At 44.6% G+C, this 1,153,433-nt stretch overlaps 2 protein-coding genes across 3 annotated transcripts in view; one reads left to right on the top strand and one right to left on the bottom strand.

Annotated features, from left to right (window-relative positions):
• GOLIM4 (golgi integral membrane protein 4) overlaps positions 1–48,965 on the bottom strand; it is a 311,354-nt gene extending 262,389 nt beyond the window's left edge. For both annotated transcript variants that reach the window (XM_085635164.1, XM_085635165.1), the window contains exon 1: positions 48,408–48,965. In XM_085635164.1, coding sequence (XP_085491290.1) covers positions 48,408–48,606 — 199 coding nt within the window. In that variant the 5' untranslated portion in view covers positions 48,607–48,965. The remainder of the gene's footprint in view (positions 1–48,407) is intronic.
• Positions 48,966–201,646: 152,681 nt separating this feature from the next.
• On the top strand, positions 201,647–1,148,149 carry LOC146785830 (uncharacterized). Its single transcript, XM_085635161.1, has 32 exons — positions 201,647–202,727; positions 262,995–263,129; positions 263,245–263,354; positions 273,584–273,688; positions 624,401–624,523; positions 686,608–686,730; positions 723,359–723,484; positions 736,480–736,602; positions 738,325–738,447; positions 744,664–744,801; positions 749,478–749,600; positions 757,450–757,572; positions 768,666–768,851; positions 805,870–806,001; positions 827,449–827,577; positions 829,572–829,700; positions 902,332–902,466; positions 929,821–929,946; positions 934,168–934,299; positions 941,887–942,015; positions 1,036,981–1,037,109; positions 1,050,468–1,050,596; positions 1,061,326–1,061,454; positions 1,065,291–1,065,422; positions 1,070,560–1,070,688; positions 1,077,513–1,077,638; positions 1,101,035–1,101,163; positions 1,103,501–1,103,629; positions 1,107,471–1,107,599; positions 1,126,164–1,126,292; positions 1,138,097–1,138,225; positions 1,144,417–1,148,149. Exons 1-32 carry the CDS (start codon positions 202,609–202,611, stop codon positions 1,144,488–1,144,490), a joined length of 4,062 nt encoding a protein of 1,353 aa, XP_085491287.1. The 5' UTR covers positions 201,647–202,608; the 3' UTR covers positions 1,144,491–1,148,149.
• The last annotated feature ends 5,284 nt before the right edge of the window (positions 1,148,150–1,153,433 follow it).

Here is a 1,153,433-nt window from a genome sequence, read left to right as displayed (position 1 = left end):
ATGTACAACATACTTCTCACACATACAATCTCTTATATACACAACTGAAAACAGCCGGTTGATATGCACATCCTACCAAACGCATAATTATGCGCCAAATTAAAACAAGGGATGCCCTCCAAAATAAAATGACTAGACACAATCCAACAGTTACAACAGTACACATTAAACAAGTCACTCTCACGCACACAATAGCATTAAAGCCATGTAGCTTGAAACCAAAGAGCCGGCAACCTGCCAATTGAAAATCTTTCACCCTCCAGCAACAAGATAAATATCAAAGTGTTATCACTCGTTTATTCAGAAAAAGAACTTTAAAAAAAACTCACAATAGGCTAAACAATGATCCGCTCTTAAATCAATAGGGAGCCCTAAGTAAATTGTAAACAAAGCGGAACGTTCAGACGAAAAACGACAGGTGGCTACCATGACTCAGGTCAGCAGGAAAGCACCGAGCCACGTGAAAGACATCACCCTCTTACACCCCCCCCCCCCCCTCCAACCCCTTTCTTTAATTTTCTCTCTATTGTCAAGGTTAGCAAGAACATCGCTGTTGAAATGCCATATCTTAGTTTGGGGTTTGTGCCAGAAAGAAGCACATTGATACAGGAGTGATTTGATAACAGGTTCGGCAAAATATTTGTCTGATCTCTTAAGTGTGTGTGTATGTTGTAGAGATGAGAATATAGTCAATTCTAGCTTAAATAATTATGTTAATAAAAACGGTTATATAAAAAATAAAAAAAAATATTATGTGGTGCAGAAAAGGAGGTCTAGTGTCTGGATGTTAAAGTCTCCAGGAATCTTTGTGGTTGTATTTAGTGCAAATGTTTTGTAGGATTTTGTGGGCTTTAGGTGGGTAGTATTTAAAGTTAAATTGACGATTAATGATTGTATGAGTGGAAGTTTGAAGTCACCCCTTACTATGACGAGATAGTAGGAGGGTAGGGGACCTATATTGTCAGATTTAGTGTTCCAAAAGGAGGTGTCATCATTATTAGGGTCTTTGACTAAGTGGGAATTTGAATCCCCTCTGCTTAAAGTGGTAGTAATCTATCTATCCTGTGTTGGTAGTGTAGGATTCAAGTTTGATATTGGATTTTTGGGAGGTTAGTGTGATAACCCATTTTTTTCTGGTGAATTGCAAGGGACGTCTGAGATCCAAATTGTTTCTAAGGGTTTTGGCTTTGTGAGAAATTCTCGTTTCCTGGAGGATAATGAGATCTCCTTTGGTTTTACAGAGGTAGTACATTATTTTGCATCTTTTCACTGGGTGGTTTGAGCCTTTGACATTCGAGGAGACAATATTAAGATAGAACAAAAAAGGAAAGGAAAAACTCCCCCCCCCCCCCCCCCCCTTATAGGAGAGTCTGGTAAGGGTGGTACAGCCTTTGAGCGCTTTAAGTTGGATTTAGCTTCTTCATCTTGGTAGACCCGCATGGTGGGTTCAGTTACAATCAGTGATCTATCCATCAGTAGTCTGGCATCCCGCCTGTGGCGTGGTACTTATCTGAGATGGGGGGGTTATAGTGCAGCTTGTGTCCAGTTACGTGGATAGGATGGGATAGGATAGGATTAAATAGCTATATAGGAGTTTGTTGGCTATAGAACAAGAATAATGTGAAGCCCTGTGAGGCTCTTATATGTTGAAAGTCTAGCCTGCGTTGGAGACCCTTAATCATTTTGCCCTCAAGGTCCTGTTGGTAAAGTACAGGCTATGGACAGGTTCATCAATAGCTCATGGCTCCCTTTCGAACCATTCGGCCAGGAGTGGGTTAGCAATAATTAAAACAAGCCTCAAAGTCACAGAATCCACAAATTTCCTGCATGCTTGCCCCAGTCCTGGGCCCTGTGTACAAGACCAGGCTCTTTCATGTGTCCCACTTTGCATCTAATGATGAGCACGTCGCAGTGTTATTGTAGTTTGCATCTCATTGTGAAGAGACAGGTGATTGAATGGCTCGAGAAAAAAGAAAAAGTCATTAATAAGGATCTGTATCATCTAGTGGGCACAATCAAGGTCTACTGATCTTAGTGCTAGTTGTTTTATCGATCGCGTTGTTGTGCATCCACCATTTTAGGGTCAGGCAGAGCGTTTGTATCCGTTTATAGGCAGCATTTAGAGTTGTCCAATATTAGATTTGGCAATACGCTGTTATAAATAAGATAGTACTGGGTTCGTTTGGCAATGGTATTTGAGTTTACTGTGATCTGGATGCACAGTTAGCGCTGTGCGACGATCCTTATTCCGATCGTGGTCCCGTCCTGTGGCCCGCCAATTTGAGTGAGAGGGTGTTGCAGCACGGACAGTTGTTTTTAATCTCCTTGTGGGGAAACCTGCAGGTCTTCAAATTTCAGAGGTTACTTCTACTTTTCTTAAGACCTTCAAATCAGTCACTTTCTGCTGTTTTCCAGGTCTTGAAGCGACCGACTATGCGGCATTTTGCTCCGTGCTGAGAGAAGAGATGGAGCCAAGCAGCCATGCTTTCATCCTTCCACAGCACTCCCCACAATACAGTATTTTAATGACAACTGTGCCAATTCATAAGAAGTAACAAATAATGTTACCTTAAAAAAGACCAAGTAAAACTTATCAGCAACTGAGAACAGAATTTTTGTGAAACAGAGAAAAACGTTGTATACACCCTATTTACATAAATATAATCATTTTGTCTTGTCAACAAGTTTTATTATCAATGTCAATCTCTTAATATTTCTAGAAAGAAATCCACTGCAAAAAAATGACAAGAGCTCAAAGACTCCTAAATTGAATTTAAAATTAATCAGACGAGAAAAACAGAATATTTTTAGGAAACCGGAATGCAAAATACATGCATGTACTGCGTAAAATTAATGTCCATCACTCCTTTAGACTGTCACAGGAGCGATTGAATTTTAAATTCTGAGGTGGATTGCCTACAACTACTTCTCTTCGAGTAGTAGTAGTAGTAGTAGTAATCTAGTTTACTAGAAAAACATACACTCAGTTAAACAACCTACAATTATTAGTATGAATACATTCTACTCTGCAAGACAAACGAAAATCTATTGCAAAAACTAAATCAAAAGTCACCATATTAACAGTGATGTCATACTTTGTACACACCGGTTTAAGATACCAATTCTAAGATTAGGGACTTTCATAACCACATGTAATAATGCGTCATGAACCTTATTTTCACGACCCGAGAGATACTTCTTTGGGTCCATCATTGATGCTTGAAGAAGCACAGTTAAGAAGAAGGTCAAATTTAAACATAACTCAAGCGTAAAGAAAAAAAAAAAACTGAATGCCCGACCTGTTTTCAGTTCCACAACATGGAACACTTTCATGCTAAAGCTTTCCACAACCAGCGCCATGAGGTGTCATTTGATATCCCCTTTTCATCTAAAATATCGAGGCACATTAAAAAAACTGTTTTGCTCCAAAGACAATGATCAAAACTGCACAGCAAGCCTACAGTCAACGTTTGTTAAATAACCTTAAATAGAGTCTGTAAATGTACAAATTGTTTTTATCTGCAATTTACACTAGCAAACCTTCTGAATGTCTAAGTATTGTATCGCCTGAACAACAGATGGAATTGGAACACATGCATATTTATCAGTTTTATAACAGATTATCGAGGTTGCGGTTTCTGGCAGTGTGTACAAGAGATATGGTAAACAAATACATTAAATTTAAAACACGCATTACCACTGCCAAAAGTCCTGGCTTTAAAGTTCTGCACCCTGCATTCACTCTTAAAGGCACACACCCTTCTGTCTGCACTCACATGGTCAGTCGTTTACCTCTGGTGGCTGGTAACAGGACGTGGGTCCCTTGCACACTTTGCCACTGGATTCAATCTAGCCTGGCTGATGAGCGCTGTTATCCCAAAACCGGTCCCAGGATACTGGTTTTCGGTCCAGGGAAGACATGGCTTGGCATTTCGGGCTGGACTGTTCCCATGAGGCACAGGGTCAAGACTGATTTGCATATGGCTTGGTCTTAACTGGGGTGGCGAAGTGAGCTCAAGAACGATGATGGATTCAACCCAGAATGTTAATGGTGGTGAGTGTCTGAAAAGTTTCATAGCTCTATCCATCATCATCTCCTTGTGTTTGGGCTGGAAACAGGAGCCAGAACCCAAAAAGACGTATTACACAATCATCGACAGCTACTATGTACTGATAGAGCGTCATGTGATTCTGAAATTTGTAGGGGTGCATTATATTCACCGTTAGTCAGCACCTGCATATTATTTGATGTGCGTTAAAAAGTGCTATAGAAATGTATTGCTGTAATTCGTTTAACATAGAGGTGATTAGAATTGTACTAATGCTTTTGTAAAGAGTAATGTTGCAAGCCATTGTGAATGTACGTAGTAAATGCATAATGATTAGTTTCGTGCAATGCAATGTGTTAGGTTAAACGTGTGCCATGTTAAAGTTAGACGTGTAGGTTGCTTATTCACGTATATGAGAATAATGAACTTCTGCTTAGAGTGTGATTTAATAATGTGTTTAACAGTGTAAAGGCCTGATCGCACATACGTTTAAAGAGAAAGTCCTGTTCATTTTCTTATGTTAGCTAAACGTTGTAGGCCGAAAATGATTTCCCTTGGTAAAGGCTTTGGGTTGCAGGGAGATGTAAAATCTTGGTAACATGAAACCTTTTCGTTCCCATGTTTCTGTTGCAGGTGCAAGGACATTTAGCTCGATAGTGAGACTAGGTCTTTGTTTTAGGAGTTAGGATGCTGTGAGAAGCCAACAGGTGAGTGCATTGGAATGTGGAGATGATACTTTCAGTGGAGAAGGTGCCTGGGACCCAAGGTCAAGCTAACAGTCATTGGACGCCAGACAAAGTCTTTGGAAAACTACCGGGAGAAGACCTGGCTGAAGAGGTGTGCCGAAGGGCGTGTTCTACGATTTCGGGGTTTTGTATTAGGGACAGTGCCCCGTGAGTTGAGCAGTTGAGGTTTAGACGGGAAGCTAGGAAGAGCATCTTAGATCGAGCCCTGACTAAGTGGATGCACTTCTTAGGAAGTCTCCACTTCTGACACCTTTTGACTCTCTTGCCTGGGAAGGGAAATGCCAAGTAGGGATGTCACCTTAGAGCTAGTGTAGGGCTAGACTAACGTTTTCCTTTTAGACTGATGATTCCTAATTTGGACATTGGCCTAACAATCGCTTTGATGATTTTGGAGTCAGTGATTCTCTTTGTTTGGAGTCGCATGAGAATCCTGCGTAGGCTTGCCTTTGTATTAGTGCCCATTTACCTCTACACCTTGTACTGAGGTGTCTGTATGTTAAGCTATTTTTGGTTGTAATAAAATCCTATAAATTTTAGATTAGGAGTTAGTAGTCCTTCCCAAATGAGGTCTAACTTTGGCGATTATGTTTTGATAATTATATTTCCTCCCCTCCACACTATTTAGCAGATAAAAAGATCCTGGCGACTTGAGAGGATTCTTGGAGATAACCAGGTAGGCAAGAATCCAGCCTCATCAGTACCAATATTTAAATCTCACTTTTCAATGAAAAGGTTTTCTTCACTTTGGTAATAACATTTGTCTCATTTGATGAGTCTGCACAAATATTTCCAGTTAAATAGTACAAATGGCTATGTTTCAAAACATGACATTTCATACTAGTCCACCACCAATGATGAAAGAAAAGGGTGAGAATGGGGGGGGGGGGGGGGAAGAAGTTTGTCTAAAGTTAACTCCCATACAAATGTCTGCTATCCACAATAGCATAAACATCAGGTCGAAATGACACCTAAGCAGGCAGAAAACCATAACTATACTCCGAATTGGGAAGGTTTTGATTTAATGCACGTTTGTTCATTCGTTTTTAAGATAAAAGTGTAATATAAAAAGTACTGGGTGAGTTTCGACAGGTTAATCAACTGTATACCTTGACGGTTCATTTCCAGAGTATTCATGTACCCTCAGAGTATCCTCATACAACTGGGCCTACATACAATGCATGAATCACGGATCCAGATTATCTGGCTGGCTGGCCGCAATTGAAAATTGGAGCAGCTGCTACAGGAACCCAGGCATTCAAGCCTGTGTCCTTAAGTAAAGGACGTACTGAGGTACAAGAAGGCTATGGGGAAGGCGATGGGTGGTTGGGGGAGCTGCATTCTCTGCCCCAGGAAGGATAAAGGGAGAGGGGAAATCAATATAAATCAAATCTTGCCCTCGCATTACTTTTTCTTGTAGGATTTGTGGATCTTATGGGCAGATATTTTGTATCGGATTTGTGAACCATAGTGAGAATTCATGATCAAGAAGTTCCCAGGAGCGGTCTGGATGAAAAGGCATATTGCTATCCACTGGGTTGATCAGGGTCCCCCGAGATAAGAGAGTTGGAAGAAGGATTTATTAAAATGGACTCTGACAAACAACATCTGAAGGCCACTCCAACATATGACAAGGTTACAGAGGACTTGGTCAAATGGGTGGAAATATCGAAATAAATAACTGATCCTTATAATAATGGACCACCTTCTATAGGGCAGCAATATCGGTAAAATGCCTCCCCCCCGCCCCCCAAGAAGGGAATAGCAACCTTGTTATGATCAAAATGTCCATGATTATAATGTGTAAAATGTATACAATGTGACCTTCTGGTGTATTGCAGCACTATTCTTGTTATGCGACTCCTTCATAAAAAAAAGATATATATATATTTTTTTTAATGGAACATATATTTTTGTAAGCCTGGGTATCGCAGGCTTTTGCAAATGGCAATATTGATTATCTATTTCCAAGCAAACCTCCTGTAATCATCTGCTGCCTCAAAGCTATATTTTTCTGCTTAGCAGGGAGAACAAGACTCTACTTTGCCATTTGTGACTAATAAAATCATTCCCATCTCCATTTGCAAAGCACTGAATTACTATCCATTAAGGTTTTATGACACACACATTCAGTGAATAAACCTACTAAGATAGTTTTAAAAGTGAGCTTTAAGAGAGTAAAGCACATGATTTTCAGATCTACAATGCACAGCAGCGAGTAGTTTCCATGGCGGTTGTCAGACACACCACTGCGGCCACACACAAAAGCTCCATCTCTGTAAGGAGTCTTTACCAATATTACTATATTTATTTTTGATATGACAGACCACACTGTGGACGTGAGAGTGGGTTGCACTGAAATAGGCATATAATCATTCCATTTCAGTCAACACATGCAGCTAACAAAATGATAAACAACATTAAAAAGGATGTATATTTATGTACAATTAATCGCACCAAAAACACAGTGTATGGTGAATCTGTGCCAAGTGCACTCCCAACACACCAGTCACACCTTTGGTGTGTAATGTTATAAATTAACTGATGAACCATATTTTGGAGGTACCTAATAATGGGTTTTCTTTTGCAAGAAGACCTACATTTATTGCAAATATTCCTATTGGAATTAATCAAAACATTGACAATGTTTATAAATATATCTACAAATTATAAATTCACTGTGCACAAAGATAGGCTTATTTTTTCACATCGTCACTCTAAATAATTTTTGTTAAATAAACGCATGGGGTGTAACAAACACTCATTAGATTTCACAGCTACATAAGCCACTTTATCAAGGCTGAAACACAAAATAGAACAATACAGTGAAACGTGCAGTACAAAAACAGAATATATTTATAAGATTGAACAAATCAGAGATCTAATACCAGTCTGAACAGAGCATACTAACAGGTAAAAAATGTTTAAAAAAGTGCAAAATGGTGATAAAACATGGAATTCACACATTCGTTTAACCTATATTTTAAACCTACAACTAAAGACGGGGGAAAGAATTCCTATATGGAGTTGTTATAAAGAAACCATACGAAGAAACATTTGCACTGAATGCAAAAAGGCTTTAACAGTGCAAAAGTGGAAAAAGAATTGACAAGAGAGAACAGTTATGGAACTGTGAGATAGGAGAATAAAACTAAAAAAACAAGTGAACTGAAAAGGGGGGAGAAAAGAGAAGAGAAAATCATTTCATAAAGAGGAAAAAGAACTAGCAAATCTAAATTCAATTACGTAACCATTGCAATCTATAATCTAATACACTAATTAAACAGCAGCAGCCAACCCCAAGTTCATCACACCATCAATACTTTCATTTTAAACTGTTTCCCATAGAATTATTCAATCGGGCAAGAAATTGAGCAAAAAGATGTTTAAACAATGTGAATCCCCCATGATGGGACAATGACTACCTATCGTGATGCCGCAACATAAACGAGTACATAAACATGGCTCACTTCCAGGTCAAATTCGATCTATATATATCCATCTATGCACAACGCAAATATTATATATATATATTTTTTTTAATTTCACGCTTGGCAAGTATTCACAACAAACGGAGCTCACTGCATCTGCGGAATTCCGGTTACTTTTATTTCACGTCTGTAATATGCGTTTCGGCCATCGCGGGGCCTTGATCACAAAGTTTTACCTGTCAATAGATGGCCTTATCTTTCCGCGAGTCAACATAACATGAAAGAAAGACTCCTTACAATTGATAACAAAATGTAATACTTTTTAACAAGTTTCAATCACTTGACAATTTTAACCCAAATATGGCATTACATTATTTTCAAATGAAGGACATAATTTATTAATTTTGTCAAAATATCAGGGAAGAGTTGCCTATAACAGACTTTTAAGTATATAAAATATACATTTGAGCACATCAAAATTTCAGCACCTTAAAAGTAAAAGACAAGTGTCTGATTCAAGTTAAAGAGTATATTCCGTCAGATCCATACTATTATCAAAATCACAGGCAAGTGTCCGATTAATGTACTTATTGCAGGAAAATTATTAATTTGCTCCTCTATCTATGGCAGTTATCTACTATTTTCCTCATATTTTAGCGAAGAATCATGCCTCCATGACCATTACTAAATCCGGCTAGTGCCTTTTAATACCATTTCGCTGTTCTAAACTAACGGAAGTCGGTCACCTTTGCAAGGAGTCAGTTAGACTACAGCTTGTTTTCATCAACACTCAGAAATACAGCTAAATAACCACAGTTGTCTCAGCCTGGATGTCATAGACATGAATGGAATTGTTCATCAGAAGCCCATTCGGTGTTTTGCTATCAAGTGTGAGGATATACCTTGTTTCGAGCTCACATAGTGTTCTTATGCGAATACAACCCCTCCTGCTTGTCGGGACTGCATCTATTACAAAATATTTAACTTGTGTAGGGTCTTTTTGATGCATGCTTTCACAGTGTCGAGCTACGGGGTATGGCCGGTCACCATTGGCAATTGCCTTCATGTGCTGCAGGATTCTTTTATGGATCTGCAGGGTTGTACTCCCCACATATTGTAAGCTACATGTGCAGGTTAGCACAGACTGCAAATTCAGTCTTGCAGTTATAGGCCCCCTTATTTATACCCCCCCTACCACTGAAGGGGGTAGAGTAAACTGTGGTTTCCAACCTATACTTCCCAAGCCAATGAGCACAAACAGTAGACTTAAATAAACACCATCTCCAGTAAGACTCCTTCATACAGTAACAAGTGTGCATAGCAGAGTGTTTTCAAACATCACATTCCTACTAACAGAGTGTATTGATAACTCATCTACTCCGATTTACTATTCACGATCCCACGAGAGTCCTGCAAGATTGCAAAAATGTGTTTAACACAATATACATTTGTTATCTTCACAGTAGTAATCCATTAGACACCACCTCTCTAAATCTAGGGGGACAGCATGCCTTTCTGCTGCCCCCTTACATAGCTGTTTTACTTCATTTCCACAACAGCTCCAAGTTTTCGCAGTACACAGTAATGGCAGACATTTCATCTCTAACATTCCAACAGCCAACCAATCAGAGCACTTGCGGGAGTCTTACTCCCGTGAGAGCGTGAAGGCTCATGGGGAAAACAGGACTCGTGAGCCCAACTGCCACAACATACAATTATTTTTCCCCCTTCATTTCTCAAAACCACTGAACGGATTTACATCACATCACAAAAAGCACAATCTGCAGACCAAGATGTAGCTTCCTGCCGAATTTGGTGTAATTCCGTTCAGCAGTTTATGCTGTAACCCTGCCTAAAGAAGTCTATGGAAAAAGCATAGGGATTTTACATTTTGGGCCCCCCTTTTTCCTCGTCCCCCCGCTTGATGGATCACCCTGGTCCATCAAGCGGGGAGACGCTGATGGTCGTTGGGGGCCCAAGAACCCCTATTGTTGCCACAAGTAATTCCCCCACAGCTGATAGCCCAGACCTCCGAGACCATGCCCCCTTTCTCAACTACTCTGCAAATATGCCTCCTGGTGAACTACTGGTTGAGGAAGAAGTCCCCTTGGCTGCTGAGGTTCGATGAGAGCCGAGAACCCATATTGTTGCCACAAGTAAGTCCCCCACGTCAGGATTGCTCAGAGGTCCTGCCTCCTTGCTCAACAACTCTGCAAACGTGACTCCTTGCACACTAATCTTGTGTGGTGAAGTCTAGGGGTGAGCGAGCTGGTAAACTCCACTCCTCCAGCAGTTTGCTGAGTTTTTGCCGAACTCTGCATTCCAAGTGGACCACACAGTTGCAAAACTCCGGGAAGTTATAGTTACTCAGAATTCACGCATAAAAAAAAAAACAGTTCAGCAGTTATAGTTACCCAAGTTAACTATAACTTATGCCCCGCAATGCACGGCTTATGACCTCACATATTACATCACTCATGACATGGTCGGTGACATTACTGATGACATCAATGATGACATCTTAAATGACATTACTGACGATATCATCCACAGACCCGCTCACACTGCCATAAAATACTAACACAACCACTTATCAATAGAGCCACTCACACACCCACTCACTCAGACCCTGATCATACAACCAGTCACTCACCCATATACCCACTCACACACTCATACAGCTACTGACACGCCCAGTTATTCACCTATACACCCACTCATACACACCCTCACGCACCCATTCACAGCCTCTCAAGAGGGCCAATCGTTCACCCATACAACCACTAACATCCCAACAGCAACACAACTACTTACATACTCATTCACACATCCATACAGCCACTCACTCACCCATACAGCTACTGACACACAGTTATTCACTTATACACCCACTCATACACACCCTCACGCACCCATTCACAGCCTCTCAAGAGGGCCAATCGCTCACCCATACAACCACTAACATCCCAACAGCAACACAGCCACTTACACACTCATGCACACATCCATACAGCCACTCACTCACCCATACAGCCAATCCCAGACACTCCCTCTTACATACAGACACTCACCAAATCACTTAACCTATCACTCACTCACGCATACAGCCACTTACACAACCAGTCACTCATACAACCATTCAGACACTCCCTCACTCACCCTTACTGCCATTGACACACCCACCTATTCACAGCCACCCACTCATACAGACACACCCACTTACTTGCCCATACAGCCACTCACAAACCTGTAGTCCCTCACACACAGATACACACAATCATACAGTGACTCACAAACCATGTTAGAAAAAGGAATTGCTCAGTAGTACACAAAGTATACTAATTTAACTGTTGTGGTCCTTTAGTATACATGTTTAACACAAACTTTTAGAAAAGACTCAAAATCACTGGATGAGGTCATATGGGATGTCACTGACCATCTCATGAGGGATGTAATATGTGAGGTCATAAGCAGTGCATTGTGGGGACATAGGTTATAGTTAGCTCAGGTAACTAGAACTGATGAATTTCACTAGTTTTGTACGAGTGAAATCGGAGTCTAACTACAACGTTCCAGTAACCTCTTATTTCAGTTAATTCTCTCTCTCTCTCTCTCTCTAGATACACACACACACCCAAATCTAAAGGGACTGGAATCTCGACCACAAGCCTGCTGACTTCAACATAGTTGGAATGAAAAACCAATCAACATCTGACTGAATAGTTACAGTATTGTGACAATTTATAAGAACTGCACGCCTGAGACTGTCTCTTTTCGTTACAACACAGCATTCTGCAAAATTTTGTGTATGACCGAAGAGAACTTTAGTGCTGTTAATGTAATTCATATTACATAAAGGTCTATGTAAATACAGGTGGCCACAAGACATGTTCTCCGGCTCAGATTGCTGCTCAGTGTGAACTGCATACCCCTTGGACAGCAAAGTCACTATACTAAATGCTGCACCATTACATTATGCCCTCATGTATCTTATTAGTGTGGAAGTTTCTATAACGGTGCTTTGAAGTCCAGTCTCTGCATGTGGAGATATTTTTCACCCACACAGACTGACTCGAGTAGGTGTTTAACTTTCAAACATGCGCGGTTTAACCCCTTGTGTGCCACGCCCTTTCCCCGCCCTGTGCCGGCCGTTGCATTAGCGGGCGGGGTTCATGACGAGCTGGACTAGTCATGGGCACAGCGCAACCGCGGCCCATGACGAGTCCAGCTCGTCATGGGCACACAAGGGGTTAAATTAAGCTACCAACCCAGGTCCTGAAAGTTGTTGTCCCCTGTAAATTATTTAAAAATAAAATTTTATCTCAAAGCAGAACAGCTACGGACCTTAAAAAGGACTGATGAATGTAATGTACAGATGGCTTTACTGTGATTTTATCCAAACAGAGCACAACATGAACTTTTGTGATGTTTAAATGAAATTGTTAAAAATTGATTCACAATATATTAGTATACTTTTTGATGTTTTTCTCTGTGCAATATATTAAGGTTTTTATTAACCGATCTAAAATTCTTTGACTTTTGTTATTTTTTAATATATACTATGTAAATTCTAAACTTATTTCAATTTGGCACTGCTGCAATAATGTCTAAATATTGTGAAATATGTCTAAGGCGTTTATGTAAGCAAAGTGTGTGGCAATTTATAATATAGCAAATAACTACAATAGTAAAATTATACATCAGTGGCAAGAAAGTAAATGGAGGTGGTTATTCACCACCAATCCTGCAAACACCCAGATCCAACTGTCAAGAACTTAGAATGCTGATCAGACATCAACATTCTACTGTATGTTCTATTCTATGGACCTTGGTCAAATTTACCTACAGGCACATCACAACATGCACCTCCAGAACAAAAATGCCAATATAAATCTCTCAACACTAATATACCACCGTACCAAAGGAAAAATAAAATACAGAACATAAACTTTTTTTTAAAAACACTTTTCTTGGTCATATTTACTTCGAAACACACCATGAGCAGTACAACCTTAAAGAAGCTGCACAGAAAGGAATGACTAACAAAAGCCAAAAGAAACACATGATTATCTCAAATGCAGACTTTTCCCAACCATGCCACTCTACAAGTTTTGTACTTCAGGAACACACAAATACTTTAACTCTTACTGGTCGCCAGGGCAAATGCATTTCTGATGATTGAAAGGGTGCAACATTGCTCCACTCCTACCCCCCCCCCCCCTCCCTTCTGACTCCCAAAGAAAACAATTTGAAACAAAATAGAGTAGCGGAGTAATTTACAAGACATTTTTTGAACACAAAAAATTATAAGAAGCATAGTTTTACATGTAGTTCGTAGTAACTGGAAAGCATTTTGGTACAGCTGCCCATCTTTTTTTCCTCCACATAAAACACCCTTTAAGTTCCATCTTACACTTCCTTCCATTTCTTCATCCGATCTTTCCAAATTGATCACTCTAAAAATAGACCATGAAGAAGGATGGCAATCTAAAGTTAGATCGACATCACAATCTCAGGTGTTAGATCACAGTATCTCCTATGTTAAACAGATCTATTTATGAGGGGGAGCTAGAAAGCCCAAGGCAAGAAGGGCGCCATCAGTGTGGCTCGGCCGGCCGGGAATGCCAATCGGTTTTTAACTGCCTATCTACATGGCATCCACTCTTCAAATGAGGGGCTTATAATCTGGGGAACGTTTTAAACCATCTATGTGCTGCTGACGTCAGGACGGCGATTGTGAAGCCAAGAAATCTGCACCAGCCTCCCTGCCGGGTTAGAGCATCCCTGCAGTGAGAAAATGGTGGCGCTCGATTGCTGCGATCCGTGAGAGATCAGACCTGCCCCCTTAAGCTGGGTGGGGACCCTGAAGGCGGTAACATACTGCCGCTCGCTGACAATAACTGAGATTCCAGACCGAAGTGAGCTGTGGCCCCTGCGGAGCCGACACTCGCTGAGGAGTTTGGCTTGGCAGAAGGCCACACCATGCACACTACCTCCCCCACCAGGATATGGAGGTCCTAGAGGTTTCACAGCGTAGTGAGACCCTAAAACACTCTGCGATATACCCAGCACCCCTAGTGTGGCATATGCCACAGTCAGTATAACCATAGCACCGAGCCCAGGACTGGGCCCATTTGCTTGCCTGCCCATAGCAAAAGACCTCGCCACTGACCCCAATACTGCCAACTGTAGGCCCAGACACAGAGAAAATGACTGTAAGGGAAAAGGTGTATACACGCACGGATATCTACATCCGGGGCATACAAACATATTGTTGGTGCACAGGGGTGTGGAAATTTGTCAAAAATCTACTTGGCCAATGGACAAACTTTTACAGAAATCTACTTGTCCTGGGAAGATATCTGCTTGTCCCACCTATTCCATAAATCACTATGGTGGGTCTGCACGGCGAGAACCTGCACTGTAATCAGTGCAACATACTGTGCAACATTATTTCAAGCGCAAGTCCAATTATGCAGTGCATGGTCATGCATCCTTAAATGCAACTGTTGTAGTGGCAGGTTGTACAGTATGTGGGTGGATGTGTCAGTGTGCACTGCTCCCAATTATCAACCAGTATGCATGTGACAAAATTTCAATTGTAGAGAGAGTACCTAAAGACCGTCTATGCCAAGTATACTTCAGTCTTCCTTGGTGGCTAAAAACCTGGGTGTCAAGCTGGACAACCAGCTATCGCTGCGAACACACATTCTGGGTCTGGCTGGCACCTGTTATGGAATTTTGAAAATGCTCCGTAAATTCCTGCCCCTGCTGTCTGAGGAGCACAGGCGTATTACTGTGCAGGCTCTCGTCGGTTCGAGGCTTGATTATGCGAATGCCCTCTTCCTTGGCCTCCCTGATTACCTAGTTCAGCGCCTACAGGTGGTACAGAACTCTGCCGCCCGGGCTATCTTTGGCCTGCGTAGACGAGCCCGAGCTTCCGGGCTGCTTCAGGCGCTACATTGGCTGCCTGTCCGGAATCGGATCCAGTTTAAATCCCTGACTCTGATGCACAAAGCCCTGTTTGGATCAGGGGCTGGATACCTGCGGCGGAGACTAGCCTTCTATCGACCAGTCCGCTCCTTGCGCTCGGAATCCCTTTACAAAGCGGTGGTCCCTCGGGTGAGGAAGGCCCGCACGGGAGGGCGCTCTTTCAGCTGCAAAGCCCCACAGCTGTGGAACTCGCTTCCTCTTTCGCTGCGCAGCACTGTCAATTTGTTCCAGTTCAGGAAGAGCCTGAAGACCTGGCTTTTTAATCTTTAGGCTGTTCTTATTACTTCAGTTTCAGTTCTTTTTCTCATTCTTTTGCTGTGTTGTGTTATTTTTATTCTGAGATGCAGGTGGAAAGCGCCGGGACACTCTTTTCGAGTAGCCGTGCGCTATAAAAGAACGCTGTAACATAACATAACATAACTTCAATTAATGTAGTCAATTACCAGTCTGCACTGTGTCGGAATATGAACCTGTAGGACAGAAGGGTGTTCTTCATCCTAGGGCGAACTCATAGCTGTCCAGCTTCAAATATACTCACATGTGAACATGATCTGATAAACGTGTGGATAGGAATAACTGCACTTTTTGGAAGAGCTTATGAACTATTCCTGGGGCAACCAAAATGGTGTGGTTCACTGAGGCAGTATCCACAAGTACAAATTCACAAGAGGCAGTACTGGGCAGTTAAATCAATCTCTTTTACATTCCTGGGCAGGTGAGGTGTGATTATACTACTGTGCACTCACTGATAAATCTCCACATTCTTCTCCCACACAAGGAGCATATGCAGCACAGGCAGTAGCAACAGGGTTCTCTTGTGCACAGTAGTGGTATAGTAATGGAACCGGAAGAGTAAGCTCCGAAAACATGAATAGGTGCAGCTCCACAATAGATGTGCAAGTTTGTCTCACTTAAATTTGTGAAGAGTTCACTTTTTTTCTTTAAAATCCAAGTTCTCTGCCACTTGTCTCTCTCATTCCAATGTCCCCAGCCCCCCACTGCCCACCCAGATGTGCCAGTTATATTCTTGGAAACTCCTGTAATTCTGTTGGCGGATGCTGACATACGAGTATTGGTAAGCCTGGTGAAAGATAAGGTTTTAACGTTGCAGCAAAGTGTGCAATCAGTTGGGTTTTTCAGAAGCTGAGCGTTCTGAGGGTCTAAGTGATGATGCTAGGATATTTCGAAATGGGCATATGCATAAAGAAGGCACAAAGTCCAGCACACTGGACAAACGCTACTTGTCAAATCATGTAGGGAAAGAAAAACAATCCTTTATGTCTACATAGGATGAATACTCACACAGGGGGCAGTGTCAATTTTCCTTGGATCTGGTAGGGGCTCATTTTTACTGCTGACGTAACTGTGCAACAAAAATGCAATACAGCGGTTGCATAAAATTAAGGTGGGAATATTGTATAATTTCATGCAGTTGTCAATAAAACGTGATTGTGAGACCTACAAATGTAAATTCTGATAATTTCTGCTTTATATTGAACTCGGTTCTGCAATTTTTGCCATTTTACATCGTTGCAAATGACAGATGGTCCCCCACTGATGGCAGGTCCTGTGTACGTGCGTGATCTATAACAGTCACTCTAATAATGAGATTCTACAGCTGAGACGTTTTCCTCATAATTTGCCACATAATCATGCTGCCTAAACTGCATATTTTAACAAAAATGTTGATTCTAGCTCAAATAGATCAAAAGTTTCTAAAAAAGAGGGTATACCATCCTGCCACACAGTGAAAAGCCCATGACAAGTAGTGAGGTCACTTTTACATTGCTTTTGCTGTATTTGGGTGTTAATCTGAAAGTAATAAGGCAAAACATTTATACTGACAGTGTTAACGTATACAGATGTAAAAAACATGAAGTAAAACGATAAACAAAAATGTGCTGCATTCTGCTACATAATTCTACATTTTTTTGGCCACATAATTTAGTCAACCCTGCGCATAATTTAGACCTTCTCTGCAGCTTCATTACAGTGGCTCCGTTTATTTAGCACAAACTGCCAGAGCACTTTGCATGGTGGGGGCTGTTTACAGTAGGTAGAGGAGACAGGAAATGCAACCAAATAGAGGTACAGGGCGGCTAACAGGAATGAGCCCAAAATTTGAAGAATAACCGGTTTCTTGCCAGATTAAGTCTGTAAAATTGACACGGACGTGAGGCTCTTCCTCTGCTGCAGTGGCAAGGTTGGAAAATAAAGTGGGGGCACTGATTAAGCGAGAAGCAGTGAGGGAAGGTGGAGGTAATGGAATAAGGAAAAGGCAAGAAAGACTGTGGGGGATGGTATTAGGAACGGAGACTGCAGGCAAAAATGTGACATTGCGATGTTTCAGACACCAAGAGTGGCCCACGTTTCAGTGAACTGTGTGAAATACACTGGACACATAACATTGCCTGGAATGAGAAGATTCTTTCTGCCTGCTTCATTATGTGGCCTTTCTTTTATTCAAATTCAGCTTTATTTTTTAACCCCAGGAAAAAAGATGCCGTTTAAAAAATGTTTCCATTTACAGCGCACGCATAATCTTGCAAGGCTGCCTTTTCTGTAAGACTGCCAGGTGTTAAAGTATAATGGTTAACTCCGTGCCCCCGAATGCGACCTCGTCCATAAAAGCAGACTGACAAAGTAAAGGTCAATGTCTCTAAATAGTGAGACTCCATTTGTTGTGTTTTCAGTCATTATGAAAGCTGAACTGGTTGCATTGTAATAGGCGCCTGCCGCGCCTCATTGATCAGCCCATAGCAGTGGAGAAGTTCCCGCCTTAATGTAAATTATTCCACACATTTGACCCTGCCCCCACGCCCACTGATAACAGTCCATTCCATGGAGCATAACACTTAACATACTTTTCTTAAGGCTCTGACCGCTGCAAAACCCATTATTAGGTTGACTCGCCTGCTGGTGAAGTATTCACTGTGTCAGAGACGGCGACCTTCCGCTCCCGATTCCAGGAAGTGCCTCGCAGCGCACCAAAGATGAGTGGACTGCCCTGGACGGATCCCAATGGACAGGGGGATCGAGCCCTGCATCAATCAGTGACAGAGACCACAAGGCCAACCGGCCCGCAGCGCTGGGACCCAGACAGAGGCAAATGTGTTTCGTGCCTCAGCGCCCGCCATTTCATGTTCAGCAGCCGGGTTCTAAGAGCAGGTGGGCTGAACCAGTGTGGAACTCACGCTAGAACACTGACGTCTAGCGTAAGACTCCCCCAGCCAATCACTGACTAGATAGAGCCCAGTCATGGGCTTCCAGCCAGTCAGAGGCCTCCAAAGGCTTTTCAATTGCCTGTGAGCCCCAGAGCACCCGCAGCTCATTTCTTTTTTGTGATTTAATGTCTACTTGTCCGCCGGACAAAATAGACAATAAATCTTCTTGCCCTTCATAAAATTCTTGTTGGTTCGGGCGTCGGGCGATATGATTCCCCCACCCCTGGGTGCATGTGGAGCTGCATAGATTGGACTTCAAAAGGTAGCAATAGACTGCTAGTGACAAGATTGTACAGTCTGCCCCTACCCGCCTACGCACTGCCTGTATATCTGACCATCATGGGGAAAACAGACAAATAACAGGCCCTGGCTCACATTCGAATCAAAGCATGCAGCCAAGCCGCAGCAGCATGCACACTTAGACTGAGCAGAAACTACCACCGCAAATCACTCACTGGAGACTACGTTGCTTGCTATGCAGCAGAGCTTGCAATTGATTGATGGGAACATAGACACTTTAAACATTAGAATGGACAATATAGTGACCAGACTTGACAAGCACGCAATAGGATTAGTTACGGGAGAGGATGTCAAACAGACTCTTACCAACAAACAACTTCACATGGTTAAAGTGCTGGAAGTAATCCAAGCTAAAAATTAAGACCTAGATGTCAGATCACGCCGCAGTAATCTCCGAATCACGGGCATACCAGAATCAACCAACAATGGCTGATTGGAAAACTGCGTGGAAACCATGTTGAGGGAGATCTTTGGAAGTAAGCAACCATCTCCGGTGTTTATTGTGGAGAGAGCGCACAGATCACTGCAGGCGCACTCTCATGCTGGATCCTTGCAGACACTGATCATCGCCAAACTCTTAAATTATTGTGATTGTGATACAGTATAACACCTCTCTAGGAAAAAAGGAACTATACAATAGTAGGGCAGCGATGTCGCATTCTACCCAGACTTCACCATGGCGGTCCAGTCTGCTAGATGCAAATACATTCAGGTCAAAAAGAAACTACAAGTAGTAGGAGTATCATATGCCAGGCTCTATCCAGCCTACCTTCATGTGGCGATGAACTACTAGAACCTTTTTACAGCACTCTTAGGTATAATAATAGACCATGAAGTCCTTAAACTAGATTTTACTGACAGTACAAAGAAAGTTCAGATTGGTTCACAAATTCCAATTGCAGGCCAGATTACAAAGTTGAGATTCTCTCTTCTCTTAACAGAAATAAGTATGGAAGTCCAGATTAACAGTGCGTTTCCACAGTCGCTTCTATTCAGTTTTTCACAACAATCAGCCTTCACAACAATCAGCCGACATGTGTTTCGTCTGCTTCACAAGACTTTTTCAAGGCTGAAATGAAGATAGAATACACACGGTCTTGATATGTACAAAGTTTAATACGTTGGTTATGTACATTGTTCTATCAGTCACAGCAAAAAGGCTGGACAGTGTAAAATGATGTTTTTAGCAAATATAGATGTAAAGTGCAATTAACACTACTTTCAAAGAATCCAAAGAAAAATCACAAGGAAAGAAGCCCAAACGAAAGAACCAAGACAAAGTAGAGCGTATATCCATAAAGGATATTCTTAAAGTTTTGTGCAATTTTTTTCTCACCCTAATTAAAAAGTGATCCATTCAATTATTCACATCCAGAAATGTGCATATAAGTGAAAGAATTCATAGAAATTGTGAAAAAGATCATAAAGACATTCATGTTTCACCCGGGTGAGCAAAACCAGAGTACTCTAGCCCAGTAGGCCACAGTACTTGAAAAATATATATAAATGACTATAAAAAGAACCCACCAGCTAAGAGTGCTGTAACAAGGTTCTAGTAGTTCATGTTTTAGGTATATTATTTTAATAGCACTTTCCGGTAGTCGGGTGCCTGAACCAAGGCAGCACCTCAGTTTTCAATAACAGACTCACACATTACTTGTTACAATATATTAAGTGAAAATCTTGTTGATGTGCGGTGATTTCCAGCATTGGAACCACTACTACCATTTAGCGAAAACATTGTCATGTGGATCATGATGGAATGCAGAAAACATTCACTACACCAAAAGCAGCCATGAATTTGACTAAATCCCTCTCTCGCTCAAGACACAGCTCCCTGAGAGCAGAACCGGACAATGACGAACTCTGATGGTAGCAGTAACTGAGGAGCCAATCAATCAGACTTGAATGGGCACCAAGTGGGACAAATTAACTTACTCACTTGGACTGTGCGTGGCCTGAATAATCCCAAGCAAGTCAGACAGGTATTTGCCTATTTGGACCACCACCATATGCACATAGCACTCCTCCAAGAAGCCCATCTCACGACACAAGCAGCGGAAACTTTGGGATTTAGGACGGCAGGCGTCCGGATAGCCTCCTTTTATTCCAGGGGCGCTATTATCCTGATCAAGAAGGGTACATCATGCACTATTATATACTCCGAAGTAGATGACCAAGGAAAATATTCTGTTGTACAAGAAAACCTTGATGGCATGGTTGTCACCATTATCAATTTATATGGACCCAACATAGATGACCCTGACTTCTTTACTAGAATATTGGGCCGCTTACATGACTTGCAACCCTTGGCTGTTCTTTGGGGAGAAGACCTTAATATTCACTGAGACCCAGCACTAGATAGGTCTGTCACTACAGACTGGCAGGACAAACACTCCACTTAGGCACTACGTGAGGGCATGGAAAACTATGGCCTCAGAAATATGGAGGTGACATCACCCTGGGGAACGAGAGGGCACCTTTATATTGTGGGTATACAATATGTAGTCTCGGCTGGATTACTGGTTGGTGACAAGGGAAGGTGAGCACATGGGCTGCTGATGTACGCCACCTGTCGAAAACACTCTCAGATCCTTCCCCGGCACAGCTGACCGTCATTCTTCCTACCCAAACACCTAGACAATTTTAATGGAGGCTCCAAACCTCGGCACTCCTGGACATGGTATTCCGAGATGGAAGGTGCACGTTGATTATACAATACTTTGAAGATTACAAGGGCTCAGTGCAAGAGATGTGTAGACTATGGGAGGCATTCAAGGCTACCATCAGAGGAGCCTGCGTTGTCCTACAGGCAGGAGTAATGAGGGCCATTCACTCTCGACTTCAATCCTTAGAAGCCACCCTATTGGACCTAGAAAGAACCTATGAAGCACAGCCTGACCCTGCAACATTAGCAGCTATTAGACGCAAATTACAGAATAGAACAATTTTGCAGACCAGGAGATAGGACACCCATCCAGACAATGGGTGGAGAGAACCGATGGGAAGGGAGGCCGCCCGGGGTGTAGGTTAGCTGCCAAAATCCGAGAGCCCAGAGAACAAACATGTGGTGAGCATAGTGTGCCAAGATGACAATACACACCATGATACTCCATCCATTGTAGCCAAATTTGTGGCGTTCTACATTGGGTTATATGGGCCCACGTCGGCCATGAAGCAGGAGACCGCATCATATCTAGATAATGTGGCACTCTCCTGGCTCTTACCCGGGCAGAGGGAATTTCTTGGTCAGCCTATCTGTGAAGATGAGATAAGAGATGCAATTCGTACACTCCCCAATGGGAAAGCCTCTGGAAGTGATGGCTCCCTAGCGAATTCTATAAAATGTATATGGACCTACTTGTGCCTCACCTTTAGAGATATGCATCAAGAGGGCTATGATAAACAGTCCCTACTGCCAACATTAAGGGAAAACTCTAATAATAATGCTTTTAAACCAGATAAGGCGCCCGAGAGATGGGATTCTTAAAGTCCATTATCCCCAATTAACACGGACGTCTAAATTCTTGCACGATCTTAGCGTCTCAACGTCAGCCACTGTTACCCTAGCTGGTATTGATAAATCAATCAGGTTTTGTCCCTTCCAAAGGAACCATGCATAACCTGCGCACAATTTTTGAGGTGCTCCACCAACTAGTCCATCTCACTCCATGTGGCGGCGGTAACTCTATGCTTCGACTCTATACAATGGCCATATACGTTCACGGTCCTGTCCCACATGGGTATGCCACAAGCGTTCTAGCGGTAGATCCGTGTACTATACATGGACCTGTAGCTCAGGTCTGTGTCAATGGTGTTACATCGGAGGCATTGAATATCGACAGGAAAACGTGACAGGGCTGCCCATTGTCACTGATCATATTTGCCTTGGCACTTGAGCCTCTGGCATGCGTAATTGGACAACGGTATGCTGCTGCTGCCCTGCACTTTCGCCAACGTCCCTTAGCCAGCTCTCTTTATGCAGATGATACGGTAATATACATCTATGACCCTACTACTCATCTGGCACCAGTTATCTGAGAATAAATAAAATATGAGTGGTACTCGGATCTAAGTATAAACTGGTTTAAATCGACTATTTTCCCCACTGACCCCAGGCAAAAACCCTCATGCCCTGGAATACCCACTAGAATGCTGTGTAGATCCTGTGAAACATTTAGGGGTGTGGGTACATAGGATTCCCGAGATAGTCATCCGGCGGAACTACGGTACCGCCATTTCAAAGTTAGAGGACCAGGTGACCCGATGGACAGGCCTTTCCTTACCATTAGCTGACAGATTGGCAATTATGAAGAAGGTAATACTTCCCAAGTTCCTTTACTTGCGCATAAATATCCCCATCCCTCTGCCTCAAGCCTTCTTTAGAACTCTCAAATCTTATATGATAACCCTCGTTTGGGCCGATGGCAACCTAGAATTTACAGGCACACACTCACACTACCCTACACAAAAGAGGGGCTCAGAGCCCCAGAACTTTTCCTATATTATCTGTGCACGTAAGTGCATTTTGCACATTAATGGCATCAACCACAAAGATATATACCAGGTATAGCGATTGAAAGCGAGGACGGTCACCCTGCCCCACTCCCCCTTTTCGGGCTATACTTCCACATGCACACACAGACGTCAGGGTTGCAGATATAAACACTGTCCGCAGCACAACGAAAGCCTGGCAGGTACTTAGTACACTTGCGGGTACCACTTTTACATCATCCATCAGTCACTCAAGAACCCAGAGCCCTCTCTAAATGGAGAGAGGCAGGACTGAAAAAATTATGGAAGCTGCATACCCCAGGGGGACCATGATTACATTAAAAAACTTCTTGGGTACCCAGAAGCATAGCCCACTCCTGATGTTTATATCACTGGTTGCAGGTAGCCATGAGAGCTCTTTAGCCCGAATTTCCACAAGAACCATCGACATGAAAGGACAACAACTTTGTTCGTAGAGAGATCACTCCTTCTCCCTGGACCTTGTGCTTAATTTTCATGTTCATAACTGACTCTCTCTGGGCACCTCTGGCCTCCGCGTCAGCAGCTTATCGATCGGCACACTCTTCAGCTCTGGCAGCCATGAGAACTCATTCCATAAGAGTTTCTCCCAGCATTTGTTTTCTGAATGAAAATGACAGGCATCTGTAAATAACAGACATATAGCTTCCTCATCATTAAATTGATTCAACTTACAATATTTGATGAGCGTATCCAGTCTCTTAAATTCATTGATGGCTTCACCAGCTTTTTTTTGTTCTTGACTGAAATTGTACCTTTCGTAATCTACATCTGGCATTGGATTGAACTGGAGATTCAAGGATTTGATTTGACGGTATGCAATTTCGTTTGTGGCATTTGTATTAGGACTTCTTTTACACCTTCGCCAGCAAGATTCTGAAGGTATTTGATATTCTTCTTGTCACCTGCTTCTTCTAGCGCATCAATGAAATCATCAAATGTCTCTATCCAAGCAGTCCATCCGTCGCCAATATTTGGTTTTTGAAGGTATCAAATGGTGGTGGTGTTTGTTTCAAAAAGACGGTGGCGAGGGAGGAGCCAAGATGGCGACCGGGACGGCAGCGTAGACTCCCGGCTCCGTGAACCTCCGCATCCCGCACGGATATCCTGCACGAGATCCTTAACCTGTGCTACGCGGTCGTGTTTCTGAAGGAGAGAGGCACCCGACTGTGTGACTCCGAGGTTTCTGGCTGCGGTATCGCCGGAGAAATGTGCATTTGAACTTTGCGGCCTGTGCGGCCCTGGAGCCGGGACCTCGAGTGGACGCCGTGGCCGGGTGGCAGTTCAACAACAGCGGCCTGTTGTGACTGGGTGGAGTCGGTCCACCGGAGCGGTGCCAAACTCGGCCTACATTTCGTCGTGGTCGTCTCTACTGTCATGCGTAGCGGACCGAGTGCATGCCCGGGGGTGCAATTCTCAGACCCTCCGGTGGCTGCCCCTGCCTTTGATGGTGAGCTGCCCGGCCGCCGCCCGTATCCTGCCCTGATCATTGCGGGCCGCCCCAGAATTTTTACGGGAGCTGGTCCGTAGTGGGGACGACTGTTGCCCGCGACCACGCAACGGATAACTTTTCGCCTGCCCCCGGAACCCGGTCACCAGCGACGTGGACATCGAGACGCTTGTCCCAGGGTCCCGGCCCCGGTGAGGGTCGGGCATACTTGGCGGCCATCTTGTTGCAATGAAGCCTACCATCCTGTCCGCTGGGCCGCAGCGGGATTGTGAGACTGCGACTTTCGGGAGTGTGGCGGCGCGATCGCAGAGAGCTGTGCTGGGGTACGGCGACCTCCTCGAGGCCCTTGGTGCTCTTCACTCCTCCTTGATTCATGGTGTCGGGGTCTTGGGGAGTAAGCTCGACGGTGTGGCGTCGGCGTTGGGGCAGTGGCGGCCCGCCTGTCCGCACGTACACAGGGACTACCCACACTGCGCACAGGAGGACACTTTGGCGGCCACCCCTGAGGTTAGTGCACAGCTGGACACTCCGGCCAGTATGCTACAGTGTGTTCGTCCAGCTGAGGACCTGATCTGCCCCGGAGGCACTAGACCTGAGTGGGATGTGGTAGCCTCGTCCCGTACGTGCCCTCCTGCGACCCAGAGACAACTCCAGCAACTATTGTCTGCTTTGGCTGCTTCTGCCTTCCTGGACCTGGAGTGCAGTGCATATCCTTGTGCAGCACTGGGAAGCCTGTTTCTCCACGCTGCGGACTGTGTTGATGCTCAGGGACTTCCACCCCACCTGTGTGCGTCGCTTCTCGGACGTTTTTGGACAATCCTCTACCTTGGAACATCGGATATGGTGCTGGGTCGAGGGGTAGGCATGGGCAGACTCCCAAAGAGTGGTCAGGGATGAGGCTGATCCTTCAGGGGTGGTCATCTAGTGGACGGGCGGGCTCAGGGGTTGCGTGCTCTCCTGGCATAGCTAACAGCATAATAGGTGCATAATGCTCCCCATTTTTCTTTGAGAAGATAGATTTTGTGCCGCTTATTGTTCACTTTGGGGGAAACTTACCGTGCGGGAGGGAGAAGCCGGGGGTATGTTTTGAAGGCCCTCCTCCAGTTTCTTAATACTTTCTCTACCCCCCCCCCCGTCTGGTGGGGTTCTTTTCCTACTTCTTTTTCCCTATTCTCCTATATTTCGGGTCTGGTTCCAGGGCGACAGGCACACTGCTGGGGGGGGGGGCCGTACTCATCTGCAGAGGTGCAGGGTGGGGGGTTGGGGGGAGGGGATTCTTTAGTCTTTTATCTCTTTTTCCATGGCCTCCTTTTTCTTCTCGGATTCTTTTTGTTTTTCTTTTCTGGGATCAGCGTGATACACCTCCTTTGCTATGACTCGTTGCCGCTCCGTGTGTACCGCAATTTCCGGAGCGCTCTCCGGGAGTTCTGGCGTAGGACTGCAGGCGCAACTGCTTATGATATTTTTCCCCATCCTGATGTTCTTGTGTTTGCGCCATTGACCTAATGGATTGCTGTAAATCGCTTACGTTTATTACTCTGCATATCTGTAATTGCTGTTTGAAAATTGTTTGGCACCTGATCCTTCTGCCTTGTTTCATTATAAAATGAAAACCTTTTTATCCTGGTGCCCTACCTACTTTGCTCACGGTAGTAGCATTACGATTCTGCTCCCCGAAGTGCTGCCTGTGTTTACACTTGCCTGTTTTTTGCTCTGATTGCTTAGCGGCCGGCCCCGGGGGGCTGTAGGCCCGTACTTGTTCTTGATAGAACTGTCAATAAAGGTTTTCAAAAAAAAAAAAAAAAAAAAAAAAAAAAAAGACGGTGGCATTGGAACCATTTATGAGATTGGCTGACACGGAGTGGAGTTCTCTCAGACACAGTCTGCTGTCCCTTAGGACTCACTTCATCCATGCCATCTCCAAGGCCTTGTGCCGTGCTGGCCTCTAGGTCATTTTTGACAGTCTATGGAACCTTGACCACCCTCTTGGTCTCCATTGGAGCCCTTCACTTTTCTGGAGACCTTTGGAGTTGTTCTGAGCCGCTACTTAGCAGATTTGGTGGTGTGCCACTACGTGAATGGATGGCTCCGAAAGCACAACCACTGGCACTTCCTCTGGGGCCACGCCGCCCAACGCTGTGTTATGATGGCTCTCTTTACTCCGTTCCAGCAGGCAGATGACGGTTTCTTGTATCTGAATTGCTTTGCTTTTAGACGTCTCTTTGTCCTAACACCTGGATGATCTCTGCCTCGCAGCGATATTGTGCAATTTGCAGCGCTTTCAAAATCTGGTTATATCCTCCTTTAATGTTATCACACTGCACGATGTATAGCTTTAAGTTGCATAGTAGTGCTGTATCTCTCTTTACAGCCTTACCAGTGGGTTCTTGGCCAACGATGTGTAGACTTCAGTGAGGCTTTAGTGATCTTCAAATGCTTCACCCTGGCTGAGTTGCGCTTTGACTCCACAAACACCAAACGTCGATTCAACACTTTGGCTGAGGCACACACAAGCAGTTTGCTGGACCACAGCAAACTCTCTGAGAGAGCACTGTTGATCTTCGGGTTACTTATCCCCCATCTCATCGCCAATTGTAATGACTATGCCACACACAGAGCTTAGTAAGACACGCCTTTATTCGTCTGTGTGTAACCACGACCTCAACATTCTAAACCTGTATTCAATTCACTACACTCTAACACTTACAGCACAGTTCTACGGAGTCCATCAGGAGCCAAAAGGGTTCTGTAATTGCAACTCACACAACACATGGGTAGGTTAGAATACAATTAAAGATGGGATTTGGGAGGAGAGGAAAGGCAGCACATGAAGGAGAAAGCTACATTGGGCAGTTGAGAAGAACAAGAGAGAGAAAGACAACAACGCGGGGTGGATATTTGGCAGTGAGAGAAGCATACCAGGGAGACAGCTGGAAAACATGCACTCTCATTGAGCGTTTAACCAAAAAGAAAAAAGTTCTACCCTTAAAGCAAGCAGAGGACAAATACAAATCAGCCAGTCATTTGGATGGTAAAAAGACTAACACAACAGGAAGATGAACCACTGATTAACAAGCAAGCAAATGAGTGCCCATAAAGCCAACTAATGGCAAGCAATGGGTGGGCTGCAAACCATTGTAAATTTTTGGTAATCCAACAATCGTTTTTTTTTTTTTGTGCTAACAGACAACTTGCGTCATCTGGTTTACCGTGAAGTAGCCATTTTTAAGGTTTGGATGAAGATGTAATTTCCTTGCACATACTATATGGCCGCTCAAATTGTTCTTCTGGAAATGGCTGGAATTCAAGAATCATTCTTGGGTTTCGATTGGCATTTACTCTTAAACTGTAAACATCACAGTTTACATATGCATAAGGAAGAGCACCTTATGGATTCTCATAGGAACATTTGATATTGTGCCTTGTTAAAGGTTTTAAAAATTTCACTTCTGCTGCCCACAACTGATAGGTCCATGTACAGTGAAGATATATGTAAAGATGAAGTACGCAGGGTCCACTGTCTGCTTCAGGGACGATAAGCGTTAGTAGGGTGCAAAAACTTTGCATTAGTTCCAGTCTTTACTTGCACAGGAGTGGACGTCAATTGGTGCATCCGGTGCAGTGGCACTGGGGCCCACCAAATTTTGATTATTGCTGTATTAAACAATAGCCGGAGGGTCCATTTCCTTTGCTGCACTAGAGTCCATGGCAAAATAGCTACACTACTGGGCTGGAGTGTGTTGTAACACACACTGCCTCCAGCCGGTCGTCATGTCAATACCATGAACTAGCCACTATTACAGTTACTGGATTTGATTACCAATTTCAAGGGTGTGTGCACAGTCCTGCTAGCACAAGTCAATGGTTGGTGAGCAAATTTGAGGGACCAGGTACATTAGGCGTTTTCGAAAGAAGGTGTACATTGGGCAGTGTTGAAAGCCCTTGCGTCTTCTTGTTTGAGATTGCAATGATCCCTAGATTGTTCACTTGCATTTTGTGCAAATTACGAAAATGCATTTTTCCCCAAATGTGCTGGATTCCAATATTTCCCCCCTGCACTTTGTTAAAAGTAAACGTGAATTTCATGCAATGTGACTGGATGAGATCTCCTTGGTCATTCACTGCTGCCTTGCAGAAAGAAGACATAGTATGCCGGAAGTTTGTCTCGCGAAACATTCAGTAAAATCTTCTACGATACACAGCACTCGTATCCTTTACGCCACAACTTTGTTCTCTTAAGGTATTGTTATTTACTTTGTGTGCTGCCCACAAGAGAGAATGACGTGAGGAGAAAGGGAGGGCGAGAACTGGAGAGCGTGAGAGATGTTGGCGTTACAAAAGAACAAGCATTAAGATTGCTGAACATGACACTCTTATTCGAAAGAATAAAGGGTGCTCTGACTTACACAAAACCTGTGACCTACAGGTGTGTTCGCACGCGGATTGCTGCAGAAGCCAATCTTACCCCTTCAACATCTTTCCCAGCACACACCCGCATCGATACAAATGCATATCACGTGCAATGTGCAAAACACCTTTAACAGAACATGGCTCGTTTCACCCATGACTGAAGGCAACCTCTCTTGCGAGATACGTTTATTCGTGTTAATTATTTTAGTTCGTTTTTCACGTACCTCCACCACGTGCCATGAAAGGCCACGGAACACCAATTAATCAAACTAAACCACCAAAGACAGATTTGTCACTGTGTCATATGTTTGTCACTTTCCATTAGGAATATTCTTGCTTTGTGCGCGAGCACGAGGCGGTGTATTTCTCTGCAGCTCATAGTCTGTCTTTGGTTTCAGTAATGAATGATTCCAGGAAGCCCTGGTGCGTGATTGACCGCTGTCCACTTTAGACACTATGCACCACAACTGAGTCTATAAAAGCCCAGTACTCTGTTCTGCTGGGAAAACGACATCGGACCTGGAAAGACAAATGCCTTGGGTATGTCCTAGGCTTGTCTGTCTTCCCTGCCCTTGCTAAATCCGTTGTGCATACACTCAGGGCTTTAAGTGGGCCGGGACCGGACGGTGCTCAGCACCGGCAGTTTTTAGGTCTCGCCTGAGCCAGCGCATGCGCTGGTTTGGCGAGACATTTAGTGAGCGGGCTTTAGAAATCTGACCACAAGCTTTTGAAGGCCTAGAGCGTGCCGTTACGCGCACAGTAACGCGCATTCCTCGCATCGCTCGATCAGGCGCCATCAAGCTTTCCTCTTGCTTGCTCTCCCACGCACGCGCTTCAATGCTCCTCCCCATCCCCTACCACAAAGCGCATCCCGCTGCTCCCGCTGGCGGCTGCTGCTCCCAGCACCATCTGGTGATCGCGGTCACTTTTAAGGCCGCGCGGCCAATGCTTGTGATATATTTCAAGCGCTGCAGCGTACCATCACCGTCTGCAATGTCACGTTCTGCATAGACTTTTATCTATGCATGGAACGTCTAGTTTATACGGCAGCCTATTCCTCCTTATCAGGTTTCATCTAAACGAGGCAAACTAATTTTGCGTTTTATAATGAAGCGACATGCGGGCTGTAGCGCGCCTTCATTGTTTGCCATATATACTACTATGCATATATTACTTTCTATGGACAGAACGTTCAGTATTCACGGTGGCCCATTTCTCCTCATTAGGCTTTCACTTAAACACGGATAACTACTTATGGACTTAATAATGATGTGACATGTTTGTCAAGATAATTATTTGGCTTCTTCCACCGGGGCAATGGATTTCTATGCCCCTCCCTACCGGCAGCATTAGAAGGGGGAACTGGTAGCGGTTAGTTTTCATCCCATTAGGAGTGTCTTGAGACAGAGTTGAATTGCCTTGGTGAATTCTGGGGACTGACAATGTCTTGTATGCGCCTTATCCATAGCGGCTATAGTGAGACTACATGCTCACAATGTATTATCAAAACCAAGTTTTTCTTACTTTCAGAATGCAATTTCGGGACCTACCTCTCTCGCTACCCCTCTACCTCTCTCGCTACCCCGCTACCCCTCTCTCGCTACCCCTCTCTCTCGCTCCCCCTCTCTCTCGCTACCCCTCTACCTCTCTCTCGCTACCCCTCTACCTCTCTCTCGCTACCCCTCTACCTCTCTCCCCCTCTACCTCTCTCGCTACCCCTCTACCTCTCTCGCTACCCCCCTCTCTCGCTACCCCTCTACCTCTCTCGCTACCCCTCTACCTCTCTCGCTACCCCTCTACCTCTCTCGCTACCCCTCTACCTCTCTCGCTACCCCTCTACCTCGCTCCCCCTCTCTCTCTCGCTCCCCCTCTCTCTCTCGCTCCCCCTCTCTCTCTCGCTACCCTTCTCTCTCTCTCGCTACCCCTCTCTCTCTCGCTACCCCTCTCTCTCTCGCTACCCCTCTCTCTCTCGCTACCCCTCTCTCTCTCGCTACCCCTCTCTCTCTCGCTACCCCTCTCTCTCTCGCTACCCCTCTCTCTCTCGCTACCCCTCTCTCTCTCGCTACCCCTCTCTCTCGCTACCCCTCTCTCTCGCTACCCCTTTCTCTCGCTACCCCTCTCTCTCGCTACCCCTCTCTCTCGCTACCCCTCTCTCTCGCTACCCCTCTCTCTCGCTACCCCTCTCTCGCTACCCCTCTCTCGCTACCCCACTACCCCTCTACCCGCTACCCCGCTACCCCTCTCTCGCTACCGCTCTACCACTCTCGCTACCCCGCTACCTCTCTCTCACTACCCCGCTACCTCTCTCTCGCTACCCCGCTACCTCTCTCTCGCTACCCCTCTCTCGCTACCCCACTACCCCTCTACCCGCTACCCTGCTACCCCTCTCTCGCTACCCCGCTACCCCGCTACCCCTCTCTCGCTACCGCTCTACCACTCTCGCTACCCCGCTAACTCTCTCTCGCTACCCCGCTACCCCTCCCCCTCTACTCTGCTACCTCTCTCTCGCTATCCCTCTCGTGCTACCCCTCTACCCCTCTACCCTGCTACCCCTCTACCCCTCTCTCGCTACCCCTCTACATCTCTCGCTACCCCGCTACCCCTCTCTCATTACCCCTCTACCCCGCTACCCCTCTCGCTACCGCTCTACCTCTCTCTCGCTACCCCTCTACCTCGCTACCTCTCTCTCACGCTACCCCTCTCGCTACCCCTCTACCTCTCTCCCCCTCTACTCTGCTACCTCTCTCTCGCTACCCCTCTTGCTACCCCTCTCTCGCTACCCCACTACCTCTCTTTCGCTACCCCACTACCCCTCTCTCGATACCCTGCTACCCCTCTCTCGCTACCCCGCTACCCCTCTCTCGCTACCCCGCTACCCCTCTCTCGCTACCCCGCTCTCTCTCTCTCTAACCCGCTACCCCTCTCTCGCTACCCGCTACCCCTATCTCACTACCCCTCTCTCGCTTCCCCTCTACCCCGCTACCCCCCTCTCACTACCCCTCTCTCACTACCCCTCTCTCTCTCTCGCTACACCTCTACCTCCCTACCTCCCTCGCTACCCCTCTACCCCTCTCGCTACCCCTCTACCCCTCTCTCGCTACCCCTCTACCCCTCTCTCGCTACCCCTCTCTCTACCCCTTTCTCGCTACCCCTTTCTCGCTACCCCTCTATCTCGCTCTCGCTACCCCTCTATCTCTACCCATCTCTCTCTCTCTCTCTCTCTCTCCCCCCCCCCCCTTCTTTCTCTCCCCCTTCCCAAGTGGCGGCCAGAGCCTGATAGCACTGTTTGTCCTTTAAATAAAAAAGCATTGGCATAGCCAATAGGTCTCGCCGTTGGGGACATATAAGTGTTTAACCAGGCAACAGTTAATATGGTTGCACTAAGGATATTGTGCTGCATAACTAAATACTTATAAGGTCCCAAAAGCGAGACCTATTGGCTATGCCAATGCTTGTTAAAAGCAGGTGCCGAGACGGGTTCCTATTGGGCTCTCCATTTTTATCCTCAGGGTAAACAAAACCCCTCAACTCTGCAATAGTACAACCAGTCACTGCCTTTTATGGTACTTGAAAGAGCCTCGGTTTTCACTTTTATATAGCGCACACTTGGAGCATTTACATGAGCGCCAGTTTAGGTTACACAAGGGTATATATTCATTTTTGAATCCCAGGACATCAGGCTCGAACCTCTTTTCTCAGCTCGAAGGTCGGCTGCTCTAGCCTTACCCTAGCCCACAAGAGCGAGTAGCATTTTAAATATTTTTTTTATAGTTGGTGCTTTTTTATCTTATGGAGCTTACAACGCCAATTGTCCTGGCTTGTTGTAGGTGTAATGTTACTTGTTGTGTTATATATCTGGATGACTGGACAGAAGCAGCAAAATACCAGTGGGGCAGCACACTATGCTAACACAGACTTTTAATTTAAGTGTTTTAAGTCACACCCTTAATTACAGCAGCCACGCCCCTATGAGAGCCCCCTCCCCCCACAGTTTTTGCATCCCACTTAAAGCCCTGCATATACTTAAAATCTGTAGAGATTTGGTTATTAAATTGCGGGGTCCATTGTTGCACACAGAAAAAAAACACACAAAAAAACACCTACCTCTTAAATTCGCTTAATTGGATATGTTGTCTGCCTACAGCCTCAAAGCGGTTAAACCACACTACCTAGAATGTATATAGTACAGAGCAGCTGAAAACCTACAGAAACATTTCAGAATCGCGCGTCAGAAACTAGCCCACGCTTGTGAAATGTGGCGCTAGACAGATATTTCACACGCGCGGTAGGAATTTTTAGAATAGCAGTCATTTAAAAGTTGTGAAGCAGAAAGCCCTATTGACATCAGGGGGACACAAATATAATGTTGCACGTGGAATGAGCAACACACAAATCTTGCTGTAAACTATAGAAGTTCAAACAAGGAAAACGTCCTTGTGGTCTTGTCTGAAACCTTTGCATAAAATTATCATTCATTCTGACATCTCTTCCTGTCTGTCTATTTACATGCGATTTAATGCAGGAAGTGACAGGACAGGTTTCAGAACAAGCACTTGCAATGCATTAGGTCCCGCATTTTACGCGAGTATAAGCTATTGGCATTGTAAATGACAATGCCGGTTATTTTTGTTTTTTAAAACATAAGTAAAGGGCATTGTCATTTACAATGCCAATAGCTTAAACTTGCGTAAAAGCGAGACCTATTGCATTGCAAATGCTAGTTAGTACTGCAGGCATGACGTGCTTTCTTGCCCCCTATTATCATTACGTCTCCAGGAGTTGGGTCTCCAAGAACAAGGTCCGATGTTTTTAGAGGGCGAACCTGCTGAATTGCCCCTTGGTTCGCCTGGACCAGGGGCCTTAGTGGAGGCCAACCCCGGGAGCAGAACGTAGGCCTTTCATCCTTCTGGGGCCAATGAAATCGGTTGCAGTTCCTTGTCAACCGTGGTGCCTACGGGCGCTCGGGAGAAATGGACAGGGGGTGAAACGCTGTCTGGAGAGGGCTGAAGATGTGTTATTGCGGTGAGAAGTGCAGGGAGGGCCGAGGGTTGTTAAGGAGGGTGGCGCAGAGCAATGATCACATTCCAAAGTAGCAGGGCATGGAACGGGGGGGGGGGGGCGGGGGTGGAAGAGGAGGAACTGGAACAGTTGGGCAGAGAGTAGATCCAGTTCCGCTGGGCGTATGGGGGCGGCTGTAGCAGAGGCTTGGCCCAGGTGCCACATTGCGGGCATGGAGGACTGAGCATCACCCCCTCAGCCCCCCCACCCCCACTGCTGGGTTCATCTGGCGGCAGGAGTGGAACAGCGTGCGAGAGTATGGGGGAAGTGAGTTACACAGGGCAGGGATGATTGGGTGGATTTGAGGTGTGTAGGGTGGACATTGTCAATGCAAGTCAGGTATGTGCAAGTGCTGGGAAATAGCAGGGTGGCGATTTGGGTGCGATTCAGGGAGGGTGGATGTTTTCAGGGCTCGGCATACTGGTGTGTGGCTATCTGTGAAGAGTAGAGGTGCTACAGAGGGTTTAGCGAGCAAGGTTAGCGGGTGGTGTGTAGGGAGTTTGGGCGCGAATTGAGATAAGTGGGTGATGTGTTGGGGAAAACACGGCAGGGGGCACTAGTTTGGGTGGCTGAGGGGGGGAGGGAGGCAGGAACGGGTCTAGTTGCAGGGTTGAAGGGGGGGGAACCGGGGACGAGGCCGTCCAAGTGAAGGGATTTTCTCAGATGGGTAGAGCAGGGTGGGGCTGGCTATGGTCCATTGGGCTGTCCCTCAGGTCTAGTCTGTGCGGGGGGGGTGGGGAGTTGCTCCACCGCGCACGACAGTGAACGCCACCCAGAGGGAGGGTGTTCGCGCCATTCCAACAATAGTTGCAGTCCTTTTATGTGACGGGCAGTATAACACGGGTGAAATGGAGTTTTAAGATATAGACTAGGCCACAGCATTGGGGCCTTCGGACAGGGCATGACTTGAGTGTTCTCTGGGAGGCACCAGGGTCGCAGCAGCCTCGATGTCATGACTGGCCATGGCGCTTCACTGGTTGTAGAGGGCAAGTCTAGCAGCCTCGGAGGCCACCCGCTGAAGAGGTCTCCATCGATGGAGTCCATGATCTTGGTTGCACCAACCAAGAAGCAGAACCAGTTTGTGTGCTGGCTGGTCACATTTCATTTGCCGATTGCTTTGTTCGGGCACTAACCCAAAGGTATAAAATAGTTGCCCGGACAGTAGTTGTTTGTGGTGCAATTGCACAGAGGAAGCTGAAGCCCCAGGGTCCGGGGCCCTCGATAACGATACCGATCATGCCAGACATGCTGCTTTCACTTCAGACTCGCCCTTCCAGCATACCCGCATCACACTGCAGCGCTCAGTGTTACAGTTTAAATAAATAAGTAAATAAACCTAGCGCGGTGTCCCTGAAGCGGGAGCCGCGCTCAGCAGCGTTGCAAATACGAAACAAGCACAGCCAAAGCGGACTGCGCTGAAAATGAAAATAAAAAAAGAGTACTTACAGACTTATGAAGGAGACCGTGTAACGCCGCAAGTATACAATCCAGTCCGGATGGGCGGGGCCAAAAGGAGACAGGGAGGTCACAAGGAGGGACTAAGAAGCCTCATTTACAATCGAAAGCCAACATTTAGCATGGACGATGACGCAAGCCAATGGAAACAAGCAGCGAGCTTCAACTCCACTTGTAAAACTCACCCTACTACAATATGCCTTGCAGAGCGAGTAGCGCATGCACGCTACACGAGACCTAAATAGGAAGTTTAACAGGATTAAAGACTTACTTTTCCAAACATCACAATAATCACAACCTTTTTTTTTATTTTTTAAATGGGCATCGATCAAGTGGACAATATACTAAAGACTTGACCGAAAGCAAATTAACCCTTTGTTATTCTTCTATATAGTTGGACCTAGGACTTTAGTCAGGCAAACATATGCAGAGTAATAAAATCACCATTTCATTTACACAGTACATGCCAAATGTCAGGGCTTCAATAACTACTCCATCCTGCATATTATGCAGGAAGACAAATCACACAGTATTTCTCGTTCGCATGTTCGCCTTGTAGCATAGGAACACTGGAGGATTTTCCTCTTGACGCAACGTATTATCCATCACTGTGTTTAGTCACTGTTTGCCCAGTGGTGACCGTAACAGCAATTATCTATGTTAAACCACATCAGAATCAAACGTCTATTGAACCCATTTTGTTAATAAATTCGCATAATAAAGCTTCATAGGGTGTTTGCAATTTTTTTAAGTCTCGCTTGGCAACGCAGCGTGCAGCCCTATTGTTCCCAAACCATTAAACTATATATAGTGTGCTCTGGCTCCACACATTGGAGCTAGTCTCTGAACTTCTGCTTTGTGTATCCTTACGCCTCTTATGGAGGAGACTGGATTACACTGAAAGGGATTCGTTTTCATCTCAAAAGTACCCCGAATAATGACATTTAACTCTCATTGATGAACTGTGCACAGACTTTTTTTTTTTAGTTTTGCTATTTTCACTGCAGCAGGGTTTTTTTTTGCACTATTCAGTTGGGACTCAAAATGCAAGCAGTATCTATTGGTTTGACAAGGTTTGTTCATAGGGGAGTGTTCTTTTGTCGACGTTTAAGATCTGCGGTTTCAGACAAGAGAATATATATTTTACCAGCAGAGGTAAGTAATACAGTAAGAATGTTCTGCTATCCCCTTAGTATGCGCTTTCTTAGTAGGTGAAATATTATGCCATTTTAATTTGAATGGGGGACACAGGCCAAGTGAATAGTCTTGTAGCACTGCAGGCTCTCAAATTGGGACGTACAACACAATCCTGAGATTCCTCAAAGACCCCAGTCGGAATCATCCAGTGTTCAACAGCATGTCCATCACAGGTGGCCATGCTAGAGTAGATGGAGTGTTTGTTACTGTTTTGTGATTTTTATACCCCACCTCCAACAGAGCAACATCTTTCATCTAAACACGTACACCTTAAAAACGTCTGTGCCATGGAAGGTTTATAATTCAATCTATCAAAAACTCTATATTTCAGCTGCCAGGGCCATAAGAGAATGATCACACAGCGGCGTGCACGTTAAAACAATTAAAGAAAATACATACATTTTCCTAAAATCATATAGCATATATGTCTACATACAGTTAAGAACGGATTTTTATGAATAAGACATATCATTAAAAGTAGGGTATTGAAAGAAATAACCCAGATAGGGCACATTTAAGATACCCACATTGCACCCAAACATTTTGCAACAGAGATGACCAGTGTTATAGAAGAATCTGATCTGAGAATACGGAGGGAATCCTGGTGATTCCGTACACCTAGTGACCTACATATTGGTGCCTGCCATTTATACCGGGTGGAAGAATAGCCTGGGCAGGCAAACATAACGTATAAAAAACACTTTCCTTCTGATGGTCACACGAAGGGCAAGGGCTACCTCCTTCACCCTTCCAACCTGCTGTGAATTACCCAAGAGGTAGGGTACCTATATTAAACTGGAAATAAAGTTTTGTATGCAATGGTACCGTGCCTACAGCCCAGAATAGTTCCCGTCCCGGCCCTATCTTGATGTCCATGTAGTGGCTTGTAAGCTTAGCAGTGGCTGACTTCCGAAGGACCTAGTCATCCACAAGTAGCCAGTACTTCATTTTGAACTCATCTTTGGATGGGAAAACAGATGCATTAGGTTGGTTCCACAGATCATGAAAGTCTAATGAATTCAAGGCTGACTTCATATTTGAAAGCCATGCGATTGAGTTAAGTTTGTCAGCCTTCATGACATTGTTTAAGCTATCAGTGTATTGTGCAAGCTCGGGAGTGGTCCACAAGCGCTTCCAGTACAACAATGGCTGTAGACAAATTTTATACGTGGCCCTTATAACATCTAGGTCACTGAACAATGAACGTAACGGAGTACTAGATGAGAGGGAAGTCAAATTCCTGAAAAACTTGTTCTCAAACTTTATGATGTCATCATGTTTGGCAAATCCCCACAGCTCAGCCCCATACAGGGTTTGAGACCAGACTTTGGCATTATAAATTTTAAGTGCAGGAGTAATGGGTTTAGAATAAGATGTCAAAAACTCCTTAAATATTGCGCCAGAGATCTGCTTTAGCCTGGTTGTGGCCTTACTAATGTGTGGTTGCCAAGACATACCCTCTGCAAAAGTAACCCCTAGATATGTAAAGGTGTCAGCTTGTTAAAGAGAGGTTCCTCCCAGGATTAGTGTGCTTTAGAGGGATTTGTGCTGCCTAAAAGACATCACCTTAGTCTTTGAAGTGTTAATTTCCAAGCCCCACTCCGCACAGAATTCGTTAAAACAATCCAAAAGTTTATGGAGGCCTAACGGGGTCTTGGAAATCAACAGGGTATCCTCAGCAAATAACAGGATTTGAGTTTTAAAACCTGCCAATGATGGTTAAAAATACAATACTGACCTGCAGTGAACGAGTAAGCTTGACTGCCAAAGTTAAAAGTCTTCCAATTTATACACACAGAAAGTAAATGCCCACAAATCTTTTTTACTATTTCCACCTGCAAATAGTTTACTTTTGCATTCTTAGGATATTCTTCTGAATATACCTCAATGATGATTAGGGACTCATCCAGGTATATACAGATCCCAAAGATCACCACAACTCATGGAGTTTCACAAAGATCTGTTCTTGTACTGGTGCTTACTCAAGAAAACAAATGGGAGCAGAAGCAACTTCAGTTTAAGTAATTCATCTGCAATGGGTGTGGGGCTGCAGTAAAACCAAAGGGGATGATGGACGGAGTGTTGAACATTGCAAGCACTCACCCCCATTCAACTGATCTGGGTTTGATCCATCATCATTCTTTAGCTCACTCCGCCACCCCAGCTCAGACATGGACATATGCAAATCAGTCTGACCCTGTGCCTCATGGAAACAGTCCAGCCCGAACTGCCAAGCCAGGTCTTCCCTGGACCGGAAACAAGCATCCTGGACCGGTTTCTGGCTAATCAGCCGTCATCAGCCAGGCTAGCTTGAATCCAGTGGCAAAGTGAGCAAGGGACCCATGCAGTAGCCAATTATCCATGCTCAAATCAAGTGAAAAAGTGAGCTACATTCTGCACATAAGCCTGTCTGGAACCTTCCTTGCCAATGAGGAGAACAAAGATTTAGCAATACACTAAGAATATACGATTTTACATGGAATTCCCAATCGATGCCTCTCTGTCAAGTAAGCATAGTCATACAAGAAGGAATCCATCCTCAATGTCAATACGACTTGCCCTGGCCTGGGACTGGATCTTTAGGATGAAAATAGACTGATTCACAGTACAACTTCCAAAATCATAACAAGACTTTAATTCCAACTGTCACATTATCTTCAAAATCACTGTCACCAATAAAACACAGGCCACTTTGAACCAACTACACTTAATGCAGAATAAAGATTTGCCTTTATGAAGCACAGTTCAGAACTCCTATCCAAACCATTTTCTTCTCCAAGTGTTCCCCATATTCAATGGGCTCCCACTGATTAGCTTTTGCAACGCCTAAAGTACGTAAGTTGAGTGGTCACTCCCCCCCCCCCACCCCGATGGGCTTATAATTGCCTGCCCCTCTACCAGCCCGATTCATCTTCAAGACCGCTGCATAATTTACTGAGCAGAAAAAAAAAAAAAAGGATGCCACTTCTCTGTAAGAAATACTAAACCTTTTGGAATCAGACTCAACACAAGGAGTCAGAACATCACTACACTGCAAATAAAAAGAAAATAAGAAAATAAATAAAAATACGGATCGTGGACAGACTTTAAGCATTACCTATAGAGAACCTAGAACAGCATTTCTGCCCCTTTGCTCCTACGGCTTGCAAATAAAAATGAAACATTGTCAAGGAGCATCTAATTTGTCAGCAGCATGATTTTCAACTAAAGAGTAATTGCATTTTCTGGTTTGTAAAAAACACTCTTTCCTCCTTGCATCCTCAACCCAATTACCTTCCAAAACACCCTGTTGCCACACTGAGGCCTCCATAAGTTATATGTCAGAGGACCCTGAGGACACACAGCCACCCCATGAGGTCACAAACAGGCTAAAAATCCTACAGTTCATGGTCCCCCTTCTCCCCCGCTTCCCATACCAGCAGACTAAGAAAGTTCCCTTCATTGTGGAGGCTGATGACTTTCCATCAGTGACCCTACCCAGATTCCAACATAGGACAGTCAGGTGACTTGCAGGGTGCCACACCGCAGCCGAGTTATGCCTACCCAGAAAATGAGATTCTCAGCTAATGGAAACTGTTGTCCCCTTCCCCCCTGTGTACCTAACTGTTCCATCTACTGAAACTCGCTGCTGCCACCTTAAGAACTATGAAACTATGGTGTCTGCTCTGACATCTCACAAAAACCTCTGAGAGGGACCAGTGCCAGGCTAAAAATGCTCAGATCCACTTTTTTTTGCTCTACATTGTCACTCTCATCATGCTGGTGAGAAAAAGCATCCCTTCTTCTGGGGAAGTGCAACGCGGTTGCTCCCAGCTAAATGCAATCACAAAATGCCATGCTTACAGAAACAGGGGACCACCAATAGTGTATTTTCGTCACATGACCACCATTGTGCTGGGTCACCAATTAAGCGGATTACACATCCATTTTTTTCTCCTTCTCCATGCAAGTTAAAAGAAAAGAGGCTTCCCTTGTTTGAGGAGACCACTGCCTTTTCTATCAGTCCCCCTTTTCTAGCTCTACCAGAATTTCCTGCCACTACGCCTAACTTACATTGGAACACTGTGGTCATGGCTCATTCCCAACAATCCCATAAATGCTACAAGGCCCACCCGTATATCAAACCATCTAAACCGCTGTTGTTGTTTCCCATGCTCTTCTCTGCCTCTCTTACCCCCTCACTTCCCTCCCCTCATAACTCCGGCCCCTGTTACCCCACACTTTTCTCCATTTCATCTTGCCGAAAAAGGGCTTCAACGTCTCGTATGGGGTAGTAAGCTCTATATAAATGCAATTACAATACAACACAACACAATACTCCCAAAATAAATCTCCGAAATTTCAGCCTATACCTTTCCAATTTCAGATTCCTCTGGGTCCCACCAGTTAATGAAACCAGACTGCAACTTGGGTATAGATAAGAGTGAGAGGCCTTATAGCCTTGAACTTAGGGGATGGAACAGATGAAGCCAGTGGATGTGTCACCCTGAGGCAGAAGAGTAGATAGAAATATGTACAGGCCTAGGCTGCTTGGTGTGCGGAGTCTAGTAGCAGAGATCCTAGGCTGCTTGGTGTGCGGAGTCTAGTAGCAGAGATACCCCTCCCCTAAAAAGTGGCTACACTATGAGCCGAGCCGGAGCAGCTAACACTGCGCTCTTCTATCGCAGCCTCTAACGTTGGGCTCACTTTCTGATAAAAAGAAACCCATTGACATTCACAGACACAAAAGCGTAAAATATGGAAAGAGCTTGAGATATTAACTGTGGTGTCGAACATTTAGAATTAAATGAAGAGAGCAAAGACACACAATACAAACTGCAGGTGATTGTGACTATGTTAGGCAGTGTGTGGAGGGTGCAAATAAAAACACCTGGACATATACCAAACAATCAAGGTTCAAGTGAAAGACAAGAATGGCTCATTCATGTAAGGTCCTCCCTCAACCAACAGTCTGGATTAGCTGTTACAGCAAAATACTGCAGAGATCTGTTTCCTGTACCTGAAGACCATTACATAAATTAGGGGTAGAAGAGGGTAAGCATGAGGCCCCTTTTCCCCAGGCTCTTCCCAACATTTGACAACCACAGCAGGCCCACAACCAACAAGCCGGTCAGGCAGATTCGGCAAGCCACCCAACTGGCGATTAGGTTGTTCCATCCAGCTCCCATTTAACAATGCTTTCAAGGGCATCTCATTAGGGGATTTTTCTACAAAGGGCATCAATTGTTTGGGCCTCCTCTGCCAAGGACCAAAACCTCTCCATGATCATCTTTTGCAGCCTACACAACCAATGATCACTCTCTGCTCAATGCAGTATGTAAATATGTATTCACCTGGTTTGATTGATCTCTAATCTGAATGAAACAGACATGGCACAAGTCGGGGGTACACGCAGGTACACGTGGTCCACCCACTATTTTCACAGGGTGGACACCGTCTCCCCTGCCAAGACGTTGGGCCCCACAGAAATAGGCTTAACTTGTACCGGTGCAGGGCTTTTAGTGAGCTGGGTTTCACCGGGTCTGAGTACCGGCAGTTTTTTAAAGGGGGCCTCGAAACAGGTCTCTATCGAGTTCTGTTTTGCGCCCTGGCATAAGCGGTCCATTTTTTTCCAGACAGCAGTGACAGCAGGCACATCGATGTGCGCGTGCTCACACTGCTCACTAGTGGAGAAGTTAAAGCATAACGTCATGCCAGGGGAGTGTTGTAGGGGAAGGGAAATCCTTTCAAGAGCGCCATTTTCTATCTGGATTTCCCTTCTCTTGTTGAAACTCAGGAGCAGCAACATTGTTGTGGTGCCACCAGTGCTTTAAGTGGAAGCTGTTTCAATATTATATACAAGCCACATTTGCTGCTTAATCATCTTATGCAAATAACAACCATTGACAAAGCCAATAGTCCTGACTTGCTGAATGTATGGTGTTACTTGTTGTATCATATCTGAATGCAATGACAGAAATAGAAAAATACAAGTCGGGCGGCACACTATGCTAAGCACAGATTTTTAACTTACATGTTTTTAAGCCACGCCCTTAATTACATTTGTGTAATTTTCAGACACTGGGACATGTTCAGCAGTGCATGTACGTGGTCTGCTTTCGCTTCCCAGCAGCTACGTGCAAGCAAGGGACGGGCGTTTTTTTTTTTTTCTTTCACCTCCAGTTAGGCCGAAGTTGAGGGGCCATCATGCCTCCTTTTGTTTGAATTTCCTGACTGGAGGTGGCCGGGAACTTTACACTTAAATGTAAATGCCAAAACAAAGGCACACAGCTTGTTATCTCTTTACAGGTACTTAACCCTTTCGATGGGCATGACGGAGCGGTTCCGTCATGCGTGTCGGTTGCGCTGTACGCATGACGGAACCGCTCCGTCATGGCCCCGCCCAAAACCTTCAGCGCGGCGCGGATCCGCGCCGAAGGGGTTAAGAGAAATGTTTTGTTTTTGTTCTGTTCCTGTATAAAAGAGATGCATGCACTGTAAGAAGGCCGGTCTCAGTATTTACACAAATAATTTCAGTAGCACTATTTGTTTTCTTTAATAGCGCTACGCAACCCAATGCAAGGTGTCTGATCTCTTTACACAGCATACACATTATACATGGACAATAAATCATATACATGTGTAAATTAATGTACAAGATGAGTTACATAAGACAGGGGTACAAGGTATAGGAGTCACATGTCCTTCATAACTCCCTGTGCTGTATTACAAGAATTACAATTTATGAACTGCAGGTAAAATAAGGATCTCCTTTTTAATAGCAGTAACCAACTTTCCTGTCTACATAAAATACATATCTGTCATTTGCATGTTACATGATGTGCTTAGTAGGAGACACAGTAACCTTCTATACTACTTGGATTCAAATCTGGGACTTCACAAGACACAGATCTCTCCAACAAATGCGTTAAATTCCAGAGTTATCTCACCATTATTACTATTACCCGAGATTTACTGGGCACATTTACAGCAGATGCCTTAACCCAATAAAATATTGGAAAATGTAGACTTTGCAACCAATTAAGCAGAACACATCTACTGCCATGCTTCTCTTTTTTGTCATTTTTTTTGTGGAAGGGTTTACAAAACAAATGTATTAGTTGAGGCCCAGATTTTGCGTCGGAGTTGTGCCGCTTATTTTGGTAAACCCCCTACATCACATCTCATTTGTTAAATATCATAACGCGCTTAAATGTACTCCTGATATACCTGATAAACATATGCATGAGGTCTTAATACCGGATATCAATTTTTGTGATTTCACTTCCAGTGAAGTCACTTCCTATGATGTCACGCGCAGTGTCACATGTCGTGACATCATGCGCTGTGATGGCACGCGTCATGATTTCACTTGCATACTGCCTAACCTGGTTAGGTCACCCCACTTCTTTTTTTTAGGACTTGTGCCCTGGAAACAGATGTGTATCCGATACCTCCGTGAGAACAAGTATATCCACATATACATTTGTGTGCTCTTGATAAATCTAAACTATACCTCCAGGGGACTTTGCTGCTAGTATGATTTTGAGACACACAGTAAATGTGTTCCACACTGGCATTTTTGATCCACACACTGAAAACATGATTTTGCTGCATGCTGTAATTTGTTTCACCCTGCGACTCTGCTACCACCATTCTTATTGCATCCCCTTTAATAAAGTTGGCTACTGAACCACCAAATGGGCTCAGTTGTCAGACAAACCATCTTCCTCAAAATACACTCAGGACATAATGACGCTACCACTCATTCCATTTACCTGGATTCTCTCTTAAACTAACATCCACTGTTGCACACAGTTCCACAGCCACATATCAAGCAACCACTCTGTATAATCTCCCATTCTTTGCTTGCAGTCAACACATTAGACCGCTTACAAACCATCTCATCTACCCTCCTAGTTACTTCTCTCTTTAGGAACGTCCAGTCTGTGTCCAACAAGACTTCTGACATCATTGAATATTTTGATTTCCAACCTCCCACTACATTTCACAGATAACACTGAAACCAAGATTACAGCCAAATACTTTGTCGCATTTTAAACTCTCTACACGGACCATTCTTCCTTCTCACACCCCCAAGCAAAATATCAACGTGGAGGAGTCATTATTCTCAGTATTCACTCTGTCCACACCCTCATCGCTATCATCATCTTTCAAATAAATCTTAACATTAGTCACCCATCTACGACACCCTGGTCTAAAAGGAAGCACTCTAGTGACCATCACCCATCGCAAAGCACACTTAGATAAAGTCCATAAAAATTAAACTAGACCCTGGCAAGTGCTTTCAACTCCCACTATGTTATGGGCCCATGCTCCTCAAAAATCCTCCTGAACACCACCTCCTGACCACCATCACCTGACCACCACCACCACCACCACCCTCCCCCCCCCCCCCGCCTCCAGGAGCACTGTTTTGCACACTCCTTCATAAATGGCAAAAGAATAATAATACTATTCACAATTGGATGGCCGTACGCTCCGTCTTGCTCTACTACTGAAGGAAGGTGGTCCTTCAATTCCGCACCCTCCCCCACCGCTAGATCTTCTCCTAGTTTTATCTATGTGTCTCAAGACATTTCAATGTATTGCCTCGTTAGAAGAAACTAGTTTTTTTTTTGTTTTGTTTTTTTCAATTCCTCATGGAGTTGGAATCTTCCAATCCAGCACCAAGCTACCATATCCTAAAGATGTGCAAAATCTGACACAATAGCGGGTGTTCCTCATGGTGTCTTAGTTCACCGTGGAGAACTCTTAAACTTTACTATTGGAGTGCAGCGCAATCGCCAAAGAAACACCTATACTTCACTCTCTTGCCAACAAACTGATTCTCTTTCTACTTGGAATAAGGTCATTCAAAAAATCCTAATGTTGCCAGACAAGGCTGTCATTAGGACATCCCACGACTTCCATTCTGAAATGTTATCGCAACAGATTATCTTACGGCCAGCATCAGCACTTCCTTACTCCATCAAATCCACCTTTCACACTGTCCAGATTCCGTTCCTTCTGCCTTCATGGACTCACACACAATTCCTTCCCACTGAATATAAGGGATATATATATGAACTTTTTAAGATGTAATTTTAAATATTGTGTGTTTTGTTTATGGATCTACGGTCCAAATAAACGTGAATTAAAACTGAACTGATATATATATATATATATATATATATATATAAAAAAAAAAACAACGTAAGTGCCAATTTTGTATAAACAGCTCCGTTAGTCTGTATGATCTTTCAGATGTCTCTTGTCTTTGCTTTTCTTGCTCTCACATAACTGGTTCATAATTAAGGCTCCCACTATATAAAAACAACTTTTTCATAAAAGCAAAAACTTAACTAATGATTTATTGCTGCTACCGAACATATCGCGAGTTGTGAGCCTGTTTTATAAACCCCTCCATCCACATCCCCTGCTTCCGCGAACCCTTGGACAGCTCAACCAGACCAGCGCTACCACCAAGAGTCAAGTGTTGACGGGGCACTTGGCCCGGTCGCGCAGGATCCATAGTGCACCACGAGTGAAAGGCCTCCTCCCCCACGGCTGGGCCCAGTAGCTCCCGCTTCCCCCGACAGACAGATAAAACAAAAAAAAAAAAAAAAAAAGACAGCCCCCATGCCAGCCAGCTGGACTCAGAAGCCAGCAGTCACAGCAACAACTAAACTAAGCGCATAACGAATTAGTCAGTTGAAGATGAGGCAGGAAGCCAGAGAGAACAAGTTGTATACATCCAACTCAACACTTCCCCACGCGCAGGGTTTCAGAAAGCTCTCCACCCGTCAGCGCGTCGTCATCGACTACAGATTCCAGACTTATTAAACCCCCACACAGTAAGTCCCAATGAGGAACATAACTGGCTCCACAATTTTCCATTGTCAACGAGCCTCCTTTGCGGCCATTCGATGCAAAATCTATATTCCCGATAATTTGTCTAGTAATTAAACTATTGCCTAACATTATCCAAATACAGTTTTGATGTCATTATCCAGTGCGCAGAACAAATTCATTTTGTGTTTACACTCTACAGAAATTAAACACGGCACTTTGTATAAAACAATAATTAAACGATGGTGCCGGATGTAAGGTACTGCCGCCCCTTATAAACATATTTACCATTGGGCCGTTTTGCAAAGTGCCACGAAGCCGCATGCCACCGGCAGCTCTGAACAGTAAACCGAGCTGAGCCACACATGGACTATGTTTGTTGGAAAGAAATGATTTAAACAAACAACTATGTCTGGGATTGCAACGTCGGAAGCGAGCTTCAAACCAAAATACTTGCTCACACAAGTCACACATTCCACATGGGCGAGCATCGGGGGCAGCCGTGTGCCCTCCCACACGCTGCTGAGAGTTGGTAAACATTCGGATTTAAGGGAGGGGGCGTTTCAGAAAGTACTTTTCAGATAAATATACAAATAACGTAACTGTTTAAAATGTAGCCCATGGTGAAGTCGTCAGGCGCAATCAATGCAGCAAAGAGGCAGAGAGGTATAAAATTACAGACCGTGAACGTATGTCCAGATCTAACCTAGAAACAGTGTGGACACAGTGGACTCAAGTTGGAGAACGAGCTGTTGTGTCAAAGAAAGTAAACTTGGCATGTTACTGAGCCTCTGGGCAGGAACTTTTCCAAATGGCAGTTTTGTGGGTTTTTTCATTCATACGCTGCTGCCTTTCCCTCGCCCGCAGCCACAAGTGAAGAAGAGAGAGGCACCGCCTGTGTCATCACTTGCCAGGGTGCCTTACACCCTCTGGGCCCCAGGGACGGCACGCATGGAGAACTAACACAGACCCACCCGGCCGCGCCCCCTTTTCGCACAGAGGAGGTGGTGATAACAATGCCGGGTCTGTTCCATGCCCAGGTACCCAGTGGAGCCAGGCGAACACACACTTATTCTGGCCCTTTCAGCAGAGCTGTGCAAATGCTACACGAAATCAAGTTACACTAAGTTTCCCTGGTTCTCTGAAGACGTGGTGGGTGCAATTTGAGAACAAGAACAGTGTGTCTTACACAGCACTGTACTGTGGCTTCACGGTGCAGTACCACCCTGGACTAATAACAAACGGAATGGCACGAGTTTATTCTATTGATTGGGGGGGGGGGGGAGAGGGACTGAGTCAGGTTCTCATGTAATGGAGCTAGTGGCGTACAGGCTACAGCCATCTGCAGCAAGCACACGAAGCAACTGAGCTATCCAAGATAAGTGAAAGCTCCTTGTGGACACAGAGTTGACCCTCTTGAGAAGTACTCTGCTCAAATGCACTAAATGCTGTTAAAAGTGCAGTTTACACACATGGCGACATGTGCTCATATGCTAACACTTAGGAAGGCTCACGGGAGAAATTATAAATAATGACGAATAGATGGGCAATTTTCAGAATAAACAACATGTTAATTAATAATAAAAAAGGAAGGGTGTTCGGTCGCGATTTTAAGCTGGAGTGCATGCAATTTAACGCGTATGCGATGTGAAAGAAACACATGCTTACAAACAGACCCAGCAAAGGGATGCACGGAGACAGCAGTGGCGCCTAGAAGCCGCTGTCGTACCAACCTTGCAGCTGTGCGGACAGGGACTCCTGGTGCTGCTGGTACTTGGCTGCCACCGCCTCCGCCTTCTTCAGCTGGTTTCGGAAGTCGTCGTAGAGCATGGCCCCGTAAATGAAGCCCATCGCCACGGTGAGCAGCAGCAGGACCTGGAAAACCCTCCGCTGCCTGCGGGAGCAGAACCCGTTCCCCATCGTCTCTCTCATAGGGCTAGCTGCGGGCGGGAGGCCGGCTGCGGGGCTCACACGCGCTCTGCCCCTGGCTGCCCCGGGGTCATGGCACGGACAGCGAGAGCTGCAACTGTTGCTATCCCGAGGCGGACCGTCGGTGTCCGGGAAGTTCAGCACAGAGCCTCAGACCCGCAGGCTTGCAAACGCCAGATGCATTGCTCCTCCAGGGCCGCCTCCCGGCTCAGCAGCGCCGCCCCGCGGCCACTGTGCACACAAAGGCCGGAGGCATGTCCCGCGGGCGCCTCCCAGTCGCGCCAGGCCCGTCCTGGAGGTACCTTTCCCCGGTTCTCCACTTACGTGTCACCTCCAATGGTTGCAGTCCTGGAGGAAGTGCCTCCCTGCCGGCGCCGGTTGGGCCAGCTCCCGGGAGAGGCCCGCCCTCCGGGGGCAAAAGCGGCCTGACATTGGATCCTGGAGCTGCCTGTCAGCGTCCGAGCAGCCAGCGCTGAGCTCAAGCCTTGGAATTGCTCCGAGCGGATGTCTTCCTGGGAGAGCGTGGGGCTGGGCGATCACCGCTGCTAGAGGCATGTGTGGGACGAACCGGCGGGTGGTTGGTGTGTTTATTTATTTTGTACATAGCGCGAGCATTACTCTAATGTGCTAGAGCGCTCTACATAAGACTGGTAGATACAGAGGGTGCCGAATTTACCAAATATAGTTACCAAATGGTAAATCACTACTATGCATATCTGTCTGTGTCTGGTATGAACCAGGACCTCAACGCAGACGGCGGCCCCTCCGACATAGAACGTTGAGTTGCCCACTATTCAAAGCCAGTGGTCAAAGTGCATACAAATGTATGGGAACTGTGATGCTGCACGCATAGGGGACGGGGCGAGGGTAAAGGCGCGGCTGAAAAACAAAACATTCTGTACGTTTTTTCAGTCTTTTACCTTAAGGTAACTACATATACAACAAGGCACAGCTTAAATGAAAAATAAAGGCAAGTTAAGTAAATCAGTGGTAGTGCACTATTGCACAGTGTGAAAAATCTATTAGCTAACGCACTGCAGCGTCCTGTGTATGTAACCAGAGAGCCCAAGAATTGCATCCGGGTGGATGAGGTGGAGAATAGTGATTTGTTCATGTTTAGTGCTAAGAGGTCCCATGCAACCTGTGACAGACAGGAATATGAACATGTAAGCCAATATTTTAAACTTGTATCATACACAGTATAAGACAGGCTGCTACAAAACGTGCAAACAAGTTTACGATGAAGAGCTTCCAAAATATAGGTGTTGGTAATACCCTCACTGTACACAGTGCAACTGTTTTGATAACTGTCCATTAAAAGCACCCACTTCACAGCTCCCACTCAAAAAGAATAAATGTGTCATAGGGAAGCTTCAAGTGATTACATCAGTTAAAGCCAATACCGGCTTCCAAGCACCCTTTGCATTTGCAGATCACCCAGGTGTGCACATTTATGTTTCTTTAAGGAAAGCGGGCACCCTGGCAAGAAGGCTTGTTTAGCTGCCTGTCACTCAGTTTCTCAACAAAGGAGACTCACTGCCTTACACTTCAGCTGAAGCATTTCAACCCTAAGAATTAACCGTCCTGGAACAATTCTCTTTTCACAAAAAGTAGGGGAACAGTTTTTCTTAAATTAGTAAAGTATGGGCCCATCTTGCCCTCCAGATCTTGCCCACTTCGACTACTGTTCTCAGCAGGAATGATTCTTTCAATCCATCCACACGACCGTAAAGGAGTTCGAGATGTCACATGCATGTGTACTGAGCATCTGCTGCGCGTCTTTATATTTGAAGAGACAGTACACGCACTAACCAGTTTTGCTAGATTTTTAACTGTTCAATCATCAATTATCATAAGTAGCAAACAGGCACTTTGAGACAGTACTTGCCCTTTTATAGATAAATTTCAGGCACTGTATATAGATTTGCTACCACTAGCTTGTGACTGCGAGTACTAATTTTTGTGGAAGCAGAGTATTGGTACCTACTAATAATGGACTTCATGTTTCTAACTATAACTCCCTGAAACAATAACTTTTAAAAGGTGTATCTATAGGAGTAGGGAGGAGATCAGTCTAAAAAGTATACAGTGTCCAAGTGGCACAGTTAAATAAAAAAAACCTCAAAGATTAGATGTGATCTTGGACATACATTGGTTTTTTATACGTGGCAACTGATTTTGTTGGCCTTATGTGAACGACAGACCGTGTTCTTTCAAAGATGCGACAGGCACCAGATAATACCATATTAATGAATTGTTGGACTGTAATTCTACTTTTTGTGTGTATGTGATCAAATGCTCCTATAACAAGATGTACATATGTTCTACAAACAGACCTGGTAAAGAAGGATGGGAAGACCACGTGAGAGCTTTCAGGAAAATGTTTTACCTAGCAACAGCATCAAGAAAATCAGAAGAGGATCTGCTAGAGAACAATTATTGAGAGAAAAAGTTTCTGGTTGTACATACTTGCGCAGCGAGAGAGTTAGCACCGGCAGAAGCGGAATAGAAATCGAGGAGATAGTTGAGAAGTAAGCGTGTAATCACGGCGGAAGAATTCCCTTGACCTTAGAACACGAATAGGGGGCTCAGTTGATTTTCCAATAAGAGATGGCATAGGGGTCGGACCCCCGGCGCCCTACTCCTTGCGAGTACACAATACTTACGCTTGTTATGCTGAGTTGAGGAATCAGCCAAAGATTGCTGCTGTTTTCCTTGTCCTGAAGAGGCCAAAAGGAATTGATTGGCTGAAACGCGTCCGCGTCGACATTTTGGTTTTACAGAGGGATCCTAAATAATTTGAGTGTGTGGGGATTTAACAACTTTGCATTGCTTTTGAATTTGTGGAGATATTGATTTCCTTATGCAATGTATATGCCCTCTGGGATGTCCACATTATTGAAAGGTGGATCGATAATCGAAAATTATTATTTAGGATAGTAGCGTAGTTTCGTCATATGTACAGAGGTGTTGTTTTGTAAATATATGTTTTTTGTATATGCTCAGCAAAAAACGAAGCAAATGAGATGTGAATTTAAACACATATGAAAGGATAATTAAGTGTCCTTTTTCAAAAAATACTGTTCTATATTTTTTCCTCCATACCACGTTTCCTTATATTGTGTTACCTAGCAACAGCATCAAGAAAATCAGAAGAGGATCTGCTAGAGAACAATTATTGAGAGAAAAAGTTTCTGGTTGTATAGGTTGGGAATATACATATATGGTTTCAAGCTGGACGATGAACTGCACACACTGTGGGCCGATAATGCAGAGGGCACTTTTGGCCTGTCCCATCACTTGTTAAGTAAGGATTGGCAGGTGAGTTCTGTCCTGTTAGAGATCTGAGGATGTCCCTGCAGATGCCGTGGAGCCTCGGAGGGAGAAGGAGCTGAGGAGGAGGACTGGCTGCACCCATCTTGGGCCGCATTAAATACGCTTTGCGCCCTGCACCAACTCTGTGAGTGTATTTACTTAACACTAAGATGAATGTAAACAGTTACTTTGAGAGATAATGTTCCTTTAATGTCACACAACACCTGCCCAATGGAACTTTAATAATAGAAAGCACACATTAATCTTTCATCCTTGTACATTTAAAATACTGGAGGTTGACCGTGACTCCTGTTTCGGGGGTACTTGCATAGGGACCCCGTATAATGTAGGCTCACAACCATAGAGGTTTCTTTTAAAACTTGGATAGCTCTTTATTAACAGTTTCCATAAACAAAAACCACAATGAATAAGCATTGTTCTTTAGATGCATCAAGGTTGCAATGTCCCATTATATTACACCACTAAGGTCACCCGTCACAATATAGCTGTTTTACATCCCCATTATTATCGCAGGATCGCCGCGGTCCTCAAGGTCCTTGTGGACAATCAAGCTAATAGGATCAGAAAAAAACAATCGACTATAGAACATAAAAAATAAACAAGAATGCCCATAGAAAGGAGAAGTTAATTTGTAGGTTAAAGGAAGCCATCTGTTGCAAGTAGCGAATCCATGTGGACCTATAAGGGGAGAGCTTAAGGCAGGGAGCAGAGACCAGCTATTCAGGCAAGGCATGGATGCTCAGTCAAAAAGCTGAAGGGCCTTGAGCCTAGGAGGTGTGAAGCATGAGTGTTCCAGTCTCGAAAAATAAAGTATGAGAGGTTGCCAAATGTGGGTGAATTCCCCTTCCGTGTGAGTGATTCTATGAGATAGAATTTCCATAGCGAGGACCTGCCACATGCGTGTGAATCATTGAGCCATTTGTGGGGCATGTGTTTTTTATCAGTGCAGGGCTATTAGTTGCTTGGTAGTCCCTAACTTGTGACTAATTCAGTACTATTCTGTATGTCATAGCTAGCAAGAGCAGAGGTCGGACTCATAGGATGACGGTTGAGTAAGAATCTGGAATTGGGAACCCCACCGTCTCTTTAATATAACTACGATTTTCTTAAACATTTTTTGCGATAATGGGGCAGGACCACCATATATATATATATTTTTTTGCAGAGTTTTATATAGGGCGAACTTGACCCGAATCCAATCAGATATCAGGTACCATATGTGTATGAAATCTCCCAAAGCTGCGGTACAACACCAGCAGAGTTGTGAGGAGGCAGGACCCTTGGGTGTGAGATACAAGCGTGTCATTACCTTGTATTCTGATTCAGTTGTGTTATGCATTTGTGTATTCAAGGGATATCTCGCCAAAGTTGTTCCTATTGCTTTGTGGTTATACCCTCACAAACCTTTTCTTGCCATTGTGTTTGATAAGGATGTGGGATGGGAGGGGTGGAGTGCAGGGGAACCTTGTATGTGCCAGAGATTAACCCACGAGTTCCGTCAAACGACCACCCTAGGGTCTCAAAGGCAGTGAACTGGTCCGTGGCTTCCTGTGCGTTGGGTGGGAAGAGGGCCCAATGGCGAAGTTGAATATACTGTAACTTAGTGGATACAGGATGGTGAAATTCTTGCTAACATCGGTTGAAAGTTTTAAAGGATTCGTCCTCAAACAAATCTTTAAGGGTGCAACATTCCCCTTCCCTCCAATGATGAAAAGAATGTGGTTGTAATGCTGAGATGAATTCTGAGTTCTGCGCCAGGGTAGTGTTAAGTGAGGGGAAGGTGGTAAGACCTCGTATGAAGGTCCCCCATCCTACATTTACAAAGCTGTTTTTGTAGGTATGTGAATATATGCACTCTATGGCCGCACATGTTTAGGGACCCATGCTTCACAACCCACTCAGAAATAAATCATAAGTGAGCCGCCCAATGGTACTTGAGAAGATTAGGCCATCCCAGACACCCCTTATCCCGAGGTAGCATCAATATTGAGTTTGGGAAGCAAGGGAGCTTACTCCCCCCCCCGTCCCCCCACGCCCCAGATGAAGGAACCTATATTTCACTGAATGAGTATAATCTCATCTTGAGGGATCAGAGTGGGCAGGGTCTGAGAGAGGTAGGGGATCTTGGGGAGGAGTGACATCTTTATTGTGTTCAGGTAACCAAGCCAGGAAACCTTATGTGGCTTCCAATGGGAAAGATCTTCCAGGATAAATTTCCGATATTCTTGCCAATTGGCTGTCGTTCATGTAGCTAAAGAGGGTGTCAGATTGAGGCTCAAGTATCTAGTAGAGCAAGTGGCCCACTGGAAAGGTGTGAGAGATTGTATCACTGATAAGGCGGCGAGGGAGATGGTTAGATTTAAGGCTCGGGATTTAGACATGTTCATTTTGAAGCCCGAAAACGTTTAAAAGGTGCTCAACGTCTGTACTAATGCCGGAAGGGAGTACTCAGGCTGGGTGAGAGTCAACATGAGGTCATCTGCAAACAGGGCAGTTTTGTGCATTCTCACCCAAAAGTTATGCCCACAATGTCTTCTGATTGTCGAATAACAATCGGCAGGGTTTCAATTTCAATGGCAAATAAGAGGGGCAAGAGAGTGTCTTTTGCCCCTCCGTAGATGGATTGTCTGGGATAAGCCTCCATTCACACGGATCTTGGCCCCGGGAGAGGTGTAGGAGGCCATTATTCTCGTAGACATTGAAGGTCCTAGTCCTAGCCTGCCACGGACCGCCTATAGAATTGGCCAACAAACCCTGTCAAATGCCTTCTCTGCATCAAGGGAGAGAATGCAAAATAGGATAGCGTGGCGGTGGGATTTTTCCACAAGGTGTGCTAGTCAGCGAACGTTATTCGCCCCTGACTATTACAAATAAAGGCAACCTGATCTGGGTTGATAAGACCCGGGAGAAAATGTTCTGGTCAGTTTGCTAAAATTTTTGTATAGAGCTTTGCATCGGTATTTAAAAGCGCAATGGGGCGATTTGAGGCGCAAGAGATAGGGTCCTTGCCTGGTTTCGGAATCAACGTGATCTTTGCTTCAGACATTGGGGGTTAAGGCCAGAAATGGCTGTGAAAGTGTTGAACAGTGCAAGTAAATCATCCTGTAGTTGGGGGTAGAAATTTATGATAAAAAACTACTGGGAGGCAATCAGAGCCCAGGGTCTTGCCCAGGGGGAGGTCCTTCTGAGCAAGTTGAAGCTCCTCAGTAGAGATCAGAGCCTCGAGGGATTCCGAGTGTATCTGCTCTAGAGTTTGCCACCTGCGTCCCGCAAGATAGCTATCAATGGCCTCTGGAGAGGCATTTTTACCATTGTAAAGGTTGTGGTAGAAGTCGTTGCCTGCTGTTTGGCCACTTCTGAGGTTGCCCAAGTACCATCTGCAGCCTGAAACCCAAAAATATGTGTGCAGGTTCATTGTCGCCAAAGCTTTTGTGCCACGAGGGTTCCCACCTTGTTCACCCCCATAGTATCTCTGCTTGAGTGCAAGTAAGTGACGTTCCACCTTGTTGGTATGATGCACCGGTAGCTGGCCCCTCAACGCTAGATGCCATATATTGCACCGGGATGGGGAGGAGTGGTCCAGGCATTCCAGCTCCTTTATGTCAGCTGCAAGGCCCGTCTCAACCAGCCTGGCCTTTCTTCTCCGGGCAACAGATATAGTGATAATGGCTCCTCGAATGGTAGCCTTGAATCCTTCCCAAATGGTATGTGCCGAGGTTTCAGGGTGTGAGTTAAGATCAAAATAGTTTGCTATTGCTTGTAGGATGTCCTCTACATCCACTGGATCGTGCAGTAACTGCAAAGGGAGGTGCCATCGCAGGCAGGGCTGAGCCTTTCCCCCTAACCAAGACCAAATTAGATCCAAGTGTTTGTGGTCAAATATTGATATTAGGGCAGTTTCCAGATTGCGCAGTAAAGATTGAGTGAGAAAGAGGTAATCAATATGCGAATAGGACTGGTGGACATGTGAGAAGAAAGAAAAGTCCCTAATCTCTGAGTGGTGATATTGCCACGCATCGATTAAGCTCATGTCAGTGATGTCTTCTTTAAGGGCCATGGAGCTAGCACCCATTCCCTGAAAGCACATAGCACTACGGTTGAGGTCAGGATCCCAGACCAGATTAAGTTCTCCCCCCGAAAACCACATCCACCCCTCCCGTGATAACTGACCTTTGAGCAAGCCCCTGAGATCAGCATCTTGGGCTCGATTAGGTGCATAGATGTTTAAAAGAGAGGGGGTGCGTGGACCGCATTGTACTGTTAGTTTCAAATAGCAAACCACGCACAAGACCCCAGAACAGAAAGTAGCCTTGCAAACGATCTCAACACCAGCTCTCTTAGTTGGGGCATATGCCTAATAGTGGAAGGGGGACATAGGGTGTGCCATGCATGGAGTGTCTTGTCGGAGAATGTGAGTCTCCTGGAGGAAAATAACTTCATTATTCTGCTGAAGTAGATATCACCATATTTGTTTTCTTTTGTTTGGCGCATTAAGCCCTCGCACATTGAGGGTGAGGATTTTGAACCCGTAGTCAGTGGTCATAGGTGTGGATTAAGGAATGTGCCCGTAAAATGGATATGTAGAGTGTCACTGGGGCAGGGAGAGCCAATGAGTGTGGAAGAGGGGGAGAGCCAAGAGGAAAGTGGGAGGGCCAGTCCATCTACAGCATATCGGAGGAGCATATGATATGTCTGCTGAGGTAAGTACAAAGGGGGATAGAGAGGGTGGTCCCCAAGGATGCCCAGTAACCTAAGAAAGGAAAAATGCATGTGAAAGTGAACAAGAGTCAAAGACCAACCGGGCCAAAACAGTTGACCCAGAAGTAGGTAGGGCCTACGCAAAACACCGATGGCCATACAGGGGGTGTCACTCCCCTAAAGTCTGGGTCTGTGGGACACGTCAATGGCAGTTGAATGTCCCAGGGCCTATGAGTGTCAGAGCCAGCAATGTGCCATTTTGTCATCCAGGTTAGATCAGCGTCTCCAGGAAAGATGCAAGGTAGGTAAGAATGATCAGTTCAGGTGATGCAGCACACAGTCCAGACGGGATCTTTCTGTGTCCTCTTTTGGAACACAGGAGATCTGTTGAGTTGATGAGGCCACCCTGTGGTGATATGTCCTGCAGGCACATAGTCTGTCAGTGAAGGGATAGATATCCCTTGGCAGCAACCATCCTCAGTGGATTCGGAGGGTACAGCATTTCAGTTTGACTCCGATGTCGAAGGAGGAGGGGTAGAGGGCTTCTCCATGTTGTGAAGGTGTTTAATAATGTCTCTCCTGGCTTTACGAGACATAACATCCCTGTTGCATTTATAAGCATTTGTAGGAGCCACAGTAGTCCAAGCGGGGCACAACACTGTGCGAGTAGGAGAGCCAGGAGAGGATGGCAGGGCCCCCAGAAATTGGCAATATGTTCAGAAGGCGCAAAGCTTCCCTCAGCGATCTTATAGTCTTGCTTTTGCCGTTCCACTCAGAGATAATAGCAAGGGGAAGTCCCCATTGGTAACAGATGCCAAGGTCTCAAAGCTTGCTAGTGACTTGCCCAAACCCCCTGCAACGTCATAGGGGGGTGAGTGCAAGATCCTGGAACAGCTGGATGGTATTTCCCTTGCATACCAGGTCTGACTTCTTGTTTCTTTCTTTACAAAGTAGTGCACTCTCTTGAGAATGTCAGGAGGGAAGTCCGGTTGACCTGGAATCACTGCCACTCGATGTGCCCTGTCCAAAACTGGTGGGGAGACCTCTGGTTCTCCTTGGATGGCATGAAGAAGATCTGCTGTAAAGGGCATAATAACTAAGTCAGGGCTCAGTTTTCAGTATCTTCTTGCTTTAACTGGACGTCAATTTGCTGTTCCTCGAGGGTTGCCATCCGACGCCACAGGGCCTCAAGGTCTTGTGTGCAGGAGTCTAGTGTTTGTCCCAGGGCATTGACTCATTCGCCGAGCCCCTCCACATCTCTTGGAATCTCATATATGCAGGACTTGAATTCAGACTTGAGGGAGCCAATCTCTGTTCGAAGCTCCTGGAGAAAGTTATCCACGTAGGTTTGGGTAATAGGTACAGACGGCGTAGTCTGCGAAGAGCACTCTGTTCCTGCTGTAGATGGCTCCACTGATGGTATTTTCGCTTTGCTCCAGAGGGAAGCAACTGATATGTCTTTAGCTACAGTACCAGAAGTGGCCCTGTTGGATCTGCCACGGGGCATGTCAGGGAGCTAAGGATATGGCCGAATGTCTATGTTGCCACAGTTCAAGTATCCAGGCGAACTATCGAGAAGGAAAAGGTATGCCAAGGCATGTTGCAGAGCAAGGAGTGGCCCTCGCTCAGGACTGAGTGCTGATGTGGGTCCCCTAGATACGTTCTTGAAAGCACTTGCTAGCGAACCTGGTGGACCCTCAAGCATCAAAGGAAAAGCTCCTCAGGGAAGGGCCAACTGACATTCTCTAATTGTACATTAGATGTCCCCATAGGGAGAAGGAATAGGTGGTCAAACACCTTACTCATTGGCCCGTGGCCACAACACCCAGTTCATAGGAGGCCAGAGCAATAGGGCACGTTGACCTCCACAGCAATGCACAGCAGAAGAATGTCCTTATAATTGAGGGTGGAGATCTTTTTCCAGGGGTTTAAACTACCACAACTATGGCAGGTTCATCAGGCATTCCAAATATTTAAGCATGCCAGGATTCATGCAAAAGCTAAGGCAAGGAGAAGAAATTGCAGAGGCTCACCATCCAGGGCCGAGATCCTCCACCCCTGATCTCTCCTCACCTCTCACATGATCCACCGGGCTCCTCAGGGCTATTACCGAGCCACACCCTCAGAATTACTGCCTCAGGGCCCGGCCATAAATTTCTCTGGCCCACCTGGGCAAGGAATGGTAGCAGGCAGTCAGCCAAAGGTTGCTATGTTCAATTAGCGCAGGAGTCGCAGCAGTCTCCACCTCACCAAGGGGCGCCGAGACCGCCACAGGAGTGTGATGTTCCAGGTACTGCAATCAGGCGTCGCCAAGGGCTGCAGCAATGCAAGGACGCAACCACCACCAGTCCACCCCTGATGGCCACTGAGTCAGCTAGCGTCGAGGGGTGAGGCCGGATCAATCAAGGGCTCATCAGTGCACTCACTGCCACGGGTGAAGCGAAGCTCCAGGACATCTGCTCGAGGCAGCCGCTCCCCACCAGGGTCACTGCCAGGCCTGCACCTTGGTCCACTCCGCAGGCTATCTCCGGGGTGGGGGTCCATCCATGTCCGAGGCGACCGAACGCCGGACACACAGGGTCTCCAGGGCAGCACTTTCGGGCTGTCTATAACAGGCCAGCACTCTCTGGTTCAGGGCCGCTGCTTCCCGGGTCTGCAACCAAGATGGCAATGCTGTTAGAAATGGGGATCTCCAGTTGGCAGAGGCAGGTACCTTTGTACAAATAGGTGACCCTTGCTTGTAGTCAGGGTAAGGGGATACACACTCTAGATAACCCCTGCTCATCCCCTGGGTAGCTTGGCACAAGCAGACAGGCTTATCCCAAAGGCAAAGTGTAAAGTATTTGTACTCAAAACACAAAGTAATACAGTGATAACACCACAAATAGACACCACACGAGTTTAGAAAAATAAAGTATCCTTATCTAAACTAAACAAGACTAAAACAACAAAAATCTGACATACTGGTAATAAAATAAGACTTTAGAACAGTTATTGCAAAAATAAAGCTTGTTGAAAACAAATAGCTCCACCTGGGGCTATTGTGACGTTGTGACAGCAATACATCCAAAGTACGGAGCTGACCACGAGGAGCGCAGCGTCAGGCATGGACTCACACAGACCCCCAAACAAACAGTGCCTTGGAAACGAAGTCTATGACGATGCACCGCGTCGAGGAGGTGAGGCGTCGGTGGCGAGGTCGAGGCTGCTCCCTGGCTGCCACAGAAGAGGCGAGGCATCGTGTCCCCGCAGAGGTGACGTGTCAAGTCCAGGACAGGGGATGATGGTTGCATCAGCGGTGAGGCATCGGTTCCCGTGACGATTCAAATTCGCCAAGTTCATGGAGTCACCCTCGGTGGTTATTGGCTCTGCGATAACAGGATTCAGGCGCTGGCGATAACTGAGTCGGTTTGAGCACTGGCGTCGGGAAATGCTGATAACTGCAGGCATCGAAGGGTGTCAGAGCTGCGGTGCATGGCGGTTGGTGCGTCGTTCACTTCACGAACAGTGCCCTGGGCCTTGGTGCAGGGCACGGTGTCACAGCAGTGTCGCTGATGGCGTCAAAGACAGGTTTTCATTACTTCTCTTCAGTTTCTTCCAGCTCCAAATAGCAGGAGCAACCTCCAGAGGCCCAAAACTGGAATAGGCGTCTCTTGCCTGGTCAGAATGCTCAGCAATAAAGTTCAGGGAAGCTGGGTGTGAAGTCTTTGTGTCCCTGAGACTTCAGAACAGGAGGCCAATGTCAAGATCTCACCTGTATTTCCACAGGAACGTCATGAACATGAAGAAAACTCCACAACTTCGCCAGATCACCTATGGCACCCGACATTGTCAAAGTGACAATAGTAACATGGGGAAGAAGGGAAACAAAACAAGGAAGGAGAAGGTTATGCGTTGAACCCCAGGCTGCGATAGGACGAGGCAAAAACAAGACAGAACATCTGTTGAAAGAGCAAAAAACAAAAGGTTAAGTATAATGTAGGGTACTTTTGTCTCTTCTTCTCTCTCTAATGATGTGCGTAATACCTTAAAGTTTCCCTTCTGCGTGGAGTCTGAAATAACTATATTTCGTAAGCAATTAGATGGTTCTGGTAAAAGAAAACATAGGTAACTATTAGTTGACAGGAGGCTAAATCAGGAAAGAAATAAGTAGGGTTATAAGCTAAACCAACCTTAACCACCAGACTCTTATAGAGAATACTTCTTGAAGAAACTATTCTGTGTAATGGCAACTAAAAAATAGCCTTAATATTCAGGCGACTAACACATTTCTTCTCTTTCCTTCTGCTCAGGTGTGAAAGTCCAATGAGAGGGAGAAGGAACAAATGTCCACAGTGCAAGAGACACCAAATTAGATAAGTATGCTGGGAAGATAACAATAAATAAATAATTGCGTAAGCGCTGGTACCTTAATGGCAGTAATGCAGCTTTCTGTTTGTTTATCTCTTTTTTGTATTCAGGAGGACCGAAATTAGGGATAGAAGTGACGAGCCGAAGTCAAGAATATCGGGAAGGAGGAGGGAGCCAGCAATCACGCACCGCGCCACACCATAGAAGGACACCTGAACAAGCAGGAACAAATTGCCAGAGGAGAGAGAGCCAAAACGGAGAGCTTCGCCGGTCAACAGCAGGACGCCGAGAGAGAGCCCGACGCTCCGGAAGTGACGAAGATCCAGGAGGTAGGTCCAAACAGACAACTAGAATGTGAAGCGTTGCTACGCGGGGATAGCTGCGCTTTAACCAGTCAGGTCACCACCTGCGCATGCGTCCCCGTACGGCGGCAATCTCTATCGTTCTTGCGCGTCCGACCCGATCAACTCGGCAGCCGTGGCAGCCAGCACACTCATGCCCTTGGAGATTCTTCTTCAAGCAAGTTCACAGAAAAGTTCCAGTCTTTGTCTTTTCATTGGCAGAAAGAGCAACTGCAGGCCAACTGCACACAGCACTCAGCAATGCGGCAGTACTCCTCCTCAAAGTTCTTCAGCTCTTCTCCTTGGCAAAGGTTCATCTTGAGTCCAGAAGTGATCGAAAATGCTGGAGTTTAGGGTCTACTACCTATACCCCATTTTGTCTTTGTTCTCTTTGAGCAAGTGTTTCTCAGCCCAGTCCAAACCAGTTTTGTCCTCACTGGTGCAGTGTGACCAAGCATTGTGCAAGGGAGACAGGCCATATTCAGATGCAAGGCAATCTCCTCCCACTACTCTAAATGCAGCCAAAACCCATTCAGCTCAGCTCTGAGTCATCCAGGAAGGGCCGGGCACACCTCAGCCCCCCCAGTGGCGGTCTACAGTGAATGCACATCCCCAGCCCCTGTCACTCCAAACCCAGACATTCAATCCACAAACAGGCAGAGGCACACAGAATGTTTAAACAAGAAAATTTCTACTTTCTAAAAGTGACAAAGTAATGGGCAACCCAAACAGCCCTTGTGGGCTTGGGCAATAAAGTAAGAAGGTAGGGTGCCTACAAGGGATTAAGTTAACAATTGTTATTCAAGGTAACTCTATCTTAGTCTAAGTAACATCTAATGACAATCATCGAAAACAAAACAGATTTTTTTTAAAAGAGTAAATTCACAAAAATCATTGGGAAAAACAATTACAGCACACCGGTGTATCAAAAAGATAGTTCTATTATACAAGCATTATAATAGGGGTACGGAAATAACAATAATCAAATTAAATACAATAATCAAATCAAATACATACATTGACAACAGAAAACATATATATTAAACATACAAAAACATCCTGATTCTCAGTGTATAAAACCCATCTTCATTGGTTCAAGACAGTGGGTCTGACCTGTATATAAGGTTTAGACCTCAAAATTAATCAATTTACAATAACTAAAGAACAACGAAGAATGGATTCAGTGTCGACGTTTCGGTCTCTGTGATGTTAAATCAGTGAGACCATCTTCAGGACAGAGGTCGATTGTTTGAAATTTCTTAACCCCTCTAAAACAGTAACATTATATATAACTTATTACTTTCATATTGTACACTTTGATTAATAAAACATCTGGGAAAAGTAAATAATTTTTTTTACATACATGTGCAGAAGTATAGACCTTAAATCCAAGACTTAATAAAGGAAGAGCTTAATTGGATTAGAGCTGTATTTGTGTCAACTTATTTATTTGTAGAAAATGCCACAAGCTCCCAATGTGAAAAGAATTCAGAAAGAACTCACTAATGAAATAACTGAGGAAGCGACTTAAAAGTCTAAACAGGAAAATCTTCAATTCACCGAATTTATCCTGTATCAGATGTGTAATAGTTACATGCCATTTAACTAAAAACTCCTTCTTTAAAGACGGAAACATAACTAGTACGTAGATGGTAGTACTTTCAGTAGATATAAATCAAATGACATCCCAAAGAAGAGAATAGGGAAACAAGATTCTGGAGGTAATAGATGGAAATAAATCTAGTTTAGAGTTTCTAAAATCCATAACCAGATAGGTATGATAGAGTAGAACACACAGACATCATGTGTTTGTAAGATAACAATAAATCATGTTCTGGAGCTTTAGTCCTTAGAGACGACAGATTACATCTGAGAAGTTTTCCTTTTATCCTTCTTGGTAAATTAGGCTTTCAAATTTTGCTCATACAACTTGATGATTCATCGCTAGAAAGAATTGTATTTAGCTGCCAATGTTTATAAATTTGACCAATGATTTTAAAAAAGGACAAGAGAAAATAGTGGCAAATCTTAATGATCGCTGCACTAATAAACCAAACTAATTTCTTGAACATATAAGAATATTTCCAAGCGTCAGCTGTAAACAGAGAGCTGACAAAATTTCATGACAAATGGAGCAGGTGGTAAAAATGTTATCGTATTTAACGTAGGGGTGACATCCACTGTTCAACTGAAACATAAAAAGCAACCAGCTGGCCTGCTAAAAACAATCTATAAATGAGAGACTCACAGCAAAGATAAGCAAAGTCTTTAGCTTCCGTCATTGTATTCCTACTTACTTCTTTTGTAAAACACAGCAGCATCAATGGTACAGTCATAGTGCTCGGCCTCGATGAGTTAGCAAACCTAAGGCGATAACAACTTCTGGCGTATTTAAATATCGGGAACACGAGTCAAAGTGTCCACCATTTTTAAATGAACAAAGTTACTAAATTACTGGTTATAAAGACAACATTTTGACAAAATAAAGAAATGTTGTCTTTATAGTCAGGATTATAAACCAATCAATAATCAAGGAATTTGTGGAGCGCACTACATACCCGCGAGGGTCTCAAGGCGCTGGGGGGGGAACTGATCGAAGAGCCAGGTCTTGAGATGTCTTCTGAAGGCTAGTAGGTCTAGGGTCTGTCGTAGGTTGGTGGGGAGGGTGTTCCAGGTCTTGGCGGCGAGGTGGGAGACGGATCTGCTGCCGGCGGTCGTTTTACGGATGCAGGGGACTGTGGCGAGGGCAAGGCTGGCTGAGCGGAGGCTGTGGGTGGGGGTGTAGAAGTTGAGTCGTCTGTTGAGGTATGCTGGTCCGGCGTTGTGTAGGGCTTTGTGTGCATGGGTGAGGAGTTTGAAGGTTATCCTCCTGTTGACAGAGAGCCAGTGTAGGTCTCTCAGGTGGGGGGTGATGTGGCTGCGTCGGGCAATGTCGAGGATCAGTCGTGCCGAGGCGTTCTGGATGCGTTGCAGCCGTTTCAGGAGCTTGGTTGTTGTTCCTGCGTAGAGGGCATTTCCGTAGTCCAGCCTGGTGGTGACGAGGGCCTGGGTGACGGTTTTTCTCGTTTCGGAGGGGATCCACTTGAAGATCCTGCAGATCATTCGGAGGGTGTTGAAGCAGGATGCGGAGACGGCGTTGACCTGCTTGGTCATGGAGAGGGTGGAGTCGAGGATGACCCCCAGGTTGAGTGCGTGGTCGGTGGGTGCTGGAGCTGTTCCCAGGGATGTAGGCCACCAGGAGTCGTCCCAGACTGAGGGGGTGGAGCCGAGGATGAGGACCTCCGTCTTGTCAGAGTTTAGCTTCAGCCTGCTGTCCTTCATCCATTCGGCGACGGCCTTCATTCCCCTGTGGAGGTTGGCAGTGAGAGGGTCTTTGGTGAGGGAGATGATCAGCTGGGTATCATCGGCGTAGGAGATGATGTTGAGGCTGTGCTGTCGGGCGACGTGGGCGAGTGGTGCCATGTAGATATTGAACAACGACGGGCTGAGTGAGGATCCTTGTGGTACGCCACAGATGATCTCGGTGGTCTTGGAGCAGAAGGGTGGGAGGTGGACGCTCTGGGTTCTGCCGGAGAGGAAGGATGTGGATTCCGGCATCGTGGAGGCGTGCTCTTAGGGTGCGGTGGCAGACTGTGTCGAAGGCGGCTGATAGGTCCAGAAGGATGAGGGCAGCTGTTTCTCCTTTGTCCATCAGGGTCCTGATGTCGTCGGTGGCGGCGATGAGGACGGTTTCGGTGCTGTGGTTGCTGCGGAAGCCGGACTGGGATGGGTCCAGGATGTTGTTGTCTTCGAGGTATCAGGTCAGTTGTCTGTTGACGATTTTCTCTGTTGCTTTCGCCGGGAACAGGAGCAGGGAGATAGGACAGAAGTTCTTGAGGTCCTTGGGGTCCGCCTTGGGTTTCTTGAGTAAGGCGTTGATCTCGGCGTGCTTCCAGCTCTCCGGGAAGGTTGCTGTCTCGAAGGAGATGTTGATCGCTTTCCGGAGATGGTGGGCGATGACTGTGCTGGCTTTGTTGAAGACGTGGTGTGGGCATGGGTCAGACGGGGATCCGGAGTGGATGGAGTTCATGGTCTTGATGGTGTCTTCGTCGCTGACGTTGGACCAGGAGATCAAGCGGCAGGTGCGGATGGTGGTTGCGGGGGTGGTGGGCTTGGCGGTGGACGTGGGGGTTGTGGTGTTGAAGCTGTCGTGGATGTCGGCGATCTTGCGGTGGAAGAAGGTGGCCAGTGAGTCGCACAGGTCTTGAGATGGGGGAATGTTGTTGGTGTTGGAACTGGGGTTGGAGAGTTCTTTCACGATGCTGAAGATCTATTTGCTGTTGTGTGCGTTGTTATCCAGGCAGTCCTTGAATGCGGTCCTCTTGGCGGTCCTGATGAGCTGGTGGTGTCTGCGGATGGCGTTCTTGTGAGCTGTGTAGCTGTCTGGTGATCGTTCGCGGAGCCAGTTCTTCTCCAGTTTCCGACAGGTGCGCTTGGAGGCCTGGAGGTCTTCGGTGAACCATGTAGCTTTCTTGCTGGAGTGGTTGGTGGTGGGGGTCCTGAGTGGAGCGAGGGTGTCGGCGCAGTCGTTGATCCACTGTTTGAGGTTGAGGGCGGCAGTATCGGGGTCGGTGGGGTCGGCGGGTGGTCTCAGGGCGAGGGTGGTGGTCAGCTGGTCTTCGGTGACCTTGCCCCAGCAGCGGCATGGCATCTGTTGGGTGCGGTGGTGCGTGGTGGGTTTCCTGAAGGTGAAGTGGACGCATCTGTGGTCGGTCCAGTGGGGTTCGGTGGTGTGGTTGAAGGAGACGTGGGGACTTGTGGAGAAGATGGGGTCATGTGTGTGTCCAGCGGCGTGGGTGGGTGTTGTCACGAGCTGTCTGAGTCCGAGGTTGTCGATCAGGGCGGTGGAGTTGGCATCGTTGTTGTTCTCGAGGTGGAAGTTCAGGTCCTTGAGGAGGATGTAGTCAGTGGAGGCAAGAGCGTGGGTGCTGATGAAGTCGGCGATGGAGTCGCTGAACTGTGGTCGGGGTCTGGGCGGTCTGTAGATGAGGGTTCCTCTGAGGGTGGTGTTGGGGTCGGTGTGGATCTGAAAGTGCAGGTGCTCGGCGGTGTTGAGGGTGTCGTCGGTGTTGGTCGAGACTCTGATGGTGTTTTTTTGGACAATGGCGATTCCACCTCCCACTCCGTTGGTGCGGTCTCTGCGGGAGATCTTGTAGCCTTCTGGGATGGCTATGGCGATGTCTGGAGCTGAGGTGGTGTTCAGGCAGGTCTCCGTCAGGAAGGCAACGTCGGGGGCGGTTGAGTCGAGGAGGTCCCAGAGTTCGATGGCGTGTTTACGAGCGGAGCGGGTGTTGAGGAGGATGCATCGGAGGGGGTTGGGTTCTTTGGGTCGACGGTTTGGCGGGCTGGATGCTGGTGAAGCTGCAGTTCCGGCAGGTGAAGGGCCCTTGGGTGCGCTTTGGGGTGGCCCGGTAGCAGGTGTGTTCTCGTCCTGGATTGAGTGTGTGGAGGGTGCTGGCGTCGTAGTGCAGTCGGGTGTCGTGGCGTCTCTGGGGTCCAGGGGTTCTGGTGCTGGGCGCGGTCCGGGCGCGGACGGGTGCAGACGGGCTTGCCTTAGGCACGCCAGCGGCACACCAGCAGTGTGCCCACTGCGCGCGAAACAGTGTCACGGGTCGCTCTCACTGCCGCGCAGCAGCCGCCGTAAGAAGGGGAGGTGGGAGGAAGGAGCAGCTGGGTGGGGGGAACGGGCCAATGGGGGCGGGGCCACAGGGGACGCAGCGGCGGGAAGAGGGATCGACGAGGGAAGGGGCACAAAGGAAGGAACAAGCACAGGCAAAGGCAAAAGGCAGCCAAAAACAAGCACTGAAACAGAAAAACAGTCACAAGTAATACAAAAATCACAGTTACAAGGAGAAATGCGAGCGGGCAACAAACAAACCTAAGGCCTACCACTGGCAACCAGGGATGAGGCGCAGGTGGTAGACTGCGGGTGGAGGCGGGCCTCGAACACCCTCAGAGCAGAGGCAGCAGCTGGGCAATGAGCACGGGCGCAGTCAGGTGGAGCTGCGCGGCGTGGGGAGCGACCTGCCTGGAAACAGGGTCAAGGGTCGCTCTCACTGCCGCACAGCGGCCGCCATAAGAAGGGGAGGTGGGAGGGAGGAGCAGCTGGGTGGGGGGAACGGTCCAATGGGGGCAGGGGGGCGGGGCCGCAGGGGACGCAGTGGCGGGAAGAGGGATCGGCGAGGGAACGGGCACAAAGGAAGGAACAAGCACAGGCAAAGGCAAAAGGAAGCCAAAAACAAGCAATGAAACAGAAAAACAGTCACAAGTAATACAAAATCACAGTTACAAGGAGAAATGCGAGCGGGCAACAAACAAACCTAAGGCCTACCACTGGCCACCAGGGATGAGGCGCAGGTGGTAGCCTGCGGGTGGAGGCGGGCCTCGAACACCCTCAGAGCAGAGGCAGCAGCTGGGCAAGGAGCACGGGCGCAGTCAGTTGGAGCTGCGCGGCGTGGGAGCGACCTGCCTGGAAACAGGGTCAAGGGTCACTCTCACTGCCGCGCAGCGGCCGCCATAAGAAGGGGAGGTGGGAGGTGATGAGCGGCTGGGTGGGGGAGCGGTCCAATGGGGGCGGGGTGCGGGGCCACAGGGGACGCAGCAGCGGGAAGAGGGATTGCCAAGGGAACAGGCACAAAGGAAGGAACAAGCACAGGCAAAGGCAAAAGGCAGCCAAAAACAAGCACTGAAACAGAAAAACAGTCACAAGTAATACAAAAATCACAATTACAAGGAGAAATGCGAGCGGGCAACAAACAAACCTAAGGTCTACCACTGGCCACCAGGGATGAGGCGCAGGTGGTAGCCTGTGCGTGGAGGCGGGCCTTGAACACCCTCAGAGCAGAGGCAGCAGCTGGGCAAGGAGCACGGGCGCAGTCAGGTGGAGCTGCACGACATGGGGAGCGACCTGCCCGGAAACTTTAAATTAAGAAATTTTGTTTTTATAGTCAGGATTATAGTAACTTTGTTAATTTCAAAATGGCGGACACTTTGACTTTAGTTTTTTACTTGTAAGTTCTCTTTTTTCAGATGTTAAAATCGGACTTCCTTACTTACGTTTGGTTTTATCACCACTTTATCCTTTCTATTTTCAATAAAATTCAATATTTACTTTTAATGTAAAGTAATGACTTATTTCAATATGTCTGTGGCCAACCCCCTTCGAAGGCCGTGCCTGATGGCGGGGATGGCCACAGGGCCTCCGCCTAACCCCACATGGGTGGCCAAGCCCTCATGAGAGGGCAGCCATCTTCAGACCCTTCCCCACATACTCCCTCTTTTTTACATTCCTGTGGGAGCACAAAGGGTCCATGCCAGCTACCACGGAAGTATTGTGGGACCCTAAAGGGCTACACTGGCTCCTGCGGGAGTCCAATGTGACAGTAACAACCTAATTTTGTTCCCAGGGCGGGAAAAAATCTCTCTCTCTCTCTCTCTCTCTCTCTCTCTCTCTCTCTCTCTCTCTCTCTCTCTCTCTCTTTCTCTCTGTATCTCTCTAAAAAGCTTACTTTTCTGTAAATATATGGCCTTCTGTCAGATTTGGTGTAATTCCGTACAGCTTTCCTGTCTTCACCATTCTATTTTTCCAATAGAAATTGCATGTAGAAAAAAAGTGTTTTGGAACCCCCTTTTTCTCTCAGCCCCGCTTAATGGATCACTCCAAAACTTTCCTAGAAGGAGCAGAGGTGGATGGGATTAACTTTTTTAGGAAAGTTTCATGAAGATTCATCAAACGGCGCTGAAGTTATTAGGAAAACAAACAGGACATGCAATTCCTCTATGGATTTGCAGTTCTGCAAAGGATCTGCAATTAAGGATTGATATATCCCTAAAATCTAACCTCTTCATGCCGATTCCAAGCACCATTGACTCAACCATAACTACATTGGCTCCATCACCACCAGTGTAATACATGCACTATTGGTGATAGCGTCATTGTAATTATGGTTCTGTCAGGGAATTTTTTGTTTCTTAATAACTCTGGTGTTGATTAATGAATCTGAATGAAACTTTCCCCCAAAAAGTATATCCACTCTGGGTTTTTCATTGCAAGTTTTATGCATTTTCAACAAGGGGTAGCAAGAAAAAGGACAGGTCTCAAAAGTGCATTTTCCCATTTAAATTCATATAGTATTTTTTGTTGTTTGATACTAAAAAAACAGTAAAAAGAAAAATCCAACTACAATCTTTAGCATTTTTGAACGCTACAACCATCGGACATTTCTCAACCCAGCTATATGTGTTTTCTGATCCTTCCTTACTCTTTCTTTTTTCCTTGATTTTTCTTTTTTTCTCTCTTCTTTCTCGTGTGCAGATCACAAATGTATTAGTTCCTTGTCCAGGATTGTTCACCTGTGCTTCTATATATTTTTATGTTCTAATGGCTAGGGGTATAAAACATTTATCTTACTAAATGAGGAAATTAACTTTTTGTACCCTCAATATTTCTGGGCTAAATAATCCCAATAAGCGTAAGGTTCTAGCGGGGCTAATGAAGTCGCAAGGTTGGGATTTAGTGTGCCTTCAGGAGACTCATATTTCATGGGCTCATAGAGCATGGTTGGGTATGCTTGGGATGGAACTATTGGGCTGTTCACAACAATCAACAAATACTAGGGGGGTTGCTATATTGTCGAAAAAGGGTATATTGGAATGTAAATGAAAAGGGAGGATCAGTGGGGAAGATGGGTGATTGTGGAGCTGAGGATTAATGGGGAGGGTTTTACAGTTTGTAGTCTATATGGTTCAAACCTGGATGATGCCGAAGTGATAGATTCAATCAACAACAAATTAGCATTATGGCCACAACCTTTAGTAGTATGTGGAGACTTAAATATATATCTAGAGGCCGAGTTTAATGCTGATACAGGCCAGTCCTATGTGGGGCGAAAACCCAGGGTTTTAAAAAGTTTACAGGGATTAATGCAGGATCAGGGACTATGTGATGTTTGGGCGAGATTAAGACCCAATCATCCCGGTCATACATATTTTTCGACACCCCATAGCAAGATGGTACGCCTAGATTATTTTCTGGTTTCACATTCTGTATTGGTAAGATCCTCCGTTAAAAAGCTATCAAGAATAATATCGGGTCATAATCCTCTTTTTCTGGAAATTTCTGGTACTGATTCTCCGTCGCTGATCAATAATTGGACGTTTGATAGGAAACTTCTCTTGGATCAGGACTATTATACCCATATCGAAGAGTGGATTAAAATGTTTTTTTCGATTAATAAGGGATCAGCCTCTGAGCCCATAGTTTGGGATGCTTTTAAAGCTGGGATTCATGGCGAAACGTTGAGTTTTGCGGCGCAAAAAAGGAAAAAAGATATAGACAAACTTGACAGAAGCTTGGCTATTCTGTCGGAAGTGAAGAAAGAGTTGACATATAAAATGAAACATAAACTAGATCTAGCAGAATGCCAGGCAAGGCTTGCAGCTAAATGATCAATGATCTATCAACACCTCTCAGAGGAAGTGGCTTTAAAATTTGAGATATACAAGAGAGAGTGCTACGAATTTGGGGCGCAAACTGGTAGGATTTTAGCTAATAGATTACGTCAGAGGGAGTCTCAGAATAAGATTTCAAAAATTAAAGATTTGCATGATAAGATGCAGACATCTCCATTAAGTATAAGGCAGGCATTTAGGGAATTTTATCAAAGGCTTTATATGAGCGATAAGACTGCGATAGCGGAAGGATATTTAGTGGGGACCGAAAGTCCGGTTCTATCAGATAGCAATAAGGATTATCTAGCTTCTGTAATTACTTGGGAAGAAGTGGAGTTGGCGCTTCTGTCTCTCTCACGAGGGAAGGCAATGGGTCCAGATAAAGTTCCTCTCGAATTTTATATAACATTCCGCAATGTTCTAAAAATGGAATTGCTCTCCATAATACAGGGTGCATATGACGGAACGCCACCTAATTCATGGTCAAAGACCACAATTGTGGTATTTAAGAAAAAGGGCAAGGATGCCATGGAACTCTCGTCTTATCGTCCTATCTCTTTAATAAATGCGGATAGTAAGATCTTTTCTAAAATTCTAGCTATTAGGTTGGAGAAAGTTATTACTCCGCTAGTATCCCTGAGGCAGCATGGTTTTATAGGTGGACGAAGTACTACGGATCATATTTGACCGGTTATAGCACTATTCGATTGGGCTCAGGCGACGAAATGCCGAATGGGATTGGCCCTCCTAGATGCCGAAAAAGCATTTGACAGGGTCTCGTGGGATTTCCTATGGTCAGTACTTGCCTGGAAGGGCTTTCCGTCGACCTTTCTAAAAGCTAAACAGGCTTTGTATAAGAACGCATCGGCCACTATTAGGATTCTGGGTGGAGAGTCGGAGGAATTTGTGGTGAACAGGGGGACCCGGCAGGGGTGCCCCTGCTCACCCCTCCTCTTTGCCCTGTACCTGGAACCCTTAATTCTTAAATTTGAGACAGATCCTCTGATATCTCCTGTAGCCTCCCCGATAGAATCTCCCAAAGTCCTGGCATTTGCTCATGATTTGGCAATAATATCCTCTGATATCAAAAGCGCTTTGATTAGAATTGAAATTATTACTAACTCATTTGGTGCTGTCTCAGGGTATAAGCTAAATTTGGGCAAGACTCAAGTCCTTCATTCTGAGGTGGGTCTTCCTCAGCAGCTTGTAACTGTTCCTGAGGCAGTTTATTTGGGTATTTGTATTACTCCTGACGTTCAGAAGATACCAGAGGCTAATATAGATCCGATTGTGGACTCCTCGAACAAACTCTTAGAAAAATTTAACCGTTTACATCTATCACTTTATGGCTGATCCAATGTGTTGAAAATGGCAATACTTCCTAAGTTTTTATATCTATTTCGTACTATACCTCTGGTATTTATCAACTCTGTATTCATCAAGATAGAAAGAATGTGTGCACGCTTTATGTGGGGATATAAGAGAACTAGGAGGGCGATAAAGTGGCTTAATCTACCTAGAGTACGAGGTGGCTGGGATGTGCCGAATTTTAGGTATTACTATTGGGCTTCTCTACTCCAGCATTTTGGAGATCTAATAGTTGGTGAAGAAGCAATGTATGACCCTGCCCACACTCCGTCAATCTATAAGATGATTTTAGGAAATAATGCCCGATACCTCTTAGTAAGTATTCTAGAGCTGAGTTACTACAAAAGGACTCGGTTTAAGGTTCTGGAGGCTGCCTTTTTGATTTGGAAAAAGGTACGTATCATGTATAAGATCTCAAAAATATCATTCCTGACTCCTTTTGATTCTATAGGGCTACTGCCTAGTAGCTTTCAAGATACTGTTTCTCGTAGGTGGGGGATGTCGGGCATTCGGGTTATCGGGGAATTTATATGAATCTGGGCAGCTTCTGTCTTTTGCTCAGCTTCAGGATAAATTTGATTTGCGTAGGGGCGATTTTTTTCAAATTTCTTCAGGTACATAGTTTTTTGGATAATGCCCGGTCGAAAGGAATCTTTCAGGAAGGGCGAAATAACTTGATAAAAATGATTGCAGGCAAGTGTAAAATTGGTCAGTTATATCGATGCTTAATCTCTGTTCAATTAGACGATTTAGATGTGCAGCAGGAAAATTGGAAACGTAGACTTGGCGCTGTTCCGATTGACATACAGTCGATGCTGGAAATGGCTAATTCAGTGTTATTTGCGGGGAGTTTGAGAAGCCAATTCTATATGTTTGTTTTTAATCTTTACTATACACCCTCAAAAATTGCTAAATGGAAGACGGGAAGGGGGGACAAGTGTCCCAGATGTAAGCTTTATGCCGCTGACTCAGTACATATGTTCTATGCCTGTCCTCTGCTTGCTGTATTTCTATCTGAGGTTCAACATTTTTTTAACTCCTCTCTGGGTATAACATGCAAATTGACTGTCGAAGTTGTACTGTTTGGAATGCCATCAAGCAGTGGTAATTGCGGGGGGTATGCTCCAGAGTCTCGCGTTTTATTTATTTTTATGTCTATTGTCAGACTATGTATTACATCAAAATGGATAGATCCCGATCCCCCCACGTTCTGGGAGTGGAGAACCAGGATTCTTGCTATATACCATTTAGAAACTGCTTTGTATATGCTTAAACGACCTAGGAAAAAAAGATTTGGTCTACAAACTTGGGACTTTATCAAAATATGGCTATGATTTCTCCTTTTTTGCTGGAAACTCTAATTCTATCATTTTATATGTTCCAGTATCTTTTTTATATGTCTAAAAAATGTTTGTTGTGTTCTACCATCTCTGTATTCTGAGGATTAAAATAAAAAAAAATTTAAAAAAAGATACTAAAAAACAGCCAAACAGTATTACATCAAATTAATTAAGAATGATGGTAGAACTTTGCTTAAGGAAGTGAGTTTTCTTGGTTTGGTGTAAAAGAGTTCAATAGGTTTTGAGAAATAAGCGTTTAAAAAGATGCTTAGGTTGGACATGAAGATTTTACAGTTTAGAGAGATCTGTACCGATAAATTACAGATCATCCATGGATTTGTAGATCCACAAAGGAGTTACAAATTCAATTCAAATAATTGAAGGCACACATTCACAGTGGGTGGGGTAGATTTCCTCTCATCCTGCATTGCAGATTCATGGATTCATGAATTCACTGCATTCTGATTGGCTGGCCATTACTGAGCAATGTGTTAAGAGAAATCAAAAGTAAAAGGGCATAAGCGGGCAGGATGTGTACCTTTGACCCCGAAGCCCATATATATATATATATATATATTCACTGAAAAAACCATAGGTTTCAGGCACGTTATAGTTAGGAATTAGCATTTAAAAAACCTTAGAAATTCACTGAAAATACCATAGGTTTCTGGGGCGTTATAGTTAGCTGGACTTTTCACTCGTACAAAACCATTAAAATTCCCCCGTTATAGTTAGTTCAGCTAACTATAACCCGCGCGCCCGCAATGCACTTCTGATGACATCACATATTACATCACTCATGACATGGTCAGTGACATCACTCATGACATCACTGATGACATCTCAAATGACATCACTGATGACATCATCCAGTGAATGTGTGTTTTTCTGAAAATTACATATGTTTTATATATGTATATCTCAAGGTGGATGGAAGAATAAATGGGTATATAAGTGTCTAAATGGATGATTTGTTTTTGAAAAATTGATTGTATAACTGGTTGATTAAGTGTATCTTAGTGAATACATGGCTTAGTGAGTAATGTTTAAATATGTAAATATCTGTATCAGTCTCTCACTTTGTGTATAAGTGGCTGCATGGGTTGGTGAGTAGCTACATGAGTGTATATATAGGTTATTAGTTGGTTTTTTGAGTATCAGTATGAGTGTCTGAGTGTATAGTTCGGTGGGGGGTATTACGTAGTGCATAGGTGCATGAATAAGTGACTCACTGTTTGTATGTGTTGAAGACAGCATGTGTGCAGGACTGTATGGGTGGATGAGTGTATGAATGGGTGTGTTGTGTTAGTGAGTGAATGACTGTCTCAATAGTGTCTTTATGAGTAACTACATATGTTTTAAACTAGTATATGTGACTATTGGTGTATATAAGTGAGTATATGTGAGAGTGAGAGATTGAAAGAGTTCCTGTGTGAATAAGAATGTGTTTCTGTAAGTGATTGTTTAAAAGACTAAGTATGTGTAAGTTTCTGTAGAAGTAAGTGTGGTGGTGTGTGTATAACTGTATATGCAAGCAAATGGATGTTTGATTCTTTATTAGCATGAGTGACTATGTGTGTGAGTAACTCTATGGATGAGTGGCGTTGTGTAACAGGATGTATAGGTGTATGAGTACATATGATGAGTGAATACATGTATGAGGGACTGTATAGGACTGTTGGCGAATGAGTGGATGTGTATGTGAATCTTAGAATTACTGAATAGGTTGTTGTAACTGATATTGGTATGTCTATTGTTTTGAACATTTTAGTTCCTATTTTTGAATGTGTGTATCAAAGGTTATATTAGGGGGAGAGGAGGTCTGCCACTCTATCACAAGGATGATGTCATCAGCGATGTCATTTGAGATGTCATCAGTGATGTCATGAGTGATGTCACTGACCATGTCATGAGTGATGTAATATGTGACGTCATCAGCAGTGCATCGCGGGCACGCGAGTTATAGTTAGCTGAACTAACTATAACGGGGGAATTTCAATGGTTTTGTATGAGTGAAAAGTCCAGCTAACTATAACGCCCCAGAAACCAATGGTTTTTTCAGTGAATTTCGAAGGTTTTTTAAATGCTAATTCCTAACTATAACGTGCCTGAAACCTATGTTTGTTTCAGTGAATTTCAACGGTTTTTTAAATGCTAATTTCTAACTATGCCTACAGAGATAGGACATGTGAAGAAAGAAGAAAAAACGCACAGAAAGAAAAAAAAGAAATGCAGAAAGAAGCAACAGAAGTCCTCATAGACGAAGAAAAGTGCAGGAAGAAGGATAACGTGCAGAAAGAACAAACAGAAGAGCAGAAAGAAGCCTTGTTGCAAAATCATCCTGTACCCTCAACTTTTTCAGACGGATACTGGTGGTAACTAAGTCTGACTAACCAGTCCTAGAGCCAGTGCTACGTTAAAAGACACTCAGAATACAGTGAAAACACCTACATACACTAGGGAACACTATGCGTTGGGGTCCCCCTGTGATCAGCATGACCTCCTCTGTAAGCCCCTAGCATATAATAGGGCAGGGGATTAAAACTACCTCTTAAAACGCGCCACAGGGCGTGTTTGCAGACGTCACCTCAGGCCCCGTCCCCTCACTTCCCCACTGTGTAAACACGCTCTGTGGCCGTTTTAAGTTGGGAGATTAAGTCCCCTTGAATCCTGAGGGTCCCTAGGGTCCAACTAGACCACTAGGTACCTCCAGTAAGCGCCACAGAGCTGCGTTGCAGAGAGATGTAAAAAGGGGCACGGCCTAGACCACCTCTCTGCAACGCAGCACAGTGGCACTTACTGGAAGCACCTGGTGGGCTAGTTGGCCCCCAGGGTCCCTCAGGATTGAAGGGGAATTATTTCCCCAATTTGAAACGCGCCACAGGGCTTGTTTGCACACGGTAACTCAGGCCCCGTCCCCTCCCTTCACCACTGTGTAAACACACCCTGTGTCTGTTTTTAGTTGGGAGATTAAGTTCATTTGAATCCTGAGGGTCCCTAGGGTCCAACTAGCCCACTAGGTACCTCCAGTAAGCGCCACAGAGCTGCGTTGCAGAGAGGTGTAAAAAGTGGCACGGCCTGGACCACCTCTCTGCAACGCAGCTCAGTGGCACTTACTGGAAGCACCTGGTGGGCCAGTTAGCCCCCAGGGGCCCTCAGGATTGAAGGGGAATTATTTCCCCAACTTAAAACGCGCCATAGGGCGTGTTTGCACACGTCACCTCAGGCCCCGTCCCCTCCCTTCCCCACTGTGTAAACACGCCCTGTGGCCGTTTAAGTTGGGAGATTAAGTCCCCTTGAATCCTGAAGATCCCTACGGGCAAAATAGCCCACTAGGTACATCCAGTAAGCGCCATTGCAGACAGGTGTAAAAAGGGGCACGGCCTGCACCACCTCTCTGCAACGCAGAGCAGTGGCGCTTACTGGAAGCACCTGGTGGGCTAGTTGGCCCCCAGGGTCCCTCAGGATTGAAAGGGAATTATTTCCCCAACTTAAAACGCGCCACAGGGCGTGTTTGCACACGTCACCTCAGGCCCCGTCCCCTCCCTTCACCACTGTGTAAACGCGCCCTGTGGCCGTTCTAAGTTGAGAGATTAAGTCCCCTTGAATCCTAAGGGTCCCTAGGGTCAAACTAGCCCACTAGGTACCTCCAGTAAGCGCCACAGAGCTGCATTGCATAGAGGTGTAAAAAGGGGCGTGGCCGCAGAACACCTGTCTGCAACGCAGCTCCCTGGCGCATACTGGAGATACCTGTTGGGCTAGTTGGCCCTCAGGGACCCTCAGTATTGAAGGGAAAATAATTCCCCAACTTACAACTGGCCAGGGGGCGCGTTTGCAGAGTGCTGCAAGGAGGGGGCGTGGCCTCCGGCACGATGTCGGTCTTTTATTTATTTAATTTTTTAAGAAGGAGGGCTGTGTGGCCCCCCTTCTTTTTCTAATTTACTGGCCCTGAGGACCCTATCCCCCAGGGCCTGCACCCTCACTTTTTTTGTTGAAAAAAATAAATTTGGCCCTCCCAAAGCCTTATTTGGGCCTCCTCAGGCCACTTATGGCCCCGGGGACCCCATCCCCCGGGGCCGGCCTTTGTTTTTTATTATTTAAAAAATATATATATTTATAGAAAAACCTAGGACATGCTGGACAAACCGTATGTACCTATCACCATGACGATTTGCGTGATATTCATTAAAAGGCGACTATGCATAGAATGAATCCACATGGAATGTATTTACACCGCTAGTGAAGCTCTGACGTGTCTGACGCCCTATAGTGCCTAATCCCGGCGCACCCGCCGGTGGGTACTCTCCAAGTAGACACCCTTGTCGTTTATTTATACAAACATGGGTAGCTATTGACGGGCACATTTAATTACACGCACACCAAGCCATTCAAAGGGGATTCGACAAAAATTCGACCAAACTATGCAAGAAACCCCCCTCACGGTTAATAAAACACACATCCATCGCCAGATGTGTAATACTTTTTATTTTACTCTCTGGAAAGGAGACGAACCTCACTTGAGAGTCACAGCGTGCTCCTAGCTGAGCCCAATGCTGTGTTACACCCACCAGTGCCCGCCGAGTGCCTCACACCTCTGTGTTATATTCCACCAGCTAGTGCGTATGCTATGACACTCTCTAGCCCATGTGCACTGTAACACCACCCGTGAATATGTCATGCCACACTTGCCTTCGCACGGGTTATATTGCCCCATCTAACGTGCCTTCCTCGATGCCTATGTTATAACGCACAGCGCTACGCCATACATATTACAATCTGGGATCCATATCTTTGTCACAGTGCATATGCAACGTTACACTCCCCAGCACATATTTTATATTACAACTTTAGAGACTAGTTAGGTTACACAACACTGCCCTGTGCATATGACACTCCAAGGCGCATATCGCATAGCACGCGCTAGTGCCTGTGCTATCTTGCACTCTCCAATTAATCTGTCATTGCGCACAATGCATTGCATATTATATTTCACGCCCCGGTTCATCTTATATCACACTTTTTGGTGCATAGTTTATACCATATACTATATCTAGTTTTCATTTTCAATCGTGCTCTCAGGACTATGTTCTATATAACACTGCGTCCACCTACCCTTTTCACGGGTATTACATTTTGCGATGGGGGGTGGAGGGTCAGGGGGTGTTTCTGCCAAGTGAGCCCGGAGTCACAGTCACAAATTTCCTCTTCTTCCTGAATAAAAGTGAGATTATGCTGCATACTTGTTCATATTTTAAGTAGTTCGCACAAACACACATTTTAAAAACAATAAAGTTCCTAATACCCACCTTCTCTGAACAGTTAGCTTGCTGCCCCATCCACCTCCTCCCTATCCTCTGTTGTCTGAATCCATGGACTAGCCCCCTCCCTCCTGCCATGCATGGTCTGATGTGCTGCCACTGCCCTCCATTTAGCATGATGTACCAGTCCACTCCTCCTGCCCTCCATTGCCCAATTCTATGGCCCATCATTGACCTCCTGCTTAGCCCCTGTGCTTAGCTTGCTGCCCCTATTCTCCTTCCCCCTGCCCTTCGATGTCTTTGTGCATGCCCCTGCTCCATCCTTTTTGCCCACCATGTTCCATGAACCTGCCACTCCTATCTACTCTGAGTGTTCTGTTGAGCTGTCACTCCCCTCCCACCTGCCTAGCATTGTCAGATGACTGTAACCTGTCCCTGCCACCTCCACCCTGCCTGTCCACATGCTATGCCCCTATCCCCGTCCTCCTGTCCTCCATGGTCCATTTTACTGCCACACCCTTCTGCCCTCCCTGGTCTGTTGTGCTGCAACTGCTCCTCCTGCCTGCCCCGCGCGGTCTGTTGTGAGGCCCCTTCCCCTGAACTCTCTTGTCTGTGCCCAGGTCCTGACCCTCCCTTCTATCCTCCATGGTCCTTTGTGCATGCCCCTGCACCCTCCTTCTTGCCCATCATAGCCATTGTGCTGCCACTAACCCTCCCGCTTGCCATGCATGGTCTTCTGTGCTGCCATGGCCCCTCCCACCTTCCCTGTGTGGTCAGCTAGCTGCCCCTGACCCCCTCCCACCTTCCCTCCATGGTCTGTGTGTATGCCATCATAGTCTCATTGTTGCTCTCCATGGTGTGTCTTGTTTCTAGTGCCCATCCTGCCTGACCTCCATGGTCATCTTGCTGCTCCTGCCCTGCCCCCTTTCCCCCAGCCCTCTGTTTCCATTTGCAGACCCCTATTCCCTCCATCCTGGCTTGTCTATTCCATTGTAATGCGCCTGATCCGTCCCTCCTGCCCTTTATGGTCTGTTATGCTGCAGCTTTCTCTCCTGTCTGTCCATTATGGTCAGCTAGCTACCATTGCCTCTTTCCCCTTTGTTCTCTGTTGTCCATGTGCATGGTCCTGTCCCCTCCCTATTGCTTTCTATGGATTGTTGTGCTGCACTCCCGTCCCGCATGCGCTGTGTGGTGTATTGTGCCTCTGCAAACCCTGATGCCTGCCCTGTAGGGTCAGTTTGGTGCACCTCTCCATGTCCCTACTGTCCTCTGTTATCCGAGTCCATGTCCCTACCCCAATTCCTCCTGCCTACCATGATCCAATGTACCATACTTGCGAACATTTTGAACTTGGTAAGAGGGAGATTTTGAAAAAAACTGGGGTATTGATTTTCCCCTTTGAGTTACATTGAAAAAGAGGAGATTGTAGATAGGAGACAGATCAAATAAAGCCCATTTGAGCTTAAAACATTGGACGTTTCCTGGCTGAAACGGCTCTGTTGGCATGTATGGTTGTACTACCACTGCCTCTTCCTTCTGCCCACAATGGTCTATAATATTGCCACAGCCTCTCTTGCCAGTCCTGTATTGTTGGTTTGTTGCCCCTGCCCCTTTCCACTGCTCTCCATAGTCTGTTGTGCTGCCACTGCCCTTCCTGCCTGCCCAGTGTGGTCAAATTGTTGCATCTGCACTCTCCTACCTGCCTTCAATTTTCAGAGTCCGTGCCCCTGGCCTCTGCCTCTCGACAGTATCCCAATGAACAACTAGATTGCTAACATTCTATATTTATTACAAAAGTGTGGAACGCCTGACGTCATCTTGATGTAATCAAAACTGTAATACCTAGAGTATTTCCTTACATATATGAGAGGGTCTTATTTGCATCAAAATTATGGTTAGTGCTCTAAAAAACTAAAATGAGCACATATTTTCTGAGTTTTCAAATAGCGACAAAGAACTTTTAAATTATTTGTAATCTTTATGTTTTTTTATCCAGTTGACCACTTGATTAAATGTTGCACCTAGGGGAGAGAATGTGGTGTTACTTCCAGAGCTGCAGACTTTGCAACTGGGGAACCAGGTTGGAGTTTCTGCTTCAGCTCAACATTCTGTGATTCTGGTCAAATCACTTAATCTCCCCATGTCTACAACCAAAATGAATTTGATCTTGTGTGATGTAACCAATGCTCATGTAAAGCACTCCAATACCTGACAGGTCTGCACTATATAAAACTGCAAATACACAAAAAATAAGTGTTTTGCACACTTCTGTCATTGGGCTACATGTGGGCTACATCTGGGTGATATTTAGGCTACATTTGGGCTCTTTTGTCTCTGGTGGCCATCTTGGGAGATTTATTTGTTATGAAGTTTCCTAATTTCCTCATTTACTGCAGTCTCCTCAGTGGGAATACTTTCAGTTTTTTATTTTGGTTCCATCAAGAAGGCATTCAGATGTGTCACACATTTGCCATAAATTCTGAATGTTAGCACTCTAGTTGCTCATTAGATCACTGTAGTAAAACTACTGCTCACCAGGGAAGTCTGCTGCTGGTATTCAAAGTGCATGTTTCAGTCTGCATGTCAGAATTTTTTTATGAAATAGAAGAGGATTTGAGAAGTTAAAATGTGCCCTAATTTTTCTTTCTGCAGAACTAATCATAATTTCTATGGCAAAATGAACCCCCTCATTTTGTTCCTTTGTAAATTAAATGTTTTAAGTGTTACCACTTTATTCCAATCAAGATGGCTTCAGGTGTGCCATACTTTTGTCATAAGTAAGACTGTTAGCGCTCTAGTTGTTCGTCAGAACACTCTGGGACATTCTGTCATCGGGCTATACTTGGGCTACATCTGGGTGATATTTGGGCTATATTCGGGCTCTTTTGGCTCTGGTGGCCATTTTGGGAGACTTATTTATTATGATGTTTCCTAATTTCCTCATTTACTACAGTCTCCTCAGTAGGAAATACTTTCAGTTTTTTACTTTGATTCCATCAAGAAGGCATTCAGATGTGTCACACATTTGCCATAAATTCTGAATGTTAGCACTCTAGTTGCTTATTAGATCACTGTAGTAAAGCTACTGCTCACCAGGAAAGTCTGCTGCTGGTATTGAAAGTGCATGTTTCAGTCTGTATGTCAGAATTTTTTAATGAAATAGAAGAGGATTTCAGAAGTCACTCAAAATGTGCCCTAATTTTTCTTTCTGCAGCACTAATCATACTTTCTATGGAAAAATGAACCCCCTCATTTTGTTCCTTTTTAAATTAAATGTTTTAAGAGTTACCACTTTATTCCAACCAAGATGGCTTCAGGTGTGCCATACGTTTGTCATAAGTAGGACTGTGAGCGCTCTAGTTGTTCTTTAGAACACTCTGGGAAGCTGCAGTAGAACACAAAGGAATCAACTGACAGTCTCTGCCCTTGTTGGATGTACATGTTTTACTGAGAATGTCAGACTTCATTCTCACATGACTGAGAAAGATAATGTGAATTTACAGAAAATATGCTGTCAGTTTAGCTTATAGATCACCTTCCAAACCTCTGTGGGAAAAGCATGAGAAAATAGTTTTCTCTCAAACATGATTCATGATATCACAGCAGAAGGCTTTTTCACACGGTAAAATCACCTTAGAACACACCACAAATTCCTAAAATGAGTATGGTACCATCAACAAATGATTTATAATGTAACTAAAGTCTTAAAACCTTCTATTAACTGCAATGCTTTTTAATGAGGTGCTATCATGTATATTGGTCCCAAGATGGCTGCCAACACTTCTTGGGTGAAGTGCTGACAGCCAATCAGATCTCACGATGAGATGTGTGGTTAGGCTCCTCCCAGATATATATGTGATTTTACTTTTGATTTTCTCAGGAACTATTGAACGGATTTACACCATTTAAGCAAAAGGCACGAGTCTGAACTGAGGACTACCTCTTTGCCAAATTTGGTGTAATTCCGTTCAGCACTTTGGGCTGTAGCTGCGTCAACAGGTTCTATGGGAAAATGCATGGGGAAAACGCGTTTTGGGACCCCCCTTTTTTCTCGGCCCTCGCTTGACGAATCCCAGTGAAATTTTCAGGATAGGAGCGGACCGGAGCTGGCCAAAAGTTTGGAAAATTTCGTGACAATTCATCAATCGACGCCAATGTTATTCCAAATAGAATGTTGCGGATTTCCTATGGAAAATGGGTCCTAACTATAACTACCTACTGGCAACTGCCAGTAGGTAATATATATATATATATATATATATATCCTACTGGCGGTCGCCAGTAGGTAGTTATAGTTAGGACCTAGTTTCCATAGGAAATTCGTAACATTCTTTTCCCAATAACTTTGGCCCGGTTGAAGAAATTTCGCGAAATTATCAAAACTTGTGGGGCGCTCTGGTCAGCTCCTATCCTGAAAGTGATTCGTCAAGCGGGGGCCCAGAAAAAAGGGGGGTCCCAAAACGCGTTTTCCCCATGTTATTTCCCATAGGAACTTTTACACACGGCTACAGCCCGAACTGCTGAACGGAATTACACCAAATTTGGCAAAAAGGTAGCCCTTGGTTCAGAAAGCGCCCTTTTTTTTAAATGGTGTAAATCCGTTCAGTATTCCTGAGAAATTAAAAAAAAAGGTAAAAAAATCAATTTCCCATAGGAAACTTTAGACACGGTTATAGCAAAAACTGCTGAACGGAATTACTCCAAATTTGGCAAAAAGGTACTGCTTGGATCAGAAAGCGACCTTTTTAAAAATGGTGTAAATCCATTCAGTAGTTTTTGAGAAATTAAGAAATAAAGATAGTGATATCTATGGCCGTGGTGGATCCGCGCACCCTCCCGATCACGAGCTTCATGCTAATTGGCTTTCAACACTCCAAACCACGATGTGTTGGCAGCCATCTTGTGCCTCGGTAGAACCGAGGCACAAGAAAACAGAAAAAGAAACGTGAAAAACAAGAAAAGGGGGCAGGTTAGACACACCCTGACCCCCTAGGCCTGCTCAGGGGGTTCCACAAGGACGCCTAGGGCCCAAAAAGCATTTTTTTAAAAACCAAAATCGGCGAGATTCACACACCCAGCGCGAATTTCGGGCGAAAATAAATAAAAAGTAGCGCAGGCTTCCGTGCTTAATTTAATTAAGCCCCCAGATGGGCCAGGTCCCAGGGCAGTTAAAAAATGTGCGGGGGGGCCCCAATCCCCCTCACACTGCACCGGGGACCGCCCGGGGCTTTTCAAAAATATTTGCGGGGGGCACATGGCCACCCGGGCACCGCCACCCCCGGGGCTTTCATTAATTAATTAGCGGGGGCACACGGCCCTCCGCTTACCCGGGGACTGCCACCACCCAGGGCTTTTAAAAAAAAAATACTCCTGTGTGGGGGGGACTTGAGCCCCCCCCCCACACGCCCTGGGGACCGCCACCTCCCCGGGGCACTAATATGTAAATTTGGGGGTCCGCTAACTTCCCCCGAGCCGCGCGACCCCCCTCCTGGAGCCTGTGGTGGCCCTGGGGACCGCCACTCGCCAGGGCCGTCTCCTGCAGTGTCCCGGGGTACCCACCCCCGGGACACTGCTGTTTGCAATGACAGGGCGGGAGCCTCGCGGCTCCCACACCATCATTGCAAACTGCTTTGCTTCATTGAAGCAAGGACAGGGAAACCTGCTCTCGCTTCAATGAAGCAAAGAAAATTGCTTTTCCACATGGGGAGCTGCATGTTAGCAGCTCCCCATGCGGAAAAGCAATGCCGTCTCCGGCAGGACGCGGGGAGCCGGCATGGACCGTGGGGGCATTGGGGCTCCCCCCAGGTCCCCAAAGAAGAGGGCCAGCCCCGGGGATAGGGTCCCCGGGGCTAGGAGTGGCCCGGGAGGGGGGGCACGCGGCCCGCCTCCCCTGAGTATATTTTATATTTTAAAAAAAATGAGAGGCCAGGCCCCTGGGGATGGGGTCCCCGGGGCCATATTTGGCCCGGGAGGGGGGCCACGTGGCCCCCCTCCCCCAAAAAGAAAAATATTAAAGGCGGGCCCTGTGGGATGGGGTCCCCGGGGCCAATCGAGGCCTTAGGAGGGGGGGCCATGCAGCCCCCCTTTTATAAAAAAAACTATGTGTGTGGCTATGCCCCGGGGGATGGGGTCCCCGGGGCCGGAATTGGCCACGGGAGGGGGACCCATGTGGTCCCCCTCCCATTAACTTTTTTATTTTTTTTAAAAAAGGGGGCCAGGCCCTGGGGGATGGGGTCCCCAGGGCACAAAAAAAGCCAAGAGAAGGGGGGTCACACAGCCCCCCTTCTTAAATTAAAATTAAAAAGCCGGCATCAGGGCTAGGCCCTGCCCCCTCTCTGCAACACTCAGCAAACGCGCCCCCTGGCGCGTTTAAAGTTGGGGAATTAATTCCCCTTGAATACTGAGGGTCCCTGGGGGGCATCTAGCCCACCAGGTACCTCCAGTATGCACCAGGGAGTTGCGTTACAGAGAGGTGTTCAGAGGCCACGCCCCTTTTTACACCTCTCTGCAACGCAGCTCTGTGGCGCTTACTGGAGGTACCTGGTGGGCTAGTTGGACCTCAGGGACCCTCAGGATTCAAGGGGACTTAATCCCCCAACTTAAAACGCACCACGGGGCGCGTTTGCACAGTGGTGAAGGGAGGGGGCGGGGCCTAAGGTCACATGTGTGCAAACACGCCCTGTGGTGCGTTTTCAGTTGGGGGAATTGGGTTGCAGAGAGGTGTAAAAAGGGGCGTGGACTGGGCCACCTCTCTGCAGCGCAGCTCCCTGGCACATACTGGAGGTACCTGGTGGGCTAGTTGGCCCCCAGGGACCCTCAGCATTGAAGAGGAATTAATTCCCCAATTTAAAATGCGCCACAGGGCGTGTTTGCACACATGTCACCTCAGGCCCCGCCCCCTTCCTTCACCACTGTGCAAACGCGCCCCCTGGTGAGTTGTAAGTTGGGGAATTAATTCCTCTTGAATACTGAGGGTCCCTGGGGGCCAACTAGCCCACCAGGTATCTCCAATATAATATGCGCCAGGGAGCTGCGTTGCAGAGAGGTGTTTAGAGGCCACGCCCCTTTTTACACTTCTTTGCAACGCAGCTCTGTGGCGCTTACTGGAGGTACCTGGTGAGCTAGTTGGACCCCAGGAACCATCAGGATTCAAGGGGACTTTATTCCCCAACTCAAAACGCACCACGGGGGGCGTTTGCACAGTGGTGAAGTGAGGGGGTGAGGCCTGAGGTGACATGTGTGCAAACACACCCTGTGGCGTATTTTAAGTTGGGGGATTAATTCCTCTTCAATCCTGAGGGTCCCTTGGGGCCAGCTAGTCCACCACTTACCTCTAGTAAGTGCCACTGCGCTGCATTGCAGAGAGCTGGCCCAGGCCATGCTCCTTTTTACACCACTCTGCAACGCAGCTCTGTGGCGCTTACTGGAGGTAAGTGGTGGGCTAGTTGGCCCCCAGGGACCCTCAGGACTCAAGGGGACTTAATCTCCCAATTTACAACGCACCAGGGGGTGCGTTTGCGCAGTGGTGCAGGGAGGGGGCGTGGCTTGATGTCACAAGTGTGGAAACGCGCCCTGTGGCGCGTTTTAAGTTGGGGAATTATGTCCCCTTGAATCCTGAGGGTCCCTGGGGGCCAACTAACCCACCAGTTATGTCCAGTAAGTGCCACAGAGTTGCATTGCAGAGAGGTGTCAAATGGGGCATGGCCTTGGACCACCTCTCTGCAACCCAGCTCTGTGGTGCTTACTGGAGGTACATGGTGGGCTAGTTGGACCCAGGGACTCTCAGGATTCAAGGGGACTTAATCCCCCAACTTAAAATGTGCCACAGGGCGCCTTTGCACAGTGGTAAAGGGAGGGGGCGGGGCCAGAGGTGACGTGTACAAACGTGCCCTGTGGCGCGTTTTAAGATGGGGAATTAAGTCCCCTTTAATCCTGAGGGCCCCTGGAGGCCAACTAGGCCACCAGGTACCTCCAGTAAGCGCCACAGGCCTGCGAAGCAGAGAGGTGGTCCAGGCCACGCCTCTTTTTACACCTCTGTGCAACGCAGCTCTGTGGCGCTTACTGGAGGTACCTAGTGGGCTAGTTGGACCCCAGGGACCCTCAGGATTCAAGGGGACTTAATCTCCCAACTTAAAACGGCCACAGGGCGTGTTTACACAGTGGTGAAGGGAGGGGACGGGGCCTGAGGTGACGTGTGCAAACTCACCCTGTGGCGCGTTTTAAGTTGTCTTGCTTCTTCCTGCAATTTTCTTCGTCTTTGTGGACTTCTGTTGCCTCTTTCTGCATTACTTTTGCTTCTTTCTGTGCGTTTTTTTTCTTCTTTCTTCACATGTCCTACCTCTGCAGGCATAGTTATAAACTAGCATTTAAAAAACCTTTGAAATTCACTGAAAAAACCACAGGTTTCAGGCACGTTATAGTTAGACTTTAGCATTTAAAAAACCTTTGAAATTCACTGAAAAAACCATAGGTTTCAGGCATGTTATAGTTAGAAATTAGCATTTACAAAATCTTGGAAGTTCACTGAAAAAATCATAGGTTTTAGAGAAAGTTATAGTTAGTTGGACATTTCACTCATACAAAACCATAGAAATTCCCCCGTTATAGTTAGTTCAGCTAACTATAACTCGCGCCCCCGCAATGCACTGCTGATGACGTCACATATTACATCACTCATGACATGGTCAGTGACATCACTGATGACATCTCAAATGACATCACTGATGACATCAACCAGTGACTGTGTGTTTCTGTAAAGTTTAAATATGTTCAATATATATAGGGAAAGGTGTATTGAAGAATGAGTGGGTGTATAAGTGTCTAAATGGATGATTTAGTAGTTGCGTGACTGACTCTATAAGTGAGTGAATTAACTTATCTTACTGAATGCATGGGATAGTGAGTAAACTGTGTGAATGTTATATATATATATATATAATTCTGAGATGTTTTACAGCACTGGATCATATTTTTACAAAAAATATTTATATTCTAATAAATGTGGACATATGCCATGTTACAAATGTATAAAATGTTGAGCTGTTAACCAACAACATCTACAAGCATTTAAGCAGATATACTTTTTGCAATGACCCGAAGTATATATTTTTTCTATGTTCATTGATTGTGATATGCACTAGCACTTTAAATAGCGGGATGTTATGCTGAGCGCCGTCATGTGATCAAGGCCACTTGTACGGCATAATTGCGGTATGGAAAGAGACTGAAATAAATATTATTTGCACCATTAGAGGTCTGCACTCGTTTTTGTTGCGCAAAGCAGTAGGAGGTTTTCACGAGGTCAAGTGATATTTACCGGCATTGGACTGTTGCCGGTTCGCAGACCCCCTCCCAGGAAGAAGGCTCCGTAGCAAGCGGTCCGTCTGCCCATCAAGGTTTCCTGCCAGCTGTATTGCGGGCTTGTGGTAGTACTTCAGCGTGGACCCCAGGGGCATCAAAGAGAGTTTGGAGTGAAACGGTCAGAGCCCCCCAGTTGCAGCACGACAATTTTGATCTAAGGAATCGGAGGTACGACAGCGTGAAGTAAGGAAGCCGCCACACGTCAGAGGATATCGCTCGGCTGAGCAGGTACAGGACGAGGGTTGTTTCCGGACACCTAGCGCTACTCTAAGATACTCCGGTTATCTCAGTGCTGCGAGGGATGGGAGGTGTGCTTATCTCCTTGCAAACCTAGGACAGGGTTTGGGCTCAGCCCTGCAAAGTCATTGGGATTGATTCAAGGAGCCACCATTTTATGTAAAATTAAGTCAGATGTCTGCTGACGTGCTCAGGAACCGCGAGCTTGCAACGGAGGAAATGTACTCAGATTCTATAGAGAATCAAGTAAATGCCAATGTAGAGGGATCTGATGGCTCCAATGCCAGAACGAATGGTCTCAAAGAGAATTTTAAGCTGCTGGAAAAATACAAACGCCAGGAACAGTCCAAGTGGTGGGAGGCGCGCTCATTGAAGAGATATTTTGATGTAGGGAGAATCCCTAGGGGGCTGCGCATCATGATAGCCCCTAGTTATGAGGCGCCAAACCCCCTGATGATGGCTGAGTGGGGTGAATGCAACCTCGAATCATCAAGAAGACTGGTACAAATACTGGTAAAATATGCCAAAATTGATAGGGCTGAATTACAAACTAAAATTAAAGCCCTAGAGGAGAGTATTAAACAGCAGGACGGAGAGTCCAAGCTGGGACAAAAATGAGGGAAGAAATGACCAATAGACTGGCAAAAGAGGAGGAAAAAATAAAGGTGCGCAAAGTGTACAAATTCAAGAGGGACCGTGACGATTATGCCAATGGACAAATTTTCACATTTGCACAGCGCTATGATTCATTAAGAGCAGCCACAGCAAACAAGCGCATGCAGGGGGATAAGATTATAAACAATCAGCGCGCTGAATTATCTTCACAGTCGGGGATGAGCTCGGCACCCGAGAGTGATTCGGATAACGAAAATGCCCCAAAAAATGTGGAGTATGGAATTAAGCTTACATTGGGGGAAGAATTGGACATTTTAATCCAGGGCAGAAGGGATACCTTGCGACCACGCCATCAAGGAATAGTCACAAAGCAAAATCCCAAAGGAGAAGGGGGAGACGCCAGGCCCGCAGGAATTGGAGAGTCCAAGAAGCGGGGCCGAGGCCGAGCCAAACAAAACTAGTTAATCCAATTGAAGAACAGCAATGCGCTGACAGTGTAACAGAAAAACAGGAGGCAAACACCATCGTGAACCTGGCTAACATCAACCTGTCAGTAGCAGAAACGCGGTTACCTGGGACTATCCTTCTGCCCAGAATCCAACTTCCAGTACATTAGAACCAGAGCTGATGTTTATCAATTTGTACGAAAACTTAAACTCAAAAAATTTCATTTACAAAGATCATCAACTGATTCAAGGTCCCTAATCACCGCAACCCCATTGAACAAAGACTCTTCGGGGCTAGTGGTCTCGGATATTAACTTATATCGAGATTTGTGTCAACTGGAGAGTGGGGAACAATCCAATAGCCAAGATACCCTGTTTCCATGGCTAGGCCAGAAAAACCATTTAAAATGAAATCCAAGTTTGTCTCCCTAGCAGCAAGCGACGGGCTGGATTCTTTCAGCGACCATGTGGTAGGTCAGATTAAGAAATTGACCCACGCCACCAACAGATCGAAAAGAACATATACTAATAGTGAAAGAAAATATAACCAATTGATGTTAAAATTGCAAAGGGAAGATGTGGTAATACGAACCTCTGACAAGGGCGGAAACATTGTCCTCTGGCCCATGAAAGACTATCTAAAGGAAGCATACAGTCAGTTAAATGACCCTCAATGCTATAGAAAAAGTACTCCACTTAAGTATAAGAGCACTCCGGACTCTCTGTTTAAGAATTTGCTGGCCTGGAAGAGTTTAGGACTTTTGAGTTGGGATGAATATAAATTCATTAAGAAAGAACATCCGCTGGTGCCATATATTTATTTCATACCAAAAGTCCATATAAGCATGGATGCACCGCCAGGCAGGCCGATCATCGCAGTATGTGATGGACCATTGGAAAACCTCTCCAGGTACATTGACTATTTATTGCAGGTGCACATGAAGCAACTATAATCATATGTCCAGGATACAAGTGACTTTTTAAACAAAATCAAAGAATTTTCTTGGGACTCTGATTTATTACTTGTAACATTGGATGTATGTTCTCTCTACACCTGTATTAGAAATCAGGATGGACTGAAAGCAGTGGAGTATTTTCTTAGCACAAGATCTATGGTGTATGCAGAACACACCCGAATGTTGTTAGACATGTTGCTTTTTAGCAATTTATTCCTTTTTAATGGCCAGTTTTACCAACAGATTCAGGGTGTCGCGATGGGGGCCAGTTTTTCCCCCAGCTACGCCTGTTTGTTCACGGGTTGATGGGAAGAACTGGTCCTCATTCGAAAATATGAACAAGTATACACTACCAATATTGTTTCCTGGATGCGTTTTATTGACGATCTTTTTATTGTGTGGCGAGGAAGTGAGGAAAGTGCCTTGGAATTCATAGATGAAATGAATCAAAATGATTTTAATCTTAAATTCACATAAGTAGGCGCTCAGTGACCTTCTTAGATGTTCAAATTTTAGCAGAAAATAATGTCTTAACCACTACCCTTTTTAGAAAACCGACTGCAGGTAATACACTGTTACACGCGTCGAGTGCACATTCTTCACATTTAATTAGGAGCATTCCCCATGGGGAGATGCTCTGTATCCGTCGCATCTGTAGTAATTCAGAAGATGCGAGGATTAAGCAAATGGAATGCCGTGCCAGATTTCTAGCCAGGGGCTACAGCACTGAAATAGTGGATGCCACTATGAGAAAATCTCAAGCGAGGGCAAGGGAGGACCTCCTTGTCTATAAGTCCAAATCATCACAATTAGTTGTAGAACGGAATACACAACCTGTAAGGCTTATTTTAACATACTCTAAACAGGAGAAAGAACTGAGAAGCATCATAAGACGTAATTGGCACTTTATCCAGGATGATCCCGTGATAGGTGACCTGATGCCCTCCAACCCTTCAATCTCATTTAGAAAATCTATGAGTATGGGGAACATGTTGGTAAAAAACAGTCAGTAGAGTTACCGAAAAGACATGTGGTTGACGATAAGAAAAGGTTTTTTAAATGTCTATCATGTAAGGCCTGCCAGTTTGGGATTAATGCAAAAACTTATAAAACTGCTTTTTCCAACACAGTTAAGGAAATTAAACAACACCTAACATGTAAGACAGAATACTGTGTTTATGTTTTGGAATGTGACTGTCATTTGAAGTATATAGGCAGTACCAAACTGGCAGTCCATAAACGTATTTTGCAACATATAAGGGCAATAATTAATAAAGACCAGATTTACCCCGTTGCAAGGCATTTTCAGTTGGTTCATGATAGCAACCCACAACATCTGCGTTATTTTACTATTGAAGCCATCCCCACGACCAAAAGAGGGGGGGATAGGGAAGCTAAATTGCGACGCTTGGAGACCAATTATATATTGGAGTTTGATTCCAAGTCTCCGGGAGGGCTCAATATAACGGAACACCTTCATACCTATCAATGATCAGCAATTTTAGTCATCTCTAGCATATAACTGTAGATATTTCAACCACCAGTATGATGAATTTAAAGAAATGAAATTGTTTTTATGTAACTTATGAAGAGAGGCTGAACTATAGCCCTTTTTATTGTAATTTGGAACTATTCAATGAACAATATACACAGCAGTTTTTATGGGCGGCCTAGTTTTTAATGAGTTGTTTTTTAGACATAGGGTAGTTTTTATCTTTGTGTCTTATCTCCAGTCATTTTAAGCAGGGTCTCTTTATAATTGTCATTAATATTGTCTCTCAAGGTATCGTCTGTAACTTCCATGAAATTAGGTTAATCTCGAGATATTGGTTTAACTTAATGAATCCAATAATATATTGCGACCGTTTGCACACCTGTGAAAACTTGAATTTCAGATCCTTATACATTTGCAATTTAATGGCATTAGTCACTTTAATCCGAAGTACTGTTGCACAATGTCACTTTAATTATTTATTGAAAAAAGCAATTTGAGATCGTATACAATTTACTGAGGTGTATAAAAGGCATTAGCTATGAATGGAAAATGTACTGCAGTGAAACAATCCCACTGAGTAATGGTCTAATATGAGCCATACGGTAAAGCTAATAGATGAACAGTAAGTGACATATATAGCGGGGTATTAGGGATTTGATATGACTGTGATATATTTTTTTATATTATGTATACAAAATTCCTTTTCACTTGTTTGGAGAATATAAGTTGATATATTTTCATTTCCACATTCAGGGAGCACTTTTAGTATTTTTTACATTTTCACCCCATACATTATTCATGAACTGAACCAATCAATAACCCATATAGACACTCATGTAGCTATTCGCAAACCCATGCAGCCGCTTACACACCAACAGACAGACGGATACAGACATTCACACAGTTTACTCACTAACCCATGCATTCAGTAAGATAAGTTAATTCACTCACTTATAGAGTCAGTCACGCACCTACTAAATCATCCATTCAGACACTTATACACCCACTCATTCTTCAATACGACTTTCCCTATATATATTAAACATATTTAAACTTTACAGAAACACACAGTCACTGGATGATGTCATCAGTGATGTCATCAGTGATGTCATTTGAGATGTCATCAGTGATGTCACTGACCATGTCATGAGTGATGTAATATGTGACGTCATCAGCAGTGCATTGCGGGGGCGGAAGTTATAGTTAGCAGAAGTAACTATAACGGGGGAATTTCTATGGTTTTGTACGAGTGAAATGTCCAACTAACTGTAACTTTCCCTTAAACCAGAGGTCTTCAAAATGTTTTGCTCCAAGCCCCCCCCCCCCAAGTAAAATGCTGTGAAGTTGGGCCCCTCCTCTACAACTATATGGCAAGGATTTGGGGAGTGGGAGGAAGAGAGATGATCACAGGGGATGGGGATCATGAGATCATTCCAGGGGTGCTGTTCAGTAGCTCAAAATCCACACTAAATGTCCGCTTATATAAAAGCAACGGCATCAAAGAAGAACAGAATTGGCCAAAAATGCTACTGCACATAATTGGGGTGCTGTGGGCCCCAGTGCACTCCACCTGCTGATCTAGTAATGGCTGTACCCCTGATAAGCAGGCTATCACCTCTTCTTTCCCCATGTCTGACTTCAATCTTGAAACAAGAATGGTCTCTTTCTGAAAGAAAATTAGCTGCTGCACTGCCCTCCTTTTTGTGCCAAAGGCGCCCTAATGCAGCAAGGAAAATGAACCCCCAGGCCCACTTTGTATTGCAAAGCATTCATAATGATGATGTAGTGGGCCCCTGGGCAAAAGTGTCCTCACCTTAGTAACAATCTCTCCCATCTCTCCCTCCCATCCCTCTCCCTCCCATCCCCATCTCCCTCTCTCTCATCATCCCTCTCCATAATCCCTGTCCCTCCCATCTCTCATCATCCCTCTCCCTCCCATCTCTCTCATCCCTCTCCCTCCCATCCCCACCATCCCTCTCTCTCCCCATCCCTCTCCCTCCCATCCCCACCATCCCTCTCCCTCCCATCTCTCATCATCTCTTTCCCTCCCATCCCCACCATCCCTCTCCCTCCCATCCCTCTCCCTCCCATATTTCATCATCCCTCTCCATAATCCCTGTCCCTCCCATCTCTCATCATCCCTCTCCGTCCCATCTCTCATCATCCCTCTCCCTCCCCCTCCCATCCCCACCATCCCTCTCCCTCCCATCCCCGCCATCCCTCTCCCTCCCAGCTCTCATCATCCCTCTCCCCCCATCCCCACTATCCCTCTCCCTCCCATCTCTCATCATCCCTCTCCCTCCCACCCCCATCATCCCTCTCCCTCCCATCTGTCATCACCCCTCTCCCTCCCATCATCCCTCTCCCTCCCATCTCTCATCATCCCTCTCCCTCCCATCCCCACCATCCCTCTCACTCTCATCTCTCATCACCCCTCTCCCTCCAATCCCCACTATCCCTCTCCCTCCAATCTCTCATCATCCCTCTCCCTCCCATCCCCACCATCCCTCTCCCTCCCACCTTTCATCATCCCTCTCCATAATCCCTCTCCCTCCCCTCTCTCATCATCCCTGTCCCTCCCATCTCTCATCATCCCTCCCCTCCCATCCCCTCCATCCCTCTCCCTCCCATCTTTCATCATCCCTCTCCATAATCCCTCTCCCTTCCCTCTCTCATCATCCCTGTCCCTCCCATCTCTCATCATCCCTGTCCCGCCCATCTCTCACAATCCCTCTCCCTCCCATCTCTCATCATACCTCTCCCTCCCATCCCCACCATCCCTCTCCCTCCCATCTCTCATCATCCCTCTCCCTCTCATCTCTCATCATCCTTCTCCGTCCCATCTCTTTATATAGTTGGACATTATGAGACTTCATTTAAGTGCAATGTATGTACAAAAACTCACATTTCTGACTGACATTCCCATTGTTATTGCAACTATGATAATTTTGTTGTATTGCAGCTAGCGTCAACCCTAAGCCACTTCCTTTCAGCCCTAACTTGGCTGCTTGCATCCACCCCCAGAGCCAACACCAGTACTCCTGCTTCGATTGTTCTTGACTGTCCCTGCCAGTGATAGGATTAAGGAAAAAGTCTGACAGGTAGACACACATTAGTAATAAACCTTCTACACATATAGCGCACACACACTTTTACTCTTGTGTGCACAGGAAATAACACAAATATGTAGCTCGGAGACACGCAGAAGCACACACACACCTACACACACAAAGAATCAGAACCAGAATATATCTACTATACTATTAATTAAAATCATTACAACAGCATATCTTTCAACAGTAAAATGCGAAAAAAAAAAAAATCACACACTTCCTCCACTGGAATAAACCTTAACGCTGTGTAAAGGCTGCATCTATGGGCAGGCACCAAGACAGAGAGATCCCTCTCATATGAATGCAATCAAATGTTTAAATTCTGGTCCTAGAGCCTGTGAAATAAGCAATCTTCCGCAGATGTAATTATAGTGCTTCTCTGTGTTTGGCTTACAATGCCTCATGCAGTAAATTCTAAAATGCTGTGCTAAACCAACTCATGCTTTCCAGGCTTTCACTAAGCAAGTCTCAAGTAAGATGAAGACACTGCAATGCCGCCACCTTCCCCTCTGTTTTACAGGAAAAAGTCCCCTTCTTAAAATAGAAAACAGCAATAACTTGTCACCATTTAAAACTATATCTATAAGTGACCTTATCAAAAGCATACCGTCTTTACACTTTTTTAATGTACTTTAACTGCTGCATGTAAATTTAGACGGCATGGAAACGCGACTTTCGCGCTTTCAGACTGTCTTCATTTACAAGTAATTGCTGACCCACTTGCGCCCCCCTGGGAACACATTCACGCCCCCCCAGGAGGGCGCGCCCCACAGTTTGAAAACCTTTGCCTTAAACCTATGTTTTTTCCAGTGAATTTCTAAGGTTTTTTAAATGCTAATTTCTAACTATAACCTGCCTGAAACCTATGATTTTTTCAGTGAATATATATATATATATAATTCTGAGATGTTTTACAGCACTGGATCATATGTTTACAAAAAATATTTATATTCTAATAAATGTGGACATATCCCATGTTACAAATGTATAAAATGCTGAGCTGTTAACCAACAACATCTACAAGCATTTAAGCAGATATACTGTTTACAATGACCCGAAGTATATATTTTTTCTATGTTCATTGATTGTGATATGCACTAGCACTTTAAATAGCGGGATGTTATGCTGAGCGCCGTCATGTGATCAAGGCCGCTTGTACGGCCGAAACGTGTTATGGCAAGAGACTGAAATAAATATTATTTGCACCATTGGAGGTCTGCACTCGTCTTTGTTGCGCAAAGCAGTAGTAGGTTTCACGAGGTCAAGTGAAATATATATATATATATCTCTATATATATCTATATATATATATATATATATATATATATATATATATATATATATATATATACATGTATGTATGTATATATATGTATGTATGTATATATATATTTTATATATATATATATATATATATATATATATATATATATCCCACGTTGTTGGCTCGTTTTCGTCAGAGAAGGTTGCGCTCTCCCCAGTGCGTTATCCTACGGTCGAGCCCAGACCGTTACAATGTATCCAAAATCTCTTTGACCAAAGAGAAAGTAGGGTCGCACTCCGCAAATGTAAGAGATATTTTTATTTTAGCCCAATTCCTTTGTGCAATTAATCCATAAACAAAGCGACGCGTTTCGGTCTTGCCACAAGACCTTGCTCACGACACTGTGGCGTGGTTCATGATTACAATAAATAACAATTTTTTGAAAAAAACCAAAGCATTTCCTGTCATGTGACTTTCCTATGCATTGTGGGACTTGTAGTTATCAACCCCTTTCAACATAAAAGTTAAACATTTATCCACATGTTTTGATAATATTCAAACGAAAATAATTCCTGCAGTTATTTTCCGCAAACCAATAATGCCACAGTTAATATTTCTAATAAATAACCAATTGTAAATTGGAATGTGAGGTGCCCAAATAACTTGTAATAGTAAAATAATCAAGGCATAATATTTAACCTATTATTCTAGCATTGTTGCTCATCAATGATACCCCTCCAGTGGGGTGTGACCTTCAAATCTTATGAACATGCCTCTAAGTGTTCGTCTGTTAACCTGGGTACCTCTGTTAGTCCAGGTTAAAAAACAGGTAAGCTAAGGGAAAATGGGAGTAAAAACAATGAATAATCGACATGTATCATTGTATATTCCCCAAGTTAAAAGCTATTGAAAAAACCCCCACCACACAGGTTTCCAAAGCATTCCTAAATTTTCTTATCATCAAAAGTTCATATCAAACAGTTCAGAGGTGGCTGTATAATTCCTCACTTTGGTTCAGTCCATGTGGGGTCAGTGTCCTGAATTTAATGATGAAACGAGATTCCTTTTGTCGTAATGTTTTTTCTCTGTTTCCACCTCTGATGGTCAATGGTATGGTTTCAATTCCGTAAAATTTTAGGAGCTTCCAATTGTTCGTGTGTGATTGGTTCATATGTTTTGCCACTGCATTGGAAACGTCCTTGTTTGTCACTGCTCGTGTGTGTTCCAAAATTCGTTTTTTTAGTTCACAAGTGGTGCTGCCTATGTATTTCATTTTACACGGGCACTCAATAATGTAGATGGTAAATTCACTTTTACATGATATGAGTTGCTTTATTTGCCATTTAGAACCATTCGCTAGACATACTTCTTTGGTTGGTTTGGCAATTTCACACACTTTACATTTTTGACATTTTATGAACCCTGTTGTTTTTAGCCAATGAGTATCCTTTCTGACATGATAATGACTGTTAACCAGTCGATCTTTGAGGTTACGAGCTCTGCGATATGTGATCATGGGATGGGTGCCCACAATTTCTTTTACTGTTTCATCCATTTGCAAGATTTTCCAATTTTTCCTTAATATGCTACTGATTTGTTGGGCATCATTTGTAAAGTCTGAAATCATTCTGATTGGTTCCTTGCCCAATGCCAACTCTTGCTTAGGTTTCAAACAGTCTGCACGTGGTTTTTCATCTGCTCGTTTCCAACATCTTTTTATCAATGTTTTATCATACTTTCTCAACTCAAATCGTTTTGCTGTCATGCGACTCTGATTTATCCATTCATCATACTCAGTACATATTCTACGCAATCTCAAAAATTCCCCGTAGGGGATACTGGCAATCAGTGAAGGTTGATGGAAGCTAGTTGCTTCTAATGTTGCATTTGTTGCTGTAATTTTACGGTGTACAGTAGTTTGAATTTGGCCATTTTTTATGTAGATGTCAGTGTCTAAAAAAGTTATTCTCTCCTTGCTGATCTCAAAGGTGAATTTCAGTTTGGCCGTACTTGAATTTAGGATTTGAAAATATTCTGCAAAATCTGCTTTGCTCCCATCCCAAATGATCAATAAATCGTCTATAAAACGATTCCACATGACAATTTTGTTGACGTATTTATCATTTTGTGGGTGCCAGGCTATTTCTTTCTCCCACCAGCCCATTACTAGGCAGGCATAGTTTGGGCTGAAGGAAAAACCCATCGCCGTACCATGTTCTGGCGATAGATTTCCTCCCCAAAAACAAAGATATTTTGCGTCAAGCATATTGAAATCATTTCCAATAACATGATGTTATGATCATTGTAATGAATGTTTCTCTCTTTCAAAAAGAATTCACATGCTTTTAAACCCATTTCATTTTCAATGTTCGTGTAAAGGGCTGTGACATCCATAGTAATAAGATGGTAGCTGTCTTGGCAGTGGGTGTTTTGTAGATTGATTAAAAGATTTGTTGTCCCACAATGCATAGGAAAGTCACATGACAGGAAATGCTTTGGTTTTTTTCAAAAAATTGTTATTTATTGTAATCATGAACCACGCCACAGTGTCGTGAGCAAGGTCTTGTGGCAAGACCGAAACGCGTCGCTTTGTTTATGGATTAATTGCACAAAGGAATTGGGCTAAAATAAAAATATCTCTTACATTTGCGGAGTGCGACCCTACTTTCTCTTTGGTCAAAGAGATTTTGGATATATATATATATATATATATATATATACATATATATATATATATATAAAACACGGAGCCCCCCCGACCAGTTTTGACTGCCTACATGGTGTGATACACTGCATTTGGGGAGAGAGGAGGTGATATTTTCGCCTGAATAAGGAGTCGGGTGTAAGACTTTTGGTCATCCTGCAGGGCTCTTGATCTGGAGTGTGGCCCTGATCCAGTATTTTGGGACATCACTTGATGGTGGAGTGTTTCTGTTACTGAACAAACACCCCTCAGGACTGCATGTACCAGCATGCTTCAGTCAGGCAGGCTGAAAGCGCGAGTCACCCATTGGAGGAGAAGGTAATGACATCACAAAGGGGAGCGGTTTTCAACTCACCTGCACCTCGTTGGACACCACAGAGAGCGCGAAGACCCAGGAACAGGCACTGATGAGAGCCATTGGAGGCTTGAAACGCGTCTGCCTTAGCGTTTGTTGGGACTGCTGCACTACGCGCATTTTATTTCAATAAAGTCCTTGCCTCGAATTCCGGAGTGTGCTGTGCTTTTTCCTGAGTTGGAGGAGGCGTTGGACTCATATATATATATATATATATATTTGTGGGTCCAGTGTTGGATTTGTGAATCATGGACCCTCATGGTGTGTCACAGACCCATGGAGGGTCCAGGATCTGGAATTCAAAACTGGATCAGTGATTCCAGTAACAAACCTGGGAAAATATATTATTTTCCCTGTGGCCAAAAATGGAGGTTTGGATGCAGTTTAGTCCCAGTGGTAAAACCGCACTGCATATGGCCAAAGGTAATGTGCGACATGGGTTGGCTACCTGCGATGGGTCGGCTGCAGGGCTTTGCTGCAGTATAGGTCCTGCGGCCAAACCCCACTGCTCACGGCCCAAGACTATACTGCCAAGGTTGACTGCAACACAGACGAGCAAAAAAGTAAATAAACAACAAGATATAATTAAACCAATAAATGATAGCTCATTCACAGTCGTCTCTGACAAAGATAAGGGTATTGCAATATGTAATCTCATCTGTAAGATTATTTACATCATTTTCATTAAGGGAGATGTCATGAGCATTGCATTTCATTTAGTGTGTGAGCTATGGTTAGCAAATGTACTGCGGTACTTCCTTTGTGAATTCTTATTTCACATGACCAACTGTGTGTTTGCGCTCGCATAATTATGGTATACTAGTGTGAATGTACTTGTTAACTTTCTAGGTCTTACCTTTAGACAGCTTTCACTTGCATACTGTATGTACAGTCGGCTTTTGCAGCCCATTGCTTACGAAAGGTTGGATTTTCTGCCATTCTCATTTGCTTGCTTGTTTTTTTCGATGGCCTTAAATATAGCTTCTTTACCATCCTTTTGATTGAATCACCTGTATCCCCCCACAGTTAACACTGAGAGGACTACTATTTTTCTTTTTGTTTTTTGTTTTTTATCACTCGCGTGATTACATTCTTGCCTTGTGTACTGCCTGCCACTCACCCTCCATGTTTACCACCCTCTATGTCCACAGCTAGTGCTTTGCTTCCCCCACCAAGTCTCTTTTTTTAAATATATTTCCACCCCTCCCCCAAGATCCTCCATTATGTTGGCTGCACCACCCCATCCTGCTGGGCTGTTACTCGTTTTCTTTTTCTTTTAATCCCCACTGTTCATGCTTGGAGGCATGCCAGTTTACTCTTGTTTTTAAGTATTCTCATTATGCCTGTTTAATGGTTCATGGGAGAAGACTTATTATCATTCTGCTAGAAGAGATGGGAGCATGCTGGTTTAATTTGTGAAATCAATTTTGGCATATAATGTTGCTTATAAACATCATCTTGTAGTTGCAATTTGTGGGCAAATGTTATTGAGTATTTAGCATGCCTTAGTCTTTGTCTGTGTTTCTCATGTTATCTAGGGTAACCATGCCTCTTGGATTTACCTGGACAGTCCCAGTTTTTCATCATCTGTCCCAACAGATTTCAATAAAATCAGCAAATTCTGGGATTTAGAGAGAGTCGACTGTACACAGAGGGACGCAACCTGTTATGTGTTGCAATGCAGGGTTAGTTGCCATTCTTTTAAAAAATATATTTAATTGACAGATGATGATCTGTGTAAAAGTTGTATTGACTGTATTCCGCTTTCTTCTAAATCATTCTGTACCCCCTCGTTGTTGTGAAATTGTAGTCCTATTGCTATGTTTGTGAAATGTCTCGGTTTTTCACCTTGTCTTTATGGGATTTGACCTCCACTTTGTTCATGGATGTAAAATTACCAGAGCTATGTGTGTGATCTTTGATGTACTCTGAGCAGATACATCTCTTTAAGTGTTGTCTTATCGGTGCTGCATGTACTTTGAACACTGTTTTGTATTTATGATGGAGTCCTTTATTGTGTAATAAAACGCTAAACAATTCTTTGTGGGAAATGCATTGACGATTCTTCGGTTACTTGATTTGTGCCATAAACATTCTCCCTGTGTCTATGAATATAATTAAAAATGTGTTGTCCAGAATGAAAGTTTGGCAGATGGCACTTCCGCCATCAGGTTGGTGGAGGACATTGCATCCCCACTCTGATGCACTACTGTCTGCCAAATTTAGAGCTCACCTCTGGTCCAGTGGTGATCTCTGTACTTTGACAGATATCGCCATCATGACGGTTCCTGTCAAGGTACAAATGTGTGGTGGACGGCTGCCGTCATTTTTGACAGCCACCCCCCCCCCTTTTAACCCGCTTCCAGATTATGAACAGTAGTGGTCCCAAGAGGATGTAAGGAAAAATGCATGGCACTCACATTAAATGCAACTCTTCCCTCAGGTCACTAAGCGAGGTATCAACATCTGGCACCTTTTACAGGGCTGATTGCACATCTCTAATTTTGGTGGCTGTTCATGTCCCTAAGTAACTGAGTTGAAGGCTTGGATCCTATTCTCCCGCTCTGCCTTACTTGGCTGGAACTTCCTCTGGGCAGGTAGTTCCAGATTAAGCCAGGGTGAAATTGTGATAGCATGAGTGCAATCTTGTGTAAACCCTCAATAGTGATTTTTTCTAGTTTGTTTAATTTATGTTTTCTCTCCTTGCGAGTTTTTGCATAACTTTAACCTGCCATAGACAGGTTTGAGCCGAAAACATCTTGCTGAAATTTTTGAACTAGATATGAGCCATGGCACTGTGTGCTGGACCAGTCAAATTCCATACTTTATTTTAGAAACAGTAAGGCAAATACATTGAGCTGATGTTGCTTCTCACTTTTGTATCTAGGCCTGGTCTGAATATGCGATGTTACATCGCTTGCACTACAACACATGCGATAACAACATGGTCGTTACAAAGACCGCATTGTTACAACGCAAACCATTACATCGCAAGTCGTTTCTACAACTTGCTGTAGGGGGCGCGCTGGATTTAGGAATAGTATAATATACTATTCCAACTCCAGCATGTGCAGCAGTAGAGAAGGTGCTGGAATAGTAAATTATACTATTCCTTAGTTTAGCGCACCCCCTACAACAAGTCGCAGAAACGACTGGCGATGTAATGACTTGCGTTGTAACAATGCGATCATTGTAACAACCGCGTTATAATCACATTCGTTGTAGTGCATGCGATGTAAATGCTGTTTCCCTCCTTGTCTTATGTGTCTCCTCCACTCCCTGCCAGACATGCTGTCTCAGTGTGGGTCTTTGACTGTAGACAGGACAGAACTTGAGTGGCCGTCTGACACATTTGGTTCTTTTCCTTCTTGCTGGGCCTACCATTCAATGGTGCCGTTATTTACATGGGTGAAGATGGAGTGACTAGTAATTTTCTTCAAGCCCCATTGCCTTAGCTGTTTCTTCCAGGTTATGTTGTCCTTTCTATTTTCTATTTCTTTTTGACTTGGATAGGGTATAGATGCACTGGTGCAAATGAGTGACCTGCTCAGCCGCAGATCCTTAAACCTCCCGGCCCGGTGGGCTTAAACTTGATAGACACTGCTGAAAGAGTTTTTTCAGTGTTCATTATAATTAGGGCTCCCGGTTTTATGCTATGCATATTTTTGTCATTTCCTTCTGTATTTATCCATGTTTATTTTTTGCTAAATTTACCTGTATTTATCCGTATTTATTTTAGGTTTTGTGAAAAATTAAGCTGAAATGTGTATATTTCTGCATTTATTCAACCAGTTAATCTACACTCGTGCCTGAACGCCTGACAGGTTTCAATGATAAATACACAATCAGATGATAAAATATGCACTTATAAGAAAACATGCACATTTTAGTATCAAGGTTGTGCAAATCTACTGCTGTTTAAGGCTCTTTACTAAAATTCTTTTATTTTTTTAATCTCCTCGCCTGTCAATCCGCACAGCTATTGGCCTGGCAGTCATGATTGACAGCATCTAGAATCACTCAAAAACAACCCAATTTCCGTTTTTATCCACATTTAAAAATAAATACAGACAGGAAAATAAATGGTTTTCTGTCTGTAATTATCTGTAAGAATCAGTAAAAACAGAAAACGGAGCCTTAATTATAATTAAAGGTTCTGTTTTTGCCACCACGAAGATGGCACAGACAGGAATGAACTAGAGTTTATAATAAATACCTCTCTGGCAAAGGTCTAACGTTGCTTATCTTTCAGGTCTGCTGAAGATGAATATTCAGCCTTTGTAGACATGTTTAAATCCACATTTAATCCCGCCGACCATTTTCATTCTGCAGATGAGACCCTCCTTAACTATTACCAATATATTTTAGCTGTGTAGACGTATGCCAACTATTTCAAATATGTGACACTAGAAACTGGACATCAACTTCAGGAAAACAAGGCAGAACATAACAAAGGGGAATTTCACATATGTATCTTCTATCTAGTCTTACCCTAAGATGACACAACCATCTCCATACAGTGCTGAACATGTATGTAGTTCGATTCAATCAAACAACCACTTCATTAGGAGCTGCACAGAAGATTAGGTGCTCTGGGCTTACCAATGAATTGGGTAAACAGGGACATGGTCTATTCCTGTTCCCTCTACCCCAAAAGGCAAATGGTAAACAAGGACACCTGTCTCTAATAAGGGGGAGCAGTGTGAGTGAGACATTGTTAGAACTCACTTCTCCTGTAAGTGACACTACTAGCTTCGATGGCCATTTACCTTTTTCCCCCTCAAGATAATCAGTATGATATTAAGCTGGTTGCAGAACACAAGTATGATGGTGCCAGCTTTGATATGTGCTGAAGTCTCCTTCTTTATAGGGATAATATTTGTACATAAGTATGCAAGATTGCAACCAGAAGAAGTCCAGAAGCCTGTTTGGAACAAGCTGTTGACATCACTTTCTTAAGCTCAGGATCAGTTGCTGAGTAAACCAGGTGTTTTCTTTCACCATAGGTCAACATATGGAGAAATGTGCTTTTCATCTGGCAGCCATTCCTCAGTATTCAATTATTCATGGAATAAGAGTCCAACGTGACTCTGTAAGCATTATGCCATCATCTAATGGATCTTCAGCGCTATTGTTTTGGCTTCTAATTTGTGTCGAAGGCTGACAGTCACATTGTTTAAACTCAACTTATTATGAGAGCCCTTGTGTTCTCCCTCATTACTAAGAACAGGGCTTGGAAGCCAATGGTCCACCGATCACTGCCTCTCTTTTTTCAAATGTTGCCTTGAAAAATCACATGTCTGTATATGTCGTTTATAATCTGATGGTCTGTTTCTTGCCTGCAAAGTCAGATAACAATTATGCAAATGACCTTGTTGCTTGTGCAGTTGTCCACTTTAGCAGAATGTTTTTCTGGTCTGAGATAGAAAAGAAAACTGTTTACAAGTAATTAGACAAGATCTTCCAAAGTAGAATTCTCAGTATGTTGCGTTTCAGCAGCTGCTTTTATCTTTGATTAAAGAAAGACAAAACTATTACTTCATTGAATTGACTTCCATGGTCTGAATAAGGTCACACTCAAGGATTACCACCCCCCTTCTTTGATGGTTACACCTTATTGACTTAATGTAACATTTATTAAGACAATGGTATATTGGCACAGGAAGAGGCGAAATGGTTAAATCCCACTTGTTTGACTGGAAAAGCATGACTTCAGGTTCACAATCATAGCCTGTCTGGGCTGCTCATTCAAATGACCGTAGCACCTTCGAAAAAGTGCTTTGGCATGTTGGTACATCGACTTTTAGACATTAGCTAAGCCATCTTCGCATGAGCCTGGCTTTGACGTTCATTCAAAGTTACTTTTCAATACTAATATTTATCAAGAATCTCGTTAAATGGTGAAGGGAGATTTTTGATAATTGAATTGGAACAGTACATCTATAGAATTATACTTTGTGCTGCCTAACAGCTTTAGAAGTAATTATATTAGTTCTTCTGGGCTTTACTGCTGACTGCGAATAATCCCTGGTGAAATGTGAAAAGCTTTCCCTGTAGACAGTAGGATTGTGTCTGAAAGCATGAAGGCTGCAAAGTGACAATCATTGGCCACATACCTTGGAATGTTGCAGCTGGGAGTGGCCAGGAACAGATTGTCAAATAGCCAAAGATGAGGCCTGGTTGTTGACATTTTGATGTCAAGTATGGACCAAGGGCCAGAGGTACTAAACATTTTGCAGTTGTAAACCATCTGAATCGCTAAAATTCAGGGTTTGCCACTGGAAAAAACCCTTGTACATATGTACTAAGCTCATCTTACAATCCAGCAAAGGTTTTCTGAATTGTGAAATGAATTTAGAAATGGTTACAGATTCTGTTAGATCTGGTACCATTGGCGTGAGTCTCCCTTCCATTTTTTTGCTGATTTCTCCTCTGTTTTTAATTTGTTTAGCTGATTTAGATGCTTTGGGCACTGTGCCACTGCTATTCATTGCAACAGTGCAAGTGCTCCCAATTGTAAATTAATTTAATGGATTAGTGACTCCATGAACGGCTTATTTGATTTACTTTTCAGACCCTAGTACATTGCACCATGTGTGCCCAGGGCCTGTAAATCAAATGCTGCTAGTGGGCTTGCAGCACTGATTGTGCCACCCACAGACGCAGCTTGCAAAGAGTGTCTCAGGCCTGCCATTGCAGAGCCTGTGTGCAGTCTAGTACTGCCATGTCGACTTGGTAAGTGCACCCACTTACCAGTCCCTAAACCTTCCCTTTTCTACATGTTAGCCACCCCTATGGTAGGCCCAAGGGCAGGGTACACTGTAAGTAAAAGGTAGGACATGCCCTGGTGTGTGTAACATGTCCTGATAGTGAATTACAGCCAATTTCGTTTTTCACTATTGCAAGGCTACCTGTTCCCATAGGCCAGAACGGGCAGTTTGATTATAACATCTCATAATCCTAACTGACCCAGTGAACATGGTAGAAAAACAAATTTAGTATGCCTGAACTCAGAATGATAACATACATCTTTTAGTGAAGTTCGTTTTAACATTCTATGTTTGAAAATACCACTTTTAGAAGGTGGGTATTTTCTTGCCTAACCATCCAGCCTGCCTCTGCTAGGTTGTGTATTGCATGTCTGGTTTGTAAGTGACAGGAGGGCTTGGTCTCCAGCAGTCTGATGAGTCAGGGCTGGGCTGAATAGACCATGGCTGCATAGAGAGTGGGGGGCGGAAATTTCCTTTCACTCCCCTGGGCCCTCATAGGATAGAGAGTAGGGGGAGGAGATTTCCTCCAGGTACCTGGGCCTGATCTACTTTCAACAATGCTGTCTCCCCCTCCTGCCAGGAAGCTGCACAGAACTGGTTTTGGCCAGGTACGGGCACCCTTTGCCTTCAGAGGACAAAGGTTTTACTAGTATGAATATTAGGGCCCAGACCCCAAGACTTTAGATCACTTCTCGGAATCTAGACGGACCAAGGAGAAGAACCAGAGAAGCTGAAGGAGTTGACTGCCCCTGTGTCAGTGTGCTATTTTCTGGGGTTGGCCTGCAGTAGTTTCTTTATTGCCAAGGAAAGGGGAAAGACTTGTATTGAACTTTCATCATGTGCTTGCCTCCTGCTGGTCTCAGGGATACAAGACTTCACCCCCAGCTCCCCCCTGAATTTCCTTGCTGGGAATTCTGTCTGCTGAAGCCTGCATATTGTTGGGAGCTGGAAGCGTGACTCAACGAGAAGAAGCGTGTCGCATCCGCAGCTGTTGCCGCCGCATCATGGGAGAAGCATGTCACCACCGCAAGAGTCGCTGTAGCATCACCGTAGAAGCGTGTCTCCGTCGCAGCTTTTTGTCGTCGCATCACCGGAGAAGCGTGTCGTCACCGCAAGGGTCGATTGAGACGAGAACTCCGTTTACATATGTCTCGTCTCTTTTATTGAAACTATTACGTGGCCCCGATTATATCAGCAAACCCGGGACTATCTCCCTTGTCTTTGTTAGAAAGAGCTTCTCTTCTATTATCACAGACACATACCACCCTGGAGGGCCCAGCTGGGTTGACCTTATGATTCAGTTACCATCCTATATCGACTGACTAATAGGAGGATTCTTTACTTGTTTTAGCAACATTTATTCTCCAAATGACCGTTTGACTTTTCATTGTTTAGTGGCCTTCTACTTATTTACAAGTAATTTATTTACCTTGGGTCCAAACATCAACTTTGGTTTCCATTGCATACCTATTTAGGTTGCAGTGGCTGTCCAGAAGAAGGCGCTCAGACGCCGAAACGCTCGTAGACAAAAATAAGAACTTGTCCACCATCTAGCCACTTTGTCCTAATAAGCAAGAATGAATTTATGTTTATATTTTATTGTGTTGTATGTTTGAATTTTGTGTATTGAATTAATTCATATTTGTTTATATAAATGTATTTTACAATTTGTGAATATGTTATTAAACACAGTATGTCTTAGTATCCTGTATCAAATTGCTTTTATTATGAATTTATAAGAATAAAATGAATATTTTAAAATAAATGTTTAGTACACTGAGTCTGTTCATATATCAATGAGCCTGTTATAGGTCTTTGTATGACCAGTTAATTGCCTAGATATTTATTGCTTCTAGCCACAGCAAGGGTCGCCGTCGCATCACCGGAGACGCGTGTCGCAGGGCCTGTCGCGGCTCAGAAGTTCCAGAGTCGCCGCACGGCCATCGGGCATGCACGTATCGCCTGCACATCATTGCATCGCATCAAAGACGCCATTTTGTCGCATCGCACCGGAAGGTCGCATTGCATCAAAGCGCCATCTTGTCGCATCGCAACCGGAATGCAACCCGAGATCGACGCATCACCTCTTCTCCGGTAAGGAACAGACGCATCGCCTACTTTGAGCAAGCACTGAGGAACAGACGCATCGCCTCCCCCGAAGCAAGGAACCGACGCGTCGTTCTCCCTGCGAACATTTTGTTTATCTTGCGTGACGCATTCAAAGATACTTTGTGAGAAACGTTTCGCATTTACTATCATTTTTGAACGAAGCTATTTCTACCATCTAAAAGTAATTTTTCTTAATACTGTGTTGTGGATTTTTGCCGTTTGGGTCTTGTGTTAAGTCTATATAAAGAATACTTATTTTTTTTAAACCTGTGTGGTGTCCATCTGTAGTGTTTTTACTGTATTACTGTTTGTGTTCACAAATGCTTTACACACTGCCTCTGAGATAAGCCTTCCTGCTCGTGCCAAGCTACCACAGGGTTGAGCAGGGGTTATTTCGGGAGGGTAGCCCCCTTACCCTGACTAGAAGCAAGGGTCCCTATTTGGACAAAGGTGCAAACCATTGCCAACTAGAGACCCCCAGTTCTAACAGATTCTATACTGGAAAGGGATGTGTTTTGGGCATCCCTTTCAAATACTGAATCAGTAACCCATGTATCAATGGTTTGCAACCGTAATCCTGGTTGCAAACCATTGATAAGTTACTGACTTTCAAGTTGGCGTAATAACCTATACACAAAAAGGGAAGGGCTCTTTAGGGGACATCTTCCTGGGACCCCTTCACCTTTGCAAATTGTGGTGGCAGCTTCAGGAGGAATAGGCAGTGGTCAAGAGAACCACTGCAAACTCTCACTGATGTTTATCAATACTGAAAACGTTTTGATAGCCACACCTCCTTTAAAGAAAGGGCGCTTAAAAAACGTTTTAGTATTGAAATAAAATGACAGCATGGTGGTCTGCTGTCTCTTGCACCCCACTACACCTTTCTTTGCAGCAAAATGGAAGGAGTCGCAATTTGCCACCTGCCAAAATGAATATTTAGTAAACAGGTCTTTCTGCGACCCCCTCAGAATCATTATCTTACAAACTGACCTATCAGTGCATAAGTCCATTTAGTAGATGCAAAGAGACAGTACATAAATTGCAACCACTTTTTGTGACCACATATTTTAGTACATAATGTGGATGAAGCGTCTGAAATTGGGATCCCTCTCATTCAAGGCTGTTGCCAGTTAGCGGGAGAACCTGTTCCAGCACAGCCATAGGGGAAGGATTCTGATTTTCAAGGGCATGGCCTGGACTGAGAGTGAAATATCTGAACATCAGAACCATGACCTGCCATTTTGAGCAAAGGCATCTGTGATAGATTGCAGTCATGCCAACAGGAACTGCTGCAAACAATTGGTTAGTTAGATTCTGGGAATTCTGATATTGGAGAAGGATAACCAACATTCACCATCTAACCTACAGGTTAAAAATGACAACCCAAGACTAGCTCACTAGGGCACTTCTCAGCTGAGGTACAATACAGAGAAACGAAAATGCTTTCAGCACCTGGCTGTTCAGCACTCCCAGGTGTATCCTGCTCTCTATGTCTATTTGGGAGGGACTAGAAGTGGTCTGCAAAGTCAGTAGTTTTGTCTCCAGTACTGGATTAGCAGCACAAAATGCTGAAGAGGGCTTCATCCTTTGTGAGAGAACAAGCTTCCCAGTTGTGAGTACACAGCACTGTACCTTTTGGCAAAGTACAAAACAGTAACCTCTCAGTTCATGAATGCAACGCACACCTTACATTGCTGACAGTTTGTGCAGGCTACAGTCTTGCTGTTCTCTGGCTATGTTAGTCTGTTGTTAGAATAAAATAGATAAATTACCCTCAAATTATTTTGCAAACTTTGCAGTGTGCGTTGCATTCATGAACTGTTTACTGTTTTGTACTTTGCCAAAAGTGTTGAAGTTACAGGTATTCGTTCTGAGACTCTTTCCTTACCACAGCAAGTAACTTTTCCCCAAATTTGGGAGGGAATCGTCAACCAACATCCAAGGTTTGTCTTTTTCTTCTTCACTTGCCCTGAAGAAGCCCGAATGTTTGGGCCGAAATGTGTTGCATCGACCCTTCGGAATAGAGGAGTCTGATTAATCATTACAGTGTAAATATAGGATTGGGATACACACCAAGGACGTTTGAGGGTATTTTGTTATTTCATCATGTGTGTATCAGCATTGGACTACCTTCCATTTAGACTGCTATTGATTATTGTATATTGCAGCCATCTACATTATGAAAATTATATAGAAGAGTAAATGGTTTTGTTCTTTAAATGTACATTATATATGTTGTCAAAAGGGGTGAGAAAATAAGCACTTGTCTATGGTATTCTTTTCTTTTATTTGAAGTCATGTGCAGAGGCTGTCCTTCTGTCTCTGCACATGACTTCAAATAAAAGAAAAGAAAACCATAGACGAGTGCTTAAGTTCTCAGCCCATATGACGTAGAAAAACTGATTTTGGGAATTTAACTACCCCCATAATCTATATACAGAAAAGCAGACAACCAATCATACAGCTCATTAACTTTGATTGGGGTGGTATCTGGGTGAAACCACCATTTTGGTTAGTGCTACAGTCTACATTTGGGTCATGACCAATTGTGTGTGAGCCCTGGTAACACCCATCAATTCAACCATTTACCCATTATACATGTTGTGATGTTGTGTCAACGTTTTGAATGTTTGTTCACCCGATAAATAACATACTTGGAATTGGAGATGTGCGCGTGACTTTAGAATCATACAAGTATATGTTGTTTGGGATAGTGACATCCAGCAATAGAGATCAATTTATGTTTTCTCTTTTTTGAGTGATTCTTGAATTTGTTCCCTCCCATCACTGTGTTTATATATGAGTTAGTGTAACGTTGGCAGTGGATTTATAGAAGTGTAGAAGCACACATCACCCTCATATGATCTGGATTGCAGGGTTAGTGCATCTTGACACAATCAGTAAGAAAATGTTTCTGGTGGAACATTTTAATTGTATGAATGGGATTCTCTGCAGGTGGTGGTAGGTGAGGGATTGAATTGTTCATTAAACTTTCTGTTCCACTTAATGCTTAATGTTGCATTCCCACCAGCAATAGGAGTGTGCCAAGGTGGCTTTCAAACATTTACACAAGTGAAGTATCAACAATCTTAAACAAAACAGATGCAGTCTTTGGTAACTAAAACAGCACATGAGCAACAAATTCTCATGCTGAGGGTGGAAGTGCTCATCCCTTTGGGCAACAATGTACAAGCGGCGTGTCACCTTCTGATTTTGCACATGCACCATGGCATGAGCCTGAATCATGGTGTTCACAGATTTTAGATGTGTGGCACTCACCAACAAGAACATGCACATGTGGCTTTATAATTTGACCTTTTCTCCCATCAACAAAATCATCAAGTTTGCAACCTGGGCTCTGTTCATCCTTACAACCATTGAGCCCGCTTCTCCGACCACCTCAAAGTTGGTTTGCTCGCTACCACCAGCAGAGCCGAATGTAAACTCTTCATCTTAGTCGTTGCTGCTATCCACGGCCTTCCGACAGCTATTTAGCTTCATGTTTCACCCAGAAACATAAGCTTGATCTGTCAATGTCAAACTACAGTCATGCTAACTGTCAGACTCTGTTCAAGGGGCCATTTGACACAGATGTCCACAGGCATGTCCTACTATGACTGTGCACATAAACCCCTGCCACACTTGACTTTCAGGGTAGCGAGGGCAAGTTGTCACATGCTTCTCTGGGAAGTAGTGGGGATGCTAAAGCTCTGCAGTTAACAGACAACCAACAGAAACAATAATCTCAATGTCCCGCACAGTGCTTGCCTTTTTACAAAAGACAGTACCTAAACTGAATAATTGCTCTAAATATTACACTAATCCAATGATCACATAAGTGAGAGTGTCTGAGTGGAATACTCTCCTCATTCAGCACTCACCCCAGTCCCTCTGCTACTCCCTGCCAGGTAGCCTCCTTGGCTCTGCCCTTCCTCCCCCTTGTAGGAATCAGGAGTTATTGTGACTCAAGCTCAAATGCAGTATTAAACTCACAGCCAAGTGTGTACTCAGTCTTCTTTACTTTTACCCTCTTCTCTGGATACCTGGCACATTCCTTTTTTTCTCTTCTGATATCAGCAGTGGCCCTTGCACATATCCTATGGAGGACATGGTGAGCCAAAAAGTCGCCTGAAGTGTGTTAGAGGCCATGCGTGGGCCACGCATATTTGTTGCGCCCCACCATCCTTAATCTGGGTAGCTGCAGCAACAGGACCGCTACAGGTGCAGGCATGACCCAGCCATTTCACTCTTTGTTGTGATAACACCCCCCCACCGGGACAGAGGACAGATGCAACCCTGGTTTAGTTTTTGGCTTGTAAGAGTCGTTGCAGTCCTGATCAGTCCGGATTTAGATACAGCCCTGGCTGGTCTTACTGCATTAAGGTGGTTGCATTCCACCTCTGAGCATACGACAGTCATGCAGTTTCAGCCCTCACCCAGACTCACAGCAGTCATGCAATTGCAGCCCTCATCTGGGGCTAGGGCAGTTTCAGCCACTGTCCCGGCATATGGCAATCACACAGTTGCAGCCAGTGTTCAGTCCTGCAACAATCACGCAGTAGCAGGCCTTCCCTGGACCTACAGCAGTCACATATTTGCAGCACTGGCTGGGCTGGCAATGAGCACAGTATTGAGGTTCCTGCCAGGAACTGTCATGGGAGACCGGCAAGGCCCAGCGGACACACAAATCCTTCCTAATTCGCTGTTGTGCAAACACCTATCACTGGATGTCCCACAGCCAAAACAGACAGACTGCAACTCTTTCCTTCTGGAAAGTTTCTCCTCCTGCAGGGCCAGATTCTTCCCCTCTCTCACAGGTAGGCAGGCTTGTAGGTGCTTCATAGCAGATCTGCAGCTCCTCCAGTAGAAAGTACCGACTACAGGTTGTAGTGTCTTGTGAGTTGGCAATGACGGGACCCTTTTGGTTCCTGATGGACTACGAAGAACTATGACGTAAGTGTTCGGGTTTGGGGAATAGACCTCATGCTTAGAACGTTGAGTTCACAGTTACACTCTGAGGAATAAATGTGCCATACTAAGCACTGTGCGTGGCGTAGTCATTTACAAGTAAATTGGCTGGGGAGGATGCTATAACTGGCGATGAGATAGGGGATACGTAACCTGAATATCAACTGTGCTCTCCCACAGAGTTTGCGGTGGTCCAGCAAACTGTGCAGGCCGCATGGGCCTCAGTCGAAGTGAAGATCGGCGGTTGGCCTGTGTGGAGTCAAAGCGCCACTCGAGCAATTGTGAAGCATTTGATGTTACCGGAAGTCTGAAGGAGACATTTACTCATCATTGGCCACAAATTAACTACTAAGGACGTGAAAGAGGTACTGCCCCACTACGCAACACTTAGCTATAAATCGCATGGAAGGATAACGCTAAAGGTGGAAACAACCGGGTGCAGAGAAGTGCTAGAAGCAGCGACAGAGACAGGCCAGCAGCGAAAATAGGCAAATACAGAAAAGCATTAAAGGCAGTGAAAACAAGGTTGAGAGAACAATAAAGTACTTACCAAAAGTTGAGTAAAGAGAGACATCCTACTACTGCTGTGGGCACCGTGACCCAAGGGTTGTGAAGACAAGAGCTGTTGATCCCTGATATGGATACAAAAGAAGATGCCAGGTGCGTTACACACAACTCGAAAGTCCTTCAAGAGTTGAAAAGCACCAATGGCCAAACAAAAGGAAGCTCTACCCAGTCAGATTGGCCATAACGACCCTGAAGCAAGTACATCGCAAGTACTTGCGATGGTATGGATGGTGCAAGTTCAGGTGAGCAGCATAGACTGTCAACATCAGTAAGTTTGGTTATACCGCTGCCTCATTCCTGAAACCATCACCTCCATTCAACGCTGCTAAGAAGCAGAATATTGATGACAGATGGACTTTCTGGACAGAAATGTTTGATGATTCCATTGATGCAGTGAAAGACTCAGATAGCAAAAAGATTGTCAAATATCTCAAAAATCTTGCCGGTGAAGGAGTAAAAGAGGTAATCAAGGAATTACCACAAACTGATGAAGTCACATACTGTTAAATCAAGGACGTATTTAATCTCAAGTTCAATTCGATGCCGAATGTTGATTACACAAGACATATTTTCAGTCAGGATTGACAGAAAGGTGGTTAATCGATCAATGAATGTGTTGAAAGGCTTGATACGCCCATCAAACACTGCAATTTCAGTGAATTCAATGATGAAGAAGCTATGCATCTCCAGGTAATTGACAGATATATGTCAGATTCATTCAGATGACGAATGCTGAGAGAAACCGTTAGTCTGAAGCAAGTTCTTATGGCTGTCAGACCTGAGGGACGTGCTAATCGACAACCTGCTGACAAGGAGGCCGGAGGTACCAAGAATGAGTAAGCCATGAACATGAAAACTAAGCAGAAACGCAAAGTTGAAGGGCACAAAATGATGTCTCTGAAGAAACATAAACTGCGCTTTAGATGTGGATTTTCATTTCCACAAGAAGGTAAATGTCGGGGCATGGGTTGGCCGCCGAGCGTAATGGCCGTGTTGCGGTGAAGCTCCTGACGCCGATGGCCTGAATCCGCCTACATATTCGTGCATTGATCCGTCCCGAACCCCAGTAGCACAGCGGAGTGGTATCTCAGCACGCGCTGTGGCTCCGGACCGATGAAATCACTGGCGCAACAAGTCTGCGGCGAAGAAGAACCGGGTGTTGAATGGAGCCTGTGGATCCGCGGGCTCCAGTTTGTATCTGGCCAACCGGGATTTCCAGGGGGGGCAGTCACTGCTCTCAGGCTTTGACGGTGCCCTGAGGGAGTGCAGCGACATTGCAGAGCTGATCCCCCGACAGCTACCGGATCACGGACAGTACTCCCTTCGGCCCCCCCCCCATCCCCTCATGTGGTGCGGTGAACGGCTGTATTTCTGGAGACAACTGTGACAGATAGAGGTCGGTGACGCAGCTCATATCTATCCGACTAGTCTGGCCCCCGAAGAGACATCTGTGGGCTGGGTGGGTGTGCCCACTGGGCACCGGGGAGTAGCGGTGAGAGGGGTAAGGCCTGCGCCTGAAGAGACGAGCCTCGAGGAGAAGATCCTGGCAGTGTAAGGGAGCAGTGTATGACCCCAGTGGTGAAGGGCTTTAGAGCTGCAGGGAAGTGGCAGGCGTTAGGCACATCGGAACACAACAGAGTGGACAGGAACAGTCCCAGGGACAAGACATCTCAGTAGCAGCCCCAAAGAGCAGATTTAGACCGCAAACTGTCCTTTAAATCCGCGCCCAACCGCATAGTTGGGACAGTGAGCGGGAATTACACCTCGGACTATGAGGTTGGCAAACTACGCATTTTTCCAACTGGAGGTGGAGAACTGGGACTGAGGTGCAATTGTGGAAAGCTGGGACAAGTGATCATCTCCTGGTAGCCCTAAAAACTGCTGGTTGGGACCTTTCCAAGTGGCCTCGCTCGAACTGGAGCATAAAGCATACTCCGGCACTAGGACCGAAGCAATATAGTAAGTTACTCCTCTTTGGGCACGGCACCATGTCTGGGACAAAGGGGCAAAGAAGCACGCTTCAGAACAAGCTAAATAAATACACCACTCCTAAAGCAGGTGAGATGGAAGGAGCGAATAAAGGGGAGGCAGAGAAGACATCAAGTGCGTCTAAGGACGAGCCGACGATGGTAGATGTTATGGCGGTCATAGCTGGGGTGCGTACCTCACTAGAACACAGAATGGAGACCATATTGATGGAAATGGCGCTGATCAGAACGGACCTGCAAAAAACAAGTGAGAAAGTGAAAGCCATCGAAGTGGTTACCGCGGAACTAAGTAGTGATATGCAACAGATGCGTAAGGAGATCAAAGAGCTACAAACCGCTCAGAAGAAAATAGACACTCAGCTGAATGACTATGAAGGGCGCACAAGACGCAACAACATCTGAATTATTGGAGTCCCTGAAAAAGCGGAAGAGCCAGCCGTCGACCTATTTGTGGAAGATTTGATAGTGAATCATCTTCGACCTATCACCCTATCAAAATGTTTCACAGTCAAGAGAGCGCACAGAGTCCCGGTGGGTCAATTGAAGCCAGGCCCCCACCCACCCCTCCCCCCCCCCCCCAGGCCTATCCTGGCAAAACTCCTCAACATCAGAGACCGGGACATTATCTTATCTTACAAACAGCTCAAGCTAATTCCCCCCTCAAATTCGAAAACAGCAAACTTTCCTTTTTTCCAGACTTCACCATTGTGGTCCAACGCCGAAGATGAACCTTTCTAGATGAGAAGAAATTGTTGAGAGGCAAAGGTCTTCGGTATGCAATGTTATTTCCCACAAAATTGAGGGTTGAGGCAGATGGTAAATCTTGGATCTTCGATTCCCCGGAAGCAGCGCAAGAATGGTTGGAGGGCTGGAGACTGGAGAAAGACCACAACTCACGATGATAACGAGGCCCTTGAACTTGCAAGTACACCATCATATCACAACGAGGACTGCTGGCTGAGAATGCCTTGGGCTGAATTTCTGCTTCCTGTAGTTGGAAGATGGAGAGGATGTACCGAGCAGACTAAAGAGATATACTAGGCACTAAGTGATTTTGTTTGAATATGATACTGCTTTAATACTTGTATTTGGGGTTACTTAAAGGCGGAGCTGGAACCATTGGGCGGTAGTCGCCAACCCTCCCCCTAGATTTTCTAGTTACTTATAGTTAGGGTGACAGGCACTGTGCACTGTTTGGAATATGCGCAGTTTTGAATGCGAGGAAGCCGGGAGGGATCCAGGGAGGGGGGTGTTGGGGGGGCCTATCGTTGTGTTTCGTTTTTTTAGTCACATATTTATATTCGAAGACATATAGCAGAAGTGGTTTGGTGGGTGGGACGTTGATTCAGTACGTATAGTAGTTTCTGGCCGGTGCCCTGGATTACAAACTAGTGATGTGGGGAGAAAGAGGGGAAGCTCCCCTAGTAGTGCGCACCAAGTAACACAATGAATACCGCAAGTGAGAAACGACTCACATTATTATCTTGGAACGTGAAGGGATTGCGGTACAAGCTGAAAAGAGGAATTGTACTGCAATATCTCAAACGACATGCCCCAGAGGTGGTCCTGCTCCAAGAGACACACCTCATTGGAAATATGTGTAAGGCCCTAGCCAGATGGGGCTATCAATTAGTGGCACATGCAGGGTTTACAACAGGTTCAAGGGGAGTGGGTATATTGAAAGAGCACACTTTCCCAATGACAATTAATCAGGTCCGCACTGATGACTTGGGGAGATATATGGCAGTGTCTGGCCAATGTGAGGGCAAGTCGATGATGATAATGTCGGTGTTCTTACTGCCGGGGCTACAGGAAGTCACATTCAGAGATCTGGGGAGAGTGTTGCTCTCTGGGGCCCATAACAGTCTCTCATGTATAGATTACATCATCACACCTGCGACGCTGGTTGGGAACGTTAAGGAGGTCAGACAATTAGCAAAAAGGCATTTCGGACCATTCCCCAATTTGGATGCAAATGGAGTTTGGGAAGGGTTGCTGTACCAGAGTAGCTCCAATTAACCCCTGGCATCTCTGAAACCCTAAGATTAAATCGAAATTTAGATAAGAAATAGAACACTGTTTTACCGAGAATGAAGGATTGGTTGAATCGGCCCAGATCCTTTGGGAAGCTTTTAAGACAGTGATACAGGAACACGCAGTCTCCCAAATATCCAGGGGGAAAAAGGAGAAGCACGCTAAACTTCTCCATCTGGAGGAGGACATACTACAATTAGAGGGAGAACTTACCGTTTCAACAGAGCAAGATAAAACACATTCTCAAACTGACCAAAGCGCAATATCAAAATGAGACGAGAGAGATGGCCAAAACGATTATTCGCCATAAGCTGGGGAATATATACGAGCTGGGAGATAAGGCGAGCAAACTATTGGCCTGGTTAGATAGGAGGGAATTAGCAAGCCGCCTAGTTACAGAGCTATGGACAGAGACTGGGGAACGCCTCACGGACCCTCAGGCTATTGCGGACGAATTTGCCAAATAATATGAACGACTTTACGTATCCAGGACCTCTAGACAGGCTGTGGAAACCAAAGAACTATTGGAGGAAATTTGTAAGCCAGTACTAGCAGAAGAGGATAAAATGTCATTAGAGGGTGACATCGCACAAGATGAAATAGCTCAGGCCATTCTCTCCAGACGTGAAAGGTGATGGGCCCCAATGGACTACCGATAGAACTCTACAAACTGCAACCAGGTATAATAGCTCTCCATCTGAAGGCAATGTTTGTGGAAAGTCTAGAAAAGGGACTTCTTCCGCAGGACCAAAGGATAGCCACGTTTGTAGTCCTTCACAAAGGCGGTAAACCTACAAGCAGTTGCACATCGTATCGACCCATATCTTTGCTGAATGCAGAGGCCAAAATTCTAGCTAAATTACTAGTCACCCGGCTGGTCCGGGTTCTTCCCGAGTTGGTCCATCCTGATCAGTCCGGTTTTATGCCGCCATGAAACACAACCCTAAACCTACGTGGTGGTATCTTTAGAAGCTACGATGGGGTTTGACACCATAGAGTGGCCATACCTATTTGCTGTCTTGGAGAGGTTGGGATTCGGTCCCAAGTTTATTAACTGGGTCCGCCTATTATATGCCGACCCGCTTGCACAAGTCGTAGTCAACAACAAAAAATCAGCAATTTTTCATCTCCACATGGGGACGAGACAGGTGTGCCCCTTGTCCCTCCTATTATTTGCACTCACACTGGAGCCTCTGGCTTGTTGGATCCGGAGGGACCCTGCAATTTGAGGGTTATGCTGGATGGACGGCTGGGAGGACCGCATATCTCTATGGAGACGATATTTTGCTATACCTGTCCTCCCCAAAGAGATCCCTGCAGAGGGTTCGCAAAATTTTTACTAACTTTGGCACATACTCCGGATACACCATTAATTGGTCGCTTATTTTTGTATTAAAGTGCCGACCACCAACCCTGCCAAAAGACTATCAGATTACGATAGCTACGGGGGATTTAAATATCTGGGGATTTTTATTACTATAGACCCCAAATTGTTCTATACCACTAACTTGTTACCACCACTACAGCGACGGAGGAGCGATGTGGAGCATTGAAACGCTCTTCCGCTGTCGCTTTTGGGCAGAGCCGCGCTTTTTAAAATGATGTCACTGCCTCATTTTCTGTACATTCTCCAGAACTCACCTGCCCTTGTGCCTGCATCATATTTTCAATTAGTGGAAGCTGCACAGAGAACATTGCTTTGGGGGAATAGCCCACCTCGAATCTTATTCCCAAAACATGTTAAAGGCTGGTATGACGGGGGAATTGGATTACCAAATATCAAAAAGTAGTACTGGGCAGCACAACTAGCGGCCATCAATCACTGCATATATTGACCCCAGAATGATCCAGGATATGCCATGGACAGATGGCTACTCCACGGTAGCAATCACACACAGGCGTTGTATTCAAAGCTCACTAGATTTCACCTGACGGGTCCCACAAAACACTCCATACAGGTGTGGCACTTGGTCCAAAGGAGCATGGGATGGGCAAAGACTATAACGCAGGCCACCCCACTATGGGATACGGAAAAACTGGGCTCCCTCTGGAGAACGAAGGGATTTGATAAATTGGATACAATATGGATCTCACGGCTAGGTGACCTCTGGGTTAAGGGAGGGGTGGTGCCTTTCTCGGCCCTCCAGCAGAATTACGAGTTAGCTGACTCTGAGCGGTCCGCAACATACAGGTGCGGCATGCGCTCCAAGCGGCGATCCCAAAGAGAGAAACCCCTCCTGGGGCCTCTCCCCTTGAGGATAGCCTCCTGGATGGGTACAAGCCCCAGAAGGCAATTTCCCTAACATATTCAAAGCTGATAAATCACTCACCTGACCCACTTCCACAACTTCGTACAAAATGGAAAAGCGACTTAGCAGAATTAGAAGAGAAGGTGTGGATAGAAGCACTAGCATCCCCAGGGGAAGGGGCAATATCCTCTAAACTAAAATTAGTACAACTAAAAATATTGCACAGAATCTACGTCACTGGGCCAGCATTGGTCAAAATGGGATATAGGGAGGAGTCTCGCTGTAGACGACTATGTGGCCAAGAGGGCACATTTTTTCACATAATATGGGAATGCCCTCATATCAGCAGATACTGGAGCAGAGTCACCTCATGTATGGGGGAAGCCATGGGAGAACTAGTAACATGTGGGGCCAAGCGATGCTTATTACACATATGGGAACCGACGGACTTGAGGAGCTAGGAGAAAACATGGGTGACACTAGGCTTGATGGTTGCCAAGAGAAACATTGCTAGAAAGTGTATACATCAAGGGGATATCCTAATAAATGGACACAAGTATGGGGGAAATAGAACTCATATAGAGGGAACATCTGAGAGCCACCTGAGCTTCCGTCACAATTATCCCGGGAGGAGTCAGACCCCTAATGTGCTGTTGAATGCCGGCCGTAACAGGCTTAGTGTGATAATGCTGAACTGTATGTACCACATCACAGACTGCTTTGAAGTATCGAATGTAATAACGGAAATCTGTGCTGTTGTTTTGTCAATTATAAAAATAATCAAAAGAAAACAAAAGAAGGTAAATGTCCTGCCATTGGACAAGTATGCAAAGGTTGTGGGAAGGAGAACCATTTTGTAACGGTTTGCAAAGCGAAGGAAAAGCTAAGTGCCACACAATGAGAAAACAAAATGGACACCCGAACGTTCCAGTAGCAACGTTCTACGCACGCCCACAAGGACAAGCGGCAACATCTGCTGAGGCAAGTCAACACTAAAGGAAGTCAATTGTCATCTAAATCTTCGTCCAAGAGTTCATCAGTTTCATTGTCAAGCATCAGTGAGGAAGACAGTAGTGCAGTGTTGATGTTTACGTCAGAAAAACATGCGCTTGTTGGACTGGCTGCATGCAGAGAAGAATACGAATCAAAGACAGGTCGACAAGTAAAATCACAAAAGTCATTCAAACATTGTCTGAAAATTGCCCTAAAAGTAAATGGTTGCGCCATATCTTTTATTATTGACAGTGGTGCGTCTATAAACATCATGCCTGAGGAGCAGAACAAGTCCACTCTCTGGGAGCACAGTCCTCTCCCTCCATCTTGTGCTAAGCCATGCAAGGGGCATCCAAAATCAATCCCACTGGCCTCCATTACTCAGGCTCATGCACACACAACTTATCATCACAAATGTTACAGACACTAGATATGTACACAGACATGACACACACAGCATGTCAGTTAAAATGTATAGACATACACTTAATAGCAAATCTTTACATAGGTGAGCCATTAGTCCTCTATCCCCAGTGTCATGGGTGAAAAGCTCTCTCCATGCTGCTGATTTCCTCTAGAGCATGGTATGCTGCCACTGCTATATGTGCTATACTCAGGACAGAGGCAATAGTCCACTGCCCACAAGGAGGGCAAGCTTGGAGCACCATCCAGGTCACAAGACAGTTCCAGGGCCTCACACAATCTAGTTTAGGCCTCTGCAAACATGCTTAGACTGGCATGGAACTAGGGTCAAAATAAAAGTCATGATACAAGATGTACAGGCAGTGGGGTACTCCTGGCAGGGCAATGTGCCATTGTACCATACAAGGACATTTGTGTGCCAACAGTAATGTTTCAGTTTGTAATCTGCTGTTGCCATCTCTCTTAGACCACTAACCAGAAGGTCTCTCTTCACAGCTTGGTGGGGCTTGTATCTTGGCTTCTGAAACTTGAATTTTGAAAAGTGCTATATTTATAGAAGCCTTGTTGCTGTGCGCATGCTTGTAAGAAAATCGAAAGCTATGTTTACATTACCCTACTCCAGAAAGTTCTCAATTTGGGTTTTAATATTTGTGATGTTCTCCTCTCGGGGCGTTACCCTCCTTGGTGGTCGCTGGACAGACTTTTGCCCAATTTTTCTGCGATCACTTTTCCAGACTTATTCCAAATGCAGAGGACTGTGTCTCTACTCAACACCAACCTTCACTTTCTCAGCATACACCAAATCCATCTGCTTGGCCCTCTCCACCACAATGCCCCCTGACCTCTGAGTTCAAGGTTATCTCAGCCTTCCCTCTTCAAGCCTGTCTGAATGAATCTTCCACAGGGCAGGAGTTCCCTAATCCTCGGTCTAAAGGACATCTCTCCCTGAAGAACCCCTCCCTGCGATCTGCACTCATAGGCCCCGATTACCAGTTGCTTGTTATATATATTCTGACCCATGGGCAAACTCCTGTTTATGCATGGAACAGCATTATGAGTTAGAAGGTATTTAACGCATGCAACAATTATCGGATGGTTTAATTAACTCAACATTCATTACATTTCAGCAGGTCAAACCCACTGAACTTTATTCGGAGGGGAAAACATACGCTATTTACCATATCATGCTGATTTTGGTGCGTTCAATACACATATCCGCATGGTTTCCTCCAATAACTCCTAATAGGTGTTATTTATTGCACCCAATAAAAAAAATTCCCATGGTATTGGTATTTATCTGGGACGATATATAACGTTTAACTCATAATCCGGCCCTTATTGTAATTTATGTCATTGTATTTACATAGCGCTTACTAGCCTTGGTGAGGCATTGGAGCGCTTTTAGGCGAGTAGCACGCTACTCCGCAACACTTCTCATAATCTGTAAAATACGTTTACTATGAGTTCCCCTCTTCACCGCTCCAGTCTCTCTTATAGCAAATGAGAGATCCTTCAACCACATCTGTTAGCCTTTGTTGGCCACCAAAAACACACCACTCTCCTCTTGCCGGGCCCTCGCTCCCTTGTGCAGTGTTTTCGTTGGACATGCTCCATCTAGATAAATAAATAAATAAAGAATGCCGGATTGTGTTCTCTGCTCCCCCTCCCACTGCTACCCACATACTTTCAGATCCGTGGCGTCACCAGCCCCACTGCTGCCTGATCGGGAGATGCCCTTCAAAGTAAAAATAGATCCGTTTATTTATGTTAACATAAGCTGCCAGCTAAGCAAACGGAAAGCAAGCTTTAGAAAGGCCAATGTATGTGCTTCCTGTTCCTGTCGTTCATCGGGGCTCTCAGCATCTTACAGCCTATAGTTATTATACAATCATGATGCTCTTGTGCGCTCTGTCTGTGTGATTGGTTTTGCCTGTGCTCGTTTGGAGGTGTTCCAGAGCCATCAGCGCGTGCGCAGTCTATTCTAAGCGATGCAGACGAGGAGGACGTTGATAAATCACAGGCGGGATTGGATGAGCTTGGCCAGTCCCCTCTCCTGTTAATGTTTATGCATCTGTCAATCTGTAGCCCAGGTTAGCATCTGTGTTGACAAAAGTCACTTGAAAGTGAAGCAGTCAGCTGTGAGAGCCACACACATGGGGTCTGGTAGGTTTATTCCACCATGTACCATAGGGCTCTGGGCTACAAAAATATTTCTCTTATGTTTCAGCTAGAATTTTTCTATTTCTAAAACTTATAGAAATATTCATCAAACAGCAGTGTAATTGACAAGTTCCAATGACCTCCAAAAAGGAAGATAAAAAGATGTGCGGGTGCCAGTACCAGCTTTCACTTGGACACTGAAGAAATAGATGGAAGGCCAATTTCTAAGAAAACTTACTGACAAAGCAATGGTTTGCTTTCTGCTTCTTCCTTTAGGCAGAGAAGGGATGTTGTATGACGAGGTGCACATTGCTTGACTCATTAATATTAATGGAGTTGGAATCGACTGAACTTCATTGCACAACAGCAAATGCTGGATTGAGACTGCATGAGACAGCAGACCCCTGACTCGGTATATGAATATGAAAATTCAAGGGTGTTTGGGGGTCATTCGTTTTTGAATTTTCTGAAACAGACTCCCACTTTGGGAGTTTGTTTCTGAAAATTACAAAAATGTAAAATTTTTGAAAATGGCAATCAAAACCGAAAGTGGCCGCCCATCAAACATATTGTGCATTGAAAGGAAGTGACGTGACAGTGGTTTCTTTGAATGTGCAGACCCCTAGTCCTGCTCTCATCTCTAATTTTGGCCCTTTGTACCTTGTGTGTGGGCTGATTCATGTCCAAATACTGTACTAAGTAATAATCCACAGAACTGGTTAATGATTGTGAAGTCGCTTTTATCACATATTTACTTTATTACTGTGTAACATTTTCCCTGCAGCCCTGGCTTTATGTGGGTTCTACATCGACTGCTGTGTCATGTTCTGGCAGCTTGCTTAGGGTGTACTTTGAGTAGTGCTTGCTCTAGTGGACATGCAAACCTGGCAGTGTTTTCCTGATTTGTACTTGGGAGCAGGCATTACAGTGAACGTCCAAATACCTCAGGAAAGACTCTTTTGCCGTTTCAAACTCTACAATTTTCTAACTCATCAGGTTTGCAACAGCATGTCCTAGGTTCTAGATAACTGCCTAAATCATACAGTGTAAATCTTACTTTTGTCTCACCATTTAATTTTATTCATATGTGGAGTGCTATTCAAGTTACTAATTGACTGTTTTTCAGTGACATCACATGAAAAAGTACTTGTATGGAAAGTTATGAGCTGAAACATGCCAAGGAAGGTCCTCTTGGTTCATGGTGGTTCTGCTTGGAACTATTGGGTTCTCCATCAACTTCTATCAGCTTACAGGCTTTGACAACCCAGCTGTCTTACATGCACAGTAGTTGTCTTCTTCCTGGATCCACTGTGTAACACACGCCTCATTCAATAATTTAATTTTTGTACGTGCCACTCACTCAACCCAGTACCTTGATGCTCAATTTTGGTTCCTCATCACAATGATCTGACCAGTTCCACTGTAATATGTCAGTGTCTTACAGGAGACTTTCATGGTCTTGGCTAATTAAAATAGGGTGCATTCTGGTGCTGGCTGTGTTATGGAGTCTGCGCCAAAGCCATTGTGGACTGCCAAGAGACTAACATCTTGTCTTAGCCTGCTGTGAGCACTGCAGATGTTTCAAAAGTGTGATCTGGCTGTTCATGCAGTTTTCTTGGCACCTTCCTGTGAAGGAGCACTAATGCCTTTTGACTGAGTGACCTTCTGCTCTTCGCTAAGCTCACTTTAACTGTGTCCTCCTTTTGCGGCTCCCTGGTCAATTGGGTGTTTGGTGTAGGCTTGCTCGATGCTGGCATGTGCAGGGAAGTGCTGGATCTCCTCTGTTTTGCGGGTCACGCAGCCAACCGCTTGCTCTGTACTAGGGCTTGCAGGGTTATTCTAGAGGACAGATCTGCTTTCCAGAGGTTGGCTCCTCGTTGCTATATCTTCATATCGATCAGGCCTTTTAGACGTCCCCTTAGTGGTATGAGGCTCATCTTCTCCTTGCACATGTACCATTATCTTTTTCTTGCTGGCAGTACCAGACTAGTCTCATGTAAATGTATGTAAATGTATTTGTACTTATATAGCGCACTTCTACCCAGGGGTCTCGTAGCGCTGTATTCATACCGCTGTGGAACCCTTCCTGGTTTTCCTGTGAGATGCCCACTCCTGTGCACCCCTAAGGTGAAGCCAGGCATCCTAGCGCTGTGGGGGCCGTTGTGGGGATTAAGCAAGCTATTGCCCAGAGTTGCACAGTGGGACCCATGATTAGAATAGGCACCGAGGCGAGAATTATCAGGTCCGGGGAAATTGAATCCAAGAGCCGTCGAGGCGGGAATTGAACCCTGGTCCCGGGCCAAACCTCTGCATCAGGGTCTGCCGCTCTAACCATTGAGCCACACTTCCCACACTTCTCCTCAAAGCATAGGAATCATCACAGTGGGTATTTTCTGGTACTAGCACATGAAAAACTCCAACAGTTGTCCTTCTAGATGGCCTTGGAAGACATCAAGGTCTGCAGTGGAAGCTCTACACATAAGCCTCTTGCACCTACTGACATGTTCTCTTCATATTTACTATGTGTTCGATCTGCGGGTGTACTATCACACACTATTTGTAATCTTGAAGGAATCCTGAATGAGGAATAATTTGGGGACCTGTAACACACTCACATGACTCATGTCTTTTGGTTCATTGTATGTACTACAAAAATGCTCTCTATCTTGAATAAGGGGAATCACCTATCCCTACTGTGCTCATAATGATCCACCCTACTTTCAAGGAACGCATGCCTACATCCAAGACCTTTCCATGACAGGTGCTCAAACTAAAATACAGCAAAAGACACACAATTGATGGACGGAATGCAGAACAAATCAAAACATTCACCCCCAGTCAAGAGATCTGGGTTAAATCCATCATTCTTTTGCCACCTCAGTTTAGACCTGGCCATATGCAAATCAGTCTTGACCCTGTGCCTCATGGGAACAGTCCAGCCCGAACTGCCAAGCCAGGTCCTCCCTGAACCGGAAACAAGCATCCTAGGACCGGTTTCGGGGTTTCACTGATTTGCATATGGCTGGGTTCAAACTGGAACGGCATGGTGAGCAAAAAAACAATGGATTTAGGCCCAGATCTCTGTACTGGGTTGAATGTATGACATTGTTCTGCATTCTGTCCATCAACTGTTGTTTTTACAAACCAAAATACAGCCATGACAATAGCTCAAGCAGTGCTCCAAAATTCAGTGAGTATAAAAGATGTGGCATGTTCTTTATGTACTGCTCTGGATTTCCTTCTTCTCTCCCTCACGGCACAATCGTTTGGTCTCGCTGAACTGGAAAAGGTCATCCCTTGTTTAATACTAAGGGACCTCATGAGATCTTTAAAGGGGGTAAAGGATGTAGGTCTATAAGCAGGGAATGAATTGCAGTGCATGAAATTGTGTAGATACAAAAGGCGTCTGAAGCAAGATATGCTCTCCTTTTTGGGTATGATGTAGTGAGCCAGCAGCGGACCTCACCTAGAATCAAAAAGAATACGATCCAAGGGGGATTTCCTACTCTTTTTCTTAAATGGACCAGGACACAGCCTTGCTTCACGATAATCCTCCTTACACCAGTAGAGGCACTTCCCAGTGATCACTGATGAAACTATGTCATGAAGCTTCCGAGCTCAAGGATCAGCAGAGCATTTAGCCATGGCCATGATAAAAGTAGTTTTTATCCTTTGACCAAAAGCATTAGCCTAACCAAAGATTGACAAAGATGAAAATAAAAGTAATCCCTCAGAGAGATCAATAACTCATGCCCAGCTGAACTAACTGATCTCTCCAGTAGTGCTGGACTGTCAGTTGTCCACAGGAAAGGGTGAGCACCATCTCTATTTTCAGCATTGGGCTGCCAGCGTCCAAGGCCTGGGGAAGATGGCAGAGAAAAGCCGAGATGGAAAAACAAGAACAAAATACAAATGACTGCTCCTTGGGACACCCCTTTTGAGTCACAATGACCACTAGGAAAATGATAGTTATGCTAAAATAAGGCAATGACCCACCCCACATAGCTTTAGTATTAGACAAGTATAACATAGTTAGGAACACTGGGTGTTGCCTGGTACCCTGTGCAAGCAGGCAAGCCTGTAGCAAGAGATTGAGAACCTCTTGTTTAGTGGGTTTTAGTGTTCACAATCCCCCTGATTTGGTCAATCAAAGGGTTTGTGAATGATAAAACCTTTTCTTTAAATGTACTAAACCTATTTAACAACTCGTCCAGAAAGTTTCTGAATCATTAAATGGGTTTGGGAAACCATTAGGAATCGCTCTTGATGTGGTAAACCAGTTCCAAGGGGACCATTTTCCCTTTCTGAATGTTGACAAAAACGTTTATAGGAGTAGGCACTCCTAAAAAAGTTTTGTGTAACTTTTTAAAAGCATAGATTACTTTTATTTAAAAGCAAACATAGACATGATGATCTGCTAACCCAAGCAGGCCGTCATCCAAGCCATTGTGGCCCATTGTAGTGGGTCACAATTTGTGCCCTATCTGATGAATATTGCTGAGATAAATAGAGTTGCTAATGATGTAGCAAGGTTTCGTATAAAAGGAGACTTACTTGTATGCAATCCTCTCAAATAACATGTAATCACGTAACCAACCTGTTTTTGTAAATACTAATATTGCATTACACTCGAAATATTGTATCTAGGGGAAGCTTTCATATGTGTATTACTAACAAGTAACCCGAGTGTCTTAAAATGGCTGCCAAAAATGCGGGATTTTCACTGCGCATGCGTCTACTGCATCTACGTAGTATGACGTCTTCTATGCTTGGGGAAAACTTTGCAGCTGCGCAATAGCTCTTAATATGGCCGCTTGGAACTCGCATGTTAATGCGCATGCTATTGCTTAAACTAAAACCTTATAAGTTCTACTAAATACTAATGCGAAAGATTAAAATAAGTAAATGGGGATATAGTAGAGATTAGTGGTATACAGTGAATTCATTTATTTTCGTATTCTAACAGGTCATTTTCTGAATTTATTAATAGTTCATATTTGGACCTCGGAGGGTGACTGAAATCCCTACCCCACCTGACTCGCGCGCAGGCACACAGAAACCTGCCGAAACCATGATGGCAAAGTTGAAACACAGCCAAGGCCACACTGGAGAGAGACGCATGAGAACTCAACCTATTGACCCGGACAAAGGAAGAAATATTAGACCAAATGTATCTAATGTGTATTGACTATAACATGAAATGCGGGTGGGAATAAAGCTTGGGAAATGAATTAAGGGGCGTGAACGTTGAACAAAAGACCCTAAGAAAATTATTCGATCTAGTATGGTGTGATGACTTCCTCCCCTTGCTTTGCCCAGTCAGAAGGAGGGGTTTTCACAATATTGAAACATTGGTGGGTGGAACATACACGTAGAAATAGTATAATTGAGGCAGTTTAGTTATTGCACAGACGAGGGGTTCACACTGTCATCACAGATGCAGGTGACAGCCACAGACTCTATGTCGATTCCAGACACCAGAGTCCCTGCTTGAGAGAACGAGAAACTGATCGAAAAGCCAATCATCTAGAAGGGGAGTTGCGGAAGAACTATTCGAGGAGAGTAGTGCCAGAGAGGGGTGTGACGCAGGCGTTGCACTTAGAAGAGGTCACCTTCCCGGTCCTGGACCTGTCTTGATCTTCCTCTCCCGACCTGTCCTGGGGATCTGCACCCGACTCCTAGGCCAGAGGTTCGGTCATCGCATTATCCTGGGTAACTATAAATCTGTGTAATATGTCCTTGTGCTGCTCTCTGTTCTCTCCCTCTTCAGGTACCGTCATCATTGATCTTTAATTGTGATCTTTGTTTTTTCTTGACTTTAAATCTTCCTGAAGGAAGAAGGTGTTAACTGTATTTGATTATGACTCACAAAATTATTGACTAGATAAAGATTTTAAAACTTTTCGAGTTTGTGGTTATTTTGGGGGTAAAGTGAATGTCAATTTCTACTTAAACTATCTCAGCCACCTGAATCATTGACCAAATGAAATTATTGACAAGGAGATCGAGTTGGTAAGATTTGATAAAGGTGAATACTAATTTACAGGTAAACCCAAAATTGATGCCAGTGGATTTTTACTAGCTCAAGTGTGTGAATGTTCTGGGCCCAGGTGAGTATATGGTATGTGTGTGTGACCTGAGCTGGTAACCCGCACCATCACTAACATCTATGATTCCTTATTTTGTAATCCAACCTATTAGTGCACAGGTCGATTCGCAAAATCAAAACCGATTTGGTAAAAGGCGGTGTGTAATTTGCAACCACTTTTACCAAATCAATTCTTTGTACATGAGGCCCTTACACATCTGACAATGGAACTCTGAGGGTAAAAGAGTGCACGATGCTAAACTCCATGCCTATCAAGCAATAATATGAGCTGAGCAATGAACTCTGGCCAGCTACTGGCGACAAAAGCTGTTACTTGTGTACGAGATACAAGATGACTTAACCAAGGCACCAGAGTGTGCAGTATCATGATGTGGAAAGCGGACTGAGCCTCAGATTCCAAAGAATCAGTACAGTTGATACAATTCTCTCTCTGCCAGTATGGCGCTCCCAAGACTTACTAAATTTAGTTAAGTTAAGCATGCCTGTGCGCACTGGGAAGGTATTAGCTCTCAAGATAGGCTGTAAAGAAGGGCCAGCGCTAGGGTGGTGCCACCAGTGCAGCTGCACCTGGCGCTGACCTCGGTGGGTGCTGTGTTTAAAAATGACTTATGGGCTAAAAGCATCTGCTGCACAGTTTCTTGTATCTCCAGCAGTTTTCAGGCAACAATAAAAATGTCAAGTTGAATCTGGTTATTAATATTCATGCTGGAGAGAGATGGAGTTTTGTCTAGTGGCAGTTTTGACTCACCGTAAAGTAGCAGAGGGGGTTAATGTGCCTGCTGCAAAAAACATGTACCATGCAGATCACATGTGATGAACTATGAGTGTGAGTGAACTATGAGTAGCGGTATAAAAAAATGAAATGCATGTCAAAGAGGGGCTATGGAGGGATGAGGGTCACTGTTCAAGGGTGGTAGTGAGGGAATTTATGTCAAAGTAGGTCATTGGGGGGCACCAAGAAGGACTACCACACTGAGGACCACCAGCGCTAAAGCCGGCCTTGCTGTAAATGTAAACATTGCAATCATGCATCATGACCACCGTTGCATAATAGTATGCACTTCCTAGAAGTGCTTTAGATATGAAACAGACACACTGGTGCCACAAACAAAGGGTGCAAAGAACAGCTGAGTTAGAGAAAACAAAACACGAATATTTAATATTTTTTTTAAAAGTGGGTGCCAGGGCCCAAGCTATTTCACGGCAGACCGCTGCTGGTTGTGCACAGTGCCCTTGCTGCCAAATGCCAGTGCCACAGTTACTCAATAGCCACACCACTCCAATACACATGGCCATGTCACCAAAACTCTAAGACTGGCCTGGACTAGGTAGTGTAGCTTTTTTTGGGAAGATTGGGGGGTTGAGGTGTGATACATCAAAGTAAATGCATTCTTGGCTTGGTAATTGGGTCTGGGGGCCCTGAGTCTGTTCAGCTATCTCTGTGTCGGTTTTTCTTGTTGTAGGCCAAGAATAAAATACAACACTGTGACTTTTTATTTCAAAATATTTTATTCAGGATTATAAACAAAGATAATATAACAGGTAAACAGTGAGTTCGATTTGATACTAGTAAACTGGCAATAGGATTGAGTATTTTCCTGTTATACACAAACCATGGAAAAGACAGCAAGTTCTATGAAAAGCTCTCTTGTGCACAATAAACGTGATAGCTGAGATGTGGCAGCTCGCTCATCCTTCTATACAAATATAAAACATTTGAAAATGGTCTGGAGAATGTTGACTTTTATGATTTTCTAAAAATGAAGGTGGATATTTCCAAACACTTCCCCTTCCCTCCATTTTCCACCAATCAATAAACTCAAGAAAAGAGGTACTGTTTTTAAAATGTATAAACTACTAAAACCTTCATCCTTCAGTTTATAGAAACCCCAACAAAAAACAAGCATTTGCAATGCAATAGATCTCGCAGTTACACGAGTTTACTCTATTGGCATTGTAAATGACAATGCCTTTTATTTATGTTTTTGAAACAAAAATAAAAGGCATTGGTATTTGCACTGCCAATAGCTCAAACTCGCGTAAATGCGAGACCTATTTGCATTGCAAATGCTGTTTGGGTAGGCGCGGGAGATTAAGTTATTTGCCCAGAAGCACTGGATGTTGAGATGAGACTCGAACCTGGTTCCCCAGTGCCAAAGTCAGCAGCTCTGGGGTTACGCCACATCCTATCCCCACCTTCTAGTGCAATGTCATAGGAGTGTCGAGTGATCCATCGCACAATTATTGATCTAGTAAGCTGTTCTTAACTTAGGACATTCTGGTGAACAGAAGAGACACCATGGCGTTAGACTGTGTTTAACTACCAGCACACACTGAGCATTCCATGTAGTGAAGTGCGCATGTCTGAGCCAGGGAGGGGCTGCGGGGTGACGGATGCTGATGCGATGGAGCCCTTGCAGGCACTTAGCAGCAGACTTCTCGTGTATCGGCTTCAGCCTGAAAGAGGGCGTGTCAGTGGCTGAACTGGGAATGTTTCTCTGTATTTCTGACTCAGGGCTTCTGATACCTCGACCTGAAAACAGACGTCATGAGTGGTGTGAGGTAGGTGTGATGTAAAATATTATACAAAAGAAACAGACTTGAAAGACATAAATACCGCATGTATATGCAGGCGATCCTGGAAGTAAGTATAACAAAGACCTCATATTGTTGAAAAAGGCATTACTGTAGTATTTATACTGGTGTTGCTTTCGTCGCCGGAAGTTAAGTGACACTTCTCTTTGGAAAATAAACCTTTTTTAAAATAGAGGAATTTCCAGGGACTGTAATTACTAGACGGAGATTTGAATGTGAGGTCAAATTTGAACCTGCATTGGTGGAATCGACATGATGTGAGAATCTCTTTGTAGGTCGTAAATCCAGCAAAGGCTTTTATTATATTTGTGCAGTGAACATTTTTGTTGTAGCAGGAAGGACTACACCATCAGATGCAGCATATAGAATGTCATGTCGGGTGGGTTCATGTACATGGTCTGGCTGGGTCTAGAATATGAAAACTTCTATAAAATGCAGACATGGGGAGAATATCCTGGCCTAACCTAAACATGTGTCGTAAACCAGAAGCAGTTGTCAGCAGGGGAGAAAGAAAGGCGGAAATCCTCACTTCAGCGACCGTTCTGCGTAGAAGCTGTTTGACACATCCTCGCGATGTCAACGCCACAAAGCCAGACTAAACAGCTGTGTGATAAAAGAAGCACATGCATGCTTGATCTAAGTATGAGACTGAAGCTTACGATGAAACAGAACATATCGGACACAGAAAAGCGATGAAGTAAATAAAAGCGGCTTCTCACGTAAATACACCACGTGATATAAAAATACATCTTTGTTATGTCATATTTTGTGCAGTACAGGCTTGGCCCCCAGTAGCTGGAGCAGAGGTGCGGCGCTTTCACAATGTCGCGATGAACCAGCCCCGCTGTCGAGCTCCGCCCTGGCATCAATTAATTGGGAAGCTCAAGTACGTGGAATTACGGTAATCAAAACACCGGGCCGCGTTGCTGCAGCGAGGCGGTGCTCATCTGGAAAGTAGGTTATCTCCTTCCCAAAATGAAGGCTGCAGTTACTCGAAATGTTTCTTTTTTTCGGCGTTTTCCGATTGTGGCTTCACTTGTGCACCCGCAGGTACCCCAAGTAATATGCTTTAAGGCTCGATACCCTTGAAATCCCACAATCCTTTTAACATCCATCACTTCTGCGTTAGCCTCTCTACATGGAGGTGGCTCCGCTTTCCATCCTTCTGAGGTCGATAAATTGAGTCCCTGCACATTGGACAATAGTAAGAGTGCTTAGAAACGATAATAGTGCAATCGGAAGCGCTATTTAAAGCACATGTTATGGTTTTTATTGATATCCTAAACGAACTTCAGCCCCCTAAACACAGTTATTCGACTGGAGTCTTCGAATATTTGTTGGACAGAAGGATACTTATGCATAATGGCAAGCATCTGCCAAACATCCGTCTCCAGCATACGAACATTACAAAGCATATTTTCGTACCAAACGTCGACAATTTTGGCACAAAATTAAAGTCAATGTCGCACAGATTGTGAGAAGTTTGGAAGGAGGGTTTGGCACTACCCCTGCCCCAGCATTAACCACACTTAAGCGCATTACATTTTAGCTTTTTTAGTCATTAAGTTTAATCGTAAGGCACAGCAGGCGTGACTGTCACAAATGTACTGAAGCCAATCCACCAGATCTTTGTAATATGGCCGCTTTCTGAGACGAGTCATTCTGCGCATTATATTTCACAAGTAAGAGAGTGGAACTAGCTGGTATGTCAGTTGTCCGCCCTTTATTATATATGTACCAGTGGCGTAACAATAGGCCCCGCTGTGCGGGGGGTGCGAGATGTACATTTACAGCGATTACAGGACAGGCTGCCAGCGAAGATTCCCGGGCAGCCCTTCCTCACGAGCAGCCATGCCTGTACTGGGCAGGGGGAGGGGCGGTGCCTCTGTGCCAGAGACAGCAGTGAGACCCCCACTCACCACTGTCCAGTGAATTACCAGCAAACAACCCGACAGTAGAAAGCAATTACTCCCACCCCTCTGCCCCCTCCGCATCATCTGTGGGATGAAGCCCTCTCCATTTTCAAGCATATGCTGCAATTAATGAGACTTCTGTCACTACATCTGTCCCTGAAGCCTCGCGCTCCGGCGGGAGAGGAGTTCATCTCACAATACGAGGCCCCGGACAATCTGAAGCATGAAAGGGGAGCGTGCACTGGCAGTCTGGGCTATAGGCATTTCACAGCTGGCATGAAAGGCTAGCAGGGCTGGGGCAGGGTCAGTCTAAATCTGTTAAGCATACCAGCGACAACCGGGATCCTGGACGCTCTCCGCCGTCCCACCCCGCCCTGTGCAGGAAAGCGAAATCACCCCTTGAAGAGAACAAGCACACAAGTGCAGCCATTCTCCCAGTAAAGAAAATAGTGCTCACACACTAATTAAAGCATCCCGTATAATGGCGCTAGTAAAAGATCAAATCCCGGTGGACGGGGCCAAAAGGAGACAAGGCGGCAACAAGGAGGGACTAAGAAGCCTCCTTTACAATCAGAAGCTAGCGTTTTGCATGGAAGATGACGCCAGCGAATGAGATAGATGGGCAGGGCTTCAACTCCACCTCCGAGAGCTTCGGAATCTGTATTGATTCCAAGAAGCTCTCAAATGACGAGAGCAGCGCATGAGCTGCTTTCGCCAGCCGAGACCTAAGAATGACGAGAGCAGCGCATGCGCTGCTTTCGCCAGCCGAGACTTAAAAATGAAGATCCTTACATAAGACAGCATTATTAACATATAAATGATGCAGTGGGGTAATATATTTGATGGTCACAATGTATTTGCAACTCCTCTGCTGTCTTACAATACAACACTCCAACAAATACTTTACTGCTAGTGCACTTAACTCTGATGCTCGCTATACAGTGCCTGTGCCTTATTTGTTCTTTCTGTAATGGGTAGTATTGCTTGCTTTAATGTGACTTACCCTCACTCTTCATACTTCACTCATGCCAATTCAACCCTGCTTCATGTCGAGAACGAGAATCCACACTTATCAAACGTTTTCTTCCTACACTGTGCCTGAGTGTCTTTATAATTCTTGATGCAAAAAATGTAATTTTTTTCTCAAGTGGTGTGTTTATGTGGCTAACTTGCACTTCCCGTGCTTTGCTTGTGTTTCAATGGCTGTTCTTATAGAGTGCCTGGGTGCATGATTTATGATCACCCAAGAGCGCTTGACTCCTCACCAATTTTTCTCATACTGTCCTTTTTTTCAATCACCCATACAACTCTGCAGTGCTCTCTCGTTTGTTTTACCCTTCATCCCTATAGTGTGATTACATGCCTCAATATATATTCTGTTCTTATGTGATTCGTGCATTAATTCCATACTACGCGGTTTGCTTACACATTCTTTCTGTACTGTGCAATCCATTTTGTGCTTATTTGATTCGCTCTGGTATATTTACAGTGCTTAAGTCCATTCATAGGCTTCCTTTATTAGACAAGTGGTGTTACCCATTCCTGCTCTCCTGGGCTTATAGGACTCACCTACTGTTCTTTGCATGAGCTGACACAACTTTAATTTTTACAGAACACTCGGCTCATCTGTTCGTCTTGCACATTGGATATCTGACTCACTCATTCGGAACTACTACATAGGTAACTACCGTCTGAATGTGCAAAATTGGTGAATTGTTGCTAAACAGCACGTTTTAGTCACCTTTCTTTGTATACAATGTATGTCTGTGTGCGTTCACAACCCATATTGCATATCTTGCACTTTTGAGCCTCAACATTGTTCCTATACTATGCATACAAACGCTCATTTTAATACTCCATCCATTCTGTAGGGTATCAATGAGTCATTAATACAAAGGTCTTCCCCCTACGCATTGATGCTATACAGTGCTTCGACTTTTGTGTAATTTGAGAAAAGAGGGTCTCTGAATCCATGTATGGAGTTACTGGGTGTGTATGCAACTGAGCAGTGTGAAAACTCGCATTCTAAGAGAGAAGCACAATGTGACTGCATCATTAGTTTTAGTAACCCTCTCTGTTCCTACCCAGGCAGTCTTCAATGATGCCTACCCACGTCTTGGGCCTATGTAAGGTGGCACCAACCATGGGTTGAAAACCACTAGATTGGCAGCCTCCGCCTGAATGCACAGCGATCCACACCAACACAGACAAGACAGTGGCAAGACAGACAGAAGCTTACCCCCTCGAGGCTCATAAATCACTCTATCCTCCAGAGGAAGAGGTGTGCCATCAGCGCTAGGTCTGCGAGACCTAAAAAGCGAGTGGAGCCAAGTGCAGATTACAATCAAAGCCTAAAAACACTGTGAATGGCAGAACCGCTGTTGGTGTCTGTAGGGGGAAATTCTAAAGAGAAAACTCGGACATACTATGGGTCCCAGCAGACTTGCGGTTATTTCACCGTTGGTCAAACACCGACAAACTCTAGGCGAGAATGTTTGCCTTGCGATGGTTGCCTGTGTTCTCTTTTATTTGGGGGGGGGGGGCTGTGCCTCCACTCAATCTTCCCACCCTGTCTTCAGGAACTTTGCCACATGCATCTGCCGTGAAGTGCATTTATGGGGCGCAGTGCAGGCGGGGAAATGTCCGTCTGCTGTAAAGGCATGGCACAGAGGCTGCATACTGTCCCAACACCTGCCTCTGCCACAGCAAAAGGAAGGCACACTACATCAACGTCTGTGTCTTTCCAATTAATTCTTAACTACTGGCTTGCTTCCTCCCTACCCCCTACATCCAATCCTCTCATTTTCATGATACAAACACAATCGGATCAGATCACCGACCACACTGTCACTGACTGATAGTAAAGACCGGGGATGGCTCTGTGGTAGTTGCATATCCAGAGACAGCTGGAAATTCTGGGTTCGAGCACAGTACGTTCTGCAGTGTGACCTTTCTAATCCCTGCATTAGACATGTGGAAGGCTATAATAGCCAGAGACGTCTTTGCCGTGCCATGACATGCATCTCTTTCTATATGTTGGTCGCATATACTTCAGCATACAGTTAAAGCGGTCTATAGCCAACATAAATATGAACAGATTGTTCTTATCCAGGGCTTCGTAAAACAAGCGTGTGTCTGCCTTGTATAGCGTGTGAGCGAGCGGTGGGAGCGTGTGAAAGCTTACATCGCTAGAGAAGAGACGCCATGCACGTGCACATCGCCTGTCCGTGCGCGCACATGGTTTGTCTCCCTTCGCTCACCAAACCCACAACAATAGTCTCGCCAAGGCAAATCAGCGCGCATGCGCTGTGTTCGCTAGGCGAGACCTAAAAATGGACCCCGGACTGGTTTGGTCAACTACCTTATACGTTATACAAAATGAAATACTCCCAGTGTGGCTCAGACCAAATATTTTCTCCTTCATAGAGCATTTTTGACACCTACAGGCTCAATAAAATTGGTTTAGCTTCAAATAAAAACTGCTGGAGCCTTGCACATATGTTGCTTTGATTGCCCTCTGCTCCTTTCGTTTTGTGGCACAATATACTCATATGTACATGATATTTGTAACTTTCAACTCCTAAGAATTCAAGTTTTATATCATGGGTCCCTCTCTTGCAAAGAAATCTCAGATATAAGGAATGGAGGTTGAAGGATGCAGACATCAGATCCTTGGGGGCCCATTAGTATGGCGGGCGGATCGCCCCTGCCGGGCCAGCTACCATACTATGGAAAGACTGTCGGCTGCTTTTCCACCGGTCAACTCGTCGACCGGGCGGGAAACATGCATAATATGGTGGCAGTGTCTGCAAGACACCACCATCCATATTATGATGATAGCGGAAAGTAGCCCTTCCATGGTGACGTTGCCGCCAAGGAAAGGCATGCGGTCTTCGCTGTTGGGGGCCCATACCAAGCCCCCAGGGTGTTGGGGGGGCTGGGGGGTGCACATGGGGTGTACCTATGGTACCCCCCTGCATTGGCATGGACATAGTGCAGGCACCGCACGGTGCCTGTCACCTTGTGCATGTCAATGCACAACCTGCATTCCCAGCATTGTGGTGGGCGGTGCTGTGAGCTCCGCCCTCCACAATGATGGGAATGGGGGATGCCACGGTGGCGATGTCATCCTAATTGCAGGTGTGGGACCGCTGCACCCCTGGCGGACGGTCCCGCATTTCGTTACGGTGGCGGGCGAACATCATAATAGGCCCCTTAGTTGTGTGTAGTCTATGTGTCGCCTAGTATCATATTAACTGTACTTTCCTGCTTCATGAACAAAGCATTTGGGAGGTTGAAAAAAGAGCAAATTGTTGTTCCAGGTGTTCAAGTAGATCTGAGCACTGCATTGTGGAAGATGCAGTTTGAATCTGCATGGTATCAAGCATTTCAGTATCAGATAAAAATTGCAGTTCTAGTTCTTTCTTTTTTTGTCCTCATCACCCTACGTCTGATAGCCACTACAGCCTACCACCAAGATATGGAGAAACCACAGCTCTTGTGGCTGGGCATACCAGCTGTCATACTTTGCAAACATTAACAGAGTAAGGTGTGAATGCAATCATTGGACCCACTTAGACAGGGAGCAAAGCCACTCAATCACTGGAGACCAATAATTTTCTGTTTTAAGACTAAGATATGTTGACTCACAAACATACATCAGTTCCAGTTCTTTCAGTAGATCAAAACACTACATTGTGGAAGAAGTAGAGTCTTCATCATGTGACATTTTAATACCACCCACGACTACTATGGGCTACGATAAAGCATTTTCTTTGACTTCAGAGTCCAGACGTAATTTCTCTCAGCATACCTTGTGATAAGCGCAGCAGATCGTGCCAGCTTCCCTCAGTTTAAAATGCCAGGATAAAAATTATTACGTAAATTATGGATTGCTAAATATTCCCATATAACAAAGTAATTGCATTCCAGTATATATGCTGGTATATATCTTAGTGTAAAGTGGGCCGGTCTCTAATACATGATTAGCACCTGCGTTCTGCTTGCTTCAAGGCTTTCATGTTATGTGATCTTTGGTTGGTTGTCAAGAAAGTAAAATAGGCTTGGGTTACATTATTTTCCAAGTCTTGTTTTAGCATTTCTTTTTAATTCTTTAGTCCTACTCCTCTTACAAACAGTTAAACATCCAAACACAACTCATGAAGCCAGTTTTTGAGCAATGATAACAAGGCCATACAAGTGGTAGGAAAGATGGCAAGTAATAGCTTGTTGGTAGGCTCAAGGGTTAGGACTATAACTCAGCTCCAGTGCAGTCTCAACAGTAGGAAGCCCTTCCCAGGACCCCCACAGCCTTCACCAGAAAGGCATTTCTACTTGTGAGGTCATCACAACTCTGAAGGAAAGCTGCAGGCCGAACAGTGCCTGTGACTGGTGACTTTGCACCTGCCTTCAGTGTGGTGCATATGAACAAATTGCTCACCACTCTATCTAAGGAATTCACACCACTAGTGCATAGATATTTTAAAGGTGACAACATGCTTTATGTATTTTGAGTACAGCAGATATACCACTGTAAGGTGCTCATACAATTTTGCCTCCTTAAGGGATCCTTTGCCGACATCAATTTCTATTTAGGATATCTCCTTGACCCAACATCCAATATCTAACTCTTAACCTTTGTGCTGAGAACATCCCAGAAAAAGTAATATGCAACTAAAGGGTACTTTCCATCTTGTACAAAACTCCTCCAGGTGATGCATAAACCACATCCTGAAATGTGCTTAGTAAGAGTATCAATATCTGAAGCAGAAATCAGCTACTCTGGTGTTTCAGAATAACATTGTGCGGCAATGATGCATCTGTCAGTCCTTGTGTCAGGGTGTTTGTGGTAGGAAGCCCTGTCACCAGTAAACTTTTAAGTCTCCATCTGGCGCATTGTGCTTTCCGTCTCACTCTCCTCTCGTTACGCAGAGGCCGGTGGTGGTACTCTTGCTGACACTTGCGGCACGTGGAAGAGGGTGGTTCATAGTAGAAGGATCAGAGCACAGGGATGAAGACCAAGGAACTGGGTCTGGATTTTTTCTACTTCCTTATTAATTAAATATGCTTCTGAAGCCTTCTTCTATTTTTGTCACTAAACACCTTTTTGCATGGCATGTTATCTTCTGAAATTAAGATACTTGCCAAATCCCTTTGATCCATGGTTGGAAAAGATGTGACCCATGTTGAGGACTGCCCACAATATTAGAAACTAGACTTAGCTATAGATTGTTCATCAAATATAATTTCTTTGAACTTTCTTTTCAAGTCTAATAGTACATATTGGGCCGAATTCACGAAACTAAATAAGACCTCGTAAATATACAAACATCTTGAACAAATGCTTATGCTCTTGTGTAGTTTTATTATTTTATGTAATCCTCAATCAAACCATTTATAGGTTTTTCATGTGTAAAGACTGACATCAGCCAAACAATTTCTTGCATTAATTACTCAAATACGTATGTAGATCAAAATCCAAATGTTAAAGTGGAGTTATACTTAGGTCTACTAATATTTTAAAAAAGCTTTCATTTTAAAACCCAAAAAAACACTGAAATAAATCAATTACACATAATTGACATCAGTAAAACTTGCACCGCCGTAGATGTCATCAGTGATGTAATATTTGCAGTCATAAGCAGTGCATCATAGAGATACAGTTATACTGATCTCCCGTACATATAACAGGTACATTTCAGTGCTTTCTTTGGTTTTAAAAGTGTAGTTTTTTTTTAATTGAAAAAGAACTACACATAATTCCACTTTAACCTGTGTTTTTTTCAGTGAATTTCAAATGTTTTTTTAACGTAAAGCAATATTTTATTACGATATGTATGCGGTAATGTGCTGCACCTATCCCCACATGGGTGTTCAACCACCCCTGTGTATGTCCTTCAATCCTGCGAGCATGGAGTTGGCCTCACAGCCTGGCCTGCAGCCATACCTTGCACCCACCCCCCTCCATGGCCGGTCTGAGGGAGTTTCTTTGCAGGCTGCTCATGCCAATCCCCCGTGCTGTTATGCAGCATGGGGGATTGGATGGGAGTCCATCCCAGGGGCTGTTGGGACCAAGAAGAGGACAGGAGGCATGACTTTCCCGCCAAGCGACCCCTCCCACCTGCCCCACAACCCTTTGTTTGTTGTGGCTGCCACTGGGACTCACACTCTACGATCTTCCTTTTTTTAAATTTCCTTTGGGTCCGTACGAAGTACACGAGGTTGCTCTGGCTCCTGAGAGAGTCCTGCGGGTCCACATTGGTGGAACCCCTCTGGATCCCACAGGACACAAAAAGGAGCTGTCATATTCTCCTGTGAAAGTCCCATGGGACCAACGGGCTGAATTAATTTTTTTCTTTGACCCCCATGGGGGGATCCCTCTGTGACCCACCATAAAGGCCAGAGTGTCAGGGTACCCATACCCTGCCCCCTACTATTTCCTTTCAGTTTAAATTTCAGTACACAGGGATTGAGTCCCTGTGTCCTGTAATAGAAGCCACAATTTGTTCATGCCTGTCAATGAGTGCGTGACAGGAGCAGACCATTGGGAAAAAGCCCTTGCAACCAATCCAAGTACTCTAGTTTTATAATCTGCTGTCCCACGGGAACTCCTGCAGGCTTCCTGCAGAATCAACAGTCCAGAACTTAATTTCTCAAGAAAATCTGAACAGATTTACACAAATCACAACTTTTCTGAGTAAAGTTCTAGCTTTTTGCCAAATTTGGCATAATTGTGTTCAACCTTTTTTTTCCAGTATCGTCTAATTTTTCCTATGGAAATTCATGAGGATAAATGTGTTTTGGGACCAGCCCCTTTTTCTCTGCCCCTGCTTGATGGATTACCCCGAAATTTTCCTGAATCGATCTGAGGTGGATGAACTTTTCTTTGGAAACTTTGGTGAAGATTCGTCAAATGGGGCCAAAGTTATTAGCCAACTAAAAAACTCTCTTTCTATGGAAAGTCTGACGCTTGCATAGCTGCACAGTTGCTACTGCCACTGTTTAATAACTATATTTATTGATCAATTCCTTTTTGGTCCAATGATGACCAACAATGCAACACACCATCTTCATTGTGGCTTATCAAAGTATTTTGTCTCACTTGAGTAATTTTCCAGACAAAAGAGTGTTCATCAACTTATGAGATATGTACACAAATCATAAAAAGTACTCAAAGACTAGCCTTTCCAATTGCGCATTTGCTTTACCTGACACAGTCCGACATTCTAAGAAAAAACAATATCTCATAACAGTAATCAATTAGTAAAGATTATTAATTCAAAAATCAAAATAATTATTCATAAGAATATGTGTATGTGTAGGAAGCTGGCTCGCTATATAGTGCACTAAAAAGAAGTACACTGTGCCAAGAGTCCAGTGAGTCCCAGATTAGTATACAGAGGCAAAAGTAGTTAATACAAGTGCTCTCTTTGTGGTAGTGTGGGAGAGCAGTTAGGCTTATCAGAGGGTAGTGCTAAGCATTTGTTGGACTCACAGAAGAAATGAAACACACATTCAAGAATAAATCCGAGACCAATTTGCAAAAATAATACTTATTTTTATATAATTTTTAGACCAAGATCTTAATTTGCATGTAAGTACTTCATTTCTTATGATTTATCAAAGTTCAAAAAATATTTCACTATTGTGTGCGATTACTCACAATGATTTCCTATTGGAGAAAGTAAAAAAATGCAAATAAAATCATACTGTTGATTCTAGGAGTTCACCTTCAAGGTTTAGGGTAGCAGTAGACCAAGGTCTAATGCTCCACCAGCGGATCGTTGGGAGCATCCCAGAGCAGGGTGCTGAAGGTGTTGGCAGCTGATACAGAACAAAGAAGGCGGGCACCTAAAAACAGGCTGCACAGGGGGACTTGCAGGTAAGTTAGAGGGATCCCATATGATGGATCAGGTTGCAAGGCCCTAAGGAGCATGCAAGCACAGCTGGTGTCGCAGGACCCAGGCCGGGCGGCCTTGTGCAGAGCAGGTTGGTAAGCCGGGCTCTGTGCGTCAAGATGGTCTTCATGGTCAGGGCAAAGCAGGTTGCAGGGATGATTTCCGGAAAGCTGGGCCACTCATGAAGTGGGTCTCAGGGGTCCTGAGGTCCTTCAATGGGTGCTTGCTTCCTGTGCAGTTGGAGTCTGGAATTGAATCTTCGTCTCTATGTAGGTTGCAAAGGGAACTGTACATCGGGGATTGGTATTGCGAGGCTCCGGTGGTGTCTTCACACTCGGTGGGGAGGCAGAGTTGACCACCCAGAGCTCGAGTACCTCTTCCTGGGTGGCTGCAGCATCGGTCAGGCAGGGAAGCTGCAAGTCATTACGCTGGACACTGCAGGTTTGGTGCCTGCGGTCTGCAGGGGAGTAGCTCCTCTACTCCAAGAGAGTTCTTGGGTGATATGCGAAGGGCTGGCGGTCCTCCAGGATTCTTAGAGTCCTCACAGCGGCAGGTCGAGACAGCACACCACGATGGTTGAGTCTTTGAAGCATCAGGCGAGGTCAAAGTCCAGAGCAGGCACTCAGTTATCGGGTTCAGCAGCTCTTCTTTGTCTGTTTTGTCCTTAGGTCTCTCAAATATAGAGTTCAGGGTCTAGGGGTGCCACTTAAATACAAAATGTAGGGGTGTTAAAGGGAGTGGCAGGGAGTAACCATTGGGCTTCCTACCTTTAGGGTGACTATACCCTCATATGACCACTTACATTGGGAAGTGGGCATAACCCTGAACCTGGTTGGCTCATTCTCTTCAAGACAAGATGGAGGAATTGGAAAAGTGGGGTCCACATCATGTGCTCCACCTTAGGGGTGGTGCTGGGTGAATGTGGGCACACCTCCTAATCTAACTAGTTTTCCCGCCTTTCCTCTCACCAAAAGAGGGCAGGGGGGGTGGCATCCTCCACTAATTGGGCTGCATTTCAAAGGCGGCATCACCTTTGAATCTTTCCACCTTGGAATGCCATTCCGGCCTGGAGGAGGTGTGAAGTTCTTCTGCCCAGAGCTGGCATTGTTCCCGGCTTTTGGGAGTGAAGGCTCTCACTCCACGAGGTCAGAAACATGTTTGGTGGTGGCAGGCTGGCTAAGACTAGTCAGAGACCAACCAGTGTTTGGTAGGTTTTCAGGGGGGGACACCTCTAAGGTGCCCTCTGTGTGCATTTATTAATAAATCCAACACTGGCATCGGTGTGGATTTATTAAGACAGGATGTTTGATACTAAACATCTCAGGGTAGAGTGATGCCATCATGGTGCTGGGGAACCTGTAATGACAGGTGTCCAGCCCATGTACTCTATATGGCTTCCCTGCGCACTTACAATATCCAAGAATGGACTTGGATACTGTAGGGTTCTATCTCCTCAGGTAGATATGACCACACATGTGATATAGTGCCCACTTCCTTAGGGCAGTAAGGCCTGCAGTAGGGGTGTCTTACCTACACCTCATGCAGTGTTTGTGGGCATGACACACAGGGATGTGTGCCACATTGGCTCTTCAGTTTTCTCTGCACCAAGACATGCAGCCTGCATTTGCAGTTTGCATCATCTTGGTGAGGGGTCCCTAGGGTGGCTCAATCTGTGCTGCAGGTCTAGTGGACTCTCTTCAGTCCCACTGCCCTAGGTACCAGGGGTACCATTTAGTAGGGACTTACAGGAGTTGGTGAAGTTGTGCCAATTGTGGTACAGTTTGGGGGAAAGACCCTTGGCGCTGGGAAACTGGATAGCAAGGACCCAATGCACTTTCATTTGAAATCACATCATGTGCGAAGCAAAAAGTGGGAGCTAATCATAACGAAAGAGGCACTTTCCTACAGATTGGAAATAAAAATGAAAGACTACAAGTTTAGAAAAAAGACACGCCTTGATAACAGGTGTACATGAGATGTTAAATGCACCCCACTGGAGCCACGCCTCAAACAGGGACTGCCATAACAAAGAAATGCCACATACAGCCCTATAGATGGTGGCTACAGGCATTTGACTATGTAGTTTACAGCTTCCAGATGGGGGTTTCTGAAAAGAGATGCACAATGCTCCATAGGGACACACACTTCTTGGAATGCTACCCCAACCCCAACAGAGGCAAGCAAGACAACTTTGTTCCTAATTCCATAGTACTGCAACATATAGTGGAAGTTTCTCCTGATCAAGAGAGCCTTTACATTATGTACCAGCAATAGTTTATGGGACAGTTTCTTCCCTTTTATATCTCAAAATATCATTTGCAGTTTGAGTTTTATATATTAGTACACAGTGACTAAACTGTTAGAGAAGAGGACAAGAACAGCACTGACAAATCTTTCCCAGCATCCTGTACAAAGCTCCAAGTAGAGTGCTCTGGCAGCAACTTCATCAGCAACAACAACAAGCTTTATTTGGCTTTAAAAAGAAACCATGAAAGCATACAATTAGAAACGTACAATACATTCCACATCTAATATATCACAGAGAAAAGCATGTGTATCCATATAAAATAGTCAGCTAATCACAAGATTAAACCTTAAACAATACACGTTAAAAACACTCATAAATATTTTCTAAAATTCTCGCACGGTTAGAACATGACATTAGACATTAACAATCTCTATTATGTTTAGTCCATTCGACAAAGCTTTCAATCCCTGTGCAAACAATGGTTAAAGACAGTCCTGATAAATTGTAAGAACAACAATTTTTTCCTGTGACACAGGGCAGATTTTAGAAAGGAACGTACACAGGAGCAGACAAGGGGTACGCTAAGTTGCTGAAGGAAAAGCATGGTGGGTCTACAGGTAACAAAGCCCAAGCTTCTCAAAATTGGAATTAAAAAACGCTTAGTGAACACAACATAAAATTTACAGAAAAAATTAAAGTACAATAATTTTGGGTGGAGAATTCACCAGCATTTAAGATAGTCACAAAACAATCCCATATTCAACCCTTCAAAGGTCAAGCTACTCAGTGCCACCAAATCAGTATGAACATGCCAGACGTATCAATACTTATTATTGTTCTTCTCTGTGGTCTCTAAGAGAATGGACCATTAGGTCCTGCTCAGCCACCCTCGGGTTTAGCCAGATTTCAAGGACTGAAATCTTTGCTGAATTAGCTCCATCCATTTTGATTGGTACAACTATACTGGATTAGGAACACTCATTTCTGCATAAAACACCAGAACTCATTGATGAGAAGAACCCAGTTGTGCTACACCCAACCTAGGACCAACATACTCCATCACCTTCTTCAGGCCTGATGTCCTAAAGGAGCAGTGAAGGGTACCTCAGTGGCCTAGCAGTAGAGATTGAGAACAGGAGAAGAATGCAAGAAGGCCCATACACTTAAGGCCCACATTGAAAATCCTGCAGAGGCGTCTCTCGAAAAGCAGTGAGCACAGAATGTTTTTGCAATGCATTCACCCCATCATGTGTACCCCAATAATGAACCCAAAGATGTAGAAATTGTCACAGAATAGAGGTCTTCTCCTGAATCTGAGGCACTGTGTGGATCCCTCGGAGTCCTGTGGTTGGGTCAGTAGGTACAGATTCAACTTTGAATCATATGATACACATCTATTCAGAGTAGCCTGTTTGATATTGCCCGTACCTCTTTTTTGAAGGTCAGGATAAGGTCACCAGGTAACCTAACATTTATTTTTTTAAAGTCCTGCATTGATCTTTTCACAATTCTCCTGGAGAAGCATGCAACAGGAATTTTCATTGAGAGCGTTCCTTTGAGTCCCTCAGTCTAAGATGTTTGGAAATAAAGAGATTGTGCACACACAGTGCTTGTGCTCTATCTGACTATTTGATGTTACAACGCAAACAAATACAACGCATGCTTTTACAGCACTGTTTTTACATCGCAACTACCATTACAACGCATGATTTTACAATGCATGCCATTGCCTCCCATGAATGGTGGGGTCCCACACGGCTCAATTTTGAGCCCAACTTTGTTCAATTTGTATATGCCCCTCTTGCACTCCTCGCCGAGATGTATGGTGCCAAAATAGTATCGTATGCATACAACACTCCATTTTTATTCACTTGCGAGAAGGGTGCTGAGTTCAAAGGCAATGTGATCAACACTTGTCTCTCAGAGGTATTCTCATGGCTTAGACAAAACCAACTGAAGTGCAACTCTGAAAATCAGAGATTATCTTCTTCGGCTCACGCCCTTGTGAAGCATGGCACAATTGGTGGCCGCAAGACATGCCCCCCCCCACATCATCAGTTACCATTGTGAAAAATCTTGGAGTCAAATTGGACGCTGCCCTCTCTATGAAGGTTCAGATTCAATCGGTGGCCAGGACCTGTTTTGGGGTATTGTGAATGCTGAGGAACTTTCTCCCCCTGCTCCCAGTCTCTCACAGAAAGACGGTAGTCCAGGCCTTGGTGGTCTCGAGATTGGACTATGTTAACATAAGACCCTAGACATTCTACCTCTGGCGGCAAGAAAGACCGTGACCCATGCATTCGTCACTTCCAGGCTGGATTATGGAAACCTGCTGTACCTGGGTGCCAACAAAAAAGGACTCCAAAAGCTGCAATCTGTCCAGAACGCAGCAGCCCGTCTGGTTTTAAATCTGCCAAGGAAAGCATCCTCAAAGAATGCACTAAAGTCATTACATTGGTTACCTATCCAGAAACGAATCACATTTAAGGCACTGTGCACTGGGCACCGCATCTTGCAGGGCAGGTGTCCACTGTACCTCAATGACCTTATGATTCCTTATGAGACAGGAAGACAACTGAGATTCACGGGGACACATTTGGTGAAAGTCCGAAGGATTAGGAAGGCACGAATGGGAGCACGCTCCTTCGACTACTTAGCAGCAAAAAGCTGGAACTCCCTTCCCCTGACCCTTAGGGGGGAACCATCGGAGAAACGTTTCCGGAAAAAAATAAAAACGTGGCGTACATACAAGAATAAGAAGTGGTACTTGAACTGGAAGACACTATTTCCTGAAGGGTGCAGAATGTCTTAATAGCGCGGGGACACACCAGTTGGTGTAACCAGGCGCTCTACAAATGTAGAAATAAATAAAATAAATAAATAAATGTACCTGGGCCTCCCGGATTATTTACTTGGTCCGTTTGCAGGTGGTCCAGAATGTGTCGGCCAGGGCCATCTTTCTGGCAGGACCAAGGACACACACGACCCATCTTCTGTCTTCCTTACACTGGCTTCCGGTTCGGAAACAAATCCATTTCAAAGCATTGGTTTTGGTCTTTAAAGCCTTTCATAAGATAGGGGCCCCTTACCTTAGGGAAAGATTTCAACACTATACACCTCAGCGTACCTTGAGGTCATCTGCACAGCTTTTGACCTCTACTCCTAAGGCCCTGCTGTCCCGGGTAGGGGGAAGATCCTTTTCAGTGGTGGCCTCTCGTCTGTGGAATAGCCTACCTCTCTCTCTTAGACAGGTACAGGACCTCATCACTTTCAGGAGGAAATTAAAAACTTGGCTTTTCCAACTTTAGGTCCCGGCCGGTTTTCTGCTTTGGGTGTTTTTCTGTTTGCTGTTACGTGGTTTTTTCTTTTAGCACCGGGACATTCCTGGGAGTAGCCGCGCGCTTTATAAATACTAAATAATATAACATAACATACAACCCATTTTTTGAAACTACAATTATAATGCATACCATTACAATGCATAATACTTTTGGGGCAACAGTGGGGTAAGTGTTGGATAGTGTAGGGGTCAATACTACTATTCCCACTCCAGTGAGTGCAACAGTAAGCTAAGTGAAGGATAGTGTAGGGGTAAACATTACTATTCCCACTCCAGTGAGTGCAACAGTAGGGTAACTGTTGGATAGTGTTGGGGTAAAATAGTATCCCCATGTACCCCAAAACCCATACCCACCCAAAAACTAAAATATCCCCAATAATTACCTTATAATGCGTTGTAATGGCATGCATTGTAATGGTATGCATTGTAATGGCATGCGTTGTAGTGACATGCGTTGTAATGGCATGCGTTGTAATGGCATGCGATGTAAAGCAAGTTGCGTTGTAAGAGCTGTGTCTTAAAGGTAGTGCGCTGTAATGACTGCGTTGTAATGGTTGTTTTCTGCCCTATCCGGTTAATACGATTTATGTAGTAATAGAGCACACCCATTGTTTTCCGCTGTGCACATTTCACCACGTATAGGGTTAAATTTGTAGAGAAAATACATTAAAAATGTGTGCAAATTGTGAGGAATTTGGGTGTCGTAAATCTAATTCTACGTGTTTACTTCATTCAACATCGAAAACTCAAAATGGAATGGTTAAATGCCCAGAGTACAACTGCAGCGTGTGGTAATGAATTTGCCCCAGTTTGATTTCACCACGTTATGAATCAAGCATCCTTGGAAAAAGGGCCTAGGAGATGTAACTAAAGTCTGTCCCACTCTGCTCAGATACCAGTCTACGGCTCCTTGAAGATCACTGAAAGGACTCTACCTATTGCTAAACCTAATGTACAGAGAGATGCCAGCGCGTGCCAGCTTGCAAGCAACCTTCAATGTTTACATTCTTTCAGGAAATGCAGCATTTGGCTCTCTAAAGCAGGAAACCACACGGATGGCAGGGTAATAATATGGCAAGGTAATGGTGGTGTGTTGTATTACTTTCCAATTAAGTAGGGGCTGTGTGAGGAGTGCACACTGTAGCGGAACAATGTGTGCAATTCCCAATAGCTTATGTTCTGGCAACTATCTCAGCACCCACAACTGTTGCTGGAAATGGAAACTTTTTCAAACAGATAACATATTTCATATTCTGGCAAGAGTTTGATACTCATTTGCACCATTAAACATATATATACTTAAACGATAGAGGGTGGAAACGATTGATTTTCTTATTTGGAACATTCGTTTTGATTTATATTGAACTTATATCGATTTGCATACAAGAACTATCGGCCTACGGTAAGGTTCCAGATTTCTAACCACCTGGTCTTAAAGTTCAATGTTGTTTGCTCTGCTGTGTTCTCCCTGTGCATCAATTATTCATCTGAAGCTGGGTCATAAAGATGTGTTCTGCAACATGTACTCTGATGCTTTTATGATGCTACTATAACACTACTATATTACTACAACACCACTATCATACTAACTCTGCTTCAATAGTTCTGTGATGAAGTGATGCTACTATGATACCACGACTTCTCTGACACTGTACTTTATTACTACTATAAAAGTACTCTGCTACTGCTGTGATGCTACTGTAGTACTGCTCTGATGTTGTCACATTGTGATACTACTCTGATACTACTACAACACTACTATATTACTACAGCACCACTATAATACTAACACTGCTTCAATAGTTCTGTGATGAAGTGATGCTACTATGATACCACGACTTCTCTGACACTGTACTTTATTACTACTATAAAAGTACTCTGCTACTGCTGTGATGCTACTGTAGTACTGCTCTGATGTTGTCACATTGTGATACTACTCTGATACTACTATAACACTACTATATTACTACAGCACCACTATAATACTAACACTGCTTCAATAGTTCTGTGATGAAGTGATGCTCCTATGGTACCACGACTGCTCTGACACTGTACTTTATTACTACTATAAAAGTACTATGCTACTGCTGTGATGCTACTGTAGTACTGCTCTGATGCTGTCACATTGTGATACTACTCTGATACTACTATAACACTACTATAATACCACAATACCACTATAATACTAACACTGCTTGAATAGTTGTATGATGAAGTGATGCTACTATGATGCCACAACTGCTCTGACACTGTACTTTATTACTACTATAAAAGCACTCTGCTACTTCTGTGATGCTACTGTAGTACTGCTCTGATGCTGTCACATTGTGATACTACTCTGATACTACTATAACACTACTATAATACCACAACACCACTATAATGCTAACACTGCTTCAATAGTTCTGTGATGAAGTGATGCCACTATGATACCATGACTTCTCTGACACTGTACTTTATTACTACTATAAAAGTCCTCTGCTACTTCTGTGATGCTACTGTAGTACTGCTCTGATGCTGTCACATTCTGATACTACTCTGATACTGCTATAACACTACTATAATACCACAACACCACTATAATACTAACACTGCTTCAATAGTTCTGTGATGAAGTGATGCCACTATGATACCACGACTTCTCTGACACTGTACTTTATTACTACTATAAATGTCCTCTGCTACTTCTGTGATGCTACTGTAGTACTGCTCTGATGCTGTCACATTGTGATACTACTCTGATACTACTATAACACTACTATAATACCACAACACCACTATATTACTAACACTGCTTCAATAGTTCTATGATGAAGTGATGCCACTATGATACCACAACTTCTCTGACACTGTACTTTATTACTACTATAAAAGCACTCTGCTACTTCTGTGATGCTACTGTAGTACTACTCTGATGCTGTCATATTGTGATACTACTCTGATACTACTATAACACTACCACTTTGATTCTGTAGTCTAGTAGGACTATCATAGTACGCTAACGCTACGGTGATACTATAACATAAGTCGCTTACTATACTGATATTGTCACATTGCAATACTATTATGAGGCCACTGTTAACTAAAACTATGCTCATGCTGTGCTATAATATTCCAAGATTACTACTCTACTAACACTGCTATTTCTATGACACTTAGGTCTTGTTCACAAGTGCTTCTTTATTTATAAGCACAAGGATAGCAATTGGAAGAGGTGTGGAATTTACCACACCTGGGGCGTATTGTGGAAAGTGCCCTGGGGGTGCAGCGGCCATGTGTGCCCGCTTTGCACACCCCGGGGCACTTTTCTATTACAGAAAGTGCTGCAGACGCTTGTGCGGCCCTTTCCGTACGACAGATAGCCCCATGAAAAAGAGGGAATCCCTTTGCCTCTGCACCCGCACCAAATTATAGACGTGGGCGCAGAGGCAAAGAACTGTCAGGAGGCATGCTGACAGTGCACCACCTAAAAGGTGGCGCACTGTCAGTGCCTCACCGGATAGCAGCTCTCAGGGGATGACACAGGAGGTCTCTGGTCCCCCTAGACATCCCCTTGCATACGGGTGCAGTCACTCACTGCATACGCCAGCAAGGGGATCTCTATTCCCCCTTAAAAGTGCAGGCCGGTTACGGCCTGCACAGAGAAACAAGGAGCGGCTGCTTCAAAGCCGCTCCCTATTTCACTTGAAATGTGATAGTGCGCACTATCTCTGTTTGTGTCCGGTGCACTTGTTTTAAGGTGTGCCGTGTGCAAACAGAGGAAGTGCGCCCTATCTGTACTAGGGCCCCCTGTAATTACCAGGTGTGAATATGGGCCACATATATGGCTGCAAACACTCTGATTCAGTGTGTGAGACTATTCAAATGTTTTTTATTCCATACTAATTCCATTATAGGAGTCAGGATTTTGTTTTCTGTCTCCTACAATGCGATTCCAGATGGATACCACCCACCGTTGAGAAGACTACGCTCCATCTCCCTCTCACTTGCCCATACTCCCCGCATCTACCAAAGCAAAAAGGGAGGATGCTCGCTTGTCCCACATCACAGCGTAGACCTGGAACAGCCTCCCCACACAGCTCCGGACCATCGCCTCACTTCTGGAATTCCGAATGGCCCTCAAAACCTGGTGGTTTGACGAGGAATCCGGGACCTGCAACTGCCTGGCTACGCTGCCTGGTGATTATCTGCGTTTTATAAATCTTGATTCATTGATTACTACTTATTCTGTATTTGGAAGGAGTGTGTTAAAGGCCTCCCTTACACATATCAAATTGGTATCTTATGTATGGATGTTTTGCAGCCAAAATCCTATCGCAATACATTGAAAAGTTACTGATACCTCAAAGGAGGTGGTAACCCATGCGCAAAAGGGGAAGGGTCCCTTTCTGACTAGTACCCCTTTGTGAATGTAAAGAAAAACATTTGTTGAACAATAGGCAATGATACAGGGGACCACTAATGTCTCTTAAACAGACCTTAAAAAACGTAACTTTTTTTAAAACTCTGTCCTGTTTCTTTTGAGGAAAATGGGCTGCATTTTTTTTTTAAAGTTTACTTTATTGAAAATCAGCTAGAGACATGGTGGCCTGCTGATTATTACAGGCCACCATCTCAGTGTTTTTAGCCAATCAGATCGAGTCACAGTTTATTACCTACCGAATGAATATCAATTAGGTAGACTGGTTTGCAACTCAGTTCAATTTTGTTTTTACAAGCCTATCTAATGGTGCATAGGTCGATTTGTTAAAATATTTAATAGTCGGAAAAATACTGGTCACAATGTGTGACCTGTATTTTACGAGCTATAAATAGTACATTTGGGTCAACGTTTTATGGTGAAATCTAACAGGCGAAAAAAGCCTGTAAAATACCCTAAAATACAGAACATAGGGAAATTGTTAATACTTGCTATTTATTGTACTGGACATATTCTCATCCGCGGACTGTCGTTTTTTTATCAGGTATGACAAATAGAACACCACCCTTCGGGGCATCCCTTATCTCGGCACTAGAATTTTTTTACATAAATCTTTATTTATTTCTCGCCCAAAAGTCACCCCAATATGTCTTTCATTTATCAACATGTCGGGCAATAACGCTTCTCTTTTTTCCAAATCGAAGTCTGAGGCCCTTTCCAACATGCAGCGCCCTTGTCCTGCGTTTCCTCAAAGCCAAAGAATGGTAATGGTTTGTTTTTTCTTAATAGAGAAAGTGAAGTACGAAGTGTTCTGATGTGCGGAATACCTCTAGATGCCACGGTCAGGTCAGTAATTGTTTTCCTCTTGATCCATTGCATTATAAATGTCCTGTAGAATGTTTACCCAACCTTTGGAGGCAGAAAGGCTTGTTTAATGCTATTTAATATCTCCATTGTGGACAAAGCCTAACCAACTCTGCTGAGCCATTCGTGTGCTCATTAACAATGCATCATATGGATGGCTAGACAATCACTACAATCCTTTAATGTCTAACCGTGCAAGTATAGCCATTTACTGCTGGTAAATGGCTATGTAAACAGAAAACATTTTAAACAATATATTGTAATTCTTTGCATTTTTGTTTGTTTGCCTTTGCCCCTAATTGCTCTCCTTTTAATGTGTTTATGGATTCTGGTATATTTTATGGGGCAGATTTAAAAGCCCCTTGCGCCACTTTTGCGTCACTTTTCCCATGTTAATAATGACGCAAAAGTGGCGCAAGGGTCTTGTAAATCTGTTTGTAAGCAGGTACTGGGGGGCTTATTTACAAGGCCCTTGCACCACTTTTGCGTCACTTTTCCCATGTTAAAAATGACGCAAAAGTGGCGCAAGGGGCTTGTAAATCTGTTTGTAAACAGGTACTGGGGGGCTTATTTACAAGGCCCTTGCGCCACTTTTGCGTCACTTTTCCCATGTTAAAAATGGCGCACAAGTGGCACAAGGGGCTTGTAAATCTGCCCCATGGTGTTTACCAACATTAGGCACTTAATGCACATTATAAATATCAGAGATTGAAATTCTGGCTCACAAAGCCATTTGCATGTGTAAATTTAACTTACGCAAATGGCTCTTTTTATGTTCGCAAAGTGAGCTTGCACTCATAAATTAATTTACTCATTCATAATCTCACACCACAATGGTGGAATATTGCTCAGAAGTAAACCTCGCTCGTCTGGCAGGAAAAGGGCCTTCTAGGGTGGCGACGCCCCGCAAAGTATGGAAACACCTACAAACTCAATAGTCTGAGAATATTCATAGGCCTGTGCACCCTGGAAATGGTTGGACTTTTACTCCTGTCAAGGGTAGAATGATCTAACTTTTCAGGATTTGGAAAGAAATCGCACCCTTAAAATTGGTGGGGGTGTAGGGGAAAGGATTTCTTCAAGGGTACAATATATACCCCGGAGAAAAAGGTTATAACATAAAAGTATGCTATTGCACACATTCAATGGTATTTGTCAATGCGCAGTTGTATACTATGCACCATTGCGAACGTGGAAATTCTTCTGCATAGTAATTATTGCTAATTGATATCAATTTTCTGGGAGTAGGGATGTGACCATTTACGAGTGTCACTCTGCAGGTGCAAGAGTGCACTTTGTTTTGTGTATGGGGCTTTTACTGTTCTTGTGGCTACTTCATATGGTTATGTACAAACTCTGGAGTAGGCTAGTCTGAAATTGGTCATGTGTAAAACTATACAGATCACAAGAATTATTCAGCCACATCTTACTAACCTAGTGAATAAGGGTTGGTTGTGTAGCAGGAAATCAAGACTCAAATTGCCTTTGTGCTTAAACATGTCTTTTGTCTTTTTTTGTCAGTACGGTTACAGTGTGGTTACACTCGTATTTTGTAATGCTTGTGCACCTCGTGTTTCATGGCGGCTCTTTTATCAAGAGAGACTTGTCTAACAAATCCTTTGTAAAAGTTCACACAATCAGGACTTTTGTAGAAGTCCAATGATTTTTTTTAAAGTGTTGCGCTGGTGTCCCACCCGGCGCATCCCTCAGTCTGCTCCCGGAAGGGCGGGACACCCAGCATGAGGACAGCAGGGGAGAGTCTGGCGAGCCAGGGCGGGCCCACTGGTATCATCTCCTCCGTCTGCATTCATCTCCATGGAGAAGTCATCAGTGTCTCCATGTTCTTCCTTGTTCTCCTTACCAGAAATCTCTGGGAAGGAATTCTGGGTATTTGGGAAACCCAATCCAAGATGGCAGCTCCTCATGATTTTAGCTCTCTTTCTCTATCCATCAGTGTGACTTGCAACTTCCTCGGAGGTACTTCCTGCTCCTGCTGCCTGCAAAATTGAAAAATGTATTTTTAAAGTAGACTAATCCTCCCTTTATTGACCTGTCACCTGCCTGGTAATACCACTTGCACATACACACCTCCCCCTCCTGGGCTAACAACCTATAGTCTGCCTTCCTACAAATTTCCATATCTCCCCAGGCCCCAACCCTGCTGCCTTTTTGTTCCTATCAAACCCCCTCCATTTGTCCTCTACCCAGCAAACACTTAGGGCCTGTGACTCCTCTATTAACCTCCGTGTCTCCTTTGCCTTCTTTGCTCCTTTGACTCATTTTACTCTCAGATTAATCTGACACCTCACCCCACCAATGCCCTGTGCACCACTGAAAAGCAGGTTGTCAAGTGCCAGGGAGAGCAGAGTTTTCAAGCTGCACTCCCAGGTACCAGATATCCTTTAGTTCCAAGGTGCAGGGCTGCGAAAATCTCTGCCAGATTACATACTGCGACACAACAGAATCTTCAGCAATGACAGACCAGTGGCCGAGCAGTATTTCGGTGACAGGTACATTTTTTGCCTATCACAAAATACCGCAAAAGGTTGGGTTTTGGGTTAAAAAGTTTGCTTTGTTTGCTACAAAATTTGACAACCCAGGCTGGGAGATCTAACCCCCAAAACTGCCTCTTAGGGCCGAAATACGGTATTGCCCCCCCCCCCTTTGGGATGGGGGCAAACCCCTACACAAGGTTGGCCTGCCACTACCCCTTAGTTTATTTTTCAATAAGTACAATCCTTGGCTTCTGGTGGAGTTTCTTCCCCCCATGGGTGGCAGATAAGGGTAAACCACCAGCCTGCCATCCCTAAGGAGTCCTGAAAGACTGTAATGCCTCATTCTGGGCTAGAGGCATGGCCCTGTGAATGGTTAGCATACCCACCACATATCTTTTTAATGATATTTCAGAGTGTCTAGTAGGCTTTCTGTGCCCTTGGGGGATAGATTAGGGCAAAGACCTAAATCGATACCAATGAGAGGCACTAGGACTATAATGTTCCTTTATGGGGAGACCCTATGTATGGTGGGCCGCTCCTACCACTTTGTTATTGTTTTACTTTATTTTCCGTGGTGTCTAGTGGATCACTAACAATTAAACCAGGAAGCTGTTTCTTGGGGGCCAGTCTGCAAATGATGTAATCATGTCACGATTGTGTCATTTGCAGAACTGCCACACTGCTCTGGGCCGGAGCAGGAGAGTCTTCTACTTTGTCTCGGGGAAAGGGCGATGGCACAGGTGCAGCAGATCGGAGTAGCGCACAACAGCTGCTGTTCCAGTGCCAGTCGCTTGGATGAGACCTCCACTTCAATAGCAAGCAGTTGTGAGGACTGTGGACATGGAGGCCACATCAGTAGTGCCCAAGAGGTTAAGATCAACAAGTTTGATTCCATCAAGATGGCTTCAGTTATGCCAGACTTTTGTTATAAATAATACAGATTGTTACCACTCTAGCTGTACATTGGAACACTAGAGGAAGCTGCAGTTGAACACTGGGGAGGTTAACTGACTGAGTGATGCTGGTGTTGAAAGTATGTTTTAGTCTGCATGTAAGAATGTTATCCTGGATGAGAGAGAGTTGAGAACTTATAGAAAATGTGTCTTCATTTTAGCTTTCTAAAGTACTAAACATAATTTCTATGACAAAAAGAACCTTCATTTTGTTAATTTTTAAAGAAAAGGCTTTATGTTTTACAGCTTTGATTCCATCATGATTGCTTCAGGTGTGCTACACTTTTGTCATAAATACAAAATGTTAGCGCTCTAGATGTTCATTAGACCTCTGTGGGAAGATTCAGTAGAACACTGGGGAATTAATTGACAGAATACTGCTTCTGCGGTCTTGTAAGGCTGGAATTCTCCTCTGACTATAACGACTTATTTAGCTAAATTTAACAATCTGATTCATTCATGCACTCATTTTTTCTATTATGCTATCTGATCACGGCGTTTGGCCTTTTTTTTTCCTACTATGCGAACTTCACTGCCTGTAATGGGCATTCGACTATTTAATTTTCTTGCTTGTTCCCTTTCTTCATCCTTTCCTCTACATAACATTCTCTCTTCTCCCTATTTAATGCTAAGATTTGCTCTAATCGCATACTTTATTTTATCATTTCACAGCCTTGAAAAAAAGCCCTGTGTAACGAAAACCATGTTGGATGTTTCTAAAGAAAATTACTTGTGAAATTTTAATCTACAGGTACAGAAGAACACATGATTTTTCATGCCTATGATAAAATAAACATTTGTTTTGAAAAAGTTCGCACTTTTTGTACTGTTTCAAAGACACTGTTTTGAGTGCTCTGGTTTGTGTCTATTTTTTTAGCTTACAATGGCACGCGCTCCTTATGGAATTCCTCGCTGACTTGCAATATCCTTATAATGTATGGCAGAGGCTACTTTATCCACTGGGTAGTTATAGTTAGGATTGTGTTTCCATAGCAAATGTCTTATTTGTGTTGCTAACAATTTTGACGCAGTTTGATAAACCTTCACGAACCTTTCTAAATCCATGCTAATTTTTGACTAGTTCACGCATGGAACGTTTTGGGGTGATCTGTCAAGTGGGAGCAGAGAAAAAGTGGGGGGTTTGTAAAAAACTTAACCCCATTAATTTTTCCATACGACCTTTAGACAGCTCAGTCCAAACCGCTGAACAGATTTACACCAAATTTGGCAGAAGGCTAGATCTTGGCTTAAAAAGAGTGCTATTTGTGTTTTGGTGTAAATCCGCTCAGTAGTTTTGTAGAAATTAAATTTTAAAAAAATTGTATCTATCAAGCCGCAGAGGATCTGCGGAGCCAACAGATCTCCTGCTGAGATCCGTTTGGCTGCTACCACATTAACCAGGAAGTGATGGCCGCCATCTTAGGACTGAGGTCTCAGTTCCAAGTCCTAAACAAATGCAAAAAAAAGACTTAATCGGGCAGGGAAGGGAAACCTTGATCCCCCAGGCTTTAAAAAAAATCTATTGCCACCCATTTTGACATGATCCATGGCAAAATATATTTTTTTAAAGTGTGAGCTCCAGCAACTTTCACAAAAATACCCCCAGTGTGGGCCAGGGCCCAGGGATTGCGTCATGAAGCACTTAAGGGGACGTTGCCCCCCTCCTGGCATCTAATAAGGCCCCCGGGACCCCATTCCCCATGCCAAATAATTGATTCTTAAAGGGAGGGGAGGCTGAGCCTAATTAGGATCTGTAGACCCCATCCTCAGGGCTGAAATGCTTTCAAAAGGGCAGCCCCCCTCCTCAAGCCATAAAAATGCCCCAGGGACTTCATCCCCTAGGGCCATTACACATTAAAATGGAGGCACCCCCTCCCTGAGCCTCTATATGCTCCTGAGACCTCACCCCCCAGGGCCCGCTCAGTGAGTGTGTCCCAGGGTGCCCAGCCACGAGTTTCCCTGCCCACACTACCACGGGCAGGGAAACACATTTTTGCTTCTGTCTGGAGAGAGAATTTTAAAATCAAGCTGCAGAAAACACTAGATCTGCTCCCACCTGATGGGGGATTTAAAAACGCTCTCAGAAGCTGGAAGCAGCTTGCATGAGGGCATGGAAGCAAAACACATATTGCTCTCGCCCGGAGTGAACATGCATAAACAGCCGCTCCCTCCCGGCAGGAGCAATGCTGGCTCCCGCACTATGCGGGGACCGGCTGGGTCCACAGGGGCCCTGGGGTTCCTCCCACAGCCCCCAATGGGGTGAATAGTGAGTGCCCGAAGTGGACATCAGGCACCCATCTATACAATTGTGCAGGCCCTGGGGATGGGGTCCCTAGGGCCAAAAGAGTGTTGGAGAGGATGCCGTACGGCAGCCCTCATCTATTAAATATGGTACGGCCCTGAGGGAGGGGGTTCCTGGTGTCTATGAATGCTTGGGGAGGGGAGCCTCACGGCCTCCCCTCCCCTTTTAATAAGATGTGGTCATGAGGCATGGGGATTCTGGGGCCACATAAGGCTTGCAAGGGGGACCATGCTGCACCATCCCCTTTTTTTATATTTGGCCCCCAGGGGATGAGGTCCTCAGTGCCCAAGAAGGCTTCGGTAGGGCTGCACAAACCCCCACTCCACTTTTTAATTATATTTGTTCCTGGCAGATGTGGTACCTTGTGCCACTCCCTCAGTGAGGAGAGCCACAAGGCCCCCTCCCCTTTTTTATTTTAATTTGGCCCTGGAGGACGGGGTCCTCGTAACCAACGTGGCTAAGAGAGGGCGGCCATGTGGCCTCCTCCCCTTCTTTTTTGGTTTTGTTCAGGGTATGGGATCACCAGGGCCTGAAAAGACTCAGGGAGAGGGACACATTCCCCTTCATCTAAGAATTCAGTGCCAGGGATGGTGTCCCTGGGGCCTATAAAGGTTCGGGGACGGGCTACGCATGCCCCCTCTGCTTAGAATTCGGCCCCATAATCTTGGTGGGGGCATCCTGCTGAAACACAGCATTACATAATGTAGTGGGTGTGTCCCATCACTGTTGACTGTTGCGATGACATCCTATGAGTGGTACTATATGAAGGCTGCGCACCCTCCACAGTCAAGTGAAGAATGCATGTCTGTTAGGCCACAACCTTGTTTAAGGACGGCCTGACATGTGCAGGTCAACCCTCAGATCTCACAAAGTCATGAAGCAGGAAGGGCACATAGTAGCATCCTCTACACTCCAATATTCCCCTGGTCTCGCCAATCCTGACGCTGCTCACATGCTCTTTGTAGCAATAAATAGCATGGAAGCAGTCCCTGGACTGGCTGTATGTGCTTCGAGGCTGGATAAAATCCCTGCGCGCCTATGCAAAAAGTGTGCGAGAGACAGTGCAGGGGCGGGGGAATAACTTCAATACAGCCAATAAAAAGCCATATATTATTTAGCCTTTTTACTCCTGACTCTTGGTTTACAGGTGTGCTTCTTCCATTTTACATACGCATACTGCTGGCCCAAGACTGTCCTCGCTCCTGAAGTGTTGAACCTCGAAGTTCTTCTTGAAGGTGCTAGCCTAAGGATTTGAGTGGGCGGGGGCAGTTCCTCCTCTAAGACGGAGGAGCTTCGCCCCACTAACCAAATTGCCCCCAGATATGAAAAATATAATGTTGATAAAGTTAATTTATTACCATTTTATGTTTCAAAACCCCGTCCCGAGCACAGTGTCAGGACGGGGGGTGGGGGTGGCTTTCTGGTTTTTGCTGCCGCCAGTCAGACAGCAGCAGAGAGCAGTGATGGGCATGGCACTTTAGGTTTAAAGTGCGCATGTCTTTTTGGCCGGGTGTCTTATGCCGGCCAGCCAAACATACTCAGTTTAAGCCTCTCTAACCCAGCTGTCTTAGGTTAGAGACAGCATAGGGCTCCAGTGCCCTCTGGAGCATTGAAGGAGGACCGCACCCTCCAATCCTGGCGCTGCTTTCATGCTGCATGAAAGCAGCACCAGGATTGGCTACTGAAGTTTCCTGGTCCCGCTTTAGAGCCTGCCTGCCTGCCTGGACCCGAGCGAGGAGGATGTCGCACAAGGATTGAAGGTAAGTGTAATTATTTTTAGGATTTATGAATAACTTTTATTTTTCCCTCCGCCCACCACCCTCTTTACACGCCATGTGCCACTGAGTGTGGGCTGGTGGTTAGAGGTTACACGTTGAGCTAAGGAACAAGGGCTGTAAGTCTTAGTTAACTTGGTACTGAAAAAATAAAGGTGGCGTTCGGATGACGTCTGAATGTACATTAAACACGTGCGTAATTCAAGCAAGTTGCACACACGTGACCCTGGACTTGAAACTTAAAGCACCGTCTCTCCTTGTATTGTTTAAGCCACAATGTACACCTCAGAGCACGGAGTGTCCAGTTACTCTTTTAAATAGCCCAGTTTATGGGCATTAGATATACTAGGTTGTCTTTGTTTATTTTATACTTTAGGTACAATCTGCCTCCTGTAGGCTCCAGGAACACTCTGGTCAGTGGATGAGGCGGCCTGCTCTGCGCTCTGATGAACAGCAGAATGCGAACTGCACCATCTGTGCTGTTCATTCTCAGGGGCTTTGTGTCTGATGCATGCTGCAGGTCAAGCATGCCTCAATCGATGACCCTATTACCATAAATCTTATGCACTAAAGCTTCTGAAATAAAAAGCTGCAATCCTTGTGCGGCTCCTAGCAGGGCTCATTCTGGAACGTCTACATGGCTCTTCCAGATATAGAATCACCTTTAGGAATATAAGAATGTCGATGGTCTTCAAACCGAGGAAAACAGATATTGTAGGCGTTTCCTTGGCCCCACACCAAACCGCACCACCTTCACTGAGCAACAAGAGTTAGGCCCGGGCTATGTGAGAGACTGGATTTGCTGTTGTTGTGGTGTGCAGTTTGGACTAACCCTCAACTTTTAATAGAGAAGTCATGGATGATTGTCTGTCCTGTGATTTGGGTCACATCTTCCTGTGGCTATGTTACCTTACGAAGATGTGATAGGTCTTAGCTAGGTCGTCTCTGTTTTTCCAATCATCAGAGCTAACTAAACTGGATAGCTCTTGAGCTAGTACCTGTTTTTGGACCTTTAAAACGAGTGACGGAGGAGGTGGGGCTTATTAAGCCCCAAGACCTGGGACAGAAGGATATTGACCAGATTTAGACTGGGCCTTATCAAATCCTACTTTTTTGTGAGCTCCTTTCTCAAACGTGCTTTAAGTCAGAGGAAATTATTTAGTTTTTGATTTTTGGTGGGAGGTTTTTGTCATGGTATTTGTTTTAATGATTTTAATTGATGTTTATGATGAATTGGTCTGTATTGATTGTTTGTGTTTTAACGACATTATATGCTTTTATTATTATTCATAATGATCGGATAAAGCTATTGATTGATTGATTGAGTGAATGAATGAATGAATGCATAAGTTTATTTGCATAAGTTAACTAAAACCATTTCAATACAGATTAAAAAGGAAAAGAAAATACATTTTCTTATAGAATAAAAGAGTTGATAAAATACGGTACTTAAGTGCCAGTAATTGTCTCAGATCTTGTGTTCAAATTTGGGTTTCACCGAAGCACTTGCGTCCCTCCCATGGGAGATTATCGCCACCCAGAATGTTCGGGGTCCAGGGCTGCTTTTAATGCCGAACCTCTCGGTTTGAAGTATTTCTTGCGTATAGTCCTATTACATTGCTAATTCATGACCTGGTAAGCCAGGTTTGTGTATGATCACATACGACCTGATTGAGTGTCCAATAAACTGTGGTGCTGTGCTAAATGGCTGATACTCTACACACTGTGCAAATGACATTTACTGCTCAAAGGAAATAATGAGTCAATATCACATATAACTATCCAACTCCGACCTTGCTAAGCACGTGCTAGGCGTAGCAGGAAGGCGTGGCCTGTGCCTCAGCACGTGCTTCTGCAAAGAAAGTTAGTTCCTCGCAGAGTAAGCCTAGCTGACTGCATCAGAAACAAATAAATAATTGTTCATTATCGTGTTGCGGTCACCTAGTGTTAAATGAGGAATAACTCTGTCTTCAATGTCTGCGTAAGTTTATTTCAGTTACTGCTGAGCGCTTTTGAATGATGATGTTTAACACTTATCTTAGAAGAGATACCTCAAAGTTTCATTCATTTACTTTCATGGATTCCTCAAAGTGTGTCATTTTTTTAAATCGAAAGTTTAGCACTGATGCAGACAATTGAGGGAAACATTTTGCACAGTTTTTACTTCCTTTTTAAAAAGGAATGGAGTAAACTGTTTTTTTTGGCTTGGAATGGTCCATATCAAGCAAAGGGTTACGCTAATGTAAAAACAGGACTAGCCCAATTTTTCCCCCTGTTTTTAGTAATAACCACCAGTGATCAGGCCAGTTTGCCAAGTACAGTGGCGAAGGAAGGGGGGTGCTGTGGGTGCGGGCTGCCCCTGGTATCACCACTGAGGGGGGTGAAAAAATGGCAAAAATATGGGTTTTTAAAATAAAAATAAACATTTGGGCTCACAACAATTAAAAAAAAAACATATATATATCATTTAAAACGAGTTTAATAACTTTGTCTGGCAATTAATTAAACTCAACAAGTGAACATAATACGAATTGAAACTTTTTAGTTCAGTCAACAAACGCAATGAAACGCGCTGCACTCGATGCTGTGTAGGGGAGAGCGTATGGTTAAGGAAGGGGAGGGGGTGTTTCTTTCCTCCGAAGTCTGTCTCTATAGTTTGTACTCGAGCGAGACGTAAACAACCGGTGCCTCATCATCACTCAACCCACAACCAATCCTATCTGCTGCCTTGCCAGTCAGTCACCCCGCGTCATTCTGTTAAGTTAGTTTTGCATTATTACTGAATCTTATAAGTGCAGTGATGAATTTATTTTTGTCACATTTTTTAGTTCATTTATTCATTGTGATCATCCTCTTCTCTATGATATTCGAGTTTGGTAAGTAACGTAAACATTATGATGCATGCTATTTGTTTGTATTTGTACGTGAAGCCGGGGGTGACAAGAAATGTTCTGCACCGGGTACTACCTGACCTTGCTACGCCACTTGCCAAGTACAATTCAAATGATGCCCAGATGTCTCTGGGTCTGCTTGCATCTGGCATTAGGGACCAGTGTTCCACTAGCTGCTCCTGGCAGAAGCTAATATTGGCTATCCAGCAGTGGGCGTTGGGCACAGCAGCTCACCCCTAGCGCATGGCAGCTCGCCTCGTTGCCAGCAGCGGAAGCATAGCCGTAAATCTACGCACACTGGTTGGGAATTCTTTCACATACTTAAGAATGGCCACTATAGGCAGCTTAGGTGACCTCTGTGCCTCTGGGCCGGTCACTCCTCCACGCACTGCGCACACTCCCCGTGGGTATGCCCTAGCTGCCCCGTTCCCGCCGCTGCTCGCAGCTGTGCCCTTGACCACGAGGCGTGGTCTCAGCTTCTGGATCGCAGCGCCGCTTCCTGCTGCCTGCGTGACCTTTTGCTCGTTGCTCCTGCCTCTGCACTCTCGTGTTAGGGCTGCTTTCCCCTGCTTTGCCCAGCCTTTCTATCTTTTTGTCAGTCTCTTGCCCAGTCCGCCGTTTTTCCCTCCGTTTTTCCCGCTGTGCCCCCGCCACCTCCCCGCTCCCCTCCGCTGATCCCCTGCGGCCCCGCCCCCCTCCACCTGGAGCCTTCCCATTCACCGCCCCGCTCCCGCCTCCCAGCTGGCCCTCCCTCGCTCCGCCCCCCCCCACTCTCCTCTTATGGCAGAGTGGCGAACGCGCAGCGTGCACGTGCAGCGGGCGCGCCGAATGAGCGCCGAAGGTGCGCCAAAGGTAAGCCCGTCTGCGCCCGTCCGCACCTGGACCGCGCCCAGTGCCAAGACCTCTGGCCCCCGCAGACCCCAGCCCACCCGCCGGAGGTACGACACCGCCACCCTCAACGCACTCAACACCGGCCGAATCCCGGGATGCTACCGAGCCACCCCGAGACGAACCCATGGACCCTTCAGCTGTCACGCCTGCAAGTTCTCCTGCATCCGGACCTGCCCCGCACCAGCACCCGCCAAGCCGACCACCAGCAGCAACCACCTCAAGTGCATCCTACTCAACACCCGCTCCGTCCACAGACACACCATCGAACTCTGGAACCTCCTCGACACCACAGCTCCTGACGTCGCCTTCCTCACGGAAACCTGGATGAACGACTCCTCAGCGCCCGACATCGCCATCGCCATCCCAGACGGCTACAAGATCACCCGAAGAGACCGAGGCAACCAGACCGGAGGAGGCATCGCCATCATCTACAGGGACACCATCCGCTTCACGACCAACCCCGACGACACCCTGACAACCGCCGAACACCTGCACTTCCAGATCCACACGGACCCCAAAACCACCCTCAGAGGCACCCTCATCTACCGACCCCCGGGACCACGCACACAATTCAGCGAAGACATCGCCGACTTCATCAGCCCGCACGCCCTCCCCTCCGCGGACTACATCCTCCTGGGGGACATCAACTTCCACCTGGAGAACAACAATGACCGCAACACCACCACCCTGCTTGACAACCTCGCCAACCTCGGACTCAAGCAGCTGGTGACCACCCCCACCCACCTCGCCGGACACACGCTGGACGCTGTCTTCTCATCCAGCAAGGACATCGTCTTCAGCCACGCCACCGGACTCCACTGGACGGACCACAGTTGCATCCACTTCACCTTCAGAAGATCCACGATCCACCACCACCAGCAACAGGTTGCTCGTAGAAACTGGAACAAGATCACACCAGACCAGCTCGCTGCTTCCCTGAGCCAGCACCCTCCCGCCAGCTCAGCGAACCCCAGCCAGGCCGCCGACAACCTCACGAAGTGGATCAGCAACTGCGCAGATGACCTCGCCCCACTGAGGACCCCGCCTAGCAGACCCGGCAGCAAGAAGGCTCCATGGTTCACCGACGAACTCAAGAGCTCCAAGAAGAACTGCCGAGCCCTCGAGAAAGCCTGGAGAAGGGAGCCAACACCGGACAACATGACCAACCTCAAGCACGCCACCCGGAAGCACCATCAACTGATCCACGCCACCAAGAAAACAGCATTCAAGGACCGGCTGGACAACAACGCACACAATTGCAAGGAACTTTTCAACATCGTGAAAGAGCTCTCCAACCCCAACGCCGGAAACGACATCACCCCGTCGCAAGACCTCTGCAACTCCCTCGCCTCCTACTTCCACAACAAGATCGCGGACATACACAACAGCTTCAGCCCACAAACAACGCTCCCAACGACCGCACCAACGCCCCCCACCACCACCCTCAGCGCCTGGACCCAGATCAACACAGAAGACACCATCTGCACGATGAACTCTATCCACTCCGTATCTCCGACCGACCCCTGCCCCCACCACGTCTTCAACAAGGCCGACGCTGTCATCGCACCCCACCTGCGGGACATCATCAACACCTCCTTCGACACCGCCACCTTCCCTGAGAGCTGGAAACACGCCGAACTCAGCGCCCTACTAAAGAAACCAACAGCGGACCCCACCGAACTCAAGAATTACCGCCCCATCTCGCTCCTCCCGTTCCCAGCCAAAGTCATCGAGAAGACCGTCAACAAGCAGCTGGCCGCCTTCCTCGAGACGAATGGATCCCTCGACCCCTCACAGTCTGGCTTCCGAGCCAACCATAGCACCGAGACCGCCCTCATCGCTGCCACCGATGACATCCGAGCCCTGCTGGACAACGGTGAGACAGCGGCCCTCATCCTCCTAGACCTCTCCGTGGCGTTCGACACTGTTTGCCACCGCACCCTAGTGCAGCGCCTCAGCAACATCGGAATCCAGGAGAAGGCACTGGAATGGATCATCTCCTTCCTCGCTGGAAGGACACAGAGTGTTCGCCTACCACCGTTCAGATCTGCAGCCACGGAAGTCATCTGCGGCGTTCCCCAGGGCTCCTCGCTCAGCCCCACCCTCTTCAACGTCTACATGAGCCCCCTTGCGGCCATCGCACGCCAACAGAACCTCAACATCATCTCCTACGCCGACGACACCCAGCTGATCCTCTCCCTGACCAACGACCCAGCCGCCGCCAGAACCAACCTCCACGAAGGGATGAAAGACGTAGCCGAGTGGATGACGACCAGCCGCCTGAAACTGAACTCAGACAATATGGAAGTCCTCATCCTGGGCTCCTCGCCCTCCGCCTGGGACGACTCATGGTGGCCCCCCGCCCTGGGCACCACACCCAAACCGACAGACCACGCACGCAACCTGGGCTTCCTCCTGGACTCCTCCCTCTCCATGACCAGACAAGTCAACGCCGTCTCCGCGTCCTGCTTTAACATCCTGCGCATGCTACGGAAGATCTTCCGGTGGATCCCCACCGAGACTAGGAAGACGGTCACCCAGGCCCTCGTCACCAGCCGACTGGACTACGGCAACGCCCTCTACGCCGGAACCACCGCCAAGCTCCAGAAGAGACTCCAGCGGATCCAGAAAGCCTCAGCCAGACTCATCCTCGACATCCCCCGACGCAACCACATCTCCGGACATCTGAGAGACCTGCACTGGCTCCCCGTCAACAAGAGAATCACCTTCCGTCTCCTCACCCACGCACACAAAGCCCTACACGACCAAGGCCCGAGCTACCTCAACAACCGCCTCAACTTCTACGCTCCCAAACGCCACCTTCGATCGACCAACCACGCCTTCGCCGCCGTCCCCCGCATCCGAAGAGCGACAACAGGAGGAAGGTCCTTCTCCTACCTGGCTGCCAAGACCTGGAACACCCTCCCGACCTCCCTTCGCCTGACCCAAGACCACCTCTCCTTCAGGAAGAAACTCAAGACCTGGCTGTTCGAGCAGTAGCGGCACCTTACCCCCCCCCAAGCGCCTTGAGACCCTCCGGGTGAGTAGCGCGCTCTATAAATGCCTTGATTGATTGATTGATTGAGGCACTGCAGTAGCAGTTACTTACCCTATTGTTATGAATAGCTGGTTCCAATAGTCCGCTGTTGTTGGGCACAGCCAAGCCAGGTGCAGAAAGTCGGTGCTCTCTGCACTACATCTCATGCACCGAATATCATACATAATACCCATTCTCTGCATCTGGAGAGGCGTGCGGTACAGCCTGTGTGGGAATTTGATGTGTATAAGGCAGAGCCAATAGTTGGGGAGAGCAACCCATTTTGGGCACTACAGTAGCACCACTGGCGATCCAGGATGTCAACGCCTAGCTCTCATTGCCTCTCTATGCGTGCCCTGGGCTCAGTGATCGCATGATGTAGCTGCTGGGAGGCTCACTTGTCCAGCAAGGTTGGACTTCAAGCCAATAACAGCTCTTTTGAATAGAGAAGAGACAGGTGGGACCTGTGGCAAAGCCCGTTCCATCTCCACACAATGCATCTCACTGTGTCCAGTCCACCCCTGGGCTGCCTCAGAATGGTGCAAACAGCAGCGACCAAAGCCCAGGGGTGGCACTCTCTAACTTGACAGTGACATGTGGCATAAAAGGTTCTGGATGTAGCCACTGATGAGCTAATTGCACTTGTGCACAATAATAGTAGAGTTCTAAGTCAGAAGCACAGACGCCTCCCTGGCCAATCGGTAGGGTCAAAACCTCCCATGTCAACCACGGCTGCCACCTCCGCAGGTAATCGCAATTGGGAGGGACCTGAGACAATTGAAAAAGGCTCTCATCAGTGGCATAGAAATGTTAACAAAGAGAGAAACTTAGACAGGATCACCATTTTGGCAATAGCCAACCTCCCACCTATCCACAAGAGTAACTCAGACAAATTGCGGGATCCGCCATTCCAGTCAAACAACAGCCCTGCCATAATTCTCCGACCAGAGCTCCTTAGCATCCCTGCCGATCCAGATACCCAGGTACTTGAATGAGGAAGCAGCCACCACAGGGAAATATCTATGTCAAACTGTAGCGTGGCTGGCGTCAAGGGAAAAACAAGCATTGGCATAGCCAATAGGTCTCGCATTTGGGACCTTATAAGTGTTTAGCCATGCACAGTTGCATAACTAAATACTTATAAGGTCCCAAAAGCGAGACCTATTGGCTATGCCAAGCGGCCACGAAAGTGAAAATAATCGCGGTAAACGCGCGCGCGCCCCCGCGCACGTGCACTGTAGCTCTAGGCTGGCCTGGTAGCACTTTTTGGAGCCCTCTCAATAAGTCTCGCCAGACCAGCGCATGCGCTGGGTCAGGCGAGACCTAATGACACACTTAGCCCAATTGATAGTGATCCCAGTCAGTCTGTCAAATCTGATAAATTCACTCAGGATTTATACTAAATCGACGCAGGTTCTCATACATAGACGGTAACGTCATTGGTGTACGAGTCTCTGAGATGTGAAGTACAGTCCGCGCTCGGCATGATGGTGTTGCAACGGGGCAACTAGGGGCTCCATAGCGATCGAAATAGTACCAGAGACAGCTGGCATCCCTGTTGCATGCCTCTGCTGACCAGAAACAGAGGCAAAAGCACTCCATTGCCATGGATACGTGTAGTTGGCTGGATGTAGAGCAGTTTGATTACTGAAGGAAGCCGGGGCTGAGTCCGTTACTCTAGAGCAGGCAGAATAGATAGGACCACTTGAAAGAGTCAAAGGCCTTTGTAGCTTCAAGGAAGACAGCCGCGGCCCGAAGATCAGGAGACAGAGAGTGGAGCCCAACAAAGAAGGCAGATCCCGCAAGAGTGCAGTCAGAAATAATCATTATTGCTGAATAGGTCACCGGGCCATCTAAAGTCACCTCGCCACCACCCATAGTCTTTTGGATCTGCTTTTGACTAAATTTCAAAGCTAGCTTAGCGTCAGTAAAAAGATACGTTTTCCCAGGGGTGGTTACTCTTAATTTGGCTGGGTGCATAAGAGCACAGAACAAGCCCACCTTCAAAAGCAGGGTCTGTGCTGGCAAGAAGTCTCCACGGGCACTCCGGACGGCCAAAGTGAAATCCGGGTAGATAGAAAGCTTGTTCTGCTGATGCTGTTTGTCTCTTTAATCTCACAAGAGTCGCAAAAATTGTGTTGCGGTCTCTGTAATGAGGAAGGAGTCCAATGACGGGCTGTATCAGGACCCCCAGAGGCGGGCACGGATCCAGCGAGCGGAGGGCTTGCTCAAAAGAGAACAGGCTGATAATGCGCTCATCTTGAGGGAAAGAGGCTTGTGTCTTCACAGACCATTGGCAGTGGGGTCAGTGGCCACGGAGTGAGCACCCCGGCAGACACCCACCTTCATGGCTGGAGTCAGTTGAAGTGATCCTCTGGCGCTCCCTCCAGGTGTCCCTGAGTCTCTTCAGCCAGTTGCACTAACAAGGCAGACAACTGTGGCACCACGCCGGTGTGGCTCTCTTTTCTCTCTCAGGCCACAGGTGAGAAAATGGCAGCATTTAGATATCCCAGTCTCCCAAAGATGCAGTCCAGTCCACAGTGTCCTGGAGTTGTTGGCAATGTGAGCGAATTTCGGCCACATAATATTCCCAGCCGACTGAGCCTCCCTAGTTGGTGGCCATCTCGCGGTCCGGCTCTTGAGCGCCCTTTGTTTTCAGATGCTCGAGGACCCAGGAGTTGGTGCTTAAATATAATTTTGTAAGCAACCTCTACTTAAACCAAAACTTTGTATCCAAATTCTTTAATACAATGTGCTGTTAAATGACCAATTTTAGCCTCCATTTATCAATATTTGCTCTTGATCCTCCTTGGGTGACTTGGGCTTGCTTGCTTCATTTGCTCGCTGTGTTTCAAATTGTAAACAACATTTAACATCCCACCAATTTCAAAAGTCACCGGCCTCTACAGACACCTCTCAGGTAATCAGATTTTAGCTTACATTTAAAAAACATTTGGAATTCTCTGAAAATACGAAAGGTTAAAGTGATGTTATGGTTAGGTGTCATAATAATGTAAACCCTAACATTTAAAAAACCAAGGAAACCCGAAATTCACCTACCATAATTTACTGAACTAATTATAACTTGCATGCCCACCATTTATTACTTATGACCTCACATATTACATCACTCATGACATCTAAAATTACATTATTGATGACATCAGTGATGACATAATTCCTCCTACTGCTCCTCAGATTACTGTATAAACAGCTAAATCATTTCAAAGAAACAACAAAGTAGGCACTAAAGGGCCCACAAACGTATACAGCATAGGTTGACTTTAAACACATGGACGAAATAGAAACAGTGTAATACTGGAGACAAGTCTGATCACGTCTGGTAAATGTTATATGGTGCACACTTTAGCTACCATAAAAGTTCTAAGTGCAAGCCGTACTTCATTTAAACAAGGTAAAGACTGAGCGCAACTAATGTGAGTTGCACACATATGTTTGGAATAAGTTATCGGTTAAATCAAAGGCCTGTTGCAAAAACATGTGCAAACATTTATTCCTTACAATACATTATTCGCCTGTAGATTTCTGTGCACATACTTACATAAACAATTTCACATGTCGTGCTCTCAAGAATATGTATTTAAAGTGGAGATTTATAAAGAGAATTAATTTTTTTCAATAAGTTCAGGGAAAATTTGAGACATTACACACTGTTGTACAATGTATAATGTATGTGTGACTCAATTACTATTGAACTTGCAGCATCATTGTAAGCATTTTTTAATTGTGTGTACCGTTCTGCTGATTTCATGAATAATTGTACAGTAATTTAACAAACCACAGAGGGTTGCCCATCAGGACTGTCCATGCATGTCTTATTATTGACTAATGTATAGATGTGAATCTGTTGACGTAAAATACTATGTCAGATGTAGCATTTAGCAGGCACAGCTCATTAAGGTAAATATTTATAAGCCATTATGTTTCTTTCACACCTGAATACCATCAAAAACAGATCATAACATCTACTAAATGTCAATAATTTCACACATAAGCTTCATTTCCAGCATGTTGCGAAAGGTTACATTCATTAGCACTACAGAAGTGATAGAAAATTGAGTTTAGGTGTAGCTTGATAGCAGTTAGAAAAAATGTTTCGCAAGTTGCCACATACATTGGATGATGTCATAATGATGTCATGAATGATGTCATCAATGGTGTAATTTGAGATGTCATCAATGAAGTAATTTAACATGTTCTGAGCAGTGGCCATAGTGCATAAAGAAAAGTATGGGAACTGTGATCCTAGGTATAATGGGGAATGGGGGCACAGTCAGCCAATGGGGGGAGGAGTCACAGACCGCCAAAAAGAAAAAAATATTTCGTAACTTTTTTGCTGGCCTTTCACCTACAAGTAAATGCGTGTAAAATATAACACACACACCTTAAATGAAAAATAAATGCATCTTAACTTTATCTGTGACAAATGCATTTTTCCGGTAGGACAGCTCGGTTAGTTAATGTGGTCACTTCAGATATCAATGGGTGTCACCGGGCAGTCACTGATTTGAATCCTGGTTGGTACACTGGTAAAATAGTGGCATGCATATGTAGTGCTACGAGGTCCAAATCTGTGACTGAAAGCACTGTCAATCAGTCACCTTTTTAAAATGTTTTATTACATACAGTATTAGATAAGTTGCACACAGTGTAAATAGGCTGTTGACAAATGTGCAAAAGATGTTGTTTAACTGTTTACAATGCTTTTAAAAGTTAGCTTTAAATAGTACACTGCTTTTACCTAGTGCCAACCCTTTTTAATGGTTTGCATTAACAGGACAAATTCCAGATTCTATTAATTAAAGTCTACAATGGTTCCCAAGTAGTCCTTGGATTTACACTTCTTTAAGGTAGCAGGCACTGTGGAGAGGAGACGTGTTTCTTCTTTAGCTGCTTTGCCCTTCTTCAGGGGGAGAGGAGTCCCTTCTTCTTGCTTTTCAACTGGCGGCAACTCAACTGTTCAGAAACAGTTGTTTTTAAAATAAAAAGTGTTTTGATTAAATTAATAAGGTGTGGGAACGTCATTCCCTCATTCCCGTTCCCACTTCGAGATTTGGTCATGAGTGATGTAAAATGTGAGGTCATAAGCAATGCAAGTCGGGGGCACAAGTTACAGTTGGGTCAGTAAACTATAACTGGTGACTTTGAGTGTTTTCTTTTGGTTTTAAACGTTAGTTTTCATATTATTAGCCTACCTAACTATAACGTCACTTTAACCTTTGTTTTTTTACACTGTGTGTGAGAGAGAGAGTGTGTGTGCGTCTGTGAAGATTATTTTGTTAACCAAAGTATACGCGCTTCTGCAATCATTGTTTTTAACTTGTTTTTATATTGGGAATTCATACGTATTTGGACTTTTAAATAAGTGAATATGGGGCACATCAAGCAGAATCAGTCTGTTTGCGAATGCAAAAAACGCTTTTCAGATGCAGCAAACCCCAATTTGCGATTCGGTAACCTGCTACCGAATCGCAAAATGGGTTTGCAATTCGGTATTTGGAAGTGGCGTGTTTAGGGTGTCTTTTTTAAATACCGAATCCTAACGGTATGCATGAATGTTTTGTGACTGTGAATGCGGTCGCAAAACATTCGCATATTACCACCTATTTCAAGTAGGTGGTAACCCATTCGCAAATTGGAAGGGGTCCCCAAGGGACCCCTTTACCTTTCTGAATGTTTGTTACAGTGTTTTTTAAGAGCAGGCCTGCCTACTCTTACAAAATGAAAGGAACATTTTTCATTTTACTTTTTGTAATGCATCTGATTTTCCTTTAGAGAAAACGGGCTGCTTTACAAAAAAAAAGATTGCTTTATTTAAAAGCAATCACGGATATGGTGGTCTGCAGACCTCAGAAGGCCACCTTCCCCGTGATTTTTGCGATTCCTACGGGATCACAAATTGCGATCTACTTCATTATTATTAATAAGGTAGAGCAATTTGCGACCCCCTAGGAATCGCAATCTGAATCTCTTTGAGTTTCAAGCATTGTAAAATGCGATTCTCAGGAATTCGCTATTAGGTATTTGCAATTTACATTTTTGATGCATGTGCCCTGATATCATCTCCCAGCATCCTACCTGCATTTATACAGTTCTATGTCATGCGGTCCGAATTTGAATTTATGCAAATTTGTATATAATGGGAATATTAGTGTTTTTCTCTATGACAATATAATCCACTTCTTAATATTTTTGCAGATTTATTAGTATAAATTGTGGTCAGGTGGTTTCACTTCTGTGCACTCACTGCCACAATGTTATACATTTTCTCTTCGAAAAAAAAGTCAAAATCAATTTTGCCTTCGAAAAAAAATATATAAATCAGAAGCGATAATCAGAGGAGTATTCAAAGATGCTTCATCGTGCACGCCCAGGAACAAGTCATAAAATAAAACAATTTTGTTTCGAAATCTAACAGTACAAATACAAAGCAATTAATTAATACATATCAAAATAAGTGTATCCAATAACGTAAAGATCGTATAATATTCCTTTACACTAGAGTCGATCATAAAGTAAACTTTCTAAAATTCCACTAGATGGCAGTACATCACTGTATTGCAGCAGCAAAATCACAATCATTGGATTGAAAATTATCAGAAAATAACACGCCTGCTTTTAAAGGGCGCGATTCAGCAACAGGCGTTCGTACCATCTCCAGATGCGGAAGCGTGCGCACCAACGCTGCGGACGTTTACTATTTACGCGATTCCCAGGCATCATCACTACCTTTGGGGAATTTGTGCACTGCCGAAAATATGGATGGATAGAATTGCGAAATTTGTAATACTGCCCCAAACTTTTTTTTTTTTACTATTTTCTTTACATGGATAATTTACGCCTCATTTGCGCCTCATCCTGCGCCTCATTTTATCAACCTGACTGATAGGACATGTTTTCTGGAGTCCCTTGGCGGGTGTTTTACTTCTTTTTAAGTCTTTTGCTCACCAACAAAGTAATATTGGGGCATATCAGCAAGGGCCTGCGATAATTATCGCTCAGCGCTTTTAGCATGAGGATAATTATCGCAGACTAATGCTGGATTCTATCGTAGAGATAGCGTGCTATCAGCAACGCTTATCTCCCAAGCGATAGGAATCCATGCGTTAGCTGGAAAACAGTGTGATTATCGCTGGAAATCCAGCGATAATCGCACTGTGACCAGCGATACCTTGCTGATAGGGCAGGGTGGTTTTAGCCATGTAATCCACCTCCCATTGGATTACATGGCTAAATCAGATTACAAGCAGGCGTAAGGAAAGTAGCGATAACTGTGGTTAATGCTACTTTTCTTATAGCTCTGCTTGTTTGCGTGCAGCTTGATAATTGAAGAAATGTCGGTTCGCGACATTTCTCCAGTTATCTTGGTACGGAACGCCCACTTTGCATCTCATTAGAGATGCAATGCTGGGCGTTGTTGTAAGGGGCGCTAAATCAGCAAAACACGCGATAGCATGTCTTTGCTGATAAGGCGATGAAATTATCGCTGCTTTTCGCCCGAAAACGAACGCAAAAGCGGCGATAATTTCATAGCGCCGCCTTGCTGATATGCCCCAGACTTCTTTAGACTAGAGTTAATCGTAAATTGTATTCCTTTTAACATTGAGTTGTTAATGTGCTATGACCGGATCATGACATGACTAGCAGCTGTTCAGCAGGTGTGGGGTACAGGCCTTTTTACCTGACCCCAGTGGAGAGACCGCCTTATGGTTTTCTTTTTGTAAATCAAAGATGTCTGTCGGGACTCCCCCTCCTCGTACCCGTGATTCCACATGTTGTGTTAGTGACACGTGGGTACAGGAGTTGTGACGTACCCGTAGCTAGGGGTCCCTGTACGAATGTCACCCCAAAATGCAGGGGCGTACCTTGGTCAGTAATATTGGGGGGGGGGCTTTGGATTTCTCAACAATCACACTGGGACATATTGAAACATATGTGAGACGCAGGACATGAGGGGGTGGAACGAGAGAAGAGTACTTAAAAAGCAATATTTTTTTAACTAATTAAAATTTTTAAGGCCTTCAAAGTATAAGAGAGAGTGTGTGTGTTTTTTTCAGTGTGGGCATGTACAATTCCTATGTAAAATCCGACAGGCAGTTCTCATTACCTGGCTGAAAGCACTTGCACCCAACTCTTTATTACAGAATACATTTTTTAGGAGGGTGTAACACCCCAAACAGCTCTGCCTAAATGTGTCGGGTGGTCCAAAGAATGCTGTGGTAATTTGAGTGGCTTTCTTCTCTCCATGGCTCTTCCCCCCTCTGAGTAGAAATCATATTAAAGCCAAGTGCATATTTCTGGGTTGAAATCACAAGGCTCCACCTTTTTGACAGACATCTTGGTTAATTCACCCTCAAACGGACTTAAGTAGTCTCCCCACTGTGATCTGACCATCCCTCATTATATGACCCCACAATCTAAATCGATGCTTCCACTGTGTATTTCCCCTTCTCATTTGCTGTAACTGTTCCTTGTGATAACTCCTGCACACACCCACCAATGTAAAAGTCCGAGTTTAATTACCATTATTGTAACCCACTATAACCCTTGTTTCCTGCCTGTTGTAAAGCGCTCTGATGCCTTCGGGCCATGCCCGTTCTATATAAAACTGCAAAAATAAAAATAAATAAATCAGAATGTTTTTTTTCCCCAGGCCAAGTCAGTTTTAGCAGGTCAGCCTGTGGCTTGAGAGAAGCAACACATGATCAAAAGCACCATGTCTAACAACATACCCAAGGAGCATTGCGACAGTGACATGAGCTACCTGCCTTTCCCCTACATCCTGAGTCGCTGAAGAAGCAAGAGTGAAGCCACAGCCACTGATTGGGCAGAGGCTGAGGGGTTGTCTGACCCTGCGTTACGGCCCGTGTGCCTCTCCACCTTAGATGGGCCTTCAGCACTGATCCTACTCTGAGGGCCTGTGTGCTTTCACTGCTCAGTTGTGTAACCAAGGTCCCCGCGACCCCCGCAGTCCGAGGGACCCCCGAGCTTCCCCAGGCCCCCTCAGCACAGTACCCTAGCCTGAGAGCTCCTGAGTGAGTCTGGAGTGGGGCCTCTCCATGTACTTTGCAGGGGGGCCCCCTCAAGTTTCGTTACCCACTGTCACTGTGGCATCATGGTTGCCCTCTTTGAGTGTCATCTGCTTGAACATGAGGGTCTTTGTGCCTCCATCACTCCTACTCATCTTTAGATACAAAGGCTTCAATCACAACTTCCCCAACGCTTTATAGAAGATGAACAAGCGGTGTCCAATATGCAACTTAACTGGGTACTGCAGTCCAGAGGCATGATCTAAAAGGAGTCATACGCACGCTTTCCATTCAAGGAACTAAGACCAGATTTGAAGTGTGATGGACAGCATACTCCATTGCAATGATGATGGAGTACCCTCTCTGCCAAACGCTTGGTCCGTCTGCTCAATTTTGAGTCGAGCAGACCGCCAAGTCCACGCTGGTGAAGTAAAATTTACTCAGTTGATGTAAACCTTCCTCAGACGGCCTGATGGAGTATGAGCCCCCGAGGTAAGTCATTTAACCGTCCACCCTTTTTAAAGTGATTCAGCCTTAAATCGGGCCTAGTTTCCGGTCTCCTGCTTCTATAGACTATGATTGGTGCTTTGTGCTTGTTGGTGCTATTTCTACTTAAATAAATGCTTATCTCGGGCTCCCTTTCTTGAATTTTTGTCATTTTGATGTCTATTTTTTGTTTTGGTACTGAATAAATACTTTACTCATTTTCCTAAGTAAAGCTGGTCTGCTTTATGGCATAGCTCAAGGTAATTTATTGACTTTGTGGGTTCATCCAGGCAAGAGGTGAGCAGTCGAAAATTCCAAATAATAATCCAATTTACCTATCTAACTAACTAACTATCTATCTGTCTGTCTGTCTGTCTATCTATAACGTTCAAAAAGTGTGATCTCTTATGCCCATACATTTGATGATCAAAACATTACATCATTGCACGATGCGATTGTCCTTTGAGTAAAACAGGAGTTGAATGATAGAGGCAAATAACAGGTTTGGGTGCATCTGTACAGAAGGATCACAAGAGGAAACATAGTTTTTGATAGGTCCACACTTGTGCAGGAGGCAGTGCATCTCTTTTCCTCAGTCTCTGTGCAGGGAGTGGTGTCTTCTCCCATGCCATTGTGTCAGTGTCCCAGGTGGCAGTTGCAGGGCTGGTCTACAGTGGTGTGCAACCAGCAAGAGTGCAGGTGCAGTGCGGGGACTTGGAAAGGAGGATGGATGGGAAGCAAGGAGATTCCTACTCCTGTACCTGAAGGATGCATTCTTCTGAAAAAGGAGGCATGGCCTTAAATCTATGACTTTCTAAGATGATCGCCTTCAAAGTGTTTGTTGTCTTAAATTTCCAATCCAAAATAGTGCTGATCCCTTTTCCTGTAATGTCATGGCCTGCCTGAACCATATATAAGGATGCTTTGCCTTGAGTTGGATATGTCACAACACATTCGTTCATTTATTTTTCATCACATTCACCACCTCATTTGAAACGTATTTATGGTCTACATTCTGCGACTGATTCCTTAATTGGATTATCATGTTTTTAAGATTTTATGCCTAACTCTTTTTTTCACACTATTTCAGGTTGGAGTTGATTCATTGCTTATCACCTTGCATCTTCCATCATCTCCATTCAAGAATTGCCAAGATTGCCAAGGAGGTTTATTGACCTTGTGGTTATTTCCTCCTTACTGGGACACCAGACAACATAAGGAGACACCTGACAACTGTCATGTGTATACTAAGTGCTGGAAGGCACCATGGCTACTGGGAGAAGTTGGGCAACCAAGAAAAAAACTTGAGAGACCTTTGCAGTGTCCATTCCTTGGATTTCTGTGTAATGAACCATTTGCTTGCAAACGTGGATGAGATAAAAGCTGTAATCTTTGGGTGTAAGGTTTAAAAGCATAGGTTGTGGTATATGAAAAATAACAGAGTTGAAAGAGTGTCATGCTGCAAATACTTAGGTGCTTGGTATTTGGTTTAATGAAAGAGGGGGATTTCATCAACAATTGCCATGATCAAAGTCTAGAGCAAATGTTCTTTGGATTGCTTTGGGTTCCTTAGCAAAGACGATTGGCAACCCTTCATTAAAATCGGTATCAAAAGCAAAGTTAATACTATCATCAGTCGATGGCACACAGGATTTATAAAGGGAAACTATCTAATTTATTTTATCAGTGTAATATTTTGAGAGCCCTATTTAATCTTTTTATTCTCCTAAAGTATACCTCACAGGCTGCTTTAAGATTTGAATTTGGGCCTAACATACAAACACAGGCCCTGGAAGCCTTGTTCATAAAAAAGTTTTTCAATTTAAAGTCAGCACAAGACTGTGCTCTAAAATCTTATCAGAGTGGCAGTCCACCGCAAAAATATTTGACTGTGGCTTTTATTGACTTTGTGTGTCATAGAAGCCTGGAATTCACACTTTTGACTGGCCTTTCGTAATAAAATAATTACAAGTGTTAAAATAAAGTTATTTATAGAGCAAACTTTAGTGGGAGAATTCATGCTTAAACTAATATGCATAGAGTCGAGACTTATTTCTGCGTTTCGTTTCCTGCCTCTCTTAAATTCAAATTAATTTGTTTATAGTGTGCAATAATTCCCATGTTGGATTTCTTACCAAAATGGATACAATCCTCAAGAGAATGCTGACTCTGCAATTACAGATTCTCTAGCACATATTCTTCATACTTGACCATTTCTTATGGTTGAATGTAGGAGGTGGCTGTATAATTGTTTAGTGTACGTATAAGAAATGTCAGTCATGCTAAAATACAGAATTATGGAACATAAAAAAAACATTCAAATAAATCAATCAAAATCATGTGTGTCACGACACTATGTAGAAACTGACCATAATAGCTCACAAACTTTTGTTCAAGTATGTGAAATGATCTGATTGGTTTCAGAAGTAGGCTACCTGACCAGTACACTGTTCCAACAAGAATGTTGGTGGATAATGTCTTTGAAAATCATATGGCCATGAAAATTGAGCAATACACAGATTTTTTTCTTTTTAATAAAAGGAAGCACATAGTGGAGACAATTCACAATGACAATAAATAATTTTCAAAAATCATGAAATATTCTACCGGTATTACAACTACAATTAATGACAATAATAAATAACACCTACAACATGGAATTGAGATAGACCTCAGCATCACAATAAATAGATACATTTCTCATCATCATCCCAAAGTTAATTACACATAGGATGCATGCGACATTATTGCTACTATTAGTCTCTACAAACAAATCTCCTGAAAGCTTTTGATGTTTTGAATTAGCTGCCATTCTTTTTGCATACATTTCTTTTGTTTGCAAACTTTAAACACTTTATTTAACCATTCTGAGAATTGTGGAATGAAACCAGTCTGCTGTTTTTGAAGTATCATTGAATGAGCTACCAACAAAGAGATATGAACTAGCCTTTGATGTCTACCTAATACATCTTGAATAGAGTAAAATCCCAATAACCGAATAATTAAGTCTAGTTCAATTTGTTCACCCAAATGCTTTCTAAATAACTGAAGATTAAATCTCAGAATAAATTTAATCTAGGGCATAGCCCAACTATATGTTACCAGTTACCACTTTCTGAAGCTTGACATCTAAAATAGATGTTGGAATATGCGGGACTGCATCTATTCAAACAAGCTGATGTCTAATGTATCAGCCATTTTTTCCACAGAATTGCATCCTGTGAAAATGAGCACCCCGCAACATTGACAATTCTAAATCACTGATTTATTTTCATGCCGGGCTAGTTAAGGCTATATCTTACCATTGAAACAAATTAGCTGATATTTATAAAAAAGAATCTGTTCACTTGACCGTCTCTGCTGGGGGTCAGGTATCTAGTTAGCATGAAGGGGTCTTGTTCGTTATCGGAATTAACCAGACAAATCGCTCCACCAACTAAGAACGGTCATGCACCACCACCAACAGAATCAAGAAAGAGCTATCAATCTGTGAATCCTTTCTGTGTCCGGCTGGGTGGAGTTGCCTGTTAGCCACAGGCTCCATTCCCTTCCATCAATTCCTTTAAGTTTCAGCTTGGCACCAATACTTCCCTCAAAGCCCAAATATTTTGATTTCCCAGAAGCTGCTTGCTGGCCATGGGAATAACGCATCGGATTGCTAGCCGGCATTGTTATGATCGTAACCACTGTGGTATCTGATCGTCTTCGAACCTCCAACTTTCGTTCTTGATTAATGAAAACATTCATTGACAAGTGATTTTGCTTTGGTTTGTCTTGTGCCAATCCAAGAATTTCACCCCTCGTGGCACAATACGCATTCCCCCAACTGTCCCTCCTAATCATGGTCCCCTAGTTCTGAAAACCAACAAAACAGAACCGGAGTCCTATTAAGTTATTCATATCTGAAGTATTCAGGTGACCGGTCTGCTTTGAAAACTCTACTTTTTTCAGAGTAAATGCTTCAGGCCCACAGGACACTCAGTCAAGAGCATCAAGTGGGTGCCGAGAGGCAGAGGCTGGGACAGACGGTAGCTGGCCTCGCAGCAGACCGCCAGCTTGAGCCTAAGATCCAATTACGAACTTTTGAACTGCAGCAACTGTAATACATGCTCTTGGAGCTAGAATTACTGCTGCTGCTGACACCAGACTTGCTCTCCAAAACAGAATTTCTTATTCGTTTTGCAAAATGGCCTGATTTATGTGCATAGTTCATATTTTTAGCAAAATATTGTAATTATAAACAAGATTTGAAATGATGAATATGACAGAAAGACAATGGTTTTTCATTAGATAAACCATTCTTTTCCTGGCAGAAGGGTTTTCTACTACAGGAAAAGAAAGCAAAAGGAATGGTGAAAGTTAAGTGGAGCCATCTAAGGCTTTGTATAATACTGTAGAAGCCAGGTAAGAGATCTCTTTCACATATTGTTGGAATGAATTGAGGTAGATTTATGTTTAAGAACTATGGGACTGATTTATAGTTTGGTGGATGGGTCATCCATCACATATGTGACAGATATCCTGTCCCCATTATTACAAGTGCCATAGGATATAATGCACTTGTAGTAAGACAGACGGAATATCTGTCACGTTTTGTATGGAGTAACCCGTATGCCAAATTCTAAATGAGACGCTACAATTCGAAGATTCTATATTCTTTCTACTGAATTTTAGTCCCCTGGAAGAAGAACTGTATCGAGCCTGCAATGTGCAGAGGTCATACTAAAGCAACTGAAGGTATGATAATTTGAAAACTTGAATGAATTTGAATTTTTATCTAAAGTTTACTCAAATTATTTTGGAAATCAAATCAATAAAAAAGGACAAGTTTTCACAAGATGGCTATGGTTATTTGGCTCAAGGACCCAATGACTATTGTGTACCTTGGTGTAGTGGTTGGAAAAAGCAGTAATATGAGCACCCCTGAATCTGAGGGACGATGTTATACATAGTGTGGAAGGCATTTGCAATCCTGTGCGTTCATTGTTTATTCAGTTTAATTCTCACAACTGCCATTAGGCAATTGTCTTTTGCTTTAGAGGAAAGCATTGGCAGGAAGTTAAATGGTTACTAAGTTGAGGGATGTAACACTGGAAAAGTCAAACTACATTTACATTTTAGGGAAGAGTAGATTAGGTTTGTTAAATGCCCCCTGTGATTACCACTTTTTTATAATCTGTATTCCCAGGGCCAGTGTGGTATTGTTGTCAAGAGAGTTGGCAATTTATTTGATGTTATTAGTTTACAAATATGTATTTACTATACTTTTAATATGTTTATTTGTGATTAAGTGTAATGGTTTTTTAATTACCATACAATAAATACATTGATTATAATGCCCTGAGTTTAAAGGGGACCTGGTTTGTTTGTCACATTAATAAATTAAAAGCTCCCTAAAGCAAACCTTGGTGCCCCACTCTTTTAAACCTCTGCGCTGCCACAGGAAAACTTGAAGGATCTAGCACAGCATTAAAAAACTTAAGTTCAAAGAAGCCAATTTCTACAAGCATGTTGACAAACCTGGGACAAGTGATAACATCAAATGCCTTCCTGTGACTCTATGCAAAAGTAGAACATTGGCAAAGATGACCCATCTGCCCTGGAGAGGTTCCTTTTGGCAACAGTGATCCAGACCCCTTACATATCATTGATCCTCAACATATATTAATGCAGAATTATCATTCACAAGAGACCTTACTGCTTCTGGGCAAAATAATAAGTACATTTTTGCTCAATTGTGGCTCCAGGCAGTGGAATTAATTGGGCCCAGTAGAATTCCATTCTAAGCCCTCATTACAAGTTGAGCAGAATGTGGTGGAGTATTTACCACATGTAGTAGTTACAAATAACCTGAGGAGAGCTATTTATGGTGTGTGGTAAATACCTCATTTTCAGAGTTTCTAACTCTCAATTGAGGCATAACATGCATAACTGGTATTTAACACTCTGAAATCTACATTTATTTCCTTTCATCCTGGCCTTTATGACAAATAGATTTTGTAAGGCTTAATCTTACGGAATCTATTAGGGCACAACGTTCTGGGTGTGATAATTATCCCACAATTTGTGATTCTGATCCCTGTGTAAACTCCTGTTTTCACAGGGATCTGAATTTTACCCTGAACTTGTAATGGGGTCCTTCTATAGCTATGAGTAACAACTGTGGTGGATATAAGCTTTATTGAAGAGGAGTTACTTTGTGACGTGAAAACATTTTTGTGGGACCTACGGAAGAGGTGGCCAACTCCTCTGCCTGTCTGAACAGTGCAGGAGGTGTGGGTGAAGATTGTCTCAGTTGTCTTTTGCCCTTTTGTCTGTGTCTATAAAGTGAAGGAGCGTAGGAGTCCACATTGTCTGGGATGCAAGATAGCATATTGCAAACATATTGAGAGTTCTATGAGAAGATGAGGAGGAGAGGTAGCAAGGTGGTTGTTTATTAATATAAATACCTTTTGATTTGTGGATGGTAGAAAAGCCTAGTGAGATGTATTTTGCTGGGGTGATGTTGAGGGAGATGGGTGATGAAGAAGAGGCAGTGTTTGTAAATGTGTTGTACACTATTGGGCAGGAGATGGGAGCAAGAGTGTCAGATTCAATGTCTAAATACAAGTGTGGGTGTGCTATCTCACAGGTAATCTGCATGATAGTTGTGCCCAATTTGAGGGGTTGAGGACGGTGTTGACCACAGGAACTATAATACAATGTGTCCCAAGAGACAAGATTCAAAACAGCATTGTAAAATGCAGTCAATAAGAAAGGACTGACTCAAACGTGAGTTTGAGATAAGAAGTTTAGAAAAAAGCCTCTATGTACATTTCCTCAGGGCGCTGTGTAGCTTTGCCTTTAAAGTGAGGCACCTGATACACTTTCCCCTATTTGGCTTGGCCTTCCTTTATGCTGTACTTCTAAGTACATGAGATGGAGTTAACATAGAGGTCAGCGAATGCTGAAAAGAAAAGAAATGCATTTGTATTTTAATAAGAGCCTGGTGGCATCTCCTTTTTGCACCATTTTAGAGGAAATGTTTTTCTTGATCCATGCCTCATGAATTCATTTTCTTAAGAAAACTTTTTCTAAACATATATTTTGTAACAAGCATTGGCAAAGGCAAAAGGTATTGCCACTGAAACCTGTTGGCTTTGTCAAGGCCTCTTTGGGTTATATAGTCAAAGCAAATGTGCACAAATCCCTAGCAGCCATCTTGAAATGAAATGTATTAAACTATTACAAACGCATTCAATGATAGCTGCTGTGGATGCTCACATATCCAAGGTGGCCATCTTTGAATGCATTTGTAATTATTTAAGAAATGTCATTTACAGATAGCTGCCATAGGTGCCCATACATCCACAGTGGCCATCTTTGAATGCGTTTGTTATATTTTACTAAATCCAGTTCAAAGGTGGCCTCAGTGGATGTGCACACATCGATGGAAGCAAATGATGAGCTGTGGAAGCAATACAGAGTGCGACTGGATGACAGGGGCAAGGGGGAAGGAGAACACTGGTAAGAGATAAAGTATAAACACATGCACTCCTATTGAGTGCGTACTTTAAAAAAGTAGTTCCTGAATGTAGGCAATGCCAAGGACACAAGTCAACCAATCAGAATGCTGTGAGACCGAAATTCTCCTGAGCACATTAATGTGAAGTAAGGCCACCAAATCAAGAGATGACAACTGATAGAGACAGAAAGCTATCCAACCATGAGCAAGGTGCTGACCCACAGCCCACTCTTTGTATATTGGAAACTATAGCTTTGACCAACACATAGTTTAAGCCTGTCTGTAGCTGAAAGCTAATGACAATACATTTGTTACTTTAGCCCAGTCACTCAGGCAATTCATGATATTCAACTGGGGCAAGTGCTGTACACGCCCATCCATATGTTCATTAAACTTCCTGGGAATTTGTGTGGCTCATGTGACTTCCATGAAAGATTGTTTAGTTGTTAGATGCCCACGATGGTAGAGACCATTGTTTTGTGGGGTACCAGATCAGATATCTGATTTGAAGGTAATTGGCGTTGTCCCAATTATACTGACTGAAAGATAACTCTGTTCTTGAGGAGGTCAGGGAATCTTCACGCACAGATGCCCAGCACTGAGCCAAAACATATTCCTCAGGATTTTGGGAATGCCACCGAGGAAGTTCCCTATAGATAGTGCATTTTGAACTTCTGGAATTATGACTTTTTCCATGGACTGCTTAGCCCCTTGCAGCCTCTGCACCTCAGTGTGTTTCTGTCTCTTACTGGAAGCTGCCTTGGGGTCTGACTACTGCAAGGGCTAGTAGTCGGCCAAGTCTACCCTCATACTAGCCATCCTTGTAAGCCCGCTCTGGGAGCTTGGTGAGAGATGCACTCACACTCACTCACAGTGTTTTTTGGCTGGACTGATTTGTATTTTTGAAAGTAAGAGGGTTTAATCAGGTAATTGTTGAATTTCACTCTAATTCATCTGCCCTCTCATCTCCCATTGGTTCCCTCAACATTGAATTCAATATATTCCCAAATAAGCACACACATCGCTTGCTTGTATATCGCTCCAAGACAGTGTCAATTTGTGAATGAAGGCTTGCAAAGAAATTGAGTGGGCCAAAACTATTGCCGTTTCCTTCATGTTCTGGTACTATTTTTTCTTGACAAATCTAACAGAACTGTGTTTCATCTCTAGTCTGCAGGAGCTGAACGTCAATAGGAGCAGTGGCTTTAGGTGCCTTATCCTACACTTTCAGAGTAGTTTTCCTAATGTCTCTTATCTCCACCTTTTTTTCATATTTCGTTTACCTGCATCTGAGACCCAAAGTAACAAGGTGACAATACCCACTCATTCAACTTATCTTGCAACAACTTATGTGTCTCCAAACCTGTTTCTTCTTGGAAAGAGGGCTATGTTAGACTTTTGAACATTTCAACGAAAGCTTCCAGACTACCAGTTCATCACGAGGATGTGTTGTGGGCTCTGTGATTGACCCTATGTATGCCTGTAGGATTTAATGGTCCTATGACCCTATGTAGGCCTGTAGCATTTAATGGTCCTATGACCCTATGTATGCCTGTAGAATTTAATGGTCCTATGACCCTATGTATGCTTTTGTAGGATTTAATGGTCCTATGACCCAATGTATGCCATTTGTAGGATTTAATGGTCCTATGGCCCTATGTATGCCTTTGTAGGATTTAATCGTCCTATGACCCTATGTATGCCTTTGTAGGATTTAATGGCCCTATGGCCCTATTTATGACATAGGGTCTTAGGACCATTAAATCCTACAGACACCTTTGTTCTTGTTTTTAATAACCACTGCCTCTCCATAATAAAGGGATACTTGGAGGTGATAGTGTTTTTTTCATCTTTAAAACCGCCCTGCCTTTTTCTCTTAAGGGCTCCCTGAAAGACGGTTGAGCCCACCCTGGCCTTTAGGAGCCAGGGTACCCCTATGATGAAGCATGACACTATTAGAGTGTGTGAGGGGAATTTAACAAAGAGGTTGTGCTCCCACTAATGATAGTAGCAAACCACTGGATTTAGAATAAATTAGGTCACTACCGTAGGATTGTTTTCTGATATCTCGATTGGGTTGGATTCTTACTTTGTTTGGTTACTATTGTTGGAGAGAACCATCTTTTGCATGGTATTCCCCCCAGATATTTGCCTTCCTATGCTGAAACCGTATTTGCTGGCCCTAGGCTCTGTGCAGTTTATTCCTGCGAACCAGTGTTATCTTTACTTACACATCCCTCGTATATGGTACTATGTGTACCTAGGGCCTGTAAATTAAATGCTAAAAGTGTGCTTCAGCACTCCTTGTGCAACCCCCTATAGAAGCACTGTAAAAACATGTCTGCAGACCTGCTCCTGCAGCTTGTGTAGGCAGTTTTAAACAACGAGGCAAAATAAACATTTTGCCAGGCCTAAACCTATCCTAGGTGCTCAAGTCCCGTAGTGCAGGGAGCATGGTATTTAAAAAGTAGGACATGTATGTTTAATGTTTGACATGTCCTGTCAGTGGAAAACCGCCAAAGGCCTTCTTGACTATGGCAAGGATATCCCTCCCATAGGAAAACAATGTGTTACATTATAACAATTTACAATGCCTAATTTTGGTTTGGGGGCAGCTAGAAGAATTACTCAGGACTTATGTTAATAGTAATTTAAAATTCAACTAAATGGTAAAGTCAGATTTTATATAGCTTTTTTTAAACAACTGACACTTTTAGAACATTGTTGATTTCCTGCCTAAGCCAAATGTGCCCTTCTATTTGAACAAGCTGAGGGTAGGGGCTAAAGCAAACTGACAGATATAGTATTATAAGTAAAGCATGTCAGTGCAAAGAACTGAGGAGGACTTCCCTCTATACTCCTCACTAAGGAATAAATTCCTATAAATATATGAAACATAAAGGTTCAGCACTTTGCAATGTAATCACATAATACAGTTCAAAGCAGTCAGCACATGAAGAGAAATCCAAAGTCCAGTTGTTCTTTCTTTTATGTTCAATGGATGTTCTTTATTACATTTTCATAAAAATCACAAGATTATTTGAATACAGACGACACTTGCCAGAAATCTCACTTTACTGGGAAGCTGACAAGTGAACTTGCTGCCGGTTACCAAGCCATAATCATGGACTCAAGCATTGTGAAAAAATTCCTCTAATCTTGGAAACTATGAAATTCTGTCGTGATTTCTGATAAGTGTCATCTGTATTCAAATAAGCCCTGAAGAAGTCTCAGTATGAGACGAAACGCGTCGGCTATGATTTCTTGTGCTTTTTATGAAAATGTAATAAAGAACGTCCATTGAACATAAAAGAAAGAACAACTGGACTTTGGATTTCTCTTCATGTGCTGACTGCTTTGAACTGTATTATGCGATTACATTGCAAAGTGCTGAACCTTTATGTTTCAAATGTGCCCTTCTGCCAGTGTCCAGTGACACCTGACTGTTAATGGCTTTCCGATGGTGTTATGTTTATTGCTCCCAGACAGTATACAATAGGCTTGGGTGTAGAGACGTGTTTTCTTTCTTTGAGCAAGATGGCCTGGGAGTCGTGCCAGCCCCTTACTGAGCTTCAACAAGTGCCTACCCTGTCACTGGAAGTACACTTTCGCCTGCCTTTCTTTGTCTTCCTAGTCAGCTTGGTCCAAACAGTGCAGTGAAAGGCTGCCCTGGAACTGGTTTCGAGTGACCATAAGGAAAGGTTTGCTCATTATCATAGCCACACATCAGGAGGGGAACAGGGAGCTCTGCACATAAGAAGAAAGGTTCTGCCATTTTAGATTTAGGTAGAGAGTGGCACTGTGGGATAGTTTACAGTGAAATACACATGAAGTGCTCCAAAAGTGGGTAGGGTCATCCCTTGGACGTTTTTACAAATGGATTACAAAGTTGCAGGAGTTTCCTCACCCACAGGCTGGCACTGGTCATATATGTGGCATTCCTAGTACCCTCATCAGATCACTTCTGGCCCTGAGGAAGAACCAAACATTCTGTCTGTCAACTGAGAAGAGCATGAAAGACTGGACCTGCTCTCCCTCTTGTACTAAGGACAAGGAAGTAGACTCCAAGAGCCATAAGACTGGCCTGTTTGTTTGAGCTACAGAGACAAAACAAGCTCCAAGAGCCCTTTTTCTGCATTCCCAGCTGATCAGTTTCCAATGGACCTACCTAAGACACTGCTGCTAGCCTCTGCTGGAGGGATTCTTGATCCCTAGGTGCGGTCCCCAAAAGACCTGGGCCCTTGGCATGTGTCAAAGAATACTCCACCTGAGGTTTCCTGAAACCTGAGACTTGGAAACATTTGCCAATTTGTTGCTCTGAGAACAGATGGGGGACCATCACCAACCTCCAAGCCGATCCAAGAATGTGCATCGCCAGTGAGCCTGAAATCCAGGTTGCTCCCACTACATTCTTCTGTTCAGCAGCAAATCAGATTCAGCTGGACCTCGCTGAGAAGTTTTACAGCCTCATGGATCTCCTTCGGCCACAGCCTGCAGTCTTGCCCCGCTGGAAGAATCTGAGCTCCGAAAAAGTGACAAAATCCAAAGGTAGAAATTTTACCAGGCAAATGCGCGAAAAGTACACAACCAGCAGGGACCTTCCCTGCAAGTGAAATTCAAATTTCACCCACTTTGAGCTTTCCAGTTAAAGATCCACAACTACATCGACACTTCCTAGTCTAGCAGCTATTTCAATGCTGTTAAGCCCTCTTCGGTCACAGCCTGCTGCCTGGCCCCGCTGAGGATTTTTGACTTCCATTCCAGAAACAAAGTCTGAAGATGAGACTTTTCACCAGGATAAACCTAGTTCCTCTGTCCGACCCTCACTCCATTGTGGTTGGCATTAACTTTTGACTTTGTCCTGGTCAAGAGCAACCAGATGACCGGGGTTGTGCTTGACGCTGTTTGGCGCTATTTTGAATCCTAAACATTAAAAATTCATAATTCTGGTTTTACTGATTGGATTTTTGTCTTTTTGGTGTCATTTTATTTATTAAAATCTTCTTTATGTATCTATACTGGTTTGGGATTTTCTTGTGTTATCATTGTATTGATGTTTGAGTGATGCATAAACACTCTGCACTTCGCCTCTAAGTTAAGCCTGACTGCTTTGTGGCAAACTACCAGAAGGTTAAGCACAGGTTTATCTAGTGACTTTTGTGGTTCACTGTGGCTAGAATTGTGATTATTATTTGAGGTGGTTTCTCACCACCCTTAACTAATACCCCAATATCTTACTGGTATGAAGGAAACCTATGTATTTCTGAAATTTGCACAAGATACTGGGTTTAGGAAAAGAAGTTATTTGGACACCTGTGAATTTGGAGTTAGCCATACCGTCATGTGATTAAGAGGGCATTTTGCAGAATGTCTTCTTTCTTGCACACAGACTTACATTTGGAAGCCAAAAATGCAGTGAAATCTAGTTGGTAATACCAAACGTTCTACTATTCTGAATTCCCATACATCTCTTGATAAAATTGCTATGCTAGTCATGTGGCTGGGCCTAGCCGACACAACACAAACACATGTTAGAGCACAATTTTGCTCTTTCATTCATACGGGTGCATTATAATCATGGGTAGTTCACACCAGCATATAATCCTTTATTTTGTTAACATTTGTGCCATTATATCGTGTACTGTAATAACATGAAAAGTGAAGTGTTAGGGGTATTTCAGTATAAATGTGAATAAATCAACATTGCAATTACATGTGACTAGATGAAAATCTTAATGTGTAGAATTGTACATGTAACTAACAAAAATTTCCATAATTAGTGTGCTTAGGTAATGCTTTGATTTAAATGTGCTCAGTAATAATGTTCACTTATATGTGTGCTTTATGAAATTACGTGCCGTTTCTTATGTTGGCCAATTTCTGTAGGCTTGAATTGTATTTCTCCCTGGAAGCTCTCGTATTAGATTCGCTAGTGAATTTCATGTGCATGTGGAATTTGTTCTTTCACACGTTTCTGTTGCAGGTGGAGTAATTCATTCATGTAAGTTAGTATAATGTCTTTGTTTTCGGAGTTAGGCTTAGGGAGGAGAAGATACATTGAACGGCGATACTGATAATGAAGGACAGTGTTCTTTCTCATCGGAGAGAGCCCGGGAATCAAAGTCATCGAGTCAAGGTCTGGGAGCATCGCTGCTACATGGAAAGTTACCCACAAGGAGGTGCCTTGCTTGGATGGGGTGATAGTGAGATGAATTCTGAGAAGCTACCTGAAGTTCTTGAATTGAAGTTAGGGACAGAGTCCGGGACTTCTGCCTTGCCTTGTGTTAGACCTGGCACCTTGGCGTGGGTCTCCCTTCCATTTTTGCTGTTGCCTCATGTGATTTTGCTGGTGTTAGATGCTTTGGGCACTGTGCCACTGCTATCCAGTGCCACAGTGCAAGTGCTCCCTATGGTATATTGTTGTATGGATTAGTGATTCCATGATTGGCTGGTTTGGTTTACCTGTCAGACCCTAGTACAGTGCACCAGGAGTGCCCAGGGCTGGTGATCCAAATGCTGCTAGTGGGCTTGCAGCACTGGTTGCCACCCACAGAAGCAGCCTGTTAAAGTGTGTTTAAAGCTTGCCATTGCAGAGCCTGTGTGCAGTCTGGTACTGCCATGCTGACTGGGCAAGTGCACCCACTTGCCAGTCCCTAAACCTTCCCTTTTCTTCCTATCAAACACCCCTATGGTAGGCCCAAGGGCAGGGTGCATTGTAAGTATAAGGTAGGACATGGCCTGGTGTGTGTGGCATGTCCTAATAGTAAAGTACAGCCATTTTCTATTTCACTATTGCAAGGCTACCTGCTCCCCCATAGCCAGAATGGGCAGTTTGATTATTACATCTTATAATCCTAACTGACTCAGGGAACATGGTAGAAATTTGAGTTTAGTATGCCTGAACTCAGAATGATAAAATACATCTGTTAGTAAAGTTGGTTTTAACATTCTGTGTTTGAAAATACCACTTTTAGAAAGTAGGCATTTTCTTGTCTAACCATCCAAACCTGCCTCTGCTAGGCTGTGTATTCCTTGTCTGGAGTTTGAGTGACAGGGGCTGGGGGATTCCAGGAGACAGGGTGAGTCAGCACAGGGCTGAATAGAGAGATCTGCATCTAGATGGGTGGGAGGAGTTGCACCTGGGACCTGAATAGGGCTGTGCCTTTCCTCCACAATGCTGGTTCCACCTCCTGTGGTGTGTCTGATGTCTCTGCCCTGCACTCTGAAAGGAAAGAAGGAGTTTTGTCAACAAAGTGCTCCAGGACTGAGCAGAACTGGTTTGGACTAGGCAAAGGCCCCTCTGTCTTCAGAGAACAAAGAGAAATTGGGTATAAATATTGGTATCCAAACCCAAGAACTTTAGATCACTTTGGGAGACAAGAAGAAACCTTTGCTGAGGAGAGGAACCAGAGAGACTGAGGAGAGACTATCCCTAAGCTTGAGGGACTGCCCTGCAGTGGTTGCCTTACTGCCAAAGAGAGGAGAAAAGGAACTTTGTGTACTTTATTCAAGTTGTGAAGGATCTCCAGGGGCTTGAGAAAAGGGCTTGCCTCCTGCTGAAGTCTCAGGGACAAAAGACTTCACCCACCAGCTCTCCAAGAGTTCTTTGGAAGTGCCTGCTGTTTTGCAACGCATTCTGAGGGACTGCGTGTCGCAAGGTTCTGGAAGCGCGACTCACGAGCAAGAAGCGTGTCGCCGCACTGCCGCTTCACAACTTGAAGCATATCGCATCGCCAGAGAAGAGGATCGACGTGGCAGCAGACGCCGCCGCATCATCAGGAAGCGTGTCACAGAAGAATCGTTGAGTCATCGCAGGGCCACCGATGCGCCTCACATCGCCAGGGGAGAGGATCGACGTTGCAGCAGACGCCGCCGCATCCCCGGGAAGCGTGTCGCAGGGCCTGTCGCGGCTCATCACCAAAGAAGAGGATCGATGTCGCAGTAGACACCGCCACATCACCGGGAAGAGTGTCGCAAAGCCTGTCGTGGCTCGCATCATTGTGGAAGCAACTCGCATCGCCAGTGGAGAGGATCGACATCGCAGCAGACGCCGCTGCATCCCTGGGAAGCGTGTCGCAGGGCCTGTCGCGGCTCGCATCGTGTGGAAACATCTCGCATCGCCAGAGAAGAGGATCGACGTCGCAGCAGACGCTGCCGCATCACCGGGAAGTGTGTTGTATCAAGAAGAAAGCGCCATCTTTGTTTCTTTGCACCAGATCTTCAACGCATCATCGTCCTTGCAACACTTTTGTTGTCTTACGTTACGCATCTTAAGGTACGTTGAACCCTGAGTGTTGCATTTACCATCTTAAGAGAACTAAGCTAATTCTACCATTCTAAGATCAGAATTGTGGATTTTTGTCGTTTGTGGTCTTGTGATAAGTCTATATAAAGCATACTTATTTTTATATAAAACTTGTGTGGTGTCCATCTGTAGTGTTGTCACTTGATTACTGTATGTGCTCACAAATGCTTTACACACTGCCTCTGAGATAAGCCTGTCTGCTCGTGCCAAGCCACCAAGAGGGGGAGCAGGGGTTATTTTAGGAGTGTACCCCCTTACCCTGACTAAACGCAAGGGCCCCTACTTGGACAAAGGTACCTACCTCTGCCAACTAGAGACCCCCAAATCTAACACCTTGCAAGAGAGAGCATCTTAGAACGAGCTCTGTAGCTTTATGCTACCTCACCCATTCAATTTGAATGGACTACTTAGGAAGCCTTCACGAGCTGACACCTTTACAGAACTTACCTGGGTAAGGCTAAGTAGGGATGTCACTTTAGCAGTAGAGTAGGGATATACTAATGCTTTTCACCTACCAACCCCCCATGTAGGGAAATTTGGACGTAGGAGCCATTTTTTTCTGTATCCTGATTCTGAAACTGGTTATTCTGTGCATGTTGCACTGTCCCGATTTCGCTCGTAGATTTGGCTTTGTATTAGTTCCAATGTATTTCTACACCCTCGTCTAGAGGTGCTTGTATGTCCAACTGTTTTTGGCTTTGTAATAAACTAACTAAACTTTGGATTGTGAGTCTGTGATTCTTCAGAGGTATAGTTCATTGGAACAGCAATGAGTAATTGGTGAACGATTTTCCTCCCCTCCACACTTTCATGCAGACAAAAAGAGACATCGGCCTAGGGTTCCAGAGTAAATCTAGAACGTGGAACAACACACCAAGAAATGTGACCTGGAGACATCACATTTCACCCACCAAAAGCAATGCTTTTTTTTTACAATGTGAGTAGCTGTGGAATCTGAACCCTTGCTCATCTGCGAACAAGCGCAATGTACCAGACCTAGAGACTACTGAAAATGAGACACCCAGAGGAGTCCTGGAAGGTGCGACTAGTGCGAACTACATTATGTTGTTTTACCTAGAACCCCTTGAAAACCTCAAACTTTTGTTAAAAACCACATGATCCTCACATCTCTGAGAAGGAAAGTTCTGGAAACTGTGGCGATTCACAACATTCTTACCACTCAATGTTTCGACATATCTCCCAATAAAAATGGTACAATACGTGTGTGACAGGGCCTAGCACCAGTCACACAAAACATCCCAGAATGAGATGAGAAGACATCCCATTTCCCAATCAAAACCAACCCTTTTTTCGATGTGTGTCGCTGTGGAATTTGAGCCTTGGCTTGACGGTCACCCATCAAACCTAGACATTTTAAAAAAATAGACTCCTAAGGGGATCCAGGGCTCTGAGACTTGATTGGATGTCACAAGGTGTTTTTTTACCCAGTACCTTGTGCAGAACACAAACCTTAGCAAAAAGCATGCATTTTGTTCACATTTCTGTGAGGAACATTTCCGGTATCTGCTAAGATCCACATATGTTTATCACCCAGCATTTCCACGCTTATCTGAATTAGAAAAACGCTCCACTTGTGTGGTTGGACCCTGTGCCAATGACGGAAAGGCCCCAAAATGCAACACTGGCAGATCACATTTTTCCACTAGAAACAATCCTTTTCGCAATGTGTGAGGCTGGATTGAGCTTGGTTGCCACTCTGACAAACCTACTAAACACAGATTTTTCTGAAGGGGAGTTCATGGTGGCCTGGTTGGCTTGTACTGCACAATATTTTTTACAAAGAAGGGCTGATAATCCACCACATACTTTTGCTAAAAACACATTTTCCTTACATTTCTTTAGGGGAAAGTTCAGCAATCCGTGGCTATCCACAAACCAGGAACACCTACTAAACCCAGACATCTGTGCAAACATAGACACGCAGGTGAGTCCAGGGTAGAGAGAATTGCATGAATCCCATGAAATGTTCTTACCCATAATGCCCTGCAAACATAAAACTTTGTCTAAAAACATACATTTGCTCATTATTCTGTGATAGAAAATTCTGGAAGCTGTGTAGATCCACAATATTCCCATCAACCAGCATTCCCACACATTTTACCATATAAATAGTGCCCCACTTGTATGACTGGATCCACCTCCTGTGAGAGGAACAGAATAAAGTAGGGCCCACGCAAAGGCCATATAGTTTTCACACGGTCCTTGTTTTGATCGGCTCCTGTTGCGAGCACTGGGCCCAGCCACACAACTGAGGGTACAGTTTTTATTGGGAGACATGAGGGAATGCTGGGTAGGTAGGAATGTTGTGCATCCAGCAGTTTCTAGAATGTTCCCTCACAGACATTTGAGCAAAGTGTGTGTTTTTAGCCAATGTTTGCAGGGCATTATGTGTAAGAACATATTGCGGGATTCTTGCATTTTACAGCACCCTAGACTCAGAGTTAATGTTAATGTTAATGTGTTAATGTTAAAATGGTATTTGTAGAGCGCACGGCTACTCAAAAAGAGTGTCCCGGCGCTTTAATTTAGGAAACTACTAAATGGAAACACAGCATATTAAAAGAACAGAAAAAAGTAACAGAATCAAAAGGAAAAGCAACCATCAAGGCTGAACCTACTGAATAAACAGCCAGGATTTAAGATCCTTTCTAAAAGCAAGTAAGCTAGTGGCTCCCCCCAATTTGAGAGGCAAAGAGTTCCACAACTGTGGCGCCAGTAGACCAAAGGAACGACCTCCCAAGCGCACTCTCCTTACTCGCGGGACGGAAGCCAAAAACAGATGTTCTGATCTCAGAGAACGCGCCGGTCGATAGAAGGCAATTCTCTTTTGGAGATACTTAGCTCCCGTCGCATGGAGAGCCTTGAAGGTCAGAGTCAGAGCCTTAAAGGCAATCCGCTTGCGGATTGGAAGCCAGTGCAGGGTCTGGAGCAATCCCGCAGCACTGACACGTCTGTTCAGGCCAAAAATCGCTCTCGCCGCAGCGTTCTGCACAATTTGAAGCCGCTGTAGCAGGTAGTCTGGCAGGCCCAGGTACAGAACGTTGGAAAAATCTAACCTGGAACCTATCAGGGCCTGCACAGTCAGCCTCCTGTGCTCCTCCGATAAAAGGGGGAGAAACCTCCGTAACATCCTCAGGAGGCCGAAGCACATGCCCGACACCCCCAAGATCTGAGACTTCATAGTCAACCCATTGTCGATCTTAACCCCCAAGTTCTTAGCCAATTGGGATGAACATATAGGGGGGAACATATTGGCAGGCCACCAAGCCTGCCAGTCTGGCTCCGTGTCGCACCCAAAGAAAAGTACCTCGGACTTATCGGAATTGCACTTGAGGCTTTTCAGTTGGAACCATTGAAACACAGCCCCAAGGCAATCCCGGATACTCTTCCCATCAAAGTCTCCTCCTCTCTTACACGAGAAGAGGAGCTGGGTGTCGTCTGCATAGGATACGATCCGGGCCCCAAACGACTCCGCCAACGCCGCCAGAGGGGTCATGAAGATATTAAAAAGGGTCGGGCTCAAGATAGAGCCCTGAGGGACCCCGACTCCCAAAGGCGGCATCTCGGCGGAATCAGGCGAGGCCCAGACCAGAGTGGGCAATAATCAGTAAAGACGGCATAGTAAGTTATGCATACCCTGTGGTCATAAGATAATAGTACTAACAAGACAGAAGCAATGCATACATATTGTACCATTCAAAATGTAATAACAATCTACCTTAACCAAACACGCAATAGATATCAAACAGGCAGTCAACGAAGAGATCTGCCAAAGATTTCTGGCATCTTGAGGGACTCTAATAGAATCCATTGCTGCAGTTCTTGACCAACACCTACCCTTATCAGTGGTCATCATCTCTCAGTTGTACTCTTATTGTGAATGATTGTAATGCAGACCATACAAGCACGGCCCTGGCACTCTTACCTGACTATCGTTCTAGACTCATAAGACCTCATTGTTGTCCACCTTCCTACTACAGCCAGTAAAAAGAGGGCAAGAAGCATAAACGAAACCATAACTCATATTAGCTCATAATGAGGTATCCGTGAAGCCAATTAGCTGCCAGTTACTACAAGTATAACCTGGGCGTCTATCTCTTACGCATTATCCTCCATCACAGGAGAATATTCTGTGTGTGACGGAATATTGAATAAACAGATATCAAGTGGACAGAATATCGTGTCAAAAATATTGAGGGAGAGGATGTAGCCTTAGGGCTAGAGTGGTTGACCTCGAAGCTGGGGAAGCAGGTTTGAGTCTCGGCATCGACGCTCAACATCTTGTGATTCTGGGAAAATCACTTAATCTCCCTGTGCCAAAGAAAAAAATATCTTCGGGTATAGTTCGCGCTATATAAAACTCTAAAGAAATGAGGAATAAAATATCAACAAGGTAAGTGCAATGAGGTGAGTATAGATTTACTATTTATAACTCCACATCTACCTACCTTGAACATGTATGTATCATCAAGGTACATATGTGTAGTGTTAAGAGAAGATAACATTTGCTTACCATAGGAACTTATCTTCAAAATATTTTTGTCCTCTGTATTCTTTACCCAACATTTTGTCCCCACAATATTTTTTCTCCTATATTTTGTGCAAACACCACCCCATATAGTGCAGGGCTGGCTTTAGAGCTGGTGGCGCCCTGTGCAACGTTTGTTGGTGCCCCCCTATGACTTCCTTCTCCATGAATTCCCTCGCTACCGCCCCTTTACAGTGACCCTCAAGCCTCCATAACCACTCTCTCTCACATGCTTTTCTTTCGTTTTACAGCACTACACACACAAGTGTTGGTGTGTCAGAGCACTTCACATCACAGACATTACACAGAGACAATGAATCACACGTGTAAATCAGTGAATAGGAAATGTTACATAGAATGATGACTACAAGGTATTAGAGTCGTACGTCATCCATACTGGTAGGCAGTATATTGTGAGTGCTTGATCTGGAGTTGCAAAAATTCAGAATTTAAAATGTACCACTATGGTTGGGGGGGTTGTCTTTACTAATAACATTTTATTTCTACGCAAATGTACCCTTTTTGCAACATTAGGATAATGAAAGATTGGGTAAAAAAATCATAACGCTCTAACCTATACCTTACAGTTTTCACAGCTCTTCGATGACAGTTAATAGCTCCCTGTTCTATATTAGGGTATTCATTTATAAACTGCAAGTAACAAAAGGATCTCGCTGACAAAAGCAGAAACCCACTGAACTATTTACATTATATGCACTTCTGTGATCTTCATGGTACACGTTCTTTGCAGCAGGCATAGTAACCCTCTGTGCTACCTTATGATGAGTCAAAAGTGCCACTAAACAAAACTCCATCTCTCTCCCGCAGATCCATTAATCACCAGAATTATTTTAGTAATCATATTGTTGCTGAAAAATTGCTGAAGGCAAGGAACGCTGCGGCAGGTGCTTTTAAATCCACAGTATATTTGACAACACAGCGCCCCCTGAAGTCAGCGTTCGGTGCAGTGGCACCCATAGGACCGCCGGCATAGCCGGCCCTGGCACAGCGTGCTAAATGTCCATACATGCACTTTGGCGCCTCCCTCTGGGGTATGAAGCACTATATGCATGCCATGATACAATATGTAACTGGAACACACGTTAAGAACCTCGCATGTTACTGTACATATGGAGGGCATCGTAATGCTGGCAAATGAGTTTGTTCTTAACCGTGGAATTATGATAGTGCCATGGAAATGCATACCTGACTGGAGCAAAAGTGCCGAAGGTGGCATTGAACAGTACCTAAGTAATGCATTGCAGGCAGGGCTTTAAGTGGTCCGGGTCTCACCGGTGCTGAGTACCGGCAGTTATTTAAAGGGGGCCTTGAAACGGGTCTCTATCGGGCTCTGTTTTGTGCCCTGGCACAGGTGGTCTGTTTTTTTCCAGACTGCAGTGACAGCAGGCACATACATGTGCGTGTCCTTACACTGCTCACTTCTCACTAGTGGAGAAGTTACAGCATGACGTCATGCCAGGTGAGTGTTGAAGGGGAAGGGAAATCCTTTAAAGAGAGTCACTTTCTCTCTGGATTTCCCTTCTCTCTTTGAAACTCAGGAGCAGCAACATTGTTGGGGTGTCATCAGGGCTTTAAGTGGAAGATTTTTCAATATTGTATACAAGCCATGGTCGCTGCTTATTTATCTTATGCAACTAACACCCATTGACAAAGCCAAAAGTCCTGACTTCTCGTAGGTATGATGTTACTTGTTGTATCAGATCTGGATGCAATGACTGAAACAGCAAAATACAAGTCGGGCGGCACACTATGCTAAGCACAGAATTTTAGCTTACGTGTTTTAAGCCACGCCCTTATTTACATTGACCACGCCCCATTGAGTAACCGCCTAGTTTTTTCATCCCACTTAATATGTATCTAACTAGGGTATTATGACACTGGCATAGCAAAGTGTACCCAACGGAGGCAACTGTGAACATGGCGTGCCACTGTACATGACTAATACATTTCATCCAGGAGAGAAATATGTATCTAAGTGGGCATTATGATACTGGGATGGCAAAGTGCACCCAACTGGGTGCAGCGAGAACATGGCATGCAACGGTACCTAACTGATGCTTTGTAAATCTGGGATGGGTGCATTCACCTGAGTGGGCATTGTGGTACTGACTTGGCAAAGTGTTCCTATCGGGGTGCATGTGGCGAGCCTGGCATGACACGTACAAACTGGTGCCTTGTTGTGAGACTGGCTTGGAAGTGTCTACTTAAGTGAATAGTGTGCCATGACATGGTTTACTCAATGTGGGCACACATGAACAACCTTGCACAGCACTGTGCCTAACAATCAGTGCTTTAAATGGGCCGGTACTGTCCGGTACTGAGTACCGGCACTTGTTTATTTTGAGGGGGAGAGTACCGGCACATCTCAAGAGAGACGTAATACATGTAATTGGAGAGTACCGGCGTTTCTCAGAAACTAGCAGGTACTCTGGTACAGAGTACCTGCACTTTTATTTTTCCATTCCAAGCACTGCTAACAATGCTATCCCTTCTGTGTATTACACAAGCCTGCAAGCAGCTGCATCTTCTCACTGTACGCATATCAGAACGACTGGCAGTGCCAATGCCGGACTCCTCGGTGCCCGTCAAGAGATGCAACTAGGAATTAGGGAACATTGTGTAAATTGTACGCGAACAGCGTTCAAGAAACAACTAACGGTCGCCTGCCGTGGATGCTTCATGGTGTATGCAGCTGCTAATGCAAATTTTTACCGTGCTTAATTTGTTTTTTTTAAAAGTACTTAAAAAGCGTATAGGGATAAAGTGTTTTTCCCAGCTTCCTGCCTCGGTGCGGACGAACACCAAGGGTTGCCTAGTCTTGATTCTGCCTCGCGCGTCTTTTCTTCCATCCCTGTCTCCTTATCCCACTCTTTCGGTTTTCATCTCTCCTTTCACTTTTCACTATTTCCTGTATTAAGCTGTCTTTTCGGTCTCTCCCTTGTTCTGGGTCTAAATCTGGCAATGAAAAACAACTCCCGGTAGCCAGAAACGAGCGCAGGTTCCGACTCCCTGCAAGCACCGGCGCAAATTATGCACTACTAAAACAGTGGTTCTAATGCATGTTATACATTTATACGTGTGTTTTATGGTTACAGCGTGCATAAGAGCGTCATTCACAGAAACGTAGCACTAAGAACCTTTACGTCATCTGCTAAGGATTTTTGAGATAACGCTTGGCGGTCTTGTGTTTAATATATTTATTTATTTATTTATTTGATTGTTTGTTTACACACTCAGAGATCGTCGTACTATGGAGCGGAAGGAGATAGGTTTAGGTTTAAGGACAAAATCTGGAGAGCCGGGGCTGCGGGGATTCCAAGTGGGCTCCACGGATCCCGCCCCTCCTCACCACACCTCTCTGTCTCTCTCTCTAAGAATTGGAGAAGTTCGGCAGACAGTGCGCGGGAGAAAGTGTGAGGGATAAATGCTGGAGGTCAGACGTCCTGAAATGACTCGAATACAAGCCAGCTGATTTCAGAGCGCTCCATAGAAAATCGCATTTTAAAGCGTTGCTGCATCGGAACAAAACCGAGCCCTTATCTTTGGATCGGATTTCTGGACTCACGACACATGCTGAGCATTTGAAAACAGGTTTCATTTTTTGGGGTGGGGGGTTTCACCGGACTCCTGGGGGAAACGTGGGCGAAGCTGGGCTGGCAGCGTCTCACGTACATTTACTTGTGAAAGCACGCGCTTGGCGTTAGATCTTTGACTTGGAGAGACCCCGGATCACAGGCTGCGGGGCACATCAAGAGAGCGCCCCCAGTACACTGGTCACCGGCTGCGGGGGCACACAGTCCACGAGTCCCCCCACTTCACAGGTCCGGGGGCACACAGTCCACGAGTACCCCCACTTGACGGTTCCGGGGGCGCCCAGTCCACGAGTACCCACACTTGACGGGTGCGGGGGCGCACAGCCCACGAGTACCCCCACTTCACAGGTCCGGGGGCGCACAGTCCACGAGTACCCCCACTTGACGGGTGCGGGGGCACACAGTCCACAAGTACCCCCACTTGACGGGTGCGGGAGCGCACAGTCCACGAGTACTCCCACTTCACGGGTCGGGAGCACACAGACCACGAGTACCCCCAGTGCACGGGTCCGGGGGCGCACAGTCCACGAGTACCCCCACTTGACGGGTGCGGGGGCACACAGTCCACAAGTACCCCCACTTGACGGGTGCGGGAGCGCACAGTCCACGAGTACTCCCACTTCACGGGTCGGGAGCACACAGACCACGAGTACCCCCAGTGCACGGGTCCGGGGGCACACAGTTCAAGAGTACCCCCAGTGCACGGGTCCGTCACCGCCCCCCTTCCCCGGGTGCCTTTCATCACGCGCTGGACTGGAGATCGTGCACCGGCTGAGAGAGGATGGAGCGCCGCACCAGGGACCGTTGCCTCGGGCTGGAGCCGGCCAGGAGCCTGGGGCTGCTGCTCGCCCTGGGCGGGATCCTGACAGCGGCGGCTCAGATGGACCTCCGGCCTGGCATGTAAGTGCGTCTCAGAATTCACCAGCGTAAACTGCGCTTAAGCTCCTAGAAGCCACGGCTGGTCTCCGCTCTTTCCTAAACCATGTGTAGTGTGTCCCTTAGACAGAAAATAACACGCTTTCTCGTTGTACTACTTCACAGAGCAGATGTACTCATTTTTAACAGCTCAGCAACCAAATTTGTTATGCGCGCAACGAGGAAACACAGCACAGAATCTATTATGTGCTGGGTACTTCGTAGCTCATGGAATGCATGTTTTTTTTGTTGAGAAAGAAAACAATTTCTCCTTGTTAGTATCCGTTTCAAGGAGTTTTTTTTAATCCAAAGCCCTGTTTGCCTACTTAATAGATTGGGCTTTGTGTCAAAAGTATACGTGTTTACACAGATCACTTTTTGCACTAAAAAGGGGACCTTTAAATACCACTTTATTGCTTTCGCGCAGCTTTGCAGGACTTTTCAATTTTTCATCACTTTGCTATTGCGCTAAGTGTTTTTAAATCAGGGTGCATATGGTAATCTTTAAACTACCCCTATTCAACAAAATGAGGGGCATATCAGCAACAACCGGTGATAATTATCGCTAAGCGCACTTAGCGCTAGGACAATTATCGCTGGCTAACGCTGAATTTTATCGCTGAGATAGCGTGCTATCAGCAACGCTTATCTCAAAAGCGATAAAATTCCAGGGGCAAGCTGCCAAATGTGCGATTATCGCTGGAAATCCAGCGATAATCGCACAACGTTTGGCAATAGCTTGATGATAGGGCAGGGCAGACTCAGCCATGATTTCCACCTTCCATTGGATATCATGGCTGAGTCAGCTTGAAAGCAGGCGTAAGGAAAGTAGCGATAACCGCGGTTAGCGCTACTTTTCTTATCGCTATGCCTGTTAGTGTGCCTATTGATAATTGGAGAAATGTCGGTTAGCGACATTTCTCCAGTTATTTTGGGAAGGAATGCCCACTTTGCATCTCATTAGCGATGCAAAGCTGGGCTTTGTTGTGATGGGCGCTAAGTCAGCAAAACACGCGATAGCGTGTCTTTGCTGATTAGGCGATGAAATTATCGCCGCTTTTCACACGAAAACGGACACAAAAGCGGCAATAATTTCATAGCGCCGCCTTGATGATATGCCCCTGAGTTTTTAGAGGAGGGTGAGTAAACATTTTTGGTGTTATAGGATTTTAACACATTTTATTTTTTTCCACTTTAAAATTGAATTATGTTCTTGAATATTTTCAAACATGTACAAGCATAGCAATAGTTTCCAATGACATGTTTATAGAAGTTTAAGGTCCTACTGAACATAGGTTGTTGTAGCTATAAAATAGTATGCCTGATACTATCGCCTTTTCGGGTCCAAAGGAGCTGCTGAAACTTTGAGTACAATATGTCATTAATACAGCCATTATAAAGTTCTAGACAAGACACATAAAGCGCAACACATGGGTGTTGCATGGGTGTTCACTTAATTGACTAGTTTGCTTTCATTCCTTCACCCTGCCTATCATGGCTGCCATTGGTACTTTCAGATTAACGAGGCATCCCAATGTATTCATCCCAGTGGCAGACAGGAGGACTACAGTGGCTCTTATGGGACCATAAAATATAGACAAATTCAAAAGCTGAACATCGAGTCTTGTTCAGTGTGGCGCGCAGTAGCCCAATCAGCAACCTGTTACGATTCTCAGAGCAAACTATTGAATACTGGAAATTGTATATCTGGCAGGATGGCTCAGCGAGTGAAGTGTTCACTAAGTTCTGACAGATAAAGCAGTCTGAAGTTTGCAAGGGTGATTCTCTGCAAGGCCAGCTGAGATACCCAACCTTCCAAGGTTGGTAAATTGAGCGAGATGAAACTGGACAAAGTAACACCTGCTATTTACAGCACGTAGAAACAGCAGAAGTGTTGTATGAAGTGCTACATTAAAAAAAAGATTATTTTTTCTCGATTTGTGTCACAATAAAGTGGTTGAAAGTCCTTTAAAAATTCCATATTCAGTGACCTTTATTTATCCTTACACCCGAAATAGTATGACATACTGCAAACTATTACACTTACTCTTTGACACCCTCGTTCAGCTGTTTCCTCAAGGACGCCTGGCAGAGGCTGGTCGGTAAATGAAGCAGCTCAGTACCAGAAGCCCTGCATTTAGCACTGAATTCAGTGAGTTTCTTGTCTGTCAGTCAGGTGTCTTTCAGGCTTCAGACTCTGTCACTGGCGTCTTGCACCATGCCTTCTACTTTCTGGGTCTGTTTGCAAAGCTTTTGCTGTGACTTACTCCTGAAGTATTCCTAGCTTACTCCTGACTGTCTTGGCAGATCACTGGTGGCCCTGAATGTTACAGCATTTGAGAACAAACTCTGTAGGCTGCTGATGCCTTGGAGACTCAACCCATGGGTTATCCTTTGTGGCCAACGATGAAGAGAGTCCCAGTGCAGAGAATTTAGGAAATTCAACGCAGAAGCTAAAGGCTGGAAGCAGAAAGGGGGCAGAGTTACAAGGATTAAAGTCTCGAGGAGCGGAGTTTGACACTTTGCTTATACATTTTTTTAAAGAACTCTACCACCAAAGAAATATCAAACAAGGACTAATATGACAGTATATCTAGTCTGGCTTAGTTAATTGGTAATACATTTACTCAGGGCTTTAAGTGGGATGAAAAAACTGGGGGGGGGTCTTTCAAAGAGGCGTGGCCAATGTAATTAGGGGCGTGGCTTAAAACACATACGCTAAAAATCTGTGCTTAGCATAGTGTGCCGCCCGACTGTTGCTGTTTCTTGTCATTGCATCCAGATATATGATACAACAAGTAACATCATACCTACAAGAGGTCGGGACCATTGGCTTTACCAATGGTTGTTAGTTGCTTAAGATAAATAAGCAGCAACTATGGCTTGTATATAATGTTGAAAAAGCTTCCACTTAAAGCCCTGGTGACTCCACGACAATGTTGCTGCTCCTGAGTTTCAAAAAGAGAAGGGGAATTCATATCCCTTCCATAAAGAGTTTGAAAAACTCAGGAACCCGTTTTCAAATCATAGTGTATCTCTCAATCACTTGTGAGTGTGTTTATTTCCTCAGTGGGACAGGCATCACAGAGTTAGGTAGTAAGAGACTCAAACAAAAGAAGTGCTGATGTCCATTGAAGTGAGCGAAGCTGGAACTGAAAATAAGGGACCTACCACTCCCCATTTGTGTTGCTGCTCTGAACTCCATCCTTTAGAGCTCCAACGAGGGTGCATATAAAGGCCTCAGTGAGAATTATATTTTTAAGAGTAGGTGCGACTTGCATCTAATTCACGCCTGGACAACTCTTTAATTTGCAGGAGTAAGCAGTGCTTAATTTGAGCAGGTTGTTTCTGGTGCTCGGCACCGGCACCTACTTGTCAACACTGGCACTTATTATATCTGACACATGGTGGCGCTGTTTATCTAATTCTGAGATGAGCACAACAATAGTCGCTTATTAATTCAATATACATTAAAATTGACTAATACCTGCCGCCCAAGCCATTTTTACAGCTTTAGGGGTCTGGAATTGTCTGTACTGTCACACTTATAGGAGTGTGATGGTTAGTTGTGTTGGTACTGTCATTGGTAGTGATGACAGGGGCAATGGGTGGTGCAAGCTGCAGTGGCCTCCTGGCGAGGGCCCTGACAATTAAGTTTTTTACATATTAAAAACTGGGGGAATGTAACATCACCACATGGACGACAGCTTTGTGAATGGTCCCTAGGAACCTTTATTTCTTGTGTTGTGCTCTGTATCAGTTAACTAAACTTAAATAGATTTAATCAGACTTCTAGGTGACAGAATACTGTGGCGAACTGGGATGTCAAGATGAATGCATTGCGTAATACAGTAAGGGAAGCAACCAGACAAAAATCCACCTTTAGCTTGGGTCAAGTGACGAGGTGAAAATGAGGTGGAGAAATTGCTGGTGGTGTGTTTAGGAAAAACACTCAGTTTCTCACAACTCATCTTCCCTCACTGATATAGTAACAAAAAGACTGTAAAGAAGTTGTAAAGGAAACTTCAGCCTAAATAAAACTCAGTCACCGCAATCACACCACAGTCACCACCGACATCGCCACCACAATCACCACCACCAAATACCTTAGTCTTTGTTGAGAAACAGGTGGAAGAGCTAGGAGGAGGAGCGAAGGATGAGGAACAGTAGCGGCTCGTAGTGGGAGTGCTGCGGGGCGGTGAGCGGGGCGGGGGAGGGGCAGAGTGGGGGGTAGTAAACCCCGGCATAGGGCCGAATCGGAGGTAAGTATGTAAATTAATAAATAAAACGAATTGGATGGCAATGCAGAGCACACAATGAAATTCGATTTATTTATTTACATTAATCCGGCTGGCCTTGAGCCGGAGTTTAGTACCCCGCACCCTGCTCCTCCCCCACCCCATTGCCCCGCAGCACTCCCACTACGAGCCACTACTGATGAGGATGGAATGCTCTCTGATTACAGGACACATTGTATCTATTCTGTGTAGATTAATGATAGAACCTCCAGAGACCCTAAAGTACCAACCATCATTACACATCCTCCCTTCTGCTTCTCCCCTCTTCCGATTCAAAGATATGGGACTCACTATACCATGACTTTGAGATAAATGTAATAATGTGCATTTTAGGAATAGCTGCTGCCACTTCAGTTATCATGTGCCCCCAGAGGACACTTTCTAGAATGGATGACAGCAGTGCTTAATTTGTTTTAAAAAAAAAGAAAGATAAAAAAAGTGCCAGGGCCCTTCTCAGAAGTCCACTGCAGTTTGCACCACTCCTTGCCAGCGCTGCCAATGACAGTAGCAACCTATGTACTAAACACCACACTCCTACAAGTGTGACAATTCAGACTATTCCAGACCACACAATCTACAAGAAATGTCTGGGTGGCATGAGTAATTCAATTTTAATGTATATTGAATTATAAAACACTGTTTTTGTGCTCATCTTAAAATTAGTCAGACAGCGCCACCACATGGTGGACTATCATTGGTGCCTGTGTTGATACTTAAGTGCAGGTGCCGAGCACTGGGAACCACCGGCTCAGATTAAGCACTGAATGAAAGGACTCCATAGCTTGATAAATGGGTGTGGCGATCTTCCGTACGTAGAAGAAAATTGCAAAAAACATAAACAAAATGTTAATACCTCTCTATAAGGGCCACTTTCTGTCTCTTGGGAGAAAAAGCCCCAAGGTTAAAAGGCTTTCTTCCTGCTACAACTGAGCACCCTAAATGTCATGCCACATTGACCCTTATTTGCACATACTTCTTCCAAGGAGGTCCCACCTTTTCCAAGGCTTCTTTTGCTATTCACACAAGTTGGCCCTCATGGTTCTATAGTGGAAGGGCCTTTTGGTGGCTGTATATGGGTTTCTGAGGGGCGCCCTTGCAGGGAGAAGACAACACAAACATAGAAGCACAGGACCTACAATGTACTGGTTTTAAATGAAAGGTTAAGAGGGTCTTTGGCGAAACTGACCTGCTAAGCCAGGTCGGCTCTTCCATAAGGCGAGGAAATTAAGTGCCTCCTAGTGGTGTCATCGGAATATTGTAAAAAGATAGGAATACTGCATATTTAGATTTGACTTTTAAGGGTGCACGCACCACTTCTGGCAAACAAATAGTATTGTCCGCATATTTATGTATAAAGAAAAGGGCTTTGGGCCAGCCTCCTTTTGCTATTGATGTCTTTGGCTCAGGACCATCAATCCATGGCTTGAAACATTGCCCATCACATCTAATTACTTTAGTCTCACAGTTATTGTATTGGCTGTTTCAGTGTATCTCTCCACCTCTGTTTTTTGTTGTTGTGTAGTTTTATATAGCGCAAACTAGACCCGAAGGTATCAGAGCGCTTTCCACGAGCACCAGTTACATTACATGTTACATGGGTTGCATGGGTTGCATGTTGAACTATTTTACATTTGAAACATGTATTTCTTTATCTCATAGATTCATTCAATACACAAGCTAGTCCTTTTTAGGTTTCAAACTCTTTATATTGTTTTTTCATTGCACAACTCACAGTGGCCACACCCACCATCAGTGAGCAAAACTATAATTCCTTTCCCAACCGCCCCTTGTTCCCCATGTGACACCCCCATCTGGAGTCCACTGCATATGTGCCAATTCTCACATCTCTACCCTAGGTTTTAACTGCACTTGGTGCCCCAAAAGCAAACATCTCTCTTCATCAGCAGTCCCAGGGCATGGCATCTATTTGGGCAATTCAGGGCCCTATTGTCATTTGTTATCAGTGGGCTCTGCAATTTATTAAACTTATGTGCTTCACCCTCCAGTTCATAAGTAAGCCTGTTGCTAAGTAAATGACCACAACTACTGGATAAACAGTGTTTGTGCCTCTGTGCAGAGCCATGGATGACTTCTTTTGCAGAAAGTAGTACGTGGAGATCCTTTTCCAACCGGTTGAGTGTAATGGGCAGAGTCTACCATTGAGATGCCAAGGATAATCCTCTCTGGACTTCTAACTATGTCCATGGCCCCTAGCTGAGTTATACCTGCTAGTACCCTGCTCCAGGTTTTTTTAGGACAAGTCCTTACTATATGTAAAATGTAATCCGCCGCCCCACTTTGCTTGCAGCAAGCTTTCGAATCAGTCCATTTTTTAGGTCTGCAACTTGCTTGTGCAAGATCTCATGTCAGCATTATATATACAACATAAAATATAGGCTTCTGCAATACACAAAGGGGGCCTTTGGTCTGCCCCTTTAACAATGGCTTGTTTGGGGATCTCCCTTGAAGCATTGGCTTAAAGGTCTGTCAGTTACATTTTGGATCAGAACACTGCGTTCCCTGGATGTATACATTTTCGGTAGACAATGTAAAGATTTGGGAGGTTGGCTTCACTTACACAGAGAGAGAAAGCCTCACACGTGCCTGGTCCTTATCATCTTCTCCTGCAATGAAAGAGAACTCCTTCGAGGCTCACTCCTCATCAGTCCGTTGCTGCACTGGAGGATGGGCTTGGTACCCACCCCTCCATCCTCCATCCCCGTTTCACAGCATGCACAGGGATGACATCACACTAGGAGTACTTGACGCAAATTGCCTGAATTTCCAGGAATCTCAGCACCCAGAACTTTCTGAAATGAATACTACTCACACTAGGTCTATGTGACATGGATAAGCAGTATCCAGTAAGAACAAAAATAAACACTCTAATAAAATAGTAGATAACTACAGCAGAGAAAATACCTCTTAAACTCAGGGAGCTATCCTTGATTCAACACCAAACCTTCTCTAAAAGGACTCAATAACCATAAAAGAGATCGATTAACCCTGAAATTGATATAATTTTATTCTTTGCCTAAAATACACAGTGTAAGAAAGCTAGCAGACAAATACATGCCCACCCTTTGACCTAATGACGTCATAGGACGAGATATCATATGATCTTAGACCTTAAATTTCCACAGGAAATGATGTCACATGCCCTTGATCCTAATGGCATTACAATATTTGACATAGCGGAAATTAATAGCCCCTTAGTGCACAATTATATATTAACAAATACATTTCAATTGTATAAATCTATGTTAAATATGGTGCTTAAATGATACCAACATCACACATTTCTCTTTTTAATTGCACGAAACATTATGTGTTTGATCCAAGAGGAAAATATAGTGCCACAAAAATATAGAACACCAATCAGAAGCAAAATTATTTATACCACAAACTTTCATGCTTTAATGGTTTCCCCGTGTATGCTACAAGACTAAATGTACTGGCCAATTAAAGGGACATGGACACAAAGAGATAAAAAAACATGTGGCTTTGTGCACCTGAATTGAATCATGTCTGCAATATGTTGAATGTGAATTATGTTTTGGACTTAAATTATTCCTTATCATTAATACATTTTCATTAGAATCACTAGTAGGGCATTATTACTCATCCAATGCACAGGGGTGACCTTTTTATTCAAACATATCATTGTCTGTGTATTCACAATATTGAAAATCGTCACCATGTTAAAAAAAACACGAATTTATTTAATTTATTTGGAAGTGTGTGCATTGAACTGCTGAATTTGTTTCCTATGCATAACTAAAAAGTTAATGCCCAGGTTCTCAGTGGGAGCTGCAGAAAGTAAACAGTGCTCATCAGGGCACAGTTTACCTTCTGTTCTTGCTCTTTCCTTTCCACCACTGAGGTCAGGGGTCGCAAATGGAGCACTAGTGGTCTCAAAGGGCAGCCAGGGGTTGCAGCTGTGACGGTTGGCTACCCCTTTAATGATGTCCATGAAAAACGCAGCTTTTAAAAAAAAATTCAATAGATTTTTAATGTTTTTTTTTTTTACAACATATGACATTTAACATATAACATATAACATGTACTCTGCATCGCTTGTTGTTACAGGCAGCCCAAACTGGCTGGGTTAGTTGTAGTACAGTTCTGGTAGATTGGCTGCCCCCATCCACTGTCCTCGTATAGGCAAGAGAAAGAATGGGAGGGACAAGGATGCATTTGTGCTTTGTATGGTTCAACCCTAACGGGACCCACTCTGTAACATTTTATGTGCCATGAGTCTATGTAAAAATTAACTTGTGTTAACATCCAAGGAAAAGCTACACATTGCCCCATAAAAGTAAACTGCGACTGAATTTCATGAACTACGTTGCTGATCAAATAAATTAACAGAATACACAGAAAATGGAGACTTTAGAAATATGAAAAAAATCTAGGAACCTTGATCAAAAAGTATTTTACAAATCTTGGAACCTTGATCCATCCCCCCAAAAATCAACCTAATGCCTCATATGTTCTTTCAAATAGGTCAGTTCAAGCTTTGCATCCAAGAATGACCTTTAATTAGTTCTATGTTGAATACTTTTTCATCTTTAATACTAAGACAACCTTTGTACGCTGGTCAAATTGTTTTCTTTAATTACACAGGAATTTCATACTTTAGCATTTTTCTTTTGACTTCTATTGTTTGTATAGATTTCTTTGCATGGTATGTTTGTATTTGTGTGTAATATAATGAGACACCACCATAGACAGGAAAAAAGAGCGCCCAAGTATTCACCAGACACAAGGACCTCCATCACAACTTCATCGTTAATTATGATGTGGTCATCTTGCACCTGTACTTATCAATACTTCTAGCTTGCAAAATTATCATGGGAATACGAGTAATCTCTCGAGGAGTACCTCGAGGAGTACCTATGAAATGGAGAAGTAAACCAGAAATAGGTGTTTCCGAAATGATTTCTACATGTCTTTACCAAACTCCGGGACCTCTTCCGGTGACCCAGATGTAACCTGGAGAATTTGCTTCCAGAAACACTAGTGGTGATATAGAAATATGTCTAAATATGGGTGCATCTTTTTTTCATGCATTACATATGATTGCGAATACTAATTTCACGCCAAGACGAGGAGGAAAGTACAAAATGCAATCCTCCTCATTACTGTGCATTTCAGCACCTGTACAAGTACATTGTGACGTCACTGCATCATGACATAAAGAATAGCTGCTCTGTGGCGACATTGTGACGTCACTGCATCATGGTATAAAGGATAGAAGCCCTGAACTGACATTGTGACATCACTGCATCATGGTATAAAGGATAACCGCTCCATAGTGACCTTGTGGCGTCACTGCATTATAGTAAAGGATAGCAGCTCCCTAGTGAAAATGTGACATCACTGCATCATGGTATAAAGCATAGCGCTCCGTAGAGACATTGTGATGTCACCTCATCATGGTATAAAGGTTAGAAGCTCCGAAGTGAGATTGTGACATCACCGCATCATGTTATAAAGGATAGCAGCTTCGTAGTGATATTGTGACGTCACTGCATCATGGTATAAAGGATACCAACTCTGTAGTGACATCGTGACATCACTGCATCATGGTATAAAGGATAGCCGCTCCGTAGAGACATTGTGATGTCACCGCATCATGGTATAAAGGTTAGCAGCGCCGAAGTGAGCTTGTGACATCACTGCATCATGTTATAAAGGATAGCAGATTCATAGTGACATTGTGACGTCCCTGCATCATGGTATAAAGTATAGCAGGTCCGTAGTGACAGTGTGACTTCACTGCATCATAGTATAAAGGATAGCAACTCTGTAGTGACATTGTGACGTCACTGTATCATGGTATAAAGTATTGCAGATCCGTAGTGACAGTGTGACGTCACTGCATCATAGTATATAGGACAGGAGCTCCGTAGAGACATTGTGACGCAACTGCATCATGGTATAAAGGATAGCAACTCTGTAGTGACATTGTGATGTCACTGCATCATGGTATATAGTATAGCAGTTCCATAGTGATGTCACTGCATCATGGTATAAAGTATAGCAGATCTGTAGTGACAGTGTGGCATCACTGCATCAAAGCATATAGGACAGCAGCTCAGTAGTGACATTGTGACATCACTGCATCATGGTATAAAGCATAGCAGGTCTGTAGTGACAGTGTGATGTCATTGCATCATAGTATATAGGATAGCAGCTCCGTAATGACATTGTGACGTCACTGCATCATGGTATAAAGTATAGCAGGGCCGTAGTGACAGTGTGACATCACTGCATCATAGTATATAGGACAGCAGCTCCGTAGTGACATTGTGATGCCATTGCATCATGGTATAAAGTATAGCAAGTCTGTAGTGATAGTGTGACATCACTGCATCATGGTATAAAGGATAGCAGGTACGTAGTGACAGTGTGACATCACTGCATCATAGTATATAGGACAGCAGCTCCGTAGTGACATTGTGACATCACTGCATCATAGTATATAGGACTGCAGCTCCGTAGTGACATTGTGACATCACTGCATCATGGTATAAAGTATAGCAGGTCCGTACTGACAGTGTGACGTCACTGCATCATAGTTTATATGACAGCAGCTCCATCGAGACATTGTGACACCACTGCATCCTGGTATATAGTATAGCAGTTCCGTAGTGATGTCACTGCATCATGGTTTAAAGGATAGCACTCTGTAGTGACATTGTGGTGGGATGTATGACGTTACAACGCATACTTTTACAACGCATGCACTTACAACGCAATTTTTACATCGCAACACCCACTACAACGCATTCCATTACATCGCATGACACTACAACGCATTTTAAAAAACTACCTTTTCAACGCAGTCCATTACATCGCATACTACCTTTACAACGCATACCATTACAACGCATACTGTTACATTGCATTTAAGGTAAGTATTGGATAGTATAGGGGTAAAAATTACTATTCTAACTCCAGGGGGTGCAACAGTAGGGTAAGTGTTGGATAGTGTAGGGGTTAAAAATTACTATTCTAACTCCAATGGTATGCATTGTAATGGTATGCGTTGTAATGCCTGCGTTGTAGTGACATGCGATGTAGTGTCATGCGTTGTAATGGTATGCGTTGTAGTGTCATGCGTTGTAAAGGATGTTCCATTGTAATGCCTGCGTTGTAAGTGTAGTGCGATGTAATAGTTGCGTTGTAAAGGTTGTTTCCCTCCTGGTGTCACTGCATCATGGTATAAAGTATAGCAGGTCCGCAGTGACAGTGTGACGTCACTGTATCATAGTATATAGGACAGCAGCTCCGTAGTGACATTGTGACGCCACTACATCATGGTATAAAGGATAGCAACTCTGTAGTGGCATTGTGACGTCACTGCATCATGGTATATAGTATAGCAGTTCCGTAGTGATGTCACTGCATCATGATTTAAAGGATAGCAACTCTGCAGTGACATTGTGGTGTCACTGCATCATGGTATAAAGTTTAGCTGGTCTGCAGTGACAGTGTGACGTCACTGCATCATAGTATATAGGACAGCAGCTCCGTAGTGACATTGTGACGCCACTGCATCATGGTATACAGGATGACAACTCTGTAGTGACATTGTGACGTCACTGCATCATGGAATAAAGTATAGGAGGTCCATAGTGACAGTGTGACGTCACTGCATCATAGTATATAGGACAGCCACTCCGTAGTGACATTGTGACACCACTGCATCATGGTATAAAGGATAGCAACTCTGTAGTGACATTGTGACGTAAATGCATCATGATATAAAGTAAAGCAGGTACGTAGTGACAATGTGACGTCACTGCATCATAGTATATAGGACGGCAGCTCTGTAGTGAAATTGTGACTTCACTGCATCATGATATAAAGTAAAGCAGGTACGTAGTGACAATGTGACGTCACTGCATCATAGTATATATGACGGCAGCTCTGTAGTGAAATTGTGACTTCACTGCATCATGCTATAAAGCATAGCCGCTCCGTAGTGACATTGTGACGTAACTTCATCAAGGAATAAAGGGTAGCCGCTATATAGGGACATTGAGATGTTACTGCATCTTGGTATAAAGCATAACTGCTCTGTAGTGACATTGTGACGTCACTGCATCATGGAATAAAGGGTAGCAGTTCCGTAGTGAAATTGTGCCATCACTGCATCATGGTAAAGGATAGCAGCTCTGTAGTGACATTGTGATGTCACTGCATCATGGTATGAAGAATAGGTCTGTAGTGACATTGTGATGTTACTTCATCATAGTACATAGGATGGCGGCTCCGTAGTGAAATTGTGACATCACTGCATCATGGTAAAGGATAGCAGCTCCCTAGTGACATTGTGAAGTCACTGCATCATGGTATGAAGTATAGCAGGTCTGTAGTGACATTGTGACATTACTTCATCATAGTATATAGGATAGCAGCTCTGAACTGACATTGTGATGTCACTGCATCATGGAATAAATGGTAGCAGCTCCGTAGTAACATTGTGACATCACTGCATCATGGTATAAATCATTAAATCATAGCTGTCCTGTAGTGACATTGTGATGTCACTGCATCATGGAATAAAGGGTAGCCACTCCGTTGTGACATTGAGATGTCACTGCATCATGGTATAAAGCGTAGCTGCTCTGTAGTGACATTGTGACGTAACTTCATCATGGTAAAGGGTAGCCTCTCCGTAGTTACATTGTTACATCACTGCATCATGGTATAAAGTATAGTAGGTCCGTAGTGACATTGTGACATCTCTGCATCATAGTATTTAGGATAGCAGCTCTTAACTGACATTGTGACGTTACTGCATCATGGTATAAAGGATAGCAGCCCGTAGTGAAATTGTGAAGTCACTGCATCATGGTAAAGGATAGCAGCTCAGTAGTGAGATTGTGATGTCACAGAATCATGGTGAAGGATAGCAGCTCCGTAGTGACATTTTGACTTTGCTGCATCATGGTATAAAGGATAGAAGCTCTGAACTAACATTGTGATGTCACTGCATCATGGTATAAAGGTTAGCAGCTCCAAAGTGAGATGGTCCGAGGCCACGCCCCTTTTTACACCTCTCTGCAACGCAACTCTGTGGTGCTTACTGGAGGTTCCTGGTGAGCTAGTTGGCCCCCAGGGACCCTCAGGATTCAAGGGGACTTAATCACCCAACTTAAAGCACGCCACAGAGCGTGTTTGCACACAATTCACATCAGGCCCCGTCCCCTTCCTTCACCACTGTGCAAACGCGCAAAAAGGTGTAAAAAGGGGTGTGGCCTCGGACCACCTCTCTGCAACCCAGCTCTGTGGCGCTGTGGCTAGTTGGCCCCCAGGGACCCCCAGTATTCAAGGGAAATTAATTCCCCAACTTGCAACGCGCCATGGGGCGTGTTTGCAGAGTGATGCACTGAGGGGCCAGGGCCTGACTCCTATCTTGTTAAAGTTTTCTAAAAATACAGGAAGGGGGCCGCGTGGCCCCCCTCCTGAGGTCCTTTTCGGCCCCTGGGACCCCATCCCCTGGGGCATGGCCAGTATTTAAAATATTATTTTAAATATTTGGAGGGGGGGCCTGGCCACTCTGTTGGGGACCGTGGGGGGATCCCCAATGCCCCCTGGGTCCCGCCGGCTCCCTGCCTCCTGCGGAAGCCGGCATTGCTTTTCCACACGGGGAGCTGCTGACATGCAGCTCCCCTTGTGGAAAAGCAATCTGCTTTGGATTTTGGAAGCGAGAGCAGGAAACCTGCTCTCGCTTCCAAAATCCAAACCAGTGCTTGCTATGACAGGGTGGGAGCCGCACGCCTCCCGCCCTGCCATAGCAAACAGCAGTGTCCCGGGGGTGGGCACCCCGGGACACTGTAGGAGCTGGCCCTGGGGGATGGCGGTCCCCAGGGCCCTCGAGGGCTCCTGGAGGGGGGCCGCGCGGTCCACCTCCCTACATTTCGAAAGCCCCGGGGAGGTGGTGGCCCCCGAGGCTGGGTGTCCATAACAGACCCCTGAATTGGAATGATTATGTGCCCCAGGAAGGTGGTGGTCCCTGGGGCATGTGGGGGGGCTCTTGCCCCCACACGTGTTTTAAAAAGAGCCCCGGGGAGGTGGCGGACCCCGGGGCAGCGGGGGGGCGTGTGCCCCCGTGCATATTTAAAAAAAGCCCTGGGGGTGGCAGTCCCCAGGGCTTGGGGGGCCTGGGAGTCCCCCCACAGTTTAAAAAACATGCCCCGTGGAGGTGGCGTTCCCTAGGGCTGCAGGAGGGCCGTGAGCCCTCCCGCACATAATTTACATAGCCCCGGGAAGGTGGCTGTCCCCGGGGCGGCGGGGGCCCCCGCGGACCCCGCTAATTAATTCGCAGTGCCCCCGGGACGTGGCCCACCCGGGGGCTTTTTGAAAACGAAGCGGGGAGTTGGCACTTTGTTTTTCAAAATAATTTCAGTAGAATTCGGGACCACAACGCGATTTCAGCTGAAAGTTCGGCCCTGGGGATCCTCGTGGGACCCCCTGAGCAGGCCTAGGGGGTCTGGGTGTTTCTACCCTGCCCCCTTTTCTTGCTTTTTTAACCTTTTTTTTTACTGTTCTACTGAGTCACAAGATGGCTGCCAACACTTCCTGGTTTGGAGTGTTGGCAGCCAATCTGAGTGCAGCTCGTGCCCGGGAGGGTTCGCGAACCCACCGCGGCCATAGATATCAAAACTTTTTTCTTTTTCTAATTTCTCAGGAACTACTGAACGGATTTACAAAAAGGGTCGCTTTCTGAACCAAGACCTACCCTTTTGCCAAACTTGGTGTAATTCTGTTCAGCAGTTCGGGCTGTAACTTTGTCTACAGTTCCTATGGAAAATAACATGGGGAAAACGTGTTTTGGGACCCCCTTTTATTCTCGGCCCCCGCTTGACGAATCACCCCGAAACTTTCAAGACAGGAGCTGACCGGAGCACCCCTCTAGTTTTGAAAATTTCGCGAAGATTCGTCAAACTACACCAAAGTTATTGGAAAACAAAAAACGCTTTTCCTATGGGAACTAGGTCCTAACTATAACTAACTATAACTACTGTAATATATATATATATATGCAAATTAATGCATAGTATTGACCAGCATATGTGCATTACATTATTTTTCTTTCAGTAAGAAAGAGCACTGACTGTACAGTGATTTATTACACGTTGTTTTTTGTGTGCTTATACTGTAAATCGGAAAATAAAGCGCTATATTTACTTGCTTCCAGCACAAACAATGTTTTATGTATCTTTTTTCCGATGTGAAGCCTCTCCTGTCATTCATGTTGACATTTTTTCACACCGGCATGATGGGTTGGCTCCTGCTTGTAGCAGCTCTTTTGATGTCCCTACTTCTTTTGTTTGTGACAACTGTTCTTACTTGTATTTTTAGTTTCTACAGTGACAGGGTGACATATGGGTGTGGTCGCTCTGTGTGAGACCCACTGTGTTAGACAGCACATTGTGAATGCAGAAGGTACAGGGTACGTGCTTCCACATACCAACCCCTGCCTCATCCTGGAGACTTTTTGATAAATTATTCATTGGCCTATCTGCTGCTTTGGCAGCCGCTCGCTTCCTTCACCTATTTGTCAGCTTGTAATTAAAATGCTGCATCTTGCTTCCCAGGTGAAGCAGTAGTTGGGGCTATTTTTTTAATTTCGGAACGTGTTTCATGTCTCTTTTTATATTGAAATTCTGTATTCAGAGCCTCTGGTTTTAGGAATTCTGGAGATGTATGAAATCAGATGCGAGAGGTACAATATCTGCCTGGAACGTTTCAATGAATATTCGATTCTGGAAACTATTGTAGCGTGACATATCAATTCATATATCATGGCTGGCCCTGTTCTATTTTAGCAAAACAACACCACATGTGGCAAATCTGAGGATAGTGTTTACATTAAGTTGTTTGTTCTTTCCAGGAATAAATTAAAAACCATCATGGTAATATTATTCAAAGGATTGAAACCACATTCAGCTTTGAATGGAAAGACTGCCTGGTCACCGCCTCCCAGACTCCAGGAAATCATCTTTTATGTGGCCGATTTCTTGTTCATTGTCAAGACACATATAGCCATTGGGGAGAGGAGATGGCCTAACGGCTAGGGCGGTCGACCTTGAATCTGGGGAACTGGGTTACGTATAGCCATTGGGGAGAGGAGATGGCCTAACGGCTAGGGCGGTCGACCTTGAATCTGGGGAACTGGGTTACGTATAGCCATTGGGGAGAGGAGATGCCCTAACGGCTAGGGCGGTCGACCTTGAATCTGGGGAACTGGGTTCGAGTCTCGGCAACGATGTTAAACATCCTGTGATTCTGGGCAAATCACTTAATCTCCCCGTGCCAAACAAAAATGAATGTGTCCTCATGTAATGCAACTGGTGCTATGTAAAGCGCTTGACCGATTCGGGTCAAGTTCGCGTTATATAAAACTCTGTTAAATAAAATAACAGACCTTTAGGACTTTCCACTGTTCTTAACCATCTAGTTAAAATGACTTTTCAACACAAAAGTTCTATAATACAATAGCAGAAACATCACCCTGTTGAAACGAGAGAGTTCTGAGACAAGAAAGGAAACAAGCATTGGCAAAGCCAATAGGTCTAGCCTTGGGAAGCTGTTGTGATAGTTCTTAAAAAAAAATATTTATGGCACAAAAAAATATATGTTGCCATCTAGAAGTGGCTGTATGCGTGCAATAAAAATTACAGATATTCACGGGTGTGACCGTTCTCCTCTCAAACGTGCCATGCAATTTGTTATAGTTATTATTTGTGAAGGAGACTAGCATAAATCTCATCTAACAAATTACTCAAATCGGAGGCAGCTAAAGTGCTACAATGCCACTTTGTAGCCTTCGCCTTTGAAAACAAGATAGAAAATAAATCACTACCTAAGTGTACAGTCAAAATAAACAGCCATTGTTAAAGCAAATATAAAAAATAAAGCAGAATGCATACTTTGAACCAGTTTTGTCGCTGAAGAGTAAGGGACTATTTTTAGGCAGATGTGAACTATGAGCACAAGCTTTGTGTAGGGTTGCAATAGGTAAAGTGGGCTGATGTATTGCCAAATGCTGAGTGCTGTTGTGGGAGAAAGCAAATTAAGAATGGCTGCTAAATAGACCAATGGATGATACCACTTTGACCAAAAGCCCTGCTATTTGGTTGAGGGGGGTGATTACCCTGCTTATGCAAAAGCCAAAATCTTTGTCCGGGTAAAAAGTCACTAAATTATCCTGTGATTAACCGTCTGGTAGCCTGGCACAAAAGCAATCAGGCTTAACTTAGAGGCAATGTGTAAAGTATTTATGCAGCACACAAACAGTAAAGTGAAAACGCAGCATAAGAAAAATCCCACACCAATTTAGAAAAATAGAGCAAATGTTAATAAATGATTTGACAACAAAAGTGCAATCAGCGGAACCGGAGTTATGAATTTATACGTTTTTAGGTTTAAATTTTAAAAACTAGCGCCAGAAAGATCAAAGTGCCAACTCCAGACATCTAGTCACACAACACCGGGTCAAAGTCGAAAAATATGGGCAACCGCGATGGAAGGCGAGTCGGACACAAAAAGTGGATTGGGCCCGGTCAGTGCTTACCTTCGGACATAGTGGAAATTTCAGTAAAAAGTTACTTGAGGAGGTTGCGTTCAACGGAGCAAGGCTGCAGGCGCTGTCCGAGGAGGAGGCGTCATTGTCGGGGAGCTGCTGAATGAAGTCACAGTGAAGTTTTCCATGTTCTCTTTTTTGCAAGTTGAAAGTCTCCAGCGGGACACAGCTGGAGCCTGTAGCTGACGAGAGTTCCATGAGGCCGGATACCCCTTTTATGACGGACCACGGAATAGGATTTGTTGCTGCCAAGAAGAATGTAGAGGGAGGTGAGTCAAAGTCAGACCACCCAGCGATGTATCTTGGGGGGATAGATGAACAGGTTGGTCCCGATCTCCTCTTGGTTCTCAGAGCAGTTTTTAGTCACTAATGTTCTAAGTCCCAAGTTTTGGATTTTGGCTATCTGGGCACCTTTAGCACCACCAGCAAGTGTCTAGGCCTGGAGAGGCACCAAATGGGGGGTTAGGACTGACTCAGACTGGGTCCTGGTGTGGGTTCAAGATTTCTGTCCCTGAGGTTTTGATCAGGAGGCCAGCCAACTAACTCTTGAACTCACTCTTCTAGTCCTGGGTTCAAGCAGTTGAATAGAGCTCGAGCACCAGGGCAGGTCTGTGAAAGTTCAAGGTGGCTGCAGGCAGCAGAGCTTCTAGGTACAGCAGAGCAGTCTTCTGAAGTACACAGCAGGCTCCAGCAGCAGGCAGTCCTCTAGTTGTACTTCCACAGGTCCAGAAAGTGAACTGAAGAGTGGGTCTGGGGATCCTAGTTTTATACCTGGTGTCTTCTTTGAAGTAGGATATGTTTCTAGAGGATTTCCTTTGAAATATTTGAAGTTTCATGCCTCCCCTGGCTGCATAAACAATGCAGGGGTGACAAGTCCTTTGTGTGAATGCAGGGCACAGCCGATTCAGTTGCAAGTAGGGCTGTGCCCAACTCTGCCTCCCCATCCTACCAGTAATGGTCCATCCAGGTACACCTAATCCCTCTATCGTGAGGCAGTCTGGGAGAAATAAACAAAGCCCAACTACACCCAGTCATGTGAACGAGGAACAGGCTCCAGACACCAACGGGCATATCAGCAACAACCGGCGATAATTATCGCTAAGCGCACTTAGGGCTAGGATAATTATCTCCGGCTATTGCTGGATTCTATCGTGGAGAGAGTGTGCTATCAGCAACGCATATCTCCAAAGCGCTAGAAATCCAAGCGTTAGCTACAAAACAGTGCGATTATCGCTGGAAAACCAGCGATAATCGCACTGCGACAGGCGATACCTTGCTGATAGGGCAGGGTGGACTTTGCCATGTAATCCACCTCCCATTGGATTACATGGCTAAGTCAGATGAAAAGCAGGCGTACAGAAACCTGCGTTAAGCGTGGTTAGCGCTTCTTTTATTATCTCTAAGCAGGTTAGCGATTTCCTTGTTAATTGGAGAAATGTCGTTTAGCGACATTCTCCACGTAAGTTTGGCAAGGTATGCCCACTTTGCATCTCATTAGAGATGCAAAGCTGGGCGTTAAGGGGAAGGGCGCTAAGGCAAGGATTCACGCGATAGCGTGACCTTGCTGATAAGGCGATAAAATTATCGCCGCTTTTCGGCCGAAAACGGACGAAAAAGCGGCGATAATTTTATTGCGTCGCCTTGATGATATGCCCCCAAATAGGGCAGGAAAATGCTAACTGTCTAAAAGTGGCATTTTCAAAATTGTAACTTTAAATCTGTCTTTACCATTAAATAGGGTTTTACATTACAATTTCTCAGACACAAAGCACTAAATATTTAACTGTTCCTAATCAAAAGTTAGCCCTTGTTAAATATAATAAGGCAACCCAATGTTATCCTGTAGGAGAGGTATGCTTTTCACTACCAGGACATGTAAAACGTTGCAACACAAAAATAGAAATTTTGTGGCATTATTGCAGCACATTTATTTTCTTGTAATCAGAGCTTTTGGAATCCTTTCAGCTGCTTCAGATGGACTGAAATAGGACCCTCACCCCGTCTCTCTGTCTCTGTCTCTCTCTCTGTCTCTCTCTCTCTCTCTCTCTCTCTCTCTCTCTCTCTCTCTCCTCTTTCCTTCATTCGTTCCCCTGAGAAATTGATCGAAAAAAAACACAGATTGCTGGAAATGCCATTTTTTTCAGACTTAATTCCCTTTTTAAACAGTTTCCTCGGAACAGAGAAACAAAAGGGAGAATTTTGTTTTTCAAACAATACAAAGTGGCCGCAAAGTGACCAGATTGGTTTAAGTCAGACCTAAATACATTAGCGCCACTTTACATAGTTGGCCAGTGAAGCGCTACTTTCATTTTCTCGTCTGTCTTTCAACAGCAGTGGGGCCAAGGCATGCATCTCTTCTAAATAAATGCTCCTCAAACCTCTGCGGTTCTAGTTTTGGGATGCACGTATATTCACCAGGGGACCTGAGACCTGACAGACTGGAGCATTTTGCTATACCTGTATAGAGAACGTGTCTGCTCATTCTGAAAAAGAGGCAAGAGGCCCGTGAAAGAAGGAATTTGGACCGGAGCAAACATTAAATATGCGTCACTCTGTTTGCTTATGTTTGCCCTTTTCTCTCCCCTCTTCTAGTCTCTCCTCACTCTCCCTCTCGTCCGTCTCTCTCTCTTTCCCCTTCATTCTGTCTCTATCTCCCTCCTCCTCACCTGCTCAAAAGCATGACTTCAAGAAATGGCGCTTACCCTCATTTTCCTCGCCTTTCCTTCATTCGTCCTCCTGTGAAATGGATCCAAAAAAAGAACAAATAAACACACTGTAGAAAATGTCCTCTTTTTGCAAATACTTTTCCCTTCCAAAGTGCAGCCGCGGGACAGAGAAACAAAAGAAAGAAAAAAAAATGTTCAAACAAGACGAAGTAGCAGCAAAGCGGCCAGATTGGTTTTATTTTCCCCATAAACACATTAGCGCCACTTTACAGAGTTTGCCAATGAAGCGCTACTTTTGTTTTCTCATCTTCCATTCACACCATTGTTTTCCCCTTTGTTCTGTCAGGTGAGCGCAGCTGAGAATGCAGACTCTTAACTGCGTACAATCGTGTCAATGGGCAGGGCCCACTGACGATTGTTCTTTCGATTCTGTAATCCCGAACACGGCGGAGGAAGCCTGCAGCTATTTTGGCTCTACGTCTTCATGTAGTGACGTGTGTGTACATACAGCCAATAAGATGGCATCATTTTTTTTCCTGTCTGACGGAGACCTTTTTTTGCAGCCAAAGAGCTAAATATTATGGTTTGTTTTGCTCCTTAGCTGATTTTGCGATTATTTTGTGAATCGTAAAATCTCAAAATGCTGGAGGGTCTGCCTAGTTGCATTTAATTTACAGGCCCTGGGTATATGGTCTACCACTTTCTAGGGATTTATAAGTAAATTAAATATGCACATTCGGTGTAAGAAAAATTTACCACGTTTTAGGGAGTAAGCATAAGCATTTTAGCAATGGACAGTGTTACAGTGCACAGAATCCTAGCGCCAACAAAAACAAATTCAGCAAAAATAGAAGGCCATCCATTTGGGCGTCAAGCAATGACATATTATATTTTGTCACCCATCCATGTGAAAGTGGCCTCCACACTACAAACTGCCTTTTTTCTTTACTCAGTTTCCACTTTCTCTTTAACTTACCCTTACTTCCATCCATCCTTCAACCTACACAACTTCCTAACAAATTCTCTTCTGCATTCTATGCTATTCTCCATGAACCACTTTCATGTATCTCCACAAACGTTTGTAATCATGCACCGGTCCATCTGTTACAATCAAATGTAAGCACCTACATACTGTTCTATGTAAAACGTCATGCTAAAACCAAAGCAACACAATTAAATAAAATATGTATGCTAATTAGCCAGTTGTAAAGAAAATACCATGAGATAAAATAACCCCAAGCACTTATACCTTCCTGAGCCATAGTAACATTATATTCTGTTATTTGTGCTGATGGATAACTGAGGTCAAGAAAAGGGTGAATGAGGGATACACTGGGGACCAACTGACTGGTTAGTCTGAGAAACAGCTGAAGGACACTGAAGACTGACTGAAATGGGGCGACTGAATTGAAGACCGAATGTGCCTAGGTGCTATTTGTTTTCTGAGTGCTAGCTGAAGATGTCTGAGGCAAAGTTGTTTCTGAAGGCATGTTGAGGGGATCCCCTGGCCAGGAAATGACCTCTGAGTGTCTGCCTATGGGGCAGAAGATATCTAAAGGTTAGAGGAGGGTGCCAGGCTTTGGCTGAGGGCGTCTGAGCACAGGCCGAAGGTATCTAAGGATGTACAGAGAATATGTGAGTGCCAGCTAATGTTGCATGAGTGCCTCCCACAGATGCCTGAAGGCGTATTAATAGCATATGAGAATAGGCGTAGGGTGCCTGAGGGTCAGCTGCATGACTCTGAGGACCAGCTGCAGTTGTGCAAGAACCTGCTGAGGAGCATGAAGCCTGGTTTAGTCAGTCTGAAGGCCCGGGCGGGTATTTGGGACACAAGGTTGTATTCATAGTTGACAGATAGATTCTAAAGCCTGCCTGCGGTGTCTGGAGACTACAGGAAGGTTGCCGAGGGTTGAGTGAGATTGTTTCTAAGGGCAATGTGATGGTGTTTGAGCACTGGCTTAGGCCCTGATTATCTCTGAACATAAGACTGTGGCATCTTTGGATCAGCACGTGGTCTCTATAAGCCTTATGAAGATTTCTGAATCTCAGCTAAATGTGTTTGACAGCCAGCTGAGTGTCTGAGACAGAACTAAGGGCGGCTAAAAGTCAATAGAGAGGGTCTGAGGTATACACATGGTGTTTTTGGGACAGATAAGGGCACTTGAATGCAAGCTAAGTATAACTGAGAGATAGATGAATGTATCTTTCTGATGGTGTGTGAGACCTGTAAAGCCTTCTGAGAGACTCTGAGGGCGGATTGCATGTGGCTAGAAGGCTATTTGAAGAGATCTAAAGATAGAAATGAATGTCCTTAGGACCAGCATGCGGCCACTGAGTGTCAGTTTAGGGTATCTGACGGCTATTTTAGCATGTCATGGTCTAGCTGATGGCGTTTATGAACCTGCAGTGGGTGTCTGATGCTAGAATTATTTTGTGTTTGAAGGCGTCTGCAAGCATACTGATGGTCTCTGAGGCTAGATTAAAGTATATGAAGGCCTGGTGGTAGTTTCTAAATGGGTCTGAGGACTTGTAAAGGTGAGCGAGTGCACCCTGAGAGGATCTAAGAACCAGCTGAAAGGATCTCACTGCAGATTCCTGGTGAATGAGTGCCATTGAGGGGTCTTAGAGGACGAATTTAAGATGTTTCAAGGTCCACTGAAAGTGTGTGAGGATCAGGTGAAAGTTCTCAGAGCAGATTGTAAGAGTCTGAGCTCCAGCTGGTGAATGTGAATTCTGACACAGAGTGTCAGTGGGCCAGAGTAAGGAGACTAAATGCAAGGTGTGTGTTCAAAATTGGGGCTCTAGTTGACAGAGGTATGCACACTGTCCAAGTAGGGACTAAAAACTTAGTCAGAGTAAGTCACATACACACCCTTTAGTAGCTTGGCAGAGAGCAGTCAGGATTAACTTAAGAGACAATGTGTCAAGTATTTGTGCAACACTTAATACAGTAAAACAGTCAAAACACCACAAACAAATAATCCACAGCAGGTTAGAAAATAGAGCTTAATTTAATGAACAAAACAAGACCCAAACGACAAAAAATCCAATCGGTAGAACAAGACATATGAATTAAAAAAAAATATCTTGAAATATAATGCTTAGAAACATAAAGCCCCCCCTGGGGCTATCTGGCCGCGCTAGACCAGGTCAAATCTGAAAGTTCAGTTTGACTGCGATGGAGCGCGGTTCGGATACAGGGACCAATCTTCTCCCACTGCAAAAGTACCTTGGATGGAGGAAGTGCATCGCCGTTGAAAACCCGATGTGAGGAGCAGAGGAGATGATGCGTCGGCGTTGATCCATTTGAATGTAGACTATTTGCCACTTCAGATCCGCACAGTCGGAGATGAATTGTCATCAAAACTCTCTCAATGAAGGCGATGATTTGTCATCGGGCCTCACAACTGGCGATGCGATGTTCTCACCTTCGGTGGTAGCGGTGTTGCGTCAGCTCGAGTTGAGATGCTTTGCTTTCGACTGGCGCAACGACGGTGAAGTGTGGATTTCAGCACCAGAGAGAGACAGAAAACCCACTTCCAAAGGTCCAGGACTGGATTGGCACCACTTGGCAGGGCAGGACTCGAAGTTGGCAGAGTCTAGAAACTGTAGCAGGGTGGTTGGAAGTCATCGATGTCCCTGAGAGTTCAAACAGGAGTCAAGCTAGCAAGCCCTTGGAGTCACCTTGGGTCTGAGGATGTAGAGATGTAGCTCAAGTCCTTCTCACCCCAGGCATGGAAGGCAGCAGGGCAAGGACAGCAAAGTAGGAGTCCTGCAAAGTCCAGCAGAGTCAAGCAGAGTGACAGGCTTTTCAGAAGCACAGCCGCCTTCTGCCTTCTTTCTGGCAGAAAATCCTCACGTCCAGAAGTGTACTGAGGTGGAGGTGTCAGGGTTCCAGTGCTTATACCCAGTTGTGCCTTTGAAATGGGGGAGACTTGAAAGTGAGGCATTTTGTTATGATGGAAGTACATCATCTTAAGTTCTACTCCATTTGCATGTATTCCATGTTGGAGGTTCCATGATAGATTGTAAGGCTAAGGGAATTCCAAGGTGGACCGTTGCTCCTGGGACTTTGTGAAGGACTGACGCCAGTTTGTGTCACCAATAAAGCTCACTGTAAGAACTCAACTTATTTGGTGTATCGTGATAACTTTCCTCCAGTACACATTTGAAGTGCACAAGGTCCCTACCCTTCCTGCCCTGGCTCCAGACTGACTACAGGGTGTATGTAGCTTTTTGTGCGCAGACCAACACAGCCCTATCCCAGTTCAAGTATCAGCTACTCCCTCCCATCCTGCCCAGGATTGCCTATGAGCCTGGTAATGGCCCATCAGTATATGCACGGCCCATCAGGCACACTTAAGCCCCCTTTGTATGTGGCTGTCTAGAGGGAATGCACAAAGCTCACCAGACATGTATTCAGAGACTGTCAGAGGCACAAAATGGTTAAAGTTACAAAAGGCCAACTTTCTAAAAGTTGCATTTTCAGGCTTACAACTTAAAATCCAACTTTGAACATAAGTTGTGATTTCTAAATTGGGAGTCTAGAGATACCAAACTCAAAATATCTATCTTTTCCTAACTGGAAATTACACTTATACAATGTAATAAGGTAATCCCAATGTTCCTATGGGAGACATTGGCCTTGCAGTAGTGAAAAACAAATTTAATGGTTCTGCACTACTAGGACATTTAAAACTTAAAAGTGCGTTATCTACTTTTTAAATACACTGCACCCTGCACAGGGAGCTGTCCAAGGCCTACCTTAGGGGTAACCTATATGTATAAAAAGGACGGTTTGGGCCTAGAAAGACTGTCAACTTGCCAGGTCAACATGGCAGTATAAAACTGCACACAAAGATTCTGCAATGGCAGGCCTAGGACATATTTAAAGGGCTACCGGAGTGGGTCGCACAATCTGTGCTGCAGGCCCACTAGTAGCATATAATTTACAGGCCCTGGGCACATGCAGTACACTTTGCTAAGGACTTATAAAAAAAATATGCTAATTGTGCAAAAAGTCAATGTTACCATGCTTTAAGTACAGAGCACATGCACTTTAGCAATGGTCAGCAGTGGTAAAGTGCCCAGAGTCCTAAAGCCAGCACAAATGAAGACAGCAAAACAGGAGGTCAGAAGGCAAAAGAGTCACGGGGAACCACACCACAGATGCGAGGTATAACAGTGTATTTAACTTAGGACTAAGTGATGGTTTCTCAGCAAAAGATTCAAAGGGTTTCTGATGATTTGATGAGGCTTTGCTAGGATATTTAGAGGTGTAATTGGAGTTTCTGTTAGTGGATCGAGGGTGGCTGAAGAATCACTAAGGGAGACTGTTAGACCCGGGATCCCTGGTTGGCTGAGGTAGGTACCTTAGGCCAAGTAGGGACCCGCGTTCCAACGTCAGGGAAAGGAAGGTCACCTTCGTAGATTGCCCTGCTCACCCCCTCGGTAGCTTGGCACGAGCAGCCAGGCTTATCTTCAAGGCAAATGTGTAAAGTATTTGCAACCACGCTCACAACAACCCAATGATGACACCACAAATAGACTCCACACGAGTTTCATGTAAAAGGATATACAATAAGACCACACGATACAAATCCAACATATGAGGTTGTAGAATTTTTCACCTGGCTGGTTGTTAGGCCAGCCAGCCCTTGTAAGTTCTGGCGATATTAATGAGCACTTCTAAACATTGTCCTTTACTCCTAATAACATGTCATACAGTATTTAATGCTAGAATCAGGCCCTTTTGCAATGTAAAAATACTGTAATGCGTAACGTAGCAATCAGACACTCTGAAATGAAAAGAATGCAATGCGTAACGCAACAATCAGGCACTTTGCAAGATAAAATAATGCAACGCGTAATACAACCACCAGATATGTCGTTATGCTAAAATAAGGCAATGCGTAATACACTAATCAGGTAATTTGTTATGCAGGAATAATGCAATGCGCAATAGGCTAATCAGGTAGTTCGTTACGCAGAAACAAGGCAATGCGTCATACGACAAACAGGTAGTTCGTTATGCAGATAGAATGCCATGCGTCATACACTAATCAGGTAGTTGTTATGCAGGAATAATGCAATGCGTAATACTCTAATCAGGTACTCCGTTCTGCAGAAATGATGCAATGTGTAATATGACAGTCAGGTACTCCGTTCTGCAGAAATGGAATAATGCGTAATACACTCAGGCCCCGATCACCGGGCCTTAGGCGGTCCCTCCTCCTCTCCTTCTGACTTGCAGTCAGCCTCTCACAGTTGGCCCCAACACGGGACGATGTAATCAAAAAGTGCAGCTTCGCACTCCGGCCCGTGTACCGCCACTCCCTTGGCAACACAGACCGCGATACGAGCCGAAGCAGAGGCTAGCACTGCCAACACGAGAGAGAGGCCAAGAGCGTCTCCCTCTGAGCCCACACCCTGCCCCAAGAGTCGACACCCTGGGGGGCGCAAACTCACTCTCCTCTCCTCGTTCAGCAGCTGGGCCTCCAATGCAGCTTTGTGAATGGGCAACGGCGGCTTGGGCTGGCAACTCAGCTCCTCCGGGACTGCCGGTCCGGGCCGCTTCAGTTACGAAGATCTCAGGCTGCCACAAAGCACACGCACACAACATCACTGAGTCTTCCTTACGCTTCAGGTGCACGATCACTGGGCACTCCACACATGGATCTCAGGCTGCACGAAGATCACACACACAGTGTCGCTGAGACTCACTTTACTCCGGTGCACACAATAACAAGGCAAATCCTCATGAAGGTCTCACAGTGCACAAGGCACAGGCACACAGCGTTGATGAGACTCACTTGGATTCCGGTGCACACGATAACAAGGCAAATCCTCACGAAAGTCTCACGGTACACAACGCACATGCATACAGCGTCGATGAGACTCACTTGGATTCTGATGCACATGATAACAAGGCAAATCCTCACGAAGGTCTCACGGTGCACAACGCACACGCACACAGCGCCGATGAGACTCACTTGGATTCCGGTGCACACGATAACAAGGAAAATCCTCATGACAGTCTCACGGTGCACAAAGCACACGCACACAGCGTCGATGAAATTCACTTGGATTCCGGTGCACACGATAACAAGGCAAATCCTCATGAAGGTCTCACGGTGCACAATGCGCAGGCACACAGCGTCGATGAGACTCACTTGGATTCCTGTGCACACGATCACTGGACAATCCTCACAAAGGGGGTCAGGCTGCACAAAGCACACACACACCGCATCGCTGATCTTTCCTTGGTCTCCAGGTGCCCATGATCACTGGCCGATCCTCATGAAGGTCTCAGGCTGCACAAAGCACACGCACACAGCATCGCTGAGACTCACGTGGACTCCAGGCGCACACTATCACAGGGCAGTTCATACGAGGGTCTCAGGCTGCAACAAGCACGCACACACAGTGCCGCTGAGACTCTCCTGGAAACCTTTATGTTCCTGTGGTTCCGAACAGGGACCAGTACACCTCAGGCCCTTGAGGATAAGTTACTTCAGGACACAGCACACAGTAAAGTCCTTCAAGCAGGGGGAATCAGCACACAGCAAATTACCTTTAGCCTTTCCTTGGGTAAAACAGCAAACTGCAGGCCAGCCCCAGAACACACAGCAAGGGGCAGTCCTATCCTTCAGTCCCTTCAGTTGTTTCTTCCTTGGCAAAGGTCCTCTTGACCACGAAGTAGCTCCAGTCTTGTTCACACTTGATCAACCCATTCTCCAAAGTTCAGGGGCTTCAGCTGTCATAGTTATACCCCTCTTTGGCTTTGATGTTTTTGTGTTTCAGGGGGCACTGGCCCCTGTTCAAACCAGTTCCTGGTGCCTCCCTGCCAGTGACACCATTCTTTCTTTGATTAGTGGGGGTCTGGATTCTCAATCACTCAGCAGGAGAGTAGCCAATTGTTTTATAGCCGCAACCAAGGCCTCTTCACCTCTAGGGGCTTCTCCTCCCCCTACATTCCAGATGTAGGTCAGCCTGTTGCTGTCTCACCTCCTCCCCTGGGTCAAGACATTCCCCAGATCCTATCGCTTTCAAATCCAGAAATTCAATCCACAGCCAGGCAGAGAGACACAGAAATGTCAGAGCACAAAAACTCAGCCACTTCTAAAAGAGTGGCTTCTGAACACACAATGCCAAAACCACCTACATAAAAAATTGTGTTATTACACTGTGAGTTAAGGCATACTAAACTTCACCTTTCCATCTTAAGCCTTTGGGAAGATAGGCTGAAAAACATTTGCGCAGCCTTCCCATTCTATCCTAACTAAATGGAGATTAGGACATGACACACACCTTAGTACATGTCCTACCTTTCACATGCACTAACCCTGTCCAGGGGGTACCCTAGACCTACCATAGGGGTGTCTGATGTGCATAGAAAGGGAAGGGTAAGATCTGGCAAGTGCGTGCACTTGACAGAACAACATGGCAGTTTAACAAACTGTGAGAAGGCCCTGCAATGGCAGACCTGAATTCCCTTATTAAGGCTACTTGTTTGGGTGGCACAAATAGTGCTGCAGTCCAACTAGTAGCATTTGCATTACAAGCCCTGGCAGACATGGTGCACTTTACTAGGAAAGTTACTTGTAAGGCAAACATACCAATCATGGGCAACCAATTACTATTTCACTTTATAGAGGGAACACTTGCACTTTGACACTGATCAGCAGTGGCAAAGTGTCCAAAGCATCTAAGTTGGCAACATCACGTCAGAAACAAGGTCTGGGGAAAAGCAAAAAGTTTAGGAACTTTAGCCAAAAAGGGCCAAGTCCTACAAAGACTAAGGTTGAGGTGAGGTTTTTGAGGACCAGTTTAGAGCTTCACAGCGCCTGTTCTGCACTGGCCTAAGGTATCTGAGAGTCAACTGACAGTGTATAAGGGGCAAGAAGAGTGTAAATGAAGGTGGACTGAGGATTTCTCAAGGCTTTCTGAATGAGTCTGAGAGACAAATGTGGTGTCTGAGGACATCCTGGTGATATTTGAAGGCCCATTAATGGCCAGCTCATGTGTATTATATTCCATAGAGGGTATCTTAGAGTTGATTAAGTGAGAGTCAAGGCAACTAAAAGTGTCCGTAAGAAAGGTAAGGTAGGTGGAGGACTAACTTTCAGTATGTATTTGAGACATACTTCATGGTTTGTGGCTACCAATGGATAGTCTTTGTTTTTGACAGCTAACTGGTGGTCTCTGTGTTTCGACTAAGGGCAGTATGAGGATAGTTTCTGAGCAGTGTCTGGTGATTTCTGAAAACACCAAATGCATTCACGTGATTGACTGTAGGTCTTTCATAGTTGATAAATCGTTGCTCATTGCCCACTGTGGGTCAACTGTAGCAGCTGGCTTAGGGTGGGTAGACTGTGTTGTTGGGAAGCTGGCAGAGTGTTTGTGAGGCGATACTTGGGGCACATCATTTGAGTTAGGCAGCATAAGAGAGTACCAGTGGCACAATGTGGGCACTGAGTAAAATGAAGGTATTTGGGGAGCATCTGCATTTTGAGTGACAAACAGGGGAACCTGTGGCACATAAAGGGTCTCGACTGGCATGTGAGATACCTGGAGCATATCATGGGTATTGACTAGCACATGGGGTACTGAAGACACATCTTGATTTTGGCTGCAATATGGCATATATCTTGGACAAAACCATGTAAGAGGGCAATAATTGCCATAAGATAAGGTGACTGAGCACATTATAAAAATGCCTATCATATAATGCTGCGGCAACAAATGATGGATGGAACGCTGAATGAATCAAACATTCATCCCCTGTCAAGAGGTCTGGGTTAAATCCATTATTCGTTTTCTCACTACGCCACCCCAGTTTGGACCAAGCCATATGCAAATCAGCCTTTACCCTGTTTATCATGGGAACAGTTCAGCCTGAACTGTCAAGCCGGGTCCTAGGTGACCTGGAATCAAGCATCCTGGGACCAGTTTTGGGGTAACACCTCTCATTAGCCAGGCTAGCTTGAATCCAGTGGCACATCGAGCAAGGGACCCACGTCTGGGCATACCCATCCCACTTAGAGCAAAAAGTGCTGCGACATTGCACATTTAATGAGATTTCTGAGAATACAATGTCAATGACTAGCATATGATGCCTAAGCACATGATGTCTGTGAATGACATAATGAAATTAAGCGGCTATTGAGGAGAAAATAGTGTGTTTCAGAAAATGACAAGCTGCTGTTTTTGAACTAATGTGTTCATTCACTAAAAATTACAAACATGTTTAGAGACAGAATAACTGTGTTTAAAAAAAAAATTATATTAAAAGGGGAAGTTAGTTTAATTACTAAATTGAAAGCTGGAGGATCATGGATGTATTTTAATAAACCCTCTAGCCCATATTGTATGGACAAAATGGGTGCAAAAAACAGAATATTTCAAGCCGATATTTCATAGTGAATTTGGGATGCTTATTGATGATGTTAGTTCATCATGTGCTCGTTCAAATCAAATCAAGCTTTATTCGGTTGTTGAGAAAACATCCATAAAAGCACAATATAATACAGTTAAAAATAATTATGACCAAGGTAGTACAAAAGGTTTCACAGGGATAGCAAAAAGAAGTTATTAAGAATAAACAACCAATTAAAAGGTTTCCTCAATAAACCGTGCCTCCAATAGGGAAGCAATCTAAACTCCAAATTTGCAAGTTACGACAAAAGGAGTATAGTTTAAAAAACATCTATTAAAAAAGAATGTCATAATTATTATACATCAACAATCGAGAGACCATTGTTCATATCGGGGAAGTTGGATTCCAATCTTACTCTAGGTTCTGCCTGTGGTTAACAACCAATTTCAAAAAAATTGCGATCGATTTAGCATAAGGTTCAGCGTCTAAACAGAGAAGAGCAAGAAATGCTGGACGGCACCTACGTAAACCCAAGACTTTCAAGATTGGAACGAGCCAGTGTTTCCTCAAATCTTGGTAAAATTTACAAAACAGGGTTGTGTGAATCGTTGTTTGGGGGGAACTATCGTCACAAGGACAAGGCTGGGGAAATTTTTCCCAAGTATTCGTCTTAGGGAAAATAACCAGGTAGTGAAAAATATTTAATCTAAGCCTGGTTAGCAAAAAAGTTTCATAGCCCGAGAGGTTAAAGGTTAAATAGGGCTGAACCATCGTTCAACATCTTGCTTCCATGGTACATATGTCAGAACTCATATTAAGCTATTTAATGATGTTTATTGATGACCATTTATCTATTTAACCATTTATCTTTTTACATTATGAGTACAGATCTGCTTTTTGAGAGCTTAGTCTATAAGATCTGTCAAACCTAGCTCTGGTGTCTATTCGAGGACAAGGTCTGTGATCTAAAGTTGGAGATTTTGACACCTCTGCACACTTTCCCTTTTCGGTACTAAGCCTAAGTAGATTCTCAACACTTATTTGAAAAAGTGTGCTTTACAAAGTACTGGTGGAATGGATTCTTTTTTGGGGGGAAGAATCTCTTGACAGCCGCTGTTGGTCTAAGCTCGCACAGTGTACTTAATGTACTGGAATAAGCCTTAGCAAATTTCCTTGGAAAAATGTGCAAAATGTACAATATGGGACTCACTTTCTCTAACAATGTCTTCAGGCGACACATCTCCTGGGCTCTCTTTGGGGCAGGGGAAGAAGGGGTAGAGGATTCTTTCCTTTATACTTGCTTTGTGCAATTCCACCAGGTTTTACATACTCCCTGTTTCAAAGTTCACCATTCACCACTTATCCACTTTCAAACTGTTTTCCATGTGCTGATAAATACCTGGAATATGTGCTCAACGGATCTTCTCGTTTTTGGGGTGTTTTATATAGCGCGATCTTGACCCGAAGGTGTCAGAGGCTTTACATGAGCACCAGTTGCGTTACATGAGGACACATTCATTTTTGTTAGGCACGGGGTGAATAAGGGCCATATGTATCAAACTCTGATTTTGCGATTCTCAAATTGCGATTTTTTGCGAATCGCTATTTGAGAATCGCAAACGCTATGTATGTAGGATTTGCACATCATTTTGCGAATCCTACATATTCCTCAAGTGTGAATTGCAAATTGTGATTCGCAATTAAGGAATACCTCCCCATTCATTGCTATGGGCCTAGAGACATTCTCAATTTGCGATTCTCAATTAGAGAATCGCAAATTGAGAATGCAATTACAAGGGTGCCAGGGTGTCAAAAGGACACCCTTTTGCACCCCTGAAATGTGCATGTGTGGCACACATACATGCCCGGCATGTATGTGCACCACAGGGCACTTTGAAAAATGCCAAAAAGGGCATTTTTCAGAGAAATCGCTAATTACCACCAACTTGAAGTTGGTGGTAATTTGCTATTCTTAACGGACAAATTGCACTTTTTCTGTGCTTCTTACATTTCATTTAAGGAATAGCAATTTGCGATTCCTTAAATGCAATCGCAAAATAGGGAATCGCAAATTTTGTGATTCCTTATTTTGCGAGGCAGTTTTTCCTTCATACATACCATTGAGCCCAATTGCGATCTGCGAATTTCAGCGTTTGCGATCGCAATTTGGAATGATACATATGGCCCTAAATGATTTGCCCAGAATCACAGGATTTTGAGTGTCATTTGCGGGACTCGAACCCGTTTCCCCAGATTTGAGGTTGACCGCTCTAGCCGTTAGACCACATCCTCTCCCCTTCTTACATTCTTACAGCAGGCCTAAGGCACTCACCAGAAACAAATATTTGGGCGAGTGTCTAGATGACCTAATTTGGGGTTGGGTGCATTCAGGACATCTGTTAAAAATAAATCCCCAAAAAATCATAAAATGTCCTCACTCTGTTTCAAGCGAACACATTTCTCTGCATGTCTGTAAGTGACACCTGCCAATTTCTGGCCGATGTCCCACTTCCGCCAAATTCTGAAGCAGGCTCACAATCTAAAAGTGCATTTTCCCATCGCAGTTTCACATAAATAAATAAAAAAAACACACCTTCCAAATGAGGTGTTAGGAGATTGTCGTGAGATTTACTCACACATGCGCTTCAATGCACGTCAGGCAGGAACACATCCTCCCCTGTAGCTCTAATCTCCCTTCCATCTCAGAACACCTGCACCAGCTCAGAAGTGGCCTTCACGGTTCCCTGCGAAGGAACAATGCGGTAGAGAAGCTGCCAACACTGAAGCATCACGTATTCTACTCTTCTTCTTCAAAAGAAAAAAAAAACTTGGGATTTTGTGAAACTGAATATGAACAGGTGCGCGGATTCCCTAGGTCTGACTTTAAATTAAATTGCAGGAAGAGACAATCAGCGTTCACTTGGGGATTGAAATCCATCCCCGTTAATAAAGGCGCCCAGGAACTCTGGATTTAATTATGCCAGCGCGGAGTGGGCTAACTGCTGTCATCTTGTGGCTGATTAGTTCTGCGCTTTGCAGAGCCCTCTGCAGTCATTTGTTTCCTGTGTGAGGCAAGTTATTGACTGTGTAACAGCCCCACACAATTACAGCCCTAGAAAAGGTGAAGTTAAGTGTCCTATAATGAATATTTATTATTATTCCATTAAACAATAATGATGGCAAACTTATCATTTTTATAATTATGATTATGTAATACATGTTTTTAAGGGTCAGTGAAACTCTGCGTACATAGCACCGGTAATGCACAACATAGGTGATGCCACCCAAGGAAAGATGATTTCCCGTGCACCACTGTAGCCGTATACTTAGAAGGGAGTTATATGGCACGCCACGCCACCCCATTTTCAGTCCTGAGCACACTCACTGGAACCAAGCTTTACCTGCCTGACGACCCCTCTCTGTGGCCAAACCGGCCCTGGGTGTCTTGTGTTCCGTTCAGGGAGGACCTGGCCTGGCAGTTTGGGTTGGACTGTTCCTATTGGAGCAAGGTCAAGAATGCTTTGCATATGACTGGGTTCAAACCGCAGAGACATGGGGGCAGATTTATGTTGCACTTGCGCCACTTTTGCGCCGCCGTTGCGTCACTTTTGTGACGCAGCAGCGGCGCAAATCCTGCGCCATGGTGCGGGGTATTTACAACGTGACGCATCTGGGAGATGCGTCATGTTGTAAAGCCCTGCGCCACATGTAGGCGTTCCAGGGCATGTGGGGGCGTTCCGGCGCAGGAACGCCTCCTAAAAGTGGCTGAGTGAAATCTACAAGATTTCACTCAGTCACTTTTGAGCCCATGCTGTGTCAAAACCCTGCGCCTGCTTGAAGCAGGCGTAAGAATTGACGCAGCATTGTGCAGATAGGGCCCCCCAGAGCCTTGCTGGAGCTGCGTCGCGCTTGCGACGCAACTCCAGCAATGCGCCACTTTTACGGCACAGATGCGTGACGCATCTGTGCCGTTTTTGCCCCATGGTGCGCCGCATTATAAATGCGGCGCATTCATGATGGCGGAGCTGGGGCGCAAAATAACTGGCGCATCCCTGCTGATATGCAGGGATGCGCCAGTTATTATAAATCTGCCCCATGGTGTGCAAAATAACAATAGACTGGGCTGTAGCCACGAGTAATTACCAGTGGCTGAAATTTATTCAAGCATTCTGTCCATCACTTTGTTGTATACTTCAGTGTATCGCCCTAAGTGGGATGGATATGCCCAGACCCGGGGCAGTGAACGCTATGCTACTGGAACCAAGCTATACCAGAGAGATGAGCCTCAAATAGGTCCTAACTGGGTCCTTGGTTGCTTGTGTTCTGGTTCAGGGACGTCCTGGCCTGGCAGTTCAGGCTAAACTGTTCCTATGGAGCTGGGTCAAGACTGATTGCCACATGGGTGGGTCCAAACTGAGGTGGCATGGTATGCAAAATAGAGATGGACGGGATATGGCACTGAGTAGCTACCAGTGGCGGGGATTAATTCAAGTGTTCCATCCATCGCTTTTCGGTATTCTTTTGTGTGTCAGCCTAATCGTGACAGGTATGCCCAGATGTGGGCTCCTTGTCCACTGTGTCACTGGAACCAAGCTATACCTGTCTGATGAGCCCTAACTTGGGCAATACCGGCCCTGAGATGCTTGTGTTCGGTCCTGGGATTACCTGGTGTGGCAGTTGAGCCTGGACTTTCCCACTGGAGCAGGGTGGTCAAGATTGATTTGCATATGGATGGGTACAAACTGTGGTGGTATGGTATGTAAAATAATGATTGACTGGGATGCTGACCCTAGTCATTACCAGTGGCTGAGATTAATTAATGCATTCCACCCATCACTCTTTTTTGTACTTTAGTGTAACTTTAATAGAGGGCAGAGATCCCACCTGTAGGTGGGTGCAGTGACTGATATTCCCCATTGGCAGGGGACTGGCTGGAGGGGGTCTCTGTGACCCCCTTTCTTCTCTTCCATTAGGTGCCTTTGGAGAACCAACTGACTCAGCGCTAACTCTATATGGCACACATTCTGTGCGCCTCCTCACAGCCTCTTTGACTCTACGCCATGTCTGTAATGTGGGGTTGGCGCAAACGACTCCCTTATTTGCATGGGGACATGGTCCATGCAACTGGGAGAGCACCTCCTTGAGATCGAGTTAGCACACATGTAGCACGAGCATGAACTGCTTTACAAACGAGACTGCACAGGAGTTTGCAGCACCTTCTGTAATACCGAAGCGCCCTTAACTCCAAAAAGTTCACGCATATGCACATTGCACCACCGTACTTCGTGTAGGAGGGGCTTTGGTACTCCCTGTGCGCTTTATAGTCATGGACATAGGAGCATATTCCACTTTCCCAAGCTACTAAAGATGCTGTATGGACTGCAGAGGGACGTGCATGAAGGGATGATGCTTCCAAAACTACATTTGAAGAAAATCGCATGTAACAAATGTGTAATTATTAACTGTGACAACATGTGCAGGTTTTTTATTTCAAAAAGTTTTTATTGGTTGTTTCCAAATGAAGCAGTACATACATTTCTTCTCATACTCCCCTCGTAGAGATCTAACGTCACTAGCTTTCGGTTTCCTTAGAACAGAGTCGCTGAATGAAAATGATTGGACGCACCTAGACCTACTCCTAATAGCAGCGGGTAAGATTATACTCAACAATTGGAAAGGCACACGCAAAGCCTCCTTTAATTGCTGGTTAAACTGGGTCATCAACCTAAGAGGGGCTGATAACGTATCTCTCCAGAACTCGCCGTGGATATCTTCTACCAGGCATATGTGGGACACTCTTGAGCTATACCTTAGCTCACACAAACCGCCATGAATCGCACCAAACATGTTAAACCAATCACCCCACGCGATCTGTCTATTACGTCAAGGTCCATTAGTTATGACAGTTACCTCAGTTGTCCGGTCAACATGTGCAGCTTTAACATAAGTTTTCTTTTTATTCACACAATGACATTTTAGAGAGCACTGACCTTTAAAAATGCATACTGGTTGTGCTGTTAACTCATAGATTATTGTACATTTTAAATTACAATTAAACGTAAATAAAAATAACAGCTAAACTTCCAGTTGTTTATTAGTCCCTTTGTCTTCCCATGGTTGACCTGCAAGTGGTATGCTGTGTGGCACATGCTTGTTCTTCACCACTGTGACTTCATGTGCACTTTGTAGAGCTTGGATCTGCCACAGGTACGCTACTTGTACTGGATCCCTCCCCACTTTCTCCTGTAGATGTTTCACTTACACTGGTGGTATTAGATCTCTGCATCGATCCAGTGTATTGCTAATCTATGCCAGACGCCTAGTAACTTTACTGCTGCGTGGAGCCAATGTAACCTGCATTTAGCAGTATGGTTGCTCATGGTGGCAGTGGATATAGCTAACCTGGCAACAGACCAAACAACTACCCCTCTGCCTCTGTGTCTGATTCCTTCCATGGGAGTGGGGGGTGGCTCTGTGCTGGGTACCCCAGCTGTTGCTGCAGCCTCCAGCCTCCTTGTAGCAAGTTTGTCCTTGGTGTGGGAAATGATGATCATAGCACCGTTTTCGGATTTCGTTCACTGACCTGTTGGTTACTCCATCATTCATTCTCTGCTGTATTCTGTTCTATAAATGTTTTTGTAGCTATTTGTACAAGAAAGAGAGGCAACTAATACAGTTAAGTATGAATTAGTAATTAACATAAATCAAAAAATCATGGGTACTCGTCAAAGTAGTAGACAAATCTTTATTATTGTAATTCCTTAAACCACACTGTAAGCAAAGGCTTCATCAGGGCAAAATTTGTATGTCAACCGGTTCTCCACACATTCACAATCAATATTCACAAGTGCTGTGTATGGCTACAAGTAAGTCGTCTCTCACAATCTTCTGTCACTGTATGGAAGGGAGAGACGACGTCTCTGTAGCCATACACTGCACTTGTAAATATTGTCCGCGGGACTGCGGTTTGTTACGTTGTTGGACTCTGCAATGTTTACGTAACTCCTGAGTGGGAAGTTCTACTAGCATTTAATTCACAAATAAATGTGGCGACTTGCTGTTACCCTTACTGTTTGATATACCTCTGTGCCTTGCGACTATGTGGAGAACCTGTTAACATACAAATTGTGCCCTGATGAAGTCTTTGTAAGGCGAAACGCATTGGCTGCATGTATACAGTGTTGCTGAAGTTTTGTATTAGTTGTCTCTCCTTTCTTGTATAAATAGTAAAATGTATGGCCAATAAGCAGCTGGCCATTAGAGATGGGCAATTTGGTAGCTTTGATAAAGTGACTACTTTTCAGTACCTGCCTGGTTTTGTTTGCTCAGTATGTTATTCTAGCTCTTGGCATGGTAAGTACAGCTTCATCAAAACGCTTTTAATGTTCAGCCACACACTCCTCAATAAAAATCTCAAGTTTGGCTTCTGAATTGACTTCCTCCTGTCTAGGATTTTGATGCACATCACTTCTCTGGTCTTGCTTTTCTGCTTTCAGATGTGACATGCTTTCGTTACTGTAATAATCATGGAACCTTCTAATTGATTGCAACAGGACACCTGTAGAGTACTGATTGGTCCAAAGTATCTTGTTTTTTACAGATAATTGTAAGTTTGAAGTACACTGAGAAAAACTGTATTATGGGAGAGGCTAATGAGCTCAAGATTGTATCTTTTATCTCTAACCTGATTGGATCGTTGGATGGGAACTATGGGGCTTATTAGGATGGCGGATGGACTGGAGTCCGTCCGCCATGCTGGTGTAAACCAGGACCGTCTGCCATGCATGCGGAGGTCACGCAGTCCCAATCAGGATGTGACCACCACTATTGCGGTTGGATCTTGGATTTCAACATTGCGAGGGTGCTGCTGACAGCAGCACCCGCCGCGTTGTGAAAATGCAATGTTTTGAATTTCACAGCACTACGTGGCAGGCACCACACGGTGCCTGCCACGTAGTACTGTGAAATATAGGTGGGTACCATGGGTACCCCCCAAGTGCACCCTCGCCTCCCCCCAACAAAAGTGGGGCCCACAACGGGCCCCTGTCACAAATCTCTACCAGCCTTCCGCCATGGAAATGCCGGCTTTAGCCAGCATCATGATTTGGTGGACGGTGCCTGCTAGGCACCGCCACCATATCTGGCCATGAGGACCGTTCACCAGGCAATCTGTAAGATTGCTTTTAGCGGGCCCGTGGCGGATGATCTTTACGTCCGCCATGGTCCGAGTGCGATTCCCTTTGCCATCGTAATGTGGCGGGGGGAAAATCGCGGTACGATTGCGGAAGGGCCACCACCGCATGGCTGGCAGTGACAGGTGTTCCGTAATCGTAATCGGCCCCTGTGTGTAGCAAATATTAGAATTGTGTGATTTTAGCTAGTGTACAGTAGATTATGACACAGAGATACTTTGTCCACTTCTGATACAGCTCAGAGCAGAGTAGGGTACTCTCTTTATGGGAGAAGTTTTTTTTAACCCTTTCATTGAAGCGACTCTATGCTTGTTCATTCTTTTTCTTTATAACTTGATTTGATTTGAACTTCAAATTAATTGACACATTCATATATTGATTATTGATTGATACTAATGTGGTGATTTTGCTTTCTGTAAGTTTTAGCCTTTAATAAACCTTTATGGTTTGAAAATGTCACTATTCTCTGTCTTCATTGTGTATCTGAATGTGCTTAGCTTTAATTCAATGTATTGATCTGTTGACTATCCTCAGTTGCGAACTTCGATTCACCGGGAAGCACTTCATGGGCCTCAGGTTTCGCACAAGAAAAAGTGCCATTATTATGAAGGAAGCACAATAATGAGAGGCCCCATCTGTCAGGGCACACCCTGGGCACAGCTGAGAGTAGTCGGGCAAGAGTCTATGGTACTGAGCTGAGGGCAGCCTTGTCTAGCTGGCACAGGTTTGGGTGTGCTTGTGGTCCAGTTCAGAGAGGACCTGGCTTGGCAGTGGGCTCTATTGTTCCTTTATGAGCATGACTATGTGTGATTTGCACATCTCTGGGTCCTATCTATGCTGGCAAGGATGTGGCCCGAGTAATTACCAGTGGCTAAAATTAACGCAAGCATTTCAACCCATCATTTCCTGTATTCCTCATGGTGTAGACCCTCTCTGGGCCACACATTGGTGTTCTTGCTGCTATGCTGATGGAAGATTGCAGTCGCCATACTGAACTCCAGACTCCAGTCCTACTTATCCCAGGCCCTAGAGAGAAAAAAACACATTCAATCAGAAATCAGTCTTTGGTGCTCTGCCAAGAACATCTGGCGGTGGCCCTGTAGATCTTTGGAGAGTAGCTGCAGACTGACCCTGGTGCTCCACAGGGTGACACCCAGCAGTGCGCTTGGTGCTCAAGGGAGGGCAGCTCTGTGATCTTCATTGTATTCTGAAGTGGAAAACACAACATGGTCCTCAGGCCCTAGAGAGAAAAAAACACATTCAATCAGAAATCTTGTCTTGGTGCCATTTAAGCCAATTCTGTATGTGCACAGGTTTAGATGTCCTAAAGGAGGGTGCTTTATGTTTAGGGTTTTTTCAAGGAACAGGGGCCCTTACTTGAATCATCTTAGATCAAATTACATAGAGATGTGATGAAATCTATTTTAATTGTCCAAATGGAGTAACAAGTGCTTTTATTAAGACATATAACACATTAATAAAGTAAAATACAATAGAAAAAAGGTCAACAACCTTTAGGACTCAGACATTTTACATGTGGCTACGGTAAAGACAAGCAAATCATGTCACATATTGCAGAGAGTACCAATGCCCACATATTAAATTATATATCAATGTTAGGAGTCATGGTACTGTTTGTTAAAGTTTATTGTTAGCAGCCATCATGACTGGGAAAGACTAGTGGTTTTAAAGTGATGTTTAGGAGTTAGGATTGTTCATCAAGTGCTGCTATAGGCTCATTCTGACTGCCCCCCCACCCACCGGGGCAGATTATTATGATATCTGAATTCTGAATGTTCAACCTTCATGACCGGGCCGCAGGTGCACATCAAGAGACAGCAATCTACTTCAAATCCACCTCAAACCAGCATTCTACTGAAAGTTAAATTATTAATCATGAATTAATAGAAACTCAGTGGATCGAGCTTCAGTGTGGCCCACTTCTCGTTGTTGCTCCGGGCACCGGTCCTCTGCCCACATCTACTGTGGTTTTCCAAGCTTGTCCCCATACACATCCCCTCTTTACAAGAGACACACAAATTGGAAAACACCATTTTGAGAAGAGAGAAAAACACAATGAAGTATGTGCAGCTTGATTAGGTAGCTGATTCTGAAGAGAGAGCCCTGCATTCGTGGAAGTGGGTGGGTGATAGATACCAGAGTCCTGTGCTGCTGCCCTTTTCTTTTCTACCCTTTTCTAACCCCCTCAAGCCAAGGTTTCACTGCATTGGGCGTCCCACTGGCAAAGAGGACTCCCAGGCGCTGTCATAATGATTTGATTTGTAGGTTGAGCCTGGGCAGCGCATGCGCTGCTCTGCAAGGCATGCTGTATTCAGTTATGGACGTGAAGGTCCGCCCACTCTCTGCCCATATTTTTCATTGGCTTGTGTCATTGTCCTTTATAAACTCTGGCTCTTCATTGGTCAATAGGCTTAGTAGTGCCTCCTTTGTACCGCCTTGTCTCTTCTTATAACCTCCAGTAAGGACTGGCTCTCTTACATGTGTTGTTACTCAGTAGGATTTAATTACAGCCTCTGAGTACTATTTCATTTAAATTGTTTTCACCATCTCTTTCCTAACGCTTTATATATTTTTTTACACCACTCCACGCCACATCTGCCTTTGGTTTTTATATGCGGTGCTGAACGCGGCCGCATGTTTTTTTTTTATACTCTTTATTCACTTTTTGTTGTTGTTTCCAAGTGCCCCAAGCTGCGTTTGCACGTTAACAGAAGCCACTCCCCTTTCTTTAGAAGAGCCTCCTCTAAAGAAAGGGGCGTGGCCACCATTAAAATGAAAGCACTGTTTGGGGCGCTTTAACAAAAAAAGTATTTGTTTTTCAAAAAGCGCCACATCTAGGAATACGACACACACCGGCTGATTAGAAGAGGTTTTGGGGTTCCAAACAAAATGCCATTTACCATTTTAGTGTTCCTTATCCTAAGCAATAAGGTTTTTTGCAATCTAGGCCTTCTTGTTACTAATCGGTGATGCTCGATGTGCCGTTCATGATTCCTATCCTTCACTATACCCTTATGCTATCTCGGTCCCTCACATAACTCCACACACCATCCCATATCCACATTGCTTACCACCACCATGTGCTTAATGCTTTTTGTGTTACCCTTAATATAGGGCTGTGCTGAAGAGGGAGGACAAAGAAGCAATGGATTTGGGCAGTATATTGTTATCTGGTGCTCCACCTGCACATTATGCAAACAAATAGCAGTTATACATGAAATAGTAGAATAATATTGTGTTAAGGATAAACATATACAGGTGAAATCTTTTTTTTTCCCTCAATGCATTTTAAATCCATTTTTACGTCTTCGAAAAAACTGTCTAAAATGGGTAAAATCTTAAAACATTAGCAGCAATTACTGTGATCTTGAATATATTTATTCTTGTCTCCATGAAGATACATTTATTATTAACCAAGCAAAATAGAATATCTACTTGTAAGGGATACAAAATAATCTGTAGAAAAAACAGAGGGTTCCATGTGTCCAAAATAATAAAGGTTAGTATTTAAGTAACACTTGTTAATATTATGGAGCCCTTAAGACACTGTATAATAATTGATAAAAGTGCACACTTTAAAAGAGATATAGCTAGGATTTGCTGAGGTGACTTGCAGAAACGTATCAACAGCAAAAGTGACCATTGGTGCAGCATGCTTGCAAAGTCACCCTTAAATATACCAGTGTTTCTTTACAGAGTCCTTTGCCTGATTCCACATCAATAGTGATGCCAGACTAGCTTAGAATAGAAACATGGTATTCCGTCCAGCAATACTAATTAATAACAGGAGCTAAAGTCTATGCTTAGTAAACAATTCTGGGGGGCAGATTTACAGGCCCATTGCAACACTTTTACACCGCTGTTGCGTCACTTTTGTGATGCAGCGGCATCGTAAACAATGCGCCACATTGCAACACATTTATAACGTGACGCATCTATTGAGATGCATCACATTATACCTGCGTCAGGTATAATGTATTCAGGGTGGGTGTTCCGACGCAAGAAAGCCCAGTAAAAGTGATGCAGTGAAATCTACAAGGTTTCATGGAGTCACTTTTATGACGCCACTGCGTCAAAACCTTACGCCTGCTTGAAGCAGGCGTAAGGAGTGACGCAACATAATAGAAATAGGCGTTCCGAAGCATTGCTGGAGTTGCGTCGTGCTTGCAACACGACTCCAGCAATGCGTTGCCTTTATGGCAATAGATGCGTCACGCATCTGTCAATCCTTGCGCCACGGTGCGCCGCATTGTGAATGCGACGGATCCATGGTGGCACATGTGTTTTTTTACGTGACGCAAATTAACTGACGCATCTCTGCTAATTTGCAGAGATGCGTCAGTTCTTGTAAATCTGCCCCTGGGTGTTTACTTCAGTCAGCAGGATCATATTTTGAATTTGAGAAAGGATTAAACCTGGAGTGAGAGCAATTCTTCATTCATTATTCTAATAGCTGCCTCCAGTTTTCTTAGCCGAGCAGTGAACTTTGTGCCACTATATAAGCAATTGCTGACAAAGCCCCTTTGTACTGGTCTATTAGAAGTGTATGCTTTCCTCTTTGTTGTATATTACTGTGATATCTTTGTATAGATCCACACAAAGTCAGACCTGCCAAGTGTCTGCCATCTTTTGCTTAGACTAACACATTAAGAAAAGGCCTGCACATCGCTGCAAGGTCAGAGACTGTCAAGAAAATTAGTTGTTGAAAAGGCTGAAAGTATGTTCTCTCTCTGTGCTTGCTTGAAGATTTCCCTGCTGCTAAAATAATAGGCTAACAGCCAATCAGAAAGGTGGATACAGGATTAGTCCTTTCCTTCTGAGTGACTGAGCCCGATTGGAGACAGTACTTAAAGCTGCCTTTTGATTCCTTTATCCTCCTAAATGAACCAAGAATATTAAGTTTACACCATGGTGCCAAGTAATGTACAGATTCCAAAAGATCTAAACTCGAGTTGTGCCTGACTCAGTATTATAACGTGTAGACTGTGCATCCTAAGGGGTTTTCATCAGGTTAAATCTAATGCAAATGGGCCATTTGACTTTGTTTTGTTTGCGCATCTCAGAATTCTCCACTAAGAGGTGCAGAAAGAGAAATTAGGCACTAGTGGTGCTCCTGGTAAATAATACTGAATCCCCGTATAGTCTGTATTTATCCAGAATTACATTTTGCTTCCAGTAGATTGGACAGCTACTGACCACCCTCTGATGTTATGTGCAGTTGTAAAGCGTACTCTCACCCGCAAGGGCATACTGGCACTGAGGAGGTGTGTGCGTCTAGCCCTGCCTATGGCCGGTTGGGTAATTGAAAAGCCAGGTCTTCAGTTTCATGCAGAATTAAAGAAGAGAAGAGGAGCCTCTGATGTGGAATAAGAGGCCTTTCCATGCTTTAGGAATGATGTAAGAGAATGCCAGTCCTCCTGATCCAGTACTGGGTATGCGTAGGATGTGTGTGAGTAGGAGTTGAGCAGAGGTGTCTCAGTGGATGTTGGAAGGAGGTGCGGCAGTTCAGGTAGGGGAGGCCTGAGTTGTGTAGTGCCTTGATCAGCTACTTAATGGTTTGCAATGCTACATTTGCTGAATATATTTCCTATTTTTACCCACAGTGAGATAGGGTGTCGCACTGTTCCAAATTTAAGGTTGCACTGACTGAAGAATGACTTCTCTTCCACAAACAGTACTAGAGCCACATAATTTTAGAACCACCCTTACATGTCACAGCTGAGCCACTGTATGAATGTGTCTGGGCTGTAATGTGTCCTCTCATATAGTGAGTACTTTCGAGAACTGCAACATGGAAAAACGACAACATAAAAAACATTATCAAGTTCAAAGCTTCAAGAGCCAATTTACTGTCCCCTTGGGAGGCAATGAGAGTGGGTCCAAATTGGGGCTCAAAGCCCCTGTCTCCCCGTCCCTGCCCCCCATTCCACCACCTCAAGAGAAGAAGAAGTCGTTAGGGTGCCAGTGGCGTCACATAACTTCTGCCCTGTTCGGGTCTCTGGATAGCGGCTCCAGCGCCACCTTTCTTTCCATTGCTAAGGTCTCTGGATCAGGCCTCAGTCCCTAGCTGGCGTCTTTTGACGTTGCCATCATGGGTGTCTGCGGATGCTTTGGTCCCGTGAGCTTTGTTGCTGGTCTCCAGTAGTAGGATCTTCAATGCCAAGTATCTGACATGCCTCCATCAGCAGACAAAGTTGGTGCAATTTGCCATCAAGACGGAAGATGACGGGAACGGGTGGCTACAGGAATAAGAGATGCCAATGCTCCGCAGGTGACTGAGGAAAGTCACGGCCCTTTTGCAAAGTTATGGCTGCTAAGTCTTGGTACTATATAGGCGTGTGCCCCTTGAAGTGCACTCGGTGTTTATCTTGGGCCCTGTGCAGGATGCTTTCTTTTAACTGTTATATGTGAATGCAAACCAGGATGTCGGCTGGAGGGGCAGATTCTGATCTTGGTAAGCCCACTCTATGCACTCGGTTGAGTTTGATCTCCTTGTCCGTTGGGGCATCTAGTATGTGGAGGAAGAGATCTTTAATGTAGAGACCTTCATCGGCACTTCTTTAATGCAGATGTTCTTTCTCCTCGCCCTTTTTTCCAGGTCCTCAGCATGAGCTGGCATGTCAATCTGTTGCTCACGAAGGCAGATGACCTCCAGTTGTAGCTGTTCCACTCCTTCGTTGCGGCTGGTTTCATGCTCTCCGAAAGCTGAGACCCGGTCTCCGACAGCTTCTAGGTTACAACACACTCCTTTAAGGTCATTTGATGGATCTTGTTTGACTGCTTGCTCGGAGAGATGTGAACAGGGCCTCAATAAAGGAGCGAGTTACTTGTCCCTCTGGGTCTTTGTTATCGGGTGATGACCCGAGCCTGACACCGATGGGTGATCCCCCACTGGGATTCCAGAAGGTTTTGTTGGCACGTCTTTCAGGTTGCAGTCTTTCTTCACACAAGCTTATGCTATATCCTTCGGGGTTTGGAGGAGAGCCATGAGGTCATGCTCCCACCCCAGTCTTGGCACTGTCTCTCTCAGGAGTGGGTAGGTTCCAACTGGGTGCCACTGACATGTATCAGCAGATAGCGGGAAGAGTTAAGTAGTGTTATGATCAGATGAGTGTCTTGCTCTCCTTCTGCCCTAGTGGTTCCTGCTGTTTTGACTTGAGGCCTGCTACCGTTGAACTCTGTGACTGAGAGCGGGTACCGTGTGAACTCCGGGGTGGGCTTGGCGTGACTCACTGAGTGCATCGAGGGGGTTGCTTTGGTGACCAAATAACTTATGAGTATTGTGTATTAGAGATGGTGAGGCCAGGGAAGAGAAATCTTGGCAAGAATGGGACTTTTTTTTGGTTTTTGTTTCCTCTTTATTGTCATTTTGTAGTAACAAACATACAACAACAACTTAAAGGTCAGTTGCTTCACATTTCCCCCTGAACCAGCTTTGTGCGAATTGGCATCATATAGCTTTACAGGACGAATGTCCTGTTTGTCTCGCTATGTTCTTTTTTTATTTTTGAAAGCAAGCAAAGCATATTAAATATCGTAAATACATGATAAGGTTGGTATGTACTAAACATTTCCTATTTTAAGTGCGAACAACGTATGTCCTAAGAGTAAACAAAATACATGAGTATTAGCTAGAAAAAGCAGGTTAGGCACGGCTAGAGCAGGTCTGGAGTTTAACTTGCCCCACAGCTATTACATTGAGCCTGCCTGTTGTTCTTGAGGTGTGTTTGGGTGGTCTGGTCCCGCCTGTTGACATGCGCGGGCCCACTCCAAGAATTGGATGGTTTAATGAGCAGAAGAAGTCTTCTTTTCATTGCATAACAGGAACAGAGGGAAACTCAGGGTTGCCGTGGCTGTTCAAGTTCTGTGGGATGGAAAAGTCTGAAGATGCTGCAGTTGTACCTGTGAAATTGAAAACTATTGGTCCTTGGAGTGGGTGGTGTGAGATATGGCAGATGATTAAGTATCTGTGTGCTTTAATTAGTGTTTACACTGTTGGAAGTTGGAGCAGATCCCTTTGGACTTTGAGAGGTACATACCTCTCAACTTTCCTTATTCTTACATAAGTGTGGCTTTATGCCATCACTTATTTCCCTGTTTTAGAAGACTTCTACTGAAGTTTTCACCATGCTGACATCATCCGGCTTTTTAAAATTTCCCTAGCATCTTTTTATTCGGAATCATCTCCATTCTAGACTTGGAGCCCTGGTTAGATGACTTTATGATCTATTGACGTTAGGGAAGGAGAATTGGGGATTTCTTTAAGGAACATCAATTTTGTTTGCCACTATTTGTATTTTGTGCTGTGTTTGTTCCATATCTAATGCGATAGAAACTGAATTTACTTTACCGACTTACAATTCCATTTTGAATTTTGTATCTTTATGATGCTGGATTTGCATTGATTTGAATTGATTGCTGATTTGTAATAAATCAACATAACTTTAGTTACCAATCCCTGGTCCTTATTTGGTGACCAAATGGGTTACATGAACTTTAAATTGATTATTTGAATGTTGAATCCCTTTTTGCCTCTCATTCAGCTAGAAAGGTCTATCAGGTGAGAAATGGTAACCGCTTCCTGCATGCTCCCAGTACTTTACTTTCTTCGGGTTGCGGGAACATATGGTGTAAAGTTGTGTGAGTGGCACTAGGCAGCCTGATTGTGCGCCAGTGCTAGGGAGAGAGCAGGCTAGGGCCATATGTTAGTAGTTATATTAGTAGATATGGTGCTTTCCTGCCCTCTCTCTCTCACGCAATAGAGTGTCTACATGGTTTGACACATTTGTAAATATGAGCCATGGAGGTCCATCTGAGTTATAAACACATGAACAGGTGCCGATGGATCAATGGAGAGTTCTTGAATGGAAGAAGCACTTTCTAGCTAGACCCAAAATGTGTGTTTTTAATCAAGCACTGGGGGTAAGCTTCATTCACAAATAGGAAGCATTGAAAAAACTGTCAAAACAAAATATGACTCCCAGAGACTCATACATTTCAACAAAACAGCTTCCACATGATGCCATGTGGGACTGCACTGAAGATTTTGAGACAACTATGTTCATATAGTCACCAGCCTCTTAAAACAAATCTCAACATTACTCTTGTGTTCCACTTGATGTTTTGTTGCTGCAGAATGTGTTCTAGGTGCAAAGGTAAAAACCTAGATGTGCACCAATCATCTGCTTCAGTCTTACATTGTGCAATCACGGGCCGCTCACTTGAGGTTCTTAGGTGCCAGTCATACCTGTCGAGGACACCTATGCCTCGACAGGTATTTTACTGCTGGAATAGCTGTATGTTGGAATATTGAGGGACGAAATATTATCACTGTAAACGTGATTTTCGAATTAACAAATAATGTGTGTTTAATTAACATTAATATGCTGTAAATGACATAATTGGGCCGTATTTTACATGACAAAGGTTTTAAAGTTGTCATGACTAGGCCTCATACCCAGTTGCATTTGTTGTACATTGCACATATTTTCAAAAACATGGTTTCTTGTTTTTCTGTGTGGTGCAGATATTGATGGGTTATTTACAGCCAGTGAAAAGCAAATCTTGAAGGACCCTCCTGCAAAGTACATGTAGGAGGTCCCCAAGCTATGTGCCCAGTCAGGAGCTCTAAGGCCAGGGGCCTGCGACCCATGCACAGTGCTGGAGGGGCCCGCCTGGAGCTCGGGGGCCACCCCTTGTACCGCGAGGGCTGAGGCGCTATTGTTACACCACTGTTTAAAATACAAGCACTGCTGGGTGATGTGTGTACTGGGTGTGGCAAATGCCTCCTATTCTGAGTTGTTACTGAAAATGTGGTAATACTACCGCAAGTTAAGTACAAAAATGCAGTATTTCAGGCTCGTATTCCTGATTCTGAAGTCTTTTGGACTTAACACTACACTGTAAATATATCAGGACTGAAGTAGGGTCTGCGATCATGCAGTAAGCACGATGTAAGAGGGCTATCTATTGGTGGGTTTAACGTGTTTGTGATCAGAAATAAATGCCATCTAGAAGCATTGATCACTTAGGGCCTTGATTAGGGTTTTGCGAGTGGTATACTCTGTCAAAACTTGACCGATATCCCATCCTCCATATTACAAGTGCCATAGGCTGTAATGCAATAACGTAACACCAGGGGGCGTGACATCCGCACGCTGTGATGGGGTATCCATCTGCCAGCCTCTAAATAAGTCCCTTAGTCGTCAGAGTTCGCTCCAGGCAATGGTTCATTTCACCCAGCATTTGTATAATATGTAACAAGAAACACCCTGACATCACTGGAACATTAAAGCGAACAACCACAAAGCTACTTTCAATGTATAAACTTGGCAGCAGCATGCAGGTATATTTTGGTTACTGAAAGCAGAACAGAAAAGTGATTATGTGTTGACCTAACTCCCTGACTTTTATACATATAAATACATATGCTGAATTGATTACAAAATGACTCAAACAAGCTTTACCCTGTGGTTAACTGTTTCTAGTACTCTCTCTAAATCTCTATCTATAAAACTGCTTAATACATCCTCTTAAATTAATATTTTAATTGTTCAAAATGTTTCTGACTTTAGCATTTTGAATATTTCATTATTCGCTGGGAATTTCATACTATTGGGCAAATATTGAAGGCTAACGCTGCTAAACTTGGCAGCAAGGAGCCAGGTTCGAAACCCGGCCTCCGCTCACCATCATGTGATCCTGTGCACATCACTTACCTTCACCGTGCCTAAAAATTGCGTGTCTTCTGATTCTTATGTAAATTGCTTAGTCCTTACATAAAGTGCTCCAATGGCCTTGAGCCAAGTTTGCACTGTGCAAAACTGCTTAAATAAATAAATACTCTCGTTCAAGGTCCTTTAATTTATTTTCATACCTCTGATGAGTTTCTGATTCAAGCATTGCAGAATTCAGGTAGTTCTACATTTTTACAGCGCATTTACTGAGGGTACAAAGATTGATGAAATGTGCAATTGTTTCTTGCAGCTCTTTCATGTTATAGTATTCCATGTCAGCAGGAGCACCACTATATGTCGGGCGGAGTGTTATCCCCAGGGTATACAATCCCTATCGATTATAAAATTTCCCAGGTGCATGTAATGCACCTTGTAATACTTAATGATTTTCCACACACATTTTGTTTCTGACGAAAACAGAACCCAGCCTGGAATCTGGGAGAACATGAGCAAGTGAACTTAATAAATTCAGGTCATGCATGTTTTCCCCCCAATTCTGGACCCCAAAACCTATAATGGTTGAGGTTTGTGTTGACGATATTATCTGGAATTGGCATCTCCAAAGTTCTGTAAGTTGCTTCCCACCAGGAAACATCTATTATAATGCAGGCATTAAATAATTGCGATGTAAAATCTGCGCTGTAATAGTATGCGTTGTAATGTATGCGTTGTAACATCATATAATCTGTCCACCTACTTCAGATCACTTGCATACATACAGACTGACCTGGTAAGCTGATCTGTCTGATTACAGAAGTGATCAATATACTACACCAGGTAACAATGGAGAGTGAGAAAGAAGGGTCTCAGTTCAAGGAGGGGGCGGGCTAAGCTAATATTACATATGGAAGACAGTTACATCTGAGACAAGACCTCAGCCGCAGCTGTCTGCAAAGGAACACTGTACCAACTCCAGCTGTGAATAAATGCCCGCCACTAGGCCTTCTAATTGCTTGAGTTGGGACTGCGAATGTTGTGTGGTTGGTTTGGTTTAATGGAGGTATTCTTGTCCTGACCCATGGCTTTAATTACATGGTTGAAAGTTATGGATTCAGATGAAGGTTTTTCTGACTGATCTGCAGTTTCAGGTGGTTTCTAAAGAAGATTTGATTGGATATTGTTTTCAGTGTTGGACTGAGAGTGTTTCAGACAGACCATGGATTTCAATCAGGGATAAGGCATTTTTAGGTCTTGCAAAGGGCGGCGCATGCACTGCCTCTCCGAGGCATTAAGTAATTAGTATGTTGGGTGAAACTCCGCCCATTGCGTTTTATATTTGTATTTTGGCTTGCCATTGGTTAAATCTGGCATTGCTCCTTTTATGTAGCTCATTGATTGGCTGGTGGTCTGAAACGTCACTTCCGTTTTCCTGCCGTTTTGCAGGAAGCAGCACCGACCAACTACAATGTAGTTCCACTGCTGGCTGTTATCGTTTAATTTAGGGACTACTTGTCTTATTGAGGCATCGAGCACGCATGCACGCCTGGGCAGGAATAATAATGTTTTAATATTTACGGCGCGAAACGCTGATCCATGCCTTTCTTTTTATGGGTATTTGTTTAATACAGTGGCGGCACCAGGGTCCAGGCAAATGCAGCCTCCCGCCAGCTGTGTCAACACTCTGCTGATCACCGCAACGAAAACAAAGGTCTTCTTGGCGGCTGTCGCTCCGCCTGCAGGTTCCACGGCGCTGTTCTGCAGAGGAACAACAGAGCTGTGGAATGCGCTGTCTTTTTTCTTTTCGAGTGAACCAGGGTATCGTATTTGATAAACATTCCATCGTAGACGCGAACCTTTCATGGATGTAGTAGCAGATAAAGATTTGCCGGTGAATTACTTGAATGAAAGTGATGGCTTTTTGGATACATCATCCTTCATTTCTCCCCACACGTCTTCCAGTGTCAGGCAATTAAGCGCCGGGGGGTGGAGCGGGGCACTGCTCATCTTGGTTACAACTATCTCCCGAGTTATACTAAAGTTCAGTGCTCCTCGTCCCTGCCGCTGACTAACTTATTTTTCTGGAAGCATTCTTCGGCAGAAGAGGCCTGTCGGAGGAAGGCAGCGGCTTGCTCTTCAGAAACGCATAACCTAGTTTTATTTTTAGCATTAAGGGCTTGCTGAGAATCTGTGAGGCCGTGACGTACAGCGTGTGAACGTGGGAGAGAATGGTTTAGTTGAAGCATGATATCCTTGTTCTGACATGTAACTGACCAGTCCACCTCTGTGACCCGCTGACCTGTGACGTAAGATAGTAATGTTTAATTTGGCCGCTGCTTCGGAATGATCTGCTCTCTGCAGGTTCATGCAGGCTGTACTACTACCCACTGAGAGACGGCCACATCTTGCTGAACGCATTGATTTCTGCGAATGAAGAATCAGAAGGGGCATTTGGTGGTTAATGTTAAACTTGCTGTAAGTTATAATTTGGCTAGTATTTGTTCACTCTGCCTCCAGTGTTTTTTTAAACTCGTAGTCAAGCAGTTAGAATTACGCCACTACTGCCAGAGTGGCCAGAGGATGTGGTCCGTTGGCTGCGCTGCCGCCTCGGGTGCTGGAAACCAGGGTTCGAGCCTCGAGGTCGCGTCCATATCCTGTGATTCTGGGCAAATCACTTAATCTCCCCGTGCCTGAATGTGTGACATAAATACGGTGCTATGTAAAGCGCTCCAATACCTTTGGGTCGAGTTCGCGCTATATAAATATGCAACAAACAAAAAAATGATCATAACGTTGTTTGTACAAGTCAAGGAAGACAGTTTGACATAATCTGCTGTGGAGGTGGACAACTAACAAAATGTCGTTCTCTGGAGAGCGGCACAGAAGTGGCTGTTTAGTGGAACTGCTGGTTGATGCCACTCCAGTGCTTGCATAGGATGACAAGCTGTATTTCGCTTCCATTAGCTGTCTTGGACAACAACTACTGCAGGCTTTCCGTGTTATGTGGAGCAGCACTGTCCAGGGAACATAGCCAAATTGATGGGTCCACTCCAAATCCTGCTGTTATAACTTCCTAGTGCTCACTTTAAAGGCACTGTTTAGTTCCTTCAGTCTGAGTTGTCATACCTGGCAGCATGTGTTGAAAAGCAAAGGCAGCACTACTGGACACCTTTCTCAATAACAACTCCAAAGTGGGAGTTTGTTTTTGAACATCAAATAGATAATGACCCCGACACCCAAAGAGTTTTTTCCCTCAGTGTGGGGTCATTATTTTTTTCAGTCCTTGGCTGCCACGTTTTAAATGGCAGTGACAGAGAGAAGAACAAGCATTTGCAATGCAATAGGTCTCGCATTACTGAATGTTTGAGCTATTGGTGTTGCATTATTATTAGCAATGCCAATAGCTCAAACTTTAATAATGCGAGACCTATTGCATTGCAAATGCTTGATACTTTTGGGAACTCACACCGCACCACCATGTATTTGATCACCATTGGCCCTATTATGTAAAGGGTGCACTTTCTCTGTTTGTGCCCTATTACATGGAATGCATTGCTCCCAGGGCAGCCGCGAACGCACACTGCCCTGGCGTAAGTGCATTTATGTGAAAAACGGAGTGGCTGTTTTAAAGCCGTTCTGTGTTTCCACAGTGCAGTCAGCAACCCATCTGTACTTTAAAGGGGTTTAGAGATCCCCTTGCAGGCGGGCACAGTCAGTGACTGCACCCACCTGCAAGGGGATGTCTGGGGGTCCATGAGACCCCGTTTCCCCCTCCAGTGGGCTGCTCTCAGGAAGCGCACAGATAGTGCGGCACGTTTTAGTTCGCTCACTGTCAGTGCGCCTCCTGACAGCTTCTTTGGCTCTGTAATATGGTGCGGGCGCAGAGGCACACCCCTATGCAAATGAGGGATCATCCCCTGAAGATATCATTGGCGCTTTATGTACGTCAGCGCTATCAGTATTACAGAAATTGCTGCACAAGCGTCTCCGGCCCCTTTTGTAATACCAAAGTGCCCCGGGGTCGTGCTAAGCGGGCGCAACCACCTGTTGCACCCCAGGGATATTTTCATAATACGCCCCTGGATGTTTCATCAGACATATTTGGCCATAGCCTATATTATTTCAGGCCCAAGAATTCTGATTCAAGTATAACATGAGTTACCAGTCCCATCAAAATTCCAAGTTGTGTAAAATAAAAAAATTAAAAAAACATGACCAAGGTATTTTACTGCTGGAACAGCTGTATGTTGGAATATTGAGGGACGAAATATTATCACTGTAAACGTGAGTTTCGAATTAACAAATAATATGTGTTTAATTAACATGAATATGCTGTAAATAACATAATTGGGCCATATTTTACATGACAAAGGTTTTAAAGTTGTCATGACTAGGCCTCATACCCAGTTGCATTTGTTGTACATTGCACATATTTTCAAAAACTCAGTTTCTTGTTTGTCTGTTTGTTCAGCTCAAGTTAAATGTGCCCTTCAACATTTTGTAAAATATCTTAATTCAAGCAACTTAACGGTCTGGTTTCCCTTGCATTTTAAATTGTATTCTTTTTGCGTTCTTAATGTTCCTGGAGGAAGGAGTGGAGGGCTATATCTTTGCAAGGCCACTTCCTCTGGCAAGCAGAGGTTGCATATGTAATTTCAAAGGTGCTGTTGTGTTTTTTGTTCATCAGGACTATTCACTAGTTTTAGGGTAAAAGTCACTGTTCATTATCGTTGCACGACGGTGTTCTTTTTTCCTTGTGATGTGGTTTCCAATGTATTGCTCGACATTGTGAGGTATCATTTGTTTCGCACCATACTGACAGTGTAGTTTCTATATTTTAAAAAAAACCTTTAGATAACATGCTGTATTTAGGATTTGAACCAGACTCTTGGCATTCCCTATGTAGCTGCTTCCACGTTAGTATAGTTTTCAGCTTATAGAAAAATCGTAAGGGGTTAGAAGTGATGCGGTATGCAATGGCGCCTCTGCGTATAAACGTTAGTATCAAGTCCAGTCAAATATTACGGTGCTACAGATAGGGGGAAAACCCTAAACCCCCTGAGACGACTGAAGTAAAAGCGAGTACACTACAAGTTGACACGTTTTACTCTGTCGACCTGTAGCATACCCGCTTTTACCTTACTCGCCATTTGCAGTTTTGGTTGCTGGTACTTACCTCATTTACCTGTTGTGCCTCTTGGGATTGACTCACCCCCATTTCAGCCGGGACGGAATTACAACCGGCAGTGAGAGTCGCTTTTTGACTTGTGTCCATTAGCCCTGAAGAAGTCGTGGGTTCACACCCTGACGAAACACGTGTTGGCTGGGCATCTGATCACCGAATAAATCCATAAAGAAGAAAAACACCATGTGACCACTGCTTCATTTGTTTGATGTATATTCAGTAACGCATACTGTTGATATTATAACTCGTGCACAAATCATTTGTATTATTAGTTTTCAGCTTATACATGGAGCCTTTTAGACCTCGCTTTGATAACCTGACATCTCATACCTCCAATATGCAGAGGACAGGCAACTGTGCCTACAGCTCAAGTGTAAGAAACTGGAGTACTAGTTGAGGGGGTGAGAACCCACCTCAAATAATAATCGCAATCCCTGCCAGGATGAACCACCAAAGTCACTAATTAAACCTGGGTTTAACCCTGTGATAGCTTGGCACAAAAGCAGTCAGGCTTAAATTCAAGGCAATGTGTAAATAATGTACGCAGCACTCTCAAACAGTAATAAAGTGAAAACACAATGCATGAAAAAACCAAAACAAATTAGTAAACTGGGGGATATTTTAATAAAATAACATCAAAATGACAAAAGTCCAATAAGTAGAACCAGGGATATGAATTTTTAATGTTTGAGGTAAAAATAGCGACATGGAGCACAAATCATCTATCACTGGTATCTGGTTGCGCTAGACTGGGTCAAAGTCAAAGGGTAAGGCCTGCCCGGATGCAGTGTGGGTCAGATACAGAGATCAAGTTTTTCCCAGGTAAAAGTTTACCTTTTCACTTAGAAACTTTTATGTATAAAAAGTGGTCATCGATGAGTAGTAGGCCGTGCATGCTGCAAGCTGGATGAGAAGTGGGGCTCTATGATGCCGGGTTGCTGATTCATGGGGTCCCAGTGCAGTCGTCCAAAAGGTGAAAATTCAAAGCAGGTGACATCTGTGTTCAGGAAGGTCTTCGACTAAGCGTCGATGAAGCCTTGTCTGTTTGGACTTAGAAACTGACGATTTTACGTTGACGGCTGCAGCTTCAATGGCGAACCCAGTATCTGTCAGTTTTCCAGGCAGAACGTTAACAAAAAGTTTCTAAGTCCCAGTGCTTGCTGTGTGGGCAGGAGGAGTACACTCTAACACCATCCAAGGGTCCAGGACCTGGGAGGCACCAATTCAAGGTTAGAACTCACTCCCACAAAGGACAGCAGGAAGGTCCAGGGCAGGCCCAGTTGGGACTGGTCAGCTGAGTAGTTGTAGGGAGAGGGTCCTCTGGAAACTTGTTGTGTCCCTGTAACTGAAAACAGGAGGTCAGCTAAATGACACTTCGAGTCACTCCTGAGGTCCATGGTTCAAGGCAAACAGGTACAGTTACTCTCAGGATTCAGACTGTCCTATTGATCTTCACAGGTCCAGGAGTGTTTTGACAAGGACTCTGAAGAGGTCACTTTTATGTCTAGTGCCAACCTTGGGCAAACTCCTGGCCACTCCCTAACCAATAGGGTAAATGTACCCACTTATGCAACACTTCCTGTGTGTTTTACTGTAAAATATCTCATAGTGCCCATCACTACCAAAACCCAACATCGCGGTACCCTTCTTCCACTCTTCAGAGCTCCCTGTTCCCAACCAGATGTGTGGCTAAGGAAATTGGCAAACCATCCCTTGTGGTCACTCCAAACCATTTCAGGGGCAGTTCCTCCCTCCCACTGGGTATGGAGCCAAGCTGATTAGGAAGGCAAAGGGAGGCAGACCTAGGTGTTAGCCACATCTGTCAGTAACTGGGTAGGCACTCCATGACATCAGGAAGGGGCTAGGCGAAGCCCCCCAGGCCATCCTGCTCAAGGAGGGAAAACACTCTCCACACCCAAGCCTTTTGTCCACTGTTTGGGAGTACTCCACATCTCACCACAGGCAAGCCAAGTGAGACTGGACACTGGTAGAAATGCACATTTGGCTTATGCAGGAAAGTTACAACTTTCTAAATGTGCCATTTTAGTAATAGTCCTATAAAATAATAAATTAGTCACATCGCTCTCGTCCCTAGGTTGTCTTCTGGGTAACAGGGTCTGTCTAAAACCCCACTTTACAATCATGATCAATAACAACAAATATCGGCTTACTATTCTCTATAACATCAAATCCTCCATCCACAAAGGCAATAGCAAACGTGCTGTATGGGCACTTATGATTTATCTCATTGACTATGACAATACTTTACAGATTGTTTTGCCCAAGATCAACGTCACCACCCATGAAGCCACCCTTCATGCATCATCTCACCTCAACTCATACTCTCACAATTTAGACCAAATCACATTGGTCCTAACAAATCTTAAATGGCTCCAGATGCCGGCCTGTTCCATTTTTAAACTATATCATTCACTTACTAGGCAGTGCATATGAACACTCCTACATACCTTGCTCAAAGATTTCTCATCTTGAGGGGCTAATGATTAATTAGAGGCAAAACACTTTCTGACTAGCAGTTTTCCACGTTTCTTGTACTCCTTCTGAGGAAATGGATCTTGCCTCAGAGATTACCTAACACCGAACCTTCCTTGTTTCGCTCTTTCCAGGCTACCCTAAAAAACAAACACTTGAGGAATACCTCAAGATTGACAATGGCTGCTACCCTCCCAGGCTACCTTGTCTCTCCAAATACTTAAACTTACCACACTCCCCAACTGTTTCTACTACCCTCACAACGCCAGTCCGCGTTCCATCTCCTGCTTATACCCATACCCTATTGTTTTCCAGTCCTGGTCCCTCACACACCTTTGTTTTTGAGTTCTCTAATACCAACATTGCTTATCTCCTGCTTTGCTAATCTATATGCAAACAGATCAGCCTATTACTTTTAACTTTGCATCTCTTGTTCCTATACATATATTTGCCATTTCTTCTGAGTCCTTCAGTATGTGTCTTACTCCTTAAATGTTGTATCTTTTAATTGTACCTTTCATTGTCCCTTTGTGATCATCAAAACTGTCCTATACATACCATTTTTTCAGTCCTCTGTCTACAACATTAAAGTACTCTTTGCTCTTCAAACCTGTATGTAAATCTCTCAGTCCATTACAATTAACTGTGTGATTTAATGCACCTCAAGATATATTTTCTAAGTCCCTTTATATACTGTATTTCATACTTTTTACACAGCCTTTCTTTTAAGGTACCTTTTAATATCTCTGTGTCAACGTGCAACTGCACATATCTTGTTTTCCCTGCAGGAACTACAAGGAATGTACTATCTTGGCCATTGTATTTTCTTTCTATCCTGTGATGTCCCTGTGTGGACCATACTTCCAGTTTGTCACTCCTGCACAGCGTGCTGGTGCACTTTGGGCCTGGTCCTTGCATGGCAAATTCTCATAAACAAATAAATTAATTAATTAAAAAACGAATCAATGAATACATAAATGAATAAACATATAGATACCAAAGGAAAAGACAGGGAGGAAACAGGCTATGTTGAAAGGCATGACTAAGTTCATTACCCGCTTTAAGGAACAAACCAGACGGTACTTAACAAATGCTGGACAAATCACGTCTTGTTCCAAACTCAAGAAAAGATTCTTAAAATCAAAAGCATAATTCTAAATCTTCGCATATGTTGAGAGACACTTTTGATATGAGTAAGTGTGACATACCTTCGTAGTACACCTGACTCACCCCTGAATTTTCTCATGGAATTCAAGAGTAAGTGAGGAGTGCTACAAGAGTAAACAAGCATTGGCAAATGTCAATAGGTCAGCTTTAAAGGAATGTTGTATGGTAATGTGCTGCATTATAGGTATATAGCATGGGAATATATATGTATTTGGGTGGAAGCAAAGAACTGTAGAATAATATTGGTGTAGGTTTAAAGGTCAGGAGACAGTTGCACTGTGAAGCCAGACCTAAAAATCCTTGTAGAATAATGACTGCCTCCCCCATCTGTGCTGCTGCCAGATAAAAAAAAAACATACATTATCTAGTTATATAGGGCATTTTAATAGCATTCAATGCCCCTGAAATTTCAAGTTTAGCCAGCTGGATAAATAAACAAAATGATCACAGCTGAATGGAGGGCAAGCACTTTTTGTGGACGCACACAACGTCTGTCCAATCAAAACATGTACTCCTAGAGCCAAAGCCCCTTTCTAGTGATGCTCACATAATTGTCTGGCAACAGCTGCGCTGTCAAGCCGACCATAAAAAGAGTGAACCCAACTTGTAGAAGTGCGAATAATGTACTACTGTTGATACTATTGGAATGTATATAAATGTTCAATTAAAATCTTATAACCGTGCGAATACAATTGTGCATGGTTGCAGATTTACGATTTTTCCCTATCCACAAATAGAAGGAATCCACCTAGAATGCTGCACCAGTTTCCCAGGCGTACTATAGGGAATACTATGCTACATTATTCGGCATTGCTACTCCCATAGTGCAAAATTCTATGCAGGGCTGTCAAGTTGCACAATTGCACATTTTTGTTCTCTACTGGGAACAGGGCCGGCTTTAGCGCTGGTTGCGCCCGGTGCGACAATCACTTTTGGCGCCCCCGCGTCCCATGACTGCCTCCTCGGATTCTCTCACTACCACCTGCAAAAGTTCCCCTCATCTCTCACATCATAAGATATTGCTAAACACAGTGCCCCCCTGAGGTCACAGTGCCCCCCTCCACAGGTCAGCGCCCAGTGCGGCCGCACCAGTCGCACTGCCCTAAAGGCGGCCCTGACTGGGAAAACCTATTTCCTTTGGAGAAACCACATTCCCTCCACCCACATCAATGGTTAGGGATTTTCCATTATCCTTCCCTCCCTAGAAGAGGATGTGCACTTTGCAGGAGTAAATCTCCAACTAGTTCCAGAGTAGGAAATAAGCAAGGCGGAGTTGCAAGGCAAACCATGACTTCAACCTCCCACCCCTTGCGTGGGACGTACACATTTGCCCTATACCTGGACAATTGCATGCTGATGTAGCATACAATAATGCAGGAGTAAATGGATTTACGGCTTCTAGGTGACGGTGCATGGCTACCAATGGCAAATCATTGCATTTGCCCTGGTGCATCTAATTTACCAGCACAAATTGCTTTCTGAAACAGGGCCTATGTGCAGCAAAATGCACTTCTATGTTCCATTACACTCTCTGTTCTTCTGTAACCTGTGTATGTTTTCATTCCTTTTCCTTTAGGCCAAATGTTTGCCATGAGCAAGAGCTGGCCATGGTCGGGCACAGACAATCGTGCATCCAGGTCTTTACCCGCATGGTCAAAGTGTGGAAACCAGGTTGCACGGGACAGCGGTGGTGCGCAGGATATGAAGCAAGGTGAGAGTGTATTTTCATTTTCCAAAAATGTAGAATTTATTTTTGTATTTGCATGCTCCATGACCTACCCATAAATATTGATTTTTTTTTGTTTTTTTACGGATTTTTCTGTAAGGACTGGATATTACACAACCTACAAGCAAATGTACAGTCTGGAATATCAGACCGTGTATAAGTGCTGCACGGGCTGGAGCCAGAAAAGCAACGAACCTGGCTGTCTGCACTGTAAGTGATGAATCAGAATTTCAGATTGATACTGCTCATTAAAACAAATGGCGTACAAAAAAAATCATACATATCACAATGTTAGTACTTTTGGATGCAATTAATCCGCAATTGTGTCTTCTCATTTAACTGAGCCCTCAGGACAAGACTATGAAACAAAAGAATTAGAATTAGCCAAAGGGAATATGACTTCTGTTTTTTTCAAATGTCTGCTCTGCAAATGCCTAGGGACACTGATTAAAAACAAGCCAAGTCTTCCTGAAAACAAGATAAGAAATATACATGCGCTAGGACACTCCCGGGTAGCCATGCGCTTTACAAATGCCCTTTCATTCATTCATTCACATGTCATAATGTAAATACAGCTGCCTTCTTAAGGTGTCCAAGGGTCTGATTTAGATTTGGGTGGGGGGAATCACCAGGCTGCCAGAGGAATGGAAGAAAGACTCTGTATCACCAGGCTGCCAGAGGAATGGAAGAAAGACTCTGTATCACCAGGCTGCCAGAGGAATGGAAGAAAGACTCTGTCACCCTGGTGACAGAAGGTTCATTGCTTTTAACGTTTCCCACCCCAGTGGTAGCATGACTTTGCCCTGACACATGGTCCGCGTCACCTCAGCCACTTCTGTTCCAATATGGCCACATTTCTAGTGCACGCATGAGAAATACCCCTTATGTACAGAGATCTGTTTCCTAGTACATCAAAGACATTGCAAGGCTTTCTTGTAAAGACCAACATGCTTTAAATGGATTCTCTACACATAGCAGGTGTCACGAAAAATGGTGGCAGACCAGTGCGTGTATTAGGTGGCCAGCCCCGATGCCATTTCTGGCCACCTCGAAACCATCCTAGTGGTAGAGCTGCTGGTGGCTGCATCATAGAGATCTCTGGATTCAGTAGGCAGACAGGATATTTGTGATTTGCATTTTTTTGAAAGACTGCTTCTATCTATAAATCAGATGTTAATTATATTCATGACCAATGTTCCCTTTAATGTATTTCCTCTGTGTGTGGCAATGTAACATCTCTTTGCACTGCAGCCAAGGCTATGTGTGCCAGAAACTGGCCATGCATGCAAGAGGTACCTGGATTTCCACTTTAGGCTGAATAGGCATGTACTCACATGTTTCTTCATTAGCATTTGTTAAGCTAAACCGGTTTATAAACCTGCACTGTTTGTAACTCCTTCTGTGATGCAGGTTTTCCCTGGCATTCAGGCTGCATGAGAGGTAGAGCTTTGCAAGACTGGAAATACATATGGAGGGTTGAGCCAGATACGATCCTTTAGAATATCCCATATGAAATGATATACCAAGTGGCATAAAGTTACAGGAAACTTGTCACAAGTCCATTGGATCACAATTGGATTGTCAGAAAATGTTACGTTCTGAATTATTAAGGAAGGCATGATCAAAGAACCCAGTGCTTAAAAAGTGATAAAAGCAAAGGACTACGCCAAATCTAAGGGATTGATTCATGTAGGGAGGGTCTGTCAAAGGCATATATGAACATGACAAACCTTTTTATGTGTAATGCGCAGTGTGAAGGTTGGGGGCAGATTCTGAATGGAAGATTCTGCCTGTGATATCATAGGGGAGGGCAGGGAGCCTTGAGTAAATATTACTTTTCACGTCACTTCTCCTGCTCTCAAAACTACAGAAAACATCTGCTCAACACTCCCCTGCAAGGAAGGCTAAGAAATAAAGGGCCATGGGCAAGGGCGGAGTACTCTTCCCCCTTGATGGGTGTAGACCTCTGCAGAGCTAATTCATGTGAATTAATGTGATGCCTCTGCCGACTGGCAGTCGGGGTTTACTCGGATGTAACAGCAATGGGTATTGTCTTCTAACGGGAGTGTCATAGGCCCTTAAGTGTTACTGCACTGCAACAGGATAATCAAGATACTGCTCTTGTACACTTGCTTCTCCAAATGAATCTACATTGAGAGGTCAAGGCTTATTTAAAGTAGCTGTAGCAGGTCTGGAACTCAGAGTAATCACATGCAATAAATGTAATGTCCACCCTGAGTTAAGTCATTGATATAAGGGTATGTCTTTATAAATATATGGGACCATGATGGCCTTAAAACGGTCTACCTTCTCAGGTCTTTGGGCCTCTGTACATTTGCTATGTATGCCTTTCCCTAAACCCCTCCCCGGGCCAACCCTAACCCCTGCACTCCTACCTAAACCCCTCCAATTTAGTAGTAAGTATGCCCCTTTTTCCAGCCACTCTCCTGGCCCCTCTCACATGTACAACTTAATAGTAAACTTAGATATGTGACGATCTCCCCTATAGAAAAGATAGGAGAGGTGGAGATTTACACTCAGAGGTTTGTGAATAGCAGTGTGTAGTACTATTGTAGTACCGATAAAGTACTACTAAATGCCATTTGTGATTAGATGCTATTCACCTCTAATGTTCTTCTAACTCGTTTTGTGATGGCTCCTCTTTCAAACAAGCATTTGCAATGCAACAGGTCTCACATTAGTGAAGTTTGAGCTATTGGCGTTGCAAGTACTAGTACTGCACATTAAATGACACACTTTATGCCATTCCTGCAAAAAAGCACTAACAAACACATTAAATAAGACACACCTGTAAAGAAGCACTAACACTGCACATTAAGAAAGCTCAGTGCTAAATTGGACAATGGATGCTTCTGGAATTGAAGGCATATTGCATCTCATTTGTACTGTTCATATTTCCAATGAAGGTTGAAGAGTTTGTTGACTGCCGTCACATGGCTGGGTGCGTTCAGTGGTCTATTGGAGGGAGTGTCTGCTTTGCCAGTTGTTATTGGAAAGCAATTTGATTGGTAAATTGGCCGACTTTTGTTTTATTGTTCCAGAAGACGATAAAACCGTGCTGCATGACCACACCGTGTGATCTTGCGCACATTTTACAATTTCCACCCCCCCCATCCAGTGGCTAAACTGCACAGTGTAAAACCCAATAACAGGGCACAATTACGGCGTCCCTGTGTGATCTTGGGCACTTATCACATCTCTGAGTACTTTAAAATACTTGAGCTCTTGGACAAATACTACCATGCATTTGCTTTGCCCAACTGTTTGCTGGTATGTGCTTGATAAGAAACATGGCAGCACGACAACTGCTGTGGCCATTACCGCACAAAAAGCACTGTCTCCAGAGTTGAGGCCGGGATGTTTCTCTCTTCTCATTTGATGGTGGTATTCGATCTGTTGTTTGGCTTGTTTGCTATACTGTGCACACAGTTCTACGACACAATAGAGCGTAACGGAAGTAACAGTGCCTCGGGTGTTAAAGGCATGGCCTCCCATTCCCCGGCTTGTAATGGGAAAAGGGAGCAAACAGCAGTTTTCAATTAACAAGAAAAAGGTCAGAATAATTCTGGTGATTGGTGTTCCTGTTGGCGTGAGATTGTACATTTGTCTGGTGGCGGTGCAGCATATTTTGTCCCATATTGCTTCACTATTATGTCAACTTTAATATGATTGGAGCTACATTTAACATCATTATTATCAGTTTAATATTTAACTACAGCATTCAGCAATTGGAAGTAGACCAGTTAACGATTGCAAAGTGCCTGGCATTGAAGGGCTAGACATGTGGCAGTGCTTTTAAAAACATTTGATGCATTATAACTAGAAAGTATTTTATTGAAATTTGTAAACAGTGCAGCGGGGAGAAATTATGTGGCTAATTTTTAATTCAGCAGAAATAGCCACAGCATTGCATAAATACAGTGTCCCTGACCATAACTATCACATTACTATGCACGGCACCCCTAGTCATGAGCACCTCCCTGGTCACTCCCACACACCAATACATTTCGGTTTTTGGTTCAGAATTGTACAGCATGTATCTCGAACTCGCATATATCAAAGTGGCAGCATTACCGTTGCTTCTTTCTGCTTCAGCCGCCTCCTCCAGTCCCTGTAGCAGCTGTGCAGCACAAATAAGTAATCACAGCCGCAGCGGCCTGGAAAAGCGGCCTCCTTCAGCCAGAGTCACAAATCTCTCTGGCTGCTTCCCGCTGAAAGCTGAATATGGCGCTCATACCTGTGGAGCAAGGCCCGGCGTTAACCTTTCTAAAGAAAGACAAAAGCGGGCACCGTGCAACTAAAATATATAGCGTGGCGCCCGTGCCTAATAAAGTTATGAGCATGGCGGCCCGTGAAGGCCGCCATGCTGATAAAGAAAAAAACATCAAGTAAGGAAATAAAAAACACAAGAAGACTAAAGCTGTCGTCGTGCTACAACAGATAGCGTGGCGCCCGTGGTTCTTAAAGTTATGCTCATGGCGGGTCAGGAAAGGGCACCATGCTGATAAAAAAACACAATAATGGACAAAACCAGGTGCGCTAAAACATATAGCGCGACGCCCGTGTCAAGGCAGGAAGCATCAATTAAAAAAAAAACAAGGAGGAGGGTCGGGTGGCAGTGTGCGACACCGATGGTGGGTGGCGGTAGGGGTGATGAAGGTGGGGGCATGACACAGAAGTGCATCGAGCAATGCAATGAACAAAAACAGAGGTCTGGTGCTGCCGCTGCGTGGCGCGAAATACAACCACAATTGCAGAGTCCATTTACGTAAGTAGCGCTCGCATGTTAATGCGCACTATTTTATAAAATAACAATTACGCTGTGTAAGCGTAAAGAGACTGTAGTGAGGAGGTGCTGCTTCCGGTAGAAACAGAAGTTACCTATCGGATCGAGATCCAATAAGAAGCCCGCTAACAAAAATGCCAAAATCCACAAATGGCAAGCGGCAAGAAATTACTCTGCAATAGGCGAAGTTTCACCACCAATATAGCTTACTAAATGTCTCGGAGAGACAGCGCATGCGCACTGCCTAGGCGAGACCTAAAAACCATGCATGGGCAGCCATGCTTTCTCTACAGCCACTGCCCTAACCTGGAATAGTCTTCCCCTTTGAACTTCTATCCATTCAGCACCCCATTTGCTTACCTTTGTAAGCTGTTCAGAACTTATCTGTTGACAATCTGACTTACTCTCTGCCTTATTTGGACTACCGCCAAGACACCCACTAGTATTTAAGCACTCAATAAAAATAAAACTCAAATCAATGAATCATGGGTATCAATACACAAAGCAAAACAACACACATGACATCCCATGTCCTGAAGAGCTTAAAACACCTGGGATCTGTGAGCTAATGTTTGTATTCATTGAAACTTCCACCCGCCTCTTTTCAGCCAAACACTGTTCCACTTCTGTAATGGTTCACAAGCACCTTTTGTTTGCCCCTTCTGTTAAGGCTAGTTAGTGAAACAGGCAGGCCTTCGCCATGCCCATTTGCCAACCGCACATGAACTATTACCACAGACCCTCGGTCTGTTGAGTTCTGGAAGAATGAGCGCTCTTCATACCGACAGGACAGTGTTTACAAGGAGGAGGGAGGGTGGGGGGGTCAAGCAGGCCTTTTCGCCGCACATGTATTAACTTGTCGGGCTGACGCACCACTAAGAAGACTTCCGGGTTGCTCAGGCAGACAACACTCGATGAAGTAACGGGGAAGATTAGCGTGCTGAGGGCCTCATTAATTAGGCATCGCTATGGAGATGCTTTTCCACTTCTGAGGAAGTGAGAGGTAAATGTTCCCATGTGTGGTGGGCGCCTTGAGGGTGGCTTCCGAGAGGAATACAACAGCTCGGTGTAAATAATTAACGAGGAACAAACCTACTGGGCATATTGTAAGATGAAGGTCTCATAATAGGTAATAACGGATGCATCCTATAAATGTAAAAGCGCCTCGGGGTTTACAGTTTATACTGGCTTAGAAAATGTGCACTTTCAAATCTGCCCTAAGAGAACAAGTATGTAAAGCGTAAAAAAGCATGTGTTGCACACATAAGCACGAACAACGCACTTTAAAACATAACATTATTACCACGCCATCGAATAATGCCGATTGGTGCATGGCAGTAAAAATTACATTAATAAGAGATGCCCTTTTGTCTCAATATAAATGTAGCCGCCACCCATATCAGCAAAAATTAAGAAGCAAGTAAAATGTGTGCACCTTGTAAGCAGCCCTACCTCAGCGTAATTGGTAGCACCCCATCAACCCCTGCCCTTCTCCCAGCTTCCTCACACCTCTTGCCGTCACATTGCAACAACCCCCGCCCCGCCCCCACAACAAACATCAAAGTTTCTTTCCGCAGTCCCAGTCAATGGATTACGGCCAGCCCTGCGTGTGACCCTCTGCAAGCCCCCTCCCCCGCCACTGCCTCTTCCACAGTGACCTGCTTCTCCACACTACATTGCCTCCACTTCTCCAACACGCCAGTGGCCGTTCTTTCATGCAGCTTCACGTTATTAAAAGCAGCTGGAAACGGTCTCTGGTGTGATTTGAGAAGTGTGCGCGCTTCATATTTCAGATTGCGCGCTCAGAGCAGTTAGAGTGTGCGCACGCGCACCTTACAGGGAACACTGTTCATAACTTAACCCTTGCTAAATTTTACAGCCTGATTTAGAGTTTGGTGGTAATGAAAAATACTCAAATCTCTATAGGAAAATGGTAAATCCATAGAATTCCCCTCCTGTAATCCTCCCCACCTTTACTCACATTGTGGAAGAAATTCAGCCTATGGATAAACTCCCAACTTTACATTTCCTTTAAAAATTTGGAGGATTTCCATTAACACCTAACTCTAAACCAATCCCTTTTGACAGGAGATCCAATGGACACTGCCAATATATAGCATTTGTAAAGATATGAAAAGACGGGTTCTTTATTGTTTCAACAAACTTGCATTGGAATATCCGTTTTATACATTGGATAAAACATTTAAAAACATGTTTGCAAATTCTTACATCAGAAGCGTAAAGACATTTCCAAAAGTTATCTTTGTTGTTGTGTATATCAATATCTTTCCTGCCAAGTCCATCGCTAGCTCCTATATTTAACATAGTATAATAAAAACCAAGCATAACATAGTTCTTACATGCAGATTGGCAGAAGAAATAAAATGTGTTATCACTGTTTAGAAATGGAAAGGGCATTGAGGCATTTGAGGTGTCACCTCTTGTGTGTCATTACCTCTTCCAACACCCAACAATACCAAAAGCATGTTACCCTCTGCACATATCCATAAATACAAAACACGCATGCATATGTAATTTTCAATGATTTGTCAAAACTCATTAAAATCTCACGTAAACGGGAGAGGTTGCACACTCCTGGAAGTCGGCTGCGATATTTTTCCTGCTTAAAAGGCCAGCCTCAGTCCAAGACGAAGTAGCTAACTATCACCCCATAACTCTCCTACCACACTGGGAAAAGTTCTGGCAAACATGAAGGTCCTTAAATTGTTGAAGAATAAGTGCTGGTGCCCAAAGCTCTGCTCAGAAGCCGGAAGCCGGCAACGGCACACAGAATACCAAGGCTGCATAGTCTGGAATCAACCTCATGTCTTATTAACCGACTTCCAGACACTCCCCGTCCCTTTATCTCTCATTTGCAGGTTCATGCTTTCTCCCTTTATGACGGATTCTCCATCTTTCTCATTCTTTCTCCGTTGTGCGTTTTCCCACTCTTGATTGCAGGAAATATTGGATGAGGAAAAGTAAATGCCAGTCCCAAAAAATGAGTGCCAGTGAGCCCAAAGGCCGCAAATATGAGTGGCACTGGCCCCCACTGAAAAATTGCCAGATTCCAAGTAGAGCACCTCTTCAACCATTGCCAATTTGATTTCACCCTAGTAGAGGCAGAGAAGATGCTGCTGGCCATGGAAGAATTAAGGACCATCTTGAGTCAAGATGACACAGAGGGGTTTCCCACTTGACATCTCCTCTGCCTTTGATGTGGTGAACCACACCATCTTAGCAGGTTGTATGAAAGAAGGGGGTTAGAACGAAGGCACCATTCCACATTGGTTCCTATCACTTCTGGAAGGGTTCACTAACCCTAAGGTTGACACACTTAACATCTCCCAGAACATTGGGGAACTTGGCCAACACCCAGGTTTCCTCTTTATCACAGTTGCTTTTTCAACATCAGTGCCTTTAGGTTTTAAAACATTTTCTTTTTCACAGAAATGTACGTGATTCACTAAAATACTTGGGGGCAGATTTACAAGACCCATGCGTCATTTTCGCGCCGCAGTTGCGTCACTTTTTGTGACGCAGCAGCAGCGTAAAAATGCGGCCCATTTACAACGTGACGCATCTAGGGAGATGTGTCATTTTGTAAAGCGCTGCGTCACATTATACCTACGTCAGGTATAATGTATGCAGGGTGGGCGTTCCAACACAAAAAGCCTCGTAGAAGTGACGCAGTGAAATCTACAAGATTTCGCTGCGCCACTTCTAGGACGCCACTGCATCAAATTCTTACGCCTGCTTAAAGCAGGTGTAAGCAGTGACGCAGCACAATAAGGATAGGCCTCCCCTTGCATTACTGGTGTTTTGTCGTGCTTGCGACACGACTCCAGCAATGCGTGTCTTTTGCGTCAACAGATGCGTCAGAATTTCTGACGCATCTGTCAATACTTGCGCCATGGTGCGCCGTATTGTAAATACGGCACATCCATAGTGGCGGAAGGGTTTCTCTGGGTGGCGCAGGGAAAGGGACGCGTCACTTTCTTGTAAATCTGCCCCTGAGTGTTTAGCCACAGGCCATGTGAAGTCCTGAGCCATGAACACGCACGTTGACAAGCTCTAAACAAAAAACTAAAAATAATTCCCTGTGCTAAAAAAAAGGCAGCAATTTTCCTATGGGGAAATTATCCTATTTACCAGCTAAAAATCTTGAATGACACCAGATTGGAGAAACATCACTTTACTGTTAGGGAAACATGAAGCAAGTCTTGTGTATTTTTGTGAATCCCCAAACCTGCTGTGGAGTTGCTCCTTTGTGGGTCTTGATCTTGTCTGTTTTGTCTGTTGTTGGCCGCTCTGTTTGCGCTCCTACTGAGCATGCCTTCTTTGTCACGCACATTCATAATGCGGATCAATAGGTGATTGTATCCATTCCAATAAATTACTTAACAGGGATTATTACGCATCCTGACTATGCCACAGTAATCTAACAATAGAACGACTCACTATCATACTAAGCCCGTATCCATACCACATGTGTTGGCAGCTCTAAATATATTAGTGAAAAATATAGAAGAAGAATATTTAATATTAATATGTAAAAATATTTACCTATTATTAACAGCACCATTTATGCTCCTTAGTTTAATCCGCCCTATCAGCAGAATTGTAGCGTATCCAGTGGGGTAGCGTGGGGGGGGGTCAAGGGGTGTTTCCAAAGGGGCAGTTACCCCGGGCGCAAATCTCTTAGGGGTGCAACATTTTAAAAGAAAGCATTGCGCCCCCTAGCCTGTGGACCGTTAGCCCTTCCTGAGCTAATGGCCCAAGGGTTAGGGGGCGCAGTACTTTCTTTTAAAATGTTGTCCTGGGCGCCGGCAACCCGCGATACGCCACTGAGCGAATCCTCCTTTACACATGAGGGTTGTCTTTGCTCCAGGAGTGGACACTTCAGTTTGATTGTTTCTATCACAGCTTTCACCCGCCATCTCAGATTTCCAGGGAAATACACCTACACAATCAGGAGGTAAAGGTACTTCATCTAGAAAATACCTTCTCTTAGCGTGAGTAATGTATGTGTTTGTAACTAAATCTATTTATTAATTTTTTTTTGTATATTTACTTTATAGCCTTGAGAAAACATCAGGAGACCTGGGGAGTAATACAAGCCCCAGTGGTGTGCCCCCCCACCCTTTCAGTGCCTCCCCAACCCTTCAGGGAGCATCCAAGGTCATTGAATTCCTGTGAGACATGGGCGACTCAGGGGGGCCTCATCACATTTTTAAGGGGGGGGGGGCATCATTTTGCTTTATGCAGCTGCAGGGCAGATGGGCAGGTCATGCCAATCACGTGTCAGCTACACCTTAGTCACAAATAAGATATGGATACATTCACCTATTAGTTTCTTAGAGGGTGTGTACTTGAAAGTCAATCATTGAATGTGTTAATAATACAAGGGAGCCATGTTTCGAAGTGCAATAAAGCCATATGTGTGAATTATTTAAACCTGTGTGTGGTATGTTACACACATGTAAATTGCACTTGCATTTTCTTTAGTGATTTGAGTGAAGTGTATGCGATTTTTCCTAGCGTGGCTTGAATGGTGACGAAGATAAAAATGTTTTCTGGATAGACCTCTGTTCGTTTTCAACAGAAATGCTCACTCTGTTTTTGCCTTCAGCTCTGTGTTCTGTGGGCACGTGCTTCAACGGAGGGAAGTGCGCCGGTGGAGCAGATCACGCCTGTCAGTGCCCAGAAGGATTCCAGGGCCCCCGGTGCCAGTATGGTAAGCTAACTCTCACAAGCTACACTCACACACCGAAACTAAAATACAAGTTTCTGAAGATTTGCGATAAAACTGAAACAACATTTAGGTACATATAGGTAGATTCTAAAAACGCAATATGTATTGGTTCTTTTCCCAGATGCAAAGTATATCAATATAATAATGAGAATCTGTATTCTTTGAATACAAAGTGCCGTTATTTGTACTATTTTGGGATTGTAGTGTATCGTTAATAGTTTAAAATCATGAATTTACACTATATTCGTTTTCGAATTTTGAAGTTTATACAGTGTTTTTTCTCTTTCGTCTTATTTTTTTTTTTTTTTTACAAATGATATCCTAATTTGCCTAAAGAGCTATGCTGTGGCCGAATTCGCTGAGTACCCCTGTGTTTTCAGTTATATCTATGTTAGCGAAGCGGGGGGCGTAATAATGGCGACACACCCTGAGGCTTTTACCATTGTCTACAGTGAATTATTGAATAAACCATTTCACTTTTCATTGCTTGGACATATTCATTGAAAATGCCAATTTGATGGTTCATAAGAATCCCCAGCTCAAGAGGCACCATCTATTGTGCAATATGTCAATAAGACAGAAGGTTTGTATCATACATTTGCATTGGTGTCAAGCTAGAACTTTCTTTGGAGCAAGGTTTGTATATGGTGTATGGTTCTGAAGCTAGTTTTGTTACATGTACCCTAAATGTTCCTTACCAACAGATGATAAATGCACGAGCTGGACAGTAGAGGGTGAGTGTATACTCTGATGAGTAGCCAGTTTTACTCATTAAGGATCAGTCCATTAGCAGAGATGAAAGATTTTGTTCTCACCAATGATCAGTCCATTAGCAGAGATGAAAGATTTTGGTCTCACTAATGATCAGTCCACATTAGCAGAGATTGAAGATTTTGGTCTCGCTAATGATCAGTCCATTAGCAGAGATGGAAGATATTGAGTCACCACCACCAACTGGAGTGCCATTTGGGATGAATAAAGCACAGAACTGCTCAAGCTTCCATCTAGAATTTCATATATCCCACATTAAGTTAAACTTTGCTGGGAATGTTTGCAATTTGTTCATGTGCAGTCCCAAATATGTGGTCACATTGTGGGCACTAAGGCCCTCAATACAACTGACTTGAAAGTGGTATGGATTTTTCCCGTCCCCAGAGTACCAGTACTGGGGAAACTCAGATCCATTATGATTCCTGGCCGTAAGGGATACCAAGAAATGAGGACTTACTGGGGAGATAAGTAATTCCATGTGTAATCCTCCAGTAATTCCTAATTTTCTCCTGGGTTTTCACAAAGTGTTTTCAGCCGTTTTCAGCAAACAAAATTTCCATGTGAAAGTGAAAAACCTATCATTCCTATGGGGCTGGAACTCTTGTTACAAGCCAGATGAGGACTTAGAGGCCACTCGTAATGAGGGCCCAAGTGTACTTAGAACCATGTGTGGATGCCACATACCCAGAATGGGATTACTTTCCCAGTGAATTCAGGTGCCATCCGTTGCACGACCCATATTCGGACTGGTCACAATCCAAACAAACAAAAAAAACCTGTCTTGGCTTCTTTGCCATCCTTGTAGGAGTAAACATCATCCCACATGTACTTCATGTTTATTGTGTCATGAGTTATTATCAGAGGGCGACGAAAGATCTTTGTTTTTGGCAATGGTTAAAGAGGTGAAATAGAGTAATTAAAATGATTTAATAATACGTTATTATGACTGGCTGCGTTGCTCTTGCCAGGATTCAAGCTAGCGATTCAGTTCATTGCTGGGGCTATTTCATGGACTGGTCCACTGGCAGAGAGTGAAGGGTGAAGATGTTTGTTGTGTTCTAAGGTAGACTGTGCCTCCACCTTGTTTCCAGTTGAGTGTGCCAGATCTTGTCATTTGATGCGGGATCTGGAGCAGTCAATGGGGATCACCGTGTGCTGTCCGTGTTCCTCTGTAAATAAAAACACCAAACCAAGAATTTGGAGCCTGATTCGTGTTATTCTTCATAAAAGCTCATTAAGGAAGTTAACCATATTTCAATGAGTACTTGTTTTATTTTAAGCTCGTAAATTGGGCCTATCAGTAAATCATTTTGCTACTATAGTATGCAAAACTTTTCGATCAATCCGAACTATTTCACTAGTTCACATCCACTAATTTTTTAATTGGATGGCTTACAGTCTGTCTTATAAAGCAGAGGTCGATTGGCGTATTTATCCGAGTTGACATACCTTAAATCAATTTATGGAGTAAGAAAGGATTTCCAATCCCCTTTTCCATTTTATGAACTGCTCTATTTCTTGTTAGATTTCAGGATCTAAGGGAAGCCTGACAAGGTAACAATGGCTAATGTCCCTGTAACTGAGAACTCCTTTGAAATACCAGGGTTCCTTATGGGTACTGAATAAAGATAACTATTTATTTTGTCATTGTATGCCTGGTTCCTGTCATTTTATGCATGCATTAATATAATTTTAAAACACAAAATTGAGTCCAGGTCTTTGATAGTGAAAGAGATGGTGAAACATTGAGGAGGACTGGAAATCCCACAAATCACTAACTGTCAAAAATGTTCAAATATGTTTCTTGCTAACGACCATAAACCTACCTTGGACTTCCTTAAAGTTAAATCATTAAGATTTTGTTTTAGAGGGTATATTGAATGTTACATGCTCAAATATGTGGGGACCTGGGTAGACATACACTCTTGTATCATGATAATAAATATGAACTCGGTGGCATTCACTGGATGTAGCAAATGTAGGTGCTGTAGACTGGAGGCACACAAATGGATTTCACTAGAGCAACTGAATTTTAGTTTTTTGTAGCTTGATCATTGTGGCCAGTGTGTGGTGGGGTGCAAGTTTTAGTTAGCTAAGTAAACTATAACTGTTGAATTTCAGTATTGTTTTGTTTTTTAAACATTAGTTTTAATCTTTCTTCAACACCTATCTATAATATCAATGTAAGCTTTGTTTTTATAATGAATTTCTAGGATTTTTTTTAACATAAGCTAAGATCTTATCCCCATACCTAATAATAGAGTCACTTTAACCTTTGATTCTTTCAGTGAATTTCTGGGGCTTCTTTAATTTGAGGTAAGAATTTGTTATCATACCTAACCGTCTTTAAAGTCACTTTAACCTTTGTTTTCTTCTGCAAATTTATTGGGCATTTTGATTATTTTGATTATATTCTGCTAAATCTACCACTACCCATAGCCTTCAGCCATGTGGAGCGTGGTATTTGGCTGCAAGGCCTGGCTTTCTGCCAGGCCCTGCTCCCAACCCCCCCATAGTTACCCACATTTCACTGTGCATGTCCTTTGGATGTGTGCAACTTCCAGCCCAGCCCTACGCCCAACTCCCCCCATCGGGTGGTCAAACTGCCTGCTGTGCATAGATTTGACCATGCACAGCGGGTTGTTGGTTGCATGGCCTACCCACCCAACCCACCTGATGCTCTTCCCTTCGGACACCCAATCCACATTTTGATTTTTTGTTTGTTTCTTTTTTTCAGTTTACCGTGGTGCTCCAGCACTTCTCTGCTCAAACTTAATCCCCATGGCACTTCAATGACATTCAAGCTTCCTGAGGAAGCTTGTACAGTACCACATTAGCATGGGGGCCACCCTGAGCTACGGCTCCTGATAATTTTATCACCAATGGTCCCTCTGTGCCCTCAGACGTGCCTAGGGATGAGGGTATCCCTACCTTAACCCGTTATGTCATATTTTAGGAACTTTTCAGGATACTGGTAATTAATCCCTGAGTCTTTTAATGGCAGCAGCATCATTTTCTTCTTAGCTGCGGGCAGTCAATGGAATTGGTTGGTACTGCCACACCAGTTATGGTCCCACAATACCAAAATGGTTGATAGGAGAAAAAAAACCTCTGTCAGACAATCAGAAAGCCCTATGCTTTTTAGTTTTCATTCCTACAGAACCAACTGTATCTGAACATTTTAACCCCTTCAAGCCTAAACCAAACCAAACTAAACCCCTCTTAAATGTAATTTCAGACAAAGTACACTTCCTGAGTAAGGTTCTAACTTTTTGCTAAATTTGGTGTACTTCAGTTCAGATTTTTTTCTGTACCAGAGAGCAAAGTTTCCTGTAGGAGTTTAACTCAGCATTTGGGAAACACCCCTTTTTCTTAGACCCCCTTGACAGAGCTGCACAAAACTTTCCATTTAGAGGGCGATGTTGATACTTTTTTTGGGGAAGGTTTTGTGCAGATCCGTTAAATTGCACCTAAGTTCTTAGCAAAACAAAAAACGCACTTCCTATGGAAACTCTGACAGAACAGTAACTACACAGTGGTGATCACCAATGTGCTTTGTGTGTATATGTATATATATCTATATATATATATAGATATATATATCTATATGGTCCAGTTGAAGGCACATCGCCGAAACGCGTAGACCGTCTCTATCCCCTACCTTGCTGATTAAATAAATTATAAACAAATTAAAACCAGCTTCGAGTCCTGATTGGGGTGCTGTGGACACCTGCTGCTGCCGGATGGGAAGTTTGGTGATTTCTTGAATATATATATATTCACTGAAAAAACCATAGGTTTCACACACGTTATAGTTAGGAATTAGCATTTAAAAAACCTTGCAAATTCACTGAAAAAACCATAGGTTTCACACATGTTATAGTTGGCGGAAATTTTACTGATAAAAAACCAATGAAATTCCCCCGTTATAGTTAGTGCAGGCAACTATAACTCACGCGACCGCAATCCTCTGCTGATGCTAATACTGTATTTAGACACTTATTTGCCCATGTCTTCTTCCATAAATTTTTAGCTATACATATATTACAAATATTTTTTTTCTCATAAAGACACATATGTCATCAGCAGAAGATTGCGGTCGCGTGAGTTATAGTTGCCTGCACTAACTATAACGGGGGAATTTCATTGGTTTTTTATCAGTAAAATTTCCGCTAACTATAACATGTGTGAAACCTATGGTTTTTTCAGTGAATTTGCAAGGTTTTTTAAATGCTAATTCCTAACTATAACGTGTGTGAAACCTATGGTTTTTTCAGTGAATTAGTACGGTTTTTTAAATGCTAAGTTACTTTACGCCATTCGTGGCGTGCGCGCCCACTTAACGCAGTTCGTTCCGTGCGCGCACGGTGCGCTTCACGCACCGCGCGCCCACTTTACGCAGTTAGTGCCGTGCACGCACGGTGGGCACGCAGTGCGCTACGCGCACCGCGTGCCCACGTTACGCTAGATGGGCCATGTACGCACGATGCGCTTCGCGCACCGTGCGCACATGGAGGACATATGATGCACTTCGTTTTGAAAGGTAATATTTTAATTTTTCACATGTGTAATAAGCCATGCACCAATGGTGCCCTTCTGGCACCATTTGCACATGGGGTGGAGAGAGTGTGGATAATTTTTTTTTTTAAATATTTTTTTTACGTACGCGTACAGTAAGCGTAATCGGCAAAATTTGCGAAAAAAAAAAATTTCCGTTTTTGGCCTTGGGAGATCTTTGGGGACTCCCACAACATGGCTAGGTGCTTTGGAGCTGTCCAAACAGCCCCTGTACATGTTTTTGTCCTTTGTTTTTAAATCCACAGTCACAGTGCGAGAGAGAAAATGGCGGCCGCCACTTCCTGGTTTCGGCCGATTCGAATGTTTACTAAGATCTAAGAGCCAATCAGAATCGCGCTCGCGCACGTCACCGTACGCGTACGGTAAGCGCACCGTAAGCGCACCGTAAGCTGGCTCAGATATATATATTGATTTAAAGGCTATTTTCTCAGAATCTACTGAACAGATTTACACCAAACCTACAAAAGGCACTTCCTTGACCTGAGGACTACCTCTCTGCCAAATTTCAAGTAATTCTGTTCAGCCGTTCGGGCTGTAGCTGTGTCTAAAGGTCCTATGGAAAAATGCATGGGAAAAACGCGTTTTGGGACCCCCCTTTTATCTCAGCCCCCACTTGACGAATCCCCCCGAGACTTTCAGGGTAGGAGCGGAGCGTAGCGCCCCACCTATTTTGAAAAATTCGCGAGGATTCGTCGACCGGCGCAAAAGTTATTCAAAATAGAATGTTGCGGATTTCCTATGGAAACGTGATCCTAACTATAACTACCTACTGGCGACCGCCAGTAGGTAATATATATATATATATATATATATAATCCAGAAAGATGCTGTCGACGGGGACCCCCAACCCTGCAGGGCGGTCTTAGCAAATACGGGAGACAGCGATTCCCGCAAAGAAACATCCAAAGAAGAAATGCGCCAAGACCCGGTTCCTGGACAAAAGTGCTTTTATTCAAATTGGCGCAGGTAATCACGTGCCAGAGGCACCTGACGCGTTTCAGCATTTGCCTTTCTCAAAGGTGTGTCCTCTTTAAGTGCAGTGTCCCAGTTTGAAATTGATCACACGCCCCTTCGTTGGCCACACTCAAACTCCCAAGATGCAGTTCGTGAGACAGCGTACTCTCTGTGTGATCTTGGTGATGTTTGGCATTTACTGTCTCAAAGTCTCGATGTAACCAGGTAGGTATGGCACAACAGTGGAGAGAGACTGGTGCACTTCTATTGCCACGTTATTGCCACACAATCTCAAATCAGCGCTGGGTCCAGGACCTGCTGAACAAGGCATCTGCCTCGCTCCGCTCCCTTTCTCACCCCTCCTCACAATAATCGCCGGCATTCCTTAGGCTTGTGGTGGGGCGAGCGGGTCGCCACTGTTGTGTTATACCTACCTGGTTACATCGAGACTTTGAGACAGTAAATGCCAAACATCACCAAGATCACACAGAGAGTACGCTGTCTCACGAACTGCATCTTGGTTACCTGCGCCAATTTGAATAAAATCACTTTTGTCCAGGAACCGGGGCTTGGCGCATTTCTTATATATATATATATATATATATATATATATATATATATATATATATATATATATATATATATATATATATATATATATATATATTCACAGAAAAAACCATAGCTTTCACACACGTTATAGTTAGGAATTAGCATTTAAAAAACCTTGCAAATTCACTGAAAAAACCATAGGTTTCACACATGTTATAGTTAGCTGTCCATTTCACTCGTAAAAAAACAATGAAATTCCCCCGTTATAGTTAGTGCAGGCAACTATAACTCACGCGACCGCAATCCTCTGCTGATGCTAATACTGTATTTAGACACTTATTTGCCCATGTCTTCTTCCATTAAATTTTAGCTATACATATATTACAAATATTTTTTTTTCATAAAGACACATATGTCATCAGCAGAAGATTGCGGTCGCGTGAGTTATAGTTGCCTGCACTAACTATAACGGGGGAATTTCATTGGTTTTTTACGAGTGAAATGTACAGCTAACTATAACATGTGTGAAACCTATGGTTTTTTCAGTGAATTTGCAAGGTTTTTTAAATGCTAATTCCTAACTATAACGTGTGTGAAACCTATGGTTTTTTCTGTGAATTTGTACGGTTTTTTAAATGCTAAGTTACTTTACGCCATTCGTGGCGTGCGCGCCCAGTTAACGCAGTTCGTTCCGTGCGCGCACGGTGCGCTTTGCGCACCTTGCGCGCACAGTGAGCACGCGGTGCGCTTCGCGCACCACACGCCCACTTTACGCAGTTAGTGCCGTGCACGCACGGTGGTCACGCGGTGCGCTGCGCGCACTGCGTGCCCACGTTATGCGGGATGGGCCATGTACGCACGATGCGCTTCGCGCACCGTGCGCACATGGGGGACATATTATGCGCATCTTTGTGAAATGTATTCTTTGTTAATTTCAAAAAAGTTATATGCCATGCACAAATGGTTCCCTTCGGGCACCTTTTGCACACGTGGTGGGGAGATTGTGGATATTTTTTTTTTTTATAAATTTTTACCGTACGCGTACGGTAAGCGTTATCGGCGATTTTCCGAAAAAAATTTTTGGGGCTTGGGGGTTGTTTGGGGACCCCTATATCAATGCTGGGTGGTTAGGATCTCAAGAAACTGCCTCTTTAGACATTTTTTGGCTTAGTTTTTGCTGCCCAACTCAGAGAGCAAGAGAGAAAATGGCGGCCGCAGCTTCCTGGTTTCGACCAATTCGAATGTTTACTAAGATCTAAGAGCCAATCAAAATCGCGCTCGCGCACGCCACCGTACGCGTACGGTAAGCGCACCGTAAGCGCACCGTAAGCTTGCTCAGATATATATATTGATTTAAAGGCTATTTTCTCAGAATCTACTGAACAGATTTACACCAAACGTACAAAAGGCACTTCCTTGACCTGAGGACTACCTCTCTACCAAATTTCAAGTAATTCTGTTCAGCCATTCGGACTGTAGCTGTGTCTAAAGGTCCTATGGAAAAATGCATGGGAAAAACGCGTTTTGGGACCCCCCTTTTATCTCAGCCCCCGCTTGACGACCGCCAGTAGGTAATATATATATATATTTTTATATATATATTTTTATATATATATATATATATATTTTTTTTTTTTCAACAGGGCGGAGAAGAAAGGGGAACACCTGCTAAGACAGGAGTTAATAATGGGAGAATGTAAGCCCCGTAGCGCAGATAAGAGCAATGTAGTGAGGATGATAACTGAATATTCAGCCCAGTCTTCGGAAGTTGTACAAATTTTCTGAAGAAATTGGAAAATATTACAAACAGATGCAGTTATAGGGCCACACATCCCCAAGACCCCCCAGATCACATATAGAAGAGGCCCGGCCCTTAAAGATCACCTTGTAAGAAGCCATTTCCCGAAGAACCCCAAAAGAAAGGACGCAATAACCGGTTATTACCCATGCATGAACTGCAAGGCCTGCAAAAACGGAACAAAGGTGAAAGAATTTTCAATTCCAGGCAGAATCACAAAAAGAAAAATTCATAAATTAATGAATTGCAATACAGAATTTGTTGTATACTGCCTGTCCTGTCCCTGTGACCTAAAATATGTTGGGAGCACAATCCACCCTACTAAAAAGAGAATTTTAGAGCACATGCGTGCCATAAAAAATTACGATGTCAACTATCCCGTGGCACGCCACTTTAAAGAGTTTCACAAATCTAACCCGAACCTTCTGAGGTTCTTTTGCCTGGACCACGTCCCAAAAGATGAGAGGGGTGGGGACAGAGTTAAGAAATTAAGAAAACTCGAGTCAAAGTACATATTGGAGATGCAAACAAAGAGCCCCTCTGGATTAAATAATGAAGAGGAACTCTGGGTACATATTACATAATAATCTTGAGAAAACAGAATAAATTGTAAAATATGAATATTTGCATCATCGGTACTACCTATTTGCTTTTTTGTGGAAGGTTTGGTGGGTAACATAGGTAAAAGAGGTAGGGAGACAAAGGACATGGGAAAAAATCAGTAATGAAATCCTATCTAATAACAGAAGACCCTAGATAAGAGGTTATGTATGCCCATTCAGGGCTAAAATCAGAGACATTACACATGCATGGGGAGACTTGTAATATATATGTATTTCTAATAATGAAATGAACACTGCTAAATGAATTCATTAAGAATTGTATAAATGTATCTAATAATGTATGGTGGAACAATACGTTACAAAATGTCTGCCCAAAGTTTGAGAGAAAGTAATACATGGTTTCCCTCCTCAGTTTCACTAAACGGACAACAAGTGATTCCTCCCCTCGATGTCGATGTAACTTTATTGTTTGGTTTAAATTGACAAAAAAATGTGAACCCTACCGAGATTGACAAAGGCGTGTAGCCGAAACGCGTCTGTCGGGTGTTTTCTCACTTTGTGGCGAAATAAATTTATGAATACATTTCCCCTGGAGTGCGCCTCATTTATGATCCGAGATAGGATCAACGACAAGGAATAATACACGCGTCTCACCAACGCGGAGGTTGGAGCACCCGTGGCGTGAGAGAAGCAGCTGGTGTTCGTATGGGAAAATTTGTTTGCTGCTGGCTCCGTCACTGACTAGTTCTGCAAAAAGAAGCAGACGCCGACTGGGACGACAAGAGTAACTGGAACGGAAGACAGCGGAAAACAACGTGGAGCCGTGAGAGGAGAGTCACCGGTCGCCGCGGGTCGGAGGACGTGAGGTGATCGGCAGAAACCTTTCCGGTAAGCGATGTTACCATTTTCCGCAGCATTATTTTGAAAAGTGACAGGCACGTTTGGGGTGAATTTAAAAGCGACGAATCATAGCCACAGAGTGCAAGAGCTCAGGGTGTCGAAATATGTTTTCCGACCGAGAGAGAGAGGAAGCCGCGGAGAGTATATTTACCAAAAATACCCGCAAAACAAACGTTGACACAGAGGTGAGCGCGGGTGTACCGACAAAAACGAGCAATTTACGATCTCTATATGGCAGGCTAGAAAAAGCCTACGAGAGAGAAACGAGAAAGTGGTGGGAGGCTACCTCCCTGCAACGATATTTGGATGTCAATCGGATCCCAAGGGGGTTACGAATCTACACAACCCCAGCATACGAAAATCCTGATCCACAACTTTTACAGGAATGGTCTGAATATACACATGAATCATCAAGTGGAATGGTCAAGATACTGATCAAGTATGCGTGGAGCGATAGGCAAAAGATACAAGAGGAAATAAAAACCATTGAAGGAGAGATAGCAGCGGAAACAGATGATAAATTAAAGGAAGAATTGCAACAACGAATGAAAAAACGTCTAATGGACTATGAAAGCATAATTAAACATCGTAAACAAACAAAATACCTCCGAGACGAGGAAGATTATGAATCAGGGAGGGTATTAACCTTCGCAAGAAAGTTTGAAGGCCCCAGGAAACTACTGATGCAACAAAGACTACAAGCAACCTCCTCTAGAGAAACGTCAGAATCTGAGGTATCTGAAGGGGAGCAACCAATACGAAAAGAAAAATAAATAATCCCTTTTTTTTTCCACGAATATCAACTACTAAGACAGGCAAAGCAAAGGCCGGCTACAAGGACACACCCACCGCCAAAAGTAAGAGGAGACGGAGAACAAGAAGGGGCGGGAAGGGGAAAAGCCGGAACATCAGATTATATGGTAACAAGGAGCAGACGTGGGGGGAAAAGGAAGTAACAATAGATAAACAGATAATTATCAATCTATCACAGAGACAATTAACTGCAGAGGAAGAAAAAGTATTGGAACTGGGACTTTCATTCTGCCCCACAATTCAATTTGACTACGCGAATGTGCGCATTGACTTATATAAGTACATAAGAAAAATGAAATTGATGAAAATGCATCTCCTACACCCAGTAAAATTGAAACCTGCAACTGTAGACGTGGAGCCTGAAGGGGTGATCACCACCAGTATGGACACTGAGATGGTACAAGCCTTACATGAACTTGAATATGAGAGTACAATGATGAGTCAGTATGATACTACTAGGACACTTCAGGAAGCAGGCATCACACAAGTAGGTGCCCTCAGCAATATACAAATTAAGTCGCGATTTATTCCGCAAACGGCATACTGACTGACTGACTGAGTTATTTATTAAGCGCACTTATGCCGAGGCGTCTTGGCGCTATGATAGAAGGGACGAGGTGGGGCTAGATTAAGATTTGGTGAACAGCCAGGTCTTCAAGGCCTTTCTGAACGGGATCATGTTAGTTCCCAATCGAAGTGCTGTTGGTAGAGTGTTCCAAAGTTTTGCTGCTTGGAACGAAAAGGCCCTGCCTCCCCATCGCGACCTCTTAAATTTTGAAGGGCAAACTAGGCCCATGGTAGAAGATCTGAGTGTGCGAGAGGGGACATAGGTAGGAAATAAGGATTTCATGTCATCAGCCCCTCCTCCATGTACAGCCTTATGCACTAGACATAAAGTCTTAAACTGGATCCTGTTACGAACAGGAAGCCAATGGAGTCTCCTCATGTAGGAAGATGTAGGATGATGCTTCGGGAGATCAAGCAGGACTCTGACAGCCGCATTCTGCAAGGATTGAAGCTTAGAAAGCTGACGCTCCCCTATCCCGGCATACAATGCGTTACAGTAGTCTATACGGGAGAGGACTAAGGCCCCCACTACTGTTTTCCGCAAGGTGAACGGGATAAATGGTAGGACCTTCCGGAGTATTTTGATCATGAGGAAACAGGCCGAGGTCACCTGATTGACTTGGAACGTCAGTGAAAGGTCTTTGTCCATCAGGAAACCTAGGTTCTTTACTTTTGGTGCGGGAACTGGACAGATGCCCGCTTCAGATGGCCACCAAAGATGGTTCCAGATAGACGGCTTGTGGCCAAATTCTATCACCTCCGTCTTCTCAGTGTTAAGTTTTAGAAAATTCAGGCTCATCCAGCTCATTACTCTGGATAGACAAGTTTTAAATTTCTCCGCTGTAACTTCGACACTTTGTGACAAGGACACTACTAATTGTGTGTCGTCAGCGTAAGAAACTAAGTCTAACCCATGACCCTTTATTAATTTAGCTAGTGGGGTAACATAGAGATTAAACAATGTGGGGGATAATGCTGAACCTTGAGGCACACCACAAGGAAGAAGAAGTTCTTCACACTGGAGACCATCCCAGTGGATCTGCTGATATCTGGACTCGAGAAAAGATTGGAGGAGCGCCAGAGCAGAATCCTTTATGCCTAGCTGGATCAGTCTGTCATGTAGAACTACATGATTAACGGTGTCAAACGCCGCCGTTAGGTCTAGTAAGACAAGAGTGGCCCTACCCCCACTGTCCATGGCTCTACGAATTTCTTCTGTAGCCATAATTAAGGCAGATTCAGTGGAGTGGCGCGGTCTGAAACCGTGTTGTGTGGAGTCCAAGGCACTGCTGGTATCGATGAATTGCATTAGCTCCTGATTGATCACTTTTTCTAAGACTTTGGCGGGCAAAGGAAGACAGGATATAGGGCGATAATGTTTGGTGACCTGGGGGTCAAGTGCAGGCTTCTTAAGAATCGGTCTTATACACGCCTTTTTCCAGGTTGAAGGAAAGACACCTGAGCTAATGATCTCATTTAGCAGGGGAGTCAGAGATGCGCTTATCACCGTAGGGGCCAAGTGATAAATGCGAGGAGGGCAGGGATCTAGAGGAGAGCCAGATTTGATTTGGAGTAATATGTCACTGACCTGTTCCTCACTGAGAGGAGAAAATTGGGACAGGCTGTGGGGCGGTGTAAGAAGCTCCAAAGGCTGACCTATGATATTCCCAGGAGCAGATTGTAGCTCCTGGAGTTCCTTATAGACATCTTGAATCTTGCGTTGGAAGAAAAGGGCAAGATTGTCAATGAATTTTTGGTCAGGACAGAAAGTAGAATCGTTGGGACTCCTAGAAAGCAATGTCACTATTTTGAAGAGTTCCTTCGACGAACTATTAGCCTCTTGAATTTTATTAGTGAAGTAAGTGACTTTGGCTTGTTTTATTAAGGACTTGTACATCTCCAGAGTACGATTATACTCCTTCTTTAATGCAGGACTATAATCTGATCTCCAAAGACGTTCCTGCCGTCTACATTTAATTTTGGCAAGTTTCAGCTCTGGTGTGTACCAGGGTGAAGTCACTAGTCGTTTTTTTGGCTGAATGGATTTCACTGGGGCTAGTTTGTCAATTGCCTTGCTGATCCAGGAATCAAATTTAGTAGCCCCGCCATTGCTGTCTTTAGGGTGAGGGATACCCTCTAGCAAGGCTTCAGCTAATTCGGTGCCTTGAATGTCCTTCCAAGGGCGGGTATTGACCGGCCGAGGGCGGGATTTTCGTCCCGTTATAAGTAGATGGAGGTTCACCTTAAAAAGGATTACTGCGTGGTCCGTCCAAGGGACCCGTTGAATATTTTTTACAGCAATCCTATCGTTATTGGTGAAAATTCCGTCTAAAGTATGGCCTGCCAAGTGGGTGGGTTGAGATATGATTTGGCAAAGTCCATAACCTGCCATGATGTCAACAAGGTTGGAGGAGTCTGAGTTGGTAAAGTCTTCTAGGTGAAAATTAAAGTCACCTAGGACTGTGAGAGTTGTGGCATCGTAACACGATTCAAGAAAGGTCTGTAGAGATTTTGTGAAAGGGGCTCTTGCTCCAGGGGGTCGATAGACCAGTAGACCGGATAGAAGTTCCACATTATTAAGTTTTATAATAAACGACATGGCTTCGGCCTCTAGTGAGGATTCTTGTTTAAAGGAAACTTTGAGGTGGGAGCGATAGATAAGCGCAATACCCCCCCCGACCGATCCTGTCCGGTCTACTTGCGCCAGTGAGTATCCAGGGGGGACCGCATTGTTCCAGTCTGGGGCAGAGGTAACCGATGACCAGGTTTCTGTAAGAAAAATCAAGTCAGAACTGGTGGCTGAGATGAGATCCTCCAGTTCATACTTATGTTTTGCCATTGACCTAGTGTTCAGGAGAATACAGTGCAGCTCATTAGACGATTTTGCGGTATTGACCGAGCTAACGCTCCTATCATGGGGGGCTTTTTGTTCAAAACATTGGATTGGAGGGCTAAGACCGGAGTGGTTCAGAGGGGCGGAGATACCATAAGGCGCAAAAAAAACCGTCTTTAGGCCGCACATTGAGCAGCAGTTAGGGCCTATTGTATCATGGTCGAACAAAGGAGTCGGCCGCTGACACTTACCAGTGTTTAAGGCGCGTAGTTCATCCGGCTGGTACCCAAGTCTGATACCGACCGTACAGCACATGGCGCTGGCCGCGATCTTGGCGCGGACGGGCGCAGACGGGCTTGCCTTTGGCGCGCCTTCGGCGCGCCGCCGGCGCGCCCGCTGCGCGCGTCCGCTGCGCGGTCGCGTCATAGCGTGTTTTATAGTGTGCGACCCGGGAACTAGAGCGCTGACTCACTTCGGGAGGGCTTGCTCCGAAATGGGCTACGCGCTGAACAGTAATAGCACACAGATTCCCCTCGTTAAAATATGTTAAAACACAGTGCAAATTCAACAGGAGCAATCAATAATTTTAAGATTTTAAAAAGCGGTGGTCTTAGCAACAATCTGAAACAGTCTCTCTCCCCCCTTCAATCAGGTGCGCGGTCGCGTCATAGCGTGTTTTATAGTGTGCGACCCGGGAACTAGAGCGCTGACTCACTTCGGGAGGGCTTGCTCCGAAATGGGCTACGCGCTGAACAGTAATAGCACACAGATTCCCCTCGTTAAAATATGTTAAAACACAGCGCAAATTCAACAGGAGCAATCAATAATTTTAAGATTTTAAAAAGCGACACAATAGATGCCTTCCATGATTTAATGATTAGTGACCTAAAGAAACTACAAACCAGGGGCCCAAACCTGAGTAAAGAGAATATCACACAAGCTCAATGGAGGATAATAACGGATTTAAAGAATGATGAGAACCTGATCATAAAACCCTCAGATAAGGGAGGCAATATCGTACTAATGGACAGGAAACAATATCAGAAGGAAGCATGGAGACAACTTTCAGACAAAGAGTGCTACAGCATTGTAACTCGATCAATATATGAGAAAAGTATTACTGATTTTCATGCAATTTTGGAAATGTGGCACGACAAGGGTATATTGAGAGACACAGACTATAAATTTATTTTGTGCGAAGCACCAGAAATTCCCACTTTCTATCACCTGCCAAAAGTGCATAAATGCAATAAAAATCCGCCAGGCAGACCAATAGTGTCGTCCTTGAACAGCCTACTGGAAAACGCCTCCATTTATATTGATTGCTTTCTTAATCCGTTAGTCCGAGATCTCAGTTCCTACATTAAAGACACTAAGGATTTTCTACGTGCAATCTCAAATATTCAATGGGAACTGGACATGTGGCTTGTGACCTTAGATGTCACCAGCCTGTACACGAGCATAGAACACGATACGGGACTGAAAGCAATTGAATTCTTTCTAAAAAAACGACATGCAAAGTATTACGAGCATAATGCAATGATCATGGAATTTACAACATTTTGTTTGAAAAATAATATTTTCATCTTTGCAGGAGAATTGTATCATCAAAAGCAGGGGACTGCGATGGGCACGTGCTTCGCCCCCAGCTATGCGAATCTCTTCGTAGGCTGGTGGGAGAAGCACGTGGCCTGGACAGGAGAAAATGAGAAATGGCTAGATAAAATTGCACTGTGGGTCCGCTACATAGATGACCTCTTCATTATTTGGAAGGGGTCATATGAGGAAGTGACTCTCTATGTGACTGACCTCAACAAAAATGATTGCAATTTGAGGTTTACTGAATGCATCAGTAAAACCCAGGTACCCTACCTAGATTTACTAGTTTATATTGAAGATGAGAAGATCCAAACGACACTATATCGCAAACCAACAGCTGGGAACAGCACGCTCCATGCAAAAAGTTTCCATCCTAATAGTGTAATAGAGGGGGTCCCATATGGGGAACTTGTCAGGATAAGAAGAAACTGTACTATTGACAAGGATTTCACCAAAGCGACAGATGAGGCATTCAATAGACTAAGAGAAAGAGGGTATAAAGAAAGGATACTCAACAGGGCGGAGAAGAAAGGGGAACACCTGCTAAGACAGGAGTTAATAATGGGAGAATGTAAGCCCCGTAGCGCAGATAAGAGCAATGTAGTGAGGATGATAATTGAATATTCAGCCCAGTCTTCGGAAGTTGTACAAATTTTCCGAAGAAATTGGAAAATATTACAAACAGATGCAGTTATAGGGCCACACATCCCCAAGACCCCCCAGATCACATATAGAAGAGGCCCGGCCCTTAAAGATCACCTTGTAAGAAGCCATTTCCCGAAGAACCCCAAAAGAAAGGACGCAATAACCGGTTTTTACCCATGCATGAACTGCAAGGCCTGCAAAAACGGAACAAAGGTGAAAGAATTTTCAATTCCAGGCAGAATCACAAAAAGAAAAATTAATAAATTAATGAATTGCAATACAGAATTTGTTGTATACTGCCTGTCCTGTCCCTGTGACCTAAAATATGTTGGGAGCATGATCCACCCTACTAAAAAGAGAATTTTAGAGCACATGCGTGCCATAAAAAATTACGATGTCAACTATCTCGTGGCATGCCACTTTAAAGAGTTTCACAAATCTAACCCGAACTTTCTGAGGTTCTTTTGCCTGGACCACGTCCCAAAAGATTAGAGGGGTGGGGACAGAGTTAAGAAATTAAGAAAACTCGAGTCAAAGTACATATTGGAGATGCAAACAAAGAGCCCCTCTGGATTAAATAATGAAGAGGAACTCTGGGTACATATTACATAATAATCTTGAGAAAACAGAATAAATTGTAAAAAATGAATATTTGCATCATCGGTACTACCTATTTGCTTTTTTGTGGAAGGTTTGGTGGTAACATAGGTAAAAGAGGTAGGGAGACAAAGGACATAGGAAAAAATCAGTAATGAAATCCTATCTAATAACAGAAGACCCTAGATAAGAGGTTATGTATGCCCATTCAGGGCTAAAATCAGAGACATTACACATGCATGGGGAGACTTGTAATATATATGTATTTCTAATAATGAAATGAACACTGCTAAATGAATTCATTAAGAATTGTATAAATGTATCTAATAATGTATGGTGGAACAATACGTTACAAAATGTCTGCCCAAAGTTTGAGAGAAAGTAATACATGGTTTCCCTCCTCAGTTTCACTGACGGACAACAAGTGATTCCTCCTCTCGATGTCGATGTAACTTTATTGTTTGGTTTAAATTGACAAAAAAATGTGAACCCTACCGACATTGACAAAGGCGTGTAGCCGAAACGCGTCTGTCGGGTGTTTTCTCACTTTGTGGCGAAATAAATTTATGAATACATTTCCCCTGGAGTGCGCCTCATTTATGATCCGAGATAGGATCAACGACAAGGAATATATATATATATATATATATATATATATATATATTTATTTATATTTATATTTTAATTTTTTCCTGAGAACGAGACAATTGAAATTTCAAGAGCACAATAGGATGCTAGTAGAAATTGCAACATTTTGTTAAAATCATAACATTTTTCTCTTTGCTGGACTGCTAAATATGCAAATACAGGGGAGGGCCATGGGAACGTGCTTCGCCCCCAGCTATGCAAACCTCTTTGTAGGCTGGTGGGAGAAGCACGTGGCCTGGGCAGAGAAGAGAGAACATTGGGTGGAGCACATAACCCTATGGGCTAGGTACATAGACAACCTTTTTGTTGTCTGGCGGGGCACACAAACACAAGAGGAGGAATATATAATGGCCCTCAATGAGAATGAGTTCAATCTGAGATTTACCAGCAATGTAAGTAGCTCAGAGGTTACATTTTTAGATCTCATTGTGTTTGTCTCAGGCAATAAACTGTATACTAAGCTCTATAGAAAACCAACTGCAGGCAATACTGGTCTGCACTCACAAAGTCTGCACCCACATAACTTGATTAACAGCATCCCCTATGGAGAGCTGTGATGATTGAAACGTAATTGTTCCCGCTCAGAAGATTACTGTTTTGAAGAAAGGGATTGCCTCCAAAGATTTAAAGAAAGGGGGTATATGGCGAAAGTCGTACGAGAGGCAACTGAGAAAGTACAGACAAGGAAAAGAAAAGACCTGCTGATTCGGAAGGAGACAAAGGCAGAATGTGTGCAAGGAGAGTCCAAGGTTAGACTTATACTTGGATTTTCTGCAGAAGCACAACAGTTCCGTAGCCTTATACAAAAGAACTAGGGTATCCTTCGAATTGATGGGATAATCTGTGAGACATTACCTAGCAGGCCAGACATCACATATAGAAAGAGTGCCGCCTTGAAACACATTCTGGTCCATAGTTATTATAGTGACAAACGTCCACATAAAATCGAAATCTCAGGCTTTTTTCCATGTACCAGGTGCAAAGCCTGTAAAAAATAGTGTGAAGGTGAAATACTATCAGGTTCCAGGCAAAATAAGCTGAGAGAAGTATCAACAAGCTTCTTAACTGCAACTCCAGTTTTGTGATCTACTGTCTATCCTGTCCCTGTGGGCTCCAATATATTGGGAGTACAATTCACCAGGCTAAAAAACAGGTTCTAGAACACACACAAGCCATTACAAATCATGATACAACATATCCAGTCGCAAGACATTTTTCAGAGGTGCATGTAGGGAGAAGTGATAGACTGCGGTTCTTCTGCATTGATCAGGTAGCACAGAAAGAGAGAGGTGGTGACCGTGTAAGGTTATTAAGACAGGTGGAGTAAATTGCAGAACTCAGAACACCTATGCCATTTGGGCTCAAGGGTGAGGAAGAACTGTGGTCACATATTGGTTAAATGTATAGGTTCCTATCGTCCTTCGAGGTTTCTGGCAACCATAAAAAAGAAAAATGTAGTAGGACTACAAGGAAAATTAGGTGGCCATCCATTCACCTGCAATCGATAGGGCCGTTGACAATAATGCAGTTGATCAAGAAGGGTATGTCTGCAATATTTGCCCATTTGGGTATTATCGGCTGTATAATGAACCTCTTCAGGTCCCTTTGTCGAAGCAGCATACAGTGTAGATCCTAAGGGGGGATGTTGCAGGTAGCCATTCAAGACTGCTATCACACTTAGGATCTCATAGGCCCATTCAGGGCGTAATAACAATGCTCCCAATGGACCAAATATGACAGGAGTGAGGTTTCTCAAGTCTGATTACATCTTCAAGCCCACATATTCAGCAAGATGTCATTATTGATTAGGACAGTAATCATTTTAACAGCAATTAAAATAGCTCCTTTTTGTCATAATGATTATACATAAGGATGCAATGATGGATTGCCGAATAATGAAATGGTTGGAGGGAAAAATAAATGTTTTCTGGCATTGCCTATGTATTGTAATCATACTTGAAACGTTCTACGATGACAGTGGTTATGTGATGTCATACAGGCAGTCATTCAAGACTGTTATCACATTTAGGATCATATTGGTCTATCCAGGGCGTAATAGCGATGCTCCCAAAGGGTCAAATTTGGCATGAGTGAGGTTCCTCACAGTCTGATCACACCCTCAGACCCACATAATTGATAAGAATTCATTATTGATTATTACAGTGATCTTTTTAACTGCATATAAAATAGCTCATTTTTGCCATAATGATCACATGTATGGATGCATGTCTCTAGGAGGCAAAGATTAATTGCTAAATAATAAAATTGTTGGGGGATTAATGAACGTCTTTTGGCATTGCGTTTGTACTGTAATCATTCCTGAAACCTTCTAAGATGGCCGCCGTAATGTGATGTTTCCCTGTACCTAAAACTGCTGCTACAGTTTTTTTTTTATTCCGATGAATGAATTGTTATCCAATCAATCTGCATGATGTTATAAGGTGATTTTACACATAGGGATACTGACATTGCCGAAGTCCAGGTGGCCGAAAAGCGTTTGTCAGTAGTGGTTGCACTTATGAAATATTAATAAATCTCTTATTGGAAAGCCCGCGAGTGCCCAGCATCGTACTTGGACTTTATTTTGAATCTATATAGTGGTGTAGTGCCACTAGGCAGAGTTCCACGGAGTTGGAAAAAAAAACTCTGTGGGACTCCGCTCCACTCCGCACCCCGTCTCCACTCCCCCTAATAAAAATGTTAAAACACAAATTTAAAAAGAAAAAAGGCACTTACCTGCACTGTGGCGCCTCCGGGCTGCCCTCCTCCTCCTCTCTGTGGTCTCTCTCCCGCAAACCCCTACGTCTGACATACGTCTTGCGAGAACTGCGCATGCTAGCTAACTCCGCTCTGCTGTGGAGTCAGAGATTTGCCTACACTCTGCGTTCTCAGCGATGCGTGGAGTTGGCAAAACTCTGCACACTCAGCTGGCGGAGTGGAGTTCTCTGCCCGCCCTTAGTCTTTAAGAATAGGATTAGCACAGTGCTATCCATGCCGAGCTGTAAAATGACCAACGCCTTTTACCACTCCAGGCACACTATTACAGCTTTGGTAACTAAAGCATCATTTCTTTAGCGCACTGCCATTTAAAAACAGCATATTTCCCATTGAAATGACCAATAGATTTGCTCTGAAATACACTTTTACTGAGAAGACTATATTGCACTCAAATGATGATGTTTGAAAATCAGGTTTCAGTGAATCTTTATCATTCTTGCATCACCAAGTAAAGCATTTTGATTTCTGTTCATCCTTAAAAATCTTTGTTGATTGGAAGGATCGCCAGACAAGTGACAACCTCAGCGCAATGTGAGAGAGCGAGTCTGTGAGGCCGAGGCTGCAGAAACTGGAATGAGTAGTGGCCAACACTGCAGACTGTAGTCCACAGTAGTCTCACAACCATGTCTGGGCCTTGGCAGAGCCACCTCTCAGCCAACATTGAGAGGAATGACCACCAGACAGCATTGAGTCATGCAGGTGCTTCCTGAGTCTCTGCTGGCCTTCTCATTCCAAACTAGCCCCTACACCAGAGCCTTAAATGACACACTCGTGAAAGTCTGAAGCCAATTCTAGGCTCTCAGCTCCTAACTATACTGCATGAGCTGAGGTTGCATGCTGGATATTAGGGGTGGCAGCCCTCCTCCCCCACACACACTCCCACTTTCTCTCCACTGTACAAATGTCTGCTGGTGGTTGAAGAGAAGCTTCAGCGTGAGGTGGGACAATCACTGATGACTGAGGGCACAGACGTGACTGTGAATTAAATTGTTGATGGTATCTATGAAATAAAATAGGGCACCCTCTTGTAGTCCACAGTAGGGGGGTAAAATATTGGGAGCACATGGGGTGATGAACCTACTGTAATAGGTGCAAGTGCAAAGATCAGTGAGTCTTCTATTCCTGCCTGTGCACTGCACAGAATTCCAAATTCCTGTATTATTTCACTGAGTGGTCCTCGGTCCCAGCATTCCACTGTGCATCCCACCTTCCCAGACACATCTATTGAGATCCCAAACTGTACCTTGGAATATCATAAGCATGTCATTATTTCAACAAAAACAACTGTCTGTGGGCAACTGATAGATTTGCATCAGATAAAAAGAATCAGCTTTAATAGTGAATGCAAATTATACACAAATACTAAATATGGCCAAATATTTTTTGTCAAATTCACCATTTTAGTTCATTATCCAAACAGTGGTTAGAGAGAAAGACCCTATCTGTCAGGATCCTTCAATCTTGTCATCAGGTGTCACTACTTGATGACCTTCTGTGAGCCTGTTCTATCATGAATAGTAATGTGGAACCTGTGCTCAACTTCAGTATTCAAACCCTCTTGGAAATCAGATCCACTCCTGATTCCATTTCAGGGTTTACTTATCACCACTAATGCATTATGGTACTTGTATGCCTTATCGTGAGGGCTGGAAAAGAGACTTTTAGTGAATCATATTATACATGGAACTATGCCTTAACCCTTCCAGCATGTGCATGTGCTCCCTTGCACACATTTGTGGTCATATTCTGAAACTAGATCTGTTCTATGTTCCACTCTGGATTTGCGTTCTGCCCACTGGTTGCTTCCTGTGCACTCCTCCAGGTAGAGAGTTAGAGGAGGGACTTTGACTGCTCTCACCTGCACTGTGCTGCTGCCTGCTCACACCTGTTCTGAATTCCAATCACCCTGTGTGGCTGTTAGCTGGGAGGAGTGATTTAAGCCTGACATCAGCATTCAGAAATGGTACTAACACTGCAGTTGCTTGGCGCTCCTGCTTACTTCTCCACCTGCCTGCCCTGCTGAATCCTTGAACCCTTGAGAGGAGTTCTAGATACCTTCTACTGCTTTTTGCAGTGTCTTGTTTTCCTGTGGCTCCCCTGAGCAGCATTGTGCTTATGTGTTTCCCTAGTTTCTAAGCCTCACCTTCCTTTCTAGCCTGATGTCTTGATTTCTGTGTTTTCCCTGTTGGGCTTCTGACGCATATTTGCTGAACTGGCAGTGGTTCCCTTTATTTCCTTGTTCTGAATTTCTATTCTGCCCTTGTTCTGAAATACTATGTTTTATTCCATGTACCAGCAGGGCATTACTTGCTTCTGAGCCTGTTGGGTGCATTCTTGAATTCTTTGGTCTGAGTCCTAGTACCAGTATCTGTGTACTAGCAGAGCATTACTTGTTCCAGTGCCTGCTGGGTACAGCCTGCTCTTGAACTCTGTATTCCTGTTCTTGATATCTGAAGCCCTGTTCATATTACTAGTCTTCTTTTTCTCCTTGTCTGACTGCTGTCTTGTCTGTCCTGTATTCTGGTTATTCTTTTGGTTTTCTGTTCCATTTCAATTTCAATCCACTGTCCGTTGCAGTCCATATCCATTTTCAGTGTGACCTCTAACTTGATCTCCATTCCGATCAAGTGAGGGAACGACTTCTGTTGTTCCATCCAGTTCCTTTGGAGTCTTACCTGTCTCAGTATTGTTGTCAGTCTCAGTCCACCTTCCACTGAGTACAACAGTCTCTAAACAGCAGGCCTAAACAGCAGGCCTATTATGACTTTGTGTATTACCAGCCGCGGTCGGTAGTAGGAGTAACTGCAGGGCGGTGACGTGGGGAGGGGGAGGGGCAGGGTGGGGGGTAGTAAACTATGGATTACGGAGGTTTACAGGTAAGTTAACATATAAATTAATAAAACGAATTTCATTGCGTGCAAGCTACAAAATATGTAAAAGGTTAGGAGTGATGGCCTTTAAGGCACATGCATCAGGTGTAAAACCCCAGACCTTTGGAATTATACACTAAGGCAGTACTTCTGGTGGGAAACTGTCCGTCACCGCCCTGCAGTTACTCCTACTACCGACCGTGGCTGTGTATGACTGTTGTTGAGAGCAATCTGCTGGTGTAGGTACAAAGGGCTTTCCCTATGCTACCGAGATACCTCTTTTTCATGTACCAGTACGTAGCTGCCAAGGTTTCAGATTGCTTATGTGTGACATTTTCATCATTTAAGTGTAATTATGAGTGACATTCAATGACTATGAGTGACATTTTCTCGTGAGTAAAATCAAGCAACGAAGATGAGGGAACATATAAATATCCGAAATTACACCCATTTTGATCAACCAGAAACTCTAAAAATATTCTAAAGGCCTGGGAGCAAGAAGCGGCATTCTGAGCTGGCAGATTAGGCAGACCATTGGCAATGAAATAAGGTGGAGAATGGCATGGTGACAGTAAGGAAACAGTGTGTAGAGTGCCGCATTTTTTCACAAATTGACATGCTGCACTCTGTCATGTTAGGACATTACCAAACATTCCATTTACAGTGTTTTGTCAACATACTCATCGGTTGTCCACCAAGGGGCCATTTGAAAAATCATTGCAAAAAACTCTCGTTTCATAGAGGCTGCGAACGGTGGAGCACATAGTGATAGCGATCAAAAACAAGGAAGGTATGCTAGTGTTTGCCAAAACGTAAATTAGCAGCAGAGACTACATAGGAGACTGTGACGTGTGTATGGTTCATTGCAGAACTTCAGCGACAGGACAGCCGGCAGCTGATTGACTATGAGCTAAGCATTATTTATACTATAAAGCATATTTTGGAATCAAACTTACTTAAAACTCGGAGCTGAGATGCGGTGATACGGTTTACGGCCAGGCCGCCCGCTTCCAGGGTGCTCCTGGCTGCAACAAGTGACTTCCTTGGGAAATCCTCTTCCAGGGTCATTCAGGATCAGCAAGCATCAGCTGTGCTATGGTCTCCGGCGGCCGCCACAATCTGTGGGGTTGGGTCCGGCGCTGGAGATCTTGAATTTAAACTTAAGCACTGCGGTGCAACCAGTGCAAGGTGCTGTCGAAAACATTGTCTAGCCGTAAGAAAACATACATGTTCATTTGAAGACTTTGAGACTGGGAGGCCTAAGCCAGCTGCCAGCCTGCCTTCTGGCAGTAGCCTTCTTTGCTGAAGTGAAAACATTTCAAGAAGGCTCTGGCTAAGAGCCATATGCCTCTCTTCGGTGAGTCTGCTGCCACTGCAAACACCGGTCACTGGCACGTGAGGCCCGACAATAATTGAATTCCACGTGGGCTATTTTTGACGGCCCAGCCGGGAAAAGCAGAAGGCCATGATTACGGCGCCGGCTCTCGATAACCAGTAACCAGCCCCTTGCTGCTTCCAAAACAAACTCCCCGCCTTTGGCAGCAGGACGTGACGTCACCCTGCGCCGCCAGACTTTCAATGTATGGTTTTGCTCCGGCCCATTTTAGTATCTTGCAATTATCTACTAGAACCCACTCTGGTCGGATGGAACTTTTTACTTGCCCAATAGCGTAGAGGGAATAAACACCATTAACAGGGAATGCAGTCTGCAAATTGTCATAATCAAGGACTCGAGACTTAATCTCTTGGCTCTCTGGCTTTTATTATCAGCATAAAGATTTGAAGATACAAAGTCCTCAATACGAGGCACAACAAGTACATAGGCACTAACACAAATGCTACTCTACGAAGAATCCGCATACGGCTGAAAATAACTAAAAGCACAATCTCTAAAAGCATGAGGTAGAAAACTACCAAGCCAATGTCGATATTAGGGACACTGGACCATACCATCTCTGTCCCTACTCTGTACTAGATGACATCCCTACTTAGCAATCCCTTGAGACCCTCAATCGAGTAAAAGGTGTCAGAGTGAAATTTCCTAAGAAGTCTTCACTCAGAGAGCTTGCTCTAAGTTGCCCCCTCTAGCTCTTCGCCTAGCCTTCCTCTGCTCTGGGCTGCTCTGAACTGCCTCCACCCTCGGGGCGCTTTCCCTAATACAGAACCCCAAGTCCCAGAACACGCCCTTTCGCACCTCCTCTTCTGCGGGGTCGTCTTTCAGTAAATTTCCACAGAGCGCTGTCCAGTTCCATCGTCCATCGCTTGGCCTTGAGTCCCAGACGCCATCCGCACTAGGAGTTACGATTGGCACATTCCAATGCACTCCCATGTCTGGCTTTTACTACATAAGTCAATTTGTGAACAAAGAGCTTCTCTACTAACGAGCAACTGTCCTTGTACCTGGGGTGAGATCATGCAAGGCAGACATACTTCGCATCTTTTAACTTTGCAATTTACTACAGCCTAAAACCTCTACTGGAATAAATCCTTTTTGGCCTATTGCCCTCGGTCAACATAAGAAAATACCAGGCCTTTCGCCTCAACGATATATGCGAATTCTGGCCACTACTTCGGTTACACAAGCATGTCTAAATCACAGTATTGACATTTACGTCTTTCTTTCATGTATGTTAAACTAAACAGTCTACAGACACGTTTTCTAAGTTACACATTTCTGACACCACATTATTTTCATGTAAGCTAAACTCTATGCATTTTTCTAACCCGTTTACAATGTGCTTGTACATAGCTAACACTTCTATTGAAATCGATATAGGTTATACAATTCTTAATACATTGCACACAAAATACCTGAGTACACATTTGGTTATATGCGGGTGCCGACTAACAGTGAATATACCGCACCCCTACAATTTTCAAACTTTTAAGCGCTACATCAGTTCCCCCCTTTGATGACATCCGTCATCACACCATTACATTTTTCTTCTTTAAACTGATTTAAACCGCACTAGTCATAACTTTGCCATGTCGAACTCCCTCCATTCTCTTAAGACTCTCGTATTGCTGCTCCTGGAACTTCGCCATTCTTTTCTCGTTTGCTCTAAGAGCTCTTTCAACTTTGCCTCCTTGATACCACTTCCAGGCTTTCACGCATCCCCACAAACAAATCACACAAACCACAGCAATGATAATTGGCTTCAACACTGATCCCAGAAATCCTCTTCCCAGATTCGCAAACCAAGTTCCCACTTTTCCAAATCCTTGTCCAATCTTCTCCCACACATTCTCCTCCGTCAAATCCATAATCTCCTTGTGAATAGTTGTGATGTTATCTATGTACTTCCCTATCTCCTTCGTGTTGTCTGGAATATATGTGCAGCATTCTTGAACCTTCAATAATTTGCAGACTCCGCCTTCTTTGGCTAATAACACGTCTAACGCAAGGCGATTCTGCATAACCATATTCCGTATCGACAACATCTCTCCAGCCACCAACAACAAAGACCTCGCCGTGTTCATAGACAACTCATCAACTACAGTCGCCAACCTCCTGATCTTCACGTCATTCAACACCACACCCATACTAGGTATCATTGCTCCGTATATATCCCCAATCACTGCACCTGCGTTTGCAGCCCTACGCCTTCTAGACTGTTGTCTCGTCTCTAGCAACTCCAAGTCCTCTGTATGATAAATCTTCGGAAATATGATGGCCAAATAACATATGCCATACCAATTTGCAGGCAGTCTGACATACGCATTCTTTCCACATACATAATACACCGTCGGAATTACTTGTACCGGACCTTGCATAAAGTCCTTAACAGAAGCCTCCAAGTTGAAGTTCTGAGAACAGGTGCTATGTCCTACTGCGACCTTGTCCGTAGCGGATTGAGGCCGTCCAATACACAAATTCCCTCTCTGTACCTCATCTAACGCTATTGGTCCATAGCTCCCCTTAGACTTATGAGCTTTCTCCTCCTCAGTCCAATCTACTGGACTATCTCCGGTATCTCGTGACTGGGTCAATTTTCTATACCTGTCTTCTACTTGATCAATGAATTTCTTCTCCGTCTCAGATAACGCACATGTCAGGTTATTCCTGTGAGCATGCGCAGTATCCAACTTCACAGTCGGTCTAAAATACTTCAGGAGTCTGTCCTCTTTCTTATAATAGTCATACTTATTCAGATGTTTGATTGCTGGAACTTCAGGAAGTACCGTATCAAAATTTGAAAAGAAATACTCGAACTGTCTCCTGTCGTAAAACAAACTAAGCAATAAACTACAAGAAATCCCATATGTCAATGGGAGATGATGATACTTGATACCCTCATCCACTGAAGCAGGCAACTGCATGCACACATAGCAATCCTTCACATCCATCGCATCAACATACTCATACAGCAACTTTGCATACGCGTTAAGCTTAAAATCACCCCTCGACAAATCCATGTGGAGTCTGCAATCCTCACTTAACTTGGATGTTCCCTGTTCTCTGATACTGACACCTCTCTGCCCTGGGGTAATAGGTGTGGGTGCTTCCTGAACCTTCCCCTCTTGCCCTCTTGCCTGTGAGCCACCATGTATGAACTTATCACTACCGCAAATATGGTGACTATCACAACTCCTATCAATGTGCCTATTATCAATTTAGCCCTACGATGTGTGTTTGCAGGATCTGCCATCTTCGAAGTATACTCAATGTCCCATACAGTCTCTGAAAGGGTAAGTCTCTTTCTCATTAATGTCTCTTTCGTGAACTTAGGCAAACCTCCCTAACTTTTCTTCGTTCTATAACGGAAAAATCCCTAATTTTGTTCTTCTTCCGCTCGGATCTAGGTTATCTTCTTCTCTGCTTGCAATCCTCTCAAATCAGTCCAACATAACCGCTGGTCCCAACAGTTCCAGGACTCCCTGCAATATTTCGAGCTTAAGGATAATCAGTTCTTGTGGATCTGGCACAGCTGTGAACGTCGGGAACTCTAAATTGTCCAAGATCATACCTCGAATGACACTCAGAAATGGTGGACTCGGAATGTGAATAGTCAGAATTCCTTCGATCTCCAGCCCCGGAACCTTCAGCAACACTTCCACCCTCTGAAGCGGGACACTGTTGACCAATGTCATCGACCTCAATCTTCCCGTGCTCGGTAACCCTGGCATCAGTCACTGGATATGCCCACTCTGGTGAGGCGTACTTCCGACTTGGCACCCTAGTTCTCTTTGACCTTCTCAGAGTACCTTGAGGATGCTCCTCGTCGCCTGATTCTTCTTCTGGTTCCTCCGAAACTGGTGCAAGATCTGTGTCCGGTACCAACCTCAGGTTTACCCGTTTCTGTCTTGCGGGCCAAACCCTTTCTGCTTCTGTGGCACCTCCGGTCTTCCCTTCAATACCCTGTGCACTAGCTTCCTCTTCCTCGGCAGAACTCGATTCCGTACTGCCCACTGCACCTCTTGCTCCTTCACCTGTTTCTGGGTCAGTACTTCTTTCACGTTCTTCCTCAGCTCGATTCAGTGCACCATCAACTGCTTCAGCAATCCTTACAGCTTGACTGGCCCCCTCGGGTGGTTCTGTCAGCTGGACTCTCGTTCTCGAGAGGGGCTGTATCTTCTAAGGGTGCTGGAACTCTACGGGTATGGGAAGCATGCACCCAGTTCGGTAAACCTCCACACTTGACGGCTGTGTTCGTAACGAGGATCACTTGAAACGGGCCGCGCCACCTAGCATCCAAGCAACTCTTCCTCACGTGCTTGCGGACTAGGACCCAATCGCCTGGGCCCAAGTCGTGGCACAGGTCACTCGCAGCTGGAACCGTTGCTGTCTGCACCTGCTGAGACACAGAACGGACCACGTCAGCAAGGCCTTTACAATAGTCCAGGATCATATCATCAGTGATATTTATCAAAGCAGTAGCAGGTATTGCAGGCAAACGCATCGCTCTTCCCATGAGGATTTCATGGGGTGACAACCCAGTCCTTCTATCTGGCACACTTCGAAGGCTCATAAGGACCAAAGGTAATGCGTCAGGCCATTTCAGAGACGTAGACGAACACACTTTCGCCATCCGAGCCTTCAGAGTTCCATTCACCTGCTCCACTATCCCTGAAGCTTCCGGTCTATAGCTACAGTGTAACTTCTGATCTATATTCAAAGCAGCACAAAGCAACTTCATAACTTCGCTGTGGAAATGAGTTCCTCTGTCCGATTCAAAGGACGTCGGGAACCCGTACCTTGGAATGAGTTCCCTCAATAATAGTTTTGCTACTGTGAGTGTGTCACATCTGCGTGTAGGGTATGCCTCCACCCACCTAGAAAAGACACATACTATCACTAATATGTACCTCAACCCATTACACTTCGGCATTTCAACAAAATCCAGCTGCATCCTATTGAAAGGTCCACCTGACCTCCCTATGTGACTCAACGTCACAGCAGTCCTTTTCCCTACATTCATCTGTTGACAAGTGACACACCTCTGGCACACGGTTTCAGCCACTGCCCGAAACTTCGGGTTGTACCAAGTCTGACGAAACACTCTCATCATTGCATCCCTACCAAGATGTACAGCACCATGTATCAACCTCGCCATGGGATTCAACAAACTTTCCGGCAACACTGCTCGTCCATCATTCGAAACCCATATATCCACATCTCCCTTCTCACACCCATCTCGTATCCAGCTGTCTCGTTCCTGATCCGAGACCCCTTCCTGAAGCTGTTTCAGTTCCTCCCATGAGTCTGCCATTGCTAACATCTGACCAAACACCACTTCCTCCCCAGTTTCCTCAATGTGGGTCCCCGTGAAATTGCATCCCTGCTCTGCACAAAACCGGGCTACTTCATCAGCATAATTGTTACCCAATGAAACAAAATCATTTCCCTTTGTGTGTGCAGCACATTTAACAACAGCAATTTCATCAGGACCTTGCAATGCTTTTAGCAGTTTCCGTACATGATCACCATTTCTTATAGGAGAACCTGAAGACGTCATAAACCCTCTCTGGGACCATAGCTGTCCGAAGTCATGAACCACACCAAACCCATACTGGCTGTCCGTGTAAATAGTTACACGGATCTTCTCGGCTGCCAAACAGGCACGAGTCAGAGCAATGAGCTCAGCCACCTGCGCGGAGTGTACTCCTTCTAAACAAGCGGCTTCAACCACCCCCGTGATGGTACATACAGCAAACGCTGCTCTCAATCGACCAACACTGTCTCTTAAACATGAACCGTCCACAAAGAAAATCTCATCTGACACTGGGAGCGGTTCATCAACAATGTCAGGTCTCGGTTTGGTGCATAGTTCAGTCACATCGAGACAATCATGGTCCTAACAATCTTCATTATCATCTATATTTGGAATAGGTAACAATGTGGCAGGATTTAAAACAGCACACCTCTTCAATATCACATTATCGGCTGCAAGGATAACTTGCTCATAACGAGTCAGCCTATTATTCGTGAGGTGCTGTGTTTTAGTCCTAGTCATCAACAATTCAACCGAATGTGGCACATGTACAGTAAGAGGATGACCCATCACAATGCTCTCACATCTCTCGATGCTGACACCTGTTGCCGCAACGGACCTGAGACATCCGGGCAACGCAGACGCTACTGGATCTAAAGTAGCTGAGAAATAGGCAACTGGTCTACGGACACCTCCATGATTCTGAGTTAACACTGCTAATGCGCAACCTTCTCTTTCGCAGCAGAACAATGCAAATGCCTTGTTGTAATCCGGCATTCCCAACGCAGGAGCGCTACATAAGGCTTCTCTCAGCCTCAGAAATGATTTCAAACAGTCGTCGTCCCATGGTACCGGATCACTTACATCCTTTCGCGTCAGCCGCTGTAAAGGCTTCGCTTCAAAGGAAAAGTTTGGGATCCACTGGCGGCAATAGCCCACCATTCCCAAAAACATTCTAACTTCCCTCTGCGTCGAGGGAACTGGCATTCTCAGAATCGCATCAATGCGATCTGGAGACACCTTCCTTTTACCCTTTTCAATTCTGTGCCCCAAATACTGCACCTCAGGTAAACAGTATTGTAACTTGTTTGGGGACACCTTGTGACCATTCTCTCCCAAGAAGTTCAGCAGCGCAATCGTATCAGCTCTGCAAGCGTCTTCTGTCTCGGACGCAACAAGCAGATCATCAATGTATTGCACCAAAACAGAGTTCTGTGGTAACACAAGACTTTCTAGGTTTTTCTTCAAGAGTTGATTAAAAATCGACGGGCTCTCCGTATACCCCTGTGGGATACGACACCACGTTAATACCCGATTTTCTAGCCTAAATGCAAAAAGAAATCTGCTCTCTTCGTGTAGGGGAATCGAAAAGAATGCCTGACATAAGTCAATCACTGTGAACCATCCAGCTTCACATGGGATCTGGAACAGTATCACAGATGGATTCGGTACCACTGGACAACATGGAACAACTATGTCGTTTATCTTCCGCAGGTCTTGCATTATCCTGAACTTCCCACTTGGTTTCTGCAGTCCCATAATGGGTGAATTACATGGACTACCCATGATCTCCACCAGTATTCCCTGCCTAATCATAGACTCGATCACAGGTTTAATCCCTGCAATCGTTTCAGGCGATAGTTTATACTGAGGTGTTCTCGGGAATTCCGCGTTCGGCTTAACCTGTATCTTCACTGGTTCCACTCCCCTGACTAAGCCAATCTCCTCTCCGCTTAGGTCCCACACGTCAGGCGATACTGACTCCCTCAAATCCTGTGGAAGCTCCTCCACTGTCAAAGCTGGATACATTTCCACACACACCCGCTGATTTGCAACCTTAAAGGTCGCGTCATCATCCCTTGTCTGTACCTCTACTCCTTTCGGGGTACAGTAGATTGTGCAATTGAGCTTACACAATAAGTCTCTTCCCAACAAACAAACAGGACTAGAATCGCATACCACGAACTGATGTCGATCCCTAAAGTTTCCTATCCTGACTGGAATCGGTTCTGTCAAGGGGCTAACTAGCCTTTTGTTCGCCACTCCAACCACTTGTATGCTTTCTCCAGAAAGGGCTACCCCCGGAACTACCGCTGACCTTATCGTTGACCGGGTAGCCCCCGTGTCAACCAAAAAGGTAGTAGGGTGTCCATCGAGTTCCGCTTCCACAAAGGGTCCTCTCTGATCTACCTCTAAAATGGCTCTAAGTAGGCAATCGTCATCTTGGCCTAAACTCAACCGAGCCAGCAAATCTGCATCCCTCTCCTCTCCCACTTCAAACATGGGCATCTGCAAATAAGTTCGAGCTCCCTGCTGTATGTTCTGTATTCTGGGTGGCTGGGGAACCTGCACTTGCGAGATGCCGGTCCCCCCTTGCATCATTCTCGGTACAGTCACCGTCTGTACCTGTTCCGCCCCAGGGACCTGACCCATTCCTCCCTCCATCTGTGGCTGATTATAGGGGTTCAAGGGACACTCGCGCCTCCAGTGTCCCACCTGGTGACACTGGTGACAAGCAGTCGTATTTTTCAAGATCGCTACATCTATGCCTGTTCTAGGGTCTACGGGCCTCGGCCTTCCCTGACCCTGCACATTCTGATTCCCTGTCTGATAATTTCCCTGTCTCCGTACCACGGGACCCCCATTCGGCGGTCCCTGAGAAGCTTGCATCTGAATGAGCAATAGGCTATCTTTCATCTTCTTGTGCTTTGACTCAATCTCATCCGTGCAGTACCTGGCGTACCGCAAGATCTCATCCACGGGCTTATTCTGCCAACAGATCAAATGCTGCTGTATCATGAGACTGACCTCGGGCTTCAAACCCAGCACGAACTTAGACACGAACTGTCCCATATCCTTCGTTTCCAGCTCATCCAAGCCACTGTACTGCTTAGAAGCTTTCAAAAGTCTCTCATAAAACTCATGTACTGTCTCCTTTGGCTCCTGCACCGTCCTGTCTATTTTCACCCAATCAATGTCTTGGGGTGAAACCTTCGATTTCAACCAGGTAATTACTTTCTCATACAGCCTCATCACTGCTGGCGACGGACCATTTGTAATCATATTCCTCTCAGGCTCATAATCCGGCCAATCAACAGCGATTTTACATGCGTTCCACAGATCTCCCGGAACCACGATATCGAATAAGGTGTTCAGGTCTATCCACAACACCTTCGAAATCTTAACAAAACGCTCAACTTGCTTGTACCACTCTGCAGGCTTCTCCCTGAGCCTGGGAAAATCATTCGTAAATGATGCCAAATCCCCCCTGCTCCATGGTACATGCACATATCCTCCATTCGCCACTTCCCTCAGGGGAAAGGTCTTCGCTAATAGCAACCCCTCACCCGGAGTTCCTCCTTCCGCTCCCTTTGAGGTCTTTTTCTTTGACCATTTCTCCTCCCATTTCTCAAGCATCAGCCATGGCCGCATGGCTAAAATCAGCTCCCTAGTATGTGACCTTAAACCAACAACCCTTTTCTCTTCTAACTCTCGCTCGGTATAATGCATCCTATGACTACCCTGCAACGTTCTAGTCTTGGATAAATCCACATCATACTCTTTCGCCAATCCTCTCAATTTTTCGTGTGCGATTCGTGCTTTACGAGTCACATCTTTCGCTATAAAGAACAGCTCATCCGGATTGTATGTTACTATCCTCTCAAGCGGTAAACTTCCATAGACTATTTCATCCACCTCAGCCTTGAGCCTGACTACGTCCAACGTCCCCGCTCTCAAGGCTCCTTTCAACACCTGACAACTTGCTCCACGTCCCTCATCGTATTCACATTCCGACTCCTTCTCCCTTCTTTCTTCTGGTGCTTCTATGGGAGCAGAGTAACTCCTAAAGTCATCCCGAGCTCCCTCCGATTGGACCACTTTAGGGTTTAGATGCCGTTCTGACGGTACCCATGACCTTAAAGCTGATCTCGACTCCATCAAATTTTTCGGCCTCACCGACCTCTGGTCCTCCTCGCCCCTAGATGTGTCTGACACCGCCGCCAATGGCGTACTCCATTGTACGGGGCTGGGAAGCCGGGCCATTGCCCCTTCCAACCCACTTTCCTCGCTCTCTCTCCTCGGTCTCACTGCCATGGGTTCAGGCCTTTCTCTTTCTTCTGATTCCGGACTGTATATCGACACGATCGGCCCAATGGTGACCGGTACCCTCAATGCATCTGGTAACCTCATCTCTCTTTCAATCCTCCCACTAGCCTCAGACTGACCCTGTGAACTCGCTGTTTCAAACGAAATCATCCCTTCTACTCGGGTTTCGGGTTGGGTTGTTACCCTTCTAGTTTCCCCTCTCTCACCCCACCTATCATCTGCTTCATCTGGATTATAAGGAGGTGGTCTCTCGTCTAACAATCTTTGCAATACCCCATCATCGGAGTCACTCTCTTCTTCCTGTGCTTTCACATGCCTTATCCCTGTCGAGTCTATCAGTAAGGGATACAGTTTCTCTTCCTCAATTGTCTGCACTCTCCATCTTTTCTCCGCTGCGTCCCACTTGGCATCCTGAAATGCCCTGATTGACTTCCTCATCCTTTCCTGACTTCTTCCCTTTTCCTTATCATGCGCTGCTCTAATCCACGCATGTAATGCTTCGAACTGTGCTGGTCTTGGCAAGGGTCTTAAGGACCCCATCACCGACTTCAGCTGGTACAGCACCGCTAATCTAAATGAGCCATTCCTCGGGAAAGCTAGTTCCCCTTCGCCTTGTGTAATCTTGTGCCAATTCTCAATCCAAACTATAGTATGTAACCCCACATTCTTTGCCATGTAATGTGCCGGGGTATCCTCGGGAGGGGCTTCTTCTCCCCCACGAACAACCACATGCTTATCGCCTCTACACAATTCTCGCAAAACCCTAAGACACTTCATGATGAGCGAATTCGATCTCGCGCTCTGTTTGCTTCTTGTTCTTAAATCCTCCAATAACAGCGCGACTCACACCAACCGGCCTATCACAGCGCGACACTCTCTGACGTCACCTTCCTCCGTTCGCAGCAGTTCCCTTCTCCAAACAAGTTTCACGCTTACTCTCGTCCCATTCATACACTGAAATAACCGATTAAGTTACTTCTCTGGCTGTCCGTCCACAGCCTCTGACTGTTCGTCCACAGTCTCTCGACCTTGTTGACCTCGATTGGCGCCCGTCTGCCCCCGTCTGGCCAGACAGATCGCCACTGATAGGTTACTAACACTCCGATCCGCACACAACAACCCACGACCAGCGTTAAGTTGCCATACACACACGCATTCGCTCCCCCTATCTCGGTCCAGGTGATCGATGGTACCTCACGATCTCCTTTGGGTGGTCAACAAAATCTATCTCAGGTGTCTTCTACACCACAATTCCCGGGCTGCGCGCGCTCACAGCCTGATCTCACAATCACACGACATACACATCAACTCCGCAAGACATCACACAACAAATCAACACCGCAATCTACAACATCTCATTATGTTCATACTCACTCCTGGAACTGCTGCTTTCTGCCGCGCTGCTACTCGCCGTCGATGCTCATCTGCTGCCGTCTGCTGCTCGCCATCTGATGATTCACCATCACTTATCGTCTCTGGGCCTCAAGGATCACTTATCCTTATCTAATCTAATCGTCCCTCGCTATCGGAAGTAACCATCCGTCTCTGCTACCAACTGCTCCGGCCCATTTTAGTATCTTGCAATTATCTACTAGAACCCACTCTGGTCGGATGGAACTTTTTACTTGCCCAATAGCGTAGAGGGAATAAACACCATTAACAGGGAATGCAGTCTGCAAATTGTCATAATCAAGGACTCGAGACTTAATCTCTTGGCTCTCTGGCTTTTATTATCAGCATAAAGATTTGAAGATACAAAGTCCTCAATACGAGGCACAACAAGTACATAGGCACTAACACAAATGCTACTCTACGAAGAATCCGCATACGGCTGAAAATAACTAAAAGCACAATCTCTAAAAGCATGAGGTAGAAAACTACCAAGCCAATGTCGATATTAGGGACACTGGACCATACCATCTCTGTCCCTACTCTGTACTAGATGACATCCCTACTTAGCAATCCCTTGAGACCCTCAATCGAGTAAAAGGTGTCAGAGTGAAATTTCCTAAGAAGGCTTCACTCAGAGAGCTTGCTCTAAGTTGCCCCCTCTAGCTCTTCGCCTAGCCTTCCTCTGCTCTGGGCTGCTCTGAACTGCCTCCACCCTCGGGGCGCTTTCCCTAATACAGAACCCCAAGTCCCAGAACACGCCCTTTCGCACCTCCTCTTCTGCGGGGTCGTCTTTCAGTAAATTTCCACAGAGCGCTGTCCAGTTCCATCGTCCATCGCTTGGCCTTGAGTCCCAGACGCCATCCGCACTAGGAGTTACGATTGGCACATTCCAATGCACTCCCATGTCTGGCTTTTACTACATAAGTCAATTTGTGAACAAAGAGCTTCTCTACTAACGAGCAACTGTCCTTGCACCTGGGGTGAGATCATGCAAGGCAGACATTCTTCGCATCTTTTAACTTTTCAATTTACTACAGCCTAAAACCTCTACTGGAATAAATCCTTTTTGGCCTATTGCCCTCGGTCAACATAAGAAAATACCAGGCCTTTCGCCTCAACGATATATGCGAATTCTGACCACTACTTCGGTTACACAAGCATGTCTAAATCACAGTATTGACATTTACGTCTTTCTTTCATGTATGTTAAACTAAACAGTCTACAGACACGTTTTCTAAGTTACACATTTCTGACACCACATTATTTTCATGTAAGCTAAACTCTATGCATTTTTCTAACCCGTTTACAATGTGCTTGTACATAGCTAACACTTCTATTGAAATCGATATAGGTTATACAATTCTTAATACATTGCACACAAAATACCTGAGTACACATTTGGTTATATGCGGGTGCCGACTAACAGTGAATATACCGCACCCCTACAATTTTCAAACTTTTAAGCGCTACATCAGTTTACTCTGACTGCGCCCTGCCCCAGCTGTAATGGTAGGAGGCATTACACACCTCCATGAAGGCAGGCTGTTTGAGAACTGCGCCGGTGGACATATTCATGATACATTGAAACTGTGAGCTGCCTGCCAGCAGCCTTAGCTAAGCTACGAGGCGGCAAGAGCAGCGCGCGCATGCCACGGGCAGCGTGCTGCCAGCTGTCAAACTCCATGACATTCCAGCTTTAGGCAGCGCTTCACTGAGGCTGAGACACTATGCAAATGCGTGACAATGCATTTCAGTGCGGTGATGTGGATCACCTCACTGAAATGCGTTTGAGTCATGCCTGATGTGTGATACTTGGCAGGACTGCCAGCACACCCCTTACTTTGATCACATCTTGTTCTTGTCTATCTCCAGTCCTGTGTTGTTGAGTGGCCTCAGTTATACTTTGAGTAGGCTGGTATAACCTTGTCTTGTCTTCTTGCTAAGTGTTACCTCTGGAATCAATGATCTACAGTTAATGTGGTCAGTTTCACAAGGTGTGCTTGCTCTCTCAGCACAGCATGGGTTTTTTGTGAGAAAGTTTGCCTTGACTGCTATTGGGTCCAAATCCAGCCCTGCATCTAGGATGCAAAACTTCTTCATCAGCAAGTTTTCTGCACATGAAATATTTATCTTCAAACATTAAGCAAAAAATGTCCTCACAATTTGTCCACTTTAATCAGAGATATGAAGCAAAAATGTGTGTTTTTTAAAAAAAAGTTTTAACATTTAAGTTTATTCATCAATGTTCCAATGTAATACAAGGTAAGAAAACAGCAAATACACCAGATATACATGGGAATAATACTGAAAAACAATAAAGGCAATTCAATAAAACCGTAAAGAGGAAAAAGAAAGGGTATGGAGGGGGAGGGTAAAGGAAAGAGAGGAACAAGGGGAAGGAACATTATTATAATTAATGTAATAATTTCATAAACTTCAAGAAAAAACAGTACACATGAGTAGTTCCTATAAATGGAAAAGACAATGTTGTCAATCATGTCACCTTATTAAGAAGCAGACATTGCCTCCCTTTCCCTCTTCGTCATGGCTGTTCTTATTAGATTAAAGCGTTGCTGCCCTCAAAAGACAGTCAGCTCTTAAAACTCCAAAATAACATGCAGAATATATGCAAAAACTTTCTTGTGTACAAGACTCCTCCATCAGGTCCTCTGTAGAAGGACCTTTAATGATACATACACCTCTTTTAGTCTGTCTAAGAAACTGCGCCAGCCTAGGTGAGGTGCCCCCACTGCAATCAGCCCGAGTATACAAAAACACTCCTGATATTTCTGGAGCATCGTCTGCAAAAATAGGCTTTGCTGTATTATTCTATACATTCTCTAAAAAAGAAGGGCTAATGGACTACAGCAATGCACTTTACCCAGGAACCACCACAGAACTTAATAGTGCTAATATTATGAATATACTTTACATGACACTTTTACCGGTTTAGTCACAAAAGCATGAAAGTGTACATTGTACAAAATGAACAACGTGATTCAGCAATACAGACAAGTGAAGCAACAGCACAGTAAAGGCGTGCTTGAAAGGGTTAGAAAAGGAGAAAATACATTGCTGAATAGTTTTAATGCGCATTAATATACCCATAAAATGATGTTTTACTATTCATGTACTGATGAAAACTAATGAATCTAATGATGAGGCCTAACAGCTTTTTTTTTAAATTGCAAATGCATTATAAATAGATTGTGGTGCAATTATGCGATAAAAGTAGCTAGGAAACTGAAACTTACAGATAGTAGAGATCCTAATAGTTATTTTATAATTAGGAAATATCTTTCGTAAAATGTTTTTTAAGAATAATTTACACGTATGGATGTTGAAGTATGCAGCACCCGTTGCCTGAATCCGAGTTGGGAGGACAGTGTCTGGTCAGCTCGCCCTATGCCGGGGCACCTGTCAAGGATGTCCTCTCTCCCCTCTACTATTTGCGATGGCTATGGAGCCTCTGGCTGCACGCCTGCAGAATGTGCTGGGTCCCCGGGGGGACCAACCATATAGTTTCTCTATACACAGATGATACTCTGGTCTATTTAACACACCCGGAGAGTTGCTATACCTATGCTGCTCACGGAGCTGAAGACCTTCGGTGACATTTAGGACCTTCACATTAACCCCAGAAAGTCCAGGGTGATTCTTGTTGGTAGACTGGCCATGGTTCCAGCACTGGAGTTGCTGCACACCGAGCTACCGTGGGTGGAGAAGGGGGCACGTTATCTGGGGGTTCCCCTTGTGAATTCTGCCATTACATATCTCGAGCTTCATGTTGGTTGGGTCATGGAGGGTTTGCAGGGTTGATTCGCTTCTGATCGGACCTGCCATTGTCGCTAATGGGGTGCATTGCAATCATTAAAATTATTATTTTACTGCGCTGTCTCTATGCAATGCAACACTCATTCTATATAATCCCATGACACTACTTCCGCACACTAGAGAGTCAAATGGTGGGCCTCCTATGGGGGAAGAAACGCAAGAAGGGTGTGGCTAACAACGCTACAGAGGACATGGGCAAAGGAAGGACTGGAGGTGCCCCTCTTGGAATTTTTTTAACATGGCCTCTCAGTAGCAGCATGCAGTTCACTAGCTGGATGGTGAGGATAACTGGGAGAGATGCCTGATGGTGGGCACATACGGCGACCGCTCGTTTTTGGAGCTGCTGATGTTGGGATGTGGAGCCCCCAGGGAATGCCCGTATATTGTGAGGTATGTGGCCGCAGTATGGAAAAATGTGGTGCGCCGGGTGGTGCAACATGCCCCGCTCACTCCTGATATGCCCCTGTAGGCTCTGCACCCGCTCGCTGCTATAGCGAACTCCATGTTGGTGCACTGGTGGAGGGACGGAGGGTGCCGGACACTGGGAGACCTTTATGTGGACAGGAGGTTTGTGACCTGGGAGGAAGCACAGGACATCTTTTATTTAGGACCGGGCCAATTTTTACAATATGGTAAAATCTCAAATGTTGCTCGAGAACTCTGGCCGGAGTTCCTGGAGGAACCTCCCACAACTAACATTTTGAAAGTCATGATGTACATGGCGTGGGGTAGGCGACTGATCTCCCATCTTTACAGGGCACTGAGAGATGATTTACCAGAAGAGGCACTCGAAATTCAACAGAAATGGGATGCGTTAGTTGAGGAATCCCTGAGAGCGAATGGAGGAAGGTGCACGAGGGGGTACAAAGGGTCAATGCCAACACAAGATTTAAGATCCTCCAATACAATTTAGTACATCAAATGTATCTCACCTTACGCCCACTACACATAACCTACCCGTCCCACAGAGATGAGTGTCCCAGACATAAGCTGCAGGAGGTGGACATCCTCCATATGGTCTGGTCCTGTCTGATGTTGCTCCCTTACTGGGAGGAGATACTTACACGTCTAGGGGGAGCCACGGGCTTGAGCATTCCTAGAGATATTAGGCAAACACAACTAGGATTATTGCCTACGCCAAAGCACAAGAAACTAAGTAGGCGATTTGTTAGCCTGGGGCTTGTCTTGGCTAGGAGTCGTGTAGTTATAGCATGGATGCGCCCTCGACCCCTGCGTCCCGATGACTGGATTAGAGATCTGTGAGAGTTGGCGACAGCGGAGTCGGCACAAATGAAATTTGTGCGGAAGGACGAAAAAGTTGGAGAGGACCTTGTGGTATGGGACTCTATGCTGACGGTCGTAAAAGGAGACCAAACGCCTAGAACTCAGGGGGCCTCGGAGGGGGAGGCCTCCCAAAGAGGTGAACAGGAGAGAAATACTGCATAGGCTCTGTTTTTTACTCCAATAAATAGATATAATTTTGTATTGTGCATGTAGCCATGTAACCTGAAATGGGCTGAAGGGTGATGGAGTAGGAGGGAAAGGGGTAGGGGAGTTAGTTTTATGAGATATTCTCGGTGCATTATATTAGAAAGGACTGTGTGTGTCAGCACACTGACAATATGTGGCAACAATACCCACGCTTGCAAGTGTAACTTTATGAGAAAAAAAGTATGGATATTGAAAAATTGTGGCAGAATACCATAGCTACTGTAGGTCAATTTTGTGTACTAATGCATTGGTGATACATTTATTATTATTCTTTTGTTATGAAATGATGATTCAGTTCCTTACAATTTCATTTCAATTGAGTTTAATTAATTTAAAACTGATGATTCCATTTTAAGCTTTCAATGTGTTCTTTCGTGAGCTGCAAATTTTCCCTTAGCAAGCACAATAATTCATTGGTATTTCTGTAAATGCTGCAATATTTGTTCTGTGCATATTTCATTTCCATACAAAAGACATTCTTGCGAATTTCATAGTGAGATGGCTCAGTGGGAAATTCTATTTTAACACACTGCCATCGTCTGTTACATTGAATATTTCATACTGTTGACAAACTTGTGAGGTCTGGAAAGCCAATTTTTTCACATGATGTGCTTGGGAAAAAACGCAGGAGTAACTAAATGTATTTGGTGACTGCGTATGTAAACTAATCATACAATGGACTGACTGGTGGAGTGACACCATGTCATTAAGGTGCCATAGGGACTGTAAAAAAAGAAACCCCAAAGGAGGGGTAACAAATATATCTGTTCTACGCCATACCCTTTTTTTCTCTTTTATGCATTGCCAACACTTTATCTTTCTCTTCGCTTTGGAGAGGACAGAAGTCTTTTCTTATGATTTTATAATCATCCTTTAAATCTCTATCCTGGACTGCCTTTATGCTTATGTTGCTACTTTAATGCAGTAGACTCAGGATCCTTCTTTGCCAAACGAATTAATTTTTGCTTGATTTCCTCTTTTTGTCCATGCTCATGCACTCTGCTTTAGAGGACTTTAAACTTGATTCCTTTTATTCCTTTGCTTTAAATCTTTAGATACTTTTAAAAAGAATCAAACTATCCTTCTGCATTTAATGGTGATAGGAATCTGTGACCTCGTATCTGATGTTTGTTTTAAACAATTCATTTTGGATTAGAACCTTTGATGAAATGTGTAGTCTAGTACTACCTGCTTTCATATTCTTGACTGAGATGCTTAAGAAATTGCTATCGGTATCGATTTTGGAACTTTAATACAATAACTAAACTATCTAAATTGCCTAAGTCTATTGTTGTGTCTCAATGTTCTTTATTTGAAACTGAACTAAATTATTATTTTTATATAAATGGGTTGTAGGGAGAATCAGCAAATCTTTTCAGAATATCATTCTGTTTCTTTTAGTTTGTGTTGCAGTAGCAGAGCTTCTAGTGCGTATCATTCTAGTTCGACTTAATATCTTCAGGAGATTGGGTCTCACTATTGTGATACTTTATTTTTATAGTACGGTCCTGAGAGTAGTGTATCTGAACCTCATTTCAAACTAGTGAGGTAGTTACCAATTAATGGTCCTTTGACTTGGGTGGCTAACATTGTGGTTTGGACATCCTAATTCCCACCCTTCCTATCTGTGGAGAAAGATTCATCAGAGGATAATTTGCCTCTATTTTAAGGGTAATGCTCAGATCCATCTAGCTGCAGGGGGCCCAGTGAAGTTAGAGGGATAAATGAGTAAGTAGTAAATTGAAAGATAAACCTAAAAAAATGTATACTGCTTGCGCTGGATCAAATTCATGAAGAGACTACAGCCAATATAGAACTCAGCAGCAAGACTCATCCTCGACCTGACCAAATGAACCCACACCACCCCACACATCAAATGACATCCACTGGCCCCCTCGTGAAAAGATACCTATTCAAGATACTGACAAATGGCTTCAAAGCTCTCCTGGACCATGAACCTGCAGACATCAACCACTGACTAAACTTCCACCAATCCGTCGACCATGTACAGGCACCGAGCACCCACCGATACCACAGCGGAGGCCGCTCCTTCTCCTACCTTGCTGATAAGTCCTGGAACAGCCTTCCCTTCCACCTCCATACATCACCCTCGCTGGCAGATTCCAGGAAGCAACTCAAGACCTGAGTCCCTCAACCCAGTGCCTGATTACATTCCCTGTAGTGTGTGCTACCTCTTTTGTTAGGGAGTATCTAGCGGGATGAGGTCAGAAGGATTCACTATTCTGAATTAAGTTGAGGATTATGCACATGTACAGGATAAGGATCTTTGTGGCGCAAAGTGGTCTCTACAGGCCCACAATGAGATCTTTCCGCATAATGATGTTGTAAATGTTGGGCTTTTTGTCTGCTCTCTGCTGTTTCAAATGACATGTGTGATGATGGAGAAACATAAGAAAAATACAAACAATTTATGTCTTCTGTAGGGCGGTAGCATTTCCCTTACCAGATCAGGCCCTGGAGCTGCATGATTAAAAGTACCTCAAGCAGTATCCCTCCTCCCAGTTCATGCCTAAACCACAGCTCAGGCAGTTTGCAGGGACGATTTTTGCATCACTCTTTTCAGAGACATGTCAGTGCCTAAAAAACAGGCTGACTCAGAGGGAAGCGTCAGCTCCTCTGCTTTATCTCTGCCAGCACTGCATTCATAACACAGACATATGTTATCTTGGCAAGCGTGGTCTCGTAAGATGGCAGCCACTGAGAATTAAAAGGTAACTGCTCTAGCGGTTTGGCACTCTTTCAGTCTCCACGAATATTGTTTCGTAGAGTGAAGTGCCCGTGCAGCCTCTCTAGTGGCGCACTTCACTAAAGAATTTGTTGGAGTTAATGGTGCTTCTTGATGCTTGTGCGGTTCTTTCGAAATAGTATTCAGGGCAATGCGCGTGTCCGGCGGTGTAGTTAGTGGCGCTTTGTTGAAACGTTGGTTCCTTGTCATATTTTTTTTTAAAAGGCATACTTACTGTTTGTGACGTCTCCATTTACCAACTATTCATTTTTTGTATGAGAAACTCTCCTAGATAATTCTTTCAAAAGAACATACTAGCAAGAAATACAGCTGTAAAGGAGAGCGAGACGCTCATCAGAAATTCAGCTACCTTTTCATGATGGCTTCCTTGTTCTACCTCCGCTCCGGTCATGCATATATTTCCTGAACAGAAAATAACTGAAGAAAAATCATTATTGCATATTGAATAGAAGTCAAGGAAAACAAGGATAAGTGTTTTATCAAGTATAAGACACATACACACACATATATATATATATTTTTGACTACCACATTTAATTCTCATTTTCTAAAGCGCATAATACAAAGGAATTAAAAGAAAAGGCATGCAATGAAAAATCCTATGCTTAATACCTGCGACAGAATATAAAAACTATCAGAAAATTCCTTTGAACAATTAGAAGAGTAGCGAAGTTCCAGACTAAAGGGGTATGTAGAGCAAGGAGAATTGTTTTAGAATAGTTTAAAAACAAAATATAGTTTTAGCACAGAAAGAAATAGGTAAGGAGTTAATAATAGTCTGATTGTTTTTTCAGTCATGTACAACCCCAAAAACAACAGCAGAAAAGGAACCAGACAAGGTGACTTGTAGCAAGTTGAAGAAAAAGACGAGGCAGTGTTCTTGTTATATCCCCTTCCCCTTTCTCCCTTGGAGCTTTCTTAGTCTCTAGCTGGTGACACTACTGAGATTGAGAGAGGTCCGGGAGTGGCATTGGGTTTCAGGCATCATTCTGCTCCTCTAAAGGCGGGGAACTATAGTTACAGGTTCTTAACTTAACCCGAGGATAATTATTGGCACCCTTTGCAGTCTCTGCCATGTAGATGATTCAATTTTAGTAGCATATCCCAGAGAATGGGCACCCTATAAATTCCTCCATGTGCATAGCAATTCATAAGACTTCAAAAGACTTGGCTCTACACCACAGTCCACAAATCATGACTCCATGAGAATGAACTTCACGTACGAGGTGGGAAGTACACCCTCATACTTCCTCCATGCCTTCATATGTAGCTGACAATGTTCCAGTCACTGAAGAAGATGCTGGCATAAGGGGAGAACACAAATTACAAAACCTAAGAGAAAACTTTGTAACATGAATTCTGCAGAATCCAATGAAATCCTAAGAGGTGTTGTGGTTACTATATGGGACAGTTTACTCCTCCGAGATCCCTGTATATCAGCTGCTGTATGCTTTTAATTTCTTAGCCAGTTGACCGTTTATGTATGGTCTAACTACTGCTTCACTTTTGTACATCAAGGACATCATTCTTTATGAAAAACATATTATCTAATAAGAAGACCCATAGAACAGAAGACTTATTAGGAAAATATTTATAGGACATCTCTCCAATGTCAAATCTCATCCTTAATTAAACAGAATGACGCACGCTTTATATTTACATTTTATTTTTTTTCTAACAAGATGACAAACATGCTGGTTTTTAAGGTTCACCATTATTGAACAGGGCAGATGGGGGTATGGCTGCCTACATAGGGTAGTCCAGTCCTTTTTCCATTATCATTCTTTCCATCTTCTGCCCCGAGTAGCAAGCCTTAACTATTTTGGTTCACAAAGAAGAAGATTGAGCTGAAAGAATTTCCACACAAATAAGTTATTGATTTGCAAGCTATTCATTGCTGCCCTGTCATGGTTTGATTAGATCATGTTTTGTACAGAAATAAACAGCATCTCATCTCCAGAAACAAGTCTTCTTCATATCGGTGGGTGTTGTGTGAGCTGGCTCATACTACTGTGGCGGGCTATAGTTTCAAGTGCTAGTAAGCTGGAGCATTTAATATTGGAACTAATATTCAGAGTGCTTTGAAACTTGGCTTGAAGATATACGCTGTTGCATTAACAAAAATAATCCTTCGGGATTCTTTGAGTATAGGACAGAACATGCTATCCTGAGTTATGAGGTTGATGAAAGAACAGTGGGTGCCTCAAGGAGGCATGTGTGTGTGGCAAATTCACTTGTAGTACTCCTTTAGTAGCCCTCCACATAAAATTAAGTGCCTTTGTGACTTGGTCCCAAAACATATAAAAAAAGAATACTGGCCTCCAATGAGCACAACAATTACTGTGCCCTCTTTGCACTTTTACCAACAGAAAGATGGACATTTTGTGGCTAGTTCACAATTTTTCTAATCATTATGTGAGTGAGGACAACTGCTACCTGAATCTCCTCTAGCCCCTTCTAGGTGGAAAAACATCTTCCCATATTTATTAGTGTTTAATACACTGAATTGTAGATCAGTAGCCATCTAACTAGTTTTACTTCAAGAGAATGAAATCATAGACAATGAAAATGAAGCTAGGGCCATGATGTCAATTGGATTCTGAGTAAAATATTCAACAATGTTGATAGCTATAAATGTACAATTCCACATTGTTTACGAGTGCCCTCGTTTAGAGTGTACATCCCCCTGAATGTTGATCCTATCCATCTGTAGTACAGGAAAGAGGACTGTAGTGCAGGAACTGCACTCAATATTACCGTAATCAATCCCCTCCCACTTCCCTCCTTACTCTAATGAAAGTGGCAAAAAAAGAATGCCTGGTCTTATGCCAGCCTGTCCCCAACCAACCAAAAACAACAAGGGTCCTATCTCAAAGATATTTCTGTTTCGGTACTCCTGGTTTCCAGTACAATTCTAGGAATAAGCTAGAAGTACTCCTGACTTACTCCTGGAATTTCAGATAAGCCATGAGTACAGCAAGAGTAAGTCACATTTATAACAATATTTTTGTGAATCGGTCACTACGAATTAAAAATAATACCTAGCCTCCTTCCACCTTCGTCTAGCACCTTTGGCTTTTTCTTCCCTTCCCAGGTCAAGTCTGAGCTCTCCACTCTCAAAGAGCGATGGAAGAAACAGGAGGAACAGCGATTGTCTAAGAGATACTGATAGTAGCATCAAGAGGAATACTTTATCGGCCACGGGTCGGCCAACTCTTGTGGCTGACCAGGTGGATAAAGTTTAGGATTCCAGAATGTTACCCACTTTCTTCTACCTCATTCAGGTTAGCAGAAACCTGAGAAATGTAGGGGAAGGCGCAGCAGATAGCGAATCACTAAATTCCATTGTTTTAGCTCCTTCAGGTATCTGGGAATCTAGGGCAGCTGACGAGCCACCACCCAAACCTTCCACCGCTTCGCTTCGGAGACCCAAGAAAGGCATGGATAGATGAGGAAAAACTGTTATCCTGCATCATGCCACCAATACCTATGGCTGGGAAGCCATACACAACAACATTGTTACCCCAATTCTGAGCACTCCTGTTGAGTATGCACTACTTGAAATTAGAATCTGTGAGATAACTTTTGTATCTTAAATCAGACACATTTGGTCAGGTAGAGAAGTCAAGATTGAAAGTTGATCCCTGTTTTCAAATAAGTCATCTTAACCTCTGGGCTAAATGTATTCATTTTTAACTAAAAAAGTGCTTACAATGCTGCCTAATAGGATATTACATATCGGTATCCTGCCCACACCCTCTCTTAATTCTTATTCTGTTGTTTGAAAATGTTTTCAGCAATATCACTCATCCATGCAGAATACAGAAATAGCTCCCAAGGCATCATTGCACCTTTGTTCTATGCTAGTCCAGTGAGCTGCTTTCAGGCAGCTGTATGTAATTGCAATTCTGAAACACCGGTTTCCACAGCAACCTCTTGGGAATGAGCTACGGGCAAGAGCCTTCCACTCCAGTCATTTCAGAAGACAGAACTTTGGCAGAGTGTTAACCAGTTGACTGAACATCAGTTCCAATTATAAAGTTTTTCATCCTCCATCCAGTATTAAATGAAATTGTGCAAACTTTATTGAATCCCTGGCATTCTGCAAGGCATAAACATATAATTGCCTCTACACAAAACAAAAGCATGTACTTCTATATTTCAACGTTTCCAAACGAAGGAGTGATGAAAAGATTTCATATCTGTCCTATATCATTTATTAAACACACTGATCAAGATATTCCATAGTATTTTACAGGCACAAAAAAGGCCTCCATTAATTTGACGGGGACTGACTGTGCTCCAACTGCTAATTATCAGTAACTTGAGAGCACCAACCAAATCAATAATCTATATCCGATTCATAACTTAAACTAAACATAGCTAAGACCGAGTTTTTCTCTCTACCACTCACCACCTGGCACACTACTAGTAGGGGGATGAAGTCCCCTTAGCTATTGAGGGTTCTTGGGGACCAACTACCCCTCCTGTTACCTCCAGTTAGTCCCACACAGTGGGTTTGCTGAGAGGTTTTCAGTGGCCATGCCCCCTTTATCCACGTGGCCCCTCCACCAGGCCTATTTTGGCCCCGGGGACCCCATCCCCTGGGGCCTGCCCCATTTTTATTTATTTTTTCTAAAAGAGAGGCGGGCCATGTGGCCCCCTCCCGAGCCGATTTCAGCCCCAGGGACCCCATCCCACGGGGCCAGGCCTCTGCTGTGCGTGCCCTGGGTGGGACCAGGGCACCCACTCATCTGTTGGGGACCACAGGGGTAGCCTGAAGGCCCTTGCAGTCAATGCCGGCTACCTGCATCCTGTGGGAGCCGGCATTGCTTTTGGACAGAGGGTGCTGCTAAACATGCAGCTCCTTCTGTCCAAAAGCAATTTTGCTCTGCTTCGAGTAAGCAAGAGCATTTTACATGTTCTCGGTTACTCGAAGCAGAGCAGAGTTTGCTATGGCTTGGCAGGAGCTGTAATGCTCCCGCCAAGCCATAGTAAACTGCAATGTCCTGGCGGTGGGCACACTGGGACATTGCAGGAGCCAGCCCTGGCAGGTGGCAGTCCCAGGGGCCATTATTAGCTCCAGTAGGGGGACACGAGGCCCCCAGCTCCATTGTTAATTTAGCCCTAAAAGGCGGTGATCCTGGGGCTGCGCGGCCCCGTATTTCATTTTAAAGAGTAGCCCCAGGGACGTGATAGTCCCTGGGACTGCAGTGGTGCCCCATGGGCCCATACTCTAATTTCATTTTAGCCCCAGTGAGGTGGTGGTCTTTGGAACTGTGGGGGGGGCATTTTTAAAAATCAGCGGGATTCGCAGATTCAACGTGACTCCAGCTGAACTTTATTTAAAAAATATGCTTTTTTGCACCATTGGGGTCCCTGTGGGCCTAGGTGGTCAGAGTGTTTCTACCCTGCTCCCTTTTCTTGGGTTTTTTAGGTTTTTTTTCTGTGACTCGGTTCATCTGAGTCACAAGATGGCTGCCAACACTTCCTAGTTTAAAATGTTGGCAGCCAGTCAGATCTCAGCTCTAGATCAGGAGGGTTCACGGATTCACCAACTGGAAATTTCTTTAAATAACTCAGCAACTACTCACGCCATTTACACAATTTAACAAAAAGGTCACATTCTGCACCTCCCTGCCAGATTTGGTGTGATTCCGTTCAGCAGTTCAGACTGTAATCTTATCTAAAATTTCCTATGGAAATTAACATAGGTAAAACATCTTTTGGAACCACCCTTTTTCTCGGCCCCCGCTTGAGAGATCACCCTGAAATTTTCAATACTGCAGCTGAAGTGAGCATTGAACTAGTTTTTTAAATTTTTGCAAGGATTTGTTAAACAACGCCAAAGTTATTGGCAAATCAAAAAATGCTCTTCCGATGGAAACCACATCCTAACTATAACTACCTACTGGCGACTGCCAGTAGGTAAAATGTACATATATATTTTCACTGCAAAAACTAGTTATCACTGGCTCAGATTTTACTTGTACAAAAACATAGAAATTCAGTAGTTATAATTACCTGAGCTAACTAGAACTTATATCCCCCGCAATGCACTGATTATGACCTCACATATTACATCACTCATGACATGGTCAGTAACATCACAAGTGAAATTTGAATCTAAATATAATGTTCCTGTAAACTTTGGTTTTTGCAGTAAACTTCTAAAGTATTTTTTAATATCTATTTCCAAACTATAATGTCCCTGTAACCTTTGGTTCCTACAGGTAATTTCTAAGGTTTTTTCTAATCCTATTTTCTAAGTGTAACACCCCTGTTACCTTTTTTTTGTTCAGTGAATTTCTACTTTTTAATGTTTTTATTACTAACTGTAAACTGTAACCTTTGAGATTGGGTGTGTGAGTGGCTGTGTAGGTCGGTAATTGGGTGTGTGACTGGGTGTATGGGTCTGTGAATGAGTGTGCAAGTGGTTTTGTGGGTATGTGAGTGACTGTATGGGTTTGTGAGTGGGTGTGTGAGTGGCTGTATGGGTCAGTGAGTGGGTGTATGAGTGGCTGTATGGGTCGGTCAGTAGATGTGTGAGTGGATTTATGAGTCTGTGAGTTAGTGTGTGAGTAGCTGTATGGGTCAGTGAGGGGGTTTGTGAGTGGCGGTATGGGTCTGTGACTGGGTGTGTGAGTGTCTTAGTGGGTGTGTGAATGGGCATGTGAGTCTCTGAGTGGGTGTGTGAGTGCCTGTGTGGGTCTGTGAGTGCCTGTGTGGGTCTGTAAGTATATCTGTGAGTTCCTGTGTGGGGGTGTGAATGGGTGTGTGAGTGGTGCTAAGGGTCTGTGAGTGGGTGTGTGAGTGCCTGTGTGGGTCTGTAAGGGGGTGCGTGTGTGCCTGTGTGGGTCTGTGTGTGAGTGTCTGGGTCTTTGAGTAGATGTATGAGTGGTGCTATAGGTCATGTCAGTAGCTGTGTGTGTTTGTGAGTTTGTGTGCAAGTGGTGCTATGGATTTTGGCCATTTGAATACTTTGGATATTTAAAAGGGATAAACGTGAACTCTGCTCTCACCAGGAGGCAACAAGAAAGAAAGCACTCATCACAGTTAACGCAGTTCAGATTGCGCTCCAACACATAAATGATGTATTCACCTATTAAGAATTTCATACAGTTTTTCAGTGTGGAATATGAGAGGAAACACACTTGCTTTGCCTTTGCAGAGCCCAAGAACTTAGAATCGTTGTGCTTTACTGAAGTGGAGCTTCAGCTGGGGCATCTGCTATGTTTATATTTGTGAGTGCTTCACACTGAGGTTTAATTTCTGGTAAATGCGCATCAGGGTCAGAATGGAACCTCATTTTTGTCAATAAGAGTCCACAGTTTTGTCGAAAATATCTATTCGACTGGAGCACTTGCTAATGGTTAGTAAGTGCTACCTCGTTGTGTAAAAGTCTATTGCAAATTCTACACTACAGCTGCGTAAAGGAACACAAGGGAATGTCTCCAGTGACCTTGTGTGCATGTAATTTCGGGAAAGTGATTTTTCCTGCAGTATCTTCATCCACAAACCTGTGATAACATGAATCCTTGTCAAGAGAAGACCTTGAAACTACAAAGAGGTACATTACAAACAAACAGAGGTAATTCCTCTTAACTAATTAAGTAAGTGCTTCTTTGTTTGGTGGAGATGCCCGCATATTCCTCTGCTTCAAAAACGCGTCACCACAATCGTTGGCAAATGCCCTCGAGGGCCTTCTGGTAAGCTGTTCATCAATGTGGGGAAAGGCGGGAAGACCACTGCATCCCACTAATGAAAATGGGGCGATGCCAAATGAGTGAACCTTGCAGAAGATTTCGGCATTTGCATACGAGAAAGAAGCCACTCATCACAGCAAGCCCAGATCAGATTCGCTCCAATAGATCAATGATGCATTCCCCTCCATTCAGGATTTCGTATAGTTTTCCTACATGGAACACAAGAGGCAATGCACTTGCTTTGCCTTTGCGAAGCCCAAGAAGTTGGGATCGTTTGTGTTCATTACACAAGAGGAGAGGGGCAGGGCAGCCTCTTGATGCTGGGTGCCCTGGTGTGCAGCGTTGAGGACCGCAGGGGGAGCCGGCATTCCTCCTGCATGCAGGGAGTAGCCAAAAATGGTGATCCCTGCGTGTGGGAGCAATTTCTTCATCTGTTTTCCTGCCCAGTTGACAGCGGACTGGAAAACAGATGAAAAGTCCTCTCCCAGCAAGTGGAAGCGGTTTACCTGCTCTAGCCCGCTGAGAGCGGCCCTCCTGTTTGCTCTTGCTTGGTGGGGGCCACCCTGGGACAGAAGCAGCCTGCCCTGGTGGATAGCGCCCCCCAGGGCCTATATTGAATGTAGGAGGGGGTTTGCCTTCTTTGTTCTTCTAGGGCTGCCCTAGGGGGAACCCGGGGGCTGAAATACAAACGTTGAATGTTGCGTAGGCTGTGGAAATCACATCCGCAGAACAACGGTGCGTGGTATTGCGGCAAAGTTGCATAGGGTCCAGAAATCCCATTGGGAAAACAATGCGCCGTATTGCGTCAAGCAGTGTGTAGGGTGCACACAAAGGTAGTGTGAATTTGCGGTATTGCGGCAATGTTCAGTAGGCTGTGGAAATCATATCGGGAAAATAAAAATGTGCCATATTGCAGCCTTCCTTTAATATAATGCACAGTAATGTTTACTTATAATGCGGTGTTCACTTTTATGACGGACAGTGTCACTTTCTTAGACAAAATTTTATATTATGTGGGAGGGCGTGTTCTGTTCCTGTGCGCGGAACAAAGTTAACGTTTAATTGGCTAAGGTGTTCCAACAACGAGCTCAATGTTCATTGGCTGTGAACCATTAAAAGTAGAAGTGCTGCCAGCCATTCCCTTCCCCTGCGCGGAGTAGCAAGGACATCTGATTGGCTCACATGTTCCAAGCAGGACCTTCTAGAGGTAAATGTTCATTGGCTGCGAACCATTGAAAGTAGAAGTGTTGCCAGCCATTTCCTCCCCATCCGTGGATTAGCAGAGACATCTGATTGGCTGACGTGTTCCAAGCAGGACCTTCCCAAGCTTAATGTTCATTGGCTGCGAACCATTGAAAGTAGAAGTGTTGGCAGCCATTTTCTCCACGTCCGCGGAGTAGCAGGGACATCAGATTGGCTGACGTGTTCCAAGCAGGACCTTCCCAAGCTTAATGTTCATTGGTTCTAAACCATTTAAAGTAGAAGTGTTGCCAGCCATTCCCTCCCCCTCGACGGAGCATCAGGGACATCTGATTGGGCAACATGTTCCAAGCAGGACCTTCCCAAGCTTAATGTTCATTGGCTGTGAAGCATTGAAAGTAGAAGTGTTGGCAGCGATTCCCTCCTCCTCTGCGGAACACTATGGACATTTTATTGGCTAAAGTGTTCCGAGTACAAGTTTGCTCATTATTGTCTGGGAACGGTTCACTGTTGTGAACCATTTTGAGACGCACTTCAATGGAGTACGGGAAAACAAAGTAGTAGAGGGGAGGGTAGGAACACTATTAACTCTGTACAGTGGTCACAAGGTGGTGGACAGGGATTATGAAGGTAAAAATTGTTTTTTATATATTTTAAGGGCCATTTATATAATTGCCGTGGGGTGCACAAATCACGGCGGGAAAATAACAGAGTGTGTTGCGGTCTTCTTTTTATTAAGTTTTCGGTGGGATACTTCCCAGGAGCACTATTTACTTATAATGTGGTCTTTACTTTTCTAACGGTGAGCTGTGGTTGCGCAGCAAAAATTTCAGTCTAGGTTTGAAACTGTTTTTATTAAGCAATTACAAATATACTTTCTTCGGCAACTGAAGCGGCATATATCAAAGGGGTGACAAATAAACATGCAATTCATAATATATATCCCTTAAGCGTGGCCACACACTCCCTTTTTTTCTGCTATAGTTTGTAAAAGTGTTGCTCCATATTCTTGATAATATAAGAGAGCATGAGTTACTTTTAGATAAAGTAGAAAAGAAGTGCTACAAGAAACACTCCCACACTGCATCATCTCTGGTCACAAGAACAATAACAAGTAAAAAATAGTTAAACACCAATGACTTTATATTACATAGAAATGTACGCTTTATCATTTTTTACAATTTCTATTCTGTAGAATTCAGAAAAGTTCTGTTGTAGTGCTTAGAGGTCGCTCACTGCTCCGCTGCTACTCTTTTCCGAGTATATAGGATAGTAGTATAATAATATACACTACTGGTCCTATATATTCTATAGGGAGAAGGTGAATAGGAACCCCAACAGACAAAAATAGAAATAGCAAAAAAACATTCAGAAATGTAGGGTTTATCAAAGGTATTCACTAACAAAGTATCTATGCAAACTATCTTTTTTTAAACTGCAATTTCAAAAAATATTCTCACTGTAAAAATATCTGATCAAGTAAGTTACAAAGGTTAGTAAGCTGTATTTCAGATGGTTTACTCCTGGCAGCGACAAATCTCCAATTCCTGTTGTGTGAAAATATCATACTTGATTACAATATACAGAGTGTCACTGATGCCACACAAATATGAAAAGGAAAAAAAAATCATCAATACAAAACAAGATCAATAACGAAATACTTTCCAGCGATGAATATGTTCAGAGCTTCTTTTCTCCGGGACTTTGAAATCTTTCATCTTCACGCAGACGGATCATAAACTCCTCTGAGATCACAATGACTGTTAATATTATAATATACATATTCAAAGTATATGATCCCAAGGGGGAAACAGAGTAAGAACGAGAAGGTGCCGACATTACATATAAATCTTTAGTCTTCGCGCCGATGGGTCATAACCTCCTCTGAGATCATAATGGGTGGGTATTATAATATACATAATCACACTATATGATCCCAAGGGGGAAACAGACTAAGCACCAGAAGCTGCTGACGTTACATATAAATCTTTAGTCTTCGCGCCGATGGATCACCAACACTTCTGAGGTCAAGTAGAGTGTCAATATTATAATATACAAAGTCACACTATATGAGCTCAAAGGAGCCAGAACAGGAACAATGTTTGCTGTATTCTGTCTGTTTCTGAAAACAAGCTGCATATAAATGGCAAAAATAACCAATAACACTTTTTCTAAATACATGTGTTTAAATATTGACAAATAGCTACGTATTATAAATATCTACTATGCTACAATCAAACAACTTACAACTTCATAATATGTTTTGTTGTCGCCAAAGAAGAATCCGACGCTAGAGAACGGAACCTGCATTACAGAATGGACACCGGTAAATAACTCGCAAAAACGAAAGTCATCGAACAACGGGTGTGGTTTATATACTTTTTGGTTATTGAGTAGTCTATGGAAGGAAGATGCAGCTCCGCCCATTTAGATGGCACGTTTTACAGTTGACACGTGCTCACGTTTTCACTGTTTAACTTGTGCACATGTTGGGAAAAGTTACAAAATATGAAGCGGTAAAGGTTTCGATTTCGATCCTCACAAGCATAAGCTCCTTAATATGTACATACGTTGGGGAGCTTAAAAACTGTTACTTGGCAAACTGTGTTATTTCCTTTCTGGTGACTAAAAACATCTATTAGTTGCCGTACTTCTTAATAGAAGATATAAAAAAAATATTGTTCAGAATTGAAGAAACAAAAAATACATGATAATGTTTCTCATCAATGTGGTTTTAAATAAAAAAAAAGTAGCATTTGTAAAGCATACAGCTACCCCCGGAGAGGTGTCCCGGCACTCAGGGGCATCGGGAAGATTAAGCAAGGTGTTTCCCACAATGACATAGTGGTGGGCTAACCTGCTGCTGGAGCCGGGAATCCAACTGTGAACGTTGTTGTTCGAAGTCAGGTATCATAGCTGCTGCGTCACACTTTTTCCACACTTATATGTTAATTAGTGCTAATTAAGTTTTAAACATTGTTAAATTATAACTTATAACACACTACTGTTATAGTTAGTATACACGTCTTTTTAAAAAGTACTTAAAAACAATATAGGTTTCAGGGACATTGTAGTTAGAAATTAGCATTTATTAAACCCTTGAAATTCACTGAAAAAAACCACAGGTTTTACAGACGTTATAGTTAGAAATGAGCATTTAAAAAAGCATTGAAATTCACTGAAAAAACCATAGGTTTCAGGTACGTTATAGTTAGAAATTAGCATTTAAAAAAACCTTTGAAATTCACTGAAAAAAACATAGATTTCAGGGACATTATAGTTAGCTGGACGTTTCACTTGTACAAAACCATACAAATTCCACCACTATAGTTAGTTCAGCTAACTATAACTCGCACCCTCGCAATGCACTGCTCATGACATCACATATTACATCATTAATGGCATGGTCAGTGACATCACTGATTACATCACTGATGACATCTCAAATGACATCACTGATGAAAATGTGATGCACCTCCTCACAGTCTAATATAACGTTTGATACTGCCACTGTAAGATACAAACTACCATTTTCGAAACCATCGAGACACCAATACCAGTTACTACATACGCACTCACTGATTCCTAGGTCTACACAAATCCACTCATTCACCCATGCAATTACTTATACATGCAGTCCCTCAATAATACAATACTATCAGATGCACTCATACACCTATTCAGACACTTACACACATCCACTCATCCATGGAGTTACTCACACACCTAGTCAGTCATGCAAAGAATCACACTCCCATTTACTCACCTATACAGTTATACACACACCACCTCACTAATTCATACAGATAGTAACGCATAGTTAGTCTCTTATATAATCACTAATACAAGTAGACACTCATCCATACAGCCACTCTCACAATCACTCACTCTCACATATATTTATTTAAATACACCATCACTCACATATACTGCCTTTTACATATGTAGTTACTCACACATGTACCACTGAGACATACATTCACTCACCAACACACTCATACACACACTCACCCACCCATACAGCTGTTTCTACATGCACTCTTGAACCCATACACCCAGTGAATCAACCACTCACACATCTATGCACAGTCACAAACCTCCAACCCATCCACACACACACTCAGTCTCCCATACAAATACTCAGGCAAACAATCAATAACTCATATAGACACTCATGTAGCTACGGACCAACCTATATAGCAGCTTACACAACAACAGACAGACTGATACAGACATTCATACAGTTTAGTCACTAACCCATGCATTCAGTAAGACGTTTAATCACTCACTTATACAATCAGTCACACACCTGTTAAATCCTCCATCCAGACACTTATACACCCACTCATTCTTCAATACACCTAGGAATATATATAAAACATTTAAAAATTACAGAAACACACAGTAACTGGATGATGTCATCACTGATGTCATCAGTGATATCATTTGAGATGTCATCAGTGATCTCATCAATGATGTCACTGACCATGCCATGAATGATGTAATATGTGACATCATGAGCAGTGCATTGCGGGGACGCGAGTTATAGTTAGCGGAACTAACTATAACGGTGGAATATATATGTATATATATATATTTATCTTTAGAAAAAATGCCTCCATCGGCAGGAGCCCCCAATCCTGCAGGCTGGCTTCAGCTGTTAACGGGGACAGAGCAGCTCCTTCCAATCAGATGTGATGTAGAAAAGAAGCGCTGAAGCCCAATTCACAGGAAAACCAAACCTTTAATATGAAAAATAAAAAGGTACAATTTCTTCCTCTGACTCATTCCAGCATGACTATTTAAACCTTAATCACAAATGAGCAGGTTCATAGTATGGGACAATAATATGCGTTTAAGTCCAAACACATGTGATTCAGTAGCATACTATACTGCTCAGAATGCACCTAAAATGAAATTGTTCATTTCATTGGACTGTAGTGTGTAATATCCACTTATGCTGAATAGCGTTGTTAGCACCACATTCACATTACCAATCATGCTGTTGTGTGTGAAAATTCAAAAAAACCTCATCAAGTTAAAGTGGTCACGTGCATTCAAATTGGCCCTGATATGTAACTAATATAGTCCTAAAATCCCCACTCATGAAAGTGTTGCCCTAATCAGTTCAATGTCTCTTACAATGCAGGGTGTCCGAGACGAGGTCAATACCTGCCTCCTTTCCCTTTCTCAACTTCATGCTCAGACTTGTAAGGTTGAATCCATTCACTGCCGGGGACAAACGGGTCATGCTCACTTATTAAATCCAGAAAAAGCACGTCCATTGTCAGGAGCCCCCAACCCTGCAGGCTGGCTTCAGCTATTAACGGGGACGGAGCATCTCCTTCCAATCAGATGTGATGCAGAAAAGAAGCGCTAAAGCCCAATTCACAGGAAAACCAGGCGTTTAACATGCAAAATAAAAAGGCACACTTTCTTCCTCTGACGCGTTTCGGCTTTACTGTTTAAGCCTTGGTCACAAATGAGCAGGTTCATAGTATGGGACAATCATGTGCTTTTAAGTCCAAACACACGTGATTCAGCAGCATACAATCCTAGAATGCCCAGACTGCACCTGAACTGAAATTGTTCATTTCATTGGACTGTAGTGTGTAGTGTGTAGTATACAATTATGTTGATTACTGCAGTTACCAGCACAATCATATTGCCAATCATGCTTTTCAGTGTGGAAATTCACAACATTTTCATCAAGTTAAAGTGGTCACGTGCATTTAAAATGGGCCTGATATATAAATAATATAGTCCTGAAATCCTCACTCTTGATAGTATTGCCTTAATCAGTTCAATGTCTCTTACAACGCTGGGTGTCCGGTATCACAGAGACGAGGTAATTACCTCTCTCCTTTCCCTTTCTCACCTCCATGCTTATAAAAACACTCAATGCCATAGAGCACCCATATTGGTGCAGTTTCATGTTTTGTGAATTCCTTGTCCACGTCAATCAAGGTTATTTTTTAAATTACTTTGTGAATTAGGCCCTAAAACTCTGGAAAAAGCTCCACTTCCATAGGGATTTATGGGGAACACTCCCCCCCCACCAATCAAAAAATGATAACACAATTCTCTATGGCATCCATTTCTTCAGATCCACTCTGAATTCACATCTGCACAAACTGCTCTCTGTTGAAAGCCCTCACTCATGTTAACCTAGCCACGGCCTGGATAAGGGATTGTGATGCATGGACATTTTATGCTTTATTGTAACATGGGCCCTAGGCGCTTTAATGCAATTAAAATGTCCTCAATAAAAAAAAAAAAAAAAAACTTGCATCGGAAGGGGAGAAATGGATTCTAATGTACAACACCATGTATTCTGTTATACACCCCCACACATCTGCACTAGAACAGCATCATGCAAATGAAATAATTTATAAATAACTGATAACAGAATATGAATAAATGCCCGGAGCCATGTCAAAGTTTGTAAACTATAATGAACAATGTGACTTAAGAATGATGTTAGATGTTGTCAAATGTAGGAAATAAATATCAAAAACCTAAGAACACCAAGCAACAAAATAACCAGACCCCACTATTTACACATCCATCAATTAACCCAGTACACAGAGAGGGAACACCAAATTCACTGCAGACCCTTAAACTGATCCCAAATGTGATTCAAACTGAGCAAAAGTATAACATGAGAAGGAACATCTAAACAGAACAAGAAGACCATGGGACCTGTACACCGTGGAACCAAACATAAAAAACAAATGTCACTCTTTGTTCTCCAGCTACAAGAAGCAGATGCGATGGGTAAAACACAATCACTTGACAGTCATGAAGACACCAAGCAGAAAACTCTAATAAAAAATCAACAGACAAGAAAGACTGCCAATGCAATGAGAACCCTAAGTCTAAAATATAAGTTCAAGAATTGTTAGTAAATCAAAATGACTAACTCAAATCTTGTAACACATCTGCAAAGGGTTTACTTTTGCATAGTCTTAGAAAAGATAAATATGACAAGAACAAAGTTGAACACCCCAAATACAGAAAAGATGAACATTCTTTTCACAATGGGAAATATAACTGAGAATGCAATAAAGGCCCTAAAGGCAAGAATTGTATGGTGCAAAAGAATAAGGAGGTTACAAACTAAAAAGGTAAATGCCTATTGTTTAAAAGCAGAAGAAAATGCATACTTCGCAGCAAAAGAAGAAAACTGAAAATCTCTCCAGATGTCAAAAGATTTTAAAGCATATGGTAGAAAATATTATGAAACAAAATGCTCAGATAAAACCTAAACCTATCAATTACATTTGAACAAAGTATTCCACATGAATGTACCACTAAAAAATGCAGTATGGAAGTATTTTAAAGCAAAAATCTAAGAAGACCCGGGAGAACAAAACGCTGACATATTTCGTTTCTATAAGTTGCTACAAGAAAACAAACCTACATGAGGTAGTTTGGAGATCACCTTAACCCTTATATCAAGTACAGACTTCAGGAGAAAACCCTTCATTCAGATGCAGTGGCGGCCGCCAGTAACAAAGGGTAGTTAGCGGGTGGGGGGAGTGCGGGGGAGAGCGAGCGCAGGGGGAAGAGGGGATTAATAATATTTTTTTAAACGTTCCTGACGCCGCCAGCTGCCTCCCGCATCGCGTTGCTCCTGCTAGCCATTCCCTGGGTCCCAGCAGCCCCTGGGACAGACTCGCAGCCAATCCCTGTGCTTAGGGCTCAGAGGGAGGAGAGGGGGAAGAGGGTTGTATGCGGGGTTTAGAAACTCGTTGTTTTGACATACAACCACGCTGGGAAACATCTGTAACAATGAGGCCAGAGCCAGAGTTCCGGAAGCCCTCAAGTGTAAACACGCTTGCCCGAACAACGACTTTGCCATAACCACACACGTGTGTTAAGGCAAATGCGTTCTAGTGTTCGGAATGGGCGGGGAAAGAGGAGCATCGGGAAGTGGAAATGGATAGGTAAGTGGGGCTGGGGCCAGGTCTGGGGGGGGTTTGTGGTAGTTTTCAGTGGTGGTGGGGGCTCGAGGTAGTTTTATGGGGTGGTGGGGGTTAGAGGCAGTTTGATGTGGTGGTGGGGGTTCTGGAAAGTTTTAAGGGATGGTTGGGGTTCGGGGTAGTTTTAAGGGGTGGTGGGGGTTTGGGGTAGTTTTCAGGAGTGGTGGGGCTCGAGGTAGTGTTCAGGGGTGGTGGGGGAGCGGGGTAGTTTTAAGGGGTGGTGGGGGTTCAGGGTAGTTTTTAGGGGTCATTTTTATGGGTGGGGGTTTGGGTAGTTTTAGGGGTGGGGGTTCAGAGTAGTTTTAGGGGTGGAGGGGGGTTTGGGGTAGTATTCAGGGGTGCGGGGTTTGGGGTAGTTTCCAGGGTAATTTTTTAGGGGTTGTTATTAGGGCTCAGGGAGGGGAATGGGGTAGTTTTTAGGGATTAGGGTAGAGCGGGGTCATTTTAGGGCTCAGGGGAGGGGAGGGGGGTGATACCTTAGCCACGCAAACCGCTTTGCCATGCATGCCTTTATTATGAAAAATTGTGGTAAAGGCATGCATGGTAAAGCAATGAGAGATTAAGACGCAGCCGTTCTACAGACCGCTTTGTTTAGGTACTCGTTGCTCTGACATCCAACCTTCTGCGCTACTTTATGGCGAGTGAAAACTGCCACTAGACAGAACTCTGACCTCTTTCTCTAGCAGGAAGATTAATCACAAGAATTATCATAACATTTTTATTGCTGCATGAAAACTGGATGCACAAGAAACTCTGCAACAAGTGTTTTCAAATCTTAGGGTATTGCTAACACAGGCCCCCCTCCCCCAGGTCATTGCCCCCCTCCAGCCCAGCGCCCAGTGCTGCCGCATCGGTCACACTGCCCTAAGGCCGGCCCTGGCTTCTTGTACTGGAGCAGGATAGGTCCACTTTCTGTGGTGTTGCGTGGATGCTATGTTTGGCAAATTCAGCCACGTTTCCGTTGGTGCTGCTGTGGTGTCCTATTGGTTTTATTGAAGGCCATGTTCTAGTTGAAGACCTAGGTCCCCTCTTCTCAGTCAGTCAATTGTTTGCCTTCTTTGGCCATGAGCTTGTAGAAGAGGTGACTCCCAATGCCTTCTCGTACTCTTGTTCTTTGAAGAAGAACTGAAGTCATTACAACCATTTTCACTACTTTCCACAAACTGTTCTTGATGCTTTGATCTTAATTAGCATTATTTGTCTTAACTTGCCATGCTCTCTTTAGAGCATATTTCTTCTTATATCCACTCTCATAATAGGGCAATAACATTTCCTAGGCGGCCTATATTTCTGCAGTATTTGTTTCACCTATGGCCAACATCTTCACATCAAGTATACTTTAAATTAACAGAAAATAGCGCAGACACTTATTTTTAGCACCCAGTATTAATTTACCATATAAAGTGCTTCTTTCACCAGTTTTTTTTTACATATCCAAGCACTGAAATTATTCTGCGTTATTATTAACTATTTTGTAAGAACCAAGGACCAAATAAACTATTTATTAGTTGCAAAATAGGGGTCGTAATTTGCAAGTAATATTTTTGCGACCAGTAAATACTTTTATGAACTGAACATAAGTACCATTCTACCGTTTCATAAAAACACACAATCGATTGAGTTGTAATCCTGCCTACTTAATCAATATTCATTAGGTAGTTTCGAAATTGTGAATCAATCAGATTGCCAACAATCACAGGGATGGTGGCTTGCAAGCTTTAGCAGGCCATCATGTCTGTTATTGATTTTCAAAAAAAGTAACTTTTTTTATGAATGCTGTCCTGTTTTCTAAAAGAAAACAGGCTTGCATTTAAAAAAACATAAAAAGTATAATTAAAAAAAAAAAAATTGTTTAGAAGTTGACATTGGCGCCCTGGATCACGGTCTACTCATCAACATTTTTTTTTTTACATTCACAAAGGGGAAGGGCCCACAAGGGAGCCACTTCCCTTTTGCACGTGGTTTACCATCTACTTTAAGGTGTTGGTACAGTTTCAATATTTTACAAGTGGATTTCAATTGCAAAACATTGATAAATAAAATATTGATCCGGTATTTGAAAGGGATGCCTACAACACGCCTCTTCCAGATACCAAATCAATACGCAATCAGAATCCCATTTTAGCGTCTGAAAACCTTTCCCATTCCTAAAATGGGATTATTACTCAAGAAAAACATTTTAACAGTCGCAAACACTGTATGGGAGCCTTCGTGGACGTTAAAATTCTTGTTACATCTGGTCCTTAATTAATTGACCTTGGAAAGATGAAATGCTGAGTTCACTTTGCCATGATATGAAGATTCCACCATACGTTGTTGAGATGTTCAAATGCTGTAGGTTCAGAGTGAATTGTTCAGGCAGGAAAATGGTGTGTGCCTTAGAAGAAAACCGAGTGGTTAAGAACATGCAAGACATCTGAAAATAGGTTTGGGTTATAGCTCAGAGAAGAGTAACTATATCATAAAAGAAATGTGGGAAGGGTTAATTCCCAGAATGGCTGATCACTTTCCCAATGCTAACTCAAAACAAAACATAATGAGAAAAACAAACTGGTGGACGCTCTCTGCAGATGACTACTGTTTCCACCCTCCATTTCCAGTAATAACATGGTCGAAATCAGTAAAGACACAAAAACCGTTCTAACAGCAACAATTTCTGCATACTAACAAACCACCAGACCACTGTGAGAATATTTGAGTGAAGGGAAAAAGTTATGCCAAAAACCCAAGAGTTGGCTTCCCATTACACCTTGTCGAAGGATTTGGGCAGATGGTGGATTCCACAGTGGACAATATGGTGGAGGTGAGGGGTGAATATCTTTCGGGGTATTTAAGTGATTAGTACAGGAGGTGGCAGCTGGCCCCCACCTAAAAGAATTGCAATTGCCCCTCCAGAGAGGAGTGCAGGCTCACCTGCTGAATAGCTAGACCTTCCTAGGATGGAGGGCCACTGCTAAGCCTTGTGGGGCGTACACACCTGTCCCATGTTACAGTGGGCCATTTATTTATTTGTGAGTTTTATATAGCACAAACTTGACCCGAAGGCATCAGAGCGCTTTACAGAGTAAGCACAACACTAATAATGACAGGTACATCGCGGGTTCATAGAGAAAAACATAGTAATGGTAAAAATAAGCACAACAGAAATAACATGAGGAACATAAAGGGTACATCACAATATACATAGTAGCAGTAAAAATTCAAGAAACATATAGTAATGATGAAAATAAGCACACCATTAATATGATGCGGTACATAAAGGGTACAAATATATCGAAGTGCCAAAAATGCAAACGGTGTATGACGGGAAGAGGAACGCCATTGGTTAGGATCCTGAAAACATAGGGGGATATGTACAATGAAGTGGCGGAGCGTATCGTTGGCCTCCAGGGCTTAACGGCACGCTCCGCCACTTCGGAAACGCAAGGCTGCACCATTTTTACAAAAATGTGATGCAGCCTTACGTTTCCACCTGCGATGGCGCTAAGTTTAAAAACTTAGCGCCAACGCAGGCACCCTTGCACTGTCTGTGTGAAGGGGAGGATTGGTTATGTGTAGGAAGGTGTCCTTCCTGCACATAAACAATCCTAAAATGCCATTTTGTAACTTTCATGTGTGCTGCTTCATGCAGCACACATGAGAGTTACAAAATGACATTTTTGTATAAGGTTTGTTTATGTACAGGAAGGTAACCTTCCTGAACATAAACAAACCATAACATTTTGCTTTTTCCATGTGTGCTGAACAAGGCAGCACACATGGAAAAAGCAAAAATAAGGAGAAATAATGCATTTCTCCTCGTTTCGCCAACTTAAGACCAGGATTTTCCTGGTCTTAATTTTGGTGCTGTCCCCTATGTACGCCACCCTTGTACATAGGGGGCAGCATCAATAACAATGAGTGTTGCGGTGGAATGCCCACCGCAACACCCACTGTACGCCCCTTTCACACTAACCATAGCGTGAAAGGGGGCCTTCTGTACAAGGCAGCATTAAGCCACGTTAAGTGGCTTAACTCTGCCTTGTACATAAGGCAAGGCCCCTATCGCCATGGGAATGTTACTAAAAGTGATGTTCCTGTGGCGATAGGGGCTTGTAGATATGCCCCATAGTTTTTTAGAAACAAACTCCAGCTTTAGGACTTTGTTTTTGCAAAGCAAAAATCAAAGCTGACTTTTTTGCCATGACCTGATAGCCAGTTGACAATATGTTGTTACTGCTTCTGTTAGACTAATACACAGCAGGCACAACCGACCGCCACACTCAATGTGGGGCGATAATAACAGAATCCCAGATGGTGTCTGAAGACGGCGGTGCAACGGTGGCAAAATCCTCACCCATCACCACATTGTTGTTCATTGATACCACAACAGCAAGTGTGTTCCCAAAGAGTGCTGCGACTGTTTAAAAAACACTGGGCATTATTCTTCTGTAACATCCTTGGGGTGGCTCACCCCCACACGCTTTCTACTTTACTCCTCCACGCAGTGCTTAATTTGTAAAACAATAAGTGCCAGTGCCCTGGTTAGGAGGCTACCGCAGCTTGCACAGTACCAACGCAACTACTAACCATCACACTCCTGCAAGAATGACCATTCAAGGCCCCAAAGCTATAATACTAGCTTGGCCACAAGGTATTTGTCATTTTTAATGTATTTTGAATTAATAAACAGCTGTTACTGTGCTCCTCCCTTAATCATAGAAACAGCACCACCATGTGGCAGACTGCCATAAGTCCCGGTGTTGACAAAAAAGTACCGGTGCCGAGCACCGGAAACCACTGGTACAAATTAAGCACTGTGGACGCTACACCGCACCACCACAAAGCCACGGCGTGCGCTGCTTCAGGATTCAGTTCTCAAACTGTAAAACCAGCAGATTGTGCGGGGAACATAATGGTGGTAACTCAACCCAGACAGGTAATTTTTCAGGAGAAAAGTAAAAGTAACAAATGGTCCTCATTAGCCCAGGGCACTTGACATGTATTCAATCAACTGCATAATAATACCCTTAGACCCGTGCATCAGAAGGCATCAACTTTTCCTGAGCAGAAACAGGAGCAGTGACCTGACTCATCTCCCTGTGAACATTTTGAAGCAAGTCTCCTGGAGCGAGATGTCTCGCAGATGTGCACCCCATTCACCACCTCTCCTGTACACCTTGTCTGGGTTATGTCTGCCTCCCTGAAAACAGACTCTTCTTAGAGGTTTTGTTCACCACAAAACTAAAAGCTTTTTATAATTGTTTTTTTTTTTAAAGAGATCCAAATGAGGTAACCTTGTAGCATGGAAACAATCTTTCACTTTCCTTTAAATACCAATTAAAATACTTAAGGCCGTTCAGCTTGTGCTGACACTTTCAGTAAATGTTTACATTTGCCGCCATATTGGCTCATTAGCTTTGCTATCAGAGTTCCAGATTTTATTTGGCCTTTTGAGCAAAAATGTGTTTTTTGAATATGTTTTCATGTTGGTTACGGGCCATCCTTAACTGCTTTCTTCCCATGTTAAGGGACTGAACGTGCTGATGAATGGATACAGGGTATTAAACTGAAGCACAACTAAAGGAAATCTACACTGGACCGCTCAGTAGCCAAAAAATACATTTGTTATCACAGATACCATTAGCGAGTTTAGTTTAACTCAAAATAAACAAATTCAAAACACTTTCTTTTTTTCATGACACCTATTTTGATTTGGAAACAACCAATTAGTAAACATGGTAGTAATGTTAAAAAAGATACTTCAGCGCTGGGCTGCCCTCCTATTCAGTATATTAGACTTTGTAGCCCTGTGTAAAATGATGGTCCTCCCGTTCTACCTTGACGTCCTCCACGATTTCCCATTGTTGATTCCAGATCGATGGTGCCAAGACCTCACCTCTGTTGTCCATAACTTTCTATTGGCTAACCAACCACCTTGCATAGCATGCCATAAGTGCTTTGGGAGTGATGTAGGGGAAGGCTCGACTGCCTGATCTGGTTTTCTGTATACATGGTAATTGTGCACATACTCCGGATGAGCAGAGGTATCTGGAAGGTTTGTGAAAGCAGATGACATTGTTGAGGTATTCTGAGCCACTGTTCTGTAGTGCTGTGAAAGTGTGGATGGGAAGTTTGATGTGAGTGTGGCTTGGGAGGTTGAGTGTGATTGTGCCGAATTCTAATGGTCTGCAGCCTTCTGTTGAGATTTTTGTTGATCCCAGCATTAAGGTCATTCCTGTAGTACAGCGTGCTTGTTACCAGGGCGTGCTTGATGGTTTTATGGTGCTGATTGGGAGCCATTTGAAAACCTTCCTCAGCATCTTCAGGGAATGGAAGCATGAGGCAATAAAATTATTGACTTGGGCGGTCATATCGAGTTGGCTGGGGATGATGATCTTGAGGTTCCTGGCGTGGGTGGTGGAGGTGGGTGTCGGTCCTAGCTCTGTTGGCCCCCAGTTGGAGACACAAGGTGGATGCATGCATTTTAGTGGATACTTAGCTATGTGATAGATGGACCAAGGTGAATGGGAGAAATTAAGATTGCAGATGGATGGATATGGGGGGGGTCTGCATGCAAATGTGATGGTGAATGAATGTTTGAAGGGAAAGGTGCATTGGATGGAGACATGAATTGATGCATCTCGTGGACCAGTCTGTGAATTAGTGATTGGATGAAGGGATGCATCTGAGACGTGGCCCACTAAGTAAAGATTTTGTGAAAATATGGCACAATCATTGGTATCTGAGGACCTCAGTAGCTCGCTCAACTTGCCTACATCACATCCAAGACTTGCTGCATTGTGCAAGAGGCAGTCCACTCCAGTACTTCCCAATACCTATCATCCAAGATTAATATCTCAGGCAATACACCAAAACCACCATACCTGTAAACTACCAGCAGCCTCAGGCTGGAAATGAAAGCTGGAAGGGGTGGGAGCACACTGCTCACCTCCCAGCACAGTTCGCCCCAATAGCACAGGTCTCCTGCAATAATTCCGGAAAGCTTCACTCAGGAAAAGACTCTTGTGGGGCACTTACCTTGCCTTTGCTCCGTTTCACCGCCACTGACGCTGCGGCCACCATCCTCCACGAGGCCCGGGGACTACAACTCCCAAGCACCCTAGCGGCGGAAGGACGCCTTGTGCAGCAGCGCGCCAGGAGGCGTTTAAAGTCGAGGACTTTCCCGGCAGAGCGGGTGTCTCCTGCAATAATTCCGGACAGCTTCACTCAGGAAAAGACTCTTGTGGGGCTCTTACCTTGCCTTTGCTCCGTTTCACCGCCACTGACGCTGCGGCCACCATCCTCCACGAGGCCCGGGGACTACAACTCCCAAGCACCCTAGCGGCGGAAGGACGCCTTGTGCAGCAGCGCGCCAGGAGGCGTTTAAAGTCGAGGACTTTCCCGGCAGAGCGGGTGTCTCCTGCAATAATTCCGGACAGCTTCACTCAGGAAAAGACTCTTGTGGGGCTCTTACCTTGCCTTTGCTCCGTTTCACCGCCACTGACGCTGCGGCCACCATCCTCCACGAGGCCCGGGGACTACAACTCCCAAGCACCCTAGCGGCGGAAGGACGCCTTGTGCAGCAGCGCGCCAGGAGGCGTTTAAAGTCGAGGACTTCCCCCGCGACGCGGGACGCGCGCGGGACTGCGCCGGGCTAAGCCCGGGCAAAGGGCGGGCCCTCTGTGGCCCTCAGGGGACCGAGGGAGACGGGACGGGCCACCCCCATTGTATCCATCTCCAGTCCGGGACAAAGTATTGAGGTGATTCCTGTATTACATCCGTGGGTCATATGATAGTTTGTGCGGATTTGTGCATTCGTTAAGTGTAGTGTTCTACACGTATTTAGTTGTGTTGTTATATCCTCGGATAGTCTGTATAGAATGACGAAAGCCAGAAAGACGCCTGTGGCAACAAGATCAACCACTAGAAAACAGCCTGTTCCATCTACACCCTTACCATCTCTTACAGCTATTGACCTCATGTTACAAAAAACCATTGGTGTAGTTGCTGATGCAATTCAAAATACGGAGAGACGTCTCTCCTTGACTCCGAATATGTGCTTTCCAAATCTTTCAATGTACACCACTGAGCAGAATAACACTGTGGAGTCCACTATTAATGTGGATGATTCAATTTTGCTGCAATCCTTTTCGGGGTTACCCAGTGGTAAAAGTTGTAGAAATAATACACCTTCAGGCTTAATTATTCCAAATAGCACTGAAGGAAGCCCTTTATCTGTCTCCAATGGTGGGGTTAGTCTGTGTTTAGTACAATCGGGAAATATGTCAATAAACTCCCCAGGGGAAGTACTTGCAGAAAGTTCCCCTCTGACTAGCATAACAGTAGCAGACAAGTCTCCTTCTCCCAAAAAGAAGAAATGGCGCAATGGGAGAAAAAAAACCAAATCTATTATGAGGAAGATTTACAAACCTCTGGGCAACCATAAGCCCTCAGCTAAAGATGTTTGGTTTAATTTTAGATTGGCTAAACCTACAACGAGTACATCTAATATGACTATAACATCTGTCAAGCAAGACGTACTATTATCCAAAGAAAATCAGCCAAAAACTAACATAACTCACATAGATGAGACAACTCAGACTGAAAGGGTGAGCAAAACGGATACATTTTATTTGACAGATTTAGAACGGTTGGTTAGACTTCTTCTTCAGCCTATAAGTGAGAAAATCACTAATATAGAGCAACTGTTAGTAAAACTTGAGAAACATCAAGATAAGGACCTTATTGGTACCCTCAAACTTCCTATTGTCTCTACACAGATTGACAATACAGAAACTGTCAGTCGCAATATGGCAACTACCAATCTCTCGGGAGCTAATGATCAGAATGACCTATTACAACACACAAGACCACAAAAAGAATTAATAGTGTTGCCGATCGTACCCCCTATGTTGGTGTGTCCCATAGCTGATAGTGACGAGAGTGAATGGGCCACGGAAGGTTCATCTCACGTTTTACCTGACGACCAGGCTGAGCCCGTCAGGACTCTACCAACGGTATCCCTAGCCACTAACACACGACTAGCGCGAAATTCCATGCAGCCCCCACAAAATAAAAAACCCATTCATATTAATCTCCCTCCTGAATCCCAATTATACACCATAGTAATGATAGGTGTACCGCAACTAGAAAAGGGCAAGGTGGAGAGATACGGGGACTTGAAAAATAAAGTAAGTCATTGGTTAACCACCCATAGACCGATCCCCTGACACATTAGTGGTAAAATCTCAAATGTCAGGAGGGTCGATTGGGTGGGCCATAGATTTAAATCTACCGAGGGAGACTGCATTGTTGTTACTTTTACTGATAATCGTGCAGTAAGGCATATTATTAGCTGGAAGGATGATTTGATCAACAGTTTGATCCGTACTAAAGATTTAAGTTACTTTTATCCCTCAAGCGATTATAGTATCAATAAAAAGTCTTTACATCCTAGTATTGAGGACGAGGGAAATTATGCCACCTATAACTTACATCTTAACGGAGAAATACCAAGGAATCATGATCTTTACACCATAGGAAACCACAGACAGTATAGAAGCGATATATCAGGGGGGTTTAGAAAAGCCAACCACCCAGCAACTTATTACGAGAGACGGGAGGTCCCAAATGGATCACATAATTATTGTAATCATTTCCAATTAACACATCCTAACACTTACTATAATGTACCTACCTCAAATAGGTTTGACGTTTTTTATGAGCAAAATGGTTTGGAGGGGGTTGATTGACTGTATGCTGTAGCAGCCACACCTACGTCTGCTGATTCCTCGTCTAGCAACTTTGTTTACGATGTTATTTCCCCCCCTCCCAATTATTGAATCAGACAGCAATAATCTTGTAGAACCAGATACAGATTTTTTATTAGCTAGGTCCGCATCAATTGATTGCGAGCACATTAATACATTGCATTATCAGCCTGAAGTACTTAATTTTCATCCAACTCATGTAGAATTACAACCCTCTGTAGTAGAAATCACGGGAGTTACAATCGTTGAACAACTAAATCGGTTACCAGAACTTACTACTACCGAGGTTCCTATTAATACAGAGAATGATGATGTTTGTAACGCGAGCCTAGTCTCTTGGAATATTGCAGGCCTGGCGGATAAGATATGTGATTCTGCCTGGTTGGCATTTGTCAAAAAATATGCTATTATATGCCTCCAAGAGACATGGATGGAAGAAAATAATGCCTTCATTGAAGGATATCAAAGCTTTCTTAGGCCAGCAGCCCCCTCAGTTAGTGTCAGAGCAAAAGGGGGCCTGGCCATTTTTATTAACTTGGCCCTTTCATGTGATATAACTTACCAACAATATGCAAATAGTAACTTTCAAGTGCTCGTACTGAAGAGAGGCAAATACGCTTTGACTTTAGTTAATTTTTATAACGCCACATCTAGTCAAGGGGAGTGTAATATATCGTTGTTGAATGAAATGTTGAAAGAAGGAGCAGGCATATTGCCTTGTAATGTACTGATTGTAGGAGATTTCAATGTACATCCATGCGGTAACCCTCGTGATACCCCTATGGGATCCCTGGGGTGTAACAGCACGGATGGATTCCACTTTGATCACACTAGACGTGGATCTCTCCTCAATGATCTGCTAAATGAAAATAACTTGTTTGTAGCCATGTCTTTGGTCCCAGAGTCTAAAGTTTATGATGTTCCAACATTTAAAGGGTCAGGTCATGGGTCTTTTATAGACCATATATTACTATCCGCTGACCTTGTCAACCAGACCTCTAGTTTTACTATCCAAATGAACATCTACAGTGATCACAACCCCATTTCTATTAATTTGAACGGGGGTGTATTTGAATTGCGAAAACACTGTAAAGATGGGGGAATTTTAAAATGTACAAATGGTAAACGTCGTCTGAAATGGCACCAGGTAAACCAAGAAAATTTCTACAATGATATCAACAAGTCATGTGGTGAGGAATTAGCGGCCTGTGTTTCAACTTTTATGTCCCCAAAGCAAATTTTAGCTATTTTTGAAGGTGTAGCGTTAACAGTAGGTTCTATGTTATTAGTTCCAGTGAACGGGCAAGTTGGTAGTAACCCTAAATGGTTTGATCATGCATGCTCCATGGCAAGCAGAGACTTAAGAAAGGCGTTAAAAATCGAACCTAGAGATCCAGGCGAAATTAAGAATCTCCGTTTGATTTATAAAAAAACACTAGATAAACGGAAAAAGGAAGTTAAGGCCAGTGTCTGGGAGTCTCTGCTTGACCCAACAGTCCTGGGAAATAGCAGTAAATTCTGGGAGATTGTCAACAAACCTTTGTTTGACAACCCAAGTGATACTGCAATAGGTACAAATATCCCAGAGGCAGACTGGGTCACCCATTTTAGTGCAATTTTTAAAAGCCACGATCAACAGTCAGATTATGACTTCTTAACCTCAATGGAGAATTCTCCATGTTTTTCAGTCAATGAAGTAGAAAGGCTATCCAAGGGTTAACTGGCAATAAGGCACCAGGTCCGGATGGCCTGCCTTCGGATCTTTTTAAATCTTGCATCCCATTATGGGCCCCTGTTCTCACGAAAGTAATAAATGCAGCTGCAATTTTTGGGTGCCCAAAGTCTTGGGGGCAATCAACTATTGTCCCCGTGTTGCTACAGACCAATATCTCTAATTAATTCTGTAGCAAAAGTGGTAGGGGGCGTGATTTTGAACAGGCTTACAACATGGGCAAATGAGAATAATGTTTTATCCCCAATACAATACGGCTTCAGACCTGGCCATTCAACAGTAACCCAGTGTCTGAACCTGTATCTAGTTGTAGGTAAATACACTCTGGCCCGCCAGGGAACCATACATATGGCTTTTATGGACCTATCGTCCGCTTTTGATTGTGTGGATAGAGGTAAATTATGGGACATTATGCTAAAGATGGGCATCGAGCAGAACTTAATTCATGTTTTGATCGATTTGCACTCAGACACAAGAGCCAACGTCCGTTACTCCCAAGATTTGAAAGTGACAGGGGACATCAGAATAAATCGGGGTGTCCGTCAAGGATGTATTTTAGCGCCATTTCTCTTCAACTTGTATATTAACGAGCTGGAGGACTGTTTGTTGAGAACAGGCGCAGACTACCCCCATGTAGGTAGAAAAGGTGTCCCAGTCTTACTCTATGCGGATGACGCTGTCCTTATTTCAAGGACTGCAATTGGTCTCCAAATACTTCTGAACTCTTTTTACGAATTTATGGAGTCTAGAGGCTTAAGTATCAATAATTCAAAGTCCTACACTATGAAAATAGGCCAGGGGTTGCGCAAACCTAATTCTTTTTTCATAAACGGGGAAAAATTTCAAACTCCAAAACCTTCTCATACCTCGGGGTCCTTCTCGATGACCAACTAGTTTGGGGCCCAGCTGTTGCTAAAAAGAAGGGTGAAATAACACGCGTCAATGCAGCCATACTTGGCTTTGCAAGAAAAATGGGCAATAGCCCGGTGGCTGCCCTGCTTAAATTATATCAAGCCAAGAGTGTTGCCATTGCTTGCTATGGCAGCGAGCTATGGGGCTATAGCCAGACGCGAGACCTGGAGGTTGCAGAAAAGAATTTTTTAAAGAAGGTATTGAGGCTGCCAAGGGGAACCGGAAAATTTTCGGTACACGAGGAGTTAGGTGTACCATTTCTGAGTGACAGAATAGCAGCAAATCCCCTATTATGTTGGTTGAACTCCTGGCTAAACGACGATATACCTCTTACTCATGCTATATTAAAAGAAGCTCTAACTTGGGAAGGTAGGTTCAAGGTTCCGTGGCTGAGGTACATTAACGACCGTCTCACTGAAATGGGACGGCCGGATTTGTTCTCATCCCCAAATTCTATAACCAAAGCGGATGTTATTTTCGTGAAAAAAACATTTATGTCTATTAGGTATCTTGCCCGGGAGGAGAGTGAGCTGTTGAAAGACAGTGTTAGGAAACATGCTCTACTTAAAACATGTTTTCAAATGGAACCGTATCTATCCTGGCCTATGTCTGGATATGAACGTTATCTACTGACAAGGTTCTGTTTTGACTTATTTCATCTCCTGTTGGCAACACCAAGAGGAGCCCATCGAGGTCAAGTGCTACCTGCTTGCGGCTGCGACGGGAAGTCTCCGCAAGATTTGGCGCACTTTTTATTTGTCTGCCCTTATTATACAGTACCTCGGAAGTTGTATTTAAAGCCTTGTCTAAAAGATCTACAATTTACACAGATCAAACCAGCACTTTATTACCTCCAACTCCTGAATTGTGACTGCACTTTATTTGTATGCAGCTTTTTGAAACTAGCTATTACTTTCAGGAAAAGTATGGAGGGTTAATTATGCTGCTACTATCGTTGTACTTTTTAACCTTTTTAACTTTGTATAATTATTTATATTCTTAACCTGTTTTACTCTGCCTGTTGCTCTGGTTCTACAACATCTTTGCACATTATCTTGTCTCATAAATGAAATGGATGATTTTCTTTTATTATATATCTATGGAATGTGTTTATGTTTGTATGTCTATGTAATGTACTTTTATGAATGTAAAGATTACATTCGAATAAAGTTATTTGAACTTGAACTTGAACAGTTCGCCCCATAGCATTATGGTGAATACAGTTTATAGTGCACGCTTCCTTGGTATTTTGCTGGAGTGTTCCATCAAAGTTGGTACAGGTTAGTGCTGTGCATCTCTAGACACATGTGTTTCTGGATTTTATCTGTCATCAGTAGAGATCAAAACACGATTTTCATCTGGGGTGGCTGAGCAGGCTGCCACAATTTTTACAGGCCTCAGCACCTCTCACAGGCGCACAGGTGCATCTCCACAAGCTCAAGAGAGCCTTTTCAAACAGGAAGAGGTGGGAGCACTGGAAATGAAAGCTACCAGGAAAGAGAAGAATAGACAAGAGGAGTAATTCTACTATACGCCAAGGGTCTGTAATTCCATCCAAGCTACGAACTGACAGACCCACCCCTTCCCATCTCCCAAAATTAACTAAGTTGTACCGCATAAAGCAACATCATTACATTTTAGTGTAGTCTCTGGGTTACCTAACTCCCCAGGAGAGAATAAACCTCTATCCTGCCCCCCACATCACACCAGGTGAAATATCCTCCCTCATATTCCCTTCTTTTGCACTTCCTCAGTAAAGTCTAAATCCCCTCTGTAATTCTCCTCCTATCTCGTCTTTATTCTTATTCCTTCTCCTTTCAGTTCTACACTCCTAACCTACTTTAACTACTCACTATTGTAACCCCTGCTCTGCAATTGCCGCTTCATTTCTTCTTGGTCTTGTTTGCACTATATAAGTTACATACATACAAGCATGTGAATTCATGGATGAATGGGTGTAAGTGTATAGCTAATGTATGAATGCATGGACTGTCTATGAGGAAGGATATCCAGGCTGTAGAGTTGAACTCTGGCCCTAGTGATAACGGAATAAGCATGTGACTTGAAGAACACTGCAGGACCTCTGGTAGAAGAGACCAGGCCCTTTCTCTGGAGGAAGATGTAGCATGTCTTGCTTAATATCTTTTCCTCTGATTAACCACATTCTCCCCTTGCACCTTTGCTACACTGGCAAGGGGACAACTCTGTCTTACCACTACCTTAATGCAAAATATTGTCCCTGACCTACTCCTGCAGAAAACTAGCATCATTGTGTTCTTCCATTGGTTAGGTGGAGACTGGCTCACCACTCTATGCACTCGAAGTCATGCGAGTGATGGAGCAGGCGGCACAACATAGGAGCTTCTGGACAACACCCCTATTTCATGTCAAGGGGCCTGCAATTTCTGTTCAGTCCGCAAAGCCCTATCCTTGCATTATCTACAGTGTTGCATTGCTACGTCAAAGAGTTAGGCTATTTTTAAGTGCCCTCTTTTTCTTTAAAAGCAGACAAGAAAGATTAAGCCAGGTGTTGTGTCCTTTACCCTGTGTACAACATCTAATCAAAAAAGCACATACAAAGGAACTCTTATAAATGGAGGAATTCAAGGGAATATTTTTTTGAGCAACATCTCACATCATGAAAAGGCTACTGGTAGTAATCATGACCTTCAGAAGAGTCTAGATTGGAGCATGCAACTGACCACTTTAGCAGTCCCCAGCTAGGATTTTCCCAGATGGAACCCATTTAATCAATACTAGAGAAATCTCAAAGATAGGTAGATCGTTGACAGTGAGATTGAAGCCAAGAAGGATTACAGAAGGAAACCATATTCTCCCTCTATGATGTCAAGAGAACAGTCTACAATAGAACAGGCAAAATTGGTAGAAGCAGATTGTCCATGTAGTATTCCATGTACATTCCCATGAGTACAAATAGAAGTACCCTGGTTTCCCAATGTAAGGAACCACCTATCAAACAGAGAAGTGTACTGTAGGTAAAGGAGCACATGCCGTGGACAATGCACATTCAGCTGGTGAATTATTGATACTGACGACCACCCTATAAAATACAATAGAAATACTCCTGGATGAGCTAAAACTGAAGAACGATCCTAAAAGCCACAGTACCAACCAAGTGATGGGCACAAGACTGACAGCAAAAAAAGATACCCAATTAATCTGCATGGTACTGACCCAATCCAAGGACCTGATTTGGAGTTTGGCAGACAGCTAATGCAGAGGAGAATCCTGTCTACCATACTGACGATCTGCCCACTCTATTTAGGGTCAGGAGGATTTGTCGATAGAGCCCCTGATGACTCAGTTGACAGAAAGATTCCTTTAATGGAGTAGAGGCCGTCGGAGATGGAGAATTATCCTGCCTGCCTTATTTAGGATGGTCAGTCATGTTGGATTTTTCAGTCTGACGCTCCTAGATAAAATCTGGCAGTGAGGGTCAGAGTTAAATATATAATGAGCCCCAAACCCAGGAAAATTGGGAGTGGGAGTCATTAATTTGTTGATTCTCAATAACAAACTACCACTTTGAGAGTTTGTTTCTGAAAAACAAAATCTTTGTTAGTTTGGTGGACTGCCGTCAAAGCTGACAGCAGATGTCCACCAAACCTTTGTACCTTGATGGGAACTGCTGCTATGGCAGTCATCGGCCAGCAGTAATCTTTAAATTTGGAGATGGTAGTCTGTCAAGTTGGTAGACGTTATGCCCTCCATCACTCTGATGGAGAGAGTCCATTCTGCCAAATACATGATTAGGTCCCAAGTCAGTAACAAAAGGCCCCTCTAGAGGAACACTCTCTAAACTGCCTGTTGTTTGCACACAATTTCAAATTCAAGACAAAGACGCATCCAACCATATTCACAAGCATTAAGCTCAAACACATGTAAGTAGGTGAAAGCGAATAGAACTCACTAGCCCCCTGCATAGCCCTATAAATAGATACCTCTTTGGCACCAGATTTCTTTTCAAGGAATAGTGTTAGAAGGGCGACCTTCGGGGAGTCAGAGGGTGTCGGACTGACCACCCCGAGGGCACCGTTCCGTAAGGAGGTAGCCGAGCGCCGCTGAGAAGCCTCCTGGGCGAGGTCCTTCTCCTAGGATCGTACAGCCAAGTATTTCTCTCCCACCACAAAGGGACACAACCAGAGTATCACTGCTCACAAGTCTTTTATCAGAATTCAAGGGTAGGTCTCCGTGGCAATATTTACAGGCGGGTCAAGGGATCCAAAAGAGTCTCAGGGTTTGGTTAGGAACGGGGGTAGCGGGACAGTCTCAGTATCAGCCCAGGACGTCGTCCGCAGGGCTCGAGAGGGGTCGCTTCGGTGAGGTCGAGCCGCGACGAGGTCAGCAGGGCTCTGGTGGTTGCTTCAGCGAGGTCGAGCCGCGACGAGGTCAGCAGGGCTCCGATACTTAGTTCAGCGAGGTCGGGCCGCGACGATGTCAGCAGGGCCCCGATGTTCCGTGAGGGTCTTCTTCTCAGCAAGAGGGAGCCGCGATGCAGTCAGCAGGGCTCGAGTTCTCAGTTCCGGGCAATGAGTCTCTCTCCGTAGGGTCAGCCGCGATCCGATCAGCAGGGCTCTGGACTCCAGGATACAACTGCTGTCCTGGTTGTGGGTTGCCCCAGATATAGGGCTGAAGCCCTTTGATGTCCGGACCCTCGCGCCTGGGGGGCCGGAGGGGCCGGGATGAGAGAGTCCAGACACCCAGCGGGGGGTGGAGCCATCGCCCAGGGAGGCCAGAGGGCGATCGGACCCAGGCGTCGGGGGCTGGCGGGAGGCCCCATCGAAACTCCCCTCCGCCGGGATCTGTGGAGTGGCCACTCGACCCCCTTGGGTCGGGTCTTGGCGCCTCGATGTCGGGGCTTCGCAGGGACCGTGGCCCGGGCGGGTCGCGTCGCGAAGGCTGGTGCGGGTAGCGGGGTACAATCTCGGGGGGCCCCGAAGGTTTGGGGTTGCCCCCGTTTGGTCTGGTAGGAGGCTTCGGGACCACGCCACGAGGCCGGGTCCAACAGGCTTCCCCCCCAGCGGAAGGCAGGGAGAGTCACCCATCTTCTTGGGTGTTCTCCTCGCCGAGGCGGAAGAAGCGTGATAGGCCGTCGGCGTTGGCGTGGTCGTTACCGGGCCGATGGTCTACAGTGAAGTCCATCCCCTGTAGAGAGATGGACCATCGCAACAACTTCGGGTTCTCGCCTCTCATCTGCATTAACCACCGCAAGGGCCGGTGGTCGGTTTGGACCCGGAAGTGGGTGCCGAAGAGGTAGGGCCGGAGCTTCTTGAGGGCCCACACCACGGCGAAGGCCTCTCGTTCAATGGTGCTCCATCTTTGCTCCCGGGGCAGCAGGCGCCGGCTGATGAAGGCCACCGGCTGGTCAATCCCCTCAGAGTTCACTTGGGACAAGACAGCCCCGACTCCGTATTCCGAGGCATCAGTCTGTACCACGAACTCTTTGCTGTAGTCGGGAGCTTGTAGTACGGGGGCGGTACACATTGCTGTCTTGAGGGTCTCGAAGGCTGTCTGACAGAGGGGCGTCCAGTGCACCTTCTTTGGTTGTTTCTTTGAGGTGAGCTCCGTGAGAGGGCCCACAATGCTTCCGTAGTTCTTAATGAACCGCCTGTAATAGCCCGTGAGTCCCAGGAAGGCCCTCACAGCGGTTTGGGTGGCTGGGGGCTCCCAGGCCAGGATGGCGTCGATCTTGGGCTGGAGGGGAGCCACTTGGCCGCTCCCCACTTGATGTCCCAGATAGGTTACAGATCCTTGGCCTATCTGACGTTTGCTGGCTTTTATTGTGAGCCCGGCCCTTTGGAGGGCGGTCAGAACCTCCCAGAGGTGCCTCAGGTGTTCGGCCCAGTGGCTGCTGAACACCGCAATATCGTCCAGGTAGGCGGCGCTGAACGCTTCTAGGCCGGCCAGTACCTTGTTCACTAGTCTTTGGAAGGTCGCCGGGGCATTCTTCATGCCGAAGGGCATCACTCGGAAGTGGTAGTGGCCATCGGGGGTGGAGAAAGCAGAACGCTATTGGGCGCCCGGGGTGAGCCTGATCTGCCAGTATCCGGCGGTGAGGTCAAAGGTGCTAAGGTAGCGGGCTGCTCCTAGGCGGTCGATCAGTTCATCTGCCCGAGGAATGGGATGGGCATCGGTTTTGGTGACGGCATTTAATCCCCGATAGTCCACGCAAAACCGGAGCTCCGGGGTGGTGCCCGGGGCGGCAGCTTTCGGCACCAGGACCACAGGGCTGACCCAGGGACTGTCGGAGGGCTCGATGACCCCCAGGGCCAACATCTTGGAGACCTCGGCGTGGATGCAGGCCCGCACCCGGTCGGGGACTCGGTAGGCTCGGTGTCGTACGGGGGGGCTGTCCCCGGTGTCGACGTCGTGGACGCACCATCGGGTGACTCCGGGAGTGAGGGAGAAGAGAGCAGCGAAGTGATGCAGCAGTCCTTGACACTCTTGGCGCTGCTCTGCAGTCAGGGTGGCGGAGAGGATGACTCCCTCTACGGAGCCGTCCTTTTCGGAGGTTCTCAGGAGGTCGGGTAGGGGCTCGGAGTCGTCCTCGGCCCCATCGTCCGTAGCCATCAGCAGGCTAAGTTCCGTTCGGGCAAAGTGGGGTTTGAGCCTGTTGGCGTGGAGAACCCGGAGGGGGTTCCTGGGGGACTCCATGTCGACCAGGTAGGTGACGGGGCTCTTTTTCTCTACCACCTTGAAGGGCCCGGTCCATTTGTCCTGGAGAGCACAAGGGTTAACGGGCGACATGACCCAGACCTGCTGGCCTGGCTCGAACTTGATGGAGGAGGCGTTCTGGTCATACCAGCGTTTCATTTCCTCCTGGCTGGCCTCGAGGTTGGCTTCGGCCAGTTCCCTGAATTTCCGGGTTTGATTTCGCAGGGTCAGGAGGTACCGGTAGACGTCGGGCGGAGCATCCTGGACGGTAGTCTCCCAGCCTTCTTTGACCAGGCTGAGGGGGCCCCGGACAGGGTGTCCGTACAAGAGTTCGAAGGGGCTGAACTCCAGAGACTTCTGCGGGACCTCCCGATAGGCAAACAGGAGGCAGGGCAGCAGGACGTCCCATTTGCGTCTTAGGGGCTCCTCCAGGCCCTTGATCATTCCCTTCAATGTTCGGTTAAACCGTTCGACTAGTCCGTTCCCCTGGGGGTGGTACGGGGTGGTGAACTTGTAGGTGACCCCGCATTGTTGCCATAGGGACCGCATATACTTTGAGATGAAGTTCGTGCCTCGGTCGCTCACGACCTCCCGGGGGAAACCCACTCTGGAGAAGATTCCCATTAAGGCCCGGCCCACTACGGGGGCTGTCACTGTTCGGAGAGGGACGGCCTCAGGGTATCGGGTGGCATGATCAACCAGGACGAGGATGAAGCGATGTCCTTGGGAGGTTCGGGGGTCCAGGGGCCCCACGATGTCGATCCCCACCCGCTCGAACGGGGTGTTTACTATTGGAAAAGGCTGGAGAGGGGCTTTGACTTTTCCCCCACTCTTCCCGCTGGCTTGGCAGGTCGGGCAGGTGCGGCAATGATTGTCCACGTCCTTCCGCATTCGGGGCCAGTAGAAGTGGGTCACCAGGCGGCTGTAGGTTTTGTCTTGCCCCAGGTGCCCGGCGAGGGGCACATCATGCGCCAGATTGAGGAGGAAGTCTCGGAATCAGAGGGGGACCACCAGCACTCGGCAGCCCCCAGTTCTGCGGTCTTCTGCTCGCTGTAGAGGAGGTCATTGTCCCAATAGACCCAGTGGGTCCCCGTTTGTTCTCCGGTGGCCTGGGCGGCTGCTTGCTGTCGGGTCCCTTCGAGGGAGGGGCAGGTTTTCTGTTCTTGGCGGAACTGCTCCCTGGTTTGGCCACCTTCTTGGCGCCATTGGGCGAGTTTGGGTAGGTCGCCGAGCGTGGCGACCTCGTCCGGGGGGATTTCTGGAGGCCCGGACTGAGCGTCGGCTTCTTCTTCGACGGAGGGGGGTGGCGGTTCGGGCCACTCCGGCTCTTCGGGGGGAGCAGGTATGCTTGGCTGGATGGCCCGGGCGGTCGTGGACCGGGTGGTGGCGCAGACCCATTCAGGCAGTCCCAGCATCCCCAGATGCTCTCGGCGCTCGACGTGGGCCCAGGGGGAACTTTCCAGGTCGTTCCCCAGGAGGCAGTCTACGGGGGCGTCGTCGCGGACGGTCACCTTCAGCATGCCCAACACTCCCCCCCACTCGAAGGGAATCCGGGCCATCTGGCACAAGCTCTCGGTGTTGTCTGCCGACCGGACGGGGCACAGTACATTAGGCATGATCTGTTCGGGGGTCACCAAGTGGCAGCGGACGGCTGTCACGCTGGCCCCGGTGTCGCGGAGGGCTTCTGCCCGGTGTCCATTAATGGTGACCCACTGTTGGTACTTCTGGGTGTTGCTCGGGATGGGAGCCCGGGGCACCATTTCCCGGCTGCCCAGGCATACCAAGGTCATGGCGGCGGGTTCCCATTCTGTTGGCTCTGTGTCGTCGTTCTCTTCATCTTCTCCCCCTTCTCCCAGGGCCGCGGCCGCCAACTGGCGGGGGGGTGGCCCGGTGGTCCTGGCTCGTCGGTTCACGGGGCAGGTCGGGTCACTGGCATAGTGCCCTGGCTGTTGGCAGTTGTAGCACGTTACCGTCGGTCGAGGCCCTGGTCGGGCTAGGGGGGTCTCCTTCGGGCGAGGGACGGGGACGTGCGGTTCGGGGGCGGTCCCCGGGGAGGACTCCGGGGCGTCCCTGCTGGAAAATCTCTGTTCCGGTTTGATCCCCCTCCTCCGCCGCGCTGGCGGGGGGGCCCCGGGTTGTTCCGTTGGTACTCCCCCATCGAGTTCCGAGGGACCCGGGTGTTCACCCATCGATCGGCCTCGGCGCCGAGCTTCCGCGGCTCGGTCAGCTTGCTGTCGAGGAGGTGCTGTGTCAGCTCGATGAAGCAGTTGTTGGAGAGGTGCTCCCATACAATGAGATCAAACAGCTGTTCGTAGGAGGTGACTTTGCTGCCCTTGATCCACCCTTCCAGGGCTCTGCTGAAAAAGTCTATGTATTCCACCCAGGTGGTACCGGGGAGCTTCCTGCAGTCCCGGAAGCGCTGGCGGTACATCTCTGAGGTGAGACCATAGCGGGTGAGCAGGGCCTCCTTCATATGGTCATAAGAGGTCATCACTGCGTCTGGGAGCTGTAGCAGGGTGTCTCTGCCTTCGCTGAGGAACCGTCCCCATAGGCCGGCACCCCAATCTTTCCGGGGTACCCGATGGGCGGTCATGGCTACCTCGTAGGCCTTGAACCATTGTTGGATGTTGTCGTTCTTGTAGTACTCTTTGACGACATCCTTGGGGATATGTACTTTTGCCTCGGCCGGCGGAGGGTTCTCCCTGTTTCCGGGGCGCCGGTCTCTCCATTTTTGGACTTAATTTCAAGTTCTTTAAGGCCCCGCTCATGCTCGAGGGTTAGCCTCCTCTCTTCCAGTTCTCGGTGCCGCTTTTTCTCCTCTATTTCTTCTTGCAACCGCAGTTGCTCCAGGGCCAATTTCTTTTCTTACTAGTAGGAGTTCACCGTCTAGGCGGAGCCGGGCGAGCTCCAACTTGTGGGTCCGGACCCTCTCCCGTTCTCGCATCTCTTCCGGGGAGAGGCCGGTCTCCATGCTAGTTCTTCTCCCATCTGCTGGGGCTGCGGCTGGTTGCTGGTGCACGCTTGGTACTGGGTTTTCTTCGGTCTAGGGGGAAGCCGCTTCGGGCTCTACCCAGGCCCTTAGGGCTTTTTGCAGGTCTTCTTTTGTGTTTAATCCGGTGGTCGCGATGCCTTTGTCTTTACAAAACTGTTTTAGTTCCTTATGGGTATATTCCTCCAACCGTTCTTGTTGGAACTCCGCGGTTGGGGTGGTCTCTTGGTTGCTCATAGTTACTCTGTGTCTGGGTAGGTAGTGGGTGAGTTACTCGCTGTACGATTTTCGTCGGGCTCGGATCCCACCGCTGTCCACCAATGTTAGAAAGGCGACCTCCGGGGAGTCAGAGGGTGTCGGACTGACCACCTCGAGGGCACCGTTCCGTAAGGAGGTAGCCGAGCGCCGCTGAGAAGCCTCCTGGGCGAGGTCCTTCTCCTAGGATCGTACAGCCAAGTAATCTCCTCCCGCCACAAAGGGACACAACCAGAGTATCAATGCTCACAAGTCTTTTATCAGAATTCAAGGGTAGGTCTCCGTGGCAATATTTACAGGCGGATCAAGGGATCCAAAAGAGTCTCAGGGTTTGGTTAGGAACAGGGGTAGCGGGACAGTCTCAGTATCAGCCCGGGACGTCGTCCGCAGGGCTCGAGGGGTCGCTTCGGTGAGGTCGAGCCGCGACGAGGTCAGCAGGGCTCTGGTGGTTGCTTCAGCGAGGTTGAGCCGCGACGAAGTCAGCAGGGCTCCGATAGTTAGTTCAGCGAGGTCGGGCCGCGACGATGTCAGCAGGGCCCCGATGTTCCTTGAGGGTCTTCTTCTCAGCAAGAGGGAGCCGCGACGCAGTCAGCAGGGCTCGAGTTCTCAGTTCCGGGCAATGAGTCTCCCTCCGTAGGTTCAGCCGCGATCCGATCAGCAGGGCTCTGGACTCCAGGATACAACTGCTGTCCTGGTTGTGGGTTGCCCCAGATATAGGGCTGGAGCCCTTTGATGTCCAGACCCTCGCGCCTGGGGGGCCGGAGGGGCCGGGATGAGAGAGTCCAGACACCCAGCGGGGGGGTGGAGCCATCGCCCAGGGAGGCCAGAGGGCGATCGAACCCAGGCATCGGAGGCTGGCGGGAGGCCCCATCGAAACTCCCCTCCTCCGGGATCTGTGGAGTGGCCACTCGACCCCCTTGGGTCGGGTCTTGGCGCCTCGATGTCGGGGCTTCGCAGGGACCGAGGCCCGGCGGGCCGCGTCGCGAAGCCTGGTGCGGGTAGCGGGGTACAATCTCGGGGGGCCCCGAAGGGTTGGGGTTGCCCCCGTTTGGTCTGGTAGGAGGCTTCGGGACCACGCCACGAGGCCGGGTCCAACAAATAGCCAAATATCTGGCAATGTTTTTAAATCCACAAAGGGATGCCGGAACTACCTACTTTAAGATGAAGGCCATGACTGAAGATAAAAGAAGTTTACAGCCTCTAACATCCACAGTATTTGAGGGAAGAAGCCTTATGAAAGGCATCAGAATAAGATGATTGCTTGACTGAGAACCAAGGTTGGGCCAGGTCTAGTTTGGCAACTGGGCTTCAAAATGATAAAGAGAATTGATAATGATAATTTACCGGAAACTCTTTGGAGAAGTCTGCAGCTGGGCAGAAAATCATCTGTTTGCAAAATAATACCTGCTCCCTTCTCTACTGCTACTACAAGTATGGGGCTCTGCTGCAGACTATGAGAATAGATTTTCCTACTATAGACCATGGCCTTATAAAGGATTTGGCTGAAAGGATACTCAATCACACACATAGGGGATGCCCTGTCCACCACATTATAATAATGTAGTTCCTGAAAGTATGCTTTATGCTTGTAATACGAAATACCACAAATTGGTCCATTATGCCACTTGATGTAATTATGCACCATTCACTGTAAAAATTGACTGCAAATGTGAAATGTGCAGTAAAAATGTAAAGGAAACTTACAAGAACAACAGAAGATGAGCGGCTGTTGCTCGCAGTGCTTCTGATTAAATGCTTCCTCATGCCAAAATTGATGTGAGGACAACATTTAAACTAAAATATCGTCCAAAATGTCAGATTTATATTTCAAGTAATTATTCCTAAATTTGTCCTAATTTCAAGTAATCGCACAAATGCAAATTATGCGAATTTTGCACACCGCTAATAACACCTAATAACAAATGCCGATGGCACTTGTAATACAGCAGACAAGATAATCTTCACGTTTTGACAGAGCATCCCATCCATCAAACCCTAAATAAGGCCCAATATCTTGAGACAATGTAATTCTGCTCCTCCTTTTCCCCTTTTATCCTTCGTCCTGTTAACTTCTGTAATTTACTGCTTTCAAATAGCCTAATAGTTTTAGCTGCAAATTTACTTTTTCATCTGGAGTGCACAAAAAGCACTGGTAGCTAAATGTTTCTTTTAAATAAAACTAAACTTGCATACATGGGATGGATGAACATATGAAGATACCATTGTAGCTTAATGTATAAGTGGATACAATGTTGACTGGCTCAGTGTGGTTGGAAGTGAGAGAGAGAGAGAGAGAGAGAGATAGAGACAGAGAGAGAAGACAGCTAAATTAAGAAATAAGTGAGTGAATAAATGCATGCAACCTTTTTCTCTGAGATGGTTGAAAATAACATTTGGTACATTTTCAGACTGGAATGAGATACACCCCCAAAAGATTTCATGCGTTATTTTTTTGTTTTTGATAGGAACATTTTCTACTGCATGAAAAAACAAAATGATTCCAGTGCTAAATTCATTTGCTGTCAGATCTGTTTGTCATGCTTTGTGTGTTGATGCACTGGGAAAGAAAACTAGTATAATTTTAAGCTTTCTGAATCAGACCCTTCTGCGTTTTGCACATTAAAGTATTACATCAGTACCTAGGACACATGCTCATTTCATATCATGTGAGGGAACCAAATATGCTAATGATGTAGTAGCTAATCATCACACATAATACATATCTCTTAATTTCTGACCAACTACCAATCACAAAATATATAATTTTGTAATTCACCAAATGATTCCCTACTCCTGTAGCATGCAAGGTGGAAATCGTCATTGATGCTCAATCTGTTGATGTACCTGTAGCTCATGTGACGCTCTGGTGGGACAGAGAAGGACGGCTAGAGAGGGCTCCCCAATGATTCTGGGTCTGTAAGGCTCTCCCTGTCAAATGTATCATTTAGTTTCACTATACCTATTAATGATGTGATCTCTGGGTTAAGCCATGAAAGCAGATTAGAGGAAATTCTACAGCATCCCTCACCAAAAACACTAGGAGTCCCACACTAGTAACTCCCTACCCCAATCATGGGCAAGGTTATGAGATTAGGTTTACCAATACTGTGAACTCTCAAACCCTTAGCTCAAGAAGAGGATCCAGGAGACCACAGCTGGAGACTCCTGGTTAACAAGAAGAAAGAATGGGTTAACACGCAGGAGGAAAAACACTAGTAACAGAAGCAGCAAACAGGAGTAACTACACACATTGAAACGCTTTCTCCTGTTGACCTGCCTCCTTTATCTATCTATAGAAGCATGACTCGAAAGTGGAAGGGAAGCCAAAGAAAGAGGCTGGCAACCAAGCTTCTTTGGGAAAGCAAGATGGGGACATAGCAGGGGGCACCATCTTGGATTGGGGAATATAACTACAATCCAAGATGGCGCCCACATTATCTGAGTTTGGGAAATCGAGAAAATGCCCACAGTGGGCACAGCAATGAACATCAGCCCCTAGGCTGACTGGCCTACAAGTTCACAGAAAGCAGCTGCCCCCCCCCCCCCGCTACAGGTGATCTCAGCCCCAGGCTTTGCCTCCCACGCGAGCATCACCGCCTGAAATGTTGGTGGGTGGTGCATGTGGGTCTTGGCCCCTGCAACACCATCTGGTCTTCACTGATGGCTAATGCCAACAAAGATGGTCCTGTGAATTCTCATGCACCGAAATAAACACTTAAGTAATGAATATATTGGAAGGGAGAGTTCCTCTGCAGTAAGCACCCAGATCCAACCCTTGTTACACCCTGGTACAGCTCGTGTCTTACCCTCAGAAACAGTTTAGGGCCTTCCTATCCATTAACAGCTATTACTTGTGGTACCTGCTATACCATGCTTTCAGCCTCTCTGGCCATGTTATTTCAAATGTTCATATCCAGAGGAATGAATTTGAGTCCAGCCCGCAGCAGACATTTGCACTCTGAAGAGAATGCTATCTTTCAAAGGTCCAATTTATAGCCAGAAGGGCTTAGTCATAATTCGAACCACTTGATCACATTTTGCGATCCTCAACAAATCACTCCATGTTCCTGACCCCATTTCCATTATCTGCCAAAATAAGGACCACTTGAAGGTGGATAAGGGCTAAATATATGCAGGGTCTCCAACCTTTTCTATAATAAGAGCTACTTGTGGTCACAGAAAACCATCTCGAGCTATTAATATTATAAGTAGTGTTATACTTTTTCACATCAGACAAGATTATACTAGTGGGCAATATATGCAAGTTTACCAACAATTATCGCCTCAGGGCATCAGGCAGAGTTATCAGCGGTAATGTAAAAAAGGGTTTATCAGTTTAGAATGCCTCTACAGGGGTGATACAAAACAGCCATAGCTGCAATGTCCCTGGCACCAAGTTTAGTGATGGGGCTCCCCAGTGCCACATAATTTTTAAATATATTCTGGAAATGAAACTTTTCTTTTCCAAATATTAGCTTATGAGTTCTGAAATTACACACATTTTTATCTTGAATGCATGCTTTTTCAATTGGGTATATATATTTATTCAGCTAAGCTTGACCTTCTAATTTTGCAAGTTGGGCTGGACACAGCAGAGCTACCTAGAGGTAGCTGAAGCTACCCATTGGAGAACCCTGTATTAAAGTGTTCCATTCTCACCTACACAGAAGCACTCAGTGATTATTCACTTTGCATTATTGTTTTTTGCAAATTCTCTCACTCTGTCCTATTGGCTCATATCTCTAATCCATGGTCTCTGTTTAGTCCCTTTCTGGCTTTCTCTGAGAGTATTCTTTGTGAGCTTGCGGTTCTTTACCTGTGGAGATGGTATGTTTTTTTACCAGTAATACTCAGGAGGGAACTTCGCTCTCAACCGCCTTAATCAATTGCTGGTCCGTCCCCAAACAGTTCTTCTAAATTAGGGATCTAATTTCAGGAAATAATTGTTATCTTCTTCCACAGACAGAATCTTGGCTCTCAGATTCCTCTGCCCGGATATAGCTCTTTCCATCCTGGCTGGCTTCCGGATCGAGCTCATAGATAGAATGGATAAACAATGCAGGGACTGGCGATAGAGTACAGAGATTCCTACCAGTGCTCTGTATCTAAACCTCACAATATGGACACCATTGAAGGCCTCTCTTTTGTAATGACCCTTAACCACTCCTTTACGGTCGCAGGGCTACTAGTCTGTGGACACACCAACTATTTGTCTGAATCACTTAGGGGCATATTATCAAGGACGGTGTTAAAAATTATCGCTGGTTTAGCGGCAGAAAACTGCCTCTAAAGCGGCGATAATGGGCTTGATAATATGCCCTTGAGAATTCCAACAGAAGCCCAAGTTCTGGTGTGAACATGGGCTTCTATTGGAATTCTCCAGTGCATATTATCAAGCCCATTATCACCGTTTTAGCCCCAGTTTTCTGCCGCTAAACTGGCGATAATTTTAACGCCGTCCTTGATAATATGCCCCGACATCTGCTAACAGACTTGATGGGTCAACTTTCCATTCTCCGCTCAAACTTTCTACTGTTCGGGGACTTTAACCTGCACATCGATGATTCTAACTATTCTTTGGCTAAACATTTCCTCATTACTTTAGAGGGATTTATACTTACTCAATAAAGCAGGTCACACTCTGAACCTTATCTTCGCGCATGCCTTGAATTTTCAAACTGGTCCAATCCTTCGATTAACATGCTCATATCACTTCCTAGTGAATTTTAAAATTGTCAGGGCCTGCCCTAAGAAACAGCAGCTCCCTTTCCAGAAAATTTCCAGGTCTTGGAGGCAAGTCTTGGAATCACTGTTCTCGGAGGTACTACAGGTAACCCCACGCGAACTTGCAGGGGCAGTATGCCCTGATCTGGCCAGTGTAAATAGCTGGCTGTTGTCTGCCCTTGATCGTATGCCTCCTCTAATAGCAGGTTCCCAATGGAGATCAACTCCGTCTGCATCCTGGTTTGCTGCCGCATTAATAAAAGATAGATCACACTATGAATCACACTATAATTTCCATGTACACAGTTGGAGGAAATATAATGACCCAGATGTGAAAGGAACCTACAAAAAAGCACAAAATGATGTGCGGAGTGCAGTGTGCAAGGCATGTAAAGAGTTTATTTCATCTTCTATTACCGCCTCCTCTAATAAACCCCGCAAATTCTTTGAAGTGGGGAACTCTTTTCTATCACCTAGTGCTTCTCAAAACAACCTGATTCCTTCAGTGATAATGAGCGAAAAACTCTTGGACTTCTTCGATAATAAAATCAAAATGATCTACAACAAGTTTCCCCCACAAGAGGCTCCAATCCTTATCGCCGATGTAATACCTATCATTGACCATTGTTATCGAACGTAGATCTCCTCACACTTAAGGACTCGTCCACCCTATTGGCCAGATGTAAATCCAGGCCTCCACTGTACTCTTGCCCCCTTGGATATCCTCAAATTGGCTGCACCAATAATCAACCCCATCTTTAATAGGCTAATGAATTCTTCACCGGAGGCAGCTATAGTGCCACAGAGCTGGAAGCAAGCTATGCTTCAACCTCTTCTGAAGAAAGCTAATGCAGAGCCCAAGGAGCATAACAATTTCCAGCCTATCTCCCTGCTGCCTTCAAAATGCCTGCTCCCTGCTGCCTTCTGAGGAGAGTGGTAAACTGCGAGTGTTTTGTGACCTCAATTGCGGTCGCAAAACTTTTTTACATAGCTTTTGGAGTCGCTATTAGGAAGGGAACTCCCCTTCCTAGTAGCGAGTCACTAAACCCTATTTAGCGAGTTGCAAATTGTTTGCATCTCGCAAAATAGGGTTGGTACATGGGCCACACATGTTTTGCGGTCGCAAACGGGCCTAAAACCCCTTTGCGACCGCAAAAAACGGTCGTACATCTGGCCCTTAATCTTCTAGTTTAGTAGCACCTTCAATGAGCCTTTAAAAGTGTGGGTTTGTATATTGGTCCCAGAAGGAGATGATATCTTCTGATTTGATTCATTTAGAAATAAAGATTAGTACATTTTATAAACCAAAATATAGCACCAGCTGGACCTTAGCTATTGGGTGTTATTTGATTGTGTTGTACTAGGAGTTCCTAATTGACATTCATCTCCAAATTAGACATTGACTCAATATCCCTAGTAAGTCTATTCCCAAATAGGATGTTTTGCCACTTTTGAGCAATGCAACGTCTATCGTGTAAGCAGAAGTAATGGAGCGGCCTCTTGTCCACCAGCAGAACATCACTTTGGGACCTAATCAGAGGTATAAGGCACTCTACAAATTCTACAATACAATGGAATACAATACTACCCAACCCCTTTCATGACCATCCAAGTACCACACTTGTGAAGTCCTGAGTAACCACTGGCTACTCAAGTACCTGGAGAGAGACCTGCAACCACCTCTGTCCTTATAAAAACATAAAGGTGGAATAGGAAGGAAATCAATTGCAAGTTGCTAATATAAATCTAACATAAAAAAGGAAAACTTGTCTTCACAGCTGTTGATTCAGATTAATAATAGTTCATTTTCATTATTAACCATTAGGATAATGATACGTGGTGTGAGAAGCCATTACCACTAAATGTTTCATGGCACCAGGCAAGGCAAGGACACATATTAAAACTGAAAACAGATTCTGTGTGGTAATTAGGATAATTGATTAATGTGTTCCTGCGAGTTAGCATTCCACACAGATGGAGTCCTGCAGTGACAGTTCAATGGTGTTGAAAGGAGCTTTCAAAGCTCTGTGTAATGTTCTCCAGGTCAGTTCATCAGCCTTTAGATGAACTGAAAATAAAGAAACACAGCTTTAAACATAAGTTTTTTGCATCAGGGTGTGAAAGATTTTCTGGGTTTCTAGAGCCAAAAGAGCTTTTCGAATTATTAGCCATCCATGTTTGTATAATATCAACATTTTTAAAAGGGAAAAAAGCTTGTACATGTTCCAAAACCTAATATTTTTCTGTTGGCCCCTTGCACGTTGTAATAAATGCATATTTCTGAAAATGTAAGGTATTCATTCTTTTTAGAAGAACAGTCACTTCTTAGGGTGAAGGGAGCCAGTTTCCCTGCCTCTGTCCTTCTCCTTCCATCGATTGTTGCTTTCACAGTAATGCATTACTTCCCCGCTCTGTTTACACTCTATTCTGCTATACTCCCCCCTCCATTGCTTCCACTTTTTGTTTTCATCCACCCGCAGCTGAATATTACCCCATTTCTTAGGGCCCCTATTCCTGCTTCAGGCGAAATATCTTAGAAGTTGTTCGTTTCCTTACACACTCCAGGGCAGATCTACAAGAAAGTGCCTCAGTGCGGCACCGCAAGCCCTGTGGGTGTGCCATGACGTCGCACTTTCGGAGCACAGGAATGCGACATATTGATAATGATGTGTCGAATTCCTGTGCGCTCCCCTGCGCTGGCGCACAAACAGCTGCCATGCACTGGCACAGGCACCCTTGCACCATCTTTATATCCCTGTCGCATGGCAAGGGGTGTATTCGACGAGTGCATTGTGACATCAATTTGAAGGACCCTCTGTCATAAGGGCATTTTTGAAGTATTCCTCACTTATGAATTATGAGTGTGGACCCCCTGCGGCTGCTGGTTAGTAGGTTTGATGAGGACGCAGAAAGCATAAACTCTAATTCTCCACTCACCCACAGTCTATTTAGTTATGGGTGTCTCTTTTGGCTGAGCACGTTGTCTCCCCCCAGAACTTCGTGGTTTCAGGCTGCATATGATCACCACATGCTCAGTCATGCATTGAAACTGTAGAGGATTGAGGCATGACCGCTAAGCACCATGAGTTTGATACATGTCTGCATGTGCACACATTGTACATTTTTTCGAAGTTATAGTTAGGTGAGAGTTTCCATGGGAAGTGTTGTTTGTTTCGCTAATAACTTTGGTACAGCTTGACGAATCTGCACAAGACTTTACCCCAAAATGTTCATCCACCACGATTTCCTCATGGGAAGTTTTTTTGCTCCAGCTGGTCTATATGAAGCTTAATTCCCTCCGAAAACTTTGCTCTTCAATACAGAAACAAAAGATAAATTGGATTATTCCAAAATTGGCAGACAGTTTGGATTTTCCACATTAAGGGCCTCATGTAGGAAGCCAAATACCGGTCGGTAACGGCCGAAATTCAGTAAATATCCCGTTACCGACCGGTATTTAGGCATTTGCTATGTAGGGGGCTGATTTCTGGATTCGGTATTTACCGATTCGGAAATTAAGAAATCGGTAAAATACCGATTCGGTGAATACCGAATCCAGAAATGCAATGTAGGGAGCACTCTAAAGAGTGAACATCAGTATTAAGAATTCGTTATTTACCACCAAATACAGGTTGGTGATAAATAACGAATACCTTGCAAAAAGCAATATTTTTGCTGATTTAAGAGTGCCATGTGGCAGACATACATGCCCTTAGGGCATGTATGTGCGCCACATGTGCACACATGCAAGATTCAGGGGTGCAACAGGGTGTCAATGTGACACCCTGCCACCCTTGTATATGCTCCCCCCATTACCGAATTGGTATTTGCCGAATCGGTAATGAGGCATACCTTCCCATCAATGGGAAGGTATGCCTCATTACCGAATCGGTAAATACCGATTCATAATTTCCGAATTTCTCCGATTCGGTAAACTTTACCGAATCATTACCTACATCACATTTACCGATTCATAAATACCGAATCGGTAAAATTCGGTATTTATGAATCAGTAAATGTGAGGCTACCTACATATGGCCCTAAATGCGTTTTTTGTGATTTTCTGTAAATCCATTCAGTCATTTTAGAGAAATTAGCATTTAAAGAGGTGCTTGCTGTGGCCAATAAGGGGGTTAAAGAATTAGGTATAGCTGGATGAATGGAGGATACCAAAAAATGTAAAAAAATAAAATAAAATAGAGACCTCTGATTGGTCAAGTGACTTTTCCACCTGTCGGGCATTTCAATACTGCAGGACCTGTCCAGGTTTTGTGCGACTAAGTGATCTGATTGACTGGGCACAACTCTGAAATGTTGCAGCCACAATTTCTTGACTCGGGGACTTTGTCCCCATGTCCTAAAAATATTTATTAAAAACAGTGTAAGTAAACAGGGTAGGGACACCCTAATTCCCATTCACTTGGGGACTCGCACAGGGGCTAAAATGAAAAAAAAAAATACATTTGAGTTGTGGGTACCTACAGTACCCTCGTTGTACCCAGCGTGGCCACCCTGTGAGGTATTGTAGTATATCAGCGGGTGCTGCCGCTTAGACTTCATCTCCATGGTACAGAGGTACCGTGCAAGCTTCCAAGAGGAACCTTGCATGCTACAATAGTACCTTGGTTTGGACTCTCTAGGCGGATACTGTCGTAGTACCACGGTAGCCAATAAAAGAAAATGTTTGTTGGGCGCCTGTGGTACTGAGACCAGGGGTAGCAAGAGCCGTGCCAGTGGTATTGATTGATAAGCTGTGTGTGCTAGGTGCCTACTAATGTGACTAATGACATTCCCAGCCCCAAAAGCAAAATTCAGACAGCAATCTCAGTCATCATCCCTAGCATGCATCTCAGACTGAACAGCATGCTATATTAGCGCAAAGTAAGTCAATCATCTTGTCTTGCTGTAGCGAAGGGGATAATGTATAAAGCTTCAATAAAGATCAGTAATAAATTGTCCTCTTTACATCTGATTTCCACCAGACAGTCCTACTCCAGAGAAACTGCTGTGCATCATGGCGGCAACAATGCCCCGCTGCATGCTAAGCGACTTAAAGCAGTGTTTTGATCAAGTTGAGTCACTATTGTCATTCTGAAACCTATTGAAGTTAATTGTTTTTCAGATGTACCATTACAGATGTGCAAATCAGTTTGTGCACCACCCCAAAAGTGAATTGCTAGGTCAGATTTCCTCTGAATGCAAACACAAACAACAGACTTGTTGGGCCTCATCAGTGAGGTTCAGCTTGAGTCTTATTACACGGTGAGCTCAGGGCCTAGATCTAAGCATGCTTGCTTACCTTGGCGGACTCACATAAACAGCACAAAAAGGGAGGCATGGAATTCTTGAACCAATATCAACTGCTAGGAATCAGTTTGGTTTGCAGTCCAGTCCATCGTTTTGTAGCTTGTCTGTGGCATTACAGAGAGGGATCAGTTATATGTAAATCACTCTGGACTCTCCCACAAACAATGAACATCCAGTCCAGCAGGTATGCAACGTGCCCTCTGAATGGCAGCACACGCAGCCACCGACTGTTTTTGACCTTGCTGGGATTTACTGGTGAGGTGCACCCTAAGCCCAATGGCACAGCGGGCTCGAAACCCATGCAGCCATCCCCCTCCCAATTAGGGAGAAACACGCAGGAACTGCACAAAAAGTGGTGGGGGGCTTGAACTAATCTTAGACTTGGTAATTACTTTAGGCTTGATTCCATGCCACCATTTTAGCTAGTTTGTGACAGTACAGACAGGGACCAACCATATGCAAATCTCTCATTGCTCTGCCCCACAAGGGACAGCTTGGTCTGAACCACTAGAGCATGCTCCTCTGAACAGGAGGCGAAGCGCAACCACAAGAAAGCTTTCGGCCTTGTCGGGGATCATCAGCAAACTGTAGGTTGAGTCCTATGGTATATTGACCTCAGGGTCCTTCTCTGTACCAAACGTTCCTACCTAAAGGGATTAGCTGAGTGCAAAAAGAGATGAGTTGAATATTTGAATTAATTGAATTAATCTCAGTCCCTAGTTCTTTTTCAGGGTTACATTCCAGTCCATCGTTTTAGATAGTTTGTGAAATTATAGACAAGAATCAACCATGTGCAAATCAGTCGTGGACTCCCTATCATTGTCTTTGTCTAAATCATCATGCAGCAATGTTTTCTCCATACATTTAAATGTATAGTTTAAACACATACTGCTCTTTTTCTTCACATGTTGTTATTATCAAACGATAAATAAAATGCAAAGTTCAAATAGGTAAAATAAACATTTGGAAATATATTGAATATTTCCCGACTTCTCATAACCTGATGGTGTTTTTAATAAAGAAGTCTAGTCAAGGAACAACCACTTTTAAAAGAATCAGCCCTGGCTTGTTTTACAAAGGCAACGTACATAATAAAACAACCATTGATAAAGACAATAGGTCTAGCATTGTCCGCCAGCCTTTTGGCAGTTCTTGTATTATTTTGTCATGGTTTTTGCAAAACTTTATTGGTAGGAAAGCTGCTGGGTATGCGATGACCTGAAGAAAAAAAAAAAGTCGACTAAATGCAAAAATGTTTTTGGTCTCAAAAGCATGCATTACCATATTACTCCTGGGCACTGTAAGGAACCATTTGGTGTGTGAATGTGCTCATTGTGAGAGGGGAGCATACTGTACCTCATAGTAAAGTCCGTCAATGGCTGAAATGGGCTGACACATTGCCCCTTGCATGCTTGAGTGGGTTGGAGAGAAATGTGAATGAGACAACCACAGAAAAATGGATGAAGTGTGACCAAAAACTGCCATAAGTAACTATGCCATACATAGAATAGTTGTAAAATCAAAAAGTCTTGGCTAACACAGACCTAAAAATGCCAATTGTTCTGCCATTGGTTATCAGCCTCTTGACTTTGAGAAAGATAGAAAGAAAGTATGAAAGAATGAGATAGAGGCTAGACAGTCAGAAAGAAGAAGTTACAAAGAAAGAAGGGAAGAATGACAGAATGACAGAAGGTAAGACGTAATGAAGGAAAGAAAGAAGCAACAAGAGAAGGAAAGAAAGCAGGAAAGAATGAAGGATCAAAGGAAAGAAAGAAAGGAGACAAGACATATGGAAAGAAAGAAGGAAAGAAAGAAGGAAAGATGAACAGAGGGAGAAAGGAAAGGAAAGGAAACATAGAAAGAAAGATGGAAAGATAGAATGAAAGAGGAAAAGAAAGAAAAAAGAATGGAAAGAAAGGAAAAAAAGGAAAGAGGAAGAGAGAATTAAAGAAAAGCAAGAAAGAATGAGAGAAAGGATAGGCAGTCAGAAAGAAGGAAGTAAAAAAGAAAGAAGGGAAAAATGACAGAAGGAAAGACGTAATGAAGGAAAGAAAGCAGCAACAAGAGAAGGAAAGAAAGCAGAATAGAAGGAAAGGAATCAGGACAGAGTGAAGTAACAAAGAAAGAAAGAAAGGAGGTAAGACATATGGAAAGAAAGAAGGAAAGATGAACAAAGGGCGAAAAGAAAGGAAAGGACAACTAGAAAGAAAGATAGAAGGTGCCTGCGGCAGAGCACTGAATAAAACCTTTCAGGGCATGTGTTTGAAAGCTAAACACATAGCTCAGTGTGTCCCATCATTTTTTCCAGAAGTCTTTTTTGCAACCTGCAGGTCACATTTTCTTATTCGGGTAAATACATCAGTGCACTCTATGCTGCTGCAAACATTTACACGCTCCCATCAAAGCATATGATTAAAGGCTTGCATGTTTAACCAATCAATCAGTCAATAAGAATTTATTCAGACATTTTGGCCATAAAAACACATACTAAAACACACTTTACAAATATAAATAAGTATTCAAAACATCAACATAAGACCAAGATAAAATGTATCACCTCAAAACAAACACATTACAAGAAGATGCATTGCACAAGAGCATATACAGAGAACCGTGACTCAGACACTATATAGCCGGGGCGACACCATCAAATTTGCCCTTACAACTAATAAACAGTCATAAAATTGGAGGTCCACCTGAGATACAATAATGGTATGTCAAAATACCCTGGGACCTAATTAGGACGAGGCATATGCCTTTCTGATTATTATCGCCCAACAGATATAACTGATCACTGAATAGCAGGTAGATTCTGAGTCTAAACGCTGGCAAAATTGAAAGCCATCTTTGTAAGATACAAAACCTTGGGCTTACACAATTGAACGCAGGAATCATATTCTCGAGGTATCGTGCAATTTACAAAAAAGCATAAAATGAACAGTTGATTGTAATGAATACAAATCACATGGGAAACAGGGCAGTGAGGAGGACCAGCAGCCTGTTAATGGGAAGGCGACTAAAAAGTGCAAAGTGCATAGCCTCAAACATAAAAGGCAAAATCTTAACTCGGGGTGCGTAATCCATGATAAGTAGGGCTCCGCCAAATCGGTGGTCGAAGTAGGTAAGTCTCAGAGGACGGAATCCTATGCAACCTGGCTCGTCTGGCTTCCCCACAGGACTGGTAAAATAACGACTTTACTAAGCCCTTGGTATTCAGGTCAATAATGGAAGTTGAATTAAAATAATCAGGCCTGACAATGTCTTGAAAGGCCTTCTTAACATAAGTAAGCCAGGGAATTTGGGCCATGTTGTCTAACATCATACAGTCCTCCAGGACCAGGCGAGAAAAAACAGCCTCTGGAGAGGACCATATTTTGATCCGCAAAAGCAGGGGAGCTATCACCATGTCCTCCAAGTAGGGAATTCCCAGTTCTGCATGTACAATATGACTTGCAGTAGTTTTGGGAACAGCTAAAAGCCTACACAGGAATTTGTTTTCTTGGGATTGAAGACATCTTACATAACCCCAAGCTCCTGCCCCATATATCCCCATTGGGACACATTTGCTTTTGTACAGCGAAACCAGCTGTTTGATGGGCTTATGTCCCGATTTCCCAGCGAATCTAAAAACGGACTCACATGCCCCTGCAAGCTTCTGTACTCTTTGGGTAAGTAGATTGTCCCATTTTTAGTTAGCCTAAAATAAAATACCCAAGTAATTAAAATTGGGGGGCCCTGGCAAGTGGAATATCCCTCCGAAAACTTTTCAGGAACTGGTGTTCTTGGACTGCATGTCATAATATATGATTCACCTTTAGGTCAAGGTTACTCATAAAATCATTAAAAGAATCAAGCAGGATCTGGATGCCGTTTGACGTGCACGCTATTAAAACCGCATCCTCTGCATATAAAAGGACGGGAAGTAGGTGCGGTCCAAACCTTAGGAAGGTTTTTTCTGGTTTTGACAAGCGCTGAGCCCAGGGCAATGATATACAATAAAAATAAAAAGGGAGCTAAAATGCACCCATGCCTTACACCACAACTTGACCGTAATCGCTTTGTGCAACCTCCATTTTGAATGAAACATACTTTAATAATGGTGCCCCAATGAAACCGCTTGATCACGTCTAACTGGGGAATTTCAATTCCTGCCTTTTCCATCAGGTCCCAAAGCTTTGTCCAATTCACCAGGTGTAGGGCACAGGAGAGGTCCATGTAGGTCAGGAGTAATGAACCTCTCCTAGCTTTGACATATTTACCCATTATAGGAATAGGTTTAAAGATTTACCTCAGCCTAGTCTTTCAACTTCTTAAGAAATACTCATCCCAAAATCTTAACAGATGTATCCAACAACTAAATGGGGCGATAGCAAGCTTGGAAATTCCTGTCCCTTCCCTCCATTATTTCATTGGGCTTCCCTTAATTCATGTCAGGGACACATTTGTCAGTAAAGGGGCCCAAAAAGTAGGGTTGTGTCTATATAAATCAATTGGGATGCCATCATGGCCTGGTGTTTTCCCAGCCAGAGATCTTAAGATAGCCCTGGCGACATCAAAAACATCGATGTGGTCACTTATTGGGAAGCTTCATGCTGACTAGGAGGGAAGAGATCTGAAGTATTTGGGTTTATACTTTCTTGGCTGTTTGAATCAAAAAATGTTGATGATGTGGAAAATCCAAGCATCTGCCTTTATGAGACCTTCAGAAAAGAAGAACAATTTACAACTTCCAAAATAATTTGTTATCTCTAGTATGTAAAACTGAATTGCATGCAATTCTAGCTGCTCTAATAGCTAGTGTATTAGGTTGTACGCTATTGGTGACTTGTTTCAAGTTTTTTAAAGTGGCAGAATATGCAGGATAGAACCATTTCTGGGCGGGTCGATTGAGGAAAGGTTTCTTAGTGGTGAAAATACAGGATGTTTTATAACAAACCGCCATGAAGCCCTCCATAACCTTGTCAGGCCTAGTCTCTTTTGACAGAGAACACATTATGGATTCAAGGTTTCCTATAATAAGATCTTTACAAAACTGGTTATCGTCTCTTCTGTCCCATTTCACACGTGCTCAATTGTTAGGATAAAAACATACAGGGGACAGATTCCCATTGTTGGTAACCAGGGGATGGAGGGATCCGACTTCAATGGGATTCTGATCACTCATGTTGGGTAAGCTAACTTTGAGGGTTACACTTTTAGATGCTAAATCAGAAGACAATAGTATAAAATCGATGGTACTATCCCTACCTCCCCCCCGTAAAAGTTGGTAAACAGACTGCCTCATCTCCATTTATAGTCATTGTAAAGGAGCGATTATGCAACACAACAATCTGACTTAGGGCTTCCCCATTGGGGATATGTGAGAAATGGGTAATATTGCCTCCCAGTGAATCCATAACCCCGCAGACATGTTTGCCGCTAAAGCAGCACCAGACAATATTGAAATCCTCGAACCATTCCAGAGACACTAGTTTCCCTGAACTGTGCACAAGGTTTGAAATGTAACCCTCCAACTCTTCAATTACCTTGGTCAGCTAGTCACTTTAGAAGTTAAAATAAAAGTTAACATGGATATTGACATAATCAGGAAAGGATAATTTTAACATCTGATGACAAAAAGTAGACATCAATTCTTCTATATGCAAATCCACACATCCAAGAAAAACTAGAACCACTATCCCCTCTTTTGCTCTTCCTGAGGTGGGCGAGGTCGCTAAAATACAAAAAGACTGATAGGCGTCAATATAAACGTTGTCCACAGCCCACGTCTCTTGACAACATACAGTGTTATATCCTTTAAAACACCATAGTCAGTCTTCATAAGACAACTTTTGAAGGACCCCGGCAATGTTCCACAAAAGCAATTTCATAATGGGCGCACCCTCTATTGAAACCTTAGTTTGCTCTAGCTCACATGGGCCGCTCCATGGGATGGCTGGCTCGAGAGCTGGCAATACTCGACATGTCTAACCAAAATTTAAAAAGAGATCACAGAATGTGTACCATTCCATTTGGTAGTAATTTACACATATTATTGAGCATCCCAAGTAATCTGGAGACATATGGTAGATTAGGTGAACTGAATAATCATGTACATTGCACTGAAAATGTACATACGTTTCTTTGCTTTCACTGAATATAAGGTGCTTACAGGGTGATATCTTTCAACAATCAAAGCTGCTGTTGTTCCCTGGATTTCTTTTATTAACACACAAAGGGGGATATTCACAAGGAGCTACAGCCACAGCCTGCACCACTAAAGGGAGACCAGCCCACAGCCATATCGGAAGGGCAACAGATGCCATGGAGCCACGGGTCATGCGGGCCGGACACCAAAGAGGGCCACAACACCCACCACCCCAGGACCCCAACCCCCACCCGGGACCCCCCCCCCCCCCGGACCACCACAGAGGCATCCCATTCAAAGACAGCGGACCACCAGGAAACACACCAGCCACACAGACCCAACACCTGACAATGTCATTGCCCACTACAGGCACAAAAGAACAACCATCCTACGCATCCTGACCAACAACGCCCAACAAGCCGACAGCACCAACACAGCGGACAACCAACATCCCACCCCACACAAAGCTGCTGGCTGTGCTGCACCTGTTGGCCCTGGTACCCCTAACCAACACCCGCCACAGTCGGAGGAGTCACACAGCCAGCCTGTCAGGGCCCCACAAGTTACCTGCTTCTTGTGGAGTGATCTCACAGAGAAGACATGAGCTATCGCCCCCTCGCCCACTCTATCCCGCTTTGGACTGATTAACAAGCTAGGACAGGGATGTAAGTGGGGAAGGTAGCCTAATAAACAGCTGGATGGCGTCAGGAAAGTGGCCGCGGACGTCCCTCTGGTTAGACACGCCTAGGGCCCGCAGCTGGACAGGGAAACAAGGGAACAACAGTTACCCACAGCACAACACCTGTATTACTGCATACTATCACACACTCATGCGGGAGCCAGTTAATTACCTCAAACGTGGAAACCATGGTATGTTCCCATCCTGATGCACTAACACAGTCTTGCCATAATCATCAGCGCTCCTGCGCTATCGACAACGTAAATCCAAAGCAACCTAGCGCTGCTGCGCGGTCGATCAGTACAGTAATTAGTGCTCCTGTGCTTTTGCAGACCCCACACCAAAGGTAAATAAGCGCTCCTGCGCAGTATGGCAAGTGAAACCAGAAAGGGAAATAATAATAACCCCAGCGCTTGGGGCTTAGTATCAATGGAGGTGTACTGGTATTCCAAGCAGAGCAACTGTCAATAGCATAGGTACACCAGCGCTGCACCACTAGACCACATAAGAAAGAAACAGAAGACAAAGCGCTCTTATACTGGGAAATGCGACAATCCAAAACGCTCCTGCGCAGCTGGTCAAGCGAGTCTATTTACATGGCGAAGCGCTCCAGCGCGGCGATACCACAAACCCAGAAGCGCTCCAGCGCGACGATGCAAACACCCAGAAGCGTTCCAGCGCGGGACCTCGACGAACCCAGAGGCGCTTAAGCGCGATAATATCCTGCAGAAACCAGATTTCCGCACAGGCTTACAACGTCCGGACTGGCGTTGATGCGAAGCACCGCACCGGGGGAAGCCGCTGCTGATAAGCGGATTCCTCCCGGAAGCGCTGCTGACGTCACGGCGGTGCCGGCACAGAGTACTGGACCGCTAACCATTGTGAGACCGGAAATGAGGATAGCCTCCCGCATGAGTCAATGCACATGCGCTCCAGTCATTCAAGGACCAAGACGGGAGGGAAAGGTGAGCAGCATACGAACCATGACAGCACCCTCGTCCAAAACAAAACCCCCGCCCGTAACAGCAGAATCACACAGAGGTGGCGGGGCGAGGACTGAAGGTTTGACGGACATGGAAGGCGCGAACCAATCGGGAAGCATGGCAGACATGTGACAAGGGCTCCCAGGACCTCTCCTCCGGACCATACCCTTTCCAGTCAACCAGGTAGAAGAGCCTCCCCCGGGAACGACGGGAACCAAGGATAGCCCGGACCTCATACTCAACGTGATCATCCCTAAGAACAGGGGCAGGAGGGGAAGATACCACGCAGTCTGGGTGCACGGGACGCAGAAGGGAGACATGGAAAACGGGATGTACTTTCATCTGAGGAGGTAGCAAGAGCTTCATGGACACAGGGTTGATTGCCTTCGCTATCACATAGGGACCTACAAAATGGGGCAACAGCTTCTTGGGGCCGTGCGTATTGAGGTGTCTGATGGAAAGCCACACCCTATCGCCCTTTTTGTAGGCGGGTTCCTTTGTCCTGCGGTTGCCTGCGTGCTGTTTATAGTCCTCCTTGGCCTTGGCTAGCTCAAACCGGGCCTGCTGCCAGAGTGCGCAGAGCTTGGCGTGATACACCTGTACTGTGGGCAAGGGGTTTTTCAGAGGAGCTTCCCAAGGCATGTTTCTGGGATGTTGGCCCTGGAGGCAGTAGAAGGAAATTATGACGTTAGCTGTGCTCGGGACTGGAGTAAAATCACGCTCCCTCTCACGTAGTTGTAAAGTGCGGGACCAGGGTGGATTTCGTTGTCCAGGTTGCACTCTGAATCAATTGTAAATCTTGAGGTGATGAAAAATGAAGATAACAGGAGTAATATATATGGTGTGCACTGTAACACTTCGTCTTGTAATTTTTTCTGCCCTACTTACATGTTGCACCCAAAGTCAAATGGAAAGAAAACTTTCAAAAAAACACACACGCAGGAAGCTACATCCTGAGGAACAAATGAAGAACTGTGGTTGTTTAATCTTGTGACTTACGAATTGTGAGAAATTCACCAAGGATTTATGTCAATAATATTGAAACTGTTTCTCAGAGTAATAGCGTTTCGTACGAACAGAGGGTGGGCGGAGTATTTAAATGTTATTGCCTAGCGAGTGCCGTGATTAAATATGTAGAAAGATGTGAATGTACATAGGTAGCAGGTTCGCTTTTTGTTTACCTTGGTGAAAGATTCCAGCAGTGGATGATGGGCATAGTAGTTTCCTTCGATTAACATCATGAATTGTGGTTTAAACGTCATTGATAGAGCGTGAGGGGAGGAGTTACGATTTTCAAATGAAAGAGGGTGAAGATAATTTGAACATGCGCTGTTTCGGCAGAGAAAAACTGGTATGGAATAGATTTGATCGTTAAGATCTGTTAAGGTATGAGGGTAACGAAGGTGTTTTTTGTCACGAGGGAGGGGGTATTATGCTTAGCACAGGAGAGAACATGGTGAAGGAGGTATCGTTACATCGGGGCTTGTGAAGAGTAGAGTTGAACGAGGTCTGGGATATAATATCGCAGAGACCGGCTTGGGCAATATTACAGTTAAAGAATTCATCGATATTAGAGGGAAAACGCTATACTGGGGAGATCATGCAGTTAATGTATTATATGTTTAAATACTGTTGGGGCCACATAAAATTACGAATGTAATATGAATGTTCTTTTACTTGTAGTGAAACCCCTGACGAAGGGCCAACCCTGGCCCGAAATGCATTGGGTAATAGAAGCTGAAAGTACTGGATGTACGTTGTTTTTTCCACGTGCTCAGAAAAAAGGCCCGGATAGGCATGTCTGTAGCATGAGAAGCTGCTTAAATACAACTGCATCCTATGTGTGATGATGAAAAATAAAAACAGCATATGAAATTTCTTTGGAGAATATGAAAATCATTTTTGTTATAAACATGGATTATCAGCTGATACTTTACAAATTATGAAGTTAGCTGTGCTCGGGACTGGAGTGAAATCACGCTCCTTCTCACGTGGCAGTAGAAGGGAGACATACCAATGGCAGAATGTTTGTTATTGTTGTAGGCGAATTCCACCATCCATAGCACGTCTGCCCATTCTTTTTCCGCTGATAGAAGCAGGCAACGTCGATACTGCTCCATGGTGTGATTCGTCCTCTCAGCCTGACCGTCGGTCTGAGGGTGATATGCCGATGACAAGCGAACGTCCACGTTCATGGTAGCACACACCTCATTTCAGGAGCGGGACACGAATTGCGTACCCCTGTCCGTAATCACCATGGACGGTATTCCGTTTAATCTGACCACGTGTTGCAGAAAAACCACAACCAACTCGGCGGCCGAAGGCAGTTTCTTCAGTGGTACGAAATGAGCCATTTTCGTGAGGTGATCCACTATGGTAAGTACGGTGGTGTATCCCAACGTGGTGGCTGGTAACTCCAATACGAAATCCATGGATATGGTGTGCCAGGGACAAGGAGGAACAGGAATGGGATGCAACAGTCCAACGGACGGCCCGATGTGTGTTTACCCTGAGCACATACTGCACAACGCGTAACATGGCCTCTAGTGTCTTCCTCCAACGTGGGCCACCAGAAATGCCTCTGTATCAGGTCTACAGTCTTGTGATAACTCGGATGGTTAGACAGAACATGGTCGTGACACATGTACAGGGCCTGCTGTTGGTGTGTTACCAGAGGAAGGTAGTATCTGCCCTCTTTATACAAGAACCCATTCTGTGCGGTGACCCCTCCGTGTTTTGGGAGCAAAGAAGACGGATCTATCCGTGCAACGTCGTCATGGAGCCGGGAGAGGAACTCCGAGGACAGTACAACACCCTGAAAACACTGCTCAGGAAGGATGGGCACAGGGTCGATTGCTGATACAAGGTCATTGGTGTCCTCCAGGCGGGATAGAGCGTCAGCCTTGGCGTTCTCTTTTCCTGAGCGATAGGTGATGCGGAAGTCGTACTCGTTGAAAAACAGAGTCCACCGTAGCTGTCTGGAATGAGAGCACGGGCCGAGCGAAGAAACTGTAGATTACAGTGATCCGTGTAGATTACCACGGGATGTTTGGCGTCTTTTAGATAGTTACGCCACTCTTCGAAGGCAGTCTTGATGGCCAGGAGCTCTCGGTCTGAGATAGTGTAGTTGCGTTCGGCTGGTAGGAGCTTCCTGGAGTAGAACGCTACGGGTGTAGAAGGCCTGTCTCGGTGTCCCTTTGTGACAACACCCCTCCCAGAGCTTCCTGCGAGGCATCGGCCTCCACGATGAACGGATGTTCGGAATCGGGGTGTTTCAACACGGGGGCTGTGGGTAATTTCCGTTTTAAGTCTTGGAAGGCGTGCTCGGCCTTAGTGCCCCAACAGAAGCTAGTCCCCTTATGCAGCAGGCGGGTGATGGGGGTCACAATCCTAGAAAAGCCGATGATGAAGCGGCGGTAATAGTTGGCAAACCCTAGAAATCGCTGTATGTGCTTCACCGTGGTGGGAGATGGCCAGTTCAGGATGGCTTCTACCTTTTTATCATCCACTCGGATGCCAGCTGGGGTAATGATATGTCCCAGGAATTCCACGGACTTGATATGAAAGACGCTTTTCTCCAATTTCACGTACAACCCATGTCGGTCCAGCTGTCGGAGGACTGCGTGCACGTGTTGAACGTGCTCTGTCATGGTCTGTGAATAAATCAGTATATCATCGATATAAACGATACAAAAGATATTGATGTAGACTCTCAGAGTTTCGTCGATGAAGAACTGGAAAGCCGCGGGGGCGTTGCAGAGTCCGAAAGGCATGACCTGGTATTCGAAGAGGCCGAATTTGGTTCGGAATGCCGTTTTCCATTCGTCACCCTCTCGGACTCTGACTAGATGGTATGCCCCCCTGAGATCGAGTTTGGTGAACACGGAGGCGTTCTTCACCTGATCCAGAAGATTGGATATCAGCGGTAGGGGATACCTATTCTTGATGGTGATGGCGTTCATAGCTCTGAAGTCGATGCACGTCCTGAGATCCCCTTCCTTCTTGGCTACGAAGAAAAGAGGAGAGGACACAGGGGACCTGGAGTGGCGTATGAACCCGTTCTTTAAGTATTCGTTCAGGTAGGAGCGGAGGTGCTCGCTTTCTTTTTCAGTGAGGGAATATATCCGGCTACAAGGAAGCGTGGAACCAGGGATCAGGTCAATCCGGCAGTCGAACGGATGATGAGGAGGAAGGGTGTTGGCTCCTTTTTTGTCGAACACCGCAGCCAGGTCGTGGTATGCTTTTGGTACGCTGTTCTGTTCCATCATGCCGGTTCCCGTCACGGAGAGGGTGTGGGCCTGTATGGTATGCACATAGGGGGAGCCAGTTGAAGCATAACAAGAGGTGCCGCAGTAAGCGGAGTCCAAGACCAGGAGTCCGGCTGCCCAGTCTATTCGTGGGTTGTGGTGCACCAGCCATGGCAGGCCCAGTATAACTCTGAACTGGGGGGCATCGATTACGTCGAAAGTGATGGTTTCCGTGTGTTCGTTCTCAAAGACCATGCTCATATTCTCAGTTTGATACCGGATGAGGCCAGAGGTAAGGTCAGTTCCGTCCACTGACTTGACGGTCTTTGGTCTCGTTTTCGCCACCGTAGGCATACCCAGGCTATTCATGTACTGGGTGTCTATAAAGTTGCCGGTGGCTCCTGAATCAAGGAGGGCGGTTACCTGCCATACCTACCCTGTTCTGGCTCGCAGGACCACCTCTACTCCCATGTGTTGGTTGCCGCTGAAAAAGGCAGGGTTCCTTCGTTTCCCGCCTTGTGTACTTTGGACACCGGCAGAGCGAACTGCCTTCCTCCTTTGGATCGGGTAGGTTTTATGGGGCATTCCCTAACGAAGAGCCCGTTTTTTCCGCAGTAGAGGCACAGATTCTTCCTTCTCCTTTTCTCTTGTTCCTCGTTGGTGAGAGGCCCTCGTATCCTGCCTATCTGCATAGGTTCCGGCACATCACCAGACTGAGCTGGTTCGTCCTTGGTTTTATCCTTGAAGGACAGGAATCCGTTTTCGCTTCCTTTGTTTCTCTCGTTTCTACGTTCCTGTAACCTGTAGTTGACCTTGACCACCAAATCAATGAAGGAACCGATCTCTTCCGGGGGATCGGGCATCTGGGAAATCAGGTCCTTTAGGTCATCGCGCAGACCCCTGTAGAACACGGATACCTTTTTGGTCTTGGGCCAGCGAGCTTCTATGACTAGCCTACTGAAAGTTGTGATATAATGAAGCAAGTCAGTGTTGCCTTGTTTTAGATTAAGGAGTTCATTGTTCGCGGCTTGGACAAAGGTGTGACGGGCGAACATTCGCCGCAGTGCGTCCTTGAAAACCGGCAGGTTGTAGAGCATGGGGTTGTCGTTTTCTACCAGGGATATGGACCATTGTGCGGCGTTGCCCCTCATGTAGGAACGGATGAAAGCAATCTTAGCAGCGTCATCCGGAAAGACAGAAGCTCTAGCCATAAAGTGCAGATGGCACTGGTGGAGGAAAACACTATACTTGGTGCTATCGCCATAAAAGCGTTCGGGTGGAGCTAGTTGGACGGAATTGGGAGTGATAACATGTATGGCGTTCTCTTGTGGCATAGCGGTGGAAGGTGGAAGCGCTTGCAAATGTGAATACGGGTGGTCGGATCACTCCCTCCTGCCTTACTCTAGCCGAAGGACCCCAGGGACCCGCAACCCCAGCTGCTACCTGACCCTGTAAGGCTCTCATGTCTTGGCGCAAACTGAGGTTTTTGGCCTGTATGTTCGCAAGCATAGCTGCTATGTCTTGCAGGGTGATCTCGGTATCGCTCATGTCGTTTGGGTGAGATATTTAACTTGGGCTTCGCATACTGTCAGGGCCCCACAAGTTACCTGCTTCTTGTGGAGTGATCTCACAGAGACGACATGAGCTATCGCCCCCTTGCCCACTCTATCCCGCTTTGGAGTGATTAACAAGCTAGGACAGGGATGGAAGTGGGGAAGGTAGCCTAGTAAACAGCTGGATGGCATCAGGAAGGTGGCCGCGGACGTCCCTCTGGTTAGACACGCCTAGGGCCCACAGCTGTACAGGGAAACAAGGGAACACCAGTTACCCACAGCACAACACCTGTATTACTGCATACTATCACACACTCATGTGGGAACCAGTTAATTACCTCAAACGTGGAAACCATGGTATGTTCCCATCCTGATGCACTAACACAGTCTTGCCATAATCATCAGCGCTCCTGCGCTATCGACAACGTAAATCCAAAGCAACCTAGCGCTCCTGCGCGGTCGATCAGTACAGTAATTAGTGCTCCTGCACTTTTGCAGGCTCCACACCAAAGGTAAATAAGCGCTCCTGCGCAGTATGGCAATTGAAGCCAGAAAGGGAGATAATAATAACCCCAGCGCTTGGGGCTTAGTATCAATGGAGGCGTACTGGTATTCCAAGCAGAGCAACTGTCAATAGCATAGGTACACCAGCGCTGTACCACTAGACCACATAAGAAAGAAACAGAAGGCAAAGCGCTCTAATACTGGGAAATGCGACAATCCAAAACGCTCTTGCGCGGCAGGTCAAGCGAGTCTATTTACATGGCGAAGCGCTCCAGCGCGGAGATGCACAAACCCAGAAGCGCCCCAGCGCAGCGATGCAAACACCCAGAAGCGCTCCAGCGCGGGACCTCGACGAACCCAGAGGCGCTTCAGCGCGATAATATCCTGCAGAAACCAGATCTCCGTACAGGCTTACAACGTCCGTACTGGCGTTGATGCGAAGCACCACACTGGGGGAAGTCGCTGCTGATAAGCGGATTCCTCCCGGAAGCGCTGCTGACGTCACGGCAGTTCCGGCACAGAGTACTGGACCGCTAACCATCGTGAGACCGGAAGTGAGGATAGCCTCCCGCATGAGGCAATGCACATGCGCTCCAGTCATTCAAGGACCAAGACGGGAGGGAAAGGTGAGCAGCATATGAACCATGACACAGCCACATCCAAGTCCCTCACACCTGACCTGGACAACACCAGTCCCTATACGTCCGAAACAATGTGCTGCATCCACAGGACACCAAGCAAGGACCATACGCCCTAGCTGGATGCACGCACGTGTCGGGGGCAATCCACAGCACACATGTCATACCTGTGCCCCTGCCGACACAGCACACAATCACCGCAACAGAAAGCACACGTCTCACATCAATGTGCAGGCAACAAGCGAACACCGTGGAACCTTCACCAATCTCGCCTCCAAATGCCCAGCCACTGTGCACCATTCCTCCATCCTCTGACAGTCCATCAGCAACCAGCGTCCCCAGGATGACACCAAGGGAAATGAACAGCCCCTTGGCAAGTTCCAAATGAACACCCCACTCACCTCAACTCCACAACCATGCAACTCACAACTCTGGCAATGCACACGTCACAAAATGCCAAACAACATGCCCACCCAACAGACACGACAGAACAACTCACAATGGTAATCTGGGCAAGCCGTGAACATGAGCCATCAATGGCATGGCACCTCAGCCACACACTAGCCCAATGTGGGGATAGGTGGCAACCAGGCATGTGTGAAGGAGGCAGGAGAAACATGACTGGGAAAAGCACACAATTCCAAGAGCGGCGGAGATGTGCTGGACAGACCGCAGTATGCAGAACACACCCATATCCATGGTGACATACACCTCTGGTGTATGGAGTGTAGTGGACAGTGGACGCAACCATGTCACCCCGGCCAGTGGGGGAGTTTGCGCAAATGTTGCCTGTTACATCCCCCCCCGTAAGCAGGAACAGAGTGGGATGGCCCGGCATACGCCAGGCCAGCGTAGGGGTGTGAATAAAAAGCACGTAACCCTGGGCGTGGTCCACTTCCAGAAAGCCCAATGTCTCAGCCAGGGGACGGGCCTGGCGGGTTCCGGGTCCAGCGGGCCGGGGTACAGCAGGCACACAGGATTGCAGGCAACTCCGCTCACGAGGGCGGTGCCTCTCACTGCGCCACAAGGCCGACGCCGTCCTCGGAGTTGCCTGCAATCCTGTGCGCCTGCCGTACCCCGGCCCGCTGGACCCGGAACCCACCAGGCCCGGCCCTGCGCAGCCAGACCATACTGATCACCTGCTGACACCGGCGTGTGTCAAGGAGGGTCCACCACGTGCCGATGCAAGCTCCAAGCACCAGTTCCGTGACCTCTGCAGCCTCCGCAGACCATCGCTGGCCCCCCGACGCTGGCCCCCATTACTCCTTCCACATTCACATACTACACCGGCGTCCTCTTTGGCCCACTAGGTCCCATATGTGAAACTGTGTCCTGAGTCCTGAATGGCAGTGACCCCAAAGCCAGGGCAGCGGCCACAGCACCAGACCCCCCCAGATTAGTGAGGCAGAGTTCCATATGGGCATCTTGCGACACGTGGTGCAACTAACCCTGTTCAATGCCAGCCAGTGACACGTGGTGCCACTAACCCTGTTCAACGCCAGCCGGTGACACGTGGTGCCACTAACCCTGTTCAACGCCAGCCGGCAACACTTGGTGCCACTAACCCTGTTCAACGCCAGCTGGCGACACGTGGATGAGGGACCAGTAGGTCCCACATCCAGCACCTAGTCGTAAATCACGAATGGCAGAGTCCACACCAGTGGTCGCACAGAGAGGAGTAAGAGGAAGATGCGGCTCATTCTGGATGAAAGCCGGGCCACAGTCATGAAGGTGACCAAACACTATCAACAACTGACCTGGTGCCATCAACCCTATTCATCGCAAGTCCCCATCCCGTGGTGCCACTGAGCCTGAACTACACAGCCCGGTGGGGCCATTCAACCTATGCCGGCGACACTCGGTGAATGGCCCGTGCTGACCACTGCCTCAGGCCTACACTGCGGTCCATTAGGTCACACATGTGGAACTGTGTTTTGGGTAAGATGTGGAGGAATCCACACAATTGGACACGCCTCATCGCAGGCGGCATCTCCTAACTGCACTGATGCCACTAACTCTGTGCGCAATGAGTCATGTGCACCATCTGGTTAGACCGTGGTGGTGTCAGAGCCCATGGCCTGGTGGTTTTCTGCATCTTCTTCGGGCTGGACCGGACTTGGTGTCCGACGTGTCTGTTCCATTCATCTCCACGATAGTGACTGTATAAGCGTGGGCCTGCCCTCTGCATCCTGCCCTGGGAGTACACCTTCCACTGTACATAGAGACTCCGTGACAAGGCCCCTTGTCATCCCGTGAACCTGCTCTGCATTCGTGATGCTGCCCCAGTGCACCGCAAGTCAGTGCTCCGTGGCGGCAGGCCCGTGCAGGACAATGTGCATCCGGGCCACTAACTCTGTGCAGCACAAATCATGAGGCCTTTATGGTTGTATGGTCGTGTCCTTTATGATGTACACTGTTGTCGATTTCTGACTGCACCAGGCAGCCCTTGCTGACTGGTGTGCACACACCCCACACACATTCAACACATGTGTCACTCGGTAAGTGTGCCTGATTATGTCACCTCAGCATTGGCAGTGACCCTGGACATGTTGTCCCGCACCTGCCCCCCCGCATGCACAGGCTGCGTGTGCTGGTTCGGCAGGGAGGGCAGTGCGTGGTACGGACCTGGACCGGTGCATGAAGTGCGGTAAGTGTGTCTCTGTATTGGGGTGTTGTCGCTACCAGGGCCACAGTACACAATGTTGCAATGTGGCATGTACCAGGAGGGCAGGCCCGCAGGTACGGGGACATGTAGGAGCGCTAGGACGCTCGGGTCTTGGCACATGCATGCCATGTGTGATGTGTATCAGTCTTATGGATGCATGAGTCTGTTGCCTGGCCTCATTTGCAGCGCGATCCCAGCCAGCCATATGTTGGACACCTGTGTCCGCCCTGTCCAGACCATTGGCCTACACCCAAGTGGGCGCACACCTTCGAAGGCCAGCGTCGCGGTGTAGTTGGCATGGCGCTGGACATGCGCGGACAGGCATTAGAATGGTGTCCCATAGGAGTGCACGTGATGTAACCGTGCAGCGCACACAAGTGTGGGTGCCCGTGGCAGGGTGGAGCAGCTGTGTGGCAACGTGACACACAGTGAGTCCGCTCATGTGCATAATGTTGGGCATATCATCCATGATTCTCAGAGTCGCAGACGTCCCACCACACCCATGACCGGCCTCTGTACGTCTCCTGCATGCATGCAGCTGGTGAAGTTACTGTAGGGATGAAAGGTCCTTTGTCTGTACTATCAGGCGGTAGCACATCTGAAGCTCCGAGCAGGAACTTGCATGTGCCCAGCACCCCCTGACAGATACAATAGCATTTGCTTGCAACTCCCACACTACGCACTGCTTGGCGTGAGACCAAAATGTACACATCCCACATGCAGTAGTCCTTGGTCGTAGTTTGTGTGCGTGATATGGCCTTCATACGTACTCCCACCCCACCCAAGGCCTGCACCCGTTGCACACAGACACTGCTCATTGCACCAACCTGTTCCATTTCATCCACAGGACTGTCTCAGGGCAAGCCACTGACGCAATGGCAGACCATCCGGGACACATGGTCTACTCCAGTCACGTGGAGCTGTACCATGCAGGTCTGCTGCATGTACTGGGGACACTCCCGTTGACAGTGCTGCGGATCAGTTACCGGGTGGGCTTCCGCCTTGCACACGTCACCTGTGTGCAGCCTGTGTTGCATTGTCGCTCGTGCATATTCGAGTGGTCCATGGATATCTGCCTCTCCAAAGTAATGGTAGATGAACTGGATTTTGACATGTGTGTGCACCCCCTGTTGGACCACGACCAGGAGTGTCACCAGGATGACCCCTTATGGCATGCATGGATGTTCGGCATGCAGGCTGGAAACTGGACCTGGGAGATTGCACGAGTCGTGTGCAGTGAGCACATAGAACCACTACCCAATTGGGCTTTGGTGCACATTGGGTCCACTGGTTGGAGTCAGAACATCTGCCCTGGTCAGCTGATACATTACGTTGACTACATGTCAGATGTGGTGGACGACGATCGCTCATTGGAGATGTTGGCCTACGCAGCTGCACTCGCGTTCATGGACGAGTGACAAGGTACCTGCAGCCACAACTGGATGTGAGCCATTGCACTTGTCACGACACATGGTTGCATGTTGTGGATATGGTCACAAGTCCCGAGATGACAGTGGACATGGCTCCATTGGCATGACTCATGTTCCAGGTGCAGACAACCAACACGGGTAGGCATGGACTTGTGTTGGTGTGGGATTCCCCCGAGGTGGACATGGGCACTTCTCTACGTTCCTCATTCAGACATGCTGCTGCATTGGTCTGCATATCGTGGCACTTCTCTTGGCTGTACTGACTCGCCCTTGTTGATAAAGTTTCCGCACTTTCACTTGTCTCCAACTGTGTTGTGTCTTGATTTGTATACCAATGTGTGTCACGGACTCTCTGGCACCCTGCCATCCGGGCATTGCTACCCCATCAGGACTGTGTGTTTGTACTTGTGCATTATCATGTCCTTGTTTCGTGCTTTGCCAGATGCGTATGGCCGTTCACCGGCCACAGGCGGGTGCACTTGTGTCCAGTGTTTGGTTGTGCACAAGTTGGTGTTTGTACCACATTGTGTTGGATGTTGGGTTGCTCTGCTTGCTATGTGTGTGTGCTGCATTGTGTGTGAGATGCCCCTTCAGCTCTGATTTGGCTCACCCTTCTCCCTTTCAGGCAGTGTTGTGTTCACTTCTGTGCCTGTTCAGTGGTGTGACATTGCCAGGTTATGTGACTTGTGCACCTGGTTGGTGTTGTTACTCTTGGGCATGGTTTGTCTGCAGTTGTGCTGTGCTTAGTTGTGCATATGTGCCATTGTGCCCATCTCCCCCCATCCCCCAGTCACTGCTGGTTCTTCTCCCTGTTGCTGTTGTGTCTCTTGTTTGGTGCAGTTTCCGGTCAACGAGTCCTGCCACCATCTCCAGACTGAAGTGGTGGAGACCATTTCCTCCATGTCATCCAGCTCCTGGTGGGGCGCTGGACTCCCACCTTGGTGTGCATTGCTGCCTTCTTGTTGTTGGTGTGTTTCTGCTTGTTTGTGCCTTTCGCATCATTGCTGGAGTTCTGGTTTTCTGCCATTGTCCTCCTCCGGTCTCAGACTGCATTCATCTTGTCCAAGTTGGCGGCCATGTACAATGTTTTCTTGCCAATGGGTTTGGTGGGGTTGTCTGCTGGCTTGGGTTGCCTCCATTGTGGTTGGCTGTTGTTTTCTGTTTGGTCTGTCTTACTTTTTCAGGCTTTTGTTGTGCTTATTCCCGCCTGCCGTGTGTTTCGCAGTCCTGGCGGTGCTTATCACTGCTTTCCTCATCGCGGATGGGCTCATCGCAAGTTTTCTGGTGTTATGGTTTGTGTTTTTAGCTCCGTTGGGGTGGATGTATCGTGGACATTGGCCGCGTTTTCGGCGGACTATCGCATGTGAATTCCACGTTAACACAGGGTTATTTTCCCACAATGGGCTGCGATGTGTAAAGTTGCGTTAGCATTTTTTGGTGATGTTTAGCACACGTTCTTGTGAATATATACCCCAAATTTGCTTCCAAAAACCTTCCCTTTCTTTTGTAAAGCTGGGCCATTTGCTTTTTTTTTTGTTTCCTCTCATGGTTTGCTTAGTTACGAAAAAAGTGGCAGAATGTCCGGCTGTGCAGACGTCTGAGCAACTACTGGGAGAAAATATCTCCTCACAAGAGGCAGTACTGATTACCTGTAAAATGATGGATGCTGGCCCATTAATTCTTTTATTGCAGGAATCCCTGTAACCTGAAGAGTTGAATAATAGAGACCCCGAGTGAGGATGATACAAAGTACGCCCAGCTTAGAGCCTTTTAATGGTGACATTATTTACTGTTTAGGAGCAGCTAGCCTAATTTTCTCTGTCTCTCTCCGTGAGATAGGGTGCCCCACGACTGCAGCGTGACACGCCGCACCCTCCAAAGGAGATATTCTAGTCAGTCGCCTGGTTTTATTTGTAACCTGCACTGAAGTCTGACTGCCAGGAGTGGCATGCATGCTCCCAGAGAGATCTTGGGTACAAGAAAATGTAGGCTGCATGCCCACGTATGCTCACAGCTTACAGGGAACATAGGTCAGCGGTGATTCGACCAATTTGGCTACTGACTTGCTAGAATGGGCTACTTCAACTTTGATGGCTCTGGTGCTGGTTCCAGGTGGTCAGCCAACTGACCTTTGGAGTCTCTTTTTGTGACACCTCCCTCTGTGGCAGACCTCCATTTTTCCTGAGCCCTGGAAGTCATTCCCCAGGAGTGCAGAGGGCTTTCTGTTGGCCAGCAACTGTGCGTGGTAACTGGGAAACAATGTGGCAACTTTTTTAAAAGTTGTCTTTCCTTAAATTTGGCGTGGTCATCACGTTGGGTTTGCACTTTCTATCACATATAAAAGGAGTAAATTAGCCATGGTTACTGTGGTGAGGTGATCGGGGGATGGTATACAGTATGGGGGTAGAGGCCTAATGGGGGCGTGGCTTAACACGCGATGTGAATGTACGTGCCTGGGTAGAGCTCACGGCTGAGTCTCCCCGTCCCGGGCTGATTATCCGGCGAAACGTATCCTGCGTGGCCTGATACTGCCGGCGGACCTGCCCTGGGACCCGATGCACGCTCTGGCTGACTCCAGTGCAGATCGGAGATAGGACTCCGCACCGACCCCAGAGGCGAGACCGAGACCGCTTTGGCGGCGACGCTGCTGGGGACTCTGACGACGCGAGTCCGCGGCTTCTGGCGGACTGCTGGGCCTTGTGCTGCGGCCTGCGGGGGAACCATCGCGGGGACGCGCAGAGGCTCGTGGCCCTTACGGAGTGCCCCCCCCCCGCACGGCTGGGGCTGGGCCCGGAGGGGTCCCGGGGCCCCCCTTTCCCCCTGAGGCGCGATCGGAGGCAGCAGCAGGCTGAGGACGGCCTGGGGCACCCACATGGGAGGAGACCTGGACGCCTGGCCAGCAAGAGAGTTACCTACCTGGGGCCCTGGGAGAGGCGGAGTGGTGCCGGGGCGGCGACGGTACCTAGCTGCTGCCGCGCGGCGGTTGATGCCCCCTGGACGCTAACGAGGCGGCCTCGCCTTAAGGAGGAGTGGGCTACTTCAGCTACATTAGGAGCCTAGGGGCACGCGAGGGGACACCGAGGCTCCCCCTCCCCCCCACCGCTCCGAACTGGCTGATCCTGGGCTGGGGCTGCTCCCCCCCTCCTTTTTCCCTGCAGGACGCTGAGACCTGGGGACGGACTCCCTCCGGACAGGGATACCGCCATTAATGGACATAGCTGCCCACATCATCGCTGCCCGCCGGGGGGACTGATGACGTGGCTGGCTGGGCCCCGTGGCCCTCGGTGGCACGGAACCTGCGCCTCCGGACACAGCGGGCGGTGAGCAAATTTGTGGAGTGGGAGCGCGGCACGGATGCGACCGCACACATTGGTAGGAGACACCTGACGCCTACCCAGCGGACATTAAACCTTTCCCTATCTGGTGCCACTGGACCTGCGACGACCAGGCCGCACTACGCGAGACCTGGAGGCCCACAGCTACGGAGCCCGGTGCCACACTGAAAACGGTGCGTGAGACACCCCTTTCCCTGGCGACGACCTGCGACCAGCAACGATAGCCTCGACGCCACAGGGGCGATTCGCCACGCGGGACGGACCTTCACCCCCCCTGCGACAGGAGAAAATACCTCGCACGCACCGCCGGCCCCATGCCTGGAGGGGTGCGAACGCGCACCGGATCGGGGAACGCGCCATCGAAGGGGAAGGAAGCAAAAGCGGCGCCCAAGATGGATGCTGAGCAAGTGGCGTCGAGGCTAGACAGCGTCCTAGCAGCCATGGAACGGATGGAAGAATCCCTCCAACAGACACGCACCTCCCTGGAGATCAGAATCGATGGCGTGGCAATAGACTTAACCCACCTCCGGGCTGACCATAGGAAGTTGCAGGATCGCACCAAGGCGCTGGAAGATACGATGGCAGTCATTGAACCAAAGGCGGCGCAGACAGATAAAAAAGTACAGGACCTCCTGAACAGAGTGGAACTCCTGGAAGACCGAGCCGAGGATGCGGAAGGACGGGCACGCAGAAACAACATCCGCCTCGTGGGCATTCCGGAGAAATGGGAAGGGGTGGATCCGACTCGCCGGGTGGAGGAATGGCTAAGAGAACTGCTACCAGAAGACGTGCTCTCCCCACATTTTGTGGTGGAGAGAGCCCATCGAGTGCCCACGAGACCGCTCCCCCCTGGCTCTAACCCTAGACCGTTTCTCCTCCGGATCCTCAACTACAGGGACCGCGATGCCATACTGCGCGAAGCCAGGAAGATAGGGGACATCACCATAGATAATGCCACGGTGATGTTCTTTCCGGACTATACGGTGCAAGTACAGAGGCAGAGGCACTCCTTCTTGGCAGTAAAAAGGAGACTGCGCGAAGCCAACCTCAAGTACTCGCTACTTTTCCCTGCCAAACTGCGAGTGGTGGCACGAGATAAGGCACACTTCTTTGCGAGCCCTGAGGAAGCGGAGGCCTGGCTGGATGGAGGAATGCCCGAAGCGCCGAGGAGAGTGCCGGGACCTGCCACCAAGGAACGGACCCGAGGGCCACGACGGCGACGCCGCCGCAGGTCGCCCACGCCCCCACTGGCCAGAGATGCGATAATTCACTCCCCACCGGCGGATCTCATTCAGCAAGAACAGCGAGATGCCCTGCGCAGGGTGGCGGCAATTAGCAATTCCCCGGCACCATCATTTCATCCGGGCGCTAGCCCTGCGGTGTCCTCAACGGACGATGAGGCGATTTATGGTATTCCGGATACCCAGGGCTCTGGGGAACCCCCGGACGTCACGCCGCAAACAGTGGATCTCTTTGGCTGATAAGCACCCAGCGGCAGCCCGCCACCTGACGCAGGGTACAGACCTTCCTAAGTTCCAGACTAGTTCCCTCGCTCTCCATTGGGAGAGACATGGGACTACCTGAGTCCGCATCATTGCCGCTCCGGGGACTCGAGACCGGAGCGAGACACTGTGAGTTCCTTTTCTAATTATAGTCACGAGCCTCGCTCACCCACACCGCAGACACGAGCATATAACCTACGGTGCGACCCTAACGATCTGCTGCCACAGGGGACGTTTGGAGAGCGGTATGCACCCCTGAGTCCCTTGCCCGCGCTTGACTGGTGCCCGGACATGCCGTTGATGTGCCACTGAGCGGCGGGCACTGAGCATCCGCCAGACAGCAGCGGCCTCCACGTGTCACCCAGGAGGGATGCCGAGCTCTCCAGAGACTACGCTGTTTTGTTTACTGTTAAACTATAAACCACAAGATACCCCCTAAGACTGTATAGTTTACGAGCTCACTCGAGTGTTTGGACGGCGACATGTTGTGCAGCCGACCTTTTGGTATTTTTGACTTTGTTGCCATGTTGAGGCTATATGTTTCCCCTTTCTTCCTTATCCCCCTGTCCTGCTGGAGATCACGGCACTGCACGCACGGCACCAACACTGGCTATGCAGTGGGAGCACAGCGCTGGAATTGGGGGAACACTGTATTGGGAGTTCCGCCTTGGGAGGGAGCGGGAGACGCACACACACATGGCTGCTATGGCTAGTGTACAAATATGCACTTGGAACGTCAGGGGAATGCACACACCGGCTAGACGCTATCACATTTACTCGTATCTAAAGCGCCATAAAATCAACATAGTGCTGCTCCAAGAAACGCACTTAAACAGAGCTGAGGTACGAGCGCTGCACCGCAGATGGCGAGGGCAACTGTATGCCATGGATTATTCCTCATACGCTCGCGGAACACTGATATGGATCAGTGGACCGGGAGGGCAGATATGCCGCTGCACAGGGCAGGCTAGATGGGCAGCATATTGCACTAGTGTCCCTATATTCCCCCAACGTCGATCAGGGCAGCTTCCTGGCACGACTCTCAGCGGCCATGGCACCTTGGCATGCAACCTCGTGGATACTGGGGGGCGACTATAATTGCGCTCTAGATATAGCACTGGATCGCTCCTCCCCATCCCCAGCCAACGCCTCCACACGGGGAGCCACGAAAGCACTACTGGAGTGGGCCACACAGTGGGACCTGCACGATGTTTGGAGAACACGCAACCCGGGGACGCGGGCATATTCATACTACTCAGGCGCTCATGGCTTGCATGTCCGCCTGGACCGGTTCATGGCATCTACTGGCCTCCTACCCCACGTCACAGATACACATTGCATGGGCCGCACGCACTCCGACCACAACCCGCACTTTATGTCCATAACTTGGGAGCAACCGCACCCCCCTGTGCCCACATGGCGCCTGCAACCTGCATTGTTACTGGACGCGACTTTCCGCGATTCCCTACTCGAGCGTGCTGCACAGTACTTTGAGGACAACACAGGCAAGGCGTCCACTCCCCAGGTGGAGTGGGACGCCTTCAAGGTAGTACTCCGAGGACACTGCCTGCACACACAGGGCCACATGCGACACCAACTGGAGAGGGACCTCACTAGGTTGGAGTCTGACTTGCTCGCCAGGGAGGAGGGGGCTATGGATGGCGATGAGGACCCGTTACACGAAGCCCGCACAGAGCATGCGCGCCTACTAGAGCGCCTCCGACACGTCAACTATGCTGCACACTCAGCGAGAACACACCACCTAGGCGACATGCCTGGCAAACTCTTAGCTTGGCTGATCTCTCAAGAGGCCCGCTCTGCCCCAGTGGCGGCCATACAGGCGGAGGGAGGGGACCTAGTGTACACGCAACTTCGCATACACGACACCTTCGTAGCTCATTATGAAGCACTGTATCGCTCTCGTCTACCGGTACCTCACCCTGACGTAACCGGCTACCTCTCCCCCCTACAATTGCCGCAGCTGACTATTGCGCAGCAGGATGACTTGGGAGCCCCACTCGAGCCGGACGATCTCCGAGAAGCGATCTTTAACCTGTCTAATGGCAAATCCCCGGGCCCGGACGGGCTACCAGCTGAGCTTTACAAGGCTGGCTCGGATATTCTAGTCCCGGAACTCCTGAGAATGTACAATGCGGCGGCGGAAGACGCCGCTTTACCCCCAACGTTAAACGAGGCCACGCTGGTCTCTATTCTCAAACCTGACAAAGATAGCACACGGGTGGGCTCTTATCGCCCCTTGGCGCTGCTAAACACGGATTACAAGATACTGGCATCTGTATTAGCCAGGAGGCTGGCCCCCCATGTGCCCAATCTAGTGCACCGGGACCAAAATGGCTTTGTCCCCACACGCCACACCTCTCACAATATCCGACGCCTTTTTCGGGTGCAGGAGTACGCCACGCAGCAATGGCCCAGAGCGGGTTGCTTGATACTGGACCTGGAGAAGGCCTTCGACTCGGTCGAGTGGCCGTACCTGAGAGCAGTTACGGAGCAGTACCAGCTCGGGGGAGGGTACAGAGCCATGGTCGACCTACTTTATGGCAGACCGACGGTCCGTGTCCGCACGGGCCGGCTCCACTCCGCCGCCATCAGGGTCCGCAGAGGCACTAGGCAAGGCTGCCCACTGTCGCCATTGCTGTTCTCCCTGGCCATGGAACCCCTGGCCGCGACTCTCAGGACACATGGGCTGGAATGGGGAATCCCATTGGCGGACGGCCTGCACGCGGTGTCTCTGTACGCGGATGACCTATTGCTCTACGTTAGAGATATAACTGACATCCCCGCCTCCCTCACTGACATTTTCCGCACCTTTGAGGAGGTGTCGGGCCTGAGAGTCAACTGGTCCAAATCAGGGGCCTACCCATTTAGTCCGGGCACACCTGAATGTGACATCCGTCTGGGAGGGGATAGGCTGCAGTGGTACCCCACCACCTTCCGCTACTTGGGGATACGAATATACAGAAACCCAGCTGACGTTTTGGAGGGAAACCTCCTCCGAGCGATAGCTTCTATCCGAGCACAAATTGACTTCTGGAACACCTTACCCCTCAATGTACCTAGGCGAGTAGCGCTGACCAAGATGATTGTGCTGCCTCGCCTACTCTATTATTTTGCAAACATGCCCGAGTACGTTCCCACCAAGCTATTCCGTGAGCTAGAGATGCTGCTGCGCAGCCTTATTTGGAACAAGGGGAGACCGCGCGTGGCGCTGACCAAGCTATATATGCCTACGGACTCGGGGGGCTTGGCAGTCCCTAACATGGAGCTATACTACCTCGCGGCGCAGATGCAATGGGTGGCGGGATGGCTGAGCGGCAAGCAGCTTGAGGAAACCGCCTCGACTGCAGCTGCCTGGTCACGAGTGCGGATAAACACGCTGTTCCACCCGATTACCCGCGCGATATGCCCTTCCCAGATATACCTGGCGGTGGCGCGCAAGTGTTTCCTGCGGTGCCTTCGCCTCACGCGCGCAACTACGCCATATGCCCCGATCTTACCGCTTCTAGGCACGCCTGGCCCGACGGGGCCGCTCACAGAGGTCCACCTGGCTGGCTGGGAGCGCGCAGGGGTAGACACGCTGAGTGACCTATACGCAGATGGTGACTTGCTCACCTTCGCAAACTTGGCTGATGGCACGGCTCTTCCGGCGGGGCAGTTCCTACTGCATGCGTCCCTCTTGCGCACGCTCACTACTGCCTGGGGCGACATCACAGTAGAGCCCCCGATGCACAGCTTCATGCAATACCTGCATGTTATGGGCAACGGCTCGCACATTATACACTGGCTAGCGCAGGCACTTCAGGCACACTCACAACCGTCCACACTACCGCTGAGAGAGCGCTGGGCGAAGGACAGGGGAAGAGAATGGACAGACAAAGAATGGGCACTGATCCTGGCCGGCCCGACCAACATCCCACGTAACCCCCGCTTTAAAGTTATACAATACTACATACTACAACGCGCATATCTCACGCCCGACAAGATAAATAGATACTTCTCGCTGGCGGATGCAGCTTGCCAGCGATGCTTGCTACCGGGAGAGACCTCCTGCATATGCTGTGGCACTGCCCAGATATACGGGCATATTGGGACGAAGTATTGACACTACTCGCGCGCGAAGCTGACGGGCAACTGCCGCACACATGGGAAGCATGCATATTGGGATTGTATAAGCGCACAAAACACAACAAAGTGCAGGCACGCTTCTGGGACATGGGCCTTATAACGGCCAAGCATCTGCTTACTAAGCACTGGAAGGCCACGACCCCCCCACACGTTAGACACTGGAAAGCCTCCTTCATCAACTGGGCGCAAGCGGAGAGTGCGGTGCTCCTCTGCGAGGAAACTTCGGGGCTCCGGAAATTCCCCATCGCCCAGCTTTGGGATGACCTCCTCAAAGCGTTTCAGATGGCCTGCCAGGATAGAGGAGTAACCTGAACCACTAAACTCTACCGATCTCTTGCAGATTGGCGGAGACAGCCCTAAAGCTATGGCGGGGCTAAATCCCGCCCCCCCCCTGCTCGCCTCTGGTGGCCCCTACCCCCGCCCTAAATGAGCCCGGCACCAGGGATCTGCCACTGTACGGATATCACACACACCCATTGAGCACTGCTGACACGATATGAAGCGGCGTACACAACACCTGACTGGGGACCCGGATGGGAGGATATGACCACTTCCCCCCCACCATGCTATTCCCCCTTCCACGCAGCAGAGCGCCCCGCGTACCAAGCAAATAAGTGTGGGCATTGGCGCTTTAGGACCCCGACCTACCTGGGGGCCCCCTCCCCCCCTCCCGGCCGCTGTCTCCCGCGCGCTGCGCGCAACCCTGCTGTGCCCCACTGGATAGCTGCTGATCCCACCGCTCTAGCACGAGATGATCCCCCCCCTCTCCCCCTTGACCCCGCCTGAATTTATAACCCTAATCCCTACTCCCCCTATCGCCACGTGCGCGTAGGGAGCGGTTTGTTTATTGGTCAAGTTCTCTGACCGGATTCCTGCCTTATCACAGATCGCAGACGGTGGATGCGTCGTCAGGCAACCCCGCAGCGCGACCCTATTTAGCGTGCACCGCTCTCTGGCAGCGGAGCAGCGATGACACACGCGCCCTACCAGGGAAGGGTACGTCCAGAGCTCGTAGTAAGATCTTGCTGAGGGCACATTGTGTTGACAACTGGGCGTACCCCGACATTCAACGGCTTGAGGGGCGCAGCGCTGGGGGGCCAGATGCATGCCACATAGCCCACACATGGACTTGACTTACGAAGCTGCAGACTAAACTCGCCGGACTTAAGTGTTAGCTTTTATGTCTCAGTGAGCTATACTGACGCATTATTGCCGCGCTCCGGCCCACATTGCGAACACGGCGCTGCCGCGGTGCTGCCCGGGGACCCATACGATTGAGATTCACCACGAGGACCTGTACAATTCTAGATACGGACCGGGGTGGCGGCCGCGGCGGCCGCGGTGCGGGCTGGGATACAGCGCCGTCTTTGTTGCCAACGTCACGAATAAGGAACACCACACAAAAACGAAAAGCAACATAGACCTACCATCTAATAAAGTGTGCACCTAATGACTGTCACATTGCCAACATGTACAACGCCGCCGGACCCCCGGGTTGCCGGCTGAATGGCTGTGTCATATTGTCTGGAAACATCTGCATGTTGTCTGACTGCTTCGGCGCCATGGATGGTGAATGTACACTACATGATGATGCAACTGTGAACAATAAAGGTTTTCCAAAAAAAAAAAAAAAAAAAAATGGGGGTAGAGGCCTAATTATTGTACATTAATAAAACACGCCACACACTAGCTCTGGCTACTGACAACAACCCCGAGCAGTTGTCGACACCTTTATTTATAGCCTCCCGTCCGCGTCCAGCAGGGAGGGTGAAATGGATACATTGTGTGGCAGTGGCCCGGTGGCTCACTACATCCCTCGTAACCTTTAATGAAAGAAAATAATAAACAAACAATTGCTTTGGGGAGTACCCAGTACAATCACAGAGTCCATTATCGGCTGATACCTCTAACATAAATAGTCTCTTAGCCTCTGGCTGGGTCGAGGATTTTCTCTCAGCCGATAGGGATGTCCACGCTGTGACACCTCCTGGCTCTCTCCTCCATTCCTTTTGCTTCTCCTTCTTGCTCCATCTCGCTTTCCGCTTCCGTCGACTCTTGTTCCTTTTCCTCTCTTGGGGTCGAATCTAGCTCTACACCTCCACCTGTGCTCCCAGTCTCCTCTTGTACCTCTCCAGGGGCTTCCCCTTCTTCTCCACTTTCCTGCGACCAAACCTTTTTGAACCATGACACATTTCTCGCCAGTTGTCGACTTCCTCTCCGGGCGGTGACCATAGTTCCTTTAACCCCCACAACTGTCCAGATGTCATGTTCAAATGGAGTCTTGAACTTCGACCCTTGATTACGGTTTTTCACCACTACTCGATCTCCTACCTCCAGGCTCACCCTTTTGGTCCTCCTATGCCGATTTGCTCCCTCATTGTTCATTCGTCGTTTGGCTTGAGTCATTTCCACATTTACTTTCCCCGGTGTCCACTGACTGCTTACGGGCACCACGTCTCTCACCGCCCTTTGCATCACAAGTTCACTTGGTAAACAACCGGTGGTGCTGTGAGGGGTCTGCCGGTAGGCCCTTAGGAACTGGTGTAAACATCCCTCCAACTCCACTTGCTGATCCACTCCAATCCTCAGTGTCTTATTGAGCATTTGCATAAAGCGTTTCACCTCCCCATTGGCTTGCAGCCATTGAGGGGTTACTTTTCTGTGCCTGATGTTATGGTGATGCAAAAACTCTCTGAACTTTTCCCTGGAAGGGCGGCCCATTATCTGTACGAATCTCTTGTGAAAATACTAACAGTGCAAACGTTTTCACTAGGACAGCCTGATGTTTTCGAACGCTGTTGACAGCACCACTGCCACCACCGGGAACTTGGAATACTGGTCCATCATTACCAACGTGGCATGGCCATCTGGGAACTTGCCAAAGTCCATGCTAATTTCTGACTATGGCCTGATACTGGCTTATTCCGTTATGATCGGGTGTGGGGGTGGTTTGCTTCCCTTTATGAGACACAAATGCCACCCTCGTACTATGTCCTCCATCATTCTGTCCACCCCCGGGAACCATACTTTGGTCCTAAGCCTGGCTTTGGTCTTGGCTATCCCTTGGTGGCCTTGGTGCGCTTACTCCGCCGTTCTTCTCCACAGTTTCCAGGGTACCACTATCAGGGGTCCTCTCAGCACCAGCCCTTATTCATTCTTGCTGAGTTTGTTGCGGCATCGCCACAGGCATGTCTGTGTTTCTTCATCAGTCAATAGTCCCACTCCATCTAGGAAGTTTCTCCAACTGTATCCTCTAAGTGCCTCTTTGACGCTCATCAGACACTCATCTTCCTTTGTGGCGTCCACTAGTTCTTCAAGCGACAGTGCACGGGCACTTGCACGTTCAGTTACCAGTCTAATGAAGCTTTCCGCTCCCCCATCAACTTCTGTTTGCCCTTGGGGATCCGGTGCTACCGAATGTCTTGACAGGTAGTTGTTGACCCCTGGTTGATAATGGACCTCAAAGTCATATTGTTGGAGCTGTACCGACCACCGTTCAATCCTCGGGGCCCGTTACTCCAAAAAGTGGTACTAAGGGCTTGTGGTCGGTTATCACTCTGAATTTATTGGCGCATAGATAGATTTCAAAGTGCTGGCATGCCCATCTGATTGACAGTGCCTCCCTCACCACTTGAACATAACGAGTCTCAACGGCTGTTAGTGCTTTGCTGGCATACGCAATGGGTACCCACTCCTGTTGGTCCATTCATTGGAGTAGCACCGCCCCAAGTCCCACCGGCCTGGCGTCGACAATGAGCTCTGTCGGACTTCCAGGTTTGAAGTACGCCACCGTTGATCCTTTTAGGAGGGCTTTTTGTCATCTTCGAAAGCTTGCCCTGCTGCACTTGTCTATGCCCACTTGGTGTCTTTTTTCGTGCGTGCCCTGAGAGATTCCGCAAGGGTCGCCAGTTGCGGGATAAATCATCCACAATAATTCGCCATCCCCAGGAAACTTCACATTTCCATTGGGTTCTCTAGAATGGCCCTTGCCCTGATCGCCTCCACTTTCGCCGGGTCCACCTGAAGTCCAACTTTTGAGAACTTGTACCCAAAGAACTCCACCTCCGTTGAATAGAAATTGGCCTTTTCCTTGTGCAGGGTGAGGCCTTGCTCTATCAACCTTGTCAGCGTCGCCTGCAATCGCTTGTGGTGCTCTTCCAGCGTGTGCGAGCAGATCAGTACATCGTCACTGACGTTGATCACCCCCAGCAATCCGGACACTGCCTCCCGACTTGCATCCTGGAATACTTCAGCCACCGACGACACTCCAAAACTCAGCCATTTGAACATGCCCAGCCCCACTTGGGTGGAGAACTTCGTGATATACCGGCTGGCTTCGTCCAACACCAACTGGTGGTACCTGGAGTTTAGGTCCACTTCGGAGAACCATCTTGCCCCGTTGATGTCTGATACAATCTCATCGATAGTCAGTGTGATGTGTCTGTCCCTCTTGATGGCCTTATTGGGGAGACGCATATCCACGCACAGCCTGATTGCTCCAGGCTGTTTTGGTTTGGGAGCTATGACCAACGTGTACACCCACGGTGTCGGTCCCGACACCTTGTCGATGACTCCTGCTTTCTCGAGTTTGTCTAACTTTGCTTCCACCAATGTACGCAGATGGAAGGGCACCCTCCTGTGTTGCAGCACCACTGGTCGGATCGACTTGTCTATGTGTAACTTCACCTTGACGCCTTTGACACATTCCAATCCTTCAAACAGAGATGGGAACTCCGCCATGATGTCGGCCGCATGCGACTGGTGATTTTGGCGCGCAAACATGACCAGCCCTAGGTCCTCTGCCGAATGGCATCCAAGCAGCGTGCCAGCGCTGTCCTTCGTCACATGAAACTTGGTCTGTGCCGTGATTTCACCATGCTTGACCTCCACGACTATCACCCCTTGCAGTGGAATGGGCATGTCCCCTCCATATGTGAAAATTCTTGCCTTTGTAGGCCTTAGTTGTGGTCGAGGGTCGAGTTGGCTATAATGTGTTGCATCCAATACGTTCACCGACGCACCTGTGTCCATGAGTGCTGTTACCTGGTTGTTGCCGATCTTAATTTGAAACATTGGTGGTGGTCGCTTCTTCCTGTGAAGGAGACCACCCATACTTCATCGTCACAGTCGTCCTCCATGGCCTGGAAGCTTTGGCAGAGAGCATCAAGGTCATCTACCCCCGGTGTCCCTGTCATTTGTTTGACGCTCTCAGGCCGTTTCCCCCGACCTCCAGCACCTGCTGTCGCTCTCGTGCTCATGCAAGCCTTGGCAAAATGGCCCATTTTCCCGCACTTCAGGCACGCCTTGCCATATGCCGGGCAGCCTCGTGGTGGGTGGTTATCCAGTCCACAGTTGTTGCAGCCCCGTTTGCCTTGGCAGTTGCTTGGGTAGCCTCTGCCTCGTCCATCCCCTCTTTGCACCGCCTCCACCCGTTCTTCCTTGACCATCACTGGGTGTGCCTGGCTGGTGTCCGTCGACCTTCGTACTAACTCCCACTCCATCTCTCCCGCCCTGGCGTCTGCCAGCTCATGTGACCGTCCGAGGATCAGTATTTCATCCAGAGAGATGCCAGGTTGTCGCAATATGAGTTTCCTGAGGTCAGACGATCTGCAGCCCTGTATGAGCTGTGCCCTTATTTCCAGTTGCTTGTCTATTCCAGTGCAGGAGCTCGCAAGTCTTCTCAGCCTGGCGAAAAACATGTCCACTGACTCCCCTTCCTGCTGTCTCGCTTGTCTCAGCTTAAAGTGTTCAAAATCTGGGTTCAGTTGGGGGTCAAAATGTCGGTTGAGCGCGGCCACAACCCTCTCATAATCCACCTTGTCTCTGGTGTTAGGTAAGTCCTGAAACAACTCATACAGTTCATCACCTCCCATATTGAGCATTGTTGACTGCTTGACGGCCCCGTTTGTTTCCCTTGCTGCTTCGAAGTAATTCTCTAGGAAACCAATCCACTTCAGCCACTGGGGTGCTGCCGTGGCCGTGTCTGCCAACTGACTGAATGGGGGCAATGCTGCCAGGGCGGGGTGGGAGTGATGGGGTTCCCCTCCCCTGCCAGCAGCAACAGCTCCATCTCCCGCATGCACTGACATTTTGCCTCTTTTCTGCCTGCGTATGGTCCCTGGTGCACACTACACAGACTGTATGTCACTCCGCTCCCCAAGCTTACTGGCTTTGCCAACGCTTTGTTTACTTTTCTTTTTTTATTATGTTGATGGGTGGTGTGGTGCCCCTTGTTGCCACTGTTCGTCGATCTATTTTTCACTTTTTTTCTCTCTTTTAATGTCCCCTTTACTTTAAATAGTCCGACTTTTCTGTATAGAATGAGACACTCCTTCTCGTGTCCCCTCACACTGCCTCTGGGTGCCTGGATGCGTGTGCAGTAGTAGCACGTGGCTGCCTTCCTCTGCCACTAGCTTGGCGTGTGAGGCCTCAATAGCAGCCGGGCCCCAAGCACTGACGCACCGTCTCTCTTCGTGTGCGTGCCTCCTCTCCCATACACCACAGGCCTGCCAGAGCCCCAAGGCTACTCTCACACCACCAGTCCTCCGCAGCAGACGCGCACCACTGCACACGCGGCCCACCTCCAGGCTGCCTTCTGACATGCTGCCTCCACCAAAATGCAGAGCGTATCGCCGCTTCCACTCCTGCGACCTCCTCACCTCGGACGCAGGATTCCAGCAAGCTGCAGCACCGCCTCTTACCAGCCACGAATATCCCCTCAGCTCCAGAGATGATAAAGACCGCCTCCAGCACTTCAGGTGGCCCATTTGGTTTTGCATTAGTAAAACATGCCACACACTAGCTCTGGCAACTGACGAAAACCCCAAGCGTTTGTCGACACCTTTATTTATAGCCTCCTGTCCGCGCCCGTCCGGGAGGGTGAAATGGATACATTTTGTGGGAGTGGCCAGGTGGCTCACTACAGTTACCTCAGAGACTTCACGCACAAAAAGTAGTAGTCTGCGTCCAAAGTCTGAGCTGCTGTCTCCCTACTGCCAGTGCTGTACATGAGAGTGCCTTGGAAGGCTGGTGGGTTTGACAGTCTATGCTGCTACTTATGTTTGCGGAGTTTGATAGAAATGAGACAAAACGGTGTCACTCACATTGCCTGACATGCCAAACACCAAATTGCCGTCAAGTAGGCTGATCTAAAAAGTGAATGACAAAGGCAGAAAAGCCAATACCTGAAGGAGGCTAGCCTTTGCCCAACTGTGCTAACTAGGGGCTAATCTAACATCTGAAGGACATTCCAGTTGACAGATGGCTTAACAGGGTGTAACTCTTTCTATGTATTCATAAGCATATAATATTAATTCACTTAAATGATTACATGAGGCCGGTAAACCGCTAAAGCTGTATCTAGCCAGACCTAAAAATTAAGCAGACTCATTTTGTTTTAAAAAAATCCTATATTCCGCATTTGAAGAGCAGAGAATATATGTTGTCTCATTTTAGCAAATAGATTTGTCTGTTTTGTACAAATATCTTCATGATGACGTCTGCACAAACATGGGACGGTGTTCCCTCAGATGGGTGGGGGTGTGCCTTTGCCCCTGTATTTGCATGGTATTGAAGATGTCGGCACAAAAGGCAAATACCTGGCAAATGGTGCACCTGGAAAGGGGTACAGGACTTCATGACCCTCTCCGACATCACCCTGCTGGTGGATGCAATTAAACACTGCAAAGCCTGCTACATCTACATGTGTGGTGGGGGCAGGGAGTGGGGGGGAGTGGAGCGTGACCCCACCTCTGTGTACTGGTGGCACCTCTGCTTTGGAAAATGGACTGATGGCTCCAAATAGTCAGTCTGATTAACCTGCTGCACTGGAACCCTTGCAGTCACTAATTCAGATCCGGCACTGAGGACAGCACAGATCGTTTTATCACTAAGCGCTTCGATGCCTCGTCTGGGGTAATAAGCGCTATATAAATGCAATTACAATACAATACAATTACAATACACACCATTACTGACTAGACCCTTCACCATATTCCAATTACTGGTGTGTTCATTGATCAGGCCCTCGTCAGCAGCAGACTGGACTAAGGCAACGCACTCTACGCAGGAATCCCAGCCAAACTCCTACGACGACTACACCGCATCCAAAACGCCTCCGCTCGTCTGATCGTGAACGTCCCCCGCCGCAGCCACATCACTCCCCACCTGAGAAACCTGCACTGGCTCCCAGTCAACAAGAGGATCACCTTCAAGCTCCTCACCCTCGCACACAAAGCACTCCACAACGCCGGACAGGCCTTCCTTAAGAGCAGACTCAGCTTCTACACCCCCACCCGCCAGCTCCGCTCCGCCAACCTCGCCCTCGCCGCTGTCCCCCACATTCAACGAACAACCTCCGGTGGCTGATCCTTTTCCTACCTCGCCGCCAAGACCTGGAACACCCTCCCTACCCACATATGGCAGACCCAAGACCTACTCGTCTTCCGAAGACTCCTCAAGACCTGGCTATTCGAGCAGTAGCAGCACCCCCGCCCCCAGTGCCTTGAGACCCTCACGGGTAAGTAGCGTGCTTTACAAGTACTGTGATTGATTGATTGATTGATTGATTGATTGATTGATTGATTGATTTCTTCAACTTATTCAATGTACGTGTTATTCAATACGAAAATGCCCTTGGGCTGAACATGCCCTTTACACATAAATTATATGGTATATAAATATGTTATGTTCAATTAATGAAAAAACTTTCTTTCGAATGCCGAAGAGGTTCATGAAAATTACAGACAGATAAAATGGAAGCATCTAAAAATTAGCTAAAATAGCCTTGAATTTCGACAACCGACTGCAGATTTTAAAAATAAACCGACCACAAAACACACAAATTCGTGAGGAAAAAAGGAAATGCACAGTAGGTTCCGAAAGAGCCAGATCTAAATCTAAAAATTAAAGCTCTCTCTCAATTTCCCTGTACCAGTGTCAGGTTATGTTCTTTTATGTTATATTATTTTATATTTTGTTATGTTATATGTTATGTTCTTATTCCATGGGAGCACGTGTGAAAAATAAATCACATTTCACTCATCAATCTACAAAGAACTCTGCTATCAACCAGGGAAGGTTTTATGTCATGGATTCTTCAAGTCATGATGTCAGAATGTCCGAACCATCTGTCTCAGATCAACAACAGTGAGCAAAATCGTTATTTTTTCAGATCCGCTGATCTGTTTGGTTTATAAAGACAGTGAAAAGAGACTTCCCAGGGACTGCAGTGGTTTCCGTGCTGAAGAAGTGTTGTAATGCGACCATATTTCAAGAATTTGCTTCAGTGGAAGCACTTGGCACCAGAATGAGAGTTTTACAATGAAAACCACCGGCGGAATGGTTCGGAAATGGTCTCCCTGCTGGGACTGCACACATGTTAGAAGCAATGTTCTGGAAATAGGGATCATCTGGCACATGCATCAAGGAAGGCTTTTGCGATTCCTTAATTGCGATTATTAAGGAATCGCAATTAAGGAATCGCAAAAGCCTATGCATGTAGGAATCGCTATAAAAATAGCGATTCCTAAACATTCCTTAATTGCGACTCGCAAATTGCGAGTCACAATTAAGGAATGCCTTCCTATTCATTCCTATGGGCCTACAGGCCCATAGGAATGAATGGGAGATTGCATGCGCAATTTGCGAGTACCAGTAGGTACTCGCAAATTGCTCCTGCAATTTCAAGGGTGCAAGGGTGTCAAAATGACACCTTGTTGCACCCCTGAAATTGTGATGTGCACCCATGTTGCGCACACACATGCCCCAAGGGCATATGTGTGTGTAACTTAAAACTTAAAAAAATGCATTTTAGTGCATTTTTCAAAGTTTTTGCAAATTACAGACAAGTTTTATTTGTCTGTAATTTGCGGTCTCAAATAGCAAAATCGCTATTTGTAAGTGCTTCTAGCATTCCATTTAAGGAATCGCAAATTGCGATTCCTTAAATGCAATCGCAATTTAGGAATTCACAAATAATTGCGCATTCTTAAATTGCGCTTAGGAAACACTTTCATGCATCTCCAAAGGCTAATTTGCGATCGCAAACGGCCGATTTTTGCGAATCCCACCGTTTGCGATCGCAAAAACCTTTGATGCATGTGCCCCCATGTTCTCTGAGGAAGCGCAGTCTCCGGGAAAGTAAAACAGTTGCAGCAGTGAATGTATACCTCATCCCTCTTCTCCAGGGCTTGATCACAACGTTTGAAAGTTGTATTTTCAAAAATATATGTGTGGATGTTATTGCCATTATTATCTTACTGAAGGTCTTTAAAAATAAATTAGTTGAGAATTTTTGCAAATTGCGGTTTGCCCAGTACAGGCTTCTCCGACAAGTTGCTCATGAGCGACTGGTCGCTCTCCCGCTTCCTGTAAGTAGCTCCCCCGTGAGCAGCCAAGCCTACTAAGTGGAAAGCTTTTGCTTGGTTGAGTTAATGTATCTATACCAAAATTGAAACGAATGCAATCAAGAAAAAATGGTGTGAATTTACAGAAAGCAAAAGGCACACAATTGATGGACGGAATGCAGAACAAATCAAAACATTCACCCCCAGTCAAGAGATCTGGGTTAAATCCATCATTCTTTTGCTCACCATGCCACCCCAGTTTAGACCTGGCCATATGCAAATCAGTCTTGACCCTCTGCCTCAAGGGAACAGTCCAGCCCGAACTGTCCCTCATGGACCGGAAACAAGCATCCTAGGACCGGTTTCGGGGTTTCACCCCTCTCAGCCAAGATAGCTTGATTCCAGTGGCACAGTGAACCCAGGACCCACGTCTGGGCATACCTGGCGCACTTAGGGCGAGAAAGCAAAAGACACACAAGACACACAAGCTATCCTGGCTGAAGAGGGATGAAACCCCGAAACCGGTCCTAGGATGCTTGGTTCCAGTCCAGGGAGGACCTGGCTTGGCAGTTCCGGCTGGACTGTTCCCATGGGGTACAGGGACAAGACTGATTTGCATATGGCTGGGTCCAAACTGGAATGGCACGGTGAACAAAAAAACGATGGATTTAGGCCCAGATCTCTGTACTGGGGTGAATGTATGACATTGTTCCGCATTCTGTCCCTCAACTGTTGTTGTTTTTGCATGTGAATTTACAGAATTCATAAGGTGATTTTGGAGAAAATTGGTTGAATTGCCACAAAATATATTTAAAGCCGATATTTGAGTGATAAAAATCTAAAGGTTTTCAGGAGACATTACTAATATCAATTAACTTGGTGCTAGGGGCTTTGCAGCTATGACTGCTATATATTACCCATGTAGGGCATTCCACATTGTCAAAGCATTTTTACATTACTACTAGCAGCCATTCCTGATGCATTGAAATGGTCACTGCTGATAATCTTTGCACATGGTGGCCACTCATGCAACCTTGTCTGATGTGGTAACTGTTACAACACTGATATTGGTAGCTTGGGGGTGGGGGTGCATGGAGCACAAGTAACTCTTACTACAGAAATGGTTGGAGACCCCTGACCTAGCACAAAAGACAAGTTAGGAATATTTGCGCTCAGCTTTAGAGTGGCACCCCCGGTAAACCATCTGACAATACCATTTGCAACTTTTTAGTAGAGGTGGGTAAACCACGGAAAGCGTGAGCAAGATGCTCTGGCCCTCAAGCCCAAAGAGAGCCGAGCTTTAATGTGGCTTTTGCCCGTCACCCATGCTTTGACCTCATGCGCCAAGAATGAAATATAAAGCAATGAGCTTTAATGGAAAGTGAGAGATAGGAAGAAGTAGCCGTCTAGTGATTGGATTGCCCAACGTGAAACCAGGTAACTGGAAATCAATCCCGGCTTCCATGTTTGTCCAAATTATGTGGTCCTACGCATGTATTTTATTTCAACGATACTCCTTTTAATTCATTACTCATATGTGAGCACCTTCAAATATATGAGGTCAATACTTCTTGTCTTTGAATTAATAGACTATATCGTTGCTCCATCTTTAGTTAGAATGATTTAATATACTGTAATGCTGCTCCATCGATAGTAAGAACCTGGGCCACATCTAGGGTACACCTGACAACTGATTAGCACCCTTCGTTCACTAATGGCATTGTCTCAGGGCCATGTGCAGGAATAGTTTTAAATTTGTGCTTACAAATTACATTTAATAAATATTTCCAAATGCAGTCGTATTATCTGATGTACTAAAGTGAAATTCACTTTTTTTTTTAATTTTGATAAGAATATATCGTAATTTTACATGATTTTTGTTGTATTATTTACTTGCCAGATGTTTTTCTAAAGTTTTGACGTGCACGGGCTCTTAGAGCGAGGTAAGACCCGTCCTTCGGCTCTCCCTGTTCATTTGTTGTCTCCCCCCCCCCCCCCCCCACGACATTTTATGGCTACTGAAAGTTCATAAACGAGGCCGTAAACGAGTCTTCAGCTCTCACCTGGCATGACGTCATGCCGTAACTTCTCCACTAGTGAGAAGTGAGCAGTGTGAGCACGCGCACATCGATGTGCCTGCGGTCACTGCAGTCCGGAAAAAACATGAACCGCCTGTGCCAGGGGACAGAACAGAGCCCGATAGAGACCCGTTTCGAGGCCCCCTTTAAAAAACTGCCGGTGCTCAGCACCGGTCAAACCCGGCCCACATAAAGCCCAGGCTTGAGGTAACTGCGAGAATAAATTATGGAATATTCAGAAGTAGCCCACTCAAATATGGGTGCAAATACATTTTGTTTGTCAGTGTTGTTGCATACTGCTTAGAGCAGCGCATAAATCAACGCAGCAATGGGAACCACCAGGGGAAGGGCAAGTTTTTACAATTTGTGTGTTGCAGTGGACTTTATATGACCTCCTTTGTGCTGAATATCGAAGCGAACAGTGCAGCTTGAATAACGCCAGGGAGATAATGCCTAGAAGCTTTGCATTTAATATCAGAAATGGAGTGATCCTTTGCACAACCTCCAGAAAAACAATTCGACTGTCCAGGAAACAATGCCTGAAGTTGATTAAAAAGCACATTTGAGACAAGATGGTTATTATGATCAGTGTAGTTCGGTGGTTTTGTGCAGGGTGCACTAGCCCCACAGGAAATCAGTGTACTTTATTATCGTTTTAATCAGGCCTCGTGTGGCAAGACAGAGGACACATGAAGTGACTGTATGAAATATTTGATGTGCATACCATTGCACTGTATGGCATGTAATTAGCGCTTATCAATCCCTTAGGAGAACCAAAGCGCTTTAGGGTAATAGGAAGAAATGGCCACCCAGTGATTGAATTGCCCAATGTGAAACCAGATAACTTGGAATCAAACCCGGCTTCCTTACTTGTCCAAATAGTGTGGCCCTACGCACATATTTTATTTCACCGAGACTCCTCTTAATTCATTATTCATATGTGAGCCCCTTCAAATATGAGGTCAAAAACTTCTTGTCTTTGAATTAATAGACTGCAGTGTTGCTCCATCTATAGTAAGAATGATTTAATAGACTATAGTGTTGCTCTATCTTTACTTAGTAAAAATGATTTAATGTACTGTAATGTTGCTCCATCGATAGTAAGAACCTTGAATAAAGCCAGGGAGATAATGCCTGGAATCTTAATCTCAGAAATGGAGTGGCCATTTGCACAACCTCTAGAAAAACAATTCGCCTGGCTAGGAAACATGCATGAATTTTATTAAAAAACACATTTGAGAAAAGATGGTTATTATGATATGTGTAGTTCGGTGGTGTTGTGCATGGTGCACCAGTCTAGCCCCCACAGGAAATCAGTGTACTTTGTTATCGTTGTACTCAGGCCCCGTGTGGCAAGAAAGAGGACACATGACCTGATTTTATGAAATCCTTTATGTGCATACTATTTCACTGTGTTGGATTGTACTGGCATCATGCCAATCCAACACAGTGGAATGGTATGCACATAAAAGATTTCATAAAGTCACGTCATGTGTCCTCTGTCTTGCCACACGGGGCTTGAGTAAAACGATAACAAAGTACACTGATTTCCTGTGGGGGCTAGACTAGCAGTAGCGGCTCCTCGTGGGAGTGCTGCGGGCGGTGGGTGGGGCGGGGGAGGGGCAGAGTGGGGGGTAGTAAACTCCGGCATAAGGCAGAACGGAGTTCAGTTAATAAATAAATAAATAAAACGAATTTCATTGCAGCGCGGAATGAAATTCGAGAAGCCGCGACTGCTGGCATGTAATTAGCGCTTTTCTAACCCTTAAGAGACCCAAAGCGCTTCAGCGTCCAGCCTCCTGCCAACCATAACCATAACCCACTGCCGCAGAAAACCTTGAATCACATGAAATAGACTAGTGGTTTGCCAGTTGAGGCACGAAGATAACAAAACTAACTCACTTCTCGAAGAGAATTGCAAAAAAAACATATTTGTAACAGCTCATTCAATTTAAGTGCATCCCTAAAATCCCACTAATTAACCTATAAACACCATGCAAGTAAATCAACTCCTCCTGGACACACTCCACCCCTGAGGAATATGTTCTGTAAATAACCTGGAAGGATTTGTTTGTTTCATTTGTCGTCTTACGTGGTGTTCACTTCTAAATCATCGTACCTCTGTGTACCCTTCCCATCTAATACACTTCTCATTTGTCAGAAAGACTGCTCCTATTCTACTAAATCTTAACATCAAAGGGACGAATGGAGCGAAAGTGCCAGCGGATACTGTTGCTGGTCCTACCTATATGTGCCAGCCATATTCACAGGCGTCCCCATCCTACACCAGTCATTGCCATCATCGTCATAGGCTCACATATTCCCACTTTTATACTAGTAAGTACCACCCATTGGACAGATTATACCTTTTACATGTCAAGTCAATGCTATGAAATGAACTTGTATCCCCTATACGTCATTCAGTGCCAACATGTGCACATGTGTGGTGTTAAACACAACAGTTAATAGTACCATGTGGTAAGTCATGCCCATTATATACCCGTTAATGCCTTGATGCACTTAGAGCCTCCTCCATGTGAGAATCGATGCCACTATGTGCCCTCAGTGTGCCCATAAGGATGCTGTTTCTAAGAGGTGAAGGGGTCCCATGGACCCATCGAGACATCCCCTGCAGATGGGTGTAGTCACTAACTGCACACATCTGCAGGGGATCTCTGTGCCCCTTTTGAAGGGTGCCATCTGCACTGTAAAAGAGAGTGGCTGCTTAAAGCAGACTTTCTGCCTTTCCTTAATACACTACCCTCAGTTTATATATATAGTAATGCAGCGGTTCTTAACCTGTGCTCTGAGGACCCTTGTGGGTCACGGACAGGGGCGGTTCCTCCATGTGGGCGGAGGAGCTTCGCCCCACTGCTTTCTCACTGTGCGAGAAGCAGAAACATAAAATGGCATTATAAATACGATTTTATGTTTCTGCTTCTCGCACTGCGAGAAAGCAGAAGGGTTTGGTTGGGGGGTTCTGCTCGAGAGCAGCAGAGGAGTGGCTAGCCCAATGCTGCATTCCCTGACTGCTTGTTCGGCCCTCTGGGGCCGACCAAACCAGTCATGCGCACTCTCCCTTTTCTCCATGTAGGCTGCATGCAGCCTACATCGAGAAAATGGCCTCCCCATAGACGCCTGTGTGGTCGACGTCCCAACCAATCACAACACTGCTATTGCAGTGTTGTGATTGGCTTAGGGGAGGGGAGGGAGGCTGCCTGCTTCCTGTTCCTGCAGAGGCAGGAATGCAGGAGCAGACCCAGCAGTGAAGACCCTGGACCTGTTAAGGTAATTTTTTTTTTTTTTTTTTTTAAACCCCCATCCCCGCGTGACCCCCCCCTTCTCCTCACGACCACTCGCCCACCCCCTGCGCAACTACATGATCGCCCCCCACCCGTGAGCCATGCAGGCCGCGACTGGTCACGTGCTCCTAGAAATAAAACAACATTTTGAGCATTTCCATTAAAAAGAAAATGTTGATTTTCGCATATTTGTTTGTAATTTAAGGCCATTGTTTCATAGTTCTTGTATTTCTTTAATGTTCACTTGTTTCTGTATCTTTTTGTGTAATGATTTAAAGTTCAAATCTTAGAAATTGCTGAAATCAACTCCTTCCAGTAGTGATCCAGTGGGGGGGGGGCATGGTTGAAAAGAGCTGTAACTCGTTAAATGTGCAGCACAGTGCGAACAGGACAGTAGAACTTTAGAGAACACATCTTTCCCCCCTTGAAATAAAGTTGTACCCCGCACAAACATTTTCCAGGCACGATTTTCTTCTCCACCCTCTATAAAATGCTTGTTATTGTACTAGGACTCAAATAAGCATGTTACTGTTTGACTGGATCATTTATACTGAGATAGTTTGCTTCCATATCTTATTGCATATTCAGTAGCTCTGTCTGTTCCATGCATTCCTCTGACTTTGATATGATTTGTTGACCTATTGTACATGCTCCTACTCTAAAGAAGTGGATATTATGGAAACTTCTCTCCATGGGGTTTACAGGATTTACATCTGTGTCCAATTTAGGATTCAAGTTCTATAAAATGATTGTATTCATAATGTGGTCCAGGATATCCAGCTCCTGTATTAGCTGTCCTCACTGCTGGCAGGCATTGACCCTCTGCAAGCCAGGTGTGTCTGAACCTCTGGATATCCTTTGGTGTCTCCATATTGATTTTCCCCTCCAGCGTGCTCAACACAGCTGTAGATTTCTACTGTGTGGTCTCTCCAGATGGAGTGTACAGCCTGTTAGGCATCAATCAGATGGCAGAATATGACATTTCTATGGAAATCCCTCTTGTTCTCGGCTGTGTATTCCGCTGGATCATGATACTGTGGCTGGAGTGTGGTTTTAGCTTCCAGCTTTGCGAAGATGACACGTCTTTGAGTTTCTTTCATCTAATGTATATAGATCTTTTCCTTTTTTCAATAATTGATACAGGTCAGGTCGGACTGGAAGAGTTTTTCTGTTGTTACTCAATTACTTGCTTTTGTCTTGTTTCGCAGACAATAAGTATCATCACCAGTTGTTAGCCCATTTCTTTTGTTCCAGGGTCAGCTCGCGGTTACTGAGGTGGATACCAGCGGCGGTTCCTCTGCAAAGGCGGAGGAGTGCTGGCCCACTGCTCAGCAAGCAGTTTAAAAAGGAAAAAGAATGCAATGTTATTATCATTTTATTTTTCCGTTCCTTCTTAGGTGAGGCACGGGGAGGGGCTGGCAAGAGCAGGGTCCAAGGGGAATAGTGGGAAGCACAGTCTAAGTGCGCATGACTATTCGCCCCGCCGTCAGGGGCAGGCCAAACAGTCATGCACACTTTGCATGTTCTCCGCCGGCTGTAATGTACAGCCTGGGTGGACAACATGCACAGCATTCCAGTCCCTCTCTGAGCACCGAACTACGGCGCTCAAACCAATCACAATGCTGCTGAAAGACAGTGTTCTGATTGGCTAGGGGAGTCTGGGAGCCTGTGTGCTTCTTGGTTCCTGTTCCTGGAGTTGACCGAGGAGCCAAAGAGGACCGAGAACCGGCGGCCGGCCTGCAGGTAAGTGATGTTTAATTCTTTTGTTTCCATTTACACCACCCCCCTCTCCATCACCCTCGTTATTAGCGGCACCACTGGTGGATACATTTGTGTTACTACAGTGTTTAAGGGCCTTTGTGTTATTGCAATCCTGTTTAATGTTCATATTGCTATCTTTGTACACTTAACACTCATAGCAGACTTTTCATGGATAGCAGAATGTTGGGAGGGTTTGAATGGCGGGGGTTGATGTTTCACAGGTTTGAGAAGCTGTGTGACTTTCAAAGCTTCTTTCTTCCTCTATCTCTGGCAATGGCTGGGGAAGGCCAGACCTGGCAAGTAGCTTGATTATGTTTTAACACAACTGCAGCCATTTCCACAATTCTTTTATTGACTTTCAAAGATGATAGAGGTTTTCGAATGAAGTGTGAAATTTAATCTAATTCCTGAGGCAGTATAAGTGCTGTATTACATTGTTCACAACTTCTGTCCCAGGACTCTGTGTATTCTGGCTCTACAGTTGAATAACCAGGTTACTTCAGCTGAACACTTGACTTCGTAAGAGGTTGGGTGCAGAGCTTGGCCCAGCAACCAACCACCACAGTGCCCGGCCAAAGGAAGTTCACAGCAGGGGATTGGGTGCCAGTGCAGAGTTGAGCACAGGCGCAGGCCAGTGCAGCGTGAGGTTGGCCACCCTTTGGGGGTTGGTTGCCTATGGGGTTGGCCACCTGCAGAGGGTTGGGTGCAAGGCAGAAGGTCATGCACACTGATTAGCCACCCGCAGGACACCATACTCCGCTGCAGATGGCCAAAGGTAATCGGCCTAGGCGATGAACTCTGCTCCATTCGTAGAGTTTTCCGCACTCTGTGGGGCTCGTGGAGCGGAGTTTTTTCCTCACTCGTGCTCACCAACTTTCAATTGGCGAGTGAGGAAAATCCCACGCTAGACCACCTCCCAGCAAGATTTCTCAATGCGGGCAGTTGAGAAACCTTCCGTTCTCATTGAGGAAGCCAAAATCAGTGCAAACGGTGCGACCTAACGCACTCCACATAGATTGGCAGAACTCTGTGAACTCCGCCAAGGCCTAAACGGTAATGCAACAGGTATTGGGGGACCCACAGGGAGTTTAGCGGCCGGCTGGCTGTATGCCAGGCCCTGCAAACAGTCCACTGCTGTGCATGGCTGAAGGGCAAATGGGTTAATGTAACAGAATAATCGTGGAAGATATACTACTTGAGTAACATTCACAATGCACAAATGGAGCCTGTGTTTTCTTGATGCAGGGAGAAGCTAAATGGGGTTAGTATGTGTTTGGAATTTGTATGCATTCCTTATCAGGCACAGGCATGGATCTCCCATTTTGTTTGAATTCTGTTTAAGGGAGGACCTGGACTAGCAGTTTGGGAGGGACTGTGCCTACTGAATCAGGGTCGAGAATCATTTACCTATGGCTGGGTCCAAACTGAGGTGGCATTGTTTACAAAATAATGATGGACTGGGATGCAGCCCGAGTAATTACCAGTGGTTAAGATTAATTCAAACATTCCATCCATAACTTTTTGTATTCTTTAGTGAAGGCCGTAGGCAGCAGGGGGCTGGCTGGCCATGTTGGAGGGAGGAACCCACAGGGAGTTGGCAGCCAACACCCTGTTACGCGCGGCTGATGGCTATATACAGCAATGGGTTTGAGGCCCATGAGGAGCTTGCTGGAGGGCCTGACTGGATGCCAGGCCTTGCGGCTATCCTACCGCTGTGCACAGCCTGTGACCATGCTCAGCGGGGATTGGGCACTCACATGATTTGGGAGCAGGGTATGGACAGAGGCCAGCCAACCCTCCGCGATTCGTGGCTGAAGACCAAGTACGGTGGGGGTGACCGTAGTTTGTCAGAGGGGTTGGGAGTATGCTCAAGTTATAATATGAACAAAAAACACAGTATTGTGCTAGAAAAACAAAGGTTTACATAACGTTATGCTAATAAGATCTTAACTTGCATTAAAAAAATCATAGAATTTCACAGAAATAAACAAGGTTGATTGTGTGGGATAAGAACTATTATCTGAACACTAAAAAAACACTGGAATTCTCCAGTTATAGTTTAGTGAACTAAGTATAACTTGCCAACCTGTCATGCATTATATCACTCATGACATTGTAAATTACATTACTGCTGACATCTCAAATTAAATTATTCATGATTCTTCTATTCACGTTATTCCATAACACCTTACAAAATTATAGAACATAAAGTTGTTAGTAAAGGGCCTATAGTCATATGCAGCATAGAGTGTGTGTACGTATATGGGTTAATGGAATGGAAAGAGTGCAAATGTTTATGAGGGTGAACCCTTTAAGGTGAATATTGTAAGAACAAATGCCAGGCATTCACTGGGGCATAATCTAGTGTCAACAGAAGCTTTGGCTTTTTTCATAGATTTGTTGCAACAGGATTTAGCTTTAAGCCACAACCTACTATAAAACATGCCTCTGCAACCCACATCAGGTGCTCTCAGCCTTCACTTTTTTTAACAAGACCTTCTGCCCTGCAACCAACCCCTCTGCATGTGGTCAACCCAATGGGCGGCGCACCCCCAAAGGGTGGCCAACCTCATGTTGCAGGTACTGTTATTGTTTGTTATTGTTATTTAATTTTATCAGGCGCACAGCTACCCAGAGGTTTCCCACCGCCGCCTGACACGAACAGAGAAAAAAGGGAACTATTGATTAAATAACCAAGTTTTTAAACACTTTCGGAAATTCGCATAGATGGTTTCATTACGAAGTGACAAGGGAAGAGAATTCCACAAAGAGGGGACCAGACAAGAAAAAGACCGGCCACCCATTCGTGACAGTCAGGTACTAGGAACCGAAAATTTAGCCTGAGTGGAGGAGCGAAGAAGGCTTGGTGGAAGGTAAGGGTGAACTAAGGCATTCAGGCACTGAGGCGCTGTGCCAGATTTGATTTTGTACATATAACTCAGGGATTTGAATTTAATGCGGTTCTCCACCCTGAGCCAATGAAGGTCACAAAGAGAACCTGAGATGGAAGCTGTTCTGGGAACCTGGCAAAGCAATCTAGCAACCGAGTTCTGTACCGCCTGAAGTTTATGTATCACATGCTGATTGGCTCCTAAATACAGGACGTTGCCATAGTCAAGCCTGGAAGTGACAAGAGTCTGGACCACAGTTCTTTCAGTGGCACCAGGCAACAACCTCTGCTTAACTCTGCACTGGAGCTCAACCCCCTGCTCTGATCACTCTTTGGCCGGGCACAGTGGTGGCTGGTTCAAGGGATAGGCTCTGCACCCAGCTTCTTACAAAGTTAAGTGTTCAAATGAAGTAACCTGGTTATTCAACTGTAGAGCCAGAATACACAGAGTCCTGGGACAGAAGTTGTAAAAAATGGAAGTTATCACTTATACTGCCTCAGAAATCTGATTAAATGTCACACTTCATGCAAAAAGCTCTACCATCTTTGAAAGTCAATTACACCTGAACTTTACTGGTTTGTAAACTCTGCCCCACATATTCTTCAACAAGCACACTTCCCTCCAGGGCACACTTCCATCACTCTAGTGGCACATGTCTACCACTCATGCTGCTCACATTCAACACTCATGCTTCTCAGTTCCACCACTTCTACCATGCACATGGCTGACTTCCACCACAGGGACATCAAACGTCCACAATCTTTGCATCCCCCTTCTACCACTCGTCACATCTACCGCTATTGAGACCTCTTTTACTACTTGTTTAGGCATTCCCTCTGGTTGCGCTGCCCACTTTCACCCCTAATGCATCCCACATCCACCACTGGGTTCAGGCCACTCTGACATTACAAATAGCCCTTTGTGCTTTCACAATCCCTCTGTCAAGTAATGCCAGTTATGTGTAAGTTATATGATTGTCACCTTGTAGTCAATTTGGGGCACTAACCAGCAATGTTGATGATGAACAGGTAGGAGTTAGGGTTGAGCAGTACAGTGTTATCGGATAGGTGGGATCAGTTCATAACAGGGTGGTGTGTTGTCGCAGACTGATCAGCCAGAGGAGAAAGGTTGCATTCCAGTTCCCCTTTCTGCAAATGCTGGGAGTGCCTAATGAATGCTAACTTAGAAGTATTAGGTGCTACATACCCTGGTGCTCCGACCTTTAACAGCTTTGCCTGTCTAAACGTGTCTGACACCCACAAACTATTGGTGAAAGTTAGGCTCCCCCAACAACCCTTGTCCGAGCTCAATTTAAAAAATGTCAGCCGAGCCTGTCGCAAAACAACTGACCTATATCATTAACAACATGTACTTAGAAGGTTACTTTCCCAAAGAATGGAAACATGCCTCCATTTTGCCTCTTTTTAAAAAACCCAACCTAGACGCTAGTGATCCTAACAATTTTAGACCAATTTCCAGGCTAACCCTTCCTGCTAAAATTATAGAAAGTAATCTGAATACCCAACTCAACAAATTTCTGCAGGACTCACAAGCCCTTGATCCAATCAGTATGGGTTTAGAGAGGGCCACAGTACAGAAACGGTGCTCCTGAAGTCCACAGAAGAAATCAGGACCATTCTGGACCAAGGGGGAAAGGCTGTACTGATAATGTTAGACCTGTCTGCGGCTTTCGATACGGTCCATCGCGTTCTGTTGATGGACCGATTGGACAAGTTAGGAATTAAGGGCACTGCGCGTAATCTTCTTAAATCGTTTCTCGCTGGCAGAAGTCAAACGGTGACCTTGGATGAATTTGAAGCCAAATCTTTCTCCCTGCCCTGTGGGGTGCCGCAGGGTTATGAAGAACCGGGGTTTAACTCAGCGGCGACAGGGGCACGCCTAAGATCTTCGAGTTCACCTGTCTTGGTATACAGAGACATGGAATACTTCTGGATGGCATCAGAGACCAAGTTTATTAGCTGCAGCTAGTAACAGTGATCCTAGATATACATCACGGTGTAAATTCTCAGGAGACTGCTCATTTTACTAAGGCGAGACGTCTCCTTTTATACCCAATATTCACATTATAAATGTACACCCACTGCACAAAATTCTAGCCAATAAGGTACATTTTCAAACAAAGTGTCACATAACAAAAACTCAGTATCCCAACCCAAAAGTTAATTATTAGGAATGTCCCAAATCCAATCTCCACAAGCCGGACAAACCTATAATTGAAAGCATAACCCATGTAATAAAGAAACATAAAAAAAGAAACGGTAACAGATGCTGAACAAGATAAGGCATGTGCAAGGAAACTAAAAGTTAACAATGTCCTGAACATTGATTGGCAATCTCAGACAAAGATCGATCAGGGAAATTGGCTTTGCGGGGTCAGTTTCAGGTACAGAGGTCAGTTTCTTACAGTTCATTTCAGAGTCAAAAAGAAACCTAGTTAATGTATACATGAACTAAGAAGGCCAGGCCACTTTATTCGCCAGGCTACCTTCACAGGCCTACGTGAGGGCAACACAAAATGGTGGCACAGAACAAAATGGAGTCAGACTCGAGAATTACAGATCCTCAGACCATCCTTTTGCCATTACGTAGGCAATAACCTAAAACTCATGTTAATCTGAATCTAGGTCTATGTCGATATTCATTAGGTCATTAAGGTGTTGCTGTAGCATCATCTTATTATTCTCTACTTCTCTCGGAACAGGTCTCCGAACACACATAGTAGCACAAAGACTACAAATGGCGGAACCACACTGGATGCAAAGACAACAAGAGAAAAGGATGGTTAAAACCATACCAAGGAATGTCAAAATCTTCCATCCCCATTTGGACAGCAGTCCCCAAACCATCCCGTCAATGACCAGTCTCCTTCATCTACATGGATAGACTCAGAGATTTCATACAACCTAGAGATGGCTTGGTACACTGTAGGGGCGTTATCTGGTATGTAAACACAGCAACTGGATCCAATGAATGTACATACTCCTCCTCGATCTGCAAGTATGATGTCTAATACCATACGGTTCTGCAAAGTCATAAGGCGGTCCGCTTGAAGCTCAGCTGTAACATTACTAAGAGCACCTGCTGTCTCATTATGAGTAGCTTCAACAACGCGGACAAGCTGTCGAATATGCCTACCATTGATCATAGGACCCCAAAAGGGCAAGAAGCCCTTGAAGAAATCTCCTACTTCGTGTGCTGCGGTATCTTCCTTATTGAAGACACCTCTACCATATCTCGTTCTATGATAGTCTGAAGCAGTAGTGTATGTAGGGGGAAGTAGAAACGCCACATAACACGTTCCTGAAAAATCAGGTGGCAAACATGTGTAGGCTCTGTCATGACAAACAAAATATGTGCCTTTAGCTGGCACAAACGGTGGAGAAGTCCGAGATAAATAGACATAGGTTTGAGCACATACACTCTTACCTAGCTGAGCTTTCGGATTCCGACCATTACCTTGAAAACAAAAGTGGCCTCGATGGGGTACAATCCAAATAGGGGGAGACCTTTTTTGTCTCTCCTTCTCTGTCAAACTGGTACTATATCCAGTCACGTTCCAACCAACGTAAGCCTGCACCTCATCCTTAGGGATAGCATTATATGCATCAATATCTCGGATCATAACTACTATTCCCCTTATCAAGGCACTATTGCTCGAGTTATCTTTAAGGGAACGTAAGCGGCGTACCTCATTTGCATAGATAAACATGGTCTGAAAAGCCCACACAGACCCATTAAAAGAAAACGGCAAAACCAAATACGGCATACCTTTATCTGTCGTATGAGGCATAAGACCACAAACCCAACAATTAGTGGTATTTACTACTAACTGATGCTGATGCAACAACTGTATAAACGAGTTGTTGACAAATTCTGATCTCCTTGTCTGTTCATGTTCAGGCAACGTATAAAACTGGTGCAAAGAAACAGTAGTGAAAGAAAGCATAGGTTGGGAGGTGGGTGCAGATGTCTGTTGTGTAGCATAGACAGTCCTACCCACACAAGCTAATGTGATACTTAAAAACATCAAAAGCACAATATTATAAAACATTTGCTATGTATCAATGTACAAAATCTTATCTTAAGATCTATTCTCTCAACATCTCTTTCAGTTACAACAGACTCCATCCTCTAACGTGCTGCTCGCTGCAATTTTCCTTCTTCACTCAAGTGTGCATCCAGGCGTCCTAGATGTCCCTAGAACCGCAGACCTTTCGTCAATACGCGGGCCACCCCTTAAGTTCTTATACCGCGACCCTGCAGCTGAACCCGGATGGTGGTTCGAAAAAGAAAAAGAAAAATAGTCTCTTGTCTGAAAGAGTGTAATTCACAAAAAAATTCAAATTTTATTTGTCTTTTTTAGACCTTAAGTTGTAGCGTTCTTTACCAGGCACAGTTTGATCCTGAAAGAGTGTCTCTGGGTACGTAGTATCAAGTCTCAAACACGGCGGCACAGCTTCTTGCAAGACTTTATCATCCGCACGTTCTGACTGAGTCCATTCCAGATGTGCATCGCTAAAAGGTACAAATCTCGGAACCCTTTCACTCTCGGAATCGGCAATACCTTCCCGGACCCACTTATCGTACGGTAAGGGCAAAGGTATCTTCTTTCAATGAGTACCATGTACCCAGTTTTTCTTGCCGAACACCTTAATAGCAGTCCGAGTTGATAACAGGACTTGGTATGGACCGGTCCATCTTGGTTCCAAGTTCTTTAACCTCTGGAAATTCTCGGTTAGAACCCAATCGCCAGGTTGAATCGTGTGGCCTGCGTCTGCAGAAACTGAAGGCAAAGTGTCATGGACCTGTTGGTGAAGAACACGCAACTTAACAGTCAAATCATGTAAGTAGTCAACCAACATAGGGTACTCGATATCACTGTACTTCTTAGGCCTCGACACACCCCAGACATTCGCCGGGCGTCCAAAAACAATCTCGTATGGGCTAAGTCCCACGCGAGAATGTACTGTCATTCTCGTGGACAAAAGTGCCAATGGTAAGGCATCGGGCCATGTAAGACCAGAGCTCGCTTGCACCTTGGCCAACTTCAGCTTCAGAGTGCCATTATAGCACTCGACCAGGCCTGCTGACTGGGGGTGATTCGCAGCGTGGAGTTTCTGTTTAATACCCAGACCCGCACATACTTTCTTCATAATCTGACCCACGAATTCACTTCCATTATCACTCCATACCATCCTCGGCAAGCCATATCTGGGAAAGAATTCTTTGAGCAAAACCTTGGCTGTAGACAAGGCAGTATTATCCTTTAGGGGGTAGGCCTCTATCCATCTGGAAAAGGCACAAACAACCACAAGGACATACTTCAAGTTATTGCATCTTTCCATATGAATATAGTCTATCTGCAGCACCTTGAACGGATACGTTGGAGAAGCAAAATGACCCGCTGAAGTTGGGGTTCCCTTTCCAGGATTATGCATCAAGCAAATCATGCAGTGTTTAACCAAATTCTCAGCACACTTAGGAATTCCACCATTCTGCCATACCGGAGCCAACAACTTACATATCCCTTTTGAACTAATGTGAGCCAACCCATGAGCCATAGTAACCACCGGAAGCACATATGCATCCGGCAACAGCCATCGCTGGTGCTCTGACAACTCAACCCAACAGCCTGTTGAATCCAACATTCCCGTACTCTCTCTCCACATACTCAATTCTTTCTCAGTAGCTTCTGCCTGAATCATCTTCACACTTTCTGTTGTATCTTCACACATTCCTCCTTCCACAACCCATCTGGCAGGACCTGCAACATACATCCGACTCGTCACATCTTTCGCCGTTTCTCTCGCTACTTCATCTGCAAACGCATTCCCTTGACCCACATCATCCGTAACCTTCTTATGCGCACTACACTTCACTATCGCAATTTGGGTCGGCAAAGTAAGTGATTCAAGAAGTTCACTCACTAATTGTCCATGCTGAATTTTCGTACCATGGGAAGTAAGAAATCCTCTCTCTTTCCACAAGCGACCAAAACAGTGAGCCACGCCAAATGCGTATTGGCTATCAGTATAAACATTCACTCTCTTTCCTTTTGACAACACACACGCTCTAGTCAATGCTATCAACTCCGCTGCTTGCGCTGAATTCTGTGCAATACGTGCTGTTTCAACTATCGTGTGCAAAGTTGTGACAGCATATGCTGCAGTCGTCTCTCCATTCGGAAGCTTAAAGCACGAACCATCTACCCATAGCCCCAGTACTGGCCCCAGTACTGAGTAGAAGCTAAGTACCAATTATAAGGGGCAGGGGCACCCCCATATTAAAAAAATGTGAAAATGTGCTAAGCTGGAGAGTAAAAAGAAGAATGCTTCCCTTCAGAGTGGCAAAGTGACTAAATTTCACACCAGGTGCAAAAGGAGTGCCATATATGCCCCTCAAGGGCTGTCGAATGTGTATATATGCTATTTTTGTACCCCACAAAGGGCAGGGGGACCACCAACATCTTGTAAAGTGTTCTGGGGGCTACCGGGAGTGCAGCAGTCTTCACCAAAGCCCTACCAAAGGTTTCTCCAAGTTTTCTCTAAGTCTTGCAGGAGGATACAGTTATGCCACTAGGAGAGATTTTGCCTGGTTTAAAGCATATCTGGAGCGTGTGTTTTGCTTAGGGGCTCTGGAATGTGGTGAGCACTGTTGGTTAGGCCTATAGTAGCATTAGTAGTAGTGTAAAAGTAGAAATAAGACCCTGAGACTCATTATTTACTGTAATGCTTTCTTAAATATGTTAATTATTGACAATGCAAAGTTTTATATTACAATACTCTATTAAATATTGGTACTAACCCTATTGCTTTCAATAGTGCAATGGTGAATTTTTACATGTGTCTGGGTTTGCTAATTTGAAGACACCCAGACAAAGTCAGTAGGCATGCCTTAAGGATAACGGCACTTCCTCAGATTGTGATTTCATCTAGCATAGGCTGGGTAAATGTGATGATGGGTTCAGGTCTTGCTGGTGGTTTGAACAGTTCTCCGGGTGTCACCAAAGTTATTTCCATCTACCTGATTGTATATGATTGTAATTAATGAATAGTATTTAGTGAGGGTGTTCAAAATTAGGGTAATTTTCTTTTGCATAATTATGCAAATGTTAAGCAAAATTATGCAAAATGCAAATCCCTCATTTACAGATAGATTTTAGTACGAAATGCGTCCTCATCAATTTTTGACATGGGAATGCATTTCACGCTAAAACACGCTGCAGAAAAACAAAACACTGCAAACAACAGCCAGTAAGGTTCTACTTGTTTGCTATATATTTTTACAATGAATGGTACATAATTAAGTGAAGCAGCTAATGGTGTAATTTTCAAGACTTCTTGTATCAAGCACAACGTGAAATTCACAAAATTACTCCAATTATACCGGCATAATGTAAATTTTGGTCAGGCCTAGTATTTAGTAGAGTATGTAATAAAAGCCCTTTTCCTTTTTATAAGGAAAGCATTGGCTGGACAATGATTTATTGAGTGCTGTTGTTGTTGTGTACCATGGACTTGGGGGTACTAGCCCACACCACTTACCCTGAGCAGGCCTTGGATTGCTCTTCGTCACTACCTTAAGAGAGTCAAGTACAACAATAGGGTACTTGATTTCCAATAAAGAGGAAGTTGCAGACTTATTACTTCTGAAGTACTTATGTCCTTTGCAACTAATATCTCACTTTCTTTCACCCATGTTGCACATACACCTCAGCTGGACAGAAACAGGAATTTTGACTCTATGAAATGAGGGAGTCCTCATTTTGTTTGTCCTCGAAATTCAAAGCTCTCAGACTTTGTTCACCTGACAGTCCTCATGGATATCGTATGGTGACTACTACCCATAAACCTCTGATAAGTGGATTTGATTGTATCATATGCACCTCTTGGTTTTACGCTGATAAAGAATATGCTTTTTGTTTCTTGACCTATGTCCAACATTTGTGGAGTTTTATTTATGGGGTTTAATAGCTTATTTTCCCCTGCTGCTACTCCCTCCCCAAAACCATTTGCACTTTGTACTTTATTATATGACGCTGCTATATAACCTGATACATTTTTTGGCCTCTGTGTCAACTTTATGACGATTTATCGCCCTGTTCTTATATATGCTATAAACTCAGATGATGTTTTTTATGTAAATGTTTAAGTGATTAACTTTGTAAGAATTGCTTGTGCTTTTATGGACATTTTTTATCCGAATAAAGATTATTGAATTGAATTGAATGAACTACCCATAAACCATATATTAAATTCCTACGGGAATGTTTGCCCATCCATTCACTATATAGCAGTTGGCATCTTTCTATAACACAATTCTGTACTTTTTGGCTATTTCTTAATTCTGAAAGAATGTAGCCTCACTTTGCCATACCTTTGGATGCAATGAACAGTCTCATGCTGCAAGCAGAAATATCCACAACTTCATCTGTGTAGGGCTAGCGGTGAACCTAGACAAGAAACAATTGATCATTTCACCAAGATAAATGTTTATTTTAGCAGGAGGATCAAGAAGTTACAAGATAACTATATAAAAGTTAGATTCAGACCTCAATAAAGACACAATGATCAGAATGGGCAGGGAGAATGGGTGACGTGATGAGGCAGTACTAGCCAACACCCTCATGTAGTTGTTTTCATAACCATCTACATTGTACATTTGTACATTGCTCATTTACAGTTTGCCACATATTTGTCCAAATCACAACATTTACTGGAGAAGTACCAAAGGCTCACTTATATAGCCAAATACCATAGTGCAATTAAAATTGAAGATACATTTTATGTGGGCAAGCACATTTTCTGCAATTCGCTCTGAATAGCAAGTACATTGTATCCTATTTGTCCCTTGTTTCACAGGTGCCAAAATGAATATTATTTAAGAATGTATTGATCCCAGGGTTAGATGCCACATAAAAACTGCTTCTTTGGTTGGAGTGGTTTTCATTTGCTTTGATTGGGAGGCAATCAATATGCTACTCCATTATGAAATGTGTGTAAGAGGGTGCTTTATTGGGAGCAAGCTGGGAAATTCTACGTCCTTTGGCTGAGCCGCACATGTTAACATGCCTAAAGCAAGTTTTCGTACAAGTTGCTACTAACAAGTTTTCGAACAATTTGCTACTAACCTGTCTTCTACCCTTACACAATCCCTCTCAATATTTCCCTCCACCTGTTCCTCTAAATAATGACTCCAACTCCAACATTATGTCTTAAGAATCTCATGTGTTCTCCTTTCTGCCGACCAACTACTTTATTTGATTTGCCTGCCCACCATGGAACAGGTCCCACTTCTTTACTTCCTCTTTTCTTCTCTCTCTTCCCCTACTTTCTCTGTCCCCCTTTTCTTCTGTTTAATCATCTCTCTGTCTTTGCTTCCTCAGACTGCTACCAGAAAAAACACCCTGTGAGGTGTTATTCCGGTCCCCCGACATCTCACCAAATTCCTATATTCACTTCTCCACTGACACCATCAACATCTCCAAGTACAACTTGTTGCCCAGCACAGAAAGGTGTACCTCATAATGGCAAAATAACACCAGATCCTCATAGAGAATCTCCCTGTGCTTGAACCCCTCATTCCCTTTGTTCCTGCGAAACTCTGATGTTTACCTGTTAAGCTCTTTTCATGCCCTGTTAATTGCCCCAGCTCCCTCGCCCCTCCTTAAACTCTTTTCCCACAACTGCTCTGTTGTCGCCCCTGTCCCTTCTAACTGTCAACTGTCCAGCAGTCCCCATGCATTGCAGGACTGGATGTCTATGACTGCACTTGGAGGAATCGTACCTCAATTTCAGTGGCATAGGAAGGGGGGTGCGGTGGGTGCGGGCCGCCCCGGTTGTCATCACTGAGGGGGGTGACAAAATGGCAAAAATATGTGTTTTAAAATAAAAATAAAAAATGTGTACTCACAACACTTTTTTCTCAAAAAGATAATATTATTTAAAACAAGTTTAATCACTTTGTCAACAAGTCAACATAATATGTATTGAAACTTTTTAGTTCAATCAACAAATGCAACAAAACGCGGCTGAATTCGATGCTGTGTAGTGGAGAGCGTATGGATAAGGAACGGGAGGGGGTGTTTCTTTCCGCCAAAGTCTGTCTCTGCAGTTTGTACTCAAGCGAGACTTAAACAACTGGTGACTCATCATCACTCAACCCGCAACCAATCCTATCCGCTGCTGTGCCGGTCAGTCACCCCATGTCATTCTGTTGAGTTAGTTGTGCATTATTACTGAAGCTTTTAAGTGCTGCGCTGAATTTATTGTTGTTACATTTTTTAGTTCATTTATTCATTGTGATCATCCTCTTTTCTATGATATTGAGTTTGGTAAGTAACGTACACGTTATGATGCATGCTATTTGTTTGTATTTGTACGTTAAGCCGGGGGTGACAAGAAATTTTCTGCATCGGGTACCACCTGACCTCGCTATGCCACTGCTTAATTTAACACGGAAACCTATGGCAGGAACCTCTGTTAAAATTCCAGGAGGAGCCCACTGGGATTGGTTGTGGCTGGTTGCCCTCCTCCTGCACATTCCACCCCATCTGTCTGTGCTAAAGAAGATGTGGTCAATCACTATGGCAAGAATCTGTCGCATGATTCTCTCCATACTCTTTCTCCTCTGCATCCCACGAGTTCCTTACATCTCGCCCCACAGTCTCTCGCTGCACCCTAACCAAATTCTCTATCCCCTAAGCGTTCATCCAGTCCTCTTCGTACTTATGTTCAGCGTTGTTCCTGTATCCTCTCCAGCTTTCCAGTCTCATGAGGCTGTCTTTCTCTTTGCTCCTTTGTCATCTGCCCTCTGCCCACCCTGGGTGGGCCTGAAGGCCCAAATAGGAAGCCTGCAGTACCTAGGAAAGCTTTAATCAGCAGTGCTGGCCGTGGGAGTACAGAAAGAGTCCGACTACCATAAGTGCCGAGAAGCCCTACCTGCAAACACCCACACAAACTAAGCACTGCCTGGCCTTCCCCAATCCAAAGGCCCCTATTGTGCTTGCAGTCCTTCGGATAATGCCCTTTCCTGTAGGATGTTCTTGTGAAGCAACATGATTGACAGTCGCGACAACCACTCACAGGGCTGCAGGCATCCATGTTAATGAGTTGTGTATAGAAAACAAAACTGTGGTGCGGTGCCCCATTTTATCATTACATGTCACATTGCAGCATTACATAGTTGTTCATTCTCATGGCTGATGATTCTATGGTTGTGGATGTGGCTCAACGGCCAGAGCGGCCGACTGTGAAGGGTTCGAGTCTGGGGGGAGGCTCAAACATCCTGTGATTCTAAGCAAATCAATTAATCTCCCCGTGCCCAAAAAATGGTGTCCGCCTGTAATGCAATTGGGGCTCGTGTAAAGCGCGCTGATAATACCTTTGGGTCGAGTTCCCGCTATATAAAACTACAACAACAAAAGGGAAGGCCTTAGGCTCTAACTAGAGCGTCATTTAGTGGTATAATGTATTTTTTTAAGCACTAGGTGACGCAATGCAATTGCATGGAACACCGAAAACTCTAGCACCATTCCTGTTCACACTGCAGAACACACCAGTATGTGCAATACTAGAAATTATTTTACACCTTTAAGAATCGTCCCAGGTTCTCCAACTGCAGAGATTTTTTTAACTGATTTTTATTGAATGAAACATGTTTTTTAGGATAGCGACATACAGGGTAAGCAGGTTAGTCTGTGATGCTTTGGACTTCTTTAGACGTTGCATTGGTGGAATGTGGCGCAGAAAAAAAGACAATCGCACTGCCTGAGGAACTCGCCATCTGGATGCTCAGTTCTATAATTATCACTAGAGGTCAAAACAGCTGTTACCAGGAGGGGTGCCAAAGGGTCGCCACCATAATAACACGTCATACGTCCGTACGTTACTTAACACATCAATGATGATGCGGAAGTAAAGGTCAAAGGTGCCTGGGAACTTGTGCAAAGAGTCAGGCGTGTCAAATGATAGCCTTGCTCCCTCTGGGGATGCATTGGCGTCTTAAAATCTCCAGAAATACATAGTTTGAATCAGGAAATCTTCCTACAGTGTAACCCTTAAAATAACACATAATCCACTAGATACAGTAGAACAGTATAATGAATAGGCATACATTTTCACATTTTAACTTACGCTCTAAATGTATGCTTTGTCGATAGTGTGGTTCCAAACATGCATGGGGTGAGTATATATATATATTTTTTTTTCCCGTAGTTTTATATAGCACAAACTTGACCCGAAGGAATCAGGTATCAGATACTAATTCAACACTAAGCCTTTAATGGGTTCCGGAGTAGCGTGCTACTCGCCAAAAAAGCACTTCAACACCCCATTGGGGGTAACAAGCCCTATATAAATGCAAACCTTTTTCCCTCTTCTATCCCTTTTCTATCCCTCTGCTATCCTTCCCAATCCAAATAACTGACTAATAACACTCAAATTACTTTCATATTTCACCTTACTTATTCACCACTAATCCTTTATGGGTTCCTGAGTAGCGTGCTACTCGCCGAAAAAAGTGCTTCAACACCCCTTCAGGGGTAACAAGCGCTATATAAATGCAAACCTTTTTCCCTCTTCTATCCCTCCGCTATCTTTCTTAATCCGAATGACTGACTAACCTATCCACCACTCAAATTACTATCATATTTCACTATACTTATTCAACACTAATCCTTTATGGGTTCCGGCATAGCGTGCTACTCGCCAAAAAAGCGGTTCAACGCCTCGTCAGGGGTAGTAAGTGCTATATAAATGCAATTACAATACAATACTATACAATACATGAGCACCAGGTGCGTTACACAAGGACACATTCATTTTTGCAAGGCACGGGGAGATTTGCCCAGAATCACAGGATGTTGAGTTTTGTTGCCAAGACTCGAACCCGTTTCCCCAGATTTGAGGTCAACCGCCCTACCCTTTACATTGCCCAATCTCCTTTTCCAGGGACATCAGCTTGGTAATCCCTGTATTTAAATTCAAGCGATGTGAAACAGAACCCCTTAAATAACAAAGAAAAAAGAGCGAAATACAATTAAAATGTTTAACACAATTGAAGACATTTGTAAATTACGGAAATCTATCACAATTCTCCAACCATATAATGACGAATGTATTAAAATTAGGAAGCGGGCCAAGTTATTTTGAAAATATTTAATTGTAAAGTAGTGTCTCAGAATAGATGGGCGTGGTTTCCTGCTATGAATGGGGTTATCAGCAATCCAGAATACGTTTTTGTTTGGGTTGATGGGGCTGTAACTCATAGTCAGGGCCACTGGCATTATGTAGCAGCAGAGGACCAAATTATGCGGCAATGTTAACTGAATTATAGGGCAAGAAAAGGCAAACAATAGGGTTTGTTTTGAAGCAGTATTACTTCACTATTTCACCTCAATAATTTGAGTTTAATAACTAAATACAGCAATCATCAACTGAAAAGTGACCTGCCTATGCACAACACAAGGCCTGCCACTGCGCGGTTACAAGCTGGCGTTTAACAAAAAAAAACTTTTGATCTGTTTGACCTATGAATATTTTTCTTTGCTGAAATCTATAAATCATGCAGAACATAAAAGGCTTATGTGGTAAGTGGAGCAAATCTATAATTATGCGGAAAATGCTGCAGCCGCAGAATGCCAGAGTTCCAGTGGCTCTTTTCATAGCACACATTAAGTATACTGTACCATTTATTATTTTGTTAGTATTACACCATGCTGACTACCAAATGAAATATCACAACAGTCTTTTCAATAATTATTGTAAATCTAATTCAAATATGTTTATACATATTTTTTAAAACTATTTCCGAAACGTGTGTGTTTTAAAAACGTCCTGTTTTACGTCTTACTAAAGTTGTAAAATACTACACACAATGGAAAATAAATATCAAGGCAACATTCTGTTAGTACTGGCAAGAGAGACAGCACAATAACCATATCATCATGTACACTTTTTTGAACAGTCATTGCGCAGACACTGTCAATTCAAAGTGCAGGGCAACAGGGCCGGACTGGGAACCAAAACCGGCCCTGGCAAACTGCTCGGCCGGCCCCCTGGTGGGCTGAGGGGGTGCGGTCAAACTGTTTGCAAGGGCCGGTTTTGGCCGATTTTGTTACCAGGGGCCGATATTGCAGGCCTCCGGTAACAAAAACAGCCCCCCCAGGGGCCCAAAACCAGCTCCCACCCTAGCGGCCCACCTGGGAAATGCCTGGTGCCCGCTACGTGTGTAGATTTGTTTTAAAGCTATCTCTTGACATCATCGTATTAGTAAATTATTGTAGTTAGAGTTGGTTCTTCACAGCTGTTGTCATATATTTAATTTCATGGGGGCTATCTCTCCGATGGATAGTCTAGCATGGTGACCAATGCAGGCCATCTGTTTGAGCCAACACAAGGAGATGATGGACAGAGCACTGAAACTTTTCAGACACTCACCCCCAGTCACAGATCTGAGTTAAATCCATCATTGTTCTTTAGCTCACTTCGCCACCCCAGTTCAGACCCAGCCATATGCAAATCAGCCTTGACCCTGTGCCTCATGGGAACAGTCCAACCCGAACTGCCAAGCCAGGTTTTCTCTGGACTGGAAACAAGCATCCTGGGACCAGTTTTGGGGTAATGCCCCTCATCAGCCAGGCTAGCTTGAATCCAGTGTGTTTGATCTGTTTGAGACCCCATTTGGCCATCAGCATGTAGTCCTCTGTGCACGTCTCACCTCCATTGATTTCTTCTTGGTTCTTTGTTCGACTTCCATGTCATCGCAATGCATCTCTTCGCCAACACCAGCCCAAGGTTCACAAATTTGGTGGTTTATTTACTTTTTGCGATTTCTGCACTAGCAGCAGCAAGTATAATTTGGAAGACACCACTAATTTCCAGTTTAAGAAGTCATGTATCGCCTCCTCCCAATTGGGCGATAAAATTGAACATTTACATCACATATTGAAAAATTAACCCAGCTCGGAGTGGCATCTGGGGAAATGGCCATCAAATTGGGAGTGCATTCTGTGTAGCTTCTGGGGAGTGCTGTACATCCTGTGAACGCATTTATAATGCGTAAGTTTAAATCTATTATTTCTGGTTACAGATCTGGAGGTAGGTACACTCTCCAATTCCTTGTCTGGTAAAGGTGACCCCAATTCGATGTCATTTTAAGCAGTTTTAGAAAACTCTACGCACAACATAATTTGGATCACCCCATTCAGAAAAATATTAATTTCTATTATCCATCTTGCGCTTGTGGATTCACGCACAATGTCTACAAATATAGTATAAATTCAAATTTTAGTAATGAAACATAAAACAGCTGAATTATGTCTTACCCAGGACACCAAAAATCCTCAAGATGACAGTGGAGAGGGAATAGGTTGAAATAGAGAAATGGACAAAGGTGAGATTGAGGTAGAATGGGGCGACAATCTCAGGAGACCCCTTTAAAGCTGGGGTCCCTGGACAATTGCCCACTTTGACTTAAAACGTCTCTGCCCAGATCTGCATTGTGTCGAGCTCTCACCCTTGCAATGGACTTGGTGGTGTCGTGTGTGTAGCTTCTACTTAACTTCTTCAATCTCACTCTAGCAATTAATCTCTAAAGCTGTTAATTAAACCTATCTTACCTTTTTAATGTCTGCAAGAGTCTAACGTAGTGGTGTTCCTATTGGTAAACACTGGAGTAAGACTGCTCCCTTCTACTGCTATGAAATGGCATTTATTTCTAAAAATGTATGATGCATCCTCTCATAGTTTTGAAAAGGTTCTTTACACGATGCTGATGCGGCTTGCTGCATGGATGGCAGACTTTCTGAAGCAATTCTTCTGTTCTCAAAGATACGCCTGATTAAAAACCCTAGATTGCCAAGTAATGAAAAAACACAAATAATATATTCAAAAGGTGGGTCTGGAAAGACTTAGATATTTAAGGAATTCAAAGACTTGCTTGGCTCATCTGTATTTGCCTGAAACAGACCTTGCCTTGGTGCATGGAGTTCCATTGGATATTTGCTTTCATTTTAAACGGGGGCCTCATTTTCTTTTGGCCTCCATTCTATACTGTTATTGAGGGCTTTGCTTCAATTCTAATTCTGAGCATTTAATTCCTTTTGCTGTGGTATTGCGCCTCCACACATTGTCTCATTGGGATTTCAGAGCCATTTTGCTCAACGATTTCCTTCATTACAGTTACATCGCGGATCTACATGAATGCATTTGGTATTTTTTAAATCCAATACATGTTCTACAGTTCCCTTACCGAGAATTCCTGGACCTTAGAAGACTTGATCTCCGGCGTTCCTTTCTACTGGATTCTTCATTCGCCTCTGCTTCACTCCTGACTGACGTCACACGTTCAGCATCCAGTGACGCTTCACGTTGAGTATTCTGCACGCTAAGGCTGTGTTTGCACTGCGTTCCCTAGCAACGCCACGCTCACACATCTCCGCTTCAATTTTACAAGTTGTGCGGTGATGCACACACCCTTCAAACTTACATAGCAACCAGACGTTATATTTTTATGAAGAAAAGTGTCTTATTTTCTCTGTACTCTGCGCGGGGATGCGCACACCTCTTCAAGATTTGTATTCTTCTATTTTCGACTCATCATGCATTGCGAAGAGACTTCTCATAACAAACAGCATTTCTTGAGCATTATTCAGTGCGGTGACGCGCACACCTTATTTCTACTTTTTGACTTCATTTATAAGTACTCTAGGCGCAATGAAGCGCACACCTTATTTCTATTTTTGACTTCATTTACAGGTACTTCAAGCGCGGTGATGCACACACCTTACTTTTAGTACATTATTTCATCAATATTTCATTTTTCATTGCAACACATTTATTGGTCACATATCTTGACAGAACAGTTCCTTCAGTTGCCTACTGTTTATTATCATTGCATCTTATTGTTACTATACGGTGTGTTTAACTTTTCTTTTTCAGGGATTGCTCTGCAAACGGCTATTCTTCCCGCTCCTTTCCTTTCTGAGCCTGGAGCTCCAAAGATTAAATGGGCACAGTGGTACAAATCCTTTAAGAGTTACTTAGTAGCCATTGATGGGGTAAAACTTTCAGCTGTTAGTAAAAATGCTATGTTATACAATTGTTTAGGATCTAAGGGTCAAAGAATTTTCAAACATCAACCTCCTATCGTTCGTCCTCCTTCTGATGACCGGAATGAATTTACAGAAGCCATAAGTAGATTAGAAAAATATTTTAAGGATGAACCCAGCATAATTGTAGAGAGACATACATTTTACACTCGTAAACAACGTGAACATGAGAACATTGACAATTTTGTAGCTGAACTGAGAGTACTAGCTTCTCCTTGTGAATTTGTAGGTCTTCTAGAACAAGATTTATGGGATCAAATAGTAATAAACTGTTTTGACTCCAAGGTTCAAGAAAGAATTCTGTGTGGTAGAAACCCATCTTTAGCAAAAACCTAAGAAATGTCCAGAGAGATTGAACGTTCAGTGTTAGAATCCAAAGAACTAGGTCAAACTAAGAATATTGTCACTGAAACTGTAAACAAAATTTCACATAAACCTTCTCCAAATTCTTCTCAGCAAAACAAACCTTCTTTTAATAAGTCTGACATAAAGAAATCAGATAGAATCACTCAATGCTATAGAAGTGGTTCTAAATCTCATGTAGCCAATGCGCCTATTTGTCCAGCCATTGGAAAAATGTGTACAAATTGCAAAAGGACTGGACATTTTGCAAAGGTCTGCAAAAATAAAACTAAGGTGATGAGTTCACACACTCAAGATTTGAATGTTTCCTCAGATATACATACTGACAATTTTGAAGTTAACAAAATTCTGTTGTCTGTAGACATGTTACACTCTCCTACCGATTCTGAAAAAGGCGATCCTGTTTGTAATATTAGAATTGGCAATGTCCTCATCAAAGTCACAGTAGACTCTGGTTCTCTAGTTACCATCCTTTCTGATTTATTTTTCTTAAAAGAATGGAAAGGCATTAAATTACTTCCTCCCGACATACGCACAGTAGCTTTTGGAGGTCAGGAGATTGACATGTTGGGTTACTTTACTGATGATCTCATGTTCAAGGACAGATCTATTAATTTAAAAGTTTATTTAGCCAAGAAAGTTTACAATATTCTTGGTTGGAGGGATCAAGGTAAATTTGGAATGGTTTTGAGACCTGGCACAGATGTTCCCATTTCCTTAGTTGATTCCATACATGTTGATGCTACATCTTTAGATCAAGTTATTGCTAATCATCAAACTGTTTTTCAAAACTATCATGGTTCAGTCAAGGGATTTCAGCATAACATTATTCTTAAACCTGATGCTATTCCGGTAATACACAAACTAAGACATGTTCCCCTAACCATCAGAGAAAGGTTAAAAGATAATCTCCAGAAACTTTGTTCTGATGGAGTTATAGAGCCCATTGATTCTTCTTTATGGATTTCTCCCATTGTCATAACTTAAAAAAAAACTGTGATGAACTTAGGCTCTGCACTGATTTGAGATCCTTAAATAAGAATATTCAAGTTGATTGCTTTCCATTACCAAGTATTCATGACATGTTAGCTCAGTTAAAGGGCACAAAAGTTTTCTCTACCATCGATTTAAGGGCTGTGTATCATCAAATAGAATTACACAAGGATTCCAGAGATTTAACTGCTTTTAATACCCCATTTGGTGCTTTTCACTTCCTTAGAATGCCCTTTGGACTTACATCCACAACATCAGTTTTTCAAAAACTTATGTTCCAATTATTTGGTAACATCAGAGATGTACTTGCTTATCAAGATGACATCTTAATATCTACCAACAATGTTCAAGAGCATCTTGTCAAACTAAATCAAGTCTTGGGGATTTTAGAAAAACATGGCATGACAGTCAACAAACAAAATGTTTAATTTTTATTGAGTGAAGTTAGGTCATGTATTTTCTGCTACTGGTATTAGACCCAAACAAGATCTACTAAAAGCTACCCGTGATTGTGCCTAGCCTTCTGACAAAGATCAATTAAGATCTTTCCTGGGCCTAAGTGAATACTTTTACGTTTTGTTCAGAATTTTGCATTTGTTAGTGAACCCTTGAGAAAATTAGTCAGAAGTAATGTGAAATTCATTTCGGGAGAACAAGATTCTTTCAAAAATTTAAAGGATTTAATCATAAATGTACCTGCTCTTAAACCTTTTGATGAGAATGTAATGTCTTATGTCACAGTTGATTCAAACAATTTAGGTCTCGGTGCTATTCTTAGTCAAATGGTTGACAGTGTTGAGAACACAGTTGCATTTGCCTCTCGAAGACTCTCTACAGCGGAAAAGAATTACAGCACCATTGAAAAGGAAGCACTTGCTTGCGTATGGGGTCAAACATTTTACCACATATTTGTGGGAAAGAGAGATTGTTTTAATTTCTGACCACAAACCTTTGGTCTTCATTTGGAATGACAAAGGTTTAGGAAATTTAAGCCCTAGGTTGATACGTTTATTTTACAAACTGTTTGATTATAATTTCTCGATGAGACATATTCTTGGAGGGAAAACCTTTTAAGCAGATTTTCTGTCCAGATGCCCATCTAATACTAGTAATGATGAACTACTTGCAGATGAAAAGGAAGTTGTAGTAGGTTTATTAGATGGTCTAGATTTGGCCAAGGAGGTAATTTCTCACCTTGACTGGGAACCAGCTTCTTTATCCGACATATGCCAAGTCAAGCTTAAAAAATGTATTTGTTATGGTCGGCCCAGAGAAGGTCTATTGGAAAAGAGTTTATCTATTACTTTAAGGTCATAGATGAATTAAGTGTTGAAGGCAATTTAATCATGAGAGGTTCTTAACTTGTTCCCCCTGCTATCCTAAGAAATAAACTAATTACTTTGTCACGTAGAGGTCATGTAGGCATCACGGGAACGAAAAAAAGATTATGCCTATATTATTGGTGGCCCGGAATGGACATTTTGGTTGAAACCATGTTAAGCAATTGCAGTGAGTGTGGACATGCTGAGAAAACCCTTCGCACTCATAACTCTCCCTTATGCCCTGGTGATCTTCTCCAGAGACCTTGTGAGAAACTAGGAATTGATTTCGTTGGTCCCATTAGTGGATTGAATGAGGGATTTAGATTAGGGGTGGGCGGAATTTGCGTAATCGAGTTACACAAATCTCCGCGAAACAGTAAAAAATCTCCGCGAACATGCAGAAATTCCGCGAACACGCGGAATTGCTTGTTCGCGATGCTTTTTTCCTGTTCACAATCGCTGTTTGCATGCTCGGGGAGAAATATCTCGCAAACACGCATTTTGAGAACGCCAACAAGCAAAAAAATTTGCGAAGTCGCGGAAAGCAGAATATTGGGCAATTTCGCATTCTCCGCGGAACGCAAAATTACCCAAATTCCGCAAATTCCGCGAGCGGAATGGAATTTACCACCCAGGCCTAATTTAGATACATTTTGACAATTGTAGATTATTTCTCAAAGTGGGTCTCACATAAATTTATGAGAGAACCCAACACTGAAAATGTGATCAAATTTTTGAGACAGCTATTTCACTCTGAAGGCATCCCTGCATTTCTGGTCTCAGATAATGGAGTATAATTTTTTTCACACAATATGAAAAGCTTTTTAAACAACCTTGGGGTTAAACATCTCACCACTGCCCTCTACAGTCCACAAGGAAATGGTTTAGTGGAAAGGGTAAATCGTATTTTGAAAGAATCCATTCAACTTGCTTCATCTTCTGGTTTACATGTACAAGAGGTGGTGAGTGATAGAGTTTGGTCCTACAATAATATCCCACACTCCACTACAGGTGTTACTCCTTTTGCTATGTTGAGGGGTAGGCAATCATTCAACGAACTTTCTTCTGAATGGGTGATTGCTAACTCTGTTTTTCATAACTACGTTCCTCACCATGATCAGGTAAGATTAAGAGTAAAAGAGTGTCAAGCCAAATCCAAAATCAGGTATGATGAAGCCAAAAGAGATAGAGAAGAATGTTTCACTGTGGGTGAACGAGTTCGAGTTAGGAGACCATTTAAAAAAAGGTTCAAAATTTTATCCTCAGACCATAATTGCTAAAATTAGCAAACATGCTGTCATGGTTTCAGGTGGAAAGTGGTGGAGTAAAAGAAGTGTTGCAAAAATAAAAAATAGCCTTGTGAACTCTACTGGTTATCTTCATAATGAGAATTCCTCACATGGTGTCAAAGGGAAGTCTAATCTTCCTTTTGATGTGAATGTAACAGTAGATTCAGAGTTAGTACTAAACAATGATTGTTCACAAACGGATGCTCAAATTAACAATGATTTTTCTAAGGCAGCAGATTTCTCATCTGCTGCTTTTGAGCAGGAGAATGTGCAGGAAAATGTTTTGCAGGTAGTAGATTCTAACTCAGGATCAACCAAAGAAACATTATCCGAAGAAACTACAGGCAGGTTTGAAGATTCGTCTGTACCTGGTTGTTCAAATTTCATGGAATTGTCATGCTCTAGACAAAAGTTCAAGCCTAAGTATCTTGAAGATTATATCCCTTAGTGTCCTTCTGCATTGTATTTTACATGTTCACTGTAGGTTATTTTTTAAATATTATTTTAATGTTTCTTCTTGTTAAAGGGGGAAGGTGTGTTATCAGGGCCGGACTGGCTACCGGGCGTTTTGGTGTGCTGCCAAGCTGGGGGCTGATTTCTCTGCAGTGGGGGCTGATTTGGTTGATGGGGACCTGCGTGTGCTTCTAAATAAACAAAGCAAAATGAATGGTTTTAAGCACACACAGGTCCCCATTAACGAAATCAGCCCACAGCTTGGCAGCACACCAAAACGCCCGGTAGCCAGTCCGGCCCTGTCCTACGCCGACGACACCCAGCTGATCCTCTCCCTGACCAACGACCCCGCCGCCGCCAGAACCAACCTCCACGAAGGGATGAAAGACGTAGCCGAGTGGATGACGACCAGCTGCCTGAAACTGAACTCAGACAAGACGGAAGTCCTCATCCTGGGCTCCTCGCCCTCCGCCTGGGACGACTCCTGGTGGCCCCCCGCCCTGGGCACCGCACCGAAACCGACAGACCACGCACGCAACCTGGGCTTCATCCTGGACTCCTCCCTCTCCATGACCAGACAAGTCAACGCCGTCTCCGCGTCCTGTTTCAACATCCTGCGCATGCTACGGAAGATCTTCCGGTGGATCCCCACCGAGACCAGGAAGACGGTCACTCAGGCACTCGTCACCAGCCGACTGGACTACGGCAACGCCCTCTACGCTGGAACCACCGCCAAGCTCCAGAAGAGACTCCAGCGGATCCAGAACGCCTCAGCCAGACTCATCCTCGACATCCCCCGACGCAGCCACATCTCCGGACATCTGAGAGACCTGCACTGGCTCCCCGTCAACAAGAGAATCACCTTCCGTCTCCTCACCCACGCACACAAAGCCCTACACGACCAAGGCCCGAGCTACCTCAACAACCGCCTCAACTTCTACGCTCCCAAACGCCACCTCCGATCGACCAACCACGCCCTCGCCGCCGTCCCCCGCATCCGAAGAGCAACAACTGGAGGAAGGTCCTTCTCCTACCTGGCCGCCAAGACCTGGAACACCCTCCCTCCCGACCTTCGTCTGACCCAAGACCACCTCTCCTTCAGGAAGAAGCTCAAGACCTGGCTGTTCGAGCAGTAGCGGCACCCCCCCCCCCCCCCCCCCCCAAGCGCCTTGAGACCCTCCGGGTGAGTAGTGCGCTGTATAAATGCCTTGATTGATTGATTGATTGATTGATTGATTATATCCTCATCCTTTCTCTTATTATGTATGAACCCCATCTTGCATCTTTCAATTTGTATTAGTTGCCTAGCACTGTGGAATGTTACTCTCTTGGAAGCTCCAGTGTAGCAGTTATTCCTTGGAGGCTGATGATGAGAGACGCTCTGTGAGGCTCTTTGGTGCTGAACTCACTTTTGGAATCAATCTATGTTCATAACCCTACTTTTGGACTGACTCAAGTTATTTCAGGATGCAACATAATCTCTCCAAGAATAATACTTGGTATCGGTGTATTACTCTCTGTCTCCGAAAGTCATTGGCTGGGTGCTTATTTAAAATTCTTTGTGCATCCGTCTGCCTGTGTGAAACTCTGCCTGTGAGAGTGCCTGTGTGAGGCTCTTTGTTTTTTGTAAACCCATTGCTATCAGAGACTGATGGAGAATTGGTGAGCGTAAGACTATGTGTGGGAGGGAGGCTACCTGGATGGAAGATCGGATGTGCGTGGGAGACTCCAAGACAGTCTTGGCCTATGAGACTTCTCTATTTTTGTGATACTCTTTAACTGTGCGAGACTCTCAGCATGGGTAAATGTTCTGCCTCATTGAAGTGTGTGTGACTGTCTGGCAGGGGGTAGACAGATTCTCTGCATGTGTGCTGTGAGAACCTATGTGTAAGAACATCCTTATTGACAGTAGCGGCCGGCAAGTTGACAGAGTGGCGAGGCGGGGGTGTAGAGAATGGGGACGGGGAGGTGGCTAATGGGGACGGGGGACACAAATAAAAAAATATAATAATAAAACACTCAGCTGCTCACCCCATTGCGGTCCTGACTTCACCAGCCACAGGCTGCCAGAGTGCACTGCGGCCAATTCTGACCCTGCTTTCATGATGCTGAAAGAAGTGGCAGGATTGACCTGAGCTCCGATGATTTGTGCTTTCGCCTACCCAGCAATGCAGCTGGGGTTGGAGAGAGCTTCACTGACTGAGACGGCCGGCCAAACCCACATGCACAGTGAAGGCCTTGCCCAACACTCTCCCTCCAGCCTGTCCCCACTCCCAAGCCTCAGCTCGGAGAGAAAAATAAAATAATAATAAACAAGAGTTTATTGCTGTTTTATTTTTCATTTTTTCGGCCACATGGCCGGTGGGGCGACGCTCCTCCGCCATAGCAGAGGGGCCGGTGCTGTTTACGGAAGGAGTTGAAGTGACCAACTAATGAATCTTGCGGATGAAGTATGCAGTTGTTCCATTTTTGACAATACAGCCTTTTTTCAAGAAAAAGAATCAAACTATATTTCAATTTACTAATGTCTTCATGTGAACAAAACCATTATTGTGCTGCAGCAAAGCAAACAAGGCCATATCCTAAACAGAGAATAGGTTTCATTTACTAGGCTAATTTTCAAAATGATAATTTGATTTCCTAAAACAAGCAATAGATTATCCTGTCAGTTCAACTGAGTTATGGGTTTATCAGGAAAATCGTTAAACAGTTGAATGTCTGTTAAAACAGCCTCTACCCTGGGGGCGCGAGCCACGTGTGTTCCTTTAGTCATAGGGCTTCACTTTAAGCAAAGGAAAAAAGCCATTATTGTCTCATTAGTACCATTTAAAAAGGAACAGGGCGTTTTCTCATTGTAAACATGTCTTCCCATGACTGAAAATTATTTAATGTTATTGTTTAATGTTAATATCCCAATCACTACATGCTGCAACCCTTGCAACACGTCACCTGTAGTCATTTTTTAACTTCTGGTATGATGTTTCTCATTTTTTCCTTTTTATGTATGCTTCATTTTTGTTAAATAACTTTTAAAACACAAACTCACATGTTTACAAGAGTGAAGCCATAGGAAGAATGCAGTTCTTTATTGTGTAGTCCATATTGGAAAGGATGGCAAATGCTCCCCTTAAAGATTCAGAGATGGTGAAGAAAAAATTATTTAGGAGTATATGTGGGACGTTAGTGCAAAGCATAAGATACTGGTACAAGATCCTCAGATTTCCCTCACAGAAGAAGTAGCCAAATGAAAAGACCTGATGCTGTTATCAGTGATCACCCCAAGTAAAGTAGGGTGGTGGGGATTAAACCCAAGGCTGTTTCATAGGTTTGGGACTGTGATTGGCAAAGAACTACTGAAAGACACGAACACCGGGCCCGGTTTAGAAAAGTAAAGTAGTTATAAAGTAGTACTACTCACATACTACAAAATGCAAACCTACAGCAGGAGACCTCTGCCTCTGGATTGCATATCTCTTCTGCTCGGACATCTCTACCATGGTCGTAGAAGTACTCACACACGTACGTATGCAAATTAGAAGTAAATGTGGGAGATAACAGGGACAGTGGTCTGAAAACAGTGAATTCTTGCTACTAATTGGGAGGGGTCTGGGCCATTTTAAGGAGGAGTTTAGGGAGTTCTATGCTAATACTAACACACAAGTTTATTGCAATTCACAAAACACACTTCTAAAGCCTCAACAGCCCTAAATGTGTAAAATCAGGCTCGATCACACTCTAACAAAGTCTTCAAGTCAGTCAAGCACCACATCACTGGTCAACTACTGGTACTGCAACACATTCCTTTGGGGAACAAGTGAGGCATAGAATTAAACAAACCCATAAGCAGTAGCATATTAAACTATGTGGACATCTAAAATATAAATATACAGGCATAAAAATTATATGTAATTATGACTTTTTTTAAATATAATAAAAAAAACAGTTAAAAATAATGTAAACTTTTAAACATTTTGCTTTTTTAATTGATTAAATACATACTTTTTAACCAAGTTTACTAAGTATTAATTAACAATAAAATGTTAGTGAGCCATTTTTCAAATCACTGTTTAAAAATTAATATTTATAAATTAAATGACTATGTAAAATGTATTATTTAATACACATTCAATATCATTTAACATTTTGTTTTCTCCAGGTTAATAATACATCTTATATATTAATTTACTTTTATATTACACCTTAAAATATTTTACATTATTTAAAAAAATAAGTAAACTTTGTTAAAATTTCACTCTACCTTCCTGTAACAAGATCTCCATCCAGTGGCAGAAATCTCTGTCAATAGGTGAAAAGTTACTATTAGTAAATTTACACTAGTAAATTATGTTATGGATGCTCCACTCCATCAGCTGAGGAGGTGGAGACGTTTAAGTCTACACTTAATTGTAAATCTGCCCTCCTAAGTTGTGAAAAGCAAATTTGGAGAGTTACATCTAGGTGTAGGAGTAAATATACACATGCATAGTAACTTTGAGAATTGGTACCAATATTTGTACAGTAAATCAATTCAAGGCAGGGATCCTAGTCAAATATGGTGGGAAGCATTGCTTTCTGGAAGAAAGGTAGGCTGGAGATGATGGCAGTATTACCTATCTTTAAAATAGTGTTGGAAAAAGTAGTCGGGCTCTTGTAACATATTGATTTACCGAGGATTGCTTGACCAGGGCAATATTACTGCTATCTCTAAGTTGTCTCTTCTTTATTCCAAGGATAATATACTTCCTATGACAGTGATGATTTACTTTGTAATGTATGTCAGTGACGCTCCACTTCTGCCTAGTATTAGTAGAGTAGACTCATCTCTATGGGAAACTGGTGTGCTTTATCCCTTGCCCATCTTTGAAGTACAGGTGGGCTGCCTAGTGTGTTGAGTTTAGTATGCTCATTATTTATTCTTTCCAGGTGATAGTGGGAGTCTCCTCTTCTAGGCATCTTTAACATGTGGTGGGTACATTTTAGCAAGTTGTTACTCCTGTGGGGGGGGCTTTCTTCCTATTGCAATTATTTTTTATCTAGTCCAATCCTAATAGACGGATCCCAAAGACGAGAGGAAAGGAGGGAGAGATCTATCAAATAACATAGTTTGGAGTCCAGCAAAGATATTAAAAGAATTCCGTTGGGTTTTGCAATGCATTTTCTGCACTCCACAAGACCTCCATTATTTTCGAAGGGGTTAAGTGTCCTTACACAGTCCATTCAAGTGACCCCCTTTGAATGGGTGCACATTTCACACATGCACAACGTGAACGGGCACTCTCTTAATAGGAAGAGGTCGTGACCGAATGCAAATGAGGCAGCTGTATTGCCCATGCATCTGTGCCACATTATAGATGCTGGAGAAAGTGAAAATAGGCTCTCTGGATGTGCACTCATTTTCCAAGAGGGCACTGATGGTCATAAGGACCCCTTTATGATTATCACGCAGAGAGAAGGAGTGAGATATGTTCCTTCACTGTGGGGCGGGGAAAGAGTCCCCTAAAGTCATACCATGTCTAACTCAAATAAAAGACAGAAAGGTAGTTTGAGCCAAACTAGCTTGAACGGCTGTGATTTGAAACACTGTTCTGTATTTCACTGACCCAAAATGTCCCATGAGTGTTAAAGTATGCATTGGACACAAAACATTGTTGTGTAATGCGCATGTTCATGGCTGGACAGGTGACACCCGGTGATAGTGTTCACTGGCCAAACCAGGACTATTCCCCAGTCTGTAAATATGTCTCAGATATCTTTTTCTGACATGAGTAACTCAGATGATTGTGTGGCTATGTTCTGTGTAGACACATTCACATACTGAGTTAAAAACCTATTTAGGGTGTGGTGTTGTTAGGAATAATATGCTACCCATCTAGAAGAGCTCCCGTTGGCAAGCGCTCCCATTACCAAAATGTTCTAGGCATCCTGAACTGCATTAGTTATGAGTGCTTTGACATGAGTGGGTACTACCAGTGCCAGACTTGGCCAATCTCTGGCAAAGTGAGGAGAGATCAATGAAAACCGTGTGAAACAACATTACACGCCAATCCCAGTCGCACAGCCAAATCGCGAATTTGCAAAGATATGCGTTTTATCTCCATTTTCCACGCGCTTTAAACCAATTTTTATTTACTCATTTTTACTTTTTTCTCTTTTGTTCCGCATGTAGGGTATCATGCCATTTCCTTTTAAACATGCTTCCAATGTTCAAAATGAGTGCCCCCAATTAAACAGTCCAGCTGGGGGGGCAGAAGCTTCATCACTTGTGCCTGGAAGGCCTGGAATGAGCTCCTGTTCCATTTGAGGATCTTAGCAGATCCCTGCCTCAGATGATCGGGGCCTATTCCATTGAGGGCTTTAAAAGCAATGCAGAGGGCCTTAAAACGTACCCTTTGTTTCACGGGGAGCCAGTGTAGTTGTTTTTACTCCTTCTTTAAAGAGACATATTTTGGAGTCCCTGTAAGCAGTCTGGCTGCTTCATTCTGTGCGATTTGAAGCCTATTAATGTGCTGTTTTTGGACATTCAAATATAGACTGTTACAGTAGTCTAGCCGCGCCATAATGAGAGCCATGATCACTGTCCTAAGACTGCTCCCAGGAAGAAAGAACTTTATTTTCCTCATAATTCGGAGGATTAGGAAACATGCTGAGACCACCAAGCTTATGTGATCGCAAAACGTGAGCTTATTGTCCACGATCACCCCCAGGTTTTTTGCTTTCCTGGTGGGTGCGGGGCAGACACCCAGCATTTCTGGCTACCAGACTGCCGTCCACATGTTAGGGTTATTCCCAAACATGATGGCCTCTGTTTTGCCTGAATTTAATTTTAGGCAATTAGATGACATCCACTCTGAGATGGCCTTCATGCAATCATGAAAGCGAGCCCCTGTTTCCTTCTCTTCCCCGTCTCTAAGTGACAACACTATTTGAGTGTCGTCTGCATAGGAGGTACGTTTAAAGCCATAGGATCTGATCAAGCCTGCCAAAGAAATCACATACATGTTGAAGAGTGTCGGGCTTAACGATGAGCCCTGTGGCACTCCACACAGAAAAGAAAATGGCTTTGACCTGTGGTTGTCCAGTTCCACTGTTTCCGTTTTTTCAGAAGGGAAGGTCTGCAGAAGATTCCAGGTAGCTCCTTGTACTCCTACTTCAGACAGCCTGTCCATCAAAACTTCATGATGGACTGTGTCAAAGGCTGTTGACAAGTCTAGCATAATCAGAATTGCCTTTCCTCCCCTATCCAAGGCCTCCCTCACTTCCTCTGTAGATTTGATTAGAGCCAGCTCATTGCTGTGTTCTGCTCTAAATCCATATTGCGATGGGTCGAGCAGATTATTCGTTCGAAGAAATGTGCTGAGCTGGGTATTCATGACCTTTTCGATAATTTTAGCAGGAAGCTGAAGTCTTGAATTTGGCCTATAATTGTTTGGATCTTTGGGGTTAAGGGTTGCCTTTTTTAATGGGGGAAGAATAGAGGCCTTCTTCCAGTTGCTGGGGAATTTGCCTGTTGTAAGTATGGCGTTAAACAATGGTGTGAGGGCCGACCCTATTACTTCTGGGATTTGTTTCAATACCGATGCCGGACATGGATCCATCGGAGATTTGGATCGAATAGAAATCAGAAGTTTGATTGCATGTGGTGTCTCTAGCAGATAGAATTTGTCTAAAACCGGTGTGTTTGGTTCCATTGTTTGTGGCATCACCCTTAGCCCCCTGTGAGCTAGGCTAAATGAGGAAAAGATGGATTCCACTTTTTGTTGGAAGAAATTGGCCAATTTTTCACAGAGTTCTGGGATACTTTGGCTCTTGGGAGCCGCTGGGGCCGCTAGTTTAGTAATGGGTTTGAAGAGTTCTTTGGGATTAGATATGGCCTGAGAGATTTGTTCTGCAAAGAACTTTTTTTGGTTTCCAACAGTATTTCCTTATACTGTCTAAGACTTTTCTTATAGCTTTCTTTAGCCAAGCTTTTATAGCCTCTCCTCCATACCCTTTCTAAACGCTTGTAGGCCTGGTTTTGGTTTTTTAATTTGTCCGAAAACCAAGGTGCTGACGGTTGAGCCCGTTTAGGGGTCCACTTTTTAACCGGGGCAAGTTCATTACATGCTGCTTCTGCCATTCTGTGTATGCAGAGGTAGCTTCATCTGGTATTCTTGAATGCCTCCTCTAACTCATCACAGTCTACATTTTTCCAAGCCATACAGTCTGGCTTTAGGGTGGTATAACATATAATCCTACTCATGATCTAATACAGTGAACCAAAACTGTTACATTTGGTTGGGCTGACAATGATACTTCTTTAAGGGGCTGCAATCAGACTGATACATTTTATCACAATTACCTGGTCATGTCCTCCTATAAGAAATCCAGTTCAGTACAGTTTCCGGGATTATCACCATTTAAAAAGAGCTGAAGCACTCTACATGGAGGCAAACATTTAGGAGGGTCACTATACGCATACACCCAAAGAGTTGGGCTCAAGTCGAATAATGAAAAGGGATCTTTCACAACAAAAGAGCAAGCCAAGTAATGTCACACACTGTCACTATTTCCACTCCCCCTATGTGAAAAGCAACTATGCCCCGGCAATGTCACGTCACAGAGCCACAGAGTTGATTGCCTGGCCAAGGTATCTACCATACCCTTAACCATGCAAAAGTAAGCCATGCCCACTTGCCACTTCATAAGCCCCTTACAAGGAGATATTGCATGGGAGACATCAGGAGTTCAAAAATTGTGTTTTGTACATGAGCTTCCCTACAGCAGACAGGGAGAAATGAGGGAGACCCTCGGAGAAATCCAGAGGAAATCAGTGGGAACAGCTGGATTATGGGAAAAGCAATATCACCTGGAGCAGCATAGCAGAAGCTCAAAGTGAGTGATTCCAGACACAACTGACGCAACATCTGGCTTCACACCACATCCAACTGTACAGATGACATTGCTGGTAAGACCAGTAACAGACACAGACCAGCAGCAGTCCACATTGTTCACCCAAGAGGCACATGCAAAGAGCAAAGGTGCCAGAGGTCAGTAAAGATAAATTACTTATCCTGACAATTTAATCCAGACTATATGCCACTTTCCTACACCGCTCTGGGAAGTCACAGAACACCTGACAAAACATAACTGCATGCATCTGACACAGATCCTGCTAATAGCCACACAGCAGCACAAACCAGAACACACATGACTCCCAGTACAGAATTTGTCACCTGAATCAAAAACAAATACATTCCTAAAATGGATTAACCATTGGTTAAGTCTTTATTGGGCATTTATTTTTGATTATGCATGGGACAGCAATACTTCAAACCATTGCATAACATTAGTAGCTAAAATAATGTTGCTTTATCTGTATAACTACTAACCGAACGGTTATATTTGCTTCGGACACTGTGTGCCAGTTTCACATTATTTCTGCGTGCACTTATGTCCTCTGTGGGTCAACATATGTTATCACTTTAAATCATCACTTGTTCCATTTCGAAATATTCATGTGTAAATACCTCACTGTGTTTATGTACATTTAATATCTGGTGATGTGTGGCTTGATCTGTTGTGTATTTGAATCAGGATTAGCTATGTAATGTTTGACATATTGCTTGACTCACAGATTATGTTTATTTTTGCAAATCCAATTCGCTTGGAAAGTTTCCATAGCGTAATTATGAATTATACAGTGTATTAATTCTGCAGCCTGATTGGAATGGATCAATTCTTAAAGGCGGTTGCATGGTTCATAAGCAGAATTATGAAAAAACCTAACCCTATTTTAGGTCAGCTATTCAGACCACTCCTACACGCAATTTATTTGTCAATCACAATGGGTAGACTACTGTAAAGCCTCAGTGTTCTCGGAATATTCCCTGGTCATCACCCTGGTCATAACTTTATTTGTGCTAATGCAAGTGTTGTGTCCTCTGTTCTTTCATGTGATCCTCTGGTGAATGTGGTTTGTTGAAGCCTACAGGTCTCCCTGCTCTAAGGTCAAATTTGTGGTGAGTAAAGTGCTACGAGACTGGTACTTCTTGAAAAGCACATGCTGCTACTCTGAATGGGAGACCGGGCAGAGAGAGCACCTGCTCTTAGTGTGGAATGTGCATGGATATGGCTTTATGTGATTCAAGAGTTACTGTAGCATATCTGACAGTTTTATGTTGGTTGCCCTTATTATTATGGTTTATTCCTGTCTAATGTCAGCTCAAACCACTGGAGAGTTCAAGAGTCCAGGATAAGAGAAACCAGGAGAAAGGAGGGGTCAAGATGCAGAAGGGACCGGGGAGCAGGGGACATAATGGTGGTTAGCGAGAGAGGGAAGGAGGAAGTACAAGACATGAGATGTGAGAAGTCGAGTGACAGATGGGAATAATAATCTAATTATGCAGAGGTTAAACTCCTGATACAGGGCCTGATTCAAAAAGGGACTTATGACTAGTGTGGGGCACTCATGGTGGAATCTCGGCACTGCAGTGCTCAGTGCGGAGATCCTGCCTCAAGTGTGGGAATTTCACCTTGAGTGTGGAGACTTCAGACTGGTAACTTTATGAGCCATAAATCCCTTTGTGAATCAAGCCCACAGTGTTCAAGTCATACTGTGTTAGGCCAAAGAAAGCCTCTGGGGTGTGGTCACGTCCCCTTCTTCATTTTCTGCAGTCAGGGCAAAGAAAGCCTCTGGGGTGTGGCCCCTTCCCCTTCTTCACTTTCTACAGCCAGGTCATAGAAAGCCTATGGGTGTGGTCACTTACCTGTCTTCACTTTCTACAGCCAGATCAAAGAGAGCCTCTGGGGTGCGGTCACTTCCCCTTCTCCACTTTCTGCAGTAAGGTCAAAGAAAGCCTCTGGGGTTTGGTCCCTTACCCTTCTTCACTATATACAGCCAGGTCAAAGAAAGGTTCTAGGGAGCCTCTGGGGTGTGGTCTCTTCCCTTTCTTCACTTACTACAGCCAGGTCAAAGAGAGCCTCTGGGGTGTGGTCCCTCCCCTTCTTCACTTTCTACAGCCAAGTCAAAGAGAGCCTCTGGGGTGTGGTCCCTCCCCTTCTTCACTTTCTACAGCCAGGTCAAAGAAAGCCTCAATGGTGTGGTCCCATCTCCTTCTTCACTTTCTACAGCCAGGTCAAAGAGAGCCTCTGGGGTGTGATCCCTCCCCTTTTTCACTTTCTACAGCCAGGTCAAACAGAGCCTCTGGGGTGTGGTCACTTCCCCTTCTTCACATTCTACAGACAGGTCAAAGAAAGGCTCTGGGTGTGGTCTGTCCCATTCTTCACTTCCTACAGCCAGGTCAGCGAAAACCTCTGGGGTGAGGTCACTTCCCCTTCTTCACTTTCTTCAGTCAAGTCAAAGAAAGCCTCTGGGGTGTGGCCCCTTCCCCTTCTTCACTTTCTACAGCTAGGTCAAAGAGAGCCTCTGGGGTGTGGTCACTCTCCTTCTTCACTTTCTACAGCCAGGTCAAAGAAAGCCTCTGGGTGTGGTCACTTCCCTGTCTTCACTTTCTACAGCCAGATCAAAGAGAGCTTCTGCGTGCCGTCAATTCCCCTTCTTCACTTCCTGCAGCCAGGTCAAAGAAAGCCTCTGGGGTGAGGTCACTTCCCCTTCTTCACTTCCTGCAGCCAGGTCAAAGAACGCCTCTGGGGTGTGGTCCCTTACCCTTCTTCACTTTCAACAGCCAGGTCAAATAAAGCCTCTAGGGAGTCTCTGGGGTGTGGTCTCTTCCCCTACTTCACTTCGTACAGCCAGGTCAAAGAGAGCCTCTGGGGTGTGCTCCCTCCCCTTCTTCACTTCCTACAGCCAGGACACAGAGAGCCTCTGGGGTGGAGTCCCTCCCCTTCTTCACTTTCTACAGCCAGGTCAAAGAGAACCTCTGGGGTGTGGTCCCTTCCCCTTCTTCCTACAGCCAGGTCAAAGAGAACCTCTGGGGTGTGGTCCCTTCCCTTTCTTCACTTCCCACAGCCAGATCAAAGAAAGCCTCTGGGGTGTGGTCCTTCCCCTTCTTCACTTTCTACAGCCAGGTCAAAGAAAGCCTCTGGGGTGTGGCCCTTCCCCTTCTTCACTTCCTACAGCCAGGTCAAAGAAAGCCTCTGGGGTGTGGCCCTTCCCCTTCTTCACTTCCTACAGCTGATTTTGCGTAATTGCTCAACGTTTGGGCAAAGCTACCCATACTTACTTGAAATCCAACTCTGTCATTTAACATCAGATTTCAGCGATCAATGCCTCTTCGAGTCAATTTATGTGGTAAGGCCACGCTGTGCTCAAAAAAACAATAATGCGAAAGCCAAAAGCACAGCGAATAAGAGTCGTTCACATTCTGCTGTTCCCATGTGTTTGCAGTATATTATGATAGCGAGTTTGCATGGACGTTTTACTGCAAACAGTGCACAGTTACATGACTGGCATAATTAAGTGAATTTAATGTAACTAACATAACACAAAGTTATACGACTTACGCTGGCGTAGTTTAGATTTCCCAGGCCTAGTTAAAACATACGAAAGCGAAGCAAGCATCAACCAAAGAAATGAAACTTATGCAAAATGTACATTTTCTAGCCCTCCCACTGTCTTCTGTTATGGTCCAGGTAAGAGTCACCTTAGTCAAGGCAGTGTTTTTTTAAGATACACAGACGAATTCTTATATTAGATTTGTATGGCTTCATGTTTGTGGAAGACATGTTAGCTGCTTTACAAATATGCAAATTACTATAAATGTGTACAATATTGTTATTGTTGATTATACCTCATTACCTGTGGTCCACATTTCTTTCTTGAAAGGGGACGGATCAGTTTCTGCGGTTTGATATACAATACTAGTCTTGACAGGGATATCTTAAGGATTTTGGGGGACCTGGGCCAAAAGGATTTTGGGGGTCCCTATTCGGAACAGCTTTGATTTTATGATCCAATATCAGCTCTTTCATGCCCTTTTTGCCCAGGTCATTGGCAGTGCACATGCGTCAACATTCTACGTGTGTTTACATCTAATATTCAGAGCTACTGATGTGTGTTTTCAATATTTTAACACAGCTGCAGCTCACTCATATTACTGCAAGTAATCTCTGTGACACCCTACAATTTCTTATATCTGAGGTCCTGTTTTGATCTACAAGAAACGTGTAATGGATGTTGCAAGAAACACAAACACACTTTCTCTGCAAGACTCTCTCACACATCACCCATTTCAAAAATAAGTTAAAGGAAAACGATATTTGCAACAATCTATTTAAGAGTTATTAAAGGTCATCAGGGCAAGATTATCTGCAGAACAGAGCTGGCTCTATCAGGGGGTCCCCCTGAAAGGTTGGGGCCCTGGGCCAGAGTCCACTTTGCCCATGCCTTGAAACATCTTTGAGTTTTGAAGTGCAGGCGATGCATTTCTTTAGTTAGAGACGAGGTAACCACTTGAATCAATATAGGACTGGGGCTTGCAAATCTTTAACATGGAGAACTAAATGGATTTTCCAGTTGTTTCTTGTTACTGATATATCCGAATCCAGCCTGATGGCCACAAAGGGACTAAAAAGAGAATAAATTAAGTTACAATCCGTGTACAAGGATGAATTGTGTTTCCTCTAATACAGAACAGGAAATACAAACTTCTTAGAGCAATGCAAGATCGCTAGGGATAGTTCCTTCAGGAGAGTTTGGCATTACATTTTCTACAATTGTCTTAAAAACCAGCCCTGAAACCTAACCTGGTGCCACTGATTCATTTTAAAGATGTTCTTAAATTTACTGAAGTGGGCTTTAGATTTTGCTTTTAAATACAAGCTGGCTGCATTAACAGCATATTTGGCTGACATCACTGCTAGGAGGCCAATGGAGTTGAGCTTAATATGTCAGTTTTTCAATGTGAACCACTTCATGTTTTAAAATTGTTAATAATTACATGATTCACCAATTCCGTTTAAGGAACAATTTATCAGTATGTATTATATGCCTCTGATGATTCTGAGTCAATTATGGCTCGAGCCCCTAATGTACAGTAGAAATAATTCACAGCCATTTCTACATGTAAATGGCAGAGACTATATAACACACATGCGTGCATTACAAAAATGTAACTTCCCATTACTATCCTACAGGCATTCACGAGAAACACAACTGCAGAAAAAGCCAACAAATATCCCAGCCCAGTACCCAAAATACCTGCTTTTCTAAAAAGATTCCGCATCATAGCCATATTTAAAAAGTTACTAAAATACATGATTGGAATTACTACGTTACTTGTATAATAGCTTGTAAACTCCATTGATAAATTGGGAATTATTTGGTAACTATAACCTTTTCACAAACAATCAAGGGGCTTATTTACAAGGCCCCGACACCGCTGATGCGTCACCGGCGGAGCAGTGTGCTGACACATATTTACAAGGTTGCGCAAAGCCACCCTGCATGGCTTTTCATGGCCTTGTAAATACGGCCCCTTTTCATGCATCACTTTGCATGAAAGGGACGATCCATGGGTGTTGCTGTGTGTGTTCGCACTGAACATCCATGGGTTCTGCCGCATTCCAAGATTTACAACATTTTGTTAAACTGGCAATGCGTCAGAATCCTATGCCGTTCCAGGGGAGACGTAAAGAGGCGCAACAAGGAAAAATACGTTTATTTCTCATCGTTTTTCCTCTTTCTATGCGTGCTGCATTCTGCAGCATTCATAGAAAGAAGAAAACACCATAAATTATAGTTTTTGTGCAGGAAGGTATCCCTTCCTGCACAAAAAGAATCATCCCTGCAACTCAGGCACCGTTGCACCCTGGTGCTAGGGTGCCTGCGTTGGCTCATGGCAAAGCACAGGGATGCGTCATATTGTTGTAAATATGACACATCCTTATGCTTTTAAAATGACACACTCGGCGCAGCAAAATGGCTTCCAGCCCCGCACTGCGTCATTTTATTGTAAATTTGCCCCCAAGTTTTTTAAGTGTTTAAGACCTCATTATGCGAAGAGTGGCAGGAATACCGCCCGTGGTAAATGGTTAAATATCAGTAGTAAAAAAAATCCCCCATTACAGAATGAGGAAATGCCACATTCCAGCAAAATCTGCTCTGCTGTGTTATCATTTATGGTAAAATTACTAAGTGTGTCAGTAAAATATTGCCAGAAATTACTGTTATCCAAAAAAATGCTACCCAAACTGATGAATTTACTATAAAAAAATATGATTGTTTTAAGTGAATTTAAAGTGGGTAAAACCCATGAAACTCATAAAGAGACACCTCCTGACTTTGTGGTCATTGTTATGCTTTTGTGCATGAAATAAGCATCTTATGAACCGTTGATTACAGATGTTCTTGAGATTCTCATCATAACTAAAGAAAAGTATAAATCTGGTCCTACATTTCAGTGTTTTGATTTAGTTGGTCCTCTCCCACACTTGATACCTTTCATATGAAAATGAATCAAGAAGTCTCAAGTTATCTTTGTAGATTATTAATCGCATGTGTGTGCTATGTGTGAGACAGAAACGTATATATGTTCTCTGTACGCATAGTGCATCTAATGCCTTCTACGTCACCTGACGTTCTGTGCAGCAGTAGATTGATTATGGTCTCCACGTGGACATCCTCCACTATGGTTGTGGCCAGAAGTGACCAGCGGTATAACGTTCATTCTATGAATGAGTACAACTTCTTCAAAAACAAATTAGTAAATATCTTCAATATAGTATTCAACAGAGTACCTACAAGATTTCCATGGACTCACATGAGGCAGATACATGATGAGGATGTGGCCTAACAGCTAGAGAGGCCGACCTCAAAGCTGGTGAACCGGGTTCGGTCTCGGCAAGTACGCTCAACATTCTGTGATTCTGGGCAAATCACTTAATCTACCCATGCCTAACAAAAACAAAAAAATGAATGTGTCGGAATGTCTGTGTCCTTTGCCAGGGCGGCCTCGAGTGGAAGCCTCATACCCAACAACAGCAGTTAAGAATTTACTAGATGTTGAGTCACTTATGGTCTCATCTATGGCACCACTTATTCATTTTTAAAGACATAAACATGGAGGATGATTTTCACTGAGTTTTGGAGAGCACTGGAGGCATGTTTGTACTTTTAAGGCATGCTATGGATATGTCAATCTGACATTATTGAAGAAATTATCTGACAGTTACTGTTCTTTTTCACAGGTACCTTGAGAGGTGGATCTACCCCTACTTTCTAGTGACCACCTTTTGTATCAGTATCCTTATGGAATTATATATCACTTAAGCACTATGTAGCAGAGTGACCCAAATAGGTCCTGACAAATGCCGACTGCATCTTCTTTTGAGCAATGTGAGGGCAGAAACATGTTGACCTTTTCTGAGAGTCAGGGGTGAGTCCCCTTCCTACTTCACACTATTGGTTTTAATCCTGTCACTGGTAGACAGAATAAAACTGGAGGGTCTGATCAGACGATAGTTTTATTTTCATCACTTCTCACTTTTGCACTCTTCTTAAGCTCGCCCACTTCTCACTTTTGCACTTTGCTTAAGCTCACCCACACTTCACACTCTCATAGGGTAGGCTAAAACATCCAAGATCTCCTATTATTTTAAAAGTTGTAGCCCACATCTCAACATGCCATTTTGTTGTAGTGAAGAACCCTATGATGAAGCATGCCACCTAGGGTGGGTGATCCACATGCAAGATTTTAGTTCAGCATCTATAAATTTGGTGCCATTGATATTAGTTTACAATAACTTTCTTCTCACTTCTGTTCCCACAAGCTGTCTTGTGACCCATAAGGCTGCCCTTCATATAGTATCTAGCAGTCACCATCATGATTATATTAATCCAGCTCTTGCCACACTTCGGTGGTGACCCGTTATTGGGAGGCGCTGTTACAAAATGGCCTGCCTTCTGCATAGAATGCTGTGCTCTGACAATCCTTGTGACCTGGCGAAAGAAGCTAAACGTCCCGGGGGTGCTCCACTCACTTTAGAGCATTGGAGACTTCTGGCTTTAAGAAACAACTCACCACGGCTTAATCATTCTCAGGTGGGCCTGAGAATCAGGAACTCCAGTTAAGCTTAGAAGCAAATGGGCCGCTGTGCTGCAATCATTGGGGAGAGGATGTAGCCTTATGGCTAGAGCGGTCGACCTCGAAGCTGGGGAAGCGGGTTCGAGTCTCGGCAACGACACTCATCATCCTGTGATTCTGGGCAAATCACTTAATCTCCCAGTGCATAACAAAAATGAATATGTCAATCTGTAACAAAACTGGTGCACATGTAAAGCGCTCTGACACCCATTTTCTCAGGTCTAGTTTGTGCTATATAAAACCCAAAACCATTGAAAACATACACAAATGGATAAAATAATCCCATTTGTGAAGCCCCATTGCTCGGGCATGAAGTTGAGAATAAGTTGATGGGCTAAGTGTTCACAGTCTCTTATCGCAAGGGGTACAAATTCTGACTGTAAATACTGCAAGAAAATGGGTTGTTTGAGGGGGTGAAAGCCTCACTCAGGTAACATCCACAATCCTTGTCAGGGTAAACCACAAAAGTCCCTAAATTAACATGTGCTTAACCCTCTGGTAACATAACACAAAGGCAACTAGGCTTAGTTTAGAGGCAATGGGTAAAGTATTTATGTTGTACACAAACAGTAAGAAAGTGAAAACTTAACATAAGAAAATAAATTGGAATAGAATTATACTAAAATGACAAAAATTCAATTAGTAGAATCAGAAAGATGCCATTTCAAAGTTTCTGTTAAAAATAGTACCTAAAACGCAGAAAGCGCCACACACGTTCATCTGGTAGTTCTAGACCAGGGTAAGTCACACAATGCAGCCTGGGTTAGATACCGGGACCAGGTTAGTCCAGCCGAAGAGTTACCTTTTGTGTCTGGTGCAATAAGTTCCATTCGCGGTGGAAGAGGCCAGGAAGAGCAGGTAGAGCATCACAATGGTCCTCACTGTCGTGCGAAGAACAGGCCTGTCGTCATGGACGGTCATCACTGTGGGATGAAGAGCCAGTCCGGCATTGCGAATGGTCATTGGTGGGTTGCTAAGTGCATTCCTCATGTTGCTGGTCATTACTAGTGGTCACTGTAGTGTGAAATGCTGATCTTAGCTTTGTTTTAGCAGCCGTCACAGGTAGCAGAGTCTGTCACAGGCAGCAGAGTATTGGCGCGAAGAGACCTGTTGGCAGTTGTGAGGAGCCCAAACTTGAGACTTTTCACAATTTCTTGAAGAGGAGTGCACTCTGATGCCAGCCAAGGATGCAAAACCTTGGGGTGCACCTCTAGGGGATCTGGGACTCACTACATCAGTGGCCAACAGGGTTCCATCATGTTCAGTTTTAGGTCCAAACAGGGCTGGTGCAGCAAGTCAGCTGGGTAGTTGCAGAGAGGCTTCTGAAGCTTGATGTGTCCCTAGAACTCACACAGGAGGTCAGCCAACTGACCCTTGGAGTTACTCTGGGTTAGCCTGGGATGAAGGTAAGTGGGTCCAGTCTTCCTTATCAGGCAACAAGGCAGTCCTAAAGCACCAGGGCAGTCTTCTGGCAGAACAGCAGCCCGTCTTCTGTAAGGTCCACAGGTCCAGGAGTGTTCTGAAGAGTGGTTCTGAGGGTCCAATATTTATACTAGATTTGGGCATAATTTAAATTATGCTGGAGTAATATCAGTAATTCTGTGTTACTCTTTGATGCATATTTACTGTTAATCAGGGATACAATGCCAGGACAGATCTCTGTCAGCGGCAGTTTGCTATGGCTGCTGGTCATCCTCTTTTCCGGTCTCACTCTCCTCGCCTGTTTGCTTAGTGGCAAACCCAGCCTGTGCGATAGTCACTGTCTTGCTGTGTGGAGGAGGGGGTTCATCCAGGACTGTCTGTGGCACCTTCAGCTCCTCTGCTTGCTGCATGAGGTAGCAGCGAAACGGGCCCCATGTGTCTCTGGGTCTAAGCATGGAGGGGAATCTCTGCATTTGGTTCAAGCTGCTCGTTGCAGTAAGTCATATCCTGAAGCCAGCGTTTGAGCTTTGAGCTTTGCCATCGTCCGACCGACAGGCTACCTGCCTCTTGGCTGAGAGTAGTGGCAAAGCTAAAAGCTTCTTCAGGGTTCTGCTGTTTTTTTTAATCTAGACTAATAAGGCCACTCTGGGGTCAAGCAGGCTATCACATGATAGCATTTGCTTTAGTAAATATGTAATATAATTTCTGTAGGTCAATATTTGTTGGCATGCCCATGCCAAAAACAGGAATCCCTCCTCTGGCGCTCTGCAGCGTGCCCACTCTGAGTCTGAACATAGGCGAAAGCGATGCAGAGCTTTTGGTGTGTAATGGGCTCTAGTCAGACACTTAAACTCAATCTGCTACTGGCAGTCATCATGCTTGTTTGGATGAAGCAGAACCTCCAGGTTCTCTGGGTGATTTCCAGTCCAATATCGGCCTCCCACTCATCCCTCGTCAAGTGTGTTGGCTCTGGTAATGTCTCAAGTGTCAAACAATGTAGTCTCGAGACCAGGTGTTTAGTGGTAGCATAAGTGGGCAAAGTGTGTAGTGCTGTGAGCGACACCAGCTCAGAGGGGATCTGAGGGGACGGCAGTCTACAAGTCCCTCGCAGTCGGTAAGAAAGGTGTCAAGTGGGCCAGATGGGGTGTCCCACAGAAGTCTGCTGGTGTACAAAATGTACCATTTTGGTAAATGTCGCCCCATCGCATGAAACCAAGTAAGGCCAACTTTGACTAGGACTTTGGTATTTGTGTGAAGGGCATTATTGGGTGGATCCGCAATAGCAATTCAGGTGAAAACAGGATTATCTTGCATTGCTTTTACTCGTAGGTCTTCCTGGGCCTGGATCGTATAGGCGCTGTAGAGTTTTTTTTTTGAGCTGAACATATTGAAGGTCTACCAGGTAAGTAACGGGGACAGGGCTGACACTGTCTCCCTTGACTGCCACATGTTTCATTTATGGAACGGGATGGTGGCACTAGTGTTCAAAATTGGATTGTGCGCTAAGGTAATATAGTTTGGGATCTGAAACCTCAAAGCCTCCCATATAATATGGTAGTCTAAGAGTGTCCCATGCCACCATCACCCCACTTCCTGCCCACACTATGTGTGTGAATTGTGTCTTTAAGGTGCTGAAGAATGCTTTGTTGAGGTGTAGGGTAATATTGATGATAAGGTACAGCAGGCCAGGCATGATTACCATCTTGAGAAGACTGATGTGCCCTGCTATTGAAATCAGAAATGTAAGGCATCATCTGAATTGGTTGGTGATATGAGTGAGTGCCGCCCTGTAGTTTTCACAAATAACTTTTTTTGTCTTCAGTTGATGCGGATACCCAGGTATTTTTACAGTGTCATCACTCCATTATAATGGATAGTCTGACTGAAATGTTTTGGTCATGTTCGCACAGTTTATCTTAACATTCACCAGCGCACCAAATCTGATATATTCTCTCATCACTGGATTAAGGCTTGTATTGGGGACCAGGAGGTATAATGTCATGTCATCAGCATACAGAGATATAAGTATATGCCTGTCTTGGTACTTCAGTACATATTATCTATAGTTCTGTCTAAGATAGCCACCAAGGGTTCCAGAGCAAAGGCAAATAGGATCAGAGACAGGGTACAGCCTTGACGAGTGCCTTGGGTGTCCGGGAAAGGTATAGACTAAACATTATTTTAAGGAGGTGGGCGACTGGAGCTCTATATAGCAGCTTGACCATTTCTTGAATTGGGTGGCATCCCCATGCGCTCTAGGATCGTGGAGAGTTTCCGACATTAGTTAATCTAACTCTTTGGTAGCATCAATAAATATTGTAGCTGTGACAACATCAGGAGCTAGGTTTGAGAGCAGGGCAAATAAGTTACGTAAGTTATGAAACATGGACCGTCCCAGAATAAACCCTGCCTGATCCAGCCTCACCAGCTACAGTATCAGTGGTGTGAGGAAGTTGGCAATCAGTTTAGCTTGGATTTTGACATCAGAATTGATGAGCGAGAGTGGTCTGTAAGACGTGCACTTATTTGGAGCTTCTCAGGTTTGAGCAAGGTGATTATGGATGCCTCTCTCATAGAGGGGGGTAGTATGTGATACTTGTGTGCTTTGTCGTATACCTCCAGGAGGTGCAGGCTAGATATTCTCTTTGGCCATCCCCCAACCATGCAATCAATGATATGGGATGGGGACAAACCAGGGAGGACTGGGGAGGGCCCCTTGGAGGGTCACAGCACAAGTACTCTATGTGGTAGTTCTACTATAAGTACTAGAGAGCAGGTCTCTGGCTCAAAGAACAACACCAACAGACACTCCACATAGTCTCCACAGGGTGGATTCAGGTATCGCTAATGTCAGGAAGTTGTTCCGCGGGACCAAACTTTCATGTCCTCATTTTGAGATGTAGTACTCTTTCCATGTTATGCACATTGTCCCTTACCTTTTTCATCTGGTTTTCTTCTTGGAATTCTCTGTTCCGCTTCCTTTTGAAGTTCGTCACGTTTGTCCCTTTTAGGGGATATGGTGTCCATACAGGTAATGAATGTAGCCATTTTTTGGTCAATTGAGTGCAGACTATCTTGCATGGTATGCACAAGGCAGGAAAGTCACTGTCATCACCTGCCTGCATGGTTGTGCTGCCTCCGATAGTTGAAACGTGCACTTTGCATCAAAGGTAAGTTTAGTTAGTCGGCTATGCCTTCCTTTTTTTTCTTTTTTCTTTTTTTGTGTGGCGTTGGTTATGGCCACCTGTAGCAAGCCTCTCTGCTAATGCTCCTGAGATTATCTTATTAGCGCTGAGCTATGTAGCTGACCTCCTTTCAGCCATGCCCCGGATGTAGTCATGTTCATGCAGGTGCCAGCACAATGCTAGAAAGAGGGTGGCATCTCTGCTGCGCCTGTAATAGCCTGAAGTAAGGGCTTAATGTGTCTCGTTCTTCACCTTACTCCCCTGCCAGTATTATGGGAGGTAGGAGAAGGTCAGATCCACCTGGGCATGGTATCTCCAGTCTGCTGGGGTGGCCCAGGATATGGCGGAATATGGCAGTCTATGGTGGTCTCTTAAGCGCACACAGGGATGTCGCAGATCCCTGCTCTGTCTTCGCCCCCTGTCAAGACCACAGAGCTCCTCCTGCACCCACAAAGTGAGTGACCCACCTCGAGACAGCCTGGGCTCCTCAGCCCAAGGCTCTGGCGGCACTCACTGGGCTCTTGGGACTGATCCTTCGCTGCTTGGCAGTCTAGCACCAGCATAGCCCTCGTGGCAACAATCCACTGCTCCAGTGAGCAGGCTCACCAGCGGCACAACTCTTCTTCCCAATCAGCGAGGCCCCACCGCCATTTTGGTCCACCACCCTCTGCTTCTTTGCTCCCCCCGCACACAGTCTGGCATCATCGTATTATAGGCACTGGACTCCAAAAACAGGTTTCTGGACTGCAGACACCATACTGACTCCGTTCCAAGCAACGACAACTGGTTTTGGAGGCTATAGGAGGAGGTTGGTGACGGATGTACACCTCTAACCACAAGAGTCCCACCTCAGTGTGGCTATTTTGCATACTGACTTCTTGGTGCCGTCCCCGCTTGCGTAGTTAATAGTAATTTGGGGGTAAAAAATCCTACTGCACGAGCATATTCAGATAGAAGAGTAATTCTGTGTTTAGTTGTATTTCTAAGCGCAAAATGCATCTTTGCAATCATTTTGGAGGCGAGGGTGCATTTTGTACTAAGAAACTAGTGCTAAATGCCGGCATAAGTTAGGGGGAAATCCTATCACTAGTCGTACCAACTATTAATGTTCTGTCACATTTAGCGCTATTTCTTAGCTCAAAATGCATCCCTGCATCCATTTTGAACGCGTGGGCAGATTTTTCCAATAAAAAAGCCCCAAATGCAGATTTAACCTTCTCAAGTAATGCCACATAATCTTGCAGGACTTTTGGACAATTCCACGTGATTACGCTATGTGGAATTATGCGAGTTATGCCCACCCCTAATTTATACCTTTGGACAGTCTTTGTGTGTGAGGGGGAGACCTTATCCTATGCCCCACATCTGGTTCAGGGAAGTTCTTCTCTTCCCCATTCAAGGCTCCAAACTGTATGGAGTGACAATAGGCTTGTATCAGGGTATTTTGTGTGCGCTGTAGGAAAGCCCTTTGAAGTGTAAGTGGGCTAGGGCACAGCTCTGCCCCTGCTATCCTGGAAGGATGCCCCATCCTGTCCACATGTATACCCTTTTGTGTTACTGTCTGGGAGGAATACACAAGCCCTAACACCAGAGCAATTCACAGCACCCGGGCAAAAAGCACAAATTGGACAAGAAAATGTCAGCTTACTAAAGAAGGCCTTTTCAGAATTGTGGCTTAAAATCCGACTTTACCAATAAAGAGGATTTCATTCACTTGAGTCTAAACACCTGATCCCAAACTAAAGTTAGCACATAATAAATGTAATAATGTAATCCAGTTTCAGCTAATTCGAGAGATAGGCCTTATAGTAAAACCACATGTCCTACTTTTTAAAAACCATGCACCCTGCTCTATCGGCTTTTATTGCCTACGCAAGAAGTGGCTTATGGTTATCAAAAAGCTATGTTTCGGCCCAGCAAAAGGTTTATTTTGCCAAGTCAAAATGTCATGTTGTAAAACTGCATTAAAGGCTTCAGTGGCAGGCTTAAGACAGCTTTTAAAGTGCTACTTTAGTGGGCGGCACAATGAATGCTGCTTCCCACCAGCATTAAATTTACAAGCCTTTGGAGCATGTAGTACCATATACTAGGGACTAACAAGTAAATTAAGTGTGCCAGTCAGGTGTAGGCCAATTTTACAATGTTTTAGAGAGAGAGCACAAGCACTGGTTAGCAGCAGTCAAATGCACAGCATTGTCTTAAAGCCAACAAAAACAAATTATTCAAAGCAGGAGTGGTGAAGGCATAAGGTCGAGGCGTGACTCTGCAAAGAGGGCCAGGTCCAACACTGTGCTGTGTCTCTTCCTCTGCCAGTCTTACTAATATGAGCCAGCTACTTCCAGGACTCCAGACTCAGGAAGAAGACAGGTTACAATAGCATGGAGAAGTGGGAAATTATCTTGCATTAACTTCACAGCCAACTGGAAATAACCTAAGTAACCCAGAAGAAATGGAAAAGTTATTGCCTTAGTTAGACGTGTGACATATAAAGGGGGATATGGACTCCTAGGTCACCAGAAGAGTATAGTCACTGTTGTCAGCAACAGGCTGCACCCTAACCAGAAGCCACACATCCAGATGTTGCTGATTGCTTCTTCTTCCTTGTCATACTAGCACTGCTATCTACCAGCTGTGTAGATACTGTAAGAGCTTTATCTTTGGACTAAGAGGAGGAGCAGGGATTTCCCACAGCCTTTCCTATACACTAGAGCCTTCTACTGGCACAACAACACTTTTGATATGCACTAAAGCATATGATCCTTCCTCATTCCTGTCACCCAGATATCTATCAGGAACTTGTAGAGGTAGACCACACCCCTTTGCCTATTCTTAGCAGATATTGGCCAGCCTCCTCAAAGCCTTCAGCCAATCGGAAATTGCTGCTCCGAGAGTTTAGAGCACTGTACAGAATTACATGTAGTTTCTAGGTTTTGTTAGGGGAGAGAGGAAAAGAGTATAACATCAGTTTTACAGGTCAAAGAAAACATAACTGGTTGTGCTTTGATAACAATACATCATTTTTGGAAGTTGTTTAGGTGCTGGAATGCAAAGGTTTAGGTATTCAGCAAATATGTAATGAGTAAAAGAAAGGGAAGTAATGGAGTGTTCCACTTCAAAGGAATTTCATCCTCAAAAGTGTAACGAAGACTGCACAGCCAAATGATATAGAGTCACCATCCTTTTTAACTTTTACAATTTGCATGATTGAAAACTCATGACACTTTTGAAATAATACTTTTAAACTGTTTTGGCAGCCAAACATAAGGTAAAAGTAGGCCAACAACAGAATAGTCTGCTTGAAGCCACATCTTCACTGAAAGCAAGTCCCAGGACCGTGGTCCTGAAGAATCTTTCAAATATCATTTGATCACCCATATCCTTATTATTATTATTATTTTAACATATTTTATTGCATTTTCTTAAGCAAGGAAATCACATACATTTGAAATATGGCCATACAGTACATGTGGATCATACAGAACCGTAGGTAGTGATCATCTTCTACGAGCATTCGTGTATAATCTTGGAGATGCTCTAGACCAGGGCTACTCATAGAACGGCCTGCGGGCCGCCAGCGGCCCGGCAAGCCTTCCTCGGTGGCCCGCGGACCTTGCAGACATCCTACATGTGTTTAAAAAAAAAAAAAATTGTGCTAGCAGCCCGGACTCTGAGACTCTGCTCTGTGGGGGCCGGGGGATTCCAGTGATTGTCAAAGTGGAGATGCAGGGGCCTAAGAGGTGAAATACAACAAAGCTTTATTAACATGTAAATGGTCTTTTAAAGACCTGTGAAGTACTGGGGTGTGGGCTGTGTGTGAGTGCTGGGAAGCTGTCTCAGTGTGGCTGTGTGTGCGCGCTGGGAAGCTGTCTCAGCCCGGGCTGAGGGCTGACACACACACGGGGTGAGATGACAGAGGGTGACGGAGGGAGGGAGACAGAGGTTGACAGAGGGTGACAGAGAGAGGGAGACAGAGGCGCAGTCTGGGGGAGACGGAGGGAGAGGAAGGGAGACAGAGAGAGGCAGAGAGGGAGGCAGAGAGGGAGACGGAGTGAGAGGGAGGAAGAAGGAGACAGAGGGAGAGAGACAGAGGGAGAGGGAGGGAGACAGAGGGAGACAGAGCGAGGGAGAGAGACAGGGAGAGATAGAGGGAGGGAGACAGAGAGAGAGAGACGGAGGGAGGGAGACAGAGGGAGATGGAGGGAGATGGAGGGAGATGGAGGGAGGGAGACAGAGGGAGGGAGGGAGACGGAGGGAGACAGAGGGAGAGAGGGAGACAGAGAGAGACGGAGGGAGACAGAGGGAGACAGAGGGAGAGAGACAGAGGGAGAGGTAGGGAGACAGGGAGGGAGACGGAGGGTGACAGAGGGAGGGAGGAGACAGAGGGAGGGAGAGGGAGACAGGGAGAGGGAGGGAGGGAGAGGGAGGGAGGGGTAGGGAGGGAGACGGAGGGAGACAGAGGGAGGGAGACGAAGGGAGGGAGACGGAGAGAGACAGAGGGAGGGAGGGAGACGGAGGGAGGGAGATGGAGGGAGATGGAGGGAGGGAGAGGGAGGGAGGGAGGGAGAGGGAGGGAGACGGAGGGAGGGAGACAGAGGGAGGGAGACGGAGGGAGGGAGACGGAGGGAGACAGAGGGAGGGAGGGAGACAGAGGGAGAGGGAGGGAGGGAGGGAGGGAGGGAGGGAGGGAGACGGAGGGAGAGGGAGGGAGAGGGAGACAGAGGGAGAGAGGCAGAGGGAGAGGGAGGGAGACAGATGGAGAGAGACAGAGGGAGACAGAGGGAGGGAGACAGGGAGGGAGAGAGACAGGGAGGGAGACAGAGGGAGGGAGGGAGACGGAGGGAGACAGAGGGAGGGAGGGAGACATAGGGAGGGAGACGGAAGGAGACAGGGAGGGAGGGAGACGGAGGGAGACAGAGGGAGGGAGGGAGACGGAGGGAGGGAGGGAGACGGAGGGAGAGGGAGGGAGAGGGAGACAGAGGGAGGGAGACAGAGGGAAGGAGACAGAGGGAGGGAGACAGAGGGGGAGACAGAGAGGGAGACAGAGAGGGAGACAGAGAGGGAGACAGAGGGAGGAGGGAGACAGAGGGAGGAGGGAGACAGAGGGAGGAGGGAGACGGAGGGAGGGCGACAGAGGTAGGGAGACAGGGAGAGAGACAGGGAGAGAGACAGGGGGAGAGAGACAGTGGGAGAGAGACGGTGGAGAGAGACAGGGAGAGAGGGAGGGAGGGTCAGGGAGGGAGAGCGAGGGGGAGAGAGGGAGAGGGAGGGAGGGGGAGAGAGGGAGGGAGAGGGGGAGGAAGGGAGAGGGGGAGGAAGGGCGGGAGAGGGAGGGAGGGAGAGGGAGGGGGAGAGGGAGAGAGAGAGAGATCTGTGTATGCTGGGTCTGGTGGCTCAGTGGACGAAGGCGTCTGCTGCAGTGCAGGGACCTGTGTTCAACCTCATGGTCACAATTTTTTTTTGCTTTAGCACCGCCCCTCCCCCTCTGACCCCGCCCCCACCGGTGCAGCCCTCGGCCGCAAACCACACTGTAAATTTGGCCCCCGAGAGAAAGTTTGTGAGTACCCATGCTCTAGACAATATATGGGCTTCTCGTAGGCAAGCAAATAAATAAAGTAATAAAAGAAAAACAAAGCAGAAAACATTACATGAAACCCCAATCCCCCTCCCTAACCCCAACCTGTCACCAGCAATCTACGTTTCCCTAAAACCATATTATAATAGGTGGACTCTGTCAAACCTCTGAAGGCTTAAGAAGGGGCTTGTTACAGGGTGTAGTAATGTTTTTGGTAAAAGTCAGGTGCCATCAGGGCCGGACTGGGATTTCAAACCAGCCCTGGCAATTACATCCGGCTGACCTCTGGGGGGGGGGAGGTAGAGGAGGAGGGGGTGGGGGATGGCAGGAACACTGCTGCGCTTTTGTTACAAGTTGCCGATTTTGCAGAACCGGCCCCCAGGAACAAAAACAGCCCACCGGTACAAAACTGCTCCCCCCTCCTTTCTGGCCCACTGGAGAAACGCCCGGTCCCCGCTACGGCCAGTCCGGCCCTGGGTGCCCTAGGCGTGGTGGCTCAAATGTTGCCGTGTAGCTGTTATCTATTGTTCACTGTCCTTGTGGGACCTAAATGTTTCTAGCAGACCATCCCAAACTAGTGCAATAGGCTGGCTACGTAAACCTCGATATTCCTCCCTGCGTAATGCATAACTTTCAGCAGTACCCCAGTGTATAACCTCATCTCGCCTCCGCACCCATATCATTATACATTTATTTACTGCCTGCATTGTGTTTCTTTCTGACTGCATACACTTCAGAAGTACATCTGTTCAGACACTCCGGCGACCCTTACTGCCACTGCTCACTACCAGGAAGCAGCCTTGCAAGTGTAAATATTCAGCCTTTCAGGTAACCACATTACTTTGACAGTAGGAAGAGAAAATGATCCCTTTTTGATAGTTTTGCAAGCCAACCGTGCTTACCAGATGATGGATAAAGAATTGATGATCCAGCTTTGTTGACTATTTCCCTCCTGGGACAAAAGTTAAAGAGTTTTTCAGTTTCATAAAAATGATCTTTTTAGATGCATTTCTGCAAATTACTTAGGATTACAGATGCTGTTAAAATCTAGCTCTAGTACCGCGTATGTCTATTCCTTTCATCACAGTCACTATTCCTTTTTGTTAATCTTTTATTAATTGCAAAATTGTTTTCAAAAGGACAAATAAAAATGGTTAATAACTATTTTTCATACTCAAAAAAATTGAAACGTATAGGAATGTCATTTTTTTAAATTTAGCAAATTCTTATTTCTTGATTTAAAAAAGTCTAGTTTTCTCTAACACACATATCATTATTGCAGCTCTGTGAACCACTAGAGAGGGCTGTGTGTTGAACCAGAGGGCAGCACCCACTCAGCCTTTCACCTTCTAGGGGCCCTTAAAATGAGTACTGTAAGACATTAGGTTTTAGAACAATAAACACAATCCTTGTCAGGGTGACCCACAAAAGTTACTAAATAAACATGTGCTTAGGTCTCTGGTAGCTTGGCAGAAAAACAGTCAGGCTCAACTTAGAGGCTATGTGTAAAGTATGTATGCAGCACTCAAACAGTAATAAAACTGTTTGACAGCGGTCTTCCACTGGATGGACACTAACCATCTCAGATGCAACTCGAGCAAAACGGAGATACTCCCTATCGGAAAGAACATCTCCTTCTGCCCAGCCCTCTGGTGGCCGGATGACTCAGTTGCCCCTCCCCAGACCGTAACAACAGCTAGGAACCTCGGTGTCCTATCCGACTCTGATTTATCATTCGACCAGCACGCCAGGAATGTTGCCGGCAGATGCTTTGGAATAATAAAATCGCTAAGAAAGTTCTTTGACTTTCTTCCACTTGACGCCAGGAAAACAGTAACAGTAGCCCTCATAATCTCACGCCTAGATTACTGTAACGGCCTCCTGGCGGGGACAAAAAAGTCCACACTGACCAAACTTCAAAGTGTTCTTCACACGGCTGCCCGACTGGTCCTAAAACTGCCCCGAAAATCATCTATCTCCGCAGCTCTAAGATCCCTACATTGGCTCCCCCTCCACAAAAGAATACTTTTTAAAATACTGATTATCGCCTTTCGGGCGTTTAACAAAACTGGTCCAAAATATCTCACCAGACGCTTCCCCCACTGCAATCCGAGCCGATCTCTCCGATCTGCCCAGGACAACCTCATGCTCCCCGCTAGGTACAACTTGAAGACGAAAGGTGGAAAAACTTTAAGTTTCCTGGCCATTAAAGCCTGGAACAGCATGCCCAAAAATCTTAGACAACAAACTCTTGAAAAACCTTTCAGAAAACTACTAAAGACCTGGATTTTTAACCCTCCCGACGATTTCACCAAAGCTGCCATTTAACCTCTTACTGCTACCTCGACTGAGCCTTCAGGAATTTCAGCGCCATGATGCTCCCTCCGGAGCGAACGCTGCGCTTTAGAAATACCCCCTCAAATATCAAAAATATCAAAGTAAAAACACAACACATGAAAAATCCCAACCAATTTAGAAAAACAGAGTACAATTTAAAATCCAATCTGAAGAATCGGAGTTATGAATTTTGAAAGTTTCTTGAAAAAATAGTACCAAAAAGGCTGGCCAAAGATACAAGTTCAGGCCGACTGTGATGAAGTGTGGGTCAGATACATTAGCCAGATTTATCCCAGTTTAAAGATTTCCTTTCATTTTGTTCCTTTTGCAGAATCATTACTCGCTGCTGCAGTAGAGTCTCAGTTGGGTATCATGGTTGTTCTCTGTTTGGTGCGAAGAATCAGTCGTTGCTGGAGCCTCGCGTTGGCGGTCAATGCAGACTATTGCCATTGGCGCTGGTTCTTGGAGGGGACATAAACAGCAGGTCATCGGTAGATATTTATGTTAACAGGCATCACGGAAAGTCGTTGGGGTAAAGCAAGGAGTCTATTCGAAGCCTATAAACTTCTGGATTTTCACCTGTAGCTCAGAACGTGTGTTTTTGTGGCAGGAAGAATACCGTCTGATGTTGTCAGTAGGGGTCCAGGACCTAGAGGGACAACTCTCAGGGATCAGCCCTCCCTCCAGCAGACGCAGGGCTCAGGCCGGATCAGTTGGTGCTGGTCAGCTGGGTGCTTGCAGTAGAGGCCCCTGGAAGCTTTTTGTAGCCCTGTAGTTCAACATGTGCCAGCCAATTGACCCTTGAAGTCACTTTGGGAAGCCTGGGATCAAGTCAAGTAGGTCAAGTCTTCCTTCTTCAGACAGCAGAGGAGCTCTTCTTCTGAATCTTCCACAGATCTAGGAGTGTTCTGATGAGATGTTCTGATGGTGCCACTTTTATCCCCAGTGCCAGCCTGTGGGTAGGGAAACCCCCTTTGGTCTAACCATCCTCCTTTCCTTGGTTTGACTCACCTGTCTAGGTTTACAAAGGAATGACAGGCCTAGGTGTCAGTTGTATTTATCAGTGGCAGGGCATGTTTCCCTTAGAATTCAGATAGGGGGTGGCTATAGACTTAAGGCTACCCTTTAAAGCTCAGGAAGTCTGTGGACAACCCCCTAGGACATCCTGCTCAGGAGACTAACACCCTGCCCCACACCCAAAGCCATTTTGCCCAATGTCTGGGAGGAATAGATAAAATGTGTTCTCAACGAGGAGCTACAGAGGGAATTGTGTGCCAGATCACCCTCCAATCAACATATAATCAAACATCAAAGAACTGGCACTGCTGGGCACTCTCATCAACTTATTATATAGGAGGAGATATTCTTATCTTCACCCAAACTCAGATGCTCATTTATGCACTCTGACCTAATCCCCTGTGCCTAATTGATTAATATTTTAAAACAACAAGAAAAAGAGAAGCCAGTAGTCAGTCAAATCACTCAGCAAACAGCACTCTAACTGAGTGTATGCATACAACAAAGAAAAAGTGTGGAGAAATGAGAAAGTATCTCACGTGAGCACCACCGGAGGAGCTACTGGCAGGTTCTCACCAGCCTGCCCACGTAATTGTCATCATCGATAACTTTCTCATATGAAAAAAAGTGTGTGTCCAGCGCAGAAAGGTGTACAGAGAAAACATAGAAAAAAGACCCTGTGAAAAATGAGACACAAGAAGTCTCTACTAAAAATGAGCTAAAGTCACATGCATACTTGTAACATTTACTCCAAAACGTGAGTCTGCTCACTATTAAAAACAAGGCATATTGTGAGCCACTTCAAGGACGGCCAAAAGAAGGAATAGATAGAACACAACAGGAGAACCATTCACAGTCATCTGATCCTGGATACTGGCAGAAAGACACATTGGGTTCACGGAAAAAAATGCCAACTTTCGAAAAGTGCCAATTTTAGAGGAGTAACTCAAAATCCAACTTTATCATTAAAGAGGATTTTAAAAATTACAATTCATGAGTGGAAGATGCATTTTCCATCTGTTCCCAAACTAAGGCTATAACTTATTAAGTGTAATAAGGTAGTACGGTGTTAGTCTATGGGAGAGATAGCCTTACAAAAGGGAAAAACAACTTTAGGAATTTTCCACTGTCAGGACATGTAGAAATTACACAATCGGGGCGAAGAAGACCGGCAGCAGTTCTGGATGAGATGGCGCAACTTGAGACTTTAGCTTTGTTAGAGTTCTTACCGTGTCCCATGGTGCATGGTAAACCCCGCCAGAAATTTATGTTAGGCAGCCATGAGCAGAATGTGCTCACTGATGAAGAGTGGCAAGTGAGTTAACTCGCCAAAACTGTGTGCGGAGTACCCAGAATCTTTGGCCCTCCATCCTTTCGCTCCTGGCGAAGGCCACATGACCCATCAGGGCATTCCACAGCTGAAACTTGTCGACCCGACCACAAGGTGTTGTGGACAAATAACTCATCCACCTTAACAATGCTTTTCCTTTAAACCTTTTGACACAGGAAAGAGATTATGTTAATTTCTCACTACTGTCATCATCCAGACAGACTCCCTCCTGGAGAATGACTGTAAGTCACTTGGATAACGGAACACTTAAGTGACAGAGCCAGTGATGACACTATCCACCAAAACACGAGAAACAGAGATAATATACACCACAAGTTGTGAAAGTGTTGTTGAGGGTCTCCGAGACAATCTCCCCAAAACTCTGGCACATTGACATATGAAAATCATTCTTGCTCTACTGATTATCAGAATATAACCTTTGGAAGCTGAATGAATCTCTGCTTCTCTCACCACCCACAACTTCTTTAGAGAACTGCGTTTTGAATACATTGCACCCTGTCCTAGGAGTGGTTAGGGTCGACCGTAGGGGTTGCTTATAAGTATTAAAAAGGAAGGTTTAGGCTTCGCTAAAGGTTAATTTTTTCCAGTTAGAAATGGCAATTTAAAAGTGCACTACAGGCTGTAGTGGCAGTCTTGAGACATGTTTTATAGTGCTACTTTAGTGAGTGGAGCAATGAGTGCTGCAGCCTGCTAGTAGCAATTAATTTACAGGCCATGGGTACATAACTTAGTAATAACTGATAAGTAAATCAAATGTAACAATCAGGTCTAAGCCAATTTACCATGTTTAGGGGAGAGAGCACAAGCACTTTACCACTGGTTAGCAGGAATAAAATCCTAACACCCCCCCCCAAAAAAAAACAATTCAGCAAATACAAGGATGAAGGCAAAATGAATGTCCAGTCTAACAGGTGTCCTTCAATTGGGGATTAGTAATATCTGTCATTACTTTTTGCCTTCCAACGAAACCAATGGAAATTGTTCAAGAATTTGCTCTCCTATGTCATTTCATCAACCTTAATCTTTTAGTGAAACGCAGGGCTCATATCATGAAAACATGCGCTTGCTCAGCGCATAGCTGAACACCTGTTTTTATTCGATTGCACTGTCTGAAGTGCATTCATGTATTATCTCTCTGAGTTATTTTATTTGTTTTAGATTGCACAGCTAAGAAATAAAAAGGGAAAATATTGCTCACTTGTTACGAGTTGTACTGTTTGAAAATCAAGATGAAATTCTGAGGTTTATCATGGCAAATGAATATAGTCAGTTTTGACAGTGCACATGCATAAAAACAAGAGCAGGGCACTGCACTGAGCCAGTGCAGCTATTCATGATACGAATAGGGGTGCAGCTATCAGGAGAACACAACACGTGAAAAATCCAAACCAATTTAGAAAAACAGAGTAAAATGTAATAAATACAACTACACCAAAATGACAAAAATCTAATCCGAAGAACAGAGTGATGAATTTTGAAAGTTTCTCGTAAAAATAGTGCCATAAAAACTAGTCGATTGGCACTGAAGCGCCAGTTATAGCTGCTTTTACTATGAAACCAGCAAATAGGGGGTGCATTTTCCTTGTTTGCACTGAGGACCATAGCACTTGAGAACTTGCTTATGAGCATCAGCACAATGGTGGACAAGGTTCAGTGCCTGAAATGTTAAAACTTTTCATCAGGCTATTGTGGGCGTCACTGCAACAGCCCTGGTCAATAACATGTGAGTCCTAGGGCCTGATTCACACATGCGCTCATGGCGGAATCTCTGCAACGATGTGGAAATTCCACCTCAAGTACTGAGACACACCCCACGACTGCGGGGCCTCTGCCACGAGTGCGGAAGCCCTTTGTGAATCAGGCCCCCAGTGTGTCTGCATTGGACTAATGGGGTTAGCTGTTGATGATTAATCTCACTGAGCCGATGTTTGTGTGTTCTGTTCTTGGTGGTGGGGGTATGGATTGCCACCAGGATTGTTTGGCCAACAATATCAACTGGAGAGGAGTAGTCTCGAGAGGGCTTAGCTTGACCCTGGGCAAATCGTTTCCTATGGTTAGATAGATTTTACTATCTATGTTGTTGCAATTTTGAAACAAAATTTCTTGGTTGCACAGATTGCAGCGGCAGTGGTACTGTCTTTGACCAACATGGTTAATTAGTGGGAAAATACAAATTTGCACCGGTTCGTAGTTTTTTTTTTTAACATACTTTATTTTTATTTTTTTATTTTTTTATTTTTTTTCTAAAACCTTTATTTGACACAACAGTTATGTACAATCATGGGCCTACAACCTCAGAGGCCGGCCGCTAGTGTGCAAGAAGTAGAGTCAATACAGCAATCAAAGGAGCAGCCTGCACAGAGTGCGACTAAACTGCCCACAACAAGACTTCATGCTACAGAAAGGCTTTGATTTAGTATTTTACAAAACAAAACACCCAAAACAAAGCTAAAACCAGGCATGAAAACTATATAGGCAGGAACTTGCTCTCCCATGGGGGGGGGGGGGCAGCCTCCTCTCAGCAGCACTACATGCAGAAGCCAGTTTTGAGCGAGGCGGGAGGCGGGGCAGGGAAGCACACAAGTACCAATTCCAGGCGGGAACAGGAATGTCCGAGCTAGGGGGACAGGGCTACGTCAGAAGCAATCACCAGGGGGGGCGTGCATATGTCACCACGGTAGGAATTCCACGGACCCCACATCTTTTCCCATTTTTTGGGTTTGCCTCTAGCAACATACACGGATTTCTCCCGGAACATGCACCAATCCATGTTTTCTCTCCACTTCGACACCGTAGGACACCTACCCGAGCCCCACAGCTGCGCAATGTCTCTTTTGGCTATCATATTACCCAGCGTCACCCAACGCTCCTGGGCCGCATCACAGTCAGTCGGTTCCCACACATTCAACACACAGCACCGCGCCTCCGGGAGTAGGGCCACACCAGTGACCTCTTCCATCACTGCGTGCACCCTAGCCCAGAACCGCACAACCACTGGACATTCCCACAAAATATGCAGAAAGGTACCAAGCAGGCCACAGCCACGCCTACATAAACCATTGCTCGAATACCCCAATCGAAGCAAGCGGGGACTGGTAACGTAGACCCTGTGTAGTATCTTTAACTGCACAAACCTGAGGCGAGCGGGTATGGCCACCTCTCTCGGCGAGGCTACAGCCGCAACCCAGTCCTCGTCATCCAACTCTAGGCCATCTGCGACCCATACTTCTCGCAGGCGGGTGAGGAGGTCGGCGCGAGCATTAATCATTTTTTTGTAGATCAGGGAAATGGTGCTATCGGGCAAGTAACCATCAAGTATACGGTCTTCCAGAGGGGAGGCCTCAGGGATAGCAGCCGGGTTCGGAAAAGCAGAGAGCAGGGCGTGACGAATCTGCGCGTAGCGAAAGAATTCCCTGTCGCTCAGGCTATATTCGGCCCGAAGGACATCGAACGTTTTAAAAGCGCCCTTCGCCCACAGATCCCCGACTCGGCTAATACCAATCGTGTCCCACTTCTCGAATCCCTTAGTGCGCCACAGCCCGCCCAAATCTTCAGAGGCATACAGCGGAGTCGCCCGAGTCAGGCGACCCTTCCAGCCCATAGCGGCAGTGGCGCCGTGCCATGCACGGACAGCGTTGTTCGTGGGGCCCGTGAGGTTAGCGCGTCCCTTCTTGGAGTAAAGCATTCGATTGAAATCCCCCCCGGCAACAGTAGCTTGTCCATCTCATACGCGGGGTTCAAAGCCGGGCCATACGTCCCATGGTTCACCGCCACCAGCTGGGACGCCCAGTAATACCGTCTGATATCAGGAAGAGCTATGCCACCATCGTACCATGGAAGAGTCAGCTTAGGAAGGGCGATGCGTGGTCTCCCATCCCACACCAGCTGTCGCTGCAGGCTTTCCACCTCCCGAAAATACCGTGCAGGCACCACGTCCATCGTATTCTGTAGGGCATACAAAAAACGTGGCAGAGACATCATTTTAAATAATGCCGCTCTACCCAGCGGTGATAACGGAAGCCTCCGCCACCGGACTACGTCCGCCCGAAGCCGCTGAAGCGGCGGCAACAGGTTCAGAGAGTAACGATCCGCTGAACTTAGGGAAACGTGGATGCCCAGAGACTTAAATCCAGCCTGAGAGATCTGAATCGGACAGCCGCGAGGGAGAAGAGGGGGGTCGCCTACCAACACATACACACAAGACTTGGCCCAATTAATAACAAGCCCAGAATTGCGGCCGAAGGAGGTCAAGACATCGAACATCACCGTCAGTGATTTCCGCGGCGAGGTGAGGTAGAGCAAAATGTCATCCGCGTAGAGTGACACACGATCTTCGAACGTCGGGGTCCACCGGATACCCGCCATAGAAGGCTCCCATCTCAGCCATGCCGCTAGGGGTTCCAGCGCAAGAGCGAAAAGAAGTGGGGACAAGGGACAACCCTGGCGGGTGCCCCTCCCGAGCACAAAGGGGGCAGACACCCTACCATTCACCACCACCTGCGCCAACGGCTCCACATACAACAACTTCACCCATTTAATGAATCCGGGTCCGAAACCAAACTTGGCCAGTGCTGCCCAAAGATACGACCACTCCAGCGTGTCGAACGCCATCGTGGCGTCCAAGGACGCCAAAACGGTGGGCTCCCGGATACAGTCGACCCTTGCGAGAACTCCATGCAGGCGCCGCAGGTTCAACGCGGTGTTGCGATGCGGAATAAAGCCAGACTGATCCGGATGAACCAGGTCTCCAATTACAGTAATCAGGCGATTTGCCAGGACCTTCGCAAGAATTTTGGGTTCGGCATTCAGGAGTGAGATAGGCCTATACGATGCGAAGCCGTCTCGAGGCTTCCCCTCTTTGTGGAGAACCACAATAGTTGCAAGCCGTTGGTCCAGTGGCAGGGAGCCCACCCTAAGCGATGCATTAAACATCGCCCGGAGATGAGGTGCCAGTGTCTCAGGGCGAAGCTTGTATAACTCGATCGGCAGACCATTCGGGCCCAGAGCCTTTCCGGAGCGGAGTGCGCGAATCGCCAGTGCTATCTCATCGTTCGTCAACGCCGCGTCCATCAAGTCTCTGTCGGAGACGGAGAGGCTTGGCAGCGTAATATCTCGTAACAATTGGCGAGAGTCGTCCTCCGGCCGATCAGAGACCGACGTATAGACGCCAAGCAGATGATCTGCAAAGCAAGCAACTATCTCCCCGGGATCCGTGACACGCTCACCGTCAGCACGCACAATCACCGGGACCACTCGATTCACTCTTTCGCTCCTTTCCAACCACGCAATCAGTTTTCCAGCCTTGTCACCCACATCATACAATCGCCCCTGCTGTTCCCGACTAGCGAGCTGCGCAGCATTCGTAACCAGCGCTCTGTAGTCCGACTGCTTAAGGCTAAGGGCATGAAGTTTCTCCCTCGTGATTCCCCGCCCAAGATCCCCTTCCATATTAGTTATGTCCGACTCTAGGCGCGCTACCTCTTCGTTTTTACGCTTTTTAGCAAGGGAGATCAGGGATAGCGCCTGCCCACGAATCACCACCTTAAAGGCCTCCCACAATGTCAGGGCTGACGCGACGGAACCCTGGTTTTCCATGAAAAACCGGTCTAGGGACTTCACCAATTGGGCGCGAACTGTGGGGTCCCGGAGATACCAGGGGTTAATCGGTGCCACCCTCCCCCCAGCTCCCGCGGCAATATCCAAGCGGAGCAGTACCGGGGAGTGATCCGAGATGCCACGAGCAAGGTGTTTAACATCTCCAATCAGTGGGGCTTGGGCGGCCGGCATCAGTACATAATCCAATCTAGACAGGGAGCCATGGGCCCCAGAGTGAAACGTAAACTGAACCAACCCCGGGTGCATCGTTCGCCAACAGTCAACCAGTCCCATAGTGTCAATGAAACCACCCAACCAAGACTGCGCCCCAGAGAGGTCTCTGGACGGGTGACGATCCTCTCTACCAGACACAACAGAGTTAAAATCCCCACCAACAAGCAACAGGCCCTCAGGGAGCCCAAGCAGTAGGCCTCCCAAATCTGCGTAGGTGGTAGTCTGCAACCCAGGGGGGATGTAAACTGAAACCAAAACTAAAGTTCTACCCTCCCACCGTCCAACCAGCACTACGTAACGCCCCCGGTCATCGTGTTTCACCTCATCAATTTCCAGCGGGAGAGAGGCTCGCACCAAAATGCCTACCCCTCTGGACCCAGTAGTAAAGCCAGAATGGGCCACCAAACGATATCCCCGTCTATTCAAAGCCTGACAAGAGTTGCCCACCAAATGCGTCTCCTGCAAGAAGACGATATCGGGAGAAAGACGTTTCAAATATTGTAACACCACCCCACGCTTCACATGATCCCCCAAACCATTGACATTCCACGTTAAAATATGCAGCCCCCTACCCCCCATCCCAACCACAGCAATCACCCCACCCCCCACGAGAGCAAAACACAGAACATCGATCACCTGGTGTAAAGCTAACCTGAAACAACAACAACCCCCCCACCACCACCCCCCCAACTCCCGTAACACACCCCCCCACCCTGCACCCCTGCACTAGAACATCTAGCCACCCCAACTCGCAGTGTGCCTGTCGCCCCGACATAACCCTGATCTACGAAAAGAAAGAAAACTCCCCCGGAGGAGGAAGAGTCTCACCAGATACCCCGCAGCCCCCAAACACAGAAGGAAGGGCAATGCAGACCCATGTACTAGGGCACCCCCGACCAGAGTCAGAGTTCAACACATGGTTGACCAGGGACAATAGTTCAGTAGTTCACGGGTGCTCCGCCGAGCCGCCACCGTCATCCTCGGTCCGCTCATCTCCCCCGCGCCGAGGGGGCAATGCATCAATCCATTCCTCCACCGCATCAGGCCTATCGAAGAAGTGGGTTCGGTCCTCCCACTCAACCCGAAGCTTGGCCGGAAAAAGCATGGCGTACTTCAGGCCCATGTCCCTTAAACGCCGTTTCACAGTCAGAAACCCCATGCGCTGTTTTTGGACCGTCTGAGTAAAGTCAGGATAAAAGCTAACGTCAACATTCTCGTACTTCAGCGGGCCATTGACACGGGAAGTCTGTAGGATGGCGTCACGGTCCCTGAAGTTAAAGATCCTGGCGATGATGGGACGTGGTGGGGCCCCCGGCTTCGGTCGACCCCCCGGAACTCTGTGGGCCCGCTCCACCATGAAGTAGTTACTAAGACCCTTCGGCGCGAGGTGGTCCAGGATCAATTCCTCCACAAACAGATCCACCGACCCATCTTCCGACCGCTCCGGCACACCTACAATGCGCACATTGTTTCGTCGTGCCCGACCCTCAAAATCCTCCAGCCGTTTGACCGAGAGGTCCGTGAGGGCCCGCAGACTGTGTAGCTCCGTCTGCATATCAGTAACATCTTTCGTGAGGCCCGAGGTCGTGAGAGCAAGTGAATTGACCCTGTCGCTGGTTTTCGAAAGGTCTGCTCTGAGTAGGTTGACGTCAATTGATACAGTGTCCAGCTTGTGGGCCAGAGAGTCAAACCGCTGGCCAACCGATTCCTTCATGGCGTCGATGGCACCCATGACATCGTGAAGTGTCAGCTCCGCCGAGGATGACGGACCCTCTCGAGCCACCTCTGTGGGCCCACTCGGACCAGGAGACCCCTTCTGATGGGCATACCGATCCATGTTATTCGTTTGCACATAGCCACCTCTCCGGGTAGTCTTGGGCCTTAGCTTGTCCCCGTCTAGTCGGGCCGCCATTCCACGACAGGGGAAACCCGCCACCGGGTGCCCATTTATTGCAGTGGTTCTCTGAGGGGGGGCACACCGCAGTCAGTGGTAGACAGCTCCCACCACCGATCGCGCCCACCAGCCTCTGGGCTGCTCAGATGCGTAGCCTCCACCAGCGCCCGCCCTCCGCGGCACTGAGGAGAGTCACAAGTGAAAGTGAAACCCGGGGTGCACGGGTCAGCACGAAGCTCCGGATCCGTTGTTGTTCAATTGGGGCACGGGGAAGATGCCAACCCGAGCCCGGGGCAGCGCCGCGGAGCAGGCCCCTCCACCAAAGATCGAAAAAGTAGACTTCCCAAAGTCCGATTTGAATTTTGAGAACAGGGGTGTCTTCAGCGTAGGTTCACCCGTAGTATTCCTTCAAAAGATCAGGATGAAATCCAGGATAATCGTGGGAGGCTGCGTGAGTCTCGGGAGCTCTGTGCCTACGCGTCCATCATGGTTGCGCGCTAGGCTCCTCCCCGTTAACATACTTTATTGATGACTTTAACAATTCTGAAATGTAATAGTCATTCTACAGAGACAGTCTTTTGCTTTTATTAATTAATAACATTATACATGCTACTTATAATGACTACATGTGTCATTTCTTGAACGAGAAAGTCGAAGACAGTGATCTCCAATAGCGTCGTGAACATCAAAACAATAGGATCTAACAATATAGATCAACAATAGAAGACAATTAGATTCCAATCAGCAAGGGAACCCCATTAAACCATACCCTCCCTCCCTCCCTAGCCCACCCGCTCCCCACTCCTGGTCAGTCGTGTTTTGGTTTCTTCAACTATCTCTCTGTGGCGTTATGATATAGAACCCAAAGGGTAGCAATGCCTTCGGGTTAGCAAACCTGTGTGTCTGGGTCACGAAACCTATAATGAAAGGGTCATATAGGAATCCTGTGTGCTAATGGGCTGGGATAGTCTGCGAAGGTAATAGATCGAGTGATTCTAGCTTAAGCAGCATAGCCTCCCAGTCCATCGAGATGGGTTGTTTCCTGAGCCCCCTATCCTCTTCCCTGCGAAGAGCTGCACCCTCCGCCCTCCCCCACTGAATCATGTCACTCTGCCACGTGGATACCGCCGGGCTCCTAGGAGACTTCCATCGCATGGTAAGAGCTCTCACTGCCATGATAAGGGCCCGGTTCGTAGGTTAATTCAACCAAATGTCGCTTCAACGTTGGAACAGTGCCATGTTTGTAATGCGGAAAGGCTGATGTAAATTTATGCGGTGCTTAAACTGGTTTCATTCCAAAGCCTCGCTTATTTTGATTCTTTAGTTTCCTAAAACTGGAATTTTTAAAATTAATATTTTTATAAACTTTGTAATATGTTTCAGTGCAAACTTAATTTTTCGACACATTGTTTTGTCTGTTCAATTACATTCAGAACCTTGCATTTCATTTTTCTAAGCATAATAGTCAGCAGGTAAGAAATGGTATGGATTGATAGTATGTCTTTTATGGTTGAGTTAAACTGGCACCAACTAGCACCTGGTGGTTCGAAAATAAAAATATCTTACCTTGAGTAATCTTAGCGATGTGACTGTAAGCTGCTCCCATGCACTTGAGCAAAGTTTGCGCTATATGAAACTCCAACAAAAAAAAAAAAAAATTACAAACTTAGCTTTGGGAAGCCTCGTTCTTACAATGTTCACACGTGTGATTTTTTATTTGGTCTTAAAGCAGTTTATTATATTTAAGTGCAATGGAAGGGAGAAAGAGCAAGAGAGAAAAATTAATCCTTTGAAAGTGGTACAGCTATTGTTACTTCTGCTGCGCTGTCTAGCATCTTCAGAGCCAATTCCCCATTCAGAGGTCCTTAGTAGCCTGGGCATTACTTATTTTAAGGCCAGCTACCTTCTTCTTTTTAAACTGAGGTTTAGTTTTGGGTTTATCTTCTTGTTTGATAATGTAGTCTGAAGTGCGATGTGTCTCTTTTTTCTGCTTGACTCCCTCTTCTGATCTGTGTTCTGACCGTCCTCCCCTCTCCAAGTCTGTTGAAGAGACCCACCCGGTGATCGTGATGTATTCTGTTTATTATTTTTTTATTCTTTTTTATCCCATTTCTTTTTAGAAGAATCGGGTGCTTGCTGCGAGTTATCCTTTTTAGAATTACTTGTTACTAGTGGTTTCCTAGGTCTAGATCCCAAGTTATCTCTATCCAGCAAAGCATAGGTTTCTTCAATAACCTTAGGTAAATCTCGCTCCTGTTGTGCAGGAGTGACTTCCCTCAGGCATTAGCGTATAGCAACCGCTGCTGCCTCCCCTTTTATGTTACCTAACATAATTGTTGAAATCTGGGCAAAATTGCCCATCAGTTTTATCCCTAAGTCCAGGGCAGGTTCTGTCCCGAACTCGTTCTATATTTGTCTCAATACATCGGGTAAAACTGCTATTGAGGGGGTATCATGAATTCTGACATAAACGGCAGTGAAAACTGTACCTCAAGTGGTACAATCCTCTATCGGGGAGCTATTCCCTTTGGCAAGCAAATTGATATTATTCTATGTTTTTCCTGTGGACCCGTATGGGGAAATACTGCTTCAAGCTATGCTATTTTCTGTGCTATCCAGAACGGCATTTGCTCCCGTTTGGTGGGCATTCTTCCCATAATCGTGTTTAGCGTTTGTGGGCTGATATTTGTCGTAGTCATTTGAGGTTGACGAGCTTGAGTAATCCTCACAGGTTGATTTGGAAGTGTTCGCATTACAAACTGTGTAAGGTTTCTGTATAGTTTTACTACGTCTCTGTAAATTGTACCTAATTCTGCTGCTTGCAATGTATCAATCTCTGAATGTTGTGTGTAAGCAGCTAGGACCGGCCAGGTCACTCCTTCTCTGCTGAGCGGACCGAGTCTCACATTTGTTATTGTGTGGGGGAGGGCACCTTTAAACCAATTGATGCTCTTGGTATGTTAATGGGACTCCTACATCCATGTATGGAAAGTATTCTTCAGGTGTCTCATCTTCAATGTAAGTATGAAACAAATGTGTGCCTGCACCTGTAGGTGGGAATTTGACCCAAGAATAGAATACCTCTGTTCTGAATGCCTCGTGTGCCTCAATCACGAAGGTACCACTACCACTCATTGCCGGGAGGCCGTTTTGTAATAATTTTATAGTAATTGCATGTCTGCAATTTTCCGCAATATTAAAAGCAACTTCCTGATCTTCTTTCCCTGCATTTGCATCGCCATCCCCAGTGACAGACATTATGAGGGAAAGTAGTAAGGAAAATATATAAGGTTTTGTACAGTGTGGGAAATGTTAATCCTTCAAGCTTGTATAACTGACAGCTAATACATAGGGTTTACCTACGCAGCTGAGGCGGATTTCCCCTCCCACTCCAGATATCCCTGGTTAAATGTGAGTAGGGGTCTCTGAGAAAGCACAACTGTACTACTCAGATTTGACCGTTAAATAAGAACCAAATGAACGTTGGAGGCGCCATGTTGTGTAGCTCCTAAGAAAACATAGGATCTGCGCATTTGTTGGATAACATAAACTAAGGGATTGGTGTCTAGACTGATTCCTGCCCCCCCACAGGATATGTCAGCCTATAGACCAGCTAGCTCACAGTGCCACTATAAGCCCCCGAACCTTACAAAGGAGCGAATAGTGTCTGGCAGCCATTGAACATGATAACCCTTGACCCTTCATGGATCGTGAAACAGTGCGGTACTTTTCGCTCAGTAATCGTGCTCACTTAATCTCAGAAAGATACAAAGAATAAACGCTGGGGACATTAACAATAAGTATTTATTGAACAAGAGTAGTTCTCGTATAAAACATGTTTTCTGCGACAATCATTAGACAGAAGCAAATGTAAAAGATTACAAGCACCAACAGAGTAAATAGAAGGTAGAATTATACCATGGTGCTAAAACTGTGAATATATGCAGGCATATAAATATGACAGTAATCAAGTGTACTCCTACTATGCAGGCCCTATCTAAGTCTACCTAAGTATACCTAGCATGTATGTGGGCGTAAAGCCAAGAATCCCATAGGAAAGAGACAACTCCTTTTACTGATGGGAGAGAATGAAAGACCCCGTCTTGATCATGAGTTGGACTCCCCGCAAGGGATGTCTGACTTCTGCGTGTTGAAGCTTCAACACGCAGGGACCTCAGTGTCCTGTGTCAGCGTGAAAGCGTATCCTCTAGCTCCCTAGTGAAGGTGTGGTTCTTTTATACCAAAGAGGTGGCCTCTAGGTTTCTACCACAATCGATATGTTGTGAGTACGATTATGTAAATGAGCCTAAATCAATAATTGCAATTATGCAAAGTAGACCTGTTGCCTTCTGCATCTGGACTCTGCCATCTGTGAGTCTACCCTGCCAAATGATGCCACCCCAATCCTGACCCCGTGGACGTGGGGCAAAGATGCATGCCAGTGGAACCGACACATCTTCTCTGCTGAACGACACATCCCAGAGTAGAACTTATTATGCATCTTCTCGGCTGTGTGGCGCATCCTAAAGAAGAATCAATGTATCATCGCTGCTGCGTGGATTGAACTTGTTGCAAAATACCCGCATCGCAGCCCCACAAGTCCCCGAAACCAACGCATTGCCCCGACTACATGGTACATCCATAGCCCAGATCTTTGCATCCCTTGTCAACGGCACCTTTGCTGCTGACGCCGAACTCCGCATCACAGCCGCGCAGCTCCTCAGAACCAACGCATCACCAGCTGTGCGCTGCACCCCAAACGCCGGACTTCGCATTCTAAGCCCCATAGACGACGATGCAACAGGGCCTCGCATCCCAGCCTTGCTGCATCACGAAACCAAAGCATCGCTTCGGCTGCATGGTGCTTCTTCAGTGCAGATCCACGCAGCTATCCACAACGAGGATTTAAGGTACTTTGTTCAGCAGGCCTACCTGGGTCCCTGTAGCTGGCCCACGCTCCATTGCAGTCTGCCTGTACTTGTGACTTTGTCCCGGTCCAGTGCAACCATATATCCCCAATAGCACTTTGTGCTTCTTGGCACTATTTTTACTACAAACTTTGAAATACAATATCTCCAGTTCTACTAATTGTATTTTTGTCGTTTTTTGTCTTGTTTTATTTATTAAACTAAGTTTATTTTTTTTTACCTGGTGTGGGATCATTTTTGTGGGGTGTTTTCACTGTTTTACTGTTTGAAGTGTTGCACAAATACTTTACACATTGCATCTAAATTTAGTCTGACTCCTCTGCGCCAAGTTACCAGAGGGTAAGGCCAGATTAATTTAGGGTCGCCTGGACCTAACCCTGAATAGGATTGTGGTAGCTGCTTGACCAGGGCTCACACCCCAGTCAACCAGTAACCCAATTTCTAATAAGCAGAAAATAGTGGGTGCTGTCGATGGACTTGATTATTTCGCCTAGCAATTGATTTCATTCGTCTGCCATCCTGAGGACTTCATAGAATGAGTGTGATTCATGGAGGGCAGGCGTTTTGGTGAATTGTTGGGAATTCAGATATCACTTTTGTGAATGACTCTGAGTTTGGAGATGACAAGTGATTGAAACTTAATTTAAAGGCATGTATCTATTCTGATAAGGGGGTGCCATCAACCCTGATACAGCTGCAGGCGAGTTTACCGAAGGAAGAATTGATGTCAAATACCTGTGTTCCATCAACAACTGAGCAAAAACATAAATAACCATGATTTGTTCGAGAAATTCGATAACTGTGTGAAAACTCACCCGCCCGCAAAGGACATCTAGTGTAGGAGAACGTTAATAAGGAATATGTATTTGAAGTAGTGGTTGGCCGGTTAATTTTCCACAATAGGAGGGGCTAATTTCCTGCATTAGTGATGTCACCGAGGCACACGGAGAAACGTCAACCTTCTGCATCTCTCTCCTTATATTCCTGGGTCTGGTGCCTGTTGCGCCATCGAGGTGGCGTCAAAGGAAGCAAGCACGCTTCTTCTCTTGAATCCTGTCATCAAGAGATTTTTCATCCTGAGGCGTTTCTCAGTCATAAAAATGTTTTTCAGGGATGTCATACCATGGCATGGCTGAGACGAGAAGAGCAATTGAGCTTAGCCAGTGCTGGAAATGGAAAAATAGAAGTGCTACCTGCTTGTTTCTGAGAAGTGCCAGTACTCTCCAATTAAAAGTATTATGGGGCATATTATCAAGCACGGCGTAAAAATTATCGCCACTTTAGCGGCAGAAAACTGTCGCTAAAGCGGCGATAATGGGCTTGATAATATGCCGTAGAGAATTCCCATAGAAGCCCATGTTCTGGTGTCAACATGGGCTTCTATGGGAATTCTCTGCGGCATATTATCAAGCCCATTATCGCCGCTTTAGCGGCAGTTTTCTGCCGCTAAAGCGGCGATAATTTTATCGACGTTTCTTGATAATATGCCCCTATGTCACTCTTGAGAAGTGCCAGTACTCTCCCTCTTCAAAATAAAAAAAGTGCAGGTACCCCGTACCGGACAGTACCAGCCCATTTAAAGCACCAAGTTTAGCAATAAATTAACTGAATCACAAAAATTCAAATGTGCATTGTTTTCACCTTCGATAAGTGTGTTTTTGAGAAGTTTTCATAATCAGTCGTAAACTGCCCTTATGAAGACGCCACGTGTTCATGAATTGGTTTGACACATGGGTGTCTGGCACTGCTAATTCTGGCAGCTAATACTGCTATAAAACACACGACGTTAATGTTGAAGCTGTAAAGTAAATGCATTTTGATCGCGCTTACGAAGGCGCCATGCTGGGCTGCAGAAGAAACGAGGTCTTGTCCCAGATAAGACGTGTGACATAACCGCATGATTCCTCTCTTAATAGGGCGGCTGATTTTAATCAGCTTCGGCAACAAATGTTTTTCACCTTTAGTTTGTTATCGTCATAGTCAATTTCCTTCTGATTTTTTTTAATTAATAACTGCTTGTAGAAAAAGGTGCCGTTGGATTTTTCGCTCTAGGGCAATTTAATTGCATTTCCTACGTACTATGACGCGGCTGAATTTATTGTTAACATTTGTGGTAGATATGTTGGTACAGCAGTGTGCCAATCTCTTTAAATAATTCAAATCTTCAAGTTTTGGTTATTGTAAGTTTCGATTATGGAACATGCACATGCATTTGAAAGGCTATATCTCCCCTCAAATTAGTCCTAGAGGTCAATTTCATAATCTAACTGCTCCAGTCTTAGAATTTTGGGGTAAAGCAACTAAAGGCAAAAGACAAGCATTACCATTAAAGACTACGACTCTGCCACTAATACCCATGATACGGGAAACCAAGTTTAAATGGCTGTCTTCTTCATAGACATAAAAGAAAGCCTGTGATGTGAATGAAGTTAAGAGGTGCACTGTTTTCCCCCCTGAAGGTCATAAGAAAATATATGTGGCCCTGCAGTGTTCTGTATCCCCCAGAGTGCATTTAAAAAAAAAAAAAAGACCTATATGCAAAATCTTTCTCTCCCCCTCATAGCATTAGAAAATGGATGACTCTGTTGAGGGATACCCTCCTGCAGAATATTAAAAATAAAAGAAGTAGGTACAGAGGAATTAAAAGTAAATGACATTCACTGCCACTTCCCCACGTGACATTAATAAAAGGTAAATCCTGCTCCAACTGGCCAGGGACAGGCATCCTCTATAGGGCATACAAATACCAAATTCTGGAAGGTACGTTCACATTTGAGGGCATATTTTTGTGGTACCTGCACATATTAGTGGCATAACTTATTGGTCTGGAAAACTGACATATATTTACACTGCTCAAAAAAAGGTTTACCAAAGCCCAATTCTGAGACTGCTGACAATTTTATAATTGATCTCACCGTTCAATAATATTTCCATCTCACAAAACCGAATTTAATATAAAAAATGTTAAGCAAGTGAAAAGAAACGTTTCTAATTTCCTAATAACTTGAAAAAACAGAGTCACCTTACTGTTTTCGGATACAAGGTGCCACAACTGCAAATGCAGTGTGACATTAAGACTTGCTGCTACTGGTGTCTTTAAATAGCATTGTTCAGTCCCTAACATGTTTTATATATGCTTCTTCATGCCTATGAGGGTGCAGGTAAGAGCCTTGTAAATGATCTTTGCAAACTTAGGGGCATATCAGCAAGGCGTGGCGATAGAAGTTTTCGGCCGAAAAGCAGCGATAATTTTATCGCCTAATTAGCTAGCTCACGCTAACGCGTGAAAACTTGCGTTAGCGTAGGAAATCTTAACGCCCAGCTTTGCATCTCTAATGAGATGCATAGTGGGCGTTCCTGACCTGACATGACAGGAGAAATGTCGCTAAGCGACATTTCTCCTATCATCAAGCCCCACGCAATGAAGCATAGCGGCAGGAAAAGTAGCGATAACCCCTGTTATCGCTACTTTCCTTACGCCTGCTCCAGGACTGACTTAGCCATGATATCCTATGTAAGGTGGATAACATGGCTAAGTTTGCGAGTCCCTATCAGCAAGCTAACGCCACATTTCGTGAGATTATCGCTGGGTTTCCAGCGATGATCTCACGTTAGGCAGTTAGCGCTAGGATTTTTATCGCTTTTGAGATAAGCGTTGCTAATAGCACGCTATCTCAGCGATAAAAATCCACGCTAGCCGGCGATAATTATCTTAGCGCTAAGTGCGCTTAGCGATAATTATCGCCGGTTGTTGCTGATATGCCCCATAATTCCACTAATAGGGCATTGTAATGCAGCAGGTCAGACTTATTTTCTGAAACGTAATAACAAAAGTTTACAACTACCAGTAAATCTTAGATTTGTTTTGTTTTATTAGGGCTCTTAGTGTCTGTAATGGTTTATCCTTTCAGAGTCGTGCTGTCAAATTAAGGATTAAGGGCACTGTTTAATGTCATGCCCAGTTTACCTTCATCCAATGCACATACTGGTGCTCTGTTTTGGGGGAACCACTGGTTAAAGGAGTGTTGAAACTTCTCCTTTGAAATGGGGGTGTTCTGCTCCAAGATGTTGTAGCTGTTAAATGTCTCATATATGTTCCACTGACACTGTAGACACCATTTTAGAGGGATCAGTGAGACGTGGCAGCACTCTTCTTGCACTGTGTTTTTTTTGTCTGCTAAATTGCTTTGCGGATTTTAATGAGTGCTAAGAGTCTGTTACTGACAGATTGTGTGTCTGGGGAAGCATACATCTATTCTGTATTTTGCTGTGGTTTTTAACGTGGGTGGGTTGGCAGGACACGTCTTGCCTGTGAAGTTGGGCAGTTTTCAGACTGTCTTAAAGAAATCACCATATAAATTTGCTACAAATGCATGTTTATCGTCTTAATTACATGATGCATCCTTGGATTCTTCTACATTGGGAAGATCCGGCTCGCCTGTTTTATTGGAGCTTATAGATGCATCGGAGAATGGCTTAAGGGATGCCTGATGGGCAATGTTGGCAGAACCCACCTGTATAGGTTATATCCACCCCTTTGTCTTTTGTGCAGCACATGCAATACATGGTAATGTGAAGGTGCTTTCATTAAACCCTGTAAACTGGTACTCCACACTTGAACTGGTAACATCCCAGGGAATTGTGTCCTGTATTATTTCGACTAAAGTTGTGAAGCTCCACATTTCCATTTCCATTCATTTAATCCCATCTTTAAACTATTTCAAACATATTGCTGTGAAAAGTACTTTGAGGAAATTGCTTAAAGACCTTGATCACAAGAAGTGCTTATTCTCTCATGAAGAAACACTTAGGGGCTATTTACGATGTTGGTCGGAAAGGCTCCAAATGGCATTCCGTATGTCCAAATCCGTGTCGCAAGCCTTGTTTTTGACCTACTCGGAAACATTTCTGACTGACCGATTACGATGGTAGGGAACTCTTTGGACTGTCCGACTCGATTCCAACTCGCATCCAAATGATTAGGAGATTAGGAGACTCCGAATTGGTCGACTCGTGTGTCTCTACAGACCGCGTTTCTGACCGAGCGATTACGATGTCGGATTCAGACAGCCTTTCTGAATCGTTCTGTCTGACATGGATCGGCTGTCAGAATCCGACTTTGGTGGCCTGTAACAGGCCCCCCTTCACCTGGAGGCCTCCAGTTGGGGCCTGTGTGGTACCCATGGGTCCCCTCTTTCCAACCATGCACAGTGTGGCAGGCACCAAGGGGTGCGCGCCACAGGGTGCAAGGTTTTCCGTGACCACCCCTTTTTTCAATGGGAGCCTGTGTTGTCAGTCGAAACACAGGCTCCCATTGAAGTCAATGGGAGTCTGACCGAATGGTGTTCGGATACATTGTAGTCGGTTGGTCTGACTTCCCGAATCTGAGTCGGTCAGAAATCATTCCGAAACCGAGTCGGTCCAGACAGAGGTCCAAAATCTGTACATGATTAGCAGTCTGATTTTCTGTGCCTTCCTTTGAAAGCACAGAGCTACTTATTCAGAGAAGAAGTGAGAATAACTGATCTGTCTGCTTGTCATCCAATAATATACGACTTTAGACTAAATCTGCTGAATTGAAAATGTATTTTGATCACCAATAGCACTCCAACTAGTTCACTAAAGGAACCTAGTTGTTTTTAATGATCGATTTCAGGAGCGCTCTTTATTAAGTTTGAAGACAGGGATATTACATTTTGTAACACTCATCTGCTCTCACTGAGCCAAATGAGCTGATCAGTAGCCTGATGTGGGTTGGGGGGGGCACAGTTAATAATTTCCCGATCCTATAATCTATGAGCTAATAAAGAGATTACATTGGGAAAACATCTCCTCTAACACAAATCTAGACTCCCAGCTGGTCCAAACCCACCACCTTTATCATATTCCACAAACCTCATCCTCTACCACTACATTGTCAATGTAAATAAAAATAATATTGATGATGATGATGATGATTACCATCATCATCATCTTTATTAATATTATTGTTATTGTAAATTATTATTGTTATCGTTATCATCATCATCATCTGCTCTAACACAAATCTGGAATCCCAGCTGGTCCAAACCCACCACATTTATCATATTCCACAAACCTCATCCTCTACCACTACATTGTCTATGTAAATAAAAATAATATTGATGATGATGATGATTGCCATCATCATCATCTTTATTAATATTATTGTTATTGTTATCGTTATCATCATCATCATCATCATCTGCTCTAACACAAATCTGGAATCCCAGTTGGTCCAAACCCACCACATTTATCATATTCCACAAACCTCATCCTCTACCACTACATTGTCAATGTAAATAAAAATAATATTGATGATGATGATGATGATGATTATCATCATCATCATCTTTATTAATATTATTGTTATTGTTATTATTATTGTTATCATCACCATCATCATCTGCTCTAATACAAATCTGGAATCCCAGCTGGTCCAAACCCACCACATTTATCATATTCCACAAACCTCATCCTCTACCACTACATTGTCAATGTAAATAAAAATAATATTGATGATGATGATTACCATCATCATTATTAATATTGTTATTATTATTATTATTAATATTATTGTTTGTATTACCTCCGCCTAGTCTTACATTGCAATGTGATGCTAAGGTCAATGTAGGGGGCACAGTATTACAGTCATGTGATATAATGCATGAAATAAACTGGCACATACCATATGTAATGGACTGTACGCTATGTGGTCCATTTTGCAAAACCAGAAACAACTCTATCTGCATAAGTAGGACTACATCAGTCTGAAAGCCTTTTAATATCATATAAATTATATTGATGAATATTTTTCTGTCTGATAGCCAACAAGAATGTAGTCCGAAAAAAGAAAGACAGCAAGAAAGACAATAAGCAAGTGAGAGCAAGAGGGTGAGAAAGAGAGTGGGACCAGAAAGAAAGTTAGAGTAAGCATTCATTGGGGTATAGTATCACTCACTGGCTGCAAAATCTCATGGTTCCACAATAGTCCTGAAGAATTTGCAATTTCAAAGTTTAGTTCTTGCAATGTATTAAATAAGGTGAAGACAATTAACGTAATTTGCAATATACAGGTTCATACATAGTAAGAAAACTTGTGTAAGGGCAGCATGCCAGCATAATCTTGAACCTTTATCAGGGATATAATGCGGCATGTATTATACTGTTCAGACATACTTTACCTTGAGAACTGTAAGGAATGCTTCCAAAGCCGTGGGAGGAGGAGGAAGGGCAAGCTTGATCCACAGATAAATTGAAATAAGTGTGAAATGAACTCACAACCTGTGCATTGGGGTCAAGCCCAGGAGATAGAGACACTCACAAAGTGAAAGACTACAAGAGTTTTCATATGTGTTGGAAATGTAGATGAAGACTGTGTAGAGACTAAGAGTAAATCATACTTTTCAGAGTGACATTGCTTCACCCTGAGATATAATAATCAGAAGCCAACTAAATAGAATATGAATTATTCTAAATATTGAAACTGAAGAACAGTTAATGGCCAAATGTTAAAAAGATACTGACATGCTATTGTGTGAACTTTCTATTGTGTCAATAGAGTGTACTTCTCTGAGGTTTATGTTTAGGTGTAACTGTTTATTTGCCTAAATCACTGAGTTTCGATGTAAATTTGAAAAGTCAAATTTGCAAAGGTATGTTCCAAAGGGTTAGTGCCAAATGCAGTAGTCTGTAGTTCAAAAAATGCATTTGTACATGGTTCGGTTCAGAAAGACTATTTACGTGCTTAAAAGATATGCATGTATATTTTTGTGCACAGACGAATAACTAGAGCAAGTGTAAACGCAGGTGCATCATTCATTCTCAAAGGCACCCATATGCCTCTGCACCGAACTGAAAATTTGATCACGAAAAACTTCTAGAGGATTGCAAAGTTTATCACTTTGCCTTCTCAATGGGGAAGAACATGAGTATATTTCACAACTTCTTGAGCATAGGTACTAGATCAACCCCTTTCCCAAATCTCTTAATTGCTTTATTGTTAAAATCACAGTATACAAGAAACAAATTAGGTTCCAGAACTTCATCTGGTTGCAGACACATTACACACTATCTACATCACCAATGTAAACTTTTCCAATATGTTTTATTAACAGTTGTAAGTGAAATTCCTCTTGCACAACTGATTGATATATGGGCCTGCATATTGCCAAGCAGGAATATATGGGAGAGTGCCCTGTCTGGCTATCGAAATCAAGAATGGGTGAGACCTTGTATGCAAACATGTGGGCGACCCATACTTGGTTTCAGTAGCTGCCAGGAAATATGAGCGCCTTGTGCAAGTGGTTTCTTTTTTTGTACAGAACCTTATATTGCATGTTTCACAAACATCTCAAAATGAAAGCAGTGACTTATTCATGATTGTAAGAGAATTACTTTTCTGACTTAGTTCATACTTGTAAGAGAATACCTTTACTGACCCAGTTCTTGTTTGTAATAGGTTTGCTTTTCTGGACCAGTTGAGAATTGTAAGAGATTTAGTTTTCAGAGGTGGTGCATGGCTGTGAGAGAATTATCTCTCTGACTTATTTCACAGTTTAATTCACTGGCTTTTCTGGTTTAATTTATAGTAGTAAGAGATGGACATTTGTGACATAGATTATGGTTCAATGAATGAATTTACTGACTTTGATCATCTTTGTTAGAAATGTACTTTTCTTAATTGGTTCATCATTGTAAGACTATCATGGATCAAGCCATGGTTAAATGGACTGAGTTTGCTGACAAAGTTCTTGGATGTATAAAAAAAAGATAATAATTATTTCTACAGATGATGTAAAAACTGCATGTGCCATTCTAGTGAGATCTTGTGCACTACTCTGAAATACTAAAAGCATTTTGACACTGCTCTGCCCAGTCGTTCTAGCGATGCAATATGTTTTTGACATGTCATTACTTAAGTGCATGAAATATTTTGCAGACTAATAGTGATTTAAGTAAACAAAATGATGAAGTAATTACCTTTCGATGGAACAAAAATGTACTGAGCTGGCATTTCTTTACAGTATTGCACTTTTTGGCCTGCTGCTGGAGTCACTTAGGGCACACCGAATTCCAACTCTATCACATCAAACTAGGAAAATGATGTTGTTTTGCATAGTACAAGGAAAATGTTTTTACAACATGCAAGAGAACTAAGGAGTCACAAAAAAACTTTGAATTAGAAATGTCCTAGAACTGTCTGTAATGTATTGTGCTTCTGTGACTGTAAAACTGACCTGCTATGTTTTCAACATTTGCACTTTTGGGGGGGACTAAGTGAGCCCTTTACTACTGTTTTTTCAATTACAAGTTACTTTTTAACTGCAGTATTTGAAAGTTTCTTCTGCACAGAGACTTCCTGATTAAAGAAGTATTTCCAGAGGTTTGTTCTCTGGAGAGTGAACATCAGCAACCCTTTCAATGCTATTAAATAGTTTTTCTATTATTACCTCCTCACAGTCACAACCCATGGTGGTTGTATACAGTTAATGAATGCTGCAAGGCATTTAATAAATGTGAGTCTACAAATGTTTTCTTCCAGGACCATCGGTCTGATGTATCATTCAATACACACAGATTAATTATGACTTGTCATAGATCCTATTCAACAACTAAAATAGTCACTAAGAGCAACTAGATAGCTCAGCATGCTTTATAGGAATCATTGATAAAAGTTTAATTTTTTTTATTTATCATCAACAAGAGTATATAAAGACTGTGACACTGCAGAAGCCTAAAAGTGGGTGACAAATTGCTAATTTGACAATTCTCTCTGAGTGTTCATATGTTTCCATGTGTAGTACTTCAGTGCACACCTTGTACTCTTTGTTGCTTTCATAGATAATCTTATTCCCTCAAGATGTTGCACAGCAGGTCACTCATGGTTTTAATTCTGGATGGGGATCTCAATTTTTATGTCATCTATACCTTAATTATGAGCGGCTCAGATTTAGGTGCCGGGATAATATGTCGCCATACACCGCGATTCTGGCAGCCACCCTCGCACTTAAATCCAGAAGTCAATCAATATTGATGGGACATCAGGCTGCATGGCATTGTGTTTTCCAGTATAAATTCAAGGGTACCAAAGCACTGATTGGTAGCATGAAAACACGATAACTGCCAATGAGCAGCAGCGCCATCTCTTTTCACTATTGCCTGATGTATCGCTCAGAGACTTCTGGGAGCGGACAGGGAGAGCTGTTTATTGCTGCTGAAAAAACACCCGTAAGTATCTCCCAACTGGTGCATCAATGGCCGGGGGGGAGGGGGCAGTGGAAAGGGACTTTGTGGTCAAGGACTGCACGTTCTCCCTGTTCTTAAACTTTGCAAGTTTATGCAAAACTCGTGAAGTGTGAAAACTCAATGGGCCTCATTTATGAAAAGTGACGCATCACTGCGTGAAAACAGTGATGCGTCACTTTTCACTGCGCCCTCCCTGCGACTCCAATGATGCGTCATATTTACAGTATGAAGCATCATGTCGCAAGGAGTCACAGATACGTCCGTATTTCGGACGTATCTGTAGGCGCAAAAGTGACGCATTGCTGGAGTGTGTCACTAAAGTGACGCAACTCCAGCAATGTGTCCTTTTACATGGAGCAAGCCCCATGTGAAAGGGCCTGCGTCAGTCTTACGTCTGCTGTGAGGCAGGCGCAAGATATTGACGCATTTGCACCCTAGAAGTGGCGCAGTGAAATCTCGTAGATTTCACTGCGTTACTTCTACGATGCTTACTTACGTGGGAACGCCCACCCTGCATACATTATACCTAACGCAGGTATAATGTAGCGCAGGGGTTTACAAAGTGACGCATCTACCTAGATGCATCACTTTGTAAATATGGTGCAACACGGTCCAGTTTTTACGCCGCTGATGCGTCACAAAAAGTGACGCACCGGCTGCGCAAAAGTGACGCAAGGATTCATAAATGAGCCCAAAAGATTTTTCAAGGCAGAAGTCACTTCTGTCATCCTCAACCATTTCATAAACCTTATTACTTGAGAATACAAAGTTATTTTAACACAAGTCACAATCATGGCCTGATCTTTTTTGCAGAATCGCTTATTTTGCCAATGTTTATTTCTGGCTTAGTATTATATGTAAATTGAAAATATTTCATTGTTAGCACTGAAAATTGATGTGCTGCTTTTTCACGAGTTAACTTTAAAACAGTTTTGTTCACATGGTTGATAGCGAACGGATGTTCATGTGCGTTTTCTTGAAAATGTGCCATAGAGTGTTGGTTTTAAAGTCAAAACCCACATGCAGAAAGCTTGGCGAACTACGGTTAGTAATTACTGTATTGGCGCAAATTACTTTACGTTTGCTCTAGAATCATAGTGCAGCGTCTCAAACCCCTCCTTGCATCGTGTAGGCTGTGACTCAGCAGGGGGTGATGTGAAAGGGGCAGTCCAATTATACACAATGGGGCGGATTAACAAGCCCCTTGCGCACTTTTGCGTCACTTTTAACATGGGAACAGTGACGCAAAAGTGGCGCAAGGGGCTTGTAAATCTGCCCCAATATACTTTTGTTTCCTGTGGTGTAACTGAGTAATTTAGAAGTCACTGTTCATTTATAGATTACCAGTTACAGAACTTAAACTTATTATTTGAGATTCCATTTTACATTTTAGCATTCATTTTTCTTTTCTTTTTTACATCAGGTAATGTTGCCTTTTCTTATTCGTTTTTTGTTGAAAAGCAGACAAATACTCATAGGAGAACAATGTCAAGAATTCAAAACACTGTTGGTTCTGAAATATTCCAGACTGCTGGGTGTTCAATTTAAAAACACCGTATACTTCTGAAAGCTTTTCATATTTTTGACATAATCTTGGCTTCTTCTCAATAGATCCAAATAATTGCAGTGGTTTCTGTCTTGTTACATTACGTTCTGTGAGCTAGACTGATGGGTGAGGGAGAAGCAAACATAGGACCATCATAATATATAATATTCTTGCACCAGACCTCAGTTAAAATAATTTAGTCATATAATGTAGGCTGAATGCTTGTTTATATTACAAGAGTATTAAAATTACTGTTAAATTGACAATGATAAGAACATTTTGGAAAGGAACTGTCTCCATTGGTAACCACTTATGTTGTTGAAATCTTAAGATGTGATCTGTTTTTTTATTCATTTTGATAGAGGTTTAATGATATCCTGCCTTAACTTTATGAAGTGCTAACATCAACAGCTGCCTAAGAGATGTCCTGCACTATAGACAGTATTAATACAGATAACACTCAAACCTGCTAGAACTATGAAATTTAGGAGCTACAGCATCTTGACCTATGTCTCCATTCCTATGTGTGCTCACATGCAGAATGTCTCTGTGCCGCCATTTAATTAAGAAATCTTACTGTATGCATGGAACAAACTGATACTCTAACCACATTTTACTAAGTCCCTGCTGCTAGCAGGGTCGGCTTTAGCACTGGTGGCGCCCGGTGCGAGAATCTTTTTGGACCCCCCCCCATGACCTCCTCTTTAGACTCTCTCACTACCACCTGGTAAAAGTGCCACTCATCTCTCCATAGCCTCTCTCTCACATACATTTCATTTGTTTTATAGAACTGGTAAAGGCTGGCTTTACTTATCAACACAGATATCCACCTAGAACACAGATCTGTTCTTTGCAACAGGCATATTAACCGTCTGCACTACTTTATGGCGAGTCAAAACTGACACTTACCAAAACTCCATCGCTCGCTCTCTAGAAGGAACATTAATAACAGGAGTTATCATGACATTTTTATTGCTGCCTGAAAGCTGGACGCAGAAGCAACTCTGCAGCAGTTGCTTCTAAATTGTAAGGTATTGCTAAACACAGCGCCCCCCCAGGTCAGCGTCCCCCTCCATGTCAGCGCCCCCCTCCATGTCAGCGCCCAGTGCGGCTACACTGGTCGCATTGCCCTAAAGCCGATCCTGGCTGGGCTAGTATAGAATGGAAACGAGGGGAGCTTTGTTTTTATTTTCATTTTTTGTACTATCTGCAAATTAAGTACTGAGTCGTGGTTTTAGTAGTTGTCTCAGTTGAAGGCAGCATGATATTTCTGCTAATACACATCTACCTTCTGCGCCAGAGTGCACCAGTGCATAGGTGCAAAAATGGGAACCATGCACCAACATGCCACGGCCGAAGATTTAACTATGTCTCAGATCATTTCCAAGATTCAATTTTGATAGAAGATAGAAAAATGGGTTTTCATACCACTAAAACTTTAAAGACTAAATTACCCAATTTGTTTTAACAACATGCTTATGTAGAAAGTGCTATTTCACTTTTTGGATGTATTTTGTTGTGCTTGCTTGATGAATGTTCTTACTTCGCTTTACAGTTTGTTCTAGGATTTATTTGTACTTTATTTACAATATTGGCTTTCTAACTATATATTTGTCCTAAACATGCACACACTTTCACTTCTATATATGATCAATATCAGCAACCCAGAGTGCTGTCCCAGTTTGAGCTCTCTCAAAAATGAGTCCAGTCTGTGAACACACTAATGGTATTGAATATTAGTCTGATGCCACCATGCCATCAGATTACCATCAGTGGTAAAATTACCTCTAGTGGTGAGTGCATTATCATTTACTTTCCACTTCTAAGAAACAAGACTGGCTACAGTGGGATCAGTTTTAACCCCAACCCAAAGGAAATACAACTGCTCATTCTTTTCCTGCTTTTGTTTTTGGATGGTGCTACTTTTAGGGCAATTACAAATTTACTTCCAGTGATAAAAATAATTGTATTGTCTTTCAGTACAGATGCTCGCCAGCTGATACCCCTGTCTCATTCATAACGTGTCAATCCTGCCACTGATCACTATTGAGTACTGGAAGACTACAACTTTTTATTTCACTTCCTATCAAGGCTTTTTTACCTATAAAATAACGTATCAATCCCACCATATTGTAAGCACATAAATATAGATTCATCAATGCAAGAAGTATTACAAAGGAGGTTTACATTATCATCGTCTTGTGTCACTTAGAGTCCCATTATGAATAACATGATACTGTACAGACTTATTGTATGTTTGCTCCCTGACTCCATAGCCAAAATACTGCTGGAGCAAGTTCAAATTCAGTAAGAGGGTATTGTTAACAGATCTTAGTGAATCTATCCAAGAAAGGGTGGCTTGTAACCAGCTACAGAGATCATTATTCTGAGCAGAACTTGTATATGTGTATGTTTGTGGTATTCGTGTACGGTAAATGTAGCAAAAACTGTTTACATGGTTGAAAGCAGAGATACAAGGGGGGTGGTGGGTCGGAGTGTTTGCTGGGTTCCCACAGAAGAGGTAGCCTGTGTACTGCATCATGATGTAGTGTTCTTTGAAGAGATGTGTCTTCAAATGTACACTTTCATCAGTCCTGACAAAATGCAAAGTGGGGTTTTGGTTGTATTGAAATAGACACCCTGTGCCATGTATCAGAGTCAGAAGAGGGTTTGTGTAAATGTTAAAGTTGTACTCAGTGGGACTGAACAAATGGAGGTGACTTGAAAAAACTCAGTTGAAGCTCCACTACATTTAAGGATTATGGAATACTATCTGCCATCTCAGACAACCTAAGGAACAATGTTGAAGGCTCCACATGCTAAAGTACAGTCCATCTACCTAAGAGTACTAACTTATATGTCCTTCGGCCAAAGGTTTTCAGCCAATCTTCCCATATGATGATAAGCATGATTTACTTCACTTGTCCATGGAGAAATCATCATAGACAAAGGTCTTTGATAGCAGAGGGCTTAAGATGTTGCTCAATCAAAACAAGAATGACTTTTTCTGTGATTTCAGCAACTACACACATGATGTCCATGTTTCTATAATTCCAGAGGTTGGTAGCAAGTAAAGCTGGCTTTTTGTTCAAAGCATGGACCAAAGCTTCTGTTAGTGCTTCTCATACAGTGCCTTATTGTATATGTTTTGTCACGTTGGCAGATATTTATATGGGTTAGTATTGTCATTACGAATAAAGGTCCTTGGTGTCAATGGAAGAATCTTTTCTGGTTACCTGTTATCACTGGAGCACGGGTCGACGCCATTACAAGGAAGTTTGACTGCTGGGGTCTTCCAGGACCATAATATCTGCCAATTGCACCAGTTAAGACTTAAACTAAAGGGGGTTGTGCTGAAGTTAACAATCCCTGATGAAGGAGAAGTGATGTTGAATTAGAATCACATTTTACACGTGAAATAATAAAATCTTGAACATATTGCATATTTTCTTTCAAGAGGTTAGAGATATGGTCAGATAGCTTTTGTTAAAGAGTTAAGCATGTGATACCAATAGAGCTGACCAGAACCAATGAATCTAGAAAATTTACAAGATTTTATATTTAGCCTTCAGGGCTCACTTGTTCCAGAGTTTACCTGAAGGGAAGAAAATATCATTATGAAAATATCTACTGTATTTTTGTTGTTGTCATCACCACTTTTAGGCAGACAGGACCACAGCTCATAAATTAAAGATTATGTCTAGGTTGTGGGGCTCAATTATGCTGATGTCTTCCGCTGACATGGGGGGAGCACTTTCTTCAAAACTACAAGTCCACCACGGCAGGCATGCAGTCACAAGCAATACAACTCACTGCAACTCTCTCCTTAAATGGGGTGGATCTTCTGTCAAAGTTCCCCCACACAAGGGTATCAAGGAAGAGGTTTCTGACAGTAAAGTCAGGTGAAGCTTCACTGGCAATTCCCTCACTTCTCATTTAGGTGAGATAGCCAAGAGTTTGGGAAGGGGGTAGCCCTGTTGTTTTGATGCATGCTCAGTCAAATCCTACATAACATCCCAAGTTTCTATTGATGTGAAATGACTTTAAAAGGGGGTAAAATCCACCCTATGAAATAGGGTTAACTTCTGGAATTTAAAATTGAATAAATTGGTTCTCATTTGAAAACTATTTCTAGTAGTACAATACTGGTACCCTGTTAGATTTATTGACGTCTGTAATAGGTCACCAACAAAGATGTATTAAGTGCTTGTCATCAAATTACAACAGATGATACCCTTGGCAAAAAAGAAGCTAGGTGGCTAAATTTATAGACCAACAGAAAAAAACTAGTTCTCGTTGTATCTTTTCCCATTTGCCTAAATTCTGTGAATCTTTGTAAATCCCGAATCCTCCCTGTGCCTGAGTTACTCCATGTGCTGTTATTTAAAGCACTAATAGCACATTAAAAGCTCACTTGGGGGGTTTAAAAAAATAATAATCTGAAAATGTACATTTGTGACAGAGTTGGATTCAGATGTGCGGTAACATCCTACTGGAGAGAGCCAATAAGGAAATCAAACAGATGGGTAATAGTACAATTAAGTAAAGGTTGGAGATCAGTGTGAGAGCCATGAAACTGTTATGAATAATTTACAGTGTAGGAACTCACACTATTCAGAGTTAGAAAACATCTGAGCACTGAGACGGCATACATGGCAACATTTACAATGCTTGATATGTTCTGTGGAGTTTTCGGTATGGAAACTTAATACATTTTAAAGTTACTCTTTAAAAGTGACATTTATCAAATCAACACACATAACAGTATGTTCAAAACACAAGACTCCAACCCATAGGATACATACTGAAAGAGAGCAAAAGGAAAACAAATACAAAAGAGACGAAATGCAGAACTGTGCAAACTTCACTTCTTAAAGCTTGGACCACGACAAAATAAAAATAAAAATGTACTTGTCGGATGGAGCTCTGGGGAGGACTGGCATCCACAGTGGGTTGGTCACAAGGACTAGTTAGAGGCCAGTGTCTGTACCCAACCACCCAGCGGCACTCTACCGAAGGCTGCACACAGAGGGGGTTGAGCGCCTGCAGGAAGTTGAATGCATGCCCTGTTGCCAACCCCTGTGGTCAACTGCATGCCTTACACCACAGGGGATTGGGCACCTGCTGGGGTTGGACAAAGGTTTGGGCCAGCGGCTAAGCCCAGCAGCCAACCTCACACTGGGCAAGACATTTGTCCATGTACAATGTGGAGTTGGCCGCTTGTGGGGAGTTGGCCACAGAGTCTATCATCAGTAATGTAAATGAACATGTTTTCAGTGATATAATAGACGAGGTCTTAAGCAGGGCATGGCAGGGACACAAGTGATAGTTAGCTCAGTGCACTATTACTGGTATATTTTGGTGTTTTCTTTGTTGTTAAACATTCTTTTTTGTGTCATTTCAACACCTAACTACAACGTAACCTTAACCCATATTTTTTTTCAGTGAAAATCTAGGTTTTTAAAAAAATGTAAGCTAATCTTATTGCTAAACAAAACTACAACATCACTTACATCACTCTAAATTTGATTTTTTAAGTGCATTTCTAGTTTTTTCCAATTAAAGATAAGATCATATTGCCATACCTAACTATAATGTCACTTTACTTTAATCTTAGTTTTTTTAGTGAATATATATATATATGTATATATATATATATATATATATATATATATATATATATATATATATATATATATATATATATATATATATGTGTGTGTGTGTGCTGCAGACAATTCAAAAGAGTTCTTTTAATAACAGCAACCGGCATTTCGCTTTCAGAGCTATTTTCCTGCCTTACGCGTTTCAGAGACTTGCTCCTTGGTCACAGGCTTTCACGGTGCTCACAGTTTAGATGAAAGGGCATGCTGCTTTGCATTTAAGTATTTCCATTACCTTTAGTAGGTTCTAGCAGGTGAGATAACTGCATTGTGTGCTGGGATTTGTAGATCCTTTCAGCTCAATTATTATCTATAGTAGATTCTGTGATGCATCATGGATAAAACGTTTTTACTTTACCCTCAGTGGGCCTCTTCCTGACGAAAGTCCGGTTTATTAGCCTGTCTGCTGTTCCATAGTTCAGTTCTGTATTTACAGGCTTAAGTGGCCACCACTGAGGTTCAAGGTGGTGCAGTTTTTACGGATGGGCTGCCGTCAAATAATTGTTCCTCAAAAGTGCCCCCAATTTAAAAACGCACTTCACTGCAGACAAATTCAAAAGAATTCTTTTTAATATATATATTGCAACATCCAAAATCAAAGCACTGAGCACTCCAGGCCAGGGGGCCTAAATATGTTTGTCAGCTTGTTACACCAATGGTTGCATGGCAAATAAAGTGACTGATTTATTTTTAATTGCTGGAGTGGTCAGCTCTTTTCATTTGGACGTTGCAGTGTTGGCACGAGTGCGTCCTCGTGAGCTGAGGCACCCGCTGTGATGAAAGAAGCGGGTGCAACGGGAAATACCAGTGTACTAAATATATATATATATATATTCACTGAAAAAACCATAGGTTTCAGGCACGTTATAGTTAGGAATTAGCATTTAAAAAACCTTTGAAATTCACTGAAAAAAACATAGGTTTCAGGCACGTTATAGTTAGAAATTAGCATTTAAAAAACCTTTGAAATTTACTGAAAAAAACATAGGTTTCAGGGATGTTATAGTTAGTTGGACATTTCACTCAAAGAAAACCATAGAAATTCCTCTGTTATAGTTAGTTGAGCTAACTATAACTCGCGTCCTCGCAATGCACTGCTGATGACGTCACATATTACATCATTCATAACATGGTCAGTGACATCACTGATGACATCACTGATGACATCTCAAATGACATCACTGATTACATCATCCAGTTAATGTGTGTTTCTATAAAATGTAAATATGTTTTCTATATATATGCCAAGGTGTATTGAAGAATGAATGGGTGTATAAGAGTCAGGATTGGTGATTAAATAGGTGTGTGACTGACTGTATAAGTGAGTGATTCATTGTGTCTTGCTTAATGCATATGTTAGCGACTGATACAGACATTCACACAGTTTAGGTTGTCAGTTGGTGTGTAAGCAGTTCCATGGTTTGGTTAGCAACTAATTGAGGATCTATATCAGCTATTGATTGCATGTCTGAGTACCTGTATGGGTGCCTGAGTGTCTGTGTGGGTGGGTGGGGGGTGTGACTCTGTGCATTAATGTGTGAGTGGATAGTTCACTGGGTATATGTGTTCAAGTCTGTATCTGTGAAGGTCTGTATGGCTGGATGAGTGTGTGTATGAGTGTCTTGGTGAGTGAATGGATACCTCAGTGGTACATGTGTGAGTAACTCCATATGTGAAAGGCAGTATATCTGAGTGTTGGACTGTATAAATGACTATATGTGAGAGTGAGTGATTGTGAGAGTGCCTGTATGGATCAGTGTGTGCTTGTATTAGTTATTGTATTAGAGTGTAAGTATGTGTTAGTATATGTTTAAATAAGTGACGTGGTATGTGTATAACTGTACAGGTGAGTAAATTAAAGTGTGATTGGTTGTTTCCATTACTGACTAGGTGTGTGAATAACTCTATGAATGAGAGGCGGTGTGTGAGTGTCTGTATAGATATGTGACTGGATATGATAATGCTGTATTGATGGCTGACTGTATGTATGAGTGAGTGTATGGGTGAATGAATGGGTGTGTGTGTAGACCTACAAATGAGTGAGTGGTTATGTACTAACTGGTATTGGTGTGTTCATGGTTTTGAAAATTATAGTCTGTATTTTAGAGTGGGTGTATCAAGTGTTATATTAGGGTCTGATGAGGTGCATCAGATTTTGACGTGGATGATGTCATCAGTGATGTCATTTGAGATGTCATCAGTGATGTCATCAGTGATGTCACTGACCATGTCATGAATGATGTAATATGTGACGTCATCAGCAGTGCATTGCGGGGGCGCGAGTTATAGTTAGCTCAACTAACTATAACAGAGTAATTTCTATGGTTTTCTATGAGTGAAATGTCCAACTAACTATAACATCCCTGAAACGTATGTTTTTTTCAGTGAATTTCAAAGGTTTATTAAATGCTAATCTCTAACTATAACATGCATGAAACCTATGGTTTTTTCAGTGAATTTCAAAGGTTTTTTAAATTCTAATTTCTAACTATAACGTGCCTGAAACCTATGTTTTTTTCAGTGAATTTCTAAGGTTTTTTAAATGCTCATTTCTAACTATAACGTGCCTGAAACCTATGGTTTTTTCAGTGAGTTTCAAAGGTTTTTTAAATGCTAATTTCTAATTATAATGTTCTTTAAACCTATCTTTTTTTCTGTGTTTTTTAATTATCATCTATTCTCAACTTGGTGAAAACTGCAAATCTCACCACTCTTCCATCGATACCTTTCGCTAACAAAATTGCCACACACGAGAGCCACAACTAACGCTAATGAAATGCAAAGTAGGCGTTCCCGTGCAAAAAAACACGAAAACACCACTTCCCCATATTTTCAACGACCAGCCAAATCTGCAATGCGATCCAAAAAGCAGGTGATAAGCCGAGTTAGCAGTAACAAATTAACATCAACCTTTAACTGGTGTAAGGAGGTCTATTATCTACTCCGTGAATTGGACCCAACTCACAGCCACATCTAAAGACCAACACATGATAGACCTACTGATCATGCAGCTCCGCCACCCAACAAGGCCACAACACCCAGCGCCACCACCACCAGAACCTCCCCCCGCACCACCCCCCCTACTACCATGGAGGCAGCGCAAAACAGGACAACGGACCTTCCCAAAACGCCATGCCCCTCAGCCACACAGTAGCTGAATGTTGGGAGATGTGGCAACCAACTATATATGAAGGAGGCAACAATAAAGCACACAATGCCAAGTGTAACGCTGATGTGCTGCACAGACCTCACTATGCAAAGCACAAACCTCTCCATGTGGAGATATACTATTGATACTTGTAGTGTAGTGCACAGTGGACGCAACCATGTTACCTTAGGCAGTGGGGAAGATCTCGGTCATGTAGCTGTGTTGTCCCCCCCTGGAAGCGGAAGCAGAGTGGGCTGCTCCAACGTACCCCACTCCAGCATAGGAATATGAACAAATAGGCCAGGCCCTAGGCATGGTTCACTTGTGGGAAGACCAACAAGAGTGTCACAGCGGCAGCTCTCACCCTGGCACATGGCTGCCGCCATAACCGCGGGCCTCCTCAAGACAGGTCCTCTGCTAACCCAGCGGCACAGCACCGCAGACGTATGTCTGTACCGACTACTGCCTTCGATCTACACTGCGGACAGCAGCGCTCACAATTCCGATGCAGTGGCGATTGCAGATGTCGTAGTCCAGTTCGCAAGACACCCACACAGACCACGCATGATCGCAGGCTGCGCACACGCTGTGTGCTTCAGGTGCTACTAACTCACTGCACCATAAGTCATCACCACGTGGCCTCATCAAGGCCGAATTCATTAGACAAAACACATTGCTCCCAGTGCGGCCCGCCGGAACCATGTATCATTGCAGGGTGCGCACATGCTGAGTACTCCAGGTGCCACTAACTGTGCAGCTCAACTCAACGCCACGTGGCTGTGCGCCCATCCTGACCGCTGCTTACGCCCTACACTGGGGTTACATGGTTCACAATTCAAAATTAGTAGCGACACAAATTGTGTAAGAGATTATAATGATTTAAAAAGACCAAATGCTCCCAATCTGTGCAGCTCTACTCAACATCACCTGCCTGTGGGCCTTTACTGACCGCTGCCTCCAGCCTACACTGTGGAAGTCAGGCAACAAGTGGTGCATACTAACCCTGTTCAACACAAGCCGATCCCACATGTTTAACTGTATCCTGAGTCCTGAATGGTAGCGACCACAGCACCAGACTCCCTTCGATCAGTGAGGGGTATTTCCACATGGAAGGCCGGCGACACGTGGTGCCACTGAACCTGCACTATGCAGGCCGGTGGGGTCACCAACGTATGCATGTGGCTGTGAGCCCTTGCTCACCGCTACCTCTGGCCTACACTGTGGAAGACCGGCGACAAATGGTGCCACTAACCGTCTTCAACACAAGCCGATCCCACATGTGGAACTGTGTCCTGAGTCCTGAACGGCAGTGACCCCAACTACGTGAGACAACCACAGCACCAGACTCCCTTCGATGAGTGAGGCATATTTCCATATGCAACGGCGGTGACACGTGGTGCCCCTAACCCTGTTCAACACAAGCTGAACAATCCCACATGTGGAACTGTGTCCTGAGTCCTGAATGGCAGTGACCCCAGCTCCGTGAGACAACCACAGCACCAGACTCCCTTCGATCAGTGAGGCATATTTCCATAGCCAACGGCGATGACACGTGGTGCCAATAACTCTGTTCAACACAAGCCAAACAATCCCACATGCGGAACTGTGTCCTGAGTCCTGAATGGCAGTGACCCCAAGTCCATGGCAGCGACCACAGCAGCATACTCCCTCTGATCAGTGAGGCCTATTTCCATATGCAAGGCCAACAGCATGTGGTGCCACTAACCCTGTTCAACACAAGCCGATCCCACATGTGTATCTGTGTCCTGAGTCCTGAACGTCAGTGACCCAAACTTTGTGACAGCGACCACAGCACCACACTCCCTTCGATTAGTGAGAGGTATTTGCATATGGAAGGCCGGCGACACGTGGTGCCACTGAACCTGCACTACGCAGGCCGGTGGGGTCACCAACGTATGTACATGGCTGTGGGTCCTTGCTCACCACTCCCTCTGGCCTACACTACGGTCAGCAGGCCTCACAATTCAGATAGAGTCCTGGGGGCATATGTATCAAGCGAATTTTTAGTCGCAAACTCTGCGATTCGCAAAATACAGCGTTTGTGATTAAAAATTCGCACAACGGGATGTATTAGACAAATTCCCAACGCAAATTTAAGGAATCGCTAAATTAGCGATTTCTTAAGTTTGCGTAAGCATTTAAGAAATCGCAAATTGCACGTTTTGTAATTTTACAAAGTGCCACGTGACGCACATACATGCCCTTAGGGCATGTATGTGCGCCATATGACCACACATGCTAATTTCAGGGGTGTATCAGGGTGTCATCTTGACACCCTTGCACCTTTGAAATTATTCTCAAATTGCGATTAGCAAATTGCGATTCGCAATTTGAGAATTACTTCCCATACATTCCTATGGGTCTCCTGGCCCATAGGAATGAATGGGCAGGTATTCCTTAATTGCGATTTCGCAATTTGCTAATCGCAATTAAGGAATTTTAAGAAATCGCAAAAAGTTTGCAATTTTTTAAATACATCCCGTTTTGCAACTCTCAAATAGCGATTCCTTAAAAATCGCTATTTGAGAATCGCAAATGGTGATGTTGATACATATGCCCCCTGATTCCACATGACGCAGTCCAATAGCCAAGACACATTGCTCCCAGTGCGGCCCATCCACAACAAGCATCATCACAGGCTCATACAGTCTCAATGCTTCTGGTGCCACTAACCCTCTTAAACACAAGCCAAACCCACATGTGTAACTTTGTCCTGAGTCCTGAATGGCAGTCACCCCAACTTCTTGGCAGCGACCACAGCACCAGACTCCCTTCAGTCTTATTTGTTGTTCTTTTCTTTAAATATATTTTTTTGTCTGTAAATCTATACATGACTAAGATTCTTCATTGTCCAACTGCACAGGGGCACTTCCGGGCCCAAGAAGGTTGTTGGGGGTATGATGGTAATGTGGGAAGAGGGTGTATTACCTGCTGATGTGGGGAGAGGCAGCGTCAAAGGGGTATCTATCACAGAAAGAACTCTGATATGTTTTCACAAATGCCTTGGACAAATGCCAGCTGACGGATTGAATCACAAAATGGTTTTTCAATGCTTATGTAGTGTGAGTTATGAACAGTTTGCACCCAGGCTCGCAGAGGGACAGCTGCGGCCCGTCTGCTCGACTCACAGACGCAGTACTACGAGCCGTCCTCGTCATTGTAGCTATCCCTGCCCTGTTCCGTCATACGCCACGCCACGCGACTCCGATTACATTCTGACATTGGCCCCACATAGCTGCCTGTCGCAGGCGTACTCGCAGTTGGTGTGCAGGTCAGTGGTCTAGTTCTCAACATCTCATGGCCACTCCCTGAGGGCAGGTTAGCACACACACCACACCCATCCGGCATATGCGTCACAGGCCATGTGACCACGCAAATATAATAGATCGACAACGTCACATCCTTTATTGCCGGTGCTGACTAGATGGCGGATGCTCCACGTGTCTCAACCATAAAGAGTCTTTGAAAAGTTACGCAGAAGGTTAGTCCCACCCTGATCTGTATAGCCGTCAGGGGCCTACCACCCCCTTGGCGCGGACTTCAGATGCACAGGGTTAGTGCCACCCGAAGCTCATATGGCCATCAAGAGCCTACCACCACGTGGCACGGACTTGAGTTCCACAGGCTTAGCGGCCACAAAAGCTGAAGTGGTCTCCGCCTTTGATGACTCAGGACTCAGTGACATCTGTGAGATCTGCCGGGCCGTGGAGAAGATGATGTGCTTTCCGCCATTCATGACTCAGGACTCAGCGACATCTGTTACATCCATGGAGAAGCTGATGTGGTCTCCACCATTCAGGACTCAGGACTCCGCGACATATCTGGGATGCACGGAGTTGTGACGGGCACGTGGAGGGCCCACTGCTGCACACTCCGGTGGCACCAGGTAATTATTTGCTCATGGATGCGCAGGGGCGGCAGTGTCTGTCTCTCTCTCTCTCGCTCTCTTTCTCTCTCTTCCTTCTTTTCCTTCTATCTCTCTAACTCTCTCTTCCTTCTCCCTTTCTCACTCCCTTTCTTCCCTTCCCTCTCTTTTTACTCTCTGGCTTTTTTTTTCTTCTCTGTTTCTCTGGGTCTCTCTCCTTTGATATGCCCATTACACACGTCCTTATTTTGTGCTTTATTTTCCAGGCTCTGTCGCCGACATCCATGGTGCCCACATGAGTGTTCCACCTTGTTGTTTTGTATTATTTTTGATACATTTTGTTTATTAGTTTATAGTTCATATATATATGTTAATAAAAAAATAAAGTTTGAAAATAGTTTATCGTTTACATATTTACGTTTATAAAAAAATAAAGTTTGGAGAAAAAAATTATTAACGTTTTTGGTTGTTCTCTTAACTGCTGTGTGACTCTTTCTTGTTCTTATTACTGTTATTTGATGGAGTCCACCATGGTGTTAAATTTTGGGGCACTTATCGCGGGAATACTGGGGATGTCTGCAGTTTGCACCAACTTCTGAATAGTTTTATCTCAACTTTACTTCCATTAAAGTGATGATAATGAAATGCAGACTAGCCGTTCCCGTGCAAAAAGAAACGAGGTGCACCTTTGCGATTTATTCTAAATACTAAAATCCTGTATTGAATTGCACTGAGGTAGTGGCTGTACTTACAGTGTACACACAAAATCAATTAAGAAATCTAATTGTATTTATATTGATTGGCAATAGTGCGTCAGGTGCTGGATCTTGACGAGGTACACTGCTCAGTTCGTATATTGTTCTGCACACGAAAAAAATCACATCACAACTTTTACACCAACTGCAATGTGAAACAAATTCCGGCGATAAGCCACGTTAGCACCAGGGATTTGACACCGGCTTTCTGCTGGAGTTAAGGGGGACGACTACCTGCACCATGAAAGGGAACACAGCCAAGAGCCACACCAGAACACCCACAGGTGCCATAGAGTCAATGAGCATGATACAGGGATACCCATGAGGGCCACAAGACTCATCGCAACAACTCCAGGACCACCAACACCCCCCAAACCTGCATCTGAGCAAGTGTGTCCCTGTTGTCATTGTCTTAGCATGATAGGCACGAGCCCTGCAACATCACAGTGTGCTGTCACCTCAGCGTTGACAGTGAGCCTGGACATGTAGCTACGCACGCATCCTCTTGCATGCACAAACGGTGTGTGCTGGTCCGGGGTACACAGGTCAGCGCAGGGGTGTGCCAATCCGGCAGGGGGAACGGGGTGTCTCCGACATGTCCGTGTACAGGAAGTGCAGTAAGTGTGTCTCTGTGTTCTGGTGTGGCCTGCCACAAGGGCCGCAGCAGTCGATGTTGTAAAGTGGCATGCACCTCCTCCATACGGCACCGTGATGGTGTAGTTGGAATGTAGCAGGACATGCACGAATAGGCATTACAATGGTGTGCCGTACGAGTGCACGAGATACAACAGCGCACCGTACAAAAGTGTGGGGGCTCGTGGGAGGGAGGAGCAGCTAATAAGCAGCATAACACACAGTGAAGTCACCCATGTGCCACGTGCTGGGCATCTCATCCATGATGACTACGGTCGCAGACATCCCACAACACCAATGACCGTCCTTTGTACACATCCTGTATGAATGCAGCGTGGTTTTCACTTCTATGCTCATTCAGTGGTGTGATGTTGGCGGGTTGTGTGGCTTGTGCTCCTTGTTGATGTGTTTCATTTTGGCCATTGTTTGTCTATACTTGTGCTGTACTTAATTGTGCATGTGTGCCATTCTGCCCATCTCCCCCATCCCCCCACTCCCTGCTTCTTCCTTTTCCTGGTGCTGTTGTGTGTATAATTGTGTTGCTCCACACATAAATACATGTAAAGAACAAATTAGAATAGTTCCTTGATTCTTTTAGGTTTCAAAACTTCTCTCTATTGGTTTCTTTTTAATTTCCCATATAAACCGTTTTTTTAGTATTCAACAACACATAGAAGTCAGAAGTGCAACGTATTCAACACACTTTCTAGAACATTCTACAACACGTGCAGGTTAAAAGTTAATCAATTTTTTTAAACTTAACGATATTTTTTTTGCAACATTTTCTCGAACATTTAACGGCACGTGCAGGTTAAAAGTTCACGATTGTTTTAAGTTCGAACAGTGCCTTCCAAATGCAAGTAGCAGGTGTGGTTGAGTTGAGCAAATTTTATCCTATGATATGTACTATACGTTGAAACTGCTTTTTCTTAACCAATCACAAAGATGCTTTTCCACAAAACGAATGCACACCCTACTTTAAAAAAAGAATGCTTTTCATCTCCCAATCACGTATCGTTTTGTATGGTAAAAAAAGTAGTTCCCCATCTTTAAACATATCTCTTATTCTACCAAGGAACTGCATGAGCTACAGACATCTTTCCATACCTTCCAGCCATACCTTCAAAATGCTAGTGTGGATCGTAGGACATAGCTATATTTTCTGCTGCAAGAGGTATGCAGAACACAAATGTTTTGACTTAGACCTAGGTTTACAAAATGTGGACATTAAATGGTTTGCACAGAGAAGATTGAAGTGGCACCAATTGCTACCTTTGGTTAAAACCTCTTTGCATTTTCCCCACCCTGACCCTATGGTTGTGCATTGTGGTGGAAATGACCTAGGCACATTGACTGGGGTGGGTTTGGAAATGCTTATGAAGGACACCTTTGGACACCTCAGGTCAGCACCATATGACTCTGGGCAATAGCTCACTTAATAGCTCACATAATTTCCACGCCGGCCTCAAGGGCCTTCAGACCCATAGGGGTGAGAAGTTTGCACTTTACAAATACCGTATTGATTTGATACGTGCAAATCTACCTTCGCACTCCCTGTATAACACCCCCTAAGCACCATACACAAGTTACAATGTTCGGAACAAAAGTTCCTCCGAGTAGATATAACTACATGCTGACACTACTTGACAGATGTGGCACAGCGGCCAGAGCACATGACTTCACAGCATATGACACACAGTTTGGACTCACGCTTTCATCCCCGACTCCGGCAGCACCTCAGCTTAGCACCATGAGACTCTAGACAATACCTCACATATTTTCCGTACCCAGGACTTTCAAACCAGTAGGAGTCAGTAGTTCGTCCTAGTAGGTATAAATACATGCTGACACTACTTCCACAGGTGTGTTGCAGCGGCCAGGGCACATGACTTCACACCATAAAACACACACGCTCACGCTTTCACCCCCGACTCCCGCAGCAGCTCACCTTAGCAGCATCAGACTCTACGCAATACATCACTTAATTTCCGTACCCAGCACTTTCAGACCAGTAGGTATGAGTAGTTTGCTTCGCACCCCCTCTATAGCACACCCTAAACAACCCACAGAGGTTGCAGTGAACCTACCCTCTTCTTTCCAACTTTTTTTGCCCTTTTTTCCCCTTACTCGCTTCGACAGGATCACAAAATGGCGGTCAACACTTCCTAGTTGCAACCGCTCGCAATGCTCCCAACCAATAAGCAGCAAGCTCGTGCTCGTAACGCCTCAGCCAATCAGATGGCAGAATTCCGAATTATCGATATCTGTAAATTTCGATATTTCTCCAGAACTACTGAACGGATTTACACCAAATAAACAAAAGCGTGCTTTCCATACCAAGACCCTTCTCCCTACCAAATTTGGGGTAATTCTGTTCACCCGTTCGACCTGTAGCCTTGTCTAAAGTTTCCTATGGAAATTTACTTGAAGAAAACACATTTTGGAACCCCCATTTTTTCTCACCCCCCCTTAAAGAATCGCCCCCAAACTATCAACATAGGAGCAGATATGAACAAAGAATCAATTTGGAAAATTTCATGAAGATTTATCAAACGACACCAAAGTTATAGGCAAAACAAAAAATGCTCTTCCTATGGAAACTTGGTCCTAACTATAACTATCTATCTACTGGCGACCGCCAGTAGGTTATATCTATATTCACTGAAAAAACCATAGGTTTCACACATGTTATAGTTAGCGGAAATTTTACTGATAAAAAACCAATGAAATTCCCCCGTTATAGTTAGTGCAGGCAACTATAACTCACGCGACCGCAATCTTCTGCTGATGCTAATACTGTATTTAGACACTTATTTGCCCATGTCTTCTTCCATACATTTTTAGCTATACATATATTACAAATATTTTTTTTTCATAAAGACACATATGTCATCAGCAGAAGATTGCGGTCGCGTGAGTTATAGTTGCCTGCACTAACTATAACGGGGGAATTTCATTGGTTTTTTATCAGTAAAATTTCCGCTAACTATAACATGTGTGAAACCTATGGTTTTTTCAGTGAATTTGCAAGGTTTTTTAAATGCTAATTCCTAACTATAACGTGTGTGAAACCTATGGTTTTTTCAGTGAATTTGTACGGATTTTTAAATGCTAAGTTACTTTACGCCATTCGTGGCGCGCGCGCCCACTTAACGCAGTTCGTTCCGTGCGCGTTCCGTGCGCGCACGGTGCGCTTCGCGCGCCGTGCGCGCACAGTGAGCACGCGGTGCGCTTCGCGCACCGTGCGCCCACTTTACGCAGTTAGTGCCGTGCACGCACGGTGGGCACGCGGTGCGATGACAAAGCAAGAAAGCACGTCAACAAATCTGTTTCTGCTTTCCTCCGTGACTATGGTATGGGTGCCATTTACCACAACAACTTGCGTTATGACATGCAAGACATTTATAGAGGAGATGGTGTGCACTTCAATGATGAAGGGAACAGAGTCTTCCTCTTGAACCTTAGACTCTGCATCGGTACTTACTTGTAGGTACCACTAAAAAATCATTTCATAAACACAACGGCTCTTTTTAGAGCCCCCTAATATCTAAACACTTAAATCTGATTTTCATTTTTTTTTTTTTTTCTACCGTACGCTTACCGTAAGCTTACCGTACGCGTACCCCGTGATTTTTTTTAAAATCAATAAATGTTTTCTTTGTACTTTACAGTCCTTCTTTGACCCCCTCACAAATGTAAGGGGGTCTGTAACTCTCCTCATTGCCCCCTTTTCTTGTTTTCACTCTTTTTTTTCTGAGTGAAATACACAAAATGGCGGCCGCCGCTTCCTGGTTTCGGCCGAATCGAATGTTTACTAAGATCTAAGAGCCAATCAGAATCGCGCTCGCGCACGCCACCGTACGCTTACGGTAAGCGTACGGTAAGCGTACCGTAAGCGGGCTCAGATATATATATTGATTTAAAGGCTATTTTCTCAGAATCTACTGAACAGATTTACACCAAACCTACAAAAGGCACTTCCTTGACCTAGGGACTACCTCTCTGCCAAATTTCGAGTAATTCTGTTCAGCCGTTCGGGCTGTAGCTCGTTCTAAAGGTCCTATGGAAAAATGCATGGGAAAAACGCGTTTTGGGACCCCCCTTTTATCTCAGCCCCCGCTTGACGGATCCCCCCGAGACTTTCAGGGTAGGAGCGGAGCGTAGCGCCCCACCTATTTTGAGAAATTCGCGAGGATTCATCGACCGGCGCCAAAGTTATTCAAAATAGAATGTTGAGGTTTTCCTATGGAAAAGGGGTCCTAACTATAACTACCTACTGGCGACCGCCAGTAGGTAATATATCTATCTATATATATATATATTCACCAAAGATGCCCAAGCAGTGAGAGGCGCACTCCTCCAGCTGTTAGTTTGCAAAACCTTTATTTCTTTGAAACAGCCCTGCAAATCCGAAGTTTGTGTCCATGTGGCCTGACGCGTTTCAAAGCAATCGTGCCTCTTCCTCAGAGGCTGTTTGTCAGCACATCCAGTTCAGGGTTCCCACAGTTCCTCACGTTTCTGCATGCATTGATTGGCCTCAGGTGTGCCTTTTCTAGTAATTTTCGACATGCACGCTGGGACTTGTAGTGTCAATATACCCCAATTAATCACCTCCAGTGGCTGTGTGCTTGGCAAACCAGTAATGGATTAGTAATCGCCCTCCAGTTAGCGTCGGATTTGAAGTCCTGTTCCTCGCTCTGGCAACAGCTACGCCGTCCATTAACCAGACAATGCCGGTACGACGATCCCCAGCACAATGTAGGGGGCGGTGCGATCTCTCCGCGGCTGGACTTGCCGCGTAATATATTCACCAAAGATGCCCAAGCAGTGAGAGGCGCACTCCTCCAGCTGTTAGTTTGCAAAACCTTTATTTCTTTGAAACAGCCCTGCAAATCCGAAGTTTGTGTCCATGTGGCCTGACGCGTTTCAAAGCAATCGTGCTTCTTCCTCAGAGGCCGTTTGTCAGCACATCCAGTTCAGGGTTCCCACAGTTCCTCACGTTTCTGCATGCATTGATTGGCCTCAGGTGTGCCTTTTCTAGTAATTTTCGACATGCACGCTGGGACTTGTAGTGTCAATACCCCAATTAATCACCTCCAGTGGCTGTGTGCTTGGCAAACCAGTAATGGATTAGTAATCGCCCTCCAGTTAGCGTCGGATTTGAAGTCCTGTTCCTCGCTCTGGCAACAGCTGCGCCGTCCATTAACCAGACGAATTTCGAAAATTACTAGAAAAGGCACACCTGAGGCCAATCAATGCATGCAGAACCGTGAGGAACTGTGGGAATCCTGAACTGGATGTGCTGACAAACGGCCTCTGTGGAAGAAGCACGATTGCTTTGAAACGCGTCAGGCCACATGGACACAAACTTCGGATTTGCAGCGCTGTTTCAAAGAAATAAAGGTTTTGCAAACTAACAGCTGGAGGAGTGCGCCTCTCACTGCTTGGGCATCTTTGGTGAATATATTGCGCGGCAAGTCCAGCCACGGAGAGATCGCACCGCCCCCTACATTGTGCTGGGCATCGTCGTACCGGCATTGTCTGGTTAATGGACGGCGCAGCTGTTGCCAGAGCGAGGAACAGGACTTCAAATCCGACGCTAACTGGAGGGCGATTACTAATCCATTACTGGTTTGCCAAGCACACAGCCACTGGAGGTGATTAATTGGGGTATTGACACTACAAGTCCCAGCGTGCATGTCGAAAATTACTAGAAAAGGCACACCTGAGGCCAATCAATGCATGCAGAAACGTGAGGAACTGTGGGAACCCTGAACTGGATGTGCTGACAAACGGCCTCTGAGGAAGAGGCACGATTGCTTTGAAACACGTCAGGCCACATGGACACAAACTTCGGATTTGCAGCGCTGTTTCAAAGAAATAAAGGTTTTGCAAACTAACAGCTGGAGGAGTGCGCCTCTCACTGCTTGGGCATCTTTGGTGAATATATATATATATGTATATATATATATATATATCTATATATAAAAACACCCACATATATGTATTCACTAAAAAAACCATAGGTTTCAGGGGCGTTATAGGTAGCTGAACATTTCCCTCGTACAAAACCCTAGAAATTCTCCTGTTATAGTTAGTTCAGCTAACTATAACTCGCGCCCCCGCAATGCACTGCTGATGACGTCACATATTACATCACTCATGACATGGTCAGTGACATCACTGATGACATCACTGATGACATCTCAAATGACATCACTGATGACATCACTGATGACGTCATCCATGTGACAAATTAGTGCACCTTCTCACACCCTTATTTAACCTTTGATACACCGACTCAAAATTTCAGACGGCCATTTTGACAACCATAGATACTCCAATACCAATAACTACACACCCACTCATTGACTTTTAGGTCTACATACATGTCCACTCACTCACCTGTACAGTCACTCATACTTACAGTCACTCTGTGCATTTATACACCTATATAGACACTCACACACCGCCAATCATCCATTGAGGTACTGACACATCTAGTCAGTCATGCAAATAATTAATCACAGTCCAATTTACTCACCTATACAGTTAAACACACTCAAGTTCACTTACTTATAAAAATACTAACAAATTCTGTGTCTTCCTGCAGAAAAACAAACAGCACATGACACAGATATCCTTGCACTATGGCGCATACAGCCACTCCCAAAATCACACACTCTCACATATAGATAGTTATATATTTTTGCACACATATACACTGCGTTTCACATATGTAGTTACTGACACATGTACAACTGAGATATACATTCAATCACTAACACACCCTTACATACAGTCACCCAACCATACAGTCCATCACAGATGCACTCTTAAAACCATGCACTCACTGAATCACCCACTCAAACATCTAGTCACAGAGTCACAGAGTCACACACACCCTACCCACACAAACACTCAGGCACCCATACAGATACTCAGACAACCAATCAATAACCCATTTAGACACTCATATAGCTATTCACAAAACCATGCAGCCACTTATACACCAACACACAGACACATGCAGACATTCACACAGTTTAGTCACTAGTCTGCAGTAAGATACATTTAATGACTCACTTATAGAGTCAGTTACGCACCTAGAACATCATCCATTCACACACTTGTACACCCACTTATTCTTCAACAGGCCTTTCCCTATATATATTAAACATATTAAAACTATTCAGAAACACATACTTAATGGATGATGTCATCAGTGATGTCCTCAGTGATGTCATTTGAGATGTCATCAGTGATGTCATGAGTGATGTCACTGACCATGTCATGAGTGATGTAATATGTGACGTCATCAGCAGTGCATTGCGGGGGCGCGAGTTATAGTTAGCTGAACTAACTATAACAGGGGAATTTCTAGGTTTTGTGCGAGGGAAATGTCCAGCTAACTATAACGCCCCTGAAACCTATGGTTTTTTCAGTGAATTTCTAAGGTTTTTTAAATAATAATTCCTAACTATAACGTGCCTGAAACCTATGGTTTTTTCAGTGAATTTCAAAGGTTTTTTAAATGCTAATTCCTATTTATAACTTATCTCTGAAGATATCATGTTTAATGATTTTGATTGGATTTCTATATTTTTCAAATTCAGTGTGTCAATTTCATTAATTATCTTTTTTTTAAATACTTTTTTATCACCATTTTTTAAACTTATTTTTTCAATTAATTCTTTTAAAAATTAAAAACATTTATTTGAACTTAATGGGTTTTACAAACATATTTTTTTATATTTTTCAAAATATTTTTTTAACTATATGTTCAAAACTGTATTTTATATATTTTTTTCAATGTTTTTGGATCCGCGCACCCTATGCGCACCGTTCTCGATCCCTACGTGATAGCATCCGCGCATGGTACGAGTTGGGTATGTGTTTAGTGCGCGATCGCAGTGCGACAGGTACACGACTCCCAGCCTATACGCGACACGTTCGATGTACATAACGCAACGTTTACGCGCTTCCGCGATGCGTCATCTGCGTCTATGACACGGTGGGTGCGCGGATCCCGCGAAATATTTAACATTTAAAAAAACATATATATATGTATTTCATGTGAATATTAATTGAAGACAAACTCTAAACTAGTCCTAAAAGTAATATATTTTTACATCTAATCCTATATTTCTTTTTAATTCAATTTCGCGGATACGTGCTGGGTGCGTGTTGCGTACGCGCAGGGTGCGCGGATCCCATGTGACTTGCAAATAAAGAGATTTGATTGGTTCATTACACTTCCTCTTCTAACTATTGCGAGACCCCACCCATTTCAATCATTCTTCTTTGACATTCTTTAGAGCACCATCTCTTTGGACAGAAGAAGATTTTTTAGACTAAGTTTACACTTAGCTCTAACTTTTTTCAACCAAAAATGGCTTCAGGGCAGTAGGCATCACCTGCATCACCTCATACTTCTGAGGATGAACTTTTGCCGGAGGCACCACCCAAAAAACGTTTTTCTTCAGTGGTGTGGAATTTTTTTACTTTTCCTGAGGGGCACGTGCAAGATTTGCAAAAGAGTCCTATCGAGAGGGGATCCTAACAAGAAATACTCTTGCGGCACGGCAAGTATGATGAAGCACATGAGGACCCTTCATCCGAACAATCTTGCACAAGAAGAGTGCCGACGGATGAGAAACACTCCTGCTCCTGCGCCATCCACCTCATCGCAGCCGAGCACATCAAGAGTGCATCCATCAGCCCAAACCTTGGACATCCGTCCTCAATTTTAATTTTTTTTTTTATCGTTCCCTGAAGTTCATTGTTTGATTTCGCCTGTTTTTTTTTGTTTTTTTTGCAGAAAAACCAAAACAATTTAAAAATTGTTCAGAAAACCCCAAAAAAATTATAAAAGAAGAAAGAAGAAACAAAAAAGTTCTTGTAAGAACTAACTTTCCTGGTTTAAAAAAAGAGCTACATTTCTTTGTTAGTGTTAGTTTAGATGAATGTATGTGTAGTATGTAATTGACTGAATGAATGCATTAGTAGCGTATGGTGAATGTTTAAGTGCAGAACTATGAGGAAGTGCTGCAGCATCACACAGTAACCTCTTTAACTGCAGTGTGCTGTAGTACTTCCGAAGCACAGGGATGCAACATATGTACATAAATATGTTGCAAATCTATGCTTCTCTCTGCACAGCTGCTTAAACTGCAGCCATGTGGTGACACAGGCACCCTTGTACCATAGTGCAAGGATATCTGTGTCATGTGCTGTTTGTTTTTCTGCAGAAAGACACACCTTCCTGCACAAAAACAATGAGAAAATGCATTTTTCTTCTTCAATGTATGCTGAACATTTCAGCATGCATTGAAGATATAAAAATGTGGAGAAATTAAAACAATTCTCCTTGTTGTGCTTTCCTACACCAATTTTAGAATGGTGCAGCATTCACACACATATCGAGATTTATGATTTCTGAAAAATCTAGACATGTGTCTTGTTCTATGAGTATTAAGTGCAATCATGTACAACAACACTTATAGAACACCCTTTCAACACAAAGTGGTGTGCATGATGAGGTTATATTTACATGGAGTATAAAAAGTGCACAGAGTGCCTTTTCCTCTCATTGTAAATATAAAAGAGTATCTTGCACAATAACTATGTTACAAAAAGTGACATATTTCCGTTTTTAAATTTCCTTGCGAATGATAGAAGGTAAGCACAGAGTTTTGTCTGCAAAGATGTTCAAAGAAGAATGATTGAAATGATTGCGGTCCTTCAACAGCTAAAAAGGTGAAATATTATGAACCCCTCAAATCTCTTTTTTTGCAGGTCACATGACATCTGGTTATGGTCAGATTTCAAAACTACATAAACAGAGTGTTTTTAGAAACGTGTTTCAACTTTGTAGCTTCTTGCAGGCCTCTTCATTCTGCATATTGAGACTTAGTTAAACCTACCTTCACAGTAATAGGAATAAAAAATGGTATACATTTTTTTCTATTTTTCATTCAAATATAAATTCATATAAACTGCTTATTTTAAAATTTGGATCTGTGAAAGAAAAGGAAAAAAAAATTATAACATGTAATAATACATTTTATACAACACAGCATAATTTCTACAAAGTAATTGTTTTGCCTTTTTTTGCTGTTCTCAGAATATATTAAATTTCACTAAAAATAGTGATTTCAATCGTACCCATCACTTAACAGCGGCCAAAAAAAACACAATCTCAAAGATTGTTAAAAAAAAAACAACATGCCATTCTCAAAATACAAATCACAGAAATATAAAATGCACAGAGCTAACAACATTTTTTAACTTTAACTTACAAAAACTGTAAATGATGTCGCTATAAAATATTCACCAAATCTAAAGTTGAATTTTTGGAGGATGCACCATGCCCACAACGTTTTCCTTCAGTGATGTGGAAATTTTCTACTTTTCTCGAGGGGCAAACAAAGACCAATACCACCTTTCTCATGCACAAGATTTTCAAAAGAGTTCTGTTACGAGGGGATCCTAACAAAAAATACTCATGCGGCACAGCAAGTATGATGAAACACCTAAGGACCCTTCATCCAAACAATCTTGCACGAGAAGAGTGCAAACAGATGAGAAACACTCCTGTTCTGTATCTGTAAAAAAGAATCACAAATAAATGTATATTAATAACATTCAAAATTATACTATTCCATTACTGTACAAACACATTTTATATAAATACTGACTAAGAAACTATGTCCCTGAACCACAAGTGTGACGATGGTTAAAACACTACATGCATAGTGCATACTACTTTGAAGCAGTTCATGCCCTAAAGCCTACCTCACTAAAACTCTACATGCTAACTGACTAAATGATTACAGTACTATAAGGAGACACACTGGGTGAGTGACAGGATGTTTGCTAGAAGAGTATGAATATTAACTAGGGAATTGAAGGTGTGAAACACAACTGTGTAGGTGATTAGAGGACTGCATCCATACTGCATAGGCATTTAAAAGCAGTCCATGTGCTAAGGCCTGGCTCACTGCATGACTACTTGGGTACTGACTGAATGATTAGAGTGCAGCAAGGAGAGTGCCTAGGTGAATTTATAAGTGCTAGGCTTTTCGCACAGGGAATGGATTAGTACTTGGTACTGAATGGGTCACTAGAGGAGTGCAAAGGCAGTGACAAGATGTGTGCTGGACTGTATGGATACTGACTAGGAAATTGAAAGTGTGAAAGACAAGTGTCTAGGTGGTTAGAAGACTGCATGCATAGTGGATAGGGGTTTGAAGCAGTCCATGTGCTAAGGACTGGCTCAGTGCATGAATACTTAGGCACTGACTGAATGATTAGAGTACTGCAAAGATAGTATCTTGGTGAATTTATAAGTGTTTGAGTTTTCGCACAGTGAATGGATTAGTACATGCTGCTGAATGGGTCACTAGAAGACTGCAAAGGGAGTGACAGGGTGTTTCCTGGAAGTGTATGGATACTGACTAGGGAATTGAAGGTGTGAAAGACAATTGTGTAGGTGGTTTGAGGACTGCATGCATAGTGGATAGGGGTTTGAAGCAGTAGTCCATATACTAAGGCCTGGGTCACTGGATGGGTACTTGGGTACTGACTGAATGATTAGAGTACTGCAATGAGAGTGCCTGGGTGAATTTATTAGGGTTTGGCGCAGTGAATATATTAGTACATGATGCTTAATAAGGTCACTAGAGGAGTGCAAGGGGAGTGACAGGGTGTTTTCTGGAAGTGTATGGATACTGACTGGGGAATTGAAGGTGTGAAACAGAAGTGTGTAGGTGGTTAGAGGACTGCATGCATAGTGGATAGGGGTTTGAAGAAGTCCATGTGCTAAGGCCTGGCTCAGTGCATGAATACTTAGGCAGTGACTGAATCATTAGAGTACTGGAAAGAGAGTGTCTTGGTGAATTTTTAAGTGTTTGGGTTTTGGCACAGTGAATGGATTAGTACATGGTGTTGAATGGGTCACTAGAGGACTGCAAAGGGAGTGACAGGGTGTTTCCTGGAAGTGTATGGATACTGACTAGGGAATTGGAGGTGTAAAGACAAGTGTATAGTATGTTAGAACACTACATGCATACTGCATAGACATTTGAAGCAATCTATTTGGTACTTAGAAACTGACTAAATAATCAGACTACTTCTAGGACAGTGCTTAGGTAAAACTTTTAAATTTTCAGTTCTGCCACAGTGAACAGAATAGTACATGGTACTGCACCTTGGTGTCAAACCCTGACTCATTTTATCAATGCATAAGCAAAGACTAGCTTCTAATGCTACTAAAACTTGACATCATGACAGGTTTTAAAAGAGTTATCTGCTAAAAAACTACACGATGTTACCAAATGCTTCTCTCACAGTGGTTCCCATATGCACACAGACTCACAGTGTGATTCTAGACAACAACCACTATACCTAGGAGTTTACCAAAAATAATTCACTACTGTGGAAGTGGTAAGGGAACTGAACACAATCTTCATATTTCAGGACTGCACTTTTGTGTCAAAGCCTGACTCATTTAATCAAAGCATAAGCAAAGACTGGCTTCTAATGCTACTAAAACTTGACAACATAACCGGTTTTAAAACAGTTATCTGTCAGCAAATACACAATGTTACCAAATGCTTCTCTCACAATCCTTACCCAAATGCACACAGACTCACAGTGTGGTTTTAGACAATCAACACTATCCTAGGAGTTTACCAAAACTCATTCACTAGTCTAGAAGAGTTAATGGAACTGAACACAATCTACATATTTAAGTACAGCACATCAGTGTCAAAACATGACTCATTTAATCAACGCATAGGCAAAGACTGGATTCTAATGCTACTAAAACTTCACAACATGACAGGTTTTAAAAAAGTTATCTGTCAGCAAATACACGATGTTACCAAATGCTTCTCTCACATTGGTTCCCAAATGCACACAGACTCACAGTGTGATTCTAGACAACAACCACTATCCCTAGGAGTTTACCAAAACTTATTTACTACTATGGAAGTGGTAAGGGAACTGCACACAATGTGCATATTTCAAAAGTGCACTTTTGTGTCAAAGCCTGACTCATTTAATCAACGCTTAAGCAAAGACTGGCTTCTAATGCTGCTAAAACTTGACAACATGACATGTTTTAAAACAGGTATCTGTCAGCAAATACACAATGTTACCAAATGCTTCTCTCACAATCCTTACCCAAATGCACACAGACTCACAGTGTGGTTTTAGACAATCAACACTATCCTAGGAGTTTACCAAAACTCATTCACTAGTCTAGAAGAGTTAATGGAACTGAACACAATCTACATATTTAAGTACAGCACATCAGTGTCAAAGCCTGACTCATTTAATCAACGCATAAGCAAAGACTGGCTTCTAATGCTGCTAAAACTTGACAACATGACATGTTTTAAAATAGTTATCTGTCAGCAAATACACGATGTTACCAAACGCTTCTCTCACAGTGGTTCCCAAATGCAACCAGACTCACAGTGTGATTCTAGACAAGCACCACTATCCCTAGGACTTTGCCAAAACTCATTCACTACAGTGGAAGTGGTAAGGGAACTGCACACAATCTACATATTTCATGACTGCACTTTAGTGTCAATGCCTGACTCATTTAATCAACGCATAAGCAAAGACTGGCTTCTAATGCTACTAAAATTTGACAACATGACAGGTTTTAAAACAGTTATCTGTCAGCAAATACACGATGTTACCAAACGCTTCTCTCACAGTGGTTCCCAAATGCACACAGACTCACAGTGTGATTCTAGACAAGCACCACTATCCCTAGGAGTTTACCAAAACTCATTCACTACAGTGCAAGTGGTAAGGGAACTGCACACAATCTACATATTTCAGGACTGCACTTTTCTGTCAAAGCCTGACTCATTTAATCAAATCATAAGCCATAACTGTCTTCTAATGCTACTAAAACATCACAACATGACAGGTTAAAACAGTTATCTGTCAGCAAATACATGATGTTACCAAATGCTTCTCTCACAGTGGTTCCCAAATGCACACAGACTCACTGTGTGATTCTAGACAAACAGCACTATCCCTTGCACTATACCAAAACACATTTCTTCATTTAGAAGTAGTACTACATTTTAGTATAGAAACATAACATAACTCATTTCACAAATTCATAAACAATGACTGGTTTCTAATTCTACCAAAATATAAAAACAGCACAGTTATCTGTCTGCAAACACATGAAAAACACAAATGCTTATCACTGAATGGTTTCTACATGCACACACACTGTCAATAAGATTGTAGAGAAAAAAAGTACTCCCTACACTTTAGCAGGAGAAATACATTAGTCTGATTAAAATCAAAATAGTCTACATACATCCCCTCACAATTAAATAACTCATCTTTCAAGTTCTTTTGTAGATTAAGAAGTATATCAGTCACTCACCATATTTTCTTTTACAGAATCTCTGCACTGTGCACCTCTCAGCAAAAACAAAGAATGGAAACGTTTCCCTTTCATTTTCCACACATATACATGTAAACATCAAATCACAATCCTTCACACATAAACTCAAAAGCAAACACACATTTCTATTGGTTAAACATTTCAACCCTTTCCAACTGAAAGACATTTCAACCCTTCCCCCAATCTGCCTTCTGCCTGTTACCATAGAAACAGGTCATGGAACACTGCACTAAGCACAAAGGTCAGAAGTTCAGCACACAATGTTCCTACACAAGAGAGGAAGTGTGCTTCAATTTTCAACATATCAGCTAATCATATATAATGTTCCTTACAATCTGTTTTTGTTAAGCAATAAGAATCATACCTTTAAAAAACAGAAATATACGCCCTACCTTTCAGTGTACAAAGTAGTTATACAATCAATGATTTCTTGTCTTTTTTTAAAAAAAATCCGTGGATCCGCGTACCCAATGGGATAGGATGCGTGCACTGTGCGCGCATTTTGCCGTTTTTGCTTTTTTTAAAAAGGGGTACCAGGGGGTCCTTCTGGGACCCCCTAAGCACCTCTAGAGGGTCAGAGTATTTCCACTATGCCCCCTTTATATCTTTTACACACTTATTCCCCTTGCTTCTCAGCCTCGCTTCTACCGAGGCAGAAAATGGCCGCCAACAGTTCCTGGTTTCGAATGTAGAGAGACACTCGACAGCCAATTAGCATTCAGCGCGTGATCGGGAGGGTGCGCGCTCGGTTCGGGGAGGGTGCGCGTACGGTGCGTGTATGGTCCGCGGATCCTCCGCGGCCATATATATATTTATGTACTTTTAACTCTAATTTTCTCAGGAACTACTGAACGGATTCACACCATTCATGCAAAAGGCACGATTCTGAACTGAGGACTACCTCTTTGCCAAATTTGGTGTCATTCTGTTCAGCGGGTCGGGCTGTAGCTGCGACAACAGATACTATGGGAAATTGCATGGGGAAAACGCGTTTTGGGACCCGCCTTTTGTCTCTGCCCCCACTTGACGAATCACCACAAAACTTTCAGGGTAGGAGCGGAGCGGAGCTGGCCAAAAGTTTGAAAAATTTCGCGAGGATTCGTCAACTGGTGCCAGACTTATTGGGAATAGAATGTTGCGGATTTCCTATGGAAAATAGGTCCTTAGGACCACTGTGAGAGAAGCATTTGGTAACATCGTGTATTTGCTGACAGATAACTGTTTTAACCTGTCATGTTGTGAAGTATTAGTAGCATTAGAAGACAGTTATGGCTTATGATTTGATTAAATGAGTCAGGCTTTGAAAGAAAAGTGCAGTCCTGAAATATGTAGATTGTGTGCAGTTCCCTTACCACTTGCACTGTAGTGAATGAGTTTTGGTAAACTCCTAGGGATAGTGGTGCTTGTCTAGAATCACACTGTGAGTCTGTGTGCATTTGGGAACCACTGTGAGAGAAGCGTTTGGTAACATCGTGTATTTGCTGACAGATAACTGTTTTAAAACCTGTCATGTTGTCAAGTTTTAGTAGCATTAGAAGCCAGTCTTTGCTTATGCGTTGATTAAATGAGTCAGGCATTGACACTAAAGTGCAGTCGTGAAATATGTAGATTGTGTGCAGTTCCCTTACCACTTCCACTGTAGTGAATGAGTTTTGGTAAAGTCCTAGGGATAGTGGTGCTTGTCCATAATCACACTGTGAGTCTGTGTGCATTTGGGAACCACTGTGAGAGAAGCGTTTGGTAACATCGTGTATTTGCTGACAGATAACTGTTTTAAAACATGTCATGTTGTCAGGTTTTAGTAGCATTAGAAGCCAGTCTTTGCTTATGCGTTGATTAAATCAGTCAGGCTTTGACACAAAAGTGCACTTTTGAAATATGCACATTGTGTGCAGTTCCCTTACCAATTCCATAGTAGTAAATAAGTTTTGGTAAACTCCTAGGGATAGTGGTTGTTGTATTTGCTGACAGATAACTGTTTTAACCTGTCATGTTGTGAAGTTTTAGTAGCATTAGAAGACAGTTATGGCTTATGATTTGATTAAATGAGTCAGGCTTTGAAAGAAAAGTGCAGTCCTGAAATATGTAGATTGTGTGCAGTTCCCTTACCACTTGCACTGTAGTGAATGAGTTTTGGTAAACTCCTAGGGATAGTGGTGCTTGTCTAGAATCACACTGTGAGTCCGTGTGTATTTGGGAACCACTGTGAGAGAAGCGTTTGGTAACATCGTGTATTTGCTGACAGATAACTGTTTTAAAACATGTCATGTTGTCAGGTTTTAGTAGCATTAGAAGCCAGTCTTTGCTTATGCGTTGATTAAATCAGTTAGGCTTTGACACAAAAGTGCACTTTTGAAATATGCACATTGTGTGCAGTTCCCTTACCACTTCCATAGTAGTAAATAAGTTTTGGTAAACTCATAGGGATAGTGGTGCTTGTCTAGAATCACACTGTGAGTCTGTGTGTATTTGGGAACCACTGTGAGAGAAGCATTTGGTAACATCGTGTATTTGCTGACAGATAACTTTTTTTAAACCTGTCATGTTGTGAAGTTTTAGTAGCATTAGAATCCAGTCTTTGCTTATGCGTTGATAAAATGAGTCAGGGTTTGACACTAAGGTGCAGTACCATGTACTATTCTGTTCACTGTGGCAGAACTGAAAATTTAAAAGTTTTACCTAACCACTGTCCGAGAAGTAGTCTGATTATTTAGTCAGTTTCTAAGTACCAAATAGATTGCTTCAAATGTCTATGCAGTATGCATGTAGTGTTCTAACATACTATACACTTGTCTTTTACACCTCCAATTCCCTAGCCAGTATCCATACACTTCCAGGAAACACCCTGTCACTCCCTTTGCAGTCCTCTAGTGACCCATTCAACACCATGTACTAATCCATTCACTGTGCCAAAACCCAAACACTTAAAAATTCACCAAGACACTCTCTTTCCAGTACTCTAATGATTCAGTCACTGCCTAAGTATTCATGCACTGAGCCAGGCCTTAGCACATGGACTTCTTCAAACCCCTATCCACTATGCATGCAGTCCTCTAACCACCTACACACTTGTGTTTCACACCTTCAATTCCCCAGTCAGTATCCATACACTTCCAGCAAACACCCTGTCACTCCCTTTGCACTCCTCTAGTGACCTTAATAAGCATCATGTACTAATCTATTCACTGCGCCAAACCCTAATAAATTCACCCAGGCACTCTCATTGCAGTACTCTAATCATTCAGTCAGTACCCAAGTACTCATCCAGTGACACAGGCCTTAGTATATGGACTGCTTCAAACCCCTATCCACTATGCATGCAGTCCTCTAACCACCTACACAATTGTCTTTCACACCTTCAATTCCCTAGTCAGTATCCATACACTTCCAGGAAACACCCTGTCACTCCCTTTGCAGTCTTCTAGTGACCCATTCAGCAGCATGTACTAATCCATTGACTGTGCGAAAACTCAAACACTTATAAATTCACCAAGATACTATCTTTGCAGTACTCTAATCATTCAGTCAGTGCCTAAGTATTCATGCACTGAGCCAGTCCTTAGCACATGGACTGCTTCAAACCCCTATCCACTATGCATGCAGTCTTCTAACCACCTAGACACTTGTCTTTCACACTTTCAATTTCCTAGTCAGTATCCATACAGTACAGCACTTGTCACTGCCTTTGCACTCCTCTAGTGACCCATTCAGTACCAAGTACTAATCCATTCCCTGTGCGAAAAGCCTAGCACTTATAAATTCACCTAGGCACTCTCCTTGCTGTACTCTAATCATTCAGTCAGTACCCAAGTAGTCATGCAGTGAGCCAGGCCTTAGCACATGGACTGCTTTAAATGCCTATGCAGTATGGATGCAGTCCTCTAATCACCTACACAGTTGTGTTTCACACCTTCAATTCGCTAGTTAGTATTCATACTCTTCTAGCAAACACTCTGTAACTCACCCAGTGTGTCTCCTTATAGTACTGTAATCATTTAGTCAGTTAGCATGTAGATTTTTAGTGAGGTAGGCTTTAGGGCATGAACTGCTTCAAAGTAGTATGCACTATGCATGTAGTGTTTTAACCATCGTCACACTTGTGGTTCAGGGACATAGTTTCTTAGTCAGTATTTATATAAAATGTGTTTGTACAGTAATGGAATAGTATAATTTTGAAAGTTATTAATATACATTTATTTGTGATTCTTTTTCACACATACAGAATAGGAGTGTTTCTCATCTGTTTGCACTCTTCTCGTGCAAGATTGTTTGGATGAAAGGTCCTTAGGTGTTTCATCATACTTGCTGTGCTGCATGAGTATTTTTTGTTAGGATCCCCTCGTAACAGAACTCTTTTGAAAATCTTGTGCATGAGAAAGGTGGTATTGGTCTTTGTTTGCCCCTCGAGAAAAGTAGAAAATTTCCACATCACTGAAGGAAAACGTTGTGGGCGTGGTGCATTATCCAAAAATTCAACTTTAGAATTGGTGAATATTTTATAGCGACATCATTTACAGTTTTTGTAAGATAAAGTTAAAAAATTTTGTTAGCTGTGTGCATTTTATATTTCTGTGATTTGTATTTTGAGAATGGCATGTTGGTTTTTTTTTTAACAATCTTTGAGATTGTGTTTTTTTTGGCCGCTGTTAAGTGATGGGTACGATTGAAATCACTATTTTTAGTGAAATTTAATATATTCTGAGAACAGCAAAAAAGGCAAAAAACTTACTTTGTAGAAATTATGCTGTGTTGTATAAAATGTATTATTACATGTTATAATTTTTTCTTTCTTTTCTTTCACAGATCCAAATTTTAAAATAAGCAATTTATATGAATTTATATTTGAATGAAAAACAGAAAAAAATGTATACCACTTTTTATTCCTATTACTGTGAAGGTAAGTTTAACTAAGTCTCAATATGCAGAATGAAGAGGCCTGCAAGAAGCTACAAAGTTGAAACACGTTTCTAAAAACACTCTGTTTATGTAGTTTTGAAATCTGACCATAATCAGATATCATGTGACCTGCAAAAAAAGAGATTTGAGGGGTTCATAATATTTCACCTTTTTAGCTGTTGAAGGACCGCAATCATTTCAATCATTCTTCTTTGAACATCTTTGCAGACAAAACTCTGTGCTTACCTTCTATCATTCGCAAGGAAATTTAAAAACGAAAATATGTCACTTTTTGTAACATAGTTATTGTGCAAGATACTCTTTTATATTTACAAAGAGAGGAAAAGGCACTCTGTGCACTTTTTATACTCCATGTAAATATAACCTCATCATGCACACCACTTTGTGTTGAAAGGGTGTTCTATAAGTGTTGTTGTACACGATTGCACTTAATACTCATAGAACAAGACACATGTCTAGATTTTTCAGAAATCATAAATCTCGATATGTGTGTGAATGCTGCACCATTCTAAAATTGGTGTAGGAAAGCACAACAAGGAGAATTGTTTTAATTTCTCCACATTTTTATATCTTCAATGCATGCTGAAATGTTCAGCATACATTGAAGAAGAAAAATGCATTTTCTCATTGTTTTTGTCCATGAAGGTGTGTCTTTCTGCAGAAAAACAAACAGCACATGACACAGATATCCTTGCACTATGGTACAAGGGTACCTGTGTCACCACATGGCTGCAGTTTAAGCAGCTGTGCAGAGAGAAGCATAGATTTGCAACATATTTATGTACATATGTTGCATCCCTGTGCTTCGGAAGTACTACAGCACACTGCAGTTAAAGAGGTTACTGTGTGATGCTGCAACACTTCCTCATAGTTCTGCACTTAAACATTCACCATACGCTACTAATGCATTCATTCAGTCAATTACATACTACACATACATTCGTCTAAACTAACACTAACAAAGAAATTTTGCTCTTTTTTTAAACCAGGAAAGTTAGTTCTTACAAGAACTTTTTTTTTTCTTCTTTCTTCTTTTTTTCTTGTTTTTTTTGGGGGTTTTCTGAACAATTGTAATTTTTTTTTGGTTTTACTGCAAAAAAAAAAAAAACAGGAGAAACCAAACAATGAACTTCAGGGAACAATAAAAAAAAAAAAACTAGCGAATGTGACTTTCTTGCCGGCGGCAGATCAGATCGATCGACTGCACACCATAGCACAAAGTCTTATTGCACTTAGTGCAGAACACTTTTAAAAATTGAAATTGAGGACGGATGTCCAAGGTTTGGGCTGATGGATGCACTCTTGATGTGCTCGGCTGCGATGAGGTTGATGGCACAGGAGCAGGAGTGTTTCTCATCCGTCGGCACTCTTCTTGTGCAAGATTGTTCGGATGAAGGGTCCTCATGTGCTTCATCATACTTGCCGTGCCGCAAGAGTATTTCTTGTTAGGATCCCCTCTCGATAGGACTCTTTTGCAAATCTTGCACGTGACCAAGGTGGCATTGGTCTTATTCTGCCCCTCGGGAAAAGTACAACATTTCCACACCACTGAAGAAAAACGTTTTTTGGGTGGTGCCTCCGGCAAAAATTCATCCTCAGAAGTATGAGGTGATGCAGGTGATGCCTGCTGCCCTGAAGCCATTTTTGGTTGAAAAAAGTTAGAGCTAAGTGTAAACTTAGTCTAAAAAATCTTCTTCTCTCCAAAGAGTTGGTGCTCTAAAGAAGGTCAAAGAAGAATGATTGAAATGGGTGGGGTCGTTCAATAGTTAGAAGAGGAAGTGTAATGAACCAATCAAATCTCTTTTTTTGCAGGTCACATGGGATCCTCGCACCCTGCGCGTACGCAGCATGCACCCAGCGCGCATCAGCGAAATTGAATTAAAAAGAAATATAGGATTAGATGTAAAAATATATTACTTTTAAGACTAGTTTAGAGTTTGTCTTCAATTATTATTCACATGAAATACATATATATATGTTTTTTTAAATGTTAAATATTTTGCGGGATTCGCACACCCACCACGTCATAGACGCAGATGACGCATCGCGGAAGCGCGTAAACGTCGCGTTACGTACATCAAACGTGTCGCGTATAGGCTGGGAGTCGCGTACCTGTCGCATTGCGATCGCGCACTAAACACATACCCAACTAGTACAATGCACGGATGCTATCACGTAGGGATCGAGAACGGTGTGCATAGGGTGCGCGGATCCAAAAACATTGAAAAATATATATAAAATACAGTTTTGAACATATAGTTAAAAAACATATTTTGAAAAATATAAAAAAATATGTTTGTAAAACCCATTAAGTTCAAATAACATTTTTTAATTTTTAAAAGAATTAATTGAAAAAATAAGTTTAAAAAATGGTGATAAAAAAGTATTTTAAAAAAAGAAAATTAATGAAATTGACACACTGAATTTGAAAAATATAGAAATCCAATCAAAATCATTAAACATGATATCTTCAGAGATAAGTTATTGATAGGAATTAGCATTTAAAAAACCTTTGAAATTTACTGAAAAAAACCATAGGTTTCATGCACGTTATAGTTAGGAATTGGCATTTAAAAAACCTTTGAAATTCACTGAAAAAACGATAGGTTTCAGGCACGTTATAGTTAGGAATTAGCATTTAAAAAACCTTAGAAATTCACTGAAAAAACCATAGGTTTCAGGGGCGTTACAGTTAGCTGGACATTTCCCTCGTACAAAACCCTAGAAATTCCCCTGTTATAGTTAGTTCAGCTAACTATAACTCGCGTCCCCGCAATGCACTGCTGATGACGTCACATATTACATCACTCATGACATGGTCAGTGACATCACTGATGACATCTCAAATGACATCACTGATGGCATCACTGATGACATCATCCATTGAGTATGTGTTTCTGAATAGTTTTAATATGTTTAATATATATAGGGAAAGGCCTGTTGAAGAATAAGTGGGTGTACAAGTGTGTGAATGGATGATGTTCTAGGTGCGTAACTGACTCTATAAGTGAGTCATTAAATGTATCTTACTGCAGACTAGTGACTAAACTGTGTGAATGTCGGTATGTGTCTGTGTGTTGGTGTATAAGTGGCTGCATGGTTTTGTGTATAGCTATATGAGTGCCTATATGGGTTATTGATTGGTTGTCTGAGAATCTGTATGGGTGACTGAGTGTTTGTGTGGGTAGGGTGTGTGTGACTCTGTGACTAGATGTGTGAGTGGGTGATTCAGTGGGTGCATGGTTTTAAGAGTGCATTTGTGATGGACTGTATTGTTGGGTGACTGTATGTAAGGGTGTGTTAGTGATTGAATGTATATCTCAGTTGTACATGTGTCAGTAACTACATATGTGAAACGCAGTGTATATGTGTGTAAGAGTATATAACTATCTATATGTGAGAGTGTGTGATTTTGGGAGTGGCTGTATGTGCCATAGTGCAAGGATATCTGTGTCATGTGCTGTTTGTTTTTCTGCAGGAAGACACAGAATTTGTTAGTATTTTTATGAGTAAGTGAACTTGAGTGTGTTTAACTGTATAGGTGAGTAAATTGGACTTTGATTAATTATTTGCATGACTGACTAGATGTGTCAGTACCTCAATGGATGATTGGTGGTGTGTGAGTGCCTATATAGGTGTATAAATGCACAGAGTGACTGTAAGTATGAGTGACTGTACAGGTGAGTGAGTGGACATGTATGTAGACCTAAAAGTCAATGAGTGGGTGTGTAGTTATTGGTATTGGAGTATCTATGGTTGTCAAAATGGCCGTCTGAAATTTTGAGTCGGTGTTTCAAAGGTTATATTAGGGTGTGAGAAGGTGCACTAATTTGTCAGATGGATGACGTCATCAGTGATGTCATCAGTGATGTCATTTGAGATGTCATCAGTGATGTCATCAGTGATGTCACTGACCATGTCATGAGTGATGTAATATGTGACGTCATCAGCAGTGCATTGCAGGGGCACGAGTTATAGTTAGCTGAACTAACTATAACAGGGGAATTTCTAGGGTTTTGTACGAGGGAAATGTCCAGCTAACTATAACGCCCCTGAAACCTATGGTTTTTTCAGTGAATTTCTAAGGTTTTTTAAATGCTAATTCCTAACTATAACGTGCCTGAAACGTATGGTTTTTTCAGTGAATATATATATATACATATATATTCCTATATTCAAAAACCAAAGGAATGCCGCACTCCAGGAATGTATATTCCAAAGTCTTTATTCACTCCACTAGCACCGACGCATTTCGACTCAAGGTCTTATTCACGGTTGGGTAAGTCCTATTTTGATAGCCTTTTTATACTGTTAACCCAATTAGCCCATTATGAGGCATTCTGGAAATTGTAGTACAAAACACAATATGTACATATTTACAGCCTTAAAGTTCCATAATACAAAACATATAGTGCTGCCAGCGTCAGATACATTAAGATAAAATAAAATAATGTAATGTGGTGTTACTGGGTATAATTAATGATTTTTAAGGCATTGTGCCATATAGCTGCATGAATTAATGTTATGTTCATTCCCAATAGTTTTGTCATGCAAGACATAGACTCATTGTTGTATACAGGAGAAAAAGCTGCATATTTAATTTGTCTGTTGAATAATACCTCAGTGGCTTAGTTAGCACAGTTACTTTCCCTCGGCCCTGAAACATGCCTGAGTGGCTGCATAATTGTGGTCAGTATTTCAGGGGAGGGTCGGGCAGTGTCTGCATGTTATATACAATACCCAGTAATTAATAATTGCTACTCATTTTTGTTTATATTAATGTACCTTGAAAAATATGAACTTTAACAACAACTCAATGACCACACTGATTATAAATGCACATACAGTTCCTCATCAACATTGAGACATTGCAGCTGTTTGGTTCTGAAGCGTATAATCAGTTGTGACTCAAGACGTCTCAATTTTAATGTTCTGTCACCCCCTCTCTCATGATGAGGAACATGGGCAATTCCACAATATTTAATATTTTTCCACATATAGCCTTCATATGTGGCTAGATGTTTGGCCATAGCATAATTGGTATCTTTGTTTTGCACTGCCCTTATATTTTCTAATATCCTTTTCTTTAATCTGCAAATTGTGCTGCCAATATATCTCATACCACAGTCGCATGTGATCATGTATACCACATAGCTGGTTTCATATGTGATTTTATGAACAATCATAAATTGTTTCCCTTTGGAATCCACTATGTGCTTAGTATTTTTCCAATTCTTTGAAGCTTTTCATTTTTCACCTTTTGTGAATCCTTTCTGATGACTAGTTGTCCAGGTTTCACTTTTGGATCTCATGAAATGGCTTTTAATAAGTTTGTCTTTGAGGGATGGTGCTATTCAAAGTGAGACATCTACTTTATCACTCAAATTCCCTCCAATGTCCGGGTCTTTTATAATGATACCCCAGTGTTTATTCATGATTTGAGTATGTTATTTGCTGTATGTCATTATAAACCTCATTTTGTTGCTTTCTTTTTCTCATTTGGAGATTGTAACATGATCTTTTATGGTTTCGTCTCGTTGTATCACCTCAGCTCGCATTTTGCCTTCTTGGATATCTTGCAATCTGTAGCCTTTTCATTTAAAGGTTTCTTCTGTTTCTATAGAGTTATTTTTTAATTCTCTTTTGTCAGAGCAGTTTCTTCTCATCCGTACAAATTTCTCATAAGGGATGCTTTATTTCAAAGATTGAGGATAAAAATTACTCCCGTGCAGTATGCTATTCGTCGCCATAGGTTTGCGGCAGACTGTAGTTTTTATTTGATTGTCCTCGATGTATACTGTGAAGTCAAGAAACTGCACAGCTGTCGCACTGATATTGTATGTCAAAGTGAGGCCAAGATGATTCTAGTTAGGGCTGGAAAAATAATCCAGAAATTCACTCTCTGTGCCATTCCAAATGATATATAAATCGTTAATATAACGAAGCCGCAGATGCAACTTTTCAGTGTGTTGTTCATTTCCCTCTCCCCAAGCCACGGTTCTTTCCCACCAACCCATGGTGAGATTCGCATAGCCTGGAGAGAAGGAAACTCCCATCACAGTTCCAGAGATTTGTAAAAAGAACTGTCGGTCAAAGATGAAAATATTATTTTGCAGACATAGCTCTGTCATTTCCAGCAGAAGTTACGAATGTCTGAGATATTGTATGTTTCTTTGATCTAGAAAGTACCTCATAGCTTGTAATCCCAAATCATGACTTATAGAGGTATACAATGAAATAACATCAATGGTGACTAGTAGTAAGCCATTCTGCCAGTCAATGTTAGCTAGATGTCTAAGAAAGTCTCCTGTATCCTTGATATAGGAGTTGAGTTTGTTGACTGTAGGTGCTACGAAGTGGTCCACATATATAGAAACATTTTCATATAATGATCCGCAGCTGGAAATTATTGATCTGCCCGGTGGGTTGCTTAATGTTTTGTGTTTTTTTGGTAGGAAATGTATAGTGGGAATGATGGGGTTGTCGTTAAGAAACTCAACGTCTTCCATATTTAAAAGGCCCTCCTTAAACCAAGCCTGTATTTTCTGATTGAGGGTTATTGTTAACTCATTAATTGGATTAGTTTTGAGTTTCTTGTAATTCTTTACATCATTCAATTGTACCTCTGCTTCTCTCATGTATTGTGATTTGTCCATGATGACTACATTTCTTCCCGTATCCGCTGGTTTTATTTCAATAACATCATTCTTGATAAGATATATATATATATATTATCGCTTCACTTGCACCAGTGTCTCGCACTCTCGAACGGGTGCTGTAAGGCGGGGGGTGCTCCCGCCAAATATCTACGCTTCACGTCTCCTCTTCTTTTAGAAAAGACACAGCACTCGCGGGGGAGAGTCAAAGGTTTATTAAGACTCACAGCGCTAAAACCAGACGCGTTTCGGGTATGCCTTCCTCAATGGTTTACAGGCACATCAGAAGCCGCCATATTTATGTATCATTACCACATTTCCTGTGCAACAACAGCAACAAGGGACTAACACATCCCCGTAAATCGCTAGCGCCATATTGTAGTGGTTTATACATCATGTATCATTAGTATACCACAGGTACTTATTGTTAACAGCAACTTTGTTTAGACAAGTACACTTATTGACAACTTTGTTAAAGAAATGATATCACGCCCGAAATGGGCTACCAGTTCAGTATGTACAAATCCCTAATTACCCCGATTTTTCCCATGGCAACATAATAAAAGGACCAATTTATATCTGTGATTATCCTGTGCCATGTTGGAGTATGTGTATACCATCACATCAACTAGTACATAACCCTAAACAGTCCAACGGGTTTGACCAACAGTGTTGCCTCTTGTACTTGCCTCTATTCTGGGGAGCCAATGCAAATTAATTTCGCCCTATATGGGCCAAGCCCTCCAAATCATCAGCGCCCACATTAAAGATCAAAATCATACACATGATGAAAGAAGAAAGAAAAGAAAAGAAACTTTAGATAATCGAATGCTACAGATATATTTTGCAATTAGTTCCTATTACCTCAATTCATTAAACCAATTCAGTTTATGTTCGCTGTAACTAAGCCAGTGGAGTGTAAAGAGTAAAGAGCCCCTTACCCTAAATGTACAGTAAGTTCCTCATTACTATTGAGCCCACCCGGGGTCTTAGTACCCAGATCTATGATATATCTTGACTCTAACCTCCTCAATCTTGTGATCCTATCCCCTCCTCTTATGTTAGCAGACACTTGATCTATTGCAAAAAAGGTTAATAAATCACTGTTACAGTTATGATATGTCTGGAAATGTCTAGCTACGGGATACGTCGCATCCCGATTTTTTATTGCTCTTGTATGTTCAAGGATGCGGATTTTCGTTTGATGGATGGTACTGCCGGACATACCAGGCAATATACTGTATATGGAGTGCTGCAAGTCAAGAACTTCCTGATACATCTGGGCTTGTGGGTTCCAATGGCCTCATATGTAAGGACCTTTTTGGAGTTTTTGCAGGATTTACACCTTCCAGAGGGATAAAAACCATGTGGTGCCTCCCCAACTGGTTTAGGGACTGTACGTATGAAATGGCTCTTAGTTAAAGTATCCCTAAATGCCCTAGCTCTTCTAAATGTAAACATTGGTTGTCTAGGTATATCCATCCCAATAATGGGATCATTTTTCAATAAATTCCAATTTTTCTTCATCATAGTCCTTAACTCTCCTGCTCCACTGGAAAAAGTTGTTATCATTCTGAACTGTTCTTTAGTCTCTATTGTGCTTTTGTGTTTCAAAAGTTCATCCCTAGATTTCAACTGAACTTTCTCAAGAGATTCACGCAGTGCTTGTTCATTATAGCCTCGTGCTTTAAATCTCCCTATGCTTGCTTCTGCTTTGGATAAAAAGTCAGCCTCATTGGTACAATTTCTTTTTATCCTGAGGAATTCTCCATAGGGAATACTCAGTATCAATCTAGAAGGATGACTGCTTGTAGAGTGAAGGACCGAATTCCCAGCCGTGGGCTTTCGAAACAAGCGTGTATTGATCTTGCCCGCATCAATAAAGACCTCTAGATCAAGAAAATTCACACTAGCCGGGCTTATTTCAACTGTGAATTGAAGATTGTACTCATTATCATTCAGTATCTCTATGAACTGCAAAGCTGATTCTTGTGACCCTCTCCACACTACAAAGAGGTCATCTATATACCTATACCAGGCTACTATTTTTTGTGTCCATTCCCCATTGACGGACGCCCAGGCCACCTGCTCCTCCCACCAGCCCACGAAAAGATTCGCGTAGCTGGGGGCGAAGCAGGTGCCCATAGCTGTACCTGTTAGCTGTTTGTAGTGTTGATCCTGGTATAAGAAAATATTATTTTCTAGGCAGAAGGTAAGAAATTCTACCAGCATTAAATTATGCTTGGTGAATTTCGCCGAGCGAGTGTCCAAAAAGGACTTCACAGCTCTAATACCATCAATGTGCAAGATGTTTGTGTATAAGCTGGCTATGTCCATAACCAGCATGCAATCGCCTACCCGCCAATTTATCTGTTCCACATGACTCAAAAAATCCTTCGTATCTCTGATGTAGCTAAGTAAATTTTTCACAAAATCATTTAGAAAATGATCAATATACACAGAAGAGAGGCAAGTACAAGAGGCAACACTGTTGGTCAAACCCGTTGGACTGTTTAGGGTTATGTACTAGTTGATGTGATGGTATAGACATACTCCAACATGGCACAGGATAATCACAGATATAAATTGGTCCTTTTATTATGTTGCCATGGGAAAAATCGGGGTAATTAGGGATTTGTACATACTGAATTGGTAGCCCATTTCGGGCGTGATATCATTTCTTTAACAAAGTTGTCAATAAGTGTACTTGTCTAAACAAAGTCGTTGTTAACAATAAGTACCTGTGGTATACTAATGATACATGATGTATAAACCACTACAATATGGCGCTAGCGATTTACGGGGATGTGTTAGTCCCTTGTTGCTGTTGTTGCACAGGAAATGTGGTAATGATACATAAATATGGCGGCTTCTGATGTGCCTGTAAACCATTGAGGAAGGCATACCCGAAACGCGTCTGGTTTTAGCGCTGTGAGTCGTAATAAACCTTTGACTCTCCCCCGCGAGTGCTGTGTCTTTTCTAAAAGAAGAGGAGACGTGAAGCGTGGATATATATATATATATATATATATATATATATATATATATATATATATATATATATATATAGCAAATCATTGGAGTGAGCCTATGAGGAAGGAATCATCCGAAACGCGTCAGGCAAACACTCGAGGTTGAAGTGCTGTCAGTGTCCTAACGAACAGATTGCAGTTCACCGAGTGCACCTTCAAGTGCAGAGCACACGTATTGGAATATTATCGCGCCAGCTCAGGCGTAGGAAGGTAGCACCACCCCAGGATTGCCAAAGGGGGCCACGGCGCGCAAATCATGTCGTCGCCAGTTGTGGGGGACTGAATTCAATATGGGCATCAGCGGCACATCACGGCGTAGCTGTGCTGAAGGACTATACACTTACCTATCTCATTTGAGCAAGAGGCGGCGGCTGACACTACAAGTCCCAGCAGGCGTTGGGAAAAGGTGAAGAAGCTCATTGGAGCATTTAAATGAGTGTCAGCTGATAGCAAATCATTGGAGTGAGCCTATGAGGAAGGAATCATCCGAAACGCGTCAGGCAAACACTCGAGGTTGAAGTGCTGTCAGTGTCCTAACGAACAGATTGCAGTTCACCGAGTGCACCTTCAAGTGCAGAGCACACGTATTGGAATATTGTCGCGCCAGCTAAGGCGTAGGAAGGTAGCACCACCCCAGGATTGCCAAAGGGGGCCACGGCGCGCAAATCATGTCGTCGCCAGTTGTGGGGGACTGAATTCAATATGGGCATCAGCGGCACATCACGGCGCAGCTGTGCTGAAGGACTATACACTTACCTATCTCATTTGAGCAAGAGGCGGCGGCTGACACTACAAGTCCCAGCAGGTGTTGGGAAAAGGTGAAGAAGCTCATTGGAGCATTTAAATGAGTGTCAGCTGATAGCAAATCATTGGAGTGAGCCTATGAGGAAGGAATCATCCGAAACGCGTCAGGCAAACAATCGAGGTTGAAGTGCTGTCAGTGTCCTAACGAACAGATTGCAGTTCACCGAGTGCACCTTCAAGTGCAGAGCACACGTATTGGAATATATATATATATATATATATATATATATATATATATATATATATATCCAGAATCCAAATTGCGGTAATGCTGGCGTGCTGCCAGATCACTGGTGGTGCTTTGGAAGTGGCGCTACCGCTAGCGCCACGAATGTACAAGAAATAATCCCCAACCAAATCTGATTAAGGAGAAAGCACTCGTCAGCATGGGGGTTCTCTCGTTTATTGCGCAGGGTACATCAGGCTATGGACAAACAGGAATGCGTTTCGGCAGACAAGCTGCCTTTCTCAACCTGAAATGCGCCATATTGGTAGTTCTATTTAAAACAAATATTCATTAAAACAGAAGAAGCACTACATTGCGCAGCGATTGGGTACAAGTAAGCATGTGGGCTGATGACCAAACATTTTTTGAACAAAGCATAATCACAGTTATTTCGAAAACTGCAGCAGTGAAAATCCTTCAAACTAAATTGATTTTTGAATTGTTTTCAATCTGTGCTATTCCGTGTTTATGCCCTTCAGTTCATATTGTTTAAAGAAAACTCCCAACATGCCTTATTCTACTTTCAGCAAAACCCGGACTGGATTTTATACACGTCCTTCAGCTGCAGCCAAGGGCATCTTAATGATGGCTTTAAAATCCAAAGACACGCATTTGTCAAGTTCAAATTATTTCACTCTTAGCACAGTTGCCCACCTTCTTGGTTCATTAACTCCTTACAGGTGCATGCGTCTTCGAGGGCAGTCTGCTTTTTGCTCGGAGACGCTTTGCTAATTAAGAACAATTGTTCACATTGCTTAGGGAAAGATTTATGGCGGCAACTTCTTAAAGTATCAAATCCATATGTCCAATGTAACTGACCTCGATAAGCAAAGTGAAAGTGACCTGTAAAGGTTCTACATTACCAAATAATCCTGCTACATATCATACAAAATCCTCATGTAATTTTGAACAATAATTTATTAATCTTTTGATTTCAGACAACAATTTATTAATCTTTTTGTAAACATTTTTTGTTTTACATCATTATATGTGCATATATAAAAGTACATTTTTTCTTTCACAAACAATGTAATTAATTTTCACACTGTATTTTTTGTAAATGCTTAATACACTGAATTTCCAAAAGACATCCTAAACATGTAAAAAACCATAATTCAAAAATACTTTCATACTTTCATACTCACACGCTTCCATTCATACATGATATAACATGCTATCTAAAAGGAGGAAAAGTCAAAAAGGGAGAAAGAGAGGGGAGGACCCTTAAAATTGTCTCAAAGATGTCGTCCGGTGAACTAGGTCATTCATTTCTCAAGGTCACCATTACAGGAGATATCAGTCTCTGATACCACTTTTCTGGAAACAAAATCACTTCTGGATGTATCACTACCGGGTGTGTCATTACTGGGTGTGTCATTACTGAGGGTCTCACTCCTGAGTGTGTCACTGGAGCGTGGGGGAGGGCAAACAACCCCGTACTGGTCACCATGTTCTATTTGTATGCCGATGCTTGTTTCATTATGCCCCAGGGATTTGGCCCCCCGGGGGCAAATTAGCATATTTAGTGCGGGAGCTCGCACTGATTTTTGTTTTCTATCGGCATGATGCGCGCATCCAGCGTGCATCCTCACGTTCTTTTAAAATAAAATATTAATTTTTGGGGGCCTTGGGGGTGCTTGTGGGACCCCCTGAGCAGGCCTAGGGGGTCAGGGTGTTTCTACCCTGCCCCCTTTTCGCGTTTTGTGACTTTTTTTGGGGTTTCTTGTGCCTCGGACTTCCTGATTCAGAGTGTTGGCAGCCAATTAGGATTCAGCTCGTGATCGGGAGGGTGCGCGGATCCTCCGAGGCCATAGATATATATGTACTTTTAACTGTCATTTTCTCTGGAACTACTGAACAGATTTACACCATTTAAGCAAAAGGCACGAGTCTGAACTAAGGACTACCTCTTTGCCAAATTTGGTGTAATTCGTTCAGCAGTTCGGGCTGTAGCTGCGGCTAAAGGTCCTATGGGAAATTGCATAGGGAAAACGGGTTTTGGGACCCCCCTTTTTTCTCAGCCCCCGCTTGACGAATCACCATGAAACTTTCAGGATAGGAGCGGACCAGAGCTGGCCAAAAGTTCTGAAAATTTCACGAAGATTCGTCAATCGGCACCAAAGTTATTCCAAATAATATGTTGCGGAATTCCTATGGAAAATAGGTCCTAACTATATCTACCTACTGGCGATATATATATATATATATATATATATATATATATATATATATATATATTGTATCCCAAAGAGCCTTTGCGCAGCGAGAGAGCACTCTACAGCCTTCCCACCATCCGGTTTTAATTTGCAGACTGCCTTTCATATCCATCCATCTTCTGTTTTGCCAACGCGTTTCAAGACACTGGGTCTCTTCTTCCAGGGCTATTAAAAGACACATTTGACAGGGAGCATTGATGCCATTCACCTTTTATTCATTTTTCGTTTTTGAACCGCCCCCAGTGGGCGTATGCTGAGTGCAAGATTTTTCGTTTTTGAGCCGCCCCCAGTGGGCGTATGTTAAGTGCAAGCATTATGGGACATGTAGTCTTCAGTGCGCGCAACATTAATCCTTTAGTAAGTTCAAATGTGCATTTTCATTTTCATGTCTGTATTTATACCTTCGTAGGTGACGGACATGAAGGCAGGCTTAGATACAATATTACGCGGCGGTCCGGCCGCGGAGATGAGCACCATCATCAACCGGTGAGGAATTCAAATTACCGGTTAAAGAGGCCGAGGTCCCGGATTGTTCAGGACCGGTAGCACAGCGTCCCTTGCATACTAAGCCTGCCTTCATGTCCGTCACCTACGAAGGTATAAATACAGACATGAAAATGAAAATGCACATTTGAACTTACTAAAGGATTAATGTTGCGCGCACTGAAGACTACATGTCCCATAATGCTTGCACTTAACATACGCCCACTGGGGGCGGCTCAAAAACGAAAAATCTTGCACTCAGCATACGCCCACTGGGGGCGGTTCAAAAACGAAAAATGAATAAAAGGTGAATGGCATCAATGCTCCCTGTCAAATGTGTCTTTTAATAGCCCTGGAAGAAGAGACCCAGTGTCTTGAAACGCGTTGGCAAAACAGAAGATGGATGGATATGAAAGGCAGTCTGCAAATTAAAACCGGATGGTGGGAAGGCTGTAGAGTGCTCTCTCGCTGCGCAAAGGCTCTTTGGGATACAATATATATATATATATATCTTTATATATATAATATTTCCAATCCTGGTTTCACCGATACAAAAACAGGCACTGACTCCGTGGGATGCAGTTCAAAGAAAAATCTTTATTCCATATGATGTGGCCCAGACGCGTTTCGGCGGACGAGTCCGCCTTGCTCACTGTGGCTGGCATCACTCAGGTAAGTTTCTTTAAGCATTTTAGCACTCGTGACACAAACTTAAATGGTCGCTTAGCAACCAAAGGAACCAGTGAAGGACATAGAAAAGTTACAAAGAAAAATGCATGTTCTGACTCATAATTCCTTAGCAAACAGACTTCATTGACCACCTTACCAAATTTAGCACAATATAGAATGTATATCATTACCAAAATTCTTCTAAAACATTTAAAATAATTGAAATACATTTTCTGCATTTTAATTAAATACAAGCTGCGAGGGTTTTGGTCCATTGTAATAAACCTCTACCATATCCAATATTAGTAACAGAAAGAATAGTAATGTTACTTGCCTCAAAGTGAAACGCATGTGCTTTAGTTAATCTTAGGGCATTGTGATGGATATAGACTATAATGCACTTGTGTACTTATTATGCCCAAGTGGGCGGGGATGTTGGTGTTTCTATCATTGGGTCATACCCTCTCTCAATTCTGTTTAATTGGTACTTGGTGGGTCAGTTTGAAATAGTTATCTCTATATTAAGCGCCCACAGACGCCACCCTTTAAAAGCGCTGTATACTAGCGCTATCAGCCCAGACAGACTGTGCTCTTGAGGCGGAAAGCCGGGAGCGATTTTAGTCATTTTAAAATCTTTGTTGTAACATTGTCACTCATCTTGTGTGTGCACTTACCCCTCCTGGGACCTCGCTAATCCTGCGCAGCTGAGTTAGAGCTACCGCAGCCCTTTCCACTCTACAAACTTTCCCGCCGCCATCTCGGCGAGAACGGCGGCCACGCCCCTTTGGGAGGCCACGCCCACAGACGCCACCCTTTAAAAGCGCTGAATACTAGCGCTATCAGCCCAGACAGACTGTGCTCTTGAGGCGGAAAGCCGAGAGCGATTTTAGTCATTTTAAAATCTTTGTTGTAACATTGTCACTCATCTTGTGTGTGCACTTACCCCTCCTGGGACCTCGCTAATCCTGCGCAGCTGAGTTAGAGCTACCACAGCCCTTTCCACTCTACAAACTTTCCCGCCGCCATCTCGGCGAGAACGGAGGCCACGCCCCTTTGGGAGGCCACGCCCACAGACGCCATCCTTTAAAAGCGCTGAATACTAGCGCTATCAGCCCAGACAGACTGTGCTCTTGAGGCGGAAAGCCGAGAGCGATTTTAGTCATTTTAAAATCTTTGTTGTAACATTGTCACTCATCTTGTGTGTGCACTTACCCCTCCTGGGACCTCGCTAATCCTGCGCAGCTGAGTTAGAGCTACCGCAGCCCTTTCCACTCTACAAACTTTCCCGCCGCCATCTCGGCGAGAACGGACGCCACGCCCCTTTGGGAGGCCACGCCCACAGACGCCACTCTCCTACGCCCTATAAAGAATGTGTATCTCTCGGCCGCGCAGCGGACGAGCGCAGCAGGCGCGCCGTCTGCGCGCCGAAGGCACGCCTAAGGCAAGCCCGTCTGCGCCCGTCCGTGCCCAGCCGGCCCTAGGCCCAGTCATTATGCCAAATTCTCCCTCAGGCCGATGTTTCTACACCAGAGACAGGCTTCTTGCACTTAACCCTTCGAAAAACATTAAGTGTAACTACACCTATTCAGGAGAAAAACCGTTTACTAATTGTGCCCTCTGCAATCCGGCCCTTACCACCGTAAAATGTCATGACCTACAGCTTGGTCTTCTTAACTGTAGGTCCCTTCCTAAACATTCCCACGAGATCAACCTTCTTGTCCAGGATCATGCCATCGACATTCTGTTCCTCACGGAAACTTGGCTTACCCCCTGCTCTGATTCTGACATTGTCAACGCTCTTCCATCTGGCTACCAAATCCACTCGCAGAACAGACCCCTCGGCAGAGGAGGTGGTCTGGCAATAATTTACAGAGAGCATCTCTCCTTCAGAACAAACGAAGGTAATATCGACGAATGCGAAAGTTGCCACTTTGCTTTACAGATATCCCCCGCATCTTCCCTTTCTGGTCTACTGATATACCGCCCGCCAGGAGCCCCAGCCAAATTCTCAAGCGCCCTTGTTGATGCAGTCAGCCAGATGGCTACCACTACTCCCAATTTTCTAATCTTGGGAGATTTGAACCTCCATCTACTAGACCCCAAGGACATAACTGCATCCGAACTTCTCCTTGACCTCACGTCCTTTGGTATTCGTCTAGTGAACTCAGAGCCCACCCATGACAAAGGACATCTTCTGGACCCCATTCTCACCAATATCCCCGACCTCAAAACCCACACTCCTTTCCCCCTGCCATGGACAGACCACTTCTTGATCCCCATTTACTGGCATTTTCCCGTCCCATCCACCCAACCGTCAAAAACCCGGGTAACTGACCGACGATGGCACAAACTCGCGCCGGAAGAATGGGCCAACACACTCAGGATCACGCTTCCCCCCCTGGCCTCCGACTCAGTTACTGCGGACACCCAGTTCAACTCTTGGCTCACCCACTCATTGGAGGACCTCCTCCCTAAAACCACCACCTTGAAACGAGTCAAAAGAGTGAACCCGGCTCCCTGGTACACTCCTGAGCTTAACTTCTTACGTAAGGAGTGTAAAAGAACAGAGCGCTCATGGAGGAAGGATAAAACCACAGTAAAAAAAAACGCATTCTGCACCTCCTTGAAAAATTATAAACTCGCCCTATGTAATACCAAAACCATATTCTTTGATGATAGAATAAAAAACGCCTCCTACTCCGCCAGGGAAACCTTCATCATCTTAAAAGAATTACTCAAAGTCCCAGATCCGCGGCCAGTGGAACCTCCAGACTCCAATGCCTCTGAAGAGAAATGCCACAAATTGGCTAAATTCTTTGAAGAGAAAATTCATAAAATTCTCACCTCCCTACCACCAGTCGACCCTAGTCTCAATGACGAGGGCTGCACTAAATCAGACCCTATGACCACTCACTTAAACTCTCTCGGCCCGGTAACTATCGAAGAGGTTGTAACTACGCTAGCTACAATCAAAAGCCGCTCCCCTAGCGACCCGGTGCCCCTACGTATTCTAAAAAAAGTAGCTCCCACAATCGCCCCTCCTCTAACAGACCTCATCAACTCATCATTGCTCCAGGGAAAAGTCCCCCCAAGCTGGAAAGCGGCCATCGTCAAGGCACTCTTAAAAAAACCTTCACTTGACCCCCTGGACCTGGCCAATTACAGGCCAATTTCCCTCCTCCCCGGAATCAGTAAAATTACTGAAAAATTAGTCAATAAAAAGCTCTCGCAGTTTCTGGAGTCTAACAACCTGCTCAGAAGCTCGCAAACCGGATTCCCCCCAGGTCAGGGCACGGACATCGCCCTGCTTGCGGCAGTGGAGGAGACCAGAGGCATTCTGGATGCAGGGGGATCAGTGGCAGTGATCCTCCTGGACCTCAGTGCGGCCTTCGACACTGTTAACCACCGAGTCCTAATCCAGCGACTCAGAGACATAGGTGTGAAGGGCACTGCCTTGACCTGGTTTGCATCATTTCTAGACCATCGTTCCTTCCAGGTCTGGGAGAACGACGCCCGCTCCCCGGTTACTCCCCTCCAAAGGGGAGTGCCCCAGGGCTCCTCATTAAGCCCGACATTATTTAATGTCTACATGTCCCCATTGGAGGAGGTGGTTATCCCGTTCGGAGTAAAAATCATCAGCTACGCCGATGACAATCAGTTAGTGGTGTCTCTATCTCATCCCTACCACGAACCATCTAACCTCCATAGCTGCCTTTCCGAAATTCAGGGATGGATGAATAGCTCGTCACTGAAACTCAATGGATCCAAGACAGATATCCTACTCCTGGGTCAAAAGGGGCTCTCCCTTCCACTTAACATCTGGCCCGCATGTCTGGGTGAACCCCCGGTCCCCAAGACCGAGATCAAGAGCCTGGGAATGTGGCTAGAAAAAGATCTATCCTTCAAGACCCAAGCCAAAAAAATCGCTGGGACTTGCTTCCGGCTCCTTAAATCCATCAGGAAAATTCTGCCTCTGCTTCCTTTCGTCTCCCAGAAATTGCTCATCCAAGGCCTTATTCTATCGAGGCTGGACTATAGCAACGCCATCTATCTGGGTGCCCCCGAAGCAACCTTCAACAAACTACAAAGGATACAGAACGCCGCAGCCCGGCTTCTTACTAACACTCCGGCTAGATCCTCGGCCAAACCAGCTCTGAAGCACCTTCACTGGCTCCCAGTGAGAGAGCGAGTCAAATTTAAGGCTCTCTGTCTGTCCCATAAACTCCTGCAGGACAAAGGCCCCCCCATTCTCAAAAAATTCATCAGGCCCTACAAAGCTACAAGACCCCTTCGCTCTAACCACGAACATCTTATCGCGATTCTCAGAGTAAAGAAGGCACGCACTGGCGGACGGCGTTTTTCTGTGAACGCAGCCCGATTATGGAACGCCCTCCCCCGTAATCTTAGGTTGGAACCAGACTATCTCCGGTTCAGAAAACTTCTGAAAACACACCTATTCCCCTGATCCCCGTTCCTTTCTTCCGCTCTTTTCCTCAGGCTTCCCCCCCCCTCTCGACTGTCTTGGTCTTAGCGCTGGGATACTTACGGGTGACTATGCGCTCTACAAAACCCTATTAATAATAATAATAATAATTAATAAATAAACAACATTGGAACGAAAAAATGGTTGGTGTGTGCTGAGTGAAAAACATAATGTGAAAAAAGAAAGAAAAAAGAGTGAGTCAGATATAATGGAGAATTGGTTCAAAGGTCTAGAGTAGGCAGTTACCGTTATCTCAGTTTGACAGAGATGGATGATTAGAGGTGTACACTCATTGCCTCGTCAGCATTCATGCCATTCGGAATTTTACAATCCAACAGGATTATGTATCTCGATTCTAGTCTCCTAAGGTCTAGTTGTCTATTGCCTCCTCTGATGTTCTTTTTTACACTGTCGATAACAAAATAAGTAAGACCCTCCACTTTGCCGCCATGTAATGTATTAATATGGCGGGCCACTGGATACGTAGGGTCATCATTATTGATGGCCCTTAGATGTTGTAGTATCCTAATATGTACGGGATGAATGGTACTTCCCACGTACATTTTGTTGCAGGTGCAACGTAGCACATATACTGCGAAATCAGTTTTACAGGTGTAGTTCTCTCTGATCTCGAGCGGAGTTTTTCTTAGAGGAGTGGAGACTAGTCTAGTATTTAGTCCATGTTTGCAGGCTTTGCACTTAGTGCATTTGAAAAAACCGTTTTGAGATTTGAGCCAACTACCACCTTTGTCCTGCGCAGGAGCATTGGACACAAGTTCTCGTTTCATAGATTTGACTCTCCTGTTGGTTAACTGAGGAAGCCTAGTGCAGGAGGGGCATATGGTAGGATCCCAACGCACTTTTGGCCAGTGTCTATACAAAATTTTTCGTAGATTGGAATGGTATGTATTGTACCCTGTAATTAATCTGGGCGTCTGTTCTGCAGATTTCTTTGAGACTGTCTTGCTCTCCCTGTTTTTGAATATAAGATCTTCCCTGGTGGTAGCTGCGCACTTCTGTTTTGCTGTCTCTAAAGTTTTTGACTTTTAACCTCTGTTACTAAGTCTCTTGAATAGGTTTTCTGTTGAATCTTTCAAACTCTCTTGAGTGCTGCAGTTGAGTTTCATTCGCAAACACTCGGCATAGGGGATGCTTTCAATAAGATTAATGGGATGAAAACTCTGGGCATGCAGAATAGCATTCCCCAATGTCGGTTTCCTGAATGTACGCAAGTGTACTTTGTTATTGCTAATGTACAATTTTAAGTCAAGGTATACAATAGACTTCCTACTTGTGGTACATGTAAATTTAAGATTTAGGTCATTGCTATTGATTTTATCAGCAAATTCAATGGCACCCTGTTCAGTGCCCTTCCACAGAATAAAAATATAATCTATGTAGCGTTGATACAATACTACATTTTCAGATATCTGTGTATTGTATGTTCTCATGAGTACTTGCTCCTCCCACCAGCCCATATGCAAATTTGCATAGCTGGGGGCGAAGCAAGTACCCATTGCTGTGCCCTGTGTCTGTTTGTATAGTAACCTATCAAACATAAAGATGTTGTTCTCCAGGCACCATTCCATCATATATAGTAACATAAGTGTGTGTTGGTAAAATCCTATATCCCTTGTACTTAGATAGTGTTTTACTGCATTCAGGCCATCTTGGTGCCTGATACTTGTATACAGACTTTGTACATCCAATGTGACAAACACATAGTCTTCATGCCAATTATAGTCAAAGATTTTAGTTAGAAAACCCCCAAAGTCTTTAGATTATGCAGGTAAAGCTTGAACGAAAAGTTGAAGAAAAAAGTCAATACATTTGCTTGTATTTTCAAACAGGCTCCCAATGGCAGATATAATTGGCCTGCCCGGTGGACACTCTGCATTTTTATGGACATTCGGGAGCAGATAGAGTTGCGGTGTCACAGGATAGTCATTTCTCATGAAATCTAACTCATTCCTTGTAATCAACCCGTTCCCTCTCCATTCGTATAAACATGTGTGGTATTTCTCTTTGATACTGATAATATTGGTGGCACTGATGCGTGTGTAATAATCCTTGTCCGATAGTTGTGTCATTGCTTCTTTGTTGTACATTTCAAGAGGCCAAAGCACAACATTGCCCCCTTTATCTGACCATCGTACAACTATGTTGGGCGCTCTTTTATTTTTTGCATGACTCTGGAGTATTTTGTTAGTTGGTTATGCCTCGTTTTATTAAAAACATTGCTGCTTTCAGTTGCCAATTCCTTAAGATCTTTGATCACCTTATCTGCAAAAATGTCAATATTGTCCCTAGGCATTAGTGGGTTAAAGACAGATTTTGGTCTGAACGGTGTATCAGCAGTTGCATATATATTTAGATCTGATCTAATTGCTACTTGACCACTAGTTATTGCATCGGTTATACCATCAGTTTCCAGCTCCGTCATTTCTCTCAGAAAAGTCATTTCCGCTACATTTAGAGTTTTTAATTCTGTGGACATTGTGCCTCCATGTTCACTTTCATCAGTTCTTTCTTTCATGTTAAAGAAGTGATTACGTAATTTCAATCTGCGTATAAAATGATACAGGTCTATCCTAGTCTGCGTATAATCAAAGATTGTTTCTTTGTAAAATGATAGCCCTAGAGCAAGGATTTGTTCTTCCTCTGGTGTCAAAGCCACGGTTGTTAGATTTATGACTGTGTTCTCTGTCCCTGTTGTATCTTTTATCTCCTTCTGTTCTGTCTGTATGTTGATTTTGGTGTTGTGCTTGCCCCATCGCCGGTTCTTCCTCCTTCTGCTCCTTTTTTTGGGTTTCTTGTGCCTCGATTCTACCGAGGCACAAGATGGCTGCCAACACTTCCTGTTTCAGAGTGTTGGCAGCCAATTAAAATTCAGCTCGTGATCGGGAGGGTGCGCGGATCCTCCGAGGCAATAGATATATATGTACTTTTAACTATCATTTTCTCTGGAACTACTGAACGGATTTACACCATTTAAGCAAAAGGCACGAGTCTGAACTAAGGACTACCTCTTTGCCAAATTTGGTGTAATTCCCTTCAGCAGTTCGAGCTGTAGCTGCGGCTAAAGGTCCTATGGGAAATTGCATGGGGAAAATGCGTTTTAGGACCCCCCTTTTTTCTCGGCCCACGCTTGACGAATCACCGTGAAACTTTCAGGATAGGAGCGGACCGGAGATGGCCAAAAGATTTGAAAATTTTGCGAAGATTCGTCAATCAGCGCCAAAGTTATTCCAAATAGAATGTTGCGGATTTCCTATGGAAAATAGGTCCTAACTATATCTACCTTCTGGCGACCGCCATATATATATATGTATTAATTACCTCCTGGCAGTCGCCAGCAGAGCACATCATCTGCGGCCGCAGATTCACCGTGTACAAGATCACTGGATATCCGCCCACTGTTCCAGAAGGTGCACATACATTGCAATGTGCGCAATGCTGTTCTTTGCTACGGTGAGACCAGCATTAACTTAATTGAAAACAAAATACAGCAGCACACATGCTCCAGCCCATAATTTTTTTCATTTGTTTTTGTTCCTGTTGAACAGTTTTTCATTCCCAGTTTTTTTTTGGTGCTCTAAAAAAATCTAAAAAAATCTAAAAAAATACAAAATTGTTAAAAAACTAAAAAAAAAATACAAAACAAAAAAGAGAAAAAAACAGTTCTTTTCAGAACTCACTTCACTTCTCCAAGAAGAGCTATATTCCTAATATACTGTGTTGTAATTTTATTGAATGAATGTGTAGTGTATGCATGAATGATTGAAATGATTGAAATGACTGAGTGAAGAGGAGGAAAGGACTTGCAGATTGAGTGAGAAAAGGAAAGTATGATCAGTCATGAAAGGGAAGTGAAAGACTGACTGCAACAAAAGGACTAAGGGTAGAGGATACAGGTAAGAAGAGTGAATGAGTAAGGGAATGGCAGTGAGTAATGGAGAGTGAGGGAGGGGTAGTGAGAAAAGGGGAGTAAGGGACGGAGATAGGAAAAGGGAGTAACAGATGAAGCGGATGAAGTACAGCAGGGTAAAGGGATTGAAAGTAAGAGAAGTGGAGTGATGGTGAGATAAGGGGTATGAGGATTAGAAAAGGGGGTAAGGGAAAGTGAGAGATGGGGAGTGAGGGGATGGAGGGATTTAGGAAACTGGAGTGAGAGAAAGGGAGTCAGGATTTCAATGAGCAAAGCAGAGTGAGGGAGAGTGAAGGAAAGAATGCGAAAAGGTGAAGGGGTGTGAGATACAGACAGGAGGAAGTGAAGTAGGAGAATAGGAGTGACTATGAGTAAAGGATAGTGACAGTTAGGGAATGTGAGGGAAGGAGAATCTCTGAGCTGTACTCCTCTCACCAGAACCACTAAATGGCAAACTTTCCCTCTCTTTTTTCACACATATACATGTTAACTTCAAATCACATTGCTTCCCACATTTTTTTAAATGGAAGCACACATTTCTATTGGTTGCAAATTTCAACCCTTTCCAAATGATTCCTACCCCCAACATCACTTCTGCCTGCTACCATAGCAACAGATCATGTAACACTGGTGTGAGCAGAGAGGTCAGAAGTTCAGCACACAATGTTTCTAATCCAAAGAGCAAGAGTGGTTGACTTTTCAAACCTAACAGCATATCCAAAGAATTCTTCTGTGGGAACACATTTTTCTGAACCAATACAAAACATGCTTTTAAAAATTTAAACATACAGCCTAGTTTTTAGTGTTGAATGGTCTGAAACAGCCAATGAGTTATTTTTATTAAAAAAAGTATGTAATCCTCCATTTTACAACTATCTTTCTTTTCATATTGCCATTCTACTGAAAGACACCTTCTGAGTGCATCCAGATCTCCTTGAAAGATGTGTCTACTGGAGTGAAAAGAATGCAGAAAAAAGAGGTATTGTGAAAGACCTTGCTTTGGCAAATGTAGACATTAAATGGATTGGTAAGAGAGGGTTAAAGTGGCACCAATTAATGCCTTTGGTGAAATCCTTTCTACATCTCCCACAGCCTAACCTTATAATTGTGCACTGTGGTGGAAATGACCTAGGCACTTTAACTGGGGTAGGTCTGGAAATGCTTGTTAAGGACACCTTTGTGCAATTGATGTCACTTTTTCCACAAACTACCTTTGTATATTCTAATATATGCCAAAGGCAAAAGTGGAACTGGTCCAACCAATATTGTCCGCAGATTGAGAAAGCAAGAAAGCACGTCAATAAGTCTGTTTCTGCTTTCCTCAGAGACTATGGTATGGGTTCTATATACCACAACAACTTGCGTTACAACATGCAAGGCATTTATAGAGGAGACGGTGTACATTTCACAGATGAAGGGAACAGAGTCTTCCTCTTGAACTTTAGACTCTGCATCGGTACTTACTTGTAGGTACAAAAAAACACTCAATGAACACAACGGCTCTTTTTAGAGCCAACCAACATCTAAACACTTAAAGTTGATTTTTAATTCTATTTTTTTTAAGAATTTCATGCCGCCGTGCGCGCACCGTGCGCGCACCCCGCGATTTTTTGAAAAAAAAAAATTTTTTTTTCACCCTTCAGGGTCCTTCAGGGACCCCCTGACAAAGGCTAGGGGGTCAGGAACTCTCCACCCTGCCCCCTTTTCACGTTCTACACCTTTCTTTTTCACTGTCACACACAAAATGGCGTCCGACACTTCCTGATTTCGACCGATTGGAATGTTGACTGACATCTAACCACCAATCAGAATTACGCTTGCGAACATTTAGTGCGTGCACGGTGCGCACATGGTGCGCGCATATAGATATTTATGTACTTTTAACTGCAATTTTCTCAGGAACTACTGAACAGATTGACACCATATATGCAAAAGGCACATGCCTGACCTCTTTGCCAAATTTCAAGTAATTCTGTTCAGCCGTTCGGGCTGTACCTTCGACTAAAGGTCCTATGGGAAAATGCATGGGGAAAATGCATTTTGGGACCCCCCTTTTTCTCAGCCGCCGCTTGACGAATCACCCCGAGACTTTCAGGGTAGGAGCTGAGCGGAGCGCCCCATTAGTTTTGAAAATTTCACGAAGATAAGTCAACCGACGCCAAAGTTATTCAAAATAGAATTTTCAGATTTCCTATGGGAACTCGGTCCTAACTAAAACTATCTTTAAAAATCCTTTGAAATTCCCTGAAAAAAACATAGGTTTCATGGGTGTTATAGTTAGTTGGACATTTCACTCGTACAAAACCATGGAAATTCCTCTGTTATAGTTAGTTCTGCTAACTATAACTTGTGCCCCCGCAATGCACTGCTGATGACGTCACATATTACATCACTGATGACATGGTCAGTGACATCACTGATGACATCACTGATGACATCTCAAATGACATCACTGATGACATCACTGATGACATCATCCAGTGACTGTGTGTTTCTGTAAAGTTTAAATATGTTTAATATATATAGGGAATGGGGTGTTAAAAAATGAGTGGGTGTATACGTGTCTGAATGGATTATTTATTAGGTGTGTGACTGACTCTATAAGTGAGTGATTAAATGTATCTTACTGAATGCATGGGTTAGTGATGAAACTGTGTGAATGTCTGTATCCGTCTGTCTGTTGATGTGTAACCGGCTATATGGGTTTGTGAATAGCTACATGAGTGTCTATATGTGTTATTTATTGGTTGTCTGAATATCTGCATGGGTGCCTGAGTGTTTATGTGGGTGGGGTGTGTGTGACTCTGTGCATAGATGTGTGAGTGGGTGATTCACTGGGTGCATGGTTTCAAGAGTGCATCTGTGATGGACTGTATGGTTGGGTGAGTGTGTGTATGGGTGTGTTAGTGAGTGAATTTATATCTCAGTGGTACATGTGTGAGTAACTACATATGTGAAAGGCAGTATATATATATGTGTTGGGGTATATAAATGGCTATAAGTGAGAGTGTGTGATTCTGAGAGTGGGTGTATGGATGACTGTGTGCTTGTATCAGTGATTGCATAAGAGCAAAAGAATGTGCTAGTATTTGTATGAGTGATTGAACTGGTGTGTGTAATGTGTATAACTGTATAGGTGAGTAAATGGCAGTGTGATTAATTATTTGCATGACTGACTACGTGTGTGAGTACCTCTATGGATGAGTGGTGGTGTGTGAGTGTTTATATAGGTGTATGAGTGCATATGATAGTCCTGTACTGAGTGACCATAAGTATGAGTGACTGTACAGGTGAGTGAGTGAATATGTGTGTAAACCTAAGAATCAGTGAGTGTGTATGTAGTTATTGCTGTTGGAGTGTCTATGGTTTTGAGAATGGCAGTCTGTAATTTAGAGTGGGTGTATCAAAGGTTATATTAGGGTGTGAGAAGATGCATCAATTTATCACATGGATGATGTTATGAGTGATGTCATCAGTGATGTCATTTGAGATGTCATCAGTGATGTCATCAGTGATGTCACTGACCATGTCATGAGTGATGTAATATGTGACGTCATCAGCAGTGCATTGCGGGGGCGCGAGTTATAGTTAGCAGAACTAACTATAACAAAGAAATTTCTATGGTTTTGTACGAGTGAAATGTCCAGCTAACTATAACACCCATGAAACCTATGGTTTTTTCAGTGAATTTCTAAGGGTTTTTAAATGCTAATTTCTAACTATAACGTGCCTGAAACCTATGTTTTTTCAGTGAATTTCAAAGGTTTTTTAAATGCTAATTTCTAACTATAACATGCCTGAAACCTATGGTTTTTTTCAGTGAATTTCAGAGGTTTTTCAAATGCTAGTTTCTAACTATACAGAGGTAGGACATGTGAAGAAAGAAGAAAAAACGCACAGAAAGAAGCGAAAGAAATGCAGAAAGAAGCAACAGAAGTCCAGAAAGACGAAGAAAAGTGCAGGAAGAAGCAAGACATGTGCAGAAAGAACCAACAGAGGAGCAGAAAGAGGCCTTGTTCCAAAATTATCCTGTGCCCACAACTTTTTCAGACGGGTACTGGTGGTAACTGACTCTGACTAACCAGACCTAGAGCCAGTGCTATGCTAAAACACACTTAGAATACAGTTAAAACACCTACATACACTAGGGAACACTATGCGTTGGGGTTCCCCTGTGATTAACATGACCTCCTCTGTAAGGCCCTAGTACATAATAGGGCAGGGGGATTAAAACTACCTCTTAAAACGCACTACAGGGCGCGTCTGCACAGTGGTGAAGGGAGGGTTGGCCTGAGGTGACATGTGTGCAAACAAGCCCTGTGGCCGTTTTAAGTTGGGAGATTTCCCCTTGAATCCTGACGGTCCCTGGGGTCCAACTAGCCAACCAGGTACTGCCAGTAAGCGCCACAGAGCTGCGTTGCAGAGCGGTGTAAAAAGGGGCGTGGCCTGGCCCACCTCTCTGCAGCGCAGCTCTGTTGTGCTTACTGGAGGTAACTGGTGGGGTTGTTGGCCCCTAGGGACCCTCAGAATCGAATAGGAATTAATTCCCCAACTTAAAACGCACCACAGGGCGTGTTTGCACACATGTCACCTCAGGCCCTGCCCCCTCCCTTCACCACTGTGCAAACACACCCCGTGGCGCGTTTTAAGTGGGAGATTAAGTCCCCTTGAATCCTGAGGGTCCCTGGGGTCCAACTAGCCCACCAAGTACCTCCAGTAAGCGCCAAAATGCTGCGTTGCAGAGAGGTGTAAAAAGGGCACGGACTGGACCACCTCCCTGCAACGCAGCGCATTGGCCCTAACTGGAAGCACCTGGTGGGCTATTTGGCCCCCAGGGGCCCTCAGCATTGAAGGGGAATTATTTCCCCAACTTAAATTGTGCCAAAGGGCGTGTTTGCGCACGTCACCTCAGGCCCCATCCCCTCCCTTCCCCACTGTGCAAACACGCCCTGTGGCCGTTTTAAGTAGGGAGATTAAGTCCCCTTGAATCCTGAGGGTCCCTAGGGTCCAACTAGCCCACTAGGTACCTCCAGTAAGCGCCACACAGGTGCGTTGCAGAGAGGTGTAAAAAGGGGCGTGGCCTCTGAACACCTCTCTGCAACACAGCTCCCTGGCGCATACTGGAGGTACCTGGTAGGCTAGTTGGCCTCCAGGGGCCCCCCAGTATTCAAGGGGAATTAATTCCCCAACTTACAACTCGCCAGGGGGCGCGTTTGCACAGTGGTGAAGGAAGGGGGCGGGCCTGAGGTGACATGTGTGAAAACGCACCCTGTGACGTGTTTTAAGTTGGTGAATTAATTCCTCTTCAACTAGCCCACCAGGTACCTTCAGTATGCACCAGGGAGCTGCATTGCAGAGAGGTGTTCAGAGGCCATGCCCCTTTTTACACCACTTTGCAATGCAGCTCTGAGCCTTTGAGCCCCCCCACCCATTTATTTTACAAGCCCCGGGGGGGGTGGTGGTCCCTGGGGCTGCGGGGGTGCCGTTAGCCCCCCCGCAAACACTTTTGAAAAGCCCCGCTGGGTGGCGGTCCCCTGGGCTTGGGGGGCTTAGATGCCCCCCACATTAAAAATCATAGCCCCGGGGGGTGGCGGTCCCCGGGGCAGTGGGGGGGACTGTGTGCTCCTCTGCATATCTTTGAGCAAAGGCCCAGGGGGTGGCGGTCCCTGGGGCAGTGTAGGGGAATTGGGCCCCCCCACACTTTTTTTTCTGCCCCTGAGACCTGGCCCACCCGGGGGCTTTATTTAAACAAAGCGCGGGAATCCGCACTTTGTTTTTTTTTATCGCGCGGCTGGATCCGCGAATCCTCCGATTTAAAAAAAAAAAATTAGGGGGGCCCTGGGGGTCCTTGTGGGACTTCCTAAGCAGGCCTAGGGGGTCAGGGTGTTTTTACCCTGCCCCCTTTTCGTGTTTTGCACATTTGTTTTTCTCTTTTCTTGTGCCTCGGTTCTACAGAGGCACAAGATGGCTGCCAACACTTCCTGGTTTGGAGTGTTAACAGCCAATTAGCATGAAGCTCGTGATCGGGAGGATGCGCGGATCCTCCGTGCCTCTAGATATCACTATCTTTATTTCTTAATTTCTCAAAACTCCTGAACGTATTTACACCAAAAAGGTTGCTTTCTGAGCCAAGCAGTACCTTTTTGCCAAATTTGGTGTAATTCCGTTCAACAGTTTTTGCTATAACAGTATCTAAAGTTTCCTATGGGAAAATTATTTTTTGACCACTATTTTTTGAATTTCTCAGGAACTACTGAAAGGATTTATACCATTTTAAAAAAGGGCGCTTTCTGAAACAAGGGCTACCTTTTTGCAAAACTTGGTGTAATTCCGTTCAGCAGTTCGGGCTGTAGCTGTGTCTAACATTTCCTATGGGGAAAACGCGTTTTGTGACCCCCCTTTTTTCTCGGCCCCCGCTTGACGAATCACCCCCTTTCAGGATAGGAGCTGACTGCAACGTGCCATTCGTTTTGAAAATTTCACGAAGATTCGTCAACCGGCGCCAAAGTTATAAGGAATAGAATGTTACAATTTTCCTAAGGATAATAGGTCCTAACTAGAACTACCTACTGGCGACCGCCAGTAGGTAATACACACACACACACACACACACACACACACACACATACACACACACACACACACACACACACATACTGGTTTTTAATCGTGCTTAAAAAAACAGATGTATCGTAAAATGTAAGCAATTCAATTTTGTAGATCATTTAAATGTTAAAACGTATTGTATGTTCCTCAGTATATTCCGTTGCCAGAACAGAGCAGTATTCTATGTCGCTTCCTGTTTCTCCTACTGCTAAAGTGATTACTTTATACTCATGAAAACAATTCAGAGAGAAGGACATTTAAGAGCCATGTGTGTTTTCACTTCAATTTCCTGCATTCTGAAACTAATGTTTGATTTAAGTGCACTATCAATCCCTCCCTAAAAGATGGATGGAACTGAAACTCATCACTTGAAAGGAAAACTAATTGCCATCCTGGACTGCAAAGGAATTCATTTTATATGCCTTGTTTCCTGCTGAGATTGCAAGCAGAAACAGTCAGTCTCTCTGCAGAGGACTATGGACTGTGCCTCATCTCTCAGAGTCAGCAGACGTGACACAAGTCTAGTATCTTATTACTCATCCTACTTTTTCTTCACATGGTCTTGTCATCAACATTGATTTGCAGCTTCTCGATCATCTGCAGTTGTGAAGTTGTTTGTTAGGTTTTCACAGGTGAGTAATTACATTGCTGTGGAGAAGTGGCATGAAGTAGCTCCTGCGTGGCTCTTGTTCCTGTGCAGTGCCCCACCACCAGCACTTGAAAGGCTTTAATAAATTTAAAAATATAGATTTTTATTAAGTTTTATGACAACATAACTGTTAGACTGGTCATCCTTAGGGTGGTCTTTCCCCAGACTTTTTGCCTTTTACCTTCTGTTTTTGCTGATTCTAATGTTGACCTTACGACTCTGAGTAATTTACCACTGTTAACCAGTGCAACCAGTGCAAACATGCATGTGCTCCTCCTCTAAACATAGTGGCATTGGTATATACCTGATTGACTAGTAAGTCCCTTGTAAAGTGGTATAACATAAACCCAGGTCCTGTGTGTCATATGCTACTAGTGGGCCGGCAGCACTGATCATGCCACCCACATAAGTAGCCTTTTTAACATGTCTCAGGCCTGACATTGCAGTTTACTGCCACTTCAATTAGGCCTTTAAAACTACTTGCAAAGCCTAAAACTCTCATATTATTACATATAAGTCACCCCCCTAAGGTAGGCCCTAAGTAACCATAAGGGAAGGGTGTTATGTAAGTAAAAGGGAGGACCTTTATTTTGTGCCTATCCTGGTAGTGACAAACAGCTTATTTTGCTTTTCACTACTATAAGGCTGTTAGATCTGGCCATTTTGACAGGTGTATCCCCAATCTTTTTGCCTTTTCCCTCCTATTTTTCTGACCGTTTTCGTTGGCTATATGATTCTGGGCACTTTACCACTGCTGATCAGTGCTGGGCAGGGTGCAGTATATGTGGGAGGTAGGACAGGTACTGGTGTGTGTGACATATCTTGATAGTGAAACACTGTGTTTCGTTTTTCACTATTGAAAGGAATCTGTCCCATAGGCTTATCACTGAGGTTGTACTGTAACATTTTTACATGTGTAACTTGTAATAGGGACAAGATAGAAAAATAGAGTTTAGGCTCTCTTAACTCAGAATGTATTAACACACCTTTTGGTAAAGATGCGTTATTAAATTCTCTGTTTGAAAATGCCACTTTTAGAAAGTGGGCATTTTCTTACTTTACCATTCTGTGTGCCTCTAGCTGTTTGTGTATTCAGCGTCTGGTGTTTGAGTGACAGGAGCTGGGATGTGCATTCACTCTAGACAGTCACTATGGGGTTTAGGGTTTGTTCTGCCTTGCCTGGGTGACTTATTGTGGTGCTGAATACAGCTGGTCTGCATTTAGAATGGAGGGAGGAGTTTTACTTACACCTGAATAGGCTGTGTCTCCTTTTTCACAATGCTGTCTCAGCCCCCTGTAGTCATGCTGCACCAGGGAGGACAGGACTGGTTTGGACTGGGTTCAGAGACCCTTGCCACAAAGAGAACAATGACAGTTTGGGGCATAAGTATTATACCTAAAACCCCAGGACTTTAGATTACTTCCAGGAACAAGAGGACCCTGCCAAGAAGAAGAGCAGAAGGACTGTGTGAGGACTGCTGCCTTTTCTGAGTGAGGGATAGGTTGGCCTGCAGCTACTGCTTCTGTCTGTGGTGGAGGAAAAGGACTGACTCTTTTTGCCCTGCTGTGGTATCCTGCTTGGGAAGGAAATCTCCAAGGGCTTGTGTGTGTCTCCGCCTGTTGGAAGTCTCAGGGAGATAAAAGACTTCCCCTGATCCTTGCCGGATCTCAAAGTAACCAGCCTGAAAGGAGGACTGAAGAGCTGTGTGAGGAGCACTGCCACTGATGTGTGAGGGGTGGGTTGGCCTGCAGTTGCTGCTCCTGTCGAAGAAGGACTGGTCTGTTTGTCACCTTTTTTTAATTTATTTTTAGAGTTTTATATAGCGCACACTAGACCCGAGACATCGGGTATCAGAGTGCTTTACATGAGCACCAGTTTTGTTACAAAAGGAGACATTAATTTTTTTTAGGCATGGGGACATTAAGTGATTTGCCCCACAAGAAGTTGTGCATCATTGCTGAGACTCGAACCCGGTTCCCCAGCTTCGAGGTCGACCGCTCTAGTCGTAGGGCTACATCCTCTCCCCATTTTGTGATCTATGGCTTAAAGGGAAAGTGCAGGGTGAGCCCTTTATGCTATTCTTACAGAGTTTGTGTGGGGCTCTGGACTTATAGATCCCAGCTGAGGAAATGTTCCCAGAATTAACAAGCTCGTGGTGAGAGCTTTATTTCTCAGGTGCTTCTACTTTAAGAGAGAATCTCCCTGCATGTCGAGCCTTGATATCCAAGGGAGCGTTTGTTCCTCTAGACATTCTGGGCTGAGCCCTCACCGCTTTGAATGCGGAGCCCAAGGGAGATTTGCACATGCCAGCACAGCCGCCAGTGCGACGGGAGCGGGCCTTAATAGAATACCGGCACAGCTGCCTAGCAACACTCCAAGAAGTCAAAGAGGAAGCGGGTCCTCTACAGACACCCAGTTGCCAGCACCGCCAAAAGGGATAGAAGGCGGTGTGGTGCCACCAGGAAATGACGGACGTGGCCACACAAGTGGGCATGGCCAGCCGACCTGAGGAGCAGTGTGGTCACGTGGGATTCCAAGAAGCGAAAAGGGCAGCTGCACCCGGTACTGCCATCAGCGGAGAAGGCCCAATGGGGGTCTCCCTGTGATATTCACCAAAGGAGGAAAAAAGGGTGCATTTGGCTCAGCAGCTGCTCTGCTTGGTTATGGGCAGCTACTGTGGTAGTTAGACACTTTGGGGGTATTCTTTTGGTTTTCCGCCCATGCAGAAGGGGGGCATGCCCTTCCATACCAGTAAATGCTTTGGGGGGCATTTCAATGTATCTCCCTGCCTCCTCTGTGACAGCAGCAGCTGCACCGTGGGTTCGCGCGCAGCTGCAATCACACACTGTCCATATGGGGAGGACCAAGTGAGTTCTCTCATCCTCCTAAAGTGTGCGTGCTCTCCCCCTCCCCTTGTGACATACTGGGATGGGGTGCCACATGGCCACAATTGCCTCCCCGGTCCGAGGGGCCATAGGTGAAACCTTGGAGAGTGCCAGATGAAAATGTATAGGAGTGCAGGGACACTGCACACTACCCATTCATGGGATATCCGACAATTTAGGTATTCTGATCTGAACCCAAAAACTGCAGCATTTGCTTTATTACCCTAAATGTGATGCCAGTTGAAACATGTTCCTACTGCTGGAACTACCCATTATGTATCATGATAATGTTTTCCTGAATGGTTCGTTTATGACATGTGCACTCTAGGAGTTTGGTGGCTCTTACAGTGAGGTTGGGCATAATGTTTTCAAGTGATCTATGACCAGTGCAACTTACAAGTATTTTACTTCAGTGCACTATATGTGAAATTATGAGTATTGCCTGGTGGCAAAGTGATTATTGATTTATGTGATTGGGGTCTAATGTGCTTTACATACTACAAAGTGATTTATGGTCTATGTGTCATATATAATACAGTGATATATTTATATAACCTTGGGTGGAGTCTCTTTTTGTGGTGTGCCTAGTGTGTCACTGGTGTGTATCTGTGTTGCAGAAATGCTTTACACATTGCCTTTGGGATGAGCCTGACTGCTCTGCTAAGCTACCAAAGGGGTGAGCAGGGGTTATCTTGGGTGTGTAACTCCCTTACCCTGACTAGAATGGGGGGTTCAGCCTGGCTTAGGTGTATACCCTAGCCAACCAGAAACCCCATTTCTAACAGAGGCCTACCCTTCCCATAGGCCAGCATTGAGAGTTCCTTACTACACTTTTCAAGCTGCAATTCCTGATCAGAGAGGAGTGGCGTTTCATGTTTCATATCTTTGAAATGGTATGGATGAATCCTCCTTACTGGTGAAGATGGATTTAACATTACTGATTTAGAAATGGGACTTTTAAAAACAGGATATTACTCTTTACTTACTCCTCCGGGTGCCTGAAAGCCTGTCTACAATTCACACTGGGGATGGGTGACAGCTACACTGTGTGCATTCCCTCTAGACAGCCACAAACACAGGAAGGTGAGGCTTACCTGCATTCTGAACACTCATCTGCATTCTGATGGGTCTTCCTGGACATGGAGGAATAGGAGGGGCTGACACACTTCATTAGTGTCCTGTACACAAAGCACTGATTTACCCACCTCCCACCAACAGATAGCCTGACAGACAGGACTGGGTTGAAAGGGATCCTTGTGCACTTCAGAGAGCTGCTTTGAAGTCAACCCCTATGTCTAAGACACTTATGGGTATAAGTACAGGGTCTCTGACCCCCTAAAATCAGACACTTCTGGATCTCGAACTGAACCTCTGTCAGATGGACTGCTGTGCTGCTTAAAGGACTCAACTGGACTGCTTTTCTAGAAGGACTGCTTTCTGCTTGATGCCCTGCTGCTCCCTGACTCTGCTGAAGGAGGGCTGGACTCTGCTTTCCCTCCAAATGATGTCCAAGGGCTTGCTTGCTTGCCTCCTTTTTTTGAAGTCTTAGGGACCCAAAAGACTTCCTGAAATTGTGCTAGTGCTGCTAGACTCTGCCTTCTTTGAGTTACACTCTTGCCTGAGGTGCCCTCTACAAGTTCTGGGCCTCAGAAGTGGGTTCAGCAGCTGTTTTGCTGCAAAACCTGTGCATCGTCACCTTTAGCGAATTCGAAACGAACGCATTGCCCTTCATTGCCGACGCAGAGGCTGTTCAACGACATCTGTTCTACAGCCTGCGTGGCCCGACTATGCATTGCCCTCACCTTTGCAAAGCTTAAAGACGTAGCAACCTTACGGCGTGGAAAAGATTGACGCATCGTGCTCTCGACATTGACGCTTTGCTCCCTCCAAGGTACTTTTTCAGCGGGCCCTGCGTGGGGTCTAAGCCGTCCTACCCACCATCGTGGTCTGCTTATACTTTGGATTTGCACTGGTCCCTCGCGACTTCAAGTAAGCTTTTGACTGCTGATGACATCTAAGCACTATTTTTGTTGCTTTGGTCTCAATGTGCTCAGATAAATATTCTTTATGTTTTCTAAACCTATGTGGAGTCTTTTTGTGGTATATTTATTTTGTTACTGGATGCGTGTGTTGCCCAATTGCTTTCCAGATTACCTCTTTAGATAAGCCTGACTTCTTTGTACCAAAATAGCAAAGGATGAGCAGGGGTTATCTTTTAGTGTATATCTATCTTACTCTGACTAGAGTGGTAGTTCCTGTTTGGACTGGGTGCATACTTCAGCCAACAAGAAATCCCAGGTCTAACAATAACAACACATAAAACACCCTTCAGCATGCCTCCCATTTTGCCACCCGGCAGAACCCACTGCCCTGCAGTCACCCCTACCACTTTACAGTAGGCTGTTCCAGCCCTGAATGTCTCATAGCTATCCTCTATTCTAGGCGTTCTTCCAAGCTGCCTGAGGTGACCGCTGCAAACTGTGAGCGAGTCAGAGAGAGATGCCACAGACACGCAAACTTGTGAATTAAGATTCCACAAACCTTTTGGGAACTGCCGTGAGCGTCTCTTTTACATCCATACACGCACATACTTGTCCCACACTTTCTCAAATTTATGTGGGCAACCCCTGGTGTGGTACACCAACCTCTCTGCCCTTATGCACCAGTCCACATTCGAAACCCATTCTACCGCAGTTGGACCCTCGCCCCACCCCAGTACCGGACAATGTCTCTTCTGGCCACCATCAATGCCATATTGCAGGACAGGAGCTGATATCTGTTTAATGTCTGCTCCCCCCAGATTCCCAACATCACCAATTGCGGGGTAAGAGCAAGGGGGCAGCCCAGCACTGAAGAGATCCTCCACCTTACTGCTCCCAGTACCCCTTCAACTTTGGGTAGCCCCACAGTGTGTGGAGCAGAGTCCCCCTCTGCCCGCATCCCCTCTGACAGCAATTAGTATCTTCCCTCCCCATCAGGTAATGGCGGGACCTTGTATAGTCATCCCTGTGAAGCAACTTCAACTGCACCAGCTGAAAGCCTGCCCGGATAGCTACTTCTCTTGGGTGTCTTTAGGCCGTTCCCCAGACGTCTTCCTCCAGCATTCCCAGGACAGCTTCCGACTTAGCGTGTAGGGTGGTCAGTGAGGGCTGGGTATGTGTCAGCAGGGAGGCATAGATTTGAGAGATAGCATGCTTGTGAAAAGTGGCCCCAACACCCTCCACTCTCGAGGGGCTTCATCTGCCACCTCCTGGAGAAGGCCCCCTTATCCCTGCAGTAGATGCTTGATCTGCTGATAGCGGAGATACTGTCCCCACGCCCGGTCATAATGGGCTTGGAGCTCCATGAATGGGATCATACCCCCTTATCCCCAGATGTCCCCCATCTTCAATATACCCAGTATATCCCATTTCCTGTGATCCTCCACCCATTGCAGCACGTGAGCAATGCTGAATCCCAGAGTGAGATCTACAGTGTCACTCATCCCTTCCAACCCGTAGCTCAAGTCACCTTCCGCTAAACTCTAACCACTTGGGCAGTTGGTACAGCCATAGAAGCCCATCTGCCTGTCCCAAAAAGCTAGCTCAGGCATCACCCTGGATCCAGAGCCCTCCTGTCTGCATTCAAGGATGGTTCCTGCTGCGCTGCATACACCCAATCGTTGATGCCTTGCAATTGGGCCTTCCAATAATATAACTTTAGATTTGGGAGGGCCACCCCCCCCATCCTCTGGCTTCCTCGACAATACATACAAGGCAATCCTTGGTGAGCCCAAGTCCCAAAGCAATTGCCTAGTTGTCATTTCGACCTCTTTAAAGAATTTGTCCGCAACCTTAAACTGTGAATCCTGCAAGGCATACAAAAACTTTGTGTGGTAAATCATCTTATATACTGCTGTTCGGCCCAGCTAGGAGATGGGGAGTCTTCGCCATGTGACACCGCCCCTTTATAGTCCTGCAGGATACGGTCCAGGTTTTACCCAAAAAAGGCATCCGGCTGCTTGGTGATGTAAATGCCCAAGTATTTAAATCCTGCACGCTTCCATCACATTGGACTATCCCTCACCCTAAGTGGGAACCCCTCCATCAGAGGGAATCCTATTGACTTCCAGTTGATACATATCCTGGCATAGGTACCAAACACCTCAAAGATGGTCAGAACATGTGGTACTGAGTGCTCCGGGTCTCCTTAGTACATGAGGACATAATTCACATTTAGTGACATGTCTTCCCAGTCTCGGCCCCACTTCAGGCCCCTGACCTGTGCATCCCCCAAAAGTCAGGTCAGCAGAGGCTCAATGGCGAGCGAGAACAAGAGCAGCAAGAGGGGGCAACCCTGTCTGGTGCCCCTCCCCAGCCTAAATTTCCTTGACCTCGTCCTATTAACACGGACCCGGGCCACCGGATCCCGATACAGCAGGCCAACCCAATGCAACAACTTAGGGCCAAAACCCATTTTCTGCAACACTGCCATCAAGTATGGCCATTCCACAGAGTCAAATTCCATTTCAGCATCTCTTCGGGCCCAAAATCCAAAGAAACATCACAGTTTGTGTCCGGTCGTATGGTACGGTATAAACCCTGATTGACCTGGGGTTATTATTGCGTTGATCACACTAAGGAGCCCAGAACCTAGCATTTTAGCCAGGATCTTTGTTTCTATGTTTGTTAAGGAGATCGACCTGTATGAGGCACGATTGTCCCAGGACTTCCCATCCTTATGGATGAGGACCATTTTCGCCTGCCTCAGATCTCTAGGAAGACTAACACTCCATAACACTTCATCAAAAATTGCCTTCATGCTAGCCACCAAGAGGGATTTTACCCCTTTAAAAAACCCATTCGGGCTCGAGGCCCTCTGGCGCCGTAGTTGGGACACTGCCTCAGAGATCTCCTCAACCATTAGTTACCCTTCTAAGGACTTACAAGCCTTTTCCTGAAGGCGGGTATTGCCCCACGTTGACCAGGTTTTGAAATATACACCCCACTCGGATGCCCTGTAAATGCCTGTGCTATCGCGTCCGGAGTCACTACCCTGGAACCACCAGGCTGCCACCCTGTGTATCCATCTCTGACCCTCCTCCTTCCAGGCCAACCAGGTCAGCAGCTTTTCAGCCTTGTTTCCTATTTTGTACAGCCTACCCTCCTTATTTCTGCAACGTTGCCATCATGCCTCCTGGAGGACTAGGCTCCCATAGTCCTCTCTCAATAACTTCAGGCCCTGGGCCCGCTCCATGGTAGGGTGGGACACATACTCGACCTCCGCCTGCACCAACCTCACCTCCAACACACAGTCCTCCCTCTCTCTCCCACTTTTTCCTATGATATGGACTATTACATTCCCCCACTGAACGGCTTTATATGGTTCTCAAAAGAAGGTGCTGGAGCTTCACAACCTCACAATCTCCTTAAAATAGTGGTCAACGGCCTGTCGAATCAGGTCCCAAGTGGTGTCATCTGCCAACTCCCAGGGGTCCAACCTCCACCCACTCACAGGTCAGGGCAATTTTGTCTAGAGCATCGTCACCACAGGATCATGGCCTCATGAGCCCCTAGACAAATAGTTTGTGTTCCCAATGGTCCTCACCAAATGATGTGGCAGCAGACGTTAGTCCAGTCTAGGCATGGACCACATAGAATTAGAAGCAAAGATGTAGTGATGCCTCTGTGGATTACCAACCCGCCACAAGAGTCCACTAGTCCAGTCATGGCCAGGAAATGTCCCAGGCGAGTGCCATCCCTGCTGGCAACACCCGAACTAGTCAGCCCGTCCAAGTCTCCCTGAAGCATCAAGTTAAGGTCACACTCTACCAGCAACAAGGCATCTGAAGCATGTGTTACCAATTCCCTGAACTCCCCCTGCAAGTCTAGCGTAAAATACAAGGAGGCTACTGCCAATCCCATGCCCTTCCAACTACCGTATAGCAACCCTGGGGGTCTATTCAAGTACGAGACAGCTGCAGCAGCAGTGACCTTCACCAGTACACCTACCCCCCCCCCTCGATCCCCTGGGGAACCCAGCATGGGCCAGGATCCTTTTCTGCCCCCTGCTCAAGAAGCCACGATTATATATATCAAAAACACATTGGGATCATGTCTGGCCAGGTACCTAAGCACTCTTCCCCTTTTTCAGCTTGCTGCCGAAGCCTTTGACATTCAAAGACAATATTTTCAGGGAGAGTACCCTTCTGCATACAGGAACTGAGGGCTCAGCCTTTGCTTGTCACCGACTTGGGCTTGCATCCCCAAATGCTGAGGTGTCTGTCACCCCAACTCTTGTAACATTCAACACTTAATGTACTCTACTGTGGCAGGAGGTCCTCTGTGGCTGTATTGACCTATGGCTGTGCATTTGCTGCTCCATGAACCACCCCTGTTTGCCCAGCGGCTCCCAAGGTTCAATGTACTTAGCAGCCCACTCCCCTCCAAATAATCTCATCTTCCAAGATTAGCATCACAGCAGGAAGCTACAACCCACTCTCCCAGCCGCTCCGGGATTGCGAGCCAGTCTCCGATGCCCTGAAGTCCTCTGCCAGACCCTCTCACTGATTGACCACTTCCAGGGCCTGGCTCTACTGCAATGTCACCTTGGCCCTATCAGAATCCCCCTGGACCATCGACAGGACTCTTTGCATCATCCAGTTTAGTTTTGAGGGCCGCCACTGTCTTTTCTAATGACTCAATATGTACTTTCCCCGCAAACATTGCCGCATCAGATAGGTGATTGCATATTCTCTTTCCGAGACCCTATGCACCAACTTACGGTTGTTCACCCTTAAGATACCTACGTTCTATGCTACAGCATCATTCTTGACCTTCTAGGCGGTCCTGGCCTCTCGCAGTTCCACCAGTATCATTGCATTGTGTGCCCCAAGGCCAGCTCTGTCTCATTGCTGCTAAGGCCCTATCACCCCCACACTCTGCTCTCGTTCCCCAGGGCAGCGCTGCATCGACGCTTTGGGCCTCTGCATCTCCAGGCCACACCTCACCAAGCCACCAGCCACTTATCCATCTGTCTGACCCCTTACCGGCCCAAGTGCGTCCACCTGTAGCTCTATGGGGCAGCCACCCCTGGGAACAGCTGCCTCACCGTAATTTGCAAGGCTACCATGATGGTTTCTCCCCTGGGGCCAGCTCCCGCTGGGCGTACCGTGCATGCAGCCTCCAGTGGCAGCCACACCGCAATCCAGGGAGCATCCGTCACCCTTCCCACTTGTCCCTAACTCGGGGAGGTGTGGAGATGCGCAGAGGGAAGGATAACTGTCCGACAGGTGGGACGGTGCTGGAGCTCCTCTCCTACGCGACCGCTGCCATGTGCCTTCGAGCCAAGCCCCGCGAGCAGAACAATTTAAATGTTATGGCCCTCTCACTAAATATTGCAGGAGTGGAATCATTCTGGGGTAAGTTTACTAATACTTTGCGCCTGGTTTGGGTCACAAAAGTGACACAAACCTGGCCGAAGTGTTACTTTGGAGTTTACTTTCCAATGTAAATCCTGATTTCAATCGAAAAGTAGCCTAAAACAAAACAGTTGGCGTTCCATGTGTGGTGCTTGGGTATTCCCTTGCAACCACCTATGGGTTTTGACCTAAATCCATATCTACTAACATTGGCAGAAGGGGACTTGCATCTAAAATGTACAGCTTTTCAAGGCAGGTTTAAAGTTTGAGAAATGTTTTCTTTTCTCAAAACGTTTGTAAGTTTCTATATATGCTGTAATATATAGATCACATGCAAAGTTAGAAAGCTTATTATGCAAATCTAAGCATAATCTTTTGTACTGATAGGTTACCCTTCCAGTACAAAACCTATGGCTGACATCACACAAACATCCTTGCAACGTGGTGCAGGGGTTTGCGCATTGGTGCATGACTAACAAAGGTTCACCAGCACTAGGGCAAAGAGGAACTGCACCACATTTTAGTAGATATGGCGCTGTTCTGCTCTCTCTCTATCACACAATGCAGAAGTTTGGGTTGGTGGCTGCATTGCATCTTTTTTTTGTAAATTTCCCCTTCTGTGCCTTGCCATTACTTTGCCTCAATATATAGTTGACCTATACTAGATATATCTATGCTTGAATGTTTAATTGATGGTCGAAATCCTTGAAATATTGCGACTTCTACAGTTGTATGTGACAGTATTGGATCAGTAATATCGAAATGCACGTGTACCCTGTGTACTCGCAAACTTTTTCCCTGGGGACAAAAAGTTTAATCTGTGGTGTGATCAAGGGCCGCAGGGTGGTGTGGGGGCAAGAAGGGGTGTAAGGTGGGCATACAGGAAGCTAAGCATGTACATCTAGTGGCTGAATTGCATATGGTGAAACCTGAAAACCTGGGATCAATCCAATCCTCCCTACTTGATCAAAGTCTTCTTTTTCTTCATTATCTTCATATAAGAGGAGGTTGAAACACTTGACTTCAGGATATGTGCTGTACAAAACCTTTTTGTGTGTTTGATGTAATAAACTATAATGTTGTCCATGTATGATAGCACATAACAACTGACTTGTATCTTAGTTAATTATTGGCATTGTTGTCGGGGTGTCAGGAACCATGTAGGTTTCTAAATTCCAGTTTGAAACGTATTGCTTTTAAAAGTACTTCTCACTGCGGTTATATAATCTGATATACTAAGACAAAAGCTTCTGCATGTTAACAAAATGCACTTTTTGAATTTTGAAGAGAATTTATCATATTTTTTACAGGTTTTTGCAAGGTGCTTAAAAATGAAGGTGTTCCTACATTTAAGTGGTGCAGAATACCTTAGTTACTTATTTTCTCTAACCTAAGTTTACCTGTAATAAATGCTTGTCTAGTTAATTGACACCTTTCTCAGTGTCAGTGCTGAGACAATTAAACAGCAGCTAAGTGCTTCTATTATCAGGGGCTGCATGTAAAGGCCAGTAGGGCTGCAGGTGGCTCCCCGACCATACTTTGAGTATCACTGACATATATGTTATATCTAACCATACAGTATTACTGAGTTAGGAGTGTTAAGAGTCTACACTGTGGGAAGGGACTCAGCACTCCATGTTTGCTATAGAATGTTCCACACATCAGGTTCTATCATGGAGGTTCCACGCATCAGGTTCTATGGTTTAGGTTCCATGCATCAGGTTCTATGGTGGAGGTTCCACGCATCATGTTCTATGGTGGAGGTTCCACGCATCAGGTTCTATGGTTTAGGTTCCACGCAACAGGTTCTATGGTGGAGGTTCCACGCATCATGTTCTATGGTGGAGGTTCCACGCATCAGGTTCTATGGTTTAGGTTCCACGCAACAGGTTCTATGGTGAAGGTTCAAAGCATCAGGTTCAATGGTGGAGGTTCCACGCATCAGGTTCTATGGTGGAGGTTCCACGCATCAGGTTCTATGATGGAGGTTTCACGCATCAGGTTCTATGGTGGAGGTTTCACCCATCAGGTTCTATGGTGGAGGTTCCGCACATTAGGTTCTATGGTGGAGGTTCCACGCATCAGGTTCTATGGTGGAGGTTCCACGCATCAGGTTCTATGGTGGAGGTTCCACGCATCAGGTTCTATGGTGGAGGTTCCACGCATCAGGTTCTATGGTGGAGGTTTCACCCATCAGGTTCTATGGTGGAGGTTCCGCACATCAGGTTCTATGGTGGAGGTTCTACGCATCAGGTTCTATGGTGGAGGTTTCACGCATTAGGTTCTATAGCGGAGGTTTCACCAATCAGGTTCTATGGTGGAGGTTCCTCACATCAGGCTCTATGGTGGAGGTTCCACGCATCAGGTTCTATGGTGGAGGTTCCGCACATTAGGTTCTATGGTGGAGGTTCCGCAAATCAGGTTCTATGGTGGAGGTTCCGCACATTAGGTTCTATGGTGGAGGTTCCACGCATCAGGTTCTATGGTGGAGATTCCACGCATCAGGTTCTATGGTGGAGGTTCCACGCATCAGGTTCTATGGTGGAGGTTTCACGCATCAGGTTCTATGGTGGAGGTTTCACCTATCAGGTTCTATGGTGGAGGTTCCGCACATCAGGTTCTATGGTGGAGGTTCTACGCATCAGGTTCTATGGTGGAGGTTTCACGCATCAGGTTCTATGGTGGAGGTTTCACCAATCAGGTTCTATGGTGGAGGTTCCGCGCATCAGGCTCTATGGTGGAGGTTCCACGCATCAGGTTCTATGGTGGAGGTTCCGCACATTAGGTTCTATGGTGGAGGCTCCGCAAATCAGGTTCTATGGTGGAGGTTCCGCACATTAGGTTCTATGGTGGAGGTTCGACGCATCAGGTTCTATGGTGGAGGTTCGACGCATCAGGTTCTATGGTGGAGGTTCCACGCATCAGGTTCTATAGTGGAGGTTCCGCACATTAGGTTCTATGGTAGAGGTTCCGCAAATCAGATTCTATGGTGGTGTGTTTGTATTTGAAGTGGTTGGCAGTTGGCTGTTGAGAGTAGGTGTACCCCGAAGCAGCTCTTTACTTGGTGTTGAATAAACTTGATTATATTTCAATTCTACACCTTGTCTGTAGTCAATTGCGACAGTATACCAACTCAATAATATCACATAACAGCATATCAGCATGGTAAACACCTAAAGGCAAGTAGAGATTTACTATTCTTAACTTCATATCCACTTACCTTGACAATTTGGTAGCCAATAGAAGTGCAGCTTCGATATTTTGTAGATCGGCTTGTCATACTCTCCTTTGTAAGGTGTGGCTTGAAAAGCTGCTGTCTAACATTTTAAGGTACAGCAAATAAAAGAAAAGCCTGCTCTCTGGTGACTATGACAGAGCCAAGCCTATAACTACTAAACAACAAAAGACCAAAGATCACAGTGCTATCACAAGTACACACACGCTGATAAATCTAATACTATTCACACTGTTGTTTCTGCATCTGCACTTTCTTAACAATAGAATCGCCATCAGTGCTGGTCAACTATTGATTGAATTAAATGTACAGTATGGACAGCCCTTTAAATTCCACCGGACAGGACTATTATTCCACTGGGCATTTCCCCGGTGGGCTGGAGCACTTGGAGGCCGGTTTTGGAAGCCCTTGGCCCCTCTTGGAGCCTCTGTCACTTTCCCCAGCTCCCTGGGGTTATTGGCAGCAGGCACAGGAAGGCTTCAAGAAAGAGAGAAAGAGAGAGAGGGAGAAGGTAGAGAGAAAACGATCGGAGAGAAGAGGAAAGAGAAAGAGAGAGAAAGAAGAGCGAGAGAGAGAGAATGGATGAAAAGAGAGTGGCTGGCCCAGGAAACACATGGAGCAAGGCTGGTTTGAGCATTTTTGTCTGGCTGCTGTTTGTTCCCTAGTGCGGTTCTGTGAATATGGCTCTAGTGAATGATGCAAGGAAATGCTCTCGGGCATCGTGTTTGTGGTTTTGCCAGTACTAAGGATTCTGTATTTCTTCAATTAAACCATGTGTGTGCCAGATGTCTTAAAAGCAGACATTACCTATTCCCTACTTAGCTGGATTGAGATTAAATAATCATTTCCTAGTGTATACAGCTGAACTTCTCAGATGGGTTTTGAAACATTTTGTTTCATTTGGGCTTGGAGTTTACAAAATGATGTTAGCCATGGACCTTTTGTGGTTTTCTAAATGAGATTTTTTTTGTATGTTTTTATTTGATTGGTTTTCCTTCCAGCTTGAGTAAAGTGCTCGCATTGTTTAGGTCTGATAAATGCTTGTCGTTTGTTTTAAGGGCGAGATTGATGGCAGAATACCTGAATGTTTTATAGCTTGTATAACATGGTTAAGTATAGCGCCCTTTTCTTAAGGTATCATGCAATAATTTTGATATTTACCTTTAAAATGTAAGTGCTTACATGTTTCTACAGGGTGAGATCCTCTTTTCTAGACATATCTCAATTCATTTGGTCGCATGACCCACTGGCAGAGTTTTGCAGTCAATTTAGCCCTGATTTTGCAATTTCGGATTATTTTTTTGTGAAATCAGTAGTGTTGTGAGCCTCATGATGATACATCACTGCCCACAGATAAATGAACACGCATCGACACAACTGTTACAGTTTTCCTCTGGAACAGTTGCCAAAAAGTACAGCCTTTGAGGGCTACCTTGTAGACCACGCATGTCAAAGGGCTCCGCGACTTATGGCAAACTACCCAGGAAGGTGCTTTCTCTGCTTTGGGGGCAAAGGAAGGCCTGGGCTAGTGTGCAAATAGAGGGATGTTGTCACATGGCCCATGGGGACATTGTCGTCTTCTCTAAGTTAGCATGAGCTTGCTGTAGACCGTCCGCTGCTTTGTGCACATTACTTCAAAAGTTTATTTTGCAAATACCTTTTTTGATACTTTCACATGAGAACCTACGGCTGTTTTCACGCTTTGCAGGTTCCTGGGATATAGTCTGAACGAATGCAGCGCATACAACGAAATTCGTTTTATTTATTTATATGTTTACTTACCTCTAATCAGCCGTAATTCGTAGTTTACTACCCCCCACCCTGCCCCTCCCCCGCCCCACGTCAGCGCCCAGCAGCACTCCCACCACGGGCCGCTACTGTGTAGATCTACCACCTATTTTCTGAGGTACTAGGTCTGCAGATAACGGCCAGAGATCTTCTAATACATAATCATCCTGCTTCTATACAAGGGGAGGGAGGTTAGGCTATGCTGCCTTTCACTATGACAGCTCCTTTTATGATTTACGGACTACTTGCTGTGCTGACCATATTTGTGTTATGCATTGGTCTGCTTATTGTGGTACGTGTACTACATACTAGAGCACATTAGTTAAAATAAATATTTTAAACTTGTTCGTGTCTCTGTCAAATCTTATTGTGGACGAGTACAAGACTGTCAGCAAAAGGGTGTGTCTTGCAACCGCAATTCCTGAGAGAGTCAGGAGTGTTGTGTTCTGGGATGTCTAATCACTTGGGCCGTTGTGAGCAAGTAGGAAGGCGAGTGAGACACTATAGCTAGTCGGTCCAAGGCTCATGGATACTAAGGTGGTAGGATAACTCAGTCCCTACATAATAAGGTCCCATAATCCCACGCATAGTTCTGTGTTTGCGCAGAATCCCTGCAACAATGTGTATACCCTCGCTGTCCATCCTAAGATGGTGAATTGCATCACATGAACATACAGGTATAAGCACCTACATGGCCTTTGACTGGCATTTTCGTGATGCTAGGGAAACTTGAAAGAATGAGAAGAGAAGAGAAAAAGGAGGAATACTCTGAAAACCCAAAAAAGAAAAGGAGGCAAACAATTCAAGGTTCTGCGAGTACCAAAATCCCAGATGGAACCACTTATACAGCATTTTAAAGGATCTGCACTTGCCAGAGAAGTGGAGTGGGTCATGTTTGCATTTTAAGGAGTAAATTGCTATTAATATAATCACAATTGGCTCTTATTTCGGCTCCACCTGGTCTCACCTATTTGTTGACAGATTTGTGCATACATAGACAAGAGGACTCATTATTCCTTTATCAGTATATTTTTTCGTTGAGAATTTTAGATATTTTAGTTCCCAGTCCCAAGAGGAATCTCAATTCATTTTTTGTGAGAAGGTGTTTTCAGGTCTTTTCTGGCATTGGTGGAGCATTTAATGCTATCCTGGTAGAAAAGAGGGAACTGAGACTTTGTTATTGCTGCAGCCAAAGCCTTTTGCAATTTTACAATGCAGAATGAAAACACTGTAAAATTGGTCTGGGTGTGGAAAAACCGACTCACTTGTAAATTCCATGAGGTAATTCCCCTCTGCCTGATTCATAGTGAGGACCAAAGAGGCCACAACATCTGGATCAACTACGTTAAGTCACCTTCTGTCTTTAGAGGGTCCATTTCGATAGACGTTCCTGCCAATCGTACCAGAATACTTTTCTTATGCTCCATTCATTCTGTAGATGGTTGAAGAAGGTCTGGACTCATAGGAGTCCCAAATAAGATTACTCATATGCTTTATAAGTGTTTACGAATTGGAAATTGGAAACTGAAATACAGCATACTGCAGTTATGCTTTAACCAACCCATACTTTGGCCATTTTTCTTTCCTTGCATGCTGTACTAAAGCGAGGGGATATTGGATCTCACTTGTCCCAGTTCTGATTCGATTTCCTCTCCTTGTATCCTGCCATTCGAGGGGGCAAGGCATCCCTTCCTTTATATTTTGTTGGTATTTTAATTATTTTTTATTTCTTTTGCCCATTTGGCCTGACTTCCGTCTGATTGTGGGCAGAGGCAGTAGCGCTTCCAACAAGATACCTGCACAACAGCCTCATTCAGTGGCAGTCCCATTGTGGGCATGTTTCCTAATGAAACATGGCCCTCACACTACTGCAGCTCTCTAATTAAGATTTAGGGCCTGATTTGGGGTTCGGTGAACAGAGTACTCTGTCAGAAATGTGACGGATATCCCTTCCTCCTGATTACAAGTTCATTATATCCTATGGCATTTGTGATAAGGTGGACAAAACATCCGTCCCATTTGTGACAGAATAACCCATCCTTCAAGCTCTAAATCAGGCCCATGTTACCTCAACACTTGGAAATACTATGACATAACTTACAGCTTTGAAGTTGGGGAGATGTTGCAGTGATATTCTGTGAATCCTTACCTATTCATACTAAATCCAGTGACCTATATAATTGTTGCCGAAATGCTACAAATTGGTAATTTGCCTGCGGTATGTAGTCGCAGTATTCTATCATATGACCCTCTGGATGTAGATATGGGCTATTTCAGACCTACTCCATCTTCGAGTAGTTAGAGTACATCGGTGACTTTACTATTTTGGTAGATCTGAAAAACAACTATTCATGGACCATGCTTAAAAATCTGCGTAGAATGTGGTTAGATCAGGTTGTTACCCAGTAGCGGCTCGCGTAGTGCGTGCTGCGGGATGGTGAGGCTGGGGAGGGGCAGGGTGGGGGGGGAGGTAGCAAACACAGACATACAACGGAACGGAGGAAAGTAATTATTACCTTCCTCCATTCCGTCGTATGTCCATGTTTGCTACCCCCCCGCCCTGCCCTTCCACCGCCCGCCCCACCGCCCCGCAGCACGCCCTATGCGAGCTGCTACTGTTGTTACCTTTGCCACTCATCAAGCCAGACACATGCTCGACTGGATTTTTAGCAAATCTGTCACGAAGCTGTTGAAATAGCCTGATCTGACCATAAGTTTGATGTAACTCTGACCAGATTGGCCAGAATCAACAGATCTGAAAGGATGGGTACTTTAGTGTCATTAAACTACTCAGCAATCATCACTACCAAGTTTAGGAATACTATTGAGGCACATACTTTGCCACAGGGTGATTCGCAAATTAAAGTAAATATTCAGATTTTTGGGGCAGCTCTTGACAATATTTCTTGAGCAAACCAAAATTGTCAAAGAAAATGTTTTAGCCTTGCAAATGGTAGTTCTTCGAATTGAAAAAAAGAAAATGTATTTGACAACGTTTGAAATAGCATGATGGAAAACATACACACAAGCTGTAAAACTTATTTCTATTAGGAATTTGAGAAAATATAATCATCTGGTTAGACTGGTAAAATAAATTTTACTCACAAAGAATATCAAGTGTTGAGAACATACTCAGGGTAATTTATAGACCAATAGAATCTCTGACTAACAACACACTGTGAGTAATGCTGTCACTTCATTGCAAGATCTGGGTGGCCAATTGTCTGATTTTAAACAGGATCAACATTCATTTTCTCCTGTGATCTTCCTGAGGAAGATTCATCACATAATACTAGTGCTAAACTCACTAACTTTAATCTTTTATCTGTACCTATTTATGAATGTCTTATTAGTCAGAGTGATATCACTTGTCCACCCTTGGATATTTGTCCATGAAAGTCATTGTGTCTGACCAATACTGATGTGCTGAATGCTACTTTATCAGCAGCAACAGTTAAATATTCCGAAAATCTCCAGCGGGATGAAGCAGGAGGCTGTAGCCGTCGAGATGTCCATGAGGAAACCAGCTGTGATTTTCCCTATTTTAAAGAACCTTCTCTAAGTCCTATTGTCTTAGCTAATTTACTTCCTCACCTAACCAAATTACTGGGGCATGCTTTTAGTATCCGGGTTCAAAATTCTATTGAGGTAATGACATTCTGGATGAGAAATTCACGTTTGTTCTAATGCTCTGCAACTGAAAATATTGTCGTGTTTGAATGGGAAGATCTTGGAATGTTTTCTTGATAACAGTGTTAGTGCAACAATTTTAGTCGAACTATTAGCTGCGGTTGACACAGTCACTTTTGACTTCTCCATTAAAAGATTAGGCAATCATGGGACCACAGGTAAAGATCCTGGTTATATAAAGTAATTTTGTTCAAATGATCTCAGGCTGTTCAGCTAGGATCCATCAATGCTATTTAAAATAGGTATCTTGTATGTACCGCATGGCTTGGCAATCACCCTCCTATTGTTTAATCTGTATATCAATCCGATTGCATGCCTGCTACATGAATTTAATATAAATGTGTATATGAATATAGATGATACACAGATACTTTTCAACTCAGACAAAAAATATAAAGCCAACTTTTCCCAGGCCTTAGAAGCTTTGCAGTCTTGGATGGAAAGGAGCTCATTAAAGGTCAACCAGAAGCACTTTGTCGACAGTGATAACAGGTTTGGCTTTCTACCATCGGCGGTCCACCAAGTCCAGCCTAGACTGTTGGCAATCTTGGAATCTCAGCTTGAATCAACAGTTTTCTGCAGTGTACAAATTCTGCTTCTACAGTCTTTGCTTATTACATAATCTCTTTCTTTTCAATCCTTTTCCCACCTTGTCATCACTGTCAAGGAGTTTATCCAGTCTCACAAATACTTCAAAAATGCAGTTTAACATTGGAGTTTCCACTGCCGGCAGCCTGCAGACGACCCAAAATACATGTGACAGGATCCTTCTTACTTTGAATGAATGGGATTATCTATCTGTACATTTTACACATCCTCTGTGGCTTTTTGTGTCCAAGAAGATAGTTTTTGAAAGTTACACGGTCCTACTCTTTTTTTTCTCATAAATCTGTAAAATATGTGCTTAAATCTTAAATAAATTCTGGCTCTCATCATCATGGTAACTTTATTTCGGTCGAAAGACCATAAAAGTGCAAACATATGTACAAGTACAAGAATAAAACCATAAATACAGACAAAGTTTTAAAAAAGTTATTAAACAGTAAGTTATCATGAATAATAGTAGAAAAAAGCACAAAGGGCCATTACTTTATGTTAATAAAACCCAGCCTTCTCCGCCACATACCATATAAAAAGCGGGAAACTACAAAGACAATGAGAGGATCAGTGTCATAAGTTAAAACTCTGCAGGCTTGTGCACATTGTCTAAGACCCAAATTTTTGCACAGAGGAATAAGCCAACGTTTTCGAATCGCACTGTATGCTGGACAAAAAAACAAGATATGCACAATATCTTCATTGTAAATTTTGCAAGCAGGACAATTACCCTCCATCAATTTTTCCCATCTAGATATCAGCGCCCCAATTGGAAGAGAGCCATGTCTCAGCTGAGTATATAGTTTTCTTGCCAATGGAGGCTGTACTAAGTCTAAGAATACCTCCATCTTAAATTCAATTTTCACCGATAGGAACTCAGAGGTCAGCCTGCCCAGGGAAGTTGAGCAGTATAATGTTTTGAGGTTATATGATCTAACAGCTGCCAATATCACAGACCTTTGAGTCCTCACACAACTAATATCCGGAGTATCCCAGAGTTGGGGCAAACCGACTTGATAGAGGAAAGTCTTTATATGAAGTAACCAGGGTATACTCTTGTACTTTAGCTGCCCCCAAATTGCAGTGAATTCTGCTCTAAAAAATGCAAGCTCCGGCACAGACCAAAGCCTTCTCCAATAAAGTAATGGTCGTGCCGCTGCCAATTCATTAACGGGTTCCAAATCCATATCCAGCCGCAGTGGTATGAGAGGCGTGCTCAGGAGAAGGCCAACCAGGCCACGCATAAAGGCTTGTTCTACCTTCCGTAAATTGAATGTATTTGTGTGTCCCCAAAGTTCAGCAGCATACAAGGCTGCTGGCCTCACCTGTATTTTATAGATCTCTAGTACAGGAGTGACAGGTTTAAAAATAGAAGTTCTATAGAATCTACCGATACCCCCCGTTATCTGAGATAGCCTCAGGGAAGATTTTGCTACTTGTGCATCCCATACAAAGTGCTCAGTCAGCGTGACCCCCAGATATATAAAGGTCTTAACTCGTTCTAGGGGAATACCACCTAGTATGGGATTCGGGCGGGTGTGCCTCGGGGGATTGAAAATCATAAACTTTGTTTTCCCCAGGTTGATCTCCAATCCCCGCGAGGCACAAAAGGTCATAAACCCATCCAGGACCCGCTGGATGCCCGATGATGTCCGCGACAACAACAAAGTGTCGTCCGCGAACATCAGAGCGGGCACCCGACCGGAGGCTAATCGCGGGGCATCATTGTCCCTGAGACTATTTAGTTCATCTATCAGTCCATTAACATATAGGCTGAAAAGTGTAGGGGCCAGTACACAGCCCTGGCGTACCCCCCGAGTTACAGGGAAGCAAGCCGATAGTTCCCCATTCTTCCCACACCTCACCTTTGCAAAATTCCCTGTATGGAATCGGATCAATACATCTAGTAAATAGGTTGGGAGACCAAGTTCTTCCAACACCATCCAGAGCTTTTCCCTAGGGACCAGATCATATGCGGCCCGCAGGTCCACAAAAACAAGGTAGAGGCTGCCACCCTCTACTCTTGCAGTTTTCCAATATAGGACCTGGAGCCGGAAGATCTGGTCCAAGGTTGAAACACCCGTTCTAAATCCGGCTTGTAAGGGAGTCAGTATTTTATTCTCCTCCATCCAGCCTAACAATCTATCCAATAAAATTCGGCCCAACAGTTTTTGAGTAGTATCCAATAAACTGATGGGTCTATAATTGGATGGGACTAATGGGCAGCCCTTCTTAAAGATGGGAACAATCTCGGCTCCGAGCCAGGTGTCCCGCAATGCGGAGCCTTGCAGAACCGCATTGAACAGAACCACCAGGTATGGAGCCCAGATTTTTGGTTGGAACGAAAGAGGTCCCCCGGAAACTTATCGAGTCCTGGTGCTTTATTTAGGGGCAGTCTCTCAATTGCAGATTCCACTTCCTTAAAAGAAATGGAATCTAGATAATTAGTGTCGAACCTATCCTGAGGGTCCTGCAAGCTTATCCCTTTTCAAGTGCCCAAAAGTCCCGGCAAACTATATTCATGGGGGGAGTCTAAAAGCGCCAAAGTCCCAGGAGCTTGTATATTATCCTGGTCCTGGCACACAAAAGCCCTCGACTCAAGACTTGTGTAAAGTGCTTTAAAATGCGCCTCCCACACTAGGGGAGCAATATTTGAGACCCCTTCCTCTCTCGCCCCACTCATCATTGAGGTGGCGATGCCCCAAAAGGTCTTAGAGTCCTTTGTGAGGAGTGCTTGTCTCAGGTCGTTCCATCTGGATTCCTCCCACTCTCTCTTGCCCCTGGTTAATTCCTTCTTATGCAGCATTCTCGATGCTCTGATTTTAAGAGTGTCTTTAGATTTAATTGCTGCAAGCAAATCCCTCTTTGCTATTTTACAAGCATGGTCATACCAGGGGTGTGTTCTAGGCCTTGACTGCCTAGTCCCAGTAACTGGATAGAATACCTCCCCTAGGCTCATAGTCAACTTCCTATGTATCTCTATAGCCTGCCCAAAGGAAATAAGACCCCCCATTTCACTTATGAGCGGAGTAGCAATCTGATAGATTTCTGCAAGTCGAGTCGGGGATTCCACACATGTTGGCCACTTAACCCTTCTCCTATTGTTAGATATAATAAGGGGTAATGCAGTCAGGTTTACGCTTGATTCTGGGTTGGTTAAGCCAAATGCACCAGGCTTAAGCGTCAGGACCAGAGCATTATGGTCACTGTCGTGTCTTAATACAACCCTAAAGTCTTTGAGCTTGTCCCAGTGTTTAGCTTCCAACAAAATATAATCTAAAATGGAAGTACTATTAATCCTGTTATATGTGGGTAGACCGGAATTAACATTATCGGACCTTCCATTGCACGCCCATAAAGACGCTGCAAGTGTGAAGGATTTAATTTGCAAAACCAACTTGGTCCAGGCCCTTACTGGGGTGATCGTGGAAACCGGAATGCACCAAAGCCAGTCGACTTCATCTTGATCGCACTGCTCAGGATCGCTCAGAGGTTCGTACTGACAATTAAAATCGCCGCCCAAAATTCTCGATATTGAGGGATCAAGTGACTGAATGAAAAGGTCAAGTGCAATAATAGTACTCGATTCCTTTCCATTCATAGTAGGCCTAGAATAAATGTTTATAATGGCCACTCGTGATTTATCAAGTAGAATTAATAGAACACATTGAATATCTGGGGAATTTGTTTCGAGCTGAATAGCCCGTATACCTAGATGTATTCCTACCCATATGGATAGCCCACCCGAAGGGCGGCCCTTGCCCCTGGAAACTGCAGGAGCGTCAAAGGTCGCAATACCAAGACTTACACTCCCCTCCAGGGCCCAGGTCTCTTGCATCAAACAAATATCGTACATGGCCATAAAGGCCGTCCACTCTGGTACAAGTAATTTATTCTTTAGTCCCGCTATATTCCATGAAAGGATCTTTATGCACCCTTCCGTCGCTTTTTCTGAACCTTGTTCGTCCCCATGTTCTTTTGGGGGGCCCTGATCTAGGATACTTTCTACTCTCTTATCCACCCTCCTAGCATCAGTGGGGCGAAGATCATCACCAGTGGGTAGGGACAAATTATCCTCCACTAATTCTGGCTCTCATATCTAGTGTCCAAGTGTACATGCAAGAGATAGGTTGTGCAGCCTTTTGTGTTCAGGGTGCTCGAAGCTACAGCAAAATAGCCAACCATCTTTATGCTCTCATTGATCATTTGAAATTTCGGAAACAAATGAAAAATTGGATCTTTCCATCTCAGCCTCCTTATTCTTTGTGAATGTGTTTCCATCAGTCATGCTGTTCCAGCAACACCAAGAGACTCTTTTTGAATGTTTTTGGTAAAAAAAAAATGCATCTAAATAAAAAATAAAGCATGAAGGGGGGAGGCGAAGGGGAGGCGCTGGTGGCACGTTGGTGGCACTTTGGTGGTACCTAAGGTGTTGCCAGGTGCAGGCGGGCAGAAGCCTGGGACTCCTCTCTTATTGGCAGCAAGCGGAGCTGCCTCTCTCGCACCTGGGTGCCTCCAGAATGCGCCATTGAATACCCTCCACAGTCTGCAGTGCGCTTACCGAGATACTGGAGAGTTCAAGTCTCAGCTCTCTGCTTGACTCTTTGCGCTCTTGGTTCTTGGCTTGGTGCGGAGTGGCGGTCTAAAATCTTTTTTCCCTCTGGGCAACCGGCCGGCACGATGTAGGCATGATGTGGGCTCGGTGCAGGCTGTGGAAGAGTCCTCTGCAGTGCGGCTTCCAGCTGGTGTGGAGCAGCTTAGCTCAGCTTGGCTCGCTGTGCTCCCTGTGCTCAATTACTCGACTGCTCGATTGTTTGACCTCTCAAAAAAATAAAACGTGATTTGTTAATAATCGCATTCTGTGAAGAAGTGTGGATTAGACCAGGTTTATATGGCTTGACTGTCAACTAGACAGTACCTTGAACGACACGTACATTAGAAACATGGGCTATATTTAACATTTGTTTCATATAACGCAGCAAGACAACTTGATGGGCTGTTCTGAGTGAAAGGGAGAGGGCAGGAACACTCCATATCTATCAAGATATGGCACACTCCTGTCCTATGTCTGCACTGGTACATTATCTGCAGCCTAGCACCAATGCAGGCACCCTTGTGTCATTGATCAAAGGTGCCTGTATTACAGACAGTATTGTTTTTGTGTAGGAAGGGACACCTTCCTGCAGAAAAACAATACTTAGTGGCATTCGCCGAATGCAGTACACTTAGAAAGTGGAAACAACGAGGTAAAATAAAGATAGTTCTCTTGGTTGCAACTCTGGTATGAATGCGTACCCTTCTGACACGTTCCCAGGTTTACCAGTGTAGGTAAATCTAGGAATCCTTCAGTATACATGGGTGGATGCAGGGAAACACACCATGCTCCAGCCATGTAACGCCCCCACCACACAGACTAACACTGGCGTTCCTCCAGATTTATCAAGCCATGCAGGCTGGCCTTGCGTGGCCTGGTAAATCTCATTCAATGTTTTGCCTCACCCTGCGTGGAGCAAACGCTATGCAAAACCTTAACAGATCTGGCCTCCGGTGTTCTTCATCTTCCAATGTAGCCGATCACAGTTGTGGAGCATGGGAAATATGTACCAATTGTTTTTACAGTGCACTTCACAGTAATTCCTGTCACTTGTGATGCAGCATCTGTGTATGTAGCAAATGGCTCATCGGGATGCTGAAGCTATTGAGATACAATCAAGTGAACTTTCCGAATTTGATGTCAATCCCTGTAGGACACCTCTGTTGTTTTCCTGGGTTTTATCTTGGATTCCCTGAGTATATATACATCTTCGTTGCTGGTAATTTTGATTTATTTCTTGCTGCTTTTAATCTATTATTTGATTCTTGAATTTGACTTGCATAATAAGGGTGTACAGCTTTGAAATTTCCAGGATGACTTCAGAAATACAATTAAGACTGACCTTTCCACATCCCCTCTTTCAATCCTGTGGATAAAGCTCCACATTGCAGTCAGTAGGATCTTTGGACCCCAGAGATATTACCATACGTCCCTCTGAAGATAGTTATTTTTGCCACCCTTTCCTGCTCACATTCATTTGAAAGTGGGCTAGCTCATTTTTAAACTGGTCCCCCGTGGTTGTGAGAGATTCCATTTGGCCTCAAGGTTCAAAAAGCATAGATTTTATTTGCCCTAAGCCCCAAAAAACCCATTCTCCGTGAAAGTAGGACTTTAAAGCAAATGTCCTGTGGTGTCTCAGTTTAGACGCTTCTAAAGTCAAAGCGCCAGGATACCCTTCGGGTGACAGTTTTGCGCTATATAAATACGCGATACATACATACATACATACATACATACGCTTCCACTCAAACTCCATGACTGCCATCTTTCAATGTGGTAGGAGTTGAGTCAATTTTTCCACCCAATGTTTTACTTTTCTTTATTTTGTGATTGTTTGAATAGAATGTGTGTACGTTGGCACTGTTTCAAATAAATATTGTGCATCTCAATGCAAAGTCAGTGCTTTGCAAAATTATTATTCATCATGAACCTTCTCAGCATTTTATACACGTTCTCCTAAGTTTAAAGCGGTTTTCCTCTTCCTTCTCCCTTCCTTAAAAAGTCACTCACTGAATTTCCAAGGCGATCTCCTTTGCCATGAAAGGGAAGGGCACTCAAGACATTCAGGACACATGTTGCGAAGAGTTTCTTCACCTGTAAAAGAAAAAACTGGCAATTCCCTTAGGCTCTCATCAAGAGTGAGGTAGTGGATTCTGATATGTTATGTAACTTCCACAACGCATGTATGTATGAAAATTCCGAGCACCCAGCGCCCTTCACTGCCTTTGATATAACTTCGATGGGACTCGTTCTAGTTCATTCACAGTGTCACCATTTCAGAACTGAATGAAGCCTTTTCAATGTGCTACACTAGGAAGCCATGGTTGTTGCTTATTTATCTTGTGCAGCTAACAACCATTGACAAAGCAAATAGTACTGGCTTGTTGTAAGTGTAATGTTACTTGCTGTATAATATATATCTGGATGCAATGACAGAAGCAGCAAAATACCCGTCGGGCGGAACGCTATGCTAAGCATATATTGACAGTTTATGTGCTTTTAAGCCACACCATTATCGCCACGCCCCTTTGAGAGACCTCCCCCCAGTTTTTTCATCCCACTTATAACCTTGATTGCTCCTCCTGGTAAATTTGCATTCATTCTGGGTGGCAAACACACTATTCTGCAAGTTATTCCCTATTTTCCGATCGAAAACTTGGTCGCGGACAGCATGGCTCGCGGGTTGGGTATTGGGTGCGTCGTGCAGAGAGGTCATGCGGGGGTTTTTAATTTAATAATGATAATAAAAATAAATAAATAAATGTACCTTTCCGCAGGACAGGTCCCGCGTCTTCCCTGCTCATGCTCTCCTGCCTCCGGCAGGAACAGGGGGCAAGCAGCCAGGCTCCCTCCCCTAAGCCAATCACAATGGTGTGGTTGGGACGTCGCCCAGCAAGTGGCTTATGAGGAGGCCATGTTCTCCATGCAGGCTGCATTGCAGCCTGCATTTAAAAGGGTAGAGTGCGCATGACTGGTTTGGGTGGCCCCAGAGGGCCGTCCAAACAGTCTTTGCACACTCAGGCGTGGGCACACCACTCCTCCCCTGCCTGCTTGTGGAGCAGCCACACCCGCAGCCAAACGTAAAATGGTAAAACTGAAAGTTATTAACATTTTATGTTTCTGCTTCTCGCACTGCGAGGAAGGAGTGGGGCAACGCTCCTTCACCCTAGTCGAGGAGCGGCCCCTGGGATTAGGTAGATATCGCACTTGGTAACTACGTTACCTGATTCCGGACCTCTCATAAGCAGAGTGTTAATATTAGTGGAATCGCTGCCTTTGTAGTAGAAAATAGAACAGAGTTCTGCATGTGGTACAGAATGGATCCTACTCATTTTTCTCTTTTTATTGTAGTTTTCAAATATGCAAGAAGGAAATGAGACAATATCATGATTTTACATTTCTTAAATCGTACGTAGCGATCACTGTTGAAAAATAATATCACGCTACAGGGCCAGTTGTATATTTTATTGTATTGCCCCACTAATAGAGAGGGGCTTAAGAAATGTTTATTCCAACCATACCATATTATGCTGATATAGTTTCTTGGAGTAGGGCTGTGTGATGTTGTTGCCTAGTCCCTGGGGATAGGCCTTATTGCAGCTGCTTCACCAGAAATAAGGGTACAAGTGAATAGAGAATTTGCTAACTGCTTATCCTATGTTTGAGCTCAATCGGAGTTATGCCCACTAGTGTAAAGCCACATCTCCCTTGAGGTACCCCCAATGTGCACAACTGGCCACTCTAAGCTGCCGCTGCTAGCATCTCACCTCTATTGGCTCACACCCGGTGCTTAATCTGCGAAATAGCTCTAAGTACTGGGTTATTTTTAATAGTCTATCAAACAAAGAAAGAAGGGGGACCAGGGAGCCAGTTAATGGTCCAGTGTCCAAGCTCCCCAAAATGACATTAATGACAAATAGAGGACACTGTTCCAAAGGCAGGGTCAAAAATTACACCCATATGCCTTCTACTAACAAGAAGAAAAAAGAAGAAAAGGAGTCCTAGGTAGGGCGGGCCCATCAAACAGGGGAAAGAACATGTCTTGCCTCTTGTTGCCCTCACACACCCCGAGGGGTGTCATGCTTCATCATCGGGCATTTGCTCCTCGTTGGGCCGGCGCTGCAATTCCCAACGGGTCCCCCGAAGTGTCGCTTTATCGGAGATCTTTTAAGGCATGCCGGATGGTGCATGAGGGTGTGTGGGGTGTGGGTCCTATATGAGGGTAACGAAGTGTGTTTCATGATACCTAGGCATAAGGTGCCATTTGGGATTATACTCTAATTCAGAGTTTTTATTCTGCCAAGAGGGTTACTACATCCAAATAACCGTTTATAGGTTACCCCTTGTCAGTTTTAATTCACTATGCACACACTTCGTTACCCTCATATAGGACCATATGGCCCATTTCTTTCAGAAGAGAGTGCTCACCTTTTTGATGCCCACATCACGGCAGACGATTGGGTTAATCATTTCTAGGGAACCAGAACAGGATGGAAGGTAAGGCGGATCTTTTCTTTTCAGAATTAGAGGTTAGAGCGGGCATATTGGGCCTGACAAAAAGAAAAGCCCCGGGGGCAGATGGGATACTGCCTGATCTCTATCTCACCCATCTAGACACATGGGCGCCAGGCCTTACTGCTGTCATCAACGCCTCGGTTGGGGCTGGCCGCCCTGATTCCTGGGCTTTATCGACTATAGTCCCGATTTTCAAAATGGGTGACCGGGATAGCACCTCATGCTATAGGCCCCATCCCCTCCTGGATTCTGTGGTGAAGGTGGTGGGCTGCATGATACTCAAAAGGTTGGTATCTTGGGCAGAAGAAAGTCATTTCTTTTCTGAGATCCAATATGGGTTTCGCCCCAGGCGTTCCACCATGGAGCAGTGTCTCAACTTGCATCTTGTCTTGAACAAGTACATGGTGGCCCGTGCCTGCCCTATATACTTAGCTGTTATGGACCTGTCCTCAGCCTTCGACTGTGTGAACAGGTCCAACTTATGACAGCTGATGGCTTCCATTGGTATTGATAACAACATCATCTGGTTTTTTAGGGATCTTCACTGAGACTCTAAGGCAGTTGTACGCTACTCAAAGGATTTGAAAGTGTCCCGCCAACTCAACGTAAAGAAGAGGGTGCGTCAGGGGTGCATCCTCGCTCCCTTTCTTTTTAACTTATATATTCATTCTCTAGAGAAGGCTCTTTTAGATATCAAAACAGACACTCCACAGGTTGGAAAGCGTTGTCTGCCGGTTCTCATATATGCGGATGACGCTGTCCTCCTGGCGAAAACTGCTAGGGCTTACAACTTCTCCTCAACTCCTTTGCTTCTTTTATGGAGGAGTTGGACTTATCAGTAAACCACTCCAAGTCATATATCATGCAAGTGGGTCCTGGCAAGGTGAAAACAAAACAGGCCACTTTTTAACTAGGACATTCGCCAATACCTAAAACTAACGTCTTTTCCTACCTGGGAGTTGTTTTTGACGACTCCCTGAGCTGGCATCCCCTGATTAACCGCAAGAAAGGGGACCTAGTGAAAGCCTCTGCAGCCGTTTTTAACTTTGCCAGCAGAGTGGGCAGGAAACCAATAGGCGCCTTCCTGAAGATTTATCAAGCAAAATGTATCTCTAAGGTTAGGTATGGGAGCGAGATATGGGATCATAGTGAACTTGGGGCCGTGCAGAGTGCCGAGAACTCATTCTTGCGAAGGGTCCTCTCTGTTCTGCAATGTACCCCATCCTATGTTGTACACGAGGAATTGGGGAGGTTTCCTTGCTGATGACCTAGCCTTCCGCCCTTTGTTCTTGTGGCTTAAAATTTGGTCCAAGCAGGAGAATTCACTTAGTAAAGAAATATTACGGGACTGTCTCTCACTCGACCATTCCTCGCACATTCGTTGGCTCCAGTACATAAGCGTTCGCCTTACCAGGCTTGGAAGTGCTGACCTTTATACGAACCCAGAGGGTATTTGCAAAAGGGACCTCGTCTGGGTCAAGGAGGGTTTTTTAAAGAAATTGTCACCATGATAGAGAGGATAAAGAGTTGTGTAAACCGAGTGTGAGAAAACATGTTATACTGAAAACTGTGCCTACCACTGAACCTTATCTTCTAGGGCTTAAAAGTACCTATGAACGGTTTCTATTGACAAGGTTTCGGCTCAAACTATTTCATTATTTATTGTCATACCCCCAGGGTTCCCACAGAGGTCAGTGCCTCATGCCATGTGGCTGTGGCGGAGAGTTTATTAAATGTTTTGTAATTTTTATGTTGTACCCAGAAAACTATTTATTATCCCCATTTTAAAACTTTTGAGTTTTAGGAGGGTAAGACCAGCTTTTATTTTTTTACTTCTCTCTAGCAATACTTTTTTGCACACCCTCAGTTTTTTACGGGATGCCATCAGACTTAGGAAAAGTCACAACTAATATCTGTTTTGTATATCATGTATCCTGCTTGTGTCCTGATTATTTGGATCTTGGTACATCTGTTGATTTCTATTGTATGATGATATTTTGTAGTTGTTTGACTTTTATGGTTTTATCCTTAAAGCCGAATAAAGTTTATTGATGATGGTGGTGTTGGTATTTGCAGGTGGTGGATACCAACATTCTCTTTTTGGGACCAGGTTTTATTTTTAATTATCAGACTGACCTAGGGCAGATGAGAGAAATGCACAAGAGGTGAGAAAGATAGGAAAATGGTGACAAAGGGAGGAAGATGGGATCGAAAAGAACAAGTGTCACATAAAGAGAAAGGAAGTGTAGGTGGTGGAACACGGGGATATGAGGTGGAATCAACACTAGACAGCCTGGGTTGTCAGCACCCTAGCAGTGCTGGTGGTGAACTCCTAAGGAAAACTGTAGGACTGTGCATTTATTTATTTATTTATTTATGTTACAAATTAAGAACTGCTGCCACCAATAGTATAGATGAACATCAGACAAACAATCTGAAAGTAAAAGCAGGGAAATTATGAGGGAAACCATGTAACTGTGGCTCCTCAGTTTAATGTATTACACCTTCTAAGTTCTATTCCCAGCTTGGCTATTCAAGACGAGTTCCTGCGCAATTTCCTGTTGCTCATACAGCTTACTCCAGAATTTCTCTGGAAGCTGAGGCTATGCATAATTTCCAAAAGTGGTTGGTTTCTCTATAGAAACATTGCATTTTTGATGCATCTGGGATTAACGCTCATTTTGCCCCAGCCAGAGTATTGGCAGTACACCAACTCATGGACACAGCTCCTCAAAATATACAATCAAGACCTATTTATTTACATAAATGTGAATTAAACATAGCTCTTCTGGTTATCAAGATTGGCCTGGTTGGTAAAGTGTTTCATAGACTGCGGACATTCCATCCTGTTTCTTGTCTCATGATATCATGGTGAGGTGACGTGAAAGCACTGGATGTACAGCAACATAAACATAGTCTGGGAGTCAGGGGAATGCATTTTCAAGGTACTGGCTGTCTTCAAGTCTGCTTTCTGTTTAAGTATTCAGATGAGCCAACTTGATAAGTGTCTCAGTTCATACTGAGTCACAGATGGGGCACCACTGCTTCTTCTCCACTCCATAAAATATTCACTTCATTTCCCAAGAGGCGCATCTTTGATTTTGACATTTTCAAGGATATGTTATTAAACGATAGGCAGAGAAAAATAGATTTGCGCGTGTGTTGAAGTGTGTATTCTGCTGATAACATTGACGATTCCATGAGTTTCTTTTTGGCATTTTTTAAAGTTGAAATTTAATTTGTAGACCAGGTATCTCTCTACCAAACCCTTTTTTTGTACTATGTACTACACTGACATGGAGGCACGCCTTATTATGTGTAGGTATGTCGTATTCCTGGCCCGGATTCACAAAGAATTTGCTATGAGTATGTGTAATTCCCACTTGGAGTAATCCAGGCTGGCTACTGAATTCGAGGAGTAAGCTAGGAGTAAGTTAGGAGTGCACCACGTGTGAGTCATAGAAGATTCTTCGTGAATCAAGCCCACTTAATCAAGGAAAAACTGACACATTTTCCCAACGAAATCTGCATCGCCAATGTCCCATTTAAGAACATTGCGACCATTGTGGGAATATTTCTTAGTTCACTTTTTAGAAAGCGAAACTCAGGCAAAAGGAGGTTCATCAGAGTGGAGCAGAGGTTGGAGAGCTGTAAGGTTGCCAATTGGGGGGCGACTAAAGAACTGCAGATTTGAGCATAGTAGAAAACGAGAGCGGGGGAGGGGTGATGCATGAGAAACAACAAGACGAAAGAGATGGGAGACCAAGGTGACCAAAGGATACAGATGGTGGGAAGAGGCCCATATAAAAAAGAAGAAGATAAGTAAAGGCAAGACTAGTTATCATTAGAAAAGAATGCAGAGGAAGAAGGGTGAGAAAAAAATAAGGTGCAGGAGAGCAGAACAAAGAAGGTGCAGGAGAGCATAGGGGAGTAAAAGTAAGCAGCATTCTGTTTGCATCCCAAAATTGTCGTGCTCACTCGTGGCAGTCACTGACTAATATATCTCTACAGGGCAATTAGTGAAAGTGGGAAATAAATCCAAACCCAACTCACAGTACATTTTCTGAAGCCTAGTTGTGACTTGAGAAGGAAAAGGGCACACGTTTGTACAGAAATATTTATGAATCAAGTGTTCTTGCACTGAATGTGAACTGTCCTCCTTAAATGACCCCATATCATCCTGGCACTGGGCCAGATTCCCACAGTTATATTTCATGAGGGGGAATTCACAATGACAGACCCCCTCACCGAAAACTCCTAGTGAATCATGCCCGTTCCATATAAAGAATAGTAGACTATGGGAATTGTAGGATTTGAGACAGTTCCCTTAAGGTCTCATTGCACGTGTCCTGGCATCAGGCCCCGTCCCATCAACCCTCAGGTAGCAGTACTGAGGGTATCAGCAACTACAAGCTGATTACTTGTAGGATGATGTGCACTCTGAAGTTTCCCTCGGAAATGAGGGATTGATGGTGGGATTATAAATACTGCAGCCAGTTCCCCTGATGAGTCCTCATTTCTCCCCAGAGTTCCACCCAGACCTGTCTTCTGCTTTCATCAGCAGAAGTGTCCAAGGAGTTGCACAGGATCTGTGGAGTTACCTTGGATTTCGTAACTCTAATCCAAAATTAAGGGCTACTCGTAATGAAGCCCTCACACATGCCTACAAAGCTCTCCAGGACGCAGAACCAGCATATCTGAACCACCGCCTCTCATTCCACATACCCGCCAGACAACTTTGCTCCACCCAACTAGCCCTGGCCACCATTCCACAGATTCACAAGACCAGAATCGGAGGAAGATCCTTCTTCTACCTCGCCGCCACGACCTGGAACACCCTGCCCCTCCACCTCAGGCAATCCCAGTTGCTGACCCAATTCGGAAGGATCTCAAGACCTGGCTCTTCGACTGAACCTCCACGCACAGACGGATCAGCAGCCCCCCTCTCTCAGCACCTTGACACCCTCATGGGTGAGATGCAGCGCTATACAAACTGGTGATTGATTGATGTGTGTATCAAATATTTATGTGGTTATTATATGTTATGAAAGGGTATCCTCTTGAGCACCTTCCAGCACCTACCAAACAAAAGCAAATTTGTCTCCCTAATTATTTCTTAACTGCTCACGTTTTACAATATATTTATCTTTCTGATTTAAGATAGTATAAGAGCACACATTTCTGAAACTTGTAAAATAGCTCCATGAGTCAGTGTTACTTATGCAGGGAGGTCAATACAACTGGCGGGTCATTGGCTAAAATGATTGCTGTTTACTCCTTACAAAGCGATGTGATAGGAAAAGCAGCTATCATTAGAGCTAAAAGTCAAGCTGGGCCCAGGAAATCCATCCCATCATGAGATGGTATTTGTAGTTTTAAGCAACTTAACGATAATCATGGCCTTAATAATAATGTAATGCGACTGATGTAGCAGTTTTCACTGAAAACACTGATTTATTCATTGTAGGCAATGATTGTTTGGTTGTCATGTGTTTTATGATCCAACTAGCCAGGTTTCGGCCTAAGATTTGGCCATGTTTAGGCACGAGTGTTGACAGCGCAACAATATTACTATAGATATAGAGTGGATACCCGGCCTGCTCCTTTCAAGCATTGGCTTTCTTTAACTAGGCTCTCCCAGACATTGGCTGGAGACTTTGTCAATCACAATCTGCTGAACCCAGTTGAGTATTCGCCTCTCCTTTAATTCTATTGGCTGTCTGCGTGTATCCTTTGACTTCCACTTCAATGCTGGTATCATGGACGTCATTTAGGGTTCACCTGGGGTCTCATTTGTGACCCTTGGCTTTTCACTTGTAACCCCTGGCACTGGCTTTATTTATTTATTTATTTATATATTTTGTAAAGCGCCACTAATGCCGTTAGGCGTCTTGGCGCTATAGGAACTGAAAAGTTGCTGTATTAGATGACCTCATCGAGTTTAGCTTGGGCCGGGTGCCTTTAAGTCTCCTGAGGGAAAAACCAGGTCTTTAGGGCCTTTCTGAAAGTGAGTAGAGAGGGCGCAACTTTCAGTGCCATTGGGAGACTGTTCCAGAGGACTGCTGTGGCCATGAAGAAGCTCTTTCTGCCCCAGTTGGTTCTAATAAAGGAGGGAGCAATCAAATTCATTGCGGAGCCAGAGCGTAGTGTCCTGGCTGGGATCCGGCCCCAGTCCATGCAGCGCCTTATACGCCATGCACAGAGCCTTAAATTTGCAGCGTTGTTTAACCGGCAGCCAGTGCAGTTTCCTGATGGCTTCTCTTGCCGATTCATGTTTGGGAATTTTGAGAAGGAAACGAGCAGCAGCATTTTACAAGGTCTAGACCTTCTTTTCAAGGCCCGCCGCGAGAGTGAGATAGAGGCTATTACAGTAATCTATCTTCGTAAGAACCAATGCGCTGACAGATGTTCTCAGGAGTTTAGGGGGCAGAAATCTTTCAATCTATTTTATGAGCCTTAGTGAAGAGAAGGAGACTGATTTGATTTTGTTAACTTGATCCCTGAACTTCAGTTCTTTATCTATCAGCACAACAAAATTTTTGACTTTCTTTACTGGGTCAGGGAGTGAGTCCAGTTCGGGTGGCCACCATTCTGGCGTCCATAGTGAGGAGTTGTTACCAAAGAGGATGACCTCAGTTTTGGTGGCATTTAGTTTGAGGTAGTTGTAATCCATGCACTTACTTACATTGATCATGCAGTTTTTGAGTGCCATACCTGAGTTGTTTTCAGGCTTTGCCAAAGACACCACAATTTGGATGTCATTGGTGTAGAACGCCAGGTGAAAGCCTGCACTTTTGATGATTGTCGCAAATTGAGTCACGTAAAGGTTACACAGTGTTGGGCTCAGAGCTGATCCCTGGGGGACTCCACAAGGTAAGGAGAAAGGCTTAGATGTATAATTGCCCATTGACACCGTATGCTGCCTGTTTGCCAGGAAGGATTTGAGGAGATCTAGTGCTGCATCTTCGCTCCCTAGGCTGCGCATACGGTCCACTAAGATATTGTGGCTAACTCTAGCAAAATTCGCGGAAAGATCCAACAGCATAAGGGCCGCGGTCCCTCCCCTGTCCAGCACTTCCCGAAGCTCCTCAGTGGCTGTTACCAAAGCTGACTCAGTGCTTCGTTTTTTTCTGAAACCGTGTTGAGTATCATCCAGAAGCTGATTTTTCTCTAAGTACTCAGAAAGTTGCTGATTCATAACTTTCTCCGCCAGCTTGGCAGCAAAAGGGAGCCTTGAGATTGGGTGGTAGTTATTAGGATCCAATACGTTCAGGTTGTCCTTCTTTAGCAGAGGCAAAATGGAGGCATGTTTCCAGTGTGGTGCGGCCCTTGGCCTCAGAGGTGGTAAAACCAGTCCCAAAAGCAGAAGGTAAACAGTCTCCTTGATGAGCACTGTCTGTTCTGCTGGTCTGACTGAGATCAAGGTCTGATAAATAAATTCAGCACAGCAATGCTCACAAGTCTGAATACAAAAATGAAATAGAAAAGCACATTGTTAAACAACTTCTCTTTTTTAGTTATTGTGAATACATTAAAAATTAACTGTTTAAACAATACTGAAAGCCAATGCTATAGTTTATATTTAATATATGTCCTTTGTAAGGGAGTAGCGGTGGACATAACAGTCAAGTTTATATTTTTTAAGGCATTTTCCTGTGATGTATCAATACATCTTGCCTTATTTGTGTGCACCAGAGGAACCATTATAACATCATACTAATTTTGATTCCCATTGTTATTCTTTGTTTACATCTTCCAAATCAATACAAATGTTTAAAGTGTACTTGGCATATCATGTCAGAATTATTGTTAAAATGCAGGTGCTTGTGAAAATAGCCACGTATTTGTGTTAGAAACTGGTGTGGTGTTATATTAATTGTACACTTACTGTGGGTCAAATGTCATATTACATAATTCCCTGTGATATCACTGAGGTTAAAGTATGTGAGTTGTCACTTCCGCTACCTTTGCCATTTTCGTGAATCAATGTCCCTGGCTGTCATTGAACATCCTGAAGGCTATTTTACAAATATAACCTTCTCTAGCCACTCCTGCTGACTCCCTCACATTTGTTTTGCTCTAATGTGCTAACCCTGTATTCGTAGGCGCATGAAATCTTATTATTATTGCGTAAGCTTGTTAATACTTAGATCCGTGTAACCAGTGCCTTTATTCCTTTGATCACTGTGAATGGTTACTGGTCATACTACTTTCCTCGAATCTTCCTTCCCATGATTGTAATTTATTGGATAATGATTGAATTCATTTGTAGCTGTGTACATTAAATATATCCTACAGCTTAATCGTTTCAAATTGCAGTGTTTACCACCAAGCCAGTGGCGGCCGGCATGGATCGGTGGTGGTGAGGCAGGGAGACCGGATGGGGTAGAGAGGGGATGGGGACGAGGGGTAAATACAAAATAAATGTAAACATACCTCCTCGTCGCATCCTCCTCGTTGCTCTCTCCTCCGGCAGGCTGGAACACAGAACAGGAAGCACCCAAGCTGAGACTCCTCTGAGCCAATCACAACACTGCAATGCAGCGTTGTGATTGGTCTGGGCACCGTGGTTCAGCGCTCAGACATGGACAGTGAGCCTGGGCATGTTCTCCACCAGGGCTGTAATGCAGTGTGGGTGGAGAACATGCCAAGTGTGCATGAATGTTTGACCAACCTGAGAGGGCTGACCAAACATTCATGCGCACTTAGGGAGTGAAAACCACTCCTCTCCTCCTCTGCTCTGTCAGCAGAGCAGCCCCGCTAGCCCTGCCTGGCAAAGCTGCAGTGCCCGCAAAAGGAAAAATTCAAATGATAATAACTTTCAATTATTATCATTTTATTTTTCCTTAAACTGCTGAGAGCAGTGGGGTGACGCCCCTCCGCCTTAGCAGAGGAGCCGCCACCGCACCAAGCAGCAAGCATTGGCAAAAGCTTGCAAAAATGTTCATTTTTTGGTTGTTTTTTTAAATAACTTGGTGGGGAAGTATTCCTTACCAGTGACTTCTCTTCAGAGGGACACAATACTCAGAATCAGTGTCATGAGCCCTTAAACAAACTACTTATGCTATGTCCCCTCACAAATTTTAGGTGATTTATGTTCAGCACCGGTAAGTTTGTCCTACATGAGAGGTAGCTATTTGGGAATGAGATATGTTAGAATCCGGGTTCTCTGGTTGGCACAGGTAGGTACTTGTGACAAGCAGGGAACCTTTCCTCTAGTCAGGGTAAGGGGTTACACTCCTAAAATAACCCCTGCTCACCCTCTAGGTAGCTTGGCGCGAGCAGACAAGGCTTATCTCAGAGCGTTATAGGTTAAGCATTTGTGAACACATACAGCAACCAAGTGACAACACTACAAATGGACACCACACAGGTATTTATATTAAAAATAAGAATTCTTTATATAGGATTCTCACAAGACCATTAAACGATTAAAAATACACAATACGGTTGCTTAGTTGGTAGAAGATTGCTTAGATTCTCTTAAGTTCTTAAATGCGACACTTTAAGTCAATGTACCTTAGATGCGACACGCAGGGCAACGAAAGTGTTGCAGCGATGCAGATGCGTTGAAGTTCTTGGTGCAAAAGAAATAAAGACGGGATCTTCCAGAAGCGTTACGCTTCTCCGATGTTGCGAGAAGGCTCGACTCGATGCATCAGCTACAGCGGCGTCACCCTTGACGTGATGCGACGACAGCGGCACTCTTCTCCGACGTTGCGAGATGCTTCCGCTCGATGCGATGCTGCAGCGGCGACACCCCTTCTGCGAGATGTGATGACAGCGGCTCCGACGGCGGCACGCTTCTCCGTGGATGCGAGGCGCTTTTCTGGATGCGGTGCAATGCGACAACTACGATGGCTGCGATGGCGACACGCTTCCTCCTTGATGCGAGACTCTTCTCTCGATGCGGTGCAATGCGACAGCTACGATGGCTGCGATGGCGACACGCTTCTTCGGCGTTGCAAGACACTTCCGGAATGATGCGAGATGCTTCCGCTCGATGCGATGCTGCAGCGGCGACACTCTCTGCGAGATGCGCCGACAGCGGCTCCGACGGCGGCACGCTTCTCTCCCTTGCGTCGCGCTTCCAGCTCCTTGCGACACGCAGTCCCTCAGAAGGCCCAACAACAGCAGCAGGCACTTCCAAAAGACTCTGGGGAGCTGGGGGTGAAGTCCACTGGTCCTGGGACTTCGTTCAGGGGGCAAGCTCAGTTCAAGCCCTTGGAGATCTTTTCAAAGCACAAGTTGAAGCAAAGTCTTTAGTAGTCTTTCTCCTCTCCTTCAGCAGCAAGGCAACCACTGCAGGCCAATCCCCCAGGTCAGGGACAGTTACTCCTCCTACAGCTTTCCCAGTTCCTTCTCTTCTGGCAGAGGTTCTTCTTGTTTCAGCAGGATCTAATTTCTTGGGAGCAGGGTCCCAATACTTATACCCCTAATTCCTTTGTTCCTCTGGGGTTGAGGGGCCTTTGCCCAGTCCAAACCAGTTCTTGAGCACTCTGTTGACATGACTCTGCCTTTCTATTCAGGGTGCAGGGCAGAGACATCAGCCGCTCCGCAGGAGGTGGAGCCAGCATTGTGGTAGCAGAGCACAACCCTATTCAGAGCCCAGGTGTACTCCTCCCACCCATCTGACTGCCAATCTTCCTATTCACCACCAGGCTGCCTAGCCCTGCCCCTCTGGGTTTCCCCAGCCCTGTCACTCACACAACCAGACAGGCAGATACACATCATAGCAGAGGCGGGCTGAAATGGTCAAGCAAGCAAATACCAACTTTCTAAAAGTGATATTTGCAAACACAGAATATTAAAATAAACTTTACTAAAAGATGTATTTTATTCTTCTGAGTTCAGGCATACTAAACTCGAATTTCTACCATGTTCCCTGGGTCTGTTAGGATCAGAGAATGTAACAATTCTAACAGCCCATTCTGGCCTATGGAGAACAGGTAGCCTTACAATAGTGAAAAACGAAAACGGCTGTAATTCACTATTAGGACATGCCACACACAACAGGGCTTGTCCTACCTTATGCTTACAATGCACCCTGCCCTTGGGCCTACCATAGGTGTGACTAATATGAAGTTAAGGGAAGGTTTAGGGACTGGCAAGTGTGTGCACTTACCCAGTCAGCATGACAGTACCAGACTGCATGCAGGCTCTGCAATGGCAGAGCTTAGATACATTTTACCAGGCCGCTTCTGTGGGTGGCACAACCAGTGCGGCAAGCCCACCAGCAGCATTTGTATTTACAAGCCCTGGGCACTCCTGGTGCACTTTACTGGGGTCTGACAGTAAACCAAATAAGCCAATCATGGAATCCAACCAACATATACATTTTAAATAGGGAGCACTTGCACTGTGGCACTGGTTGGCAGTGGCACAGTGCTCTGAGCAGCTAACACCAGCAAAACACATGAGGCACAGCGACAACAAAAACTGGAAGGGAGACTCACGCCAAGGTGCCAGGTCTAACAAGATAGATAAAAGAAAATAGTCCATCTTCTCAGTTGGTAAGTACATGAGCCAAGATTCCTCCCGCAGTATGTCAGCCCACCACCAAATTTCAACTTGGTGCTCCATTAGAGTGTTGCACTAAGGTGAGGAGGATTGGCTATATTTGATCCCTTTTCTTCTAAAAGGTTTCTTAGATGCTCTTGCATGTGTTTTCTCGCTCTCCATTGGTACTGCCCACCCTGAGGGGTATCAGAGAGACTTCTTGATGCCCCAGCAGTTACCTCCCATAATTAGACGCTCAGAATGGATGTTATGTTCTCAGTGCTATGCACAGGGGAGAAGCTATCATTACACAAAACTCCATTTATGTCTGTATTTTACTACTTAATGGGTTACCATAAGCCAAATATTTTTGCTTGCATTAGGACCCATGGCACTTTTGTTAAGCTACTTATCTATGCTCCATCCCCAGCAGACATGCAGTGCCACATAGGAATCCACTGCCAAATGTGACAGTAACAGAGATCATTTGTAGGGAAACAAAACCTTGCAAATGTTCCATGTCTGCTGCTACAATTAGCTAGTGGTGAAGCACTGTGAGTCTGACCCATAAGAAAAACTGGTTCCTCATATAGGACACATCGGCTGTCTTCAGTGGAGGTGTGGGGCGTTAATAATTGGTGGAAGCCTAGTTGCTACATTTTAGTACCATAGAGCACTTTCCATAATGAGGCAAATAATAAACCCCCATCGGATGCTACCAATATGGAGCTTGCAGTGTGTCAGCGTGGCCTCCCTGATAGCACAGAGGAGAACGTAGACCATTATGAATGTCGTCTATTTTTTGTAGTATCTTTCTGTGTGGAGGGTATTTGGTTCAGCAAAATAGTTCCTCAGAGCTTCTGCCTCCCTCATTTTGTGCAAAAGAGGGTGGGCAACTTATGATATCAATCATTGAAATTCCTGTGGCAGAGTCAGGGAACTCTTTTGCAGGATTGCTTATGGACCCATTAGCGAGGGTACAAAGAACGATATATGCACACCATCACTAAATAACAAGTACAAATGCTGACCCTGTTAGTGCACAGTGCACTGTGCTGGGTTTGTACTTACAGTATCAACAGTATCGTAGCTAGACCTATGTACGCAAGTGGCGGTCAGGGCATTTGTTGCCCGCGACGGGCCGCAGGTGATGAAAGGTGGTGACGGTCCCTGCGTTTGCCATCTGCGACGGCTGCAGGTAACAGCGGGGGGTGTCTGTTGCCCCCAAAACGCATGCCGCCCTGGGAGGACTGCCCCCCCCCCCCTTTGCTACACCACTAAGTATCATTGTGCACCTTTGCAGAAACCTGCTTCTCATTTTCTGTAATTGGACAAATTAAGGCGATCTGCACCTAGCAAAAGACCTCACACAGGCCAAAATCCTACACTAATTTTTACGTCTGGCCTAGAGGCAGATTTAGCTGACTCGCTAGCCTCATATTTTTCATGTAAATCATAATGAGAATGTGCAGGTCATATGTAAATTACCAGGATTTCCATCCATAGGTCTGTTCAAGTGCCACTTACATTATGCTTCCGCCCACCGCAACATAAAGCACAGGGCAGTGCATCAGTCTGCTTCGTCCATTGTGTATCTTCCATTGAGTAACACTATTTTTTCTAGTCACATGACCCCAGAACGTTGACTAATTACATTTTCTCAATAAATTTACAACTTTGATCTTCACTTTACACAAATATTACTGCTCCTCCTGTGTTAGTTCAATAAATATCACACTAAGCTAAAATACATTGCGATAGAAAAGTTTTTTTTAGACTTTTAAGACAATGTTAAAACAACTCAGTCGAAGTAAATCTTGAAGGTATAGTAATTGAGCCCATTGAACAATTCATATGTTTGTTGCCTGGGGCAGCAGTGAACTCAAGTGGTTAATAATTTTTCTAAAATAAAAACTATAGTAATTCCAGTTTTCCTTCTAATGGTTTCCATTGTATGGTTTTATGTAACAAGTGTCAAGTTTTTCGAAGATTTTTGCACCTAACGCAAAATGTAATAGATGTAATAACGTAATAACATATGTACTGGATACATTTCATCAATCAACATTTTGACAACTTAAGTGCAAAAAACCTAGAGTGAAATTGACAGTAAATGGAAAATATGGAGCCTGCTTTATGGACTGATTGATCTAAAGGTTGAAATGCCTTATTTTGTATTTGTACCTTCTGGTGTGATTAATATATTCCCGCAATTTCAATATAATATTTAATGAGCACCTCCAAAACATGTTTAAAGCTATTAGGACTGCTTGGTTATAGAGACCATTGACTAAAAGTGAATCTGTATATTATTATTTATGAAAAGGTACAATAGTAGCTCAATGATAAATATTTTAAATATGAATGATTTTTTATATACATTATAAATGTAGGACACATAAATAGTTATTGTTAGTTTACTGAACCATAGAAACTGGCAAATACAAAAGTGTGGTTAGGTTTTGTTTTGTAACAACACATGCGTTTTAAATTTGTTTTTTCAGTAAATTTCAGCGTTTTTTTTAAACATACAATATGTTCTTATTAGCAAGCCTGACTACAAATCCAGTTTAACCTCTGATTTCAGTGGTGTGAGTATGTGTGTGTGTATGATACCATGCCAGTAAAAATAAATGTGTCCCAAAACACGTTATTTAAAGCAAGTTTGCCAATAAATGCATATTCATACATTTATTACGACAGTGGTGGGTAACCGACGGGAAAAAGCACAGCTTTCTGTGTCACTGAATGCATTTTACATGATGTGACAAGGAAAAGAACTCTTCTTATAGTGAAATGGCATTTTAGCCTAATTTTACCACAATGCTTGGATTTAACACTTTGTACCCTGAATCTAGTTGCATAAATTGGATTTTAGCTACAACCCATGAGAGACGAGCGTGGCATAAAGCATGCGCAGAGTTTAATGCGATGTTTACAAGTGTTGATGAATGGGTGGGGCATCATGACCCACTTGAGTTTTCTCTTCTCATGAATCACAGTCTTTCCCCACACTCAGCAATGGCAATAAATAGCATATTACACTTTTTGCATTTACATATTCTAAATTTGTACAAATATGTGTATATTTTGTATACATATGCTTGTGTGAGTGTTTTTATTTCACAAAAGTTAGTGCTTTAAAGTCAAATATTTAATTGATCATTGTGAAATCCGAAATTTATTATCTTAATGACAGACCCTAAACCAATCTGCAGAGGTTTACCATTGTCAGGGCTACTAGCATTGTGTGGTAAGGTTCTTCGAATTTTGTGGCCAAAAAACACAATTATACCGCACATTCTTTGGCAATATTTCTTTCCTCCATATAAACTAGAGTTAACATTTTTTGGGAATTATGCTAATTTTGTAGAGAGATTTGTGGCAAATTTAGTAAATCCATAATAATAAACACACCAGGCACAACATTACATAAATCATATTAACCTCTCAATTGTCCATTGGTTTATTTTTTTTGTTTTGAATTTTTTTATTGAATTTTACAATAAAAATACATGAAGAGAACAAGAATAAGTAGTCAGCAATAAATTGTTAATAAATACATAAGAAGTTCCATAAGGATAAAAGGTAATAAAGGATACATGACTTTTGTTGATGGATAAAAGCATATAAATATGGAATATATAAATAGGCATATTGTGAATAAATCATTAAATAAGTACATAGATAAATAGTGAAAAAGCAAAGAAGAAAAAAAGAGCAGAAAGGGGAGGGAAGGGTAGGAGAATGTAAGAAAGGTAATAATTAATAAATATGCAAATGACATAAATAAGAAATTGATAACGCATATATTATTAATTGATGAAATATAAATAGATCAAAGATAAATATGAGTCAATGATTATACATAAGATCATCATATTAATGACAGAGAAATGTGCTATCATAGAAAAATACTCACCTTACAAAAGTTTAAGACAAAATAGATTTGGGATAAAATAGTGGAATAATGTAAGGATGAGAAAAGAAGAAGAAAATAGGATATGAAGAATAATGTGGAGGGTTGGAGCCAGAGTAGGAAAAAGGTAGGGGAGAAAAAATAGGAGGGGAGGAAATGTAATGAGAAAATAATGTGGGAAAAGTGAAAAAAAGATAAAGCAAGTAATAATAGGAAAAACGTAATAAACAAAGATGTAGAGCAATGAGTTAGTCTCCTTCATTGGGTGTAGTGAGAGGAACAGAAGAGTTAGTAGTATCATCAGCTTTTGCTTTTAGGAAATGTGACCAGGTCTGTAGAAATATGTCAGTTTGATCCTGAAGGTTATAGATCGTTCGTTCATGTGAAGCCGTGTGTAACATGGCCACTAACCATTCTTCCTGTGAAGGTGGGGATGATGATTTCCAATGACGTAGAATACATATTTTAGCTGTAGCCAGTGCAGTGTGGAAGAGACGGTCTTATGGTTTAGAGAGCTTTGGAGAATGCCGTAAATCATGTAAAAGAATATTGGCAGGTGTGAGTGGTAGATGCAAGGGCATTATGGAATGCAAGGTTTTACCAACATAATTCCAAACAGGTTGTATACTTGAGCATTCACAAATAATGTGAGTTATGCCACAGCCAGAATTGGAACATCTCCAACAAGCAGCATGCGAAAGTAGGCCAGCGTTATGCAATTTGACTGGTGACCAATGCAAATCATGGAGTATTTTAAAAAAAACAAAATTTAAGCCTTGCTTCACGGACTCCTTTATGCAGACACTCCAATATCTGTTCCCATTCATTAGCTGTATAAGAGATTGATAAACGGGATTGCCATTTAAGTTGAAGATTATGAGAGAGGGGTTGTGAAAAGAGGTGAAGCGTGAAGGTTTATAAAGGCCAGAAGTCACTCCTTTATGTTTCCCCCATGTATTTAAATAGGATAATATTGGAGAGATTTGAAACGACCAAGGGGGTGATCCAAAATGTTTCTTCAAACACTGTTGGAGTTGAAGGTATTTGAAAAAATGTTGCAGAGGAAGATTAAATCCCTCCCTTAATTGTGAGAATGATTTGAAGTCGCCATTATGAAGAAGGTGATTTGGGGAGTTAATGCCTGCTGCTTTGTACAAGACGAGTACGTAGTTCCTCTAGGGCGGGTTGTGGAGGAGAGTGAAGCTGATAGAGACAATTAGGTCAGAGAAGACAACTGTTGGTTGAGTACAGGAGAGGGAGTTCTCCTTGTTGGAACTAGGGCTCTCATACGCCCAGCATGCTAGGTGTCATGCTTCATCATTTGAGGCTGCCCCTCATCAGGTCGGCACTGCAATTCCTGACGGGAACCCGAAACTGGGGCTCTTTATCGGGGATCTTTTGTTCCTGCCGGTGGGTGCAGTGGGGGTAAGGGCCCTAGTATGTGTAGATGTGGGAAGATGTGTGAACTAAAATAGGTCAGTTCTTGCAAACTTATAACAGTGGATGACTCCTTTATCACAAGCTTTTGTAACCTGGTGCGGCCACTTTTACTACCAAGAGCCGACCAAATGCCCAACTGTGTGTACATAACAATATGGCCACCATTCTAAACTGCCTGACTACCACGAACTTGTAGCTTAGCCCTGACGCCCTACGTGCTACACACGTGACCTTCCCGCATTACGTGGCCACTCTGACTATATCTATACCCGCCGCCGACATCACTTTACCATCCCGGTGTCGGCAGCAGGGTAGGTCAATCGCGAACAACGTGGCAACGTCAGTGAGTGTCCTTGGGCTGTTCTAGAGGTATCAGACTACTTTTGGAGGTGAGTCCGGATGGGTCGGATCCACGCTCTGGATGGGTTGGATCCACGCTGGGATGCTACACACACCTGTGGGCTACTTGGGCGCTGCGGGGCAGTTCGCCGGGGTGTCGTGGGGTTCCCGAGGTGCATTAGTATTCCGGTGCAACGGTGGGACCGGCGTGACTCGGGCTTCCCGCTCTGGGTCCCGGGCTGCATACTAGGTGGACTTCCCCCCTGAGGTTTGGTTAACGGCGGTCTCCCGGTACTCCTGCTCAACCACCCCTTCAGTGCTCATGGAACCGTGAAGACCAGTTTATTGTTACTTTCTCCTTGACTACGCCTGATGTTTTAATATTTACATGCATACTTCCATCTTTCCTGATAGGACCCAATCGGTGTCCTTTTAATACCGCCGGCTACTGTAGCAAGCACTTACTTGCGGACAGTTTAGGTGAGTTATATTATGTCCTGATTGCATTATGTCCTGACTGCATATTTGTTATTGCATTAGTCTTCCCACTACTTGATTACTCCACTATTACGCCAATGTTATAAGTTTGCAAGAACAATGAGCACAACTTTTATGGAGTATAGCACATTGGCAACTAAGGCCTAGTTCACTGTGATATTAGCATGACACAGTGTCATCCTTGTTGGTTCTAATCACGAGCACGTCTGCCATGCCAGACATTGAGTGTTTGGGCTGTAGAGACACTATATGGTCATTAGATCTTGTATAGTCCACATGTGTTCTTGACAATTCATCTGCATCTGCTTTTATTTAACCCACAGGTCAACTAACCTGAGATCAGGGTATGTAGAATCCACTTACCTAATTTTAGTGGAGATAGCGTCCCTTTGATCCTGAGGAAGTGCCCAGATCTTTATGACACAATAGGCACGAAACATGTCGATCACCTGAGAGCAGGGCATACACCACCAGAAACATTATGTCTAGTCCCTTGCCCCTCTCACCCTTTTATTTTAGGCAGTTTACCATCTGAATAAAATATTGGCTAGGACTAACTGACCTATTTTAGTTCACACGTCTTCCCACATCTACACATACTAGGGCCCTTACCCCCACTGCACCCACCGGCAGGCAAAAAAGATCCCCGGTAAAGAGCCCCGGTTTCGGGTGCCCGTCAGGAAATGCAGCGCCGACCTGACGAGGGGCAGGCTCAAATGATGAAGCATGACACCTAGCTTGCTGGGTGTGTCAGAGCCCTAGTTCCAACAAGGAGAACTCCCTCTCCTGTACTCAACCAACAGTTGTCTTCTCTGACCTAATTGTCTCTATCAGCTTCACTCTCCTGCACAACCCGCCCTAGAGGAACTACGTACTCGTCCTGTACACGGCCTTGTTGTGGGTATGTACGTTGGACCTCGGTAAACTTGTGCCCCAGTCCCTCCTTTGTTTGATAATGCCTGCTGCTTGCCACAAAGGCCAAGATAAAGTATGACCATTAATACGTATACCTGAATTATTCCACAAGGGAGCCTTGTTGTGAATACGTGGGTTTGAGTCTAGTAAACGATGTCCCCTTTGCAGGATTTATGCATAGCTAATAAAATTGGGTTTTTAGGCTCAAAACGACTAGTGCCGCTACCATACAAAAGAGAAAGACCTGAATCTATGGATAAAAGGTGACGCTCTATATGAACCCATTGTGGAGTATCTTTGATTCCTGGTAACAAATAGGAAAGTTGAGAAATGTGCAATGCAAGGGTATAATGTTCAGTGGTTGGGAGGTCCATTCCTCCATATAATTGGTGAGCTTTCAATTTTGTAAGGAGAAGGCGAGGCCTAGTTGTACCCCATATCAAGGTCTTATTCTTGGAGTCTATTGATCGAAGCGTAGATAAAGGGATCTGGAGGGGAAGCATGCCCAAAATGTAAATGAAACGCGGAAGAGTGATCATTTTAATAGCTTAGACTCTGCCCCAAAGAGAGAGCCCCAAAGCCTTCCATTTGTCAAAATCACGTTGCATTTGAGAAATTAGAGGAGTTAAATTGTCTATAACCATGCCTTCCAACCCCTTATTGACTAGAACTCCTAGGTATTTAAGGCGTGAGGATTGCCAATGAAAAGGGAAACCGTATATAGCTGCTTTTGCAGTTCCATCAGAAATGGGTAGTGCCTCACTTTCGTCCCAATTAATTTTATAACCTGAGAAGAAAGATAAGTCATTAATGATTTGAAGGAGGGACAGAAGAAATCGGGAAGGTTTGTAGGAGTAAGCAGGATATCATCTGCATATAAGTAAATTTTAGAGTGTCCGATTGGGAGGGGAACACCTGTGATTTCATCAGTTTTGCGGATAGTAGCAGCTAATGGCTCCATTGCTAAGAGGAAAAGAAGGGGCGATAAAGGGTAACCTTGGCGTGTTCCTCTCCAAATCAGAAATGTATCAGATAGGAAACCACCACAATTTCCTTGAGCAGAAGGATTGTCATATGATAAGCATACTTTGGATATAAATTGATCACCTAACCCAAATCGTTCCATTACTGTGAAAAGGTAGTTCCACTCAATGCGCTTTTTCTGCGTCAAGTGAGAGGGCTAATACATCATCGGGAAGGTGTTTAGCAGACCACAGTGTATGGGCTAACGTACGGAGATGATTCCGAGAGGAGCGCCCTGGGACAAAGCCTACTTGAGTGTGGCGTATTACGGAAGGTAAAGTTTTACAGAGGCAGGACGCTAGGATGCTGGCCAATATTTTAATATCACAGTTTAATAACGAGATGGGACGATAACTACTGCATAGCAAAGGATCTTTACCAGGTTTGGGTAGCACAGCAATAACTGCTTTGTTAGAGAGAGGCCCCAATGAAGATTCATTATCCGCTTCTTGAAAAGCAGCATGTAATGTATCAATGACATTGTGTCCTGCCCATCGATAGAATTCGGCAGGGAATCCATCTTATCCAGGAGCTTTGTGGTAAGGTAGGGTAGCAATGGCTCTGGAAATCTCATCTTTGGTGATTTCACCTTCAAGTAGGTCTCTACCATTCTCAGAGAGATGGGTAACGTCTACCTTTGTAAGAAAAGTAGACATCTTATCCAAATCTATTTGATTGCCTGGGGTACAGAGGGATTGGTAAAAAGAGGCGAATTCATTGACGATCTCTTGAGGTCTCGTGAGTATGTCACCTTGTGCTGATCGAATAGCCGGAATAGTCATAGCTGCCTCTCTTTGACGCAATTGTGCAGCTAACAATCTCCCTGCTTTTCCCCCTGTTCGTAATGTCGCCCCTTCATTCTCTGCAGATCATATTCGGCTTTAGAGGTAAAAAGCCTGTTTAAGGCCATACGTGCTTTCTCTAGTGATTTACAATTCTACAAGGTTGGGGTTATTGTGTACAGGCGAGAATAAGATTGAATGTCGCGTTCTAGTTCTGTTTGTCGCACAGCATTCTGTTTATTAACGAGTGCTGCATCACGCATTAACTGACCCCTAATAGTGGCTTTAACTGCAGCCCCAATAAGTCCTGTTGGAAGTTACAGAGCCCTGATTAATGGAAAGTTAGTCTTGGAGATGTGATTCTAATTGAGATGTACCCTTGGGAGTCCTATGCTGTTGTATTTTCATGCACCAGGATTTACGCCCTGGCCTAGAGAGTCCTAGATCTAGAGATAAGAGGTCAGGGGAGTGGTCAGACAAAGATGCTTCCAGGATGCGAGACTCCGTGACCAATTGAACCACTCTTTGTGAGGTCAGAATGTAATCCAAGCGAGAGAATGTGCCATGGGTGGTAGAAAAGAAGGTGTATTCCGTGTCGGTTGGATGACTAAGACGCCAATGATCAACGAATCCATTATCTGATATTATATCATCTAATAGAGCTCTATCTGCTGCATTTCCTTTGTCAAAATGGCCTGTTTTGTCTAGAATTGGGTCTCGTGCCAGATTCCAATCCCCGCCAATGAGGTACTGTGATGCATCTCTCTCTGTTAATAGGCGGTTCAACTGAAGGAAGAAGGATTTTTTGGTCCTTGTCGGAGCGTAAACTGATCCCAGACAAACGTAAGTGTTTCCAATACGTAGTTTAGCAAATACATAATGTCCATCAGGATCTGGCCATGTCTTGGAGACCGTGACTGGGAGTGATTTGCGAATAAGGATTGCAATTCCACATTTGCGGATAGGACCAGTGTCTATGGATTCACCTTTTCGAATACTGCTGTGAATGACCTTCCCCACCCAATCTCTGCAGAGTTTATCAGATTCTAGCATATCTAGATGGGTTTCTTGTAGTAAAGTCACATCCACGTGTTTGGATTGGACATAAGAAAGCACTTTTTTTCCTTTTAATATAGTGGGTGAGACCATGGACATTCCATGTAATTGTACATTGAGGACGAGTGCTCGTCATGCTGAAGTAATGTCAAAATGAATTAATAGTACAAAACTCAATGTACTTGTCATGGTGAAAATAGGGGTAGATTAGAAAGAATACAATAGAAGGAAAGAATGAGGTATAGAAAAAGGATACTCTGGCTTACCACACAGTCACCAGTGTGTTGGTATGTAGGAACGATCAAGAAGCAAGAAAAGTAGTCTAGACAAATAGTATAGTGTGGACAATGTAATACGTTTTTTGTGTTTTGAGGGAATAAAGAAGAAGAAGGAGAGGAGGGGTGAGAATATAAAATGAGTCTAAAATGAAAAGGGGGAGTAGAGATGGGGCATGACTGGGGGTCCTAAACTGTTAAACGCGGGTCTGGGCTCACTGGAGCACCGTTGCGGGGGAGGGCCCCATCAGAAAATGAAATAATTAGTAGGACAGGTAGTGATTTTAAAATTAAAGCTTATTATAACACATTAGTCCAATTGAGGAATACAAAATAAGATAATATATAAGTGAGTAATGGTAAGAATACAATTATTGGAAACATGAAGTATATCACAATAAGTAAAGAGAAATAATAATTTCATGGGCTAATCTGGAGAAATATACATTATGTATATAAATAGAAATGAAATGATATTAAGTCATTATAAGTGAAATATTATAAATAGAAAAGTGAATAATTAAATTTTGAAATAAATATAGTAGAATGTGGCCTAAAGTGGTACAATATAACGTATAATATTAAGAGTGACAGATAAAAGACTTACTCTGATAGAACATTGGAAGAGTAAAATATAATAATACAATATGTTATGACATATTGAAAAAGGTTTGAACATCATTGTCCTGTAGTAAAATGTAAGTGGTGTATAATGTTTACGTTGGTGAAGAAAAGATCCTAAAAGTGGTCTGAAACTTACTCTTAACTAACATTATAAATATTAGATAGAATAGCATAGATTAAGATAGTAAACTGCAACCTAGAGTAATAGAATGCAACAGAACATATTGGAAATAGCAGGCAAAAAGCATGAGGAAGGAAAATGTTATGAATACAGAATTGCATAAATATAATAAAATGATATTGAAAAAACTTGAACATCAATTTCCTGTGGTATCTTGCAATTTTTTCATAATACTTACATGGATGAGAATGACTCAAAACTTGTCTGAGACCTTCTTTTAACTAAGATTATAAATAATAAATAGAATGTTATAAATTAAGGTAGTATACTGTAACCTAGAGGAATATAATATAGCATTATACATGAAGAGTGGCAGGTGAAGATCATGAGGGTACTATAAATACAGATTTGTTTAAATATAAAATATTGTAATATGATCTACTATGGCATACTAAATAGGACTTGAACAATATTTCATGCAAGAGTATGCGAGTTGGTCACAATACTTATACTAATGAGAAAGGACCAGAAATTAGTGTGAGGCCTTCTTTTAACTGCAGCTGGAAATAGTAACAGCAGATTGATTAACAAAATGCCAGTCCGCATCTGAAGTGGAAATAAGAGGGGAACTGGGTTTGTCTCTATGTGGTTCTTGTGTAAAAGTAGAAACAGATTGCAGAAATGAGTTCTTGTCTTCTTGAGAGCGGCTAGATCTTTCCAAGTCTCTGCCGAGGTGCCTGGAGTTGCTGGGATTATGTCACCTGTTATACGATAACTGTTGAGATAGATGAGAGGATGATTGAGGTTGATCTTGTTGCGAATGTTGTACCTCCATATCTTGTATTTTCATACAGTCTAAGAATTTCTGTAAATTTTCTGGATCATAAAAGTCTTTAGAATCTCCGTTTCTGGTGATGCGAAAACGTGCAGGTTCAAATAATCCATATTTAATATCAAGATGTCGAAGTTGAGGTCGCATGGAAAGAAATGTTTTCCGTCAGTCATTTGTTTCCTTAGAAAAATCAGCAGACATATGAATGAGGTGGCCATCATATGAAAAGGAGTTTTGCAAATGAGCTGCAGCCAACAATTGTCTTGTTTATTCATGTCTGAGAAAGCATGCAATAAGTGGTCTCGGACGAGCTACAGGGTCTGTGCGTGGGGGGCAATTCGGTGAGCTCGCTGAATTTCTAAAGGTGGAGTGAAGGAAATGCCAGTCAGTTTTGGGAGAATGTCATAAAGGAATGCTCTGGTATTTTGGCCTTCAACATTTTCCGGAAATCCAAAGAAGTGAATGTTGTCTCTTCTACTACGATCTTCTAAAGCAACTTTTTTATTACGAAGAAATAGAAGATCATGGTCTCTATTTTGCAATGATTCAAGGCGATTCTCCACTATCAGTATTCGAAAGTCTAGCCCTTCAACTTTAGTATGGAAACCTGCAATGTCTGCCCTAATTGACTTGGTTTCTGTAGCCAAAGAAGTTATGGTGGCATCCATACCTTCCAATCGATGGCTGACCCCTGAAATTTCAAGTAGTATGAGATCCATGGTATCCACAGGTTTGTGTTCAATGGCAGGGGGTGAAGTCAGGGGCGAGCTAGTTGCAGAGGAATTGCCTCCTTTCACAGGCATGGCATTGGATTGTTTAAGAACCTCTGTAAAGAGAAGTTGTTTAGGAGGCTTATTTCCGTGCTTATTAGTAGGCATTCGACTTTTACTTTTTATCAATACTCTGATAATAGTCGTTTTTTTTATATCCCTGCAACAAAATTGGTAGATTCGATGTAGACCTCTTAGGAAAGTTCCAAGTGCTGTATTAAATCACGAGTTCCAAGTAAATGAAATCGCAGAACTGTCAAAGAGAATTGAGGAAAATTTAAAATGAAGAAACTAAACAGCAGGTCGAGGATATTCCTGTCATGTATTCACATATGACAAATTCATCGTCACTAGAAGCGCTCCTGCTGTAGTACCAGACGCTATATTAAATCATGGGCACCATGTGAAGAAAAGCATAAGACTTGGCTTGTACTACTGTAGATACTGTTGTTAGCAAAGCAATGTAAAAGAAATGTATTGATTTCTGCTCATAAAAGACATCTGATTAGACAAAATGCTCTGATAATGTCAGTATATCAAATATTTGTACAGCCATTACATGCGAGGCTTAATTTCACACAGTTGTCATCAGTTCATCCTGTCAGCCAAGTGAATAAATGTAGAAAGGTTCCATGAGGGAAACCGCTTTACTTTTAGATTTCACCTCATAAATGATTTCAGTAAAGCGATATGTATACTGAATGATGGATGAATTAACGTTGCTTACCTCTTCTTGCAGTCCCAAGCACTGTATTGACTAATGCTTGCCAGTTAAAGAAAAGCGCGGGGCTTTGCAAGATGTGTGAGACAAGTTAAGGAATAAGGGAGCTCAAAGACAGGACGAAGGCAATCCTGTCATGTACTCACATACTTTCAAATTGCTGCTGTTGGGGCGTCGCCGTGGAGATAGGCGGCAATGCAGGACTCCAATTCTCAGAGGAAATTCTGCTTCGCGTCGACAAGTAGAAGAGGCGTGGCCTCGGCAGGAACAAGAAGCGCGGCCTCAGCGCACTCAGTTTGCAGGAGTCATGAGGCGGACTGAGGCACGCTGGAGCTCCACGTCGTCTCTGAATTCAGATAAATGGAGCTTGTTTTTTACCGAAAAACTGGCCAATCTTGCCTGCGAGCTCTCACCCTGCAAAAACTGACAATGAAAGGACCCTGTATACTTCTGGAATATTGCTGCTCTCCTCAGGGGCACATCCCATCTTCCTTGGTGGCCAGGCAACGCCGCCCTATTCATTGGTTTATGAAAAAAAGAATTCATGAAATGTAAACAAAGCATAGACATTTACATTCATAATATGAGTTCATTGCTAGTTGCACTTTGAAGAAAGCAATTTTTCAAACTAGTTATCCAAAAACAAACATGTAATTTAAAAGATACATAATTGGTAACATATTTTTGTCCTGTATTGCCGTCTCCACTTTCTGGGACATTTATAAACCACTCAGCCTTATTGTGTATTATGTCAACGGAACCCCTCAATGGCAATATTGGACCATATTGCACAGTTACAGTATCTATCTATCTATCTATCTATCTATCTATCTATCTATCTATCTATCTATCTATCTATCTATCTATCTATCTATCTATCTATCTATCTATCTATCTATCTATCTATCTATCTATCTATCTATCTATCTATCTATCTATCTATCTATCGATGGATCAGGTAAAACAACATTTTGTATACCTCCTCTAATTTGCATGAAATTAATTACGTAATCATTCTAAAATTTATTTACAATAAAATGTTTGCAGTGAAAGTGTTACTAATCAACCTTTACACCTTGATGAACATAAATACACGTGGGACTTAATTGCTAATTGCATGGCAGAACAATTAATTAATTAACTATGGTACGCAAACTAACCTTAGATTATGGTGAAATAGTAAAATTGCATGATTTATGCTGCTTTGTGATCGTTTGTGCTTTAAAAGTTATCAAGTGGTAAGTATTATTGCTTTAAATGTTGCTACAGCTAGGAAAATACTAATATACATTGGGATTAGTGTGGGTTTAAACATTAGAACTTTCATTTCTATATTTTAATTGCTGTTATGTCTATTTCTGCTTAAATTGACATTCGGGCCTATTGAGCCGTTGTACCCAAGATGGCGTTCTCTGAACCAGATGCTACCATGTGCACGTGATGACTTCTGCACATGCCTAGATGGCTCTTGAAATCACGAGGTAGTTTGAACTCCTGACATCATGTTCCCTGCCAAGGCCGAAAGTTGTTAACTTGACCGCAAGCCAGAAGATGACCAAATGGGAGTCAAGGAAGAGACAAAGAGAGGACCTGTCAGTAGGACCCTTTTACCTTGGAAAAAGATACAACTACAGTTTCCTCGCCTGGGAACTAAACATACAGTGACGATTTGAGAACTTTGTGAAAAGTCACTATGGAGAACCAGTTTGCCCTGGGAAAATTTCAATAAACTACAGATAACCCCGAACTGTGCAATCAGAACATTTGGTCTGCCCCTAAAGTTGCTATATCTAAAATAAAGTAGGCAGAAAAGGGTATAAAAACCCTCTCATCAATCATTACGTTGTTGGGTGGTTGGAGTTGGAAGGTTGCAGCAGTGTTCGTTGGTTGGTTGGTTCGTTCGTTGGGTCTCGGTTGTGGCTGCATATATCTTTGGGTTATTTCTTTGTGTCTCCTAAATTCTTTACTATCAGTCTGAGTGTGGAATTGGTCCATGCTCCGGATTGATGTTCGGACTTTGCTGAAATTCTGAACTTTATTACGCTGCATCCTGTATTTTCGCACGCCAGTTTGATCCTTTGGTGAGGGTTGGACTGCCTGTTCGAGAGATCCCTCATTTGAGAATGCAGATAACTCCCTGTTTGATCTGAAGCTTTCACCATCTTTCAATTGGTAATGATTCAATGTACTTTTCTGAAAATCTATGTCTAAGAGTAATTTCTGAATGTTCATAATTTTCTCATAATAAATGTAATGATCAAATAATGAGTTCTAGACAATAAGTGCAACATTTAAGAGTTTAATTAACGCTAAAATAAACAAAATTGAAATACTAAGAAATGAGTTTGTGATTCTTTAATTAATTACAGAAAATATCACATGTTTCCTAGGCTTTAATTGTGTCTGGTACTAATTCACTATCAACCAGTCCAACTAGTTGGTCCATCGATCAAACAGTGGAGTGTCTTGATGTTAAAGTCAGGATTCTGAAGATGTATATAGAATGTGTATATAATGTAAAAGTAAATTGATCCTGATAGGCAATAAGGTACCCACATGTCCAGCGCCTTTTTCTTCCTGTGTACAGATTCGAGTGAGATTGATTGAATGATGAGTGTGTGTTGGTGTTATGGGCCCCACCAATGAATGAGTGTATGAATGAGCTGTTGTGAACAAGAATCTGTGACATAAGGAGAATATGTAAAATTTGTCCTCTACGCTGCATCACTATCTATCTATGTAAACTATCCATAACACATGTCCCCATCATGCACTATTGACCTTACATATAACTTCAATCATAACATGTTAAAAACATCATTAATGACATCACTGATGGCATCTCAAATCTATGGTTCGGTTATTGTTTCCACTGAAATGCTGATTTTCATTTACTTTTGTAACTGGTGCAATTCGACCAATATTCATGAAACATTTAAAAGGTGAATCTGATTTGGGTTCAAGCAAATGAATCACGTGGCGTGGTAAGCGTCAAGGTTGCACTACCCTGGTAATCTGGAACCAACTGATGCAAAAACTCACATTTACCTGAACCCAAAGACAGAGTCGGGGAATGAGGAATGGGACAATTGAGAGAGAAACAGAGTCACAGGATATCTGAATCTGGACGTAACTTTTTAGTAATTTGTCAATTGCATAACAATTTACTATTTCTACTATGAAATTTAAAAAACCTTGTGACACCCTCTATGGCTGGTGAAAAGTCTATGACTTCCTAGAGCAGAAATAGCATAAAACTTTGCAATCGATATACAAAATAATCTGCTGTATGCACTATAATATGTATTCCTAAATAGATCAGTGAATTCCAAATCAAATCAGTGATCTGAATGATTTTCTGTATACATAGTTCATCAGCTGTAACAAAATGAATACACATTAGTATCATGCTTTAACCCCCAAGACAATACGCATTCACTTCCCAACAATTGCCAATACTTTCGCACTGAATATGATTTGAGTAACATTACAATATAACTTTCATAGGATTCCTTGCTCTCTTCTATAAAAAAAGATAGTTGAAAGGAATTGTGCCGAAATTGGCATGAAACTAGACTTCTATTCAAAGAAATGCTTGGCTTGATGTAAATTCTGTATTTTTTGAGAAATTAATATAAAAATGTGTCAGGCTTTTTAAGATTTGCAGACCCGGTACTTTCTACACTCCTCTCAATTTTATAAGTATCTGCAATACGCCATACCCGTCACAGCCACATTCCAAATGACACCTCGCTACCAGAGTAAAGTCCCCCCGAGGCGCAAACCATGAGAGGTGACCTGGGAAGGGGAGGGATCTCCCGTATCTACCGCTCTCTTACAAACAACACTCCAAACACATTAAGTCACCTTAGGAGCCAATGGAAGGGATGGATCAGGCCCCTTCAGGAGGAAGACTGGAGTGATGCACTGATGGCACCCAAAACAGTCACCACTTCAGCCAGACTCCATCTGATCCAACTGTATTACTTGCATGCTGCTTACCTAACACCAAAACGCCTCCATAATGCAGGTCTGAAACTAAATGCATCATGTACGCATTGCGAACAAGACAAAGCAGATTTCTATCATATGGTATGGTCCTGTCCCGCTATAGTACGATATTGGGACTCTATCGAAAAGGAACTCTCAGAGGTTCTGGGCTGGGACTTCCCACATCATCCGTTAAGTGGGCTCCTGGTAATCACCGATGGTCTAGATGCCTCCAGATCTCACAAGTTATTTTTAAACACAGCTATGGTAGTGGCCAAGAGGGACATTGCAGCTAACTGGTCAAACCCTGGCCCACCCACTGTAACGAAATTGCACAGGGGGTGGACTGGTGCGCCACGGAAGAGAAGTCTTTGTATGAGGCCAGAGGGTGCCCGGTGAAGCACCGCAAAACCTCGGGCAAATAGTTGGGGCAGATAGAATAACAGCACCCCACCGTGGAAATGTGAGCAGTGTGTGAGGTTTTAATGAGACTATGTATTGTTGGTGCATTTTCTTTATATGCAACATGCTGATATTCTACAACTGCTGTAACATGCTGCATTTGACTACTGCTGGGTTTTTTCTTCCCTTTTCGTATTTAAAATCAATAAAATTGATTTTCAAAAAAAATAAATGTGTCAGATGGGCTTGACAGGGTTAAAAGGTTAAAAATATCTGGACCATTAGTCTACTGAATATTAAAGGTTTCAGCGCAATGACTCACACTACCACATAAAATTACTATGAGGGATCAAAGCTTTTATCGCTGCTGATGAGTTCAAACATGCAATCCAAACCCTGATGTTATAACTATGAGAACTGCTTTGCCACTGGAATACCACATATTCAGCTATCTTCTCCCACAGTGCCTCTAGACTCCTTAGCAATGATGCTAATAGGAACAAGAAAATTTGATCATATATCCTCATTCCTGATCTCATTAATATGTATCCCATGCAAATTTGTGGGCGTCACACATAAAGAAATTCAATGTGGGACCTCAAATTACCCCGCAAAGAAACTTTACCAAAGGTCAACAACAACTCTTGCTCTTGCTCTTGCTTGAAAACTCCAAATGATCCAGTTTAAACCCATGTAGATGGGATAAGTTACATTAACAAAAAACAAAGACTCCTGCTAGCCATAGATTACAACGTACTGTTATGTATGCAACACATATACATGTAAGTATGTTTAATAATGTTACTTTGTTTTACATTTACAACTCATATGTGTTAATAACATATTCAGATATATATATTTAGAAAACACAATCCAACACTGGACATAAACCACACAAACAAATATATACAACTGAAAATGTAAATTACATTGGAACAAAAATTCCAAGTTTTTGTCAGCATCCTTGTTAGAAATGGGGTTTCTAGTTGGCCATGGTATGCACCTAAGTCAGACAGAACCCACCACTCCAATCCAGGTAAGGGAGTTACACACCCAAGACAACACCTGCTCTCCCCCCTGGTAGTTTGGCACGAGCAGTCAGGCTTATCCCAGAGGCAATGTGTAAAGCATTTGCGCAACACACACACACACAAACACACTAGTGACACGATAAATACACCACAAAAGTGACTGCACATAATATTATATAAAGAAAATCTCATATATTGCACATAACACATAGACCAAAGCAACATAAACCAATTATCACTTTGCCAGCTAGGCAATTGTCACAATATCACAATTAGTGCAATAAAGTACATACTTATATGTTGCACACTTCATAAAAACAACATCACTGTACCTAATATGCAGATCCAGAAATTATACTCGTTGTCCTGTCATTGAAGGGCATAAAACGACATGAATCATAACATCAGGACATAAAATATAGGCTTTAACACACATAAATGATAACTTCTGGGCATCTTATGCAGGTCCTGGCATTGTGAGGAAAAATGACATAGATCACAACATCAGGGCATAAAATGCAGGTGGTAGAGAAGAGAAAACAAACATAGGAATCACCATAAAGGGCAGGGTCCAGCACTCCTGGGCTTTCATTACCTACTCTTCGGTACTTTGCACAAAATATAGGTTGCAGGAACACCTGCACACCTACTGCAGGAGTTACAACCACCATGGCAACCAGGCACCAACTCAGGGGAGCAAACAATCACAGTGATCTGAGGAGAGAACCTGCGTGTAAGGAAAGCAAATGGCAGGTGCCCCCGACCGTGAGGAGCAGCTGCCAAAACCAATGCAGAGTGCTCTGGCACTGAGTCAGGCGTTGCAACCTGTCTGGCATCCTTTAAACACAATACTTTGTCCGATCAAGGACAAATGCTCCTACCAGGTGCAGCCCAGCGGGGGTGCACCCACCACACACATGAGCGAGGAGACCTCTCCTGGTCCCCCGCATCTAGGTTTACCAGCGTAGCTGCCTGCGAGTGCACAGCACAGCTACTGAACAAGTGCAGCCCAACTATGCCCTGAGCCTACTACATACTTTGCTGGCAGGCCCATCACAACCTCGCTACACAGCCCACTATCATCATGGGTTTCACGGCAGTTGAGGGAAGAAAGGATGCAGACATTGAGCCAGTGCAGTGTCACATAATAGGGGAGTTTCACTCCATCCTGAGGCCACCCACGATCTGCCAGGCAACATGGGGGAATTGGTGGAAATCTTGCTTGTTGTCTTTCATTGGTGTCACACACAAAGTGGGAGTTTTTGAGCAGCAGAGCACGATGCTTGTATCTGGACATTTCAGGGGGCCTACACAGCAGACAACACGTCCTGTGGATAAAAAGAAGATTGGCAACCACACAGTGACCGGCTGGGCTGCAGGGAAAATAAATCATTAGCTTCTGGCTCAAGATCAATGAAAGATGAAGCATTCACCATGCACGTCTCTGTAGGGCCAAGAACCATAGAAATAAAAGCACTCACCAGCACTATGTTTTCACAAGAACAGGGCAGGCCACCAAACCATGGGAGATCACTTGGGGGCACCAAGCAGGAATAGGTGCAGCAAGCCAGCACAAAGAGTCCTTCTAGGGAAGCAGCCAGTGCTTTTTGCAGTCCAGCAGGCCACAGGTCAGCACAACAGACAAGAGAGTCCAAGACTGTTCCTCCTGGCAGCATAACCATTCTTTCTGGCAAGGTGTAGTCTGTAGGGCCCTCATGATCTTCTTACAAGTCCCATGCAGTGTCTAAAATCATGGGATCAGAGCCGCTGTACTTATGCTCAAACTTTCTTTGATCTGGAGGTATTTTCAAACAAACTTTTGAAGTGCACAGCACCCCCATTCAATCCCCAGTCCTGGCTTCAGACAACCTATAGGGAGGCAGAGACAGCATTGTAAAAGACAGGCCCAGCTCTATTCAGGTGCAAGTGACAACTCCTCCCACCACTCTAGCTCAGGAAGATCACAGGACGTGTTTGCCCACATGTCACATCAAGCCCCGCCCCCTCCCTTCAGCACTGTGCAAACGCGCCCCATGGTGTGTTTTAAGTTGGGGGATTAAGTCTCCCTGAATCCTTAGGGTCCCTGGGGTCCAACTAGCCCACCAGGTACCTCCAGTAAGCGCCACAGTGCTGCGTTGCAGAGAGGTGAAAAAAGGGGCATGGCCTCGGACCACCTCTCTACAACACAGCCCAGTGGCGCTTACTGAAGGTACCTGATGGGCTAGTTGGCCCCGAGTGACCCTCAGTATTCAAGGGGAATTAATTCCCCAACTTAAAACACGCCATGGGGTGCGCTTGCAGAGTGGTGCAGGGTGGGGTTGGGGCCTCTGGCGCAATGCCGGCTTTTTTTTTTTTTATTTTTTTTTTAGAAGGGGGGCTGTGTGGCCCCCCTTCTATTACTATTTCTGGGGCCCTGGAGACCCCATCCCCCAGGGCCTGACCCCATTAAAAAATGGGAGGGGGGCCCCCCTCCAGAGGGCAATTATGGCCCCGGGGACCCCATCCCCTGCGGCCTGGCCACCCTCTTTATTTAATTATTTATTTATTTTGTGGGGAGGCGGCCCGCGTAGCGCCCCTCCTCAAGCCAATTATGGCCCAGGGACCCCATCCCCTGGGGCCTGGCCCCTCCGTTGGGGTCAAAAACATATGTCAAAAACATAATTTTTGTATCATAAGTAACCCATGCTAAGAACTGTCTACAAAATATTTTAATTAGTTAAAAAAGCAACATAAGCTCTGATCAGCTCCAGACATCTCAGAGGTAAACTGTGATCTGTTTGGAGGAAATTGACTACATTTAATCCTTTTTTTATTTTTTTTATCTTTCACCCAAACAAGTAAGGGCTCCACATAAAAGGCTCTCCCAGGGGGAGGTGGATAGTCAAGACAATCCAGACATGTTACAAGACAAGAGTCACACTCAAATAAATGCCAAGGGCACATTTACCTAGGGAAATGAGCAACACTCTCCTTTATTGGTTTAATTGCTGCCTTTTCTTTAAACCACATCTGCATAGCGGCCACATTATCTTCCTGTGCACACCTTCACAAAGCATTTTTTTGTAGACGTAAAACCTATCAGGACATGTTATTAAAACACCTATTTACAAATTCCCACAGTGGTCAAACCAGCTTCTCAGCAATGGACAGCAGTCCTCTGGAGTAGGCAAGGTGGGGACCCCTAAGTGGATGGACTTCACATGGTGGTGGTAGTTTCTTCTGCGGTCATGATTGGCCATGTCTGGTGGTGTCCTCTGTGGTGATGACTCGCCATGTGGTTAGCATTGTTTCATTGGTTCTTTGGATAAGATCAGGAGGAGTTTGGCAATGTCTGTCATGTGTGCTTGCAGGTTGAAGTTGCTTTTGACGTGATTTTGTTGCGGAAGAATTGAATGAGATTGTTGCAGGGTTCCTGCAAGAGGGTGAACGAGTTGGAGGCGGTCTCTGGTGAGGTGAAATCCTTTACAATGGCAAAGATTTCTTTGCTTTTGTTGGTGCTGGCATTGATGCGTTCCGCAAAAGTGGCATGACACAGTTAGTGCATAAAATTTTTAGAAGCTCCTCCCACAATACAACCAATGAAAAAAGGGTTGAAGAGGGTGGAACAATGCCACAAGGACTTATGAAGCAAAGTATGTGTAGAATGTGTTCCACTGAAAAAAGAAATCAGGGTGTTACTCCACTAACTGGTGCCAAAGCCAAACAACACACTAAGACCAATGCTAGATCTCAGAACACTCAACAGATCAATCAAAATACAAAGTTCAAGATGACAACCCTAGAAGAGGTCATCCCGCTTATAGGGAAAGGAGACCACATAGCAACATAGATCTCAAGGACACATACCTGCAAATACCAAATAACAGATCACACAAATGTTACTCAGATTCGCATTGGACAGGACACACTAACAATTCAAGATTTTGCCTTTCAAAATAAAATCAGAACCCGAGTATTTACAAAATGTCTAGTTGTGGGAACTGCAAAAAGAACAATTGATGGACAGATGCAGAACAATGTCATACATTCAGCCCAGTACAAAGATCTGGGCCTAGATCCATATTTTTTTGCTCACCATGCCATTCCAGTTTGAACCCAGCCATATGCAAATCAGTCTTGACCCTGTGCCTCATGGGAAAAGTCCAGACCGAACTGCCAGGCCAGGACCTCCCTGGACTGGAAACAAGCATCCCAGGACCGGTTTTGGGGTTTCACCCCTCATCAACCAGGATAGCTTGACTCCAGTGCCATGGAGAATCACAGGACCCACGTCTGGGCATACCCGTCCCACTCAGGGTGACAAATGCAAAAAGAACAATTGATGGACAGAATGCAGAACAATGTCATACATTCACCCCAGTACAGAGATCTGGGCCTAAATCCATCGTTTTGTTGCTCATCATGCCATTCCAGTTTGAACCCAGCCATATGCAAATCAGTCTTGACCCTGTGCCTCATGGGAACAGTCCAGAACAAACTGCCAGGCCAGGCACTAATGATTGTTTATGTGCAGGAAGGTAGCTCTCCCTGCACATAAACAAACATTGTGGCGATTTTTTTCTACTTCTGTGTGTGCTGCAGAAGTGCCCAGTTTGTCTTTGTTTACATCACTGAGTACTGATGAGTCCTGATGATGGTCTCATAGGCTGATTTGCCTGTGGAGACTGAAAAAATATCTGCAAAAAGAATACAGCACAGAAAACAACATAATGTATCCTCATCACAACAGAATGAAAAACAACAAATATGCATTCACATTCTTGTCACACATTACCATATCTACACATCTGCTTCCATTATATGGCGTTTAAAGGTGCTTGCACCTAGCCATGCCATAAAACATCCTGGATACTTATTAGCACCAGCCTAGATGTTTTGTGATGCAGCTCCTCATTGTCTGTTAATCTGTTTCTTGAGAGTTTCTGTGAGACAGCTGGTGGCTCATAAAAGAAACAATAGATTTGTTCTAGTGAATCCCACAGACTCAGAAGAATATACATCTCTTCTTTGTGTGGGAATTCATGGCCGCACCAAGGGTAAAGCCTGATTTACATCATTTGCCTATTTTTTCATTTATAAAAGCATAACATAACAGCTAATATTTGAGAAATTTGCTATGTTGAAGTTGTTGTGTAGTTCCTACTAATCCGTTGGATCTGCGCATTGTTTGGACAACATAAACGAAGGGCTGGGTGTCTAGATTGGCTCCGGACACCCCGAAGGATATGTTGGCCTATAGACCTGTTAGCTCACAGTGCCACCATGAGCCCCCCTAACCTCACCAGGTAGCAAATGGACCCTGGCAACCACTGAACATGACAACCCTGATCACTCAGGTATCATGGAAAAAGTACAGAATAATTAGTTCAGTCACGCGTGCTTACTTTCTCTGAGAGAAGTAAAAAGAATACCCGGTGGGACACTTTCAATATATTTATTGAACCTATGTTATTTTTGTATAAAATTCATGTGCTGCAATGATTAGGAGACAGAAGCAAATGAAGCAGATTACAAGCACCAAAAGAGTGAGCAGTAGATACATTTCTACTATGGAGCTGAAGCAATGAATATATGCATGCAAATATTCAAAAAATAGGGTAACCTAATGTACTTGTACAAGGCGCATCCTTCTCTGAGTGTACCTAGAGTGTGTATGGGTGCAGAGCCAATAATCCCCCCAAGGCACGATTTAACCCAATTAACTAATTGGAGAGAGTGAAGGACCCTGTCTTGGTCTCGAGTTGGGCACTCCTCACGGAATGTCTGACCGGGGCTTGATGATTTCTCAACTTGCAAAAACCTTCAGTGTCAGCAGAAGTGCCTCCTTTCCCAATCTATCGAGATTCCTATTATTTATAATAAAAAGCAGCCTTCACAATGTGCGCATCAGATTAGCAATGTTATGGATATGTAGACAGCGCTGTTGCCCCATGGATGAAGATAGGACGACTTTTGCACCTAGTGCGTAGAGAAGCCTAGTACATGATGTTCAAGGCATCGTCATAAAGTTGTGGGATGTGTAAACAAAGTAGTTTCAGAGAAACTAATCCAACATTGTGCATTCAAATGTAGGCAAAATTTCACCCCTGAAATGTTCTTTTCTAGGACAATGTAAGAAATAAGCTGCTTTGCTACATGGGCCTAACTAGGGAAATATTGCAAAGTGTTACAGTTTCTGCAAAGTTTTGGTCATATAAGAGATGAAATGATGTTTTATGCAGTTCGCAGTGTGAACTTAAGGATTTTGGGGGCACTGGCAAGACATATTTTAAGGTCCCCAGTATGTAATAAATTTGAATTTTACTATCCATTTACTGCCAATTCAAGTGCATTGGATATCAAACAATACTAAATGTTATCCTAAACATTAACAGGGCCATACAAAACAGCTTAAACTTGTCTTGCGTCTGTCTTGGATTACAAAAAAACAACTTAAGATGACACTAGGAGGACAATCAGAGGTAGGCAGTAAGGTTTAGACAGAAAGAGAATAAACAGAAGTCAAATAGAGATAAACTTCACTTTCCCAGGGGGCCCCTAGGAAGGTAGAAGTCCTACTCAATTGCTCACTGCCCATGTCGTAAACATATCTATCAGTTTCTATCTCTCTCCTGCTGCCAAGCCTATAAGGAGTTTTTACAGAGCTAACAGGGGCAGTGTAGGAGGGAATGACTGCTACTATTCCATACAGTATTGGGACATGGTGATCTCAAGTGTCACAGTCTCTGAGATAAGATAACATAATGGTGCTGAAAAGTGGTCTTTTAGCCTCAATTTTAATGGCCAAAGACTTGTTAGTAAGGTGATGAAGTGAGCAGAATGAATCCTTGTGATTGCAAGATTGTTAACACTCCTACCTTGAAAAATGGAGGCAGAGTTTTTTTTGGAAGGCTGGAAGGCTGACCGTAGTTGTCACATTGGAGCAACAATCACAATAGTTTGGCCATGTAATTTGTGTAAGGCCATGCAAGGTGGTGGGTCTTAGGCAGAGGATTTAATGATTGTTAATAGCTGGCAGCTATAATCAGTTTTAAGAATTTAAGAATAACCCTATGGATAGAATTTAAGAATATGTTTTAAGAATTTCAATTAACCCCGAGTAATTAGAGTAATTTTGGTAATTCTGCATTACTTTCATTACGGAATTACCAATAATAATGAGAATATATGGCATACTTAAGAGTAATTTGGGGGGGAAATCCTACTGCGAGACCACACATAGAAGCGCTAGCAATTGCTCGCGCTGCTATTTATGTTCAGGTGCATTTAGCACTATTTACTTATTGAAAAATGTATCCACATGTCGATTATTGACGTGAGGGTGCATTTTACATTGAGATAACTAGCGCTAAATGCTGGGAGTAAATTGGAAGAAAATCCTACCCAAGTGCACATTTAACAAACCTGAGTGGCTGTTCATACTCGCCATTCATGTTCTGTTGCATATAGTGCTATTTCCTAGCACAAAATGCATCCTCACGTCCATTTTGGATGTAATTGGGCATTTTCGCTCAAGGAAAATAGCGTTAAATGTAGAATTACTCTCCTCATGTAATTCCACGTAATATCACTGAATTGTTGGGTAATTCCTCGTAATTCTGCAAGTTACACCCACCCCTATAGGTAACCCAAAAAACTAATTTTAATCCAGTAACATACTTATGAAAACTATATATTGATATTTCCCTTTCTTATTCTAGAATTGTAGTCCTTTAGTCACAGCTATATTTTTGCAATTCACTTCATAGGATAGAAGGTTATTTCAAATATCATGTGTGACCATTGCTAGACATTGTTTATTTAATTCTCTTTATTCATAGTTAACAAAAGCTGGATGTAACCAATAGAAGTGGCATGATTATATGTTTTTTTATTTTATGTTTTTGAAGGAGATACAGTTACTGCCATCAAAGAATGACTTAAGACAGATTTTTTAAGATCATAATATTTTAAACTAAAGTTAATAACATACTATCACTAATTATTGGCTATTTTGTGATAACCAGCTCCATGTTTTTCACTTTTTGCTCTAGAGAACATTTTTACCACATATCCATTTCTTGGTTTAATCAGTGCAATCCTAAATTCTTTCAGGTTTCCCAAGAACAGATGTCCCTCCACACATTTCAACCTTCAACATCAGCATAACCACTGAACACCTGATTTGTTTTTCGTCTGTGTGATCTGCCTTACACTGTTTTTTCACTTTGATCTTCTGCAGATGTAAATGAATGTGCCAGTGAGAATGGTGGATGCCATGACCAGTGCTGTAATACTATCGGTAGTTACTACTGTAAATGTCCAATTGGCTACAAACTGGGGGACAATGGCAAATCCTGTGAAGGTAAATCAAATATGTTCTATATGATCTATATCACTTTACTTTATATAATCTGTAGATAAATGACAAACAAAATGTAGAGTTCATATTTTTGAATTCCAGATGAACAGCTGTAATATGAAGTTATTACTCAGGTCACATTGCAAGTTTATTTTTGGACAAAATTACAGCTTGCCATTTCTTTCCCCCCCCCCCCTACTTTAGCAACAAGGCTATCTTAAAGGTAATTTGATGCAAGTGACCTTGTGCAGCTACCTACCGTAGTCTTAATGTATCATTGGCCATCTTGACCTGTGTAAAGTTGTATACAGTCTAGTTTGAGAAAAGAATCAAAACTATTTCTGGGTTGATGAAAAGCCACTGGGTAGGCCTAAATATTAACACAATTCCGAGTTCAAGGTTCAAATTCAATTTAAGGTTTATAGTAAGGTTATGATGCAATTTTAAACATTCCGTCTAATTAAGAATAGAAGTATCCAATTTAATTGTATTTAAAGTTGTTTTTGAATTATTGTAGGCCCAAGAAAATTTGCTAAGGTAAGTTGTTCAGTGTGCTATATTTTAAACGTACACTTTCTACTGGTTTTCCTAGTAAGGATGGTGGAAGCTCATGAGCAAACATGTTTTCTTTCTGACAGATGTCTTTGGAAGAATGTGGGTAGTTTGGTGATAAAAAAAGAGTTCATTCCAATGTAGGTTTCTATGAGGCCAGATATAAGATATCTGTTACATCTTGTATTTGTAATGCCAATTACGTGATTACAGAATTATGTCACTTGTTTACGAGAATTTTTTGAAATATAAAAAAATGAAAATATTATTAGATATCACTGAAAAGAAAGTCAGTCCGTCAGTTATAATCACTTTATTTCGTCAGTACAAAAAAAGGCATAAAAGTATTCTTATACCAAACGCATAAAACTTTACTAATCATAAAAAGTACATAGAAATATACAATTCATTGTAAAGGTTGCAATTAAAACTACATGATAAGATACAGGTGCATCTAAAACAAAGAAAAAAGTTAATGTATAAAAGATTTGTATATTATTTTCTATATATCCCAGATTACGGGTACTATGAGGCTAGGCAATAGCATGTAAAAGGGTCAGGTAACAGCTTTAAAAAGTATAGGACTTGGCAACATTGTCTGAATTTAAGGCTACGATAAGCAGGAAGATATACCTTTTCCTTTCCTCACTGTACAGACTGCAGAAAAATAGGAGATGAAGTTCACATCGAGATGAACGTGCGTCACATGGGCAGACAGAAAGAGCATCCATAGAATAAGTGTTAGAAGGATAGCCTAACATAAGAGGGATTTAGTTCAATCGGAACCTCAGTAATAAGTATCTGTGATGGAAATTCTTAACAAAGGATAAATACGTAGAATCAGCTGTATTTATTCTGGGTGCTAAATGGTATTGTTTTACCCTAGACTTAGTACAGTTGGACTCTCATCTCATTCTCTTCTGCTTTTCTGTCATTATTCTTTCAGTTCAGACCTTGAAACAGTCGCACATGTGATCAGATTGTCAAATAGTTTGTCCAAGTCAATGGAGTAAAAACTATTCTTAACATATTGAAGCCGCTTTATCTTATGTGAGCCATGTAGCTTTAGGGAATCTCTCAGAATTTCTCATGTTACTTTTAACGATTCCCTTCTCCACACTGAGTGGCACAAAATGGGTGAAGCAGAACAAATCTGATCTGTAATGAAGGGAGCTCCAGTTCAGAATGACAATTATAGGTTGAGCAGGATTGAGGGACGCCTGCTAATCGTTGCATGAAGCTATCCTCAATTCATTGTAGATTGGATATGCTAGTGGTTCCCCACACAGCTGCCCCATACGTGGCAACAGATATTGTTTTTTGCTTCATAATTTTTTTTAAGTGTATCTATTGGTTTGGACCAAGCTTTTTTATGAACCCAAAAAGAGCCCCTATACTTTTTTCCATAACAGGCCCTTTATTGACCAATATGTTGTGCCACATATTTATTTAGTCAAATAGTACCCCCAAATAGAAGAAAGGATCCACCACCTCCAGTTTTTTCCCTTCTATGGTCAATCTAGGCAATTTTTTAGGTCTCACTCCTGCCACAAGCACATAAGACTTAGATTTGTTTACCCTGAGATCTAATTCCTTCATGAATCTAGTATACGTCTCTATGAGGCTCTGCAGTGTGTTGCCAATCCATGCCAATAACACTGCATTGTCTGCATAGAGATGTATCGGCACAGGGGATGAATTAATAATAGTAACATCAATAGTCGATCCAGCTAGAGTAGCTTCCACACCGTTAGTTTCTATTGAACGTAAGAAGGGGGCGAGTACACACCCTTGTCTAATACCACGGCTGATTCCAAAGTAACTGGTACATTCTCCCTCTCTCCCGTAACGAACACAAGCCATGACAGAGAAGTACATCTCACGGATATAATTAATTATGGACTTCTCAATACCCATACCTTCCATTATTGACCATAATTTAACAGGGGCCACACAGTCAAAGGCAGCTAACAAGTCCATAAAGGCCATTTAGAGATGTCCCTCCTTGGCCGGGGTATATTTGACTTTTAACAAATTCAGGTTGAGACACTGCTCAATTGCCCCTTTTCCCTTTCTAAAATCATACTGAGTTCGAGTAAGTATATTCCTTTCTTGAGCCCATGCCTTTAGCCTATTGAAGAGCAACCAGCCCATTAATTTTGCTGTGCTATCTAGGAGTGATATAGGTCTATAATTTTTGGGGGTAGCCGTATCCCCATTTTTATAAATTGCAATGATACCTTTCTTTTTCCAAGAGGGGGGACACCTGCTTGGGTTAAAACATTAAAAACAATGGTAAGTAATGGGGCCCATAACACCTGATTAGTTAAAAATAAATCAATTGGTAGTCCATTGGGCCAGATGCCCTAGATGTGCTGCACTGGTTTAAAGCGCTTTTCATTTCATCCAGACTAAAAAATGGTTTATCCTTAGATGTGGACAACAAGAAGCCAAACAGCAAATGAGATTCTTCTGCTGATTTACCCAAAACCTCTTAAACATGTGCTTCCTGCTGAGCTGATTTCAGTTTGGGGTGTTGACTAGAATAATAACAAATGGGCATGCTGCCGGATGCAATTCTAATCTTCCACCTTGCACTGGTTTCTGGGCCCTCTGAGAATTTGTAGGTACATGGTCACAGGCAGCAGCAGCTCCACTGGCCTCAAATCCATTTACACCAGTTATTTTGTTAACGGACCCCTCTCTCTCCAATTGACAACCCTTGTAGGAAGGTGGAATCTGACTATATGGTTGCCCCCACTTTTTTCCTGGTGTTTTGCTGGTTTATGACTTAGTTGGACTGGGATCCTGCTATTCAGGGCCCCAGTTTATCTGCTTTCTCTGTTAAATGGTTTCCATGTACATTAGGTACATATCTAATTGGATTCTGGAGTGCCTTATAAGCCCCTAGTATATGGTATACTATGTACCTAGGGCATAGGTACCTCAGAGGCGTACCAGGGGCTGCAGCATGTATTATGCCACCCCTGGGAAGCACTCCAAAATGACACCACAGGTCTGCTACTGCAGCCTGGGTAAGGGTGTGCTTGCACCCCTTACTGTGGTATAGGCTACCTATATCACTACCTTATACAGACACATATAAACCTATAAGCCACTCCTATAGCAGGCCTTGACAATCCTGAAGGCAGAGTGCTTGGTTTTATGTGAGAGGGTGCCCAAGCATGAGCTGAGCCCCTCTGTAGCATTCGGAAATACTTCCTTATGGCTGTTCTGTGATACAGCCATACCATATACTCTTAAGTGCATTATAACCTTGTGGTAAATGCTAACTTTGGGATGGCTGCATCAAAACATGTCGTGTTTGGTGTCAAACGCTTTGGAATACTACCCACCCCCCCCACCAGTCCTGGTGGCGGGGGTAGCATTCCACCCTTCTAGAGGGAGAGACATGTTCACACTGGCTAAGCCCGGTTAAAACTTTCCAAAGCCCTGGCATCACAAAACGGATGCCACTGCCACAGACACGGGTCTGTCCTCCTGCTGCTAGGGGAAACTCCGGAAGGAGAGCCCTGGACAATATGTTTCCTGTCACAGGGAGGTGTAACCACCTCCCCAGACAGGCAGATGTGTATTGGGGCAGGGTGGGTGCATTCAGAGAACTGTTTTGAGACACTGCCTGGGGCATACAAGGTGTCCCTGTGCATAGCCCAGTTCAAACCAGTTGCAGGGGCACTCAGCCCCTGCTCTGGCAAAGGGGAAGGGGAACCACCCCCACCCCAGGTCCACCCATAGGTGGGGCCTTAGAGTTAGTCCATCCCCTAAACTTAGTATAAGTATAGAATCCAGTCCCTAGGACTTTAGATTACCATGAACGAACCTCTGCAACATATATCCTGGACCTTTGAGTTTCTATCACAACTAGAAGATGGAAGAAATCTCCCTTGGGGTCAAGGAGTGACTCCCCTGCTTGGCAGGCACCAAAGAAGCAACTGACCGGTCTGCAATTCTGAAGCTCCCGCCGGACGCCGAAGTCTCTGCATCCCCAGAGGTGGATTTCCAGACTTCCCTGAGGCTACCCTGAGTCCACAGCAAAGTTGAGGCCCGTGGCTATTGTGGGTGACGTGGAACCGTGACCCCTGGACACTGTGAACTTTTGCAGCAACACTACCTTCCTGGTCATCCTCGAAGTTTTGCTTTGGGCTCTGAGTAGCCCCAGCCTTGAGCACCTCCTGCACCGAAGATTGTTGGCCTCCACTCCACGAGGGCCAGCTTCAAGTGCGATCACTTGAGGCTCCTTCGTGTTCACTATCCCGTTGGCCAGCAGGTCCCCACGAAGGCGACTCCTTTTCAGATTGGGTGTTCCTGGTTGTTCCAGACGTGCACCTGACTTACCCTCGCTGGGTGAGTCCCTCAGACCTTGCTGGTCTGCACCGCAGTCCTTTCTCTGAATTCCAGTGACTTGCCGTTGCCAAGGCTTGTTGGGTCCTTTCTGGTCGCCGAAACCGCAGCACTCGACAGACTTCGTGGGACAGCTCGAATCCGGCTCGTGGACTTTGTCGATGCCTCCTGGACCTCGTGGCTGAAGAGTCAAGAAACCCATCAACTCACCTGATGCCCCCGACATCTGTGGGCATTGGTCCATCCTGCCCTAGGTCACTGGAAAGTGACCCAGACTCTGTCCCCTCTGCTTTCAGGTTCCTTACATCCTAGATCCAGGCTTGGATCTCTCTGGACACTTCTCCTCTTCACCGCAGCAGCAGTTCTTTGCAGGCTTCCATTGAAATCGACGACGCAACCCGACACCAAAAGACACCTATGCATCCGGCTTCCCTGGGTGAGGTAACTCGAGTACTCCAGTGCTCTCGTGGGTGCTAGCCCTAGAACTTCTGAAGTCCAAAAGGGTTTGGTCCTGACTCGATTAGAAGTGTCCCTAATCTTTAAAATTCCAACCGCAACATTGCCCATAGAAAATAATAGGAACCCACGGTTGTGTTTCCACACTGCATACAGCTCCCGTGGGTCCCCTGTGTCACTACCTTGGGGGGTTCCTTGGGGTCCCAGCGATTCTAGAGGCAATAGGCCTAGTGCCTATTTTAGTCGTGGTTCTTATACCATTTTTTTTAATATATGGTTTGGTGCGCCCCTAGGGCCCAAACGTGTATTTGTGCTTTTACTGATGCTTGATCACTTGTAGCTTTAGTACTTTGAACTCCAGTCTCATAAAGAGACTAGAGGGGTGTGTTTAACCTTAAATACATATATTTTGAATATATACCTGGTGTGGTTGTCTTTTCATTTGATCATTCAGGTTGTCTTTTCATTTGATCATTCAAGAGATTATAGACTGGTAAAACAAGCTGCTTTACATTCCTTCAAGACTTAGCCTGAAGGCTGCTCTCCATAGCTACCACTAGGATAGCTTTCAATAAAGGTTGTCTTTAACCTATCACCATAAGGGGTTGTTTGGACTGATACAGGGTGCCCACTAGAACTAGTGGACAGCATACATCAGGCCACCTTCTCACAACCCTCTTCAGAAGGTGTAGGATGATTTGTAGGGGTCTTCCACTTTTGCCTTTTGTTGCCAGGAAGCTTTTGGTGCAAGCCCTGATTTTCTCGAGGCTTGATTATGCCAATGTGCTTTATTTAGGGTCTCCATCCACAACCATCAAAAAATTACAAATAGTTAAAAAAACTGTGCGGCCCGACTACTGCTGCAGGTTCATAGGCAGGAATCGGCTAGATCTCTCATCAAATCCCTGCATTGGCTCCCGGTGGCTGAGAGAATTCAGATTAAGGCCTTGTGCCTTGTCCACAAGGTACTCTCAGCTAAGGCCCCACCGGTCCTTCGATCCATTATTCTCCCTTACCTCCCAAATAGATCCCTACGCTCTGAGAAAAAACATCTAGCTATAATTCCCAGAGTACATCGAGCCCGGAGTGGGGGACGTCTTTTTTCCCTCATTGCGGCTAAAGGCTGGAATCAGCTCCCAGATCATATCCAACTTGAGACCAATCATCTCATTTTTCGCAAACAACTGAAGACCCTGCTGTTCTCCGGAATTGTCTGACTGCTTGATTGTCTGGCGGCTTGTCTCTAGCGCTGGGAGGCCTATGGTAGCCATGCGCTCTATAAGTACTATTCATTCATTCATTCATTATTAGTACCCACAAGCACAGATTGCCTTTGGGTATCTGAATAAACTTTCAATCTCTTGTTTGGTAATGTTTGCGATTAATGTGTTTTATCCCGTAAATATGGTGTAGGGACGGTAAAATGAATGAGACGCCCAGGAGGTGGCTGTGAATGGCCTAGATTTCCCTCATGTGCCCTTGCCTGCTCAGATCGCTCGGACCCCAGTTGGACATTAAGGCAGAGATTTAGACTCTCCTCTATTTTAAACAGTCTGATCATAATCGGCTGAAAGAGAGTATTGAGGGTCTGCTCCAACTTTTGGCACAAATCGTCTCCTGAAAGTAGTGGTTGTAGACTGAGTGCAGCGTCTAAAGGTGACCCCCAAAGTATATCTGAAGAAATACTTTTGGGAGCCGTTAGTGATTTAGTTATAGGAGCTTTTTTAGCTCTCCCCCTTTACCTCTTGCCTGTGGGTTCCACTATAGGACTACCGTCTGCTCCAGAGGACTTAGAGTTATTGGTCAAGGCCGACATGCTGGCTGCTGTACTATGGATAGTCCAATCTTCTATAATTCCCACTCAAGGAAAGTCAGGGGTTATAGTGGTAAGTCTTACCTCTTCTAAGGAGAATCAGCGCTCCGTGATCTCAATCTCCTTAGAGAGCACATCCTCTGCTCTTGTCAGGAAGGGGTCCAGCGTGTTGATGATTTCTCCTCCCAGTTCAGATGCCTTTGCTTTCCGCTTAACCGTTCTTTGGTTGAGGATACACTAAGGTTAATCCCCAAAGGTTAGAGGGGTGGCCGAGCCAAGCCTCCTCTGGGTAATGACGGGCGTGGACGGGCCCGCCTTTGGCCCAGGCTTTGCCCGGGGAGCATCCCTGCGCACGTCCCACACAGAGGGCCAGCATAGCGCTTTTGAGCGTGTTTCTCAGGCTCAGGAGTTGGTGGGATTAGTGGTCACCAACAGAGCCCAATACGTGAGGCACAGCTTTCTCCCCCTTTGGATGGCACAATACAGAGGTTTTGGCAGTTAAAAGAAAGTCACATCTGGGTACTTCATTTTCGAAAATATTAATTGACAGAACTGCATCCAAGATTATTTGAAGTTTGGGTAATTGAAATATCGTAGCAGTGGCATTCCCAGTGCCTCTCTATTTTTTAGTTGTAATGGATTGTTAATGGAGTAAGAACAGCAAACAGGTCCATTGGCTGCACATCCCTTTTTCAGGACCATCCTCTTCTGGTGTAAGTTTTTGATTGTTTATTTGTTTCAGCTAAAATAAAGACATGCCATATAAAATAATTAAGTTAAAATTATAAATCAATATTCCAAGTTTTTCCATTCAGGGCTCAATGCAGAAGATCTCCCTAACCAGTCAATCAAAAGCACTGACAAAATAGACCAATTTTTAAAAGTTGATAGTTGTAACCTTGAAAAGAGCAGGAACTAGTGAAGTTCTAATCAAGAAAAATGTAGGAGGTTACCGGCGTAAAGAAAGCATCTAAGTCCTTCTGATAACAGAGTCATGGCCCTGCTACAGCAACTGATCTTTTGTTTCTTAAAAAGTGGACGAAGAAACGGCCTCCTAGCCTACATGGGTTTGGTACATGACAGCATAAAATGCAGCACAGTTTCCTCACCTTCTATCACACAGTCATTGTTGGACTTGGCCTTCTCTGCTGGGTCACCCCCAAACTTTTAGCCTTCTCCCCTTCCTTTTTTCTATTGAATTTGTTTATGTTGGCCATGGGACTTTTTATTTAGTTATTGCCTAATGGATGTATTCATTTTGTAGGTCTGTTCTGACAAGGATTCATGAGTGTTAACTAATATAGACCAGAGTCCTAATGGTCAGGTGAGACTTTACATGCCCTTGCCTAAAAATCTTTTTTTAAAGTTCTTTATTGCTTAGTGATTAGAACTCTGACAAATAATCATGTAATTTCCTGTAGGGTGCTCCCAATTCACTTTTGTCCTGATAAAGACCCCATGTGGTTTCTTGGAAGGGTCCAAAACCTTCGACTAATGAGGGCTGCACACAGATCATGCAATGTTGGACTATTGAAATCTGAATAGTGAGACTATCGGATTAGACAAAAATGTTGTCCTATTTGGGTTATCCTTCAACTGTACATATTGTGTATATTTCTTACACTTTGTGAGCTATATATTGTGTGGCTCACCTTTTGCCCTTGCACTGTGCCATCACTATGGACATCTTTTTTCAAGATCCAATTGCTAAAAGGTAAACGAATACAAATGAATGATGAATTTGTACTATTTGCATTTATTGCATATGCTATTAAGACCAATATAATACTTCTCTAAGTGATTCCTGGGGGGAACATTGTTTGTGGTAACTTCATTACCCGAGTTCCTTGGAATATCAGGTGTTCCATTGCATTGTATTCCAGAGGGTAAGCACATTTTAATTTAGTGACTTTTTGTGGTTCACCCTGACAAGGATTGTGGCTGCTGCTTGAGTAGGGTTTCATCCGCCTCAACCAACAACCCAATTTCTCACATTGGTGTTCAGTGGTGGGATTCAGTACTTGTGTTTGTGCAGTGCCATACAGTGATTCAAGTATTTTTATTTAAATTCTCCTTGAATGGCTCTTTCGCTTTTTCCATTTTCACTCTCATTCTATCTGACGCTCTGTGACCATACCTACAAGAATGGAATTTGAGTTGAACAACCTGCAGAGCTAATCCATACTGTGGCTGAACTCAAGGAGTTCTGTACGGAAAGGGGCTTCCAGCAGATAGGAGCTCCTGGAAGCTGGAGCTACAGAATTGTTTGAGGGCATGGGTGAAGGCTCACCAGTTGCTGCAACAACAGAGGACCAGGATGAGGAGGAGGGTATGGAGGAGCAGAGAGAGGGCCTGGGCACAGATCCTGAGCTGCAGCACCCAGAGGAGCCCAACTTACCTACCGGGGTAGAGAGCATTGTTTCCTTCCAAGGCCTGTTCCCAGAGGAGTTGGCAGACATTAGAGCAGAGAGGGAATTCCAGCTGTAGTTGGCCAAGCTGAAATTGGAGGCAAGGAAGTAAGTAAAGGCTTTATTCAATTGTAAAATGTGTAAAATCATACAAGTGTACATAAAACAGCCAATTCATAACAGTTATGCACAAATACAGTAATTACCGAGGTGGCTAAAGAGAGTGCGCTTCAGAAGTAAAAAGGGCATCCCAGTTAAAACAAACATAAAAACATAATTGATCATCAACACTAATAACCAGCCCACAAGAGTTCCTAACTTATGCGCTAACTGTTTGGAAAGAAAAGCGCAGATGACAGGACCTAATGTCTTGAGCTTTAGAACCCGGACAGATACCTTCTCACATTAAAACAGATTTTATATGTCGCTAAAAGTTGTAAATATAAAAGAGCAGGCCTAACCTGATAAAAATCTGTAGATAAAAAGAGCGGTCTTAAAAACTTATGATAGAGGGTTTATACTACGCACATATGAGTACAATATGCAAAGTATCACAAATTGAAACCTGATCACAAGTGCATGTAGTCAATTCAGGAAACTTGTACCAAGTACCCTCCAGATAAAGCGGCTGGTGAAACAGACCCAATCTGAAATATGTCAGTAATCGACAATGGGGGTTTATATTTTCAAGGAAGAGATATGGCTCTATCCCGAGTACTGATTTTACCATAACAAATTTCCGGTATGTCTGTTTAGCCAGGGCAGAGGCTTCCCTCTTGGCTGTTACCCTGAGGTGAAAGGCCTGCCTGAACCAAGTGATATATTGTTAGATAATGCTCAAAGGGTTAAAAAAATAACTACGGTCTACCCACAGCTTTATAATTCTCCCTAATGAAGGTCAATCAGGGAATATTGTGCATGTTGTCCAATTTCAAACAATCCAGAATAACTAGCCTATGATGACTTAATTTGTCCTTTAACCAAACAGTACACCACAACAGAAGAGAAAGCAGATGGATGAAGTCAGCAATATAGCCTGCACCAAGCTCGTCATGTTAGATCTCAGGTGGGGTTCATTACCCAACCCCTAGGAGGCCCCTGAGAAATCTATCATCTGCCACGCTCTCTTTAGGCTCCCAGTGTTCTTTTTTAGTGGGGGTTGCCAACTGAGAACTGAATCCATTAAATTCCCAAGTAGGGAAAATTGTCTACCTTACTTAAAACCTGTCCCTGCACACACAAAAAGTTGCACTTTCCCCAAGGACCATCATATGAGACTTCTTAAAATTAGTAAGTAGGTACATACTGCCCATGAAGATAAAAAAAAGGTCTGGGATCCGCTGAAGACTTTTAGCAGTAGGGGTGATCAAGGCTGCATCATCGCAAATAAAAGAGCTGGGAGCAGTCCGCCCCCTGGCTCTTGGGACATTCAGACCCTGATCAGTGAGCACACTCTCTAAACAATTGTTGTACATAATAAAAAGCAAGGGGGCCAGAATACAGCTCTGCCGGACACCCCTTTTTAAATCAAAGTGCTAAGTGCCTTCCCCGTTCTTTCCATATCTAACAGAACCCATCAATCCACAGTGAAGGTCCTTTAGAAAGTCAACCAGACGGTGCTCTGCCCCCAGCAACCATGGAGGAGGCTGCTGCAAATAGGGCGGCAGAGGAGGCCAGCTTCCAAAGAGGTCAAAATCTATGTCTCCAAGAATGGGACCATTGTAAGCCAGCTCATTAAGCTGTCCATTGGTTCTCAGTTGAAATCCAGATCAAATTCATAACAGTGAATTATGCACAAGACAGTCTGGAGCAATGGACCTGTCTACCTTCTAAAACTAGCAGTCCACTCACTACATATGAACAATGAGCACAAAATACTCCTCAGCTCATCTGACCAAACATCCTACCTTTAAGGTGCTAATAACACCGGAAAGATCATTGTGGCCTTACACTTTAGAACAAGCTTAGCCCATGACTCCTTACATAACCTTATTATCTTCAGTTAAGGAAATATCTAAAAACATAACTATTTAAAGCGGCTTTCAGGGACTAACTTCACCCTGAGAGCAGTCAAAGAATGTGAGATCTCTTCATCTGCCTGCCCACCTGTACTACAGTACTTGTGCTTCCTGTAGTTTCTTGTCCTGATTTTATTGCTGCCCCAGTGTTCTCAAAAATCCTAGGTGGAGTTGAGTGGTTTACAAAACTCCTATTAAATACATAAATAAAACCCACACAGCCTTCTTGTCATGACTACCTGACCAAGCTAACTCTCCATGGTAGACCGATGGTAGACCGAGAAACCAGCATCCTGGTCAGTGGACAACACCTGAAATGTTGCCTTTGATACAGCGACGTTATCCCTATGACTACAGGGGCTGGACAAAACGCAACACGCGAGGTAACATTTAGAAGATCTTAACATTTGCGTCAAATTGAAACCGTCAAAATGTCAAATTACTGTAACACTACAAGGCTGAGATTAAAGTCATGACATGAGCACTTTAACACTTGGGACTGCAGCATTGCAGGTGTTTGGATATGGTGTTGGAATGGTTACAGAGTATGATTTTTGACTTTATACCTTATTCGTGAAACTCAACAGTGCAATGCAACTATACATTTAGAGCCATGTTGTTAAATGTACGCATCAGAGGATTGTACGGATTACTACCCTGCCATTGACTCTAATGGGAATAGGTGTCCAGGAGAAATGTAAATGTAAAGACAGCACCCAAAAGGCAGGATGCCTCAAAAACATACTGAGATATACTCTGATGACTCTGAACATTATCACCACAATTATTCTTATTCTCGTGACTCTTTTGAAGTAATTAGTGTCCTTTTTAAGATTTTCTGGGCAGTGCCCAGGAGAAATAATGTGGGTTCTTAAATGCCACACATTTCACGGGGCAGCAAATAAGTTTCTTGTTTGCCTTTTGGAAATGGCAAATTCTATGAAAGCCATACTTCTGAAGATATGCTGAAAACATCAAATGGAAATTGAAATAACACTGTCTTCTTATAATTGCCAGTGGCTGTACTATTCGCTAGCATTTTGCTGTTTACTTTATCAAGATATATTCATATGGGCAAAGGATAATTACTTTTGCATTCTGAGGTGACCTGCAAACACTTTGAGCCGAATCTGCCTGCCAATCCTTCCCTCATCAGATCTCCTTGCTGCTGCCCTTGGTCATGACCTAGCTCCAACACACAGTCAGATCTGTTCATTAAACAGTTTTAATGAGCCCAGCTTTTACTCTTAGCTTTCTTTTATATCCAGCCTTCATTATTTGAATGTTTAATCCACATGCTTTCAGCCACTCTCCCTAAGACTGCATCAAGAGAATTCAGAGGTTAGAGGCAACATGTACTGAACAGCGTGGTGGAAATAAACAGCCATTATCAATGTGTCAGTCAGAGAATGGAGGATGCAGCCTTGTGAAATTTCATGCCTTTCTGCCCTGAAACCTGTTGAAATGCATATCGTCTAACTGATATCCCTCTTCAAACCTCATGCAAGCCTTCCATATCCACATCTCTTCGCTCTTGGTTTGAGTGACAAAAGTATTTAGTGGTCATGAAAATAGCTTAGGTAAGTAAAATGTTCACATGGCTCACACAACTTTCCATCTAGACTTAGGGGCCGATTACGATGGCAGAGGGACTGGAGTCTGCCTGCCATCATAGTGGGGAACGGGACCGCCCACCATGCATGTGGTGGTCCCGCACTCCGGATTAGGATGCGCTCGCCACCATGGCGGTCGCATTTTGCTATTTAACATTGCGGCGCGTGCTGCTGACTGCAGCACCTGCCGCTATGTCAAAAATGCATGTTGTGCATTTCACTGCACTATGTTGCAGGCACCACACGGTGCCTGCCACTTGGTGCAGTGAAATGGTACCCCTCCAGTGCACAAGCACATCCCCCAACACAAGGGTGGCCCGCAACGGGCACTCAAAACCAATCCCCGCCAGCTTTTCCATGGTGGTTTCGCCGCCATGGATGGGCTGGCTGAAGCCAGCATCCTAATTGTCAGACGGTGCCTGCTAGGTACCGCCACCATTTTAGGAATGCAGACCGCTCTGCCACGCAATCGGTATGATTGCCTGTGGCGGTTCCTTGGCGGCCGGTCTTTGTGTCTGCCAAGATCGCAGTCTTGATCCGCCCGTCATCCTGATCTGGCGGGCGGTAAATCATCGTTCGATGGCGGAAGGATCGCCACCGCACGACTGGTGGTGGCGGTCCTTCCGCCATCGTCATGTGCCCCTTTGAGTCAAGTCAACATTGCCCACATTGCCTTAGCTAATGTTTAAAGTCTGACAGCATGATGGACTTTCTGCATTGACAAAACTAGGTTGTGTTGCAGTTTATGATAAGTACTGTCCCGCCCTCAAAATGCACACAAATGTAATATTGTCAAAGCTGAAGTATCTGCAAGACCAGCTTGGTAACAGAGAGAGTACTGCCCCAAAATAAATGAGGGCATATGGAAATATGTTTGTCTAGGGGAAAAATTGTTTTCCTCTGGATAAATGACAGCAATAGTTAAATGTTCAAACAGTTTTCTTGCACCATTTACTTTGCAGCCCCACTCAACTGGCAACAACGACGTTTTTGTTCAGAAATAAGTCTCATTTTAGTGACACAATTCCTCCAGAGGCAACTACAATTATTTACTCTGGACATATTTAATTTGAACCTCTAATTTTATTTTTTGTATTTTTTGCGTGATACCTTGATTGTTCCTACAAATATACAGGCCATTGTTTGCTTCGGTTCCACACAGTTTATCATTTTATGGGATATGTTCCATGTATGTTCTTTCCTAGTCATTATCTTCTTTACTTTGATTACATTTAATTCGTTTAATGCAATAAAATCTGCATCACCGGCAGACTGAACTCCCCAATGTATTAGGGAAAATGTTTGGAAAATATAAGAATATGTAGCATTTGGTATGGAAAGCACTTGTGGAAATTCATTGTGAGTTATAATCCTGGACAGGAGACAGGGCCACTTGTAACAAAGGCCCCAGTGATCGGTTCTTTTATGTCTATTGATTGATGCAACACTACTTTCTGAAGCAAGCTCAAGAATTGACTAACAATGAGCATATCATAAACACTAGCAACTTATTATAATAGAGGTGCCCATCTTGGGTACACAAGGGCTGTCTTGGTTTTCAGTATAATTACTGAATATTTGAATGTTTACTTCTTAGGGTTGATTTATAGTTTGGTGGACAGGGTACTCCATCATAAAGGTACTCATACTCATACTCATCAGCTGTCTGGTTTATTTAGGGGTGGGAGGGCCACCATCTTTCTGTCCATGGAGCCCGCCTTGGCTCCATCGAAAGAAAATTTCCTTCGACGGCCTGATGGAGTAGGGGCCGATGGAGGAAGGGCATTCCACCTCCAGCCCATTGAGGGTGAATTGTGTCATGTCTTTTTTTCTGTCCATCACTGCCAAGTAAATACTGGTGGGAGTGGCCGACAAAAACTAATAATGACCCCAGGCCCTTGGAAAAACACTCTCTGGGTGTATGGGTCTTTCTGTTTTTCAAAAAACAAAACCATTCGTAAAATTTGGTGAACAGCCGTCACAATCAGCAGCGGCCATCCACCAAACGTTTTTTACCTTGACAGGACCCTCGATAACGGCAGTTCTAGTCAAGGTAGACAGATCACTGCGGGGCCAGTGGGGACTTCTACATAGGGTGGACTGTAGTCCGACAGGGAGGTACTGTACCGCGTCTGCAAAACTCCAGGTCAGGCGCCTAGTTGCCTTGGATGTAAACTGATGGTGTGTGAACATCCTTATATTCTGGCATTCATTCGCCCCTCTAAGCCTGAATTGGGTGGCCATGTGGGAGAATTTCACCACATGCTTACATTAATATTGCAGAACCGGTGAAAACAGTGGGAAACTCATTCTGAAAGCCTGTTCAGAGGCCATTCTCAAACTCCTTGAAGAGTTTAAACTGCAAATGCCAGGTATGCCTGCACTGGAGACATGGATTTATGATAAATAGCAAATTATGAAATGAAATGTGAAAGCTATTTTGAGCACAGAAAGCTGACTTACTAATTATTAAACCTGATTTTTAAAATTTTCATGAGAGTACATTTTCTTTCCAAAAATATTCAAACTTTCAGTGGGGATGTGGTGTTCAGTAAATCATGATGGAAGACAGATAGGAAGGCACAGTTTCCAGACATGCTAAAAGCTGCAGGCCTCCTTAATTCCCAGACAGGTTGTACGCCTTTGCTTCTCTTCCATCACTCAGCTGACATTTTCATTTCCTCTGCATACTTTAAGAGCCAGTTGGCAATGTTTTGAACTCCCGAGGCACTGAGCTATTACAAATGAAAATTGGAATTACAGGTACATTTTAGATGCCATCAACGCTGTTAAATTGCTTTCTATGACATCCACTGTGGAAGCGGCCATTTTGAGAACTTATCTGACCTTGTTTAAATTGAATGGATACATATGCCAGGCCCCTTAAGTAGTGGAAATGCAGCACAACATTTCTTGCTTCCAATTTCTCTGCGCCTTCCAGAATTGTGTAATTCATTTGTTTCACGTCAGGAAGGAGCTATATCATACTGACAGAATTTCCAGCTCGTTTCTACTAATCATCTAAAACACCATCGGCATTCTCTTAAAATGAAAGTATTATACATGTTAAAAATACAATTATGCATTTGTTTTCGAACAATAAGTGCATTCAAATAATATCACATCGAGATTGTCAGCAGGTTGGTTATCCTCTTTTACCAATAATTGGGATATTTTAAATGTTTATAAAATGGTTTGAAAAAAAGCAAGGACTTAGCGGGAGCATTTATTTTGTATGAAATCTTGACTAGAGAGTGAGACCGTTGAGTAAATGTGCATGCCGAACAGCAATGTCCGGAATAGAATTTGCAGGGAAGCAGCACACTGTCACTGCCAGTTCATCCCATTGGACGAGCCACTTCTGGTGAAGTCGTCGCCCATATCAAGTGCCGTTTTCACTTTTTATCAGCCACAGCCCATACAGGTAAGAGCGGTGGCCGGTGGGGGAGATTTCGACTGACGACCACAAGGGAAAACGGCCCCACTGTTAGTGCTTAATTTGTAAAATATTAAGTGCCAGGGCTCGGACCTGGAGGCCACTGCAGCTTGCACCTCCCATCACCCTTGTAATCGCTGCCAAAACAACTACTAACCATCTCTCTCGCATGTAAATTCAACAGCTCCGATTATCCCAGGTCCCCAAAGCTAAAGGAATGGTTGGGGAGGCAGGTATTAGCAATTTTTTTATGTATATTGTTTTCCTAAACAACTGTTCTACTGCTCATCTCTAAAGGACATGAGCAGCGCCACCATGTGGCAGACTGCCCTAAGTGTGGTGTTGACAATTTGGTGCTAGTGCTGAGCACCGGAAAGCAATTCGGTGCCGATGCTCAGCAGCGGAAAGCACCGGCTCAAATTAACCACTGCCCACCGCTCTTACCTGTACGGGCTTCGGCTGCTTTTTATGAACCGCTCAGATTGCATTTACGCCACCCGAGTAAGTAATTTTCCTTTTTAATCCATCACCTATGTGTGGTATGGGATACATTTTAGCACTCAAACTGATGTTGGCATAAGCTATTCATTTTTACATATGTTGTAGAACACATACTGGAAAGTGGATTTTATTTATATATCCATAATATATTCATTTCTTTGTGTTTCTTAATGTTGGGGCTCTGCACAATTGGTGTCCTGTTTGTGATCTTTTATATATATGTGTTTTAGAGCTGGAATCCATGGCTTGGTTGCCTCTGATTTTTTTGCCTTCTGTCCTCCTGTTGCTGATTTCGTTTTTCCTGGGTTTAGGATTTTGTGCACTTTACCACTGCAAGCCAGTGCTTAAGTGCATATTCTCTGCACTCATGGTAACATTGGCTTAAGCAAAATTTGCTTATTTAATTTACCTGGTAAATTGCACTGTAAATTAAATGCTAATAGTGGGCCTGCAGCACTGATTGTGAATAACTCAATATTAGGATAGCACTTTTTACCCCTATTTACCACTAAGGAAAGTGGCAAATAAAGGAACCTTGCCATAGCCATCCACGCTCCTCAATGTTCACTATTAACAAGAAACAAATGAAGTCATTATGTGTCTCAACTTCAGCTCCCTTGTGAGGATCCCCTGATCAACTGAAGAAGCAATAAAGAAGGAATTGCTGTTCATGCAAACAGTGGATGTTACTGGGCATCACTTTGTCACCTAGAACTCCAGGGAGGAATTCTTAAGGCAAGATGCAGCAGAACACATTTTACAGGTTAAATATTTAAATAGGTTCAGAGAGTATTGGACTCCAAGGAAATAAATACTTTTCAGCTTTTGTACATTTTTAAATTGATACATGACAGCTGTAACATAAGGACTTCCAGATGTACATTGGGAAAATCCACTAAAGTCTTTGTTATCACAAGAGTAAGCATGTCACTTTTGTGACTCACAAAAATAAGTAACTCCAAACAACTCGCAGCCATTCATCTACTTGCTCATGGGTGAATTTACTCTTTGTGAATTTCCGTATTGCCATTAAATATTATGTTGGGATTCCTAACTGGAAAATGCTGTAGATTCAAACAGATATGTTTTTTGTTCATTTGACTCTTGCTTGTGAACAGTGCAAAAAGATTCTTGGCCCGATTACGAGTCAGGTGGTCTCACCACCATATCGCCAGGGCAGCAGTCCAAAGAAGACCGCCGGGTCAGCGGTATCCCGCACCCTGTTTTACGATACATGCAGCCTGAACTGCCGAGCACACCAACAGAGTGGTTCCTGTCTGTGGTGCGGCAGACTGCAATGTTGGCGATGCGTACTCCATCGGCATCAGATCCAAGGCTTACCGCCATGCCTATTACAAAAACACTGTTGTACTGGTGGTCCACTTGCATCAGTTCCCCGACGGTGGTAGGCTGTCATGGTATGCTCTCAGCAAAGCACCAGAACAGTGGCTATTGGATGGATACAAAAACAACACAGCTGATGACCATTGGCCAAGTGGACACACATGCAAATCACACTGTAGAACACACCCCATTCCAGACCATGATCCTTTGCCTCTTCACTGCAGCACAACAAGACAGAGACCAAACTTTTTGGGTGAGATTAGACAGCCCTATTTTTTCCACATCCCTTTTAGCACTCTCCAGTCACTTTTCTTGCACATTTTTCTCACATTTATGAATGAATGAGAGGTATTTATAGAGCACGAACAGCTACTCAGAAATGAGTGCCCCGACACTACCAATGAGGAGAATAAAAAGAGAAGTGTGTGAAATAAGATATTATAAGCTAAACCAGTAGGTTTTTAGAGATTTGCGAAAGACTGATTCAATTTCTGTGATTATGAGTTGAAAGGGGAGGCGGTTCCAGATTAGATCAATGCACACTAACAAAGAGGTCCCAACACATCTCAATTTTTTTAAATGGGGAACCGCTGTGAAGTGTGCCTGACTGGAACATAGATTTGCTCTGGGCTGGTCCTCATTCATTCTATAGTTCAGATAACTAGGACCAATGTTATACAGGGCCCTATTTGCTAAAGCCAGGGCTTTAGAGATGATTCTTTCATTGGCAAGGAGCCAGTGCAGTTGGGTAAGGTATGTTGAAGTGGGGATACCTTTTTGCAAATTAAAGAAGAGGCATGCTGCCATGTTTTGGACAACTTGTAGTCATTGGATTAAACATGGAGGTAAGCCAAGGCACAAGGCGTTCACATAGTCCAGCCGAAGGAGGATCGTAGCTCGGACTACGGTTTTGCAGGCTTCCAATGGAAGGAAGGGGAGAAATTTCCTGAGAGCCTTAAGGATTCACATACAGTTTCTAACAACTGAATGGATCTCGGTCTTAAAAGATAGGTTGTTGTAAAAAATGACTCCCAGGTTTTTAGCTGCCAGGGTGGGGGGAGGGGGGGATATCCATCTTTGGGCCAAGCGCCATCCCAACCAGGATTAAGGTTAGGCCCTAACTATATGATTTCTGTTTTACCCAGGTTGCATTGTAGGTGGCTTTCTTTGAGCCACCCTAAGACTGCTCTCATACAATTTGAGAAGGCAACTTTAGGGGACTCTCAGATACCCTCATAGGAAAAGAGCAGCTGGGTATCGTTGGTGTATGAAACTATAGTAATGCTGAATGTCTCAACCAGGATGGCCAAAGGAGACATGTACACTTTAAACAGTGTAGGGCCAAGTGCAGAGCTCTGGGGTACCCCACATTTGGGAAGTTTGGCTTTGGAGAGGTGAGGTTTTGACCAAATTGCTCGTTCTCGCTCAGATAGGAATGAGGTCAGCCAATCAAGTGCTGCTCCATTGACCCCACAATCAGATCTTCAGTTTTTAAAAGGATGTCATCGGGGACCGTATCTAACATTGCCGAGAGGTCCTACGGAATAAGTGCGGCATTGTTTCTGTGGTCTAGGGACATTTTTAGTGACTCAGAGACTTCCAGCTGCGCTGTTTTGGTTCTGTGTCAGATCGAAAACCTGACTGAGAGCGGAGCAGGAGTTGATTAGATTCTAAAAACTCTGAAAGCTGCTTATTTACTATAGATTCTAGTATTTTGGTGGATGTTCGAAGAAGAGATATGGGTCTAAAATTAGAAAGAATCTTACTATCTGCTGAAGGTTTCTTCAGTAGAGGGATGACACTAGCTTGTTTCCATAACAAGGATCCGAGCCAGTTTGGAGGGGGGTACTAAACACCTTTGCATAAACAGGGCCTATAACCTCTGTTATTTGTTTTATTATATGAGGGTGGAAGGGTCAAGTGGTGATACAGATTTACATGATAGAAGAAGTCTTTTTAGTTCTTCTTCATTAGAAGGAATGAAAGATCCCAGTAAATTAGATGGGGCAAATTCAGGAGGGGCCAAAGAAAGGGTATAGGATAGCGATGCAGTGCAAACTCCAAGGTTAGTTTGTATTTGAATAATTTTATTGTAAAACAAATCACTCAATTCCTGGCATATCTTTAGAGTGAGTACTACCGAGGGGGGGTTGTGCATTGGCATCCATGAAGCATAAGAGAGCGTTGAAGATTTCTTTCGGTTTGTTTTCGACCTTCGCTATTTTATCTGTATAGAAAGAAGATAGGGCTTCTTTTAATTTGTAGTGATAATTATTGAGAGCTATTTTATAGGATGTTTTCTCTGTGACCTGGTAGTCTCTACTCCAGGTTCTTTCAAGTTTTTTTAAATTGTTTTCTTTCTTCTCCTTAATCAGAAGTGAGCAGAAATGCTGAGGGGCTAGATCTCTGTTTCTTGGGGAGGGGTGGATTTGCTTGGGGATGATACAGTCGGCAGCATCCAAGAGTTAAGTATGCATCCGCATTGACACTGCCCGATAGAATAGGTATTGAGCGATCTAGGGTTCTCTTTTGCTCAGAAATGTCAGCTTTGTTCCATGGCCTAGTACAAGAAACAGAAAGATTTGCGTGTGTGTCAGTCCTAGTTTTGGGAGAATCCCAGGAAAACTTCATTAAAAAATGTTCATACCAGGGTACTTCTGTCGGTGACTCTAGGGCAATTGATGAATTTGACATTATTAACTCAATGGTATGGCCTGCTCTGTGTGTGGGAGCTGAGGGGATAAGAGCAAGGTTTAGTGATGGGGTAGCTGTTAAGAAGTGGGGTCCACAAAAGTAGTTTAATCCAACAGGTTTATTCGTATAAAGACACCGACAGAGCAACCACCATCAGTCCTTCTCCCTGGCCAACCGTAGACGAGAATACCGGTTACCAGGACGAAGAACTGACAGATGGAATGTACATTTGCAAAGGTAAACAAAGTGAACATTTCTCGTGCTATGCGCGAGGTACAGAATAATACATTACCATTTAAAGAAACACAACAGTAGCGTCTAAAAAATGTCTAGTCATTTTGGGCCATATGTAGGTAACATACTATTTACCGATTCATAAATACCGAATTTTACTGATTCGGTATTTATGAATCGGTAAATAGTATGTAGGTAAACAATCGGTAATTATTACCGATTCGGTAAATATCGGTATTTATGAATAGGTATTTACCGAATCGGTAATAATGCATCCCTTCCCATTCATTCCTAAGGGCCTGGAGGCCCATAGGAATGAATGGGAAGCCATTTACTATTACCGATTCGGTAAATACCGAATCGGTAATAGGGGAAGCATAATCATGGGTGGCAGGGTGTCACATTGACACCCTGTTGCACCCCTGATTTGTGCATATGTGCACATGTGGCGCACATACATGCCCTAAGGGCATGTATGTCTGCCACATGGCACTTTTAAAGCAGCCAAATTTAGCTTTTTGAAAGGTATTCGTTATTTAACATCAACCTGTAGTTGGTGTTCGAATCCTTACTACTGAAATTCACTCACTTGAGTGCTCCCTACATATGATTTAAGGATTCGGTAATTTACCGAATCGGTATTTTACCGATTCGGTATTTTACCGATCCCTTACCGATTCGGTAAATTACCGAATCCTTAAATCATGCCTCCTACATCTCAAATGCCTAAATACCGGTCGGTAACGGGATATTTACCGAATTTCGGCCGTTACCGACTGGTATTTAGCTACCTACATGAGGCCCTTTATCTTATACATTTTCCTTGTGGAAATTAAGGTCTCCATGTATAGTAAAGTTAGAGCACTTTATGACTAAAGGGGCTAGGGCAATGTCTAAAAAGTCAACACATTTTCCAGTGTAGCAATACAAAAGGACACCAGAGAAAGAGGATTGTGCATTGAGGGATAGGAAGAAGCCTAGTGCTTCAGCACCTTTAATGTAATCTAAAGTGAAAGTGGAGCACTGAAGATGGTTTTTAATAGCAATGGCAATCACGCCTCCTACTTTCCCTATCCTGTCCATGTGTATACATGCAACATCCCTTGATGTTTTTTTTACATTGAAAAATCCCATGTTTTACGAGTGTTGTCAGTCATGGTGAAAGAAATCATATGAATAGAGCCACAATTGTATAGAGCACAAGTCCAACATACTCCTCTCAGTAGGAAAAGGGAAATGTGGTCCAGGATAGTTGACAGAGTGAATGTTGTAGTTACCACCCTACGCACAAAGGAGGATTTTAAGAAGAGGTGGATTTGATAGAGCTAGATTTCATCCTGATTAGGCATTGCTTTATTTTTGTGCTTCAGACAGACTGCATTTAAAATGACGCAGATTTTAGCGCAAGTAAAATGAAAACATGACATAAGGCTTGGTCAAATGTATTCTTTTTAAGTGGCAGATTTTGGTGCATGAAAAGTGAAAACATGAATCAGATGCTTTTAAAAGGTAACACTTTTGGCACCTACAAGTGAAAATATGAAATAAGGCCTGGTCAGAATGCTTTCAGTTTAAGAGTGCTTTCATGCAAAAAGAAAAAACATGCTAAACAGCCATGTTTAAATGTGATTAATCAATATGTAATCTCACTATAGAATGCACATTAATTTAGAAAACATATTTGTACTTTCAAAATAGCATATAATTGTATTGAATTAACATGTATTTTTGCAAGAGTGTGCTGAAATGTGTTTTTGTACTGTAGAAAATCATGTGATTTCAGTTTGCTTTAGTGGACTCAGCTTACTGCAATTTTTGCCCTTGAAGATTAGAATGGAATGTGCTCCTCTTCCCTACCATCTTTCAATGAAAGGGCTTTGTTAATAAATCACGCCCTCCTGTTTCCCTCTCTTTGACCTTCACTATGTTGCATATTTTTTTTGTAGCCTGTTTAAACAGTGGAGTGAAGAGAAACTGCAGAGCACACATTTTTCTTATAAAATGTATTTTTCTTTTCCCTCATAAATAATACTTTTTGTTACAGAAAATGTAATTGTTTTAAAATGTAAAAGGATGTGAAGTCATGTCATGAGGAACACGCCTGATTAATGACGTATCCAGTCAGCCCATGGGGAGAAGATGTGTCTTGAAGTTCTGATTGGACCAACTATGAGGACCAAGCACGTGGACTTTTGCTTGAAATATGGCTTACAAGTGGGGGGGTGGCTTTTTGCTAATTTTTTCCTGAACGCCAGGCAGGACAGTAGTCAGATAACTGGAAGCCTTAGAGAGAGAAAGGGGGGGGGCTGCATCTGTGGGGGCTATTTTTGCAGATCCTGAGACAGATGAACAGCACAGTGAGGCAGAGAGAGCTGAGAGGATCAGAACAGGTTTAGATGTTAGGTGCTAAACTTTAAATTTCATGATTTGACTAACTGCTTTCGAAAAGATGTATTTGTCCTATGCATTTATTTCTCTTTATGGGAGATTTTTTGCCATTCTTAATTATTGATTAGCCTTGCAAGACTCACTCTTTTTCTTAGAAAATCTTTAAGAGTTTTGACTGACATTTTGCGCCACATTTCCTTTTCTACATGTGATGCTTTTATGCAGACTGTAATGTGTTATGTATTAATGCTATTTTTCCTAATTTCCAAATTCTGTAACCTGATTGATATTTGACTAATGAATAAAGGGTCAGAAAAACTTCACTTTTAACTAAGAATATAAAACCCTTTAAAATACTCACAACTCTCTTTATTGGCTTAAATATTAAATGCATTTTTGATTTTTCATGTTTATGTAAAGTCTCCTGAAGGTAATATACAGTGGCAGGGGTCCAGTACCTTTACAGCGGTGAATTGGAGGTAATGAGGTTTTGTATTCAGAAATTACAGTGAAATTACCGCTGCATCAGAATGACCTAAGGGGGAAGGTGTGGTCTCCGGCCTCCATGAAACACCTGTAGTCCCAGAAGAGTGGCTGTGGTCTTCCCAGCACCCCAGTACATCTGTTTTCCTGGGAGGAGAAGTTCTTGGCCATCCTACATCCTGAGGGCCTGGCAGGAATATCTGAGGGAGTGGAGTCTGGTAAGTTACAACACACTAACTATTGCAATACCTCAATGTCCTGTTGGCTCTCAACTCAGCTTTTGCCATTGTGTTGTGTACCTAGTTTCCTAACATACAATCCTCAAAGTATCAGAGATGTTGTTTTGTCAATGTCAATGTGTATTGTTGCATATAAGATCTCATGCATCAATATCACATTTTGGAATGGTGTCTGTAAGAATATTACCATAAAAATATCACCCAAGGACCCATGATATGTGGCACTATGTAAACGTATGGTCCAGTCCAACTGCATTTTGGCTACAGGTATGTAAGACCATCAATTTTGCAAGTGTTGTGAAGTAGACATTGAAATGACTTTACCTACCATGAGGTCCTGTTTCTGTAACAGAAAACAAGATGCAATTGTGATTTTGCCCATTCTCACTTGTCTGACATGTTACAACTGATGTTCATTCCTCATGTAGTGAGCAATCCACATACAATGTTCTACTTAAAGACATTTCTACTTACGATGGCATGAGTGACAACATACCAAGTGGGTAGCTCAAATATTTGTAAGGCATGAAGGTAACTCAGTTGATTAGAAGTGGCAGCTGACCTATTGACTGCACTGCTCACATGATGGCTAATGCTAAATATACAAGTTGTGTGATCTCCTGTTTTAGACACAACTAGGCCTTGCAGTGCTCAAATACACGTTACCTACCGTTCCACTGTGTTGGTTCAAACGTTTGTTCGATATCATGTTAATTTTCCAAAATGCAACACCTCAGGACATCTAATGAGCTGCTTAATTCAAGTACATGTATTGAATGTCTCCAAATGTCTTGTTAACAAGTTCAATACCAAGGAAATATTCCACAATACTAATCTCTACTTATTTTGTTTTTCCTCGGTCTCTGCTTACTGTGACACAAAACATTTGGATGTTGATATCAAACTTCCACCAATGACAATGCTCTCTATTTCACAACAGGTCAATCTGATACAGGACCTGGACAGAGCTTGACCAGAAAGGAGACTCCCACTCAACCCATCAGATGGAGCCCTGAGTAATGACAACACTCCTGGAGATATGGACGTGGATGACAGTGCTGGTCCAGCTGGTCTGCCTGGGCGCACGGCAACAGTGAGTCTCACTGTGCCCACACCAATACCTCCCACCTCAGCTGCAACACCTCAGCCACCCTCTGTCCCCCAAGGGCACAGGCTTGTGGCAGTAGAGGTCATGGGAGGGGTACTGTTGGCCCGCTGAGTGAGGCCACCGGTGCCACTCACACCCAAGTCACCATCGACCAAGTCATGGGAGTCTATCATGAGTCCAAGGTGTGATGGGCCAGGCATTAGCAAGTGAGGACATCCACGCAGAAATCCAGAAGGTGTGGATGGCAAGACACCCACAACCACCAGCAAGAAACCTCAACCCTAATTACCTCCAGTGCATGTAACACATTCACTCTGTGCAGTCTTTCTGGACACATTTGCCATTCTGATGGGAGTAGTATTTTTGACTTCAAACAATTTGACATCAACACCAATGGTTTCATTCACCATGACTGACTACTTCACTTCACTTTTTCTGTTTCGTTTTGCACAATGTATCTTTTCACCTTTACCATTTCAATAAGCACACAAGTCTGAAAACTCATTGTCTGTTGTAGTATATCTCACATCTAGCAATGTGTATATGTACAACCATCTGAACTTTACAGTGGCAAAAAGAACTACTTGGGTAAGCATGAATATGTTGCATGTACACCATGTTTAGCTCAGGATCATAACTATGTCACACCAACACATACATACAAGTGTCTTGTCGTATAACATCTTTATTCCATTGTTCCTACCCTATGCTGGCATTATGTCAGAAACATAGAAAATCATACATGGCTCAAATATTCTATGTCAGCGATCACATTTCTGGTGCAGATGTTAACAACATGGAAGGAGGGGATACATCAGACAATTTCCCATTAAACTGACAAAATAAAATTGGTTTATGTCATTATCTGGACCCATATTGCCTAGCTCACGAATGGAATCCCACATCACTAACACCAATATATAGACACATGGGAGTAGAACATTTTCTGATCACAGGATCATTTCAATCCAGTGTTTCCACATCTGGTGGAATGTCACAAACAAATGTCAATGGTGTGCCACAAGCTCTTTGGCCAATAAAGAGTAGACACATCTACAGCTACTATAGTTAATACACAGTGAGGATTTAGCCAATGTGAAGGGAGACCAGCATGATGTGGCCCACAAGTACATTTTGTTGGAGCACATGATGGCACATATACTGCATTAGGACCTCCACATGACAAGGAACAAATCCAATTGATTCCTCATTACTTTCATCTTATCGCTATCCAAGCTGTCTTGGTACAGTTTTTGTATACCCAAAGTCTGTGACAGACATTCCAAGGAACAACCCATGTCACCTTCGTACTTCCAGACAACATAATTTACCTGCTAATGTCACAACTCTGAAATGTCCTGGTGAGGGTACCTAAAACAGACCAAAGCAAAGAGATTGGCTATGAAATCATACATATAACACAGTTCACATAGTGAACTTCTGGAGAACACAGTCCATGGCAAAGCTAAACAAACAAACACTAACAAAATTACTATGTGTCAAGACCTTCCTCCATAAACACCTTTCACCAGGATTTTCCGGGGCTTTTCCTTACTAATATTTTCCCTTAACATATTCCTCACATCATCCTACCAAGAGTTGCTGTAACAGTCAAAGTCATGGCATTTCACAACATACTTACATTCATGAGAATAAGTTTTTGATGAGATCTTGGTACAAGTCATCTTCTTCCTCTTCATCACTATCATCATTTGGCATTTCAAGATCCTCCTCCAGTGGCACTCCATGGTCTCCATCATCTGCGTTATAAGGGGTATTCCGTTGCAGGCTCCTCCAGTCTTGTCCAGACATCTGAATCTGTACTTCAGGAGCCCAAAAGTCTGCTCCACTGGCCACTGTGTTCTTCCATGAGCCTCATTGAAGTGGGCGACCCATGACTTAGTTGGATTCCTCAGCAGTGCCAACAACCATGGGCGGTTGGGATACACTGAGTCTTCTAGATGGAAGGCAGATAAAAGTGTAACAATAAGTTACAAACTTTCTGATTCTACTACCTGACATTACCCACATAAAGTTAGAACATCTCATACTTGCCAACAAGCCAGCCAATCTCCTGTAGTAGTTGTGACATCAGCTGGGATATGGTGCTATTCCACAGTGTGAATGAATAATGGGCTGTTCCTGGGAACCAGGCACAGACGTTTTAGATATACAAATCCACTAAGCAGACAACTTGCACATTGATGGAATGGAAAACTTGTTCCCTGGCTTGCGGGGGATCTAAGGCAATATGGGTGCCATCTATGGCTCCAGCCACATGTGGAAGGCAAGCAAATCGATTGAAATCAAGCTTCACATTGGCTGAATCCTCACGTCTGGGGAACTGGATGTAGCTGTCTGTGTGTTTCATCATTGCTGAAAGCACGTCTTGTAGTACACCACTGAACATTGGTTGTGACATACCACCAGATATGCCACAGTACATTGAAAGGAACTTGTGGCCAGAAAATGCTATACTGACATTAGTTTCTGGTGGTATGCATGTGAGATTAGAATTTTGAGAAAGGAGATCAGGCTCCAACTGATGACATAAATACTGTATTGATTGCCTATTCAAATTAAACTTCTTGATGACATCCCTTTCCTCCATGGTCTGAAAGTCTGGAAATGGGCGGGACACTGGAGGCTATTATCTCCTCCCTCTCCCAGGGCACCTATGTGTAAATTGAAAACAGTTTTGGAACATTGGCCGCAATGTCCACAGTAACATATGTGAAGAGTCAGCCAAAATTCATGTGACAAAACATAACTGTTTCAGAAAGCATTACACTTCATTGACATAATAATTGTCTACCGTCCAAAACCCACCAATAATCTCCATTGTGGCCTTCACATGTGTCTTAAACGTAAATGTGCAACTTATACATCCAGAAATGGATTCTTAGCACAATATATTGATTCTAGCATATTTTCAGTCAAAAAACATCAACCATGGTGTACAGTGCTCTGCACACATTTTGCTTTTATATACAATAATTCATTATACAGATGATTTGTGTCATAGAAATCACATAGCAATGGAGTAGTCCATATGTGAACATGTTAGCCCTCATTTGGAGTGGTCGTGGTGCACTTAACAGTCACCAACACTGTACTTCCACCCACAAAAATGGCAGATGCCCGACCACGCACATTGGACAATCTGAATCTGCTGCCGCGGCGGAAGTCAACCATGCAGTGGGAGTTTAAATCCACGGTGCACACAGCCATAGGCTAAGGTTGGTGACTGTGACGGTAGAGGGTCTACGGCTGTGTCTGTCTCTGCGTTTACCGTGTACATCGCGTAAATGTACGCTGTGTTTTGAAAAAAAGCTCACTTGCCTCCTGACACTGCTGGTATCAACACCTCCTCAACTTTAGCTACTGTTTACCACCTCTGGGAACAATCATGCCAGGCAAAAAAGGCAAGAGGGCCCATGCCTACTTTGCAGAGGAGCTGGAGCTGCTGGCTGGAGAGGCCCTTTCCCTGTATGGCCAGCTCTCTGGCTTACCAGAGTAGCAGGTAAGTCTCTGACATACATACATTACTATGACTAACTCCCTCTTTGTCATTTCCACAGCCTACAATGTGCCCCTGACTTTCAGAGTTAGGTCAATAAAGTGTTGTATCATTTGTTGCCCACTATATAGGACACTTATGTTAGGGATTGTTGAGCACTATACATTGTTATTGTGACATCCCTATTGGTATGTGTAGTGTGTGTAAAGCCCTAGATTCTACTTGGTGTGTATGTAGCCATCTATGCATTCACTTATTTCATGGTCCCTCTGATGTTAATACAACTCTGATAATCTTAAATGTGAAGACAATTGTATGATCTTTACAGCATGAGCTGTGTATGTACTCTGTCTCTTTTCACTCTTCCATGAGTATTGCTTGCACTGTACAAACCTATCTCACATGTGACACATTATCAGTGCAGGTATTTGGTTACTTTCATAACAGGCGTTGTCTAGGTAACTCCCTAGCTTAATTTATCGTCAACCAATCAAAAAGGAAATGCAATAATATGTTGATATCATCCCTGTAGCAGTGCCACATATGGCAAAAGGGGTGTCCTGTGATGCTAGTACATACCACACATACTCCATCACCCGTAGTTACAGATCCCATATATCAGTCGACATGTCGACACATCCCCAGATAGGAAGCTTATACTGACACACATGGCAGCCCTTTCATGGTGACCTCAGTCATAGGATGTACTGTATACTAGGGCATCAGGCTCTATGGTCTGTAGCCATCAAATCAATGGGCCTAGCTGTAAAAGTGTCAGTACAATAATACTAAAGGTGGTTTGCTTGCAATAGGCCACATTGTTTTCTCCGGTGTTATAGTACGTCACATCACAGAACATGTGAGATGAGCCTGGCCTTCATGATATTAGTGGGACACCTTAGTCAGTTTGGGATATGACCAGGTATGAGGATAGTCAGAATACTGCTACAAATGTGTGTATTTAGGTATAAGTAGTCCTCGGCATGTGAAACCTATGCAAGTGTGGATTACCTTTTGAGTAATGAGTGTGGTAGATGTATGCGCAATGTATTACCTCACAACTGATACACGTAAAGTTTCATTTACCATCTAGTTTTTCCACTCTTTTACCACACAGATCAATGCCCGTCAGAAGCGGAGCATATGGAAGGCCATCACCAGTAAGGTGGAGAGTCTGAGGGTCATCAAGCAGCGCAGCGTCAATTGCTGAAATAGGAGGGTGGACCTGAAGCGCTGGACCCAGATGATCGCAGAGGTCCAGTTGGGGAAGTCCTCCCAATGTGGACATCGTACCCAGTTTCCCCGTGAGAGCTTCTTATTTGCCCTTGCCCTTACCCCTGTCACAGCCGATACTTCCTACTCCCAAAGCCAAAATATTCCCTTCCACACCCCAACACATCCCTTTCATAACACAATCCACCACTGACAAATGTTATCCCCCACCCCTAAACCCAGCCGTACCCCTGAGAAGAACACCAAAACCCCTCCTAAAAGCAAAGACACCCCTCCCAAAAACAGAACCACCCCTCACAAAACCAAACCCAACCTTCCCAAATGTGAGCCCACCCGTTCGAAGTGACATCATTGAGGTTCCTTGACTTCCCACTAGATGCCCCTTCCTGGGGAGGTTGCCCTGGCAGTGTTTTTGGAGGCAACAGTACCGCAGCACAGCAGTCTACAGGACTTGTGTTATTTCAATGGACTGCCATTTGGCTTTGTTTTTTGCCATTTATTTTGGAGCTGTATCTCTTGTGAGAAAAAATCACAATTTTGATTTTCACCAAGTTAGTCCTGGCATTACTTTTGCTTTGCAATTGTTTAAATATTCTCAATGTTTCATTTAAAGTTGTGTTGTACATATGTCTGTTTAGCATGCTGGCAAGAACTACTGCTTACTTTTACAATGTCTAGTATGTTTAGTATGTTAAATGCATACACTGATTAGCATGGCATGTGATTGTCATTTGAATTTAGGTGGAGCCATTCTACTTAGTAGTGGTCCCTTGCTCCAAAAATTAGTCATTGGCAATTGCTTTAAGGATAGTTTACTACAGCTGTTATTGATTCAGCTTGTTTACTGATAGGTATGAATATATATGAATTGCAACTTGTTACATGCTGTGACCATTGAAGTAGTATACAATACAGGACTTGCTGTAGGCAAGGGGAATAGTTATATGTATGATGGTGTAGAGTATGGCTAATAAATGGAACAGCCATTTTTTTCAGTAATGTATGGCTGATGGTTACCCCTTATGTAGATAAATGTCTACATGATCTTACATTGCACATAGCCTAATGATGAATGATGCTTATTTATTAATTGTGAACATGTTCTGAATTATTTAAAAAGAACCCTATGAGTGCCTTTTACCTTTTAGATTTCCTATCCCTTTTTGTGCAAGTGTGCATTGTTTGTTGACAGCTAATACCAAAGATGTGGAAACAATGAAGTTGTGGGGTGTGTTCCTTCATTAACGTCAAAATTAGAGACATATGCCTGGCACTTGGTGATGCTGTTGGTTATCCCTGATATACCTGGAGCCAGGGGGCCTGTGCACAGAAATGTTTAAAGGCATGGGCAAAGTGGACTCTGACCTAGGAAGCCAGATTTTCATGGTGCCCACGATTGAGCAAACCATGGTCTATAGAGAGTGCTTTATGATGTGGGAGATGTGTGAGATTCTATTACAGACATTTTGCAATGAAGTAGTGTTTCTGTTTCATAAAACATCCATATTTGACTGTATTTCATATTAAAAACAGGACATCAATAAGATGAATTTAGATCATAAATACAAAACTGTTTCGAACAGGGACCCACAAAAAAGTTTTGGGCTTAGGACCCCATACACTTTCAGATGTCTCCTCCTGGACATCTGTTAAATGGGATTTCAATTGAAATGGGGTAGATTGTGACTTACTGTCAGTTGTGTCCAAAACGGTGTGGGTTTTGGACGCAATCAAGCAGCGGGACCGGCAGCAGGACGTATATGATCAGCTCCATGGTGGAGAAGTGTGGCTCAATGGTTAGAGCGGCAGACCCTGATGCAGAGGTCTGGCCTGGACCAGGGTTCAATTGCCGCCTCGGCGGGTCTTGGGCTCAATTTCCCCGGACCCGATAATTCTCGCCTCGGTGCCTATTCTAATCATGGGTCCCACTCTGCAACTCTGGGCAATAGCTTGCTTAATCTCCACAACGGCCCCAAAAGCTCTAGGATGCCTGGCTTCATCTTGGGGGTGCCCAGGAGTGGGCACTTCACAGGGAAAGGCCAGGAAGGGTTCCACAGCGGTATGTGCACAGCGCCTGAGAGACCCTTTCGGGGGTGTGCGGAGCGCTATATAAATGCCCTACATTTACATTTACATGGTGGCACAGGACATGTAAAGCTGACTACAGGTGAGTTTCAGCCTTATATCCATCCCTTTCTGTTACCTTGGATGTGGAGTATTGACTGCCACAATCACGTCGTCAGGAAGGCACATCATGATTGGGCCGACTGTAACATTGGCGTTCCACCCTCCGACAGATGCATTGGCTTATCTAGCCGCGGTCAGGATTTCCTGGCAGCGGCGGTACTGTGACAGACTTTCGTCAATGAACTGCATGCATCGTAATAGGGAGGTCGGACCGCCAACTGGGCGGTAGTGAATCCAACACTGTTTCGACAGCTGTACCATGACCGCCAAACTCGTAATCAGACCCGCTGTCTGACCGAACTCCAAATCAGTAAGTGCCAAAAATGGTGAGAAGCCAACTTTACATCTTTTTGCCAAAGTGCACATTTAGGATAAAAAAGCTCTGTAAAAACAAATAATTACAATGGCAATGTTATGTTCATGCTTTACTTGGCCCTAGGCACAATTTCAGGCAACCGCAATGTAACAAAGATCGGGTAAACATGTGGGTGCCACTGATCAAAGTTTTCACCTTGAGCCTAAGGGGCTCATTTGAGTAGGGGAGTGTCTTGGTGTGGAGGACATTACATGAACAGGTTGATGTACATGATAACCATACATACAAAGGAAGGGAGACATTCCAGTATGTGAATTCTCTTCATTATTCTGTGTTAGTTCTGCTAACTGCGTCTTTCCTCAATCCCCATCTTTAATATCTCAGATATTGGTCAAAACATTGATTCCATCTCTCAGTCTGTTTGTCTGTCCAAGTGTGGTAACTGATAGACAGAAGGACTGCCATATTTAACACCTTAAGGCAGATCAAATTACTGAACTAAACAGGGAAACTCTGTCAGTGATTACAGCCTGTGGAAAACTAAGTGGTTGAACACGTTTTGGGCAAAAACCTGTGCTAACTCTTTTGAAGTGGGTATCCCTGATAATGTTATATATCCCCTAGTCTAAAGTATTGAAGTGAACCCACTTTAGTCAAATAATCTACATCCATTAGAATGATCATATAAGCTTGGCCTTTGGATAATTCTGCAATGAAATCTGTAGGCACTGTATGCCAAGATCAAGGTGGAACAGACCAGTGATAACCCCACAGATTTATTAGGTGTACTTTTTTTTTTAAACGATTTTTGTTAACATTTCGCTTAGTGTTACATTGACAGTATATTTCACATGATGTATAGACATAGCTGGAATATTGTGCAGACATGAATTTTTCCCATTTTCCCACAAGAGACGATTCCTCCCAAACTTGTTGGTCCAAGTGGACTCCCAAAACATGTTCCGTAGTCATCATACAGTACCTTATCCTTCTTCACTAGTATCTGACTCAGACTCATCCAACGGAGGGGGCTCAACTATATTGCTTCGATAAGTGTTCCAGCCTCCCCAGACCTTTGTCCATTTTTTGGGGCACCCACGATGGATATATACGGACTTTTCCGCAATCATCGCCATGTCCATGTCCATACACCATTGAGTAAGAGTAGGGCTAAGTCTGGATCCCCAACGTTGTGCAATGTTGCGTTTTGCTACTGTCATACCTAGTGTTACCCAGTCCTGCACAACCGTATTTAAATCCGTGGGTTCCCAGATATTAAGGAGACAGCACCTCGGGTCTGAAAGTATCGTGACACCCGTGACTTGGGAAAGCGTACGCATCACCGCCATCCAGTAACGCACTATCTCTGGGCATATCCACATAGTGTGGTAAAATGTACCTATATCTCCACATTGTCTGAGGCACAGTGATGTGTCTATGCGACGTATCGTATCCTGGTGCAGTACGTGCGGTGTAGGATTTTTAATTGCACTAATCTAAGTCTTGATGGTATTGCAGCCTCTCTAGGGGGATGCAAGCGCCTCCTGCCAATCAGCCTCATCTATGTCCCTCACTTAAAGCTCCCACTTGATCTTCAGCGCCGTCGTGGGGTCTGGGCGGTTATTTACTATTTTCCAATAGGTCTGTGAAATCGCCTTTTTGTGGAGATGGTCCGTTAAGAGCCTATCTTCTAGCAGGGAGGATTCTTCGGGTCGCGTTCCCGGTGGTAGTAAGGACTGAAGTGCATGCCTTATCTGTATGTAACGAAATAGTTCTGTCTGGGCTAATCCATAGGTGGCCTGTAGATGGGTAAATATGACCATCTCTCCCTTTTGCCACAGATCTCCGACTTTCGATATTCCTATCAAATCCCAGCTATGAAAGCCTTTGGTATTGCGCAGCATCCCTAGTATTAGGTGTACTTTTAACCTGAGCAAACATCTGTGAATAAATTTGCCCACCAAAAATACCTTCTGATTGCTGCCCAATTTTCTTTATCATTAGGCAGAAATTCTGTGCCTACATTTATAAAAATTGATTTCACATTAATCACAGCAGTAGAAAAGACATGCAAGATTTAGATATTTAATCAATTGACTCTCATTTTCCTGTAAATTATGTTGGGGTAGAACATCAGCTTTACCCTTGTAGGGGCCTCATTTATAGTTGATTGCAAATGTATAATGAGAACAGAATAAGGTCTACCTGAGTTGTCGAGTAGTCAGTGTTGTAACTCACTTTAGGAACTGCAAATGTCTGTGATTTAAAACTTCTATGGTGTGTTTGTCGCTAAAAAGTAACATCTCCTCTCTTCAAAAGGCCTCTAAATTGCTAGAAGTTCTTTATCAGTGATCATTTAGTTTAGCTCTGCTGGTGAGAATTTTTTGTGAGAAATAAACTACTGGGCAATTTGTCTAATCTTTGAGTTCGTCTGTGAAAAAACACCCCCACTGCATGTTTGTCGCCACAATAAAAAGGCTTTCTACAGTAGGATGTCAAAAATAGGAGAGCTAGGAAAACATTCTATTAATAACAAGAGGATGGCCTAATCTGCTTCTTTTGACCAATCAAAACTGCTCTTTTACTTAGTAAGATAGGAATGGGTCTTATACCATCATTTCAGGAAACTGACTACTGTAAAAAATTGGCAAAGCTACCAAACCGTGATTGTGGTAGGTGGCTGCATTGAACAATTACTGAAACCAGGTTGTCATCGTTCTGAATCTCCTCTGTTGTAAATTGTGTCCCACAAACTCTACTTTAGTCATATGGAAGATACATTTATCCATCTTGGCAAGAAAGACTCCCTAATCCCTCCAACATGTTTTTCTAAGGAGTCTGAATAACTCAGAAGATCATCCAAATAGACTATAAAAAAGACATCTAAAAATCAATGCAGTACTTTGAAAGGGCATTGCAGAGTCTGAAAAGCATGACCAGACACAAACAAGCTATTTATGTCTTATCATACATCTAGGCAACATATACACCTCTTTATACATATGTTTATGCTTTCTGAGTTCTACTTCTTCCTTCTCCCACTTACATTCATCCATCCATCTTCTTCCATCATCCACCCTCACAAACAGAGTACATTTTCAGCACCTTTCTGCACATTTGTTACACTGGACAGATCAAGGTATTGTACTGCTGAAGGGGCATCAACTACTCCAGATTTCACTGGCTTTATGTAATAAGATGGAACCTCTTAGAGGTAACACTTTAAACTAGAAATAGTTAAAATAATAATATTTTTTATTCCTTAACCTGAAACATGCATATTTGCCTGCATATTCAGAGGATATCTTAGGCGCTTGTCGCATTGGGACATGTTCTATTAGTCTTAAACAATAGGTTTTAAAGTTAGGAACGTTTTGCAAATAAAAAAATGATGTAACTTATAAGCAAATATAGGCCTAAATTATAAGCTGTTTAAACTGCACCTGCCTTCATAATTTGAGCCTACTGATTCTGGCCACAATCCATAAACTGGGTCTGTAAAACAATGTAATATACTGAAGTAGTCTTCACTAATAAGATTTCATCTTCAGCCAATCCATTCTTAAGTAGTTTTATCAAAATTATTTTTAAATCTAATTATGCCTCCTATTATTGCTGAATTTGATAGTTATAAGGCATTTGCAGAACCTACTGTGCAACAGGAAAAAATACTGTTTAAAACATGAAGCCTACTCAATTTAAAGAAAAAAATAGTACATGTCCAGTTAGTTTAACTACTAGCTGTGATTTGTCCCTTATTTAATCCTATTATTTAAAGGGCATTTAAGGATTAATGTGCCATGATTTTCAGCAACATGTTAATCTTAAAAAACACATTTATATATATGAAAAGTGTCTATTTGTCAGCAACCAAAATCATGTGCTGCATTTGGATAAACAGCCTTTTGGGGCAACTATAAATTAGGGACCATCTGTAGTCATCCATTTCACTGAATGGCTGAGGGAAACTCTAGTGAAGTATTGCTTTAGACCACAAAGCTATACCTTTGGGAAAAACCGTGATGCAGTAACTAAGGTTTGGAATTAGGTCAGGATTAAGAAAGCAAGCACTGGAAATGAGATAAAACATGTACAGCAGTGTGGCGGGGTACTGTCTCAGTGCTTACGCATTTGACATAGGCCATACACCATTAGCCCCAATGACCAGCGTTGAATTGGGATCATAAATCGGTCCGGGCACACCAAAAAAAAGTGGCCCACATTTGCGTATTGCCTTTCCACAAAACACTGCTTCAGCGAAGTTTTATGAAAAGAAAGGGAGTGGGGGCATGTTTTGTTAACTTCGCTGAGATAAAAAACTTAGTTCACAGTGCTGAGCCACACATGAATGCAAGTGAGACCACTTCTGCTCAGGACCCCTGCCCCGCTCAATCAGCATACATTAATGGGCCGGCCCAGCGAGAGAAAGGGAGTGATACCTCCACCAATCTGCCTCTAGAAAGGCCACTCAGGCACCCACTGATCCGCTGGCGGCATCCTAACAGCACAGACAGCCCCCAGGCTGCCCAAAACAGCAGCCCACAGGTAAATCTCAGCTACCGGCCCTTCAGCCATTTCCCGAGTGCCCGTGTTACCAATACAACCCTGCCAATGACTGACACAACACTCAGGGATGCAGTTATGAGAATGAGACAATGTCTGGTCCATCCCCTTTTATTTTACTCCCCTCCAGCCGAGCTTGACTTGGGGATGTGGTGGGTGTACATCTGTGTGCGATCCCGTAAACAGGATCGCTAACCTGCTACAGCCCTTCCCAACTCAGTTTTGAAAGCCAAATGTTCGTTTGAGGTGACACATAAAGTTTTTAAGCCTCTGGCTGGGCTGAGGGTTAGGTCGGAGGTTGTATTGCGGGTGTTGAGTGCGACTGGGTGGGTCACCAGTTGAAAAGTGGGACTGTACATCATCGGCAGAAATCCCGTCTGTGTCCGATCCTCCCTGGTCTGCCAGGTCTCTGCTTTCCTCGTTGTTGTCTTCACACCCCGGCCAGCCATCTTCTCCCCCACCATCAGCTGGGCTCAAGTGTTGGGATGAGACTTCAATCTTTTTGAACCACAAAACATTTCTGACTACTGTCTCTTCCCCTTTTCTCGTGGTCACCATGGTTTCATCACTTCTGAGGATTGTCCAGATGCCAGGCTCAAATAGTGTCCTTTATTTCCACCTGGGCTTGCGATCCTTGATGAGCAATTGGTGTCCGGGTAGGAGAGATTTCGCCTTTGCTCCTCTGCTTCTGGTGGCGATAGTATTACACCACCCGCGGCCTGCTTCAAATTCCTAGATGTCATGAGGTTGCAGCGTCCATCCTGAACACATGAGAATGGTGTCTCAGTGAAGCCCATTGGACATCAGGGTCCACAAAGCCTACAGAGTTGTGCATGAGGCGTCCCATGATACTCTCTAAGAAATGACTGAAGGTGACACTCGGAGTTAGTTTGTTCCACTATGGCGATGCAGAGAGATTTATTTAAAGTGCGCATGAACCTTTCGATGTCGCCGTCGGCTTGTGGCCATTGGGGAGTAATGCGGCCATGATGTACCGCACAATGCTTGAGGAATTCTCCAAATTCTGTGCCTTGGAACAGCGGTCCATTGTTACTCTTGAATATACTGCTACTACCACAGTGTACTTGGAGTAGATATCCATCAGGACTAGGGTGACTCTCCCATTGGGGAAACTCCCAAAATCCAAACTTAGCTGGGACCATGGTCTCGTGCACGGCTCTTCAGTGTTTACCGGTGCTGGCCTCTCAGGTGCACTTGTCAGTTGGCGTGCTGGACATCTATGGACAACCTCTTCGAACATGCCCTTTAGCCCCGGGAACCATACTTTCTCTCTCATTCGTGACTACATCTTCAAGGTGCCTTGGTGTCCTCTGTGCGTCTGCTGCGTCACATGGTGTCTCAGGGCTGTTGGGATGATGATGCGAGACACTCACAACAGGTTTCTGTCCTGGGTTGTGCTGAATTCATCTCACACTCCCTACACTTTTGTCAGACTTTCTCTATCCTCTCCTGGCCAATCTTTGGCATCTTGGAGGAAATTCTGCTACGTTCCACTCTGGGTGGCAGCTTTCACCCGGCTGATGGCAGGGTCTGTCTCTGCAGCTTCTTTGATGTACTCTAGGCTCAGCGCTCGGGGCAGGTGGTGCTTGAGATCATGTTGACATAGTCCTCTACCACATTGTTGCTGTCTTGAGTACTCAGAGATATAGGGTGTCATGTGAGGAAATCGGGCGGGTTCTTGGACCTGGGTCTGTTGACCACTTCCATTTGATAATGCTGCAATTGGATAGCCCATCTCCCAATCCTCGGGGAAGGGTATGGAGCTGACCCTCGAAACAGCAGAACGAGCAGCTGTTCGTCTGTGATTACTTTAAACGGTGACCACTTAAGTACAGCTGGAAATGTCTGCACGCCCACTTGATTGCTAGGGCCTCTCATTTGATTTGAGCGTAGCATGCCTCATTTGACGTTAGTGCCTTGCTGGTGAACGGCAATGCTGCCCACCGGCCTGGTTCTTGCTCTTGAGTGAGGACGGCCACTAGACCCAGGGGCTGGTGTCTACCAGCAGTTTAGTACGTTTATCTTGACTTCTGTAGGCAAAGTTCTTGGTAAATGATGGTACTAGTTGGGGCTTTGGGCAAAGGCGGTTGTACTGTTGGACTTCTATTTCATTGACTGATGTTATAGTGTTGAGGATGGCCATTACTTCAGACCCAGCAACATGGACAATACACTTGGGTTGCAGTCTCCGGTGAAGTTTCAATTCCCTCGTGAACAAGATGAGGAACGTCCATTCATCATCTTTGTCGGGAGATGAGTCTACCAGGTAGTGATTTTGTCTTGAAAACGGTTTGGTGTCGTCTTGGTGTGCCAGGTTTGACAGGGGTAGCTGGCGCACAGCTTTCGCTGGCAGTCTGTTTATATTTGGCACCCTTAGTCTGGATCTTCTTCCGACAAACTGACACAAAGTGATTGCTGATGCCACAGTTTGAGCATGTGCGACCTTGTGCAGGGCACTCGCCGATGAGATGTTCTTCCTGGCCGCAGTATCCATACTTTGGCTTTATCAGTGGGAATCTCTGCCCTTTGGAGGCATCATTCTTGCCTTTTGTTCAGATGGCATCGGCCCGTTTGAGTTTGATGTTTGCAGATTTCTCGTCCATTTGTGTGATGGCCAGCTCCATCTCATTGGCTTGGGCGGCTGCAGACATATCGTGAGATCTTGCTAATATCAATATGTTGTGTAGGCTAATGTTTGGATGCCTCAGTATTAGACTGCGTAGTGTCGTGAACTTGCGGCACCCCTGAATTAACTGGGCTAGGCGCTTCATCTGTGGTGCAGGTACTCGCCAACTTGCGCAGCCAAGTGTAGAATGTGTCAATTGATTCTCCTTCCTGTTAATGGGAATGGCGTAACTTAAACCTATCAAAATATGGGTTCAATTGTGGATCAAAGTGGGTGTTGGGTGCCCTCACGGCTGTGTCATAGTCTGTAGCTGGACCTACATTTGGTAAGTGTTCGAATAATTTATAAATCTTCTCCCCTGCATAGTGGAGGAGTAGGGATCTCTTGATGGCACCATCAGTTTCCCGCGTTGCGATTAAATAATTTTCAAGCCGCCCAATCCAAATCTTCCATCAAGGCGATACAGTTCCTGTATCTGCGAGCTCAATGAATGGTGGCAGTACCTCTGTGAGTGCATATTGTGTGGGGGCTTGTCTTGCGTCTGCCTCATCTGCCATGTTAGCCTGCTTTTGGGATTTGATGGATGGTCACCAGATAAGTCTTTCATTTTTGGGGTGTTAAAGGCTCCTCCTCTCGCTCAGTTGGTGGTGTGTACCAGGCTGGGCCCTGCTTCAGAGCTATGGTGATGCTGCTTTATACCCTGGTTCGGTTGTGAAGTTTTTTTTCTCATTTTGTGTGCATGAGCCAATGCTTGTTTGCTGGATATGCTACTTGAAGGAATCAATGCTTGTTGACTGGTTTACTGATCTTTCTCCTAGTGTGAGGTGAATTTGTGCGGGTCAGCTGGGGACACTGTTCTATACGTGGCCTCCGCGTAGCCTTGAGCAAGCTGGGACGCATGTGTTCTACTGAGTGGCATGGTGGGGCTTGGTATGGGCTGTTACTCACTGCGGGTGGTACTTCCAGAGGTTGGGCCTCTCCAGCGCGATCCTCTTGGGCGATCAGCTGCTTCTGCGCCCACGGGTGGTGCCTTCGCTTGCCATGCTCTCTGTTTGGTGGATAGGGGAGAGTGAAGGTGTGCTGATGATCTGAGCTGCCCTCTGGACCTCTGCGCTGGTTCTGGCCTACCTATCATAGCTCCTTGCGCAGGCAAGGCGGGATCCACAGGATCGGAGGCATGGGGTTTTCACCGCTGCCAGCAGTCGGTTGGGTCTTCCGCCTGTGGTGTGGCAGGCCTCAGGGTGCACAGGGGCGCCTCCCAACCTCGATGCCAGTGTGCAAGGCGCCATGTTAGTGCCCATGCATTCGAGATAGGCCATATACCATTAGCCCCAATGACTGACACAACGCTGAGGGATTCAGCTATACAAATGAGGCCACGAGCGGTCCATCCTCTTTTTTTTAACCCTCCGGCCGCACCCGGCTGGAGGATGTGGTGAGTGTACATCCGGGTGTGCTCCAGGAAACAGGACCGCTAACCTGCTAAAGGCAGCTGCTAATATAACAACCCTAGTGCCATGTTTAACCACTTTTTGTGCTGGATTTGATTTGAATCAATATCGGTAGCCCTGAAATATCACACAGTAGTGCTGTTTTCTTAATCTGGTTCAAATGTGCTGTTACTTGAAAAATGCACATTTATTTCATTTGCTTTCATGCTAAATACGAGTACAAGTGTAGTTTACTTCCAAATTATGGTTATCTGCCAATATTGTACAAACATTGCTTACACTGCATAATTATTCCATAACTTTAGCAAGGAGTGAAGTGAAATTTATTATAGCTATACAATACTGGTGTTTTTTTATTGGAGGGAAATATAGAACTGTACTTCTTATGCATGGGTTGCAGTGCCCTTATTAAACTGCTGTCTGAATATTCACGAAGGTTCAGGGATGCAGATGTCAGGCACACTGTATATGTCTACAGCAGGCACAAGACTGTAATCTACTAAATGCCTTCCTTAGTGCGAATTACATAAATATTTGTTTCAAGAACATAATAATAATAATAGCCACAGTTTTTTTTCTTTTGGTATTAATATTTTACCACACACATACAATTTTAACGTCCAAAACAAACAGTTTCACACTCCATTTTTAATTTAAAAGGCAGTGCATTCTACTTTGGCATTTTTACTTAGGACCTGATTATGAGTTTGGCTTTAATGGTACCGCTATCGAAACAGTGTCGGAATCACCGCCGCACCATTGATGGTCCTCCCGCCCTATTATGATGCATGCGGTTACATAGACGAAAGATCGCCGCAGTTCCGCCGCTGTCGCAAGGAAACCTTGACCGCGGCAGCGATGGGACAGGCCAATGCGTCTGTCAGTGTTACTGCCGGTGTGACTGTGGCAGTCTAACCACCACATCTGAGCTGGCGGAAATTGAAATATCTAAGGCTGAAACTCACCTGTATTCAGCGTCACACATCCTGTGCCACTTTGGAGCCAATCATACACATCCTGCCGCTGCTGTTCCTGCATAAAGACATCCAAAACCAACACATTTGTGGATGCAACAGATTATAAGCTATACTCTTACCCGTTTCAATCGGCTCCTCAGCAAATAGATGCCCAGCCAAGGACCTAGCAAGGACTTTGAGGTCCCTGGGGCAAACATATTCTGTGGGCCCTTGTTCGGAATTGTTCTCAATGTATGATCCAATTACAGCTCTATGATGCCTGCTTTGCCCAGGTCACTGAGACTGCACAGGCACACCGTACAAATTAGACATGTGTTCACATCTCATAATCAGGGATAGTGATGTGTGCATTAAATTGTGTCACACAACAGCACCACCTCATCAATATCACACCTATTAATCTTTGTGACCCCTTCACATTGCTCACATGCTAGGTCCTGTTGCGATATCAAAGATAGATCTGGTGGTGCTTGTGTGGTTTCTGGGGTAATGCTTGGGGTGGTTGATAGGTTCGGTGGTGCTGGTCTGGTTTCTGGGGTAATGTTGGGGTGGTGGATGTGTCTGGTGGTTTGGGTGCGGTGTCTAAGGGAATGCTAGGGGTAATGATGGGTCTGTGGGTGCGGGCCTGTTGTCTGGGGTAATGCTGGGGGTTGTTGATGGGTCTGTGGGTGCAGGTAGGGTGTCTGGGAGAATGCTTAGTGTTGGGGACTGGTCAATAGGTGTGGGTGTGGTGTCTGAGAGTATGTTGGGGTGGTGGTGTGGGGGGTGAGTGTAAGGATGCATGCTGGTGTGTTTTCTGGTGTTTCTGTTTGCGTGTGCTTTTTGGGGCTGTTGAAGTGTGTGTGTGTGTATGTTTTGAGTGTGCTTGGAACAGGCATGGGAATAGCGAATTTGGATGTGGAAGAGACAGGGGGTGAGGTGGAAGTTAGGGATGAGTGGAATGTTGCCATGAGGGAGGAGGCCAGAGCCTGAAAAGATCTCTGTAGGTCCAACATAGAACTGAGGATGCCTTCCAGGTAGGCCATCGTCTGTTGCTGTTGGCTGCCTTGCCCTTGGATGCCATTCAGTAGTTCCATCTGATCCATAGAGATGTTTCTCAGGAGGTCAATAGCCTCCTCACTCAGGGCAGCAGGGGTAACAGGGGCAGGGGCCTGGAGCAAAGGAGACAGCTCCCTTCTTAGGGGAGTGTCCTGGACAACAGGTCTGGGAGCAACAGGGAGGGTGGAGATGGAAGGGGGTGGGGGCCAAGGACAGTGTTTGTACAGGTCCTGTGTGTTCTGTCACCATCAGGGAGTGTCCACTGCAGGTTGGGTCATTGGCTCTTTCAGTGTCTCTCGTGTCACGACCAGAGCCACTGTGGCCGGCTGCTTCCCCAACAAAGTTGGCCCTGTCTCCTCTGCTTGCCTCTGATGACTCTGAAATGGCATTTAAAATAGGTTTGTTGCATATGCTAGAGCATACTTGACCAACAGCTTTGATCACAGAACTTTAATAAAGTGAACAGAAAAACTCCAGCTACAAGTGCCACTACACTGGCTCTAATATTAGCATGAGCATATGAATGCATGATACATGACCTGTAACCAGTTACTCGCAGTGAAGTCATCACCACAGACAGCTCTAATTGCACCAGTGAAGTTGTCTGATCTCCATCCTCAATTAGGGCTGGTAAAGCGCAACTACTCACCCGTGAGGGTCTCAAGGCACTAGGGGGGAGGGGAGGTGGCTTCATTGAGTGCTGGGGTTACCCGAAGCTAGATCTTGAGGTCCTTTCTGAACTGGGGCAATGTGGGAGATTGCCGGAGGTGTAGGGGGAGGGTGTACATCCTCATGTATCTAATAGGATACTCAATCACTTTGTATGGTTTGGCTCTTGTAGTATACCATAGTAACCTGGTGTCATCAAATAGGATGGCAATGACAAATTAATTCCTACAAATTCCACACAAAGACCCTGCGATCAGTAAATGCTCATATACCTAAAATCACATCATGATGGAATGATGGTCAACTAATACAGCAATGTTTCAGCAATATGTATAGTAGCAGGAAGAAGGTGACATGAAAATGCTAATTTCACACTGATGACACTTCCTAATAGAGGTTTCCTCATATGTCCACCATCAGAATTGTCTCATGAAAGCTGTACTTAAGTAGCTTTGCTATGTATCACATGTGGCACAAAAATGTCGATTGGAGACAATCTGGCCCAAATGTCTGGGAGATGAATCTACAAATATCCACAGCATAATGAATCAGCTAGGCCTAGGGACATACCGAAATCCAGATTAGTACTGGTGAGAACACCATTCTTATGTGCATACCTAAAAACCAATAGACCATTGAAGGTTTTTGAGTCTTTGGGAAACTTCATTACATGAAGAGGTGGTTTAACCTAAATCCTAATGGGAAGGCACATTACAGTACCTTTTTGTCTCGCAAACACAAATTCCATTGTTTTAAGGTGTATAAACACTCACATATGATCCCTACATTTATGCATGTCACTCCGTGATGCATATAACCAGTCAGTGAATGAACCTTGACAAATCAACATGTGCAATCCACATAACTGAAAACTCCCACATCAATGGCATGGAAATTCACATTGTGAGAAATTACTTTAAGTCTACATGTCATGTCCTTCCTTGCTTCATGAATTTGACCTAACTAATGACATTGAGTATTGGCTTAGGGTATGTGTGACCATCCCACCAATGTCTGCACACTCCTGTCTGTGATAACACATGAACTGTATACCCAACATAAATAACTATTTCAAATACAGATTGGCCTACACACACATTAATGATAGAATCAGACATCAACCTAAGAATACACGTAGATCATTTATAAAACAGTAGTGCAGTTGATACTACAACAGGAAAAGGTATACATGCTAACATCTAGGCACTAATACTGATGGCACCAGTGATGTTTGCTATCTCACGTTACTGTACATTCCCCATTTACCAAGGGGAATTATTGCTCAGTGACTGCATCCAAAGTGCACGGTGTGCTATGTCACATGTAAGAGGGCCACCATCACACGAGACACAGTAGTGAGGGACCATCACTCCTGACACACTGATGACAAGTGGCCTGTTTGGTACAATTGTCACTCACAATACCAAACAACTTGAGTTGATTATCACTTTACTCAGCCATGTATCTGCTCAAGATAGTACATAGGTAGTGGACTGGACTTTTCTGTGTTCCTGGTCAGAAAGACAATAGACAATGCACATCAGCATGCACCTACTACCACACCTACACAACCAATAACTCTTCTTGTGCATCGCACAGTGGCCATCCCAAATATTGATGAGGAAATGCCTGCCTGTAACTCACAAAATTGGCAATGTAACATGTATGACTCTGGCCAGGACTCACCCCCGTGTAGCTGCTGTTGGGTCCTCAACTGCCCATCAAGATCCTGGTAGGCTACCACCAGAATGCGGGCCATAAGGGTGGTCAGGGTCCAGCACATGCCCCGTCCATGTAGGAAGGACATCCCCAGGTGGGCCTCCATGATTTTCTGGGTCCAGTGCCTCAGGTCCTCCTACCTTTTCCTGCAATGGACGCTACGCCAGTGATAGACCCCCAGGGTCCGCACCTTCAGGGTGATGGCTTTCCAAATGGCTTGTTTCTGATGGGTTTTGACTTTTATGGATGCAATAGATGAAGAAACAGATTATAACTGCCAATTTGAGGATATCTTTTAGGTTGAAACACATTTTGTATACACCTAGTACAAGCATTAAACAATAGTTAACACACTACATGTGTAATTCTCACATGCTAAACACTACAAAGACATAAAAGACATGAAAACACACTCTTGTAGTCATCTGTTTACTATCCTTAACCCTGGTCATGACCTACACTGACTAAGCCTGCCCACTAACATCATGTACCCCAGGGCCATCCTACATGTAGTGTGATGTGAACTACTACATTGTGACATTCTGAAGGGTAAACTACTTGTGCATGGCTGTGCAGACAACTTTACAGCCAGGCTTATTGACTTGATGCATGCTATACATACAGGCTTGTACCATAGTATAGACTACATCCTAAGACTTAGGTCACAACGAAAGGGATGGCATATGTATCACTGAGAGCTTCCTCTCTGGGATGTGTGTACATGTAGACTACTTAATGAGATATTATTCTACGTATGATTGAGGTTGTGTGGTATGTGGTGCCATCACAGGACACACCTTTTGCCATATGTGGCACTGTTACAGGGATGACATTCAACATACCATTGGATGTCTTTTTTGATTGATTGAATGTAATAAAACTGGTGATTCACATGGCAAAATCTCTTCAGAAGCAGCCAGCTATCTGAACTGTTAATGTGTTACATGTGCAATAGGCCTGTACGGTGCAAGCATGACTTATCGAAAAGTGACAACAGACCTTTGGGAGCCAGGGGCTTCTCATTAGCAATTGTCACACATTGACAATGTGGGTCAATGGAAAGATGTATCAGGTCAGGGGGTTATCTCATTCACCGTTCCAAATGTTGCCCATGTAAAAGCAATCAGGGATACTATTGGTCCCAAAATCTCATTTTGGGAACATCCAAGGATCTGCAGGTCTGCAGGGAGATTACTCTGTGCATCAGTTGTACTGCCACAGTAGCTCTGCCCCAGCCTGGGTCACGGCCCAGACTGGGCACAACTCTTTCATTGTTAGGCCTTGCTCTCTGCAGGCTGAGTACACTCATCCCACATGACCATCAAATTTCTACCAATTCAATACATAAACAAGCATCTTGTGGCCACCCAATGTGTGCCCTCAAGGTTGTGTGGAGCTCTGAAGGGGTCTGTGAGGTATAGCTAGCTCCCAGACAACAGTTTGACGAGACCTGGTGTGGGCTGAGTGATATGTGGGACTGTATACATAACTAATATCATCCTCAACTGCTTCTTACAGTATAAATGCACAGTCCATGCTGTAAAGCATATACATTTATTTGCACATTTAGCATGATCTAGTTAGCAAATACATCATAGGTACCATGAAAGGGATATATGCATAGCTATGTGCATGCAACACAAGTAGTCTATAGGGCTTATTACACATCACAGTGGTGATGTTAAGTACACAAAGTACAGTGATCCACAGTCAATTCAATTTCATTTAATTTTATTAAGAATTTGGATCTCCAATGATGTCCATTTGTAAAAAATACACACAATATATAAATTCACATTAAAACATGAACTCAATTCATTGCCAACTTAAATAGATTAAATATTAAATTCTAACATAATTGTATCAAAGTTCACTAAGACACAGTATTTATAACTATAGAATAATGACAATATTACATTCAAAATAGCCTATCATCAGAGAGACGAGCCCCTTTATAACCAGTGCTCAGGGTCTACAAGCAAAAGGGAGCTGTGCTTTGTGTACATGTCAGCTGAGATGAGAGCATACAGGACATTGAAGTGTTGTGACAGTGAGGTGTAACTTAACAGACTCCACTCCCCAGCTGTTCAGGTCAAGTCCTAAGACTGCAGGATGGCCAAGACCTTATCCTCCCAGGGAAACAGTTGTAATAGGGTGCTGGGAGGACCACCAACAGATTTCTGTGCTACTAGTTGTTGCTTTGAGGCCATTTGTATTTGTATTTTGTATTTCTAGAGTGTGACAATCATCCTGAGGGATATCACAGCGCTAGGAATTCTATATCCTGAAAACAGGGTGGAGTGATACCCGGATATCTGAGAACAGGGGAACCTAGGCAAAAGGCTGCAACGTGTCAATGATTACATCCCAGGGAACAACAATGTTTTCAACTTCTTCCTAAATGACATATAATCGTCCGTTAAGTCAAAGGTCTAAAGGAAGTTCATTCCAGCGAACGGCCGCCAGATTGGAGAAAGAGCGGTCCGCTGCTCTAACTTTCTTAATGCATCTGAATTTTACCAAAGTGTGATAGCAAGACCTCAGTTTTCATGTAGGGGCGTAGAATTTGATTTTGTCCTGCTGTATTCGGGGGCCGCGCTTGTGTAGTGCTCTGTTTGCATCGCACAGGAGCTTGAACTTGGCTCTTTGGCACACAGGCAGCCAGTGGAGCTCCCTCAGACATTCTGATGACAAGCTGTGTTTGTTTTTATTACAGACACGCTTGGCGGCTGCCTTCTGGATCACCGCAGTCGGGAAAACAGATAGTCTGGCATGGCCACATAGAGCGCATTGCCATAATCCAATCTACTGGAAAGTAGTGCCTGGGTAATGGTCTTCGTGCAGTTCAAGGGGATCTATGAGAAAAGTCTTCTTAGTAGCCTCAGCATGGCAAAGCTTTTTCCACACAACGCATGGACTTGGTCCTGCATGATTAGTGCATTGTCAATGAGTATGCCTAGGTTTTTTTATAAGCCGTTTGGTTTCCGGGGCAGTTCCTAGTGACTGAAGCCACCAGGTAGCGTCACAGCCTAGGTGAGCTCCTCCAAAATGCAAGCTCTCGCACTTCTCAGCGTTCTGTCATCCAAGTTGCTGTTTCTGGAAGACAATTAATTAGGTTGCTCCTGGTCTCCTCATGCCTTTCTTCGTAGGCAATCAGTAGCAGCGTATGATCCACGTAGGAGCAGATATTGAAGCCCCATTTCCTGCTGCTCTTGGCCAAAGAGGAGACGTATGCATTGAAAAGGGTAGGGCTCAGAGAGGCTCCCTTGCGGACACCGTAGTTAATAGTTTTTGGGTTAGAGGAGAAGGGGGCCATTTGAACTTTTTGTGTTCTGTTACTTAGAGAAGAGTTGAACCACTGCAGGGCTTTCGAATGTAGTCCCTTGTCATGCAAGATGCTCAGCAGGAGGTTGTGTGATACGGTATCGAATGCTGCCAGCAAGTCCAAAAGGGTCAGGGTGGCAGCTTTGACCTGATCCACCAAGGATCTGATGTTGTCCAATACCGCAAGTAAGGCGGCTTCTGTGCTGTTTGAAGCTCTAAAGCCAGTCTGAGATGGGTCCAGTAGCTTATTGGTTTCTAAGAAGTTGGCTAATTGTTTATTGACCAGTCTCTCCAGTACCTTGGACAAATATGGACGTTGGGATATTGGTCGGTAGTTTGCAGGTTGTGGACTTCCATGCCAGCTTTTTTAATAATGGGAATGCAATGGTTTCCTTCCTGATGTCTGGGAATACTGCAGATTCAAGGAATTTATTGAAAATTTTAATAGCATACGGGCATAGGACCAATGTGAGCCGAGAAAAAATAAAATGAGGGCATGGGTCAAGCTGAGATCCTGACTGGACCTCGGTCATCACATTTGTGACCTGCTCTTCAGAGAAGGGTACCAGGCTGCTTAGGTGAGAGTGTGCTTCAGAGTGGGGAGCCAGGGGTTTCCAGCCTGGTTCATCAGAGGTGGGTTGGCTTTTATAAGAGTAGATTTTAGAGATTTTGTCAATGAAGAAATTGCTGATTATCTCACAGTTGTCTATTGAAGGGGTCATAGTTTGGGACATGCTGGTTGGTTTGCAGAGTTCCTTCACTATTTTTTCTAATGCTTTAGGTAAATTACTGTTGTCATCTATTCGCTTCACATAGTAGTTTTTCTTAGCAAATTTGAGGGTGTTGTGGTAAATCTTCAGCTCCCCTTTGTATAACAGCCTGTCGCTGCTTTCTTTAGACAATCTCCACTTGTGTTCCAATGATCTGCATTTCTTTTTTAATAGTCTAAGTTCTAACGAATACCATTTTCCCTATGGTGTTTTCCTATTTGGTTTGATCCTAACCTGGGGCACACTGATCCAGTGTGTTGATGATCTCAGAGTGTAAAAATTGAGCCTCTGTCTGGCATTTGGGTCAGAGAAGCGGGGAGCAAACAAATCAGGGGTGATGAGATTCTATGCCTTTTTTGCCACTGATAAAGGTGTGGGCAAGAAAGTTAGCTTCGTTGGGAGACTAAAGGAAAAGGAGATTTGAGAGTGGTCGGTCCAGTACTAGGGTGTAACCTCAGAGACATTAGTGGATTCTATGTTGGAGATCAGAAGGTCAAGTGTATGCCTGGCAATATGAGTTTGTCCTTTAATCCATTGTTTTAGCTGCAATATCTGCATATCGCTTTCCAAGTGTTTGACCACAGGATCATCAGCATTTTCAAATGTAACATTAAAATCACCTGTAGCTAGGAAATGCTTGTGTTTTAGAGTGGAAGGGAATAATTGAGATAGCAATTTGGTACTAAAATCTGACTTATATCCTAGGGGATTGTAAATTACTGTTCCCCCAAATATTTTGTGGTCACCGCTGGAAATTTGAAATGCTAAGATCTCGTGTTCACCTAGTGGAGCCACTGACTCAGGGAGACAGTCTTTGATAGGATAGCTATTCCTCCTCCCTTCCGCCGCCTTCTGTCCCGTTTTAATAGTTTGTATCCAACAGGTAGGGAGGCGGCAATATCAGGGGAATTTTTGTTATTCAGCCAAGTTTCTGTGATAAAGGCTAGATCTGGTTTTATGTCTGCTAGAGTATCCCAGATCTCAAGACAGTGTTTGGGCAGCGACCTGTAGTTAAAATAAATGCAGTTCAGCTGAAGCCCATCCTGGCAACAGTTTTTCTAGAATGCTTCTCTGACAGTGCCTGTCTGGCCCATATACAGTGGAGGCATGAGAACAGGCCCTCCTTTTCCCCTGGGGAAACTTTCGCACAAAGCGCCTCATTATGTGGCAGGGGCTTGGCAAGTTTGAGAAGCGTCTCCCTAGAGTATTGATGGTGGCTGCTAGGGTCTGGTGTGAGAGAGGTAGCGTTGCTGGCCCCTGGTTCTGTTCGGACGTAGACAGGCACAGACGGGCTTGCCTTTGGCTCACCCACTGTGTGCATCCACTGTGCTGCTGCACCGCAGCCCCATTTTTGTAGTCACCCGTGTTTGACAACTAGACCGCTGCCCCTCCTACAGCACTGCTTCCGGTGACTTCCAGTTTACACTGTACCTCAATTGCCGTCTGGCGCCCTCCCAATCAAGTCAAGAGCAAGTAGGCTCAGTTACAAGTTCAAATTCAATTTCAGGCACGTTTTAAAAACTCGATTTTCAGGCACATTTAAATCACAGCGAGAAATTCTGTGCTAAAACAATTATAAAGTGCAGAGTGGGTGAAAGCAAGTAAAACGCTTGTCTAGTGCTCAGTTTAAAATGCAGAGAGGGTTAATTTGCGCACAGGTTCCGACAAGAATAAGCAATCCATAAAAAGCACCTTCCCCCTAGGTTATTCCACCTCTTCCTAATTTCCTCCTTTGTGTGCAGGGTGGTGCCTACAACAATCACTCTGTCGACTATCCTGTCCCACATCTCCCTTTTCCTACTGAGAGGAGTATGTTGGACTTCGGCTCCAAACAACTATGGCTCTACTCTTATGATCTTATCCACCATGACTGACAACTCAGCCTCTGAAAAATGTGGATTTTTTTGACGTAGCATAACTCTAAATTAAAGTGAGTTACAATGACAAAAAAAACCCACCAAGGAATATTAGAAAAAAAGTTACAAAAGTGTGTGGAGAGTATTAAATGGGATAGGGAAAAAAAGGGCTGCCATATCTCACCAAAAATGTGTGATCTCTGTCTTGCTGTGCTGCAGTGAAGAGGCAAAGGATGATGCTCTGGTATGGGGTGTGTTTTATACTGTGATTTACAGGTATATCCACTTGGCCAATGGATACCAATTGTGCTGTTTTTGTATCCATCCAATGGGTACTGTTCTAGTGCTTTGATGAGAGCGTACTGCGACGGTCTACTGCTGTCGGGGAACCACCGCAAGGGGACCACCAGTACAACTGTGTTTTTGTAATCGGCTCGGCAGGAAGCCACGGCCCTGACGGTGATGGAGTATGCATCGTCAACATTGTAGTCCACCACTGCCCAGGTGGAAAACACTCCATAGACATGGTTGGCGGTTTAGGCTACATGCATTGAAACATGGCTGGTGGCAGACCGCCGGCTCAGTGGTCTTCTTGGGACCCCTGCCATGGTAATATGGAGGTGAGACTACCAACATCTTAATCGGGCCCCTGGTCTGGATTCGTGACTGGTTGCAGGTATTAGTAATAACATAAGACCTAAGCTGGTAATAACAACACCTTTCATGTACACTGCTATGAATTGTCAAGAATGCAACAGCAGTGGTTTTATGAATACAGCAATGGTTATTATTATATTTAGTAATAGAAATACTACTATACCTTATTAAAAATGAATTATAGTGTACGCTATGGGACCAGAATACAAAGATGGCCGAGGAACACAGTGGACATCTACTCAACCCCAATGTTTGTATTATTACTCAATGTGGTGTTTGCAGAAGGAGCCCCAAACATTTGTACGGTTCATTGTGTAATGTTAACTGTGTGTGCATGTTAGTGCCTGTGCAATATACAATGGGTATTACCTCATTTGCCAGGGTGCATTTTGCCCATAAAAGTTGTGCTTGCGTCTGTGCCAAACTATAAATAAAGACACAGTACATAAAATCCCATAAGGTTGCGGTGCATGCCACACAGAGAAGGTGCAGAGTTAGAGTACATTGGGCTAGGGCACAGTGAATCTGAGATACTCTCTAGTAAGAAGGCTGCAGCTAAAGAGTGTCCCCCATGGGTGAGAGTCTCTGGTTCCCTTCGAAGGCAGGCGCGGAAAGCTCTTGCAGTGACACTGATCCTGCAACAGGGACCATATTGTTGATTTATGTGTAGGGACACCACTGTCCTTAAGAATGATTTTGAAAGGCTGCTGCAGTTGTGGTTGCAGTCTTTAAATGTATCCAACCTTGTGGATGCCTTCATGGACCTTTCTAGCGTCAGCTGCCGCCGGCACTGAAATAGCGGTACAAAAGGGGGTGGTGATGGACGGGGCATCAGAACCAATCAAACACTCACACCCAGTCAACAGATCTGGGTTTGATCCATCACCGTTCTTTAGCCCACTCTGCCACCCCAGTTCAGACATGGCCATATGCAAATCAGTCTGACCCTGTGCCTCATGGGAACAGTGCAGCCCGAACTGCCAAGCCATGCCTTCCCTGGACTGGAAACAAGCTTCCTAGGACCTGTTTCTGGCATTTCAGCCGTCTTCAGCCAGGCTTGCTTGAATCCAGTGGCAAAGTGAGCAAGGGACTCACGTCTGAGCATACCCTGCCAACTTATGGCGAACAAAGCGGTACAAAAGGGGGTGGTGATGGACGGAGCATCAGAACCAATCAAACACTCACACCCAGTCAACAGATCTGGGTTTGATCCATCACCGTTCTTTAGCCCACTCTGCCACCCCAGTTCAGACATGACCATATGCAAATCAGTCTGACCCTGTGCCTCATGGGAACAGTGCAGCCCGAACTGCCAAGCCATGCCTTCCCTGGACCGGAAACAAGCTTCCTAGGACCGGTTTCTGGCATTTCAGCCGTCTTCAGCCAGGCTTGCTTGAATCCAGTGGCAAAGTGAGCAAGGGACTCACGTCTGAGCATACCCTGCCAACTTATGGCGAACAAAGCGGTACAAAAGGGGGTGGTGATGGACGGAGCATCAGAACCAATCAAACACTCACACCCAGTCAACAGATCTGGGTTTGATCCATCACCGTTCTTTAGCCCACTCTGCCACCCCAGTTCAGACATGGCCATATACAAATCAGTCTGACCCTGTGCCTCATGGGAACAGTGCAGCCCGAACTGCCAAGCCATGCCTTCCCTGGACCGGAAACAAGCTTCCTAGGACCGGTTTCTGGCATTTCAGCCGTCTTCATCCAGGCTTGCTTGAATCCAGTGGCAAAGTGAGCAAGGGACTCACGTCTGAGCATACCCTGCCAACTTATGGCGAACAAAGCGGTACAAAAGGGGGTGGTGATGGACGGAGCATCAAAACCAATCAAACACTCACACCCAGTCAACAGATCTGGGTTTGATCCATCACCGTTCTTTAGCCCACTCTGCCACCCCAGTTCAGACATGGCCATATGCAAATCAGTCTGACCCTGTGCCTCATGGGAACAGTGCAGCCCGAACTGCCAAGCCATGCCTTCCCTGGACCGGAAACAAGCTTCCTAGGACCGGTTTCTGGCATTTCAGCCGTCTTCAGCCAGGCTTGCTTGAATCCAGTGGCAAAGTGAGCAAGGGACTCACGTCTGAGCATACCCTGCCAACTTATGGCGAACAAAGCGGTACAAAAGGGGGTGGTGATGGACGGAGCATCAGAACCAATCAAACACTCACACCCAGTCAACAGATCTGGGTTTGATCCATCACCGTTCCTTAGCCCACTCTGCTACCCCAGTTCAGACATGGCCATATGCAAATCAGTCTGACCCTGTGCCTCATGGGAACAGTGCAGCCCGAACTGCCAAGCCATACCTTCCCTGGACCGGAAACAAGCTTCCTAGGACCGGTTTCTGGCATTTCAGCCGTCTTCATCCAGGCTTGCTTGAATCCAGTGGCAAAGTGAGCAAGGGACTCACGTCTGAGCATACCCTGCCAACTTATGGCGAACAAAGCGGTACAAAAGGGGGTGGTGATGGACGGAGCATCAGAACCAATCAAACACTCACACCCAGTCAACAGATCTGGGTTTAATCCATCACCGTTCTTTAGCCCACTCTGCCACCCCAGTTCAGACATGGCCATATGCAAATCAGTCTGACCCTGTGCCTCATGGGAACAGTCCAGCCCGAACTGCCAAGCCATGTCTTCCCTGGACCGGAAACAAGCTTCCTAGGACCGGTTTCTGGCACTTCAGCCGTCTTCAGCCAGGCTTGCTTGAATCCAGTGGCAAAGTGAGCAAGGGACTCACGTCTGAGCATACCCTGCCAACTTATGGCGAACAAAGCGGTACAAAAGGGGGTGGTGATGGAAGAACGGTGGTGGATTAAACCCAGATCAGTTGACTGGGGGTGAGTGCTTGCAATGTTCAACACTCCGTCCATCATTTCCTTTGGTTTTGCTTTGTTCGCCATAAGTTGGCAGGGTATGCTCAGACGTGAGTCCCTTGCTCACTTTGCCACTGGATTCAAGCAAGCCTGGCTGAAGACGGCTGAAGTGCCAGAAACCGGTCCTAGGAAGCTTGTTTCCGGTCCAGGGAAGACATGGCTTGGCAGTTCGGGCTGGACTGTTCCCATGAGGCACAGGGTCAGACTGATTTGCATATGGCCATGTCTGAACTGGGGTGGCAGAGTGAGCTAAAGAACGGTGGTGGATTAAACCCAGATCAGTTGACTGGGAGTGAGTGCTTGCAATGTTCAACACTCCGTCCATCATTTCCTTTGGTTTTGCTTTGTTCGCCATAAGTTGGCAGGGTATGCTCAGACGTGAGTCCCTTGCTCACTTTGCCACTGGATTCAAGCAAGCCTGGCTGAAGACGGCTGAAGTGCCAGAAACCGGTCCTAGGAAGCTTGTTTCCGGTCCAGGGAAGACATGGCTTGGCAGTTCGGGCTGGACTGTTCCCATGAGGCACAGGGTCAGACTGATTTGCATATGGCCATGTCTGAACTGGGGTGGCAGAGTGAGCTAAAGAACGGTGGTGGATTAAACCCAGATCAGTTGACTAGGGGTGAGTGCTTGCAATGTTCAACACTCCGTCCATCATTTCCTTTGGTTTTGCTTTGTTCGCCATAAGTTGGCAGGGTATGCTCAGACGTGAGTCCGTTGCTCACTTTGCCACTGGATTCAAGCAAGCCTGGCTGAAGACGGCTGAAGTGCCAGAATCCGGTCCTAGGAAGCTTGTTTCCGGTCCAGGGAAGACATGGCTTGGCAGTTTGGGCTGGACTGTTCCCATGAGGCACAGGGTCAGACTGATTTGCATATGGCCATGTCTGAACTGGGGTGGCAGAGTGAGCTAAAGAACGGTGGTGGATTAAACCCAGATCAGTTGACTGGGGGTGAGTGCTTGCAATGTTCAACACTCCGTCCATCATTTCCTTTGGTTTTGCTTTGTTCGCCATAAGTTGGCAGGGTATGCTCAGACGTGAGTCCCTTGCTCACTTTGCCACTGGATTCAAGCAAGCCTGGCTGAAGACGGCTGAAGTGCCAGAAACCGGTCCTAGGAAGCTTGTTTCCGGTCCAGGGAAGACATGGCTTGGCAGTTCGGGCTGGACTGTTCCCATGAGGCACAGGGTCAGACTGATTTGCATATGGCCATGTATGAACTGGGGTGGCAGAGTGAGCTAAAGAACGGTGGTGGATTAAACCCAGATTAGTTGACTGGGGGTGAGTGCTTGCAATGTTCAACACTCCGTCCATCATTTCCTTTGGTTTTGCTTTGTTCGCCATAAGCTGGCAGGGTATGCTCAGACGTGAGTCCCTTGCTCACTTTGCCACTGGATTCAAGCAAGCCTGGCTGAAGACGGCTGAAGTGCCAGAAACGGGTCCTAGGAAGCTTGTTTCCGGTCCAGGGAAGACATGGCTTGGCAGTTCGGGCTGGACTGTTCCCATGAGGCACAGGGTCAGACTGATTTGCATATGGCCATGTCTGAACTGGGGTGGCAGAGCGAGCTAAAGAACGGTGGTGGATTAAACCCAGATCAGTTGACTGGGGGTGAGTGCTTGCAATGCTCAACACTCCGTCCATCATTTCCTTTGGTTTTGCTTTGTTCGCCATAAGTTGGCAGGGTATGCTCAGACGTGAGTCCCTTGCTCACTTTGCCACTGGATTCAAGCAAGCCTGGCTGAAGACGGCTGAAGTGCCAGAAACCGGTCCTAGGAAGCTTGTTTCCGGTCCAGGGAAGACATGGCTTGGCAGTTCGGGCTGGACTGTTCCCATGAGGCACAGGGTCAGACTGATTTGCATATGGCCATGTCTGAACTGGGATGGCAGAGTGAGCTAAAGAACGGTGGTGGATTAAACCCAGATCAGTTGACTGGGGGTGAGTGCTTGCAATGTTCAACACTCCGTCCATCATTTCCTTTGGTTTTGCTTTGTTCGCCATAAGTTGGCAGGGTATAGTCAGACGTGAGTCCCTTGCTCACTTTGCCACTGGATTCAAGCAAGCCTGGCTGAAGACGGCTGAAGTGCCAGAAACCGGTCCTAGGAAGCTTGTTTCCGGTCCAGGGAAGACATGGCTTGGCAGTTCGGGCTGGACTGTTCCCATGAGGCACAGGGTCAGACTGATTTGCATATGGCCATGTCTGAACTGGGGTGGCAGAGCGAGCTAAAGAACGGTGGTGGATTAAACCCAGATCAGTTGACTGGGGGTGAGTGCTTGCAATGCTCAACACTCCGTCCATCATTTCCTTTGGTTTTGCTTTGTTCGCCATAAGTTGGCAGGGTATGCTCAGACGTGAGTCCCTTGCTCACTTTGCCACTGGATTCAAGCAAGCCTGGCTGAAGACGGCTGAAGTGCCAGAAACCGGTCCTAGGAAGCTTGTTTCCGGTCCAGGGAAGACATGGCTTGGCAGTTCGGGCTGGACTGTTCCCATGAGGCACAGGGTCAGACTGATTTGCATATGGCCATGTCTGAACTGGGGTGGCAGAGTGAGCTAAAGAACGGTGGTGGATTAAACCCAGATCAGTTGACTAGGGGTGAGTGCTTGCAATGTTCAACACTCCGTCCATCATTTCCTTTGGCACTGAAATAGAGCCGCAGATAAACTACATCTACATCGCTTTATGCTGTGTATTCTCTACAGCGCATGTGCAAACTCACTGAGTTAGGACATGCACTGCACACAGGGCATTTTTAGATCCCGCCTCCAAGCAGGTTTTAGCTGTCAGTTGTCAAAGACCTGTTGTGGACAATACCAATAGTTAAAGTGGGCATTCGTCCAACTATTTGTTACCCATTAGTTAGCTTTCTCGTTAATCTAATTTGCTTATATCTTATTTGACAATTTTTTTCTCTTGTTGTGTTCGTCCCTCCCCTAGAGTTTAACTTCTTCGCCATCGTTTTGATTGGATGGCTTGGGTGCTGCTACACTTCAGCACCAAGGAACTACTTTTGCTTTCAGGACTCCATGGCAGTGCACCTATTTTCTTGCTCTCTCCCTTTATACACCGTTCCCACCTCATTATCCCACCTCAAGACAATATCTGTGTTTTCCCCCTTAGGCCTGTCTGTTTTCACCCTGCCCACATTCCTCTTTTTTTATTTAATGATCCTGCCCTCCTACCAAGCTCGTCCCCTGCTGCCATCTGTGCTTTGGTGCACTTTTTATATTTTTCTATTTATCGCTCCAAGATGGACTTCCGCCATCTTGTAATGCTGAATTAAAACAAACAAAAAAAGGGCTGCTTCATCATGATGTATGTAATGTGCATGCACAAGCTTGGGGATTCCTTCATGCCTATATATCATCATAGTGTTGCCATGGCAGTGTCATGATGCATTATGTGCACAAGTGTGATGACGTGAACTTATCTATCATGGCACTTGTTTTTGTTTTGCAGATGATATTTCACAAGGACAACTAAGCATTTATTTTTATTTTTGACGATGTGGGACATTGCTGGCAAAAAGCATTGGCAAAGTCAAAGGTTGCGTAACCTCATTTAAAGGCAAGATCCATTGGCTTTACCAATGCTTATAGTATTATGTAGTGCTAGGCCCAATATTAGGACTTTGAACAAGATAGCGTCATAAAGATTGATGTAAACTCCACTTTCCATCATGCAGCCTTGCTTACCTGGCAAAACAGAGTAAAGTTTGCGCTGAGAAGTGTTTGCTTACCCATCTCTGTTCAAAATAAACTTACCTTGCTTTTCTTGCTGGCCTGTTGACACTCTGACGTGTGCTGACCTGCTCTTAGGTAATTAGGTACCCAAAGATGGTTTCCTTAATTTCTACTTACTTGACTGTTGCGTGACTAATATTGCTCTCTGTACTTACTCTAAACAGTTTGTTGTTACTAATTCCCTGACATCTCCTTAACTTTGATCTGACTTCTATGTTTCATATCAACCACCTGCTCTTTGTACAAGGCTATTAGGTCTTTTGATGTCAAGTTGCAACAATTAATAGGATCTATCAGGTGTTGCGGGAAGGGAGGTCTAGCCAATATGCAGTAAAACAGTGTCTTTTTATCTCCATTAGTTCTATCTGTTCCCTACATCAATGCTGTCTCTTTCCCTATGTGTGGAGGAGACCTGATCATATTTACTGTTGCTAGGCCTGGGTTGTGTTTCCTCTCCAGGGGTAGTGTGGCACTTTCTATATTTCACTTTTGAGGGTCCCCTGGAATGAGGATATCATCCACTAGAAGTACAGAACAGGATCTGACACCATACTTGTGTCGGACACAGACAGTGAAACAATTGACCAGTTCAAACCAGTGTCCCACGCCTCTACTGCAATAGAGCTTCAGATCTCTCTAATACTTGATTTTACCTTCTCACTTGCACCCATTGAGACATTATCTGTGAAGACATGGCATGGAGATGTAGTTGTTGCATTACGTACCTATCTCATGGATGGAAAAACACTGTGGTGGGTCGTGGGAATCTATATGTGTAAGTATCCCCATAATGCCATGTGTAGCATATTTCTACATAGAAATACTGTGTATGTTACATAGTAACCTAAAATGCATGGGTCTGGTAGACTCTAGACCCAAATACAGCATCCGTCTCAACTGATGTTTGACAGAAAATTGGGTTTTAGACAAGGGTTGACTAAAATGATTGTGCCCAGGAAAACCACACCAATCTAGATTCCCCAGGGTCTATTTTTTCCTAACATGCGTGGGGCAGATAAGTTTGCTTGGGTGGTGGCTGACAGCTGAACCCAATTACTCAAGTTCAGAAATGTCTGGCATTTGTAGGCTTTCCTGAGTGTCAGCTGACTCAAGACTCAAACACAGCAGATAAGCACATCCGAAAACAAGACCTTTTCAAAAGACACTTTCGAGGCATTGGGTTCTTGGTCTTTTCTTTCCTAGGTGATCTGTCTACTTGGACGTATCGGGTACCATTTTTTATCGGGAGTAGTGTGAAAATACTCTTTGCTATGTCATTTGTCATTTCAAGCATGATATGGAATGCTCCCTCACAGAAATATGAGAACATTCAGTATTTGTACTAACATCTTGAGGTTTTCAGTATATTGTGTTTTACAAACAGTGGTGGTGTCCATAGGTGACACACCACTATAGACTCCTCTGGCTCTCTATATTTTAGAAATCTATTGGATTGAAAGGTTTTCTTGGGTGCTTGTACACTCCTGACCCAAACACAGTAGCTATCCACATCACAAATGTAGGCCGTATCAAAACTGAAGGTCTTTTCCTGCTCACTATTTCAGACCTTGCCGGACACAGTTGATCAGGCCACCCACACATGTAGGGTACTGTTTTTATCAAGAGAAGTGTGGAAATGCTTTGTAGTAGGACTTTTGCCAGCCCCACATATTCAGGAACGTTTCCTCACATACATGTCAAAAGTCAGCATTTGTAACCAAATTTCTATTTATAGTGCCTTCAAACCACACTACACGGTTCACCACCAGATCTCTAGTTTTCAGAAATATCTGGGATTGGTAGCTTTTTCCTGGATGCTGACTCACATCAGGCCTAGATATACTGCAGCCAACCAAATTGTTTGTTTGCTTTGGGTATGGCAGATATCTCAACAGCCTACAAGCACAATATAGTTTTATGAGCAGAAAAGTCTGGGGGCATATCAATATGTCACTTTCCTAGATCAATTTTGAGTGCAAAATATTAAAGATGAAAACCTTATAATATGGTCTTTTAGCTTACCACCTAGATTCACAGATTTTTATTTTGACAATTAGATTAGTTGGTTAAACCATAAGCAAGCTACACAAAGGACGCATTGCTGAATTTAGAATATTGTCTAGAAGTCATCGTAATACGGCTGGTGGCAGATCGCTGGCTCAGTGGTCTTCTTGGGACCCCTGCCACCGCAATACAGAGGAGAAACCACCAAAGTAAATATCGGGCCTCTAGTCTGGATTGGTGAATGGGTGCAGGTATTAGTGATGACATAAGACCTAAACAAACTTGCAATAACAATACCTTTCATGTGGATAGCTGCTTCCCATTCAAAGAACAATCACAATGCACTGCTTTTCCCTGTGTAATATTTTGAAAAATTAACAATTGTTTATATTGATTAGTTTTCCCAGTGTCTGATTTTACATCAATTTTCCATACATTTGTCTTTTGCTATAACATCTAATCTTTGACCCTATTTTAAAATTGCCTAGCTTGTCTATGTAATTAGACCAGGTTTGGGGTCTTTCTCAGGTTTTCTGTGTGCTCTCGCACATAATAATTCATACATTTTATTTGGGGTTTGTCTTGCAGCTTAGGCCCGGCTATAAAAGGGGAGCCAAGAAACCCATCGGAATATCTGTCTATCTTAGTGAGCTGGGTTGGGTTGGGCTATGATAACCAAGCAGGCCAGTTTCTCACAAACATGCTGACACCTCTGTCCATAAAAAAGTATGTACATAGCAAATTCAGTAGAACAGGATGGATGATGAAACTTGAATTGACGGATCCAAATATTTTACAGTAGCTGTCAAATAACTTTGTCTCTTTTGTAGGCGTCACATTTATGGCCTTGTAATTTCTACTACCTGTCCATCGTTTCTAGATGTTGATGAATGCGATGTGGTGAATGGAGGCTGTCAGCAAACCTGCATCAATACAGAAGGATCCTTCGCCTGTGAATGTGACCTGGGATACAGACTTCATGCTGATGGACGCACATGCATAAGTAAGCTTTTTTCTAGTAATGGGCCAATCTGGGACAGTAAGAGGATGTCAAACAGTGTGAATGGCAAACGGCTTGTGAAAAAAAGAAAAACCTCAAGAACTTCAAAATGAACCCACACTATGTCAGTTGGAGACCCATGTTTGCATACAGCACAATACAAAGGGTAAAGCAGTTTCTCACTGACAAATCCATCAACCTACTGGTGGAAGCACTATAGCTGTATGTGACACACTGCAGGGCAATGGGTCAAACATCTTCCCACAAATGACTCACTTGTCATGCGCATACTTATGTTTGTGCAAGGAGAGTAGTGAGGACTTTAGGTGGAAATATCCCGAAGGTTGCCTCCTAAATGCTGGCTGTCTCTAACAAACAGCTGTGCTCACAACCCACTGCCCCCTGACTCTAAATTAAAATATACAGCAAGAAACCAAAATTACTCAATTTTTACACAGCAGTGTCTAGCTCTGGTAGCTGCTAAAAAAACTAATTTTCAGTTGGCAAACAGTATGCTAGATGTCATCTAATCCTATCAACAAACTCAAAAAAGGGGTTCATACTCACCTGCATATTGACAGGGTATAGAGATAGTCTCAAAAGTGACCTGTGCAACGGTGCTGAGCCGTCCAAAGCTATGACATACAGACAAGCTCTTTAGACTGCCATTAAGGTTGGAATAATATTTAATTCTGTTTTTCATCATTGTACCTATTCAGTATGTCACCCATGTGATGTATGAATGATTGGTGTGTTGTGTTGTGACATTGCAGTATTACAAGGGAGCTCTGTGTTGTATTAACAGTTCTCTCCAGACTACACTAGACTACCAAATCCACTTTGGATGTCAAGCAGAGCCACTCCACAAAAAGTGGGATTAATCTGCCTTAACGGCAGGTGGGCTTTTGAGCAGTGAGTTTTTTTGAAATCTTTGTTTTGTGATGAAACTGCAAAATTCTTCAAGGTACTGAAGCATGTCTACCCTGTCAGGCCAGGCCCTGCAGGCCACCTCATGCCGAGTACAAGCCGAAGGTCGGGCGTGGCATGCGTTTGGTGTTACGTATGGTAATAAAATATATTATTTTACATGGGAAAATCCTGTAAATTCACAGGAAAAAAGTTTCAAGTGACATTGTAGTAAGGTAGTGTAACAATATCTTACTTTACATCAAAAAACCATTAGAAATCCACAAAATAAACCAATGGTGAAAGGGAGGTTATAGTTAGGTGAAAATGTCAGTTAAAATATGTTTTAAACAAACACAAAAGGCACAGCACCTGTCCCCAGAACTACATTAAAGATTTGGGTGTATGCTTGGACCAGACTCTTACTATGAAAGATCAGGTAGTGGTTACCACTGGCACCTGCTTTCAGACAATGAGTCTACTACGCAGACCCTTTCCTTTACTTCCACTCTCAATACCCAAAACCCCAGTGCAGGAACTAGTGATCAGCCATCTGGACTATTGTAATGCCCTCCTAGCTGCCACAAATGAGTCCCTACTTGCTGAACTTAAGGTAGTCCAGAACACAGCGGCTTGCCCGATTGATAATATGCAGGCCAAATCTGCCTCCTCTACCCTTCTACAATCGCTTCATTGGCTTCCCGTGCACATTAGAATCATCTTTAAGATCTGCTGTTTAGTGCATAAATCACTGAACAGCAAAGATCCCAGATACTTGGCTGAGAAATGTATTCCGTGCCAGCCAAGCAGACCTTTACGATCTACAGTTAAAGTTATCCTTACTATTCCTTGAATTAAAAAAAACATGTTCGGGGGTAGAGCATGCTCTTACTTGGGCCCCTACTACAGAAAGCTTCTCAAAACCAAGCTATTTTCATACTGGCTCTGCCTTGCCTGTGTTCACTCCAGCGCTGTGATACCCCTCTTGAGGTGAGTCAAGCACCCTACAAGTTAAATTAACATAACCTAACAACCACTGAAATTCACCAGTCATAGTTATCTCAAGTACTGTAACACACACCTTATAGAAGGTATAGCTCGAGCCATTGCGTGGGCTGCTTATGACCTCACATAGGATGTCACTCATGACAAGTTCTATCGCATCATTGATAAAATCACTGCAACATCTAAAATGACATCATTGATGACAACACAGGTTATGGTTGTTTTAGGGCATGAGTTATAGTTATTTGAGATAAAAATAACTGGTGAGTTTTAGTGGTTTTATTAGTTTAAAATGGTTGTTATATCTGACATTGACACCCAACTATAACGTCCCTTTAACCTTTGTTTTATCAGTGAATATATATATATTCACTGAAAAAACCATAGGTTTCAGGGGTGTTATAGTTAGCTGGACTTTTCACTTGTACAAAACCATTGAAATTCCCCCGTTATAGTTAGTTCAGCTAACTATAACTCGCGCGCCCGCAATGCACTGCTGATGACGTCACATATTACATCACTCATGACATGGTCAGTGACATCACTCATGACATCACTGATGACATCTCAAATGACATCACTGATGACATCACTGATGACATCATCCAGTGAATGTGTGTTATTCTGAAAATTAAATATGTTTTATATATGTATATCTCAAGGTCGATGGAAGAATAAATGGGTATATAAGTGTCTAAATGGATGATTTGTTTTTGAAAAATTGATTGTGTAACTGACTGATTAAGTGTATCATAGTGAATACATGGCTTAGTGAGTAATGTTTAAATATGTAAATATCTGTATCAGTCTCTCACTTTGTGTATAAGTGGCTGCATGGGTTGGTGAGTAGCTACATGGGTGTCTATATAGGTTATTAGTTGGTTTTTTGAGTATCAGTCTGAGTGTCTGCATGGTTCGGTGGGGGTATTACGTAGTGCATAGGTGCATGAATGAGTGACTCACTGTTTGTATGTGTTGAACACAGTATGTGTGCAGGACTGTATGGGTGGATGAGTGTGTGTATGGGTGTGTTAGTGAGTGAATGACTGTCTCAATAGTGTCTTTATGAGTAACTACATATGTTTTAAACTAGTATATGTGACTATTGGTGTATATATGTGAGTATATGTGAGAGTGAGAGATTGAAAGAGTTCCTGTATGAATAAGTATGTGTTTCTATAAGTGATTGTTTAAAAGACTAAGTATGTGTAAGTTTCCGTAGAAGTAAGTGTGGTGGTGTGTGTATAACTGTATATGCAAGTAAATGTATGTTTGATTCTTTATTAGCATGAGTGACTATGTGTGTGAGTAACTATGGATGAGTGGCATTGTGTAACAGGATGTATAGGTGTATGAGTACATATGATGAGTGAGTACATGTATGAGTGACTGTATTGGACTGTTGGTGAATGAGTGGATGTGTATGTGGATCTTAGAATTACTGAAGAGGTTGTTGTAACTGGTATTGGTATGTCCATTGTTTTGAAAATTTTAGTCTCTATTTTTGAATGTGTGTATCAAAGGTTATATTAGGGTGAGAGGAGGTCTGCCACTCTATCACAAGGATGATGTCATCAGTGATGTCATTTGAGATGTCATCAGTGATGTCATGAGTGATGTCACTGACCATGTCATGAGTGATGTAATATGTGACGTCATCAGCAGTGCATTGAGGGCGCGCGAGTTATAGTTAGCTGAACTAACTATAACGGGGGAATTTCAATGGTTTTGTACAAGTGAAAAGTCCAGCTAACTATAACACCCCTGAAACCTATGGTTTTTTCAGTGAATTTCTGAGGTTTTTTAAATGCTAATTCCTAACTATAACGTGCCTGAAACCTATGGTTTTTTCTGTTAATTTCAAAGGTTTTTTAAATGCTAATTTCTAACTATGCCTACAGAGATAGGACATGTGAAGAAAGAAGAAAAAATGCACAGAAAGAAACAAAAGAAGTGCAGAAAGAAGCAACAGAAGTCCTCAAATATGAAGATAAGTGCAGGAAGAAGGATAACGTGCAGAAAGAACAAAAAGAAGAGCAGAAAGAAGCCTTGTTGCAAAATCATCCTGTACCCTCAACTTTTTCAGACGGATACTGGTGGTAACTGAGTCTGACTAACCAGTCCTAGAGCCAGTGCTATGTTAAAAGACACTTAGAATACAGTGAAAACACCTACATACACTAGGGAACATTATGCGTTGGGGTCCCCCTGTGATTAGCCTTACCTCCTCTATAAGCCCCTAGTATATAATAGGGCATGGGGATTAAAACTACCTCTTAAAACAGGCCACAGGGCGTTTTTGCACACGTTAACTCAGGCCCCGTCCCCTCCTTTCACCATTGTGTAAACACGCCCTGTGTCCGTTTTTAGTTGGGAGATTAAGTTCATTTGAGTCCTGAGGGTCCCTAGGGTCCAACTAGCCCACTAGGTACCTCCAGTAAGTGCCACAGAGCTGCGTTGCAGAGAGGTGTAAAAAGTGGCACGGCCTGGACCACCTCTCTGCAATGCAGCTCAGTGGCGCTTACTGGAAGCACTTGGTGGGCTAGTTAGCCCCCAGGGGCCCTCAGTATTGAAGGGAAATTATATCCCCAATTTAAAACGTGCCATGGTGCGTGTTTGCACACGTCACCTCAGGCCCCGTCCCCTCCCTTCACCACTGTGTAAACGCGCCCTGTGGCTGTTCTAAGTTGAGAGATTAAGTCCCCTTGAATCCTAAGGGTCCCTAGGGTCACACTAGACCACTAGGTACCTCCAGTAAGCGCCACAGAGCTGCGTTGCAGAGAGGTGTAAAAAGGGGCTTGGCCTCAGAACACCTGTCTGCAGCGCAGCTCCCTGGCGCATACTGGAGATGCCTGTTGGGGGCGCGTTTGCAGAGTGCTGCATGGAGGGGGCATGGCCTCCGGCACGATGCCAGTCTTTTATTTATTTTATTTTTTTAAGAAGGGGGGCTGTGTGGTTCCCCTTCTTATTCTAATTTATTGGCCCTGATGACCCCATCTCCCAGGGCCTGTCTCCTAATTATATTTTTTTGACCCCAATCCCCAGGGCCGGCCACTGTTTTTTATTATTTTTTAAAAATATATATTTATAGACACACCTAGGACATGCTGGACAAACCGTACGTACCTATCACCATGACGATTTGCGTGATATTCATTAAAAGGCGACTATGCATGCAATTAATCCACGTGGAATGTATTTACACCACTAGTGAAGCTCTGACATGTCTGATGCTCTACCGTGCCTAATCCCGGTAGACACCCTTGTCGTTTATTTATACAAACATGGGTAGCTATTGACGGGCACATTTAATACACTTGCACACCAAGCCATTCAAAGGGGATTCGACAAAAATTCGACCAAAACTATGCAAGAAACCCCCCTCACAGTTAATAAAACACACATCCACTGCCGGATGTGTAATACTTTTTATTTTACTCTCTGGAAAGGGGACGAACATCACTTGCGAGTCACAGCGCGCTCCTGACAGAGCCCAATGCTGTGTTACACCCACCATTGCCTGCCGAGTGCCACACACCTCTGTATTGTATTCCACTAGCTAGTGCATATGCTATGACACTCTCTAGCCCATGTGCACTGTAACACCACCCCGTGAAAATGTCATGCCACACTTGTCTTCGCACGGGTTATATTGCCCCATCTAACGTGCCTTCCTCGATGCCTATGTTATAACGCACAGTGCTATGCCATACATATTACAATTTGGGATCCATATCTTTGTCACAGTGCATATGCAACGTTACACTCCCCAGCACATATTTTATATTACAACTTTAGAGACTAGTTAGGTTACACAACACTGCCCTGTGCATATTACACTCCAAGGCGCATATCGCATAGCACACGCTAGTGCCTGTGCTATCTCGCGCTCTCCAATGAATCTGTCATTGCGCACAATGTATTGCATATTATATTTCACGCCTGGTTCATCTTATATCACACTTTTTGGTGCATAGTTTATACCATACACTATATCTAGTTTTCTTTTTTAATCGTGCTCTCAGGACTATGTTCTATATAACACTGTGTTCACCTACCCTTTTCACGGGCATTACATTTTGCGATAGGGGGTGGAAGGTCAGGGGGTGTTTTTGCCAAGTGAGCCCGGAGTCACAGTCACTAACGTCTTCTTCTTCCTGAATAAAAGTGAGATTATGCTGCATACTTGTTCATATTTTAAGTAGTTTGCACAGACAAAATGTTTTAAAAACAATAAAGTTTCTAATACCCGCCTTCTCTGAACAGTTAGCTTGCTGCCCCATCCCCCTCCTCCCTATCCTCTGTTGTGTGAATCCATGGACTAGCCTCCTCCCTCCTGCCATGCATGGTCTGATGTGCTGCCACTGCCCTCAATTTAGTATGATGTACCAGTCCACTCCTCCTGCCCTCCATTGCCCAATTCTATGCCCCATCATTGACCTCCTGCTTAAACTCTGTGCTTAGCTTGCTGCCCCTATTCTCCTTCCCCCTGCCCTCCGATGTCTTTGTGCATGCCCCTGCTCCATCCTTTTTGCCCACCATGTCCCATGGACCTGCCACTCCTATCTACTCTGAGTGTTCTGTTGAGCTGCCACTCCCCTCCCACCTGCCTAGCATTGTCAGATGACTGTAACCTGTCCCTGCCACCTCCACCCTGCCTGTCCACATGCCATGCCTCTATCCTCTTCCTCCTGTCCTACATGGTCCATTGTACTGCCACACCCTTCTGCCCTCCCTGGTCTGTTGTGCTGCAACTGCTCCTCCTGCCTGCCCCGTGTGGTCTGTTGTGAGGCCCCTTCCCCTGAACTTTCTTGTCTGTGCACAGGTCCTGACCCTCCCTTCTATCCTCCATCGTCCTTTGTGCATGCCCCTGCACCCTCCTTCTTGCCCATCATAGCCATTGTGCTGCCACTAACCCTCCCACTTGCCATGCATGGTCTTCTGTGCTGCCATGGCCCCTCCCACCTTCCCTGTGTGGTCAGTTAGCTGCCCCTGACCCCCTCCCACCTTCCCTCCATGGTCTGTGTGTATGCCATCACAGTCTCACTGTTGCTCTTCATGTTGTGTCTTGCTTCTAGTGCCCATCCTGCCTGACCTCCATGGCCATCTTGCTGCTCCTGCCCTGCCCCCTTGCCCCCAGCCCTCTGTTTACATGTGCAGACCCCTACTCCCTCCCTCCTGGCTTGTCTGTTCCATTGTAATGCCCCTGATCCGTCCCTCCTGCCCTTTATGGTCTGTTATGCTGCAGCCTTCTCTCCTGTCTGTCCATTATGGTCAGCTAGCTACCATTGCCTCTTGCCCCTCTGTTCTCTGTTGTCCATGTGCATGGTCCTGTCCCCTCCCTCTTGCTTTCTATGGATTGTTGTGCTGCACTCCCGTCCTGCATGCCCTGTGTGGTGTATTGTGCTGCTGCAAACCCTGATGCCTGCCCTGCAGGGTCAGTTTGGTGCACCTCTCCATGTCTCTCCTGTCCTCTGTTATCCAAGTCCATGTCCCTATCCCATTTCCTTCCATGATCCAATGTACCATACTTGCGAACATTTTGAACTTGGTAAGAGGGAGATTTTGAAAAATAACTGGGGTATTGATTTTCCCCTTTGAGTTACATTGAAAAAGAGGATATTGTAGACAGGAGACAGATCAAATAAAGCCCATTTGAGCTTAAAAACATTGGACGTTTCCTGGCTGAATCGGGTCTGTTGGCATGTATGGTTGTACTACCATTGCCTCTTCCTTCTGCCCACAATGGTCTATTACATTGCCACAGCCTTGAAGGAGGGTAGATTTTGTATCACAGGGGGCCCCTGGCCTGTTCTGTCCACACCTGAAGTATGAGACCCTTGTCCTTGCCCTGCCAGCCGCATTTGTAGGCCGTATTAAATTGACCAGCGGGTCCTGTGTTGCTATATAATTATCCTGAGACATCCTTACCACTCAGCCAGCATAAAACCCCTGTGTAGGTCCTTCTGTTCAATATGTAGGCCTCTTTGTTAAATTGACCATAGCTCTGCAATTTTAGTGTATAGCAGTCTGAAGGCAGGTCTGCGAGGCCTTCTGCTCCAAACTAGTAGCCCCCACCCTACCCGAGTGCTCCGTGCTCGGTATCAAAGTTCAACATCCCCCTGAAGCTGTCGACATACAGTAGGCTGCATCCTGGACTGGTACTTGCTTCCTGGGCAGGTTTCCCGCTTTTAAGGAAGTGGCAACCGCAGAGCGTCAAGTTAGGAGAACTGAGGAGATTTTATACATGAATATATTGAATTCCTGTATGTTAGACCTGTCAGCCCTTTGGGTGGTCCCTCCTCATCATTATTTATTTTGTCCCACTTTTGCCTCAAACCCTGTTTGAATTTTTCCTTTTTGGGAACCACCAGACTTTTTCGTGTTGCTACAGATTCAGGGAACCATTTTAGCTACCCCTGAAACTTCTGTCTGAGGGCCTGGAGCACAAAATGGTGGCCACCTGTGACATCACCAGCATCCACTGGAACCTACCAGCACCTTCCAGAACATTCCAGGAGCTTCCAGAACCCTGTGACCGTTGGAGGCGGTTTAGAATGTTGGGAGGATAAGAGAGGCAGTTGGCAGTTGGAGGGGCAGTTGGCACCTGACTGGTGAAGAGAGAGGAGCACAACAGTGAAGGAGGAAGGAGTGAAGCAGCAGGGGTGGAAACTTGTGCCTGGAGTGGGGTCCATAAACCCACCCTTGATACTTGTCCCTACTGATGGATCCCAGCCTATAGCCCTGTGTGGGAAGAAGACAGAAGAAAACCATCCTAAGGACCTGGACAGCAGGAACAGGCCTTAGAACCAAGAAAACAGCAAGATTCTGACCTGAGAACTGGTTTCCCTGGAGTCCGGCGTCGAGTAGCCTGAAGACCTGGAGCCCGAGGTGGAGAAGCGGCGCTGACTGAAGTAGCAGACGTCGTACCCGGAGCCGCCTGAGGTCGTGAGGGGGCGCCGACGGGGGTCGAGAGGAATACCAGAGGTCGAGGAGGAAGTGAACCGAGGTCGAGCGAGCGGCGTCATCGGAGGAGTGAAGTCCGCCCTCCGGAGTCGTCGGAGACCGAGGTAGAGGTGAACCGGAGGTCGGGAGTGAGGATCGCACTCCGGAGTCGCCCGGAACCTGAGAGGAGGAGCACCGGAGGTCGGGGGTGAGGATCGCACCCCGGAGTCGCCGGAAGTCGACATCGAGGCCAGGCCGGCCGACGTCATCGGAGCCGAGAGCGCCATCGGACCGGAGCCGCCCGAAGTCGACATCGTGAAGAGACTGCCCGACGCCGTCGAATCGGAGGTAGAGATCGAACCGAGGCCGCCGACATCGGACCGGAACCACCTTCCGGCGTCGACAAAGAACTGACATTGTGCCGAGGCCGCCGAGACCGAACCGGAACCGCCTCACGGCGTCGACACGACTCCAGCGGCGTCGGAACATCAGAAAAAGGGCAGTAAGTGGAGTAGAGGGCGCCTAAGGCCCTGTGGAGACCTGAGAGACTGCTCTAAGGGGCTAGGGAGGTGCTGAAACCAACCTGACTGTGCCTGGGGTGAACTGGGACTGACCTAGAGAGGTTGTGTGGAGACGGGAAGCCAGGGCATTGGTATCCCCCCCCTTTGATCTACCTCAGTTTAGGCCTCAGCCTTGTCCCAGCCAGGGAGTAGCCTCCCCCCTCAAGCCTTCCACAACCCTACAAGCTGTGCCTGGGCCAAATCAGCCCTTAAGAAGTGAAGTGTCACCTGATTATATGAGGGGTGCTGTATACTTTTAATTATTTATTGGGGATACTGTATTTATTGAGTTTTTACCTATTTATTGCTGCACTATATTTATAGGTCCACAGGACTTGATGGTGTACAATATTTATTAGTACAGTATTTATTGCCTCAAAGTATTTAATTGTCTGTATATATTGCACTTGTATTTATGCCCTGTTATTTATGATCACCCCTATTTATTCCATCAAACCGCCAATATTTATTTGACCTGCACTAATTGAAACTTGTATATTGTGATTGACCTATTTATTTTCCCAATCAGCAACTAAGAGAAAAAGATAAAGAAAGAATATTTTCATAATTTTTACGGTGTAGAGTCGTTTTTGGAACGGATGCACGCATGGTTATTGTATGGGTATATTGTATGCTTAGCACTGCGCCTGTTTCCTGACCACTCGAGCCAAGCTACCACAGTGTGTTCGAGGAGTCCACCACCACCCTGCGGAGGGGGAGTGGGCTGTTTCCAACATAAATTGGTGTTCAGTGGTGGGATAGAGCTGTGCCTACATATACTCAACAATAACTGTGGGTAGTCCATAGGCCTACACCGGGAGTTTTCTCACAGCGGCCTTCCAAATTGTGGGTTTTTGTTTTTTCCAAATTTACTCTGGTGGTGGGAGGAGGTATTACTAAAGGTACCCCCCTGCATTGTTACTGCACAAAACCTGACCTCTAACCTGAGTGGGCAAGATGGAGTTTGTACTGGAAGATTTAGAAACGTACACTGTGGCCCAACTCAGGGAGTTTTGCCAGCGGGAGGGGGTGTACTGTCCCCCAGGAGCAAAGAAGGGTGCACTCCAAACCAGCTTAAGGGCTTGGGGGGAGGCACGCCGAGAAAGCAAGGCTGAGGAGGAAGACAGGGATGAAGAGCCTAACCCCGAGGGGGCTGAGATGTACCAACCTGAGGTGGGGAACCTGTCAGCAGGGCCCAGGACACTTTCTAGGAAGGGCAGCACTGTCTCTAGCGGGGGCTTATCCAGCGTGGAGTTAGCAGATCGGAGAGAGAAAAGACAGCTCACATGGGATTTAGCCAAGCTGGAGAAGGAGAAGGAGGAACAGAGGTTGGCTCATGAGACGGAGAAAGAGAGGATGGCTCATGAGATAAGACTGAAAGAGATAGAGCTTCAGATCCTAAGAATAGGGGCACAACCTGTTCCTAATGGTGGCAGCCAAAACCAAGAGGTCACCAGGGAATCCAAACCTTACCTGCCAAAGGACATAGTAGCTAGCTATGGGGCGGGTGACGACATCGCCAAGTGGCTAGCAGCCTATGAGGTCTCGTTGAGGGCCCATGGGGTTCCAGTGAAGTACTGGGGAGGGGGATTGTATAAGTACATGCCTCCAGCTGGTAGGGATGCTTTATTGGCCCTCGAAGAGGATGAGCAGACCCATTACCCCACCATGAAACTGGCGCTCATCAGAAAGTTTGGACTAACACCTGAAAAGTACAGACAGAAGTTCAGGGGTAGTCACAAGCTGGGCACACAGAATTGGGTGGACTTCCTGGACTATGCAAAGAAGGCACTGGAAGGTTGGATTCAGGGCAGTGAAGTAAGGAACTACGAGGAGCTGTTTGACCTAGTACTGAAGGAACACCTACTCGAGAAATGTTTCCCTGAACTGCGGCAACACCTGGTGGATAGCAAGCTGACCAGCCCCCGGAAGCTTGCTGAGGAGGCGGACATTTGGGCTAGTACCCGGGTGTCCACAAGGGGGACTGGAGGGGATACTCAAAAGGCCGGACAGGGCGCCCCCCAGAAGAAAGAAGGAGGGGAAAAGAAAAAGGAGTTCTCCAAAGGCCCCCAAAATAACTTCCAAGGGAAGGGAACAGGATTCACCTCTAAGGCTAACCCTCCCAGAAACCCTAATCCTGGCCAGAGTCAGCAGCCAAGGGTTGTCCATTGCTACGAGTGCGGTGGCGTTGGACACTATAAAGGAGATCCGAAGTGTCAGAAACGATCACCCCCTCCCACTGGAGGAAAGCCCCCCGGAGTAGCTAGTGTAGTGCTCGGGGAGGAGATGCCCTTAACTAAGGGAAGGGAGTGGGCGGGTGTCACTTTAGTGTCCCTGGGAGAACGGGAGATGGTTCCTAAGATCCAGGTGCCCGCAAATACCGCAAAGTATGGGCAGTGGATCACCATCAACGGCCAAAGAGGGGAGGCTCTGAGAGACACAGGAGCCAGTATGACTATGGTGCGTAGCCAGCTGGTGTCTCCAGAGCAGGTAATTCCCGATGTACTCCACCCAGCCGCGATGGCTGACGGCAGAACAGGTCACTATCCAGTGGCCGAGGTTCCCTTTGAATGGGGGGGGGTTGCAGGTTCACTTCGAGTTGCCGTAAGCCCTGCCGTGCCAGTCGATTGTCTGCTGGGCAATGACATGGAGCACAACGCTTGGAAGGAGGTGGAATACCGGACTCACACCGAGATGCTGGGTACACCTGACTGGGCCTGTGTTAGCACAAGGTCCGTGACTACCCGAAGAGGGAGTTCATTCCGGCTGGAGCCTGGAACAAAGGCCCAGCCAGCTGCCAGTCAAGGGAAGAACCGAGGACAGGAGGAGCCTGCCTCGGCGTCTCCACCCCGTAGGACGGATAGGCCACCGGAGGTGGTGGACCAGGAGTCTGCGGAGGGGGACGTTACCAACCTGGAGGACCTACCCATCCCGGCCGAGTGGCACGTGGAGGGAGGCCCGTCCAGGGAGGAATTCTGCCAGGGCCAGAGGGAGTGCCCTACCCTTGAGGGGCTGAGGCGACAGGCCGAAGCCCAGGCAGCAGGGAACGTTGAAGGGAACTACAGTGTTTACTGGGAGGATGGCCTCCTCTACAGTGAACCCAAGGCACCCCTACATGGATCGTCACGAGCCTTGGTAGTTCCTCAACGTTATCGAGCCTTCCTTTTAGAGTTGGCTCACGAGATCCCCTTGGCAGGACACCTGGGGCAAGACAAGACCTTCGCCCGTCTTGTCCCACACTTTTATTGGCCTCAGATGAAAGTGTCGTCCGATACCTACTGCCGGACATGTGTGTCTTGCCAAGCCAGTGGGAAAACAGGGGTGAAGCTGAAAGCTCCCCTGGAACCACTTCCTGTCGTTAGCACCCCCTTTGAAAGGGTGGGCATCGACATTGTGGGTCCATTAGATCCACCAACTACAGCTGGTCACAGGTTTATCCTGGTTCTGGTGGATCATGCCACACGGTACCCAGAGGCAATACCTCTGAGGACCATAACAGCACCTGTTGTGGCAAGGGCCCTGATGGGAATCTTTACCCGAGTGGGTTTTCCCAAGGAAGTTGTGTCCGACAGGGGGACCAACTTCATGTCAGCGTATATGCGGGCAATGTGGAAGGAGTGTGGAGTGACCTACCGGTTCACCACTCCTTACCACCCCCAGACCAATGGTCTGGTGGAGAGGTTTAACAAAACCTTGAAGGGCATGATCAGAAGTCTGCCTGAAAGCCTGCGGAGGAAATGGGACGTCCTCCTACCCTGTTTACTCTTTTCTTACAGGGAAGTGCCACAGAAGGGAGTGGGCTTCAGCCCCTTCGAGCTTCTGTATGGGCACCCTGTACGTGGACCTCTTAACCTGGTGAGAGACGGATGGGAAAGAACTCCCAGAAAGCTCCCCCAGGATGTGGTGAGCTACATGCTGGCCTTCCGGAGCCAAATGGCTAAGTTGTGGAAGCAAGCTTCTGACAACCTGGAAGCCAGCCAAGCAGTAATGAAGGCGTGGTATGACCACAACGCTCACCCGGTGGAGTTGGAGCCTGGCCAGAAGGTGTGGGTGATCGAACCCGGAGAGCTTAGTGCCCTCCAGGATCGCTGGTCAGGACCCTTTGAGGTGTTGGAGAAGAAGGGTAAGGCTACCTACTTGGTGGACCTGAAGACCCCTCGTCAGCCCCTGCGGGTGCTGCATGCCAACCGCCTCAAACCCCACCACGAGAGGCCCGAAGTCATCTTGATGATGGTGACTGACGGAGGAGAGGACGTGGAAAGCGAGCCTCTCCCTGATCTGTTTGCGTCTCAAGAGAAGGATGGGTCGGTGGAGGGAGTGATTCTCTCCCCATCTCTAACTCCTGAACAGCAGGAGGACTGTCGCCAGGTCCTGGGGCAGTACTCCTCGTTGTTCTCCCTTGTCCCGGGTAGGACTCACCTGTGCGTCCATGACGTGGACACAGGAGACAGCCCACCTGTGAAGTCCAAGATCTACCGGATGTCAGACAAGGTGAAGGCCAGCATTCATAGTGAAGTCACTAAGATGCTGGAGCTAGGAGTGATTGAACCTTCTAGCAGCCCCTGGTCCAGTCCGGTGGTGTTAGTACCAAAAGCTGCACCACCGGGTGCCCAACCAGAACTGAGGTTCTGTGTGGACTACCGGGGACTGAATTCAGTGACAAAAACTGATGCTCATCCGATCCCTAGGGCGGATGAATTGATTGACCGGCTGGGAGCTGCCCAATATCTAAGTACCTTTGACCTTACTTCAGGGTACTGGCAGATCTCGTTGACTGATGTAGCAAGGGAAAGGTCAGCCTTCTCCACGCCCAATGGCCACTACCAGTTCTGTGTGATGCCCTTTGGGCTCAAGAACGCACCTGCCACGTTTCAGCGCCTGGTAAACCAGATCCTCACCGGAATGGAGAGTTTCTCTGCTGCTTATCTGGATGACATAGCCGTCTTCAGTAACAGCTGGGAGGATCACTTGCATCACCTGCAAGCTGTTCTCCAGGCCCTGAGACAAGCTGGATTGACGATCAAGGCCAGCAAGTGCCAGATCGGGCAGGGGTCGGTAGTGTACCTTGGACACTTGGTGGGTAGGGGAACGGTGCAACCCCTCCAGGCGAAGATCGAGGCCATCATGGCCTGGGAACCCCCCAAGACACAGACTGAGGTCCGAGCATTTTTGGGCCTCACGGGATACTATCGCCGCTTCGTGAAGGGGTACGGTACCATCGTAGCCCCTCTCACGGAGCTCACGTCCAAGAAACAACCTCGACGGGTAGTCTGGACGGAGGCCTGTCAGCAGGCCTTTGAGAAATTGAAGAAAGCCATGTGCGAGGCCCCGGTCTTAAGGGCCCCAGACTTTTCCAAGAAGTTCATTGTCCAGACAGATGCATCAGAACATGGCATTGGGGCAGTGTTATCGCAACTCAACGAAGAGGGCCTGGATCAACCCGTGGTCTTCCTATCCCGGAGACTACTTCCCAGGGAACAGAAGTGGAGTGCAATAGAGCGTGAAGCCTTTGCAGTGGTATGGGCTCTGAAGAAGTTGCGGCCATACCTGTTTGGATCGCACTTCCTAGTTCAGACCGACCACAGACCCCTTCGTTGGCTGATGCAAATGAAGGGGGAGAATCCCAAGTTGTTGAGGTGGTCTATTTCCCTACAGGGGATGGACTTTCAGGTGGAACATCGGCCTGGAGTGGACCACGCCAATGCAGACGGTCTCTCAAGGTACTTCCGCCTTAGTGATGAGAACTCCCAAGGGGTTGGGTAGCTCTCCCCACTTTCAGCTGGGGGGGACGCGTGTTAGACCTGTCAGCCCTTTGGGTGGTCCCTCCTCATCATTATTTATTTTGTCCCACTTTTGCCTCAAACCCTGTTTGAATTTTTCCTTTTTGGGAACCACCAGACTTTTTCGTGTTGCTACAGATTCAGGGAACCATTTTAGCTACCCCTGAAACTTCTGTCTGAGGGCCTGGAGCACAAAATGGTGGCCACCTGTGACATCACCAGCATCCACTGGAACCTACCAGCACCTTCCAGAACATTCCAGGAGCTTCCAGAACCCTGTGACCGTTGGAGGCGGTTTAGAATGTTGGGAGGATAAGAGAGGCAGTTGGCAGTTGGAGGGGCAGTTGGCACCTGACTGGTGAAGAGAGAGGAGCACAACAGTGAAGGAGGAAGGAGTGAAGCAGCAGGGGTGGAAACTTGTGCCTGGAGTGGGGTCCATAAACCCACCCTTGATACTTGTCCCTACTGATGGATCCCAGCCTATAGCCCTGTGTGGGAAGAAGACAGAAGAAAACCATCCTAAGGACCTGGACAGCAGGAACAGGCCTTAGAACCAAGAAAACAGCAAGATTCTGACCTGAGAACTGGTTTCCCTGGAGTCCGGCGTCGAGTAGCCTGAAGACCTGGAGCCCGAGGTGGAGAAGCGGCGCTGACTGAAGTAGCAGACGTCGTACCCGGAGCCGCCTGAGGTCGTGAGGGGGCGCCGACGGGGGTCGAGAGGAATACCAGAGGTCGAGGAGGAAGTGAACCGAGGTCGAGCGAGCGGCGTCATCGGAGGAGTGAAGTCCGCCCTCCGGAGTCGTCGGAGACCGAGGTAGAGGTGAACCGGAGGTCGGGAGTGAGGATCGCACTCCGGAGTCGCCCGGAACCTGAGAGGAGGAGCACCGGAGGTCGGGGGTGAGGATCGCACCCCGGAGTCGCCGGAAGTCGACATCGAGGCCAGGCCGGCCGACGTCATCGGAGCCGAGAGCGCCATCGGACCGGAGCCGCCCGAAGTCGACATCGTGAAGAGACTGCCCGACGCCGTCGAATCGGAGGTAGAGATCGAACCGAGGCCGCCGACATCGGACCGGAACCGCCTTCCGGCGTCGACAAAGAACTGACATTGTGCCGAGGCCGCCGAGACCGAACCGGAACCGCCTCACGGCGTCGACACGACTCCAGCGGCGTCGGAACATCAGAAAAAGGGCAGTAAGTGGAGTAGAGGGCGCCTAAGGCCCTGTGGAGACCTGAGAGACTGCTCTAAGGGGCTAGGGAGGTGCTGAAACCAACCTGACTGTGCCTGGGGTGAACTGGGACTGACCTAGAGAGGTTGTGTGGAGACGGGAAGCCAGGGCATTGGTATCCCCCCCTTTGATCTACCTCAGTTTAGGCCTCAGCCTTGTCCCAGCCAGGGAGTAGCCTCCCCCCTCAAGCCTTCCACAACCCTACAAGCTGTGCCTGGGCCAAATCAGCCCTTAAGAAGTGAAGTGTCACCTGATTATATGAGGGGTGCTGTATACTTTTAATTATTTATTGGGGATACTGTATTTATTGAGTTTTTACCTATTTATTGCTGCACTATATTTATAGGTCCTCAGGACTTGATGGTGTACAATATTTATTAGTACAGTATTTATTGCCTCAAAGTATTTAATTGTCTGTATATATTGCACTTGTATTTATGCCCTGTTATTTATGATCACCCCTATTTATTCCATCAAACCGCCAATATTTATTTGACCTGCACTAATTGAAACTTGTATATTGTGATTGACCTATTTATTTTCCCAATCAGCAACTAAGAGAAAAAGATAAAGAAAGAATATTTTCATAATTTTTACGGTGTAGAGTCGTTTTTGGAACGGATGCACGCATGGTTATTGTATGGGTATATTGTATGCTTAGCACTGCGCCTGTTTCCTGACCACTCGAGCCAAGCTACCACAGTGTGTTCGAGGAGTCCACCACCACCCTGCGGAGGGGGAGTGGGCTGTTTCCAACACTGTACAATACCCATTATTTTCTGCTTGCTCCATGGAACTTACGATAAGCGATTGGCCTGAGAGACTGACCTTTTCACCCAGTCCATTGTCAGCATTAAGTGGGTAAATGACGAAATGTCTGGTAAAATCTGCAGACGAAGCTTTTGGGTAGCATACGTAGGTAGATGTAGCGTGCAAAGGAGCCCACAAAATGATATAAAAAGGGAGCACCCACAGATATCGACGGACAACCTCGCCGTCTGTATGTAGGTTAACAGGCTGTGCAGGTTTTCCCCAAGAACTGGGAGCTCTTGTCTTCCTTTGCTTAAAATGTCTTGCTCGGCTTTGCTTGAAGTATCTTATTCTATTTTACCTATATGAAATGTCATGTTATGTTTAACCATTGTTCTCTTTACTTTTGCATTTAAAAGATGTTGTATTGTAATTGCAGGAATGTTTGCTCTAAGAGTAAATGTGAGTGTTTCACTAGGTAACATTTTCCTTGGTGTAACTTGTTTCTCATGATGCATTTATAGATGTGTTTTCTCTCTCTCTCTGTCAGTCCATTAATTGAGATACAGAGAATATCATGACAGCTGTATGATTATCTGGATTCTGTATTTTGTACTTTAGGTCTCTATTCTGCGGTTTCTTTGAAGTTGCATCTTCTCATTAAACTGCCATTGTATTCTGCCTCCAATTCCATGTCTCATATGTCTGTTTTCTTCATTTTTGGAGCAAGCGTTCCTAGGCACCCCGGCTCAAATTAAGGTGCCCCTTTTGTCCCTGACTCACTCTCCTGCTCAGTTCTGTGGTGGCTCCCGGGGCTCTGGGGACCGCCCCTAGCTTCCTTGACCCGTAATAGATCTTCCCTCCAACAGCCTCTCTTGCAAGTCCTGTATTGTTGGTTTGTTGCCCCTGCCCCCCTTTCCACTGCCCTCCATAGTCTGTTGTGCTTCCACGGCCCTTCCTGCCTGCTCAGTGTGGTTAAATTGTTGCCTTTGCACCCTCCTACCTGCCTTCAATTTTCAGAGTCCGTGCCCCTGGCCTCTGCCTCTCAACAGTATCCTAATGAACAACTAGATTGCTAACATTCTATATTTATTACAAAAGTGTGGAGCGCCTGACATCATCTTGATGTAATCAAAACTGTAATACCTAGAGCATTCCTTTAGAAATTACATATATGAGAGGGTCTTATTGGCATCAAAATTATGGTTAGTGCTCTAAAAGACTAAAATAAGGACATATTTTCTGAGTTTTCAAATAGCGACAAAGCACTTTTAAATTATTTGTTATCTTTATGTTTTTTTATCTAGTTGACAACTTGATTAAATGTTGCACTTAGGGTAGAGGATGTGGTGTTACTTCCAGAACTGCAGACTTTGCAACTGGGGAACCAGGTTGAAGTTTCTGCTTCAGCTCGACATTCTGTGATTCTGGTCAAATCACTTAGTCTCCCCATGTCTACAACCAAAATGAATTTGTTCTTGTGTGATTTAACCAATGCTCATGTAAAGCACTCCAATACCTGACAAGTCTGCACTATATAACACTGCAAAAACACAAAATAATAAGTGTTTTGCACACTTCTGTCATTGGGCTATATTTGGGCTATATCTGGGTGATTTTGGGCTACATTTGGGCTCTTTTGTCTCCGGTGGCCATCTTGGGAGATTTATTTGTTATGAAGTTTCCTAATTTCCTCATGTACTGCAGTCTCCTCAGTCGGAAATGCTTTCAGTTTTTTACTTTGATTCCATCATGAAGGTATTCAGATATGTCACACATTTGCCATGAATTCTGAATGTTAGCACTCTAGTTGCTCATTAGATCACTGTAGTAAAACTACTGCTCACCATGGAAGTCTGCTCCTGGTATTAAAAGTGCATGTTTCAGTCTGCATGTCAGAATTTTTTAATGAAATAGAAGAGGATTTGAGAAGTCACTCAAAATGTGCCCTCATTTTCTTTCTTCAGCATTAATCATAATTTCTATGGCAAAATGAACCCCCTCATTGTGTTCCTTTTTAAATTAAATGTTTTAAGTGTTACCAGTTTATTCCAATCAAGATGGCTTCAGGTGTGCCATACTTTTGTCATAATGAAGACAGTAAGTGCTCTAGTTGTTTTTAAGAACATTCTTGGACATTCTGTCATTGGGCTATACTTGGGCTACATCTGGGTGATATTTGGGCTACATTTGGGCTCTTTTGTCTCTGGTGGCCATCTTGGGAGACTTATTTGTTATGAAGTTTCCTAATTTCCTCATTTACTGCAGTCTCCTCAGTAGGAAATACTTTCAGTTTTTTACTTTGATTCCATCAAGAAGGCATTCAAATGTGTCACACATTTGCCATAAAATCAGAATGTTAGCACTCTTTTTGCTCATTAGATCACTGTAGTAAAGCTACTGCTCACCAGGGAAAACTGCTGCTGGTATTGAAAGTGCATGTTTCAGTCTGCATGCCAGGATTTGAGAAGTCACTCAAAATGTGCCCTAATTTTTCTTTATGCAGCACTAATGATACTTTTTATGGAAAAATGAACCACCTCATTTTGTTCCTTTTTAAATTAAATGTTTTAAGAGTTACCACTTTAATCCAAGCAAGATGGCTTCAGGTGTGCCATACATTTATCATAAGTAGGACGGTTAGCGCTCTAGTAGTTCTTTGGAACACTCTGGAAAGCTGCAGTAGAACACAAAGGAATCAACTGACAGTCTCTGCCCTTGTTGGATGTACATGTTTTACTGAGAATGTCAGACTTCATTCTCACATGACTGAGAAAGATAATGTGAATTTACAGAAAATAAGCTCTCAGTTTAGCTTATAGATCACCTTCCAAACCTCTGTGGTAAAAGCATGAGAAAATATTTTTCTCTCAATCATGATATCCCAGCAGAAGGCTTTTTCACATGGTGAAATCACCTTAGAACATACCACAATTCCTAAAATGAGTATGGTACCATCAACAAATGATTTATAATGTAACTAAAGTCTTAAAATCTTCTATTAACTGCAATGCTTTTTAATGAGGTGCTATCATGTATATTGGTCCCAAGATGGCTGCCAACACTTCTTGGATGAAGTGCTGACAGCCAATCAGATCTCAGGATGAGATGTGTGGTTAGGCTCCGCCCACATATATATATTGATTTAAATGCTATTTTCTCAGGAACTACTGAACAGATTTACACCAGACCTACAAAAGGCACTTCCTTGACCTGAGGACTACCTCTCTGCCAAATTTCAAGTAACTCTGTTCAGCCGTTCGGGCTGTAGCTGTGTCTAAAGGTCCTATGGAAAAATGCATGGGAAAAACGCGTTTTGGGACCCCCCTTTTTTCTCAGCCCCCGCTTGACGAATCCCCCCCGAGACTTTCAGGGTAGGAGCGGAGCGTAGCGCCCCACCTATTTTGAAAATTTCACGAGGATTCATCGACCGGCGCCAAAGTTATTCCAAATAGAATGTTGCGGATTTCCTATATGGAAACAGGGTCCTAACTATAACTATCTACTGGCGACCGCCAGTAGATAATATATATATATATATATATACACACACACTCACACTGTTATGTTTTATACACAAAAATACACAAGATTTGCCAGTTATAGTTCATCGCTTATAACATGTTCACACACATCATTGATGATATCACTCGTGACATTTGATATGACATTACCAATGACATCGCTGATGACCGGGATAAAGGCCAATGCGGCCTAAACAGATTGTGTTATATATATGGCAAGAATAGGTTGAGGGTTATGGATGAGTTTTAGGATTTTTGGGGTATGTTTAGATAGAAGGTTTTATGTTTTTGAAAATGGCTCACAGTTGTAGGGGTAATGTGGTAATAAGAGTCAGGGATTGAACTGGGTTTAGGGTAAAGGTGGAGTTATACGGTTTTAGGGGTTTTGGTATAATGTTTTAAGTCTATTTTAAGGTTCAGGCTTGTGTTTTATGGTGGTAAGGGGCTTTTATATTTCTGAGGTAGAATGGGTTTGGGGTTAAGTAGTAGTTTTAGGGTTTTATGGAGTGTTTGGGTATATGGATATATGGGTTTTGCAAGGGTTCAGGAATGTGGTGTTAAGGATTAGTTGGAATTTTTAACATTCCAGAGTTTTGAGAGCAGTCGATTTTTAGGGTTCAGTAATATATCACTTAAAAATAAAATTTACATTTTTTTTGTTTTAAATCTTTTTATTGATTTTCTTATACTACATCGCAAAGAAGTAGGTGAGCATAATCATCAAGCACAGTTACAACAGACATGAAGCACTTTAAAGAAAAAGCAAGCACTTCGTATACATTCATTTTACATATTATTATTATTAGCAGTAGTATTACTAATTACTAGTAATATTAATATAATTGTTTTCAATGTTTGTTACATAATCTCCGTCATCATTTTTACTTTAAAATTTAAATGAATGTTGAAAGTAGCTCTAAGAAGAAAGAAGCCGTATATGACTGTATATACGCGTATATATAAAATTACATACACACATATATGTACTTTCAGATAGATATTTAAAATACTCTTAACTTTAGTGATACAAAGTAAACGCACACCTGCTGTAAATTTGTCCTGTGTAAAAGTCCTCCTGTTGTGCTTACCGTGATGTAATGACTCTCGATGTGACGCCATGCAAAGCAACGACTGACATTCGTTTAAAAACCATACTAAAAATCTAATTCGTGGAGGTGGTTCCTACAACAGAAAGCTTGCAAGCACAATCCCAAAAACATCCAGAAAGACCACACATTTACCTTAAAAAGTAAGTGGCAATGACTCTCCCATCGAAACTCTTGTCAGTGAGCAGGTATGTTTACTTTTGTTGCAGTACAGCAGGATGTGATACATAAAGCTGCCATTACCTTAAGTTAGCCTTCACTTTGCAAGCTTGAAATTGTAATTTTATGACGTATAGCAACGTGTGCTATAATTAATGGAAACACAGTGTGAGTGTTAGTTCCAGCTGTCATTTAATTTACCAGTTAGCGTATTTAGAAGTGTGTTTACTGTAACTGTGGCAAATTCTCGAAGTATATTATCTCAGAAAAATGCTTATACAGCAGAGTAGTTAGCGGTAGCATGTATTGTTTAATGAAAAAGGTCACGTGCACGAAGCAAACACACTCCTTTGTCTGTTACGTCACTTCCAGGCACTCCATGTTTGAAGCATTATAGACAAGAGATATGTTCCCTTGTACCTGAGTGATATTCAGAGCATAGAATTACAACATTAGAATTAATGGTACTTGGAGCATACCCTGGACACACTAACATTGTATTGTGCATTGCACACTGTACTGTTGTGCGGTCTAGTAGCGGGCAGGGCGGAGCAAGGGAGGAAGAGGAAGGGGAGGCGCAAGGAAAGGAAGGGGCAGTTAGAGTAGGGACACTGAAGGAAGAGGTCAGAGAATAAAGAGCTGTCCCCATAGAAGACACGGTGTCCGTGATTATTGTGGGGGGGTTGCAGGGGGACACGACAGCTGGCGACGAGGGTGGGATGAGCAACAGGCTCTCCCGAACCCCAACGAGCAATCAAGTTCATCCGAGTGCAGGCGGCGAAAGAAGATGACCGGAGCGCTGACACGAGCGCGGTACGCTCAAAGCCTGAACCGGAGCCTGTGAGGTGGAGATCAGGAGAACGTGAAGACGGGGGAGAAGCCTGAACTCTGCTTGAGGTCTCCTCTCCCCGCAAGACGAGTACCCCACAAGAGAGTGATCTCCCACGTGAGAGCCCCCCCCCCGCGCGCACAACGAGGAAGGCGCGTGTGCGAGTCCAAGCGGCAACAGCAGCGGTAAAGCCTACCTGTCCGGTACCTGCTGTGACCCCGGAGCTGGTGAGTGAAGCTCTGATGGTAGCGCTGCAGTAAACAGAAAGCAGCAGTGTGAGCCTCGTGTGAGGCCCGGTGCGAGCGCTACTCCGGCGGCCATCTTGAAGTCAGGCAACTCTCCTGGGACTCCCCCATTAAAGTGAGTTGGCGGCCATTTTGAAGTCATGCGCCTGGGAAGAACAAACAAGCACAAGCAAAGCGAAGACAAATTCTCAACAAGCACGAGCAAAGCCAAGGAAACAAAAGTACGAACAAGCACGAGCAAAGTCAAGACAAAGAAACAAACAAGCACGAGCAAAGCCAAGAAAAAAAATAGAATCAAACAAGCACGAGCAAAACCAAGATAAAGAAATATACAAGCACGAGTAAAGCCAAGACAAAGAAACAAACAAGTACGAGCAAAGCCAAGATAAAGGAACAAACAAGCACAAGCAAAGCAAAGACAAAGAAACAAACAAGCACGAGTAAAGCCAAGACAAGGAAACACACAAGCACGAGCAAACCCGAGTCAATTGTGCAACAAAACGCAGGTGCGAACACGCAAGCTGACAGAAGTGAACTGACCCGAGCGCACGGGATCCACAATGTCGAATCAAGGATCGCCAACACGACAGGAGGCCAAGCCCATCGTCATGGGACTATCACACCTGCGCCCTCCGGAGCCCCTGACGTATGATGTATGCCAAGTACGCACCAGTCGTCCCCGCCGAGGGTCGAAAGAGCGCGAACGGCCCGCCCGGCCATCGTCGCACCGCCGCCACCCAGGACATCGGCGGCCGGACTCCGGGAGGAGGAGCAGGCGGAGTGATCATGTGAAGAAGGCGCCTGCGCGACGATGTTACAGATGTGGGTATGACTTTCCACACAGCGGAGCGTGCCCGGCCATGGGCCAACAGTGCCGCAAGTGTGGCCGAAGCCATCATTTTGAAGCCATGTGCGGGGAGTATCGCCGTGAGAAAGATAGGAACGCACCTGAGTCTTCACGAAATGGCACCCGCCGGCACCATGTGCGAGCCGTGCATGATCACCGCAAGTCATCATCAAGGTCCTCCCATTCCAGCAGGGAGTCGCGGTCATCAAGGTGGTCAAGGAGATCTCCATCTCGAGATTCTGGGTCAGCCTCAGACGAACGGGAGTACTCGGTGGAGTACGCGAACATGATTGCTGACCCCGACCAACTTAAAAAATACCCCCGACTGGACATCAGTGTAGGTGATCATAGTACGAAGTTTGTAATGGACAGTGGGGCATCTCTGAATTACATCCCAGTGACCGAATACAGGAAGATGAACCCTCGCCCCCGACTGAGCCCTGCACACGTCCGTGTCTACACCTGGATGTCCAGGAAGCCACTTCCATGCCTGGGGAAGTTTCCTACCATACTGAGACACCAAACGACATCAGTCCCAGCAGTGATACATGTCATAGAGGGGCCGGAGGCGGACTGTCTCCTCAGCCTGCCAACTGCCGAACGACTAAGACTGGTAGAAATCCTCTACCGCGTCACCAATGACAGCGACATCGTCCACAAATTCCCGAAACTGTTCGCAGGACTTGGGAAAATGAACAGAAGCCAGATCCGCCTTCATATCAATGACCAGGTCCGACCCGTAGCTCAACATCCTCGGAAGGTTCCCTTCCACCTACAGCAGGCCGTGGAAGACGAACTGCAGGACCTCCTGGCAGCCGACATCATCGAGCGTACCGAGGGCCCCACGCCGTGGGTGTCACCAGTGGTGATTGTCCCAAAGAAAGGAACCCCGGGGAAAGTCCGGCTATGTGTGGACATGCGCATGCCCAACACAGCTATCGAGAGAGAGCGCCACCCAGGACCCCATTTGAGTGACATGATAGCCGCCCTAAATGGCGCGCGAGTGTTTTCTAAGTTGGACCTTAACAAAGGGTATCATCAACTGGAACTCCACGAAGACTCTCGATACATTACAACGTTTGCAACGCATCTGGGGTTATTCAGATATAAAAGGCTAAACTTTGGCATATCATCAGCCGCCGAGATATTTCAAGAAGCCATCCGGCAAACTATCCATCATATCCCCAACACACTGAACAACAGTGACGACATCTTGGTGTACGGGGCAAACATTCAGGCTCATGACACAGCCTTGGACCGAGTCTGCCACGCCCTCCTGGAGGCAAATCTAACACTCAACAAAGAGAAATGCGAATTCCATCAAGCAAAGCTGAAGTTCTTTGGACATATTTTCTCTGGGGCGGGGATGAAGCCTGACCCAGAGAAAGTGAGCTCGTTGAACGACACCAAGAGCCCACGGGATGTCAGCGACGTGCGGTCCTTCCTGGGAATGGCGAGCTATTGCTCACGGTACATTGAAGATTACGCCACCCTCAGTCACCCCCTCCGGAGGCTGACCAAACAAGGCCAGACATTTGAGTGGACTCCAGAGTGCGAGCGAGCCTTTCAGGACATCAAACAGGCCGTAGGAAAGGCTGACAGCTTGGCATATTTTAGCCCGGACCGCAAGACCGAAATCACAGTGGACGCTAGCCCCGTTGGTCTAGGTGCCATCCTGGCTCAATACGATAAGGACACTGACCAGCGTCACATCGTGGCCCATGCCAGCCGAAGCCTTTCCGATACAGAGAAGGCCTACTCGCAACCTGAAAAGGAGAGTCTCGCGGTAGTGTGGGCCTGTGAGCACTTCCACGTGTTCATATATGGGAAACACTTCACCATGGTGACGGACCATCAAGCACTCGTCACCATCTTTGGGAACCCGCGTTCCAAAATGCCACCTCGCATCGAACGCTGGGGACTACGTCTGCAAGAATACACATTCACCATTGTCCACAAACCGGGGAAGTCAGCCAACCCAGCTGACTACATGTCAAGACACCCCGAAGCCTCCCAACGCCCTGTTTCATCTGTAGCCGAAGAGTACATTCACTTCGTAGTGGATCAGGCACGGCCGCCGGCTGTTCCTCTCGAAGTCATCCAACAAGCCACCTCGCAGGATGAACTGCTACAAAGAGTGATCCAGAGGGTACAAGCTCATCGGTGGCGACAGGACGACACACCTGAAGAGAGTGACCCGCTGAAGCGTCAAGAGCTACAGGCGTTCAGACACGTGAGTGAGGAACTATCCATCACGGCGGAGGGCCTGCTCCTGAGAGACAACAGGATTGTCATCCCACAACAACTGCGCCAGGGAGTCATCAATCTGGCGCATGAGAGCCACCGTGGGGTGGTTGCGACCAAGAGAGCTCTTTGTGAGCGTGTCTGGTTCCCGTTTCTAGACAAAATGGTGGAACTTACACTTAAGGACTGTCCGCAGTGCCAATTAGTAGGGCACAGTGACCCCCCAGCCCCGCTCCAAATGACACCACTACCATCGGGAGTGTGGCAGGATCTAGCCATGGATTTTTACGGCCCCATGCAGTCGGGCAAGTACGTGCTGGTGATAGTTGATGAATATTCGAGATTCCCCATTGCCAGATTTGTCCCGTCCACTGGAGCAGCTACCACACTCGCTGTCCTAGATGAAGTGTTCGCAGCCTGGGGAGTACCCAAAGTGCTGAAAATGGACAATGGTCCTCCGTTCAACGGGCAGGAGTTCAGTGAATTCATGAAACTGATGGATGTCCGACACCGGCGGATAACACCATTGTGGCCACAGGCCAACGGCACTGTCGAGAGATTCATGGCCACTCTCAAGAAAACATTCCAGCAGGCAGTGCTTGACAGACGAGACTTGCAAACAGCCCTCAATGATGTGCTCCGCTCATACCGAACGACGCCCCATGCCACCACAGGCAAATGTCCATGCTGGGGCGCCCCGTTCGGACACGGATACCCACCTGGGAAGGAGCCTTACAACCAGTGTCTCCAGAACGCATTCATCGAGAAATAGTGGCTACCGATAGGGCTCGCAAAGAAGGCATGAAAATGTATGCTGACGGCCGGAGGCGAGCTCGGTCGCTCTCTTTCCGAGAAGGAGACTGTGTAGTGGTTAAACAGGAACAATGTAAGAAAACGGATAGTAGGTTTCGAGCAGAGCCCCTGACAGTCACTCGACAGAAAGGAACAATGTTAACCGCAGAATCAGACAGTAGGCGCATCACCCGGAATGTGTCCCACTTTCAAAAATGTAGCTCGGCTCTGCAGGAAGCGCTGGAGTCGCGGCTAGAGTCACCCAGAACTGAACAGCCTGTGCAGCGACGTGAAACTGCCGCTGACCCGGAGGGGGAAAGTGGAGGCAACACCACTGTGGCAGCAGAAGGCTGGTCTCTCAGACCACGACGAACAATTCGCCAGCCCCGACGGCTAATTGAGGAGATGTAAATATTGTGTGAGTTTTGTTCTGTTAACAAAGGGGGAGATGTACTATTGTGCGGTCTAGTAGCGGGCAGGGCGGAGCAAGGGAGGAAGAGGAAGGGGAGGCGCAAGGAAATGAAGGGGCAGTTAGAGTAGGGACACTGAAGGAAGAGGTCAGAGAATAAAGAGCTGTCCCCATAGAAGACACGGTGTCCGTGATTATTGTGGGGGGGTTGCAGGGGGACACGACACACACACACCCCTTGTCCAAGGGGGTGGAGGCAGCAACCAGGCGGATATTTCTACCTATGTGTAGGCAGAAATATATGTCTGTGGAGATCTCAGCACAAACATTTTCCTAATTCACAAATCAGTACTGCCTATTTATGCTTTTTTTCTCCCAAAATAGGCAAAGAACAAGAATGTTATCAAACATAAAATGTTTCTTTCAAATCAGAATTTAACAAAATCTGTGGGTTCGGATACATGATCATGCCATTAAAACAAAAGTAGGCACCATTCTAATTACATTTCACTTATCAATCGATTACTATTCAATACTCAAATTGAAGCCTTTGTTCTACATCTCTGCACTGCACTGTAACAATAGAGGAACCAACTCCTCTGCAGTTTCCCTTTCAGTGTTGACATTCCCCAAAAATATTTCCAAATATATCTTGAATTAATAGCTAGATTGGTACATTTTAACAACATTGGGAAAACATTGTCCAAATAAGCAGTCAATTTAAACATCAGCATGAATACAGAAAGAAATTTTCACGGCACTGTCTATCTATCTATCTATCTATCTATCTATCTATCTATCTATCTATCTATCTATCTATCTATCTATCTATCTATCTATCTATCTATCTATCTATCTATCTATCTATCTATCTATCTATCTATCTATCTATCTATCTATCTATCTATCTATCTATCTATCTATCTATCTATCTATCTATCTATCTATCTATCTATCTATCTATCTATCTATCTATCTATCTATCTGTCTATCGCTCTATATCTATGGTTCTGTTTATGTATTTTATTCTGTATCAGAGAGCAAAGATTCCTATGAAAGTTACTCATGGAAGTGGCTTTATTGGCTTTGCGTAAATCCATCCAATAGTTTTTGAGAAATTAGCATTACAATTGATTCGGTGGGCTTGAAAAGGTTATAAAGTTATAGATATATGTTCCATCTGTGAATTAATTTGAAAAAGTAGTTGAATACTATTGGATCAGGGACGTTTTTTCCCATTATACATTTAGGGTTCTCACACCAAAAATGGGATTCACAAAAGCCAACCTGATGATTAGTTTTCCACAAAAGAGAAAACATCTGTTATGGTTGCCTTTAAGGAATACAGGTATTTACCTCACACACCCTCCACCCCCCCCAAAAAAAGCTATAAGGGGGCAGGAGGTCCTTTCCCCATACCAGTGTCCCAGGTGAAGCATCCAAAGGGACCCCATTAAATTAAAATAAAAATGTCAGTTTGTTTTGGGTTTGCAGGCTCCAAAACGAGTTTGTGGACCTTAGTGGAATCCCGCGGTCTGCAAATCATGTCTAAGGGTCGGCACACCCGGGCAAGATCCTCTCCGTTTCCTTCTTGGAGAATCTCTTCCATTAGGGCAAGGTGCTCACCGTTTCCTTGGTGGCGCACCTCTTGCTTTGGGACCCTGGCTTGGGATCCTCAGACCTGGAGCATTTTCCGACAAAGGTCGGTAAGTCTGAGTGGGTTCACAAGCCCAATGTCTGTGAACTTAAAAGATAAAGGAGGCTAGTCTCCACTTGGTGGCGGCAGTGCAGTTCATGGCTGAAGGACCCCACCTTCAACGTCGTGGACAACATCGCTGCTTACAGCCTTTAGCCATATTCAGTGAGGTTGGTCACCCATGGACGGATGACTGAAGGACCTCACCATAGGCCCGACTAACATCTTACTGTGCACAGCCCACAGCAGGTTGGACGCAGAGCGTCTCCGAACCCTCCGTAGACAGCCAGGCCCAGATGTGCATGGCCATAAGCATGCTGTAGGGGCTGGCCATAGAGGATGACTGTAGGCCTTGTAAATCATAACTTGCATACAATGCTTTTATGTATATATAAAACACAGTTAAATTCTGAGTTAAGGTTCTGCCTCAAGCACATAAAACCACTGAAATTCATAATTTATTGTTGACACACATGCAATGACTTGTGCATTTGCCATGTTGTTCTCTTGCTGAATGTATGACGTTACAACGCATAGATATACAACGCATGCCTTTACAATGCAGTTTTTACATCGCATAATACCTTTACAACGCATACCATTACAACGCATACCATTACATTGCATTTAAGGTAAGTATTGGATAGTATAGGGGTACAAATTACTATTCTAACTCCAGGGGGTGCAACAGTAGGGTAAGTGTTGGATAGTGTAGGGGTAAAAATTACTATTCTAACTCCAGGGGGTGCAAAAGTAGGGTAAGTGTTGGATAGTGTCGGGGTACTATGCATTGTAATGGTGTTAGTTGTAATGACATGCGATGTAATGACTGCGTTGTAGTGACATGCGCTGTAATGGCATGAGTTGTAGTGACATGCAATGTAATGGCTGCCTTGTAGTGACATGCGTTGTAAAGCATGTTACTATGTAATGACTGTGTTGTATACGTAGTGCGATGTAATGACTGCGTTGTAAAGGTTGTTTCCCTCTCTTGCTAGCTCTTTTCTGTATTTCTGCACTGTAAGCCAATTGGTGTTGTCAGCACGTCAGACAGTGCAAGTCATGACTAGTGTTGTGTGCATTGGTAACCGTAGCTGGCAAAATGATTTGTGCACAGTTGAGTCACAACCTTAAATCAACTTTTTACTGTGCTTTTTCTCAGTAAATTTGGTATTTTTCATTTGATGAACTTAATTTCCAAACCCTGCTGCGCATGACTTTTCACCTCATTTGCAGCGGCATCCTCATGATATCATCTCCAGATACCTTCCTGTTCACCAATTCAATTTGTGAAGTTTCATCAAACCCAATAGATGCATAATTTATGAATGAGGACAATGTACATTATTTTTAGTGTGAAATCTATGTGCATGTAGTCTATGCTGATTATTAGTAATGTATTCTTAAGGAAGGACACATCCAAAGACGTAGCCAAGGACAGAATTTGTAATTTTCTATTTTTATGTTTCACCTACTGGAGGCCTTCATCTCTATTGAACAAAACACGGCATGGGCATGTGCAAACTATCTCTTCGGTATTTGTGGCTGGGCACAAGCCTGTGGTCCTATTTCTCTGAAAAATATTGATAATTTATGTAAGACTGAGTTGTAAACTGCTTTTAGTGAGCAGCTAAATGTACACAATCTCGAAACCTTTCAACTAGCTGACTGGCAAACCAGATTCTGCCTCGTCCAAGTGTGTAAGGCAATGCATACCTGCTCACCTAAATTCTGTGAATCCACATAGTGCCTTGTAGAGGACTCACATGTGCCTCTTCTTGGGATTTCTGTCATTCCCTTCACCCACTGTCAGCACCTGACACCCAAGACTCTACCAGATTCCCTAGCAAAGGGCAGTGTGGAAGCTCCCTCAACAAGTGTCAAACCACGGACAACCTTGTCCCATTTTTAGATAGGCCATTTGTTCATATCTATCCAATGCTTCAACTTCTCTGCTCTGTGTCCTTCCCTCATTGTATTGGAACACACAAATATCCTACCTGAGCATTTGTCACCCTCCCTTGGATGGTACTGTTCTGATTGTGGTTCTGTTCACCAGGGCGTTTCTCATGGACAGCCATATGCTCCATGCCGCTTCAATAAATACTTCCCCTTAGAGATTTTTTTTCCAGAGTTTTATATAGCGCAAACTTGACCCGAAGGTATAAGAGCTCTTTACATGAGCACCAGTTGCGCTACAGATGGGCACATTCATTTTGTTAGGCACAGGGAGACTAAGGGGTTTGGCCAGATTCACAGGATGTTGAGCTTTTCCTGCAGAGACTCGAACCTGGTTCCCCAGCTTCGAGGTTGCCCGCTCTAGCTGAGATGCAGTTCCCCATAGGTACTCATGCCAAGAGCACCAAACCCCTGACGTCCCCTATAATACCACTGCTAAAGGATGCCAAAAAGGATATGTTGTTGTGTTTCATACCTCCAAAAGGAGCAGCAGGTCCCATGCAGCTACAACCCTGCCATTTATGGAAGCCACAACCCTCATTTTTCTCATTGCCATCCACCTTCTAGAGCCACAGCCCTCAGGCAGCCCAATAGCTATCAATACCAAAATTGGCATTCTTCATGAGACTTGCTTTTCCCAGTATGAGAAACCACACTGCTAATGCACCCAAATATGTCAAGCAGGTGGAAAAGGAAGTCCCATGCACCACTTGGCCCCAGTACCAGGTACATCAGGCACCTTCCATTTCTACTCTAAAAACGATTCACATTACATCATGAGCCATGTGGTCTACATTCATGAGAAGCCAAGGGCATACCCCACTATCAAACCACAAACAAATTCATCACTAGTAGCCTCATAATTTTCCTCTACACGTTCCCACTGCAGCACATCATCAAGAACCTCATATGCTATCAATGCTTCGTGAAGTTTCCACATCTGGAATACAGCACCAGCACATAAATCGCTTGGTTTTATAGACCATCATACAGCCCTATTGCTCACAGGGTTCCTGCACACCACAGGCCCTCACCATCTATGGTCTTACTACCATAGTTGTAAGAACAAACGTATGAACATGCCCACTGGAAAGTATTTCAGCACATAATTAAAAAGCAGGAGTGGGCTATCTGCATCCCTTTACAGCTGAATTCTAACTAGGTTTCCCACTCTTTCAGCACCATTGCATTGTTTCTTACCACCCTCTACCACCAAGGTCCAATGACAATTATTTAATATTAATTTGAGGCAGTGACTTAGAATCTCAGTGAAGTCACTATGCCTCTATACTTTCAAAAATTCATTTTGAAGGCCTAACTACATCAAATAACTTTACAGAAAGCAATTCTGATTATTTATGAATCAATTATTTTTGTCAGCCTGTAAATTTGAGAATTTTAAAATGCTTCCAGTGCTCCAATTGTACAATTAACCAACAGTGCACGGTATGCAAAGTTTTCTGAACCATAGGCCTGAGATAACTATAGAGACTTGAGCCATGCAACCACTGGGCTGAAACCCTCCCAACCACTGCCATTGATTAATCAATTTGCACTTTTAGAGTTTACTGGATTTATTTATAATTTTATGAATGTTTTTTAAATGCTGAATTGCACTCAAAAGTTTTATTTTACTGTACTTTTATGCACTTTAATTGATGCAAAATAAAGTTTTCTTGACTGACTGATTGAACAACAAGGTTTCAACTGACTAAAATCTGTGGGCAGATCTACTTGAGCGCTTGGTCCTATGCTTTTGAATCTTCTGAACCCCAACCCGAGGACTGATTCCCACCATCTGAAATTCAGAACCCTCTTGAAAATAGAACTGAGGGTTAACATGTAGTGAGTGAAGAAGACTGGATAGATGATCCATCCTGCCTGCCAGTGGGACTTCAGCCACCTCTGAGATGTTTGTTTCTCAATACGTTCATAGAGCACCCTGAATGAACTGCGAAGTAATGCTATTGAGATGTCATTGAACTAATGGATAAACACACTTGCAGGAACTGGGGGTGCAAATCCGGGGGGCACAACAGATACCCCCTGCATACACCTCAGGCCCAGGAGTGGCAAGGGGCCCTGTTAAGGCCCGTCAGTTGCCATTTGCATATTGCTGCTCTCTGGCCGCTGCACAACCGCCGCAGAATCCTGGATCCCCGGCAGACTCAGCTGTTCTGTGGCGGTCCGACAACCACACTCGTAATAGTGCAGGTGGGCCCGCAGTGTGCCGGTTGTCGGACCACCACTGCTAGTATGGCATTCCTGTGGACCGCTGTACTCGTAATACGGCCCTAAGTAAGAAACAGATTAAATGATTAATAAGCATATTTTTATTATATCAATGTTTATTTATTTTTTGATTGTATATAATTATTTCACTGATATAACATTATTATTTTAAAAATATTTGGTTCCTTGGTTTAGAGTATGTTCTAGTTTGTGAGGTTGATATGTGTTTTAAAGGATGGATTTAGCTATTACTTCTAAGCAGTCTAGTCCTTCGTTGTTTATAAAGATTTGGACTTGTAGCATTTCAGATTAATTTGTTTGCTAAGTTTAAGGCCAACGCTTTAAAGACTCGGGCCTTTAACACGGGACGCGCCTTTAATAGCCAGTATAGCCCGCTTCGGCGGGCTATAAGACTATATTAGAGGTGCATTCCTTATGATACTATGATATTCATTTTATATTTCCTCATAAATCCATTCCTATGTTATGTTTGCTATTTTATGCTGTTCAGGATTGTAGAGAACACTATCACCAGGGAGGTTATCCTGGGTGTTAGCAAGTGTGAGTCTAGCAAAACCTATGGCTTAGTGGGACTACTTGAACAGCAAGGTCTTCAGTTTATTGAGGGCTTTAAGAAGTGAGGAGGAGGCTCTTATGGAGGTTCTCCTGGTGGTAAGCAAGTGTGAGTCTAGCAAAACCTGTGGCTTAGTGGTACTACTCGAACAGCAAGGTCTTCAGTTTATTGCGGGCTTTAGGAAGTGAGGAGGAGGTTCTTATGTGTAGAAGCAGGTTATTCCACTGTAGGAGTGATGTAGGAGAAGGCTCAACTACCAGATCTGTTTTCACATATGTGTGGGATGTGTGCAAGTAGGAGTCCGGATGAGCAGAGCTGTCTAGAAGGTTTGAGAAAGCAAATGCTATTGCTGACGTATGCTGGCCCAGTGTAATGTAGTGCCATGAAAGTGTGGGTGTCTCGACTTGCTATGTATGTTCTCTCTTGGAGATTCATGAATTGAGTTAGGAATATACTTGGGCATGAAGGTGCAGGCTTTATATCCCCAGAAAGTTTGCTTACTTTGGTTTGGTTTCCGCTGAAGACAATATGTTTCGTAGTTTTAAAAAGTTGTGCAGCATCAAATTTGTGAGTCTGGATGAAAGATTATGAGCAAGTATAGTGAAAATTATCAAACTGAATTGTATTATCTGGGGTTAGAGTTTCTGCCTCGTCAGCACAAAGCCATTCTATTTTTCATCACCCTGCTGTGAATTCCATCTGGAAAAAATACTGCATTCATATCTGAGAGTCCAAACCTCACCTTTCCTTACACTTTGCACCCTTTTTCTAGTCCTAGCTTTTTGCCAACATTTACTATTTACAGCAAGTTTGTCAATTTTCTTCTCTTCTGTACAGTTGTGAGATGCCTGTGAGTGAGGAGGCATGAGTCTTAATGTGAGATAAGTTGAAAGTCTTAGCATTAATTAGTGAGCAAAGCCAAGGTTCTTTCCTAATCTGCAACCTTGTAAATGATATCCCAATACTGTTCCATTTCTGCATTCCTGACTTTCAAAGACGGAAATCCACCTTCTTTTCAACTGTCACCTATATACAACTAACCGGGAACCAATGCAGGAATAGTTGTAGTTTCTAAGTAATGCAAGGTACCTTTCCATATGTTTCTATAGTAACACATAGTAAGGATAAATGCACATTGTAGAATTTAATTTCTTTAAAGAAACTGCCTGAGATATCAACACAGGTTTCTGAGTTACTACTCCCTATACCTCTGCCATTCACTCACACTTGTGTGCCACACAGCCACCCGTCTTCTCTAGGCAGGGTTGGTAAATACATTGACTCATCAGGTGTCCTACAATAGATACTCTGTCAGCAGTATCACTCACTTGAGATGCATCCACTGTTCCCTACATCTGCTGGACAAGACCTGTCTACCTCAACCATATCATCCACTTACTCCTTTATTACAGTGCCTATGCCACAACAGCTCTTAAGGGTTCTCCCCTCAACACAAGGCTATTCTTCTTACAGTACAGTCCTTCTTCAAAGCATTATTAGTCCTTCAAACAACGGCTAATGAAATAGCCCAACCACTCCTTTCATGTGTACCTCAACATTTTATCATTAAAGATGTGAGGTAGTTATTTTCTTTATCTCTGTTGGACCTACCAATGTATTTATTGGCTAGTTTATTAATTTAGAAAACCTATAAGGGAACACATACAGTTTTGCAGGTTGCAATGCTAAGCATGCTATAAATAAAAACATTACATTTTCAAGAAATAACAATAGTTAAGAAATTAAAGAAATAAAGAGATGGAAATGTCAATTGAAGCATCAGTTTTTAAAATATAAAACATCTGATCCAACAGGACACATGCAAAACCTTTCATTTCCCCCTTCACCCACATAACACCACCCTATTCCTGTACACCACACATTAACCAAAAAGACGAAAGTGACAAACCCAAAAAATCAAGAGACCACAAGAGGATAGGAAGGAAGAGGATAGTACTATTTTCTCTGTCATAGATCTTTACTAATTTTGTATCACGTCAACAGGCAATGTACTAGGACCGCTAATCTCAAATGTCATGCAGTCTGGCCCATTCCGGTGTCCTAGCTACGAAATCCTCACAGATATATAAGGAACAACAATGGTGTTCACATTATGTATGCCTGTATGAGGATTGTCCTATTTATGATGACCTCCCCAACACATATGTTGATGACCCCCAAAATGCATATGCAAAAGAGTCTGTGGCGTGCATGGACAAACTGATTTTAACAACTGATCAACATGCACAAATCAGTTTTAGGCTATAGTTTTCCGTGTTTTTAGGTTTTGCCATAGTTAACTGAAGCTAACTGTTGGCAAAAACATATTCTATTCAGTATGAAGTGGGTAAGTGGGTCCATCCATTGCTCCTAATTTAATGGCTATCTTGTCTGACCCCATTTATGTTTGTCCTACCAATGCTAATCTCTCTTTCCACTCAGTTACACAATCTCTCTGCAAGGGGAAAAACATACAGATTTGAACGTGGTATTCACAGATCCATGTCTGATTCACCATTATAGGGTAAATAACTTCTAATCCCTAGATTTATGTGCGGGGATAGCAGCCAGAATAAGAGATTCTGGACCTCTGGAACCACCGCACCTAAATCCAGGGAATTTGCTCAGAGGTTCTATGACTTCCTGATTCCCCTTTTCTGGAAAAATTGACTTTCACTGTTTACAGTTCATGCAGTGTCACTGTGAAACATCATCAACCCAATCCATTGGAGAACAGAGCAAACTATAATGTGTACCTCAAATAGAAATATATACCAAAACAAATACATAATAATATCCTTAAAAAACCAATCACAGGTATTTCACAATTTTCCCTTTTCTAGCTGTCATCTCCTGTGCTATTAATAATGGTGGCTGTGAGCAAGAGTGTGTGCAGATCAACGAAGACCACTACAGATGTCAATGCCAACCACAGTACCAGCTAAAGAGGGATGGAAAACACTGTGAAAGTAAGTAGCATGACTTTTGCTGTCCATACAGATAATTAGCTTTCAATGAGCATCACCATTGTGAATAACAGGTTATGAATCTAGTTATTTAGTGCTACAATAGAAAGCCAAACTTGTTTCCCTCTGTCACTATATCATAAAGGGATGCCAGGCTGCTTTGACAAGTCTTACGGAAAGCCTGTCTGTTCAATGCTGGCTCTGTGATGCGACGGTGAAAAGAGTTTCCTGTCAGGAAAGGTAGGAATGGCATCAAGGCTGGTGGGGGTGAGCGACTGGAGGCTAGGTATTTTATTTTGTTTACATTTGGGGCAGGAAAGGCCATGCTCTGTATGGCTTACCCACCATTCCTCTGTCCCTGAATGGTAGAATAAAGGAGGGACAGATGATTTTCAGGGAAATACACAACAACATAGATGGGTAAAAAGCGAATAATGAGGTTGTTTTTACTTCAGGGTACTAAGTGACTTAATGACAACTCAAGCTTCACTTTTTATTTGAAAAACATCCCTGTTATTCACTGTTACCCATCTATCATTCTATATTTTATTGAATCTATGTTTGCCATTTTGTCCAGCATTCCATTTACACTACAAATATCAGTTGTTACTTTGTGGTACATTATGTTGGGTTTCATTAGTTTGAGGTAAGTACATCAGGAGTACCTGTACAGCAAGTGTTTTTTTTATAGGGGACGCCTTCAATTCACACGAAAAATTAAGTAAAAGCTCTTTCCTTGGGCATCTTTTTTTGTTGTAGAACGAACTCCAATTATGGACAAACAAGAATAGATTTATACAATTTTATAAGAAAATTGAAGCTGAAAACGTTTTTTTCATAATCAAGCTGATTTGACAACAGTGGAACAACTAACCCCAGGATATACTGTCATGAATTTAGATGTGGGAGATTTAAAGGTATTACATAAGTTGAAACAACTGGAGAGGGACATTGAAGGAAGTAGTCCACCAAGATCTTATAAAGAGACTAATGACATATTAAGACTTGACATTTATGGGAGTTTGAAATACCTTTTAGACCAAAATCTATCTTTGTCCCCAATGTACCTAGGGATTTGATTGATGTTTTTCTTTGATTTGGTAATCACTGATTTAAAAGCATTATCTTTGTCATCTAGTGAGGAAATTATAAAGGGCACTAATAAAAGAGAAAAAAGAGTATATCTGGGTGGTAAGTAAAATCAAAGCAAGGAGTGACATTGTGGTCCGAACAATTGGACAAGGGAGGCAATATTGTCTCATGGCCGCTCAGTATGTACCCCGAAGAGGCAAAATTACAACTAAAAGGCACAAAATGCTACCAGAGAGTACCACAGAGTAATCTAGCTGTAGTAAAGAATAAATACCATAGGAACCTAGCTAGATGGAGAGCAATAGGTTTAATCTCGAAGGAAGAATATGATTTTATTAAAGGTAGAGGATTCTATCATGCCAATATTATATCTTATTCCAAAGAATCATAACCATTCACGTAAACCTCCTGGAAGACCAATAATTTTGTGAAAAGTCTTCCGTCCTACATTCAGGACACAAGGGATTTTTTAAGGAGGATGCAGACTATTCCCTGGGATGAGCCTTATCTCCGAATCATACTTGATGTAACCTGGCTTTATACAAGCATTCCACATGAAAATGGACTAAGGGCCATGAAACACTATCTGAACACAAGACCTATTGACTTACATCAACATTCAGAAATGATACTTCAAATGGCTAAGCTGTGCCTTGAGAATAATGTTTTCCTTTTTGGTGAGGAGACATACAAACAAGCTAGAGGCACGGCAATGGGTTGTTATGTCAAGATGGGCTGGTGCTCAGGACCAAACATGCCCTCGAATGGGGTGAAAATGTGGTAATTTGGGTAAGATTTATAGATCACGTTTTCATCCTATGGAAAGGTTCAAGAGATTCGGCCAACAGATTTGTTTGTGCTCTGAATGATAATTCCTTAAATCTACAATTCACTAGCTCAATCAGTGATTGACAAGTTTGCTTGCTAGAACTGGAGATATTTGTGAAAAATTATATGATACACACACGCACTCACAGAAAACCTATGGAACTCTATTTTACACTCATCCAGTTTCCACCCACAGAAACTCAAGTACAGCATCACATATGCGGAGCATTTACCCATGAAGAGAAACTGTAGTGAAATGTCTTCTTTAACAGACGGCCATACTAACCTTTCACAGAGATTTACAGAGCAAAACTATAGTACCCAGGTTTTGAAATAAGCTCAGAGTAAAGTAGAGGACATTGCAAGAGATTCATTACTCCTTTCAGAAACGATATCAAAGAGTAAGAAAGATCAGAACGATGTGAGAATGATTACGGGATACAATGCCTATAATGTCAAGGTGAGAGCTTGCATGAATAGACATTGACACCTACTTAAGACTGACCCTAAAATAGTCAGCATAATTCCACGTAAACCCCTAGTAACTTTTAGAAGGGCAAAGTCCATGAGGCAGCAATTGGTGGTAAGCAGCCCGGAGGTCACTGAAACGGAGGGATGGCTGAAAGCGAATCCGTGTTTTATTAAATGCCATAAATGCAAGGCATGCAAGCATGGCATGAACAAGACGGGAATCCAATCACCCCTCCGTAGTAAACCATGAATAATTCACTGTTCCTTCAACTGCAGAAGTGATTTTGTTATTTACATCTAGCAATGTTCTTGTCCAAAAATGTAGGTGGGGAGCACTATTCATATGGTGCATGTAAGGATCCTCCAACATCTAAGGGCAGTTAAGAATAATGATAAACTGTACCCCGTTGCTAGACATAATAATGAGGTCCATGGTGGAGATATTAATGAGTTTTCTTATTATGTTATCAACTCTGTCCCTAAAAGCAGAAGAGGGGGAAATTGAGAGCTGAAACAGAGACAGAGTCGAGATACATCTTAATGTTGAATACAAAGATCCCACATGGCCTGAATTAAAAGAAGACATGTATGTTCATATCTAGAGGACACCTCTTGTGAGTCCGTATTTGAGTAGCAGGAAATCCATAGAGAAAAAAAATGCAAAGGTTGATGAAATTGAAGGAAACTATTTACATAGCTCGGTAAACTTACTGTGCACATTATTAGCACAGGTCCAGTAAGAGGAGTGCAAGTGAAGTACTTGCACTTTAAAGAATTAGATCAGCACCTCCAATGAAAGAAGACCATTGATGATTAGGGCGAATATTCAAAAAGAAATTGGATAAGGGGCCAGATGAGTCAAGCAGTTTGGATGGAAGATTGATTATTAAAGAAGTAGGATTATTTTGCAGTGACAACAATATTTGCACACTTAAGCACTTGCATTTTTTCTGCATGCATGTGAACCATAAGATTGGAGCCAAAGATATATTGAATCAAATGAAATCCTTGCAGGAACATAGCACTTGCACTTTATATTTGTTTGTGAAGAATACTGTTCGTGATTCGGTATGTGCAATATTGTATAATGGGATGAAATAGCATATATTAATTATCAGGATGTTAGAAGTAACTTATTTTCATTTTCACTTCCAATATTAGACACTGCAACCATCTGTGCAATATCCAACTTATAGTTTAGAGCAGTTTGATTCATTGGAGAAAAGAGATTGTGCAATAAGGAATGTTACATTTCTCTCTTTCAGCACTTGCACTTTGATTTGTTCAAAGAGGATTACATTGAATGACATTATTGAGCACTGGCACGTTAATCTACGTGAGATTTGGGCCTGTGCAATATAGAATGATACTCCTCCCCTTCTAGGCACTTGCACTTTGATGGCCAAAAGGATGGAACTGTGCAATATTAAATGACCAAGATACCGAAATGGTCTATGTCCAAATTGAGGTTGATTAGGTATTTGATTGTATTGTGAGAGTAAAAATTGTAAATATGTCACAAAAGGAGTGATAAAAAGGAAAATCATAAAAATAACTTTCTTATAAATAAAATGCAAAACAATTTTGAGACATATAGTTAAAAAATGTATATATCACAAAACAAAGAAACAAAGAAACTGTAATAAGATATTGACATTAGTTTGCACTGTATGGTAGCGAAAGAAGTATGTTTTTATGTTTAGTATACCATGTGACCAGCCAACTCTGATAAAACAACAGGAGAAATGGCGCTCAGTATGTGAGCAAGGCAGGAGACACTGCCGAAATGCGTTACAACAGTAACAACAGCATGGAATAAAGAGTGTGATATTCTTACCAGCCTGCTGTGTCGGTGTCCAGTGTTAAGAAAACTGGAAATTGAAGCATATATATATGCATGTGATCAAGACCGGGGTGACCCGGTCGAAAAGCGTCATATTGCTGTGGGAGAAATAAACTACACGTAAAGAATTCATCATTTTCCTTGTGGTCCGTTCCTGCACGTTTGGTCAAACTAAACTCAGTGCCTGGATTATATATATATATATATATATATATATATATATATATATATATATATATATATATATATATATATATATATATATATATATATATATATATCCACAGGAAAAGTAAACGCACTCCAGGCAGGGTTAGTGAATGCAATCATGCAATCTGTTAGTATCACATTTCGGCCGTCCAGCGACCTTGATCGCACAGTGAGTCGTAGAGAGAGCCATCATTACATAGTCAGTGTAAGACATAGTAGTAGGACATAAACATAGTGGTAGGACTGCACAGGTAAAATTCTTCAGACATGTAGTAAACAGCAATTGCCATCTTTGAAATAAAGAAAATACAAAGCAAGATGCATGGAATTGCTGCCACATACCAGTCAAATTATTCTATGTCAAATTAAAAATTGAACATTAGGCATCAGATTGGCTTAAATATATACAAGCTCATGTCGCCAAGGTACAGATGAAAATATACGCTGGTGAAAGTGTTGTGGGTGGAATGAGTGGGCTACTGTCATCTGTAGAGAATCTATTCACGCTGGTTCGCCAGATGGAAATCCAGGTCCCTGGGAAATGCCCAGTGAAAAATTTACAGTGTAGTGCATTAAAATGCGTACAGGTCACTGTAGTGTGAAAGGGCTGTAAGGGCTGGTGCGAGAGACGTAGAAATATGTTCATGTTTGTGTGCCCATGAAATTCAATCCTAGATAATTGGCAGATCATCCAAATAAACCATTTGTTTAACTAATCAGCACAGACTATTGACTATCCAGAGAGCTCTGGCAGCAGGAGGAACCCTGCATCCCTCAGGCCAATGCTGTTCAACATCTACATGGCACTGCTCACCCACGTCGCCCGACTGCACGACCTCAACATCATCTCCTACGCTGATGACACCCAGCTGATCCTCTCCCTCATCAAGGACCCCCACACCGCCAAAATCAACCTCCACGAAGGAATGAAGGCCGTCGCCGACTGGATGAGGAACAGCCGACTGAAGCTAAACTCGGACAAGACGGAGCTCCTCATCCTCGGATCCAAGCCCTTGGCCTGGGACGACTCCTGGTGGCCGACCGCACTGGGAACAGCTCCAACACCCACCGACCACGCATGCAACCTAGGGGTCATCCTCGACTCCACCCTCTCCGTGATGAAGCAGGTCAACGCCATCTCTTCCTCCTGCTTCAACACCCTTCGCATGCTCAGCAGGATCTACAAGTGGATCCCCACCGAAACAAGAAGAACGGTCACCCAGGCCCTCGTCAGCTGCAGACTAGACTACGGAAACGCCCTCTACGCAGGAGCCTCAGCCAAACTCCTGAAATGGCTCCAACGCATCCAGAACGCCTCCGCACGCCTGATCTTCGACATCCCTTGCCGCAGCCACATTACACCCCACCTGAGAGACCTGCACTGTCTCCCCGTCAGCAAGAGGATAACCTTCAAGCTCCTCACCCATGCACACAAGGCACTCCACAACACCGGACCAGCGTACCTCACCTCAACAGCCGACTCAGCTTCTACACCCCCACCCGCCAGCTCTGCTCCGCCGACCTCGCCCTCGCCACTGTCCCCCACATCCGAAGAGTGACCGCCGGCGGCAGATCATTCTCCCACCTCGCCGCCAAGACATGGAACACCCTCCCCATCCGCCTACAGCAGACCCAAGGCCTACTGACCTTCAGAAAACTCCTCCAGAACTGGCTTTTCGAACAGTAGTAGCCTCCCCACCCCTTAGCACCTTGAGACCCTTACGGGTAAGTAGTGCACTTTACAAATGCTATGATTGATTGATTGATTGATTGCATGGTTTGCAGGGAGAGTAATAACGAATGCAGATATTCACCTGTGATACATATTAGGAACACCCTATTTCTACCTTCACTATGAAAGACTACCATGTCTTACACTGACTATGTAATGAAGCCTCTCTTTACAACTCACTGTGTGATCAAGGCTGCTGGAGGGCCGAAATCCATTACTAACAGATTTATGGAGCAATAAATCTTTATTTGCATTCACTATCCCCACCTGAGAGCGCGTTTACTTCTCCTGTGGACATATTCTAATTTTGGGATGGCTCCGCCGGTGTGCGCACCCACTCCTGAGGGTCACAGGTTTTCCAGCAGGAGCAAAACTTGGTTTGAATACATATATATATATATATATATATATATATATATATATATATTCACTGAAAAAAACCATAGGTTTCACACATGTTATAGTTAGCGGAAATTTTACTGATAAAAAACCAATGAAATTCCCCAGTTATAGTTAGTGCAGGCAACTATAACTCACGCGACCGCAATCCTCTGCTGATGCTAATACTGTATTTAGACACTTATTTGCCCATGTCTTCTTCCATACATTTTTAGCTATACATATATTACAAATATTTTTTTTTCATAAAGACACATATGTCATCAGCAGAAGATTGCGGTCGCGTGAGTTATAGTTGCCTGCACTAACTATAACGGGGGAATTTCATTGGTTTTTTATCAGTAAAATTTCCGCTAACTATAACATGTGTGAAACCTATGGTTTTTTTCAGTGAATTTGCAAGGTTTTTTAAATGCTAATTCCTAACTATAACGTGTGTGAAACCTATGTTTTTTTCAGTGAATTTGTACGGTTTTTTAAATGCTAAGTTACTTTACGCCATTCGTGGCGTGTGCGCCCACTTAACGCAGTTCGTTCCGTGCGCGCACGGTGCGCTTCGCACACCGTGCGCGCACAGTGAGCACGCGGTGCGCTTCGCGCACCGCGCGCCCACTTTACGCAGTTAGTGCCGTGCACGCACGGTGGGCACGCGGTGCGCTACGCGCACCGCGTGCCCACGTTACGCTAGATGGGCCATGTACGCACGATGCGCTTCGCGCACCGTGCGCACATGGAGGACATATGATGCACTTCGTTTTGAAAGGTAATATTTTAATTTTTCGTATATGTTATAAGCCATGCACAAATGGGGCCCTTCGGGCACCATTTGCACACGGGGTGGAGAGAGTGTGGATAATTTTTTTTTTTATTATTTTTTTTTAAAATATTTTAGTTTAACTCATCTTTAATAAGCCATGCACAATTGGTGCCCTTCGGGCACCAATTGCACACGGGGTGGGGAGAGTGTGGATAATTTTTTTTTTTTTATAATTTTTTACCGTACGCGTACGGTAAGCGTAATCGGCGAAATTAGCGAAAAAATAAAAATTCCGTTTTTGGCCTTGGGGGATCTTTGGGATCTCCCTCAACATTGCTATGTGTGTGGGAGCTGTCTAAACAGCCCCTTTACATGTTTTTGTGCTTTATATTTTAAACATCACTCTCAGTGCGAGAGAGAAAATGGCGGCCGCCGCTTCCTGGTTTCGGCCGATTCGAATGTTTACTAAGATCTAAGAGCCAATCAGAATCGCGCTCGCGCACGCCACCGTACGCGTACGGTAAGCGTACCGTAAGCGCACCGTAAGCTGGCTCAGATATATATATTGATTTAAAGGCTATTTTCTCAGAATCTACTGAACAGATTTACACCAAACCTACAAAAGGCACTTCCTTGACCTGAGGACTACCTCTCTGCCAAATTTCTAGTAATTCTGTTCAGCCGTTCGGGCTGTAGCCCTGTCTAAAGGTCCTATGGAAAAATGCATGGGAAAAACGCGTTTTGGGACCCCCCTTTTATCTCAGCCCCCGCTTGACGAATCCCCCCGAGACTTTCAGGGTAGGATCGGAGCGTAGCGCCCCACCTATTTTGAAAACTTTGCGAGGATTCGTCGACCGGCGCCAAAGTTATTCAAAATAGAATGTTGCGGATTTCCTATGGAAACGTGGTCCTAACTATAACTACCTACTGGCGACCGCCAGTAGGTAATATATATATATATATATATATATATATATATATATATATATATACACACTTCCTCAAGCAGTCTCCTGCTCAACTTGTGACACGGCGGCACAAGTACGGACTCCTCCACAGCTGAAAAAATGGTGCAGAAAAATTGCTTAATTATTAGTGAACACCAAATCTTTAACGATAAACTGCAAAACAATTACAAAGAACTCAAACAGTAGGCGTGTTTCGGCTCAACACCTTTAACTGGGCCTCTCCTACTGTCATGGTGGACACCATTATATTGCATAGTCATTCCTCAATTTAAATGACCCTAAGGCACTAGAGCTGTCAACATAATGTTTCTCAATCGCTATTTTGGGCTCATTACGTCCTCCATTTTAGCCCACATAGCCAATTTATTTTGAGTAGCGTTTTAGATTCATATAATGCCACATTATCAGTTGACAAGGTGTTAGACCTGGCCCTTTTGACGGGTTTATCCCCAAACGTTTTGCCTTTTGCCTCCTATTTTTCTGAACCTGATTTTGTTGACTATAGGATTCTGGGCACTTTACCACTGCTGATCAGAACTAAAGTGCATAAGCTTTCTGTATAAATTGTGGCAATGATTGGTTATCCATGTTTGATTTACTGGTAAGTCCCTAGTAAAGTGCACAGTGTGTGCCAGGGCCTGTAAATAAAATGCTACTAGTGGGCTTGCAGCACTGGTTGTGCCACCCAAATGAGTAGCCTTGTAAATTTATCTCAGACCTACCACTGTAGTGCCTGCATGTGCAGTTGTGTACTGCCATGTTGTCCTGACAAGTGCACCCACTTGCCAGGCCCAAACCTTCCCTTTCCTTACATGTAAGGCACTCCTGTGGTAGGCCCAAGATACCCCCATGGGCAGGGTGCAGTGTGTTTGAAAGGTAGGACATGTACTAGAGTGGGTGACATGTCCTGATAGTGAAATACTGTGTAATTGTTTTTTCACTGTTGAAAGGCTATCTGTCCCATGGGCTTTTCATTGGAGTTGCACTGTAACATTTTTACATGTGTAACTTGCAATAGGGACAAGAACAAGATAGGAAAATTAAGCTTACTCTCTGAACTCAGAATTTTTTAACTCACCTTTTGGTGAAGGTGTTATTTAAATCCAGTGTTTGAAAATGCCACTTTTAGAAAGGGGGCATTTTGTTACTTTACCATTATGTGTGCCTCTGGCTGGTTGTGTATTCAGCGTCTGGTGTGTGAGTGACAGGAGATGATATGTGCATTCACTCTAGACACTGACTGGCAGGGTTTGAGGTGTGCTCTGCCTTGCCTGTGTGACTCATCACAGGCCTCAATAGACCTGGTCTGCATTTAGAGTAGTGGGAGGAGTTGTGATTACACCTGAATAGGCTGTGTCTCCCTTTGCACAATTCTGTCTCTGCCCCCTGTGGTCATTCTACACCATTAAATGCAGGACTGGTTTGGACTGGGTTCAAAGACCCTTGCCACAAAGAGAACAAAGATATTTTGGGGTATAAGTATTACACCTAAAACCCCAGGACTTTAGATTACTTCCAGGAACAAGAGGACCCTACCAAGAAGCTGGAGAGCTGTAAGGAAGAATACTGCCCCTTTTCAGTGTTCTGTGTGGGGTTGGCCTGCAGTTGCTGCTTCTGTCTATGGTGGAGGAAAAGGATGACTCTTTTTGTCCTGCTGTGGTATCCTGCTTGTGAAGAATCTCCAAGGGCTTGTGTGTGCTGGCCTCCTGTTGAAAGTCTAAGGCATGCAAAAGACTTCAGGAAGAATCTTTGCTGGATATCAAAGGAGCCTGCTTAGGAGTAGAGCTGTGAACTGTGTGAGGAGTGCTGCCCCTCATGTGTGTGGGGGTGGGACGGCCTGCAGTGGCTGCTCCTTCCTGGAGCAGGAGAAGGACTGGATTGTTCCTCATCCTGTTAATTTTAAAGAGGGTGTGAAGTGCTGTGTATTAGCAGAAGAGCACTTCCCGAACATGTGCTCTTGCCGAAAGGGAGCGCTCCAGTCTAGCACATGGTGAGCATTGTATCCACTCCTAAGGGCTGAAGCTCTTTTAACCCCATCCCTGAACAGCTCTGGCTGTGCATTACACTTTGTTTGACCTAGGGTGTGCTCGCATCTCGACAGAGAGGTCGCTCCATAGCGAGCACGCAGAGAGCCTGCCCTGCAGCGTAAGGGACGAGGGGGCCGGTGTCGGGGCAGGTGGTGCCCCCCCTATGGCAGCATGGTTCAGGAGGAGTACAGCCACGACATCTGAGTTGCGTATGGAGCCGCACTTGAACCGTTGCAATAGCAACAGAATCGCCTCCTGTGACGTCTGCGCCACCAGCCGGCACTGACGTGGTGCCAGGCAGCTGGAAACCAGGCAAAGGCAGAGGGCCGCTCCAGATCACACCTGGGTGCAGGCGTGGCCAAGGGAAGAAGGTGCCACCCCTCCGTACAAGGCAGATGAGAGGAGACTTGTGCCCTTCACATCCGTGCCCCAGGCAGGGCTCCCAACGCGGTGGTGGTGCTCCGGTGCCCCTGCATGTAAAGCAGCACCAGGGGCTTTAAAGTCTATGAAAGTGAGGTCACTGCACCCCAGGGTTGCCGGCAGCTGCTGGGCCATGATTCTGTCCCCAGAGGACACAAGGAGGTCGCCTTGTCACCGGGGGCATTTTTAAACCCGCCCTGATTTTGATTCTGGAGGGGCATTTTGGGGAGAGTCCTCGACGGAGGCCTCCCCACCTAGGCTTTAGGAGTGAGGGTTACCACATAACCCCTAGTGGGTGTGCTGATGCACTGCACCCTACAGCCCTGTTAGTGCATAGTGCAAGTACAGCCCAGAAGCCTATGCTTCGGTGTCCTGTGATGATAGGCATAATGTGGACAAAGTGTTTCTCAGGACTTGGGCAACTCATAGGTACATGATTTACTGCACTATAATGTTTATGACTCTTGCCTATGGAGACATTATTTATGTGTTTTTATGTGCATTTTGATGACCAATGCCTAGTGGCACCGTGATCTGTGTAATCAGGGTCTAATATGTTTTTACTTGCTGCCAAGTGACTTATGACCTCAGGTGCCCCTTTCTGACAAGTGCCTAGTGGCACAACGATTTATGTAAGTTGTAGTCTGAATGTATTTTACCTATACTACAAAGTGATATTTGGTCTACCCATTATATTCATGACAAGTGCCTAGTGGCGCAGTGATGTGGTCTAATGTGTTTTACATGCTACGCAGTGATTTATGTGATGAGGTCCAATGTGTGCTATGTATATATAGTACAAAGGATATTTTTGATATAAACTTGTATGGAGTCTCTTTTGTGGTGTACCTAGTGTGTCACTAGTATGTGTGTGTTGCGCAAATGCTTTACACATTGTTTCTGAGATAAGCCTGGCTGCTTTGCCAATCTACCAAGGGGGTGAGCAGGGTTTATCTTGGGTGTGTAACTCCCTTGCCCTGACTAGAGTGGTGGGTTCTGCGTGGCTTAGGTGTATACCCTAGCCAACCAGAAATCCCATGTCTAACACGAGGTGTTTTACTTCAAACAATTATACATTTATAAATGCTTGGGATGCTCTACTGTAGCTTCATAAATTAATTTTCATAAACATATTTTAACTTTCCACAGAGAAACAATCTCAACAAAACCGTGTGTATTTCTTATTTTTATATTTATAACCGTTTGCATAAGCTTTTATGAGTACAAACGTTTCTTCAAGCACATTGGTGACTGATTTCTAATCTTCATAAATAACACATATTTCTAGTCAACAATGTACAAACCCATTTCTCAGACATATCAAAAAACTGACCTATACATTGTGCCTAGATTTCATTCAATCACAATTATTGAAGAGAAAATGGGTTGATGAGTCGACATTTCGGTCTATCTTGTGATGAATCTATAAGACCATCTTCAGGACAAAACAATCATTTGAAGATTACTGACCTTACATAAGTAGATCCGTATGATAATAATAGGGGACTTTGTCAAGAATAGATGAGTAGATCTGTAGATACCTTTCTAAAATACCGTATTTTTCGGCGTGTCCTTCACAAGGTACGAGATAATGAATACATTTTAATGCTCATTCTACTGCCATAATAATCGGCCACCCTGCACGGTATCATATGCCAGCGATGAAGATCGTCGGCTTGGCTAGAAGTGATATTGATTTATATCTGGTGGATCTTAAAGCTAAATATGGTCCATCACATGGTACTAGATAATGAATATATTTTCATGATCATTTTACTGCTGTAGTAATCAGCAAACCTGCACAGCGTCTAGTGCCCATGCAGGGGTTCCCTTCTGCATTGCCAGTGACATTGAAATCAGTGGAAAGAGGGTAAGAGAAAGCTCACTGTGGGCCCTTCTCTACAGCCTCTGGATCTCTTACTCCACTGAGCAATCCATATAGCACGTGGAGAGGCAGGGGAGAGGGAGAGTCAGGGGGTGTGTATTAGAACATTGGACAGTTGGGAGCATCCGGCCTATACCAGTTTTTATAGCCTGCTGATGTTCCATGATATTCAATGAAGCTCTTTACATTCTCTGTCTATGCTTTTTTTGTTTTGACAGTTTTACAAATCTTAATTCAAGTGATTGCATTTCCCTAAAGGCAAAGTATCTGCACTTTAAATGCCTGGTATGTATTAAAATGTGTTTTTATTAAAACCATCCTGCCTTTAAAAAGCTGACTTATATTCTTATTATTCTCTTTTTCAAGTGAGAGATCCCTGCACAGATCGCAATGGAGGATGTGCACACATCTGCCACAATAGGGACGGACATGCAACATGCGAATGCAATCCAGGACATCTCCTTTCTGCAGATAAAAGATTATGTGATGGTACAAGTACTAATCTTGAAGTGTGCACTCTTTGAACTACTTCCACCTACACAAAATAGATGTTCCTTCTGGATAAATGATGGTTCAGTTCTTTAGTATGATCTTTGGCAGGTGTGGAAGAACTAATGCTTTGGCCCATTGTTGAGAACCAATAGCTTCAGTGCTCAGTATGGAAGCCTGCTCTATTCTGGTCATCATAAAACCTTCATATAATTCACTGACAAACCCCTTATTCCATGCACAGTCCAGTTCTCACAGTAAAGATAGTTAGCATGCTTGCAGCAATATTTATGTACTCATGCTTATCTGGCAAGGCTGCTTAAAATTTACATTCCTCACAATTCATAAAACTGATGGAAAGTTCCGCTCCCTTGTTAAAGTCCCTCACCTTGAGCTCGGGTCTTCAACGCTGGAGCGGGCCTTTAATATACGGTATAGCCCGCTACGGCAGGCTATAATGCTATAGTAAATGCCCAGAACCGAGTTATGGACCTGAGCCGCAGGCAAGGGCCCATATTGTGGGAGAGAACATTCCACCAACTAAGCGTGCAACATTCTGAATTAAAAAGGGAGAAACAGAAAGACAGACATTGGGCTGCTGGAGCAGCAGGCTTACACCAGCCGTTATTAGTTACTCATGCTGACGCACACGCAAATTATTATAAACCACAATATGACATTAAATCAAAGTAGAACAATAATCATTTGGGCTTCTGTTCTTCTTTTTATTCTCAATAAATCTTCCACTCCCAACGCGTTTTGTCACTTCAGGGATTGACCCAAACGACTTCCTCAGGGCTGGAAGTAACACAAATATCGAAATTGGAATACATAGTATTTGTACAAATAATAACATTAGTGAGCCCAGATTACAACCTTGTGCAGAGGGATCCAATGTGCCTAACAAATCAGGCAATTTTTTTTTACATGTGCTCAGTGATTGTACATGTGTTAACAATTTGTTCTACTGAATCACTTTTCTCCAAAATCCAGTGATAGCTAAGAACAATTTGTACTGATATTGAATCGGGTCTACTTATTAATGAGGATGTTATGAATACGTAACATGTAAATTGTTGTTAGCTATCACTGGATTTTGGAGAAAAGTGATTCAGTAGAGCGAAGTGTTAACACATGTACAATCACTGAGCACATGTACATTTTGTTGCCCGATTTGTTAGGCACATTGGATCCCTCTGCACGAGGTTGTAATCTGGGCTCACTTATGTTATTATTTGTGCAAATACTATGTATTCCAATTTCGATATTTGTGTTACTTCCAGCCCTGAGGAAGTCGTTTGGGTCAATCCCTGTAGCGACGAAACGCGTTGGGAGTGGAAGATTTATTGAGAATAAAAAGAACAGAAGCCCAAATGATTATTGTTCTACTTTGATTTAATGTCATATTGTGGTTGGTAATAATTTGCTTGTGCGTCAACATGAGTAAATAATTTAATCAATCTTTGATTGAGCCTTTGGGGATTTGGGTGCTTTTCCCCGAGTCTGAGAGCACCGCAGGTTACTGTTAGCACTAGTAACAAACTGTGTGGAATTTTGTTGGAGCGCCAGGTTACCCTTTACACCCGATCTGTATACCAGCCGTTATTAGCCCTGAGCCACTTCATTGTCTTCAACGGAGCTCTCAACATTCCTGTGTTCTAATTTTGCTTTCTTAACAATCAAACATGGATTCTTCAACACCATATATGTCCATTCCTACAGATATTGATGAATGTGAAGAAGACCTTGGCAAGTGTGCTCATGGTTGTGTGAATACACTGGGATCCTTTATCTGTGTCTGCAACCCTGGATTCGAGCTAGGGGCTGATGGAAAACAGTGCTATCGTAAGTGGAATGATTTTGTAACTCATTTGAAAGCTAACGTGATAGCTAGGTGATAATTAGTAACAAAACTCAAAACGTATGATATTGCATCTGCATACACATGCATGCGAAAGCCTGAAAAGCTCATGTTCTAATATTTGACATTTATTATTCGTGTAACAAATGTTTTACTGTGTGTTTGTTGGGATTAAGTGACACATAGATTTCTGTAACAGTTAATGGGACTGTTAAAGAGAGATTGGGCCAGGGCTGGATGGATTCACATTACACCACATTATCCCTTTGGGAAAGGGCGCACTGTCCCTGTGTGCGCCACAGAGCACCTTTAAACAGGTGCACGGAGTACAAAAAGGGACAGTGCATTCGGTTTCAGTGAATGTGCTACCCCCAGGGTAACAGCCGACTCATGCTGCCCCAGGAGAAGCGCGTTTAGTGAAATATGCAGTGCCTGCTTCAGAGCTGCTCCGTGTTTCACAAAGAGGGTGACTGAGATCCACCTGCAGGTACAGGCATTAAGTGAATGTGCACGTCTGCAGGGCGATGTCTAGGGGCTCCATGAGACCAATTTTCCCCTCCAGAGGGCTCCCTTTAGGAGTCTCACTGACAGTGGTGCACCACCTTTTTGTGGCACACAGTAAGCACCTTCCTAGGGCCCTGAGTGCACCTGTGCGGCATCTCTAATATGGGGTTTGTGCAGAGGCAAAGAGATTCTGTCATTTGCATGGGACCAGTTCCCATGCAGAAGAGGGAATGCTATTTCATGATAGCACTGATGCTGCATGTGCACCAGCGCTATCAGTGTTACAGAAGGGTCTGCACAAGCATCTGTTTCCCCTTCTGTAATACCATTGTGCCCTGTGTGCACAGAAATGGGTGCACTCACCCGTTGTGCCTCCAATGCACAATATATAACACGACCGCTGGTGTTCCTGGTCAACTACAATACATAAACTTCAGGAGTTACCCTTAACTCTACATATACATAATGATTACTTCAAATATATTTTGCATTCAGTCTGTAAATTGGTTCATGATATCTTAAATGCAATTATATAAAACTCATTGGAGGAGGTCCCATCCTCTCAATTTGGATTTTTCACAATCACAGAAAAAAAAAATCAAATATCTTAATTTCCCAAATGCCCAATAACTGGTATTTACAGCTTCTGCAGTCCATGATGTATTACATTATTTCATTAATCTCCTCACCCCTGTTGCAAAGCCCTTCAGCATCACTCACTAAACTGCCTCGCTTGGCCTGGTATGACATTAGCGCAGAAGAGAAGACAAGGTGCCCTACATAGTCCATTTACTAGCGGGCATACTCTTTCAATGCAAATAATGAGCACGTTTCATGCAGGAGGGAAACAAATTGTAAAAGTGTATACAAGCACCACACATTTTTACAACTCTTGAATAATAACTTGCTTTATGTAGTGGTTCATATGACAGTTGTGCCATTTTTAAGTACTGTGAACAACAATTGGTGTCACTATTATTCAAATGACTGGTTACTCAATCTATCACCCTCATAGGTTTGGGCCCTGCTTGGACTTTGTCACTGAAGAGCTATAGTGTGATGATGATACAATTTGCAAGTTTCTATTGCAGCCAGGCCTCTTTTCACAAATTACTCACACTCTGGATAAAGGTGATCCAGTGTGGTGCAAACTATGCATTACAGAGTCTTGGTACTAGAGGACATGCCTCTTTACCAATATTAAGACTTAAAACAACAAAATTGCATCCAGGCTCATAAAATCCTCTGGATACATTGGGTCTGAGCATGAGTGGACCAGTGAACTGAGCTCGCTGCACAAACACCTGTTTGTGAAGGAATCACAATTATAAGTGGTGTGACGTGTATTGCACTCAGTACTCCCCAGTACAGTGAACTCCACACCCCTGATTAAATTTTGGCAGGTCAAACTGGAGAGTGAAAAAGAGACAGAAAATACTGAGACATGTGCATTCTGATGCAGTTAAGACCAACATCTCCATGGTATGCTACTTTTTTCACAGCAAAACTATTTCAAACACATTGGTGTCAGGTTTTATTAGATGCAATAATGATCCCATCTGACTATGGGGCTCTCATAATCAGGGACATAATATCATTTTCCAGCCTAGCAACTCCTAACTTTGTAATGTTGCCTTTGAGTGTCAGATAAACAGCAGGTAAAAACAGTTCTTAGAGTCCCACACTGTGTTTAGTGTTTCATATCAGATTATAATATAGACTCTGCTGTGAGGAGCAGCTAGATCCTGATGACATCATCAGAGGAAGCTCTGGTAGTCATTATGCCCAGTGTTTCAAATGTTTTCCTGCTGTGTGATTTTGTGTAGCTTACAAAGCTTAATAACAGAAAGATGTTGCTTCAGCGGGAGAGAGTCTTTCCATTACAGCAGGGGAAGGGCGAGAGCAGAGGGAGGGCCAGTGGAAATGGTCTATTGAAACCCTATACTAAGTAAGTTTTCTAGATCATTGTTTCCCAAACTGTGGGTCGTGGCCCACTGGTGAGTCGTGAGCCGGTATTTGTTGGGTCGCCAAAGTCCAGACAATAAGTAAAGTTGCCTTTAAATTCTGTATTTATTGTATCACATTTGCAGCGCTTCTAAAGCAGAGGTCAAATGTCAGGCTATGTCTTCTGATGCTTATTTTTTTAACACTGGACTGGTGTTTATAAATTCCTCTCACCTTGCAGTTGGAGAAAGAAAAGTAAAGTGAATTATGTGACAATCCTCAGAAGGTACATGGAGTGTGAAAAGAAAGCTGGAGGATCTAATGTTTCCTAGTACACAACAAGATGTAAATTCTTGTAAATAAATAAATTGTACACATGCAGCAGTTAGTAAAGAAAAATGAATCACAGTTTTGTAATCATGAAGTGTGATAGAAACAGATTTGAGTAGAATTGCAACAAATTGAGACACTTTACTTGGTGATGAACGCTCTACAATGCACCATTGCGTTTTACCCCACTCTGCTCTACATCACTTCATTCTACCCCACTTCACTGTACCGCTGCACTCTACCCTACTTCACTCAGCACCACTTCACTATATGCCACTCTACTGTGCCCCACTCTACTCTACGACGGTACACTCTACACGACTGTGCTAAACATCACTTTACTGCCACTCTATGCCACTGTTGCCCATTGCTATTCTGCACCACTTCAAGTTTGCGCCAATGCACTTTACACTACTGTACTCTACTCTGCCCCACACACTTTATTTCTCTCTCTCTCTCTCTCTCTCTCTCTCTCTCTCTCTTTCTCTCTCTCTCTCTTTCTCTCTCTCTCTCTCTCTCTCTCTCTGTCTCTCTCTCCCTATATATATATGCAAGGTTACCCCATAAGGAAAAGCCTCACCAGGTGGGTTATACTCCAAATATTTATTCACGAAGGCTGCACACAGGAAAAGGCAAGAGCATCATCTTAAATGAATTGCCAGACGCGTTTCTAGTCCTCTTTGACCCTTAATCATTGGCGTTGACACGTGAAGACAGGACCGGCATCTGCAACTGAATTTATTCGCAAGAAACGCCCCAGTGGGTGTGGCCACTGCTTTGGCCTTATGGTATTTGTAGTTGCTTCTGATAATTCTCAAGTGAGTCCGTCCTGAAATTAACGTGAAATTAAAATAGCTGATTACCCCAGTGGGATGATGCTCAGTCTTGCTTTTAACATGCTGCATCTTACTCCTCCGTGATGGACTACCTCTCTTTACGATGTCACCAAATGGCTTCACCTCGAGGACGCTGCTTTAACAGCGGGGCTTCTTAACGGGCCGGAGCAGACCGCTTCAATCCAATCAAACAAGGTTACCCCATAAGGAAGAGCCTCACCAGGTAGGTTATACTCCAAATATTTATTCACAAAGGCTGCACACAGGAAAAGGCAAAAGCGTCATCCTAAATAAATTGCCAGATGCGTTTCGAGTTTGACCCTTAATCATTGGCGTTCACACGTGAAGACAGGACTGGCATCTGCAACTGAATTTATTCGCCAGAAACGCCCCAGTGGGCGTGGCCACTTCTCTGGCCTTATGGTATTTGTAGTTGCTTCTGATAATTCTCAAGTGAGTCCGTCCTGAAATTAACGTGAAATTAAAATAGCTTATTACCCCAGTGGGATGATGCTCAGTCTTGCTTTTAACATGCTGCATCTTACTCCTCCGTGATGGACTACCTCTCTTTACAATGTCACCAAATGGCTTCACCTCGAGGACGCTGCTTTAACAGTGGGGCTTCTTGTTTTCAATGGAGCTTCCAACATTCCAATGTTCTAATATAGCCTTATAGCCCGCCGTAGCGGGCTATACCGGCTATTAAAGGCCCGCTATCGCGTTAAAGACCCGAGCCGAAGGCGAGGGTCTTTAACAAGGTAGCGCGACTTTAATAGCCGGTATAGCCCTGCTACGAAGGGCTATAAGGCTATTAGAACATTCTGCCACAAGAGGGGAGAATGTTCTAACAAATAAAACAAAGGCCTCTCGAAGCTCGAGGGGATTTAAATCCCCTCGAGCTCCGAGAGGCCTTTGTAAGACATTGGAATGTTGCTCTGGGGGCCTTTACTGGCCTGTAGAAGCAGGGAGCAATCCATTGTCTTCAATGGAGCTCCCAACATTCCAATGTTCTAATATGTGGTAGTGCATACAATATATTTGGCAATCTTAATGCTTTGAACAACCACTCTCAATATTACCTAACTCTTGTTCTTTATTATATAATGACATCGGAAGTTTATAGTTCTGGGTTTGCTCTGGCAGGGTTCATTCATTCCAGTGGCAACAGGTGCACACAAGTTTCAGACGAGAGTGCAGTGGCGTAGCTAGGGGGGGCTGTTCACCGCGGGTGGCACTTTATTGGGGGCGGCAGGATTTCACGTGAGGTGAGCAATTGCAGCGAGCACATGGTGAGTGGGTTTCTTTTTTCCCCCTCGTTGTCGTCTGACTACCCTCCCCCCACCCCGCTCTTACCTGCACCGGCCGTCACTAAGCGGCAAAGCCAGGGACCAAAAGAACTACCTACGTCACTGCGAGAATGCCTAACTCATTGAGGTAAGGTAATATTTGTTTCCATAAAAGGCATATTTAAAAACAAAAGAAAATTCAAGGTATACTGTGTACTCTCAGATATCAATGATTTACCTGTACGCGGGTATATAAATACTACGGGCCTCATTTATGAAAAGTGATGCATCACTGCGTGAAAACAGCGATGCGTCACTTTTCATTCCGCCCTCCTTGCGACCTGCTGGATGCATCATATTTACAGCATGACTCATCATGTCACAAGGAGTTACAGATACGTCAGTATTTCTGACGTATCTGTAGGCGCAAAAATGACGCATTGCTGGAGTGTGTCACAAAAGTGACGCAACTCCAGCAATGGGTCATTTCACATGGGCAAGTCCCATTTCAAATGTGCCTGTGTCAGTCTTACGCCTGCTGTAAGGCAGGCGTAAGATATTGACACATTTGCGTCCTAGAAGTAGCGCAGTGAAATCTCATAGATTTTACTGCATCACTTCTACGAGGCCTACTTGCGTCAGAATGACCACCCTGCATACATTATACCTGGCGCAGGTATAATGTGGCGCAGAGGTTTACAAAGTTACCCATCCACCTAGATGCATCACTTTGTAAATATGACGCAACATGGTGCATTTATTACTCCGCTGGTGCGTCACAAAAAGTGACGCACCGGCGGCGCAAAAGTGACGCGAGGGCTCATAAATAAGCCTCCACATTTCATCCTCTAATATTTTTGGCGGCTGTGCTTCTTCTACAACAGTATTAAATCCTATAATTGTGAGAAAATAAATGCTATCACCTGCCGAAAACAAACATTCAAGCCAACTCATTGAAAGCTCCTAATACCACTGCTAGCAGAGGGTCACTGCATTATAAGTTTGAAATGAATATCTATTAATTTATTGCATATTCGGTGAAAAAAGGCGACTGGCCGTTTCTCCGAGAGAGTCAAAGACAGTATAAAAATGCCATATTGTAGGAATCATCATTGCATCTTTAGCTCTGCTCGTAATTTATTTACGAATCTTTTTGTACATATCGGGGCAGATTTTTAAGACCCTTGCGCCACTTTTGCGTCACTTTTACATGGGAAAAGTGACGCAAAAGTGGTGCAAGGGGCTTGTAAATCTGCCCCATCGTTTACCACTACTGAGCCTGTTTTTAACTTTTCATCAGGTATTGAAATGGAAATAGTTAATAGCTGCGAAAAGGACAATGGCGGCTGCCATCACCACTGTGAACACAAGACCAATGGACCACTCTGCTCTTGCAACGATGGGTATTCCCTTCACACGGATGGGAAAACATGTGAAGGTAAAATCTTTCATTTGAAAAAGCACAGAACAGCACTGAATCTTTAAAGTTAGAATGTTATGCCCTATCTATTTGTTATGATTAGGATAGTTCCCATGTCTCAAACACTTTACTTGAATTTAGTTGCATATACCTATTTTTTTTTTACCTAAAATAAAATGTTCTTGTTGCCTTCTTAGCTGAAATAAGCCCATCTCCTTTAAGAAATCTAGGGTCTATGTACAAGAAATGGGCAGAGCGTGGTGTTACGGCAAAATTGGTAACGCCGCGCTCCGTCAGTTTTAAAACGCAAATATACAAAAATACGGCACACCCCTGCATTTTCCCTAGCGCTGGCGCTAAAAAAGCTGCCTAGCTCCAGCACAGGCATACTAGCGCCATTTTGCTAGGGTGCCTGCGCCGCAGGGGGGATTGTTTATGTACAGGATGGCACACCTTCCTGCACGTATACAATCTTAACAGGTGATTTGCTCTTTCTATGTGTGCTGCAGAATGTAGCACATGTGGAAAGATAAATATACGAGGAGAAATGAAACATTTCTCCTCGTATCCCCTGTTTAAGACCAGGTCTTATTTTTGGTGCTACCCCATACCTTGTAAATACGGGGCAGCATCAAAAAGCAATGGGTGTTGCGGCGGAACGCCCACTGCAACATTCATTGCCCGCCCTTTCCACGCTAAGTGCTGCGTGAATAGTGGCCTTATTTACAAGGGAGCATTAAGCCACCTACACACCACCAGAACGTCGAAAAAGTGATGTTCTGGTGGTGTTAACTCCGTGCAAATATGCCCCAGCCTACCTGCAGTTACCATAACAGCCCATTTACTCAGTATTAAATGTGACATAATAATCACACACTGTTTAGATGTTTCTGCTGCCATTCCCTGATCAAGCACATCTAAACTCACCTTACACACACAATGGAAGCATATATCCTCCAGTACCTACAGATCAGTGCTTGTGCGAGGAGTATTGTTACCAAGGACATTTTTTAGTGTTTGCATGTTGTCCATTATTTGTATCGCCTCAGTAACAGGAGGTATGAGGCACATCAGCATAATAAGTTGTGACTTTCACTTGGAGAAGTTTGGCTTCTGAAAGCATCTAAGATCTTGGTGTGTGACTCTGGGGAAGAACATGCAGGAATCAGAAAAAAAGAATTCTAGCATGTTATGATGCAATAACATGTAATACTGGTTAATTCCACCGAAAACGGTAATTCCATAAACTAGGGATACTAATGGCACCTGTAATCAGGGTCCTTGAGGTAGCCTTTGAGTGTTTTGGGTGGGTGGAAGGGAGAGAAGGTATCAAGGTGTAGGACAGTCAAGCAACCAGCAGGCGACGGTCACTGCTGGTGTAGTCCCTTGTTCCATTGGAAGGCTGTGATGGTAAAGCCTTGAGAGATTCTGAGAAGTCCAGAACTTGCATGATGAATTACAGATCTTGTCATAAGTATTTGTCCTGTAACACCACAAGGTTGGGTGGCAGGCGGCCAGCAATCGATGGAGCTAGTTAACTATAGGCGATATTGAACACATTTGAATTTAAGAAAATGTATTTTCAATTCTGTGGTGGACCACTAGAGAGGCCCACAGAGATGAAGTCTTGCATATGGAAGGAAATTCCACCTAATTTCTTATGTCAAATAATAAATTGAATTAAAGATGGTAACAGTGAGTTACTGGGACGTTTTACACTGAGAAATTCTGAGTAATATCAAATGGGGCACAAGGGGGAAGCTCTGTGATGCCAGTCAGAACCCTATGTTGAAAGACATCCCCTATAGTCACAGTTACCCATCTAAAATTGTGTATTGTGTAATGGCCCCACTTCAATTTACCCTTTCTCACATCAGCTGGTGGAAGGTCTGAGAGTCATGGGGGATCCATTCAAAACAAGACCTCACTTCATCCCCTGTCTCCTCTTACACCAGGCGTCCTGGCACTCATCCCATCACCTTCACATCATGCCTCATCCACCCAAATATTCTAAAAAGCAGCTCAGCCCAGCTTTATTAAGCCTATGAGCTAGCTCTTATGTGATACAAAGCAGTGTATGTTAAGGTGCTTTGAACTTAAAGATCTCCTTTTCATAGAGAAAAAAACACTTTGTATGGAGTGGGCATTACTGGGGTGGATCAGCGTAAACGCCCATATGTTTTGACACAAAGGTCTCTTTACTTAGAAAGTAGACCAGGCTTTGCATCAAAGCCAAGTTACAGATCTATCAAACTTTCACGCAACACAAAGCAATGAGGGCAACTTGCTGCACTGTGTTGCGTGAAAGGTATGGCACACTTCTGCTCTCTCCTTGGGCTTGTGCACTTGTGGCAGCCTAGCCCCGGAGCAGGTACCCTAGTGTGATGAAGCAAGGCTGACTGGGTTGTGGTCAGAATAGTTTTTGTGCAGGAAGGAATACCTTCCTGTGCAAAATCTATTCTTTACACATGTAAATAGGAAGTAACAAGGAGAAGTAAAGATACGCCAGCCTCGGGTAGACGCACAGTTTTGGCTCGAACCCAGGTTTACAGACTTCAGGCAACCTGGGTGTGTATCAAAATACATGGGGGATGCATGGGAATGCCCATGCCCCACCCATGTAATGCCTCCCCAACACAAAGTAACACAAGACAATTCAGCCCTGGGTTCCTTTTTTTTTCTCAGCTATGCATGTGGCTTTGTAAATTCTAAAATACATATTGCGTTGTGGGAGCTCCAAAAAAATGACTCACCCAAGATTAAAAATGTTGGTAAATCTGGGCCCACGTGCTGACTTCAAGAAGACAAAAATAAGGGGAAATATGTTCAACTCTCAAAAAAAGACACATTGCATGTGTGCTGCAGTGCACAGCACACATCCAATACAGGAGAACCTTCTGAGTTTGTTTATGCATAGGAATGTTTACTGAAAGGGTATGGCTCCAGTATAAATCCTATGCTAGACAGCACACACTCACCTCTGTACTATGGTGCAAGGCCGTGAATCTCACAAGGCAGCCTTGTTTGAATTCCAGTGCTGGGGATGGCATCATCAGCAGGCCAGTCTTGGTAGATATGGTGGTTTGTTCTGTTTTTCCCCTTGCACAATGCAGCACATCAGATCTGGATGTCACATTGCTTTGCTTAAAAAATGAATAAATGTGAGCCCTGGTCTAGTGATCACTCAATCACACACCCACTTCCCCACCTATATTAAACAAATGATTTCCTGACATCTCACAGACTTAGCTCTCTCTTTAGAGAAACCATCTGCCTTCCCTCCCTCTTCAAACATAACAATTGGCTGGTCTCCTGCTACCCGCCCACCACCTTTTGTTCCTTCTCTCCTCTTACCCCCAACTTAGGCTGCGCTCTCTGCTGCTGATGGGGCAGACATCTTGCACTGCTCTGAGCTGCACTCTGAGAGCTGTGTGAGCACAGCTTTCAATTCCCTGTCAGCACTGGTCAGAAGAGATGCTTGGCTGATAGGGAATGTTGTATTTGGCAGAGAAAGAGTCATGTTGGACTTCTCCCAACTCTCTCTGGTCTGTTGAGTTGTCTTGTAGTGAAGAATCCATCCATCAGCATACAAAAGAGGGGGCGAGCAGCAGTTAAATCCCCATCCATGCATATGGGTTCTATATTCGTCGAGTTTAAATAGCCTCATGATATGCACCATTACATGAAGAGGATCCTTTAGAAGTACTTCATGAACATTTATGTTGAGAAGAAATGTGCATCTTCTGAGTCCTTATCACTGAAAATATGTCTGGGCTTGGGTAATTGATCAATCAATATATTTGTCACTTTCTTTGTCTATCACAGCGCCTTAAATTGAACAAGGGTAGACATCTCTATACCATGAGACTTGGAATATGAAGAGTGTGGAGGCTATAGCCCCTGAGAGCAGTGTTTATGATGACTCTTATCTATGATCAAGGAGAATGTATATTGTCTGGTGTTAGTTTTATTATAGGGACTGGTTTGAGCCTACAGCATCCTACTCTCAGGGATTTTTTTTTATAGAGCACCTGGCCCAAGGGGGTTAGACTGCTTTACAACAGGGCCAGACCATGTTACTAGTTTTCTGGGCAGAGGAAGGTTTGCCCAGAATCACAGGATGTTGAGTCAAGGCTGAGATTTGAACCTGGTCCAAGTGCTAACCTGGTGACATAAAATGTGATTATTTAGTCTGGGGGCTAAACAGGCGCTTGCTTACGTGATTCTGCTGCTGCTAGTTATCTGGATTTTACATAGGAACAACATAAAGTTCGAGTAGTGTTCTGATCCAAGTAATAGTTGTATGTTGTTGTATAAAGCCTTATTCTCTAACCGACCAAAACTGGGCTGCCCTTTTACTTGATTGCATCAAGAAAGCACAGCAAAATATTGTGAACTTCTCCTTTGACTTAACCTCTTCGCTGGGGCGCAAATTCCGCCGCAGCGCTGCCGCAGTGCTGGACATTCCATTCTTGGGCGTGGTCATGACGTCTCCCGGCCGTCGTCCGCACACGCCCATCGTGACACATGACGGCCGGGAGACGTCGTGCGCATGGAAGAGGTTAATGCAGCTGAGGAATGCCTAGCTTACCAGGAACTGTATCTGCTCCAAAAGAATAGTAAATCAAAGAGAGGAAAAGGTACAAAAAAATTAAAAGAGGTTATTTCTAATAATATTATGTTTTTTCCACCAGATATTGATGAGTGTGAAACTGGGGAGGCTTGCTGTTCCCAATTTTGCTCGAACTATGCTGGAGGCTACGATTGCAGCTGTAAGGCAGGATTCCGACTGAGCATTGATGGCTGCGGATGCGATGGTACGTTTGAAAAAGTACACTGCATTTTGTATCATAATTTCAAATCATATTCATGTTAGGGAGACAAGGTGTCTGGCAGAGACACTTTGGGCCTGATTCACAAAGGGACTCCACGCTCGAGGCGAAGACCCCGCAGTTGTGGGGGGAGGGGCGCACTTATGGCGGGACATTTTCTTTTTGTGCAAATTTATATAGAGCGAACTTGACCCGAAGGTATTGGAACCCTTTATATGAGCACCAGTTATGTTACACAAGGACACATTCATTTTTTTGGTAGGCACGGGGAGATTAAGTGATTTGCCCAGAATCACAGGATGTGGATCCGACCCCGAGGCTCAAACCTTGGTTTCCCAGTTCCAAAGTCGGCAGCTCTAGCCGTCAGACCACATCTTCTCCCCAGTGAGAAAGTGCAATGCAGAGGTCCCGCCACAAATGCTGGCCCTCACCACAAGTGGAGACCCCCGCCACAAGTGCAGGTCCCCGCCGCGACTGGCGGAGGCCCTTTGTGGATAATTCCATAGTCAATGGTGTGGCTTTATCATTGATCCAATTTCAAACATTTCCATTTACAAATGTGTCAATCCAAAGATGCCTTATGCAACACTGATAGCAGAAAATAACCAGGCTCAAACTCTTACCTTGAATGCAAGTCAGTGTACAAATTAAAAAAGTAACATGAGCCGGAGCCCACATTATGGAAGTGCATTCAGGGCACCACAGGAATTTATGGGCACTTTTGCCAGAGGTGCTATAGCCACCACTGATGTCGAATGGACTGTACAGGTGTACGTTTTGCACCTACATGATCTCAAAAGGACGCTCCTTCATTTACATGAGACCGTGGCCCCATCAGTCCATCAGTATACCCACTTATTCAACCACTCATCTAGCTAAGAAGCGGCTCATCCTGTATTTATGCATGCACTCAGTCACTAACTCATTCATCAATGCATGCACTCAAGTGTAAATTCAGAAACTGAGTGAGACTCACACAAGCTTGCCAATCAAGAAGAAAAACTTTCACTTATAAAATAGGGAGAACGATTGGCTTTGCCAAAATTAGTTTTTGATGAGCAGTTGAGTAACACAATTCACCTACTAAGCATCATGTATTTGTCTGTGACGAAAGGTGCATCAAATTATTTTCCTGCTTGGCCAAAGTGCTCTATTTAATTCAATAGAGCATATATGTTTAAATAATATCATTAACTTTCAATGTAGACATTTATAATATCTTCATACAGGCCATATAAGAGATGTTCAAGCCAAAGTAGTTCTATGCACGGAAGCATAAAAGGAAGGAGACAACAAATTGAAGATGCATAGGAAATAAGCATTAGCAAAGCCAACAGGACTGTATTGGGTGCTAGCCTTTTGGTTTTGCCACTGCTTATTTTGTCATCATTTTTGCAACATTTTATTTTTGGAGAAGCTGCTCGGCCATAGTCAATCTAAGCAAAGACACGTTGGCTAAAAGCAAAAATAGGTCTCTGAAAGCACGTCACATTGTAGTGCTTAATGATGAAGGGAATTTCTTTGTAGATGTGCTCCTTGTGAAAGGGCAGAATGCCATCACTCACAGTGAAGTAGGTGGCATGACTCACTGCCCCTTGCTGTATGCTGTAGTGGGTGGAATAAAAATGTGAATTACATAATAGCAGACCAGTAGACCAAGAGGGCTGTCTGAAACCCACATAAGTAAGTATTGCATACATATAAGTTTAGTAAAATCAAAAGGTATTGGCTGAAACCAGGCATGAAAGATATGTGTTTGAATATTTACTCTTTTCTGGGTAAATCTCTTGTTTATGCTCAGCCCTTTAAAACTATATCACGCAATAATGCCTAAAACCCATGTCCACTTGTTAACAAAAAACAATGCCATTACCCATCTTTTGCTAATTTCCTGCAGCCAGCTCAATTCAAATCCTGTAAATTTCAGAGCTCATTTTCCAGCACCCAGGTGCCTAATAGTGCCTCGCTGTTTTTTTTTTGGGAAACAACCTTTACAACGAAACTTTGACAACGTGTGCAGTTACATCGCCAATTTTACAACGAACGCGATGTAACCACGCAATGCCATTACAACGCAAGTCTTTACATCGACTTGCGCTAGATGGCGTGCTAACATTACAAATAGTGTAGTTTACTATCCCAACACCTTCCCTACTGTTTAGTGGACTGGAGTTGGAATAGTAAATTACGCTTTTCTAATGTTAGCACGCCATCTAGCGCAAGTCGATGTAAAAACTTGCGTTGTAATGGCATCGCGTGGTTACATCGCGTATGCTGTAAAAACCGCGATGTAACTGCATGCGTTGTAAACACACGCGTTGTTACGTCATACATCCTTTTTTTTTCATTAAAACAGAATGTTAGCATGCTAGACACTATATCATATAAACATATTATGTTAGTGTTCTCAGTGCTTGCATGTGGTACAGCTAAGACAGAAGCTCTGTAGTATGAAATTGCCAGATAATGCTAAGTATTAATGTATAAAGATTTATGTGGTGTGGAGACTACTGTGCAAAAGCATGTTTAATTGCATCCAAGAGACATCCCTGTGTCAAGGGTCTTTCTTACAATAACAATGTTATCCAAAGTATTAGCCATTTCAAGGGAGATATTGATAGAATTGAGAGGGGTCTGATCATTAGCTTTCTGGCAGTGTCATCGATCTTGGACAGTACTGATTAACCCCTTAACTGCTGAGGCTTTTCCCACAACAGTGCTGAGCTCTTTTTTCATGTTTGGAATACTTTTGCTTTAAGATGGCATAACTTTTTTTTTCTATAAAAGGTATCTCTAGGCCAAATTTGCATAAAGTTTCCCATGTCTATTGGGGACTATAAAGATACCCCAATTTGTGGATTTCCTTTTAAAGGAACCGAGTAAAGAGCCAAAATGTAGCAAACGTGTATTTTTGAGAAAAATTGTTCAAAAGTTCTATTCAAGAAAGCATAGTTAATTTTTTACTGAAACGGCATCAACAAAAGATTTGCTGTGCTAAGATCACAATTTTCCCACGTTTCCGGAACAAGCAAAGTTGTATAAAGAAAAATAGTTTTTTGCCACAGTTTTTGCATTTTTCTAAGTGGCAGTCCACTTTCCCATTATTTCTGGTTTCAACCTACTGGTGGTTTTTAATGGAAACAAGGTGGAATTCCACAGATGAGCACAGAAAGCATTTCTGAAAACTAGACAAAATTCCAGTTTCAGCAAGGGTTCCTTTAGGTAGCTCAATTATTGTAATCCCAGAGAAACTAAAGACTTGATTTTGAGTTTGGTGGACAGGGTACTCTGTTGCAAACATGATGGGTATTCTGTCTGCCATATTATAAGTGCATTAGTATATAATGTACTCTTTATAAGGCTAACAGGAAAGCTGTCACATTTGCGATGGGGTACCCATCGGCCAAACTCTAAATCAGGCCCTAAGTACTGTAATGAAAAAATAATGAACATAAGTAGGAACAAAAAGCAATTGGTGACAACCTTTCCATCTGTAATGTTTTGCCCCGATGACCAATTTACAAAGCTAATATACCATTACATCTGTCAGACCCTTCTGGGCACAGGGATATATAGTGTTCTTTCGATTGAACAAAAACAAGCGTTACCCAGAGTCAACAACTCAGCTGCAGCTTATAATGATTTTAATATTTCCATTGTATACAAACAATACAGCAATTCATGATGTAAAATCTAATGAATAAAAATGAGTACAATGGAAATCTATGCATTTTTTAAATGTACCCAAGATTCTGAGGTTAGGACTAGTGGTTATTTGTACAACTCTGATTTTGATGTTACCGATACCATCATTTTGAAAAATGTGATCATTTTTGCACACTTGCTTCCATTTGGAAGCTGAAAATAGAGACAATTTTCATATATAACAACAAATGTTAAGCTATTCTGTTTTTCTTACACTGAAAATGGTACCCCACTTGTATGGTGGGCCTATACCCTGTGGTAGGAAAGGCCCCTCAAACTCAAAGAGGAGACATCACATTGTTGTCGTGAAAAATTACCCACCTTGGCAAAATGGGTGGCTACAGTTTTTGGGCCTGGGCTCAGCTGCTACCCAGGGAAACCTACCCAACCCAGGGGAGGCTAGAGAGGTGTGACTTGAAATTAAATGAAATGATAAAAAATGTATATAGCACAACTACTACCTAAGGGTGTCTATGCGCTAACTCGAGGAGAGAACCGCAGAAGCTAACCCAAGATTTTAGAGGTTAAAAAGCCAAGTTTTTAATGCTTTCCTAAAAGTCAGCAATTGGGTTTCCCCACTTGTGTGGATCCCACTACTGTTTTGAGTCCCAAATTTCCCTGCAAACCTCACCTGCTGCCTAAAATCACACATTTTTGTCATATTTCTTTGAGGGAATGTTCCAGACTCTGTGAGGATCCACAAAACACCTATCAGCCTGAATTCTGACACCTCTCCTAATAACAATGGTACCCCCTTGTGTGGCTGGGCCTATGCCGAGGGACTAAGGAGGGGTAAAGCTGGAAAGGGGACAGTATCCCCTTTCCAGTGCTACCTTTTTCCCTTTTTTTTGCTCCAAGCACTGCAATGATTTTCTCATGTAATACAGGGGATGAGATTTTAAAGTTCTCTGCACTCTAGAGGTAATGTGGAGGATGTGAACGTCACAGTCTCCACATTTTATAGTTAATATCATGACTGGATGCAATAATATCCTAACTGGCTGATTACAATGCAATTAAGATTGATCAATATATATATTAATGTATCTGGCCAATTGATTGCCAATTCAGTTGCTTAAAATTATGGAGGACAAGTTTATAAATCTTCCATTTGCCTACACCTTTGAACTGTACAAACATCTCAAGTTTCCTCCACACAAAGGAGGCTTTGGAGATGTTTAATAACTTGTGTTACCATGAATGCTACTCAGTACATCCCAACGGGTCCTTTTATTGATCTGCATGTGTCTCTTATATGGTATAAAGCATGGTTAAAGATATTCCCTTATTTGCATAGGGGAACCTCTATTTCAAATGAGGGAATGCCCACTTTATATTGTGAGGGCAGTACATTTCTGTGCACTCAAGACATATTAGAGAAAGTGCTACACAAATGTTTATGGTTATTTCTCTAATATAAAATTGACTTCAGAGAGCAGAGAGCAGATATGTGTGTATATTCCCCTGGTGCTCCCTGGGCATTTTCTGCAATCCAGCCCAGGGTGTTCTGAAAGGAATGTTTCTTTCATTTCATTTCATTTAGTAATCTTTATTCGGTTTGAAAAACCATAAATATACACATTTATACAATTCATACATACACAATTGCTAAAATCAAATATTAAAAGTGCCCACATCTCTCCAGTAACAATCAAGTATTCAAAGGTTATCTTAAAATAAATCACAGATACATCGATTGTAAATATAAAACAGAAATTCTAATTCTGGTGCTGTTATATAATGTTCAATCATAGAGGGAATGTTAGTTCGAGACGGAGGTTAATAAAGTGCAAGTGCAATAGAGTGCTTACACATACTAGTGTAATATACAATATTAAAATATTTAAAACATAATCAAACATCAGATAGCTAGAATTTCATGCATTTGCCCTTACGTACGAAGTTAACAGCAAATAAAATATCTACTTACACTGTTTCTTTCATTTTCGAGATTAAAGTATTTAGGGGGAAAAAATTAGATTGGGGGAGGTGGACCATGGACTTATCTCATATCTTGACCCTGGTGGGTGTTATATGACAAAGACGTCATAGGTTTGCTTTAAGTATAGCTCTCTTGTCTGAGGAACAATCCTCAGCACTTTGAGCTGCCCACTGACATGTGTTAGTTCCCTGTCATCATTGAGTCAGCCATTACACTTCCTAGGTCAATAAATATGAATTCTGTTGGGTTAAGAAAATAGATTTTATTTAAATCATGTGCTGATCCATAGAAGGAAATCAGATGTCCTGTAACTGTATGATAGTAAACCAGAACATTAATCCAAGTTTTTGGGTTAAGTAATATGACCTATATCACCCACATTGAGTTACCACAAGGAAAAGGCAGATAACTGAGACTGAACACTGACATTCAAGTACATCTTTTTAATTTAGGGGCACATCATACATGTTGTATTCCTTAGCTGTTCAGAATACTCACCAAGATAACATGATTTGAAGAATATGTTGTGCCTTATACGAATCCTATCACTTAGATTAGTTTCTTCTTCCTTGCAGTCTCTTCTTCTGTTTTATTCAATTTTTTGAGAACTTCTCTTTATTTCCTGCCAATGGTGAATCATGAACTGTGACTGGTTTCTCTATCTTTATATCTATTTAGGAGACAACAGAGATAAATTGAAGCCTGGCAGGCTGTGGCTTCCAGTCCCCTGGCATAGGACAACCTGCCCTAATGTAAGATCTCTGCCAGCTTTGTGAAGTTTTCACTGCCTGCAGAGCAACCACTGCTGCAGCTCTTGCTCTAAAGTAGCAGAGTTTGCCAAGCTGGGATGATGTTATTTTGTCCTCATTTGACGAAGTATTTTCGAATACAAAGTGGGAGTTTGTTTTTGAAGAACAAAAACACAATGTAGATTTTCTCTATGTGTCAGCATTATTGTTTGATCTGCCAAGGAGGATCATGACTAAATAGGGCAGATCAGCCATAATTATGACCGGGTGTCCCTATGACAATCCTTTATTTTATATAAAAGAGGGTCTCCATTGGAGGTCCAGTATGGAGGATTCATATCAAGTGCTCAGAATAATCTCATAGGATACATTTATTTACAGTTAATCTAAATGCAACTCATTTACATAGCTTGTGGTTACCCTAAAAAACTGGTATGGCTCTGCCCCTCTTGGGCCTACCTACATGCTTATAACAAAACTTCAGATTTTATTTGTCTTGCATGAGTACAGCCATGTAATTAAGGGATGAGTGATTCTCTGTTTTGCATGATTTAATACATTTAAGAAATGGTGGGAGATAAACTATAGATAAGAATCAGAGTATTAAGCTCTTGTCTTATCATTGTAGAAACTGACTGCCATGGATGTCAGCTCTATTGATATCTGCTATCGTAAGCACTGTGATTTCATACTATGTACTTTTTCCCCTCACTAAAGTCTGAAACAGAATCCTAACCATTATGTGTTCCCTTGCAGCCAGCTTTTTGCCACGCACATACTTCAATCCTAAGTGAGCCAAATGAAATAGGCCATATAAATAACCTCCAGATGTGAATGATTAGGAACATTGATGTTTAGAACGGAATATCCATAGTAACACCTAATTCCACCATGGACTGTTTTGGACATCAGCGACTTTGAGCCTTGTTAAGAGTTACCTAATTCTGTCAGGGCAGAAATGAGAGTTACTGACCCTCATTGTAATTTAGAAGGTCTGAGGGAACAATTCAGATCTGTTTTCTTTCTCCATGAGAATTTGCCTGCCATGGGTGGAACTCTGGGGAATATGAATAATTACCAGGAGAGACAGACCCAAAATTACCAATTCCCCCAGTAATGTCTTGTTGGACCCTCAAGGCCCAACCCAGAATCTCCCATTGAACCCTGCCTCTTCCACCCCTCACTCCACAGTCACCAATATACCCGGTGTCTCAAGGGAGCAGACTTAATAGGAGTATTTCCTTGGAAGTCATAATGAGGCGGATGTGTATTATACTAAGAACATAACATAGCATTGCATTGTCAATCTACTATAGCTCTGCATTTTTGGTGATTAAGAAAAGGGGGCATCGGTGCATTAACACTGAGAGTGATTCCATCAACATAGTGAATTTATGAATACATGAGTGAATATAATTATTGTTTTTCTTTTTCCAAGATGTTGACGAGTGTCTCAGCGACAACGGTGGTTGTGACCACCACTGTGTGAATTCCCTTGGTTCCTATGAATGCACGTGTGAGGGAGGATACAAGCTGGACTTTGATAGAAGAACTTGTTCAGGTAAGTGATTGAGAGGCATAATAAAATGACAGGCTCAAAATTCCCCCTCATTATACCATACACAGCAAATGACAGCAGATGTAGGCTGCTGTTTTATTTATGTTTGCGCAATCCCTTGTCTGTGTTGACTTGGAAACCACACTAGTATAAATCTCAAAATCTATTTTACATTGACATTATTGTAAGTACCCGTGTCTTTTTCAGTCACTGATCAAGTCGGTTACCTCTTTAACTTCATTGCTTCTGCTTATTGGCTTCCACTGACTTACCACCTTTTCAATGAAGAACTTCTTTTTCATAAATTTGAGTCGACCGCTGACAAGTATTATCTCATGACATATTGTACTAAACCCACACCGTGACTGTGATATATGTGATGCCTCTCCTTTTTAGCTACCGTTGGGAACTAAGATGTTTTTGAAATGTCTAGTCTTTCTTTTAGCTCCTCAGGCTGAGCAACTTGATTCTATTCACCTCTCTACAGAAGTTCTGTTGCTTGGGCCTATTGGATTTATGTAGTAGGGAAATGGAGAATGCGCTTCCAGCTAGCTGCATTCCCTACTGAACTAGGGCTGCATCACTACAGATGATTATTGGATCTACATAATTTTGCTTGGAAGACAAGGGTTTCCTTGGCAGGGACAATACTTTATAACAATGCTTTGCCTACTTTACTGAATATAAGCATTTTGCTAGAACTAAGGTCTATATGATCCCCACTGTGCCACGGGTGCTCCCAACAGTCATGCATCCTGCCAGTGATTCTCAAGGCACTGTTGGCCACCACGGCCCAGAAAATATCTTGAGCTAGGCTCTGCAAAATCTTGAGTAGGCTCATAACGATAGGGTGAAATAAGGCTTGAGGGAGTGGGCCAAAAAGGATGGACCAAAATGAAGACTAAGTGAGCGCCATTGGATGAGATTAAAGGTTTCAGGGCAGATCCAAAATCATCTTAGAAAATCCTCATGGACTCTCTCTTCTGTGCGTTTGTTGTCCTGATGTTGTGGACACAACACTGTATAAGAGAAGCTCCTAATAATTTGCACAGTGGTGAAATTACATGACACCCTCATTGTTTGATCCTCATTACCTTATTCCACAGATTGGTTTCTATGTTCCAATTAAATCAAATAATTCTGTGTTCCTATTAAATCAAATAACAGAACGCAATGTACATTGCCAGATTCCAGGTCATTGTGTAAATCCCCTTCTTTTTCCACCCACCCTGAATATCAAACGTTAGTAATGTTTTCAATCACAGTGCCACCAATAACCTAGACAACCTTTTTTTGTGTCCTCATGATAAATGAAGAGTCTTAATACTATTGCGTATGAGACCCTCAGAGGACCACTAGAGCTCTGAAGTAACCTGAAGGTGATGCATGGTGCTTTATAAAACCGCCAAATAAGGGCATTCTAATGGAACTGAATTGACCCTTCCATCAAGCCATCCATAGTGTGTTTGCTCGGACTCCCACTCATAGTCTTCCCATCAGCTGTACCTCACATCAGTTACATCTACTAACTTGCACAAGTGTTTTCTTCCTTTTTGTTTTTTAGAAATCGAGTTGTATTTACCAGGCTTTGTAAAGAAATAGTTTTCATTTTCACCTCTACATGGAAAAAAAATCTGAGTTATTATGAAAAACATAATTCCGATGGAAAATGAGTTTTTATGTCAATGTAGTTCTAAGACACCAATGATTTTGTGGTTAATATTTTAATTAACTGGTGTATAAAAGAGAGCTAGAGCTAAAATATATGGAAAGATTTCAGGCACTAATAATTAAATGATAAAATTATTTTGCATAAGAAATATTTTAGTCAATAAACCAAGAAACGCAATTTTCCAATAACCCCTTCCATTTTACCTTGGTGTTCTTTAAAATAATATAATTTTATCTCAGAAGCCAAATTAGAATTGTGATATCTGATTCAAGTAAAGAGGGTCCAATGAAAAATGTCTTAAATGCTATACATCTCTTCAGTTCAGCTCTATGTCCATTGAAAATGCCAGCTATAATGTGTCCACTATGAAAAGAGTTCATAGTACAACATCACATTGATCGGTACTGGTGTTTTCAATTTACCTATCAGATATTAAAACATCTGCTATAGTTTGCCGCTCGCAGCCTTGACTGTGGGACGCTGTGGAGCTGGTCTCTTGCCTAACGGACATATCTGCGTGAAGGGGACGCTGCGCTGCACTGGGAGGCCGTCATAGAGGCTTGAATCGCCGGGACTGCGAGGACCAGGGTGCTAGTTGCTCTGTTTACCCTGCACACCTGCATCCTCTTCCCGGCCCCGCCTCCATCCACTATTTTACCTTTCGCAGCCCCCGCTTCGCGGGTGCCGCTCGCTGCCTTGACTGTGGGACGCTGTGGAGCTGGTCTCTTGCCTAACGGACATATCTGCGTGAAGGGGACGCTGCGCTGCACTGGGAGGCCGTCATAGAGGATTGAATCGCCGGGACTGCGAGGACCAGGGTGCTAGTCGCTCTGTTTACCCTGCACACCTGCATCCTCTTCCCGGCCCCGCCTCCATCCACTATTTTACCTTTCGCGGCCCCCGCTTCGCGGGAGCCGCTCGCTGCCTTGACTGTGGGACGCTGTGGAGCTGGTCTCTTGCCTAACGGACATATCTGCGTGAAGGGGACGCTGCGCTGCACTGGGAGGCCGTCATAGAGGCTTGAATCGCCGGGACTGCGAGGACCAGGGTGCTAGTTGCTCTGTTTACCCTGCACACCTGCATCCTTTTCCCGGCCCCGCCTCCTTTCTGACCTACCACCTCCCATCTATATCAAGGGTCCCCGCTCACACGCGCCAGCGGGACGCGCGCGGGACGTAGCCCGGGGGCGAAGCCCGGGCCAAGGGCGGGCCCGTTTAAGCCCGTTCGAGACCGAAAGAGACCGGACTGGGCCCCTTCTCTTCAATCCGTGGACTAAAACTGTATGTGTACCATTTAAGTCCATTTATTCTGGTTTTATTGATCCTTGAACGCGGCACCTCTTATCACAGGTTACTTCAGTATTGACTGGCGCATAATACTACGATCCAACCTTCCTGTTCTCTTTACTTTGACAAATGGCAACCAAAGAGAGTAGGATTTCTGTTACTAATGGTAATCTTACTGGCACCTTAGACCATTTTATTGTCAGAGCAAACTCTGTGATTGATCAAGGCATAGATCTTATGCAGCGTAGAGTGTCGCAGGATCTTGCCCATGCTAGGAGATCTTCGCTGGGCCTAATTGCTACTGCCCGCTCTCCAAAAGGTTCTGGTGCTAAAACTACCACCCTACCCCTTACCCAATTTATGGATGACACATCCCACAGTGATTCCCTGAGTTGTGATGATCTCACGACAACCACGAGAGATTTATCACCCCCAGCGATCAGACATGGACCGATCCTTCGGAAAAAAAAGGGAATTACTAAAGAGCCGATTCCGAAAATTAAGCCCAAAGCTTCTAATAAAATTGGATCTAAATCTGGGGGAGTTAAACCTGCAAAACGGCAAAATAATATAGTTCTAGAGACCTCAAGCGTGGTCAAAGATGCCCAGGGAGGCCATACCTTATTCCCATTGTCCACCCATCCGAAGCCTCAAGGGGATTCCGCTAGTCAGGTTCTTGCTGATCCTTCTGTTTTACCGCCAAACGTAGATGGGGATGCAATAACACTACACAGTATAGATACATTGCTGCGTACTCATCTTGGCCCTTTGGAAAAAAGGCTAGACAGCTTAGCGACCCACATCCTAAAGCTCGAACAGCAATTAAGGGGATTTATAGATGGTGCCAATAATAAAGTAGGCCCCACATGTTCCTGTAGTTGTACTCCAACTGGTAGGGCGGGAGGGGTAGTGACTGATGCCTCCTCTTCCTTAAGCTTAGACAGTCACCCAGTAACTAATTCGCATCTTGCACCCCAGGTAGTTTCTGCTACTACATCTAATCCCCCAAAAGTACAACACGAAGTTAGGCCACCTGCTAAGCAAAATTCAAATAATTATAATACTGGGAAGGCCACCCTGTCTAAAGAGAGCGATATTGGAAGGATCGTGACGAAGGGAAATCAGGGAGAGGCACTTGGGTTTACCCCGAGATTTGATCTGCCTCCGGAAGCAAGCCCTTATCTGGTTGTCCTTACAGGGGTACCAGAAATTAGTGACCCTAGTAGCGAGGATTTCACTAATTTGAAAAATAAGACAATACATTGGCTTAGCATCCATAGGCCGCTGCCCCCTCACGTTAATAGCGAGATCATCATGGTCAGAAGGGTGGGTTGGGTGGGGTGTACCCCTAAAAACTTATCTGGCGATTGTGTTATAGTCAACTTCCGGGATGTTAGGACAGTAGATTATATCTGCAAGTGGGAAACATCCCGCTTTGATACAAAAATAGGGGTGCGCCCCCTCTCCTTCTTCTACCCATCTGGACAATCGAGGATAGAGGGAAATGGCTGGACCTCTATCCCCTACTCGCGGAGGGGAGGCGACGGGAAGTCTAGGCAAGATCCATACGCCCTGAAATGGTCTTATACCCCCTGCTCAAACAGATATAGTCTTCTGGATCAGGTTGACTGACTGCCCAGGTATACCCAAGCAGCACAGGGTACAATGGGGGATAACACCTTGGGTCCTGAGTTAGCTGAGGCAACAGGGGAAAGCAGTCTGTCTACTTGCATCCAGGGGCCCTCATCTGATACTATGGGGATCATCAATAGTCTCCCCTCAGAGAATACCACACCGTCATCTGGTGTCCCGTGCTTGCCTGATAACTCAGAAAGTACTAGTGCTGTTTCACCGCGGTTTATTGAACTACAGCCCCAGAGGAGTCCATCCCATCAATCTGATCTTCTATCAAATCCTCTGTGCCATCCTCAGCCTATGAACTTAATATCTTGGAATGTGGCGGGTTTGAAAAACAAGTTAGCCTGCCCAGAATGGGGTACCTTTATTGATACCTCTGACGTGATTCTACTCCAGGATACTTGGGCCAGGGAAGAGGCTCATAGATTGGGGTTTGTGGCCTTTAATATTTCAGCCCGCTGGGGTGGTAAAGGCCGCCCCTCTGGTGGCCTAACAACATGGGTTGGTATACATCTGGGGTGCAGGGTGGATTCGATTCAAACAAATTCGGACGATATTCTATGTGTCCTTATGACATGGCCCTCCTCATATAAATTGGCGGTAGTGAATGTATATTCCCGACCAACTGCATTGGCAAAGGAATCTAAGACTATTGGGGAACTATCAGCTTTCCTTGAAACTTTAAACCGAGATATTCACTATGTAATCGCAGGAGATTTTAACTGCCACTTCGAGCCCCTGCATGGGCTGAATGAGGGGGTATTGTCGGGAGAGGATGAGTTCTGGGGAATCCCTCCTAGTAAGTCTACTTATGCAAAGGCCTGGACCCCATTGGCCATGCAGATTATGACTTTAACTCTTCATCATTCGGTCAGGGTGGTTAACGGTCGGAAGTCCTCAGACATTCCCTCCAAGCCTACTTACAACAAAAAAGATCGGGAATCCCATTTAGACTATGTCATGGTTGAGACCAGGTTGTGGCAAAAGATAGTGGACCTGGAGGTATTGAATAGAACGGACAGCGACCATAACGCACTGTTACTGAAAATGGAATCCCCTAATATCCTGAAAAGCCAAACTGAACCGACCTCTGACCCTGGTCTGGTCATTACCAATAACAGGAGGCGGGTCAAGTGGGGGAATCTCCGAGAGAAGAGGGACGCTCTCTCAAATTTATATACACTAATTCTACCTCTTCTTGAAAGGGCAAGTGACATTTGGGCACAGGGGCTACTCACCGGTACACCCAGGAACCTGATTACCGTTCACCAGGAATTGGTAGACACCCTGGCAGGCATTTTCAACCCTATTGCTACTTCTAGCAAGACTAGGAATTCCCCAACGTCCTGGTATAATGCCACGTGTAGGAAATCTAAATCCGATTTGATCCATGCCATCAAAATCGGTAGCGATAGGCTTACCATCTGTGCCCTCAGGCACTCCTACAAAGAAGTTATGAAACAGGCTAAAATAGATTGGGATCGGGAAAGATGGGAGAATTTAGCCTCCGCACTTGCTAATAAGGAAGCGCGGAGATTCTGGGCAATCGTGAACACAGGGTGCGACGAACCCCGTAACGCGATTGAAGTTAATCTAGACGCGGGGGTGTGGGAATCCCATTTTAAATCTCTTTATGCAGCAACCTCTGATTTAGATCTTTTGCCCTTCCATGCATTCCCTCCAGGGGATGATGAGGCCCTGGAATTTTCCCCAGAGGTTGTCTCTAACACCCTTGCAAAATTGACGAGGGGTAAAGCTCCAGGTATTGATAAACTCCCTGGGGATATGTTCAAAGAACAGCCAAAGATATGGGCGCCGTATTTAAGTGCTCTATTTAATTCCATTCTGTATGGTGCTGAGGTTCCGGATTCTTGGCTGGGAGCAGAAATTGTACCAATCTATAAAAAGGGTTCTCCCCTGCTCCCCGTCAATTACAGACCCATTAGTCTCATTGATGTCCCCCAAAAAATATTTGCACGTCTTATTTTAGATCGTTTGCAGGAGTGGATCAATGAGTATGAAATTCTTTCACCATATCAGGCTGGATTTAGGAGCAAAACATCTACCATGGACCAGATCTTCCGTTTAATAATGCTGTATTGGAAGACTGTGACGGTAGAGGGTGGCAGCCTCTATATGGTCTTTGTAGATTTACGTTCAGCATTCGACACTGTCCCCAGGGGTAAACTTTGGGCTGTCTTACGGGATTTGGGAGTTCCGAATTCACTATTGGGGCTACTGGTGAGGTTGCACACACAAAATTTTGCACAGGTCAGGTGTGGGAGAGGGGGTGTAATGTCTGCTAGGTTTCCAGTGAACAAGGGGGTCAGGCAAGGGTGTGTCCTGGCACCCACTTTGTTCTGTCTATATGTAAATGGGATGATATCTTACTTGGATGCGGTGCCAAACAATGATGCACCCAGATTGGCTGGCAAGAAAGTCGCGGCTATAATGTTTGCCGACGACACCTTGCTATTATCTAAGTCACCCATGGGGATACAACGCATATTGGATAGTTTTAACAACTTTTGCTGTGAATATGGTGTACAGATAAATGTAGACAAGACAAAATTTATGATCTTTAACCCCTCATCACACACCAGACCATCACCCTCCTTGGATCCGGTTCCATTGGAGAGAGTTCAAACATTTCAATATCTGGGCGTCACACTAAGTGAAAATCTCTCCTGGGGTCCCCAGCTGGCCAAATCTCAACTAAAATTGACCCAAATAGCTGGGGGTATACTAAAAATGACAAATGCCTCCACTTATAAGCCTATAAGCCCTGGTCTTGAAATTTATAAAACGAGGGCAAGAGCGGCGGCATTGTATGGAGGGGAATTATGGGGGCATGCAGTTAGACCTGAAATTACAAAAGTAGAGAACAGATTTCTGCGGCAGCTGCTTCTGCTTCCCCAAAGTACACCTCTCCTACCACTAAGGCTTGACTTGGGTCTTCTCCCCATCCAGGAGGAATTAGCCATTAAACCCCTTAGGTTTTGGAGGAGGCTATGGTTGACGCCCGAACTTCTGCAGTACAGAACCGAACTTCAAGAAATATTGTGTTTAAGCAAAGCAGTGCATATTCCCTGGCTCTCTTATGTCAAACAAGAACTCTTGACAATGGGCCTTGCGGATATGTGGCTCAACCCTGCAATAGCCTGTAGTAAGATTTCAGGGAAGTCATTTACTGAGTACCATAGATCTCGCTGCTCCAGTGTTTGGCTGCATGACTCGCAGAATGGTTCGATGGTAAAAGCATTTTTAGAGGTCAAATCTGTATATTCATTTGAAGATTATCTGAATGTGATTTACCCTACTCTGGCTAGGAAGCTTTATATACAATGGAGGTTCGGCTCCCTTCCTATAGCGTGCCTTACCGGCAAATGGTCTTCGTCAGGGGCCACTCAATGCCCAGGTTGCGGAATGGACAATGAAAATGAATGCCATATTTTATTTTTCTGCCCTCTCTACAGCAGAGCCCGGAAGTACTGGATAGTACCAATTTGTAGAAATTTAGGCTTCCGGAAATGCTCAGAAGCACTAAGGATTTTTAAAACTGATACTGCTGGTCACATTGTGTTTGCACTTTCAAAGTTTTTGCATACTGTTTGGATCAAAAGGAGTTTTGTAATTTCAAATAGTGGTTAGTAGTTTTGGTCTATATTAGACGCTGAAATTGTAGTTACTGCCCCATTACTGTATGTTTTTATTGTACATATCTTTTATTTGTTCTTTTATGGCTGAAACATTGCCGAAATAAAGATTTATTGATTGATTGATATTTAGTTTAAGCTTGCATAACTTCCATGCCTATATATGTCTGGTGTACCACAAATGACACAAATTCATCCAAAACCTGACATTAAGAAATTATAGATGGGTAACAATTATTATTGAGATGTTTTATTTTATCAAGGGGCTCTGAGTGACATCAAACAGACAATGAGAGTGAAAAAACACCCCTACTATACGCATGACAGCAATGAACCATGACATTCTACCTCCTTTCCTGCTTTAAATATTTTACATTTGATCCAAGAAAAAGTTAACTTCTCTAACGAATAACACTGATTAAAACACTTTAAAAATTTCTCAGTAAAACTTTGCTTAAAGTCTCCTGGCCTCATTATTTGTAGCCACTAATACAGATGTTCCATGTTTCAATGAAGGAAAGTCAATAGTTTAACTATTTTTTTTTTAATGGGACAACTATCATGGGCTACTTTCCTTCTTCAGTTGTTACATCTACCTGAAAAAGGTAAATTCTTAGTAACGGAAGAGCCTGTAAATAAAAAGTACACAACCCCACAATGCCTAGCTGAAACTATAAATATTAACAATAGAGGTGTGACAACTTTAGTCCTCCCTCTTTCTTGATATGAAGCAAATGTCAACGTTTCAGCCGGGCAAACACTTTAATTCCACAGTTGGAACAACCAGGAAAAGATACCTGCATCAGTGTGGTACCTGAATATCCTTGTTAAAATATTGTCAAACAAAAAACATCCTATCCCAAATATTTGTCTATAAAAATATTGCTCCATTGGCATTAATAATAGAAAAATTACAGTGATAATCTAGAAAACATTACTTAGGACACACTATTTGTGGCAGATGATGTTTCTGTATATGATGTTCTCAAGTACACCACGTGCATCTCTGGGTCAATCTCAGATTTTATTTCAACTGAGGGCTTAGTTGTTAAGGATTTAGAATATGACCAAAACATGTACTCTGGTTAAACTTAATTACTTTAAGGAGGGTCTTCACTTCAGTAATGTGGCTGATGTGTCTTGAGGGCAGGAGTGTAATACCAAGTATCTACTTGATTGGAGGCATATTGCTTCCGGAAAAGCCCCTCAGATACTTTATTTAGAATTGATAAGCTGTATATTACTTGGCCTCTTGATAACTGAACAATTGCTTGACAAGTATCTGTCCAGCTAGAGCTGATTCTAATCGGCACAAAATAGTAGAGTTTAATACAACATGAATCTGTAATAGCACAAATAATGTATTGTTTTCAACAATTATTCAAAATACACTCCTTTGTTAACCTCTATTTTCATTTATTCATCCAAAATACACATTTGGTGTTTTTAAGAACCTTTCTATATCATTTACTTACAATCATCAATGAAAAGTTATAAGCAAATCTCAAAACATCTCTTATATTGTTTTATTTGCGGTGATCATCATTTGCCGGCATGGAATACATTTATAATCTGATTGTTAATAAAGGGTTAACTACCACGCTCTCATGAAACCATGTGCAAAAAGACATTGCATTCACAAGTGTCTGGTGAAAGAAGAAGGAAGAGATATAGGTAATATATTAAGCTTCTGTGTTGTGCTGAGAAAGTAGAGATCCCATTCTTGTGAACTGGTAGTCTTCATGCTGTGTCTCAAAGAAGTCAGTGATTTGTGTAGTAGACCTGGTTTACTTCAAGCCTTTAGAGACTCAATATCAAGAGATAGCTCTTCTTTGAGTAGGGCAGATGGCTAAATAAATAGATACATATTGTGCTACTTACCTGTCATCACTATCCTAGATGCTGTGAATTCAAATGAATAGGAACATGTAGACGCCTCCAATATACATTTACTCCTGAATCATTTCTGAGCTTCAAAAGTGTGTATCACTCGATTCCTATTACTAATACATTTAGGGTTTCTGGATTGTTTTTCTAAAATATCACCCACTGTGTGCCAATAGACAGATAGCAGTCATAGGCATCAAACTTCATGATTACACCCATTCAATGTGTCCTTTTTGGAGAAATGAACACATTTCCTCTTGTTTATGCCTCCTTCAAGTAGGTGTTAGTTTTTAACATAGAGTCCTCTCTAACTATATCAGGTTTTGCATAGAAAGCAATGTGTGTTTGCACTGATCTGCTGCTCTAAGGCCTCAATGATGCAAAGCAGACTTTCTGCTGTGATAGGAGCTCCAAAAGCCATGTGGAATGTGTCAGTTTTCATTGTATTGAGTCCCATTGTATCACTTCGAGACGGTGCAAACCCTTAGTAAAACTGGACCATAGATTGGGACAGAGTAAAAACAAGTCCCAACACTTACAAACTATCAATTCATTTTAGGGTAGGTACCCACACTGAGCTCCATTGTACACATCCAGGTCCCCAGTTTGAAACGTGGAGCCTTGAGCTGTGCTTTAATCTGAAGGATTTTTCTTGGCTGAGATTAGAAGTTCCAGAAAGTGTTAAATATCCCAAAATTAGGGTTGTTCCCTATAAAATTCACTTGTCTTTCACATGTTAAAACATATATATTTTTGTTGTGTCTGTGGTGGACCAATTTTTTAAAAACGTTGATTCCTCAACTATTGTATGGGTAGCCACGAAGATAGAAGCATTATTTGTCATTATTCTACTTAAACCTTAAAAAGCTAAAAATCTTGAAACTTAGAAACTGTTAAACAATTTAAAATGAAACGATTGAGTAACATACATGGGTAATGGCATATTCCTATTTTCAGAATTAGATGACGAAGATCTAGATGAGGAGCAAGAAGAACTGGAAATATCTAGGACACCAGACCTTCAATTTAAAAGACTGCCCAAACTACTTCATTATGCTGCAACTCTGAATGAATTTTATGACGATGAAGACACCAGTTACTATGAAGAAATACGTGGAGAACATGTTCTCGTGCACAAAATTGGTAAATTGGAAATAGTTTTTTGTTGCTGTGTGCTCTGATGAAAGCCATGGTATATTAAGCATGAGGGTGTAAAAATGAATCCTAAAAAACACAGTGGTGAAGACATTGCACAGCCAACGAGATGTTGTTGTGAACGCTCTTTGGTGGTTTGCTGTCTTTCAACTCTACCATGAGGAGGCTGTATGTCAAACTATTGAATACAAATATGTTATAAAGTTAAGTATATATAGCGGCAAATACCGATCTACTATATGTAAGTAGGTAGTTATAGTTAGGACCTAATTTCCATAGGAAAAGGGTTTTTTGATTTGCCAATATATTTGGTGCCATTTGATGAATCTTTGCGAAATTTTAAAAACTAATGGGGCACTTCGGTCAGCTCCTGTCTTGGAAGTTTTGGGATGATTCGTCAAGCGGGGGTTGAGAAAAATTGGGGTCCCAAAACGCATTTTCTCCATGTTAATTTCCATAGGAAATTTAGACTAAGCTACAGCCCGAACTGCTGAACGGAATTACACCAAATTTGGCAAAAAGGTAGGTCTTGGTCCTGAAAGAAAAGAAAAATATTGATATCTGTGCACCGAGGAGGGTTCGCAAACCCTCCCGGGCACGAGCTTCACTCTAATTGGCTGCCACCACTCCAAACCAGGAAAGTGTTGGCAGCCATCTTGTGACTCGGTATCGAGTCACAAGGAAAGAGTAAAGAAAAAGGTGAAAAACAAGAAAAGGGGGCAGGGTACAAACACCTTGAATCCCTAGGCCTGCTCCCATAAGGACCCCCAGGGCCAAAGAAAGCATTTTCTTTTTTTAAATCGGCCGAATTCACACTGTGTTCGTGAATCCGGCTGACAAAATAAAAACGAAACACCGGATCCCGCGCTTCGTTGTATTTAAGCCCCCGGGTGGGCCAGGTCCCAGGGGCATGCCAAAATATGTTGCAGGGGCCTGCGGGGGCCCCCGCAGCCACGGGGACTGCCCCCTCCCTGGGTCTTCATTTATGATGTGCGAGGGGGCTGCGTGCCTGGGACCTCTATCTCCCCGGGGCATAATAAAATAAGGGTGGGGCGGCCTCGCGTGCCCACCAAGCCCCGGAGAGCGCCACCTCCCCGGGGCTTTCTTAAAATTAGGGTGGGGGTCTTGTGGTCATTGATTATGGTAATATGGGTGTCCGTTACAGACCCCGGGGACCACCACCTCCCCGAGGCTATGTAAATGAAGGGAGAGGGGCCGCGCGTCCCCCCTCCTGGAGCCCTTGATGGCCCTTGCAGGGCTGGTTCCTGCAGGGTCCCAACCCGGAGACATAGCTGTTTGCTATGACAGGGTGGGAAACCTGCTCTCGCTTCAAAAAACCAAAGCAGAATTGCTTTTGCACAAGGGGAGCTGCATGTCAGCAGCATCCCTTGTGCAAAAGCAATGCCGGCTCCCTCAGGAGGCGGGGAGGCGGCGGGACCATGGGGCATTGGGGCTCCCCCCACGGTCCCCAATGGTGAGGCCAGGCCCCGGGGGATGAGGTCCCTGGGGCCGAAAGTGGCCTGGGAGGGGGGCCGCATGGCCCCCTCCCTTCTAATAAAAAAAACTGAAAGGCTGGCACCGGGGATGGGGTTTTAAAAAAGTCTGGTCATGCCACGGGGGATAAAATATATATATATATATATAAAAAAAGAGTCAGGCCCTGGGGGATGGGGTCCCCAGAGCCCCAAAAATGTCAAATAAGGGGGGGCCACACAGCCCCCCTAGTAAAAACATTTTTTTTAAAGCCGCCATCTCACCAGCGGCCACAACCCCTTTCTACACCACTGTGCAAACGTGCCTCCTGGCACGTTGTTAGTTGGGGAATTATTCCCTGTGAATACTGAGGGTCCCTGGTGGCCAACTAGCCCACCAGGTACCTCCAGTAAGCACCACACAACTGGATTGCAGAGAGGTGGTCCGAGGCCATGCCCCTTTTTACACCACTCTGCAAAAAGCCTCTTGGTACACTGCTGGAGGGGAAATTAGGTCCTCTTGTGTCCTGAGGACCTCAGGACACAAGTGGACTTCATCGGCCGAGCAGCAGTGTGCCAAGAGGCGCGTTTGCAGAGTGGTGTAAAAGGCTCAAACGTTACCAAAAATGCAGCGACAAGTGTTACAGCATGGTGGAAGGCCCTTTGCAAACTTAGCATGATCAATCAATCAATCAATCAATCATAGTTTTTATAAAGTGCACTACATACCCGTGAGGGTCTCAAGGTGCTGGAAGGGGGGGGGGCGCTGCTACTGTTCAAAGAGCCAGGTCTTGAGAAGTCTCCTGAAGGTTAGGAGGTCTTCAGTCTGCCACAGGCAGATGGGGAGGGTGTTCCATGTCTTGGCGGCGAGGTGGGAGAATGATCTGCCACCGGCGGTCACTCTTCGGATGCAGGGGACGGTGGCGAGGGCGCGATCTGCGGAGCGGAGCTGGCGGGTAGGGGTGTAGAGGCTGAGTCGGCTGTTGAGGTCCGCTGGTCCGGTGTTGTGGAGTGCCTTGTGTGCGTGGGTGAGGAGCTTGAAGGTTATCCTCTTGTTGATGGGGAGCCAGTGCAGGTCTCTCAGGTGGGGTGTGATGTGGCTGCAGCGAGGGATGTCGAGGATCAGGCGGGTGGAGACGTTCTGGATGCGTTGGAGCCATTTCAGGAGTTTTGTCACCTGTTACTTATTGCAAAATGTGGGTGTTAAATTAGTACTATTGGTGTGCAAGCCACTCTTGCTTACCTCTGCGCCTTTCTTGCCTCTTTCTGTATTTCTGTTGCTTCTTTCTGCATGTTTCTTTCTTTTTCTGCACTTCTCTTGGCCTCATTCTGCAAATCCCTTGTACTTTCTGCACCTCTCTTCCCTCTTTCTGCATATCTGCTGCCTCTTTCTGCACCTCATTTGCTTTTTTTCTGTACACCTCTTACTTCTTTCTGCACCCTTTTTGCCTGTTTCTGAACCTCTATTCCTTCTTTCTGCACTTCTTTTGTTTCTTTCTGCATCTGTGTCCTTTCTGCACCCCTCTTGCCTCTCTCTCCACCAATCTTCCCTCTTTCTGCACTTCTGTTGCTTCTTTCTGCACTTATCTTGCTTCTTTCTGCACCTCACTTACCTTTTCTGTACCTCTATCGCCTCTTTCTGCAGTTCTCTTGCCTCCTTCTGCACTTCACTTGCCTCTTTCTGTAACTGTCTTGCCTCTTTCTGCACCTCACTTGCTTCTTTCTGCACACATTGTGCCTGTTTCTGCACCCATCTTCCCTCTTTATGCAACTCTCTTGCCTCTTTCTGTACATCTGTTCCTTCTTTCTTCACCTACCTTGTCTATTTCTGCACCTTCGTGCCTCTTTCAGCATCTCTGTTGCTTCTTTCTGCTGTTCTCTTCTTCTTTCTGCACCCCTCTGGTCTCTTCTTTTCTTTCTGCATCTCTTTTGCTTTGTTCTGCACTTCACTTTCCTCTTTTTGTACCCCTCTTGCCTCGTTCTGCACCTTTGTTGGTTCTTCCTGCACCTCTGTTCCAAATTTCTTCATCCCTCTGGCCTTTTTCTGCACCCCTCTTCCCTCTTTCTCCAGTCTGCCCACCTTTTCCCTCTTTCTGTACCTCTTTTACCTGTTTCTGCAACTCTCTTTCCTCTTTCTGAAGTTCTCTTACCTTCTTTTGTACCTCACTTGCCTCTTTTTGCACCTCTGTTGGTTCTTTTGCAAAGCTCTTGTTCTTTCTGCACCTCTTTTGCAAATTTCTGCACCCCTCTTGCCTCGTTCTGCACCCCTTTTACCTGTTTTTGCACCTCTCTTTCCTCTGTCTGCACCTCTGTTCCCTCTTTCTATACCTCTTTTGCCTGTTTCTGCAACTCTCTTGTCTCTTTCTGGAGTGCTCTTGCCTCCTTCTGCACCTCTGTTGCTTCTTTCTGCACCTGTCTTGCTTCTTTTTGCACCCCTGTTGTCTCTTTCTGCACTTGTCTTCCCTCTTACTGAACCTTTCTTGCCTGTTCGGCATCTCAGCTGCCTCTTTCTGCACTTTTCTTGCTTCTTTCTACACCTCTGTTGCTTCTTTCAGCCATTCTCTTGCCTTTTTCGGAAGTTCTCTTACCTGTTTCTGCACCCCTTCTTGCCTCTTTCTGCACCCATCTTCCCTCTTTGTACAACTCTCTAGCCTCTTTCTGAACCTCTCTTCCCTCTTTCTGCACCACTCTTGCCTCTTTTTGTACCTCTGTTGCTTCTTTCTGCACTTCTCTTGCCTCTTTCTTCACCCTTCATGCCTCTTTCAGCAACTCTGTTGCTTCTTTCTGCACTTCTCTGCCTTCTTTCTGCACTCCTCGGGCCTCCTTCTGCACCTCTGTTGCTTCTTTCTGTACTTCTCTTGGTTCTTCCTGCACTGCTGTTGCCTCTTTCTGTATTCCTCTTGCCTCTTAGAGCACCACGTTTGCTTATTTCTGCACTTCTCTCTCCTTTTTCTATACCCCTCTTGCCTCTTTCAGCCCATCTGTTGCTTTTTTCTGCAGATGTCCTGCCTCTTTCTGCACATCACTTGCCAGTTTTAGCACCTCTGTTGCTTTCTTCTGCAGATCTCTTGCCTCTTTTTGCACCCCTTTTTTCTATTTCTGCACCTCTCTTGCCTCTTTCTGTACCCCTGTTCCCTGTTTCTGCTCCTCTCTTGACTCTTTCTGTACCTCTGCTGCCTCTTTCTGCACTTCTCTTGCTCTTTCTGCACCCTTTGCGCCTCTTTCAGCACCTCTGTTACTTTTTCTGCACTTCTCGTCCTTCTCTCTACACCCCTCGTGCCTCTTTCAGCACCTTTGTTGCTTCTTTCTGAACTCCTATTCCTTCTTTCTGCACCCCTCATGACTCCTTCCGCACCTCTGTTGCCTCTTTCTGCACCTCACTTGCCTCTTTCTGCACCCCATTTTCCTGCTTATGCACCCCTCTCCCTTCTTTGTGCCACTCTCTTGCCTCTTTCTGTACATTTGTTCCGTCTTTCTTCACCTACCTTGTCTCTTTCTGTACCCTTCGTGCCTCTTTCAGCACCTCTGCCGCTTCTTTCTGCAGTTCTCTTCTTCTTTCTGCACCCCTCTGGTCTCTTTCTGTTTCCTCTTACCTCTTTGTGCAAATCTCCTATTCCTTTCTGCACCCCTCTTGCCTCCTTTTCCACCTCTGTTGGTTCTTTCTTCACCTCTTTTGCTTTGTTCTGCACTTTACTTGCCTCTTTCTGTACCCCTCTTGCCTCTTTCTGCACCTCTGTTGGTTATTTCTGAACCCCTCTTGCCTCCTTTTCCACCTCTGTTGTTTCTTTCTGCATGTCTTTTGCTTTGTTCTGCACCCCTCTTCCCTCTTTCTGCACCTCCCTTGCCTCAGTCTGCCCACCTGTTCCCTCTTTCTGTACCTCTTTTACCTGTTTCTACAACACTCTTGCCTCGTTCTGTAGTTCTCTTGCCTCCTTCTGTACCTCACTTTCCTCTTTTTGCACCTCTGTTGGTTCTTTTGCGCTGCTCTTGTTTTTCTGCACCGCTCTTGCAAATTTCTGCACCCCTATTGCCTCGTTCTGCACCCCTTTTACCTGTTTCTGCACCTCTCTTGCCTCTGTCTGTACCTCTGTTCCCTCTTTCTTTACCTCTTTTGCCTGTTTCTACAACTCTCTTGCCTCTTTCTGGAGTTCTCTTGTCTCCTTCTGCACCTCTGTTGCTTCTTTCTGCACCTGTCTTGATTCTTTCTGCACCCCTGTTGTCTCTTTCTGCACTCCACTCGTCTTCCCTCTTTCTGAACCTTTCTTGCCTGTTTCTGCAACTCAGTTGCCTCTTTCTGCACTTTTCTTGCTTCTTTCTACACCTCTGTTGCTTCTTTCAGCAATTCTCTTGCCTCTTTTGGAAGTTCTCTTACCTGTTTCTGCACCACTCTTGCCTCTTTTTGTACCTCTGTTGCTTCTTTCTGCACTTCTCTTGTCTCTTTCTTCACCATTCGTGCCTCTTTCAGCACCTCTGTTGCTTCTTCCTGCACTTTTCTTCCTTCTTTCTGCACTCCTTGTGCCTCATTCTGCACCTATGTTGCTTATTTCTGCACTTCTCTTGGTTCTTTCTGCACTTCTGTTGCCTCTTTCTGTATTCCTTTTGCCTCTTAGAGCACCACTTTTGCTTCTTTCTGCACTTCTCACTACTTTTTCTACACCCCTCTTGCCTCTTTGTGCACCTCTGATGCTTCTTTCTGCACTTCTATTGCCTTTTTATGCACCTGCCTTGCTTCTTTCTGCAGCTGACTTGCCTCTTTCAGCCCCTCTGTTGCTTTTTTCTGCAGATCTCTTGCCTCTTTCTGCACCTCACGTGCCTGTTTCAGCACCTCTGTTGCTTTTTTTCTGCAGATGTCTTGCCTCTTTCTGCACCCCTGTTTTTACTTTCTGCACCTCTCTTGCCTCTTTCGGCACCCTTGATTCCTCTTTCTGCACCTCTCTTGACTCTTTCTGTACCTCTGTTGCTTCTTTTGCACTTCTCTTGCTCTTTCTGCACCCTTTGCACCTCTTTCAGCACCTTGGTTACTTCTTTCTTCACTACTTTTCCTTCTTTCTACACCCCTCATGCCTCTTTCAGCACCTCTGTTGCTTCTTTCTGCACTCTTCCTTCTTTCTGCACCCCTCATGAATCCTTCTGCAACTCTGTTGCCTCTTTCTGCACCTCACTTGCTTCTTTCTGCACCACTTTTGCCTGTTTCTGCACCCCTCTTCCCTCTTTGTGCAACTCTTGCCTCTTTCTGTATATCTGTTCCTTCTTTCTTCACCTACCTTGTCTTTTCCTGCACCCTTCGTTCCTCTTTCAGCACCTCCGTTGCTTATTTCTGTAGTTCTCTACTTCTTTCTGCACCCCTCCGGTCTCTTTCTGTACCCTCTTGCCTCTTTGTGGCCGTCTCCTACCCCTTTCTGTACCCCTCTTGCCTCCTTTTCCATCTCTGTTGGTTCTTTCTGCACCTCTTTTGCCTCGTTCTGCACTTCACCTGCCTCTTTCTGTACCCCTCTTGCCTCTTTCTGCACCTGTCTTGGTTCTTTCTGTACCCCTCTTGCCTCCTTTTCCACCTCCGTTCATTCTTTCTGCGTCTCTTTTGTTTTGTTCTGCACCTCTCTTCCCTCTTTCTGCACCTCCCTTGCCTCAGTCTGCCCACCTGTTTCCTATTTCTGTACCTCTTTTACCTGTTTCTGCAACTCTCTTGCCTCTTTCTGCAGTTCTCTTGCCTCCATCTATACTTCACTTGCCTCTTTTTGCACCTCTGTTGGTTCTTTTGCACTACTCTTGTTTTTCTGCATCTCTCTTGCAAATTTCTGCACACCTCTTGACTCATTCTGCATCCCTTTTACCTGTTTCTGTACCTCTCTTGCCTCTGTCTTCACCTCTGTTCCTTCTTTCTGTACCTCTTTTGCCTGTTTCTGCAACTTTCTTGCCTCTTTCTGGAGTTCCCTTGCCTCCTCCTGCACCTCTGTTGCTTCTTTCTGCACCTCTGTTGTCTCTTTCTGCACTCGTCTTCCCTCTTTCTGAACCTCTCTTGCCTGTTTCTGCATCTCAGTTGCCTCTTTCTGCACTTTTCTTGCTTCTTTCTACACCTCTGTTGCTTCTTTCAGCAATTCTCTTGCCTCTTTATGAAGTTCTCTTACCTGTTTCTGCACCCCTCTTGCCTCTTTTTGCACCCATCTTTACTCTTTGTACACCTCTATAGCCTCTTTCTACACCTCCCTTCCCTCTTTCTGCACCACCCTTGCCTCTTTTGGTACCTCACATGCTTCTTTCTGCACTTCTATTGCCTCTTTCTGCACCTGTCTTGCTTCTTTCTGTAGCGTTTCTCTCTCCTTTTTCTACACTACTCTTGCCTCTTCGTGCACCTCACATGCTTCTTTCTGCACTTCTATTGCCTCTTTCTGCACCTGTCTTGCTTCTTTCTGCAGCTGACTTGCCTCTTTCAACCCTCTGTTGCTTTTTTCTGCAGATCTCTTGCCTCTTTCTGCACCTCACTTGCCTATTTCAGCACCTCTGTTGCTTTTTCTGCAGATCTCTTGCCTCTTTCTGCACCCCTCTTTTCTCTTTCTGTACCTCTCTTGCCTCATTCTGCACCCCTGTTCCCACTTTCTGCACCTGTCTTGACTCTTTCTGTGCCTCTGTTGCCTCTTTCTGTACTTCTCTTGCTCTTTCTGCATCGGTTGCGCCTCTTTCAGCACATCTTTTAATTCTTATGGCACTTCTCTTCCTTCTTTCTGCACCGCTCGTGCCTCATTCAGCATCCTCTGTTGCTTCTTTCTGCACTCCTCTTCCTTCTTTCTGCACCCCTTGTGACTCCTTCTGTACCTCTGTTGCCTCTTTTGGCACCTCTGTTGGTCCTTTCTGCAATGCTCTTGCTTCTTTCTGCACGTCACTTGCCTCTTTCTGCATATCTCTTGCTTCTTTCTAAACCTCTGTTGCTTCTTTCAGCAATTCTCCTACCTCTTTCTGCCCTTCTCTTGCTTGTTTCTGTACCTCTGTTGCTTCTTTCTACACCGCTCTTGCCTATTTATGCACCCCTCTTCCCTATTTGTACAACTCTCATGCCTCTTTCTGCACCTCTCTTCCCTCTTTCTGTACCACTCTTCCTCTTTCTGTACCTTTGTTGCTTCTTTCTGCACTTCTCTTGCCTCTTTCTGCACCCTTCGTGCCTCTTTCTGTACCTCTGTTGCTTCTTTCTGCACTTCTCTTGCCTCTTTCTGCACCCTTTGTGCCTCTTTCAACACCTCTATTGCTTCTTTCTGTGCTTCTCTTCCTTCTTTTTGCACCCCTCCTGCCTCTTTCTGCACCCTCTTGCCTCCTTCTGCACCTCTGTTCCCACTTTCTGCACCTCTGTTGCTTCTTTCAGCATTTCTTTCCTCATTTCTCTTCCTTCTTTCTGCACCCCTCCTGCCTCTTTCTGTACCTCTCTTGCCTCTTTATGCACCCCTCTTACTTTTTTCTGCACCCATCTTGCCTCTTTTTGCACCTCTGTTGGTTCTTTCTGCACTGCTCTTACTTCTTTCTGCACCCCACTTGCCTCTTTCTGTACCCCTGTTCCCTGGGCTCTGCCTCTTTCCTCCCTGTTTATGCACTTCTCTTGCCTCTTTCTGCACCTCTGAGTTTGAGGTAGTTTTAATCCCCCTGCCCTATTATGTACTAGGGCCTTACAGGTGAGGTCATGCCAATCACAGGTGTATCGCAACCTATAGTGTACCCTAGTGTATGAAGTGTCTTTCAGCATAGCACTGGCTCCGGGCCTGGTTAGTCAGCGTCAGTTACCACCAGTAGCAGTAAAATGTTGGAGGCACAGGATGACTTTACAACAAGGCCTTTTTCTGCACCTCTGTTGGTTCTTTCCGCATATCTCTTGCTTCTTACTGCACTTTTCTTCATCTTTCTCGACTTCTGCTACCTCTTTCTGCATTTATCTTGCTTCTTTCTGTGCCTTTCTTCCTCTTTCTTCATATGTCCTACCTCTTTAGGCATAGTTAGAAATTATCATTTAAAAAACCTTAGAAATTCACTGAAAAAACCATAGGTTTCAGGGTTGTGATAGTTGGAAATTATCATTTAAAAAACCTTTGACATTCACTGAAAAGAACATAGGTTTCAGGGACGTAAAAGTTAGAAATTAGCATTTAAAAAATCATAGCAATTCACTGAAAAACCATAGGTTTTCAGGGATGTTATAGTTAGTTGGACATTTCACTCGTACAAAACCTGAGAAATTTGGCCGTTATAGTTAGTTGAGCTAACTATAACTCGCGCCCCCGCAACGCACTGCTGATGACGTCACATATTAAATCATTCATGACATGGTCAGTGACATCACTGATGACATCACTGATAACATCTCAAATGATATCACTGATGACATCATCCACGTGATAATCTGATGCACCTCCTCACACCCTGATATAACCTTTGATACACCCAATACAGACTACCATTTTTGAAACCATAGACACACCAATACCAGTTACTACATACCCACTCACTGATTCCTAGGTCTATACACATGTCTTCTCATTCACCCATACAGTCATTCCTACATGCAGTCACTTATCAATACAGCACTATCATTTGCACTCATACAGATATTCACACATCGCCAATCATCCATAGTTACTCACACGCCTAGTCAATCATGCAAATAATCATTCACACTTCCATTTACTCACCTATACAGTTATACACACCACCTCACTTATACAGATACTAACACATACTTATTCTCTTTTACAATCACTGATACAGGCACACACTCATCCATACAGCAGCCACTCTCACAATCAATCACTCTCACATATAGTCATTTATATACTCCAACACTCACATTTACTGCCTTTCACATATGTAGTTATTTACACATGTACCACTGAGACATCCATTCACTCACCAACACACCCATTCACACACTCACCCACCCATACAGCCCCTCACAGACACACTCTTGAACCCATATACCCAGTGAATCACCCACTCACACATCCATGCAGTGAGTCACACACATCCCACCCACCCACACAGATACTCAGCCACCCATACAGATACTCAGACAAGCAATCAATAACCCATGTAGACACTCATGTAGCTACTCACCAACCCATGCAACCGCTTACACACCAACAGACAGACTGATACAGATATTCACACAGTTTAGTCACTAACCCATGCATTCAGTAAGACACATTTAATCACTCACTTATACAGTCAGTCACATACCTACTAAATCATCCATTCAGACAGTCATACACCCACTCATTATTCAGTACACCTTGGCCTATATATATATATAAAACATATTTAAACTTTACAGAAACACACAGTCACTGGATGATGTCATCAGTGATGTCATTTGAGATGTCATCAGTAATGTCATCAGTGATGTCACTGACCATGTCATGAATGATGTATTATGTGATCCCATCAGCAGTGCATTGCGGGGGCGCGAGTTGCAGTTTAGCTTAACTAAATATAACAGACAAATTTCTCAGGTTTTGTACGAGTGAAATTTCCAACTAACTATAACGTCCCTGAAACCTATGTTTTTTCAGTGAATTTCTATGGTTTTTTAAATGCTAATTTGTAACTGTAACGCCCCTGAAACCTACGTTTTTTTCAGTGAAAATATATATGTATACATATATCCGAAAGAAATTACCCCAGCATCCAGGGATGAAATGAGCCCACAAGTCAGTAAGTAGCATTCAAGATTTTGTTTATTAGCAGAGAGTTTATTGCATTACGCGTTTCAACCCTCCTAGGTCTTAATCATATGCATCATGTGAAAATGGTCAGTTGACCTTCTTTTAAAGCCACAACTTTAAACATTGAAGGTGGCCTTCAGCTGACTTATCATGATGTTTAAACTTTTTTAACACTATAGTAGTCCTTAAAATTGGGTGCCATGGTCATTAGAAGCAGTCCTCAATAATATATTCAAAGATTATTCCCCATTAGTTGGTATAAAAATTATTTCATTATCCTATTTCAATCCCTTTTTTTTTTTTTAGCTCAGACCACAAATCCCACAATGCATCAATTGGGCTCAACTGCACCCACCCTGGATTTTTGCCATTCCAGTTCTTAATTCCACAGTTTATAGCACCTTGATTTGATTGATTTGATTTAGTTATTTGTAAAGCACCTGAATTATCCCCCAAGGGGTATCTCCGTGCTGTCGGATTGCTAATGCCAGCCCCCAAAAAAACAGATTAGAATAATAGGGTTTTAAGGAGTCTTCTAAACTGTAAGCGATCAGAGCATTGTCACAGGTGTACAGGGAGTGTGTTTCAAAAAGTAGGAGCTAGCCACTTTGAACATTATTGCACTGGTCATTCTATCCAAGACCAGTATACTGCTGCGAAGAAAACTATTTTAGAGTGTAAGGTTTTATGATTATCTTATGAAGATCGGCCTCACCCTATCTGCTGGTGACAAATGTGTCCATCATTTGGTGATGTTACATGCAACTTTTTTTAAAATTAAATGTCGTTATTGACATTTGAATCAGAATCAAACATATACATTACAGTCGTTGCAGTGTATTTTGAGACTGTCCATCCAAGGAGGAATATTTAACCAGAAGACAGGTAGGTGCCAAGATAACAGACCTTATATCACGCATGATATATGCATACATTATCAACTGTTTCATATTAGCAAACTTTAGCATTCCATGGCTACCCGTTGTTCCTCCACTCCCAATATCACCCTATTGTTGCTGATGTCATCTGTGTAACAAGAACCTTAATTGAACAAAAAACTGTACCCCCTCCCCACCCAATCATTCCCCCTCTCCATGCCTGTGTGCAGCTCTCCTTGTTCCCCCTCTCTGTATGTCACCTTTCCTATCGAGAACCATGTATCTTCCTCCCTTATGTAGGGGTCACCCTATTATCTTATGTCCCACCTGTCTCTGCACTATTGGATTGAGAGCTGCTAGGCACCTGATCCCTCTGTATATTCCCCAACATTTCCCTCCAAGTCCGTAGATCATCGTCCACTTTTTCATCGTGTCTAGTCCTCTGCATTCGGACCAATTTTGCCGTGGCCCACTCATCTACATCCCACTCCCATCCCAGCACGTTTGGTGGGTCACGGCTTAGCCACAAGATGGCTACCCTTTGCTTTCCCAGCGCGAGCCCCAGGAGCACGAATCTCCTACTGAGCTTCTTGGTTTTAGGTTTAGGAAGTAAACCCAACAGGACTGTACGTATCACCCGAGGTATCACCCACCCTGTCGCTTCCCTCAGCCCGGTCAGAACCTCGGTCCAGTAAGGACCCATATTTGGGCAAACCCAGGACATGTGTATGAATTCCGCTTCCTCAGCCCCACATCTGGGACATCTCTCCGAACGGTCCGGATATATCCCATTCAGTCTTTTGGGTGTGAGATATATTTGATGGACGAAATTATGTGTCAATTCGAACCATGTGCTCGAGCTCACCTGCTTCACCCCCTCATGGATTTTTATCTAGTCCTTTGCCGTTATGGGTTCCTCTACTACTGCCGCCCATCTTTCCTGCACAGGGAGCGTTTGGACCATCTTGTCTTCCCGTATTGCCCTATATAGGTGTGATTTGATTCTCCGTCTTTGGGCCATACATAAATGAGGGCCATAGCCCCCTTGCCACCTGACCTATTTTCTCATATTGAAAAAATAGCCCCCTACCTAGATCAAAGGTATCCACCAAATGTTCTTGTGAGATGTATTGTTTATTATCATACAAGTCTCCCATCATTAGACATCCCCCATCTTGCCATTTACGTACGGACATAGAGGCTGAGATTTTAGCTAATTTTTGTACCACCCACAGGGACATATCCGGGGCATACGGGGCTCACTGTAACACCCTTCTAACCAAAGACTCCCATATTTATGTAACGTGACGTGATGTATTATGTAGGGGCATGTGTGGGGTACCCTCCACCCCAACATCAATGAGTCAGAGAGTGATCAGTCTCCAAAAGGTCCCTCCAGCAGGCTCTTCTCCCAGTTCCCGGCCTTGTCAAACCAGTGCACAGCATGCTGCAACTGCAATGCCATATAATAAACCTCCAGGCAGGGAACCTCCAGGCACCAGCCTGCCATGTTCTCTGTAATGTGGCCAGACTGACCCTCTTACGTTTGGCACCCCCTAACAATTCTAGCAATAGACTGTCTGGCATTCCAAAAAAATGTCGGGTATTCTATATAGGGAATGCTGCATCACATAGAGACATCGCGGGAGAATGATCATTTTTATTAAGGCCACCCTCCCCATAAGAGATAGAGGCAGGCCCTGCCAGAAGCGCACTGAGCCTCGTAGACCCTCAATCCCTTTCCCTATAGTCTGAGTTAGATATTGCTCAGCCGGTCTAGCCAACTTAATCCCCAGATATCTGGGCCTCTCCCCAGCCCAAGGAAACACCATGTCCGGGAGCGTCCGGTCTGACTGTAGAGCTAACCCCCTAACATTATCAGTTTTGATTTTACAGAATTTATCTGTAATCTTGAAGCCCTCCCGAACCTTTGTAAAATGTCCGATAATTTCGGGATCGCTTCAACGGGCTGTCAGAGGTACACAAGCGTGTCATCCGCATACATGGACACTACCTGAGTAGTCGTTACCAATGGGATCCCAAACCCAGCTAGCTCCCTTCTCGGAGGTGCCGCCAATGGCTCCATTGCTGTTGCAAAATGTAAAGGTGAGAGCGGGCAGCCCTGTCTGGTACCACGTTGTAATGTGAAAGCCCTTGAGACCAACCACCCCATACGAATCCTAGCGTGAGGGGCAGAGTAAAGCAGCTGTACCCACTTGAGAAATTGTACCTCATCCCCATGGTGCATAGAACCTCCCACATGTAAACCCAGCTCACCGAATCAAACGCTTGTTCAATATCTAGTAACGCTAGGGCGTAATCCTCCTGGTTCAGGGAGGGGAAATGCCATACATGGGCCAACCTTCTTCGATTATGGGCAGTGCTGCATTTAGGGATAAAGCCTGCATGGTCAGCGTGTATAAATTGGTACATATATGGCTGTAATCTGGCAGCCAGGATTCCATTCAGGATTTTCACATCTATGTTTAGGAGGGATATTGGTCTGTACGAGCCCGGGAGCTGGGGATTTCTGTCTGTCTCAGGGATTATGACTAACAATGCTTCCCTCATGGAAGTAGGCAGCGTCTGTTCCTTAAACGCTTCATTGTAGACCTCCAACAGGCGGTCTACCAGAATAGGTGCATATATTTTTTTAAAAATTCGGATGAGAAACCATCCCTCCCAGGGCTTTTGGACTGTTTTAGAGTGTGTATGGCCTCCAGTACCTCCTCTTTGGTTACCGCCTTGTCTAGCAACTGACTAGTCTCTTGCTTGAGGCGGGGCAAATCCAGGGTGAACAATGTGAAAAGACCACGCACACCAATTCTTAAGTTGACTGTACACAGGTTGGGGCGTGCTATAGAGGAAAGCGTCTCCTAAACCAGGACGCGTGAATGAATGAGAATTGCACTAGTCAAAACGAGTAGTGTCCCTCTAGGCACAGCCAAAATAGCAACGAAGTTGCAGGATAAATCAGAGAGTGGTGCTAGGTTCCAAAAAATGTTCCAACATGCAAATTTATTAACAAATAATTGTTCAATGTTGGGTTCCTCGTTACATTCACGAGATCGTTGATTAAACACAAAAGTTCAACAAAGGACTTTTAAATGCGCTCAATGCATTTCGGGTCACACGACCCTTCATCAGGAGAAGTCCTAAAGAATACAAAAGGAGAGATTTAGCGGCCTGTTCAGTTGTGTTAACTATCAGTAAATGATCATTAGTCCACCATTGTGAAAAAATCTAAAATAATGTGGCAGTGATAGTAAGGGAAAACAGTTGACTAACGGTAAGAAAGACGAAAACCAATGGAGGTATCCCGAAATATGTCAATTATATGAGAGTGCAACCAACGAGTAAGTTGTTAATCCTGTAAAAAAAATTTCAAGCGAGAAGAATATTGGGAACGACGATACGTGAGTAAAAAACCGCTTGTGCAAAAACAAAGAATTCAACGGTGCGTTATGGGAAGCCCAATGACGTACACTTAAAAACAAAATATACCTGTGATTTAGGTGATCCGATTGATCACTGGTATCATGCGTGCAAAAGACGAACAGCGTATACTCGTGTAGTCAGACCCCAACGGGTATAGTGGTTAGTAAACAGTGAGAAGGAACACGCTAATGAACGGGACGTGAGGACGGAAAGTGAAAAGGGGTCAAATGATAGAAAACTCAGACGGCAGCCATATTGAAATGGAGTCCTAGGACAGTTGAGATAATGGTGTTTATGCAGTGAGTGAAAGAAAGAAATTAAAAGGCAGGTGAAAGAAGTAGAGAAATTGAAAACAGTTAGATCGTAGGTTAAAGTCAATAAAAAAATGGATAAAATCGACATGTAAGGAAAGAAAGAGACTGAGGTAAATAAAAAATGGAAAAGAATAAATAAAGTTGTCTGAAATGAGACGAAAAAAAGGAACTGGATGTGAACCAAACGGGTGATCAAGGTTGTGGAAAAACGTAATTATAAATTAAAAGGTAGAAAAATGGATGAATAAAACGTGATGAGTTTGTGGAATTTAACAGATATGAAAGACAATAAAAACGATGTTGTGCAACATTTAGAAAACAAGAAAAAACAAAAGATGTATGAGTTCAAAGGGACTGGATGTACAGAGCAAAGTTTATAGGAAGCAACTGAGTTCGACGCGGTCATTGAGTCCGTGTGGGACCAGAGCATTCATTTTATAGATCCAAGCCGTTTCTCTCTGGAGTAGGTACTTGCGGTTGTCTCTGTGATCCTTGATCGGTACCACCTCACATACCAGAAATCTCAATTGGCTAATGTTGTGACTTTTAGCAAGAAAGTGCATCGCTACTGTGGACTTGGTATTCTTGTTGCGGATGTTGCTTATGTGTTCTGTTAGGCGAACCTTAATTTTTCTCTCGGTCTTGCCAATGTATATCAAGCCGCAAGGGCATTTAAGCATGTAAATAAGATTTTTGGAGTCGCATGTCGCCGTAACATGTAACTTGATGTTATAACCCTGTGTGGGGTGCTGAGTCGAATTGACTTTAATAATGCTGTTACAATGACCGCAATTATGACAGGGAATTGTACCCTTGTAAGAACAAACTGAATCGCTGGTTGGTTGAAAACGCAAAAGCTCCATCAGATTCTTGCCCCTTTCATATGCGAAAAGTGGTCTTTCCAAAAATGTATCTTTGAAATCAGGTTCAATTTGTAACATTGGCCAATGTTTCAAAATGGTTTTTTTGATGTTGTAGCTCATGGTGGAAAATTTAGTAACCATAACAGATCTTGACGTAGATTTTTTGATGTCGCTAACCTTTAACAATTGTGATCTGGATTTGAATTGGACCCTTTCCAAAGAGGTCAGTACGATGTCTTTGGGGTACCCTCGATCAATGAAACGTTTTCCCATGTTCAAGTTTTCTTGTAACAAAAGCGCGGGTTCAGAGGTGATTCTTTTGACCCTGAGGAATTGAGAATATGGTAGATGTTTTTTAAGAGAAGGCTGATGGAAGCTGGAAAAATGTAACAAGTTATTTCTGTCTGTGCTCTTTCTGTAAAGAGTAGTCTCAAAGCGGTCACCTTTGATGTACAGCAGTACATCCAGATAGTTGATGGTATCATTGTGGATGTTGTAGGTAAACTTCAAGCGGTCATTTATCCCGTTAAGAACATTAATCGCTTCTTTCAAAAGTCGTTCGGGCCCTCTCCAAATTAAGAAAATATTGTCAATGTACCGTAGGAATAATGGCATATATGGTTTCCATTGTATATTGTTGAGAATGTGATCCAGTTCAAACTTATGCATGAACAGTTGTGCGTAGCAGGGAGCTGCACAATTGCCCATGGATGTACCGTTCAATTGTAAGTAATACCTGTTACAGTGACAAAAATAGCTGTGATAAAGTGTAAAGTGGAGTACTCAAGTAAAAATACCTTTAGATCTTCACAGATGGAGGATTGCAAAAGAAAAAATTCAATGGCTTCCATGCCAAGATCGTGAGGAATGGAAGTGTACAGTGAAGTTACTTCGATGGTACAAAAAAGAGTATTGATATCCCACTTGATATCACTTTGTTGAATGATGTTTAAAAAATGAGTGGTGTCCCGTACATAGGTTGACATTTGCTGTACGAAGGGTTGGAGATGTTGATCTAGATATTTACCTACTGGTTCATGCAGTGAGCCACATGTAGTAACAATCGGTCTCATAGGTGGGTCGGTGAGACTTTTGTGAATCTTAGGTAGCATTCTTAAAGATGGGCGTGTCGGAAAATTCTGGGTAAAGAATCTGCGTTCTTTCTCTCCGATGGTGCCACAGCGGACCGCTTTGTCCACGATCTCATGTAAAGTCAGTTGTATGTCAGTTGTTGGATCCTTATCAAGTGCGGAGTAAGTTGTAAGATCTTGTACATGTTCATCCAGTTTAAGTCTGTAATGGGAAGAGTAGTCTCCCCTTCTATTGCTCTTGAGGACGCCGAACCCCAGTTTGTTTCAAAATATTTAGAAAGTTCCTCTCCCACCCGAGGCTGAAAAGGGTGTGTACTTAAGGGCTTCTGTTGGGAGCCTCCACATCGGGACCACAGACCTGATCCTCCCATTACCTAAGGATAATATCATAGGGGAGTGAACCAAGATATATCTCAGCAGATACGCAACTTTGCCCACCCTGGGGACCAGATCCTCAGAAACAAAGAACTGGTCCAGCCTACTAAATGTACCAGTTGCAGCGGTATGACAGGAGAAGACCCTACTAACTGGGTGCCATAGTCTCCACACATCCAACAGTCCCAGCCCTTTCAAGGCGTCCTCCAGGGCCCCAGTCCTGCCTGGTTTGGTGTTCGCCCGGGGGGCTCCCTGTCCAATGTCCCATCCAACACACAGTTAACGTCCCCCAGCAATATGACACCTCCCCCTACATACATAGCCGCTGCAGCCATCACCTCGGGAAAAAAAGCACGGGACATCTGTATTGAGAGCATATACATTTATAAAACAGATCTCTTGACTGTCAAGCCTGTCGTATAGTATTACATATCGCCTTCAGGGTCAATCACATGCTGCAGGTGCTAGAAAGGGGTTCCCTGGGCCATGCAGATGAGAGCCCCCCAGGAGAACCCCGAGTAGGAAGTGGCATACAGCTGCCCTCTCCACCTATGTCTTATGTAAGGTACTGTGTCACACCATATATGTGTTTCCTGAAGGCCTGCTACAGAGATTTTATATCGCCTTAAAGAGGCGTACACCTTCCTCCTTTTTTCAAGCATTGCCCTACCCCGTATATTCCAGGTAAGTATTTTCATCATGAAGGGAGCCATGGCCATTCATGATTATTGTTTTACGTTATTCCCCAGTTATCTATCTCATCTCGAGACTGGTGAGGCGTCAACATGCTGCACCCCAGACATGGATCCCATGAACTTTCCAAAAACCAACCATTAACTAACAAAATTGAATGGTGTCCACAACTCTCCCCCCACCCGCTGGGCAGTGAAATGGGTCTGTCCCTCTCTACATTGTAGAGAGCGAGCTTCCCCCTCTCCCGCCCCAAACCACCCCCTCCACATTTCTCAGACAAAATATTTAGCCACTGCGACTCAACCCCCAGTAATGCGTTATTTGTTATTAAATTGTCCGATAAGCAGTGGCCATGTCCCAGTAAAGAAGTGCGTTGCAAGTGACAAGCTGCTCGATGAGTTGTGAGGGTAGGCCCTCCAGCCCCCCAGTCAAGCCCCAGTCTCTCGCGAGGGACGTGGTCCTACCCCGGCAGAGGAAATATAATTGTTCCCCACAACAAGATCAATTAAGCAATGCATCATTAGAGTAGTCCCCTCTGCTTCACTTACCTGAGTATATTGGCCAGCGAGTCTAAGTTCTCTACATGTGTCATGAGCTCAGAAAACATTTGTGTCTGCCACAATTACCGAAGATGTCATTTCTGAGTCTGATGGTCCCTCTGCCACCTGCAGTGGGCCATCAATGCACACCAGGACCCTTCTAAAGCCGCCCATGTCTTTTTGTCTTTTCACTCCAGACGGCCGTCATTGTCTCATTGTAGAGTCCACCGAATCCGTTCCCTTCCTTAAGTTATTTGGTAAGTTCCGGTAATCACCATTTCCTCCTGTCACATCCATCCACTTCGAGGCGTCTCCAGCTGGAAAGAAAATCCGGGCTCTGCCTTTGTGTTCGACCTGAAGTTTGGCCAGGAAAAGCAGGCTGTACTTCATCCCGGCTTCCCTCATCCGCCTTTTCACTATCAGTTGCGTCTTTGAGCCTGCACCTGTTGTGTGTAGTCGGGATAGATTGCAATCGGGTAACCCTTGAATAGTTGGGCATTATTTTTGCGAGTAGCCTGCAGGATTATGTACCAGTCACGGAAGTTAAAGAAACGGGCTATGATAGCCCTCGGCGGGGCTCCCGGTTTCGACAGAGGAACCAACGCCCTGTGGGCTCTTTCAATGTTAAAGAACTTGGTTTTTTTCACAGGAGCAAGTATCTTGGCGATCCAGTCCTCCAAGAATAACTCCACCGAGGGTCACTCCACTCGCTCCGGGAATCCCACAAAACACAAATTATTCCTTCTCGAGTGTCCTTCCTGATCCTCGACCGATCTTCCAGCTTGATTGTTTTCCATTGTAGTTTCATCATCATCATCATCATTAGTCTTTATTCGATTTAGAAAAAATCATGAAAGACACAAACATAAATCCAGACATTACATATAAAATACATTAAAAAGTTTTTTGAATCCATCAATAAATAGGTTAAAATTTTTTTTTTAAAAAGCATTAAACTAGTCAAAATGACAACCAAATTAACAATACTTAATTAAGGAACCCCCATCAACTACAGTGTTATGGAGAATCAATTAATGAAATTTCACACTAAGTGACAACAATTTGGGTTGTATGGAGGGAAGTTTTCTGGTGTTTGGCACAGGCTTTCACCCTTAGGGTCAATGCCCAACCCAAGAATTTAGCTATTGGTATAGAAATAGTTGGGGAAGTGCTGGTGCATAAAATTCTTAGAGCAACAGCACTACTCCTGGTGCCCAAATTTCTACACAGTGGTGACAACCACACTCGTCTAGGAATAGCTAGCACTGGGCAGACAAACAGGAAATGGGCAATAGATTCTGCCTGTAACCCACAGTCAGGACAAATTTCCTCTCGAGGACTGGACCACCTGCCTGTAAGGGACTTAAGTGGTAAAGAACCTGCTCTAAGCTGGAAGAAGAGCTTCCGGTCTCTGGGTTTCGTGATCATGTCCCAGTAGGGTTCAAGGACGGGCGTAAACTTCATCTCTAAGTCGCGACCAGCCATTCCATTAGGGTTTGCTCTGCTCCATACCTGGTGGTCGACTCGTTCCCAGTAAATAGCTTTTATAATTTTCTTTGTGGGAAACTGTGCAGTTGCTGGATCGCTCCATAACCCCACCATACCCATAACTGTCAAGGTCTGGCGGAGCTGCCTCAGCCATTTGATCTTGTGAAAAACAGGTTTTACGGGCTTAGTGAAGGATTTTTTATGTTCTCTAGTTAGTGTTCCCGAGATTTGCCTAAGCTTCAGGGCGGCTACCTCTATATGCTTATCCCATTTATTACTACTAGTTATATAGATGCCCAAATAAACAAAGTTGGAGACCATTTCTATTGGTTGCCCATCCAGAAAGAACTTTCTCCCTCTACAGCTTGGATGCGGATTGAAGGCCATAAGTTTTGTCTTGGCCACGTTCACCTCCAAACCATGACCAAGGCAAAAATCCTCAAAGACTAATAAAGCTCTTGGAGTTTTTGATACGATTAACGTATCATCCGCAAACATTAATATCGGAGTAATAACTCCAGCAAGCTTTGGGGCATCAGTGATGGCGCTAAGCATAGATTGGGCAATCCCGTTAATATATAGGGAAAAAATGGTAGGAGCCAGAGTGCAGCCTTGCCGCACACCCCGTTCAACCGGGAACTCTAGGGTGACTTCGCCCACTCCTCCCCACTGGATTTTAGCAAAATTGGACTCATGGAGCCTCTTTATCAAGGTCAAAATTTCTACTGGGAGCCCTAGTTTTTCAAGGACTACCCACAACCGATTGCGAGGGACAAGGTCAAAGGCAGCTCTTAGGTCCACAAAGGCTACATAGAGACTGCCTTTCCCCAGAGTAACTACTTTCCAGTGGAGTTGCACAAAACGAAAGACCTGGTCCAATGTGCTGGTTGCCTTGCTGAAACCAGCTTGGAAGGGAGACAGAATCATGTTATCATCAGCCCACGTTAACAACTGGTTCAGTATCATCCTCCCTATGACCTTCTGAATTGTATCAATTAGGCTAATTGGTCTGTAATTCCCAGGGAGGGTTCTGTCACCCTTCGTAAACACGGGGATTATGACAGCCCCCCCCCCAGGATTTGGGAACTGGGGCACCAACAGCAATGGCATTTGCCAATAGGGTGATGTATTTGCTCCAGGACTTTTTGTTGTGGAGAAAGAGATCAGATGGAATCCCATCGGGTCCTGGAGCCCGTCCAGCTGCTACAGATCCCAAAGCGATTAGGGTATCTTTGGTACTAAAAGGACCACTAGTGAAAAAAGCAAGGGATACCTCCCCTGCAGGGTTTATCTGGGGGTCACATGCATATTGGGGTCTGAAATAATTTACCCACTCTTCTTGTGAAACATGGTTTAAGGGTCTATCAGGTAACCCTCCCCTGCCCCACTTAATAGTATTCCAGAATAGTCGTGTGTCCCTAGCATCACTAGCATCCTTTAGGTCAGACCAGTATAGCTCGTCCCAATTCTTTTTAGCCAGACCTATACATTTCTTATATAATTGGCGAGCTTCCCTCACGTGATCACTACTGCCACTGGAGAGGGCTGTAATAAGATTAGTTCTGGCACTCTTGCAATCATTATCATACCACCGTAGGCGCTTTGGGGGGAGTCGATTACCTTTCCTAGCTGGTTTAAGAAAAAACCGGCGTAATCCCTCAAAAAATGTTTCGTGGAGACCAGTGATTGGCAGGATACCTGAGTCAGTGTACCTGCAATTTTCAAACTCCAGTACAACTTTAGACAGCAGATTATCGATGCTATCAATTGCCTTTTCATTAGTCTTAACCATACTCCACTTAAGCCTACGCATATCGTTAGAGGGGAATACTTCAGGTGGCACAGATATCGCCTCCGCTGCTTTAGCATTGCCGTTTTTCCACCAGCAATGCGTTACACATAACGGGTTATGGTCACTTTCTGGTCTGGGTTCAACTACCATATCTTTTACAAATTGCCATAACCTCGTGCTACAAAGGACATAGTCAATTCTACTCCTGTGACGGCCATTGTCAAAGGTGTTGGCCCCTTCCTTGTCCCCTGGGGTTCTTCCATTCAAAGCCCTCAAGCCTCTTTCGTAACAGAGGGCATTGACCTGCACTGCAACCTAGGACCATCGTTTTATTGGGTCCATGTCAACGCCAGGGATACCCCATAGCTGATCTTCCTCAGGGTCAAGTCCCCAACAAAAATCTGAGTTTAGAAGTGGTTCAAAGGTCACATTCAGATCCCCCGCAGCAAGCACTCCCCTCTCACTTGAGTGCTGAGCAATGAGGGAGTCCAATGTGACCAGGGTCCTGGACTTCGTCCCGTTGGTCCCTCTCAGGTACAAATTATAAATATCCAAGTCACCCACTGGGCCCAAGGATAATCTGACTAATTGAATGTCTGGAGACCCTGTATTGATTTCATTGGCCACCAAGAATAATTCTTGGCGAGCCCATATTGTTAAACCGCCCATAGGACGCCCTTTGGGTCCCTTGGATGCGGGAACGTGGAAGTTCAAAAAACCCGGGAGAAGCTGAGGTTCACAGGACCAAGTCTCCTGAAGGAGACAGACATCAAAATTACCAATAAATTGAACCCACTCTGGGGAGTCCATTTTTGTCTTCAGACCGGCAACATTCCACGAAATCAATGAACCCACCCCTATTCCCGGCAAATTGATCTGGCAGGTAATATTAGGGCTTTCATCGTAAGGATTTGAATGCTCTAAATGTGTTTGCAAGAGGGAGTGTCTGACTAGGTTTGGCGTCCCGGGTAAGGGGGACCCAACTTCAACCCTTTTATCCGCAGGAACAACTCCCTCTGCCATAACTTCCCTTGAGGACTGGGATTCCGGTCAATCAAAATAGCCTAGGTTGTGATTGGGATTGTAATAATCGAGATGGGAAATAATGGTCTCAGGCAACGTTCTCGACACTCCCCAATGATGGGAAGATCTTTCAGCATGGTAAATGACTGAATTATAAAAATAACCCAGATTGCGCACCCCTATCCCCGGCTGGCCCCCAGAGAGTGAATCATCGCAGATGAGACGCGCTACGCGTCTATCTTGAAAATTTACAACAATAGAATCACCCTCAACATCTTTTGGTCTTGTTCCGACCCAGCAGACCCTTCTGGCAAATAAGATCTTCCCATTCAGACCAGCACAGATGGGTCTGTTTTTATTTAGCCAGAAGGTCACTTTATTTTTAAGTTCAGGGTAAGATTCAGACTTGCCGTCTTTTAATTCCGGAACGCCAGTTAATACTGCTACGTAAGGAAAAGAAGCTGGGGGAAGATGAATGTGAGCATTTACAGGTTTCGCAGGATCGGTATGAGTAATGCTACTGGATCCTGCCTTCATACCCCTGTTTGCCCTATTAGGATTCTCCACAGTGTCATTACCCCCATATTTACTTCTAGTGAAACTTGTCCGTAGCTTGGTATGGCTAATGTTAGCCGGGACAATAGGAGGGTCAGGCCCTGACCTATCTCTGGTGGTTACAGCGGGATCAACAACAGGGATAGTTGTGGCGTTTGTTGTGGGTGCTGACATAACTATTTGGTTAGAGTTAGAATTAGCTCTCTCTCGTGTAACAAGTTTGATGACATTTTTTAAAGAGCAGAAATTATCAAGCATCGTCTGCTCGAGGCGTTCAACTTTTGTATCAATCAGTTTAACCCTCTCAACCAAGGGGAGTAATAGTGAACGTACCATCTGTTCAATTTGAATGATGAGCTCACCAGGTTGTAGCTGGTCAAGGGAGTTCTTTTTACCCACGCCATTTGTTTCACAGTCCCTCACAGATGAAATGCAGGAAACATTATTTGGATTGGCGATCTTTTTAGAAAGTTTCGGCTGCCTCCCACCTTGAGTATCCTCGACTCTTTTCCTTTTAGGGTTAGTCGTACTTTTAGGTTTCTTGCTAGCCCGTGTCTGCGGATATATTACATCTGGTCTTGTGGGATTTACATCTACAAAAGCGACCTCACCGGAGGCCTCAGAAATCCTTATGCTATTCTGATTCGTAATGGGACTTGTCTCAAGGTCCTCGGGCTGAGAGGAATTATCCATCTCAAGCCCGACTGATCTAATAGGGGATTTAGCTAGTACTAGAGGTCCAATAGATGAGCGTCTTATCAGCGCTGGTTCCGTGGAAAGTCGCCGCTCAGTTATGGCGATTTCATGCTCTAAGACTGAGACAGCACGTGTTATGAACTGGTCTAGCGTGCCGCTAACAGTCCCCCCCCCCGGACGTTTACCCTTCCCCGCCATTACCCAACCTGTATTTAGAATAGGGATCAAGATACTACGTTAAGATATTAGACCATGATGGAAAGAAATAATATAAAACTAATGTATACAAAAGATATAAAACATTTATATAACCATAATAATAAATGTATGATTACACCCGAGTATGCAAATGTAGAGCTCAACAAATTCACGAGACGTACTCTACAATAGCAATTTGGTATGTAAAACAGGCATACGCCTTCAGCGAGTTTAATACACCAATGGAACACAGTCCCAGAGTCACAGCAATTGGGGGTGACAAGCCCCGCGTTGGTCACAGTACCTTGAAAGATGAAATCCAAATCTAAGAGGGGAGGCCCAGCCCTGCCTCTTCCTGGCGATGACGGGCGCGAGACGGGCCCACCCTTGGCCCGGGCTTCGCCCGGGCAAGCCCGCGCGCGCCCCGCGCTGCGGGAGGCGCCCCGCGCTTATGAGGGCTTCCTGCACTCTGCTGTCATCAGGCGCGACGGTAGCGCGAAGGCTTCTGGGGGTTGTAGGCTCAGGGGCTCCGCGTTTTCCTTCAGTGGAGATCCGTTCCCCTCGCGATTTGGCGACAGTTCAAGCGACGCCTTGGAGAGGAGAGGTCAGCACAAGAACAAGCAATCAGCCGTTCCTCCCAGCACAAGGTAAATAGACAAATGCGTCCCGCACTGCGGGAGGCGCCCCGCGCTTATGAGGGCTTCCTGCACTCTGCTGTCATCAGGCGCGACGGTAGCGCGAAGGCTTCTGGGGGTTGTAGGCTCAGGGGCTCCGCGTTTTCCTTCAGTGGAGATCCGTTCCCCTCGCGATTTGGCGACAGTTCAAGCGACGCCTTGGAGAGGAGAGGTCAGCACAAGAACAAGCAATCAGCCGTTCCTCCCAGCACAAGGTAAATAGACAAATGCGTCCTGCACTGCGGGAGGCGCCCCGCGCTTATGAGGGCTTCCTGCACTCTGCTGTCATCTGGCGCGACGGTAGCGCGAAGGCTTTTGGGGGTTGTAGGCTCAGGGGCTCCGCGTTTTCCTTCAGTGGAGATCCGTTCCCCTCGCGATTTGGCCACAGTTCAAGCGACGCCTTGGAGAGGAGAGGTCAGCACAAGGACAAGCAATCAGCCGTTCCTCCTAGCACAAGGTAAATAGACAAATGCGTTGTAGTTTCATGACTGTCTCCCTGAGAGATTTCACCTCCGTCCGAAGTGTTTCAAAGTGTTGTTTAGTCGTAGTGACTCTGTCAGATACCTTACGTAGATCACATCGAAGAAGACTGACATCGATTGCCACCGCATCAATCCTTGACACCATGTCATCTCTCGTATTCTGTATGGCCGCCTTTTCATCAATTAGAGAACGGTCTCGCCGTTCCTCTGCCGGGGCCCCCCCGCTCCTCCATCCTCCCTCTGGTAGTGTTGATGTGTCCCCTGCTGTAGAGCTTATGTGTTATTAAGGATTATGTTGGCCTGTGCTCTGTTGGCTTTGTCTTTTCCCATCTTCCACACACCACATGAACGGCGCTCCGAGTCCCCTTCGCCTCTCGCCTCTGCAGCTATCTTCAACAGTGTGCCACCGTGGTGTCTCAGGGTCTCAGCCTAATTAAGCTCTGCTGGCTAGGCCACTCCCTATTAAATATAGATGATAAGGCCCAGGAGGGTCTGCAGCCCCAGTCCCGGGCAACAGCAGGTCCGTCACACTCCCAGCCACGAGTGCCCAATGAGGCCCAAAATTCCCATAAACAGAGCAGAGGGCCACCCAATTTCAACTTACCTCCGATCCTCGGTTTGGGGGCTCCCACCCAGGCCCCTTGCATCAATCAGTCCCTTGGCCGGTAGTTACGGTATCAGCCAAGTTTTGGGCCAAGTGTTCCTCACTCAGGGACTGTCCTCCCTTAACTATGTCTGCCTCATTTGTTGGTATGGGCCTTAGAGCCTCAGAAGGCCTCCATCGATGCTTGGCCTGTCTCGGCCCCGGCAAAGTTCCACAGGCCCACTTCACCTACTTGTGCCGTCTCCCGGTTTCAGCTCCGCATCGGTCTCCCACAGCGGGAGGGCCCGCCCTCGCCAGCGACTCACATCCTTACGTCGCGGGTGGGCCCCAAGGTCCAGACGCCACAGAAAGGCCAGATCCGTCACCAACGCCCACATCTTCATACAGGCTGCCGCCGTTCGAAGTCCGCACTCCTCTCGTCGGACTGCGCGCAAACTCGCCACATATCCCCAAACTCCGACAGGGCCCCAGGCCACCGGCGCTTCGAGTTCTACGCCGGCCGTGGAGGCGTCCATGGCAGGCAAAATGGCGGCCCTGCTCTGGCGACGGCTGTTTTTTTGGCACTCTTGGGGTCTTGGTTGATTTGAGCAGGGTTTCCTGAGCCAGTCGATCTCCCCTGGCCAGGCCGGTGTTACTGGAGTTGATGCGGCCTCGCACCACAGAATTTTAACGGCTCTTCCTGTGATCCAGTGCGAACACCGCACAGGCACGTCCTATGCGGCTATCTTGCTGGGCACGCCCCCGCTAAATCCAACTTTGCTGTAGGCTAAGCACCCTTACTTTCAAATTAATGATTGCCGTATTCTGCAAAATCTAGGCAAAAACTGCTCAAGCTAAGGTCTGAACGTACAACATTTTTGTGCATGGACTCACACAATCTAATTCGAAGCGAATAATACTGTTGATCAGCTTTCATGCGCAAAAGGTGTTTTTTGTGGTAAAAGCTTCCATCAGTGCAGCGCAGCACTGAATGACTTTGTGTAGTGCAATTTGATACCCTTGATAGTGGGCATTATGGGGTGCACCTAAAAGAGTCTCAGAATGGATTTAAGCTCTTGCAGATACGAGTGCGGCAAGTGTGATACTGAGGTTACGGTGTTCATTGCAAAGGTACAGATCAGTAGTGAACGTGAACGTCGCCCCACTGCTGCTGTGCAGTAGTAAAAGAAAGGAAATATAAAATTATAATAACGCAATGTTAATATCATTTTATTCTTCCCTGCTGCTGCAGCATGAGAGTCGGGCTGCTCTGTTGACAGAGCAGGGGAGGAGTGGTGGGCACACTAAAGTGCGCATGATGCTTTGACCGGCCCTCTTGGGCCGGCAAAACTGTCTTGCACACTTTAGCATGTTCTCCATGCAGGCTGCGTTACAGTCTGCATGGAGAACATGCCCAGGCCATGCCCTGCTTGAGCGCCGAACCACCGCATTCAGACCAATCACAGCACTGCATTGCAGTGTTGTGATTGGTTTAGGGAAGCCCATCACAATGCTGCATTGCAGTGTTGTGATTGGGTCTGGGGAGCCTGGCTGCTTCCTGTTTGACAACGTGGGACAGAGTGGTGAGGAGGTAAGTGAATTTAATTATTTTTTAGAATTGTACCTCCTTACCCCCTTTCCCCCACCGCAATACCCCAGATCCATGCTGGCGGCCACTGTCAGTGTTCCGTATAGCAGTATGGTTCAAGGGCTTCAAGGTAGATGGTGGGTCAGCTTGAGAATGTAGATTGACAGGGTTACCAAACGGTGTATTCCTTTTGTTCCAGTAGATGCAAAATGTAGGAGATTTGAAATGATTGAGTCAGCATGAGGGAGTTCACAATCACTGTAATTGCTTCACGATCACACCAAATCAAGAGCAAATGCAAGCTTGTTAGTAAGACAAAGTTTTAGATGAATAAAAGTTCTAAGTGGATAATTACATGGAATACACATTGACAAATGATGCGATGTTGGCCACCCAAACATTTGCCTTTTGTTCGCACAGATTTTCATTTGGTGTTAGAATTCCATGCATAGATGGGTCGTGCGCCTTTAAGTGACTTTAGTGTGCCTGCTCTTTATTCTCACGAGAATTTACATTATTAAGACCTCCATTAAAGAAGGTGTCCTTCCACGTCTGTTTTAAACCAATAATATCCCCTCCAGAAAGGCCAAATTGGATGTTCTACTGTGACATGGACTCAACAGAGATTTATTGGCCACAGATGAGAGATCTCACTCTAATGTTTCTTCTGGACTTCTCTGCAGCCTCTAATATTGTAAACCACCCATACCACCAGACCCTATTGAGCGTAATGCTGTGTCAATGCATCTCTCTAGAAATTAATTTGGTCATTTATTCAGTTTTACTATGCGTAAGAAGTGTTGTTCAGTGTTCACCCACCAAGTGTCCGCCTCCATGTGGGTTTGCGCAGGGGTTTCCCCTAACCACAGTCTGTGAGTAGTTTATTTCAATGCAATGATGGATCATTTTGCAGGTCACATACTTAAAAGTACCTTCGTGAACTGGCCCCGTCCTTTTTGGGGCTTACACACTATCAAGGAGCAGGTAGGGCAGTCCCCAAGAGAGTTAACTGCATGGAACAATGCAGCATAAGTGTTCTCATTCAGTTGTTCATTCACTCACTCAGTTCCTTTCCTTTGGGGTATCTATTAATGTAATAACTGCTTGGATTAATTTGCTATCTTTGCTGAAACGTGTCGTCACACGTGAGCACTGTTTGTATTTGTATACACTGCACCAATTCAATTCAAATATCTTTATTCGATTGTAATCTTTACAATCATAAAAGTTCATGTCACAAATATACAGTCATAAACCAAATTTCATAAAAAAACAGTTAAAAAATTCATATCACAAATATACAATCATGAGCAAGATTTCACAAATAAACATTAAAAAGGATAAATCCTCCAGTTCCAAATTTAAGACAGCAAAGTTGTGAGACAATAAATTACGAAGTTTGTTATAAAACCAGAACAGCAGACAAATTGAACCAGTTAAAAATATAAATAAGTATACAAGGTTAAAAATAAGGGAGAAGTACATCAATAAAAACAGCATAATTATCCCTCCATACTTTTCCTAAAAATAAGGGCTAATTTCAAAAAACTGCATATATATAGAGTGCAGTCACTATTTAGGAGTTGAAGGTAATAAAGAGCTGGTTTAATCTGTATAAAATTCAACTTTTTTAAGCAAGGCTTTAGATATAACTTCCGTGGTACTGCATAATAAGGACAAATAAATAAAAAGTGCACCAAGTCTTGCGGAGACTTCCCGTCGCAGCCGCAAGCAGGTAGCACTTGCCCTCGGTGTGCCCCTTTCGGAGTTGCCAACAAGAGGTGAATCAAATCAAAACGGAACCTTGTCAATAAAAAGCGTTCAAAGCCAGACATAGGCCATGTTAGGTACGGTTCCATACTTGGGCTTGTTTGGAGTAAAGCATGTTTCCTAACACTAGCTTTCAACAATTCGCCCTCCTCCCGGGCAAAATTCCTTAAGGACAAAAATGATTTTTTCACAAAGGTAACATCAGCTCTAGTTATAGTCTCTGGGGCTGAAAACAAGTCAGGGCGTCCCAATTCCGTGAGGCGGTCATTTATATACCTCAACCATGGTACCTTAAACCTGCCGTCCCAAGTTAAGGCTTCTTTTAATATATCATGTGTGAGAGGTATATCTTTGTTTAGCCAGGAGGTCAGCCAACATATCATGGGGCTTGCTGCTAATCTATCACTGAGAAAAGGTACACCTAACTCCTCGTGGACCGAGAAGTTTCCGGTACCCCTTGGCAGCCTCAAAACCTTCTTTAGAAAATTGTTTTCTGCAATCTCCAGGGCTTGCGTTTGACTATAACCCCAGAGCTCGCTGCCATAGCAGGCAATGGCAACACTCTTAGCTTGATAAAGTTTAAGTAAAGCAGCCACCGGGCTATTGCCCATTTTTCTAGCAAACCCGAGAATGGCTGCATTTGTGCGTGTTACCTCGCCCTTCTTTTTTATAACAGCTGGGCCCCAGGTTAATTGATTATCAAGTAAAACCCCGAGGTATGAGAAGGTTTTAGAATTTGGGATTTTTTCCCCATTTATGGAAAACACATTAGGCTTTCGTGACCCTTGACCTAGTTTCATCACATATGACTTTGAGTTGTTAATACTCAAGCCTCGAAGGCTCATGAAATCATGAAATGAGTTTAAGAGTAACTGAAGGCCATTCGCTGTCCTGGAAATAAGGACGGCGTCGTCCGCATATAGCAGAACCGGGATGCCCTTTCGGCCGACATAGGGGTAATCGGCTCCTGTTTTAATCAGGTAATCCTCTAGCTCATTAATATATAAATTGAACAAAAATGGTGCTAGGATACACCCTTGGCGGACACCCCGATTAATTTTGATGTCACTTGTTACTTTCAGATCTTGAGTGTAACGAACATTAGCTCTGGTGTCTGAGTGCAAGTCAGCCAGAACAGAAATTAAGTTCTGCTCGACGCCCATCTTTATCATAATGTCCCACAGTTTACATCTATCAACACAGTCAAAAGCGGACGATAGGTCCATAAAAGCCATGTGAATGGTTCCCTGTCGGGCCATAGTGTATTTGCCTACAATCAGATATAGATTCAGGCATTGAGTTATTGTAGAATGACCAGGTCTAAAGCCATATTGTATAGAGGATATGACTTTATTATCTGACGCCCATGTTGTTAACCTATTCAAGATTACGCCACCTACCACTTTAGCTACTGAATTAATTAACGATATTGGCCTGTAGCATAGTGGACTACTACGGTCGCCCTTCTTAAATACGGGGACGATCGTGGATTGTCCCCAAGACTTTGGACATCCAGACATTGCAGCTGCATTTATCACCTTTGTGAGAACAGGTGCCCATACCGAGATACACGATTTAAAAAGGTCCGGTGGCAAACCATCTGGGCCTGGAGCCTTATTGCCAGTTAAACCTTGAATAGCCTTTTCTATTTCATTATCAGAAAAAGGTAAAAAATTCTCCTTTAATGTTAAAAAATTGTATGCTGTCTGTTGATCATTACTTTTAAAAATTGCACTAAAATGAGTAACCCAATCTTTCTCTGGAATGTTTGTACCAAGTGCAGTATCACTCAGGTTGTCAAATATAGGTTTATTTATAATTTCCCAGAATTTGCTACTGTTGCCCAAGACTAAGGGGTCAAGTAAGGACTCCCAGATATGGGTTTTTATTTCCTTTTTCCGTTTAGCAAGAGTTTTTTTATAAATCAGACGGAGGTTTTTAATATTACCTGAATTTCTGGGTTTATTTTTTAAAGCCTTTCTTAAGTTTTTACTTGCCGAGGAACATGCATTATCGAACCATTTAGGAATATTTCTAACCTGCCCCTTCACTGGAACTGATAACAGCGACCCTACTGTTGTCACTATACCTTCAAAAATGTCTAAAATTTGCTCTGGGTGCAAACATGTCGATACACAGTCCATTAGATCCCTGCCGCATGCTTTGTTAATTTCTTTATAGAGATTTTCCTGATTTACCATATGCCATTTCAAGCGGCGTTTTCCATTTGTGCATTTTAATATGCCCACATCTTCACAGTGCTTTCGCTGTTCAAATATACCCCCATTCAGTTTAATGGAAAGTGGGTTATGGTCACTGTGAATGTTTGTTTGAATCGTGAAATTAGAAGCCTGATTGGCGAGATCGGCAGATAATAATATGTAATCTATGAATGTCCCAGACCCAGAGCCTTTGAATGTTGGAACGTCATAGACTTTGGTCTCAGGGGCCAATGACATAGCTACATACAGGTTATTTTCGTTTATCAAGTCATTTAAAAGTGACCCTTGCCTAGTGTGTCGAAAATGGAATCCATCCATGCTATTACACCCCAGGTCGCCCATAGGGGTGTCTCGGGGGTTACCGCAAGGATGAACATTAAAATCTCCTACAATTAAGACGTTACACGGCAGTGTGCCTGGACCATCTTTCAGCAGTTCATTCAATGATATTAAATTACTCTCCCCTTCATCAGTTATAGCATTATAAAAATTAACTAGGGTTAGAGTATGTTTACCTCGCTTCAGTACAAGCAATTGAATATTACAATTAACAGTTTTCTGGTAAGTTGTATTACACAAGAGAGACAGATTAACAAAAATAGCAAGACCCCCCTTTGCTCTGCCACTAGCTGAGGGGGCTGCAGGCCTAAGGAAGCTTTGATATCCATCTATGAAGGCATTATTTCCTTCCATCCACGTCTCTTGGAGACATATAATCGCAAATTTTTTGACAAAAGCAAGCCAGCTTGGATCATTTATTTTATCAGCCAGGCCTGCTACGTTCCAAGAGACTAAGTTCATATTACATACAACAGCATTCTTAGTATCGGGTGCAGCCTCGATGACGATGGGATCTGATGTTCGATCAAAATGTTCAACGTTAAAGGCACCCATAATATTTACTGCACTAGATTCTGGGTCTATATGAATAGGATGAATATTAGAAGCTTCTAACTGATATTGCATTGTACTGATGTGCTCTGAGCCAACAGATTCAGAACTAACCGAAAACTGATCTATAACTATTTCTGTAGGATCGTTACTATCTGAATTAATATGGGTGGGGGAAAGGTTCTTATCATGGACAGGGTTACTAGATTTAAAATCAATACACATAGAAGTAGCTGAAAAATCATGCAGTCAGTCAACACCCTCTAAGCCATTACGCTCATAGAGGGCGTTGAATCTATTAGAGATAGGAACATTATATTGGATATTAGGATATGTCAATTGGGGAGTATTATGATTATTATATAATCCATTTAAATCCTCCCAATTCTCAGGATAGAATGTTGAGAAGTTAGCTTTGCTGGACATACCTAGTAAATCATTTCTAGAATGACTTCGATCCTTTATGGTAAAGGGTTCATAATTCCTCGAGGTTGCACCATTGTACATTGAATTATGCATGGTGTAATTTGCCCCAACCTCAATGTTAGGATGAATGTTGCTATCATTCCTTGGAGGATAGAAATAGCTTAAGTCCTTAGTACGGATTAGACTATGGATCAAATTATCCTTCCAGCTGGTAATATGCCTAACCGCTCGTTTGTCAATAAACGTGACAATAATGCAGTCTCCCTCGGTTGATTTGAATCTATGGCCCACCCAATCGACTCTCCTGACATTTGTGATCTTACCACTGATATGACGAGGGAGCGGCCTATGGCTGGTTAGCCAATGACTAACTTTGTTCTTCAAATCACCATATCTCTCCGTCTTTCCCAATTCTAATTGCGGTACACCTATCATCACTATGGTGTAAAATTGGGATTCAGGGGGAAGATTAATGTGAATGGGTTTCTTATTTTGTTTGGGTTGCACGTACTTTTGCGCTGGTCGTATATTATCAGTTGATGGTACTGTAAAAGTAGACCTGACTGGCTCAGCCTGGGCATCAGGAATTGCGGTAGATGTGCCTTCCGTGGCCCATTCACTTTCGTCACTATTGGATGAGAGTCCCATCGTGGTAATAGGCATAGCCGGGGAGATTAAAGCGGTATTACATATACTTATATGTTGATTAGAATTAATCTGGGCTTTGGAATTCGGTAGCAAGGAAGTTTTTAAGTTATGACCCAAGGTTTCTAAGTTATCTGTCTGAGTGGAGATATTAGTACAATTAGACAAATTAGTAACTTCCTTAGGTTGAAATTTATCTAGATTCATTAAAATTTGTTCTAATCTAGATATTTTCTCATTTATAGGATGGAGAAGGGATTTAATCATCTGTTCCAATCTCGATGAATATGATTTATCAATTACACACACCTCCTCAGTCTGTGTTGTCTCATTTATAACAACTTTGCTAGTCGTAAACGAATTTTCATTATGCAATGTTACCACTTGCTCAACAGCTTTTGTAGTTAAGTTAGAGGTACTGGATGTTTGTTTAGCCAATCTAAAGTTTGACCATACATCTTTAACTGAAGATTTATATTTGCCTATAGGTTTATATGTCTTCCTCATGATTGATTTTGGTTTCGTTTTTTTCCTTCCATAGCGCAGACTCTTTAATTTTGGAGAAGGAGATTTATCTGCACTTATGAGGTTAGTTAAAAGAGAGCTTTCCGCAAGAACGGCCCCTGGGGGAGTCAGTGACTTGTTTCCTAAGTATGATACACATGGAATATCCTCACCGGTAGGGGCAGATTGGGGGCTGCCTTCATTACCGGTAGGTACAATTGGAGGGTTTAGAGACGTATTTCTTCTACAGCTATTACCATTAGGCAGTCCCGAGAAGGACTGCAGTAATAACGAGTCCTCTACACTAATAATAGACTCCGCGGTGTTATTCTGCACAGAAGTGTGCATAGACAAATTAGGGAAACACAAGTTAGGAGTAAGTGAGAGGCGTCTCTCCGTGTTTTGGATTGCATCGGCAACCACTCCGATGGTTTTTTGCAGCATTAGATCTATTGCTGTAAGAGATGGTAATGGTGTTACTGGCACGGACTTATTTCTTGTTGTTGATCTAGTCGCCATAGTGGTCTTTCTCGACTTGGTCATAATAAACTAGATGTTCACCTAGTTAAATATACATAAGATACAGGTGTCGAGGTTAAACAGATTAGGGTTTCCTAGGGACACACATCTGCCCTATAGCATTTACGTCTCACGATGATATCACCTTCCGGCAGTGGTACCAGGATGCAAGATGTTAGGGGGGTTGCCCGTCCCGTCTCCTTCAGACCCCTGAGGGCCACAGAGGGCCCGCCCTTTGCCCGGGCTTAGCCCGGCGCTGCCCGCGCGCGGTCCCGCGACGCGGGGAGTGTCCTCCAAATTTATATGCCTCCTGGCGCCAAATCGGTGGTGTCAATGACGGCTTCCTGCCGCTAAGGATCTTGGGAGTGGTAGTCCCTCCCGCTCTGCGACCGCGCCGGTGCAAGAAGGCGCGGCGGCGGGGAGAGACCCACAGGGCAGCAGGAGAGTGCAGAGCAGCAGTAGACCTTTCAGCCAGGTAAAGATTACGTTTTTATCAGCAGCACGCCCGCTCTGCCGGGAGAGTCCTCCAAATTTATATGCCTCCTGGCGCCAAATCGGTGGTGTCAATGACGGCTTCCTGCCGCTAAGGATCTTGGGAGTGGTAGTCCCTCCCGCTCTGCGACCGCGCCGGTGCAAGAAGGCGCGGCGGCGGGGAGAGACCCACAGGGCAGCAGGAGAGTGCAGAGCAGCAGTAGACCTTTCAGCCAGGTAAAGATTACGTTTTTATCAGCAGCACGCCCGCTCTGCCGGGAGAGTCCTCCAAATTTATATGCCTCCTGGCGCCAAATCGGTGGTGTCAATGACGGCTTCCTGCCGCTAAGGATCTTGGGAGTGGTAGTCCCTCCCGCTCTGCGACCGCGCCGGTGCAAGAAGGCGCGGCGGCGGGGAGAGACCCACAGGGCAGCAGGAGAGTGCAGAGCAGCAGTAGACCTTTCAGCCAGGTAAAGATTACGTTTTTATCAGCAGCACGCCCGCTCTGCCGGGAGAGTCCTCCAAATTTATATGCCTCCTGGCGCCAAATCGGTGGTGTCAATGACGGCTTCCTGCCGCTAAGGATCTTGGGAGTGGTAGTCCCTCCCGCTCTGCGACCGCGCCGGTGCAAGAAGGCGCGGCGGCGGGGAGAGACCCACAGGGCAGCAGGAGAGTGCAGAGCAGCAGTAGACCTTTCAGCCAGGTAAAGATTACGTTTTTATCAGCAGCACGCCCGCTCTGCCGGGAGAGTCCTCCAAATTTATATGCCTCCTGGCGCCAAATCGGTGGTGTCAATGACGGCTTCCTGCCGCTAAGGATCTTGGGAGTGGTAGTCCCTCCCGCTCTGCGACCGCGCCGGTGCAAGAAGGCGCGGCGGCGGGGAGAGACCCACAGGGCAGCAGGAGAGTGCAGAGCAGCAGTAGACCTTTCAGCCAGGTAAAGATTACGTTTTTATCAGCAGCACGCCCCACCTAAACACATTTTCAGCATATGCTTAAAAATTAGAGTTAATTATTAGAAATGCAAATTATAGATTACATTTCCCAGGTTTGTGAACATTAGATTCTAGAAGAAAAAAGTGGCATTTCTTTACGTAAGACGTCTTAATATTTGTGTTGCAGTCTGCTTCGATGGAACCTTCGGAAATGATTGCAGCTTGAGCTGCCATAACTGTTCAAATGGAGGTGGATGCAACAGTGAAAAGACGGGCTGCCTCTGCACTCCAGGGTGGACCGGAATACTCTGCAATGAAAGTAAACAGGTTTATTATTATCACTAATATATTCAAATATTTGAAGCGTCAAAATGAAATAATATAACACACCATTTGAATTTCTTCTCTGGTATTATGAATTATTTATTTTTTTGGTAATGTCGTAATGTGGTTATGGAACACAAGTCATTAGCGTACTGTATTTTTATGTTTGGAAAATGTAATTAAAAATATATTTTTTTTTAAGTTTCTTTTAAGCTGCAAAACTTACAAACTATATTTGCTTGACTGAGGATGCAACAGAACCTTTCCAGATAGAAATCACTCTTTAGGAGTAAGATTCTCACAACCAAGCACTGAGATGGTGTGCTTGTTGTATTGCACAACAATTATTGTTACCTCTACTCAGTGTTCTTTGAACTTAGGTGGAGATAGTGTTTGAGTGGTGTAGTGGCACAACTTGTCGCTTCACTGCAGAGTTTCCAATGACAAGAGTAGTGGAATGGTGAGCTAGGATGGCATATATGCCACAACCAATACATATCAAAGTTGGGTTATTTGGTACTTACTGGGTGGGGAAGACCTCAATTTCTGACTTTTCTATGCAAACCGATACATTTCATGCAAACCTGAAGCTTTCAGCTTCAATTTTCAGGAAACGTCAGAATATGCAGGGTTTTTTTCGACCAGATTGACTTGGCAAAATTCACTGCGAAAATGTGTAGAAGTGTGTGCTAACCACGGGGCATGTTATCAACGGCCAGCGATAATTATCGCTGGCCGTGCTTACGATAATTTTGTTATCGCTGGCTATCTCTGGAATTTATCGCCCTGGTAGCGCGTTATTAACACCGCGTTTCTCCAGGGCGATAAAAATTCCAGAGATAGCGAGGTTATCGCCGGTTTGTAGGGAACATTCCTGGTTTTCCAGCGATGTTCCCTGCAAAACGGCGATAACCTTGCTGATACGACCCACAGGGTCGTATCAGCATAATCCACCCCAATGTTAGGGATAGGTAAGTCTGCATTTTAGCAGACGTTAGTTTCTGGAGAAAGCATCTGTTTTCTCCAAAAACTAACGTGTGCTAAAATGCTGGGGCAGCCTTGTAAATATCGCGATGTGAACATCAGCGATATTTACAAGGTTGTCCTGCCCAGAGATGCCCACTTTGCATTGGAGATGCAAAGGGAGGCGTTGGGTAAAAGGGTGCTAACATGTGCTAATGCATGTTAGCACCCTCTTGTTAATAGGGCAATAGTTTTATCTCTGCTTTTTGGCTTTAAAAGTAAAAAAAGCGGAGATAAAGCCCTTGTAAATATGCCCCCACATGTCTTGGAATTCCAATCCCTGTGTAAGTTTAGGTTTGCACAGGGATCGGAATTTGGCGGCCCACTTTGGAAGCTTGTCCCCGGTCCAGGGAAGGCATGGCTTGGCAGTTCGGGCTGGACTGTTCACATGAGGCACAGGGTCAGACTGATTTGCATATGGCCATGTCTGAACTGGGGTGGCAGAGTGGGCTAAAGAACGGTGATGGATCAAACTCGGATCTGTTGACTGGGTGTGAGTGTTTGATTGGTTCTGATGCTCCGTCCATCACCACCCCCTTTTGTACCGCTTTGTTCGCCATAAGTTGGCAGGGCATGCTCAGACGTGAGTCCCTTGCTCACTTTGCCACTGGATTCAAGCAAGCCTGGCTGAAGACAGCTGAAATGCCAGAAACCGGTCCTAGGAAGCTTGTCCCCGGTCCAGGGAAGGCATGGCTTGGCAGTTCGGGCTGGACTGTTCACATGAGGCACAGGGTCAGACTGATTTGCATATGGCCATGTCTGAACTGGGGTGGCAGAGTGGGCTAAAGAACGGTGATGGATCAAACTCGGATCTGTTGACTGGGTGTGAGTGTTTGATTGGTTCTGATGCTCCGTCCATCACCACCCCCTTTTGTACCGCTTTGTTCGCCATAAGTTGGTAGGGTATGCTCAGACGTGAGTCCCTTGCTCACTTTGCCACTGGATTCAAGCAAGCCTGGCTGAAGACAGCTGAAATGCCAGAAACCGGTCCTAGGAAGCTTGTCCCCGGTCCAGGGAAGGCATGGCTTGGCAGTTCGGGCTGGACTGTTCACATGAGGCACAGGGTCAGACTGATTTGCATATGGCCATGTCTGAACTGGGGTGGCAGAGTGGGCTAAAGAACGGTGATGGATCAAACTCGGATCTGTTGACTGGGTGTGAGTGTTTGATTGGTTCTGATGCTCCGTCCATCACCACCCCCTTTTGTACCGCTTTGTTCGCCATAAGTTGGCAGGGTATGCTCAGACGTGAGTCCCTTGCTCACTTTGCCACTGGATTCAAGCAAGCCTGGCTGAAGACAGCTGAAATGCCAGAAACCGGTCCATGGAAGCTTGTCCCCGGTCCAGGGAAGGCATGGCTTGGCAGTTCGGGCTGGACTGTTCACATGAGGCACAGGGTCAGACTGATTTGCATATGGCCATGTCTGAACTGGGGTGGCAGAGTGGGCTAAAGAACGGTGATGGATCAAACTCGGATCTGTTGACTGGGTGTGAGTGTTTGATTGGTTCTGATGCTCCGTCCATCACCACCCCCTTTTGTACCGCTTTGTTCGCCATAAGTTGGCAGGGTATGCTCAGACGTGAGTCCCTTGCTCACTTTGCCACTGGATTCAAGCAAGCCTGGCTGAAGACGGCTGAAATGCCAGAAACCGGTCCTAGGAAGCTTGTCCCCGGTCCAGGGAAGGCATGGCTTGGCAGTTCGGGCTGGACTGTTCACATGAGGCACAGGGTCAGACTGATTTGCATATGGCCATGTCTGAACTGGGGTGGCAGAGTGGGCTAAAGAACGGTGATGGATCAAACTCGGATCTGTTGACTGGGTGTGAGTGTTTGATTGGTTCTGATGCTCCGTCCATCACCACCCCCTTTTGTACCGCTTTGAATCAGGGGCATAGACTGCATGTGAAGTACATATTTACATAAATATGCCAGTGATCTATTCCACCATAGTTAAGTCATCATCTGGTGGGCTTGAGATCACCAGGTGATTGTAAAAAAGCCTTTAATCTCTAAAACAAGGGAGATCATTTTGGCTCATTGGATTTGCATAGCAGTTGGTACTGCTCACACGATTAGTGCTGCTTGTATCTTGCTCACCCCAGAAAATATCAGGATCCAGTTCCTGCCAGTGAAGCCTGCTTGTCCATCTATTTATGGAAGATGCACTGGGTACTGCAAGAAGCAGAGCTGTCTACTGCAATGACCGAAAAGTTTAAATTTTTGGCAGCAGAAAAAGGACCCCTGCAGACAGCCAAAAAAATGGTCCCATTTTATTGGCTGTACGCGCATACGTCACTACGTGTATGGCGCTGTACAACCGTAATAGCTGACTGCTTCCTCCGCTACAATGTTGAAGAAAGAAGAGCGAGCAAACAAAAACAGCGCATCACTGGCACATTCTGCAAAGGCTATAAATGATGCACTGCGCACGGATCATTTATAGGGACAACTACACAAGCACACATCTGCCCCCACCACATGTCGCCGGGGCCTCAGTGACCCGTAATCTCTCGCAGTGGCAGAGGCTGACCAGCTCTTGCTCTCTAGCTGGCAGGCACGAGTGGTACAAACAGGAAAGAAGGTAAACAAGCATTTGTAATGCAATTGGTCTAGCCTTTGGGACCTTATATGTATTAAGCTAGGCAGCACATTAGCCTGGGTGCTGAAACATTTGCTGTTCTTTAAAATGGAGGGAACGTGAGCACCAAACTGCGTGACACACCAGGTATGGGAACACATGGAGAGAAATATTGCCTTTCAGCGGCAAATGGTATGGTCCAAAGCTCTGTTTTTAAGATAAAATCAGGGCCTTCAGTGGTCATATCACTGAAAATACAAGATTTCAAAAAAATATGATTGTCTACGGTTGCTTATGGAAGACAATTTCTATCGACTGGAATCTAGAGAATTCAAAAGTGATTCTGCTACGTCTGCTCAAATTCTTAAACAAATCAGAGACCTGGAGCATCTTTATTTCACCACAAATTCCTCGGATGTACTTTCTTCTCTCATTAAAGCTAAGATGCAATACAACAAACACTCCTGGGATTCTGCATGTAATAACCTTCTTAATTTCCATGCCAAGATGTACGGGGGTCGTAATAAAGCTGGCAAATCTCTCGCTAATTATCTTAAAATCAAAAAGCAAAAATCCAAAATAGTTACCATTGTTGATTCACAATCCTTGATTGTTTTGTCCAATACTACTCTTCGCTTTATACTCCAGTATCCGTCCCCTCTCAGGATCAAATTGATGCTTTTTTTCAGTCTCTTCCCAAGCCCTCCTATAGTTTTCCTGATCTTTCTTCCCTCGATGTCCCCCTCTCGGAAAAAGAAGTGCTCAACGCTATTACTCTTCTCCCTAAAGATAAAACACCTGGCCCGGATGGGTTTACGGTCCGTTTTTATTTGTATTTTAAGGATATCCTTTTGCCGCATCTACTTTCCTTGTTTGCCTATTTTCTTGCTCAAGGAGAGTCCAGGGGCTCCTTTACTCAGGCAATGTTATGTCTAATCCCTAAAAAAGACAAGGATCCCTCCCTTTGTAAAAACTATAGGCCTATTTGTTTAATTAACACTGACTGTAAAATTTATGCTAAAATTCTTGCCTCTCGTATTAACTTAATCATTCCTAATCTTATCAATATTTATCAATCTGGCTTTGTCAAGGGCAGATCCATTAATGACAACTCGAGAACCTTTCTCAATATCATTCACCTTGCCTCAAGGATGGACTCCCCAGTTGCTGCTATTACATTGGACGCTGAGAAAGCATTTGACAGAGTATGCTGGGATTTCATGTTTGGCGCATTGCGGTGGCATGGCTTTAGCCCTACTATTATTCGTTACATTCAATTATTATATTCTGCCCCCTCTACTTCTATCTGGGTTAATGGTTCTCAGTCTCATTACTTCTCTATGCATAGAGGCACCAGACAGGGTTGTCCTCTCTCCCCTCTTCTTTTCATTTTTGCATTAGAACCCTTTTTAGAAAAAATTTGTCGCTCACCATCATACACCGGCTTCACATTTCAGAACATTCATATTAAGTTCACAGCCTATGCTGATGATATTTGACTTTATATTTCTAATCCGTCCACATCTTTACCTTCACTCTTTTCACTGTTGCATGAATATTCTCTAGTTTCTGGTTATAAACTTAATGTAGACAAGTCTGAGGTCCTACCTCTTAACACATTTTGCCTTCCTTATATGTTTCAAGGCTCTGGCTTTGAGTAGAATTCTGGTAGTATTAAATGCCTTGGTATTCTCTACACTAACAATATTAGAGATACCATTAAGCTTAATCAGAAGGATATTGTTAAAAGGCTTTCCTCCCTTATTGCTACCTGGTCTCTGCTTTTCTTGTCATGGTGGGGGAGGATAGCCACTATTAAGATGATGCTTCTTCCTATTGTAAATTTTTACCTTTCTATGCTTCCAGTTTCCCTACCACTCTATTTTTTTAAAACAATAAATCGTATCTTTACCTCATTCCTATGGAACAACCGCAAGGCCAGGATCTCTATTTCCCGTCTTCAACAACACAAAGAATCAGGCGGAGTCAATTTTCCCAATCTCACTCGCTTTCACTCTGCCTTTACTTTAAAACAGATTTGGCCCTTTTTATCTGACTCATCTGATCCTCCGCTTACAGCCTGGAGCTCTGTAGAACTTGTGCAAATCTCACCTTTCTCCTTCAATACTGCCACTCGCTTATCTCAGCCTCCGCAGCGTTTTCTTACCCCTATCTTTCGTCATTCTAGAGCACTTGCTCTCTCGTTGTTTCGCTCCTTTCTTTCGCAGTCAGAGTTTCTTTCCTCGACTCCAATTTGGTATAACAAATCTTTAAAGATTAATAACAGAGCACTTTTTTGGAAGGAATGGATTGATAAAGGTAATATCACCTTTAATCATCTCCTTGTAAATAACACCTTACAAGACTTCGCGGATATTCGTGTTTCTTTTCATCTTTCCAACGCACACTCTTCTCAGTATATCCTACTCCAAAACTCCTTCAATCTCATTCTCTCTCAAGTCACCTCCCCCTTGCCTTCCGTTACAACCCCTTCTCTGTCCTTACAAGATTTCTCTATTCCTCTTAAGGCTGCTGCGATTTATAAACTTCTTGCCAGCCCCCTTGCTGAAAGACCCAAATCCAAACTTGAACTTTCTTGGGAAAAAGACCTCGATCAAGAGTTTCCCCTTCAGGTTTGGAATTCTTTATGGTCTAAGATACACACTGTTTCCCGTTCTGCTAGCACTACACAGACCTTGTTCTTTTTTTATAACAGACTTTTTTTCACTCCTTCAGACTTACATAATTTCAAACTGTCTGATTCCAAAAAATGTTGGTCTTGCCCTCATACAAATAGTGATTTATTTCACATGTTCTTTCACTGCCCGTTAGTTAAATCTCTCTGGTCGCGTATTCCTTTGAGATTGTCCATATTTTTTTAGGTGGTGCCTCACCTATATGGAATGTTCATTGTAATGCACGCAAATTTATAGATTTGTATATAGCCATTTCTTTACAGATAATTACTACGAATTGGAAAGACACCTCCAAGATCTCATACAATGCCTGGTGGAATTTATTGTGTCATCATCATAGACTTGATCGTGCCTTTGCTACCACTGTACCTCTTTTGATCAAAAAAGATTTGTTATGGTTGCCTTTAACTCATTTTTTGTCTCAAGTTACCCCTTGATTATCTTGTATTTGTATCCTCTTTTAATTCAGTCGCTATTTAAACTTTTTATACTTTCTCATTTATATAGATCTACTTCCTTGGTTATTTAGAAGATTTTTTCTTACCCAATGTATTGAATATTTCTTCCCCTCCTTTCCTTTCCCCTTTCTCCCTTGCTTTCCTGTTTTTTACCTTCCCTTGCCCCTTAAACATAATACTTTTCCAAAAAAAAAAAGCTTTTTCCCTTAGTATATCCCCTGGTTTTCTTAGGCATTTCTTACACCTTGTTAGAATTCAATTGTTTTTATCGTCTTGTCCCATTGCCTAATGATGTTATTTTGTACTGATGTTTTACTTGGTTTATTATACTCAATAAAGCTTTCTAAACTAAAAAAAAAAAAAAGTGATTCTGGTATTTTACTGACCTCTGCTGGTCGTTTTCTATCAAGAAAGTTAAATAGAGGCAGTTGCCAGAAAAATTTAAAAAAGAAAGTCCCTCAGCAGAAAGCAATTCTGGTATTTTACTGGCCGTTACTGGTCATTTTCTATCAAGACAGTTAAATAAAGGCAGTTGAACAAGCAGAAAGCAATTCTGGTATGTTACTGACCTCTACTGGCCGTTTTCTATCAAGACAGTTAAATAGAGGCAGTTGAACAGAAAAAAAAGTTCCTAGGGCTGATCTCCAGAGCCCACAAAGTACATACACATATAAATATATACTAAAGTATATACAAGAGGTCTCGAATGCTCGACCCAAAAATGAGGGTCCCAGCCCGTGAGCACGGGGAAAGGTCAAAGCCAGGAGGATCAGGTCACATCCCTACTGTCAACCTGTCAGCATGTTTCCTCAGAGTACGCAAAAGTGTATCGCTTCTGAACAGCAGAAGCACACCACACCGCTGGCACACTTAGTTTAACATTCAGATGCGTCTTTGTCTATGAGAAAAAAAAATTGCATTTCAGGGATTAGAGTAGCAAACCACCGGGATGAGGTCAAGCATCAAACATTGTATTACTTCTCATCCCTAGCTCTCTTCTGGCATTAAACATGGATGTAAAAAAGAGAGTTTCTCTTGGGTGTATCGGACCACTTAGACTGCAACCAAATCAACTTCACTCCAACCAATTCCGACCAACTCTACTAGAGGTCTAAAAAACACACATTCATAGCCGCATATATCTCAAAGACAACAAACCAAATGAAGTAAAAATAAATATTGTGATTTATTAATAACAATTTGTTCACATATCAATGATTTTGCACTTGAATTCATACAAATAATCAGAAAAGTATATAAACAATGTCTAAAAAACATAAAAATTAGAGAGCAAAAATACAGTGTGAACTCTATTCATCCATCACAGAATGGTATAATTCCAGCATACAATCGTATACATATATATGTGTATCACAGGTCTATTTTTAATATGGTAGATCCAAATGTGAGACAATTTCTGGATATTAGACCAATTCTGGGTAATGTAGGCGTCGACGCGTTTCGGTGGTGAGTTCTAATTAATATCCACCTTCTTCAGGACAAAACAATATAAAAGCTCTCCAATATTTTTGAGCAATTTAAAAACCTATTGAGATAATGAAAAATAAAAAAGAACGTCGTTTAGGATCATAAAAGTGATTTATCTTAATTCTAACCACAATACTAATGATGGTTCCACTATTGTCAATCATCCACAGACATTGTCATATGCATTATCTAATTTTTTACAGAAGATGAAAAGAAAAATTATTTCCTGTGCATTTCGTACATTATGCGGAGACTGGGAATCATCTATCATACATTTATAGAGCAAAAAACCAAAATAGTTTTTGTCAGTGAGTGCATGCGGCTATCGATAACCAATTCATCCATTCATAAATCCATATCAATCTCAGTCATACAATCATCATACATACTATATTATAATTCAGTTACCTAGACCCAAAGGTCATAAAAGGTACTCAGGGGTTAATCAATAAGACTATAATATCCATTCTTCCCCGATATTTCTCATTGTATGTGCAGCAACAATAATGCATACATACCCCTATTACGGGTGCAATCCGATCTGAAGGACAGATATAGATATCATCTGTACCATAAAGAGATGTAATTCTCAGAGAGTCCCAATATGTTCAAATAATGGATCTAATGGGAAATATACAAATATATATAGAGAAAGACTTTTAAATATAGTCCTAATCTCTGTGCTATATGTCACAAAATATGATCGTTTGGGTTTGGCCGCTTACCTCGATAATTTTAAAGTTACTGCGGAAAATGGTGATTTTTTCACTAGAATCCGATAGGTGCGTGCCTCAAAAATACTGCATCAATATAGCACGTATTCCATTGTCAAACAAAGGCTCCTGATTGGGGCGTTAGTTCCATTTGTACACCTATAAAATAAGATATCATCAGGTCCACGGGTAAAATAATATAATTTATAGGTAACGGGTCTCCTACAGATCTCATTTGCATTAATTTTCGTGGACTGAATGTCCCGTTCTCTAAAGGCAATCGTAGCGGTTTTTTGCTGGTTTCTTAATTAAAGCATATCCAATGGAGAATAAAACGTTTTAAAGGATATGTATTATACAGTGTTTTTTCCTTTAAAAACCAATTACGAAAACGGCGACTATGTTTGCCTAAGTAAGGTAAGGAAGGAAAGAGTGTCCCTCCGTGCTGCTTGTCTTATTATTACCTTCGTGAGTGAGTGGTGTCAGCGCGTCGTGGCGGCGTCCTTCGGTTCTATTTAGATATCCTGCCGTCTTCACGTGTTGTTCTTCCCCTGGTCATTAACCGATTGGATTGCGTTTTTCAATGGTCACTTTTATACGTAGGTAAACGTGATAAGATCGTTTACACCTGTGAGGCTACGTAAAGAGAGCGCGACTTCCCATCTTCTATTTTGCTCGACCCGCCTTCTCTAAAGCGTCGACGTTGTTTATTTTAAAATTAAAAGGGGCCCACCAATCTTAAAGCGGCTACCGCAAGGTATGTTGCCTTGTTGGTGGGGTCCACCTAATGTTAAACGGGAGGCGAATCATAAAGTTTTGTGATCACTCGTAATCTAAATAAGACAATAACCAAAGAGTATATTTATATGAGGAAAAAATCCCCCTATTGTTGACATTGAAAAAAGAATTTTTTTATTTTATTTAAGTATTTTAAGACAAGAAATATAATGTAAGCGGGCAATCCGCCTGTTGACACCATTAAATTATGGTATTCTACTCATTATTCAAATAGTAATTTGGATGTCTAAAAAACGTTTGATTTCTTATTTATATAACGTTTAAGGGTGATTACTGCCGCAGAATTCATAACCGCGAGGATGGTGTCCACCCATTCTCAATGTTAAATAACTGACAAAATTATTATACTCAGCCTAAAATTTAGATAATGGTATCGGTATCTAAATACACTAAATGTATATTATGTATTTGTAGCGGAAATAATAACAGTTCTACTGCTCATCTTGCTCCATGAATACAGTCTGTTTTTTTTAATCGTTCTTCACATAGTGGCACTTGTCTATAAGTGCGCTATTTATGCGGTAGATATACTAGAAAGAGGGGGGCCTCATGAGTCCATCGATGGCCGGTACATCGATGAAACCCTTCGGATCGACCTCTGAGTATAGTTATATGTACCAGAAAAAAGCTTTTTTAGATTCAGAGCAGTAGTTGTAATCTGAACAGATCCATTAGTCTATAAGTCTCATCCAATCTTCCTTTGTGTTAAGCCCTGTTCTAATAGTGTCTAGGATTGAGATATACCATTGTTCCCCTTTTTTTCTTTTCAGGGTTAAGTCCCCCGATCTTTTATTACCCACTATTTTTTCTATGATGAACCACTTGAAATCCATTTCAGTATGTCCCTCGTTCACAAAGTGGTTCACCAAGGGGGCCGTTTCTTTCTTGTTTTTTATGGCGGACTTATGTTCTCCTAATCTAATGCGTAGTTCACGGGACGTCTCACCGACATATCCCAAATTGCACGGACACAAGAGCAGGTAAACCAAGTTCTTGCTCCTGCAGTTATTCAGGGACTTGGAGGTGAGAGTATGTTTGTTGTAGACCACTTCCTTACCCTGTAGGCATTGACCACACATACTGCAACTATTGCATTTGTAGTTACCAGTTGCTAAAGTACCTGTAAGGGTGCGTTGTTGAATTGAGGAGGTTTCTCTATATGTGTGGACTAACTCCCTCCTCAAATTGTTATTACGTCTGAAGGCAAACAAGGGTCTATCAAGTTTACTCGCTGTTTGATCATTTAAAATACTCCAACTCGAGTTAATGATATTTTTTATCCTATTACTCGAACTGGAGTATTGGCTCACAAACACCAATTTTTTTGTATCCTGAGTTATTGGGTTATTTCTATTATTCTTTCCTTCTAACATACTGTCACGGTCATAAAATCGTGCTCGTTTACGGGAATGTGTAATCAATTTTTTGGGGTACCCTCTGTTTTTTAATTTTTTGCTAAGGACCTCCGAATGTTTATAAAAATCATCTAGGGATGAACAGTTCCTCCGAAGACGGAGGAACTGTCCAAAGGGGATGTTGTCTTTCTGGGCCTTCGGGTGAAAGCTTGAATAGTGCAATAGTGTGTTCTTATCTGTGGGTTTAGTGAATAATTCGACTGCCAATGTTCCTTTCATTTCTTTAATTCGCAAATCCAGGAAGGTCACACTCGTGTTACTATATTCCGAGGTAAATCTCAGATTGGGGTCACCCAGGTTTAGCCACATGAGGAATTCTTCCAAGGTATCTGTGGGTCCCTCCCAGATAAAAAAGATGTCGTCAATAAATCTGCTCCACTTAACGATGTTCTCGAAAAATGGAGCAGATTCATTGAAAATGTGAGTCTCCTCGAATTTTCCCACATATAGGCAAGCCAAACTTGGGGCACAAGTAGCCCCCATGCTTGTACCCTTAGTTTGGAGGTAGAGATCGTCCTTAAACAAAAACAGATTATGTTTAAGTACTAATTCAGTACAGGCCAAAATGAAATCGGCTTGGGCCCCTCTACATTCAACTGGGCCCAGGATGCTACTGATGACACTAAGGGTAGCATCCTGGGGTATGTTTGTGTAGAGGGCCTCAATATCTAGGGTGACCAAAATTTGTGTTTGGTTGTTAAATTTGAAACCTTCAATGGTGGTAATCATATGGGCAGAGTCTTTAATGTAGGATTTCTGTTTTGGGACTAGTGGTCTTAAAAAGCTGTCCACATATTTACTCAGTGGTTCCAAAAGTGAGTTAATGCAACTCACAATTGGTCTGAGTGGTGGGTTCTGAACATCCTTATGGATTTTTGTTATCCATATATTGCTGGAATAACCGGTTTATCATTATGCATAAAGCAATATTCCTTATCGGAAATCCATTTATTTTCTTTGGCTCTAGTAAGGAGTGTGCTCACCATACCTTTTAGTTCATTCCATTTATTCATTGGGACTCTACTATAGTGATCTTGAACATTAAGGAGGTTCATTACTCTACCTTCATAGTCAGAGGTATCAAAAATGACAACCCCACCGCCCTTATCGGCGGGTTTAATTGTGATACTTAAATCATTTTTCAGGTTTAAAATAGCATTTCTCTGTTCACTACTTATATTATGTGTGGTAGGAGGCTGGGATCTGCACATTTCTTGTATTTTCATTTCTACTACTTGTTCAAAGATCTCTACTTTTTTGTCCACTTGGTTGATGTGTGGAGTGAAGGTGGATTTTGGTTTGAGGCCTGAGATGTTAATATCTTCCCTATACTCTCTATCCTCAAAGAACCTAGTTAGTCTGATTTTGCGGAAGAAAGACTTAAGGTCTTTTTCTAAATTAAATTTATTCACTTGGGTTGAGGGGGCAAAACTGAAACCCTTAGCCAAGATCTCCAGTTCCATGTTAGTCATGATGCGTTTGGACAAATTGACAATTGGAAAATTTTCGTTACTTATCTCCAGTATTTGCGATTCCTTGTCTCCAGGAATTCCTCTTGAGGTTGATGCCTCACATATTGTCCTCTCCCGTATCCCCGATTGGTTCTTTGTCCTCTCCTCGAGCGCTGTTCTAAAAAAGAGGACGAGGACGGTGGGGCAGTGAAGCCTAAAATGGGGACATTGTTGGTCATTTGTGCATTTCCACCGTATTCGGTTCTTAGGTGATTTGCAGCTTGATTATTTCTGCCAATTTCATCATCAGAACCGGAGCCAGATGATTCTGAGAATGTAACCCGATTTCTACCACCCCTTTGGTAAACTTGTTTCTGTTGGTATGGTTTTTCCCATATTCCCTCGTTTCTCTGTTGGTAATAGTCCTTTTGTAAATAGGGATAATTGACCTCGACATTGTATTTCTCAATGTCCCTTCTTAATTTTTTGGTCTTTTTATTAGTTAGGTAGTCATTAAATCCGCTAATTTCTGTGTCTAATTCTTCTAGTTTTTTCTTAGCTTCATCTAATGCCGAATTATTCTGGAGTTCTGTTAGTAGCTGTTCTATTTCTTGTTTTTCTAGGATGATTACCTCCTGTGCTGTTTCAATAATTAGAAGGAGCCAATCCCTGCTACATCTATTGGCAATATGTGACCATGTTTCTAGAAATTTTTTGTGCTCAATGAAAAGACCGGGTTCGTTTCTAATTTGTAAGCCTACCGGTATTACTCCAGCTTTCACATATTCCACTAGGAATTCTGCATGGAGTTCAGTTCGTATTAATTTTTTCTTTAGATTGTACAGTTTACCCCATTTATCGGAGTTACTTGAAAAAACAGTCACCTTGTTACTCTGTTTCGCATTGATGATTTTATTAAATTGGTCCTCACTGAATCCGAATGTTTTAAATTGGTCCATATTGATATATAGAGGAAAGAATTAACCCACAGATAAGGGTAAATAATTGATGTATTAATCCTCAAAAGAGGAAAATACGTCTCCCCAACCACTTGGTTGTGCTCAATCGTGTATAAAAAATATGGGAGGGACCCCACTGCCCAAGAGACAGGGTACCACAAATATGTAAAAAAGAGAGTTTCTCTTGGGTGTATCGGACCACTTAGACTGCAACCAAATCAACTTCACTCCAACCAATTCCGACCAACTCTACTAGAGGTCTAAAAAACACACATTCATAGCCGCATATATCTCAAAGACAACAAACCAAATGAAGTAAAAATAAATATTGTGATTTATTAATAACAATTTGTTCACATATCAATGATTTTGCACTTGAATTCATACAAATAATCAGAAAAGTATATAAACAATGTCTAAAAAACATAAAAATTAGAGAGCAAAAATACAGTGTGAACTCTATTCATCCATCACAGAATGGTATAATTCCAGCATACAATCGTATACATATATATGTGTATCACAGGTCTATTTTTAATATGGTAGATCCAAATGTGAGACAATTTCTGGATATTAGACCAATTCTGGGTAATGTAGGCGTCGACGCGTTTCGGTGGTGAGTTCTAATTAATATCCACCTTCTTCAGGACAAAACAATATAAAAGCTCTCCAATATTTTTGAGCAATTTAAAAACCTATTGAGATAATGAAAAATAAAAAAGAACGTCGTTTAGGATCATAAAAGTGATTTATCTTAATTCTAACCACAATACTAATGATGGTTCCACTATTGTCAATCATCCACAGACATTGTCATATGCATTATCTAATTTTTTACAGAAGATGAAAAGAAAAATTATTTCCTGTGCATTTCGTACATTATGCGGAGACTGGGAATCATCTATCATACATTTATAGAGCAAAAAACCAAAATAGTTTTTGTCAGTGAGTGCATGCGGCTATCGATAACCAATTCATCCATTCATAAATCCATATCAATCTCAGTCATACAATCATCATACATACTATATTATAATTCAGTTACCTAGACCCAAAGGTCATAAAAGGTCTTATCACGTTTACCTACGTATAAAAGTGACCATTGAAAAACGCAATCCAATCGGTTAATGACCAGGGGAAGAACAACACGTAAAGACGGCAGGATATCTAAATAGAACCGAAGGACGCCGCCACGACGCGCTGACACCACTCACTCACGAAGGTAATAATAAGACAAGCAGCACGGAGGGACACTCTTTCCTTCCTTACCTTACTTAGGCAAACATAGTCGCCGTTTTCGTAATTGGTTTTTAAAGGAAAAAACACTGTATAATACATATCCTTTAAAACGTTTTATTCTCCATTGGATATGCTTTAATTAAGAAACCAGCAAAAAACCGCTACGATTGCCTTTAGAGAACGGGACATTCAGTCCACGAAAATTAATGCAAATGAGATCTGTAGGAGACCCGTTACCTATAAATTATATTATTTTACCCGTGGACCTGATGATATCTTATTTTATAGGTGTACAAATGGAACTAACGCCCCAATCAGGAGCCTTTGTTTGACAATGGAATACGTGCTATATTGATGCAGTATTTTTGAGGCACGCACCTATCGGATTCTAGTGAAAAAATCACCATTTTCCGCAGTAACTTTAAAATTATCGAGGTAAGCGGCCAAACCCAAACGATCATATTTTGTGACATATAGCACAGAGATTAGGACTATATTTAAAAGTCTTTCTCTATATATATTTGTATATTTCCCATTAGATCCATTATTTGAACATATTGGGACTCTCTGAGAATTACATCTCTTTATGGTACAGATGATATCTATATCTGTCCTTCAGATCGGATTGCACCCGTAATAGGGGTATGTATGCATTATTGTTGCTGCACATACAATGAGAAATATCGGGGAAGAATGGATATTATAGTCTTATTGATTAACCCCTGAGTACCTTTTATGACCTTTGGGTCTAGGTAACTGAATTATAATATAGTATGTATGATGATTGTATGACTGAGATTGATATGGATTTATGAATGGATGAATTGGTTATCGATAGCCGCATGCACTCACTGACAAAAACTATTTTGGTTTTTTGCTCTATAAATGTATGATAGATGATTCCCAGTCTCCGCATAATGTACGAAATGCACAGGAAATAATTTTTCTTTTCATCTTCTGTAAAAAATTAGATAATGCATATGACAATGTCTGTGGATGATTGACAATAGTGGAACCATCATTAGTATTGTGGTTAGAATTAAGATAAATCACTTTTATGATCCTAAACGACGTTCTTTTTTATTTTTCATTATCTCAATAGGTTTTTAAATTGCTCAAAAATATTGGAGAGCTTTTATATTGTTTTGTCCTGAAGAAGGTGGATATTAATTAGAACTCACCACCGAAACGCGTCGACGCCTACATTACCCAGAATTGGTCTAATATCCAGAAATTGTCTCACATTTGGATCTACCATATTAAAAATAGACCTGTGATACACATATATATGTATACGATTGTATGCTGGAATTATACAATTCTGTGATGGATGAATAGAGTTCACACTGTATTTTTGCTCTCTAATTTTTATGTTTTTTAGACATTGTTTATATACTTTTCTGATTATTTGTATGAATTCAAGTGCAAAATCATTGATATGTGAACAAATTGTTATTAATAAATCACAATATTTATTTTTACTTCATTTGGTTTGTTGTCTTTGAGATATATGCGGCTATGAATGTGTGTTTTTTAGACCTCTAGTAGAGTTGGTCGGAATTGGTTGGAGTGAAGTTGATTTGGTTGCAGTCTAAGTGGTCCGATACACCCAAGAGAAACTCTCTTTTTTACATATTTGTGGTACCCTGTCTCTTGGGCAGTGGGGTCCCTCCCATATTTTTTATACACGATTAAACATGGATGCTCTGCAAACTGATTGAAATGGTGGGGATGAATCTCCTACACACTGGCGTTAAACCAAGGCTGTTTGCTTCAGCTTTTTTAACCTGCACCCAGGGGTGAAAGGGGCTGTGTGACTGCACCCGAAGAGCGAAGGGAGTTGTGTGGCTGCACCCAGGAAGTGAAGAGGAGCTGTGTGACTGCACTCAGAGGGAGAAGGGGGTCTCTGTGACTGAAACCAGGGAGCGAAGGTGGCTGTGTGACTAAACCCAGGGAGTGAAGGAAGCTGCACGACTGAAACCAGAGAGAGAAAGGGGCTGCTGCATGACTTAAGGAATATAAATAAATAAAGAAGCTAAATGTACAACAGAACATTTTTAAACTTACTGTAAATGTGAAGTTATTTGAAACGGGAGGGTAAAAATTACCTTTGTGTCCTAAGATTGAGTCGTGGGAGCGGTACAGGTGCATCAAACAGGATATATTATGGACGATGAGTGGCTTCGATTGAATTAAGAAAAGTTCCAACCTCTCTATTAAAATTTTTTTTTTTTTAAATCAACCCTCTGCCTCCTCAGCTCATACCTCCAGTTTCTGCGATTGGGCATCTAGGGGGCAGCCACAGTGGCCTTCAGTGCCATCATTTCCTCTTGCAATTTGGACACTTTTTGTTCTGTTATGACGGACCTTTCAGCTACCTTGCGGACATCCACCTACAGCAAGGTGACATCCAGTGCAATGGCTTCGATCTTTGTCTGTACTGTTGTACTCGATGCCTCGATGGCTGCAAGGATCTGTGCCCGCGTTGGGCCCTTCAGGTCCCGTAGTCCTCCACCACCATCCATTTGCGGACCTCGCCTCCCCCAGAGGCTGTGAATTGGTTGATTTTAATTTGTTGCATACTCCTTGGTGCTCTATCTTTGCTCATTGTGGCAATCAGTGCTCTACAACTCAAATACTGCCTGCAGCTGGGCCATGCAGTGGTTCAGGCAATCTGCACGTGGTAACAACGCCCAGTGCAGTGCAGAACGACTTTAAATGCAACCAGTCAGGCTATCCAGACCCCAGTATATGGGGTAGGTTCACCAGGACCAGCCTCTGCAGACACCATCCAAGTGGGTCAGTTCACCATTTGGGAGAGGGGGGCTGTGAGGCTCGGCAGGTGCAACAATATCTGTGTATGCCTTTTTCCAATCTGTTCACAGAACACCACACCAGGGACTCTCCCTCAGTGTCCGTGAGGGGACCGCACTTCCTTATCCTCCAATTCACGGCAAACTCCCCACCGTTAACCGGGGGCCATCCCACTGGCCTCTCAATTCAAGTCTCACCTCCCAACTCTAGGCTTCTGGACTACAGCTGCAGCACTTCATATTGGGAGGGGACGCAGTTCACATGTGTGTCAAACGAAGCCCTCTGCCAACACAGTCCAACCATTTGGGATGTCCGGTCACCACATAGGCTGGCTGGTGTACAGCTTCAGCAGTCACCAATGTAACCACAAATGAATCAAAGCTGCTCCCAGGTTCTCAGCTGCCACCTCAGGGCATTGGGCTCAAGTCTCGTGCTGCTCATGCTCCCCATGATAGGGTGCCTAAAGCCATTCCAGAGCCCCCAATGCTTGGTGTGTGGGGTCTCCAGGGCAAAGGAGAACTAAAGCGCACCAGCGCCTGCTCCCTGCATTCAGACAAGCATGGGTGGTGGTAGTAATTAGCCGGGCTTTACCCGCAGCCATGGAGCACCAATTTCAGCGAATCCAGTGTGGAGTGCCCCGCCCTGATACCACAACGCAGGTCTCTGGGCACTCTGCACAACTCAGGGCCCCAGTGCAGTCACCTCAGTGAAACAACTCCAACGGAAGGGCAGAGAGGACAATTAATGGTCCACCCCCCTTCGCCACCTCCGATATTGCTCTGATCCATTTGATCACTTGGCAGGCCCAGGGACCTACTCAAATGCAGTGCATCCAGCCGCTGCTGATCGATGAAGGCCTCCTGCGAGGGGGAAAAGGCTGATCTCAGAGGAATATAGCATCCATGGGTGTGCAGTAGCCTAAAGGAGGCTAGAACCATGGCCGCACTCAGGTCTAGGGGCAGGGCCGCTGCACCGTAGGAAACGAGGTCCCGGATGAGTCTGGGGGGTGGGGGGGTAGCGTGGGTTGGGCAGCAATTCCACTGGCTTTAGTCATTGCTCTCCTAGCTGCTTCCTGAACAATGCGGGCGCTCGCTTGTGGGAAAAGGTCCGCCCCGGGGAGAACACACAAGCAGCAGGCGTGCAGCACCCAGGAGGCTCGGAGCATGACTGTACTTCGACCCAAGGTGGGCCGCCACGCCAAAGTGTGAGGTCTCCCACCCACACAGGCCACGCTCTGGGACACTGCTGAAAATACTTGCTGTCCCGTGCCGTCCCGAATTTGAGTAACACGCCGCCCTCCTGATGCAGGCTACTATCCTATAAGGATTTTATATGTGGGAATAACTACCAATTTCGGTTCCCCCCATTTTAGATTATCAGCTCCATAGGCTAACATTAGAATATGTCATTCAAGTATAAATATTTCTAGGTAGGAGCTAAAGAGCTAAAAATGTGATCCAAAGACTTAAAAGATTGGTAATAATAAATCCAACAACTTGCCACTGTTAAATTTATCATAACTAGTACCGAAAAGAAGTTATAGAACCTTCTTTTCTGTGTGCCAAAATCTAGCCTTCTAGCAGCCTCTCCTGATTGGTTAGCCTTAACAGGCTTAGTCAAACTGCTTTGATGAGGTGATAATGTGGCCTGCATAGAGCAGAGGTTATCTGATGGGGGTACCTCTGCAGTTGTAGATAATAGATTAGGATGGGGGCTGAGTAACTCAAACTGGGCTTCAAAGAGAGCAGGATAGTAAGGAATGCCAGCCAGGCCTACCCCTTCTTTCTGTACCCCCAGCCGGATGGCAGGCACATACATTGAATTTGCAGAAGGTCTGGAGGTGGAGTATTAATGGAACTGAGCCACACCAGTTGGCTGGTTTAGACTAGTCTTACTCTCCTGGAGAGGAATTCTCCATCTTGAATGTTAAAGTACAGTGCTTTATGAACAAGAATATGCCACACTTTAGAGCAATCTGTCATACTTTTAGGTGACACCCTGCATCTTGACAGGGTTGGCCCCTGCTTGTCGCCCCAGATCATTGAATAAATATGTGAAAGCTGCATAGCAACTAAGATCTGCTGTCTGAAACTACAAGTAGAAGAAGGACTGCCCTGCTGGAACCCTGGTCTGCACCCTCAAAAGATTGCAATCTGAAGGGCAGCTCCTGTTGCACACTTGGAACTACAGCTCTGAGGACTTTGCCTTGCTTCAGTGAGGATGATTAAGGAGTGGACTCTCTGAAAGCAACAGGTTAATAGAGCCTCTCTGCACCATCTCCTTCAAGAAGTCCCTAGCCTGGAGTGCAATCAGTGGACTTTTAAGGATTTGGCCATGTGCATAGTGGGAATTGAAGTCCAAAACTTCCAAGGACCATTCCAAGCTTCTAGACCCTTTGAATTTTGTTTTGGACTCTTTGAACCCTCAAGAGGCACTTCTCGAAGAAGTTCCCATAATTTTGAGAAGTTTGGAGCAACGTTTGGAAAAAACTCCATAAGTGGACCAACCCGATGTCGAGAGTCAAGCTAGCTACCTTCAACCACGACCCGGCCTGGATTTCAGGTTCGTTCCTCTGAAAGCTACGGAGCTCAAGACTTCCAGGAGTTAACAAGGGGCTCCTGCTGAGCCAAGCTGACGAACCCAATGAGAATTCGGCCTGACGAAGTGCCTTGCTTGCCGTTGAGAGAAAATTCTCCAGAAATCTTTTTAAGTGCGAAGGTAAAATTACTACTCAGCCCATATTTTGCTGAATGCTTAAGCTGTGTGTGTAAATGCCCATGTTTATTTTTTAAATGAGGGAAAGCAGAAGTAGGCATTAGTACCCACTGTTGCTAGGATCTTCTATGGGTAACAGGAGGATTCGCATCACTCAGCAGAAGGGCACAGTTTACCTCGCTTTGAGCCTGCAAGCCCTCTCTTACAGATTTCAAGTGGGCCCCCCCAGTGGGCCCATTCACATACACAGCTTCCTAAGATTGTCCAGCATGCCTTCACCTTGAACCCTCACCCCACTTGCTGCACCCTTCATATTCCCTCAATTTGTCCCATTTCCCCTCCCTGGCACCTGCTGATGTTCGTGGGAGGGTTCAACCTCTTTGTCATTTCCTGCTTCAGGGTGTCTCAACTAGAGATATATTGTAACAGAAAATGTTTATGGGAGGTGGGACTAACTATGCACCCTCCCAACCACTGTACTAACTGCAGAGAATCTAGTCTTCTAAGGGGCATTTCACAGTTTTAAGCACCCTTTGTGCTGGGACATATTCGCTTATACTTATTCTGTGAATCAGAATTGGTCTTCGCAATCACCTATTACATTTTTGCTCAGTTAAATGTCCCTTAGGTCCATGCAAAATACTTTGAGCTGGGCTCAGTGTATTGGATTCTGCCAAACCATTGGTAGAAAGAGATGACTATGACAGGTGGTTTAGAAAATGTGTTGAAAGACAAAACAGGGCTCAGAGTAACGCATCACAGTCAATCTTACAAGAAAACACATTTCTTTCAGAAGGTGGGACCACCAGTGGACCTTTATTGACGTAGAAATACCTGAAATGAATCAGAATTCTACTTTTACCTTTTCATTCAGTCACAGACCCGTACACACCTGACACCCCCTATGCACTTCTCAATCTTCTCTATAGCTGTGATATTTTTGCAACCGGTTCAAGCAAAACTTTGTACTGGTATAACATGGTTGTAACCTTATGCTAGGTTTTGTTGATCCCAATTCCTGGCCTAGTGCTAATCCAAACATGGTTTTGAGGATAAAAACATAAAATTTGATAAAACTTTTACATCATTTTTGCAGCATGTCCCACTGGAGCGTATGGACAGGACTGCTTGAGCATTTGCGAGTGCCAAAATGGAGGAACTTGTGATCCTGTGACTGGGAAATGCCGCTGTCCACCAGGAATAAATGGACAATTTTGTCAGGATGGTAAGACGTGCCTTTTTCTGGTACTTTTCCTTGCGTTTCATGGAGGGAAAAAATAAATATGGAGAGTAGTTTGGATAACAATGGGATCAAGGGATACTGTAATGGAGCATTAGTAGTAAGACTGTTTTTTCAATTGGACAACCTATGTTAATTCCTAGATTTGTTCTGTCTATATCCATGACAAAAGGAAATGAATGACCTACTCACTGTGCACGTTCTACATGCACACCCTCCAGGCTATGATAGTTTTGAGATATGTTAAAAAAAACTCTTTAAGTAAAACTCCATTATAACATTTCCTGTGGACTGTGCCCCTTTTTTGACCTAAAGGTGCTTCTGCTTGGCTCAATAAAAGAAGATTTGTACAAGCAATACAGCTGTTCATTTCACTTGTGCTGCCACTTGACACACCACATAAGTCATGAGGAAGGCAGGAAGGACAATGCAGAAGACCCAGGCTTCTGTTTACCAGGACCAGCCAAGTGTGCTTGGTAAACCAGTTGGGCACCTCTTTTATGGTGGCATTGGTCTCTACTCCATGTCTCTTCTCCTTCTACATCATCTCTTACTCTTCCACCCTGTTCTGTAGATCTCTCTTCTGCTCCACTCCAGCTTGGGATAGGTGAGTGGAGAGTGCAGTATGAATGCTGCTATGGATCTGTTAAAGGAGGTAAGGGATTAAAGACCCCAGACATTGAAGTTCTGTTCTAGGGGGTGAGGGACAGCACCAGCCATGTATGGGCTGATCTACTTTGGGGGTAGTGGGTGCAAGACCCCAGGTATTGGAGTCTATTTTGAGAGGCTCATGGTGTGACACTATGGTCTGATTTTGAGTCTGTCTGCGGAAGCTAGGGTGCCAATTATGTGGGTCTGTTTTCTGGAAATGGAATGCCAGTGGGACTGGTTTGGAGTAGTTGGCAGGACAATAGATACTGGAGCCTGTTTTGGGTGTGGGTATTGCAGTATGCCAATTATAGGGGTCTGTTTGACCCAAGGTACTAGGTTATTTTGAGGCTAGGAAAGGTCACTGAACAAATATCAAACTTAAGTGGTGCAGGACAACCTAGTTACTTCTTAACTTTAATTAACCTTTAAGTACAGGCTTGCTTATTTACATTTTTTAAAATGTTCACTCTGAATTGAGTGATCAGCACCCCAGTGCTTCTGTTGTTTTAGGGGTTGCATGTAGAGGTCAGGAGGGTTGCATGCAGCCCCCGGGTTGTACTTTCAGAATCCTTGCACTAAACCAATCATATCCTTTTCTACAAACCTATTCAGTTTACTTGGCCATTTATAAATTCAGCTAATGACTCTAGATCAGTGGTTCCTAACCAGCAAAGCTTCTGTAGATCCCTACTGAATCACTGCTGGAATCTTGAGACCCATGTCTAAGCAATTTCTGGGATTTGAACCTCAAATGTCAGGTTAAGAACTGCTTCTCTATAGGGTGTCACTTATGTCTTTTTACATCTTATTTACATTAAACCTGGATTTCAAATGCCACTTATTTGCAATTATAAACATGACATGCAGAAAACGCCAGGACTGTAATAAATTTATGAACCATTTACACAGTAAGGCCATCATTAGGAGCCACCCAGAGGGGGATATATTATTTATTATAGACCCAGGAAATATCTATCCCGCGGGATCAGTATTTATCATGGCCAATAAATAACATCTACTATGAGTTTTGTCCATCCCAGTGGGAGCAACATCTGGATTGTTGTGCTTACCACACCCAGACTATTTCCAGCATTTTTAACCTGTTAACTTGCAGTAATTTGTAACATTTAACACTCTAGATTGAGCTTTACCACATCCAGTAATTAGAGGGTGTGGTAAATCAAAAAACATATAATTGCGATCCTTGCTTTAGCAGGCGTCTTGGTAGGAGCCCCATTTAGTGGGTCTTCACAATGAAAAACAGCGAGCTTAAATGAACTCAATTTGTTTGACAAGTACCTATAACTTCTTATCAATGCATTGAATAGGTTGCCCAAAAGGGTTCTTTGGGAGGAGCTGCAACAAGAGATGTAACTGTGCCAACAATGGCTACTGCCACAGACTTTATGGAGCCTGTCTCTGCGACCCTGGATTGTATGGACGCTTCTGTCACCTAAGTAAGTGACATCAAATAATTTAACGATTTGTCTAAGAGTGGTGGAAAAAAGAAGTAGTTTCAAAACTTCAACATAATGGGCCTTATTACGATGCCGATCAGACCATTCATCCGATCGCCATAGCCGCAAACCGATTCCGACCGCCAAGGTCGGGAAAATTCCCCCGCTGCATTACGATGCATCTGCTGCTACCGTGGAAGTCTTACCAACGGTGGTGCACATACCCCTGAATATGTTGCTGTAAGGGAGTGCAAAATCACACGACACGTGATATGTCCACACATGCATCGCATAGGTGGGGGTATGCCTTGTGCACTATGTACCCCGTGGCTTAAATGTGGAGATCTGTGCATACTCCAGTCAATGGGGATACATGCCACCTTCAGACTTCCCTGCGTTCCGGCGCCCACAGGGTTGTAGTCTTCAGGGTTCAGCTGCTGCGGTGCAGGGGGACCTGGAAAAAGGGATTGACGCAGGAGACTGTTGGGGAGAATCTGATTTGGGTGAGTATGTACCCCAAATACATTGTTTCTGATGACTCGGGGCAGGCAATCAGACCCCCATGGTCGGGTCGTCGGAAACACAAATAGTAATCCGGATGGCGGTCGGAGATCTCTGCACTGCCTTATGGATGCTGTTTTTCTCCGACCCCCATTTTGCGGTCATAGAAAGGCTGTCGGAGTGGGCTGTCTTTCAGCAGTCAGTCGGAGTGCGGGAGGTATGAATCGTAATCCAGTAGTCGGATCAACCACTTTCGACAAGACCACGGTGGTCAGACCATGTCCGACAGGACTAATGAAGTCGGTCCAACCGGCATTGTAATTCAGGCCCAATATGTCTTCATATACTGCGAAGAAAAGCAGTGTATAAAACTCACATACAAAAGGCAATCTAGAAACATTTTTGATCTTTTTGCTGATATGAAATGTTATGGTATGTTTATGTTTTGTGTATTCTTATAGCCCACTAATCACCCATGAGGGTATACAATTGCTTGCCACACAGGACAGTGATGGATTCTACATGAACTGATTTTCTATGTCAGGATAATGTAATTATTATTACTCAGCCACGTGGTTCATCTCAAGCTGTGCTATGAAGCATGTTGATTAATTCACAGGTTTGCTAATATGTACAGGTTTTCTGCTTTATACTCTTACATGTAAACATGTTATCAGTGAAATTATAGATTAGTTTGTATTTTAAATTAGATTTTCCTCTAAGTTTAGCTCCAAGCAAGCAATTGCCGGCCTCAAAATAAAACCCAACTTCATTATGGGAGGTGATGCTGTCCGTGTACTATTCAGCGCAAAATAGATGCCCAATGACAGACTCTAAAGCAGTAAAGGAGTCTAGGCATAACTCCATAGTCACATCAGTGCCAACCATCTCATTCATGACTATGAATCTGACTTTAGAACACACTTTGATACGGAGACCGCAACCTTACAGATTAAAGTGAATGCTTTCCTGCCACAGAAAATGATGGCCCCTGCCTCCTTATATTGTTGGACCTCTCAGCGACCTTTGACACAATCAACCATCTCGTCCTCATCCATATCCTGAAATCTCGAATGTGATTCACAGGCAATGTCCTTCACTGATTTTGCAACTACCTGTTCAACCAACACAAGTTCATTTACATAGGTACCTCCAGATTCTTGAAGCTCCCTATGACCTGCAGAGTTATTCGAGGCTCAATCTTGTCCCATGTCATTTTAATACTTTATGTGGAGCCACAGAAGACTTTGCTCATCAATAAAAGGATCAAACTTCACCAACACACGCATGACACAGACATCTTCTTGAAATTTCCGTCACTATAGAAATCCAAAACCTCAAACTCTGCCTGCACCATATCCAGGCCTGGATGTTCCTTGCCTATGTGAGGCTCATCACCATCAAAACAGAATTCCTATTATTTGGGATGAAGAAAAAGCAGCAATCAATCCAAACATTTCCGAGCAACATGAGCCTTGACCCTTTAGAACCCCAACTTTCACCAAACACCAAAGCACCTGGATTCAACCTCTCACTAAAGAAACTCATATCATCAAAAAATCCAAGAACGCCTGATACCAGGTCACTTTACTAAAGAAAGTGAAACCAATCCTTCCAGAAAGTGTCTCCAGCACTGACGTTCAATCCCTCATACTATCTCATCTGGATGGTGGCAACAATCACACTGCCCCAAGCACATCTGACAAGTCACACATGCCTCATCCACGGCCAAAAGAAATAACACTAAATCATCCACACTCTGGTGGAACTCGAATTGCTCCCCTTGTCAGCCTACACCATCTTCAAAACTAGATGACAAGTGGACCATCTAAAAAGGCTCCTGGCACAACAACAGCCAGGACCCCATCACACTCAGGATGAAAAACCAAAAAAAGGAAAAAAATAATATAACAGACCTCCTCATGATCTGGAACAGCATCCCCATATCCAGCAAGACTAACCCACGTGTCCTTCTATTTAGGAAAGAGCTCTAGATACATCTCAACAAAGTAACAGATGTCTTGCAAGAGGGAGGGTGAGTTACATGGCACTGCAGTGGTAATTGTCAGCCAAGGAGCCCCCTCTTCAGCACTGAATATTACAGGAGCCCATTTGTCACTCCAATGATTATAACATGGAGGATTGCATAAATGTAGCTGTTGCTCTGGTGAAAGCACAGCTAAATGCACATACACAAACAACATTTAACTTGACTAATCCCTAGTTATCATAGAGGAAGAGTGTGATATCACCTGGAAACAAACCCCTGTTGCAGGTACAACACAACCAGAGGCTTGTAGTTTTAGCAATTTTAGCTATGATCTCAATAGGCAATAGGGGTGGTAGGAATTTCCCACAACAAAGTGAAACAAACATTGGCAAAGCCAATATATATTGCCTCTAAAAGATGAGTGTTGAGCTATTGACTTTGCCATTGTGAACTTGCACTAGCACGAGCAAAAAGAAAAATCCAAATGGTCATTTGTGCATCCCCACAGGCTCTTGGATACACAAGCTTGGCTGGCTGTCTTGGAATGCTTTTTGTAATAAAGAAAAGGAATTCTAAGATGGCCACTGATGCATTCACGTGAATTTGAATGGTTGCACATGCACCCTCACACACTAGCGGCATTGTGGAAACGTTTTGTTTTCTTTCTGTGAGGGCCACGGGTGCATCACAATGCATTTGCATGCATTGGCATGGGTCCCTGATATTCTATAAAACAAAACCATTTAAGGCCACCTCTAACGTGCAGGCACATGTTTTGTGATACAGCAGCCACTATTGTTATTTACCTTTGTAGGATGCTGTCCAAGATAAAACAAGCAGTGGGCACAGACTGGTTGTTGCAGAAATGACTGAAAAATAAAAATAATAGTACATGTGCAGGTGGAAAGGGAGGGAGAAGGGAATAATGTCAAGGAGGGAGTCAACGGCCAACGGCCCGGATCTCTGACATATTATCGACAGACACATTATCGAACTACACAAATATCGCATCAAATATATCGACATCAAAAATATCGACATTGTATACTTATTTAAAAAACTGCACTAATATCGACACTACAATATCGTAATACAATTATATCGATCACACAAATATCGCACACATTAATATCGCAATACTAAATATCGACATGAGTTAATAAATATGACACATGTCACAAATATCGATAACCAAAATATAGACATCAATAATATCGTTTTTTTAAAATATATCGACAATTCTAATACTAATAAAACCAATACTTTCAACAACATAAAGACAATATTTTCCCAAAACATACATTTTCTAATGAGATTCTACTTAAACATAAACATAACATTGATAGCGATCTCAATATTTAACAACATAATCAAAAAAACACGGAAATAATTATCACATTGGCATTTCGAACACATTTAAATAAAATTACTACACATTATAAACAATCTTTTTATATATAATGATTTAAAACTCTCCTCCTTTAAAACTAAATATACTCTTACTTAGCATTTTCCATAAAAGGAAACCAATTAACTAAAAAAAATTCAAACCATCCAATAGAAAGGCCACATACAGAAAACAACCAATAACATTCAAGAAACAATTTGAAACCACTATATAAACCAATTAAAACAAGTCTTCTACTGTGCCTTAAACCAAAGCATTGAACGAAGAAGAAACTCTACTAAACAGAAGAAACCTACATCCTACTACTATTCTAAAAACGTAAGTAAATATTCTTTTCTAACTAAACTGCCAAATTAAACTAAAACACTAATTTATCTTTACTCAAATAAATAACTAACTTATATATTCCATCTCTTTATGTTTCCACTACAGATATTACTCCAAACAGCTAAAGAAAATATTGAAGATTCCCAGAAAAGACTCACTAAAAAGTAAGTATACTATCAAAATACTTTATAAAATATTAATTAAATCCTACTCAAACCCCAAAACATCCTAAACCCCTAAACAAATCCATGTTCTCTTTTTTAAATTTTTAAAAACCTGTATAAATTAACACCTATAGTCTATACCACTGGGCATGAGGGTAGGCTCTGTTTGCTTAGGGAGAGGTTAGGCTACTGCATCTTATTTATTAGGCAGGAGGGGCACATAGTAATAGGGGTAGGGGACGGGGGTACATTGACATGTGGTGGGGGAGGGGGGGGTAGAGAACTGGGTGGAAAGGTTGTTCATTCTCTTGAATAATTGGTCTTGATGATAAATGTGTGGTACTTCCGGGACAGGTGAAGGCGGGGGAATGTTTTTTGAGTTGTTAATTTGTAAAACAATAAAATACGTTTCTACAATAAAAATAAAGTCTTTACCAAACAGCAATACCACCCCACTTAAAAAACTAAACCAACCACAACAATAAATGTTCTTTAACTTTCAGAGACAACATCAACTAAACAACATTTTGTCTACAAACAACATCTTCATTCAAATACAACCAAAAACACTTGGTAAGTATATATAACAAAAATGCTTTTTTGCTATTTTCATTTAAATATATAAAGTACTATTGCATATATTTTAATATACATTTTTTCCAGATTTGTAACACATCACAATGACAGAAGAAGCCCAATTTATAACTTCGCAGAAAGGAAAATTCCTATTGTGTTACATGGGTTACACATACACCCAAGAAAAGCAGACGGACCGAAAAGTGAACTGGAAGTGTACTAAATATTATTCTAACAAATGCTACGGACGAGCAACAACAAGAGAAACAACTGTACTATATACAAGAGAGCATAACCATCCACCCAATCTCTCTGAAATAGAAGTCAGATCAACTCTTGAAAATATCAAAGAATTAAGCACAGGTTCACAAACTGCTACAAGTGTAATCCTAAAAGAACTATTACCTAGAGTGCCCAAAGAAGCAAGAGGCCAATTACCATCAATTGCTTCTATAAAAAGAACTATTGCTAGGACCAAAAAAGCAACCACGACAACTATACCATCCCCTAAAACTTTTCAAGAGATCATCATTCCACCAGAATTAAGTATCACCCACAATAATGAACCTTTTATTTTTTTTGATAACAAAAGCCCAGAAAAAAGAATCATAATGTTTGCTACTGCAAACAATATAACTAAACTGCAACAATGCCAAACATGGATGATGGATGGCACCTTTACAATATGCCCAAAACCATTCTACCAGCTTTACACAATACACGGTCAATATCACAACACTTCCATACCTTTAATTTATGCACTATTACCTAACAAACAAAACACAACATATAATGAAATGCTAGGAAAACTAAAACAAGAATCAAATGATTTTTACCCTCAAAGAATTATCATAGACTTTGAGCAAGCCATGATAAATTCCATTCTAAAACTGTACCCCCATACAGCTATCCAAGGATGTTACTTCCATCTAAACCAATGTATATGGAGACATTTACAAAAATCTTCACTAAGGTGCCGATCACGATCCGGTAAAAAATTACCCCGTGCGACTCGTATCCGGTCTTTTTACCGTACGAATCGGACAAGTGCCGTACGAACTGGCAATCACGATTCGCATGGTAAAAAGTCCATACGAACCGCATTGGGAATCATTCCCTACACGTCCTCGGGTCGGAAAATGTGTCCGACACATCCTCGGACGATTTACCTTACAAACGTGAAAAGTCAAGTCCGACCGAGGAATCACGATCCATCCCGTGCGTCCGAGGTGACAACCGTATGGAAAAAACACCGTCCGCACCGAACTCCTATAGCAACCATGGAGACATGTGCCCGCATACGCGCCCAACACTCCCCCCAGCCCCCGTACGTCTGACACGTACCCCCCGTGTATGTACACCCCCACCCGTCTAGGTACACCCCAGTACGTTCGAGTCCTACCCCCACCCCAGTACGTGTCGTACCACCGTGCATGTACACCCCAGTACGTTCGAGTCCTACCCCCACCCCTGTACGTTCGAGTCCTACCCCCACCCCAGTACGTTCCAGTCGTACCCCCACCCCTGTACGTGTCGCACCATCGTGTACCCACACCCCAGTACGTTCCAGTCGTACCCCCACCCCAGTACGTGTCGTACCACCGTCTATGTACACCCCAGTACGTTCGAGTCCTACCCCCACCCCTGTACGTGTCGTACCATCGTGTACCCACACCCCAGTACCTTCCAGTCGTACCCCCACCCCAGTACGTGTCGTACCACCGTCTATGTACACCCCAGTACGTTCGAGTCCTACCCCCACCCCAGTACGTTCGAGTCCTACCCCCACCCCAGTACGTTCCAGTCGTACCCCCACCCCTGTACGTGTCGTACCACCGTGTACCCACACCCCAGTACGTTCGAGTCCTACCCCCACCCCAGTACGTTCGAGTCCTACCCCCACCCCTGTACGTTCGAGTCCTACCCCCACCCCAGTACGTGTCGTACCACCGTCTATGTACATCCCAGTACGTTCGAGTCCTACCCCCACCCCAGTACGTGTCGTACCACCGTGCATGTACACCCCAGTACGTTCGAGTCCTACCCCCACCCCTGTACGTGTCGCACCATCGTGTACCCACACCCCAGTACGTTCCAGTCGTACCCCCACCCCAGTACGTGTCGTACCACCGTCTATGTACACCCCAGTACGTTCGAGTCCTACCCCCACCCCTGTACGTGTCGCACCATCGTGTACCCACACCCCAGTACGTTCCAGTCGTACCCCCACCCCAGTACGTGTCGTACCACCGTCTATGTACACCCCAGTACGTTCGAGTCCTACCCCCACCCCAGTACGTTCGAGTCCTACCCCCACCCCAGTACGTTCCAGTCGTACCCCCACCCCTGTACGTGTCGTACCACCGTGTACCCACACCCCAGTACGTTCGAGTCCTACCCCCACCCCAGTACGTTCGAGTCCTTCCCCCACCCCTGTACGTTCGAGTCCTACCCCCACCCCAGTACGTGTCGTACCACCGTCTATGTACATCCCAGTACGTTCGAGTCCTACCCCCACCCCAGTACGTGTCGTACCACCGTGCATGTACACCCCAGTACGTTCGAGTCCTACCCCCACCCCTGTACGTGTCGCACCATCGTGTACCCACACCCCAGTACGTTCCAGTCGTACCCCCACCCCAGTACGTGTCGTACCACCGTCTATGTACACCCCAGTACGTTCGAGTCCTACCCCCACCCCTGTACGTGTCGCACCATCGTGTACCCACACCCCAGTACGTTCCAGTCGTACCCCCACCCCAGTACGTGTCGTACCACCGTCTATGTACACCCCAGTACGTTCGAGTCCTACCCCCACCCCTGTACGTGTCGCACCATCGTGTACCCACACCCCAGTACGTTCCAGTCGTACCCCCACCCCAGTACGTGTCGTACCACCGTCTATGTACACCCCAGTACGTTCGAGTCCTACCCCCACCCCAGTACGTTCGAGTCCTACCCCCACCCCAGTACGTTCCAGTCGTACCCCCACCCCTGTACGTGTCGTACCACCGTGTACCCACACCCCAGTACGTTCGAGTCCTACCCCCACCCCAGTACGTTCGAGTCCTACCCCCACCCCTGTACGTTCGAGTCCTACCCCCACCCCAGTACGGGTCGTACCACCGTCTATGTACATCCCAGTACGTTCGAGTCCTACCCCCACCCCAGTACGTGTCGTACCACCGTGCATGTACACCCCAGTACGTTCGAGTCCTACCCCCACCCCTGTACGTGTCGCACCATCGTGTACCCACACCCCAGTACATTCCAGTCGTACCCCCACCCCAGTACGTGTCGTACCACCGTGCATGTACACCCCAGTACGTTCGAGTCCTACCCCCACCCCAGTACGTTCGAGTCCTATCCCCACCCCTGTACGTTCGAGTCCTACCCCCACCCCAGTACGTGTCGTACCACCGTCTATGTACATCCCAGTACGTTCGAGTCCTACCCCCACCCCAGTACGTGTCGTACCACCGTGCATGTACACCCCAGTACGTTCGAGTCCTACCCCCACCCCTGTAAGTTTGAGTCCTACCCCCACCCCAGTACGTTCCAGTCGTACCCCCACCCCTGTACGGGTCATACCCCCGTGTACCTACACCCCAGTACGTTCGAGGCCTACCCCCACCCCTGTACGTGTCGTACCACCGTATATGTACACCCCAGTACGTTCGGGTCCTACCCCCAACACAACCTCCTAAGTACGGAGCGCACCCCAGGCCCCAACATCACAACCGCATGTACGAGTCGTACCAACCCACACACAAGGACAGCACCGTACAACCAAATGGCCCATGTACACACCGTACACACGCTCAAAACGCACGTACACAACCAGGAAAAAACAAAACAACACAAGAATACACTATTCGAATGGCACAAAGCCACTAAACATGGCCAACAAACACTACAAATACACCTTCACTGACCTGCAACTGCCAAAGACAAACAGAGGCCCAAAACACCACCACTACTTATAACACACCCACCCAAACTTCAAACACTGCCACACCCACCCATGGACCAATAAAAAGGGCCCACACACACAAACCATGAGCCTTTGCAACAGACTCACTGCTGCCAGACACCACAGAACCATACTACAAGCCACACCACACCTTACACTTGCACACCTTCACACAACCACCTTCACAAACACACCCACATCACATTCACACACACACCTGCACAACCATCCACACACCCCCCCCAACATCCACACACCCCCCCCACCATCCCCACCCACACCCCTCACCATGCCCACTACCAAGAATCCAAAGTTCAGTAACCGAGAGTTGGAGGTCCTTGTGGATCAAATCCTCAGAGTCGAGCCACAGATCTTTGGAACATTGGTCAGAAACACCAGCCTGGCAGCAAAAACAGCCATGTGGCAGACCATCGTCGATGCTGTGAATGCTGTTGCGGACACCAGAAGGACCAGGCAGGAATGCCAGAACAGGTGGTACGATCTGCGGAGGAGGGTCCGAGCCAAGAGGCAGGAGGAACACGACCAGGCCAACGCCACCGGAGGAGGGCCCTCCCGCAGACCCGTACACTACCATCCCTGGGAGGAGAGGGTGATGGCCATACTGCCGGTGGAGGCAGTCGAAGGATTAGAAGGACTCCGAGACCCGGGTGAGTACACAAACAACGCACCTCACATGGGGGAACGGCATCCACAACCAAAATCACTAACAGGCACGCAACCACCCCAAGCCATCGCATGACTCAACCACACTCCATGAGCACGCACATGCCACTGCTGCCACCATGCCCCATGCACCCAGCTGGACAATGTCAAGTCACAGGCCACAGAAGACAACAACACATGACACGGTAACCCGGATGGCGGGAGGCTGGGCCCCAAAAATCACATAGTGCGACTCCGAAGCAGACAACAATGCACTCTGCCCATATGGCCTAGGTCACAGCCAGACAAACAGTGTGTACCCACACAGGAATGAATTGCCAGCAAATGGCGGACGCCTTGCATCAACACATGGGGGTGAAGGCACTGTTTTGCACATGACAGCAGCTAATGAACAGCCAACATTGTGAAAGAGTGGCAGCACACACCACCACAGCAGCAGCGCACAGACACACATCACACCCAATGGGTGCCTGGAGATCAGAAACAAACTCACATCAACAAGCCAAGGGCCACTCAAAGATCTGCTAACAGTGTGTGCCCAGGAAGCTGGGCTGAGGTGACAGAGGGTGACACACAGATGGAGGGAGAGGGGGACAGAGAGGGAGGGAGAGGGGGACAGAGAGGGAGGGAGACACAGGGAGAGCAAATCAGCCGTGTGGTGTGTGGGAATGTTTGCTCGTCAGCAGGTAGACTGCGTAAATGTAGCCAAGGGTGGCCCGTGCCAGAACCCCCCCTCTTCTCCATGGCAAAACACAGGGCCATGTCACAACCTGTGCACGAGCACAATGACAGCTACCTGCATCATATAAGTGTGTGGAACAACTCCATGTGCACATGTACAGTGCTACACGGAAGGCGCCAATGCATGGCTCGCAACACCTGCCCACTCCACTGCTGACTGCAGTCACACTTGATGCAGCAAGTAAGACTGTGCCACACATAGTTAAAGGGGCCAAAGTGGTGGCCAAGGGACACACCCATGCACAAGTGCACTGTGAGTGGAATGCAAGACAGATCCTAATTCCAAGAGGAAATGTGCCAACTTTGAAAATGATGAAACATGGATGTTGCATGGACCAAAACATTGTCTCTCTCACACACAGGTCAACGTCGTGATGCACCCCCCAACACTGGGGGGGAAGACTCACAGGACCCGGATCTGCAGGAGCCCACCGGCAGCGACCACTCTCACCACTCTGTGGACGACCCCGACCGACCTGGCCCCTCTGGTGTCCAACCACCTGCAGCACCTGCGTCAGGTACAACTGTGCCAACCACCACCCCCACTCCTGCCACATCCCAGGAGACACCCAGGATCCCTGCCCCAACACCACAATGCAGCCAGGCTGGCCAGGAGGGACACGGTGTCCCGGGCACCCAGGAGGAGGCAGGCGACAACGCCAATGCCACCCCTCAGGGGTCCCGGAGACCCGATGTGCCCACAAGGGCAGGCCAGGCGCAAGTGGGCAGGGGTGGTGGGAGTGGAGGACGGCGGAGGCGCGAGCCTGACCAGTTGGCTGGGGATCCGGTATTTTCCCATGTCCGTAACATCCTGGACTCATACCGGCAGGACACCACGGGCATGGCCCAGGTTGTGTCCACCCTCAATGAGATCAAGGGGAGCCTCGATGAGATTAAAACCCAGCAGGCCCAGCAACATGCGGAGCTACATGCCTGTCTACTGGTACACCAACGGAGGATGGAGGACAGACAGGCTGAGCAAGTGACGGCATTCCAGGGGATTCACGCTACACTCCGTCGGATGGCCGACAACATGGCCGACCCTCCCTGTGCCAGAAGGCGGAGAACATCACCACCCACAGGGAGGGATCAGGAGGAGGAGGAGGAAATATCCGACGGAGCATCCCAGATGTCGTCACGGCCTGCTGCTGAGGTTCCCCGCAGGAGGGCGGGTCGTCCACGGAAAGGACCGTGAGGGTCGGCGCTACATCACCATCTCCCAGGACACCTGGCCTGGCACCTGGCCCACTGGAGCAACAGCATCACAGCATCAAGAGACAGTCTCTGCCACATGGCCCTGCTGGTCACTGGCTGACCAATGTTGACAAAGACTGTGGCATGGACTCTGAGGATTTCCAATGGCAAGGACACCAACTCCCCTACTGAACTTTGGATTCCAAATTCCCGGAAAGACAATCACTTTGTTGTCCCCCCCCCCCCCCCCCAATAATAAATCACACTATGAAGAGTAGATGCCTGCTGGTAGCATTATTACCTAACATGTGTCTTGTAAAGTCAAAACATGCCTGAGTCATCTTTTGTCTTCAACCACCCACACCCTGGGGCCTGAGTCTGGCACAGGACACATGGGTCACAGTGTATTAGGCAAGACAGACATGGAGCACCATACACACCCGTGATGGGCCCAACCAGCTGAGGGGGTTACCGAACAACCGTGCTGACACACACATTGATTACAGCAACAGTCATGCGCAGAGGTCAGGGATCCAGTCCAGTGTCCTGGGGGGCACCCAGGTATGTGTAGACAGGTGGCAGAAACATGTCCTGCAAGCTTGAGTCCGGTGGATGCAGAGAATGGGGGCCTGGCCAACGTTGGATGCATGGGGATGGCACATGTCACAATACCCACACAGTCATGGACATCATGCCCAATACACAGTCTCAGCCCACACACACAGCTTGCATCTTGCCACTCGACACATTGACACATAGCCACAATCAGGGAATACCATGCCAGACAAGCAGGATGCACCGTGGCAACACACCAGCATTGACTGAGAAGAGGCACCTTGGAGGCATAGGGACACCTTTATTAGTCATGTATTCGGGATTGCAGAGGCAACTCGAAGTACACATGAACACATCATGTGGAGTAACATGTGGGTCCAACACTGGCACCCCCCTTCAGCAGCACACATGCGTGTTTGCCATGGAACTGGCACACAAGCGTCGGCTAACAGCTAAATACCCACAGCTGCACACGGAGAGCCTGCCATACACCATAGATACGCGGATGTCGAAGTCCCACACCATGTCAAGCCAATGCTAACCGAATGTGTCCGAGGGCAGTGTCACACACATTGATGCCATCATCACAATCCCCTATCCCATCACTGATGACTGTCAACCAGGCAGACCATCTATTCAGGTGTACACAGCTGCATGTCGTGTCCCATGGGGATGCGACATGGCTGCAGAGGAACCAAACATCGACAGGGGCAGTGTGCATACATCGTGAACAACTGCCACACCCAATACACCCCAGATGCATCCCTTACCCCATGGAGACTTCCAAACGTGTCCGTGCCTGTAACGCTGAGTCAGCCCACGATGTCATGTCCATGAGGAATAGCAGTGCCACAACAATGCAACCAGCAGACGGCATGCGCAGGTACCTGGGGATGAGAGACACACAAGAAGTCAGCCACAAAAAGCACAGCCACTTGCATGTGCATTTACTCGACACATGTATGGATGACAACATGCTAGGTCACAATTATGACTGGGGAAGTACAACCATCACTGGCACCATCACTCCAGTGACACACCCACACACACCTCTGACTCACGTGCCATACATGCAGGTGGAGACACACATCACAACGCATGCCACACGGGGACCAATGCGTGCACACTCAGACACTGGTACTCACCACTATGCAAAGAAGTCGCGTATGAGCCGAGTCCGGATGTCCTCTTGCGGCTCCACATCCTCCACATCACTAGCCCCATTGCCAAGCCCTTCGTCCTCCACGGGTGGATGGTCCTCGTCATGTTGATCCAGGATGAGTGGCACAGCTCTTTCAACTGCCATGTTGTGCAGCATGCAGCAGACCATGAAGATCTTGTAGACCTTCGCCGGGGCATATGGGAGTGCGCCGCCGGTCTTGTGGAGGCACCTGAATCGGCTCTTCAGCATGCCAAACGTCCTCTCTATCACTCGCCTTGTCCGGCCATGGGCGGTGTTGTAGCGGAGCTGGGCCGGCGTGATGGGGTTGCGGAGAGGTGTGAGCAGCCAAGGCATGTTGGGATAGCCAGCGTCCCCTACATGGAAAGCACATGGTCATCGTTAGAAGTCGTGAAGCGGTCGTGCTGGTAGGCTATACTGAATACAGGACAGACAGACTGTACCCACCAACAACACATGCCCGTTCGTTGCGCAGCTGCATCATCATATCAGGCATCCCGCTACGCCTCATGATGTAGGCATCGTGTGCTGATCCTGGAAAACGAGCACAGACATGTGAAATCACCATGTTGGACTGACACACCACAAGGGCATTGATGGAGTGGTAGTGCTTCCGATTGCGGTACGCCACCTCCCGTGCGTGTGGTGGTACCAAAGCTACATGTGTCCCATCTATGGACCCAATGACATGGGGCATCCCTCCCAGGGCATAGAATCCACGCTTGATCTCAGTCATCTGTTCAGGGGTTGGGAACTTGATGAAGTCATCCAGGTGAATCAACATGGCCTCTAAGAAATCATGCAGCACACCGCTGAACGTGCTCTGGGACATGCCACCAACGTGAGCTATGGTATTTTGAAAGGTACCCGTGGCAAGAAAATGTAGGGCAGCCATTACCTTCAGCTGGGGTGTCAGTGCCGTGGGATACCTGTGCTGCGGTTGCAGGTGTGGTGCCAGTCTCGCCGTCAACTCCAGAATCAACGGTTGGGTGAAGCGGTAGAGCCGGATGCTGTCATTCTCCTGCATGGCAGCCAAGTCTGGAATTCTTCGGGCAAGAGGCGGCGCTCTGCAGTAATTTGGAAGTGACAAGGAAGAGTGAGTGCACTACGACAACAACTCATGTGTACTGAGCACATGTTAATCTGTCAATACACACATGCTACATAGGGAGTCAGGTATGTGCTACATGGCCAGGACACGTATGGATGCAAGGTGACACTCCTTCCAAGACCCAGCTACACACGGAGATTGAGAACCTCCCCATGCCACGCCATGGGAATGGCTGTGTCCCAGTGCAAGTGAACAGCCAGACGCAACACAGGAGTGACATACGCCCACACATCAGCAGCAGTAGGATGCCGATTGCAGAGATTGGTAGCGGAACACTGGAGCCACAGGTCACATGACATTACACTAGGCCAGCCCACACACCTTGCCATGAAGGTGCACATGTCATGACTCACCACACATACCTTGTGAGGATGCTGACATGTCCTTGTCACGCTACTCCGTGTCCCATGCATACATGTGCACCTCACATCCGATACCACATGTGGCATGGTGTGCGGAACAGTGTGCAATGACAATCTACACACAGACACATGTTGGTTGCTGCAACGGCAGCATCTTTTGATGGTGCTCCAACATCAACCTGATGGGAAGCCCCCACACATACATGACATAGTCACATTGTGCACCGTGGGTAGTGACATGTCAGGTGTCATAACCCCTGTACCGAGCATCAGGGGACACTTCCGTGTGTTGGTGTCCGTGCCATGCCAGTGACGCTCACCCCAAGTGCGCAGTACGACATGCACACATGTCAAAGGAGTCAAGGGCATGCCTGGCACACATCGCACCATCACACAGTACATCTGTAGACATCTCATCATACATCTGGTGCCTTCTCCACTCAGGAGTAATGTTCCACATCACAGGCCGTCACACCTGTGCCCCACACATGTAGTGATGCACAGACGATGCCTCGATGTCAATTAATGGACAAGTATGTCCATCCATGGACAAGTATGTCCGCCCTATCCCTACCTGTGTGCCGCCTGTCACCACTGTGATGTGTGAAAACCGCTGTACTGCTGCCAAGAGGGCCTGTGTACGTTCCCATATCACTATGGGAGTGCTGCCGTATGTGTACCCATCGTGATGGCGAGCGTACAGGCATGTGTACGGCCCGTACCACTACGAGTACGCATACGCGAGGCCACCCATAGTGGTACGGGCCGTACACACGCCTGTACGCTCCCTATCAGTATGGGTGGCCTCGCGTATGCGTACTCGTAGTGGTACGGGCCGTACACACGCCTGTACGCTCCCTATCAGTATGGGTGGCCTTGCTTATGCGTACTCGTAGTGATAGGGAGCGTACAGGCGTGTGTACGTCCCGTACCACTACGAGTACGCATACGCGAGGCCACCCATAGTGGTACGGGCCGTACACACGCCTGTACGCTCCCTATCAGTATGGGTGGCCTCGCGTATGCGTACTCGTAGTGGTACGGGCCGTACACACGCCTGTACGCTTCCTATCAGTATGGGTGGCCTCGCGTATGCGTACTCGTAGTGATAGGGAGCGTACAGGCGTGTGTACGGCCCGTACCACTACGAGTACGCATACGCGAGGCCACCCATAGTGGTACGGGCCGTACACACGCCTGTACGCTCCCTATCAGTATGGGTGGCCTCGCGTATGCGTACTCGTAGTGGTACGGGCCGTACACACGCCTGTACGCTCCCTATCACTACGAGTACGCATACGCGAGGCCACCCATACTGATAGTGAACGTAGTCACGCGTGTACGGGCCGTTGCAATGCATTTGGGGTGCCCTAGGGCCCCGGAACGCACCGTACCTGTGTGTGAAGCTCAAAATTACATAGGGGACACATGAGGGACAAGTATTAAGGCCTACATGCATGCTGGTTGTCATGGAGACCAAGTTCAAAATTCGAATTTCTTCTGGAAGGTGAACAGCAGAAGTCAGTTGGAATTAAAATACTTTGTTGCAATGTGTTTGTGGAGCTGACATCATGCAGGAGAATGAAACCGATAGAGTACACACAGACTGCTAGGTTTGAAGGGATTGGTGGAAACATAGGATGCAAATGTGAGTGACCAATCACTCTGTACTCCTGTGCATGAGACAGGGCAGAAAGGCACATATAAGGCAGCCAGGTCCCATGAGGGAGTACTTGCCTGCACATCTTTGAATTCGTCGACCCAGCTGCTGCTACTGATTCCCTGGAACCATGTCAAGGGCTGTGGAGAGGTCACAGCCATTCACCCTGGAGGAGAACATGGCATTGCTGGATGTGATCCTCCCACAGTACCCCATGCTGTATGGGCGACCAGGGTATCAGGTGAGTGCATAGGCCACTGGCACAGACTGTCCCTATGTTGTGACTGTGACTTCTGGCATTGTGTCCTGGTGTGACACACATGCCATGTACTGTTGGGGGGGTCCCAGGGGGGGGGATTCCTGATGTTTCCCAGCAGTGCCCTGAGACAGGAGGGGTGGGTGTGGAGTCCTCACAGCAGTGCCCTGAGACAGGAGGGGTGGGTACAGAGTGCTCCCAGCAGTGCCCTGAGACAGGAGGGGTGGGTGTGATGCACAGTGTGAGCCTTGATCATTGATTGTGACATTGCCATCATTCCACCTGTGTACCCACTATGGCACGTACTGCTTTTTCCCTCACCAGAGGATCATGTCCCTATGACAAAGGTGCAATGCGTTGGCTGCATGACATGCCTTGTTGTTACCAGCTAATTTGTTATCAAATGTCTCTCTGTGACATGTGGCTGGTGTATTGATGTGGTGTCACTTGTTCTTCCTCACAGGTAGGCGCCACTGCCAAGGAGCAGATCTGGCTGACCGCCGTCAGTGCCGTGAGGGGTGTGGATGGTCGGAGGCGGAGCATGTCCCAGGTGAGGAAACGCTGGCAGGATATCCGGTGCTGGACGCGGAGGATTGCACGGGTCCTGCTGGGGGACTCACCTGAGAGCCACAAGAACCGCGGCCGCCGCCGTCTGAGCCACCTCCACAGGCGTGTGCTGCCAGTGGTCTTTCCAGACTTGGATAGGCGCTTACAGGCGAAGCAGCAGCCGGAAGGGGGTAGGTACATGTGTGTTTGTTGTGTGTCACCGGCATTTGTAAGGGCACAGTAGCATGAATTCACTGCCAGGGTTTAAAGGTGCTGTGCAGATCCAGTTTGCCCCAGTATAGCGCTGCGCCCCTGCCACCCTTCCCCTCCTTGCAATGTGTTCCCTGGTCTGTGTGTAGTCACTCCTTCACAAGGTAATGTAGGCTGGCGCTTTGTCCACGAGAACTATGCCTGTAGCATCATGTGTGGGGGTGGTGTGTAACAGGTTTTGGGACCTTGGCTGTGCCCTGTCAAGTTCACTGCATGTGGGTTCCATGTCAGTTGGCACTGATGCTGACTCCAGACATGGGAGTTGGTCTCTCATGTGTCATGCCTTACAGCGCGCATGTCCTATGTAGTGGCCTGTGACATGATGTGCATGAGTGTGCGATACGCATAGTGCAGGGATGGTGGCGTGTGTTGCAGTCATTACCATTCAGGAGCATGGAGTTGCGTGGCCACTACTGTCCCCTGGGGCACCTTTTCATCGGTGTTATATGTGTCATCATAAACGTGGACACTCTCAGTGTCTACAGCGTAGGTTGTGCTCTGTGCCATTGTCCCCTGGCACCATGTATATAGACGTGCTCTTTTGTACAGGTGTCCACTGTGCAGCCTGACCTGAATGTCCTTCTTCATACTCACAGTTGCTAGTGCCTGTGTGTCTTGTTATACTCATCTGAGGATGGGCACTGGTACCTCATTATTTGTACAGGCGCACCTTGGCTGTTTGGCGTCCAATCTTGCATTTTGCCTGCCCCTGTGTTTATCACCCAGACTATGAGATGTTGGTGCCACCTGTGTCTCAACTATTTGCCTCGTGTAGGGGGTGGCTGGGGCGGGCAAAGCCTATATGTCAAATCCAGATTTCTACTTGCTGGGTCTGGCCAGTGTGTGATGTTTGTCTGGACACACACGCAAGGTGCAGTGACCGAGTCATGTTGGGCATTTTTTCAGCATTACCTATGCAGCATGTGTCTCAAGTTCATGGATATGGTCCCTGGTCATCGGTATTTTCGCCAACGCAGTGTGGTGCAGATGCAGTGCTGGATTGTCCCCAGGGCCTGGGTGCTATGTCAGACTCCGTTTCCTGTCTTTAGCTATTGTCTCATGCTCTCCATAGTATTTCAGTGGCATGGTGGCTCAACCAACTGTGTGTTTCATGCCCTACATCGGTACCTTGTTTAGTAGATGTTAGTGATCTTCCTTTTCAGGCTATGCAATGTTACCTATGTAGATTGGACTCATGTGACAGATGTGTACAGGTGTCTGATTAATTTCTGTCTCTCCACCCTGTCCACAGCATCGTCGGGGGACACAGAGGGAGACATGGACACAGACAAGGCGGAGGGACCGAGCACCAGTGCCAGCCGTGACATCGGGGCTGGCACATCGAGTGGGACAGAGGTGGAGGATAGTGCAGCCGAGGACCTGTCGACTGGCACGTCAGAATACGAAGCTGACAGGTCCGAGGAGGATGTCTCCGAGTGGGCGGTGGCTGCACCAGCAGCTGACAGCGGAACAACACCTCGCACCGCCCCCTCAGTTCCCATCAGCTGCCTCCCACTTGCTCGTGTCCCTTCCCAGCGTGCCCGGTCACCGCATGTCTCCTTCATGCCAGGCACCGCACCCCCTGCCCCTGTCTCCACTGCTGCCGCCAATGCTGAGTCTGTGGACATCCAGCGGCAACTGCAGGTTGGTCAGGCTGCGATCCTTAATGTCCTCCATGCCCACGGCCAAACCCTCACCAACATCGAGGCATACTTGGAGGGCATTCATTCTTCGCAGGCTGACCAACGCAACTTGCTGAGGTCCATAGACTCCACACTGACTGCAGCAGTGGGTCTCCTGCAGCGCGACCTCCCCCCACCTACCCCTGCCCCATCCACACTTCCCACTCCCATGCCTGTCCCACGTACACCCAGACGTCGGCATGCACCCACATCAACAGACACAGGCACCACACCAGCAGGGAAGGTCCACCGCACTCCTCCTGACACGCACACACAGGGTGAGGTAGGCACACCCACTGGGTCGGGGGGCAAACGTGTGACACGCAGCCATAGTGGGAGTCCGCATTCCACCCAGTCCACTCCCTCCAAATCCCCTCCCCTCAGCTCTCCTGGCCACATCTCCCCCAAGGACTCCTTCATGGCCGCTCTGTCCCTGAGCCCCACAGTGACACCACCACGCAAGCGGTCAAGGAAGTCCTCGGTCAGGGTGGTTGATTCTCCCCCCTGTCTACACCCTCCCCCGGTGGCGCTGCGACCCATCCCTCTGACCCCCCCCGCTCCTTGGGGCCTGTGGATCCTTCGGGTGCAGGGGAATCCCTGGAGGACCTCGCAAAGGTGTGTAGTGCCATCCTGGCCTCCGCCTTTGGCCCTGCCCCACCCCCTGTGGTGGAGTCCTCCATCCCTGCACCCACAACGCCTCCCCTTTGCCCTGATGTCCCTGCGGTGCCTGTTGCTTCCCCCCCCCATGATGCCCTCACCCCTGTGGAAGACGATGGCATGTAACTGTGCAGGCAAGGTAGGGGACACGCATCCCACTGTGTCCCCCATCCAGCTGAGACTCATTGACTGCCCTATGGGCTTTGTGAATATTGAACTGCCTGCGATCCACGGACATTGTGCTCATGCTGAATAAAGCTTCATTTTTTTTTCATTATAACACTACTGCTATGCTGGTATTGGTGTTGGTGGGGCTGCTACATGGTTTTGGGTGGTGTTTATGTGTTGGGTGTGTGGGATATGTAGTAGTGTGCTGCTCATTGGGGGGACCCTGGGATCTGTGTGCCATCACAAGGTGTTAGCTAACTTTCTTTGTTCATGTAAGCAGTTACTGCATGGTGCAATTGTCCCAGGGTGTATTCCTTCCTCTGTGTACCCTGATATCTTCCCTGCAGGGTGTTCCCAATGTTTAGCGCAGAGCTGTGTCTACATGAGCTGTGTGTGTGACGGAGCCCTTCTACTTTGGCCATGCATGCAGGGCCATGTCTCCACCTGCAACATTCGTGGCATCCTTGGTGATCACTGTACTTGTGTGTGGAGTCTGTTGACATGAGTTCATGGGGACATGTTCCCTTGTAGGCAGTATGCATGTGGGTACTTCCAGCCTCACACACATGTGTTGCACCCCTCCTGTCTCTGGGCACTGCTGGGAGTGATAGGCACCCACCCCTCCTGTCTCTGGGCACTGCTGGGAGGACTCTGCACATACCCCTCCTGCGCCTGGGCACTGCTGGGAGGACTCTGCACACACCCCTCCTGTCTCAGGGCACTGCTGGGAGTGATAGGCACACACCCCTTCTGTCTCAGGGCACTGCTGGGAGGACTCCACACCCACCCCTCCTGTCTCAGGGCACTGCTGGGAGGACTCTGCACACACACCTCCTATTTCTGGATCTGTACGCTTGGAACATACATGGTGGGGGTACGCTCCATGCATTCGAGGTGAGGGTACGAGTCTACTTACACTGGTGTGGTGGGGGTACGCTCCATGCATACGCGGGTGAGGGTACAGGTCGTACTTACACTGGTGTGGTGGGGGTACGCTCCATGCATACGCGGGTGAGGGTACGGGTCGTACTTACACTGTTGGGGTGGGGGTACGCTCCATGCATACGAGGGTGAGGGTACGGGTCGTACTTACACTGTTGGGGTGGGGGTACGCTCCATGCATACGAGGGTGAGGGTACGGGTCGTACTTACACTGTTGGGGTGGGGGTACGGTACGTACATACGCGGTTGGGGTGGGGGTATGCTCCATGCATACGCGGGTGAGGGTACGGGTCGTACTTACACTGTTGGGGTGGGGGTACGCTCCATGCATACGAGGGTGAGGGTACGGGTCGTACTTACACTGTTGGGGTGGGGGTACGCTCCATGCATACGAGGGTGAGGGTACGGGTCGTACTTACACTGTTGGGGTGGGGGTACGGTACGTACATACGCGGTTGGGGTGGGGGTACGCTCCATGCATACGCGGGTGAGGGTACGGGTCGTACTTACACTGTTGGGGTGGGGGTACGCTCCATGCATACGAGGGTGAGGGTACGGGTCGTACTTACACTGTTGGGGTGGGGGTACGCTCCATGCATACGAGGGTGAGGGTACGGGTCATACTTACACTGTTGGGGTGGGGGTACGGTACGTACATACGTGGTTGGGGTGGGGGTACGCTCCATGCATACGCGGGTGAGGGTACAGGTCGTACTTACACTGTTGGGGTGGGGGTACGCTCCATGCATACGAGGGTGAGGGTACGGGTCGTACTTACACTGTTGGGGTGGGGGTACGGTATGTACATACGCGGTTGGGGTGGGGGTATGCTCCATGCATACGCGGGTGAGGGTACGGGTCGTACTTACACTGTTGGGGTGGGGGTACGCTCCATGCATACGAGGGTGAGGGTACGGGTCGTACTTACACTGTTGGGGTGGGGGTACGGTATGTACATACGCGGTTGGGGTGGGGGTACGCTCCATGCATACGCGGGTGAGGGTACGGGTCGTACTTACACTGTTGTGGTGGGGGTACGCTCCATGCATACGAGGGTGAGGGTACGGGTCGTACTTACACTGTTGGGGTGGGGGTACGGTACGTACATACGCGGTTGGGGTGGGGGTACGCTCCATGCATACGCGGGTGAGGGTACGGGTCGTACTTACACTGTTGGGGTGGGGGTAGGCTCCATGCATACGAGGGTGAGGGTACGAGTCGTACTTACACTGGTGTGGTGGGGGTGCGGTCCGTACGTCCGCGGGTGAGGGTACGAGTCGTACTCACACTGGTGGGGTGGGTGTACGCTCCATACGTACGCGGGTGGGGGTAGGGTCCGTACATCTCCGTCCCCACGCTATGTGATGCTTGTGCGGGCCGTACCCAGGCCTTTGCCACGTGGGTACGATCCGTCCCGCCATTGTTGGGGTGACGTGGGTGTGGGCGTGGTACGTCTCGTACCCACGCTCTTGAGGCGTGGGTACGGGACGTACCGGTCTGGTTGTGTTGCCGGTTCGCGTGGTGACGGACTTCCGTTGTGGCGGTCGCTGGCTTAGCTGGACACGCCCCCACCCCCTCGTAGTGACCAGGGCATGGGTGTCAGGTATGTCCTGGGCATGTGTGGTGTGTGACTTTGGTGGGGGTTTTGTGGCCTGCCCTGGTCCTGCCACCCCCACCCCCCCCCCACTTTCCCCCCTCCCTTAGTTGTTCTGACCTTCTGCGGCGTCTGCGTCGGAACCTGTAGAGGAGGTGGACTGCTATGAGGGCCGGGATGACACGTAGGTTCGGGTCCATGTCTGTCCGTCGCGTACGGGTCATCCTTGTTTGCGTCGTCCTGTGTGTCCGTCGCGTACTGGTCCTCCTTGATCGCGTCGTCCTGTGTGTCCGTCGCGTACTGGTACTCCTTGATCGCGTCGTCCTGTCGCGTACTGGTCCTCCTTGTTCGCGTCGTCCTGTCTGTCCGTCGCGTACTGGTGGTCCTTGTTCGCGTCGTCGTGATTTCCCGGCAGTTTTTGGCAGCCGGAAAATATTCACCGTGCGGGATGACGTCGGTGCGAATCGTGATTCCTGGTTCGTGAATGGCAGGCTGCGAGCGTCCCGACGTCAGGTCGGCCCTTTCCCGGATCGCATTGGTAGGTTTATTTTGTTCGGTCGGGCTTTTTTACGAATCGTACGGAAATGGTGTTCCGTGCGATTCGTAATTCCTTGTTTGTAAATTTTGACGACCGGGTACGCGTCGGACGGAGAATATGCTCCGTCCGACGGTTCGTACCCGGTTTTTACCGGATCGTGATCGGCACCTAAGTGTAGAATATGCCACTAACATCAGTTTTGCATATCAAATAAAACTTCTAACAGCCCTAGCTTATGTACCAACCACAGATGTTGCAGAACATTACAATCTTTTATTAGAAAGTCCATTCTACAAACAAAATGAAGTAAAGTTATCTCCCCTCTTAGATTATTTTGAGGATACCTGGGTGGGGAGACTACACAGATCAGGCCATAGACGTCAGCCCAAGTTCCAAATACCTTGGTGGAATGTATATGTAAGTACACTCAACCAACAAGCCAAAACTAACAACGCCGTCGAGGGCTGGCATAATGCATTCCTAACTTCTACTGGGAGAACAACTCCAACACTACAAAAACTACTAATTGCCATACAAAAGGAACAAAGTTTCCAAGAATTAAGAATGCAACAATCTGTCCTACAATTAAAACCAAAACAGTCTAGACAAACTACTCAAATGTATAATTACCTACAACAACAGGTACAGCTATACCCATCCACAAGAGGACTTGAGTACTTAAATATAATAGCTCAAACTCTCTTCTAAACCCTTTCCTAAATATTAACCCACAATTCTACTAAAACAACTATCACAACATAAATAAACCACTTTATTATATCACATATTTAATTATGTGGTCTAAAATATATACATCAATTATATGGACATATATTTAGACAACATAATTAAACAAACCAAGTACACTACAACAATATTAAATATATAAGGTTTGGCCACCAACAATAAAAATAGTTAAATGAACTTACCTGTGTAGTTGCTCCAATGGGATAATAACATTCCTTCCAAATAAATCCAGGGAGTTCAAAATCCATAGGTATCCAAAAAATAAATCCCAATAAAATGTAAAAATACAACTGTTTATCGAAAACAACGTCTATGGAAAAAAGCGACTATCCATTAACCATAAAAAATCAGAAAAATATTAAAAAGGTAAATAACCGCTCCTGGAAACCCGAACAATAAAGGAAGTGTAAAATAAACATTAGTAAACACAACTAATACACACTTCCTTTAAAAAAAATAATGTGTTTGAAACCGACGAAAATATCTTCTCCGTAAAACCTACAAAAGAGAAACAAACATTCCCACCCACCCACAAACACACAAAACGCACCTAAAAACATCACTACAAACGTTATTCAAACACTATAAAACTTTAACACACCGAAATAACAAAACACTAACAAAGCCACAAACACGGAACCCAACGTAAATTATAAAAGTTTTATAATTTACGTTGGGTTCCGTGTTTGTGGCTTTGTTAGTGTTTTGTTATTTCGGTGAGTTAAAGTTTTATAGTGTTTGAATAACGTTTGTAGTGATGTTTTAGGTGCGTTTTGTGTGTTTGTGGGTGGGTGGGAATGTTTGTTTCTCTTTTGTAGGTTTTACGGCTCAAGTCGGGGTACCACGCGGGTGGACGGCGTCCCCCCACTTATTTTACTGGGTTGTTACCGGGTGGACACCGTCCCCCCTGCCCAAAAGATGTAGCCGGTATCCGAGTCTGCACCTACGTGCGAATGAATGCCTTTCAAATGCACCCGAGGCTCAGAATAATCTCCCCTTCCACCTCGCGCCCTCCCCTTGCCAGCCTTTCTCAGGGCCAAGCCGAGGCGCCAAGGCTTCAAGGAGCTGCGCTATCAACACGCCGAGCATGTCACTTCTAGGGACCCCGACAGATGCCCGTACTGCCTACGGCCCGAGTCTGTAATAACCGTGTAATCCGAGGAATGGGTCCTGTGTATAGTGTGTTCTTGTGTTTTGAGTGACTGCCACTTATTAAAGTATTATACTTCTACTTGTATCTTGTATGTATTCACTCATTTCAGACGGAGACCAGCAAATTTCGTGACAATTCCTGTTGTGACTTCACTTCCGTTGACACAACCTAACTCGAGCGTCCCCCCACTTCTTTTTTAGGACTTGTGCCCTATATAAAACCGTATACAAACTATTACTAACACCCTAACTTCTAAAACATCAATCAATACACACTTATTACAACATTACTACTTCCTCAAAACACTTAAAACTATTTAATAATAAAGAAAATAACTCTTACCTTCTCAAACGCGAAACAGCTCCGGACCGCGACCTGGATTCGACCAAAATAACCCAAAACAACAGCGAGCGGTTACAAAATAAAAGACCCAAACAAACATAACAACTAAAAAATACCAATAAATGGCCTAACTATTTATTTAACATTACACATTACTTTAAAAATTAGTAAAACATTAGAATACAATACTCAAAAAGAATACCTAATTTTTGTCTCTACGTGAAAATTCTTTAATGTATAAAAATAAATATAATAAATAAAATATTTTTATTAATATATCAATAAAACAGTAAGGTGCCAATTCCGATCCGGTAAAAACCGGGTACGAACCGTCGGACGGAGCCTTTTCTCCGTCCGACTCGTACCCGGTGCGAAATCCATCCGAAAATGCAAGTACGATTCATACGGAAACACCATTTCCGTACGAATCGAACAAAACACCGACCGAACAGAAACTAAACACAATTCCGATCCTGAAAGGCGCCGACGTGACGTCGGTACGCATCCAGCCTACGTTTCACGAACCAGGAAGTACGATTCGAACCGACGTCATCCCGCACGGTAAATATTTACCGGCTGCCAAAAACTGCCGGGAAATCAGGACGAGACACGCAAGGAGCAGCTGGACGCGACGAACAGACATGGACCCGAACCTACGTGCCATCCCTGCCCTCCTAGCAGTCCACCTGGCGTACAGGAACCGACGCAGACGCCGCAGAAGGTCAGCACAACAACCAGGGGCAAAGGGGGGGGCAGGGGCAGGACACACAACACCAACACATGGTACCAAATCACACATGGCCTGGACATACCTGACCATCAGGGCCTGGACACTGCCAGGGTGTGGGGGCGAGGCCAGCAACGCAAGCGTCCGCCACAACGGAAGTGGATGGTCACGCGAACCGGTACGTACCCTACCCAGGCCGCAAGAGCGTGGGTACGGAACGTACCACGCGTCCCCCTACGTCACTCCAACAATGGCGGTACGGCCCGTACCCACGTCAGAAAGGCCTTGGTACAGCTCGTACCAGCATTGCTGGGGTCATGTAGGGGTACGCGTGGTATGACCCGTAGCCACGCCCCCAAGGCCTGTGTACGGTGCGGACCCCACGGCACCGCAACAATGGGGGGACGCACCGTACCCACCCACCAAAGGCATGGGTACGGCCCGTACCCAGGCACGCAGAGCGTGGGCAGGGGTATGTACGGACCGTACCCCCACCCGTAGAAGTACGGCCCGTACCCCCACCCGTGCATGTACGCCCCGAACCCCCACCCGTGTATGTACGCACCCAAGCACCACCCGTGTATATACGCCCCGAACCCCCACCCGTGTATGTACGCCCCGAACCCCCACCCGTGTATGTACGCACCGAACCCCCACCCGTGTATGTACGCACCGAACCCCCACCCGTGTATGTACGCACCAAACCCCCAGCCGTGTATGTACGCCCCGAACCCCCACCCGTGTATGTACGCACCGAACCCCCACCCGTGTATGTATGCACCGAACCCCCACCCGTGTATGTACGCACCAAACCCCCAGCCGTGTATGTATGCACCGAACCCCCAGCCGTGTATGTACGCACCGAACCCCCAGCCGTGTATGTACGCCACGAACCCCCACCCGTGTATGTACGCACCGAACCCCCACCCGTGTATGTACGCACCAAACCCCCAGCCGTGTATGTACGCACCGAACCCCCAGCCGTGTATGTACGCCCCGAACCCCCACCCGTGTATGTACGCACCGAAACCTCACCCGTGTATGTACGCACCGAACCCCCACCCGTGTATGTACGCACCCAAGCGCCACCCGTGTATGTGCGCACCCAAGCGCCACCCGTGTATGTACGCACCGAAACCTCACCCGTGTATGTACGCACCGAACCCCCACCCGTGTATGTACGCCCCGAACCCCCACCCGTGTATGTACGCACCGAAACCTCACCCGTGTATGTACGCACCAAACCCCCACCCGTGTATGTACGCACCCAAGCGCCACCCGTGTATGTACGCACCGAAACCTCACCCGTGTAAGTACGCACCGAACCCCCACCCGTGTATGTACGCACCCAAGCGCCACCCGTGTATGTACGCACCGAAACTTCACCCGTGTATGTACGCACCCAAGCGCCACCCGGCCACCCGTGTATGTACGCAACGAAACCTCACCCGTGTATGTACGCACCGAACCCTAACCCGTGTATGTACGCACCGAACCTGCAATATGAATGGGGTGTGCCAAACACCCCCAGCAGTGCCCAGACACAGGAGGGGTGGGTGCAGGGTCCTCCCAGCAGTGCCCAGACACAGGAGGGGTGGGTGCAGGGTCCTCCCAGCAGTGCCCAGACACAGGAGGGGTGGGTGCAGAGTCCTCCCAGCAGTGCCCAGACACAGGAGGGGTGGGTGCAGAGTCCCCCAGCAGTGCCCAGACACAGGAGGGGTGGGTGCAGGGTCCTCCCAGCAGTGCCCAGACACAGGAGGGGTGTGTGCAGAGTCCTCCCAGCAGTGCCCAGACATAGGACAATATACCCCATCAACAAGTTCAGTGACCTACAAGGGTGATACCCCAGATGCAGGCGGCGCCATCGCTGAGCCAGCATGGCTATGTTGAACGGCAACCCTCACACATCCAGGAAATGTAGACACAGCACAGCACAGCATTTGGGAGACACCCTGCAGGGAAAATGGCCTGCTCCACAGAGGATGGAACACACCTTGGGACAATGTCACCATACAGTGAGAGCAAACATGACCAAATACCATTGGCAGAGACCTTTGTGATGGCACACAGATGGCAGGGTACACCCCATGAGCAGCACACTCCAACATTTCACAGACCCCTAACACATTATCACCACCCCAACGCAGGGAGCACCAGCACCAACAGCAAGTCCAGGAAAGCATCAGTGTGCAAAACCAAAATAAAAGGCTTTATTCAGCAGGAAAATATATCTGAGAAAATGTCCACTATGTACAAGGGCCATGGGCCAGCCCAGCAGCAAAGTCCGGGGGGGGGGGGTACACATCGGGACGTGTGTCCCCTAGCTTGCCTGCACAGTTCACAAGTCCATTTCATCCACAGAAGAGGGGGCATCAGGGGGGAGGGTGGAAAAAGGCACCGCAGGGACAGGAGGGGAAAGGGTAGGTGTTGTGGGTGCAGGGAGGGATGATTCTGCCACAGGGGGGGTGCCAGCGCCAAAGGTGGAGGACAGAATGGCGCTGCACACGTCGGCAAGTTCCCCCAGCGACTCCCCCGCACCCAATCCAACCACAGGCCCCAAGGAGGGGGGGGGGCAAAGGGATGGGTCGCAGCGCCACTGGGGGAGGGTGTGGACAGGGTGGGGGACTCAACTCCCCTGGCCGGGTCCCGCCTCCACCGCTTGCGGGGTGGTGTCATCCTGGGGCTGGGGGGCACACTCGCAGTGGATGATGCTGTCACTGACTGTTGGCCAGGAGAGCTAAGGGGGGTGGATTTGGAGGGAGTGGGTTGTGTGGAATGCGGACTCCCACTGTGGCTGCGTGTTCTACGTTTCCCCCCCGACCCAGTGGGTGTGCCTTCCTCACCCTGTGTGTGCGTGACAGGAGGTGTGCGCTTCGACTTCCCTGGTGGTGTGGTGCCTGTGTCTGTTGGGGTGCGTGCACGCTGACGTCTGGATGTGCGTGGGACAGGCACGGGAGTGGGAATTGTGGATGGGGCAGGGGTAGGGGGTGTTACGCAGCGCTGCAGGAGATCCAGTGCTGCAGTCAGTGTGGAGTCTATGGACCTCAGCAACTGCCGTTGGTCAGACTGCGCAGCCGACATGCCCTCCATGTATGCCTCCATCTGGGTCAGCACCTGGGTGTGGGCATGGAGGACATTTAGCATCGCAGTCTGACCAACCTGCAACTGCCTCAGGATGTCCACAGACTCCGCACTCACCGCAGCAGTGGTGACAGGGGCAGGGGGTGCGGTGCCTGGCAGGAAGGAGACATGTGGGGACCGAGCACGGAGGGAAGGGCCACGAGCATGTGGGAGGCCGGTGATGGAACCTGAGGTGGCGGGGGGATGTGGAGGGCTGCCATCAGCTGGGGGGGCAGACTCCGCCACCTCTGGGAGCTCAGCCTCGGACCCGTCTGCGTCATAGTCTGTGTTGGCAGTCAACAGGTCCTCTGCCTCACTCCCTTCGGCCTCCGTGCCACTCCATGTGCCAGACAGGACAGCACTGCTGGCACTGGTGCTCAATCCCTCCTCCCGGTCCGTGCTAGTGTCTCCTTCCGTGTCCCCCGGCGATGCTGTGGGCAAGGTGAAGAGACAGGAGAAAATCAGACACCTGTACACATATGTCACATGAGTCAAATATACATAGGTCACATTGCATAGCCTGAAAAGCAACAGGAGTAACACCTACAAAACAATGTACACATGTAGGCCATGGAACACACAGTTTTTCGACCCACCATGCCACTGAGACACAATGGAGATCATGACACAACAGCAAATCACTGCACCTGAAATTTTAGAGAGGAGCCAGCCTCTGGGGACAAATGTGCACAGCACCTGCACCACACTGCGTCGTCAAAAAGGGATGAGCATGAATCATATCCATTTACTCTTGCCGCATGCTGCAAAGGCAATACATGAAACCAGGCCACACATGACAGGGTCACTGCACCTTGAGCGTATGTCCAGTCAAACATCACACACAGGCTAAACCCAGCAAGGAGGATGAAGCTTCTGACATGTAGGCCTTGTACGCACAAACCACCCACACCTGAGATAATCTCATTGAGACGGAGAAAGTATGTACACCTCTTACTCTGGGATGGAAACACATGGCCTCCACTAATTCATGACTGTACACACACAGCCCCTGGTGGCCATGTCCACACATCATTGACAGGCAAACATCATCAGATTGTCTCAACAACACACACAGGTAATGCCCACTGTGAGTATGCACAAGCAAAATGGGTCCCCCTGTACAGTGGACACATGTAGCAACCTGTAGGTCCTAACAGTTGAGCCCAGGGTACAATGCCACCCTACCCAACCCATGGTGAAGACACAGTGAATGGCCATATTGTTGGATGACGCACATGATACCTAGGAAGAGGTGCCCCAGGGCACAGTAGTGCCCACACTCCTCCATGGTCCAGGATGGACATGACTGCAAATTAAGCAACCGTCCCTGCACTTAGCAGGCCTCCCACTCAGGCACATCATGTCAGAGGGCACACAATTGGACATGCATGCTGGAAGGCTGTACATTTTGGAGACACACCCCTATGTCGTGATTCACAATCAGTGCCAAGTGACATGGACACCACAATGACTGAAATTGGCCATGGCACACGCAAGGTCCCCATACCTGTGGCACATCACCCCCACACATGATGCTGATAGCATAGGGAACCTGCATGAACTGCCTGCCTAAATAACCTTGTGCAAGAGTGGCTACAGACAGACCAGGGAACACATTGCAAGGAGGGGAAGGGAGGGAGTGAGAACAGCACTGTGCTACTTTGTGGAGAAGTTGACGCACTGCACAATCAAACCCTGGCAGTGTATCCATGCAACTGCACACTTACATTGGCTGGGGACACACAACTGACACACATGTACCTGCCCCCTTCCTGCTGCTGCCTCTCCTGTAGGCGCCTGTCCATATCGGGGAAGACCACCGCCAGCACACGCTTCTGGATGTGGGTCAGACGACGGCGCCCACGGTTCTTACGGCTCTCAGGTGAGTCCCCCAGCAGGAGCCGTGCAATCCTCCTCGTCCAGCACCGGATGTCCTGCCAGCGTTTCCTCACCTGAGACAGGCTCCGCCTCCGACCCTCTGTACCCCTCACGGCACTGACGGCTTCCCTCCAGATCTCCCCCTTGGCAATGGCGCCTACCTGTGAGGATGCAAAAGAGAGAATACATTAATCCACATGAGCAAAGACACAGAGACACACATATAGAACAATCCTCATTATGAACAGGCCATGGTATGCATGCAACTAATTGCACCTTTGTCATAGGGACATTATCCACTGTGGAAGGCCAAATGCACTACGTGCCAGTGAAAGCACACGGGTGGCATGAGGGGTACCACACACTCAATGACCAGGGATCACACTGTGCCTCACAGGCTACACCAGGATTATGTACAGCACCTCACAGCAGTCACCTGCCCCAGCACACTGATGCTACCTCAGCAGAGTACACAGACACACACAGGTACAGGACAATCACATGGCATTGCCAACTGCGGGTACACACCTCACTCTGCCCATGTGCCAGTAGACGGGGGTGTCACAGGTGTGGGGCTGGCTCAGCACGGCCTGCACACAGCACTGCTCCCTGCTCACATCGGATGGCCAGGCCATATCCATCCCTCATGCTGCTTGTGTGCAACACTCCCCATATGCACTCACCCACATGACAGGGGACTAACACACACACCAATGTGCAGGGGACGAACACGGCCTTTGGACACTCACAGCACAGGTACACTGAACAAACACACATCCATGGGTACTGACACCTGTCACACTGGGGGGAACACAGGATCACATCAGGACTGTGGAAACAACATCCCCAGGAGGAGTATGCAGGCAGAATGTGGCATGCACCTTGCATTCATTGTCACAGTAGGCACTATGCAAGTGAGGAGTGCACACAGGAAACACAGCATGCTCTGCATGGGTGACATGAGGCCTTCCACACCCTGGGACCCACTCCAAACAACAGTGCATGTCTGTCACACATGGACACAATGCCAGAAGTCACTGTCACACAAAAGGGGCACAGTCTAAGCTAGTGGAGTCTGCACTCACCTGAACCCCTGGTCGACCATACAGGCTCTGGAACTGTGGGAGGATCACATCTATCAGGGCAAGGTTCTCCTCCTGGGTGAATGGCTGTGACCTCTCCACAGTCCTGGACATGGTGCCAGAGGAATCACTATCAGCAGCAGTGGTCATGGATGAATGGATGTGCAGGCAAGTGCTCTCTCATGGGACCTGGCTGCCTTATATATGCCTGGCTGGCCTGTTCATGTATAGGAGTACAGATTGATTGGTCAGTCACATTAGCATCCTACGTTTCATCCAATCCCTTCAAACCTACCCCAGTGTGTGGCTTTGCATGGTTTCAGTTTTGATAATGATGTCAAGTCAACATCCACATTGCAACAATGTAGATTCTTTCAAACTGACTTCTGCTGTGCACCTGGTGCTCAAATTCAAAAATTTAACTCAGTCTCCATGGCAACCATCATGCATTTAGGCCCTTATACTTGTCCCTCATGTGTCCCCTATGTGTTTTCATACATTTACACACAGGTACGGTGCGTTCCACGCCCTAGGGCACCCCACAAGCAGTGATACCGACCGTACAAGCGCTTGTACGGTCCGGATCACAATATGGGCGCTGGCGTATGCGTACGCCACAGTAGTACGGACTGTACAAGCGCTTGTACGGTCCGGATCACAATATGGGCGCTGGCGTATGCGTACGCCACAGTAGTACGGACTGTACAAGCGCTTGTACGGTCCGGATCACAATATGGGCGCTGGCGTATGCGTACGCCACAGTAGTACGGACTGTACAAGCGCTTGTACGGTCCGGATCACAATATGGGCGCTGGCGTATGCGTACGCCACAGTAGTACGGACCGTACAAGCGCGTGTACAGTCCGTACTACTGTGGCGTACGCATACGCCAGCGCCCATATTGTGATCCGGACCGTACAAGCGCTTGTACGGTCCATACTACTGTGGCGTACGCATACGCCAGCGCCCATATTGTGATCCGGACCGTACAAGCGCTTGTACTGTGGCGTACGCATACGCCAGCGCCCATATTGTGATCCGGACCGTACAAGCGCTTGTACGGTCCGTACTACTGTGGCGTACGCATACGCCAGCGCCCATATTGTGATCCGGACCGCACAAGCGCTTGTACGGTCCGTACTACTGTGGCGTACGCATACGCCAGCGCCCATATTGTGATCCGGACCGTACAAGCGCTTGTACGGTCCGTACGACTGTGGCGTACGCATACGCCAGCGGCAATATTGGCCCAGGGACCCTATACACGCACTCCGAGCGTATGTACGGTGCGTTTCACAACTGTCAGTGGTGACAGGCGGCACACAGATAGGAATGGAGCGGACAGGTATTGCCAAGGGTGGACACCAATGCATTGTCTGTGCAATACCACATGTGTGTGACACAGGTGTGTCAGGATGTGATGTGGCACTTTACCCCTGAGGTGTGGGCAAAGCACATGTACGATGAGCTGTGTACACATGTCGTGTGTGATGGTGCGCATTGTACAACACATCCCCTGCACTCCTTTGACATGTGTGCATGTCGTACACACTAGTGGAGCCATGAGTCACTTGCATGTCCCAGTCACGGGCACCCGCACCTGTCCCCTGATGCCAGGTACACGGAATATTACACATGACATGTGTATGGCTGCGTTGCACGCTGCAACCATGTCATGTGTGTGGCATGTCTTTCCATGATTTTGCTGTAGGTGTGTGGTTCAATGCATCAGCAGTTGCTGCTGCCAACATGTGTCTGTGTGTCGATGGGCATGGCACACTGTTCCGCACACCAGCCCACATATGTGATTTGCCATGAGGTGTGTATGTATGCAACTACACGGAGTATCAACACAAGTACATATCCACATGCTCCCTATGTATGTTCTGTCTCGACATGTACTCCTCAAAGGCAATGTGTGTGGCCTGTCCTATTCCTATGACATGTGACCAGTGCATATCGCATCCAACTACCTGTCTGTACCATACGCATACTACTTCTGCACATGTGTGGATGTCTGTGAATCCTGTGATGCGTGTGCATGTTCACTCACACTGGCCCACAGCTAGTCTCATGCCATGTCATCGTGATCTTGCCCCCCTCCGTTAGTGGCTGTCCCTTGGTAGGAGTGTCACCTGACTGGCGTACGTGTCCAGGAAATGTGGCACAGACCTGACTCACAACGTGGCATATGTGTATTGGCTGTGTAACATGTGCTCAGTGCATTGACGATGTCGTTGTACAGTGCTCACTCTTCGGTGTTCCTTCCATTTCACTGCAGGGCTCCGCCTCTCCCTCGACGTATGCCAGACATGGCTGCCCTGCATGAACGGGACTGTATACGCCGCTACAGATTCAGCCAACGGTTGATTGATGAGTTGACTGGCCGGCTGGAAGCACAACTCCTCCCGCGCCACAGGTATCCCAGTGCACTGACACCCAAGTTGAAGGTGATGGCAGCCCTACATTTCCTTGCCACGGGTACGTTCCAACATACCATTGCTGATGTCGGGGGCATGTCCCAGACGATGTTCAGCCGTGTTCTGCATGATTTCTTAGAGGCCATGTTGGTTCACCTGGATGAGTACATTAAATTCCCAATTCGTGAGCAGTTGACAGATGTCAAGCGTGAGTTCTATGCCCTGGGAGGGATGCCCCATGTCATTGGGTCCATAGATGGGACACATGTTGCGTTGGTACCACCACAGGCACAGGAGGTGGTGTATAGGAATCGCAAACATTATCACTCCATTAATGCCCTTGTGGTGTGTCTGTCCAACATGGTGATTTCACATGTCTGTGTTCGCTTTCCAGGATCAGCACACGATGCCTTCATCATGAGGCGTAGCAGGCTGCCTGAAATGATGCTGCAGCTGCGGAACGAGCGAGCATGTATTGTTGGTGGGTAGACTCTGGCAGTTCAGTGTTTGGCGTCATCTTCCAATCTCACTGCCTGTGCTGACACACTTCTGTCCATGATGTTTCCTTGTAGGGGACGCTGGCTACCCCAACATGCCATGGCCGATGACGCCTGTCCGCAACCCCAGCACGGCTGCCGAGCACCGCTACAACAACGCACATGGGCGGACCAGGAGAGTCATTGAGAGGACGTTTGGCCTTCTGAAGAGCCGATTCCGGTGCCTCCACAAGACCGGCGGAGCACTCCCATATGCCCCGGTGAAGGTGTGCAAGATCATCATCGTCTGCTGCATGCTGCACAACATGGCAGTGGAGGAAGCTGTTCCACTCATACTGGATCAAGATGACCAGGACCATCCACCCGTGGAGGATGAAGGCCTTGGTGACGGGGCAAGTGATGTGGAGGAGGAGGAGGCTGTGGAGGACATGCGGAGTCGGCTCATACGCAACTTCTTTGCTTAGTGGTGAGTTCCAGTGTCTGAGTGTGCACGCATTGGGCCGTGTGTGGCATGTGTTGCAATGTGTGTGTCCATCTGCATGTCTGCCAAGTGAGTCAGTGGTGTGTATTGAAGTGTCACTCAAGTGATGGCGCAATGGAAGGATGTTGTCTGAGGGTCATCATTGTCACCTGTCATGTTGACAACATGATACGTGTTGAGTACATGCTTGCGGATGTGCTCCTTTGTGCTGACTCCTTGTGTGTCTCTCTTCCACAGGTCCATGTGCATGCTGTCTGCTGGTGGCATTGTTGTGCTCCTGCTACTCCTCATGAACACAGCAACATGTGCTGATTCAGCGTCACATGCACGGGCAAGTGTTGAAATCTCCTTAGGGTAAGGGATGCCTCACGTCGTTTTGGGTGTGTGAATTGTTTGTAGTCTGTGTGCAATTCTCCGGTTCATGTGTGTTCCATTTGCATACATGGTGATCCTACATGGGGAACATGACATGGGGCAGGCTTCACCTGGAGCCATGGTCAGACTTGGTGACTGTCATGTGGCAGGGGATTGGGGATTGTGATGAGGCCATCATTGTGTGTAACACTGGCCTCGGAAACATACAGGTTGCACCGGGTTGACATGGTGTGTGATTGCCCCATCAGGGCCTCAATGGTGTATAGCGGCCTCTCCGTGGCAGCAGGGGGTGTTTAGCTGTTATCCGTCACTTGTGTGCCAGGTCAATGGGATACCAGCATCTGTGTTGCAATGGGGGGTGCCAGTGTTGCTCCCACATGTTCATCCACATGACCTGTGTATGTGTTGACAGAGTATCATTGTCATTCCAACACACATGACTAATAAATTTGTCCCTCTGTCTCCAAGGTGCCTCTTCCCTGTCAATGGTGGCCTGTTGCCACTGTGCGTGCGGCATGTCTGGCATAGTTTTCATAGGTGGTGCATATGTGTCTATGTGTAGAGTGACAAGATGCTAGGGGTTTGTCAGGGAGTGGGAACTGTATTATGCACAAGATGCACAGTTCCATCCACCTCAAGGCAAGAGAGACCATCCCCCAGGGCAACTACAACATCCGTGTCGAATCCTACCCTGCAGTCTACGGACATGTGCCTTATGACTCCCATGGTACTTGTCCATATCCGGAGTGCATCTGCACAGCTCTGCTACTGCGTCGGGCAACCAGGCCACATCAACGTCCAAACGGGATGGGGGGAATGTTTCACAGCCAGCTGCAGGATGACCTTCTCGATCCACGCCCACACTCATGATGCAGCCCACAACCCCAACACAACCATGTGGCACTGTGATCCTAAACTGCATTCTGGCATCTCCATGCATCCAACCTTGGCCTAGCCACCATTCTCAACATCCGCCTGACGCAAGCATGCTGCACATTGTAGGGACACATGTCTAGACATACCTGGGAGCGGCAAGCCAGGTCACTCCACATGATCCCTGACCTCTGCGCATGACTGTTGCTCCCCTGAATGTGTCTGTAGCCACAGTTGTGCGGGAACCACTCAGCTGGTTGGGCCCAGCACAGGTGAGTATGGTACTCCATGTCTGTATCAGATGATACATTGGGACCCATGTGTGTCCTGGGCAAGACTGCGACCCCACGGTTTGGATGGTTGGAGTTAATTCTGAGATCAGGCATGCTTTGACTTCACGACACACACATGTATTGTAATAATGCAGAATCACGGCATCATCTTGTAAGTGCGATTAATTTATTTGTGGTGGGGTACGGGTTTGTGGGGATGACAAGAGGTGCACAGCGGGAGTGTAGAATCCAAAGTTCACTGGGGGAGTTGGTATCCTTGCCGTAGCAAAATGTCAGAGTCCATGCCACAGTCTTCGTCAACATAGGTCAGACAGTGACCAGCAAGTCCATGTGGCAGAGAATGTCATGTGCTGCTATTGGGCCAGAGGGCCAGGTGCCAGGCCAGGTGACCTGGGAGATGGTGATGTTCTGCTGACTCTCACAGTCTTTTTCGTGGACGACCCACCTTCCTGCGGGGACCCTCGGAAGCAGTCCGTGACGATGTCTGTGACGCTCCGTCGGATGAATCCTCCTCCTCCTGATCCCTCCCTGTGTCTGGTAATGGCCTTCGCCTGGTGCCACAGGGAGGGTTGCCCATGTTGTCGGCAATCCGACGGAGTGCACCGGTCATTTGGGTTTGCACCGCCACGAGCTCAGCCTGTCTATCCTCCATCCTTCCTTGGTGTTGCAGTTGACAGGCATGTTGCTGGGACTGCAGGGTCTTCATCTCCTGGAGGGTCCCCTTGATGTCATTGAGGGTGGACGCAATCTGGTCCATGCCCCTGGTGTCACGCCGGTATGTATCCAGGATGTTGCTGACCTGGGACACTACCGGGTCCTGAGCTGCCTGGTCAGGTTCGCGCCTCCGCCGTCCTCCACTCCCGCCACCCCTGCCCACGTGCACCTGGCCTGCCGTTGTGGGTGCATCGGGTCTCCGGGACCCCTGAGGGATGGCATCTGCGTTGCCGCCTGCCTCCTCCTGGGTGCCCGGAGGACCGTGTCCCTCCTGGGCAGACTGGCTGGGTGGTCGTGTGCGGGCAGGGCTCCTGGACGTCTCCTGGGATGTGGCAGGAATGGGGGTGGTGGTTGGCACAGTTGTACCTGACGCAGGTGCTGCAGGTGGTTGGACACCAGAGGGGCCAGGTTGGTCTGGGTCATCCACGGAGTGGTGAGAGTCATCACTGGCGGTGGGGTCCTCATCCCGCGGAGCCTGGTCCTGTGAGACTTCCCCCCCAGTGTTGGGGGGTGTTCGTCGACGTTGACCTGTGTGTGAGAGAGACAATGTTAACAGTGTCAGATGTGGCATCCATGTTGCATGCATTTCTGATTTGGCACTCTTCCTCTGGGTAGTTGGATCTGTCCTGCATTCCTCTCACAGTGCACTTGTGCATGGCTATGTCCCTTGGCCACAGCTGTCAGGGCTTTACGCATGTGTGAGACACAATCTTAGTTGATGCATCTATTTGGGTACACAGTCAGCAGTGTGGTGTGCGGGCGTAGCGAGCCATGCAGAGGTGCCTTACGTGTTGCACTGTACGTGGCCAAATGGTGTTTTGCCAAGGCAATTTGATGTTGCAGGTAGGGGACTGAAGCATTTGTGACAGGGTTCTTACCGACACAGTGGGTGGGTATACTGGGTGTGTGGTTAGGTCTGTGCCTGCAGCACGGATGGACTCGTGCACAGATTGACACATGGACCGGTCTTCATCTACGGAAGGGGGGGTTGAGGCACTGCCAGACCTGGTCTGCATGCACACAGTCCACCGGCTGACGAGTGGACATGGCCACACCACCCAAGGGTGATTTAGTCTCCCTGTGTCTCCCTTCCTCCCTCCCTCTGTCACCCTCCTCCCTCCCTCTGTCGGTCTCCCTCTGTCACCCTACTCCCTCCCTCTGTCTGTCTCCCTGTCTCCCCCTCTGTCTCCTTCCCTCTCATTCCCCCTCTCCCTCCCTCTCTTTGTCACTCTCTGTCACCTCAGGCCAGCTTCCTGGGCACACACAGTTAGCCGGTCTTTGAATGGCCATTGGCTTGTTCATGTGAGTTAGTCCCTGTTCTCCGGGCACCCATTGGGCAGTGTGTCTGAGTGTAGGCTGCTGCTGTGGCGGTGTGTGCTGAGACTCTATCAGAGCGATGCATCTTCATTGTCTGCTGTTATGTGCAAATTGTGCCTTCAGACCCATGTCATCCTGCATGGCAGCCACCATTTGCAGGCAAGACAGTACTGTGTGGGTACACACAGTTTGTATGGCTGTGCCCTGGGCCATATGGGCTGAGGGCATTGTTGTGTGCTTGTGAGTTGCTCAATGTTAGTTTTGATGCCCCCACTCCCAGCATCGACCACATCCTGTGTTGTGTTGGTGTTTTGTGTGGCCTGTGACTTGGCATGGCCCTGATTGATGCATGGGGCATGGAGGCGCTAGTGGCATGTGTGTGTTTGTGGAGTGTTGTTGTGTCCGGTGGTGGCTTGGGGGGGGTGGCATGCATGATTGATTGTGTATGGCATCCCCCCCATGTGCGGTGAGTTGTTTGTGTACTCACCAGGGTCTGGGAGTCCTGGCAGTCCGTGTAGTCCCTCCACCGCCAGCGTGGACATCACCTTCTCCTCCCAGGGATGGTATTGTACCGGTCTGGGGGGCGGCCCTCCTCCAGTGATGTTCCCCTGGTTGTGATTGTCAGTCATCTTCCTCTTGACCGTCCTCCGCAGATCGTACCACCTGGATTGGCACTCGTGCCTGGTCCTTCTGGTGGTCCCAACAGCATTCACAGAATCGACGATCCTCTGCCACATGGCCGTTTTTTCGGATATGCTGGTCTGTCTGACCAATGTCCCAAAGAGCTGTGGCTCGACTCTGAGGATTTCGTCGACAAGGATCTCCAGCTCCTCCTTTGTGAACTTTGGATTCTTGGTGGTGGACATGGCGTGGGGTGTGGGTGTGGATGGTTGTGGGGGTGTGGGTGTGGATGGTTGTGGGGGTGTGGGTGTGGATGGTTGTGGGTGTGTGGGTGTGGTAGTGGAGGTGTGTGTGTGAATGTGATGAGGGGGTGTTTGTGTAGGTGGTTGTGTGAAGGTATGCAAGTGTGAGGTTCAAGTATGGTGGTGTGGGTCGTCTGTGGGCTCTGGCAGCAGTGGGTCTGTTGCAAAGGCTCATGGTTTGTGTGTGTGGTCCATTTTTATTGGTCCATTTGTGGGTGTGGCTGTGTTTGAAATTTGTGTGGGTGTGTTATGAGGAGTGATTGAGTTTTGGGCCTCTGTTTGGCAGTTTGGCAGTTGCAGGTGAGTGTATGTGATGTTTGTGGGGTTGTTGGGCATGTTTGGTGGTGTGGGGAAACTCTACTTGACTCTCCTTGTGTAAGTATGGTTTGTCCTGGTTCAGTACGTGTTTTTTTGGCGTCAGTACGGTCCATACATGCACTGGTGGGGGTGCGGTGCGTACATACACGGCTGGGGTGGGGGTTTGGTGCGTACATACACGGGTGGTGGTTCGGTGCGTACATACACGGCTGGGGGGGGGTTTGGTGCGTACATACACGGGTGGGGGTTCGGGGGCGTACATACACGGGTGGTGGTTCGGTGCGTACATACACGGCTGGGGTGGGGGTTTGGTGCGTACATACACGGGTGGTGGTTCGGTGCGTACATACACGGCTGGGGGGGGGGTTTGGTGCGTACATACACGGCTGGGGGGGGTTTGGTGCGTACATACACGGGTGGGGGTTCGGGGGCGTACATACACGGGTGGTGGTTCGGTGCGTACATACACGGCTGGGGGGGGTTCGGGGGCGTTCGGGGGCGTCAATACACGGGTGGTGGTTCGGTGCGTACATACACGGCTGGGGGGGGGTTCGGGGGCGTACATACACGGGTGGGGGTTCAGTGCGTACATACACGGCTGGGGGGGGTTCGGTGCGTACATACACGGCTGGGGTGGGGGTTTGGTGCGTACATACACGGGTGGTGGTTCGGTGCATACATACACGGCTGGGGGGGGTTTGGTGCGTACATACACGGCTGGGGGGGGTTTGGTGCGTACATACACGGGTGGGGGTTCGGGGGCGTACATACACGGGTGGTGGTTCGGTGCGTACATACACGGCTGGGGTGGGGGTTTGGTGCGTACATACACGGGTGGTGGTTCGGTGCGTACATACACGGCTGGGGGGGGTTTGGTGCGTACATACACGGGTGGGGGTTCGGGGGCGTACATACACGGGTGGTGGTTCGGTGCGTACATACACGGCTGGGGTGGGGGTTTGGTGCGTACATACACGGGTGGTGGTTCGGTGCGTACATACACGGCTGGGGGGGGGGTTTGGTGCGTACATACACGGCTGGGGGGGGGTTTGGTGCGTACATACACGGGTGGGGGTTCGGGGGCGTACATACACGGGTGGTGGTTCGGTGCGTACATACACGGCTGGGGGGGGGTTCGGGGGCGTTCGGGGGCGTACATACACGGGTGGTGGTTCGGTGCATACATACACGGCTGGGGGGGGTTCGGGGGCGTACATACACGGGTGGGGGTTCGGTGCGTACATACACGGCTGGGGGGGGTTCGGTGCGTACATACACGGCTGGGGTGGGGGTTTGGTGCGTACATACACGGGTGGTGGTTCGGTGCGTACATACACGGCTGGGGGGGGTTTGGTGCGTACATACACGGCTGGGGGGGGTTTGGTGCGTACATACACGGGTGGGGGTTCGGGGGCGTACATACACGGGTGGTGGTTCGGTGCGTACATACACGGCTGGGGGGGGTTCGGGGGCGTTCGGGGGCGTACATACACGGGTGGTGGTTCGGTGCGTACATACACGGCTGGGGGGGTTCGGGGGCGTACATACACGGGTGGGGGTTCGGTGCGTACATACACGGCTGGGGGGGGTTCGGTGCATACATACACGGCTGGGGGGGGTTCGGTCCGTTCATACACGGGTGGGGGTTTGGTGCGTACATACACGGGTGGGGGTTCGGGGGCGTACATGCACGGGTGGGGGTTTGGTGCGTACATACACGGCTGGGGGGGGTTTGGTGCGTACATACACGGGTGGGGGTTCGGGGGCGTACATACACGGGTGGTGGTTCGGTGCGTACATACACGGCTGGGGGGGGTTCGGGGGCGTACATACACGGGTGGGGGTTCGGTGCGTACATACACGGCTGGGGGGGTTTGGTGCGTACATACACGGGTGGGGGTTCGGGGGCGTACATACACGGGTGGTGGTTCGGTGCGTACATACACGGCTGGGGGGGGTTCGGGGGCGTACATACATAGGTGGGGGTTCAGTGCGTACATACACGGGTGGGGGTTCGGGGGCGTACATACACGGGTGGGGGTTCGGTGCGTACATACACGGGCGGGGGGGGTGGTGGGGTGTTCGGCGCGTATGCGGGCACATGTCTCCATGGTTGCTATGGGAGTTCAGTTCGGACGGTGTTTTTTGCGTACGGTTGTGAAATGGGGAGGACGGGAGGGATCGTACTTGCGCAGTCGGACTTTATTTTTCCGCACGGTGGGTTTTTCGACCGGGGACGTGTCGGTGACTTTTCCCGACCCGAGGACGTGTGGGGAAATCATCCCAATGCGATTCGTATGGACTTTTTTCCGTTCGAATCGTACTTGGCAGTTTGTACGCTACTTTGACGATTCGGACGGAAAAAAATCCGGATACGAGTCGGACGGGGAATTTTTTTACCGGATCGGAATTGGCACCTAGATATTAACAAAATAAATAGATGAACATGATATAATTAATATATTGTATCTACAACATACCAAAAAAATAATATAAAAAAATTCATATTCTAAAATGTTAACAATTTCAATATTAAATATATAATATAAATATTAATAATTAAAATATATTAGTCATATATTTCAAAACATACAATTTCTTATAAATCCAAATAAAATATAAAAAATTTCAGAGTACACAATATAAATTTATAAATATTATACAGCTATAAAAATCTGATTTTTTAATTTTTATTTATTTTGTGTGTTCATATATTCATGTCCAAAATATACATTAAACAAATATATATCCATTATAAAAAAAGTATAACTATAATACAAATGTTAAATATTAATTATTTTATTACATGTTTATTTCAATGATTTAATTATTAGAATATGCGTAATAATAAACAAAATTTTCTCTCTAATGAATATACATTCCAACAACTATTAATAAATATTATTTTCCTTTCTACTATTTAATAAAAAAAAATTGGATTTTGCATTCTGATATAACTTCTATCTTTTATCCAACCAAAACAAAAATCTACAGTTTTTTTGTAAATGATATCCAATTAATTTAACTATTCCTATTCAACTCTATAATTATTTCTAATATTTGCTATTTACCAAACTTAATTAACATACTACTCCCACTACATACTGAACTTAATTAATTTACTATTCTCAGTCCAATCTATATTTAATTAGGGTAGATGCTGGACACTGAACTTAAATAATTTACTATTCCCACTCTAGTCTATATTTAATTAAGATAAGTGCTGGACACTGAACATAATTAATTTACTATTCTCACTCCAACCTATATTTAATTAGAGTATGTGCTGGACACTGAACGTAATTAATTTACTATTCTCACTCCAACCTATATTTAATTAGAGTATGTGCTGGACACTGAACTGAATTAATTTACTATTCCCACTACAATCTATATTTAATTAAGATAAGTGCTGGACACTGAACTTAATTAATTTACTATTCTCACTCCAAACTATATTAAATTACAGTACGTGCTGGACAATGAACTTAATTAATTTACTATTCCCACTCCACTCTATATTTAATTAAGATAAGTGCTGGACACAGAACTTAATTAATTTACTATTCTCACTCCAACCTATATTAAATTAGGGTAGGTGCTGGACACTGAACTAAATTAATTTACTATTCCCACTCCATTCTATAATAAATTAAAATAAGTGCTGGACACTGAACTTAATTAATTTACTATTCTCACTCCAAACTATATTAAATTACAGTAGGTGCTGGACAATGAACTTAATTAATTTACTATTCCCACTCCATTCTATATTTAATTAAGATAAGTGCTGGACACTGAACTTAATTAATTTACTATTCTCACTCCAACCTATATTAAATTAGGGTAGGTGCTGGACACTGAACTAAATTAATTTACTATTCCCACTCCAGTCTATATTAAATTAAAATAAGTGCTGGACACTGAACTTAATTAATTTACTATTCTCACTCCAACCTATATTTAATTAGAGTATGTGCTGGACACTGAACTGAATTAATTTACTATTCCCACTCCAATCTATATTTAATTAAGATAAGTGCTGGACACAGAACTTAATTAATTTACTATTCTCACTCCAAACTATATTAAATTACAGTAGGTGCTGGACAATGAACTTAATTAATTTACTATTCCCACTCCACTCTATATTTAATTAAGATAAGTGCTGGACACTGAACTTAATTAATTTACTATTCTCACTCCAACCTATATTAAATTAGGGTAGGTGCTGGACACTGAACTAAATTAATTTACTATTCCCACTCCAGTCTATATAAAATTAAAATAAGTGCTGGACACTGAACTTAAATAATTTCCTATTCTCACTCCAACCTATATTTAATTATAGTATGTGCTGGACACTGAACTGAATTAATTTACTATTCCCACTCCAATCTATATTTAATTAAGATAAGTGCTGGACACAGAACTTAATTAATTTACTATTCTCACTCCAAACTATATTAAATTACAGTAGGTGCTGGACAATGAACTTAATTAATTTACTATTCCCACTCCACTCTATATTTAAATAAGATAAGTGCTGGACACTGAACTTAATTAATTTACTATTCTCACTCCAACCTATATTAAATTAGGGTAGGTGCTGGACACTGAACTAAATTAATTTACTATTCCCACTCCAGTCTATATAAAATTAAAATAAGTTCTGGACACTGAACTTAATTAATTTCCTATTCTCACTCCAACCTATATTTAATTATAGTATGTGCTGGACACTGAACTGAATTAATTTACTATTCCCACTCCAATCTATATTTAATTAAGATAAGTGCTGGACACTGAACGTAATTAATTTACTATTCTCGCTCCAAACTATATTAAATTACAGTAGGTGCTGGACAATGAACTTAATTAATTTACTATTCCCACTCCAGTCTATATTTAATTAAGATAAGTGCTGGACACTGAACTTAATTAATTTACTATTCTCACTCCAACCTATATTAAATTAGGGTAGGTGCTGGACACTGAACTAAATTAATTTACTATTCCCACTCCAGTCTATATTAAATTAAAATAAGTGCTGGACACTGAACTTAATTAATTTACTATTCTCACTCCAACCTATATTTAATTAGAGTATGTGCTGGACACTGAACTGAATTAATTTACTATTCCCACTCCTATCTATATTTAATTAAGATAAGTGCTGGACACAGAACTTAATTAATTTACTATTCTCACTCCAAACTATATTAAATTACAGTAGGTGCTGGACAATGAACTTAATTAATTTACTATTCCCACTCCACTCTATATTTAATTAAGATAAGTGCTGGACACTGAACTTAATTAATTTACTATTCTCACTCCAACCTATATTAAATTAGGGTAGGTGCTGGACACTGAACTAAATTAATTTACTATTCCCACTCCAGTCTATATAAAATTAAAATAAGTGCTGGACACTGAACTTAAATAATTTCCTATTCTCACTCCAACCTATATTTAATTATAGTATGTGCTGGACACTGAACTGAATTAATTTACTATTCCCACTCCAATCTATATTTAATTAAGATAAGTGCTGGACACAGAACTTAATTAATTTACTATTCTCACTCCAAACTATATTAAATTACAGTAGGTGCTGGACAATGAACTTAATTAATTTACTATTCCCACTCCACTCTATATTTAAATAAGATAAGTGCTGGACACTGAACTTAATTAATTTACTATTCTCACTCCAACCTATATTAAATTAGGGTAGGTGCTGGACACTGAACTAAATTAATTTACTATTCCCACTCCAGTCTATATAAAATTAAAATAAGTTCTGGACACTGAACTTAATTAATTTCCTATTCTCACTCCAACCTATATTTAATTATAGTATGTGCTGGACACTGAACTGAATTAATTTACTATTCCCACTCCAATCTATATTTAATTAAGATAAGTGCTGGACACTGAACGTAATTAATTTACTATTCTCGCTCCAAACTATATTAAATTACAGTAGGTGCTGGACAATGAACTTAATTAATTTACTATTCCCACTCCAGTTTATATTTAACTAAGATAAGTGCTGGACACTGAACTTAATTAATTTACTATTCTCACTCCAACCTATATTAAATTAGGGTAGGTGCTGGACACTGAACTAAAATAATTTACTATTCCCACTCCAGTCTATATTAAATTAAGATAAGTGCTGGACACTAAACTTAATAAATTTAGTATTCTCACTCCAACATATATTTAATTAGAGTATGTGCTGGACACTGAACTGAATTAATTTACTATTCCCACTCCAGTCTATATTTAATTAAGATAAATGCTGGACACTGAACTTAATTAATTTACTATTCTCACTCCAACCTATATTACATTAGAGTAGATGCTGGACAGTTAACTTAATTTATTTACTATTCCCACTCCAATCTATATTTAATTAAGATAAGTGCTGGACACTGAACAAAATTAATTTACTATTCTCACTCCAAACTATATTAAATTACAGTAAGTGCTGGACAATGAACTTAATAAATTTACTATTCCTACTCCAGTCTATATTTCATTAAGTGCTGGACAGTGAACTTAATTAATTTAATATTCTGACTGAAATCTATATTTAATTATGGGATTTGTCAAAATCTAAAATATATTTAAATTTTCTAAATATTTTTATTTTTTAATTAAAAAATAAATAAACATTTTAAATTAACTTCCCACCCTTATCCCCTATAACCCAACATTCCGCTCCTAAAATTATTTGTAACATTCTAAATTAAAGTTACAATTTCTAAATTTTTTTTTTTTTAAATTAACAAATATATAAACATTTTTAAAACACTTCCCACCCTTATCCCCTATTAACCAACATCCCACTCCTAAAATTATTAGTAAAATTCTTAATTTATTTTACATTTTCTAAATGTTTTTAATTTTTTTAATTAACAAATATATAAACATTTATAAAAAACTTCCCACCCTTATCCCCTATAAACCAACATCCGGCTCCTAACAATTTTTCTAAAATTCTAAATTTAATTTACAATTTCTAAATAAATTTTAAAACTTTTTAAACAATATATAAACATTTTTAAAACACTTCCCACCCTTATCCCCTATAAACCAACATCCCGCTCCTAAAATTTTATTTAAAATTCTACATTTAATTTACAATTTCTAAATTAAATTTTTTTTTAATTAAACAATATATAAACATTTTTAAAACACTTCCCACCCTTATCCCCTATAAACCAACATCCCGCTCCTAAAATTATTTCTAAAATTCTAAATTTAATTTACAATTTCTAAATAAATTTTAAAAACAATTCAAACAATATATAAACATTTTTAATACACTTCCCACCCTTATCCCCTATAAACCAACATCCCGCTCCTAAAATTATTTTTAAAATTCTAATTTTAATTTACAATTTCTAAATAATTTTTAAAAAAATTCAAACAATATTTAAACATTTTTAATACACTTCCCACCCATATCCCCTATAAACCAACATCCCGCTCCTAAATTTTTTTTTTTAATTCTAAATTTAATTTACAATTTCTAAATATTTATTTTTAAAAATTTACAAATATATAAACATTTTTAAAACACTTCCCACCCTTATCCCCTATAAACCAACATCCCGCTCCTAAAATGAAATATACATTTCACATTTTAAATAAAATTTACTAATTAAATTTTACAATATATTAAAAAAATAAATTAACTTTTTTAAAACACTCCCCACCCTTATCCCATATAACCCAACATCCCGCCCCTAAAACAATATAAATATTTCTCATATTATATACATTTTAACTATTTATACAAACAACTTCAAAATATTTACTAAACACACAATGACGATATTTTCACATGTCGATATAATTACTAACGATATTACTTACATCGACATATAAGTTAAAAAAAAAAACGATATTTTTCACATCGATATTAGCTATTTCGATATTTTGGACATTCGATATTTTTGACTCGATATTTATGTCCCTCGATATTAAAAAGTCGATATATAGACTGCTCACCCAACGGCCCACTAGCAGCGTGCAGCTGCTGGGCCCTTTGTGCAATCAATATATATATATGTATATATATATAGAGAGAGAGAGAGAGAGAGAGAGAGAGAGAGAGAGAGAGAGAGATAGATATAGATATATAGATATATATATAGAGAGAGATATATTTATATATAAAAACAATAAAGAAGGACGCTGGGGGACATAGCAGTGCAATGATCTGGCTTATAAAATTGGCTTGGGCGGGAAGGGGTCAGAAATTAAACATAGGTTGAAAATAATGCAACCACTATACATTTATGTACATTTCATAACCAGATTGCTTTTCAGGAGTAGTAGTACCAGACTCCAAAAAACGAACACCTCTGTTTTTTAGGGATACCCAAAGATTTTATTTTGCATCTATGTGTGGCCAAAGGTAATTTAATACATTTCTAGCTGTACTCCTTTTTTGTAAAAAATGTGTCTATAACAATGTATTAAACAAGCATTGGCATAGCCAATAGGTCTCGCCATGCACTGTATTTGGAGGCCTGAAAAGCACTAGTCTGCACTTCCAAATCTCCGCTTACTAAAGCTCTCGCCAGAGCAGCGCTAAAGCGCTGGCTCATGCGAGACCTAAAAACTACTTACACGCGACCTAAAAAGTCATACTTCTGTTCAGACGGGTCATGGTTCTGAATTCCCAAGATCATCTTCACTAAAGGGGCATTTTGGGAAACCAACTCACTGCTCCGTGATTATTTTAGACATTACCCAATAAACCCCACAAGTGAGAACCCCAAAGATATAAAGTGGATCAATTTGCAGTTTAGCTTTGAGCGCTGCAAGTCCATGCTAATAACAAAACGAAGCTATATTAATTTTAACGTGCTGAAAGCAACCTAGACTAGTGGAAATTCAAGTGTGGTTTTAGAAAATACGAACTCAAATATATTATTAAGCAAAATAACCAACTTAAGAGTCCGCAAGAAAAGATCACACTGTCTAAAAGTCAAACATTCGCAAGAGGTTTATTTTAATGTAAACATTAAAAAGATTCCCAAATAAACCATAAATTGCAGTACATGGCGCTGAAGAGGAGGGGCATGGAACATCCGTCACAAAACCACTACATGGAACAGTCATTTAGGCACAGGCAAAAGTCCACACACCCAGTACTTATTTTTATCATCAATGTAACAACCGGGGCTAAGGGATAAATTGCAAAACAAATTAATGTAATGACGACCAAATCAACATACACGAAAAACATAAAAGCACCGACAGTACTTCTCACAATAAATAGGACGAACGGAATCGTAAAAAATAAATATAGACCAACACTCACTGTCCCAAATTACTCTAGTGTAGATGATTTCACTCACAGAACATGCAGAACGACATGAAACTGGAAAAACACTGCAACACACCCATTTGAAAACAAATCGGAGCACATAAAAAAAAATCTGGACATAAGACCGCTCACTTCCGCACGGGTACCAAAGGCAGAGAGAGGGTCACAGCGTATAGGTACCAAGCTCACCAACCACTCTATCAAATCATATCACTGTCAGGTGTGCTCCAACTGAACATGCTGTCAAGAGTAAATGAACACATCTGTCACAAACATGCAGTATTGAACTAATCTCTGATATATTCAGCCACCATCATACATATTTTGGACTGCAGTACTCAATAAAACAAGATAAATGCAAAAGAGAAGATTTATAGTTCTACGAAATAGGAAGCGTGACACTGTCAATAAACAGCGATGTAGACCTGACAGACAAGACCTCTCTCCTCCTTAAAACATGCAACGCAACTGCCTGTTAAGCAAACTTGCAGGGTGGCATAAGCGCAACCCAACCCATTACCATGAGCGGTAATCAAAGATTTGTGGGATCAACAATCTAATAATTACAAGCGTTACAATTCTATACTTCTCAAAATCAAGAATAAGCACAGAATAAATGAACTGATTTTGTACATGGATCCACACTGTCACGAACGACTGTGTCGTCCCACAAACACATACGCTCTTTCTGAACCTCTACTCTGGATCAGCTGCAACCTCTGCCACCCACCGGCAGACCCACTGAGCACGTTTCCTCCCTCCCACAACAGCGGCCTCCAGCCCGGGTCTTTTCCCAACCACAAACCGACCCATCCTCCGCTGACTATCCAGCCCAAACCGAGGCAGTAAATCGTTAGCACCGTAGACTAGACTCTTCGCCGCTTCTCGGGCCACAGCCTCGCTCGCCCGCGTTGGATGGAAGCGGATTATAGACCGGAGAGGTATCAGAATAAGACCCACCATGTTGGACGAGGCTGGTAAAAGAGGGCAAAGGATGCCGGGAGAAAAAATATAAAGCTGCGGAAAGAGCGTCGCTAGTTCAAGACGGGCAAACGAAAGAGAGATGAGAATTAGACAGCGCAGTCCAGTGGCCAAATTTGCTAATGCAACCTGTTTGCCACTGAAAACCATAGTCAAGTTCGGCAGCGCCAAAGCTGCAACCATCTTAAAATATACAAACCTCTGTTTAAATGCCTGAAAGAATTTATCTGAAACAAAAAATGTCGACTCGTTCTCGTCAAAATATTTGAATATATTAATAAAATTAATGTTTTTTTACTCGTGTTTAGATATATACCCTTTTAAACTATTTCACGTTTTGAAGTATGTTTGTGTTGATAAATGTTTATTTCATTTTTATTGAAAATAGCTTAAACTTGGTGGGCTGCGAAAGGAACTATAAAGGAAGTATGTGTTTTGCTCTTTTAAATTGAGAATGAATGTCCTCTGTTGTTCACCAGACATAATCAAAGGCTTTAGCTTTACTCGACCCTTGTGAAAGCGACTTCTTCATGGAACGGGTGTTTGCTATGAACGTAATGGAAGTGCAACCAGGAAGTGGTCTGAGCGGGTTGTTTTGAATAAGTATAAACATTCATATATGTATGTTTGTATCTATGCAGTTTTTTATTAGCGGGAACTTGCCCAGGGGCGTTACAGTGTTGTACAGAAGAACCCAGTAAGAAACACAATTGTTGAATATAATGGAGTAAACAATGCAAAATATAAGTAAATGCATTAGTCAAACCAATGTCGTGAAACAAAATGAACGGGTTACAAATTGTGGCGAACGAAGACCGGGAACGCTTTAAAAGAAAACTAAAACAAGCATTGAAAGCGTGCGTCATCGCGATTGCTCTGAAAGCGAAAGTTTTCAAAGTGCTGCTGAAGGCTAGCGCGCGTGCACGGTTGCGTGAACACAAGTGCTAGGCCAGCCAGCAGCACTTTGAAAGCTCACATACAAAATTTCTCTCCGAGCCAGCGCGTGCGCTGGGCTCAGCGAGACCTAAAAAATTAATCCTGCTAGAAGTTAATGTGCCACAAGAGTTGTGAGTCATTGTGGAGCACTTATATTATACTGAGTAAGGTTCTTGCCCTAAATGTGAGAGCAGTATCTGTCAAAGAATAACTGATTATTTAAAAATAAAATTGATCCAGAGCCGGATTTCCTTTGGTAGTCTGTTGGACGAAGATAAGAAATAGAGACACTATTCATGAACCATAAATTTGGTTCCATGGCCCTATACCTAGGATCACCCTATATTTGTATTTCATTCTTGCCACAGTATGCATCAATAAGCTGTAGAAATAAAGGCAGTTGTTTTGGGAAAATAAAGTCCAATATATGTGTTTTAAAGGATTGAGCATCTGCTACAGAGGCCTACCTGTGAAAGTTAATTGAGAATAGTAAAAAGGCAGGGTGGAAGTTATTTGTATATTTCTAGCAGTCCATCTTAACTATTTCAAAGTTCTATACGTTCTGCAAGATTTTTTTTTAAGTTGAATTGGAAGGGTAAATATTTATGAATAACCCAAACTTTATCTTGTTAATGAAGCTGCTGATGGAATGTATGAATACATCTAGGTCATAGTTTAGAACCTCAAAACAGATCTCTCAGCCTTTCAAACTTAAGAAGTGAAAAATTAAGTACTATGGACAAGTGGTAATGACACCTTTTTGTATTTGCATTCAAAGGTTTGAGAGTAATTCTATTGGCTTGAATAAACATGTCTATTGGCTGTTTCCTTTTCTGAACACACTGAATGGCATATCTTCAGGTGTTGTGGTTTAACAACCAGCTTTGCAGATGCATACTCTCTTAAAAACAGACATGCCCCAGGGACGTGACTACATATTCTATGCAGACCTGCTACTTAGGGCTCAACCAGCTCTTGAGGTTACATGAATGACAAAGAAAGGTGTAAATGCAAAATTACCATATTGTGTGTTAACTATTGAAAAATCATATAGGCTCCACAAATGTAAAGCTGTCGACAAGGGGGAGTAAGAATATGTGTTGCCATAGTCCTTACATAACTCATGATGGCCAAGTGAGACACTTTGATGCCGATCACGATCCGGTAAAAAATTCCCCCGTGCGACTCGTATCGGGTCTTTTTACCGTACGAATCGTACAAGTGCCGTACGAACTGGCAATCACGATTCGCATGGTAAAAAGTCCATACGAACCGCACTGGGAATCATTCCCCACACGTCCTCGGGTCGGAAAATGTGTCCGACACGTCCTCGGACGATTTACCTTACAAACGTGAAAAGCCAAGTCCGACCGAGGAATCACGATCCATCCCGTGCGTCCGAGCGTACAACCGTATGGAAAAAACACCGTCCGCACCGAACACCTATAGCAACCATGGAGACATGTGCCCGCATACGCGACCAACACTCCCCCCAGCCCCCGTACGTCCGACACGTACCCCCCGTGTATGTATACCCCCACCCGTCTAGGTACACCCCAGTACGTTCCAGTCGTACCCCCACCCCAGTACGTGTCGTACCACCGTCAATGTACACCCCCCCACCCCTGTACGTGTCGTACCACCGTGTACCTACACCCCAGTACGTTCCAGTCGTACCCCCACCCCAGTACGTGTCATACCCCCCGTGTACCTACACCCCAGTACGTTCCAGTCGTACCCCCACCCCAGTACGTGTCGTACCACCGTGAACCTACACCCCAGTACGTTCCAGTCGTACCCCCACCCCAGTACATGTCATACCCCCCGTGTACCTACACCCCAGTACGTTCCAGTCGTACCCCCACCCCAGTACGTGTCATAGCCCCGTGTACCTATACCCCAGTACGTTCCAGTCGTACCCCCACCCCAGTACGTGTCATACCCCCCGTGTACCTACACCCCAGTACGTTCCAGTCGTACCCCCACCCCAGTACGTGTCGTACCACCGTCAATGTACACCCCCCCACCCCTGTACGTGTCGTACCACCGTGTACCTACACCCCAGTACGTTCCAGTCGTACCCCCACCCCAGTACGTGTCATACCCCCCGTGTACCTACACCCCAGTACGTTCCAGTCGTACCCCCACCCCAGTACGTGTCGTACCACCGTGAACCTACACCCCAGTACGTTCCAGTCGTACCCCCACCCCAGTACGTGTCATACCCCCGTGTACCTACACCCCAGTACGTTCCAGTCGTACCCCCACCCCAGTACGTGTCGTACCACCGTGAACCTACACCCCAGTACGTTCCAGTCGTACCCCCACCCCAGTACGTGTCATACCCCCCCGTGTACCTACACCCCAGTACGTTCCAGTCGTACCCCCACCCCAGTACGTGTCGTACCACCGTGAACCTACACCCCAGTACGTTCGAGCCCCACCCCCACCCCAGTACGTGTCATACCCCCGTGTACCTACACCCCAGTACGTTCCAGTCGTACCCCCACCCCAGTACGTGTCATAGCCCCGTGTACCTACACCCCAGTACGTTCCAGTCGTACCCCCACCCCAGTACGTGTCATACCCCCCGTGTACCTACACCCCAGTACGTTCCAGTCGTACCCCCACCCCAGTACGTGTCGTACCACCGTCAATGTACACCCCCCCACCCCTGTACGTGTCGTACCACCGTCAATGTACACCCCCCCACCCCTGTACGTGTCGTACCACCGTCTATGTACACCCCAGTAGTTCCTGGCGCACCCCCAACACAACCTCCTAAGTACGGAGCGCACCCCATGCCCCAACATCACAACCGCGTGTACGAGTCGTACAAAGCCACACACAAGGACATCATCGTACAACCAAATGGCCCATGTACACACCGTACACACGCTCAAAACGCACGTACACAACCAGGACAAAACAAAACAACACAAGAATACACCATTCGAAAGGCACAAAGCCACTAAACATGGCCAACAACCACTAAAATAACACAATCACTGACCTGCAACTGCCAAAAACAAACAGAGGCCCAATACACCACCACTCCTTATAACACACCCACCCAAACTTCAAACACTGCCACACCCACCCATGGACCAATAAAAAGGGCCCACACACACAAACCATGAGCCTTTGCAACAGACTCACTGCTGCCAGACACCACAGAACCACACTACAAGCTACACCACACCTTACACTTGCACACCTTCACACGACCACCCTCACAAACACCCTCTCATCACATTCACACACACACACAACCATCCACACCCCCCCCAACATCCACACACCCCCCACACCCACACCATCCCCACCCACACCCCTCACCATGCCCACTACCAAGAATCCAAAGTTCAGTCACCGAGAGTTGGAGGTCCTTGTTGATCAAATCCTCAGAGTCGAGCCACAGATCTTTGGAACATTGGTCAGAAGCACCAGCCTGGCAGCCAAAACAGCCATGTGGCAGACCATCGTCGATGCTGTGAATGCCGTTGCGGACACCAGGAGGACCAAGCAGGATTGCCAGAACAGGTGGTACGATCTGCGGAGGAGGGTCAGAGCCAAGAGGCAGGAGGAACACGACCAGGCCAACGCCACCGGAGGAGGGCCCTCCCGCAGAGCCGTACAGTACCATCCCTGGGAGGAGAGGGTGATGGCCATACTGCCGGTGGAGGCAGTTGAAGGATTAGAAGGACTCTGAGACCCGGGTGAGTACACAAACAACGCACCTCACATGGGGGGAACTGCAACCACAACCAAAATCACTAACAGGCACGCAACCACCACAAGCCATCGCATGACTCAACCACACTCCATGAGCAGGCACATGCCACTGCTGCCACCATGCCCCATGCACCCAGCTGGACAATGTCAAGTCACAGGCCACAGAAGACAACAACACATGACACGGTAACCCGGATGGCGGGAGGCTGGGCACCAAAAATCACATAGTGCGACTCCAAAGCAGACAACAATGCCCTCTGCCCATATGGCCTAGGTCACAGCCAGACAAACAGTGTGTCCCAACACAGGAATGACTTGCCAGCAAATGCCGGACGCCTTGCATCAACACATGGGGGTGAAGGCACTGGTTTGCACATGACGGCAGCTAATGAACAGCCAACATTGTGAAAGAGTGGCAGCACACACCACCACAGCAGCAGCGCACAGACACACATCACACCAAATGGGTGCCTGGAGATCAGAAACAAACTCACATCAACAAGCCAAGGGCCACTCAAAGATCTGCTAACAGTGTGTGCCCAGGAAGCTGGGCTGAGGTGACAGAGGGTGACACACGGAGGGAGGGAGAGTGGGACACAGAGGGAGGGAGAGGGGGACAGAGAGGGAGGGAGAGGGGGACAGAGAGGGAGGGAGAGGGGGACAGAGAGGGAGGGAGACGGACAGAGGGAGGAGGCTGACACACGGAGGGAGGGAGAGGGGGACAGATATGGAGGGAGAGGGGGACAGAGATGGAGGGAGACGGACAGAGGGAGGAGGCTGACACACGGAGGGAGGGAGAGGGGGACACAGAGGGAGGGAGAGGGGGACTGAGAGGGAGGGAGAGGGGGACAGAGATGGAGGGAGACACAGGGAGAGCAAATCAGCCGTGTGGCGTGTGCGAATGGCTGCTCGTCAGCAGGTAGACTGCGTGCATGTAGACAAGGGTGGCCAGTGCCAGAACCCCCCCTCTTCACCATGGCAAAACGCAGGGCCATGTCACAACCTGTACACGAGCACAAGGACAGCTACCTGCATCATATAAGTGTGTGGATCCACTCCATGTGCACATGTACAGTGCTACAAGGAAGGCGCAAATGCATGGCTCGCCACACCTGCACACTCCACTGCTGACTGCAGTCACACTTGAGGCAGCAAGTAAGACTGTGCCACACATAGTTAAAGGGGCCAAATTGGTGCCCAAGGGACACACCCATGCACAAGTGCACTGTGAGTGGAATGCAAGACAGATCCTAATTCCAAGAGGAAATGTGCCAACTTTGAAACGGATGAAACATGGATGTTGCATGGACCAAAATTAACATTGTCTCTCTCACACACAGGTCAACGTCGTGGTGCACCCCCCAACACTGGGGGGGAACACTCACAGGACCCGGATCTGCAGGAGACCGATCCCACCGGCAGCGACCACTCTCACCACTCTGCGGACGACCCCGACCGACCTGGCCCCTCTGGTGTCCAACCACCTGCAGCACCTGCGTCAGGTACAACTGTGCCAACCACCACCCCCACTCCTGCCACATCCCAGGAGACACCCAGGATCCCTGCCCCAACACCACAATGCAGCCAGGCTGGCCAGGAGGGACACGGTGTCCCGGGCACCCAGGAGGAGGCAGGCGACAACGCCAATGCCACCCCTCAGGGGTCCCGGAGACCCGATGTGCCCACAAGTGCAGGCCAGGCGCAAGTGGGCAGGGGTGGTGGGAGTGGAGGACGGCGGAGGCGCGAGCCTGACCAGTTGGCTGGGGATCCGGTATTTTCCTATGTCCGTAACATCCTGGACTCATACCGGCAGGACACCACGGGCATGGCCCAGGTTGTGTCCACCCTCACTGAGATCAAGGGGAGCCTCGATGAGATTAAGACCCAGCAGGCCCAGCAACATGCGGAGCTACATGCCTGTCTACTGGTACACCAACGGAGGATGGAGGACAGACAGGCTGAGCAAGTGACGGCGTTCCAGGGGATTCACGCTACACTCCGTCGGATGGCCGACACCATGGCCGACCCTCCCTGTGCCAGAAGGCGGAGAACATCACCACCCACAGGGAGGGATCAGGAGGAGGAGGAGGAAACATCCGACGGAGCATCCCAGACGTCGTCACGGCCTGCTGGTGAGGTTCCCCGCAGGAGGCCGGGTCGTCCACGGAAAGGACCGTGAGGGTGGCTGCTACATCACCATCTCCCAGGACACCTGGCCTGGCACCTGGCCCACTGGAGCAACAGCATCACAGCATCAAGAGACATTCTCTGCCACATGGCCCTGCTGGTCACTGGCTGACCAATGTTGACAAAGACTGTGGCATGGACTCTGAGGATTTCCAATGGCAAGGACACCAACTCCCCTACTGAACTTTGGATTCCCTAATCCCGGAAAGCCCCTCACTTTGTCCCCCCCCCCCAATAATAAATCACACTATTAAGAGTAGATGCCTGCTGGTAGCATTATTACCTAACATGTGTCTTGTAAAGTCTAAACATGCCTGAGTCATCTGTTCTCTTCAACCATCCATACCCTGGGGCCTGAGTCTGGCACAGGACACATGGGTCACAGTTTATTAGGCAAGACAGACATGGAGCACCATACACACCCGTGATGGGCACAACCAGCTGAGGGGGTGGCCGAACAACCGTGCTGACAGACACATTGAGTACAGCAACAGTCATGCGCAGAGGTCAGGGATCCTGTCCAGTGTCCTGGGGGGCACCCAGGAATGTGTAGACAGGTGGCAGAACCATGTCCTGCAAGCTTGAGTCCGGTGGATGCAGAGAATGGGGTCATGGACAACGTTGGATGCATGTGGATGGCACATGTCACAATACCCACACAGTCATGGACATCATGCCCAATACACAGTCTCAGCACACACACACAGCTTGCATCTTGCCACTCGACACATTGACACATAGCCACAATCAGGGAATACCATGCCAGACATGCAGGATGCACCGTGCCAACACACCAGCATTGACTGAGAAGAGGCACCTTGGAGGCATAGGGACACCTTTATTAGTCATGTTTTCGGGATTGCAGGGGCAACTTGAAGTACACATGAACACATCATGTGGAGTAACATGTGGGTCCAACACTGGCACCCCCCTTCTGCAGCACAAATGCGTGATAGCCATGGTACTGGCACACAAGCGTCGGCTAACAGCTAAATACCCACAGCTGCACACGGAGAGCCTGCCACACACCATAGATCCGCTGATGTGGAAGTCCCACGCCATGTCAAGCCAATGCTAACCGTATGTGTCCGAGGGCAGTGTCACACACATTGATGCCATCATCACAATCCACTATCCCATCACTGATGACTGACAACCAGGCAGCCCATCTATTCAGGTGTACCCAGCTGCATGTCGTGTCCCATGGGGATGCGACATGTCTGCAGAGGAACCAAACCCCGACCGGGGCAGTGTGCACACATCGTGAACAACTGCCACACCTAATACACCCCAGATGCATCCCTTACCCCATGGAGACTTCCAAACGTGTCCGTGCCTGTAACGCTGAGTCAGCCCACGATGCCATGTCCATGAGGAATAGCAGTGCCACAACAATGCAACCAGCAGATGGCATGCGCAGGTACCTGGGGAAGAGAGACACACAAGAAGTCAGCCACAAAAAGCACAGCCACTTGCATGTGCATTGACTCGACACATGTATGGATGACAACATGCTAGGTCACAATTATGACTGGGGAAATACTACCATCACTGCCACCATCACTCCAGTGACACACCCACACACACCTCTGACTCACGTGCCATACATGCAGGTGGAGACACACATCACAACACATGCCACACGGGGACCAAGGCGTGCACACTCAGACACTGGTACTCACCACTAAGCAAAGAAGTCGCGTATGAGCCGAGTCCGGATGTCCTCTTGCGGCTCCACATCCTCCACATCACTAGCCCCATTGCCAAGCCCTTCGTCCTCCACGGGTGGATGGTCCTCGTCATGTTGATTCAGGATGAGTGGCACAGCTCTTTCAACTGCCATGCTGTGCAGCATGCAGCAGACCATGAAGATCTTGCAAACCTTCGCCGGGGCATATGGGAGTGCGCCGCCGGTCTTGTGGAGGCACCGGAATCGGCTCTTCAGCATGCCAAACGTCCTCTCTATCACTCGCCTTGTCCGGCCATGTGCGGTGTTGTAGCGGAGCTGGGCCGGCGTGATGGGGTTGCGGAGAGGTGTGAGCAGCCAAGGCATGTTGGGATAGCCAGCGTCCCCTACATGGAAAGCCCATGGATATCGTTAGAACTGGCGAAGCGGTCGTGCTGCTCGGCTATACAGAATACAGGACAGACAGACTGTACCCACCAACAACACATGCCCGTTCGTTGCGCAGCTGCATCATCATATCAGGCATCCCGCTACGCCTCATGATGTAGGCATCGTGTGCTGATCCTGGGAAACGAGCACAGACATGTGAAATCACCATGTTGGACAGACACACCACAAGGGCATTGATGGAGTGGTAGTGCTTCCGATTTCGGTACGCCACCTCCCGTGCGTGTGGTGGTACCAAAGCTACATGTGTCCCATCTATGGACCCAATGACATGGGGCATCCCTCCCAGGGCATAGAATCCACGCTTGACCTCTGTCATCTGTTCAGGGGTTGGGAACTTGATGAAGTCATCCAGGTGAATCAACATGGCCTCTAAGAAATCATGCAGCACACCGCTGAACATGCTCTGGGACATGCCACCAACATGAGCTATGGTATATTGAAAGGTACCCGTGGCAAGGAAATGTAGGGCAGCCATTACCTTCAGCTGGGGTGTTAGTGCCGTGGGATACCTGTGCAGCGGTTGCAGGTGTGGTGCCAGTCTCGCCGTCAACTCCAGAATCAACGGTTGGGTGAAGCGGTAGAGCCGGATGCTGTCATTCTCCTGCATGGCAGCCAAGTCTGGAATTATCCGGGCAAGAGGCGGTGCTCTGCAGTAATGAGGAAGTGACAAGGAAGAGTGAGTGCACTACGACAACAATTCATATGTACTGAGCACATGTTAATCTGTCAATACACATATGCTACATATGGAGTCAGGTATGTGCTACATGCCCAGGACACGTATGGATGCAAGGTGACACTCCTTCCAAGACCCAGCTACACACGGTGATTGAGAACCTCCCCATGCCACTCCATGGGAATAGCTGTGTCCCAGTGCAAGTGAACAGCCCGACGCAAGACAGGAGTGACATACACCCACACATCAGCAGAAGTGGGATGCCGATTGCAGAGACTGGTAGCGGAACACTGGAGCCACAGGTCACATGACATTACACTAGTCCAGCCCACACACCTTGCCATGAAGGTGCACATGTCATGACTCACCACACATTCCTTGTGAGGATGCTGACATGGCCTTGTCACGCTACTCCGTGTCCCATGCATACATGTGCACCTCACATCCGATAACACATGTGGCATGGTGTGCGGAACAGTGTGCAATGACAATCTACACACAGACACATGTTGGTTGCTGCAACGGCTGCAGCTTTTGAGGGTGCTACTACATCAACCTGATGTAAATCCCGGACACATAAATGACATAGTCACATTGTGCACTGTGGGTAGTGACAAGTCATGTGTCATGACCCCTGTACCGGGCATCATGGGACACTTCCGTGTGTTGGTGTCCGTGCCATGCCAGTGACGCTCACCCCAAGTGCGCAGTCCGACATGCACACATGTCAAAGGAGTCAAGGGCATGCCTGGCACACATTGCACCCTCACACAGTACACCTGTACACATCTCATCATACATCTGGTGCCTTCTCCACTCAGGAGGCATGTTCCACATCACAGCCTGTCACACCTGTGCCCCACACATGTAGTAATGCACAGACGATGCCTTGATGTCCATTCCTGGACAAGTATGTCCATCCATGGACAAGTATGTCCGCCCTATTCCTACCTGTGTGTCGCCTATCACCACAGTGATGTGTAAAAACCGCCGTACTGCTGCTAAGAGGGCCTGTGTATGTTCCCAAATCACTGTGGGAGTGCTGCCGTATGTGTACCCATCGTGATGGCGAGCGTACAGGCATTTGTACGGTCCGTACCACTACTTGTACGCATACGCGTGCAGACCCATAGTGATAGGGCCGTACACACGCATCTACGCTCACTATCACTATGGGTCTGCACGCGTATGCGTACCCGTAGTGGTACGGACCGTACACACGCATCTACGCTCACTATCACTATGGGTCTGCACGCTTATGCGTACCCGTAGTGGTACGGACCGTACACACTCCTCTACGCTCACTATCACTATGGGTCTGCACGCGTATGCGTACCCGTAGTGGTACGGACCGTACACACACATCTACGCTCACTATCACTATGGGTCTGCACGCTTATGCGTACAAGTAGTGGTACGGGCCGTACACTTGCCTGTACGCTCACTATCACTATGGGTCTGCACGCGTATGCGTACTCGTAGTGATAGTGAGCGTACATGCGAGTGTACGGCCCGTACCACTACTTGTACGCATACGCGTGCAGACCCATAGTGATAGTGAGCGTACAGGCAAGTGTACGGCCCGTACCACTACTTGTACGCATAAGCGTGCAGACCCATAGTGATAGTGAGCGTAGATGCGTGTGTACGGTCCGTACCACTACGGGTACGCATAAGCATGCAGACCCATAGTGATAGTGAGCGTAGATGCGTGTGTACGGTCCGTACCACTACGGGTACGCATACGCGTGCAGACCCATAGTGATAGTGAGCGTAGATGCGTGTGTACGGTCCGTACCACTACGGGTACGCATACGCGTGCAGACCCATAGTGATAGTGAGCGTAGATGCGTGTGTACGGTCCGTACCACTACGGGTACGCATACGCGTGCAGACCCATAGTGATAGTGAGCGTAGATGCGTGTGTACGGTCCGTACCACTACGGGTACGCATAAGCGTGCAGACCCATAGTGATAGTGAGCGTAGATGCGTGTGTACGGTCCGTACCACTACGGGTACGCATACGCGTGCAGACCCATAGTGATAGTGAACGTAGGCATGCATGTACGGGCCGTTGCCATGCATTTGGGGTGCCCTAGGGCCCCGAAACGCACCGTACCTGTGTGTGATGCTCCAAATTACATAGGGGACAAGTATTAAGGCCTACATGCATGCTGGTTGTCATGGAGACCAAGTTCAAATTTCGAAATTGTTCTGGAAGGTGCACAGCAGAAGTCAGTTGGAATTCTTCTACTTTGTTGCAATGTGTTTGTGGGGCTGACATCATGCAGGAGAATGAAACCGATAGAGAACCCACAGACTGCTAGGTTTGAAGGGATTGGTGGAAACATAGGATGCAAATGTGAGTGACCAATCACTCTGTACTCCTGTGCATGAGACTGGGCAGAAGGGCACATATAAGGCAGCCAGGTCCCATGAGGGAGTACTTGCCTGCACATCTTTGCATTCGTCGACCCAGCTGCTGCTACTGATTCCCTGGAACCATGTCAAGGGCTGTGGAGAGGACACAGCCATTCACCCTGGAGGAGAACATGGCTCTGCTGGATATGATCCTCCCACAGTACTCCATGCTGTATGGGCGACCAGGGTATCAGGTGAGTGCATAGGCCACTGCCACAGACTGTCCCTATGTTGTGACTGTGACTTCAGGCATTGTGTCCTGGTGTGACACACATGCCATGTACTGTCGGGGAGGTACCAGGGGGGGGGGCCTGATGTCTCCCAGCAGTGCCCTGAGACAGGAGGGGTGTGTGCCTATCACTAACAGCAGTGCCCTGAGACAGGAGGGGTGGATGCAGACTCCTCCCAGCAGTGCCCTGAGACAGGAGGGGTGGGGGCCTATCACTCCCAGCAGTGCCCTGAGACAGGAGGGGTGGGTGTGGAGTCCTCCCAGCAGTGCCCTGAGACAGGAGGGGTGGGGGCCTATCACTCACAGAAGTGCCCTGAGACAGGAGGGGTGGGTGTGGAGTCCTCCCAGCAGTGCCCTGAGACAGGAGGGGTGGGTGCCTATCACTAACAGCAGTGCCCTGAGACAGGAGGGGTGGGGGCCTATCACTCCCAGCAGTGCCCTGAGACAGGAGGGGTGGGTGTGGAGTCCTCCCAGCAGTGCCCTGAGACAGGAGGGGTGGGGGCCTATCACTCACAGCAGTGCCCTGAGATAGGAGGGGTGGGTGTGGAGTCCTCCCAGCAGTGCCCTGAGACAGGAGGGGTGGGTGCCTATCACTAACAGCAGTGCCCTGAGACAGGAGGGGTGGGGGCCTATCACTCCCAGCAGTGCCCTGAGACAGGAGGGGTGGGTGTGGAGTCCTCCCAGCAGTGCCCTGAGACAGGAGTAGTGGGGGCCTATCACTCACAGCAGTGCCCTGAGACAGGAGGGGTGGGTGTGGAGTCCTCCCAGCAGTGCCCTGAGACAGGAGGGGTGGGTGCCTATCACTAACAGCAGTGCCCTGAGACAGGAGGGGTGGGGGCCTATCACTCACAGCAGTGCCCTGAGACAGGAGGGGTGGGTGTGGAGTCCTCCCAGCAGTGCCCTGAGGCAGGAGGGGTGGGTGTGATGCACAGTGTGAGCCTTGATCATTGATTGTGACATTGCCATCATTCCACCTGTGTACCCACTATGGCACGTACTGCCTTTTCCCTCACCAGAGGATGATGTCCCTATGACAAAGGTGCAATGCGTTGGCTGCATGACATGCCTTGTTGTAACCAGCTAATTTGTTCTCATATGTCTCTCTGTGACATGTGGCTGGTGTATTGATGTGGTGTCACTTGTTCTTCCTCACAGGTAGGCGCCACTGCCAAGGAGCAGATCTGGCTGACCGCCGTCAGTGCCGTGAGGGGTGTGGATGGTCGGAGGCGGAGCCTGTCCCAGGTGAGGAAACGCTGGCAGGATATCCGGTGCTGGACGCGGAGGATTGCACGGCTCCTGCTGGGGGACTCACCTGAGAGCCACAAGAACCGCGGCCGCCGCCGTCTGAGCCACCTCCACAGGCGTGTGCTGCCGGTGGTCTTTCCAGACCTGGAGAGGCGCTTACAGGCGATGCAGCAGCCGGAAGGGGGTAGGTACATGTGCGTTTGTTGTGTGTCACCGGCATTTGTAAGGGCACAGTGGCATGAATTCACTGGCAGGGTTTAAAGGTGCTGTGCAGATCCAGTTTGCCCCAGTATAGCGCTGCGCCCCTGCCACCCTTCCCCTCCTTGCAATGTGTTCCCTGGTCTGTGTGTAGTCACTCCTTCACAAGGTAATGTAGGCTGGCGCTTTGTCCACGCGAACAATGACTGTAGCATCATGTCTGGGGGTGGTGTGTAACAGGTTGTGGGACCTTGCCTGTGCACTGTCAAGTTCACTGCATGTGGGTTCCATGTCAGTTGGCACTGATGCTGACTCCAGACATGGGAGTTGGTCTCTCATGTGTCATGCCTCACAGCGCACATGTCCTATGTAGTGGCCTGTGACATGATGTGCATGAGTGTGCGATACGCATAGTGCAGGGATGGTGACATGTGTAGCAGTCATTACCATTCAGTAGCATGTAGTTGCGTGCCCACTACTGTCCCCTGGGGCACCTTTTCCTCAGTGTTGTATGTGTCATCATAAACGTGGACACTCTCACTGTCTACAGCGTAGGTTGTGCTCTGTGCCATTGTCCCCTGTCACCATGTATATAGACGTGCTATTATGTACAGGTGTCCACTGTGCAGCCTGACCTGATTGTCCTTCTTCATACTCACAGTTGCCAGTGCCTGTGTGTCTTGTTATACTCATCTGAGGATGGGCACGGTACCTCATTATTTGTACAGGCGCACCTTGGCTGTTTGGCGTCCAATCTTGCTTTTTGCCTGCCCCTGTGTTTATCACCCAGACTATGAGATGTTGGTGCCACCTGTGTCTCAACAATTTGCCTCGTGTAGGGGTTTGTTGGGGCGGGCAATGCCTATGTGTCAAATCCGGATTTCTACTTGCTGGGTCTGGCCAGTGTGTGATGTTACTGGACACACACGCAAGGTGCAGTGACCGAGTCATGTTGGGCATGTTTGCAGCATTACCTATGCAGCATGTGTCTCAAGTTCATGGATATGGTCCCTGGTCATCGGTATTTTCGCCAACGCTGTGTGGTGCAGATGCAGTGCTGGATTGTCCCCAGGGCCTGGGTGCTATGTCAGACTCCGTTTCCTGTCTTTAGCTATTGTCTCATGCTCTCCATGGTATTTCAGTGGCATGGTGGCTCAACCAACTGTGTGTTTCATGCCCTACATCGGTACCTTGTTTTGAAGATGTTAGGGATCTTCCTTTTCAGGCTATGCAATGTTACCTATGTCGATTGGACTCATGTGACTGATGTGTACAGCTGTCTGATTAATTAATGTCTCTCCACCCTGCCCACAGCATCGTCGGGGGACACAGAGGGAGACATGGACACAGGCAAGGCGGAGGGACCGAGCACCAGTGCCAGCCGTGACATCGGGGCTGGTACATCGAGTGGGACAGAGGTGGAGGATAGTGCTGCCGAGGACCTGCCGACTGGCACGTCAGAATACGAAGCTGACAGGTCCGAGGAGGAGTTCTCCGAGTGGGCGGTGGCTGCACCAGCAGCTGACAGCGGAACAACACCTTGCACCGCCCCCTCAGTTCCCATCAGCCGCCTCCCACTTGCTCGTGTCCCTTCCCAGCGTGCCCGGTCACCGCATGTCTCCTTCCGGCCAGGCACCGCACCCCCTGCCCCTGTCTCCACTGCTGCTGCCAATGCTGAGTCTGTGGACATCCAGCGGCAACTGCAGGTTGGTCAGGCTGCGATCCTTAATGTCCTCCATGCCCACGGGAAAACCCTCACCAACATCGAGGCATTCTTGGAGGGCATTCATTCTTCGCAGGCTGACCAACGCAACTTGCTGAGGTCCATAGACTCCACACTGACTGCAGCAGTGGGTCTCCTGCAGCGCGACCTCCCCCCACCTACCCCTGCCCCATCCACACTTCCCACTTCCATGCCTGTCCCACGTACACCCAGACGTCGGCATGCACCCACCACAACAGACACAGGCACCACACCAGCAGGGAAGGTCCACCGCACTCCTCCTGACACGCACACACAGGGTGAGGTAGGCACACCCACTGGGTCGGGGGGCAAACGTGTGACACGCAGCCAGAGTGGGAGTCCGCATTCCACACAATCCACTCCCTCCAAATCCCCTCCCCTCAGCTCTCCTGGCCACATCTCCCCCAAGGACTCCTTCATGGCCGCTCTGTCCCTGAGCCCCACAGTTCCACCACCACGCAAGCGGTCAAGGAAGTCCTCGGTCAGGGTGGTTGAGTCTCCCCCCCTGTCTCCACCCTCCCCCGGTGGCGCTGCAACCCATCCCTCTGACCCCCCCCCTCCTTGGGGCCTGAGGTCACTTCGGGTGCAGGGGAGTCCCTGGAGGACCTTGCTAAGGTGTGTAGTGCCATCCTGGCCTCCGCCTTTGGCCATGACACACCCCCTGTGGTTGAGTCCTCCATCCCTGCACCCACAACGCTGCCCCTTTGCCCTGATGTCCCTGCGGTGCCTGTTGCTTCCCCCCCCCTGATGCCCTCACCAGTATGGAAGACGATGCCATTTGACTGTGCAGGCAAGGTAGGGGACACACATCCCACTGTGTCCCCCATCCAGCTGGGAATCATTGACTGCCCTATGGGCTTTGTTAAAATTGAACTGCCTGCGATCCACGGACATTGTGCTCAGGCTGAATAAAGCTTAATTTTGTTTTCATTATCACACTCCTGCTATGGTGGTATTGGTGTTGGTGGGGCTGCTACATTGTTTTGGGTGGTGTTTAAGGCTTTGGGTGTGTGGGATTTGTAGTAGTGTTCTGCTCATTGGGGCGACCCTGGGATCTGTGTGCCATCACAAGGTGTTGGCTAACTTCCTTAGGTCATGTCAGCAGTTACTGCATGGTTCAATTGTCCCAGGGTGTATTCCTTCCTCTGTGTACCCAGATTTCTTCCCTGCAGGGTGTTCCCAATGTTTAGCGCAGAGCAGTGTCTACATGAGCTGTGTGTGTGACGGAGCCCTTCTACTTTGGCCATGCATGCATGGCCATGTCTCCACCTGCAACAATCGTGGCATCCTTGGTGATCACTGTACTTGTGTGTGGAGTCTGTTGACATGAGTTCATGGGGACATGTTCCCTTGTAGGCAGTATGGATGTGGGTAATTCCGGCCTCACACACATGTGTTACACCCCTCCTGTCTCTGGGCACTGCTGGGAGGACTCTGCACCCACCCCTCCTGTCTCAGGGCACTGCTGGGAGGACTCCACACCCACCCCTCCTGTCTCAGGGCACTGCTGGGAGGACTCCACACCCACCCCTCCTGTCTCTGGGCACTGCTGTGAGTGATAGGGCCCCACCCCTCCTGTCTCAGGGCACTGCTGGGAGGACTCCACACCCACCCCTCCTGTCTCAGGGCACTGCTGGGAGGACTCCACACCCACCCCTCCTGTCTCTGGGCACTGCTGTGAGTGATAGGGCCCCACCCCTCCTGTCTCAGGGCACTGCTGTTAGTGATAGGGCCCCACCCCTCCTGTCTCTGGGCACTGCTGTTAGTGATAGGCCCCCACCCCTCCTGTCTCAGGGCACTGCTGGGAGGACTCCGCACCCACCCCTCCTGTCTCTGGGCACTGCTGTTAGTGATGGGCCCCCACCCCTCCTGTCTCAGGGCACTGCTGTGAGTGATAGGGCCCCACCCCTCCTGTCTCAGGGCACTGCTGGGAGGACTCCACACTCACCCCTCCTGTCTCTGGGCACTGCTGTTAGTGATAGGCCCCCACCCCTCCTGTCTCAGGGCACTGCTGGGAGGACTCAACACCCACCCCTCCTGTCTCAGGGCACTGCTGTTAGTGATAGGGCCCCACCCCTCCTGTCTCTGGGCACTGCTGTTAGTGATAGGCCCCCACCCCTCCTGTCTCAGGGCACTGCTGGGAGGACTCTGCACCCACCCCTCCTGTCTCAGGGCACTGCTGTTAGTGATAGGCCCCCACCCCTCCTGTCTCAGGGCACTGCTGTGAGTGATAGGGCCCCACCCCTCCTGTCTCAGGGCACTGCTGGGAGAACTCTGCACACACCCCTCCTGTCTCAGGGCACTGCTGGGTGGACTCTGCACACACACCTCCTATTTCTGGATATGTACGCTTGGAACATACACGGTGTGGGTGCGCTCCATGCATTCGAGGTGAGGGTACGGGTCTAGTTACACTGGTGTGGTGGGGGTACGGTGCGTGAGTCCGCGGTTGGGGGTACGGGTCGTACTTACACTGTTGGGGTGGGGGGTACGCTCCTTGCATACGCGGGTGGGGGTACGGGTCGTACTTACACTGTTGGGGTGGGGGGTACGCTCCTTGCATACGCGGGTGAGGGTACGGGTCGTACTTACACTGTTGGGGTGGGGGGTACGCTCCTTGCATACGCGGGTGAGGGTACGGGTCGTACTTACACTGTTGGGGTGGGGGTACGGTCCGTGAGTCCGCGGGTGGGGGTACAGGTCGTACTTACACTGTTGGGGTGGGGGGTACGCTCCTTGCATACGCGGGTGAGGGTACGGGTCGTACTTACACTGTTGGGGTGGGGGGTACGCTCCATACATACGCGGGTGGGGGTACGGGTCGTACTTACACTGTTGGGGTGGGGGGTACGCTCCTTGCATACGCGGGTGGGGGTACGGGTCGTACATACATGGTTGGGGTGGAGGTACGCTCCATACATACGCGGGTGGGGGTACGGGTCGTACTTACACTGTTGGGGTGGGGGGTACGCTCCTTGCATACGCGGGTGAGGGTACGGGTCGTACTTACACTGTTGGGGTGGGGGTACGGTCCGTGAGTCCGCCGGTGGGGGTACGGGTCGTACATACATGGTTGGGGTGGAGGTACGCTCCATACATATGCGGGTGCGGGTACGGGCCGTACATACACGGTTGGGGTGGGGGGTACGCTCCTTGCATACGCAGGTGGGGGTACGGGTCGTACTTACACTGTTGGGGTGGGGGGTACGCTCCTTGCATACGCGGGTGGGGGTACGGGTCGTACATACATGGTTGGGGTGGAGGTACGCTCCATACATACGCGGGTGGGGGTACGGGTCATACTTACACTGTTGGGGTGGGGGGTACGCTCCTTGCATACGCGGGTGAGGGTACGGGTCGTACTTACACTGTTGGGGTGGGGGTACGGTCCGTGAGTCCGCGGGTGGGGGTACGGGTCGTACATACATGGTTGGGGTGGAGGTACGCTCCATACATACGCGGGTGCGGGTACGGGCCGTACATACACGGTTGGGGTGGGGGGTACGCTCCTTGCATACGCGGGTGGGGGTACGGGTCGTACTTACACTGTTGGGGTGGGGGTACGCTCCACGCATACGGGGTGGGGGTAGGGTCCGTACATATCCGTCCCCACGCTATGTGATGCTTGTGCGGGCCGTACCCAGGCCTTTGCCACGTGGGTACGATCCGTCCATTGTTGGGGTGACGTGTGTGTGGGCGTGGTACGACTCGTACCCACGCTCTTCAGGCGTGGGTACGGGACGTACCTGTCTGGTTGTGTTGCCGGTTCGCGTGGTGACGGACTTCCGTTGTGGCGGTCGCTGGCTTATCAGGACACGCCCCCACCCCCTCGTGGTGACCAGGGCATGGGAGTCAGGTATGTCCAGGCCATGTGTGGTGTGTGACTTATGTGGTTGTTTTGTGGCCTGCCCTGGTCGTGCCACCCCCACCCCACCCCACTTTCCCCCCTCCCTTAGTTATTCTGACCTTCTGCGGCGTCTGTGTCGTAACCTGTAGAGGAGGTGTACTGCTATGAGGGCAGGGATGACTCGTAGGTTCGGGTCCATGCCTGTCCGTCGCGTACTGGTACTCCTTGATCGCGTCGTCCTGTCGCGTACGGGTCCTCCTTGATCGCGTCGTCCTGTCGCGTACGGGTCCTCCTTGGTCGCGTCGTCCTGTGTGTCCGTCACGTACTGGTCCTCCTTGTTCGCGTCGTCGTCTGTCCGTCGCGTACTGGTGGTCCTTGTTCGCGTCGTCCTGATTTCCCGGCAGTTTTTGGGTGCCGCAAAATATTCACCGTGCGGGGTGACGTCGGTGCGAATCGTGATTCCTGGGTCGTGAATGGCTGGCTGCGAGCGTCCCGACGTCAGGTCGGCGCTTTCCCGGATCGCATTGGTAGGTGTTTTTTTGTTCGGTCGGGCTTTTTTACGATTCGTACGGTAATGGTGTACCCGTGCGAATCGTAATTCCTTGTTTGTAAAAATTGACGACCGGGTACGCGTCGGGCGGAGATTGTGCTCCGTCCGACGGTTCGTACCCGGTTTTTGCCGGATCGTGATCGGCACCTTTATATTCATTTCATCATAACATCCAGATCAAAACATGTCTAAGACCCTGTCATCGCAATCTTGCGAAGAGGGAAATAGGTTTTGAGTTGGCACTTCTTAATTTTATTCTTGAAATGTTGAGACTTGATTGTTGTCTGTTCAGGCCAAGAAGTCTTTTCTACCAGTTCAACCCTAACTGTCCTAACCTTCTGTTATCTAAAGTTGAAAGTTTTTCTTCAATGCAGTTCAGTAAGTTCTCCTAAGAAGAGGTGTGGTGCAGCAGCCAGAGCGGCTGCCTCCTGGGCGTGGGGTTCCTGGTTTAATCCACGGCGCCGGCAGCAGCTCGTCGCGGCAGTATGTGACCCTGGGCAATAGCTCCCTTAATCTCCCCGATGGCCCCCAGCACCTTGAAACCTGAAGGGGTGACATGTTCGCACTTTACAAATATGGATTATTAATATTTATAACAGCGAGTATGATTTACTAAATAAGCAGTATGGTTTAAAACCAGCAAGCAAACATTGCAGTCATGTAGGATTAAATGATGTTAAATAGATAATATAGGTTAAGAAGTAGTAGTGTCCCTAATTATTTTACATCTTTACTACATTTTAAGCTGGCAAAAAATTGGCTTTTTGTTATCAAGTTATGATACGTCATAGTTTAATGTGTCTTTGATGGGCTACTAATGGGGCTAAAAGGTTATCCAATGTTACTAGGGAAATAGACTAGCTTGTGGCATTATTAAGACTTCCCTGAAGAAAAGCACACATAGGCGAAAGGGCTGTTAAGTTATTTAGGGCGCGATGTAGAAGTTTTTTTGTTATCACAAATGTTCCAATTCGGAGTTTGTAACTGGAAAAATGTTTTCTGCGGTGTAAAAAACCTTTTTTCTGCGAATCAGTAATGTTACCAAATTGCAAAATGGGTTTTGAAGGGCTTAACATATCACAATTTGCAAGGAGCGGTGTGTTTAAAGGTTCCTTTCAGATAGCGATTCATCATGATATGTATCAATATTTTGCAACAAAAATCCAGTCACAATTGATTGAAATTGTATCAACTTCCAACATTTTGCCATTTGCAAAAGGGAAAAGTTATTCTTAGGACACCTTCCCGAATGTACAATAAATTTGTTTGGGAGTAAACAATGGTCCAGGTGACTGCTATCTACTCTCATACAAACTATTAAAAAGTTCCAAATGGTTTGTAACGTAGTCAGTCCCCTTTTCTTTGAGGAGAATGGGCTGCATTAAAAAATATTTAAAAAGCAACCACAGGCATGGTGAACTGCTGACCACATCAGGCCGCCATCCCTGTGATGGTCTCCAATCATAGAGGGTTGCCATTTGCAAACGACCTCAAGAATGCAGATGAGGTAAGTCGGATTGCACCCCACTACGATTCAGAATTTGGTGAACCAAACAATTTATACATAGGTCGGTTCGCAAAATTCCACACTGCTTCCACAATTCTGGGTGACAAATTTCTGTAAACATTGTTACCCCATTATATCACATTTTCTATCTGTTTAAAATGAGTAATGAGCATTCAGTGGAAATCGTCAAGCACATTGGTTATGATAAGAAGAGTTAGTTCAAATACACATTTGATTAGTTTGCAAAAATGGGACAGCAATTTATTTTATGCCGAATGTTAAATGAAAACATAATAGTTTTTGTAATATTTTCTGCTGATTTGTTATCATAAGAATGACCTTATTTTAAATATGCGTTTCGTTGTGTAGGGTGCGTCACAATGGCAGAGCTTGTGAACAGGTATATGGGGTATAAGATGTCCTCAATATGTTCTTTTTACACGCTTGACTAGAGGGATGTGAGGATAACCTGTGCATCTCTGGAAGAGTCGGCTGTAGAATACCATTGCATTCATATCTTCTAATGCCTATCTATTTTTACAGCGTGTCCAAAATGGTCTTTTGGCGATGGGTGTTCTAAAGAATGTCAGTGTGAGATCCAAAACGCTGTGGGATGCATTGCTAAGAACGGCACCTGCATCTGTAAGCCTGGGTACCATGGGGATATGTGCCAAAAAGGTAATATGAAATTGCAACATTATGTTCCAACCCTAAAAAGTTTGTGTTCAATTCTCAGAAGCACCTCTGTCAAGCTAAACTCTGAAACAGTATGTTTGGTAAATGCGATTCGCATTTGGGTAGCCAATATGTTTTTTTGATTTGAAACCTGGTCATTACAGTTCTGTTGATAATTGTTGGAAAGTACAATATTAGTAGTGGTACCATAATATACCACTATACAGGGCTCAGAATAGGTCTCAGAAAATTATTCCCATGCTTAACCCTTGGTAGCAGGTAGGCTTAACTTTAAAGACAGGTATGTAAAGCTTTTAAAAACACCAGTTCAGTAAATAATTAAGACACACCACATGTGCTTAGTCCAAACCAGTTCTGTCTTCTCTGGCCCAGCTTCCTGGCAGGGGGTGGAAACAGCATTGTCCAAGGCAGACGGGGCCTATTCTGGTGCAAGAGAAATCTCCTCCCACCACTCTAAATGCAGAACGGGCCCATTCAGGTGCTGGTAAAAACTCCTCCAACTGCTCGGAATGCAGCCCAGGTCTATTCTGCCCAGCCCTGACTCATTCAGGTAAGGCAGGACACACATCAACCCCCCGGTGGCCATATGAGAGAATGCAACTCCCCAACCAGTGTCACTCCAAAGCCAGACAGTCAATACACATCCTAGCAGTGGCACACAGGATGGCTAAGCAAGAAATTACCTACTTTCTAAATGTGGTATTTTCAAACACAGAGGTGCCGATCACGATCCGGTAAAAAATATCCCCGTGCGACTCGTATCCGGTCTTTTTACCGTACGGATCGTACAAGTGCCGTACGAACTGGCAATCACGATTCGCATGGTAAAAAGTCCATACGAACCGCATTGGGAATCATTCCCCACACGTCCTCGGGTCGGAAAATGTGTCCGACACGTCCTCGTACGATTCACCGTACAAACGTGAAAGGTGAAGTCCGACCGGGGAATCACGATCCATCCCGTGCGTCCGATGTCTCAACCGTATGGTAAAAACACCGTCCGCACCGAACTCCCATTGCAACCATGGAGACGTGCCCGCATACGCGCCGACCCCACCCCCAGCCCCCGTAGGTACGCGCCGACCCCCCCTGTATGTACACCCGTGTACGTGTCGAACCCCCCCGTGTACGTTCAAGTCGTACCCCCACCCGTGTATGTACGGTGCGTACCCCCAGCGCGTAGCGCTGGGGTTACGCACCGTACATACACGGGTGGGGGTATGACACATGGGGGGTACGCACCGTACATACACGGGTGGGGGTACGACACACGGGGGGTACGCACCGTACATACATGGGTGGGGGTACGACTCGAACGTACACGGGGGGTTCGACACGTACACGGGTGTACATACAGGGGGGGTCGGCGCGTACCTAAGGGGGCTGGGGGGGGGTCGGCGCGTACCTACGGGGGCTGGGGGGGGGTACGGTGCGTACCGGGCCACCTACTCTGGTCGATTCGCGCCGTACTTCGCTTTTGCGGCACTTTTTGGGTGCCATGAAAATATTGCCGTCCGGACTGCTGTCGGTTCGAATCGTAATTCCTGGGTCGTGAAACGCTGCCTGTAAGCGTCCCGACGTCACGTCGCAGCATTCCCGGTTCACATTCGTATGTATGTTTTCGTCGGTCGGTGTTTTTTACGATTCGTACGGAAATGGTGTTTCCGTGCGAATCGTAATTCCATGTTTGTACAGTTTTACGATCGGGTACGAGTCGGACGGGGAAAACGCTCCGACCGACGGTTCGTACCCGGTTTTTACCGGATCGTAATCGGCACCAGAATGTAAAAATCACCTTTACTAAAATATGCATCTTTAGATTCTGAGTTCAGACACACTAAACTTTATTTTCCTATCTGGTCCCAATGGGAAGTTATATTTATAAGATGTTATAAATTAACTCCCATGCTTTGCTATGGGCCAGATAGCCTTTCAATAGTGAAAAACGAAATTGGCAGGACATTCCACACACATCAGGGCATGTCCTATCTTTCCCATACACTTTACCCTGCCCACAGGGGTACCTTGGGCCTACCTTAGGGGTGACTTACATGTAAGAAAAGGTAAGGGTAGGGCCTTGCAAGTGGGTGCACTTGCCAAGTCAACATGACAGTAACAAACTGTGCGCTGACTCTACAGTGGCAGGTCTGAGTTACCTTTTCAGGGCTACTCATATGGGTGGCACAATCAGTGCTGCAGGCCCACTAGTAGCATTTGATTTACAGGCCCTGAGCACACACAGTGAACTGTACTAGGGACTGACTAGTAAATAAAATATGCCAATCATGGAAATACCAATCCATAATACATTTTTCGCAGAGAGCATATGCCCTTTAGCACTGAATATTGGTAAAGTGCCCAGAGTCCCAAAAACAACAACAGCAGGTCAGGAAAAACAGGAGGAAGAAGAAAAAAGTTTGGGAATAACCCTGGAAAAAGGGCCATCTCCAACAGACCTCTGGAGCTTTTCAGCAGGACGAACCACTCGTGGTTGAGGGTCGCCAGCTTGGCTGGCCAGGTCGAGTAGGTCCACTTATGGAGCTTTTTTTACAAAGTTGCTCCAAACTTCTTCAAATTTCTGGAACTTCTTCTTGGAGTTTCCTTTGAGCATCCCAAAGGGTCCAAAACTTACTTTAAGGGTCTGGAAGCTCCAAGATGGTCCTTGAAACTTTTGGACTTCAATTTCCACAATCCACTTGAAAAAAAAAACCTTACAAATCCACTCTTAGTACTCCAGGCTCGGAAGTCTTGGTGGGGATGGTCCAGGTGAGCTCTGTTAACCTGTAGCTTGCAAGGAGTCCACTCTTTAGTCCTTTTGAATCAGGTTTGATCCACAGGGCTGCAGTTTCACATGGTGCAGCAGGTGCAGTCAGTCAGAGTGCAGGGCCTGGTTGGTGGAAATCAAACTTCCAGCATGGACCCTTCTTCTTCCTTCCATTTCAAGGAGCAGATGTGAGAGGCACTGCCCCTCTTCAGTGTTCTCTGGGGGAACACAAGAGGGCACTCCTGTCCAATGAAGTGCAGGACAACATCCCAGAGCATGCCCATTTCCTCCAAAGTATTCTAAAATGGTCTCCCAGAAAGCACTATTTCTTCAAAATTCAATATGGCTGAAGTCTCAGCAGAGAAGCAAGAGGTGGCTAAACCAACCTCCAGGGTGGCTCATTTCCATAGACTCCCTCGCCCAGGCATTTGCACATTTCGTCCTAAAGCCTGCCATCTGACTGGGTTCAAAGGGTAGGGGCATAAATGAAACTGGTTTCTTCTGCCTGTCTCCTCCTTCATTTGAGGATCATTGTTGATGACCCCTACCCCTTGCTCTGGCATTACTATGCAACAGATCCCTTTCCTCCCAGAATGGCTCTTTCACCCAAGGGGCTACTTATCACTTCATCAAAGCAGCCCGGCTAATCCACTTACTCTATCCAATCAGGGCAGGTCACTCGAAGGCTGAATTTTGGCTTTCAGGCAAGAACGTCCTTTAACTTCTTGTCTATACATTTTACGATAAATTCAACAATAACATACTGTTGGATTCATCAATGCCATTCTAGAGAGTCCTTGAATGATATTTTGGGGATTTTCCTAGTGGGAATTATTAGTTGATAACTTCTTGCCATATTTACCTATGTGCCTGGGAATCTGCAATGGGAAAAATGTACTGGGCATATCTTATAAGGACCCTGCCTATATCTATGGGACCCCCAGCCAAAGAACTCCTAGGGGAGACTTTAAGGGCTCTGAATATTAAAAAATATTGCAGATCCTCACTACACAGTGCTGCTAGCACAGAAGTCGGTTTTGAGAAGCACTTTACTACAATGTGGTAGCCCAAGATATATAAAACCTATTTTATAAGGGTCCTCTCACAGATACCTGACCCACCACCTTAGGACACCTAGGGGAGACCCTGGGGGTACCCACTATGCCACAATATTGTAATTTATTAATTTGTAGGTGCCCCAAACACTGAAGTCGAGTGTGGGCACAATTTACATGTTAAAAGCAGTCCTGCAACACAGGGCTGCTTTTAAGCTGACCTCAGGCCTCAGCAGTGCAAACATGCAAGTGCAGAAAGGACTGCTGGCCTCTAAACGGCCATGCCCTATTATATACTATGGACTTAAGGGTCGTTTTGATCCCACTGCCCTATTATGTACTAGGCCCTTATAGGGGAGGTCATGCCAATAATAGGTATACCCTAACCCATAGTGTACCCTAGTGTATGTAGGTGCTCTCGCTGTATTCTAAGTGTGTTTTCATCATAGCACTAGCCCTAGGCCTGGTTAGGCAGAGCCCAGTGACAGTCAGAGTCAGTTACCACCAGTACCAGTCAGTAAAAAAACTGGGGGGGTCCAGGTCGCAGGATGACTTTGCAACAACAATTCACTGCATTCTTGTGAGCCCAGTCATTTTCCCTTTCTCTTTCCTTCTCTCGCTCTCTCTCTCTCTCTCACTCTCTCTCCCGCTCTCTCACACACACACACACACACACACACACACAAATGTGCACAGACACACACACAAGCACATATTTGTTTTGCTAATTAAAGTCTCCTTTATACCTGGGTCAAGTCATTTTTGCCACCCATGCCACCTAACATCTAACAATTTCCTTGCCGAGGCTGGCAGCAGTTCTTGGTCTTGATTATAGGCAAGACCAGCCCATGGTAGGAAGCTAGTGGGGCCATGGCCGATACCAGAGTGATGGCAAGCAACTTCATGCTGATGTTTCTGCATGAACTGGCAGCACAAGTGTAATTTGTATCTGGTGGAGATCATTGAGCTCCAAGGATTAACAACCCCACACTGAACTGAATGAAAGGCAGTGCAATAGGTAATACATGGCTTGAAATTACAAAGCCATCAAGGTAATCCTACGGATTATCTCCTCAGGGATGTACAAAGTAACACACCCTGACAACAATCCATCTGCAGGAATTCTTTCACCAATACAATACATGCCTGTAGTAACAGCAAGGTTTCATCTGGCATTCCACTCATAGTGGGATTTACTTCTCATCCCAAGGATGGCTATTCTACGATGTACCTTTGTTCCTTAAGGTGAGTGGATGATTAGAGCAGCCTCCAAACAAAGGAGTATGTGGGCACATGCTGGGCCCTATAGAGTGGCTAACAGGGACTACTCCCAGGTGTGAGTTGGCTCAAATAACTTTATCCATCCTCTCTACAAGACCCTGCAAAGAGTTACAACTAATATATATCAGTCATTGAGCTCTAAATAGGTGAGGGTTTTGTGTACCACTGTTGATGTCAGACGTGGGAACAATGACAATTTTCCCCACCTTATAATTGGGGCTGGGAGATGGGTCGTAGTGTCCTGGTAGCGGGAGGCCACTGTCTGCTTTAGGAAAGTTCTATATGGTCTCCTAGCAGTACCACAGTTTATACACTCTGCCCCTGTCAGGGATTCATGTATTATATGGTAGTTCAGTTCTATTTCTGTAAAGTAAAGTGCTTATTCAACATCATACATGAAATCATACAAAATAAATTGTCAAAGTTCATGCGTCGAACCATTTACAAGCTGTGTATTGGAATTTGAGATGTTTTGGGACCAATTCACAAAAGCATGCAATAGTACATAAAAATACACCTGCAGTGCTTATTCCTGTACTCATAAATGCATAATTGTGAATTGACCCCTTAATTCCTTTTTTATATGCATTGCTCTTTATTTAAATATTTGCATATACCAGAAGAGAGAAAAAAATTACATATCTGGTCACCGTGTACAGAATACGTAACACATGACAACAATAGATATGGTAATCAATTCTAACAGTGCTGTAGTTAGATCAGGCCCATATGGGTCTTTGGCCCGTTACTTCCTAGCCTCCTTACCATCTTTCTTTTTTATTAACCACATCAGGAATAATGTCTCAACAATGCTCTACTTGTGGACATATCTACATACAGTAATATTCTAGCATATATTTCCTGCTCCAGCCCCTATCTGAGATATCCCAGAGTTGTAAATCATAGAGAAACAGTCTGCTATTGCACCCTCCTATGATCACTGCAAGCAGTTGGGGAAGGGGGACTAGGGGATGCTGCAGGGTCATCGAGTCATGTTGGGTGTGAGTGGATTGCTAGATTCCAGCTGTGGTGGGGGGAAATAGTCAAGATGCTTTGCCCAGCGGCGGGTCAACGGTGACAACTGGATGGTGACATCTGTTGCTTTCAGCATTACATCATGTTCACAGGAACATTTTCCTGATGTTGTAACAGCCTATTGACTCTGCCTCTCAGTTTTTGTTTTAACTTTGCAAGCCATGCTATTCATACAAATGTGCATATTACGCTCCTTAACGCGTCACTTATAATATTATGTAAACCCAGAAAGAGAAGGCAAACTCTGTTCTTCTAATTTTTTATGACGTGTTCAATAACTTAAGTTTGGAGCAAATCAAGTTGTTCACATTACTCACATAACAAAAATGGTGCATGGTGAAGTTTTACCTTTAGCACTACTGTAAAACGTATTCTGATATGTTATTGACTGGTTTAACATTCAGATGATTTTATGGGTTAGTATAATCCATAACTGTGCACTCTTTAAAAGATTAACATTGTGAGTGTGTAAAATGTATTTAAAATATGTCAAATTAGGAATTTTCTGATGTCTATGAAGCTATTAAGTAAGCGTCCTAAAGTAGCCGCTTTTTAGAAGTCTTTATGTTCTAGAAGTTACATTTTCTCTGTGTTGTTGCATCATCACCCATTAATAGTACTGGTCATTGTTTAATCAGAATGTTCTTCTGGTTTTAATGGGGATGGCTCTAAATTGAGAGGCTCCTGTCCTCCCGGGGCAACCTGTGACCATTAAAGTGGACAATGTAAAAACAACTGCCCATCAGGATTCCAAGGCGAGAGATGCAAATTGTGTATGTTCTTTATGTTATTTTTTATACTTCTTCACAAAAACCACTACAAATCTGTGAAGTGTAAGGGACTGATTCACAAAGGTAACTTTCACTTTTGAGTAAGTTTTCACTTTTGACTGTGGTTACTACTTTTAGGTATTCACAAAATCTGAGTGTAAGTTACTACTACAAAAAATAGTTCTAAACAAAAACAGCAATGCACATGTCCAACCATTGTTTCGGCAACACCCTCCAACATAAAATAATGGAGGTAGAAGCTTAAAATAAAACCCATAGGAAATAATGTTAAATTAGAATAGTTAAAATGATAAATAAATATACATTTCTGTTAATATCTAAAAATAGTACATATCTAATATTTAGTTATAAGCTATTTTCATAACTTGTGTTGAAATAATAACCATAATGTAACAATACATGGTGTTAAAAATAATTACATTCATTTTAATTCATTCTGTGATTCACTTTCAATAAGTATTAATGCATTTTTATTTCAATGGGGCATATAGTTTTTTAATTGAACTTCAGGAAAATAATTGTAATTTAATTTAACATATTCCCATTAATTATAGTTTTAAATCAAAATATATTTAATAGTGTTGTAGCATTTTTAATTATTTTGTTCTGCTTTTAAAATAAATATATAATATAAATGGACATTAATATTTGACACCAAAAAATTGTTTTAATAGTTATTTTTGAGTTGAATACATTTTTACAATTGTCACTATGCGTTCCCATTGGGAAAACCGGCATTTGTTAACTTTTAATAATGGAATTATATTAAATTAGCTTAAAAGTACTTTCCTGATGTTCAAATTAAAAAATAAATTTCCACCTAGAAATTATTTTGATGTGTATTAATAATTTTTGAAAGTCATGTTTAAAATTAAGAAAAATTTGTTTATTTTTAAACATAATTTTACATTATTTGTTTAATCAAAATAGGTGATAAAAATCAAAAATAGGTAATAAAAATAATAAATGTGTACTCTTTTCTATAGCTTTACATTACTTTTTTTCATTTATATTTTTAACTATTTTAAATAATTGAATTTAACATTATTTCCATTTGGGCTTTGCTTTAAGTTCCTACCTCCATTATTTTCTGTGGGCCTGATTCACAGAAGTAACTTAAGACAAAATCCTAAACTTACTACCATTTTGGTATTCACAGAAGGCACTTACACATTTTGGTATTCACAGAAGGCACTTACTCATTTCGGTATTCACAGAAGTTGGGAGTCCTAACTTTAGGACTCCTAAATGCCTTCTGTGAATACCCAAAGTCTCAAAGTTAGGCATTTTCTCAGTTTAGGAGTAGTAAAGTTAGGATTCCTAACTTTAGGACTCCTAAATGCCTTCTGTGAATACCGAAAGTCTTAAAGTTAGGATTTATCTCAGTTTAGGAGTAGTGAAGTTAGGACTCCTAACTTTAGGACTCCTAAATGCCTTCTGTGAATGCCGGAAGTCTTAAAGTTAGGATTTTTCTCAGTTTAGGAGTAGTAAAGATAGGACTCCTAACTTTAGGACTCCTAAATGCCTTCTGTGAATACCGAAAGTCTTACAGTTAGGATTTTTCTCAGTTTAGTAGTACTAAATCCTTTTGGCCCAACGTCTTGCTACTCAGGTTAGTTACAAATCAGTCACTTATGTTTTCATAAGCACAGCTGATTCTAGGGTAAGGCCATCCTAGATAGCCCTTTAAAATCCCTTCTATAAAGATGACTGCCCGTACACGTAGCAAATGCAACCACCTTGCAACCAAAACATCCTGGAAATGATCACTTGACATTAAAAATACTTGATCTGTCTCTAGCTTAGAGTTGTTCCAAATTGCATATTCTTCGCTCCTGAAATTTTTTAAAATTCTAAGAACTTTAGCAAATTTACACTTGCAATGAAATGTGGTTTGGCAGTATCGTGTGTCATTGTTTTTCACGTGAGTGTGAACCTCTTGTAAAAATGTCTCACACTGGAAGGTTGCACAAGTTGTAGTGGCGTGCCCTGAAATACCTCGGGCCCTGACACTTAGGGGCCGATTCCGATGTCGGACGGAAGGGCTCTGACCGACGGTAGGAGCCCTTCAGCCCGCATCGGAACGTGCCGTTCGGATTCCTTTTCGACCGAGCCATTACGATGGGCTGGATCTGAAAGGAATCTGACTCGGATTTCCGGATGGCTTACGACAGGCTCGGAGAGCCCGTCTGCCATCTGGAAACCCTTCAGTACTTCCCCGGCCGCCTCTTTCCAACTGAGGGAGTACGATGGCAGCTTCCCACTGCCTTTTTGTGCCTCTCTTTCCTGCACGAAAAGACAGTCGGAAACTGTCTTTGGGGGCCCCCATGGATGCGAGGCCACCGAATAGCGGCCTGCCCCCCTGTTAATCCCTGCACCCGGTGGCAGACACCTTGGGGTTCCTGCCACAGGGTGCAGGGATGAACTGCACCCCTGCATTTCACAATGCGAGCATGCATTCCATTCGGAATGCATGCTCCCATTATGAAGTATACGAGTGCAACCGAACAGGGTTCGGTCGCATCGTACTTGCAGGTCCGTAACTGACGACAGTAGGTCGGTCGGTTACATTTCCTGACCGATGTCCAACGGACTCCGGTCCGTCTGACATCGGAATCTGCCCCTTAGTGGTTTTTTATTTTTTATTTATCACTGGCCTAGCTTCTTCAAATCTTTTACAGTAAACGTGAATGCTTAAGTGCCTTTGAAGCTTTTACGAAAAACGCCAATATGTAATCCAAATTTAATTCTGAGGATGAACAATGGATATTATCACAGACATTAAGAAAAAATGTCAACATGAAAATAATAACTTTATTTTCTGGGTACCATTCGATCTGTCCATGGTGAGAATTACAGGTTAGCAAACAAGGGGGCATATTATCAAGCACTGCGTTAAAATTATCGCCGCTTTAGCGGTAGAAAACTGCCGCTAAAGCGGCGATAATGGGCTTGATAATATGCAGCAGAGAATTCCAATAGAAGCCCAGGTTCACACCAGAACATGGGCTTCTGTGGGAATTCTCAAGGGCATATTATCAAGCCCATTATCGCCACTTTAGCGGCAGTTTTCTGCCGCTAAAGCGGCGATAATCTTAACGCCGTTTCTTGATAATATGTCCCAAAGCGTTTTAAGTTTACACATCAGTTATTTCAACACAGTAGACAGTGAGTTATGAGACAATCGTCTCTTCAAATTAAATCTTTTCTCCTACATAAATAATTTGACTGGGAACTATTCCGCGTTGCAGTGGCATTTATTTTCTTTATCTTGGTAGTTTTAAAAATGCATTTGTTGGAAATATCTAGAGCTGTTCTGCTTTTATAATCTCGTAAGGTTATGACATCCATGTGACTTTCTTGCACATTATAAATTGCCACTGTCCATGGCTGGCTTTTATCTAGGGATATGGCAGTAGCTCATGACTTCATTCAGATCTCAGTTTAAATGCTCTTCCTCTCTAAATGAGGTCACCGCAATTCGGACAGAGAAAAGTAGCCTGTGAATGGACACATGGAATCGCTTATGGCTGTGCAGTTGTTTTTCTTTGTCTTTCAATGGCTCAGCGCTTTTATGCCCTTTTGTCCGATACTTGACTGCACTATTGTAGAGTATATTGTTTTGCTATTTATTTGTTGCAGCTTTTATAATGTGCTAAATGTGCTACTTGTAACCTTCCGATGACTTCAGAGCGCTAGAGGAAGAAAACATACAGTTAGATGAAGAAGAGACAATAGGTTAGAGTCCAACAGCTAGAGGGAGTGCCCCTGTCCGATGTCCTCCATAGAGAAATCTATTCTGTCTAGTGATTAGTTAGAAAATTAAGTCCACATTTTCCTGTTTTTTGAAGTTTCCCGAGGTTCTTATAGTTGGGTTCTGATCTCAAGGTAGGGTTGAGGGCATTCCAGAAAAAGGGACATTGTATTAACAGTTATCTGTTTCCCTGCTTCATCTACCTCAATAACCGTCGAATGATCGAGTGGGAATGATAGAGTGTGCCAGCTTTAGAGCTGCTCATAAACATGATTCTTACCAACCACTCCCTGCTTCCCAGCAAAGAGAATGTTCAGATGGTTGAGCTCTTTGTAAACTGGTTTAACTAAACAGGAGGTGATGTGAACCCTATTCTGGATGAGCAAAAAGGCATAATTGACTGTGATAACAAAAAGTGATTGATACATTCACTTGTGTTGTCACTTCTTAAACTCTAGGGATGCTTTCTATGTTCACTTCATCAAAAATCAGGCATTACAATGTACCTTGTCTCTCTCTTTTGCTAATGCATTTATCTGATCATGACTAGATTAACCTCTTCCACCAAAAACAAGTCAAGGTAGATACTGGATTATTCTTTAGCTGTCAAAGAATTAATCCACTACCAGCCTTATCCAGGGTCATAGGAGAGGTAGTGGTACCAAACGTTACAGGACCAATTTAGGTATTCCAAATGATGCACTTAACACTCTCACTGGGAACAGAACAACAGAGTGCTCTTGCATATGTGTGAGGTAAGAGGTTGGCAATGATAAGCAAGGAGCAACACATTCTGATTGTGTGAGTGCTCTCAGATCCTTCGATAATGTAGGGCAATCCATTCATTTTTTCCATTTATCAAAATAGCCATATATATCAGGAAATAAAAGATGGCACATATTTGGGTCAAATCCCAAGGAAAGTCATAAAACAATGTGAATCCCAACAATTCATGACCACCAATCTGGTTTTCATCCTTCAACTAACACAAAAATCCTGTAGCCAGTATGAGGGTAGAGCCCCTTCTCTTCTTGGATCAGTACACTAAACTGCTAAAAATCAAAGACAATCCTACTGGAAAGACCAGAACATTGGAATTACAATTCCACACTTATCTCCTGTGGGTCCAGTCATTTTAAACCAACTGCAGCCTTAATGTCTTGATCATCTGGATAGCCTACACACCATTGCCATATGTAAGTATCCAGCTTACATGTAGTATTAGTTTAATTTAAGTGTATGATTGTGATGCATGAATCCATTTCCACCTAGAAAATGGTCCTGAGAATTCAACCAGCATCCTTTTGTGCCATGCCCAGATATTGCACTGGATGAATAAGAACTCTCTGTGGACACTAGGATCGAATTCAAAATCTTTAGTGCGCCGACATCATTTAGGTGTTGTCAGGGATCACAGCTTACGTCCCAAGGCACTGCCAAGAACACTGGGGCAGCTCATCCTTATGGGCATTGGTAGGGGATTCACCACCTTGTTTATTGCCAATTTATTATATTAATTGTGGATAATACCCAATTATTCACTATTAGTCTTATAACAATGGAGTACAGTTAGCTGGAAATAGGATCTTCAGTGGCAGCTGAGGTACATACAAAATGCTTTAAATGGATGTTGTGTTTATGTGAGAGGGAGTATGTGTGTGTTTTGGTATGTGTAAGCATGTTTGTGGATGAAAGCAAGTTAGAGTCAATGACAGATAGAGAGTGTTAATTACTAAAAGTGGCTGAGATTGACTGAGTCAAAGTGAGCGAGACTAAATGAGAGTAAGAGTGACTGCATGTGAGAGTAAATTAATATTTGTGAGGGAATTTTAGAGAGTGTGGGTATCACTGATAGTGAGAATGAGTGAGAATGTCAGTGGGTGAGTGAAACTATGAGTGAGGGAAAAGAGGGTCAGTGAGAGTAAGATTGAGTGCAAGTGAGTGGGAAAGTATGATTAAGAGTGAATTTGAGTGACAGTGAGTGCAAATGAATGTGGGTGAATGAGTCAGAGTGAGTGATAAGTGAGTGAGAATTAAAGAGTACGAGTGAGTGCAAGTATGTGTGAGTGAGAAACTATGAGAGACTCCGAATAATGGTAAGTGAGTGCAAGAAAGTGAGTGGCAATGAATGAGTTAGTTGAAGGGAGGGACATGAATAAGTGAGAGTGGGTGAGAATGAGCATGAGTGAGTAAATGTGAGTTATGTTATGTTATAGTTTTTGTAAACTGCATGGCTGCCCCAGCAAAGAGGCGTCCCAGTGCTGATCTCAACCAGACAGAGGGGCAGGGTGGAAGCAGGAAGGGAAGTAGATTACTTAGGAAAGAGATATGTTTTTATAGCCTTACGGAATGCCGTATGGTTTCGGATGCTCCTGATGCCAACCCGGAGGGAGTGCTAGAGTTTTGGAGCAAGAACACGGAAGGAGCGCCCACCAGCTCTCTTGACCCGGGGAACAGATGCCAGGTGCTGACCAGACCAGCGCAGCTGGTGGGTGGGTGTGTAGGGTATAAGAAGATACGCTTAAATATCAGGGGTTGGGTGTTCAGGATTCTATAGGAGATACAGAGGGCTTTGAAGTTGATTAGTTTCTCCACTGGAAGCCAGTGTAGTCTGCTGATGAAGTCAGAAATAGAGCAGGCTCTGGGCAGACTGAAGAGCATCCGTACAGCAGCAATTTTGTGCCCTTTGTAGGTGATGTATCTCTGCTCTACTGGCCCCTAGGTACACAGAGCTTGCGTAGTCCAGCCCGGATAGTACTGTGGCCTGAATAATAACCTCACGAGAGCTCGTGGAGGTAATCCTTAGAATGACAAGCACCTGTGACAAAGTACTGACACTGGCACTCTGAAGGTTATTCTTGGCATCATGAGCACCCGTGGTAAGATACTGATACTGGCAAACTAGAGGTAATTCTTGGCATATAGAGTGTGAGGAAGAATGAGGTATTTTGGTTGTGAGTCTGCTGTTTGCCCTTGCATACATAAAGATATTCTTATCTAACAGAGGTATTTATGGTGAGATACTGCCACTGTCAACGTGGAGGTTATTCATAGAATGACAAGCACCTGTGACAAAGTACTGACACTGGCACACTGCAGGTTATTCTTGGCATCATGAGCACCCATGGTAAAATACTTGTACTGGCAAACTAGAGTTAATTTGTGGCATATGGAGCACCCGTGGAAAAATGCTGAGACTGACATTCTTGATGAAATTCTTAGCATGGGGACACCATTAGCAAAATGCTGGCATTAGCACAACGGAGTTAATTATTGGCATAAAGGACAGCAACTGTGGCATACGGGAGGGGGCAACCAGGACAAAATGCTGACCCTGACATACTAAGGTCATTTTTGACATAAGGGTCACCCATGGTATATGGATTGCATTAATGCTAAAATTATGGTTCTGGGATATTGAATATAGTTTGCTGTCTAAGACGGCACCAATGGCATGTGGGGACCACCCCTGACAGCATGTTGATCCTGCACAATGGAGGTCATTTTTGGCATATGGGAGGACCAATAGCACATTTTGGGAAAAAAAGGGTTTGAATTTTGAGGGAGTGTCAGGCTTCATTAGCATGGCACACTAGTAAAGGATCTGAATATGCAAAGAGTGTCCTTTAAAAGCCTATGCTTTTTGCATGTTTATGTGAAAACCGTGTTTTACAATGCATCATTTAACTCAGTTTTTTCAAGATTTTCTCAGGGGGAAGGACACACCTCCCTAACCTACCTAAACGAGGACTGGCTCACTCACTTCTCTGGCTCACTACAATTCAGGGCTGGTGATTTGTCCCAGTACATTTAGAGATCATGTCTGCACTCTAATATAGGTGATATCTTTGACATTTGTCTGTGTTGTTCTGTTATATTAATCATGCAGTTATTATGGAACTTTATCAGTGACACATTGGGGCAGATTACGATGCCATAGGAAACGGCTCCAACCCTCAGTCGGAACCGTTCCTACGGCATCGTAATCAGCAGTTTAGATTCATTTCCGACCAACCCATTTGGATGGAGTCGGTTGAAAATGAATCCAAACTGGATTTACGAATGGCTTCCGATGGGCTCGGAGAGTCCATCTGCCTTTCGGAAAGCCTCCTCTAATCCCAAGGGCGTGTCTTTCCGCCCGAGGGATTACAATGTCGGATTCCGACATCCTTTCTGTGCCGGCCTTTCATAGATGGAAAGGCTGTTGGAAGTCGACTTTGGGGGCCCCCAGCAGGGCCCCCATGGGTGCAAGGTCTTCATATGGCAGCTGAGGGGGCACCTATTGTGCCCCCCTGTTGATCCCTGTACCCCATGGCAGGCATCTTGAGGTACCTGCCACGGGGTGCAGGGATGACCTGCACCTCTTCTCTTTACAATGAGAGCATGCATTCTGATTGGAATGCATGCTCACATTGTAAAGAATAGGACTGCGAACAAACAATGTTTGGTCACATCCTAATTGCTGGGTTGGGACCGCTGACAGGAGGTCGGCCGGTCCCAGTACCCAATCGATGTCGGGCGGACTCAGGTCCGTCCAACATCGAAATCGGCCCCTTAGTGTGATGTAATCAGGGTTAAGCTCATGTGACTTCATTATCTAGGTAAATTCTGGGTCAAGGGTCATATTATGTCATTACCTGTGAAGTTATTACTCTCAAAGGGCGTGTGGTGTGATTGTATGACATAATTTCGAAAGACAAAAATTCGACCTACAAAAATATCGCAACAAAAATATCGTGGTCAAGAATATCGACATCCTATCTACAACATGGTAAGTACAAAAATATCGATAATTTAATATCGATGTCAAAAATATCGTAATTCAAAAATATCGGGTTTTTTTTAGTTTAAAAATATATGTAAAATAAACCAAATAATACTTATAAATCAAAGAAACATAATTAAATATATTGTATAATATGTAAAATTTATAATAAATATATATAATTAAATGAAACTTTAATTAAACATATATATAATATATAATATATACACTTACTTAATAATTACTTTTAATAATAATTTCTATAACATATAAATTATTAAATATTTATTTAAATTACCAATACATCTATACACATAAAACAATAACATTAATAAATATTAAATAATTACATATAGCAAATAATAATCAATAATTTTAATTTGAATAATTTTTATTATTAATTATATATTACAATAGCTAAAATATTACAAAACATATTTAATATCAGACACAATAAAACTACTAGTCCAACTTCAACAAAAACAACAGTAAGGAAAATGTTGGATAGCGTAGGGGTAAAAATATCTATTCCAACTCCCGAGAGTGCAACAGTAGGGAAAACATTGGATAGCGTAGGAGTAAAAATTACTATTCCAACTCCAAAGAGTGCAACAGTAGGGAAAGTGTTGGATAGCGTAGGGGTAAAAATTACTATTCCAACTCCACAGAGTGCAATAGTAGGGAAAATGTTGGATAGCGTAATGGTAAAAATTACTATTCCCACTCCAGAGAGTGCAATAGTAGGGAAAGTGTTGGATAGCGTAAGGGTAAAAATTACTATTCCCACTCCAGACAGTGCAACAGTAGGGAAAACGTTGGATAGCGTAGGGGTACAAATAACTATTCCAACTCCAAAGAGTGCAACAGTAGGGAAAACGTTGGATAGCATAGGGGTAAAAATTACTATTCCAACTCCAGAGAGTGCAATAGTAGGGAAAGTGTTGGATAGCGTAAGCGTAAAATTTACTATTCCCACTCCAGAGAGTGCAATAGTAGGGAAAGTGTTGGATAGCGTAAGGGTAACATTTACTATTCCCACTCCAGAGAGTGCAACAGTATAGAAAACGTTGGATAGCGTAGGGGTAAAAATAACTATTCCAACTCCAAAGAGTGCAACAGTAGGGAAAACATTGGATAGCGTAGGGGTAAAAATTACTATTCCAACTCCAGAGAGTGCAATAGTAGGGAAAGTGTTGGATAGCGTAAGGGTCAAATTTACTATTCCCACTCCAGAGAATGCAATAGTAGGGAAAGTGTTGGATAGCGTAAGGGTAAAAATTACTATTCCAACTCCAGAGAGTGCAACAGTAGGGAAAACGTTGGATAGCGTAGGGGTAAAAATTACTATTCCCACTCCAGAGAGTGCAATAGTAGGGAAAGTGTTGGATAGCGTAAGGGTAAAAATTACTATTCCCACTCCAGACAGTGCAACAGTAGAGAAAAGGTTGGATAGCGTAGGGGTAAAAATTACTATTCCAACTCCAAAGAGTGCAACAGTAGGGAAAGCGCTGGATAGCGTAGGGGTAAAAATTACTATTCCAACTCCAGAGAGTGCAACAGTAGGGAAAGCGCTGGATAGCGTAGGGGTAAAAATTACTATTCCCACTCCAGATAGTAAAACAGTTGGGAAAGCACTAGATAGCATAGTGATTCTATTAACATTATAACCAATTTAATAATTTCTTATAAAAAAATTGCATGTTAACAATGTTTTAAAAAAAAAAATATTATTAAATACCAATTATGTAAAATAAATATTTAAATAAATAAATTTTAATTACATCCCACACTATTCCCCCTTTAACACACAACACACTACACATAAAAATTCACATAATTAATTTAATTATGAATTAATCACTTAATAAAATTAAATCACCAATTAATTACTAATTAACAATTAATAATTAACTATAACAATAAAGAAATATTATTAATAAACTAATTATAATTTATATAATTAACAAAATAATAAAGTAATTTTACAATTAATAATTAATTAAAAATTAATTAATCTATTAATCACATTAATTACCAATTATTAATTGATTACAAATTAATTAATCATAAATACCAATGAAACAATACATATTAATTCATTAATTATAATTACATTACTTCCCACCCTATTCCCCTATAAACCCACAACCCACTACACATTAAAATTCACATAATTAATTTAATTATCAATTAATCACTTAATAAAATTAAATCACCAATTAATTACTAATTAACAATTAATTAATTAACAATAAATAAATATTAATAATAAACTAATTATAATGTATATAATTAACCAATTAATAAAATAATTGTACAATTAATAATTAATTAACAATTAATTAATCAATTAATTACCAATTATTAATTAATTACCAATTAATTAATCATAAATACCAATTAAACAATACATATTAATTCATTAATTATAATTAAATTACTTCCCACCCTATTCCCCTATAAACCCACAACCCGCTCTGATACTAAAACGCTAAATTAAATGTAAAATAATTATAAATCTCTAAACATTTATTTTTAAATGTATTAAAATACATTACAATAATCTTTCACATACAAATAAAATACATATTAAATGACATTACACTAAATAAATATCGATATTATTGACATCGAAATTTTTACTTACGATATTACTTACATCGATATTAATTACTTCGATATTATTTACTTCGATATTACTTACCTTGGGATCGATATTCTGTCCATCGATATTCTTGACTTCGATATTCTGTACCTACGATATTAAAAACACGATATTATTGTAGGTCGAAATTTAAAACTCGATATTTTGGCTAACCACCGTGTGGTGTCACTTGCGGTTCAGTGACTAAATATCGAGGGACAAAATATCAACTATACAAAAAATCGACACTAAAATATCGAGGGACAGAATATCGACTCCCTATCTACAAACAGGTAAGTACTAAAATATCGATTCCAAAATATAGACTGTCAAAATATAGTTAGCCAAAATATCGATTTTTTTAAATGTATTAAAAATAATATAAAATTAATTAAATATTAAAAACAATTAAATAAAACATACATAATATAATATAAAATAGCTTAAAATGTAAACATAATATAAGTAATTTAAAAAAGTTGAGATTTTGTTGGATACTGAGAGCGTAAAAATTACTATTCCCACTCCAGTGAGTGCAACAGTAGGGAAAGCGTTGGATAGCGTAGGGGTAAAAATTACTATTCCCACTCCAGTGAGTACAACAGTAGGGAAAACGTTGGATAGCATAGGGGTAAAAATTAGTATTCCCACTCCATAGAGTGCAATAGTAGGGAAAGCGTTGGATAGCGTAGAGGTAAAAATTACTATTCCCACTCCAGTGAGTGCAACAGTAGGGAAAACGTTGGATAGCGTAGCGGTAAAAATTACTATTCCTACTCCAGAGAGTGCAACAGTAGGGAAAGCGTTGGATAGCGTAGGGGTAAAAATGACTATTCCCACTCCAGTGAGTGCAACAGTAGGGAAACCGTTGGATAGCGTAAGGGTAAAAATTACTATTCCCACTCCAGAGAGTGCAACAGTAGGGAAAGCGTTGGATAGCGTAGGGGTAAAAATTACTATTCCCACTCCAGTGAGTGCAACAGTAGGGAAAACGTTGGATAGCGTAGGGGTAAAAATTACTATTCCCACTCCAGAGAGTGCAACAGTAGGGAAAGCGTTGGATAGCGTAGAGGTAAAAATTACTATTCCCACTCCAGTGAGTGCAACAGTAGGGAAAACGTTGGATAGCGTACTGGTAAAAATTACTATTTCAACTCCAGAGAGTGCAATAGTAGGGAAAGTAATGATTTAAATTAAATATAAGATGACATTAATTATCAATACTGATAAAAAGTTAATTAAAAATAATTACCAATTAATAACAATAAATTACCATTTAAACATATTAATTATCAATTGATACAAATTTAATACCAATTAATAATAATTAATTACCAATTACAAATTAATTATCAATTATCAATACACATAAATAAAAAAAAAAATATTTACTTTATTACAATTAATTTACTTCCCACCCAATTCCCCTACAAACCCACAACCCACTCCCAATAATAAAAAATACAATTCACATTATTATCAATTAATCAATTAATAAATATATTTTTGCTAATAATAAAAATTATTTAGCAATTCATGCAAATTATTTACCCTTTAATACAAATTTATTACCAATTATTAATTAATTATCAATACACATAAATAAAAAAATAATTATTTACTTTATTACAATTAATTTACTTCCCACCCAATTCCCCTACAAACCCACAACCTGCTCCTATTAATAACAAATACAATTAACATAATTATCAATTAATAAATTAATATAAATTAATTACCAATTAATAAAAATAAATTACCAATTAATAATTAATTATCAATTAATTAATTATCAAAACATATAAATATAATTAACATTTAATTAACCATAATTAAATTACTTCCCACCCTATTCCCCTATAAACCCACAACCCGCTACGGAATTAAATTACGCAATAATTAAATTACATAACATTCATTTGTTTAAATAAATTAAACATACATTACAACAATAATACATAATTTCAACACATATATTACCATACATAACACAAAAAAAATTCGATATTATGGTAATCTATATTTTAAAATTCGATATTATGGTATTCGATATTTTTAAGGTCTATATTTTGGTAATCTATATTTTTAAGGTCTATATTTTGGTAATCGATATTTTGTACCCCAATTTCGATATTCTGACCTATCTATATTTTGTAGAGTCGATATTCTGTCCACTCTATATTTTAACTTCGATATTCTGGGCAGTAGATATTTTGGAATCGATATTTTGGGTGTTTACCGTCAATTGCACCACCCTTTGCATTTTGGTGAATTGATGTCCATGTGTTAGCACCATCCATTAAGCATATTGCATAAGCAAAATCGCTGCAAAACTGCAGAAACTGAAACCTTAGTATTCCCCAGGAGGGCAGGCTTTAGCGGTGATGGTGCCTGTTGTGAGAATCTTTTTTGGCACCCCACAATCACAGCCTTCTCCAAGGATTCCCTCACTACCATCCTCCATCAGTGCCTCTCATCTCTCTATAGCCCTTCTCTCATATGCATTTTATTTGTTTTATAGTGCTACTCATACTAGTATATTTTAAGAGTGTTTGGTCTAGAGAAGCACAAATTCAGGATTTAAAATTTACCGCAGTTGGCTTTACTAATAGGAATTTATTTCAACCCAAACTAACCCTTTTTATCAGCATTAGGATAATGAAAGACTGGGGAAAAAGCAAAACACTCTAACCTATACCATGGAGTGTGCATGCAGCTCTTCGATGACATTTCATAGGTCACTGTGCGATATTAGGATTGTAATTTATGAACTGTAAGTAAGAAAGAATCTCTGTGACAAAAATAGTAACCCACTGAGCTATCTACATGAAATACACTTCGGTGATCTGAATGATACACGTTCTTTGCAGTAGGCATATTAACCTTCTGTGCTACTTTATGATGAGATAAAACTGCAATGAGAGAAAACTCATCTGTTTCCAGCAGGAAAATTAATCACCAGAGTTATCTTAGCATGTTTCTTGTTGCCTGAAAACTCATTGACATGCCAGGAACTCCACAGCATGTGCTTCTAAACCCAGAAGCTATTTCTAAGCATGGCACCAGAGGTCAGCATCAGGTGGCGCTGACCTGTTCGCATCGCCCTAAAGACGACAATGTTTCCCATCTGGAGCCTTCTGACCAATTTCAGCCCATTGGATCGCTCCCTGATAATGACAATGGAAGTTACACTGGGGAAGATAGCTAAATATGCGAGGGCCTGTATCCTGTAACGCGCGGTTTAAGCTCACCCATTTTAATTTCATGCATCGCACTTACCTTACCCCGAAGGCGCTGAGTAGGTTTGGAATGGGTAGGGGGGATGACTGCCCTCGGTGCGGCGCACCGGGGGCGGGATTCTTACACCTGGCCTGGGACTGCCCGCTGGTGGAGAAGTTCTGGGTGGGAGTGGTGAGCCGCGTTGCGGCTGCCACTGGCCTCCGAATCCAACGGACACCCCTACACTGCCTGTTAGCCCTGGTTCCCAAACCGAGGAAACGGAGACTAGCCTATAAATTGCTGCAGTTAATGTTGGTTTTGGCGAGGCGTAGGGTCGCAATTACCTGGATGGGTCGGAAGGCCCCGGAGCTCGATACGTGGCTCAGGGATGTGAGGGAATGGTCGCTGGCGGAAGAAACGCACATGCAGTGCTCTAGGAGGGACGAGAAGTTGCAGGGGGACCTTCTGGAGTGACGAGTTCTGTGTATGGAGGGGTTGGCGGAGGAGGGGCAATCGCTGCAGAGTGAGTCGGAGGGAACGAGTGGGGAGCTGTATTCCCCGCTATCTTCGGAGGGGGAGGGGGAAGGTGATGAAGGCGAGGCTGATCCTGTGCGGCACTGAGCGGGGCTGACCCGGATACTCTCACGCTATGGCCGGTGGCCTGCCTCACTCCAAGGTACTACATATGTATATGTTTGCTGATTGGACCTGTATGTACTGCTTATTTCTGATGTCGGGGGGAGGGGGGTGAAATTTGATTGTTTGTATTAAAACGAAAAATAAAGTTTTCAAAAAAAAATAATAATATGCGAGGGCCTAGACTCTGAAATAACCTCGGTCCCAACATTAGGTCTGAACCCAACAATGGTGCCGATTAGGATCCTGGAAAAAATTTCCCCAACCGAATTGAATCTGGACTTTTTTCCTTACAAATGGTAAAAGCGCCGTACAAACTGCCAATTACGATTCGTATGGGAAAAAGTCCCTACAAATCGCATTGGGAAAATTCCACCACACGTCCTCGGGTCGGGAAAAGTCTCCGACACGTCCCCGGACATTTTTACGTACAAATGGGAAAACTGAAGTCCCAATGCGCAATTACGATCCGTCCCATCCGTCCGATTGTACAACTGTATGGAAAAAAGACCGTCCGGAGCGAACTCCCATAGCAACCATGGAGATGTCCAAACAAGTGCCTGGTACGCGCCGTACTCCCCCCCGTCCCCCGTATGTTCGCGCCGTACCCCCAGCCCCCCCCGCGGATGGGCGCGCCGTACCCCCAGCCCCCCGTATGTATGGAGCGTACCCCCACCCCCATATGTACGGAGCGTACCCCCCAGCCCCCCGTATGTACGGAGCGTACCCCCACCCCCACCCCATATGTACGGAGCGTACCCCCCAGCCCCCCGTATGTACGGAGCGTACCCCCACCCCCCCGTATGTACGGAGCGTACCCCCACCCCCACCCCCATATGTACGGTGCGGACCCCCAGCGCGTAGCGCTGGGGGTCCACACCGTACATACGGGGGTGGGGGTACGCTCCGTACATACGGGGGGCTGGGGGGTACGGGGGTACGCTCCGTACATACGGGGGGGTACGGGGGTACGCTCCGTACATACGGGGGGCTGGGGGGTACGGGGGTACGCTCCATACATATGGGGGGCTGGGGGGTTTGCTCCGTACATACGGGGGGCTGGGGGGTACGGGGGTACGCTCCGTACATATGGGGGGCTGGGGGGTACGCTCCATACATACGGGGGGCTGGGGGGTACGCTCCGTACATATGGGGGTGGGGGTACGCTCCGTACATATGGGGGTGGGAGTACGCTCCGTACATACGGGGGGCGGGGGGGGTACGGCGCGTACCGGGCCCCCTAATCAGCTCGCATCGCTGCGTACTTAGCTTTTCCGGCACTTTTTAGGTGCCGTAAAAATTTTCCCATCCGGACTGCAGTCGGTGCGAATCGTAATTGCTGGTACGTAAAAACATGCCTAACTCCGTCCGGACGTCACGTCCGCGGTGTCCCAGATCACATTTGTATGTATTTTTCTGTCGGTTGGTCTTTTTTCCGAATCGTACGGGAATGGTGTTTCCGAACGAATCGTAATTGCATGTTTGTAAAGTTTTACAACCCGGTACGAGTCGGACGGAGAAAAAGCTCCGACCCACGGTTTGTACCGGGTTTTTCCAGGATCGTAATCGGCCCCAGAATGTGTGTTAGACCTGGCATCTTTGGCATGGTTTCCCACTAACTTTATCCCTTCAGACCTCCTATTTTTTGCTGGACTAAAGACTGCACACTTTACCTCTGCTAACCAATGCTAAAGTGTTGGTGCTCTTTCCCTAAAAGTTGTCAACATTGGCTTATACCCAATTGGCATATTTAATTTACTTATAAGTCCCTCGTAACGTGGCACTAAAGGTGCCCAGGGCTTGTAAATTAAATGCTACTCGTGAGCCTGCAACACTGATTGTGCCCCCCACTTAAATAGCCCTTTTTACACATCTCAGGCCTGCCATTGCAGAGCCTGTGAGTACAGTTTTAACTGCCATTTCGACTTAACAAAATAAACCCTTTTGCCAGGCCCAAACCTTCCCTTTTGATATATATGTCACCTCTAGGGTCGGCCCTGGACAGCCCAGAGTGCTGGGTGCAATGTACTTAAAAAGCAGGATATTTACGTGTAAGTTGTACATATCCTGGTCGTGAAAAAGTCTAAAATTTGTTTTTCACTACTTCACTGCCTATCTCTCCCACAGGATAGCACTGGAGTTGCCTTATTGCATTTTATAAGTGTAATTTCAAAATGGGAAGTGATAACTGATTCATGTTTGGTGTATTTGGAATCCTAATTTAAAATCCTAACTTATGGTAAAGTCGGATTTAAAATTACAATTCTGAAAATGCCACTTTTACAAAATTGGCATTTTCTTGCCTTAGCCATTCAGTGCCTCCAGCCTGTCTCTCATCACATGACTGAGTGTAGTTGGTGGTTAGGTATTGTGTATTCCTCCTAGACAACCACACACAATGGGAGCTTAGGTGTGAATGGTTGAGGCATCACTGGCAGGATGGAAAGAGGAGCTGGGCTAAGCTTCACTTACATCTGACTATGCTGTGTCCTGTCTCCACACAAAGGACTGCATAGCCCATGTAGTGACTGGAGCCAGGGACAGGAAAGAAGGACATCTGTGCACTACTTCGGAGGCATACCTCTAGAAGCTTCTCCCACTTCAAAGGCACTGCTGTGTATACAAGAAGGACCTCAGACACCACCACTTGAGTATGCTTCTGCACCTGTGGATACTCTGCCAGGAAGAAGGACTGCTGTGCTGCCAGAAAAGACTGCTCATCCGAAGGAGCTACTGCCTGCTGTGCTTACCTACGTCCTGCTGACCTCTTGCCTGGGGAGGAAAAACTAGACCTGCAAAACATCCAGAACCCGGACCCTACAGTGATTCAAAGGGTTAGTCTGCTGGCCTTCTGATCTGAACCCCAGAGGCATGAAATGCTCCCCAATAGCTCCTGGACCTGTCTTCAGTTCTGAACCCTTGGTGGGGTCCTAAATCAAGCGTTTGTGCTCTTCACAACCACAAACAGGCCCATTTGCACCTGATCTGCACCGCTCATGCTGACAATCGGCGCGAGCCGTCGCTAGACATTTTTAGCACAGCAGTATTATCAACAGCCCACAGGGACCACTAAAGCAAAGCTCTAGCCCACCCATCCCCGACACCCAGCCTGCTCTTTGCGTCATGCCGACCACCACCTGCAACGCTCTCCTTGCTCCCTGTGACCCTCTCCAGTGCGAACAGGACTCTTGGCCCAAAACTTGCCAAGGTAAAACTTCAGTGGGACTAATCTGGGATTGTGTCCAACCCACCCTACATCACAGTCGGCCTGAATGTTTGACTTTGACCCAGTCCAGCACGACCAGATAGCTGTAGTTGGCTCCTTCAGCTTTTAGGTGCTATACTGCAGTTCATTCTTTAAAACTTCATAACTCCAGTTCTACTGATTGGATGTTTGTCATTTTGGCCTTGCTTTTTTTGTTACATTAAGCTCTATCTTTCTAACCTGATGTGGGATCGTTTTGTGTGGTGTTTCACCGTTTTACTGCTTGAAGTGGCATAAATACTTGACACATTGCCTCTAAGTTTAAACTGATTGCTCTGTGCCAAGCTACCAGGGGGTTGAGCACAGTTTAATTTGGGTTTGCTTGCACCTTACTCAGTAGCGGCTGGTGGGGTGAAGTCGCGGAGGAGACGGTGGGTGTGGGAAGGAGGGAGGGGAAACAAATAAACATAAAAAAAAACAAATACAAATAACTTACCTGCCACCCGACGCTCTTTTCTGTGCCCTCGCTGATGCTCAGGCTCTGGTCTCCTTCTTACTCTCGGTGCTGACTCGGGCAGAAAGGGAAGGCCTTTCGGCCAAGTTCAACGTGAAACCAATCACTCCTGGAGCTACACCACAACCCCAGGATTGGTTGGAGTAGGCTAACCCAGCACTCATTTTGAAGCTAGGGGCATGCAGCTGCAATCCGTCAGCTGTTTCTCAGCCTTGGGATTGCAGGCTCTGAAGTGCACAAGTCAAATTGGTCGGCTGTAGTCACCCAGCCAGTCTGACCTGTGGACTGGCAGGGATCTGCATTAATAGTGCAATTGCATTAATCAGTTCCGCCCCCGCCATTCCACTGCAAATTTGCGAGCCTGGGACACATTAATAAAATTGAATGTATTTACCATTTTCTTAATGTGTGTGCCTGCTGCAGTAGCAGCAGGTGGGGCGACGCTCCTTCACCATAACAGAGGAGCCGCCACTGGCCTTACTCTGATTAGGATTGTGGTTGCTGCTTGACCAGGGCTCACACCCCAGTCAACCAATAACCCAGTTTCTAACAAAGTGATTCAGAAAACTTCGGATGCTAAACTATTTACACTTGCCTTCAGCTGAACTCATCTCAGGACAAGGGTGGTGACTAATGAATTTTGGACATACTTACTCAAAAGTTCGCTGACATCAGCTGCCATTAGCTACTTTTTTCATCACTCTTTTCAGCGCTCTGAAGTTAACAAAATAATATACTAATAATAAGTGGGTGGCACAATAAGTGCTGTAGGCCCACTTGTAGTATTTAATTTACAGGCCCTGGGTACATGTAGTACCATCTTACTAAGGACTTATAAATACATTACAAATATGCCAAGTTAGAGAAGCCAATGTTACCATGTTTTAAGGAGTGAGCACATGCACTTTAGCACTTTGCAGAGGCCTAAGACCAGCGAAAACGAGATCAGCAAATTAATGGAATAATAAGGCAAAACGTTTGGGGGAAGACCACCCTAAGGCGGACAAGTCTAACAAAAATCTACAGGAACAAATTAAAAAATCATGGAGTTGATCTGAAAATGAGACGGACAATCCAGCAAGCCAATGTCCGATAGAGAGGAGTTGGCCTAACGGCCAGGGCGCTCAACCTCGGACCTGGGGAACTGGGTTTGAGTCTCGGTAATGACGCTGAACATCCTGTGATTCTGGGCAAACCACTTAATCTCCCCGTGCCTAACAAAAAAATGAATGTGTGTCCCCATGTAACGTAACTGGTGCTATGTAAAGCGCTCTGATACCCGATTGGATTCGGGTCAAGTTCGCGCTATATAAAACTCTACAAAAAAAAATTGAGGATTGCACAAACAAGCCAGTGGCTGAAGGGGCTGACCTAGACAATCCAGCAAGCCAATGTCTGATAGAGAGGAGTTGGCCTAATAATAGACAACTCATTAATAAGTAATTGAATAAAGCTTTAAATCATTCTGTAAACATGTCTACTTCATGTATGACAATAGTTCTCATTTTCTTTTACACAACTCCCCCCAGTGCCAGTCATCACCGAAGCAGTCTCCATTCCATTGACATCCAAGAATGTGTACTTGCAGATTCTCTAATTTGTGCTGCGGTTGTTCTTCAGCACATCTGTGTCTCAGTCAATCATAAACATGCCCTTTGTGTTGTTTCGATCAGTGTGTGCACCAGGGACATTCGGCATGAATTGTGGACAGAGATGCGACTGTGGAGAGACCTTGTGCGATGCAAAAACCGGCCGCTGTTTGTGTCCTGCCGGGAAAACTGGACTCTCCTGTGAAAACGGTGAGCACGATTCCGGTTTTCAAATACAAATAGCTTTGGCAGAATAAATTGCTCGACTTAAACTACTTGACATGTGTCTAACCACTTTTGTTATTATTCGCTGTATTCTTTCACAGTAATAAAGTCAAAATGTAACGTTTTAGATCATTTTCAGGTGACACTCCAAGAAGAAGAGCTCCATTTTGAGATGATACGAGTTGAAAAAAATAAAAGCATCGTCCTCATTAATTTCTTATCAACACCAAACTGATAAAATAAAAGAATTGTATATTTCTTACTAATTTCAGGGATAACAACAAACTGCACGTTTTGATGTCAGGAGACCTGTTGCTCTCATCAGATGTAGGGAACAACATTTTCATGTTTCATATGGCATTGCTGATTCTGAATATTACACATTTGTGCTAAAACTCTGAGTGGAAATATTATTCTATCTGTAAATTGATAGGTGGGAAAAAATGCGAATGGCATTTCAGTACTGGGAACAAAACCAGTCCTGGCAAATTTTGTCACACTAGCCCCGAAACTGCATAGAGCAAACGCTGCCAGGAGGGCATGGAGGGTTCTCCCCCAAGAAATATTTGAAAGGAAACAGAAAAATGTAGCATTTTATAGACCATTTTCATCATATGCTCCTTTTCTCTTCACTCCTCCTTTCATCTGCTCTCTCATAGTTTCTCTCACTATCTCTTGTGTTCCTTTCTCTAAATGTAGCATCCCTGACTTCATCTCTTAGACCTTTCTTCTGCTTCCTCCCTCACCCCCAATTGCAAGAATATGTTTCACAGAAAGGTAAACTGTGATTTGTGGGAGAGGGGTGAGTAAGTTTAGAAAAGGTTAAGTATTGCAGAAAATGGTTATTCAGAAGGGGATTTTATGATTTGGAAGGAGGGGGCATGACATCAGTCTCCGCAGCCCCTGAGGTGCGGGTGGGCCCCCAAGCTCCAGGGGGCCCTCTCCGGCATGGGCAAAGGGCCCCTGGCCTGAGAGCTCCTGACTGGGCCCATGGGGGGAGGGGCCCGATTCATATACTTTGCAGGGGGGGACGCTCAAGTTTCATTGGACCACTGGGTTTGGTTAATTTCCTTAAGTATAGGAGAGAGAAAGGTGGGGAGGTGTATTAGTCCAAAGTTTTTGATTCCCTGTACAGCAATGATCCAAATCGAATAACACCACACACGCAGAGGACACACTAGCAGCCAATATAGAACACATTTTTGCTGGAAAACAATATACAGCCGAAATACACACTGTGAGAAGCACAACATAATGGAACAACGTCCACCATGTTTCCATTGTGAACAGGGAAATGTCAACTTTAACACCAAAACTGTACAACGTTATTTCTGCAAGACACCCATTTGAAAGTCATGTACAGCTAAAGGTGTGCCCTGGGGGCCGTAGGACACTCTGCAGCCATAGAAACTGCAAGCATAGAACTGCTGAGATAGTGAGGGGTAAAAGTGGTCCATTTCCTAATGAAGTCTTTCCTCTGCTGTTCATTTTATCAAGCGACAATGCACAGTAATCGGTGTATAAAGCACATACAATCGGCCTAACAGGCCTCGGTGTGTTCTATCTACATTGAATTAATTTCGAACACCAATTATAAATTGGACCTCTTGGCTGTCCATGGCCTACCCCAAGGGTGACGTATCTTAAAAAGGAAGGTTTGGGCCTAGCAAAAAGTGTATTTTTGCCATATTGAAGTGTCAATATAAAAACTGCACACACAGGCTGCAATGGTAGGCCTGAGACATGTTTAAAGGGCTACTTAAGTGGGTGGCACAATAAGTGCTGTAGGCCCACTTGTAGCATTTAATTTACAGACCCTGGGTACATGTAGTACCACTTTACTAAGGACTTATAAATACATTACAAATATGCCAAGTTGGAGAAGACAATGTTACCATGTTTTAAGGAGTGAGCACATGCACTTTAGCACTTTGCAGAGGCCTAAGGCCAGAATAAACGAGATCAGCAAAAAAATGGATGAGTAAGGCAAAACGTTTGGGGGAAGACCACCCTAAGGCGGAGAAGTCTAACAAAAATCTACAGGAACAAATTCAAAAATCATGGGGTTGATCTGAAAATGTGACGGACAATCCAGTAAGCCAATGTCTGATAGAGAGGAGTTGGCCTAACGGCTAGGGTGCTCGACCTCGGACCTGAGGAACTGGGTTTGAGTCTCGGTAATGACGCTGAACATCCTGTGATTTTGAGCAAATCACTTAATCTCCCCGTGCCTAACAAAAAAATGAATGTGTGTCCCCATGTAACGTAACTGGTGCTATGTAAAGCGCTCTGATACCCGATTGGATTCGGGTCAAGTTTGCGCTATATAAAACTCTACAAAAAAAAATAAAAAAAAATAGAGGATTGCACAAACAAGCATGAGGGTACCCAAGCACACGCAGAAATAAAGTTAACAAAGATAATAATACAAATAAGCATGTAGCACAATAAGCATGTAGCACAATAAGTAAATCTTCGTCTTTTTCTTGAGAATTTCTTCAGTTTAATATTCTCATTTTCATAATGATTTCACAGTCTTCACAGTGGTTCCCAATCCAACACGTGTTTTGTCGCCTCTATTTATATCGGCTGAACACTGTCTTATAAACAAAATATCAAGTATGACGATAATTCCAGGTCATACAATCAAGCGACGGGGGGAGGCAGGACTCTGCAAGGTATATGCTTTCAAAATATCAGCTGTGCTCAGTATTTTAAAGTTCACACCCCGTCTCCGGGTAGAAGAAAATGTAACCGCGATGTTTGGCTGCCCCCATCCGCATCTGGCTCCAAATCCGAGTTCTATGTAAAGCGCTCTGATACCCGATTGGATTCGGGTCAAGTTTGCGCTTTATAAAACTCTACAAAAAATAGAGGATTGCACAAACAAGCCAGTGGCTGAAGGGGCTGACCTAGACTTGTCTCTGAATACTGTTTTCTACGTTGTATCTTGTGTGTTGTGGTGACATGAGAACTGGCCACAGTTGAAGCAGTCTGTAGCCAGAACTTAAAAAAGCTAAGTAAAAAATACCTTTGCTCTCTTTGAAACCAGGTCTCCCAATGTCTGTGGTGCAGCAATAAAGTGGGTAAATGCAAATTCAAACAGAGGGATAATAAAATATGGCAGTAACATACTCTATACATGGTACACAATAGCGGTCGCTAAAAAGGAGGGCGGATTCACAAAAGCATTTATGACTAAAGGAAGTAGTACTACAAGAGCACTCTTTCACATATTGTTACATATTTTGTGAATCGGCTGCAAAAGATCCAAAATCCTATCAGTAAAAATGCAAAGAGGACATAGTCATTTTTAGGTGCACGCGCTGTATCCGAATGTTTCCTGAATAGTCTAATCTTATTCCCATTTCAGATGTTTCGAAGCCAATTGATGAAGGCATGTAAGAGTATATACAAAAGGATGACAAGAGTACTACTTCACATTCTCATAAATGCTTTTGTGAATGCACCCTGCTGTTTTTTAGTTCTAATTTCCTTGCACACTTTCATTTGTAAAGAGGGAAGTACTCTATCCATATCAGTACTTATTTCTGTAAAGATTTTTTTTTTTTTTTAGTTTGATCAATTATTTGAGTAATCGATCCTTTACTTTATTTGTACATAGCACTTATTCAACAGAGGTCTCATGTGGCTTGAGTTTAGTATCATTTTGCTATTATTTTTCACCTTAGGGGTCTTATTTTATCTTCCGGAATTTCAGCAAGATTCTCTTCTTCCATCTTTACCAATGGTAAATCATTAGGAGAACCCTGTTTCATGCTTGACCTATCAAACAGTATATAGAAAACAATTGATTTTTGTTTTACCATCCAGCATTGGTCTTTTCGTTTTGTCACTGTATTCTGGAAAATCTTAAAGGAAGCCACCATTACCTGTGATCCTACTTCCGTTAAAGGAGAAAGCTAGGCATATTGTTTATGATTGTTAATTAAGAGTTTAGTTGTTATTTCTATGTGTAGACGTCTCATGATACTACAGAAGTATAATTGGCCTATTCAAAACATCTTCCTTTTAAGCCCATGGAATTATCCTTTGAAATCCATTCAATATACAGAAAATGTAAACCATAATGTGTGCATCAAAGCAGAGCATATGTCCTATGTGTCACATCAGCTTTATTACAGAAACTCAGATAGGTATTACTGTACTAAAATAAATAAAATAACTTTTGTATTTTTTTGTTAGATTGTAATGACGGTATGTGGGGGGTAGGTTGCCACTTCACCTGCAAGCCTTGTGAAAATGGAGGAAAGTGTAATAAGGAAACTGGAAACTGCGATTGTCCCGATGGATTCTTTGGAAAATCCTGTAATTTACGTAAGAACTCAAATTGATTCCAATTTAAAAATGTTTTGGTAAATGATCTATAAGATATATTCATCAATGTTGTTTATGTTTTAAAACGATATTTGAGGTCCTTATTGTTCTTAATATTTTAGTCTTGTGCGCTATTCAGAAAGCCATTGGGAATTTCCACCTAAGGGAGACATAATTGTTTCTCTAATACAAATGTATTTCTCTAAGCCCAGCTGAGAAGGCTGATATTGCAGACAAGAGTCTCATCAGAATCACACTCTATTTCAGAGCTGGCTCAGTTTAATTTAGTGTCCTAAGACCATCACAGAGACTCAGTCTACTTAGGGAAATTGAGCAGTAAATAAACAAGCTGCACTGAGATAGTCAGCCAAGAAGTGCACAGTGAAAGGCAATTTTGTCTAAAGCAAATGCTAGAAAGAGGCACTTATTGCTAAACATAAATAGAAAGAAGAGCTTCATTCAAGCCAAAAGGGCACAAATCAGCTCTTCGGAAGGTCCTTTTTCTGGCCAGACAAAATCAAAGCATGCAAATCCACAAAGAAGCTATTGAAGTGTATCTTTGATATTAGCACCATCAAGAACTGGCAAGAGATAATGCCTTAATTCCAAGACATTCACTGGCCAGGAATCTTCAAGCCTTGAAATTTGTGCTGTCGAACTTGAGACCCCTGCATCAGCTAGAACGAAGGTATCTGACACTTTTCAATCAAATCTTGCTACAAAAAATGCGAATGAGGCAGCAGTGATGACTGCTGTGTCCAAATGTCACAATGGAAACTCGCGTGGAGTAAGACTAACATAACTACCCAAAGAATGACCTCCCTGAGGCATAGCCACATGAGCAAAATAGCAGAAGGTTCCATAGTTATTAGGGAGGAAGACCAAAACTGAAGCAAAAAGAGTGCACCACCAGCTCTGAATGTATTAGCATCACGCTGGCATGAGGAGCACCGCACTACAATTGTGGGAGGAGGCCCTATTCTGTAAAGGACCACGGTGAACGATAATTCCACAAGATCCTATTTCTAAATGTAGTGTCCCCATGGCCATTTGCACAAACAATCCATTCAACTATTGATCACTAAGGTACCTGGTACGACCATCTCTAAGCTCTCCCACTCTACTCCGGTTCCTTTGATGGTAGTCTTCAACCCCACTTTCTTAAGGTATCATAGCATGATTTGTGGTTTGGTGAAGGATGGTTGCAGTCAGTTCAGTGTTGTGCTTCTTTTTAATATACAAAAGGTTTCTACTGTTAGGCTGCAGATACAAATCTTAATGTGACTAACAGGTTTGCCTATTAATGACATAACCCCTATAGGAATCGAAATGCAGGCTATTAAGGTATCTGTTGATATCAGCTATGATTGGGGAGTTCCACTGGCAAAACAGAAGGACTCAGAAAGGCGAACCTGTGTTTTCCTAAAGGTATCCATGGCGCTCCGTTCGTAGCTTACCTTAGTTATCAAGGCAATCCTCCATAGAAATGTGTGTGACGCACTGTGTGTCAAAAAATCAACCACATAAAAAAAGAAATATATATCTTAAATTTAGAAAGCAGGTTTAGTAAAACAGGTAAACACGTAGCATTCAGAGTAAATTGAACATGGGAAGGGGTTTTAATATTACTAAAAATACTGCCCGCTCTATGTGGAACTCTAGTAAAACATTATAAAATCCCCTGGTGGAATGTTGTCTCAAGTAAAGCTCACCCGGAAATGCATACAATTATATATCTATTTGTTTATTGGGTCAGTATGAGCTCTTCTAGAAGTCGATTTAACACAGTGAGTGAAGCCTGTTATATTTATGAATTGGAACTGTTAGGTGAATAGTCTGTTGGCACAGTAAATTCACTTTACGGGGATGAAAAACATAAAGGGAGACAAGGCGGTTCATGTAAATGATTGGGGGGGTGCCTTTTGTGGAAGGATACTCCTGGATCATATTGGTCTTCTGAATTCTGAAAGGGTAGTACTTTGTCTCACAATGAATGGTTTGAGCGCCACACCAAAATCGCTTTTAACAATTTGTTTCAAAACATATAGAGACTAACATTATATCAGAGAAATGCACATAAAGACGCGCCTGCCTAAATCCAATACAAATTTCCCTTGGTTGTATAATTCCTAATAATCCATAGGATCGGCGCATTTGTTTAGACAACATAAACTATGGGCTTGGTGCCAAGACTGATTCAGGACACCGCCACAGGATATGTTGACCTATAGACCAGCTAACTCACAGTGCCACCATAAGCCCCCCTAACCTACCAAGGAGCAAATGGTTTCTGGCAACCACTGAACATGACAACCCTGACCCCTCAGGGAACATGGAAACAGCACAGAACCTTTTGCTCAGTCACTCGTGCTTGCTTATTCTCAGAGAAGTATGCAGAGAAAACACAGTGGGACTTGTTCAATAGATTTATTGAACCAAAGTTATTTTTGCATATAAACTGTGCTGCAATGATTAATAGACAGAAGGAGAAAAACATGATTACAAGCACCAAATGTTTAAATTGTAGATATAGTTCCACCATGGTGCTAAAAAAATGTATATATGCTGGCATATAAAACAGGGCAGTAATCGAGTGTACTCCTATGATGCGAACCCCACTCTAAGTGTAGCTAGAATGTGTGTAGGTCTAAAGCCAAGAATCTCCCCAAGGGACGATCCAACCCCATTACCCAATGTGATAGAATAAAGGACCCCATCTTGGTAATGAACTGGGCACCCCTCACAAGATGCCAGAATGCTTTAAGGTGATTTGTCTGTGTCAGCGAGAATGCCTCCTCTGCTAATCTATCAGGATATTCATCTATTATAATAGAGAGCAGCCCTGCGATGTGCGTATAGCTTAGGAATATTATGGATTTGTATATAGCCCTGTCGCCCTGTGGATGAAGATAGAGATGACATTTGTACATAGTGCTAAACGAGACCTGGTACATGATGATCAGGGCATTGTGATAATGTTGGCAAAGCTAGATGTGTAAACAAATGTAGTTTCAGGAAACTAATTCAACATTGTCATGCACGCAAATATGTGCAAAAGGTCACAGCTGAAAATGTTACTGTGAGGACAATGTAAGAAATAAGCTGCTTTGCTACATGGGCCTAATTTGGGAATATAACACCTTCTGGCATGCATAATGGCGTATTGTTCTTTTAAGTCCTGGAATGATATTAAATCTGTAAAAAAAATCCAGCAATATTTCCTGTTATTGAAATGTCAAGTAAAACTGAAGTCCTAACTTGGAAATTCTTTAATAATTCTATCCACCACAAAAAAGTATGTATTTTTATTTCATCCAATAAGGTGGACCACCACGATTTGATTCTACAAATTGCACTTTATTCCTGCTCTATTTTGAGTTGAGCAGACTGTCAGTTTTCTGGCAGCAGTGCCCCAGCAAGCTCCACCATCAGAAAATTTACATTGATGACCCGACAGAATAGGGGTGATTGGAATAAGGGCAGCAGCCCGCCCTTCCTAGTTAAAGCTGACAGTCTCTGAACAGAAAAACAAAATAATCACCTACACACCCTGGGAAAAACAACCAGGGTGTGGGTGCCATTCATTTTCTTGTTTTTCAGACACAAATTCCTGCTTTTGGAATCAGTGTTTGAAAAATAAAAAATGGAAGTGCGCATCCACCAAAAGCCATGTATTAAACTTTCAGTGCCTTCTCAAGAGCCTTTTGGGCGCCAGACCCTGACTGCAAATTATTACTTCAAATGAAAATTGGAAAGCTAGGCAGCCATTATTATATCCTTCAATCATTTTAGTGACATAGGAATAATTGAAGGATTATAATGAAGGGTTCCAGGACACAAGATCTTAATTTCACACAAAAACAGTAAGAGAATTGTTATGAAGACAAGAGTGCCTTCAATATAGACTACCTTTCATTTCTATGAAAAAGGAAGATGGGAAGTCAAATTAATCGAAGGCTTCATTAATAAAGGTTACTTGGCCATACACTTTAGAAAAAGAAAGAAAAATAGCCAGCACTGTTGACTTTAATGAGAAATCACTAGGAAGAAAGGGAATGTGCTAGGAATAAGGAACAACACAGAGTTCAAAGAGGGTGGGTGGAGGTGGAAGGAGTAACAAGAGGTTTAAATGAAAAGCATAACACAAAGGAAAGAGGGTGGATCTGGACAAAGGAATGAAAGTGACGTTTTAGCAAGGGAAGTAGGAGCAACAAACAGGAAGGATAGAGGAAAGAGTGTATGGAAAGAAGGGGAAATGAAGACACACAGGAAAGAGGGAATAGTGGGAGGGAAGAATGATATGGAGTGTGGCGGGGAAATGAAGGGCCACACACAAGGGAAAGAAGAAGAGATGGAAGAAGTGAACACAAATTGTTGGTAGGTGTTAAAAAAGAATAGTGAGACACGTTGGAAGTGAGCAAAGAGATGAGAAAAAGAAGAATGTACGGTGGGAAATACAAGAAGCAAGACACAAGGGAAAAGTGTAAGGATTGAGAACATGCATTGAAGAGCCACAGAGAGTTCTGAAGTTTTAGAATAGTCCCTCATGCATTTCAGGGCAAGCACTCCAGTGGAGAAGAAAAGATACACACTAACATCCAATAGTGTCAGCTGAAAGAGAAATACTCTTCTCGGTCTGAACCAAGATGCCATTCACAAAGTCACAAGCCAATGGCTGACACTTAGCCACACTGTCAAACCCAGACCAAACATAGCCTAAAAACATATGTTGCAAGTGCTGTTAATTCTCACCTCTTTGGAGTTGCCCTCTTTAAAAAGTATTGCTGTTAAAATCTACACAAAATGCGTAATATTCCTGGTAGACGGCCGACTGAAATAATTCTTCAATTAAGTTTCTTTTTCAGTTTTATTTTGTGACTATGGTCCTCAAAGACTTCACTGGGTATCACGTTCTAAGGATCACCCACATAAAGAAATCTGCAGGTGAAGTCTGCTAAAAATCCTTTTAAGATTGTGTGTCAGTCACATTGATTATCAACACTACAGTTCATTCTAAATAATACTGCATATTACTTGTCACTCACAGTTAATTTATTGCAAATGCAGAAAGTAGATGAATTGCATGTGAAAGGGCCGGGCCGGTATGTTCTAGATCTGTTCTGGAACCTTAAGTCGATGGTACTTATTCTCAGCATGAAAGCATGGAGGGGAGAGAAGTCGTTTACCATGTCAATAAATTAAATTGCAGTTTCTCTAGACCCATAGTAACTACAGACCACCAAGTAAGGGTAGTTAATTTATTACACAGCCAAAAATAACTGGACATTCAAACACTTCAAGACGAGGGTGTAGAAATACAATGGAACCAACATAAAACCAAATCTGCTAATAAGGTTGAGTCGGTGCAGCATGCACAAGACAATTAATTCAAGAAAAAGGATGCAGCCGATCAAAAAGCACAAGTCCAAATTCCCCTGAAACAACAGTTGTTGAAAAAAAAGCATTTTTTCTATCCCTACACTAATGCTCACGTGACATCCCTACTTAAGCAGTCATTGGGGCAGGATAGATAAGGGTGTCAGCACATGGAGTCTTCCTTAGAAGTACCACCACTTCAATGGCTCAGGTAGCATGACGGTACTGAGACAAAACTCGTCCTAAGATGCTCTCTCTCCAAAGGCAAACAAGAAGTGGGGCTCTTTCCCTACTTGCAATGTTCCAATATCACAGGTATCTTCCCAGGATTCCTTTCGGGTCATGCCATCCAATCAGACCACATTCTCATAGGTAGTTTTCCACTGGACCGTGATTTTCTTGAACTGCAACAAGATGTCCTTGATTCCCAGGCTTTCTCCGGTGAGAAAATACAACAGTTATCCTTATCGGCATTAATTTCTAATGTATCATCTTCTCTCCTTGCATAACACCTAAAACAAAGATATTATTTTAACTAACAAGGGTGCTTCTTCCACCTACAACACAAACGTGAGAAAGGACAAAATCCACCATGCACTTGAAATTCGAACCGTTAATTCTCTTACGAGAGCTTCCAGAGAAATGTATTTCAGGCCTACACAATTCAGCTAATGTAAGAGAAATGGAACATGAGCTTTAGGAAACTGCATGGAAATTAAGGCACATTTGGTTAATATCCCTGCCCACATATATTATATCATGATTAATAAACACATTCAATAATACATGGTTGTCAGTTGTACAACACGAGTGCTTCTGTTAGTGTTTTCTGCTGGCTTCATTTGATTTTCCACATTAATTCTTCACGTATTCTAAATAATGGCCTGAATACATCACGTTTATGTTATTACGCTTCAAAGTCCTAACACTTAGGTTAAAATGACAAAGGATTATATGTGGATGCGTTCTATGCATGTGATTATCATGCACCCCTACAAATGGAAATACATTTTGCGCTACATCACATGTTTATTTGGGAATTGGTACAATGCAGGATACTAGTGCTTGTACTTAATTCACTGAATTGATACGCTCAACCCTATCTAAAACAATTGGTAAATCCATATTTGCCCACAAGGTCAAAAGCATGGCAATGGTACTTGACTTTTGGAGTTCACTCATTCATGATGTGTGGCATTCTATTTCACTAGATCTGCAAAATATTCCAAGTTTGTTACCCTTTTGGAGGAATGTGCCTCTATAGAAAAGGATATGTCTGACTTTCTTTATTATTTTATGATGCCTTCTTTGTCTTTGCTTGCTGGTTTTGTCTTGGTCTCTTGATTAGGAACCTCTTGGAGAGCAAACTCCTTTTGGATGAGGCCATGGTTATTGAGCACGTAACAAAAAAGAATAAAAACAAAACTAAAACAATGCATTTTAACAAATGCCCCACATCACATCCACCAAACTCTATTAATGCAGAAACCGTGTATCTTAAAATCATATGTGCGCATGCTGCTTAGTGATAGTCAGAAATTAGTGTCCCCTGATGTTTATGGACAGCAGAGTAATATATCGTGACTTCATTCCAACTCAGGTAACCACAAAGGACACTGGTAGATACTGGTAGAGGACGAAGATAATGACACTAATGATGAGTTGTGTGATTCTGTGTGAGTGGGAGGTGGGGGCTGCAATTGCCAGCACTTCCCCAAGGGAGTAGTGTGGGTGGTCATGGCAAGCTAGCGTCTCCTGGTAATTCACAGCAGGAGCACGGCAGGACTTCCTGAACTTTACCCGGGATACCTGCACCCTACAAGGGTGAAGCAGAGACCACATCCAGTCCCATGGAATCAGCCAGTGTGTCCCTCCCTTGCACAACCAGGGAAAGCAGTCAGGTAAGACTATTATTCTCTCACTGTAGAGGTCAGAACATCCACACTCAAATGCTTGCACACTGATACAATGAGTGCTGTTTAATGCTGATATGCCACAAGCACATTTAGCAAATTTTCTTTACACCCATCCTGCAACCTTTTTGCAGCAGAAGCCTCACCACCTCATTCCGAGAGTAGCAAGGCCAATTATACTCATTTTCTGCAACACTGAATGCTGGTCTTAGTGTTCGGTAACAACATTTTTAAGCAAGTCCTATTAATACAATTGAGGCAAAATGTATTGGATTTATATTTTATTTTTATTTTCCAGGATGCCCCTTTGGATACTTTGGCAGGAACTGTATGCAGCATTGTATCTGTGATAACAATGCTGCTTGTCATCATATCACTGGGCAGTGCAGCTGCCCACCTGGCTGGAGAGGACAAGATTGCACGGAGGGTAAGTAGCAGGATCTCAAATCCTTCGTCTCAGGTTTTTATTGAACTGAGAACACAACTGTAAAACATACAATACAAGGGATATTCGTCCACATTTGCTACAAGTATAGTTTAACTTATTTAGTTTACACAAACAATTAACACCCTGGGTAGGTTAGAGGTTTGTATGTAATGTCCAACTATTCTGACCATGGACCTGGCAACCCTTATAAATTGGTTTTAAGTGTCCTTGGTAATTCTGCTTGTGTGCTGCTACACATGTGGACTTGACAATGTGGCTATCCCACTAGATACTCCAAAATACTACATCCAGGATCCAATACCTTATAAAACTTTTTGGGCTTCCATGTCAAACATAAACCAGATGCATTTCCATTTCTCTCTTGAATAACTGATTTATATCTTTGAAGAAGACTAATAAAGTCCAATTTCAAACCGTGGCAATATTCTCTCTGCCAAGCCCTTTCAGAACCCTTACACTTGGTTTAAAATGTTGCCAAATCTGACAACCTAGGTGTTGGACTAGTGCACATGGAAGAGGATCTAAAACTAATAAGAAACCAATAACATGATGGTCTCCTTGAATCAGTCTTCAAAGGGCTGACAGGGCACTAGGTGAATCACTCTGAACTTCATTCAAGTCTACGAATTTTTGTGTTTTTTATGTGGGTACAGTGGCAGTCCTAGAGATTATGGCAGAGAAAAAATGGACTTCTGGTCCATCTGTGGAAGAGACTTTATAAAAAGGAATCTCTAGTGTACATTGGGAAAAAGGGATGTATGGTATGAACGATTGCATGCGTGGTGCCAACAGCACATTGATTAAAGCCTAGTATACAATATGGGGGAAGAAATTATGACATCAAAGCAGTCCATGTAAAGGGCTGAGAGCTTAAAATCTCCCAAAACCACGTTCTTAGAAGCTTTAAGCACATAAGGTGCAATAGATTCAGAAAAAGAGTCACCAACGCGAATTAAGTTGGCAGTCCAGCATTAAATTGGAAGTTGTAGAAACATACAGAAATTAGATTCTTTGATGATGGCTGCTAGAAATCCCATTCTGTAACAAGAGGAACCAGGAGCTCTTTTTATAGGTCCAGCATACTTTCTCCTAAGATTAGTAAACTATCTCTAAACAGGGTGTGTGTGCAGTTCCTCAGAATTTATATAAAGGTGGTGTCATAGTGTTCCAGTTCAGGGAAGAGTGTTCCAATAGGAGCAAGTGCCCTCACTCACCCCAAAGGCTGTCATGCTTCATCATTGGGCTAGCTCCTCGTTGGGACGGCACTGCAATGCCCGACGGGTACCCATGAGGGGACTCTTTGCCGAGGATCTTTTGATAGCCGTATGATGAAGTGGAGGAAAGGGGGTTTGTTTGTAGTGTCTGTAAAGTGGTGTAAACAGGAGTGAGTTAAAATAGGTCTAATGATGTTCAGTATCAGATACATTTATTGATTGAGCAGCGGTAGGTCTGACGGCGGACGCCGCACCGCGTCCGAGGCACTAATAGACATTTCACTCTGCCTTGACCTCACGAGACCATAGCTAACCCAACTTAGAACTGTGATCCAGGTCATGGTATAATTAATTTGTTGACGTGGTGAATGACTCATTACTGAACCACAATGCATAGATTATTGAATCTAATCATTCTGTTGTGTAGTCTGTTGCTGTTAGGTCCTGAAGAATCACCACTTGATCCGAATGGACAGACACATTCGACAAACATGTGACCACATTTTTTTAAACAAATCTACTTTGCTTATTAGGACTATTGTACCCTGAATAAGTACCAAATCTTGTAATTAGGTTAGTGAGCTCAATCAAAAAAGTTATCTGATACTAAACATCACTAGACCTTTTTTAACTCACTCCTGTTAACACCAATTTACACACACTACAAACAAACCCACACACCCCCACTTCATCATACGGCTCTCAAAAGATCTCCAGCTAAAAGGCCCCTCATGGGAACCCGTCGGGCATTGCACTGCCGGCCCAACAAGGTAATGAAGCATGACACCCTTCCAGGTGTGTGAGGGCACTTGCTCCTATTGGATGTCGCTACCTGAACTAGAAAACAAAGACACCTCCATTTTCTAGTTACTGAGGAACTGCACACACCCCTTGTTTACTACTAGAAATCCCAGCCTTGCATCTCGAATTGTAGTGGCTACTCCACCACCAATACCAGCCAATCGTACCATCTGTAATCATAGAACACCCATGAGCACACCAACAGGTCCACAAGAAGGGCCTAGCTAGTTTTCAGTTACTACTAAGATATCCAAGTTAACTTAGTCAATACATAGATTTAGATGCTGTGCTTATTCGGTGACATAATATTGAGAACCATGGCTGAGAGGGAGTTCAAAGCCTTCTATCATTGTGGTTGCTCCCAGAAATCCAGCTGGTCTTATGGTTTCCTGGACTTGGGGTGCAATGAATATGGTTTCTGCCATCTAGGGTCAGCGATAACAGAAGGGCAGAAGTACATGTGAAGTCTCACAACTATACCTAGGATGAGAGGTGAAGCTAGGAAAGAGTCATGGGTCATCAACAGTACTGCACACCTCCATTCCTGTCTTGCGTGTAACTTTAGCGTGGACATGTGTAGATGACTCATCTTGTGTGCACCGCATATACAGTTCATTACTGTGTTATGGTACAACAATCTTATGGTCATGGTTCCTGTGTGGGTGCACTCCTGTTTGCAATCGCTGTTTCTACAAAGTGTTTTAAAATTTCAAATATCCCTGGGTGGTGTATCGTCTGGCATGGGTACTTTTCTACACAAAACTGCAACACCGTTGGACAAGCAAATGCTCCCCACTAAGCACTGCTGTATTACTGGACACAAGAGCTTAGATCACATGTTCATACGTATTCGAAAATTTGAACTCAGTCATTCCTCGAAAAAATCTTATAACGTTTTATTGAATACTGATCATTCTTAATTTTCCATTTGGCTAGTTGACATTATCTTTCCATGTTAAGTAGTTTCTTCATCATTATGTTACAGTGAAAAAGTGACATCAGGGAAGACAAAAGAGTGTAGTCCTGGAACTCCTGCTGCATACAGAGCTGAATTTATCAGAATGAAATAAACAGAATTCAGCAGTAGAACGTTCTAAAGTTATTTACATAATAAAATGTCCATGGGCAAATATGTATGTCTTAATGCAGAAATAGTTATTCACAAGCTTTCTGCTCAGTCTGTTGGTGTCGGTTTTTGGTTTTGTGGTTTGAATACGGATTTGTGAATCACAGATTCAGTCTCAAACCATCTGATATGGCCCTAGATTTGGATCACATTTAGACAAGAACATCATTTAGGAGTAGCCACGAGTTGCACCAGCAACCCCTGGCTGGCCCTTTTTGACCCCTGGCAACCACTAGTCTCAGAGGTAGCAAAGGAAATTCCAAGAGAAGAACAAAAGGTAAATGGTGCTGTGATATGCACTGTGTACTTTCTGCAGCTCCGGCTGTGAATTCAGGCTTTCAACTTAAAATAAATAAGTATACAGCAGTGAAATGTATGCTCTGCTGAATAAACTTTTAAAGAAATGAAATAAAAATATACATTTTAAACAAGATGTTGCAGAATTGTATTATTGTGGACATATAGAAAATTATGTGTTTAAATAAAGACCTCACCTATGTGCTGTAGTGTCTTTTTGGGGTTGTAATTCTTTATTAGTCATTTTGCAATATAAATTACAAACACTGTAGCATTAACCATCCAATTAAAATGGATAAATAAACAGGTGCATTAAAACTTATCTAGTTCTATGCTTTTATATGAGTAATAAAGAACAAAATTCATTTTAATATATACTAAAGGAGAGGTAAAAGTGAAATATGTGTAAAATATTCACTGTTCAATTGTAGTTTTACATAAATCAGATCATATGTAGCCTGAAGGTCAAATATGGCTAGTTATAAACATGGTGAGGAAACTTCCCTAACTCGTTTATTATTATACAGATTAAATTATTAAGACATAAATAACAGGACTATAAAAAGAGATTATAATAATATATATATATATATGTTTCCTTCTTGGAGATTAACTTGGAACTTCAGTATTTAAAACCATTGAACCATTCTTACTGTATTATTGCTTTTACTGCAAATTCATATTTGAAAAGGAAAAAAAGGTATAAAGAGTGTGCTTGCATAAAATAAAGAGAAAGGAGAAAGCGGTTAAATGTTTGGGAATGAAAAAGATAGTGTGTTATATTGTTGAAAGCAAAATATGCTTTAAAATATAAACTTGATAATAGATATAATCCGGAATAGAGTTTGAAGCTGTATCCGGTATAATAATAATCACATGAGAAATAAATAAAGGAAGGAAGAAGGTCCTAGACCTATATGTAACTACGTAAACATGTGTGAGAATTTGCTATGATGAGAGATGATCCTAACAGTATAAGATCTCCATTCTTAATCTTGCCTGTATTGGTCGCTTTCTACACGTAAGAATGGACCCCAGACTTGCAGAAATAAATCTGTCTGGTCTTGAATATTGTAAATAACTTGTTCATGGGAAGCTGTGTGTATCATGGATACTAACCAGGCTTCTTGTGATGGTGGATTTAGTGACTTCCATTGTCGCAATATGCATATTTTATCTGTGGCTAATCCTGTGTGCATAAGACAGCACTGTGGTTTGGAGAGGCTCGGGGAATCTCGGAAGTCATGCAGGAGAATGGTGGTGGGTGTAAGTGGGAGATGTAGAGGCAGTGTGTTATGTAGAATTTGGTCTATATAAGACCTATAGGATTGAATCATAGGGCAATTACATATGATGTGAGCCATGTCGCAACCAGCTGTTGTGCATTTCCAACAATTGGTATGAGAAGCAATCCTGCACTGTGTAATTTTACTGGTGACCAATGCCAGTCGTGCAGAAATTTAAATAAACAACATTTCAGTCTAGCCCCATGAGCACCTCTGTTTACATTTTTCAATATGTCCATCCATTCTCCATCTTCGTAAGAAACCGATAAACTGGGTTGCCATCTGATACAAAGATCTCTAGATAAAGGCTGTGAAAACAGATGTGAAGTAAGCGTCTTGTATAAGCCAGATGTAAATCCTTTATGCTTCCCCCAAGTATGCAGATATGATACTACTGGTGAGGATTGCAGCAACCAGGGACGTGGTCCTAAACTCTTAAGTAGGCAGTTACTAAGTTGTGTGTAGCTTTCAGCCTGCTGCATCGGAAGATCAAACTCTTCTGTTAGTTGCTCAAAAGATTTGAGGCAGCCATCTTGTAAAAGCTGGTCTAATGTGAAAATACCTGCTGCTTTCCACTGAGCAAAAACAACAGTTGATGGACAGAATGCAGAACAATGTCATACATTCACCCCGGTACAGAGATCTGGGCCTAAATCCATCGTTTTTTTTCTCACCATGCCATTCCAGTTTGAACCCAGCCATATGCAAATCAGTCTTGACCCTGTGCCCCATGGGAACAGTCCAGCCCGAACTGCCAAGCCAGGTCCTCCCTGGACTGGAAACAAGCATCCTAGGACTGGTTTCAGGCTTTCAGCCGTCGTCAGCCAGGATAGCTTGATTCCAGTGGCATGGAGAGCACGGGACTCACGTCTGAGCATACCCGTCCCACTCGGGGTGACAAATGCAAAAACAACAGTTGATGGACAGAATGCAGAACAATCTCATACATTCACCCCAGTAGAGAGATCTGGGCCTAAATCCATCGTTTTTTTGCTCACCATGCCATTCCAGTTTGAACCCAGCCATATGCAAATCAGTCTTGACCCTGTGCCCCATGGGAACAGTCCAGCCCGAACTGCCAAGCCAGGTCCTACCTGGACTGGAAACAAGCATCCTAGGACCGGTTTCGGGCTTTCAGCCCTCATCAGCCAGGATAGCTTGATTCCAGTGGCATGGAGAGTACGGGACTCACGTCTGAGCATACCCGTCCCACTCGGGTGACAAATGCAAAAACAACAGTTGATGGACAGAATGCAGAACAATGTCATACATTCACCCCAGTACAGAGATCTGGGCCTAAATCCATCGTTTTTTTGCTCACCATGCGATTCCAGTTTGAACCCAGCCATATGCAAATCAGTCTTGACCCTGTGCCCCATGGGAACAGTCCAGCCCGAACTGCCAAGCCAGGTCCTCCCTGGACTGGAAACAAGCATCCTAGGACCGGTTTCGGGCTTTCAGCTGAGGCCAGGATAGTGCTTTTCCTTTGAGGCGAATACCTGTATAATTCCACACAAAGGCTTCCTCATGTATACATGGGTTAAAACGCAACAGACGATGCGCCCTTTGCCAAGTTTTGCGCATTGCAGACAGTAATAGATTAGTAGGGTCAAGACGGCTTGTTCCCGTCCCATACAAAGGTGAAAGGCCCACTCCTGTGGATAGCAGGTGCCTTTCTATTTGTACCCATTGTGGTATATCAGAGATGTCCGTTAACATGTACGCCACTTGAGATAATTGCAATGCAAGGGTGATATGTTCTATCGATGGGAGAGTCAGACTTCAATTAGAGTGATGTGCTTTCAGCTTTGTCACAGCTAAACGGGGTCTTGCTGATACCCATACAACATATTTAATCTTAGAATCTATAAGAAGTAAGGTGGACAAAGGAATCTGAAGGGGAAGCAATCCAAGGCTATAAATAAAATGTGGAAGGGTGACCATTCTCACAGCTTATACCCGACCCCACGTGGATTATCCCAGTATCTACCATTTTCAAAAGTTGTTCTACAGCTGGGTTAGTAGAGGGCTTAAATTATCTGCAAGCATTCCTTCTGTTCCTTTGTTCACCAAAATACCTAAGTACTTGAGACGTGAAGCTTGCCAGTGAAAGGGGTAACCTTGTATAGCTGCTTTTGTGGTCCCATCTGATATGGGCAGTGCTTCACTTTTGTCCCAATTGATTTTGTATCCAGAAAAGGAAGAGAAATCATCTATGATTTTGAGCAGTGATGGTGGAGTGCGGGACACTTCAGTGATAGTGAGCAGGATATCATCAGCGTATAAATAAAGTTTAGATTCTCCCACCGGAAGAGGAATGCCCGCAACATTTATTGATTGATGAATTGTGGCAGCTAGGGGCTCTATAGCCAAGAGAAATTAAAGAAGGGAGAGGGGGCATCCCTGACGTGTTCCTCTGCATATTGGGAATGGGTCTGAAACAAATCCTCCACAATTGACCCGTGCAGTTGGGTTCTCGGATAGCAGTCGCACCTTGGCTATAAATTGCTCTCCCAAGCCGGATCGTTCTAAAGTTTTAAAAATGATTCCCATTCAACGTGATCAAATGCCTTTTCTGTGTCAAGCAATAATGCCAGTGCATCAACCTGAAGAGATCTGGCAGACCAAAGTGCATGAACCAAAGTGCGCAAAAGATTCCTAGAGGAACATCCTAGGAAGAACCCACTTGCGTATGATGAATTAAGGAGGTTAAGACTTTGCGAAGTCGAGAGGCTAGGCTACTGGCTATTATTTTGAATCACAATTTAGGAGTGAAATGGGGCAGTAGCTGCTGCAAAGCAAGGGATTCTTTCCAGTTAAGGTAAAACTGCTATTACTGCATTATTGGAAAGGCATCCTAAGGAAGCTTCATGATCTGCTTCTTGAAAAGCGGTGTGTAGAGTATCGACTATCCCCTCACCTGACCAGCGATAAAATTCAGCTGGATAGCCGTCTTCACCCGGTGCTTTGTGATATGGAAGTTTGACAATTGCTTGCGATATCTCTTCCTTGCTAATCTCTTCCTCAAGGAATACTCTTCCCTCATCTGAGAGATGAGGCAGCTCCACTCCAGCAAGAAAAGAGATCATCTTATCTCGATCTATTTGAGTCCCCAGAATGTACAGGGATGAATAGTAAGAAGCAAATTCATTAACAATATCCTGGGGTCGGGTCAACATAAAACATAAAGCTTATTCTGCCTTAGATGTAAAAAGACTATTTAATGCCATACGGGTTTGCTCTAAAGACTTATGATGTTGTATAGTTGGCCTTGTGGTGTATGGACGGGTTTTTGACTCAATTTCGTGTTCCAGCTCTTTCTGCGAGCAGAGTTTTGTCTATTGGCCTGCGCTGCATCTCTCATTAGTTTGCCTTGTATGGTAGCTTAGCTGCCACCCAGAGAGTCCTATTAGAGCCCACAGATCCCTGGTTGGTGGAGAGATAACTCTGAAGATGTTCCCGTAACTGGGATTTACCCTTGGGAGTTTTATGGATTTGAATATTCATGCGCCATGGTTTACGTCCCGGCTTGGCCAATCCTGTTTGCAGAGATAATAGAACCGGGGAATGATCAGAGATCAGCGCTTTTAGAATACAGGAGTCCTGGACTGAGTGGATCACACTTTGGGACATTAAAAAGTAATCCAGTCCAGAGAGAGTTCCATGAGTAGGGGAAGAGAATGTGTACTCAGTATAAGCTGGATGAGAAAGACGCTATTGATCTATCAGGTCATTATCTTTAAGTATATCACCCATCAAGGCTCTATCCATGGCATTATTCTTGTCAAAGGGACTGGTTTTATCCAGAACTGGATCTCTTACTAGATTCCAGCCCCCACCTATAAGGTATTGCACGGCATTTATTTCTGTTAGCAAGCGGTTCAGTTGTAGAAAAAATGATTTGTTTGCACCTGTAAACTGATCCCACACATATATGGGTTTCACCTATTCGTAACTTGACAAATATATATCGTCCATTTGCATCTGTCCATGTCTTTGACCCCACAACTGGAAGACATTTACAAATAAGAATTGCTACACCACATTTACGGACAGGGCTTGTGATCCCTCCCTCTGTATACTACTGTGGAACACTTTTCTCCCCCAATCTCTGCGCAGCTTTTCGGATTCCAGTGAGTCAAGATGTGTCTCTTGAAGCAAAGCCACATCTACCTTTTTTGTTTGAAAATAAGAGAGTACTTTTTTTCTTTTGATCTAATGCGTCAGCCCATGAACATTCCATGTGATTGCATGCAATGGGCGAAAGTTATTCTTGTCTATAAAAACACAGGTGGTGTACGTATTCAGCAAAGTCCGAAAAGGTGCTTAAGGGCTTTCAGTGGAGTGGGAGAACTTGTAATAGTTTTTGGGTGAGGGTTGAGCGAGGAGATGGATAAGTGTGACAATGAGAAGGAATAATTCTGAAATCAATGTAATTTAGATCTTACAGACCTATTAGGTATTGACACATATAGTGGGATGGGAAAGTGGGCTAAAGGGCCCAATTAATATCTCGAGTATGACTGTAAGGCTTGTCGGTGGAAGTATACCAAAAGGAAATAGTAACAGTAATAAAAGAGATAAATAAGAGAAGAAAACATGTGGTATGGTGTATCAACACATGGAATTGTGCACTTTTAACCGCGGGTCTGGGCTCACTAGAGCACCGCCACAGGAGGGAGCCCCATCAGGAGAATATAACAATAGCCAGGGCTGTACAGGAGGATCTAAGAACACAGAAAAGATTGATAATAGAACAAATGTGACTTAAGGTCGCATGAGTCACAACTGTGAGTAACATATAATAAATATATCCATATTAAGATTTTGAACAAAATAAGCATTGTTAGTCCATAAAGTATCTCATGTTAATATAGGCAGAAGTGTAGTTATAAGTTTGATTATGACTGCTGAGATAATGACAACAATAATGATAATGAAAGGAATCAATACTCATCTGTCCCATGTGTAAGTCTGACTTTCCTTTAAAGCGTAGTAATTATATATTGCTCAGTCTCTGATGAGAGGATCTTGAAAATAATCATGGTGGGGACATTAGCTATAGTAGCATCTTCGGTCAGAACTATACACTGTTAAGACTTATTCCTTGTCTAAAGTAGATTTTGAGGAGAAGCAAGATTTATCTCTATGCTGTTCCTGTGTGAAGGTAGATACTGTTTGCAAGGCCGAGGTTTTGTCTTCACATGTGCCTGTCTAAGTCGCTCAAGTTAGGGTCTAGAATCATGATGAGTCTGGTCTGGAGGGACATGCTGAATGTCCATGTCCTGTGGTTTCCTTTTTGTCCAAAAAGTTCTGTAAATTCTCAGGATTATAAAAGTCTTTTGAATCTCCTTTTTTGGTGATGCGGAAAGGAGCATGCTCAAATAGAACATATTTGATGTCCAATTTTCGCAGTTGAGGTCTCATAGAAAGAAATGCTTTTTGTCTTTCATTAGTTTCTCTGGAGAAGTCACTGCCTTGCGGATTTCATGACCCTCATATATAAATGGGCCTTGTGTACCAGCTGCCGTTAATAGTTGTTGCATTTGGTCATGTCTTAAAAAGCAGGCAATGAGGGGTCTTGGGTGAATAGTTATATCTTTTTGTGGAGGACCAATACGATGTGAGCGTTGAATTTCAAGTGATGGATCAAAGGTAATGCCAGTCAGTTTTGGAAGAATATCACATAAGGATGCTCTAGCATTCTGACCTTCATTTTTTTTAAAGGAAATCCCCAAAAAAACGAATGATATCTCTTCTGCTACAATCTTCCAGATTCACAAGCTTGCTTTGTAGAAGCAATAGTTCTTGATTTCTGCTTTGGACTGAGTCAAGTTGGCTCTCCACTACTGTTAGTCATTGATCCAATCCTTCCTTCGTGTTATGAAATCCTACAATGTCTGCCCTAATTGACTTAGCCTCCACTGTGAGAGAGGTTATATTAGTGTCCATATCTTCCAGGCGACGACTGATTGTCAAAACTTTATATAAAATGCGATCCATAGTCTCACCTTGTGCTGGGGTGAGGTGACTTGAGACCAACTACATGCAGGAAGAGTAGAGCCTTTCATAGGCATGTTGTGTGATTACTTTAGTGCTTCTGCAAAGAGGAGCGGATTGTAAGATTTGTTTCCGTGTTTACTGTTAGACATTCGTTTATAATCTGAGTGACTCAGATGCAGTATTAATATTAGTTACCTAGGCCTTAGACTTGAATTGTATTGTGAAGGATCTTGTATCTTTGTTGCTCCTTGGATACACCTGTACATAGATCAATTTTCCAGAATGTCTGCCCTGTTAGCTAAAGTATCAAAATACATTAGTATCTGTGTTATAAGAATTACTACAAGATCGCCACCTTCACAGGAAAGAACAGTATTTGCAGAGTAAGCCCAGCAACTGCTCTCTTTAGTCGCAAAGAGAATATCATCGCATTATCTTTATCTCGAATAGACTCAAAGGGTGGGAATCCTAAGTCATGTAGGGAACTGTGCCTCAAGTACTTCTGGTCTCAAAAGCTCTTTAGCAAACACAGGGCATCTTATATCAGAACGAGTTAACATGAGATTTCATCCAGACCGATCTCTTTCTAACAATATCCAGGAATTTTTAAATTTACTGATTTTGTCACATTTTCCACTTATGTCAAGTACAATATTATCAGCGGAGATGTAGTCAACATTGACCCATTTTACCACATTTGAGTGATAAATGGTCTGTCAAAGTACGCAGAGTACATTTTCAGTCACCTCCGGAGGTTGTAAGCATTCCTATTTTTATTTACCAGGACAATGAGGATGTGTATAAAAGGTATTTTTATATTATTAATGTATAATATGTGTGCAGTTTCATTCCCTTTTAGAAGCGCCGGTAATGAGGAAGGTGTAGTCTCTTCAGTTCTGTCGGGAACAGGTGTTATAAAGTCGTCATAGGGGCGACAGATGTGGCCGACGTGGCTTGCAGAGTACGAAAGATCTGAGGATTCTGAGATGTCGCAGGCCCAAATGGTTTCAGTTACCTAAAAACTTCTTCCTATCAGCACAATAAGATGTCACTATTCTGTCACTATTCTTTTAGGAGCACCGTTAGTGAGGAAAGCGATGTCTTTTCCAATTTCGCCGTCCGCAGATATTACAAAACCCTCACAAAGGTGACAGACGCAGCTGATGTTTCTCACAGGATTCGCGAGGTCTAAGGCTTCTGATGCGTCATAGGGCCAAATCAGTTCTGGTTACCTCAGAGCTTCTCTATACCAGAATGAGCCCTAAAAAAGCTAATTTTTCAGCGAGACTCAGGCCAGCTGTAGTCCGAGCATTCAGCGTTTGGAAATCATCAGTGCTGCAGCCCTGGTCGCGCAGAGCCCGTCCCGCGGTGGAGCTCTCTCTTCAGGTGGCCAGACCATGCCCCAATGCTGTAGTGTTTTGACTTGTGATGCCAACCAAAATTTATTAACAATGCTAAGGAACAATGTACGTCAATTATATTGCTTACATTGGTGTACATAAAGAAATACATATGGACAAAACCAATAATATTTTTTAAATCTTTTTGTGCTTCACTCCGTAACTTTCCAATACGTTTTATACAAACTATTGAATCAGGAGATTGAGGCATAAATAATTTGGCCTCACAATGTTATTTTGTGTTTCAGTGGCACTGTATTTGCATTTTTCTAAAATAGATAATTTTTGTGCAATAAAAAAAATAGAGATATCTAATGTTCCTATCATGACAGTACCCTATTTAAAATGAAAGTGACATATAAAATGTGCATTTGTCTACGCTAGTAAGTTGTGTTAGTATATAATTGTGCATTTAAGAGTCTCTTAACTTCAGCATTATTATTTATTTTAATGTATTCGAGATTAAGGTCATGTGACATAATTTCCTTGGAGACGTCAGATCATAAGACGTCACTTCCAGTGATGTCATTAGGTCAAAGGCAAGTCATGTGATGTCACTTCCGCTTCCCCAGGCATTTTGGTGAATGTTGGCCCATGCATTTAGCCAACTTGGGCCATGGCCTGACTCTTCATGTATTTTATGCTTGTCCATAGCTGGGCCCAAACTGAGGTGACATGGTATGCAAAATAATGATGAATTGGATGCACCCCAGAGTAGTTACCAGTTGCTGAGATTAATTCAAGCATTCCATCCATCACTTTTTTGTATACTTCAGTGGTCATACGACGAAGCCTTTTGATATGCTTTCATATGAGACAGACTTTTTTCAATTTTAGACAGATTTCTTTTTACTATTTCATTGTTTACAAAATGAATGAGGTCACAAAACCGACGTATAATTTTTTCTAATTTCAGTTCTTTATTTTTAATTGCTTGTGCTTGACAGGAAGAAATGAAGTTCGAGAGAAATACTGATCTGCAGACCTTTGTGTTTGAATTATATATTTTTAGAACAAGCAAATTGGTGACCAGCGTTTTCTTTTTCAGGAATAGTATATACGTTTCAATTTATTTTTGTTGCAGTTTTATATAGCAAAATTTAGGCCAAAGGCATTAGAGCACTTTACATGAGCAGCAGTTTTCATTGCACAAGGTAAGATTATGAGATTCGCCCAGAATTACAGGATATTGAGCTGACACCCGGACTCGAACCCTGTTTTCCAAAGAAGGCATCACTGGATGTTTGGCTGCACCTCCTCTATTCTGAAACAAGGAACTGCTTAACCTTTCCACAGATCTTGCACGATGGGCCCAGTTCACAAAGAGCCGCGCACTCATAGTGGAGGCCACGTAGTTGTGGCGGGACCTCCTCAATGAGAAACTGCAATGCGGATATCCCGCCATGATTGTGGGGCTTCGGTCATGAGTGCGGAGGCCCTTTGTGAATCAAGGCCAAAATCTTTATTGATGAACCTATTTTTCTTGCTTTTATGTCTTCGAGAGTTGGCGACATGAAAAAGTGTGTCACATGCGCAAGAAGCGTGGCCTTGATTACCCCCTCTAACGCATGCAGTGCAATCACAGCTGTAATCTATCTTGATCGCTAGCAGTGCTGGAAATTTTTAATTAAAACACAGCATGCAGCTAAAGTTTGTTTTTCTAAGTTGGTTGTCTTTATTTTAATTACTAATTGTGATCATAAATTAGCATATTCATTAGAATGTTCCGAGCCGGACTGCCAATCAGATTCCTCAGTGTGAAGTAATGATGCACCACCGGTGGCTCACATTAAACAACCACACTGATGCTTCATAATATCAAAAAAAGGGTGAAAAGAGCACCAGCATTTTCCTCATTAAAAATGCCTTCTTTGCTGTTATCTGTTTACAAGTTATAGCATTGGCATTGCTGCCTCGAAATATCCTTTTTCATGGATATCTTGATTCTGCCAGATTGTGACTATTTCTGTTGTTCTGGTTTGTGCCCTTTAATTTACTCAGTCACTGACTCCAACTGATAGGAGGGAAATGTTTACAGTCTGGGCAATGGAAATCCATATTTGGTTCTGCTCTGTTGTACTGTAGTCTAAAATTATTATTATTATTAAATTATTATTATTTTTTTTTTTTTTTTTTTTTTGAAACCGTTTATTGCAATCTCAAGTATATACAGGTATGGGCCTACAACCTTCCGGCCGGCCGCTAGAGTGACAGGAGCACCTGACAAACGTACAAAAAGGCACTTGGCGTTGCAGAGAAGTAAATCAGGAGGTATCAACGACGTGGGCCATGTGACTCTAAGCGCACAATACGGTTTCATTTTATACAAACACAACAACACAGAAAAACCACACCCGCAAGGCAACCCGCAATCGAAAGTAACCACACGTGCTCCTCAAATGAGGGACCCCGACCATCCACAGGAATCTAAAGAGGGGGAAGGGAAACAAATCCAGGACTGGGGGAACTCTGTGCCCGGGGCTGGGGGAGGGGGTCAACTAGGGGGACGGAGCCGGTGAGGCAGCAGGTAGCAGTGGTGGCTCGCAAATACCCCCGCGGTAGGCATTCCAGGGGCCCCATACTTTCACCCACGCCCCAGGCTTACCCCTCGCCACATACACCACTTTTTCTCGGAACATGCACCAATCCATGTGTTCTTTCCAGGCCGACACCGCCGGGGGGCTCTGGGATCCCCACAGTTGAGCAATGTCACGCTTAGCTATCATATATCCCAGAGTCACCCATCGCGTCTGCGGAACCAAGTAATCAGTTGGTTCCCACACATTCAGCAGGCATCTCCTCGCTTCAGGCAGCAGCACGACATGCGTAACCACTCGCAGGACCTCATGCACACCACGCCAGAATCGCTCCACCTTCGGGCATTCCCACAGAATATGCAAAAAAGTCGCCAAAGCACCACACCCACGCTTACACAGCCCATCATCAGCATAGCCCATACGCAGAAGCCTTGGCGCCGTCATGTAAACCCGGTGGAGGATCTTGAGCTGGACGAAGCGAAGGCGAGCCGGTATGGCCACCTCCTTCGGAGAGGCCACCGCGGAAATCCAGTCTTCGTCGTCCAACTCCAGCCCGTCGGCAACCCAAGCCTCACGGAGGCCGGTCAGCAGGCCCGAGCGGTCATTGATCAATTTTTTGTAAATAAGGGAGATCGTGCTGTCCGGAACGTGGCCATCCAGCACTCTATCCTCCAGGGGGGAAGACTCCGGGATGGAGGCGACGTCTGGGAAGACGGAGCCCAGCGCGTGACGGACCTGCAAGTACCGAAAGTATTCACTGCCCTGCAGCTGAAACTCCGTCTGCAGCGTCTCGAATGTTTTAAATCCCCCTCTCGTCCAGAGGTCCCCCACTTTACTGATGCCAATCGTGTCCCACTTCTCGAAGCCCTTCGAGGTCCACAGGGAGCCCAACCGCTGAGGCGCATACAACGGCGACGCCCGGGTCAAACGGTCCTTCCACCCCATAGCTGCATTGGCCGCGTGCCACACCCGCACCATGACACGCGTGGGCCCCGTCAAGCGGGGATCCGGCGCGCCAGAGTAGAGCGCTCGATTGTAGTCGCCACCGGGCAGGAGCATTTTGTCCATTTCAAATGCCGGGTTCAAGGCGGGCCCATAGAGGCCGTGATTAATTGCAGCTAGCTGGGAGGCCCAGTAATACCGCTTAATGTCCGGGAGGGCAATCCCCCCGTCATACCACGGGAGCGTCAACTTCGCCAGGGCTATACGCGGCCTCCCGTCCCAGAACAGGCGGCGCTGTAGACTCTCCACCTCACGGAAGTAGCGCGCCGGGACTAGGTCCATAGTGTTCTGGAGAGCGTACAGGAAGCGCGGCAACGACATCATCTTAAACAATGCCGCCCGGCCGAGCGGCGAAAGCGGCAGGCGCCGCCAGCGCGCGACGTCCTCCTTCAAGCGCTGGAGGGGGGGAAGCAAATTTCGCTCGTAGCGGGCCTCCGGGTCCAGCGTGATATAGACACCCAGGTACCGAAACCCCTGCGAGGCAATCTGGATCGGACAGCCCCGCGGGAGGACGGGAGCCTCCCCGGAAAGCACATAGACACATGATTTAGCCCAGTTGATGACGAGGCCTGAGTTACGGCCAAAGGAGCGCAGGACATCAACCAGGACAATCAGTGATTTGCGCGGGGAGGCTAGGTACAAAAGGATATCGTCAGCGTAGAGGGACACGCGGTCCTCATATTCGGGGGTCCAACGGAGACCACGGATGGAAGGGTGCCACCGCAGCCACTCCGCCAGGGGTTCCAGGGCCAATGCAAACAGGAGCGGCGACAAGGGGCAACCCTGTCGCGTGCCCCGTCCCAGCGCGAATGGGGCCGAGACTCGTCCATTCACTACCACCTGCGCTAATGGGCCCGAGTACAACAATTTGACCCAGCTGATGAATCCCGGTCCAAATCCAAATTTCGCCAGCATCGCCCAAATGTATGGCCATTCGAGCGTGTCAAACGCCATGGTGGCGTCTAAGGACGCCAAGATGGCCGGCTCCCGCACAAACGGAACACGTGCGAGCACCCCGTGCAAGCGCCGCAGATTGAGGGCCGTGTTGCGATGGGGAATAAAGCCAGACTGGTCTTGGTGGACCAAATCGCCCACCACGCCGACCAGCCGGGTGGCGAGCACCTTGGCAAGGATTTTGGGCTCCGCATTCAAGAGCGAGATAGGCCGATAGGAGGTAACCCGGTCTCGGGGTCTCCCCTCCTTGTGGACCATCACGATCGTAGCCAGGCGTTGGTCCGACGGGAGGGAGCCCCCCGAGTGGGCCGCCAGGAACATCGCGCGGAGGTGGGGTGCCAGTACGTCCGGTCGCAGCTTATACAACTCGATAGGGATGCCGTTCGGGCCCATGGCCTTGCCAGATGCGACCGAGCGTATGGCAAGGGCAATTTCGTCCGAGGTAGGAGCAGCATCCAACGACTCCCTGTCCTCCACCGAAAGGGAGGGCAGCGCGATATCCCGAAGCAGGGCATGGGAATCCGCCTCCGAGCAGGGAGAGACCGGGGAATACACCTCGCGGAAATAATCCGCGAAGCAAGAGACAATGTCTTCTGGCTCGGTGACACGTACCCCATCCATCCTCTCAATCAGCGGGACCACACGACTCGCTATCTCCTTTTTATCCAACCACGCAATCAATTTACCAGCCTTATCACCCACATCATACAGTCGCCCCTGTTGCTCTCTACTGAGGCCCCTGGCTGCCTCCGTGACGAGGGCCCTATAGGCCGCTTGCTTAAGGTGTAGAACATGCAGTGCAGCATCCGTCACCCCACTCCCCAGAGCACCCTCTAATTCAGTAATTTCGGCCTCCACCCGGGTCACCTCCTCCTGCTCGCGCCTCCGGGCATGGGATATGAAGGAGAGGGCCTCCCCCCTAATAACTGTCTTGAAGGCCTCCCAAAGGGAGATAGCCGAAGGGACAGACCCCACATTCTCCTCAAAATACCGCTGCAAGGATTTAATCAAGTCAGCACGAATGGTGGGGTCGCGCAGGTACCAGGCATTGATTGGAGCTACCCTGCCCTCCCCCCTCGGGAGGACACCAAAGTGCAACAGGAGCGGGGAGTGATCTGAAATACCCCGCGCCAGATGGCGCACCTCTCCCACCCTCCCAGCATAGGCCGCAGGGACAAGGATATGATCAAGCCGCGAGAGGCTACCATGGGCACCCGAATGGAAGGTGTATTGCAGCTGCGTGGGATGTTTTAAGCGCCAGCAGTCCACCAATCCCAATGTATCTAAGAGGCCGGACAGCCACGCCTGCGCCCGGGGGAGGTCCTTAGGGGGGTGACGATCCATAGTCCCAGAAACCACCGCATTGAAATCCCCCCCAACCACCAGAAGCCCCCCCGGAAGGTCAAGAAGGAGGCGCCCCAGGTCCGCAAAGGTGGTAGACTGTAGCCCCGGCGGGACGTACACTGAAACAAAGACAACCACTTTGCCCTCCATTCTCCCCACCAAGGCAGTGTAGCGTCCCCTCTCATCATGGCGCACCTCGTCTATTTCCAGCGGGAGCGAGTTCTTAACCATGATGCCCACCCCCCGCGAGCCAGACGTGAAGCCCGAGTGGGCCACCAAACGATAGCCACGCCGATTCATGGCACGAAAGGAATTACCAATAAGGTGTGTCTCCTGCAGAAAGACCACATCTGGCGAAATTCGTTTCAGATACTGCAGGACCACACCTCGCTTAATCCTATCCCCCAGTCCATTAACGTTCCAAGACAACAAAGTCAAGTCCCTACCCCCCATCACATACAGAAGCCATCATTCGTCCCCCCGAGAGCACCTCAAAAACATCAATACAGTAAAGGGTTTGCCTTGCGGTAAAAACAAACAACACCCCACCCCAATCCACCCATCCCAACAGAACTCCCCCCTCCCTGCACCCCTGCATGAGCCCGAACAGCCCCCCCAAAGTGCAGTGTGCCTGTCGCCCCATAGATGAAAAAACTAACTAGTCCCCCAGAGGAGGAGGGAAAGCCCCCAAGAGACCCCGTACGACCTCCACGGGAGGGGAACTTACACAATCAGTCAATGATGACAATAATGTTGTCCGGAGCAAGGCCTACTATTAGTCCCTCAGTCCTGATCCGGCGAGCCCTCCCCACCAACCGCGCCCCCCCCCACCCCCCCGGCCCCGATCCCCGGGCAAAGTGTCCAACCAGTCCCCGGCCGCCTCGGGACGATCAAAAAAGTGCGTGCGGCCATCCACCTCTACCCTCAACTTCGCTGGAAAAAGCATCGCATACTTGAGGTTCAGGTCCCGTAGGCGACGTTTGACTCCGAGAAAACTCAGTCTCTGCTTCTGGACCGCCGGAGTAAAATCAGGATAAAAGTTTACGTCCACATTGTCGAGTCTGACCGGTCCTTGTTGCCTAGAAGTCTGCAGGATAGCGTCTCTGTCCCGAAAGTTGAAGATCCGGGCGATGAGAGGCCTCGGAGGGGCTCCGACCTTAGGCCTTCCTCCGGGGACCCTGTGGGCACGTTCCACCGCAAAGAGTTTACTCAGCCCCCGGGGCTGGAGACGGGTGAGGATCAGGTCTTCCACAAACAGATCCGCCGCCTCCTCCTCACGTCCCTTCGGCACCCCGACAATGCGGACATTGTTCCTCCGGGCCCGACCCTCGGAATCCTCCAGTCGACGATCCATCAGGGCGCTCGCCTGGCCAAGTCGGCGCACCTCCTTTTGGAGGGCCGCCACGTCCGTTGTGAGGCCCGAGGTGGTGTGGGCCAAAGAGTCGACCCGGTCATTCGTCTTAGACAGATCGGCCCTCACCAGGCCCACATCCACGAGGACCGAGTCAATCTTCTGCGCCAGTGTGTCAAAGCGCTGGTCCACCGAGGCCTTCATCTCGGCGATGGCGCCCATGACGTCTCGGAGGGTCAGATCCGCGGGCAGAGCAGGAGCATCAGTCGGGCCCACAGGGGACCTACGCGGCGCCTCTGGAGATCCCTTCTGGAGGGTGTAGCGGTCCATGCTGTTGGATTGATGGGCTGCGCCACGGCGGGTCGATTTCACCTTTGCCCGGTCGCCATCTTGCTTCGTGGACATGGCTCCAGTCCCCAAATCGTGCCAATCTCCTTGAAAGGGGCTGACAAACCAGTTCACGGGCTCCGGGGGGGGCGACCACAGCTCCGTAGGGCGGGTCACAGCTGGCGGGCCGGCAGGGCACCCCGACGAAGCCACACCACCGCACGCCGCCCCGCGACCCTACCTCGCTTGGCAGCAAGGAGGGCGCGAAAGCGAAAGTGAAAGCGCGGGGCACGCGAGTCGCCCAGCCTCGCCCGCCGCTGTTGTTCACTTTGACTCCGGATCGCCCCACAACTCCAATCCGGGGGGCCGGCGTGGAGAAGGCCGCAAACCTCAATCGATGCTCCCGCCGGTGTCCGAGGTCCGATTTGGAAACGGAAAACGGGTGGCACCTCAGCTCGGTCTCACGAACACAGTCCCCTCGTCTAGGACAGGATATGGTCAGGATTTATGCAGGAGGTCGCGGAGGTCCTCGGGAGCCTCGCACCTACGCGGCCATCTTGGTTGCGCGCTAGGCTCCTCCTCTCTATTATTAAATTATTATTTAATTTATTTCTGAAGCGCTTGGTTGCCTGAAAAGGCATCCTGGCGCTAACACAGCCTAATACAGTCGGTCACACTTTACCCCTTCAGTCACACTTTAAGTGATTTCCCAAACTGACCAAGATCTAGTGATTTTTGCAACGAGATTGGTAAGCGTTTCCAGAAAGTGCTGCATGTACAGAGAAAGCTTTACCTCCAGCCCAAGAAAGTCTATATATGCTGTGAACCAAAAGACCAGCTTCAGCAGATCTCAGCCGGTGTCCTGTGCGGTAGGTATTCAATCAGCCAAATAATTTATTGTTTAATTAGTTAAAACCATAAAAGATTTACAATAAAATAGTTTTTAGAAAAAGATAAAAAGAAGTGCCAGTTACTGAGCTTATTTCTCAGATAAACAGGTCCCATCATATGTACACCAGTGTAGGCAATGCAGAGCGATTTTAAAAGGATCGATCCTCTTACCTACGGGTAGTCAATGCAGCTTTGTAAGCTTTATTGAGGCTGAGGACAATCGTGGGAGATTCGGAGCTAAACGCACTGCCTCATTTTGAATGCGAACCAACTGTTTAATCAACAAATCAGAGGCACCGAAAATCAATACACTACCATAGTCTAACGGGCTGAGAATGGTAAGAATGAGAGCTCTATATCCTGACTGAAGAAATGGTGGTAGTTTCCTTAAAATTTTGAGCGGTAAAAAGAAAGTTGATGATAGCCTGTTGACATCAGAGGTCTGAGATACATTATTCAAAAAATGACTCCAAGATTTCGTACCTCTAAGGATGCCGACTATGGAAAATTGGTCTGAGGTGACCAAAAGTCCACCAGCAATAACCAAGGGACCATGTTTTACATCTCTTGGTATCCAGACAGAATATCGAGTTGGAAAGGACTACATACACAAATATGGAGTTGGAAATATCGTGACACAGAAATATCCACAGCAAGAATACCGTGGTCACGTGCGAATGTATTCGAAACAGTGATTTCTGTATACTGGCTGAATTGTTCCTATGTTTTTAAAATCAATAAAAATGTGTTTATAAAAAAAGAATACCGTGGTCAAGAATATCAAATTTAAGGTAAGAAATATCGTTTTTAAAAATATAGAAGTCATTAATATCGTTTACAAAAATTGAATTGTTTAAAATATCGATTTTTAAATTAGTGTTATGTATTTTAGTTTATATTTTAAATACATGTGACATGTGTTTTTTGTCTAAGTATTATTTATGTTTTTTTAATATATGTGTTAAACGTTTAGTAGTTATCAATTTTATTTTAATTAAATTTGGTGTTTTTTAGTTCCGTAGCCGGATGAGGGTTTATAGGGGAATAGGGTGGGAAGTCATTTATTTATAATAAATGTGTGAATATTTTGTATTTATTAATATTTAATTGATTTAATAGTGTAAAGTCTGGGAAGTAATGTATTTATAATTATTTATTAATTGGTTGTTAATTAATATTACTTAATTAATTGAAAATTAAATATGGAACTTGTGTAATTCATTTTAGGTGTGGGTTGTGGGGTTTATAGGGGTAAAGGGTGGGAAGTAATGCATGTTTAATTAAATAATAATTAGTTGATCATGAATATTAATTAATTAATTGATATTTAATTAGGGCAATTGTTTATATTTTTTTGTGTGTGGGTTTTACTTTTATGGGGTAAAGGGTGGGGAGTAAATTAATTTTACGTACTTCATAATTAGTTGTTATATACTATTAATGTTTTAATTGAAGATAAGTTTTAATTGGGTAATTTATTTTTTTACAGTTTTATTTTAGCTGTGGGTTGTGGGGATTATAGGGGCAAAGCGTGGGAAGTTTATTAATTTGTATGCGTTTTAAATAGTTTTTTAATTAATAATATTTCTTTAATTGGTCATTAATTATGTCAATTATGTAAGAATTTTTTTTTTACATTTAGATGTGAGTTGTGAATTGTGTTGTTTGATAGGGTAAGAAATAAAAAATGTAAATTTATGTAATAATTAATGTTTTTGTTTCTAAATAATTTCAAATGTAAAATATTTATTTGTTTGAAAATTATTTTGTATTTTATTTAATATATGATATGTAGGTATTTGTCATATGTATTTAACAGTATATTATGTTTTTTTGATTTCTTAATATTAAATACATTTGTATTTTAATGTTTAACATATTTATATATTTTTTTATGTATCTTGTTTTTTAAATATTTTGTTGTTAATATTTTGTTTGTTTTTAATTTTGAACTGACTGCAGTGAGAATATTAATTGTTACACCCTGCTTTCCCCTGTATCTGAGGATACTAAGGAATCTCAAACCTTTCCTACCACAAGCTGATTTCAAGCAAGTGGTCCAAGCGCTTGTTTTGCCGAGGCTTGACTATGGCAGTGCTATGCTCTGTGCCCCCCCCCAAATATACCTTGGCCTCACTAAGGGCATCATTGAACGCGGCGGCCAGATTGGTTAGGGGCACCAAGCAAAATGCACACATCTCCCCAGCCTTAAAATCCCTAAACTGGCTGCCCTATGAAGCAAGAATTCAGCTAAAGATTGCCTGCCTTTCTCACAAAGCCCTTCACTTCAAAACCCCCATCTATCTAGCGCAAAAGCTAGAACTATCCAGAGGGGGTAGACCATCTAGGATTGCTAACTCTCTCCTCCTGAAACCTCGGATCTTTCGCAAAAAGAGAACATGTCAACGATCTTTCTCCAGCTCTGCACCGAAAATCTGGAACTCTCTTCCACCGGTTATTCGTAGAATCTCCTCCAAGGTTGCTTTCAAAGAAGTAAAAAGATTCCTCATGAATAAGTTCTTACCTTAATAAGATGTGCGATTGTCTGCTCTAATGCATTGAACATACTCCAGAGGTGGTTGTTAATCTTGTATATTTTTTTTTTCTGGTCTTTTCTCTTCGTTCTCTCTTGTTGACTCATTTGCTCCCCTCCTAAGTCACTTTGTATCAGTTACTAGCCCATTCTTTGTTGACCCCAGGAGTTGTAACCAGCCTTGTTATGTGGGCCCTATTTGATTCATTGTTTGTTTTATATTCCCATTTGACTCTTGTACTGAACTGTTACCTTCCTTTCCCTCAAATTGTAAAGTGCTCTGATATCCCTCGAGATCAAGTTCGCGCTATATAAAACTTTATAAATAAATAAATAAAATACTGTTGCACTGATTGGAGTGGGAATAGTAAAGTTTATCCCACCACTATCCAACACTTTCCCTACTGTTGCACCCACTGGAGTGAAAATAGTAACTTTTACCCCTTTGCTATCCAACACTTTCCCTACTGTTGCACTCATTGGAATGGGCATAGTAATTTGTACCCCTCCGCTATCCAGCACTTTCCCTACTGTTACAATTATTGGAGTGGGAATAGTAAATTTTATCCCTCCCCAATCCAACAATTTCCCTACTGTTGCACTGACTTGGGTGGGAATAGTATTTTGTACCCCTGCGCTATCCAACACTTTCCCTACTGTTGCACTCTTTGGAGTGGGAATAGTAATTTTAACACCTCCGCTATCCATCACTTTCCCTACTGTTACACTTATTGGAGTGGGAATATTCATTTTTACCCCTCCGCTATCCAACACTTTCCCAATTGTTGCACTCACTTGAGTGGGAATAGTAATTTTTACCCCCTTGCTATCTAACACTTTGCCTACTGTTGTACTGACTGGAATGGGAACAGTAATTTTTACCCCTCCCCTATCCAACACTCCCCCTATTGTTGCACTCACTAGAGTGGGAATATTAAATTGTATCCCTCTGCTATCTAACGCTTTCCTTACTGTTGCACTCACTGGAGTGGGAATAGTAAGTTTTACCCCTCTGCTATCCAACACTTTCCCTACTGTTGCATTAATTGGAGTGGGAATAGTCATTTTTACCTTTCCGCTATCTAACACTTTCCCTACTGTTACACTCACTGGAGTGGGAATAGTCATTTTTACCCCTCTGCTATACAACACTTTCCCTACTGTTGCACACACTTTCCCTACTATTGCACTGGTAAATTTAAGTTTAAGGATTTTTAAAAAGTTTAAGTTTTTCATTTATATTCTAATGTTTTTTTGAAGGATGTTATGTTATTGAGATATATATATATATATATATATATATATATATATATATATATATATATATATATATATATATATATATATATATATATTATCTACTGGCGGTCGCCAGTAGATAGTTATAGTTACAACCTAGTTTCCATAGGAAATCTCAAAATTCTATTTTGAATAACTTTGGCGCCGGTTGACGAATCCTCGCGAAATTTTCAAAACTAATGGGGCGCTCCGCTCAGCTCCTACGCTGAAAGTCTCGGGGTGATTCGTCAAGCGGGGGCCGAGAAAAAGGGGGGGTCCCAAAACACGTTTTCCCCATGCATTTTTCCATAGGACCTTTAGTCGCAGCTACAGCCCGAACGGCTGAACAGAATTACGTGAAATTTGGCAGAGAGGTAGCCATAAGGTCAGGGAAGTGCCTTTTGCAGGTCTGGTGTCAATCTGTTCAGTAGTTCCTGAGAAAATCAAAAGTAAAATCATATATATATGTGGGCGGAGCCTAACCACACATCTCATCCTGAGATCTGATTGGCTGTCAGCACTTCATCCAAGAAGTGTTGGCAGCCATCTTGGGACCAATATACATGATAGCACCTCATTAAAAAGCATTGCAGTTAATAGAAGGTTTTAAGACTTTAGTTACATTATAAATCATTTGTTGATGGTACCATACTCATTTTAGGAATTGTGGTATGTTCTAAGGTGATTTCACCATGTGAAAAAGCCTTCTGCTGGGATATCATGATTGAGAGAAAAATATTTTCTCATGCCTTTCCCACAGAGGTTTGGAAGGTGATCTATAAGCTAAACTGAGAGCTTATTTTCTGTAAATTCACATTATCTTTCTCAGTCATGTGAGAATGAAGTCTGACATTCTCAGTAAAACATGTACATCCAACAAGGGCAGAGACTGTCAGTTGATTCCTTTGTGTTCTACTGCAGCTTCCCAGAGTGTTCCAAAGAACAACTAGAGCGCTAACAGTCCTACTTATGATAAACGTATGGCACACCTGAAGCCATCTTGCTTGGATTAAAGTGGTAACTCTTAAAACATTTAATTTAAAAAGGAACACAATGATGGGGTTCATTTTTCCATAAAAAGTATGATTAGTGCTGCAGAAAGAAAAATTAGGGCACATTTTGAGTGACTTCTCAAATCCTCTTCTATTTCATTAAAAAATTCTGACATGCAGACTGAAACATGCACTTTCAATACCAGCAGCAGTTTTCCCTGGTGAGCAGTAGCTTTACTACAGTGATCTATTGAGCAAAAAGAGTGCTAACATTCTGAATTTATGGCAAATGTGTGACACATCTGAATGCTTTCTTGATGGAATCAAAGTAAAAAACTGAAAGTATTTCCTACTGAGGAGACTGCAGTACATGAGGAAATTAGGAAACTTCATAACAAATAAATCTCCCAAGATGGCCACCGGAGACAAAAGAGCCCAAATGTAGCCCAAAATCACCCAGATGTAGCCCAAATATAGCCCAATGACAGAAGTGTGCAAAACACTTATTATTTTGTGTTTTTGCAGTGTTATATAGTGCAGACTTGTCAGGTATTGGAGTGCTTTACATGAGCATTGGTTACATCACATAAGAACAAATTCATTTTGGTTGTAGACATGGGGAGACTAAGTGATTTGACCAGAATCACAGAATGTCGAGCTGAAGCAGAAACTCCAACCTGGTTCCCCAGTTGCAAAGTCTGCAGTTCTGGAAGTAACACCACATCCTCTCCCCTAAGTGCAACATTTAATCAAGTGGTCAACTGGATAAAAAAACATAAAGATAACAAATAATTTAAAAGTGCATTGTCGCTATTTGAAAACTCAAAAAATATGTCCTTATTTTAGTCTTTTAGAGCACTAACCATAATTTTGATGCCAATAAGACCCTCTCATATATGTAATTTCTAAAGGAAATGCTCTAGGTATTACAGTTTTGATTACATCAAGATGACGTCAGGCGTTCCACACTTTTGTAATTAATATAGAATGTTAGCAATCTAGTTGTTCATTAGGATACTGTTGAGAGGCAGAGGCCAGGGGCACGGACTCTGAAAATTGAAGGCAGGTAGGAGGGTGCAAAGGCAACAATTTAACCACACTGAGCAGGCAGGAAGGGCCGTGGCAGCACAACAGACTATGGAGGGCAGTGGAAAGGGGGGCAGGGGCAACAAACCAACAATACAGGACTTGCAAGAGAGGCTGTGGCAATGTAATAGACCATTGTGGGCAGAAGGAAGAGGCAATGGTAGTACAACCATACATGCCAACAGACCCGATTCAGCCAGGAAACGTCCAAGCTCAAATGGGCTTTATTTGATCTGTCTCCTGTCTACAATCTCCTCTTTTTCAATGTAACTCAAAGGGGAAAATCAATACCCCAGTTTTTTTTCAAAATCTCCCTCTTACCAAGTTCAAAATGTTCGCAAGTATGGTACATTGGATCATGGAAGGAAATGGGGTAGGAACATGGACTTGGATAACAGAGGACAGGAGGGACATGGAGAGGTGCACCAAACTGACCCTGCAGGGCAGGCATCAGGGTTTGCCTCAGCACAATACACCACACAGGGCATGCGGGATGGGAGTGCAGCACAACAATCCATAGAAAGCATGAGGGAGGGGACAGGACCATGCACATGGACAACAGAGAACAGAGGGGCAAGAGGCAATGGTAGCTAGCTGACCATAATGGACAGTCAGGAGAGAAAGCTGCAGCATAACAGACTATAAAGGGCAGGAGGGACGGATCAGGGGCATTACAATGGAACAGACAAGCCAGGAGGGAGGGAGTAGGGGTCTGCACATGTAAACAGAGGGCTGGGGGCAAGGGGACAGGAGCAGCAAGATAGCCATGGAGGTCTGGCAGGATGGGCACTAGAAGCAAGACACACCATGAAGAGCAACAGTGAGACTGTGATGGAATACACACAGATCATGGAGGGAAGGTGGGAGGGGGTCAGGGGCAGCTAACTGACCGAACAGGGAAGGTGGGAGGGGCCATGGCAGCACAGAAGACCATGCATGGCAAGGGGGAGGGTTAGTGGCAGCACAATGGCTATGATGGGCAAGAAGGAGGGTGCAGGGGCATGCACAAAGGACGATGGAGGATAGAAGGGAGGGTCAGGACCTGTGCACAGACAAGAAAGTTCAGGGGAAGGGGCCTCACAACAGACCACACGGGGCAGGCAGGAGGAGCAGTTGCAGCACAACAGACCAGGGAGGGCAGAAGGGTGTGGCAATACAATGGACCATGTAGGACAGGAGGAAGAGGATAGGGACATGGCATGTGGACAGGCAGGGTGGAGGTGGCAGGGACAGGTTACAGTCATCTGACAATGCTAGGCAGGTGGGAGGGGAGTGGCAGCTCAACAGAACACTCAGAGTAGATAGGAGTGGCAGGTCCATGGAACATGGTGGGCAAAAAGGATGGAGCAGGGGCATGCACAAAGACATTGGAGGGCAGGGGGAAGGAGAATAGGGGCAGCAAGCTAAGCACAGAGTTTAAGCAGGAGGTCAATGATGGGGCATAGAATTGGACAATGGAGGGCAGGAGGAGTGGACTGGTACATCATACTAAATTGAGGACAGTGGCAGCACATCAGACCATGCATGGCAGGAGGGAGGAGGCTAGTCCATGGATTCACACAACTGAGGATAGGGAGGAGGGGGATGGGGCAGCAAGCTAACTGTTCAGAGAAGGCGGGTATTAGGAACTTTATTGTTTTTAAAACGTGTGTCTGTGCGAACTACTTAAAATATGAACAAGTATGCAGCATAATCTCACTTTTATTCAGGAAGAAGAGGACGTTTGTGACTGTGACTCCGGGCTCACTTGGCAGAAACACCCCCTGACCCTCCACCCCCTATCGCAAAATGTAATGCCCGTGAAAAGGGTAGGTGAACACAGTGTTATATAGAACATAGTCCTGAGAGCACGATTGAAAATAACAACTAGATATAGTGTATGGTATAAACTATGCACCAAAAAGTGTGATATAAGATGAACCGGGCGTGAAATATAATATGCAATACATTGTGCGCAATGACAGATTCATTGGAGAGTGCGAGATAGCACAGGCACTAGCGCGTGCTATGCGATATGCGCCTTGGAGTGTAATATGCACAGGGCAGTGTTGTGTAACCTAACTAGTCTCTAAAGTTGTAATATAAAATATGTGCTGGGGAGTGTAACGTTGCATATGCACTGTGACAAAGATATGGATCCCAGATTGTAATATGTATGGCATAGCACTGTGCGTTATAACATAGGCATCGAGGAAGGCACGTTAGATGGGGCAATATAACCCGTGTGAAGACAAGTGTGGCATGACATATTCACGGGGTGGTGTTACAGTGCACATGGGCTACAGAGTGTCATAGCATATGCACTAGCTGGTGGAATACAACACAGAGGTGTGTGGCACTCAGCAGGCAATGGTGGGTGTAACACAGCATTGGGCTCTGCCAGGAGCGCGCTGTGACTCTCAAGTGATGTTCGTCCCCTTTCCAGAAAGTAAAATAAAAAGTATTACACATCCGGCAGTGGATGTGTGTTGTATTAACCGTGAGGGGGGTTTCTTGCATAGTTTTGGTCGAATTTTTGTCGAATCCCCTTTGAATGGCTTGGTGTGCATGTGTATTAAATGTGCCCGTGAATAGCTACCCATGTTTGTATAAATAAACGACAAGGGTGTCTACCGGGATTAGGCACGGTAGGGCATCAGACATGTCAGAGCTTAACTAGTGGTGTAAATACATTTCACGTGGATTCATTGTATGCATAGTCGCCTTTTAATGAATATCATACAAATCATCATGGTGATAGGTACGTACGGTTTGTCCAGCATGTCCTAGGTGTGTCTCTAAATATATATTTTTAAAAAATAATAAAAAACAGTGGCCGGCCCTGGGGATTGGGGTCAAAAAAATATAATTAGGAGACAGGCCCTGGGGGATGGGGTCATCAGGGCCAATAAATTAGAATAAGAAGGGGAGCCACACAGCCCCCCCTTCTTAAAAAATTAAAATAAATAAAAGACTGGCATCGTGCCGGAGGCCACGCCCCCCTCCTTGCAGCACTCTGCAAACGCGGCCCCTGGCGAGTTGTAAGTTGGGGAGTTAATTCCTCTTCAATACTGAGGGTCCCTGAGGGCCAACTAGCCCAATAGGCATCTCCAGTATGCGCCAGGGAGCTGCGCTGCAGACAGGTGTTCTGAGGCCAAGCCCCTTTTTACACCTCTCTGCAACGCAGCTCTGTGGCGCTTAGTGGAGGTACCTAGTGGTCTAGTTTGACCCTAGGGACCCTTAGGATTCAAGGGGACTTAATCTCTCAACTTAGAACAGCCACGGGGCGCGTTTACACAGTGGTGAAGGGAGGGGACGGGGCCTGAGGTGACGTGTGCAAACACGCACTATGGCACGTTTTAAATTGGGTATATAATTTCCCTTCAATACTGAGGGCCCCTGGGGGCTAACTAGCCCACCAAGTGCTTCCAGTAAGCGCCACTGAGCTGCATTGCAGAGAGGTAGTCCAGGCCGTGCCACTTTTTACACTTCTCGCCAACGCAGCTCTGTGGCACTTACTGAAGGTACCTAGTGGGCTAGTTGGACCCTAGGGACACTCAGGATTTTTTATTTTTTTTATTTTTTATTTTATTTAAGAAGCTTGGAACAATCAACAATGAATAAGAAGAAGAAAAACCAAAAGCATAAGCTCTTTACAGTGCATAAGACATTCACACACCATTAGCTTCAGATGCAGCTACCAATGATTGTAAAGTAAAATACAGGGGGAAAAAAAAAACAAAAAAAGAAAGAAAAGGGGATAAAAGTATACAACATAATATAATAAGTAAGTTCATGTTTAGCTGATCCATTTTTAACTATTCCTTAATCCATTTTTCCAAAGGGTCCCAGATGCGTTGCCCCATCTCACGCCTTCTTCTACCCCATCTTGAAAAAATAGCTGATTCTAAATTATATAAAGCCAAAATCCTTGCTCTCCAATTTAGGAAAGTAGGGGCATCAGGACTTATCCACTCCGAAGTTATCGACAGTCTTACCACAGATATAACTATAAACAGGAAAGCAGTCTCATCCCGAGTTCTCTTTTTCTGACAGCCACTCTCACAACCAAATATGACAAATTCTGCCGAAAAAACAACTGAAATATTGAGTTTAGAGTTTAGAGTTTAAAAATCTTCTATGTCGTGAAAAAATATATGCAATTTGGGACAGGAGAAAAACATGTGTAAATCATTAGCGGCTGCCAGCCCACATCTCGAGCACTGATGACCTCCTGTACCTCCCCATTTAGCAATTTTAGCCGGGGTGTAATATAGGTCAAACAGTGCCATATAGCTTTGAGACCGTAAGCTTCCTGACATAAAAACCTTATTTGACAATTCTAAAGACTGAGAAATATCTAAGTCTGTTTTACCTAATTTTGTGTCCCATTTAGCATTCTGTAAAAGTATATCGTCTGGAAAACTGGAGAGTAGACATTGATACAGCATGCCTATTCTGGAGCGTTTTAATATCAATTCCATGAGTGGATTTTTCTTAAAAAAACCAAGATCCTGCCCCTTTGCTTTCTCTACAAAACTACGAATCTGTAAGTACTTAAAGAAGTCGTGTGGATTCAAACTAAATTTCTCCCTCAAAAACTCAAACGAGGCCAATACTCCCTCAGTTCCAAGATCTCCTATAGTCCTTACCCCCTGCGAGATCCACCTAAATAAAATTAAATCTTGAAAAATAGGAGGTAGAAGTCCTGCCGCGGCAAGGGGAGTATAATTATTAATTTTAAGAATCTGATATTTACGACGGATCTTACGCCAAAGCGAGAACATTGCTATTATTACCTTAAACTTAGTCTTTTTGTAATAACTGGGTTCCAGTACACGAACTATTATTCCCTTAACTTCTTCTCCCAAGCCTTTTTCAAAAATAGAAGGCCTACAACATTGTGGTACCCATGCCCTATCCCCAAAAAGCGGTACGGCTAAATGTTGAATAAAAGCTGACCAATAGTACAGCATTAAATTAGGTCCCTCAGGATTTAAATGAACTTAATCTCCCAACTAAAAATGGACACAGGGCGTGTTTACACAGTGGTGAAGGGAGGGGACGGGGCCTGAGTTAACGTGTGCAAAAACGCCATGTGGCCTGTTTTAAGAGGTAGTTTTAATCCCCCTGCCCTATTATATACTAGGGGCTTACAGAGGAGGTCATGCTAATCACAGGGGGACCCCAACGCATAATGTTCCCTCGTGTATGTAGGTGTTTTCGCTGTATTCTAAGTATCTTTTAACATAGCACTGGCTCTAGGACTGGTTAGTCAGACTCAGTTACCACCAGTATCCGTCTGAAAAAGTTGAGGGTACAGGATGATTTTGCATCAAGGCTTCTTTCTAATCTTCTTTTTGTTCTTTCTGCACGTTATCCTTCTTCCTGAACTTTTCTTCGTCTTTGAGGGCTTCTGTTGCTTCTTTCTGCACTCCTTTTTTTTCTTTCTGTGCATTTTGTCTTCTTTCTTCACATGTCCTATCTCTGTAGGCATAGTTAGAAATTAGCATTTAAAAAACCTTTGAAATTCACAGAAAAAACCATAGGTTTCAGGCACGTTATAGTTAGGAATTAGCATTTAAAAAACCTCAGAAATTCACTGAAAAAACCACAGGTTTCAGGGGTGTTATAGTTAGCTGGACTTTTCACTTGTACAAAACCATTGAAATTCCCCCGTTATAGTTAGTTCAGCTAACTATAACTCGCGCGCCCGCAATGCACTGCTGATGACGTCACATATTACATGACATGGTCAGTGACATCACTCATGACATCACTGATGACATCTCAAATGACATCACTGATGACATCACTGATGACATCATACTTGTGATAGAGTGGCAGACCTCCTCTCACCCTAATATAACCTTTGATACACACATTCAAAAAGACTAAAATTTTCAAAACAATGGACATACCAATACTAGTTACAACAACCTCTTCAGTAATTCTAAGATCCACATACACATCCACTCATTCACCAACAGTCCTATACAGTCACTCATACATGTACTCACTCATCATATGTACTCATACACCTATACATCCTGTTACACAATGCCACTCATCCATAGAGTTACTCACACACATAGTCACTCATGCTAATAAAGAATCAAACATACATTTACTTGCATATACAGTTATACACACACCACCACACTTACTTCTACAGAAACTTACACATACTTAGTATTTTAAACAATCACTTATAGAAACACATACTTATTCATACAGGAACTCTTTCAATCTCTCACTCTCACATATACTCACTTATATACACCAATAGTCACATATACTAGTTTAAAACATATGTAGTTACTCATAAAGACACTATTGAGACAGTCATTCACTCACTAACACACCCATACACACACTCATCCACCCATACATGCTGTCTTCAACACATACAAACAGTGAGTCACTCATTCATGCACCTATGCACTACGTAATACGACCCCACCAAACCATGCAGACACTCAGACTGATACTCAAAAAACCAACTAATAACCTATATAGACACCCATGTAGCTACTCACCAACCCATGCAGCCACTTATACACAAAGTGAGAGACTGATACAGATATTTACATATTTAAACATTACTCACTAAGCCATGTATTCACTATGATACACTTAATCAGTCAGTTACACAATCAATTTTTCAAAAACAAATCATCCATTTAGACACTTATATACCCATTTATTCTTCCATCGACCTTGAGATATACATATATAAAACATATTTAATTTTCAGAAAAACACACATTCACTGGATGATGTCATCAGTGATGTCATTTGAGATGTCATGAGTGATGTCATGAGTGATGTCACTGACCATGTCATGAGTGATGTAATATGTGACGTCATCAGCAGTGCATTGCGGGCGCGCGAGTTATAGTTAGCTGAACTAACTATAACGGGGGAATTTCAATGGTTTTGTACAAGTGAAAAGTCCAGCTAACTATAACACCCCTGAAACCTATGGTTTTTTCAGTGAATATATATATATATCTATATATCTATATATATATATATATATATATATATATATATATATATATATATATATATATATATATATATATCAAACACAATCCTCACGTGTCCTGCAAAGGATTAGAGGCGCACTCGGCTTTCAGTAATCCTGCATTTTATTCAAGCCGGAACATGTCAACATCCCTACGCGTTTCAGTCTCCTGACCTTCTTCTCGGGGAAATTGCGTAAATGTTTGTGCTGTTGCCTTTTATGTCGTTGGCCCCTCCCTCATCTGGGCCAACCACAGTAGTGACCTCCAGATGTATTCTGGTCATAGTAGTTCGTTAAAACCATCGTGGTTTAGAAAAAGACAACAGCCATCTTTAAATTAATCCCTGGATGGGCCGCAATATTCATGTTCCATATATTTCGGCATCCACGCCTGAAAGCTCCTGGAAAGTCCATTATCAAAGGCAAACCAGGACCCCCTACGCAGCAATCCGCGATTAGCGAGGTGGTGCAGCCTCTGTAACGGCGCTGGACCGGCGCCGCCAAAACATCAAACACAATCCTCACGTGTCCTGCAAAGGATTAGAGGCGCACTCGGCTTTCAGTAATCCTGCATTTTATTCAAGCCGGAACATGTCAACATCCCTACGCGTTTCAGTCTCCTGACCTTCTTCTCGGGGAAATTGCGTAAATGTTTGTGCTGTTGCCTTTTATGTCGTTGGCCCCTCCCTCATCTGGGCCAACCACAGTAGTGACCTCCAGATGTATTCTGGTCATAGTAGTTCGTTAAAACCATCGTGGTTTAGAAAAAGACAACAGCCATCTTTAAATTAATCCCTGGATGGGCCGCAATATTCATGTTCCATATATTTCGGCATCCACGCCTGAAAGCTCCTGGAAAGTCCATTATCAAAGGCAAACCAGGACCCCCTACGCAGCAATCCGCGATTAGCGAGGTGGTGCAGCCTCTGTAACGGCGCTGGACCGGCGCCGCCAAAACATCAAACACAATCCTCACGTGTCCTGCAAAGGATTAGAGGCGCACTCGGCTTTCAGTAATCCTGCATTTTATTCAAGCCGGAACATGTCAACATCCCTACGCGTTTCAGTCTCCTGACCTTCTTCTCGGGGAAATTGCGTAAATGTTTGTGCTGTTGCCTTTTATGTCGTTGGCCCCTCCCTCATCTGGGCCAACCACAGTAGTGACCTCCAGATGTATTCTGGTCATAGTAGTTCGTTAAAACCATCGTGGTTTAGAAAAAGACAACAGCCATCTTTAAATTAATCCCTGGATGGGCCGCAATATTCATGTTCCATATATTTCGGCATCCACGCCTGAAAGCTCCTGGAAAGTCCATTATCAAAGGCAAACCAGGACCCCCTACGCAGCAATCCGCGATTAGCGAGGTGGTGCAGCCTCTGTAACGGCGCTGGACCGGCGCCGCCAAAACATCAAACACAATCCTCACGTGTCCTGCAAAGGATTAGAGGCGCGAGGATTGTGTTTGATATATATATATATATATATTTATCCACACCGTCACATTCAACGTTAGCGCGCTCTCAGAAAATCGCAAAACTCCGGCAGAGTGCTTGTATCACCATTTATTTCACAACGCGTTTCGATTCAAAGAACCTTGATCACGTGAAATGTAACACCCAATACCGAGACAACTTATTCTCTGATGCAAACATAAAAGAAGGACCAGCCAAGTTACTGTGTCAGACATCTTGGAATGGTAAAGTTAAGTATAATACTGTGCTTGGCATATCTGATACGATAATACATGTACCAACAGCTTCCTATATACATAGCTTGCGTAAATATTGTTTGCCTAAACATTATCATGATCGACCAACCTATATATAGTCTTGTTGACTCTATTGTAAAATGTCATGGGTCTTTGTCAATAAAGTTTTCAATAAAACTTTATCAGTCTCTGATGAAAACCATATTGCTATGTTCAATTTAGACAGAATAGATCTGGTGTAACAGCATGTTAAGACAAATATAAGACATTCCATGAGTCTCTGAGACTATCCAAGTCAGGTCACTATCCAAGTGGATCGTGTCATAGTGATGCGGAACAATTCTTCCGAGTTCACATGTATACTCTAATCAGGGGTTATTAACGTATACACCATGAACTATCTGGGCAAGACATAATACGATGAAACCTATGAAAAGCATATGAAAAACATATGAAAAACAGGACCACAAGCAAGTGCCCGCAGACCCCTATGCACCAATGTGTGTTACTCATATTGGAAACTGAAAAAAGGTCCTGTTATAATCAATACTCATAGCTCAGCTCATGAGTGCTTGAAAGAAGTCTGGTGTGAGTTCTGAGGTGCCGCACAGGACAGAAGAGAAAAGTAGAAATGGTAGGCAGCCCGTGTGAGTGAACCCCGTGAGTGGGCCCCTTCCTTCCTCCTGTGTGAAATAAAGAAAAGGGAAACAGAAAAGACAAAAAAGACAGATTAAAAACCAGCATGGACAACTCGTTCCACATGAAATACTCATATTGCCATCTTTCGAAAAGCAAAAACATGAAAGATCGATAAAAATCTATATGAACTGTATAAACTGTTTTAGAGGAAGAACACGGATGTATAAGGTAGAAGGTAGAAAATCACAGAAAAGAATTCACATGATTATACATAGTATACTTAAAAGAACCATTCATATGCTAATACTGCCCAGCCTCATCGCAAATTCAGTTCTAGAAGGAAATAGATAAAATTTCACAATAACCAATGGTGTACTACTCTTTAAGATGTACCGCTAATTCTTCGTCTTGATTCAGGCCCCCAGGTGCCCTTGTCTGAAAGTTAATAATCTGTCTTGACTCCTTTTGCCTTAGTGTCAAGACCCTATTGCCACCTCGGGGTCCTTTATTAACTTGTTCCAGAATCAGAAAGCATAGGCCCATCGCATTGGAGAAATGTTTATCCTGAAAATGGCGGGCTACAGGATATTTTTGGTCACAATGTAAGATGGTTGTAATGCTCTAAAATACGTTTCTTGGCCATCAAAGTTGTGGATCCAATATACCACAAATTGCATTCACAGACAATTGCATAAATAACAAAAATAGAACCACAAGTAAGAAATTGTGTAATTTCTTTGCATACCCCATTGTATTCTACATGATTGCAAAATTTACTATTTCTACAAGCTTTGCAATGCCCGCAGGGGAAAAAACCCTTTAGGCCATGTAGATTCCTGTCAGGATAGATGGTGACGTCACTGTGCACTAACTGATCCCTAATACTCCTACCCCTTCTGTAGGTAATATTGGGTCTTTCAGCTGCAGTGTTACCAATGGTATTGTCTGATTTGAGTATGTTCCAGTTACGGGTCAGAATATGTTTGATGTTATTTGAGTCTTGACTGTAGGTGATGATGATTCTTGTGCTGTCACAATCATCATCGTTTTCCTTGACTGTGGTTTCTGAGATCGTTGAAGATCTGTCAATGTTCTCCGCTCTATCCCTCGCTTTCTTGAGCACCCAGTTGGGATAGCCTCTTTCTCTGAAGCGTGCACACATCACATCCCTTTCTTTCTGATACCCCTCTTCTGTGTTACAGTTCCTTTTGGCTCTAAACAGCTCTCCATACGGGATGCTCCACTTAAGTGCCTCAGGATGGCCACTCAGGGCATGGAGAACACTATTCCCTGCAGTGGATTTTCTGAAAAGAGATGTATGAATCTGATTATTCATGATGTCCAATTTGACATCTAAATACTCAGCAGTAGAGTTGCTGATGTTACCACTCAATTTGATATTCTGCTCGTTGACATTGAGCTTATCGATAAATCTTTGGCCCTCATGTTGATTACCTGCCCAAATGATGAAAAGGTCATCGATGTAGCGTAGCCACATCGAGACATGTCCAATGTCATCACGGAACGCAGGATCAGAAAACATCTTCTCCTCCCAATTCCCCATGAACAGGTTAGCGAAACTGGGAGCAAAGTAGGATCCCATCGCAGTTCCGGTGGTTTGGCGATAGAGCATTCCGTCAAACATAAATATGATATTGAATAGGCAATACTCCATCATCTGCGTAAGCATCCTGCTGTGCTCACAGAATTGAACCGGTCTATTCTCCAAATAGTGTGAGCACGCTGCCAGTCCTTGTTCATGGTCAATTTATATATATATATATATATTTGTACATATTTGTTCATTTTTATATAATTAAAAAAAGAAAAAATAAATCAAAATGAATAGTTTATTAATTGTTTTAAAGTACATATATATATATTAATTAATATGTATGTGTGTTTAATTTTTTGTAATTAAGTTTATTTGTTATATTTGTTAAAACGTATATTAAATATACTTTTTTTAAATTAATTTCATTATTTAATATCTTTAATATTTATTATTTTATGATATATATATATATATATATATATATATATATATATATATATATATATATATATATATATACATATTTCACCTACTGGCAGTCGCCAGTAGGTACTTATAGTTAGGACCTATTTTCCATAGGAAATCCGCAACATTCTATTTGGAATAACTTTGGCGCCCGTTGACGAATCTTCGCGAAATTTTCAAAACTTTTGGCCAGCTCCGGTCTGCTCCTATCCTGAAAGTCTCGGGATGATTCGTGTAGCGGGGACTGAGAAAAAAGGGGGTCCCAAAATGTGTTTTCCCCATGCAATTTTCCATAGGGACCTTTAGTCGCAGCTACTGCCCGAACTGCTGAACGGAATTACACCAAATTTGGCAGAAAGGTAGACCTTGGTTCAGAGTCGTGCCTTTTGCTTAAATGGTGTAAATCTGTTCAGTAGTTCCTGAGAAAATCAAAAGTAAAACCACATATATATCTGGGCAGAGCCTAACCACACATCTCATGTGCAGATTCTATATATATGTTTATATATGTATGTATATATATATATACACACATACATATATATAAATGCATATATATATATATATATATGTGCATATGTGTGCATGTAGAGAGGTAGAGGTATAGAGGTAGAGGTGTAGAGGTACAGAGGTAGAGGTAGAGAGGTAGAGAGTAATAGAGAGAGAGGTAGAGAGAGGTAGAGAGATAGAGAGTAGAGAGCGAGTAATAGAGAGTAGAGAGTGAGTAGTAGAGAGTAGTAGAGAGTGAGTAGTAGAGAGTAGTAGAGAGTAGTAGAGTGAGTAGTAGAGAGTGAGAAGTAGAGAGTGAGTAGTAGAGAGTAGTAGAGAGTGAGTAGTAGAATGAGTAGTAGAGAGTAGTGGAGAGTGAGTAGCAGAGAGAGAGTACTAGAGCGTAATAGAGAGAGAGTAGTAGAGAGTAGTAGAGAGTGAGTAGTAGAGTGAGTAGTAGAGAGTGAGTAGTAGAGAGTAGTAGAGAGAGAGTAGTAGACAGAGAGTAGTAGAGAGTGAGTAGTAGAGAGTAGTGGAGTAGTACAGAGTGAGTAGTAGAGAGTGAGTAGTGGAGAGAAGTAGAGAGTGAGTACTAGAGAGTAGTAGAAAGCGAGTAGTAGATAGCAAGTAGTAGAAAGTGTGTAGTAGAGAGTGAGTAGTAGAGAGTGCGTAGTAGAGAGTGAGAAGTAGCGAGAGTAAGAGAGAGTAGTAGAGAGTGAGTAGTAGAGTGAGTAGTAGAGAGTAGTTGAGAGTGAGTAGTAGAGAGTGAGTAGTGGAGATTGAGCAGTAGAGAGTAGTAGAGAGTGAGTAGTAGAGAGTAAGTAGTAGATAGTAGTAGAGAGTGAGTAGTAGAGAGTAGTAGAGTGAGTAGTAGAGCGTGAGTAGTAGAGAGTGAGTAGTAGAGAGAGAGTAGTAGAGAGTGAGTAGTAGAGTAGTAGAGAGTGAGTGGTAGAGAGTAGGAGAGAGTAGTAGAGTGAGTAGTAGAGAATAGTAGAGAGTGAGTAGTAGAGAGAGTAGTTGAGTAGTAGAGAGTGAGTAGTAGAGAGAGAGTAGTAGAGAGTAGTAGAGAGTGAGTAGTAGAGTAGTAGAGTAGTAGAGAGTGAATGGTACAGAGTAGTAGAGTGAGTAGTAGAGAGTAGTTGAGAGTGAGTAGTAGAGAGTGAGTAGTGGAGAGTGAGCAGTAGAGAGTAGTAGAGAGTGAGTAGTAGAGAGTAAGTAGTAGATAGTAGTAGAGAGTGAGTAGTAGAGAGTAGAGAGTGAGTAGTAGAGCGTGAGTAGTAGAGAGTGAGTAGTAGAGAGAGAGTAGTAGAGAGTGAGTAGTAGAGTAGTAGAGAGTGAGTGGTAGAGAGTAGGAGAGAGTAGTAGAGTGAGTAGTAGAGAATAGTAGAGAGTGAGTAGTAGAGAGAGTAGTTGAGTAGTAGAGAGTGAGTAGTAGAGAGAGTAGTAGTGTAGTAGAGAGTGAGTAGTAGAGAGTAGTAGAGAGCGAGTAGTAGAGAGTGAGTAGTGGAGAGTGAGTAGTGGAGAGTGAGTAGTAGAGAGTGAGTAGTAGAGAGAGAGTAGTAGAGAGTAGCAGAGTGAGTAGTAGCAAGTGAGTAGTAGAGAGAGAGTAGTAGAGAGTAGTAGAGAGTGAGTAGTAGAGTAGTAGAGTAGTAGAGAGTGAATGGTACAGAGTAGTAGAGTGAGTAGTAGAGAATAGTAGAGAGTGAGAAGTAGAGAGTGAGTAGTAGAGAGTAGTAGCGAGTGAGTAGTAGAGAGTGAGTAGTAGAGAGAGAGCAGTAGAGAGTGAGTGGTAGAGAGTAGTAGAGAGTAGTAGAGTGAGTAGTAGAGTAGTTGAGAGTGAGTAGTAGAGAGTGAGTAGTAGAGAGTGAGTAGTAGAGAGAGAGTAGTAGAGAGAGAGCAGTAGAGAGTGAGTGGTAGAGAGTAGTAGAGAGTAGTAGAGTGAGTAGTGGAGAGTAGCAGAGAGTGAGTAGTAGAGAGTGAGTGGTAGAGAATGAGTAGTAGAGAGAGAGTAGTAGAGAGTGAGTAGTATAGTAGTAGAGAGTGAGTAGTAGAGAGTTGTAGAGAGTAGGAGAGTGAGTAGTAGAGAGTAGTAGCAAGTGAGTAGTAGAGAGTGAGTAGTTTAATTTAAAAGGAACACAATGAGGGGGTTCATTTTGCCATAGAAATTATGATTAGTGCGAAAAAAAGAAAAATTAGGGCACATTTTGAGTGACTTCTCAAAATCTCTTCTATTTCATTAAAAAATTCTGACATGCAGACTGAAACATGCACTTTCAATACCAGCAGCAGACTTCCCTGGTGAGCAGTAGCTTTACTACAGTGATCTAATAAGCAACTAGAGTGCTAACATTCCGAATTTATTGCAAATGTGTGACACATCTGAATGCCTTCTTGATGGAACCAAAGTAAACAAGCATTGAAAATGCAATAGGTCTAGCCCTCGTTTAAGTTAAAGCAATTCTGTTTGTAATTTGGTGGCTTTTTAGCTTCGCTTGTATTAGTGTTTTTCAAACTTTCATGTACATAACATGCATATGTTTGCATATATGTATATGTAAATATGTATTTATATGTATATAGATATGCAGATTATATATATATGTTTATATATGTATGTATATATATATACACACATACATATATATAAATGCATATGCATAATTATGCATATATATATATATATGTGCATATGTGTGCATGTAGAGAGGTAGAGGTATAGAGGTAGAGGTGTAGAGGTACAGAGGTAGAGGTAGAGAGGTAGAGAGTAATAGAGAGAGAGGTAGAGAGATAGAGAGTAGAGAGCGAGTAATAGAGAGTAGAGAGTGAGTAGTAGAGAGTAGTAGAGAGTGAGTAGTAGAGAGTAGTATAGAGTAGTAGAGTGAGTAGTAGAGAGTGAGTAGTAGAGAAGGAGTAGTAGAGAGTAGTAGAGAGTGAGTAGTAGAATGAGTAGTAGAGAGTAGTAGAGAGTGAGTAGTAGAGGGAGAGTAGTAGAGAGTGAGTAGCAGAGGAGAGTAGTAGAGAGAGAGTAGTAGAGAGTAGTAGAGAGTGAGTAGTAGAGTGAGTAGTAGAGTAGTAGAGAGTGAGTAGTAGAGAGTAGTAGAGAGTGAGTAGTAGAGAGAGAGTAGTAGATAGTGAGTAGTAGAGAGTAGTGGAGTAGTAGATAGTGAGTAGTAGAGAGTAATAGAGAGTGAGTAGTAGAGAGTAGTAGAAAGCGAGTAGTAGATAGCAAGTAGTAGAGAGTGTGTAGTAGAGAGTGAATAGTAGAGAGTGCATAGTAGAGAGTGAGGAGTAGAGAGAGTAAGAGAAAGTAGTAGAGAGTGAGTAGTAGAGAGTAGTAGTGAGTGAGTAGTAGAGAGTGAGTAGTAGAGAGTAGTAGCGAGTGAGTAGTAGAGAGTGAGTAGTAGAGAGAGAGTAGTAGAGAGAGAGCAGTAGAGAGTGAGTGGTAGAGAGTAGTAGAGAGTAGTAGAGTGAGTAGTAGAGAGTAGTAGAGAGTGAGTAGTAGAGAGTGAGTATTAGAGAGTGAGTAGTGGAGAGAGAGTAGTAGAGAGAGAGCAGTAGAGAGTGAGTGGTAGAGAGTAGGAGAGTGAGTAGTAGAGAGTAGTAGCGAGTGAGTAGTAGAGAGTGAGTAGTTTAATTTAAAAGGAACACAATGAGGGGGTTCATTTTGCCATAGAAATTATGATTAGTGCGAAAAAAAGAAAAATTAGGGCACATTTTGAGTGACTTCTCAAAATCTCTTCTATTTCATTAAAAAATTCTGACATGCAGACTGAAACATGCACTTTCAATACCAGCAGCAGACTTCCCTGGTGAGCAGTAGCTTTACTACAGTGATCTAATAAGCAACTAGAGTGCTAACATTCCGAATTTATGGCAAATGTGTGACACATCTGAATGCCTTCTTGATGGAACCAAAGTAAACAAGCATTGAAAATGCAATAGGTCTAGCCCTCGTTTAAGTTAAAGCAATTCTGTTTGTAATTTGGTGGCTTTTTAGCTTCGCTTGTATTAGTGTTTTTCAAACTTTCATGTACATAACATGCATATGTTTGCATATATGTATATGTAAATATGCATTTATATTTATATAGATATGCAGATTATATATATATGTTTATATATGTATGTATACATATATACACACATACATATATATAAATGCATATGCATATATATGCATATATATATGTGCATATGTGTGCGTGTAGAGAGGTAGAGGTGTAGAGGTAGAGGTGTAGAGGTACAGAGGTAGAGGTAGAGAGGTAGAGAGTAATAGAGAGAGAGGTAGAGAGAGGTAGAGAGATACAGAGTAGAGAGCGAGTAATAGAGAGTAGAGAGTGAGTAGTAGAGAGTAGTAGAGAGTGAGTAGTAGAGAGTAGTAGAGAGTAGTAGAGTGAGTAGTAGAGAGTGAGCAGTAGAGAAGGAGTAGTAGAGAGTAGTAGAGAGTGAGTAGTAGAATGAGTAGTAGAGAGTAGTAGAGAGTGAGTAGTAGAGGGAGAGTAGTAGAGAGTGAGTAGCAGAGGAGAGTACTAGAGAGTAGTAGAGAGAGAGTAGTAGAGAGTAGTAGAGAGTGAGTAGTAGAGTGAGTAGTAGATTAGTAGAGAGTGAGTAGTAGAGAGTAGTAGAGAGTGAGTAGTAGAGAGAGAGTAGTAGATAGTGAGTAGTAGAGAGTAGTGGAGTAGTAGATAGTGAGTAGTAGAGAGTAATAGAGAGTGAGTACTAGAGAGTAGTAGAAAGCGAGTAGTAGATAGCAAGTAGTAGAGAGTGTGTAGTAGAGAGTGAGTGGTAGAGAGTAGTAGAGAGTGCGTAGTAGAGAGTGAGGAGTAGAGAGAGTAAGAGAAAGTAGTAGAGAGTGAGTAGTAGAGTGAGTAGTAGAGAGTAGTTGAGAGTGAGTAGTAGAGAGTTAGTAGTGGAGAGTGAGCTGTAGAGAGTAGTAGAGAGTGAGTAGTAGAGAGTGAGTAGTAGAGAGTTGTAGAGAGTGAGTAATAGAAAGTAGTAGAGAGAGTAGTAGAGAGTGAGTAGTAGAGAGTGAGTAGTAGAGAGAGAGTAGTAGAGAGTGAGTAGTAGAGTAGTAGAGAGTGAGTGATAGAGAGTAGGAGAGAGTAGTAGAGTGAGTAGTAGAGAATAGTAGAGAGTGAGTAGCAGAGAGAGTAGTAGAGAGTAGTAGAGTAGTAGAGAGTGAGTAGTAGAGTAGTAGAGAGTGAGTGGTAGAGAGTAGTAGAGAGCGAGTAGTAGAGAGCGAGTAGTAGAGAGTGAGTAGTAGAGAGTAGCAGAGTGAGTAGTAGAGAGTGAGTAGTAGAGAGAGAGAGTAGTAGAGAGTAAGTAGTAGAGTAGGAGAGAGTGAGTGGTAGAGAGTAGTAGAGTGAGTAGTAGAGAGTAGTAGAGAGTGAGAAGTAGAGAGTGAATAGTAGAGAGTAGTAGTAGAGAGTAGAAGAGAGAGAATAGTAGAGAGTGAGTAGTAGAGAGTGAGTAGTAGAGAGGGAGTAGTAGAGAGGGAGTAGTAGAGAGTAGTAGCGAGTGAGTAGTAGAGAGTGAGTAGTAGAGAGTAGTAGAGAGTGAGTAGTAGAGAGTGAGTAGTCGAGAGTGAGTAGTAGAGAGTGAGTAGTAGAGAGTGAGTAGTAGAGAGTAGTAGAGAGTGAGTAGTAGAGAGTGAGTAGTAGAGAGTAGTAGAGTAGTAGAGAGTGAATTGTAGAGAGTAGTAGAGAGTAATTAGTAGAGAGAGAGTAGTAGAGAGGTGTCAGTCAGTGTCAGTCAGTGTCAGCCAGTGTCAGTCAGTCAGTGTCTGTCAGTCGACAGTGTCAGTCAATCAGTGGCAGTCAGTCAGTCAGTGTCAGTCAATCAGTGTCAGTCAGTGTCAGTCAATCAGTGTCAGTCAGTGTCAGTCAGTCAGTGTCAGTCAGTGTCAGTCAGTCAGTTTCAGTCAATCAGTGTCAGTGTCAGTCAATCAGTGTCAGTCAGTGTCAATCAGTCAGTGTCAGTCAGTCAGTCAGTGTCAGCTAGAGCAGCTCTGCTGATCTGGTTCTCTCTCTCTAAAGCAGCTCTGCTGACCTGGTTTCTCTGGCTCTACAGCAGCTCTGCTGACCCGGTTCTATGGCTCTAAACCAGTTCTGCTGACATGGCTCTCTGGCTCTAGAGCAGCTCTACTGACCTGGTTCTCTCCCTCTAGAGCAGCTCTGCTGACCTGGTTCTCTCCCTCTAAAGCAGCTCTACTGACCTGGTTTCTCTGTCTCTACAGCATCTCTGCTGACCTGGTTCTCTGGCTCTAGAGCAGCTCTGCTGACCTGGTTCTTAGGCTCTAGAGCAGCTCTGCTGACCTGGTTCTCTGGCTCTAAAGCAGCTCTGCTGAACTGGTTCTCTCCCTCTAAAGCAGCTCTACTGACCTGGTTTCTCTGTCTCTACAGCATCTCTGCTGACCTGGTTCTCTGGCTCTAGAGCAGCTCTGCTGACCTGGTTCTTAGGCTCTAGAGCAGCTCTGCTGACCTGGTTCTCTGGCTCTAAAGCAGCTCTGCTGACCTGGTTCTATGGCTCTAAAGCAGCTCTGCTGACTTGGTTCTCTGGCTCTAAAGCAGCTCTGCTGACCTGGTTCTCTGGCTCTAAAGCAGCTCTGCTGGCCTGGTTCTCTGGCTCTAAAGCAGCTCTGCTGACCTGGTTCTCTCCCTCTAAAGCAGCTCTGTTGACCTGGTTTCTCTGGCTCCACAGCAGCTCTGCTGACCTGGTTCTCTTGCTCTAGAGCAGCTCTGCTGACCTAATTCTTAGGCTCTAGAGCAGCTCTGCTGACCTGGTTCTCTGGCTCTACAGCAGCTCTGCTGACCTGGATTTCTGCACTCACGATGCACGCACCGACTTCGCGAAAATATATTTAAAAATAATATAAGTTTATTATAAGTACGAATATATTATTTTTATGAATATCTTACATAATCTCTTGCCCTAATATGTATATTAAAGACACATACATATCATTTTGAAACATAATTTTTTTTTGCGGGAGTCGCGCACCCAGCGCGCCCCAGCACGTATATAACGTCACGCGGGACCTGCAACCACGCAAACATCTCGTACCATAATGCGCATGTGTCGCAAATGCACGTGTACAGGAGTCGCAAACTGGTCGCATACCAATCGTGCACATCACGTGATATTAAATGTATATGATGTAACTGAAAAACACGCAGCCGTCGCACATCATATGCGGATCCTTCATGACTTTTCTAAAATGGTGGCTAGAATGTGCGCACCCACCCTGATGTGTACGCTTTAAGTGCGCGACTCAAATTGGAATGTTTTTTTTAAGAAAATTATATAAATATATTAAAATAAAAAATAAAAACAAGAAAATTAATCAATATTTGAATTGTAATTTTTTTTACATTTATTTTGCAATTTTCAGAAAAATATATAATGATATTTAATGAATAAAATATTTATAAATAAACAGTTAACAACCTGTAGAAAATCAGTACAAAAAAATAGGTATAACTACTATCACACTTAAAAATTAGCATTTAAAAAAGCTTTGAAATTCACTGAAAAAAGTTAGTCAGAGACGTTATAGTTAGAAATTAGCATTTAATAAAGCTTTGAAATTCACTGAAAAAACCATAGTTTTCAGAGACGTTATAGTTAGAAATTAGCATTTAAAAAAACCATAGAAATTCACTGAAAAAACCATAGGTTTCAGGAGTGTTATAGTTAGCTGGCCATTTCACTCGTACAAAACCATAGAAATTCCTCTGTTATAGTTAATTCTGCTAACTATAACTCGCGAGCCCGCAATGCACTGCTGATGATGTCAGATATTGCATCATTCATGACATGGTCAATGACATCACTGATGACATCACTGATGACATTTCAAATGACATCACTGATGACATCATCCATGTGACAATCTGATACACCTCATCATACACTAGTATAACCTTTCATTACTCACTGTAAAATACAGAGAACCATATTTGAAATCATTGACACACCAATACCAGTTACCACATACCCACTCACTGATTCCTAAGTCTACACACACAACTGCCCATTCAACGACAGAATCATTTATACATGCAGTTACTAATTAATAGAACACTATCAAATGCACTTATACACATATATAGACATTGACACATCAGCAGTCATCTTAGTCGGTTATGCAGTCATCCTACTCACTCATGAAAAAAATTAATCACACTTACATTTACTCACTTACACAATTATCCTACAACATCTCATTTATTCAAACACATAGTAACTCATAGTTAATATGTTAAAAAAGCACCATTACAATTATACACTCATTCATATAGTTACTCTCACAATCACTGACTCTTACACATACTTATTTATATACACCAACTCTCACAAACAATGCCTGTTATTTTTTTACTTTGTTGAAGATGTACAACTAAAACATATATTCGCTCACCAACACACAAATAAATACACTCAGTCACCCAAACAACTGTTTCCACAGGCACTCTTAAACCTATACACCTAGTCAATCAACCATTCACACATCTATGCATAGAGTTACACACACCCCATCCAACCACACACAAAATCAGTGTCCCATACAAATACTCACCCAACTAATCAATAACTAATATACACACTCATGTAGTTAGTGACCAACTGATGCAGCATGTTATACAACAACAGAGACAGTGCTGCACACATTCACATAGTTTAGTTACAAATCCATGTATTAAGTGAGCCACTTTTAATTACTCACTTAAACAGACAGTCAGACAGCTCCTATATCCTCCATTCAGACAGTTATACATCCACTCAATCTTCAATACAGATTGGTATATATAATACATATTTAAATTTCAAACTAAACCACATTCACTGGATGATGTCATCAGTGATGTCATCAGTGATGTCATTTGAGATGTCATCAGTGATGTCATCAGTGATGTCACTGACCATGTCATGAATGATGCAATATGTGACATCATCAGCAGTGCATTGCGGTCGGCGAGTTATAGTTAGCAGAACTAACTATAACGGTGGAATTTCTATGGTTTTGTACGAGTGAAATGGCCAGCTAACTATAACACCCCTGAAACCTATGTTTTTTTCTATGAATATATATATATATATATATATATATATATATATATATATATATATATATATATATATATATATATATATATATATATATATATACTCCACAAGCAAATGGGCATACCCGCTGTCTCCAGATCAAAGGGCGCGTCGAAGAAATGACCTCCCAGTCACGGTCATCAACATTCCACCAAACTTTCACCACAAAAGTAATCAACGCCGTGTCTGTGCGCAAAATCAAAGTTTAATGCCAGCTGAAAATGCCAGACGCGTTTCGCCTGTCCTGCAGGCTTGTTCACTAGCAATTCAATAAAGTTACAATGGCTTTTTTATCCGTGAATGTGATTAAGTCACATGTGAACTACAATAATAGAACTGGACAACAGACTTGTAGTTTTTCATAGTGGAACACAGGAAAAAAGTTGATAAAGGTAAAATACCAAAATACAAATTCATTTCTTCATAGTCATTGTATAATTAATAGTATATGTTTCATTGCGTTACAATACAAAATTGAATTGTAACATTTGTCACAACAAAACAGACTGACATCGTAGGACGTGTTGAACCTTGTTGTCGACCATAGTGGTCAATAATGGCCTGATTCGGTTGAATGACCGAAAATTATCAACTCGACCAAAATTGCGTTTGAGTAAACCCTATATATTCAAGCAGAATTATAATATCGAGTCCTAACGATCATCAGTAATTGCTGAGTGGAGTAAAGCCCAAGTGGGCACAATACACAAAGTGACAAAGTTTAGAACCTGTGTAACACATATTGTCTGTGGTATAACAGTGTCCCAGTACCTTAAAATAAAACCTAAAAAAAACTAAAAAACCCTAAAACAAGGGAGTAGGGAGGAATCTATAGGTGGGTATGTAAATCTTCTTCCATGTTTAACCCATCCGGAATCTTAGTGTTAAGTTTGATGATATAACAAGATTCAAGTTTGTGTAATTTTTTCTCACGATTGCCCCCCCTGCTGTTGATTGGGATGGCATCAATGACAAAATAAAAGAGACCTTCAGCGCTTTTGGTATGGTATTGCTCAAAATGACGGGCCACGGGGTAGGATTTCTCCCCATTTTTAATGGCTCGCAGGTGTTGCAACACTCTTTTATGGACAGGAAGGTTGGTGGAGCCTACATATTTTAAACCACAAGGGCATTGTAGCACATATATTGCATAGTCTGTTTTACAGGAAAATGTTCCTTTGATTTGTTGTACAGACTTGTGATCAAAGCCTACTGGAAAACTTGTCATGTTTTTTCCAAACATGCACGCCTTACATTTAAGGCATTTAATAAAACCATCCTTTCTGCTTAACCATGAACTGATTGTTCTTATCTTAGTCTCACTGGGTAACATGTTACTAACAAGAGCTTGATGGAGAGATCTGGCTTTTCTGAAAGTAAACTGTGGTCGCCTCTGTACAAGTTTACCTAGTACAGGATCATTGCGGATGATATTCCAATGTTTGTAGATAATATTTCTTAGTTCATTTTGCTGGTTATTGTATGTAGTGATGAATCTGCACTTATTGGTCTCTAACTGATGTGTTTTGGCTACCTTGCTGTCTTTATTAAAGAGTATATGCTCTCTAGTTTTTTGTTTTACTTTAAAGACAGCCTGGTTCACACATGTTTCAGAGGAGCCTCTTGCTTGAAAACGTGATTTCAAACATGATAATTCTTTTTCAAAATCCTGTTCTTTACTACAATTACGCAAAGCCCTGAGGCATTCCCCATAGGGGATACTCTTGACTAGTTTGGCTGGATGGAAACTAGTGGCATGTAACAATGTGTTTCCATCTGTAGCCTTACGGTAGAGTTTGGTCTGAAGTTTACCATCACTAACATACACTGTCAAATCCAAAAAATTAATCTCACAAGCACTGATTTCACTGGTCAGTTTTAGATTTAAATCATTTGTTTGGAGTTTCTTTACAAACTCTTCTGCGCTACTTTTGGTACCTTTCCAAATGATAAAAAGGTCGTCAATATAACGACTCCAATGAACAACGTTATTTTGCCACTCAACCTGCCATAGCGACTGGACCACCTGCTCCTCCCACCAGCCCATATGCAAATTAGCATAGCTGGGGGCGAAGCAGGTGCCCATCACGGTTCCGCATATTTGATGGTACAATTCACCATTGAACAGAAAAAAATTGTTCTCAAGACAGATGGAAATCATTTTGAGTAACATTTGAGTATGGTGCTAAAACTTTGCGGGACGGTTTCCTAAGAAATATTGACAAGCATTTAAGCCATCTTTGTGGCGAATACTGGTGTATAAAGTAGTGGCGCCTATGGTGAGTAGCAGAAAATCATCTTCCCATGGAATATCATAGATTTTACGTAAAAAGTCGCTTGTGTCTAGGATAAAAGAAGGTAATAGTTTGACAAGGGGGCATAAAAATGAATCAACAAATTTAGAAGTGTGTTCAAATGCACTACCAATGGCCGAAATTATAGGCCGGCCAGGAGGATTTGTGATGTCTTTGTGAACTTTTGGAATCAGGTATAGGACTAGAGTGGTCGGGCAAGTAATTTTTAGGAAAGACATTTCATCCTTGCTGATCAAACTTTGTCGATTCCATTCCACCAATAAAGAATTGTACATAGAATAACATTCTACCAAGAAAATGTCATATTCATTGTCAATTTGTTGATTCATTTTTATGCCCCCTTGTCAAACTATTACCTTCTTTTATCCTAGACACAAGCGACTTTTTACGTAAAATCTATGATATTCCATGGGAAGATGATTTTCTGTTACTCACCATAGACGCCACTACTTTATACACCAGTATTCGCCACAAAGATGGCTTAAATGCTTGTCAATATTTCTTAGGAAACCGTCCCGCAAAGTTTTGGCACCATACTCAAATGTTACTCAAAATGATTTCCATCTGCCTTGAGAACAATTTTTTTCTGTTCAATGGTGAATTGTACCATCAAATATGCGGAACCGCGATGGGCACCTGCTTCGCCCCCAGCTATGCTAATTTGCATATGGGCTGGTGGGAGGAGCAGGTGGTCCAGTCGCTATGGCAGGTTGAGTGGCAAAATAACATTGTTCATTGGAGTCGTTATATTGACGACCTTTTTATCATTTGGAAAGGTACCAAAAGTAGCGCAGAAGAGTTTGTAAAGAAACTCCAAACAAATGATTTAAATCTAAAACTGACCAGTGAAATCAGTGCTTGCGAGATTAATTTTTTGGATTTGACAGTGTATGTTAGTGATGGTAAACTTCAGACCAAACTCTACCGTAAGGCTACAGATGGAAACACATTGTTACATGCCACTAGTTTCCATCCAGCCAAACTAGTCAAGAGTATCCCCTATGGGGAATGCCTCAGGGCTTTGCGTAATTGTAGTAAAGAACAGGATTTTGAAAAAGAATTATCATGTTTGAAATCCCGTTTTCAAGCAAGAGGCTACTCTGAAACATGTGTGAACCAGGCTGTCTTTAAAGTAAAACAGAAAACTAGAGAGCATATACTCTTTAATAAAGACAGCAAGGTAGCCAAAACACATCAGTTAGAGACCAATAAGTGCAGATTCATCACTACATACAATAACCAGCAAAATGAACTAAGAAATATTATCTACAAACATTGGAATATCATCCGCAATGATCCTGTACTAGGTAAACTTGTACAGAGGCGACCACAGTTTACTTTCAGAAAAGCCAGATCTCTCCATCAAGCTCTTGTTAGTAACATGTTACCCAGTGAGACTAAGACAAGAACAATCAGTTCATGGTTAAGCAGAAAGGATGGTTTTATTAAATGCCTTAAATGTAAGGCGTGCATGTTTGGAAAAACCATGACAAGTTTTCCAGTAGGCTTTGATCACAAGTCTGTACAGCAAATCAAAGGAAAATTTTCCTGTAAAACAGACTATGCAATATATGTGCTACAATGCCCTTGTGGTTTAAAATATGTAGGCTCCACCATCCTTCCTGTCCATAAAAGAGTGTTGCAACACCTGCGAGCCATTAAAAATGGGGAGAAATCCTACCCCGTGGCCCGTCATTTTGAGCAATACCATACCAAAAGCGCTGAAGGTCTCTTTTATTTTGTCATTGATGCCATCCCAATCAACAGCAGGGGGGGCAATCGTGAGAAAAAATTACACAAACTTGAATCTTGTTATATCATCAAACTTAACACTAAGATTCCGGATGGGTTAAACATGGAAGAAGATTTACATACCCACCTATAGATTCCTCCCTACTCCCTTGTTTTAGGGTTTTTTAGTTTTTTTTAGGTTTTATTTTAAGGTACTGGGACACTGTTATACCACAGACAATATGTGTTACACAGGTTCTAAACGTTGTCACTTTGTGTATTTTGACCACTTGGGCTTTACTCCACTCAGCAATTACTGATGATCGTTAGGACTCGATATTATAATTCTGCTTGAATATATAGGGTTTACTCAAACGCAATTTTGGTCGAGTTGATAATTTTCGGTCATTCAACCGAATCAGGCCATTATTGACCACTATGGTCGACAACAAGGTTCAACACGTTCTACGATGTCAGTCTGTTTTGTTGTGACGAATGTTACAATTCAATTTTGTACTGTAACGCAATGAAACATATACTGTTTAATTATACAATGACTTTGAAGAAATGAATTTGTATTTTGGTATTTTACCTTTATCAACTTTTTTCCTGTGTTCCACTATGAAAAACTACAAGTCTGTTGTCCAGTTCTATTATTGTAGTTCACATGTGACTTAATCACATTCACGGATAAAAAAGCCATTGTAACTTTATTGAATTGCTAGTGAACAAGCCTGCAGGACAGGCGAAACGCGTCTGGCATTTTCAGTTGGCATTAAACTTTGATTTTGCACACAGACACAGCGTCGATTACTTTTGTGGTGAAAGTTTGGTGGAATATACATATATACATATATATATATAAAAAGATATTTTTGAAGAGAAAACGGGAACCGATTGGACTGGGAAGAGGTTTATTGAAGATAGATGACAGCAACCTCCAACAGCTGCCTCCTCACACACAGCTGTCCTGTCTCCGTGACTCCACAGACTGCCGTCACGTAGTAGAACACCTGTCGCCAGGCTACAGCTGCTGGGCAACCATTTAGTGACATCACCCAATAGCAATACATAAGATCACAACATATCCTCTTTCCATAACAATTAATAACATCACAAACTAAAATTCAAAAACGAATATAATCTCGTAATTTCACTGGAGTGGATATCCTCCTTGTACTGTGCCTTGAGCCTTTATCATTTTCCTCATAGTAATTGGTGTGTTTGTTCTCTACACCATCTCTGGGGTTGGATGCAGTTGTGCCTTCAGGTGTTGAACCCACACTTCCTTCCACTTTGTTTCCCTTCAACCATTCACTAACCTCCGTCTCATTGCACTTAGTTACCCTATTAACATTCCACCATTTGCCATCCGATAATTTCAGATAAACCCCATTGTCAACCACAACCCTTTTTGGCTCGGATAATTTAGAATTCCCTTTTCCATGAAATGAATCCAATTTTACTCTTACATACATTCCCACATTAAACAATCTAGGCTTCTTGAGCAGATTGTCATTATGTTTCCGTACATAAGAGTTTTGATATTTCTCCATCTTTGTTCTAAGTTCTCGCTCATTTATTACCTTCCTGCCACCTCTACCCATCCACGCAGGAACGGCAATAGAACATGGTGTCCTGCCCTTCAATAAACAAAAAGGGGTTTCACCAGTTACAGAATGTGGTGTTATCCTGTAATTCCATAACATGTTTTTTACATCACTCTTCCAACACCCGTTGTTCTGGAAAGACATCTGGATACACTCACCAATCACACGATTAAAGCGTTCAATTAATCCGTTTCCCCTGGGGTGATAGACAGGAGTTTTAGAGTGTCTTATGCCCCATCTTTTGAGAAACTCAGAGAATTCTCCAGACATAAATTGTGAACCATTGTCAGTGAGAATCTCCGCAGGACAACCCTCTCTTCGAAATATTTCTTCACAAAATTCAATAATGTTGCTGGTCTTAACTTCCCTGACAAATGTTACCTCCGGCCATTTGGAAAAATAGTCCATCAACAGAATAGCATATCTGTTGCCAATTCCTAATTTGTCAAATGGACCACAAATGTCTATTGCTAACCTTTCCCACGCACGTTCTGGCCACTTAGATTGATGAATGGGACTCTCTTGAACTGTATGAGTTTTATCGCTTCGTGAACACGCCACACAATCTCTCACAAATCTCTCAATTTGTCTATCTATTCCTGGCCACCAGAAATCATTCCTTGCTTTCCTTTTCATTGCAGTCATTACCCCATGCCCTTCATGTAATAAATCAATCAACTTTGGTCTGAGGGAACTGGGCACTACCAACTTGTCACTCCTCAGTATACCATTCACTACAGCTAATTCACTCCAAACTTCTTTGTACAGTAACAGATTCTCTTGACGTTTCCACCCATCAACACTGGGTAGACATTCGATTACTTTCTTCAAGATACTATCTTCTAGCATAGCTTCTTTCCATTCATCTTCGCTGATGGCTTGACACACATCTTATAATTTAGCAACAACCCAATCATCCATCTCCTGATCAATTTCATCATTGTCTGGTTTGTCCACTGGAAGACGTGATAAACAATCAGCATTGATGTTCCTCACACCAGGAACATACTTCAAACTAAAATTATATTCTTGTAGGCGATAAATCCATTTTGCTATACGGGGGGAGGCTTTACCTGCACCCGACGTGGAAAACAAATCGATTAATGGCTTATGATCCGTATGCAATTCAAAACACGTTCCCCAAACAAACTTCTGAAAATGTTGTACCCCCCACCAACACGCTAACGCTTCTTTCTCTATTGCGGAATAAGTGCTTTCCGCACCCTTCAGTGTGCGAGAAGCAAAAGCTATCACCCGTTCCTTGCCATCATGCATTTGCATTAAAACCGCACCAATTCCATAACCACTAGCATCTGTCACTATTACACTCTTGTCATTAGAATTGAAAGGTTTTAAGGCAATAGCATTTGCGACTGCTTTTTTGACATCCTCAAATGCCCGCTGACAATTTTCAGACCACTCAAAATTCATTCTTTTCTTCATAAGTTCTCGCAAAGGAGAGACACATGTAGAAAAGTTGTGAATAAATCTCGAGTAATACTCTGCCAAGCCTAGAAATGATCTTAATTGATCCTTGTCACATGGAATAGGGGCATTTTCTAGGTCTTCAACAAGTTTAAATTTAGGTTTGACTCCCTCTGGTGACAACGTGTGATCCAGGTATTCTACTTCCGTTTTACAAAATGTGCACTTCTGTAGACTTATCGTTAATCCCGCTTGTTCTAATTTGCTCAACACATTCTCTAGGACTTTGTCGTGATCACAACTATTCCCTCCCCAAACCAAAATGTCATCTTGAAACACTAATACATTTGGGTTGTCACCTAGTATATTCTGCATGACCCTTTGAAATACTGCCGATGCCGCAGCTAATCCGAACGGCATGCGCACAAATTGAAACGCTCCTTCAGGTGTGATGAAGGATGTTAAGTGCTTCGACTCAGAATGCAACATTATTTGATGGTACGCACTCGACAAATCTAATGCGGAGAAAATGTTACCGCCTTCAATAGTTGATAGCATTTCATTTATGTGTGGTAAAGGGTGATGATCAACCCATATGCACTGATTTAGATCTCTTAAGTCCACACACACGCGGATACTGCCATTGGGTTTGCGTGCGTTAACAATGGGACTTAACCAATACGAGGCTTCAATAGGTTCGATGATCCCTTCCTTGCATAACCTGTTCAACTCCTCTTTAAGAGGACCTCTAAGAGCCAATGGAACATTCCTTACTTTATGTACTCTAGGAATGGTACCCTCTTTCAGAATGATACGATGTTTGAATTTTTTCAAACATCCTAACTCTTTTTTCAATAAATTTGGAAATTTGGATTTCCAAACTTCGGAATTTGAAGATTCAGTCAACAAAACTTGGGCCGGATGGTTGGGATTTAGAATAATATCTAACTTTTTCTGCTCCCTCCACCCTAATAAGGATTTACCTTTCTCTAGGACATATAACTTGGCTTCCGTTTCTCTGTCTTGAAATTTGATTTTGGCAGAAAAATACCCCAATACCGGTAACCTCTGACCACAATATCCTACCGGATTAACATCGGTAGGTGCTAGTGTTTTAGAACCCAATTTTCCCCAACCTGCTTGTCAATTAAGGTAAAAGGGGACCATGAATCCACCCATATAGGAATCATTGTGTTGTCTATAGTGAGGTTACACTTTGGTGGAATGTAACTGTCCCCACTTTTTGCACCAACATCGTTAACATCATCTATTACATATATTTCTACCTCACTTTCTTCGGAACTTTCCACGGAAATATCTCTAATTACATTCACTTTTGTACTAGGTTGAATGATATTAGATGCTTTACATACTCTAGAAATATGGCCTATTTTCCTACATTTATAACATCTAGTCTTCGCAGCCGAGCAATGAATAGCGTCTGCGGAATGTCTGTTGCTTCCACACCTATAACATACTTTGCTTGCATATAAAGGTTGTTTCTTTTTGTTCTCTAAACCCTTGTTGCTTTTCTTTTCTGCCACCACTTCACAAACTTTCGAGTCGTTTGTTTCACCTTGTGTGGTATTGGGATTTGTTAGTTCTTTGACATATCTTGATGTGTTTTCAATGCGTTTTGCGATCTCAATAGCCTTGTCCAAAGTGGGATCCGTTAAGTCTAACAGTTTTTCTTGAACCTTTTTGTTGCAGGTAGCATTGATTAATTGATCTCTTATAATCTTGTCCCGTAAATCTTTAAATTTACAAGAAATGGCTAATTTCCTTAGTGCAGCTACATATTGCTCAATTTTCTCGCCCTGTGCTTGTTTACGTGAAAAGAATTTATGTCTCTTCACCACAATGCTCAATTTTTTCCCGTAATTCTCCTCTAACATAACCATAGCCATTTCATAGACATCTTCATCCTCTTCATCGTCGGAGTTAATATTTCCTCTTCCAATAGGCAAAGGTTTAGGAAGCGTTTTTAGAACATTCCTCCCTTCGACCCCAAGATGATGCTTTAAAACTGCTAATTTCCTGCTAGCTACATAAACTTCAGCACCAATGGCTTCTAAATACGTGATGAAAGATTCCTTCCAATCCTCCCACACCATTACAAGGTGCTCCAGGTTCTTGTAGAAAAGTAAGGGGAGGCGTGATGGATTGATTTGCCATGTTGCTGGTTTACAAGAAGATCGAAGTAGTGATGTCACTGTATTTGTCAAAATGTATTGAATTGTCTCCTAATCACTTCTATGCTACTGATATTTGGATGAAAAGCTCACCTTCACTGTCTTCCTTTCGCTTAGAATTTCACTAGCGTGGAGTTTCCCCTTCTGCTCGACGCGCCGTTCCGATAATTCAGTAGCTAGGCAACATCCAACATGGCGGCATGCACAACGTGACCTCACGTAAGGTCGCGCTTTGTTCGTGCACCCCACGCATGTGCGTTAGGTGAAGCAGGATGCCGTTCCAGGAAAGCTTCGCGGAGAAACAAGAATGGTCGCGCGTCCTGGCAACCGACTCGCAACTAACGGTAATACAGTCTATGTTTACTTACGAAGTCCTGTTGCCTTTCATTATGAAATTTGTACTGTAGTCATTGCACAACTTCCCTTACAAGTTGATGGACAATCTTCTACAAGATATAAGTTGCGTCGCGTCGAGTAAATCACATGACGACATCGATAATAATTTCCACACTAAATGCACTTCACCTTGAGCACGGATGTTGTCTAACTTTAAGGTCTTTTTTTCCTTGACAGGTGAACCTTAGCAGTAACTATGGTAAATGTTCGCTGGAAAACCGAGCTTCATTTAAATTCAATAGACAGTTTCAAGGCAATAACCGAAGTACTAAAACACCTTTTTAACCCAAATCCAAGGTTACTTCATTGACACTTCCACACGCAGATGTTTCCTTGCCTTGGGGTTCTCCAATGACCTTTTACATACAAGATCACAATGCTGTGTAATTCTTTCAAGAAATCTTCGTCCTCTTCTCCTTCCTAAATAAATTCTTGCTCTCCCATCCTTCTTTGATGCCGCGATCCCATCCTCGTCGCCAATTTTGAAGAGAAAACGGGAACCGATTGGACTGGGAAGAGGTTTATTGAAGATAGATAACAGCAACCCCCAACAGCTGCCTCCTCACACACAGCTGTCCTGTCTCCGTGACACCACAGACTGGCTTCACGTAGTAGAACACCTGTCGCCAGGCTACAGCTGCTGGGCAACCATTTAGTGACATCACCCAATAGCAATACATAAGATCACAACAGATATGTTATTTAAAACTATAATTTTAACATCGATATTTTTGTTCTCTATATTTTTATACTTACCTGTTTATGTATAGGGAGTCAATGTTTTTGCTTTCTATATTTTTTCATCTATATTTTTTACATCGATATTCTGTCACTGAGCCACATCTCTTTTTTGTCTTTATTGAATTTGAGAGAGTTCGATGTCAACCAGTTGGTGACCTCCAGTGTACACACACCGATAGAAGATATTGTATGGTGAGGGGGTTTTGGGTCAATCGATATTATAGGCTGTCGCTCATCAGCATAATAAATAAAGATGACCCCACTATGACAAAGCAGCTTACCCAGTACCCTCAAATATATACTAAATAGGGTTGTGCTTAGTGATGATCCCTGAGGCATCCCATGCACTATGGCTTTAGGTTCTGATTGATATGGCAAGAGATGGACCACCTAGGTTCTATCCTTCAGGTAAGACACTCACCATTTTGAAGCATTATCCTTCACTCCAGTTTCTGCTCGTCTCTCAGCCAGTATCTCATGGAAGATCGTATTGAATATAGCTAGCAAGTCTGCTAATAACAGGACCTTGAAGTTGCCCTTGTCCACTGTCATCCTCAAACCATCCAGAACTGAGACCAATGCAGTCTCTGTTCTGCGCATGGGACGAAAGCCTGACTGGACCATAGCCAGTAGGTCATAGCTCTCAAGATGACCTATTAGAATAGAGTTTAAATAGTTTTCTAATATTTTAACCAAAAATGGGAGATGTAAAATAGGTCGATAGTTACTGAGAATATTCAGGTCTGCTGACTGTTTCTTCAGAAGGGATCTGACACATGCTTTTTCCCAGTCACAGGGAACTGCTCCCGAGGGCAAAGACATGTTACATATGGGGCATAGGACGTCTGATAAGATATCCACTAACAAACGTCATACCTTAGGCAGAATCTAGTTGTTCGGTGATCCATATTTAATAGAACACACTAGACCATTATATTGACTGTCTGAATCACTCTGCAGACCTTCCCCACTTCCATTTTCACTTCCCTCTGTGATTGCCGCCATATCCAGACCCAACCTGCTGATCCCTAATCTGGGAGGGATGTTCGTCTACCCCATTTATGGCAAGTGGAGAGGCTTGACATAATATTTGCGATTTTATTTTTTTTAAAAGCACTGCCAATTCATCACAGAGTTTTTGTAAGTGTATTATTGAGAAGGTGGCACTAGGTGGATTTAATAAAGAGTGCATGATGTCAGAAACATTGTTTGATGTATAGGTAGCTGAGAAAATCTCTTTTCACAGCCATAATATTTTTTTTACATTCTCTGAACTCTGGTGAGTTCAATCTTAGCCTGAGGCGCGTAGTTAAATCTTGAGTGTTTATCAGCTTTTTTACATTCTGTCTTGGCTATTCTTAGCTCCTCATATACAAAGGTTTATATGGGTGACCTCGTGGGTGAGCCAACTTCATTGGGACTGCCCTATCCTATCCATCACCCTGGCTGTCCAAACATCATAATTCTAAGCCATCATGTCAACTGATATATCAGTTGGTACCGGGGAAGGAATTATTTTAATTGGGTGCCGATCTCATTTATATCCATCCTCCACCATGGGATCCTACAGGTGTCAGACTGTTTCCCTATACCTTTCTGCCCTATAACTCATCCTTATACCAATATGGATCAAGAAATGATCTGAACAGGGTTAAGTTCCTATTTCTTTTTTCACGACTGCACCTTCTGGGCCAAAAATCAGGTCCAGGGTAAGACAGCATTATGCTTCATTATGTGTCATTGATATACTGAAGTAGACCTACAGCATCTAACAAATAAACAAAACCCATAGCATGTGCATTCTTTTTTTTTTTTTTTGTTAAACCTTTATTTTTCAGTTTTACCAAACAACAGACGGTAGTGTGGGCAAAATTGTACACAATACACAGCAAGTCATGATGGATAGGTTCATTGTTGAAATAACAAATGATCAGGCAGCCTTTCTCCTTCTCTCCGTGTTGCTAGGCCTCACACCAGACATTGGGAAGATACCTAGTAAGTCTCACCCCCTCCTTTAAGGCCATGGGGAGACCACCTGCGGCCACCGAACTCACAAGGAGTCTTTTCTCCCCAATTGTCCCCCTCAGCCAGCCATCAGGCTGCATGTTCTAGATGCGTGGCATAATAGTTCAGGTCAAGCTTTGGCACCTCTAAAACCCCTTCTTTGTATCACAGTGTTAATTTAGCCAGGGCCACTCTACTGCGGCGACCCAGCCATAATAAGGATGTAAGTACAGAGTTCGATTGTATGAATGCTTTCCGGGGTATGGGGCAGAGCAAGTTCTGCAATGTATACAGGCACAGTGGGAACAACACTATTTAGGACACTGCCAGTCTGCCCATCAGTGACAGCGGCAATGTAAGGCCATGGATTTCCATAGGTCATCAACTTCCTTGCCCACATTAAGGTGCAAATGTTGTGCCTCTGTGTGGCCACCTGTATCCCCAGATATCGAAAGTGTTCCAGTTGCCATTGCAGGCCCAGGTTCGGAAGGTGATCTAATGGCGTGGGGACCAACGCTGCCAAGGGAAACAGCAAGGACATATTGAGATTGAGATGAAGGCCAGATAGGTTCCCAAAGTCATCCAAGAGTTGAAACAATATAAGGTCATCATCTTTATTTCGTCTGTTCACAATCTTTATTTCGATCACCAAGATCATAAAAGACATTCACAACAGTACGTACAACATTTTGTTAAGGAGGTATACACCTGTTTAACTGTAATGCTTGGCATATATACAAAAGTTCAAGGTTTGTGTACGACAACTTCGAGACCATATAAAGATTAAAAGGTTAATTGTGTATAAAGAAACCATAAAACCATTATATTCTCATATATAACACTTTCTTTTTGTTTTTAAAACTAAAAATATATCTATTTCATAAAAAGGTTCATAAAAACATGCAATTGATTAAATAGTATAAAACTGTGCTATGTGACATGATAAGAACTACATAATATTGTTCTTTGTTAACAACGACTATCGGGTACACAGAAGCATATATGACGCTAGGTGACTGTGGGCATCCATTACTACAAATACGCTTATTCTAAAGCTAGAGTGCTTTTTGTTCATTGCTCAGTCAATAGTAGCAATAGCCTAACAAATTGAGCACCAACATTATTATTTTTGCTGGCTGCTAATGTGGGTGGCTGCAAACATCTTTGGCAGTTGATATTACGCACAGTTCATTTATGTTCGTCTGCAATATTCTTAATGCGATGGTACTAGACCTTGCGCCCACATTTCTACATAATGGTTTTATCAATTTTTCTGGGGGGCCCTATAAGCAGGACAGACAAATAAAATGTGTGAATAGGTCTCCTCGTGTTCTACACATAAATGGCATCTGCTGTCATTGCAATTTTACCATTTGTGAGTGAAACATTTTAATGGTACTGTGCCCACCTGAAATTGGAAATAAACTCTTCGGTCTCTGGACTTGGATATGACATACCAGTATGGTTCATACTGGGGACAGGACTTGAACTCTATTATTTGCCTGACAATGTTGCACCCTCTGTGGTTTGTGTACTATTCGCTACGACCATAGACCAATAGAGCTCCTTCATTTCTTTTTTGGTGGGTAACCGTTGGCCCACTGAGTCTTCTCATAGATGTCTCAAACCCATGTTAACTAGTGTGCTTTTCACCTTTTGCAACCAAATTATCTTGCATGAGGTGTCTGCTTCCCAAACATCTTTGAGTGCACTGGCATAGTATGATAACTCGGGAGTAGTCCATACTCTACACCAGAATGCTATTGTGCAAAACCTGGCTATCTCATCCAATCGATTACAACTTAGGTTATAAATAGGGGCTTGAGTGGAGTGTTTTGCAGGAGACCAGTGATGTCTTTCATTAATTTATTTTGGGCTAAAACTAAGGGTATCAGGTTATCGAAGCCCCATAGTTCTGCGCCATAAAGAAGCTGTGACTTTGGTGTACTGAATCTTCAAAGCTGGGCTTATGGGTTTAGTGAGTGAGGTCTTGTATTCTCTCAACAACACACCTGCCAATTGGCGATGCTTTAAGTCCATGGTTTCTATTTGGGGTTTCCAGTTAAGTTTTTTTTCAAAGGTGATCCCTAGGTAGTTGAAGATGTCAGTCTGGTAAGAGTGCTCATTATTAAGTGAACACCACCCTTGATTGCCCAGTGCTTGTGAAGACCATAAATTTGGTGTTGTTCATGTTTATCACAAGACCGCGGGCCTTGTAGAAGTCTTCAAAGCGCGTTAATGCCCGCTGCAGGCCACTCTGTGTTTTCGAGATGACCTATATCATCTGCAAACATAAGTATAGGTATTTTGGTGGCTGCAAGTGTGGGTGCATCTGTCGGGAAGGTGGTAAAAAAGTTAACCATCACATTTCATAATAGAGAAAATAATGTTTGGGGCCATAACACACCCTTGGCGGACCCCTTTATATACGTGGAATCGATTTGTGTTGTTGCCCTGCGTGCCCCAGCGCACCTGTGTGAAATTCTCCTCGTGTATCCGCACAACTATGGACAATAGGTCTAATGGCATCCCTAGGTCTTTTAGGACCCACCAAAGTTCATTTCGAGGGACCAAGTCAAATGCGGACTTTAAATCCACAAAAGCTGCGTAGAAGTCCCTCATGCAATCACTACGACACACCAATAGATTAGTACGAAGCGGAAGACTAGATCAATAGTGCTCACATGAGCACGGAAACCTGCCAGAAGCGGTGTTAATATGTCATTGTCCATGATCCATTCCTGAATTCTGCTCAACACCAATCTTGCCATTCTCTTTTGTATAGAGTCAATTAGGCTTACTGACCTGTAGTTGCTGGGGCTGGATCGATCGCCTTTTTTGTAGATTGGTAAGATCTCTGGCCCCACCAGGACTCAGGAATGGAAGCTCCACTAACTATTGTGTTTGCCAACAGCAGTTTGTACCTTTGCCAAATGCCTCTGTAGTACAAAAATAAATCTGCTGGGATACTGTCAGGGGCCGACGCTTTTCCTCTAGTTACTGCACCCAGTGCTGCTTCAACCTCTCCTATGTTGCAAAACTAAATCATGTGGCGGAATTTGAAATGGCTCTTCAGTTTCCCTTTCTTCATCTACAGCAAATTGTATTGAGAAATGTGAGACCCACATATCTGGGGCTACATGATTTCGCGGGGACGGTGCTTGCCCTCCTCTCCCCCATTTAACCAATTGCCAGAAATTTTTGAGGTTTTTCCCTGTACTGGCCTGATAAAGATCTTGCCATCTCTGTTCATCCCAGTCTTTTTTGGCTTTCAGCTGTGTGGCTTGCAGAAGATCTGGCCACCATTAAACAAACACGTAAAAGTTATACTCTTACATGTTTGTTTAATAGTGGCCAGATCTTTTAATTTAATTGCTGCCGCCAATGACTTATATGCTTCTCTACAAGCCTTGTTATAACAATTGGCTTGTTTTGCTTTCAGCTTACTAGGATGTCTGAGAGGCTTTAAAAAATATGTCACTATTTTGCCAAATAGATCTTCATGTGCTCTAGTTATGTTTCTATTTAAGTGTACCTGTGTAGAGGCAGATTGTAACTCTGCCAAAGTGTTAGTAACATCTGACCTTATTGATAAGAGCAACTGTTAATTTTCCACTATTTTGTTCCATTTGACCCGCATCATATCACTACAGAGCTGGGTAATATTTGCCGTACACTGCATTGTTATGCATGTTAGGTTCTACCGCTTTCATTTTTAACACTAAGGGATTATGGTCACTTTCTACTCATTCTTGTACCTCCATGTCAATGATGGAAGGCCACTCTTCCAGGTTGATGAAGATATAGTCAATACCGCTCATACTCTGGCCATTGTTAATTTATTGTATTTGAGCCTTTTCTATCTGCTGGAGTTCCCCCATTAACTGCCCCAATACCCCTTTCCATGCACAATGCGTTGAGTTGTAATGCTGCCTCCGTCCACCTCTTGATCGGGGCCAGCTCTAAAGAGGGGATGCTCCATTGCATATCTTCCTCTTTGGTGAGTTTGCTATCGTCTTGATCAAGGGGCTCAAAGGTGGTATTGAAATCCCCTGCAATTACAAGGTTAGCAGTTCCAGACTTACTTTCCAAGAAGTCCTCTAGGAGGGAAACTGTATTAGACAGTCTTCCACCTATAAGACCTCTAGCATAAACATTAAGGACTATTGTTTGGGTATGAGAGCTTGTGTGTAAACAGATAGCCATAATATCCGAGCTATCGATACAGACTTCCTGGATCCTATAACATGTGCCCTGCTTTACCCAATTTGTTAGGCCACCTATTGGTCTACCCCTCTGTCCTTGGGTTGCCGTTTTATCAAAATTAAGGTAGCCTGGTAGATGGATAGGGTATGTGGACCTTGTTTCCTGGAATATGCAGATGTCCTGGGCTTCAATTTGTTGAGACCAGTCCAGAGATTCTAATTTTGACTGCAAACCCGCAATATTCCATGAAATATATAATAGCTGGGCTAATTCCGGGGGAAATGACGGCTTTATGAGCCCAATTGATTCACAGATGTTACCGTCCTTAATTTCTGTAACCATGGGGGGAATTGTATAATTGACTGAACTACTAACACAGGAAAATGGCAGATACCCGGGACCTCTCCACCAGACTCCAATTCTTAATCCAATTGAGACTGCTGCATAGAATTCCACAACCATCCATCTACCTCGTGTAAGGGAGACCCCTCGGTATAATTTGGAACAGATTTACGGGTTCTGGGATTACTTGATGAATCTGGGGGGTTATACTTCATCCTAATTTTTGTGGAATTCATGTGTGAGGTCCGGATGTCAAAGGCCACTAAGTTATTCACCAATTCGGCACTGACTAATATTAGCCAGACATATTCCAAATCGGAGACAGTTTCGGAGAATCTTTTAGCTGAAATTATGTCTTCCCTAATAAGTGATCTACACTCCCTCACATGTCTAAACCACTGTGTGCATTTGTTTATGAGGGAGTGTTCATCTTCTTTAGTTAGGCTGGGTGTTCATTTTGGGACATTAGTAAAAAAAAATTGTCTGTTGGGGTTGAGTGCCTTTAGTTGTTCGTAGGGGAAGTGTGCTTCCTGTACCGTTGTTCTCATCGGATAAGTAATGCTAGAGTGGTATGGATAGTCATCTACAGATAGTAAGTGCTGGTACCTTGTTCCACTGGGTCTATTTAGATTGCTATTCAAGGGTATTGGAATATGTGCAATGCCCTTTTGAGGCAGAAGACAGTCCACACTTTGCAGTTGGGAATCTACTGAATTACTGTATGTGGCCCTACTATTCGTAGCCATGCTACCGATGAGATGTTCCTTTGGCATGATCTTCTGAAGTAATATAGGCAGTGCTACACATGGTGTGGCCCTATAGAAAAGGGCGTGGTCCGCTTAGAGCATGATGATGTAGCGAGAGTCACCCAACTGTATACCCCAGTCCCACAAAACACGACACGCCCAGATCCGCGGAGGATCCATCGCTGACATGAACAGGTTGGGCAACAGATAGCAGCCCTCACCCATGCCTCAGAGCGGCTTCGCCCCATCACGCACTCTAGCTCTCGGATCAGTGTAGAGTAACTGGACCCATAACCAAACCCACCCCCGTTATTGGGGACTCTAGTCTCCTAACTCCGAGCATTGCAAGCAGGTAGCCCTAGTCCACTGTGTTGAAGGCCTTTTCTAGGTCAATGGAGACCAGCGCCATCTCCTCGTCGCGGTGCTCCACCTCATGCAGGACTTGAGCGAGACATCTGAGATTCATACCGGTGTTGCATCTGGGGATGAAACCTGTGGGGATCCTTTCTAACATTAAAGTGTCAAATCCTGCTTGAATGTCACATCTTGCTTGACAGGCCTGCTGGCTTTACATCTAACATTTGGGGTGCACTTCAGAGGAGGGCAACAGGTTACCAAAACAGCAGTATGGTTGCTGAAAGTCAGCTTTTTTGCTAACAGGCTTTTCTCACTGAGGTTGTTGTGGGTCCAGGACCTGCCTCAAACTGGATTTTAGTATTTTATGTGAGGTGACACTATGATTACCATAGTACACCTGCTACATGCACCAACAGCAGCCCAAGTGTAGTGTGGCAGAAGACTTCAGCAATCTTGAAAACTACCAAATTGGGTAGGGTTAGACCCGGGAACCTTTAACCCACTGGTTAGAGTGTCCCCAGAGGTCATTTCAGTCCCACTAGCTAATGTCAGGCACAATGTGGCATCTCCAGGCACCCGATTCAGAGCACTCTTCAACCTGTGGAAGATCAGAAGAGGACTGAACCTGTTGTCTTAGACCTCAAAAAACTTAGAAGACTGGACATACTTTGACTCCAAGTGGCATAAGGCTGAGGTGACCTCCTGTTAAAACTGCATGGACAGAACAAGCTACAAGAGGCCTTTATCTGTAACTGACCAACTGACCATTGGCAACTGGACAGTACTCTCATGCTGGCTTCTGCCGCCACCCTGTGAGTGTCTAAGTGCCTCCCCTGATATCCTGTGGGTCTAATGAATTGTACTCCTGGGGTGGATTGGGATTTAAATGACTATAGTCAGAATGTTAAATCTATGATCAGAATGAACTTGGCTAGTGCATCCGACTCTCGTGGTCAGAGTCAAACTGCGCCTATGCCCTGTTCTCCTACAACTGTTTACTGTATTTGGCACTTGGCTTCTTGACGCTATTACACATAAATAAAAATCATATCTCGGGTTCCCATTATTGGAACTTTGTCGTTTTTGTGTCATTATGTTTATTACATTTTTCTCTATTCTTCTAATTTGTTTTGGTATTTTTATTATTTTATTACTAAACTTTATTACTGTTTTGGTACTACATAAATACTTTGTACATTGCCCTAAATTAAGCCTGTCTGCTTTGTGCCATAGCTACTAGGGGTTTGAGCTTAGGTTAATTTATTGACTTTTAGGAGTCACTCAGACAAAGATTGTGATTACTACTTGTCATGGGTACTTAATGCACTCAACTAATAACCCAGTTTCTTATAGTGCAAAATTGGCCAAATGTGATGTCAAGTCTGCATTTTGTTTGTTTCCAGTTCACCCAAGTGTTTTTGCTTGTTAGGCAGTCAGTTTGATGGGTCGTTGTATGTAGACAACGTTTTACGAATTGGCTGTGAAAATTCATGTTAATTGTTTGAATTCTTCACTATGTTTTTGCAATGGGTTTTCTCAATAGAAACAGATTTCAAGTAAGGAGTGTAAATTTTGATTATTTTTTTATTTGCAGGACAGTTTGGCTTGGGTGATTCTGTAAACATGCTTTGTCCTGTTTTTGAGTATTTGAGGGGCGCTTTTGTCACCAGACGAAAATTAAAGAACCCAGTGAAGTTTTAACATTTTTAGGAGAATATGTGGATATGGTGAAAAAGAGAAATTAGAGCTCTGTTGAGAAAGTTGCAAGGTTTGTAGGGGCATTAGAATGTTGCTTGCATAGTGGAAAGTGCAGAACGAGACTGGGGTTTTTCATGTCAGGAGCAGTTTTGCAGCAGTGCATTGGACGCCTGGTTGTAGGTTTGAAAGCTCACCTGGGAGTGTGGATATTTGCTTTTTAAATTTCTAATGGTGTTACCATGTTGTCATTGGATGATGAAATGTTATTGAAAGTGCATGTACTTTCAGATGCAACAGGTGTTTGGGGTATTTGCATTTTCCTGAACAGTAGGCGGTGTGCTGAAGCATGGACAGATCGCTGGTTGACATAAGGAAGCACAATTGACTTCTTAAAATGTTTGTAATCGTGATGGTTCTTTGAGTTAGGGAACTGGCTGATTACAAAGTAACTTTAAATATAGATAAGGCATTTGTTTCATCAGAAGAATACTTAAGATGCCATAGGACCTTTAGGATTTAATGATATTTATAGTGCTGCAGTTGGTGGAGAATTCCTTAGGTGCTTTTACAGGTAGAACTGGCTGACGTGTGTAGCTAGTGGAGCAAAGAAGGAATCTTTCACTGTTTCAATGCAACAGATGTATATTGATATTGTTAGTTTCAGTATATGTTTCAGTGGCTTGAATGTATGTATTGTAATTATAGCTGGCGTGCTGACTGGAGTTAGATTCTATTCAAAGGAATTTAGGCGCAGTGATATAGATACTTACTGGTATGGGATTCCTCCCAATGGTGGTCTGTAAGTTTTTTTTTTGAAACTCTGTTTATTTAACGTAGAGGAACCTTGGTCATGTTATACAGCTCTGTACACCATATACTACAATTGCATCAGTTTTCACACGTGTCAGTACATAATTTTCGACGTAGCGGTTGTAGTGACATTACATACACTGCAATTCACAATGTACAGTGGTCGTCTGGGGACGAGACATTTGGTGGTTCACACAACCCTCCCCCTGTACACATTCCATTTTGTCCAAATTGCTAACCATTTTTTGGGACACCCCCGTGCAACGTATACAGTTTTCTCGCGAACCATACACCAGTCCATATCTTCCTTCCATTTCTTTAACGTAGGTGATGCAGCAGCCCCCCACAACTGTGCTATGTTGCGCTTGGCAACCGTCTGCCCCAGTGTGACCCATAACCTCCCTTGCACGTTTAAATCTGTGGGCTCCCAAACGTTCAGAAGGCATCTCTTGGCCTCAGGCAGCAAGGGCACCCCCCACACCATACTCATTACTTTCAGGATATTCCGCCAGAAGACGTGGACTACTGGGCACTCCCAGAGCACGTGTAGGAATTCGCCCTGCATTCCACATCCCCTCCTGCATATCCCGTCCACACTACTCCCCATGTGGATCAGTTGGGACCCTGAGAGGTAGACTCTATGTAAAATCTTTAGCTGTATTAGTCACTTCCTTGGGTGAGGAGAGTGCCTCCTGCCATTCCTCATCGTCTACTTCTAGACCATCCCTTACCCATTTCTCCCTAAGTGTTGCGAGGGGATCAGGGGTGTGGTGGATGAGTTTTTTGTACGTGAGAGATATACATTTGTCTGGTAGGTGGCCATCAAGCAGTCTGTCCTCGAGCGGGGATGCTTCAGGTAGCACCATGCCTGACCGGATGGTGGCCTGTAGAGCATGCCGAATCTGTGTATAACGGAAGTATTCCGACGTCCTCATTTCGTATGTCTGTTGCAGTGTAGTAAACGTCACCACTCCATCCCGCCCCCACTGGTCCCTAATATGCGAAATACCGATGAGGTCCCATTTTTCAAACCCTTTAGTTCGCCCCAGAGTCCCCAGCCGTTCCGTATCCCAGAGGGGGGTGGCTAATGTGAGTTTATTGGCCCATCCCAGAGCTTTGTTGGCCACATGCCATATCTGGACTGCGTGTTTAGTGGGGCCTGTGAGTAGGTACCTAGTAGGTCTGGAACACAATGATCTTGTGAAGTCACCACCCGGCAGCAACCACCTATCCATTCCGTATGCAGGGTCATCTCCACTTCCGTACTGGCATTGGTTAATCGCAGCCAGTTGCGCTGCCCAATAGTACTTCCTGATGTCTGGCAGGGCTATTCATCCATCATACCACCCCAACGTGAGCTTGCCTAGAGCTTATCAAGGCCTACCATCCCATAGTAAGTCTCTCTGCAAGGACCCGACCTCCTTAAAGAAGGTTTGCGGTACCATGTCTGGGTAGTTTTGAAGGGCATATAAGAATCTAGGCAATGCCATCATTTTGAACAGCGCTGCTCTCCCAAGCAGGGACAGGGGCAACTTCTTCCAGACATCCACATCCCTTCGGAGCCTTTGCAGTGGAGGCACCAGGTTTTGTTCGTATCTCTTCCTGACATCAGTGGTTATGAATATACCTAGATAACGGAAACCGTCCTCCGCTACCTGAATTGTGCATTCTCGTGGGAGGGGGGGCCGTTCCATGGAGCATGTAGATCATTGACTTGCTCCAATTAATACGAAACCCTGAGTTTCTTCCGAAACTGGCAAAAATATCTAATACCACTCGTAAGGAACGCGCAGGGGAGGAGAGATAGAGTAGGATATCATCTGCGTATAACAAGATCCTGTCCTCCCAGCCCTCAGTCCAACGGAGTCCGCGGATGGATACATCTCTGCGTATCCAGGCCGCAAGTGGTTCAAGGGAAAGAGCGAATAGCAACGGTGACAGAGGGCAGCCCTGTCTGGTTCCTCTACCAAGTGTGAATACTTCTGACATCTTATTGTTGACCGCCACGTTCGCAAGCGGCTTGGCGTATAAGAGGCGCACCCATCCTATAAACTTGGGCCCAAAACCCAGCTTCTTGAGCACTGCAAAGAGGTAAGTCCATTCAAGGGTGTCGAACACCATGGTTGTGTCCAACGAAACCACCATGGCGTCCTCCTGGATTCCGGGGCAACGCCCCAGCACTCCGTGAAGGCGCCTCAGGTTGAGGGCTGTATTGCGATGAGGCATGAAGCCCGATTGGTCAGGGTGGACTAGTTTGGTTATGATAGTACGGAGTCTGTTGGCTAAGACTTTGGGCAGTATTTTGGGTTCCGCATTAAGGAGTGATATTGGTCTATACGATGTGCAATCCTCCTTCGGTTTCCCTGGTTTGGGAATTGCAACAAGTGTGGCTGTGCGCTGATCTCTAGGTAATATACCTCGCTTCTGACTATCGTAGTACATGGCTTTCAGATATGGTGCTATCTTATCTGGCTTAAGCTTGTATAGTTCAATAGGGAGGCCATTGGGTCCTAGTGCCTTCCCCACCTTAAGATCACCTATCGCTTTGATTAGTTCCTCCGACGTGAGATCTTCTTCCATCTGGTCGTTTTCCCGGTCTGTAAGGGTGGGCAGTTTAATGTCCGCTAAGAAGTCAGTCGAGTCGTCCTCCGTGAGGTCAGACTGTCTCTGGTACACCTGCTCAAAGTGCAAGGCAAGTTCTTGCACTATGTCGTGGGGCTCGGTGAGGATGATCCCCGAAGTACTCCTAAGTTCAGGTACCACCCTTTGCTCCCTTTCTTTCTTATCCAGCCAAGCTATAAGTTTGCCCGCTTTGTCACCCTGGTCGTATATACGCCCATCCCTGTCACGAGCAAGGGTTTTCGCTGCTTCTGTAGCAATGGCTTTATATTCCGCTGCTCGGAGTTGCAATTGGTGGGAGCTCTCATCATCAGGGTCTCGCCCACCTCTTTCCTCTAGCCGCGTGATTGCGCCCTCAATATCAGTCAGCTGCTTTTCTTTTTCCTTACGCCTACCCGCTATGATTGAGAGAGCCTGCTCCCTAAGAACTGTCTTGAATGCCTCCCACAGAGTGGACGGTGAGTCCACCGTGCCCTCGTTGTCTACAAAGTATTGGTCAATTACTTTTACCAGTGTTGCTCTGGTCTCTGGGCCTTTAAGGTGCCATGGATTTATTGGCACGAAGCCCCCGACTCTCTTGTCCCCTTTTGTCAGGTGGACCCATATTGGCGAGTGGTCTGAGATACCCCTAGGCAGGTGCTTGATTTCCGTCGTGATCATGTCTGTCTGTACCGGGGAGAGAATGTAGTCGAGTCTAGACAGGGTACGGTGCGCCCCCGATAAGAAGGTATACCCTCTACTAGCGGGGTGATGCTTCCTCCAGAGGTCGACAAGGCCAAAGGCATCAAGGAATTGGGGGAGCCACTGTTGTCCTACTCCTATATCCCGTGGAGGATGCCTATCCCATTCCCCTGATAACACGGAGTTAAAATCTCCTCCAATCACGAGGTGTCCCGTAGGTAGACCTAATAAAAAGGCACCCAGATCCTTATAGGATTGCGCTTGCAACCCTGGCGGAATGTACGCTGTCACCAGAATGAGTGTTCGGCCCTCCCACTGCCCTGCGACTGCGACGTAGCGCCCTAACGGATCCGTCCATGTGCGTTGAACCGCAAAGGGGAAAGTGTGGCGCACCAGGATCCCAGCCCCTCTGGACCCTGTCGTGAACCCCGCATGTATCACCATTTTATAGCCCCACCTGTTAAGCGCTCGACAAGTGTTTCCCATTAAGTGTGTTTCTTGCAGCAGTGCGACGTCAGGGGAGTGTCGTTTAAGGTATTGCAGCACAATACTTCTTTTTATTTTGTCTCCCAACCCGTTGACGTTCCAGCTTATAATTTTAGGACTTTTATCCCACTGCATGTGTGGCTTGGAAACAGAGATTACGGTGCCATTCAAGAATCAAGTAGCCCGACCGTGTGATTGATGCTGTGCATTTGTATGACCAACAATAATCCCCATCACCTCCCACCCCCTCCCTCAACAACAACCCAACAAATATGAACCCTAAAAGTATCAACTCCGGTGTCCCCGCCCCCCTCCCTGCTACCCTGCCACATAGGTTCCAAACTACCCACATCCCCAACCAGCAGAGTGCCTATCGCCCCAATTTGTGAACAACTGTGCCTTGGGGAAGTGGACAGTAGCCGATCCCGGCCACCCGGGCCCCTCCCCCGTGGTGAACTGATTGGTTGCCATATGCGGGATCCCAAACCTGCTGCTATGCACCCCTACAGTATCCGTTTCCTCAGTAAGCGGTGCATCCCCTTCATTACTATGTGTCTCCGGCTCGGGCCGTGTATCTGCACCTCCCAGAGTGAGAAAAAGACAATTAAAGGGTGTAATGTGATTGCTTGGAAACACGGACCCACCCCCTCTTGCCCGTTAGGGTATCATCCCCCACAATGTACATTACGGTTTTGCAGTCTTCTTCAAAGTGGCAAGTCCAAGGCCTATGGTTCTGAGTCTTTGTTCGCTGGTGCCCGGACCGGGCTGCTGGACTGTGATCTCCAAGCGCGGTCTGCGCGTAGACCACGCGCAACACCGTCTCCCGATGGTGCTTCCCTTCGAGCCTCAGGCTCCGTCTTTCTCATGGTGTGCCTGGCGTGCTTTCGATGGTCTGCCTTCCCCTCCAGCCAGTCCTGCACCTCCTGAGGGCTTGTGAAGAAGAGTGACTTGCCGTCCACAAGAATCTTAAGCTTCGCCGGGAAGAACATCATGTATTTAATCCCGCGTTGCTGCAGGGTGGCTTTCACCCCTTCGAAGGACCGCCGCTCTTGTTGGACCTTTAGAGTGAAGTCTGGGAAAAACCGGATAGTTGCATTCTCGTATTGCACGTCTCCCTTGATCCGTGCGGCCTGAAGGATGGCATCCTGGTCCCTGTAATTCAGGATTTTGGCAATGATCGTTCTGGGAGCCGCCCCTGGTTTCGGTTTCGGGAGCAGTGCCCTGTGCGCCCGCTCCACCGTGAAGAGCGAGGAGAGTCTTTGAGGCTTGAGGTGGTTCAGTATGAGGTCCTCCAGGAAGAGGTCCACACTCGGCCCCTCCAGTCCCTCTGGCACCCCCACCACTCTAATGTTACTGCGTCGGGCCCTCCCTTCTTGGTCCTCGAGTTTCGCCGCCATTTGGCGGTGTTGGTGAGTCAACGCATTTATTCTCTCCTCCAGTCTTTTTGTAGTCGTCTGGAGGTCAGTGACATTCGATTCCGTGTCTTTGACCCGTTCTGTTGTTTTCTGCATGTCAGCCCTCATGAGGTTCATTTCAATTGACATCTTGTCCATTTTTGTTTCGAGGGTGGTTCCCAGACCCGTAATGGCCACCATGATGGACTGCAACGACGGCTCCGTCTCCCGATGTCGGTTATCCTTCTCCTCTCCGGACGTCTGTGACGCTTTAGGAACCGCGTATTTGTCCAGCTTGTTGGATTGAACCGTGGAGCCGTGTTTAGGCCTCATGATTGTGGTAGGGCCGCTGGCCCAACCACTCCAGTTCCCGCCTGCAGGCCCCTTCGGGAGCGGTTTCACCGCCGATCGATGACTAGGCCGCGCTTCGTCCCCACTTATCTAGGCGTGGCGTATGTGTTGGGGTCACCACCCCTTCTCGGTAGTCCCACCAGCGGGTAACGGATGAGCGGTCTCCTCGCCTCTACCTTTCACACTGGTGCTGCACCGAGGGGCGCTAGGCAAAGTTTCCGGCCAAGTGCCCGCCACCTGGTCCGGCTGCTTGATTAAGATGTCACGCTGGGGGGGCCCACGTCGGGCGGCTCACCACCTGTTCCTCCTCCGCCCACGACTGGAGCCGATGGCTTTCCGGAACACCTAGAGGGCCCCGGGCAATTCCTACGCTCCCACGCTGTGCTCCCACCGCTGTGCAGTCCGCCAACTTATTCCGCTGGTGTCTCGTGCAGGCTTTCGTCCGTGCGACCCCTCACGGCCAGAGAGAGCGCGTTCTCACCAGGTGGTCGCCATGATACCCCTTCAATGGTGTGTGTCAAGCTATCCAACTGCTCCGTCCGTCAAGCATACTGGGTCCCTCTACCGCCTGCACCAGCCGTCCCCTCGCCGTTCACCCAGTGCGTGCTGGGTCTACTGTCATCGCCGGCCAGATTCCAAGCTCCGTCGTTGTGTCCTGGGGTCCCCGCTGGAATATCTGCGTAGGACTCCTAACTGCCCCTCATATACAGCAGTCCTGCGGCGGGTCGGAGCATGAGCCACCCGACCGGCTCAGCGCATATCCGCGTCACTCTGGCACAAGTCGCCCCCGAGCCCTCCAGCAGCCGATCATGCGCTCCCTGGCCTTGATACAACGAGGCGGGGGGTGCAGGGTCCTTCACATTAATCGGCAGCTGCTCGCCGCGGGGCCGGCAGAGCAGCAGACGCTCGCGGCGCAGATCTCAGTCCGCTCCTTTCCACCTAAAGCAGCTCACACCGAGCCGCCGCAGCCGCCGCTGCGCGATTTCCCCCCGCTCCACTGTAAAACTAAGAGTCTGCCAATGCTGCACTTTAATCAGATAATGACTTTGCACAAAGTGTAAGGAATTAAACACTAACTCTAGTGACTGCTTTTTCTGTCAGATTTAATCGAAAATGACTTATACACTATAGAACTTTTTTGCACAAATTGTACCACAAACCTAAAAAACACATCTCTTAGTGATGTCTAAAAAGCTTTTACAACACATATAAACTTTTGTGTGTATAAAACATCTCCTAGTGTTTTTCGACAATGACCAAATACAGAACAAACACTCAATCAATCATTCATACCCATTCACCCAATTTATACTATTTTGACAAATCTAGACTAACATAAACAGTTTACATACAAATACAGAGACCATCAACATAAATGATATTAGTGGGTTTTTTTAAACAGTATGAGCTCAGTTTGTACTCGTAGCTGATAGTTTGGCCTCAGAAACAAGGTCTACGCGTTTCAGATCCCCTTTCTTGGTGGGATCCTCATCAGGACCAATAACAACTGAAAAAAACCAAGAAGAACTTTGTTTACCAAATGACCAGCCTACTTGTTTGTCTTAGCGCACTACAATAGTTTGTATCTCTTACCTGCAACTTAATGCAGTGGCAGTCAGGGGTAAAAAACATCCAATGCAAACCTAGAAGGCACAAATTAAAATACGGTCTTATTTAAAGTGGGACAAATTTGAAACTCTCAGCCTACTTATTCTCAAACCCTAAAATAGAGCTGCCAGTCAAATAGTCTTACTTGAAATGTCCGTGGAGGTTTGTGGACCCAAATCCGGGCGTATACTCGAAACCCGTTGAGTGGAAGAATGGTCGGAAAGGTCTCTTTGCAATCGTGTGGGGCGCCTTTCACCACAAAGTTCACAACTCTGGTATATCTTGTGATAGTGCCTGTTCGGTCTGAAAAATGATGGCCGATTTTGCCAATTCTATTTTCTCGGCTCCCTGTAAACCAACAGGAAAATAATTGCTGAAGTATTGACAACATCTGTTGCTAAATAGTTTTTACACCGAGAATGGTTTTCGAAGCTACATGACGGGCTTTAATATCCCATCTGTTATAGGCACATCAGGGCCTTACCTTCGACTGATAGTCGTGCGGCGTCTCAGCTGTTCCGCTTCTTTCGAATGTTATCCGGCTCTTCCGTTTTTTTTGCTACGTGCGTGACGTGTGTCGCGTGCGCCTACTTCGTCTTTGTGGGAATTGTAGTTCAGTGGAGGTTTATACAGAGTCCCGCTTGTTTGAAAAGCGCTGAAAAAACTTTATGTGAACACATTGTTCCCACAAGGGTGCAATCGCCCTGTGTCTTGAGCCCAAGACATTTTATTGTATTTGTACATATAAATCAGACCTGGACATGGATGTAGGCCGAAGCTGGCCGTGCATTCGCATTAAAACCTTCTTGAAGAATTAGTCGGTTTTTCGCTAGTGCAACCGCATCATCACGGGCACTTGTGATCTTCGTACTTAAAAATACATGGTGTACTGCAAACTCCTCCAATAATCTGACTCTTACATGGAAGTTGTTTAAAGATTATATATTTCGGATAATTAATTAAGTCCATCGTTCGATGTGTTAAATTTAATGATAAGCATTGCTTCCCGTCTCAATAATTTCAAATCCCAGTCGCCTCCTCTAGTATCTTGTTCCACTTTTGAGATAATAGTCCATCTCAGATCTTTTTCGGTATGGTTATTAGCCAGCCAGTGGTTGACCAATGGTGCATTCTGGACATTTTTACGTATTCTAGATTCATGCTGTTGAATTCTAGACCTGATCTCCTGATTTGTCTTTCCAATATATAGCTTGTTACATGAGCATAATATCGCATATGCTACATACTTGGATTTGCAATTTGTAAACGTGTCATGTTTCCAATGGATTCCTTTATATGTAAAGAGATCTCCTTCAATGGTTGACTCGCAACAGACGCATGTGCCACATTTATGATGTCCTTGTATGGGCGGTAAATTGAGGAAACTTCTGATCGTCATATTTTTAGGTTTTGGAAGGGCAGCTCGTACGATCTGATTGGCAATGCTTTTATCTTTTTTGAAAGCGAATAGTGGAACTTCTTTAAGTGTTGGATCCAGGTTTTATACCAAATACCAATTTTGATTTATTGTCTTTTTGAGCCAGTTGGATGTAGGGCCGAAAGTTGACACACAGACAATTCTGTCTGTTTTGGTTTTGACTTTTCTCTCCAATAATGAATCACGTGGAGTCCACCATGCTCTCTTGATTGCCTTTTTGAGCAATTTTTTAGGGTATCCCCGAGCTAGGAGATTGTTTTTAAGCAGCTCTGCGTGGGAGAAATATTCATCCTTGAATGTACAGTTGCGTCTTATTCGCAAGAATTGCCCATAGGGCAAATTCTCTTTAAGACTCCTTGGATGGTTGCTAGAAAAGTGTAAGGCTTTGTTCTTGTCTGTCTTTTTCTTAAAGAGTGTTGTCGCTAACATCCCGTCTGTGACATAGACTTCAACATCTAAGAATGACATTTTAGATCTTGAGTAGTTCAAACTGAATTTAATGTCCGCTGTTCTGTTATTAAGCCAATCGGCAAAGGACTGAAGTTGATCTTCCTCGCCGGTCCAAATCATAAAAAATCATCTATATATCGGACCCAACTGCCGATTCTATCTGAAAAAGGGTTGGTGTTGTATACAAAGGTCTCTTCGTACTTTGACATGAAAAGAACAGCCAATTCAGGGGCAAAGGGACAACCCATTGCCACGCCCTTTATTTGGAGAAAGAATTCGTTGTTGAAGCTAAAGTAGTTGTTTTTTAGTGCAAAGGTAGCTACTTCCATGATAAATTGTGTGGGCACTTTTTCAGGTTTGGGTCTACTATTGAGAAAGCTTTCCAGAACTGCTAAGCCCTCATCCTGTGGTATCTCTGTGTACAATGACACTACGTCTAGTGTGACCAGAAAGTTATTACCTTCTTCAAAATCAATTTTTTCTAATTTTTTAAGGAAATCTGTTGTGTCTTGTAGAAATGATTTCACCTCTTGAATGAATGGTTTTAAGAAGAAGTCCACGAACTTAGAAATTGGTTCTAGCAGAGATTCACAGCCCGAGACTATTGGTCTTCCCGGGGGGCAGCAGTGATCTTTATGCACTTTAGGAAGTACGTAAAATATTGGGGTGCGAGGATGTTTATTTCTTAAGTAATCATATTCTTTTTTGCCCAAAAAGCCTTGATCAAAACCTTTTTTCAGAATGTTAAATAATTTGCCCTGAAGCTCACAAGTGGGGTCGTATGCTATCTTTCTGTAGCAACATTCTGAAACGCGTAGACCTTGTTTCTGAGGCCAAACTATTAGCTACGAGTACAAACTGAGCTCATACTGTTTAAAAAAAAACACTAATATCATTTATGTTGATGGTCTCTGTATTTGTATGTAAACTGTTTATGTTAGTCTAGATTTGTCAAAATAGTATAAATTGGGTGAATGGGTATGAATGATTGATTGAGTGTTTGTTCTGTATTTGGTCATTGTCAAAAAACACTAGGAGATGTTTTATACACACAAAAGTTTATATGTGTTGTAAAAGCTTTTTAGACATCACTAAGAGATGTGTTTTTTAGGTTTGTGGTACAATTTGTGCAAAAATGTTCTATAGTGTATAAGTAATTTTCGATTAAATCTGACAAAAAAAGCAGTCACTAGTGTTAGTGTTTAATTCCTTACACTTTGTGCAAAGTCATTATCTGATTAAAGTGCAGCATTGGCAGACTCTTTGTTTTTTTGATATTATTAGGCTAGGCCTTACTGCCATTTGAGCCAAAACCCGAGATTGTTTTTTCCACTGTAAAACTGGCTGCTGCGATTACTCCACCCTGGAGCCTCGTGAGTCCGCTGCCCTCTGTCGCTTTATGCAGGTGAGGCCCTCGGGCGCCACTGTCCCCGCTGCCGTCACCCCATCCAGCACGTAATCGAGGGCCGCACCACCTCCAGGCCTGGCCCGGGTATCGCTCACCTTCCGGTGCCCAATGTCTCCTCCGCTCCGTTGCGGCCAGTGGTGCCTCCGGCCGCGCCCGTATATCTCGGTGCTCCTCTCTCCCCGTGTAGTAGACTGCTGGCTGGGCAGTGCGCCGTCCTCACGTTCACATGGCACCGAGCGAGCCGCACCCGCTCCCATGCGCCGCCGGCCCCGCATGCCACCAACTCCTGCAGGCTCCCGTACCGGAGCCAACAATGTTTTTAGGGGTTGCCCGGTGTCTAGGTGCTTCCAACGTCAGTTTCGGCGCTCAGCTCCTGTATGGCCAGATTTTTAGGTGGGTTTTACGGGTTTTGAGCCCTAGCTCCGGCGGAGCTCCGTAGTTAGGCGGCCATTTCTGTCGGCGCCAAGCCACGCCCCCCGTGGTCTGTAAGTTTAATAGAATATCAGCAGTAGTTCACAAACACCTAAATAGTACACAGCAAATTAAACACAATGACAACTACAGTATAGATGGTACCTTCAAATGAGAGAGACAGAGTTTCTCAGATTGTATATATAGGCCAGTTCATGTTCGGTGCTTTTGGAATTGCAATGAAAATCATATCTCATAGTGAAGTCAGATTTTAAATTATAATTTAGAAAATGTCACTTTTAGTAAGTTGGTATTTCATGCATTAGCCATTTAGTGTCTGCAGCCTGTCAGTGGGTTGCATGACTGGGTGTAGTTGACAATGGCTCTGTGTATCCCTCTTAGAAAGCCACACACAATTGAGAGCCCATGTGTGTCTGGATGGGCCATGACTGGCAGGAGGAGAAGGCGGAGATGGGCACAGACTCACTTACACTTGAAAAGGTTGTGCCCTGCCTAAACACAAAGGTCTGCATTCCTCCTGTAGTAAGTCTGGAGCTAGGGCAGGGGAGGCAGTATGCCTGTGGACTTTAAAGATAAACCTCTAGCAGCTTCTCCCACTTCAAAGGAAGGCCCAGGTATACATATTGGACCCCAGGCCCCAACTCTTCAGTACACTTCTGGACATGTGTATACTCTACCAGGAAGAAGGACTGCTGTGCTACTGTAAGGACTGCCACTTTGCTGGACTGCTGCTCTGAAGGACTCCTGCCCTGCTGTGCTGACCTGTTATCTGCTTCCCTCTTGCTTTGGTGGTCAATACTAGACCTGCTTCTGTTGAAGCCAGGACCCCTTAGTTACTCCAAGGGCTAGTTGACTGCCCCCCTGACTACAGCCTTAGAGACACAAGGCTCCAATAACCTTGAACCCAGCACCTGGACTCTGCAATCTGTGAGTCTTACCCTGCCAAGTGGTGCCACTCCAGTCCTGGACCCTAAAAGTGGACTTCAAGGTATTCTGCCAGCCCATCTGTGGATCCAGCAGAATCGACACATCACCTCTGTTGCGTGGCGCAAACCCAAGCAGAACTGACTCATTGCCTCTGCTGTGAGAATTCTCTCAGCGCAAGGATCCGCATTGACCTCGCAACCTGCCTCGCAACTACCGCTGTGTGAAGCTTTACTGACACAGGCCCTCACATGGCAAATCTCTTGTCGACTGCAGAGCCGACAACGACACAGGTTCTCTCATTGCAGCCTTGCAGCTCTCACAAACTGACACATCACCTCGACTGCTTGACACATCCTTGATGCCGGACTTTGTATCATAAGCCGTCATTGATGGGATCCTCGATGATGACACAGGGCCCTGCATTGTAGCCCCGCCGCTCCTCAGAACCAACACATTGCCTCTGCTGCACGACGCATCTTTGATGCAGAACCTCATATGGGTCCACAGCCAGGACTTAAGGTTCCCTTGTTCAGCAGGCTTAACTGTGTCCCTGTTGCTGGCCTGCGCTCCATCTCAGTCAACCTCAACTTGTGACTTTGTCCCGGTCCAGCGCGAATCTGATATCCACGGCTGGCACTTTGTATTTTTGTTGTTGTGATCTTGATTTCTTAAAATGTACTCTATTTTTCCACATTGTTTTCCCTTGAGTTGTGTTTTCACGTTATTACTGTTTGAAGTGCTGCATCGATAATTTACAAATTGCCGCCAAGTAAAGCCTGACTGCTCTGTGCCAAGCTACCGGAGGGTTGAGCACTTGTTAGTTTGGATTTTCTTGTGCCTCACCCTGACAAGGATTGTGGTTGCCACTTTAGTTGGGTTTAATCCCCTCAACCATTAACCCAATTTTTCACACTCAGTCTCAAGCCTTTTATGTCAAGCCTACAAGACAGTGCTGGCTGTCTGTTTGCAGCCCTAATGTCAGCTTCCCAAGAACTTACAACTGGCTTAAATCCCACCAATTGCTTTCCATTAGTTTCACTCTGAATTGCTTGCTCATTAGTCAATGTCTTGTCTTGTCCATCTTGTATCCCTCCTCCTCCCCCCAGCCTCCGAGAGTACAGCCTCTTTACTTGTGTCCCTCCACTGATTCCTTTCAGGGAACTACTTCTTACTTTTTACTTAATCACTCCATGAGAATGCATGTGTTCTCCAGGTGTCCCCCTGGCATTCTTCTCGCCACCCACTGTCCATGTTGCTCTGTGTCACCATGTGCTTCCCTCCCTCACACACTCTTGTTCCATTCATTCTTGTGCTTCTCCCTTTGCCCCATGTTGTTTGCTCTCTTAAGTGTGTCTCCCCACCCTCCTTGTTGCTCCCTCTCTCTTGAGCTTCTTGTTCCTTCTTACCCCACTCCCACAAATTCGAACCACTCCTCTGTTGCTATTATGCTCACCACTCATGGTTCTATTTTTGAATTGAGCTTTTTTGGATGGCTGGCCAGGAGAGTGCTGCAGGTCCTTCCACTTTCCAAATAAAATTGGTTTTGCACTACTTCATTTTCAATTTTTTTTCTTTATTCGAACAATCCATCTCAGATTGGTAAACAAAAAATAATGGTGCCCGCATCACACACGAGTCTTGAAACATGTCTGCAAATGTAATGATACATGCTTGCACCTAAAAATCTACGCGGCCATCAATAGGCATGTCATCACAACGTTTTATGCTGTTTTTGCTCTACATCATCAGCATTTTGATGCAGCTGTACAGAATGAACAAACGGCTTTGGCAGACCCAATAGTTCTCAAAGGCAAGACCTCTTGGCTCTGCCAAAGTTTGTTTCTTCTGCTCCTAGGTGAAGTAATGAGATTCCTATAGGACGATTGTAGAACTCTACCAGATTGGTATTGCTGCAGTGTACACATCAAGTAAACATCATTACTGTAAGAATTCTTTTCAGGGAGTTTGCATTGTATTCTTGTGGACTCAAGGAGCCAAAGCAAACTACTGCGCATCAATGCTTTATGGATGTGTTGGTTACCCATCTTGGTGCAGAACTTTGCACACTTTTAATTTCCAGCGTTTGGATTTGTCCTTTCTGGAAAACAAAGCATTATCACTGTCCAGTGTAGGTCAAACTAAGGCAATGTCTATCCAGCGTGACTCCTCCACAATGGCAGAGGAGCATTGTCCCACAGACTCAGAGCCAGCAGCTGCAAACTAAAACAATATTTGTTATCATTTTATTTTTCAGCTGCTAACTGAGCCAGCGTGTGCAGGGAGGCGCGGGTCAGGCCATGGGAGGGAGAAGAAGGAGTGGTAGGTGCACTTTTAAGTGCGCATGTCAGTTTGGCCAGCCGTCTTAGGCCGGCTAAACTGATATGTGCACTTAGGTTTCTCCTTATTGCACAGCCGGGTTGGAGAAACAGCACAGATTCCCTGTGCCTGAGTGAGTGCTAATCTAGCCCCTCGCAGGCCAATCCCCCTGCTGCTCTCATGCTTGAGAGCAGCAGGGGGAATTGGATGGGGGTCTGTGATGCTGGCCAGGGACTGCTGGGACCAGGAACAGGTGGCTGGCAGTCCTAGGTAAGTCTTTTAATTGTTTTTTATTATACAACCCCCTGCCACGCCATCCCCCCCAGTGCTCCTCCCGCCCCATGCCCCTTACCAGCCCCACCATTCTTTATCTGTGTCGGCTGCGACTGTGTCTATCTTAGCCAGTACTTCTTCCCCAAGTAACTATTTAGTCCTTCTAAATAGTTTTTTGTTCTTAACACAATTCTCCATAAGCTTCTAGTTGTCATAGTGGAACAAATGCCACATTGCCAGGAGGCAATCTTATTCTCAGCAACCTAAACATCAAGGCCTCGCCATCAAGCATAAAGCAAAAACATATTAACCATATTCTGTCAGATCTATGGGGGGTGGGGGTAAACAAACCGGAAACTGTACTGTGCAGACCTCATTTCGGCCAATCCACCGTAATAACTGTAAGCCAAGAGAAAGGGGAGGGTGTGCTGGTGGGATGGGGTGCAGGAAAAGGGAGACATAGTGGAATGAAACTTTAATATTTATTTATTGTGAGTGTGCCAGTGAGTAGCAGGTTTGCGCGAACATACAGACGCAAGTAAGCTTCCAACCATTCTACTCAAGATATAAAGCAGGATTATATTAGTCTCTCACTCAATGCATAAGTGACAGTGTCATCAGGATAAATGTCAGTAGCATCTTCATCAAAGTGGGAGAGAACCCCAATAAAGAATAAAAGAATATAAAAAACTATGAAAAATGGAATGTGTTCAGCCAGTAAGAGGGTTGGAAGGTACTTAGTTGGACATCAACAGGAAAATAATATTTGTTAAGGTTCTGCGATAAACAGTCTGGGGGACACTTTTCTTTTTAGGCCAGGAAATGGGAGTTTAACATGTGAAGGAACAATTCTCAATGGTAAATTATGTTTTGTTCTTTTTCTTTTGTAAAAAACCACCCAGGGGTGGCTCCTCCGCTAAGGCGGAGGAGCGTTGCCCCACAAACTTTCAGAACTGCAATAAAGGAAAAATAAAATGATAAGAACAAGATGTTATTATCATTTTATGTTTACGTGTTAAGGCAGTTTTGCGGGGTAGTGTGGGGCTGGGCTGGGCTGGGCTGGGCTGGGCTGGGCAATGCAGGGGTGAGGAGTGGTGGCACTCTGTAAGTGTGCATGAATGTTTGCCGGCCTGTTTGCCGGCCATCTTGGGCCTGCCAAACACTCATGCACTCTTTGCATGTTCTCCACCCAGGCTGTATTGCAGCCTGGGTGGAGAACATGCCCAAACTCCTATTCCCTGTCTGAGCGCCGAAACACGGAGCTCTGACCAATCACAACGCTGCATTGCAGCCTGGGTGCTTCCTACTTCCTGTTTGCACAGAAGTCAGGAAAAGGACGGGGAGGATGGAGGAGAGGCGGCGGTCGGCAGGTAAGTTATCTCTTTTTAACCACCCTTCCCTCCTTCCCCCTTCCTGTCCCACTACTGTTTCCCGGGAGCAACCGCCACTGAAACCACCTTTTGGATAAGTCATGGTCAATCAATCAATCAGGGGATTTATAGAGCTACTCACCCATGAGGGTCTCAAGGTGCTTGGGGGACAGGGGGTGCAGCTCCGGTTCAGTCGGAGAGCCAGGTCATGAGGTTCTTCCTAAAGGTGTGCAGGGTAGGGGAGCGTCTGATGTTGACAGGGATCTCGTTCCAGTCCTTGGCTGCGACGTAGGAGAAGGCTCTTCTGCTTGCTCTGTTTCTGCGTATGTGTGGGGTTTCTGCCAGGGCGAGGTCGGTGGAACAGAGGTTCCTTTTGGGTACGTGGAAGGAGACTCTCTCTTTGAGGTATTTGGGACCAATGGTGTGAAGAGATTTGTAGGCGTGGGTGAGTAGTTTGAAGGTTACTCTCTTCTCGACGGGGAGCAAGTGGAGGCCTCGTAGGTGCTGGATCATGTTTTTGTGCCGTGGGGTTCCGAGGATGAGTCTGGCCGCTGCGTTCCGGATGATTTGGAGCTTCTGCAGGAGAGTTCTGTTGATTCCGGCTTAGAGGGCATTGCCGTAGTCAAGTCTGCTTGTTCTGAGTGCGTGGGTGGCGGTCTTTCTGCATTTGGGGGGAATCCCTTTGAAGGTCTTGTGGAGGCAGTTGAAGCAGGTGGAGGCGACAGAGTTGATCTAGCAGGTTATGGTGAGGGAGGAGTCAAGGATGATGCCTAGGTTCCGTGCGTGGTCTGATGGGGTGGGTGGGCACCCGAGGGCGGAGGGCCACCAGGAGTTGTCCCAGGCGGTGGTGGAGGGTCTGAGCACGAGGACCTCTGTCTTCTCCGAGTTTAGCTTCAGGCAGCTGTTGTTCATCCAGGCTGCGACGTCCTTCATTCCTTCCTGGAAGCAGAGTCTAGTGTCTTCAGGGTCCTTCATGAGGGAGAGGATGAGCTGGATGTCATTGGCGTATGATACAATGCTGAGCCCATGCTTTCTGACGATGGCGGCGAGGGGGGCCATGTAGATGTTGAAGAGCGTGGAGCTGAGTGAGGATCCTTGGGGAACTCCGCAGTTGGTCTCTGTGGGTTCGGAGAGGAAGGGTGGGAGTCTGACCCTCTGGGTTCTGCCGGAGAGGAAGGATCGGATCCATTTGAGGACGGTTCCTCGTATCCCTGAGTTGTTGAGTCTGGCAGTGAGAGTGCGATGTGAGACGGTGTCGCAGGCTGCGGAGAGGTCTAGGAGGATGAGGGCCACCGTGTGGCCCTGGTCGAGTAGCATGCGGATGTCGTCGGTGGCAACAAGGAGGGTAGACTCTGTGGAACCGAGACTCGGAGGGGTCTAGGATGCCATTGTCTTCGATGAATGCGGTCAGTTGGGCATTTACGAGTCTCTCTGTGACTTTGGCTGTAAAGGGGAGAAGAGCGATGGGTCGGTAGTTTTTCAGGTCCGTGGTGTCAGCTGAGGGCTTCTTGAGGAGGGGTTTGATCTCTGCCCGCTTCCAGTTGTCGGGGAAGACACCGGATTCGAGGGAGGGGAAATGGTTCGGCCTAGCTCGGGTGCTATGGCGGTAGTGGCTCTGTGGTAGATGTGTGGTGGGAGGGTGTCTGTGGGGGCTCCTGAGTGGGTGTTCTTCATGGTTGTGGCGGTGTCTTCAGTGGTGGCAGGATTCCAGGTGGTGATGATCAGATGGTCTTTGGTAGTGGGGTGATGGTGGTGTCCGGAGTCTGTTCGCTGTAGTTGTCATAGAGGGCCTTGATTTTCAGGTGGAAGTAGGAGCTCAATTTGTTGCAGAGGTCCTGGGAAGGTGTAACATCCATGGCTTCGCTGGGGGGTTTGGTGAGCTGCTGTATGACGTTGAACAGTTCTATAGTGTTAGTTGCGTTGGTGTGGATTTTATTCTTGATGAAGGTTCGCTTGGTGGTTCTTATGCGTTTGTGGTATTCCTTCAGGGCGTCTCTGTAGTTGTTCTGGTCTTCTGTGGTTTTTCAGTTCCACCAGATTTTCTCGAGGCATCTGCAGGAGCGGCTGGCTTCTTGGAGGTCGGTGGTGAACCAAGCGGCCTTCAGGGGGGCGTTCTTTGCCAAGGTTGCGGAGGGATGTGAGCTTGTCTGCGCAGCTGGAGGTCCAGCAGTGAAGTTCCTTGGCCGCGGAGTTGGCATCGGTCGAGGCGGAAGGGGGGTTGTGGAGGAGGGTGGTGTTGAGGTGGTCCTCAGTGATCTTGCTCCAGTTCTTCGAGGTGGCCGTGGAGCGGGTTTGGGTGCAGTGGTGGTGGTGAACGTGAAGTGTACGCAGTGGTGGTCTGTCAAAGGGGGCTACATGGTGTGGCTGAAGAGCATGTTTGTCCCTCCTGCGAAGATGGGGTCGAGGGTGTGCCCGGCTCTGTGGGTGGTGTTTCCAATCTTCTTCAAATAGTGGAGTTTCTTTCCATATGACAGCAGGCTTGTGTTGTTTTTGACACTCCATGTTGATTAAGCCATGACATGTCTTCCCTTATTAGTGATGTGATAGGAAGAGATTGCTAAATTATCACATAAATTGGTTGATTAGACATGTTTTTTTTTTTTACTTGGTGACTTTTTAATATGGTACTTAACGATTTGGACCCTGCAATTTTGAGCCCACAATATTTTCTACTTGAATATTTTATGTGGTTTTGGACTCATTCAATTTTCTGCTATTTTTAGGTCGAGCTTTAGCGGCAGCGCGCATGCACTGCTCACTCTGCGAGGCATGCTGTAGTCCAGTATGGGGAGACAAGCCGGTCTCACTCTCCGCTCAAAGTTTTCATTGGCTTCTGTGTTTGTCCTTCGTCAATTCTGTCTTCTGATTGATAATGAGGCTTGTTAAGTCCCACCTTATTATGACATGTCGTTATTTGTATCCTTATGTGGCTACTGGCCCCTTTACTTCAAGTGTTACACTGTACGAACGTTTGCAATGCAACAGGTCTTGCGTAAATGCGAGTCCTATTGCATTGCAAATGGTTGTTCTTTAGGTACTTAAATCAGATATTTACTCCCATCCCTTCACTAGATTCTCAATATGACCAATCATTTATTAATTCATTTTCAATAAAGCCTGGTCCAAGTGTTTTTCCCCATCTATAATTCGCGAGCAGCCCTTTGAAATTAGCGAACAGAAATAAAATATGTTTTGAATAACTAATTTGCTTCTGTTGTGTGTTTAACCAGGTTTCATGTTCCAGCAAAGGTAGCAATATATAAAGATGCTAAAATAAATATATGTTATACTATATTGTTGTTTATCTGACATTCAAGCTACAAAATGCTGTTTTATAAGAGATTCACAAAGGTGGACTTCTGTGTCTCTGTCATACAGCCTGCGACGCTGGAAGCTGGGGCCTGCACTGTGAAGACAAATGTGATTGTGCAAATGCTGACGACCGCTCTGACCCTGTCAGCGGGCATTGCTTCTGTGAACCTGCATATGTAGGAAAACACTGTGAGCACAGTAAGCAGTACCAGAAAAAAAACGTACTGCAATGCAGGAAAATATATAGCTTTTCTTATAGCAGTATCAATAGGGGCATGTTCACAACAGTCATTTTTAAGATTCATAAAATACTGCACTGTTCAGGTTACCTAATTAATTTAAAATTGCCTTAATCCTGATGACTAAAACTAATGTTCCAGAAGATGAGCCCTGCTCAGATAGATGTTTATAGAAAGCAGAACAAACATGCACATTTTATGAAAAAATGTGTTTGCATCTAGTCCATTAGAAATGAAACATAGTATTCTAATGGGGCACTGGTTGGTTATGACAGTGTATTATAGTGATGTAAATAAATTTTCTGGTGATTTCACAATTCCAACAATACCACACAGCACTATTTTTAGAATTATTGTACTGTTACAAGTGTAGATACAATGTTCTTCTTTGCTTTCTTATTTTTGTGATTTGGCATTTTTTTAAATTGATCATTGGAGGGGATGCAATGAAGCCTGCTATTTTGGTGTACTTCCAAAGAGGCCCCTCCTATCGACAATCATGGAGAGGCATTGCCGTGCAAAAACATCTTCACAATGCTTAGTGATGAAATACATCTCTACAGCAATCTATAAGTCACTGGGGCTGGATGTTTCCGAGCCGGGGAGGATACTCATCTGAGCACAGGCTTTGCGGAGGGAACTCGGTGTAAGTGGAGGCTGTCCTGGACAACCCAGCTCTGCTGCCTGGAGAATGAGAGGAAGTCATGTTCCAGGGCTTTCTGCAGTGGTGAGCAGACGACCTAGAGGAAAGTGCCCTTCTCTTCCATCTATTCTACATGTACCTTTTCTAGGACTAGTATTCAATTACTAAACTGAAGGCTAAGATGACCCAGCTGATCTCAAGAGTAGTCAACTAGGGAGAATGGGGAGAAGCAGTCTTCATCTGTGCAGGAGACTGCACTAAAAGACTTTGGGGCATATTCTCAATGATCTATCGCAGAGTTAACTGCGCTTTATAGCAGCCAAAGTTGCGATAAATTTATCACCCCATTCACAAGCTGGTGTACACAGCCCATAGCACCAGTTTACCTGTGATAGCAGCCTCACAAAACATGGCCACAGATGACTCCCGCAACTATTGCTAATGAGATGCAGAGTAGGTGTTCCCAAGCAAAAAGCCGCAACAACACCACTCCACGGCATTCTCAACGACCAGCCAGATCTGCGATAAAATCACAAAACTGGCGATAAGGCGCGTTAGCAGCAGGAAACTAACACCTGCTCAGAACGGGTGCAAAGTCGGACCACAGCCTGCACCACAAAAGGGAGCACAGCCCAGAGCCACACCTGAAAACCAACAGATGGCATGGAGCCACTGATCATGCGGCCCGGACACCCAAGAGGGCCACAACACCCACCGCCAACACCCCCAGGACCCCAACCCCCACCCTGAGACCCCCCGGACCACCACAGAGGCAGTGCGGACAAAGGCAGCGGACCCCCAGGAAACGCACCAGCCTCACAGACCCAACACCTGACAATGTCATTGCCCACTACAGGCTGAAAAGGACAACCATCCTACGCATCCCAACCATCATCGCCCAACAGGCTGACTGCACCAACAAAGCGGACAACCAACATCCCACCCCACACCAAGCTACTGGCTGTCTTGCACCTGTTGGCCACTGGTACCCCCCAACCAACACCCGCCAGAGTCGGAGGAGTCTCACAGCCAGCCACATCCAAGTAACTCACACCTGTCCTGGATGCCATCATCAGCCTGTTACCCCAGTACCTATACATCCACCACAATGCGCTGGATCCGCTGGAGACCAAGCAAGGACCATACGCCATAGCTGGATGCACGCACGTGTTGGGGATAATCCACGGCACACATGTCCTACTTGTGCCCCCTGCCTACACAGCACACATTCACCCCAACAGAAAGCACATGTCTCACATCAATGTGCAGGCAACATCCGAACACCCTGGAATCTCCACCAACATCGTTGCAAAATACCCAGCCAGTGTGCATGATTCCCTCATCCTCCGACAGTCCATCATCAACCATCGCTTACAGGATGGCACCAATGGGAATGCACTGCCCGTTGTCAAGTACCAAATGAACACCCCACACACCTCAACTCCACAACCATGCAACTCACAACTCTGGCAATGCACACGTCACAAAATAACATACAACATTCACAACACCATGCCCACCCACCAGACACGATAGAGCTACTTACAATGTTAACCTGGGCAAGCCGTGAACATGAGCAATCAACGGCATGGCACCTCAGCCACACACTAGCCGAATGTGGGAAGAAGTGGCAACCAGGCATGTGTGAAGGAGGAAGGAGAACAATGATTGGGAAAGTACACAATGCCAAGAGTGGCGGCGATGTGCTGGACAGACCCCAGTATGCAGAACACACCCATATCCATGGCAACATACACCGCTTTTGTATGGAGTGTAGTGGACAGTGGACGCAACCATGTCACCCCAGCCAGTGGGGGAGTACGCAGAAATGTTGCCTGTTACGTCCACCCCGTAAGCATGAGTGGAGTGGAATGGCCGGCGTACGCCAGGCCAGCGTAGGGGTGTGAATAAAAAGCATGTAGCCCTGGGCATGGTCCTCTTCCGGAATGCCCAACGTCCCTGCCAGTGCAGCGCCTCTCACCCCACCACGAGGCCAACGCCGTCCTAGTAAGCGGAGTTGCCTGCGATCCTGTGCGCCTGCCGTACCCTGGCCCGCTGGACCCCTAACATGTCAGGCCCGCACCTGCGCAGCCAGGCCACACTGCCCACCTGCCGACACTGGCATGTGTCAAAGAGGGCCCACCACGTGCCGGCACAAACTCCAAGCCCGAGGCCCGTGACCTTGGCAGCCTCCTCAGACCATCACGGCCTACACGACACAGGCCCGCTTTACTCCTTTCTCGTTGACATACTCTACTGCTGCATCTGGCCTACACTACGGACAAGTAGGTCACACATTTGGAACTGAGTCTTGATTACACCATGGCAGGTAACTTTATTTAAGGCAGAGTTTATGTCACTATACTCCCTTTGATGTGGTGCCACCAAGTCTGTGCATAGCATCACAACCACACGTGTCTGTGGGCCTATGTGGACAACTGCCCTCAGACTATGCTGCGCATGAGTAGGTCACAGAATTGGAACTGGACATCGATTATTCAAAGGCAGAATACATGTCATCGCACGCAAGGTGAGGTGTAAAAGGATGACGCGTTGCAGTCCGGAGGGAATAGGATCATCGTTACGGAGGTGATCGAACACTACCGACAACTGCCCTGGTGTCACTAACTATGTGCATCACGGGCCCACGACACATGGCTGTCGGCCCCTGCTGAGCCATGGCTATGGACTGCACTGCGGAATAGTAGGTCACACATGTGAAACTGAAACATGATTTATTTATGGCACATTCTATGCCATTGTGCACGCATCATCGCAGACTGCATCCCCTTTCAGCACTGATGCCACTGACTCTGTGCCCCATGATCCATATACACTCCCTGTTTGAACTTTGGTGGCGTGTGAGACAATGGATTGGGTGTTGTCATCATCATCATGTAGCTGATACTGATTTGCTGTCAAGTAGGTGTCTGTAGCATTCATCTACTACATATTGCCTGTGTCAGCTTGGTTTTGCCCTCTGCATCAGGCCCTGGAAGAACACCTTCCACTGTCCCCTGAAACACTCCACGTCATTCACCCTGGACATCGCCGAGGACCCGCTCAGCTCTTGTGTCCCTATCACACTGCACCGTAAGTCACCGTCCTGTGGTGGTGTGCCTGTGCTGGCCGTACTGCATTCGGGGCCACTAACTCTGTGCACCACAACTCATGGACCTATTCTGATTGAGTTCTGTGCTGTGGACAGCGCACACAACAATGTTACCTCATGCAGTGGGGAAGACCTGGGACCATGATGAGGAAGATGTGTCTAGTGTGCGGATGGTAGAAGGCACAGACAATGGGAGGGCAGGAGGCAACAACCCCAAGGCAGGAATGCAGACTGGAGGTGGAAGTAAAGCTACACACCCGGATCTATTACTGGGTATTGCGATGTGGACTGCAGATGCAACTGTCACCTCAGGCAGTGTGGGAGACCTGGGAAGTTAATGAGGAAGCTGATACAGGTGTAACACACCTCACTGCATATGCATCAGGACTAACCAGAAGAGACACAATCGTAGCAATTTCTTCACATGAGCGCACTCATCTCTAGTGCCCCTACCTCAGTGCACTGCAACTCACGGAACCTCCTGACTGAATATTGGGTGACCTCTGTCCTTGCTCCGTCTCCCTCCATGTTGCTCTGCAGTTGACTCTTTTATGCTGGTGTTTTCTGTTTTCATTGCACTGGTGTCCAGTGTTGAAGTTGTTGCCAGCACCAAGCACTCCGTGCGGGCTGGCTTATACTCACCCCACACACATCCAGCACAGGTGTCACTGTACATGTGGGCCTGCCAATAAAGGGGACCAGGCGCACGTGCCCGTAGACAGTTCAACATGATATATGCGTGTGTCCCTGTGGTCTTGTTGTATGCATGGGGGCCCTGGGCCCTATGACATTACATTGTGCTGTGTACAGTGGACGCAGACATGTCAACGCAGGCAGCGGGTTAGAACTTGGACATGTAGCTTTGTCGTAACCCACTCAATTCGTAAGGAGAGTGGACTGTGCCATCGTACGCAGAGCCAACGTGGGTGTGTGACTGATATGTGCGTGCCCCTGGGCGTGGTTCTGTACTGGGAATGTGCATCTGCATGTGTCTCTATGGCAGTGTGGGTCTCCTTTGTGTGGTGTAGGTGGTCCCTGAAGGGTATTGGACACCCACGTATGTGTTCTAGTTCGCCTTCCATGGGTTCGGACCACACCCGCACCTGTTGGGCCACCTCCTTTTGGCGTTCTGTCACCTGGCATTGGGGTGCTATGTGTGGGTCTGTGAAGTGTTTTGAGCCAGCCGTGATTGTGGGTGCTCCATGCTGTGTGGTCTGTTGCAGGGGCTGGGTTCTCCTCTTATTAGCTTGTCTGCCCTGGTCCTGGTGGTGGGTCGCGTGGGATGTCCAGGGGCTGTTGTAGGGTGTTGGTGTCGAAGGTGTGGTGTTCGTCTCACTGATGGGTTGTCTGGTCTGACCTGCTGGAGGTGTTGTTTGTCCCTCTGCAATGTGAAGGGGAGATGCATGTTGACATTGTGTTGACATTTATGTTGGTGCATTGTTCTTGTAGACATGCAGATTGTGTGACAATGTACCCTGTAACTGTTTGGGGGGTGCTTGCAATTTGGTTTGGGACAGTGGACATTTGGATCACATGACTGATGTGAGATTTTACCCGTACATATGCATCTCACAGTTCCCTGCTCTGTCAAATGTGATTGGCCTGTTTCTGTGCATAGGCTGGCCCAGTTGTGTCCCCTGTTCTGCAGTGTTGGTACTGCACTTTGTGCCACATTGTCATGGGATGTGCTGTGATTGCTATGTGTGTGTGCTGCAGTGTGTTACGGGGATGGGGGACAAGTCCCTGTGTCATTGTGGTTGTGCAGTGTGCTACACCTCGTTGTGCATTTGTTCCATTGTGCCCATCTCCCCCCGTCCCCCAGTCCTTGTTGGATCCTCACCCTGTTGTTGTCGTGTCAGGTCCTCTTGAGCTGTGTCCATACTCCCACCTCCTTGCACCGTCTCCACACTGATGACTGGCCTCCGTTTCCTCCAGCTCCTCCTGTGGCGCAGGATTCCCACCTCCTGTCGCCGTTGCTGCCATCCTGTTGGCAGCGGCTTTAGGCCTGGTTTAGGTTTTCAGGTCATGCCAGTGCCTCTTGGCCTCATCCATTGTCCTCCTCGACATACCGGCTGCATTCCAGGTAGTCTGATTGTGGGACAGTTGTTGGTATGTGTTCTGTCACCTACTTGTTTTCCTGCGGACTGCACCCTGTCTTCCTCTCCCTCTTCTCCTTGGCCTTACCCGGCCACGTTGTTCCTTGCTTGTGGTCTGTGGAACTTGTGGGGTTCACGTTGGCCTCTGCGCTGGGTCAGGGTGCATCCATGTTGCTACGCACTTTGGATTCTTTCTGGTGTGTAGTTTTTGTAGCTTTTATAGTGCATTTTCCCACCAGACGCGTGGGATTTGCAGGCCTGCAGCTGATTTTTGCGGCTTTTTGTATCGGAATTGGCCTCATTGCAGGATATTTTGCTTTAGCGTTTCGCATTTTTGCGGCGTGGCATTGTTTTAAACGTGGTCAGTTGATGCGTTATCTGGTGACTATCGCATGGTACCGCTGTGTTGTGAATTCCCTGTTAACACGGCGTTGGGTTCCTGCAATCGACTGCGATGTTGGAGATTGCGTTAAGTAACTTTTGCGATGGTTATCATACATTCTTAAGACTATGCCCCTTTGACATTAATTAAATCCCATTTAGGATGACACAATCAGCATGTTTTCTTCAAGAGGGGAAGGGCGTCTGACCTAAGGACCTGATTCAGAAAGGGCCTACGCACTCGTGGAGGAGGCAACGCAGTTGTGGGGGAGGTTCTGCACTCAGGGTGGAATCTCCACAATGAGAATTCTCATTGTGGAGAATCTGTCCGGAAAGCAGAGACTCCCGCACGCCTGCGGGATCATGGCCACGAGTGCGGGGGCCCTTTGTGAATCAGGCCCCTGGTATTCAGAGTGATAAATGATAGCGAGAAGGAGTACACGCTGCTGGTAATTAAGTGCAAAGGCTAGCTCTGCTGTTGAATTGGTCGTACGTCAAAATGTTGAGGTTAATAAAATTGACCTACACAAATCACCACTCCAGAATATCGACCACCAAAACCTTGTAAGATATTTATATATAGGGAAGTGTAAATGTACTATTGCTAATTCCAGAGCTATGTACCTTGCGACTATGTTGGTAGTCAATATTGTGGCGTCCATTTAAGTGCGAATCAATGTAGAAAACTTAATAATGTTGCCAAACAGAATTAGGGGCACTTAATTCATCTCTTTCTAGACCAGACTCCAGAAACAACAAAGTGAAGATGCATGACATACGGCAGCAGGAAACACATCAGTAAAGCACTTCGCCAAACAGTACACCATCTGCGTTCTAGATCTAGCTACTTATTTCTAGAAATGAACAAGCTATGTTCAGATTTCGACAAAACTGACAAATGACTCTCCAAAGTTCACCCAACCCAAGGCCTCCCGACCATCTACAGCCTTATTTTTATGTTTAAATATTTTTAATATATAATATAAAGTCTGGCCTGGCCGTTGATAGTGTCTCATTCTCCACATGTATCACTCATTAACGCCCCTAAATGTGCATCCCCACACTGCTGATGCACCATCTGTTACATGTGATGCCCTAAACAGCGTTGGTTTTGAGGAAAACCCTAATACTCTGAATGTGCTGCAAATACATTGTCTACATTGCAGCTCTAGTCTCCTTGTTATAGATGTCAAAAAAGCAGTTCTGCTTCAGCAAACGTTCAATAAATGTGTAAGCCCCTGAATACGTGCTACTTGCAACCAATAAAAAAAACTAAAGCCTATGGCCCAAGGTCAGAAGACTTGAAGAATGAGATAAAACTAAGAAAGCAAGACTTGGAAATGACACTAGACATTTGGGGTAAAGAGGCCAGTGGTGCATCTGTTGGTGTTCCAAGATATGTTAGCTTCAATTCAATTGACACCTATTCTTTTCTTATGCAGAATGCATGGAAGGGACCTATGGACAAGACTGTACATTCAGATGTCAATGCAAGAATCAAGCTGACTGCGACCATGTCAGTGGAGCGTGTACCTGCACAGCTGGTTGGACAGGAATGTTCTGTGAGACAGGTATCCTTAGATTTCCTTTTTTATATCAATGATAGTCTTAATAAACGTCACATATAGTACAAATAGCGCTCCTATCATGGTAGCAAAGTCATTTTAAGGTTGTTAATTGAAATGGATTCCTTTTTTATGGTCACTATGTGTGGGTGTTAATTGAAGTTCCTAGGAGGGCTGTTAATGGAGGTGATAATTGAAACATGGTTTGCATACAGTCCTCAACATGGATTCTTTTTGCCTTGAAAAACCCTGGGGCATATTTACAAGCCCCTAACACCACTCGAGTGTCACTTTTTCTGATGCTACGGTGGCATTGCACCTTCCCTATATTTTCAAGGTGGCACTAATCCACTTATCATGGCTTAATGCCATCTTGTAAATATGCCCCTTTTCGCTGCAGTCTACTGCGGCAAAGGAGCCGGCGATGGGCGCTGCAGTTGGCGGTCCACCGCAACACCCATTACTTTCTTATGCTGCCCTAGGTTTACAAGGCTGGGGCAGCACCAAAAACGAATGCCAGGGAATACCTGGTCTTAGCATGGTGATACGAGGAGAAATTAAAGAAATGATTAATTTCTCGTTTTTTGCTTATTCTATGCGTGGTATAGCAAATCACCATTATAGATTGCTTATGTGCAGGAAGGTGTCCCTTCCTGCACATAAACAATCGCCCCTGCAGCGCAGACACCCGTGCAACATGGTGCAAGGGTGCCTGCACTGGCGCTAGGCAGCTTTTTTAGCACTAGGAGAAATGCAGGGGGTGCGAAGTATTTTTCTAAATAAGGCAAATCCCTACTTTAAAATGACGGAGCGTGCCATTGCCAAATTTGGTATAGCTCTGCATTCCGGCATTTTCTTGTAAATATCTTCCCCATTTCTTATGTAGTGCTTCATGTGCCACTTCTGCCATTTGTAAACAAGTAGTGTTATGTTTGCACAATTTAATGGTACTCAGCTTACCAATCTCAGAAGGAATGAAGGCTAAAAGGGCCATGCTGAGAGACAAATTCGTGAGAAGTAAATGCTTCCGAATGCCAGCAGCAACCATTTCACTCACTGCACCATCCTGCCATCAGTAGATGATGTATACACATCTGTTTTCCTTGCAGGGATCAGGGAAATCAGGGAAAACATTAGTATTTTGTTCTGGACAAGGTGTTGAAAGCTGTAGTAACCAAGTCCACGCGGGTAGATGAGGTTCAAGAAATGTATTAAAGTAAGTTACAAGATATGTAGATTAGCCCCACCAGGAGCAGCCAGCATGCTGCTCACTCCAGTCTCAACTGTGAATTTTCCTCACAGACACCCAACATTCTTAAGCACATCATCACTGCAACATTCCACTGGCTGAGCAGGTGGTGAATATGGAGTAACAATACCGTGGACAGTATACCAGGATACTACATATCCCCCTTTCTTATACAACAGAAAATAAATTAAAAAGTAAACAAAAAAGAGAGAACCATAAAAGAGGAAAGAATAAGTGGAATAAAGAAACAGCATAAGCGATTCAAGGAAATGCACAACAAGGAGAGCAGAAAGATAGGTGGGAGTAGTAAAAGCAGAAGCAAGAGATGAAAAACATGAATAAACAGGTAAATATAAACCATCCTTTCTTGTATAAATAACAACAGAAAAAAGTAGGAAGACCCAGCGAAAGAAAACAACGACGAAAAGACAAAACATGAAAGCCCTAATGACCACCCTTCAGACACACCTACTGTTGGACAGGCAAGCGCGGAAGCAAGGCATAGCACAACACAACAAAACACTGGACTACATCTACACACACACTCATTGGAGAATAAAGAGAAGTCTTAGGCAGAAAGAAGAACACACTACAATAAGAGAAAGACAGAAGACAAAGAAAGATTGACAACAAGGATAAAGTCCAGAATCCACAGATGACGAGAAGAAAAGACATCACAAGGAAAACTGAACACACGAAAGAAACAGAGAAGAAGAGGAGAGAATACAATGATCACTCATACTTCCCTGTTAAAAAATGGTAATGATAATATAATGTAAACAACATTGCATTGGAAAATTGACAATCCATTATGCTTTGAACGCGTGGGTTTGTATCCCATCCTCTTCGCCAAATAAAGGTAGTAACAGAGTCCACGCGGGTAGATTAGGTTGAAGATGTTTATAAACGTAAGTTACAAGATATGTAGATTAGCCCCACCAGGAGCAGCCAGCATGCTGCTCACCCCAATCTCAACTGTGACTTTCCTCACAGACACCCAACATTCTTAAGCGCATCATCACTCCAACATTCCACTGGCTGAGCAGGTGATAAATATGGAGTAACAATAACATGGACAGTATACCCGGATACTACATAAGCATTGCAATGCATTGAAACAGTTGTAGACTCAACCCGGAACTATTTTCCCAAATAAGAAGCTCTGTGCAAATAGGGTTACCGGAGATTGGGTACTTATCGTGTGAAATCTGGGCATATAGTTGAAAAAGCTCAGGGCAGTCCATTTTCACAAAAAGGGCTAACTCACAAGTGCATGTGACAGCGAAAATCTGGTAGTACCTTCGGATATGAATTTTAGACTTTGATCTTCAGTGGACCCACTTTGGGAATATAACCGAAGTGAGTAGGGGATTTTATTTGTGTTCCAGATTCCTTCAGTCAGATGCATACAGTTGATAACTAATTCTCCAACTGGGCAAAGTTACCAAATAAGGTCTGTAAATAAATTCATACAGTTGGTGTAACAATTATGGGTTCGATTTAGAGTTTGGAGGAGAAGGTACTCCATTGCAAAGGTGAAGGAGTACCCTCTCCACCAAATTCAAGGTCCGCCCATCAACCTCACCTCATTTAGAGTTGAGGGGGCCTTCAGTATGTCGATGGTTCTGTTTACTCCGTCTCTGTTGCTGACGTACACCTTCAACGGCCTGACAGAGTAAGCGCAGATGAGATTTAGCTATTTGTTCATGCGCCCTATTTAGAGTGGGCAAACAAATAGCAAGTTTTCACTGTCCATCACCGACATGATAAATTGCAAAGTGAAAACTACCCTGGCAAGGGGTTAATTGTTTATGTTTTGTTTTCAAAAACAAAATCCCACTTTGGTATTTTGTTAATGAAAATACAAAAAACATAGCAAGTTTTCCATATGGCTCTGTCATGTTGACAGAGCTTTCCTTCAAACTTTAAAAGCATTAGCAGGAATGAGCATGCCAGCAGTTATCTTTAAATTTGGCGGGTGGCTACTCCCTCTGGCTGACGGAGTATTTTACTCTGTCGCCCTTAAAAACGAAATCCCATCTGCCAAAATTTAAATCCGGCCCTATTTGTTTTTTTGGAGCGATGGACTTCTATACACTCTATGCACTCTACATGGCCTTCAAAGAGGAACTGTTTCTTTTTTTTACCTGAATTTATTGTGTATCGATTTTATGTATTGACATTTTTAACTGTGGTATTTATGGCCAACGTCCGAAAAAAGTTTAAATGAATGAATCAATGGAACTTTTTCTAACTTTTAAGCCTTATTAGTGCTTAATGTTCAGGCAAAACAAAATAGTAACTTAATTTACCCATGGATGTTGACAATAAAATGGTAGGAAATATTTGAATGTTTTAGATTTAAAATTTTCACTTGCTTACATTTAGACTTAGTACATATTATTCATTGGTATAAAAATTTTCTTTAGGCATTTCATCCTTTCAAAAAACTCATAAATTCTCTTACCTTTCCATCAATTACGTTTTGAAATAATAGTAACCGGTTGCATCTTAAATTTAAATGTCTGCTTTATAAAACGCTATTGAACACTCTATGAAACAGCCTAAAAAGACAGGAATCCTCAATATAACAATCTGTCCTCATTCAACCAGGAAAAACTCAAACAAATGTTCCAGTGTACTATTTCACTGAAGCAGTAAGATAATTATATCTCCTTAGGTACTGCACTATTATGAAAGGAATGGCAACTATTCCCACAAATGCCTCCATACCTTCACTTCTTTACAGCAGGTGGGAAGTTGATCGAAGATCGCTGGTTCCATATTCTTTAACTCAAGATTTAAAGAAGAGTATCTGTTTGATACCACACAGTTAACCACAATCTCATAATCAAGATCACTCGTTCACTCAAGACTTCATATAATCCTGGTCAACATTGAAGGCAAATAATTATACTATCAAAAAGAGGGGGGACCTGAGAGCCAGTTGATGGTCCAGTGTCCATGCTCCCAAAATTACATACAACAAACAGACAAAGTTATAGTGTATAGCAACACCCTTGTCAGAGTAAAAGCTCATAAATCGAGTATAATCCCAAGGGGCACATTTGTACCTCGGTATCATAGACATGGTCAACATGTTTCACGCCTCTGTTGCCATAAACGGTCGTTGGCGCTTCTTCAGGACCAGGATTGAAGAGTGTGGTGAAGTGCACGTGAAGAAATATTAAAAGATAAATACCCATAATACATGTCAGGGCAGGTCATTGTACTGCTCCTGATCACAACCTCCCAAATAAACTGCACTCGCTCCAAAGACTGTGGGAGGAAGACGCCCGCACCATGACGGGAAATGTCACAAGTGCCAAACGCCCATGCACCTATCGTATGCCGCCACCAAGCCAAAATGCAGCAGTGGCCGCGCGACGGAAGATTTTTAAAAAGGCGCATAGGTTTTAAAAATCACCACACTCTGCCCGATGATGAAGCATGACACCCCTTGGGGTGTGTGAGGGCAACAAGAGGCAAGACACGTTCTTCCCCTCATTTGGTGGGTCCATTTAACCTAGAATCTTCCCCCTTTTTATCTTTAAGCACAAGGGTGTCTGTCTGCACCCTATTGTTGGAACAGTGTCCTTTCATTTTTTGTGGCAAATAATTATATACAAAGCGCACCTCTAAAGTTACAATGATAAATATGTTCACACTGTAACCAGAAACTAGCAGATTACCCATTCCATTATATCCAATGTTCCCATAATCTTTTCGAGAAGGCAAAATGGCCTATTGATTTCTGAGCTGGAGGACAAATGTAAATAACGAAATATTTTTTGAAATTAAGAGAAGCCATCCAGTTACAGCTTTAGACATATCACAAGGCAGAACCAGGAGGCCATTGGGACCTTCCATTCCTTCAATCATGAACACCTGAGAATAGGTGCCTGCATCAACATATTTGAGTCTAATGGACTATAATGAAACTCTTTTTTGTACATATGCAATTTTCAATGGCTTTTTAGACCATGCTAGATACTTTTAACATATTCACAAAAGTGCTCACTCAATAGAGGGATGCAATTAATTGGTAGCTGAATGATTGTATGTTTGCCAGTGTGGCTGTAGTAATGAACGGGCTTGCAGTGTGTGAACAGATGGCTCAGTCTAGACCTTCACAAATGTTGTGGTTGACCCAGTATGATCCCCACATCTTAAGACCATGTGTTTGACTATATATCTATTGGTTACACAGCACAGCACCAGCCTTTGATGCATTAAGGGCCTACTCACAGTGCACCACAAAAGATAGATTTGTCAGTGTCTCCTGCTTGCTCAACAGGTTATGGGAAATGTCAGCTGCTGGCAGTTACTTTGATATTCAGCGATTCTGGCATTTTAACTTTATACCTGGGATAGATTACTACGTTATGTTATGTTGTTATATGCATTTGTTACGCGCACATTTACTCAGGAGTTTCCCGGTGCGAGTCTATAGAGGTACTATACTCACCGTCAAACAAAAAGATAGGTTTTCAGTTTTTTCCTAAAAACCCCCAAATCCTGGATGGTGCGCAGGCTCAACGGGAGAGTGTTCCAGGCAGTAGCTGCCTTCACTGTGAAAGAGCCACCCCCGGTCCTCTGTCGCTTAAAGCGAGGAACATGAGCTAGATACAGAGAAGCGGAGCGCAATGCCCGCCCAGGTACATAGAAAGAGATCCGCTTTTGAAGATAGAGAGTTACAACAAACAAATGATGGACGGAATGCTGACAATGCAGACATTCTCCCCCAGTCAAGAGATCTGGGTTAAATCCATCGTTCTTTTGCCCACTACACCACCCCAGTTTAGACATGGCCATATGCAAATCAGTCTTGACCCTGTGCCTCATGGGAACAGTCCAGGCCGAACTGCCTGACATGGCTTGGCAGTTCGGGCTGGACTGTTCCCATGAGGCACAGGGTCAAGACTGATTTGCATATGGCCATGTCTGAACTGGATTGGCGTAGTGGGCAAAAGAACGATGGATTTAACCCAGATCTCTTGACTGGGGGAGAATGTCTGCATTGTCAGCATTCCGTCCATCATTTGTTTGTTGTAACGCTTTTCGCCCTAAGTGGGATGGGTATTCCCAGACGTGGGACCCGTGCTCACTACGCCACTGGAGTCAAGCTATCCTGGCTGATGACGGCTGATAGCCAGAAACCGGTCCTAGGATGCTTGATTCCGATCCAGGGAAGACATGGCTTGGCAGTTCGGGCTGGACTGTTCCCATGAGGCACAGGGTCAAGACTGATTTGCATATGGCCATGTCTGAACTGGATTGGCGTAGTGGGCAAAAGAACGATGGATTTAACCCAGATCTCTTGACTGGGGGAGAATGTCTGCATTGTCAGCATTCTGTCCATCATTTGTTTGTTGTAACGCTTTTCGCCCTAAGTGGGATGGGTATTCCCAGACGTGGGACCCGTGCTCACTACGCCACTGGAGTCAAGCTATCCTGGCTGATGACGGCTGATAGCCAGAAACCGGTCCTAGGATGCTTGATTCCGGTCCAGGGAAGACATGGCTTGGCAGTTCGGGCTGGACTGTTCCCATGAGGCACAGGGTCAAGACTGATTTGCATATGGCCATGTCTGAACTGGATTGGCGTAGTGGACAAAAGAACGATGGATTTAACCCAGATCTCTTGACTGGGGGAGAATGTCTGCATTGTCAGCATTCCGTCCATCATTTGTTTGTTGTAACGCTTTGAAGATAGAGAGGCCCGCTTCCATGAATTGCCCGATGGGCCAGGATCAGTAACTTAAATTTAACTCTTGCGGCTACTGGTAACCAATGGTACAAACGAAGCTGGCTCTGCACACTGTCCCTAGATGACAGCCCGGATAACAGTCTGGCAGCAGTATTCTGGACTACCTATAATTTCTTTAACAGATAGCCCGGAATGCCAGAAAAAAGGGCATTAGCATAATCCAAACGGGACATAATCAGTGCACATTTAATTGTTTGTCTCGCTGCTATTGGTAGAAGGGGGAAAAAACTTCTAAACGATTTAAGCAAACCAAAGCAGCCACCAGCCAACTTCTTAATGTGTATCTCAAAAGAGAGACGTTCATCGAACCAAACCCCAAGATTCTTTGCCGATTTCCCAGAGGAAATTGGACAGGGGTACTCAGGTGGCCAAAGCTGCTCTCGGAAATTCGGAGGAAACATGCCGAATAGCAGAACCTCCGATTTCCCCTCATTACACTTAAGCTGTGCCTCCGCCATCCAGTTAAAAACTGAGGCCAGGCAAAGTTGTGCCTGAGATACCGAGCCCACCTCTCTCTTCCAGGTAAATAATAGCTGAGTGTCATCCACGTACGCCATCACCTAAGCCCCCAGATCCTCCGCTAAATAGATCAGTGGGGTCATATAGATATTGAATAAGAGGGGGCTAAGGGCAGACCCTTGCGGGACACCCGTTAAAACCTGCTGTGGAGAGGAGGAAAAAGGTGGCATCCATATCTGCTCAGTCCGAGCTTCCAGAAAGGAGCGATGCCATTCCCGTACAGCACCTGATATCCCAATCCTAGCCAAGCGAGATAGGAGCAATGGATGGGGAACCGTATCAAACGCGGCCGAGAGGTCAAGCAGGATAAGCGCCGCCCTCCCGCCTGCATCCAGGCAGTCTCGTATGGCCTCCGCTACCTCGACAAGCACAGTTTCAGTGCTATGTCCCGTTCGGAAGCCAGACTGGGCTGGATGTAGAATCGACTCCCTCTCCACAAAGTCAGTCAGCTGTTTGTTTACCACCTTTTCACAAACTTTTGCTAGAGCGTGGAGTAAAGAAATAGGTCGATAATTCCCCAGACAGAGGGGGTCAAGTGATTGTTTTTTAAGAAGAGGCCAAATCATAGCTTCCTTCCAGGATGAAGGAACAACCGCTTCCTTCAGGGAGAGATTAATAATAGTGGTCACTTCTCTATAAACAGTCTCAGAGACTGCTGCCAATGTCCTGGCCGGACATGGATCAGAAGGAGATCCAGATTTTAAGGCCTTTCGAATTTTAAGAAATTCATGAGGGACCACTGGACCGAATTCAGACAATCCATGGTCAGTGCCTTCTGATGAACCGATCAGAACTTCCTCTACATGGGCACTCTGAGAGGTAAAGGTTGCTTGGATGCCCAGAATCTTATCCCTAAAAGCTTGGGAGAGGGTGTCACACCAGGAAGGAGAAGAAGGCATTACACTGGCTTGAGCCACAGGGGCCATGAAACTCTGAACAATCGCATATAGTTCCCTAGCGTTGTTATTCGCAGCTTCAATACGAGTAGAATAGAATAGCCCCTTAGCCTGTTTAATTGAAGCATAATAAACCCTCTGCTTGTCTCTGAGCTTCCTCTTATCCTCCAGCCTATATCCACCCTTCCTCCATGCCCGTTCCAAGACCTTACAGTCATGTTTCAATCCCTTTAACGAGGCATTGAACCAAGGTTTAGACGGGGATTCTCTCGTCAACCTATTCAGACATGGAGAAGTCACCCTTGCCACTGCTGTCTGGACCCAACTGGAAAGTTCTGCCAACTGAGCATTGAGATCTCCGATCAATTTTGGTTTCGAGGCTTCCAGGGCTGTGCTAAATGCAGAAGGATCAATTTTCCCAAACGAAGAGTTATAGCTTGGAGGTACTGGGGGCTCAGTCCTAACTACCTCCCAAGAAAAGTGTGTTATACAATGATCAGACCAGGTCACCGGACTGGTCTCCACCTCTAAAATCGGAAAATTGGAACAAATATGATCGAGTACATGTCCGGCCTGGTGTGTAGGGAGGCTGAGGTGTTGCTTAAGCTGAGCAAACAGCAGCCCATCCAGCAGGTCCTGTGTGTCCTTGCTATCTGTACAGTCCAGATGTATATTTAAGTCACCAAGGATCAGGAAGTTAGAAAATCTGATAGCCCTGGAGGCAATGGCGTCACCCCAATCTTGGAGAAACGACCCTGCCGGTCCTGGGGGTCTATAAATCAATGACTCTCCCAGAGTGAAGTGTTCAGACATCTGAATACTAAAATCTAGTGCTTCACAGCTACTCCAAGAGGAAGCCTCTATCCTATGCAGCTTCCGTTTATCTTTATACATAACCACCACTCCTTCCACTCTCCCGACCATCCGATCTGCCCGAGCGATTTTGTATCCCGGGGGTATGGCTAAGGTGACTATCGGATCGGAAGAGGAATCAAGCCAGGTTTCTGTTAAAAATAGTAGATCAAGAGAACGTTCCTCCAGAAGATCAAACACTTCCGCATAGTGTTTTCTAAGGGACCGAGCATTAATGGAGGCTGCCCTAATCAGGCCTGCCGATGACTGTCGTTCCCGACCCATACCAATACCCTCTTTATCTACCAGACCTGACTTCAATACCAACCCACAGGTTTAGCAAGCATGCTCATCGATCTTACTCACATCCCAGCGTTCCGCCTGACAACTGTGGATGGGTACTACGTATCCTCTTGACCAATAAATGCATGGTAGCAACTCCTCTCCATAAAAAAGGATGGGGTTTTTCTCAAACATAAAACTAGACTCTCCCCTTTTAAAAACAAATTATATTCTTACAGTTACTAAGTTCCCAATTTCGTCATGCAATGGCCATGTCTGTATACCAAATAAAAACACATAGAGAAAATATATATATATATACAAAATTCTATCTATTATTTATTTCAATCATTCAGTTCTAAAAAGCAATACTATTATTTCACTCATAAGATCATTGCTAAAACCGCAAAACAATACAATATTGCACATCCCATCTTTCAGTAAATTTCATATACTTAATCCCAGAAGACTTTCACAATATATCCAAAATAGACAAAAGCTTTTATATAAACTTTCCTTTAAAATGACTGTCGGCTTAGTGTTTCAGTGGTTTCTTGGATCACCCATTCTTCACCACCAAGGAGATATGAGGAGATTCAGCCAGATGACCTGGTTCGAATGTGAAAGATCTAAGACTGCCTGCATCATAAGAGGGTGAAGGATGTGCAGACGATACCAAAGGCCTATGTCAAATTATGAACCTGAGACCTATCCATCAGTACAACCCAGTACAATTCTATACACTTGACCTTGTGAACTTGGGAAAAGAGTTTGCTACACCCCTTGTGACTTTGTGCTTGATGTTCCTGATTTTAGGACAAGTGGAACAGTAAGGGATGTCAAAAATTAAGCTTTTTGCTGACTACATTATATTTCAAAGTCAATAAAAATAACTTTCAAGGAGCGCTTAACATAATTCAACACCTTACCGAGGTGAGTGGTTCAAGATTAAGGGCCAGATGTATTCGAAGAGCATTTTGCAATTCTCAAACTGCGATTTTTACCGAATCCCTATTTGGGAATTGCAAAATGCTATGTATGTAGGAATCACCAAAGATTTTGCTATTCCATAATATTACCTAATAGCGATTCGATAAATAGCAAATCGCTTTTTGGTAATATGACTTCATTTGTTCCTATGGGCTGAAAGGCCCATAGTTGCGAATGGTTGTGCATTAGCTAATTGGCGATTACCTAATTGATAATCGCAAAATTGAGACTACAAAGCCAAGGGTGCCCTCGGGCCTAAGGCCCTCCTGAAGCACTCCCAAAATGTAAAGTGCACACATGCCCTAGCGGCATGTGTGCGCAACATGGCCATTTGAAAAATGCATTTTTCAAAATTTTCACATGGTTACCATCACCTTGAAGTTCATGATAATTAGTGTTACCTAAATGCACAGCTCGCATTTTGTAAAAGGTTTCTTACATGAGCATGAGGGAATCGCAAATTGCCTTCCATAGGTAACAGTAACCAATTAGATAGACTATACGGAACCTTTTAAAATAAGCAGTGGATTTAAATTTTCAGTTGTATTTCAGTCTAAGAAAAAAATAAAATCTTCTGATTAACATTGGAATTTCTTCTGTTTTGAGTTCCCACATTCTCATACTCTTAAAAAATACATAATAATGTAGCAATGACTGGACATTGATTTTATTGTATTTTATTATAATAACATACTGTTTTTGAGTTCCAGACTTACCACTCGACCTGGAATAAGATGTGACTGCTCAGTAATAGATTGATTCATAGGCTTTATTTCGATACATAAAATATCTTAAACGCATTTCAACAGTTTAAAGAAAACAACAAATAAAACACTTTCCCAGAAAAAAAAAGAAATTAAAAAAACAATAAGTTGATAGATACAATTAATACAGTTAAAATCAAGATTAAATTGATACGGAAAGCCTTTTTGCACGAATCAACCAAGTCCACTTTAAAAATTTAGACACACCACAAACCACCAAAGTGGATGTGTCGGACAATAAAATGCATAGGGCCACAGTGTGATAGCGGGTTCCCAACTGTCTACAAAGTGGTTTGAGCCAGCGCCTCCTGGGAAAGCAATAGTCAGGGCATTCAAAAAGAATATGTGTCACCGTCTCGACCCGCGTGGAACAGAGGGCACAAAAGGGGGAGGGCGGGGGGACAATTTCCACCGGGATATCAGGTCACCTACAGGAAGAATCCCTACTCTAAATTTAAAATATAGAGCCCTATCAAATGGAATGGAATGCTCAGTAATAGTACAATTGGAGAGTCAGTAGGGCAAATGAGGAACTTGAGCAATATAATTTGCGTGCAGTAGTGCTGAACACATTCAGGCTCTTCTGGTAAACCTTAATACCTGCCACAGTGATGGCTCAGGAACCTTTAGCTGCACCAGGGCTAAGAGAAAGACAACCCATTGTACAGTAGGTTGTATGTGGATTATGTTTCACACACTAAGAGCAAACAATAAAGTCAAGCCCATTTACTAGCCTGTGGAGAGTTAAAAGATGTCTGATGCTAAACCTCTAGAAGTCGGCATAGGTGAACACCGCTATAGAATAGATGCTTGTACATTAAAATCATAAAATCTACAGGCTGAACAAAATGGACCTTTAGCCCATGTGCTAGCTTGGCCGGGATGTTGGATTTCTCACAGACAGAACCCACCACTAACTCAGCCCTTTACATTATTTACCATCCCTGGTGGAAATAATTTTGTTTTCCAAGTGATCCCCATTGACAGCTATACATGTGAGAAATTAAGAGTTCAAAATGATGAAGGCCCAAAGAGATTTTAAGAAAGAGAAGCAAGAAGAGTTGAAGGATGGATAAAGAGAAAGAACAGAGACAGAGAATGTAACAGAGAAGGAAACAAGATGGATGGGGTTGGAGGTAGTTAAGCAAACACTGTCTCAGTTGTAGTTCTACCTATTACTAAAACCATCCACTCTTCTGAATTTAAAACAAGGAAATGACCAGGAAGTATACCATTGGCTTGCTGACATTGCTGAGTGTGTTTGGGGCTCTTTGAACAAGAGACAGCAGTGGCTCAGCTGCCCCTCAGTGGGAATGAGGTTAGTATGGAATTCAATCGCAAGGAATGAATGTTGCATGAAAGGTGCCACCTTACAGAGATTTGGGCATATTTCTGCAAGATTCCATATAACTTTCCAAGTATGTGGAGCTTGAGTGAGGTCCTGCGAGAAACTTGAGTGCAGGGTGCATAGTGAAATCTGAAAGGATGTGTAATGAGATGGTTCTTATTTGGCTCGCGGAGAACGTTTTGGACATTTGTCAGTGGTGCTACGACAACACTTTGCTCACAAATTGGGTACTCAAAGCCACCTGTGGGTGGAGAAAAGAACAGCCCCTGTGGTCAGGGCCCTTTCACCTCCTCCACCTTTCAGCTCCTGTAAGTGAAAGGTACAGTAGCACCACATCACTTCCCAAAAAAGAATTTCCCTTGTGAATGACCTCCACAAGAGATTGCCTTGAACTGTGGCAGACAACATGAACACTGTAATCATTCAGTCATCTCACCCTGAATATGTGGCAATGCCTCCCCAATGTGAGGCTAAAAAAAATATACATTTGCAAGTGGTTTTATGTGCACAAAACTGATGTTCTATAAGAACATGTACACTCACACATCTTTCATTTGCAGAAACAAAAGTGAAAATGCATAGCCTATGAAATTTTTAGTAGCCTGGCCAAAGCACTTTTCACAAACAGTAATAAATGCGTCCATGACATGAGCCCGCAGTGCTTATTCACTAAACCCTGTTTCTGTTGCATCCAGTTTGCCCCGATGGATTTTTTGGACTCGAGTGTCACCAGGTGTGTGACTGTGAGAACAATGCCCCTTGTAATCATGTAACAGGAATATGTCAGTGCCCCCCTGACTGGACGGGACCCACGTGTAGTCAACGTAAGTAGCACGCAAAAACGTGAGTATTTATCACCCTCGCTTCCTCTCACACCAGAGTGGAAAAGGTTTATCAAATGTGTCATGGAATCTTAACTCTAGCAGATTTGAGACGCATATTGTTGCTGCTGTCAATTCCTATCTTCTTGAACATTAGGAAGGGATCGTGTATTTTTCACTAGACCATTCATCACTTTTCTTATGTTTTGCTATATTTATTTATGTGTTTAATGGCAGCAAGAAAGACCTTGGGGCATATTATCAAGCAGGGCGTTAAAATTATCGCCGCTTTAGTGGCGATAATGGTTTTGATAATATGCCCTTGAGAATTCCAATAGAAGCCCATGTTGAGACCAGAACATGGGCTTCTATGGGAATTCTCGAGGGCATATTATCAAGCCCATTATCGCCGGTTTAGCGGCAGTGTTCTGCCGCTAAAGCAGCGATAATTTTAACGCCATTTCTTGATAATATGCCCCCTTGTCTGTTCATTCATTACACTGAGTGTTGAGTAAACATTTTCTAGTCCAGTCTTCTCTCCAGCTTCATGAATTGCAGAGCATTGGTCTGGGCTGTGTAAAATGCTGTGTGACACTACAACTCTCGAACATCAGCTTTTGTTTGATCCATGCTGCAAAACTAGAATCAGGATAGCAAAATATGAGCTTTCTCCTAAAGAGCTACACAGACGTGCAGCTGTGTTTCATTTGTTTTTTTTGCATGAATGCATTAAAAAACAGAAAAACGCTGTAGCAAAACTTTGTCATTCACTCCAGTAACTGCAAGAAGGGGTAGAAAGAAAATAAGTACACAAATCAACATCTGGCATTGTAAACTTGAAATGTGGAGCACCACATTGCTCATCCTTATCCCCACACCTCTTCAATATATATATCCGCCCTCTCATTGTCACGCTTTGTCAGATGGGAGCTCAAATCTACAACTATGCTGACGATATGCAGCTGGTCTTCCCCATCAACAAATCTACAGATTCCAAGGAATTCCTAAACACATTCCATGCTGTTCATCATGAACTGGATGAACAAAAATCAACTAAAACTTAACGCAGAAAAACTGAAATCATCATTCCCAACAATAAACTTCAGCACTGGTACCCCGCCCACTGGCCTACTGAGCTAGGCTCCCCACCTGCACCAAAACACTCGATAAAAAGCCTAGGCATACATATTGATTCAGATATTAACATGAACACGCACATTGGAGCGGTCACCTCCACCTGCTTTTTTCAACTGTGGAAACCGAGGAAAATCAGAAACTTTTTCAGCAGAGAGGTGTGCATCCAAATCAACATCTCCATGATCCTATCAAAAGTTGATTATGCCAACTCAATATACCTAGGCCTTCAGCGCAACCAGATACATCGTCTGCAGCTAATACAAAACCAGGCAGCCAGAATTATAGACCAACAAGGCAGACAATGTTACATTAAGCCGCTGCTAAAAGAGTTGCACTGGCTCCCAGTGGAGCAGCGCTCCATGTTTAAAACCGTCTGTATCCTGTTTAAAGCTTTATACGGGACTGGCCCAAAGTACATATCATCAAAAATCCATAAGTACACCCCCCACTGCACCCTAAGATCCATGCACATGGATTCATTGGAGGTACAGGACTTTACAGGACTTTAGACACAAACAAACAGGAGGGTCACACTTCTCAATACAGAGGTATCCAAGGTAGGGTAGGTCAAACCCTATGGTCGGGCCCGTGGGCTCCGGAAATTTGGGGTCAACCAAGTGAAATAGCCCCCGAGTCTGTTGTTGTTCCAGGTGAGGCGGGAGCGGAAGGTTGGCAATGTGCTAGGGTGCCAGGTGTGCTCTGGAAACCAATCCGGGGAAATCTTAGGTCAGAGCCACGATCCTCGAGGAGCCGCAAGGTTCGATCGGCTTCAGGGCAGGTCGGTTTGACCTACCCTACCTTGGATCCCTTTCTACGCCCCAGACCTTACCGTTTCCTTCGAATCCATTGCCTTTGACCAAGGGCGGCCCTCTGGTGTGATCTAGCCCCGCTTACACACCGCACATGATTAACCTGCCTCCTTCTTCACCACCACGTACCATCATTTCCAGCACTCATCTATCTGTAACCTGGTCCTGATGATTATCCTGATCCTTATGGATCGAAATACCGTCGACATCCCAGCACAACTTGTAGCACCCTATACTCTGGTTCACCAAAATGCTTAATTTTATACAAGTTTATGTAAATACTTACCTGGAAACCAAAAGTACTTCTGTGTCATTGTCACATTCTCACCTTGCGCCGCCTATCGCTGTTCCACTTGTCACCTGTGCCATCCACCTTGAGTGTCACGAGCACTTGTGTGCACACAGTTCCTCGGGTTATTTATGTATTTATTGCCTTCATTGCTGTTACAACTGTTCCCAATTTGTCCATTCTCGCAAATTTATGTTTCCCCTTGTATTTTCTCAATACATGATGCCATTGGCACATTTAACAAAACAATGAGTCTCCCTACTTTCTTTTCTTGCAATGTCTTGTACATGCTGATTTACCAGTCTTGTAAATATTACCGGTTGAGATATTGTTGTTCGTATATATAGAGTGTATACAGAATGTCTCGAAGAGACAGCGCATGCGCTACTTAGGCGAGACCTAAAAAGTGACGTTCAAAGAAAAATTTAGTTAAGCATGCATGTTGTCAATCATGATGACAGAAAGTAGCCAAAAATATATAATTAAGATTACATAGTGCCCACTACAAATATGTGTGTTTACATTTTATTGAAAAACAATTGATCACATGCAACAAATGTCTATGGTGGAAAAGGCTCGAACGCAGATTAACAAGTTGTGCAGGGGCATTGATAAGCCAGTGGATACCACATGAGAGCAACATGCTTACTGTCAGGTCATATAACATTTTTCTACTAACCCCAAACCAATAAAAATTCCAATGTTGTATGAGGAATCTGCATCAGAATTAAAAATGTACTTTAGGATCACGAGGTTTCAACCTCACCACAATACAAGACCCGCAGTTCCACAAATCACACCTTGGGCCCAATTCTTAAAAAGATGCCTGGAATCTGCACCCGCCGGGTTAGAATTTGCATGGGTGAAGTTTTGAGGTAATGCCTTGGAAAACGTCTGTGCATTCTATTTTTGTATGCAAAAAACTGAGGAGTTATTTACATGCTTCGAACTACCTTTGTTTAATTTTTTTCATGGAAACATATTTTATCATGTGTAGAAACCCCTCCCTTTATACCAGTATCAAGGACATTCCTTCCCCCTCCTGCCCTGGAAGATGTTTTATTCTTCCAATTTACAGGAGTAAATCTCTGGCCATTTCCCCAAGGTGGGTGAGCATAAAAAATTGGAGGGCAGATTGACAAGCCCCTTGCGCCACTTTTGCGTCACTTTTCCCATGTTGAAAGTGACGCAAAAGTGGCGCAAGGGGCTTGTAAATCTGCCCCTGGGTGTTTCTGTGGGTGTTCAAAAGCTTTCATTGTATTTCTGCCCTGGATAGCCTTCTCTCAACCCACGGTGGGAACTTAACTCACATGAACGTTTTGTGGCATTCAAAAGTGATTTTACATTAATAAGAAGGGCTAATTTTGTGTGCAACATAACATTGACCTACCATCTTAAATACCTTAGTGAAAAGAGCCCTTGAGCCTGAAAAAATCTGCAGCAGAAACACAATATACATACAACTCAGACACAGACAGTTCTTGTTAGTAACAAACTGCCAACAGAACAGCTTTATGAATTATAAATAAAAACATTTTAATTTCACCCTATAAATTATTGTGAAGGGGTAATGAATATAGACACTGATTAATCCCTTCAATCATTGCTTCTCACCAGAACATGAAAATGTTCAGATATCAATTGGATACACTAATGCAAACAGAGGCCCTAAAGGCGCATAAAGGAGGTCCCCTCAGTGTAAGGGGGCCCATAGGGTTTTCTGTTTTCCGAGGGGGCCCCATCACCCTCTAAGCCATGCCATTGCATGCCTTGCAGAATGTGTGCAATGGCATGAACTAAGAAATGGTTTAACGCTCTGGAAAGCCATTCTGCTCTGCCGAGCAGACCCCTGCAGTGTAGGGGGGAGTCCAACTATTCAGGGGGCCCCCATTGAGCCCCAATTGAGGCCATTCTGCTGGTGGGCCCCATCATTTTGTGTTATGTCACTGGGCCCTGACTAATATTAAGGGTTTGCTGCCCAGACATCTGTATGCTCTTTGCTGCAGCTCTTACTGAAACTAGCAGAAGGATTTGCACCAGTGCCTTTGCTGTCATTCATTGAAAGCAGCCACCAGTGAACATAGCTGGAAGAGTGCCAGGGGGTGCAATTTACATATAACATAAGTATTTGTAAAGCGCACTGTTGGACATGGCCCTTTTTGCAGGGTCATCCTTAAACTTTTTGCCTTTCTCCTAGCCTTTTTTCTGACATGCTGTTGGTGGTTCTCGGACTCTGGGCACTTTGGCACTGCTGTTCAGTGTAAAGTGCGTGTGCTCTCTATGTTAAAAATGGTAAGATCGGTCTACACCTGTTTGGCCTATTTAATTTACCCGTCAGTCTCTTGTAAAGTGGTATCTCATATACCCAGGGCTAGTAAATTAAATGCTACTGGTGGGTGTGCAGCGCTCATTGCGCCACCCACCAAAGTAGCCTTTCAAACCTATCTCTGGCCTCTGCCATTGCAGGGCCTGTGCGTGCAGTGTCACTGCCGCTGTGACGTGGCACCTAAAGTGTGTGCCATGTCCGTGACCCCCCTTTTACTTCATGTCAGTCACCCCTAAGGAAGGCTCTAGCTAGCCCTATGGGCAGGGTGCATTGTAGGTAAAAGATAGGACATGTACCTGGTAGTGACAGACAGCCATTGTGGTTTCTCACTAATGTGGGGCTGCCCTCCCATAGGAATGCATTGGGGATTCCCTGATAAGTGTTTCAGTGGTAATCCCTGATATGAGAGGCGCAGCGTGGTCAAGTTTGGTATGTTTGGAATAGTGATATTAAATGCTACACAATGGTGTGCGCAGATTTATTATAACTATTTTAGAAATGCCACTTTTAGAAGTTGGCATTTCTGTGTGCTATGTGTCTGCCTGCCTGATGTGAATTGCATGTCTGGCTTTTGAGTGACGGGGGCTGGTGGGGTGTGTGTGGCTCCAGGAGGAGCAGGGTGAGTCAGCACTAGGCTGAATGGGACATCTACATTTTGAGTAGTGGGAGGGGAAGTCCGGGGTCCCTGAATAGGATTGTGCCTGCCCTAGTGAATGCTGGCTCCTCCCCCCTGTGGTGAACACATGCGCCTTCAGTGGATGCATTAGTCCACTGAGCCACCAGACCCGGCATGGAGGCAGAAAACTGTAGCCTAAATATCAACTGTTTACAAAAATATCACCCCATCAAGTTCATAATAGAAAATCTACACCCAGCGAAGCACTATTTTTGTAAACATAATTTAGTCCATGATATTTATGTCAGGTGATTTTTTTTGCTACGGATATGCTGACATACGACCATCTTTCGGACCATTAGGAGGGTGGCTGGGCATTTTTCCCGGAGGGAGGGGGTGATTACAAGATTTACTTGGAGCAGAAAGAACCAGGGTAGCTCACTGCATTTCTGAACACATACTCTCACAGCATATGGAAACTATGTGCAGTAAAGGGCATGGGCTTGTGGAATGGTACGAGGGAAAGGACCCTGTAATTCTGGGACCAGTATGTTTCCCCTGATTCTGGGCTTGGGAACTTGTGATGCCTGGTAAAACATGGGCCTATAGCTCCCACAATCATTAACTCTTTCACTGGATTACCGGGCAAGCCCCCAGTGGTGCAAATGGATTTCCCCTCCTTCCTGTCCAGTGCTTAATTTGAACCGGTGGTCAACACCAGGGCTTTCAACAGTCTGCCACATGGTGGCACTATCTGTCTAATTTATCAGTTGTTTATTATTTAAATTCACATTAAAAATTACTATTGACTGCCACCCAAGCCATTCCTATAACTTTGGGGGCCTGGAATAGACTGAATTGTCACTCTTGTAGGACTGTGATGATTAGTACTTGAGTTGGTACTGCCATTGTCAGCACTGGGAGGGGCATTGTGGCAACCAAGCGGCAGTGGCCTCTTGACGAAGGGCTTAGCACTTATTTTTTTACAAATAAAGCACTGTTCCTCTCGGTCCGGCTGTCACACTCTGATAATTGGAGCTAAACTTATGGAATAGAGATGTGATTTAGCACATGCCAGCAGAAGTTCACCGAAAACCACTCTAACGTGGGGCTCCCTCTCACAGCTCCTGCGGTTCCATACCGCGGTTAAACAGGAGTTACAGTAGAATTCCTTGGAGATACTGGGGTCTTTGAACTACGGTGACTAGAATTTTTTCAATTAGGGACATTTCACAAAAAAAGAAGTAGGACTACAATTTCACATTGCAGAGGGGTGCAGAATGATTTAAAAGACAGCGCTTACCAATGTGGCAAACACAGACACAGAGGCACCAAAGGGCATACATTAAATACAGTCTATCATCAGTGGTAATTAAATTGATTTCTGAAAAGACTGGTATCTATTCCTGCATTGGAACTTATAAAAGCTTGTCCCAGTGGATTTAATGTCCTGAAATCGACCGGGACAGTTAATCAAAAACTGGAACTGTCCAAACAAATCCGCGACGCCTTACCACCCTACTTAGAACATGCTTTCTTACCGAGTCCGCCACAAGCAAAATATAATAACACCAGTGGCACACAGTGCACTGCACAAATTCTAATGTTATGCTTGGTGCAATCTTTCCACTCCCCTCCCTCCCAAACTTTGGCTCCAAACCAGAGGTGTAATGGTTCCAATCTCTTGCTGCATTCAGCTAGACTGTTATTCTGACTAATATTCTATACTTGCCTGTCCATCAGGCCTGTGAGAAGCCTTTGTGATTTTAATGTTGTGTGGCACTCCTCTGGTGCATTAGTAAGCCATTACAAATTTAAAACAGTTCCTGTCGACACATTTTAAAGAAACATCAGTATATGGCACTACCTAGTGGTGATTGATGGCACCTGCCGCATAATGAATGTGTCACAAAAGCAGGCTATTCCTCCTTTTAGATATGTAAATACATTTAGCTGTGGTAATGCGACGCCCTACAGGAGCAGGGTCTGAGGCAAACAACCTCAGCCGCGCCCCTCTGTGATAGCCTCAAAGTCCCTGTGCAGAATACGTGAACCGGACGTAGCAGCCAACCACAATCAGAAACACAACAGCACCACCACCAATGCATTATTTGATGCAGCTTGCTTTACCTGCACAGAAATACAACTCACATGCTCCTTGCATACTTATATCTAATACCTGCATTACCATCAGCTCACATCTGCTAGGGCTTGATTCCCAAAGGACCTCTGCACTCATGGCAGAGGTCTCTCAGTCATGCTGGAGTCTCTGCACTCAAGGTAGACTCTCGCTAATGAGAATTCTCATTGCAGAGATTCTGCCCAGATTACGGAAACTCCCCCACGACTGCAGAACCTCTTTGTGAATTAGGCCCCTAATGTATACTTTGCTAGCTATGCTCCTTTCGAGGGTTTATCACAAGTGCTCAAACAAAAGAATGCACCATATCCACATGATATAGCCAATTGGAACATTGGAATGTTGAAAGCTCCATTGAAGACTCAAGAAAACAATGCTGTCTAATGACAAAAACAATCTTGGAGAATAAGTGGAAATATAGTAGAGGACCTATCCGAAGTATCCAAGATTTCAAGAAGTCATGCAGCATGCACTTGGACGTACCAGTCTGTAAACTCCACTTAGACCTGTCACTTGGTCCGTGAGCAGATTAACGGCATTGGGCGTTAATGGCTCGCCAATGTGTTTTCTATCTACTTCCGTCCGTGATTCACCGTCTCATGGATGGAAGGAAGGAAACTAAGTGGAGGTTACCACGTGGTATGTCCAGGTGCATGCTGTATGACTTCCTGAAATCTCTGGATACTTCGGATAGGTCTTCTACCCTATTTCCACATATTCTCCAAGATAGTTTTTTTCATCAGACAGGATTGTTATCTTGAGTAGTGGGCAAAGGAAGGTGATTCAATTTTATGCTCCCAGTGGAGAGAGTTCATATTTATGTCTTTACCCTACTTCATCCTTTCAATCGAATGAGACTCTGGGTATCCTCTTGTTCTCTGGCCCTTGATATCTTTGTATTTAGCATCCTGATGAAGATTTGACCAGGACTGCGGGTCCACACCGAAACATGCGTCAACGCATAGTCTCTAAGCAGGATGCAGGGGCTATTTCATTCAGCCTAGGATGCTGTACACCCTGAATGTGTATTGTTTCTATTAAGGCATCTATATATTTTTTTTTAATGAGGATATATATTTATCTGTAAGAAGAGATTTAATCTGTTCTATCTTGTTTTGGTCCTTACATTATGTGGCGTCTTGCATTGTTTTTGAGTATGGTGCTCCTGACTCTTTTTTAGATGAGGAATGATTGTGGTATGAACGTGACTTTAGTTTGGTGTGTTTAGGCCAGAGGAGAAGATACATTGTATATACCAGAGCTATATGCTGTAAAACATTTGATTATGTATTTTTTATATATATAATTTAGATATTTCTTGATTTGTACTGTCTTTAATCTATATAGAATGAATTTGTTAGCAAAAATACTAATAAAATTAAAAAAACATGATAGGGCAAATATGTAAGCTTCTAGAGCTTGAGTCGATGATTTGCTTTTGTGTATTAATTTGTATCAAAATATATGTATATTTTGGCTCTGCTATGACAGTGTAGCTTATCTAGGTATGGTGAGATATTCCGCCCATTAACTAAAGTAGGCAGGATTTTAGTTTGCTTGGCTACAACTTCAGGGCCTTTAACAACTGGTATAGCATTGGCAGCGGGCTATAAGGCTATATTATAGGCTAAGAGCCCGCCTAGCAGGCTCTACCAGCCAGTAAAGGCTCGCTCAAGCGTTAACAAGGGAGTTGGCCTTTAATGGCCGGTAGAGCCCACTACAGAGAGCTCTAATGCTATTAGAACATTCCGCTCCTAGAGGGCAGAATGTTCTAATTAGTAAAAACAATGGCCTCTTGGAGCCCGAGGAGGTTTAAATCCCCTCAGGCTCTGAGAGGCCTTTGTTCACAGCAAGAGCTGTGAAATCAGTAAAACTTTGGACTGTTGCTCTCTGGGCTTCTACCAGTCATTAAAATGTAGCCTTATAACCCGCTGCCGAGGGCTATACCAGTTCATAAACACATTGTCTTCAATCTCTCAACATTCCAATGTTCTAATAGAAGAATCATTGATACATATAAAAACATCTTTATTTTTATGGCTGTCCTTCCGGGTTCTATGGAGATAATTGTTCAAGGGAATGTAACTGTGGCCACAGTGCAACTTGTCATCCTGAGTCAGGACTGTGTTACTGTCCAGAAGGCTGGAGAGGAAAGCATTGCGATAAACGTGAGTTTAATTGACATATTTCTTTAGTTATTCTAGTAACAAACTTGTGTTCTAGCAAACATCATCTTACCCCTATCCCAAGTAGAGTATAGTAGAGTAATACTCAGATATCTGGCATAAAAATATGAACATCTGTTACTGCAAGTCAGGCTCAGATGTGGTTGGGAATTAACCTGCATAGTTAGACTAATTTAAAAGGGTTTTATCACATCCATGTGATCAGCACCTAAGCTGTTATTGTTTATTTAGCATGTCCATCTCTTAAAGTTTCTCGCCAAGGGAAGCAGTTGTTAATCGAAGGATGCTTGAGGTCATTTCTGCAACTCCTCGAATTTTGGGGAATCAACATCTATGCAATTATTTTTTGGAATCTCATGCGTAAAACATATACTACAGACACAACCATGTGTTGCATTTTGCGTTGAAACGCTGGGCCCTGTTTGATGCCCACATGAGGATTTCTACTGTCCCTGTATGATATTCACTATCTAGCACTGAATTTCCCAGACCAAGTAATCTGAGGATGTTCCCCTAAAAGGCGTAAAGGGGCCAAATTATGAAAGACATGTGCAGCATTCCAAGGCAGAAATACCCTGATAATTTTTGGGAACAAACAAAAACGTGTGATGTTGTGGTATCTACAACCTTTATATCAACCTATTCCCATCCTGGAAACATTCAGATATTTACTCTTCCTAATGGCAGGAGTGAATCCACACCATTGGTAGGAATGGGAAGTACACACCCTCAAAATTAAGGTGATATAGATTAAGTGGTTCTCTCCACGAAGAAACCTATTTTCCCAAATGAAAAAAATGAATAAATAAAAGTGCAATTGCACTGATGCAAAGAAATCTTTTCATATGTATTTGTACATTTTGTCAAACTGGGCATTTCCAAACCCTTGTTCTGCCATGAGTTTGATTCAGCAATCCAATAACACTGTTAAGCACCCCCAGATCCCGTAATGACGTTTAGGGTGCCGTGTTTGATGGCTACTGTTTTATCAAATGCCCAAGCTCCCGATGCTCTAAAAACCAGACTCCTGATCATATTTTGCTGTCAGCCACCATATGATATCAGTCATCTAAGGGGTTGCTGAAGAAATGGAAATTCATGAATGAACAAAATAAATTCATTTTTGGTCTAAGTTATTAAACTTTAGGCCCTTTTGTCTAACTTTTCTTCTTCTTGTATTTAAAGTCATATGAGGTGAATTAGAGATATAATAATGCTTTATGTTTCAGCTTGCTTGCCCGGGTCCTATGGTAATGATTGTGCCCACCACTGTAGCTGTCCGGTAGGTGTCCCCTGCAACCATATATCCGGAGACTGTGGCTGTCCTGATGGATTCACTGGCATTGGTTGTGAAGAAAGTAAGAACTCATCCTGCTATCTTTGGAAAACACAAGTGTCAATGTTTACATGCAATTGCGTATTCCATTGCCCTGACGAAGTTCCATTGTATGGAACGAAACGCGTTGGCTAATGTCCTGTTTTAATTACACTTGATGAATAAGAGAAATTGCAAGGACTTATTTGGATAACTGTGACTTCGTTTCTGTGCACCCTCCTTTGTGAAAAATTGCTTGGCTCTGGATGTCAGTGGAATCATATTGCGGCGGGTTCCGGAGGTGTTTTTGCACAGAACTTTATATTTAATTTGAATAGGGATTAACGTTCGGGACATTTGGTCAGCCGCTTCTTTGTCTTTTGATATATTCAATGTTTACATGTCTTGAAATGATCACAGTGCAATTAGAAGTTGTTGGGGGGATAATTTGTCGAAATATTAGTTAGAAAGTGAGTGGGAGAGGAGGAGGCGCGCCTGGAAAGAGTAAGTTGTAAGAGTGCACAGTGGTAGGTGTGGGCAAAATAATGTAAGCGGATAAAAGGCTCTCATGTGGGTTTTGCTTTTCATGTCTTATTTAACATTTTTGGCGAGAAAGTAATGGTGAAATATAGTTTGGCAGGAAGGTTGAAATAAAGACGAAGATGGACATTTTGGGGCTTATTTATGAGCCCTTGCGGCACTTTTGCGCCGCCGGTGCGTCACTTTTTGTGACGCACCAGCGGCGTAAAAAAATTAGCCTTGTTGCATCATATTTACAAAGTGATGCATCTAGGTAGGTGCCTCACTTTGTAAACCCCTGCGCCACTTTACACCTGCACCAGGTATAATGTATGCAGGGGGGGCGTTCCGACGCAAGAAAGGCTCGTAGAAGTGACGCAGTGAAATCTATGAGATTTCACTGCGCCACTTCTAGGACGCAAATGCGTCAATCTCTTACGCCTGCTTCACAGCACGCGTAAGACTGATGCAGGCACATTTCACATGGGACTTGCCCATGTGTAATGACCCATTGCTGGAGTTGCGTCACTTTTCATAAATGAGGCCCTTTATGTCTAACCAGACATCGGAAATTAGATTTCTGATTATGCAGAAACTGATAAAGTATCTAGAGTACCTCCATGGGTTTAGTAAATGTGGTCTAGCACAGCAGACAGGTGACAAATGCAACAGGTAGAAATGTTTGGATTAAAATAGCTTTACAGTTCCAAATGTTGGAACGTGGTTTTTTTGCAAATGTTTCTTGTGGTCTTCTCTGTTACCCTTCATCTAGAGCATGTAGCCTGTAACAATTTCAGGAACTTGTTGGTGGTTATTCCAATGGAGTTTAACTCCATGGCCATCTTCATTCCTGGTTTCAATACACAAAACTATTTCCAAAAACGTGTGCGCAGGAAGTGCTTCATTTGAAGAAAAACAAAAGTAAGTGCCGGGGGGCTTCCCATGAGGCCACAGCAACTTGACCTACCCCTTGCCCCTGCCAGTGCTGCCCTTAATAACCATCACATTCCCACCCTTGTGACAATTCAGAGTATTCCAGGCCACCCCAAGCAATAAGAATGGCGTGGGAGGCAGGTATTATTCATTTATATTGAAGTAGTAAACACGGTTGTGCTCATCTCAAAATTAGATAGACATCGCCACCAAGTGGTAGGCTGTGACAGTTGCAGGTCTGTCAAAACCTCACTGTTGAATTTCCCTCTGTGTGTTTACACAACAGCATTATTCAAAGATGTCCTGAATATCCATCATAGCTCCTTACTTTGTAAAGGTGTTTATGGAGCTACCACAAATTTTCAGCTAACTCTGTCTGAAAGAAGTGTTCAAAATAGAAAGTTTTCATGTAATTATCTTCCTGAAAGAATGCAAGTAATTATGTGGTTCTGGTAAATACAACATCATGTCCAAAGAAGCCAACCTGACTCCATCAAAACATATGCATATATGTATTCTTTACCTGGGTCCCTGATAAACTCAAATATTTTTTATGGGGAAATCCATAAGCCGATGAAGCAGATGCCTTAACTTCGCCCTCCTTTACGTGTGAATTATGCAGATGCCAAACTGGCAGGCAAATATTTCCAATAATCCACTGCTTCTGTGGGTGCCAACGTGGCTAAAGGGCAGATCTGGTTTCATTTCATTCACTATGTAAATATTGATATGTACAATTCAATTAAGATGATCGGCTGTGATTAACTAAATGAGAAGCAACGACAATTCCTAAGGATATGGGCGTGTTAGCAGGTTTTACTAAATCAATAACAACATATTTGTCTGCCAGATTGACTGGGAAGACATATTTCTGGGTTTTCAGATCACTCTGTATGAATGCATGTTAACCTGGTAATAGAGCGGGAATGGTAAAAACAACGCTTTGGCTTTCTATCATCAGCTAATCTCCACTGTTTTACTTTTTCTACTCAGGTTGATGGATCTTACTGTTGTTTTAGAGAAGACCAAAGCTGTACATCACATTAAAATATCACAATTTCTATCTATATCAGGCAATAAAGAGAGTTTGTTATGAGTTAAAGGGTTTTATTATTCAAAGTTCTTAATAAGTCATCTTTATTGAGCAACAAGTTAAATTCATCAATTTCAGTCATTACAATCTCCTTAGAAGTCAACTTATTTATTTATTTATTTATTTTGTCAATTTGTAGGGCGCGACAGCTACCCAAGAAGGGTTTCCCGGCGCCTGGACACAGCTAGAAAAGAAAAGGCAAAAGACGGAGGGGGGATTTTGAGTGGTTACTGTTCATATAGCCAGGTCTTTACAAGCTTTCTGAAGCTAAGGTGGTTATCTTCCTTCCGAATGTTTGGAGGAAGAGAGTTCCATAGGGTCGGTCCAAGATAGGCAAAGGATCTGCCCCCTGATCTTGCACGTTTGAACCTAGGTATACAGAACCGTGCTGCTGTCTGGGACCGGAGGTTTCTCTTTTGTGTGTAGAGGCAGGCAAGGGATTGGAGGTATTTTGGGGCTCCACCAGTTTTTATTTTGAACATATAGTTCAAAGCCTTGAAACGAACTCTGTTCTCAATCCTGAGCCAATGGAGGTCCCGGCGGTGGTTCGAGACTCCAGCGTTCCTGGGAATCTTGCATAGGAGTCTGACTGCGGCATTTTGTGCCACTTGCAGGCGTCCAATGACTGATTTATTTGCGCCTAAGTAAAGGATGTTGCCGTAGTCAAGCCTGGATGTGATAAGGGCATTGACTACGGTCTTCTGTGTTGACGAAGGCAACATCCACAGGATTTTCCTCAGCCATCTGATTATGGTGAGGCACAATCCGGTAACTTTGCTGGCCTGCTTATCCATGGATAAGGCATTGTCTAGTAGAAAGCCCAGATTACGAGCATGGGGCACCGGGGTAGGAAGGGTGCCCATCTGTTCTGGCCAATGCGCGGGGTTCCAGAGGTCTAGTTCTTTACAGGTGAACTATAGGCAATGCACGGGCACTTGTGACTGAGACTAATGGTCACCTCTGGTGTGCTATCAGTTCTCCTGGAAAGGCAATAAGTCCTGTCAGGTCAACAAGGAAATCAGGTCACTTACTCTCACTTTGGTGAGACAGTAGACCTCCCCTCCTCCTTCCCATCCTGCATTATGCCAATGGAAAGAGAGCCAAGCAATTGTGCATATAGTGATAGGTGTGTTATCATGGAAGGTGCCCTACATAGGTGCAGTCTGTGTGAACTGGGAAAAGTCATTAATAAAGTAAGCCCAGGCAACTGTGGTGAGACTAAATCACCTGTAAATGGTACAATGTGGCTGAAAATAATGTGATGAAGTAACTTTTGCATTGCAGACATGCTTGAACTATGTTGGCACATTGAGCTGTTCTCTTCTTTCTCTCAGCCTGTGCTCCAGGCACATATGGTAAAAGCTGCAGCCAGGCTTGCCACTGTTCGGGGGAGAATGAAGAATGCCACCCAGCGACAGGCAAATGCACCTGTCTGCCTGGTTACTATGGCATCCGCTGTGAGCTCAGTAAGTTTTCTTTTTTTTACTTTCACAATCACAGTATTAGGCACCAATAGTAAATCAAGTTAACTATTGAACTACGTTTAAAGAGTGGCATACATCCTATAGCTAGATTCACTCAGACTCAGTTGCGGCCTGTGCAGGTAAACGCGGTGGGCAGGGCGGGGAGGGAAGTCGACAGACGACGGAATAGGATTTATTTCTTTCTTTATTTTATTTTCCCTATTCCGTTGTCTGTCAACTTCCCCCCTCCCCCTCCCTGCCCCCGCCTCACCCCACCGCACTTACCTGCAGCAGCCACCGCTGCACAGACTGCTTGTTTGGAGGACATTTTGGACTTTTTAGAAATTGTCAAAGAATTCCAGAAATTGTTCTGGGGTTACATGTCACAGATTCGTCATGAGTGCTTAAATGTCTAGTAAATTATGCACATGAAAACGTAATAGGTGCACACATCTGCATGTGGTAATGGAATACCAAAGTACATTTGCCCTTTTTCCAATGGACCCCCCCCCCCCCTCCCCCCGCTCCCCTGTAATTGTAGCGGTTGCTTCCCCCAATGTTTACTTTTGTTCTTCTCCTTGACAGGTGTACAGTGAAAAACATTATTGCATTGGAAAACTACCTGTAAAAAGTTGGATTATGTCCATAAAGCTGCAAGTTTCTAGGTCTAAATCAACATTTATAGACTGACCCAAAATGTAATTCATATACACGTCCACAAGAGAATACCACCACACCGTCAGAATTTGTGTTAGAAAATCTCATTTAAGAGGACAAAATCCCTCATTCCCTGCAGTTATTTGCAGAGCAAATAGTTGTGCTAATAGTTTTGTGAAACTTGCCCATTGTCTGCCCTTTCCAAAGTTGCTTGAAATGCACTTAATACATAAGTAGGTCCATATCACATATCAATTAACATTTTGTCTGAAAGAACCTCCTACGTGATTGTTTACATTCAGCAGCTGGCAAAAAAATGCATATTGGTATTACTGCAATGCATTTTGAGAAAAATGGAATCATGAAGATATTTATTCTACGCTTTATGGGGCTGATTCCCAAAAGAATGAACAGTACATAAGAGCACTCCTGTAGTGCTGTTCTTACTTTGTGGATGGGCCCCAAAACATCTAATGGGAATATCCATATACAATTACTACAAATAGAAAGGACTTTGTCCTCGTTCCACTTTTACTGATAGGGAGGTAGACGTTTTGGATCTGATTCACGAAGGGATGTAAGAGTGCACGAAAGAGTCCTTTACTTACAGATTCTTCTGTGCATTGGCCCATTGTATGTGTAGTCTGAGGATTTACAACGCATGGATGGTGACACTGATGCAATGCGAATGAAACTGACTGTCCTCATCAGCTGCTGAACTGTTGGCAGAAGTAGCCTTCTGGAAGATTTGATCAAATGTGCAGGCAGGTGGTGGTAGGTGGAGTATCAGAACTTCTATAACACCATCAACCTGCTCAAGATATGCTCATGGAATCAGGAGATAGTGAGCAGGGGTTGGAGTGAGGGATGGTAAAGGAATGTTCTAAAAGTGAGAAGAATAATGACTTCATTCTGACCTTACAAGCAGTAAAGGCTAGTGCTGCCATCAGTTAAACTAAAAACTGATAAAATAGCATTCAGGTATTTAATAAACTCAGGGAAGTAGCATCACATGTAATCATTAATAGGAGTCAGCTCAGCACAAGAAATAGGGGCAATTCTTTACATCAAGATGGACTGCAGGCAAGGTATCCTCAGGCTTCAATTACATTCATCTTTAAAATAATTACATAATTGTAGAGGTTGGGACCAAGGTGAGCCAAGTGTGATTCTGGAATTCCTCTATCACAACAAGTGGTTGCAGTTGTTTCAAGTGAAAGAAGCATCAAGAGAGGAAGTAGTATGAATGGACTAGGCAGCCATTCATTCTGTGCTTAAAGGTGTATCATCACTGTTTTATTTCCGCTCTCTTTTTACTCATTCATGTTTTCTCCACATGCGTTATCTCCTATTGATTTGAACCATCAATCCTTTTAGACCAAGGGAATACCAGAGCACTAGTGACTCCAAACGAGGGAAGCAAGTGATTGAAACCCTTCCAATAAGAGCTCTCTTGCCTTTTCCATACAAGCATCTATCTATTCATCCTTTCGCCCTTCCATACATCCATTTTTATCCAACATTTCACCTTTACTTTCTGTAATCTATTAATTCTTACATCCGTCATTCAGTCTTTCACCATTCTGTCCGTCCATTTCTCCACCTATCGCTATCCAAACCAATCCATCTATCTCCAAACCTACCATCAAATATATTTTTCCATTCATTTCTCATCCATCCTTTCACTCATCCATCCATCATCCTCTAACTCATCCATCCACCCATTCACTCATCTATCCATCTATCCATCCATCCATGCCCCTCTCATGCATCCATTCTTTCATTCATCCTTCCATCAACCTGTTTACTTCCTCGATCGATACATCCATCCATTCATCTATCCATTCAGCATTTCACTCTTCCATCCACCCTCCCACTCATTAGCCACCCACTCATTAATCCATCCATTTGCCATTTCATTCATCTATCCTTTCACTCACTCACTCTTCCATCCATCCATCATTTATCTCGTCATCCATCCAAAAGTTCACTCATGATCTATCCACCCTTTCACTCATCAATCCATCCTTTCACCCATTCACGCATCCATCCTTTGAGTAATTCACCCTTTCATCCATTCATCTAGCAACCCATCCATCCACCCTCTTTCATCCATCCATCCATCCCTCCATCCATCCATCCATCCATCCATCCATCCATCCATCCATCCATCCATCCATCCATCCATCCATCCATCCATCCATCCATCCATCCATCCATCCATCCATCCATCCATCCATCCATCCATCCATCTATCCAGCCATCCTCTCTTTCACTCATCCATCCACCCACCCAATCATCCATGTATCCATCCATCCATCCTTTCACTTACCCACTCACCCTTTCACGTTAATTATAGGACTTTGTCTGCCCAGTTGCAGAGAGAGAAAGCCAACCAAGATCTCCACTTACGCTGAAGCTGTAGCAAATTTATCCTGCCCTTTCTACAGCACATGAGCTCTTGGCTGAAAGTGACGACCTTTTTCTTCCTCAAGAGTCATTTACACATGAGAACTTAAGGTAAAATAGGCATAAATGCAATGTACACCCCAGGGGCGGCTCCTCCATTAGGGCGGAGGAGCGCCGCAGTGCGAGAAGCAGAAACATAAAATGGTAAAACTACCATTTCATGTTTTTGCTTCTCGCACTGCGAGAAAGCAGAAGGGTTTGGTTGGGGGCATGCAGGTGGGTGGGTCTGCTCTAGGGCAGGGGAGGAGTGGCTTGCCCACTGCTGAGGGCACTGACTGTTTGGTCGGTCCCCTGGGGCCGACCAAACCAGTCATGCGCACTCTGCCTTTTCTCCATGTAGGCTGCATGCAGCCTACATGGAGAAAGTGGCCTCCCCATAGGCGCATGACTGGTTGGCGTCCCAACCAATCACAACGCCACCATTGCAGCATTGTGAATGGCTTAGAGGAGGGGAGGGAGGCTGCCTGCTTCCTGTTCCGCGTGAGCCCCTCCTACCCTCCCACCCATGAATAATGCCGGCCGCGACTGGTGCACCCGTTTTAACCATAGGACAAATTAATAGCTTGCTTGCTTGATAACTTTATTTCGGTCGATGACCATAAAAGCACAGGTAAAATATGTACATACAGAATAAAATACATAAATAGTTGAGGAGATAAAAGGTTATTAAACAAAGGTTATCGTGCAGAGTATAATGAGCTATTTAATTCATCTGAGTTAAAAACAATCAGTTAGTTAATTAATTAGTCAGGGCAGACCTCCTTCGCCACATGCTATGTAAGAAGCGAGAGATGGAGAACACGATAGGAGGTGAGGTATCATAACGTAAGATCCTACAGGCTTGGGCACATTGTTTTAGTCCCAGATTTCTGCACAGTGGCACAAGCCAAGATCTGCATATTCCCTTGTAGGCAGGACAAAAGAATAGAACATGAGGTAAATCTTCTTTGGTTTCATTGCACACTGGGCAAATCCCCACATCTCTTCCCGCCCATTTACAGGTCAGTTCCCTGATTGGAAGGCAACCGTGCCTTAATTGGATATACAGCTTTTTTGCCATAGGGGGTTGGATCAGATCTAGAAACTCCTCCCTACTCGTCACCAATTTTATTTGTAAAAAATCTATGGTCAACCTGCCCTTAGGTGGTAAACGGTGTAACAGAGCTAAATTGTGCTGTCTAAATAGAGCCAACAGCTCTGTTCTCTGTACCACTACGCAGCTTTCCTCGGGGGTCTCCCATAGTTGGGGAAGGCCTATCTGATATAGTACAGTTTTGATATGGGATAGCCAGGGTATGTTTCTACTCTTCAGCTGAACCCAAATTGCAGCAAACTCGGCTCTAAAGTCTTCGAGCTCGGGTGCCGTCCACAGCCTTCTCCAATACAGGAGAGGTCGACTCGATAAGAGTTCAGAAATGGGCTCTAGACCTAAATCGAATCTCAGGGGTATAAGCGGGGTGCTCTGGGTGAGCCCTAGCAAGTTTCTAATAAATGTATGTTCTACCTTGGAAAGGGTCGGTGCACAGGTATGACCCCAGAGTTCTGCGCCGTATATTAATAGCAATATCTTATATTTTACAAGGTGGTAATCCTTTACTTCTTTAAACAGCTCCATTAGAGTCTTTTTTATGGAATACTTTTTACTATTGCTGTTAAATTCTCTTTTCCTCTCATTTTTGATTCATAATTTTCCAAAAAAGAGTTGAGTTCATTATTCCATATACTATCTGCCACCAGAAACAAAAAATATAATTGCTCACATTAAATTTCTTTGATACAAGAATTATATCAAAACAAAGAAAGAAAAGCATACAAAGAAATTTACAAAAACAATTTGAAAAACCTACTAATAATGTTCTGTCTTTAAAAAAAACATTTTGCCTCTGTTTATAGTACCTTTTCGACACTCCTGAAACATTTGTATCCTCCTTGTTGAGCAGTATGCTATTACTGTTGTTTTTTTTCTGTTATCTTCAAAATAAATACACTCTACAAGTATTTTATTTTCTCATAGAGTGCCCGAAAGGTACTTATGGTCCATATTGTCAGAAGACTTGCAAATGCATGAATGGAGCACCGTGCGATACAATGACAGGAATCTGTGATTGCCCTCCAGGATACATTGGCGCTGATTGCTCCACAGGTAGGACGTGGTCTCATCCTGAAGATTTATCTCTGTTATGCACATTTAATGTGTCCTACATATATGGTATATAGAGTACAGCAGATAGTCAGATACCAACAATGTCATCATTTTTTACCAGATAGTTTCAAGAGAATCAGTAGATAATAAGAATAGATACAGTAGTGGGGCATTCACTTACAGACCCCTGGGATAAAACATCACCTTTATTGTCACACACACACACACACATCTACAAATGCATAGTACTCTTACCCATGTGCTTATATTTTTACCTCCGGAACCATGGGCCAGTGTAGCTGAGAATTAAAAAATCAATCATGGTGAGCATATACACACAGGCTGCTCCCCTCACTTTTAGCTGATTATAAATCTGATATACTTCACCTTCTGCAGTAAGAACTCTATTCCACCCACCACAACTTTTCTAAAGTATGCGCCTCCCATTGTCCCCCACACCTTATGTCAGTGTCTCCCCTCTCTACACCATGATCTCTAAAAGTTAAAAGGTTAGATAGGATAGAAGGTGCTTCTAGATGTAGTGCATGCTCACTGCATACCATGCTGGTTTGTGGACATGCATAGTGAAAGAGAACATATATAAACTACCTTGGTGTATCATTTGGGTCTTATGCTGCAAAACCACAACTCACCATGGATGATCCATTCTCTGACCAAACGCATAATCCTGACCCTACTGACACCACATCTCACTAACCTATTCAGAGTCTGTTTACACTGAAAACCTCAGAACTGTTTGAAAGGTCACCATAGCGTGCTGCTATGCCATTGACATTCTAATAGCTGATTGTGTACTAATAGCTGATTAAAGTGTCAATACAGCAATAACCAATAAGAAGCATATCACAAGGAAATATACCATGCTAAATGACAGCATATTCAAAATGGAACGAAAACTAAAAATCATAGAACACACAACCAGTATACATCAAGGTGAAAAGTATTATTTCAAAATTCAATGAAATATTAAAACTCATTAAGATTGCCACTAATAAAGGTGACTTATAAAACATGTTACCTACTAATCAATAGAAAGCTAACAATAAGAAAACATGTTATTCTCCTCATCCTATATCACCACACCAGCCCCCCGCACACAACCTAACCTGCAAAATCTGTAGACCTTCATTCAAAAATCTCTCAGCACAGGATCTCGACATACTCATCTGTCAAAGAACTCATTCTCTTCTACAATAAGCAATGTCAAAATTGGTACCCGAGCAATAAACGATATTGTGCTCCTGAAAATAAAATGACAACGTTGAAGATCCTTACTGCAGTGGTTCCCCCCTCCCTGACCTTCACTGAAAATATCATGTAATCCACAAGATTGAAATTAAATGGATGCTCTCTAGATCACTCATCCACTGCACTAAACTGAAATGGCAGAGGAAGGATTACAATCAAATTATCCTTCTGACCAAATCCAATTAACTTCTCGCCTTGCTCACTTGCTCAACTTCACAGCAGTCTTTGATAATATCATTCAAAAACAAATGTTGTCTTTCAATAATCAATGTTTCAGAATTAAAGGATCTATACTAAAGTTTTTTTTATCTTTTCACTCTAACCTCTCACAGGTTGCAAATACCAATGGCAACATCTCCAGGCCACCTTTTCTTTATTTGTTCTGTTCTAGAAGGCTCCGTTTCATCCACCACACACTTTAACCTTTACATGATGCCCTCTCTGAAATCTGTTGGGGAACAGGTGTTCCTATCCATTAATACACAAATGAAACCCAAATATACTTTAAAACTTTCTCAGTGTTTTGCATCTTTAAACTCCTTTCTGTGCTTCTCAACATTGAGTCCTGGAATTCCAAACTTTACCCTCAATCGTCAAAAATCTGAAATCATTCAGTCATTCTTTTCTCTGCCAATTATAAACAATATTTCAATCCAGAATTTTTAAACAAATTCTAACTTCTCCCCACCACTCCCACCCACTGTTTCTTCACATCTGGTCACACTGTATTCATCCTTATCCATGATCCCTCACATAAACAAATTCCCCAAGTGGTACAATTTTACCTTTGTGCATTGAAGAAAATAAAGTAGACATAACAAAGCAAAAGGTCAAATTGAACATTTTAAAACACTTTGTAGATATGAGGGAATGTTAGATTGTCTGCTAATTATTGAATTGGTATCTTTGGCCTGAACCGTGGAAGCAGTTTAAGTGCAGAAAACACTAGTATGGACGATTGGTGGCCTCAATTGAAGCACTTGCATGTTTAGACACAAATAGAGGATGCAGTAGGAGCTGAAAAAGACAGTGATATGATAGAGTTTAGCATATCACTTTGTGTTTCAGAAATAAAACTCAAAATCTCCAACCTTCCCATTACAATAAACATTACGATTTTGGTATTGCTTGAAAGGAAACATTTTATATTTTGTGTATTTGTTTGATGTATACTTGTTTCCTTATTTTTAACTATTTTCTGAAGGTTTACATTGAAAACATTGCTTAGGCCATCTTCGACAGCTTTCAAATGTTATTCAGTGATGGTCCAAGGAAGTCAAAATGTTAAGTACCGCTGGTTTAGACTGAACCTAAGCCTAATGTGATTTATCAATATCTTGTCTTCTTTGGTCACTGATGTCCACTGTCACCCCTTCTCATACCCTCCTCTCCTTTCTCCCTGTTCTATCACTTCTCTAACCCCTTTCCTTCCCCCATGATTTTTCCCACCTCTTCCTGTCCTTGCTCTTGCCTTTCTCTTTCCTTTTCCCCCTTGACTCCTTCCCTCCTCTCCCATACTTGTAGTTCCTCCATCATTTCTCTTTCCTCTTCTCCCCTGACTCCTTTCCCTTTCCCTTTCCTCAATTTCCTTTCCTTCCACTTACTACACTTACACTCCCCAGTTCTTACTTTTTTATAGAATAAAGGCCTGATTCACAAAAGTAATCTGAGACAAAATACTAACTTTACGATTTTCGGTATTCACAGAAGGCATTTAGGAGTACTAAAGTTAGGATTTTGTCCCAGTCAAGACAAACTTAAGTTTAACTGAGACAAAATCCTAGTCATAAAGTTAGGATTTTGTCTCAATTAAACTTAAGTTTCTCTTAAGTTTAATTTCAGACTGAAAATTAAGATTGACTGAGACAAAATCCTTTCTTTAGTACTCCTAAATGCCTTCTGTGAATACCAAAAGTTGCAAAGTTAGGGTTTTGTCTCAAATTACTTTTGTAAATCGGGCCCAATATGCTTGTTCCCAAAGTTTTGCTCAGAAGCACACATCTGGCACTTTTGAAGTTTGGAGGATGAACACCAAGTTGCATGATCATGATGGCACTTTATGCCTCTTTGATCCACCACAGACACTCACTGTCTCTTTACTTCACTCTAGCACGTTCTTTTCCACTGCATTTCTGTATTTCTCTTCCTTCTGCATTTCCCCTTTTGTGCTCTTCTCTCTTGTGCTCTGGATTATAGTTTGTTGAGGCAAAATATAGAAGTCCCCAAAAATGAGTGCCAGTGGGGCCCGCATGCAAGTACCATCTCAAATTAAACACTGCCTCCCCATTTCTCCTTCCCAAAACTTCCTATGCATCTGCTTGCTGCCCTTGCCCTCCTAACTTCCCCTATTTCTTCCCTGTCCTTCTACATCCAAACTCCCCTACACCCTGCTTTGGGTCCTGTTCTCTTCCCTACCCCCACTACCTCCTCTGCATCCGCTCCCCACCCATGCCCTTCCCTTATTTCCTCTTCCTCTTTACAATTCAGCCTCACCTACCACTTGACCTGAGTTCTGGCCCTCTTACACACTCTTCTCCTCTTTCCATGCATCTACCATCTGTTTTTTCCTCTTTCACCACCTTCCACCATCTCATTACCTTCCTGGTCCATCTCTATTCCTAATTACTCTCTTTCAGGGCCATATGTAGGTAATTTCTATTTACCGATTCTTAAATACCGAATTTTACCGATTCGGTATTTATGAATTGGTAAATAGAATGTAGGTAAGAAATCGGTAAATTTTCCCGATTCGGTAATATTCGGTATTACTGATTCCGTATTAACCGAATCGGTAATAAGGAATGCCTTCCTATTCATTCCTATGGGCCTGGAGGCCCATAGGAATGAATGGGAAGCCATTGACTATTACCGATTCGGTAAATACCGATTCGGTAATAGGGGGAGCAGATTCAAGGGAGGCAGGGTGTCACATTGAAACCCTGTTGCACCCCTGAATCGTGCATGTGTGCACATGTGGCGCACATACATGCCCTAAGGGCATGTATGTCTGCCACATGGCATTTCTAGAAAAGCACAAAAGTTCTTTTTAACAGGTATTCAGTATTTACCACCAACCTGTAGTTGGTGGTAAATAACGAATCTTTGAAACATAAAAACACTCACTTGAGTGCTCCCTACATAGGATTTGAGGATTCGGTAATTTACCGAATCGGTATTTTACCGATTTCTTAAAATACCGATTCGGTAAATTACCGAATCCTTAAAACCTGCCTCCTACATTGGAAAGGGCTAAATACCAGTCGGTAACGGGAAATTTACCGATTTTCGGCCGTTACCGACCGGTATTTAGCTATCTACATATGGCCCTCAGTCCCTGTGTTCTTCCACACCCTCTCCTTCACCCACTCATCACTCATATCCACTTCAGTCTCACTTTGTTCATTTCTCTAGTTTTCCCTTCCCATCAGGTTCCTGCCTTCTATATTTGCCCTTTTTCTTTCTGCTAATACTACCCCCCAACATTCTCATTGTTCACCTTCTTCAGAATTCTCCTTACCCTTCCCTCCTCCAACTCCTTTCCCAGCTAATTCCTCATTCTCTCTGATCCTCTTCTCCTGGCCCTCTTTCTACTCTAGTCACCCTTTCTCCTCATATCATCTTGTGATATACGTAATATCAGGTCTGGGGTTTTGGTTTTCATTTTTGAGCCTCTGGTCTATGTTAAGTACTTGACCAGAGAACAAAAAGAGAGAGACCCCTAAAAAAAACAAGGTTACAGGGTCATAGGGACAGAAACACAATAGACCTCCTGTACGCAGAGATAAGAATTAGTTGAAGGGCAAACTTTGCAAAAATAAATACACCACCTGAACACAGAAATGTACAATAATTCGTATTCATTTTAATCTCCAAAATATGTATAAAACATACAAAACAAGACCACTTCATTCAGAATAGAATTCAATACAATTGTACCAATATTTTTCTCAGCACTTTCAATTACACACCATAAGATCAAGAACTCATATACATTTAAACATTTCAATAATCAAATGTGTCAAGAAATGGGCAAAATATGTTCGTCATATTGGAAAGTACTTTGGAAAATATTGATGAAATTTAATTGAATTTTAATCTGGATGATTTGGTCTTGTTGTATATGTTTTATGGACGTTATGTGATGAAAATTATAAAATATCTCAGTATGTTTATGTGTTGTATATATTTTTGCACAGTTTGCACTTTAGTCTTTTGCACTGCCTAGGCGAGGTCTATTGTGTTTCCTTTGTAAATATATGACCCTCATATCCCTGTTATGTTACCATGTAGAGCGCTCTCATACCTCTCGGGCCCAGATTTCGAGTATAGATGCTATTTATCGCACCTGATAAATAACAATACCATAGGGTATGTTATGTACTGTGTGCAATAAATAGTACATATTATGAGTTTGTGGGGAATAACATGCAGATTTTGAAGTTTATCGCATCAAAATCTGCATGATACGCTAAATAATGTATGCTATGCCCCATTTAATTTTTGGCAGGTTTGATCTGCCGAAATTTAATGAAGGTTGAGGTATTGAACACATCCTAATATTATCTAATGTGTTAAATATCTAACAACTCATAATTCGGACCCGTGCGTAAACAGGGTTTTACACTCAGGTCAGAATATGCCAGTCAACCCGCAATCAGACCCCTGGTGTTCGTAGCTACATAATAGTGTTAAACAACTACAAAAATTAGAAATTCTGAAAAATATCTGAATATGATTTGACAACATTTTTCCCATCAACACATGCAGGATCTGTAGATCTGCACATTTGAGAAATCTATACTTACTAACTGGTAGTTGAATTAAAAACAGTACAAATGTTACAAACCAATTTAGATTTTAATATGGCAACTTAAAAAGATATTCCAACACATTATTGCCTTCCTTTCAACTTGGGAAGTAATCTCAATTTGGCTGCTAACAGAGCTCACCAGAAGAATCAGGATTCCAAGTAACGTGAAAAACTGCAGTCACTATACGTTCCCAGCAGATTATTGAGCTGCTAAATGCAGGAGAAATGTTGAGGTAAGAAATGGCCCTAAAATATTGAATGACTGTTGGAACCTTGCGTGGAAACACTGATTCCTGCAGTAATTCCCCAGTCTCCCAGGCCTCACCTTGGAATGCCTTGATATTCCAGCACCTCAAACTCACCAGCCATTATGGCATCAGTAATTGTGGGAACAGGAATAACAAAATGGTATTTCGGAGTACCTACGAATAAGAACCTGTATTATATATGACCATTGTGAAATTAAGTTATTCACTCCAGTTAATGCTTCAAATATAGATATCAGTTTAGAACCTTAAATTGATCAATCACAATTTTTTTCATTTGTTTATGATCACATTAGTTTAGGAATCTGTCATGTCTACATTGCTAAGGATTTGATAAAGTTTTCAGCTTTCAATGAAAAGAATGTAGGGCATCATTTTCTTGATTTAATAACTGATTGCAAATGTTTACAATGAAGTAAATATGAGTTTTTCTCTGATATAAAATTATCTGATAGTTACAAAATCTTCATTCTCTGTAGTTTGTCCTGAAGGTCGTTATGGGAAGGATTGTGTTCTGGTGTGTTCCTGTGGTAAAGGACAATGTGATCCAGTAACGGGCACTTGTGACTGCCCACCTGGCTACATGGGGCAAAGCTGTGATCAAGGTGAGAAGATACGAGAACATGTCAATTGTGTGCACACTTACATGTAAAGATTGGACTTTATCTTTTTGCATCCAGGTGTAAACATCCCACTGACCATCTACATCTGCGTAGCTTCAGTTATGTTGCACCTTCATTCTGGCTTAAAATCCCAGAATAGTGCAGTATTATGAAAGAACCATGACTACTGTGTCCAAAGTTATGATAGATCTGGGGGAAGAAGAAGACAAGAGAGTTCATAGTAAAAAGAGAAGTAAAAATATTCAAGATTGAGAAAAGGACAGATTTAATGGATTGAGAAACACAAACAATGGTGAAAGAGTAAGGAATCCCAGACATTGTAGTACGACAGATGACAGAAAGCCTCTATGATTATTTAAAGGGAAAGGATTAAAATTAGCAAGAGAAGAGGGATAAATAGCAGGTGTCTTAATAGATAGAAAACCTATTGTAAGTTTTATGGAATGAGAGTAGAACCTGCAGAGAAAGCTATATTAATTAGGCTGAAAGTTATGGAGTTATACATAGATTGGATTGGGAAGGAGAAAATGTATGCAGAAAAGGATCAATTTTGGTTACATGGAACAGACTTCTTATGCGTTTTGAACCAGTGATAGGAGTGAAGTAGGAGACTGAGGAAATGGTAAGACAGAAAAAAGAGATAGGGTGACTGGAGAAATAATACAGACAGATACCTTGTATTCAGAATCACTCCAGAGAATGCCAAGGGGGCGGACTTGAAAATAAAATGTCTTTGGCCAGACATTTTATGCTTGACCAGTATCCTGTGAAACGTTTTCTGCTCAAACCAGTCCCTTTTGGAGAAATATTGTGTAAAACTTTACACAACCATAATTCCTGAAATTTAAAAATGTTCATTTAACCTTGAATTTCCAAAATGTTGCAAACTTTACAAAAGTATAAAGAAAGAAAACAAGAGAAGGTGGTGGTCAACAGTACCATGGACACAGTAAATAGATATGTCATAAAAGCAGAGTGAAAATGAAAATATAGACCTGGATGAATGCCAGATGTGAGAAGAAGTAGTAATTAATTGAGTAAGGGATTTCTTTTTAATAATATGATCAGAATGGGAGCAAGAATGAAAGGAGAAAATGTGTTTTTAAATTCCACCTTAAAAATAAAAAAAACATACATTAAGAAGAGATTACTTAAAATGCAGGTAATTCAGGAAGCAGCAGAGTAATACAACGGGAAAGAAGCTGAGAAGAAAACTGATACCATAGCTTCTATGAAAGAGATAACATAATTTTCAAAGGTAGAAAATTCAGAGGAAGAGTAGGGTGGTAACAAAGTCCATAGAAAATAACAGAGGAGTTTGGTCTTATCACTGTTCCCAGACTCCCATGCAACCACCCCTCTCGGTGGTCTTTCGTTTTGCAGAGATGAGGGTTGACTACAGTGCCATGACCTGTGCCCATCAACATTGCACAATGACTTCAGAATGTATGGTTTGTGTGTGTGCTGGCTGCAACAGGCCCAGCAGCAACTCCTGTCCCACCCAAATCGGCTCAACATGGGCTTTGGCCATGTGGAGCAGAATCTTGGCACAAGACTTGGTTATAGATACTTTCTTTTTCTCCAGGTTTTGAAAATCTGCAGCCAGAAAACAATCATACCTCTTTTTTTAAATCTACAGATCTGACTGTGAACTTGTAGATTGAGGACCAGGTTCAGAGCCCACAAATCCAGGACAAATGTCTACTTGTGGGATCTGCAAATCTGTAGATTGATAACATGCGGGGCTTTGTTTTGTGCCTGTCTCTCTGGTACCCCCTTAGCACTACATCATCCCTTTTGTCATCTGCTTTTATTTGGTGTGCTGTATGTTTGTGCTTTGGATGTTTTTAAACAAACTTTTCCCCTCGCACAGCGTACCTGTCTGTGCTTCTCTCATCACTCCGGTCCACTGCGGCAATTTGCCGTTTGCGTGGAGGGCGGCTATTTTGATTCTTGTCACTCGCCTTTGGTGACGTATTTCCGGGGGTGGAGGGGGCGGTACCGTTCATGCTTGCCGGTATTTAGGCATGAACAGACCGCGGACGCGTAGCGTATATTGGTGAGCTGCATAGTATTTTGTATTAATCCTTTGGCTCTGCTTTTATTTGGTGTGCTGTATGTTTGTGCTTTGGGTGTTTTTAAATTAACTTGATCCCCACTGTTCTTATCCCCTCGCACTGTGTACCTGTCAGTGCTTCTCTCTCCGCTCTGGTCCACCGCGGCAATATGCTGTTTGCATGGAGGGCGGCTATTTTGATTCTTGTCACCTGCCTTTGGTGATGTATTTCCAGCGGTGGAGGGGGGGGGGGGTACTGTTCATGCTTGCCGGTATTTAGCGCACCGGACATGCGCAGCGGGTGCGCCGCTTGCGCTCCAAAGGCAAGCCCGTCTGCGCCTGTCCTCGCGTGGATGTCGCCAGACGCCAGGCATGATGCCGGTTTGAACAATAACAAGCTTTCTTATTCCTGTGACAAACCTCTTGCCATTAGAAAATTAGGGAGCCCCTGCAGCTATCCCCCTCGTAACCTGCCTGAGGGTCCGTTCTGCTGTGGGAACTGTGGCTAAAATTCCTGGACTACCATATCATCCCTCCCTGTTCACATTCCCTGCCCCAGACAGAGCATAAAATTGCTCAGCCTTAACTGCCTTTGTTTAGTTAAGCACCACCCGGATGTGTATGATCTGCTACACAACGAATACCCTGATGTTCTCTTCTTGACAAAGGCATGGTTATCAGTAGACACAGTGGCTGAGCCTGCTCTCGCGCTCCCCCCGGGCTTTAGCATTGTCACGCTTAATCGAGAGGCTAGAGGAGGTGGTATTGCAGTTGTTTTTAAAATCCTGCTATACCTGCACCCTTGTCAAAGAAACCCTGGCGGGTTGCGAGTGTGGACGCTTTGGGATCTCCTTTAATACCAATTATACCATGTCTGGCCTATTGGTATATCGTCCCCCAGTTCCCTCAAAGGAGTGCAGGGCTGCGTTGATTGACACAGTTAGTTCTCTGGCCATGACATATGCTAACTTCACTGTCATTGGCAACTTAAATCTGCATCTTGACAACCCCCACGACTTAGAAGTAGGTAGATTCTCACCTGACCTAGCGGCCTGCCAGCTGCTTCAACTGGCTCAAGGCCCTACCCACTCTGCTGGCCATTTACTGGATCCAGTCTTCTCTAACCTTTCATGTCTTACTGTCTGTAACCCCATCCATGTGGGCTGGTCTGACCATTATCTGATCCCCATGTCACTGTCAGGGGTTGAGCCCTCCCAAAGGGTGCCTCAGAAATTCTCACTCCGACGCCCCTGGCACAAACTAAATGTTGAGCATCATAGCACCATCCTCTCCTCTAGCGTGCCCAGCCTGCAGGTTGACCCAGATGCTGCTGACAAAGCATTATCAGATTGGCTATCTCGCCCTCTGGACAAACGTATTCCTGTCAAACGAGCTAAGTGTCATAGTACAAAATCTAATTCTTGGTACAACAACACACTCGCTAATATGGGTAAAGCCTGTAAGAGGATGGAGCGGGCTTGGAGACGAGATTTTGACCCTATGTTGAAGGGATGTTATCAGTCAGCCACGAAGAAATATTATAGGGCCGTTCAGAAAGAACGGGCAGCCTACTTTGCTGAAGAGATTAGGAACAGCAAAAACCCCACCAAGAAAATCTTCTCTATACTTAAAGATCTTAAAAGGGCTGGGGCATCCGCTGTTTCCTCTATCAAGTCAAATGAGCACTGTGAGGCTCTTGCTTCTTTCTTTATGACCAAGGTGGAAAACATCTATGAGACCTTTCCTCAGGTGGCTATGGGCCCGGGCCCTGGGGGTTCACCCCCCTCTTCCCATATGCTTGCCGCCTTCCAATCACTGAGGATGTGCTGCGTGTACTATGCAGCAATGTTAAATCTGGTTCCCCTGCTGATCCCACGAAGCCTGACCAACTTATGAAACTGTTACCTGTGCTTCTTACACCTCTGGGCCAGGTTATTAACATGTCCCTGTCTATGGCTATTGTCCCTAGCACTTGGAAGAAGGCCAGGGTGGTTCCTTTATTAAAGAAACCCACCCTTGACTCACCTAAACCTGAGAACTTCTCTCCTATTTCTCTTTTGCCATGGGCCACCAAGGTCTCCGAAGCCTATATAAATTCCATCTTGTCAGACCTTCTGGAGGAGAACAACATACTTGACTCCTCCCAGTGAGGTTTCCGCCTGGGTCTCAGCACAGAGTATTCGCTCTTGGCGGTGACCGAACATCTGAGGTCAGCACTGGATGAGGGACTTACTTCGGCACTAATCTTATTGGATCTCAGTGCCGCATTTGATAGGGTCTCTCACCAGATCTTGTTGCGGAGGTTGAAGGAGACTGGCATTGCGGGGCTTGCACTGGAGTGGTTTGCTTCCTTTCTTTCGGAAAGGACCTTCCCGGTGTCGGCCCCCCTTTCACCTCCAGAGTCCACACTATTAAACAGGGAGTGCCGCAGGGCTCAGCGTTGAGTCCAACGTTCTTTAATATGTATGTTCAGCCTCTAGCTGCGGTGGCCAAGTGCAGAGGGCTGACAATAGTCTCATATACAGATGATACGCAGTTAGTAGTTGCACTCTCCGATGATGGTCTGCATGACGCTGTTAAGTTTCGGAGCGGTCTTGCTGAGGTCACGGGGTGGATGATTGCCAACTGCCTCCAGCTCAATGCCAGCAAGTCTGCGGTCTTGCTGGTAGGGAAAGATCCGGAGCTTTGGAGCGAACGTTGGTGGCCTGCTACCTTGTGTTGTGCACCCGCCACCAAACAGGTGGTGAAAAACCTAGGTGTTTGGGTCGATTCGGCTCTTTACTTTCAGACCCAAACCAAGAAGGTGGCGGCGACGTGTTTTGGCATTCTACGCGGACTCAAACCTCTGTTGTTTTTTTTTTATCCATCCATCAGGCAGGTGATTGTCCAGGCATCTGTCCTGCCGAGACTGGACTACGCCAACTCACTTTACTTGGGGGCTAACAAGTCTGAGATTATGAGACTGCAGAGGGTCCAAAATGCAGCTGCCAGAACTCTTCTTGGCATGCCTAGATTTTTCTCTACTTCTAGTGCTATGCGCCGATTACATTGGTTGCCAGTGGCTAGACGTGTGGAGTTTAAGTCCCTCTGTATTGCTTTCAGGATCTTGAATTCTTCCTCCCCTGGCATCCTAGCCAGCCTGCTCTCTTCCTACAACCCAACCCACCATCTACGGTCGATGGGCCATCACCTGGTGGTTGTTCCCCAGGTTAGGAGAGTTTGCACCGGTGGGTGTTCTTTCTGCTCACTGGCAGCTAAACTCTGGAATGCCCTCCCTGTGCCCATCCGGAGCATAAACAATTATCTGGCTTTCCGCAAGGCTCTCAAGACTCATTTTTTCTCTTCACTATAGGCCCCTCTTGTAGTTTTCTCCCTTCCTGTTTGCCACCTGGGTTCTTGTTAGCTTATTAGTCTCCACTCTTTGGTTATTATGGGTTTCTTTTGCTGTCAATTGCCTTTTGTTGCTGTTAGAGCTGGGAAGCCCCTTTGCTGGGGCAGCTGTGCACTCTATAAGATTACCTAACATAACATAACATCAGTGATGCTATCAATGTTGTCATTTGAGTACGACATTTATGTAATAAAGGTTGTCATTTGAGATTTTATTAGTGGGACAAATATTGAGACCATGAGCAATAAATGATGGGGACCTGAAGCATTAAATATAGTCATAAATAATGATTTTTTTTGTGATTTTTAAATTAAAAATTGTAACCAATGCTCCAGTGTAACTGTATTTTAAGTGAATGCCTGCCAATTTTAAAAATAAATTATCATGTTATATGCAATGTTCACCATGACTTATGTTTGACAGCTTTATTTATCAGTGGTTTATTGTGTGTTTATATACTGCATGCTGCTAGCATGTTTGTATCATGTACTTTTCATAGTCTTCAGCCATGAGCAATAGAGGTTCGATGGATGGCCAGGTCCTGAGCTTACCTTCCCCATGGCCAGTGGCTGATGCCTTTGGTTTTTTGCTGTAGGGGTTGGCTACAGAATGAATCCTGCGGTCAGGCCCTGAACTCCTCACCCCCTGTGCATCCTTTGTGCCCATTCTCACTGTGCACAATGTTTGGCTATGTGCAGTGGCTGTAGTCCAGCCAAATGCCTTCAGTATCTGCCATGATATATATTTTCATAGGTTTACATTGAAGGTCTCTGTCATTAATTGGACACTAGTTGGAATAGTTCTACCCTTCACTCTGCTGCATTGATACAAGTCACTCATCAGTGGCTCCTCCCCTACGGCGGAGGAGCATCACCCCACTGCTCGCAGAGTCAAACAAAAATTAAAATGATCTAAATGCAGATCATTTTAATTTTCGTCCTGTGGCAGAGTCTTGCGGGGCAGGCTACAGCACTGCAGCAGGAAAAGGAGGAGTGGTGGGCACTGCTGTCAGTGCACATGACGGTTTGGCCGGCCGTCGTAGAACAGCCAAACCGTCATGCGCACGCCCATCTCTCAAACCAAGCTGTGTTGCTGGGTGGAGAACAGCAGGCACAGGCTCACAGCTCCCGATGGAGTGCAAAACAAGCCCGCTCTGCCTAATCCCGACACTGCTCTCATGGAAATGAGAGCAGTGTCTGAATTGGCCATAGAGGAGGCAAGGAGCTTCAGCCTGTGCCCAGTCTGAGGAGCAGAAGACCGTCGAGCAGAACGGCAAACAGAAGACCGGAAGGTAAGTTTTTCTTTTTCTTTTTTTTTTTTGTTACAGAGCCCACACACACTGCCCCCCTGTGCTTCTCCCGCGCTGCCCCACCACATATCCCTGACACCAGTCACTACTGAAGCCACTCTTTGGTGTGTCCTACTTCCTATTTATGTACTCTGAAGTGGTACTCACCATGTTCAACCTTGCCAGATTTAGTTGGTAAATATTCTTTCTCTTTCAGACCAGAGGCTGTTGTCTCTTGCAAATCTCACATGCTGCGCTGTGTTTTTGATTTGCTGTCTCAGTTGCAGTGTGGGGTTCTTGTCAGTGCAACTAATCACTTCCCTTTGGAGTTGATTTTGTTGGTACTTGAACTTCATCTGTGCCACTGAACTAAGTGTTGGACCTTCCTATAGTAACTTTGGCAGATGTTACCTTATGGGTTACTTTGTCGGACTTTCCAATATTTCTCAGAAGAATCCAGTGGTATAACAGGTGGTGTAATGACCAGCATGTCATGTATTACATGCTGAGTTCTAAGATTCTTTATTCTAGAGTGTTTATCGAGTTTGAGTTGTTGTGGAACTGCATTTTCCTCCCGTGTTAGCAGCTTTTGTCTGACTTTTGTGCCTGTATTTTTTCTAGTCAGTTTCTGCATTTTCCTCCCGTGTTAGCAGCTTTTGTCTGACTTTTGTGCTTGTTTTGTCTAGCATTTGTGCTTGTTTGAACTGCATTTTCCTCCCGTGTTAGCAGCTTTTGTCTGACTTTTGTGCCTGTATTTTTTTCTAGTCAGTTTCAGCCCTTTGCGTTCTCCTGCCTGTCTGCCCGCCTACCTCGCCGCCCTCCGCCTTCCCTCCCCGCTCCCCGCTTCCCGCCACCACCGCTGACCACGCCCCTTTTTCCTTTCTGTTCCCTCCCCGCTCCCGCCTCCCAGCTGCCCCGCCCACCCGCGCACTTGGCCTTATATGGCGACCGTGCGACGCAGGTGAGTGTGACCCACTTGTGGGACACCCCCGCGCCGCACGGCCACCAGCTGCTGTGTGTGCCCCTCGCCTTGCCCTCTGCCTCGCTGCCTGCCTCGCTGCCGGCTGACGCCGCTGGCGTCTGTTTTTGCTTGTTTTGTCTAGCATTTGTGCTTGTTTGAACTGCATTTTCCTCCCGTGTTAGCAGCTTTTGTCTGACTTTTGTGCCTGTATTTTTTCTAGTCAGTTTCTGCATTTTCCTCCCGTGTTGGCGGCTTTTGTCTGACTTTTGTGCCTGTGTTTTTTTCTAGTCAGTTTCAGCCCTTTGCGTTCTCCTGCCTGTCTGCCCGCCTACCTCGCCGCCCTCCGCCTTCCCTCCCCGCTCCCCGCTTCCCGCCACCACCGCTGACCACGCCCCTTTTTCCTTTCTGTTCCCTCCCCGCTCCCGCCTCCCAGCTGCCCCGCCCACCCGCGCACTTCGCCTTATATGGCGACCGTGCGAACGCGCAGCGGTCACGCGCAGCGGGCGCGCCGATTGTGCGCCGAAGGCGCGCCAAAGGTAAGCCCGTCTGCGCCCGTCCGCGACCGGACCGCGCCCAGCGCCAGGACCCCTGGCCAACGAAGATCCCGACCGACCCGCCTGACGTACTCCGCCGCCACCCTCACCGCACTCAACACTGGCCGACTCCCAGAATGCCATCAAGCCACTCCACGACGTACCCACGGACCTTTCAGCTGCCACGCCTGCAAGTTCACCTGCATCCGGACCAGCCTCGCACCAGCACCCACCAAGTCGAACACCAGCAGCACCCACCTCAAGTGCATCCTGCTCAACACCCGCTCCGTCCACAGACACGCCATCGAACTCTGGAACCTTCTAGACGCCACAGCCCCTGACGTCGCCTTCCTCACGGAGACCTGGATGAACGCCTCTTCAGCTCCCGACATCGCCATCGCTATCCCAGAGGGCTACAAGGTCGTCCGGAGGGACCGAAACGCCAACCAGATGGGAGGAGGCATCGCCATCATCCACAGGAACACCATCCGTCTCACGACCAGCACCGACAACACCCTGACCAGCGCCGAACACCTGCATTTCCAGATCCACACCAACCCGAACACCACCCTCAGAGGCACCCTGATCTACCGACCCCCTGGACCACGCACACAATTCAGCGAGGACATCGCCGACTTCGTCAGCCCGCATGCCCTCCCCTCCGCCGACTACATCCTCCTGGGAGACCTCAACTTCCATCTGGAGAACAACAACGACCGCAACACCAGCACCCTGCTCGACAACCTCGCCAACCTGGGACTCAAGCAACTGGTGTCCACCCCCACCCACCTCGCCGGACACACACTCGACGCAGTCTTCTCATCCAGCACAGACATAGACTTCAGCCACGCCACAGAGCTTCAATGGACGGACCACAGCTGCGTCCACTTCACCTTCAAGAGAACGACGACCCACCAACACCAGCAACAGGCAGCCCGCAGAAGCTGGAACAAGATCACAGCAGACCAGCTCGCCACCTCCCTGAACCAGCACCCTCCTGCCAGCTCAGCGAACCCCAGCCAAGCCGCCGACAACCTCACGAAGTGGATCAGCAACTGCGCGGACGAACTCGCCCCACTGAGGACCCCGCCTAGCAGACCCGGCAGCAAGAAGGCCCCATGGTTCACCGACGAACTCAAGAGCTCCAAGAAGAACTGCCGAGCCCTCGAGAAAGTCTGGAGAAGGGAACCGACACCAGACAACAGGACCTCCTTCAAACTTGCCACCCGGAAACACCACCAGGTGATCCGCGCCGCCAAGAAAACAGCATTCAAAGACCGGTTGGACAACAACGCACACAACTGCAAGGAACTCTTCAACATCGTGAAAGAGCTTTCCAACCCCAGCGCAGGAAACAACGACATCACCCCATCGCAAGACCTCTGCAACTCCCTCGCTTCATACTTCCACAACAAGATCACGGACATACATAACAGCTTCAACAACCAACCAACGCACACCATGACCGAACAACCACCCCCCACCACCACCCTCCACGCCTGGACCCCGATCAGCACCGAAGACACCATCCGCACGATGAACTCCATCCACTCCGGATCACCGACCGACCCCTGCCCTCACCACGTCTTCAACAAGGCCGACGCTGTCATCGCACCCCACCTGCGAGACATCATCAACACTTCCTTCGACACCACCATCTTCCCTGAGAGCTGGAAGCACGCCGAACTCAGCGCCCTACTAAAGAAACCTACAGCGGACCCCACCGACCTCAAGAATTACCGCCCCATCTCGCTCCTCCCGTTTCCAGCCAAAGTCATCGAGAAGACCGTCAACAAGCAGATGGCCGCCTTCCTCGAGACAAACGGATCCCTCGACCCCTCACAGTCCGGCTTCCGAGCCAATCACAGCACCGAGACCGCCCTCATCGCCGCCACCGATGACATCCGAGCCCTGATGGACAATGGAGAAACAGCGGCCCTCATCCTCCTAGACCTCTCTGCGGCATTCGACACGGTCTGCCACCGCACCCTAGTACGGCGCCTCAGCAACATCGGAATCCAGGACAAGGCGCTGGACTGGATCATCTCCTTCCTCGACGGAAGAACACAGAGAGTCCGCCTACCACCGTACAAGTCAGAGGCCTCCGAAGTCACCTGCGGCGTCCCTCAAGGATCATCTCTGAGCCCCACCCTCTTCAACGTCTACATGAGCCCCCTCGCGGCCATCGTACGCAAACACAACCTCAGCATAATCTCCTACGCCGACGACACCCAACTGATCCTCTCCCTGACCAACGACCCCACCGCCGCCAGATCCAACCTGCACGAAGGGATGAAAGAGGTAGCCGAGTGGATGACGACCAGCCGCCTGAAACTGAACTCGGACAAGACGGAGGTCCTCATCCTGGGCTCCTCACCCTCCGCCTGGGACGACTCCTGGTGGCCTCCCGCCCTGGGCACCGCACCCAAACCGACAGACCATGCACGCAACCTGGGCTTCCTCCTGGACTCCTCCCTCTCCATGACCAGGCAAGTCAACAACGTCTCCTCGGCGTGCTTCAACATCCTACGCATGCTACGGAAGATCTTCTGGTGGATCCCCACCGAGACCAGGAAGACCGTCACCCAGGCCCTCGTCACCAGCCGACTGGACTACGGCAACGCCCTCTACGCCGGTACCACCGCCAAGCTCCAGAAGAGACTCCAGCGGATCCAGAACGCCTCAGCCAGACTCATCCTCGACATCCCACGAACCAGCCACATCTCCGGACATCTGAGAGACCTTCACTGGCTCCCCGTCAACAAAAGAATCACCTTCCGCCTCCTCACCCACGCACACAAAGCCCTACACGACCAAGGCCCGAGCTACCTCAACAGCCGAGTCAACTTCCACGCTCCCAAACGCCACCTCCGATCAGCCAACCACGCCCTCGCCGCCGTCCCCCGCATCCGAAGAGCGACTACAGGAAGAAGGTCCTTCTCCTACCTGGCCGCCAAGACCTGGAACTCCCTCCCGACCGACCTGCGCCTGACCCAAGACCACCTCTCCTTCAGGAAGAAGCTGAAGACCTGGCTGTTCGAGCAGTAGCGGCACCCCCCCCCCCCCCCCAGCGCCTTGAGACCCTACGGGTATGTAGCGCGCTTTACAAGTGTCACTGATTGATTGATTGATTGATTGGAACTCCAGGGGGTCAGTTGATGCTGGTGCTGCGTGGATGGGACGTTTCACCTTGTAGATGCCTACCTTCAAATAAAGAACAACCTGTTAACCTTCTCTGCGTGCTACAACCAGCTTTATTACAGGTGGTCTTTCTTAATTAAACAGAGTGGCCATCACATCTTATTTTCTATTCCACTTGCCTTGCCTCTTTTGGCTCTTAGATCAAGATTTACTATTCCTACTCCAAACAGTACATCAGTATGGAAAGTGTTGGACTTCGGAGGGTTTACATTTACTATTCCTATTCCTATTCCAAACAGCACAATAGTAGGGAAAGTGTTGGACTTCAAAGGAGTAAGATTTACTATTACCACTCCAGTTTGTGCAGCAGTAGAGAAAGCATTGGACTTCAGAAGGGTAAGATTTACTATTCCTACTCCAATCTGTGCACAGTAAGGGAATTGTAGAACTTCAGAGGGTTTACTATTCCTATTCCACTTCTCTAAAATCTGTGGGTCCCAGGATCCGAACTCATCTAGCCTAATACCCAGGTAGTCAAACTCCTGAACCCTTTCAAGAACTTCCAGCCCCACCTTAATGATCCCAAACATCCTGCCCTTCTTAGTATACGTCACGTATTTGGTCTTAGAAGCGTTTATTTCAAGGTCAAAACCACTACAAAACTGGTTAAAATTATCGGTCAGCCTTTGCAGGCCCCTCCTAGTTTTGGACAGCAACAATATATCGTCTGCAAAGAGGAGGGCCGGTATTTTTGATCCTGCCAGATTTGGAGAATCATAAGCACAGTTTGTTAAACAGGCAATACAATTATTTATGTAGAGAAGGAAAAGGGTAAAGGCAAGTGCACAGCCCTGACTAATAGCTTGGTTGATGGGGAAAGCCTCTTTTAACTCTATTTTTACTCCACACGTTACTTTAGCAAAATTCCCCTCATACAGTAATCTAATCAAGTAAAAGAAGCCAGGTGAAGTTCCCATTGCCGAGAGCACCTCCCACAATTTCCCCCTAGGCACCAGGTCAAATGCGGCGTGCAAGTCAATGAACACCACCAAAAGATTACCCCTGGCCAGGTCGACCAGCCTCCATTTAACCAGGAAGAACCAGAAGACCTGGTCAACTGCACTAACCCTATGCCTAAAACCTGCCTGAAGCCCTGTCAGGATGTGATTGTCCCCACATCAACCCAACAGGTGCTTGATGACCTGTTTGCAGAAAACTTCTGGGAGATCGTCTTGCAAGCTGATTGGGCGATAATTAAAGGGCACGTTGGTAGTCCCCGTTTTTGTAGATAGGAACAATCTCTGCCCCTTTCCAGTATGGGGGAATTGCTCCTTCTGCCGTGATGGCATTGAAAACCACATATATGTAGAGCACCCAGGACCAACTTTAAAGACATCAGTGAGAATTGTATCAATTCCCAGGGCTTTCCCAGGCTTGAACGAGGGCACCGAACGTTCGGTTTCCTTGAGAGAAAAGATTACTGAAGGGAGGATCCGGCTCTTCATATTGGCAACACTCTCAATTCCATGAGGGTCCTCAAGTGCAGGTTTAGGGGCATAGAAGCTCTTAAAATGTGCTACCCTATCACAGGGTAGGATGGATGTTTGTGCAGGATTTCTTGACCTCCCTTCACTTTTATTAACTATACTAACTATAGACCAGAACTTCTTTTGGTAATTGTTTACAGTAGAGTCTAACAGATAGGTCCACATATCATCCTCTCATTCTGCTTTTGCTGCTCTAAACTTGCCTGATCATTCACCCATATAGTTTCAGTGTCCCCCCTGTTTTATAGCTTGCATTAGGTTTGCCTTCACCATTTTAAACTGGTCACTACGCCATCACTTTAGTGACTTGGAGCGCCCCCAACCTCTGTAGTTAGGACGCTCCTCAACTTAGAGAATACCATATGATGTTCGGCGAGGATCAAATCATTTTTCCCCCAATTGGCACATATGCTTTCCATATGAGTGCCCAGAATTGAATAGAGGGCCCTGAGACCCTCCGGAGAGGAGGCTACTGCTTTCCATTTCAGGTTCCTCCTATTGTTTGTAGCTACTAGCTGCCCATAGGCATGATCTACGGTTGCAGGGCATGAGAGGGTCATTGATACTCTCAAACTTTATTACACAATTTACATGATTAATAATCAATTCAATAATTAATTCAAAATTAATAATCAACTGTTAATTAATTATTACTTGCATAACTTTTCACCTTTACCCCAACAAATATAGCAATCAACACCTAAAATATAACAAAAATAAATCAGAATTAGATCATTTACATAAATATATCAATCAACTAATTAATTAGAAAGCAATAATTAATGATTACTTAATTATCTTCCACTGCTATCCGCCTACAAAACTAACAAACTGCTGCAATACAATTAATTGCTAATAACAATGAAATAAAAAAATCAAAATCACTTAAATTTACAAACTATATTTAACAAATAATTATAAAAACAATACTAACACAAAATTTATATATGGGTGAAAACATTAAAATAACTAGAAAATTATTATTTTACAACTTTATCACTGAAAATGATAGCAAAAAACAACAATATTCTTAAAAACGATATTACTTACCTACTAGACAGTGACAGTGGGTGCACAGCTAAATGTTGCAGTTTACTCTTCATCATAAATAGGGGGTGGCGGAACTCACAGAGTTTTCCTCCGCAGAATTCCAAGGAGTTACATAACAACTCAGCAAGATTCAACATTGCTCCTCAAGCAGCAGAATTTCAGGACACATCGTGCTTCTTGCACTGATTTTTAGCATTAGGAGCTTGTTTCACGCTGTAAAATCCGCACAAACGGCAGAGGGAGATGCTTCCTTCTGCCTATTAAGCAGATTTTCTACTCGAGCGGCAGCATTCTCAAAGCAAATAGTAGTGGCCTGCCGCGTTCGCCCGCAGTAAGAAATCGTGCCGCGACTCGTCCCAGCGCTCACGTTTTTCTCGCTCGTGCTCGTCAACTTAACAATGAACCACATGAAACAAAAACTCTGCCATGCAGCAGTTCGCAGAGTTTATTCCAGAACTCTGCGCTTCAGGTGGAGAGCAGAGTGAGCAAAACTCCTTGAACTCTGCCAGCAGAGCAGAGTTTACCACTCACCCCTAATCATAAATGCAGATTTGGCGAATACCTTGCCTTGAATTCTTTGTTCCTTGGTTAGCTGAGGTGATTTTGCAGGGGGGTTCGAATTGTATGGATTGCTTTATTGGTGTGGCCTACTCGATCAAGTCCTTTATTATGCCAAGAAAAACTAACAAGCAACATCCTCACAAATCTCACTCTTCCTGCCTGCGATTCAAAACTAAACACGTTTTCTGTTTATATAATAATTTCAGTCATTATTCTATAGGCACAAGAAATGCTTTCATCAACAATTCCGCATCATTAATTCCATGAAAACTGCTGCACCATCAATGGAAATAGGCAGTCACTGTGAACAAAAATGTAGTGATACTAAAACACTTCTTGTTTTTTTTTAACCGAGGCCTGGAATGAACAATGAGGCATATTATCAAAAAATGGCGTTAAAATTATCGCCGCTTTAGCGGCAGAAAACTGCCGCTAAAGCGGCGATAATGGGCTTGATAATATGCCCTTGAGAATTCCCATAGAAGCCCATGTTCTGGTGTCAACATATGCTACTGCGACATATTATCAAGCCCATTATCGCCGCTTTAGCGGCAGTTTACTGACGCTAAAGCGGCGATAATGATAACGCCGTGCTTGATAATATGCCCCTATGTGTCTCCCTGCGATGACGGAACTCCAGGGGAGCACTCTTCACTCTTCAACAGTGTCAAGCAGCTACAAGCTATCTTTCCATTGTTCCAAGTTCTTGTTTTGTACATTTATGCAGACTCTTTTTTACTGAATATTAGTTTACCTGAAGCGCCTGTTGCAATTCTTCGGATGTAAAGTTGCGTTTGTGGGTTCTAAAAGTAATTTATTTTTTTAACAAGAGCTAAGTTAACATTTCTAATCTATCTGTTTGGAAAGATAATATTGGCTTTCTTAATTTTTATTCACCCTGTCTCACAAATTAAAAAAGTTCCTCTTAGGTGGAATATGAGTTTACAGCCACAGTATTATATTCCTCTTCTCGATCATCATCTTCTATAGAGGGCTTGAGTCTGAGTGGCATTTACACAGGATATGGATGCTCACCTTCATTTTGGTCTGTGAAATTGCCCATCGGACAAAAGAGCAGATAAATAGACTGAATGCTGAACTAACCAAACATTCACCCCCAGTCACAGATCTGGGTTGAGTTCATCTCTTTTTTGCATGCCCATGCCATTCCAGTTTGGACCCAGCCATATGCAAATCAGTCTTGACCATGCTCCCAACAGGAACAGTCAGCCTGAACTGCCAAGCCAGGTCCTCTCTGGACTAGAAACAGACATCCGGACATGGTCCCGGGTTCACTGTGCCACTGAATTCAGCTAGCCTAGCTGATGAGGGGTGATACCCCTAAACCGATCCCGGGATGCATGTGTCCGTTCCTGGGAGGACCGGGCCTGGCAGTTCGGGCTGGAGTGTTCCCATTGGGAGCAGAGTCAAGACTGACTTGCATATTGCTGAGTCCAAACTGGGGAGGTATGGGGGGCAAAAATCAGGGCTGGACTGGGAACCAAAACTGGCCCTGGCAAACTGCTCAGCCGGCCCCCCTGGGGGTGCTGAGAGGGTGCAGACGAGCTGTTTGCAAGGGCCATTTTTGGCCAATTTTGTTACCAGGGGGCTGATATTGCAGGCCTCCAGTAACAAAAACGGCTGCCAGGGCCCCACCCTCGCGGCCCACCGGGGAAATGCCCGGTGTCAGCTATGGCCAGTCAGCCATTTGCATTGCAGCGCGTGCTATGTAATTTGTTTTATTTATTTATTTATGTACTTAACCCCGGTCGGCCGTATGCCGGAGTTTACTACCCCCCACCCTGCTCCACCGCCCTGCAGCACTCCCTAGAGGAGCCACGACTGGTTACTACCACTACGCGACTGGTTGATATCAGTCAGCACAAATGGTCCTTTGCACACCTAAGGAAGCCATTTTCTTTGTGGACATCACTTTGCTGCGCGATTTTCATTAAATCTTTTCTCTGCAGGTTCTTTCTTTGCCCTACGACATGCATATGGTCTTAACATTTTCAATCGCAGCTTACGTCAGATTGATAGCATCATGTTGCAGGCGGGCTGTACAAATGGGCTGACAGTCCACAAGAATGCATTATGTCATCCTTCAGTTTTGTGTCATTAGATATCTGAACCATTTCTTGACTTTGCCTATTTGCTTAGTCACATGCAGCACTCCTGTTCACTGCCATTTTTAGGTCTCGCCTGACCCAGCGCATGCGCTGGTCTGGCAAGACTTTTTGAGAGGGCTCCAAAAAGTGCTGCCAGGCCAGCCTAGACCTACAGTGCATGTGCGCGGGCGCGCGCCCCGCGCTTTACCGCGATTACTTTCACTTTCCACTTTGACGTCTGATCGCGATCGCGATCACTTTGGCGGCCGCACAGCCGCTTGTTTTTCTGAACTTATTGATCTATCTTGGATCGGTAAATTAAAAAAAGCACCCACATAATTTCATAGGCTCACGTATACATGCATGCGCATGTGTGATGATGCATGTGAGTGTATGTCGTCACGCATGCATGTGCATACAAAAGAATGCAGCTCCTCATTTTCCTTTTTTAGGTCTCGCCTGAGACAGCGCTTTAGCGCTGCTCTGGCGAGACTTATAGTAAGCGAGTTTGGGAAGTGCAAACAGTGGCTTTTCAGGCCTCCAAATACAGTGCATGTGCGCCGTCCGGGCGCGCGCACCATTTGGAGGCCTGTAAGCACTCGTTTGCTTTCACTTTCGCGGCCCACATGGCCGCTTTGAAGTGTGAGCGCGATCGCGATCACTTACATTTCGCGGGCGCTTTGATGTTCTCAGTGAGCTGCGCGGCCACTGCGAACATCAAAGCGCCCGCAAATCAAAGCGCCCACGAAAGACACGCCCTCCCCTTCGTTTTTTCGTCCCTGTTATATCCCTGTAGATGCCCCCGTTACCTAAATCTGCAGTTCAGTCAGATGGGGCTCTGGTACATGAGACTCCCACAAGCGCCCTGAAGCATTACTTCTCTCAAAAACCTGCAAAGAAAGCTGTTGGCACTGAAGAGCGCACAATTATCAAACCGGCAGATAAAGAGGCAAAACATTTAGCAGACGCCTCTCGAAACGGAAAGTGCCTCCTTCCTCTCGGCTTCATCGCATGAACCTCTGTAAATGCTAATCAGGCCTCCATTGCTGCAGTTTTAATGGAAAGCGTTTCTCTCTCTTTAACACGGCTGGCATATTTCTGAAGTACTTTGTATGGTGCCGCGAGCTCCGGTAAAATCATGCGTGTTCCGTCATTTGTTTTATAGAGTAAAATCCAGTGTGACATCTGATTTGTTCACTGTCTGTAGTACATATTTCGTGCAGCAGTTCCTAACATGTAAGACACTCCTCTCTGCCACTTGAGCTCACGATCCCAGCATGACTTTTACACCTGATTTCATGAAGCGCTTACGCCTGGCCTGCAGCGCCTACCAGACACGTCAAACGCCAGGCAGCTATCTGCAATGCCACTTTCCACTTGTGTGCGATATGGCCAATGCCTCGCGCTGAGGGGTGTAAGTTAGCAGCGCCTCCATTAGTAACTGCCTCCGCGCCCTCCCTCCCAGGCCTGCCAAGTTCTCTCAGCCTCGAGTGGGAGCTAAAAGCCCCGCTGTCGCCTCTTGGCAACGTAAAGCGAGATATCCCCGCCCCAGGGCCTGTCCTCCGCTTCCTGGAGTGCCTTGACGTTTACAAGACGGGACGCAATAAAAGCATCCTTATCCATAACAGATAAGCGCAGCGGGCTTTTCACTTGTTCCACAACTACTTTTCAGCATTCCTACATATCTAGCCCAGAAGACAACAAGAAGACGTATTTACAACTATTCCAGCCAGCTCGTTATTGCGATTTCAACCCTACTAGCAAAGTAGCATATGTCGTCATCTGTGTTTATTTTCAACCACCGTATAAAACATCACTTAAAATCTGGACATTTTAAACATTATTATCGTGAAATTAGACTACTTTGTCAATTTTGCGCAACCACAAGCTAGTGCAGGTGTAAATTTGTTAGTCAAAGTCTGCTGTCACGCTGAAAATCGTTTTATTTGCTAACTGCACAGTTTTATTTTTCTATCATTTTAGGCCACCGCCAACGCAACTGCACATACAAGACCATGGGAGCCTTGCTTTAATTTCTCGCGTCACTCCATCCCTTACAAAATTAGCTCGCGAGGTTATTTTGTACGTCACGTGCCAATCACCTGCACTAAATGAGGCGCACGTGCCAACCCCCTTGACCCTTCATGTAGGATGCAGCAATCACAGTTACATTTTGTGAAAGGGAAAGAAAATTAGCCGATACGCAAATATTTTCTAATGCCCGAGGTGAAGACTGCAGGCCCAGGTGGGTTACGTACTGTAACCAAATTACAAAATAAAATCCAAGATCACGCTAGAATAAAAAAGAGATATCCAGGAATCGAACCCTTGAACGTTTATTACGCCACATATCTCACCTTTAACTAAAACACAACAAATCAAACCTGTGGTTTCATTCTGAAATATGAAAGCTGCGTGTTAGGCATCTTGACGTGACCTGTGACAGAAGTTTCAGGGTAATTATTTGTGATATGAACGAGACAAAATGCTCTTGCGTGTACAATAAATCCAGCACGTGTTGTTGGTGGCGTTACTAGTGGAGTGTAGGCCTTCTTGCACTGTGATAACATGAGTAGCTTTCTGTGTGCAGCTGGTACTGGGAGGCGGATTTGTGGTGCCGAGACTCTGTTGCGGTTACTGGAAGTGTGAGGTTGGGCTCCTTGGTGAGAAGGGTTGGGGCAGGAGTGTCGGACTTTGTTCACTTTGAATGCAAGGAGCGTGCAATTGTGTTACCTACCCTAAAGGGAGAGTCGTACCGTTCCAACACGGGGCGCTTGTTTGCTATATCATAACCTATAGGAGAGAGTTTCGTAAGCCAGGGGACGTAGCTCCGTGTTAGAGCGCATGCGTTGTATGAATGATGCCCCGGGTTCAATCCCCGCATTTCCAGTTGGTAATTTTTTTTATTAATTAATTCGGAGCTCAGAATAAATATACTTATATTTTTAATTTTACCCACCGGATAATGTGACATCGTGTTTCAGTGTTTGTGAGAGAAGTGCAAGCAGTGACGTCCTATAACAGCCCTCGAATGCTTTGGATATTTCTGTTCTGTGATAATTTATAGCGAAAGGAAGCGGACTTGACTAGATTAGAAACACTGCTCATGTTTGGTATGAGATTAAGGTACGCACTTCATTTGTAAAGCGCCACAATACTGCTGTGTGTTGTAGGCGCTTCACAAGCGGCATGCTTTTATCTTTAACTTGCAGTTTCAACACTGCATCTCACTGTGGGGTGCCTTCCCTCCCACCACCAAAGAAATGCCTGTAATACAGCAGAAACAGCCCTCTGGTGGTCTAACAATGCTCCGCACAGGCCTTCTGGAACTTTGCTTTTATTCGCGTTATAAACCCTCCCCCACCCTCCCAGCACAAACGCAGCAAAAACACTCCTTCAGGGGTCTGTCCATGCTCCAAGCAGCCCTCCTAAAACTTGGCTCCCAAGCTCTACCATCCGCCTCACCCGGTCCGCAGATAGTCAGCTGCTTTGAGTGGTGTCTTTATGTCACTTTAACAATCATTTCCACCTCTCGAGGACACTGTATGCTCAAATGAAAAAGCTGCTCAAATAATCCTAATCTGCTTTAATGTGTTACGGGCGCCTTTTAGACAACAGGGAGGCTTAAAATCCCCTTTAATTTCTGTTAAAATACCAGGTCCCTCCCCCACCTGATCCCTTCCATTTCACTCTACAGAGATTGGATCTGGAGCAGGAAAGAACACGCTAACCCCCCCCCCCACTTCATTACCCTACCTTGTTGTTTCCATCAATATGTACAAGTTGATGAATGCCGCATATACAGCTCCTACCAGTGATAACGATCTTAACCAGGAGGCGACGTTTCTCTTTATTGTACCACTGCAGACTCCACATCAAACACATCTACAAACTATTCAAACGTTTCACACCACTCCAGACTTCTTGGCGCATCATTCGGTCTTCTTCCGAAACCAAGGTGTGAACGCTTTTCAAACACATTCAGCTGAAAGGGTGCCACGGCAACACTGATAACTATCTCAATTAGGAGGCTAACTTTCAGTTTATTGTAGGATTGCTGTTTCCTTTCACAGCAGATTCCTAAACAATTTAACCCCTTCAGCGCTGCGCGGATTCCCCCGCGGTGCTGAAGGGTTCGAGCGCGGGCGGGGCCATGACGGAACGGTTCCGTCATGAGCACAGCTCAACCGATGCTCATGACGGAACCGTTCCGTCATGAGCATGGAAGGGGTTAAACTGTTAGGCCACTCCAGACTTAGTGGCACACTGTTTTTTTTATCCTTTCTTTTTTTCTAAAACAACGTCTAAAGTTAATTCAATGCCTTTGCTAGTTTTCATTTTACATTTTGCTTACATGTAAAAATGCAAGTGCAGAATGCTTTACTCAGTATTTTGCTCGCATAGTAAACATGAACTCACCATAACAAGCATTTGCAATGCAATAGGTCTCGCAGTTGTTAAGAGTTTAAGCTATTGGCACTGTAAATGGCAATGCCTTTTATTTATGTGTGGGTTTTTAAAACATAAATAAAAGGCATTGTCATTTACAATGCCAATAGCTCAAACTCGTATAAATGCGAGACCTATTGCATTGCAAATGCTTGTTTCCTTTTGGCCGTGCGGCACAACATTGCCAAGAAATGCTTTTTGCTGACACTGTACAGCTTGGCCATAACACATTAGCTACGCCATTGGTTTTGCCAATGCTTATTTCAGAACATGTCCCTTACACCTGCAAAGCAGTACCCTAAAGCTTCCTTTTATTTTACAGTCTCTAATTCTCCTACATCTATGTTGTACGGTGCCGGGGAGCACGCACGACATTTTCCATAAGCCCAAATGTACAATAACATTAGAAACCAAATAAATAATAACACTTGCTCGGCACTCACAGTCTGGCAGGCCACACGCCTCCCACAGCAATCTCAGCAGCATCGTTAGTCCCCTGATCCACACATCACGTGCTGCCAAACCCATTGGAAAAGTAAACGCAGCATCAGTGCTCCCCCATCACTAACCGCACAGAACGCGTTGACGCTACCGGCGTGATTTAATATTCAACTAACATGGCAGGTCACAGCACTTCACAAACAATAAGGCTTCTTCGCTAATTGAGTTTGTCCTTACCCCCTAAAAACTGTCTCCATTAAATGGGACACTTCCCAGCTACGGATTGCCGTAAAGTATGTAGATTTGGGTAAACGAACTGGAGCTTCTCACTGTTGCAAGCATTCACGCCTCCCCCATGAAACAGGAACTGTTCCTATTTGATAAAATAGCTCTGAACACGTTTTACTTCTCATAGTCAGACCCACTGCCAAGCGTTCCTGCGTCTAGCCATGTCCAGCTGTGTCTCCTGCTTTGTCTTCAGGACCCCCGGATGGTAAAGTGCTGGTGGAGTCAAAACTGCTTACAGTTTTCCTTCTCCTTGATGACGTGGGCAGACTCAGCTCTGTAATCATAGCTGAAACCCATCCTCATCACCAGTGTAGGAGCCAAAAATTGCAAGCCAGTGGTGATGACAGAATACTGGCAACTTCATTGTTGGTGATTTGTTAAAGTTAAAAGGAGTCCATCATGGGGATGTGATCAAGTGGAGTGCAAGATGACCGCAGATTTGTGAGCTCTGTGAGGCCGCAGAGCCCAACTGAGTTTTCTGCTCGCACCAAAGAACAAGCATTTTCAATGCAATAGGTCTTGCTTTTGTGAGCCTTTAGGTGATCGTCATTGTAAATGACAATGCCTATATTTAAGTGTTTTAAACCCAACACATATTTAAAAGGCATTGTTATTTTTAATGCCAATAGCTCAAACTCTTGCGGCTGCTGAAGTGAAAGTGGCCTGCGCTATTAATTAATAAAATAAACAAGCGCGGCTGCTATTGTGAAAGCGTCTGCCTGTAAAATAAAGAATTAAATAAGCACAGCCTCTAAACTGAAAGTGGACCACGGCTTAAATTAAATAAGTGAATAGGTGCAGATGTTATAGTTAAAGCCGACCGCGTAGTAATTTAAATAAATACAGTAGTAAGCGTGCAGCGTGCTGCAATGTCGTGCGTGGAATAGGGGAAGAGCATTAAGGCAAATGGTGCTCACCAACTTATAAAGCAGATCATGTAACAACACCAGTAAAAGGTCCAGTCATTATGGGCGGTAACAAAAGGAGACAAGCATTTGCAATGCAATAGGTCTCGCATTTGCGAGAGTTTGAGCTATTCGCATTGTAAATACCAATGCCTTTTATTTATGCGTTTGAAAACCTGCAAGCTGTGCGTAAACAAGCACTTTGTACTAATAGTCCTTGCTTATGAGAAGCAAAGCTGGCAGTCTCTTTTACTGACAGCCTTGCTTCTCGTAATCAAGGATTGTAGGTACAAAGTGCGTGTTTATGCACCACTTGTAGGTTTTCAAAACAGATGAATAAAGGGCATTGTCATTTACAATGCTAATAGCTCCAACTCTCGCAAATGCGAGACCTATTGCATTGCAAATGCTTGTTGTATTTGTCCCTATGTGTCAGGAAACGTATCAGCTTATTTTTAATGTATTTATCTGAATCCAGGGCAGTTTAGGATCTACGGTTTCAAATCATACAACAGAGCATTAAAATCTTAATTTCTGTTTCTAAAGCTTGCTGTAAATGTGCAAAAAATACTTTTGCTTGTTAAACCGATTACAAAAGATGGTTCTACATTTTGACATTAATTTGTAGTCATGTGTTCGTTTCCTTTTCTGAACCACAGCTTGTCCAAGGGGCCAATATGGTCACAAGTGCCAGGGTACCTGCCCTTGTGAACACGGTGCTGTCTGTGACCCAAAAGATGGAGCCTGTACCTGTGGACTGGGCTGGACAGGACATCATTGTGAGAAAGGTACTATGTTAGCATATTAATTCCTTACATACTGAGGTAAGCTGTGCATTTATGTATTAGAGAACAAGGGCACACCACAAGATATCAACCAACCCAGGAAATAACATTGTAGCAGGAAGTTCAAATTACTAGTGCATAACTCTAAATAGGTGAAACAAATCGACTTTTTGAGATCTTTGGTATGATCGGGCAATATTAAGGCGAGTGAGATAATCCCAAATACCAAGGTATAGACACAAGACAACATGTAAAAAGGTTCTTTAAATATATCCTATGTTATACTGTCCTATGCTATTGACCAACATGTCATATTTATAATTACTATTTAAATTATTCGTAAAGTTGTGTTTGTACACAGGATTTAAGAGTTAATTGCAAAATATAATAATATTAATAAATTAGACACTTAATAATTCAATTTCGTAAATCAAGATATTTAACTGACCATTAAGAGGCGGAGACACTGTGAGGGCCACTGCCTTACATTTTTTCAACATGATGAAGTTCTTATATTAAAAACAACACGATTTAATTGATTTGATTGGGTGGCAAGCACCATGCTGATTGGAAGAGAAGGCGTGTTGCCCGGTGTAGCAAAAGAGTGCTTATCACAGTGGCATAGCAAGAGTGCCAGGAGGCAAAGTACAGGAAAACCGAACACCTGGTTTGACCCCGAATGCCCCTCGGCCCTAGTGCCACTGCACCTGCTGCACCATTTATACCTGTGCCCCTGGTATATCAGGAACCTAGCACTTTCTATGAAACAGAGCTAGAAGATGTGCAATAAATTGACATCACAGGTAGGAAATGGACAGCAGTTTGGATGTAAAAAACAGACAGCAAGAAGGATATTGATTTGTAATGAAAAATATTACAGCGGTTGTGGAGGCTGCAACATAGGAGTCAGACTGGAGGGTTCAATATCTTCCAAGGGCACATTAAAAACAATATTTGAGTCACTTATGTCAGTGATCTTCTGAACAAGATTTTACATAAACTCTCCTTTCATCCCCCCTTCAGTGCTAATAAGGGAAGGTACCATCGTTTACTGTTTTCACTGTGCACTCTCTTAAATATGCCAAAGTTGGCACTTAAGCTGTGATTTCAAGTCAGCTTCAAATGGGTGACACCAGGATGTCCTCTTGAAAATGAGGACTTACTTGCTCCATTTGATGCTTTCTGCACTAAGTTAGGTAGGGCAGATTTACGAGAAAGTGCATTCCGCAAGCCATTGGGCTGCGTAACACTGAGTCACTTTCAGAGCACAGGAGTGCAACATATTTACAATGATATGTGGTATTCCTGTGCTCTCCCCTGCGCTGGCGCACAAACAGCTGCCATGCACCGGCTCAGGCACCCTTGCACCATGGTGCAAGGATGCCTGCGTCATGGGGAGATTGTTTTTGTGCAGGAAGGAGCACCTTCCTGCATGAAAACAAGGAAGGAGCACCTTCCTGCATGAAAACAAGGAAGGAGCACCTTCCTGCATAAAAACAATCTTTACAGGCATTTTCTTCTTTCAATGCGTGCTGTAGAATGCAGCACGCATTGAAAGAGGAAAAAACGAGGAGAAATGAAAACATTTCTCCTCGTTGCGCCTCCCTATGCCTCCCCTGGGGAGGCGTAGCATTCACACGCATTTCCAGATTCACGATTCTTCGTAAATCTGGAAATGTGTCTGGTTCCATGGGTGTTGCTGTGGGTGTTCCCTTTCACGCAAAGTGCTGCGTGTAAAGGGGCCTTATTTACAAGGACAGGAAAAGCCACGCAGGGTGGCTTTTCCTGTCCTTGTAAATATGGAGCAGTGAATTACGCCACCAGTACGTCACAAAAAGTGACGTACTGGTGGAGCAGCGGGCTTGTAAATCTGCCCCAGTGTGCTTGGAATATACCACACGTGTTAAACGCAGTAAATTGCAGTAACTTTCACCGCTGAAATACATACACAAGGGCAAATTATAGGGGTACAGCAATTACTGCAATGTTTGGATTAATGATGCCTGCAAAAAATAGTAGTTTGCACACAGCTCAGAATTTACTCGCCCACAATTGGGGCCTAGGCAAAATGTAACAGCAGGTGGTGAAGAAACGTTCTGTGGTTATGGGGCTGAATAAAGAGGAGAATCCACCAGTGTATTCGCCCCCTGGCAGAGATGGGTTAGTGGGTAATTTCAGCAATGGAGTCTCCTGTGCATGTAGCACTTCCTCAAGAAACTGGAGGATTCTCAGTCCACTACCTAAATCAGGGCCTTTGTTTTTGGTCTATGAAGTTTCTCATGTTTAATCTAAATGTTTCACAAAAAGAAGGATTAACACATGTAATTTCTGTATTTGCAGAGTGTGCCCCAGGCCATTATGGGGCTAACTGCCATCTACTGTGCTCCTGTCTAAACAATGGGACCTGTGACAGAGTTACCGGCTGCTGCAGTTGTGCAGATGGGTACTATGGACACTCCTGCGGACACAGTAAGCTTAAGCCCTAGAAGAGGTTTTTAAATGTCACCAGAATCCTGGAACAGCATTGTTGGACCATATTTCACCTTACTCCTTTTAGTATTATTTTGTATGTAGAGCTCTCAAGTTTTTGATATCCATGTATGAGTTTCTCACACAGCCAATGTTTTTTACTTTGCAATCTGGAACGTGTACTCCTCTTCATCCCCCTACATAATCAGCACTATAAGTCTCAGAATGCAAAGCAAAAATCTGGATTGGAGAAGATACTCACACGTGGACTTGGGAAAAATGCGCACTCTGTGTATGACAAACGAAAAAGTGCTTACTTTTCCATTTATTTTAATCTTTATCACAACAAGTGGGACTGAATTCTGAGTAATTTATTAATTTCATAAGAAGTACTAGAAGGCATTATTTTCATGTGATTCACAATATTCCAGCATTTAGTTTTAGGTCCCATTCACAGACAGCTTTTAGTGGCCAGTATCAATATTTACAGTGTACTTTTGGCCAGTCTGATGGTTACCATTGGTTGGCTTTCTTGGCAATTAAAATGGCTTGCTTCTCTCCATCCTCTTCGTGTGTTTGCCTTTCTCAAGAGCACAGCCTCTTTATCATCCTCTTGAATGGACCACTTGTATCATTCTACTGCTCACATTCAGGGAACTACTTTTTTTTCTTATACAAGATTCGGCAACAACCCTGATTTAAATGTGCCTATCAAACAATCTGAGGCTGCCTTGGGCATGATTGGCATGTTGACAGTTAATATGAGCTAAAGTACTTTAGGACCAAAGAAGCACATCTCAAGTTAAGTGTTTGGCAAAAAACCCTGTTTATTAATTGAGAGGGGTTGAATCACCACTCAAATATTAAACAATCCTTCTGAACCACAAAAGCCACTACATTAACCTGTGCTTAACACTCTTGTAGCTTGGCAACACAGTCAGGCTTAACTCAACGCAGAGTCAAGGTGTAAAGCACTCAAACAGTAATAAAGTAAAAACACAACACAAGACAAATCTCATACAAATTTAGGAAAATAGGGTCATTTTTAACAAATAAAATGACAGCAAAACAAACAAAATGACCTGGGGGACCCCTCTTGCGGATCTGGACTCACCCCAGCAGAGGCCAGCAGCAGAGGTCCAGTTGGTGATGGTCAGCTGGGCAGTTGCAGGCTAGCTCTCTGGAAGCTTTTTGTGTCTTTGCAGCTCAAACAGGAGGTCAACCACCAGATACTTGGAGTCACTCTGGGTAGCTGGGGTTGTGGCAAGCACATTTAATCTTCCTTCTTCAGACATCAAAGCAGTCCTTCAAGCAGCAGGACAGGTCTTCTGGAAGCAGGGCAGTCCTTCCTCTGAATCTTCCACAGGTCCAGGAACGTTCTGATGAGAGGTTCTGAAGATCCTCTTTTTCTACTTGGTGCTAATTTGTATGTGTCAGAATTCCTTGACCTACCTCTAAAACTGGTTCTGGCCAGTTCTTTTCCTTTCTCTAAGTCATGGCTCTGAACTGTCTAGGGTGAAAAAAGCAACGGCAGACCTGGTGTCAAGTTCCTCTGTGTGTCCCTTTGAAATGTAATCAGGGCAGGGTACAGCTCCTCCCCAGCCATCCAGTCCGTAAGACCCTCTCTTCTCACACTTCCTTGGTCTTAATGCCTGAAAGGAATTCACAACCCACAACAGAAGAGTCATTCACAGTCATGTGACTCAAGACACTGGCAGAAAGGCACAAGTGGTTTAGGCAGAATAGTGCCAGCTTTCTAAAGGTGGGCAGGGTATGCCCATAGGCGGGTCCCTTGCTCACTTTGCCACTGGATTCAAGCTAGCTTAGCTGATGATGGCTGAGTAGCCAGAAACCGGTCCCAGGATGCTTGTTTCCAGTCCAGGGAAGACATGGCTTGGCAGTTTGGGCTGGACTGTTCCCATGAGGCACAGGGTCAGACTGTTTTGCATATGGCCATGTCTGAACTGGGGTGGCGGAGTGAGCTAAAGAATGATGATGGATTAAACCCAGATCAGTTGACTGGGGGTGAGTGCTTGCAATGTTCAACGCTCTGTCCATCATCTCCTTTGGTTTAGCTTTCTAAAAGCGGCATTTTCAGATTAAACTCAAAATTTGATTTCAAATTATAATACATTTGATTGTAAACATCATTCTTCTATCTCATGTGGGCACATGTAAAACCTAAACACACATGTCCTAATTCAGCCTGCCCTAGGAATGGTTAGGGCTCACTTTAGGGGTGACTTATAAATTAAAAATTAATAAATTCTGGCTTGGCAAAACGTTTTATTATGACAGGTCAAAATGGCTTTTTAAAACTACACTACAGGCTGCAGTGGCAATCCCGACATATGTTTTAAAAGGCTACCTTACTGGGTGGCACAATGAGTGCTGCAGCCCACTAGTAGTATTTAATTTACAGGCACAGGGTACTATAGTACCATTTATTAGCGACTTACATGTAAAATAAATATACCAATCAGGTGTAGGTCAATTTTACCATGTTTGTAAATAGAGAGCACTTGTAGTTTGCCATTGGTTTGTAGGGACACGTGCACAGTCATGTAAGCCAACAAAAATCAGTTCCACAAGGAAGGTATTGAGATCATGATCCTGGAGTGATTCTGCAGAAAGGGCAGATCCCATTAAAAAAACTATAAAATATATACATTTAAATATAAAGTTAGGTTTTTGGATACCCAAAACCCATACATATACTAGAATGAAGTGAAGTAGACTGAAGGAAGATATCGCTATTTGAGGTTAGACTTTTAAAATGAGACTCATTTAAAAACAGCACACTGACAATTTTAAGGTCACGGATTAAAGTCAAAAGTAAATTGGTAGGTTCAATTTATGAATTTATGATGTCTGCAAACTGCTTTAAGGTGTTTCCAAAGCTCTTATACGGTACAAAGAAATGATACAGCCTCCTTCTGAAACCAGAATGGAATATCATCATAGGAACCCCTTTCTGTAGCTTATTTGCCACTTGTATTGTAATTTTCTCCCTCTCTCCCTCATGCCAAATGAACAACTGGGAGCATGGCTAACCTGTGTCTTGTAATAGCATAAGATGTCTTCAGTAATGATCTGAATAGTACCACCAAACAGTAACCTACTATTATCATGGCCAGACCAAAACACTGCTCCTGTTTCAGTAACAGGGCCCTTGACCTATCTATCCAGATTTGTAGAGTAGATTTTTGAACACCTCACACCAAAGATATTATATCAGAAATCAAACTATTCTTTTCAAAGGGTAAATAGTTTGATGTGCCTTGTGAGGTGCAGCTCTCTGTGTAGGGTTAGATTGTTATACAGAGGTTTTCAGAGAGATGTTGACTGAATGATTGTTTGGAGGGTTGCTTTGAATTGGAGGCATGTTGTTTTGGATGGTCAGATATACTGTACTTTTGTCTGTCTAGTTAAAAGGAGGGAGATGTGTAGCATATTGAGCTGCCTGATTTTAACTGCAGTTTTCCATTTGTCCTGATGCTTTGCGTTGTTATGGTGCTGTATGTGATGCCATAATGTTCCACTTAAATGTGTCACTTGAGACCCAGGAGTAGCTTCCCCAAGACTGATCTACCAACATCAGTTTCTGGTGCTATACTGATAATGTACATGACTGCCTAACTTCATACTCAACTGAGTATCAATTAATTTATTAAAATGGGGACACACCTCCATTGTACCCTTGGGGTACTTCCTATAATACAGCCACAAGTACAATGGGAGCATTCATGAGACTATGCCTATTAAGGTTTGCAAATTGGGAATATTTAAAAATTGCGAGCCAGTGCTGAACCTAAATTCTAATTACCATTTTTATTTACAGCTTGTCCTCCTGGATTTTATGGCCTAAACTGCGCTCAATTATGTGACTGTAAGAATGGCGCAACCTGTAATGCAAAGACTGGAGAATGCACCTGTGGCTTAGGCTACCATGGCAGGCATTGTGAAAAAGGTTTGTCTGGAGCAGCAAGTATGTTTCATGTAGAGTTATTCAGACTCTTTTTATTTTATTCAGTTAAGAAAAATGGTCTACCTTTAATTAATTGTTTTCTTCTCATTCATGTGATTTTCTTTATATCCAATCTGTTACTTACATTTTTTTTTTTTAAACTTGTTTTTATTTTATTAGCAGCAGTACAACACAGCAATCGAACACGCAGTTTTCCATAATGACGAGCAATTCAGTAGCCACTGATAAAGACAAATTTGCAGATAACAGTTCCACAACAGTACACATCTTCAATATCCACCACCCCGCTCCCATACCTCTGGGCCCCCCCACTTTAGTCTGAGTCTGAGGCATCATCTTCAGGATCTGAGGGCGGGTCACAGATGCCAGCTCTGTAGTTACTCCACGCCCCCCATACTTTACTCCATTTACTAGGACAGCCCCGTCTAACAAAGGCCAACCTCTCAGCAAACATGGCCTCGTCCATGTCTGTTCCCCATGAAATGAGTCGCGGCAATTCCCCTGTCCCCCATTTTTGAGCTATGCTGCGTTTGGCTATCATTATCCCTAGCGTGGCCCAGCCCTGCGCCAGGCGCGAGAGGTCATTAGGTTCCCATATATTCAACAGGCAGCGTCTGGGTTCTGGCACCAGCGGGACTCCCCCCGACTGTGACAGCATATGCATCACCCCCTTCCAGTACTCCTGGAGTATGGGGCATTCCCATATGGTATGGAAGAAGTTTCCCACCTCCCCGCAGCCGCGCAAGCAGAACGGATGTGTCGCGCTGCCTATACTGGGCAGAGTGTGCCTGGTGTAGTAAGAGCGGTGTAGGATGCGGAGCTGCACCAGCCGGAGCCTTGAAGGTATACCTGCCTCCCGCGGCGAAGCCAACGCCTCCCGCCACTCCGGGTCATCAAATTCCCCCACATCACGGGACCATTTCTCACGGAGAGGGCCCATTGGGTCTGGCAGGTTGTTGATCAGCTTGCGGTACGTAAACGATGTGGCCCTTTTCGGCATATAGTCTGTTAATAACCGGTCCTCCAAGGGTGATGCCTCTGGTACCGCCACACCTGGTGTTAACCGTGCCAGCAAGGCGTGTTTAATTTGCGTGTATCGGAACCACTCGGAGGGCGCCAGCTCATATTGCTGTTGGAGACGTTCTCAAACATGGGCTTCTTGCTTCAGTTTATGTCTGATCCCAACTATTATAAAAGAGTCCGATTTAAGACTATCCGACATACCTTTCACATTTGGCAAGACATTTGTAAAAAGTTTAATCTCCCAGATTTACATGAATTTACTTATCTCTGGGATAATCCTAAGTTTTCCGACATCTTTTCGGACTCAGTTACGCAAGTCTGGCAACAACAGGGGATTACAATGTTGGGGCAGATTTATGATGAAAAAGGTTTCAAGTCATTTCAGTCGTTACTAACGGAATATGGGCTTGCGTATAATTCTTTTTTTAAATATCTACAAATTAGAAACTTCTTTATGCAAGGTAAAGGATTGTTGGCTCTCCCTCCTACAACAGAAGCTCTTCGTGTAATTTTCAAGAATGGTAATCATGGTCTTATAGGGAGAGCTTACGGCTGTTTTATGGATGAATCTGAAGATGATTTGTCTCAGGTTACAATTAAATTAAATAACATGTTTGGTATAGAGGTGACTTCTGATGAGGTCTCAGATTCACTTGTTAGAATCAATTCTTCCGTCACCTCAATCAATTTAAAACTACAACAGCAACGCATTGTATTTATGCTGTATTATACCCCAAAAGTGATCTCTAAATGGTCTACATCAAGCAATTCTATTAAATCTTATTGCCCTAAATGTAACGAATTTGCTGTAGATTTACGGCATATGTTCATTACATGTCCCAAGCTTGCTGATTTTTGGTGTAGGATTGCCCAGGAATTGAGTAAGCTAACTGGTAAAACAACGGTATTATCAGAGAAGGAAATCTTACTGGGGTTATTATCGGATACAGGCAATGTCTCAAATTTTTTTGTGTCAATTTTTATGGCTTGTGCTCGGCTGACTATTGCCAGAGTATGGATAGAAAAATGCAGCCCCACTATTAACGAATTTTGGTTGCTACTGAGGGGGGTCTGCAAAATGGAACTGGCACTGTCAAAAGCAAGGGGCCCGAGATCTATGGTCAAATTTGGTCGGCTTTGGTCCAGTCTACAGTGGGACTAAAAATGTATTCTTCTTTCTCTTTTGTAATTATTGCTGAAACTTGATTTGGTTATGACCTGATATGTTAATTCTTTTGTATATATCCATCTGTACTTACCTATTCATTGTAATTGTACTTAATGTAATTTAAAAATGTCTTTTGTTTCTTTTTTCTTATGTGACTGTGACTAATAAAGTTAAATATGAATAAAAAAAAAAAAAAGGAGACGTTCAAATGCAATAATGTCGTTCTTGTGCCACATGTCGCCAATCGTAGAGATCCCGATAGTGTCCCACTTATCAAAGCCCCTGCTGTTTCTGAGCTTCCCAAGTTGTTTGGTGTCCCACAGAGTCAAGACCCCACGCCACCCTAACTTAGCCTGCGCCGCATGCCAAATGGCAACAGTCTGTCTAAGAGGGCCGATGAGCGCAGGAGTCAGTTTACCATCGTACAGGGTTGTCAACACACCTTGTTCTCCCAGTAGGTCCCTATCTGCTTTGAATGCCGGGTCTGTATGCGGGACATGGAGCCACTGGTTAATTACTTTTAGCTGCGCTGCCCAATAATAAAGCTGAATGTCTGGAAGCGCTATCCCTCCGTCATACCAGCCGAGAGTTAATTTGGACTGCGCTATACGCGGTGGTCTACCACCCCACAGAAGGGTAGTCACCTGTGCCGCTATTGCGCGAAAGTAATCCGGCGGTATGCGACACGGTGTGTTTTCCAGTATATATACGAATCGAGGCAGGGCCATCATTTTAAATAGGGCAGCTTTCCCCAGCAACGTGAGCGGCAGCGTACCCCAGTGACGCGCATCGCACTTGAGACGGTCTAGTGGGGGTTGCAGATTCAGTTTTAGAAAGTCCGCGGTGTTTGCGGTGACGTGGATACCCAGATACTTAAACGACCCCGTTGCCGTCTGCAACGGGCAGTTCACGGGGAGCTGAGGAGAAGGGCCGCGCAGCACATAGAGCACCGATTTTGACCAGTTGATAGTATAGCCGGACGCTCTCCCGAAAATCTCACAAATGTTAAGTAGTGCGAGGATTGAGCGCTTTGGGGAAGACAGATAGAGCAGCACGTCATCCGCGTAAAGGGAGATACGGTCCTCCCACTCATTTGTCCACTTAAGTCCCCGTATCTGGGGTTCCCAGCGGATCCAAGCCGCCAAGGGCTCCAGCACCAGGGCGAAGAGCAGGGGCGACAGGGGGCATTCCTGTCGAGTGCCACGCGTCAGGGGAAAGTATTTAGACATGTGTCCGTTAACGGCCACATGGGCCATTGGTTTAGCGTAGAGAAGCCGGACCCAGGCACTAAATTTGGGTCCAAAGCCCAAATGCGACAACATGGCGAAGAGGAAGGGCCATTCGACCATGTCAAATGCCATTCGCACATCCAACGAGAGCAGCACCGCTGGCTCCCGCAACTGCCCCACTCGGGCCAACACGCTGTGTAATCGCCTCAAATTAAGGGGCGTGCTCCTGCCGGGCATAAAACCAGATTGGTCTGGGTGTATAATGTCCGACAAATGCGGTGTTAGTCTGGATGCCAAGAGTTTCGCAAGGATCTTCGCCTCCGCATTCAGCAGCGATATAGGGCCATAGGAGTTACACTCCGAAGCAGGTTTGCCAGGTTTTGGTATAGCCACGATGGTGGCTGTTCGCAGGTCCTGCGGGAGTACGCCCACACGGAGACTATCCGTGAACATATTAAGCAAATGAGGGGCAACCGTCCCGGCTGTTCGCTTATAAAGCTCGACCGGTATGCCATTCGGTCCCGCCGCCTTACCCGATTGCAGCGCAATGATTGCCATTTGCACCTTCTCTACTGTGATGTCAGCCTCCAAGACACCCGCCGCCTCAGGGGTGAGCCGGGGCATCGCCAAATCCCGCACATATGTCCCTGCCTCCTCTTCTGTCATGGAGGAGGTGGAGGAGTAGACCAGCTGAAAATGACGCGCGAGAGCTTCCGCTATCGCGTTAGGCTCCGTCAGTACCTGGCCTTCCTCAGATTTGAGTTGCGCTATCCACCTGGCTCCACCCTCCCTCCTGTCAAGCCACGTCAGGAGCTTCCCAGTCTTATCTCCCAGGTCGTATATCCTGTGCCGCGTGGCTATCAACTGTTGCTTCGTGTACTCCGTGAGGTGCGCCCTATACTTGGTCTGCGCGGCCTTCAGGACTGCGGCCGACTCCGGAGATGGTTCCCGAGCCTGACGTGCCTCTGCCGAGTGCAGCTCCTGTTCGAGCGACTGCAACTCTGCCAGCTTCGCTCGCTTGTGCGCTGCAATGGTAGTGAGCGCCTGATCTCGGAGGACCGTTTTGTATGCCTCCCATAAGATCGTCGGTGAGGCAGCAGAAGGGGCATTTTCCGCAAAGAAGAGGCCCGTTGCCTTCGAAAGCGCCTTATGTATCGTTGGGACCTGGAGATAACCGGGACGAATTGATGGGATACGGCGACGTGCGAGGTGGTACCATTCGTACTTCAGCAATAGCGGGGAATGATCGGAGATACCCCTGGGTCTGATCTCAACACTGTCTATATTACGAAGGCAATTAGCGGAGCCCAGGAAGTAGTCAATCCTAGTGAGACTGTTATGCACACCCGAGTGATACGTGTATTGCTTTGTTGTTGGATGGTGCAAGCGCCATAAGTCCGACAGCCCCAGGGCCTCTAGAAAACCTCCGAAATGGGACAGACCCGCCCCACCCGCTCGCTGAGGGTGTCTATCGAGTGCTTTGTGTACTACTGCATTAAAATCACCGCCAAGGAGCAGCTCCCCTTCCGGTAGGTCAAGGAGAAACTCACTGAGTGCCGGCAGCGCAGTGGCGTGCATTGCGGGAGGGATATAAACGGAGACTATGTTAAGGGGCGTCCCTCCCATTGGGTGGCTATCGCCGCGAACCTCCCCGCTCTGTCCGTTTTATGTTTGTGTATAATTAGTGGGTATTGCTTCCGTACTAGAATGCCCACCCCCCTAGACCCGGAGGTAAACTCCGAATATACTACCATTTTGTATCCCCACCGGTCCATTGCTTTACTAGTGGTGTTAGTCAGATGAGTTTCCTGCAGCAGGACAATCGCCGGAGCGCATCTCTTAAGACTATGCAAGACGAGGCCACATTTAATTTTGTCCCCCAAGCCATGCACATTCCACGTGAGCAGGGAGAGTGGCGGTATCGGAGTGAAGGAATTCGGCTCAGGCGCCCCCTCACAAACAGCAGACATTAGAACGCTCAATAACCAGGGGAAGTAGCAGTGCGCAACAAGCGACGCGCAACATGCGTTCTGTAGTGGCTGTGTGTACTGCATAGCAAACATTACTGTCTATTTGAACCTTAATTACTGAAAAGAACCGACAAAGTACCCCCATACCCCCCAACCCCCTCCCTGCCTCCCTGCCATGCGGACTCCAAACTGCTCGCCACCCCAACTCAGCAGAGTGCTTTGACCCCATATCCCAGTACCTAACTTGTGTGCAAGGAGCGGAAGGTCCGAGGAAGACCAGAGCCATCCCCATTTCGAGCGTCCCAATGTTCCGAGCTACATTAGGAAGCACAGACACCTCACCACCCAGGAGTCATCCCCCTTACCCTGCACCGTCCATTAAGTAGTCAGAGTTTATCGCCTTTGGGTTAAGCCTCGTGTTGCAGCCGGGCCGCAGCTTCCAGAGCATCATCTCGGCCAGTGGGGTCCGTCGCCTCTCCAGGTGGTCGTTTTCGCCTGTCTGAACGGCCTGACTGTTTCACCTGCTGCCATCCCTCCAGCCAGTCATGCGCTTCCTCCGGCGATTCAAAAAACCAGGTCTTTCAATCTGCCACCACTCGCAGTCTGGCCGGGAATAGCATGGAATAGGAAAGTTCGCGGGCCCTCAGGCTCTTTTTGACTTCCAAGAAGCTCCTCCGGCGCGCCGACACAGCCGCCGTGTAGTCCGGAAAGAAGGACACTTGTGAATTCTGTATACGCAAGGGTGGAGCCACTCGGGCCGTCTGTAGAATGACATCGCGATCGCGAAAGTTGAAAATGCGGGCCAGGACCGGCCGGGGGGGAGCCCCGATCTTAGGCCTACCCCCGGGCACCCTGTGCGCTCCCTCCACCGAGAAGAAGGCAGAGAGTCCCCTGGGCTGCAGTTCAGTTTTTATGAGGTTCTCCACGTAAAGATCCATGGCTGGGCTCCCCTCGCTCTCCGGAATGCCCATAATGCGTACATTGTTGCGGCGGGAGCGTCCTTCCTGGTCCTCAAGCCTCTCGACCATGCGTTTGTTTTCGGCCTCTAATTGCGACACTTTTTGAAGCAGCGAGCTAGAGTCTTTCTTCAGAGTAGCAGTCACCTGTTCAACCTCCGTGACTCTGGCGGACATTTTCTGGAAGTCAGCCCGGAGGAGCGTCACATCCGTGGATATCGACCCCACCGTCGTTTGCACATTAGTCAGGGCGGCCATGATGTCCTCTAATGTCACTTTAGGCTGGCCGGTTGTAGCGGGGGCCCTCTCTGCGCGATCGGCGTGTTCCGTCGATGAGGGAGAGCCTTTAGTATATGCGTATTTGTCCAGCTTCCCGTGCTGATGCGCCCTACTCCCTTTACCGCTCATGGTGGGGCCGGGGACCAAGCTCCGCAGAGGGCTGTCAGCACCACGGCTCGAGGGATAAAACCAGGCACCTTTTCACTCCACGCTGAGCCCGAGGCGGCGCTGCCACTTCTCAGGCGCTGGCACTTTGTGGGGGCAAGATGGACGGTGGACGGCACACTATCGAGCCACTCACCATCACTCCAGGGCTCCTGCAGCCGCGGGCGCCCTTAATTCACACCCATCCGCTCCCCTCGCCTTAGAGAGCGTGGGCCGTCGCAGTCCCGCAGATCACCGCTTCTGTACCTGGCTCGTGCGGGCAGTACACACACTTTATACTGTGCAGTCCGGGTGTTGCAGATGGCTATTCAGGCCCTTACATCAGTCCCCGGAACATCCAGGCTGGCAGCCCCATCACTCCCGGCGTCGCAGGTGCCGTGTAGCCGCCATTGCTCCGCAGCGCCGCTCCGCCCCCCTCTCGCTGGCTCGGCGGCGCCTCCGATGTGCTGTGAGTCCGTGTGGCAATTGGGCATCTGCCAAGGCAGTCAGGCTCCAGGCATTACCCCCAGGTCGTCTGTAGCGCAGTCCGTCCGACTTCAAGGCAGGGGGCACTTCTATGCAGTGAACCCGGGTCTCGTGTGCAGTACCCAGTCGCGCCTCCCTAATCGAGGCCCCGGCTTCCGCCGAGGGGACAGGCCCAGACTTCCGGTGCGGCGCCGGCTGCTTCACCGGCCACGTGGAGACTCCGAAGCGGTACCGCTGGGCGTCGCTTCGTTGCGGCGTTATAGGCGCTGACTTTGGGCTCGTAACAAGGCGCGGATCAGTGTGCGGATGGCGGGGAGGACGGTCTCACCCCCGGAGCTCCTTCAGGCTGCGGCCATTATGCTCGGCAGCTAGCCACGCCCCCCTGTTACTTACATTTTAGATAAATAAATCCATCTAATGATTTGTAATAACGTCTGCTAACACAAAAGCTAGGAGTATAGCTGTCATTGCTGTTGGATGTTAAAAGCGACATCATGTCTACCTCAAAACCTATTTTGGTCCAACACACTGCAGCCTGGTTTCTGGCAAAAAATAATCAATGGTAATCTCCTGTGTCAAGGTTAAGCGTACAATACACAAACCACTTTTGGGATTAGCCACAGACTAGCATGCTGGAAACAATGGGGCACATTTACAAGTCGATATCGCCACCAGAACATCACATTCAGTGATGTTCTGGTGGCGATATCCTCTTCTCCTTATTTACAAAGCGGCGGTAAGACACTTAACATGGCTTAACATCGCCTTGTAAATAAGGCCCCTTTTCAGGCTTCACTTAGTGTGAAAGGGGCGTGCAATGGCGCAACACCCATTGCTTTCTGACGCTGTCCCATATTTACAAGGCTGGGGCAGCGCCAAAAACTAAGACCAGTGTTGAACTTGGTCCTTTTTGCAGGGTCATCCCTGAACTTTTTGCCTTCCTCCTGTATTGTTTCTGACCTGTTTTTGTTGGTTTTAGGACTCTGGGCACTTTACTACTGCTGATCAGTGCTAAAGTGCATATGCTCTCTGTGTAAAGTGTTATGGTAATTGGTTGTCCATAATTGGTATGTTTCTCTTACTAGTAAAGTCCCTAGTAAAGTGCACTATGTGTGCCAGGGCCTGCAGCACTAATTGTGCCACCCACATAAGTAGCCCTAAAAAGAGATCTCAGGCCTGCCACTCCAGTACCTGCACGTAGTTTGTTAACTGCCTTGTTGTCCTGACAAGTGCACCCACTAGCCAGGCCTTACCATTCCCTCTTTTTTTGCCCATCAGACACCCCTATAGTAGGCCCTAGGTACCCCCCAGGACAGGGTGCAGTGTATGTGAAAGGTAGGACATGTACTGAGGTGTGTACCATGTCCTGACAGTGAAATACTGCCAATTTCGTTTTTCACTGTTGCAAGGCCATCTTGCCCATAGGACAAAATGGGGAATGTTGTGTGACATGTTTCCAGCATATCTTCCCATCGGCATAAGATGGAAAGAAGGAGTTTAGTGTGCCTGAACGCAGAATTTAATAACACATCTTTTTGTGAAGAATGTTTTTAAATTGTGTATTTAGAAACCACACTTTAAGAAGTGTCTGGTTTCTTGTCCTAACCATCCTGGGTGCATCTGCCTGGTTGTGTATACACTTTCTGGGTTTGGATGTGACAGGGTCTGGGGAGGTGTCCTGACATTAGGGAGGAGTAGGTGAGACAACAACAGTCTGGCCTGCATTTGGTGTGATGGGAGGAGTATCCCCCTGAATGGCTGTGCTGCTGCCGCAAATGGATGGCTCCACCTCCTGTTGAGCGTCTGAGGCCCAGACCCTCACTATCAAAGGAAGAGGGTGTGCACTGGCTGGAAGACACTCAGAACTGGTTTGGCCCGGACTAAGAGACCCCTGCACACAAAGACTTCAAAGGCATTTAGGGGTATAAATGTGAGAGCTGAAACCCCTGAACTCAAGACTGAACTCAAGACTGAAAAGGGATTGAAACTACTTCGTGACCAAGAGGAACCTCTGCCAAAGAAAAATATCTGAAGAGGCTGAAGAGAAGGACTGCCCTTGCTGTGTGTTCTGGGGCTGGCCTGCAGTTTACTGATTTGACTAAGGAGAGGACAAGGGACTTTGCTGTGTGCTGTGTCGCCCTGCTTGAAAGGACTTTGCTTTGTGCTGTGTCCTGAAGTAACTGGTCTCCAAGGGCCCGAGGAGAGCTGGTCCCCTGTTGTGGAAACTCAGGAACATCAAAGTTTCCAACCGTATCTAAGCGACGCTTGGTTCGTGTGCTTTTGCACACCTGAGACTGCCGTGTGATCTGTGGTGCTGTTTACGAGGTGCCCCGTGACCGCATTGCCCCCACAGCGTGAAACATTATCCACGCTGCTGCATTGCTGTTTGTGGCCCGAGCTGTCATCGTAACTGAGGCTGTGAGTAAGGATTGCCGCCGCCAGCCCGAGCCGCAACGTGCTAAAGGATGTCTTGAAGCTAAGGAAGCTGAAAGGTGAAAGGGATCGTGATTGTTGTTCGCCAAGAGGAATCTGCTCAAGATCATCAACGAAGGAAAAGGCAGAGCCATAACCCGTCCGCTACAGCGTCGCCTAGCAACAGAGCTGCAACGTCATTGTGACCGCCCAGCAGGACGTCCGACGAGTGGGGAGAGAGAGAGCTGGGCAGCGCACCCTCCAGGTAAGGCTTGGACTCTGGTCAGGACCCGCAAGCGTGTGTGGCCTGGGGAGGCGTGCAGGAGGAGTACAGGAGTGCTCCGATCTCTCTCCCACTGCACTGTGTTAGATGCGCTGAGTCCCCGAGCGGTCCATACCTGCCGCTCCTTTAAGATAACGACCGTTGCGCAAATTGGCCTATACCATTATTCCTTGCATTACAAACTGCCTTATTCTTGCACTAAGAACTGCATTATTCTTGCACTAAGAACTGCATTATTCTTGCATTATGAACTGCATTATTCTTGCATTACGAACCGCATTATTCTTGCATTACGAACTGCATTATTCCTGCGTTACGAACTGCATTAGTACTTGCATTAAGGACTGTCTTATTTCTACATTACATACTGCATCCCAAACTGCATAGCATTGCATTAGGACTGCATTAGATCATTGTGAACTGCTCATTAATACTGCTACATGTGATTGTTGGCCTAATAACCGGCAAAGTGAAATATTACGAAAACGCAGATGTTGGATTTTTACCATTTGGTCTCATCGTATTTCTTTTGATAAAGATACCGCTATTTTTATAAAATCAGTGTGGTGTTCATTTGTGGTGTTATCACTGTGTTACTGGGAGTGTGGTTGCAAATACTATACACATTGCCTTGGAGATAAGTCTGGCTGCTTGTGCCAAGCTACCGGAGGGTGAGCAGGGGTTATCTAAGAGTGTGTCCCTCCTTTCCCTGACTAGAAGCAAGGGTCCCTATTTGGACTAAGGTACCTACCTCAGCCAACTAGAGACCCCCATTTCTAACAACCAGGGAATATCTCTTTTTGTTTGTATGTTGGGTTTACATTAGGAGCATGAGAGTGAATCTCGCTTCTTTCGATGTACTTAAAAAGTACTCACAAAAAAGACTAGCCCAAAAAACGTATATATGCTAAAATGAATTAAAGGATGGTATAACGAGCCTTGCAATAACATTAATAGCAAGGCATAAACGCAGATTATAAGGACGCTATTTAACCCCTTCAGTGCCCGCCCCTTTCCCCGCCCTGTGCCGGCCGTTGTATTAGCGGGCGGGGTCTATGACGAGCTGGACTCGTCATGGGCACAGCGCCACCGCGGCCCATGACGAGTCCAGCTCGTCATGGGCACTGAAGGGGTTAAAGACAAAAACATTTCTAAAACTAAAAATACTTAGAACATAAGGAGATAAGATTTACCTACAAATGATAAGTATATAAGGATTGCATTGTACCATACCTTTTGCTTTCCGTTTACAGGTACTTCAATCACACAGCAAGTAAACCTATTTTTCCTCACATGCACACGCTTATCTTTTGCATGCTACGCATCTGTCTTCAAAAGTTGCGGGAGTGCGTCACTGAGGGAACTCTTCTTCTCTGTTGCCACCCTGAAGAATGCCCATTACCTTTTTTTTAGACCAATAGAGTATGGCAGAAACTTGTTGGCATTTTTAGGTTAGAGTCATAGAACCACAATATCCTGATTACCTCTCATATTATATTTTTAACCATTCCCACTCACCCTGCGAATAAAGGGATACCTTGAGGTGAATGGGGAATTCTTATATTTAATAGTATATAACCCCTCAAAACAAATACTTCTTCAAAGAGCTCCCTGGAATATGGTTGAGCCTACCCTGACCTTTAGGATGTCACGGTAAACCTGATGATGAAGCATGCCACTACTTGATTAGGTGAGGGTTATGTATAAAAAAGGTTTTTCCTTTCCCACCTCTAAATGCGGTGGAGAATAGGTACATCTTTGCCTCCTTATTGTAGTGTTTTTCCAAAGGAGGATACCATTTAAGTTTTGTTCACAGCATAGAGAGTATGTATCCCCATTCCTTTCGTATATGAAAGGCCCTGTCTACTCTTTTGGGATCAGGAGTCGCTCTCTGAGTCCTAAGTGGTTAATAGTAGTACACCATAATTTACAGACATTGACACACCGTCATTTACAGGTCATTTTCATTAAAATGACCACTACATTTGCTCAGACATACAGTTATATGGATACAACTATATCGTGCACAAACGTGTGTAGAAATCAGGTTTCACTGAATAATATTGTCATTTGTGCATCACCATGTAAAATGTCTTGATTATTTTGATCCTATTAAAATCTTTGTTCAACACACTGCAGAATTACCAAAAAAGACCTCCATTTGTGCTTTCCTAACTCTTTATTTATTTTGAAATACTTGTACATTACATTTATAGGTGGTTACATTTTGATGCATACTAGAAAAAAACATGGGGCAGATGTATCATTGTAGCAGTTTGACCTTAAGAGCGATTTTTAAAGAATCGCTATTAAGGACTCACAAAATACTATGTAGGTAGGAATCGCAATAATTTTTGCGATTCCTAAATATTCCTTAACTGCGCATTGCAAATTGCGATTCACAATTAAGGAATCCCTTCCCATTCATTTCTATGAGCAAAGAGGCCCATAGGAATGAATGGGAATTGGGTGCGCAATTTGCAAGTACCCAATAGGTACTTGCAAATTGCGCACGCAGTTTCAAGGGTGCAAGAATTCCTAAAGTACACCCTGTTGCACACCTGAAATGTGCATGTTTGAACATGTGGTGCACATACAAGCCCTAAGGGCATGTATGTGTGCCACATGGCACTTTGAAAAATCTTTTTAAAAAAGTGCATTTTTCAAGGTAATCACGAATTACCACCAACTTGAAGTTGGTAGTCATTTCCAATCCCTTACAGCAATGTCCCAATTTGCGATTGCTACTAGAATAGCATTTAGGAAATCGCAAATTGCGATTCTCTAAATGCTTGCGCAAAATAGGGAATCGAAATGTTTGCGATTCCTTATTTTGCGCGTAGGTTTTTGTTTCCTACATTGCACACAGCTAAATTGCGATCGCAAACGCTGAAATTCTGCAAATATCAGCGTTTGCAATCGCAATTTAGCTTGATACATCTGTTCCATGGTACTTTCCTTTCACAGACGAAAGACTGCCACATAGTTCACTTTACAAAATCCTTTCACTTTGAAGTCAGAAACGTAAAGTAAACACCAATCTCCAGGTTAGAAAAATAAGCAGTAATTTGTCAGATTAGCCTGTCATTTGAACCTTGTCTTTGAATGTACAGCAAATGTGACAATATAAAAACAAAGTTTAAAGCCATCTCTAATGCTTATTCACTTTCGGAACGCCAGTACGATTATTTTGGGAGTACTGCAGCCCCCCCCCCTCTCCCCCCACTCTCCGCGCCCCTACTTCCAGTGCCAAAGAGAAAGTTATAGTATAATAGTCTATAATTTGAATGCATACTTATTTGTGCTATAATAAAGTTGTGATTGTTAACTAAAATGTTGGGCAAGTTATTTTGGAGTTTTGTGATTAACGGAATGTTACTGATAAGGCATGATTTAGATGATGGTGGTAGTGGGACTTGTAAGGAAAAAGGCTTTCTACAGGTTTCTCCCCTCTTTTAGATCCCATTTGGACAGTTAGCTGCTAGGTTTTTCAACTCTGAGGCCTGCTGTCTAGACCTCAGTGCCAGTGTTCAGAACCATATACCAAAGATATGTTGAACTGGCCACACCCAATTGGCAAGGACTGACTTACTTATACATCCCTAATATATGGTACCCAAGGTACCCAGGGCATGGAAGGCAGAGTGTCCACATAGGGCTGCAGCACTATTTGTGCGACCTTACATGTGGCAAAAGACAAAATGGTTACCAGTCTGCCACTGCAGACTGGAAGGGCAGTGTGAACACTGCTAGTTCCACTTTGACATTAAAACCAATGGCAAAGCCGGCACATCCCTATATGTAAGTCTCAAAGGAAGGCCTATAGAGTCCTATTACTGGGAGATGTAGTTTGTTAAGTTAGACATATATATATATTTGATATGACTTGACAGCAACACTTCTAAATAGTTGTTTAGCTGTGGATATAGTTAGTAAACTTCTGAATGGGACTACCTAACAGGGACATGTAAGGTATCAAATTAATTGTGACATTAAATGTGACTTAATGCCCAAGTCGGCAATTTATGTCACTTTTAAAGTTTGGCAACTTGAGATAGTTGCCATTTATGTGCTCCGCTATTACAGTGGCCTAACATAGGCTTTAGCACGCAGACAGTGATCTGCCCACCTGGGGAGACATGTGAACTGCTCCCAGGCCAGGAACAAAGTCTGTAGCTGCGGAGAGAAGTGTAACCTCCTCCCACAAGATGGCCACTTAAGGGGATCAGCCAAAAGGCAAGCCTCAAAGGTGAAAACACCTTTGGGAGGGAAGCTACGCTGACACCCCTGAGCAGGATGCCTTTTGTTCCTGCAAACAAAGTGGAGACAGGGTTGAGGAGGGAAAACTCAGCCCCAAAACAGTTCTACAATGCGCTTGTAGCCCTCTGATAGCCACACCCCTAAAGTGGGCTACCAAGCTCCTCACAACCAACAAAGGGCTGTGCCATCTTGAAAGGGGAAATAATGTGGCACTCTGGGATAGCTAGATGCCACACATCACAGGAGCTTCATCACTAGGTAAGAGGGGACCCAGTAGCCTGTTGGCTAATGACCATGTGGTCCCCTTGAGGCACTCTACTGGGATAAATAGGGCACCCCAGGCATTCTACACACTAGTACACACCTGACTTGAAGAAAGGAGTGAAGAAGGACTGTCCTGTTGACCTCAAACGCACAAAGTGTGCACTGTCAAGGGGACTGCACCTGCTGCACCTGTGGGCTAATGAGGTTGGGGCTGTCCCTGCAGCTCCTGGCCCCGGTAAAAGTTGGTTTCAAGCCGTCAACAGTGACTCCAAGGATCAGATGACTGATCCCCTGGAAACAGCTTCAAGGACACAAGAGCTAAAAGAGTCCAAGTTGAATCTCTGGTAGCCACCTCAGAAGTTGTGCTGCCACAGACACCAGGCACCCCAAAGGACAATTTAGAAATAGCCAAAAGGTGCAACCGTGTCTGCTGGACTCGCAAGTGTAGGTTGTAACAGGATTTTTCACCCCAAGCAGACATCACCCTCCATTAAGTATTTTATCCCGACCTCTGCGTTGCAAAATCTCAAGGTCTACATTAACAGCCCTTTGAACACTGCACAGAGGAGAGGAATTTGTTGGACCCTGAGATCCAAGGACAGAGTCGACCAACTCACCTGTTGGCCGAGGACTCAATAAGACTCAATAGGACTCCATCCCTGTGGACCGCATAGCTTCAGGAGCATCATTGAGCATCTTTAAGCCTGCATCCCTCAGCATCAGGACCACCCCATTGATGTCTATGGTGGTCGTCCTGTAACATCTGGAGCTTGCTTTAAAAACACTCTGGTCACCAGGTAACTATCTAAAGTATCCTCTCTGGTCACCTAGACCTCTGGCCTATCAGAATTGGTCCCCCAACCTGCGCCGGTGTAGTCAAACTAACTGTTACAAACTTTTCAAAAGTTTACAAATGTTTTGTTGACCAATGCTTGTTTGTGGTTACAATTAAAAGCAGTTAAATGTTCTACAATCTGTATCTGCGGAACCCTCCAGAGGATTTTGCTCATCCAGGTTCCTAATAATTCAAAAGAATACGCTCTATTTTGATAAATTGTTGTCACATCTCTTTCTTGTTGATTGATTTTCTTCTTCTGTTGTTTGGTGCTATTAAATGCTTTACACATCGTTCCTTTGCTAAGCCTTGCTGCTCAGAGCCACAGCTACCAGGGTTGAGCTTAAGGTTTTCAAATGAGCCTGACTGGACCCAAGACAGTGTTTGTATAAGTATTACATGATAAGGCTCCACGGCCATATCATATAATACACCCAAATCCTCACAGAACTAGTTAGAGAAAATTAAAGACAATGGAGTCCCTTTAATTAGTTCTCACAGGACAAATTAAAGAAAATTGAGGAAGAGTCCCTGTGGTACTTCATTTGTGATGGGAGGTTCAAAGGCAGCAGGTCCTGCTAGGAAAGCCTCTAACACCTTCAGCATTGACAGTACCACTGGATGGTCAAAATGAATTTGGACCTGCTGCCACATTTAGGCAGGCATAGCCATCACCTCTTTTGGTGCCACCTTGCCATAGCTATTTTTCACACTACCTCCTTAAAGGCACACATGTAAATTGTGGTATTCTTCCAGCAAAGTTTCTGTAAGTATCCCTGAGAATCTGTCAAAAAATCCCAGTTTTTCATGGTCACTTGTAACATGATTATTGTAAATTTATATTACCCGCCTTTGTTGGCAGGCCCTCCATGTTGCATCAGTATGATGGAATAGCTGTCAGAGATTTTCAATTAACAGATTCCCGGAATGGCACATTTGTACTTTAGACCTTTCCACCATGAAATGGAGCTCCTTCCCTGAGGCAGCCTCAGGGAAGGAGCTCCATTTCATGGTGGAAAGGTCTAAAGTACAAATGTGGTCCATGGATTCTGTACTAGGGTACCCCTGCTATGCCTTTAGAGTGGGGAGCAGATTGGGAATTCTAAATGTTGGAACCCAATTAATTGACCTTTTCATTGTCACATACTGTTTTCTCTTGTGTTAGGGCACTATATGAGCCATATATTTAAGATAACCTGATCTGTGCTGAAGACCCTGCACCCAACACACTTTGGCACACATTTAGGGGGCGATTACGATCCTGGAAAAATTTTCCCCGTACGAATCGTATCCGGATTTTTTTCCGTCCGAATCGTACAAGTACCGTACAAACTGGCAAGTACGATTCGCATGGGAAAAAATACATACGAATCGCATTGGGAAAATTCCCCCACAAGTCCTCGGGACGGAAAAAGTGTCCGACACGTCCCCGGACGAATTTACGTACGAATCGGAAAACTGAAGCCCGAGCACGCAAGTACGATCCATCCCGTCCGTCCGATTGTACAACCGTATGGAAAAAACACCGCACGGAGCGAACTTCAATAGCAACCATGGAGACATGTGCCCGCATACGCGCCGTCCCCCACCCAGCCCCCCATATGTACGCGCCGTCCCCACCCCAGCCCCCGTATGTACGCGCCGTCCCCCCAGCCCCCCCGCGGATGGACACGCCGTACCCCTAGCCCCCCATGTATGTACGGAGCGTACCCCCACCCCACCCGTGTATGTACGGTGCGGACCCCCACCCCACCCCCGTATGTACGGTGCGGACCCCCACCCCACCCCCCGTATGTACGGTGCGGACCCCAACCCCACCCCCCGTATGTACGGTGCGTACCGCCATTCCACCCCCGTATGTACGGTGCGGACCCCCACCCCACCCCCCATATGTACGGTGCGGACCCCCAGCGCGTACTTCGCTTTTCCGGCACTTTTTGGGTGCCGTAAAAATATTGCCGTCCGGACTGCTGTCGGTTCGAATCGTACTTCTTGGTTCGTGAAACACAGCCTGAATGCGTCCCGACGTCACGTCGGCGCTGTCCCGGATCACATTGGTATGTATTTTTTCGTCGGTCGGTGTTTTTTACGATTCGTACGGAAATGGTGTTTCCGTGCGAATCGTACTTGCATGTTTGTAATGTTTTTTTCCCGGGTACGAGTCGGACGGAGAAAACGCTCCGACCGACGGTTCGTACCCGGTTTTTCCAGGATCGGAATCGGCCCCTTAGTCTTGAACACACTGTACTCCATTGCCCAGCTTAACTGCAGGCTGACATTTTAGAATTCCAGGCTGGCAGAGATCTTCTTATTTTTTTTGTGTTTGAAAACAAACCCCCAAAGTGAGAGACTAATGTCCTTGACATGCTGGGTGATTTCTCCCAAAATGTTGGGGTCATGTATTTGTTTTTCTCTTTAGGGCCACCAGGCTTTACTTGGCGGTCCCAAACAGAAAAAATATTTTTTAAAATCTGCTCAAAATAGGGCAGACAGTGTGAGGCATTTTGACTGTAGGCCCAGAACCATTGTCATTTAGGCAGTTAGACGAAGAGAAGCCCCCCCCATGCTGAAAACCTGGCTGTTCCCCCAAATCTAAATGTAGTAGGAAACTACGAGCTTGATGGACAAGGTACTGGACGGAACCCAGAATGTTTGCCAGTGATTTAACCTATTTGCAAGCATTCCTCCCACCACCTTTTGTGTGTTTGATGCAATGCCCTAAATGGCCACGGGGCATGGATCCCTTTCACACTGTGACACAGGATCAACGCTATAGCTCACTGATGATACTCAACAAGATAGAAATCAGTCTTGAATTACTTGTGTCCCTTTCTGGTAGTGGTCTTACCTGGTGGTTCGTGAATAATTGTTTCAATGAAGAACAGGGTCAGTACGAATTTACATAAGACAAGCCTCTTTCTAGTTTGACAGAGGATGAACAACAATGGCTTAGAGTGCCATCCAGAAAGATTGCAAGTGATTTAGACTGTGTGCAAGCATTCTCCTATCTCTTTATACATGTCTGGCACAAGGTATCCGACACATTGGTGATGGAGTACCCCGTTCCTCAAACTCTAAAAATGTCCATTATGTATCCAGACTCAGGTACCTGTAAATGACAATTGATAGTATGGAAATATACCTATGAAATTCATTTGCGCTCCATGTTATTTACACTGTTTCTAAAAAAGCATTTGGCTGATCTTTTCATCAACGTACATTTGTCATTTTTATTAGTATGCAATTTTGGAATGTTTGGAGACAAGTGTCAGAATTCCTGCAACTGTGAAAAGGCAGCTCATTGTCACCATATAACTGGAAAGTGTTTGTGCCCACCTGGGTGGACTGGAGACAAATGTGAAGTTGGTAAGATTGTGACAATTCTTTTTGAGTTGCATGAGGCATGTTATGGTGACAATGTTTGGTTTATTGAAATAAAATGTATCACATACAGTGGCCCCACCCCTAGGGAGAGTATTAACACCAGCATGCTGTGCTAAACATATGAGTTTAATGTTTATTTTTAAACCAACCTTGAGAGTGAAGTTTCATATTGACTAGTGTCTCGGAGACTTCTTAATGTGCATTGAAGCAGTGGGCTGAGCTCTGAAATAAATTGATGAAGGGACTGAGTAACACAGGAGGGACAGGTTCCAAATGAATGAATGATGGATAGTTATAAAGCGCACATGCAGAAAAGTTTCTTGGCTCTATAAATATGTCAAGAGACAAGAACCAATGAAAAAGCAGGCTGAATTGCTTAGTTAGCTGATAGAAGCAGCCTATTTTCTTAGATGATTATTATTGATGTGCGCTAAAGCAAATTCTTGTTTTGGGACCTTATGTCTCATCCTCAGGTGAAATCAACCTGGGGAGGGAGATCCTGCACGCTGCCTCCCCCAGTTACATAATTTTAAAAAGCCCTCAGGATCTGGCCCTCCCGGAGGGCACGGGAGCTTGCACTTGTTTAAAAAAAAATGTTTTACTATGGATTCACGGATCCTCTGTAAATTCAAGGATCCTCTATAAATTTGTTGTAAAGTTTTATAACATAAAACGCTTTTTGCCCTAGGAGGGGGCCCTGTGGGACCCCACCACCAGGCCTAGGGGGCCATGGTATTCTTACCCTGCCCCCTTCTGGGTTTTTTTACATTTTGGGGGGGGACTTGGGCTGAGTCCTGAGTATCAAGATGGCTTCCAATACATCCGGTTTGAAGTGTTGGCAGCCAATCAGATCTCATTCTGTCGGATCCCTGGAGGCTGTGCATCCCTAGAGATATACAATTTTTTTTTAATAACTCCAAAACTACTGAACGGATTTACACCAAATTACAAACAGCACTCTTTCTGGACCAAGATTTGTATATACACACACTCACACACACATACACATATATATTATCTACTGGCGGTCGCCAGTAGATAGTTATAGTTAGGACCTATTTTCCATAGGAAATCCGCAACATTCTATTCCCAATAAGTCTGGCGGCGATTGACGAATCTTCGCGAAATTTTCCAAACTTTTGGCCAGCTCTGCTCCGCTCCTACACTGAAAGTTTCGTGGCGATTCGTCAAGCGTGGGGCCAAGAAAAAAGGGGGGTCCCAAAACACGTTTTCTCCGTGCAATTTCCCATAGGAGCTGTTGTCGCAGCTACAGCCCGAACTGCTGAACGGAATTACACCAAATTTGGCAAAGAGGTAGTACTCAGTTCAGACTCGTGCCTTTTGTTGAAATGGTGTAAATCCGTTCAGTAGTTCCTGAGAAAATTAGGGTAAAAATGTTAGTGATATCTATGGCCGGGGAGAATCCGCGCACCCTCCCCGCACCCTCCCCGAACCCTCCCGAGCACGAGCTGAATGCTAATTGGCTGCCAACACTCTGAATCAGGAAGTGTTGGCAGCCATCTTGTGCCTCGGTAGAACCGAGGCACAAGAAAACCGAAAAGAAAAGGCGCAAAACGCGACAAGGGGGCAGGGTAGAAGCACCCTGACCCCCTAGGCCTTTTTTTTTTAAATTTGCGCATCCCACTGACGAAAAAAAACGAAGCGCGGGCTCCCGCGCTTCATTTTTATTTAGCCCCCGGGGGGGCCAAGTCCCGGGGGCAATATCTTTATCATAATGGGGGGCCCAGAGGCTTTAATTTAATGTATGCGGGGGGGCTCATGGCCCCCACGCAGCCCCGGGGACCGCCACCCCCCGGGGCTTGTTTGTTTAAAAAAAAGAGAAAAAAAACCTGTGTGGGGGGGCTCGAGCCCCCCCCACATGCCACGGGGACCGCCACCTCCCCGGGGCACTAATTGTTTAAAATAGGGGGGCCGTTACGGACCCCCAAGCCCCGGGGACCACCACCCCCCCGGGGTTTAAAATTAAGTGGGGGGGCCGCGCGGCCCCTCTCCTGGAGCCAAAGATGGCCCTGGGGACCAACACCCCCCAGGGCCGGCTCCTGCAGTGTCCTGGGGTGCCCACCCCCAGGACATTGCTGTTTGCAATGGCAGGGCGGGAACCTCGCGGCATCCACCCTGCCATTGCAAACTGCTTCGCTTCAATGAAGCAAAGACGATTGCTTTTCCACATGGGGAGCAGCATGTTAGCTGCTTCCCATGTGGAAAAGAAATGCCGGCTCAGCAGGAAGCAGGGAGCCGGCTGGGACCGTGGGGGTATTGAGACCCCCCCCACGGTCCCCAACGAGATGGCCAGGCCCCGGGGGATGGGGTCCCCGGGGCTAGTAGTGGCCCGGGAGGCTAAAAATAAATAAATGGCCCCGGGGATGGGGTCCCCGGGGCCAAAAGGGGACACAGGAGGAGGGCAAGGCAGCCCCCCTCCAAAAACAAAACATAAAAAAGGCCACACCCCGGGGGATGATGTCATCAGTGATGTCATTTCAGATGTCATCAGTGATGTCATCAGTGATGTCACTGACCATGTCATGAGTGATGTAATATGTGACGTCATCAGCAGTGCATTGCAGGGGCGCGAGTTATAGTTAGCTGAACTAACTATAACGGGGGAATTTCTAGGGTTTTGTACAAGGGAAATGTCCAGCTAACTATAACGCCCCTGAAACCTATGGTTTTTTCAGTGAATTTCTAAGGTTTTTTAAATGACAATTCCTAACTATAACGCCCCTGAAACCTATGTTTTTTTCCGTGAATAAATATATATATATATATATATATATATATATATATATATATATATATATATATATATATATATATATATTATCTACTGTAGATAGTTATAGTTAGGACCGAGTTCCCATAGGAAATCTGAAAATTCTATTTTGAATAACTTTGGTGCCGGTTGACTTATCTTCATGAAATTTTCAAAACTAATGGGGCGCTCCGCTCAGCTCCTACCCTGAAAGTCTCGGGGTGATTCGTCAAGCGGGGGCTGAGAAAAAAGGGGGGTCCCAAAACGCGTTTTCCCCATGCATTTTCCCATAGGACCTTTAGTCGAAGGTACAGCCCGAATGGCTGAACAGAATTACTTGAAATGTGGCAAAGAGGTAGTCCTCAGGTCAGGCATGTGCCTTTTGCTTAAATGGTGTAAATCCGTTCAGTAGTTCCTGAGAAAATCAAAAGTAAAATCACATATATATCTGGGTGGAGCCTAACCACACATCTCATCGTGAGATCTGATTGGCTGTCAGCACTTCATCCAAGAAGTGTTGGCAGCCATCTTGGGACCAATATACATGATAGCACCTCATTAAAAAGCATTGCAGTTAATAGAAGGTTTTAAGACTTTAGTTACATTATAAATCATTTGTTGATGGTACCATACTCATTTTAGGAATTGTGGTGTGTTCTAAGGTGATTTTACCATGTGAAAAAGCCTTCTGCTGTGATATCATGAATCATGTTTGAGAGAAAACTATTTTCTCATGCTTTTCCCACAGAGGTTTGGAAGGTGATCTATAAGCTAACTGAGAGCATATTTTCTGTAAATTCACATTATCTTTCTCAGTCATGTGAGAATGAAGTCTGACATTCTCAGTAAAACATGTACATCCAACAAGGGCAGAGACTGTCAGTTGATTCCTTTGTGTTCTACTGCAGCTTCCCAGAGTGTTCTAACAACTAAGAACAACTAGAGTGCTAACAGTCCTACTTATGACAACCGTATGGCACACCTGAAGCCATCTTGGTTGGAATAAAGTGGTAATTCTTAAAACATTTAATTTAAAAAGGAACAAAATGAGGGGGTTCATTTTACATAGAAAGTATGATTAGTGCTGCAGAAAGAAAAATTGGGGCACATTTTGAGTGACTTCTCAAATCCTCTTCTATTTCATTAAAACATTCTGACATGCAGACTGAAACATGCACTTTGAATACCAGCAGCAGACTTCCCTGGTGAGCAGTAGCTTTACTACAGTGATCAAATGAGCAACTAGAGTGCTAACATTCAGAATTTATGGCAAATGTGTGACACATCTGAATGCCTTCTTGATGGAACCAAGTAAAAAACTGAAAGTATTTCCTACTGAGGAGACTGCAGTAAATGAGGAAATTAGGAAACTTCATAACAAATAAATCTCCCAAGATGGCCACCAGAGACAAAAGAGCCAAAATGTAGCCCAAATATCACCCAGATGTAGCCCAAGTATAGCCCAATGACAGAATGTCCCAGAGTGTTCTAACGAACAACATAGAGCTAACAGCCTTACTTATGACAAAATTATGGCACACCTGAAGCCATCTTGATTGGAATAAAGTGGTAACACTTAAAACATTTAATTTACAAAGGAACAAAATGAGGGGGTTCATTTTGCCATAGAAATTATGATTAGTTCTGCAGAAAGAAAAATTAGGGCACATTTTGACTTCTCAAATCCTCTTCTATTTCATATCCAAATTCTGACATGCAGACTGAAACATGCACTTTGAATACCAGCAGCAGACTTCCCTGGTGAGCAGTAGTTTTACTACAGTGATCTAATGAGCAACGATAGTGCTAACATTCAGAATTTATGACAAATGTGTGACATATCTGAATACCTTCTTGATGGAATCAAAGTAAAAAACTGAAAGCATTTCCTACTGAGGAGACTGCAGTAAATGAGGAAATTAGGAAACTTCATAACAAATAAATCTCCCAAGATGGCCACCAGACACAAAAGAGCCTAAATGCAGCACAAATATCACCCAGATGTAGCCCACGTGTAGCCCAATGACAGAAGTGTGCAAAACACTTATTTTTTGTGCATTTGCAGTTTTATATAGAGCAGACTTGTCAGGTATTGGAATGCTTTACATGAGCATTGGTTACATCACACAAGATCAAATTCATTTTGGTTGTAGACATGGGGAGATTAAGTGATTTGACCTAAATCACAGAATGTTGAGCTGAAGCAGAAACTCCAACCTGGTTCCCCAGTTGCAAAGTCTGCAGCTCTGGAAGTAACACCACATCCTCTTGCCAAGGTGCAACATTTAATCAAGTGGCCAACTGGATAAAAAAACATAAAGATTACAAATAATTTAAAAGTTCTTTGTCGCTATTTGAAAACTCAGAAAATATGTCCTCATTTTAGTTTTTTAGAGCACTAACCATAATTTTGATGCAAATAAGACCCTCTCAAATATGTAATTTCTAAAGGAAATACTCTAGGTATTACAGTTTTGATTACATCAAGATGACGTCAGGCGTTCCACACTTTTGTAATAAATATAGAATGTTAGCAATCTAGTTGTTCATTGGGATACTGTTGAGAGGCAGAGGCCAGGGGCACGGACTCTGAAAATTGAAGGCAGGTAGGAGAGTGCAGAGGCAACAATTTGACCACACTGGGCAGGCAGGAAGGGCAGTGGCAGCACAACAGACTATGGAGGGCAGTGGAAAGGGGGGCAGGGGCAACACACCAACAATACAGGACTGGCAAGAGAGGCTGTGGCAATATAATAGACCATTGTGGGCAGAAGGAAGAGGCAGTGGTAGTACAACCATACATGCCAACAGACCCGTTTCAGCCAGGAAACGTCCAATGTTTTTAAGCTCAAATGGGCTTTATTTGATCTGTCTCCTGTCTACAATCTCCTCTTTTTCAATGTAACTCAAAGGGGAAAATCAATACCCCAGTTTTTTTTCAAAATCTCCCTCTTACCAAGTTCAAAATGTTCGCAAGTATGGTACATTGAATCATGGTAGGCAGGAGGAATTGGGGTAGGGACATGGACTCGGATAACAGAGGACAGGAGGGACATGGAGAGGTGCACCAAACTGACCCTACAGGGCAGGCATCAGGGTTTGCAGCAGCACAATACACCACACAGCGCATGCGGGAAGGGAGTGCAGCACAACAATCCATAGAAAGCAATAGGGAGGGGACAGGACCATGCACATGGACAACAGAGGACAGATGGGAAAGAGGCAATGGTAGCTAGCTGACCATAATGGACAGACAGGAGAGAAAGCTTCAGCATAACAGACCATAAAGGGCAGGAGGGACGGATCAGGGGCATTACAATGGAACAGACAAGCCAGGAGGGAGGGAATAGAGGGTATGCACATGGAAACAGAGGGCTGGGGGCAAGGTGGCAGGGCAGGAGCAGCAAGATGACCATGGAGGTCAGGCAGGACGGGCACTAGAAACAAGACACACCATGGAGAGCAACAATGAGACTATGGTGACATACACACAGACCATGGAGGGAAGGTGGGAGGGGGTCAGGGGCAGCTAGCTGAACACACAGGGAAGGTGGGAGGGGCCATGGCAGCACAGAAGAACATGCATGGCAAGCGGGAGGGTTAGTGGCAGCACAATGGCTATGATGGGCAAGAAGGAGGGTGCAGGGGCATGCACAAAGGACCATGGAGGATAGAAGGGAGGGTCAGGACCTGGGCACAGACCAGAGAGTTCAGGGGAAGGGGCCTCACAACAGACCGCGTGGGGCAGGTAGGAGGAGCAGTTGCAGCACAACAAATCAGGGAGGGCAGAAGGGTGTGGCAGTAAAATGGACCATGGAGGACAGGAGGAAGGGGATAGGGGCATGGCTTGTGGACAGGCAGGGTGGAGGTGGCAGGGACAGGTTACAGTCATCTGACAATGCTAGGCAGGTGGGAGGGGAGTGGCAGCTCAACAGAACACTCAGAGTAGATAGGAGTGGCAGGTCCATGGAACATAGTGGGCAAAAAGGATGGAGCAGGGGCATGCACAAAGACATCGGAGGGCAGGGGGAAGGAGAATAGGGGCAGCAAGCTAAGCACAGAGGCTAAGCAGGAGGTCAATGATGGGCCATAGAATTGGACAATGGAGGGCAGGAGGAGTGGACTGGTACATCATGCTAAATGGAGGGCAGTGGCAGCACATCAGACCATGCATGGCATGAGGGAGGAGGCTAGTCCATGGATTCAGACAACAGAGGATAGGGAGGAGGTGGATGGGGCAGCAAGCTAACTGTTCAGAGAAGGTGGGTATTAGGAACTTTATTGTTTTTAAAATGTGTGTCTGTGTGAACTACTTAAAATATGACCAAGTATGCAGCATAATCTCACTTTTATTCAGGAAGAAGAGGACGTTTGTGACTGTGACTCCGGGCTCACTCGGCAGAAACACCCCCTGATCCTCCACCCCCATCGCAAAATGTAATGCCCGTGAAAAGGGTAGGTGGACGCAGTGTTATATAGAACATAGTCCTGAGAGCACGATTGAAAATGAAAACTAGATGTAGTATATGGTATAAACTATGCACCAAAAAGTGTGATATAAGATGAACCGGGCGTGAAATATAATATGCAATACATTGTGCGCAATGACAGATTCATTGGAGAGCGCGAGATAGCACAGGCACTAGCACGTGCTATGCGATATGCGCCTTGGAGTGTAATATGCACAGGGCAGTGTTGTGTAACATAACTAGTCTCTAAAGTTGTCATATAAAATATGTGCTGGGGAGTGTAACGTTGCATATGCACTGTGACAAAGATATGGATCCCAGATTGTAATATGTATGGCATAGCGCTGTGCGTTATAACATACACATCGAGGAAGGCACGTTAGATGGGGCAATATAACCCGTGCGAAGGCAAGTGTGGCATGACATATTCACGGGGTGGTGTTACAGTGCACATGGGCTAGAGAGTGTCATAGCATACGCGCTAGCTGGTGGAATACAACACAGAGGTGTGAGGCAATCGGCGGGCACTGGTGGGTGTTACACAGCATTGGGCTTAGCCAGGAGCATGCTGTGACTCTCAAGTGAGGTTCGTCTCCTTTCCAGAGAGTAAAATAAAAAGTATTACACATCCGGCGGTGGATTTGTGTTTTATTAACCGTGAGGGGGGGGTTTCTTGCATAGTTTGGTCGAATTTTTGTCGAATCCCCTCTGAATGGCTTGGTGTGCGTGTGTATTAAATGTGCCCGTCAATAGCTACCCATGTTTGTATAAATAAATGACAAGTGTGTCTACTTGGAGAGTACCCACCGGCGGGGGCGCCGGGATTAGGCACAGAGACACGTCAGAGCTTCACTAGTGGTGTAAATACATTCCACGTGGATTCATTGTATGCATAGTCGCCTTTTAATGAATATCACGCAAATCGTCATGGTGATAGGTACATACGGTTTGTCCAGCATGTCCTAGGTGTTTCTATAAATATATATATTTTTAAAATAATAAAAAACAAAGGCCGGCCCCGGGGGGATGGGGTCCCCGGAGCCATAAGTGGCCTGAGGAGGGGGGCAACGCAGCCCCCTCCTAAAGAATTTAAATTTAAAAAAGGCCATGACCCGGGGGTTGGGGTCCCCGGGGCCGATTAAGGCCTTGGGAGGGCCAAATTTATTTTTTTCAACAAAAAAAATTAGGGTGCAGGCCTTTGGGGATGGGGTCCCCAGGGCCAGTAAATTAGAAAAAGAAGGGGGGGCCACACAGCCCTCCTTCTTAAAAAAATAAAATAAATAAAAGACCGGCATCGCGCTGGAGGCCACGCCCCCTCCTTGCAGCACTCTGCAAACGAGCCTCCTGGCCAGTTGTAAGTTGGGGAATTAATTCCCCTTCAATACTGAGGGTCCCTGAGGGCCAACTAGCCCAACAGGTATCACCAGTGTGCGCCAGGGAGCTGCGTTGCAGACAGGTGTTCTGAGGCCACGCCCCTTTTTACACCTCTATGCAATGCAGCTCAGTGGCGCTTACTGGAGGTACCTAGTGGGCTAGTTTGACCCTAGGGACCCTTAGGATTCAAGGGGACTTAATCTCTCAACTTAGAACGGCCACAGGGCGCGTTTACACAGTGGTGAAGGGAGGTGACGGGGCCTGAGGTGACGTGTGCAAACACGCCCTGTGGCGCGTTTTAAGTTGGGGAAATAATTCCCTTTCAATCCTGAGGGACCCTGGGGGCCAACTAGCCCACCAGGTGCTTCCAGTAAGTGCCACTGCTCTGCGTTGCAGAGAGGTGGTGCAGGCCGTGCCCCTTTTTACACCTCTCTGCAATGGCGCTTACTGGGCGTACCTAGTGGGCTATTTTGCCCCTAGGGATCCTCAGGATTAAAGGGGACTTAATCTCCCAACTTAAAAAACGGCCATAGGGCATGTTTACACAGTGGGGAAGGGAGGGGACGGGGCCTGAGGTGGCGTGTGCAAACACGCCCTATGGCGCGTTTTATGTTGGGGAAATAATTCCCCTTCAATCCTGAGGGCCCCTGGGGGCTAACTAGCCCACCAGGTGCTTCCAGTAAGCGCCACTGAGCTGCGTTGCAGAGAGGTGGTCCAGGCCATGCCACTTTTTACACCTCTCTGCAACGCAGCTCTGTGGCGCATACTGGAGGTACCTAGTGGGCTAGTTGGACCCTAGGGACCCTCAGGATTCAAATTAACTTAATCTCCCAACTAAAAACGGCCACAGGGCATGTTTACACAGTGGTGAAGGGAGGGACGGGGCCTGAGTTAATGTGTGCAAACAAGCCCTGTGGCGCGTTTTAAGTTGGGGAAATAATTCCCCTTCAATCCTGAGGGCCCCTGGGGGCTAACTAGCCCACCAGGTGCTTCCAGTAAGCGCCACTCCGCTGCGTTGCAGAGCGGTGGTCTAGGCCGTGCCCCTTTTTACATCTCTCCGCAACGCAGCTCTGTGGCGCTTACTGGAGGTACCTAGTGGTCTAGTTGGACCCTAGGGACCCTCAGGATTCAAGGGGACTTAATCTCCCAACTTAAAACGGCCACAGGGCGTGTTTACACAGTGGGGAAGTGAGGGGACGGGGCCTGAGGTGATGTGTGCAAACACGCCCTGTGGCGCGTTTTAAGAGGTAGTTTTAATCCCCTGCCCTATTATATACTAGGGGCTTACAGAGGAGGTCATGCTGATCACAGGGGGACCCCAACGCATAGTGTTCCCTAGTGTATGTAGATGTTTTCACTTTATTCTGAGTGTCTTTTAACATAGCACTGGCTCTAGGACTTGTTAGTCAGACTCAGTTACCACCAGTATCCGTCTAAAAAAGTTGAGGGTACAGGATGATTTTGCAACAAGGCTTCTTTCTGCTCTTCTGTTTGTTCTTTCTGCACGTTATCCTTCTTCCTGCACTTTTCTTCTTCTTTGAGGACTTCTGTTGCTTCTTTCTGCATTTCTTTTTTTTCTTTCTGTGCGTTTTTTCTTCTTTCTTCACATGTCCTATCTCTGTAGGCATAGTTAGAAATTAGCATTTAAAAAGCCTTTGAAACTCACTGAAAAAACCATAGGTTTCAGGCACGTTCTAGTTAGGAATTAGCATTTAAAAAAACCTTAGAAATTCACTGAAAAAACCATAGGTTTCAGGGGCGTTATAGTTAGCTGGACTTTTCACTCGTACAAAACCATTGAAATACCCCGTTATAGTTAGTTCAGCTAACTATAACTCACGCGCACGCAATGCACTGCTGATGACGTCACATATTACATCACTCATGACATTGTTGGGTAAATGTCTAGTGCATAATCTACACTACAGCTGCATAATGGACCACAAGGAAATGTCTCCAGTGACCTTGTGTGCATGTAATTTTAGAAATGTGATTGTTCCTTAAAATCTTGAGCAACAAATCTGTGATAACATGAATCATTGCTAGAGAAGATGGCGAGACTACAAAGAGAGGAATCTCCACCAAAAAGGGTACTTCCTCTTAACTTTAGGAAGTAAGTGTTTCTTTGTTTGGTGAAGATGTCCTCGTATTTCCCTGCATCAAGAACGTGTCACCAAAATCAACAACAAACGTGCTCAGGGGCCTTTCGGTAAGCTGTCCATCAACATGGGAAAAGGTGCGAAGACGTTTGCATACAACTTAGGAAAACGGGTGTGGGGCCAAATGGGCGGAACTTGCAGATACATTTTTGCATTTGCGTTCTCCAAGTAATTAAAAAAGGGAGAACCATTGACTCTGCTCTCACCAGGAGATGACGAGAAAGAACTTGTAACAATAGCCTAAGTATTTAAAGCCTTATTTATGAGGCCCCTTGCGGCACTTTTGCACCACCGGTACATCACTTTTTTGATGATCCGGTGGTGCAATGTGCCGCAGAATATTTTAAAGGCAAGGGAAGACCACTTTATGTGGCTTTTCATGGACTTGTAAATAAGTGCTCCTTTCACGCAGAACACTGTGTGAAAAGGGTGTTCCATACATGTTACTGTGGGTGTTCCCTGCAATACCCATGGAAGGGGAAGCATTCCCAGATTTACGAGGAATCTTAAACCTGGGAATGTAACAGATTCTAATGCCACGCCAGGGGTGGCATGAGGGAGGCACAAAATGTTTTCATTTCTCCTCATGTTTCCTCTTTGTATGTGTGCTGCAGTGTGCAGCACACACAGAAAAAGGAAATCGCCTCAACTGAGTGATTGAATTTGTGATCGATTTTGTGTTGGCGCATGGCAGCCCATTGTGCTCTAGCGCAGGGGAAAGGGGTAGGAATGTGCCGTATCTCATAGATATGGTGCATTCCTGCCCTTTTCTTTTGACGCAGGCAGTGCAGCAAGATTCCTTGTGGTGCTGCCCTGCACAAAACATCTTAAATGAGTTCCTCAGTTAGGAACATCATGATATAGCTTTTGTAAATATAATTTCCAATTGACTTATTGAAAGTGAGTTTAATCCTCCAACTTAAATGCTAACCCCAAGTAATATTAGAATTCTCAATAAATGTGGCTAGGTTATTGCACAAATTCAGTAACACCATGATGTGGTTTTACCCACAGAATGCGGATCCAATCATTATGGTCCTAATTGCTCCTTGAGATGTCAATGTTCAAAGAAATCATACTGCAGCCCCCAAAATGGAAGTTGCACATGTCCTTTTAAATGGATGGGACCAACTTGCACAGAAGGTAAATATAAATGCTGATGTCACCCACACACTTGTCCTATACAATTTAATGAAGAAATTGTACAGTCTAAAATAATCACTAAGAATCTTTTAATTGAATGACATCATCTTGACATTCTTGTTCCAAGGGTACACAATTCTTCATATTGATATCCTCTTTGATACTCATAATTGTTTTAATTTTCCTGATATTTGTGAGACAATTCAAATATGTATGGCTCCATTGAAGATATCTGAAATGGGGTCTCGTCCTTACTACAGAGGGGAGGTAATGTGTTGGTTCCTTACTTTCAGGGTTGGTGATGAGTCAGTTCCTTACTTCTAGTCAGGAGAGGTGATGCATCGATTCCTTACAGGCAGGGGAGGTTATGCGTTGGTTCCTTACTTGCAGGGGAGGTGATGTGTCAGTTTCCAGACATGCAGCCTCGGTTTCTTACTGTACGGTGTCGATGAAGAATCGGTACCCAGGGACAATGTGTTGAAAATCCATATGTGCTGCATCGATGTGACAAGGGTGAAGCAGGCGCTGCATTGCTTTCATAACTGCGAAGCAGGTTCTCCGTCAAATCCACAGCCGCGAAGCAGGTGCTGCATCAAAGGCGGAGCAGGTTCCATGGATGTCGGCAACATGGGGTCCGAGACTTATGCTGTGGCGATTCTTCTGATGCCCTGGACGGGAAACTGCGGCCTGCTGTGAAAGCTGTGGTTGATAGTTCAAGTGGGAACCACCCTTCAGGCAGGCAACAGTGATGCATCAATCTTATACGGCGACCCATCTATAAACCAGGCGCTGGGATTCAATGCTTGGATTTTCTCCTTAAGTTCACCAGGTTACACTTCCAAGGGCCCAGGAAGTGGATTTAGCTCCATTTGGCAAGTCAGGACTCTTGGAAGAAGCGCCCAAGCATTGGCAGGTGAAGTCTTTGATGGCCCTGAAGCTTCTTAACAGGAGGCAAACTGAGCTCAAGCGCTTGGAGAACCTTGGAAGCAGGATACAGAACCATAGTCCAGTCTTTTCACTCCCAAGACAGAAGCAGCAGGCCAGCACAACAAAGCAACAGGCAAAGTTGCAGTCCCTTCTAGAGCATCCAGCTCTTCTTCCTGGCAGAATGTCCTCAGTCCAGAAGTGTTCTGGTTCTGGAGTGTCAAGGCCCAATACTTATACTCCTTTCTGTCTTTGAAGTAGACAAAATTCAAAGGAAAGCCTTTGCAGTGTACAAGACACTGCCTTTCCCTGACCTGGCTCCAGACATACTACCGGGGGTGGAGACAGCTTTGTGTGAGGACAGGCACATCCCTATACAGGTGTCAGTGACAACTCCTCCCACCACTCTAGCTCTTGGAGGCTGATTAGGATATGCAAGACACGCCTCAGGTTCCTTTGTGTGACTGTCTAGTGTGAATTCACAAGAGCCCAAGTGTCAGACAATTCAAACATGTGTATTCTATAGACTGGCAGAGGCACAGAATGGTTAAGCAAGATAATACGCACTTTCTGAAAGTGGCATTCCAAAAACACATTTTAAAAACAAACTTCTTCAAAATATGCATTTTTAAATTGTGAGTTCAGGGACCCCAAACTCCAAATCTCTATCTGCTCCCAATGGGAAATTACTCTCAAAAGATATTTCAAGGCAATCCCAATGACAGACCTTGCAATTGTGAAAAACTAAACTAGCAGAATTTCACTAGTAGGACATGTAAAACACAACAGAACATGCCCTATCTTTTAAATAAACTGCAATCTGATCCTGGGGCTAGCTTGGGCCTACCCTAGGGGTGTCTTACATATAATAAAGAGGAAGGCTTGGGCCTGGCAAGTAGGTGCATTTTCCAGGTTGAAATGGCAGTTTAAAACTGTACTCATAGACACTGAAGTGGCAGGTCTGAGACATGTTCGCAGGGGCACTCCTGTGGTTGGCACTGTCAGTTCAGCAGGCCCACTAGTAGCATTTGATTTACAGGCCCGGGGCACACCTGGTGCACTTTACTAGGGACTTACTAATAAATCAAATCTGTCAATCATGGATAAACCAGTCACCAATACAGTTTACAAAGAAGGCACTTGCACTGAAGCACTGATCACCATTGTCAAAGTGACAAGAATCCTCAAACCAGCAGAAACTAAATGCAGCACACAGTCAAAGACAGGAGATCAGTAGCAAAAAGACAGGGGAAATCATTCCAAAATATGCCAGGTCTAGCATGTGCCCCCCTCTGGCTGAAAATAAAGAGAACTATCCAATCTCATGGGGGTTCTCTTCACTAAGGTGGGAAAACCTTGACAGGCCATCAGTGTGGGCATGTTCTGTTCCAAGGCAATGTTCCACCGTAAAGTCCATTCCCTGTAGGGAGATAGGCCACCTCAGCAGCTTTGAGCTATCGCCCCTCATCTTCATTAACCATCTGAGGGGCCTGTGGTCTGTCTGAACCCGGAAGTGAGTCCCAAACAAGTAGGTTCTTAGCTTAGTGCACAAACCACAGCAAAAGCTTACCTTTCAATGTTGCTCCACCTCTGATCCTGAGGAAGTAACCACCTATTAAAGAAGGCTACGGGTTGATCTTGGCACCTCTTCATTCAGCTGTGAAAGCACAGCTCCCACATCATGCTCTGGGACATCATTCTGTATAACAAACTCCTTGGAGAAGTCTGGAGCCTTTAGCATGGGCGCTGTGCACATGGCCTCCTTCAGGGTGTCAAAAGCGGTCTGGCAGGCCTCAGTTCAGATCACCTGACAGGGCTGCTTCCTTGAAGTCAGCTCTGTCAAAGGGGCTACAATGGTGCCCTACCCCTTGACGAATCAGAGATAGTATCCGGCGAGGACTAAGAAGGCTCTCACCTCTGTCTGGGTCTTGGGGAGTACCCAAGCCAGAATGGTGTCAATCGTGGGTTGTAGGGGCGCCACCTGGCCGCTTCCTACCTGGTGTCCCAAGTACACAACACACAACCCTGCCCTATCTGGATACTTACTGACTTTGATATTGAGGTCTACGCTCTGCAAGGCCTTTAACCAAGATGGTACAAATGGTCCTCCCAACTGGAGCTGAAGACTGAAATGTCACCAAGATAGGTCGCACTGAAGTTCTCCGACCTGCCAGGGCCTGATTGGCCAATCTCTAGAATGTGGCAGGAGCATTCTTCAACCCAAAAGACATAACCGGGAACTGGAAGTGTCCTTCTTGTTTTGAGAACGATAACCTCATTTGTGCCCTGTCAGTCAAGGCAATCTGGCAGTACCCAGATGTTAGATCAAACATACTGAGGAACTTGGCAGCTCCCAGCGGGTCAATGAGCTTATCATATCAGGGATGGGGTGTGTGTAAGTCTTTGTGACAACAGTGAGCCCATGGTAGTCCCCACAGAACAGCAGTTCATCAATGGCACCAGATGGGGCAGCCTTAGGACCGGCTGGACCAAGGACAGCTGGAGGGCTCAATCACCCCTAGGGTTAGCATGATGGAAACCTCTTCCTTAATGCTAGCATTACATCTTGTGTTTCACATGTGGACTATCCCCAGTATCGATTTCATGAGTGCACCAATGGGTGACTCCTGGGGTGAGTGAAAATAGAGTTGAAAGTTGTCCCAGCAACTGGCAACAGTCTTTCTGTTGCTCTATGGTCAGTGTAGGGGAGAGGATCACACCTTCCACTGACCCATCCTGCTCCTGGGCAGACAGGAAGTTGGGGAGAGCTTCCCTCTCCTCTTCCACCCAATAATCAGTAGTCAAGAGCACTGTCAACTCAGACTGCTCGAAGTGGGGTTTGAGAGGGTTCATGTGCAGTACCCTCAAGGGGTTCTTAGGAGTCTGCAAGTCCACCAGGTAGGTGATATCACTCTTTCACTCCTTCACCTAAAATAGGCCAAACCAATTGTCTTGTAGAGCGCGGGGGTCTACTGGCTCCATCATCCACACCTTTTGACCAGGCTGAAAATCAACCATAGTGGTATTCTGGTTGTACCAGTGTTTCATATCCTCCTGGCTAGCTTATAGGTTCTCTTGGGCAAGCTTCCTGAAGCATGCTGTCGGGTTCCGGGAGGCCAGCATGTAACGGAATACATCCTGGGGGGGCTTCTTAGGAGCTTGCTTCCAGCCCTCCTTTACCGAAATGAGAGGTCCTCTCACAGGGCTGAACCCATCCCCTTTCTGCAGTACCTCACTGTAGGCGAATAGAAAGCATGGTAAGAAGATGTCCCACTTACATCTCATGGGTTCTTACAGGCCAGCAATCATACCTTTCAGGATGCGGTTGAACCTTTCAACCAACACATTTCTCTGGGGGTGCTAAGGGATGGGGAATTTGTAGTTCTGTCCACACTCCTTCCACATGGCCTTCATGTACAGCAACATGAAGCTTGTCAGATACCACCTCTTTGGGGAAACTCGTGTGGGTAAATATCCCCATCAGTGCCCGGGCCATGACGGGTGCTGTTACCGTCCACAGAGGGATAGCTTTGGGTACCGGGTGGCATGGTCCACCAAGACCAGGATGAACCTGTTGCCCATGGATGTCTTGGGATTCAGAGGCCCCACAATCTCAATGCCCACCTGCTTGAAAGGGGTGCTTACGACAGGGAATGGTTGCAGGGGAGCCTTACATCTCCCTCCACTCATGCCACTTGCTAGCCAAGTCTGGCAGGACCTACAGAACGTATCTGAGGTTTTTCTCATTTGGGGCTAGTAAAAGTAGATGACAATCCTGTCAAGGGCTTGCCTGTCCAAAATGACCTGCCAGAGGCACATCATGAGCCAAACCCAGTAGGTACTCTTTGAAACACTGGGGTACCACCAGCACATGGGCTGCCCCAGGCTCAGCAGCCTTAGGCTTGCTATATAGGAGACCATTCTCCCAATAGATCAGGTTAGACCCAGACTCTTTGCCAGCTGCCTGGTCCTCAGCTTGCTGCCGAAGACCCACAAGAGTAGGGCTGCACAGAATTCCTGCCTGGCGGGACCCCCTTTCTGCTGCCAATGGGTCAGCTCAGGCAAGTTCCCCAGTTCAGCCACTTCTTTCCCTTTAGTTTCCGGGGCATCCCACTCAGGTTCAGACTCCTCCAGGAACATGGAAATTTCTAAAGTGGATTTCCTGTACCCCTTTTCCCTCCTCTTCTTTGCTGACACCTGGGCCACTCTATCAGGCTCCAGGTTCTTCTGATCATCCTGGGTTGCCAGTGACCCCCTCCACTCAATGAGAACCTGCACATCCCACAATGGTGCTCATTGTCTACTGCAACTACTTGGTGAAGCACTCCAAGGACCACTTGCTCTTCAGACGCAAGGTGATACCTGACAGAAGTCACACTGGCTCCTGTGTCTTTTACAGCCTCTACCCTATATCCATTAATGGTCACCCACTGCCTGTATTTCTTAGTTTTATCAGGCATGTAGTTTTTCTGGACCATCTCACTGTCCAATAGTGAGACAAGGGTCATGTCAGCTGGTTCCCCGCACCCACCTGGGACAAACACCTCCCCAAGTGTGACACTGGCCGTCCCAGGTGACTTCCCACTGGTGAGGGCCTCTGTCCGCTTGAAATTACATCATTGATTACAACACTGTGGATTGCGGGGTCACAAGTAATTGTTACTTAAGTTAGCCATAACTGGTGAATATCTGTGTTTTTTAGTTTAAAATGTAACGTTTTAGCTGACATTTTCTGATAAGATGTTTTTGCATTGAATCCACATATTTATGTATGCACTCAGAGAGAGATGCATGAGCATTTACACTCTCTCATTAAATAAAGAAAAAATGCTCCTGAGTCTCATGGGTTTTTCTGCTTGACTTGCCCATTTGGTAGATAACAGTATGCATCTGTACACCTTTAATTAAGCATAGTTTGATCATGTGATCTTACACTGTGGTGCATGTGCAAATTCCCACCCATTTCAGTTTGCTCCCATTCAATTTTCCTTGTGAACTAGGCCATAGATAATGTATATACGTGTGCTTCTGCGGTATTGAAACCAGTTTAGCTTTAGCAAATAGTTTGGTAGACAATTCAATTATTGTTTAATTGATTGTGTAGTGTTATTATCTTACCATTAATTAGCATTTAGAGAGGTGTGGTTACAAGTTCACTTAAGTCATATATTTCATTCTACTTATGTGACGTACATTAATTAAACTAGTTTTAGATATATATTCATCATCTTTCATTTATTTCGTAATTATTCTGCTTAATTCACCAGGTGGACCCCCAACGCTTCCGGAAAATGATCACCAACCAGGGAATGCATTGCCAAGATCTCCATCACATGTATAAATCTGATGCTTGTACAGCAGAAAGAAGTGGGATTTTTAATCAAAGACTATATTTAGTACTGCAATTTGGATTTCACATTCAGTTCGTATTGAGCAGCACTGAATGACAAAATTACTTTGGAGATTACATTGAACATTGATTATGCCAGGCAAAGTATTTAAACAGCAGGGTTTACTGATGCCAGGTCTGATTCTAGGTGGACTACTCATATTGTCAATATATGAAATATTGGCCAGCAGATATGTGATGTAACTGAGGAAGTATCTAACTAATTTAACCACGAGGAATTTCATGATAAGGAGCACAACCTAAAACTTGGGCACTTTCACTCAGGGGTGGGATTTAAAATCATAGCTTGAAAGACAACTTTGAAGTACAGCATTCTTTAAATTGAGATGCTTCAGCTGTTGTGCATAAGGGTTGCATTAAACATATCTCACGTCCCAACGTTTAGTCTGTTGGGTGTATTTGTGCCAAACATGAGGTTTGTTTAATCTTGGTATGTTCCAAGTGTTATTATAATGCATGATGCTAAAGAAAAGTATCTATTTTACCTGAATTTGAAGATTTCCCCTTATTGAAACTATGTGGCACTCAATATGGTATTTAGTAACATTATGAGGCAAAGCACTGACTCAAAAGAGTTGAAGTCCTCAGTGCATAATGATGCATCTTCCCTCACAACCACAGATAACTTTGGGTGGATCTCCAAATATTGTCCATACCATGCTGTTTTAACATCTGCATAAGATATGGATCGATTAATCTAACCAGAACCAGAGCACAAGTTAAAACCATGCAGTGACATGTAATTCAAAATGTCATTAAGTAGACCTAAGGGGTAAGGACCCAGTGACTTGCCTAAGTAAAGTGATTGCAACATTGCATGTGTAAAGCAGTAATATATGAAGTTTGCAGTATAGTGGTGGTAATATGAAGTTTACCTCTTTGCAATGCAGCTATAAAGGTGTGAATGTATTGTTGTTTATTTGCACACATGTTCTAGGTGCCATGTTTTATTGGCCCAGTCTTATTTTCAATCGTTTGTCATAAGTGCATTCCCACCATTCCTGGTGGTATTAAATGTGTAGCCTTTTCCTGTATGTGTTTTTTTCTCCCAAATGTGTTCATGCTGTCAAAAACTGAAGAAGATGGCTATATACAGAGGCAAAGTAGGTTATCAGACATATTATTTTTCATATTATAAATTGCTTGGCTGCATCCACAGTCTGAAACCTAATTCAGTAAAAGTTAGTTAAGTTTTTCCTAAAAAACAAATTCATGAAACATCAATATTTACAAAGGCTCACAATACAATGTAGCTTATAATATAATCTTTAAACAATATGAAAGTGAGTATGATTGACACTTTATACAGTGTCTGGAACTCTCAACTTTTAGTATTCTAAGTCTGAACTGTGAATGCATTTTTTGACATCTTCATATTGTGACATATTTAGAGCTATACATTGCAAACAAACTAATAGTTGTTGAAAATGGGCGTCTGCTGTTGCCATAAAAAAAATGGTGGATTTGTTTATTTGTCCTAGAGACAAATTGTATAATAGAGTAATAGTAGTTTTTATGGCAGTTCACATGTCAAAACTTAAAATTTCAGAGGGCAGTTATAGGCTAAGATCATGGGATTGGGGCCTTATTTAGAGTTATTACAAATGTGGCAGATGTCCCGCATACCATTATTACAAGTGCGTTATAGACTATTGCACTTGTAATACCATAGACATAATATCCGCCAGGTTTTGACGGAGTATCCCATCCAGTAACCTTTAAACAAGGCCCTAAGGTGCCAGATGTACAACGTTTTTTGGTGGTCACAAATGGTCTGATTCAAAGTTCGCAAAAAAAGTTCGGTGTTCAAAAGGCAATTTTGCTTTTGCTACCAAATACCGAATCAGAATAGTATGCCTAATGTTTTGTGACCAAATTCCTGTCGTAAAATGGTAATACTTTACCATCAGTTTAAAACTGGTGGTAATAACCCATTCGAGGGGAAGGAGTTCCTCGGGTACCCCATCCCTGGGGACCGGTTCCCCTTTGAGAATGTTAAAAATATATTTTTTGCAAAAATATATTTTTCTTGAAAATTGAAACTGCATAATTTATTTTTTTTCTTTTTAAATGCATCCCATTTTCCTTTAAAGGAAAACGAACTGGTTTTAATAAAAAAAGAATGCTTTATTGAAAAGCAATCACAGACATGGTATTCTGCTAACCTCAGCAGCCACCATACCTGTGATGGCTGCCATTCTTAAAGGGTAGTAAATTGTGACCGACCTCATTGATATGCACGAGGAAGGTCTATTTACGACACACTAGGAATTGCTAATGGAATTCAAAAGAGATTCATATATTTGGAATGCTGATTTCCTAATTGCGATTCGGAGTGACTTGCAATTAGGAGATCGGTATTCCTAATGTTTGTACATCTGTCCCTATGTTCTTGAAATCTATTCTCGTCATCTTTGCAACAGGTTTCATGGCATTACTCTGTTGCTAGTGATTTATCTTGGGTTACCCAAGGCAAGGCTTTATGCCACATCTCTTAACTGTGTGGCGTAACAAAGGCTCCTGCAGACCCCGCAGTGCGGGGGGCCCCGAACTCCAGGGGTCCCCCTCAGCAAAGTAGGCTGGCCTGAGAGCTCCTGAATGAGCCGGAAGGGGGGCCCGTCATATTCTTTGCAGGGGCGCCCCCTTGAGTTTCGTTACGCCACTGCTGTGTGGCTTTAGAATATCATTATGCTGTATCAATCAGATTTTGAGACAAACTATTTCTTTCTGTCATAGCTTGAAAAATACTCCTGTAAAATAACACATATTTGCCAAACAAATCACTTTTGATTATTGAAAATATTGTGTTTATTTCCTCAGCGAAATACATAGTTGCATTCCTAATGATGTGCCTGTTCTGTTTCATGATCAAGTGTGTTATGTATTTTACTTGTAGTCTGTTCATGTACTGTTAATTAAGCGGACCAATTAATGAAGTAAACATCATCGAAGTGGCTTTTGATATATTAGGGGAAAAGTTAACGGTGCAACATTTTTATTTAAAATTAGAGACATAAGTGAATATATGCCCTACATTGCTTTAAATATAGATATCTGTGCTATTTACATATGAAAAGACTGATTGCAGTTTGTTATAGACATACATAAAACATGTATTCTACAGAGCAATTAAAAACAGCAAAATACCAAGTTTTTTATTATGTTGGTTCCAGAGCAATACTACGATATCATTCAATGGAAATGTATGATAGGATTTTTATTGCAGAGATAATGTGCATAATATTATTAGGGACAGGCTGAAGGGATTCAAAAGGGTGCACAGAACCTCAATGGTGTTGTTTAGTGCCAGTATGAGCGTGCATACAATTAGATCAATTTTAAATGTATTTAGTTCTAATATGTTATGCCAAAATGCAAAATAGTCTCAAATGTTTTACGCTGTTTAATGTGTTCATGTCAAGTCATATTTCAATTTAGAACTTGTCCAGGGATGGCAGCAATATAATGTTTCAACATGCAAACGAATTATTTGTTCTGAAAAAATATTTCTAATCCTGATTACGTACTGTACTCAAGACTCAGGCTTTTTTTTAATTGGTGCTAGGTTTTAATAAATATTTTATTTAAAAGTTGTGTTCTTATTTCTTTTTTTCAGACATACTTTTATTGATTCATACCTTCCACCATTATTCAAAGGAAATAAACAAAGATTTGGCACTGCAATCGGTCAAGATCATATTCCACTATATTTAAAGAATGCATACATGCATCTTTTTATTTATGTATGTATTGATGTTTTCGCTTCCCTTATTCATGGACTTCTGAAGGATTTGGAGGGCTTGGAGCCAAGTTTAATTTGGGGCCCCCGGTCACAACAAGTCTGATTGTTTAACACACTTTTAGCTCATTCATGTGATTGATAACTTTAGTTAGTTCCTTGAAACCATGGGCCAGATGTATTAAGGTTTTTTGCGGGCGCAAATGGGTTTTAGACCATGTATTAATCCTATTTTGCGAGTCGCAAATCAAATTGGGACTCACAAAATAGGATTAGTGACTTGCTATTAGGAAGGGGCTTTCCCTTCCTATTAGCGACTCCAAAAGCTATGTCAGAATATTTTGCAACCGCAATTGCGGTCGCAAAACATTCGCAGTTTACCACCCTTCTCAGAAGGGTAGTAAAGCATTCGCAAATGGGAAGGGGTCCCCAGGGGACCCCTTACCCTTTGGGAATGCATGTGCAAACATTTTTTAAGGGCTGGCAGTGTCTGCCCTTAGAAAATGAAACTGGAAAGTTTCATTTTTATTTTTTAAATGCATCCCGTTTTCCTTTAAGGAAAATGGGCTACATTTAAAAAAAAAATCTGCTTTATTTAAAATCAGTCCCAGACATGGTGGTCTGCTGACCCCAGCAGGCCACTATCCCTGGAAGTGCCAGCCATTCCTAATGGGGTCGCAAATTGAGCTTGCCTTATTTATATGCATGAGGCATGCAAGTTGCCACCCCACTGGGAATTGCAAATAGTGTCTCAGACATTTAGGTACTGTTTTTGTTCGTATGAATTACTTAAAAGAAAGGAATGTAGAATGATAAGACACCCCATGATCTCTTTTTATTCCCCTTTTATGTCATAGCATTTTTAATGCAAATGTGGTGAAAGAACCTTTCCCCCCCACATATATATTTTGCTTACATTGAATATTTCTAGAACATTCCAATTTTTCAGTATTTATTCAGTCTATGGCTTTAAAACCTGGCTGCAACTACCTTGTTAAGCGCTAGGTTGTGTATATTTTGTCTAGTCTTAACAATTGAATATGGGTTGCTCAAAAATATTTTTTATGTGGGAGTGATGGTGTGTGGGGGCAAGGGCTAGTGAATAGGGGAGGATGTGGAGGTAGATTTTTTAATTAAATGAAGTTGTAGCAAGAGGTGTTGGAGTGGGTTGGTAGGTGTCTAGTGTGTTGGATTAGTAACGTTTGTGACGGTTGATGGTGCAGAGGTTATTGCTATGGTGCATTCATAGTTGTCTGATTATTGATTTTATTGCTCAAAAGACTTAGAAGAGATTTAATAAGGTGGTTTTGGTAAAGAAATGTGCAACATGATGACTGGCATTCATGGCTGTGGGGTACTTCAAATTTGGTGCAATGAGTGTTGCGATTGAAATTTACTGTAGCAAAACATAGGAGAAGAGAAACATTAAATGGAGGAAAATTACAAACTTTTTTTCCTTTTAGGTCTTTTGAAATGTGGAAGATGCTTGTGTTAATTGTGTTTGGAGGGATTTCAGTCCAGCTTGAGAAATCTGAAAGCTGCAATAAATGTAAATTTAATTGTGCAATTGATTATGTGTAGCATGTGAGTGTTACACAAGGAGATGATGGACGGAGTGCTGAAACTTTTAAAACACTCACCTCCAGTCACAGATCTGGGTTGAATCCATCATCATTCTTTAGCTCACTTTGCCACCTCAGTTCAGACACAGCTATATGTAAATCAGTCTTGACACTGTGCCTCATGAGAACAGTCCAGCCCAAACTGCCAAACCATGTCTACCCTGGACCGGAAACAAGCATCCTGGGACCGGTTTCGGGCTAACAGCCCTCTTCAGCCAGGCTAGCTTGAATCCAGTGGTAAAGTGAGCAAGGGACCGACGTCTGGGCATACCCTGCCAACTTAGGGCGAACAAAGCAAACACAAGGAGATGATGGATGGAGTGCTGAAACTTTTCAAACACTCACCCCCAATCACAGATCTGGGTTGAATCCATCATCATTCTTTAGCTCACTTTGCCACCACAGTTCAGACAGAGCTATATGCAAATCAGTCTTGACCCAGTGCCTCATGGGAACAGTCCAGCCCGAACTGCCAAGCCATGTCTTCCTTGGTCCGGAAACAAGCATCCTTGGAGCGGTTTCGGGCTAACAGCCCTCTTCTGCCAGATTAGCTTGAATGTGAGTGTTACAACAAGTGAGGATAGGAGCCCTTGGTGGGAGAGAGTAGGTGATGGTTGAAGTAATAAATAGCAATTATTGTTGTGTAATGAGGTGGTGACACAGGATAGAGTGATTTTGGTAGAAGGTACGGTGAAATAGACTTTGGTGGAATTCAGTGGGTGGAAGTGGTGGGATGCAGAGGATTTTCCCTACACGAGGGGGACTAGGTTTGGAGGCCTTGCTTTTGTTTGAGATGGTTATGGGTTGATGTATATGTGTAAATGAGAAGAGTGATTAGAAGGACATTTCCAACAGGATGCAGAGTTGAGTGGATGAGAAGGGGTTAGTGGTACGTAGTGGTTAGTGGTATGTAAGTGTATGTATATGAAGGGCAATAAAGAGGTTTGAAGGTAGCAAGAGGTGGTATAATTTAGGTAGCAGAGGGAAAGATTCAAGTATGGAGGATAAGTAATTATTCAAGTAGTTAGTGGCTGATATAGAAACTGCAGCAAGACCCATTCTTGCCCCTAGTAATTGAGAAGGAACTATGAGGACTGAAGGAGGTTAGAATCAGTTCTCAAACAATTTCAGTTGGGAGTTTCAGTTAGAGAGGAGATAGGAGTACTTCTAGAGGGGGAAGTAGAGGTACAATATGTTGGGATGTTTATTGGAAAGGAAGAGCATGTAAGGAGGGGTGTGCATTGGTGATATAGTAGGTGTTGAGTACAGTGTGTTACAAAGAAAGAGCATGGATGTGCAAGTGGTGAGCATGTATGGTATGTGGAGAAGCCGATTTATTTAGTAATTCATTGAATGAAATCACAACATGTGGGTACTAGATGAACAACTGATATAGATGGAGGATGAATGTGCTCAGGCATCAGAATAGAGCTGAAAATATTTGCGCAAATTGTAAATTTGTGATTTGTGTAGGTGTGTCTCTTTGTTTTTTAGGGCTATGCAAAAAACTGTGGTGGAATAACTCATGAAATATGGGAACAACAGTGGTAGTCCTTTTCGTTTAGACCCAGAAGCAGTGAGGAAGTAAATCAGTGGAGTAGACAGTGCCACAGTGGTGGTCCTTAAGGGCTATAGACAAAAGCCCTCACACACTAGATTGTGTCATGCTTCATCATAGAGTGTGCTACACTACAACGCTCTGGTGCAGACCAATGCTCAGAGTGGAGTAAAACACATCTAGGGCCATATGTATCAAAAAAGAGTTTTGCGATTCTCAAATTGCGATTTTTAGCGAATCGCAATTAGAGAATCGCAAAATGCAATGTATATAGGATTTGCTAAAAAATTTGCGAATCCTACATATTCCTTATTTGCGAATCGCAAATTGAGATTCGCAAATAAGGAATACCTTCCCATTCATACCTATGGGCTAGGAGGCCCATTGAAATGAATGGGAAGACATTCCCAATTTGTGATTACCAATTAGAGAATCACAAATTGAGAATGCAATTTCAGGGTTGCAAGGGTGCCAAAAGGACACCCTGTTGCACCCCTGCAATATGCATCTGTGCACATTTTGTGCACATACATGCCCTAAGGGCATGTATGTGCGACATATGGCACTTTTAAAAAATCAAAAAAGTGCTTTTTTAATGAAAATTGCAATTTACCACCAACTTGAAGTTGGTGGTAATTTGCAATTCCTTAAGGCCAAATAGCAAATTTCTGGGGCTTCCAGAATTGCATTGAAGAAATCGCAATTAGCAATTCCTTAATTGCATTCGCAAAACAGAGAATCGCAAATTTTGCAATTCTCTATTTTACGATGGCCTTTTGGAATGATTCATCCCAAAAGGCTTTTTCCAATTCGTAAACGGGCCGATTCTGAGAATCTGCCCATTTGCAAACGGGAAAAAGGCTTGATACATATAGCCCTTAGAGTGTGAGGGCAGTTTTAACTCCTTAGAGGACTTCCCATGTAGAAGTAATGCTATTATAAATTTCATCTTCCTTTTTTGTGTGTGAGATATTAGTTTTAAAGAGGACAAAGGGAAGGGTTATAGCTCTCGCCCCTCTTTAAGTGTGTGGTTAAAAAATACAACTTTTGCTAGCCCTAAACCTTGTTTTTTAACGCATAGAAGTCATCCTAAGGTAGACCTTAAACAGCCCACAGGGTAGGGTGTATTGTATTTGAAAAGTAGGACATGTATATTTAAGTTTTACATGTCCTGGTAGTAAGAAACTCTTAAATTATTTTTTTCACCACTGTAGGGCCTACCTCTCCCATGGGATAACATTGGGTTGTCATATTACATTTATTAAGTACTATCTTTCACAGTTACATTTAGATATTTCATGAGACATATATCTTTCCCACTTGCTTGTTCATGGTTGCATGTTGCATAAAGATTTGATACAAAGCATAGCCAGGCTATTTTACTTGCTCTAACTTTGCATCAAATCCAAGGGGTGTTTGTGGTGCTTTGGCCACAACGGCCCTCTTTCCAAAAATTAAAAGGGTGTTGGCACTTCATTTTACAAATTGATTTTGCCACTACATGATGCCCAATTTTCAGAGCTAAAAGCATTTAATAGAGGAACGTTAATCAAGTGTTCCGATTCTTTGCACCACCACGACGATTGCACCATGTGTGATCAGCATCAAGCAAGTGTCCACATAAATCTTTAGTAAATCTAGGCCTTGGTGTCAAGATTTGCAAATCATGGGGGAGGAGGAGCTGAGAGCGAGGATTCTAATTGCTACTGGGTCTGGGCAGCATGGGGGATTATCTTGGTTGTTCTGTTCTCTATCACGATATTTAGGATTGCATTTTTTCAACCTCTGTTAGAAGACCCTATTTTAATGCCCAGTGTTCAATTCAAAGCTGAAGGCATCTATCATAAAGCTCTCTGGTCAGAGCAAGCCTTTCAGCTGCAAATAGTTAGATTTACTTGCAAAAAAGTATTGGGGAAGTTTAATATCAATGGCGAGAAACAGAGGTACTTCAGTTT

This window comes from Triturus cristatus, chromosome 11 (genome assembly GCF_964204655.1).
Source record: "Triturus cristatus chromosome 11, aTriCri1.1, whole genome shotgun sequence".
NCBI lineage: Eukaryota > Metazoa > Chordata > Amphibia > Caudata > Salamandridae > Triturus > Triturus cristatus.
Note: the sequence above shows the minus strand (reverse complement) of the source record. Positions and strands in the feature narration are given on the sequence as shown.

Bases quoted from the DNA above. Each gene is read 5' to 3' on its own strand.
- LOC146785830 (XM_085635161.1), top strand. From the start codon at position 202,609: ATGGAGCGCCGCACCAGGGACCGTTGCCTCGGGCTGGAGCCGGCCAGG. The intron at 263,355-273,583 runs GTAAGTGATGAA...TTTTGCCTTCAG, and splicing joins CGAACCTGGCTGTCTGCACT to CTCTGTGTTCTGTGGGCACG. The intron at 934,300-941,886 runs GTAAGAACTCAA...TTTATTTTCCAG, and splicing joins TGGAAAATCCTGTAATTTAC to GATGCCCCTTTGGATACTTT.